The 1,153,433-nt window shown below is 39.8% G+C and overlaps 3 protein-coding genes and 3 long non-coding RNA genes across 22 annotated transcripts; 2 read left to right on the top strand and 4 right to left on the bottom strand.

Moving 5' to 3' along the window:
• Positions 1–78,486: 78,486 nt before the first annotated feature.
• On the top strand, positions 78,487–148,403 carry GADL1 (glutamate decarboxylase like 1). The gene is made up of 15 exons (XM_035549660.1): positions 78,487–78,496; positions 79,163–79,335; positions 80,252–80,378; positions 82,104–82,194; positions 82,898–83,004; positions 84,410–84,525; positions 90,251–90,330; positions 90,444–90,498; positions 93,875–93,991; positions 99,732–99,796; positions 100,044–100,125; positions 106,701–106,900; positions 111,157–111,208; positions 114,192–114,281; positions 148,230–148,403. Exons 1-15 carry the CDS (start codon positions 78,487–78,489, stop codon positions 148,401–148,403), a joined length of 1,539 nt encoding a protein of 512 aa, XP_035405553.1.
• Positions 148,404–163,404: 15,001 nt separating this feature from the next.
• Positions 163,405–222,376, bottom strand: TGFBR2 (transforming growth factor beta receptor 2). Its single transcript, XM_035549722.2, has 7 exons — positions 222,049–222,376; positions 195,175–195,346; positions 193,325–193,515; positions 181,655–182,454; positions 177,241–177,382; positions 169,013–169,140; positions 163,405–165,656 (listed from the first exon to the last, which is right to left on the bottom strand). The coding sequence occupies exons 1-7, from the start codon at positions 222,128–222,130 to the stop codon at positions 165,477–165,479; spliced, it is 1,695 nt and encodes a 564-aa protein (XP_035405615.1). The 5' UTR covers positions 222,131–222,376; the 3' UTR covers positions 163,405–165,476.
• A 4,012-nt stretch (positions 222,377–226,388) lies between these two features.
• Positions 226,389–233,953, bottom strand: LOC118249616 (uncharacterized). The gene is made up of 3 exons (XR_004779146.2): positions 233,819–233,953; positions 230,713–230,831; positions 226,389–226,808 (listed from the first exon to the last, which is right to left on the bottom strand). It is a non-coding gene; the product is annotated as an uncharacterized LOC118249616 (long non-coding RNA).
• Positions 233,954–422,494: 188,541 nt separating this feature from the next.
• Positions 422,495–1,123,273, bottom strand: RBMS3 (RNA binding motif single stranded interacting protein 3). Of its 17 annotated transcripts, none has more exons than XM_035549747.2 (18): positions 1,123,131–1,123,273; positions 1,122,277–1,122,470; positions 1,018,573–1,018,641; positions 912,415–912,588; positions 768,895–769,064; positions 743,175–743,233; positions 684,045–684,136; positions 575,599–575,756; positions 565,876–565,955; positions 517,589–517,696; positions 515,427–515,533; positions 505,314–505,360; positions 497,689–497,785; positions 494,968–495,018; positions 462,016–462,126; positions 435,096–435,176; positions 432,459–432,586; positions 422,495–428,597 (listed from the first exon to the last, which is right to left on the bottom strand). In XM_035549747.2, the coding sequence occupies exons 2-18, from the start codon at positions 1,122,457–1,122,459 to the stop codon at positions 428,591–428,593; spliced, it is 1,722 nt and encodes a 573-aa protein (XP_035405640.1). In that variant the 5' UTR covers positions 1,122,460–1,122,470; positions 1,123,131–1,123,273; the 3' UTR covers positions 422,495–428,590. The 17 variants fall into 17 exon arrangements, with proteins under 17 accessions (XP_035405640.1, XP_035405643.1, XP_035405642.1 ...); XM_035549750.2 differs by lacking the exon at positions 1,123,131–1,123,273 and adding an exon at positions 1,122,636–1,122,869; XM_035549749.2 differs by lacking the exon at positions 1,123,131–1,123,273 and adding an exon at positions 1,122,650–1,122,869.
• LOC118249635 (uncharacterized) lies at positions 865,149–880,762 on the top strand. Its single transcript, XR_004779167.2, has 3 exons — positions 865,149–865,247; positions 870,002–870,149; positions 878,557–880,762. It is a non-coding gene; the product is annotated as an uncharacterized LOC118249635 (long non-coding RNA).
• LOC118249634 (uncharacterized) lies at positions 1,079,029–1,091,787 on the bottom strand. Its single transcript, XR_004779166.2, has 3 exons — positions 1,091,676–1,091,787; positions 1,082,452–1,082,489; positions 1,079,029–1,080,212 (listed from the first exon to the last, which is right to left on the bottom strand). It is a non-coding gene; the product is annotated as an uncharacterized LOC118249634 (long non-coding RNA).
• Positions 1,123,274–1,153,433: the final 30,160 nt, after the last annotated feature.

Raw genomic sequence — 1,153,433 nt, 5'->3', positions numbered from 1 at the left:
TCCCTTCTGCTCAAATGTGTTTCATTCTTACCTAGGAGACCATCATTCTGTTTTCTATGCATTATTTTATAGATCTGTCATATTCCCAAGGTTTTTTCTTTTCAAACAAGAATAATAATCTCTTTCTTTTTAATCTCTCCCAATATAGAAATATTTCTGTGCATCTAATAATTTTTATTGCCCTTCCCTGTCTCTTTCTATTTATGCTTTTTTGTGTGTTAAATTGGATGACCAGAATTGATATATGGCTGTACCATTTTTTTTAATATATAATGGCACTATATTTTTCCAGATTGCTTGTTATCTCTTCCTTTAATGAAGGCTAAAAAGATATTCAATGTTTTTATACTGCCAGTGGGCATTGTACTTCTCAGAACGATGTCTAATTCTTTTTCCAAATCGTTATGGGGTACAGACCATCAGAGTATGCAAGGCGTTCACCTTGTTCCTTCCATTACTCTGCATTTAAGATGCATTTGCTATTATGTTATTCAGCTCCCTAATTGCATCAGGTTCCTTAGTCACTGATAATTCTTTAAACCGTGTGAGCTGGCAAGAAAACAAACAGGTCCTCCTTCCCCTCAAAAGAGATTTGACGCAGTGAAAGCAAACAATTTGGATCACTTGCATTTTACCCTATCTCTCTTCAGTTTTAGTCACATGGGTAGATGCCTGCCTTTGGAGTGCCGTTTCTTTTCAAGGAATTTTGTCAGTTATAGGCTTCAGCACAAGGAATAAAGGGCACATTTGGAGCCCAAATTATTCTGGTCCTATCAATTATTCTTTGACTATATGCAGCTTCTTTCTTCCACCTGATTTTTCTATGGCAGTTTCAAACTGCATGTTGTTTCCTACACTTTCTTTTTAAGAGGAGATTTTTTTTTTTTCTGAAGATGTTGCCTTAGGGCTAAGTGGTACCTGGATTTTATCTAGTTTTCACCTCTGTCTATATTAATTGGGATATTGTTTAGTCCAGCAGCTGGCAGTCTTCTTGGACGGCTGCTGTATCACGCCTCGGTGCTGACCTGTCCCCACCAATACCTTGATGTTTCCCTTGATGTGTGGCTATATGAACCATCTGGCATCTGAATTAAATAATCCTAGCGTAAGAGAAAATCTTTCCATTCAGCAGAGGAAAACTTGGCCACTCGAATAAGAAAGCATGATCAGAGGACTACTGCATGCTTCTAGTACCTAATTTCCACAACAACCCAGTAGTTGTAGTGCAGCCCCAAGGCACAACAGCCCAAATATTAATCAACTAATAATGGTCCCTAAACTGAAGCAATGGGCTAGAGCTCCTAAGGAATTTCTTTTTTCACGTGGATACTTGCTTCCTCAGAGAGTATAGACTTAGTAAAGCTACGAATTTGGGAGCAGAGGAGCTTATATTTATAGAAAAGTCTGGAGCTCATTTCAGTGGTCTTGATCAGAAAAACATGGCTGCCTTTCAGCCAAGCACTTGTCTTTGTACAGCCAAGTACTTTGTCTCTCACTTACAACTATTTTTATTTTATACGTGGTCATGTAAAATTGACCTGTGTGCCTAGGTGCAATAGACCAGACAGACTAATATACAGGAATATTAATGAGAGTAACAGTACCGAAAAGCCTCTTATGCTGATATGTGTCCTCATTGTCAATGTTGCTTGGCATCATGACAATTCCATTTTTATCCATTCATTTCTTAAATTGCCTAATTGCTATATTTCAGCAGTATGTGGAAAGCTAATGTATCATTAAAAGATCACTTGAATATTTTTTCTTGAAGAGATTATTTCCCTCTTATTTTTCTAAGCCTTTCAGGATTTTAAACTTCTACCTGCGCCAGTTTCAACTGTTTTTTGGATGGTAACAGTAAAAAGCCACTAATTTTGCCTGTACTTTTAATAACAGGAAATATTTTGTACTATGTGTTTACACCTTGTCCAGTAGGCTGGAGTGCCTGATGATGGTTCTTGTTTTTTTTTTTTTTTTTTTTTTTGCTTTCATGACCTTGGTTCTTGATTAGTCTGAGCTTCCTCTTTTTTTTTCCCCCCCTTTTTTCTGTATACAATAGTTAATGCTATTCTCACTTACACATTCCTGATTTTGGCACTTCATTAAGTTTTTCCTTCTTTCCAGTCTTTACTTCCTCACTTTCCCTTCAATCAAATTAATTCAATGAAGTATACTTTGATCATCTATATCGCTGGTGAAAGAAATATTATCGATTTATGTGTGCAGTCACTTCAGTAGTTTCTTTATGAAGCGTTGCACTACCAGAAGTAATGCTTCATAAAGAAATCTGTGGTAAAAGGGTCCTTACAATGAGATAGTAAAATCTCAACAAGACTCAGCTTGCAACCCAATGTATTTTCCTCTTTAACAAGATGGAGGATGATCTTGACCTAGACCCAGAAATGTTATTTTTGATCCTCAATTCAAACAATGAGACTAAAAAAGCAAGTAACATTCTTCCCATATCAAAGCCAAAGGAAGACTTACTGGTGTTTTTTTGTCTCATTCCTTGAATCCATAGACTATTTTTTGATGTATGTATACGGGGTATTGACAAGTCCCTAACCTGCAATTTTTGAAAATTTTTGATCACCTTCTATCTAGAAATCTGCTGACAACCATTTAAATTAGTATAAGTAAATTAGGAGTTACACAGTATCTCTCTATTTTCGGTCTTGAAAGGAACAGGTCCATGATTTGTTGTCATGTTTTTTATCTTATTCCTAGTCCACACTTGATGTCTCTTAGACCTTCTCTACATGATACATTATTGTTTAGGTTATGACTATTAAATGCAATAGGTATGCTACACTGTCTCTGAGACACTTGCAGAATGCACTAACAGCACATCTGAGTGCACATGAGATGAAGTGTACCTCCTGACATGTGCAGAGTATCTGCAAAGAAAATTAAAATTGAATGGCTACAGTGCTGAGAGTTTGTACACCTTGCACTGCATGCACTCAGGAAAGCCTTGCTTTTACTGTCAAGCACTTTTTATTTGCTGTGATTTCAGTCAGAAACTGAGTCATTGCTGGCACCAGAGGAAGGCTAAACACCCAAGAAAATGGAGCTGAGGGTATATCTGTATTGCACGCCGTATTTGTGTGTAAAATTTGAATGGCTGGAGTGAAGGGTTACCATTGATTGATTTGGTACCCTAGCTACTTTTGTAGGATGCAGTGTTATACAGTGCACTTACAGGGCAGCACAGACACTTGCTGAACAGCAAAACAATTTGAGGAGAGCAGACAGCAGAATGGGTAATACTTGCCCAAATAGGAAACTGTATGGAAACCAGCTGTATGGTAGAAATAGCACAGATACCTCAAAGAAAGGCACAGACAGATAAATTTGAGTAATTTTGTGTACCTAATATTCTTATAGCACAAAAAAAGCAATGTAAAAATGGAATGGGATGATTGGTGAGTGACTTGCACATATTGCATATGCCTGAAAATTAATCAAGATTATTTCAGTATCTGGTTAACTGTATTTAAATGCATAATCCAGAACTTGCTGATTTCAAAAAGATGTGCCTAATGATTTGTCATACATTTGATAAAGCTCTTACAGTATTGACACTCAGCAGACTGATGTGTTGGGTTCTAATTAGCTGAGCTCATCTGCTCTAAATTTCCCTGTGTATACCAATAGACTGTGGTGCTGTTTCTGATGCCTTGCTAGTCTAGGTTTAAATCTGTCCCTAACATCTCCAAATGTGTGCCTTTGGCAGCATTTCTGAGAATATCAACCACATGTACACCTTGGTCTGCAGTTTAACTCTTCAGGGAACCTGAAGTGCTATGGATGCAGGCATATGCACGTGCCTTTCAGAAGTGCCAGTACTCAGCTGCATGGACAAAAAAGGGGGTGGCAAAACAACAAATCCAAAACAATAAATGCCTAAGTTTTATTACTACTCTTAACTACCCTTTGGGCTCTCAGGTCAGTCCCTGTGGGATGGTCTGGAATTGCTTTCTTGTAGCTCATGACTGGTCTCCAGGGCCACCGAATCTCTTCAGCTTAGCTAATCTTTAACCTCATTTGTTTCTGGAGCTAAACCAGCATTGTTGCTATAAAGAATGTTCCTTATCTCCTTCCTAAAGCTTCCTGTTCATCTCCCCAAGGCTTCCAATATTACAGACCTCCTTCATTTACCACTTGATTTCTTTGTTAACCTTCTACCACTCAGAATTCCCATCTTACGGACAGATAAGTATTGCATTAAGCATCCTCCATTAGCTTTCGCAGTAAAGAGACGCACAAAGACACAGAGGGCTTTCACAGAGCAGTGGTTGTTTTCCTATTCATTTTGAAACACTGCAAAAAGTTGATCATCTGAGGAATCCAAGAATAATTCTTTGGTGTGTAATCTTTCTTGGATGTTTCTGTACATTAGATTATTTTCAGTCTTGCGCAGTGCTTAAAACAGGGATTAATTATACTTTTATGGACACTTAAAGTTCCATCCTACCTCAGTTAGTGCTTGTAAACACACTCTTCATGGTGTAAGGTACCTGTGCCCACCTGCCAACTTTAACCACTCTATGCTGGTATGTGCATACAAGCCTAAAAAAGGGAGAGAGAGACCACATAGAACACAAGTCACTAAGAAGCCAAGTAACTTTAGTTTCTACAATTATTTTCTCAGGAAAGGTCTCTGGGGGGTCATGGAATGTATTTTATTATATTATTTTTACCCAAGACTGAAAATGTGATGTGTGATGTCAATGAAGTGTCTGCTTATCAGAGAATTCACATTCTTCTGTCTGAAAACACCATTATGTTCAACAGGCCATGAATTTAATAGTCGTGAGGTCCTGTCACATAGTTCATTTCACATGCCACTTTACAGGGATATTTTCATGGTTGACGCATCCAAAATAAAAGCAATCTTAAAACTTCATTGATACTTCTTTAAAGAACTTTTACCCCATTGCTCTTAAAGTGCCTGGTCTGTACACACAAATGGAACAAGGCTGTTACACAGGTAACAATTTAGCTTCTCAGACAACTCAACATCACCATCACGCCTGCACGAACACACCCTACTTCAGCGATATCACTTCAGTGATATTTTGCAGCATTTTTCCTTGTTTGGGGTGGGATCTGAGATCTGATACATATTTCCAAGTGAAAAAATAGACAAAGATCCTGCTCTCTGCTGCTCTTGTTTCTGAGCTGGCTCCTCTTCACCACCATAGGGCAGCATGAAGCAGAGGGACCCTGTGGTGTTCAGTCTTGCTTCTCCATATCCATATGCAGCTGGATGATCTAATTTTAGGCCTGTCAGCTTTTGCACTGATAAGTTAACAATATAGATCACGTATAAGCAGCATCACAGTGATTTTTAAATGAGATTTATTCATTTAAAGTGGATGATAAATGGTTCTCTTTTATCAGACTCTTGCAAATAAGATTAAAGCAAGATTATTCTCCTGGAATAAGAGAACAGCTGGCACAAATCTAATGTCTCTAGGTCATACTGTGTTTGCCTGACCTTGTAGAGATGTATAATGACAACATGGAACATCCAGGTAGTCTTTCTGCTTCCTAAATCCTGTTTGTATTACAACCAGATGCTACCTGGAGTACTGAAATGCTGTGAGTTATATGAGCACTAAGAGAGGATTTGACAGGAACAGGCAGTGGCCTGGAGAGCACAGTCTGCTCTGGCCTTTCAGGGTTTGATATGCATGTGCTGTGTCTCTTACAAAAAAACAAGTGGGGTGGTTTGACCTGTCCTCCTTTAGCATTTTAAGTGGACTACCCTATCATACAGAGTACCTTGAGTGTGCTTCCCTAAGGCTTAGTCCATCCTACTGGACGCTCAGCATTGGTGTCTGCTGGATTCCAGGTGTTGCCCTGATTTTGCCACCCCTCCCTTCAGTTTCCATGAAATAGGATAAGGGCTGTGTTACAGTTCTCAATTTATAATGTGGCCCAAAGAACATATGTTGCTTGTCCTCGGTACGTTATGCCACGGTGGAGGAGGCTAAATCCATGTCAGCATTACATACACAGAGTGGCTCCTGAAGTGACCTACTGTCAATTTGTTTCAGAGAGAGCCTTTTCTGAGGGACTGGGAGAGAACTAATTGCTCATATTGGTGGAATCAATAGATATTTTCCTGGATGAACTATCTTAAACTGTAAAATAAAACTTTTCCTGTTCTTCATGGCATTCAGGTAGAGGTCCTGGCTTTGTCACCAGAATGCTCCTGGTAGGAGATCAGCTGTTTTGATGAATGCAGCAGGACTGCAAATAGCTGCCCAAGTACGAGATGGGCCAGGGGAGAGCTAGCAATGATGCTAGGGTTTTTCTCTTTCACTGACTTTCACAACATCCCACCAGTCCTTGACTCCTGTGTTTTTAGAATGTGGAAAGGAAGTTTTACAGACTTGTACTGATTCCTCTCAATGTTTTATTTTGCTAATACATCTATGCTTCCCTCTACTGATTTTGATCAGAAGAGATATCCTGTAATATATACATTTGTAGCTTTCCATTTCTTATCAATATTACCTCCATATAAGAAAGTCCTATATTTGGCTTACTATGGCAGTGGTGAGTGAGCTTTGAATGGCACAGTTCTTTTAGGGAAAAAATAGGACTTTGTTATGCAAGATACAAGGTCTGTTATCTCCCTTTTTTCACCCCTTTGTGACACTTTTCTTCAGTGTCTCTCATGTGACAGGAATCCAGTCCCTGGTGCTTGATTTTCCTGCTGTTTCTCAGACCTCATTTTTCTATGAATTCCCAGCAATGAATCTGTCTACAGAGTCTATAGTTGATGGCATTTTGCCATCTGTCACAACCCTCCATGCTCTAATAAATTAACTGTATTCATCTGCAGATTTAAACTGGAAAACAGTGCAGAGCAGTAAACTATTTTACTGCTTTCTTCCTTCTGATCTCTGATTGCTAGTCTATAATCTACTTTGAACCTAGTGATCTGAGCATTCTTTGCTAAAAATAGTTATCTATCTTAAAGATTTGGGTCCAGTGTCAGGCTAAATAGTGAGCAGAAGATGAAAATAAATAAATAAATATCCTGCTTTAGTCTGAGGAGCTGCTCTGTAGATCTTCTCCAATGCAACAAGTGCACTCCTGTGCCCCCCTCGAGAGGAAGAATAGAAGCATATATGCATTACTAGATCCTCTAGATCCGGTGAGGGTTAATCAGTTGTCCCTTAACATCACTGTGTTGTTATGTGTATTGCACAAGACAGACAGAAAGCCTAAGGTATAAGAATGAAGATTCACTACAAATACATTTTCATGCAAGACCCTGTTGTCCTTTTGCAGCAAGTATTTAAATATACATAGCAGTATTATTTATTGGACTTTTCTTCTGGAGGGGAAAGGAAAAAGATAGTCCCCCCCTGAAATACATGGGGTTGGTAAAACACCTGAAAACATTAGCTATTTTGAAATATATGTATAGATGTATGCCTCTAAACAGGCTGTGAAAACTGAGAGCAAAATATCCTGCTGTGCTTCTGTAGGCACCAGGCACAGAAAAGATTCAATAGAAATAGGCTGTGTTAATCTTCTGTGCTTGGACTCTGAACTCTGACGTTCAGCTCCTCAAAACATTCATGAAACAAAGCATGTACACAGAGTGACTCTACTGAGCAGACAAAAATCAAAGCCTGAACTACAGAGGAAAAAACTTTCTCTTTTAAACCACTCTTCCACTTTTCTAGAGAACATCACTACAGGACTGGCCTAGAAAAGAAAAAAGCAATTGGGGATTTCAGGGTGTTCAATGTCCTTGCAGTGCATGTGAGCACTACCATTAAAGGGATGCTGAAAATAAACTCCTTTAGAAAACAAAACAAAAACAAAACCACAATACATTGTTAGCACTTAATAAGAATTTGTGGAGGCAGTATTTTATAGATTAGAAACTGAGATTAAAACAAGTTAAAGTTATAGATCTCATATGCTCAGCAGGCTCGGTAGAACTCAATTGACTTTCAGGTTGAATAAAGTTTATTTAATACTGCCTCATCTTAAAAGTTAAAAGACCTTGTGGGCTAGATTGAAGAAAAAATATGTTCCAAATTATTTTCAAAAATAATTCCTAAGAAGCTGGTTCAAACATGGAGGAACCTGATCCCACTCCGTGTGCGTGGTAAGAGCGTGCCAGCAGATATTGTAAGATGTCAAGCTTAAAAGTATAACTCAAATTTAGGAGACATTTAGTGCAGTAAATTTCTCTGTGCGCTGTGCTCTGTTTGCTCCTTCTTTGTATGTCTTTGCATGTTTTTATAATTATATTGACATCTATCAGGAAAGGGAAAAACATTCTCATGAAAAGAACATCTTCTCCAGATGTGCCACAGGCAGGTAGGCCATGGTGGGTTTGGCCAGTATGTGTGGCCATGGAAGAATCATCTCTGAGAGAAAACAGATGTTGAATGATTGTGGGACTAATAGGGACAAAAATGGTGTCAGTCACCTTCTTTCTTAACTTTGAAAGTTGTGTTACGCACCTTACTAGCACAAGTATGATCAGAAATCTTAGCTTTTTTCTCTCTAATGTGACAACGGAAGAAGAATATTAAGAAGACAAGAAGTTGGTAGAAACTTGTAGATGGTTTGAATGCAAGCTCATTTTTAATTTATTTCACATCATCTCATTGTTCATTAATGATGGAAGTAAACCAAACCTCCAACTCTGGTTTAAGTTCATGTATTTCTGTTGACTAGTGTTTCATCCAAACCAACCTTGGTTAATGTAATAGATTTGACCAACCTTGGGTAAGGTGTGGGAAATCTTGAATCTTTGGGTCACAAATGGATCGACAGTGCATGGTAGTTGTTTTACGTAAATCAAATTTTGCAGCTGTTATATGTTATAATGCTCATCCACTGTCTTACTGGGTGGATAAAGCCAATAAGCAAGCACCTTTGACTTCTTCAATTTCTTTTAAAAATGAGGGATTTCTTCCCCAACTCTTTAGGCCCCTGTCTCCTTTTAGGCATACTAGTCATTTGAAGACTTTTACAGGGTTCTAGATGAGGCCTACAGTGCATTAAAGGAACACTACTTTTAAAATGAGATGCCTACCCTTTCCTTTTGGTCTTTTAGTTTTAATATCTTTCCTCCCAACACTGATTTTAGACATTCTCTTTCTACTTTTGCATATAGACTAAACGAACAGGAAGACTGAGGGTTGGGTTGCGTTCTCTTTCACAGGTGAAAGAGAAGAGCTGCAGGATGTTACAGAGGGTAGAGAATCAGGGTGTGGGAGGGGAAGTGAGCCCAAGAGGCTTTAAAAAGACATTTTTAAAAAGAGCAGTCCTTGCTTCAATGAGTTTTAAGTCTAGCAATATGAATTAGTATGTTGAAAATGAGTTACCAGCAGTAGCAGAGAGGAATTCCGGCTGAGTAAATAAATCTTTGCATCTTTGTGTAACAGTACAGAAATAGATAATAAAAAACAGCTTTGGAGGGTGGGACTGAAGGGACATCAGAGTAAATGGTGCAGGTGAATGAACACATCGTTAATTTCCAGGTGGTATTTAGTTTTCTTGTCTTCATGTATGAGTGCTATTATAAGTAGTGAAGAGAGAGAAGGGCAGACTAAGTAGCCAGGTAATGGCAGGAGAATACATATTTGCAATGGGGTTGGGAAGAACGAAATAGGGCTGTTTGGTATGATGGTAGTGCTATAACATTCTAGGTATGGGAAGGAGTATGGAAAAAGCCCAGAGCTTGAGGGTTCATGGAGAACAACAAAAGTGGAAAAAAAAAAAAAGTCCTGAAGCTACATGTAAATGCATTAAATTGAAAGAAACTTGGAAAGGTGTTGTAGTGAGGAACATGGCACAGGCAGGCAAAGCAACCTGAAACAGGCTGGGAATGAAGTCATGGAATTTTAACCAGTTGTGGGATGGCACTGTGTTTGACGAGCTGGAGAGTTATGAGCACACCTATAGAGAAAAGCAGAGAACTTGCTTCAACAGCACTAGGAACAGAAAAAAAAAAACAAACACTTGGTATGTGGTTAAAGGAGAGGGTAGGAAATGTTATTATGTGGGAGATGTGATATAGCCTGTGGTTGTCATGATCACATGAACCTAATTTAGTTTCTCCTATTGAGCATGTAACAGTAAATCTTCTGTTTTAAACCCAGGTCTCTTTGTATATATCTATGACTCGTCTAGGAGAAAGTGTAAAAATTGGTATTTTCTAGGTTTAATAGTGTTACTCCTTTGGGGTCAGGCAATTCTTCTTTTCTGTTCAGCATCAGGTCTCCATTATGTAGTGCCACCTTGTTTACCCAGAAGATATCACACAACTTTGTCCAAAAATAAGTCTGTGATCAGCTGGATAAATTTTGAATGTGTATGTCAGCTATTTCCAGTGAGAGGGCCATTCAGATGAAGCAAACAGTGCTAGTTTACATAAAGGTACAGCTTTCCATAGCGGATGCTTTCATTGCTAGGCATACTTGGTGCATCACCTTCTAGTGAAGTAATTAATAAAGCATCTTGGCACTTTAATATCTCTCAAAGCTCATTTCATGGCACAACTAATTTGACAGCTGTCTGAATTGCAACAATGTATGCTAATACTATGTTTTCTTAATACTGGAATTAAAGTTTGTCTTCCAAACCAAAATTACTGTTTCAATCTGTACTTTACAACACTAACTTTGGCATCAGTAGTCTGATAAATTGCTCAAAACAATTTACAATGAGTCAGAGCAGATATGATTTTCTTCACTTTGGATGAATATCAAAAGTGTTTAGAACCAAATCCAACTGCTTCATCTTGCCAGATATTACTTGGTAACACAATGTCATTTTGTAGTGACAGACCACAATTCTGTTCATATTCCAAACGCTGCCCTTTATAGGATATAGAAATGGCGCTTGAACACTGAAGTTCACTTCACAACTTACAATCTAAAATAGTATCGTAAACTCACATCACATAGAAAATCCTAGTGAAGGGTTATTTAAGGAATAGTTTCAGAAAATATGGTGTGATCTTATGCTTTTTAGATCCAATTTGAAGCTTATATAAATTCTGATGAAAGAGTCAATCACAGAAGTTGCAAAGCAGCTGAAGTGATGGGACAAAACTCAGCTTCCAGATATTGGTATTAGGTAGTGATAATTCACATGGAAAAGATTTTCTCCAAGTACAGTATATACTAAGTTTCTGAAGTGAATTAGCAGAACTAAAGATCATTAAAAATATAAACATATAAGTCAGTTTTCAGTAATATATCTTATACTTCACAAACATGAATTCCCTGACATCTGATTTTGAGCATTTTTATTCCAGTCTTCTGCGTTGGCCAAAATACTGTGACTTTTCAAAGTGGAAATGCTCACGAAACTCTTGCAGCTCATTGATGTTATTACACCATGTAATATAGTAAACAGTTTTAAAATAATTTTTGTCTGTTACTTTTCTTCTTATCTTACCTCCCTGTTTTCTTTTAGTTTTGACTGATGTTTCAGATAAATTCAAGAGCCCTGCATGTTTGTGCTGATGACAAGAGAACGTCTATACAGGCAATTTTCTGAGTACTCTAAATATAGATGAATATAGATGACAGGATTTTATACTACTTTACCATCTCTCTTTTCAGAGATTTGAAAGAAATTTGCCTTCCATAGAGGAAATAAATGTAAAGGCAGCTGAGTCATACTTAGTCATATTAATATATTTTAAGAATCCAGTATTCCTTTTTTTTTTTTTTTTCCTCTCCTCCTTCAGTCTTATCTAAGGTACTTTATCTGATTTGTTTCATTCTCTACATACGGGCATATAGGAGACAGTGACAGTCTCTTGATTGCTGCTCACTGTTCTGTTGTGTTGGTTGGTAAGCGTTTATTTGGTAATAATTACCATTCAAAATATAATTTTGTTTATGTTCAAGAAGAGTACTGGCTGACTATACTTTAGAAAAGGGCAAATATGATAAGATGATAAGGCAAAGACTATACTTTAACCAGAGGACAAATCCTTAGGGGTTGATTTCCCTTTTTAACACATTGTAATGAGATATAGGATTCCTTTTTTTTTTTTTTAAATAACTGTGAAACCTTTGCATATTGTTTCTTTACACAATAAGACAGTCTTTCTCTGCTGTTGCTACATCTTGTCTTAGCTATAGCAGTTTTTATTACAGGTAATTTACAGGATAACTTAATTAAGCAGGTGGTATTTGTTAACACAAGTTGGCTGTTAATCAGAGCTAATTCTGTGCTTAAATGGACTGGAATGTCTTGCCAAGACTTGTTTCAGTCATATACAACATGAACATATAAATATCTTTTTACTGATACTACCTCAGGGCATCTTTTTTTGTACACAGTTTTACCCTGCCTCTAGTGGTGACAGCATAGCTGTCCTGCAGATCTGGGAGTTTACTCTCAAAGAAGAGGGGAGTAGCTACAGGAAATATGTACACTTACTCTTATCACAATAACACAAGATCAGGGTTCTTTTCCATGTGCTTTATATACGTGAGAGTAGAAAGATTCTGTGCCTTGAACAGCTTCCTGTCTAAATAAGCATAAGTGGGAAAAATTAACTGTTATTGTCCTCACTGACAAGAACTGAATAAAAGTAGATGACTGACTAGCTTTAGGTCATGTAGGAAGCTGGTGGCAGTGCTGCTGACTGAACATAAACATCCTCAGTTCCAGTGCAGTGCTTTGTCTATCAAAAAATAAGCTCTTATTTGTTAGACGTCTGAGTGAGAACATCCTGCAATATAGCTTGACATTCCTTACCCTAGAAGATATTCTCTTAGTGCTAATCTTCATCTTAACTTTTTTTTTTTCAAGATCCATAAAGATTTGAACTTATATTAAATTCTTGGAAGAAAGACCAAGAAGTACTTAAAGGTGGTATATACAATAACTAAAATACTCTTGGGAGTCAGTTCAGTTTTATTGCGTTTAGTCTGCTCAGCCAAGTAATATATATCCAGTTCCAGGTACTTGCTTCTTGTCTCAGTTTGTATAGTGTTGGGAGGAAATTGGCACCATAGATATTCTTTACAAGAAAGAATGATGTACGTTCCTACATAAAACAATTTTGAACAGCTCACAGAGGCTTAGAAAATGCTAGTTAATTTTCCCTTTGATTTTCTGCATTGTTGAGGAGTAGTTCCCAGGGTATTTGTTGGCTGACATTGCAACCTAGAACATCATGGTCTGGTGTTATTTCTTGCAGACCAGTTGACAGCCTAAGTTTGGATGTGTTGTAAATGTGTGAACACCTTCTGTATCTGTATATTAGTGCAACTCTCTTGTCTTTTCCCTCCAGCATAAAGCCTAAAGTCCCTTGATTATTTCTGCTGAGGTTTGCCAAGGGCTTGATAACTAAAGGAAGATGTTAAAGAAGAGGGAACAACTTTGTCTTGTTCCTGCTTCAGTGTGAAGAGACCTGTCAACACACAACTCAGCAGACACTTGGCTGTGAGGAAGGGATCCAGAAAGAGAAGCCACAGTCTGCCTCAGTGTATCACCTCACTTACACATCTTTTGCTTCTAAAATATCCCACTCAACCTGATAACACTTTCACAACATTCAAAGAGGATGATGTAGTTTTCTGCCACCAGACTTGGTAGAAGAGAAATAAGAACTTTCATTGGGTCGTCATGGGGAATTTCACAGCCAAACCGTCTAAGCATGGAGCATAACCCTCTCTGCTATTAGCCAGGAGTTGCTAGGAAGCAGGGGCTGTACCAGTTGTATAACATTTGTTTTTGTTATGCAAATATATGAAAGAACAAGTTTAACAACTTTACATGTGTTTTACCATGTGTGTAATGCTGGGCTTCAGTCCAAGAGAAATTTGTTGGTGGATCTTGTAAGCAGGATCAGCTTGAGCAACTCTTTTTTCTTTAAAAGGAGAAAAGCACTTGTACTTGCTAGTCCCATGCTTGGCCTCACCATGGGACAGGTAAAGGGTGAATGATTTTTTAAAGTTGTTACAGCCTTCTGCCTGATCTCATCTGTGTTCTTTTAATGTGCTGATCAGTGTTATCATGTCAATTAATTTATGACACAATTAGTAACAAGTGCCATACGCATGTTAGCTGAAGGACTGTGATTCTGCTTTATGAATAAAACTGGAAGTAACACAGGTCAATCTTTGTTAGGTATTGGGTTGTAGAGATTTACAAGACCTCTTGGATATATATATATGAAAATCAGATTGCCCTTAAGACAGCAAGAATATTTTAAAATATTATCTAAATCCACTTACAGATACTGAAATCCAAGTCCTGATGCATTATTTCCGTGTTTTTACATGGTGAAAGCAAGCTGTCCATGTAATTCTGAGGAAACATTGTTAGGCCACTGTATAAATCCACACTAGGTTTGATCTTGAATATTGTTTCTTGTTTCTTCTCAAATAAAATATAACTTAGAGATAAGTAACAAAGATAATCATGGGTATAATCAACTTCCATAATAAGAAGTTGTGTGCTACCACTGCTTAGCCTGGATAAAAGTTAATTAAGGGACAACATGCTGAAGTCCATAAGGCCTGACATGAGCAAGGTGGGTTGAGAAACTGTTTATTGTTCTTTCCAGTGTAAAACATAAGAAACCTCAAAGGAAACTAGGTGTTTCAAAGCAAAAATAGGCACTCCTGTGCATAATGTGTAGCTCAGTCAAGAAGCTTATCATCACAAGGTGCTGAATTTTTTTCTGGGTTCACAAAGCAGTTGACAGATTCATGGAAGAAAATCTCAGGGCTGCTCAACAGAAAGCTCTTACCTCTGCCTCAGTAAACTGCAGGAAGGTGAGGCAGTATTGTGGGTGAACATTTTATTGTTCTGCCACTCTGCTCTAGGCAGAGTGGTACTGGCTGGTGGTAGAGATGATGGTACAGCTGAGATCCAGCATGGCGTGGCTGTTTTTTCTGTTCTTGTGTTACAGAATCCATGTCACTGCTGCAGCTGAGAATTTTACCTTTTATTCATTTTTTTTTTCAGTTGAAAAGCCCTATTGTGATACAAATTTCACTTTCTAAAGAAAATACCCTTGTGAATATTGAGTCCTTTTTTTTTTTTTTAATAGCTTATTATAACTTAGATAGCTGTTTTATGATTTTAAAGGAGATAATGGCAAAACTTTGAAAGGCTAATGCTAATAACTGTACAGGTATCTTTTCAAACATGCCCTTTCAAATGGTTTATTGTCATATACAACTGAAATATCACCAGTCAGGGTTGTCTGTGTCCACAGGCCGGCTCTGACAAGGCACCTAGTTGAGTTAGGCATCCACTTCTTGATGAGATCCAGGAGAATTTGGCATCTTCTTTGTCTGACCTTCTGGAAATTCTCACCTGAATGCATGTGTATGGTGCTATTTCTACAAATTAGAATCGTATTATTTGGGACACCTGTAGGAAACCTTGGCCAGATATCTTAACAAGGCAAAGATTAACATTCACCTGGCACACACATCCTGAAATAATGAATATCTCTTCCTCACAGAGATAAAGATCTGAATAGCAAACACTTTCTCCTTTTGTTTGGATTAGCTATTCACCTTTGCTTTGATTTTATGTTCTGAAAAGATAGTCCAGAAACACTTTACTCTCAATTGACTAGCTAAATATAGAGGAAAGACTAATCTTAAATCACTTCTCCAAAAACTGAGCTCTCCCTCTGAATATGTTTCTGGATTAAATAGCCTTTTTTTCTACAAGTCCCACTAAGTCTCTTGTAGTAAATTCTTAGAGGTACAGCAGTCTGATATGACTAGCCATTGCTAGTTTTCTACATGGCCAAAAAATGTCAAGGATTTAATGTTGGCAATATCTTCAGAGACCAATTCAGATACAAAATAAAAAGAATCCTGTTCCACAATTGATTTTACTGAAGTAACCATTTCCTAGGCATCATTATTGTATACAGTGGAAAATAGGTAGAGCTATTTCCTTAGTATAAAACAATTTGTGAGACCTGTCATAAAAGGCTAAGAGAATACCTTCTTTGCTTCACATCCCTTTTAACTGCCTCCATAAAAGTTAAGAAATTGCAATAAAACTTGGGTAAGCACTTTCACTATGTGAGATCTATTTGACAGTAGTTAGGAGATTATCTTGTGCTTGGTAAGTATCAATTGGAGTGTTTACACATCAGAAATTCTTTAAAATTATATTCTTTTCTATTTTTTTTAGCTTAAAAGAACTCTCTCTCTCTCTCTCTCTCTCTCTCTCTCTCTCTCTTTCTCTTTCTCTTTCTCTTTCTCTTTCTCTCTTCCTCATCCTTATAACAGAAAGATCTTTAAACAGTTCGCTGCCTCCTTGGCATTTCTTCATTCCGCTTTTCATTTCATGTGAAGTCTCCTGGGCTCTGACCAGTTCAAAAAGCTACTTTGTAGTTTTCTGTGGTAGATGACTGACAGTTTTGGAAACTATGCTCTTTGTCTGACAGACAAGTGCATTCACACTGCTAAGCATTTGGACTGAATTTTTAATTTAACCCTCCTGACTTCTTTTTCTCCTTCTCTCAGCATTGGCTCTATTGTATTTCCTACCATGGCAATGTAGCTTCTGTTTCTGAAGTGACTGCATTTTGTCTGGGATCCTGCATGCAGCTTTGGTGCACAGCGTGGGATCTAATGAAGATGTGGTTTGTATACGCGCTATTGCATAAAATAACCTGAGACGTTCATATCAAAACCCAGTTAAAATGTGACCCATTCCTGCAGAAATGGAGCTCGTTACTCTGGTAGCTGATACGGTGACTGGTATGGTGTCAGTCTATTTACTAATGAAAAAAATTTGCTAGTAACACTGTCAGTGTTGGTGGACTCTTAAGCAAAACAGCCAAAGGATAACTACAGCTGGAGCTTGAATAGTTCTCTTAATGTTAGCCTGCATCAAAATTGTCAAGCAGATGAGTTACTTTGGGAAATTTTCAATATGCTCTAAATACCTTTGTAGTATCTCACATAGAGCACTGTAAATAGGTCTCATTAGTCCACATGCTTAAAATTGTACACATGCTCAGGTGCTGCCAGTCGAAAAGCAGCATAACTGTTTGGCTGGTGGATTTGTGGAGTAGATGGAAGCTGTGGGATGTTCCCATTAGGCTGTCCGTTTCCCCGACAAGTGGTGGGGAATAGATATTTGGGCACCCCATTTTGATCTGTTGGTCAGACATCTGTACCAGCCCAGGGCTGGAATCTGAACTGCTGCAGCTATCTCCATGGGAAAGAAAGGGGCAAAGTATGTATGTCCTCCCAGTATACTCACGCTGTGACTTAATGCCAGAAGGCACCCCAGGGACATGCTGGCTTGTGAAGAGGTTCCTTAACTCGGATCTAGCCCCAGTGATTGTAATTTTTGGGTCGCCCAAGTCCAAATAAAGAATGCTGATGCTTAATGAGGTAAAGAGGACTGTTCTTGGTCCAATGTAAGATATACTGGCAACCTGTAACCTTTTGTAAGTAATTAATTCACTTGAATAATTGGGAAATGTGAAAAGGCAGGGATCTTCTAAATTAATAGAAGTAATGCAATATTTGTGTATATAAAATAGTCTGAATTTAGTATCTTTCATAGACAGCATGCAATATTTTCATTCCAATATGAGAATTTATGGCATTTGAAAGAAATTCTCATCCATATGTCTCTCTTCTACAACACTCACTTTTGAGATATGTAGGCATTAGAATCTTTAAACACTATATTCTATCTGTGTAAGTTTTATCTGTGCATCTTGCAAGTGGGTGTATAAGTGTCTTCTGCAAGTCATCATTTACAGGTCATGTCTTGCTTTGAAACCAGAAGTACTCCAATACTGTATTAGATTTTTCAAGTTCAAATGTGTAATTCACAGAACAAGATTCCAGGATGCCACTAAACCATTCAAAACCTGTCTTTACTTTGCTTCTATACACACTTGCCTAGCACAACCAGTAGACTTCAAATTTCATGTATATTCATGTTGTATCAGATACAGTTCTAGTGTAGACTACAGAATGCCTTCTGAGTGCCTGCAGTACATGGACCTCCTGTACGTCAAAAGATTACATATTTTCTTTCTGCCCATCCAGTAATGAACTACAGACTTGATTATCCTCCATTGCACCACTCCTTTACAGTCAAAGCCACTATACTTGCACTTCCTTGTACTTGCATGGTATAGAAAATGATTCTGTACTACGCTGTAATTAGACAGAAAGCCCAGTTTATCCTAACAAGTCTTTTAAATACAAGTGATAAATCTTACCAGATTGTGAAATCCTGTGGTCTGTTTGAGATGCATGGGTTGGGGAAGGGAGTCAAGATATAAGACTTAAGAATTTGAGACTGTAATTTACAGCAGCCTAAGGAACTTTTATGTATCTATTTACTCAAGTCAGTGGAGAAAATGTAAAATTCCATATTCCTTTCTGTAATGGTTTCAAATTCACAGATCAGTGTTTCATTTTTTTCTTTCTGCACGTACAGTTTTTAGCTTCATCTGACCAAATATTAATGCAGAGAATGTCCCTGTTTACCCTGCCTTTCTGATCTCCCAAGTGACATGAAGTATTCATTTGTTTTCTAAGCAGTATACTACAAAGACTGCAGAAGCTACTGTGGATTTGAGAAGGTTCATAGGAGTGATAATGATAGCATTTTGTAGAGTGAGACTATAATTTATTGGATGGAAAGAGTAGACATTAGAGGCAGTGTGAATTGAAGAGGATGCTGGGAAGTGCATGTATTTTTAGGAGAAGGGTATGCTCACCCACTTTCCTAGTGCTACATGGCCGGCATGTTTTCCATTAGTTAAACCATTCTGTTTCTGGCTTCCCACTTATCGTTTGATCTGCAAAGTGCTTGTGTTTATTTTTTTTAGTTCAGGCTGGATTCTGTAGACTTCAAAAACAAACAAACAAACAAAAAAAATGGAGGGGATTGTTAGGAGAAGGAATGGTGAAGGAAAAAGGCTGGATGGAGAGAGTATCTCAAACAGGCAAAACTGAATGAAGTTTTATGCAGAAATTTTATGCCATTTCTTCACCTGCTGCCCATGCTCACACCTTATTATTATGAAATCTTGTCATTTCTCTCCGGTATAGTCTTCCTGAGATGGAATCTACCTCTTCTGTTCCTTTAGTCCTCTTCAATAGTCATTGATGCATTTATTTTTGCCCAATAATGGAAGACGTCTCTCCCAGTTCTCTCTGTTCAGCATGTGGCTACAATTAGGCTTCATATGTCTATGTACCTGTAGCTTGTCTGACTGTTATGATAACTGCACAGACCCCTTTCTTTGTCCTTCCTAATAAACTGGCTTATACAACCTCACTGTTTTCCCCAAATCCTATAGCTGCCTCAGGTTTCTAGGCATTACATTAGGTGGAGGTTGCAGCCTCCCTTTCTGCACAGAAAGCGGTAGGATGAAGCTTTTACTGTGTCTTGACAGGTGGGTACCTCCTTTTACAAATGGAATGATGCTTTCTGAGCCCCATTGAGCTTGCTCTTCACCATATTTGTGGGAGTATCTGTAAGCGGAAATAGAATCTAGAGCCACATTTGTTTCTCTCAATTGACTTCAACAAGTGTTCTTTGTGCAGCTATAGTGTTTTTTGTTTTTTTTTTTTTCTTTCTGGCAAAATAGTCAAGCTTTTGATCAATATTATTACACCAGGAAGACTTGAGTGATGTTTAACTATACTGCCAATATTCAGAACTAGAGAAAAAATGTAGAGCATTTTGGCTGTTTTTCATTATCTTCATATTCTTCTATTCTAGGAAAAAAATAAATAAACGAAAACCAATGAACTTCCAAAGGAAGCTGTAAGGTATTCATATTCTACAGTGATAAGGACTTAAAAATACCCAGATAACATAAAATTATATACCTACAAACACTTCAAGAATATTTTCTAAAGTAATATTAATGACACATTAGTTTGAATGCTAATGAACTGTTGAAGATAATTTTTTATGTCATATCAACTTATATATTGCTACCATTATGCTGATCCTAATTGATTCTCTTATAGGAGTTACAGTTGCTAATTCCGTATTCATAGTATGTGAACTTCTTCATTAGCAATTATTTTATGGCTCATTTTAACTGTGAAAGGACAGTTTCATTGCATTTCCTTCTCTCTCATTTTTTTTTTTTCCCTTGTCCTCAATAACAGCAATATGGAAATTTATCACATCAGACTTCTGGAGAGCTCTCATTCTTGTCTCCCTCTCAGACCTTGCTATGTTAGTCAGGTAAATGTGATTCAGGGGTCATATTGTTAATCCCCTGTTGCAAAGCTACTCTGCACGGTGCTGCTAAGCTACAGATGTCTAAGCAGGAAGGTCTGAAATGTACTGAAATGATGTTGCTCTCAGAATTATTAGTGCTAATTTCTACATTTTCTGTAGGAAAAGATAATGTCAGCAGGACAGAAGGACCAACTGACATGCAGCCCATGAAATCTCGTGTGTCTTATTATACCCGACTGTCTCTTTTTGGGCTCCTAAAGTTGAAATCAGGTTCATCTTCCATGTAGACTGGAAGATGCACAGCATCAGAAACATCTAAAAGTGAGCACACCAAAGTGCTCACCAAGAACTTTGTGCACCAGAAGATTTCTTCTCCTTGAGTCATGCAGAATTCTGTGGTCAAAGTAGAGCCATGGGCTGTAGCTTGGAAATGTCCATTGTAGGTTGTTTTTTTCACTGGTGGTGGTGAGGAAAACTGTCATTTTTTGCAGCTTATGTAAACAAGTTTGTTGTAAGAGAATTATATTTGCTAGACATAATCCAGAAAGTCAGCATTCTTCTTTTTTTCCAGGGTGGATGGAAGCACTTGTTCACAGCTTTCCCTTGCTTGGTCTGAGTGGACTCGTTGCGTTTGTCATGTGTGTAGTACTAGATAGAAAGAGAGTTTGCTGATGAATGATGATGCTCTGTGCTGTCAAATTTGACTTTTTTTTTTTCCTTCTGCCTACCTTTGTCTTTTCATCTATCTTCCCTTAAAGATAGAAAAATATCTGAAAGGCTTAGATGATTTTTTTTTTTTTGTAATGCTATTTAGAAACCAGGTTCACTAGCACATATGCGCTGAATATACCTCTGGCAAACACAAATGCATCATCCCTACTTCAGTTTATTTTCTCCAGCAAGGAGATTTTTGAAGACTTTGAGTTGAAAAGAGCAGAGCAGACAAAGCAAGGGATTGTTTTATCAATCCCTTTCATACTAGGCATGTGACATTTTTCTGAGCAGTAAGAGATTTGTTTTCAAAAGACACTGTCAAATTCACAGATTCATTGACTCTTGGTAGCAATGTAAGCTTGAGACAGTAGTGACAGGCTTTCTTCCAGGACACTGCATATCGTACAAAATAAGCTTCCTTCAGCCGGAATGATATTTGAGTTACGGTAGCACCATGAAGATCAACAGCAATTTAGATCAGCCGAGCAAGAAGTATGCAGGTTTTCTGATCAGTCACATACAGCTCCTTTCAGCTATGCTCACGATACTTTCTGTAGGCAGCATCTGTGTGGTGAATCCTGCAGCTGAGCATCCCTGGCTTCTTCTTAGACCTGTTCTTCCAAGAACTGCAGAGAGCAGAATGCTGCAGCAATACTCAAGTGCTGATTTTTTTATTTCAAATTTTATTTTTTTTCCAGAAGGGGCTTATTTGGCCTTTGATTTTTTGTATAAACAATTAATAGATGGGGCAGTTTCAGGACTGTGTGTGTTTTACAGCACTTGGCAAATGAGTGCCTGACTCACAGGTGCAGCTGACAATTGAAGTGGTATAAAATTCTGACTACTCTTTTTATTCAGGATATATATTCACTATATATATATATCTTTATATGTATATATTTATATATATCTTTAATACAGTGAGTGGTGTATTAGCATCAGTAAGGTGACCTTCACAGGAAGAAATAGGGCAAAGAAAAATAGAAGAAAGAGAGAAGAAATAGGGCAAATGTTATTATCCCAGTGTTACACAGAGTTTGCATTTGTCTGCACAAGAAGTACGTCTACACGGAGGAGCAGCCCGAGCCAGCACAGTACAGTCTGCAGAGGCTGAGAGCCTGTAGTAGGGACTGGTGCAGCTGGAGCATGTAGCACTCCATGGCTGTGTCTGTACTGCAGAACAGACCATGGTGAGGGAATGAAATCCTAAGGCTGCTGATTTTCCCTCATAGTAGATATTTGTTTTGCACCCTGGCACTGTTTTAGGTTGTGAGGACCAAGTTTGTTTTCCCCCCTCTCCAAAAATATCCTAGGATGCTTTGCACCTTTAAGGCTTCTGCTACACCACAGAGCATGCAACCTATAGACACAATTTCATGCTGATAAATGTTACTTTGAGTTGTGACATAGCCATCACATTATTCAAAATGCTCTGAACTGAGAAAAATGTGCAGAGAAATAATACATCATAATAATAATACTTATGCATTCAGGCTACAGAGCAAATACATTGAACTAAAGGGAAGCCCTGGGCCAAATGTTACGTAAAATGGCCAGGCAACACAAGTCAGAGCCTTTGAGCTTCGCTTAGCAACATAAATGCAGTCTGAATCCTCAACTTAGTATATCTGAGATGGTGTAAGACACTGCCTGGTACGGTGGAGTTTGTCATCTGTAGTCATTTTCTAGCAGTCAAACAAAGGTGGATAGGTCAAGAGGGGCATGCCATGCTCATGCTGCTTCTGAAATGAATCTTTAAGATTCAAGCTGAAATATCTGATGCGGGAGCAGGAACTGAAACTTCTGGACTCCAAGTCCTTGTGCTCCTCATCTTCAGAAAATGCTACACTGTAATACAGTAAAAGATAAAGAAAAAAAAAAAAAGTATCCAAAGAATAAAATTTGCGATTCGTGATGACATACTATTTCTGCCTTCTCATCAATTCAGTGGGTACCTGCAATAGAACAGGACTAGTTCCGCTGTCTGGGGCCCCTGGGAACTATGACTTTATTTGCAGTAGAAGTTGGATTGAATTCTAAAGTAATAAGAAATTTAAGTCAAATGCATTACTAAAATTATGTGTTATGAATGCATGAGGGATTAAAGAGTTCAGAAATAACAATTTACTCAAGTCAGCCTTGAGGATCAAAGCTTTGGCTTCACTGCTGTCTCAAGGTGGACTTAGTACCTCATGGGATAGTTTCATGGCTCAGTGCAATGTTGATAATCTGGCATTCAAAGCTGTCAACAGCATGGATTAATAAAGCATTTACAGTATCTTTAAAGCTGTTATTGGAAGCCAACTCTCATATCCTTCCAAGTGCTGCTGTAACTGTTTTGTTTCTGAATACAGAGTTTCTAACATTTTTTTATTAAGGAAAATATCCTTGAAAAGATGGGAATAGGCGATTAAGGCCAGCAGGAAATGTATAAGGGAATTGTTGGTGGTCTAATCAGGGATTTAGTCTCCAGCAGGGGAGAAGTATTTTATAAATTAAATACAAAAGTAAATAGCATTATCATCATTTTGCAAATCAGGAACTGATTCAAAATCATTATTCATAGCCCAGGAGTTCTTGTCTTTCTTTTCTTAGCTAACTGCGTCATGCCCCTGTCTCCAACAGAAGGGCAGGAAGATGTGTATAAACTGAACTTCTTAGCCGGGATTATCTCATAAGGCAACCTTAAAATTTGGCAGCAAGTCAAAGGTTTACAGCACATCACTAAATGAAGAATGAGGACGGTTCATGGTACTGCTATCAACTCTCTCTCCATCAACTTTAGAAAACCAGAGGTCAGGGTAATTATCTCCTTGTCACTTTAGGGGTCTTAGTTTGATCGCCTCATTTGCTACAACGTGCTATGGAAGCATATTACAATGCTTGGGTAGTTTCGGCACAGTGCAGTTCCCTTGCAAAGCTCCATGGGCCTTACACAGCAAGCTCTTGGCTTGCTCTCCATTTTGCAAAGAAAGGGTCTGATGCTCTGTGTGTCTGGTTCCTCTCACTAAGTCTTCTCCAAAGTGAGAGGGAAATATCATATGGGCTTCCCCACCACGGACTTGCTGGGACTGAGTTCCAATCATTTTGAAAGCATGCTTAAGGAAATTAATACACTGTGTATTGAATAGCTATACAGGTTTGGTGCCTTGAGCAGGAGATGTCCTAGACAGACCACTGGAGTAATTGAGAGATGTATGGATAAAATATAATTGCTAACTTCTAATGTACATATGAACACTTAGACAAATTGAGAGAAAAGACAACATGGCTACCTAACTATTATGAAAAATGGTATTCATGTTTTGTACAATTATGACTATATTAAGCCTATTTCAAGCAACCAATATGCAGATCTGAATCAGGAGAGATTAATTGGTGGTATGAACACTTAAGCTATATAATTTACTCTGATTGAAGAGGCAATACTAAAACGTGGAATTAGCAGATGCTGGATGTAGTTTTCCTCTGAATCCATTCTCTGAATGTGCTAGGTAAAACTCCCTTTATTCTAAACGCTTACATACTTTAATCCCTGGGATTTGATTTGCATCTGTGTTTTTTGTTTCTTTGAATTATTCTTTAAGTGCTGTTGCTGTAGCAATACCCAGTTCTGTGATGAAATGAAGCACATTCCAGATTCAGCTGTTAAAGTCTGTAAGGGGGCCCTTTGGCAAGATCAGACGGGGTCTTATTAAAAACATCTGATTCTTTCTGTTTAATGTTCAACACCACATTTTCTTTCTCCACAAACTCACTGGTCATAATGGGGCATGTCTCTGGGCACTCCACTAGGTGCTGTGAATTATTCACTGCCACTCTTCTCACCTCAGAACACAAAGTACGTGTTGTGTATCATGCTGGCCCTCGCACTTCCTTAAATCCACATTTTCTGAGCCATTTCCCTAATTCCATTGGCAATGAACTAGTTAAAGAAATAGTCATTCACTCAAGCTCGTATGTTCTGATCCAGAATTTGATTGCAGTATGGATGCCCCTGAAAATTGAAGCGTGAACTAAGGGAAGAGGTAGATGAATTATTAAACTGCAGTATCTCAAATATGCACAATAAAAACCGGCAGTGGTCAGAGTTCAATTGGGGGCCAACTTTTTCTGCACAGTATAGTTCTGTTTCATTTGCTACAAGCACAGAAATTAAGTCTGGTTGCCAGTATAGATGCTATGCAAAACTACCTTAATACTGTGAAGTCCAACAGAATTAGCAGAGAGGGATCCTATTAAAGCTCTATCCAAAATGCCTAAACATGTGTAGTTAACATATGTTAAACTGAACACTGCTCTTGCTATTATAAATGACTGCTTGCTGTCTTTGTCAGCAGAGTTGTGGCATTCATCCTGTCACAAAGAATAAGAATAAGATGACCATCTGCATTTCTGCAGAGTGATAGCTACCCAGAGTGGGTTCAATAAAAGAAAATTATGGCTTTGTGCATTGCTACAGCCAATAAATCATGAGCGGGTCTTGCATCAAGACAAAAAATGAAAAATAACGTTTTGTGGAAAGACTCTTTATAGGATACCAGCTGAGCAGGCCTTTGGATGATAATGCCCCTCCAAACAAAACAAATATCCAAAGCCAAAGATAGCAAATAGTGACATATTCACGAGGAATTGAGCATACCAGGTTGTTAGGGACACTGGTGGATATACATCAGGGGAAAACTAAAGGTTCACTGATGTTCTTTGTGTGAAGCAATGGTAAAGAATGGACACAAGCTATCAGGCCATTTTCTGATCGGTTTTCATTTTCTTCAAAATAAGGCTCTTTAATGCTGGTTCAGCATATCATTCCTGTCCCTTCTCTCTGACCTGGGGTATTCTGCAGCAGCATGTTCCTTTAGCCTGAAGGACTATTCTCTGTCTCTTGCGAATCAAAGGAGGGTGAAAGTTGGCCTCAGGGACCTCTTAGAGGTGATACAGGCCTTCCTTTCTGGGTTTGAATATGCTGTATTGGAGACCTGGGTTCACTGAGCAGCCCTACCAGACACATCACTGTAGGACCTCCAATTACCTTATCTGTCAAGTAATAAAAGTCTTTCTCAGAGGTGGAGAATCCAAAATCAAAGTAAATCTAAGCAGGAGACTAGAATTTTTGGTCTCCCTAATTACTTCTTCCTAAAAGCAGCTTTTTTTTTTTTTTTAATTATTATTATTATTTCTTTGTTCTGATGACTTTGAATTAGTGACTGAAGAAGATCTGGTACTTCCTTCCTGGTTATCCTGAGTAAGGGTGGATTGCATGCATGGCTTTGCAAAAGAACACAAATATGTGCCAAATGAAAATGGAGTAAATGCTGTGGAAACGGTTTCTGAGTAAAGTTTTGACTGTCATTTTATAAATATTAGATGGGGTTTAAAATGCAGCTAGATATCTTATATATCTGACTGTAATACTAAACTACATTAGTATAAATCAAAAAGAAAGATTTTTATAATTTAAAGGCTATTTGCTGCAGTTTTCTTACAGAAGTACATAAATGATGGTTTAAGGCCAAATTTTGATCTGAATTTAATAGGAATAGCTTTAGGGGTCTCTGATGAAATCAGGAGTAATATGGACCATACATACTGTGGCTTCATATATTCAGAACTCTACTCCTATCTATCTCTTTTTCAATTTTACAGTCTCTGCCTAAATACCATGGTAATTGTGAGTCAAGAAATGCCTTCAGGTGGATTTTCCCAAAGGACTCAGCATGATGTCAATGGGAACAGTGCTTTAGAAAACCTCAGCTTGAACAAATATAGAAAAGGACAGCAATCATTGGAATTCGGTTATCTAAAACCACTAGTAAATGCACTGTGGGGACGAAGGGGGAGAAGGAGGAAAAATACTTTTTTCGAATCTGAGTTTGTTTATCGCGAATTAATAAACGTTTGGACTGTATTTATTCTCTAACGGACCACTAGATGTCAGCACATATCCAGGCTAGTGCAATTGGACCAGCAATCATCTGGTAGTAAAAAACAACCTTCCACCCTGTAACGGTGTAGGTTGGATACCATACTATTGCTGGCTAAAAGTATTTTGTTTGACTTCTTAAGACTTTCCAGTACCCAAACTGTAGCTGTGACTATTGTAGCCATCAAAGTAGGAGGACTTCATGTACATTAATTCTTGCAATTGTTCTCGTCTTGCAAACTACATTCGCTGTCATCTGTGTTCTGTGCATTGCTCCTCAGGAAGCACTTCTCACATGGAAGTCTACCAGGTACAGCTTTAAAGGGGATGGCTAGTGTATTCGTATCCAGATTTCATGGCCAAATTCTTTTGGAAGTTGGGAAAAGAAACAGAAATCTCAGCAAAACTTCAAACGTAATCATAGCATAGTACAATGTGAAAATGATCTGTGAGATCAGGCAAAAAAACTAGTATATTCTGAATGTGCTCAACTCACCTGTGGTGCATATGAGAAATAATGAAAAAAAATTACATTATTATGCATTCAGCCTATTTAAAATGCATAGACACTGTTCACTGCTTGCATTATTTTTAAGTTAGATCAAAAGCCTTCTTGATCAATTTTGCCACACAGTAGTAACGATTAGAATTAGAATTTGGCCATATATGTTCATATGTTGTGTATTCATTACTTATATATATCTAGATCCAAATTCAAAGCAAAGAAGTGTTCTGGTAGTTTTGACAGGTAATCCATTTTTGCTAATCATCCATGGCTGCAGGACAATTGTACTTTGGAAAATCAGATGCATGAACTGAAAATTGTCACTTAAATTTATTTATTTATTTATTTATTTATTTATCCTAATACAATGGAATTCAGGGTCCTTAATTGTTCCAGCAATTCAAACAGACTTTAACAACTGCTGTGAACAGGAGTTAGAGGACATCATGTCACTGCTGAATCAGGCTGCAGGGAACTGTAGCGCAACCCCTGCAGTGTTGTCAGTCCATTAGTTATGAATAAAGGGCTCCACGCTTCCCTGCATTGGAGGCACTCAGTTGAAGCATGTGTGCTTGCGGCAGTACAGCTTACTTCCCTCCAGAGACTATCAGAAATGCCCGCCGAAGGGCATTAGATGCTTCAGCTGAGCACCTGAAGTTAGCTGGGGTGAAATCAAGTCCATAATATGAAGTTGCTATGAAATGATTTGTCCTTTGGCCCATGAGTGATTTACTAGCGGTAAATTTGTATTCGGCATATTTGGCCTTCTCTGTCCCAGTCTGCCAAAGGTTCGCAGTGTATGTTTTCAGTATGCTGATGGTGAGGGGCAGAACATTCAGCAGGTTGCCAGGCTGAAGTAATTCATGTGAAGCAATCCATAATGAATGCAGTAATCCAGCTCTCCCATGATGGCTGCACTGGTCAGAGCATCAGCCTATGTAAGGACATGCAGTATTTCAGGGCTGATAAAAACCCAAGCAAGCACGGAGAGGGAGATATGCAGAGTAAGAGGAAACTTGGAGTTGAGTGAGATCAAGTCTGTTACCCTATCTTGCTCACAGAAAATGTATCCTATTGAACTATAAACTTGATTAAGTCACCCTATTCATGCCGTGCTTAAGGCAGGTTGCCTAGCAGCAGAGATCTTAGCAGGATTGAGCCACAAACAATTTCTTGCTGTCCAGGTCTCATTTGTTATTAACATTGAGAATTCATAGGAATTTCCATGCAAAAGGTAGAAGAAAACAAGGTACAATCCCTCCGGACCTCATAAAAGCAATGAAAACCTAGGTAGATTGGCTTTATTGCTCCTGGTAAATGAAGACTGCTTGGATTGCACACACCACCTCATCTTTTCCTAAGGTGAAAGGAAGGAATTGATCTGTTTGTTTAAACAGATTGCTGTAAATTCTGCCTGTTTGAGCAGGGTAAATAATGGTGAAAGGTGGTAAGAAGTTGAGGGGGAGTAACTGTTTGGTTTAAAAGTAAATTTCACTGTGACTACTTGATGTCTTCATGCCATGTGAATACCTGAGAAATCTATGAGGAGACTGGCAGAATAAATATGAATGTTGGAGTCTGTTGGAAATAGTTTGCCTGCCTGAGATAAAATCAATGATTTTTATAACTAACCTGACTTGGCACGCTGATCTAAATTAGCACAACCGTGTACAGCTCCGTCCCCTGGCCCAAAGCTGAGGCTTATTGTCAGCAGTGCTAACGAAGTAATGACGGTATCCATTTAGGTGGTCACTGAGTAGAAAGAGGCTCAGCAAAGGGAAAGTTAGCCCTGCAGTTTTCCAGTCCATTCGCTGTTCCCTGTCACTTACAGAATTGCCCTAGAATGAACTGGCTAGATTTTGTCTCATCCTTGATTCTTCTTCTCAAAATTGGTCTTTCCCCATGGATGTGCTTCACTTCTAAGGAAAGTCTTTGGCTTTGCCAAGTTCACTTGCAGACAGACAGATAATGCTATAATGCTCACAAATTTTAAGGCTGGTAAAAGGTAGGATGATCACTTTTAGTGCTAATGTGGCACCTGGAAACATTTTCAATTCTGATTGGTTTTAGGAGATAAGCTATGGTATCTGCTGGTGGAACCTTGCATATCTTCATTGCAGTCTATGCTGTGAATTAAAATCAGCAGATAATTTGGCTGAATATTTCTGTAAGCTACTGTGATGTAATACAAAATATGTCATTTCTTAGTGTGTGTTTTAGCTCATAAAATGGCAACCACCTCAAAGTCCATTCAGATCTGCCCCTATGGCTGATTCAGACCTTTTACTTATTGAGGGTCTGTGACTTTTTACTTGGTAGCGCTGCCTGGTATTCACATGCTATGTTCAGCTTTGTCTCATTTTAGTGAACAATTGTTAGTTAAAAATAAAACCAAAAAAGCATCAAGCATCAGCCACTCTGCTTTGCTGCTTAGGGCAGAAAAATATCTTCCTTTCTTTCTGAGTGAAAAAGCTTGTAGCAACTGATTTCATATTCACATCTTTAATGAGATGGAAACCTCTAGTCTCCAATTTGTCCATTGGACATAAATAGAGGGTACAAGCTGCGACGGGATCTATTTTGTCCCCTTCCTGACATCAGTTTTCCTTTTATAGATCTCTGTTTACACACAGAAGGACTCAAAAAAAATTAAAAATTTTGTAGCGATTATCCATGCTGGTGGACACTGGGATTCAAAAATTAAGCTAAAATGTGCTAGAAATAAAGTACACATTTCTAACAAAGAAGATAATTCATCATTGGAAAACATTTACGTAGAATAGTGGTGGCTCCTTGACGATAGCTATTTTTTTTAATCATGATTTGATGTTTTCTTCTGAAAGATTTGTTCTGGTTCAGTTGCACAAAATTGTTGGACTTGAAGCAGGAATTAATAAGGGAAGTGTTATGGCTTGTAATATTTTGAAGTTCATTAACTATTAGTGTGAAATCAGTCCATTGTTAAGAGGAAATAGTCTAATAAGAGTGTCAATGCACAGTCCTCGCCTTTTCATGCCAAAACCTTACTAAGAAATATCAAGGGAATTATGGAATCAGAGCTATATTAATTAATTATATGCTATTTTTCTGAAGTGAGAATTTCTCCATGTAGATCACATTCTTTCTATGTATGGCTTTTTGTTGTTTTATGCATCTTGCAAAGTGTCCTATTTGCTCGAAACAGAACTAGTGTCATCAAATACCCCCCATCGCCACATCTTTTTGGACAAGCCTGTTTGGGGAAGCTGTGTGCTTGCTGCTTCGTGTATCCACAACCCCCAAATCTTTGTGTGTCAGGACAGCCATGGGCTGAGAGTGCTTTCATGTACTAAAGCAACATAGGAACTCTGCAAGTTGAACGATGGTGCTAGTGTATTCCTAGTTACTAATTCTGGAGTAGTACGTGTATCTTTAAATGATGAATCAGAATGAAGCTGGCTGTTAGAGTGCACTTGAAGTTAATTGAAGCCATGACTCATGCATTTGCATTTTTCTTTCCCACAAAGAATGTTTAAGACCCTTTGCTCCTTTTAAGATCTCGAAATCTGTGTCTAGCTACATATCATAGAAGCTGCTGATCACAAGGTGCTTTAATCTGGTAGTGTGCGTGTGTATTGTGATTTGAACTTCTTCAACTCAAAAACTAACCAGATTTTTGGACAGCCTGACTCTTTTGGTGTCATAGTTGGTAACCAGCCTATGGATTGTTTGTTTAAAAGACCTGTCATGGTCGGAAACAAACGTCTCAGAGATCTCAAGAGCAGACCGCTGAAGGTAGAGAACTGAACTGGTTGTTCAGTTGCTGCAAGTCCAGGTCACTGGGCTGTTCTCTGTTTGTCAAAGGGTTGGTTGCTCTTTGCTAGGAAAGGCCAAAGGTGAGATACTGGGATTGTTTAGGGTCACAGGTTATACTACATGTTGAAAAGGGTCTCCTTGCCTAAAGTCTAGTTCCTCATCATGCACACACATTGCTGAAGAAAAAGGCAACAAAAAACAATATCATTTCCTTTACTTCTCCTGTTTTATTTTTCTTGCTGAAAATCAAATAAGGATCAAGTCACAGTGAGCAAACTGGTAGACTAGTTAATGTAAATACACGCAGTAAGTGACAGTCCTGGGCTCAGGAAACTTTCAATTTAAATAGACCAGGCACTTGAAGAATAGGAAGAGAAACTATCACAGAAGAGTGACAGAATTGGTTGTATGTTACCTGGCAGTCAGGGACCAAACAGAGATCCTGTCTCCACCAGGCAGAAATGGACTGGCTTGAATTCCTGAAGTGTGAAAGCCTTGCAACAACAGATTACCTTTGTAAAATGTATCCTTCTTTATACCCTGGAAAAATAAAATCCTGTAGTATTCTGGAGTAAGGATATAATTTTCAACCAAGTTCTGCAGCTTGCTCAAATGGCCTTTTAAGTTGTCCCTCCCTGCCCTGTCCCTGTCCCCCATGCTTTTATTAGCTCCTAACAGGAGCTATATAAACTAGGAATTAATTTGGCCCATTAAACATTAAAAGATTAATACTTTTCTCATTTTTCTCACAATTTAGAAGTTCATTACATTGTTGCATTACAGTCATTCCACTTAATTTTACTTTTCATGTCAATTTTCTCCCAGCATTAATTTTGACCATGTTGCAGCCTTCAGCTCAGGGCATATCTCACTGCAGTCCATTATCTGACCAGCTGAGCCTGCAGCAACAGGGAATCTTACTTAATTGGAAAGGTGCACCGATGCAGAAAAAGTACATGTAACTTCTTGCACTAGCTATACCTTTTAAAAATGCATAATTACAAAGATGACAAACTGTCATGTATTCTTTGATCTGAAAGATCTCCAGAAGTTGCCAGAGTCAGGAAGGAGAAAGGTTGAAGCCTATAATTCCTTCCATGTTGTGTTATGGAAGAGACGTGTAAAGAATGACTGTAAGGGAAGCACCAGGTGAGAATTTTTAGAAGCTTTTCAAAGCAATCAGTGAAATCTGATTTAAGAGTACCACTTCATCCTGCACTTAACTGTGTTCTCCAGATAAACTGTATTCCAATATGTTTCACAAAGTTAAATAATACAGCTACTGAGATAAATAACAGCAGAAGTAGACAGTCACAGCAAGTTATAGGCTCGAGGAACAGCTGTTTTCAGCTGAGATTTAAAATGAAATGACAAAATCACAATGCATTATTCTATACTACAGTGACCAGAGTTTTTCAGCAGACTCCACCACACCTGAAAGCTGCCAAATAAGTAAAGCAAAGTTAATCAGACAAGAAGAGTGGTTGGTAGAGTTCAATGACCTGAACCCTACTGACACAACTTCATTTGAAACTGAAGCTGAATGACACTGTGAACTGGACTTAGCAGAAAAGACCAAGTGTAACATGACATGAATTTTCCTCTTTCTAACCTTGCTTGACTGAATGCTCTGGAGCACTTAATTCTTCACACTCCCATCTGAAGGATCTAAGGTGAGAGTCCAGCAGTGGCCTGTCCAGTAACACAGTATGAGCTCAGGCAGTTCATTCCTGGAGTATAGTCCAAAATTTGACTATCCTTGGCAATTGGCAATTGTGAGCTCTGCCTAGTTTTATTTTCCTTGATCCAACTACCAGAGCAACTTTCCAAGCCCTCACCTGCAAGAGCAACATCTTCTAGAGATAGAAAGCAAACAGCCTCCAAAATACAATAGAGTTGCAGTAGTTTACACCTATTAAGAAGCTGGCTAAAGCAGCTATGGCTGATCTGACTCTGTATTATTAGCTCAGATTCAAATCATAATCACATGGAGACAATTTTAAAATTTCGAATAGTATGGGGAGAGAAAGATGGAGATATTTTCCATAATATTTTATTTGAAAAGGTCTTATAGGTATAGTAGCCAGTTGTTTAAAGATTTCACCATTCATATATCTTTTTTAATGGTCAGTTTCTTTTAAAATGAAAAGACATGCCTATACATTTGTATTTGACACACTTCAGGAAGAGAGGTGATATCACTACAGTACCATTTCCCAAGCCTGAAGAAACACAAATAATGCTATAAAAGTGGCATACATTTTACCACAGTCTCTCTTTTTTATTTTTATTTTATTTTATTGCTGGAATGTTGATTTAGTTAGATGCTTAACTGTCTTTTCCCTGTAGTACCCTTGGCATCCCGATAACAAAGAGCCAGCTGCTTTTGCCAGTTTCAATTTAACACTTGAGCAGGAGTCATGTCGTGTCCAGCATTGTCAGGGTTCACAAGGAAGAAATGGGAGTCTGTTCAGCATACATTTTAGGGATTGCCTGGCAGCTTTGGAAATTATTGGCAAAATTCACTCTGATGCTAGGAGCTTGTACATACAGATGTTGCTCATCTAAAAGGAAATTGTTAAGGTGTTACCCATAGCTTTCTCCTTTAACCACAACAAAACCCACAAGATTCACTCCACAGAAATTTGTGGGAGAAGAGAGCACTCCAGTTATGATCAGAGCTCAGTTTAGAACCTGTAAGATGCCAAACAAGAAAGACAACCTAATCTATCATGGTTTTCTTGAGACTGTGATATTGAGTCAACATGAATGACCCTGAGGGGTGCAGAATATAACATTACATATGATAACATAACACTACATTTGATGAGGATCAGATAAGAATATCAGTTTTTGTTAAACTGTGTGAGCAGCTGCTGTTAATGTCAATCTAGAAATCGGAATTTGTAAAAAGGAAAATGGCTCTCTGTTGGTCTTTTGTAAATATTCCTTCCTAGACAACACATTTGGTATTTGAGATGCTCTGTTTTGTCATTCCTGCAGTACAGCCTTACTTATTTAGGCCTAATTTGTTATTGGATTAATCTCTCTGTGGTTGAAAAGATCCATGGACTGATCTTGGTTCATCATCCTTCTTGTGCCTCTTATGTCAGATTTGAACATGAAGAAGAAATCAGTGTTCTAAAGGGATAATGACAAAAAAAAGATAATGACAAAAATACTGTCTTGCAGAGGATTTGTTTTTTTCCTTTTTAATATTAGAGCTGAAATGATGACTGTTTTCCAGAAAGTTGTTTGAAAATGCTTATAAAACAAATGCTCTACTTGGCAAAATGATGGAATGCAATTGGAACTGAAAGGATACTTGCAAGGGAATAAAAATCACTGCAATGTTAAATGGAAATGTCTGGTGTATTTACAAGGAAAGGCATTAACACTATGCTTTCTAACACTGCTTCTCATCGCCCGGTATCTCAAAGTCTAACTTAGGAAAGATATGAAGAAATCAAAGAGATTAGTAACCCATAAATTTTGAGGATCTAGCGGGTTTACCAGAGGAGAGAGAAAAATCTGATGTATTGCAACTAAGTGCTCTACAGGACTGGTGTAGGTGAAAGTAAGCTTTTAATAAACATCTGCCAGCAAGCACAATGTTGGAATACATGTGGTGGTAAACATTTGGGAATCCATAAGTCTTTCTGGGCTGCATTCCTGTAAATTAATGGAAACAATTTTGATGTATCTGCCTGGTGAGCATTTGGCCACCCACGAAGTCATCTGCTTGAAAGCAGTGTCTTTGGTATTACTGAGTGCCTATATTTCTAAACAAGCTCTTATTAGAAGTCAGTCCAACATGGAAGTATTTAGGGGAAGAGAAGCAAAGATCTGGGGTGAAACTTGAACTACATTTTTAAGATGAACAAAAAGCACACAGATTGTTTGACACTGCTGAACTGGCAAATTGTGTGAGGTGACGAACGAAACGTAGGTGAGATCGGCTTTTACAAACCTGCAGGAGAGTGACTTTGAGGAGATACCTCCCCCCCCTTTTTATTTCATTTTTTGTATCTGCGGTGGTGACAACGGTGGGAGGATATATCTTCAGAGGGCTTTGACGTTGTGGGTAATGGAGCTGAACACAGTGCTCATTGAAGCCTAGCCAAAAACACGGTTTGTCAAAGACACCCTGTTTGCAAAACAATTAAATGGATATTGAAAGCACCGTCGTGAACAATCTGTATTTTTAGCAACAGGAAAGAAGGATGGAAAACTCTGTTGCCAAGACATAATATATGTAATATACATTTCTTCTGGTACTAATTATTATTTTCTGAAACTACTGCAGTTGTATGCTACTGTGACTGAAAAGAGTTTTGTGTAATGTTAACATCAGGAGATAAAGGTTCTGGTTTCAGCCTCTGCAAGAAATTAAAAACGAGTCTAATTCCAGTAGGGTTTAGCCTCACCATCAACACTGGATTGGCTTTTTGACTGCTTTGCCCTGTTTTAAAATTGCCAGCCTGAAAAGATCAAAGAGCTTTGCAGGACTTCAGGAAGTAGACACCTACATTTATTTTTGCTGCAGTGAAAGCTGAGGTAGAAGAGCATGGTAGTCTGATTTTTCTAAGGAGTCCACTGACTTTAATGTGTCTAGCAAGAGGGATGTCAGCATGTGAAAGAAACACTAGGTAAATGTCTTTTATGACACCAATAAGTTCATTTTCTGGATTCAGAGCAGAATATCAAAGCTTGCTTTCACAGCGTATTTTATTTTCCCCTGTATATTTTCCTCAGCAAGAAGATTGCAACCCTGTGGTACGTACATAAACAACTAAAACTAAGATCTACAATGGGTCTTTAAATGTGCCTAGATCTGATTTCACACTTACAAGGTATGGACAATTTCGTGGCCTTTTGAAGGCTGAGTGCAGAATGTGCAATCTGGAAAAATGGCTGCTGATGTGCCACAGACATTAATTGGTGAATGCGTCATCAGCGCGAGCTTGAGTTTTCATTATGTTGCTAAAAACCAGACTCTGTGAAGGGAAGCGCCCTGGAAATCAACTTGTCAGCGTGCGAGGTATCCTACATCATCAAGGAGAGTTGCTGGAGCAAAGAGAGCAGGCCAGTATGATCCCAGCTCCTGCTGCTGCTTGCTGGTGGCCGCTGACGCGTGCCAGGTGACCGAATATGAATGGGCTCCAGTGGGAGGGATGGCCTTTTACTTGCAAATATTTCTTCTGCTCTTATGTTGCCCCTCAGCAATAATGGTTGGCTTTTTATAGAACATTGTCTGATTTGTTGGCAACCTTTAGGTATTTTATCGATTTAACATTTCTTCAGAGACTTAATGAAATATATGACCCACGGACAATGTGATTTTTTGAAAGCTGATGCTGAAGTGAGGGGTATATTGCCTGGTTCAAGCTCTGCTGTCTCTTGAGTTCATTAGATGTCGTTTTAAATACAGTTTCTATTCTGTTTATGAACTACATTTCTTTTTCCACACTTGGTAATGGTGCTGTTTTACAGTGCATTTGGTGTGTATTTCAAGCCCACTTGCTGAATTGAGTCATTTCATGGTGAAGCAAGCTGAATCCAAGAGAAATATACCTTGGCTAGGACACCGAAGTTCAGTATATCAAAACAAAGTGAGGAACAGGTTGGAGAACTCTCAGAATCCATTGTATTTATTACTTAAAAGTAATGAAGCAAAATGTAGCTGTTTGTGCCCTCTGAATGTTAATCTACCCAGCTGTTGAAAACAGTGAAAGGTGAGAACTGGCTGTAAAAGTTTTGTGTGCCGTTCATCTGGACATACGGCTAGTTGGCTGGCTACTGAATCACAAACTAATGAGCAGGCAGGACTGGGATTTGGCACACGATGGAAGCGGGTTCACTACACAAGGGTTTCTGAAACAGAAGCGCAGACCTGAGCAGCCAAGTCTGTGCTGAGACACAGGTGGGCTACCTTTGAAAGCTTCTGAGCATGCAGCAGCCTTCACGAACCATTTTATACTAGTGTCTAAATGTAGCTCTAACTCTAGGCTTCTATTTCTGAAAACTCTGGCCCAAGTCGTCAGGGATTTTTAAATTGTGCTGCAAGGGACAAAATGTGTAGAAGAAAAGAGGTAATTGTATTCACTGTCCTTTGGCAGATGGCTTATAATACCAATGCGTCAGTCTGAGCATTCTTCGGCTCCTGTTCCTGTACATCTGTATCTATCAAAAGAAGACGTGATTGAAGGATCTCCTACTTTCTTCCTCCCCTTACACTTCCTTTCTCTCTCCAAGTATCCCCACAGGTATTAGCAATGCAGCTGCTGCTGTTTAGCCAGTATTGCTGCAGTCTCTGTTCCACACATTCTCCTTTCCCACTGTAGAGATGATGCAAGAAGATATTTGATAGGCTTAAGGTTTCTCCTAGTCCACTGAAAGCTTGGGCTAAGAAGCTAGCAGACAATGCAGCAAGGCAGCAACTTTCCATATCACATGGGGCATAGCTCAATGGTGGCACTGAATAAGCAGGTCAGAAAACTAGAGTCAGTGCTTGCTGGATTTGGTGGCGGAGGCAGTAACTGTTGTTGATGGAAATGAGCACTTGATTAGCAAGAGGTGGCAATAGCTCCATGTAGAAACAGAAGGATTTCCAAAACCAATGGGGCAGTTTCACGTTAGAGCCAGCACTAGTGCAACACAGACTGAAAGCAGCAGGCCAGCTGGCCCTTCCGAATCCTGGCACAAGCTGCAAATCACAAGGTCCCCCTCTTACATAAGCAGTCCTACTGTAACACACACGGCTCGTCTCTGGAGATCTCTAAATAGCCAGGACTGGATCAGCTCCCGTGTCACCCCAGGTTTCTGCTGACACATGATAAAGTTACACTGGGATAAAAATGCTGCGGTGAATCAGATTGGAGTGCAAACACTAATGCCTTATTGCATGTTTGCTTAAAACCATGTCGTAGCATGTTCCGCACAAAAGCAGAGTGTAATAAAGTCTTCGTCATCTTGCTCTGTGCAGTGGCCAACTTCTGCAGCCAGTGAGAACTGCATGCATTGAATAGCTCGCCAGGGGGGACAGAATGACCAGATTTCCCAAAAGAAAGTCTGATGAAAGTCATGCTGTGGTCTGTACCCAACCCTTCAGTGCCAGCAGCAGAACTAAGACCTGTGACAGGCAGCAACCTCAAAGACCCTTCAAAGTAGCTCTGAATATGTCTGAGGACTTCTCCTAGCACAGGCACTTTGTCCCCACTTTCTAACAAATGTAGTGTCTTAGAATCGATTCTGATGTTTTATTCTTTAAAGAAGGGAGCAGCGAGGACAATAAAGTTCAATCAAGAGCATTTGTTTTATCAAGTAAATGGATAATTGTGACATTTGATGTTCATAAGAGACTATTTCTTGAACATTTGCCTAATGATCTCTCTGCTTTACAAGTTCTGTTCAGTCTAGTTTAACAGTTCACCACATAATCATGTTCAGCTCTTTGGAAACATTTTATTATTATTGCTTTTATTAGATAGTGCATTCTCTTGGAAATGTCAAGTATGTTGTCAAATATTGTACTAATTTCAGCCTCCTTTGTAACAGCCCTGAACTTTATTAAGAAACTGCATACTGTAAGTAGGTTGTTCCAGCTACTAGCTCCATCCTAAAGGGCAATGGGATCACTTGGGTAAGAGGCTGGAGAATCTCTGTATAGTTAGAGACTCATCTTAAGGTCCCTTGTAGCCTTATTTTCTTGGATTCCTGGATCAGGCATTTATGCAATGGTATCTTTGCGTTCCAGAGGCATGTTTTTGCCAGTGAATCTGTGCCACCTAACTATAGCTGTCAGACACTTGGCATTCATCAGGCTCCCTCTGAAGTTAATGAAGGAAGAAACAAGCATCTCTTGGATGCACCCACACATCTATGATGCCTGATCTTAGGATGAGTGGAATTTCCCTTACTTCCAGCTAGTGAAGGAAACAGAGAAATTACTTAAAATAGACCTTTCAGATCTAGCCAGCAGAAGTTAGGCAAAATTAAACCTGCCAGAAGGAATTGTAGTTCTGTACCTGACAACTTTATCCAGGTTCCAAAAGTGATAGTACGAATTCATGGACTTGGAAGTAAAAGTACATTGTTAATGGTTCAAGAAGCTGCAAATTGCTGTTGGCAGTCATGGTACTTTGGGGCAGTCTCTACATGTTAATTTTGTTCTTGTTTTTTTCCCAAAGCTCCCAATCCTGGCCCTTGTCAGAGAGAAGATTCTGGCAGGAAGGACGTCTGGTTACACCTGCTGTGACTGCTATCCCGTTCCTGAATTCCACCTACGTTGATTCTTCCTTAGTGTTCACTCAGGTGCAGTCACAAGGAATAGATATTGTGTGTGTCTGGAGGATTAGTACAAGGACTGCATATCATCTGAGTTTCCTTTCTGCTTCAAGCAGTCCATAGACAGTGTGCCAGCCCTCTACATGAAGTTGGCATTGGGTCCACAGAGTGTGAGCTGGCTTCCTGAATGGATGAGAAGGCAGAAGGCAAGCCAAAAAAAAAAGCTAGTTTTCAAAGCCTCTGACTGGAAAATGAAAGACATAGATGTATAAAGAAAGAGCAGTATTATAGATCTAGACAGACATTAATGAGCATGTGCCTTAACTACCACATCAAGGTTATAAGCTACTGCTTATGCACAAGACAAATCTAGCTCATCTAGCTCAAACACTGGCTGTTCAAACTCTGTCCTAATTACAAGATTTATGCCTTTGCGTTTATCCAAAGGGCTGATCTGAAGGAATGAAAGAGCAGTTCAGGCTCTAAGTCCCCTTGCTTCTTGTTCTCATTACCATAAAGGTACAGGTTACTGTTAGATTTGGTCAGATATTTTTATAATTAAAGATTTAAATTTTAAAAGCAAGGGGAATCTCTTACACTTTGGAACATTTGGCTGCTCCATCAAATATTGTTTGTGATCTTCATAATGAAATGAATACAGTGGGGTGCTGGAATACTTCTAATAATTTGCCCTCAGGGTTTTCTGCACTTGATCTCCATTTTTGTTTTAAAAAATTTCTTTCCCATGGTGCAATGTTTTATGAAGTTCTGGCAGTGTTATCTGGTAGCTCAGATATTAGTCCTGAGTCACCTACAGGATGAGGAGTCTGAGTTGTACATTACATGTGGCTGGAACTCCTCTGAATCTGCCAGCACCTCTGCCACTTTTACCAGGGTCAATAAAGAGAAACGATGGCTAATTTTGTGTATTTATGGCAGGGCACACGGAGCTTTTCATTCATTCGGAAACTGATTTTCCTCCTTTTAGGGTTTTCTGGTCTATCAGAGTGTTGAGGGCTCAAGGTTTCTGATTTATACCAAAATATCTGTAAAATACCCTGGAAAAAAATTTGTCCCACTAAATTTGGTAGGAAAAATCTCAATTGTACCCCAAGTGGAGCTACAAACATCTCTCCTCTTGCACCCCTGATTGCATAGACGCTTTTATCCTTTCCCCTCTTCCTTCTCCTGCCTTGTTTTCAAATACACTCACATTTTCATGCGGATATTTCTTCCCCTCAGCAGTCCCACAAACACTTTACATGCTCTGCCCTCCCTCAACAGGCGGGACCACTTGGTGGTGTTTTATGCTGGGGCAGCTTGCTCGCTACCTGACCTGTCCTGGCAGGAGGGGTGTCCTTCAGAGAGAGGTGAAGAAGCACTGCTGGCCTTGCATGCAGAGATCAGTCATTTCCTTGCCAGTAGAGCAGTGGCTTTAGAGCTCATTCATTGCCTGCCTACTGAGACTGACAGTTCAGATTATTGTGTACGTTCAGAGAGAGCTAGGAAGCACATAACAGGTTCCCTGTGCCTTGGAAGTTACTCGTTTTATGACACTTTCTCTGCTAGATAGACATAGACTTTTTATATGAAGAAAATAAATCAGTATGTGTTTGTTTTGAGAATACAACATTGTGGAATAGATTTAATTTCATTGCAGCATTACCAACATTGATAGCAAATATCTTTAAGGCAGAACAGAAGGGAAATGCATTTCTTCTTTTTTTCTTATCTTCAGATTATTTTCTCTTCTATTTGATCCTGCTTCTATAGACGGAGAGCCTTTGTGCCAGGCACAGAGGCAACTTCAGCTCTCATCAGATTACTCAGCGCTTAGCAAGACTGGATTTTAATGGGTGCTATACAGAATGGAGGGTTAACATTACTTTGTGCTCCTCCATGACAGCATTATTTTCACATTCAAATCCTTGAAAAATGTGCTTGCATGCTGACTGGGCCAAAAACTGGATCACACTTTAAGAAGATCTGTGATTCTTTTAAAAATGCCCTACTGAATGCATTAATGACGGCCATACGTCCAGCAAGGTTAGCACACCTTTTCAAATTAATGCAAAGTATGAGTCTCACTTGAATTACAGGCATTTTATGGAGCACAGGTGCACTCCATGTTTTTTGGATACTATGTTTCTGCTCTGTTCCACCTAAGCAGTCAAACAGAATTGAAAACAAAATCCTCTGGAACACATAAAAAATATGCACATTGCTTTTATGGCTGTGGCTGTACCAAAGAGTGAAGAGGCACAGCATGAATACCCTTACCAGAAATAATCCTAAGAACGCTTGTGCAAATAGGCAGGTTTAAGAGGAATTCACAACACCCCTCTGTTTAAAAGTCTTTATTAAAACAAATATTATTCTGCTTAACCTGTGACATCTCTGCAGGTTTTCAGACGAGTATTCATATTTATCCTAACCGCTTGGGAGGAAATTCAGCTCCATCCAAGAGTCAAGAAAAGGTACAGACAGCCATTTATGTCTCACTTAGAGCCTTGTTTTGAAGGTTTAAGTGCAATTTTCTATACGGAGATGAATTTGATTCTCCAGTAGTTCTAAGAGTGCTGTTAAAATTGGCTATATGTCACACTGAAGGGACAGCTCATCTCATGGTCCCTGTTAAGTTCTTTTACCTGTTCTACATGTACAATACCTCTAAAACCTGGAACAAAATTGCATCTTTCTTCCTTCCCTCCTTTAATAATAAATAGACCATATTCGGTTGGTCAGAACAATTCTTAAATTTGAGAGGAATTCCACAATTATGTTGGCTAAGGCAAGAAAACAAATGAAAAAGATAGTGGAAATGACAAGAATGGTTCTGATATTGTCCAAACATGAGTACTTCAGCATTAGAAATTTGATTCAGAAAGGAAATTGGATACCACTTGCAATAACAAAAAAGAAGGGGGGGGGGGTGGAGGGAGGGAAGGTGTGTGCCTTTCTTTTCTCCATTAATATCCCATATTCCAGTGGTTCTTGCTTGGAGTTTAGATAAGGAGGTTTCAAATCCAAACCAAAGCTAAAACACAACAGTGGTTCTCATGTCTTGGAACAGCCTTTGTTGCTCATCTCTAGGACACTGTGTGCTGGCTGCCTCCTGTGGGATCATCTTTCTGTGCAGTAATACAGAAACACACATCACAGCAGCAAAGCGAGGCCAGATAGCATTCTTTACAAGAGGGCTGGGTCCATCCAGAGTGATTCTTACTGTTCTTCTCTTGTTAAACAATTATTTGAATATGCTCCATATTAAAATTAATTTTCAAATTGAAATAAAAATAGTTAAATGTTGAGTCAGTATTTTTATCCATTGTTTGGTTTGGTGGCTGAACCAGAAAAAAACTTGATTTTTTTTGAATTTTATTCATGACCCAAGACTGAGAAGAGCTTCAGAAGAATATGCTTTTAGCAATGTACATATTAACTATGATATGCACTAGTAAGTGCTAGAGCAGGAAGCTTTGAGCAGGTTATATAATAGTTTAAATAGAGTATATTATGCAGACATAGCTATTTCAGCAGCAAACTCCCACCAAAGGTAAAAACCAACGTACAACCATACAGACTTTCCATTAACAAGATATAGCTGAATCACCTTAATAGATTGTAGGGATAACAGAAATGTCCAGCAAAAAATACTTGGTAAATCATTTCCAGTTTTCCAGGAACCTGGGCACAATAAACTAACCAAGAACTGGGCATGTTAAAATAATTAAGATAAACCAAGCTCTGAGTAGCCCTCAGCTCTGGGTTCAGTGAAAATTCTAACATTAAAGCAACAGGCTGGAGGGAGAACTACGAATATCTAAATGGCTGGTTCTCCTCTGCTGCAGCTCTAGCCCCTTTTTTGACTAGGTAATAAGAAGAAAAAACTCAGTGCCTGCAAAATGGATCTGGTGAAGATAATTATTGAAATCCAGCTGTGCTATTTCCTTTGTTCAACTTCTATTACATAGTAACTTTCTGCAAATTCCCAAGAAGTATTCCTTTTCATACACACTTTTAACTTTGGTGTAGAACTAATACTTTTCATGTTGTGTCTCTGAAAATTTGCTGAAGTAGGAAAAATTGCACAGCTTTTGCATTTCTTTTGTTCTGGGAAGGTCTCCAAAAATCTGTTCCTTAATACAGGCTAATTTCCCCCTTGCCCAGCCTCTGCCCCCAGCATTTACAACTCTCCTCTGTCTGGCAAGTCTATTATGTTTAAAATTAAACTTCTGTTAGCATTTTGGGTAGCATTTCCCAGTTGTCTTGTAAGGCTCTCTCCCATACAAGGTATTCTCTTTTTAAAGGTTGTACCAGCTATCTTAGATGAAGGTTACTATATACCAGATACACCCTCCTGGCCTCTCACCCTCAAGAAACAACTTTAAGGCCTTCTACTTGAATTGTTACCACTGCCATTTGGTTGACTAACACATTTTAAACATAGCCTGTCATTTCTTTTTTTACTTCTTCCTCCCTTCTCTTTTCCTTCCCTCCCCCACCAAGTCCATTTGTGATATGTTTGTGGAGTTGTTCTTCTGCTTCATTAGAGCATTGGTTTTTTTTAGGTTAATTTATCTAATTCCCAGTCAAATGAGGACATGGTACTTGTAAATCATTTGGTTTCTCATTAATCTCTTCCAGTGTTGGCTCCAATTTTCAGCTGTCTCTCTGTTTACTATCTCTAGCGAAAAATATCCACCGTTCCCATCGCCTGTCACAAGTAATGTCACGGTTGCTGTGGATCCATTGACCTGCATAATCAACATTTTTTTTTATTAGAAATCAAAATATTTGCTGCTGCTGTAGAAAGCTGCATCTTAAAACCCATGCAAAGAAATTCAGTAAATGAAATGCAATAAACCAAAGATCTAAAGCTTATCCTGTTACTTCATGCCAAATCTTATTCATCAGGTTTTCTTTAACAATAGCTGTTGAATTTTAAGATGCTGTTTATAAGAGCAGAAATCCTGAGAGCTGCATCCTTATGCCTTGATACCTCTCTGGCAGAGATCCCACTGAGATGAGGGGAACAAGAACTCGGCATTCATTTGTGAGATGCAAGTATCCAGCTATAGTCAAGCACACAGATAAAGAATTCTCTGCTGCTGTCCTCTACTATAAAACAGTAGTATCACATCTGACTTACAAGCTATTTACACATAGATTGGCAGGCCAGGCAGGGTGCCTGCTCACATAGCAAACTAGCAAGAAAATTTTCTCCTGAAATGAAGAAAGGCTTTTCATGGCAATAGGTTGTGCTCCCCATTGCAGATCAGCACCAAACAAGGCCTAGAGAGTAGGAAAGAGAATTAGGCTAATTCCCTTCTAAAGGGAGTGGCTGTTACTGCCCATAGCCATTGCATGGTTTACGTTTATTAGTTTTATTGTTGAGGTAGAACAGGCCTCACCCTTCATGTCCCATGGCCAAATCTGTCCTTCAGATGGATGAGAAAAGTTGACTCCTTTGTCCCCTAACATTGCTCTGTGCCATATGACAGCTTTTCAACGTGGCTTTTGTTGCATTTCAGAATTGCTTGTGGATTATTTCAGTTTAAGTCTATATATACTTTGTGATCTTTAGATCATTAATCTCTTAATATTGATCTCATTGATATCTTACTTTCAAAAGAGACAGATTTTGCCAATAGATTCTTGTTTGGCGTCACTCATCCTGACTTTTCCCATAGGCTTTGTGCAATAGTCACCGAAAACAACTTCAGTGCCACTGTTCTTTTAGTTGGCACTCAGTGACTCATCTTCCTCTAACTGTAATGGGATTTAAGGAGCATTTAATGTTCTCTGCCATGTACGGGGCAGCCACTCAGCCAAGAGAATGATAAGCATCTTAGACCTACTATGGATAGAGGTGTTAGGCTGATGGGAAGGATTAAAATGTGTACGTGTTTTGTATTTGAGATAGCAAATAACAACTACTGCCACTTTAAGAACAGAAGTCCTGTGTGGCCTAGATCAGGCCACAGTGTTCTTCATGTAGCAGCAAAGGCAAAAAATTTCAGAGGAAATGGAAGGAAATTGATGAAGCTTTGTTTATAAAGTATGTACCGGTTAAATTGCTGCCCCTTGCTGATCAGTCTAATCCTTTTAATGAGGCTAGGTAAGCAAAAAGGAGGCGGTAATGATGTTGATGACTCAGAGATTTCTCTCTGTGAAAGAAAACAAGCAGAAGCTGGTTGTCTAAACAGTGCACTGCAGTGACTCTCCAGGTGTCCTTTTCACCTGTGAAATGGTTGCTGGATGGCAAGCTAACCGAATTCAGAGGCTCATGGTGTCCCTGGGTACAAGTGCTCGAATACAAATCTATATATTGTAAGAGTGTGAGGTTTGTTATCTATCGGTCACCCTTTAGCTTGCAGTATGCATTTTTCTTAAGCCTAAATTTATGTTGGTCCTTTTTTGTTTAAAGAATGATGCAGCAGAACAGCAGCTCAGGGGCTAGGACCAGCATGCAGACATACTGGGACACAGCGCTGTGCTCTGCCTGAAGTGATTTAACTCATCTTTCCTCATGAAACTGCCCTGATCTGAGGGTAAAGGACGGTACTTCTTTTGCACCTCCTCATTCTCATTCTGGTTTGCTTAAATAATTAAAGACCTGGGGGGAGGATATACCTTGTAAACAGTGATTCCCCTGTGGAAGGTCCTGGGACACCACCCCTTCTCCATCATTGCTTTCACTGTTTTTTGTAACATTTTATTGCAAAATGTGTAGTCACTTCTATAGACCTGGGAATGAGAACTCCCTGGGGAGAATCCTGACAACTAGGTGACAGAGTCAGGTTTCTTTCCTTCACCCAATGCACTCTAAATTTTTTATACAAAGTGAAGCAGGCTCAGCCAGAGAGATGGTGAAGACGTCTGCCTCATAAAATAGCCAGATCCTTATGATAAGAGCAGTTTTCTGGAGAGGCAAATTTGCATGCCACCAGGCAGAACATGGCTTTGAATGTGCGTTTTCTGTTGCCTCATTTGCTGAATTCACCACTAGATTGTTGTAGATAAGGGGGAGCAGTACTTCATCTGTTAGCTGTGCTTCAAAAGGCAGAAGTGACACTCTTCCTTTAGACATGCTGGTAGACCACCAGCTGGATCACCCACCAGCTGGAACACCAACTGGTGGGACCCAGCAGGGCTTGCCACTTGATTGCCAAGTCATGTTAGGATTTAAGTATCTGTGTCCATGGCCAGAAGTACTTTAGATACTTGGGAAACACTCATGTTTACACTTGAGTCCCTTGAGGGACTTGGGGATTTATGTGCCAGCTGAGGAAGGAAGCAGCCAGCAGAAATTTTATGTATCTGAGCTACAGGGTTGGGTGGTATATGCAGAGACAAGTGCAATGTAGATGCCCTATCCTTTTTGTGCATCTGGTACTTAGCAGCTTTATTACTTGAACAACATGGATTTGTGCCATAGCAACATCATGCCAAGAAAACCACAGCAATGCATGTTTGGTGCCAGCTGCAAAAGTTACACAAAGAAATCTAGATGGAGAAAAGTTTAGAAAATCTGAATGTTTCCTGCAGGGGATTCTTTTTTTTTTTTCACCTGCAAGGCTTAATTAGCAAGACTCCAGATTGTAACAGCGCGGTGCTTGAAAACGTGTTGGATTGACATGCATTTTATGGGATGCTTTCATATGCAAGTTTTAATGCTATAGTAAAGTTGTTGAAAAACCTAGCAGCACTTACTCAGACAGCTCCAGCTCATGCACACTGCTTTGGATATCAGAACACATTTTTTTTTTTTTTGTGGGCCACTTTGACTCCTTTTCCTTTGTATAGTCCTTGCAACAGTTTTATTTTCGGATTTGTCACTGTGGAAATCTACATGATCTTTACTATAATCTTAGGTAGTTGTAGCAGGCTCAGTACAATGTATGTTCAAATGTACAAGGCAGGTGAGAATGTCACATGAAGTGCAGAACATCTCTGTGCTTTGCCTGGGGAGCTGTTAGCGTACGATGCAAAAGAAAGCAGAACAGAGCCCAGTGCATTTCACACTGCATAGGACTAGCTGAGCACTTAGGTACTTTTTTCCCCCACTTTCTATCAACAAACTATGAAGCAAAAATGTTATTGTACCTATTTCTAGTCAACAACACATTTTCACACATTGGTAAATACCATAATTCTCTTCTGCTTGTCAAGATGTGCTACCCACGAGTGTGGGGCTTCAAAGGAGGCCATTTAAAATAATAATTTTCCAATCTGTATTGGCATGTACATGCCCCCTAAAAGCAAGTCATTGAGACAGCAATTTTGAAATCCTTCTCAAAAAACACGTCGCTCTCCTGATGTGTCTGTGCACTTACTGCTGGAAACCAGTTAAATCGAGGGAATATTTATAGCACCAGTGAGAGAATAAAGTTGGTCTTTTAACTGTGACAGAGCCCATTTCAGTCCTGTCAGCTGTCTTCCCATCTTAGCTGAACATCAGAAAGCAAGTGCTGTTCAATGGTGGCTTCATGCTGCTCTCTGCTGCTAGATGAATCTTCAGTCAATGTCAGTGTGAGTTGGTTATTAGACTCTTCTGTCTGTACTGGCTGCAGCTCCTGCTCTTGATCCCTGCTCTCCTGCATCTAACATCTGCTTGCCCTCGTGATTGTGTAATGTGCTCTTCCTCGTGGAAGTTTTCTAGTCCATCTCTGTGTAGGAGATTTTAAGTATATGCTAATTTTATTGTAAATTATTGACAGGATGAATACGGAAAGATCTGCTTGTTTAATCCTTTCGATACAGGAGAAATCTGATCAGATGTTTTCCATCCAGTAAGCTGCTTGTCCTGTTTTCCCCTCTTTGTTTGCTTCATTGTGAGTGTCTCCTGCTTGGCAAGTGGTCTAGGAAACTGAGAACGAGCTCCCTGAGTATTCATAGCTGCAAATACATGAAGGGTGCAATCAAGTTTAGGCAGCTCAGGCTGACTATTTATGTTGGTGTCTGCACTTTGGCACCATGGTGACTATCACTAATTCCCTCCCTGCAGGTTAGGATGAGGACGCCCCTTCCTCAGACATGCTCAAGAGGGCCCAAAGAACAGCCTTTAAGGTGGTTGGATATCATTAAAATCATAAATGAACTACCTTAGCTAAATTTAATAGCAATTCTTGTTTGACCTTTCAGTTATCATGGGTTGATATTAGAATTATTTTTAGGATGTTATTATGATGATTGTCATTAGGATTAAGGGGTCCAAGCTTTTTTAATCCAGAAAAGATAACATATTTCTTTTATTTTAGATTAAGGACATCACAGATCTGTCAAATCTCATGATTGCTCAAGAGGTTCCTGCCATGGAGTCCCATCCTGTTTCTTCACCTGCCATTCCTTTGTCTTAGCCATCCACTGTATAACACCCTTCCCTTTCTCCTGCTTTGTCGAGGAGGATGTATATGACTGATGTGATCTGCAGTCTGCCTGTTGTTGGACCTGGTGCATGGGCTGTGAAGGGTCAAGGCCACAGTGCTGCCATGAAGCACAGATACACCTTCTCATGAGATCCAGTATATGAAAGAGATTTCCTGAACTTCTTCAGCAGGAGCCAGATCCACTGCTCTAACACACACTGAAGGCTTTGGCACTTGAATATTGGGAAAGAAACAGCTTGCAAATACTGATATCAGGAAGAAAAAACAAAGCAAAACAAGCCAAAATGATCTCCTTCATGATTGCTACAAGCAAACAAAATGTTTGCTATTCTAAGGAATCTGAAAGACCAATATATAGAATACAGGCACTGCGTAAATCACAGAATTTGAGAATATTACTGACGTCCCCTCTGCAGATCCCTGTTAGTATCTGTGTTGTATAGAATATAGTTTTTATTTCCCACCTGCAAATTAATCTTGCATATACTTGTCTGACATACAAACTTAAAAAAAATAAAAAGGTTTTGATTTTTTTTTTCAGGTCCAGAGTCTGTAGCTCTACATTTGCTGGCACCCCAAGTTCCTCCAATTAGCTGCCAGAACTTAAATCCAGGCTCTTTGATTCATGACCAAGTTTCTTTTCCATTATGCCTGAGCACTGATATCCTAAATATTGATTTCTGGGAAATTGATTCTGAACTTAACAGTCTTGGCCTCTCCATCTGTGTGCACATACCCGATGGGTACCATGTCCTTATATGCTCTCAATTGCTATCTCTGTTTAGGGATTCTTGTCTGATATTTCTAGAAGTTGGAATTTGCTCTTTTGGATTCTCTTGGCAGAGAGACCTGAGCTTGGTCCTCTGCCTGCTTCCTTTGGCCTTTAGCCTTTGCAGTGGTATGTTCTTCTTTCCTGAGACCCGTCTTCATCTCAGTTGCTTGGGAGAACTCTGTGACTTTTCTCATCCTTTGCCCTCTGAGTCTGCAGAGAGTCTGATCTGATTGGGATCTGCACAGGTCACTGATATTGCGAGGAATGGGATTTCTGAGAAATCTTGCTCCTGATGTTCTTTTTTTCTGTTTCCTTTTCCAAGTACCTATCTTAACACTTTTGCTTTTCACTTGGTCTCTGTTCCATATTTCATGCACTTTGTCCACTTCATAGCAATTTATCTACCTGATGATGATGTTAAACTAATTAAAAATGTTTAGCAGATTGCTGATTCAGGTATAGTATTTTAAGAATATCATTATAGGGAACACTTCTCAAAGGAGATCAAAATAAAAAAAATTGCCCTATTATTGTCTTATTATTGTTTAAAAACCAACCAAACAAAGAAGTACACCTGTTGTACTTGGGTATAGACTGCTGGAGGTGAAAAGGTCCTTGTTAGATTAAAAATTGTGGAAAAATTTGGCCTGAGGTCATTAACGACTTCAAAATAGAACAGTTAATTTTCATTTCCCTTCCTCTTGAAAAAAAACACATACGTAATTTGGTGATCTAATCTGTGATGATGTGAACTCTCAGTAAAAGTTTTACAGATTTCCTGAGTGATAGACGATTTTCATTGTTGGAAAAAGTTGTCGTTCTGTCACACCTACGTACATATCTATTTTCTTTCAGAGAACCTTTTAAAAATAATTTCTCTTGACCAAGTTTTAATTCATAAAGTCATAGAATGACTTGGGTTGGAAGGGACCTTAAAGATTATCTAACTTCACCCCCCCTGCCATAGGGTGTCCCCTAGGGGACACCTCCCACTAGATCAGGTTGGCCAAGACCCCATCCAGCCTGGCCCTGAACACCTCCAGGGATGGGGCATCCACAGCTTCTCTGGGCAACCTGTTCCAGTGCCTCACCACCCTCTGAGTGAAGAATTTCCTCCTAATGTCTAACCTAAATCTATCCTCTTTTAGTTTAAGTCCATTCTCCCTTGTACTATCATTATCTACTTGAGTAAAGAAACCTTCTCCATCCTTTTTATAAGACCCCTTTAAGAATTGAAAGGTCACAATAAGCTCTTCCCAGAGCCTTCTCTTCTCCAGGCTGAACATTCCCAGCTCTCTCAGCCATTCTTCATAGGAGAGGTGCCCCAGCCCTCTGATCATCTTTGTAGCCCTCCTCTGGAGAGCTAATTATTAAAATTGCTTCAGTCTCGGTGAGGAGACTGACTGAATCAGAGTGAGTCTCACAGATTAAGATTGAACTTCTTGGTATTTTAAGTTCCCCTGCTGCACATTAGACGATGATTACTGTGATGGTAGGATCATAATGATAATGATTATCAACAACACTGACCAGCAAGGCAAAGAACATCTGCTATTAATAGCTAACAATTTCCATCAAAATTAAATAAACTTAGAAAAGATGTGATGATACTCCTTCTCTCCTTACTTCATTCACTTTGGATGGATTTCATATTCTGTGACTATGAATGTGTAAGTGGGGTAAGAAACCTTTGCTCCCTCAAGGAAAAAATAAAATTAAATTAAAAAAAAGACCAGATGGCACCTTTGACTTGGAAGTGTTGCCCCAGTTAGAATATTAAATAATTTCTTTTTGGACTGAAATAGTTTCTTCCTATGGAAAATGTGCACTTGCATGTTGCTACTCTGAGCCAAGTATTTTCAGGCTTTTGCCTTGAGGTACTCTGTCCTGTACAATTCCAATCATGTAGCCATAATCCTGTGCTTTGGTACAAGCCTTCTTTCTCATTCCTAAAAATGCGTGTTTTTCAGCTCAGTTATAAGATGACCTAACAAATGTATCTCCTATAACCTCATCTGTTGTTGGAATGGTCAATGCAACACAGCAACAAATGTCAGAAAATTTCACTCTTTCACTTTCTGTTGCAGTGAAAAGAAGCAGCAGTTCAACACGTGGTAGGTCAGAGGTGGACAGAGAAGCATAGCGCTAATTAGCATTCCCTAGGTGATTTTCATCCAGTTCATTTTTTATAGCTTGGCAGGACAGTACTGTTTTCATAGGTCTATGATCTGAAAGTCATAAGTGTCAAAATGGATCAGTGTTCTCTTCCCCTATGGCATGACTATTACCTTAATTTATTTTTTCTGCTTTTAGGAGAATAATGATAATCCAGTCACTTGGTTAAAATATAAAGGCCTCTGGGAATTCCAGGTCCCGTTTTTTTCCTAGAAAATTCCAGTTAGCATGTTTTCTGATAAGCTGATAAGTTGATAATGTCCTTGAATATTATTGTTATTATTATTTTTTGAAGTAGCATTTGATCATTTGGAGATAGATTTCATTTATCTAGGAAAAGGTTTGAGGAAAGAGCTTATTATGGTGCAGTTTTGCATATGACTGTCTTTGCCCCAGTCCTGCACCTTGATCTTTGCAGAGAGACTTCTCTGAATGCTCTACAGAGGCATTTGAGATCTTGGAGGATGTTTCTGCATTATGCAGTAAAACTCAACACTGGACCTCTGGGGTACCGTTGGCCTGCACTCACATGTGTAGATGGGGAGATGCTAGCCCCGTGCTCTGCAGAGTCCTCTGTCAAGCAATACTGCCTAAGAGCCACATGTTATTATCAACTGCAAGACAGTTACTAGGTCACTGAAGTGGGGTGTAGTCTGAAAAGTTTGGGAGTCAGTAGTCTACAGTGCACCACACTGAAGACTTTTAACACTTTTGATTTCTAGGCCAGTTGTTCACAGAAATGGCCATGGTGTTGTCAGAGGCAAGGGGAGAGTCCGTGCACAGAGCCTGTACAGTTTAGTAATTGGTATTAAGTATTATTAAGTAGTAAGCAATCAGTAATAATTCCATCTGACAAGGGGAAGTCTCCTGTCAGGCTTGTTCAGCGATGGAAACATCTATCTGTTCAGTCACCCCATGAAGGCAGATGAGGACAGGAAGGAGCTCCACTAGGAAACTGCAGAGCACAGCCCTGGTGGTGAACCTGGGCTGGATGCAGCGAGCAACATCACTGAAGGAGTAAGGAGGGGCAACCTTGCCTACAAGCCTTCTTCATCTCGAGCTAGGCTGCTAATTTACTTTCGTCACTGGTAGCTCTACTGAGACTGTGGCCAAGCAAAGGAATGTGGCAGGAGAAAACAACTTATCATGCATTTGGTGAAGCTGCTAGAACTCTGTGTTTGCTGTTCAAGCTAAGCATTTGCTAAGAAAACAGCTGCATTGTTTTAAAGTCTTACAGTCCCTTTGCTGTTTGCTACCCTTCCTCTGCCAGCAGTTACTATTCCTGTAGGAGACCTGGCAGAAAGAAATGAGTATTCATGCCTCACGCATTCCCATTCACAGTCTGGCATCTTCATGGAAACCCACCTTCTTTGGTGTTGCAAACTATCAGGCACATTGGGAGATAATGTGATTTTGTTTGAAACTTGGTAAGCAGGATTTAAACTAACACACTGTGTTTGAATTAATTTAAATTAACTTAAATTTTAAATGACTTTAAATGAGTTGAAAATCAGTTTTGGTTAAACTAACATTACTTCATCGTGAAGTTAAATCCTCTGATTCATATCTGACTACTCAGAAATGTGAGCTTTTGTGGAGATTTTTTTTTTTCTTAGCATGGAATTATGATTTTTGTTTCAGACAGGAATAACAGTTTTTGGTACTGCGCCATCATAAATGTATGTTACTTGAATCTTTATTGCACCAGATCAAATGCTTCAATGCAAACCACAAAAATGAAATCCAAGAAAATTGCCTTCATTAAGGTATAAATGAAACCATTTGCTGTACTTACAAAGACATTCCCAACCTGCTTTTGGCATAAAACGAGTCTTTTACAACCTATCTTGGCGCACGACTCTCCTGCCTCCCAATTATGAATGCCTTCGGGTGACCAAGTAAGCAATAATTCCAGCTGCTCCTGACAGAAGAAGACACTGCTGCACTGCATTATTTTTCTGATGAATGTATATTCTCGATAAGCTGAAATAGGTTTTGCATCAGCAACATCTGCAACAACGGGGATTTAGAAAGTGGGTCAGGTATATTGATGGATTGGAGAAAGTGAATGTGTAAAGAAGGGTGCGTGTGAGTATGTGTATAAATGTGGATCTACTTATGCCTTCATATTTTCCTCCAAATACCTCACTAATTGATTCAGGTCCTCTGATTGTGGTCATAGAGGGAGCTTTCAGCATAAAGTACTTTACTCAGAGCTTTAGTCACCACAGCAGGAAATCCGACTCTGTTGAAGTTAATAGTGATTTGTTTTCTTGAGTTGTATGGGACAGCATTTTTCCTTATAATTCCTAAACTAGTTCAGGGCAGGAGCTAGGTAGCACATTGATTATGCCGTTTATCCTCAATACCACTCTTTACTATTGTCTTTGGAATTGCACACGTGGCAATGACGGTAGGTTGTTTGAGGCTTAAAATGTCTGAAATGAGATGAAATTTCATGAGGGAAAGGACTAAAACCTGCAAACCAAGGACTACGATCAGCTAGAGGAAAGGGTAGATGGAAAAACCGTGTTGTTTTCAGTCTGGTGTTAATATATCAGGCAACTGGGCGGGGGGATGTTTTGTGAAAACATCTGCAGTGTGAAGTTTGATTCCCTGGGGTGAGAAAGGAGATGGTGGAAGCAGCAGCAGCTGCAGTCAGACTGAGAAATCTCTGCTTTTATTGTTTATTTTAACAGCAATATCGTGCTTATGCTGTGTTGATGGCTCTGGAGACGTTCTAGTTTTACTTTCAGTGGCTGGGCAGGACAGATTTGGAGCACATTTCCTGGGAGCTATCCTTGAAGTTGGCTAATGCATAAACTGGAAGGGCCAACTGGAGGGAGCAGGGATCTGGATGGAAGCACACGAGCCATCAAATTTAGTCCTTTGCAGTAGCAGGCAGCCCTGTGATAAATGTTTAGTACAGACAAACCGACAGAAATGCTACTCTGTGTATATCCCAGGAGCCACAGAACACTTCTGACAGATCTGTAGTAACATAAAAGTACATAATACAAAAGCCTGAAACAGAAAAGCACACCATGCCACAGGACGAGAGCAGAAGAGACTGGGGGCATTACAAGTGTGTTCAGACTCTAAAGTATCAGGGAATTTGTCTGCTAAAGAAATCTGGAAGGTCCTGCAGAGTAAGCAATCCCTCCTGCTTTTGATGCAGACCAAAACCTTCCAAGCCTTCTCTGCCAATCTCCCCTGAAAGAATTTTTGGGTTCCATACATGGAGACAAGCTTAACTTGACGCCTGAGCAAGATGCAACATGATTTGGATTTATCCTACATGCCTGTTCAGATTTCTCACTGGCCTCTGTCCTCTGAGACAGGTAATGAAGTTGTCTGGCAGTAGCAGCTATGGACACAGTGATATTGAGACATACCGTGACTGACTGAAAAAAAAAAAATCTGAAAATAAGCTAACTTTTTATGTTAGTGTGTTTTCCAGTTAGTCCTTGCTTTGAGAGGAAGGAGAAAGGGCTCATTAGAGATTAGCACAAGAGTCTGGTCTGTCGGCTTGCTTCTGTGCCACCATATGTGTCTACCTTCTTTTTCATGGTTGCTGTCTCTAGTAGCAAGGATCAGATAGAAAACCTGTCCTCTCCTGTGCATTTTTTATAAATTCAAATCCTCTAGGTGGGACTGCTGTCAAACTAGGCTAACTTTTAGACTCTGTATCATAGACAATGTCTCTTAAATTACCTCGTGGGGTTTCAAGGCCACTAAGGACCATATGCTTCTGGCCTTTCAGTAAAACAAAAGCATGCAGATGGGTAGATGTAAGAGAAATCAAGTGAAAGACAGTCCATTCTTTACACCAAGAAGTTATATATAGCATTCTGGAGTGGGACGCCGTGAAGAAGGGGTTGTGAAAGAGTCTATGGCATTTCAGCACACAAATCACCCATCAATCTGAACTCTGAGTTGCAACCCGTTTAAAATCTCACATATAAATGGATGACTTGTTCCTAATAGGTAGGAAATACTTGGTTTCTAATACTTTAATGTAAGAAGAGTTCCATATTCTTTTTGGTGCCAAGTAGATTCTGGAAACCCCCTGAATGCAGTTATGTTTTTACCATTTTGCTGTAACCTTTTTATTGAATTGAATTTTTGGACTGGTAAGGGAGAAAACACTAATTAGCTCTCTCCTTTTTTGATAGCCTGCCTTATTATAAAACTAATAAGTGCCTGACTTTTATTGTTGTGAGTATTAGAATACTGAAAAAAGCCTCAGAGTAACAAAATTAAAAATGTGATATTTTTCTAATGATTCTGTGCCTGGTCAGACACTTAATGTATTTCTTCCAATAAACTTTCATTTTCTTTGTGAAACAAAAAGAGTGTACACTTTGGGACACGTGAAGTTCCATTACTGCACCATTTCTTAACACTAGCCTCTGAAAAAATGGGAGCAGTAAAGTGTAGAAGATATCCAGAGCTAGACCTGTTAAGTAAACATTCCTGTTTGCTATCGATAGAGGTTTTTGCTTGAAAAATAATGGCACAATTAGTGCCATTCATTGTAGTACCGAGGATATTCAGGAATTTGTTAGACATCTGAAATGAAACTGAAGCACCCAGAAAGGATCAAAACCCCTTATTGCCACTCCATCACTGTGAATGAAGTGAGTAACAAGGGACCAGGACTGAAAAATATATTAATGGATTAACAGAGAAGGGTAAAAAATAATAATAATTGTGTCCATTGTCCAGATACTGTAAAAAAAAAAAAAAAAAAAAAAAGGCCCTAGCAGGTTATTTTGCATAATTGGAAGTAGTCTCAGACACCTATTTTTTCTGCAGTGAGTCAATTTATATTAGTGGACTAAAACTATTAATTGAAAAAATCTGAACTGCAGGGATTGACCTTTGAAGAGGAATCAAATAGCTACATGATTAAGAAGAATTACCTATATCAATATAAGTAGCCCTATCTTAAAAGGCAATTAAGCATGCTGATTTGAGCTACTGATTTAGCACTTCTAAATGTCAGTCGTAACAGAATCTGTTTCAGCGATTTTGTTAGTTTTTCTATGTCTCAACTGCTACACTGACACTAAAATTCAAGCCTTTAGAGATGGATTGCTTGTGTGAAGGATGCAACACAGATGATGCAAAATGGCATGTTTTGGTTTTATGTTGCTGTTGACATTAAATGTTTGAAGGCAGTTATGATTCAGGAGGGAATGTAACTGGTTTTAATGGAACACAGTTGGTTGAGGAGTATATAATTTAATGGCATCTTTATGCCTAAATGTGTTATATACCACTTTGTATTACTTTACATAAGTAGGAACTAAAAAAACGTGTTAAAATGATGCATTTGCTCTTTGTTTAATTTTTATCAGTATGTATGTTTATACATTTTAGAGTTATATACTTGTCAAATATTCCCTATAGTTCAGTTTATTTGTAAAACAGTACTGGCTTCCTTCCTAAAACAAAGGTGGAAGGTCATTTTGATTTCTTTCAGTTGCACTGCTTGTACTTTGTGACTCATTTGGCTCTGCTCTTTCTGATATGGCTGTAGAATAGATTTTTGTAGCTGTATCCTTCTGTGTTGTCAAGCACAGAAGACTACGCAGTGTTGTCATCTCTACTGTTTTGAGTACAACCGGTTGAGTGAGCGATCACAGTCTGCATTTCTTTACCTGTACAATCCAAAGAGAGCTCAAGAGAAATGATGCCTTAGCAAAGAATGCCTGAAAGGTTTGAATGGAGGATGTCTATGAAGAAAGTCAGTTCTGAATGATGAAATAATAAACAAAAATAATCTTGGAAATAATGAATCCTTCTTCCTGCTTGGGCTGTCTGAGACCAGCACACCCTATGAAAGAGGGTCCACATAACTGACAGATCCGGGACTCGGAACCATTTCTTCAAGCTGCAACTTCTGTTTTGCAGCTGACTGTAATTTTTTCTCTGATTTTCTTTCTAGAAAGAGGTCTTAAAAATATGGTGTGAATTGTTGTTTATGTTATATCAGCACCTTTCTCACGTAAGCCTGAACTAGCTTTGCTTCAGCCCTATCAGCAGAAACAGCAGGTGCTTTCAATGGGTGTCTTCTTTGGGGGAAGTGGTCTTTCTAGCCCTTAAGAAGCAGAAACAGGAGTTGCAGTCTTTCACTAAAAAAGAATTTGCTTTTCTCCTACTCAAGGCCTGGGATTTCCACTTTGTGTGTGTGTGTGTGTAACAATTTTATAACACTGGCTCTGTCTCAGAACAAAATGTACTCCAGATGCAGGGCACTACACAGGACACAGGAGATGAGAATACAGACCCAAGCTCTCTCAGTAGTGTACCAGCTAACTTACTTTCAGAAAGTCATTGGAAGTATCCTGACCTTTCTGTACACCATATTGTCCGGATGCAAGCTGTTGTCTTTAATCTAACAACAGGGACTTTTGAAAAGTTATTTAAAAGGGAAATATGCTAAGAGGAGTGAGCTGCTTAGCATAAAATTCTTGTTCTGAGAGGTACTTATATTTCTTGTTTATCCCCTTTGATCTTAGAAAAGGTACTTTGTCACAACCTAATTTTTTTTTTCCTCACTAGAAAATAGCTGTTCAGGGAAACAACTGAAAAAAAGAAGTTACAGACATTCCAGATACGCACCATATTGTGCCCAACTCCCAGTCATCTCTGTTTCTTGACGTTTAACTTGAATTTACAGGGTCAGCTTGTTGTATACGTTGCCTATTTGTAGATGGTAATGTAGTTCAGTGCTCTGAAAGCTACATGAAAACCTGATGGATCGTGACAGATTCTCATTGCAGTTGAATGTGTGTCCATTGAAAGTAACAGGTTACTTTATGTTCTACATGGAGCCCTAGATATTAAAACTCTTTACAATTACACAATAACAGTCTTTGGCATAGCTGTGGTTTTTAACCAACAGCATACAGGGAGCCAAAAGGGCCATTTAACTCCCTCAATCCTGACTATGCTATCATGAGAGAGATGACACAGGCCAGAAGGGCCTTCTCGTTTCATGTAGCAAACACTGTCCTGATGAAGTTAGTCCTCTCCTTATGGCTGCTTCTTTTCTGCTAAAAGACAGAGAAGTATTAAGCCACCTGACTGAAACTAGTTCTCTAATCTACATGTGATATTTGCATTATTTAAAACATGTTACCATTAAAAATATAATACTTTGTTCTTCGTGTGGGCTGGCGACATCTGTTTCCTTCTTGCCTTTGCCTAGTCTCTATATCCCAGCCACTATTACTGTGCCTACATACAGCAGATTTCCTTCCACCCTAGACTTTTGGCCATAACAAGTCTTAGTACAATTACAAGAAATTGTACCAGGTAACATCAGATCTTAGGATGGTTCAAAGAAGTGGTTTTTTTTTGTTTGTTTGTTTGTTTATTTGTTTTCTTTCCTAATGCAGTTTCATGATGCTCGGTGTTTGTACGTAGAATTCTACATTTGCTGTGTACAAGTGAATGTTGGAGTCATTTCATTTGCAGAACCCACAGGCTTCTTTTTTTTTTTCCCCCTCTAAATAACACTGCTCAGTATGGTTCAGAAATTGCCTGCTGCTTTGCATCTTTCTCAATCTTATGTGGTCCGTGACTCTTGTTTTGCAAACAAAAGTAATTTGTGTAAAATCTGTCTGGAATCAATATAAGCTTCATTCTTTTTCTGAAGTTTACAGAGACAGGAAACTCATGCATTAGCCCTCCTTACTAGATGTGGTTACATGCTCTGGAAGGCGTTGTAGACGTGTTCCACTTATACTTCAAGATATCTGTATATAATTCCAAGTGTTTCCACACAGTGCCCTGCACTGTATGGAGTGTTAGACATGATGGTGTGCATTTCTTCAGCTTATATTACTTTTTGGTGGCTGCAGGTTACAAAGGACATACATCCTGATTATAGAAACAATATTAATGCCTCTCAGTTTATGCGTTGCTAATGTGAAAATGGCAGCTTTTGCCACAGATGTATTTCAGGATGGCATATACTTAACCTAGCTCAAAATTTCCTAGTTGTTCTTTTAGAAAAATACAAGAGTTTTTGTTGTTGTTGAAGTAACAAACATGCAAGCTAATTTATGTGGAAAATCAAGTATATAGGATATTTTGAAGAAAAAAGTTTTCCGATACTTCAAAATGTAAGGGTGGAGAGTTTGTCCCTTCTCCACCTCATCTCCCCTACTGTTGTACTCTGCAGAGTTCATTCTCTCAGGAGTGTCTAGTGAATCAAGCTTGATTTAAACATATTTATAAAACATCTTGGAAAAGAGCCACCATGGAAGAGTCTAACTGATGCAGCTGACTCTCATGAGTCAAACCTTGTATTTTTCCTAATTGCACCTTCAACTTTTGTTATCTTCATACATGGATTTTATCTGCTAACTTCCAAGATAAACCAAGGATCTGTTCTGCCAGCACATATAATACCCCGTGACAGCCTTGTGTATGGTAGCACTCTGGCTACAGCACTGTGTAGCTCCACGTGGGCCGTGTGCAAAATACCCAGCCTTGAGGAAGAGTCTGCGGCTTGCATTGTGCTACTTTTGCTACTCCATTAGCAATATCCAGGATCGCTAGTTTAAAGATAGCTCATACGTGCCCACACTAGCTGCAGGGACTGCAGTAGAGCTGTATCTGGTGTTTCCCTAATTTTTCTCTGTCCCTCTTTTTTGATCCTGTTTCTCTTTTGATGCTTGAAGAAGCATGTTAACACACTTGCACGTCAAAAAAAAAAAAAAGGTAGCTATGTGTATTCTGGTACCTTTGTTTATTAAACACATCAAGTACAAATACATAAGGATGAAAACACCTTTCTTTTATTAGTCTTTTTTCCCTAGGCTTCTCTGCCTGGAACACAATGAAACAGGCAAATACAAATTATATGGCTATCAAAGATTTTGATAGTGCTATAAACAATAAGAATGAAGCTTGTAGGTTCTTTTTCTTTGTAATCAATGAGATCTTGAGATGAAATTAGAGCCTGAAATTTGAAATAACCTCATTTATTTGTTACAATACTTGAACGTGATTTCCTTATTGCTTCTGCTCACTCTTTTGTCTGCCTGATTCAAATAGCACACAGAAGCCCTGCTCTAATCGGTTGATCGTCCTATTTTTAATTTGCAGGAGTGATTTAATCCCTCTGAATTACAGAAGGGGCAAGTGACTTCATAAACCTGAGTAATGAGATTTGTTAAGCATTATTTTATCATGAGGATCTTTGCTAGAGAACATATCTACCCCAGGAAAATATCTAATTAAAACACAGTGGATGAAGCATTGTGTTGATTCCCAAGTCCTGCAAGGTTCCTCCTGCTATGAGGTGTTACATTCCTTTGTCTCCCACCAAAGTCAGCATTAGCAAAGGGATATGGGATGACCTGGTTTGCCATCACTGATTACAGGAGAATGTACAAGATGCACAAGTTCTTCAAAAATAGTATTACAATTTTAAGATCAAGCATCTTAGGTAGCCTACACTTTAATAATGTATGGTGCAAGGCTTCTTTTATTAAACATGGGAATAATAACAGTTAGATCTGTAATCGTTATTGTGTTGAATCAACAAAAGCCAGACCTGAAAGTTTGCATGTTCAAGGATTATAAATAGCCGCATTTAGATTTCACTACATTTTTTTTTCCAAGAAAATATAGACGTGATTTATTAAATTTAAATACACAACATGGGTATCTAAACTGGGTCTATGAAACCACAAAAGACTTCCACCAATTTGAGTGAGCTTCCAGCTGAGCAGCAAGTGAGGGTAAAGCTGGTGACATGGGGTTGCCATAGTCCAGCCCAGGCCTGCGATGGAATGATGGGCTGTCCTCTCAGTGCCTCCGATTCTTTTAGGCTGCTATTGTCTCTTACTCACCCTGCCCCTGGGACCAACTGCAGAGACACTCAGCTAGTTCTGCCATTTGATAGCTCCTTGCCCTGCCTCCTGAGAACGTAGAGGCTATTGCTGTTTAAGAAGTGTTCCCTGTGCTTTCCTCCACCTGGACTCTTCATAGTATGTGTGACCTTTGGATAGCTGAAGATGCATGCTACGTCTGAAAGACGATGTGGCCTATGTGTCTCAAGGGAATGACATTTGATCACCTCTGCTATGCCAAGTAAAATCTCCAGAAAGTGTCCTGTAGTGATATTTTGCTGCTTGAATTCACTATTCCTACTGCTGGCTCTGCTGTCTTTGCTGATGCCTTTAGGGTCCAAGCCTCACCTATTGATGTTTTGTTGTTTCAAGTCTTGCTGTTCTGAACAATGTGTTTTGCCAGCCAGCTAATGTAATAGTGCTCCTTTTAAGGCATCAGATGCTGCAACTTGAGAGTCTAACTACTTCTTCACTTTACTGCACAGAATGATCAGTCTTCACCTTCGGCTGGCCTCCAGTAGCACAGCAACATTATGCCTCTAGGCATCGAAAAGGTAATGAATGCCCTTCAACCTCTTAATCCTTTTTCTTTCCCGTCTCAGTTACCTGCACCGGACTACTAATGTTTGAGCTCCATAGGTGATGTGGATACCAATAGAAGTAGCCATGACACTTCAATTATTAATGCCCTAGGATCTGATTTTCGGAAGCTCAGTGATCCTGCAGCTTTTGTTTACTTCATTTAGAGTTGGGAATACTTTGTAATTCTAAAAATGGAGTCCACATTTTCTCCTGGTGAAAAGACAGAAAAAGAGGTAAGATGCTACTTTATGTAGCTTCCAGGCTAGACTTGCAAAAGCATCTGGTTATTTTGAAAGCTTCTATCTTTAACACTTTCTAAAGGGCCTGCATTTTTCTGAATAATATACAGAAATTGGAAATATCCATAGAGTGCTAAGGTTTGCATACCAAAATTAGGCATTTAAACATCTTTGAGACCTTTTTGAACAATATTGTTTTCTTGTTTGGAAAAACTGTGGTTTGGATTTTAGGGTAGCAGAACTGAAAAAAAATGTACATGGTAAGTCCAAAATGAATTATCTCTCTCCCACTTTATTCTTTCTTCCATCAGTGAGGAATGTATTGTTGTTCCACTGTTTTGTTTTAACTATCTGTTCAGGGCTTTCAGTTTTCTGTGTAGGTTAGAGGAGGTTCTGTACTTGATGAAAAGGTTGTGTCTCCATGTAACAAACTTCAGGGAGAGGGGAAGATGATGAGAACAGAAAGGGCATTGAGGTAAATGTTGCCATATCAACTTTGTGAACAGAAGAGAGAAGATGCAGGTTCACATCCTAGCAAATACAACAATTTAAGAAGAATGTTAGTTCATTAATGTTTAAGCATAGTTCTCAATAGTTTATGTGCAACACAATTCAGTTGTGTGGTCCTGGCTGCTTTCAGAGAGCTAGGTATTACTTGTCAGTGTCAAACCTTTTAGTCTTCATTGCATACCACAGCTCATTATGGCGGATCATAGCTTCAGGTGAAGTAACTCAAGTCATTTATGCACAAGCTGGGCAAGAAACATATAAATATTTAAAACTGATGTATATTTACTAGTGTAATATTGCATATAGAATTAGTTGTCTGGTTTGTCTGCCAGAGTTTCAAAGCTTGCAGTTTAATTGTCATGCTATCTTAATCTGACGGCCTGTTTTTAATGGATTCATTCTTCTGTCCCTTCAGCTTCTCCTTAAGCTCTTCTGAGCTCCTTTGTGACCCAGATGAATTGAAACCTTGTCAGCTTAGTGCACTGACAAATGAAAACAGGTGACTAACGTTGATTGTCTTTTGATATTTCATACTCTGCTTGCCAAGAATGCCTCAAGTCCTGTGATCATCTTAAATCCTACACACTGTTTTTCACACAGACTGATTGCAGTCAGTTGATAAAGAATATCATCTTGAGCAGACGCTCACCGGTAGCCACCTCTTCTTACATTTACTTAGTATAACAAGAAACAATGAAGACCACAAAGGACCACTTAGTTATATGGTCCAATCTCCTCTGTCTCCTATGTCATTAAATTTCATAAACATACAAGCACTGAGGGCAGTAACCTGCACTTGGCTAAAACCTGTCTTCCAGAAAGGCATCTTGTCCTGGTTGGAAGACATAAAAACATTAAAAAATTTTTGTTGCCCTCGTTAGCTTGTTCCAGTGACATACTGTCAATTTAAGAAGAAAAATAGAGTGCTTCATTTGAATTTATCTGACTTCAGCTTCTATCGCAGCTTCTTGTTATGCCATTCTCCACTAGATTAAAGAGCCCTTCAGACTCCTGTATTTTTTCTCCATAGAGGTACTTAAATGCTGTAATCAAGTCAATCTTTTTGATCTGATAAACAGATTGAGCTGTTTAAGTTTGACTTAACAGCATTTTTCTTCAATTCTCAGATCCCATTTTCAGCACTTAATCTGCCTCCTCTGTAATTTTTCAGTATTTTTTTTTTCCAAAACATGGACAGGAACACAGCATACAAGATTGGTCTCATCAGTGATATATCCAGAGATAAAACTATCTCCTTACTTCCTACTCCCCTGATGCAGATTAATCCTTCGTTACACTGTCAGAGTGAGGATTTATGATGAGTTGGTGACTACAAGCCCTAAATCATTTTCAGCAAGTGCAGTCTCCCTTCAACACACAGCACCTACAATCCTTCACGTTTATTATAGGGATTTACTAACTATAAGTGTACTTTATTGGATTAGGCCCAGTTTGCCATTTAATTCAGATTATTTCACCTGGCTACATAGTCCTTATTACCCTTACAATTTCTCTCATCTTTACGCCATTTTCTGATGTGACCACCTTTTCACAGAAACATTCCCATTTGATGAAGGTTCCTTACTGTCAGCTACTTTTTGTAATCAGTCATTTAGGCAAGTCTTAGTCAATTTAGCGTGTACTTTAATGATATCATGGGGTACTATATTTTCTTTCATACTGTCATAAAAGCCTAAAATCATCAATATGCACTCACCCAAATGAGCAATCTCATCAAAGAATAAATTTAGAAAAGTTTGATGAGACCTGGTCTTCATGAAAAAGACTGGATTTATTTCTGTTCCTTTCTTTGAGACCTTTTTAAATTAAATCTATTATTCATATTACTATTGAGGGTTCTGATGTTGGCCTGTATTTTCTTGTCACTTGTCCTTTTCTGACTACTGGTATAACATTAGCACCCCTTTGGAATTTCCCAAGTATTCCAAAGTCTATTAAAACACCAGCAGGGGAGTAAAAATTATCCAAGTTTGGTGGTAAGGGAGTGGTCATGGCTCCTATCTTTCTTAATTACTAGCAGGCTTGAGCAGTTCTTCATAGTCCCTCGGAGATCCATGTACTTGTTTCTGTTGTAGTACCAAAGTATTTTCTAAACATACATTTCCTGTATCAGCAAAACAAACAAACAAACAAACAAAACACTTAGGAACATTTACTGAAGGGCCAATATCACCATTTTTCTTATTTCTAATGCACTTAAAATGTTTCATTTGTCTTTAGCTCTTACAACCACATATTCTTTCTGACTATTAACTTCCCTTATCAATTTTTGATATTGTAACTTGTATTTTATATCAACTGTAATTTATATAATTTCTCTTTGTTTTTCATTTTATTTCTGACTGCCACGTTTGAACTTGTAAGGGAAAGTTACTGCCTTCTGTGATTGCAAAATCATAGTGTTTTGGACATTTAATAGAGACTTTAAGAGTCCCTCTCTTGGTGTTCTCACTAAATACTTTTTTTTGCCGTGTCAGTTCCCCTCACTGTTCTTCTCAGCTTGAGGAAATTAGCTCTTTTGAAGCAGCAGAAATACACAGTTTTGATTGGGGTTGTCCTTCACTTACCCACAGTGAATGTAATCAGGCCAAGATCACTTGCTCCCAGGCAACTACTAACTTTTAATTTAGTGATATCTACCATTTCTATCTATCACAATGAGATTCAAATACTTATCTCTTGCAGTGTAGGATATCCATAGGGCTACAAAATTACCTTCTACAACTTGTAGAAGTTATTAATGACTTGGTATGGGCTGCAGTTGAATCTAGACAAGGGGTACATTTGTTTTCTCACAGAGAAGGAAAACAAGGATACTACAAGTGAATAAATGTTTAATTCACGCCTGAATATTTCAGCAGCTTCCAAAAATCTTTGCCAAACTTGAATCAGGCCTGGATTTTAATGAAAAATGGGCTTTGGGGGGCTCTGGTAGTTAATTTTTTGACATTTTCAGACCTTCTTGTGACTACAGCGCTAACACCTTTTGTCAAAAACAAAGTTCTTTTTGCATATATTATATATAATGGTAGTAGTTATCAGGAACTAAAGGGATTAGAATTAGGAATGCATGTATAGCATTGAATAGGGTTCGTGCCCTGGAATAAACTGAAATAATGAGGTCAGCCACAATTCACACGGAGGCCTGAAAATAGCTTTTGATGGCTGTCGATGCCACGCCAGGGCTTTGATTAGCCACGGTGCGTAAGCACAATTGTGCAGGCTTGGCAGCAAAACCAGCTTCCCTGGGAGGGCCTGACTGTGCCAGCACCACCGCTCACCCACCCGGATGGTTCCTCCTCTGGGGGCCAGGCTCTCTGAAAGGAATTCAGTCACAAGCAGCAGCAATCTCCTTCCTTCAGGAAGAACAGCTCATAGACATTAAAAACTCCTCCATTCTACCTATTGCAGCTTCTCTAGTGCAAGCTGTCATAGAGGAGTCAACCAGGGCCTAAGACTGATATTAGTATGTTTTAATTGTATTATAACTCTTAAAATTTAATTCAAGCATTTCTCAGGTTGACTCAAGTAGAGGTAGGTGCGAGTGTTTCAGCAGAGCTTTTTTACCTCAGCCAGAAAGGTCAAACCAACCGAAACTAACTTTAATTCTCCTTCCTCGCCGCCACGCAGGGACTCAGCTCCCCACATTTCGGGTCGAGTCCCCTGACACCCCCAAAACACCCATTCTCATTTTACTAAAAAACAAAATAACACACGACAAAGCCCCGCTGGGCACCGGAGTGGGTTCAGGTGGAGGTGCAGGAGGCTCTGTGCCACCGCTCCCCTTCCAGGCACCAAACGGGAGCTCGGCACCGATCCCCTGAGGTCCGCAGCTGCCCCTGGGGGCCGTTACCCCGCCGCCATCTTCTGCCCCCCCCGGCGAAGGCGGCGGCTGGCGGCGGGCCAGCGGCGCTGCGGGTATTAATAGGCGGCCCGCAGGCAACCAGGCCGGCCGGGGCAGGGCTGGGCTGGGCGGTCAGAGTGAGTGCGGGGTGAAGCTCCGGTCCCGGCTGCAGCGAGGCGCAGGAGGGCTCGGCGCGGAGGAGGCTCCCAGCGAGATGGAGGGTAAACGCCGCGGGGCTGCCACCGCCCTGTCTTCCCCCTCCCCTCTCCTTTCGCTTCGGTGGGGCGGCGGGGGCGAGCCGGGCTCGCTGCGCCCTCCCGTCCTCGGCCAGGGGGCTGCAAGGTGCGAGGGGGTCGGGGCTTCGTGCACGGCTCCCGAGGGGCCAGGAGCTTCCCCGGGGTGCGTGGGGAAGAGCAGCCAGCTAGGCTGCCTGTTGCGTCTCTCCCTCTAACCTCCCCTTGTTGAGGTGCTGCAGAGATGCATCCAAATGCTTTAGGAAGGTATAATGCTTGCAACGATTGCTGTAAAAGCGTTGCATTACAGTATATTTGTTGAAATAAATTGTCTTTAAAGAGTTGTGCTTTTTTATGATTTTTTTTCTTTTTTTTTTAGGCACCAGAATAAAACAGGCATGGCAATACGGTGATTTGCTTTGGAGCAAATGGTCTCAGGAAGGGAGAAGTTAATCCCATTTTATAAACGTATTAGCAAGTTAAATTGCTTGCCTGTATTAGCAGGAAGATCTAACATTATTATGTAACGAAAAATAAAAGTTGGCCGTATGTTAATGGAAGTTGGGAATGACCTATGGCTACCACAATAATGAGATTTCTGAAAGAACTTGGAAAATAAGCGGCTAAACAGTGGTACACCCCAGCTGCAGATATGCCATTATTTGCAAGGTTAAAACACAAGGAATTCCTTGGTAGCATAGAAACTTGTTGCTAAGCCAGAAAACAGTACAAGTGTTTGTAGGTGGCTGTGTCCTCTCCTGCAAGATCAATGCTCTTAAGAGGTTGTCTATCGCAAATTGGGAATCTCCTATGAAAACAGTCAAGAAAGCTCGGGATCTACTATGTTTCTTTTAGTTTTATGCTAAGCATGGATGAGACTTTAAAAGAACAACAACAACAAAATTAACTCCCAAGTCGAAATAGTCTCCTAGTATAATTCCCAAAAGTTTAGTGTCTTGCATTTGTGGTCGATTTGAATCACCAGAACTCTATTGGTGGAAAATCTCCAAATAAAATATTTGAAAGAAAACTCCAAAAACTTAGTATTTAAGAGTGATAATTTCCTTTTGCTTAATTTGCTGTAAGTGAATGAGTTTTTTAACGTTGCATGACAATTTTCTTACGCACTAAGGTATATGCTAAAGTGCACAGTAATGTAAGCCTGTACTGTGCACGTAGCAGTGCTGTGTGAATGGCAGCAGCTCCAAAAGTGCCTTCCAGTACCATTCATATTAATATCCTCTGATGACACAACACCAAAGATAAGCTTCTGGTGGTCAGAGATCCCAGTATGCCTTTCAGTTCAGTAACAGTGCAAATATTGCCCAAAGTAAGCTACCAAAAATCTTAATTTCCTTCCAAAACAAACGGCTTATGTTGGTAAGAGTGTAGCGATAATCAAATTCCCACCCTTACTGCAGATTTTTCAGTCTTTTATTACCTTCCTTGTTAGTAGTACCCATAACTGCTGCATGCTCTCCCTCATCGGAAATGCTTTATTCTCCCCTTTGCCTTGGTGACTTGCTGTGTTTTGTGCCAGGCTCGGTCTGGTGAATAAAACCCATGTTGGTGGGGTGGTGAAGGAAGTTGGGCTGGTCTGTGGCCACTGCTGGGGATGTTTCCTGTACCCTTGTTCCTGAACTCAGGTGATTTGGGAAAAGGTTTTGTTCCTGTTATCCTGAGCTGTTGGAGAAGTGAGGATCTTTGGTTCTTGTGATGCTAAAGTCTGTTGCTTGCTTTTTTTCTAGCAAGCATGAACCTGCACTTAACTGCCCAGCAAGATCTGTGGTTTATGTGCAGTCGTTCTTCTTTTGGTACCAATTTATGTACTGTTAGCTGGATCTCACTAAATCTGCACGGAAAAACATCTGGGATAAAAAGACTGAAGGGCACATGCCTGTTGCAGCAGTAGCGCTGGGTTTGTTTTGTGCTACTAGAGCAGCTGGCGAAGGGACACAGTTGCAGTGGAGCCATGAGACATGGATGTGTTTTCCCCCTGCACAGAGTTATCCTTGCTCTGGTTGTGAATGTAGTGGGACTGCTCTTGGGGAGTGACATTGATTTTAACACCCTTAGTGTACCTGAAATTGCGTGCTTGTGAGGTTTGTCTTGGATGTTGCTGATTGAGCCTCATTTCTCTCTGACTTTATCAGCACTATCTGCAAGGGCAGCCTTACTGACTGCACAGGGATGAGTAAGAGGACTCTAGGCTATGCCTCCCCTAACACACAAAATGGCAAAGCCCCTTGTTTAAGCAGGGACCAAGCTGCAGATCCCCACTCCTAGCTAGCTGCAGATCCCCACTCCTAGCTAGCTGCAGAAGCAGATCCTGACTGCATGCATCCTGCAGTCATTTGGCATCAGTGTAGCTTTCTCCATGACAAAACAACCTTAGAAAGCCTGGAGCATCCTGTATTTGGGGAGGAGAAAAAAAAAATAATCACAAAACAACCATGAGATGTTCCCTTGTGGGGCATAAAGGCTGAGTCTATTAAACAGAGTCTCAAGCAAGTTGTTACTAGTTCATCAAGTACAGCAAATAGAGTCAGAGCTGGAAACCACAAGAGGAAGGGAGCAGACAGCATTTGTGTAATATGCTGCCTTTTAACTTCTGAATTGCTGGCTTCTCAGTGTGTGTATATGGTATGTTTGGGGTGTTACATGATTTGAGTCTGCCAGCAGAATGGGGAGATGCGTCAGCAAACATTTATTTCATGTAAGACATTGCCATCTCAAGCAGGTGTAATGTGAAGCATGGTAGAGTGCTAGGGTGACTTTAAGGCTCTGGTAATGTGACACTAGAGGTAGTATTTTAGTCAGAGCAGAGGGATAGGGTCTCTCCTGGCCCTGGAGATCTGCTCTGGTAAAAAAGATACTAGGATCTTTGTGAATGTCACTTTGTGAGATGAAGGGAAACATAAGTTTGCAAGAAATAAAGTTAGTATCAAGTAAAGCAATTCAGCATGAGTAAAATTAGTAAGAATGTTATTGGCAGTTAATGTTTAGCAAAGAAGCTTAAATTGATATTTGAGAAGTTCCAAAAATAGTTTTTCTTTCGTCATTAAGGCATCTTTTAAGTTGTTATTTATACAAACAAAAATAACCACTTTTTAATGCATTGGAGGAATCTTATTCATACTGATTTGGCTATTATTGCCTATTAGACAGTTTAGATTTCATGTGCCTTAATTTCCCTGGCCTTAATTGTTTCAAGTGGCCTGCTTCTATCAAGGCCATTTGTATTTCCATAAGCATTTACCACATGTGCAAATGTGAAAAATGGACATGTGGAAATACATCCCTTTGTATTTGTCTCTTTTCTCTCTCTTCCCCCCCCCATGTGGTCAGATTCAGGCTAGTCAGTCCTGATTTTCATCCCAAATGAGTACAGAAATCACCTCTTTAGGCTTAGCAAAACTCAAAAGCTAACTTTCTTCTAGCTCTTTGTCTTGTCACAAACTGTAGGGGTTATTGGAGGTAATTGTAAAGCATTGGTGACTCAAGGAGACCCACCAGGCCATGGATAAATTGAGGCCATTCCCCCTCTTTTTTTTCTCTTCCCTCTATGCACACAAGTCATCTTATTTTATGGGGTTTATACACGGGCAATGAGCGAATAATAAATTTAAAAGGCAAATGGTTGTTTTGTGACATGTCAGTGGAGGTTCCTTCTGTTGATGGTTATTGTTGAAAAGCATAGGATTAGTCAAAGGATGTTACGCAGTGATTTTCACCTGGTTCAAATGTATGTATGTCCATCTCTATTGCTATTTCTTTAGTATATATGGTCTTGATTTTTCCTGATGAAGAGCTTGCTGAGCATTGGCAAATAGAGTTGTCTTTAAAGAATAAGTCACTGGACCAGAGTTTTTTTTTTCAGTGCCACAAATATGATGAGGAAAGCAGTTCTTAGAGACCAAGTTCTTTTGTCAGGGAAATAGCAACAATTCTAGTTGGTTAAATCTAGATCGTTTGGAACAATTTTCAGCTCTAAGGCTTGGATTCCTTGGTCCTTTGTCACATCTCACCTTATGCAAGCTGAAAAGCCTCACAAATATGATTTTATCCATTGGCAAATGTCAGGGTCTCAACAAGAAAGGTTGTCTCTTAAGCTGCTTGGCATTGCTCCCCTAGTTACACTGCAAGACAGCTTGTGTCTATTGAGCTTCTTAAACTTATTTTTCTCAAGCTGACCTAAAGTGGAAGGACAAGACATCCTGTGACAGTAGAACTACCAGAGGTTTGACTTGGTAGTAACCTAGCCTATAGTCAACGCTGAGCCGGCCTTGCAACATGTGTGGTGAAAACTACTTCCGTTTTTGCACAAGATGCACTCAAATCAGTTTTAGAAAATCTAAAACTGCCACCAAACTGTTGTGAAGCACTTGACCACATATGATAACAGGCACAGCATATAACCAGGCTGGGGCGTCTGGCTTGCAGAGGTGGTGATCTCCCCTTCACTGGGGATGCCAACTAAGGAAACTTCCCTGGCACTGAGTGGCTCTCTGGAGTTTGGAAGGTAAGCCAAGGATAAAATTAGCATTAGCATGGAATAGTGATTAATCTTCGCAGATTAGTAACTACAGTGTAATGCTTGTTGCTAGACAATTGAATTGACGCCTTAATAGATTTCTCTAATAAAGTTGCTCTGCTGAACTGACCTGACTGGTGTATGTTGTTACCCAGAACAATCCCGGCATATGGTCACAACACGTACTGTACCGTTTGGGGACTATTGAGCCCGCTTTGATGCTGAGATATCATGTCAAAAAGCTGTGACACTTGTCTGAAAGTCAGAAATTGCTATCGTGCTGTTGCTGTATGCTTTTCTTCTGTACTGAATTTGCCTTTAGGGAATTGTCAGCATATACAATGGAAAGTTAAAGAGAAAGTAAATATTATCACCAACTAGCATATGCAGGACCAGTGGGTCTGTGACCTGGAGTACTTTGGGTTGGTCTGAACAGGGAAAGAGTAGCGAACTAAAATGTAAATTTATAGCACAGTAAGTACTCTGCCGAAAGAACAGGTCTACACGAGGCAGCTTGCTCTGTTTTGAAAGAGGCTTGGACTACTTTGCTATACATAAGATACTGAATATGAAGGTCTACATAGGAGATGGTTCAGAGGACCTGGTGGGCTGGAAAGTTACATCCTGATTCACAATGCATTAGCTTCCCCGTGTTAGTAAATAAGGGTGTATCTCAGAGCAATGTTGTAGACATAAATTAGTGATCAGTTATTGATATATTTTTTTTTTGGTAGGAAACAAAATGTGGAAGTGTTTATGATATTAAAAAGAAATGGGGGGGGGGGGGGGGAAGTTTTGACTGCAAATTGAATGTGGAGGTAAAACTTCCTAAAAATAAATTTACTCTTCATCAGTTTTTACATTTAACTTGCATTGAATCCCAGACAACTCAGTTTTTAGTAAATTACTGCTTTCTTAGTTGAATTTTCAAAGACTGGCATTAAAAATTGTTTATGTTATGACTAAAAATATAGTTCTTGCATGAAATTACAGGCTGTCATACGCTCTTTTAAATCAAGTTGCAGGACTTCCATTTGAGAAAAAATAAATAAATAACCCTTCTATTTTCACTTCAATCTTTTCCAGTGGGAAGCAAAGAAATCTCCTGGGTTCTTTACATTCAGTGTGGGTCGCACACACATTAGTCATTTGCATTCATACTCATCTAGCTGACATTGCTAACCCTGTATCCCATGCACGGTGCCCGGGTCTGAGTTGGATGTTGCAAAAATAGCCACTTCCCCACAGAAAAAGGAAAGGGCATGAAAAGTTCCGTATTAATAAACAACTTCTAATTAAAGTAAAGGCTGTTTAATGTATTGGATGCTCTCTACTCTGTTGACAGGTGTTAGAATTTTGAAAATGTGAGCTGAGAGAATTTTGTTGGGGTCAGGGAGTTAGGATTTCTATTTCATAGCTGGCATCTGCCATTCCCCAGCTTGGATCAAGGTGAATTCCAACTAGATGCTGCCTTTTTTTCTTAATTGGAAATAATACAGCATGAATCATTCCTTCAGTTACTTGGTTGAGGCATTGAGATGTCATTATTTAATATTAACATCTCTTCCTGAGGTTTGCCTGCATAAAGATTCCCAATTCTTGTTTCTTTTGTCTGCTTCTTTTAATTTTTGTTATAGTGTGTCCTTGCGGTACTGTTGTGTACAGCAAGCACTGGGCATGCAGCAGCTGGGTGCAATGTTATGAGCATTCACCTAATAGCAGTGCCCACACAGGGCCCTGGAAGCATCTCTGAAAGCAGGACCTGGCTCCTAGCTTGGACCTGTGTTCCTGGTGAGACGTCCATTGCTGGTGCTCCTCTCCAGGATTCCCTCTAATTTCACAGCCTTTCCTTTAGGAATGGGAAATTCAGGCATGGGGTGGAGAATAAGACTCGTTTGTTGTGGTGATGCCATTCAGTGCTAGCAGTGTGCTCAAAGAGTCTGCTGAGCGGCCTTTGAGTCCAGACACAGGTGCTTTTGTCTTCCTTGGGCCCTGCTCTATAAAGGTCATTTCTGCACATTCATGGTTAGAGGATTCCTGCGCAGGCAGCTGTTGCAGACCCTCAAGATGGAAACACCCAAATTGTTCCCTATCCACAGGCTGTGTCTGTAAACCTACCATACAGGAAGACGACATGCTGGGGCAATGAGCCCTGTCGTACCAGTGCATACATGCGTTTTCATGTGGGTCTTTCCCAGGGCACCAAGTCAACTTGTATACTGGATTCTAGAAAGCTACAACTCTCTTATGTGCCAGCAGACCCGAGAAATCAGTTTGCTAAGAAACAATGCATCTGCCTTAAAACTGGAATGACTTTATTTCAGTCCTAGAGATATCCATAGCAGTGATTAAAGAAGTATCTGTATAGATTACTTATGCCAAGGGATTCTAGTATTTGCGTAATGAGACAAATTTGCATTTTAATATTCTGATACATGATACAGCACCGTAATAATATATTAAATGTGGTGGTATGGAGTCCCAGTGGTGAAGTTCACTTGTTTTCTTTTGCTTGACACAGTGAAAGAAAAGACTGACATCTTTTGAGTGAAGAACCACGGCTAGATGATGCAGGATGAAAAATGTAAAATCTGTTTCTGATTGATGCTGGCAGTTGTTACTGCATTTATTACAAAGCAGAAGCTAGTCTTTGGTTAAAGTCAGCCTTTTTCATTCACTTGAACAGCCAGTGGTACCAGTAGTGTAAAATGAATAGGATTTGGCTCTTGCATTCAAGCACAAGCCAGTCGTTCACAACCACCCCCTTCTGTTGTGTCTCCTCCTTGTGAGCAGTAAAGCTTTCTGAGCATTTTGTATTACTCCCCCAAATGTTGTCAGAATGTGCCAACTGCAGGGCTACAATTCCTTTTTGCAGTGCAAGCATGTAGCAGAGAAAGTTCCTATGTGTTTACAGAAACACAGGCAGCTTTTTAAGTACTTGGTGGTTCTTACATATTGATAGGGCAACATCTGAAAAATATTTATTTTTCTGTGCATTATTTCAGCTCTAATTAATTTATTTTCTGCTGGGAAAATAATATTGATCATAAAAATGAAATGTTAGTGGGAAATCCTTAAGCTTCTGTAATAGAATATTTCATTCAGGATGAAAAATCAGAATTATGAGCTTGATTCTGCTTTTGGTGAAGCCAGTGGTTAAATCACCAATTACCATAAATTGGAACAGTATCAAGTCGTCTTTTGTGCAGGAGGATATCTCGAACAGTCAATAATCCTTAATTTCTGATTTAAGACACTTCCATTTGGTAAAGTTTTTGATCTCTTTCAAGCCTGGAGCTATTTGGCAGAAATTGCATTTGATACACTTCCTGGAAGTCTGTTTTCTGAGTCTGCTTAGGAGTCTGTTTCTGTAATCTTAAATGAAAAAGATATATTCGTTGCTGCCACAAGCAATATAGATTGTTTGCATACCATGTTGTTCATAAACAACAAAAAAGGTACATATGGGCTCCACATAGAACAGATGACTAGCTGCATTCCTTTAATGCAATAAGGTGTGTTTGAGACAAAGATATGCAAATGGACTAAAATATTTCGAAAATGTTTTTTGTTTTTTTTTTAAACATTTTCTTTTTATTTGAAAAAGAGACACCATAAATTATCAGCTCAGAAGGATAGTGTGAATGTTTCTTAGACTGGATGCTATACTTGGAGAAGGCATGTCATTTCACTTGAGTAATGTGACATGAAAAGTGAAACTTGAATGTTTCTTGGTAACCATAAATTGGTCATGGGATCCCTTTAAAATGCGGTTAAAAAGAAAAGCAATTTAAACATTAGGCTCTGTTCTGGAAATTTGGACTTGTATCATCCACTTGGTTTGCCTCTTCAAGGTCTTTGCTGCGACTAAGAGGAGACAAGTTCATTTTTGAGCAAAGAGGAGTTTAAGATTCTCATTAGAACTCTGGAAATCAGATGGTTATAAGTAGAGGATTAAGTATCATAGGATTTGCAGTAAAATCATGAGTATATATATCCAACAGTAGTTTGCAGAACCTGAATACCTTTAGCTCAGAAAATGTGTATGCTTGCACCCAATTTAGCTGCTGATTTGTGAAACAGTTGTTTCTATTACATTCCATTAGTAATCTTATACTATGTTGTAGGGCACAATTTAGCTCAGCAAATTCAGATTGAAATGGTGATTACCATTTTCTCACTATTTTTTGTTTAATAGCTGCAAGGTGTATTATTTCATGGACTATAATGTGGGCTAAGTCCCCAGCTCTTTACTAGAGCCTTACACAGGTAAATTGCTGTTGAAATCAAGGCTCTTTTCCCTCCCTTCTTTCTGACCCCTCTGCTTTGCCTTTCTCTTTCAAAGACTGTGCCTGAGGCCCAACACAGATGTGTTGGGTGTTAGGAGTGGGCTATCACCCACTTTCCAGAGGATGTCTTCCTCCTCAGGCTCCACAGAGTATCTTTTGGAGACTAAAACTGTGTGTAAAGGTTAATAGACTTGCTTAACATACAGAGCTGTTGTTAGACCCATCATCCTAAGGACCTGGCAGAAAAAAAGTAACCTAAAGTTCAGTGTTTCCTTTGCAATGATCTTTGAGGAATTCTATGAAAAGTCATGAAAGCACTGGTAATTGCTTGTCTGTGCAAACGTGTCAAAACTGGTGCTGATGGAGTTAGCAAAAAAAAAAAAAAGCGTTTACACAGCTCTGGTTTTAGCAGAGACTGGAGAGTGCAGCAGAGGAAAAAGAGGAGTTAGTGAGCTCTCTTGCTCCAACATCTTTGGGAGATTTCTGGAGAAAAAAAAAAAAGAGAAGTACTAGTGTCTGTGCTCTGCAAGAGATGATAATCTCCCATATAGTTTTTTTCAGATCTTATCCTCTTTTTCATAGAAACAAAACACCATTGACATACATGGAGATGGTAGCATCTGAACATGAGCCAGCAGTATGCCTGGGTGGCCAAAAAGACCAATGGCATCCTGGTCTGCATCAGAAATCGTGTAGTCAGCAGGACCAGGGAAGTGATCATCCCTTGGCACACAGCACTGGTGAGACTGCACCTCCAGTAATGTGTTCAGTTTTGGGCCCCTCACTAAGAAGGATATTGAGTTGCTTGAGTGTGTGCAGAGAAGAGCAATGAAGCTGGTGAAGGGACTAGAAACCAAGCGTTACGAGGAGTGACTGAGGGAACTGGGGTTGTTTAGTCTGGAGAAGAGGAGGCTGAGGGGAGATCTCATCGCTTTCTACAACTAGGCTGCAGTGAGGAGGGTGTCAAGCTCTTTTCTCAGGTGACCAGTGATAGAACATGAGGAAGCAGTCTCAAGTTGCACCAGGGAAGGTTTAGACTGGACATGGGGAATAATTTCTTCATGGAAAGGGTGGTCAGCCATTAGAATGGACTTCCCAGGGCAGTGATGGGGTCCTTGTCCCTGGAGATATTTAAGATACTTGTGGATGTGACACGAAGGGACATAGTTGGTATGTCCATGGTGGGAATTGGTAGGGCAGGTTGATGGTTGAACTTGATGATCTTGGAGTTTTTTTCCGACCTAAATACTTCTGTGATCTCCAGGAGATGGGGAGACTGAGTTTTTCTGTGTTTATATTAAGTTCTGGTTAGTACTGTGTGGAGCTGTTTGTACATAAAAGATTGGAATTTTAATCCAAAAATAGTCCCTGTTCTGTATGCCTGAAGACCTGGTCTCTTCCCATTCCTTAATACATGATGTTTTGGCTCTTGTAAATTTGGCCTACTAGCTTGTGTTTTCAGAGAGGGACCTCTAAGACTTTGAAGCTGCAATTTCTATACAACGCTCCTGCTGTGGTATGCTGGGAATCATGAGGTTCAGAACTGAGCTCTCTGATGTAGAGGATTTTCCCTCTTGGCTTGATGAAGATGGAATATTGTTTACCTGCTAGTTCTGTATCTTTCCCACAAGAACATATATGCCTCTTCTAGAACAATGTGCAAAAGTTCTATTCATCAAAATACTGCTCCTTTGGATTAAAAATAGAAGCAACTTTGGAAATAATTTGGTGTATCATTTATGTCATCAGTTATGGGAAGCCTGAGGTTCCATCTTATGCTAGAATTTGATTTCATTTGTAATTGTCCTGGTTTCAGTTAGGAAAACCACCGGGTTAAACCACAACAGTAATATCTGTCCTAACAAGTGAAAGTCAACTGAATAGCTACTCTGAGTTATCATGGGAGTGACAGGGTTTCTTTCAACCAATGGGCCCTGAAGATCTCCACCTTTCCAGGCAACATTGTTCTTCTATATCCTCCTGGAGATGAGACACTGTAATGATGATAAGCATGATGAGTGTCAGACTGTCCTGAAATCTTCTGGAAACTCGGTTGTTTGTTTAGACCTGTGAAAAAGCTCCCTTCCATCTGCGCTTTGCAACTGGAGGAAAAAGCAAAGCAGATGGTAAAGTTGTTTTGGGCATAAAATTTTCTCCTACATACATCCTTACCCATCCAACATCTTCACTGGAGCTTTGGCTCAAAAAGACCATCCAAGACAATGCTGTCTGGCTTCATAGATTGTAGCTATTCTATGGCAAGCTCATACAGATTCTGTCTGTAACCCAGGTAATTCAGATGTGGTAGTTACCGCTTCTCCTTTCAGTGCTATACTGTTTCAAATGTCTGTTCTCTTGGTATCTCCTACTGTCTCACTTTCGTCTTTATCCTCACGTTGATTAAAAGTGGAGTCCTGATCTCGGCGTATGAAATCAATACATGAAATAGATACACGGTTGCCTCTGTTGTCCAGTGTTGTATAAGCATCTTGGATGTGCTTTCAGAAGTAATGTAAAGGAGGGAGTAGTCATGTGTTTATGCAACACATCAGGAGAGTACGTCTAATGGATAAAGGTGAGGGAGGTGATCACCATTGGAGAAGTGAATACACAGGATAATACAGCAAGTTAACAGGTGGCTGAGGTCACTTAATAAGATAAGGACAGAAAAGAGAAGAGCAGATGTGTGATATTGATAGGAATCTCAAAAGGTTTTGTCTTTGTGGAGGTGGGGTCAGTGAAACTTTGCAAAAGACATGGAGAACTCTGCGGTAGAACTGGCTGGTGGGAAGGGTCAGCATAAAAATGTGGGAAATTACATCATGGAAAAAAGGGGGAGCTTGAGGGCTGATGTGCCGGGAGGTCTTTTCAGCTAAGAAAAGTGCTTATTATCTCACTTTATTTCTGTTTATCCAGCTGTATCATGTTCTAGGACAGAACTGTATTTTCCTCCCAGTTTGGAAAGTGCCTTGCATGCTTTTGTATGCTACAGAAAGCAGCAGATACACAGTAATAGCCAGCTGTATGGTATGTAGTACCAGTCTAGGTGTAAAGTAACACAAGCAATTTGCTTGTGATGTTTCCAAAGATGTTTCCACCAAAATCTAGGATTTTTGTACATGTGGAAAGGCCATGTGATTTTTTTCTTACATTCACTAAATAATCAGCAATGAACAAATATTTTGTAGTTTATGATTTAGTTGCCCAGGCCTTGTCTAATACAGAGCTTTTTGTCTTACAGTTGGTATTTGCAAACAGGATGTGCTCCAGAAGAAAAAGAATGCTGTCTTGGTGGATGGGGTCATCTTAAATGGTCCAATAATGGACTCAAAAGCAGGAGAGAAGTTTGTGGAAGAGGCCTGTAAGATTATAATGGAAGAAGTGATCCAGAAAGCTAATGACGTCACGGAAAAGGTAAAGCCTTTACTGGGTTGTTGAAAAGTTGTAGCAGTGGTAATGAATAATAAATCATTTTTTTCTAAGCTGCATTTTACTGCACTTTAAGGAGCCTCAAACTTGCTTCTATGTTATGCCTTTAAAGTCAGAAATAAAAAGATAGCCTTCCAAATTAAAAAAAAAAAAAAAGTCATAGTATAAAACCTTTCAATAACATAGCTAACATATGTATTTGCCAGAAAATGATATATATATATTTTTTTTTAATCTCAGAGTGCAATGGTCACTTTCTTTGACAGGACAAATGGGTGCGGTGTTTTCCCTGTTTGGGGTACAGGGAGTTATTTATTTGCACCTCGGGGGCGCTGGTGTTAGAGAAGAAGGAATAATGGATGCTGTATCACTGTGGAAGGGCAACATTATCAGGTTGCTCTGGGTTTCACAGGACCCATGCTTTAAGAGGGTGTATTGGAAGAGAAGCTGCAAATGAAGCATGCTTGCCTTTGGGCATGTGCTGACTGCTCTCACCCCTCAGCAGAACAGCATCTGAAAGAGCTATGATTGCAAATCCTTAGCTAAAGGCAGAATTTGACCTGTAGGCCTCTTGTTCCTAGTGAGGATACATGAGCCATGAACAAGAGAGGTGGGTTTTTAGACTAGTGGATGACTTTTCGCATCCCAGCGTTCCAAGAGGCACACCTTTTCCTCCTTCCAGCTTTCCCCACTCTAATTTTTATGGTCGAGGTATGTCTGAGACACAAAAAAACCTGAGATCCCATGAGATCAGCTTAGCAGACATACTATCTGGTGGTGTGCTGCACTCCAATGGGCAGTTCTGGAAAACAGTGCTGAACACAGTGCTTACCTGGTACCTTTATGAGTTCCTTTTAGCTAACCTGTTCACTGCTGTTGTCTCCCTCCTACCTATCATTAGGTTTGTGAATGGCGGTCCCCGGAAACACTGAAGAAGATTCTTGATCTGGAAATGAGAGACACTGGAGAATCTCATCAGAAACTCTTGCAACTCTGCCAGGATGTTATACAATACAGCGTCAAAACCAGTAGGAATGCAATTTCTAGTGTTGTCTAGTTTTGTTGTATGCTAACCTAGGAAGACAGGATAACGCTTATAAAGTTCTGTTATCTTCCAGAAAAATTAGGGATTTAAATATTTGCTTTCTACTTGCCTCTACAAGCATGCAAATATTTGGGTGGATTTCAGTCATTTGACTGAATGCTAGTCACCATAGGTGTCTATGATTTACTAAAAGGTATAATCAAAGGAAGCTAATCAAAAGCTAATTCCTGTAATGCTGTTGTTGTTCATGGTAGATTCTGTCCTTTTGAAGTCTTGTGAAAATTGCCTAGACAGGTATGATATAACAGTCTAACAAAGTAGATAGGAGAAAAACCTTCGTATGTAATTTCATGATGAGTGGAGTCACCCTTGCACAAATAAGGATGTGTTCTTAGTGATGATTATCCTGCATTTACTATTGCTTTCTATGGAGCAATAGTCTTATAGGATGTTAATTTGCTGATAGGCAGTAATTCCTGTTCCAGACGCTGTGAGAAGAAGAGCCTGCAGTGTTTTAGAGACAGTGCATGACATCTGTGCAAGATTAGTTCTCTACAGCTAACCTTTTGGCAGCATGTGAAGTACAATTCAATCTTAGCAAAAAAGGGATGAATAACATCTGTTCAGGAAATAGTGCGCTGTATCAGAAGCTCAGGATTTCAGATGTGGCACATCTTAGAATGTATATTGGAAAGTGAGAAGGATGTATGATATAATAGCTGTGCATTTCCAGGGCACGTTCCCTGCTACAGTCACTATTGCTACAGTAAGTAAAACCATAAAATAATTTTGAAGGTGAACCTATGCCTTTGAAAACCATAGAAAAATACTAGTGCTGATCTAAAGGGACAGTGCACTAATAATATGCAGATATCATTACTGAGTTAATGGAAGGCATTTTGTTTATCTCACTTTTGTAAATTGACTTCAAATTTTCATTTGTTGCACTGTCACTTTGGGAAGAATATTAAATATGAAAAAATTGCTGTGCAAATAGTTTTTAATCTAAGTATAAACATTTATTGAAGCCTCAGCTCTAATGTGGGTAGAGCCATACAGTTTACCTGATTTTGCATGTAGAAGTACTATGCAGTGGATTAAAATTTAGGTGGTGACTCCATTGCCAAAATGACTTGCTAATATATTCAGCAATAATGTAGTTTTTTTTTTTTCTCATAATTTAGTTATATCTCAGTGTTTTGAGGCAGGTAAACAATTCCTCTCAACTTCTCATTCTAAGTCTGCAGCAAGGTTTTCCAGACTGTTACACTGCCTCCCTATATCAACACTGAGTCTCTGGTGGGAGCACAGGTACAGCTGCCTGGGATCGGCAGGCTCCTGTATTCTACTGCTTAGCAAAACGTCTCTGAATGTCCATCGTAGCCTCTAGAGACCGCTGTTAAAGGCCACCATGCATACTCTGTTGTCAGTCACTTCTTTTTTGATTTATAAAACTTGTGAATAACCCACATTCATTCTGCGCACTATTTGCGTCTCTCAAACCTTGTTTTGGGACCTGAAAAGGCTTGTGAATTTTACTTTCAAAGGTTTGTCTAAACTGAAAAAAGGACAATATGTCCATAAAATACTGAGAGAATGATGGAAAGAACTGTGATTTGCAGTGATCAGCATTCAGTTGAGAGAGCTTGTGATATATTCTCTTTTCATGTACATTCTGTCACTGCTTGCTTTTCATCTATATTTTCAGGTCATCCAAGATTTTTCAATCAGCTGTATGCTGGAATAGATTATTACTCATTAGTGGCTCGTTTCATTACCGAAGCATTGAACCCAAGTGTGTAAGTGTAGCTTTTTGTACTCTTTATGATGAATCTAGCATGCTTCTTGAAGTAACAGCTTCCTCCCCCACCCCCGCGCGTCATTTTCTGTTTTCAGTGTTTTTCAGTGTTACAGAGGAGGAGGTAGGAATTGTGCAGGAATTTGGGAAAGAATACAGTCTGGATTGGCTGAATAGCTCACCAGAAAGTTGGCTGAGCTGATGATTTTCCTAGTTTGTGAATTGGGGCATAAGAAGAGAGATCTTTTTTCCAACACTTTTAAACCTAGACTTCTTTTTTCTTACTTAGTGCATAAAAATATAAAAATGAATTAATCAAATTTACTCAGTTGTTTGCTTCCTTTGAAGCACACTGCACAGAGCTGAATGCAAATGATTACCTGTCTACTATTTACTTGCAGATATAAAGCCTAAACAAAAATGTGATTGCTGCTTGCAATAGATCATTATAGCTGAAGTTTAAGCATTGTGACCTATGTTAAAATCAAACTCTGTTATATTACTTTGAGAGTGGAACTGTCAATGTGATGCTGTCAGGAACTAAACAATTGCTCTGCTGTGTCAGATCCATAGTGTTTTTAGTTTAGAATTTTACTGCTGATGGCGGTCAGCTTCTGATAAAAGAAACCTCTAATTTTAGCAAGATTCTGTAGCCTGAGTTGTGTAATCTTAATGTCAATCATTATGCTTTTATTTTTGTTCAGATACACATATGAAGTATCCCCTGTGTTTCTGTTAGTGGAAGAGACAGTCATCAAGAAAATGATTGAGTTCATAGGCTGGGAAGAAGGTGATGGCATATTTAATCCAGGTAAGAACAATTCAGATTTTCAGGATGAGCAATGATAAATCATCTAATACAGTAATTCAGTGGACATTTAATTTGTGTAGGATATTTGAAAAAGCGTGCAAAATCCAGTGGTATGCAGATGAAACGATTACGTCCAGGCTCATCTTAGGTGTTTCTAGTAATATGTGAATCTGATCAGCATCTGAATGAAAACTGTTCTAAATATAATTGTGTGGAAATGAATTGCTTGCAACTGAAGCCCTTCCTGAACTTCATAACAACAATACCAACAGCTTAACTGGACTGAGTCACTGGTTGACAGACAGAGCTGATGTAGTTGCTAGACACCAACCAGTGGTGCCTGGAGTCACTGAAGTGTGTATCCTGGGTATCACATGTGGGAGCCAGAGTTTGTTTTAGTGGGTTTGTCATGAGTTCAATTTCTTTTGAGTTTTGGTAGTTTTTTGAAATGTTACAAATAGGCCAATCAAACAAATATTTCTTAAGCTTCTTGATAGGCCACAGTTTTCAAATGTTCTGAAAAGCAGCATTCCAATCCCATATATGGAAATAATTAAGTGTAATGATATTATTCTACAGATCATTCAAATACTAGGTTATGTTGGATGTGAAGCTTTCACATCTAAGTTGGGGGTGGGAAAATAAATTAAATGAGGAAATGAATTTAGTGTCAACCCTTCAAAAACAAAACAACAAGGCCAGGAATTCTGTCCTACGTGCAAGTAGTAGAAAAATAAATAAAATCCCCTGGAACATCTGTGGAAAAAATGTATTAATATGGATTTTTTGTCAGATTTAATGTGTGCTTTCAGTAGAATCCTTGCTTTTAATGCAGAATTGCTTAATTCAAACTTACCAAGATACTACCAATAGCTAAACAAATCGTACTTTTTAACGCTAGTTTTATGTAAGGTTTTTCTTATTTTGTATTTGTTCTTTTAAGTAAATAAAACCTGTCCAAATCATACCTTGCAGATCTTTCAGATCCGACTCACTGTGGATTTTTTTATTTTTTCTCCTTTTTCTCCTCATAATACTCTGGCTGCCTGACAGATCTAGGCTCTGTTAGGTACAGCCACAGTTGAGCTCAGTATAGGCAGCTGAGTTGGTGCTGCTTTGGTGTATATCAGAAGGCCCTGTTGCAGGGTATTCTCTGCCAGGGAGGGCCGTTTAAGTACAGTTCTTACTTCTTTAGGAAATACCTCCAATGAGGCTTCAAACCAGCTGTTTCCATTCATGCTGAAGAGCCCACAGTTCTTATATCTGTAGGTTTTTGGGGAGGAATTAAGTTATTATGGGTGCATACTAACTCTGGTTTATTTTCTGCCTAATAGGTCAAGCACTCAGACACCGGAAATGTGCTAGAATTATGGTTAATATGATACTTGTATTTCTCTTTCGGCAGGTGGCTCTGTTTCTAATATGTATGCTATGAACTTAGCAAGATACAAATTTTGTCCTGAGATAAAAGAAAAAGGGCTTTCAGGTTTGCCAAGACTAGTCCTGTTCACTTCGGAAGAGGTAAAAACAAACAAAAAAGCTTTTGTATTCATTTTAGAGCTTCTAACAATGAACTTTATTTTTCAATGGCTGCAAAATTATATTTGCCTATCTGATGGAGCCCTGGTGCAATGAGTTTGTTATCAGCAAATGATATGAAATATTGAAGCTATATGGAGAAGTCGGATGATAAATTTCCCTGCAGAAGCTCTCTTGTCAGACCACAACAACAAATGCTTGTGTTCTTGGGAACAGCTGATAAAAGAAAAGGTTGTACCTGGGGCAAACCTGAAGATGAATGCATGTGGGATGTTATGGAAGTCTGCAGCTTTTGATTTCCCACAGCATAAAGTCTGGCAGGAACCATGTGTAGGTTTCAAATGTCAAAGCTTTTTCTTGCAAGAGTAATTTGTACTGAGCTGAGCACTCATGAACCTGTGAACTGGCTCTCTGCAGCTCCCACTATACCCTGTATCTGAACACAGATTCTCTGTGGTAGAAAACCAAACCTACCATAAAGTATTTTGGCAAACCCTGCTGGATCTTTAGACAGTTCTTTTTTTAAATAATGAAAAAATGTGGCAAGTCTAAAGGTTTTTGAGTAATATCTGCCCTTGGGAAATAGAGTTATGTTCATACATTTATTCTGAAGGTAAATTATTTTTTTTAAAGGCTCTTTTCTCTCACCTGTCCCTCCAATTTTAAGTTTATGATTGGATTAGTGCAGAAGTATTATTACAGACTCCACTGTATAAAATTCCCAGTGGTAATGAGGACCTTGTTGTATTAGGAAGTATATAGTTACTGACATAATTTTAGCTCTTAAGTTTTCTATGCCCCAAACAGTTTGCAGGGTAAGTAGGCAAGAGATGCTTATATTGAAGAGGCCTGAGGGACACAAGCATTGTGTAAGTTGCCCAAGACAACACATTTTGAAAATGAATCCAAATGTTCTAAATAAAAATGTCTTAAAGTTGTGTTTTTTGTCAATTTTTTTTCTGAAAAATGTGTATATGAAAATGACATGCCAGTTCCTGCTTAATTCATCACATTTCATCTTCAAAATAGCTCAAGAGGAAAAAATGAGGTTGAGGTTGAAACCCTTTATTTTAATGCTTCTGAAATGAAGCACGGAGAATTTTCATCATGAACTAACATTTGATTTAATTGCAAAATTTAAATAAAAGTACACTCTACAAACAAATTTAATTTACTTGGGTATTTTTGCTTTACCAGGAAGATGAAAACCATAAAACACAGAATTGACCAGAAAAAATAAATTGTTAAATTACTTGTGAGGCAATGGTCTTGATCTGTTATACTTTGCTTGATTCACAAAAGCATGTTGTCTTTAGTACTCAGTAATCGTTTGCTATAACACAGCCGTTTTAAGCAGCTAGATATTGTGACTGTTGTCTAAGATCTCTAGTATTTATTCTTCATTATGAGGGAGGAGATGTACATATTCCTGTATCCTTATTTTAGATTCATCTGTACTGAGTCCAAGTTATGTTACCTTTTGGAAGTTAGCTTAGTTCAGATACGTTGTATTATTGCAATTATATTTAATAAATGGCCAACACTGAAAAGTACGCAAGTGCTCATATCACACTCTTCAATTATTATTTGCTTTTATCATGAGGTTTCTTGTGTTTAGCATTTTACTGTTGTTCTTCAGAAGTACCTGGAGGGCATAGACCTGTTTTTCACTGTGCAAGCGATTAAAAAAAAGATTCTGGAAAAGTTACATCCGGTGTTTAGCTTTAAAAGTGGGTAAGGCAAATAGTGTTGACGTGGGGAAGCCATGAGGCTGTAATAAACTGAGAGTATTGATAAGGAGTTAAAACACAAACACTGTCAACTCAAGGCACTCATGTTGTTTCAGGGCTTGGCTTCAACATTGTGTTGAAATGAAATGATTTTTGCCTTGAGTTGCCAAGTCCCACAGTTCCAGTCTGGCACTTGGCAGACTGAAAGAGTTGCCTTGCTGTAGAGCAGGGGAATGCATGGACTTGTCACTTAGCCCCAGGTCACACAAAATTAACTATGTATTCTGTGTATGTTTGTGGATAATCTGAAGGTGTATGTTTAATGTGTGGCCCACTGAAGGTCCTCAAAAGCTCTGTTTGGCCTTCAACAACAATGTTGCTCATTCCTGCAAGTAAAATGCTAAGCTACTTAAAATTGTGGCCAAATAATGTGACCATGCTACTACTCCATAGTTCTTTTGCTGGACAATTACAGCGATTCCTCTTGAGATAGCATTAGCAGTAGAGAAATTAATTACCACTTTCTTGAGGCATGATTAGTGTTTCTGTAACACCTGAACACAGCTGTAGTTGTGGAACACAGCCCACATTTTGATTATTTTTCACTATTTGAATTCCATTTCAACTTTTTTTCTAACCCAAGCACTTTTTACATTGATCTGAAAGGTAGGAATTTGCAAACTTTGAGGCAATTGGGGGTACAAGTGTATGTGTAAACAGTTGAAACATACATGCTGATATGAGCAATTTTTTGGATGTAATGAAACCAAATTCCTCCCCAATGCAACTTGATCATGAAAGTAATAAAGTGGGAGAACACAACATTAACGCACCATGTTGTCCCCTGTTGAAATTACAACAGGCAAAAATGAGTAATAAAACAGTCTCATAAAAATGTAATTGCTTTATGCAATCATGTTTCTAGGAAACTCTTCAAAATCAAGAAAATCCACATCTATCTTCTGTTTTAATGAACACAGTGGCAAAGTACCTTATCTTCGCAAATGTTATTAGGAAAAGAAAACTGCCTAGCTGTAGTTAAAAGACTACAGGAGCACATCTTAAATGCACTGTTTTGGTTTGATTTTGTGCCTAAAGGCATTCACTTCTCACTCCTCGTGGCTACCGATTGAATATGTCCAAACAAAACCACAGAAGACACAGCAAGACAAATCTGAACTCATAGTATTAAAAATTATTACTTGATATTATGTATATAATCTAGGTACAAATAATATCTTTTATCTGGGTATTCCTTTCTCTTTGGAAAGGGCACTATGAACAAATGAACTAATTGATGCTGTGACTAGAGCTGCCAAATGTTCTCTGGTGTGTGTGTATATATATATATATATATATATATATTGACGTGGAGTAATTTAGTGTGGTAGTATCGGTTTTGATAGTGAAAAAAGGAAATTCTTGTATGTATTCAAACAATATAACTGAAAGATTATTCATCAAAGGAAGTATATTCCAAGTCTGCATTGTAATATGTCTTGTCCCTTTTCTGTCCTACTGTAGACCTACCAAATTTTTTCAGGTCTTCAGTAGGACAAAAGGAGGAACAGAAGCATTTGAGAAACAGTGTATCTTGCAACCTGTTTTGTTTTGGTATTCCCTTTATTCTGCTCCCTCCTTCTGCTCTTTGGTATAATCTCTGATGTGCTCAAGCCTCCTATCTTTCTCCCATACCATTTTTTATATTAAAATACTTGATTTAATGATTGCTTCTTTAGTAGTACGCTGATTTTGCAGACCTATAGCTTTCTGAATGTGAAGCAGTCTTATTATACCAAGTGGTTCATACCTTTCATTTGAACCAAATGGACAGAAATCAGTGATAGAGGCTTGTATTTTAAATTATTCACTAAGTCGTTGAAAGCATCTCCAAACTTCTACTGAGCAACACACAGCTACAATCATTATTGCCATTATCGATATAATTTAAGACTAATCATCTTCCTATGTATCTTGTTATTTTTGTAAAAGTTTAAATAAATGAGTCCTAAAGGCTGTGTGGATGTGTCATGTTACAAAACCAGGAGTTCTTAGAACTACCAGATAGTATCAGGTAGTATTTTTGTATGCCTGTATTTAAAAAGTGGGCGATGATGGGGGAAAACCTGTTTGTCAAAAAGAAAAAGAGGCCTTTGAGATCATCTGTCTCATCAAAATCAGCATGACAGGCTTTAATACCTCTAATATATTCATACCCACACATTAAAATATTGTACATTTTTCATAATTATGTTCTGCTGTAACTGCATTTATGTGAACTCTCTGGAAGAAAATGGAATTAATTATCCACCTGGCTTCACCTCCTGTATGAAAAGCAACAATTCTAGACATCTTCACAGTTGCTGGAATATGGGTTATTTAACTCTTCAGTAATAGTGTTAAAAAAAAAAACAAAACTTTTTTTTTTTTTTTTGAGAAATGATAATCCAAGGCTTGGGTGATTTTTATTCTGAGAAGAGAACTGTATAGTCCTATGAGATGCTGATGTTCTCAAAACTGACTCCACTGACATGAGTGGGTAGGCATTTGTCATGCTGCAGGTTGTTCAGAGTAGTTTTAATATTTAATAATGAGTTCAGATTAAGAAGGTTATTGCATTTTGAATTCCCAGGCAACTCTTGAAGATGGATTAAGCTGTGTGAGATCAGCATACTATTATTTTGGAATAAGACAAAATTCTCTTATGCTGGAACAACAGTATCCACAACAGAGCAGGTCTTAGCTTATAAGGGTGAATGTTGGAAAGATGGTAACATAAAACCTTGACAATTTGTTTAACAGAAAAAGAGTGTACAAAGTACACACAAAGGGTGGACAGTGAGCACAAGTATCCATTTCACATGAGTCATTTTACCTCTTTCTGATTGAATAAAAACCAATTTCTAACATCTTTTGGTCAGGTGAAGGGACATCTTTTACAGTCACATTACAGGCTTCATACACTAATGCCCTTTATTCAGTGCAAAGTGAGAAGTGCACCGTGTGTTTGTGTACTCATTTGCATTCATTTACAGACATTTCTGTGATGAGACCTAGCTAAAATTCTTTGCTGAAATAATAATTAGTGGAAACGTAGATAGGTCCAAACTGGAACTTCTTGCAAAATCCATGTTGATTTATGTGCTAAGTCCCATGTGGATTCTGCTTGCTTTCATAATGGCTTCCAAGATCCAAATTTACATGGACAACCTTGGTCTAAACACCAAGATTCTCAGTTCTTTTTCCAGAGATAGGAATTTGAAAGCTTTGGAAGTCCTGACTGTACCACCTCTAAAAAGTCGGTAGGTCCTGGGACTTGAACTCCTTGAGTCTATGAGAACAGAATTGCTGGATCAGACCAAAGGTCAGTTTAGCATAGCATCCTGTCTCTGGCAGTGGCCAACAGCTGATGCTGAGAAAATATGTTGAAAAATTGGAATTATGAAGTGGTATAGGCTTTAGGCATTGCTATATACATCCTAATTAAGAGTACAGTTTACAAGGAGTGGTGCTTTTGGACTTTCAGACCTATAGGTTGCCTCTAGGCTGTTGAGTTCAATAGCCTTTGGACCTTTCTTCTTGTGCATTTGCCTTTTATACCTATTGATACTCTTAATTCTGTTCAATTAAAACAATTAATTCTTTCCTGATGACATTACAACCTTTTTATTTTTCATTCTAATGGAGAATCGGCTTAAAAAAATGTGTATGTAATAGAGCTTTTTATTTTTAAGCTCGCATTTGAAACACAGATTATTTATTTTCCTGCTCTTTAGTGTGACATTAATTGTGAAGTATGATATGTCTTTTTGCTGCATAGCTTTGTCAATTTGCTTTTTATGTTAGATTATACTATTGTCATGACTGTTATATGCTGATATTAAATTAATTTCAGTGTCGCCAATTCCTATACTAAGGATTTTTTCATTCTTTTTACTTGTTTACTCACTCTCTTTTGCATGCTCTTTCTTGTACAGTGTCATTACTCCATGAAAAAGGCAGCCTCTTTTCTGGGTATTGGTACAGAGAATGTTTACTTCATCAAAACAGATGAAAGGTAAGCAAGCAAAAGCCATGGCTGTGATCTCTGAGTCTTTTAAAATGCAGTAGTGCTGTACTAACCAACCTATTTGAATGTAACTGAAAAAGTTTTAAATCTGTGTCCCTTAGAGGTAAGATGATACCTGAGGAACTGGAGAAACAAGTCCAGCGGGCCAGGAAAGAGGTGAGAGGGGGAGAGAAAGCATGAAGGAGAGAGGAGGAGTGCATGCAGACTGTGTGCTTGTGTCTGAGTGAAAGGAAGGAAAACTAAGAGTGAGTGAAATCCTAAAAATAGGACAGTTGATGTACCAGTGTTTTTCTTACAGGTGTAATCCAGCTGCCCCAAACTTGTGGAGCAAGCCAAGGCTCTTAGGTGTTACACTGTTCTGGGGAGTAAAATTCCACAGGGTGTTTACTATTAATGAAAACCCTAAGTACAATGCTGCTCTGAAGTATTTAGCACATTTCTTCTATACCTAGGATTTATTTTGCCCTTAATCCTTTTTCAGACGAAATGAATGCAGTATCTGCTTTCCTTAAAAGGCAAATGAAAACTGTAGGTTTTTCTGTTATTACAGCAGCTATTGCTTTAGTCTCTGCAGTAAGCAAGAGCTATAAGATAAGGCTTTTAGTCTCTGAAACTATCATACATGCTGAAAATGCTAAATTTTGTCCTTTCTAGTGCTGCAGGAAGAGTGTAGAGATTCCATTCTGCCTCTTTTCCCACAGGGACTTGGCCAAGCAGAAAGTGAAAGAGCACCATTTGGAAATGTACTGATGTGTGTATTTGGACAACATTAACATACATTCCCGTGTTCTGTAAGATAGCACTTACTATAGTCAATACAATTTATTTTAGAGAACTTGGAGGACTAAATGTGACTTAAAAGGCACATTGCATCTTCTTTTGACTTGATTAGGTCACCTCATTTCCAGTTTGTGCGTGACAACAGTAGGATTCAGAGCTCAGCCCTTAGTGCATGATCTGGGAATACTAATCAGCTAGTGCAACGTCCATAGTGTGGACATTGACTACCATGAGGTCCTACTTTGGGAACTATTGTGGCTGACAGAAAAGGCATGGCAGTGCTGTTGTGTTATGCACTGGTGTGGTCACAATAGCTTTCACTAAAACGTTCCTTAGATACATCTGCCAAACAACCATCTCCCCTTGGAGTTTCATGTTAGGTATAATAACTAATGATATATGGTGTCCCTAATTACTTAGGAAACTCTTGCTTACCTCTCTTTGTACTTTGCCTTATCCATGGAAGACAATCTGTACTTCACTCATTGGAGTGATCCACGGGAAAAAAAAGAACTGAAATATGAAGCAAGAGAAAGCAAGCAGGAGAATGAGATCTGTGCTCTGCAAAAACAGATTTTTTGTTTGTTGGTGTAATAAATTTGGTTGTTATTTAAAAAAGATTACCTGGCATTTATGTTAATAATAAAAAAGTCAGCCTCAGTACAGTACTCTGCAATTTAAAATCAATGTTCTGTATTAAAATGCTCCACTTACAGGAGTGTTACCTTTGAGAAACACTTACTATTTCACTTGCCTTTTAATGGAAGTTAAAGGCGTCCTGGAAGTTTTCCATCTCACCTGAGCTTCAGTAACTGTGTCCTTGATAAAGTGCAATTTTATAACTTTTTACAGAAGGACACTTCAGTGAATTACAGTGTTATTCTAATGACTCTTGAACAACAGAGGATGCATTCGTAGAATCACAGAACCATAGAATGATAGCATTCACTGGTGATAGGAGCACAAAATGTTCACTGACTGTGAACAGCAAGAGTCTTAGACTTGTTTTTTGAGGATCTAGTCAAGAAAATCTATTTAATTTTATTGGCAAAAAGAATAAAAACATGATTCTCTTCTTTGCAGAAATGTGTAATGGTAACAATAGTCTTTTGAATTTGTAGAGATCCTAGACTTGTCCCCCTATTCAGTCATGTTACCTTCTGGCAGCTGAGGAAGCTTTGTCATTGTGATGTAGCTGTGGGAGAAAAATGGTGAGAATACTAACAGAAACTGTTAAGTGTAGCAGATAAGTCTTTGCTTCACTCAAAAGTGTTTCGTACTTGAGCTTCAGGCTGGTTTGTAAGTTTGAATGACTTTTTTTTTTTGTAGTTTATAGTAAGAATGACCATGCAGTGAATTACAGGCTGGTAATTCTTTCTGAATATATGGTATGAATTTAAATTTATTCCAAGGCTACTTTTCACTGCTTTAGCAATTTGTAAGGAAATTTAAAAAAAAAATAAATCATAATTGTGCACCATCCTAACAGTCCTCTACACTGTTAAAGAAATATAAAACCATCAGAATGCAGAAGTGAATCAAGCCTGCCTGTCTCTGTAGTAGATTTTAAAAGTAGCAACACTTAAAAAAGAGGACAGCTAAGGAGATCAGATTTCAGCTGAACTGAAGCTATATAAAAGACTTGCACATAGAGTTTGATTTTTCAGCTGGTGTCTGATTTCAGTGAAGCTACAGTATGTTACATCAGCATAGAGACTTATATTGAGAGATTTAATTCACTGCAAATGAATCCAGGGATCCAAGATTATTCAATTTAGTAACAACTTTAGTGCCTCTCAGTAGCTGCATTGTCATGCTGCAGACTGAATGCTGAAACAAGCAGAACAGTAACTTCAGCATGTGTTTACCAGCACGTGAGATTGGTCAGTCATTGCTAGGGCTGACACTGTCAATGTCATAAAGTCACTCCAAACCCTACCAATTCTTTTCATTACTTTGGTTTCTGCTCCTGTGTACACTCAGGCATATACATTTGAAAGAGTAGGTGCAAGCTGGTATATTTGACCTGCTCTGCTGTTGTAATTGCACACCTGGTATTGGTTGAATGGGAAAGCAATGAGCAAAGCCATTAAAGCCATAATGGATGTCTTGTGATAATTGTCTGAGGCTGCAACCTGACAACACTCAGAATTGCACTTGGCTGTAGACCAGGCATTTGGGTCAGGTAGCGGTAACTGTCCCAGTTGTGGTGTATGCCAGTGCTACCCAAGGCAAATCATGTTCCCTAACTGAAGGTTCCTCTTCCCTCAGCAAAGAGCCATAGGCATTGTAGAGGGAATGCAGGTGGAGTCCCTAGAGGGGTGAGTCATGTCCCTGATGGGTAGCCTGCTGGCTGAACTAATAGCTTGATTTGTGTTTGGCAGAATGGCAGCAAATATAGTAGTAAAATGGGGGAGGCTGAGAAATGAAAATCAGTGTACAAAGAGATGTCAAATATCCAGAGTGCTTTCATCTTGACAAAACTAGCATCTGTCAAAACAGTCTGAAGCTGGTGAAGTCTGCCCTGTGATGGTGTTAGCTGGAAATGCCTTTTTTTTTTTTTTTTTTTTTTTTAAATAGCACTTTTAAATGCAGTAACTTCTACATAAGGCTCTCAGTGCTGGGAAACTAAAATGTAGACTGTCACATTTCTGTCCTACTTTCCAAGACCTTGTTATACTTCAACTCTCCAAATATACTGGAGGAAATGAGCAGTGTGAATGACAATTTTTTGTTTTGAATCCTATTGCAGGGGTCAGCACCATTTCTTGTCTGTGCTACTGCAGGCACAACAGTACTGGGAGCATTTGATCCTCTGGATGAAATTGCTGATATCTGTGAAAAGCATGGCCTCTGGCTTCATGTAGACGTGAGTTTGTATACTGTGTAGTTTTTGTTAGCATTGTTGTTTTTTTTTTAATAATTGATATTTTTCTTTGACTGTTAATGTTTCTGTGTGATAGTAAGTTGCGCTTTAATATATATATATACTTTTTGCATAGAGAGCAGAAATACTTCCTGATTTGTCTCTGTTCCATGGGCTGAAAAACAGCAAATAATTTGCTTGTGACAAGCAGTCAAAACTTTCTTGTCATTGTCAGGTTATATTTCAAAATGATTTTAAAATCAATTTCCTGTTCCTTCTTGCTACTGCAAAAGTGCTTCAAGGATGATTATATACAACTAGAATTTCAGATTATTTCCACAGTCTATTAGAGAATGGACATGTTAGAATTGTGGTGCATGGTTCATACGGGTTAAAATAAATGTATGCTTCTGGCTCAACCAACAATAAATTATTCCGTTTCATATTTACAGGTTAGTTTCCTGTAGGTCCCCTGAAGTTTTCCTAAATGGTTCAAAAATTTTACTTGACTTTTATTTTCTTTATAATTTTAGCTTTGGCTTTAAAAATCCATTCATGAGCCTTTTTGGAATAATCACTGAGTCCTTTTATTACCTGGACTAGTTAGCTGTAAATGTATTTTTCTAAAACTAGGTCTCTTCATATTTTCTAAAACTGTATTCTCTTTATAGTGATAATGCCACAAACCCAGAATGGCTGTGCAAAAATCCATGGAACAATGAGATAATCTGGAGCAACATTAATAGAGATTTTTAGATCTGCTTTAAATTTTTAAAGTGTTTGTTTAATGTTGAGTATTTAAAGAAAAATCACATAGACAAGGATGTGTGTTTCAAATAAAAATGGCTCAGACACTAATAAATAAAGTTTCTGCGTGTGTGATTCAAAATTTCATTTTCTTGGAGGCAAAAATGCAAAATTCAGCCCTAGTATTTAAAGTGCCTGCAGAACTTCCTCGTGGTTGTATGCTGGTGAGGATGACCCAGCAGATGTTCAGCAGGAGTGTAACATTCACATTAGGTGCTAGTGTCTTGTACATCCGTTTGCAGTGTATTTAAAGTCTGTGTTGGATCTGAGGTTTGCTGAATAGACACTGCTGGAGCCATCTCCAACAACTGTAGGAGGATGATGAATAGTCTCCTAACCCATTCCCTGCAGCTGAATAACTTTGGTTAGGTGGGATGAACCTGGGCAGTACTCTGAACTATATTTCATAAGCAGTTGCTAGTGTTTTGTAAATAATTACATTTCTTCTTCCAACTTTACCTCATGTTAAGCTAGGGTAAAAATGTCAGTGAATATCTTAAAGTTAATTTTCTGTTTTCACAGTGACTGTAGCTGTCAGATATTAATTGATTGCTGGTAGAATAACAAATGTACAATCATAAATTGGGTAGTTTTTGGTCTAGAAGACTAATCTTTCTATTAAGATGTGATTCATGTTATGAACCTCTCAATGAATTCTCAACCTTGATTGGTTCTTAGGAGTTCTATCAGTACATTTTCCATTTTTTTCTTTCACCCTCTGTTGAACTGTCAAAAGTTGAGTGCATGGATGTTTTATTTTCGTTTAAAGTTTCTGACTATTTATATGGGAGCAGGGTATGCGGAAGAGACTGGAACCTTTGCGTGTAAGTGATATCAGGCATATGTATATATAAAAATGTGATATGGTAAAATGAGCAGACTGTAATTCATAATGTGACCTTTTTATCTCACTGCACCATTAAAAATAGGTTTACTGGAATAATAATGGGAAAAGTACAGTGAGATCAGAAGTAGTGTATAAGAAACATAGCGAAGAGTTCGATTTTTTTTCTTTGCCTTAAAGCATGCCTACCTACTTCTAGCCTTATAGGCAATAACAGTGTTTGAAATCTTTGAGGATCTACATTCCTCTGAAAGGTCTGGTTTCCAGCTGAATGATTCTTACAGCAAGTGAGTACTACTTTTTGGGCCTGCTGTAGCTTAGGAGGAAAAAAAAATACAGTACTATTAAAACAATCATTTAAAAACATGGAAAGCTGTAATTTAGGGCTAACATTGGTGGGAATCAGTATTATTTACTGCAAATGATCTCAAGAACAGTTTATACCGTTATTACATGAAAGTCTGTGATGTTACTTCCAGTTTTACACTGATGTATCTCATTTCAGAATATTTTCTGATACCAAAAATTGATATGTTTGCCTTAGGGAGGCTTTTCATTAAGTGTGAAATGATAAAGCTCATGATTTGTAAGAAGGGTGAATGTGAGAACATCAACATAAAATTAGCAGGCTTCAGGAAGTTAAATTTCATTGGAGTCAGAAATTGCAGATAAGTTCTCACATGGAGACAAAGCTGTAGAGGAAAAGGGGCTTAAGGAAAAAGTTGCTTCAAGACAATACCAATAAGGTGAAACTATCTCAGCAGTCAAGCCACTCAACAGCCGGTGCAGTAACCATATTTTGTGCACATTACAGTATTGATACACTGGTTATGGCAATCAAACCTTCTTTCTCTAGTCTTGTGCAAGGAGGAGAAGCAGTTCACTTTACTGTGTCTTGCCAATAACTCTCAGGAAATTCTCATCGGAAAGCCTGCCAAGCTGCAACAGTGGCAGTGAGTGAAAACCTGGCTGGAAAATCATACTTGGAGAGCAGTTATCAGTGGTTCACTGCTGAAAGGGGAGAATATTTTGAGTAGAAATCAGGAGAGATCTATCCTAGGTTAGAAGTTACCCAGTAATTTCATTAATAACTTGGATGAAAAAAAATCCACTGACTAAATTTGAAGATGACATGAAGATGACACAAAACTGCAAGAATTAGTGGGAGAACGGGATTAGAAGATGGAGATCTTGACAGTTTAAAGAAAAAAGTGGAAAAACTAGGCTGTAGTTTAATAAAGATAGTGCTCTAGGTTTAAGCTCCAATAATCAGCTGCACAAACATCTGGGAAATGTTGGCTAGATAGCAGATCCCCAGAAAAAGATGCAGGGTTTGCAGTGCATCACAGATCATCAGTCTTAAGCCTTTGCAGTTGGGATAAACATCTTGACAGCTTCTTTGACTAAAGATACATAAAATAATTCTTTCAGCTTGGTGCTTCATCTGCCTTATCCAGACTGTATCCAAATAAAAAGCTGCATATCAAGGAAGTTAAGGACCTACAGGATAAAGATTAGAAAGGAGTAGAGCAGTGAAGATAAATGGAATCATATCTAGAAGTTATGACCAATGAAGAAAGATTAAAAGCAGTGATGTTACTTAAACTAGAAAAAAAAAAGAGACTATATGCAATGCTCTACAGATACTTTAAAAGCTGCTACAAGGAGAAAAGAAAGAATGTGTTTTCAATGGCCACTGCAGACACGACAAGGGGTAACACTGTCTAGGACTGACATTTCAATCTGTAGGGTTGCTATTGTTAAACACAAATTAGGTGGCTAAGTTTTGCAGCCTCCATCATTAGAGCTATTTAAAAACAAAGCCAGTGATTCTTGGTATCCTTAGGTGCCTTCTCATTCACATTTGGTTTTTGCCAGCCCTGGGTCTCTAAGCACTTCGTCTGTGAACTGAGTAAAGAAGCACGGAGCACAAATTCATCTTGTGGTACTGTGGCTCCAGGAGAGATTGGGAGGTGGTAGAGATGCCTGGACCTATTGTACCTCTCTTCAAGATACCTAGCAATAGTTGTTAAAATGAAGGTAGACAGAAGTACCAATAGTGCTGTGTAGGCAGCAATTGCACCTTATCTTTCACTTTGATATCAATCCCAAAATGCGTGTGTTCATTGGTTAATAATCTCTACAAATGTTTGACAAGAATGATATAGGTATGGCTGATCCTGCCTTTGGGGGTGGCACACAGGTGAGATGAACACTTGAGTGCCTTTCTAGTCCTATTTTTTCAGAATAGTGTGAAATGTCAATTATTCCAATACTGACAGCTTTGGATACAAATTTTTAAAAGATTTATTGTCTGCCAGTGCGTTGCTTATGAATTGTAAAAATTGGGGAATAATTTAATGACTACTTTGACTATATTATAGAATGAGAAGAGCAAAATCTGGCTATAAAGAGGAAGATCAAGTTGATTGTCCTTCAGTAACATGGCTAGTTTGAGCTAGCTGGGGAATCCAGTTTCAAGTCATGGTTCTGCCACGGGCTTACTGTGAAATTTGAGGCAAATAATTTCCTTTCTTAGGTTCCAGATGTAGATTGAGCAGCAGCCTTTTTCTCAGCACGAATGTTGTGAGCATGACAACATAAAATATGATGTGGTGTTTGTGTACTGCATTAGTGAGAATGATAAGTGTTAGGACAAGTTTTTAATGGTTCATTTCCATTGTGAGCTTTTACTATTCCTGTCTCCCAGAAATAGCAGATTTTTTTCCTAATATATGGCCTATGAAGCAAAAACTGGTGCTAAATTCATAGATCAGCTCTCACAGCTGTTTTGTTTGTTTTCAAGAAAAAAACATAAACAACTGCCCCCACCTTCCCCCTCCCCCCCCAAACCAAACCAAAACAACAACAACAAAAAAACCCACAACCAACAACCAGAACACCTAAACCCCAAAGGCAAGCAAGCATGATCTCACTGTCCTTAGATCAGGAATCTTCACAGCAGTGATTTCTTCCTCAGTAATCCAAAATATATGAACCTTTTCTATGATATCCTGAGTCCAGGTGTTTTTGGACTGATGCCTCTTCTGCGTCTCTGAGGAGCCTTGCTCATTTCACAGGGAACTTTCTTTTGTGGATTCTGTCTCTGTGAATGCTGAAAAACCTTTTTTCATATTTAATAATATTTTCTCAAATGCAATGTGTGACGTATTCTGTTTTTGTTGTGTGCTCTCGCCGCACCACCCTGACCCCATGGATAAACGTTGCTTGAGAAATGAAGATTTACTGCAGCTAGTGGGTGATGTCTGGTCCTTGCTGAATTCATAGACGAGTCACCTTCCCTAATTTAAGGCGACCAGAAGTCAAACTTGTGTAATTTATGCTTATTGTCTGCTCTCCTTTTGTAGTGCATGGAGAGAGACATCTGCAGGAGGTGTCACTCAGAGACAGGTATCTAAAATAGATAAGAGGATACTTGATAAAGAATGTCAGTGGAGAGCTGCTCACTACAGAGAATGCCTCACTGATGCTTCGACCACACAGCTAGGTCTTAGATGACCTGAGATGGATGTGGTGAATGCTACACCGTTTTAACATCAGTGAGATTGCTGGTCACAGAAATGCTGCTATTACCTACTCACTGACTTCACTTTTTGTCTCAAAACTCCACGGAGTATCTGAGCCTGGGCTTTGTAATTGGCAGAGATTATCATTCTCTTTCTTTGTGAGAATTTCTCACAAAGGAAACAGTTAGGAGGAGGAATGTGTACGAAGTGGATCTTTTGACTCTCATTGCTTAGATTTAGACTGGAGGAACGGAACCACCTTTTATGGCCTGGTTATGCAGAAGCCCTTCAATTCATGCCATTGCTTACACAGAAGTGAAAATGTAGCTTGTGGTTCACATAATGACACAAACTCTTGGCTCCTCTATTTTAAGCATGGTCTCAGGCAACCACCTTTGTTTTGGTAGATGATGCTAAAAGCAAAATTTAGTCCACTGACCATGTAGTAAACTAAATTTCTAATGAGATAAAAACAGTGTCAGTAATCATTGATCGAAGCATTATCAGAGAGCACCAAGAACTTTATACAAATAACATTGTCTTGGCTTTGTAATTTTTCCAATAGGCTTCTTGGGGTGGCTCGGCTTTGATATCAAGGAAGCATTGCAGACTTCTTCATGGCATCCACAGGTAAGTCAGTTTTAGTTTATGGGCACACTTACAGGGACTGAGATGGACAAGCCTCCATGAGAGCAGTATTTTTTAGAATGCGTATTGTCATTAATTGGAGAGATTGCTAAACTTATGAGTATGTGGAAAAATTGGAAGAACTGATTTATCTGCTTGGATTGCATTTGGGCATTTTCGCCTCTCGTACCAATGATTATAGGTGCAATTCCTATGCCCTCTCCCCTTTCTCCTTTTATGAATTTTGTAGGGCTGATTCTGTTGCTTGGAATCCCCATAAAATGCTGTTGGCTGGAATCCAGTGCTGTGCTCTTCTGGTGAAAGACAACTCTGTAAGTCCTTCTGTCTTTTTTTTTTCTTTCTCATTTTTTTAATGCGGTAGACTGTCGTTGCTGTAATGGGGAGGATAAGGGGAAGATGGGGGAGATAAGAAAACAGCTGAGTTAGTTTTACTACACTGTGGTGCAAAAGCTGTATGACACTGTTTTGAATTTCACCAAGAAATTAGTAAAGGGTGACTAAGAGTAGGGCCAAACTGATCCAAGTCACTATACACATCAGTGGTCAAAGTCTGCAGCTGGTACCCTTCCTAGTTTGCTTCTGTACATGATTTACATTCAGAATTGATTATTTTGTCACCTGGGTCTCTAGCAGTTTATACACGAAGATCATCCAAGTCCCCAGAATAGCTGCCATCCACTGGGACTGTAACAGCACTGCATCTCTGTTTAAAGAATGCCATGTAGGCAGAGCTACTCTTTACATCACCTTGCATGGGTGTACCAAGGTGAGAAAGGAGTTGAAGTGCATGCAGCCAAAGATGCTGAGCCTTCTTTCCTCACTGTACTCATTTTTTTCCTCATTACTGGGATGATTGGGACTTTCCAAAAAACATGGGTAGTGAAAAAATCTAGCAAGCAAACAACAAAGTTCTGATGTCAAGTGGCACAAAAGAGGCTTGAGTCTGCATTGTGATTGAAGTCCCTGTTTATATCTTTACGGAATTCTTCTATCTTAATAAAGAATCTAGTAAGAGGTTAATAATTAACCTCTAAATTTAAAGCACCATTGCAGACTCAGCCCTGCAAAAGCTTATGTCCATTATCTAGCGTCAGGGTGAGTTTTATCTTAGTTCATCAATGACTGAATATAGTGAGGATATGGAGTCCCTGAGGTTTGCATCACTGTTTTGTGGCCATGGCTTGTAAATCACTTTTATAAGTCTCTGTCAAAACAGCTGATGGATTCCATTCAGCTGTTAGTGGTTAGCTGTCTGTGTAGCTGTTTACTAACTCCTGGTAGTAAGAACTAATGAGGACTGAAGAGCATAGATGCTAATCAGTGCTCCCTTGGAGCAGATCACTCCAAATCGTGGGTGAGACGTGGCAGGGTAGCAAGGAGAAGTGTGCTTCCTCGTTTCCTTAGACTAGAGTCTGTGGGATTAAAGAGGATTACAGATTCCAGAACTACCTGTCCATCATTTTACCTTTATTCCAGGATGAAAAACAAGCAGAATGAATTTATTGACTAAGGTTAATGTAGTCTCTAAATTGCAGGCTTGGGAAGAATTCAGTGCTGTGTTTGTAACTAATTAGGCCCAGTATGTAGATGTAGCCTCAGGTAATGATTAGACTACTTTTGCTGCATACTGGAAACTTCTCTGGAAGAGAGAGGAAAGAAACAGAGAGGAATGAAATATTCTAGCTGCCTTGGCATTTAGAGTCACTTTACAAACACTGTTCCAGCTTCAGGGCTCTTGCTCCTTCCATGGAGAGTGATGGCTGGTAGAGCAATCCTATTCCACTTCCAGACCACAGCTATGCAATGTTGTGCCAGAAATACTTGTAGAGAACAATGCTAGGAAGTTGATCAGTAATGTTTTTGTGTTTTCACCTCTCATACAACCAGATCCAGTTGTACAGTGAGACATGTTCTAGAAAATAGAACACTTTTCTGCATGGGGAGGAGAGGGTGTTTTAGTCAGGGTTTAATTCCTAGAAAACTGGCACTTACGCATTTTATGTTTGTCAGTGCAGACCTTATGCAAACAGAAACATGTCCAAACTTGGGTACTTTCTTTAGCTTTTTGAAAAAGGTAGAATAGAAGTCTTTAAGGAAAAAAAATCAAATAAATATTTATGACACTTTACTGGAAGAGCCTTGCTTTACTTTAATCCCCAGATCCTTCTCCTCTGCACAGCTTTCCAGTCACTCTGCCCCAAACTTGTAGTACTGCATGGGGTTGCTGTGACCAAAGTGCAGGACTAGGCACTTAGCCATGTTGAACCTCATCCCATTGGCCTCTGCCCATTGATCCAACCTGTCCAGGTCCCTCTGCAGGGTGAAGCCGTTTGGTTTGGCATTGCCAATAGTCTTAAGACATTGCAGCTACATTTTTAGAATGAAACGCTGTATTTATCTATTATTTTTCAAATCTGTATAGGAAAATATTTAAACTGCAGAGAAGTGCTGATAAAAGGCAGTCTTCTCGCCTTGATGAAACTAAATCAGAATGGTTTCCGAAGAAGGTAGAGATAGAAGAGAGAAATATGTGTTTGTCTTGATTAGAAGGGAGAAATGTTTTCACCGAAGGGAAAGAGAGATTGGTTAATCCTCTGAAAAAGCTCAGATCAATTACAATAGCTTTTCAGTGCTTAAATCACTCAAGAAATGCACAGTTATCCCTTCCTCACTGCCATGCACTGAGTAACTTTCATCACTTTTGTGATGAGAGACTTACTCAGAACATACCTGTATTGCTCTGATGTGAATTGCAATGACAGTTTAAACACACAGCTAGAGGGACTGATACTCTCAAAACTTTAGTAAGTGAACTTTGTTCTTGAATGTTCTTAAAATGCTATGAATCAGTTTCAGGTCATACATTTTCTCTTAAAACCACAGACCTGTTCCAATTTGTCCCTTCTGTAATCCATGTAAACATGATTACTGTCACTGTATACATGGGGAACTAATATTTATCACAAATGCCAAAGTTCTATGATTCTTCAGATCTTTAAGTGCAGCGCTAGGTTAGGTAATTAGAAATCAGTTCTAGGAAACCAACAGAATTTTAACTAATAAAGTTTAAAATCTAAAAGAATGTAGCTAATGAAGTCCTCGTTTAGCACAGAGCATTATTGATTGATCACGGTAAACATACCTACAGTGTAATCTCTTCCTCATCATTAGCAGTGTCACAAAGATATCTACTTCACTAATTTCTTTCCAGAGCAGCTGCAGGAAACAAACTTGCTTTCTATTTGGGGTTAGTACTACTGAGAGCTCCTTCTCATCTCTTGAAATGAATTACAGGGATAGCCTTTTGTAATACACTGCTTTTGAGAATTTTCAAGTATGCCATTCAAAAGATCATCCTTTTTGCTTCAGATGAAGCAAATCAAGAAGATGTTTGTCTTGGGAGGAAAAAGCTGTTCATGTTTTGTTAACAAAATTCAAATTCATTTAGTAATGGAAATGGAAGGAGATCAGGAGACTTGCTGTAGATAAGTCTGTTCAATGAGAAAAAAGGTGTTTTGAATTATGTACTGCAAGAAACTGGAGCTTGTCTATATTTGTTTTAGTATCAATAATTATTCATTTATTTGCCATTAATTATTACACATAACAACTATCTGTAGACTTAATCAAAACCAAAAGTTGTTTGAAACTTCATAGTGGACCAGGGCCTTTATGAAAATAGTATTTCCATTTTCTGAAACTTTAACAGCCTCAATATAAGGCAGAGCATTACCGTTAGCTTCTGATCAAAGGACAGAAACAGATAAAAGATACTAAAGGAAGAATCACAAATTTGCAAATGAGACAGTTCTAATGAAATGTTTGCAATTTTTCTGAGATGCTGGAGCAGTTCAGTTACTATGTGGACAGTCATCAGGATCATCTTGGGACTGATAATATTGAGTTAGAAAGCATATTTTTCATTTTTTTTCTACTTCATTTCACTGGGAAAACTGAGATGACATCTTATGTTCTCAGCTTGTTTGAGTCTATTACTTTCAAGACACTAGAGATCAAGGAGTAATTGCTTTCTTGAGCAGAAAATTTATCTTGGATTTTTTCTTTTTGTTTTCCTCAGCCCCACAGCCTATCCTGCAACTTTTCCCTTTTCCTTCCTCCCTTTGTTCTCCACCTTGCTTTTTGCACTGGTCTGGAATATTCCCTTTCCCTTGCACAACACGTGATTTTCATTTCTTTTCCTGTCTGCTCTAGTGATGTGCTGGGGGACATTGCTGTACTTGCCTCTGGAGATTGACAGTAGGCAATATCTTCAATAGGATTTCTTGAGCGTGTTGCGTTATCAGTAAGATGAACAGATGGAAAAGGATCATCAAAGCAGCATATTTTGTCAGCTTTGGATGCACCAGGAGAGTAGGAGAGTACTTGTGTTTTTGTTTGTTTGTTTGTTTTTTAGATGAAAGATCTTCTCAGGAATTTGAATTCACTCAGATATTGAACTATTTGTTCTTGCTGGGTTTTCACTCTAGAACATTTGTCTGACTCTTTCTGTAATAATACTGAGTTAAGATTTCTTGTGACAAACAAAAGTTATTACTCAGATGACAGACATTAGAGGAGCTAATGCCCTGTGGCGTCCACTACCATGCAGCTGTATCACATTCTGATAATGCAGAAGATAATCCCACATTGACTGGCCCTGCTATACACTCACTGCAGAAACATGATGCAAAACTTTAACAGTGATAAACAAAGCAATTAACTTCAATTTGGGGGTGTTGCTTTCTTTTTTGTTTGCTTTCTTTTCTTTCTCTCTCTCTTTTTGTTTTTTAATTTTAAATTTTATTTTTTTATTTAAAGATTGAGGTACAGAGGTCTAAATAAGCATGGCACAATGTCTTGACAAATAGATTCCCTCTCCTGTTGGGTGACTGGTTAGCCAGAGAACACAAAGCTGTACAAAAGCAGTGAAGGATGGATGTGTCAGTGCTTGACTTTTCTTCAGTTTCCAGTGTCATCTTTTTACCTTTTTTTTTTTTTTTCTCTGAAAAAGCTAGAAAATGTTGTGAGAATCTGAGGTGCTGCAAAAATACTAGGCCCAGCCCTGTCTTTCCAGCTAATGCTACAGTGAGCTGCAGCAGCACATTATAATTCTGAGCAGCCACTGTCCCTTTTTTCCCAAGCTGTCACACAAACTGTCCTCTCACAAGGCTGAATGTGCTGGTCCTGGGGCTAGAGAGTTCATACTGAATTTGCTGTCCTTTTTGCAAACCAGGGGTATTACAATAGGATTGACAAATCCCTGCAGAAGTAGTGGAGAAGCTTTCTTCAAGGTTGTTTTTCTCCTTTTGTGCTTTACAAATAGGTATTCATGGTATCGTTTCTTTCCATTTTTTTTTTCATTTTCTTTTTTAAAATATTGACAGAGGGAATTGAAAAGGCTAGGAGAGAGGGAAACTTTATCCTGTGCATGCCAGTGGAGTATTTCTCATTTTCATGTGTTCTTTGGATTACTTGTCTTGAAGTCTTTTTCTCTCTTTTACTACCAGTTCTAAAGTTACCAGCAGTGTACTATAACATCGATTAAAAACAGTACCTCTGTTGCAGGAATATCATACTTTCACTAAGAGAGATGTCAGATCCTGTCTGCCATTTCAAAGTCAAAGTTGCAGCAGATGCAGAAAAATGGCTGACGTGAAAAACATGTTCAGTTGGATCTAAACTGAAGAAATAAATTGTTATTTGCTAGAGTAGTTTAGCATCTTCCACCATGTTGTGTGCTTCTGTTCCTTGGTCTTTGCTGTATGGAAGACTTCTGGTTCAACTGTCACTTAAATATATATTTGCAGATCTGAATCAGATGCTGTAGCCATGTTTTGAAACTCATCTGAATTTCTATTCTAGTATCACCTTACAGATTTTCTTTTCTCACCCTCTTTTAATATCCCTGACAAACCCACAACCTGTCCTGTCTCCTGGGCCCCTTGAAGGACCACCCTCATCTCTGCTCTTGTAACTTCCTTTCTGCTTGCCCTTGTCTCTACTTCTTATTCTTCAGCCAATGGCCAGTCCTGTGTCTCTTTTCCTCCACCGCACCTTTAAACCTTTAACAGCCTCTCTGCTTTCTATTTCCCAGCTTTGTTCTTTGCTGGAACATGCCACTGTACTCATTGATTTTCTTCTGTTTTCTGCCGGTCGTTTCTGCCCAGACAATCTCTTAGAAGTTGGAGGCTGGAGATTACTGAATAAAAATAATTTCATTACAAAATCATAGTTAGGGTGCACTAAAGTACTTTTCTGAGGTTTGTTTTCAAATGTTAAAATTGTCAGAACTGTGAATGGAGACAAAACATGGGGTTATGTCAACCTGTCGGTGGTGTTTCCACTAAAACAGTCGGATAACACATGCTAAATCTTCAGAAGCTCTCTACTGGTAAAAGCAAAACACTTGGGTTTGGGGCTGAAATATTCTTTACCCACAACTAACTGTGCTGTGTGTGAAGTCTTTTGTCGGAGGAAAGAAGAAATAGACTGAGCTGGTTTGTGAACTTCCTGGAAACTTCACAGTCTGTTCTTCCAACCTACAGACTGTAGCAGTGGACACAGGCTTCCTCTTCTCCTCCTTAGTAACCACTCACATGGTTTCTTGAGATTTGAGGCAGAATTGCTCTTCAACCTGCAGCTCTTCAGTGACACTATGAAGTAAATCATCAGAAAATAAAAAAAAAATTCTGTGTGGTCAGTGCTAACTTTACTGGGTTCTTCTAGGGTTCTTAAACAACACTGTAAGCTGTGAATGGTGTCCTGCACATCCAGTTCTCTTTTACTAAATGGTTGGTACAGACAGGAAAAAAGGCTTTGGCTTCTGAAGATAAAAAGGTTTAATAATGGCTATCAGCAATCTAAGCCTCTGTTGTGTTTCTGATAGGGCCTCCTGAAGAAGTGTTACTCTGCCAAGGCTGCGTACCTGTTCCAGCAGGACAAGTTCTACGATGTCAGCTATGACACTGGTGACAAGTCCATTCAGTGCAGCAGGCGTCCGGATGCATTCAAATTCTGGCTGATGTGGAAGGCACTGGGAACCACAGGCCTCGAGGAGAGAGTGAACAGGGCACTGGCTTTGGCTAGGTACCTCCTCACAATTTTGAAGATGTCTAGTCTGTGTCATTGACTGTTTGAAATGTTGACAGTGCTCACACTTTTATCTTCGAACAGACCAAACTGTTACTTTTTCCCCCTTTTCTTTCTGTATTATACAAGAAAAAAACTACTAGCAGTAGCAATAATAACTAGTGTTATTAAATTTGCTGCAATATTTAATAGTAATTGCTACTTGTAGCAATAAGCATAGATGTCAGTTAAAAAAAAATGTCTGAATTCGACTGTTGAAATAGTTTGTTTAACATTCATGTTATCTGAACCATATGTAGAACAGCATCTACCAGCATCCCCTCTCTCTTCTAACTCTTAAATGTATGTTCTGGTATTAATGTAAAACAGGCACCATGTGCCAGGTTCTGAGCTGTGTCTAGCAAGAAGTGATTTTTGCATTCTTGTGTCCACTTCATTCCTCATGACTGAGAAAACACAGAAAGGCATTGTTGTGGGGAAACTCATACAAGGACACTGTGTTAATGTTAGGGTGTAGTAGAGCTATACGAAGATAAAGGCAGGTTGCTCGGAGGTGATGTATGTTTATTTTTTCTTCACAGGTTTGCTGAAATTCTTAATGCTTATAGTATGTTCCGTTAGGGACTGAAGCATGTCTTTTTTCTGGTGTTTTTTCTCCTTTTTCAATTTTTACTGTCTTTTTGGTCTTGCAGCACATGGTTTCACAAGTGAATTCCACAAAATTCTTGCTAGAAGGTGTTTCTAAAGTGACAATGATGTCTCAGTTTCTGGAAATAAACTTCCATACACAAGTTTTGTTTTCTAATAGAAAAGATGATCTTGAAATAAGATAATGTCCCATTAGAAACAATTCAATTGAAGTATCACAATTGTTCAGAATTTATTCAAGATAAAACTGCATTGACATCTTCGCTCACTCCTGGGCTAGCTGCACACTACTATAATGCAAATCAATAATATTTAAAAACAGTCACCCGTATCGTATTGGCATTATATTTTTGATATGAACTACCAAGTTTAAAAGAACTGAATGTTTACTGAAAATTAAAGGAATGGTCTCACTTTAACAAAGTCACTTTAAAGAAAAAGTTGAAACATCTATGACATAAAACCAGAGTGGATTAGAAATGGAAAAAAAAAAAAGAAAAAGACAGAAGCAAACCCAGAAAATCCCAAATGAGCTCTGGCCTTATTCTCTATTTCTTCAAAGCCACTCATTATTCGACAGATTATGTGTTCTTAAAATCTTCTGGTTAGATTGCACCTTGTTTTTCCTCCTGAGCATTTTACTGGTCTGTGTCTGTACAGACTATGTAATTCATTCCACTATCAGTAGGAGAATTCAGCCTTATCAAGGTCACTGGCCAAGGTCATCTAACTGAACGTAGTGATTAATGACCTTTCTGGGATCGATATTTTCTTTGAATGTTAGGATTCAGCTTCTAAGCTGAATTTGTTTCTAAGGACTGACTTTTTTTTTTTCCTTGTTTGAAGAAGAAGATTAATTCTTTGTCATTATCTGATGAAGTGTATTCTTTACAGTAGCTGCATTGCTATCTTGAATTTGCGTGGACATGGGCACTTTGCAGCTTAGACATCAGGTTTACTGGGCACTATGACAGGTCTCTTAACTACTCAACAGCTGTGCAGCCTTTCCCCTCTTTTGTTACAGTAGGTTTTCCTTTGATGTTGCAAAGATAGTATTTCAATGTTCCTGAACACAGACCTGGGTTAATTCTGGAACTGGTGCATTGGCTATACAATTTGAGAGCAAGATTTTTTTCCATGGATAGGCAGAGCTGCAAAGGCTTTAGGGTAATTGCAGTCATGCATTTCTGTTGCATCAAACTTTGCTTATTGGCTATTCCATCAATTTCTTCTTGGTTTAGAGGTGAATCATGTTTCCAACATGGTAGATAGCCCTAATATATTAGATATAATTATCCACCTCTTCACTTTATGCTTCAGTATCTTTGCAGTTTTTATGCCTGATCACTCTGTTGACTACACCTACTTTTAACAGACATACATCCATGTTTGCTGCAGTTCCCCACCCCTCACTTTCTGCAAGACTTAATCGTAGCAAATAGCACTTCTCTGTGCACTCCAGTCCTCACTGAGACTCGAGCCCTTCTGACATTCTGCAAACGTGACATGATAATAAAACTCCTCTGTCAACTGTGGGAAGATGCACAGAGTAAATTACTCCACTGCCATCAAATGGTCCTGGCAAGATAAATCATGGGTGATGGATTTTTCTAATGGCTGCCTTCTTAGACCATTGGCAGTGTAGTTAGGAACATGATTAACGGTGTTGTGAGCTTGACCAGCATCAGATATCCTATGTCAGACAGTGGTATAAGAAAAAAGGTGCTTGTGGTAAGAGAGCAGGGTGTTATGAAATGAAAAGTAGCTCTAACACACTTTAAGACCTCAAAAAAAATAAGTGTTCATACTTAGATCCCTTCAAAGAGTTTTTTTTTCTTTTTTTCTTTTTTTTTTTTTTTCAGGATTTAATTAAAAAATGGTTTGAGGGCCACTGCTTTGTGAATGGCCTGCTGATTATGATAGATGTTAGTTTTATGACACACACAAGAGTCTCCTAATCAACAGAATGGAAGCACTGAACTTGTTTTTGCTTAAATTCACCTATGGAAACAGGTTCCCTCCCCAGTTATGTCTATCCTCCTGCATGCCTTTCAGTATGCCTTGCTTTCAACCTAAACAGTAGCCTGGGAATTAACAGCCAGGTAACAAACAACAACACACAGTAGGATTTAAATGGTCATGGCAGACAAGATCCAGATCCTTGATTTATTGCAGTGAAGAGCAGCACCTCAGCAGTGCGCAGTTTGGTGCAACTCATAGAGCTGTGCTGTTGGGAACTGGCACTTTATCACAGCAATCATTTTACGGGGACGTGTGCTAAGAGGTAATGAGTCACATGCACAATACTTGTTAATGATAAACAATGTGGCAACTCCCCATGCTCTGTTTTGAAAAAATTAGACCATCTAGGGTATTGTTTACTGCCTCCCTAGCCAACCAGTTTCTGCAGCATGTCTGCGGAATCTCAGGCTTTGTGGATACAGCTGTGCTAGTGATGTCCTTGTGAAGGCAGATTTCAGGCATGTGAATAGGACCAAGGGGGGTTATTCTAACAGTATTTTTCTTCCTCTAGGAGTGAATAAAAGAATTATTTGTGTGATGACCAATAAGGCAGCTGCAGGCAGGAAAGTGCTAAATTAATGAAACAAAAGAACATATTTATACAAAATCTGTAGTTTAACTGCCTCTGTTTTATTACTGTTAGACAGCAATACCTTTGTGTAGAAGACTAAAATTCTGTTGACATGGGAATCCTGTATGAGTGTGAGGTAATTTCTTTGGAGTTTTCATTGGGAAGGCTTTGAGAGGGCAAGTAATGAGAAGAGCCATAGCTATGACAAACTGTCCTCTTTGCTTCAAAATTCTGGAGTGACATCTGCTAGTGGCAAAGTTGAGGTCATGTTTTAAATAATTTATGTAAATTGGTGCTGTTTGGATCCAAAGTTTGGATTCAAATCCATCTTCCTATTGAAGGCTTTTTTTTTTTTTCTCCATACTGACAGGTGAACGATAAAAGAAATATTTATTTTAGTGCACTGTTAGCATAGGATGCCCAGGGATTATTGTGCATTGGCAGAGGCTCACTGAAGGGAAATGTGCACTGTTTTGTAAAATATGGAACAAGGACAGTAGCAGGAAAACTGATGGTCTTTTGAAGTACGTGGAAACTTAAGTTCTGGGCCAAATCGTAGGATCCTGGTGACGATGGTAATAATGTAAGAAACGTCAGGGTGACCATGAAATAAGATGGCAGCACAGCATCAGAACTTGAGCAAAAGAGATTGAGGAATTAATTTGTAGAGAACAACATCAATAGAAATTTGCATGAGGAAAGTTCACAGCCTGATGTAAGTAGCATCAATTTGTGCCATGTGGCTCCACAGAAAATCTGTGCCTGAGGACAGAATTTGGCCTCTTCTCAGTACTCCTTGGCTGGCTGTAGCCTTCATTTGTTTCCAGGAGCTGATAGCTACTGTATTTTCACAGCAGGTAGAAATGAGGTTTAACTCTGTGGTTTCTTCAAGTGGGGTGGGGAAATAAAATAATAATAAAAAAAAGATGTTTAAGTGTTCAAGGCCTATTTTGTTGTTGCTTCTAAGTATTGTATTGTTCAATGTTATAAAACCCTGTGTTTTTAATTACAGATATCTAGTGGAGGAAATTAAGAAAAGAGAGGGATTTCAGCTTCTTCTGGAGGTAAGTGAAAATGGAATTTAACATTTTTTTTTTCTTTCTGTTGTTTGGCTTTTTTCTTTTTAGCCAAATGCCATTTTGTATTTGAAGTGTATAACTTAATAAGTTGTGATGCACAGATGTGCTTGAACACATAGTATGTTCTATATTCCCTACCACCAGTCCACCCATTTTCATAGCTTCTGGGCCTGTATTGCCTTAGGGTGTATAAATGGAGCATTTTCTTGTGAAAGAGAAGAGTCTGATTGCAAAAAGGCAGTGCCTGCCAGACTTACAGATAAGACCGAATGCTGAAAGAAGAATCAGAATACCTTGATCCTAAAACGAACTTTTCATCATTCAAGTCCATGTTTTTTCCTTAATTCTATTTCTATATCCATCTTCCTAAAAACTACCAAAAAGTTGTGGTTTTCATCCATCTTTGCTAAACCTGTCAGCTTATTCTCTTATGATGGTCTTGCTTAGGAGAGTGTGAGCAGGGCTAAAGATCTCAATTTTTGCTCCTATCCCCAGCAATCTTTGGTAAGTGAGGTTAATATCTCGGGAGGCATTGAAAAGATCTGTCATTTTTAGAATGTGTAAGCGTGTGAAAGATAGCTGGGTGAGTACCACGGGGCGGGGGAGAGAGCACATGGAGAACAACAAATGTAATGATGCAGATTTGGTTTACATTTATTGATCCAATAAGCATACCAGGTTAGGCTGGAATTAATATGAAATTTAAAAACTCTTTTATACCACTTGTAAAACTTTTCTGTTTACCTTTTGAAACCTGCTAATTTGAAAGTGCATACTGGGAAACTTTACGTGAAGAGTGCTGGGTAGCAGCATATGATGGGCTTCCTAAAGTGGCAAGTTCATTAAAAAGATAACCCTTCTCTATCGTGTAGAGCTTAGCATAGAGGGTAGATCCACCTTAGGTGTGAAGGATGTTGGTGAGAGCAGAGACTGTTGTTTGGTTCCTGCAGGAAAAGGACACTTGGACTGAGAATAGGATTGGAAGGAGCGCTATAGTATGAGCTATGAGAAGGATGTTGAGGAAGGGTTAAAAAAAAAATTTCAGGAGCACAGGAGGACAAGCAGTGAGAATTTAAAGAAAGACTGCTGGTAGGCAGCTAGGCCCCGGTAAGTGAGTCCTTTATGAAAGGAAGTTGGACTTCGGACAAGAAGCTTGGAAGATGATCCTCAGATACATGCAGTGAAAGTCCTGTAATGAGAACTACTCTACAGCCTGGAAATGCCACTTGTGCATGTGTCATCTTGAACTCCTCTATGGTATAATTGCTTACCTGCTTGGATGAGAGCTGTGAGAAGATGACAAGTAATAGTGAAGCATGGCTGGGGGTAGTTATTTCTTTCTAGGATGAATGGTATTTTCAGAGGGGGATGAAGTTATCTGATGTGTGAAAGGAAACTGATACAATCAAGGAGGCAATATAGGCAGCGGCAATATGATAATATACGCCATCTGCTTAGTCCTGCTATCTGATTTTAAACAGCTTTAAAATAAACCCTCCAACAGTCAACTAGTGCTTGCATTCATGAGGAAATCGCTGCCTTTTCAGGGTCTGTGTTTGTGTGTACTCAATGCATGCTCTTTGGGGAAAGAAATGGGACTTAAGCACTGAGCTTTATTTGATTCAATGACAGCAGGTGGCAGGTTTGCAGTTCTGTTCCAGCTGACAACGATATTCTCCTTGATGATTAAATTGTATTTAATGCATTCTTTGAAGTGAGGCGGAAAATGGTATGAGCAGTTCTCAGTGCCTTTTCATGAAAGAACATGTCTCAGCTGGTGGGCTCTCCTCATTCAGGAACTACCTCAATTGTAAGAGCAGCCGCATTCACAGTGGGGCAAAGAGATGGTGTGACCCAGCTATCAAGCTGCCTTTTAACTTCTTTTTTTTTGTTCAGCCATACTAATGAGGATGGTGTGTGTGTTGGGGGGGTGGGGGCGTATTAGTTGATAATCTGTGTTGTAATTTAGAGCCCAGGTAAATATACTGCATTGAAAACAAGGTAGGTCAACATTAACTGAGTGTTGTTATGGGTAGTATTGGGTGGGACTGGAAAACAAATCTATTCATCATGCTATTGCTATCTGTACAGGTAAAAAATAAAATACAATTTATTCCAAATTAGCAGGAAATGTAGGCAGATCCAGGGTTGGTCTGCTGGAACATTTTCTCAATCATGTACAAAATAGAAACTTCATAAAACAAAATGCTTTATTTTATAATGCATGATGAACATCCATTCTTCTTGTCAGGAGGCTTGCAGCTAACTCTCCACTGAGTTTAAAGGCAAAATTGCTCAGGAGGGAAGCAGAGATGTGGAGTCTTTGCTCAAAAGGCCTGCTTAGATATTGGACAAGATATTTTCAGGCATGTATCATACAAAGCATCCTGAGATTCTTATAAAACGTGAGATCTGAGAAGGCCAGCACTAACTCCAGAACTACATAGTGGGCTATATGATATAAAAGGAGAGTAGTCATTCAGTAGAAAAAAATGACTAGGTGTGCAAATGTTAAATAGTACCAAAAATAATGAGGTTGTATGTTTTGTGTAAAATGCATCACAGGAAATTTCCATTTTGAAAAGAATATTAAAAAAAATGTATTTTTCTCTTTAAACTTCCTTCGGTTTTGAAATCTATGTTAGCTCTCTACGCCTCTCTTACACTTTTTTTTTTTTCCAAACCAAATTTTTTATTAACCAAGGCAAAAGAAGAAATAAAGAAGGAACCCCAGCAGGCTTCCTTTTTTTCTGGCAGGAGGTAGACAAGTGGACAATGTTAAAACTATTTCTTGTTTCAGAAAAGGGAAACAAAATGTGCGTTGGAGAAGGAAGTCTTGATTAAAAAGGTGTAAACTCCTTCTGCCCCCCCGATCCCCCAAATAAAGCACAACTTGTTGATGAGCTGCAATATATATCCTTCTTTCATTTGTTATATTTCATAAGCAATCACTTGTTCTCTTGTTTAGCCGGAGTATGCAAATATTTGCTTTTGGTACATTCCACCGAGTTTAAGAAAAATGGAGGACGGACCTGAATTTTGGCAGAAGCTACACGAGGTGAGTGTCACATGAACGGTGTCATCTGTAGCTTGCTGATGTATCTATATAAGCATGTGAAATAGCCCCTGGCTTTTCCAGACATTAACCCATCAGTGGAATGGTGATTTAATCCTCAAATAGATGTTACTAGGATTTTTAAATTTGTTCTCTATTTAGACAAAGCAATTTTTTTTTCTAAATGCAAAAAGATGCAGACATTTCCAAGTATTCAGCTTACTATCAAAGCTGTTACCAGATGGCAGAACTGAGAGAAGATGAACAGTCTTGTCTGCATCTCTTGTCTAGACAGAGTATTCATTACCTATTTCAGACACTTAACATTGTCCTTGGAACTTGTCTGGCATTACTGTAGAAAAGGCAGGTGAGGAAGTGCTTAAGAATACATTTCTGATGTTAAACAACCTATAAATGAAAACAGAAATACAATTGGAAAAACTTCAGTGATGAGGTTTTGGTAACTCTGCCATTCATAAACATCTTGAAAAAAGTAGCAGTGAAATTTTGAAGTAACTAACTGGGAATCGGTTGTTAAAAATTAATTAGGAAACAATAGACACTGGTATTAATAAAGCTAATTGCTCGCTCCTCCCTGTAGCAACTTCAATATTCTGCATTTATTTTTTTCCCTAGAATTTCTTACTAGAAATTTAAACTAGAAGATAGATGTGTATACCATAGACAGACAAACATGCATACTTCCTATAGAGGCTGCTTTTCTTCCAGCAGCTTTTCCTTCACAGGAATTGCTTTCAATTTATAGTGGATGCTGTTGTCTTTTTGGGGTAAGGTTTTCCTTAAACCTGTCTGTGTTGTTTTGGAAAGTATATTTAGCCCTTGCAGTACAACGTTATGCATAACCACAGTGTGAATTCACCATATTTTCACAAAACATGAATGGATTGTGATCCTTTTTCCTCTTGTTAAAGTGGAAGGCATACATATACATAGCTCCTGTACCCGTGGAGGCCTGAGGATTAGAAAAGGGTGAAGTGGGAAGGCATAGAAGAAATAATGCTGCACCTACCACCTTTGATTCATGTATGCAAGTGAGAGGACTGAGGAGGGAATGGGTGAGGCACAATGAATGTCTTTGAACACATGCACTGTGTGTGAGTGAGTGGATTTTTGGGTTCCTGGTTCCTTACTGGTGCTTCCAGTCAGAGGGTGGGGAATAGATGCCTAGCTTTATTGTATGTACTGATACTGACAGATTCCTAGCGGGAGTTTTGTGAAGGAGAGCTTGTGTGCAGATTCTCCCAAGAACTGAGCACCACTGCAGATCGCAAACATTCTTTTCATTGGCAGTGTGATATATTCTTGATTCTTAGTGCCTCTGATGAAGCACTAAGAAAACCAAAATCCTAAATTATAACCTATTTCTCTCTCCCTCCTCAAACTACCACACAAAAAACAAACAAAAATAAAACAAATGAACAAAACCCAACCAGCCAAAACAAAACAGACCAGAACTCCTTAGCAAAGCAAGACACTGAATGCCATAAATTTCTCTCCCAGGATAATGAGAGGGGAAGAGAGGAAATAAATGAAGAGTGCTAGTTGCATTGATTTAGGCACTGCTAGGAATTTGTTGGACATCACAGAACTGAGCTTGTTACAGAACTAGAGGATGTTATTTCACCTCCCTGATACTTGGCAGAGACAGGTCTGGGGTTGCTTTGCTTTTTGGATGCTAGGGTCCAGTTTGGGGCACAACATGCATCAGTGAGCAGAGAAGATGACAGCACTGGGTCACACAAAATAAAGCTGACTTGACTTTTCTAGCTAATGTCAATTTATTCTGTAAGATTGCTGTTGCAAACACCATAGTCATTATATTAATATTACATTAATCAGTACAGATACATAGGCATGAAGGAATGCACCCTTACTAGCAATGTGTAAGTGATTAGAAGATGCAGCCTGGAGATGTTTTCGCATTGTGCCATCAGCAGGCAGATGAGGATGTGTACACTTTCCTGACTGCAAGTGCTTCCTAAATCTTCCCACTTTCACAAAAAATAGCGTTAAAATGCTTTAGTTCGCAACCTGTCTTTCCACACAACATTTTAACATCACAATTTTTCTGTTATCCAGAAATCAATCTTCCTTTTTGTTGACCTGTATATCTGACAATAATTAAGGAAACGTATGTCTTAAAACTCCCTTGAGCAAGTGATTGATTTTATTAAACTGCTTGTTCAACAATATTTTTTAGAATAACATGCTGTCATCTAAGGTTAGTTATGTGAGCTTTAGTGCTGGTGAAAGTTGATAAGCCAATATCCCTGATCTTGAGTCCTCAGCTTTCTGAAGAATTTGCACAGTCCTATGCAAAGTAACCCCAAAGGTTTTCTGCTGTCCTGGCTCTTCTCCAGATTTCATGGCCCACTTTATGTGGAAATGTCAGGGCTGACTGGATGACTGGATCACAGTGTGATACCTGGTTCTAATGTCAAGTCTTCTAGCTGTCCTACATAGACTGTGTCTATCTGAAGGTGATTTTTTGTTTTTGGTAGGTTTTTTCTTTCTTTGTCTTAAATGAGGTGGCCTTGGACTTTAGGTCTGCCCTCTTCAGAGTCTCCATCATGTAAAATGGAAAGGTGATGGGCAAGAGTGGCATGGATGATTTGCAACAGCCACGAGCTGATCATGTCAGTCACCACCTAAACACTTGAGAGAACGAGAAACAATATGGTGTTAGGAAAGTAACAACCAGTACAAATGGTACATTATCCTGTTACCCAGTGAAATAGGGAATTCTGTGCACACCCGTGGTCTTACAGGATTTTCATCACTTGGAATTACAGCAGGAGTTAGCAGTACAGTGAAGCTGGTTCTTTTTTACAGTACAGCAAGGCACTGGATGCAGGTGGGTGGTCCAAGGTAGTTCATACCCAGAATATTTTGCAGTACTCAGTATGTAGCTCGATGTAACCCTTGCAATGCAAAGTGGCTTTCAATGTCATTGTTTAAGTGAAGAGGAATTTCTTCTTGTAGAAACCATATGAATGGCACTCTGTGGTAATTGGGGAGCTACTGTTCAATTCAACTAGACATTTGTAAGTGTGGTTGTTTTGTCGTTGCAAAATCGAGGCAGTTACTGCTGACCTGGAACGACGTAAGTTCATGGGATGAAGGAGCCAGACTTGGAATTGCTTTGTTAGTGCTCTATGTGCCCCCTAGTGGTGTTTTTTGCTCCTTTCCCCTTTATGAAACGCGGTAAGATTTACTTTGTTTACTGCTGAGGACAATGAACGTGTCACTTAGTCGCAGTGAGATAAGCATGACTGGAAATTATAAACCAGAAGTGGAAGTGAGAGAAATAAAAATTTTCAGCCCAGACAATTCCAATACTCATATTTTATCCATAATTGCAAATACCTTTGCATATTCCTACTTGTAACAATCTTTTCTTCAAAAATTCAAAGGTTCAGAAATTCATCTTGTGCTGGAATGTCTCCAGGTGATGCAGAACCAGCTGATTATTAGTAATACTGTCTCTGAAAGGCTTTCTGGAGGCATGGGGTGTGCTAGGGCACAAAGAAGAGTTTGGAGGGATAAGTCTGGAACTATTACCATCCTATTGCTAACCCAGCCAGCCAGCCATGTCTTATATGTTCTGGATCAACTTGTAGTCTGCTCAGACTCATTGTGGTCTAGAGGATTAAGAAGGAGATGCATAAATAGCTCTCTTTAACAGAGCCCTCTTCTACTGAGCCTACTGGAGCCTGGCCTTGCCAAAAAGGCTGGAGCATAAAAGTAGGTAGACTGCTGCATGTTGAATATTGCTCAGTAAAGAAAGCAAGCGGTACTTATTGCAAAGTATTGAAGTTCTCAAAATGGGGGGTTAAAAAACTTTCAGTAGGTTCCTGGTCCATCTTTTACACTTTACTAAACTTTACCTGCTCTGTAGTTCTAAACAACATATATTGGAATACTGGTTTTCCAATGGTTCAGGAAAGCTTTTGTACATTGTTGTTAATTTCAATTACTGAAAATTATAGCATCTCAGTCTTGTTTTATTTTTATTTTTATTTTTATTTTTTGCCCTTTTGTGGATTTTTGGCCAAAGAATGCAAAACTTATTGGTAATGTTAGAAGGCTCAGGATACAATTTCATAATAAAACCTCTATAGCCTGGAACGTCATTTTGGCCCCTCCCCTCTCCCACTTAGTAAAAGGTAACGTTATCCCTACCTTTCCCCCCACTTAAGAATATGATGTCTGCTAACTGAAGGTATATTTGTAAAATAGCCTGTCATGCTGACTGGTGTTTTGATACATTTATATAATGAGAGGTTTCATATCAAAGCAGTAATATAAGGAGGTTGAAGTGGTGTTGCCTTGGCAACCTCTGAATCTTGTGGTCTTTGTGGTATAAATCAAACGCTAATCAAGGACCCGATTCAATATTCTCTATATATTCAAAATATCTATTGACTATGGTAATAGGGTTGAATGGGAAGGGAAAACAACACCTTCAACAAATTGCATTAATAAAGTTTGCCCTCTATATATTGTAACATTATATATTGTAACAACTAGAGAAAAATGGCATAGATTATTACCATGGCATTAAATGCAGAGGGTCCAGTTTGATGCACAAGAAAGGTTCCTAAAATGTCACTGCAGCTATATTTCCACTTATGTTTTGTATGCAAGATGTTGTCAGTAAAATGCCTGGCATCCTTGCATACAATACTTTGAGTTATTCTTACATTTGAACAACAAGGTACTTGTTATTTTTTATAAATATAATTTTTATGTAATTTTTATGGTAACAAGTATACTTACTGACTGTAGCTTCTAGCTCTCTTTGACACAAGTTTCTTTGGAGAGCCACTTCAAATGACAGGGAAATCAATGGTAAAATTTACACAGAAGTATATGGGAGTTAAATTGGCTAAATCATTGTGACTGACAGCTCTGGAGATGTTCATCAATCATTTGTGAACACTGTATGCTGATCTAATTGTTTCTGATCCCTTGTATTTTCTTGTTGCATTGAACTAATGTAATCATATAGAAATGCGTTTGGACAAGAATAGAGAGAAAAAGAATGGGTTGCTTTTTTTTTTTTTTTTTTTTTTTCAAACGTATGTTAAGGGATGGTACCATGACTTTTTTGCCTTCTCTCAAAGCCACCCACAAATCTGTTGTGGACTTCAAGAAAAAAGACTCTACAAGTAGAAGAGATTGCTTTGGCAGGTTTAAAGGTCTAAAAAGAAATACCCTACAGAGGGGTAGATGATCATTTCAAAGAACCAGATGGGGATCTTCCAGAGAGGTTGTCTGAGGAATCTTGGTTTGTAAGGGAAATCCTCATAGTCAAAAATTCCAGCTTCATCCTCTATGACTTGAGGCATATACTCAACGAGGAGGTGGCACAGCTTCCCTCCAACTTCAACACAGAGAAGGGGAAGTCCCAGATCATGACTTAAGCAACCTAAAGTCAAATCCACCCTTTGGAAAGAGTTGTCTCTCTTCATTGTTCAAGAGAGGAAATTTGTTATTCGAGAGAGGAAATGCCGGGATCCCAGAATGGATGCCTTAGTTCATAGACACAAATAAGAAGAATGCAGTACTAAGTCGTGAGTATGTGGTATGCTGTTTTAGGCCTCCATTTCACCAGCTCTTGAAGAGATGAGCTGCAAAATTTCCTAATTCAATAGGCCCAGCTGAATTCTCTATTTTATGTTCAGGGGAGGCAGAACGGCAGCATTCTTGGAGAGGTGAGAGCAGGAGTCCCAACTGAGTCAGGGCTGCAGGCAAGGACCTCAGGGAGAGAGGCAGTAAGCCCTGAAACCACAAATTGAGTAATACAGTAATAAGCAGGACTTATGTTTTAGTATGACTATTTCTCAGGAGAGAATGATGCTCAGAAAATCAATAATAAAATGTCACTTGTTAAAGTAACAACATCTCTTACTTTGCATCTAATCATACATAATATACAGTAGTAGATGAATCAAATCTTTGTAGTTTAGCTGCATATAAATTATTGTTATTGTTAAGCAGAGAGATTTAGGCTCTGATAAATGAGAAGAAACAATACAATGGACTGAAATAGTACAGGCAAATTATAGCACTGTATTAGTACCTTGTTAATGAGGGATTTGCACACTTCCCTTTTCATATGTATTTTCTGCAGTTTTATATAACTCAGCAGTACAAAAGTATTTGCAGCTGTTAAAAAAGAGATTTAGCATGACTTTAAGTGTCTCATCTGTAGACACGAATTGCAAGAACATAAAATAAATATACCTTTAAAAAATAATTCAAAATATAATACTTTGTTTTCTGACTGGCAATCTGCACATACCTGGAGTTTGTGGCTTTGCTCTATGTTATATTTATTCATGCTTGAGTACTGAAGTAGTAGCACTAGACTAAGGGGCCAGATTCACTGCTAAAGTCTCTTATCAGTAGAATTAGAGATCAATGCTTTTAAAATTAACAGTGCCCATCTCATGTTAGACATGGATGCTTGCAGCACTCCAGTATGTACATTACTTTGGTGGAATTGTACACCTGCTTAACTTTCAGCCTGCATGCAATGGTTTGTGAGACTGTTGACCAGCTCTCAAACTTGCTCTTCGTGGTGTTGGCTGGCATATCAAATGTGTGTATAGGAAATAGAAAGAAGGAATATTTGTATGAATGCATTGTATCCTACAGTAGAGGTAATAAGACAAGGCAAAGATGTGAATTGCTTCCAGCCCGTGCTTTCTACAGTAGTCCTAAGTGGTATTTTAGTAATTCATGATATGGCATTTGTAGAGATTTCTGTTATAGCTTTCTGCATTGCCCCTCTTCCTGACTTTTTTTTCAGGAATGGGTAGTACCAGTTTGGGTCTAGTTAAAAGCAGTCTTGCTCCTGCAGAAATCTTTACTTTTTTTTTTTTTTTTTTAGGTCAGAGAAACTGTTTTCATTGAGATATATAGGCAAGAATCAATATCAGTAAAAGAGTTGATAATTACCTTCCAATTCATTTCAGCCATCCAATTTCTGTCCTTTGGATAGTTGGCTATTTCTTTTCTATCCCCTCAGTCCCTTCCTAGACTTGTAATATCAGGTTATAGCTGGAACTGATGATATTTACATTCTATCCAGCAACAATAACATATCTGGCAACAAAGCATTTCTACTGTAAGAAGACTGTTACACAGCTTCTAAAACTACCCCTCCATTCTCAGAACAAAGAAAAGAAACCCAAATGGCTTTGCTGCTGTACTGTTTACCAGATGAGAGTTCAGGGCAACTTTTGTCAGAGACTTAACGTTGAGCTGTGCATGTTCAAGGCCCACTGGGGACTGAAGTCTATTGATCCCTAGTGCTCAGCCTACGAAAACGATCGAAGCTGTGGGGAGCGAGTCTGCTGCAGCTCCATCTGTTGCATTCAGGCTGAACATGGATTTCGTCTTCCCCAAGCCACCTGCAGAGCAAGATTGCTCAGATCTCCAGAGGTGAAGTAGATTTCACACTAGTTGTTTTCTTGCTTGAAATTCTTTAAAGGATAATGGAGGGTCTGATCATTTCTCTGTGTGATAATATACATAATGACATGAAATGAAGCGGGGCCAGGGGGGATAGACAAAGTGGAGAAAAATATTGTGAGGAAATGAAATTGTGAGACTGACAGATTCAAAGCAAAGGACCAAATCTTTCAAGGAGATCAATGCAGGATGTATTTTCATCGCAGTATGTAAGGCTGTGTAGCTAACTCAGATGCCAGGAGCAGTATAGCCGTGTAAGTATGGTGCCTACTTCAGGTTAAAAACTGTCTCACTAGGAGTAGTTAGCTAACAGGACTGTTCTTTCAGGACCCAAGCAAATCACCCCACCTATAGCGGGGCATGTTTTGTGTAGATGTACTCCCTTCTTACAGAGGAACCACAAGTTCAATTTGCCCACTGTGCTAATTTTGCACACTGTCTTACTAAAACCTAGGGGTCTTCTAGCTTTCAGTTCAGATACAGAAAACAAACAAGTAGATTTAAAACACTTGCATTGTTAAAAGCTTTGCATACAATAAATCTTTCTGTTTACATATAGAAAACATCTAAAGAGTCCCATTTTCAAACTGAGATCACAGAAGCAAAGGGCAAGGGGATTCACTGGGACTGCATTCCCCACTTCAGTTGATTGCCAGATTCAATGGGTAGAATGGTGCTAAAGCACAGTGTACACTCTTCTTGCTATTTCTGTGTGAAACAGTAGTATTAAATACAGTAATATTTAATTTATATCACTTTCAAATAGGTACCACATGGAGTAGTGGAAATGTTGCAGCCTTTGTTAGAAGTCTCGCTGATTACAGAATGGACAGGATTGGAAAACTAAATTTCTTCCAAAAGTTTTTTTTTTCTTTTTTTTTTTTTTTTCTGGAGAATTAAATGAAAGTTGGCACATTTCAAACAAATTATGTAGGCAGGTGGTGAAATACCTCAGAAAGTTGCTCTTTCCACATTTGTGAAGAATTGAAAAAATATCTAAGATATCTAAGTGCTTCTAATTTGGAGATAATGGTCATCATGATTACACTAGGGTAAAATTGAAGCATTGGAATGGTGTATCTAATCATGAATGACCAAGGTAGAAAAGAAAAATAATGATCATTCCTGTGAACATAAGAACAAAGAATAATTTAATATTCTCTGTTAAAGCTAGCTGGTCCTTAAGCTAGTATGCAGAACAGCTAATCTGAAAACTAATTCAACCTTGTAATGTTTTTTAAAAGCAAACGTTAAACAATTTTAAGAGGATAGGAAGCCAAAGGGAATTTAGACTAAATCTCTCCCGCTAGTTGAGCCTTGTTACATATTTGAAAGGCAGGTAAATTAATGATGAATTATCAATATGGTACAGATAAATAAGGGGAAAAAAAGGTATGGATGTAAGAATTTCTAGCATCTGTGCATTTCTTTGCACTAAGAGCACTCCAACATGTCATCCTTATTTGTATCTCCTGTCATTTCAGAATAGCATAATAAAAATAAACACTTTTTATTTTGAGTCACGCTGCCACACAGAACAATATTGCATTTTTGTTCATTACTGCTATGGAAATGAAAAATTACATATTTCATGATGCAATACTATGAGACTTTTCAGAATCATTCACATGCACATTTTGAATATAAATGTGTGTGCACGCTCATGCATATATATGTTTATGATTGTGTATATATTTACATATTGGGATCATCTAAAAACTATTCTTGAAAAGGGGAAGGATAAAATAAGGCATAGTATTGAATTAAGTGTATTTTTAGAAAAACTTGTTAATGTAATCATACAGTCATAGAATAGTCGAAGTAGGAAGGGACTTTTAGAGGCCATTTGGTCCAGTCCCACTGCTCAAGTATGGACACCTAGAGCCAGTTGCCCAGAAGATTTTGGAGATCTCTAAGGAGGGAGACTCCACAACCTCTCTGGGCAACCTGTGCCAGTGCTATCGCCTTCACAGTAAATGAGATGAAGTGTTTCCTGATGTTCAGAATGAACCTCTTGTGTTGCAGTTTGTGCCTATTACCTCTTGTCCTGGCACTGGGCACCACTGAAAAGAGCCTGGTTCCATCCTCTCTGCACCCTTCCTTCAGGTATTTATATACCTCGTAAGGTCCCCCCCGAGCCTTCTCTTTTTTTGGCTAAACAGTCCCAGCTCTCCCTTCATGAGGCTCTTGTCAGCCAATTTCTCCAGCCTTTTGAGGTTAAATAAATCTGTTGTCTGCATGTTCCAATTTCTGTTAAACACGGTCAACATTTTTGGTATTTTAATAGTCTTTGTTGGCTACCTTTGTAAAAACAAACAACAACAACGAAAACCCAACACAAAAGCAAATACCTCCTCATCCCTTTCAAATATACACTTTCTGAGACATGGTAACCTTTAAATCTATGGTTTATTCTTTGAGAAAAATGCAGTAAGACGTTTTAGCCTATTTACAGTCAAATATTTTTCATTCTGAGATTTGCTTATAGCTGTGGCAAACTGCTCTACTCTTGATGTATTTTGTTGGCTTCCGCTAGTGCATCCACATTCCGGACTGTGCTACTTGTTTGCCCAAACAACACGTTTTTTTCTCTGCTTAATAAGACTAATTGCTCTTCCTTTCCTTTGCTTCCTTTTGGAATTAGAACATATTGACTAATATTTTAAATCGCCTTTTGCGCTTGCCTGTGAAGAGAACTGCTTTTAATAAGAAAGCTGAACCCGAAGACATTTAACACAGTTAATTTAGTTCTGGTTAACCCTATTGACTATGTTCTTATAAAGCAGCACTGTGTTCCTACATCTCTCTGCACCACTTCATTATGCTCTCTCGGTGTCATATGCATGTTAATAACCAATGATGGAAGAAAAAAAAGTTTGAGTTACAGGCTGAACTCCAAACTACAGCTTTTCTGAAAGTGTCATAGATCACGTTTAATAGCCTGTGGATCAAAATGAAACCCAATATACATCACAGGGGAGCTCAATAATTGAAGCATCCCAGGAATGTCTAAGTACTGGAGTCCTGAGGTCACTAGAAGCTTCATTCTGTGCTCAGTTTTTACCTGAATAAGGACTGTCCCCTCTCCCCATCATCTTTTCTTTCTATAACAAATGGTAATCATATTTTAATGCACTTAAATGATTTTACATGGCATTTTGGGAAACAATGAACTCCCTTGTCTTCCTCTTCCTTCTCCTTTTTTTCTGTGAAATGAGAAAAACAGTCATTCAGAGGTATTGGCATTTCTGAGTCTTCAGTACACGTGAATTGCAGCTATCTCCTTTCTGTGCTAGGTGTCTGCAGAATGGTCCCACAAGGGCACTGAACATGGGCTCTGGGTCTGTGAAGCCGATCTTCACACCAGTTCTGAATTTACTCCTTTCAGGGGGCTCTCCGAAGCATCCTGACTGGTCCCTTGGTGATGTGAACACAATAATTTGCAACCCTGGGGCTGCACAGGTGGTACTGTGGGTAGGGGGAGCACGCATAGGTTTGTCTCAGGAAAGCAGCAGTTACAGAAGGATTTTATAGACTCTGTGGTTTACATAGGGGATAAATTTCATTCCTATGTGAAAGGTGGAAGGAAGGTTGAATTTCACAGCATCCTACTGACATAAAAACTAGGAATGTAACTGTAAAAAGCCTGGCCAAACTGAGGCCCTTGGGCCTTTCTTGAGTTGCATTCGCAGGGCTCCAGTACCAGGACTGCGCCATAGGACTGTAGCAGATCTGGGCTGGTGCAGGGTGTGCTGGTTTGTCCTGAGCCCTAGGGCCCTTAGAGGTAGTGACACAGCCATGCAGCCCAGGCCAGTCCCATCCTGCTGTAGGCACCGGTGCTCCCCAAGGAGCTGTTGTTTCACCTTATGCCTTTTAGCTGCTCCTAGAGCTGCCCTTCCTGCAGCTGTCTGCTCTGTGGTCCCCCAGCCCTGTGAGGAATTTGGAGTGCTGCTCAGAGGACCCAAATGTTCTGTCTTTTCTGATATACGGTGGGACTTTGAACTCATAGGGTTTGATGACTGACGAATGCAAATAAGGGAGTAACAGATGATTTTTAGGTGAACACTTCCAGCGAACATTTCAGGGTACACAAGGGATTGATGAGATGATTGTCCAGCAGAGCCTCTGGTTTGATATATGATCATTATATATATTCCTTATTCTTGCTAATACTTGCTATTCCAGCACTGAAGGATTTATGTAGGATAAAAGTAATGCCTGGCCCTCTCACTGAGAATCTCACTGAGAGTGAAAGCAAAGAAGGCAGCTAAGCAAAAACTATTTTTGGCAATTGATTCAGTGCCAATGCATTTCTTGGTTTTGCACACAGCAAACTGCAGAGTGGAATGGAAGTCACCAGTTCCTGGTTTGCACCTTGTCAGTGCAGCCTCCCCCTCTGCAAGGGCGTGGTAACAGGAGATTCTCTGAATGCTTTCAATATTTTATGAAGGTCCTTGAATATCAGAAGTTGCAGGCGGGCTAATGACAATCTCATGAATGAATAATGACTGCCAGTGTGGTCTGTTGGTCACGGCTTTTTAGACAAACCCTTTCTACACTACACAATAAAGTTTCCTCTAGTTACAAATCTTTCTAGTGGCATTGCTGCCATTCTGCCCTGACAGCTGGTACCTGCTGTGGTATCTGAATGAACAAAGTGTTTTCTAGCATTCTGTTGTTTTTGGCATGTTTAATAAATAACAGCAATGAATTGGCTATAGTGCAATAATAGTGATCACAAGATTAATAGTACAGTGATTTTTCTGGTCACTTTATAGGGTATTGGACAGAAGGAAAATATAATCTGAATTCCATCCATAGTTAATGGACCCCTGCAGCATGACCTGATATGTTTTTGATGGAAAACTAGATAAGATACCTTTTTGCCTAGTCAGCCAGAAAACAGCAGCTGCTTAACAGTAAAAGCCTTTATTGTACTTCAGAATTAAAGGTAGACTTCTGCTGTAGTCTGAAGCCTGGGCAGCAATTTCAACACTGTCTTAACCTATTTGGAGAAGTATTTTATTTTATTGGTTATATCAGGTATAAGCGGGGAGCTCCTGTGCCCCGTGGAGCTGCAAAGGGTATGGGCACTATGGCATATGCAGCATTTTTGGAAAAGAATGACAGACATACCAGGGTTACAAATGTCTGATCAAAGGATTGTCTAGTGTTTGTTTTGGGGTACAGGAGAAACATTTATGGCTTTACACTTCTGTGCATGCTGGGCAGCTTATGTAGATTTTGTGGAAGAGCAGTAGTGCATGGAAATGTTCTTGCTTTGTCCCTCTTAGTCCAGACGATGCATTTTTGGAGGGGCACCAGAACAGGAGTACAGGTACTGCAGAGGAAAGCATGTCCTCTGCCAAGGAAGAGCAATGAAATTGTTGTGCTTTCCCTGCCATTCCCGTCTCTCTTCCCTTTCCTGCACCTTCTGCAGCATCAGTTCTTTACCACTACAGTGTTTGTGTTCTTGCTCTCTGAATAGACATCTCTTTCTATGCTGAGAGACACTCGTGTCTGGACAAGGGATGTCCAGAGATCTGTAGAGACATCAGCTGGCTTTACCTTTTCCCTTGAAAGTACACTTCAACTGAATTGCTTGTGCTGGACAGGAATGTATTAGCCCTTATTTAATGAGCTTTATATTGCAGCATGTGAATTATGAAACTAAATGAAAAGCTACAGGTGATTTGCACCTAGCCATGAAACTGAAGCCTACAGTCAAAAAGAATGGAAGGACAGAAGCAACTACTTGGCTTCCTGTGTTTTGGGGACTTCTCTCTGGGAAGCCCCTTGACTTTCTACAAGTACATCTTCCAGAAGGGCATCTATTCTTGACTAGAAAATATCAAGGAATGGCAAAACTGCCATTTTCCTTGGCATCTCCTTTCAATGGCCAATTAGCCTTTCTGTATGAAAGGAGATTGGGAAGGGATGAAAAAAATACCTTTACAAACTAAAATAGCCTTCCCTAATCTATTTTTCCATTCTCACATACTCACAAACTGTCATCAAGTCACCACTCTTTTATTTATAAGCTAAATAGATTCACATCTTTAAGCCTTCATTGGCCATTGAATCACTTCTGTGGATGTCATCAACATCCTTCCAGTTTTTCATTATCATAAAAAAAAAAAGTAAACATCTGAACTCTGTATTGTTGCCAGTACCTGAGTCTCTGATACAGCTTGTAGAGGAAAAACTGCCTCCTTAATACTTATGTACTTGTTCATAGCAATGATCATACTAACTTCTTTCTTCTGTTTTTCTTTGGGAGCTCAAGCTGATGAGGCTTTGTAAAATATATATATTGTAATGATGAATACTGAAATGAAACCTTTTTTGCATGTGTGTTTTTGTATACATGACTATTTCAGGAACAAAAGAATTTGTGTAGATGTTTTTTATTCTTTTTCCCCCCATTGGGTCAGGGAGAGTAATGAGTGGTTCTGGGATCTGGGGATCCATGTTTAAGATCAGCCCTAACCATTTTAAAGCGTCCAGATATATGACCTAATTACAAAACTTTATTGTGTGTCTTTTGGAACTTTTAAGAGCTGATTTGGGGTGTGACATAGAATGAAAATAATTGCTGAGAACTCAGTTCTCAGTTTCTTGCCAGGAAGGATTCTTGGTTTCTGATAGGTGACCTGGAAGTCCATATAAATTTTGATATTTTTTTTTGTTGACTACTACAGTTTTCATAGTCATTATCTTTAAGATAGTCATCTGTTCTTAGCTGAGTCTATTTTTTTTCCATAATGCATAGCTTACCTCTTGGCTATATTAAAAAGCCATTGTTAGAGTGGGTTTGAGCACACCAGGGCAGTGCAATTGCCTGTCTGCCTCTGTTTTCTTCATTTATGAGTCTCTCACTCACAAATGGTATCAGCTGTCATTTATTGACTTCCAGAAAATTAACAGTACGGATTAGCATCAAGACTAATCCTGATCTCTGCGGAGCCTCACTAGCAACTGCGTTTGATTAATGCTCTATTTGCTGCATGTGGAGATCCACTAGTTATTCAAATCTTGCTTAGTTTTACTTTATTACTGTTATGTAGTCCTTTTTTTTTTTTTTTTTTCCTGGGTGCTGTTGCTGTGTGAATTTTTCCTGCTATTTTTCATCTAAATGGCTTTTGTAAGGCTTTCTTATTAGTGCTTTGTGTGAGTAACTCATTGAGAAAACTTGTAATATCAGCAAAATAGTGAAGGCAGGCTGACCCAAAAAATGGTATTCAGCAAAGATATAAATGTAACTAAACACAAAAGACTGAGTTTAAAATTTGTTCATGTCAATTTTAAAATAACAATATATTCTTACCCTTTAGTTCATTATAAATTAAATCAGGGATGAGTGTTTTCCTTTGTTTTACTTTGTCCATCTCTTTGTCACTTCTAATCCTGGTGTTTGTATTCTGCAATTTCCTTAGTATCCCAAAATGTATGCAAAGATTCAGTCAATTTTTTTCAGTTCTTGGGTACAAGCCATCCAGGCCTGTGGATCTGAAAATTTGCCCTCATAGTTGTTTAACATCCCAGTAGCTGCTAATGGCTTGGAAAGTTCATCAGCTTTGTGGGAATCCTTCATCCTGCTCCCTCCCTGCAGAAATGAAAAGCTTATTGAACACTTCTGCCTTGTCTAGTTTTAACGATTAACCATAGCTTGGGCTTCACTCATCCCTAACATACATACTTACCTACTTAAAATGTTTCTTCTTTTCTTAATCCCGTCAATCAAAGATTCCTTTTTCTTCTGATAAATTTTCTCCATGTCACATTTGTATTGATTGCTATCTGATCCGTTTCCCCTTTTCAACTTGTTAAATATTGCTTTTCTGTCTTTGCTTTGCCAATGAACCAGGATGGACTTTTAGATAAAGCTGTCTTCTTTCTTGATTGAAAGATTGCAGCTTTTGGCCTTCTAATCTCTTTTAAAAGAGCTGTAAGCTTTCATCTATTTTCTACCTGAAATTCTCTGGAAATTAAGACTTTTGAAAGGCTCTTTTTGATTGGGAGCATCCTTTTCTTTTGCCTGCACTGCGTCAGGTTGTGATCAGTTCATAGAGGCTGATTTTTAGACCAGTGACAGAATCTCTGTGCCCCAGCATGGTTGAAAACGAAGATGTAACATACTGGGTGCACTCCACACTCTTGCTGGTGAGCTGGGACAGGATGCAATGCTGTGTAAAACTTGCTTGTGGACCTTGACTGGGGACAGTCTGGTTGTGCTGGGTCAGCGTGAGTGACAGTGGGATGTAGGGACTGGGGAACCGAGGGAAGGCACGGTCAGCGCTGGGTATTGTGTATCTTAGACACTTGAATGATGCCAGGGTTCATTTAATGACATGCAGTTTTCTACAGAGACTCAGTAAGTAGTGTCCATCTTCATGAATCGGGTTGATTTTCACAATCAATGGTAGCTACAAAGTAGTTGTGTTGACCTGGAGGGTTTGTTGCCCAAGCTACCACAGCACTCTGCAGGAATTGTTTTGGGATTGGTGGTTAGGACCTGGCTGTAGGACCTATACTGTGTACCCTGCTCTGGAACCCGTACACTGAAAAAATATAGTGCAGGTAGCTGTGCCTGGGCTCAGAGCTCAAGCTTTCTGACCCAGCTGAGTGGGGAACTACACATGCATTTGGGGATTGCATCTGGAACACATTTCCAAGAGCTAGTTTTAAGCCACAGCTAGCAGTAAGCCAAGGTGACCATCGGGGGGCACCAGAACAACAGTAATATGTTTGAACTGCTAATTAGTGTGCACACTGCTAATGTCTGTTTGGTGCGCTCAAGAAAGGAAAAAACAACAACTATGTTTGAGGAGAGGAGGAAATATCTTCCAGTTATTAAATCAACATAATTTCCATAGTGATACTGCCAGCTCTGCTTTGAAGGCACGGACTGTTAGAGTAAACTACAGCAAGCATGAATTATCTCCTGCTTTTCAGGCAGCACGAGCTTTTTCTTCTTTCTCTCCTTCTCTCATTCTCCCTCCCTCCCTTCTTTCCTGCCCTCTTTCTTTCTTTTTCTTTCTTTTAATCCTTTGTATAAAAATACATATTGCTTACAAGGTTTAGACTTAGAAAGTAGATATTTTGAATAATTATCTCTGAGAGGTCAGTGTCTAATAAAAACATGAAACTGTGTTTGTAAAGATTTTACAGTTCTCTGCTTCCCAGGCATTTGGATTGTGCTATGTGAGGTCTGAATCCCACAATGTATACAGCTTTAACAGCAGCTGAGTGCTGAGTGACAGTTCAGCTGATGCTCTGAACTTGAGACTCCATCTGTATGGATTTTAGCATGGACAGATATTGTGTAGCAGTGTCTGGAGGCTGCAGGGAAGTCACGGTGTCAAGGTATCTTTGCCTGCTCCTTAACCTGACTTCACAAGGACGATGAGGAGCATGCCTGCCTTTTAGTTTGGGGAAGAGCAGTACTTTTCCTTTGAAAAAAGAAGGCTGTTCTGTAGGCAAAGACTTCTTGCAAGTGTGTCTTCTGTAACATCCTGAGATTCCTCCTGCTAATCTTTGATGAAATTTTACATTGTTATTATTTAATTCTGAAGGTGTGACCCTGTTTCAATAAAGACCTTGCTTTTTTGTTTTGTTTTGATTTTAAAGTTCCTCTGTGAAGGTACCGAGTTCCTGTGTGTTGAGTCACAGCATGCTTTCTGAAAGCCAAGACTACTAGCCAAGATCTGACCTTGCTTGGCTGGTGCTATTGGAAAAATTGTCCAGGTTTTCCTCACTGTCCAGTTGCCCTACAGATTTACCAGTCTTGAGGTAGTGTCCCCTTTGCATGACTCAGTGTTTAGTCCACAATTACTCACAATGTGGGTTTTATCTATAACAACACACACAGTCTGTTTTTATAGGTGAAAAATTTTGCAAATAATATTTCTGACAGTCTTGACAAAAAAACAGACGACCATGACATGAATGTAACGTTTGGACACTGAGACTTGAAAGGGTTCCTGGCCTGAAACCATGACACTTTTTCTCACTAAGTAGTTTGGCTTGAAGAAAAATATTACTTCACTATGCAGATCTTGCTTTTATATCTCTTGACCATCACAGTCACAGCACTACTGTGTAGAAAACAGTGTCATTATGCAAAATCTGGCTTTCATCAGGCAGCTCGGGATGCCTAGAAATTCCTGCTTTCTCAAGCTCACTAAGCCTATCTGAGGTCTTCTAAAAATGATGAAAAGAACCGTTAATCCTGCTGCTGCTTACCTTGAAATCAGAAAGTCTCTCCCTAAACTTGTGCAGTTCCTTACTTTCTGCACTAGATGGTGATCAAAAGCAACCCATGCAGGATTCTGTCTTGGCCTCCTGTCAGTTGACAGTGGATAATGAAAGGACATGAGACTGACCATTTTTCCTGCCAGCTTTTAAAGTTTTTCTCTGTCCCCGAGTAATTAATCTTCTTGGCAGAATCCTCTTAAAGTAGAAGTGAAAGTCTTTAGTGGCATTGCTAAGTTCTAATGTCATATTGAACCTGTGATTTTTAAATTACTTATTTGATAAACACATAGGAAGCATTTTTTGCCATTGTCATCACCAAATATTCATAAAATATCCTGTAACTTCAAGCTAGGATTAGTGGTATTTACATAATGCAGAAAGTCAAATATGCCAGTTTTCAGAATAGTTGCTACAGACCAAAACCAGTTGCTGAATGTAAAAATTGAGTACTTGTGCTTAGTACAAGGTAGTAACAGGGAAGGGGGAGCACTGCTCTGAAAATATGCTTACAGATTTTTATAAGATTAAAAACAAACTAAGGAGAATCCATCTCTGTACTTCCCACTCCAAAATTATAAAAACTGCTCTAGCCCCGTACCTTGGGAATAGTGCTGGCTTCAAAGGGAAAAAATGCAAGATGTATTTTGCATTATGTAACTTGAAAAATGAAGTCCTCTGAAGAAAGTCGGTCAAAAAAAGCTCATTAAAAAAAAAGAAAAAAAAGTAGAAGAGTAATTTTCAGGTATTGGAGTCTGGTAGATGGATTTAGACAGATTAGAGACATGGGAAAGGCTAGTACAATAGTGCGTAGAGTGATGGTTGGTAGAAAATATCAAAGGTGTAGTGTTTAGATAGTAGGAGAATGTGCAATGCACTGGACTTCTGTGATCTGTACAATAGACAAATAAACAGTTGAAAGAAGGAGGGCATCAGATTAAAATAAGTCTTAATAGCTGGGAGGGTTTTTTAGTCCTGTGTTTACCTCTCTAAGTAAAGCAGCAAAAGCATGACTCAGGGTTAGTTACTCTCATGCATGCATCCTTCCTCTGGTGGGGTTAAAGCTGGTTGAACCAGCCCTCTTCTGCTCCAGCTGGGAGACGGTCCCATGGGGGGTGGCTATGGCAAAAGACACAGTGCTGTGGAAAGGTGGAGGAGATCTGTTGGGTGCACGGTGTATGGCTTAAATTAGGCATTGAGAATCCTCTGTTTCTCTTACTGAGCAGGACACACACACTCAATCCTGAGGTCTTGTCCCAGGAGCTGGATAAAGAGATCTCCCATGGTCAATAACCTCAAGTTAAACATTTGCAACTCTTTGTGACTGCTACAAGGCAGTGAGGACACAGGTGATCAGCCGATAGGAAGCTGGAGAGCAATAAATAAGTATCTACTCACAGGCGATTGTAGGGTTAAAAAAGAGCAAAAGGAAATTTGATGCAGCTACAACATGTTTTACACTGTTGAAGTGTGTAGCAATGAGGAAACGCATGGCAAAGCCAGATTCCAGACAACTGAGTTGATGATATGATTCATACACTTACTTTTTAACTCAGCACTCAGCCTGATTATAATGAGAATCATCTGAGGGAAGTAAAATAACAACAGTTTGAAGCTTGTAGGAGGGCAGTAGCCTGTAGCCATGCTAGATGCAGAGGACCATGTCAATTGCTCTGCAGCATGTTGGAGAAATGGAGGTTATGTTGTGAATTAGATGGAGTTTTGTCTTTGCCTTGTGTTTTTGTGTTTGTATTTTTTTTCGAGGAGTCCTCTGTAAGTCTGACTTTTGTTCTAAATTGGTCCTCCATGGCTGCATGGATGTACTTGCATGCATGTAATTTATGCAAGCAGATAGTCTGTGTATACATGAAAACTGGATCATTGCATGTACACACAGCCAGCTTGGCAGCTGTGCACCAAAGGGATTTGTATGCACTTAACTTATAAAAACTGGCTCTGAATGTACGAAGGGAAGTAACGTCAAGAGAGTCGAGGCACACCCTTAGTATGGTATTAGCACGTATTCTCACAACTATTCTTGGTTAAAGATTGTTCTCCCTCAAACAGAATCAGAACTGCAAATCTCATATTGTCTCATTCTGTATATTTTAAGTTTCTGAGCTCAGTGACCTTATCATACAATATGATAATGAGGTAAAAGCGTATGTGAATTTTATCCTAGTCTGAAGTTCTCCATTTTGTTTGTGGCAGATGAAAATCCCCACATACATTTAAAAGGCAGAGTTCTCTAATGATCAGTATGCATGTGTGGGACCAATGGGACACTTCTGGGATCAAATGCAAATGAGTTCTTTTTTATAGGAAATGATTCAAAGCACATGTCCCTGCAGTTTCAGTGAAAATTGTCAACCGTCAATTGCCAATGACAGAAAAGACTTCAGAGCAGTAGCAATGCACTACAGTGTCAGAAAATGGCTGAGTCCAGGCGCCCTGGGAACCCAGGGGGATTTCTCCTTTTCTAGCCTGATAGGTATGAGGCCACTGTGGTTCCCTGTCCCCAGGTCCTTAGAGTACACATACTCACATACTCGTTTCAGTATGAATACAGACTGTGAAAGCAGGACCTCACAATCCTTCTGACTTTCGGGTTGCACACACACAAAATACACAGCTGGCCACACAGATAAAGACAAAGAGCAGCGTCTTTACTGGCACCCAAACATTTATAACAATCATACAAACATGAACAGTATGAACCACCCAATTCTCTTTAGCTGATCAGGACTCAAATCTAGTGGGATAAATACATGTGTATTATGGTCTCTCTGGTCGCTGGTCTTAGGTCTTGAGTCTAACCAGTTGCTGGTACCTGGATCTGCAAACTCCGCAGGTTGCAGGTACTCAGACCTCTTATTTTGCTAGTTGACTTGTCCGTCTTGAAGTTCACTAGTGTTTACACATCCAACAGAAGATAGAAATAATATTTAATGGGAATATAGGATAGACTGTGGTGATCAAGAACAGGGTTCAGCCATGTGAGTGTACTGACCAACAGTTTTTGTATCTGATGGTACTGTCTATGTTTTTCTTCTGATTTCTCCTAGTTGTTTCTCCCCAATTCACCTTGACCCTTCCCTGTCCACACCTTTGGTCCTTTCACCTAAGCATCACAGAATACATTTTTTACAGTCCCAGACTTTTCTTCCCTCTGCATCCCGTAAGAAGTACTGTACCCCTCTCCTGGCATTCCTGTGAAAGTTTTTCATTCATTGCTCTTTGTGGGTTTCACACCAGGGGCAAGTGCTCTCCTTTGATAGTCGGAGGAGTAGTCAATGTGGTGTGCTCCATTTTCACTGATCAGGTTACTAGGGTTCCTCTGCCTGTCATTGTTTCTCTGATCCTTGCTGAGTCTTTGTGTTCTCTGTGGTTAGCCTTTAATCACATCACCTAACACATATCTACCGTGTCAGTAACTGGGGAGCACATGGCTCTGCATGATTCTTCTTGTGCTCTGGATATGCGACCTCTGCACTGTGACCAATGCAGATCTTAGGCCTATGCAGGAAGCTAGATTTTAGATATCTTTGATTATAGATAAACTGTCAAGATAAGTTTCATTTTACCATGCTTTAGTCACCTAAAAGCTGGGCAGAGGTGTTCCCTGAGGCCCATAGACAGGGAGAAAGGCTTTTCTAAATTGATCCCATGTATCTTAGATGCCTGCTCTAGGATGAGATAAATCACTCTCTAGAGGTGCATCTTTTCCGTCCTTAAAAGCAAAGCCTAAATGTTTAGGCTAGATGTCTAACTTTCAGACTGCCAAAATGATGGGAGTTGAATCCTACCTTCCACATTTTACCTTCAGTGCTGGAGGCCATTTCTCTGGGTAACACGTGATGGGTAACACAGGTTCAGTGAACCTGACACTTCTCAAGTTATTGCTCCCCCTATGTGTGAGGCTCTTACAGAGTTAAGCAACTGCCTTCTTTATACAATGCAGGTTCTGATGGAAAAATACCATCCAGGATCAATATTATATGGAGTTGAAATTAGGAACTAGGGGTCTGTATTACTCATGTGTGTAGTATAAGAATGGAACGACTAGGATTTAATTTTGTGTAGCCCATCATGTCCATACTAAATCTTCACAATCCATGAAGTTCACACCAGTTGCCAACCGTAGGTATGTGCTGTGCATACACGGAGTGTTGACCACTGGAGGAGTTGTCATCTGCGCTGCAAGTTTTCTGAAGAAAACCACTTTGAGCCAAATGGCAGCAAATTTGTTTGGATTTTGCAAGACTATTTACAAGGCAAATTTGCACTAAAAATATCCCATCCTGCTCACTAAATCACTAATGTACCTGAGTGGTGTCTAGCTTTGGCATAGACTTGTGGTTAAGACCTTGGTTATTATTTCCTTTTTGTGTGCCTCAGTTACTTCGATAGTGATGATAGTACTTCCTCTTGCACATTCAAAGGTAGGGATGGAAAGCACTGTAAAACTCCAAAATAAGAGTAATTTTTCACTTAGAATTACGACTTCTGTGGTTGGTTTTTTTTTTTTTTTTGATGGTGGTGTTTTTTCCCGCCTTTTTTTTTTTTTTTCCTGACAGCAGCTGCTTATTGATTTGTGTCCTTGCTCCTTACCTGCCTAATGGATGGATGTGACTTTAGAAGTACCAGGTTTTAAGACAAATGAGAAAGTTCAAAAAATGGTATAGCTCAAACAGAGTTTCTGAATTCTTAGCTATGCTGATCCTGGTAGAAGAATGGAATGAAGGTCTACAGCAGTGTGAAGGAAGAACCAATAAAATGTACAATAATGCAGTCATGGTAGAGAAAAAAATATTTCCATCCTCAGGTATTTAGTTTTATTGGAAATTATTTGATTCAATTATCAAAAGCACAGTAATTATGACCCATGCAGTACTAATGACTATTGGCAACAAGACTCACGAGGACACACAATCTAATTAGCTTTAATGAGATGGATTTAATAATACATTGGATTAACATCTGTTAGAACCAAGTATCAAGATTTATTGTTCTCTGAATAAATATTGACCTCGTGCTCTCAGGTCAATAAATCTTAAGCTTGCCTGCACTTAAATGAGTATCTACTTATTATGTTAGCACTCTTTTGTTTTCTATCACCAACTTCAGTATGAGGAGAGGAGAGCTGCACTTGCCTCCAGCTGTGTAAAACACTTCTTTAAGGAGTAGCAAGAAAGCACTGAATTTGCAAATTGAAGACAAAAAGGGTTGGAGCCTATACCCTTTGTCTTTTCTCCTTATAAAACTGCTCTTCCTTGTTGTTGCTTGCTAAGTAGAAATTTCAGAAATGTCCAGAAAATATCAATAGTAATGCCACAGAAAAACTGTGTAGCTCGTATCATCTGCTCAATTAAGCAGTCTTTGTATTTTGAGTAGCAGTGTGAGTGGTATTGGGAAGATCTTTGGGGATGAGTTGGAGGAATTCCTCCTCCTTAATGTGTACTGAGATACCAAGATACTTCAGATTTCATTTTGTGCTTCAGATATTTAAGCGCATATTCCTTTCTAGCTGTAGGCATCTCAAGAGGATTGAGATGGAACATGTTTCTTTTTCATGCCTACAGGGTAGGAACTTCTTGATAATCTCAAAAGGGATCACTGTGGTCAGAAATATCTTCAAGTCTTACAACATTTTTTATAACCAAGAAGAGTTCCTTTTAAAACAGTAGAAAATACTTGAGACTGATATTCTTTCAGCAGAATATTTAGACCTTCCTTTCAAATTTAATAGAGTTATAAGGGAACGTTTGTTAGTGTAACTCTACTCCAGGTGAAGTCAGCTATAAAACTGCTAGGATCTCTAACAGCAGAATTCTGTAGGTGAATGTTGATTAATGTAGAGGATCTTTTTAGCAGAGACACTGATGAATGGGAGACTTTATAAATTTTGTAGGAAGGTTATTTGTATTTATTGAATTCTGTGCAAACTTTTCAGTTAAGGAGGTGAAATCTGGCAGACTTTAATGGATGAGTTTTATACAGTACATCATAACTGCTTTCAAAGATCAAAAGGTTTTTCTTACGCATGCTCTGTCTCTCTTGTAAAAATATGTATGCTGTGCAGAAACCTAGCAAAAATGTTTCAGTTTTTCACCTTTTTTCACCCTTCTATTATTTTATTTCTAATTGTATGACTGACCTTTACCTTTTTGGTGTGATTTAGAGGTTGCTGTGGCACTAAGGGAAATAGTGGAATTTACCATGATCCATAATGAATACCGTAGGCCAGGCTGGAGAAAGAAAAAGGTTCTTGGATCAATTTGGTGTACAGGATTAGAGGATTTAATCTGTGCTTCTGAATGTTGAGCCATAGCTATAGGGATGTAGAGTAGGCCCAATGTTAGCGATTTTTTTTATTCCATATGTTCCTTTTGAGGTAAGTATATTGTTACAAGTCTCTGCAGGACAGATGCTAAATTTTGGGCCTTTCCCCCTCCAACTGCTTTCAAATTTTCTAAGGATCAACTGCAATCTAGCTCCTTTTAATCATAATCATATATAATTTAGTTCTTTAACTGCAAGCAATTGTGGGTGCAAACCATTATTTTCCCCTCACTTTGCACCCTTTCATACTGCAAGAAACTTTGCAAATTCTAAAACCCTAAGGATCCTACTTTGCTCTTTCAGTTCAGTGTCTGTACGCGGGTTTAAGGACAAAGATTTGTAACATATGTTGCTTTTCACTTGTGGAGAAAAAGGAAAAAAATATGCTTACTGGGGATGAGTTGATGAGGAAGGCTGAGCTGGAATGAGCATTGTCCTGGGACAAGATCTATATGGATGAAGTGTTGTTGATTTTGGTAGGACTCCATGTGGAAGGGTTTGATAGCTTTTATTTCATGTCCAGATTAGGCTTTAAGGAAATCAATCTTGGACAAGCAAAACAGTTATAATAAATGACAGTTATTGGTCCTATATTTCACTGGATGGAGGGGAGAAGGGGTCCTTTTCTTTGTTAAATTGGGTGATCCGATCAGACAGCAGCCCTGCTTCTGTGGTAGCAGCGTGGGTCATGGTAGAACAGCCCCACCTCTCCCAAACAGATTAGAAGCAGCCTCTGTGAAGGTCATTATGCTGGTTTTAAGGAGGGGAAAGTCTAGTTTTGTTGTAATACTCGTTTTTCTTTAGAATTGTATAAAGAATTTGAAAAAAGACTCCTTCCTGTTCTTTAATCCTTACTCTAATGCAAATACATAAGGTGCTACTTTATGCCAGCATCTGACTTGTGCAAGTAGAAAATAAGGTGTTACCAGTAGGGAATCATTCCAACTTTCTGAAGCAACGTTAGTTCTTCTACTCAAGAAGTGTATTGAGTTTTTGAACTTGTGTCATCAAATAATGTAATCTTCCTATTGTAAAGTGCTCCTCCCAGCCCCAGACATTCATGTTGCACTGTTATTTTTTTTCCCCAGTGGAGAAGGAGAACAGAAGCTCATCCCTATGCATACAAACTAAAAAGGTTATTTTTTCCTGTTAGTTACTCTTGCTTTCAAGATGACAAGCTGCCCTTTCATCCTGCATGGAGAAGAGAGAGCTAGTCTTTGGCAGCATTGAAAAGACTGGAAAACCTAGTCACTAAAATGGAAACTTAGCAAAGTGTTCTGCAGAAGAACCTTGTGTACACTATGAAAGCTTTTAAAACAATTGTTTTTATAAAAAACAGTAGCACTCAACTCTCTTGCTACTGTTTAAGCAGTTCTGAGTGCTCTTGCCTTTGGAGGTTTCTCAATGCCTAGACTTTGCACATAACTTGTTAATAAAACCTTGGTAAAGCAACACAGAAATGTGAGAAATAACAAGGAACATTATTCATAATAATAAGGAATCCATGTGAATTGTCTTGAAAAGATAAGTGTACTCAGACAGAAGACAGCATTGGACTGCGTACCTGGAGAACAGTGGTGTTCAACAGAAGTTTTATCTGTAAGTGAAAACATACCCAAACATCTTCAAATGCTGACTCGTGGCTGCTGTCTGTTCTGCCTCCTTCTCAGAGGCAAATACTGTTAATGTAAAAGCCTTGATCTGAACACTTTTTTGTTGCATAAATGACCGGCTAAAGAAGTCATTCAAGGCAATCAAAATCTGAAGCCAACCTGTCATCTCCTATTAGTCAGGTTGTTTGCAATGATTTGTGGGGTTCATTAGTGGGTCTTCTGGCAAAAAGTAACTGGTGAGAAGATGATGTGCAAAATATGATAGCGTAGACGTGCTGCACAGCCCTGCGTTGAAGGTGCATGAAGAATGTCTGTATCAAGACAAAAATACAGCTGCATCTGGTCTCCTTTGATATGCTAGTTGTTCCAAAGAATGTGGAAGTGGTTACTGCTATTTTGACAAATGCGTTTATTTCTCCTTTTGTTGCCTGGTGTGGCACAAGGGGAACACTGGCGCAATAGTGTACAGCAATAATTTATTAGTGGTTTAGGGATGTGGGCCCAGAACAAATTCTAGACAAAAGAAAAACATGTTTGGGTTTTACAGAGCGCCTTGGCTACAGGAACAAAGCCATGATTGGGTGTGCAAATATTTGGTATTTCGATTGTCCCAGTTGGGGTGACAGCTGACAAATGGTCTGAGTTTGTTTTTAATTATCACCAAAAGAAAAAAAAAAAAAAAACAACAAAAAAAAAACAGCCTGTTGTTTTAAAGCCAGCAACTGATTTTGCAGCACAAGGCAATAAAAGATATTTAACAGTGGAGGATATACTTTCTCAGTGTTACAATATGCTGAAAGCACTATTACTTCCAAATATTTGTAGTATTTAGCTAGTTTTGTGATTACAACCAACCAAGAAAATTGTTTTCTTCACTTGTATTGCATCCAATGATCAATACTAAAATGCCAGCTACCATTCTCACTTAATGCTAACTGGTATCATTGGTATCAATGTTATCTTCTGCACACACTGGAAAGGGCAGCAGATATGCAGTGACAGATGCTTGTGAGACCTATTTGGCACAAAAATTACTTAATATATATCATACTAGTGTACAGAGCACCCGTGAGGTATCAGGGTCAATTACAGTAGATATATGAACACACAGAGACTTCACTGCCCGGAAGGGTTATAGGCCCCCTGTGAAGGGAAGAAGAAGCATGTTACCCAAAAGAGATTGAGTCATTTATCCAAGACAACCCAAACAGTCTCTGGTAGGGGAAGGGACCAATCCTATTTGTTGAGTCTGTATCCATTATTTCAACCACTTCATTATCGTTTAAGTAAGATAAGAACAATGTTGAGAAGATTCACTGAAATTAGAAGGCCATATATAAAAGTTTAAAGTTGTGCCCAAATGCTTAATTGAATTGGGGTTTTGTTTACTTTTTGGTTACAATTACTGTACAACAGTTGTTCTCTTGTGAATATACATGAATCTGAATCATTTCTTGCAGGAAGTGTAACTTGCCAGAATTTGAATAGCCAATAATTCACCTTTTAAGTAAAAATCATGAACCTCCGAATGCAAATTTGCCCCTTCTAGGGAGGCCAAAATGGACTTTCGTTGTTGGATGAGAGAAACTGTTCTGCATAAACTTGTCTTCCATTGCAAGAAAGAATTGAAGCGAGAACACAAAATGTGTTTTCCATTTTTGTGAAATCATGAGAATGTGATCTTTCCATTTTGTCAAAAGGGTGACTTTTTTTGTCTTCTAGCTACGGCTCTCTGCCAATTTCTAGCACAGCATTCAGTACCTCGGAAAGTTTCATAAAGGCTGTGTTTGAGGAAGAAAAATAGTTTGATCTGCGAATATGCTGCTGTCCTTCCAACAGTGTCTAGCCTGCTTTTGTGGATCCCTAGAAAGGTTATTGATTTACTGCAAGTGTGGTTTTCTCTAGTAAAGGCCGAAGGCTCTTTGCAGACTGCCACCTGAAGCAGATGCATAAGGAGGAAATTTAGATAATTGCGTTCTGCTTCTATTGGAGTCTGCGGCAATTTTGAAATGATTTTCAGGAGGAGCAGAATGGGTCTGGTGACTGAGTCCCCGCTGCCAGGAGCTGGAAGAGCTCATCAGCTTTACTTTGCATAGGTGCTTGGGGAACTGGGAGCTGTCGGAAAAATGTTGCTGATAGAAGTCGCCAGTATTAACACTAGTTTTTATAGACACTTTCTGACTTTGTATTACTTGCTGGGTTGGAAGATTAGAACCAGCTATACTACTAAAAGCTGTTCACATGAGATTCCCAGACAATTTTTGCCGACAGAACAGGCAGTCCCACAGATTTTCTTATACTTTCTGTCTTTTCTGGGGGGCAGAAATTCTACAGACGTTTCAGTTAAGTGTTGTCAGCACTTTTGATCCCAAGTATTTATGACTGTACAAATAATGGATTTTATTTTTTATTTTTTTGGTTTGGCCACTGAATTAAGAAACTTAATAGAATTCTTGGTTTTAGTTGACCAGAAATAATTTTTGTTTTCAGATGAACTAAGATGAATCAGTTTGCTTGGTTTCAGTTTGCTTAGTCCTTTTCTACTCCCTGCAATAAAAAATGGGTCAATTTCCAATTGAATTTAAGTTTTAATTGAAAACATTGTTTTGAAACAACTATTCAAAATAATTTTGTTTTACTTTAGACTTTTCTGGTTTTGTATTCTTCTGACTAATGCTATTTTTTCATTTGTGCAAGTTGTCAAATTGACGATCTTTCTTCCTTCAAGCAATGTCTTTTTGCAAATTCATTGCTTAGTGGATTTGCTTTTAGCTAGCACTGTTATCAATTTGTAACTCATTCCTCTTGGCTTAGTATGTAAATCAGGAAAATACAAAATTTACAAAATGTTACCCACACTTTAGAAAGCTGTTGTGGTATGTTAAAATCTGATATGACTAGACTAATACAGCCAGAGTAGTTGAGAATTACAGCAGTACTGGTAGTGTTCAGGTAATGGAGGTACAGTTAGAGGCAAAGAAAATCATTTGTGGTGAGGCAGTTTGAAAATACTGGATTAGGTCTAAAAAGAGATTCACTGGAGATTAACACAAGGCTTTGAGAAAGAAATTCATACTCAAGGTAGGACAATCTTCCATTATCAGCAAGCTGTTCCGTAGAGGTCCAACCTGAGCTTCCTTGCCGTGTCAGGGTATCTGTTAATTGCAATTGTCAGAGACAACACTAGAGCAGAAGAATAAGAAGCCAATTAAAATCAGTATGTGCGTATTACTTTATTTAAGCAAGATGAATGAGCTAGCCTATCTGTTGGGAAATTCTTGTTCTCCTTAGGACATCTTATCTGGCTATCCACTCCCAGTAGCATTAGTGCAGGTGGGGTTGGGGGCCCAGTGGATTTAATTCGTGAACAAAAGAGCTACATTACTCTTTTCTGTCCCCAGAAACCATAAGCTGGTTTTGACTAAATATAGGAATTCAACCATACACTGGTAATCGTGGCTATGTATTTTAGAACTTAATGGGATCGTGTGATTTAAAAGTTTTTTTTTTTTTTTTTAAGTTAGAATAAACTTTTACAAATCAATTTTAAATACAAACGTTCACACGGAAGGCACCTTACAGTGGGTGAAATCAAAAGCATTATACTGTGACATGAGTAATGGGGCAGGAATATCACCTATACAACAGAGCTGCTCTGGAGATTTCACTTGATGCAATAAATCCGTGTGCTAGGAAATTATCATATCTTAAGAGCCATGTTTACATAGCATGGCCACTTTGAGAATGGTTTTGGAGGTCTTTCTATCTGGTAGAAGAATAAATGATCTCAAATAGGTGTTCCATCAAGTCCTCTAAAAGGATTTTAAGAATTCAGACTTGGGAGCTAGCTCTTGGAGACACTAGGCGTATGCTTTTCCTGCTGAGAAAGTGCTCGACTCTGTTGATGAATCAGTCCTTGATAGCTGCTGAAGCATGTTATGCGGTCATGGCCTGAGCTTGGTGGAAATTCCTCAAGTGTTAGAGAAACCTCCATTAATTACCACTGAGGAGTCAATTGTGGGAAACACAGTGGTTTTTAAGGTATTGGCCTGTAGCAGGATTGTGCAGAACCCCTCTTCTCAGGGATACTTGAGATATGGAGAGGGAAACGTGATACTTTCCTGGTCCTCCTGGTGCATGTCGATACTCCAGCTGCAGCGTCCATGTTGGCCCTTTCTACTCACCACATAGCTCCGTGTCTGTGTATGCGCTGGGAAGGAACATTGTCATCTTCCACATGAATGTATATAAGGGTCAGCTGCAGTTGGGGCTCTTGACAGAAACAGCTTAAATTTTAGGCTAAAATTTTCTGTTATTTATAGTGCGGCTGAGTGCTGGCAGGGAGTAGGAGAAGAGATTATCCCGTTGCCCAGGTAAATGGAGAAGGATCTAAACTGCTATGTTATTGCTGCTCTAATTTTAAAAACCTCTGCTATTGAAAGTAAGGGAAGAATCCAGGTGGCATGAGATGTTACAGCCCCTCTGTTACAGCATGGGGAGAATGTGATGTGCAGATCAATCCCCAGGCAAAGCCATTCCCTGGGCCTCTAGTTGTGTGCCATGTGTGCAGCTCTGCTGGAGGAGGGCCTTACACTCACTGCACTCCCTCCCTGCCTTCCTAGTGAGTCTGATACCTAATACACTGCTGAATTGAGCATTTTAAATAATAATCTCCAGGGTGGGCTGGCAGGGGAGGGCAATGGTGGAAAGGCAGTGGTGAGGAGAGGGAAGGAGAGAAGAGAACTTAAGTTTTAGGATACATTACACTTAAAATTCTGAGACTGTTCCACTGACGGGTAACATAAAGAATTAGGTTTACAATATGAAGTAAGTTCTATAGTAAAATAATTGGACTGTCGAAGCAATTTTGCTCTCACTAAATTGCTTTCCTATGAACTTATCCTGAATGGGGCTGTGCAGCTCTTTCTGATATTTGAACATCCTCAGTTCTCATTGACTTCATTGGGAATTGAACTCATTGAACTCCTCACTAGGTAATTAGTTCCTTATAGGGCTGATTTTTCTGCTGCCAATCGGCAGTTGCCTTAACTTTCAGTTAGCAGTCATACCCAGTGCTCCTCAAGTCCATGCCTTAGCATCCCATGCATCATTTAATGGCTTTTCTGTGAGACATGTACTCAAGCATTTGCGCAAATGTTCTGTTCCTTACTGTTTGCTGTGGATAGGATCCATAATAGTTTTGATACACTGACTGCATCACATTAGCAAATAGAACATGCAAAATACATGATGGAAAACCTTTCCAAAAATAATCTTGTCAAAAGCCTGCAAGACAGTTTTTAGTTTAGTTTAGGTTTGTTTTCTTTATAAGTAGGAAGTGTTTGTTTTGTCTTCAAAAAAGGAAGGATGCACTTCAAACATATTAAGAGCACAACTTCATTAGCATGGAGGATGAATGAGATAATGACTGAGATAATGAAAGAGAGATTTCCTACCTTTCCTTTCTGTGAGAAGAAGACCTACTGAAATGCAGTATATTTACAGACCTTCTATTGCTAAAGTTCTAAATGCATTTGCTTTCATGGTCCCCATTTCTGCTGCTGCACATTTTGGAATGATGGATTGTGGAGCACGGGGTGTTGAGATGAAGAGAATCAATAATATGATACAAAAAAAATGAAATAATTCTTGATAGAACATCAATAAAGGCTAAAAGTTGCCATAGGGATTTGAATCTTAAAGAAGAGCTTAAGAAAGTATATTAAAAAGCATTCACTTCTCCCCTTGCACTTGTACTGCTTTTGTTCCCTGAGTAGAGGTTGCATGGGGGTTCTTGTCAAGGACAGGGGTGGAGGTGTTTGTTTTTTTCTGTATCGGTAGGTGCTCAGTATGGTATCTGCTGGTGTGATGTCTTCTGAGTACTGTCACAACATCGTTGCATTCTCAGCCCACAGCTGGCATGAATAAAAATGGAAGAGTAGAGCTCTTAGTAGCCTTATACACTGTTAAAGGGTTTAACGCAGCAAACCACAGGAGAAGTAGGAGAATATGTATCATGCCAAACTTACTTGGTGTTTAAGAGAATGTGTGTTGCAGGTCCATACACTGGCGTGAATAACCAAGAGTGATCCCAACCAAGAGTCTTTCCATTTGACTCCACTGCTGGCAACTTGTGCAAGAACAATTGGAGTCCAGATTTTGCCCTCGTGCTAGCACTGTACTGTACGGCATTCAGTGATTTGTTGGGACACAGTTTGGAATATTTGGTCTGAAATAGAGAGGACTGTTTGCCAAGAAACATACTTTTCAGGACAAAGGAGGCTGTCTCATGCAAAATAGCTGCCATCTCCATCCAAGCAGAACTCCAGTGCATTTTTCTTTTTGCTTGAGTATGGACTAAATGAGGTTAGTCTGATGTGATTCTGAGCCATAGAACAACAAAACTGAGGAAGTCTTGAATCATTTGCCAAGCAGACAGAAACCCAGGTGGGAGATGTTTTTCTTTCCATGGTATAGGGATAGATTTGATGTATTCTATTTCTAAATGATGCACGTGTTGCACATATACAGTAGAATTGTGATTTTGTTGCTAGCTTTCATTAGGATCTTTTTGCAGGAGGCACACCCGGAGCTCTACATAAGATTTTATGGTAATAGGTGCTGTTGAACGTGAGTGAAGGTATCACAGTATGCCTCTAACATTTCTGCTGTAATTCTTAGTCTTCCTGTCCTCGTTATCTTCTTGTTTCTCAAATGTTTATCAGAGCTACTTTCATAACTTTTTGCTCAATTTTTACTTGCAGCATTATGCAAAAAACAAAGTTCTGTTTACAGATTGCATTCTGAAAGGATATTCATTGCTCTCAGGTGTATAATTCATACCGATGTCACACTCTGGACTTTAATTAGAATGCTTACTCCATCACTCTCATAGTTTAAAAAACAAACACTAAATAAAACACGTAGCTTTGTCACAAAGATAAACCAAATTCAGAGAGGCAAATTAAGTTAGAACCATACACATTCCTCCTCTGAATTCAATATACATTTTGAAACAATAGTAATTTCGACATCTACCACTGAGCAAATATGGAAAAGCTAGGCTGTTAGTGTTGAAAACTGTAGGTGTTTCTATCTAAGCAAACCGTATGGGAGTTGCCTACTAAAATGTGCCATGTGAAAATAAAGCTATTAAGGCAAGGCTGGCATCATCATTTTTCTTTTGCAGATCAGGTGGTAGTTTCCAGCACTAACTTTTAGAGCTGAAATAAATTAATTCAGAAACCAAGGTTAGGTCATACACGTATTTGCTTTGTTCCAAGTCAAACCATCACAAAAGGCTGCAAAGGAGTGCACTGTTCTGAAATACATTAGTGTTATTAGTAATATATTAAAATGCAACGTCTTTAAAATATTACTTCTGTCAAAATACTTATGTGTGTTGAATTCTGTCTTCCAAGGAACAGACTACTTAATCCAGCAGTGCATTTAAGCTTATGACTTATTTCAACCATGAGGACACAGAAGAACTGCTCGCATGCTTAAAGTTAAGCACGAGATTAACTGGACAAGGTTAATAGCCCTGCTGGGATGAGATCAAGTGTTCAGCTATAAGGACCTGACTCTGCCAATTTTACTTATGGTTTGTCCTGCACTAAGACACCTATGAGATTTCATCCCGTTCAATACAAGAGCGGAGTAGCCAAATGCTACTTGCATCATAAATCTAAGAGACGAAATCTTAACCTCCAGGATCAGGACTTCTCCCTTCATATTGCATCACTCTGACTTCTCTGGCAGCTCAAGGTTCACAGGGTTTTAATAGAAAGTGCCCTCTAGGGAGAGCTGCTTTGCAGATGTGGCGGGACAAGGGCCATGAAGTACAAGTAATCACGCTTAGCCTAGTTAGCACAAGGAGATAAACCGTACCCTTAACCAGCTGCAGCTGATGTTCTGCCTGAGTTCAAACCTTTCTAAATCTAGGGTTTAGGAACCTTAACCCAAGCTTTCCCATGTGGCAGATGAATGCTGCAAGCAGTAGGCTTTTGAGTGATTTAGATATTGCTCTGATTCCCTCGGGAGTCCCAGAACCTGAGGGTCTCAGTGCACGGTCTGCCTCAGGTTTGAGCCTTAATGTTTCTTGGGGCAGGCAACTGGAAGGCAGGCAAGGGGTGCAAAACTCAGACACTTCAAAAAAGCTTCATAAAGCACGAAACAGTTTCTGTCCAAATCTGTGTTTCTGAGGGTGACAATAAGCCTTTTCTGTCTCTGCTTTCAGGTTGCTCCTATAATTAAAGAAAGAATGATGAAGAAAGGCAGCATGATGCTTGGGTACCAGCCTCACCGGGGCAAAGTCAACTTCTTCCGCCAGGTGGTGATCAGCCCACAAGTGAGTCGAGAGGACATGGACTTCTTGCTGGATGAAATTGAACTGCTTGCTAAGGACTTGTAGCTGTAGCTCTTCAGCACCAGGCACTGCTCATGTGTGATATTTATGGACAGAGAATGGCAGCAGCATTCTGGTGCTATTTTGTGAAAGGTAGTAAAAAGCTTGACATATAGGTTGGAAACTGTAGTTTAACATAGTGATGTTCAGAGCTTTGCAGGTAGAACACCTCTTCACACAAAAGTATTTGCTGTTGGGGGCTGAGACAGGCCAGTGCTTGCAGCACCACCGCCATTCTGGGAAGTGTTTCCTTGAGGGGGAGCACTTCTGAAAATGGTGTCTGTGTCCCAAGGAGGGCAGCTGTTTATGGGGTGTCTGTGCACAGTGTAGCTCAAAGTGATCGCTGATATATACAGGCAATACTCCTCTCGAGTTACTGGTAGTAGTGAATTTAGCTCAGTGAGCTTTAAAATGCTAGTTAGTACTCTGTCTACACTGTCAATATTGTATTTTGGTATGTGTTTAGGGGTAGAGGTCTACTTGGTATTTACAGTAAGACTGAAAATCGTGAACTTAAGGAGTTCCTCAAGGCCCCTAATTAGGTGAGTTGCCCGGATTTTCCACTGTGAGCACCATCAGACAATAGAACAAGGGCCTAACAGGGTTGTGCAGTCAGCATCCTTGGAGGTTTGCAGGGCCTGGCTGGACAAAGCCCCAAGTAGTCAATATTGACCCTGCTTTTAGCAGGTAGAACTAGATGACCTTCTCAGGTCCCTTCCAACCTAAATGATTTTGTGATTCTGTGAAGTCAAATGATTAGGCCTGGTCAGTGTTTGCCAACATTGCCCACACAAGACATCAGTGCTACAGCAATGCTGAGAATATTGGAAAAGTGTCTTAGAAATACTTAACTCTTTGGTAACAGGAGTTACCTGCAATCTTGGAACTGTTGTTCATCTTCCTCTATTTTTAAAGCATAAATATTTATTTAACAGATTTAGATGCACTTTAAAATTATAGCAGAGGAAAAAAAAGCGTATTTACCTGAAAGATGTGTATTTTTAAGCATGGTGACTATATGTTAAGAATGTAGGAAAAATACATATTTGTCATTGTCTGTCTATATTTGCCTACAGATTTTAGAAGACTTGGTTTTATGTTATGAGTGTATAATTTATATTTTGGCACTGAAATTAAGGTGGCAGTGATCAGTGAAAGCCTGATTGTTTTTAGGATGGGAACTATCAAAGTATTTCTGGTCAACCTTAAGATGCAAAATGATGTTCTAAACTTTGTTTTCATGTTAAGAATTATAGTATACTTTTGATTTGTTTTCATTCTAGCTATAAAATGATGAATTTTGTGAAGACAGAAATTTATTTCTTGGGGTGAAGTTCTTGCAGCAGATTAATGGAAATAACACTGTCTTTCACACTGTAATCAACACCTACTTACCTTAGTGTTTTAATGTTTGTTCCCTATCCTGTATTCGAGGTAACACCGACCAATACGAACCTTTCTGCTATAACGTTTTCTGTATTGCTGAAAAGTGTCTTTAAACACAATGCTTTTATATTTTCAGTTCCTACGTTGTACTAGGATCCAAAATTGCGTGACATTCCTACTTCCAGTCTCCAGGATGATGGTATAGAAAGTTTAACAAGGTCATGATAACCAAGGAGGTCACACTATCAAAGCAGTAGATAGGAGGAAGAATCAAATCTGCAGAACTTGACAGATGTCTTTAACAGTGTCCTGGAAGTGAATTTTCTTGTGCTACTATAGGGAGTCATTGGATTTCAAGTCAAACCCTGTGTTGATATTAACATGAAAATAAATGGCAGAATGTGGCCCCTGGATTCTGCACTGTAATATGTGCAGAATGCTTTTATATTACCTTGTGCTTCTGGGTTTACCAGTTATCATGATTTCGGAAAGCGTTTAACTAAATTCAGGGCCCATAAAGCTTATTTAGCCTCCCAGCCAGTTGCAGAGTGTGGCAAGGGGTGCTGAATGGATGCAATGACTTGGCTTTTGCTTCTTGAGGTGGATAGGACTGCTAACCCTCCTCCTTTTCTTTTTCATCCTTGAAGTGAAAGACATGATAGTGTCAGGATTTTTTGATTATGATCCAAATTCTTGGTGAGTACTTAATTTTTGATTCGGGGGAAGCTGTCACCTTCCATCAGCTAAGAATTTGACCTGTGGTGTTTTTTTGATGGCACTACTGTCTAAAAAGTGTTGTTTCTCTTCATGTTGTTAGTGCATTTCTCTGTGCAGATACTGTAGTGGCTGTAGTTCTTTTTTTAAATGAGAGGAAAAGGACTTTTTCAATGTTTGCAGAAAGTGTGTCTCAGGCCAACATGTGGACTGATGTCTTCAAAGGTGTAGTTTAGCCTTCCAGTGTGATGTGAGTACCTTATCTGATCTCTATATATTTTCTATTGTTTCTGACCCTTCATCACATCCAACGTGCGTGATATGGTGGTCTCATTTCAGGACTACTGTAATTTTTTCATAGTTGCTTATTTAGAACTGGTATGTACAAAACGTGTATTTTGTAGCTAATGATTTTAATAAAAAGTGAAGTAAATGATACCCATATAAATAGAGGCTGTGTTTGTCATTTGTCGATTTAAAACTGCAGGGATATGTATAAAAAAGGTACCGATGAGCTCTCCAGATGGAGAAACAGCAAGCTGCATGCACAGCTTTAAAATGTGAAATCTAGTTTAACCCTGCTTCAGGATGTGGTTTATCTGTGTGTTGTGCCCATATCATCTTTAATAAACATCTTGGATGAAAATGTGTCACAATTTATCTTGCTCTTGCTTTCAAATGCAGAACTTAAATTATTTTTGCAGAAATAGCTGCCTTTTTTTTTTTTTCTATTTAACTATATGGGATTGGCTAATGAGTTCCCAGCTCTTAGTTACAAGAGGTGCCATTTCTCAGCATGCTAAGCCAAGTTCCGAAAGTAGTGAAGTGCAGCTATAAATCAGCGTAGAAACCGATCCACTGGCAGATTCACTGTTTGTAATTTCTTGCGTCTACTTTTAATAATCTTTTTTCAATATGGAGCTTTAGGAAGAGAGGAAATATTTAGACAGAAGGGATGCTGAGGTAGTTTTTGCTATCAGTTATGTGGATGCATCTTGTGAGAACTTTGGGCATTTTGTGCTGGATCCAGTGTGCAACATCACATACACAAATCATCATGCCTAAAGCAAGCTGTCCCGGTCTCAGGGCTTCTAATACGATTTTCTGTGATAGATTAATACTAATCAATAGAGTCTGGTTATGTATGATTTTAGTTCCTCTGTCTCTGACTGATTGAAAGGGAAACCATTGCTGGATTGGGCCCTGAGTTTTATCACTGGGATCTTTCATTTCAATACTAGCAGTTTGGCACTCAGAACATCTCAGTTTATCTACTCAAGGCTCATGCCTGAAGATTCAGATTTATCTTTATTTCTGTAAGACTGAATTGAGATGTATTTTCATTTGTATCATTCAATGATGCATTAACATGCTCTTCAAATATCATTTTACCCTTAAAGGACAAGAAATGTCTTTTCAGAAAATCTTGGTAGAACAGGAGAGTTGCATTCCTAGAATGCCAGGTAAGAGTGTGTAAAGACCTGTTCTGTGTCCAAGGCTTCCTCATACACACAGATCATAGCAATAAGTCATGCTCAAATAATTTTTATTTCTAAATCCTTTGGTAGCATGATCAGACTTAAGAAATTGATATGAAATGTTAACTGCAGAGGAGAACAACTCAGAAATATTAAAGGCTAAGTATGCTGTCTCTTTTTATATCACGTGAGCTCTATGAAAAGTCAATGGTACACTAAAAGTGTCATTTTAGTCCTCTGTTTTCAACAGCTCCAAATCTGCATGGCTTCTCTTCCCTGGTGGCTACTTCTGTGAGCCATCAACAGGAGAGTAAAGTGTGCTCATCCTGGAAATTGGTTGTACGTAAGGCCCACTCACGTGCCTGCCCTCCTTCTTACGGCATAATTGGTAAATGCTGATGAGTCATTTGAGCTTATAGGCACTATATCTCGTACAGTAACTGCTAAATATTGCTACTGTTACATACTGAAATAATGCAATTGCACACATTCATTATGTCTTAATTGCACATGCTAATTGCAGGTTAGATGCAATCAAAGCAACACTGCCTGGCAAATGCACACTGCAAACCATGAGAAACCCTGGTGAAGGGGTTTTCTTCCTTTAAATTGAATCTAGTTTCCCACAATTACATGCTTTTGCTTCAGATGTACAATTAGATGTTATTACTCTAATTCTGTAACTACACAATAATCAACTAAAAATTACTTTGAGAAGCAAAACAAAACAAGGAAATTTGCACAGCAAGAGGTACAATAAAGAGAACGTCAAAGGTTTAAAGGCAAACCCACAAAAGGAAACAATGGTTATGGGAACAATTAACCTTTGCTAAAATCTAATTTACATGAATGCATTGCAAAGCTGTGCTGCAGAAGCGGCATGGTGAAATAGCACCCATTACAGAATCACCAAAGAACTTGCATACACCCAAACATTGCAGCTGTCTGCCCCAAAATATCACAGTCCATCCACTAATCCTAGAGAAGCCCTTAAAGAAGGCAGCACACTTTATAGTATAATAATGACCTTGTGTATATCAGGGTTAAGTTTGTTTTAGAGCATTCTTAATACTAAAGGTGAAACTGAAAGGACAATCTTGAAGAAGTCCCACAGAGATGACCACTTTATGTCATAGTAGCTCATGTACATTTGAAAAACAATTGATCACATTTTTAGATTAATTAAAAAAAATACAATATGGTAAAATCTTTGTTTTATGAAAGATAAGGCAAATAATAGAAAGTGACGGACATGGGCCCTTAATATTCAGTCAAACACAGCTGTTCTGATGAAGTAATTTCTTTCTTGTGAGGAACTTGGAGAGCATTAATTTCTACAAAGCTATTTAAAAAATGGAAAGTATGAAGAAAACACTTGCCATCAAAGAGCAGAGGCCCATGGAAAATAACATCTGTCTTTGGGACTATGTGCTCTACATTGTCCTCTGCACAAAGCTGCTCTTCCAAGAAACTTTCACACAGCTTGTCATTCTGGGAAGTGAGTCCTTGAAGCTGGCAGGCACTGATACTGGAAACTACAGCTTTATCCATGCTGCTGCTTTTATTCTGTCTGATAGGGATTTTTTTTTTTTACCCTTGCTCTGTTTCTGTACCCTCTCTTGTACATTATTTTTAGAGGGATAAATATGGGATTTTTTCCCATATTTGGCACTATAGGAAAAATGTCAGAATAGCAGAAGGGAAAAGATTGAAAGCTGAATGAAAAGCAATGGTCAGGGTTGTATCTTGGAGTGGTGTTTTGCCTTCTCTGTCTCACACATGGCATTTTCTCACTGCTCGAGTGATTGTCAGCACGATCAGGGCTTTACTATGCATCGCACAATAGTGGAGGCCAATTTGGCCTTGGGAAACTAAGATAAAGAGTGGCAGAAAGAAATGTTAGTTGTTCTGTTTTATAGAAGAATGATGGACAAGCAAGTTAAAACTTCTATTTTTGCTAAAACTTGCACTGTAGCTTTGGATAAATTGTTGAAGGTGTCAGTAAAAGACATAGTGCCGAGTAAAAATTGGGATATAGTGCAATAGGAACAGAGAGCGACATGGTGCTAGGCTAACCAGATAGTTTCCTGGGGAAAAAAATCATTGGCTAGATTGGACGTTTGGGAGAACCTACATAAGATGGGAAGGAGGACAGAAAATGTGAGGTGGTTACAAATATCTAATGAGAACTGAAAATAGCTAATAAAGAGAGGAAGGCAACCACTCAGGTAATGGTATTGATTCAGGGCTAATCTAGTTTCATACAGTCATTGCTAACTCTTTCACAAAAAATAAATGTATGTCCATGAAGTTTGCTGATGAAGCTAAGTTAGAAGTTTTAGAGTTTGACATTCATAGAGAGCTAGGTGATTTTCAGAGCTGCTGGTGGTGGAACATGGTCAAACAGTGCAAACTCCTCAGGGACTTGCAAAAAGCTACAAAAACATTTTGCTAAGACGTAACGTATTAAACACTCGAGAAACAGAAAATTGTGGAGATAGATACAGTGATAGCAGAAATAGTGTATGAGCTAAGCCTAAAGTGCAATACTAATAAAGTCAGACAAGAAATGAGGTCGTAAATATCAAAGCAGAAATAACCCCTCATTTGGAGCATGGCAGCAAGAAACCTCCAGCTGGGGACAGAGCTGGTGGCCATTCCTGGCCTCCAGCCCCCAGCTCTGTTATCACAGGCTGTGTGCAGTGAAGGGTGATTATATTAATTGTTTTTACAGCGCCAAAGAGCAGCACTGTCTAGTCTTGTGCTCCATCTACTGGTGTTTCCTCTGGTAACAAACTTTTGACATACAAAGGCTCTCTCTTCCAAAGAACACTCTTGGACATGGCATATGTGGCAGATGTTGGAAAAATATTGCTTTACTCTAGTCAAAGTGTCCCGTGTAAACACTGGATTTCAATGGACGGCAAGGAATACATGCAGAGTGTCACTGCAAACCTGTGGTGATCCTTTCGTCAAGCCTACATAGCGGTGGGAATGTGTTTCCATGGTATGTAACCCATGATGACACTGGTGTGCTTGGGTATCCAGGGTTTTGGCTGAGCAACAGAGAGCTCAAATGCCCTGAGACCTTCAGCCCCTTAGCTGAGCAGCGAGTCCTGACACTTGCTCTATACCAAGACTGAAAATGGATTCAGGAGCCTGCAAGCCACATTTAAAATGCATGGCATTAGAATGATGAGTTTCCAGACTTGATTTCGTTCTGAAGCAAGCAAAATTTCTTTTTTTTTTTTCTTTTTTCTTTTTTTTTTTTTCTTGGCTTCTTGGCTGCCCTGAAGTAAGACCCTTGGAAACAGAGACCAAACACATGGCTGCAGCTGCTATGGCAGGGAAGGAACTCAGGATGTCATCAAGACGCTATGCCCTCCATCCTGAGATAAGATCAGTGATACCAGATAGGATCAGTGATACCAGAGAGCTAATGTTTAACCTTTGCATAGTCTGAAATTCATGGTCTCAAATTCTGGACACTCTGCAGCCTTCCTGTGAGGTTATCTTAATGGCTAATCCTAAATCTATATTTTCCCTGTCCACCATCATTAGAGACGACTCCTGAAACAAGACATATTTTTTCTTTTTGCAACTTCCGTGTGTTCAAAGTTTATTGTCTTACAGTTCCTTCATTATCATCTTTTCTAGCCCTGAATGACAGACATTCTTTCCATGTTTTCTCAGAGGCCACGTTTGAAAGTCTCCCGGTTACTCTGCTGCCCCAAAAGCCAGAGCAGTCCTCTGAAACCTTACCAGGGTTTCAAAGAGAGGCAAGATGGTTTTGTCTCTCTCTCAGCCACTAATGCTGTCTATACATCACAATATGATGTTTGCCTACCTCTGTTGACTCTTCCTAGGTTTGTGATTCACTCTGACCACTAGAGCGCCTTTGGCTAACTGCTCTACATGGCTTTTCCCCATTAGACAGCCGTACATTTAATTACTCCTGTTCAAGTGTCCCCACGAAAGAGGATCAGGATTTTTCAAAACATTTAGTCAATCTGTCAAGAACAATTTGACTTGTAATTCCATCCTGCAGCACACTTGCAGCCTCTCATAGCATGCTAAGGCTTGCAGAATTAATAGGCATATATTTAAGTCCATCACCTAGGCTACTAGTTAAAATACTGAGTAAGGCTAGACCCAGGTCGCAGTGGAACTACACTCAGAAGCTCCTAGGGATGTACATGGTAATTATTATGTCTTTAAATAAAGCTTTGTGCCCAGTCTTTACTTGAATGTAGACAACATTTTTCTTAGTTTGCTAACAAGAATGTCAGTTGAGGCAATGTCAAAAGCCTTCCTAAGCTCCAGATGCATGATGTTTATGGTATCTTCTCCACTTATAAGAGCTACTGCCATACAGAAAGACAAAAACAAAAAGCCATGACAAGGCCATGTTGACTCCTAGTCTGTTGAGTCAGACAAGTGCTCCCACTTCATACAGCAGCCTCTGAATAGTCACAGATAAGCATGAATGGAGCTGAGATTGCTTCTGCTAATCCCTTTGGAAACCAGAGGAATTTCAGCTAGACCAGCAGGTCTGAAACAATACAACATATCCAGAAGTTTTCTGCCCTACTCTTACCCTGTGCTAGATTGAAAATTCATCTTTTGACACTAGAGAGGACTGATATAACCACACAAGTGCCAAACATTTTGGCCTTTTCAGCCACCCTTCTTTTCAGTTATGTGGTTCTTCCTGAAGGGTTTTCTTTTCTGTATTCTTATGTTAGTCTTCATAAAAACATCCTCAGTGCTGGGTTTCTTTAGAATTGAAAGAGAAAGCCATTGCTCTGGTCCTGGAGTATTCAGCCTGGAAAGACAATCTTGTAGGAGGGGTATTTTTCTCAGATGCATGCATAAAGCATTAAAAAAAAAAAAAAAAAAAAAAAAGCTCCTTTCCCTCCCTGTTTAAGAGCCCTTACCCTCATAATTACTGTCTTAATGAAAGTGCTGCATGCAGCTTACAATGCCGATAATTTCATTTTAATTACTCCTAGAAGACAATTAACTCAGTTATTTAAAATGCAATTCATACCATAAAGTATAGCAAAATGGAGACAGGAGCAGACGCAAGTTATGCATCTGAGCATTTAACATCCTCAAGTTAGTGATTTTATCATTGCCAAGATATGTGGCTCAAGCAAGAAATGTGGTGTATGATTGTGAGAGAGTCACTTGCACTATGGCCTTCATATATTCCCATTGTTAATGCATTGGCAGCATGTATAGAAAGGGAGATGACCCTACATCCAGCCCTTATTTCATGCATTTGTCCATGAAATAAACTTCCATCTCTTCTAGAAGCTGGTAGGATTGATTTTGCACATCAGGGCAAACAGTGGTGAAAATACCAATCTGCAGACTTGCCAACCCACATGAAAATCAGGACCCAACAAGGATTGTCTACATTCTCATTGGAAAATTGAAAGGCAAAAATTTCTTTGTATAAATTCATTGTATTTCTCTCCAGGATTTTTGGGGAGAATACTGTATATCAGCAGCAACGTGAAGGTATTTAAAGAAAAATCACCTTTTAAGCTATCCTATGACCATTCTCCGTATGTTGGTGTGAAACCCACATTGTTCATACTGAAAATCTGCCTATAATCCATAGACATAATTTGTCAAAACATGACATCAAACTTACTGATTTCAGGATTGTTACACTGGAATGAAGAGATGTTTTTACTAAGTGACTTTTCCATGAAAGCACATGGAACAGGAGTCATCTCACCAAGCTTCAGCTGTCTGAGCACGTGTTGTCTTTGCTAAGGTTCCCTCATGGTTTCCTTTGCCGTCACGGAGAGAAAAGGCCAGGGAAGGGCCTGCCCCCTTTTAGGAGCTGATTTTGCACCAGTTTTCTGATCTGGTGAAGTCAGAAGGAATCTGCTGCCTCTCTCACAGGATAATTTTCTTGAGAATATTTTACATTCAAAAGTGGATCTTTTGCCAAAATGTTTTTTCTCTAGACCTAATAAAACCAAATTAGACTGGTCCCCAGATCAGGAATGAATTTTGTCTGGTTATGTGTCATGGATATAATAAACAGTTTATACATGAGCAAAGGCTGTGTTTAAGTATGGCTGAATCCTGTTTGGTTTACTGTGATTAACCTAAACTATTTATAAATAGATGAAGTAAGTGAATTTAAAGTCCTTCTTCCATTTCCTATGGCTTTGTTAAGCTTATTTCCTTAAAAGCAACCATTCCAGAAGTTATTTCAAGACAACCAAATTAATGAATGTTAACATTCGTACAGTAAAATGAAATTGCCATATTTTTTTCCCCTCATTTAATAAGGCTTATATGTCCTTTCCAGAAGGACTCAGGCTGAACAACCTGCTTCTTAGTGGGGGATGCTCTTAATGCCTTGAAACACGGGAACATTTCACTACGCTGTTCAAACACTGCAAGAAAAAATTCGGTCTAATCCCCTGCAAGCTGTTCTTGCAGGCTCCTCCTCACTGGTTCCTGAAGTGCGGCGACATTGTCGTGTTGCAGAAATACTACCTCTGCTTGACACATGGGGCTCAGATGAGCAAAAGGAGCCGCAGCCAAAGCACATGAGTACTCTGGAAGAAGTGTACAAGGCTTAACAACTGGAAAATTAAAAGTTCTGGGATGAGATTTATGTCCTATTCAAAATCTTTTAGCTAATTAAAGGTATGGCTGACTTTCTTCTGCCTCCAAAACAACATACGGATGATGGAAATTGAGCATCTTGGCTGAAGAGAATCGATACCCTGGCTTTAATTTCACCAAAGGAGGAAAGCTCACCTTTTCAGAAATGAGACTGGATTCAAGTATCAGCATTATCATCTTTCACTTGCTAAATACCTCTGTTATGGATAGGCTGCTCATGAAAGGACTGCCTGTTAACTCATGTGCTGCAAGACACATGGCACCTGCTCCTTGGTGGCAGCATTGCGCAGCTTTTCTTCCTGGTGCTGAGGGCAGAAGCTCTTTGTGTTTTCTTTCACAGGAGCCTTTCTCTGAGAGCCTTTAGTTCAGTTTTGTTAGATCAAAGATGCAATGCTGTTTTTGCTATTGCAGGCATTCATATACCCTGTATAAAAGGCTTTGTTCTTTCAAAAATTGTATTTTACTTTAAATGATTTTCAAATGATCGTTGCAATGATTCACTGAAACAGCCCCGAGTGGGCCTTGTATTTTCATCGCAATTGCTGAATCGACAAGTCCAGGGAGGCTTTTCTTATACATTGCCAGATGAGGTATTCTGACTTCATATTGACACATTTATCATTTTATTTTACTGAGTCATCATAGCATAAGCAACCTTGCTAGATCAGTGCAGAAATCCTCTAAGCAGTCACGTACATTTATGGGGAATTCAGTACATAAAGATTAGTCTTTTAGTCCTAAATATTTGCAGTCGCAGACAGACAGACAGACAGATGTTTATCTCAGAACAAGTTTATCCTGTGTTCTGTTTGAGAAATAGAAAGACAGTTTTCACCTTCAAGGAAAAGTGGGAATTAGATGTAATCAATATTTTCTGTAAAATGTTTTCTACCCTTAAATGGTCTCCTGCAAGGGGAAAGCACGAAGAACCTGGTACTTTTACAAGAGAAAGCACAGGGTTTGGGTTTTGTCAGGAGGGAGGGGATGAGGAGCTCAGCTCCTGTCCCTCCCCGTCCAGTGCTGATGATACCTCCTACACCCTTTACACCTCTTCAGATCACCTGAGCAAAGAAGTCCTGTAAACCCCACAAGCAACTTGCCTGTGGCTGAGGCATGGCACAAAAAAAAAAAAAAAAAAAAAAAAAAGGCATTTCAAATGTCCTTGTTAAGCTGCCCTGTGCAATACAGCAAATCCAGGCTGGTGGTGCATTTTCAGTCATAGCTCAGCAGGTAGTATTTGGAGGGGGTGGTGGTGGTGTTAACGCAGATGCTTCACCTCAGAGGATGCCAGGAAGAGATGGTGTGGTTGGTGTGGTCATCCTCTCATAGAGCAAGCACAATTTGTTACTTCCATCAATGCCCTGATCTCAAAATCGATGTGATACCTGATTTCTGTGCAGAATGGTGTGTGTGGCCCTAATTTAGGCACCTGGTGGGGCGATGCTCATGGTGGGCACAGGGCTGGGAGAGAGGGGGTGCTGGGAGGGGTCAGAAAAGGCTCGGGATTGTGTTTGTGGTCTGGGAGTATGTGGGGAGCAGGGGGCAGGGGTAGGCAGTGAGCAGGACTTCCTGGGTGGTGGAAAAGTGAGGAGAGAATTGGCTTTTGTTTCTTCTTCCACATAAAAGCTTTGCTGCAGTGCAGGAGGAAGAAGGGGAGTATTTTCAGCTGTGAGGGGGTCCTTCCTGAGAGACCCTGGCTAAACCTGGGAAGAAATATCAGAGATCTTGGCTCTACCTGATTTCATGTGGCAGGTTACCTGAGGAACAGACATCTAGCAGTGAGAGTTCAATCCTGTCTACTTGAACAGTTGACTGTTTTATTTTTTTAAGACTTTAGCTAGGTAAATGCAACAGTCCAAAGAGATTGGTTTGTCACCATTATAACCAAGCAGATGTTTCACAGCAGATAATTTATGAGCTGACTTTTGCGTTTGCCTCTTCATGAAGTGATTAGATGGTGCTCAAAGCATTCATTATTCAACAGATTTAAATCTATTTCCTGGGCTTGGTCCTCCCAGGAGCCTCTCAATTTGGTCGTATTTCAATAAACCACTGGCTTTGTCCTCAGCTTTCTGCCTACAAACAAGGCCTTTCAGCTGCCTGAGGTCAAAAACAGGTGAGAGCTGCCAGCAATCAAGGTGCTGTGAGCCAGCAGGCCCTGGACAGCCATCATGGGACACTGGTTTCAGGCCAGCTGTGTCTTGTGGGTCATGCTGCGAATCTCCCAGGAGGACACAGGTGCCTGAAGAGACACCAAAGTCCTGCAGTGAGGTGTGTGTCTTATACCTACTCTGTTTGAGACTGGCATTTTTGGCACCTACAAGCAAGAGCCTTCTGACCATGCACCCTCTTGCATGAATGTCAGCCAAGTAATAAGCAGCACGAATGCAGCCAAACTGTGTTTAGGAGCCACAGGCAGACTGTCTGAAGCAGACTTTGTTCCATCTTCTTTGTGGCTGGAGGGAAAAAATGCCATAGGCAGCTTTTTATTACACACATAATGCATTAAAAAAAATAAATAAAAAATAAAAGGCAGGAGAAGGAGCTAGGGAGCAGGAAATAAATGAGTGTTCCTATCAGTGTTCCTTTGGAAGCCCGTGGGTCCCAACCCAGCTGGCTTGACAAGAGGACAGTATTGCAGGTGCTGGACACATGGCACAGTTTGCTTCCAGGAGCATTCAGAACAACAATGCCTTAATGCTGCTCTTTTTCGCCCACCTCAGGATCTGGGTCATGATTTTTCTCTTCTGTTACTGTTTATGTCTTTTCCAGTAGCTGTTGGAAATCGCCTGGCGGGGTGACATCCCCATTGCACTGGGAATTGTGCAAACTGGTAACACAGAGGCAGTCTGTGCCAGGGAACTCTGCCATCCCACTTCAGACCATTGCATGGGTCACTAGCAAACCCAAGGATTGCTTTCTGCAGTGCACAGCTTCCTGCGTGTCTTGCTGCTAAAATGGTGATTGACGTGCTAACTAAGAGCTGCTCACAGAAGGCTGTTGAATAGCATGTTTAGGACAAGAAAGGTGGGCAAAGGCCTTAACTGAAGAAAAATATTAAAGGTATATAATGGACTTTATTTTAGGGATATTGTGTACTTCATTTCAAGACTGAAAGGGCTCTGTAGTTTGCCTGCTACATTTTATTAATATGGTTTTTATTTGTTTTTGCAACACTCTTTTGCCTTGTTATGCCAAAATGACTTTGACTTTACTCCAGCGTAAACAGGATGTCAGCGCTTGAAGCTCTTTGCACAACACATGGCCAGCGGTGGGGACCGATGAGGGGTGGCTCCTGCCATCAGCGCACCAGCGAACACCGGGGCCCACCACAGTGGCTCTGGTCATGCCTAGGGCTTGGCAGGGCGCTGCTGGAAACCGCAGCGGTGTGGGCAGTGAGGCTTTGCATGCCCATCGATGCTGCAAGCTGTTTTGTACCTGTGTTTGCTGAAGGATGGGACGGCTGCACCACTGGGGAGGGGCAGGCTGTAGGGCACCTCACCAGGCCTTTCTGTCAGAGCAGCCATAGCAGGCCTGGTGCTCGCAGTGCTGCCTCGCAGCTGGCAGGGACTCTTGTCCCAACTGATCCCTGCATGCCCCACCACACTGTCCCCGTCTGCAGAGTGTCCTTGCTGTGCAGCTTGATTTATGGTCTGGTGGTGTATGTGGGGCAGAGGGGAGGTGGCGTGAAGGGAGAGCTGGTGACTGCTGTCTGCTCGGGCACACACCTAGGCAGAGCTTTCTTCTGAAGGCCCTACTGTTGCCAATTTTAGGGTGGACTCAGCTGCTGTGCTCTGCACCATACCTTTCATCAGCTACATGTGTTGTTCTGAAGCACTGAGTGTCCGGGAAGGTAGTGAAATCATCAGTGTTGAAGAAGACACTCAAGGTTTGACAAGGTCTTGAGCAACCTACGTGGCCTGTTTCGGGCAGGAGCAGTGAGCGCGGCGCCTGGACCAGTGGCTGCTGCCAGCCTCAGCTGCTCTGCAATGCTGCCCACCTCACAAACGGCACTTGGGTGCCTGCTTGGGGAACCCCACGTGGCCGTTCAACAGGATATATTCAGCACAGCATGACTTGTAGTGGAAGTTCTGGCACCAAAACATACACCCTGAAAAAAAGGGTGATGCCTGTAAAGTCTCAGATGCCTTAGATCAAGCACTGGCAGGCTGCGCTGTGTGCACAGGCTTTGGTTCAACCTCAGGCACACCCGAGGCAGTTTTCTGGGGGGTGGTGAGGGATGTGTCTTGCTCTTTGTTCATGTGGAGCTTGTGCTCTGTGCATGTCCTCCGCGGGAGGGGTGTCCAGGTGAGGGCTCTGCATGGAGCACAGAAGCTGTGCAGCACAAGCACATTAATCATACACTTCTCCGTGACACAGATTTAGTGGGCTGTCTTCTGGCTCACTTTAATACCAGCACCAAAATGACCGAGGTTTAACGAAGGCCTTATCTGTACTCAGGAGTGAGCTAAAAGCAGGAGACCATCAGCTGCGAACCTGCTTCTCTCCCCTCCCCTGAGACCAGGGAAGGTTTTACACTGCAGGGGCGGCCACTCTGGATTTCTTCTCTGGCAGTACTCTGTGTAAGGCAAGGATCTGCTGGGGGATGGTGTCATCAGCAAAGTGAGAGACATTCAAGGGCCACTGGACATGCTGAGCATGACATTCAGGCCTCCGGTGAGAGGGGATGGGCTTGAGTTATTTTAGGATAGAGATCATTTTAGGAAGAGGCACCTCCTAATTCTGGATGCCCTAGAGATGAAAGACAAACCTGAGTTGGTGTTATTTTATTTGCTCCAATAAACATTTGATTTATACAAAACAAAACAAAAAATAATAAAAAACCACCACTGTTTACAAAGCAAGTTAAGTGCTTGAAACATTTGATAAACAAGAGTATATATTGTTCACATTCCTATTTCATACACGATGTACAGGTGAAGTATGCCTTAAAAGAATTAAAAAAAAAAATCTTTACATGTAGTAGTAAAAAAAAAAAAAGAAATAAATGTCAGTATTGATCCTCCTTTCGGGCCTGCACAGGCACTGGCAGCGCCTCGATAGGTGGCAGCGGCCCTGCAGCTCCCTCACTTCTTGCTTTTATTAAAAAAAAAACACGAATCACCTTTCCCCCCTAAAATTCGACATAGCATCTTCTGAATTCCACTGTAGTTGCTGAGATTTTGCCTAGCTCTGTTTAAGTATTTCTGAGTAGTTTAGTTTAAATGAAACAAAAGCTTACAAAACCATTTGAAATAAAATATTTTCTGTCGTAAGTTTGAACTCCCATTTAAATGAGCATGATTCCTGTTGACTTATTTGGCAATGTCTTCTAGAAAAATATCAATGTTTATCTTTCAAAGGTGTTTAATAAATTGCACTGGATGTAGTCCTGCACAGGACTGGTCTGTACTGGCTGAATTTCTAGTTTCCAAGGCCTGCTTACATGCCAAGGGCAAGAAAAAAAGTGAAAAATCACTGCAAAACTCCTGAAGATAAAATTGTTAGCATTTATTAAACACACTGCTGTCATTTATATAAGTCCAATGTAATGCCAACTGTCTTCCTAAACATCTTGGAGACCAGAAGCCCTGCTATCCTACATGCAAGCAGTGTGGAGGGCAGGATATGACATTAATCTGATGTTATGGATCTTTCCCTCAGCTCTGAGGTTCTTGTGCAAAAATACAGGCACTGGGTGTTGTCTCTTGCTTTTTTCTAGAAAGCATGGAACAGAGTCAAACCATGGTGTGTCAAGCAATTAGACATGCTGTACATGGAAAAAGTATTTGTTCTTACAACAACACAATCAAGGTAAAAGGAAAGGGGAGAAAAAAAAAAGAGTACTGCCTGCATTCAGAATGCAGAGCAAATATAAAACATCTGCTTGGATTATTGCTGGCCATGTCTTGCTTTGTATGCTTTGGGGGTGGGGAAGGGAGGAGGGGAAATCTCATCCTGCTGATATTTTGCAACCTGCTTGCAAGCAGCATGAATTCAAAGCAATAAACATGTAACGCTAATGACCTCTGTATGAAAACACACATACAGGAGGGGCCAAACATCCTCACACTCCCATTGTGGGATGCTGTGAGGACTTTGGGGTTAAGGCGAGAGGGCAAAGACATCCCTGAACCTCCTGAAATGTGCTGCAGACAGGACTGCATAGTTACAGCTGCAAAGCCAAATCCGCCTTTCTGCTGTGAGACTGCTCCTGCAACTGTGAACTCCCGGGCCACAGCTGGGTGCTTACAGCATCTACTTCGAAAGCCATCTTCTTATTGCTTATTATTCCTATCTTTTTGGCAGAGTGCTTAGTGCACAATTGCTAGTGTCCTGATATGCCAGTCTCCCCAGGCTCTTTCCCTAAATGGGGAGGGATCTCTAATGCACAGGTAATTTTCTGGAGGCATTTTTAAAACTCTTTCCTTCAGAGCATGGCTGTTTATAGATATATATATATATACATACATACACACACATTTTATATATATATATATATGTATATATATATATATAAAAATAGCAATTTCATAGTTATATACAGGCATTAATAAAGTGCATAATGTTATTGGCTATTCTCAAATCTCATTTCCTGAGGAAGTGCTACCATACATAGCTCCTCCTATGACATGGCATGATGCCGGCAGCCAATGCTAGGGTATGACACCTGCTCCCTGGCTTTTAACTCCCACAAACACATCTCCTTGTCCAGAGCCACAGCTTAAAGGGAGTAGTGACAGCCTCAGTCCTCCAGGAAGCAAGTCAAGGCACCGATCGAGACTTCTTCCTTCGCCAAGGTTTAGGAGCGACTTCCCTCCATTTCGGAGCTCTCGGGCGCACGCTACTTGGCAGTGGTCACGGAGCCATCTTCAGGGATCTTCTCCTCCGAACAGCTCCTTCCTGAGAGCTTGTCATGGTGCTTGAGCTCGCTGAAGCGCTCCGCGACGCACTGTGCCGTCAGCCGGGCCTCGGGGTCATGGTCCCAGCACTCGATCAGGGTTTCACACACCATCTGGATGCCCTACAGAGAGCACAGGGAGAGCAGCTGTGATGGGGACAGTTTGAGTCACCACCAAACCGCATCTCTGAGTTTGTTTTAAGGCCCTCCGAAGTGCAGGGGGTTATTTGTGCGTGCTGGAGGTGACAGAACCAGTCCCCGAGGTGCTTTTTGGGCTCTGCTGTCACTGTAATGGGGGCATGGGGGCAGTGGCATTTTTTTTTATTATATTTTTTAGAAAAAACACCCTACTACCGTACTTGCAGCAGCTTACATCACTGGTAATGTCATACCTGGATGTATATTCTGATACTTTATAATAAGAAAAATGATGGTTTGGAACAGCATTAGGGAATCAAACAGTTTTTGTTCCAATCGATATGATCAGACTGCCTGGATAATGACGTCCTGCTCAACCCATCCATCCCTTTGTGTGCCTGAATTCTGTACGGTTTTTTTGAACAGATTCTGATTGCCAGCAATATCAGGCCCTACATCAGCCTTTATGAATTCCCTGCAGACTAACTAAAACTATGTGCAAATACGGGCCGCAGGCCCACAAACACTTAAACACATGTCACTCACAGATGTAACTATTTAACCTTCATTTCAATGCTGATGCACATGTTTACAGGAACAAAAAACAGTTGCATCTTTGTAATGCATTTTGTAAACATGAGGTATTTGCCAGGAAATTGTGTGCTTTGCGTTATGACACTAAAAGCCCATTAAGTAGGATTTATCTTAAACTTCTTATTTAAAAAAATAACATTTCACAACAGTGCATTAATTGCGTAATTTACCTAATTGGTGATGTTGACTGATGTCAATGTTAATAGCAGAACATTATTGTCTGTATACAAATAGCATTAGTTTTCTGCTGGCATTGAAATTACAAGCAGTAAATTAAATTAAATATTAAACATTAACTTGAAATCAATAGTGCAACAAATCTCATTAAGGGGGAAAAAATGTAATATGTAAATCCATTCCAGAATTTTATCACGATGAATAATGAGTTCATTACAAAAACACGACTGCAGTGGAAGGAAATGAATATGGAAGAGCCATTACAGTAAGAGCAACTTCTGTGGAGTTCAAAGCAGATCCTCAGCTGCTGTAAACTGTCACAGCCCCGCTGAAGCCAATGCGTCACTGAATTTCAGACAGTGCAACGTGAAACTCTGAAGGGACTCAAGCGAAGGGAATTAAATCCACCTTCATTAAATGTCCTGTGCATGTGTTATCAGGCATCCATTTCCTGCCTCAGAGCCTCAAAAGAGCCCTGATGGAGCCAGCTGCGTGTGCTCCAGAAACGTGCAAGCGCAGCACAGGGCACCCCAGTTGGCAGGATGCTCTCTACCGGGGGGCGTGGGTGGCACGAACTTGCTCCCTGAGCACCCCAAGCCCCGGTGGTTCCCTGCCCAGGTGCCCTGGTCGTGCTGGCACACCGATGCTGGCCCTACAGCTGGCTGACTGCGCCTGGAAGTTGCTCCTGGAGCCTCCCTCCCCAGGGCACAGCCAGTTTGTGCTGCCATGTAACGTGCTGCCCACAGGAGTGGCTCTGCCCCAAATGCAGGCAAGGCCCCACGCCATCTAACCCTGCCCGAGGCCTGCTTTAAGTGCCAGTGACTTTTGCTTTATAGGGGCCTTCATTGACCTCGATGACATGTGCATCACTTGACTCTTCCCAAACACAGAACGGAAATATTTGCTGACAGCTTCTGCCTTTGCGTTAGCATAAGCCATATCTTTCTTTCATATGCAGTAATGGATTGGTACTAAGTTAGATTTCCTTTTGCTCTTGAGAAAACTTATTGTCCTCAATTTGCTGACCACAGACTTTCCTGTTGTTCTTCTCTTTCCCTAATCAGTTCTCTACACTGCTCTATTTTTTTCACACAGAAGACCGTGACTTTTGAGTATTCTCAGAAATGTTCTCACACTGTTCCTAATTTTAAGCATTTTCTTCTACTTTTTTTTTTTTTCTCCCAAATGATCTGGCTCAGGATCTTTTCTGCTTTGTTAATTGGGATCTTCTAAAGTACCACGTGTATATTACCAGTTTGGACTTCATTTTGCCTTTGCGGAAAACAAAACGACTGCAATTAACTCGTGATCACTTTTATTAGCTCATCCACAATTACAAGAAAAATAATTCTGCAATAACTTTTCTATTCTACGCAGGTGAGCACTAATACAACCTCTTCTTCCCAGCTCAGTATGTTAGAAGACGGTTGTAGCTCTAGCTCCTAGAAATTTCAAGGGCCTTTCAGTACTGCTAACATCAGATATCCAGGTGTCCCTCAAAACACAGCTCTCCTCCCCAGTTAAAGCACCCCTCCTCAATAATCCTGCTTGTTACTGCTGACTACATGAGGAATGACACCACGGGTCCAGGAAGGGGCTGCGCTCTGCCACAGTCATCAGGCAGCAGATGCGTTGCTCCTGGTTGGAAAAGTGATTGATTACAGCCACTCACATGGCCTTTCCTAAGTAAGTGTTAGACTATGATTTTAACATCCCAACTGGAATGAAAAAGGGAGTGTTATATTGCTCCTGATGGAAATGCTAGCTGGTCGTGGTTGCCTGGGCTTTTATAAATGTTCCCTGTGCTTTCCTTTTATCTGTAAAGACCACTCAACATACCGCATTTACAAACAGAATGACCAAGCCTCACTTCTCTGACATGAGTCTCATTTTATCTCTTCTGATAAAACTGCTTGGAGCAGAATTGAAGAAATGCATGCCTTTGGCTTGTTTCCATTCAGCTTCAGCTACTCAGAAATCGGGCCGTGACTATCACACCTAGGAAGTGCAGCCGTGGTGTCCGTGAACAGGGAAAGCTGACAGAGTGCCTCCCGACATGCAAGGGAAAAGGACTGCTACTACACAGAATAAAAACAAACTGGCTTGCTGACGACTCATTTCCTATTTTCTTAAACCTGTCAACAGCTGGGATTCCACTATGACCGTTCCCCATGATAAAGTACTGAAATGTGTTTTCTCTGCTGAAGGGATGCATGTGTGAAGTTGCTCTCCTTGACCTTTCAGAGCCTGCACACAGTGTGCTGTGAGGCCCTAATTATTCTGTGGCTGTCTAGATGGTTGTTGAGTCTCAGGTTTCCAATTTTTTTTTTGGTTTGGTCACTTTCTGATTACACTGGTGGGCAGTAGAAATTCCAGTGCTTTCGGGGCAGGCATGATGACACTGTGGTGTCTAAACCATGGGCAGCATCAGTGTCACCATGTGGCAGAGCTCTGATCTGTTCAAAAGAGAGATCCCTCCCATTGAGCAGGATGCTGAGCTAAGGCTCAGGCTTTGGGCAGCAGCTAAATGTGTGGCGTGGCTCCCAGCTGCTTCAATGTGGTGCTCTTACCTGATGGTTAAGCCAGGAGCTGGGGATCTCGGGTCGCCCTCTGTCTCTTAGGACATTGTCCTTCATGCTTTCCACGCAGGGGTGTTCTCGCACTTTAGAGCCGAATGGGGGCTCATACTCTTTCACTTCTGCCAAGAGAATAAGCAAACACAAGGGTATTCAGCTGGGCTGTGCTGGTGCCAAGTGTGAAGGGAGCTGGCTGTTCTCCGGAGGAGTAGGAGGCACTGATTAGCTGCTCAGTGCCACTGCTCTGCCTGACCAGCTCCAAACAAAGCAAAGCCAGTTGGCATGTTCAAAAATATTTCAAATGTGTTTCTCCCACGTGCCCCCGCCCTCCCTCCCTCCCTTTTTCTTTCCTAGCCAACTAGACAGTTCTCATTTAAACCCTTTAGTGCATAATCATATTAACAACAGTCAGAGCAGCAGAGTCACTTATAATGGTTTGGGAGCCTTGCAGTCTCTGCTGAGCCAAAACACACAGGGACTTCAAGGTGAGCTTTGCTTGAGCCAAGCTCGCAAGAAATGGTTACTTTGGTCCCCTGTAGGTCCCCTGGGGTCCCCACACACTTTCCAGGTGAAATATACACCGAAATCTAGGTCATAGATATTAATGTGCCAGATTGCTAGAGGAAAGAGTTGCTTGAAAAGGACAAAGTTACAGCACAGAACAGTGCTGGAAGCTTCCATGTTACCCTTGTTTATTACCAAGCCCGTAGTGGTCTGGTCTTATTTTAGGCCTCTTTCCCAAAATAGGTCGGTTTTGACCCATGATGCCGGGGGCACGGCTTCCTGAAGGGGCTGCTGCCATTCTAGTTTTTGTTTGCATGTTGCATATTTTCTTTGCTTTTCTTTGGAGAGAGAAAGGAAGAGGCAGACATATGGGACCTTTGGAGGAAACTCAAGAAATCTCTGAGAGCGGAAATATTATAGTAGATGCTGACACAGTGTAGAAAATGCTGTGGTTTCTTTGGGAACAGATGGAGAATTTACTCACAGGCCTAATGACTTGCTAGTATTAGATAAAGATTTATGAAGTTGGCCTGTTCTGCTGCCTCTTATTTCTTTCTAGGAATTAATTGAGGGCAAAAAAAACTGACGTGTAATCTACTAGGCAGGCTGAAGAATGCGAGTGTCTAGAAGATGTGTGAAGAGAGATGAACAAGATGGGAGACACAGTACTGCTGTATAATGTTGCAAACAAAGTTCAAATACAGTATCCAGCACTGCTCAGTCCTCTCCAGGGGCATTTTATAGTAAATAGAAACTCTGAGAAGGGTGATAACAATGATTAAGGGCCCGGAAAAAGTACCCAGCTTTGGACACCAAGCTTTGGCTTTGCTTACTTTGAAGAGAAAGGTAAGAGTATGGTAAAATATTGAAGTAATTAATCATCGAGGTAGCATAGGTCAGGTCATTCTGACTGACATATCTCATGATAAAAACAAGGTAGTATTGAACATAACTAAAAGGTGGACTTTTCTCCAAAACTTTAAGAGTCAGGCTGTAGATCTCATTGCTTGGTGATGGCCATGAGAAGAAGACTTGACATGGTACAGAAAAAGAGAGGGGATTTCTAAAGGAATAGCCCAAGTCATAATAACAAACATTTTGGAAGGGATATTAAACTTCGTTCTTTAAATGTTCAGCATTTATAGATCCAGCTGCAAAAAAACTGTGTGTTTAATCCAGCAGATTACCCTACAGATGCCTCCTACAGAGCTCTCCCTCCCTCTCCTGGATCATTTGCTGCTGGCCACTGCCCACACAACTCTCTGCTGCTTGTCTACAGTCCTGAAACACAAGCTCTATCTTCTCATAAGTAAATTACTTTCTTTTGGACTCAAGGGCCAATGTCTGCTTTGCTTTCTTCCCTCCACAAGAAGGCATACCAGTTTCATCCACATTAATCTGAGTTTGAGATTATTCAGCCAAAGTAAATTTACAAGACTTTAGCCCAAGAAGTTAACTGAGAAGTTCCCATCCTGCTGGTCACACCCGGACTTCCATGCAGTGCAAGCCCAATGATTACAAAGCAGATACATTTACTTACAAAGGTAATCAAAATAGTAAAGATTGCTGAGGAAACCTAAATAGCATGATCTATACACCATCTCCATCGGGTAGGGTTTGATTACAGAAGTGGTCCTGGACACTAGCCAAGGCTCAGAGATCTCCTTGCAATAGCAGAGAAGACGATTCCTGTTAGGGTCAATCGATTACGACACAGTGTGAGCGGCAGAACAGGCTGGAAAAGAGCACGGGGGGGAGACAAGCACCAAGGGAAAATGTTGAACAATGGCACCTGCGTGGTGTGGCACTGTCAGTTGTTTTGAAAGTTCCCAGCACCATATAGGTTACTTTTAATGTGAACAGGCTGTTTTGAGCACGTATACGTCTTTTTCGAGAAATCCCTGCAAGCTAGGCTCTGGTTTGCTCTTCTGTGTTTGCCTCAGAGGAGTCTGAGTGTGCAACAGAGGGAAGCTGGTGCCATGGTGCTGATCTTGCTGATCTGTTCCCTCTTGCTGAGCTTAATCTGAAGGCCACTGAGGTTTATGAGACGGTTCACGTGGGGGAAGGAAAAGCCTTCCCAGGGAATTGACAGGTTTGTAATACATTTTCCCTGTACAAGGAATTCCTTCTATGCTATAAGCATTCCTCTTCTAAATATAAAGACTGTGTTTTTTTTTTTTTTGGTTGTTACTGTTCGTTTGTAAAGAAAGAGAAATTGAGGCCAGATGCCAATTCTCTGTAACGACTTTATAGTAATATGGTCATGCCTTCCCTCGGTTTGAAAAGCATGCAGCATCTTCTTGCTATTTATTATCTCGCTTCTCTCTCCCTTAGAAAGAAAAGCCCACTGAATCCTCTTGCAGTAAATCATCCTTATGCTGGGGAATCTCAGGTGTCAGACACATTTTGCAGTAATAGCTAGGGTTATTCATGGATCATGTTGGCGTGCTACAGTGGATGTAACAGATGCCAGTTTGAGGTAGGTTAAGAAGTTCGTTCCTAGATGCTCATGAACAGCTATATACAGATGCTGAATCTATTTTTCATGACTTATATGTTTCTTTTGATTGTTTTTTGACCAGTCAGGCACTAAAAATGACAACTGGTTGAAGTACCATAAATACCTCAGGTATCCTGAACTACAGCACCTTTAGAAGTCAGTAATGGCAGGGCTCCTTCAACTTTAACCCCCAGCATTTAATCTTTATGGTTGTGGGCTACCTTGCACTAATAATCACTGCACCTCTGCTTCCCTTTAACACTGGCACGGCCATAACTCTCAGAAAGGCTGGGACTGGATTGTACCCTCAAACAGAGTTATTACTGAAAATCTCTATTTGTTGTGCCTGACGAATGCTTTGGAAAATTTGGCTGTGGGTTCCTCAGAGGAATAAGCCTCTCACATGTGATCTTCTGCTCTGAACTCATTGTAGTGACATTTTCTTCCTTCGGGCCAGAACTACACACCTGCAAATCCTGTCAATGCTCCCGCATGTGATCTGTCTTGCTGGGTTTTTTTTGTGGGATGGCTCCTTATGCCAGCAGATGAAGGCTTATTTGTAGAATTAAAGCAGGAGCGAGGTGAAACAAGACTAGCAAAAATCACAGAGCACAGTCCACAGCAGTGAGCTTGTTCTTGGGAGTTTCGTGTCCTTTTGAAACACCCCTCATTTTAGAGTTTACGAGAGGTGAGCCACAGAAGAGAGAAATCTATCGATGGTGGAGCTACTGAGAGCTTACATACACACACATGCATCTGCATGTGCATACAGTGTGGCTTTCTTCATGCTAGAGAAATTTAGGCGGTGGATCTATTTAGCTGTTGCACAAAGGGACTGTGCAAGGCTCAAAAGCCATTTCATGGCCAAGTTTAAGGAGTTGTCAAACGCTTACTTCACATTTTCCCTAGATTTCCCAGTTCCACTCCTTTCAAATATGAATGTCAGCTGGGAAGGGTGAGGATGCGTTGGGATGAGTGAACTCACTGTGCAGTTTCCCTTGCGCAGACACGTTTTAAGTGGCTTCACATCTGACGGTCAAAGACACAGCCACCCTTCCAAAGGGTTAGGGGCATGTGAGCTCTGCCATCAGCATATGATTACAGGCTGCTTAGTCACTGTGTGCTGGATCCTCAGGTGGGAAAGCAGCAGAACCCAGGAGGGAGATCTTATCTGCTGCTACCTGGGCTTGTGGAAGGACAGCACCAAATACCCCACATGTAGTACTGCGGTGACACACGGGGAATTTCTGGGAGATGAGCTGCTGTCATGGGGCGATGCTGCACTGTGTGGATGTACCAGCTCAGGGATACATGCCACCACACGCCATTGCAATGCAGGCATGCCCCACGTGGGCTCCTCTCTGCAGGAGAAGCTTAAATCTGGCCCCAGCTGCAGAGGCCTCAGGGCTTAATGTGCAGGCACAGCCCCACTGCACAGGCCATCAAGATGTTCCCTGCCACCAGACACTGTCACCTCTGCATGCTCAGCACGATGAATGCTGAGTATTTCACAGGGTACAGGATGCACAAATGTTTAGTTGCAACTCCTGGCTGACTCTTCCCAAGTAAGCATAAGATTAACTAAAGATTTTATTCGCATTAAACGCAGCTCTGGTAAAGCAAGGATGCCACTTCAAACAAAGCTATGCTGCTGCACCAAAGCCAGCCAACACTGCAGGCTGTAAAACACTGCACGAGAAACAGTGCCATTTTCTGAGGGGTCTCTCTTCTCCCTCTTCACCAGCCCTGTGCATCCAGAGGTTCCCTTTTCTCTCCTCCCTTGCCGCCCCCAGCAGTCCCCTGCCTGCTGCAGCTCCGATACAAAGCAGATGGTTTTCTTTTCTTTCTAGGAGGCTGTCGGAGAAATTACACTTGCCTCAGTCGCCAAAGCTGTGTCGCTCTGAAAGCAAGTGGTTTAGATGAAAATTATATTTCTTGCAACGTGCAGCATCTGGTGCACAGCTGTTACACTGAATGAAATACCAAGTTAACGGCAGTGTGGAGCAGTTGAAGTTCTCCCCAAAGCAGTATTGCTGAGTTTCTAAATATGCCTCTTAAATTATACTCCAGTGAAAAATCAGTCAAACTCGATCTTTGCCTCTGTCTCCCTTTCCCTTGTGCCCCATTTCTGCTTCTCCATATTTAGCACAACAAAGTAACAATGAACAGCACAGCCTTTCTCGAAAGCTGATCCCCACCTGCATATTTACTACAGCAGCTTCACAGTATGGATTATGCTGCTGGGTATTTTTGTTTAAACGTCTGCTAACTGCAAAGGCCTGGCATGCTGTAGAGACTGTGCTCGACAAAGCTGCTGCAGTGAAAGAACCTGCCTCCATCACCTCCCACACTCACCCAACACCTGCGCATTGACAAACGAATCCTGAGACCTCCCTTTGCAGAAGAAGTAAGTCACCCTACCTTTACGTGGCTGAGTGGCAATTAGCCCCCCACATGCTTCCTTCCCTAATTGTTGAAAGTTGTTAATGCCACCGCCTCTGCATTCAGCTGCTCTCTGAACTTCCACGGACCTGCTCTACCGAGAGGGAGCCCACACTGCAGTCAGGCCTGTGCTGGAACGACGGCGTCTACATCTTTTAGGCTCTTCTGGAAAGGCTGGCTGCAGTCAGGTCAGCCTACCCTGGCTTATACGTGAGGTCATTTCTCTCAGAGCCCATCAGTTCAGAAAGACAAGAGGGGTTTGCATGAGCAGAGGGAAGGGTGCAAGGAGAGGAGGGAGCCTCATGGGTGACAGATGGAAAGGGAAGCAGAGGGGGAGCTGCAGTCATGAAACACTGTAAGGCTATTTTACCAGCTGGTTGCAAAGAATCAGCCTGCACAAACCAAGGGAAAATCTAAGAAGGAAATGAGAGAAACCATGCGATGCTGCTGTAGCTCAGCACCAATGACAAGTTAAGGGAGGTACATCCTGGGAGTTATTTTTAGCTGCTGTGGTTGAAGACACTAAACCCAAGTTCCACCCCCTACAGAACTACCCAAATACTCCCGTGGTTTTGCTAAGGAGTTCAGCCACCTGGAAAGATGACTGGAATATGGAAACAAAATTCAAGAAGTGTGTTTCTGGAGATGAGGATAACTGAGGGATGAAATGAGTAAGGAAAATCAGGAGATGGGGGTTAAGCTCCGCCTTGAAAGCAAAGGGTATGCTGGGCCAGAGAGATCTCTCTTTTTCCTAAAATGACTTCAGCTTTTATTCTCAAGGTTATAATGGGTCAGTCTCTTCCAGCTAAACATGCTGGTGATTTTCCTTCCTTATGAAACTCCCTTTATATCCTCTTCTAGGCAGTTGCCTTTTGAGAACAGCAGCAATAAGGTTTGCTCTTGCTACAGCCTCCATTTCACTGTGCTCAGCAAATATGACCAGGACGGGACTCAGGCATCAGCAAAGATAAAAGAATCCACAGTGAGCAGCTCATATTTATATTAATAACGTGTGTTCCTAAATGCAAGAAACAGACAGCTCAAGAAACAGGGCAAAGATCCCTTTTCTCACGTTTTAAATCTCCTCAGCCACATTTACAAAGTGCTAATGAAAGGCTGAAGTTGTGCCAACGTATTTAGAAACATACATGACCACAACAGTTAAATGTGGATAGGTTTGCCTTGGAACATGCCAGACTGAGTTTCAGTTCTTGAGGCACCACATGTTTTTCCCCGAAAGATTTGACTAGAAAAGAATGTTTTTTCATGCATTTATGCTAGCGCTAGCTGTTTGCACACATACTCGCTTTGTAGCTTTCCTGGCAGGGTGCAAATAGGGGCAAATCTGTTGCCCACAGGGCGGCCCACCCACAAAGACCAAATGCTGGTCAGACAGAGCGGGAGGCTGAGATGGAGGCATTCCTCCCTCCTGCACACAGACACCGTGGTGCAGCCGCACAGCTGTTGTGCAGAGTGGCCTCAGAGACCTCGGTGGACGGTCTTGTGGTGTCCCATGGATGTGAGTAGAGAAACAAGGAGCGGCTATGTACATCTTCCAAAGGGACACTGGTTTCCCTCCTGTACACTATGTTCCCCATACTGTAGTGCTCTTCCCTGCCAGATTGTCCTGTCTCTGTGGCAGCCCTTTGAGATGCAACTGTGCCAAGTCCAAGGAAAAGGGAGCCTCTGTACTTTTGGAAGTAGGGTAACAAATCAAAACATAGTCACATGTCTACCGTAATATCCACATTAGTGTTATCTGCAACAACCTCACTTCTCAGACTGCCTGTGGGAGTCCTGGACTGTGCAGCAGGTTTTGTCAGAATGATTACTAGACAATACGAGCAGACAGAAGAATTTTATATTTAACTTAGTCTTATTTTAGTCCCTGAAGTAAGGTGAAAATCTTCAAACATGGCAATATGTAATGCAGATATCTCAACAGCAACTTTTGTGATTTCTAGCACATACCAGTGCTGCACACTGGGAATTCAGGGGCAGCTTTAGGCAAAACAGAAATGGAGATTTTGTTTCTGTGAACAAATTCTGAATATGAACAAGTAAAGCAGCTCTCTTTGGAGCTGTTCTGATATTCAATTCCACTCATTTTCATTTTGCTACTGCACTTAATACAACGCACATCCCTTGTTTCTCATGTGGATCATCTCTTGCAACATCACAAAAAATGATAAGTGGCAGCTGGGGATCTCAGGAAAGCAGGAAGGTTTTTGTATCCCTATGATGGCTCTTGCTGAAATGACCAGTTAGTTAATGTGACACTTAACTGGACCCTCATTAGGTTTCAGAGTGAACATTCCATGAGGGTAAATGGGGGACAGATACCACTTCTTGGTATTAATATTTCAAAGCTTCTTATATTTACAATCATTTTGGGGGAGGACAGACAGAGTCAATCCATGTCTACTCAAGATGCCGTAGTTTAAGGAAAAACAGACATTAATAATCTAATAATAATTATTATTAATTTATATATTTTATAATAATTATTAATAATTTAATAAAAGTGGTCTACTTAACAGCAGTTTTATCCTTACAGCAACTGGGGACTGATTTTCTCATGCTCCCAGGTGCTTGACCTTCTAGCCTGCTCATGCACATGTACGTCTTATACTACTGAAGGCCTGTTAGATTACAGTATCCAGACACACTAGAACAGTCAGTGAGACCTAAAAAGAACCACCCATACCCACAGACAACCACAAGAGCATGTCTGTCCAAGCACACTTTTGGAGAGAAGAAAACTGAGGGCACTAACCTCCAACACCGTTGCAGCGAGATGTCATTTCCCAGAGGACCAATGCCATGGAGTACACATCTGTTTGTTTGAAGGACTCCACGTTCTCTAGGTTCATCCTGGACTCCAGAACCTCGGGAGCCATGTACCTTGCTGTGCCAACCTGCAGGAGAGGAGATAGGGCAGAGCTCACAAGCTGAAACTGTAATTCATGTTTTGGATTCTGCTGTGATGCGACTTCAGCTTTCACAGAAGCTGTGCCATTTGACAAGTATCCAACAATTCAAGCCATACTTGGCACAGGTCATGTTTTCTGCTGCCATGGGAATCTGGCATTGTCTTGACTACCAACTTGCACCTCCCTTGGTAAAGAAAAACACTAAAACAAACAAACAAACAAACAAAACCAGCAGCCCTTTATAGTTCCTTAAGCCCATGACCTTGGCACTGACAAGTTTTCTCACTCTGGCTGTTTACTGAGATAAACTCTGCCCTCTGGGGCTGAAGAAAATGCCACTGACCAAGTGTCTTTCAGATGAGCAAGAAACACATTGTATTCTTTTACACTGCATATTGCATAGCAGGCAGTTTCTTTTAACAGTATTCTTAAAATGAAAGTGGTAAATGCAGGCCTGGCAGAAGAAAGCAGACACACAAATACTAAATGCAGAAGCACACATCTGAAGCAAAACCAAAAATCAGCTCTTTTTTGTTTCAAAAGCTGTTCCCATAAAGTTTATGCACATTGAGTAATTTTCAGCAATGATTTTAGCAGCTTTGCTGAGGTCTACATTATGACCTTGACTGCAGAAGGCAAAGTTTAAATGTCTGTTTTTATCAGAAGGAAGGATTTAAGGAATGATTATTGGATCATGCACCAGTTGCTCTCTAACAACAAATTCCTCACAGGATAGGCATCAAAAAATTACACGAACACAGACACACACATACACGTGTCTTGAAAACTCCTAAAATCGTAAGTCTTTGATCAGGCAAACACAGCTTTAAATGGGAGACTGTTTAATTACACAAATAATGAACAAGCAGAAGTGGATGATGCAGTAGGACCTGAGATTCAAATGGGCTGTTTGTAGACTGCACTACAGCCATCAGTCCAGAGCCCAGTGGTAAGCAGGACTGCAAAAGATCATTTCAGTTATTGGGTCTGCAGTTAATGAGAGACCCATTTGACATGCTTCTGGAAACAAGCCTTACCACCCCACCCTCAGGGCAAATGGGAAAAAGTGGTGCAAGAAGTGTAATGCACCATATCCAAATGTTTGTAGGGCTAAAGCCTTGATATAAACAGAGGACAGCAAAAAACAAAACAAAACAACAACCACTACAAAAACAAACAAACAAAACAAAAACAAAACAAAAAACTGAGCAATCAGTCCCAAAGTTAAATTCCCTAGCATGTGGACTCTGTGATTAAGGCCAAGCATGTGAGCAACACCGACACGCTGAACAGTTACTTGGGATAATCATGTCTCAACACCAATGAGTTCACCAATATCTCCCTGCCTTACAGAACATGAACATATGGAAACCCTACAAAAGAGGCAGTTCCAACCTCCGTCCCTTCCCCAATACACAACTTCTTCCCCAAGCAGATCCCATGCGAAGTGTTAGAAGGGATACCAGCACACTATGTCCCACAGTTCCCCAGCCCCAAGTCCTGCTGTTTTCAACATGAGTGAACGGTGCCTAAATACGATTCTTAACATTGTCCCAAGTGTTGTTCTAGTTTGGCAACATTTCACACTCTCTTTGCAGCAGTAAAAATGATTCCACAGCTTAGCTGCACAATGGAGGCTCAAGCCCTGTAACTAGAAAGTGCAATGGGAAATGCAGAGAAAATTTAAAATGACATGAAGAATGATATCAAGCTAATCCCATTTCCATCCTGCTTAGAATTTATCATCTGTTCCACTCTGCTCTGTCTTTTTATCTGCATTTAGATTATGAGGTCTTTGGGTCAATGATACTGTTCCTGCATCTTGGGAAACATGAGTCCTGGGCCTCAAAGACATTTTAGGTGCCTAAACTCCAGCAATTCAAAATTGATCATTTGTCTGGAATGCTTTCTCTCTGCAATGACTGGTCTGCTTTCTGTTCTTCTCTTCCAAAACTCCTAGTGAGGGATCATTTTTCTTCCTGTGGTATATTATAATTTGTGCGACTTTTGCAACTTTTATACTGCAGACCTTACATTTTTTTCAAGCTGTTGGGGATGCTTTGTGCCTTGAGGTATGTCAATCAGATGGGCAGTGGATATCCCTCTTTATCTGATTAGGAAGATCAGCTGTTACAAGGCTGCTGCTGATGCCGAGATGAGGAACGCCTGGCCTTCCTGGCACCTGCCAGTCCTTTGAACACAACAGACAAAGGTCCAGCTTTATGGACTCACATTAAGAATGTCTGCAAAAATTAATCATCATGGATGGCCAAACGGCTAGACTAAAAAGACCACACAAACTGAGAAAAAGATGGTTTACAGTTAGTCATTCAGGGCACTGGTATTGTATAGTCAATAATGACTAATGGCTTCATGTGGAAGGTAGTTGGGTAGATGGGAAAGAAGACGGCTTTGTAACCCCAACAACTTGCCTTGAATATCACAGTCTAAGTCTGACGAGAAAAATGGTAAAATGCTTAAACTCTTCTATTTCATAGGAAGCTAGAGGTTTCCTTGTATTAAAATTTGGGTCAGCTCCATTATATACCTTCAAAAACTGGACCTCCTGGTGGAAAAGGTTTAAGTCAACGGGTTAAGTTTAGAAATGACCCATCAGGCCAATTCTTGTGCAAGAGCCCTTTGACAAAGTTACAGCACTAAAATTGGCATATTGGGAAATTTGGGTGGGTGGTGCTTCTGTGCCCAGAAGAAACAAGGTGGAGGTTAACATGGAGCCACTTCATGCCACCTTACCCCTTGCTACAGAGAATAACACTAGCTCAGCCACTGATTCAGCGAAGCTAAACAAAGAAAAACACGGGGCCTCTACATGAGTGCCCAAGGGCCCCAATTTCAAAGCAGTAACTTGCTCTGGGCAGCACTGTGCTTTGTTGTCAGCATTAGCGTGGACTGTGGAAGTGACAGTACCAAAGCTATCCTCTTATTTCCAAGCGTCTGTGAGCAATGCCAGAGAAATCAGCTTGAAATATGGGCTGTCTTTAAGCAAAGTCTCTGTGGGGTGGGTGGGGTTAAGTTTCAGAGCCCCTGACATGCACTGCCAAACACTGTTTTCACTTTACTCCGAATGGAACCAGTCTTATCACTGTCAATATGGGATGACTTCACCAGACTCCAGAAAGCTCTGGCATGCTGGAGAAAAATGGTATGTGATCATGAGCTGTGTTTATATTATTTTAAATATGCCTTCCTTGGTTACCATTCACTCCTGACTGTGGTTAATAAACCCTTTCAAAATGAGATCAGGGCAGTTTCCTCATACTAACGAGAATTTCAAAGAGAAAGATCTTCATTTGATAAACAACAGCAAAGCTCCCATGAACTCAACAGAGCACTACTGCCTGAAGAACTGTCCCTGAAAACTCTCTAAACCAAAATATTAGTTCCATGCAAAGTAAAAGGCAGCGTAAATGGACAGGCTTTGAATCGGACCTATGTATAATTATAAATAGTACATAATTAGGAATTAATTCACTTAACAAATGGCCTGAATTTATACTACAGGATTTTTCATCAGAAGAGCCAATATTTAGAGATATACTTGAAAAAATTCATCTTCAAAGTATTCACAAACATCCTTGTGGCATGTCTGTGAAGTAGATGAGCCTTATCCACGCTACTTAGTTCAAAAAGCAACGACAGAGCAATTATTTTTATTTGACATTCTTACATTTTCTTGCATGTGGAGAAAGTCCCCTAATCTTAAATGGGTTTATTTTCGGCCTTTTAAAGTGATTATCTATCACTGCAGTTATCTGCCTATGCCTGTTGAGGACAGAGAGGACTGACTTCACATAAGTTGGGGTACATCAGCAGTGGGTCTGTTCACACAAAACCATAGTGCCGCAAGGCCTGAAAACTGTGGCTTAACCTCAGAATATGAAGCACATCCTTATCGTGTGTGTGCATTGCAGCAGCACCACAAACCGTAGCTAATAAGCTCATACTTGTTTCAATGTAAATGTATAGAGAGGATGGTGGCATCATATACATATGCAGCTCTCTGATCAGAACAAACCTTCATTGCACTTCTCTTACTGTTGCTTTAATGTTAAATTTAAAGCCTATTCGTTTATATATATATATACAAAACAAACACAAAAAAAAACAGTCACATTTATTTTTGGTGATTTTAAGTAAATATGGCAGCATATATCTTTTAATCCCCTCTTTTCACCCCAGGAATGGACACACCAGCTGTTACATCACATACCACACCTCTTCAAACTTTTAACTTACCTGCCCACTGTTGGCCAAGTCATCCACAGAGAGAGAAGGGTCCAGCCTCAGGGATAACCCAAAGTCACAGAGACAGCAGGTTAAATCATTTTTTACCAGGATGTTGGAACTCTTTAGGTCTCTGTGCACAATAGGGGTTTTGGGGCGACCACAGGGTGTGTGATCACTATGAAGGTGGGCAATCCCTCGGGCCAAGGATCCACCCAATTTCCAGAGGTCCTCCCAGCTGATAATGTGCCGTGTGAGGTATTCCTGCAAGTTTCCTCTAGCATGGAAGGCAGTGATCAACCAATACTGTTTACCAAGATCTGTCTTACGCTCCTCTGCTGTTAAGAACTGGAGGATGTTCTCATGCTTGAGGTTTACATCTGAAAAAATGTCTTTCTCAGTTTTCCAGGAGGCATACTCTTCATAGGGGAAGATCTTCACTGCCACAGTTTCATACTGCTCAGATGTGTTTTGCTTCAGTTTGGCTTTATACACTTCAGCAAACCTTCCTTTGCCAACGACAATGTCCAACTCAATGGGCAGCAATTCTGTGTTGTGGTTGATGTTGTTGGCACAGGTAGAGCTGATGTCTGAACGGTCATCATCTAACATAATAGCACAAACGTCACTGCAGTCCTTATGTTTCCTGGGCTTAACATTCTTCTCCCACGCCTTGTTAAGCTTCCTCTTCTTATGAGTGCGGTAGGCGTAAAAGATAACAATCACAGCAACAGAAATCACCAGTAAGGGGACAAGACTTATGATTGTGACTTTGGAAATTTCATCTTTCTCCTCTGGCTTATGGGGGTCATCTGTAAAGGAGAGCAGAAGGAAGGCATACATTAAACGACAACATAGATTTGTGTATACAGGAAGTTGTCAGTAACCTACAATTTTCATCCAGTGTGCAATACATGATTTCCTCCACTAACAGTAAATAATAAAAATTATCACTACCTTCCTGCCTCTAAATGTTCTTTTACATATAGGCTTCCAGGACTTCCCTGTCTGCTTATTTTATATGGAGCCAGACTTAAATGAACAAGAAACTAATGTAATTTAATAGCTTTGTTCTTCTCTAAAGCTTTTAATACATTATGGATGAAACCTTCACACTCCTGAAGACAATAGCCAAAGTCCCCTGCACTTACTCTGGTGATGTATTCTTCTGCCCCTTTAACCAGTAATTGTAAGAAAACATTAATTTTTCTCCAAAGAACTGGAGTGATAAGTAAATAGACAATGAAGCACACGAATACCCAACTGTCCAGTTACCATGCCAGATCCAGTATATTTCAGTAGGATCCGTATAAATTCATCTTCAGGAAGCCTATCCATGCACAAATAATGCCTGCTAATATTCAAGCACAAAATGTACGCTTGCACATGAATCTAAAAAACAAAACTCATTCTCTTTCTTTGATATATGTGAAAGTGTTACTACAACAGATTCAAACACCTGCATGTGCACAGGTGTTTGAACCCTTTAGGCACAATCAGGCACGTATGGCACATCTGAGAACTGTCATCCCCCATGCACTTTTTGCATGGATTTATGTAACTGAAAACTTCCTGTGCGTGTCACTTGCTGGCTCTACTCTGGCTGCCTTGTTAGAAAACTGTAGATAGCTCATTCCAAGCTCCTTAGTGGATGTAAACCCATTACCATATTGTTAGGTAAGGTACATAGGGATAGGGAATAAAAGGACAACGGAGACATATTATTGAATAGGGACACGCTCTAGGAACAGAGAGGAACATATTCCTCTCTGAGATGCCCTCACACCCTAGAAGTGACCCTACTAGTTCAATCTGGGGTATGTCTTAGGGAAAATAAATAGTATGAAAGAGAATGGTTTTATTCTTAAAACAGACTAAAGGGAATCAGAACTTAACTGAACCTGGTTTGATTGCATGATGAAAACATACTCTGTTAGCCTATTTCTTCCTCTGAGTCACAGTAAATGTACTGCATTACTTTTCCACAGTGGAGGTCACTAATTGGAAGAAGCCCTGAGGGTCTAACCTGAATGGACTAAAACTGACGCTGTAACAGAAGTTAGGCAAGTGGCTAGTGTTTGCGATACGACACTGGTGGATGCTTACAGCCATGTCACTGACTCAGGTCCTGTGCATTGAGCCAAATAAGTCAATATGAAAAAGTTTAATACGTTCTGAAGGGAAATTGTCACTAACTACAGTAACAGTAAGCCTCTGATTCCCCTAAGCGGTGCATGAGAAAAGTCTCTCAAAATTAAGGGAAAAGTGCTGAAAAGGGTGGGGGGAAAGAATTTGCTATTAGAATGAGCAGTGCCTCTGACCCTTCAGTTTCACTTATAATCACTTTTATGTTGAATGCACAGCTAGCTGGCAAGCAGCAGGAGCCACTGGCTATTCAAAGGCAGGTGACAGGACATCTGAAGAGTATGTTCTTTTTTTGGAAGAAGGCCCGAATCCTGAACCAGGATGTGCTTCCTCTGTTTGAAAGGTTCATCAGTCAGTGTAGAGCAAATAACTCAATCCTACCATCTCTCACAGGGTTTCAAGGAAGAGGAAGTGTCTTTCTAGAACTGACATTTCCAGCTAGCACAGGTTAGTGGCATTCATTAGCAGCACCTGTGCTACACCAACAAAGACATGAATTTATTTCATTCATGCAAATTAACCTTTTAAGCCTAACCCTTCTTTCACACCTATGCAAATCACAAATCCTTATTCTCAAGCAATTTTCCCTGGCAACAAAACATTAGTAACATACCTATACTTAAATGTACAATCACAGATTACAGGCAGCCCTTCTACTTCTCAACTTGTTGAAGAGGGTAAAAAAATACATTTTTTTATAGCCCTTACTGGAGGATTATATTTAGAATGGCCAATGTCACTGTCAGTAAACAGATTTGCATTGCTTATTCCCACATGAATACTTTGCTCTCAGAAAATCTACTTCATAAAGAACTAGGGAAACACCCTGGTGGAAGAGGACTGACTGTTGTAGGATGGCTCTGAGTTTGTGTTGCCACAATTTTATAAACGCAACTGTGATCTGTAACAACCAGATAAAATAGTTTTTATGAGCTAAATGCTCATATGAGTTCCGTTGTTGTTTTCCCTTGGTCACCAAAAAGAACGCTTGAAGTTTGGACTGTGCTCTTGCAACTGAGCAACATATCATCCTCTGCAATCTATATTATGTGGTGTACGTGCTTCCTCAGAACACTTTAAGCCCTTTTACTTTGCCACTTTGCAGTATGTAGCTCGGATATTTAAAATACAGATGTCTTTCTAAATGAGGGAAAAACAAAACAAAACACCCCGAGATGTATTAGGCTCCAAGCAGCTAGAGGTAGTTGGTGCATATGTAGATCTAATGGAGAAGAAACTCATCCAAAACCTTCATTTCTTCACCATTTTGGATACAGTGAGGGTCTCTGGTCATTCCCATATGTCTGAGTGCAGGCTGTATTACTTAGGCCTACAGCTGAGAAGTCTCCAGCAGGCTTCACAGATGCTTTATTTCTTCCTCTTTCTGCATAAGGGAAAGCTCTGCTTGTGGTACTGGGGATTTCTGGGTGGAAGACAGAAACTGTTGATGTTGCAAATGTCATTTGGAAAAGAATGAAAAAAATAAATTAATCAAAGCAGAAGCAGAAAAAACTGCTCTGAGGCTGAGCAGTTTTACCACTTCCCCTGAGCACTGTATTGTCCTGCATCCCTGCTGCAAAGTGACATATCCGCTTCGGCAGCATCCTGTGGAGGAAGTAGGGAGGCAGGGGGTAAAAAGCATGTGGCTGCACATCCTGCACCTAAAGCAGCAGGGAGGTAAGGTGTACTCATTTTCTGTTTTTAAGACACTAGACAAGTCTCACTCAAAGCTTGGAAAGAGCAAGAATGAGCACCAAACAGGGGGAACTGGGTGTCAGGATCCTGGCCTTAGAATGAGGGGACTGATCTGCATGCCAGCAAGATTAAAGGTGACAGCAACAGTAAAGAAGAGCTGGTGGCACCAAGGGTTGGTTAAAGCAAGGAAACCACTTCTGATTTTGACTGGTGATATGAGCGAAACAAAATCAGGCCCTCCAGCACAGGCTAAGTTTGGGGTACTTCTGAGTTGAATTTGCATTCCAACTCAGGGCAGGATCAAAATCAAGAGTGCATCTGTATGTTTGCATAGTGGCTAGCCAACATTTTCTGGCTTGATTGCAGGAATCTTAGAACAAATATATTCATTTGCTTATAATAAATACCTATGACTCAAGCACCATGATTTCAAAAATGGGAGTGCAGCTTCCTCTTTCTGAGCACTGTTATGAGCAAAGCCTGGCGGAACAGGCAAGCAAGGAAATGGTTAAATGGAACAGCCTTTCAGGTTTTGCCAACATGCTCCTAAATAACTTTCCCCACCCAGAACTATCATTCAGGCAGATCAGTCCTTTCTCAAGCTTCAAAAGAGCCTATTAATATAGCATAACAATAGAGAAGTCTAGCTAAAAGAAAGCTTCCTGTAAGTGGCTTAAACTAAGCACAAGCCATCTGCATGATCCTTAGTACTACCTAAGCCTTTAGGGAATTGGGCTCAGGTACCAGGGAACATGGAAACGCTGTTCAGGCAGGAGGCTTCAAGGCACAACATTGGTTTGCCCGCAAATTCTTTAGGTTGGACCTCTGATTGAACCTTGGTGTCACTGAACTTTAGAAACAAGAAATAAAACAATGCCTGTAAAATTAGGACCCACACTCTAATGCATAGGGCAGCATAAGCACACAGTTGGTACTGAACTACTCCAACGCTGTTTGCTGCTTGTGCTCTTTCTGAAGTTGCAGCTGATACATCTGCTAGTCGGAGCTACACAGCAGGGCAAGAATATATACCATACAAGCAGAACTCATGCTAAACTTATCAATACTGATGTCTTGAAAGCTTCTCTAGTGCCTTTAAGTCTCCAGAAACACACAGTCACAAACTCTGCGCCCAGAACCTGGCCTGCGGTCCGGTTATTTTGCAGGCTCCTGAGACACAAAGCAGCCCTTTGAGCTGACTGAAGGACAACTCCTCTTTGCAGCAACTCTGAGGTTTCAAAGTTTGGTTTCAGTTCCATGCTGGAAAGAAAACTAACACTTTTTGAATGCTTTTGCATAAACAGGATTCTGTTCAAATGTTGCAATTTGGCAAGAGATATGAGTGTCAAATCCCCACCAGTGAGGGGACTAGTCTGGGGTAGGGGAGCTCCAAGTTCAAGTTCTGCTCTGTTTGATTCCGGGAAGAGCTTTCCGTCTCTGACAACTCTGATTCAGGCAAAATGTGAGCTTGAACCTTACGTGCTTACTGATTTCTGGGCAAGAGACTAGGCAATTAAATAGACGAAGGCCTGCCCATCTCTTTAGTGCTACTTCCTGGATGAAAATTAATTCCATAAAATGTTTCATTTTCAGTGAGAAGTTTCACAGACTCTGAGCTGCTGTTTGGGTTAATTTATTTTCTAAAGGAATCCTCAAGTGATAATGAAATTCTGTAGTTTATTGTATCACGTTCCCTGCTGATTTGGGTCGTTTTAGAACTAAACTGGTTTGGGAATCTTCAGAAAAATATTTTTATTTGGGGAATGTTGATCATCAAAACAGAAACTCTATTAGACAAGACGTTCCTATACTTTTCTCTAAAACCCGTGTCTTGTGAACAAAAGTGGTCTGAAAGTTGGTCCAACTTTTGTGTTTAGAAACTTCTGCTAATTTTATAAGCATTGGTTTTTGGGCTTTGCACGTGGGAGATATTGTTTGTTTGTTTGTTTTAATCGGAAAGTGAGTGCTTTTTTCTCAGGAAAATGGTCAATGCTGACACAAAATATTTGGAAATAACCAAACTCAAACGCTGCACTTCAAACTAACCTGCATTTTTTTTTTTTATCTTGACAGTTTCCTGGAAACATTTTGATTTTCCATCCCGGCTGGAGTTGAAGAACTTTTAAAAAACTTACTAGTTTTGTGGGACAGGAAATCAGTTCCAACCTTCCCTCTCTATGCTGAACCATCTGATGGCAGAAGACATAGATTACTAGATTTTAAAACCAGAGCAGACTCTATGTTGCTATCCAGTGAAAAATAAACCCTGGCATTTCTTGCAGACTTTCCTGAAAGTTAAGTTCTTGCAGCCAGTTCCTGAATTTGTCAAGATTTTTCTTGGACCAGGTAAACCAAGACTGTCAAGGCCAGTAACTTGTGTTTGTGCTGTATGTCTTCATATTTAGTCTAAAGATGATGTTGTCAGGGCACGTAAAAGCCCAGTGACAGCATCTGCTGAAGCAGCCTTCTGGAGAGGCTAGCACTGGTAGTTGGCAGGTCTACCTGGCCTCCTATCAGAGGAGCACAGAGAGAGCAGAAGTGACAGGCAAAGCCATCTCTAGAAGCTGCCTCTCCAGCTGTGTTTCTAAAGCACTGCCATCCTCCTGGCTCAGAATCTGGGCCCCAAGGATGTTTGCCCAAAGGTGTGGGAACTTGTTTTCTTAGGATTTGGGTTATTCGCCAGCCTGAATGTTGCTCAGCAGTCAGTACGACTGGCAGACTGGACCCAGACCTCAGAGCACACTTTATGCAGGCCAGTGCCCAGTGCCACCAGTTATCTCTTTTCCTAAGAGGTTAGTAAGGCAACAGTACGAGCAATTTTGGAGAGCTGTGGCACACTCACTACTGCTTTCCCCTTTGCTCTCAGCACATGACTACCCATGATCAGGTGATCAGGACTCAGACATCTCTGTTGTGACCAAGGAGAACCTCCAGTTACACAACCCAGTTACATGTTGTAAGAGTCATGCATCTGCATCCGCTACCTGATGGGAACAGCTGCATCTCAGTCATGTCATAGATCACCTCTGGATGGCCCACTTCAGTGTAAAGGCCGGGCAGGAGTGATGTAATGGATATTTTATCTATTGTAAGCAGAGTTTCATTTTTCTGATTGCCAAATATGCTATTCAGCACTCGGGGCGGGGTGGGGGGGGGGCGGGCTAAGAAACTCTCAAGCTCTAAGACAGAACAAATAGTTTGTTGCTGTTTCATTCCCTCACTGCTGGCTGAAAAGTGTAATTCATTGGTTTGCTGACACAGCACCCACTTGTTTAAAATATCTCACCCCGGATGCATTCCCTTATCTGTACCCTTCTAACAGGTCACTCCACTGTGTGTACATGGCATCCGTTGTGCGTTTTGACTTTTGTAGCTGAGCTTTCCTACTCAGCAATATGAAAACTGACTTGTTCTAACTTTACACCATGTGACCGTGTTTCTGATACGTGCCTCAGTTACACAACTCAGTGTCTGCTGCTGTTTGCTGGTGGTTTTCTGGAACAAATCAATCTCTCCAGTTTCAATATGTTCCAACAGATGCCACACATTAACCACTATTTTTATTCTCAGCCTGAGTTTCACCCCTTCAACCTTTCCCAAAATATTATGTTGCCAGTGTTAGTTACAGTTTGTTTCTGTCTGTAATTATTAAAGTCTCTTCCATGACAACCTGATAAAAGGTTGGCCACATTCCCACACCTATTAAGCTCTCAAGTGATGCAAATTGTAACAAATATGCCAACCAGGCTCGAAGAGCGCTGCCTAGTTTGTTTTTACACAAATCTGTAACTGAGCTCTGCGTGGTTATTTTCCTAGGAAGCAAACAATATAAATAAACCAGAGCAAAACAAATTTTTGGCTTCTTTAGCTTCTTTCCGTTCTATTTCCTTTCTATCCCACTAAGTGAATCACACATTCAGTATTAGCAGCCTCTCCTTGGGTTACATACAGCTGCAAGCTTTGGGTGGGACTCTGTGGCTGCAAATATCTAAGAGGAAACATTGAGAACAATGCCAATATACAAGCGTTGAGAGGCTCTGTGCAACGTTATGTAATGCTACTGACCTCTTTTATGGGGCAGCTGGAAGACAGTTACCTTCTGAACATGTTAGTTGGATAACAGAAAAACAGATTAATGAAAGCCTTTGTTATAATCCACTTGGAAGCAGTCCAGCTGTAATCATGTCCCTTCTGCTGTTCCTTGAGCACTGCACAACTCATCACATGAGTATTTATGGCCTGGTTGCTGTTTGTGCACAGGTCTTAAGTCTGCTCTTAAGTCTGAGATCCTCCTATGTAGTCAAGTAAAATCACTAAAGCTTTGAGTCTAGTAGGAAAAGGAAGAGGAGAGAAAGAAAGGAAAAGACAGGGGCAACATGTTAGAGACAAGTGAGAGATACCAAATTAAGGAAATTCTAAAACATTAGCAATATCTCCTATCATCCAGGTGCAAGACGAGGCACTCTGCATGCTTGTAGTCATTCAGGCAGCAGCAACACCAGGTGTCCCAGGTAACAACCATATACAGCTAGCAATCACAGCACTTGACACACTACTCATCTATAGGCTGCAATTCATTCAGGCAAATGACTCAGCCACAACTGAATAATCAAATACTTACATCTCTTACACCCTCAATTAAGAAACTTACGAAAACTATTATCAATGTTAAGATTGTTATCAGCACACCTTCCTCTCCTCTGACACCCTTCCCCAGTTAGCTTCATTATTCTCATGAATTCTTGTTGACCCATCAGTCGTCTCTATCACTAAAGTTTTGCTATTTCTAAGCAACTGATTGGATAATTCAGATAGTGTTTAATACTTGCATAAAACATTGCTGCTAAAGTTTAACCCATATTATGGCATGGTGCAGTGAGAATGCCCAGTGTAAAGACCCCACCAGGCAGTACCTGAGGAATTAACAATCTACCCTGAACACTCCCACAGGTACCTTGTTTGCAAGGTGCATGAAGATCTGCACAGCATAGCAAAGCAGGTGAAGGTGAAAAATGATCACTGTGCAAATTTTCAAAAATAAATTACTTTAAACTGAACAGAGCTAGGCTACAGATCTGCTGTGCCTTTCCAAAACTCTGCATTTTTGGATGGATTTGAACTCAATGCCTGGGATAACAATAACATATGTAATGACAATAGTATACACGATCCTGTGATTTAAAGGATTTATATTTCTGTCTGCAGACTCTGGTTCTGGGGTCACCCTTTTGTATACAGATGGCTGAACAATAGGAAGAACTTGCACTGCAATATAGACAGGTCATATACTGCATAGCATGCAGGCATCCCACTTCCTTGGCTGCAGTGAGAGTGCCTGGTCCTCTCTGCCCATGGAGATCAGATCAGTCACAAGGCTGGAAAGAGCACAAGTCCCATTCCTCTGGGTAGCCTTGACTTCAGCCAAATTACTTAGGACTGTTAATAAAGAAAAACTTTGTTAAGGATTTGTCATGCTGACACTGGCTGATGCGTAGAGGCTGGGAGATGGTGTGGTGAAGGGAACGCTGAGGAACAAGGCTGGCCAAACACCAAGGGAGGCCTGGAACTGTGCAAACAGCTAGAGACAGACCAGCAAAAGATGCCAATGTAAAATTTTTGTGCAGAAGATCCACCACACACAACTAGACATCAGGGAGGAAAAAGCCGTTGTAGTCCAGTCCTGCACTCATCTTTTCCATGACAGCATGACAAGAGCCCTGTCTCCACCTAGCCAACTGCTCCATGGCCAGCCAGAGCCTTCCCCCCCCCCTTTTTGGCTAATCTTTTCCAGTGTTTTTGCTCCCTGGTTTTACCTTCCAGTAATACTGACATTAGACATTTGAATAAATAATAATTTAAACAGACTTGCATTGAGTTTTGCTGTGAGAAATGTTTTTCCACCACAGGGGTGTAAGTTGTTTGCTAGTCACCCACAATTTTATTTGGCAAAAAAGAAAAGGCTTGAAAAATAAACATGGGGTAGTCAGATTTGCAGTGGCTACCTGTCTCCTGGATATATTTCTCCAAGAACTACAAAATATTGTTTGGACTGATTCTGCGCATATTTTTCACCAACCGCTTGTGGCCTGAAATGCCAGGGCTCAGCATCAGGGCCAGAAGCCCCCTGACACAGCAGAACTACAGGCATGTTTGGGCACATGTCTGACTGTGCCTGGTTTATTTTGCAGATTGGCAATTTAAACAAAAAGTCCATACAAGAAAGAGGCATTTGATTTGGATCTAACCACTTCAAACATTTCCAAAGCCACACTTCTGTGAGTCACAATACCGCCCACTACCCCAAAGCTTTAGATGTTTGTGTCTAAAAACAGAGTCAGTAGGTTTACCCTTCACATTCAAGACTGATACAAGCCAACAGTGCCATAAGCCAGTTCTTCTATAAGCAATAACAGATCAGCTGTGAATCACTGGAATGTAGTGACTAACCTCTGGTGGAAATTAGAAATCTCTGCCTTACCCACAATTTTCTTCTTTACCTCAGAAACACTGAAAAAAACAACACTAAATCTGGTTTTTCTTAAGTGCACATTCAGAAGGAAGAAGAGCTAGAACACTGATCTTTTACAGCAATAGCTTGAAAGGAAAGGCTGTGATTATCAGGTGAAATACTACAATCTTTTTTTTACTGTCTCCATTTCTGTTGATAAACAAGCACAGTCACTCCTTGAACTGGCTTCCTTAGCATAGTTTTTGTCCACTCTCTAAAACTGTAAGATGTGCAAAAATACTGCAAAAATCCTTACTACTCTGATGTACAAGAAATATAGAGACAAAAAAAAGCAAGAACAATGTACAGAATAGACCTGGATGACAGTCATTCCAAAGGCAAAATTATTACAGGCTATTATCTAGTTGTCTGGAGGAGCCGTGGACCAGCTGGCTGTGATGTTCTGCTCAAAGTTAAACACAGACAGGAAACCGCATGTCTGATACTGTAAAAATCGTTTGTCTTCCTGCCATGGCTAACCAGGCAAGCAACCCAAAGGGGCTGTTTTCATTTAAAAGAAACACTAATCCACAACAATAAAAAAGGGAACGACAAAGCTTCAATTCTCCCCCCTCCCAACTGGAGTTAATGCTTGTGTTTGTGAATGAATTGGAAAAGTTACAAAATGAAGTTTTGTGTCACTGTATTTTTTATCTGTAATTATACACTTTCTACGTGTCAATGCAGGGCACAGCTTTCATGAGTCACCTAGAATGCTTACGGCACGTGACCTAGGAGGAAAAGCTCCACTCCAGAGAGTGAAAGGAGTTAGGCTAAAAAGGCCATGTTTTCATTTACACTACAGCTCCTTTTGGGCTGCTCTGGTAGTGTGAGGGGGTCCACAGTTGATGGGAATGAAGGAATTTGGTGTTGAATTTATGGAACAGTTCCCATAAACACACAAAGAAGACACACATTTGTCAAAGTGATTGTATTCAGCTTGTATAGCTCCAGGACAAGCAGCTATAGCATGACTAATTTTTAACAAATTAGCCAAAATCCACAAGGGTGTGGCTAGCTTTGTATAAAAACTCCAGACAGCTGACACACAGTCAGATCTTTTCACTGCAAATGCATTCTTTTTTATAAAATCAAGGCAATCTGATAGAATTAGGTCCTAGGTCTACCACCTACGATCAAACCAGTATCAGTATTTGCCCCAACTTCTTTAAAGCCCACAGCCAAGAAACCTTGGGCTCATCTTTTCAGAAGAGACCAAAAAGTCTCTAGCAACTGTAGGTTTTCCTCCACAAACTGCAAGTCCATTGGTATGACAGATTTAAAGTTATGTGTAAGGTATAGCCCAGGAATGCAGGGTAAATTATTAAACCTACCTGTAGAAAAAATAAGAACATCATTGCACTCTTCGTCTGTACAGGAACACATGAACATCAATCCCCCATTGTCCTTCTTTTCTTTCATCAAACACTGCTCTGAACTGGTGTCATCCAACATGTGACCATAGAGAGGTTTCTGGGGATCATGGCATATTGTTTCTAATGTCACATTTTCATCATTTCGTCTCCTAAGAATGAAAAAGAGAAAATTGAAATCAAAGCAAGAATATTTAAGAAAGGGAGCAGAAAGGCCTGTGCCTGTCCCAGATTTGTCTCTTTTGAGAAGTCAAAGGGGATTTAAAGAATATCCTATGTTTTTCTCTGTCTTTCCTGAATGGGATAAATTTGGCTGCGTCTGGGCTGCTCCACACTGGGGCATTTTTAGAATGGCACAGCTATTCCTGTATCGTATTACCACTAAACCCCAATGAGTGCCTTTGAAAATCTCACCCGAAATTATTCAAGTTAATGCTCAATGAACTGCTGTGAACTTCAGAACATACTTTTGGTTTTTGTGGTCACTGTGCAGGCAGTAAAAATCTGTGGGAAATTATGATAAAAATTGAATTATTTCCTCAAAATCTGAGGAATTTCTAGTGGGTCAGACTTTTTTGTTTTGTTCTTGAGGCCTGCAATCAGCACAATTTCTGCACCGAAGGAGTTACTCACAGAATGTTTTTTACAAAAACGAAACAAAACTGGTGCAAGCCAAAGTGACCTCACTGTCAGGGAAATATTTACAGCTGATAATCTGGCCCAGATTCCTGTGTTTTGTCTCGGTCCATAGATTTTATTTCATGGACAGAAGACTTAGAGGCAAATAGTACTTCAAATGTAATTCTCAACTCATTTGTCTTTTGGATAAATTGGCATGTAAAAGTCAAAGTGTATCTTCAGTGGCACTACAGTCACTTTGTATGGCAATAACAGACAATGAATACATACTCTAGGAGTACAGGACAAATATGGAATGGCATATTGGACTGATTCTGAATTTCCAGTGTCCACATCCAACTACGCTGAACATCTCTTCAAGTCAATGGACATAACTACTACCTCAATAAATTAATTAATCATGCCTTTCTGTAAGTGGTTCTAATCATGCTTCTAAATCAGCAGCAGTGTTGCAAGTACTCAGTCCTGTTTCATTTGTCCACTTACGAACTCATTAAGAGTGTTTCTGGTTTTCTTTCTTGCCATTTATGGAAGGGTAACCCCCCAGTTTTTAGAGAGTAATGCAAGTTTAGCCAACAAATTCTACAAAAAATATTACATTAAATATTTTCACATGCTCTAGATTTCTTTGAACTTAGACACTGTATAAAAAGTGAAACACTTACACCAGAGACAATGCATACACAGAAGAATATTTTTCAATTAAGAGAAAGCATTTCTACCTATAAGTTGTAAATAAAGCTGCTATGATACGTGTATATAGTCTAGTTCAGTACAAAATCTGAGAGAGCATTGTTTTTCTTCAGCTAATGCCACCGCAATCTTCTCTGTCTTAGACCTGTTTCTACTCTGAGTGCTGTGGATAGATGCAGCTCAATGGTTTGAGCAAAAACATGCCTCTTTTCCAATAACAGCACATGCTGGAACAGAATCGCTTCCAAATAAATAAATAAATAAATAAATAAATAAATCCCCAGAACATTTGATATCAGCATTGTTGTTAACCTCAAGCAACTCTCAGCATGCTGAGCACAGATACGAGTTGGAAGCGAGAGAGCCGAGCCTGGTGAAATAGCAGGGAGATTCTGAATATCAGAGCAATTGAGGAAAGTACTAAGTAATGATGAATGAGGCTGTGCTCCCTTCCCCACCTGTATGAAGAAATAACTTACCATACAGCGGCGCAGACTTCATTATTCCTCTCACAGATAGAAGTGATGTTGCAGTTGCTCTTGCACTGATATTGGTTTGAGCAGGTTGTTACTTTAATGTCACAAAATTTGCATAGTTTGGGCAATTGCAGTCCATTTTCCTTATTTCTGTCTATAGGTGACATAGTTTCAGCTTAAGGGAGAAAAAAAAAAAAAGAGAAGGACACTTAATAATGATAGATTATCAGATTGTGTTATTGCTCATTATGAAGATAAGGTTTTCATCAGCAGCAAACATTCCCTCATACCTTAAATTAGAAAAATCTCTCATCTTGTGCAACTACCAATTTTCTTTGCAACAGCACAAGTGCCATACTGTCAAGATCAGGTTAATCAAAGTGAATTTGAAATGTGAAGTCAAATTCTATTGATTTCAGAGGGTGCAAAAGTTTCTTTGTGATTTGCAGAGTCAAGCTTATTCTGAGCCCAGTTTGTCCTCAAAGAACTACTCTGCAGCCATCCATTTGCATTATTCACAGGCAGCATATCTGTCCCTTATGTGCGATATATTGTATCACAGTCTGTTTGCTAAAGTAACTGTGGGAACCATGGTGGGTGTGCACACTAGGTGGGTGACATCATTATGACATGGATCTTGATGGATTTTGCAAGTCTGTCTTCACTAACCTGAGACATCACCTGGCTGTCACCCCTAATCTGATTACTGTTCACAAAGAAGAAACACAGAACTGTAACTGACTGTCATCCTAAATTAGCTGGTCTGCCAGAGGTTATGGGTGAAACTCAAGCTGGAAATGCAACAGCGCATCTATGCAGCTCGTGTAATCTGCTGCTGGAGCCTTTCTGGGCTAACTCCAGGGGACTTAACTCAAGCTAACTTGCAATGACAGCCTCTGTCGTAGAATTGTACAGTGACCCAGCAGCTACATTTCTGTGCCCTAGCACTTAAGAGTTACTTGTTTACTGGTCGTGAAAGAGTCTTAGCACTGTCCATCTGCTTCAGTGTAGTAGCAGTAAAGGAAGAGATATTATTTATCCCAGTATTATGAATTTCAGGAAACCTATTTTTAGTTCAAAAGCTATTTTGAAAAGCCAGCGTGACTACAAGGAACAGAAAATGCCAACATAAACTTTTTTTCTGAAGCTAAATGAATATGCAACTTTATCTGAAGTGGAATAGACTATCTACAACAGCTTCAGTCTGACTCAGTTTGTAATATATTTGGAAAAATAGGTTGAACTGCTTCAAGGAGATCCTAGGCTTCATTTAGCACAGCCCTTCTCTTACAGCCACCTGTGTGCTAAAACCATGTTCGTATTTCTGTCTGTGGCCAAATGTTGCTAGTCAACCAACAATAGGCAACCAGGGATTTGTAATTTCTCCCTCTCCCCTTCATTAACTGAGAAATCATTTTTTTCCTTCTAGAACTTCACTATTTACTACCATTAGAATGTTTTATAACAGGAATTAAATACACATGCTTTTTCCAGAAGGAAATAAAAAGACCTCTTGCTAACATTTCCGACGGATTTCTGAGCCATTGTGAAGGACTGAGAGCAAAGTCTTCCCTCGTTACCCAAACCACACATCCTTCTTCTCATGACTAGCGTGCTCTTGTACTGACCTAAGGTCTCTCATCTTACTTGCCTTCATAATCAGTAGTAAAATGCCCAATGATTTTAATGGTATAGAAGAAGCTCCCACACAGAGATAAGGGTTATTACAAGCTCTCTGGGAGTACTTACTGGGATGGAGAATGTAGGCAGTATGTTACAGGCTGGCTGAATTTTAAGCCTGAGGTAAACATTTTTTGTCCTTCGTTATTTGTGTTGCAACAACTCCCCAAAGCTATGCAGAAGAACAAAGCCCCATTGAAGTAGGTGTGGTAGGGATTCTAAAGGTCTTGAATACAGTGCTCTATAAAATATGTATTAATGTAGTCATCATTTTGGTAAACTGTTCCTCTCTTTGGGGTGATACCTCTTATTTACCAAATGTTGAAGAGAAACTAATAGCTGTGTTAACTTTTCTAGGTTACAATAATGATCAAAGCACCCTGACAATGAGGGACTGTCCCTCTACCCAATAAAAAAAACAGTCTATGTTCCTAAAGCCTTGGGTGAGCAATACAGAGAAATATTAAGGAGGCACTACTGTTACAGATGAGCCACAGAGATTAAGTGACTCAGCCAAGTTCACACAGGAAACCTGTGGCAGGGTGCTGGGCCTGTGGCTCCTGTGTTGACACCACACAACTGAGCAACACAAGGAAAAGACATCTGCTCAAACTGCAAAGACTCAGCTGCATCTACACTGCTTTCAGCCCTGAGTTCACAAGGCTTTGTGTTTCATGGGGCAGCTGTACCATGAAGGATGCCTGGGCCAGACATGACCCAGTCATCTCAACGCTACAGCCAAAGGCCACATGACAGCAAGTCCTTAGGTAAACTGGTTCAAGCACACTGTATTTGATGAGGGATGGGGTCATTTCTGTGCTGTCCCCACCCGTGCCGGACTCTGCCAAGTCTCACCCACCGGAACAAACAGATGGAAATATGTTTGGACCTCTTCCAAGGAGAGGTCTCCAAACCAAGAAACTTGACTAAAAAAATAATAATAATAAAATAAAAGCGCTAGCTGGAAAGCTGTAATCACCTGCAAGGTCACGAACACAGAGTTTCTAAGTGAGAGCAGTAGGTTTTAATTCAATTACCAGCAAAAGGCTCAGTAGTTAGTGACAGTTAATTTCTGAACATGCTAAATTAATGGCAAAAGGTAATAGAGTTTTAGGACTTCCAGATCTGACTGGACTTGAATTTTCTCCCAGGAATACTTGCAATAGTGGCTGACAACGCAGTGCCTCTGTTTTCATTCCCCTGGCAGTTCAAGGAATTGGATAAGTTGTCCAGGTGCACAAACTTTCTTCCACACTTCAGCGTCTGATTTGAAGTGAGACTGCAATTTATGCTCCCTAATACTGTCACATTGCCATAGCAGGTGTTGGTGTGCTGTTCATTACTACGGCTCAACCTTGCTCACTCTGACAGCACATCTAGTTCCAAACTAAGTGGGTTAAAACCAAATTTGACTTTCCCCTATCAGACTGATGCTGAAATCAACCTCTACAAACATCCTGTGTTGATATCTGGAGCCAGATGTGAACCTCAGCATTAATCTCTTCTAATTACAGTCTGCAACCAGGCTTTGAGGACTTAGAAATCCAAGAAAGACTAGTCTGCTTCCAAGTCACATAAACTCAGACCTGTCTCCAATCAATGGTCTCTGGCATGGAGAATGACGGGTTGGTATGTCTCTTCCCCAGAAAAGTGTATTTGCTCATTCCCTGGTGGGCCCATGAGCAAAGAGTGTTCATGATCAGCAAGACTGCTCCCCTTCTGGTAGTTAATTGAATGTTAAATTGGAAGTTCATTTAAATTTCTAAAACTGCTTGACTACCCTGTTGCCCGCTTCATATCACACAAGCCAACTCCTCAAGGTTTTCTCCTGTTCAGACAACTAAAGTTATATGAACACTGTGGACAGAAACAACCTTTCATTTTCCTTTAAAAAACAAGCAAACCTCTGTGGATATAATGGGATAGTCAATAGACAAAACACACAGATTTGCACTTCTGAAGGACGACGTCCTAAAATGTGCGCTTGCTTCTTAAAACGTGAGTTTTGTCATCTACTCTCTAATGTTAGTTTTCTTATTTTGACTTCTGCAGGAAGACTAATTCTAGCTTTCCTTGCTTCTCTGACCATTAAGAGGTCTCAAAAAAGACAGGGTTTCTTGTCTATGAATCTTCCAGCTGACCAGTTGACCACAGATCAGTCATTGTTGTTAAAATGCACAGCACATGCAAGCCAACACCTGGGCTGGACATTATGGAAGAGACACTAGAGCAGCCACATAGGAAAGATCAACTCCATGGCTTCTGATGGAGCCAGAGCTTTTGTTTTACTCTGTGGTTCACCTCTTTTTTTTTATGACTTCTCAAGACCTTATAAACTCTATGACCACACTAAGTCTATTGACTGTCTTGAAGTTGTTTGCTTTGTATCTGTTTTTTGTAGATGTGTAACTTTCATTGAGACCTCCGTCTACAGTTTACATTCTTCTTATTTTTCTTTTAATATTGTTACAGGCCCCTCAAAAGCCAATAACATTAAAGTCCAAAATAACATGCTGTCTTTTGGGGAATATCTACACTGGAAAATTCTTAGGTTGCATTTCAGAAATATCAGACAATTTCTCTCATTTCTATCTTGTAAAATACAATTACCGCTTTTCTCTTCTCTCATCCAATGCCTTCAGCACATGTATACAAATAAGACAGCACTGCTGAGCAGATAGATCTCATTCCTTTCAAAAAATTGCTGAGGGAGATGTTGAGAGGAGAACTCAGCTGCTATGAAATAATTTCACCTGATGAGAGAGGTGTGAATTTAAGATTTTACTCCACTACATTAAGGAAATTTGCAAGGAGGAGGATGCCTTTATCAGGAAGACAAAAAAGAACAGGTCCTTGTTCCCCCAAAGAGCACAGCTCCATGGCCTCGTGTCTTGAGGGCTAAATAGCACAGTGGCAACTTTGAAGGAAATCCAAACTGTATTACCTTCTCATCTAACAGAGACACTACATTTTGCTAGAAACAGTACCACACACAGCATTTTGCCAACCCCCCTCCAACACGTGATCTATAACTTTAGCAGAACTTCAGTGCTGATGGAAACACCACCAGCATCATGAAAATGAAATGGTGCTAAAAAACATTCTTTGTCTTCCAAAAATGCCTTCTAAGTATTGATGATTCAGCTGCAGGAGAGAGGCGTAGGTCAAGGGAAAGGAGAGATCTGAGTTTTGCTTTTAAAACTTGGAAATATCCTGATATCTATTCTTAATTGTACTTGTTATATACAGTGCAGTAATACAAGGAAGGAAAGATGGCATCATAATCAACCCTAAAGATTCAAAAGCCACGAGTCACGAAATCACAAGATTAGCCAGAGAGATTATAGAAATAAAAAGTTAAAAGAAAAAAAAAAAGAAAAAAGAAAAAAGAAAAAGAACAACTGCTGGGTTCTCCTTTATTTACCATTGCTGTCTGGAATCTCAGAGTGCATTTGAGTAATGTTTTGAAACTCTGACCACAAGCAGAAGGATTGGAAACTTACCAACTTACAAAATCAAAAGTTAAGAAAATAAAAACACTGGAATCCAGGAGCTTGATATTCAAGAAAATTATCGGGTATCATACAACCCATGATAAAAATCACAGGACTTGGCAATGCTGCAGATCACCTAGGAACTCCCACAGCAACACCTTCAGGGGTAACATTGTGAAACATGTATTTTCAGATTTTCAACTACAGCTGACACTTCTGAACTCAACGTCATCATGAGTTGGACTGGAGTACCACTCTCTGACACATACTCCCACGCTCACTATGTGAGTATGAACGCACATTGTTCCTGGTGTCTCGGACCGCACTGTGGGCTGCAGTCCTTTATCTCAACTATGATTTAACCCAGTGGGACTGGCATGGGCACAGGACTTTTGTGACTGTTTCTATTAAGATTAATAGCAATGATGATAAGCATGCTAAGACAGCTTCCTTAAAGCCAAATATCAGCTTTTACATACAATTAAAATATGTCAGAGGAAAACAGGCTCCAGAAATGTTTAGCTCACCACATCTAACTCTCCCTGTTGCAAGGCTCCTGAAAACCATGTTCCTAGAGAGTTATTTGAAGATTCTTTTTGCCTTGACCAGCATCACGTATAGTCACAAATCACTGGTGGTCTGGCCCTAGCAACTCACTCCCTTCTTTCCTCCAGAATGTATTTCACCTCTTGGTTTTCCTTCTGATCTTCAGTTTTCTGGCCTAGCAAAGCAGCTGCCTTAGTTGATGTTTCTAAAGGCATGCCTTTGTGTAGTAAATGCACTTATGTTTGCAAAGTGGTTGGGACCATGGTTTTGCTTTCCTGTCTGATCAAACCTAACTGGGGCTCTGCAGAGAAAAAAAGACTAAAATAACTTCCTTTTTTGTAACATCCTTTTTTTGTGAAGTACTTGAAGGAGATGCATGCCATGGTTTTTCCCTATCATATAAAGGGTCTTACCTGTAATATGAAAAAAAAAAAAAAAGGCAAGTTAAGCCAATCAGATGGCAACAATGGAATTGTTAATGCAAAGAGATACACATTCATCCCACAGTCCCGTAGCCTATCCTATTACAAAGCAGCCACTATGAGATGGGGAAAGACTGGCCAGGTAGGGCCCACAGCCTTCCAACTGTTTATGTGGGCTACAGTCTGCTCTTCAACCATGCCTGAGAAGTCTGCTAGGAAAGACAACGTTGTGAACCGTTCTGATGAGCTAGACCTAGCCAGAAGTAGTGTCACCATTGAACCAGGCCACCCCTGGTTCAAGGAAGGAAGGCCAAAGCAGAACTGGTTCACTGTGAGAAGGCCACTGGGTGGACCGCACTGAAATGTGGAAACCACTATTTCTAACCCACAGGCAGGGAAGGCATCTGCAGAGGGAGGAGACAAAAGGAAAAGGAGCAGAAGTTAGAAAACTTCATTTAACTCACCTCTGCAGTGGCAGTACCTGGCTTTTAGCAGCATGTGCAACTGGCAAAACTTTGCTTTAGGGATTGCTGCAGGCACTGACACAGAAACATAATCAAATCTGGCAGGAGTGAGGGAGGAGGGGGGCACAACAGCAGAAAATAAGGGAGGGAGCAGAATATTAAGCTGGAGACCTTCAGGATAAAAATCATTCTTGTATTTAAAACATGAAAATAATTCTATTTTTATCCCCTACTTCCAAAATGAGCTAACACTGGCAGTTTTACTCATGGGCTTGGCTCTTCTCACTTGCACAGGGCATGGCAGTGAGCCGCCTGCCTCGAACATGCATGTCTAAGAACAGAGCTAGCTGTCTTCAGTGAAATTACTCCTGACTGACATTAGTGCAGGTGTGAGGAGACTCAAGCTCAGCACTTACAATGAAATGTGAACATATTCTGAAAACAGGCAATAAAAATAACATTGTTGTGATGCTTCAGATAATGAGTTTTCACCTGCAGATTTTTAACTTGCTGTTGTCTTCCACATTTGCTGGCCACTGTTTAGCACTCCATGGTAGCCCATGGAAGACGGAACAAATGAATACTGTCTCCAGGCAAAAAGGCTGAAAAAAGATCTAAATGATGGCTTCCCATAGGGCACTCAAAGGGATGTTTCATCTTCTCTTGACTTTAACCCGCAGCCTCCCTAACACAGCCAGTAAACAGCACACAGCATTGGAGAACCGTATGTGATATAACATGAAGATCAATTTATTCAGCTATGACTACAGGGTCTAGTTTTTTTTCTGCATAATGCATTACATTTGGAATTTACTGGAAGCTGTTGTTGGCGGTTAACTCCTTCTGTGACTTCAGATATACAGTGAGTATCTAGTACAGCAATGCTCATCTGAATCACGAGATTAGGAAAAACAGCCTTCCTGCTTTGTTGTAATAAGAATGATTCATGGTTCAGGACTGACATTAGCATAGCTAAATCTGACCTGTCCATTAAGAAGCGTATCTTGCAACTTCACCTCCTTTGCTGTTCTATTTGCACAGTAAGAACTGCCACTACTTTGAAACTACATTTGAAACAGGGTTGAAGGAGCATAAACACTTCAGATTCATACATATATTTTCCAACTTAGATGCTCTGAAAATAGACAGAAGTCATTCAGGTATTAAATAGTTCTTTCTGTGATATAGAAGGAAGAAAGATTTTTCATGATCGAAGAGCTTGTGGGTTAAATCCCAAAACATTTAAAACAATTTAGAACACTTCTGGCTCAGAAAAACACAAATGCACCTCTGCTCTCAACTACAGGTCCTCGCCAGAACAAAAGCATGCCACTGAATCTTCTAAGTAGGTTGAAAGCAGTTTCTGAACCCGTCCTACCTCTCTCTTCAGCTAAAGAAGCCTGTTTATAGAAACATGCTTCTCCCCACTCCTGCCCCCTCAACAGTCACACCACCACCAACAACCTACTTGAAAATATAATTGGGTTTTTCATTCTTCATAATGGCTTTGGGGAAGGTGAATCACTTGTCTTGAAAAAGGCATATATTCCCTCCAAAAGCTTAGTTCATATTTCTTCCCTTTCTCTCTTTTACTACAGGAGACACAAGAAATGGTCACTTTAAAGTCATTCAACTCTATTTTCAAGGGCCTATTTATTAAATTTCCAGTTTCCAACAGGGAAACTCAGAAGTCCACCCAGTACAGGCGTTTAGGATATTTTCCAGTGTTATTGCCGAGCTACCTCTACTAGCCATTAAATATTTTATAGAAACAGATCCTGGCCCTTCAGTTTATTTGTAAGCCTATTGAATGTGCTCAGTGCCATATACAAACCAAAAAATCCATGAGACCACAAAAAAAATGGATCATATTCTTAAGGTATCAACATTGTTTACCTAAAGTCATCACCTCATTACTAGCAGTAATGAGTGTTCAGCTTGTGACAGCTGCTTAGTGAAGAGACAAATCTTCACTGTCTTCTTTTTAGGAGCACCCTCACTGAGCAGGCTACAGGTGAGAGTAAGGTGGAGAAGTTTTGAAGGGTATGTCATGGGGGCACCTTCTGCTCAGCTTTTGGCCGGTAGAACATATTAGGATCTTTGGTTGGGGTGAAGAGGCTAACCTTATGAGTGTTGAGACTAAGAAGCTTCCTGACGTGCTGTATTGCCAAACCCTGTCTTCTTTCCCATGGCAAATTGAAGTTGTGGCACCTGTGATGACAGCACATGGTACAGTCCTTCTTCTCCCTCACACAGAGGACTGCTTTGTCTGCTCATCACTGCGGTACTAGAGCAGGCAGCCCTCAGCTCCCACAGAACAATGCAGAACCAAAGCTGCACAGACATCAAAAACAGTAACATTTGCTCAGTCAGACACTCACGACTGACGCTCCTACAGGGCTTTACTCATATTTAGCGTGTGGCTTTGTCACGCTTAACTTTCCAAATAGCTTCAAGTAACAAAGTGCAGCCTGGTATCCTCACATCACCACATCAGCTTAACTGATCAAATTGAAAGGGTGGAGGTTTTACAGCTTTCTCTGTGGACCTTCAAATCATTTTAAAGTACGGTTGATTTACCTCAGTTCAGGTTATATTAGAAACAAATATAGCCAGTAATAATTCTCAGAATTGAGAATTATCACACACAAAGTTGCTGTGGTTTATTTACTCAGTTACTTTTAAATCTACTATAAAATTCGAGAGGTATGAAATCTACACGTACAAAAATATTTCGTAGTGTTACCTGACTACCTGCAGCATTTTTGGCAGGAATGTGGAAGGTTAGACAGGTGGCAGAAAATCATCTCCTTCAAATGCAAAATGGTAATGGCCTAAAGATTGACCTCTACGCTGGCAGCATGCAGCAACTCAGACTGCAAAAAGCCAAATCTTTCCTAAAGGACCTCCTAAAACCACAGCTGACTCCTGCTGAAGTTAAACTCTTGCTAAATGTATGCCCGATGGATTCTAGTGTATTCAAAAGAGCAGGTTAAAGACAACTAAAATGCACAGGAAACTGTACAAAAATATTTTTACAGCAGCTGCTGTACCTTATGAAGGGTCAGCACAGACCAGCAGATGTTTATTAACACTGCTCATTTACTCAAGAGACTGGCAAGCTCTTGCAAACCCTCTCTGCTCTGAGAAAAGGCTGTCCAGGAAAGGTCATGACATATTTTAGTTTGGGGGGAGTTTTATTTTTATTTATTTTAAAGTAAAGAAAATTAAGCATAAACATTAAGAATGTGACGTATCACACAAAACAGGAAATTCAAAGTTATGTCTCACTCCCCCAGGCTTCCTTTGATACTACTAGGTTGCTTGGAATCAGAAGTATCACTCCTGTGCTTGCCATTTCATGCATTTATTTTTCATTTTGTAGTTAATAGTATCCCCTTAAAATTACTAACACACTTTCTGGACAGTTTTTGGAAGGCATTAGGCCATCCCCATCTTTCCTGCATATGCTGCATTTAACGATCAGAAGCACGGTCACTGCAATTTGAGCCACACACTCCACAGCAGTTTCTGAGGGTCAGGGCCCTTCTGAAAGGCTCCTGCCACATGCAGCTTTCCAGAGCCCTCGTGGATCACTCCTTTGGGAATCCCACTTCACACTCACACACCATTTCTGACATCTTATTTTTAGTGCCATTCCTTTTTTTATGCGAGGAAATGCATATTTTGAGAACAACAATTGCCTGCCTCTTGGAAAAGTCCTCAGACCATTTTAAGAAAAGTGACTAATTTGTTTCTTAAGCATTGTGAACACAAAAGATCTTCTCTTTTCCTTTTCTCTCTGGTGAACCCATACCGAAAATATCTGCACAAACACTCTCAGCTTGCAAAAAACAGTAGTCCTGTTCACCTCCTCTGGTGAGGTGAAGCAGATTTGCTCCCATCCCTCACTGAACGTTCTCCTTCCTCACAGAGGACCCAGGCTGGGGGGCTGATTTGCATTAATACTCACCTTACCAAGCCTCCCTCCCCCTCCAAAAGGCCAGTCCGAAACCAGAACAGTTCTTCAGTCTAGACAGCTATCTGATCTTGCAAACACAACAAAGAACACGGTGTGTCGAGTGGAAACCCACGGCTAGGGCAATGGGAAACTGTATATTTCAACAGGGGCACCCAGGCTGATCAGCCCTGATTGCACAGCCCCACGGGCAGGATTGCACCCGAGGACTCTGCATCCCAGGCTGGGGTCAGGCTGCCACATTGCCTGGACCAAGAAAGAAATCAGGTTGGCTCCAGTCCGAGTGCAGCCTGCTTTCAAATGCCACCCGCCCTGAGTTGGGATGTCACAGCCCTTCCAGGTGGGGAAGCTTTTCTCTTCTGCCAGGCACTGTCACTGCTAGGGCAGGTGAGACTTGCCTAGGACTCAACTGCATTGGCTATGGTGCTTGCTTCAGGGAGAACTCTAGAGATTGATGTTTATCCCCAGAAATATTTGCAGAGACACCTCAGGATAGGCCCCAACCACTATGGGGGTTCCATAGTTCACGTCCACTATGATCATAGTTCAAATCTACCATGAAAGTAGGCAGGAGGTTATTTTGACTTTGAAGGGGTCGGTATAGAAAAAGCACTTATGGTGTCTCAAGTCAGTTAACAAGACTTATGTGAGACATTTGAAAAGACAGGTGTTACTCTGCAGCTGGTTCATCAGCAGCATACAGACCTATCAAATGTCTCTTCCTCCCAGGACGCTGAAGGATTCAGAGCAGTCTTATTTTGAGGATACACTGTTTTTCAAGAGAAAGAGTTCTATAAATGGGAAGGGTAGCACTAATGAAGCACAGATATCCTCTATCTGAAGTGAAATGTCTGATCTTGCTGCAGATCTGTAATGTGAGCACAAAAACAAAATTCAGCCAAATCACCACAACTCTGGTTTGTTTCAGGGGAAAGTCTGATGAACATTTACCTGAAACTACCACTAGTCTGGGAGAACTGTCCGTAAACCCAGACAACAGTTTTGCCTGACTTTGAGCTTTTGCTCTGAAACTTTTGTTGAGCTTTAATTCCCATCTCATGATTTCAAAGAGCCTGATTCTGAGTGCACTTCCTTTTCTGTTAGCTGAAGATCCTGTGCACCAAGGAACAAGTAGCCTAGTCAAATGAAGCCAAACCTAAATAATGAATTTAGTATTTTCAAAAAGAAAAATCAAAAGCAGTCTCAAACTACAATGCTGTAATTGGAACAGGCTGCATCTGTTTAAATTTTGGTTAGAGAGTCACATTCACAAGTAGGAAATGCTTCGCAGTTATAAAGCACATGGGGCACAAGTGGCATAAGTAAGCCATTAAAAACAGTTTAGATACATTGGCATGGTTTGGAGTACGTAAATTACAGTCCTGCTGTCCAGTGTTGTATTTCCACCATGGCAGAGGAATTCAGACCAGAGCTCCTAATCTTTTCCCATACAGGGCTCCATATTGAGCCCTATAACAGGGTCTTCACAGCTGCACCTTTTGTGTCAACTGTTGGAGCACGTTGAAGTCATGGGTTAGGGGCTGCTTTGTACCTCTGACCAGGACCTGGATGTTCTTGAAGCATGATCTAAAGCAACCTAAACAGCTGGGAATGGAAGCCACCGAAAAAAAATGTCTTCAGCCACAGCACGGCCACAGGCCAACTTAAACAAGCATGTGCTCAGCATGGGGACAATCTCTATCTCATACTATAGAAAATGGTATGTGTGTACACCTACTGCTACTGAATCAGGCCAGAATTTCTATATTTTATAACACAACAATAAGTGTGGGGAGAAGCTGTGTACACACAAAGACTCACAGCTACCCATTCAAAATAAGCATTTAAATGGATTAACCAGACAACTGTGCTTTCAAACCCACAATCTTTACACAGTTACATGATTCAGAGGGATTTATAAATATTTGTTTTTCCAGATAACGGCAGAGTATTAGCAGTATTTTTATTTTTTTTTTTTAAAAAAGTGCTTTCACTGCCACTATCCCTCCTTCCCAGCCATAAACAAACAAACAAATAAAATAAAAACAATGAAACAAAACAAAACCAAGGCTTTGCTGAAGGTGCAAAATTTGTAGTCACAGTTTAAGACTTGTGCACTTTGGTTTAAACTTAATATAAAATTACAATTTACTAATGTAGAGTGCAGACCACCTCATTTTCTTTAGCTTTTTGAAGACCTCTATAATTCAGAAATATTTGGGAAAGATGGAATTCAAGTTAAGGCACATCTCCCAACCATAGGATGCTCCTGCAATGGTCCTAGTTTACAATATCATCCATGCATTCTGATAGAAATTGCACAGGATTCTGTTCTTTCTCTAGACCCGAGCATAACCCATCCTTCCTGGTCTATTTGAAAAACAGTTTCCAAATAAGAAGTCTCACTTAATAAATCCACATCCTTTGCACATACAGAGACTTCTCTGTCGGTCACTGATGGGCAAACAAGTTTATGCAGAAGCTCTGTTCAGAGCTCCTTTTTGCTGTAAGGAGCCATTTTCCTCCAGGAAAATGTTTATGAACCATTCTGCCCTCACACAGCAAGATTTGAATGACAGATTCGGGAAAACAGTATGAAAAAGAAATTACTCTCTTTCATAATCCATCAGCTCAGCTAAAATAGTAAATCAGAGGAAAGTTAGACTCAAATGTAATCCCTTGGGAGTAGAATCACTTTGAATGGATTTGGGAAAAAAACGCACACATCCTTCTCAAATTCAGTAGCTTGGATGGTTGTATTTGTCTCTGTCAAGTTACACGCAAAGAATCAGAATAACACGATTTAATACCCTGGGGATATGTTCTCTTGATAGATGCATCTAACTTTCACAACCATTAATGGGAATTATATACTGAGTATTGAGAAAAGAGCACATGCATAAAAATACGCACTTTTAATGACATCCAACCTTAGGAAAACTTTCTTTTGTTGACTGCTTTCCCAGAAATCCTACTGCTGTCACATGCTGTTACAGAGTTACCAGATTTCTTGGTAAAGAAGTATCTCTACCAGCAAAGCAGCATCTCCTTTATCTGCCGAGGGTAAATTTGCTAGCATATCCCTCAGGTATTAGCTGTTCCTTTTAATGCAGTTGCAAATGACTCCCTCCAGTTACCTTTGGGACTGTGACTCAGCGGCTGGCAATACCATCCTGCTGAAATAAGGGAAAGAGTAAGACAGCTCCTCCATTTCTGTTTGAGGCTGAAATTTTACTGCGTTTAAAGAAAAATAAAAACCATGGGTGAAGCCTACCCATTGTGAAATAGTAAGGTGTTTCACCCATAAATACATCCCTTGAAAGTTCACTGAGAGGTCCTTATCATTGCCATTATTTCTAAACCACAAGTGTGAGTAAATCATTATGCTTATTATAAAATTCAGTATTTTTACAACAATCTCTTCTGTATGTGTGCATGGTCCAGCCCCTAAGCCCTCACGCTTTAAAAAACAGCACTAGACACTCAAAAGTCTGCATGTAGGAATACAACAATTCCCACTACGTACAATAGAACATTACCCACTGTTTGCAGCAGCCAGGCCCCAGAACGGTTGGCATTGTGGTATATGGTAAGGACATTCCTCCCTTAGACACAGCTCAGTAGGAAGGAACTTGCCAGTCTAAAATGTTTAGTCTACCTGCCTGAAGATGTGTGAGGGACTCCAGACTCTTCTTTGTTTATGATGAGCCAGAATAAAATTGTAAATAAACTCAGAATGTGAAGTGTACACATGGAGTTGTATTTCTAGGGTTTTCCCCTCCCAGCTGCTATCGATAGGGCCATTGTTTCCAAAACCCCACTATGTCAGGTCCTCAAGCTACAGAGTATGTCATTCTCAAGAACACAATCTTTCAGCAGCACTCCAAGACAGCATACGTGCTTGCAAGTGGCCTTGTTTAGAAGAAACATTATAAAGAGGAAAGCAATTTAAATGTCTGCAAAACAACGACTTCTGTTGAAGGAATTGTTTCGGGGAGAAAGCTAGGAAGAGAGAAGACAAACACAAGACCAAGTGCATCAAGCAGCAGCTCAGAAGCAAATCTTCCATTGTCTCTTAATTTTCATCCAAGTATCTCACAATTTCATCCAATTACCTCAAATTTCTTCTAACAACTGACAACTACAAAAAGCAAAATGCAGTGGTACTTCATAAACTTTTAAATGGTGCAGTTCATTTCTGGCAACAGAAACAAACATTTCTCATTCTGCTACCACAAGACAGAAGATGTTTGCTGTCACATGTATGAGTTGAATTTAATAGGTCAGGATCTTCAGCAGATGCTAATCTATGACTTGAGCGCTGTTATGTCAAATTATACTAGCTGATTTTTAACAGTTCTGAGTCACTGAATGTTTCTGGATATTGGTCATAGCAGATAATCATCCTTTATCGGGAGGGAACTCACTCAACTACAGAAATCAGTAATAGTCTGCAGAATGTCTAAGGGTTCTTATGAAATGCCTTGATCATTTTAATCAAACGCCAAGTGGATTAATAATTTTGTCATGAAAATACTATTTCAACAACTGCCATTGAGAAAGCTGTGCATAACATAGCCATAGTAGCTGAACTGCTCAGCATCCCTTTAAACATCACAAGCAAGTTGTGGGCTTTGTTACGGTTCCTGGTGTAGCTGTTCAGTGACATGGGCATCTCATTCTCTAAAGCTGTTGCTTTGGCATTTTTCACAAATACTACACTCATGCAGAACAAAATACTTTTTCCAAAGTGTTCTCACAAAACAGAACAATTCCAAGCTTTCCAAACAAAATAATATCTTAATTTATACCAGAGGGAAGTGCCCTGTAGGAATGGAGACATTTTTTGAATTCCTTGGATGCAAAATTTTATAACTCATGCATATTTGAAATATCCCTCCATTGGGTTCATTAGCCGAGTGCCTTAACTGTTTGTTACTTCTGGAGATGCTAGTACTATTTCTGAAAAAGACATGAATGAAAACAGCCTGGTGGTTACCAGACGTATTACAGATTTTTAGGTTATAGGACCTTTATGTCAGAAAGTGATGGGATGATTTTCCCAGTCCAGCCTTCTGTAAGTGAAATCATTCCACTCAGCTACTTTTGCATAAAGTCCTAGCTTCTCTGGACATACCTGTAGAAAGCAAAACCCTGCCTCGACATAGTGATTCACATTGGGAAGTCCATTACATCCCTTGACAGGGCTCTATTAATGTAATTATCCTCTTTGTTAAAAATGCACACCCTGCTTCTGGAGTGATTTAGTTCACCTAGAGTTTCCATTTGTTGGAATGGGTGCTTGTTTACATCCATAATATCATCTCCCTGCAGAGTAAAAAAATACCAAGCTAGCCCTGCTTAACACTTCAGTTACATCAGTTACTGATGTAACTACTCACAGTTTACCATTCCGACAGAGCAAACTTAGCTAGGCTGCACCACCTTATATTTGCCTTGAGGCAAATGCTCCCAGTTCCTGGTGTTTATGGGTTTGTTATCTTACTAAGACACGGCAAACTGCCTGCATATCTGACCAAATCTGTATCCAACCATAGAATAATAGAACTATGTACTATTCCTAATTCTTTTGTTCTTCTTATGTCCAAAACCACAATTCTGTCATTTTCAAAAGCCAGGCAAGCATAACATTAAATTCACACCTAAAAATGTTAACAAGGCAGTACGGTTCCCTGATCAAACAATACCACCTCCTTTCTAAGCCACTGTGGGCCTAAAGACAATTGAGTAGAAATTACTGCTCTCTGCAGAGCTATCTACACCTGTGTTTCAAAAATACAAAATGGAAATTTAAAACAAAATCCACCTTTTAAAGGAAAGGGTGATGACTGTATCGGTAGCGTAACTACCCATGCTAAGCAACAGCTTGGAAAGGCAGGTGTCAGTGTTTTCTATTTCTAGGTGTGTGGTTATGATAGTGGTAAGCGTGCCTTGTCATTAACTTCCAAGGGTAAGCTACTTCAAATAATTAGCGGTTTGCTTCTAGCATTTGCTACCCACCTCCAACCATGAGAAGGCCAATATGTTTCTGACTTCAAACCATCAGTAGGTATGTGTTTGACAATCACACTACGTGTCACCAGAACACCAGCCAAGTCAGGGGAAGTGCAAGTTGGCTGAAGCGTGAATAATATATATGTAGACAACTGGGGGAAGAGTTAGGCCTTAAATAGTCAAACCAAACCTTGTGTCCTCACCATTCCCTGGCAGCTGCTAACACACAGTCTCCTAAGCAAAGAAAAATGGGGAGAGGGGGAAGAGCAAATTGAATCTTGTTGAAGTTGGCAGGGTAGTTGAGGCTGACAAGGATTCCTGGATGCTCTGAGAGTTATTGACCAGAATTTCTGTTGAGAAAAACAGTGGTTATGACTCTCTTTGAACTTCAATTTCCCAATCACAATAGACTAGTGTTGAAACTACCTCTGTTCATTTCCCACAACTTCTATAATTGTCTATAGAAACCATAATTGACACATCAATGCATTTATTTTTTCACAGATGTTAAGCAGAACTAATTCAAACTGTGGAAATTCTAATACAAATAACTGTACTGAAGTTTAACTGTTGCATAAGAAATACAATGGATGAAATCCTGGGTAGATGGAGATCTGGGTTTTGGGTCTCCAGAGACTGAGAGAGACTGAGCCCTGGTTTCTCACTTCCTAGCTCACTGCTTTAACCAAAGGTCAAGATGCAAAAACTGTGTTCAGTTACAAGTCACTGTCAAGTCTTGCATCCTCCTTCCATGTAAAAGAAGGAGCCTCTAAGTCACTCGAACACTGAATCACTTTTATATCTTCCCTTCTACACATTAAAGGCAGGGGACATGTATGTATGGGAAGCTCTACGCTGCTTCTTGTTGCACTAACATTCACAGTACCAGCGTGGCTTCAGGGAGGAGTGGGAACAGCAAAGCCCTCAACCAGGCAGAAATTTCAAACAGTGTAAGTGTAAAACATGAGAGGGAAGGAATGTGTGAGAAGGAGTTGAAGGAAAAAGAACAACGATAAGAAACCCTTTTTGTTTGTGCTCCCTTTTCCAGAAGAGTTCACCAATCTTTTCCTGCTGAATGTCTTCCTATTTTTATCATCCACAGGCAAACAGGGAGCAGGTATGGCTTTAGTTACCACCAGACAATGTGGTATTGCTGTTTACACGCAAACTTGGGCTACGCCAGCTTTGTAAGCCTGATGGCCTGGCACTGTACACACCAATGAGAATAGTACAAATGTAATAAAAGCATCAGATTCCCAGATTTTTGACTTAAGGCATTCCCTTGTGGTAAAGCTGGGCAAGGAAATGGAAGAACAGACTGAGGGAAAGGGGGTATTCAATAGCTGAGAAGCACGTATTTGCTGACCTAGTTATTTTGTGAAAGCTTCAATAAAGGGGCTTACGAAGTCATGACTATTACATGGTCCTCTCTGATCTTTTCATGGGGATGAGAAATGGTTGTTTCCAGTTTAGGAAAAAAAAAAGGTTCTGTATGTAAAGTCTCTCTTTGTTGTGCTATGAACTCCCTGGAGAGAATATCAGTCACCCTGCAGGGGCTGAAATAATGAATGAATCCATCAGGGAACAGGCTTTCTTCTCCTCTGACATGCTTCGGGGGACCACACGCACACACATCAACCCTTTCTCTGCAGAGTGCTGCCTCTACAGCCCCGACCAGTCTCAGCCAGCAAGGATCTTTCCTCTCAGAGCCCGTCACTGATGGAGTTTAGATACTCTCAAGCTGAGGAATGGCACAACCGTGTACCTCCTCTTTCTGGGCAAAGGCTCCAACCACTGTAGGAAAAGGAGGCAATGCAACCATGAAAATCAGTAATGGGAACTGTGGGGAGGTAAAAGGTACACAGCAGGGCAGCTGGCCAACTGCCACAGCACAGTCATTGCAGAACCATAGATCTCCCTGCATGCTGAAGACAAACGAGAAGGGTAATTGCTGCGTGCTTGCAGGCAGAACCAGCCAAGGGAAATAAAGGACCAACAACCACCTGCATACGACAGCTCTTCTCTTGAGATCCTCACAGGTTCCTGATCATAGATTGACAAATTTGTACTGTTCAAAACCTCATTAATTTCTTCCCATTAGTGAAGTACACAAAGATTTATTTCTTCATTCCTGTACTCCCGTGAGTTTGTCAAGGAGAAGGGGACACACTGGAGTTTCTACCCAGTCACGTTACAGGAAAGTTTAAGATAGCTGCAGAGCTAGAGGGGGCGGTGTCCTGAGAGCTGAAGGCGACCAACTACCACGTGAACTTCAGAAGCAACTCAGTGCTGGTTAGAAGTTTAACTTCCCAGTGTGATTTTATTATCATTCCATCTTATCGTTATTGCTAATATAATGAAAAAATACATTCTTAAAGGCGCATATTTTTATCCTAAAATAGGCTGCATTTTAAAGGTGAATAAAATGCAGCCTATGGAATCTCTTCCTCAGAATAACAGAGAAGTGCTGCTCTACATGATTTAGTAGCCTCACAGTGACTTGAAGAGGAATAAATGAACATGTAGCTACAGTCCTCCCTTTAGCAGTGGCCTGAAAATTGCATGGTGGATACTGACTATCTACTGAAAGAATATTTTAAGGGACTAGAGAGTTGAAGAAAAGAACCTTTGGAAAGGGAAAAAATGTAATTATATCTATCGTATTTCCCCGAGCATTCATTTTAATAACAGAAGTTATTCACAAATGCTACTCTCCTGGAGCACATAGTAAGTACAGAAGACATGTTAGGTCCTGATGCAACTGTGACTTCAGATTTGCTCCAGCTACAGTTCGCAAAAAGCATAGGGAAGTTGATCAGGGCAGCCAGATTACACTAAACACAGGGCAGCAGTCAAAGAAAATGGTAAAAAATTTTGGCTCCCTTTGAGCTCTAAGAGTTTTTTACTGCATAAGTACTGTGTAAGTACTCTGGCCCATTGCTGTTCTGCAGCTTTATGTAGTGAGCTGTCAGTAGTATCTGATCTGCTAATTAGACCTCGAGGATCAGAACAGATTGGCATCCCAAGACTTACAAGAATCCTGGATAGCTGCTTCTGCTTCCTTCCCTGAAAATAACCAGAAGTCATCCATTAGTAATCGCCTGTGGTCTGTTTCAAAGTTCACTCTCTTGTACAGCAACATCAAAAATGTACTTACATTAGTTAGTGAGATGAAATCTACAAAATTACCACATTATCTTCCAAAAGCCCCAGGCACAACCTAGCCATGCCAACAGGTGATGTATATGGTGCGCTTATTTCCATTCTGTGCTGCAGAATCCACAGCAGGATTGAAAACAGAGGGAGCTGGTTCACCTGCATCTTACATCTAAAACATCTAGACTCAGAAGAACTACAGACTAACTCCTGGAAAACCTAACTGAAGTTCCTTTTCTTTCTAAGTTAATAAAATGAGTACCAGCTCATTCATGAAGCTTTTGGATGAGACGTTAAAAAAAATTAAAACACGTCCACATTTTGAGGAGGAGTTTGCCCCTTGGTCCTTATTTTCTACTCTCCACTTTGCTTCCTTACTAATTACACCAGCATTAGCAGCTTATCAGTGATGAGAAGCTTTGATTTTCATACAGCTTGGGGAATGTACGTGACTGCTTTTGAATTAAAAGCCTGGTCTTGATGAAAAATCATCCTTCTTGTACATTTCTCTTTTTTGGGACCACCTATCCCCAATCAATTAATCTCCATCCTCACAAACTCTCCTCCCATCATTCTTACTGGGCAAAAATCCTTAATGATGTATTACAAGAAGTTTGGAAACACTTCCTTTCCCTTGACTGCCCAAAACCTCTCCTTCCTAAAGTTGCCTACAAAACGCTGCAGTCAAATGACTCTTTTGCTCCAAGAAAGAGAACCAGATCGCTCTGGCTCCTGTAAGATTGATATCACAAAAGCCCCCCCGAGGGAATTACAGCCTCATAACATACAGTTGCCTATTATTTATTCCGTGGCCAGATTCTCAGCTGGTATAAATCAGAGCAGGTTCCTTGCCTTCAACAGAGGAAAGCTGATTTATGCCAGCTGACAGTCTGGCCCTGCATGCGTTCCACTTGCACAATGCTAGGTTTTAAAAGAGGCCCATTAAAGTGCCCCAGGCATGTAAGAACCACACTTGGGTCTTTACTTGGAAAATGTTGCTCTGAGGAGTAACACTCTGAAGCCTTCCCACTGCTCTCTGAGTATGTACTGTTCAAATTCACTTGCTTTCCTAACAGAAGGAAGTCTCTGTGCCCTGACAGAACCACCACAACCTTGCGAACACAAGATGGATTTTATAATGTCTCAGCACAGACCGGGTTTTTAACTGAGTTTAAACGCTGAATTAAATGAAGCCCACAGGTACACCAATGTAATGTTTTGGAGGAACTGATAAAATGCACAGAGGGCAGAAGCTATCTTTCAAAAGTTGCGTTACTGGTGACTATAAAAAGACAGAAAGAATGCGGGGTGACTTTCAAATCACTGGCTGAGCTTCAAGCTTTAGCTGCTTCAGAAGTCTTTCTTTTTTTCCCCCTTAAAAACTCAGAAATCTACTTAAGAAGGGCAACTGAGCTCTTTTGCGGATTTGGGCCAAAGTCCCTGGGTACAAATAGAATGTATGTAGGAAATAGAAGATGGCTTTCTCATGCCTCTGGCTCCAAATTATCTTTTCACAAGCACAATGTTAACCCTAGCATGTCATGGCAGCGATGGATCTGCTGGGCTCTAAGGTGAAGGCTGCCTAGGCTGTGAGGAAGCAGAACTCCTCTATCCATTACTGAAATCTATTAATTTCAGGGAAATTTTTGCTAAAATACTATTCGAGTGAAGTGGGGAAGTGGAATCCTGGAATCAGACTATCAGGACTGTTAGTAATAAAAATTGTGGTTCCTCTGCAGGACACAAATTTCTGAATACAGCGTTAGTTATTATGATATAAAATAAAGAGTAGAAGACACCATTCATTCTGTGCAATGCCATTCCCACCAAACAAGGAGACAACAAAAATACAACCACAAATCCACCTAAATAATGCCGGCAGAAAATTATTTTTTCTGTCCCACGAAACCCCGTAACAATTCATACATTTTCATATTCACAACCAGAGTGAAACAAAAATAATTTGAAGTAGTGCAGGGATGTTTGCTCATGCATGCAAGATGAGGGGAACTGACAACCATCCAATATCCTGGAGACAGTGGACAGGGGGAGCTCCAGATTCAGATGTTGTCTGAGTCAGGGCAGGCACTTGATCCTGCTTTTCTTCCATCCTTGACCAGTGATTAGTCTAATTATTGATTAATGATTTCTCTTTCTGTCACTTCCGTATCAGAAATTCCACCCTGAACTAGGAAAAAAAAAAACTGTTTCCTGATGAAAGTTTAATACAAACTGGTACATTTCCACAAATTGTTTCAGTTTTGACAAATCAGCATTTTCCCATGAAAAACAGTGTCAAAAGCTCTCAACCAGCTCTAATTCTAACCAGATTAACTCAGGGATGAATGCCAGCAGGAAGTTCCTGCTAAATACCAGTTGTTTGAGCAAAGGAAAACTACTCCTTCCCCCAGACGATCTTCCCAGAGGTGAAAAGGCTTTAAAACCCATATGAAAAAAAAAAAAAAAAAAAAAAAAGGACTGGCAGTTCCATCTGTAACAACTACAATGGCATTCAGAGCAAGAGAAAAAAAAAAAGAAATGGCATAAATGGCATATTGAAAAAAATGAACGAACACTGACAAATCAGCATTTAGTATTTCTCCTACCACTATAATGTTATTGTTTCTTTAAATCTGAAACAGTTGCTGAACTTTGCAGCAAGGCAAATGAATGGACATCAGTCCCTGAATCCATATGGACTGCAGGGGCAAATCCCTTGACACATGTTCAAATGTAAATCCTGTTTAAATACCTAGAAGTTAATGGACGCAAGTGATGGCATGTTGTCACCAACAGAAATAGAATTCAGCGAGTCCTGGTGAGATGAGTTAGTTTTAATTACTAATATGGATAACTTTTCATGGCTTGATGGTGTTTGAAGTGGTTTGTTCTCTCAGTGTATCTTAACCTAAACATCTGTATATTAACTAAACCTGTGTGCTTTCAGGCAGCAGGATGTAACTGGTTGTATTCAACCAATGTCAGTCCTGCCAGTCTGTCTTTATGCCAGAATAAAGCTGTACTATGAAGAAATAACAACCGAAGGCTGAGAGCCCAATCTTGTAAATATATAGTACCAACTCACAGCTTAAAACAGCAATTGCTGTATATCCCTTCCTACTTAACATAGTAAGAAGCTTCTGCACTGTTTCTTAGTACGACTCCTATCACTTCCACCTGGCAGCAAAGTTAAACTTCCAAAGGGATCCTAACTGCTCTGCCAAAAACGAGGCGTATTTTTTTTCTGATTTATTTTGGTCTATTTTAATCTTCTAGTTCATAAAAAAGCACAAGTATTTTGCCCCCACTTTTTATTTTATTCTTGATTATAAGTGTTTAAAAACCTGTTCCCATTATTCTCTAAAAACAAACAGAACAAATACACAAACAAAAACAAAACAAAACAAGAAAACACCCACAAACAACTCCTCTAACCCCAACTAAATTTAAGGCTAAAGACCTACTAAGTAAAACAAAATCTCAGCTTTAAACCTCTTAGACTAGGACTTAACCAAATTTCTTTTTCATGACAGGACTGGTTCTCTACTCCTCTGTGCTGGAGATCTCTTGTGCTCTCCAACATCTGCACAGAACTAGTTTATATCTTAGTCCATTTTACTGAGTTCGCAATGCTCTGGTGGTACGAGCCAATTTATGTCCATAGGACGTGCCTACCTGGTAATCTCCCGAGTCAAAGAGCTCCTGGTGTGGCAAAGATGACATTGCACCACTGCTCCCACCTGCCTTGGAGCACCCCTTGGTTGCTCTGCTCACCAGACATCAGAGGAGATGTGGACACCTCCATCCTGCTGAGCTCAGGACCACGGAGCCACAAAGGTGGCTGGAAGCCCTGACTGTCACTGTGCCACCAACACTGACCTGCAGACATGCCAGCCAGTGTGGAGACTGCACGGATCACTCTCAGGTCAAAATCTGTCATTGTGCTAGCGATAATATTTCAATCTAGCTGACAGAAATGCATTTGGTTATGCAAAGTCCAAGACATTAATAAATTGACCCCAAACAGCTGGTTGTGCTCATTCTTGCTACCTTTAAGTAAGGCACATACCTTCTGAGGTCAGAGAAGTGATACAAAGTGAACATGGCACAGACAAAAAACTCCCTATGCCATGAATGCAAAAATATCATCTTAAAAATATCTCGCAGAGGAAATATGATCATGGGAAACCCCAACAACTGGTGCTACAGTGACAGCTTACTCTCCCCCCTGCCAAAGTGGAACTCTTTTCTAAAAGACTAGTTCTGAGAAGGGACAAGAAAAGAAAAAAAAAAAAAAGAAAAAAAATGTTTTTTTTTGCCTTAGTAAGTCTGACACCATCTTTGCTCCTGAGTTCAGGATAAGCTTTGTCACAATGACAACTTTTATCAGCCATCATTATAGCACACTGAACCTTTGAAACTATAATAACTCATCCCAGAAAGAAGTATTTGATTTTGAAGCGATGCTGTTTGGCTAAATGTAGGTCATATAATAGTTTTACAAAATATAAGCAAAAAATACGAATATGAAAAAGTGATATATTCCATTGCCCTTTTTTTTTGGAAATTGCTTTTGAAACAGTTTTAGGAAACTCATGTGCTATAGCTCTATGTAACTTCACTGACACTAATGGAACTACATTCATTTGCAGCAGCTTAAGATCTGGCTCATCATTTTCTGATAGAAACCATTCCTATACGGAATTCACCATCTGAATATTATATTAGTATGTTAATGCCAAAGAGCTCAGAACAGCAATTAAATAAAAGTGATTTTCAAAGTCTCAGGTATAAAGTTCTCAGAATTCAAGGATACCCCATAAATAGAAAAATCGCAATAATATCTCTGTTCTGTTCCAACGTCCCTCCTGAAATCACTGGAAATTTGCCAGAGCTTTAGTGGGGGACAGGAATGCATTTTAGATTTGATCGTGTTACAAACATGTTCCACCATGTTATGAATATGTTTGTTCTCATACTTCCCTCTTGCAACTATCTGAAGCTCTACGTTTGATTTTACTACTATTAAATCAACTATCACATGGCTTTTAAAAGATAAGGAGACAATAATGCAAGTGAGAGCTTGAATGAATGGAGAAATTAGGTTCCAGATATGCAGAAATAAGCAACTATTACACAGATCATTCCAAAGCACAAATTTCTGTTTTTAATACCCAAAATGCAAATTACAAATTTGTATTCACTTGGACACAGCAGCATCAATTTCTTGTGTAGCCAACTGCTGGTTTGCACTGCCATTTATTGGTTAAACACATAATGTAGCATTCACAACCACACACACAAAAAAAACCCACACATTGTCCCCTTACTTTATGGAAAAAACTTTAATTGCTTGTGTCTAGCACAGGAGATTAGGGCATCTGTTTCAAAGCAGATAGTGGCTATTGGACCTGTTTGTGAATTTGTAGTTTTCTCCAGATTCTTTATGGGAATGTGCTGTCCTTGTCTAATAATCTGCTGTGAACAGAGTTCAGAAAAAAATTTACCTAGGATTCTATCAACCTCCTCACCAACAAGCATCAGGTGGTTAGCAGGCACACCTGGGAAGTGACTGGTATCTCTCCTGCCTCATCCTCTCCAACCTGTTGAGCTATGGATTATTATAGCAGTCAGTCAGATTACTATAGTGAGTCAGTAGCTTTTTTTTCCCCCCCATTTTATTTTCCCCAAAATATTTGGCAGCTCTAGTTTTCATTTTGGTGCCAAATAACAACCAATATCCAAACCCCAAACTTTCTGCCCCCAACGGAACTGTTGTTTTCTGAGCAACTTTACCTGCTATGCACACAATAAAACACTACAGTAGTTATTAAAACATTTTTCAACAAGTTTTGAAGCTACAAATTACCTAACAACAGGTGAACACAGTTTTGGTTATTATAGACTGTAGATAAAGGTCTATACAGGCTGAGTGAAGAAAGCGTAATAGTAAATGACACGAGTAACAAAAGTGGAGCTTTTTCATTTAAAGATGTGTGTAATAGGAATAAAAAAACAAATCTGGGGCTGGGGTCAACATAAGAGCCCTCACTAGTTAAGTATGACTTATATCGATCAGCAGTATCAATACGTAGCAAAATCAGTAAGAAGCCGCACACCTCAAATTTAAACTAATAACATGATTGAGCTCTGGGACACCACCGCGCCTTATTCTTGAATTGTTTTTTTATTCATCTGACCTAAGCTCACATGAGTAACTTTGCAGGTATGCGAAACCTGTTGACTTTGACAGGATTATTAATAAAGCATGGAGTTACTCACGCTGTACAGAGTTATTGGCAGTGAGCATGCAGGAACTCTCTCCTTCACATTCTTATGTTTTAATAACAGTTCTGGGATTGTTATTGACCACGAGTGGACGACTGGGGACAATCGGAGGGCACAGAGCAAAGTTTGCAGGAGCTCAGGTGTGCCTGCATCTGACCTGAGGGCTAAAGCCAGGCACTGGCTATCATAGGACACCTCAGAAACACACTTAATACTTCAAAACTGCTGCAAAACCAACACCTGGAGCACTCCGAGGTTCTTTTTTTAGGTGCACCAGTCGTGCAGCACAGTGATTTAGGGCCTAGCCCTGCGGTTACCGATGCTACCTCGCACGGCACCGGCAGGACGGGGACCAAAAAGAAGCTCCTCGGGGCAGGGACCTTGCTCTCGCAGCAGCCACCGAGGCTCCAAACCTCCCCGCGAGCAATCCCGCAAGCCACAGCCTGCAGAGCCTCTCTCTGAGGATGTCTTCGCAGAAAAGTGCCCGGGGGGCCCCGGTGCGGCCCGGCCCCAGGTGCCGCCGCCGCAGGGCCAGCCGCCGGCTCCCCGGCTGCCCTCCCCGGGCTCCCCCGGCCGGCCACGACCGTGCCTCGTTCCCTGCCAAATTCTCCCTTTTCTCCCCATTTTTCCCCTCTGCGGGCGGACCCCGGGCTTTGCCGCGGATCCCCCGGTCCTTTCTCCCGGCGTTACTTTTTCCAGCAGGGCACCAAACAACCGCGCTGCCCCCTCCCGTGGCGTTTCCAGCTTCCAAACTTTCTTAGCAACCGAGCCCTCCTCCTCCTCCTCCTCTCCCTCCTCCTCCTCCTCCCGAGACACTGTCAAGCGGGACTTACCCCGAAGCGCGGCGGGGAGCGAGCTGCCCACGAGCACCCACAGGGCCAGCGCCCGCAGGCTGCTCGGCAGGCGCGGAGTCATCGCGGCACGGCTCGGCTCGGCTCGGCCCGGCCGGGAGGGACGGAGGCTGGGAGGGAGGCCGGGAGGGAAGGAGGGAGGGAGGGAGGCCGCGGCTGGCAGGGCGGTGGGGGAGCGGGCTGCGCGCTTCGCCGCTCGGGACTGCGGGTGACTCACTGCAAACTTCGGTGCTGCAGGGGAAACAGGAAATCTTAAACTTCGCAAACAGCTGGGCAGGACTTTCTTACTCTTACAGTAGTTCCTTCTCCCCCCCCCCCGCTTCGCATTCACTCCCCTCCCCTGCGCTCGCTCTTTTTCTTTTTTTTCTATTTTTTTTTTTAAACCTCACCCAGCTTGGTGTCAATCATCTGCCAGAGGCCAGCCCCCCGCAGGTCCGGCTCTCCCACCACCAGCCCCGACGTGCAGCCCGGCTACCCTCGTCCGCCTCCCTGCCGAGCGGGGACCGGGCAAAGCCCCCAGAGAGGGGCTCAAGGGCGAGCCTGACCCGTCCCTCCTCCTCCTCCTCTTCCTCCTCCCGGGGGCTGGCAGGGGCCCGGCACTCCTGCCGTCCGGGGCACTGGGCTCCCCGGAGCTGCTCCTTGCATCCCCATCCCTGTGCCCAGCGATGCTGCATCCCCTCTCCCCTCCGGGTGCAGAGATGGAAAAGCCCCGGCTGAATTAAAGCAGGGGGCAGGGGAGGCTGAAGTCGGGGTAATAACAGGAAATGTTCGCACAGACTTGCTAGGCACTCAGCTTGCAGATGTTGAAGAAGACTGTGACAACTTGTCACCTACCTCTTTTTTTTATTTTTATGTTTTCATTTTGCTCCCCAAAGGCCTGGACACACACCACTTGCTCCAAAAAGCTGCACGTGTGACACACATGAAGTTCATCACCATTCCTCACTCCAACGCCATTTAGTTTTGTCACAGATTTCTCCAGAAGGAGGAAATTGCATGAGGGATTCAGTGAGTGATAACATACCAGTGATGCCAGCTTTGCATGGCAAGGCAGAGACTGGGAGAACCATTAGACCCTTAGCAGGTTTAGGCTTAATTAAGCCTGAGCCTTCTGCCAATATAAATCCAGCCATTGCATAGGTCTTGAGACCCACTTTTGGTCCACAAAGTCATCTTCTCTGAATTAAATGGCTGGGCATTGAATAAAAGGTAAACTGATGCCCATGGAGACAAGTTGAGAGTGCCTGTTCAAATGTTGTTGATTCATTTCTGTCTCAATTACAGTGCTAGTTAGAGGTACAGTTTGGGGTATTTCAGAAAAAGGACTAAGCCCTCTGGGGAAATATACATAATCATGCTCTGAATGTCCCAGATTAACTCTGTATGAATTTGGAAATGTTTGCATAATGCATTTAATTGGCCTATAACAGACATAAAAAATCACATTGTGATTTTATGTAAATTTAGTTTTTAAAACTCCCTAAATGCATATTTTCACAGTGCAGACCAGTTTATGGTGCAAATTCTCATAAAGCAAGAGCATTTTCCTCTTCCTCAACCCCCTTTAAGTACAGTTAAGATTCACTCAAATACAGTCGCCACCTTCCAAAGGTCAGGAAAAAGTTGGATTCAGGCTGAGGACAGACCAGCATGTTATCAAGTCCTGTACATCAACCCTATGCTAGAAGATGGCTGTGTTTTCAGCAATCCACTTGAATGAAAACATTTCTGAATGCCCAGCAGTATATACTGTATAACTGTATACCTTTCCCTTTCCTTGTGGCTGTCAAGCTGCAGGCCTCAAAGCGTTGCTGTTTGCTTAGAAAGTTGGCTATGTATAATGACTGGGCTCTCCTGTTAGTTTTTGGTGACTAACTTCCAATATGGAAAGAAGCTAAAAAGCCATTAAATACAGATTTAGTGTTACTGTTCAAACCTGTCACAATCCAGGTGTGACCTGGTGAGCTGGCCTCTGCCTCACGTGCATCTCTCTCCTTCACAAAAGTGCCATGGCTCTTGTCCCACATCTTCTGACCAGTGTCTCTCGTCCGGGGTCTGGGAGCAGGAAAGGGGCTTGCAGGAGCTGGAGGCCTTGGGGAGGCCTATGGTCTCCAGTGGTCTCACATCCCTGACTGCAGCCTGGCAGCACGGCTCTCCTCTCTCTCACAGGAGGCAATGCAGCCCCTGTTCCTCAGTAAGGAAGAGGTCTGCTACAGGTGGACTTCAGAAGTCTGATTCTTCCACCTGAGCATTGCTTTTATTTCCAGACATGTCATGCAGAGATGAGGTGCTACAGTCTCTCTTTGGGTGTTCAGATAGCTCATGAGAGGGTAGGTGCTACAGGAAAGGTTTTGGGTGGAAGGAATATATCTTGCCTTGATATCCACAGTGGAAGAATAACTGTCACAGAAGTCCACACTCAAGTTGAAGTAAAACCCCATTTTGCTCAGAGATTTGTCCCAGGCTGGCCTATTAACAAAACCTTGTCCTGCCTTTATGAATAGTGTAAGCTTCCCTGTTAGGGCCCAAATGCAACCTAATCAGGATTTCCTGGACAACCAAAATATATAAAACAAGACTAAGCTGGTCATTTATTTCCATTTCCTTGTTCATAGTTCCCAGTTCCCTATTTGCAGAGTGCAGTTTATTACTTCTAGATTGGAACTGTGAATATTTAACTTCACCCTGACTGAAGTACGAAAGAACCAGCACTGGAGTGCCACAGATTGAAGCTGTAAATAATTAACTCCAGCCTGGCTGGATGAGGAAGGGTCAGCTAACTTCAGTTCACTACTCAGAAAGGCAAAATACTGAAATACTGAATGCTGTGTGTTTTCTTTCTGAGCCTTAAAAAGAGATGCCCAGAACACAGAGAAACTGGTACCTCCTGCACCTCAGGGGCCTTCTAGTGAAGACAACACAAAGTGCTTCATGCTGCAGTTTTGGGTACAACTTTTTACAGCAGTCCATAAAACCTACTGAATACAAATGATTTCTCTTTACTATTCCAAGCATTTCTCAGCTTGCAGTATCATATTTCTGTCAAAATTCCATGCAGACTGCAGCATTATTCTCATACGAAGAATACTTTCAAGCTTCCACAGAATTTGCATTGTTACTAAAAACTGTAGTTTCACTGTACATAGCATACACTTTAAACTTAAATCGCTCTGCCCAAAGCCAAGAACTGGTGATGTGCGCAGTAAAGCTGATATTTTGACTAGTTTATTAGGTCCAGTGTTGCTTTGCTTAAAAGCCCACAACATGCTACTTCCCAGATCTACTGACTCAGAATTAAATAAGGCTTATGCAGCTGCACTAACACAAGATAGTATGCATGCCTACAATAAGCAGACGTATGTGGCTTAGGGTGAGAAGATCTCACCTTACTTTTAGCTGTCTAGAAGTTAGCCTCAAAGTGAGGTTTGGTGGAGACAACTTAGAGGCTTTTGCACCATCTAAAGGAGCAGTCTCATTTATTTGACTGTAGTGAGTTAGGCCCAGATCAGGCTCAAGGACCAAAGGAGAGAAAACAAAGGCTGGATGAGCAGAATTGCCCTTATGGTAGCAGTAAGATGTTAGGCCACCTAAATCCCTTCTGTCATAAGAGAATTAAGAGGATTCTAGGTATTTTGAAAACCTCTAGACACGTGAGCTGATGACACCGAATGCTCTTAGCCCAGACACCTACTTCTTAGGCATCTGAGGTTAGACAATGTGAATCCTAAAGGAAATGGTCCTTGAATTGCATACATCATATATTATAAGCTACAGGATGCTTTACTGACTGGCAAACATTGGAATTACTGCCTGTGATGTCTGTTTGGAAAGAAACACGGCAATCAGGAACGCAGGATGATGATATTGCTTTAACAAAACTATTAATTACACCACTGGAATAAGTAGTGTGACCAAAATCAAAACATAGATGACTGAATACATTTTGTCATATTACTTTCAAAAGAAAAGAGGATTTTTGTTTTCAAATTTGACACATCCGATTTTGACATTTTTCATATGATATGGATCATTTTTTTTTGTTTTGAAGCAACCAATTAGTTCTGCATTTTTTGTTGTTCTCACCATTTTACATGTAAAAGCAAGACATGAGAGCAACATACAACACTTTGATTTCACTGCAGTGAAGGAAGAAGTTTATTTTCAGGGAAATTTTGACATTTCAGTTCAAATCAGAGTCAAACTTTGTAACCTTATATTGTCTGCAAACCAAAATTTATGTTCCCTGCAGTACTCTGTTCACAAAGCTGACATTTGCCTGCTAATTTTCAAATTCAGGGTTCTTGGCATGGCATATTGGCCTTTCAGCATTCTTGATAAAAGCTCTACCCATTTTGTGAATCCTTTGCTGAAGAACAACACACAGACCTCTACAGAGTAGCGTTACACAATTGTGCTTGTATCATTGCTTGCATCGTATTTCTCTCTTCATTTAGGTTATCAGAGAGCACAGAATTACAGCTACTATTAAATGCAGTTTTCTTCTTTTGCATAATCACTGGTTTGAACTTCTTGCTAATAATTTGCACTGCTACAGGAACACATGCGGCCTCGAGCAAGGACATTTACAAAAGGTTACATGCAATGCAAAATGTTTTGAAAGACTAATAAAAAGTGTTTGGACTTAACACAGCATTATGCTTATCTCACAGATATAATCAAATTAAAACATCTGTTGTGTGTAATCATCCATCAGAAGGAGGCAATCAGCTTGTTATCAACTCCTGCATACATCAGAGGAAATGAATAATGTTATCTTCAAGATTTATCTTAGTAATGCTTTCTGTACAAATCTCATGAATGACACTTAGCAAAATAAAGTTTTGAAATATTATTCAAATTAGCACTAGACTCTCAGGGCACTGCTGCTCACAGGATCTCTGACTTTTATCTACTTTTATCTATCTTTTAGGGTTCACTGAATTGGCTTGTTCTGTGTTTACTGTGTATGTATAAATATCTCTAATAGTGAAAGCTGAAGTACAAAAGTGTCAGAAAATATATTGTTCCTTCAGTGCTTCTGGCCCTGTCAGAAGCAGGAAGCACCATTAATCTCACCACACAACATTTTACATGAAGAACTCCATTCTAATTTTCTGTAAGCAAAGAATATTTCAAGAATTTTATACTGTTTTCTTCAGTTTCACATACTTCTCATGATTGGTATCTGAGCTGGGGAAAAACTTTGTACGTTTCCGTAAGCATGCTTTCTCATCTCAACACTTTTACATGTACAAAGAACTCATAAAATTAAATCTAGACGAAATAGCATTTTCAACATTCATGGAATCAAATTATTGCAGATATACAGTCACACTTATTTTTCTCAAAAATATTGTTACTCATGGAACTTGTCTCCATTTACACATAATTTGTACTATTTATCTTCATCAAAGCTTGTTATTTTAGGATCTTCCTTAGCGAGAATTTGGGCATTGGATGCCAAGCCTCAGAAAATATCTGAAACTGTCAAAGAACCTAAGTAACATAACGTAGAGGCCCTTCTGTTTCATTTTTCCCACTGGAACGAAAGGCAGTTGTGAATCTATGATAGAGTATATCCCTAAATCTAATCTGAAAGAATCCAAATACTTCAACCGCAAAGCCCCAGAAACAAGGAAAGTATCCTCCCACCCTACCGGGCAGAAGATCATGCCTGTGTTATTCAGGAATGCAGTACACTGATGATGTTAAACTGACTCATTTGACCAGGATCTTTAAATAAATCTATTTGCAATAGCACAGCTGTTCCTCTCAGGAAGGAAACTCATGGTTCCATAATTTTTATCTGCAAGGCAACTTTATGATCTGTGGTCGCAGGAGGTGGCTACTGTGCTTCAGAGGTCAGAAGCATGCAGTACATGAGGATTCAGAACGCCCTGGGAGTTGGATATTGTTGCAACAGAGCTGACCATGGAATGAATGGGCTGACTGTGGCTTGCAATTAACTCAGATGCTACCATTCACTTTTGCTGTTTTTCTTTTCTTGTGACTTGACACCATTATTAAACTAGCTTGTGAGCCCAGTTCTCAGACTGTGGACACAGTCTCTCCTACCTTCCAGATGGGTAGGACATCTCACAGTCCTACCAGCCCCGAATGGTGGGCAGACTTTTCTCTTAACAGCTCAGGCAAGACTGGCAAGGCTGCCTTCAATAGTTTCAGTTCTTAGCTAGAGCTGGTTAATGCTGGGCAGTCCACATTACACAGTGCTCACCTGAAATTCTTGATATGTGTGAAGGATAGCAACTCCATCTGGTGGATGGGGCCAAGCCCCAAGGGAATTAAGGACTTCTGCGAGATCCACAAGGGAGTGCTAATCCACAGCCTCAGTGATATTCAAGGCTCTCTACATCACTACGGCAACATAAGGGCCATTAGAAAAAGCTTTAGTGCAATTTACACCCATTTTATTACCATTTTACTATATTAAACTGTTATAAATTGTCCTTAACGGAACTGAGAATTAGATGCTTTGCAGTTAATAAAAGAGGCATGATTGTCTCCACTGTCTATGGAGAAATAACACTATGCATTTTCTGTCAGTTTGGCATTTCTGGAGTGTCAGATCCCCAGGGTCTATATCCAGATACTGACTGAGAGCAGGGAACAAATTAATGGCACTGGCTTAAATTCAGTCCTCCATACAGAGGCGTGTAACATTTCTTACTCAACTCTGCCCTGTCTATAAGAACATTTTCACGTCTCTGGTGACCTATGGCTGGAGAAAGTGATGTGGTAATTCTCCTGCCTAGTACAAACTGAGGTGCAATTGAGACTGATGAGGGATGAGAGCGCAACTGATACTTGTATCTTCAAATGCTTTGAAATACAGATAAGGACACATCTAGCCCAGGACTTCCACAGTTTGATCTATCCTGAGGGACTGCTGCCCATGTAATATGAAAACTGTTTAGAAATTGAGGAGTTGAGGCTTTACGGTGAGGTAAATAAGGCAGCCAGACAAGGGAATTGGATGTTGTCTGGGAAAGTGTAATGATGCTGATTAGGAAGTGAGGAGATCCTGTTGAAGTCAGGCTGAATTTTCTGAAGGGCTTTTACAGTATTTGCTATTTCATGCATGTTTTTGTCTGCCATAAATACTAGCCTGGTTTTCATCTCTAACTTTCTATGATGATTTTTTTTATTGTGATTCAAAAATAAGACAAGATTGAAAAATCAACTTCAGTAATCTCAATCACAAATGAAAAGTAATTTACTGCTGTCTGCATGACATTATTCTTGTATGATTTTAATGCCTTTCCTTTAATGGGCATGCTGTTCTGAACTGACATATCTTTCTTTTCTTCATCTTGTTGCCTTTTTTGCCTCCTTTCCTTGGGTCCTTTCCTTTATTTCTCTTATTCTCTAATAGCTCTTTCTTTCTTATGTTCTTTTCTTTATGTACTCTGTGTGTTTTATTCTATCCACACTGACTTTTCCACTAGGCATCAATTACAGACTGCCATTTTAAAAATAAATCCCTTTTTAACATCTTTGTAATTACCTCCACTTCAAACTGTGGCACTATTAGAAAGACTTAACAAGCTGCATCTTCAAAAGTGTCTCTCTGTTTCTGTGTGCACGTTAACATTGCATTCGGAAGAAGTTCCACACTGTTGGTTTCACAACCACCAACAACCACACTCGGTTAATTTATTGGTGGTAAAACTTTTGGATCTCATATAGTGTCTTTTAGTCAAAGCGCAGAGAATTATGAAATAGTAGAGACATAATATACTTTAGAACTCTCTTTGCCCTGTTAACTACAGTGAAGCGTAGCAGCTCAGGCTGTCTCCATGCCATTACTTCCCTCAACAATTCCTTCTAGCTATTCTCAGATGTGCTGAGAAGCTGTTATGTAAAGCCCTGCAAAGAGCTGTGACACAGATCCTCTTTTTCTACCAGTGCAGTCATATGCATGTGTGTGGTGCTTGCAGGGTGTAGCTGAACTGGGGTTTGTGTTGCAGAATGAGCTTGATCCCCTCTGCAGAACCTCTTTCCACTTCTCTCTGATCTGCACATGAAGACTGAGAGTAGTGGCATGTCTGTGAGGAGAGGCTAGATCCTATTTTCACTGCTTAATTTGCAGCAAGGACACAAATTGACTCATTTGAGTGCTGAAATTCTTCCAGTGCTGTCTCACAGTTCTCCATAGGTGGGAGTTCTTCCACCCTTCCCATGGAACAAATCATTAGCTCAGATGAATCCTATTCAGACATCCTCCCAGAGTTGCTTGATGCAATCTCCCTGGGATACCCAGAGGGGCAAAAGGATAGATTAGGCCAATTTACACCCTCAGATCTAGGTTACTGGAGCCTACGCTGACTTCAGTGAAGAATTATCTTCAATCTAACTAAACCAAAAGATAAAACACCAGCATAGTTCTGACATAACCCAGAGCTGCAGCATGATGTTTCAGTCTCTGAGCCCCTCCTTTCTGTCCTGCCTTCCCACCTGCTATCAGTGTGGTCTCTCACCTGCTCCCCGTGCCTGGGTCCTCTCCTCTCTCTCAGCCTCCCCACTGCTATTTCTAGCCTCTCTGATTTCCTGCCAGCTGCCACTGCCTGCTCAGCCCTCTGCCCGCCTTGCTGGGCAGCAGCCCCAGCTGGCAGGGTTCTGACATACTTGCTTTGGGCTGCCATGCCCCTTGAAGGAATGCTGGGGTACATGTCCCTGCTCATCCCATGTGGCTCATCCTCCAAGGCTCTTGCAGAAGCTTTTACATGGTATTTCTCTCGCAGTTTCTTAAAAACAAAACAAACAAACAAACAAAAACAGCAATAAAGATTAGAGAGAAAAAAGCAATCTAAAACACCTGTTAGGCTGTTGTTTAATTTCTTTTCTACTTAGCTGCAGTGGGCAAGAGAATTTAAAAAGTAAACATTATTTTTAATACTGAATTGCCTTTAATACTGTGATTAAAGCCTTCTGGTGCCAGTCCTATAATCACTGGCAGAAGGCTTTTCATCAGCGCCTTTCTTCACACAAAAACACAGAGTAAGTGCTGACTTGTACTCTTAAGTACTTGGATATCTAGCTGCTGCTTATTGATTAGTTTTGATGTTGTTCATACTCTTGGGTGGTGGAAAGAACAATAAGAATCTGACAAAGAACGAATTTACACAGCTCAAGTATTGTTCCTTCCCTTCTCCATACTAAGCCAGACATGGCTGTCAGCCCAATCACTTAGTACACAGGCTTCAGAAGCCTTCAGTCACACAAACCATTCCCTAGAAGTCACAAAATTCCCTCCACGTGCCTTGAGAAATGCTGCCAGCTTCAGTCATGTTGCATGACACAGCTGTAGAACAGAGATAAGATCTGTAGCCTTCTTGGTCTTTTTGCACGCTTGCCACCCAGCTCATGGCAAAAGATGCCATGCCTTTTTAGGGGCTTCATTGGCAACCAAAGGTGCTCATGGAGGTGATGAAGGAAGCCAGGTAATATTTGTCTATTCTACATAGACAAGCAGACCTTCACCTCACTGAATTATAGTCAAGTAGCAGTAAGTGTAACTCATAACTGGATACAATCATTGTATGTAACCACTAGAGGGATTAGACAAATTTTATTTTATTTTATTTTATTTAAATTTTATTTTTGCCTCAGAATAGGCCTCTCCAATCTAAAGTTATCACTGTTGCACCACGCATTCAGACAGACCACAGCTCTCCCCAGGGAGCCATACGAGCTTCCCAAGAATCAAAGGAAACTCAATGATTCTCATAGTCTAAGAGACACACCGATCCCAGGGAAGTGCTCAAATATCCCTAGCCAAAATGCACGGTGGTGAGAGAGCCATGGGAAGAACAAGTAAGTTTCTTTTCTCATGAGTGAATGGTGTGACTTAAGCATAGTCCCTTTGCTTGTAGCATTGAGCAGATTTTTAGACAAGGGTATATTTCTAGTCTTATTTCTGTGGTTGACTTTTGTATGTGGCAGATGAATGGACAAGACAGGGTATAGCACAACTCTGTGGACACGTTTTCTCATGTATAACAGAAGAATTACTACCTGAATGCACTGGATGTACTTCATAACTCTATTATCTTTTCTTCTACATGATCTTTCAGGAGGAAAGATTCTCTTTGCAGTATTCACGTTGATGACTCCCAAGAAAATATCTGCAGTATCAAATGGGATTCATCTGGGGCATGCTAACATCACCACCTGCTACTTGTAACTCTGTTGGTGCCAATCATAGACTGCAACGAGCTTCCAGGTGTGAAAGAAGTGGTGACAACTGAGAACTGGTAGGTGCTGATAGTGTGTGTAAGCCAATATGCAACAAGCAGGAATCGGTGTGAATTTTGCTTTCAAAGCTGTAATGCATATTTTGCAGAAGCTGCATTTGCAGCCCTAGACAGGAATTTGAGGTTGTTTTGCAGCAGCCACAGAACAACCTTGTGCTATTGTGCTACATAGGATGCACATCGCTTTCAGCTTTTGCAAGCCAGTTTACCACAGAGACTTCCTTGTGGGCTTACCCCTGCCGTGCTGACGCTATTGTACACAGACAGCAAGGCTGCTCAGAGTACGCAGCTGGTGGGGGGCTTTCTGTCTGCTTGTACAGCAGGCAGCCTTTCCTGGCCTTCATCTACACCATTTTAGGAGTTGGGCCCCAAGTTGTAAAGTCTGAATCTGGATCCAAACACAATTTTCTTCAGCATTCACAAGAGATCTCATCCTTGGTTTGGGTTTGCTCCATCCAGATCAAAGCCCAGCTGCAAAGCTTGTCTTCCAACCAAAACTTCCTCAAAGCTTTGGGGTCTGGGGCCATAGTTCTCTTTTAGCTCCATTTCTAGATATTTTTGAAAACTCTTACATGTACAAAATTTATGGCTAGATCTTTGTCGCATTGAAGTCAGTAGAGTCTTGCTTTCTTGACAGAGATTCAAGAGAGGCATTTAGGTAAAATATAGGTAAGATCAATGCCAACCAGAATTTTCAGGCATTTTTTATATGCCTAACTTTTAGTTGCCAATCTGACACCCTAAGCCTGTAGAAATTTTCATTTTCTGAACATATTTTATTTCATCAGATACACGGCCTTTTCTGCTTAGTATTAACTCAACAAATATATATATAAAAAAAAAAGTCAAAGTCCTCGTTTGTTTTGACCTCATGCATTCAAATAGTTGTTTCTGGGGTGGTGGGTTTCTTCCTCCAAAAGATTTAATACTGAGATAGGGTAACAAGATGAGACAAGTCTGCTGAGCCATTCCAAGGCAACAATTTTTATGTTTCTGTCATTTTGTAAAGCCAAGTTCCAAGCTGCTGTTGTGCGGAATGGCTCTGGACATCAGTGGTCTGAAGGAAGGGACAGTAATGTATATAGTACAGTACTCCCCAGGCTCTCACGGAAGTTTTAGAACAATTTTTTGCTCTTAGTTCTGTTTTGGAAAGGGTTTTGGAAAACATCTTGCTCTAGGAAAGAGAGTCTTTCTAAGCGTATGGTATTTGTTATCTTTTTTGCTTGTTTGTAACAACATTAAATTGAATGGGTTGTGCTCACTGAGCAGCACAGAAACAGTATTTGGCTTGAAATGAAATGAGCTCAACTTGAACATGCTCAGTTTCAGAAACATGTTAAGCCACTTCCTGGTAAAAGTGTGATAAAGATTATTTGTATAAACAGCTGTTTCTCCAGCCATGTAGAAAGAAACACTATCAGCAGCAGGAGGTGGCTGTGGTCACTGTTAAGCAGCCACAGTTACCTGTGATTACTAACCTAGCACTCCTCCACAGTGCTGTATGGTGCTCCCAGACTGCTGCCACCCTCTAAAACGCACCAGCGGTTTCTCTTCAGAGTCTGGGTGACATTTCATTGTGTTGGATGAAGTAAGTCTTCATATATCTGAATTTCATTTCAGAGACCTAATAAAGACAGTTGGTTTTATAAGTGCCTAGAAAAGCAAAAAGGCTCTACCAAACTTCTGAGATCAGAAAAGAGGCCTAGCAAGTACTTGCATTTGCAGCAGCACCTGTCACATCAAGCTACAACACATGTAGGCTAGTCTGTGTAAGGAAGGAAAGAGGAAGAAGTTCATGTGGTTATTTTCGGTCACTTCTCAGCTCTGCTACTGCTCTTATTATGTGAGTATAGGCAAGACATTTAAGATTTCATCACACACACACAAAATTTTTGCCAAGGAACAAGCTACCAAGTGGCTGTGTCTCTGGGAAATAAAACACTTTGTGTACTTCCACATTTATGAAGGGGGCAGCCTCACAATACATCAGCACTTTGGGGCTCATTACTTACATGGGATAATTTCCAGCAAATAGGAAGCAAGCAGAGATGTACCTGAATAAAGTGAAATCCTTTGTAATTAATATAATATTTTTAACTCTTTCCACATATCAGCTTTTCTATAACCAGAAATTCCCCAGCACTGTGCCATAGTGAAATGATACAGGCTTTTGTCCAGCAAACAGATTCATTACAGAACATGCACAAATGATGTAAATATTTATCACCGTACGAGGACTCTCTTTGTTGTTCAAAGGACTAGTGTATTCACTGTCTAGCAGAATTAATCCTAAATTAAGTGAAGAATTGAATTCTGTAAGGAAGCATGATGTTGAATTGCTCCCCTTAGAGAAACAGCAGCACACCCCTGTGCACCCCTTCCAGAGCCATCAGAACAGACCTGTGAGCAACCTCTGCAGAATAACCCCAGCCTCACAGGAGGCAGGGAGAGGTGAGCCCTGCCAGTCAGGGAAGTTTGTCCTTCAAACATTACCTTTTCTAGGAGAGTTAGTGTCTTTACTTCTTCCACTGCAAATAGATTGTTCAAGCTGATAGAAATACTTCAGTATAAGTACACATACTATTCATAGAAAGATCTTTCACTACCTTAAAAATAAAAGGAAAAAAAAAAAGACTTTAAAGTTCTTATTGCTGCTGGATATTTGGAAACAAACTGGTATTTAGCTCATTTTTCCTTTCACAAACCACACCTTGTCTTGCATTTTACTTCATATTTCTTTTCTTTCCTGTTCATTACATTCTGAATGTACTTTAAAACTTTTGGTATGTATCATTTCTCTCAGTCAAGTAAATTCAGGCAAAATAATCTGCACTGGGATTGCTTTAATTAGGGAGAGAATTGCTGGAGAAACCACCAAGGGAAATAAGAGTAAAAGTCCCACCCCTTTTTTAACTGGGTGGAAAGATGTTCTTGGAGAATTATGTGCTGAGAATTCACTTGTAGCATAATGTCTTGGCACTGTACAATATTTTGTTTGATTGCTGTGGCAGCAGACTTACCTACAATGGTTTCACAGAGAGATTAAAGCCAGGAAAGCAATTTTTACTGGTGAGAACTAGAAAGAAATGGCTCACCAGTGACAATAAGCAGTTCTGCAAGTACTACCAGTTTACACATGCAGCTGAGCAGAGTTAGCAACTTTTTGCAACAGTGCCAGCTGGTCTTCCTTTGGAGGACAAGGGTATCACATGCGCTGTATGCATATGACTTGTTCAGATGGAGCACTGCAAAAATGCATTGTTTAGAACTGACTGGTATTTGTAAGGAGGTTAGTGTTCAAGCTCAAGCCCTTTAGTAACTTGGTTAGCACAGTTAATTCCACCAGTGACTGGGTCTGAGCTGTTTGAAAGAATAATATATGGGCAAATTCAAAGGTGTTCAACCTCTTTGCTTGAAAAAAAAAACATGCCTTTCTTAGAGGTTTTGGAATTGTAAGCTTCAATCAGTGTTTTAAAAAAGAGATCTGCAAACTAATTTAACCTTGCTAATGTCAATTTACATTGATCAGTCAGGATTCAGTATGAATCTTTCTGGAAAGGGTGCAGGCGTTCCTTTGGCTCAACTAACAAGGCACTGCTCTTAATACCAAAGTAAATACTAAACCTTTTCCCAGAGACTATAATTATTTTACTGTTATTTCCTCTGGGTGATTTTATAATTTCTGATGTCAATGATCCTAAATTACTGGAAGTCTTACTGAACAGGAAGAATTCTCAAGCTGGGAGAGTAAACAATTCATATTGATCAGCTGATCGGGAGTGTTTTCCTTCAGTGTGAGCTGTGGCCATTGGACCCATGTATTCATTTGGTTGTGACCACCCTGAGAAATGACTCCTCTCTTTTGCTGTTCCGCAAAGAAAAGAAAACAAGGAAGCAGCAAATACAGTATGTTTCCCTGATCTGAGGAAGTTACAGAAGAAACATTTTTTGTGATTTCCCTAACAGGATCTACTGAAACAACCAGCTTATTCCCACTTTTCCTGGGGAAGGTCCCTCATCCATGAGATAAGAAAGGATTGAGATTTGGTGAAGACTTCTTTAGGAAATTTAAATAAATATATATTTTACATGCTTTAAAAGGTAACAATATTTAATTCCCTATGCATATTCCCTTGAAATCTTTAAAAGAAATTCTCAAGTTTTTTCTTTCTGTTTTTACTGCCATTCCTCTTCCCTCTGCACATTTTGCCCCTAAAATATGGAATTGATAAATAAACAGAAAAAAACCTAAAGCTTAATTTCAGAGTACTCTGAATAATCTTCTCCAGATTGGAAAGAAAAAAAAAATCAAAATATCTCAACTTTCTCATTAAAAAAAAATCTGCATTTTACTTCTTCATTAAGTTTTCAGGTTTTAGAAGTACTGGTAATAACTATAGTGACAGTTATTACTATCTTGCTATAAGAAACACAGCAGCTTTTGTGGCAGAGTTCAAAAGATTAATCAGTTAGAACAGCTGGAGATGGAAAGAATGACATAGGTACCTGTAAACAACTTGCCACATTAGTTTGTTTTCTTAATGTACTTTTCTTGTTGACGTTTTCCATATCCAATAAAAGTGATCATATGTAAATGAGAAAGTATGGCCGGTGGTTGGATTTGAAGAGTTTACAAAGCACTGGAACGGTCATATATTCCCACCAGCAGGGACTGAAGAAGAGTGATGTTTTCTTGTCATTAGGGCTTTCTTATCAATTATTAGTTTTCACTGTTGCAAAGACACACAAATGAGATCAGGACATTTGTGCTAGCTTCCATACATAAAAGAATGAAAGTATGATGAAAATACAAATCCTAAAGGGTGATACAAGGCCAGATGAATGGTGAGAGACAGACCAAAAAGTCCATGCTCATAGCAAAAGTCCAAGGTCTCTACAGAAGGATGGTGACTCTGTGTGTGTGTGTGTGTCTTCTACGCTAAGCAAAAGGCAAAATTTATATGAATTAATAGAATGAAACCAATGGCATGTCTCCATGGATACAATTAAATAGCTTAGTGGAACATCACCTTCACAAGTAGGAGAGAGCCACATAGAAGAATACTGAGAAGTCTCCATTAGTTTCAGAGAAAATACCACGTAAAATCACTCATAACCATTGACCAGAAGCTTAAACCAGGTGCCTCTGAAATTAGATACTTTCTTTTAAAAGTTGTGAGGCTGACAGACCATTGGACAGACTGTTGCAGTCAGTAGAGGATTGCACATTTCTTGACATCTTCAAATTGAGAAGATATGTTGCAACTAAATGCAAATTACTGGGGTCAGAATTAAAAGATAGAAACAAAAACAAAACAAAAACCATGGGACATACTAAATCATCTAATAGTCCTTTATGGCCATAATCTCCAGGAATCTCTGAAAGAGTATGTAAATTATAGCAACAGTGCAGACAACAGCTGTATCTGTCTGTCCATCTCTGGTGCTTCTGTCTGAGGGGTCATGGCAGAGCAGTTCTCTAACCCATGGCTTCTAAGAGGTTCTTAAGGTTCTTTAGCTTTCTTGATTTGATTTAGTCTTTCCTACCCTCTGAACTTCCCTACTCTGTTTTACCAGGCTCTTTTTACCTCTACAAATTTAGATTTCTTGTGCAAATTCCTCTACATATGGCATAAAGGAAGACACATGGCTTCAGCCTCATGGGGTCTGCCCTGAGACAAACAGCTTCAGTCTGGTAGGAATGTAGAAATTTAAGCCGAGGTATTTCTGTGAATCTTATTAGTTCAACTCACACCGAATGCCTTGTTGAAACTCTCTGGGCTGCCCATTCTCCCTAGCAATAATCCCTTTGAATGTGAAAACGGCTATCCCAAGTAATGTCCTGGATGTGCCTGACTACTTTGACAACTTATCTAGAACAATGGCAGTTTTGAACAATTATTTCTCTTTTCCTTGCAATTGTGACATACATTAAGTAGACCAAACCATACATTGAAATTGTTATGGTATCTACTCCAATAACATAGATATGCAGTTGGCAATGGTCATCTGATTGTATAAATCAGAAAATGCATAACACCAAAGACAGGCTCTACTTGAAAAATATGGGCAGTCATACATAAATACTCATATTTTCTGCAAGACTTTACTCAGTCTACTTTGTAAACTAATTACATGTGTCAGATGTTGAGTTTAGGCTGTGAAGTTGTCTCAAACCATGATAAGGCTTAATTTTGCTAATATACGTCCCTTAGCCAGAAGTGAATGCAGACAGAATGGTGGTGGAAGGGGAAAGTGGAGGAGAACTTTACAGATATATAACTGCTCTCCTGGTATATGAACAAACCCTGACTTGTGTGACAGAGCTTTTTATTCTCCTCTCCATGTAAGTCTGCTGGCCACTAATTTACAGCCGGCTTTCTGTCTTAGGAATTCCAGTCAGGTCAATTGCTCTGTTTGATTCAAAGCAGCTCCTGTTTACCAACTGGTGCTTCACAGCTTAGACTCAAGTACACCTCCAACATCTGACTCTGTTCCATACAGCCAGGTAAAACATCTGGCCACAGGTCTCATGGGTCTACAAGATATTCTACGATGAAAAAAGATGGAGGCAAGCCAGTTTACCCACGAATCTTGCTCGTGATGGGAATACTAACTCAAGGGTGATTTATTCTTTGAAGACCAAAGGCATTTTTGCTATGCAATGTAGATGTTCTTGCATGCATTTTGAAGTCTTGGTCTCAGTGCAGTAACACTGCGCTGTGTACCCTCATTTCCATCTAAGCCTTCTGTGTCAACCCTTACTGCCCTACTCTTTGAAAGAATAATGTACATTTTGATGGAGTATTCCTTTCAGTTTAACTTGCTTTTATTCACATTCTTTACTATCGTATTCTTTACTGTCGTATCGAAACCATCTTCTCTACAGTGGTTTGACCTGTACTCCCTTGGATTTAGTCACTTGTCAAAATAACCTTAAATATTAAACTATTTCACTCGTTTAGAAGCAAGTTGTAAATATTGCCTTCCACCTTCCTGTGTTTTAATTCTAAATGAAACAGTTGCCTTTCCTTGGCTATTTACAACATTTTTGTTATCACATCAGAAACAATATCTCTACAACCTCAAACACAGCTTGATGTGGCAGAGAATATCTCAGTATTTAAAACAAATTGTATACCACAGATAGCCAAGTGAATAAAACACTTGAATTAATTTTGTCCTCAGGAGTTCTCACTTATGGAACTTCAGAATTCAAATTGCTTCAAAACTCAGAGTACTTAAAAAACTGTATGACCTCACAGAGATAAAAGTAACAGAAGCCAGAAAGAGTCTGAAGGTGAAAAAATGAGCTACCAAGGCTTAAATCATAACCAGAACAAGGCACTATCTGAGCCCCTTTGACGGGACATCAAAAAAGAGTAGTAAAGTCTTTAGTTGCCTAAATGGGATCCTTTGCACATGCTCTGTGTAATAAACATTCATGAAATGTTTTTTGTTTTGGGGAAGGTGGAAGAAAGGAGGAAAGGATTCAGGAATAAAAACAGCTGTTGAATTGTGTCACATATGATAAAACAAACCCTCCTCCCAGACCAATCACACAGGGAAAACTGCAATATTTCAGGAAGATGATCAGGTTCCAGCAAAGCATTCCACAGCAGGATCACCTTGGCAAGAAGTGCAGACAGTGCAAAGCAAAATCAGATTCATATTGTGAGTAGTTCTCACACTTTTTTTTTTTTTAAACCTGTGATCTAAGGCACATCAGAGGTATGCTGCTATCTCTGAAATTTCTTCACTTGCTTTGAAAATGGTGTCTAGGGCTGTAAACAGGTACTGAGAGAAAGTAGAAGCTTTCTGAGGTACCTGAATTCAGACATACTGTGCTAACAGCACCTTACACCATGGAAAAAGTCAGCAGTCACCTTCTGGATCCATTCACAGGTTTCAGATTCCACTCCAGTTACAGGGGTTCATGCTGGAGGTGACAAATGCATGAATCACTGGGGCGAGATGCCCATCTAAAAGGAAAGGACAGAGTTTCCTAGTGAGCTGAAAGTAAGCAAAAGCATTTCTAGAAATTAATGCAATTTGATCATACAAGTCTAGTGAGGAGTCAGCCGCAACTTTGATGAATAAGGACTGTATATCTTTGAGTAAGGTGGCAAAAATATTTTGTCCAGCTCTTCAAAGTGTTTCCCATTTCAGCTAGACACGTTTTGGTCTTCAGCCTGACCTGACTGTTCTTCATTTAGGAAGTTACTAGGAGGTATTTTGACATGGTAGAGGTGATGGTGGTTGCATAGCTCGACAGTGGGCCTCCAGGAAGACAAGACAAGTTAAGTTTAGGTGGATACACTTTGCAGTAACAGTGTGGTAGTATTAAGGCAGAATTCCCTTCTCGGTATTTCACTAATGCCCTAGAAAAATCTATAGCCTTGCCGTGTACTCTGAGCACTTAGCAAAAGGAGCCAACTCCCTTCTCCTGCCTTGGAGCTCATCTGTAAGGCTGATCTGAACCAGAAAAGTTGGGCGAATGGAGACTGGCAGAGCCTCCTAGTGGAGACTTCCTGTATTACTCCTCATGACACAAAAAACATCAGCCAAGATGCCGCTTTCTTTGGCATATCTATGTCTAGCCTGTACCGTTGGTAGGTTTTTAACCGGCTGTGCTGGCTGAGAATTTTTTCCACACTTCTATTCTGTATAAATATGAATGCAAAGCACCAAAATACAAGCTTGCCTTTTAGAAGGGCTGAACATCTCAAATGAAAGACCAGATTTTCGAAAGCCTCAGCACCCATGCAAGATCCAAAAGGAATCTTTCAGAACTGAATAAAGCAAAATCCACTTCAGCATCCATGAAAGCAAAGGGAATCTTTGAAAGTCTGTAACTTGAGTGGCCCAAAGGAACCTTGAGTGCCTCCAAGCATCTGTCTCTGCACTGGGCTGCTAAGTCCTTCCAGAAATACATCCCGTCATTGCTGCAGCCTCACACTTAGGTATGACAAAATCACTTCTAGATGTGTTTAGATATTTGTATGATATTGACGAAACCGACGGATTTTCAAATTGTAAATCTGAAACTGCCATCTGCTCAGTGTTTGCCGTTGACTCTGCTTAGCACACATCTTTGCTGCCATGGAAGTCAAGAGGAGTTTGTTGTTACAGGTGGCCACAGACATTGTACCTGCAGGAAATGATAAGTTGAGCACCCATAGTGCAAAACTGAACAAAGAAGCAAAAGCTAGGCTTAAGAACAACAAGATACATGCTGGTCAGTCTTCCTCTGTATTATACTATTGCTGAGAAGATGTATGTGAAATGCATTTAATAACATTCAAGAGTGCTTAAATAAATCCTTTTTTTGCTTTAACTGAGGATCATCAAACTGAAAACAGAGTCCCTTTTGCGTGAGGAAAAATGCTGTAGACTGCAGATTTGCTTGAACCATTCTGTAACTCAAACTATTCTCAAAGATACAGAGCAAATCTCTGAAAAGAAAAAATGCCCCTGAAATTACTATGCTGATTGCCTACCTACTCCCTCATTTTCTCTTCCTGTAGTTCACCCATATTGTTCAAACTTGCAGTCACAGGACATTTTGTGTTTGCTGCTCAAGAAGCTGCTTGTTCCACAGTGTACTTAGGCAGTGCTCACTTTGTGTTTGGTGGGCTGAAAGCTAGACCATGGGAGCTGTGTGCTTCCAGTTTGGGAGGTTTCAGGACTGTCTTCATTTCATAACACATGCTAGAATTACTGGATTTAAATAGACACCCCACTTTATGGCTTCCAAAAGAAAAACTTAATATTTAAAGCTGAGACATCCAACTGCAGAAGACAAAGTGCTCTACTTTTATTTATGGTTAGATTTTTTTCCAAATGTCAGATAATTTAAGTTGGATACCAGAACCACACTCTATCAGTATTTTCTTAGTTTTCGAGACAATGTAGGCAAGAAAGAGAGAGAGATGGAGGAATTGGATAGATGATGAGGACTTAAAAATGTTTGTTACATTTCCAAAATTCCTTTTGTGGTAAGACTTTGAAATCTCACAGCTGCTGCCCTTTTGCTTGTACGATTATTTCTCCAGCTGTGTGGAAATGCTGCAAAACCATTTTTGTGACCTGTCATAGAAAATATTTTGACTCAGCCATCAATGACATAGAAGTTCCTGCTGAATGGTATTGCCAAACTCTAGTGTTAGAGTGGATAAAAGATTATTGTTGATTCTTAGTCACTGTATTATTTAGGATGCTTTTTCCTAGCAAATTTGCATGCTTCATCCTTCTGAGATTTGTTAAAGCTGGTTCCTTCTATCTCCTCTGTGCTTTTAAACCCCATTTAAGAAAATGGTTACAAGGGCATTGAGGGGAGAGTCTTTTACTTTCAGCGGAGACTGATTTCTGGCCCTGTGTTACGTGCAAGGATAAAAAACCTGTAAATTGGGGGAAAAAAAATATTGAACAACAGACTTCAGGGTAGCTACCCGAGTACCTGAGAAAATGGAAAAGGAGGAGAGGGAAAAGTAAGCTAGGCTTAGAGGTAAGAAACAGCCTGGAAAAGTACTACAGAGAGGTGATTCTGGCTGCTTTATAGAAGCTCCCCTTGGCAGTTCTGTGTTTTCGGCAAAGTGTCTGTTATCAACCACACCCCAAAATGTAGTTCAGTCATTTCTCAGGCAGGGTGGAGTGACTGTTGGCCGCTTGGAAAAGTGGGGAGATGCTCAGTGATGGTGAGTTACTGCTGAGCTGCCAAATAAGCCCAGTGGTCTTCAGTATGATGGGGAATAGAGGAAGGGTCATCTCAGCTCCCCATGCTGCTGTGGAAAGACACCAGAAGTCCTGCCAAATCTGAAAAAAAGAGAAAATAGAAACCTAGAAGGAAGCTTGAATACTGTCTCTACAGGCAAGTATTTGTTTTCTACTGTCTTGTGATAGTGCCCCACATGATCAGACTGTAACCTAAAAATGTTGCTTCTCTTCGTAGTCAGTCTGCAGGCCATAAGCTGATGGTTGAAGAGATCAAGAGAGAATCCTGTCTCATGTGCAAGTACAAGAACAACATTATATACCTGGCTAAGTGCACAGCAAGATTCACTGTCTGAACTTAAATCTCAAATTGTTGGCTGTGTCTCAAGGCAGGAAACTAGGCTGGATGGACTCTGACAGGAAATTAGGCAAAACTACTGCTGGTAACAACAGCCCACAGATTTTACAGCTTTCCTAAACAAGGATATTGAGGAAGAGATACAAAATTTGGCAAAAGAAATGATTTTCTGACAATTGCTTTCCCACCTCATATAAGCACTGTTCAACCCTTTTAGAAAAATTATGTTGCCTGATTTCATTTCCCATAAGAAAGGGCTCTCAAGGGTCACTTTTTTTTGACTTTTTCCAGTAATATTTGCACATACAAGAAAATCCCAGGATAACACAGTCCAGAGTGATAAGACACATCCTATGGTTACATTGGATTAATTTTCTTAGAAAAACATCACATTTTCTGTAATTTGTTTCATAATTTGGCATTTAAGTTCAGCGGGGAGGGGAGGGGAGGGGAGGGGAGGGGAGGGGAGGGGAGGGGAGGAGAGGAGAGGAGAGGAGAGGAGAGGAGAGGAGAGGAGAGGAGAGGAGAGGAGAGGAGAGGAGAGGAGAGGAGAGGAGAGGAGAGGAGAGGAGAGGAGAGGAGAGGAGAGGAGAGGAGAGGAGAAAGTTCTTGGATAAATTATACTGAATTCATAGGGGTTTCTCAATATATTAGTGTGTGTAGAATTAGGCTGTTGCCATGATTTTCAAAGCCCTATATGCCTGGAATAGTGCTATGCTTCGCAGTTACTCTATAGGCTCTGTGTAGACTTAGGATCTATAACGCCGAAAAAAAGGTACCACAATCTGAGCTGGTAGTGCTCGTGTTTAATCTTTCAGACTTGTACCCCAAACTCCTGACTGGGTTGCGTTTTCATTGGAACTACTGTCAACTTTCATGTGAGAAATATATATATATATATATATATATATATATATATATAAAACAAGAACAAACAAACAAACAAAAACACAAATGGGATTATCAGGGACTAGGAAGTGAAAATCGCACACTGGGAAATTAGGATTTGGTGTTAGAAGTGGGATAAGACCCTGAATGCATTTCATTCTGTCAAGCCTCCCATGAAAAAAGACTTAAGTATTTATGATATCTTGACTATTTTTTCAGTATCCTGGTGGTAAATGTGGTTTATCAAGGGACAAACACTGACGTGGCACAGTAACTTATCTTTCTGTAACTTAGTTATCAGAAGGTTATACTGTGCAAAAATTTGCAAGAGGAACAGTGACTGGAACTTCCTAGGAAGTCTATGTGCCAGAGAAGAGCCGTTTGACAGGCTGGCATGTACCTGCACACTGTGTATTTCTCACCGAGGGAGGTGTTTTTTTATTTTATTTTATTTTATTTTATTTGGGGGGGGGGCAGGGAGAGAAGGAAGGAAAGAGGAAGGGAGGGAAGGAGAGAGGAAGGTTTGTTCAGAATATCTAGAACAAACAGACAATCTAGAAGCGACAGGTAAAAACGGTCACTAGAGGAACATGTCCTGGAAGGGAGGTGTTATGAAGAGTGAACAACAAAGAGAGAGGGTAAATCTAATTTGGATGTACAAGTACAATCCACCAACTTCAAAACACATAAAAATTACACACTTCATTCTATATAACTAGTTTCAAGAATTTTCCAAACATGCTCCCTTAAAAATGACAAATCGCTAGTTTCTACAGTGATACAGAGCATGCTCTGTTAAAACTTTTCCTAATTCTTGCATGAGATTACAGAAACACCCCAGTTTCTTTTTGTCACTTCCACACCACAGCTAGCACGTTCCCAGACAATGGAATTAAAAGGACATGAGCCTGACAGCCTTTAGGATAAAGGAATAAACCACACAAGAAGGACATAGACAAAAAATGTGTTTTTCATTCCACTCCCCCAAACTAGTGGCTAAAATTCTCCCCGGAGTTCTCTCTCAGAAGTAAGGACAATTACAGTGTTGTTATTAGACAGAAAGATTGCCACTTGCCTCTAATTTAATTTTGAATTCTATTATTTTTTATGGTTCTTTTTTTTCTTTGAAAGCTGTTATTCACTGGAATGAGCCTGAACAGCTGAGGACCTTTCTTGGTGACGTGGGTTAGGATGTACTATCATTTAAACTGATTAAGTGTGCATATTCCCCTTGTCTTTATTTTATTAAAGTGTACCACAGAATACACTGCACACATTGGAAAACACACACATCACACGTGTAGTTGCAGGAGACTAGCACTTGAAAAGTAGAGATATCAGGATTGCCTGGCAGTCACCTGGGATTAATTCCCATATTGCACAGTGCACATTGGTTTCATAGACCTCGTAAAACTGGGGTTAATATTTCAATCCTTTATTAAGGTACATGACATACTTTCAGCTTGGAATTGTTTTAAAAATGAAAGAAAGAGAGCAGGGAAAACTTTTTAGGGGAAAAATGTGGGGCATAATTCCTATTACAAAATCTTCCTTATCCAGGCAGTATGGTATTTTGCTCAGTGCTCTTGTGTCAGGAAGCAGCAACCTATCTGAAAATGTTACACTGATATATTTTTATTTCCCTAAATAGAGGCTAATGTGTTCAGTAAAAATGCACCAGAATCCATGACATGTTGCTCTCCAAGAGAGTAAATGTTACTGACGGTGTCATCTAAATTCTTTATGAGACAGTGATTTCCAGCTCCATATAAACAGAAGCAAGGAGGTGTTGACTTTTCCAGGCACCTCTGCTCCAACACTGCTCCCAGCTCTAGGCCATGTAGCATAAAGAAATACCTACATACCATCTTTGGCTTTCCTGTCTTGCTTGTTGTGGACTACTGAAATTTATAGTTCTAATCTTGGTAAACATAATGACTCAGAATAAAGTTTTATTATGCACTGTATTTTTCCTATTTGAATAAAATAAAAGACAGACTTCTGATATACTCTGTATCCCTTATGCTATTCTTAAGCTTGATGTGATGAAGCAATAGGGACTAGTCAAATATTAACAATCTTGAGAGCCTTTTCAAATGCCAAGACTGCTTTTTGTCTGGCCAGAAATTATACAATAACATTTTCTTAATGAAAAAAATACTTAGCCTGATTGACTGCAACATATATGGAGGTCAGACTATTCTTCAGTGAACTGTGCTAAAAACGCTCAAAGTCTCATTTAGCAATGCCCAGCCTGTTTCTCTTAGCCAGGGTCAGTTGCCATGGCATCTGCACAGCTCTTTAAAGAGAACCAAAAGCCAATGTAAGCTACATCTGAGTCAGCTCCATGCCTGACCTAATAAAAATACCACCTCCTAAAGCTGGGTGCTCCTGGTTGCTTTTATATGCAACATACTAGTTTAAGCCAGATGATAACGCTACCAAGGCAAGATAGTGCATGCATCACTTACGAGCAATAAAATCATCAATTTAGCCACTGTTCTTGTCTCAGAATTACAAGGTGTCTGCGTGGTAACACCAGGTGTCAGAGAAGCTGCCAAGTAAAGACGAAACAATACAAGACAAAACAATACAAGACACTCAGATAAACACCTAGTGACCAGAGTAAATGCCCTCCACACCTTTTATGTAGTGGGCAAGTGTTAAAGCTTCAGTTTCATCTTTGCTCTGCTTTTTCCAAAAATACAGAGATGGGAAATACAGGTTTACTAGGAAGGAAGGAGAGACTGTGGTGACACCATTAGTGCTGATGTGGCGCATTTAACTGATCAAGCAGTGGAGTGATGCCTGTTCAGGAGAAGGCCATGTTCACCCCCAAGGGATGTCTGAGGTCTCTTTCATTAGCTATTCATTTCTCAGCATGTGGGAGATCTCATTCAGTGCCTAGGGTTATTACAGATTTTGTAAGGGCTGGAAAAACAGCATGACAGAGGCCAATACTTTTGTTTCTCAAGCCTCTGATCTTCCCCCTGTCAAACACATTTTCCTGCTAATAAGAGCAAAAGAGCGTAGTATTTGAGCACGTAATAGTGATAACCAGAATTCATAAGCACACAGAGAAATTCCTCCTAACTTTTAGGAGCTACTAAAGATTTTGAACTCCACCTTATACTTCCATGCAAAATACTGGGCATCTCCTATATTATTGTAACATACTCTCTTCCTAAAGCAATTACTGCTAAACCATATTTGCTGTAGATGAAAGAAAAGGGGAGATTTATCTTGTATATTGTCATTTTTTACAGTATTACAGGTGTTTTAAAAAATCTACCTGAATTAAAGCCTATTTCCTCAGTCATTCAAAACTACGATGAAAATAATAAAACATACATGGTTACAAAATGAAAGTCGTAGAGAATGTCCCCGGGGCATTTTCCTATGCTCCAAACTCCAGTTTTAAAAAAAGCAGGGACTGGCTTTTAATTCAGCTTCTGTTACTATTAGGGTGTAGAGAGCTAGATATGAGTGACTGCATCATACCAGGAACTTTATTTTGCCCCCCAAGCCCTCCAAACAACAGCAAATCTTCTTAGACTTACAGCCAGGGCTCAAGAGAGAAAATGTCTTGGATGCAATCTAACAGATTTGCAATCTGACTTGTTCATAATCTAGGATGAAGACACTCAACGTTATCCAAACCAAGCAGTGCCTATTTGGCCCTGAGATACCCAAGCCATCTGCACGCCTGTTAATGGAAAGAGCACACAGGCAGATGCACACAGGTTCCTTTGGAACGTTCTGCCCACTGTAAAAGAAGAAATCCGCCTTTCACATGAAGTCATTTTGCCAGTGTTTTGAATAGTATTTTCCGCGTGTTTTTTCTATGAGATCAGCAGTCATGCCCTACTGTTCCACATTATCAGCCTCTTTTTTTTTTTCCACCCTGTGTTTTACATTAGCAAATCAGCCAGCTCTGAGATCATATTACGTAAGTTTTTTTGTTTTCTTTTTTTTTTTTTTTTCCAGTTTCTGTGTTTTTCTAATTAATAGGAAGTGGCTCTCCATTATGGCCTAGAGATGATAAACAGCTTCCTTTCCTCACTTATGCATAGCTCAGCTACAAGCCCATTGTTCCTTGGGCTGCCCTTTCCCAGTGCTGCCAGCCTTAGGGCTGTTGTGCTTCACAGGGCAAGAACCTCTAGTGACAGGACAGCCATGTCATGGATTTGTTTGGCCCTCACGAGACAGGGGCCCATGCAACGAAGCACTGTTTGCATAATGCAACATTTACTGCACTTACAATGAACTTTGACCTGTAGTTTTGTCTCTGATGGGAAGCGAGGCCCTCCTGTAAGTAGGATTCATCTCACCTAAGATTAACCTGCTAAAAGATAGTTGTCTGAGGTATTGAACTGGTTGCTTCCTGTGTAATCAAAGCAGAGGATGACTCAACCCATCTAAAGCATATGACTCCTCTGGAGGTGCCTGCTTCCCACTGGCTATAGAGGGAACCTAGGCTGCTACTAAATTAAACGTCTAATTTCCAGATGGCTGAAGTGATATGCTATGAACCCCATCTTACCTGGTTTGTTGCACCAGCTGAAGCCTGAGCTGTGCACACAAATCTCTTCCTTACATCGTGGCCTAAAACATTCAGTGCTACTTCTGTGTTGTATGACTTTCCTTTTCTTCTCTCTCATTACTGGAAGTGATAAACACTTTGTAATGAATCACATTCTTCAGTGAAATAAACGTTTTGGAAAAAAATCTGTGAGCACCTTCTGATTTTCCTCAAATGCTTATGCTTTTCAAAGTTCAGTGGCTGCATCATTTGCAGGTAGTTGGGTAAGAATATTCAACATCTAAAATTCAAAGATTTTGGGTTAGTCTGGTTTGGATACATTAACCACAGAGTATTTTTCCTGCTCTGTGACAGAATAACTACTAGAGGCTATTTGCAGTAACTCATTTGATTCTGTGCAGCATTGGATTAAAAGCATAGCCATGGTAGGTTTATGTGACTCAGTTGCATGAGCTGAGATTATTTAAACTGCTGAAACACTATTGCTTGAAATTATTTGGTCTAAAAATTAGGTTTCATGAGTTGAAAATTTGTGTCTGTAGATGATTATTAATAGCACTTAAAATTCATAGTTTCTAAGAATGCTGTTAGTGAATTTATTCAGTAAAATATTCCTGAAAAAAATTGGAAAGGAAAAGGCTATATTGGAAAAACCTGTTCTACTTTTGTTCAGTTAGTTAGAAGCTGAGAATCAACACTGAACTAGTAACAGATTTTGCAAAACAATAGGAAATGTTATATCAGTGTAGACTTTAAAATCATGCCATTTGTTCTAAAAAAAAAAAAAAAAGTGGACAATCATTTGGCTGTATTTGGCATTTAAGATGTTGCGAGGGACTGATTATTTCAAGCCCAGTGATCCTTGTTTGCATGCAGAAGTCTGAAGCTAATTTCAGATTTTGGCTTGGGAAACAAATTCCTGGGTCGTGTACTTATTTTGAAAAACAAACAAACAAACAAAAAAGCTAGAATGGCAAAAACTAGGTGGTGTCACAGAACAAAACACAGTTATAAAAACTGTTAAAATGAGATGCCTTGTTAAAAAAGTTCAGGAGAAAATAGCCTGTAAGAAAACAGTCATCATCTTCATACATGATCTCTTAGTGTCTTCACTGACAGTCCTTTCCTGTGAGTCCTTCAGGCCACAGCACCCTACGAAAGAATTTGCAATTTCTTCTTCCTTCCTAGCACTATCTTCATAGGCATTGATTTGCCTTCAAATAGGGAGTTCTAATATAATGCTTCAATTTTCTTTTTTGGTCTTTCGTCTGCTTAAATTTTGCTGTTCTATATTTCTGTCCTGCATGCTCTGGGATTTCCAAGTCTCTGTCCCCTGCATTGGATCCAAGTACTCAGCCAGCTGCTATTCTCTATCCCCTTTGTTAACCGGTCGCAAAATCCAGAGCGTAGAGCTCTGGGCATATTTCACTTAGTGAGATGAGTAAAGGAAATGGGATGTGTCAGAACTGATACTTAGGTCTCTGCAAGCTGAGTGCTGTACAGTACATCCTGATGTGAGATGCCAGACAGAGGAGCTGTTCCATGGTGGTGCGCTGGTAAGCTGATTTAGAAGCCATGCCTAGACACAGCTCCAAACAAACAGGGATATGAAAGCTGGCTCCAGCTCAGCAGTCTGATGACCATTCAGCTAGGCTTAGAAAACACTTTGTTCTAAAGCTTTTAATGATTTCTATTTTCTACAGGAAAATGACCGTTGAATTGTTATCATGCATCTTGCACTCAGCAGAAGAAAAGATGTGGTGAATTCTTTGCAGTCTGAACAGTGGGCTTAGTGCTGAATCCTTGCTGGTAATTTGGTAGTGCTACTGATAAACACCCACAAATCTTAGAAGCGACTATTCAAAGAGGATGACAGACATTAGAGTTCTTGGAACAAAAAACCCCACACTGATTGCTCAGTTTTCCTTGTCAGGTTCTCTGGAGGAAGCGTGTTGTAACCACACTTACAGAAATTCCATGTCGGTTGCAATACCTTTGCCCACTCTAGAGAAAGCTATGCCAGCACTGGAGTAAAGTTACATCCATAACTGTAAGGGAATTAAACATTCAAGAACACTCCTCTTTCAAAAAATATCTGTAAGAATGTCAGTCAAAGGTTTGGAACACCAAATTCCAAAATTTCTATGGCAGTTTCCAAAGCTCCACTTCCAAGGCCTTTCTGAGATCTGTGAGATCACGTGTTTAAAGATTTTCCTTTAAAAACTATGCCAAAAATTCATCATCCCCAGTTTCATCAGCTTGATGACTGGTCAGACGCAGCAGGTCCAACCTCTGGTTGAGGAACTCAGAGATTTACAGGATTAATAAAGTAATTTTGAGGGGTCTAGGTCTCTAACCTTTATCTGGCCTACTTTGGTAATGACTAGAAAACTTTATCATCACTGAAAGTTATTGCATTCACACCATTCACACTGATGTCTGTGGTGGGTTTATGCAACATGAATGGAAGTAAATTTGTTTTATGGAAAATAGTGATGGCCTTACTCCATTATCTGGAGAATTCAGACTGTTCCAACACAAAGAAAACAAGTCAGATATGAAGTATGAACATAGATCAGAGCAGAAAACCCCAGGCATCAGGAGTATGCGTGATCTGTGGCAAGACAACATATATTCTCTAGGCTTGTCAGTCTACCATCCTTCATGAGTGTACGAAAAGTCAAAATAAAAAGGAAAAGGGGGCTAGGAAATTTTCCACCCTTACTATTGTAAACCATGCACAACACCTGGAAATGCTTAGGATTCCAATAATGACTCAACATATAACTTTTTTTTTTTTTTTTTTTTTTTTTTTACCAGCAGTACTACTACTACTATTCTTCACTCTATTGTTAAATTGAGTGATGTAGCCTGGCAAATACTATAAATATTTCTGGAGATATTCACTCAAATTTGATTTCATGCAGGCCGAAAGCATTTTTATTTACTTTTTTTGGGTGACTTTTGACCCTAGACACAGAGCCAGCATCAAAGGGAATGTCATATGAAATGACTGACACCTAAGTTATGTCTACAAAGCAAGAGAAAAGGAGCCTTGATTAATTTGGTTATAATGCCCTAGTAATTCTCAAGTATCTACGTATTACATAGAAAATTTGTTTTGTAGGTCAAACACTAAAACTGGGACTTAAATATCTTACTCCCCTGGATCTATTGCACATTTTCTTTGTTACTCTGGAAATATTCATTCTTCAAAATGGGTATTAAACACAGTAATAGAAAACAATTTATACTACTTGAAAAAATATATACTTAATTGAAAAAAAAAAAGTACTGTACAATTCCCCCACAAAATTTGTATTCAAGTATCTTATCTGGGCTGGACTCCCCTGAAGTGAAGACTCATGCTTGTTTTTGGACAGTTGGACTTTCTTCTAAAACCTGCTCAAACAGTATTTTGCTGCAATGCTCTTAATGGCAGTGTCTAACTAGAGCAGGGCTGCTCAGATCTATAATACCACCTTGTACTGTGTAGTTGTGTCCTCATGCTCTCCTGTTCTTCCACCCCTTACAGTGTGACAAGGAGACCTCTGATACTCGGGCTGCCCGTGCTTATGCAGTGCCTAGTTCCATAGTGTCCCCCTCCTTATGTGCATGCCTAGGCTTTCTGACTTACCTAACATATAATAATAAAAACAAATGCCTCCTTCTACTTCTGCATAAAAGGCAAAGAAAAGTCATAGAAATAGTCACCTATAAAATGATCTAGAGAGGAGAGCTTTAAAGTTAGTTTTGAAGATGGGCAGAGGACCAACTCCCTAGAGAAGTCTAGCTCCTAGAGAAGATCCTGCCTCTAGCTCAGGACAAGGTGAATTTTGGGTTGGAAACAAAAGAGGTTCAGTGAAATAGGAATGCTGGCAGTTACGAAGGACAAGGGATGTTCCTTTCTCTTCCACACATTTTGTAGCCAGGCCAGTTGGATTTGGTAGCAGCCTGGTCTGGCAACCAGAAAATTCTATGCCAGAAAATTTCAATAGTAACATGGAGATTTCTACAAAATGAAGAAGAAGAAAAAATCACCATTCACAGTTCTTGTCTTTCTGCTGTATTTACTCTACAATACTGTCATTTGCAACTTATGGAGTGTTGCAGCTTCCTGCACCTATGCCAACCTTCAGAAGTTATAAGTGGAAGAGCTTTAGGTATTGGTAGCTCACTACATAGCAGGTGGAATAAGGTGAGTAAGGAGGTGAGGAGGCAGTATGAAGTTGAGTCACATACACAGAAACAGCTCAAGTGACACGAAATGGCACTGTGGATGCTTACACAGCCACAAAAATTCTGAAATGACTGGAGTAGTTCACATATGAAACTTTTGTGTTAGCCTGTCTGTACACCCAGGAAAATGCAAGCACATTGGTTTGACCCAGGTCTTTTTCTTTATAACCAGCAGCTAGAATTGAATTTTAGATGAAAACCCTTATTTTGGTAACCAGTTTTGTGCCATAGAGCAATCTCCTAGACCTGTGCTAAGTCTGCATAAGCATAGGTCACCTGCAGCTCAGTACTCATTTAACAACCAAATATGCTGTGACCATGTCTTTGAGCAGGGCTTTATTTCAGCATAGCATTACAGTTTAAATTTTAAAACAGCATATCCCTCAGTCAGTGTTTCCCATAGCCTTTGATCTCTGTTTACTGTTCCACATACCTGCTTCTATTTTCAGTCAGAGAGTGTTTGTACGTGTCTAAGAGTACACAGATCTAAGACACTGTTTCTGCATGGATAATGCAAAGGGCAGTTTTAAGTCTAGAACGCATAGTGAGAAGTGGACAAGCTGCCAGAAGGATTATAAAACTAGTCATGTGTTCTGCAAATCTAAAGGACAGGTTTCAATTAAGCAAAGCCAGGTTCAGCTGTAAGAAAAATCAATGCCAGGTAGACGAGAATTCTCTGATCCCTCTCCTGCCTCACCCACCCTTCCCATGTTGTTCTTTTGGCCAGCTGTGAGATGAACATTTGTTCTGAACTTGCAGAAGCCCTTGCACCATGATGGTCTGTGGTAAGGACTACTAAGGTAAAGCGTTTTTATATAGCTGCAAGACTAGCTCAGTGCAAGAGACACGTCAGAGGCTGGCCCACCATCAAGAAGATAACCTACCAGTTGGTTTTCTGGAGCTCACTTGCATTAAACAGGCAGGAAGATGCTGTGTATTTTACTATTGTATAAGCCCTGACCCTGTGCCAAAATAAGCTCCTGAAATGGATGCACGGTGCAGCATCTAAAACACTGCACTGTCCCAACTGTGGTAAAAGCAAAACACTTTTTTTCCTGTTGCTATGTACTTTGGCAGATATCCCATCCAAAGAATTGTGCTCAAAGTACTCTGGAAACACCTGCCAGGAGACTACTTGGGAATGTTGTTTAAACAAGTGTACCTGCCAACTTTCCAACACTGTTGACTCTGCAGTACCAAAAACGCGTCCTATTTTGAAACAGACGATGGATAACAGGAATTGGGCTGTAAGGATGAAGCACAGAATGTGCTTAAAAATTTGCTTGTAATTTTTGAAGCTGCTCAGAGTAAGTATCTGTTTAATGCACAGACATTTCAAAATGTAGCAGAGCACGTGGCTGGACTCAAGACAGGAACACATACGTAATGGTATGTGTTGGTGTTGTGTGAGGAAAGGAAGGATATGTTTTTCCTATAGTAATTTACCCTAAAAGGGATTCCAAATTATTTCATGCTGATAAGATATTTTAAGTGTGCGTGCATGTGTGTACACACTCGTGTTTTTTATTATTATTATTATTTATTTATTTTTTAGCAAAGACATGAAAATTTGCAGGGGAAAGCTTCGGCATATGGTGTTTGTTTTCAGGAGAGATCATGCAGAAGCAGAAGTAAAGGCAGTAGTCATCTGCCAAATTTGTCCATTTAAGAAAAGAGATGGAGAAGAAAGATAGAGAAAATGTCCTTTTTACATACACAAACTTAACATGCACATATACACCAGCAGGGACAGAGTTACCAGGAAATGATGAAATTATAGTCTGCTTCATTAATATCACTCAACACATAGCATATACCAGACCTTCTGGTGGGAAAACTGAATTTCCTGCCATCCTCACCATGTGCATACTTATTCAATCCCCCTATTCACTGTGTTTATTTCCAGCCATGGGTAGCTCAGTATGCATTTACCTTATCTACCTTATCTAGTCCCTCTGAGTGCTTCTGAGCCCTGTTCATGCCTCTGTTCTTGGCCCACTCCTAACATGTCTCTGTGCTGGAGAACAAAGCGGTGAGGTTCTCCCCACCCCATCCACTAGTTCTAGAAATAGCCTCACTCCACATATTTAATCTCTCCAGGAAACTTGAGCAAACACAGAAAATGGCTCTCTAAAGGATCCTCTCAGGCACAGGAAGGAGGCTTAGCCTCTCTGAATCAATCACTCATGCTGTACAAGTCCAGTCATGCAGTTAACTTGAAGAAAGGCTGCATTAGACTTCTGCTGACCCATGGATGTGCCAAAATGCTCAGATCCAAAGTTGCAGTGAACTCCCATGCACATGCAGCCATTTAGTGAATATCCGTCAACACGGTAAGATCTCTTAACATGTTCTAGTTTCTTACTAAACATTTCACATTGACCCACAGTAGTGTGGAAAGCATGCACCACTTGTGATATGATATTTTGTTAATTTTAACTCTGCTCTAACCAGCAAAAATCTAGAAGTTGCCTGAAATGCTCTTCATGTCCAGATAAAAAGAAACTGTCTGCTGCATCAGCACAAATATATAACTCCATCCTGAAATATTTACAGCATTGTTGGACTGCTTTCTTTCCAGCTGAACCCAAAGGTGTTTTGCCCATAGACTACTGACTCTGTAGATCTATCTATATCCAGCTTCTCTGGAATGTCAATGGAAAGACTCTTGTTGACTTCAGGGGGAGCTGGATCAAACGCAAAGTCATAATTCATAAGACAAAAGGCATGCAAGATTTAGATGCAGCTATTCCTGCACTAATCAAATAATGTTTCGGGTAACCTTTATTGCTACTCTTTCCACAGTGCAGGCACGTGCCTCAGATCAAGGAGTCTCAACTGTTACTTCAAGATAATTTAGAAAACATTAACAAGTATTAGACATCTTTTCTTCATGTAAGGTACCATGGCCCTGCACCTTTATCCTTGTTGTTGCACATGCACAGATATTGCCAAAGACTAGAGCAGGCCAAGTAGTATATAACCAGCTCCATAAACAACAGTGAAATACAGAGCTCTAAGCTTGGCTTGAGGATGTTTGGCATTTCCTTTCACAAACATCCATCTTCCATGTGCAGCATAGTACCAAGGAGACGGTTTATATCCACAAGAAAGCAGCAGACCCATGAAAATGTAAAGAACTCACATATCCTTAATCAACCATTAAAATACATAGAAGTGTGGCAGGGACAAATAAAGCTACAATAGCCATATGCATGCAGTCTGTTACCTTTTTTATTCTCTGTAGTGGGATTGGCTTAGCTTTAAATCTGGTTTCCCTTTCCTAATGTGGCATATGTGATTCCCTTCAGTGCCATTATGATCTTGACCCGGTTAGCTCGCTAAATATCTCCCCATAGTGTTTTTTGTTTGTTTGTTTGCTTGCTTGTCTACTGAACATTACAGTCAATTGCTCTCTTTTCTGGCTTCTGCTTCAGCAGATTTTCTTTTCTTCTCTTGTACAACACAGAGACCAAAAACACAATTGTGTTTCCTACAAATATTTTTAGGAGGAATAGTGATCTAAGTAAGGTATTTATTTTTAAAAGCCTCTACGGTATTTTAAAATATTTAGTTTAGTGCACAGAAAATATACGCGTTACTTTGATATTCCTGCAAGGTTCAGATCTCTGACTTCATGGCAGGAAATTTTGGTTTAGTTATTATGAGCCCTTTTATCCATTGTCTAATTCGTGTTTCCTGTATTTTTAAGTACAGCAGATTGAAGAACTAAACCGATTAAAATCTGAAAAATGTTATTTTAAAAAGTTAAACACAATTTCTGAGGTGAACTGTCCTATACACAATGTTCATAAGCATGTGATTTTTGCAGCACTCCAACACCGAAATGCTTTCTATTATAAGGCATTGTGCTCAGAAACTCTGAAAGATGCTTGAGATGCTTGTCTTAGATTTGTCTTCTGTGTGTATGAAACCATTTAGGCAGCAGAACAGATACTAAATTACTTCAGCAAGTATGACTGAGAGGTCAAGGGTGTATTCAGGGCTGTTTGTGATGAAGATGAGAAACTCAGAATGCATACTGTGCCTATCAAGAACTCAAATAGCTATTGTGTTTCTCTTTTTGCATAGAAGGTCCTTTTATCTATGTCTGAACCTACAGTCATATGCAAAACCTTTCCCTTAAAAATGGAGCCTTTCCCTTTTTTCCCTGAAGAGGAACAATATTTTGCAAGCACTCATTGAAGGCATATGTAAATCTTTCTTGGTAATTTAGTAAAAAAGACTTTGATCTCTTGCATAACAAACAGCACACTGAATTTTCTGAATAGGGTCTTGAAGAAACAGCAGCTTGGGAACTGACCACAGGATCTGACCAAAACCCTCTCTAACCTTACCAGAGTTTTGGTGAAACCAGTGTAAGGATTATGAAAGGCTCCCTCACTTTATTTCTGGGGTGATGCTCCTGCTCCATCACAAATGCTTTTATTTCCTTACCCTCTTCTCTCTCACTACCTTTTGTAGTTGAGATTGAGCTACTGAAGATTTGGTCACTTAATTCAAGCAGCAACTGGACGTTACTATTCCTTTGAGAACTGAATATGTTTCATTTTAGCCATAAACCCTAAGCCTGAAACGCTCGCTGATCTTGGTAACTTAAAAGACCCTAATAATAGGAAAAATAGATTCAGCCAGGAATTACAGAGCAAGTTGCTGGAACTTCACCAAAAAATGTCAGACCCATCTGTGCTGGGCAACTGTCACAGGCAGAGACTGTCCTTTGGGGTAAATGGGTCAGGGCAGGGTGGCTGCCAGCCTAGTGAAAACTAGTTCTGTGACAATTAGCTCAGCATAGAGAGCAGGAAAGAATACAGAGCGGGGTGAGGAAGTGTGACATGTTACTGATGCACTGGCTTTTCTAATTCTAAAACAAAAACTTGTTGAGGTTCCTCTAATGTATGCTTCTGGTCTGTGTCTAATGTGTACCCTACATCATTTGAGAAATCTTTGAAGGACAGGAAAAATCTGTGCTGGACTTCAAATTCCTGCAGCAAGGAATTAAGATGAGTGAGTGTAAGAACCAGCTACTTTGGTCTTGTGCCTTCTGAGGACTTCTGCATATTAGACACAATTTTGGCTGGGCAGCTTGAGCCAATTCCAGCTTCTTCAGTAGTAAGAAAGAAAAAGAGGGGTGGGAAAGAACTTGTTAGTGTTTTTCACTAAATAATTAAAAATAATAGTAGTGAAAAAACGGGTTGTACTGGTCCATAGAAATGCAGTGATAAACAGTAGGGGACCATATGGGCACAGCAAAAGTAGCTGTCTCCTCCTACACTACTGCTGACCTTGTGTTGTTCTTCTAGGGTCAAAAAGCAAAGGAGCAAAGCATCAGGCCCCAAACTGAGCAGGCTTCTAAAGACCATTCTGGACCTAGAGCAATAACCTCAGCCAGCCAAATCAGGTGGTAAGAGCATGTAAGTGAAGCAACAGCCTCTCAGCCTCCACATAAACTATTACCCTTCCCATTGCCTGCCTCAGCTACTGGTTGCGCTCATGGCAGGGTGACTGTGGTATCTCTAAATGGCAGAAGGAGAGAGAAAAAGAGGGAGAGAAAGGAAGGCAGGTATTTCTATATGGAGTACCACCCACAGATGCCTTGTGGGTCCATGACTCCCCAGGTGGTATACAGATGGGGCACCTGTGCCTGATTGCAGCATGTAGACCAGCTGATATTTTGGCAACTCTTAATGTTTGGTGGTGTTGAGGAGCCTTCCTGAAGTTACCCATCCTGTTCTTCTATTTAAAAGCGGTAATCAGGTTCCTTTCCAGCAACTAACTCCAACAGCATCAGCAATCGCTTTTTCATTTATGGCCACTAACCCACTTTCTTAAAGTACGTTTCATTTAGCAACCTGCTGTTTTGTAATGGTTTCTGTTCTATTCCAATACAGGTACAGATGCAAAATTTAACAGTTTTATTTATTTACAGATTTTACATCTTTATTGCTTCCTGTACGTGCTGTACTCTGACAGACAACATTATCATGATTTGCTGGGTATAAAATACCAGTCTTAAACCAATTCTATTTTTTTTTTTTTAAATGAAGATACTAATGAATGTGGAAAATGTCTCAGGTTAATTGGTTCATCTCAGAGGGACTGGAATGGGAAAAGGAAATGACAAAGGAAATAGGTATAAAAATAAACCATTCTTGTGCTCTAAAAGTTCTGATCTCCTGGCTTTTTCAGAAGGTGAAGTAAAGGAAAAACCTCACAGCTGGTGTATGTGCATTTAAGCATTTTAGATGCATATGAACAGAAATATTTATGCTTTAAAATACCGACATCTTTTTTAAACAGCATTTTCTAATTGCAGCTGATATATGCTTCATGTGTTTCTTGGCGGCTTCATTTGGAAAAGACACAAGGACCTCAAAAAGTGTAGGATTTCATTAGGAGAAAAAAAAAAAGGCAGTGTAGACTGCTGTATATATTAAGGAGTCTGCCAAAGCTATGGGAAATCAGAGCAGCAGATAGGCTAGCCTCCCTCCCCCTAAGCTCCACCTCTATGAACTAAAACCAGGAACGTTTGCTGCCTGGGACAGGACTACTTTATTGAAGAAAGCCGTATGTGACTAGGTAAAAAAGAACAGTATGTGCTTGGGCTAAGCCAATAGCCCAAACTCGTTTTCCATAAACAAGGCTCTGCTACAGAGACATAACTCTGTTTAATCCTGTCTGGATGACTTCATTTGCTAAGCACTCCAGAGCTTGCCATAGCCCATGTGATTCACCCAGCTCCATTCACTCTGCAGAGTGGTTCTCCCTTAGACTCTGAAGCAGCAAAAAAAGGTCATTTATCAAAGCATTAGCAATACTTGTCCCACTGGATCACAAATACCCTAAAAGGTATATCTCTCTTCCAGGAAATGTCTTTCCAAACTATTATATTTCATTGATTTTTTTATTCTTTTCCCTTTGTTTTAAAATAACATCAAACACTTCCAACACGTATTTGCAGTTATTTAATGATTCTAGCTACTGGATGACTGCTGGTGGAGTTTCATTCTGAATATAAAATCTAAGTTTGGATTTCTTGCCAATATTATATTTTAGGTACCTATTATATAACTTCTTCATGCAAAATATATTTTTTAATACAATTTTATGCATTTTCTTTCTTCAGCCCTTTTCTGCACCCCCTTACAACATAAAATCTTTTTTCTCTCTGTAGAAGAAATATTTAAACACTTTTGGAATGAATGTAATGTTTGCAAATGGAGCTGGGTTGGCAGAACTACAGACCAAAAGCCTTTTTCTATACCAAATGCTGGGTTCTGGCAGCACTGCAGCAAGTTTTCCCAATACTATTCCTCAAGCTGTTTTGAAGGCATGGCAGCTGAGGGCTAGGGCACACTGGGAAGTTAAGTGCAGCATTTTGAGGATGCAGCCAGGAAGCAGTGGCTTCTCCATACTACCTCCCAAGGTAGCTCTTAGCTTATTTGCTACACATCAAGTAGCTTCAACAGCAAAGCAGAATAAGCTGTATTTTGAGTGCCTTATTGACTTACGTCCTAACTCTCTGTAAGCTAGCTCTAACATGAAGACTCAGCTGAAAGGGCAGAGCTGGCTCCAGGATAGCTCATATTTTGGCTTTGAAGGTGAGGCTTTCAAAGCTGCCACCAAATGGCAGCTTGGGGGTTTCTCAGGCTGAACTTCTTTCCACTGTGTCCTTGAGCTACAAAAGCAATCTAGGGACTAACAATCCTATGATTCTAGTTAAAGGATTCCAGCTTGCAGTGTGGGAAATGCCTCGGTTTTATTTCATCATTAAAGGCACTTCAATGCACTGAACAATTTGTTTTTAAAATACAAACTGGATGCACTGATTTGGAATTGTGGATTTGTTTTTGTATTATTCGTACTGAACTAAGGAGCTTGGAGCTATATGATTAACAATAGGAACTGGACAAATCACTAGAGGTATTCAAGAGTAGGCTCTAGCAGTAATCAGAGGGCAGTGACTATTAGTGTAAAAATCAATCTGAACTGGGATATCACTGACATGAAACTCTGCAAAATCATCAAAGCCTGAATTTGTCATCTCCCTGCTGTACAGCACAGTGCCATGCAGGGGCCCCAGAGATGGAACAGAATAAAATAATTCAGAAATATCCAACGTGGTCCTCCACCAAACACTGTTCTGGATGGCTTGGCTCTGCTTTACTAATGTGAATTCATTCACGTTCACAGTTTACACCAAGTTTTCTGTTAGTTTTAGTCTATTTTCAATTTCTTTTAGTAGATCAGGAAACCAACACAAATACCACAGCTTAAATCTGGATCAACCTGTGATCTCAATCAAACAGGAGATACTACAACCTAGACTGAAACTGCAATTTTTTACACTCAAGATTTGACCACAAATTTCTGGAACTGAAAAACATTTTCCAAATAAAATTTTGTCAGAAACAATGCATTATCCTTAACAGTTTAGGTTTGGACATTTTTTTGACCAAAATCCAAAGAAAAAAACAAAGGGTGGAAGATTCCAAACAACCTTCCCAGAGCTCACTGTGTGGATTTGGGGGCCAAGTTTCTTGGGAAGGTGTGAGGATGGAGAGCAAATACAGGCATTGACTAGTAGGAAAAGCAGAACAGAAACTAGGTTCAACCTCTAAGGTGTTTTGCAAAATACAAAGATACGATTGGCCTGTGCTAAGGAAGTCTTATAACATAATGTGCATTCATGTTAGGTATCTTGGGCAGGGGGGAGGAGGGCAGTTTTCTTACAAGGTACAAATATACTGCAGCTGACTCAAACTTTTGTTGTTTCTGCTGTTGGCTTTGTATTGAAATGGCTTTCAGAATGGTTTTAAGTTCTCTATGATCCCAACTATTGTAAGCTTTATGTTTTTGTTTGTTTGTTTATTGCTGCTCAGTTAAACTGATCCCAAATTCTGGGACAGTGTCTCTTGCAGAGAGATCAGTATCTCATTTCTGCATTGCCTCCATTTGTAGACTTGGCTTTTATTCCATTTGCAAATCTCACTGAGACTGACTGTAAATCTTTCCCATTGGGGCTGTTTTTCTCATTTTCTTCTTTTGTTTCTAGGGTATTTTACTGGCTGTCTTCCTCTAAGGAACAATTCCTGCAGCCAGGCCAAACAGCTTCTTCAAAAGTGACTTATTTAAATGCCTCTAAAAAATGAAAGGAAAATGACAAAATATTCAAACATGAAATTGTCTTATTCAACATAGAAAGAAGGAAAGGGAGTAAGAGCTGGAGATGCTTTAGGAACTAATGCAGCACCACCACAGGGTCCTGCTCAGTCTCACAGAATACAAACCCCGCTGCCCTTGTACAGACTGGCATGCAAGGAAGTACTTATACTCTGTTGCCAGGTCTCCCTTGGTGATACTATAGTTTCTTCTCATATTTTACAAAGCAGATATCCCTACCTTCAGATAGCATATATGGTCTAAGTAAGTCAATAAATCGCTGTGCCCTCTCACACACAAAAGTTACATGCATATGCTTATATGTATACGTCTGCATAGATGTGATGCATATTTCTTTTGATGACAAATATCTCAAGTGGCTTAAAAATGCTACAGCTTGAAAAGAACAATATGTTACACATTAAAATGTGAATTATATACTAAATCTATCTCCTGTTAGGTGAGGACTCAGAATAGTTCCCAACCCACAGTATCACAGGGTAGACATGCAGAAAGAAGGCTTTTAACCAGGTTCTGCAGGTAAAAGCAAACAAGCAAGCAAACAAAACAACAACAACAAGTTTGTCTTTTTCATGCCTCAAAAAATTAAATCTGTTAAAAAAGCAATAACAGATGGAAAAAATAAAGACGCATATTACTGAAGCTAATAAAAAAGTTACAATTCCTGGTTAATCCTGCATTTCAGTGGCAAGAGGTATCAGACTTGCCCAGGAATTTTGAAATCCCTATCTTAAAATGTTACCAAAAATACAATCAAACCAACATCACAAAATGGATATTAGAAAGAGAGGAAAGAGAAATTGTTGTTATTCAGATGAAATATTTAGATATAAAGTGCGTGAGTCAAGCCCATTCCTCACTAGCTACTGAGACAGTGACTCTCTAGCCATGACAAACTGCTCTTCAGAACAACTTAAATGAAGTTACTGGGCTGGACCTTGAATGATTCACAAGAAAAAAACTTGTGAACCTTCAACTTGTGGACCTTGAACGATTCACAAGAAAAAGCTTTAATAGTTTATTTCCCAATCAACATTGTCTCAAATATGTTGTCCAAAATCCAAATTGGAAAAGAACTTGGCCTATTTAACAGATTAGTTTGTTTCTCCCATCCAGCTTTTCTTGCTGCTCCAATACGAAAAAGAAAGCAAAAGTCACTTTTTGACCCGATGTTTTGTGTTTAGGACAAATAAGACCTGCATAAGAGATAAGTAAGAGAAAGACCTGCATCTTGGTTAAAATTTATTTGTCACTGGGGTTGTCTCTCTGGAACTCTTGTGAGTCTACCACAAATCAGCCTAGTTAAAAGATCACACTATTCATCTTGCTCCTGGCTGCTGCCATGACATTTTGATCTTAAGAAGAGCAATGTCAGCTCATCTCAGCTGGGTTTGCTTGGTAATTTCTTTTTTCCTTTTTGGTTTGTTTGTCTCTCACTTTCCCAGTGTCTTGCTGATGGAAACTCTTGTACTTTTCCCCCTAATATTTCTTGTAAATCTCTTTTATAATGACATTTGATGTTGCAAAATAAATGAGAAAAGGATATACTGTGAATACCACATTTTTGTTAAAATTACGTGCCTGGGAAGAATTAAGAGCATTTCATATGAAAAGTGAAACTGTCCCAGTCCCACAGCTGGAATGAACACTGATGAGAAACAGAGCTATTAGCAACTGCTGGGGTAGGACAAGGTACAGTCCCCCGATATTTTCCTAGATAACTAGGATGGACAGTGTTTTAAGTCAGAGAACCCCATCTTTCCATCTCCAGTTTGCTTCCTTCATCTAAATCTAATCTCTATTGCCCACAGCATAGGGCTTTTATCAAAAGGGTTGAGCAGAGACAGGGTGGGGATCCTGTTATGGCAGGGTGTGGTTTTTATGTAGTTGAAAAGACTCATCCCTCCATTGTATTTACAGGAAAAGAAAATCAATCTCTGGAGCATGTCCTCATCCTAACCCAGCTACTGCACACAAAGATAAGAATGAAATCCAAACTCCTCTCCTCCCCTAGGCTTCATCTAATTTACTGTAAACCTCTAGGTCTGCCATATATTGTAACACTGTGATATTGCATGTAGTTTGGGAAGAGAATCCTCAAGAAAGCAAAATCTTTGATCTAGATTTACACAGGATTTTATGAAGTATTACAACAGATTTTTAAACAGGCATCTTGAGATGGGAAATAATAGAGATCTATTTTGCTCCTAGGCACTACTGTAGGCCAATAAGTTTTCTAAAAAAGAAATCACAGTAAGTTTTATTCTAACAAAATTCAAAGCAATCCCTATTAGAAACATGGGAAGTGGTATTCTCTCCAGAGCTGCTCTTCTCTTTTAGCTCTGACACAGGGCTCATGCCCAGACCTTTCCTGTTGCTGACACTTGCCCAGCTTACTGCTATAGATTTAGAGGAAAGGCCTACAGAGCCTCACAGCAGAAGGGAGCGGGGAAAGAGGAAGAACCTACTGGCAAGGAGCACACACTGGGGCTCAGATGCATGGGGTATTCAAGCCAATATTCAGGTTCACCCTCTGGTGAAAGGAGATGCCTAGCGAATATAAATAGAGGTCTTTTTGTATGCCCCCACCCTTTTTCATGTTCAAAGTGAGTGATTTTGACCAAATTATGCTTTTCTGTGAAAAAAAAAAATAAATCATTTGGTCAAAAAGACAACAACAAAAAGTTGACGAAAAAATGTTTCACAACTACCTTCAGAATAGCTCTAGTCAAGAATTTGGTTTCACTCTCACAGTTACACTACCACATTTTTTCCCCTCACACATTGTAAGTACGACCTTTAAGAGCATGATTATCAGTACTGAAGATACAGTTTCACATGGTTTTACAGCAGCTTTCCTTACACCTGAACCTCACTACCCAAAATGTTCCAAACTGAGGCAAGATAAGGTAGAAAAGGCCAGGTACATCTCACAGAGCCAGGGAACAAAGCCAGGAAGACCCTTTTCCTGGGGCACTATGCAGGCAAGGAGAGGCTTGGCAGAAATGCAGTGGTCACGTTTTTTAAAGTGTTGGAGGAAGCTGAAGTGAAGGTACACAGCCAAAGGGGGTGAGAAGATGGAGGGAGTTGTCCCGGGGAACAAACATGACTAAAAGCTTTCAGTAGCACTGCCTGACTTGCAAACTCGGCAGCCCACTGTATAGCCTACCTATAGTGCATCTAACAGCACTGCTGTATAGATCAGTCACAGCCCCCAGAACACAGCCCTTTACTGTTAGGCCACCATGTTCAGCTACTGGATGGACACGTTTGTATAAAAACATTAAAATATAGCATTGAAAACACGCAGTATTTATCAGCAACTGTCAGCTCTGTATCTCCTACAGCCTTTTTGCTTCCTCACATATACATATATTTACATCATTTTCAAAATGTGCATTATTAAGCTGACTGTTATGGCTCCTCTGGAGTGGTTACCGTCTATTATGTAAACATATCAGCGCTACGATTTATAACACTCCCGTTATTTACCCAACAGAACGTGTAACTGTTCCAAGCAAGCCATTACCGTCTGCCACGTAAAGTAAATCTATCTTCAGCTGCTTTTGCAAGCATGAGTTATAACGACACTTAACGTTTCAATAGTGCCATACACATTGGAAGATCTCAGCGCGCCTTATAAACATTAATGAATGAATTTAGATTTAAAAACAGTCCCATGTGGCAAGAATTAGAGCTAAGCCAATATTTCACAACCAGATCCCGATTCAGGAAGAGGCTTAATATGGGCACCAACTTCAACATAGCTGCTTATGTGCTGGAAGCTTCCCATGTACCCAAATTCCCAGGTGACTACAAACCTATGGGGCCTACAACATTTATTTTTCATCTCTTTCTGTTTGCAGAACATGATCAGCTTACAATCTTAACACAGGAGGGCTCTTTGCAAACCAGTCTCTTAATTCTGTAAGACATTTGGTTTGAATTTCACGCACACACACACCCACATACCACATAGTGAGTTCATTCTTTCCTTGAATTCTGTGCAAACCCTCTGCAGAAGAACCTTTCATCCATTAGTAGCTGTGCTCTTTGAAGGTTTGGGGGAGGCAGACAGTAAACTCAACCAGAGTTTCCCCCAGCTGGGCAGCAAGGACAGAGCTCTGCAATTGGACATTTCTGTGTGCTGGAGGTTTGGAGTTTTGAAAGATATTAACAGAGAGAGGAGCTGCAGGTGTCCAGACTAGAAGGTTAAAACCCCGTAAGTATCAACTGCAGGACAGTGTGAGGACAGGGACATGGTAGCAAACAGTAAACAAAAAACATCACTGTTTCTGATTGTTTTCATTTGAAATCTAAGATTTTGGATTTCTCAGTTATGCCATGACCAAACATCATTGCCCTGAACTTAACTTCTAATGACACCTCAGCTGGGAATAAGGGAAATGAAAATTAAATTTTATATTGACTTCATTATGAACATAAATACAAAAAGCCAAATCATCCGCCAATTACAATGGCTGCTAGGACACTGAAAGCAATGGAGTAATAGTAGCACACAGGAGATAAAAATTGTATCTTTTAATCTGATTTAACTAAAAAGTCCCAAACCCTCAGATAAAACATCTTAGTAAATACTGTCCCTATAATAAATAGTAATTAACTCATTTAAAAGAGCTCGTAAGAGGCATCAATTTTTCAAGGAAACCATTGATGTATGTCTATGCATGTTCCTGCAGCTGTGAGCTGATGTAGGATGCCTATGCATGATAGCATTTCTCAAGAAGGCATAGTGAAGTGAGTCAAGAAGTTGCATTTTAAGAAAGGAATGAAGAATTAAAACTCTAAAAAATTAACCAGGTTGCTAGTGCTGAGTCATATTGGATTATATTTGGTTCTGACCATCTGTTTCTGAACAGCATCAAAAGCATGTAAATGCTCTTTAGAGTTTATACACCACACCACTACTCCAAGTAGCAGACATGGTTTCATAGTCTTCTTCTCAACACACAGATGTTAGATAGAACTGGAACTCTGGTACCAAAAGTGTTTTCAGGAGCCAGTTCCTACAAAATTCTGTGCACAGGTATCAGATGATTTCCTGTGTTTGCAAAGGTAGCAGCCCACTGAAGATTCATGCATATATATACATATATATATATATAGAATATATATATATATACACCTTTTTAGATGGTATGTGGAAGCCAGGCTGCACATATACAAGATGTGAAGTAAACACTGGTTGAAGAATGGACAGATGTACTAAAACAGTGCATCTTGAATTAGCTTGACATTTTGTGGGCTGTCAAACCAACTGCAGGGGAAAGCAATGCATAGCAGGAAAACAACTCACAGGAAGGTTACAGCTAGACTCCCCCCTAACTTTATCATATCCTCTTCTGTTATTTATTGCTGCTTATAGCTTTCCATTCACCCTGCGATGATACAGGAAAATGCAATGTCTGGAAAATTGGTGGAAGTCACTCCCTTAGCACTTAATGAACCTGGTTCTTATCTGGCAACTGATCAACCTTGCTGCACCTCCATTTAAATCCATGGAGTTTACTGTTGATTAACACTTGCATAGCTAAGGTGGGCATCATTTCCGTAGTCTCTCATATCTGATACTAAATTTTCTGCAGTGACTGAGCAGAGACTTCCACAGAAGTAGCACTCCTCACATTAAAAACTAATTTCTGGGCTCTGTGAAGCTGATGACAAAATACCCCTGATTCTGATTGTTTTCTGGCTTTTCAAGAATATCTAAGCAATTTAGAATGGACAGGACAAGTGCACGGTCTTACAGTACAGAGAGACACTGACAGGACAGATGAAGATGAATGATATAAAAATAGAGAACTTTGAATTTCCCTTCTATAGATTTAATTTAAGTCAGATCCTTCAATATTGTATGGATGTGGTTTATACTGAAGAGCTTGAGAACAATCCCTAAGCAGTGAATTGAACACTTTATCATTCAAAAATATAATACAAAAGTGAGTTAAAAATACAAGATATGAAAGACCTGAGGAAAAAATAATGGTCATACTGTCATAGTTCCTAATGATAAATGATGTCTCGCATGTAGATTGAAATTCACTTGCTTTTCTGCTTATGATGAGTTTTTCCATTTTATATTCCTGAGTAGAGGACTTGAAATATTTCTAATTACAGAGAAATTCTGAATTGGAAAATATATGTCATTTCTTTACAAACCTCTTATTGGTTTTCCAAGAGATACACAAAGTGCCAATTTGAAAACCAGCAGACGTGGATGGATTCCAGCTCTGCAGATAGCAGAGGTTAGTGTGCAGCTGGGCCCTGTGCATTAGCAAACATGGTTATTTGAAACCTCAATGTATGGGTCCTTTGTACTATTTCTTTTAGTACAATATAAGACAGAAGAAAGGTTTACATTTGATCTTTCAGCATGAAAGATACAGTGGGACCGGGCAAAGGAGCCTCCCCCATCAGCACAGGTTGTGGGAATGACCCTATTCCAGCTCCTCTCTCAGCTCCCACTGTAATGGCACTCCTCTATAATAGGAACAAAACACACAGGCAGAGTAGGGAATGCTAAAACTGTATTTTCTTTCTCATGGCCCATTAACAAAACATACTTTAGAGAGGTCTCAATTTACAGAGGGAGCCAGGCAGTCCTAAGAGCACAAAAGTACAGGAGAATCAAAGAGGTGTTTTAAACTCCCCCACCTCTCTCTTTCTTCCCCCAGTCCCTACGCTGGCCACAGTGACTGAAATCAAAGCACGTGGTTTATGCCACTGCCATCTAGGATTTTGAATTTAGAAATTCTGAACTTTTAAGCTCCTTTGAGCAGTAGTTTAACCAGACAACTTCCAAGGGATCCCTCTTTTTTTTTTCCTATGTTTCTATGAGGATTGCTTAAAAACAAATCTACCAGTAAAAATATTCAAGTGACATCAGCTTTTCCAAGCTTTTAATCCATCTTCTGTTTAGGAAACTAATGTCATACATTTCAGGAAGCAAAGGGGAAGTGAAGTTCAAATAAGAAGATACAAATCAGAATGACTTTTGAATGACCAGCATCCAGAAAACTGACCTCCTCTTACATGTGTTCCCATAATTATGGCGAGATTTAGAGTATTTTCCTTCCTCTTGCAATCATAAAACTTCAAAATTAACACTAAGGCATCCCTAAGTGGTGTCTTCCCTCTTATTTTTTTCTCAAATGACTTTCAGACTACACTGCAGTTTTGCACCTTGACTACAAGCAATTGGCTTTTGATATCCTCCTGAAAAGACTATGACTAGCATGATTTTTGTCTAAATCCAGGCCTTTAAGTGAAGGCCCTAAATGAGGAGCATAGTCACTGCCTCTGTTCAATGAATGGCCTTTTGGAAATCCTTAACCACCTTTGCCAATAGAGGCATGCAGGACCTTAATTAGGTATGGAGTGTCCGACAGTAGGAAACAACCATAAAGATGCTGCAAATTTAGATTAGATTATCCATTTGAAGAAAATGCAATGGAGTTAATAATTTCATGGGATTAATCAGATGTTTGCAACAACATTTATTTGCCCATATTTCATGAGATCAAAGAACTTGAAATTTAACAAGACTAATAGTGAGCTTGGTAGATTATAATATTTCTCTTCTCCTTCTGTTGCCCTGTAACTACTGGGTGTAACAAATATCAGGGCAAACAAATATTTTGTTTTCTTATTCCTACTAATCGTACTCTGCCAGTATAAGGCACATTTGTTTGTACTGAACCATGCATACCCTAACCTACTAATCTTGCTCTCATGAGCACACTACATTTTTTTCTGCCAAGACATTGACTTTATCAGTATACATTAAATCAACTTTACGTGCTTTGGATCTGCTGCCTTTAGTCTTGACTGAAAGCATGGGTTGGACGCTCCTGTAAGTTCCATCTCTTTTCACATCAAATCCATTAGTGTGAATAGACTGCCATGAGGTAATCACTGAAGATGACATTTGGCCCCAAACTGATAAGTGATCCAATCGTTCTACCCAGCTGCACGGTATTTTATATGACAGTTTTGTTTTTAGCTGGATGGAGATGGCTGTAAGGAGGAGTGACTTCCTGGTAAAATCTGAAGCAAAGGCCAAAGCCTAATATTTGTACTAGTGACTGCAGGTAAATTTATTCTTAAAAATATTAGTTTAATCATTGTATGTACAGCCTTTTCTAAGGAAAAGTGAAATATAACAGGTATAGGAGAATAACCAATGAGAAATAGTAGCTTTATATTTGGGGAAAACCATCTATTTCAAAATACCCAGGTTACAGTTTACCCAGAAATTACTTGTGTGGGTTTTGGGATTCCTAGAAAGTGGTTAGATGCCTGTGAGAGGCACAGTAGGCTCTACTATCAATACTGAAATGAGTCACTCTCCAGTTCCGACAAATGTTCAAGGACAAGATCTTTGCATGGCATATGCAAGACTCTATTTTTCACCAGTAAAGATTGTTGCTGTATATTGCCTAGCTACAATTTGGCAGAGACCCATGGCTGGGTAGTAATGCAATTGGCACTGGGGAGACCACTTACCAGTGCCTGTAGCCTGTACACACCTCCATGTGGTAGCTCTGTTTGGGGGAAGGGTCTCCATGCAGTCTGAAGAGCTACTGCTCCCCAGGTCACTTTAGAATCAGTCTGCACCACAGCAAATATCCCTGGGATCTTAAATACCCCTCAAAGTGGACTGTTCTGGTCATATTTTCCTTGCCTTAAAAGGGAAGTTTCTCTTCTATCATTTCGTTTATAAACCAGAACTGCAAATAAGGGCTGATTCTGCAAAATAAAAGCCTCCCTGCTGGTTCTGTCTGCATGGAGGAAGCTCAGTGCTTTCCAGGCTTTCAATCAAATATAGATCACTCCAGCAGTACTGCCTCTACCACTAGGATTCCCAGGATTAAACTACCCAATCCTCCTTGGGAAATGACGACTCCCACTTTCCCTTCTTTATAAGAGTTACCACAGAGATGGGGTTATATAGGCACAGAGTTTGGCCCTGCTTTACAGCATTTCTCCTAGAATGCTGCTCTGGCAATATAAAGTGTTGATTAGTGCAGCTCAGAGGCCCTTTGCAATATAGGAATAAATGCTTTGCATTTCTGCCAAATGTAGAGAACAATTTAATAGATTATATAATATCTCCACAGCTTTTCTTTCTTTAAAAAGTATATATATATATATATATGTATATGATAAAAAGAGAGGCATCATCCTGCAGGGATCCTGCCAACTGATTCTCTATCCACTGTAGGACTTTTATCCTTTAGTGCTTCTAAGAAAAACAGGTGAATTAATAGAAAGGGGGGACAGGGAGAATCCTAGGGTTTTCACTTCAGAAAATGGGGTTCATCTCACCTAACTTCAGCTATCTTGAAGAACTAAAATAATTCATGTAGATTAAGGGGCAAGCCGTAAAATGGCTGCAGTTAAGATGTGATTAATATGACCCATGTATCGAAGCCTACTTCTTACATAAGAGAAAATTTGTAAATTCCAGTGAGTAGATGACAGGCTCCATTTTCCTTTTAATGCAGGTTACAGTTTCAAGCAGCTTTTTATACCCACTGTTTCTAATCTGTGATTTAAATGATGAATTATTGCTTCTTTGCTCACCTAATGGCTTTTGCTCTTATTTACAAACTGAAAAGTGTCATGCTTGGTCCTAATATTTGGTAAACATAAAGGCATTATTATGGATATGAATAGACACCAGAGAACCAGCCTTCAGGCTGGAAGGAAAATGAAGCTTTGCAGGACTGAGGGAATACAGCCTGGAAACCGAAACAAGGAGAAAGAGAGGAAGGCAATTTTAAAGATGCCTGCTGATAAATGCTTTTGTGGCCCTGTTAAACAATCACATTCACTCTGGAGTCAGACTTGTGCAAGAACAAATCTAGGAAAAATGCCAAACAAAATTATTTCAGTTTGGGGAACTGTTTCTCATGCCGAATACTAAAAATTTAAAGTCCCCCTCCACAGCTTTCTCTTTTCTATTTCTCTGGCATTATTACAGAATACATTACAACACAATAGTAGTGGCATTTTGTAGCTGTGATGGCTGAGCAATATTAGCTAGTGTGAGCCTGTCTGCTGCTTCTCCTTCTGACCTGAAGAGAGGCTTGCATGCGTGAAGACTTGTCCGTGTTCTGCAAGTGCTTCAGCTGGTCTAATGCAAACATTGGCCTCTAGTTTCAAGCCAGTAGTTGCTTCAAAAAGAACATGCAGACACCTTTAGTGTCATAGGTGACTGAACAAGACGAGGATCAATGCTTCCCCTACAACAAAGACCGAGCAAGAATTGAATGAATGTTTCCGTCTAGCAAGCAAAGAGGCAGCAGCAGTGCTGGGGGAGCACAACAGCAAGCAAGGAATGTAAAAAAGGACTTTGGGAATAACATCTGACACCTGCAGCCTCACTAGCAGGCAGATATTCAGCTCTCTGCAAAAATGACTCATACTAATTTGAAAGTATAGGAAAAAAAAAAAAAAGGTTTGGCAGTACAGGAAAAGAGGCAGCTCTCATTCCACGGAACCAAAATGCTGTTCTTTAGAAAACAGCATATTCAATATCATTTTAATCTCACCAAGATCATTTCCCAAGATCAAAAAAGGAAATAAACGGTGGGTGATCAGCTAATCAACATCCTCCTGCTAACAAGCACTACTGAAGAGTTGTAGAGTCACTCACTGATAAACAGATAATTACAGATTTGTTTAAAAGTTGTAATAAGTCATTTATGTCTTTTATTGTGCAAGTCATCTAAGTCATTTATGGAAAGAAAAGGTGACACTGAGATGTTGGGGGGGGAGTGGAGGCAGAGAAAAGATTTCAAAAAAGTGTTCTGGTTTTTACCCCAAAATTCTTCTCCTTAATTCCTGAGAGCAACATTACTTAATAGAAATAACAGCTGAAAAAATCCCAATATGAGAACAGCACAACCTGTGGGCAATAGTTGGGAGCAGAGGTGACGGTGTCCAAAACTCACACCTCCTGTGATTTGCAGGCACATCCCCATTCCTACACTCATTACAGCTAGAGCTTATTGTGACTTTGGCTGTCAAGGCGTTAGCACTCTGCTGTTCCTGGATAAAAGTAAAATGACATCATAGAAAATGGACACTTCAAATTGCCTCCAGCTGTTCTACCCAGTTCCCACCATTCCTAAGGCTGCAGTGCTGTGGCCTCTAGCAAGGATATTTCTGAGAACACAATAAAGATGGCATTTCTCTTCTACAGAAAATATAGATTCTTTTTTCTTCACTTCTTTGGAATTAAAAATAAATAAAAATTTCAAGAATTTCTCATGAAAATGAAAAATATACAAATATTTTGTTTAAAAAAAAACAAACAAACAAAAAAACAACATAACAAAAACAACACACACACACAAAATCACCGCCCAACTTTTCTTTCTCCCAAATATGGAGGGAAGACTATTCTGGGTAATTTAGGTCAATTTAAGAAAGAAATATGTTGACCCTTTTTCACTCACAGTGTCTGTAAGTGACTTCTACAGATATAAATAGATATTTTTCAGAAAGAAAAAAAAAAAAGAAAAGAAAAACGCAACAGTTTGTATCTGGAAAACTTCAACATTGTCTACATGAAAGCCCTGAGAGAGGCCTCCAGCACGAGCTCTCAGCTGCACAACACTGGGCCAAACTCCATAAGGACCAAGGACTCCTTGGGCTTTTGGGTTCCAAATGGTTGTGAGAGCTCCTGGCAGCTATGAAAACCCCTAGCAGTCCCATGGTGCTGAAGAATTGACTGTTGCTGGGGTCTACAACCTCCTGCCAGGCAAAGAAGTGTGAAATGAAGAAAAACTCCTTACAGTTCGCTGTCAGTTTGCTAAAACTGACAGAGATCCACAAATCATTCCAGATGTGATGAGTCACCCTTTTCTGACCAAAAGAAAAAAAAAAAAAAAAAAAAAAAGGTTTAACTGGAGAACATCCAACACATTCTATTCTTGGGATGCTTAGAAATTCCCTCATACTAGACTTCCTCTTGTTCTTTGACCTACAACAAAACACAACCACAGCTAATGGAGCTCTAAGCAGCACACTTCAGTCTGCCGGGCCTCTGAGTGCATTTCCCACGAGTATCTCATTTCAAGGAGCACCACTACTTTCAAGCTAAAAGCACCTACAGCACTGCCTTACCAATGTGCTATCCTTTTCACTGCAATCGCTGAAAATCTTTGGCCTCAGAAACAGAGTTAAAGAGCAGACAAAACAGAAAGACCACTTAATTAAGAGAATTAAGCCAAATGAAAAGTTTACTTTTCAGAACAACTAATATCTTAAGCATCCCCAAATTTGCCTTACAACTGAATTTTGGCAGATGAAGAGGAAAGTATTCATCTTACAGTAAACTGGAAAAAAGTTAATGATTCCCCCAAAGTCAGGGAATAATTATGTCTTGAAATGTGAATTTTGACTAGCCTAGCCACAAGCAACACCGTTTTCAAACGCTTGTTAGCAAAGAACCGAGCCTGATGTGACTGTGTGCTTGTTAAGTTCTGCACTTATCTGTCTATCCAGTTCCCAATAACATGCTTAACCAAGCATGGCAGCGCAATGGTAGTCTCAGACACATTAAGTTTCTAGCAGCTCTGTGAAGCTAGACAGCTATGGAGACATAGGCTATTAGTGTCTCTTGTGAGGGAAAAAAGTGCAGTAATTAGTAGATATCAGAAAGCCTGCAATATCAAAGGCTCCATAAATGACCCCCTGTTAGAAAGGCTTGAGCAAGACCTTTCATCTTAGATTGTGAAGTCAGTCAGTCACCAAAGAAATTCATAGGAAAGTAAGTTTCCTTCACTTCAATAATTATGGAAAAACTGCATTTTTTTTAATGGAAGAAAACACAAGAATGTTATTAGGAAGTATAATTTCTTGATAATTTCTACCATGCTGGTCTTCATCATTTGCTACTTCTTCTCCGTACAAGGATTAATATAACTAGGAGTTCTTTATGCCAGTTTTGGATAGTCACAGACTTGGGAGTCAATCTGGCTGTGATAGTCTGTGTGAGATAAGGTGAAAACAGCTTGTGTGGGCAAAAAATTAGCTATCTTTTAATAACTCTATCAGTCAGTCTAACAAAATATTTAGCTTCTCCTTACAGAGAATGCTTCATCTGTCATTAGATAGGCATAGCTTGCAGAGATTTTCACTGCAGCTTTGTAAAAACAATAAATGACAGAAGAGCAGTAAGATGGCAGAAGAGCAGTAGGAACAGCAACATTGTCACCTGTGTTGACTCTGGTTTTAGCAAAACAACAAATTATATGAAAACTTAATATTTTGTCATTAAAAAATATACTGTTGGCCCACAGTCCCCTCCATATTTTAGACTAAATGACAGACATACTTTACATAAAGGAGAAACAGAGAAACCTGGGACCTCCTGCAGCAAGTGAGAAGAAAGCCAGTGAGGATATTAAAAAGACCCATTACAACTTAAATCATTTTATCAGTTTTGGAGAACAGAATGTTTAAATTGCTAAATGTTAAGAAAGAAAGCAAACTATTCCAAGATATTTAAGCAAATTATTGACACGTAGTTTAAAAGCTGCAAGGACTCAGCAGCAGTGTAAATTTGCATTTCCATAGTCATGCCTGCTGAGATGATCTCAGATGAAACAGTGGGATCCACATATGTAATTTAGTGCAGGAACTATTCAAGCCTGCTCTAGTGAAATGTATGGTATATCCAATTATTTTTATGCATCTTTATTTGCAAAATGCTAATGTTCCTCAAAAGAAAAATCTAACCAATTTAGCTTCATTCCTGTCTGGAAATTAGTACAAAATGACAACTGGCTTTTTTGAAAAGTGTTGTCTTGACTGTTCTGACATGCTTAGCAGGATGGTGCAGTGCACCGGATGTTGTTAGGGTCAAAACAAAGGGAAGCAAAGTGACAAAACGGGAACCCTGACCTTATGGTCTTGCTTAAATTCATTCTTATTTAGCAGAACATTTAAATACCTGCCTTGCTGATTCAAGGTCTAGCAGTTGTCCAGTGTGCATCTAGTACTTGTTTATTCAAATTTCTTTTATAATCTCCAAGTGCCTCTGAATTATTCACTTCACAACACACTGGTGATAGTGAAATATTGTTCTTTCTATCACTGTAGAAATGAAGCATAGTTTCCCCTTTTTGCGTTTGGGAAAGTTGCCTTGACCAAGGGGTCCAGAATAGCTCACGTTGTCACTGCTCTTGCTTAGCCACACCTAACACCAGCCAGTCAATTTCACATCCCACCTAATGCAAATCCTAGATCCACAGCTGTCCCACAGACCTACATTTTTCCTCATTCAAAGGCATTTCTAGCATACAGCTCATGCCATGCACAATACTTGTCTGCCTGGTGCTTGAAGTGGCAGTTTCCCTCCTTGGAACTTAGTACAGATCACATTTAATTTCAATGCTGTTTTTAAACTCCTCTGGATAAAGCCACCCCGCATCCCTGTAGGTGATCAACGTTCCTATTTCATGTACAATAGCTTAAGGAACACTAGCATAAAGGTCTCAGCTCTCCCCCAGGCCCTCATTTGTGCTGAGACATCTTGAAAACCTTTTAAAGGTTCTCTCATCAGTGGAACAACCTTTGTTCATGACCTCTGTAACTGTTAATTTTGTCCAGGAAGACATCTAGTTATTCCACTCCAGAAAAAATCTCATGACTGGTCTATCAGGCAGCATGCATAACCAAGGAAACAAGATGCTGAAAGACAGCCACACTAGTAAATGCAGTGGAACAAAAGCAGGTCCAAAAGTTCATACTGAGGATTCTGTACAAGTCATTTTGTGCTTTTCACCTCACACCTGAATTAGCCTGATTCCCTGGACTGAGTGTTCCCACATTTCAAAGTGGATCTCTCAGGTAAGGTGTTCCACAAGCTCAGCTAGGCCCTCTAAGTCTGCACAAGTCAGACACCACCACAAAAGATCTAAGTATTGCAGCTTTTACTCCCCTTTGTTTGCATATGGCAATAAAGGATTTGTGGCAGGTCACCAGATAGGTCCATGGAAGAGCTGCTCATCAAATTTAAATTTCAGTCCAACTACTGGATTATCCTTTCACCTGAAGACGGGGACTTAAAGCTTTATCAGTGTTCATGTGGCAAATGGAAGAAGGGGTTATCTAGACACACAGAGCAAAGGTAGAAAATAGGTTTAAAATGTCATTGCTAACCATTTCTGTGAAATGATCCATTACTAAACATACTTTTTCCTTTACATACCATATCTGAAAGGGGGATTATGATCCAAATGTCATTTTTAATTGTATTTTCTATTCTTGACTTTGCAACATTCAGAATGAACTCTCTTCCTCTGAAGGAGAGACTGTACTCTTCTCAGCCATATAATATAAAATGAATTATTTACAGCTCCAGAAGAGAGATTTCTTGTTAATTGTTAGCCACGTAAATCTGAACAAAAATTAGCTGTTTCACAAGACAGAGACAGAATGCAGAAGGAATGAGTATACAAACTTCATTTACGATTTGGTTCATGTGGTCCCACATGGAGTTTAGAACACAAATCAAAAGCTATTTAAGACACTTCCTTTACCAATGCACATGTGAACCAGAGAGAACATGAACAGGAAGAGAGGTATGTGCCACACAGCAGACAGTGTGAACAGAAGGTGAATTCCAAAAAAAACCTTTTAAAGGAAATGTGTCACTTTCTGTCATTCCAGTATGTTTATTTTGACACTAGGAAACATAACTGTTGTAATTTTATCAGATTTTTTTGACTAACCTGAAAACTAGAATCCCTAATTTGAGTACTAATTTTACTGTAACTGAACAGATTTAGAGACAGAAAGAGCAGAATATTTTTATCTTCTGACGTAAGGTCAAAGGTACTTTCACATCTCTAATCAAGGGCAATGGGGTATGAGATTAAGAACTCAAAAACAGAAACAACCATTAGATGCATTTGGACTGCTTATATTAAAAGGGCATTCTGCTGGTTTCATTTGCATTTTGGACTTCTTGATTAAGTTCAGGACCATCTGATTTTGGAGAACATTTTGAGGCAGGTTCCTGGCCCCCTTGAAGCCATGGCACAGCTGCATCTATACTGCTGGCACAGAACAGCCTGGTAGCACCATGTTATATATTGTGGCATAAAAGCAGGGAAGGGAACTGCTGGTGTTACTCGTGCTCCTAAATACATCAGAAATTAGGAAGTTTTGCAAATATTCCTTGCAATAATTTATAATGTGAAAAGCAATCAAATAATTTCCTTTAGCACTGAGACCGAATTGAAAGGGAATTGGCAATCTCATAAAACTCGTTATATTGATACTGATGTGACTTTGTTTGGATTTGCTGAAAAAGCCTGACTGAAAACCATCACCAAGATTACTGACACTGTCTTCCCTCCTTTGCCAGTGGCAGGAAATCTGGGGTAATGAAGCATTTTAAATTTCAAATCTTAACATTTTCATGAGCAGGGAATATGCCACAACATTAAGGAGAAAGCATTTCATAGAACAGCAAAAGCAGTGTATGTGGCAGAGGAGTGACTATTAGAAGCCTGAAGTTAACCATTTCAGGACATGCAACTATCTCCAACCAGAGTGTCTTTCTTAGCTTTATGCTGTCCTAAATATCAAATAAACAGGCACAGTAAAACATGCATGGCCTGCCACAAGGTACCAGAAGGAGAAAAGTTTTCAGGACAGAGAGAAAACAGCAAACATACAAGGGTCCAATCTTTGAGACTCCTAAGGGATGAGGATATAACTATTTTTTTCTAATCTATCAAAAACGGACAAATGTTTTAGACTGCCCTCCGAGTCAGCAGGAGATTTGGTGTTCGCTTCCAGAAGATAAGGAACTCAGAAACCCATCACATTAATTCTGATTCTTCAGATCCAAACTCCTGTTTTGATTTCTTTGCGTGGTATTTACAGGCAAATTCTGTTTCAAGTCCAGACAATACTGCTAAGGTAGCGCAAAAGCAATATTACACTAAGGTTATATATTTTTCAAATTTCCATATAGAGCTGACAGCCCATTCTACTGATCCCAAACATGAAAACACACAGAAAACTAGCTTTTATAATTGTGTTACTTACAATTTTATGTGATGTCAACTATTATTAAGGAAGTACTACTGCTTACTGCTTTGACCATAAATAGTCACATAAAGAATCGAGATCTAATTCACAAATTCCTTTGAGGTGGGTAAATATTTCTTTCCTTATACAGAAAAGGTAATGATTTGCATAAGCTGAGTGACCGTCCCTTAAAGGCACAACACTACAACTGAAGAATTCCTGTATTTAATTTCTGTTTATTGTTCTACTGTGTTGTATTTCAAACTGGAATTCTTTGACTCTGAGGATTTACATTAGGTCACATATGGACAATGACACTGTAAGGGTGAATTCTTCTGGATTTTCTTTCTCGCCCTTCCCCCCCCCCCAGTCTCAACTCATACACTGAGTGGCTTTCATAATTTTCTAACAAAAAATGCTAAGCTATTGTTTGATTGCTGTCCAAAATAAATAAATAAATAAATAAAATAATTCAAGATTTCAGCACCAACTGAAATTTAATTTTCTCAAGTTATCTTGCCTTTGGTACCCAATTTTCTTTAAGTAAATATGTACAGTTGCTTTTTTCCTTCCCCTCTTCATCTTAGACTCTTCTTGTCCTCTCAGATTTTTGGAATTTATGTGATAGGGAAAGAAAAGATTATACTGATGCTTAAGGTCATTTAAAAAATTTTATACTTTGACAACATCTTGATCTACTTTCTCCTTTACAGAACTGCCTGAGAACAATTCACCTGGTTAAGACCAAGCAAGAATATGCCATGTTCAGGATCACACCAGCTGTCTATGATGAAAGCTAGTTTTCATCCTTAGTACAACGCTTAATCCATTGCTACTGACTGCAGAGCTGAAGTAACTGCACAGTTTTTAGTAAATCAAAGTGATTAATCGGTTCCTCAAAACTAAATAGTTATTTTCTATTGAGGTATAGGATTGCTAAGCTCTTCCAGCTAACCTTACCTCAACAAAATCAGGTGTAACCTTCTGAATCCGGTCTATATTCATTTCAACATTCTCATGTATTTTACCCATCCCAGTAATAAAAGTATCTAAGAAAGTAATATAGGAAAAACTAGCCACTAATTGGAGACTGTCCTGTGTCCTGAGGCATCCTTGTATTCTTTCCTCCCCTTGGCCATATATACACAGCTCTAGGTGCCTGGCACCTCACTTCCATCTGAAGGAGAGAGAATAATAAATAAATAAATAAATAAATAAATAAATAAATAGAAGCTGTTCCAACATGCCTTTTAAGAGTTTTTTGCCCTTTGCTGGCCATTTTCTTCCATTTTGAAATGGAGGAATGTGGCAAATGACATTAACGTTGGTCAGTTGTGCTTTGGATACTCCTCAGCTGACTTAGAGTTTTATTTGCTTAATGCTTACAGTATTTTTAATCTCTGGAAGCTAGAGGCTATTTGAATATGTTAACCACTCGGTTATTTTCACTGCCATGACCATTTTGGTACCAAAATAGATACCGTCAAACCTTCTGTAGTTTGAATGAAATGAGTGTTAAAGAGACAGAATTTGTATTTGTTGAACTCAAACTACAAGAGTTTTCTAAACTTCAGTTAACATTTCTGAGCTCACTGTCTTACTCAGATTACCATCAAGCATTATGAGTCAGATTTTGAACTTGTTCAACAAGAAAAGAATCTCAGTAGAATTTTCCATAATGCAAAACTTGTGTGTGAAACTTCAAGCTGCTCCCTTCGAAGACTCTAGCATGGAAGAGAGGTCAAAGAAGCTGTAAAATTTCAACTTTTCAATTTCAGAGTTGTTTCTAAACACCAAGTGAAATAATTAGCATAAGTTACTGTCCCCAGTGGGCTGCTCTAACTTCCAGTGCTGGTAACATTATCAGTAGGCCAAGCAGGGAACTTGTGTTCCAAGTCAGAATATCAGAAAAAAAAGGAAAAACAAAGACAGAAAGTGAATAATTAATTAACAAAGAATGTATGTAAATAGAAAAGAAAAAAGTTAGATGCTTTTTGTGAAGCATGGCTTTTCTTTAAGATAAAGTTTTCTTAAATCTTTTCTCCTTTTAGGTTACATGATCTCCCATCCTTTGAGGATATTTTGGGACAATTAACCTCAGTATTTTTGTGCTCAAGTCAATATTTATAAATAAAAAGGAATTCTGATCAACTGTACATAAAGTATAACCCTGTTCCCAAGAGGTTAAGTGTGATAAGCATCTTATACTGATTTTTAGCCAATGGATATCCTGTATCTTTTAGCAGAATCAAGCAAGTACAATTCATGTTTTTTCTAATCAGCCTGATTTGGCTGACTATTTCTGTAGCAATGCTGTAAGAATGTGCCCACATCCTCAAGAGTCTTGGGTTTTAACATCATTCAATTTCTGAGGAGGTATAGCTGAGACAGATGTAAATTCCACTACTGAGGGATTTCCGCAAAATAGGTTTTCTCATGCCTTTTGACTTCAGCCTGGATTTTTCTTTAGGAATGGGTCTTGTTCAGAGGTACTGAGAATTCTCAGTTCTTCTGAAAGTTAGTGAGGTAACACTTTTTTATTTTATTATTATTATTTTTTATTTTAAAAGTCACTACAGGAGGCTAACATTTTGGATTCTGCTTCAAAGCATACCTATCTCAGCTGACCATGTTTTCTGCTCTGTTTTGGGCAGAGAGCAACATTCACACCAGTCCTATCTTGACATCAACAGTTACTTATGTTTCTCCATTTTTCCACTTTTACCAGCTGGCTCATTGCACTATAACATGTCACCAGAGACTGTATCAATTACATGAGGTTATGCTACATCTGTGAGCATAATGTAAAACTAAGGTTGAGAGAATGGGGTTTTCTCAAAACTGTGGGTAAGAAAAATGGAAGCCTTGCAAAAATGGGTACTAATCAGTAAATCAGAAACCTAGAGATCTCCTGATTTATGAATTACTGTTACTGAATGAGTTATGTTACCACAAACATATACCAAGCAAATATGCAGTTAAACTGCTTGAGCAAGTCAAGGGCTCTTTGCTTATGTATTCAGAGGCACTCTGGAAGCTTATACTTTATGTATGAAGTTAAAAAACATATTTAAAAGCACTTCAAATACTCTATTGTGTAAACTGCAGTGAAATGAAGTCTGCTTCTGAGTGAAAGCACCCAGATGGGGCATTTTTGCACTGACTTCATAACATGGAAGATGCTGTCGGATTCTCCAGGTAGTTGAACCCTGAGCCAGGAAAGAGTGAATGTGTCAAAACATTTCCCTTAAACCATATGGTGGCAAAAGAAAAATATGACAAACAAACAAACAGACCAACCAACCAAACAACAAAAACACCAAAAACAACAACAAAACACCCTTCAACAAACTTCAGTTAATGAAGTTAACTCCCAGCTGGGAGTTTGCTGCAAAATCACTATTTTCCTGCTATTTTACAAATCACAACTCTGTATTTGCGTTTTGTGAATGTGTACTTCATGCAGTAATAGTTTTATGCCCATTAATATTAAGAAATATTATAAACCTGGTGAGAGAAATCAACACCTGCATCTTCCATGTCCATGAGTGCCGAAAAAAATGGTACAACTCATGGCACTGTACAGTGGCATTTAGTCTACTACTATTCAACTACTGCTATGAAGAGAGCTTTTGAGAAACTAAAACAATTATGTTATTATTGTTGCCAAACAATACTGCTCAAAGAATCAGTGCTATATATAAACTCCTAAGAATGTTTTCATCAGGTTGGGAAGCCAAGTCTTTGTGAGGCTGAAAAGAAGTTTTAGTAACTGAACAAGTGTCCATTCTACACTGCATTCCCCAAGGGTTAGAAAAATGGCAGAAGGCTACATAGTTTACGGCATATCAGCATTTCTTTCACATGCAGAACTAGAAAAATGAAAATATATCTTTGTCTTATGTGGATTTTCTTTAGCCCTCAGACTACGGAGCTATTCTTCAAATGCATTTCACTAACAAAGACTTAAACATTTACCAGAGGATCAGGCAAATTCCTTAGGCATTAGAAGCATGGTTGATTAAAAAAGCCTGTATTTAGTAATTAAACAGTGCAACGAATCCACAACATGAAATATTTTGGAAGCATATCATAGACTGAATAATGCAGCTGTCAAGTAAAGAAGAGCTTTTCTCATAAAGGATCACTTCACAATATGAGCATCTCCAGATCCCCTTGAGCTATAGTGCACTTTTGCATAGTTGGAGAATTTTAATATTTCTTAATAGCCAATGTAAATCACAAAATTTCATAACAGTTCAAGATTTCTTAGGGTTGGTTTAACATTTAAAGGAAATCGCTTCTCTCTGTATTGTCTAGCTAATGTCTACATGTAAGAGCTTTTGGTTCAAGCAATGTAATTAAGATTGGTTTGTACTGTCTCTCTGTATTGTCTAACTAATGTCTATATGTAAGAGCATTTGGTTCGAGTAATGTAATTAAGATTGTTTTTTGTCTGTTTCTGGTCATCCTTTAGTAACTGATTTGCCATTCCCTATACTAAGTGGCTCACAACTTTCGACTATGCAGTTAGTCACATCAAACACATCAGGAAGACTGTGAAACCCCCAAATTTATGAGAAACAAGACTCAAGGAACCAAACACTGTGAACTTAACAGTGAGAAGATCCCCTTTCCTTTCCTGTTATGCTGCTGATGGACATGGCCTGCTTTCCTTCCATCTGCAGTGCTGGAGCATGCAAGTTTCACAGAACTTCTGTAGCAGCCTTAGTAAGGGCACCTGTTATTCTTCAAGCCTGAACAAAGTCAAGGCATTTTCTTATGTAGATTTATACCCTCAATTTCCAGTCAAGAAATTGATAAGGGAATGTTATTCACAACTTTCATTTTCCCCAAATTTTTTTTACTTCAGTCAACAAATAGGTTCCTCTATATCTGTTACATTCCTCTCAGTTACAGAGGAAAAATGATGTTGTTATAGGAAAATAACAAGGGTAAGTCTTCTGTCAGTTATTTCAGAAACCATGATTGGGGCCATAGGCACCAGAAAAGCCACTTTACTTGTGACTAGCATCGCCATAGCTGCCTCCCTTCATACTCATTGACACTCTTCACCACAGGAAACCAAACCTGACACGTTGGAGGCAGTAAAACCTGAGAAGCAGCCATTATTCCTAACTGCAAGGGCTTTAGGAACTCTCTCAGTAAAACAAAAAGGGATCACAGGAAGGGAGTTTCTGGGCATAGTACTCGATAGCCAGTTTACTCAGCAGCACCTTACCAAGCTACCAGGAGGTACTAGTTTGTCAGTTCTTCAAGTTGCATCCGTCTTTACAGCCCCTCAGTCACAGGAGGAAAAGTGAAAAAATGGCATTAAGGCTCATGTGGAATTCAGTCCAAGAGATAAATAAATAATGCTTAACTAGGGAGCTTGTCTAGGCCTGGCTGGGAGGAGAACAAAACGTTCAGTTGCGAAGAGGAAAAAATTATGTTGTATTTTGAGGGGATTTTACTTTTTCTTTATGCCTAAAGATATTACAATATGGGAGATTTCATTTCTCTTATCTTTGTACTACATATATATATGTAACACCTACATCTGACAGGTAGTATCTGATACCACCATCTTGTTTAAACACACAGAAATGGATCCGTTTAAATTACACAGCCCCTTACAAAGAGCTTCTTACTCTTACTTACTTACTTCTTACCTCCTACAAAAACATCCATGCAGACATTCTCAAATCACGCAGAATACAAATGCACATAATCAAATTAGATCCCACTAAGATCATTATTTCTGCATTGGTTGATTACATTAAAACTGGAGTTTTAAGAATAAGAAAAATGATATCTTCATCAATATTACTTCTGACCAATTCATAGGCTTCTCTGTTATAGTATCACAGGAGAAACATGAATTGTATTGCAATATAACATCAACAGAAAAGTCTACATGGCAGGTCCTAGCTAGCATCACACAGTCAAAATTCTTAATTGGTATGGATAACAGCATTAGAAGATAATTGTTGATTTTGGATATTACAGCGTACAAAATGAGTACTGCCTTCCTCTGCATATACTAAATAATGCATATGTATGTTTCTGTATATGTGGTTTTGATGACATTAAATAAGAAATCTTTATTTTTGAGAGAAAAAAAAAAAAGGATACATAGACACATCTGGGAGACACCCTCTAGAGCTTGGTAGTTGTAGGTCATCTTAGCTTGAATGCATTCTCTCACAGCCAAAAGAACCGCCTCATGATGTGCCTGCATTCACTTCACTGCGGAGGCTACACAGCTAAACATTGAGATCAGCCTTTCCTTTTCCTCAGAATGGGTGGCATGGGAGAAGGCTATGTTGGCTTTAATCCAGACAAGAACTGCTTACCTCCAGTTGGCTGGTTGGCCAGGGTCAGAAGTTGACTCTTTGTTCTTAATGACTTGAACCAGGATTTTGTTATTACACAAACCTTATGTTCTCTCCCTTGTCTTTTCGTGATATTTGTTTCTGAAGGCTGAGTCCTTCATGTACATGAAGTCACAGCAAGATTTGCTTTTGGCTTTGGTGGGAGAGGTATCCTGTGTGAGCACACGGTGAGCTCTATCTCTTTTTAAATTACAACATGTCAACACGTTTTTGCAGCTCTATAGAAAGCACTGTAATCTTAAAACAGATGCTTGTTGTAGATAAGCAGAGAATGGCATACTTTCTGCTGATTCTAAATCAAAACAGTGTGATCTCTGCAAGCGATTAAAAACACTCTGGTCTTCTTCACCAGACAACAGCAGTGTAAGGAATACTCTGCTGCCAGTTTGGAGAGCTGTCAGACATTTGTTTCCTAGAGCCAGTATTACCTGTAATTCTTGTAAAATAGTGTTTGCGATACACATGAATGGAGAACAGAAAATCTAGACTTCTCCAAATATTTCCACTCTTTGACTGCTCATTTTAATCCCTTTGAGAACCATCAAATAAAAAGAGAGGATTTTATTTTTTGCTGATTACCAACTTGCTGTTTTTAAAAAAAACAGTAACAGGCACCACCACCACCACAACAAAAACAAAGCAAGTCATTACCTCTTCACTCTATTCAAATCTAATGACAGCTTTCAGTGCATTAATTTAATTAAGCTTCCAAATTTGTTCATAAGCTGTCCAGGTCACAAGAAGAATTAAAAACAAACACTGGTAATGTATTTCTGCATTACTTCTACAGGCAGCTACATTTGTTTGCATGCAGAAGCAAAGCTATCAGGATCCACATGACTGGAAAGGGCATCAGTGAAGTTTGACATTGTTTAAGCTTCTGGAAGCTCTGGTCTGAACTCTGCAGTGCCTGTGTTACTTTGGGATTGGTATGAGAGACACAGGCTTAGTAACTCAAACAACACACAGGTATTAGACATGAAAAGCTCACCACTAAATTTCATCGATGATTTATGCAACGATAATAGTTATATTTTCAATACGCATAATAGATTCTTAATTTGTGTATATCCCTGGAGACCATAGATTAATAATATCTCATCCACAATTTTCTTATTTATCAATTATTTTGCCCTCATTCTAAAATTTGTCCCCCCACTTCCCAGCTCCAGTCAAGCAGCAAAACAAGGGCTAAAATTTAAAATCTCCCAAACCTATATTTACATAGAACAAACAATTTCTATTCATTCCAGAAATTCAAAGAAAGGCAGTTTTTCAGCATTTATAAGACAAAACGGAAAACCCACATTCTTTCCTCAGTTTTTGCCATCTCACAGCAAAAACATGACGAGACACATCATGATTCATTAAATATATCAGTCAGTGCCAAATGTACAGAAACACAGTTTATCAGCGATTAGTTCCCAACAACCCATCCCAACATTCTAATTTTAGCTCAGCAGAGGCTCAGAGACAGAGAAGAGCCAACCAGAAATATACACAAACATACATACACACTTTGTATCCCTTCCTGGATTTTCTGTGAAAGTACAAGTAAAGTGACATTTTTAAATGTGCTGACTTCTTAAAGTATTTTAAAAGTGCTTAATTAAAAATACCATTTACTACAACATAGATAAGTATGAATTCAAGGGGGCTGCTATCAACTATGGGAGAGAGACAAGTGAGTTTATAGACTTTGAGTTTCCAAACTTTCAGGTGTTTGATGAATTTTTAATTTAATCTTAACTCTGAATTCCCTGGGCCTTAAAAATCCATGTGTAAACACCTTTCTGCTAACTACAACATTCTTGCAGGAACCTTAATCTGAATTTTAGTACCGTTCATACCAAAATTAAATTGTTACCACTTAATAAGTAGGGCTGTTGAGGCATATGCTGTTTCTGGTACCTTTTCCTTTAGTACTTTTCTCTACTTCTATGCACAATGAAGATTTTTACACAAAGGTGACTATCAATACCTTTAATCCGAGCAGTGCTGCAGGCAGAGACACTAGATTATTCCTCCTGCTCCCCACAGGTAGCTCTGTAGGATTCAGGTGTGCAGAAACCTTACATCAGCTGTTACATGTTTTCTGTGAATCAATTAACAGAAGACTTCACTGCACAGAGCTGTCAATCTAGATATTTTCACAAGTGCTGCAATAAGCTTCTGACAATGAATATCCAAGCTAAGTCATTATAATGACAAATACTGCAAACAGTCCTGTAAATATTAGCAGAGTAACAGACTATGGATCAGGCATTGGACAGTAGTTCTCAAGTGAGCCTGAAGGGCAATTATTTGAACCAGCAAACAAGCTGTTCTATGTTTGTTACTCACCTTAAAAGTAACACTGCTATTCAAGTTGCCATAATATCCCTATATGTGAACAGGGAAAAATCTATTCCTTTATGAGATAAATAGTATTTTTTTCATGTTTTCAGGCCACCAAAATAAGGGTGGAATTCCTGCGTTTCCAAATTATATACAGATACATTCTGTACATACTGTAGTACTGACTGTGAAACAGTAACCACAAGACCCAATTTTAAAAACAGAAATATTTCAAAATGTATTCAGAGTCATCCTTCCACTAGTGAAGCATTCCTGCATTGACTTATCATTTCTCTGCATGATTTCTCATTTCCTACAGTGGTATTTCCTTTTGCAGTGAAATAATATTGCTATTATTTTCTCACCGTAACCTAGAAAACCATTTTACATATAACCCACTGAAACAGTTTGGATCTTTATATCCCCTTGTTAATGGACATCCAGTAGCACCAAGTTCACCAAAATCATTCTCTGCATTTCAGTAATATTATCTACAAAGTAGTCTTTGTGAAGAACTTGGGAAACTTTGTGTGTGTGTGTGTGTGTGTGTGTGTGATGAATTTCTCAGTGGAAAATAATGATGCAACTGAAAGTATTCTATTCATATAAAGTTTGGTAAATACTTTTGATTAAAAACTTGCACAACAGTCAAAATTCTTTAAAAAAGAATTTTTAAAGGTTTCATTTAAATCATTTTTTAAAAAATAAGAAAAAAGACCAAGTAAAAGGCTAAAAAGGGTCAAGAAACACTAAAAAGACTAGAAGACTTATATACCTACCCTATCAACATAGGAAATACTAATATAAGAATGTATATTATATAATAATAATAATAATTAATATAAGAAAAAGTCCATTAGTATACGAAAAAGTCCATAAAAGGAATTGACATAAGTAGTCCAAGATTGCTACTTAAATACAATTAAGTAGAAAATGAATACCATCATTAGATACCATAAACTGCTTAAATAAATCACTATCTTTTATATTGAACAACCCACAGCTGTTAAGAAAACTATAGTGCTATTTGTTTTGGACAATTACGAGAAGTTTTTAGTTTTTCATCTTCTAAAAATGGTTTTTATTTTTTATTATTTTAGTTTGAGACGACAGAAATGACTAAACACCACTAGCTGAAGGAGCTACAGGATTTTCATGTTTTATTAGATAAAGATTCAAAGGAAATAACATAGATTTGGAAATTCAGAGAAGGGAATTAGAAAGGTAAGGTCAATAATTTTTATCTTTAACACTATCAGGAAGAAATAAAAAATTAATTTTCATAAAACTGCATGCTGCCTTTCCATTTTGAGATCTTATTTGTCTTTTAATCTTCACCATCTTTGAAAAATTAGCATAATAGCTGGCATAGGAACAGAGCATGTTGAGCAGCAGGGGTTTTGACAGTCATACCTGTTCACTACATTCATTTGCAGAGTATGTTAAAAGATGATTAGGCCTTAGCAGCCAATACACCAGCTGTTCCTGGGATACTCAGAGCCTGATGGTGTTACTGTGTATTTAGATGTGTATTAACTTACAAGGCCCACTAAGAGTTTCACACTGCAATAACAAATGCCTTAAAAATTACTCTTGTTCTTTCTACTTCCATGTTAGATGTCATAATGATGAAAAGAGTGAAATGAAAAAGGTATCTTTTTACAGCAGAAATCTATTGGGAGATAGTTGCATATATTATCTCTCTCAGCAGGCGGCCAGGTCATTAAGTCTGCATAGAGCTCTTTTCTGTTGGAAAGAAATTGGTGCAAAGAAATCTATCCTGTTTGCATTTCGACTCAATTCTTCAGATAAGCAATGGCAGCCTGAAGATTTGCCTCTGCCAATGTTTCCCTCCAAGATAAGAAATCTTCTGTGATGGCACCTTTTTAGGTGACAGGGTGAAAGTGTTGTGGATCATTTCAGACAGGTGTTATCCTTCAGTCAAGGCAGGTTTCAGTGTTGCAACTGAACAGTGCAAGGCAGCCTAAAGAACCAGCAGACAGGGCTCAAACTTGCTCCTCTGTGATGCTGTATCACTGCAGACATGCTCAACAAAAGAAAGGAGAAAATGCTGTCTAGAAATATAGGGAGAAAGGCAGCCATATGTACAGAATCACCTCATCACCTGTAAACAGTCATTCGGGACCTGAAGACACTCACAGACATTGCACTTTCTTAACAGAAGCACTGTCATTCTGCCAACATACCAATCCAAGGGCTGCAGCTAGCTCCAGAAGATGCTGAGAAAAGTGAAATAGATCTTCAGCTTCTCTTTGCAAAGTTAGTATCAAGAGCTTCAATCAGCTTTCCTACAAGAGTCATTATCTGTGGACTGGATTGAAGGTGCAGTTTAATGGAAAAGATGGAGCGAGAACCTTGTACAAGAAACAACTATGGCTGCAGAGAAGCTAGATTCTAGCTTAGAGGTCTCCTACCCTTTTCCCCAAGCAGCAGCAGGCGCAATCAGGTCTAGGAAATCTGATTTATTTCACGTTCTTCAAGTTTCACTTCCTTGGGCTCAGTAGGTTTACAAACATCAACAGCAATATTTAAAATGAGAAGGCAGATACAGCAAGAGTGTCAGGTTACATAGAAGCAGTTAATGTCCAGTCCCAGAAAGTCTCCCTCCTTCACACCAAATTAAATCAATAAGATTGAATAGCAATGTCAAATCAGTCAAAAGTAAATTCAATTCACTTTCATTATTTCAAAGCAACAAATAAATCCATGTCAACCTGTAAAACACAAAATAGGGAAGAAAGAAGCAAAACTGTGGTTTAAACACTGGTATGCTATTACAAACGAATACCTGTCTTCCACAAATGACCATGAGAAACTGCTATCCTGACTTTGTAATGTGCTTAGCTACATGAACACTGACTTAGATGTTAGCAATCATTTTCTCACACTGCTAATTAGTTTCAGCTTGCTTTAAAGGAAAGCATTCAATGTTTGAACAGCTGACCTTAGAAACATTTTTCAGGAGAAAGGTATGACTATCTCTTATAGCGAGACTATACAGATAATATGTTTTCTGTAGGGGGTTCAAATAGGAATCAACAGGTGAACAAATGAAGATATTTAGCCAATACTAAGGCATATGAATTTGGGTCAAGAAGCAAGTTACATTTTTAAACTCTACCTGTAAAAGTCCTGAACTACAACTTTCTCATCTGCTAGAGTTGCTGGTGACTCAGAATAAACTTCTTCTGAATGACTAGCTCAGTGTCTTATCAAAGCAGAGGTTATAACAGTCTCAGGAATAAATTAAATAGCACTTTCACTTCTGTGAAAGTTTGAGTGCTTTGTGTTTGTTGCTAGATCTGCACACTGTATGGATAAGCTTGGTCGATATGTCACATAGGCAGGGTAGCATTATTTTCACAGAAAAAAAAAAAAGAATTGAAAAGAAAAAAAAAGAAAAAAAAAAAGAAAAAAAAAGAAAAGGTAAGTATTTTTTGACCTACTACTTTACTTTTGACAATTGTCATGGTTTCCCCTTATCAGAAGCTGGAATCTCTACAACAAGACATGAAAGTCCTAGTTTGAGAAATCCTGTTTCCTCTAACTTCTCTGACTCTCACAGGATGTGTACATCCTGCATAGTGACTTGAGGACACTTTCTGTATAAATACAGGAATGGTGACCTGGGTGAGGATTTTATACCCTTGTTTCAAGACAAAATTCTAACCCATCCCCCCTACAGCTAAGCAAACTAATTGAGGAAAAATGTATTGCAGACTTATAGGTTCTCCCAAGGCTGTAGAAAACCTCATATAGCTTTTCCAGCTGACTTTGCAGTTAATTTACATGCTCTTACTAAATCAGTGGTCAGAATCTGACACAAAATGTCTTCTGCAAGCTTTGATTCCTTATTCATAACGTTTTCTTCATTTAGATTCTGTAGAACCAAGCAACCCAGGATTTCCTCTCCTGCTTCCTGTTGTGCAGCTGCCTTCTGTAATGTCAAAACATATGAGTCAGGTGTTGCCCAAAGATTATGTTGCCCAAGTCCACCAAAATTAATCAGATTTGGGTGTTTAATACTTTTAGCATCTCTGAATACCTCAGCTTAAACATCAAAACCTTCTGTAATGAGCCAACTCTTCCTCTTCCCCGGACAACTTCTTGCCAAGTAAAGATTCACTATGACTTGCCTTGCATCTTACACACTGCAATATATTGAAAGATTTCTCTTATCTTTTCCCCTTCTGTGTAGCAGGAAAAGACTTTACTGCATCAAAGTCTTATACGAGCAGGTTTCACTCAATGTATAATTACATATCTTTCTTGCCTTCCCATCTGAGCTAAATCAATTCTTGTGATGGCAGAGTCTGTACTCTGACTCTGCATTTGAATAAAGCATCAGTTGTGTTGAATGTGCTGGAATTGGCAGATGGTTGGTCAGTCTTTCAGTTTGATATTAATTGCTTCATTGAGATCCCTTTCAGAGAACTGAGGACAAAATGCATAGTGTCTTATTACATTAAGAAAAAAATCACATCTGAAATTCTTTGATGGAAGACTCATCTGCTTGGCAGACAATGGACTTTCTCCCTAAGAGCTAAAAACTGACCAAAAAATTCCATGATTTAAAAACTACTTTGTTTCCTTCCAGTCAGTAACCAAAGTCACACATCATTTTGCCTGGAGGAAAAAGTAAAATAAAATTTTCTATTACGATTTGAACGATACTTGTAACTGATGAACAATTTTTTTTTCTTTTTTCTGGAAAATAGGTATACAGTTTTTTCATCATCATCATCATCATCATCATTATTATTGAAATACATCACTACTCATTTATGAACATGTTCAGCTGCGTTCATGTGTGCCTTGTAATGACTCCTGTTGAAGACCACTGCAGTTGACAGTAACAGGATTAGGTAAAATCAGGAATATTCTGCACTTGTCTTTAATGACTGGACATCTAGAAGATGAACTGGAATGAGGCTTATAGGTCTGCTCTGTATGTATTATGGTGGGTCTGCTGTTGGAGCTAAAGAGTTTTCAGGTATAAAAGGTATTCTCAGGAACTATCCAACATACTTGTAATTATATGCATGCTTCACATCAAAAGCAATTTTCCCCTCAGTATATTAAACATGTGTCTAGCACCTCAAAATCATTATGTATGATTTAATCTCAAATTCATTACTTCACAGATATGTAAAATGTATGTTGCATCATTTATTCATTGGTCATTAAAAATACATAAAATAGCTCTAAGCTTTTTTAAAGCGCGGCACCCTTTCTTCTGATAGTTATGTATTGCTATTTCCATCATAGCAATTACAGCAGGTGCCATATGGCACCTATTTCTTTTTGATATCTTATGCAGTATTTAAGTAAGTTGTGTGTCTGCTCACCCTAAATATTTTTTGAGAAGAGATAATCAGTTAAAACTGGAAGCTGTCTACTTCTGCCACTGTAGAAATGTACTGGATAACTGAGCTAAAGATCTTGTCACCAGAGTGAGCCTCTCTCACATCAAAGGACACAAATTCCTGTTCTGTTCCAATGTTCTCCCTTCTGCACTTCTCTCTGGGTCTTCTCCACAGTAATTTCCTTTCCATAAGCAGATAACAGTACAGTGGACACTCCAGTTTTCTCCTCCTCCTATCCCATTTCTGAAGATACAGTGCATAGTATCTGAACCTCACACTCGGCCTGTTCAAATCATGAATGTCTTAACTTCTGGAGCTTGGAGGTACATACCTCTCTGAAAAACTTGGAGATACAGGAATAACATACATGGTGTTTTTGAGTAAAATTCCTTGCTCAGTCTCAGGGCCAGATCCTGTGTTAGCAAGAAACACTTTAGCTCCATTAATTTTGAATGGACAATGTAAATTTATACCAGCCATATCTTTGGTTTCAGAAAGTCAAGAGGCTTCTTGGCACCTCACATGCTTCACGTGGAAAGATTGATACACTTGGGACCAACACTGAGAAAAAAAGATTTTTCCTCTAAACTGAGCTTTCTTAGGTAAACAATAAAAACAGCTTAGTCGTATGTTGCTGCATTTTGTTCTATAACTGAGAAGTAGACGTCAATGACAGATATTATTGACATTGGCTAAGGTTCTTCATTGCAGTAAAACACTAAGTCCACATGGAAGAACCACCAGAACAGCACTGACGGCCACTTGGATACTTTGGGCTCACACAGCTGCATGGGAGATGGGCCAGTCAGGTCCAGGGCTGCTTGGACCCCGTCTGGATGCTGTGACCTTGAGCTACCTCTGGACTGGTGGATACCACCACCAGTAACCCTTTTTCCTCTCATCTACTCACTCCCAAATTAATTCTGCCCACAGTTGTTTTATCAGATGAAACCAGCTGGTGCAAAACACAGCAACGACCATCTCCAAACCAGCAATATCAGCCATCCTTGCATCTGGCTTTTAAAAGGTAGCTGGGCTCAGTGATCATTATTATGCTTACAGACTGAATGTACAACCTGAAAACGTTGTGACGATATCACCTTCAATAAATCCTGTGTTGTTGTCGTGTGGTACTGAATCAAGACTCTCTGGGAAGGGTAGTTTTGCTACTCTCTGTGTAGTAGTGCTCTCTGTAAAAGGTCTTATACATTTTCCGTTCAGATCTACAGACAACAGAGACATTCTAGTTTTTGACAGTGGCTTCAGCGTGCCTCTCTCCTGCTACCTAATCTTGTACACTGACTGCAATTACAAGCCAAAAACAAAGTGCTTTTAAGAATGGACATTTTTCTTACAAATGTCAAGAAGGTGTTTGGGGGTTGGAGTTAGACGACCTTTAAGGTCCCTTCCAACCCAAGCCATTCTATGATTCTATGTAACTATCGATGGGGACATGGAGGAGGGATGGCAAGAATGTTGCTTGGACATCAAGCAGCCACAGCAAGTATTTCCAGAAAGAAAAACAAGGTGTGACCAAAGATGCTGAAAAGCTTTAGGTAATGCAGTTGGCTTCTCAGAGCAGCTAATTAGCCTGGGCTACTGCAGCTTTGCTGCCTCCATTTTTGAAGCTAGTTTTGGTGCAGTTTAGTTACGTATACAGACCAAATCATGCAGGGTACCTGGGTACACAGCACTTTATCCCATGGTATTCCAGCCCAGAGAGCTGCACTGAAGCTGACAGACACCCTAGTAAGATTAGTAGGACACAATCACAAAATTTTGCCTGGAGCTATTAAGAAAGGAGAAACAATCATATCAGCTAAACGTTCAATCATGCAGATAAGATGGCAAATAAAACTACAGAGGAGCTAAAAGGAAGGATTATTTTCTTACCGAGATTACCTGTCCCATCCTTACAGCAAAACCAAGCCAACAAATGAACAAAAGCTTATTGTCAGAAAGAAGTTCTGTAAGAAATATTCCTAAAACAGGAGAAGGCATGTTTAGCCACAGAAGCGAATGAGGAGGTTGACACACTCAGCAGAATTTCTAAGCTTATGAATAAAGATGACAACTGAGTGAGAAGAGAGCCAAAACTTGGAGTAAAAACTACATAGCAATATTCACACCTCTAATGAAGCCAGGGAATTTCTGGCTCCGCATCTTTTGTCTTTTAAATATGACACTTTTGGCATTTTGCCTTTTTGTGCATGTGTGTTTTGGTAGCGAAAAGAAATCCTATCTTTAAAGAATGTTTCAGTTTGCTATTTCCAATGAAACATCCTGCTACAAACTCTGAGGCCAGGGCAACCTGCACATCAAAGAGTTGGGCCCCAAACAAAGGGCAAAAAGCAAAACCAAAATTAGACCAGAGTGAATTGTATCTTCCTGAACACCATCCTGCCGTACACACAGGTTATTCTTTTCAATATATGGGTCTCCATTTCACTCTTGGGCATACTGATGCTCCTATATATTTCTTTCTTAATGTACTTGGGAATTAAGTTGAAACTGAAGTCTAAGTCATTTCTTGCCAGGCCCATAAATTCATTAGATAGGAAATGGTAAAGTATAACATGCAAACTTACTCTATTGATTCCTGTTTCCTTATAAAACACCTTGGCAACCCAAATCTATTTTCTTCAGACTATCATGCAACAAACGTGCTGGAGCCATCATGTTTGGTCAGATTTGCTCTTAGAAGTTTTTCTAATACAGCATTTGCAACAATTTTAGCATTTAATAAAGCAATAGAAAAAGCTTGTAACAAACAAATGTTTGTAAATGGTTACAGGTGGATTGCCTCAGGGGCCTTTCTTGGGTTTGGAGAAAGAGACAGATTTATGCTCATCAAGTCTGCAGATAACCTGAAATGGAGGGGAGGGGGTGAATCTGATATGCTCAAGAACAAGGCTACCATGCAGAGGGAGCTTGACAGGAGGAATGAGCTGACAAGAAACTCCTGAAATTCAGCTGGGACAGATGCCATGCCCTGTGTCTGGAGCAGTCTAAGACCCAGCAGGGGACAGACTGGGATTGCCTGGCTGGGGAGCAGCCCTGTGGAGAAGGACACAAGGGTCCTGGGGGACAGCTGGGGACAGTTAGAGATGAGGGCTAACAGCACCCTGGACTCTGCCAGCAGGCAAACAGCCAGAAAATCAAGGGAAGCAGTTATTTCTCTCTGGTCAGCAATTGCTTCACTGTATCTGGAACACAGGCTTCAGCTTTTGGCCCCCCAGTACAAGAAAGATGTCAATAACCTGCAGGCGAGTTCAGCAGAGCACTCCCAAGACAGGAAAGGCTGGAGCACTTGCCCTGTGAGGAGAGGCCGAGGGAACATGGCTTGTTCAGCCTGGAAAAGGGGTGGCTGGCTTCAGGGGACCTGCTGTCTCCATAACCCATGAGTAGTTATTGAGAGCACAGTGGTGAACAGTCGTTACTGAGGTCAACAGTGGTAGAATGGGAGACAGTGACTGTGAGTTGGAATTAGGAGATTTTGCCTGGATATAAATAAATAAATAAATAAAAATACTATATGGAAAATTAAGCACTAGATCATGGACCTAGAGGGATTTTACATTCTTGGAGGTTTTCAGACCCGGTAGGACAAAGCCCTGAGCAACGTGGTTCTGTCAATACAGGCCCCTTGTAGTTTGCAGTGTATTCTCTTCCTCTGGCACTATTGCTCATCCTACTACCCCAGCCTCTCTAGCTGCACATGAATTCCTTTTGAGGGGATCTAGCTGATGAAATATACTAGTTTAAAACAGAATTTGTTATTAGCAAGAACAAAAGAAGCAAGTTTGGGGAGGAGGTGTACTAACTATGCTGCAGTGCTGAGGCAGCAGAAAATAAACCACTGTATGCCCACACAGTTAACAACTGAAGTAATATGGATTCTGGGATTAGTCTCATAGACATCAACTTTGATGTATTTTGGGAATTTCATCTTATAAATTTTATTTTCATGACAGAATATGTTTGCCTACTCTATGTTCACCAGTGCTGACCGTTTTGTTCATTTCCTTCAAAAGCCCTTCCCCTTTACAGACAATCCTCCCACTGACAAGTGAGGAGAAAATTGACCCACAGCCTTCAGCTTGGTACTGATGTTAAAGCACTGTTGGGGAATAGTTTGTAATAAGTTCTGCTTTGCAAAGAGGCCATGAAGTTACAAATATACATGTCTCCCTATCAACGTACATTTCTAGCGACTATTTCCCAGATACCTTCTCGATCCTCTAAGGAGATTAGGTTTGACTATAAAGGAAAGGAGGCATGTAGAACATTTTTAATTTTGAGAATTTACACTCTGGTCATAATAAAAAGGTAGATATCTTGCTGTGGCAACAAATAAGCTTTCACATTATCAGTTTAAAATTCTATTTCTTCTGCAGTCCACATCTGGAAAATGCCAGTATACTTGCTTGATATTCTGAAAAACACTGGTGTGCCGTACTATCCTATGAGAGCCCATTTCATTCAGTGACTTTGCAGATGTTTTCCATATGGAACTTTAAGGCTGAGCTGCTGAACGTTCTCTGTCAGTTCATGAGGACCTTCTCTCTCTCCTTCAGTGGAGGACAGCTTTGGGATTTCCCCACCTTGTGGTACAGTGGGTGTAGGCTCCTTGGTTGCAAGTGGGATGTATGGTGTGTGTAGCGAATGTATTGGTGGCAGAGCTGTCCCTACAGCATACGCTGCTGAAGAGAGTTTCCTGTTTGAGTCAGCTAGAATTCTCCCCGGGGCTTTTCCTGTGGTACGGCTCCTCGGTAAGCACAGACCTCAGAGTTACAGCTGGGCCTTATTGGATGCTATTCTTATCTCTGCTGTAGGCTAGGAGATACAGCGGCAATATGCAAATGGAAAATCCTTGTGGTAGCTACCAATACTTTCCAGACTAAAACTTGAACCACTAACATTCAAACCATAAAGGACCCTATTTACGTCTGAGTATATCAGTTAACTTCTAGGGAATTATATTGCCCAGAAAGAATTTTTCCCCTAATCCTGAAAGCAGCTAACATAAACAACCACACAGAAGCTGTGTAAGGTCATCAATTTTTTAGCTTATTTTGCATCTAGACTAACTTCATCTACTGGATTTAATGAGTGTTGATTTAATTTCACGGACTGTTATTTCCTCAGTGACCCTGAACCACAGAAAAACCTCATAAGGAAAGAGTTCTCTGTTTCCACGTGGTAAAAATTAGGTGTACCGTCATTCTCCACCTGCCTTTCTTTTTGTTAGGGTCATGCACTTTGTTGTGGTTTCATAAAAAAAAAAAAAAAATACAATTTGATAGTTATGATTTAAGTAACAAAGAGTTTGTGGGTTTGGATGTAGTAACCAGGACTGTCTGTAAAAGTAGAGGTTTGTGGGAACTGCATCAGTATATGCAGTGTTGTTGAGCATTCCAGTTCTCAGAGTTATTTAGTCTAACTTGGAAAATCCAAGCCTAGTTTTTCTTATTGGGGCTTGCTTTTTACTAAAATGTCCATAATAAGTGGCATGGGCTGTTAGTGGCTGTTGGCTACCAGTCTCTGCAATCCTCAAACTCTCTGATAGCAAAACATATATTTTTTGATTGTGTTGGAATTAAATAACATTCTAAAATGCCACCAATTTTGCAAGTGTTGATTGTAAGACAGAAACAAGTAGAGCTGAGAAGAAAGATTTGGCTGTAGTTCCTCACAGAGCTCTGTAATGAATAACATAAAGTCTTTCTGTTTATTCTTCCCAGTGAAAAAGACCTCTAGAAGATATAGCATGGATGTTCAGTGATGAAGTTTGGAAGACTAAGTAAGAGACAGCAATATGGTGTGGAAGCTAGGCATTGAACAGCCTTATGGCACAGCATGCTTTAAACAAAACAAACAAAAAACACTGCGTGTGGTGTAAAATTCCCTTTGTAATGGGGCTGCTTATGCTAAATGTAAATCAATACAAGATGAACTCCAGCACAGAACCACTGAATGAGTGCTGTCCTACTTAGTAAAAGCCAATATGATATTTGAGAAACTGAAAACTCTTTCCTTCTCGGAGCATTTCCAAAGCTATACTGTTGGCTGCAATGCAGATAGAGCAATGCAGCTACATGGGATGCTGCTTGCAAACTGAAGAACCCACAAGTCTTTGTTCTTTTCCTTTTGTGCCTGAATGTACTCACAGAGATATAATACTGTTACAATCTACACTTGATCATGCCTCTGTGCTATGCCACTACACTACGCCCAGCTTTAGTGAGACCTACACTGCAAAAAAAAAAAAACAAAAAAAAAAACGGAGAAGATGAGTTTCATTTGTGGCCAAGTAATTAAGAAAAATATTTTTCTTTTGAATAGAAAACAAAATAAAACTGTGCATTCTTGAGGTTATGTTCTGTTAAGTTGTATTTAGTTCTTTCTGAACCCACCTGAGGTAGGGTGACAGAAGCTGTGTTTTTTGATTATTTTGGTACTGAAACCTCTGTGTTAGCCACTTTGCTGAACAGTGCAGGCAGACTTTCAGATACTTTGGTGGTAAGCATGATATACAGGACCGCCTTATCCACAACCATGCTCTCATAATGGTTATTCCCAGACACTGGTAGAAACCACAAAGCATTTTGTGCCAGCAACAGCAAGAAAGATCTGGTCCTTAAGTACCATTCAGAGTAAATCACAGAAAAAAGTCTGACACTTTAGAAAGAGAAATTGTTTTTAAAAACTGTTGCTTTTCTATTCCTTTTTGCTGGAGATACGTTGCATGGTCCTTGCCTTTGTTGGAGTCAAAGAAAAATAAATATATAGTATTCCCTCATTAGCTGTGAAGTATTTGCAATAAATGCCAGTTTTGCTAAAAGACAATAATACATTTAAGATTTCTCCAAATACAAAAAAAAAAAATCAGATTTTTTACTTCTTTTCCTGAAACACTCTGCAAACCCTCAATATAACACCTATCCTCCATGTTATTGCTGATGGGAATTATGTCCTCCTGCACTATGTGCCATCCATCCCCTTCTTCTTGGGGCTGGCACAGCTGGCTGAGTAGATGAATAGCTCTATCCTCAGGTAGGTCTACAGCTAGAATAAAAGTTGTTTATGAAGTTTATTTGCTTCCTTCCTAGGAACTTGTTACAGAACAAGGTATAAAAATAACAGAATAATGGATGAAGTAGGTTTGAGTTTCCCTTTGAATACAAATGAGAATTATTTGCACAGCATTGGTTCTTGAATTCGGTTAAAAAGTTGAGTCATCTGATTGAGGATAAAATTGTGGTGAGGCAGATTAATCATCTTTCAATGAATCCCCCTTTCTTTGGGGGAGCTGTCTTCATTACAGATGGGGTGCTTGATTGTAGAATCATTACCCAGGAAATGTCCTCCCACTGACACCCGTGAAACTAGTGAAAGATTCATAGACTGAAGACTGACTGAAGGATTGAACTGAAGTTTATCATCCTCTAGTAGGAGCTGATTCTGGTTTACAACAGCAGCAAGATTTTTCTGATTAACCTGAGGAGAAGCAGGATAGAACCCAAAATTGATGATGTGATTAATATTCATATCACAGTGATGCTCCAGTGAGTTTCATTAAAACGGATCCTGAAATTGTAGCTATAGAGCTGCTCTTCCTCGCTTCATCTATGTCCAAGTCCAGGTCTCCTGAAGATTCAGCACCTGAGAAGTAAGTAGAAGCTAAACACCACCAGGTCTCTTGCTGGTATACAGTCTCAGCTCCACTGCAGGGCAACAGAGCTCCAGCAATTTACACCAGCTGAAGCTCAGGACCTTCCAGATGAAATATTTTGGCAAGTTTAAAGACAAGGCAGTGCCCATACACCACAGAGCAGCCTCAGAATCTTCTATTTCTTTGTACTCAGGGGATGTGTAGGTACTAAGGGGAAAGGAGGAATGAAAAAAAAAAAAAAAAAAAAAACAACCAGGAACTAAATCATGATGATTGTGGTGAAGGAAGAAATAGCTGAGAAGAATTGAGTCATAAAGAAATATCACCTGGGGCAGCTGGGGTGGGGGTAATCCCATCATGTTAGGTGCCTCAGTAAGGTTAATGAACAGTGAAAAATGTGAAACAGGATGCAAAAAGCAATGCATGGCAAACACCAGTGACATAACTATGGCCGTTTTGTACATTTCCTATCAAAATTCAAACATGTGAAAATAGGACTGCAACAATCCATTTCAGAGCACACGTTTTTTTTTTTTATAGATCTTGTTTTATGCCTACTGGAAATTACCGAAGTGCTTTTTGCACAAAAGAAACTTTAAAGGTCAGCTTGAAAACACTCTGAAACCTGTTAGCTGAAGGGGAGGTGTAAGTTTCACATTGCTTCAGACCTCACTCACTGAGCTGTAGGACTGTGAGCTATTTTCTCACAGAGGTGAGCATCTCTTCTCTGGAGGAACCCAGAGAATTTCATTGCCATCCACTTTTTGTGTGGATCCTATAGTAACATCATCTGTTGGGGGTGCCCAGGGTTACTGTGGGCCCTGATTTCTTAGCTATCTTTCATATTTGCAAGCAGCTATGCTGCTTGGGAACTCACAGCAAATATATTTGTGTGTACTTGTGTGTGTTTGTGCATTTGCCAATACTCTTGGCACAGACAGAATGCATCTGGCTCAAAGAAACTACAGGATATGTACTCTGACAGCATTCCAGTATTAGTAATGACATTCAACTGAGGCAGACATATCTATGGAACAATCATGTATTTGTCTCGTCTTTTGAATCAGGGATGCTAACTTGAATTGGAAAGGGCAAGGCCCTTTCATAGCACCCATGAAGCAGTTGGGAGTAGGAGATCTAGAAGGCTAAGTTTTTTTCCATCTTGTTCTTTGGAGCCTAAATATGCAAGAAAGGAGTATAGCCTGAGGGAGGCTTTGCTCATTCCTAAGCCTCTAACCTCAAAATAGAGAGTTTGGAGTCAGCTAAGTCTCCCTGACAACAGACGTAAAAAAAAATTTAAAAAAATTAAAATGGAACTGGCATTCCAAATTATTTGTATTTTGGATTATAATTTTGCTCTCAAGTGGGGAATAAATTGAATCTACAATCAGTGATAAAGAAATGATCTCTTGTCCACTGCAAAAACGACATATATATAACCAAAGAACTTGTAGACAAAGCCTTCTGGCCCTGGGGGGCATGGCAGAAAGTGTTGGGTGTGCCAGGGCAGGAAACAGCACTTATCCTGTGGCATTCTGGGGTCCTCTCTGAGCCAGGAAATGCCATCATGACCTGCAGCAGATAAGATAAAGAGCTCTAAAGAGGGCTGCAGAATCTTTATGGGAAATCAGTTGTTCAAGTAACTGCTTATGTTCTGTGTATTTAGAGAAGCTAGTACCATTTTCCTCACTAAGTCCCTACATGCTAGCAACACTGCTACCATTTCCTCACACCTCTCCCAAGCCTCCACATCTTTGTGTTTTGAAGAAAAAAAAAAAAAAAAGGAAGTGAAGAATCCATCATCTAAACACAAGCTCTCTCCCCCCCTCTAGTGCAGTTTCACTACCTGATAAAAGGAAGAGTTAAAGTGAAAGGAAATGGAGTATGACATCAGAGCTGAGGCCAAGTCCTTAATTTGTTTTCTTGCTGAGGCTGAACTCAAGGAAGTCAACTGGATCCTTGCCTGAGTAAGTACTGAACAGAATTAAGGAAGGGTTTGAAGACTGGGTCTCTGATGATTAGGTCAATGCCTTCCACATAATCCCAAGTGCTTAAATGAGCACAGAGAAAAAAAAGGTAACTGAATCCCTTAATGCTTCCCATCACTGACTCAGGCAGGAGGACTTCAGTACTTCTGTGAGAAGCACTGTTGTTCTCATCAGAAGGATGCTACAAAGAGAGCTGATACAAGCTCACCAAAATGAGAACAAGACTGGGGGTTGGCAGCTGCAGCCAGGTGACTGAGAAACTTAAAATACAACCAATTGCAGTTTTGACTGACACCCCTCCCTTCAAAATCACTGTGAAGCATGAGGCTGTATGCATACATCTCCTCTACAACACTGAGAGCACTACAGGATTTCAGGTCTGCACAGTAAAGGCCCAAGGACAAAAGCTAAGTGCCTGTACCACCTATTGTGGTGAGTTCTTTGCCTGATTCAGTGAAGGCCAAGACTGGGTTTGCTAAGCCTTCACTGAAACTTGTGTACACCAAGTAAATTACACAGTTACAATAAAACAAGCGACTGCTTTTACCTACATATATAAAACCTGTACAAAGCAGACTGGCTCTGCTAACACAAAACCACACCAAAAGTTCCCCCAAAGAAGCCACCAAAAGTATTGGAAGAGAACAATTACAATAAGCAAAAGTAAGCAGTAAGTGACCCTGGTCAGTCTCCACAGAACTAAAGAGAGCATTTTTTCTTGTATTTAAATATTATAGCCAAATTTTGCATTGATTCATCACCCAGAGAGTCTTATTGACTCCAATACAATTGTACCAATCCCAAACAACCCGACTGTCCAACGTCCTTCCCCTGACTCCTTATTTCTTCCCTTCCAGTTGTTTTCTTCCCACCTCATCAAGCATGCCTTGAGCTAATTCAATGGCAGGAGTACAAATGCAACACTGCAGGACTGACCAGCTTTAAGTATTCATAGCCACAGAAGCCAGAGAGAGTCAGTAATCCTGGAATCAACTGATTAGACTGCACATAAAGCCAAACTTTATTCCATTGTTTTGCTGCCTGCAGCAGCGGTTGGGAAATGAAAGCTATTAGTAATCCCCTTCTGTGTTGCTATCACTGTAAATAAGTGTTTTCAGTGGATTACCCAAGGATGTAAATTTCATATTTTGAAACTTCCTTATTGCTGTATAAGCTATGAGTTTAAATTAAGCTGTAAGAGGTAACGGATATATAACCAAGACCACTCAGTGTGTAAGTTCTGCTTCAAAGGGCTTCATTAAAGACTCAGATTATAGCATCAGTGAGCAGATTTATATTTATACTGTCAGGTTGATCTGAAACAAACAAGATCTTTCTAAACAAGAAAGGAACTTAAATGGATTAAATCAGATATCCTTGCTTTGTACAAATATACTAACAGTTCTGCTTCACCCCGTTTACTCCCGTGCACATCACTTGTTAGCATGATTTATTTATTATATTAAGTTTAGGAAAAATATTCATTTGCTTAGGACTAAACTCATAGGAACAGAAGGTGCCGAGGTAGGCACTTGATGGTTTTGGCTGGCAGCTGGAGTGCATCTTCATTGCCGGCTGTCAGGAACTGGTGTGTGACTCCACTTAGTGTGACGGGGAACCTCACACCCACAGCTCCTGGTGCTGAGAGACTTTGCATGCTGAGCGTGTCTGCCACTGAGCTTTTCTCACCTTGAGGAAGATTGGAGCCAAGTGCTCTGGGATGCCTTTGTGTGCCATCGACTGATGCAGGTGAGCAAGTTGTCAGCCAAATGGTCCAGTCTGGGAACTCTGCCAGAAGGAGGAGGAGGCAAAGAGCCTCTTTCTGATAGCTGTAACTAAAGAAGCTGTTCCTACAGGGATCATAAAGGATTGTTGGCATTACCACAGGGAGCTGCTAACAGAAGGTGAGACTTTAGCTTTACCAGTTATTTTAAAAAAAATGCTATTTCACTATGCAACTGTTTATGTTTGAACAAGGCAGAGCCCTCTGCAGACGTTTCTGCTTTCCCACGCTCACCTCATGAACATTTAGCAACATCTTTCCTTTTGCTCACATAAAAATTTCCCACCAGTCCCTCCCTACTATGCTCTCAGGAGATGGCTTCATGAATCATTTTTTCCATAATAGTTGGTACATGCTAACACATGTAGCTTACCCTCAAGATGGAAAAGGACATGTGTCTAGAACATATGAACTCCCTTGGTGACTGGCTGATGATGCACAAGGTCTGTACCACATAAGACAGGCAGAAAGATTTTAGGAACAGCAAAACTTGCAGAGACAAAAAAGAATATGTATGCCCATTTGGCCTCTTACTGTTTATGGGTTTCCAGCAATGAGATGACAGTGTCCGTACCCTTATCCTTTATGCACCCCGTCATGTCAGCTGCTGCGATACGGTTATCCAGCTTTCAGATCTGTGGCATGGTGTAACTTGATGCAGAAATCAGTATTTCTTTACAGGAAAGCAACGTGTGTGCATGCGTGCAAGTTCGTGCAAGGACTCTGCACTACATGGCACACAGCTCATGATTCATTCGAGAACCACGTAAGCTGTAAACAGTGCATTTTGCCTTAGCACAAGTACATTCAGCTTTGGACACATTTCATGCTGGATTAGAATAAGAAAAAGCATCTGGTGCAAACACTTCAGGTTTAAAAGTTCAAAAGTCACTTTGAGACTACTCCCCCTTGCCTGTATGCAATTTGATGGCAGATATATTTGCTGTTTTCACTTACATATTCATTACCAAAGTGAAGAGAGCAGGCTGAAAGGCATACTAATACAGAAAGCACGAAGGTATTTCTTAAAAGAAATGTGGTCTTAGGTAAGGCGAAGAGAGATGTCTCTTTGGTTAAACCAAGAACACAGATACAGACCTCATTATAAATGTACATTCTGCTATCAGATTCACTACAAATTGGACATTTATTGTATACAAAGGAACATAATTCTAGGATTTTATCCCAGAGACACCTCTGTACCTCTGTAACATCCAAATGCCAATGGCAAATGGAAGAAAAAAAAAAGAGAGAGAGAGAGAAAGAAAGATTATTTTCCACATTCTGCCACATAACAAATTAGCTGTAGTTAATTACAGAATTTCTAGTGTTAAAATCAGCATGCATAGGCGGAGTCTGAAAGCCTCACGCAAGGAAAGCAAACGACAGTCAAGATGCAATAAAACAGTATGCTAAAAACCCTTTAAAACAGCCTGTTATTTTATCTCGATCTTTTCTGATGCTGCTGGACCAACTTCTGTAGTGCTTTGCAGTCTTCTATCACATTGTGGCGGCCTTTTTTGACCACAGAGCGTATCTACCAGGGCTCACAGCAAATCCAGCTGCAAAGCCCAGAGCAGGCTGAAGTAGAGCAGGCACAAGGGTCTGGCATAGCTTGTCTACTCCCACCTGACACCTCATAGATAAAAAGAGTGACCATCTGCAAATTTTGTAATCCCTGCATGATACTGGGGGCTCATAGAGAGGCAGGCAGAAATCAAAGTACTCAGTAAAATGGTGCACTAAGATCTTGAGAGTTTAACCAGGTAGTCAGAAGCTGTAGCTTTTATCCTGAGTTCATATGAAAATCTCACCCAAGAGCATAGCTCGGAGGGGGAGGGGGAGGGGGAGGGGGAGGGGGAGGGGGAGGGGGAGGGGGAGGGGGGAGGGGGAGGGGGAGGGGGAGGGGGAGGGGGAGGGGGGAGGGGGAGGGGGAGGGGAGGGGAGGGGAGGGGAGGGGAGGGGAGGGAAGGGAAGGGAAGGGAAGGGAAGGGAAGGGAAGGGAAGGGAAGGGAAGGGAAGGGAAGGGAAGGGAAGGGAAGGGAAGGGAAGGGAAGGGAAGGGAAGGGAAGGGAAGGGAAGGGAAGGGAAGGGAAGGGAAGGGAAGGGGGCAAAAGCAAATCCCAGTTTATGTTGAAGGAAGCAATTTTGTTTTAAAAAGACTCCCTCAGCTTTTTCACCCTTCCCTTTGGCTTCAAATATTATTTGCATCTAAAAAGCTCCACATCAGTCCCTTCATTTTGTTGAACCAAATTTCTGCTCTGCAGAGAAAATGGAAGGTAGATCCAATAAAAAGCAGAAACTTTGTGAACAGCAAAAATAGTTTATGTATTCCAAAAGGACATGGCCCTTTCAAAATAAATAAATAAAGGAATTCAATTGGAAGTGTGCAACTGATAAAAAAAAAAACTATAATATTTTGACTTGGAAGCATTCAAACTGTTGAGCAGTAACATTGTAGGGTTGATGAAAAATCGAAGTTCGTTGTCCAAATTCTGCTCTCAGAAACAAACAGCTGAGATCAGAATCTCCCCCAATTGCTATCTGGTCTACTTTTTTTATAATTAAATCTTGTGATCTTTCCTCAGACAAAATCATCCTCTGGGATTGCTGGCATTTTTGTATGACTTCAAAACTTGGCACTCAGCATTCTCAGGAGGAAAATCTTTAAGAGTTAAAAGAATACAGCTGAACTGCAAAGAGGGAACTGGCCAGAAGTGGCACGACCTCATCCCCTAGCAACAGAAATCAATAACAGCAAAGATAACATAATTACACCACAGAAAGGATCCAGAGGGCATATTATGTCAAGTATTATGTTGTTAAGAAAGAATGACATGTGAAAGAGACAGCGTGCTTTAAACATGGATGAAAACACGGAAAATGTGGAAGGTAGATAGGGGAAAGTGAAATACGAACACAGAATAAATTAGCCTGCAGAGTCTTAAAAGGGAAAGAAAATTATTCGTGTTCCTGCTTTCAATCTTTTATTTATTCAGTACACAGAATTAGATTCCCAAGGAAGCAGAGGAAGGCATTTTATTTCACAAGGAGCATCGTGGCACGGGGAAAATAGACTACCCTATGACGACAGCCTTGTGCTGGGGCTCTGGAGACCCAGCTCATTTCCTGCTTAGGTACAGATGGTCCATGCTGCTTAAGCAAACCATGGGCTTTCTTGTGCCTCAGTCTCCCATCTGGAAAATAATGCCAGCAGAAGAGTAAGGATTCAGAACTGAGATGGATCAGATACTGCTGTAGTATGGGAATTACACAGAGTTGTCTGCAACAGAGAGATCCCTGCACTGACAGGGTCTCATGTTTGCCTCAGACAACACTCTTCTTTTGCTGCTCATGTTGCTCCTATGCTTAGAAGAGGCTGGATGTTGTGATGGGGCACTTCTCTGCTTCTCTGCAATATTCCAAGTTCCAGCACCACACAGCTGCCAGCACAGAGATTATCTAGGAATGTGTTCACTGATACAACTCTCTGCTAATACTGTCATATAGCTTTGAAACGCTACCTACCCGGGGGGTAATTTTTCAAGGAAGCTCTCATTTTGAGCAAAGCAGACAAGTGCCAATAAAAGCTTGTATGCCTATTGCTTTACATCGTGCTGCCAGAACACCTGATCCCCTCCCACACTTTCACCAGTTTCTTCCCTGTAGTTGCTCAAATTTAATGTCACAACACTTTTTCTCCCTCTACTGCACAGAGCAGTAAAATGTAGACTCCATCACTCAATATTTGGCTGTGTATTACGTGATTGAAACAACCACCAATTCATCTAGTTATTTCATTAACTGTTTCAGCCAGTTTTATTTCTACATAGCCAAACCTACTGCATTTCTCCTGACACACAAATATACATATGCTCAAGAATTTTTAAGAGTTCAGCCAATAAAAATGGAAAAATACAAGTTAGAAAGACATATATATATAGTATTAAGATATACATGAAGTATGACTTACACTGTAGTGTTTGCCTCAAACACTCTTTATTCTACCCGCTTTCGTTATCCTTGTAGCACTGTGTGATCGATATATCTTCCTCTATGTCAAATTATATATTGATTGGGTTCAAATGTCGTGCATGGAGGACACACAAGCAGAGATGCACCTGGACACAGAGACTACACGTCTATCAGTAAATGAAGCAGTCTAGGGAAAGTTCTGGACTCTTTGTCTGTCTTTGACACTGTTAAATTGCTATAAAGTTTCCAGGCAGAGTTTTGGCCCAAGGCTGTCAGCCACTCTTGCAAACAACTCCTGGACCCAGGTCAGAAGCTGGCACTGGCCAGGGGTTGTTCCCAATGGGAATTTGAATTCCAGCACCCTGATCTGGAGGGTCAGAGAGTTTAATAGTATGGACAGGCTCTTCCATGACGTTTGGCCTCAAAGTCAGAGAACAATCCCAGACACAATTAATTTACTCATATGTACATAATCTGTGACTGCTTATGCCTTCTTACCATAGGAAACAAGCCCCAAATGCGTTGTTATTCTCCAAGTCTTCCTAATTCTTTTGATTCTGAGACAGTTCTTAGAGAGCATTGCCTCATGCCTCCAATCTGTGAAGAGTCCTACTGCATTTTTTTGGAAGCTTTGCAGCAGAGAGCCAGTGCAGACTGGGCACCCATCCAGACCTGCTTTGCGGTGGTACCCATCTTCACGGTCTCTTTTGAGTAGCAGAAACCGAAAACAGGCCAATTATGGTCATAAGACGTAAAGCTCAGCACAGATGGTATCTTATTTAACCTAAACGTGATGCAAACAAAAGACCTATTTTAACACACTGTACAACATCGGGGGACTTTCCACACTCTTTCCCAGGAGTGCCGATTTAGCTATCTTGGCACCTATCCTAGATCCACCAGCCAAACTAGTCTATTTTTCCTTCAGAACAATACATTTTGCAGATATTACTAAATCCTGTTTTTTTTTTTTTTTTTTTTTTTTCCCCAGCTTAATATGGAACTGTGTTAATCACAGCTCAGTGGATGGGAGAATCAGTGCAGTGGATCCAGTTTGATAAGCTCTTCTCAAAGCCTACAAAGTCAGTCTCCTTTAATACTGGCTGTTATAGTTCCCCCACTTGAGCTGCTGTATAACTTAACTGCATTCCCTTTCTGTCATCCTAGTTATCTGTTCTAAATCCTAAAAAGCTTTATGAAGGACTAATAAGTCACTGATGGTGTCTCCATATGGGGTCCGGTTAAAAAAAATCAGGCTGAAATTAGTTAACACATTTCTTTCTGTCTGGTAATCTTGCATCTGCAGGGACACTGAATTTACTCACCTTAGTTCAATTTACTGATGTGTATTCACATGAAGAAGATTTTCCACATGAAGTAAGAATACTTTGATTTCCTTGTGACAAGTACTGTGTTTTCAAAAGGATCAGATGACCATAAATGTTACTGCAAACTAACACAGAACAAAAAAGTAGTACATAGTAAACAGGTAGAAAATATAGGTTGTTTAAAGCATACATATAGATTTTTTTCCTGTTAAAAATGAACTTATATAGAAAATGTATCATCCTGTCAGCAGTGCCATTCATTATTTTCTCTTGTATGCAATATTGGCATTCCTTAAGAATAGTGCAGCTACTCCAGAGGTTAAGTGGTACGTGGTATCCAACTGGAGGAAAATTAAACTGCTATTGGTCTAGATGGAGCAGCGAGGAACAGAAAGTTTTCACTATTTTATAATTCATGCAATATATTTAGTTGTGTCAGAAATGACGACTCTGAGTTTGTGAATGTCAGTTGCTAAAAATTATTGTTTTTATAATTTTATTTAGAACTCATTGCAAACCACAAGTCTCACTAATTTTTGGTCCTTTCTTTTAGAAGGACTGCACACACCATATTCTACTGCTTCTAAAAAACTCCTGGTTCACCTTGGAAGCATTTAAAAATGGGCCACTGCAGTACTGTATATGTGTTTATGTAAATGAGCATATGATTAGCAATGATCCAATAAATCACTCATTTCAAGAGCTCTCATTTACCAAAGGTTGTGGGAGCCTGGGGAAGTCCCTGCTGCCTGGAAGCTAGCCGGTGCTATACCTGCCTACAAAAAGGGCATGAGAGAAGCCCTGTGGAACTACAGACCTGTTGGTCTAACCTCAGTCCCTGGAAAAGTTCTGGGGAAGACTACCCTGGAGGATGGTGAAAGGCATTTAGAAAACAAAGCTATTATCAGGCATAGTCAACATTGATGGGTTCATCAAGTCCTGCCTTAGTAATTTTTTCTCCTTCTAGGATAAGGTCACCCAGTTGGCTGATGAAGAGAAGGCAGCAGACATAACCTTTCCGTATTTTAGTAAGGCCTTTGATACTGTCCCTCATGTCCAGGAGGTCTGGAAAATTTGTCCAACTGTGAGATAAACAGGTTAATGCTGTGCTGGGTGATGAACTGGCTCAATTGTACTACTCATAGGGCTAAATGGGCTGTAATGTAAATGGGGCTACATCTGGCTGGTGTCCGGTCACTAATGGTGCTCCCCAGGGCTCAATTCTAGGGCCAGTTCTTTTCAATATTTTTATCAGTGACCTGGACGCACAACTGGAGCGCATCCTCAGCAAGTACAAAACTGGGAGGTGCTGTTGACTCCCTGAAGTGACAAGAGGCCTGGAGGGATCTCAATAGATCGAAGCACTGCGCGATTAGGAACAGCTTGAAATTCAACAAAGGAAATTGCCATGCTCTGCACATGGGACAGAGTAATACCTGACACAGGTACAGACTGGGAGACGAGTGGCTGGGAGCAGCTCAGGAGAAAGGGATCTGGGGGTGCTGGTCAACAGCAGGCTCAACGTGAACCCACAGGGTGCTCTGGCAGCCAGGAGGGCAAACTGCATTTTGGGGTGCATGAAACGCAGCACAACCAGCTGATCAGGAGAGGTGATTCTCCCACTGTATTTAGCATTGCTATGGCCTCACCTTGAATATCGTATGCAGTTCTGGGCTCCACAATATAAAAAGGATGTCAACATGCTTGAAATCATCCAGAGGAAGGCAACAAAGCTGGTAAATGGGCTGGCAGGCATGTTCTGTGAGGAGAGGCTGAGGGCACTTGGGCTGTCCAGTCTGGAGAAGAGGAGGCCAAGAGGCAACCTCATGGCTCTCTGCAGCTTCCTGAGGAGAGGAAGTGGAGGCAGGTGCCTCTGCTCCCTGGTCACTGAGGACAGGACGTGAAGGAATGGCTCAAAGCTGTGCCAGGGGAGGTTCAGACTGGACATGAGGAAAAATTAATTTACCATGAGGGTGGTCAAATGCTTGAACAGGCTGCCTAGCCAGGTGGTTGATGCCCTGTGCCTGCCAGTGTTCAAGAGGCATTTGGATAACACCCTTAATAACATGCTTTAACTTTTGGTTAGCCCTGAAGTTGTCATGCAGTTGGACTTGATGATCTTTGAAGGTCCCTTCCAAATGAACCATTCTATCCTATTTGAGAAGAATCACCAAGAGTTCAAAATGAAAACCACCTTTAGGTGTGGAAGATGAGAAGTGAAATGCTACTAAGAACTTCAAATTAATAAGCACGTGATCTTGGAAGAAAAAACATTGTGCTTTGAGGGCTATAGAAATAATATTATAATATTGGTAACTTTATTTCAAGTGAGATCTGGACTTGCTAAAACAGATAATGTCAATGGGTAATATAATGGTCTTCCTGAGTGTCTTTCCCAGATAGCCATCAAAGGATGCTGATGAGGAAAAACATCCTGGTGATGCCATTCACTTCTGCTGCACAAGGTCCTGCAGAAAGCAAGAAGAGTCATGAGGAACTGCACCTAAATTTGCCCTCAGCTTCTATTTCTCAGCAGACCATTCCTAAACCCAAAGTAATACGAGGGACTAAAGACATTAGTAATCAAAACATAGAGATGGCCCTTGACCCTGCTGACCCATCTCTGCTCCAAAATGAATATTTCTTTAATGAAAAATAGTGTATTTAGAATATAACTACACTTTGTTACATCTGTTTCTTCCTCACTGGGAAGCTGAACAGAAGAGGCTTGCACATATTCTACCCCCTGGTGGAATGGCCTGTTCTTCCTTGCCTCTTAAAAACACATGATGTGATTCTTCCATCTGCAAATGAATAGCAGAAACAACTGCTGAAGTTAGCAAAGCTAAACAGCAAGGAAAATGCGAACTACATCCTAAATGTCAGCACAGTCCCTCTAGATTTTCAGTACTGCTTGGCACTTCAACAGCACTTTTTATCTGAGGAACTCAAAAGGCCAGTTCTTAGTTCAATCTTACAATACCCTTCTGAGGTTGGGAAAATGCCCAGATAAGGGAACTCGAGTACAGAGATGTTAAGTAATTAACTAACAGTCACAAATGGTCAGTAGCAGAAACCAAAGGCCCAAATGCCCAGAACTGTGCTGTAAATGTAACAAGCAGTAAGCAAAATCTGGACATTGTTAGTAGATTTGTGTATTTATTCTTTAATGGAATGCATTGACTATGCATCCTTTGGGGCTTAAATGCTCAGTAAATCAAACTGAGCTGAGACTTGTTTTAAATAGATGTAGATTTTTAAAACAAATAATAGCATACACTAAGAAAAGTGGATCATAACTCATGGAAAGGCTGTTGGATTTGGAAAGAATAATCAGCACAATGCAAGAATTTTGACTGTGTTTTCTACTAACAGTTATCACTCCCATACCATAGTACATTTAATAGTAAAGACCCTGCTTAAACTACAACACCACAAATCCTTACAATGCTTCTTTGTGGAGGCTAGAAATTACTAAATTTATCTTCCATGTAGAGAAGCTGATGTCCATTTGGGAACTGGAAAATGTTCCCAATATGTTCCCAACTTTAATACAGAACAGTTTAAATTTTGAATGCCTCAAGTAATGACACCAGAAGGAAAATGGAACTAAAATGCTACCCCATTTGAGAATGTTGTCATACAGGACTTTCACAAAAAGTTGGTACAAAATCTGGACTTGCAGTTCTGAAGTTCTGGACTTCTAGAATGATTTACAACCCACATTAAATCCTGTTTAGTAGCATTCTCATAATTACTGAATCCTGAAAAGTTTGCTAATTTAAAAAAAAAGCAACATTCATATGAATATTTAAGTCAGCAATAATTTACAATTATGGAACATCTTCAGTGTTTTTTTTTTAATATATATATATAACTGATAAGTACTATAGGAATGTTCTTATTAAATTTGCAAGCATCACAGAGTTGGGAAGAATTGTGAATACCTTGGAGGACAGGATTAGAATTCAAAATGATCCTGTCAAATTGGAGAAATGACCTGAAAAAATAGGATGCAACTCTCTGAGAATAAATTTGAGGATCTGCAGTTAGGCAAGAATAATTAACTGCATACTTTTTCAATTGCAATATGAAGGGCAGCTCATTAGGTGGAGAAACTTTAGCAATGATTTTTTAGCAATAATTTGGGGTTTATAGTGGCTCAGAAACTATTGTGCTAATGATGTCATGTTGCTGGGAAGAAAAAGTCAAATATAATACTGAGATTACTGTGTAAATCAATTTTCAATATATAGAAAGCTATCCTTCAGTTTCATTCAGCTGATGCTATATGAATGCTGGGTTAAGTGAGCCCTGTGTCCAACCTGGTACTCTGTTCTTCAACAACCACGAACAATGACAGGGAGGAGAATGAATAGAAATTTTGGAAACAAAACCTTCAAGCAAAGATTAAATGACCTGTAGTGGGTTGGGGGCGTTAATAAGCTTTGAAACATACAGAAGGTGGCGGCTGAAAAAAAAAATAAATTGATTCTCTGTGACTAGTACAGCCTAAAGTGCCATAAGAAAGACTCAGGATGAGCATCGGGAGGAGCTTCAATAAAGTACATCACCAAAGGAAGGAGAGACATACATCTATCAGGAATTACACTGACAAAACGAGATGGCTATATGATTTCCAGAGGACACTCATTCCATTTTGCTAAATTAACAGGTTTTTAATAACATTAAAAATGCTAAAATAATATATATTTTTTAATATGTTACATAAAAATATGCAGGATTCATTTTTCCTGATGCAGGGTGAAACTGTGCATGGTCATATCACTTGATCCAACTTTTCAGTCAGGCAGAGGGGAAGGATTTACCTAGACCAAAATCCTCTGTCAGATGCACAACCTGCAAGACACTTAACTGCAAAAATAACATGCTATGGGGAATAACATGCTATGGGGAACCTGAAGCAGACATTACTGTCAGAAAAGCTGTAAATTACAGTTGTGGATGTTACAAGCAAAACCAGTGAGAACGAGATTAAACTTGATCAAGATGACACAGTCTTGCTTAAAGCTAACTAGGGTGACAGAGAGAAAATGATGACCTAGAGTCATCTCATATGTAAGTAGATCACACACAGTAAGTTGTGTAGACAGAAACACCAAAAAGAGTTTTAGATGCTTATTTGAATTTTCTCACATTAAAGCACTTGAAATAATTTTTTTTTGTTAGATTTGTGTAGCATTTGCCATCTTAAAGAGGAAAAGACCTCCCCCTGCATTTTTCTTAGAATTCCTGAGTTAATTGCTTGATAAAATCGTATTTATTGTAGCCTAAGGGCTTCTAGAATTAGGTGCTTAATAGTAAAACATGTAGATGCTTGGGTCTCATAGGTATGTTGAATGAATCAAGGCCAGAGTGTGTATGTCTTCCATTGTGCAAAACTGAATGTGTAGTTAAATTAAGAACAATAGGTATTCATAAATCAGCATGATTGCCCATGAGAAACAAGTCTTCTAATTAAATAAGAAGAGAATCAGTGTTCCTTGTTCCGGGAATTGTTTGGTATTGAGGCAGAATATATTGATAGTTAGTAGAGACACATTATTTGTTAGAAGAATTATTGGATTTATTTATCAAAAACAACCCCTTTCCTACACATTAGTACAGTTAATTTACAAAAATAACTGATTTGGACTGAAATCATTTGTGTGCTTTTTTAAAAGAAGCTTTTCGTGCTCCTACTGAAAAAGAAACCTTTGTAATCAGAACAGAACAAAATTAAATGCAGTATTTGCATGGAAACTGACATAGTACTTTACCTTATTACAATTTTAAGCTACAATAAATTAATAAATCAGTGTTCTTCCACTGAGAGGAAATTCTTAGAGAAAATTCTGCAACAATTTAAAAAAAAAAAGATTTAGATGATCTTTTGTCTTGATGATACTTCAGAATTTTGGTGGAAAACATTCGAAGTATTCTCCACTCAGTGACCAAATGTGGCTTTGGGATGACTTCACAATTTTTTGATCCTAAAGATTGATGCCTACAGCCTTACCAGTGCAGTGAGTTACAGCTTTTCCCATTTTCTCATCAGGAGGGGACAGAAAGCAGTGCATTAAAGTTTTCTAACTTGAGTCCTGCAAACCCTACTTTTTACCCACCCATTATGATGCTACACAGCTCTTCAAATACAAAGAAAAGCCTGAATAGGCTATACTTGGCATTAAAGTCAAGAACGTTTCAAATGATGGGGGCAGCAAACACTGCATTTGTCTTAACCCCTTCAAAAATAAAAATTCTAAAGAAACTCTCAGAAATGTGTCTACAAGTCTTACGTCAAAAAATGTTAGCAGTTACAGAAATAATTATAGCTGAGTATGCTATTGACAGATTGAACCACATTAATCACAGATTGAAAGAAGCAATTACTTGTTTCCTGTACAAATTGTGAGTGGTTAGGTCACCAGTCTAGGAATCGGTTTCTGTTCTCACATTTACTCTGAATTCCCTTTTAAGGAGCACTAATCTCTTGTGTAGACATACTTAAACAGAATTAAGTTGGCTTTAAAATTCTGTGTCTCTTCATTTTTTCTTGGAGTGTCTGCACAAAAGTTAGCTAATATGCTTAAACCCGAGTTAATTTTCCTGTATGTCCCCCGATATACAAGTTCAAAGCAGTGAAATTCCACAAAGGCCTCACATTAGATGAAGCTAAAACAGGGTTTTGAGATTGTCCCTTATAGTATTTCATGTTAATGACCATTAAGCTGCCAGGGCATTCTTGTCTAACCAAGAAAGCACACCACACAAATCTAAGTCTGTAATGTATCTACACAACACATTTGAATGTTTCTGTATTTTCTAAGAGGTTAATTGGAATGTCTTTTGTCATGAGTAACATTTTAGGGTATGAGGCACCTTTCTGCTGTACATGGTTTTTTATTTGTTTATTTAAAGACTGTATTTTGGGTTAGTATTTTTTTCTACTGAAAGCAAAAGAGCTTCTAGACATACATTGGATCCTGCAAATTATAGATCAAAATATGACAATTGGTTAGTACTTTAGAGTCCTCAATGGAAGAAAGTTAGTACTTGAATGGTGAGGATTAAAAGTCCCCAAAGAAATATGAAGTTTTTGAACGTCCCAGGTTCCAGCTGCTGTCTTCTAGTGAAGCTTTATATGCCCCCTTAGACACATTGCATCCCTGTTTTTTGTCCATTAATAGTATTCTTCAACTCTAGTTTCAGTAACTCGGAAATGAGGTCACTTGAACTTAACCAACTCTGTCATTTAACCAAAAATAATAGTGTCTGGAACATTTCCTTATTTTTTTTTTTATATATATTCCAGTTTTTATATGATTTTGGTGACCCACAAAGACGACAAAAACTCAGTTCTGCCTTCCTGAAGCCCAAGAAGATAAAAGCACAATATTATAAGGTCTGGTTCTGTAGTATTAATAAAAACTTTTGTGAAATCTGTTCATCCAGGTCATTTTGTTTCCCCTTGAGCTTCCAGTAGCCCAGGACATTAATAGACAACACAATAGTGACCACCGAGGGCATTCTTGCCCTTTGAAATATTTGATCATCAGCCCTATAAATGACATTATTTTCATGGCCATTGTAAGGTGGTGTTTTTTCTCTGTCTGAAGCATTTTATACAGAATAAACTCATAGTCCATGTGTGAGAATTTAGGGAACAATTCATATAGCATTTTAACATCATGTCACAGAGGACACACATTGTCACTGCCATTGTACCCAACTCCAAACACAGGATGTTGGTCCCCCTGAGTTTATAGAACTAATGAACAACGCTTTAGAAGACTTTGGAAAATAAAGCTTAAAGAAACTGAATTTAACGTGGAAAAAAAAAAGCCAACAATAAAAACCCACCCAAGCAAACACTGCTAAACTGAAAACCATTAAAAATAAAAGATTAGGATGACATGACTATTTTTTCCCCCAATTGTTAAATGTAAACTAAGCCAGTGGTCAAAAAGTCGTGGAGGACGAGGGAGGGAAGTTGTAGATGATTGCTGCATTCTTTATTACGTCCCCTCTCCATCCTGGAGAGCTGGAACATTGGTGCAGTTCTCATGCCAGCTTCCAAGTAAACAACACGCACTTCCCGGCTATCTCTAATCTGGGCAGCAATGTGTGTGAAGAGAGAGTGCTGAGTGATGTGTGGTTCTGACCAGGTATCCTGTTTTGACAAGGGTGTTTGTCCTTTACCCAACATACTGCAGAAGTAATTCTCGACATTTGTGTAATGTTTTCTTTTCTTTGGGGAGGGGGGGAAGGGAAAGGCCTAACTTGGTCTTTTGGGAAAGATTTAATTTGAATTACTGAGAAGGTTAGAAGGCCAGAGGTAACAATTAAAAAATAACCAAAAAAGTAGTGCTGATAAAAAAGTTTTTTTTTCCACTCAACATTTTAAACTACAGTTAATTAAAAGACACTGTTACCTCTAATTAATATTTACACTGTATATTACTTGACAGAGTGTGATTCAAAAGCAAGTTTAAATTTGCATCTAAAAGTTTTTGAGGAGCTAATGGAACTGTTTTAGTAGCTAGCTTACCATTTTAAATAATAAGATTTTGTTGGTTTTTTTGTGTGTGTTTTTTTTTTTCCCCTACAAAACCCTTTTACTTTGGAAAAAAGCCCATTAAGCAAGCCCTCCACCTCCCTTCCAATGGTAAGCAATGTTTCAAGTGAAGATTTTACTGGCAACAGCTTACAATTTCAGAGTAAAATTCTGAAACAAATTAAAAAAATGAATGATGCCCAGATTAATTTAATTAATTATCTGGTATTTGGATGAGATGTGGTTTGAAGACCATGTTTTAAAGAAGGACCTCCTGTCTCGCAAGATCTGTTCCTCTTCTGTGTACAGCAAAGACTTGAACATGCATTTTCCACATCCCACAGCCACCTGGATTTTGACTTTTTCCATAGGAAAAAAAAAATCCTATGGTCTTAGTGTGAAACGTTCATAAAATTGGATTTGTGTTTCCCAGGTGGCTTTAATGTTTTATAATATGGATGAGGAAAAGAAATCAATAAAGATTACATCACCTCTATTGTTTAAATGGTCTAGTCCTTGGCACACTAACAACTTGCTGTAGTCTAGCCTCCTCTCTGATCATTTCCAATTTTGGGGTAATCTAACAGGTGATTTATTTGGAACCCAGTTCACAGAAAAAGATTGATATAACCATCCCAGTTTTGGCCCCACTCCTAAACCAGTGAAAAGCAAAGGTCGGGTTGTCACTGACTTCTGTGGGAGAGGAACCAGGGCCTATATTCCCCCCCCAAAGCAAATCACTTGTCATTTATGAATCTCAATTTTCTGACTTAAATCCAACATAGATACAGATTTCACTCACAGTAAATAACACTGGTATCATGTCAGAGAAAGAGGACACCACAAGAAAGTACGTTACTTGTGTTAGAGACATTTGAAGGATTTAGACATGCTATGGGATGAAGGACATTTAGAAGCTAACAATTCTGACCAATCTACTGTGTCCAGCAGTCCTGGAATTTAATCTTTCTCCATCTAGCTATCTAGCTTTCTCCATTTACTACATCTGCTGACCAAAAAAAAATCATAATAATAACAATAAAAAAATAAAAATGTCAGGGCTTTCAGTCCATAGCTCGTTAAAATGCCCAACATTCAGAAAAAGTTAATTTCTTAAAACTGACCTGTCAAAAACAGCTAAAAATTGCTAAGAATCCCCATGATGCTGCTTTAAAGGAAACAGAAACATAAAACTTTTATTTCCTTTTTTTCTTTTGAAGGCAAACTGTACCTCTGAATGTTTTAGAATTATCAAACCTTTCTATTGCACTCAAGGGAAGGAAAACTGGAGCCGTACATTACTCTAAAATTCCATATGATTGCAGAGGGGTGACCCATAGATTACTTCGCCCAAATATTTGATCATTCCAGAGTTTTGACAGATAATTCTTCTTGCATTTAGAATCCCAGAAATCCAACAATCTGTGAAAATTATAGAAATGTTAGGAATTTGCTCTTAGGTCCTAATTTTTTTATTTTTTATTTTTATTTTTTTTAAATCAAATACCTGCATACCTGCTGTGCACCTATTTTCTATGAGTCCATTTCCTTATTTGAGTAAAAGTAATCCACAGGCACAAATTCTTACTACATGATAACAAACAGGATTTTTCATGGAGGAATATGCAGTAAATACAGGCACTATAGACAGTGATCTCACATATTGTTGTGAATTCAGCGAGTCCATGATCTTACAGCAGACATCCTTAAATATCATTAATTTTCTTTTTAAATCAAAATTTGGGTTCCCTGAGATGTTGTATGGGATGGTGATTCCAGGAGTGCTTCTTAGCACAATGCTGAAATAAGGACCACTGAGAAGAACTAGTTAAAAGGATTTACTTTGAAATTATCTGGTACGAACTGAATATATTAGAAATAATGAATCATTACAAGCTTATGCCTTAGAATGCTAAATCCTCATTTTAGTTAAATATACAGGAGCTGCACAGGAATGATCTTGGAGGGTAACGAAAAGCAAAATAATGACAGATTAGCCAGTTCACTAACTTCACTGATTAAAATCTTTCTCCATAATGAGCAAGCGAAATTAAATGGAGGCATGAGGTAAAAATATAAAACATGCTTTTCCGTTGAAATTTTAAGCACTTCAGTTAGTTTTGTGAACACATTTCAGATCCAAAGACCAGAAATGTAACCTGATGTCTCTGTCTACATTTTACTCGGGATATGATAACGTTCCAGATTTGTAAAACTTGTGAACCCAGTGCATTCTTCATTATTCTACTGCCTCAAACCAGCCGTATTTTAATTTCATTTACACTGCTGTCAGTCTGAATAAATTCATTGCATAGCATCCTGACATTTCTTAAGTCAAGGACAAATCTCCCATTTACTTCACAGAAATTAGGAGGTCTCTCTAAATTCAGTGGAGTTACTCCAACTTATCTCAATGCCATCAGCTCAGTGTCTAGTCTTTTATATCCTCGGGTTATAGCATAAATAAGGCAACAATTAGAGATGCAAAACAAGTTTCAGTATCAATCTTCGAAGCAGAATGTGTCACCCTAGGAAAACAGAAATGTGAATCCCAAATGACTTAAGCAGAGCTGCCAAAGGGAATATCTAACATTTCACTAATGGAAAAATTGAATGTTAGATGGTAGGCATAATTGGAAAAGTACAACAACACTTGAAGCCATATCACTGATTTATATACAGTACAACTTCAAATATATTCAACTGTGATTTCCCTTTTCAGATCTTTAGCAGGAAAGCATTGGTCATTTTTTTTTCCTAGTATCTCTCAGATAATAACAGATATATGGAGATGTTTCTCTAGGTACTGTTTTTGAAAATTGTTTTGCCACAATCTTTTCTTAAAAGCGAAAGTCTGAAAAAAAATGACACATTTTTATTTTCCCACACCTGTTTTAGCTGTAGTAATTATCTAGGGCTATTTTAGGACTCAGAGTCAACAATAGAGAACAAATTATTTTAAAAAGAGAAGTAAAGCAACCCAGTACATCTTTGTTAGCAAAACTGAGAAGTCTACCTATCTCTGTCAAGCCTAGCCTAAGAGAACACAAGAATGCTTGTTTGAAGAGCACCGGCTTTCCCTGAGTTGCAAAAGGGCAGTGACTCCAAAATTTTCATTATCTAGGAAAATTTCACTCCATGGGAAGATTGTTCTAGGTTATTATCTAAAGGGTCAATTTTTAAGCCTAGGACACCTATCAAGACTTTACTTTTTACTTTATTTATTTTAAACTTTTACTGTGGAATTTTAGATGATGAGTTGGGCTGCTTTCATGAACCATGGAGTAAGATTTCCCCCAGCCTTCAGCACTGTATAGACTTACTCTGCCCAGGCAGTGTGGTTGTATTTGTCTCCTATACCATGGAGTTTATGGGCAAGAAAGGCAAGGAACCTCACTAGCTTGCTGTCATATTTGAGCTGGGCTGGAGTCTTCATTGCAGTTAACTGCTATTACAGAACAACCCATTAAAACTGAGTCAAGAAACGTAATGAAGGTTGGTATTTCTGAGACATCGTGCCATTCCGAGACCCCTTTGCTCAGAACTGACCTTAAAGGCCACAATTTGATCCTTTTTTTCAACTTGTTAAGGAAATACTCTCATATATGTTACAAGGAAACACTATATTTTCTTCATTCTGCCAAACAAAAACAACAACAAAAAAAGAAACTAGAATCCTACTTCTAATAAAGAAATAAATTCTGGAGGTGAATCAACCATGATTTTGGCAAGGCCTGTTCACATAATCGTTTTCACTGAAATGCATTGTGAAAGAGAGTAATTAGAAGGAAAAAGAACTGTAAATGAAAGTTTACATCACCTTCAAGATCTTAATTACATTTCTCATTAGGAAGTAGCTCAAAAAGAATGAAACCTCAATCAACCTAAGACGACTTATTCCATGACACAGAGCCCAGCGGTTATAAATTACTAAAGGTAATTCAGAGAGCAAACAGTATGAGCTTTACAGTTAGACTGGTAAGGAACTAAAAATCCTTAAGTGTAGATAAAATAAAGAAGCTTCTCCACTGCTCTCTTTAAAAGAACAGATAAGTCTGTCTTATGGTTTTAAAACAAAAATATATTGAAATCTCTATCCTTCTTTTTTTTTTTTAAGCTAGGAAGTCAGTGCCTTCTTGTTTCTACTTTTTACTCGCTTCTATTATGCGCTGGAGCCTTCCTTTTCTCCTGTATATCTTCTTTTCATATACAGCCTGATGCATCAGAGGTTATACTTACATGCCCAGTCTGCACTCCCACAGAGTTTGGTATGTATTTTCACCTTCTACTGGATGGTACATGTGAAAACCGTTCAAGGGCCCTCTAGTGACTGAAAGTCGCAGTAAATTTTTCACCCTCTACAGCACCCTTTGAAAGACTCAGCAATAATATGGACGTGATGTGTTGAGGGCATCAAGCTTTTCCATTCTAACCTTTGATTTTCCTGTTACCATGACCAATATTGGAACATCTCACAAACAAACTGCCTGGAAACTACCATCAGCCTGATGTAGGGTAGAAGACAGATGCTAAGCTGACAGGAAGTTACATAAGTTTGTTAGTTAGTCCACTTCAGGACTACAAAAAAACTACAAGAAACAAAAAACAATGAACTATTTGTAGTTATCTGCATTCTTCATGAAATCATTTCAGCTACATTTATTACCCTGCTTAATCAAACAATGGTAGAAAAGTGATGTAGTGGTAGACAAAGTTTCCATTTGACAACCCAGTCTAGCAAATAAATGGATTGTAAAAATTACGCCCTTTGAGTTCAAATTTTGTACACTTGAATTATGTAACTGAGCCACAGGCTAACAACTTATTCACAGAAATGTACTATTTATTTATCAATTTACAGGCTCATTAACCTGGAATGTTAGCCACTGGAAACAGAGAAACATAGAACAATACATATCAGTTTTACAGTCAACAGAGCCTGATAAAATGAATACAAATTTTAAGTAGAAAAGAGGAATAAAAGTATACATCTAGTTTTAAAGTTCAACCATTTGCAAGAACAGCTACCACAATAACAGCAAAAAAACCCACAATGATACATGGAAATACATTTTCCACTTTAGGTCATAAGCAGCTCTTCTAATCTAATAACAACCAGGAAAATAGGGGCAACAAGCGATATCATGGACACTTTTTGGATCACTAGAAGATATCCCGGTACGTGGGTTAGTACTGTAAAAGCACACTGACCTAGGAGGAATAAAGAAGACCTACTCTATTTAATGTACAAATCTCAGAGAAATAGCAAAAGGAAAAAAAAAAAAAAAACAGCCCATTCGGGCATGAGAAAAACCTATTTTCTCTCTCCTGCCTTCTGGGTGTACACACTATCATTCAAAAACAAAAAGCCATATTACATTGCATTATCCAAGAAAAACACACTTATTTATGGCTGTCTGGCCATTGATTTATACCGGATTAAGTTTAATTAAGACTTGGTATTTAGAGATCAAAAACAACTCAAATTCTGTGTGGTTTTTGAGGAATTGAGAATATAATAAAAATTCAACAAAGAGGGCAATTCTGAGTTTTTCATATTGATATCCAGGTATTTCGCTTGATATGCTTGGAGGGCCCAGTAATGTCATGGGCTGAATGCTGCTAATAAAGGCATAGTGCTTTAATCAAGGCATCCCACTTTTAAAGCTCCTTCTGAAGGGGAGTAGTTCAGGAGTAATTTGTGAGGCAGAATAATCACTTTGACAACATATTTTGCAAAGCATCTGCCTTCTTTACATGCTTCAGTTTTCATGAGTTACAGCAATAAATATCTATCTTCATGTGGATGACCTTGAAATTTTCTTCAGTGTATGCTTCAGTAAACAAAGCAAACTCAGAAAAAAAAAGGCAAGCAGCCAGAGCTGTATGCTTAAAATTATACTGAACAAAAAGTTTTAATGTATGTTATGAGAAAAAGAATCTGTTCAAAGCCAAAACACAACATGCAAACACGTTCTCTACAGGTGTGACGGTTTTGTGGTTTACTGCTCTAAAGTGCTGTGACTTCTCTTTTTACCTCAAAATTTTTTACCCTGTAAACAACTCATCATATAACGTTTTAAGCCATATTCTCCTTTTTCAATCTCTCCCCCATTTTTCCATTTTCACTGTCCCTCTTCAAACATTACCTGCAATATCATTTTCTCATTTTTCTTTTCTTGCCCTTCCTTCTCACAGCATGTAAGACAAAATGGTATATTGCTCTCCTCTTACAGCCTGAACATTCCTCAAAACAAACTCAAATTTAAGGCTGCAGAATAACCCCTAAAACCACACAGAAATTCCACTGGTGTTCAAAGATCTCTCCATTTCAAAAAAAAAAAAAACACAAAAAAACACATGCAAGAGTCAGCTTTAATAGGAATGTTTTATTGTTGCTGCAACGGAGCAGGATTTTTTATTGTTGTTTTGTTTTTCAACTTTGCTTTAGAGAAACTCTGTCATTCTTGAAGGTGTCTCAAAAGCAATCTTTTAGCATTACCAATTTCCCTTTAGCAGCAGGACAAGTTTGCCTACCAGCAAGCCAGTTCTTTGTCAGAATGAAGAGCTTCTCATCAGTAAATGCAACATCTCCAACACTACATTTCAGTCTTTGCAGTAATAACATAGCCCTAACATTGACTTGAAAATAATTAGCCAGCACTGTCATTGGTATTTTCTTCATTGTCAGCACAGTTCTTCAAAGCAATAATTCATCTCTCTTTAGGAGCATCAAGCTCTACAATTGAATAATGATGGACAATTGAATAATGATGGACTTGAGCAAATACTGGTCTAGCTCTCAGCAGCAAGATTCCTAGTGCAGGAACCTGTAATCCAGTTTTCTTATGTAGTAATCTATCATTTTTAGAACTACAATCAAACCCTCCATAAATGTAACACAATTGTGTGCAATTAAAGCAAAGTACCCGGGATCTAAAGTTCTGAGACAGTTTTTTCCTTTCAATACAAGCTCTTCGAACCAGTCAGCAATTCCCAAACTTCCTTCATGTTACCACACTCTGAAGATGACAGTTTGCTCATTCCAAACAAACTCAGAAACTGTTTTGCTCTTTCAGCAGTGACAACATGCAACAGTCCCATCCAAATCAGCATGGCAATCCTCTGAGCACCTCTGACGCATATTTCAGTCTTCTGAACAACCCATCCAATCCCCTACCCACATGAAAGAATGGTGCTGAAACATGTTGTGTCCCCATTTCAACATTTTGTTTTATATTTCTTTCAAAACATAGGGTTCATACACACACACAAAAAGCCATTTCTAATGTGCACTCTGGAAATATTTAACCTTTATTCTCAGAAGTTATTTCTTTTTCTGTGCACCTACTATTTTTGCACACAGGCATAGGGCTGATATTGGTATTGGTACTTTAGCAGGAACAAACAAGGTGCTATTCAGCTTCCTCCAAAACTGCAGTAATAGTCTGATAATTTAGAAATGAGTGGTAAGAAATAAACTCCATTTATTTAAGCCAAACCAGATAGATCTGATAAAAAAAAGTGAAAAACAACACTTAGATGGTACTGGAACTTACTGGACTTGCTATTTCCATGCTCAGATTGCTCAGCTAGATGGATGTCTTAATCTAAGTAGCAGAAAAATCCCGACCTAGCAGAAGAAGTAGGTGAGGGTCATGGAGGCAATGTATAAAATAAGTATGAAAACAGTAACAGTTATTCAGTGAAAAGACAGTTTAAGTGAAGCATGAAAATTTAAGTTTTTTCTATATTTGTTGGTGCTATGACCAGGAATAACGTTGTTTGGTGAGTTAGCCCAAGTCTACTTTCAGTTTCCAGAGAGTAATTTTCATTCTGGAAGGTTAATCAAAAACTCCAGACAAAGTAGCTAGATATTTTCCTGACATCTTTTTCTAAAAATCAATCAAGGCTGTGTGTTTATGTATGCAAATGTATTTGGAATATTAACTGTGTAAATCAACAGTTGATTTCTCAATTAAGCTAACTGGTAGCAGCAATTAAGATAGCAATTGGAAGGCTGTAACAGTGTAGTGAAGAGGCTATCTCCATTTTCAAATTAAATAGACTTGTGTGTAACCTTCTTAGTAAGTAAGCAAATTGTGGTTTCTATTACTACAAGGTCTGTTTTGGCTTGATTTGAAAATAACCTTTTTTTCCTCTGTGCCGATAAGAATGTCCTTTAAAGCTAGAAGTGAAAACACCAGAAAACTTCTGCACCCTTTCTAATCATTAAAGAGCTCCTAAATAAGTACTGACATACTGAACGTATTCCTATAGGGCTATTTCCAGCTATGCCTTCATGAAGAATACCTAGGTAAGAAATCTACTCTTGCATGGAATGCAAATAACGTTGCCATGTTGCCAGCAAAAATGTTGAACAGCACCAGTCCCAAGAACAGCCCCTGAGGAACATAACTCATCACTGATCTCCACTTGGACATTAAGCTGTTTACCTCAGCACTTTGAGTGTTACCATCCAGCCAACTCTTTACCCACTGAGTGGTCCATCCATCAAATCCATGTCTCCACAACTGCTCTCATACTTTTGCATTTTACACTTAAGCTTTTGCTTAATCTAAAACAGTGAACAGAATTCTACATCTTAAAAAATGTTAACTGAAACCATAGAGCAGTCCTTTCCTCAAACTGTCCTTAATTTCTGTCAAAGCATACAACTCTTGAAACATAATTAAAACCTCATGAAAATGACTCTCAAACATACTTAAAATGGAAGAACTTTACAAACAAATTCACAAACAACTCAGAAGTTTAGGACTATGCACACTTGCTGCAAGCAAAACAAATAGACGAGAGTGTCATAACAATGGGAAAATATGATGAAAATGCCTTCAACCACCACAAGCTAAACATTTTGATACCAATCATTCCGCCCACAACTCAGTAAAACCAGTGTTGAATAAATACAGAAATGGCAGATTCACTTTAACTGAAGTCACTTGACGATTCTGAGTTGGGTGACAAAAAGTGTGTGGAACTCTAAATTCACAAAACACAAGTTGCCATTCATTTTCTCACAGTTGTGACTAATGAGGATGTAGGTGGTGGAGAGCATGGGAAATATTAACAGGGAAAAAAAAGGCAAGGGATTGCTAAAAATATCATAAGCTCCAATTCCAAGTTTATTATTTTATGGCAAATTGCAGTTGCACTAGATGATATTTGAAGGTCCCTTCCAAAGGAATTATACTATTTAACTTATTAAGATTCAGCATATGTTGGGAAAAAAAAAGCAAACTATAGGATAAGCCCAACTACATAGGACACACAACAAATCTTTCTCACTTGCTCTGTAACTCAAATATTACTTTCTACTAGATTAATCTGCTGTTCATTCCCTTACATGCTCTCCTTCTTCCATTAACATTTTATACTAACGGCTATTTAACTTGAAGTTTTCCTTTCAAGAAATCAGAACCAGAAACTAAGGTTTCTGAAATAAATTTCTATCAGCCTCTCTGCAAAACACTTCACACTTCAGTAGCAAGAACCATAAGCTCCCATTTTGTTTGCTTCTAAGACTAAAGGAGGATTATTTCCTATTCTAACTGAACCTTCTCTTTCTTAAATATTATCAGAATAATTTTGTTCATAACCAGTCCCTGTAATTGCTTTATACTTGCTTCAGAAAATATACACAAATGAGAACTAAATGTCTACTAACAGACACCCTTTGAAGAGCAAGCATTTATAGCCACAGCAATTCATGTAACTGGAACATGACTTTTGTGTCTTTGAATACCTGTCCAATTCACCTATCAATGGCCTAATACTCTCTCCCTCAGTTACTTTTGCTACTTTTTCAGCGTTTGCAATGCACTACGCTATTTAGTTTTTCTATGCAACTATTCAGTTTTGCCACAACTGACACTTAATTGTATTATTTATAAATGTGTTGTAAAACAATCAAGATTCTATCTAAACCTTACATGACAGCTGTAAGGATGGTTTACGTAACACTGGTTCAGATTAGGCTTCAGTTCAGATGTAGGGTTTTTATCTATCACTCCTTACCAAAACTAAAATATGGCTAACGGGAGAAGAAGCTTTCCCAGCAAGATTTACACTCCCATTTTGTTTCAGCTGTGTAGATTAAATTCTATTCAGACAAAATGATCTCTTCACAGCACAGACAGTAGAAATTACAGACAGAACTGAGAGAACAATGGAAAACAGATTCATTAGCCTGAAAAAATAGGGTTACTCTAGACAAAATTAGAGTATCTAGGGAACATGAAGAATTAATCCCCTTCTATTCCTACAGAGACATCCAGAACATAGTGGGAAAATTAAGAAAATCTGCAACAAGATGTTAAGTCTAAAAGACACTGGGGAATTGGAAAAACTAAATAGTTAATATCCTTACCATGCAGACAGCAGAGCAGAACGTTTAAAGTGTTTCATTTCAGATAGCTTATGATTTTTTTTTTCCAAAACAGGGTAGAACAAAGCAACCTGACTAGAAAGCAAGCTGTAAAAACTCAGTTTAACCACTGCACAAATTCCTAAGAGTGTGTTCTGCAGTTGCTTATTTTGCACAGACAAACCCAAACTAATTCCTTAGAGAAAGAATAAGATGATCATTTCTGAGGTGAGGTGACTGGGTGTCAGTTGTAGGGTGCGCTGTAGTCATATCTTTCTGACTCATGTTAAGGTGGATCCTAGAAGATCTTCTTAAGCAGTTGCACTAGTGAATGACTCACTTACTAATCACTGTAAACTTTGATGCTAATCAGGAAAGCAAATACAAAAATTCTGTAAAATACCCTGAGGTTGTAGTTAGTCAGAAGAAGGTGAAAACAAAATCTTGACAGCTTTTTCTTGGAACGGTGCTGAGGTTATCATTGGTGATGCATCAACAGCTCTTTAAAGCTATGACTACAGAGAAAGTGCAGCAGCCGGACCGACTTGCTACATAAAATGACAAGCAATCAAGGAGAGGCACCAGGACTGCAGTGTGCTGTGCTGCATTTGCATATATGAACCAGAACAGGGACAAAAGCCTTTGTAAAACTGTTGGCAACAAGAAATTCCAGCTATTTCTCAGCCAACATTTAATTTTTAAGACTGATTACTATCCTAGAAAAGGAATTAGTTCCTCTAGGAAGTAGAGCGCTTTCAGTCCCTATTAAACAGAATTTTAAAGGCAAATGACCTGAACCCCAGAACCTTTGTGGTTCTTTTGCCTTTTTTTTTTTTTCTTTCTGCTACTAGTTATAGATTGGAAGAGAGAACTTCACTGTGTAACAAGCATAAGGCAAACAGAAAAGATGGTCTCAGTCTAAAACAGCTTGCAATCCACACTGAAAAATTTAAGATGGGAGCCAAGTATGATAAACAGCAGGGTTTCCAAGCAAACAGATGATAGGCTGAGATACTGAAAGGATTTAAGTCACGTGTTCTGGAAGGCACACATGAAATCATTGGGCAAAAGTCCCATCTCCTACTTAAATCTCTAAACATATATTTCAAGCTACCTATGATAGATCAAATCAGGAACATAGGCGCATCTAAGGAAAATGCTGCAGCACTCCATGCTCAGATGTCTGTCAAACTCAACTCGTGCTTGAGTACAGAGACCCCTATAAAAGACCAGCAATCAGGATGATAACCTAGTGGTGCCGAGATGCAAGATGAGCTTTCTAGAGGTAGCCAGCAGGAAAAACTAAACACAGGGTCTACTTGAAAACTTAAATCTCTTTGAGACATAAAGAACTGAACCAGAGCTTGGGCGGATACCCACACTCCTTCAGGATTAAATCCTCCCCTGAGAGCTGATGCTTACACCAAGTATTTTTTCAAGTGAGTGAGCAGGACTTATTTTTGAGGATTCAGCTGCTTTTCAATGCAATTTCAATTAATGGCCTAATTTAGTAATTATGGCACTCAGACAAAACGTCTGGGCTCCTAGAAAAGCACCTAGCCATGCGAAGTGTGTGTGAGATAGATAGGGAAGCATACTTCACCATTTTAGTGGCTACCACATGTCTGCGCATAGAGGTTTATGACAATCCCAGGGCCAGGAGAAAAGCAGAGACAGGTTGTTGTCCTGCCTTCCAAGACTGTATGTATGTTTCAGCTGTGAAAAAATGTAGTCCTGGAGGCAGAGTCCAAGACTCCGGACTGCCCATGCCCAGATGAATGCCCTAGCCATGGATGCATAGCTTCAAACTCCTCCTAGTGCAGCTCAGTGCCTGCTTTGCAGTAGCGTTGCTTCCAAAGAAGTGGACAAGGGCTCTACGCGCGTGTTCCATGCACAAAGTAGAAGTCAAGGTATATTTAGAGAAATCAAGATCAAGCTCAATATCCTACTCATTCTTCAAGTCTCTCTCATGCCTGCATGTGTTGTGACCATCAAGAAAAAGCTGCCTTTTTCTCTGGCCCAAATGTTCTAATTAAAAATACTGAGTGAGACTAACAAGGGGGGACACTGCCAAGTCATATTGGAGCTCCAGATTTTAGTCTGTGCTCTAAAATCAGAATAGAGGGTTACATCCAAATTTCTTATGTTTCAGATTGATCTACAAGTACTATCATGTATTTTCCTTTGGGAATAGCCAGTAGTTTCCTTTCAAAAAAATAATATAAAATAACCAAAAAACAAACAAACAAAAAACCCACCACCACCACCAAATAACAAAAACAAACAAAAAAACAGGTACAACAGGTATAACAGGTATTTAAAAAAATTTTAAACAGAAAACTGGCTTTCTCTGTTGAACTGTTCCTTAACTGCTGTGTCTCCAGTGCTGATTAATGCTGATGGGATCTTCTGGGAAAGCACAAAGGGGACTCAAGGGCAATACTTCGTACTTGGAATTGTAGGATGTAGGATTCCTGTTTCCTGAGATTCTTTTCTGCTGCAGAAAACAGTGTGACTGTCTCAGTAGAAAGACGTGAGTCAGTACTGAGTAATTGCTGCACGTGATGCGAGGGGGCAGGAGAGCAGGTACAGTTTTTGGTTTGCCTTTTTTTTTTTTTTTTTTTTTAAATGATGGCATCTTTTGAAAATGGGAATTAAATTAAGACCACAATTATTTTAAAGATCAGACACTCCAAGGTGCTTTTCACACAATTACTCATGATGGCTGCATTTCTAAAGCCATTTCAAATGATACAATATTGTGCTTTCAATATATCACTGCCTTAACAGCTAAAAAGCTTGGTATCCCACTGGGGAGGTAACATATTTCAGCAGTGGATAGGAACAGCAGGAGAGGAAGAGTGACCTACTGCTTCAGTGACAGTCAGAGGCTTGAAAGATCTGGATCCAAGTTCTGAAGCAAGAAGATCAGACTTCTTTGGTGAAGTTGGATCAGTTGTGTAGATACACATTCAAAGTGGGTATTTCTTGAAACTAATCCTTAAAACCATGATCTCCATCAGGCCCATCTGCCAGGCTTCCTGGAAAAGCTAATTCTCAGAAGATGCAATTTTCATGTTGCCCGTGGAGGAAAAGCAGATAATTGTGTTTCTTTAGTTAATGGCTACAACAAATGCAAGAAAACCAAGTTATAAATTCCAGGTCTTGCTCCAAAGTCAGCATAGGTACTTCATCCAATTGCTGTTTTATGTAAATCACAAACCCTTTCCAAGGCAGTAACTTAAACCCAGTGCTCTTCTTTTTCCTGCTAAGTGTCCAAAAATATACACCAAGAATCATTCTCCCCTTCAGTTGGCCAGTGAATTTGCAACAAATTCCTGTTAAGTGGAGCAGCTTCAACAAAAAGGAGAATACAATCAATAGCCATAACAAGTGTTCACTTTTGGAAGATGTGGGTGTCTTCACTGATCACGTGAAGACAAGAACCAACTGCATCTCCTCCGTCTTAGATCAGTGTTCCCTCCACTAAGATTGCATTACTGAAAGATTTGCTTTCCTACACTGGAAATGATGACTCTCTCTTTTTTTGACAGATAGTTTGCAGGCAATCTAATTTAAGAAGAGGGTATTGGCTACAATTCCAAAGGAGGAAGTATTTTTTCTTTGTAGGTTTCTAAAGAAGGGCAAAGAAGGATTTAGGATTTAACAGGGCAATGTTTTGCATTGTGCTGTTAGACAGAAAGTGCAGATCCCTGTTGACCATTCTGGTTCCTAAATGTCTGTTGAGGCATCCATTACCCCCCCAGGCATTTTTTACTGGGTGCAAAAAGGAACCTAAATGCCAGCTCGTAACTTATCAGGCTGCCACGTGCTGGAAAAACAAACAACGAGCTGTGCTTTGCCCAAGGCCTGCAGCAAAACCTTGACAGAATTCACAGTTTGCAAAATGCTCAAAGGCTCTTTGAGGACAAAACGTTTTATAAAATGCAAGATACTGCTGGACTGATTTCCACACCAGAAAGGAATCAAACTGTCTCCTATCTATGCTGCTAGCAAATCCCTTCTTGTCAGTGAAAACAGGAGGAGGTTCTAGATTACTGGAAAGCCAATGCAATGAGACAGAGTAAGCAATATTACTCCAAGCATCTTTGTATCATGATTTCTTACATTATTTGTACTTCACGTTAAAGATTTTTCCTGTTTTATAGCCCATATCTAGAGAGTGAAGGGTGGGCAGAGCCCTGATCCAGGCATTATCTGTGTTTCTCAGGAACACTTTTTAACTGGCAGCACCACCCTGCTGAGTCCGCTGGCACAGGAAGACTGGGTGCAAAGAACATAAAATCTAGGAGTAGTAGGGAGAGAAAGAGAAGAGAGTTGCCTCAAGTTTTGCAGTGGTCAAATGACATTGCTTTTTAAATTGAAGATAACTCATTTGCCAGTTCCATGTCTTTCAGATATTTATGTTACATCCTTTTAAAAAAGGATGGAAATAGGCTGTCCAAACTATGAATGATTAGTAAGTGGGCCCTGGATACCAGTTTGCATGCCCAGAATACATATCATTATATCATTCTACATGAAATGCATCCAAAGTTTGTGGATATAAAGAATCTCTAATGCTGTAATTTGAACAGTGGTCTGTGTATTGAACTGAAAATGGCCTGGACAAGCTGGGCTACCATCAAAACAGATCATTCCTCCTCCCTCCTACCAGTGGGATATCAAAAATCAGAAACACTATTGCCAAGGCAAAAACTACTTTCTAAATCCCCTAAAAATTAATCATTAACAGTAATGTATTAGGAATACACTGGGTATTATTTAAAAGATGGAACATACACACTAAAATAGGAATTGAAAGAATGACAATGATGGTTTAAATCTGAATGTGTGAAATTCCTGAGAGATCCCTAAATGATATCCTCAAATCTTAATGACTTTATGCATTAGTGCAGATAATAAAAGCTACTGTAAACTATAAATATGCACATGCCTACGATAGATTATTGTTATGTTAGTGCTATTCTATGAAACAACTTTAATTGTTCAGGAAAGCAGAGAGATTTCAACACTTTAGAGAAACAAGAAAGCCCTAAGTAAAAAGATCCTAGAATGAAAATTCATGCAAATTTTCCAATTTCAAATGTCAGTGTATCTAGCAAGACAGTAAAGAAGATTATTAAAACAAACTTCTATTTTTGACAAAATTCATTTTTCTACCTAGCTTGAATGGAGGCTGTAAATCCTCAATGCCAACTGAACCTAAGAGGCTTTGCGAATAAATTATGAGATCAGCAGCAGGGCAGTGCAACAGCAAAGGCTTAGACCGATTGAGTCAAGCTTTGGACTGATGTGAGTCCTTACATGGATGTAAGCTCATTACTACAAAGCCTTGAAAACAGAATTTCTAAGGCCCATTTTGACAGGCTCATTACTACAAAGGAGGTGCTACTCTAAAAAAAAAATACTCTGGAAGAAAGAGAACCAAAACTGCTAAAGAAGACCTGAGTAAAGTCTTGCCCAACAATCAGAAAGTAAATGAAATATTTAGGGTTTTGAATAGGCTCTCTGTCTCAGAACAATTTCACCCTAATAGAATTTCACAAATAGCAGTATGTGTTTTGCCACAGAGTAGATTAAGCTGTGTTTTTAGAAAGGTTGGCATGTGTATTCTTCATTTGAAGCATACGTTGAGCTGAAGATGACAATAAAAAGCATATTAAAAGTTGGAGGGATATGTTCATCACCACTCTCCTTTCTAGTCCAGTGTTCTTCTGGGATTCTAACTAATCTTTTTTTTTTTCCTTAGTACTTTTAAATTAGGACATTTTATTCATGAATTCAGATATGCAGAACTGCAGAACAGAGGTCTGACACATGACTTGGACGTGTCACATAGGCAAAGTCTGACCCTTTTCATGGCATTTTATTTATTTCCTAATTTTGTTCTCTATCAGTTTGTTTTGCTTAAAGATAGGCAGAGAAATTATTTTCCACTTATTTTTCACTCTTGACTCTACTTTGCCTGTCCCTTTAATTAAGTTGCAGTTCTCTCTTTTAATAAGCATTGAAGTCACTTGCGAAAGCAGTTTTGCCCACTCTGCAAAATGAGAGTTGTCAATTTATCAATTCCACCTAATTCACAAAATGTTTTTGGCATTTTCAAGTGCTTACAGCTATAATTCACTATTTCTGTTACAACTGCATGACAAGGCTCTTACTTTATTAATCACAGGAAGGGTATACAGCACCATCTACATTTTCTGCATTGTCTGTTGCTTTGAAAGACACCACAATCAGATGCCGTGGCCCAGAAATGGGAGGGCCCTGGCTGGACAGACAGCATGATAAATGCACTAGGAAGCTCTAATGTTTCAGTGCATCTTTTCAGGACCATGGATCAACATCATCTACACTATTAAAAGCATCATGCCCAAGAGTTGCTTGAACTAGCCCTCCAAAATCTAACTACCCCAAGCCACATATATTGTGCAGTGTAGATAGGGTCCTTTGAGATCCTAGGTATAAATAAATAAGAACAATTTAAAATATATATATTAAAAAATGAAAATAAAAAGAAAAAAGGAGGAGGAGGAGGCTATCCTCCTCTTCATGCAAAAAGTTATTTCCCAGAAGAGAATCCTCAAATTTCCTCCCCCCCACCAATGAGCTACCACAGTGGACTTGGAATTGCATTAGCATGTGGCGTTATCTAAGATTGTTTCTGAGGGCTTAATTAAGGTGTTAAACAGAAGCCAACGATCACAAGAAGTGTGATGTGGGTGTACGCAATACAGCTTGCATCCTAGCCATTATAAAAGGTATAGTTTGCTTCTGGAAAGCATTTAGTTCCATGTGAGATATCAGAAACCTAACATTTATAGAGTGGAGAATTTCTTTCCTGAATCTGGTATTACAGTTCCAATTATCACAGATCACCATGCCATCTGTGAGCAATTACCTTTCACTTTCTGCTTTCAAATGCAGTCAACATGCTAAGCAAAGTCAGACCTCAGTTCTTTCCTGAGGTTTGGATGCATTAACAAAGACATTTAAAATAAGATGAAGTTCAGCCCAAGCCTTGTCCTTCACGTTGGTTATATCAAGAAATATTACTAAAAATTGCTCATTCTGCACTCTAAATTCTCCCTGCTTTTCTGTCGGTACTTCAGACACCTCTTAAATCTCCATAACAGCAATAGCAACTCTTGGATGGTACTTCTCTCTTTTTATGAGCCATATAAAAGGTTGTTCCTCTAGGGGAATGAATGCTGCAAAGCTAGAGTGATTTCTGCCTCCTTTTTCCAGGACAGACTATTAACTTCTCCATCTTTATACATTACCAAGTTCGTCCTTACACCATCACATTAGGGAGAATAGTAAACCTGGAGACATGACTGACATTGTAGATTGGAAGAGAAGAAAGTACTTTATTTTTTCTGTAGCAGTTGAACTGCATCTTAGAAAAGATTAAAAGTGGCTGTCAATACATGGTCAATGCTGTCCAGGTTCTGTTGTAAATAATGTAACAAAAAGCCACCACGTTACACTACACCATTGCATAAGAAAGGTTCTTTTGAAGTCTTTACCTGTTTCTTCAATCCAGCCAATCATTTTTCCATATTTTTAAGTGTTCAGAGGACTGTTTCTTTATCACTATCTATAGCAAGGATCAGCAGAGCTGCAAGCAATTATAACACATGCTAGCTACCTGTATTTGTATTGAACCTCCACTAAATACAGATCCTCAAAAAGATCACCAAACAAATCTAACACATCTGACTGTTCTGAACAGCTCAGAGAAGCTTTGAATCTTTATTGAAAGTTCACCCAAGTATACATTTTCTGAAATTTCTGACTCCCATAACCCCTGGGATTGATGTTAATACTCACTCACTTTTAATCATCAACAGTTAGCAGTATTGACACTATTAGCATCAGTAGGCACTGCTGCCGTGTGGAAATGTTCTCCATAGAGACATCCAAGCCCTGAATGGGATTACAAAAACTCTAAATGGAACTGATTTACATTGATGGAGCACTGAGATGTAACTATGTTCATCCCTCTTTTTGCTGCTCTGTGGAGAAATTTTAATTCTAATTGCTGTAGTCCTCAGTCCACTACACACCTCGTTTAAGGAAAACAAATACATAATATATAAAGCTAGATAATATTATTATGGCAGTGTTATGGTTGTCTTTGGAACAACCTGAACTGCCAATACTGTATTTCTGGAATGATCTCAAAAAAGCCTCTTGAAGATTTTCAAACAAAATATTAGAAACTTTTATCTCCATTACTCATCCAGCTAATATATTAACAGTATTTATTCTTCATTATTTTTCGAGATCCATGCCACATTTCTAGTACTAGTGCATACTAGAGTCTTAGGGCTAGGAAAATGACTGGGAGGCCTATATAATGCAAAGACAGACACTTTCCACAGTCAAGGGAAAAGCAGTTATGGTAAGTAAATTAAGCAGATAGCAGGTGGTCTGCTTATGGCCCCATGAGCCTTGTTTAATTCAAATATATATATATGATACCATTTCTGCTGTACACCGTAATTTTTAAAGAAATAATGCTATTCACCATTCTACTATAAAGGAAGACAAAATCTCTGCCTCAAGACACATAAAGGATAATTCTTATTGCTTCAATGGCACTCTAATTGACAGAGTACAAACTCCTTTAGAAAAAATATCATTATCTCAGCTGTGATGATAGAGTCTCCCATAGTGCCAATGTGAGAAATTTCAGTTTTGCAGCTCCTTTGGTGAGAAATTAGTGTGACTTGAACTGCAAAGTGATGGCTATAGGTGTCCTAGTGTAAATTCTTGTGCTTGTAGTACCAGCTTTCCTTTAATTCTCTGTGTTGCATCGCATCAATCTAATTTTACTCACAGGATTTGATGGTGGCAGTAGATAATTTTTGCCATTATGAAACATCAGAACGAAAAATAACCTTTAGATATGACATTCTTAATGGATAATGAAACTAAAACACAGTGAAAAGATGCAACTGGCCTAAAGACACACTGGAGAGTGATATAAAAAATGAAAACCAACCAACCAAAAAAAACCAGCAGTAAAGTCCAGTCATGGTGCTATGCATCCTTACAAATTCTACCATCCCCAACAACTCACAGAATCATTTCAGTTGGAAAAGACCCATAAGATCATCAAGTCCAAACATCACTTAACATTACCAAGTCCACTACTAAACCATGTCCTTAAGTGTCACATCCACACATCTCTTAAATACCTCCAGGTCTGGGGACTCCACCACTTCCCTGGAAAGCCTGCTCCAATACTAAAGGTGAAATAAAAAGTACAATATATTTCTTTCAAACTCTCACTCTCCTGTACACACACAAGCTGTCCGTTTCAGTCCTACATTAATTGTTCCAGTATCCTCTGCCTGTTTCTAAGACAAACATTCACACACCCATTTCTCAATTTTTACACAGACAAGTTTCTGATGCGTATGAAAGCTACCCTAAAATCTCACCGTACTTTGTCATTAGGTATTTCTTCTAGTTATCTCAAGAAACAGAGATCTCATTGAAGATTTGGAAATAGTGATGTAACAGTTTTGGAAACTGTTTAGATAAATACCTGAAAATGTAAAATAAGAAAACAGGTAACTGACTCATTTGCTATGTCAATTTTATCAAACAAGATTTATAAATTTAACACTGCTGAGTTTCTAACCTGAGTTTTTGATTGCAGAAGGTGAAGTGCTTTGTTATACTTCCTAAACATATTCTTCTGTTCTCCTCTGATACTTATAATTCCCATACAGCCTTATAATTTTTTCATCACCAGTATATTTTTTCAAGGATTTCATATTTAGCCTTAGGCAACCGTGACACCAGATTCCATAGTAATACTGTCTGTGGTTTCTTCTTTGCACCTCCCAGTGTAATTTTGCTTGTTGGTCTTTGTACGTGAGGTTGCAAAATTCCCTTTCAAACTGTGCATGACATTTTTCAGCATGTTTTTAGTGCGTGCTTGGAAAATGAGTTACCACATTTTTACTTAAGTTTCAGAGTTTAAAGTAACTCCTGACAAGAAACCATGATGCAGAGGCAGTTCTGCCAGTCAGCATCAGTACTCAATGGCTAGAAAGCTGTATTCATGGGTAAGGGTTTGAAGAAGCCTGAGGTCCTACTCTACAAAAACTAACATACTAGACATTAAAAAAAAATAAATAAAATCATAATAGAACACAAACAAAACCAGAGCAGCTCTGTGAAACGAGACTTCTCAGAAGTCAGAAGTGTGAAAATAAGTAGGCTCTATGAGTTCTTTCTTCTACATTCAAAGCGTACAGAGCTCACTGTAAGACAGGCACAGAAAGGCTCCATTTTGTACACTGAAGCGCAACGGTGTGTTGGAAGCAAGGTATATCTGTAAAAGGATTTTGCTCAGCACCAGTGTTTTTGATCATCATGGGAACGGCTCACCTGTGCTGCCATTACGGAGTAAAGCACCTTTGCAGCTGACAGGAACCCTGCCATCTCTCCAAGAGGACCAGCACAAGCCTTGTCCGAGCTTCACATGCCCATAGAGCCTCTTGTTGGCAGTCCGACCTATGAATGCCCATACATCCTACAAGTCCTTCCAGTAGACTATGTCTGGGCTCTTTGAGAGAGGCGTTTGGTCATACCGTCAGCCTGAGATTGCTTTTGAGGGGAAATTGAGGGCTAACCTTATCACAGTGCGTTAAACTATATGATATACAGGCTCAGGATGAAGATAACGGTGTCATAAGACAAAGTTTTCTTTGGAATTTCCTGATGCTGCCTCAGCTAGGACCTGAGCGAAAGCATAGTATGGACAAAGCTATTGCCCTTGAATGAAGCATTATCTTTCTGCATCCCTTTGAGGGCTGTGTAGAGCTGATGGCCTCTGATAGAGAATAGTGGCATCAATGTCAAAATGTACATTAAACTTGATCCTACTTCAGAGATCTCAGAACAGTTGAATGATTTAAGTATCTAATAGGAAAAAAAAAAAAAAAAAAAGCTTTGTTTGAACTAATCTTTCTGACGATGTTTTTTTTCTCATTATTTCACAATTTTTGTCCCAATAGTCACCAATGCTCTTACTCACTTACTCATTTCATCCACATAAAGCAATTTTTAAAAGTTTACAGGTTTGTTTGCCAACAACAGACACAAACACAAAATTTGTGTACTTCATTTTAAAAACCTGCACAATGAAAATAAAGCTTTCAAATAGGTTTATATGGATTATTACACTACTGGAAACATAATGTCAGAGAACCAATTTCCAATTTCACTCTTTCTGTGCTATGCAGCAATTTTCCACATTTAGCTTTAGCAGTCATGTCTTACCATATCGCCAATATGTGCATGTGTAAAATAATTCCCTTTACTTGCTTTTTTCTTTACTTTTTTTTTCATTAAAGAAAAAAAATGCAGAACATACAGAAAATGTGTTTCTTTGGAGTTCTATTTATTTAATTTTATCGATTCTTACCCAGTCAACCACTACATTTTGGATATGGATAAATAAAATTTCAAAAACTAGTGACGTGGACTGACAGTCTATTTTTACAGTGAAAGACATGGACCAAATACATCAGTAAAATCTCTTGTCAACTTCAGACAGTGTTACAGGGAGATTTTTGCTGCCTTTCTATTTTATGTATGAGTTTATAATGTTCGTTCTTCCAAGTGGGCCAAATCGTTTTGCTTATCTCTTAATACAAAAAGACAGACATATGAAGGTCTTCCCTTAAATGAATGATGGATGGGGTGTAGATTTTCTTGCTTATAACATTATGTATTTGCAATCCATGTCTCCTGATCTTCTGATTTTGGGAGAAGAGGGGATACATATAAATCACACAAAATGCTGTGGGACTAAATTACAGCTAAAGCTTTGTACATGTGGTTATATCCCACTAGTTCCACTTTATGCAAAGATATATTCTTTATAATGTTATCTGCTGCTGATTCTCAGGTTTCCATCATGAATAACGAGACAGCATTTTAGTTATTTTGCCCTGTAATCTATTCAGAGGTACTTCTGGTCTAGTTACATACCAGTAATCATTGCTTTGCAAGACAACAGCTTTGAAGAACTTCTAAGAAAATTTACAAAGAATTTACTTAAAACTATGATGTTTTGTTAGGCTTTCATAGTACAAATTTCCATATTTTTTAAATCAAATAACGATACCAAAAGAACCTAAGAAAACTATTACAAAATTTCTTGAAAAAGGTCATTAGGCACAAGTTAATTAGTCTTGCTTTGAAAAGGAGTAGTTGGCTAACAAGCAAAAGCAACAGTTCAAGAAGGGGAGGATTTTCTAAGTAGAGAGAAAATACACCAAAGAACAGCACCAATAAAAAAAAATAAAAGGGCTAATTATTATCAGGAGTAAACATTGATCAAGGAAATTTCTCAGATGGATAGAATTACAGTAGTGCAAGAGAATGAATAAAGAATTGAACTTTCACTATATAAACTGCAAACTCAGACACACAAGTTGACAAAGAGGACTTGGTAGTGGATCCACGTGACAAGTAATACTTAGAAGACTTTTATGAAACATTTTGAAAAAGCCAATAATCACACTTTCTTGTGCGATAGTCACAAAAGACTATCAAATGAGTGCTAAATTATCAAAAATATATTATCATCAGGGAAACAACCACATGCCTCTCCTGTTTATGCGCAGAAGCCTAAAAGTCTTCAAACTGTACACTGCAGATATTTTCAGGTTTAATGTTGTTGAATATTCCTACCCCTTTTACAGAGTTTTTGCTCAACTATTACTAAAATAGGAAAGGTTTCCTCAAACTATTCTAACAACTATTTTTATTGTAACTCTTGTAGAAGAGAAAGAGGATGATGACTGCATCAAAGCAAACAGTTTTCCTGAATATAGCATTTCTGGTATAAGAGCAAACGTTAAGTCCAAAAGAGGGGGTCCAGGAAGGAAGGCATCTCTTAGGAAGAAAAACATTTTTGCAGGTAAGATCTCATGGATCCTGAGATATGTGTCGACGTCTAAAAAAGAGAATTGATTTCTTCCCTCCCTGAGATACAGAAAAACTTCAACATCCGTGTGAAAACACCTACTAGCCAGAATGAAACATCAGAGCTAGTGTGCAGAATATACAATCATACTTTATGGCATCCCTTGAAAGTTAATTAGATTCAAATGATAATATTCAAACCCAATATTTGTTGGCTGGTTTCTTTCATTCCTTTCACCTATGTGCTTTTTGGAGCACTGGATTAGAAACAACTCTGACTTGCATGGAATTTTAATTGGAGAACTTTAAAATAAAGTGACATTGTGGGAATGGTAATGTTATGCTAATAGTTAATAATCTAACTGTGCCTCTTCCCAAGGCAATAAAATAAGAGGATTTAGCGTCCTCTTTGAATCACAAATCTCCAATCCATCTGGTAGGACTAAAACGTGAAGAACACAGAAACCCCAAATCCCTGTTTTATTTTAAAGGGGTCAAAATTGTCAGTATATACCTTACACTTACTGACTTTGACAACAAAAAAAGTATCAATACAAAGCGAGTTATATCATTCCATGAAATGGTATAAATGCAGATATAGTTACGTACTAAAAAAAAATAAAAAAATCACACAGCCATTTTACTTCCCTCCTTACCTTTCCATTCCAGTCCTACTATTTACTGTGATCTAGTAAGAAAGAACAGTTAATATTCTTGGCAATTAATAGGAGACACATCTGGATAGCAATGGATTCCCAGGGAGGACCACTTCCAAACCCTATCACAAAATCTGTGAGTAAGCCAGTGTGCTACAAACTAATGTAGTGTATTATCTTTCCTTGTGCTGGTTGTCTGAATGGGAAAGAAGAATATTTTCATTAATCCTAAAATGTTCTTAACTGGGAAAAACATACCACAAAAATCAGAAAACTATACAATTAATTACCAAACTTACTGTCTGGTATACTTCAGTGTGAGGTGTGACGTGCTAGCAGGAGCAGAGGAAGGAAAAGAGAGGGTAAAGTCTCAGTGGAGAGATGCCAGAAATAAGTTTGGTCAACTACATTCACAATTAAAGAGGAAATTAGTTTCTCCAACCACCTACACACTCTGATGCAAATCCTACACACACACACAGAGGAATATTTTGCAAGAGTTAATTAAAGTAGCTTTTTAAGTTTCTAGGAAAAATGACAGCACTATGCCTGAAAGAATACCCCGTAGTTTCTGCCAAATTGTAACCAATAAGGAAATCTCTATTGATATCAGAGGACAAATAGTTCTCAGAACAAAGCCACCATATCTCCAACTGTGCCAAATGCTAGCATAAGTTTATTTTCCAAGGGAGGACATCCAAGAAAAGACACTTTTCCTAGGAAAAATAACGTTCTATGAACTTACATCAAACAAAAAAGAAAAATAGCAAATGAGTGCCTGAACTTGAATACCAGGCCATAAAACACAAAGGAAGAGAACACTTTCCTTAAAACCAGAAGAAACTGTATCAGACTTTCTTTACTTTCTGCAGTGGGAGCCTGCATGTACAAAACATGCTTGTACAATATGGGTAAGAAGCAGGAATAAGAAAGGGGAAGCGTTGACTCAAGGGAAACCATTGTAGAAAATGTCTGCTTTCTTCACAGTTCGACAAGGGACCCAGTTCTTTAGGAGAGCTGTGACAAGGAGCTGCAGCAGCACTAGATCTTTTTTTTTTTTTTTTAAATACACACCTGAGCATTCAGAAGTGTACTCCGTGTGCTTCTCTGCATACTAATACATTTTAATTTACAGTCAAAACCAAAGAAACTTCAGTATCTCATCCCAGCACATTTCAGTGCAGTATGTAAACACAAGTGATGTGTTTTAATTGGCAGTCACCAGTGACCTGTGCTATGACAGTACAGGATGCAGGTGGACGTGTCATGAATACAGAGCAACAAATTCAACACACATGCCATTGTGCGGAGACCCCATGCACGCACACAGAAATTTAAAATACCCTTGGATGTTTTGAAACTGGGCAGAACAAAATCTGGTCTTTGCTTACAGAAGTGAACTTAGCCAGGAATGAATAGAGTATGCTTTTCCCCCTCTGCTCCCATCCCAGAAGCCATCGAAAAGGATTCCAGCTTGATATGCCCTGAGTGCCAGAAAGGGGTTCTGAGCTGGAAATGACTTTTGGAGGTCTGTCAGATTCCTAATTCTATCTTCAATGCCATGAATTATCACTAAGAAATACGTACTAGTCTACTGTTTGTTGTGGAAGAGGGAGAACCTTTTATTTTCCATGTTTCCTTCACCAAATATGCATTGCACCATTCCATCACTCCCACACCTTCAAGCAGCAAAGAACTCCAAGATTCTGAGAATATTTGTTTGTTTTCCTTTAACTATATCCACCCTCCTGTGATTAATAGCTATCTGCCATGACAATTTATCTGCAAGTACAGTACTTTCAAAACTAAAACAAAAATTATCACTTAACTCAATGAAGTGCAGACTGGCTTGCATAGATCTACTCAAAATCAGAATTGTGTGTCTGTTTTCAAAACATACTCCTGCTACTGAAATGTATTCATGCCTTCATTATATTTGTTTTACCATTCTTTACATATAAAAGCAAAGAAAATGTGTGAAAGAAGGAGCAGTTATAAGTTCTATCTATATGTTATATAAAGTACTGAGTCTACAGGTGGTTTTCTTGAAATGCAAGGGCTTTCTTCCATTTTTGGTAGTGGTTTTACTTCACAGTTCTCAAGACAGCAGGAACACTAACTGGGAAACAAGAAATCTGGTTATTTTTGGATTATGATGGTAAAAAAAAGTTTTTGTACAAATTTTTTTTAAACTTATTTTTTCACTTTTAAAATAAAAAAATGAAGAAAATCAACACAGTTATTTTCTTAATGAGCTAGTACTTGCAAATTTGTTATTTTATTATCAAAGAAACCAAATAACTTCAGAAGGAATAACAAATTTTATTGAAGGTGTTCTTTTTCCATTAAAATATATATTTTATCTTTCTGAACTAATGTAATGAAATTTTCAAACTCTTGCTGAACAAGGCCATAGGCAAACTGAAGTTAGCTCTGTTTTGAGCAAGACACCTAAACCTGATTTTCAGAGGACCCTTACAACCCAAATTTTACCATGATTCTAAGTAGCACAACAATTTCTGTTTGTTTCTCTATACAAATTAATTGGTTAAAAGTATCCAGTTGGGCCAGGTTCAGAGTAAGGCTGAAACAGCCACTTACTCCAGTATCAGTACAACTATAACAACCTTCACGTGATGCTATCCTGCATACTGAGGTCATATCCTTGTTTTCTTTCTTGCCTCACCTTTATGTTTTAAATTAACACCTATTTAATTCAAATTCCTGGCAAGTCCTGGTAGAAAAGGTTTCTTTGTGAAATATTCATTATTCATATCTTCTCAGCTAAGAACTGAAAAATGATCAGTGTAAGCTTTTTGGTTCTTTCAACAAATTACCATGACATTAACAACTGCAATGGTTAATATTGGTTACATTTATAAGATTAGTATTTGTTTCTACATTCTTTATTGATTTATTGGACTAAGAATTTTCTATCTGATTTTAAAGTATCTAAGCTGTAAGAAATACTAGCATCCTAAAAGTAGGAACACAGATTTAACACAAAGCTAATTAAAGCATTACATTTTAGACTTACAGATCTGACAACTAGAGTGTGCTTATGCTTTTACTGGTATACAATGGATATATGCCAGCATAGCTTTCTTTTTTTTTTTTTTCCATAAACACAGCTGTTTGCAATGAATCAGTTCTCATAATTTCCCAGTTGACCCATAATGAAAGAGAGCAGCCAACTTTAAAGCACCAGTTAATATCCTTTCTTAATCCAGGTTTGTGAGACTACCTTTGCAATAAGTGTATTTTGTGAAGGTGAAACTAGAAATGCATTTGTGTACCTGCACACCTGTATGCGCATTCTTTCTACAGAGAAAAAGGAAATGCATAATTACATTGGAAACATAAGGAAAATACATGAAATTTACCAGATGAACAGCCTTAGAGAGTGAGGTCCCACCTTGGTCACTGAATCACACCCATCCAGGCAATGGTATGATGAACATGTTATTATACTATGACATGTTCCGCTAATTATTCTGCAGGAAAAAAAAAAAGTAATAAAACCCTCACCTTATTTCTCATTCAGAATGATCAGGAAACTCCATATGCCATTGGCACGGATAGTAACAGGATTGTTTTGTTGTTGCTTGGAAACAAAAAAATTGCCTGGGTATTGCATACCTATTTGTGAGATCCTACGTGTAAGCATATCTGCATTCCCTAAGAACCCACTAACAATCATGGGAACTGAAAACCTGAATGCCAGGAAAGAGAATACCTAGTCTCAGTTTTACAACTTTCAGTTGTTTTAGTACAAACCACTGATATGTAGGCAATAGCATTCAGCTGCAGACCTCTGACAGGTTTTTCTGCTGTGAAAAGTGAAGGTACAGACACATCTGCCATATATAATAGATAAAGCCAAAGGTTAAGACTCCTGAGTAGATTAAGCAACAGTAACAATACAATGTTTGCTGAAGGCCAATATTTTTCCTGTGATTAAAGAAAGCTTTACTAAGGTCACATATAAATAGTGTCATATGCTACATGTTATAACAGCTTAAATAAATATATTTACAAAATAGATACTGATACCACATTCTCTCTGAAGTATTAAAAAGGGTACATCAGTCAAAAGATGTGTATGTAGTATGGTCGTCATAGTAAAGTAAGAACACAAAGGAGTTGTCCAGTCTTGGACTGATCTTTTTGCCTGGGGTTTTCTTTGGATGATTGGCAACTGATCTTATTTCTTAAAGATCTGCATAGCAGCTCATTTAAGAAACTCCATGAATCAGATGCAGCAAGTTGTAAATGTTGCTGCTTTGAAGCAGCCAGAATTCCTGAGATTCTCTCTTCTGACAAAGTTTGGATACCTGTCAATCAGTTGCTTTGGTGTGCAATGATACGAAGACCAGACAAGCAAAAAATAATCAGAAAAATATGAGCCATAAAGAGCTATCAGACTTAATCCACACTGCCAGTCCAGATCACAGCACATAATAAATCTGTTATAGGTAGTTAATAATGTTCTTTGTCCATTCTACTCAGGTAACTGTTGCGGAAGCAAGGATAACTAGCTTTGAACTGAACATCTTTTCAAAGTCTAGGTGAGAAAAGTTCATAATACCAAGAGTTAAGTGCACTACATTCCATAAGATCGTATTTTTAACTGCCCCAGAAATGGAAATTTATTGCTAGCATTAGAGGTGCTATAAAAAGGAGTGATACTGTGGAGATATGAATATATTTAGCTAATAACCATTTTTAATATATTAATGGTTTTTGTTTAGCTCTGTGAGAATCAGGTAATGTGTTTTCCAAGGAAGGCCGATATGTCTCAAGGGGTAAACAGGCCTCTATAAAGAAAAGGATTTACTGACACTAGTTGTGTTTTTATCTGCATGAACTGGGACATAATACTGAAACACAGCCATGTAAAGCAGACCTGTCAGTCAGGGCCCAGCATTCTTATGAAAAGACAAGTCTTGACAGTGGCAAAAATATCCCAGACACATTACATACACAAACAAAACTGTGATTGATTGTTCTAGTACCTTTATGGAAATAATATTTGTTCATGAGCTCTCAAGTAGGTGTAGATGGGGAATATGCTTTATTGGGTAACACTTTCTCAGATGAATTGGGACAGAAAGGGAGAGGTATGAGTCACAGGCAGGTCCCTTCTCTCAAGATAATTTTGACAAAACTAAGTGGTGAGAAATTACTTCATTAACTTCACATATTTTAGGTCGAAGGTAATTTAGGCAACAGCCCATTAACAGGTGACCTGAGCTGTAACTCAGCATAAATAAATGAATAAATAAAATAGAACTGATATAAAAGAAAGTACATTCCAGCATTTCCTTTTTGATGCTATAAAATAGCACACGAACTATAGAAAGTTCCCTTTACAACCTCAGCTATTTTCCAGGGGACCAAGAAGGTGAAAAGTAGCCTCGAGGTAAAAAGTGGTTTTTAACAGGCAATAATACCTCATTATCTCAATGTTATGATAATATACATTGTCACGGGAAATAACATATTTCTTCATGCAAAGGCATAACCATACACACATTCTAGGGAGAGGCAGGTGGCAGGGGTCACAGTCATAAAATAGTTGTACAAAACCATAGATGTCTCCATAGATGCTTGCTTATATTAGAATTGCTTTCTGATATTTTAACAGGGACTACCAGGAAGACTGCAGCTGGAAAGGGGATGGAAAGATAACGAGAAAATTAGTAGAACTTATCCTTTATCCTGAAGGGGAAATCTGTAAGAAAGGACGTATCATATAAAGAAAAGCCATTATTCCCAAATCAACAAGAACCAATTAGCTGTGAATTATTTAGTTGCTTTGGTCATCAGCTGTTGTATCTGAATTATACATGCTTTTTTACTTTATTTTATTTTTTAATTATTTTTTCTTGCACAGCAAGGCTTACTTTAGGGCAGAAAAAAAAGGAAGAGAAAAAAAGAGATGAGAAGGCAGTTCATATTTTAGGACTTTGGAAATACAAGGGTGAGACCTAAATTTCAGAAGAATCACCTTTCTATGAGATTGTGGGAGAACGAACTCAGAAAAGTGGCATCACCAAAAAGAGCATAAGCTATTCATTTCAGTCCTGCAGGATTTCATTTAACTTCCCTTTCTGAACATATATATGAGTGACTGACTGACTAAGAACTTAGTTCTGTTCTCAGCAGTCACACAGCGACAAAAACATAGAAATTGCACTTAGTAATATTTTATATAGGCAATATTGTGGACATTTAAAGGGAATTAGTGTTTCACAGTGATTTGATCTGCCTCACTCATATACTGCGCCCTGGGAAGCTGCAGGTTGCTTCTGTCAGCAGGTGGGTTTTTAAATCCTGCTTTCAAGAGCATTTCCATTGCTTGCACTTACAAACCTGCTGCAAGGGTTTTTGCAACTCTAGCTACATGACCACAACTATACTCTCAGATACTCCTACTGGACATAAGGCACTCGCTGACAAAGTTTTGTTGCCTACAATGCTATACCCCCTTGCATACCCCCTACAAACTACATCAAAAAAAAAACACAACTCTTCTGTAGCCACAGGTGCATCCATGATTTTTTTGGGCGATGCATGATTTTTCCTCACTCCTGGCTAAGGACACAATGCCAGAACAAATTTACTTTATGCCAGCCCTTTTCTATCACCTCCACAAGCTAGTGGAATTGGTGGAGGAGGACATAGAGAACAGAAACAACAGACTTCTATCTTCCCTTGACCCTTCAGAGGACTTCTGCCTTGCTGTGAGAGCATCCAATAGGCTTTAATATACTACCAGTGTTAACCAAGTTAATTCTTAAATTTCCAACAGAAAAGGATGTGTTCAAAGAGCAAGACTGAAAAATTAGATAAGCTTAATCAGATTAAAATGTTTATGAACCAGTTTCACACGAAGTATCCCGAACCACGTTATCCTATTATTAATGTGAAACCTTACTCTTCCTACTTAGTGGTGAGAAATTTTATCAGACTGGGTGCTATGTTAATGGGATATGGGATGTGGAGAGCACTAGGAAGCATTCTTTTTTGAGGTTTGTTATGACAGTGGAGATAAAGAATAACAATTTCAATAGGTCTGGCTTTAAAATGCTATATTTTGTGTCAATTACAGTGATTTGTGAGACAAACCTACAGCTCTACCAAACAAGTAGTTTTCTATGTCTAGCAATAATTCAAACCATATAACCAAATGTTCTAGTCCATTCTGATCTAGTTCTGTCAGACATTCCTAAGCCATACTGTGTAAAAAAAATAATAAAAAACACCATCAGAAAAAAAAAGAAACCTGAAGTTAATCATTTTGCAAGCCTTATTTATTCTGTTATAAAGTCAGGCTTTTGGAAAGTTTTCAAGATAATGCTTACTTCTGAATGAATGCCATTACAGACTTCACAAACATATAGGATAGGCAAATCAATTTCTGAAGACTGAATTGTAGCAAGCATCCAGCTGAACAAACCACAGTGCCCCACTCCCCCATTCGTATTCCTTGGTCCACACAAAAACGGAAAATAAATTTCTTCTAGATAAAGTGAATGCTGATTGATTACCCCCCCCTTTTTTTTTTTTTTTTTTTTGACTTTGCCACCTTGACAAAACCTGCCTGCTTGCTCTATTCTTACGTGAAACCAAGACTGTTTTTCTAAAACACTTTCAAATTGCACTTACTGCCAGGATAACTGAATGCTTTGTCTATTAGGCTTGAATCTCCCTAGCCATGAAATTATTCAAATACTGCTGATACAATGGTCTCACGTACAGCTGCTTCTGCTAACATGTACCAGGAAGAATTTTATTGTGACAACTTATGAAAAAATTTACATAATCAAAGGAAATGTGGTAACACTTTAGAGTGTCCAGTAACCAGTACTTCATCACAGCACAACACCTACAGGAAGTGCTTATGACATCCACATGACTACTAAATGAATCCATTAGGATTAGTGGTATTAAAATGAATACCAGATGCATTAACAAGGGACTGCGTAAAACAAAATGTTGCACAAATGTTTGCATCCCAATCCTGGCTTTCAAATAACATCAGCATATTACCCTAAAATCATTACTTTGCTATTCTAGTTCCTTTCCTAGGGAGCTCTAATGATAGTTCTTGCCCTACAGTGAATTCATATTGCATCTGGCACAGGAAATTTGGCATTTCAATTTACATAACTGTTTTCAATTGCACAGATTTTCTGTTCCCTAATTCTCAGCGTACTTTGGACAACAGTTTTCAATGCTTGACTGAGAAAGAGAAAAACTCTGAGCCAAACATTTCTTTCCCTCCCTCCTCTTCTGCTGGAGAGTTCTCATGCTTTTTTCAAACAGAGATAAAAGAAGGTTAAATGTCAGATTTCAAAGAACACAAGTTGTCCATCATTTTGCCTAGTTTAATTCAGATATCTGGGACTGATTGACAGAGAATGGATTGTATATTACAAGCAAGAACTGCAATCTGGGTGAAAATCCAGACACCAAGCACTATTGCTGTTTCCTGGGAAATAGCATTCTCGTTTATGTCAGATCAAAACAGACAAAGACAGAGGACAATAATTCTATGGGACCAAACAAAATCAGTACAGCTTTGTTATTAACTGTGCTTCAACTTCTCTAGAATATGTACAACTCCAGGCTGTACGTTGCTGGATGCTGAAGGAATGAACAAACAGTGATATATACTACATAATCTGCATGAAATATCAGAATGAAGACAAGGGACAAGAGGCGCAGATGGACTGAAGGGGAGGGAATGTGTCACAGAAACAAATCAAAACAAGTTCCAACAGGCTGTAGACCCTCCAGCTTAATCTACTGGTAAGGAAAGCCCCAGGAGTGTTTGTAAATCTAGGCAAACGCCATTATAGTCTGAAACAGGGTTTCAACTCACACACAGAGACTATTTACATTTCTTGAGAGAAACAAAAAGCTGATAGGGGAAATTATAGAGAACTACAGCTACAGGGCAGCTGTTGAGAAGGAGAGGCAGCCTGAGATTGGTGGATTTTGTTGATAGTCTCTGTGCCATCAGAAGCAGCAGTGATAAAATTATCTCTGTCCTTGACATTGACATCCCATGGCTTGCAGATATTTTGCTCATGTTTCTAGCATTAGCTGCTATGATATTTTCCATGCCTGCCATTACCTGCCTGTGGAAAGACACCTAGTTTGTCGCAATTGCCCATTCTCCATGACTAAGTTTGGGGTCTGAGATGTGAAAATTGACAACTTGAGCTTTCGAACAGGGCATGTGCAGCACTATCCTCATCCAGTACAAGAGAATCTACTAACCAGGAAGATAAAGCCACAGAGAGGGGTCTCAGTTAGCAGCTCTCAGTGAGATATGTGGTTCTCCTTGCTGAGGCAACAACATTGAATTGATAAGCTACAGAGCTCAAGGGAATAGTTTACCAGAAGTTCACAGTCTCAACGTGGAGCCATGTCTGGTGCCTCCTGTCCTTTTTGAAGATAGCAGTGGCAGCCACGGGATGGGCAGCAGACAGAGATAGCTGGATTTCCAAGTGGAGGAGAGAGGTGGAGCTGAGCTCAGTGAAGTGAAACATAATGCCAAATTTCTCAAGTACATCTCAGCAACAGAAAAGACAGGAACCACTGGTCTATGCAAATCCCTTCTGTCATGCTAAAACCTTCTTGGCAGCCTGGTCCCTCCTTTTTTATTTTTTATTTTTTTTTAAAAAAGGTTTCCATTAACCATTCCACCCACGGCAGCTGTTCAGCCATCTCCTGCTGCCCACTCCCACTAGTGTGTCCTAGTCCCTTCCTTCTTCTGGCCTTTTTAGCTAACTCCAGAAGGAAAATATGCCAATCTTGGGGTCAGCAGCTTAGGTAAGAGATTAAATAAGCAGATTTAACTTCTTGGCTATACAATTTCTGTGACAGAATTAGATAGAAAGCTAAAGAAACACAAACTGCAACTATATGTAGTACAATTATGGCTCTTCTGGATTTTCTTACTTGATTTTCCCTGTTTGTTCACAAATTCACTTTACAGAATAAATGACTGATAGCATTGCGAAGTTGAACCAAAGGAAACAGTTATAAGAGAACTCGAGGCGGTAATTCCAGAGAGAAAAATGTTGTTTTATTTAAGCACTCTCCAAAAGGGGAGGTGCAGTATAAACATGTACAGGATTCTCAAGTTCCTAATAACTTAAGGTAGAGAGTGTGCTCTGTAATACATATATAGATGTGCATACGTGTTTGTATGCATATACAGTGCTGTGGACTTACTGTACTCTCTTGAAATAAGTACAAGTTCCAGTTTACATCAGAGAAGTCTTTCACTTATGAGGCAAGAGCATAAAATTCCACCATTAAAGCTAAATACCACAGAAGGTGAAGGAATTGAAGCTATATTAGTTGCTTTATCCCTGTAGTTAAAAACAAGAAAAATATATGCAAACCCCAGAGTCTGTGTTGAGCCTATTATTGTCACTGCCAATGAGAGTTAAAATTTCAGTTCCTATGTTTGTCTTCTTTGGATACAGTTCAGACTACTTTTACAATATGTGCTCTGACAGGGAGGTCTAAAAGAGAGCTGCCAAACTCCTCTAAACTTCTCATCCCCCAGTACTCACAAAACTACGCACAATCAACTCTTCCTTAACTCTCCCACTTTTTTTTTTTTTTTTTTTTTTTTTACATTGTGGAAGAACAAAAGTTAACTCTTTTTTTTTTTTAGAAGAAATAATACAGAAAAACTGGAGCACTTTCCAAATGTTAGCGTTTTCAGAACTACTAACAAGATATTAAAACCAATGAATGCTTAAAATGGTTGCAACAGTTTAAGGTGTGGTTCTGTAACTGAAATTCAGTTCCAAAGGCTTTTGTTACTTCAGTGAAGTCAGTAAGAGTTGGATGAATGGGACAATAAATTTATAAAACATACGGGCAATCATACTACTATCTGCTTTTTATTTTATTTTAGCTTAAAAAAGCTTTGGGCTTTTACAACTGGAAAAATGTGATTTATACTATTTCATTACTTTATAGATGATTTAGATCATTGGGATTATGCAACTGCCAGTCACTTCATATGCAGTAAACAATTCTATACTGATTCAAATCCCAATTCAGAAATGGAATATGGAGAATCTGCTTTGAAATACCAAGAATCAAAAAAATAAATAAATTATCATTTCAATGAGAGCTTGATGAAGTAACCTATTGTTTAAACCGGTATTTCAGGGAAGAGATAAAATTAAAAAATTCATCATTTTGTATACTAAAAAGACTGTACATTTGGAGTACTTATATAACGTGGTCATAAAAGAACTACTTAAGTTCACATCATCTTCAATGTAAGCTGTGTGCAGGCACATACAGAATCGCAAAGGAAAACGGCCTGTTTTCTATGATTTCTGAAGAGCAGGTACAAATCACAAAGAAAAGAAAGCATTTGAGTCTTTACATGGGCCTCACTCTGAGATCTAAAAGCTGAATGTCAAGAAGAGTATAACACAAATCTCTACTGCAGTGCTTGTTGCTTTCTCTGTAGAAAATAGTTACTCTATTTTAGTAGCATTGTGCTGTCTTTTCTGCAACTGTCATAAGGGCAGCATTTTCAAGATGCTTAAATAAATTGTTGGATTTAGTAGCAAAAAAGGGGTATGGTTTGAAGGACACTGAACAAACACCGCAAGCCAGTGATATACCGCTTTCTAGTTCAGTCTAAAGCAGACACTATCAAACACTCATGGTTTCTGGTTTTGTAATACAGGATAATTATGGATTGAATTCTTCCAAATGGAAACAACATCAAACATTTAATCCTACCTTTAGAAGGTTTCTGTACTGCCTAGGAAAACCACTGCACAGTGTACACTTCAGTAGAGCCTCATAAAAGAAGTTAAAGAAACAGAAACAAAATCCATGTTTCTCTATAAAGGTATCAATTTTCCTTCTCATTTATTGGTCTATCATTCTAGTTATCAGTATTTTCCCATTTCTCATGTAATAATGATCTTCTGTACTTCCAGCCATACACAGGTTGTTGTAACAAAGTGTTGGCTGAGAGTTGGAGATTTCCAAAACTGACCCTAAACAGACATCAATACACGACTCTAGAAAAACCTTTTCAGCAGGCACCCTCAGATCATGGAGAAATCATAACAAAAGGGAATTTTGATCTCTTTTGGGTAGGTCAAAGTGCTTTAAGTGAAAGACAAAATATTATCATTTACTGGAGAATGGTGGAATCGTGAAGGTCTATGCAAGTAGAGAGCTCTAAGTCATAATCTTCATTAATTTCAAGCCAAGCATTTCATTAAAAGAATGCTTAAAGAGAAGGTGTCATTCAAACAGGAGCAAAATAACCAGCCAGCTGGGACTGCTCATTTTGGCTTCTGTTGGCCATATCAGTGCTGCCATTTTGGAAAGTATAAAGGATAAGAAGACTGAGGTCAACTGCAGAGCAGGTCACAGGGGAAAAAAAAGCGTCAAGTTGGACAGGCTTGTAAGACTAAACTGTGCAAATAAAGAAACAAATAAATTATGCAAAAGAAAGGACCTGGTCCAAGGGAGCCAATTAACATGTCTGAGGAATTTCCATTCTTGGATACATAACCAACAATCAAAACACTCAACCCAAGGAACATTCAAGACAACCCGAAGTTTGAGAGATCTACTTGTAGAGAAAAGAACTCTTCCAAGGAACATAGCGTAAGGGAAAGTTTCAGCCATGTTTCCTTAGAGCTCTGTGTAGGTTTTTTTTGCTTGATTTTTCGTCTACAGCTTCTCTTCCCCTAAGAGATCAATGACAACCTTCATCTGTGGTATCTGACATAGATCCAACCAGAGTCTACTATAGTAGCTGGCTCTCAGAGTCATGCCTGACTGGGAACATCATCCCCGTTAAGGATTCACACAACAGAAGCCGCTTCATTACCCACTTCCACATCACTCATCATCTATTAATTGCAGCTCATTGACTCCTACACATTTCTATTGACAGACCATCAAGAACAGGAAAGAGTGAACATGAACACAACCGAGGAATAATGATGGTGAACCTCAAGTTTTGACCTGGAACCAACTGCATCAGCAGATACAATGACTTCAGCATCAGTCTACAACATTCAATATATTTCTATTAGCACATTTCTCAAGTTTTTTTTTATATTAAGCAGGCTATATTGTTGCAATAGTTCCTCCTGATGTACTGTCAGTGGCTCAGCACAATGCTAGAACTTGAAGCAGTAAAAAGAACAGTGTAAAACTCAAGTTTCAGCAACTGTTTTGCAAAAGAAAGTTGGAAAATATTTAGAAAATTATATGTACCATAATCCCTCCAAGTCCTAATATTATATTTACACACCTAAATGATTCAAAACAAATCTTGTGACATTTCTTGAGGTATAAGAATGACATAGCAACTAATAGATATAGAAATCAAACATTGTTCGTTTTGCTTAGCATCACAAGGACATTCACATACTAACAGAACACAGCATCATGGTCAATAGAAATGAAGTTCTAGTGCTAAAACTGTCAGGACTATAGCAACGCATCTACCAGTAGTGAATTGTTATCTACGTAGCCATGTAAGCTCTCAGCATAACATCTCATGCTTTTCCAGTCTACACCATCTACAACTTCCACTTCCCAAGACATTTCAAGGGCATGGAAAAAAAGAGTAATAGCTCACATCAGGGCGTACAGTCATCAGATATTCAATCAGAAGTGATTCTGGCTCATTATCTTAGATATATTCGTGATTACAGAGAGGGCTTGACTTAACCTGTTCTGCTTACAACTGGTTCTAGAGGCTTTTACTGAGCAATAAACAAAAACAAAACCTGTGTAGCAGTATTAACCTTGTAACGACTTGCTGCTTGATTTTATCCTCAACAAGAAGAGCCAGTGATCCACTACAGAGAATACCCTTAAGATTTACCTGTGGTTCTTAGTAAACCGTGTTTTAAAGGATCGTCTATGTTTTTTCCAACAGTAAACCACAATTGCCTTATGACTTGCACCTTGGTATTTACATTAATCCTCGATACTCCAATTCACTAAGAACAGATAGGAATTCTTTCTGTTCTTCACATTTCCAAATCTTCTTTAAATGTTAAAATGCTTCTCTGCTATTTTCTAATGCCTTTTACCATAAGCAGTCATGTTCAAATATCCTTCTGAGATTTTTTTTGTCACTTGTGGTTTTCTACTCTGCCTTGTGAACAGTTTTGCAGATGGTTTTCATTTGGAAACTTATAAGAGATCACCTCACTTATTATTATTGTTCATACTTGTTCATGACTGGCTTTCTTTCAACAAAACACAGTATTTGTATGCTCTGTTCCACTAGTACATAATGTACAAGAATTTTTCTTCATAAGAGTCAGGAATCCAACTTCAATCTCTTTATATAAACATTTGTCTGCACTGCTCTGTTGTTTATTCCACTTAAAGAGAGATGAGGTGTAACTGAGTGGGGAGAATATAAAAGACTACTGCATATAAATTAATTAATCTAAACAGACGGGAGTGGGTCATAGGGAGGGTGATGGTCAAGTGAATACCTCTTCTCATAAAGACATTGAAAAAACCTACCTATTCAAAGCAGAGCACTTAGACTACCAAATTGCATAAGTGTTGGTATAAGTAAATCAATTGAAAATTCAGTGAATCTGGTCATATACGCAAAATCAGTACTAGATATCCAACTGTATCCCACTTTAGAACAACCTGAGATGAGAAGGGGGAAAAAAAACATCTCAACTACAGCTGTGGTCAAACTTAAACCACAGTGCTCTCTACCTTAGGCTCCCTAGCCTTGGGTTTTTTCCTTTACCAATATGAAATACACGTACTAGAAAATATAATGCTCCCCAAATTATTTGTCTTTTCTATAATATACTAAACCCTAGAGGTGCAGACTGTGAGAAAGATGGTTTTATATCACATCTGTAAGAAACCACGCTGCTATTTTTACCTTTTAAATACAGAATCTGAGAAGTGTGATAACTGGTTTCTGATTTAATGCTAAAGATATAAGATGTCATTTTAAGGACTGGAATAATGTTATACCAGGGTAACACTGTCTACAAACTAGTTGATCTTTCCACAGACTCACGGACCAAGCAGATAATTTCATGAGAGTCACAGTCAAGCTTTTCTGAATGAGTTTATAAAAGTTATCAGATAATTCTAAACATAGGACAATTCCAGGCAGAAGCTGCTCAAGCCCAATTCCCATGAGAGAATACCTCTAAAAAAAATTGAACTTCATATTGGAACAGATATACACACTTATGACAGACAAGGCAATTGACTGTGTAGAAAATATGGTGATTCCCTGTTAGAGACCTTGATGGACCAAAACCATCTGCTTCTCTTCAGTTATCCTATGCACCATCTTCAGCATCAGCTCTCGAGTCATGTGGGAAGATCAGCGTTCCAGCTCTTTCACGAAACAGTTAAACCTTGTAATGAGCCAGAAAACACAAGGCAGAAGCATCCATACATTGATATGCACCTGACTATAGAGGTGTCAGTAGACTCATCGGTCCCACTGCAAACCTTTGGATATGTTATACCTAGCATCAGAGTACAGTGACATATCTAGGCCTTTTAATTCTCATGGTCCCATCTGAGAAACACAATGACATAGCTTTGTAGTCACAGAATCGTCTAGGTTGGAAGAGATCTCCAAGATCACCGAGTCCAACCTCTGACCTAACACTAACAAGTCCTCCACTAAACCATATCACTAAGGGCTATATCTAAACTTCTCTTAAAGACCTCCAGGGATGGTGACTCAACCACTTTCCTGGGCAGCCCATTCCAATGTCTAACAACCCTTTCAGTGAAGAAGTTCTTCCTAATATCCAACCTAAACCTCCCCTGGTGCACCTTTAGCCCATTCCCCCTTGTCCTGTTACCAGGCATATGGGAGAACAGACCAACCCCTACCTCGCTACAGCCTCCTTCAAGGTACCTATAGAGAGCGATAAGGTCGCCCCTGAGCCTCCTCTTCTCCAGGCTGAACAACCCCAGCTCCCTCAGCCGCTCCTCATAAGACTTGTTCTCCAGACCCCTCACCAGTTTCACTGCCCTTCTCTGGACTCTCTCGAGCACCTCCATGTCCTTCTTGTAGCGAGGGGCCCAAAACTGACCACAGTACTCGAGGTGCGGCCTCACCAGAGCCGAGTACAGGGGCACAATCACTTCCCTAGACCTGCTGGCCACGCTGCTTCTTATACAAGCCAGGATGCTGTTGGCCTTCTTGGCCACCTGAGCACACTGCTGGCTTATATTCAGCTGACTATCAACCAATACTCCCAGGTCCTTCTCTGGCAGGCAGCTTTCCAGCCACTCATCTCCCAGCCTGTAGCTCTGCTTGGGGTTGTTGTGCCCCAGACGCAGGACCCGGCACTTGGCCTTGTTGAACTTCATACAGTTGGCCTCAGCCCATCGGTCCAGCCTATCCAGATCCTCCTGCAGAGCCTTCCTACCCTCGAGCAGATCGACACATGCACCTAACTTGGTGTCATCTGCAAACTTACTGAGGGTGCACTCGATCCCCTCGTCCAGGTCATTGATAAAGATATTAAAGTGGACTGGCCCCAGCACTGAGCCCTGGGGGACTTCACTAGTGACCGGCCTCCAACTGCATTTGACTCCATTCACCACAATTCTTTGAGCCCGGCTATCCAGCCAGTTTTTAACCCAACGAAGCGTACGCCAGTCCAAGTCACGAGCAGCCAGTTTCATAGCAAGAGATCATTTCCAGAACATGGCCATGTTTTGTCTATAAATGGAGGACTCTAGCCTTTGAACAACAGCTTTTTCAGCATTCGTTCATCAGGAAAATTGCTAAAGGTTAATTTGTCAGTCAAAATAAATCTGCAAATGAAGGTTTCTTTTTCATAGTTTGCTTCATGAATGCTTTAAAGATGGTATGGTATTTAATACTACCTCCCACCATGGGGCAATAACTGTGCTTCCTAGTCACACACCAGCAACTAAAAAAAATATTTTTTTTGTAAGACTGGTTTTTGGTAAGACATTGAAAGTCAGGTTTTCAGTGGAAACAAATCTAATTATCTTTAGTGGGCTTTGAGACACCTACTGTCACAATACATCACTGCTTGAAATGTATAACTCCTACCACATCATATTTCATGACATAACCGTACAAAAACAACAGTTCTTGGAACAGAAAATACATATCAGCAAGTGAACTTAGACAACTTAGACAAGGTTCATTTTCCTATGGAAATTTCTAAATCCCTAACATCTCAGTACAGTGGTGTAGCCACGATGACTTACAGGTTAGCATTTTGTAGTTCAAGTAATGCTAAACTGATGCAAATCCATGTCTAGCTTTTTGCTAGCTTTTTGTGTACTACTGTCACTACCTTATGGGGCACATCCAGTTGTTGAGTTGGAAATCTGTTTCTTTGTTTTGATTTTTGCTTGATATAATTGTCTGTCATATGGTTGGTCAAGCAGATTCTCAGAAAAGTCACTATCTTCTGCCTCACTCATTGCAGAGTGAAACTGTAAGCCTAGCAGCTAAAATGAGAAATGTCTGTGTTTTACCTCTATCCAAAGTAAGGCATGGTAGGGAACCAAGATAAAAGGCTCTAAAAATACCCGTTTAGATCTTCGGTGCAGTGCCTGATTTCTGAGGAGACATTGAGGAGACATGAATATAATCTGGAAATTCTTAGGAGTACAGAAACCACAAGATTGTGTTGCTGTGGTGGTCATTCAATGGTGTATGCCCCTCCTTTCCAAGAGTCATCCCCATAAATGTTGGGAAATGAATTGGTCACCGAGTGTTTAGGTGTTAGCTGGAGAGGGACACTAAATGCACAGAGATGCAATTAAACTATTTTAGGTTTATACTCTTTCTGGCTCCAACCTCAGAATATTAGTATAGCCAACACAAATAGTGACAATTATACAACACCAATCAATATTTTTGCTGTTGTTATTCAGGACCAGACTTCAATTATCAAGAATTATCAAGAAACACTGAGCATGTGGGAATGCTGTGACAAGTCTCTGAAGATTTGAGCACAGAGAATAGTTATCCTTCTATTTAACATTCCTTGTTTTTTTTTCCAGTTGGAGATGTTTTCATCTTCATGTTGCAAACCAACTGTTGTGCTCTACTTCAGAAGCAGAAAACATGCATATTTTGGTAGTTGTACCCAGGTGAAAGATGAGAATAAATTCCTCATAAGGTACTATTATTCAACAGGAATAACCAACATGCAAAGAAGAACAGCATACTGAATTCTTCTCTTAATGAGTTTCAGAAGCAACTGGAGAAGAGCCATCTCCTGGGGGAGAACATTCAATTAACCTCACACAGTGTGGCAAAAGCCATGTCAATTTTTAATCCCTAACACCCAAGAAGTAAAAGAAGTGGGGCTACATGAAAGCAGTAAATAGTTTTAGTTTTGGACACAACCAAAGAAATCTCAATGAAGTTCAAGACATTGCAATTTCTACTTTGTATTAGCCTGGTTGGCTGGTGAGGAGGATAGTCTGAAAAAATCACAAGCATGGTTGCTGTGGTTTAAGTGAACTTTTCCTATTATTATTTTCTGGGTTAGCAAACCAGCATGTCTATGGTTCCATGTTCTACTTGAAATAAAGAAGGATTTGTCCATCACTTTTGTCTTTTTGCATTTAATTTTGCCCAGAGTTTAAGTCATTCACGTCTGTTCACACTCCTGAATCGCTGTAGGTTTTTTTTTTGTTTGTTTTTATGTAGACCTGGTTACTTCACTGCCCTGTCACCAAAACAATTTACATATCATTTTCACCTTTTTTTTTTTTAAACTGAGATTGGGTTGGTGCACAAAAAGCATAAAAATATCAAAGAGAAAGATGCACTAAGAAAGCCTATTAGAAGAAAATTTCAAGATGTAAGTTCAAGCTCCCATTGCTTTGTTGGTAGGTTACACTACCATCTTAGACATCTTTGAAATAGGTGCTAATAGGTCCTAGAAAGCATGTTGAAGTACAACACTGTCATTTGTGCATCAGTTCATCATACTTGCAATGATGGAAGAAGGTGGAAGGGCATGCTTTGTTAATTTAAACATTAAAAAAATAAAAATACATAGGAGATTTCACTTTGAAATTTTAGATTTCAAGGTCACAATGCATTTCTTGTGTTATATTTGTTGTCTCTCCTTTCATCATCTTGATTGTGACTCTCCATAGCCAGCAGTCCCCCTCATCACAGAGTCATACTGTGAAGGGAACTGTCAAACCTTATTCCACCCAAGATATGGGATGCAATTCATGATATTATAGACATCATTGTTGGTGTCAACAGAGTCACTGGTAAGATAAAGCTGGCAGATGGAACCCAGACAAATCAAATTGGAAAATTGATTGGAAAATCAACTGGCAGTTGGCTGCCAGTGTGAATTACTTTCAGGTGGTAAGGTTCATCCCTAATTAAGATGGCACCCTCAGTACGCAATCCTAATGAGCCCTCAGTAAAGGCGTAATGAGTCCTAATTCTCAGCTTGTACAGTTGCATTTCTCAAAGTGGGTTGGTTACAATGCAGTAAGTGAAGCATATCAAGTAACTTGCATTTGCTAAGTGAAGTAGGAGTCAGGTGAGATTAAAAATCTGATTATTCTGTGTGTACATGCCTGTTTTTAAAAAAAAATATTGGAGAAAAGAGGTTTGAAGTTTACCCTACCAGTAACATAAGGGATTTTTTATTTTTGTGAGCAATCTGAAAGATGGAAGTTTACATTAATAGCATGTGAGTAGGTATACAGCACACATGATACACAAAACTTCAAGCCTTTAAACTATTCAAAAGCAGATCTCAAAGCCTAGAGTAAAAATGGACTTCCAGCATGGTTGTCTTGTGGTTAAGAGAACTTTGTAATGAAGCTTTGATACATAAAGTTGGAAAAGTAGTACAATGGTTAAGTGTTTTGTAAGGATGCATAGCCAAAAGGTTATATAACTAGTCAGCAGAAGACCTGTGCCTTATTCCTGGCTCAACTATAGAACTGTTCTATCACCTTTAGAAAAGTTGTTAATTCTCTTTGCAGTAGAGAAAACTCAGTAAAAATACATACAGTCTCAGTTGTTTTTTCCCCCCCATCTATAACACCAATACGCTATTCCTTCTCTCATGGGCATTTTATGACAGCTGTTGTTTACAATGTCCTGAACAAAGACTTCAAAGGTGTTAGTTAACATGATATGGTTAACCACAGACAATTCTGAGGCACAAGTGTTCATCCAAAACCTACTCAACCTATTGTCTTCAAAACAAAGAGCAATTCTAACTTTGAAATCTATTTGAGACAGGTAGATGCTACAGCACATGAATAAAAAAATATATTTTTTTTTTTAACTCCATGGGCAAGAAGAACAATAGAAAGCTTACCTTTTGTGACAGTAAGTCACATAATGGTGCATATATCTAGTTTATCACATAACAGAAGTGGTCATGTAACACTAAGCAGAATGTCTTTCAAATGAGGTGTTCTCTAAAGTTCATAAGGCAACAATAACTTTTAACAAGTAACCAGAGTATCTACACAAATCAATTTATTTGTGAGTACCTAGTTTACAGGTATAAGTAAAGATTAGCATGGTCTTCATGCTATATTATTAGTCAAACTTATTTCCATTGCATTTTGCTAAGAAGACTTGCCTGCTTCTGGTTATCACTTAATATTTTCTTACAGGTATTATTAATACTTTGAGCATGTGGGAAAAGATGTAGACTGGTGGAAAACATGAAGTGCCACACGTTCAGCTAATGTTAAACAATGTTGAAGAAAATTAGTCCAGCAAGGAAATTTTTGTTACTACATCCATGCTGGTGTGTGTAAAAGTACAGAACCCAGCATAATGGGACATCAAATTCCATGAAAAAAAGCATGGAAAATATACTCTTTGATTTACAAGACTTTTTTTTTTCCCTCCCCACCAATGCCTCAAGAAGCTCTCAGTACAAGATATCAATGCCCCAGAGTTTCTGGTATTCACACTATTTTGATCTAACACAGGTATGCTAAATACTGTTTTAAGAAACCCTTGTATCTTCTTGTGCAACTGACTTCTCCTGCCATAGACCAATCTGACAACTGTTTCCTCTTCATCTCTCGCTAGAGATGAGAATTTTTATCTTCCCTTACATTCCTTTTCTTTAATGTTAGGAATTGCTAGATATTAGCGCAGACACTAGGAATTTATATCACTGTTAGAGCTAGCTGGGAATATTCTGTGATTTTATTACTAGGAAATACTATCAACTATAAACAGATTGTGGGAAAGTCAGTTCTGTAATGGAAGATGAAGTTTAATGCGTGTTAGAGTTGCAGGAATCATCTTGTTTTTATATTTTCAAATTGAAATATTTCCGTGGTCAAAATTACTCCTGATTTTGAAATTAAATTGATGTATGCCTCAACTAAAGGCTTACTAAACACATTGACAACACCGCAAAAAATAAACTCCCAATTTGTTTTTGAAATGCCAAAATATAAGGTGCGGATTTCTTTTTCTTCTTGTCAGGAGGTTGGAGTAAGTGCTGCAACACTGAAGAACACCTTCATGTGTCAACCATGACACTGTTACAGTCTTCAATCATTTCACAAGGAAAACAAAAACAGACAGGAAAAACAAAGCCAAAATGATCAGAAAAATTTTGCATGGTCACTTAGCCAAGAACTCAGAATTTTGTGGGACTCCAGCTAGAGTTGAAAGGCTTCTCACAGGGATCTTATCATATTGTAAAGGCTAGATCAGGTGTGCTTAACTAGGTCTGAGAGATGTTTCCTACCTTGTTCCTAAGAGCTCTTAAGAGCTGTCAATGAATGGCAGTTCTCCAGTGATTCTCTTTCACTCTTCAAATGCCTCCAGCTCTACAGATGTGGCTACCAGCAGAACCATGTAGCTTTCCTAGGCCTTGAACTTAAAAAAATTAGCTTCAGAAACATAGAAAGCCTGTGAATTCATGTCAAATGTCTTCTGAATCTGCACTCAAATCTTGCAGCGTGTAAGGTCTTAGAGCCATGCAATAGCTGCCAGAACAGGTCATGCATTGTTTTAGCACTGTTGACAAAACCAGCTAGACCAAACAGGTTTTGTTGTTGCTAGTAACAGACATCCTTTAGCTGAATTACACTAAAGAAAAATATCCGTGGAATAAGATGGCACAAGACCATACTTCCCTGTTACAACTAACTTGTGATGGAGGGCTTACTGCCCTAATCAAATCATAAAGACTGCTCTTTAGGACTGCACTGTTTCCCTCTTTATTAAAACCCTATTCTGCCTGCACCTCTTAAGGATGGTTCCAGGCACATAAAACATAAATAACTATGTAAGCAACATATGAATGTGCCTTGCTACACAGTGAGGCTGGAGAAGGGTTGAAAAGATTAGGTTAGGATACAGAAGCAGCACAATGGAAAAAGCCTTGTCCTCTTCCTTGCCTGGATGGGATCACAAAAAGCAGTCTTCAGGCTGTTGCTTTTGCTGGGAGATTCTAGAATAAGTGAAGTAGCAGCTCTCGCATATGGATGATATCCCACTCTAACAGCAGCAACTGTCACTTGTGAGATTTCCTTAACAACAGCTGGAACAACAAACCTATTTTTTCCCAGAACTATCTGTATCTTGAGTTCATCTCATCCCCTGTCCCTGACTGGAAGGACTTTGCCCTTCGTCTTTAGAGCAACCAAGTTCAATTTTGCCTATACTGCTGAGATGCTCTGAGAAAGATCTGCTTTGGGAGTAAAGGAGAAATACAGTCAGTGTAAACAACATTAGAGAATCTAATTTTTCTGTTTCAAATACATTTAAAAGACAAGCTGTAACAGCTCTTCACAAGCTCTTCACAAGCAAATAAGTTACTGAGTCACACCTCAAAGTTAAGATTATGTAAATAATTATACAGGTTACTCAGATAAATACTTCCAGTTTTCAATGTTAGAAACATTGTTGAAAATAATTACATACGTTCCCAAGGTTAATGTGTTTCTGCATGGACAGGGTTCTAGACCAAGGTAAACCTGAATGTCACTGAATGACTAAGGATGATGCAGAAAAAGACTCCAGAATCCTTGGAATCTCAAAGTTTATAATAGAAAGAATTAGCATCCAAAAAATAGATTTTTTTTTTCCCCAGCTGCAGGTTATAAAACCATTTTGTGAGTCACATAATTGTAATCTCAGTTTTTCTCTGCAATTAACTGCTTGGTTAAAAGGTTATTTACTGTTGGAATGATAGGACTTATTATCAGCTGGTAATATACTTATTTACACAAAGGGAAAAAAGAAAAGCCATAGGGGATTTCAGTTCCAGAAACCACGCAGTTGTTCTTATCATGGTTTTTCCATCACAGATCCCAAGCTATTCATGAACAGATTAAAAAGGTTCTACTGGTTCCAGTTTTTGCTTATTGATCTGTAATTATTCTTTCCCTATTAAAATTGGTCTTTTTTTTTTTCTTCCTACTTTTAGGACTATACTTAGATCAAGAAGTAAAGTTCCAGCCCTTGTATTATAGTAAAGCAAGTTAGAGGATTCAGAAAGAAGTTGAGTATTGCAGAAATGTATATACAGAGAATGGAGCAGGTTTGAACAGTGCATATGGCAAGTGCTCTCATAAATATTCCATTAGTTCCAGACCAGGAGAAATCAAACGAGATAACTTGAATACACAACAGAAATATTAAATGCACACAGGATCCATTGTCCCACTGCAACTCCTCGGTTTCTATCAGAATAATTGGGCCAGTTACTCACCTCATAAGACTCAAGAGAGTTAAAACAGCTGTTAAACTTTCCTGCCAAGGATCATAAACATCCTTCTCATACTTCCATGGAAGTGGTTGTTTGAGAGAGAATAAATGCCTTCTCAGATGGCACACAAGCACTAACAGCCTTAACCAATTAGCATCATAAACATCACCAAACATCATCTAAGGCTGAATCAACACACCAATCACCAAGACACAGGGAGCAACAGCCCTCTGTGCCTCCGAATCTCATCCTCTGATAAGAACAGTTTAACTGATAGGAAAGGACAGAACAACTAATATAGGTGGACCTTTCCTAACCAACTGTGTCCTTAAAATAAAGCAAAGCAGACAGGATGTGTGGTACTGGCTAGGCTGGAAGAATGTGTAATGCCCAGAATAATGGCAACTACGTGTGCTCTGCATTTCACTGCAGGAAAACATCCAGGATATTTACTTCCACGTAACCTTAAACGGTTTGAAACTCAATTTATGCATCTATACTATATAAGCAAGTCACTGCATCACTCTGTTACATTCACCTTGCAGCAGCCCTGATAGCGGTGAAGTTTCAGCTGTAGCTTCTCAAGATGAGCAAACTTTCAAAGGTTCTAATGATACTGTCATAGCAGGAGAGATCAAAAGCTTTGTAGCAGGTGTTGCAGCAGCTGTTCCTGTTCAATTTCTGCCCAAACAGTTCAGAACTGGCTATGAAAGGATGCAGAGGTAGCTCTGAGAGGTACTCAGAGTTCTGGGAAGTCTTTTTTCTCTGACTCAGGCGCTTGGGTTTGTTACGGAGGAAGTAGATTATTATCACGACATTTTCAGTGTAACAGCAAGCAAAAGAATTCTGCTCAGCACGTGGTTAACTAAGGACTGACTTCGATTCAGCACAGGTGTTCAATCCTTCCGAAAAGCATTTTTCTGACTGGCCAAAACTCACAGGCAATGGAGGTAAGCAGGGAAGAAAGGGGCTAAATCCTTTACACAGTGCAGGGCATTACAGCTCAGTTCCAATCAAGAGGTCCATTGACTTCCTGATGCTATTGTGATGGGGTGCTACAGCAATAGGTAAACATACGCCGAGTACCAAATTTTGCCTCCTGCTTGCTAATGGCTGTTAGCAAATTGGAAACAGTCCAGAAAGCAGCCATACAGAATTGAAAAAGAACTGTACAATGAAAGAACAAAACTCAGCTTTTCAGAGTAAAGGGACTTATTTAAATATGGTTTATACTGCATGGGAAAAAAAAATATCTGATGAAGAGGCACAAAATCAGAAGTGTGATAACTGAAGCCAGACAGCTTGTGTTGGAAATATTAACGTCACTACAAAAACATGTTCAACTAATGGAAAGAAAACCAAAATCTCATTTAACAGTGAGGAGAATTTCCCATTGTCTGATATCCTGAGATAAATCTGAGAGGTGGTTTAAGTTGTGTTCCTACGCCAGTAGAACGTTTGGGATGGTGGAAAACATTATTGGGTTAAACCATATAATGTTGTATAAGAAAGTCTATAATATGGATACACTGCTCACTCCCATCTTTGAAAACTTTGTTGTCATAAAAACAACACATGACTGGAAGATGTGCACAGTGCACACCTGGAGTCACACCCATCCCTGACAGACTCAAAAGATTACCTCTACATCCTGTGGCTGTCATAACAGCATTGTGTTGAAGCAATTGTTACCCCAATGCACAATAGACTTGGTCAGTATACACCATTGTGATTAACAACCATTTTTCTGCTAGAGCTATAAATTTCTGTTATGGAAACTATCTTAGTAGATAAAATATTTGTTTATATTTCCAGATGAGAAAGCTTTTTTTCTAGCTTTTTTTTTTTTTTAAATAGGAAAGGAATATTCAGTCAGCACCCTATTTAAAAGTTCCCCTTTGGCATAAACTTACAGATACGTATATTAAAAACTGAAACATTTAAAATGAAATAATTTATTTCATTCCCAGTAATGTCAATGCCACTGAGAGTGTTACATAAAGATTCTCCAAAATGAAGTACCATTAAAAGCTTTGACAGAAGGTTCTGATTTGACAAAGTTGCTTTTTCCAACAGAAGACAAAAGTGTTAGTAAAATGATTAACACCCCTTTGTGACCTCTGGATTTAAGTGGTGTTGCATAGTCTTTGACTGCAAAAGAGGAAATTAAATGCAGTCTACACTCTTTAAAAAGCAGCATTCTAAAAAGTACATTTAGTGTTTCCCTTTCAACTTTTATTTAGGCAAGTTTAGTGCACCTGCAATGAGTCAAGAGGACCTAGAAGCTGACCTTCTTTCTCCAGAGAATAGTTTGAAAGCAAGGAAAAGAAGGGTTTGCTTCCTTTTCATTACCTTGCCAGAGCAAATAAGCCCTTACCCAAGTAGGCCATCCTTTTTAAAAAAAATTTAAAAGCCTATCCCCTTTCAACTTCTTGGTATACTTCCTGATACATAGTCAGTTTTCCACTTGCTTCAAATGCAGAAAATTAAGTGGGAACTAATTCAGGCAGTTCAAGGCAAACAAGTTTGAAAAAAACATTAACAGAACAGTAAAAAAAGAGGTTTGCTGACCTGAGCAAGCCTAAATTCAGGAACAACAGCAAGGGAGCCACCACAGTCCAGGAGATGGATGCTAGGTTCAGGGATATAGATTCTATCCAAAATACCACAATTTCCTAACTGCCTTACCATAGCATTCCACTTAACCTCTGTGACTGAAATAATTTAACCATTTTTATAATACTGAGACCTACAGATTAAAGTAGCTTTTCATGTTGTTTATTACTACTATATACTAGCCTGAGTCTTGCACGATATATTGGTAGTTTTACTCTTGGATTGTAAGGCACCTACTCTGCAAGTAACTAACCAAGTCCAGGCCAAAATAAATAAATAAATCAGGGAATTCACTCTACATTAAAGTGTTTAAAAAAGAAACAACACACACACCCACAACTATAGCACAAAAAAATAACTATGATACCTACTTCACACACTGTAGAAAAAATACCTTTGGATTTAAGCCATGAGTGCAAGGAATTTATATAAAGGTATATATAAATACATAAGTTCCTGGCAATTTTCTGTATTTGGAAGAGCTCACAGGGTTTTAGAGTTTTATACTTACACAGCAGAGTGTTTCAGGGTTTATTCTGTGCTCTGCAGACAAGACTAATTATTATCCTTGAATTGCTTCGTGAACCATAAACAAATATATAATTCAAATATTTCAAAACCTAAATTGTACTGCATTAACGAGGGCGTGGAACGCACTTTTATAGGTACATGCCAATTTTCCAGAAGAATAAATGGGACTGTAGTCTCTGCTCCTGCTTTTCTAGTTAGCATTTCTGAATGCAGTGTGTAGTACGTGACAATAGACAGTGTTAAAAAGAGTACAAGGCAATAACCTCTTCCTTCTCTACTTTTTAATTTTACTTTCACCATTATAACCAGCCCTCCTCAAAGTAGCACAGATTTCTTCATTTCTAGATAGAGAGAGAGGACTCAAACAGGTCCACACCTGTAACTGCACCCTCATATTGAAGGTAACAGAACCAGGCAGAGACAGAGTTTGTTGAATGACAAAGCTGTACTCTTTGTCTCCCTATCCCAGTGGCTGGTTAAAGTGAGTTTATCTGTTTTCTTCCAACTGTTTGGCCACCTCATACCTAGCAAGCTATTCATACCCAACAAGCTATTCAATGAATATTTCAAAAGCCTCTTCTCCACCCCCTCCCCTAAAGCCAATTCACTCTGTGCTTTAAATTATTTCTCCTACATTGGCTTCACAGTTAAAGAGTAATGTAAGGAGTAAACATGGCTAAATTATGAGCATATACATGAGGGTTGCAGCTGTAATTCAACCAGTGGCTCTTCTGATCTTGGCCAACAAGTCAATACATTAATTCATCACTTTCCGATTAGGGCAGAAAAAAGATACACATAGTTTTGTATCAGGTGCATTGGTGCATCAGCCCAAGAATCTTCAACATTCTAGATCTTATCTGGAAATGCATGGTTTCATAGTGTCAGGCAATTCATTACATTATAAAGCCCTTTGAGCTCCTTAAAGGAATGACCAAAAACTCTGACAGCATCATTATTGTTACAAATGTATTACAGTTTGGCAGTGTTGTGCCTAGGAGAAGTGAGGGAGAACAACAACTAGAGATCTACTAGGCAGCTATATTATGACCCAAGGGCATGGCATGAGTTGCCCAACTGTCAAATTTTAAGAACTGCTAGTTACCTGCACCTCATGCTGAAGTCAACTTTTGCAACTTGACTCCCTTTGTAAGGAGAATGGGACTTTCAGGGTTGAGCAACGGGAACAGGGTCAAATGAAACAGGCAGGAAATCAGAGCAGTGTACAGGGAAATACAGAGCACTGTGGATCTGTAGACATCTAACACAACCATTTTCTATAAACCCTGCTCAGGGCCTGCTTTGTTACAGCTCTCAGGGAGTACATATCTGCACAGCTACTGTAGCTGGCACTAGCCGCCATAAATGGAAAGAGTTATTTTTGTAATGAAGATGCCTTGTCTCAGCCTATACAAAAGAAATGTGATGATGCATAAAACAGACATTTGACATTAGCTACATCAAACCCAAAGACGAAATATTACCCGATTTAAACCTCAGTCTTGCAACTGGATCTACCCAGCCAGAAAGACCCCTTGCAGAATCCAGCCACAGGATCAGAGACTTCCTCTGCAACCAGCCCTCCTCCAACCAACCCCCAGGACATCTGCTGTCGATAGTAGAGAACAGCTTCGTACCAGTTAGTTAAACTCACTTGAATAAGACAATGTGAAAGCAGACAATCTGTAACCAGCCATTTAACTCTCAAGTTCAATCCCCCCGGAGTTTCATCCTAAGGGAACTGTTCCCAGGCTAATCCAGCTTTGCTTCCTACATCCCTCTCAGCAAGCTAATGGACTCCTAGCTGACTTGACTGCTCAAAGAGAAGAATTAGAGGGAGGGATGAAGGCAGGGCAGCAGCTTCAGCTTCTGTAAAGCTGCTGCCAGTGCTCTGTAAGCGATCTCGATGCCTCAAGACAAAATGATCAAGCAGGAGGCTGCTGGGTATGACAACTTTTGCAGTATCTTTGCAGCATCTTGGTACAACAGAAGATTTCACTGAACCCCTTGTCATCACCTATGCTGAAATAGGAGCACATGCTGGGTGCGATCTTATAGTCTGAGATTAACATTCATGACCATTCATGCTGTCATACTGAAACACATGTTCTTGATATCCTAGTTCTTTACATAACATAGGTTTTTTGAGTTTTCATTTCGTCCCACCCTTGCTTAGGAGATAAAATACAAAGTCCAGCTCCACATGTCAGAAACAAAGAATTTCTCCAAGATGACTATGATACTTTCTTTGTCCCAAAGTAATTATCACACTCCTGTGAACCTAGAAAACCTTGTCGTTTTACCAGATCTGTCAGTACCATTCTTGTTCTAAAGTGAGGCTTCACACCACTCCCTACAAGAAAATCTTCCCTAGACATTCATTTTTTGCCTCATACTCAATACTTTAAAGTCATCATCATCTGCTGCAGCAAGGATGGGGGCAGCATTATAAGACTCCACTTTATTGCATCTGGATTTTAAAATACCATGCACAATTATTAACTGCCTCCCCTGGCCATTTCCTTCATTTATTTCGCTCAGGCAAACAGGCCTTGCAAACCTGAGGTTGAGTAGCCTCAGCAGCACCAAATGGTCAATGATTTATTAAGTCAAGCTGTAGGTGCAGTAATACTCACCAGGTGGCTAATAAACAGGCTTCATGAAATAAAACTGGGGAAGAGAAAAAAAATAAGTCAGTGGTCTTTTCTTGGGATAGTTTTAAAAACTTTAAATATGCACCAGAGCAAACACACACTTTTTTTTTTTTAAACAGTGACATGTGCATTGAATGTTAAACAGACAAACTTGGCATTTTCTAAGTCAGTATAAATCCACAGCGAAGGAGAGGGAATATATTACTATAGAAATAGTCTCCCTTCTGTGTGGAGCATAGTTTAAGTCCATACTGGAACGGTCTTACATAATGATCTGCAAGCATAAACCAAAAGCCAAAGAGGGCTTCAGTCATGCTTCAGTGCGATTTCCAAACTGCAGTGACACGAGGTAGCTGTGAGGCTGAATAATGCTGCAGCCAATACACTGAAAGAAGTTATATTAAAGAGATGTCCTTTTTTCTGCACTAAACATGGCAGAAGCTGCCACAAAAATGCACACAACTGTGGATCAGAAGTAAAGGTAAGAAAGCATGCTCTGGAGCAAACAAATTATGTCTTATTTTAGCAGTAAGAAAATGGCCTCCACTGGTCAGCTATCTTGGGCATATAGAAAGCTTTGACAAGGTAGCCCTCATAGCTTGGCAAGACTATGGTAGATCCCAAACATTCAAGTTTGATGATTATATATATATATATATATATATATATATATATATAAATGACGATTAACTTTGATTTTATATAGATAGAATGGAACTTTTCCAGAGAGCAAAACAAAGTCTTGCATTAACCTCTTGCTTGTATTTCTCAGCATCTATAAATTTGAGGAAAAAGTCCTTTTTACGAAAGTCCATTGATTACAGGAATAGTTAAATGAATAGAAGGAAAAGCTATTAAAGAAAAAAGAACATATTGACAATGGAAAAAAATAGACATTGAAAACTGATACAAATCTTGATCCCAGAAATATATCTGATTGCATATACTCAATAAAGAAGCAAGAGAATTTGTTTTTAAAGACATGACTTTTTCCTTTCTTGTATGTCTCATTTTAGTGGTACCTGGCTTTGTCACTCATGTTAGCTGGTAGTCAGGTTGACATGGATCAGTTCACGATGGGTCATTTGAGAACAGACAGCACCCTCTTTAGATGGCATCTAGTTTTACAGCTGTCTTTGTCCACAGGCCAGGCTTCAGCATACTGTGAAGCTCAAGAAATCATTTGCATAAATAGCACTATTTCAGTGTATTCAATCACAGCACATTTCCATTATCAACTATCCAACTTCCCCTCTTTAAAAAAAATGTTGCTTGCTAATCAGTGCTGAGAGAAAACAAAGACTATCCTGTGATCATCTGTGTATTACACGATGTACAGTCTGCACAAGGCATTTCCCACAGATCAGGACCCAGCATTATTACAGCATTTCAGAGTAACATGTGCAGAAAGCATGTTTGATTACTATCAGAGAAGAGTCTTTTCCTACCAATAGGCCACTGGATTTGGTAGTCTATGACATAGGCAAGCTTTATATTAAAAATTTAAACATTTTGGATCCACCACAGTCTTGCTAGACCACACATATATTGTCACACACTGATACACTTTTATTACTTTTTTTTTTTTTTTTTTTAGCACAAAAGGTCCTGCTTTTGTCTGCATGCCACTGGGATTACATCAATGAATTTCCCACGTTTTAGTTTTTTTTTTTTTTTTTTTTTTTTTTTTTTTTTTTTTTTTTTTTAGCAAGGAGCAAAACCTGAGCTCAAAGATAAACAACATCTCTTGGCCTGAGAAGCCTACAGCCCAAGGCTCCAGTCCAGGAACATGTGGTTAGGACTACCCATGTTCAGGAAAGTACTTAAGCATGTGCTGAAGCCTGATTGATCTCAATTAGATTTAAATACATTTAAAATGCCCCCCTGAATAGAAACAAGAGGAACTCAAAATAAGCGTATCCCTCAACCTGCTGGGAGACCTACATACATCAGAGAGGACACACACATGTGCTAGGATCAACTCACTTGATGATCCTTCTGGGAAATATCTTAATGCAAGTATTGTCAAGAACTGTTTTCATTGGCAGCTTTCCCTTCTGTCTCAAGTAATAACAATGATACCATATTAGTCACTGTGAATATATTATGAAAGGTGACATACACACACACATTTGTAATAGTAGGAGTGGCTCTTCAGCAAGGATTTGCGAATCTGTGGGTACACCTACAGTAGAAACTCCAAAAAATGGTTTAATAGTGTGATATATATATATATATATATATATAAATACTGTCCACATCAGAATGAGTTACTTTCCTGTCCTCCACCATCAGCTGTCAGAGGAATGACATCTCACTGATGTACCAAGCAATGATCCCCTCCCCACTCCAATTTCAAATAAGAAATATTATCATGTAATTTGTTTACCTTTTCAAATTTATGATGCACAGTGAAACAGTGCTGCCTTCTGCCCCTACTAGTCAAATTTCACAGAAATGGGTTGTCACAGCTGACTAAATTTCTTTTGAGAAATGGCCTCTTTTCTACTGAAACACCCAAATTACCAGTCCCAGTGGAGACCAAAGCATCACCCCAGAGATGTGAGACCATCAGGATAAATAACCAGACAGAAGGACACTCATCTTAATTCTCAGGCAGTGCTCTGTCATCTTCTCAAGCTTCCTAGTCCTGGGAGATTTAAAGTACTAACTAGATAAACTATAAAAGATGGCAAGGAATGATCTACTGTGACTTGTGCATCTTTCTCTAACCATAAATAACTTTATATTTCATTTCTGGCAGCATGACAAAGCAAGGAGGTAATGAGCCATTATGGAAAACCCATCTGTTGCTCATAAGGGGAAAGGCTTTGTGCTGGTAGATTTATAGAGGAAAATTTCCAGTGCGAGTCCCGTTATCGTTAATGAGAATTGCACATCTAATTGCCCGTGCTGAAAGTGTACCCCATTATGTTCCTTCACTGTTGAGATAGCAATTGTGTTTCAGCAACAAGAAAAAAATATTACCAAAAGAAAACCCAGTGCTCAAGTAGCAGTGACATTCAGATGATAGGGAAGGGAATATGAAAGAGAAGAAAGGCTGGGAGAAGAGTGAGAATATACAAATCAAGATTTTTGAGAATGCAACAAAAGCAAAGTATTTTTGACATGCAAATAGATCAATTGCACTACGTTTCCCTGGTTTGTTTTGTATTTTAAATAGTTTCTCTACTCTAAAATCTGTGTGTTTTTTTTCTCTTGACAATTTTGCATATTAACTCTCATGCTGGAATTCCCTTTTCTGTACTGCTTTCCTGGATCACTCTTGAGAACTGCTCTAGAGAGGGTGCTGGTGCCCCAGGCTAAAATATCCTGCCTACATTTAATCAACAGGGTTTTCAGGCTTTTCTAGAATACTGGAGTCTATTTTTGAGACTTGAACACCCTGGCAATACATTTAGCTTTAATTTTGCCCACAATTTGGCCTATGCATACACTGAACCCCACCTACCAGTTCTGTATAGAACTATACAGAATTATTAGAATTCTATTATAGAATTATCTTTATTCCTTAGTTCCTTAAGCAAGAAGCTTGATGTGGGAGTTCACCAAAACCAAGAAACAGGTGAAAAGGGAATATTAATGAAGAACCAGTAACTAGTTCCTTCTTCGTTTTTTATTTGTGGAAATAACTGGTAAGCACCACGGGAAGAGGAAACCTTCTCCAAAAGACACCCATCCTCTAAAACTCTTTTCCATCTTTGCATCAAAACCCCCGAGCCTTAAACAAGGCTCACCTCCTACTTCACCTTTCCAAAAATACAAAGGATGATCCACCACTGCAACAGTTACCAAAGTTTTCTCCACTAATGCAGTAAAGCTTAGGACACCCCAGGCATGTTCTGAGTATGCTTCTCATGGCTTGATGACTGTCAGAAAATTTATTCTGTTGCAACTAAACAGTGCAGACAATTGAATTTATCACTGAACTTAGAAGGTGTCTGAGTAACAAAAACAACATGACAAATTATATGATGAACAATATTTCCTGAAAATATGTGCAACAGTCTTTCTTTGCTTCAAATAATGTATAAATGCGCCTTTTCTTTGCATCAGCTTAGTGAGGTAGAGATCACATTCCATATGCTATCCCTGAAACAGCCACATCTGGGATACACAAAATAGTCTGTGACTAAAGTTTCCTGAATCTAGGAAACTGCAGAAGAACTGTAAGTAATCAGAAAATAGTCAAAGTTTATGCAGATGACTGTATTTGACATGAAATACCCTGCAGGTCTGTAGATGCCATTTGTGGTAATACTATCTATATTAATTTCCTCACCAGGAACCGTTATAAAAATAGTGGGTTCTTTAAGAGAATTATTGATTTAGCACTAGCACGGGTGGATGATTGCAGCATCATCTTTAAAGGTCCTCTGTCCAAGTACTAATTCAGACTGCTCTTTTCAGAGCTGGCAGTAACAGTTCAGTGAGGTATGCTACCACCAGTGATTTTAGAAGGATTAGCAGCTCCTAACTAGATGAGGAACTAATAGAGTCACCAGAGAAGAGGGACTCTTCTTGATGTAAGGATTCTCCAGTTAAAGAAACTCTTTAACTCTTTAAATACTCTTTGCTAGCCTGTGAAAACCAACATGAAGTGTCAGAAGACTATCTGCAAGCTGCAGCCTTGTGACACAGTTTTGAAAGAAACGTCAAAGAATGAGGAGTTATTCTAGTTTAATGTCTCAACCTATATGTATGAATATATACAGGCAAGTATAAACAAACTCTGAATTTATAGAAGTTGGATTTCATCTCTGAGTCCTTTCACCAGGGTGTGGTTTAGAAGTAACAAAGAGGGGGTGAGGAAAGTTCAAAACAGCATAAAAAGAAACAAAGGAAAAGGAAGCCAGCTCACCGATACCAACACAATATTTAATAGAAAACACAATGCTAAAAACGGGAAAGAAGGAAGACATGTCTTAAAAGCATAGGCATAACAAAGAACAACAACAAAATAATCCTATGAGAGAAAGGCAGGGGAATAAAACAACTCACAGGTTGAGCTGTGATATGGTACATCTCCATGTCAGCAGATTTCAAACTGCACCAGTAGCAAATCTGGCACACGCTTTACGTAGCGCCTTGTAGAGCTCCCATGGATGGGGACAGAGCATGCCTTTTCCTAAAGCACAAAGTATGCATTTACTTTGCTGCTATAAAGGAAGGGATGGAGAAAATGTATGTTTAGGTAACTAACTAGCTGCAGGGTACTACCTCGACTGTAAAGTGCAATGCTTGTCCTTCATCTGACCAGGGTACAAAGCCGTGTGAAATTTTCCTTTTCCTCCTGAGTTTGCGTATCTATCCAATGTCTCCATGCTGGTTGGTCCTACAAAAGACAGTTGGAAGAAGCACTCTGCCTGGAAAATTCTGCATTTACAGATAGCACATTCATAGCACATCCATTTCCTTACCTGGGCTTACACCCCATCTAAATTTATGGACCAGAACACCTACCTGGCTCAGCAAATTCTTTTGAATACGGTTGTAGGAACATAAAAGGACAGATGACTCCATTTAAAAACTACTTTGAGAGTTCCTTCTAGTAGAAGCTATAACACCAGTAGCAGAATTTGCTGTTGCAGCTCTGCCCGTATAACCATACCAGCAAACCCCTTTAAATTAGACAAGACCTTACTGCATCAGTAGAAGGCCCAAAAGTGTTTTTCTCGGAAGACCTCCTCTCTTTCGTCGCACATTTCTGACTAGGTTCAATTGCTGCCTCCCTGGGGACTTGCCATGTGTGCAGAGGTTTTTTTTTGATCTCTACAGGCCTTGAAAGCAGTGTGATCAAATGGATGATTGAGGAGACTTGACAGGTATGCAGCTGTGCTGCAACTCCACTGCCCCCTGACTTCCGAGCTCATCTGTCTCTCGTCTCACAGTACACAGACAGGAGGGAACAGGAGATTAAAGCCACATTACATGTTACTGAATTACATAGGAAAGAAAGCAGATATCAGCAGAGGGTAGAGATAATGCTCCAAGTAATAAAGTAGACAACAAATTCTGTAAGTCCCTGTTCTCTGATTGAAAGGAAACTTCCTTTCATTACCCTCTGTTCAGGTATTCTTGTTTAGATTTTGGTAATTTTTTATTCTTTAGGGCCAAACAGATTAGTTAATTCCTTATTTAAGAAAAAAAAAATTTCCCCCCAAAGAGCTACTTAAGCTATATTTATGCTGAAGAACACAGTGCAAGCTAAAAAGATTTCTCCTGAATTTAAATTGGCTTACTCAATGCCAGATGCAGTCTAACCCTATCAACATAAAGCTCAGTACAGGCTAACTTGCCATATAGCAGATCATCTACAAAGGCCTATTTTAACTGTTAAGTGTTCAAAACCCGTTTGCTCTGAAAAATTTTGAGAAGACACTGCAGCTCTCCATCTGTGTGAAGAGAAGGCATAAATTGTACATACCTCTTCAGGAGATTCACATGAAGCTAATATTCTAGGCAGTCTAAAGCCTACATCTTCACCTCCAGGATTTTTGTGTATGTTCTATTTCAGCTTCTATTTCCGAATGCTCTCACTGCAGGGTTTAATGTTACCTTGGACTTAGGAGATCTAGCCTGAAATTTAACGTACAAAGGAGAAGACGAACATCTGTACTATGAGAGCGATTCTAAAAGATACAGATTTCCTGAGGAAACAGAGGAATTTGCAAGACTGGTTCTTTTATTTATATGGTTGAGCACAGCACACATAGTCTGGGTTGCATATCATGGTTGTGTCTCTACAGAGGCATGGAGGACTGTACACAGCATGGCCACGCACATGTATCTAGCTGTAATATTCATGGGCTCCCCAGAATGGATCTTGAATGAAACAGGTGCACATTCTTGCAATCACTTTGGAATAGGCAGGATTGCAGTTCCAAGTCTTCTGTTTCTTCTATCAAAAGCATACCCTTGATGCCTACTAGAAGCACATCTACATGTGGTGTGCCAGCTCATAAAAACCCTCATGTTTACAGCAACACCTTCAGCAGGTTTCACTTTAAGAGGAAAAAAACAAAAACAAAATAAAAACCAAACACCTGTATAGCTCCTTTTGAAAACGCATAGTAAAAGGGCCCCCAGTTTAATTTCATTTTGTGGATAGTGTGGCTATGGCCATAAACTGACAAAGTCTGAATACTGAAAGTGACAGTGGCACTTGCACACAGTGGCAAGAATGGCATGCTCTCATTCCTGGTGAAAGTCAAGAAAAAAAGAAGTTTTATTAAGTACTTCATCTTGCTTTACTCAGTGAAAATGAGGACAAAGGTTATCTTTACATAATCTGATTAATTTGGAGTATTCTTTTGGTTTAAAACCCATCTCTACCACAAAACATTAGAAAAAATCTCATAGCACAGTTGATGATCATTTGGTAGCATAAAGCTCAAATTCCTTAGGCAAGAAACAAATCCTTAGAGAAAGCTCAAAATAGTTTGGACTTGACTGCACAAGTCTGGTTATCGTACTGCACACTCCAGTAATCGAAGATACACCCCTTAGCACGCACTTGTCTTCTGTTCATTCATTTGCCTAAGCATTCTAAAGGCCAGAACTAGTCAGCATACATAACACTGGATTATGTGTCATGCAGTTGTATTTACTGGCTTGAGAGAAATTTCTTCATTAGACCTTCCTGCTTTTGATATCCAAAGATTTTAATTAAGCAGTGTCACAACAGGGTGTGCATTAACAGACTATTGGCACATGCCTTCAGTGCATTGTGAAGCACTGGACCAGAGACCAATTACCTTCTACCACCCAAGCAGCACAACAGCAGCCCATTAATGCACACCCTGGTGTGGCCTGTTTCAATTAAAGTATATTTGTAAAACTACAAAAGGGCGGGCAGTGTCGAACCACTGAGGAAATCAGATGTTTTTAGGCTGGGATCCTGCTGATTATTCAAACTTTTACAAACACACACTGAAATTCAGTAAACAAATTACCCAGCTTACTTCGTTACGCCGCATAGTAAGAAATTGGGCTATTAAGAGTACAGAATGTTATTTCTATCTGAACTTGGAGAAAGCAAGAAGTAACCTGTGGTGTCAGCAGTTCTGCTGTCTCCATTCCCCCAAAGGAGGTTCAGTTTCAAGAATTTGGCAGAGACAACATTGAGGAGAGATAGGCTCTGCTCACCAACCCTCTACAGGGTTTATGCATGAAAGCAACGGATTGAGTTCATCCAATTACGTAGCACAGTTAAATTCACTAGGAACTTAATATCTGCTTTTTTTTCGTTTGGGTTTTTGTTTGGTTGGGGGTCCTTCTTTTGCTTATACTACAAAACTAATTTTCTACTTCCATGAAATGTACACACATGACTAGAAAAGGACATACTTGCACTTCACAAAATATACTCACGCTTGGTAAAATACATTTTAAATATAACTACAAATCCCCAAATGCCCATCAAGAAAGTCTCATTTCCTCGATGGCTTTCATTTCCTATCTCTCTCCCCACATACCTGTCAGAAGCTGTTTAAGGGAAGCATGATCCCTTCTCAGACGTTCATACAGCCCCAAATAGAGTGCCTCCAACTTTTAGCAGGGGCACTTCCAGCTACTCTCATGCAAGTCAGAGGTAGATATGAAGCATAGATCTGTTGCCAATCACAGTATAACTGCATGTTACAGAAGAGCACAGAGCTATATTTTTTGATCAATTCCTTTCAGTCTAATTCAACTGAGCAACGTCAAAGTCCATAACAACCTGAGTTGCAGAAAGCACAAAAAAAGGTAGTAAAATTTCTTTTAGTATGAGTCATTTAATCTTAACAGGTTATAATGCCCATAGAAATCAATTAATCCTAACAGGTTAGGATCAAACACTTTCTAACTACAGTGAAAGCATTCCCAAAATACAGGGCTGAATGAAACCAGCAGAATTAAATGTGTGCTGAGATGCATCCTACCTTACTATCTACCTACAAGGGCAGGCTGAGAAATGATGGACTAGATAGTAGCTTGCAAATACTTGGCAAGTAGAAGCATCAGAAAAAGAACTAGTTAAGTTGCAAAAGAGCATTACAACTCATAAGCAAATACGAATGAAGCAAAGCAATGTTCTGGCTGAGTATGAAACAATGTTTTTAGAGAACAACTGTGGAGACACACCCTGTAGAAAATTACTACAGTTTTACCAGCCAGAGCACAGAAATGGGTCAAAACTCCAAGTTCTGTAGTGGAAAGCTGATGTTCATACAAGAATGGAATGGATAGCACAGAGCTGCTTTTCCTTCTCCATTTTCCAGTGTTTCTAAATGACTCATAGCCCAGACAAGTAATGAAGTCATATACATCAGCTACCTTCTTCTGAGTCTCAAAGGTATAGCTCGATAAATCTGCAGTACAGCTAGTTAGTTACACAGACAACACCATAGCCTCTAGAGATTTTAACTGCATTATTGCATGTAGCAATTGAATTTGCCTCCGCATTTCAGGATCTACCTGATCCAAGTTCAAAATGAAAAATGAGCAGTGTGATGAAGTCACATGGCAAAATGATGAGATACTGTCCCTCCTAGTTTGTTTTCTTTCCTCGGGGTATGGTCTAATAACTCTAAAAGCAGATGTCATCTCACGTCAAATACTCTTCTTTTTCTCCTGCTGTAACGATGCCTTTTTGCCAGTTAAAATGTCAAAGAAACTGCAACATCTTCTAGTCACAAATCAGTATTTAAGTACTGAGACAATGTAAATTTTCTTCTGCAGTTGGCTGTTGGGATGAGCACTGTACATTCTCAATTCTGTATTAACAAGCTCCCAACAGAGGCAACTCATGGCCAGAGTGATCAACACAACTGAAATATTGACAATTAGATATTTAGTTCTAATCAAAACTATGCACATCAAATGAACTTTAAACACATTTGAGCTGATGACACCATTTCTCCAGCTTTCAATTCTCCTATTCTCAGTTTTTGGGTTTGTCAATCCCAGAACAGATTTCCATAACGTACCTCCCATCTTTTTACTTGATTTCAAAGAAAAGGTCAGTCTTGCAGTTCCAATCAAACTAGCCAGAGGAAACTGCAAAGAAAGCATCTAAACCTTTCACCAGAAGTAGTAAGATAGATTTCTTTCATTGTTTCTCTATCACATTAAACAATACCTTGTAGGACTTTCAGGATCACTTGAGAATCAAGTTCTCCTTCCCAAATGAAATGATCCTAATCACCTGCATTTTCTCTCCTGATAAATATCCTATCAAATAAAGTGTGCAGCTATAAAAAAAAGTCTAAAGGCAATATATAAATACGCAAACTGTACTTATGTATATAATACTTACGTATATAGGTATAAAAGTCTATACCAACTATATGTGTGTATATATATATATTAAAGTGTACTGTAATTTCCTAACTCAATTTCTCTAAAAAGGTGAGGATTACTAAGACCATCATATTACAGATCTGGTAAAGAGAAATTGGTAGATAGTCTTGCCTCAGAATATAGACTTCAGATTTTACCATTGTACAAGTGTCTGCTGTTCTGGGGATGAAGAATAGAGAATGAGCACCAACAAAACTGCAAATATTTCAACCAGGTCCCAAACAGCATGAATGTGACTTTATTGAACCAATTCTGAAGAATCAAGTTATTCCAAACATCTGAACATTAACATCTACTGACAAAACATTACTGTGGGCTTGAAATTAGACTAATACCTAGATAAAACAAAGTGTAGAGCATTAAAAATAGAACTCAATAATATATATTGGAGTTTAATATATATCTGATCTTTTTCTGTTTTATTTATAATACATTTGTTATGGTTAAGATGCAAAGCTTTATAATTCTTTTTCAAGGTTAATAATATCATACTCCTTATCTACCTTCAAAGAACCTTTGAATAAATTTGTTTGCTTTCACAATAGGTTTCTATTCAAGATGAAGCAAGGTATTAGCATCAGGCTTGCAGCAAACATATCTGATTAAGCACTGCATGTACAACCTCCTATGAATATTCAATTGAACATTTGAGGATAACTGCTCCATTCATAATCGTCTATTTTCCTTCTGTAAAGTTTCCTACGATCGAGAGTCGTTACCACAGGGAAAGGAAGTAAAACATTCCCAAGAATAGAACTAAATGTGCTTTCCATAAGCATTTGTGTGAATAACATGAAGAAAGATACTAAAATTTGCATCAAGTCATACCATATTTAAAATACTGCAGTTATTTTACAGATGGAAAAACTGCTGGAGTGATTCCATTTGTAACATTTCTTAAAACTTTCAAAATTAGACCAGAATAATTAGACCAGAAATAAAGCATAAATTAATCTCCTAAACAATGTTTTTCAAGTTGACCTAGTTTAACCCCTCCAAATATCTCCTAACAAAAGTCAATTGTTGACAACCAAAATGATTAGGTGTTAATCTTTCTTGCTAGTAATCTTCTTTTCAAAACAATGCAAGATAAAAGTTAAATTTGTTCTTCATGGCTGAAAGAATATCCAGTAGTATTTAATATCATGAAGTGATATAGTGACCTTCCTGGCAACAGAGGGGCATTAGGGCCTCCTTGGTATAAGGATATTACTTTACCAGCCCAACATAAGAAAATTATTCTTCCATTAGGAATGTCTATTCTCAGCTGCTAATAACTGATCACTTGCTTCAAATCAACAGGTTGCTGCACCACAGCCAAACAATGTTGAAACTATTACGCCAACAAATACGGGAAGTTTTTTTAAGTTCAAGTATTACCTATTGTTAAAAGTTTATTTAAAGTATAAGGAAAAATAAAGAGTTCCTCTATTATTTTCCATGTATTGTGTTGACAGCACTGTTACAGCTCATGAAAGACTTGTAGGTTTCAACTACTAGTTCATGATTTTATTTTGTCCTGACGCATCACTAGTTTTTTGCACATCCTACTAAAAATGCAGGGAGCGCTAGCTTTCCATGTGTGTATTTAAACAGCAGCTCATGGGGCTGATCACTTGTTGGATTGATTTATGTTTTAATTTTATGGATGATATCACACAATTATCTCCAGATGGAATAATCGGGATGAAGCATTGCCAAAGAACATTAGACACTAAAAAAGTCAGCCAATGCAATCCATTCAGTCCTGTAATTATTTTTGTTTTGGCTTCAGACACTTGTACAGAGGCACAAACTCATTCTCGTCTGGCCTTGTTCAGTATCTATTTAAGACAATGGAAAGACTTTCATAGATTTCAGAAGACATGGACTCAATACCCCACAAACCTCTATTCCTTCCAGACTTTCACCTATGGAGTATCTTATACAGTGAAAGACCTCATCACTGTATTTTCTTTCTCTTCTCCTTCTCTTTCGATTTCAACCCCTGCTCCCTACCTCCTACCCTTCCCCCCACCCTTCATTTTTTCCCTCCCTTTGCAAGCACTTCACAGCTGCTGTTTGGACCCATCATTTGTGGCTTATTAAACACAGACAGATTAAAGTAAAGTTGTTAAGCCTAGGTAAAACAGAAAAAAATACTAATTCCTGTAACAATCTATATAGCTCTGATATTTATTAATTTAATGGATGAGTGAATGATAACAATACTGATCACTTCAGGCTACTCAGTGTTGAACCAAATATTTTTCTTAGGTTAAATCTGATCAGCCAAAGGGATAGACAAATTTCTCTTTTTCCTGGCAAAATAAACAGTGTCTTCCTGAACAGGTGCCCACTTTACTGAGCACCCAGCATTTCAAGGCATACAATTAGTTCTCCAGAAGTGAATTTTCAGAAGTAGTTGCCTCATTTAAGAGCACAGACCCCATTCCAAGCCCTCGAACTACATTTTGAGATTTAAATAAAAGCTAAGATTTGCTTTTGAAACACGTGTTCAGGTCGTCAGGTTGTGACTCTTGGCTGTAGCCCCTACTACATAACCCAAACAAGCACCATAGAGAAACACAGCAGATGGTCCTCTTAGGACACGTCTACATTGCTGAATGCACTGCCATCAAGCTAATCAGCTAACTCAAGAACTGGAAGCAGTGTCATGACACCAGTGCAGCTTGCTGAAAGATAGAGATAATTACTGTGGACTCAGAGCTGTAGCAGTGTATTTATCATGCTTTCAGGACACAAGTGTTTCATCACAGATCTGTAATTCTTCCTATAGACTCACCTGGAAGTCAAACATCATCTACAATAAATGTGACCTGCCCACTGGTGTAAATGAGTCACTTTCTCTTCATTATTTGTTTGTGTTATACTAAGTATATTTATTATTACATGTTTATATCAGGCTGAACAAGTCATGACAATCTATACAGTGCAATAACGTACAGGGTTCTATTTTCTTTTGCTCCAAGGGTAATGAATGAAACTTTTAGGCTTCAAGAGCATGAGCAAGAATTCCAGAGTTTCTCAGCATTCTACTGGCTTTTGGATCAACTGCATAGGTTGCAAATAACATCAGTTGTTAGTTGTATGTATTTGTAGGAAGAAAGAGAACATGCTAAACACAAAGGTTTTGCAGTAGGATAGCATGCCTGCTTATTTCAACTAACTCTTGAAAACACAAGTGGAATGCTACTTTGATGGTCTTGTGGCATGTCTGGGAGCCCGTTAATAACATTTCATTAGGCTCCATTAAGGCCCAATGAGTGATTTTCCCTTAACTTTTTCTGAGAAGATTCTTTGCAGAACATCATTAATCTAAATACAATTAGGAAGCATCTGGGGTGGGTGGAGGAGACAAGACAGCCAACACTTCTGAGAGGAGCTGTTATGTTCTTTCTCTTCTTACCAAGAGTTCAAGAATTCTGCAACCATCTGAACTGAATTCTGAAGATGTTCTGTCAACGATAGTCAAAAATGACAAAAACCATGTCATTTACCCCCCCCTTTCATAGAAAAGAAGTTTATATATATATACACACACACACACACACCATAACATTGGCCATAACATCAGAATCTAGAACATAAGTGTACAGCTTATGAGCTACTCCATGATAAGTGCACCTCTATGATCTACAGGCAGCAGGAGGCTTATCCTTTAACACAACAGCAATAAGCTAGCTCAGAGGGTATAACCTTCCTCTAAAGCAGTTTCTGCAGATTAACCAATGCTTTGTAAATCCCCTGAGCCTGCACCAAGCAAGCTGCCTCCACAGGTTATTCAGCCTCTTGGTAACTTGCTCTATTTCACCATACCACATGGCTAGATTCTCAACACCTACAAGTATCTTGGTAGGATAAATCTCATTTAAGAGCCTCCTGTGTCCAGTTGCAGAATACAGTGTAAAACATGAAAACAGGAAGCTGGGAACTGAAGCACAGAGATACCATAGACAAAGTTGGGATACCTTTTTCACCAGAAACCACATGCTGAGCTCAGAAAGCTCTTGCTAAATAAGGTACTTGCTCCAGCCACAATACAAGCAGGCATACAGACAAGACGACAAGTGAATGTATTAGACTGGCTTTGGACTTCAGCTAAAAATTTTTGGAATCTCCTGTGTGGCATAAAGATGTTCAGGTGGCACTTAATAAGCTTGGCTGGCTCTGTACCATCCCAGTCACCCAGTGAAACAGTAATGCAATACTGAAGCCTTCGTGGTGACTCCATAAAATAAACCTGGGTCTTTAGGGCTATTAGCTTGTGTTCTGCAGACAGTGTAGCTAAACTGCTCACAGACCCGAGCTGGCTGGCAAGCCAGTACAGCTGTCTCTTTCTGGCATTGGGCCTAAACTAATAGGCCTGGGCAGCCCAGTGCTGGCTTGGTAATGGGGAAAGCTCAAGTTGATTGCACTAAGTTCAAAACCATGCAGAAAATGTGAAGCAGAGCCAAGAGGTGTATCTAGGCCTTCGCATCTCAATCCTGTGCCTACAAGAAACAGTGTACGAGACTGTTACTCCTCACCAGAAAAAGGTAGGTTTTCAGTACTGTCAGGATACAAAAGATTCCCAACACAGATTTGTTAGTGGATAATAAAATCATAATTAACTGAGACATCTATGACTGTATCTAAGTCATTAAAGAAAAAAGCATACACAACTCAAAATTAAAATTAAAAATAGTTGAAATAAGAGGAGTCAGGGACCATTCCTTCCACCATAAAGGGAACACAGCCATCCTGCTTTATGATTAGTCCCTCTGTAGCCAACTGCTTGTGTGCGAACTATAACATTTATTTCCAAGTTCCCTCTAGTGCCTCCACGGCCCTTAGATATAGCTACCAGGTACTGGTTTTATATCAAACTCTTCACACTGACCAATGTGTTGTAAGCTGAGTTCATAGCATGAAGCTGAGGATGTGTTGTGCAAGTACATTATGAGGATTCTTGAAGACGTAAAGCCTAATGGCATCACTCTGACAGATTGTGTGGGGAAAAAGACAGCCAGACCTACAGCAGCCTTACTTATGGAGCTTTCTGGTGACAGTCCCTTAAGTGGGTTTTCACAGAGCTGTAACCTGTGCAATACAATAGAGCACCAAGTTTCACAACCCAGAGCAGAGCTGGGGTGGTGAGGGAGTGCAGAAAGGATGCTAATAATGATGAAATGCTATAGACAATCCAGGATCCTGTGCTTGACATCCTCTGTTTTCAGTATACAGAGCAGTATCCAAGCATCCTGATGTTCCCAAACTCAACTGGTTTCGAAACAGATACTCATATTTAGAAGGTATTTATATATTCTGTGAGCAATGATGAACAGAATTTGTATGTCTACTCACTACACTTTTTCTTCCCATGTAAATAAAACAGTCTTTCATTGAAAAGCTTGCTAAAGTTGATTTCCTTTCCTTTCCTAGGAGTGTTCTTGCTATTAAGAGCATACACTGTGCACTACCTATGCCAGGAAGAGATCACGAATATTTCTCTTCCCCTGCCCTCTCTCATTCAATTATTAAAACAAAATACAACATTTTATGGTGAAAAGAAAAAAATGAGGGGGGGAAAAAAAACCACCAGAACATGCTGCATATGAACTTTGTTAGAAAAAAAAAAGATATACCCAACATTGTGTTGTTACAACAGATCCCATTGTATTTGACAAAATGAGTTTCTACTATACAACAACTGATGATGAGAGAAGTCACCTTTGTTTCCTCTTAATATTTACCAAAGATTGTGCAATGAGTTTGAAAAATCCCATTACTGGCTTGTGACTTTCTTTGTATAAAAAAAACAAAGAGATAACAAAAGGTAAAGGAAATGCGAAAACATTCAGCATGCATGGATAACAGGGTTTGAAATCAAAATGCAGCACCAGGGGTAACAACAACTTCAAGTCCTGCCTGACCTCTCAGTGAAGGTCAGTAGCATTTTTCTCTGCTTTTACAGACTTTCATTTCAGAGGAACACAACTGTAGAAGGAGTACATGTAGTAGAAATAAATTCAGCTATCTGCTTTGATAGCCAAGTGAATGTAAAGTTTGCTACACTGATTCATTCTGAGAATTTTGAGCTCCACCTTGTGCCACAGTTGATGGAAGACCAGACATATTCTTAAGCACTAAAAAAAAAAAATGCTACAATTAGTAAATAGGAATAGCTGTGGCAAAAACATAGGGTTGACATGTCCAGTACTCAGGAGGAGAGGGGTACAGAAGATACTGGTAATGGCTGAAACTGTTTCATCACCAATATTTTGCTCCATTACCCAACGCAATGCTTCACTTTTTCCTCTATGAAGAGACACTATAAACAACAGCTTGTTGATAATGTTAGTTCATAAAAAACAAGAGGAATCTTTTGTATTTAACACCTCCTCTGGTGTTATTTCATTTTCTATCTTTCTGTTAAGGTCAATACCAATTGCTTAAGACAGCACAACTAAATATAGATTCAGTCTGGAAAAACACTTTGAAGTGTTCCTGGAACTCAAATCTGCAGCAGACCCAATGGTGCAGCCAAGTACTCACCATTAAAGGACTTACAGACTAATACTGTTGGTTTGATTATTGGCAGTCTGCACCTTTCTAACTTAACACTCTCAAGCCCTTAAAATAAGGTATGTGCGTCGTAGCAGTTTGCTATATATTGGTCACAGAAAACAAAAGTATCATAAAGTAAGACAGAAGCCTTGTAAATTATCTTAATCACTGGACATGAGCTCCTGAATTTCGAAGTCTATGGAAACATGTTTACAAAAGAAATGTAATTTAAAAAAAAAACTCGAAGAAAATCTTCTGCATCATGTTGTTTCCACTCTGTCGTGACCATTTGTCTTGTTCTTGAAATTGTAGAATTAGACGTATTACAGGGGGGGGAAAAAAGTTCTCTTAAATGACGTATAACTATTTGTAAGACCTAGACTTTTCCAGTCAAAAAATGTCCTATCACCCAAGTTTACTCCTCTGCTACAGTGACTGGCTTGGGGCTCAGGAGCATGTGAGGGTTAAAAGACAGCAGATGCAATATACCTTGATTTTGGCTTAGCATTCTCATAAGCAATCTAGAAAATAAAGTATAGACTAAATTATCATACAGTGGATGCGGAAGTGATTGATTTGGCTTCCAATTTAGTTAACAGAAGGATCTGTTCTAGGCCCGATTCCACTCAACACTTTCTTGATGACGTGGATGAGACATGAGAGAGCATGCTTATATACATATATACACACACACACACACACACATATATATATATATATATATATATATATATATATATATTCAGAGACAGCAATGACCATGAGGACTGCAAAGGATAAGATTCATCATGGTGTGAAAGCTGGGTATGGTTGAAATAACACAAGCAAATAAATGTAAAGTACCGTATGCTGGAAAGAGAGATCAAAAATAAGATGGTGAATAAAGTACACTGTTCTACAGCAAAAGGGAAGTTGGGGAATTATAGTAGGTAATAAATATATTTTGAAGCCAGAACACAGCATCGCTCTTCTGGTATGTACCAGCAGTGCTGTATTTGAAATGCTGTATGCAGTTCTGGTGATGTTTATCTGGTATGGTTCATTCAGTTTCAGGCATAGCAAATTGGAGAAAGGCAGGAAGTATTGACAAGAATAATATGAATTCTATAAAACTAACCCATGAGGTTAACAAATGACTGGTGAAGAAGTCTTCTCTGGAAAGAAGACAATAAGATGATGTATAGTTGAAAATAGACTTTACAACAGTCTTATGGTATATAAAGGGGAAAAAAATCAAATGCTACTGCTAGCAAAGAAAATATATGAGCTTCTGAGCATAATCAAGAACTACAACATTATTTAAGGAAAGGGGAGGATTAAGAAATCTGTTACAGGTTCTTTTTAAGATAGTTTCAAGAATGTCTGCTAGACGATAATCCTGCATCAGGTCACAGAATTGATCATATACTCCCTGAAGTTCCTCCAGGCCCTATGCTACTAAATTACTTCAAAAAACAGTTGCGCATTTACAAAGAAGGTTTTGGTACAGTGCTCTTACATAAATTTGCTCAAAGCTGAACAGCCCTACACTGACTCTTAAGAGATTTCTGGCTGTTTGCACCAGCACTCCACCTGAGTATAGGCACACAAATGTTTCTGCTTCAAATCAAAGTGGTTTGACACTCCAAAGCAAACACCAGCAAAGATCAAAACCTAGTTAAATAAATTACATTAATGAAGCAAAGCCTCTGTTTTGAATGACTTGTATTTATTTTTTATTATTATTATTTTTTTTTTTTATAAAGACAGGTTGTCCAATTCCTGTACATTAGAGTTGCTCCTTAACAAGTCTGCTACTGAGATATCCATATGTCATGGATAGGAACATCCATGGATATGCAGGAACATGCATAAACCATTGTGACACCACTTATGCATGACTAGTCAAATCATTACTTAGCCTAGTTCTAGAAAATCTCCCACTGAATAGCGAAACAAAGGTAGCCAAAGGTTGAAGTGAAAATGGCATTTGCCATGCACTTCTTCACCTTGACTTGAACTCCACATACACTGAAGAATGATTCATTGTCTAAGTATGAACTGTATACAACAAATAACTTCCTAGAAAGTAATCCCTAATATTTGCATCTTCTAAAGCTCAGTTCAAGATCCCTTTGTCACCCTAGGGCTACACTTGCTGCATGGTCTGCACTGACTTGACCATTGTCACCCAGTCAGATGAGCTGACAAGGTAAACTTATGAAACAAAAGCAAACAACATGCACGCTGCTGGTGATCCTGCAGGTTACCTGGATTGGATAGTATTCATCCAGAAAATAAGAGAATTCTCCAAGGCAGTAAAGGTCTGTGTCATTGGATGTTTTTGTACACATCACATTAGACCAAAGGCAATTGCAGGGCTAATTTTGCAGCTCCAGGAGAGAGAAAACAGCTGCACTCTGACTTGTCAGGAATTTCTACTTCTTGACTGGTGCTACTCCTATGATTAGGCTTATAGGATCTTATTCCTGCCACCATTAGAGCCCTTCTGAGAAATATTGCTGTTAAGCAGTACCTACAACAATCTCTGGATTTACCAAACTACTCTTAATTTTTCAGCTTTATTACTAACAGAGTTTCTCCTAAAAATCAAACCCTGCCCTGGAACTTTGCTGAATATAAAAATTTGCGTTTATAAAAGTTACCAGGACTTGATGAATGGCTAGAACGCAAATTCTGTCTGGAGTGGTATATTAGCAATAGGCATAAGAACTAAGTACCTCATTAAATATCCTCAAACCTAACTTTGGTGTTTGAGGGGCCTTGGTACTGAGTCTGTATAAAAGTATTGGTGACACATACAGAATTATTCAGCCATAATAGCAGAGAGAATTGGAGTGACTGACTTGAATTTTATACAGCTAGTGTTCTTTGAGTATTCTCACATGGAATGGCAAAGGACTTTCACTTGAAGGAATGAGAAACATCCTCTTCCCACAGACATCTTTAAGCTCAGCTAATTATTGAGGGGACACATACAAGAAGCAAAAGGTTGAACATAAAGTGTTCTGACATAGGGTTTTTAATTTATGTATACTTCCTTCTAAAATTAAACAATTCCATCACTAATGCCAACTTCAAAACTGCAGTAAAATACTTTACAGGGCCCAAAGCAGATAAGTACTTCAAAAAAAAAAAAAGCAACCCTCAGAAAGAAGGATCTTGTGAACAGAATAATGAACTGATGTTGGCTGCTCCAAGGCAAGCCTTGAGGCAGGTGCTTGTTGTGAGGAGAAATTTCATCTAAGGAATCAATCTCTCCTTAGAGTTAAACCTTATTCCAAGTGAAGATAGAGGCAAAATTTGAAACAAATTCACCACTGCTAGAATTTTACAGCCTTCTCTTGGGAATGAAGCCTGGCCTGCTCTGCAGTGCCATTGCCCCAGTAACTGCAGCAGTACAAAATATACAGCCCTCTACCCTAGTTCACCCTGATGATGCATGCAGAATAGGAAATACTTGCGAGGGTAATTTAATCTATCTGGCCTGTGTAAGGCTCTCTTGATAATCTTGGATGCCATGCCATGTTTCTGAATAAATGAGAAGTATGTGTCTGTGTTTTTTAATTGAAACAGAGTTTGGCGCACAGACTTCCATTACCAGGCCGTTCCCCTGAGATCCTGTTGAATCCAGGTGATGACAGCATTGCCACTGCTGAAGTTTATTTCTGTGCAATCTTGCATAACATTGTCCTGTTGGGAAAGAGCCCCCTGAAAGGGCTTGAAAAAGTAGCCCGTCTGGATAAAGACAGAAAGCAGGTTTTAAAATCTGAATTCTGACCGCCTGCTGCCAGCCAGTCTGAAACACTGCCCGATTGTCCAGGGAAGCCTGCAATCATGTGGGAGTACAAAGCTACACTTGTAAGCTGGACAAGTGAAATGGCTGCTATTTCCCACACAATGATACGGATTTAGCTGGAATGTTCTCCGCCACAAACACAACTGAGGTAGAAACCCTTAACACTATTAATCAATAGCCTGGATTTTGTTTTTCTTTTGTCCATTTAAATGGACAAGCATCAAAAGACTGAACTAAAAATGCAGACATTTCAAATTAGGCACGTGCTTATTAATATTCAAAGTACATCTGTTTGAAACTCATTTTGAAAAGGATGACCAATAATGAGTTTCTCTCTGCAGAATCTAAGATGTGGTAGTCCCTGTTCTGACCACCTACTTAAAATGCTAGCTAAGTTTCTTTTGCATCCCATCACGCTTTCTGCAACAAGTCTTCCTCCAAACACATTAAATACAATCTTGACCTCCTCTTATGAGTGCATTTTCTTAGTTCATCTTTTTGTTCATCTCATGTTCTGTATCTCCTTTAATCCCTTCCCTGATTTTCTTACTCCAGAGAAACAAATCCAAGCTATTTCTCTTCACTTTTTTTTTTTTAAAAAAAAGGCAAATCACAGCTTAACTTCAGCTTAGCTGTCACTCACAAGGAAATACTGATTTATACTTTATTGCCCATACTTGTCTTCCTTGTTTGCATTTGTATTTGCTATGTGTTATCTAAGATGCAACACTAAAATTGGTGCTTTTAACATTTGGAAGTATGCGATTTTATTCCATAACGACATCTCAGACACTACAGTGATATAAGTTATACGAGTTAGCATTAGTATGGCACACTAAAACAACTTCCAATAGTCTTCTACTGCTCACTGGGTTTAGTCTGTTAGTTAATAAATAGGAATGACCTTACAGAGGTCAGTAATATATTTAATATTTATTGTTTTCAGCCAGTTCTTCTCAGCTAACCTCACTGTTGGCATATGTATAGTCATTACCAATGTAGCACATAAGTCTGTCAAAAACATTTTCCGGGAAAAGTTTTTTTTTGTCTGTTTTGTTTCTAAACTAGGCGAGATCAAGAAGACAGCTCTGAAAGCAATATACATCACTTATTGGTTAAATTTAAAATTTATTCTTCATTTGCAATTTTAAGGCCTGCCATCATATTCTTTTTTCATTTATATTTATGGAGAATGAGATCTTTGAGATCTTGTAGATGCATTCTTGTCTCTGGGAGATATGGTAGTGTAACAGTGAAATGCTTGATTACTCTGTCTCTTTTTGGAAGAAGTACTCAGAATATTTGGGCTCTTGGGAATTCTACCCCTCTTCCTCTTGGGTACTCATGAGTAGCTTGTGCCTGAAACACAGGTTTGCAAAAGACTAAGTTACAAGAGTTAACATTACATTCATCTGATACATTCAGATCTGAGTACTCTTCTTCAGGTATTTCAGGTTTCTACAGCTGCAGAGACCAGTAAATAGACAGAATGTCTAATATTTAGATTAAGTCATTCCCACCAAATACCTCTTGAGACTGTAGTCAAAACCACATTTCCCCTAGCCAGTCCCAGTTCTCACCTACTCTTCAAGTCAGCATTCTGCCCTGTTGGAAAAGGACTCGCACAGAAATCTAAGCCCACTACTTCTCGTCTTGCCTGTCACTGAGATGGAAAACAAAGCAGACTTCTTCCTTTCTGCAGAGCTTCTTTATATAACTGAAATTACTTATTACAACTAATCTGTTGATAAGGCTTAAAATTTATCAGTACAGTATTTGCTATGGTAGAAAGAAATAATTTATAGTTTACAAAAAAAGTTAACAACTTGATTTAAAGAGTTTAAATTGAGATACCAGCATTTTGTCTTTTTTTTTTCCTGCTTTGTAAGAAAGTATGTGAAAGCCAAAAAGATCAAAAGAGCAGACATAGACAGGATAACTAAAGAAAAAAAGTGGAACTCAGTTTTAACCTTGACCACGTACATAGAAATCAAACTCATCCTTTTAACTGTATAGAGGCTAATTAAAAAAAATCCTCAAATAAATTTAATGAAAGTCATTTGAAAGTGACCATGAATGAAAACCTGAAGCCAAACAGTTTGCAGACATCATTTGATGAGCTACATGAATGAACGTCTTAGAATAAGATCCTTGTGGTTTTAAATGTTTTTATGCAACTCTGTAGTGGAAGGATTTAATTGGGATGGAAACCAGCAAATAACTGCAATGATCAATGAAACTGACATCTAAAGAGGTCCTTTTCTTAGCTTTAAAGCTGTTTATAAACATAGCACCAGTTAATTTATTTTACTCTCTATATAGATTTCATTACCTTAATGTTGTCTTTCACCTGCAGGAATATCATCCTACTAGATGATGTGAAATGAGTTACCCATGCTGCATCTTAGACAGGAAAATTCTCATTTCATCCAAAGTGCAAGATCAAAATAGATGGAAAGACTGTAAATGACTTGGAAAAAATAGTTCGGACTACCACTTCACTGGTCAAGATGCACCATTCCTGAATTCACTTTAGGACAATTTACATGAAGCATTTTACTACATGGGACAGGGCTAATCTTCAGAATTTGATTGTGGTTGTTGTTGAGCCTAGTCTAGGATTAAACACAGGTATATTTTCATGATTCAAGGCGCAAGGTGCTGTAGCCATGTCTACAGTTTAGGAAGCCAATTGGCTGCAGATATTACCTGCAGAAGCCAACACAAACCACAGTGCTATTTTATTATGAGAAAACAGGTATCAAAAGAATAGGTTGGAAGCAAAAAAGAAAAAAGCATCTGAAGTCCCTTCCTCTGAAAGAGATGATGCTATAAGACAGTCAACTCATTCCCCAAATCAGGCAGCATGACTGTGGCGTGATTAGGAAGGGGTAGGGGAAGCCAATGATTTGTCATGTTTTTCCAGTGGTTATGGTTGGAAAATAATTCTGTCAATCCTCCATCACAGCAAAAAAAAACGTGCTCCCCACAGGAGGATTTCAGGAAATTCAGTGGCAGAAATGCCTACTCCTCCTTTAATGGGAACACATGCTGAGGAAAAAGTTGTAGATGTTGACCCAGGAACACTCACATTCATAATTAGACCATGAAAAGTCTCTGTAATAAAGGCAAGCAAAAAGAGTTCTCATGTATTGGGGTGGCAGGGCACGTTGGAAGGATATTATCCGAATATGGATAAAATTCAGGACCACGCATACAAAGAAAAGAATGTTGCAGTGATTCCATTTGACAATTACACGCCAGCAATGTTCTAACTTCTTCAGACCTCATTTGCAATAGGTTTCAGCCCCATTATCCCTCTTAACATGCTTACATAGTCAAGAAAATGCACTGAAAGACAAGAGAATCAGAGTCGACTTTGACCCATGACAAATTGGAGCACAGAATCAGAAGCCTCTATTTACTGAGCCGTGCTGCGGTCAATCTCTTCCAAACCCCGCAGCTGAGACTGGTACACTCCATCCATGTGCTCAGGAGTGTTGAAATGACGACTCCTATCTCACCCCCAAACAAAAGTGCCATTGCCGGCTGTCTGTAGAGATTCATCCTTTTCCTTTCTATCCTGATGAAGATGCGAGATGTGACAAGCGATCACATCTCCAAGGGAACACGCCCTCTGCATGCAACCTTCTCACAGTGGCAGCCCAACTACTTACTCCTAGTAAGACAGGCATCAGAAGCAAATGAATTACATTTCAGATGACTCACTGACACTGGCTTTGGTACGCTTTTATATTTAAAGTTGATCTTGTATTGTATTTTCTTAAAATTCATTCCAGTGAGGTTTCAGCTAGTCACTCTCCACTGCTACTCTATCCTCTGAAGTACTGCAGAGAAGAAGGAACTTTTCTACTCCGAAATATCTTTGGAATTTAGGTCAGAATAGCATTCTCCTATTAATTCTATTAAATTACAGTAGAAGGCTTGCTTTCTCCACCTAGTGGCTAAAATGCAAAGCTAATAACCTCTGCTATGAGCACCCTGAACGGGGATAAAAAAAAAAAAAGAATTTCCCCCAACGAAAGATAAAGGACACCCCTGATTCCCTAATACTTTGTGGGGCTTCATTTTATTTGAAAAACTGACAGGCTTTTCCTACCTTCAATAAAAAGAATTCTGCCTTTTGAGGCAAATCAAGGGACATGGATTTTGCCCTCAATGAAAGCTGTTAGACCCCTGGAGATCCAAACCATTTGTTTGCTCATGGAAGAGGCACAGTACAAACAAATCATCCCGCTATTACAACACTGAGATCTGCCCAGATATATGCTGAGCAACACGAGAGGAGGAAATGCAAAGGTGCGTTTTGTTTTTTTTTTTTTTTTTACCATGTGTACTCTTAAGCTCACTGTAGGTAACTTTTGCTGACTGGCAGAAAGCAGAGAAGCCTAATGCCTGTGGTGTGGTTTGCTACAACTCCCATGTCCCAGACAGGAGGTTAGGGAGTCTTGGGAATGCCACAGCCACGTCTTCTCACTTTGTCCTTCAGGCTTAGAGCAATAGGAGCAAGTTCTACAGCTGCACTCAGTAAGTACTTCCAACAGGATTGCCCTTCATTCAGATGACCCTCCTGCTTAAATTGCCTTTATGGGAATATTATATGCTTGATCTGGTCTGCAGGATTCAAATGGGTTGTTTCATAATTGTAGCTAAAGTTTACTGTGCATGCAATTATTTTCCAAGGCCAAATCAAAATGTTACAAGGAAACAAGAACGCTGATGGATCCCTAACTAGAACCCAATCATGAAAGGTAACCAAGCTGCTGCCCTGCAAAGTTGTTCTCACTGGCCTGCCCCTTGTTCCCTTCTTCCCTCTTCCAAGTAACAACAAATACCACCTTCTGGAGGCAGTTTACAGGAGGAAAAAAAATGGAAGCTAAACACAGAGAATAGAAAACCATTTGTGGTTCCACAACCCGTTTCTTCTTCCAAGACACCAAAAGGAAACAGTCCTTTCTCTGATTACTTTAAGGTAGGATCTGAGCCAAATTTAGTTACCTCAACCCTGACTTCCAAATGCACAGTAGTTTCCCAAGGCTCTCTTTGTAATCAAAGGAGATAAACAGGTGCCTCTGCACCTGCCAGGTAAGACTAGCTCAGACCAACTCTGATTTGGGATGCTAAAGGAGAACGGATGACTTGTACCATAGCATACTAGGGCTGAAGTTTTTAAATGCTACGTAATTTAATTTTTAACCTAAAAAGCCAGTAATCTCTTAAAGTAAGCACAGCAGGTGTTTTATTTTCAAGATCAAAAGTCCTGTCAGAGTATTTTTACCATTTCAAAAGGGGAGGGAGGGGGACAAAGACAGAGGAAAATATTCTATTCATATCTGCCCCCCTCTATCAGCTAATCAGCTCTAAGTTTCACAAAAATGAGGCAGACAAGAGGCTGATGAAGTGCTCTGAGGTACATTTTTCCACTTTCTTATGGCCCAACCCACTGACTTCTAAGGTAACATAGAAGTAGCTTGGCTCAGCATCTACACCCTACTCAGAAGCAGATTTGGATGGAGATCCATGAGTGCCTTGCCTCCTGCGTCATAAGGGGTGTGCTGTGGAAGAAGCATCTCCATCATATCTTTGGCAATGAGCTATGACAGGAAAAGCTTTCTTGGCTCGTAACTCCTAATAAACCCAGTCCCATTCAAAGGTATCTGTTTGTGCTCATTCTTAAATCCCAGGGAATTCAATATGCTAATGTTTACAAGGAAGAGAACCAGAGGAATCCCAAATTCTCCAAGCAGAATGAACTTTGCAGAATAATTGCAATTATTAAAAGCATGCTTTCAGTCATGGAGAACGTGTAAGATTGGTTTAAGGTAAACGGAACTGATGTTTTCACTTGTAACTAAGCATATGTTTAAGTGCTTTCCTGAATCAAGATTGATTTTAAAATGTATTTAATATTTCACAGGTCTGGATCATTAGTACATCGATGACATTCACAAACAGGACCTAGGAAGTGTTCTTATTTCAGGATTTTCAACATTATAGGAGTTTCGAAATAAAATGAAAACAACCACCATACAAAAAAGAAACCACCACAGCATATGGGGAAAAACATGCATTAATTTTAATTTTTAAAAGTACTGGGAACATTGGAAAGAACAGGTTGTTTTTATAAAATTTATACTCAGAACATCTAGTCTATATACCACTATCTTAATAATAAGATCATCTGCATGTTAAAGCAAGAAAAGCTGAACTACATCGTAGTCAGGAAGATATTATAATTTATGTTATGTAAGGTATGTCTGAGATAGATTGCTTGTTAACTGGCAGTATGTCCTTCCAGAGCTACAATACTAAGTCTCTCAATGTCAGAAGAAGGTGCTTCCTTAACAGTATTTTTGAAGGAAGAAATATTACTGACCTACTTGCACTCTTCTCTTTAAGCAGTGGAAAATATCAAACAAATACTTGTACTGTTATTAAAAACAGCAGTTTAATGCAACTTAGTAAGCAGAATCACCTAATGCCTTTGAATTTAGCTTAGAAGTAACAGGCTCCTCTGTTTCTAATCAGTAATGTTAATTAGTAATGTATATTAATTACTATATGTGATAGCAGCATATATTACACATTAGTAGCACGTCCTCTGCATTTGGAGAAGACTGTGGCTTCAAATGTTTGGTGTGATTTGTGTTCATGCCAAATTGAAGTGAGAACAACACACCCTTCATGTTTCTATAAACCGGTACAGGGTCACAACATCCTCTTCAGCCCAAACAGGTCAAATTATTACTTCACATCGTTCCTGAGTTGTACCTGCTGGGCAGTGCAGTACCAAGCCATAGATCCCAGAACTGGAAAGAGACCCAGAGGACAACACACTACAGTGCAGATCCATCAGCTTGCTGATGTTTGATGCAGAGATAGCAGGAAGGATCTGGCTATGTCTGTGCAGTACTATACCTTTTCTTTTATCTAAGTAGATAAACTAGTACTGTTATAGCTTAACACGGTTTCCCAGGATAAACAATATAAACAGCCCTGCACATAAGTGACCACAGCACATTACCTCAGAATCTTGGCTATAAAAAAAAGTAAAAAGTCTCTGCTGACAGTGTATTCAGACTCAAAAGTTCAAGCATCACATTAATGACAATATTTTTCTACAGCATGTGTAAGAGTACTGTAGCTTGCTAAGCACAATAAACTTGCTAGTCACACTGCCTTTCCCTCTAAAATCTAGCTTAACATCTGCCTCCTCAGTGAAGGATAGCACCAACCCAATGATGTATAATAGCTGACATTGCTGGGTTAAATCTCCTTTTCTGTACTATCTAGACCCACAGTGGAAATCTTGAAGTAGCTCTTTTGTTAATTCCCTTACTAGCAATCTTCAGTTTAAGTTCCCTCTATCTGACCAAAGGGATAGAAACACAGATCAATAGAGAGATAGAGCAAGATGACTCTTTCAAGAAATTCATAGTGCTGCAGGAAGAATTTGCACTTCTTTTTTAAGCAGGGTCTAGAAATACCTGTGCGGTGACTCTGCTTTGTGAATTATCTTAACAGCATAATTTCAGCACAAAATGGATCCTTTTGCTTATCACTCTAAACAATTTTATTTTCAGCCAAGTCTATTAGATGCTGGGCCACTGCTGCCCCCACAGAAAAACATACCAAACAATATAAGCAAGGGTACTCACACTTCCATCTGAGAAATTACCCAAATATTTGGAATCTAATACAGGTTGACAGAAGTCTCACAGGCAGGCTGCAAGAACAGAGCTGTATGCATTTCCCACTCAGACACAGGCTATTTTTAGATGATATTGGCTCGCTAGCCAAGCAAGATTTACTGCTATCCTAAAGGTGAGATGGAAGGGCAATGCAACTCATCACTGATTCAGTAAAAATGAATGTTAGTGTTGCAAGCATCTGAGAAGTTTTTGCCTTTTTTTTTTTAAGAGGTTATTAATATTAGCCAAGTGCTTAAAGGAGAAGAAGGCTTTTGTTTCATTTGTTTTTTTTTTTTTTTTCCCCAGGATTGCTTAAAATCCTAATTAGATATGCAAGTTACACGTGTGTGCATGCTACACAGCCAGCAAAGGCAATCATGCATTCATCTCCCACATTTCCACCAGGAAAGACAATATGTTGGTGGTATAAATGACAGCTATTTGCACTGCTTAGTTTTCAGAACTAGCAAAGGTTATTAATAGTCCATATGCACTGCAGAACTTTTTTCCCCCCCTTGTGCTTTTCTGCAGCACTTAGGGGACTGAAATAATGAAGCTGTTGGCAACACCTTTTTAAAAGGTAACTGCAGGTAAAAATATACCCAGAAATAAGAAAAAAGCCCTGGCTATAATCAGTAAATTGCCTGGCAAGGGGGTGCTTACCACCACAGGCTCTGAACCTCACTGACTCTGCTCCCTCCCACACTGTCCCAGGTTATTTCATTCTGCTGAACCAATTTCATGTTGGAGTGATTGAGACTTTCAAATGCTGCTTCCCTATCACCACACACCTTGTATTTCTGCAGCAGTGCAATTTCATTGTACAATGTTTTACTTTAATTGTCTGCTCAAGCAGACAATTAAAAAAAATAGTACCACATTAAGCTTATATACTACAACCCACTAGAAGGAAATCCGGAAGAACAAAGATCCACTTCAAATCAGAGCTGCTGCTGCAAACAAAGAAGAGTTTGTGACAGCAGGACCTTGAGAGAGAAACAAGCAGCTTCTATAAACCAGTTTTCGTTTTCTATCCCCAAAACCACATATTTCAGCTTTCTGACCCTCCAAGATATTGGGAAGTCTGATTTAAATTGGTATAAGACTGAAGCCATACTTCAGTTTCAATATGGTCTTACAAGTCCATTTTAGATTGCCTTGCTACTCATATACTAAAAGCTAGACACACTTAGAGTGCATTACTAGACTGGGTTTTAATGCAGTCAAAAACATCTCCACCATCTCCTTTTTTGTCACAATTGTGGTAGTTTGAACTATTAATTTTTATCCATAGAAACTATTTGTACTTCAGCTCCTGCCTAGCCTGATGCCAGTTGTGATTTCCAGATAAATCTCAGGAGACAAACTGATAGCTGAAAGAGAAGGCTGTAGTTACACAGCCTGCAATACACACCTAGCTCTCATCTACAAACTGCTCCTAAGAGTGGCTTGGAGTCATAACACACACTGACCTGATGGAAGGACTTGCTTTTGTTTTGTTTTAAATCACACCCCCCAGAGTTCAGCTAGCTGTAGTTGAGTAGTGTTTTAAACAACACCATGGCATGCTTTTCTAATGAGTATCATTCCTCAGACTTCAATCTGACACGTGGGTGCTTTTTCAGCCTCTTTCAGGTATAGCACTGAAGCATCATTCAAGATCTGTTTTCATAGCCCAAACTCTCTTTAAGGTTACTTCAAATTCCATGAGTTCCTGTCTTATCTCCTTCCTCCCTTAATAACTGCCTAAAGTTCAAGTGTGCACAGCCCACACTTAAGTGGCAGTCAAAGCTTACTATAGATGCTCAATAGTCCTGGTCACCAGTGAATTGGTTCAGGGACCAAACAAGCATCTATTACCATCCTATTCAACCCATGTACCCAGGAATATCCAGGAGACACTCCTATGCGTTACACATCAAATGGTCTCAGTTGCCCCAAATTAAAAGGATGTGCCAGATTTATGTAAGGTATTCCTCATTATTTCTCTAATGAGAACTATGTTGCTGCAATAAGGCCAGGAGGTTTAAGTTATAATTTCAAAGGTGCAGAGACCTGCCTCCTCCCATTACCTGAGAACAGAGCTCCAGCAAGTTCCTGATGCCTCACATCTTTCTGCTCTTCTCCTTTCTTCTGGGTTTGTTTCTATGTGAAAGACTCCCATAAAAACAACAATAACACCAAAAAATATATATGTTTTTCAAAGTCACGTACAAGCCTAACATCACTTTTCCATCTTCTTCCATACAGTAACCAGAAATGTACACTATGACAAATGGATTGGCAGAGAGCTAATGCTTATTATTTCACATTGGTCTGTGAAAATGAGATATCTAGTCTGATGCCACACAGACTTGTATGGCTGCACCCATAAGGAAAAAAAAAAAAAAAAAAGATAGCTGAAAATTAATTTTAGTGGGGAAGTGTGCTAGGTACTGGTAAAGAGGATAAATCTTAATATGTTCCTCTTCCTTAATAGCTCTAAAATAGTCAGGCAAATGTGTGCTATTTGTTTTGTATAGAAATTGATTCTATATTAAAGTGACAGTCCTATTAAATACTGCAGGATCCTTGGGATTCAAAGACACTCATATATCATAATTTCATCTCAGAAGACATACCAACCATATTTTACCTTGTGTTTTATTTCTAGGAACCATATCTTATTGAATATGTTGACACTGTGAAGTAACATGTGTATATGAAGTAAACATGGAGGATTATTTATCTTCAGAGAGGTGGACATCTCCCTCTCACTTCACTGAGAAGGACAAGGACAGTCCTGAACCCTTATTTTCAATGAAGGTCCACTTGTAGCATTAAAAGCCTACAAGCAGGAAAGCAAATGAGAAAACACTACTGTCTGAAGAAAGAAAGAAATTAATGGTATATCCATATATACCATGCTACAACTATATATATATATATATATATATATACACACACACATACACACACACACACACAGTTGTCAGTTCATCCATTAAGAAATAGTAATGTATAATCATGCAAATACTAGTTCAGGTAACTATAAGCCATATTCTCAACTGATTATTTGGCTACTTCCATTATTGCTAATGAGATTGACATGACTTCTATGAGTTAGAGCTACAATTTCTGTTATTATGGAACAATCACCAGCCTTGCCCTACACAGTTATAGAATAATTCATGGAGACACACCAACTGTATTACGTTATCAGTTCTGAGAAAGTTAGTGTCTAAATTGTTTGTAAAAGTTAAGAAAAAATTCTAGATGATCAGTCACAATTCAGAAGTTTCCTTCATTTCATTTTAAGTTTTTGATGTAGAAGCAGGGCAGCCTTTTCTGCCAGACTTTTGTAATGCATCAGGGGTCATACTTGTGTTGAAATACACTGCTTTAGTAGGATTTCATTTCCAGATTGGAGAAAATAACGCGGGGGAAAAAATAACATGTTATTCTAGCCCCAGAAAGAGTTCCCTGAGGTACTGAAAAATATAAATACTAATACAGCAATACTACTTTTTACAGTTAACCTACTACATCCCTTTTGACTTTATCCAAAAATCAAATCACCTGCTGCATACTTATCTTTAACAAATTCCCCTGTCAAAGCAAGCTTTCTAGTCATTAAACCCTCCCCAAAAACTACAATAACAAACACACACAAAACAAATAAAACCTTGTAACATTGGCTGTCACTGTTGAATTACATATCAAGGAGAAGATTTTTATTTCCATATTTTGTTTGCTTTGGCAATTGATGTCTCTTCTTCTTGTGTTTTAAAAGCTGGCTTTAAAAAAATGACAACTTAAAAGCCCTCCTTATTCACAGCTTGATGTTGAAATGGAATCAAGCCAGAACTGGAATGGCTTTCCAAATTAGCAAGGGAACCTACTGTTGAAGTAGACTATTACCCTGCATGTGTTTGTGCATACAGGCTTATTTCCTCATGCCCACAACTGGGCTAGCTATCATTTACTCACCTCACAAAGCTACCTCCTTCACGTTTCTCTTCTCAAAGAATTTAGTTAAAACAAAAGAAAAATCAACATCATCTTTTGTGCTTGAAAGCACTTTGCCACTTCAAATAGCCAATCAGTGTCATATCATTTAGGAAACACCAACAAAAGAGTCTTGAAGCATTCAAGGAAAGCACAGTAGGATATGTTTTCAAAGGGGCTGTGCCCAAGCTCTGAATCTTGCACGTCTAGCAAGTGTTTATACGGTGTGAACAGTTGCATGCAAAAACCAGGGCTAGTCGCCCCAAGGAAACACACGGCACAAATTGCATAAATCTGCTGGCTTGGAGGACAGCTAAGGAAGCTCTTCATAAGAATGTAAATTCCAAGCTCCCTTTACTGAATGTACCTTATACCATACCTTCTGGGGAGACCAACAAATACAACCAGCTAATAAATTGGTACTGTAAGTCACAGAAAGGCATATAAACATAACAGGGAGTCCCACAAACAGTTAATGACAGAAACAGAACATGTCCTTTCTGTCCCAAGTTTCACGGCTTTGCACAGAGGAATCCTGAATTGTAACACAGATTAATAGAAATTACCTAGTTACTAGGCTGACTTGCTTACAGGTATTAGCATTCACAATGCAGCCCACTCACAAGGTGACAGTGATTTCCCAAATGTCTCTAGCTCATTTTGTCACCGATTTTAGCTCAAACTGAAATTCACACACCTCTTGGCTCCCTACAGAGAGGCTCCAGAGCTCAGGAGCAATGAGAAGAGACACAGAAGAACAGCAGAGCTACCCTACAGCTCTGGAGACACAAAGGGAAAGTGTCACACACTATCAACCGTGTATGTCTACAGGCTGCAGTTAGAGCAGGGGTCTGCCTTGCAACACAAGAGCTCAGCAATGACAAAATTTAAAATAAAAAGAGCAAAAAGAAGTTTTGTAACAAAGTAAAGGACACACATAGAGCCTGAAATCACCACTAAAGTTGCAGTAACAGCAACCATGAAACCACAAATCAAAGGTACTAAAGAAACTGCTGACTACAATAACAAACTACATTTGAAGAAATACAACCTAATTCCAGCCTGCCAAATGAACTGGCTCATATGTTAACCCCCCAAAACAGCAGCTGCTACTCACAGTTTCTTTTCCAAACCACCTTATTGCACTGCTTGGGCATGAACAACGACCCTGGGATGGAGCACCACACAACCTGGACCTCCTGCATAAAGGAAATCCTATATACCCTTGCATGCCTAGCAGCTCTCCTCATAAGCTGCATGCAGTTCTAATTAGACCTCTGGAAACAGCATTCAGCTGGAGCTGACTCACTTTTCTTTCTGTATGAACTAATCCCCCAAAACCTGTGTGAAATTCAGCCTGGCCCAGGTGATTACTTTCTTCTCCCAGTGAGGGGAAGAGGCCACCAGAGGCTGCCGTGGTGGCAGAAGATGGCCGCCCATTTCTCCACACGCCTGAGGAGGGTACAGTCAGCGTGCTGCTGGGCTTCCTGGCGTGTGGCTGTGCTTGTGGACAGCAGGGACTCAACATGACAGGCAGCACAGGGGGGCAGCTCGCCTGTCTGCCACCTAGTGTGTGGTGGGAAGCATACCTTGAAAGTGAGAAGTGGAGGCTGCGGCTGGGATCAGCTGGAAGCTTCTGGGAAGGGCAGGGTTGGCGCCATGCTAAGTGCGCATGGTGCTGCTCTGTCAAACAGTTTCCAAAGGCACATAGGGAAGAGGAAAACAGTGGACTATTCTCTTTCTCTTTTTTTCAGTCCTAAATGAAAAAAAAAGCCCTGCTCCAAAATCCAAAAACATGAAGGGTAACAAACTGCAGTCCAATGGATACAGACATTGAAGTCTCTTTGTCCCATTTTTCCTGGATAGCTGCTCAGTCTTGGGAGGTAATTCAGTGCTTGAAAATTTGACATACTACAAATCAAATTCATTTATAAAATCTCCCTTTTTAAAGCAGTGCTCTTCTTGAAGCTGATTCTCTTTCAGCAAAGCATCTCCATTTCCCTTGGAGGTCAGTGGGCCAAGACAGAGGAGCCCCCAAGCAGCAAGGACTGGAGCTGCTCCTGTCCGGTCAACCTCACCTCAGCAAGGGGAGAGGCTGATGGTGTTGGTGTTATGAAAGGCCAAGGATACTGAAACCAAGGTGAAAAAGAGTTATGATCCCCTCTGGCCAAAAAGGGCTGTGCAGTACATTGTGACAATCCTCATGCTAACTGGCTGTGTGCCAGCCAGTCCCTGGTGACACAGGGATTTCAGTGGAAACATTCTTCACGAAAAATAAGAGATATGCACCAGTGCAAAGTAGTAGTGCTTTCAGGGGCCTGTTATCACAAGAGAGTGCTGGCATGAGCAAGTCTGCTTGGCGTGTTTTATCTGTCTGAAAGGACCTGCTGTGTTTCAGGTGCTCTGTCACCATATGAAAAATGTTAATATTCATAGCTTGCTAGCCTTTATTCTCTAAACTAAGCCTCTCCCCTGTTTCCTCTGTTCCTCTCCTCAGTCTGCTTTCCAGCCTCTCTCGCTTGCACCTCCCTTCTTTTGTTCTTTTTATGCATATCACAGCCCTTGAATCACACCCCTGTTGCCAGACAGTTTGTCCTCTGCTGCGCTGAACGGGCACTTCAGAAGGCAGTGTGTCTCCTCTCAGGAAGCGACTGCTTATTTCACACGCGGAGAGGAGCATCAATTCAGCACAGCGGGAGAAATTACAGAGCACAGCCTGGAGGGGAGGTCGATGAGACACAGCACTGTTCTGGAGCATTCTGGCTTCATTTAACCTCTTAATAAAAGTAGGTTAGAGCATCCTGATATTAAAGAGCCATGTGAAAAGAGAAAAGGGAAAACATTGAGGGGGGAAGAAGGAGGAGTCAGGAGCCCTCATCTAGGAAACGTGCTTGCAGGTAATGCACAGAGAAATCCTTTCTGATATATAGTATATGGGATGGTATTGTCATGCTCTGCTCAGCATATTGCAGGTATGTATCTTTTTGTCAGTGGCAGATCTGGGCAGTTACACCTCTACACGTGCTTCTTCTGCATCTGGGGCGGAGAATGGGGAGAGAGGGTAGAAAAAGTATGGTCACTTACAGGTCATTCAGACAAATCTAGAAAATAATTTGTATTGTACCCTTAAAAAAATAATCAAAGGTAAAGGTGTTATTTTTTTTTCTTCCCTAAAAACAAGTTCCTGAAGGTCCGAAATATTTTGCGAACATCATCTGTTATTTTTTTAAGCAGATGTGAGAAAAGACTCTGATTTCCTTTTTTTTTGCAGATGGGGAAACTGATAATTCCTTCCCAAAAGTTAGTTCAAGACAGAAATCTGAACTGACCAGACACAGGAAAAGGGATGAGGAGGATCACTGCTAAGCTGAAATGTAAAATCGCATGTTGTTAGAAAATATCCAGAGAACTATGAGGATGCTACTGTTGTTAACTTCTTCAGCCTTGTTAATGTGGGGTAATAGAGAAGGAAAAAAATAGACCAGCAAGCCAAGACAGTTTTTAATTCTGAGTTGTGATGGATAGCCGTGATCCAATAAGGACATTTGAGTAGGATTTCATAATACGTTATTTCTGTTTTAATCAGGCACTATAAAGCTGAAACAGGACTTATATACTTCACAGCCACTTTGGATTATTGAATGCTCACAGTAGGCTAAAAGAGCATTTACAGCTCATCAAATTAAGTAAAAATGTACAAATTAAGTACCATCAAGCCTACAAGCCACTGCATTTACAGGGAGTGAAGAAGGGGAAACAGGAGAGAATTAAAGGATGAGATATTAAAATGTACTTTACAGTATGCTTTTAAGAAATGACATTAATGACTGAAGAAAATAATTAGCAAGCGTCTCAATCCATCCCTTGTACCAAGCTAAGATCTATTTGCACACACCTCCCTGGACAACTATCTATCATTCCTGGTCATTGATTATTGCAGTATTCCCAAACAGCATGATTTATTGTCTTCCACACATGCTACAACTTATACAGCATGCCCGTCATTTGAGGCAGGCTCAGCCTGGAGCTAACAACTGCTACGTTGAGCTCCAGGCTGAGCTCAGGGTCTAGCACCCAGAGCCCATCCTGCAGGATAGCATGATGAGCAGAGGTACTGCTTTGCTATGAGCCAAACATGCAGTCTTCTGTGTGCTTAGCCACTTTCCTACTATATAAAGACTTTTTCCAGGTTTAGTGATCCTAGGAATTATGCTTCTCTGTCTCACTCAATTACCATTGAGGGTACCCAAATGGAGTCACTTGGCTCGTTTTTTGGCATGATGAGTTTCACAGTAAGTCCATCACTATTCCTTGCTTTGCTGCAGGTTCCTGGAGTCCACAGCCATCGTAAAGCAGCAAGGCATTTTTATTCCTGGTGGGTCCTAATGCTTGTTTTTTGATACAATGAAGATTGCTTAGGTTTCAGGCTAAGACAGATAAGATGTCTTGAGCAGGAACTAGAGGGCAGCAGGTGTCTATCCATTTTGGAAAGGGTGGGAAATTAAAGCTTTAAAAGAGTAGGGTTAGGAGAGAGCAGTTTAACCATTGTGACACCTAATCGGGAGGGAGGGAAGGAACAGCTAGAAACTGAAAGATAACAACAACAACAACAAAAAAAGGCAACAAATACTATTTTTTCTTCTCATATACACTACCTAGCACTGTATCATTTGTGTTGCACCTCTTATTGTTGTGATAGCTTACAGGAATTCCCCAAAGGAGTGATCATAACACAAGCTAAAATATCTCTTGAAAGCATGGAGAGAATAACAATAGGAAATATGAAAACATCAGAAATTAAAATAACCTGGAGATGAATCACAAACAAAAATTTTATAGATCTGATAAACTGTTTGCAGTAGGATAGCCGTATGACTTCAGTCTATAGTGCAGCATGAGAGAGCACCTTTCCAGCAAGGATCTAACATTAACAATTAAATAGTGTTGTCCTTAAAAAATATTAATACGATTTTGCATGTCTACGCACACAAGACCTCAGACATTAAGCAGTCAGTTGAAAAATCCCACTAAAGACTTTTCAGATCAGTATTCAGATCAATACTTTATTTCTAAAGTATACAAATGAAACAATGAGAATGAAACTGAGAAGTAATTAAGGGGAAAAAAAAGTGATACCAAATAACATTCATATTTTTCAAGTGTTTTTGTTTTTGTTTTTTTAAATATATAGCCCACAATGTAATCAACATTTTATAAATGCTATTTTCCAGCTTCTTTTAAAATATTTTTCTGCATACATACATGCAGAATTCATTCATTCATTCAATGCATTCATTTCTACCTGTCTTTCAGATCTCTACACTGTTCTCCCAGTGAAGGCATTTGATCAAACTATCAAAGAGGCAAATTAAGACAAGGAAAGCAACTAATTAGGATAGAAAAGACATCCCTTTCCATTTCCTATTAAAGCATTAGGTAGGCAGCCCTTAATGTAATGTGGAATGGTTGGGTTGAAAAGATTTCAAAACTGAATTCCAAGGAATAATCTTTCAATGACAGAACTGTACTTAAGAAGAAACATGTAGCTGCTATTGAAGGTTATGAAAAAAAAAAAAAAAAAAGTGGTTACCATAAATTGTACTAGAAAGTAAGACTTCATAATATGCATTGTCTCTTTAATCATGTTTATTTTAAATAGTACTGACTGCTGGTACCATGAATGTGTCAAATGTGAAGGCACTGTTTCTGGTGTGGTCTCCATACAAGGTGTCATTGGATGGTTTTCCTTCTCCTACTGTGGTAAGATAAGAGACAAGTGACGTTGGTAAAGTTTGTAGCTGTCTAGCACTCATACGTTCAGACCAGTAAATACATACCTATTCCTATGTTCACATGCACATATATTTATACAAATAATATATATACACGTACACATATAGATAGTGGATATGGATTACAGTCTGTGGTGCCATCTGGTGGAAAGAAGTCAGCAGCAGCTTTACTGCTATATTAAAAACCACAAATGCAGGTACCTTAAAATAAGAAAGGAATAAATAAAATCCCCAAAGAAGAAGGCTCTAATCCATATGATTTATCGGGGCCACAGTGTGCATCAAAAATATCAGTTCCAGGCTGCAAAAAAATCAAAAACTAAAGCTATTTTCCCTGACTGTCCCAGACTGTCCAACTCATTGATGTTGATCAGTAGTCACTGAAGAGTCATTAAAATCACAAAAAAGCTTAAACAGATTACGGAAAAATGTAAAGGATCTGTACTATTTATAACTGTTCCCATCCCTGATTCTCTCGGAGATAGATGGGTTGAAGTCTTGCAGATTTAACAGAAGAGAAAACGTCTCCAACTGTACAATTGTAGTGCATCTTATAGTCAGCAAATACTCAAATACAAGCTTTTTTTTTTTTTTTTCTCCTTTCTGATGCCCTGTCAACTTCATCTGGCATGAATTGTCTCCATTTCTCTCTGTAGATGAGGTTCTTGAGATAGAAAAGTGTCTCCAGACAATAATAAAAAATCTATTTTAGAGAATACTTGGGAGTAACACTGGCCACATAGACAGAGAAAGGCAGTTGTCATATTTTATTTGGAGAATTTGGGTTAGCTTTCTCAAAATTCCCTTTATATTTTTAAGAAAAAAAAAAAAAAGAAGAAGTTCTAGTTTCTTCCTAAGAGAAAGCTATTGTCTTCAAGGACAGCACTCAAATCAGAACAGACCAAAGCCTGAGGGAGTCTGCCCAAGAAGAATAAGGACTAATTCTGCACCAGGTTATGTAAAACTGGGTCATTTGGGAAAATTTCTTCCCATTATATAATAGAAAATACAGAATTTACAAAATTATTATATGCTTATATTTGTGTATTTACAGTTATACTGAGGACTAAGAATCAGGGATAACATTGTTAAGGTTTCCATGGCAGAAGTAAAAGCAGCAAAAACAGAGAGTGCTGCAGAGAAACAAAGAAAAAGCTGAAATCTTCATCAGTGAGGGTGGTAACATTATGTATTGTTCATATTCCTTTAAAGGTAGCTCGACCTATTTCAGCTTTCTTATCTTCAGATGAAGGTCCTGAAATGAGTCAGGAATCTGACATCAATAAAATGATTATTTGGGATGCTTCAGAAAAGGCTGCAAAGTTTGTCAATGATTCTGTGTGTCACAAAGAAAATACTCTGGAAAGCAGAGAATGCAAGCATATAGATGAACAAGCACAAATATGTGCCCATGTACCAGCTCATAATTAGCTTCTGCAGCTGAGGCACATGTGCCACCTACACTTGCTTTTCCTTCCTTTTCTTTCCCCATTTCTCTACCCTTTGCCCATCGAGCAGCTGCCTCCCACTTCCCTCCTTTCTCACTCAGGCTCTCACAAGGCTCCATCCACCTTTCTGAGAGCCAGGAACCCCCCTCAGTAAAGCAGATGGAAAGGCAGCAGGGAAGAAAAGTGACGTGACTAAACAATAATCCCATCCTTGTTGAGATAACATCCTAATCCAATGGCAGTTCTTCTCGAGAAAGAGAGAGTAGTCTTGGATAAGATTTTAGAACTTAAGTTGTGGTTAAACCATCTTTACGGCTAGCAAATTAAATTTATTGCTTGCCCTCCAATAGTTAGCACTGTCAAAATGTATTCTCAAAATAATAATAATAATATGCTAAGATGTAAAATTTATTTCTACTATTGCCTTATTACTGCTAGTCTCGCTTCTTACTCATGTTCCTTTGCTTCTCATTGCCTATATTATGATGTCTGAATCATAGGCTTCTCCTTGTAGCCAATGAATTCAGCAGAAAAAAATCTTATTGACTTTACTGGGAATGGAATTGGATTTATTGTCCATTGCTCTAATCTGTTAGATTACTTTTCTCCCGCTATTTCTTTCCTTTATGTAAATAAACTGTGAATAGAAGGACATTGTGCTTATTGGCTAATGTAGTTGTTGGAAGAAATGAAGCTGGACAAAAACAATGATTACCTTTGAGAACAATCTTTGTACATTTTTAACAAAACAAACAAACAAAACACTTTGCCTATAGTTTTGACTGACAAGGAGTTGTTGAAAAAACAAATTTTCATTTTCTACAGAAATGAAACCATTTTCCAAAAACTGTATTTCCCCTTAATTGATCTCTTGTATCTGTGATTCTCCCTGCTCACCAGCACCACCATTAAAGTCCACTGGGAGCAAATTTTGTTTTTCCCCAGTTTTTCTAACCAAGCTCATTGTTTTCTGTCTCAGCCCAGAAATAATTACTGACAGTGGGGTGTTCATTTGTAGGACAGTTCAACAAGTTCAGTGGTGAATGCCTGGGAGACCCTGTGATGTGCATTGTTATTATGATTAATGACTCTTATTATTGATGCAGAACCATAAATTTATACAGAATCTGTCAAGAGTAAGTAAGAGAGCAGTGTCTTCTGATATGAAGAGTTACAGCAGGAAAATAGCAAACATTTATAAAATCAAATCTTACCAGATAAACAAGCACATTACAAAACTTTGAACACGCTTGTGTTCCCTTTGTAGTTCTTGGGAGCATTGTCTTTTTGCTATGATGGGAGGGGCACTGAGCTTGTAGTGGCTGTAAGAAACCAGAACATAGAACTGAAAAGTAACAAGGTAGCTGGTTCATCTCCTCATAAAACCTTGGAAAAGTCATTTGAGGACAGTTTGTTTATGAAAACCACCTGAAGTCTGGCTGAGGAAGCCAGCTGATAGTAAATGGGAAGGCACCACAATTTTGGAAGGAGGGAAAGGGGTTGCTTTTTAGCCTCAATGATTTCATTGCAGGTTAGCAAAGTAGTGTTATAGCATGCAGTTACAGTGTGATCTTTTTGCTGGGGTGTTGCTGCACATCCTCACTCAACGATAAACTCTCTGCTCAAAGATTGTGGCATAAACTTGGAGCATGGAAAGTAGAGGCAGGTGGTTTCTGTTAATCTGGAAAGTATTTAGGCAATAAACAGCAAAGCATGTACACCTGGGGTATGATAATATCTGCCTTGCTAGTTTAGATATCCAGCTCTGCCTGGCGGCTAGTAGAGGGGAACCACTCCTGTTTCACTTGGGTCCTGAAGGGCAGACAGGTGGTTTGGGCATTCCTTATTAAAAAATATACATCTCCTGTGGACCAAGCTGACTCCAACTTTCTGTGGCTTTCTGTTTCAAAAATGCAGGAATGTCATCTGATTTTGTGCATAGTGGATGGTATCTCTAATGTCCTTGTGAATTATAATTTGGAAAAAGGAAGATGCAAAAAAATCTCTAGAAAACCTCCAAATGCTGTAACTGGATGTAGAATTGAAATCTAATATCATGACAGAGTACAAAATTAGAAAAAAAAATAATCTTTGCATATGAATGCCATCTTAGCCGACAGGGGAGGAAGGGATGGGATCAGAAGTGTTTCAAGCTGAGGCAAGAGGAGGTATAGAGCAAAATTTCTTCCTCAGCACCTCAGAATCATAAGAATATCTTTTATATGCACTTCTACATGTAACAAACTTCTTCTGAAATTACAGTTGTATTTGCTGGGTCCTTGCACCATACTCAAAGGTGCAAATGAGGCTCCTCCATGCTTGATTCTCCTGGGCTGCTGTTTACTCGTTCCCTCTGCAGTTCCACAAGGTTTCCCATTACGTGTAGCAGCCAGTGTAGGGACTCTTTCAGCTGGCACCTCTCACATGTTGCTTCTGGCTTCATTCTTAACACACCTCGTAGGTATTTCCATTGCTTTTTCTGAGCCTTAATTACTGAAAATGTGCCTGTGCAGTATCAACTAACACTAAAATGATTTCCTCTTTAATGTCAATTGAAAAATGAGTTCCGTTTCTCAGGCCAAACATCACTTTCATGTCAGTTATTTCACGAGCCCCGGAGAGTTTTACTAGAGCAGCCAGCTGCCACGGGTGGAGCCGGGCCTCTTTCAGCCAGGCCCTCTGCGCACAGCTTCAGCTGTTACTGGAGATCTGCACTTGCCGGGACAGTGCCCAATACATACAGGCACACCCAGTATTTTACATAGATCTGCGTTTGGTGGGAAGTGGAGACATTGCTGCAGGGTGCCCCTGTGCAGACAAAAGGAATAATGAAGTCTGTGGTGACGAAAGGAAGTTCAGGGGCTTCTTAAGTAAAGCTAAGGGCGAGGGCAAAGGTGCTTTTTTGTTGCCCATTACAGTGAAATTCCCCTACTAGGGAAGAAGGTGGGACTAGAGTAATACTTCTGTCTTTCTCTTACCTCTGTACAGAGGTCATTTTTCATATGTAGCGACTTGAATTCAGTACATTTTATTCCCCACAGACCACATCTCTCTGCTGTGACTGTCTTGCCGTGTGGCACCTGCAGCCATTACAAACCAGGGCAGCAAAGCCCAAGTTCACATTGGCATGAACAGAGGTGGATCAAATATACAGGAAAGTGCTGTTCATGTGTCTCTCTACCATGCAGCTTTTATTGCTAAAAGTGTCATAGCAAGACAGAAGCAGGCTGTTCAGTTTGCCTTTTCGTTCAAGCTCTGAAGGAAGCGACCTTGCTGATTGTTAGGAGAGGCTGATGACATTTGTCGCAGCAATCCTGTTTTCCAGCACGATAGCTTACTAAAATTTGGGGTAGATGAGGCCCCAGATGGTTCCGTAGCTGAGACCAGTATTTCAGACTTGGCCAGGTCCCCAGTCACACCTTCCCTCTGACGTCCACAACTCACCACACAGCCGCACAGGCTGTGCCACTTCGCCAGGGCCCAGAGGAAAGATTTCTGAAGGTCTTTTATAATGCTACAATGAGAGTACACCTCTCGTGATGAAAATGGCCGAAGGTCTGGCATTTGATTTAGAGAAATTAAGGATGGGTGTGTTTATACAGATGTGTATGCACTGATATCCACAGCACAAGGAATTTTTTGACTGGACTTTTATAGATGAGCAAAATCAGGAAGACCTTTGTAGACTACCAAAAGCAGCAATCTTTCTTGCTCCTGGGCAGTACCCTAGTCTGCAAACAAGCATACCACACAAGTGAGGATCTCTTTAAGAGTGCATAATTCTTTTAATTATTTTATTTTAATTTAGGAAGTAAGCCATTTTAGGGTGTAGTTCTACCTTGCTCTCTTTAATAATTCAATTTATTTATTCTTTACATATATATGTATATATATATGGTTTTATTATCTTAAACAAGTTACCCCTACGTAGTCTTTCTTGGAAAAAGAAAACCAACAACCTAAAATATGAATGATACCAAGAAAGTCGAGAGAAAAAAGCCTGAAACACTTTTAGCCACAGTATTCTTTCTCACTGCATTGCAACTGATAACCACAGCCAGGTAAAACTGTGCTGATTAAATGTCTAGCTGCCTGTGCTTGGGGGAGGCAGGCAGAGCTGCTGAAGGAGGAAAGGGACTGGGGCTTTATTTTGTAAATAATTTATATTGGATCATTGTAGATATCACTACCAGGAAAAGTAATCCTGCTATAAAATTTATCATCCCATGTTTCTGAGCCTTCTTACTGATAAAGTGAATGCTTTTCTGTGCCACACTGGGAAGGAAACAATTTTCTGGGCTGGGTGTTGATGCCCTGCTATCTGACATTCAAGTTTCCTCGTTCCCTCACTGTCTGCTTCCACCTCAGCCATCTATCCTGCTTCAGTCCTTTCCCTTTTATCTGAGTGTAGAATTAATGAAAATTATTTGCTAATTCACTCACCTGGACAACTCACGCTCTGCCTATCTCAACCTTCCTAAACTGTAGCTGCCTCCAAGGTGAAGCAAAATGGGGCAAACCCTCACTAGCCTGGAAAGTCTCTCTTCTGAGTTAGGAAAGATCATTTACTGCCTCTTCTTTTTTAGGACGTTTGCCTATTTTACACTCCTTTTTGTCGAGTTAGCAACAGCCTTTAATATTCCTGCCCAGCCGACAAACAGCTTCTCTCAGGTAAACAGTCTCCACTACCACAGTGTGCTTTGATGCTGAAATCCCTATTTCTTTATGATAATTCTTTCCAAACCTAATAAAAAATAATGTGTTTGGGGAAGAAATAACCATCCCAGCAGAGAATCCAGTGTGGTTATAGCTTGGCATTCATGCCTTGGGTACTTTTGAAGGTGTCTCCTAGGTACTGTATAAGCAAATGATGGAAATCACCTCAAAAAGCTCACACTCTACATGCCAGACAGGATGCTACGTGCAGGTGGGACAGATAAATCAGCTGGAAGTGGACTGGGAGGAGGAGGAAGTTATAATAAAATGAACCAGAATTTAGCTGAAGAGCAGAGGTTTTTGCTTTGCAGTTCCATGATCCTGAGTCATCACAGCTGTAGGAAGTTTCTGACACCTTTTAGGTTTTTTTGGTAGAGAAGGTACGAGGAGGTCTTGTACCCTTCTCTTGTATTTTCTGTCAGGAGGGACTGGCTACAAGAGCTGCAACATATTGCAGTAATAAACATGTTTTATGCAGCCAGAAGTGGCAAATTTGAAGGATTAATGCTGCAACCCAGGGAAATCCTTGGTGTGGGCGGAATCCTTTCTTGTTCAGTGGCTTCTCATGGTTCTTGCAGTGGGTAGGTTCCTCATTAGGAGCGCAGACACTGTCACCAGTTTGCAGTGAGCACCAGAAGAGTCAGGTGCAAACGGAAAGCAAGGAGAAAATGTGACTTGCAGAAAACATCTCCAACCCCAAGATTGCACAAGTAAGACATAAGAAGGGACAGTTTTATGGCTATCTCACCAAACAAGTCCTTTAAGACTGCTGTTCAGGTTATGTTTAGGTAAGGGCCTCTTCTACAAAGGCAATTCAGTTGTCATATGTAGTAGAAACAACTCTGTCACGAGCAGCTAATCTCACTATAGATAACTTTCATCTATATTCAGAGAAAGCTCTGCGCTTTAGCGCTATTTAAAGGTCATCATGGCCTCCAACATAAGTTCTTTTATTTTGAAGAAATATCTCATCCAAGCTGTACCATTGTATGCAAGTCTGCATCATGTACCTCAAGATGATTTTGGTGGCAGCAATTCCATCAGCTGGAACTACTGGGTAACTCTTTCTCTGCAGCGGGATATGTTACCCACAAGTTCCTTCTGAACCCTTTTTTTTTTCCTTTTCTGGGAAGAAAAAGGAATTGGATATTCTCCAACAACTGTCATTTGCAAACAGCTGTTTACATCCCAAAGCCCTCGTAGTAGAATCAATATGTGAAAAGGGAAATGGATTTTGGAAAGCAGTCCATGAACTCTGTGCTACAGCCAACTATTGCTGTGAAAAGTAACCAGTAATGCTGAAGCCTGCTGTATTCAGCTGTGTCTGAGGGTCCAACAGAAATATAAATCACTTAATGGATTAAGAGGATCATTTTTCCTTCACCTCATAAGCTTTGCAGAGTGTGTCTTTCTTCTCTGTTAGCACAGTGCCCAGTGGGGACTGGGGCCTCTGTGTGTTACTCTAACAAATATTTATTTGCACATTTGGAGACATAGGGCATAATACCTAAGAGACACAGTTGAGAAACAGGGAAGAGACGCTACAAAAATGAAACTTTTTTTTTTTCTAAAAAGAACTGGTAACTTTCTTGGCCTTTTTGGAGAATCACCTCTACAGCAAGCAAGCCAGACTGCCAAGGTGCTTGTTAGTAAGGCAACTGTTCACGGCTGGACCTCACAGCACAAACTGAGAAAGGCAGTGTTGGACCAGACCCCCCCACTTCTCCCAATGGCTTATTCAGTTCTGTTCACTGCTAAGGCTCAGGTGAGTGAGGGGCTGTGAGCAGGACAACATGCACGTGTGTAGCTGTACCAATGGCCACATAGTGCACCTGAGAACAGATGTATACAATTTTAATCTTGTTGGGTGGATGTGTGTGTCTGCCAAGCAAGAGAAAGAGAGAGGGAAATTTAAAAGAAATCTGATTTCTTTATTGTTTTACATTCCTCAAATGAACAACTTCATTCTTGCTTTTCTCCAGCTAAAGAGTACTGTGCCTTGGTATTAAATGACGAGATCTGTCTGTTCTGCTTCTGCCTCCTCTTCTGTACTAAAAATGGAGTTAATGGTGGCCAAGCACCTCTTCCTCATGTCACCAAGATTAACTAGAAAATAATCAGATCATGGGTGGGAAGCTTAGGGGAGACTGGGTTACACTAAACATGTTTCATTTGAGAGTGGCACTGGATAGAAGCTGCTCTTCTTGAGGAAAAGAACACCCCAGTGGGCTTCTGGGTGGTGCAGCACAATTGTTAAAAAGGGAGAGATGATTCCTGAGTGAAAAATGTGGGATTAGATCCCACAGGAATGATGTTACAGAATCACAGAATTGAAGGGGTTGGAAGGGACCTCGAAAGATCATCGGGTCCAACCCCCCTGCCAAAGCAGGCTCCTTAGAGCAGGCTGCCCAGGTAGGCGTCCAGATGGGCCTTGAATATCTCCAGAGAAGGAGACTCCACAACCTCCCTGGGCAGCCTGTTCCAGTGCTCCATCACCCACACTGTGAAGAAGTTCTTTCGCATGTTGGTGCGGAACTTCCTGTGCTCTATCTTGTGGCCATTACCCCTTGTCCTATCCCCACAAACCACTGAAAAGAGGTTGGCCAACTCCCTCTGTCTCCCACACCTCAGGTATTTATACACATTGATGAAATCCCCTCTTAGTCTTCTCTTCTCCAGGCTGAACAGACCCAGGTCTCTCAGCCTTTCTCCATAGGGAAGATGCTCCAGGCCCCGTATCATCTTTGTGGCCCTCCGCTGGACTTTTTCCAGGAGTTCCCTGTCTTTTTTGTACCGGGGAGCCCAGAACTGGACACAGTACTCCAGGTGAGGCCTGCCAGGGCAGAGTAGAGGGGGAGGATCACCTCCCTTGACCTGCTGGCCACGCTCCTTTTAATGCACGCTAGGATCCCATTGGCCCTCTTGACCACAAGGGCACACTGCTGGCTCATGGTCAATCTGTCGTCCACCAAGACCCCCAGGTCCTTCTCCTCAGAGCTCCTCTCCAGCAGGTCGTCCCCCAGCCTGTACTGACACGTCTGGTTGTTCCTTCCCAGGTGCAGGACTCTACACTTGACACAGACACAGACACAGACACAGACACAGATTTCTAGGTTGGAAGAGACCTCAAGATCATCGAGTCCAACCTCTGACCTAACACTAAGTACTCCACTAAACTATATCGCTAAGCTCTACATCTAAACGTCTTTTAAAGACCTCCAGGGATGGTGACTCCACCACCTCCCTGGGCAGCCCGTTCCAATGCTTAATAACCCTTTCGGTAAAGAAGTACTTCCTAACATCCAACCTAAAACTCCCCTGTCGCAACTTTCGCCTATTCCCCCTCGTCCTGTCACCAGGCACGTGGGAGAACAGACCAACCCCCACCTCACTACAGCTTCCTTTAAGGTAACTGTAGAGAGCGATAAGGTCGCCCCTGAGCCTCCTCTTCTCCAGGCTGAACAATCCCAGCTCCCTCAGCCGCTCCTCATAAGACTTGTTCTCCAGACCCCTCACCAGCTTGGTCGCCCTTCTCTGGACTCGCTCGAGCACGTCCATGTCCTTCCTGTAGCGAGGGGCCCAAAACTGAACACAGTACTCGAGGTGCGGCCTCACCAGAGCCGAGTACAGGGGGACAATCACTTCCCTAGACCTGCTGGCCACACTGCTGCTTATACAAGCCAGGATGCTGTTGGCCTTCTTGGCCACCTGAGCACACTGCTGGCTCATATTCAGCCGACTATCAACCAATACTCCCAGGTCCTTCTCGGCCAGGCAGCTTTCCAGCCACTCATCTCCCAGCCTGTAGCTCTGCTTGGGGTTGTTGCGCCCCAGGTGCAGGACCCGGCACTTGGCCTTGTTGAACTTCATACAGTTGACCTCAGCCCATCGCTCCAGCCTATCCAGATCAGCCTATCCTTGCTCTTATTAAACCTCATTTGGTTTCTTCCTGCCCATCTCTCCAGCCCGTCCAGGTCTTGCTGAATGGCACCACAGCCTTCTGGCGTGTCAGCCACTCCTCCCAGCTTTGTGTCATCGGTGTACTTGCTGAGGGCAGACACTATTCCCTCATCAAGGTCGTCGATGAAGATGTTGAGCAAGACCGGACCCAGCACCGACCTCTGGGAAACGCCGCTAGTCACAGGTCTCCAGCCGGACAGGAGCTTTCACAGTTTTCAGTTGATGGTATATCAATGGCTGAATTCCATACAAGATAGATAGAGAATACATTATCTGGTAAAAAATGCTGGAATAAGTCAAATAATAGGTGTAAATCATGCTTTCTATCTTTTTCTTGGACATTTCATTTTTTTTTCAGCAGTATTTCAGTGCAGCAGAACTTAGGTCCTCAGCTAGCCACACTATAAGCACAAGCCTGATCAGCTTTAAAAAACAGCTGCATCATTTTAAATAGATCAACTGTCCATCCCTCCATTAAAGTGGTGCACATATCTAGTAGATTATTTACTTATCATTTATGTCCCTCCAAGTAAGTTCAGTGACGCCTCAGTGCAAAGCAAGCTGATAAAGGTGAGCATGCCTTTATCAGAGATATTTAACTGCATTTTTTATTTTTATTTTTTAAGGAAGGAATATCTTGTTATCAGCATCTTTCTCAGAACAGAAGTGGAATTTTTGCAGAAACATCAGTAAACAAGCCTTGCCGACCACATCTGTGTTTCTATGAACCAGCAGGCTCTGGAAGGGCTTAAGCAGAAAGCTGTGCACCTCCTGCCTGCTTCCCATCACCATGACTGCCCTCCATGCAGCAGAGGGCTGCTGCAGCCTGTCTGTCTGATGTGCTGGGCAGGCTTACTATTTGCCTGGAAAAATCATCCCGCACTGAGTGCAGCCTCAGGACCACTTCTGCCAGCCATTATTTATCACGGTGACTTGTGCTCTGCTAAATAAAATGGAGACTTTGGCATGGAATAGTCCTTCTGAAAACAAGACTGGCAACAATGGGACAAGGAACAGAGGCACAGAGACTGAAGGGAACGAGAAGCTCACCTGTGGATGCTTCATTGGGCAGAACAAATGAAGGGGAAGTGCGTAGACAATCCCACAAACCATGTGAAGTGCTGAAGGAGACAGCCACGCTCCTGCTAGGCTGGGAAAAGAGGAACACGCTGTGGTTCCCAACATGTGAATAAAGCTCCTCGGTGGGGAAGCGGAGTTACTGGAAACCTCCTGCCTGCCCTTGCCTTCAGCACAGAACGGCCCTTGTGGGAAGGTGCGTGCATGGCAACGCAAGAGCCGCTCACTCAAGTTCCCCGTGAGACGTGGCCAAGGAGGCGATTTATTTCCAGCTCCCTTTCAAGATGAAGTATGGCTTGCACTACCACTGCCTAGGCTGTAGTTATTCTGTAAATAAAGATTTTCTGTCTTCCACGTGGCAACTTTTGCCCTGAAGTCACTCTTTAAAGTAAGCCTCAGAAACAGGCAGGTGAGCGCAGCTGAGAGCCCGGAGAGCAGGTACCCATTAGTGCTAAACACTCGGTCTTGGTGTGAGAGAAACTTTCTTCCGTATTTCACCTTCTAACACGTAGGAGGTTGTGCTGGTGACAGGGCAGCAGAACTGTCCTGTATCTCCAATGCTTTACTTCTGCTCGGTGAAGGCGTGGAGGAGGCAGACTTTGCTGCAAAGCCTTTCTGCTCCCTCTGTGCTCAGCGCGCACGCTGCGGCCTCGGGAAGCCTCTGCACCACAGTTCCACAAGAACACAGAGTCACTCAGCTCTTTTCTTTCTTTATTTTTTTATTGAAAGCTTCATCAAAGAAAACAGAAGTTTAAACCTAACATCCACTGATCTACAGAAAGCCCCAGGAGTGGGAAAATGGCAGCTATTAGGATTGTGGTACAAATGGAAAACATCAAAAAAAAAAAATCATAGCAGTACAGATCTTTCAAAGACATTCTGAGACATCAGCACACAGATGCCCATATAAATAAGATTCATAATTTAATGTGTCACAGAGGTTCTGTATTCTACATTTTGGCTACAATGAGGTGTGTAAGGGCTTTAAAGAACCTCTGTCCCACTTTCGTGATGCACGTTTTCTTGATAGGAAGTTCATCTGCTATCAAAGCTGCTTTGATTTTTTTACAGACAGAATCTGTTCATTCTCCTTTAAAAAGGAAAACAAATAAGTGTTCCTATATGAATTCTGTATGCTTCCTGATTTTTACATAAAGTTGTTTTGCCTCCAAAAGATAGTAGAATTTTCCTCCACTCTGGAATACAGAATATTTAATAATACTTCAGTTACATAAACATCATGTTCTCTTCTCTAGGCTGTATTTTTGGGCTTTTAAAAATATAACTGTCTGTAAATTCCACCAAATTCATAAAATTTTTATCCAAGAGAAAGACACTTATAGGCAGAAATTAAAGTTGGGCAGATACTCTCTTAAGGACAGCAGATCCAGATCTTGGAAGGTGCTTAGACCTCGCAGGGTTTGGCCCTACAAGGAGACATGTATTTGTGAACCTGTCAAAGGCTGATATTTTTCTCTTCATTACACATTTTTACTGACTTGAAAGAATGCAACTGTCACTGTTGGGGAGTGAAATCCTGAACAACTGAAATAAAGACAAACATTTTTCTCATCATGAAAAGCTAAAGCAACACTTTGTCTTTTACTTTTTAACAACTTTTCTCTCTCAGTTTTCTGTTAATTTGAACAAAGAACATGTTAATAAAGGGGAGAAGAAAGGGTCTCTTCTGCCTGCTTTGAGGCACAAAGGTGAATAAATCTCTCGGGTACATACAGAGCTCTAGCCCATTTAGGTGACAGGAGCAATATAGAAAAAAACGGTGCTCTTTTTGAGGGCTAGCTTTCCTTACGCTGCATCTTTGCTGCTTGCTGAGATTCTAGAAATCTGCTCCAGTGAGGGACAGGAGTCTGCCGGTCACTCAGCCCTCCTCTGGGAAAATGTGCGGGCGTGACTGTGTGTACGCGTATTAGAAATGAAAGGAATCATCATTATTAGAGCCAATTGCCATTAAACTGAAAAGACTAATACACCAAATGTCAGTGTCTTTGTTGTTTTCTGTTTTGCATTTCCATCACACCGTGACTGTTTTCTCAGTTCACATGGGCTACCTAGAAAGACCTGTAAAATCCCTTACCCTAGGGCACTTCTTTTGTATAAGGACCAATTTCATGTTAAATAAAGTTTCGAAAGGAAATGTTGACCATGTGTGTATCAAACGTTACTATCTTCAACTACCACATTTGGTCTCACCACTAAAAATAGATCGCTTTATTACTTTAAGCACATTATCACTCTTAAGCATGACTCTTACTGTAGGTGGAGTTCAGCTAGTCTGCCTAAACCTGTTTTGCTCATGTCAACCTCAGCATTAAAATGAAGTGGCATGAGGAGCACCATCAAGCTTAAAATCATGAAGCATGGCAATTTCTTAAACACTTATTATCAGTCTCATCCTTCAGTACCATAAACAACATAATATAGATCCAAATACTATGACATATTAAAAATAAACTTTATTACAATGCAGGCTTCCTCAAATTTGCTGAGTTTTGGTACACATACATACATAAATAATACCCTTCATTCGATTTTTACTTGTGTAAAAATCCATTTGAATGCTTCAGCCCATTGCCCATTGAAAGTTTAAGCCCTCAACTTCCCTAATAACCAGCCTTTATCTTCTACAGTTGGGCATGCATCCATAGCAGAAGACAATACAATGTGATGCAATTGCTCTCAGATATGCCTCATTCTGCATTACAGTGGATTTCTTGACCAACACAACCAAGGCAGTCTCTTGGTAAACAGAACTATACAAGTAAGCACAAGCTAAGGACATTTCAAGAGTCTGTTTCACTGGAAGGCAATAGGAGGACATTCACAATTTGTGGCCTGACTGTCACAGGTGAAAAGTGCTTACAAAACCAGCAGTAGAGCCAGATAGGAAGAAGAGTCCCTCAACGATCTCACTGGAAAAAGTGAGACTTTTCAGTGCCCTGATCTACACTCTGGTCAGCACCTGCAAATATAACACTCTCTTCAGTTCCACTGTGTCATTTTTTTCTCAGTGTTAAGTGACGAGCCCAGGTATTCAGAATTTTCTAGCCATAATTCATATTTTTCTGACACCCATCCTGTATTTATCTTTTAAAGTAAAAACAAAAATACCAAACCTGAACATCCAGATTTGACTATTTACAAGAATTCAGGTGTGATGGAAAGTACATACGCAGTTCAGCTTATGGATTTGATGTTGCTTCTAGACCGCTGGGCCTTTGACTTCTAGAGTTGTTTCTGCAATCTTTCAGGAACCCTCGTGATATTTAAAGCTAATTGGCAAGACATAGATACTGACTTTATGAATTCTGATCTTCAAAAACAAGAAAAAAAAAGAAACTCAAAAAGACAATAATAAACCTTCCAATAAATCTTATTAGCCAGAACATAAAGAAAACCAGTTTTAGAGTTCAGAAGCCACCAAGTATTCCTGTGCTATGATGACAACCATGCAGCAAGTGTGTTGCTTTTCGTTATCTTTTATCTCACCTTAAAATTTTTTACAAATAAGTTACCACTTTCTGAGCATTTTGTATGTTCCATTTTTTTTTTCTTACCTTACGATCTATGTCTATTTATACTCAAAGCTCACATTACATATAAAACATAGACTTTCAAGTACCATTTCACTGATTTTTGGGAACAGTAAGATGATCAATTGCATTTAGGGGATCCATTTTCTTTCCTCTTCTTCTTCCTCTATTTCTTTGCTTTGTTTCTTTTGATTTCAAACACTATTAAACATTGCAGCATGGAAAAAAAGAAAAGGAACAATTCTAACACAGAATGCATTTGAAACACTTTAAAGTGACAGGCATCGTGATACCGTGCTGCCTGTCTGACTTAATAAAAAACACTGAGATTGCTTAAATTTGTTTGCTGAAAAAAATAACAAAAATGTTTCTGAATGTATAAATAAAGCAGCAGAGTTCTGAATAGAAACAAGAAGGTACCTCAGCATATTCATCAGCCACATGGTAGCTACCTTGTAGCCTCATTGTTGATAGTAAATGAGACTTTTTGTATGTCACATTAGAACTAACACAGAAACAAATATGTTTATTTCCTATTTAACTGAATTGTGCCCGGGATTATCACTATTTGTACAAAGAATTCAAAGAGAGACAGAAAGAGAGTATGTGTAGAAAGGAAGAAAATAAGGCTAGATTGATTTTTCCCCCATATGCCCTCCAAAGACAGAGGGAACCTTTATCCAAGGACAAAATTCAAGTGCCACTCTCAAAAAGCAACATGTAATGAGACAGTATGTGGAACAGCAAGAGATGTGATTTTTTTTTTCTGAATTAAAAACGTGAATATTGTTGTTCTTTTACTTTGGCATCATCTGGTTTTCAGAAGTGTCGAGTATCAACAACTACTCTGGAGAAAGCAGAAGTTTTATCACTTCTGAAAATCAGGCCCTCTTCCTATGGTGAAGAACCATGTGAACTCCCATTCCTCTCTTTTATATGTTGCATATCTAGCAGCCATTTACTTGGGAAACCCCCTCCCACCCCACACTACATTAAAATATATGATCTTGTTTTATCAATTTAAAAAAATAATTGTGTACTTTTCCCCCAAAAGACAGGTTAGGGAAACAGAGATCTCTTTTTAGATTTGGGTGGCTGAATCAGATTGATCCAATATAAATGTTTGAATTTAATTATTTTTAATGGATACCCTGTCTCTAATGCACCACAATAAATGTGATGAAGCTTCCCCTCTCTTCTGAATGGAGGAAAGTTTAAAAATGTTTGGTTTAAATTTACATATAGAAATATGTATATGTATGTATATATTTAAATGCTGCTTCTCTTCTGCCTCCTTAAGGAAAAAAAAAAATCATCTTTTGACTTGCTTTTCACCTTTTTTGGTTGCTTGGAAAAATCAAGGGCCATAATCAAGATTTCTCTGTGGAAAATAACTGTCATTCCTGAAACAGGTTTCAGTGGATTCAATTTAGTTAGTGTCTTTTCTGCCTAATCATACTAATTAGTGATTGTCAGCCAACATATTAAGACAACGGAAATCATAGCAGAGAAGAATAATTTTAAACTTCCTGCCTGCATGACAATACTAGCGTAAGTCATTTTCAACATTTCTGCTTGTATGGGAGAGCTAAAATGAGAACAAAGATCGAGTTTGCTTTCTGTCGCATCTAACTGGCAATTCGAACGCATCACCAAAAAACGCAGAATTAAGGTGGCTATGCATGCTGGACGATGACAAAGACTGAGGTGAAGAAATGAGTCTGTGGTGTGTTGGAATTCAGAAGGAAGACTGTTGTTTCAGAAGAAATACCAAGGATCAGGCAATTTAACAGAAAAACCCATCAAAATTAAGCCCACCTGGACAGATTAGTTGGTGACCCGCTCTCCTGCTTTGTGATGTTCTCCAAAGCACACCATCAATAAGCTTCTCATACCAACTATTCTGAAATTTCCACTATAAACATATGCAGTATGTAAAACACCAGTGGAAGATAGTTTAAACAAACAAGAAAGTAAGAACTGGTCCGGCCATGTAGGTCAAATAAAGATAAAAAAAGAAAAAAACCTCTATCTTCTGGACTGCGTTAGGGTGTCACTTCATCTTTGGTATAAAATAGGCCATCCATAGGCTGCATTTGTTCACAACTAGGAAAGACTACAGAAATTGTCAACAATTTCTTCTATCTATTGCTTTTTTTGCACTTTTTTGACCATAAGCTCCTATCTACTTAAGTTTTTTTAATGCTCTTAAGCTAGGTTTTTGCAATGTGACAAGCAAAGCAGACTAAAAACTTCTTAAAGCTCATAAAAAAGACTGCAGATAAAAAGCACTAATGCTTTTGCTAGCGATCACGCTTTGTAAATAAAAAAATCTGCATTCTGCAAGAAAAAAACCCTGCATTCTCTACAATGCAGCAAGTTTTTTTCTCAATTCAATAACTTTACTGTAAAATGCTTTAGCCTTCTAGAATTTTTTTCTGTCAACACTTAAGACAAAGTTCATAAAAGTCCCAGCATTTTTCCAATCCTTTCAGTTGCCACAGTTCCTTTATCATCAACTTTTCTTCAAAGAAGAAAATCATTTTCTTTTAAACTGTACAGTTTATTTTTGTTCACCCCAAAAACTCAGTCTATTAAACTTCTGCACCAGCACCGGTGTGAGCAGTTTCAATTCATTCTCGGGTTTTCTAACAAGACGTTGACAGCTTGCCTTGAGAGCCTTTGACGTCCTTAAAATTAAGGCAATTAAGATTCAAGATAAACCTTACCTAAACATTTCTTTAAAACAAACACTTGAACAACAACAAAAAAAGAAAACAACAAAAAAAGAACAACAAAAAAAACAACCAAAAACCACTCTAAATTTAAAACAAGAAGAAAAATAAAATGAGAGAAAAAGAGTAGCTTAATTTTTGAGGAAGACAATTGGTTTTCATCTCAGCTTGCTCCCTCTTGACATCATCAGTTTTTTTCTGTTAAAAAAGAAAATCTAGCTACACCTCCAGGTAAATTCTGAATTCAAATGTTCGTCCAGATGAAATGTCAACCCAGCATTTCTCCTCTGGGTTTTTTCTTTAGTTAAGAAAAAAAAAATAGCAAAAATAAAATTGTCAGACTACATGACGGAACCATTTGCACAGCACATAAAAACACTGTTTTGTTTTCGTTGGGAAAGGTAGAAAAAAAAAGCATTCATTTGACGCCTGTGCAAACTGGAAGCCAACTTCTTGTTCAGTGAAGTTTCTCCATTCAAGGCAAAGATTTCAGACCGACATTCTTCAGTCCTGTTTATTGTCTGTAAAAACAATTGAATTAAAGTGGTCATTAAGTCAAAACAACTTTGAAATAGGCTGCTCTCTTTTTTTTCCACCCAATTCCCTTTAAAAGTTATCCAAGCTAAACTAGCTTTGCAGCTGTTTAAATATGATACCACCACCAAGCTGAAAATAGTCAGGCAGAAATAGGGAACTCCTGCTTTGGGGACGTTAACACATCCTAAGCAAATGACTTTACTTTTGTTAATGCTATGCTTAATGGGCAGTCCAACTTCAATGAAATGAGATGAATACGTGGCTTAGCACTGTGTAAATATTTCAAGAGTAATACAATAAGAGAGTGAATATTTTCATAATATTAAGTGGCACTATTTATTTTGGATACTAATGATAAAACAAAGGATAAAATTACAATAAAAGGATACGTCCAATTTGTTAATAAGAACACATTTTCTGATGGCAAGAACAGTTAGACTGTGAAACAGTCTGCTTAATGAGCCAGTTATTTCTAACTTAGAAACTTTTGAGATAATATTAGAAAAATATTTTTTTTTGAACATATAGTTTCAAGTCTTGCTAAAATTAGCACAGAGAACAACCTAAACTACCATTTTTTTTCTTAAGATAACTCTCATTTTGTGTTTTTGAGGTTTCATGAAATTTAAAGATACGTCTAATAAAATTTATCTTGTTAAGATGATACGAGATCCTGGGGGAGATGTAGATCCTACTTACAAACACTAGTAAATCTATCAGTAAGCTACCAGTAAGAGATAGTTATTGCTTCTCCTACAATTCTCAAACCTTGCAAGGAAACAATGCTTTTACAACTCAAGTTCAACTCAAGAAAAGCTAGCACCTTTCCTTTCTGAGCATTAAAGCATTTGCCTTGCTTAGTTTTAAATTAATTTTATTATTATGAGTTAATATTTGCCACAGAACTATTTCTTCAGTATGGTAAACATAAAATGAACTTTGATTTTAAATATTAAACTTGCCAAAGAATTTTTTTCATTGCACGAAGCCTTGAAATTAATATTTTGAATGTAACAACAGATGTATGTGGAAAATAAGAATTAACTATTTACATAGGATTTCTAAAGCAGTTCTCTATGCATAACTTCCAGTAGCAGTACTCAAGTTGGACTTCTCAGTGCCTAAGATTTTACTGCCTCTCTGAGCAGAGTGGGCACCAAAGGGTCACAGCACACATTCTCTAACAACCTGGCACTGAGGTCGCCCAGAAAAGGCTTCAGAAAAAGTGAACTCTTCCTACATTTAAAATCAGAGTATTTTGTTCAACAGAGTTTTGTTTAGGGGTAAGAGAGTACAATTTCCAGGGGGAAGGATCACCATTTACAGCCACTTCATAGATTTCACACTCTTATGTGGAAAATTAAAGATTTATGAGGAGAAGAAAAGAGGCATTGCGGGTCTAAAACAATTAAGGTGATTTCCTCATAGAGTTGAGCTGTCTGCTCAGAAACAGAAGGCTGCTTCTCCTATATTGCTCCACTTCTAGAAGTCAGGTTTTTGATATGAAGTCATCATTTCTGAACATCCCTGTGTGGGATGCTCAAATAGAGCAGCCAGCATATTAAATGAAAGAATGTGTATGCTGATGAAAAAAAGGGGAACTTAATTTTTAAATCTTACGGTTTATTTTTGCGTACAGAGAGTACAAGATCCTTGTAACACCCTGAGTACCTTTCCCCTCCTTCATTGCCTGCAGTTTCATGATTGTTGTAAAGAAAATAAAAACAATGAAATACACTGTTAGAACTTTTCTCCTGACTGATCAGTTCCTATGAAACTGTTTTTTAGTGTCTGCCTTTTCCTTTGCCTATATTTGACAAAACCATTATGTGGTCATGTTAATTACTTCCTCTCTATTGCTTTGAAAACAGATGTATATTGGGCATGGTACTTGTTATTAATAAATGTGCCCTTCGAAGAGTGGATTAAAAACATTATATGTTAATTGCTAAATAACTTCATTTGATATTATGTTAAAGGTTACCGAAATATTCTGGTAGGAATTGTTGTAAGACAGAGATTGCATACATATTTGTTTCTTTCTACAACTTCCCACACTTTGCATTTCTGCCCACAACTGGCAGACACAAATAGAGGGCACTTTTCAGAAAAAAAAAAATCATAGTAAAAAATATGTAGTGGATCTCTCCATGTGATTTAAAAGGAAAGAATTTGCTCTGAATATAAATGCCAGTGCCATTAGAACTGTAGCCATCACCGCAACAAGGCAGTAGCTGGCAAGGAAAGATGAAGGATCTCATTCTCAGAGAAGGTGGGAATTCACCATGTGAGAAAGAACACAGCACTCATTTCAATAAAGAATCACAATGCAGTTTCCTCCTCTGTGGGAAAAATTCCAGAAGCAGCTGCTCACAGCTACCTTATGAACACATCTGAACTGAAGTTCTTTTGGTTGGAGACTTAACTGAAAGCGAACTGGATCATGGGAATGATCAAATCCAAGTACCTTCAGAACACAGTCATCAAAGCCAGTGAACAGGATGGCACTGTCACGTGTATTTTTCTCTTGGCCAACTGTATTCTGTAAGTACTTTGCCATCACAGGTACTAGAGAGGTTGATGGCTAGGAGGGGTACACATGCATAGACTGTGTCTCCAAAATAGAGTACTGGATGAATCAACAAAATGCTTGTGATCAACTGCTTTTGTATTTACATCTGAACAAATATGGGAGTGACATATGAAAAAGTGAGGTATTATAAACATAAATATGGCATTCAAAAAGGAACATTGTGTGATCTGACACCATTGTTTATTCATGCGTTAAACAAAGAAATGCATCTTCCACTTCCAGAGGTCACAAATGAAGTAAAGCAACTGACAGATTGGTATAATTCTTATCTTCTCTATACCAGCTCACATATTATGCCTCTTGCACCATAAGTACTATGTCACGATGCATTAACTGACATACCGAATGTTTTTCTTATCTGATGATTTGTCTACGTCCTTCCACAAGATAAAAATTGCATAATTATTTTTACAGTGATACTGATTTTCAATGTACATGTATTAATAAATGGCTGTGTTTGGAGTACGGCAAAATTCCTAGAATTGGTCCAAATTCCTAGAATCTGTCTGTGGATCAGTACCTGTGACTAAGTCCCTGACTTGTCTTCAAGAGGACTGATTCTGTTATCTCAAAGGGAAGGAGTGTAAGAGGATAATTCAGAAAATGATGGGGTTCTAGGTCCAGCTATCAGTGTATAGATCTTAAATTTTGCAAGGTATTCCATGCAAATAAAGGTATTCCATGCAAAATAAAAAAAATATTCCATGCAAAAAATATTCCATTGCAAATAAAGTGAGCAGAGATTGAGAGAAAGACAATGAAGTCTTTTCCTCATCACAGTCTTCCATTCTGTTTCTAGCTTCTGCCCACTTGGTGCCTGCATGGCACCAGTTTAGCATGCTCATAAATACTCATTTGGGGCAATTTGCACTGTTTAACTAGCAGGACTTTCGGAAATGAACCTTCATGTTTGTACCATGCTAATTTTCGCCACTGCAAAATTTAAGTCCTGTTTATAACCTCAGATGCTAGATGGTGGTTAAGCCCAGTATGGCAACTGCTAATGCAGTTGTTGAGATCCTTCTGAGTCCAGAATAAGCAGAAGCCTGTTAGAGAGCATGGAACTCAAGAACAATTTGCTTAGGTGAGGCCATCAGGCAAAACCCTCTACTAATTACACTACTATATATACAATACTCATCTGAACTTAATGAAGCTATGCTGAATTTATATTGCTGAAATGGGAAGCAGAATTTGGGCCACTATATGGAGGAGACAAAACCTTCAGTCTACGAAGTATATGCCTACTTACTTAGACTGTTGGTAAGAATATGCAGGTGCGTGTTCACTGGATGTTTCCACTGTCATCTGTTGCTGTTGACCACTGGCTTCCTGTGATGACGATGCTACTGTCTGTGGAGAAGTATCAGCAACAACACCCTAGGGAGTCAAATAAGAACATGAAAAACTTACTATTTTTAGTCACTTTAGTGAATTACATAAAGGAACTCAGCACCAGCTCACATTCCTGTATTTCTCTAGAAATACTGTATGGTTGAGAGAGTTTGAGATAGGAGAACCACATGCTAACCCAACAAACTACATTAGTTTACAGAGATAATCCAGCAATGAGAATCTTCCTTAGTGTACTAACATCTCCAGTACTTTGTTCTCACAAGCTGCAGTGGCAAATACCTCCACATTTGGGAATGGTTCTCTGTCCATTCAAAGCCAAAGGCAAAACTTCTGACTTCAGTGGAGTCTTGATTTTACCTCTTGTCTTTTCTTTAACAAATGTATGGCTCTTCTGACTTTCACTTACCTACCCCAACTTCACAGTGAGTTCACTTTTATTTTGCTCATTTTACAGTGAGATAGAAACAAAGATTAGGTCCACCACCCTCTGCTTTATTACATGTCCATCAGAATTCTAGCTACCTTAAGAAAACAATGCACTCCGGTCAGTGCACTTATGCATATTTTATTTCAACAATAATTTTAACTCGCACTAAATATTTTTACCTGTTAAGTCAAAGCTCCAATGAAGTTTTATTTACAAATTTGTAAACAAAACAAACAAACAAAAAAGGTAAGTAGATATACAAAAGTTGATATGCATGGATTTAACATTATATTCAATTTTTTAGCCTATTTGGACAGTCTGAATTCTAACTATTTTCGCATGCTTTCAAGGTGAACTACATTTTCTTTCCTTTACTCTCATATTTGGTGTCTTGGCCACACTAATAACACTAGCAGGTCTCTCCAGGGAACATGCATTATTACCATATTGAACACAACAGAGCCAGAAGAGGGAGCACAAAGCACTTGCTTTGTTTTCATTTGAGTCCTATGTAAACAAAAGGTAGTTTATTTTACATTATCTGTGGAAAAAAAGTGTTTAATTTCCCATAAATTTTACATATCTGTTGCTTAACAGACTATCAGTATTATCTTTTTCTGTCTATGTCTTTATGCTTCTACAATTATCCATCTCATCTTGAGAATGTAAGCTCTCTGGGGCAGAGACCATATTTTTTGGTCTCTGCTTGTGGGGAGCATCCAGCGTAGCAGGGTCCTGGTTCATGATGCTACATGAATACAGATAAACAATAACAATAATAGTATTCACTGGATCAGAGCAAGACAGGCTATATATTCAGATAATATTTAATTACTACATCATAGGACTTTATCAGGCATGAATATATCAGTGGATGATGGTGAGGAGGGCTCAGGAAGAATTAAATTAATTTCTCATTGGTACTGGCCAGTACTGATGCATGAGCCACTCTCATCTCCATCCCACGGTTTCCTTTTGATTCAGATTTGTATCTGTCCAGTTTATTACCTAAGAATGGCAATTAAAAGAGGTACTCGTAGCCCATTTGTAAGTAAACAAGGCCCAGGGCAGAATTATCCTCTAGCAAAAGAGACTAAAAATATGAGCAGCACAATATGACAAAACAGTAGCAGCCTTTTCTGTGGGACCTCATTTAGAAATTTCAGAGAACTGGGAGAAACCAGGATGAGTACTTGACTGCTGGTGGTGCCATACCAACAGTACCACTAACACAGCAGCCTCAAAGCACAAAGCAGCAATAGCAGCAACTCCAAAGTCCACACAGCTGAAGACAGAAGTATGGAGACCCTGGCACCCCTCACATTACCCCAGTGTAGGGGAGAAGTTATTAATAAAAGGGAATAGCACCAAAGAGAAGCACACACTGAAGAGGATGCCAAGGCTCCCTCCTCTCGCTGTGCTTGGTGGCCCTTACAACGCTGCACAGAAGTGGAGGCCGAGCTGATGCTCTCCCAGCAGCTTGTGGTCTACAGGGTTGAGTAAATACTTACTCATTAGACTGTCATCAGCATGACTCAGCCCCAAGGAGGGAGGGAGCGAATCCTTCCTCAAGGATGAAAAAGCACTCAGTCAGTGCAGCATCCTCCACGTCTGTATATACAAGAGGAAGGTTTCCATTGCTCAATCACTTTTTCTGGTGGCTAAATGTTTCAGCAATTATCTATACTTGCTAAGGACCGCATCAAACCCTCTTGCAATCTTCTCTTCATGGAATCTCTTTTGGGTTCGTGGTCTGCCTTGCTGGGTTTGTTTTCCTGTCTCTTCCCATCTCCCTCCCAAGTACATGGGGAAAAAAATAGTAATAATCACTGATACTTTATTCCATATCTTGCTGTAGAGCAAAAAAAATGCAAAACAAGAGCCCTTGCAAATAATCAATCGATAAATAAATAAATATAAAGGGAAGGAGAAAGAAAGAAAAGAAAAAGAGAAAGAATGTGCAGTCTTAATTTTAAAAGCTGGAAGATGTACTATTCCATAAAGTGATTTTTAGGCCCCTCTCAAAAAACAGGTGCAATGAGGCATAATAGATAGAAGACTTCTGTTACCCCTTTACTCTGCTTTCTTGGATGGAGATAAACTTACTTCAATAGGGACAGCTGTTGGAGGCACAGGAGTGTACTGGGGAATGTAGGTCCCTTGCATAGGTGCAGCAGCAGTCATGTACTAGAACAAATTGAAGGCAAATTAACATTAGAAAACTACAATCAAGCTGCAAAAAAAACCCAACATATTAGAAGCATGATGCTCTTTCAATTTTCTGTAAAGAGTTTGTTGGTTAATGTATAGTCTATTATTTCTTTTAATTAAGGATTTTAGTGAATGGTAGGAATTACCTTCTAGCTATTAAAAATCACAGTCTTGAACTTCAAAGTCAGGTCACATTTGAATAGAGGCGATAGTAAACATATTGCTGATAGATTCAGATTGTATTATTTTTTCACATGCTTTCTGAAACTGAGAGACTCCTATTTGTACTTATGAATAAAACAGTAAAGAGACATGATAACAGCCTATATATATATATAGTGTTTACAGACACAGAAACATTCTAAACAATATTTTGGAATCTTATTTATCTTATCTTAATGACACCTACAAAACATGAAGCACAAAATTTGACAGTTTTATTCCCGTCTATATTTAACCATATCATTAAGAGCAGTTCAGTTTACAGGGAGTGGAGGGGTGATCCAAGACAGGAAAAATAAACGAAGAGGAAAACATGTCTGGGAGCCTTTTGTACATAGAAGCCTTAACTAAATTCTTAAGGATCATTTTTAATATCCAGGGATCTTTTCTATGCATTTTGAAGCTTCTCCCAATTATTCTTACAGCAACACTTGGTATTAGCTTCTCCAAAATACTTTCTCAAGTACTACAAGATACTCTTTTTTTTTTTTTAAATTTATGAGTGCATGTGAATTTTGCCATCGGTATGGCACTAATCTCTTTATATACAGCAATTCTTAAAAAGCTCTTGAACTGAATGCAACAGATTGTTCAAGTCTTCAAATAAAGTATCAATATTAAGTTGTCAGATCCGGATGTACTTTTCTTTCTACAATCCAGTCCTAACTGCATGTCTTCACTGACAAGAATCTCAGAATGTGCCCAATCCCACAACTGACTGTATGACACTTCCACTACATATTATCTTCAAAGACACACTGAAGATCTGAATCAGCCCAGAATGTATTTGATGAATTTTAAAATGCGTTAAATATAGATTTGCTTCCTGGCAGAGCTAGAAGTGCTGGCAAGATTTTATTCTGCTGTTTATAGTAAAATTTACATTTAAAGCACTCTCTCACCTCAATTCTAAACTAACTGGATGGCTTGATATGCCTGTCACAAACATGCATTACGAAATTGCAGAGTTGGGTACAGACTGGCGAAAGGCCTGAGGGAATGAGAACGTCATATTTGAGAATCCAAGAGCTAAATTCTGAAGTAAGAATCATTTACTTTTCATTCAAGTAACAAAAAAGTAAAGTAAAAGGAAAAAAAAAGTTATTTCAGTGAAATTGTTTTCTATAGAACAAATAATCAATGAGAAACATAGGCGACATAGAATGTACACTTGTAATAGGAGCAGAATGTTGTGTTGAAAATCATTACAATATTTGTGAATACAGATTCACAGCATTTTCCTTTGAGACAGAGAGAGACAGGAGCGTCCCCCATGTATGTGTGCCTGTACCAGGCCATGATTTTCTGCATCTCCTTTCTCTTCTTCTTCAGAAATAGAACTGAATTCAATAGTTTTTTTATGAATGCTAACCCACCAAAGACATTAGGCCAACTGTCCCTATTGTACTCAGTACAGTTGGGCTATTCTCCTGCCTTAAGGATTAGGAACTAATGAGAATGCTACAGCGGGGTGTTCCCGAGTGGCTTCCGCTCCATTCATTCTGCTTTGTAGTGCTGCCGTCACATGTTGGGGTGACATCCGCTGTGTGGCATTGTTCTAAACATGTCAATATTTAACAGTAACCTGAAGCTCTCACTCTCACAGTTCTGCAATGACCTATAGGGGCTTTAAATACCTACCCAGGCTAGCTTCACTCAAATATATAAACATTTTAATTACCAGTGTTAATTTAAAGACTAAAGTGGCATTATTCAGCTTAGATTTCCTCAGACTTCTTCCCTGAACCCAGCAGATCACTGCTGAGACTCATAAGGCGCAGTTGTCTTCCATTCTCTTACCTTACACACAAACATATATGAGTTCTAATACAAAGACATCAAATTATTCAACTGCCTTTTAATTCAAACAGCTCCATTTTTTGCAAAACCCTTTGGCATTGAGTTCTGTAGCACAACGGAAACTGTCTGGGAATTACTTGGTGTTTTTGCTGGCAAGCACTGCTCTTGGTAGCGCAAGAGCACGGAGCATCCCAGTTGTGCCAGACTCCATGAAGGACTCCAAAAATGTGACTTCTTCCCTCTACATAACATATTCTGCTCATGTAAATGTCCACTGTAACGGTGGTTCAACCTTTTGGTTAAATCACTTGGAGCTCTAAAACAATGTCAAGAACAGTTAAAAAAAATTCTGTGAGCAAAATTAGTTGCAACAATGGCATAAATGAAATCATTTTACCCAGCTGGGCAGCTAAGCTCCACCACAACTGCTCTCTCACTCCCCCTTCTCACAGGGAAAGGGGGGAGAAAATACGATGAAAAGCGCTCAAGGGTTGAGATAAGCACAGGGAGATCACTCAACAATTATTGTCACAGGCAAAACTGACTCAGCATAGGGAGATTAATAAAATTTACTACCTATTAATAACAAGCTAGAGAAGTGAGAAACAAACAAACAAACAAACAACAAACTAAAGACACCTTCCCCCATCCACCCTCTTCCACCTCCTCCCCCTGAGCAGCACAGGGGAATGGGGGCTGCGGTCAGTCCCTGTCGCTTCATCTCCACCGCTCCTTGTCGGTCACTCTGTGCCCCTGCTCCACGTGGGGTCCCTCCCACAGGATGCCGTCCTTCCCGAACTGAGCCTGCGGGGGCTGCCCACAGGCAGCAGCTCTTCAACGAACTGCTCCCACATGGCTCCGTACCACGGGGTCCATCCCCCAGGAGCAAACTGCTCCAGCACGGGTCCCCCACGGGCGGCAGCTCCCTCCAGACCCCCTGCTCCTGCGTGGGCTCCTCTCCACGGGCTGCAGCTCCGGCCTGGGGCCTGCTCCTGCGGGGGCTCTCCATGGGCCGCAGCCTCCCCCAGGCCACATCCACCTGCTCAGGACCATGCAGGATGAAGATTCTCCTTTATGGGCATTCCTTAATTAAGGGTCTCTGTTGTGATGGGGCTCCATGGTGAGCACAGGTCCTGTACTCATGCATTTAATCTGCATATAGCTTATATCACCTATCTCAAGAAATTAATGTAACTTGTAAGCAGGCAAATGGAAAAAATAGACTTCTCTGTCATAACATCACTGAGATTTATCTTCTCCATAAACCATACACGAGTTCTTTGTCTGTATGTACGTTTGAAAGGGAGACAGCATATCTCACGATTGGCTAAGAGCACCCAGTTAATTCCACTAAATATTAGTATTGTAAACACTGAAATAAGAGAATCTGAAAAATCCAAGCCCACTCTTTCTCTGTCATACTCTTCCATCAGGATTAAAGATTCTTAAGCTAGAATGTGATTGGTCATTCAATAAAGTATTCACAAGGCAGAAGAAAACATTGTCCATTCTTCTTCACCTGTACAGGCTTGGTGGGTCTAAAAGTAGAAGGTGTTTATTTATGACAGCGAAATGAATAATGACTCTATGCACAGGTGACAGATCTGGAGGGTTTCAGGGAGCTTGTTTGGCACTCTGATACTTTAAAAGCTAATAATTTCTAAATCAGGAAAAAAAAAAAAGAGACACTGCTGATGGTACCCATTCTCTTAATTTGTTTGTACACTAGGATAAGGAATAAAAACTGTAAAAAGCTGTATAAAAACTGTTTAAAACTGTAAAAAGGTACATTTAGATTAATAATAGGAAGAAATAGGAAGAAATTCTTTACTATGAGAGCAGTGAGGCACAGGAACAGGCTGCCCAGAAAAGCTGTGAATGCCCCATCCCTGGAGGTGTTCAAGGCCAGGCTGGATGGGGCTTTGGGCAACCTGGTCTGGTGGGAGGTGTCCCTGCCCATGCCAGGGGGGGTGAAACTGGATGATCTTTAAGGTCCTTTTCAATCCAATCCATATCATTCTGTGATTCTATGATTCTATTAGTTTTTTCATGCAATACACAGAGTCCAGATTCTTATCACTGAAGATGCGCAATATTATAACATAATGCACACTTTACAATGCCTGTCTGCTTAATTCAGGCTGCACTCATCAGAGCAGCAGTTTATCCTATATGCTACATTAGCAATTCTGTTCACACCTTGTTCTAATGGGATTTTTGTCTTTAACTTTTTGAAACTGCTTAAGTATGTGAAAAAATATATAAGGTGGAAAATGAGGGAGTAGTGATACACACACATCTGCTCTCCTTTTAGAGTAACTTTTTAGAATAACTACAAAGAGTTAAACAAAAGGAGGTAGGTAACAAATAAGGAGCGGTGAGGGACAAAATGAAACTGTGGGAAGGATCATGATTAATTCAGAGGGCAACGTCAGTTCTTACAGATCTACAAACAGTGGGGTATCGCAGCCTGGCTCCAGCAAGACTCCTTGAGCCTGCAGTAAACACTAAGCCCATAAAGGCAGCAGCCACTGGGAAGAAAAAAACAGGAGGAAAGCAGCTGCCTGCCCAGCAAGGGAGCACATTGAGGGAGGACAATGTGTTTCTCCCATCACAGGTGGAGTTGAGTGACCTGGGAGTAAGGTGCAGACAATGTCCAGTTATTTATTTGCCCTAGTCAGCCTTTCTTGGGCACAAGTTAATGCAGAGTCAGGCAAGTGCCTAGCAGGTGAGATACATGGCAGACACCTCTTATTCCAGTCATTAGGTGCTGAGCTTCAGCTGAGACAGTACCTGAAAGAGCGAGTGCCTCTTGCAGGACTCCATTTATTCCACCAGCAGACTTTGACCACACACTATTTAAATTCTGAAGGTTATCATTAACAGAAACCATAAGAAACCACCCTCAAGTACAATTCTATTTTTAAGCCTAGTTGCCTGTGAAATAACACAGCTGTGATTACAAGAAGGCTACTGGTTGTATGTTAATTCTCAGAGCCACTATGAGCACTGGGAGATTTTACAGAGTGACAGCAGTTGATAACCTGATCAACAATGAATTTGTTTCCTAGTAGAGAGAAAATCAGTATTTACAAAATGAGATATTAGCATATAAGTTTGCAGTAGATTCAGAAACCCTGAACACTTAGGATTAGTAAGCTTATTAAGGACAAGGAAGAAGGAACTTTTATAAAATTAGTGTGAAAATGCTACTTTGTTTTGCTTTTATTTTTCTAGAAATGTCTATCTGATGCAAGAATCATCTTTCCCGATTTCATAGACCCACACGATCCCGAGAAGGTGCAGAGCCTTTTCAGCCAAGGATAGAGCCAAACTGCAGAATCCCCACACCAGCATAAGCTATTAAACATTGTACCACATCAGCCTGCTGAAGGAAGATTAAATGGGTCTTCTTATGTGAGTAAATGCTAACCCATGTATCTTAAATGAGCAGAGATTCCAGAGTCTGGTCTTCAGTGACTTTGTGTGGTTTCATATCGCTGCATGAGCCACAGTACAGTGACAATGACTTAGCTTTTTAGGATTCTCAGAATTAATGCCAGGGTTTATTTGTGTGTATGTGTTATTTTTTTTTAAACCATCTGAGAAGTCTAGACACTGCATCACTAACAGAATTATGTGAAAACATTTACATTGCTGGAAAACTGAAGGAAATGAGACTGTTGGCTGGATTTATTTTTATCACCTCTTTTATTTTCTTACGAAGGAAACCTGCCCTCCCACTTTCAAATCTCTTTCCCTGCAAAGAAAAACTGCATCTCTCATTGACCCTTGTGAAATGGTTGTAACTGTAATGAAACATACAATAAAACTGCACTTTTTTTTTTTGTCCTTGGTTCCACCTTCTCATTTGAAAATACCCTGTTCTCCACCAGAAAAGAACATTGTCTTGCTGTGTCCTCTTATCCCATAGTCCGGCATGGAGATGCAGAACTCAGGAAGAGAAAAGGACCATCTAGTTCATCAGCACCACTGGTGGTTCAATGAAATACAATATCCAGCAGTCATAGCTTTTACTTTAAACTTCAAATATCTTTCACTACCCAGAAGCATTCTCATCTTCCAGCTCAATCCTGTAATTATTGAATAGCTGTTATTAATCTTAGTTTTTCCCAATTAATGAACACGAGAATAAAACCTATGGAGTTTTTGCATATATTACAATATTTTTGCTAATAATTATCTGCCTGGCCTAAAATACAATGCTATTTTACCACACGATTACCACAGCCCTATCAAGTATAGCACTGTCATTCAGCAGAATCCCATCACTGGGCCACTGCACTCATTGTTCAGGCGGAGAATAGAAATCTTTACAAGATTTAACCTTCCTTCCCTGCTGCTCAGTAATACAAATGTATTTAGGAACACCGGCTATCACTTCCCTTTCAACCTTCCTAATGAGATGTTACCTAATTCTCCGAGCAAGTTAAATGAATGTAGAGAGAATAATAACTTCAAGAACTATATTTACTAACTAATCTCCTTTTCTCTTCAGGAGTTCTAAGTATCCTTCACAAATCCCTACCTTTGGAAATCAGAGTAATACAAAGGTATTGAAGAAACAGTGCAGAAGAACAAAACCCCCCACAGTTAACAGGTCTTTTCTTTATTTCTGAATTCAGGTCTGCTACTAAAATAGAGTGATCAGGACTAATCAGATAAAGACTATTTAGAGTAAACAAATGTGAGAAGAGTCAGATCACCGCATACAGCTGTGCACTAGCATACAGAAGCCTGTGTTGGTAAAATCTGTAGTTAATGTAAACAGCAATCCAGGAATGTCTACAGAAACAGATAAACCAAAAACTGGCACATTCATCTTAAGCAGGTTTTAGAGTCCGAAATCTGGTATTACAAAGGAACCTAGTGAAAATCTCAAATTGCTTTCAGATATCTCACCAGTGTATGAAAAGGCAGAAAATGGAAGAAAACCCATTAGGATGTGAAAATTAAATTCCCATTTTGATTGCATCCCTCACTAAAGGCAAGTGCAACTTCTTTCAGGAACACTTCTTTACAGCAAGTTGTTCATGTTACGTTTATCAGTCTGTACATGGCTATGGAACTCAACCTCAGATTGCCAATGATCCTGGTAGTCAATCTCAGTGCACCTAGCCCCATGATATTTTCACTCTTCCCTTCCTTGTGACAAAACCTCTGCTGTAGGCAGAGATCTAAGGAGGCTGTACAGAACTGTAGACTGACTCTCCATATGTGACAGCACGTATGAATAGCTTCAAGATGTGAAAACTACTTTTTTGCACAATTCTTAGTATCTCATGGGTCTGACGGATACATTTGCAAGAGAGCAAGAATACTCCTATGAATAAAAAAACAAAGACCAAGACTATGGTGTTCAGAGTTTCAGTTCTTGATTCTTCAATTCTTTCAGTTCTTATTCATTTCTCTGTAAAAGGGGCATTTTTTATCTTTTTCTAATGCACTCTATGAACTTGTTCTGTCAATATACATTATGAGATCTCTGGGGCAAGTTTTTGAGCATGGGTTAGTGCACAATTTATTAGACTGTCTTGCACCCTATACAAAAACAGGGTACAGTGACTATATCGTAACAAACAAGTATAATGTATCAGTCTTGGCCAGCCAGGGTCAGTAATCACAGAGATTCTGTCACAGTTATATTTTTTTCAGATTCTGTATACCGAGGAATAAAGGTTTGATGCAACAGAATTATATCAGTTTCTTCTGACATAAAAATTCCCCATGCACCCCTTTGGTTGGAAATTCTTATGAATTTCCATCTGAATACAATTTCTTCAATTAATCCTTGATGAATGGCTGCTAGTAAGAAGAAGGAAGCCTGATCTGTACATTATATTTTCAGAATAAGTAAATAAATAACTGTGTCAGTGGAACTCTCAACACATGAGCATGTTAAGCTATTATTAATAACAGGTCCATTTATATGAACAAATAATTGCTTTCTAGAGGTAAACGTGTCTTCCAGAGGCTATTACATCGTCATGAATTTGAAGAGTCTAAAAAGAAGCAGGCTAGTTGTCTGCAAACATTCATACAGTATGCATGAATCTTTTATTAAAACAACACGACAACCACTTAGGCTTGTTAAATAACAGTTGCTCATCAATCACATGCACCTTCCATTTGCTCTTTCAGAAGAGACTTAAGAGTGGACCAACTGTCCATCGGCCAACTGTCCAAAAATGAAACAGATGGAAGCAAGGACAATTACAAGCTTAAAAATCAAAACAAAAAAAAAAACAAAAAACACACACACACAAAAAAAAAACACACACACAAAAAAAAAAACAACACGCCACATAAACACACAAAAAGTCACCTGAATATTAGTAGTTCTAATTATCCTGGGACCAGGAGGAATTTCATCACCTCCTGCATGAAAAAGCAGTCACGCCTGACAGAAATATATTAGCAAAAATGTATTAGCAAAATATATTAGTTTGATAGCATTACACCATCAAACTACACCTTGGACATTCCTAAAAGCAGCTGAAACATGCTATTGCTTTGTCTCTAAAAGATCCCTAGAATCCAAAATATTAAAAAAAAAAAAAAGTAAAAGAAAAGAGAAACCATCTCAAAGCTTCATGTAAAACAGCTGTCCTCAAATACACTGTATCCAGAGATGGAGAAGACCTTAGCAATTCAGTGATCACAAAATACCTTCCAGATATAGCCTGTGTTTCTTTTTGGGGCTAACAGGGGCAGTAGGGATACCTTAAAAGTTGGCCTTCCTGTATTTATGATGGACATGCAAGGGTTAGGCAGGGGGCAATGTATTTCCTCTGGGAAATGCTGGGCCCTTATGCCTAAACATGCAAGCAAAATCATCCTGCTGCCAGGTGTGTGTAGCCGAATTACCCTGCAAAACATGCACCTGGGGCTTCCAGGCTGCTAAGCATGGGATTGGGATGGTTGAACGTGGAGTCTGCAAGCCCCCAGAGCCCAATTCTACCTGGTCTTGGGTGAGGCTCTGAAACATCTTTGTCTCCTCCTGCACACCTGGGAACTGGCAGTCCCTGTGCAGGCTTCGAGCTGCTTTTCTTCCAGGATAATCCCACAATGTCACCTGCCCAAAGCAATGTTTCTGGTGTTTTCCAACTTGTCAGTCGCATGGCTCCCAGGACTGATCTCTTCCTCAGTAAGCAAACCCGTAAGCCGACTCATTAGGAGATCTGGAAGCCCGCCCAAAGCATTGGACATGGTGGGGCTGCTCTGGAACGCAAAATCCTGGGAGCGCTTTGCAGCTGCTGCCTGAAAGCTGACATGGAGCAAGGCAGCAACCAAGAGGGATGTTTATACCAGTTGGCAGCTGTCAGGATCTTGCAGAGTATATTTTGTGTTGGAAACACCGTGAGCCATTGTTTCCAAAAATTAATTTTTGTTTGGAATTTCTGGTTCATGGGAGAATCTTTCTGTTTTGAGTTTTTAAAAGATGATTCAGAATGAAAGCAAATTTCGTAAGATGAATTTCCCACAAACTGGAAATCATGAATGTTGCTCAGCAAGCTCTTCCGTCTGTTACTCGTTCATATGTGGTCAGGGCAGGAAAAAGAGAGAATATTAACCTTTAATGGCTGATGGCAACTTCAATACACCTAAAGTACTATGTTTTAAAGTAATGCAGTACAAAACATTGTTTCTCATTAGCATATGAATTGGTCTGTTAAAATCTTTACATGTATTACGTGATCATTAGCTCTGCTTAGATAGCAGGGCTGTGGAAGGTGGCTACGGCATTTTTGTGAGGGCTTCTTTTTTCTTGCTCTCTGCAAAATCCTGAAATTATGTTGGGATAAAGGTCCCCTTAAAATTAATGTCAATGCCCTACAGATGGAGCGTGACTGAGTTAGAATATTGCAGAGCCTGTCCTTAAGCCGGTTAATCAGCTGTGGGAGGATCTCTGAAACATCAGACTGCATCAGCTCCAGGGCTGCATAACCAAAGCAGATACGTTGCCTTTTACCAGGGTGCTGGCTAAGGGGGCTGAACTATATGGCCATGTCATGAGCTTGTCTACAATTTAATGAGTTGCTTACAGTGTTGAACTCCTAAACTTATTTTGTGGTAGAAACACAGAAGCTCTCCCAGTTTGTCATTATTTCATCCAAGGGGAGGAGGGAGGAGAAAAATACTGAAAAGTAAAATAAAACAGAAAAAGAACAAAATGGAAAATGAAAAAGGGGAAAAAATGCCTGATACTTCAAACAGCAGTCATCCCTGCTTGCCTTAACCTTTCCTGTTTTGTTGTCCAAGCAATTTCCCCACTCAAATTCCCTAAAGATGTCCCTTTAGAATATCCCTTATTTTGAGTACTGCATGTCTTTCACACTATTTCCATGCACTATTTTCTTTACCTTGTACTGAGATACTTTATTTTGTTGGGAAAATGTGATCAGCACAGCTGATGAACCGTAAGTGAAGCAATCAAGAATACTAGCTGAATGCTTCAGCTCTGATTCCCACTTTGTACAGGGGAGCAACTTAAGACCTAGGAAACCTGAGTTGTTTTTGTTTTTTAAGAAAAAGCGAGCACCCATTCAACATAACACATTATCTAAAATATAGCTTTATGGGTGTTCTTAGTACCCTTTTTTTTTTTTCCCCTCGAATCACATTAGCAATGCTTGAAGGGGCCAGTAAAACAGATGTGTTTCAGTGCTGGTGAAATTGTAGCATTCCAAAGCTGTTCTTTGAATTTCTTCAGTTCTGGCTTTCCAAAGGAGACCGTGTCAGCTCACATGCATTCAAATTACATGCGATTATCAACCTGTACAGACCTGTGCTTAAACACCTCCTTAGAGTTCTGGATAACATAAGCGCAAATACTAGGGTATGAATTTACATATTTTTTTTTCTTTGGGCTAATAAAGTCCACGCCAAGTGAAAAGCAATCGATTTCAGTGGGAAAAAAACTCTCGTCCTCACTCTTGGCGTACTGATTGTAAACAGTTTTAGGCAGGGCTTAAAAAATAATAAAAAAAAAAAACATAACAGCACTCTCAGGTAAACAGCTGGTAGACAAGTAAGCCATTATGATTGTTCTTGTTCTTATTTCACAGAACGTGAAAAATTCAAAACAAAGCAAAACACAACAAAATCTCCCCAACTTCCTTCCTCCCCCTCAAATTCTGATAAGAGATGGAATATGAGAAAGATAATCCACGGAGGGAATCAACATTGGGGAAGACATACATACAAGTACAAACACCCATATTTCCTCTTTATGAATGCCCTTTATATGACAGAGCTGTCCAAACAGCACTTAAGGAGTAACAGCAAAATGCCTGACAGGCAGGTGTGATAAGTTATGGCTCAAAACGTTCGCTTGCCAGGCATAAAGGGTGACTTTTTTTTTTCCTTCTGAAAATCCTTTAAGGTAAACTCACTCCATGTCCGCTGGCATGCAGCCATTTTTCTATAAGCTCATATTACAATGCTGTATTTCTAATGGATTGGGTATGGTGCTTTTCCATTTTGCTAATGAGAAAAGCTAAAGGCCATTACTTGTTCTGATTAAGATCCCGAGGGAAGAAATGTGATGTGTATATTACCAGGCCGTACGTAAAGGAAGTATGTGGCATTTCTAATCAATCAGATGAACAGTAGACAGAAGAAGTCTTATCCTAGGACTGCAGAGGAAGAAGATATAGGGGGGAAAGGAACCATAGAAACTGTCTTTAAAAGGTGACTTACAGGAATCAGTTATAATGATATTAGTATGATCAATGACTCCAGCTATGATCTGGGAAGGATGTAATTACCAAAATGAAAACTTTCAAATGGAAAGCCTGATCAAGGGCAGAGGTACTGTCATATTTCTCAGAGTGCTGTCAGCTCCCATCCAGGCAATGCATTACTGTGTCCCTCAGGAGCGTGACAATGCTGCCTGGTTGAGCTGTGCTTCCATGGGGTGGCAGCAGACTGAGGGAGGGAGGGAGGGGTTCTCAGACCTTGCATTCAGCTCAAAACTGTGGTGAAGTCTTGGCCCAAGGGCAAATTCAAGATAACGAAAGGCAAGGCTGGGAAAAGGGAAAAGAGAAAAGTCTCAGTCACAACTGGCTTTACAGATTTTTTTTTTTTTTTAACCTAGGTGAAATACAAAGTTTAGAGACATTTTTCCATTCCTTTGTAAATGGCTGCATAGTTACAGCTAGAAAATGCTACAAGATACATACTCCAAATGGCAAATGAAATGAATAGATGGGTGTTCTAAGAGAAGACAAGATCCTTCAAATGTGTCATAACACACAGTTAGAGCCGCAGACATTATTTATAATAAATTAATTTCATTGAATATCATAAATCATTGCTCAATATTAAAACTGACAAAAATTTTAACATACTACATCCTCCCAAGTGGAATGTGATGTGACAGATGAATGAAGTATTACTGTCAATGATGGCAAAACTATAACAAGTGATAAGGACAACAGAGAGACGGTCTCTTGTACTCTCCCGAATTGCTATTAGGACACCTGGCTTTCCTCTATGCTTCTTCGCAGACACTTGGGAATGCTTCAAATAGATCCACCTGGCAACAGAAGAAAAGGTAGTAACACTACTTTAACAGAATAGTCACAAGCAACACTGGGACTGAGAATCTGAAAAACATCTCTCACCCTTCCTTGCATCAGGAGGCAATGCTGAGAGATTCCCTTAAATGTCATCAGTGACGAGGCATGGATGCTACACACAGTCATGGAAAAAAATAAGCATCACAGGTGAGAAAGCCCATCTACAGCTATCAAACCGAAATCCAACAACCTCTAGCATTTGTTAAAGGCATATATTTAAAACATTTGATGTGGGTCCTAACAGGAGTTATCAGTGAACTTTTTTGATCTCTCTGCTCCATCCATGTGGAAAGGAACAAGTGCTGCACAACTGCACCTTGGCCTGTACAGGCAAATAAGCAGGATGGGTGAAAACAGCCTGCCTTCCCTCTTCTAAAAGCTGCAGAGCATTTAGAGAATTGTTCTCCCCAAGAGGCCCCGGTAGTATCTATTTCTAGACTAGGATTTGCTTTCTGTTTCTTTGATACCGTTGGGAACATGGCCTGACAGAAAGCCTGGACATCTTCATTTTGCATTGCCTCTCATGGATCTGCAAAAACCTTCCCTTTCTGTTTTCCTTCTACGCAAATTAAAAAAAAAAAAAAAAGAGATATGAAGTGATGAAGTGCTGTGCAAATATTTGCAATGGAGAAAGTCCTAACTGCATGGCAGATTTTCTGTTCCAATAATATGACAAAGATGACGAAGTGGCCATTTTTCTATCAAATAAATTTATACCAGCACCTTTAAAACCACAGGACTTTGCATGATTTACTTTACATAGAAGGATCACTGCTGACATGTAAGTGTTACACTGAGCTCCCAAGCCTCACTTTAAAATATATATTAGCATTGTTAACATTTAGAAAGTGCAAAATTGGCTATTCATGAAGCTGTAGAAGGGCACTTGCAGATTCCTCTCACTTAGTGGCTGATTTCAGGGGCAATGAATTTAATCTCAGGATGGGGGTGGGTGGGTAGAGGGGATTTGGCCAGCCTGCCCAGTGGTAATACCCCCCAATGGCCTTGAAGGAATTGTCACTGTGAACTGAAACAGCATCTGCTTAACTGTTATCCTAGCCTCAGGACTGGAACTTTTTGCTTGTTGTGACGGATCACGAGAAAGACTACACAGAGCGTGAAGATGAAAACAGAGCAAGATTAAAGCCATAAAACACAACCACCAAGACACAGCTGTCCATACTGTGACTGAACTCAAGGAAATAAAAATGACAAAATATATTTGACATTCATGATGCATTTTGGCACGGGAATTTAGAACATTCGGATGACAGCAAATTTTTAGTTTATGATCTTTTCCATTATTATTACAGAGGATTTGCTGATACTATCAGTTAATGAGTCAAATCTCAAATGAGATTACTTGGTAAGAATCAAATGAATTCCCATGCTAGGCACACTGAAGAGGTAGGAAGTAAAACCAAAGCTAACCAAAATTGGTAGAATGTATACTTTTCTAACGAGAAAAAGGTGCCAGTTAGTTCAGCTGCCATAGCCAGAACAGCTTACAGCAGTCCATCGCGATGAGAGTCTGGGCTTTGCCTTGAATGTCCTGTCTGCATTAGCAGTGCCACTGAGCTATCCAACAGACGTTTGGCTGAAATCTGTACACTACGTGCAGATGGGGTTAAAGCGATTCCACAGGAACTCCACAGCTACACAAGCTGAACTGGTTACAAAAGAAGTCCTTCAAACTAACAGCCAGTGTTGCAATTTCTTAGTTTGCAATGGGCCTAACTGTCTGCAAAAATCTCTGTGGAATAATTACAGGCCAGAGACACTAACCCTTCACACTTCTGTGCCAGACTTGTAACTGCAATCATATATTACCACTCCTTGGAACACATATCCAAGAATGTATGCAAGAACATAAAAATCCTAATATTAAAAATAAACTCAGGACAACGTCGTGATGCCTTCTGCTCTCTGTAGTTCAGGTACAAGCTATACAAATAAAAGAAGGAAACCTTTTTCAACCAATATCCATACAGGGAGTAGAATTTTTTTCCATTATTTCCCTGTGCCCCGTAACACATCAAGGAAATTTGAAGTTGTTTTCAATTACATTATTTTCTAGTTATTAATAAACTCTGTGACTGTGCAATATGACTAATCTTCTAGAAAGCATAAATGAAAACAGATATTCTTTTTCTTATATCAAAGTAGAATACCTCCATTAAAATAAAATAAATCAAATCATGGCCAACTTGGCAAAGCAGCCATTTATTAGCAAAAAAATTTTTTTTTTTTTTGAAAAGTCTGTTATCTGTACAGGAAATCAGCCCAACTAATAGCTAGCCAGGAACAACTGCACATTACAAGAAAGGCAGTAGAATAGTTTTTACTATAAAATTGGGCTACTAAATTTTTGAGCACCAATTTGGACTCCATGGCTAGACCAGGCAATAACATCTGTGGGAGTGGCATCACAGCCAAATACTCAATTTACCTCATTATTACATTTTTGTCACTCTAATTAGCACTGTCAAAAATGGTCATTGAAGTAAGACCAAATACATTCATTTTTGAGCCCAGTGCAGGTGTTTTAGGTGGGAAGGGTTGGTAGCAGAGCAGAATCATGGTAAACAATGTGAGAGCAGAGGAGTAGTTAAGTGCTTTAGTGGCTGAGACAAAAAAGTGGTTGTAAAATCAGTTGGGGAATCATAACATATCTGGCCTATTCTGCAAACCCTGTGTACAGTATTGGTTGGCAGGCAAGAAAACACAGGATGAAATTTTTGCATCAGTGAAATCAATTTACATCGTAGAAATATTATACTTGTTTGAGGGAAATCCTCAAGAGAAACATGTTCAGCATAGGAAAACGGGGAATTGAGACAGGCCAACGCGCAATAAGTTGGACATTTACAAACTAGGCTTTTAGGAAACTGGCTGTTGCAATATAAAACCTGCGAAAATTAAAAAGGCAAAACTGGGTGCACACAGGTGTGCCTATCACATTCAAAAGGCTTAATGAACCCCAAAGGATAGAGCAGTCTTCCAGGGGACTGGAAAAGGATTGTGCCTCTTTGAGATACGACTGCTCCCCTGGACCCATCCCAACATGGTGCAGCTCTCATCTGCCACACAGTAGAAATCTGCCGTGTTCAACAGTTCATTTACCTTCCTAGAAAAACAACTCAATTCAGCAAACTCCCAAATTCACTCAATGCAGCTGCTCTCAAACCCCTTGTTACAGTTTAATGAAATGTGCTGACTGAGCTGTTTCATAGTAAATATTAGTTATAGCAGAGCTCGCCTCCCAAATTGAGTCTTTTAGGAGCAAGAGGATTCTGCAGTGCCGTAGCACTGACACAGAATCGCCCATAACTCACAAATAATAAAATACCATCTGAGGGCATAGAGGTTATTGCCATCAGCAGCTCCCTATGGAATTGTAAATCATTTGAACAAAGCTTACCCTTTTTAGAGAACTTCAGGCTATACATACAGGACACCAGCGTCTTACACAGTGTATGAAGACTATACCTTTAGCTCCTTCATTTAACCTTGCTTCACAAATGAATGAACCCTGTACGGGCTGCTCTTTCCGGATGAAAATAAGAAAGATACCTCGAAACACTGGCAATTTGTCTTAGAGGAAGTTTAAACCTTTGGGCTATCAGCTTGCCAACCACGTGATAAGTCATGCGGATTAACTGTAAAATGCACTGTGCACTGAAGTTCAATGGGATACACTGCAGGAAAAGCCAGTGAAATTCAATGGGATGTTATTTTTGTGAGCATCAGCAGATCAAGGCCTTTGCCCAACAGATAGGTTATGTTATTTATGCCACTGTCCTTAAAATATAAAAAGCACTGAAAATCATTCAAATTAAACCCACTTTCAACTCCACTGTATGGAATGGCATTGTGTCACCTTCAGAAACACCGCAGCACTCCTAATCTAGTGTTTCCATGAAGTCTTAGTGCTCCTGGAAGTGAAGCTTTCCTTATGAAAAAAAAAAAACCAACAACAACAAGAAAAAAAGTGGAAATGTAATACAAAGGTTGCTGCTCAAAACAATTTTTTTTTTTTTTTTATTAAGTGAATAGTGTGAATGGTCACTTGCAGCACTCCCCTACTGTGTAAACTTCAGACATTGAAAATAAAATGTTATTTTGATGCACAGCTCTTGTCTGAGTCTTTGTATGTATATCATACTCAATAAATATTTTCTGAAGTTTTCAAAATCTCCTGAATTCTTCACACTTAAATGAATAGAAAATAAGAATTATGTTATTCTTATTACTTTGAGCTGAAATGACAATGTTTCATTGCAAAGAAAAACAGAGGTTAGATATAAAAAAGTCGGTTGGGCCACCGCTTTGTTTTTGTATCAACACCTGAAAGTCCCACCAGTACGTTTTAAGGTGTTTGTCACAGATGAATTCTAGATGTCCCAAACGATGACCTTTGCCAAATACATTTCAAAGGCTAGCCTAGCCCTTGATATATCACAAATTTCTTCAAGATATTGAAGTTACATTTTCTCAATTTTACTCTCAGCTCCTTATTTATATTGTTAGTGTCATTCAAACCATCTCCTTCCCATATATGCCCTTCACATACCTACTTACACTGTGTTGTATGCTACTGTTGCCTATCACCTTCATGCCCTTTTTTTCTTTCTAGAGTTTACAACGTCTGTGATTGATGTTGCTATAATTCAAGTACCTCATCTCAGACAGAACTGGTATTATATGAAGGACTGCAACAGTGCTAAGCAAACGGTAGTCACTCTTCCATGTAATTTGTCATGTTGCTCTTTCTAGTTGAGGATGTAACCCCTTCAAGGATTCAGGACTTATAGTTGTGCTTACAGCTCAGTTGTCATGTACCTGTACTTTGCAGAGACATGACCACAGGAGTGTTTCCCAGCTCTTGGCAGAGGAGAACTCTGGAAGCACCTCTGGGAGACACTTCTTGCCTTTCACATTATCACACTTTAGCAGAACAAACCTCACCTCTCTAAGATCTTCAAACTTTTCTTGGACTACAGAGGCCCCATAGGATTTTCTTGCACCACTGCTAATTTGAATTTATCACTTCTCTGGAAAGTCATATTCATCGTTTCTGCCAGACTCACCTGAGTCTACTTTAAACACAGACAAGGAAACAAAAAGAACTTTCATCCTAATAAGGCAAAGGGTTATGTCCTTGATTACAAAACTGAAAACACATTTACAAAAGAGAAACACATCAAGAAAATACAGATGACAGACCTGACATTTAGAGTACTTTTGTTTTCCACCTTTTGTTGCGTTTATCAGTTGCAGGTGTGGCAGGATGTTACAAACCTAGAATTATTGTCATTTTTTTTAACCTGTTATTTGTTGTTCTTTTCTACTTTCCTTTCTGTTAATAAAGAGCCTCCTTCAGCTAAATATTATCCAAATCACTAAAACCAAATCAAATTTAACTAAACAAACCTTCTCTCCCCCAGACCTCCCATATTATTTGTGGTATCAATGCAATTTCACAGGAACATACATAGTTTATACACTTTTGTTTTCTTTTTAACATTCAAAGCTTTTAGAAAATGACCTACTAGGAGCTAGCAAAATGAGTTCACATTCTTGATTCATCCTGAGAAAACATATGAACAAGTTTTGGGAGTATGACTAAAGGTGAGTCTTCTGGTGACGTGCTGCATACCATTCCCTGTAATGCCAGATACCATAGGTTTTATGCCTTTCAGTTTCTATTTACTATTGCAGAATAAAAAAGTTCACTTTATATCACTCAGTAACAAACTGCTTTGGAAGAGGCAGCTTTAAGCTACCTAATCATTGCCCTCTCAAAGTATCACCAGGTGGCACTTCTGGAAATCACAGAAGAGAATGCAATTGCCATATGTAAGAAACACTGGTGAAACCAGCCTCTAAATATTCTAGTTCAGAGACATGAAGTCAGCTGCAAATTAATTCTATGAATTGCATGTCTGATGATGAAAATGAAGTAATATTAGTTATGGCCCTTTTGGCTGATACTTTTTGCTTTGCTGTTTCATCACTGCTCCTTTGTTTTTAACTTTTTATCACCCCAGTCAGGGAGCTGGAATCCTTCTCTGAAAGTGAATCTGGGCCAACGTTGCTTTGAGTCAGCAGCTGACACCTCACGGAGAGGTGAGGAGTCCTCAGCAAAAGCACTCGTTCATTTGTGGAAATTTTATTTGGAGGTAAAATTTAACAAAACACAACCTACTAGCCCACTAGGCTCATAGGAAGGGCTGCTTGAACAGAAAATGGAATTCCCTGCATCTGTGTTTACTCCACTTCTCCATTTCCCTTCTCTGCCTGTGGCATCACAGGTAGGCACACTTGCACATAACAGCAAACACTAAGCCACTACTGACAAATGGTGGGAAAATAAAGCTGTGCTCAGAAGAGAAGTGGGAACACTACAGAAAAAGCATTTAATAAATTCTACTTATTGAAAAATACCATCTAAGCACAACTATGGTCAAATGCTGACTGTGGAATCCATGCTGAGACAGCTGCTTAGGAAGACGTGAGGTCTGATCGGCTCAGTTCTCAAAGGGGCCTGGACAAGCTTCAGAAGTCATCTCACATGAACCTAAATGAGGTTCAACAAGTCCAAGTGCAAGGTGCTGCACCTGGGCCGGGGCAATCCCAGACATGAGGACAGAGTGGAAGAACAACTCATTGAGAGCAGCCCTGTGATGAAGGACTTGGGGATTCTGCTGGACGAAAAGCTCGACACGAGCCAGCAGTGTGTGCTTGGAGCCCCAAAGGCCAACTGCATCCTGGGCTGCATCAACAGAGAAGTGGCCAGCAGGGCGAGGGAGGGGATTGTGCCCCTCTGCTCTGCCCTCGTGAAGCTCCATCTGGAGTGCTGCATCCAGGTCTGGAGCCCCCAGCACAAGAAAGATGTGGACCTGATAGACTGAGTGCAGAGGAGGGCCATGAAGATGATCAGAGGGCTGGAGCACCTCTCCTATGAAAACAGGCTGAGGGACCTGGGGATGTTCAGCCTGGAGAAGGGAAGGCTCCAGGGAGACCTCACTGCGGCCTTCCAGTACTTAAAGGGGAATTATTGAAAAGATAGAGAGCAACTTTCTGTACAGGCAGATAGTGATAGGACATGGGGTAATGGTTTTAAACTAACAGAGGTGAGATTTAGATCAGATGTTAGGAGGAAATTCTTCACTCAGAGGGCGGTGAGGTTGCCCAGAGAAGCTGTGGATGCCCCATCTCTGGAGGTGTTCAAGGCCAGGCTGGATGGGGCCCTGAGTAACCTAATGTAGTGGGAGGTGTCCCTTCCCATGGCAGGGGGTTTGGAACTGGATGATCTTTAAGGTCCCTTCCAACCCAAGCTATTCTACAATTCTATGTATCAGGCAAATGGAGACTGTCTTTAAAGATGGGGGGGGGGGGGGGGCGGGGCAGGAGGTATTGTTATTTATAAACCTCAACAATGCTTTTGCTGTTCTCTCATTCCCAATAATTCCCAGAATAATTCCTCCTTAAATGAATCTCCTGCCACAGATTGCTCAATTGTGTTAATCACTTGCACTTGACCTGGACCTTGGTTGAGTAAATGGTCAGGGATTCAGTTCAAGCAGTTTGAACTATGCTAACTGCATTTGCAATGGGTTCAGTCCAATATTTTCCACACAAACAGTCAATAAGTAAAATAAAAGAGCTTCAAGATTAACACCTAACAATGTGAAAGGCACAAGACTGCAAAGAAACTTCCCCCCTGTAACTCTCTGGGGGCCCTGCGACAGACAGTTAGAATAACAGACAGTGCTTTTTGTAACAAGGCTCTGAACATCAAGGGAATGCGATGGTGTTTCAGCTCCATGTAGCTGCAGTACATGCAAATAGAATTGCAGATTAAAACCAAACCAAAACAAAAAACCCACACAACCCTATCTAACAAAGCAGTTATTCTGCTGAGGCCTTTAGGTGACATTTTAAACCACTGGTGACCATGGAGTATCCAAAGGAAATAGAAGATAAAAAACTTACAACAAGCTTGTTGTTCCATTGAAGGGTTCTGGAGATATCATCAAGCTCCACTGGCAACAAAAAGAACTAACAAAGTGAAAGATAAGACTGATGTACTAGCATAACAAGCCTGTTATTCCATTGAGAGATTTCTGTTGATACTATAGACCAGGAAAGCTGAGTTACCCTGGTTTGCAGTTTCAGCAGAATCCCACATTGCATCACTGCAGTTCTTCTACCTGAACTACATTTTTAATACAGAGGTATCCAGAAAAATTAAACATTGTTTTGTTGTTGATATTTAAAAAGTGCAATGAAGAGCCTATTTTGTAAGTTGCCTATTATGTTTCCAAATTAGAATCTGAAAACTGAGTGAACTGTCTGCAAGTGTAAAGAACAATTAAGCAGCACAGTTGAGCTAGCAGTTTTACTAAAAGAAACTGGCTTCAACCCATTTTTGCACTGGTGTGGGCCTCAAAGGTTTAAGATGAAACATGACTACACTGAGGCAGTTCTGAAAGCGAGAGTTAAAAAGCTAGAATTACACCTCTGCCAAGGAGGACTAACAAAGGCTGCCTCAATCTGTTGGAGGAAACTGGAACCGAAGAGGTATCTGAAATGGATGCTAACAGCAGGGATGGGAGAGAAACCTATAACAGGCAAGTGCAGAACAGAAAACTTCCTTCAGGAATGCACAGTGGAGGAGAAAGAATACAGCAAATCTTCTTTCCATTGAAGAGGTGGATTATTGCTGCTGATGGCCAAATGTGTATGTGCTGCCGTAAAAAGGAGCTGAGCAACAGGGACTGAAAGCAGTGATCAGATGGCTCGGTTTTTATATTTCTAAAGGTTTTTGTATTATATCCACTCAAGCCATCAATCACAACTTTATTAAACCACGAAACAGATGTCAGATCAATGGCTGTATTGGAAACATTTTGAATGACAAGCTGATGATGGAACAATTCCAGCCTCCATACATTATTAAACACATACTAATACTGCTCTTTCAAAGCTACCCATACTGGCTCGCTCAGCCTATCCTCCCTGTATGGTACCTTTTTTTAATAGTTGAACTAATTGTAGATGAATATTACATAGGAAAAGCAAGACTTACAGTAATACATAATAATAAACTAGTAAACAAAAGAAAAATTTCAAGGTTAAAACTGGTTATCTGTCTTTGCATTATGCCCCTGGGCATTAAAATTTCATTTTAGTACAATTGTAGGAGCTGAGGCTGGATTGTCAGACATAATCAGAATATTCAGAGTTATTGCCTTTTTGATGCAATCTTGACATAATATAAGTTTAGCTTTTCTTTACTTATTTGCCCACAGCCAGCCCACCAGTGTAAATGCTTTCTGCTCTTCTTGAGTGAAGAGGTATGTATGGAAAATACATATAAATAAGGCAGAAATTGCCCCTCTGGCAGATTTCCTGCTTAACTCCAGATTTCAGGCAGATTCGGGGAGGTGATCAGAGCGGCATGCTTGCCTCCCAATTCATCAGTAATGCAAACTGTATTTTCACTGGCAGAAATCAATTTGATTTTCATATAGGCAGAAAGGAATTATGTTCTTGGTGAATGAAGCACAAAGCACAGTAACTGGGAGACGCAATAGGAATAGGGGGTGGAGTTGCCACAAACTGCAGCCCATTACCTCCTCCCTTACCCCTGTACCGTACACCATCCTAGCATCCTTTGGGCTGGAATATCTACCACGGATGTGCATTTTTGTGAGGTGGATGGTGAGATCAAGTAAAGATGGATTTGCAATTTTTCTCTTGGTCTGACATCTTGATAGCTTAGTGCATCCTCCTGATTCGGAGTGCTCAGTGTAGCAGCAATGCCTGATTTTACACAGGCAATTCAATAACAGATAATTAGATGGGGTAAAAATGTTCAAATAGATAATAAAATAAAATAAATATGCATTCTTTGGAGTTTTAGAGAGGAAGAAAACTTTTTATTCCTGCTCATGGCAAATGGTTTCCTAAACAAAATTCTTTGTGCTTTTTGGGGCCAGTGACTGAAGGCTTCCCATAGCGGAAGGCTGTGAGAGTGGGGCTGCAGGAAAACTATTCCATTTTGGCTGCTGAAATGGATGTTCCCTGATGTAAGTTAGCAGCCTTGCCAGCATTTAGCCAGAAATGCCACCTGTGGCCCACTATTTAAATAATCAAGTGCATGAGAGATGAAAGGGACTGCCCCCTGAATTCCCGTGGAGTTTTAGCATGTGATTCAGGGCTGAGAGATCAAGACTTAAATCCAGTTTTTGGTGTCAAGTCTGAAATTGGCAGAGCCTGCTCTTACTCAGGTAACTCTCCTCACCAAAGGCCTAAAGAATGCTTCACTGTGAAGGGTCTCCCCCTCTGGAATGGCTCCAACCTGGACTTGAATCTTTCAGAGAGCATCAAAGGCCAGAGTAATTCCCACAAGATATGAGGCATGCAAAGGCCTTTATGCTGTTTCTCTAGCTTACTCACTAGAGAATGGATTTTCTGTTGAAGCAATATTTTAGAAACCCAGCACTCATCCTGAAATGGGTTTGAAGTCAATTCTCACTTAAGTGACCACAGAGGTCTGTTTTGGCTGAAAAATATGATATGTTAATTAGCAGAATGTCTTTTCTAAGGAAGTAAATGTGTTAAAGCTTTTTAATAAAAACCACTTTGCATACTGCAAAGCTTTTAAATTAAATTGGGACAGAGTTACAGCTGACACTGGGCAAAATTGTTTGTGACTGTTTGGCTTGTCTGTTGAAAAAAATCTGGCTGGCTTCTTGAAAGATAGCTGGTGGCTCTTTATGGTGCCCCGTTGCACAGTTTTAAAGAATAAAATTAAAAATATGCTCATAACAGAAATGTATAGTTTATGTCTTATATCTCCCATAAAACTTAGTCCTGCTGAGGTACTCGCAGTAGCATTTTTTGGACTTGGCTCAATTTGTCATGGTGTTATGCTCTCATTGCTCCTCTCCCTGGATCGAAATTCAGGCTTCAGAATAAATGAAGTAAAAATATCTCTAAATCAATCATATCTCTAAATAGGTTGTCCATTTGTTCCACACATTTTTTATTTTATTATTTTTTTTTTCTGGAACAGGCCATGCTAGTAAGATTCAATTTCAAGTCAGGATAAATATATTCAGCAAAATTGCTATTGGCAGCCAAAATCCTGAAGTTCTCCCTTAAATTCCTGACAGGAGGAATTCCTGAGGAGCTCCACAATTATATTGCTTGCATGAGGACTTTAACTGAATATGGTGCTGTTGGCAGTTATACCAAAGAGAAATCCTGTATGCAACAAAACAGGGTATCAATTGAGATTTATGAAAAGCCTGTGGATATTGTAACACCCATCAATCATCTACTCTTGAAGTTTTCCATAAAAGAGTTAAGATTTTTAAAGATAACAAACATAGGCTTATATGGTACACCTCTGTATGTATTTCAAGAAGTTGTCAGGGAATGCTGTGACCTTGAAAGATAGGACAGTGTAAAGAGCTAGGAAAATAAAGGATTTTCTTTACTTTCAGTTACAGTAAAATAAATCCTGGACTTTCTTATCACTCACTAGATCAGTCATGCCTTTGAGAGTCCTTCTTGTGCCTCCTCAAATAAGAAACATCTACATTTACAATGGCTTTGTTATGAGTATAGTAATATTGGTTTCAAGTCTGAAGAGAACGTTAGCTAGGAATTTCCTAGCTCACACTAAGATTGTGAGAAAACAAGACCAGGAGACTTAATGTCTGCAAGAGTCATGGAAATGAAAATGACAAACAGAAGGAAAAATTCATAGGAACTGCCCAGCAGCACCACCAGAATTCATTTTCCATTTCCTTGTCTAAATTTTTAAACATACATTTGAATGACGGTAATTACGCAGAAATTCTCAGTAGTCATAGTATTTCCTACAATTTAATCTGTTCAGAGGGGAAAAATGCTGATATTAACTTTTAGATGTAATTCCAACTTCTTTTGATTACTGAATGAAACATTTTAAATAACAGGAATAAACAACGAACCACCATATTAAAGATTTCTCAGAAATAAATACGGAAGTCTCAGATCTCAACAGCTGCTTTTTTTTTCTTTTTTTTAAGGGGGAAGAAGACATTAAAGTTAGAATTAAATTCAACGGATAAGAAAGAGGGAAAGGAGAGGGAGAAGGAGAACATAGGAACAGGAAGAGAAGACTTAACAGAGTGGATTATGTATCTTTGTTAAGATGTAGCTTTATAAAGTACCTTATTCAGCAACAAAAATACTTGGAAAACTGTTCCTATAGATGAGCATCAAGTAGAACAGAAAAAAGGGGAATGCCTGAACACTTCAGGGCTAACCAATAATAAGCATGTTATTAAGGGCATTATACAAATCCCTCTTGAACACTGACAGGCATGAGGCATCAACCACCTGGCTAGGCAGCCTGTTTCCATGCTTGACCACCCTCGTGGTAAAGAAATTTTTCCTCATGACCAGTCTGAACCTCTCCTGACGCAGCTTTGAGACGTTCTCTCATGGCCTGTTCTCGGGGACCAGGGAGCAGAGACCGGCACTTCCTCAGAAAGCTGCAGAGAGCCATGAGGTCGCCTCTTGGCCTCCTCTTCTCCAGACTGACAACTCAGATGTCCACAGGACATGCCTTCCAGCCCTTTTACCAGCTTTGTTGCTCTCCTCTGGATGCATTCAAGCACCTTGACGTCCTTTTTATATTGTGGAGCCCAGAACTGTGTACAATATTAAAGATGAGGCCACAACACTAAATATAGCAGGAAAATCACCTCTCCTGACCAGCTGGCTGTGCTGCGTTTCACGCACCCCAAAACGCAGTTTGCCTCTTGGCTGCCAGGGCACCTTGCAGGCTCACGTTGAGCCTGCTGTCGACCTGCACCCCCAGATCCCTTTCTGTTGAGCTGCTCTCCAGCCACTCATCGCCCAGTCTGTGCCTACATCAGGCATTACACTCTCCCAGGTGCAAAACCCGGCACTTTCCCTTCTTGAACTTCATGCCGTTGCTAATCACCCAGTGCTCCGATCTATCTAGATCCCCCTGCAAGGCCTCTTGTCCCTCCAGGGAGACAACAGCACCTCCCAGTTTCCCATCATTGGCAAACTTGCTGAGGATGCATTCCAGTCATGCATCCAGGTCACTGATAAAAATGTTGAACAGGACTGGCCCTAGACTTGAGCCCTGGGGAACACCTTAGTGACCATCCGCCAGCCAGATATAGCCGCATTTACTGCAACCCTTTGAGCAGCACAGTGGTGAAATAGAAGAAACAATTTTTAAGTACATAATAGACCTTTCACATAATTATTACACAGAATGTGCTTAAAGACGTATAATGTTTATGCCAGTGTTTTTCTAAAAATATATATGTACATGCAGTATGCACACATTCACATAGTAAATGACTGCATATTGTATATAGACTGCTGGTATTACTAAAATATTTTAGTAAAGTTTCAGAGAGTTTTAATACTTTTTATTAAGACTATTTTTTGCCTTTCTCTGACTCTGGAGTAGTTAATTGAGTCTGACTTACACAGCTTAAAGAGAAAATAACTGTTGAAATATGCATATAATTTACTGGAAACACAGCTGACCTTGACCCAAAATCACATTTTGGAGCCTCGAGCAAACTATGTATTGCTGTCTGCTATGGGTTAAAAGTGACTGCCAGATCCTATCACAAAGACAGAACTCCCATTTTCCAGCAGTATAAAACTTTCTTAATGCACAAGAAAGCAATTTTGCATTAAAAAAAAAAAATAGACGAGTACTTCCATATTCACATACGAATTAGCACAGACAATTCCTGCTAAGTACAGAGAAACTTCTGTTGACCTACTGTTTTACTACTTAATCAGTTCTGTTCCTTATAATACCTAATGGTGACTGTATGATGGTTGTAGAAATGTATCTATAGATACGTGTTTGCGTGAGGTAGCAATATGGGATATTGTTTGTGTAGGACATCGTGTTTGAGTCATGATAAAAGAAACTGATATGTTCACCTGAACAGGGCCAGACATCTTTGGACACAGAGAAAATAAATAAATAAATAAAAACACAGCAATATTAAACTACCAAGCATTGAGAGACTGAAATCTCAGGAATAAGAAAAGGCCTTGAGAAACTCAGTAGTCAATTAACGTTTTGCAAAATATAGAGTAAATAGTATAATCTATGATCTTACCGTTCCTGTTGTGCCCAAGGAAAGGTGGTTCATCTGTTGGGTCAGAGGGCCCATCATGCTTGCTGGCTGCATTGACATAGTGTGGTCCATTGTTGGTGTTATCACAGCACCCTACAAACACATATCATTTACACTTCAACATTTTGCCTTAAAAGAAAAAGCAGCATTCTCTTAGTGAGTGAACCTGGCTGAAAACTTGACATGAATCTTAAAAGAGACTAATATATCTGTCAGAGAAAATATGTTTTGTTCCTATTGACAACCAAGCTACACACATATTATTTGTACTACTAATGAGGCCATTTTATGTCAGTTCCAATTAAGTGTCATTTTTTACCTCATTACTTCTGACAAACAAATACATATGTTCTTTCTATGATGAATGCTACTGTACATTGCAAAATGCCCGTCGTTTATATTTTTCCATATCCTATATAGAACAATCTTACAGACAGAACACATATGTCCCCAATTTTCTCCGACTTCTAAAATGTTCAGTCTCTGAGATCCTCAACCTATTATGGTAATTGTCTTGGATTTTTCCAGTCTCAATTAAGAACTGTTACTCATAACATTTTATAGCTGATTGAGTAAGACTAGCTATTGACAGCGAGTGTGGTAGTGACACCCATTTAAAACACATACACAGCATTTAAAAGCATTTTTCTTCTCCTCATGAAAAACAAAGACATTAATAACAAACAGCATATGAACTAAAGCAAAAACAAGACTTAAAACAAAAATTAAACAAAAGGCATGCCAGAGCTTTGGACAAAGCTTCTTTGTCATTCATATTCCTCATCTTTTGCTCTCCCACTCCTCAGGGTCCTGGATCGGTAAACTCATGCCTTAGTGAAGAGCTGATTTTCCTCAGTTCTAAGGTGTAAAATGCTATTTCCTGTATCAGTTGGAAAAAGTCAGTCAGAAACAGGGTGGTCTGCTCCTTCTCTTGCAGATAGAGAAATAAGGAGGTAATTTCAGCTCTTTCATCATATAGAATAGCTCCACTTTGTGCGTACTTGTGTGAACACATTAGAAATTTGTACACAGAATCACCACATTAAAAAGCATGGGAAAAGGTGGATGAATCCATTTTTCACAACAAGGAAAGCTGACACTTTTTCTTTGAGATCGCTGATAAAATCCACTTGTAAACAGGAATCTAAAATAAACCAGTTCCAAAAAAACATAGCACACCTCTTAAGTATGTATCTCACATTTATGTAGACCTACGTGGCTGCCATGCCAAGCACCAGATGAACCCAAAGCTTTCAAATTTTCAGTTGCATATTAAAAATAAACAATTATAACGACAACCACCAATGCTGGGGGAAGTACCAATTGATTTTTTTTTCCTCACCTCCCAGTAATATTTTGTCTATGCACATCCTATCTGAGAAACTGAGATTTTGCAGTCTCCGTGAACTTGTTACTTGCATGCAAAGATGAAGAGGAGGTAGGTTCAGCCTGGTCAGTCCTCTTTGTAATGCCTCAGCATACAAAATACATACACATTTGTTTCATGTCACATACTGGATTACACTTCTTGCACTGACAACAGTCCCTAGAGAAATTTGGCAAATTACTAAGAATATCTTCAATGGAGGCTGTATCTGTCATGTTTCCAAATAAATACGTATAAAACAAGCCAATCAATGTGCAAGTATCAAACTTGCAACACTTGTGAATACTTTTGCATCTTTCTTTGCTATACTAATTTGTACTGGTTTGCAGCAATTACAATGAATAACCCACAGATTAACTCATTCTAATGAGCTACCACTGTGCTGACCTCCTTTGCTAGCAGGGGTCCTTGCAAACCAAGATGGTCACAAACTTTCACCCCCAAATTTCTTTCAGCATAGTGGGGTTAATATACTATTAAAAATGTTCTTTCCTCCTCACATGTCATTCTTTTCTTTCATGCTGCTCCTCTCTTTTTGCTGAAAAATCTGCCCTTTTCCTGGAAGTCTGATATCTGCTCTGCGGGACATACACTCACTCAGTCCATTCTGCATTCACCACGTTGTCAGTGCAAGTGTCTGAATTAGCACCATGCCCAAGGAAAGACATGTTCAAAATTCAGTGATCTGGGATACCAGGGCTGCACTTGCAGAGGAGCACACAGCCTGACAGGGCCCCAGGACTTGGACATCCACCTGAACTTTGGTTACGATAAGAAATCATGAGCATTATGCTTAGAACGACCCACACCACAAAACATTTTTACTGTACCAAACCATAAATGCTTAAACCAAGTTTGTCAACTGAAAAACAGTTTTCAGTTCCCTCTGCAAGCAGCTTTCTCCTTTGGCTTAGAGGCGGACAATTGCCTCAGAGGTTTCAGCACAGACAACACTGTGGTGTGTGATGGGATAAGCAGAAAGTCACAGCTACACCACAGCTTCACGTAGCCCTGCACTGCCGGCAGTAGTGGCTGCAATTAATTTAGGATCTCCCAAAGCCTTAAAATAGCTACTATTCTTTTTAAAGATGTTTATTGCACAGGTATGGTTGGAGAAACTTGATGTAATTACAAATGTGACAGACTGAAAGCTATTTCTGTGTATAAATTCAGGAATCTGAAAATGAAGGGAGAGCAGTTGTGAAGAAAGTCTTCTGATTTACTGTAGCAAACACAAGGATCAGACACACAGTGGAAGAATCTGATAGAAGATGTTTTTCAGTAACTAGTAAGCAAGAGAGTTTTGCAAATAAACTATTCACTAAAATAGGGACTGGAGAGAAAATACATCAAGGACAAAAAAATTACTCAGATATACTATATATACTACTTTTAAATAGAAAATGTATATATTCTGGTCTCTATATATACACTGTGTAAGATGTTAGGAAAAAGAGTTGGGAAAACAAATCAGGGATTTGCAGCTTTCATGAGACAGCTTAATGTGTTTGAAGCTGACAGTTACCTAGAGCAGAGAATTACATGCATTTGCCAGTCCATTAATTCAACAGAGTTTGCAGAATCCTCTTGTGATCACGTAGGGAAAAAATTATACTTAATTAAGGAAATATCGTCTGGTTGTTAGGGCAACACCCAGTCTCCAGACCATAATGTGTTTCATAATACATGCTGTCATGTCCGTCCATATTCAACTTATTCATCTGAAGAACACAATGATGTCTTGCATCAGATATTACCATCATATTAAAAGTAATTTGATTCTTTGCAGTTTATAATAGGTAGTTGCTGATAAAAGTCTGCTTGGTTACTGGCAAAGGCTGCAGAAAACATACTTCTCATCTTCATCTGCTTGGATGTCTGATTTTACTGAGTTTGTGAGCTTTATAAAGAGACATATGAGCATGGCATAATACTACTGAAGGCCAAGCTTAGTTGAAAAACCTGCAGGAAAAATTATGATGAAGTTTTTGCCACTCTCATTGCCAAAGCAAGTAGTTGGCCTGCCAGTTACTTAGGTCTGCCCTGTTGCCTCAGAATGATTAAATTTTTCACAATTCCTGCAAGAAACTGGTTACTATAATGCCTTTGAAATTTGGCAAGATATTCTTGGCATATGATTTGTCAAACAATTCTGTCAATGCCATGCTGGCTTAAAAAGAAATGAAGATTAATAGGTCAAATGGTAATGAACCAATGACACAGAAGAAAACATGATTTTTGCAACATTGCAATAAACCCAAGATAATTTCAGTGACGTATAGACTTAGATTCCCCTGCACTTCATTTGTGAGGACTTGCTGTAAGCTCTGTGGACATACCTTTCATTAAAAAAAAAAATATATATATATTTATTTATTTCTGTGTATTTCCTAGTTTATCACTTGCAAAGACAGATGCCTGCTTTTAAGTTTTAACAACTACAAGCAGTGTACTCTTCCTGTATGGTAACAAACTGAAACCACCGGAAGAAAACTAAATACAGCCTGTTTATTATATTAAGTGAACTATCCTGAAGTACTTGCCAATACCAAAAGACATCAGTAGAAATAAAGTTTATATTGATGCAGTGACACATGCCATCTTATGAGCCTTGAAGGCTGGGAAAGGGACATCAGATATAAAAAGTGTATTAGGGGTTTTAGGAAGAGAGAGTTCACTAGTTGAGTGATGCACTTGGGGGCCAGTGGGAGGAAGGATTAGTTAGTCCCAGCTTTCTAGAATAATGAACTGTATTAAAGGCTTCTGTTTCACTCCAGTGTTCTCATACTGATATTGGATTTAAGGCACAAATACCAGCTGAATAAATAGTTTTTTGAAGCTTACGGTAAGCATCTGCTTATTTTAAAATTTACTTTTTCTTTATTTAGGAAGTTCTAACAAGTTAAACATTCTCATAAATTCTACCTTGTAAATACTGGACAATGTGAAGCCAATAAACATTACAGCAGCAAACTTACTTTTCAAATTATTTCAGAGACACACTGTGCAGTCATATAACCACGAGGTCATTCCATTTGGAAAAGTTATTACCATACTACCAAGTGAATGTCTTTATGTTATCAAGAACATGTTGTTTCTTGGGGTTTTATTAAACTGACTGAAAGGATGACTTTCCTCATACTTATCAGATCAGACTTGTCTATCAAGAATTAATATGAAAAAACCCAACATGCATACATTTTTTTTGCAGATAGATGTACTCTCTCTGCATACAGAATAAACGACAGCCATATTTCTATGGGTTTACTGCTCGGTCTAGACTGGGCTGCTCTTACAGGCAGCAGAAAACATAGTCAGTCCCCTTGTCATTGCAGTGAGCCATGAAGTGCTCTGAACTGGCTGTTAAATGACCAGCCTTTCATTACTACAGCAGGGAGACCAAAGGTAGCTGTGAAATCCTCTCTGCCCTTTATCATCACCTTTGCTGTGGATACTTGTTGATATGCCATAAATACCTATTGTATTTAAAAATCAAAGAAAACTTATTTTTATACTTTTTCCTCTTTCTCAATGAAAAGTTACCAATTGCTTTGGCATTTCCTGGATGATCAGAGATAAAATTATTATCTGAGTATAACGAGGAAGATCGGCCAATAATCTATATTCTGCAAAGCTTAGGATTTGGTTTCATTGCACTGCATTGTTGAATTTAAAGGCTTGCTAAAAATGGGGTAAATGAACAAGGAAGCACAAGTACTGCATTGAATTCAAAGCAGCTTTAACTTTGGAATGGGCAAATGTTCCTATAGACCTTCACCAACTGAGTACTGTTTCTGTGACAAATACTAAACCACAACCTTGTATTGTAATATTTCTAATTTCAGGCTTAAATTCAAATTCTTATCCGACATCACCTTCTATTTTAGTCAAATTTCTTCGGAAAAATGGACATATTTGCTTCCAATGCTTATTTTTATTTTTATTTTTTCCTCTGTATGTTTGAGAACTTCTTTCTTCAGCTAGAATTGTGTCATAAGTAAAAGAGAATTATTTCCAAGAAGTAACTTGTCCTAAAGGATTAAGTATCGTAAGATCTGTAAATAAAGAACAATGATGACCCTTTCATATGCTTCATCTTTCCTACAATAGTCAATGTTCTCAAGCGTTTTTCCCCATTGTCTTTCTTGCTTGTAGCTATCTGTCCTGTCTCTTACTTTGAAACACAGATTTTGATAATATACAGATACTAGTCTGTATGTATAGATGCAGATTAAAAGAATATTAGAATGGGAGCACCCAGAAATGAAAGAAGTTGTTGATGTAATAGAAAATATTTTATATCAGCAACCGTGTGCAATAAAGCAATACCTACAACTGTATTGCTACCAGTTAACAAATGTACGGCACACCACTATGATACTGTCAGTAGTTGATGTTTCTACCAGAACAGAAAAAACAATAATTTTCATAGCATATAGCTGTCTGTCAATGCAAAAGAAGTTTTTTTTAAAAAAAAAAAAGTAGAGAGAACATTTCTGTTGCAAACAGTTGCCCACATCACTCAGTGTCTAAAGTGACTTTCACGTGGTGACTTAAATCTTTCTACCCAAAATAAGATCTCAAGAGAAAGTCCGTTGAAGAAAAGTACAGTATTTATGAAGGGAAAATATAATTGAATTACTACAGGGTCTCTGATGCACAATTTGATAGCCCTGTGCTATACCTTTGCTCTTATCATCTACACACACAGGCTGGACCACAAGCTCAAGTGTTCCCTTTATACCGTGAGGGAAACAGTAGTTTTAACACCCTTCTCCAATTTGCCACAGGAATAAAATAAAGTTACTGGTGCTACTTGCCTGAAAAAAATGGGGTCCGCTTAACATGAAGGGGCCTGTTGCAGGTAGGGCATGAGCTGCTGCAGTGGCCCTTTGCTCCAGCAAGAGCTGGAACATGCAGAAAGGCTATAGACAGCTCATGGACCCTCTTCTGATCCACTCTAAAGGGGAACACATTTATTTTGCTTTCTTCCTATCCTTCAGTTTATAAGTGCACTTAGCTCTATGCTGGTTTTGTATATCCATGCAATAGTGCTTTTGCTCTTTCAAGAACAGTTATCGTTAACAAAAATATCCTCACAATGCTCATATAAGGCTCAGCATTCCCTGCCGACAGAGGAAACACAGAGGCTGTGATTTACCCTAACCACTGGAGCGTGCAGTACAGATTTCAAAACCTCAATGCTATTAACAAAACCAGATCTTTATTTCCTGCACAGAACTCCTGATCTATACCTAATTAGTGTGTGACACATGCCAAAGTGTTGTGCTTGGCAATTCCATCCTGTTTATGCTTTTAAGCATATTTTCTGATGTGGACTAATTCCTTCAACCACTGTTTTCCAGTAGCTGACATGCCATCCTAAGAAATGGGAATCCGGAGTCACTTTGCTGTAGACTAGCTTTTCTCAGGATTAGAATGGAGTTTCATCTATTAAAGTGAAATCCGAATAAATTTCCTCTCTGAGCTGTTCTGCTGTGTTCTAACCCTTCATGCCTATAACCACGTGAGAAAACTGACTTGACGGCACATCTTTGTTCTAACAAGGTGCAAAATGTAAATTATTAAACAGCACAATTAAAACATAAGTCAGCATTGGTGTTTAGCCTAAATTTTCAATTTCTTGTCTTAATGGGTTAAAAAAAAATCTTTCAAAAAGAATGCTATATTGGCATTTTCAATAATCTAATATTTTATCTATATACATATCTGTGTATACATATACACCATATAATGGTATCACCATTTGTATTACACTCACTGAGGCTATTGGGTTAGTTATTTGACACTGGTTTTTGAATCACAGAATCATAGAATCACTTAGTTTGGAAAGACCTATAAGATCATCTAGTCCAACCTTTAACCTAGCACTGTAAAGCACCATTAAACCACGTCACTAAGCTCTGCATCTAGATGTTTTTTGAAGACCTCCAGGGATGGTGACTCAACCACTTCTCTAGGCAGCCTGTTCCAATACTTCACAACCCTTTCAGTGAAGAAATTTTTCCTAACATCCGACCTAAACTTCCCCGGTGCAACTTAAGGCCATTTCCTCTTGTCTTATCACTTGGTGCTTGGGAGAAGAGACTGATCCTCACCTCGCTATAGCCTCCTTTAAGGTAATTGTAGAGCATGATAAGGTCTCCCCTGAGCCTCCTTTTCTTCAGGCTACATCCACAGCCTTACCCTCATCCACTGAGCAGGTCACCTTGTCATAGGAGACCAGATGCATCAAGTAGGACCTGTCTTTCATAAACCCATGCTGACTAGGCCTGATCGCCTGATTGCCCTTCAGGTGCTCCATGTTGGCACTCAAGATAATCTGCTCCGTGAGTTACCCTGGCACTGAGGTCAGACTGACAGGCCTGTAGTTTCCCAGATTCTCCTTCCAGCCCTTCTTGTAGATGGGCATCACATTTGCTAGCTGCCACTTGACAGGGACCTCCCCTGCTAGCCAGGACTGCTGATAAATGATTGAAAGCAGCTTAGTGAGCACTTCCACCAGCTTCCTCAGTACCCTCAGGTGGATCCTGTCTGGCCCCTTAGACTTGCATATCTCTAAGTGGAGTAGCAGATTACTAACCATTTCCTTGTGGATTATGAGGGCTTCATTCTGCTCCCTGTCCCCATCCGCCAGCTCAGGGGGATGAGTACCTTGAGAACAACTGGTTTTGCTGCTAAAGACTGAGGCAAAGAAAGCATTAAGTACCTCAGCCTTTTCCTCATCTCTTATCACTATGTTTCCCCTCACATCCAACAAAGAATGGGGATTCTCCTTAGTCCTCCTTTTCTTGTTTATGTATTTATAAAAACATTTTTATTGTCTTTAACAGCAGTAGTTAGATGGAGCTCAATTTAGGCCTTGGCCCTTCTAATTTTGTTCCTGCACAGCCTCACAACATCTTCGCAGTCCTCCTGAGTTGCCTGCCCCTTCTTCCAAAGGTCACAAACCCTCTTTTTCTTCCTGAGCTACAGCCACAGCTCTCTGTTCAGCCAGACCAGTCTTCTTCTGCGCTGGCTTGTCTTTCAGCATGCAGGGATGGCCTGGTCCTGCACCTTTAGGACTTCCTTCCTGAAGAATACCCAGCCTTCCTGGACTCCTCTGCCCTTTAGGACTGCCTCCCATGGGACTCCACCAACCAGTCCCCTTAACAGGCCAAAGTCTTCCCTCTGGAATTTGTGGGTGGCAGTTCTGCTAACCACCCTCCTTACTTTTCCAAGAACTGAAAACTCTGTTAATTCATGATTGCTATGTCCAAGATGGCCTCCAACTTTCACCTCACCCACAAGTCCTCTGTTAACAAGTAAAAGATCCGTCAGGGCACCATCCCCAGTTGGCTCAGTCACCAGCTGTGTCACGAAGTTATCTTCCACACACTCTAGAAACCTCCTAGACTATTTCCTCTCTGCTGTGTTGAATTTCCTGCAGACATGAAACTCTCAGTCCAGGATTTATGATGACAATAGAAACTAAACCCAATAGTGACTGTTTAAACTTCCTATTTCTGAGCAACATTCAATAAATATTGAATAAGACCTTCTGCTACTGGCTAAGAATATTTACTTTATTTTACTCAAGGAAATATGCTTGAAATACAAGAAAAATGCCTAACAGAAAGACTTGCCTGTGGAGCTTGTGCTTGGATGCAGAGAGGCAGAGCTTGTTGGTGGCAAGAGAGCATATTTAATGTGGTAGGACCTTGGCCTTCCCTGGAACTCGAGCGTTCCAGGCAAGGTGAGGCAGCCCTGCCTGTCTGTGTGTCTCCGTGAAGTCATGACAACAGACATTTGATCAGACCAAATGTCTGAGGCACTGTGCTGTTGATCTCTGCTTTTTTGGCGAGATTTAGTACATAGGTCATTTGCCAGGCACCAAGAATGGCTAACTGGGTTTGGAGAGGAAATGTCTGTAACATTTCTTCTACGTGCACTTCTAGCCTCAATACTGCAGCGGCCAGTGACAGGAGAGCATCTGCGATATCTAGCAGATGAGCTGTGTTTCATTTCCTGCCTGAAACCAGGAGGGATTCGTTCTGTGTGAGCTGCAATCTAGGGGCTGTGCTGGAAGAAAAGATTCACTCTTTAGAAGGACAAACACTGACACTGGGAGACATCAGAAATGCTAAGGAACTGGCTAACAAGAGAAGGAAAAAAAAAAAAAAGGAAAGAAAAGAGAAGACTAGGCAGTTAATATAGCCCTATGTATCCACCAGAGGTAAAATGACAAAATGACATCCTACACAACTGGAGCCAGAGGAAAATGGTACAGCTGTGCAGGGTATTAACTCCATAGCACTAGAAGGACCTGATTAGAATCACAACCAGTCTCAGATGGAAATGTCTGAAATACAACCAGCTTTCAGAAGAGTGAGGCACTAGTACTTGATGAAGCCCCAAGGAGATGTGCCAACGTGGCAAACAGTAGAGTTCTCCTCTGTGAGACCCCTAATCCCTGAGAGGCCAACAGGAAGAATGGTCAAGGTGTAGGTGGATATCAGGGTGTTTCCCTGGAATTCCAAGAACAGACAGGCTCTTCACTATAGATGTTCAATGCAAATGACGAATGAGCTCATGGTTCTCACACAGTTGCTCACAGACCGCATCGTGACCCTTGTGATTTTGAGCCAAATGTAATTCTTAAGCAGTTGAGAGTTAAATCCCAGGCCAGGCTCAAATCTGAGTTGTACTCTCAGAGCCATGCCGATGCAGGTGCTGCCAGGTTATCCAGGTATCCAGCTACAGGAGAGGAGAGAGCCACCTGGATCTGCTGAGGCTGATACTGCTACATCACTCTGGAGTTCAGCTACAAATTCAACCTCCATCCTTCATGACAGCATGCTGTGGAGCACTGTCATCTCTTGCCTATAAATTATGTCTGAACTCCTTTTTATGCAGCTCCTACACAAAGGAAGAATAAAGGCATGGGGGGTGAGAAAATTATGTTCTTTCCCCCTCCATCCCAGTTTCCCAATTTTAACAATTTTTAGTTCTGGAAGGCTGATGAGGGGCAGAAATATCCACATCATCTTACCAGGAACCCCTCCCATCCTACCTATTAGGAAAGACAGGAAGTAGAGAATGCTGGAAATGAAACCATGAGTGAATGGTGTGTTTTTCTAAAGACTTGCTTCCAATCAATAATAGTTTTCAGACAGAAGTTGATAGCTGGAAATTCTGTACTAAGTCACAGCTCATGTTATATATCAATTCAGTTCCAGAACACTGTGGTTCATTCTGATCAGGAAATCCAGATAAGCCTCCTTATTAGAGAGGACAAATACAGAAATCAGTATCTCTGTCATGTTCTGTTAGATTCATAATCTGTTATGTTAGATTTACACAGAGCCCTCTCTGACACAATAACCAAAAGAAAACTATCCCAGCCCTGTCTCTACTCTCATTAAAAAGAACAAGTTTTCAGAGCTTAAACACCCTGCCCCAGGTCCCAAATTGAGTTTAATTTTCTGGACTCGTCACCACAAAAGTAACCCCTCAGGAAAGGGTATGGGTAAAATGCACTCCATTCAGTACTGGGATTTGCCCTGTGACTGATTAATCCTGGCTACCCAGCAGTGCCAGCTTGGTGACAGACCTCGAAAACAAGACTGAAGTACAAATCTTCAACAGTGAAGACAGTGAGTTCCTATGCCTCACTCGTGCCTTTACAAATTTTAACCATGGTTCACCTGCTGTTAGCACTCAACTGTACAAGCCAATTGCTACCAATACCAAGCTTTTGCTGCACCTGGACAACTCCACCATGTTCAGATGATGCCCTCAGTGATGTCTGTGCAGCTTCCCATCATTTTGAACAACCAATAATACAGGCACAATCTGGGCAAACTGGGGCTTCAAAAATGTCCTTACCTAAAAATTTTACAATAATCACAGAATGGCTGAGGTTGGAAGGGACCTCTGAAGATCATCTAAGTCCAACTCCCCTGCTGAGCAGGATCACCAAGAGCACATTGTGCAGGATGGCATCCAGACAGACTTTGAATATCTCCAGAGAAGGAGACTCCACAACTTCTCTGGGCAACCTGTGTCAGTGCTCTGTCACCCTCACAGTAAAGAAGTGCCATCTCATATCCAGCCAGAACTTCCTGTGCTCTTGTCTCTAATGCATGACAGCAAAAGAAACCAGTAGAGCTGGTGGCAGGCAGCACAGGGAGCAAGCAATGCAAAAGTAATCACATTTAAATCAGTGAGGTAAAACTGATGTAAATGGAATCAAACCCAAGCCCTCACTTTTGTATCAGCAGTCAAAAAATAGAGGTCTACAGAGGGTGAATACATTTTCTAAGTAAAAATGGGATATTTTAGTCCTCATTTGCTTTAAGGTACCTCCAGTGAAATCAGCTTGTGTATAAGCCTTCGTTCTACCAAGGACCTCTAAGTGCTTTACAAACAGGGCGATACACAGAGATCTCAGGAGCTGGCCTGTTATGGGATGGGTATGGATCAACATTTGAATTTTCCCAAGTCCATGAGTGTTCAGACTGGGGGTACAGCCTGGGTCATTGCAGTTTCTGGCCCTAAGGAAACAGGTGGTTTTGATCACATACTCCAGTTCAAATTAATTAATAAGAGGAATCATTTAATCTCTCAATTCATACTGCGAAGAGTTGAAATAATTAATAGAAATGGTTAGCCTAAGTCTACTTTGCTCCACACTTCATTTATTTTCTTTCCAAGGAGGATGATGAAAATATTGAGGAAACGCACTTAGAACTGACCCTTGTGAATAAAACTTCATTGTGAAAAGTGGTCCAGTCAAGTTAAAAAATAGACATGAAAAGTTCAAAAATGATAGATTTTGGCTATTACTAAGCTAAAATGAATAAAAAGTAAATAACTGATCCTACAAGGATTACTTATTTTCTTTTTAATACATCTGTACTGATTAAGAATGACTAAATTGAAATATTTCCCCTTTTTTTGTCCAGATAAAGTCACTCTTGGGCTGAGATCTTCCTTATAAAGTTTCAGCCCAGAGCACATTTTTACAGCTGAGTTATTATCCTTAAAATATGAGTTCATACTGGAAATGCTGGCAGCCTTCTTAACTATTGTATAGCAGCGAGCACAGCTGTAACATGTTAAATATGTTGAAAGTACATGGGGGGAACAGAGTGGCTCAGAGGGCTGGTAATAGAATAATGAGTCTCAATGCTGGGTCACTGGGTTCGGTTGTTGCTGAAGTTTGCTGGGACTGAAAGTCATTATCAAGCTACAGCTGTTCAGTTCTGTCCAGGCATCAGCTACCCACAGAGGGACACTCTCCATCACAAAAAGACAGCACTGCAACTGGTGGTGTCCAACAGCCTTCCCTACGGCGGAAGTTAGCTCCATGTAGGAGAGCATTGATGGTACGGAGGGGAGAGGCTTGCTTGGTCACTGTCGTGCATGCTGCCAGATCGATGGAGACTGCTTACCACCTTCCTGTCACTGCTGTGTCTTTTCAGGATGTTCTGCTTATCAAAAAGTTGTTAATTACAGATGACTGATCCCAAAACAGCCCGTTTTCTACATTACTGAATGGACCACATCCATCCCATCACACTACCAGTTTCAGAGGAATTCTGGTGATACTGGTTAAATGAAGACAGAAAGCGGATGACAAAGTACTTTGTCAGCTTCCCAGTTATTGGAATGCCTAGAATGACCAAATACTTTATTATTACCTCTCTCTACACTGACAGCTGGTAATCTCTTGCAATTTGCCTCACGTTACAATCCATTTCAACCTACCTCAAAACAGTCCCCAATTTTTGCATAAGCAGATAAATACAGAAAGATCTGCATATTTCAGATTCAGGCTACCTGCTCAAAAGCAGCCTTTTGTTCATCAATGAAAGAACCCACCAAAGCATTGTGGACAAATGAAGTCTGGGTTGGCTGCTTCAGTTTTCTAATGTGAATGGATTTATTGGAATAAATTAGGCAAGTCTCTTTGGCACCCGTTATTTATGTGTGCTGCAGTTATATCTTCAAAAAGTTTTCATTTGTTATAGCTTTTTGGAGCACCATTTCCTAAGAGCCATATGTCCGAGCCATGTGAACACACAGCAGCCCGACCCTGACATATGGTGATGTTCTCCACACACAGTCTGACTTGGAGAATTTTAGGTTGAAGTCAGAAATGCTTCTCTGGGATGCTTTTTTTTTTTTTTTTTTTTTTTTAAGCTATCTGAATATTACAGAGGTGCTCCGTTTTCTGTCAGAAAAACACCGAAGTGTCTGTTTTATTTTCTCTGGCATCTAGAAATCAAACTACCATTGTGGTCAAAAGGATGACACAATGACAAAAAGTTCATAGTTCCTAAGGACTATCAAAAAAGAGCAGTTCAAGAATTGTCAAGGTCTTTTTCTGAACTCTGCTCTTGCCCAACAGAAGTAAATTCTTCAGGCTAGCAGGCAGCTGACTAGAAACTGTCTGCTACAAAATACTGTTGTCAAAATGTCTCAGGCAATACAGGGAACCTTGCGCTGCTGCCAGAGAAAAATAAGCTGGTTGCCACTAGTGTGGTGAATGTACCAGAATGAGTCTTTGACCCAAACTGAATGATCAGCCTTTTGGGTGGCACAGATTGGGCAGCTGAGTCAGACGTGAGTTCAGGGAGAAGTTTTTTATACAAAGATAAAAGTGCTTTGGAGGAATAATCTATACTATAAATCTAGAGAAGAAAAAAAAAATAAAAGCCAGCTGGACAGTATATGAATATTGCTGAGATGAACTGTAAGTTATTTAGAAAAGACACTCTGAGGGAGAATAAAATATCCTGTGAATTCAGGTCACACTTGGCACATAATTGTGACCAAAAGAATGAAAAAAAAATATGGAGCTGTCAAAATGCAGTGTTTCTACCACATTTCAAATGACATGTCATTTCAGAATTTATCTAAATTTGAAGGGAAAAAAAAAGCCTAAAATTAGTTCAATAGCCCAGAAATGAAAATAAAGATTATAGCTATTTTGTCTTTGTTCTTCTTCTCACCATCTCCCCACTCTCTTAGTTTTCTCCTGGAGTTGAGTCAAAACAACATTTTCACAACTTTTTCCATGTCACTACCCTCTCCCTCTGCACATTTTCACTTCAGGACAAGTTTTAGCATTATTATTTGATTCTATCCACAAAGCCAAATTTTATTATTCACAGAGTACTATATATGTAATAGTCTTGTCAGTCCTAGCCAGAGGCAAAGGGTAGCCTCAGAGGAAAAGGAAACAAGAAACATCTAAAGGAAGATAAATAGGAGTGAGATGATAGGCAAATGGGTAATATTCCCATCTTTTCCTGAGAGTTGTGTGGATAGAAAAAAGAGGGCTCTAATTACTTCCAGAGTGATGGGGACTTGAGGGCTGGACTCTGTGAGCTGCATGGTTGTGAATCTTCATTCCATTTGAACCCCCTTCCTCCAAAAACCAAACAAACCCTTGTTCTGTCTTTGACATCAAAAGACACAACATAACTAACAGCAGATGTTCCGATAAACTCCAGTAGAGACCAACATCTTGGCAGCCATATTTCTGTTCTGTAGTGGCTTTTCCAGGCACACAGAAAATCCATTTGTGGGCCTAAAAAGTACATGAAATGGTTCTCTTGTAGTATTTATTGTGGTATTTTCTTGTTCTGTTTCTACTATCTAGGAACTGCAGTATCATGAAAGACCCTGTTCAGTGGTTTTTCAGCCCTGTGTCACTGTAAGGGATTATAAATCCAGAGTAGTGCATAAATATGAATGCTTGAAATTGGAGTTAGATGAAGACAAATTTTTAGCAGGAGCCATTTACAATTTCAATGGTTAAAACCTCCATAAACCAACAATCATAGCAACATACAGATTTTAGCTTAGCGAATTTGAAAAATTTGGCTTAAAATTCTGGGCCCATTGAAATCAATTAGAGTTTTGTCACTGACTTGAATGCTACCAGGATTCCCCACTCTTTTAATCCTCAAAGATGAAGCCAAACTGTACATTACTATGCAGATATCCAATAGATTTTTATACTACAGACACACTGTCATTAATTAATTACCCAGGCAGAGATGATTTTGCTCTCATTTTCAGGTTTAGACCTCAATTCAGTGATTTTTTTTCAACAACTCAATTTTAAATGTGGGGTTATTTTTATTTTCTGCAGTGCTTGCCATACGGGCAACCTATGGCTGCCTGCAGACTTATTTAACCAAGAAAGACAATCTTATTTTATGGCAAGATAGTCAACTTGTCTAGAAGCTGAAGTAATTAATAAAGATAAGGCCAACCAACCTGGGAACAGGAAGGCAGCAAGTCTAATAACTTCCAGTATGAAACCATCTAATAAATACTTGTTATGCAACTTGAGAACAATCCTTAGGCTGAAATGTTGCCATAAATTATTCATATGAAAGTTTTGGACAGTAAACAAATTTATGAAGATAATGAACTCTTTGCAATTCATGAACAAAAAAGGGGGGAGGGGTCAATCCCCAGCATAAATTGCAAAGTGTAAATCCGCCAGCTGTAGGCATAAAGTACTGATGCAGAGATTCACTGCAGAAATTGTAAAATAATCCCTGTGCATTTTCTCCTTCCAGAAAGCTTTGAAGAGCAACTGCAATCCAAATAATTTAGCATATAGCCATTTGCTGTTCTTGACCAGAGCACTAATCACAAATTGGGAATCAGAGCCTTTGGACTATAATGGTTGAATCAAATCATAACTGTGCACAGCATTAGCCCCGGTCTGCATAAAACTAACAGCAAGCAAGCGTGAAACCTTTGTCAATACAGACTGCAAGGGGGTTGTTGCAAGTTTGGGAAACACTGATGTACGTTTTTGATGTACTAAACTGCTTTTCCTCAACTGAGGATCCATACTGAGTGACTAGGTGGTTTAAAAAGCTGAATGAATTTCACAATGGCAAAGTTTACTTCCAGTACATTTATTTAATGGCTCAGGCAACTGATGAAAGGGAAATAAAAATCTGATGAGGAGAAAAAAAAATTAGACTAGAATCTAGACTCCCCCAGGACAATTTCTTGTGCTTTGTATCCTCTGTACTGACAGACAACATATTTGCTTTCTAGCTAATTACCAACAAGCCTAAAATTTTACATCTTTGATGTGTATGAGATCAAAGAATATTAGGAAATAAAAGTAAGATTAACATAATTGTCTTGTACAGCTATAATAAACTATGACAATGTATACAATCAGACACCCTGCTCATCAGGAAAGCATAAACTAGAATCAATTGAACTGAACAAAAATCTTAACTTTGCTTCCTCAGTGGCTTCCCACCTCTCCTGACACCCACCACTTGATCACAGATGTACAGTCAGCAAAAGATGCATTCTCCCAACAGGCTCATCTGACACCCCAAGACCCTCGGGAGCTCCTGTTTAATACGTTGAGCTTTACAAAAATGTGCTGCCTTGTGCAGACACAGCAGGCCAGCAGCTGGGAGAGAACTAAAGGACTTCCAGGTCCAAAACCATGTATCTCTACTACTTGATCTAAAGGACTAATTTCTATTTATTTATTTTACTACTATCGCCCACCTTATATGCATACAGACTGAGCACAAACACTTTGGGATCACACTCTGGTAGTGCAGGCTTTTCTTACTATGCATATAGGATATGGTCCCCATCCATCAAACCTGTGTCCTAGTTAGTATGTTTGCTTTAGAAAAGAAAAGGAGGAAGGGGTGTTTTGGTATATGCCTGCAACCAATTCATACTTACCATGGCTAAAATACCATGTTAGCACTACTATATTTTCTTTAAACCGTCCACAAGAACAACACTGACCTGTGAAAACCAATAAACAGCTGGTTTTGACTGATCTGTCTTCAGTGTTTATACTTACATTGTGCTCGTTTAGTCCAGAAATATCTAGTACTCCTACTTTCTTATCAGCTCAGATGTGAGAAAAAATAAAAGGCAGCCAAAACTAACTGCCTCTTAAGAGTAAAATGGGGTGGGAATGTTTGGACCACTTCTGCTCATTAAGGTGACATGGAAGGTCCACAGCTAGGAGCTGTGAGCTGCTCCTCAGAGCAAAAACATTTTGAAGGTTTTATTTGTCATCAGGTGGCAGTGACAATGAAAAACGTCTATTGCACTTCAAGACAGCTGGTAATAAAGCAGTGTGGGGAATGACTGACAGAATAACAGTTATTGTACCAATGTAGCTTCTACATTTTACAGCCACTCAGCTGGAATTATACCATTGTATTAAAAGCGGTTTAGGGTATAAAAAGCATTTGGTACAGAAGGACTCTCTCCCTCCCTATTGCTGTATCAGGAATCAGACTAAAAACATTTGGGAAAAGCAGGTCTTTTGCTTTTTTGAATGTAGGTATTTTTACTGTGCAGTTTTGCTTTAGTTCACGCAAGGGCAAGCCTGAAAATGTTTCCTTGCTGACAACTGCCTCATTCAGCACCCTTGCAAGCAGCTCCCAACAAATCGCAGTCTTCAAAGGCACATTGTTTTTGTTTGTTCTCATTGTAACAGATGTTTTGTATCATGTACTTCAACGAACTAATTCATCTGCAGAGGACCGCCTACTCTGGCTGGTGTGCATCCAGCTGTGGAAATAGCTCAAGTGTCATCTGTGGCCACTTTCATTCCATTCTTCTGATCTCACAGGATCTCAGTGACCGCATCCAAGCCCATAAAAAATAAACAGACCTGAGAACATCCTTTTAAAAAATTTCCAGCGGAGGAGTAATGCTACTCCAGGCAGGAAGCCTTTCTGGAAAGAATGTAACTGATGCTGAAGGAAGATTCACTCAGCTCTGGAAGCCTCCTCCACAGCATGCTGTTTTTATCATATGAACTACCCAGTCAATATTAAGAAGCACTGGAGCAATGTCATGTGTGATTTTGATGGTGCTGAGAGCTTCTGACTAACTCAGTGCCATATCAATTAGCCCGAGCACCAGGCAATCAATCACCACTTCCCTAAATGTACTGAGCTCCCATTAGAAGCTGCATATACTGTGAGGCCAGCTCATCTCAGCACACCGAACACTTTTATATACTGTGGGTCTACCATAATATATTTCTGAAGTAGAAACAAAATCAATCTGAATTGCTCTGGAGTGGAAGCATATCCCATTAATAGCTGTGCACCAAGATTAAAATGTATTAATGGATAAAAAATAGTCTGTGTCTGTAAGAAGTCAATTACTGCTTTCTTGAAAGTGACCAAATAAAATATCCAATACTAATAAAGAATAGACTTCCTGAAAATGCCTTTAAAATCAGCTGGGATCACTCCATCACAAATCAAAACATGTCTGGGATAGTGCAACCATTCTCTGATTAACTTCCTTAGAAGAAGGAACAACAAGTTGTGCTCTCAATTTATTGAGAAGTCGACCACAGCTTCCCACAGGAAATAAGTAGTTCCTGATAAGATGATGATCATACACTTCAATATCAGATCCACGGGGTTTGCTAATTACTTTCAAACCACTTAGTCAAGTCACCCATTAAGAGGAAATGATTCAATTGCAGACCCACTGAACTGAGAAACTAGGTGACCAAAACACCTTGTAGAGCTTGAATTATCCACCTGTGTAAGAGGGCTCACAATATGTCAAACCAAGGAGTTAATTTCGGTTCTGAGAAGAAACTATGGCTGCATTTAATTAGACAGCTTGGCAGGATTTTTAATACTGTACAACACCAATTATTGGAATATTTCAGAATCATTTCAAAAGACTTTGAAAACCTTCAGGAAAATTAGAGCTTTGTATCAATCATCAGAACCGATTCATCACTTTTAGGAAGTTGCATTCCAAGTCTCTTACCTCTGCAGATGAGATTTTAAAACCTGCCGGCAACCATCCTACATTTTAGAGATGATGATTCATCTTTTCACTTCTGATCAGATATACCTGCTTCAGACTCGCCTATGGGGCAGCTGCTTCAAGGTCTAACCAAATCACAGAAAAAGGCTCGAAAAGCTCACTGCAACTCCTGATATTTACTGTAGTTCCTAAGTCAGAGGTTGGCAAATGGACTCACTCACAGGAAAGCTAAACAATTTCACATTAATGTGCAATTAATCTAATTAATCATTGCACTAATTAACCAATGATACGTCGAGTTAAAATGGGTGCCTGTCAGAAGACTCTTTTGGGACTTCTAAGTCTTTGCCACACATTCTAACCTTCTGACTGTTCTGTTGTTGCCTGGCTTGGGCTCCCACTTTGGTACATGTCATGATAGATAGCATTTCAAAAACAGAGAAAATACTTCTCAGAGGGAAAGCACTATATTTGAGCAAAATTACTGTCCTTTAGAACATATAACATACAAAAGCAATGCCTGTGATATGCTTAGAACTTATACTAGATATTGGAATTATTAACTTCAAAGAGTTTCACCACTTCTATTTATCCACAAGAATTTTACCAGCACAAAAGAGTTAATATAGCCTTTTCTTCCATGAAAAGAATTAATGTGGCATAATACCAGGTTACATGTAGTCCCAGCTTGGCCGAGAAATTGAAAAGAAAGAGCAAGGCACAATCTTATACCACTTGACACAACAGCACTCACGGCATTCTCCCACTTCCTCCTTTACTTGTCTGTTGAACGAAATGATGAAAGGAGGCTCAAAGAGAATTCAAGTACATTGGCATACTGGGGAGACAAGCCCATATCATCATCACAGAGATAGCAGCTACAGAGACGCTTATTCCCTATTGCTTCTCTCAGCATGGTGCAAGGCTGGACGATGCTAACTACAGATCATGGCTAAGCACTGGAGCCCATACCCTCCAAAGCTATGACCTATGCAGGTATTTAACTAGAAGAGAGATATGAGTGGCATGTAAAACACCAGGAAGAATAATAAACAATGACCACTGCACATCTAGTCTCCATGATAGTAAGTTCTCTTAGTTTATGATACCTAAAACTCTCCAAGCTCCATTGCACAGTCTTTACGATAAGTTCATTTGGCTTATAGCAAAATCACCTCCAATATTTGGAATGAGTGTCATTTATATACATTATTTTCTTTATATTATCCTAGGGGAAACATCCGTGGTTACTATTCACTGAAGTACAAAGCCCAGAAGCTCATGATGTGCACACCATGTACAAAGTCCCTGCAAAAGGCCTCTTGGTTTAATATCCAAAACCGAGTTTTGTCACCAATGCAAAAATGGTCTGGATTTACTACCTTGGAAAGTGGAGGCAAAACAAAGAAAGGCATAAAGTAGTACACAGGGCCTGAGAGATATCCCTGGAAAGCTGCACTTGCTTGTACCACGAACACTGGTACAGATCAGAAGTAGGTTTGCTGTTGTGAGTCCAAATCTGGGCAGGAAGCCCTAACTCCCGCGTGGTAGCAGCAACAGCACTAAGGCTACCTTTACAGAACAATTTCTTTCCCCCTTATCACCCTGCCCTAAGCACTGACTAAAATTGGCCCCATAGTCACCTTCCATTTGAATCAATGTCACCAAGGTGTTGAGCACCTGTGAAGATTTAGGCTGAAATGTTATAAAATCGAATATCCAGTGAAGGTTGGGGCATGTGAACCGGGTGCTACTGTCTGCAGAAGGCAGCATGAAAGCAGGGGGGACTGCACAAGTCTTTCTCTTCAAATTCTTGTTATTCCTGTGCTCTTTCTGGGGGAAGATGTGGCCTGTCGCAGCTTTATCTATCATGCTGAGAGGTTTCGCGGGTTCAACTTGGAGTGGGAGTTAGCGAGGGAGCTAATACAGCTTTGCTACTTCCACAGACATGAATCAGGGAGAATTGGCACTGCATCTACCTGTCTATCAGAAACACTCAAACTCCTCCTGACAAATGTCCACCCCCTCCTCTCCCTGAAGTAAGACCTGTGACAAGCACCAGGAAACCCTCATTGCCTCCAACACTTGATCACCATTCAAAATGAGTACACCTTGAGCATTTCTCCCCTTTCCACAAGGAAAATTTCTACCAGCAGGAAGAAATGTCAGTGACGCAGTGCATATAATCATGCGCTTCCCAACACACTGTTGGCACTCCCCGGCCACTGGAACCAGGGCTAGCCAGGAGCAGTCCCAGCAGCATAGATGGACCAGCTTTACCACAGCAGGTTTCTCCCACTACCTGCCACTGGGAAATATGCCTCCATCCCCAACCCTGTCAGATGTGGGACATCTGCAAATGTGACGCCCACCCTCTTGGCTAGAGGCTGGCAATAGACTAGCAATTTCCAAAGCTGCAGGCAGGAGTCTTTTATTGATTGCACTAAAGAGGAAGGCTATCAAGCTGGGAGCTGACACAGACTCACATCCTGTGTGGATTGGGCAAAGAGGAGGTGCATAATGATTTACAGATTGTCGTACTGGAAAAGTACAAAGGCTGTTTGAAAGCAGGCTGTTTGCTGTGTGAATCATACGCAACTCTCTTGTCCCACCACTGAGATCAGTAGCAGGGTGTCAAACCTGTGACCCTCAGCTTTGAGCTGAAGAAATCATCCAAGTTATCCTGGACCAAGCCCTGGATGAGGACTCCACACGTGTTTTTTTCTGAGTGTTACACATTTCTAGGAGGCAGAAGTAGACATCTGATAACGAGGGACCCAATTTTCTTCATGATTTGAGATGTGTGTGTGGTGCATAGAAAAAAATACATCTTCCACACATTTGCCCACTCTGAAAAGCACAGTAGTGAAGGGCTACACCTGGGATATTGGAAGTTAGAGACAGGGTTTTCCTGGACAACAAAGTGATGTTACAAAAACTCTCCGGTAACTTATTTAAAAAGCAGGGAGTGAGAAAGCTGTCAGCAGACATCCTTTAACTAGGTACATTCAAGGCTGTAGTCAGTAATAAAGAATAACAAATTGCATTTAAACTACAGTTAGAAGAAGTGAAATTTCAACTGGTGGTTTCCACTTTTCTTTCAACAATGGGCCATTTGATAAGAAAACCTACCGTGCTGGAAGTGCATCTGTCCTTGGCAGCTAGTCCAAAAAATAATCATTCAGTGGTTTCACTAAATAACAACTCAGCACTTGTTCAAAATTCCTCTGACTCTGTTGATATATCACTGTGTTGCACAACTCATTTGCATCAACCTACTATGAAGCAGTCAAGGAATTTTCTGTGTTTATACTATTGTATTTCACTATTTGTTTTTTCAATCATGTAAGAAAAAGAGGTTGAAACCATACTCTCAACAATGTTGCAGACACCACTCATTCTTAACAAGAAACTTTTTGACACACACTGTTGAATGCATGGACTTGTAACAGTCTTATTCCTAATTTACACCAGTTTGAGAAGAAAACAAGGCCATGAGGTTACAACCTGAAAACTGTAATTAAATGATCAGTCTGCTTAACCTCTTTAGGAGCAAAATCAGTTTAGGAAAGATACACGATTGGATCTAGATTTGTCTCTGTACTGAAAAGCTTAGGTCAATATTACATTCTTTATAAAGACATTTGATCTGAAAAGAAAGCATTTCATCTAACAGAATAAAAAATGAATGGCAAATACTGTTAGACTGCATTCAATAATGAGCTACTACTTACGATAGCTTGGAAATTTCTAACTTCCAGGATGTCAAATCTCAGTGTACATTTATACATTGATATAAAAAAACTGTTTGAACTTTCTTTGCAAAAATAATTTTAAAATAATTATATTATTAAGATGCCTCATCAGTTACAGTCGAGGAGGTGTTAATTAGTCAACCACTTACTCAGACACCTCAGTAAGTATATCAGGAATGAACATGGGGAAAAAAAAAAAAGGACAAAAAAAGCTACATCTCACAGACCAGAAGTGAGAGTTGCTAAAAATCTCCTGAGAGCTGACAAATGATATTCAAACACCTAACAAAAGACTTCTCAAACAGATATATGAAACACAAGGACAGAACCCAGAGACGGGCTTCCTATTCAGTGAGGATGGGGTACAGATTAAAGGTAATTCAGAAGCAGCTCCAACAGGACAAGGACTTTGCCTCCATTTCCTGCATGAGTCATCAGACAGCAGTGGCAAAGGCAGCTTTCTGGGAATGAAAGTTTGGGCAGAGGGTTGCATACAGTCAAAGGAGATGAAAAACCCACAGAAGTCAATGAACTCATGGTGTGGGTGTGAGTGAAATAAGGAACCAGGACTGGATTTTCTCTACTGGAGAGTAATGGAAGAATGGCACATGTAATCACAGGTCCAGAGGCGAGGACTAAAGGATATTAATGAAGATGGAACATAGATAAACCAAAGATAGAACTAGCTAACCTCATTTTTAAAAATAAAATGACCTATTTTCTAGACAAAGGACATGTAGCAGATCTAAGCTCTCTGAAGGTCAATAAAGTATTTCTGTTAGTGCTACACCAGCAATTACTAAACTTTGGGGATGATAAAGAATTAAGGTAGGGTCACTAAAATCTCCATAATTTTTTTTTCTCATCCAATATATAATGCCCTTGAATAATAAAACTTGGGGAAATGATGAAGTTGCAAGGCACTGTCAGCAAAGTGGCAGATCGAACTACCATACAGGAAGAACTGGATTAAACAGAGCAAGGTGCAATTGCGTGAAGATAATTAGGATAATAAATGGTTTCCTTTATAACACAGGAGCATTTGCTGGAAAACTGCAAAAAGAAATCCTGGGTATAGCACTGAATTACAGGATGTCTGCATTACCAGAGTCATATGTACAAGGGAAAAAGATGTTATTTTACAATTTAGCAAAGTACTCCCAGCAAAGAGAAGAAAGTATGAGTTCTGTTGTACAAAGGGTTGGAATACTATGAGCATTGGCCCAGAAAAAATAATTCAAAGTGGAACAGATTCAAAGGAGGGTCAATGTGACAGCCGGAAGTACAAAATTGCTAAGTTACTGCAAATGCATACCGATGTTGGCATAATTAGCTCAGCAAATGAAGATGCAGGTAAGATTTTTGTCTATAAATTCACGTGGTGAACATCCAGAAGAGAGAAGATTTACTGAAGGTAAGGGAGAATGTTTGATCAAGAACAGATGGATGTAAAACGAACAAAAGTACCTTCAGGTTGGAAATTAAAAATGCAGTTCTAAGCCTCAGAGCAAAGGTGTTCTGAAACAAGCCTCCTGATAGGATTAGCAAGAGGCAAAAAATCAAACTAATTAATCAGGTTTTGGAAGGGATTATATAGCGTGCTTCCTGGGTAGAGCAGGAATCCTGACTCATAAACTGGTCACTAATTCCTTAAAGGACAATATTATAATTTCTTACACAACTCCTGTGCTAGAAAATCATGATGTAATCTTAAGTAATATATACATTAGCTAATTTCCCTTACTTATGTAAATTGGTCCTTGAATACTCTTGCATAACATAATGGTAATTTATGGTTGCACTTTGTTCTAAGAATTAGGAGCATGCCAGAGTCTCCCTCATACAACTTTTTGCTGCAGGCATGATTCTCTTCTCAGTCTCACTGTTTCACACCTATGTAACTCAATTTTCTTAAGTGAAGTTAACTCTTGATTTGTACCAGTAAAAATTAGACCCGACATTTCTTTTTTTAGCTAGGACAGCTTTATTTTACTATTTAACAAGACAACCCTAAATATTAATAATATTTATTGAGGCTGTGTTTAGATGCTCTTGTTCCATCGGGCATTTCAGAAGCATTCAGTAAAAACTATTTAGTGGTATGACAGTTTTATAATATAAACATATAATATAAACATATATTTAATATAAACATATATAAATATAAATAAATAAATATAAACATAATATAAACATATATAAAATATAAACATATAATATAAACATATAATATAAACAGATGGGATTTTTTTTTTTAACTCAAATGAGAAACTGAGGCTGAGAAAAAAGATGTTTTCTCCAAGGTCATGCACCAGATCAGTGGCAGAAGAAAAAGTATTTATTACTAAGTGCTCTAAGTCTATGTATATCCTCTGAAACCAGTGCAAAGAAAAGCAGGCTTAGGTCAATAAGGAGCTCTGGAAAGAATGATTATTGCTATATATTACACTTATAAATGAACAAATATTTGTGATTTCTGTTTGGATTTTGCTTCCAATGACAGTGGAATCCTCTGGGACAAAAACCTGTATGAATAGCATACTTAAAATAGTTACAATAATTTGCAGTTTACACCTTGATTCTTACATTACGCCTTCCTCTCCAGTTGTGTCTAAAAAGACATTTTGTTGAAAGCCTACAACTTACTTGATCCTTCACTAGCAGGAATTCACATATACAATAGTGAGAGATTGTGCCAGTCCTTACAGTTCTTTGGAGAAGGGATGCCCTCTTCTCCAAAGCCGCCCAGCGCCTCATCTGTAATGGCAATGCGGATTTTCTGCAGCGCAGGGATGGGATGTGGGAAGCTCAAAGGAGATCCAGGTCCCTTTCTGCTGGAGAACTGTTCTGCAGCAATATCCTCTATCCTGTACTATCTGTACTATGGAAACAAGAACCGTGTCTCCATCATGGGAAAGAGACCTACCACTGCGTGCAGCAGGCACCAACAGTAGATTATTCCCAGCCTTGTCACCAAGTAGTGTGAAACCTCCGCGCTGCCAGAGCACAGAGCTTTTTCAAAGCTTTTCGCTGCCTGTAGCAAATGAAAATTGCTGCCTTTCCTTTCTACCCTCACAGAACATGCATATTTGGCAACTGCAGTACACAACCATCTTTGTTGCAAGTGGGCTTGTGTCCTGCTTACTACTTGAATATCGGACAAACCCACATTTGCTTAAACAGGAGTAGCAAAGCTGTCACTGCAGAAGCTGAAATATTAGCATCAACTTCCAGACAATGGACATTACTGGAAAAAAATAAGAGATGGTCCATGATGGAGGATAAACTTGAGAGGACTGTAATATACATGTATCAAATGCCTCTCTAGTTCACAGCACACATGTATGAATAACCATAATGCAATACACATGGCAAAATATTTGATGGTGAGCTAAACTGAGGAATCATCTGAAAATTTTATATCACATGCTTACCTAATTCACCACTCTGCTGAGCCCATTACTTTCTGCACCCTCATTAATCTAACTCTTGGACTACAGTTAATACCACGTGCTTACGCAGTCAATCACTCTTTACTGATCCTATCAAATGCTGCCTACTTATTAATCTACTACCTGGACAATAACTAACATGGTGAGTGCTCACCAAATGAGGATTTTTTGCTCAAAATGGCAAACACGATATATGAACCCTTCGGTCTATGTTCAGGTTTTTGACTTAGTGTAAACTCAAAACCTTGTGTAAATGCAAATCTACATGCAACCAGAGACATACACAGTACATACATTATATGAAATAAACATATTATTAGTGATTTCCAGTCTTAGCAAATGCACATGAAGTTGGAAAAGTTGAAACAGACTGCAGGTTTTGTACAAAATTAGAAATTGATTTTTTAAAAAATGCACTACATTCTTCCATAGAAGGTACTCTAATGTCTATTGATTAATATCTATCTTTTAAAAAATAGCCCCCTTTGATAAACCTTACTGCTTTTAAACAGTTGTCATGTTGAGATTTTTCTTGACGATGTGGGCTGATAGTTAAGGTTGCATCTTTTCTGTTAAAAAGAAATCAATATTCCGTAACCACTATATATCTCAACCAGAAATTCCAAACTTCAAACTCTCTGGAGTACCTTTCAGATTTAGTGTCAGCCTTCTTTTCCAAATATCTTTTCCATTTACATTTATAGATTTGTATTAAATATACATATTTTTTTCCAGTAATGTCCTTTAAAATATTTTAGACTGATGGTTTATCCATTTAGTGTTCATATTATTCATAGAATACTTGAAGGAAGATAAAATTTTACTAGAACTCTTATGACTTTTTAAGGTAAAACAGCAATGCACGAGTTCCTAAAATGCAACGGCTTGTCTGCTGGAAACACTTGTGGTTCTCCTGTACATGTTTTCTAAGTGAATCCATATGTGGTGTGTTTTTCTACCATCATAAAACCACCCGATTTCACTAGGGGGCTCTAGCAGAGTGTCAAAAGGGGTTGGAAATCTAACTTGGATAAAGCTTTTTCTGCCATTCATATTAATTCATTTTAATTTCTACAACAGCAGAACAAATGACTGCAGCAATACTTCAATATGATTCCAGAAGAGCTGAATAACCAGACATACGAGCCTCTACACTTGACCACAGTGTGTGACTTGGGTGAATTGTTTACACTTAGTTCCTTTTACAGAGCTGTGAGCTTGGGTTACAGGCATTGCTTTTCTGTCCTCTGCAGGCAGATGCCTGAGTACCTACCTTCCTTAACACCACAGCACCTGGCACTGGAGAGAGTCGGTGAGTGAGTGCTCAGCTGAGTTTGAAATTACCATTTAGTAGCAGAGACAACTTCTATATAAGGCCGGTGCTGGGCAAGAGGCAGGCAGAAATGACCTCATGTGAGCCTGCCTGTCCCAAAGGAACATTGCCAATTACTGTCTTGATTATCAGAGTTATAGAATTGGCAGTCCTTGATTTTCTGCCTCGGGAAACACTGGAATTAAAATTGTTCAGCAGAACTTTGGCACTGGTATTTGATTAGTTATTTCAACCTCTAAACTCTTTAGCCTTAAAAGTTCAAGTAAGTTCATGTTCAAAGGATCTCTTAAAAATACACAGCTAAAAGTTAAAAGAATAGCTGGAGATTCCAATTTCCAAGGATTATTTCCTGTTTACTTTTCATGCCATCTAGCTGAACTCTCACATTTCATCTTGGATGCAGGACTCAGCTGTCTACAGAGGACATACTTTGTTCCCTTACACTTGTACACCAAAATGCAAGATGGACTCCTGGCTCGATTTGCTAAAAAGGTAGAGCAACAAGCGCGAGGTAAAGAAAGCAGCCTTGGGAGAGGGACACCAAAAGGAGCACAAGGAACTTCTTTGTTCAAGAGCATAGGAATCAAAACACTGAAACTGCTCTGGTATTTTGGGTACTATCCAAAACAACAGAGTCGCTAGTGAGAAAATGAAAACCGATATATTTCAGTTGGACAGTTTGTACTTTTTATGCTACATTCATGCACAACAATCAAAAGGCAAGATTCTGGAGTCGTTACTCAGCCTAGCTTCTCACTAAAGCAGGGGTTTTACGCTGCTTATGAAATAAGGAACGTTTTTGTTGGTGCTTTTAAAAACAGACAGACTACATTCAGCCATGGGCTAGAGGAAGGAAGACAGGAAAAAAAAAAAAAAAAGGACGTTTGTTAAGCCATTGACCTTTCTAAAAGGGCCGTAAGGCCTTGAGAAATGTCCAGAAGAGACGTTCTCCCAAATGCACTTTTATCAATAGTATGTTTTTCCATATGCTGCTCTGCTTGCACTTTTCATGATCCCACTGGCATATTCTTTCTCCAACTACTATGCAGAAACTGTTGAAGACTGACAAGAACATATGGGGGCATAGTTCTACTGGAAAATGAAAGAGGATAAGTGTAAAACCAGTACGCAGTATTAGGGAAGAGCATTTCTGTTGGTTCACAAAAAAAAAAAAAAAAACGCCTCTAGAGAGCAAGAGTACACATGATTTGAAATAAAGATTTGAATCAAAAAAGTTTTACACAAATGTCACTGTTAATAAAGATGAAGATTATCTATACATGAATTGAGTTTAAACAACATGTTTTTCAAAGTTTTCGCTGAACCATAAGATGGCCTTCGGGGACTGTAGGAAGAACACACTAATACGGCAAATACTATAAATCCCCAGAATAACTCTTATCCCATTTATGTTTTGATTCTGTCATCGCTATCCATCTACCCTTATCCTAAGGCAGTAATGAAATACAAGACTTCTTTCAAGTAGGGATGAGTTCACACTGTACTTTGAAAGCCATAGTTAACTAAACGGAGCCCAGACTGTTATCAGTGGATTAAATGTTATGCCATTATGAGTCCAACTCCACATAGCCATAACTCTTTTGCAGCTCGTCTTCTATTAAAGCTAGCAAGAGGGAGCATGGCACATGGAAAAGCAACAAAACTGGCAAAAGTGAGTCATTCTTATTTGGACACAGGGAAGTCAATATGGTTATAAAGTGGTTAAGGCTCCATTGACAAAGGATGTATTTTCAAAACTGAGTCACACATGAGCCTAAAGGTAAATTTTTCATTGTGTTCACGTGATTATGGAATTCTGATTTCTAAAACCCTGAAGGTTGTGCAAGCACAAAGATGTGGGAGGCGTGACCCTTCTGTTCCAGCATAATACTAGTTATTCTGAAACAGCAATGCTACTTCAATGTATTTGTTACTAATCTTACATGTCTCTTAGTAAAAAGCTAGCTAAATCATGGAAAACAAAAAACTCATCTTTTTAAATTGCAGCTGCTCTTTGGCATTAAGCTAGTATATCAAGGTTAAAAGTTACAGGGAAAATCATGAGTAAATTATCCTATATTTTCAGAGTCCTTGACTGCCACATCTGACCCGGGAAAATTTTTCCCAGTATTTCTGACCATTTTTTTTTCATAGAATGTCATTTTGGTTGTTGTCTGTTTTTAAGAAGATCACAAAAGTAAGACAAATGAGGCTGGAGAAGGGAAAGCAATATCTGCACATATTTTCCAGGTAATATATATGTTGTTGCTATCTATTAGGGCCAGAAGTTTATCAGGTCATAGCTGAAAAGCTACAGAAGAAATCAGAAATATAATCTTTTACCATAGTGTTGTTTTTTGAATTCACCAAGTAAATGAATACAGAATGCACACATCAGGAAGATGTGACTGAAACTGATATATGAAGGGAAATAAATGAGCAACATCTCTGGCAGGCCACCCAATTGTGGGGGGATATCCGTGAGGGAGGAGCAAGGTGTTTAAATGACAGTGGACACAGAGGTGACAAACGTGCAGAGACAGGCGGCCAGAGGAAAGGCAGGCAGAGGCAGGGTTGCGATGCTGTGCAGCACAGCTCTTTCCTCCTGTTGGCAAGCTTGCCAGCCCAGGAGCAAGCTGTCCTGTCTGTGCATGGCACTCTGAATGAAAAACCTTCTTTGTCTCCTCTGCAGCATGGGCCTGACTTTTTCTGTCACGAGGGACACTATGTGGTGTTAAATTATACATACGTATCAAGTAGGAGCTTCCTTCTGAAATGAAAAACTAATCATCCAGTAACATAATTTAGTGGATATTTATAATCAAAATGAAAAACTAACTGTCGGCATTTGTGCAATCCATACTGTGCTTTCTGTAAGAGTTCATCTTTATTCAGAAAGAATAACGCAGGCTTAACAACATGTTCTGGCTCCTGGGGCAAGGGGAATGTAATATTTATCTGCACTGGTTTCCAGTGGGACATCATGCACCGCAATCAATCATCACATAAAATACTGTGAAGTAAAGTGGTAGCAATTCAGATAATAATATGGCAAACTAAGTTATGAGAAGAAACAAAAAACTAACCAAATTAGAAATTTCCCAGTTTCATCAATTCATTGGGTCTTACATTCTGACAACTTTGTCATAATCTTTTCTTCATACTTTTTTAAGCTATGGAGCTGTCTAGAGTAGAGTCTATAGTTAGGCATGAAACTAAAGTAAACTTGGAATAGACACACTTTCTTCATTTCCTTTCAAAAGAAGATAGTCTGTTGTGTAGTAATTCTCTGACAATTTTTCAGACATTTCTAATAAAGAATTCAGATCTGAATGAAATCTCAGGAATAGTAGTTCTGCCTTTCTGCTTTTATACTTCTCCAGTACTTAAGCCCTCATGTCCATTTATTTAAGAACATAATCTTGGGAAACAGAATGGAAGAAAGTTTCCGTGAAAAGACTGGAATAGCTACAGCCAATACATGGAGGTAACCCATAATGTCAGTGACACCAAAACTGAAGAGTTAAACTTCTTATCCACTCTCCCTCTGCTTTTCCAAATAAAAGCACATATCCTTTCACTGATACAACTCTCTGACTGGCAATGAACACAAATTTAACTCGGCACGTTGAGGACGCCACTCAGTATAAAAACTGTTTTTCTCTTCACAGCCCTTTAGGAAGGGGCAAATACATCCAATTACCACACCAAAATACTCACTGCTTCTAGTACAGAACATAAATGCTTTGCTGAACATGGTCAAACAATATTCAAAGATATATTTAAACAAAAACTGGAATTGGTAAAGTGCTTAGGTTCTTCCTGTTAGAAAGGGAATATTTCTGCAAGGATCAGAGATCCTTTGGCTTCCACAGGTCTGATGACACATTATATCCACACTTCTAAGATTTCTTGTGGTTTGCAATTAAATCCAAATATTAGAATACAGAATTGATTGTTTGATACATCTTGGTCTCCCTACAAGGAGCACAGCAGTAGCTTTACTCCACTGAGATGGAAACTTCCACCAGGGTCTGCAGAGAGGTGCAGCACCACAGTGGTGGTTATTGGGCTTCCTGGAGACGGTCAGTCACACACTACAGTTATTGCCTGGTTAGAGAAAACTGAAAAACTTCAGATGGATGTGGAAGAGGAGTTCAAAGTGGGATGAGAATCCTGAGCTACTAAACAGATGTACGTAGTGTAATTATATCTATGCTTTTGTATAGCTAACTCCCACCAGAAAATAATAGATGTTAATCTATTATGAGGTCAAAATATTTGAACGCAAATGAACATAATGAACATCCTAACTAACACTTAATGAGCAATCCTAAACAATACACCTTCATTTTAGTTTTACCAACCTCATATAAATCAATGTATCAGTGCTTAGGTGGAATATACATTTGAATTTTGATTAATGGCACTGTTGAGTGGATCCATGCCTGAGAAACTAATCAAATGTAGGAAACAAAATGAAAACAATCTGTAGGCAGTGGGGTTCAGTATGTTCTTTCCTTCTAGTGTATCACTAATATTAGGGAAAGTTCATCAAAACTCTTCTCTGAGGTAAACAAAAAATCACCTACACTGGTTCTAACAAATGGTGCTAAGAGTTTAATGCTGCTTTAAGCAGTAGTTATAAATTGATGAAAGATGAAAATTTACTCAGAAATAAAGGAAAGAAAAAAGAGTTGACTGGTCAAATCATAAAGCAGATTCAGATTTGGCAGAGATTCTGTAAGACAGCTGTGCTTCACCCTTTTCCAGTACTTGAAATGCATTACTGAGGATCCTTTAAAGTATATACAACTACAAAGGACTTTTTTGATGGATAAGCATATAAGGGAGGGCTAACGTGTTGATCCTGACAATTCAAAGTATGCAGGAATGTAGCTGTCTTGCAGTCCTTGAAGCAAAACTTCAGAAACTATACTTTAGAGATAGTTATTTTCTTATAATCAATGCAATTAGATAATATATCACCCATTCCCCCCTTTTCACTAAATCAAATCATGTTCCTTAAAGAAGCAGAATCTTTACAGCAGAGGGCTCTTGTCAAAGGGAGCAGCTGGCTGCTCTTACATGACCTAGGACTTTAATGTGGCTGACAAGCAGAGCGAGGCTACAGTGTAAGTACTTTTATCTGGATATTAGCACATATCCACTTACAGTTGGTTGCATAACATATGGCGGATGAGGCATCCATGAAGTACTCTGGACCTGCATATCAAATACTTTCAATTAGCACAGAAAAGTTTAAAACAGAACTCCAATGATTTACATGAAAATATTATTTTTATTGCAACTACAGAGCTCATTTTGGTAAAAGACTTAAGGTATGTAACTCCATGCAAAAATCATTTATGCTTCATAAAGTTATTGACATTGGAAAAAGCTTTTAAATTTCATTTGATAATGTTCCACCAAAGTCAGAAGTCTGAGAGATTGCACCACCAATATGATGCACAGTTTTATCTCTTAAAGTAGTCTTCAATATTCCATGTTGTCCTACTTTTTCATTTGTATTGTTTGCTTTCATCCATCAATATAATCATGAATATGTCATCCAACTGACAGTGCAGCAGACATAAAATGTTCAAAGTTTATTTTTGAAGTACCCACATAAACTTTCAAAGGTATAACATTTTCAGAGATCCCAGAATGATTTATCAGTAAGTTTTCAGTAAGAATTGCAGATCTAATTCAGAGTTTTTGAAGCTTACTGTGATTGAAAGCTTCCATTGCAAAGCTGGCTTAAGATGTCCCTGTCCCCAGAAGCAGCTCTTACCTTTGGATCATGGGGTCCATGCTCACCTGAAATCTATGCCTCACTGAAGTCTTTCTTTATTGTTTTGCCTTACTACTGACATGTAACAGATTTCATGGATATATCAGTTCTACTGACAATTAAATGTTTACAAAGTTCTTGTGCATTTGTGGTGCCATCTCTGAGCTGTAACTGCCTCTTCTGCTAAGTGTGGACAGCCCACCTGCTAGCATTACTTGGAACTAACCCCAATAACCGTGTATCCTGGTTTTCTTTTGCATCAGTCTGGGCAACACAACAAACAGAAAGTACACAAAAATATACCTGTGCTACAGCCATCAGTGGGCATCTCACTGGCTATCCCCAAGCTCACAGAGATGGGTGTATGGCATCTCAGACTGAGCATGAACAAGGATGAGCAGGAGAAAGCCACAGGGTCCCCATTCTCCAGATACGAAAGTCAAAGAAAATGACAAGAATCCTTTATCTTTGAAGATCAAGTTTAAAACATATTAAGTGTACAGCATTACCTGTAGATAATAAAATACCACCTCAAAACAAAACAAAACAAAACAAAACAAACAATCTTAACATTAAGAACAGCCCACCACACAGCTTTGCAAATTTGGGTAGCTTTTCTCACATAGGACTCAGGACTGGAAGAGTACTGATGGACTGAAAAAAATGGGATATAAGTATAGACTGGGGGATGAGAGGCTGGAGAGCAGCCCCACAGAAAGTGATTTGGGCGTTCTGGTCAACAGCAAGTTGAATATGAGTCAACAGTGCGCCCTGTCAGCAAAAAAGGCCAACCATACCCTGGGGTGTGTCAGGCATGGAATTGATAGCTGGCCCACGGAAATGATTGTTCTGCTCTTACCTGTGCTGGTGCAGCCTCACCTTGAGTACTATGTGCCGTTTTGGGCACTACAATGTAAGAAGGACACAAAACTACTAGAGAGTGTCCAAAGGAGGGCAACAAAGGTGGTGAAAGGTCTGGAGGGCAAGACGTGTGAGGAATCGCCTTGGTTTGTTCAGCCCAGAGCAGAGCAGGCTGAGGGGAGGCCTCATGGTGGCCTGCAGCTCCCTCACGAGGGGAGCGGAGGGGCAGGCGCTGAGCTCTGCTCTCTGGGGACAGCGACAGGACACGAGGGGACGGCATGGAGCTGGGACAGGGGAGGGTCAGGCTGGGAGTTAGGAAAAGGTTCTGCACCCACAGGGTGGTCGGGCACTGGGACAGACCCCCCAGGGAAGTGGTCATGGCACAAAGCCTGCTGGAGTTTGAGAAGCATTTGGAGAATGCTCTCAGACACATGGTCTGATTTTTGGGTGGTCCTGTGTGGAGCCAGGAGTTGGACTCAATGATCCTTGTGGGTCCCTTCCAACTTGGGATATTCTGTGACTCTATGATTCTAACTGAAATGGGAAAATGTATGGCCAGTGATCAGCTTCATATATGTTCCCAGAGAATAGCTAATAATAAAACTATACAACCCGGTTTTGACTTCCATCTCAGAAAGCCAGAACATGGCAATAATTTCCCAGTACAGATCTGTGAGGGATATGTTGAAAAGAGAAATTCTGAAAGACAAAATGTGTGGGAGACTAAAGAAGGATATGAGGAGAGTTATCCTAAAATATCTTGCTTTGTCAGGGATTATTGGATAAAAATGAGTGCTGTTAAAGGATGCTGTTACTGGAACAAATACAGCTGAGGTCAGAAGGTCAAAATACGATGTAGTCAACATAAATTATAAAAAAAAAAAAAAAGCATTTGAAAAAATTTGGCTCATGAAGGGGAGCCAAAATGACAAAACATTTCAATAAGAATGACAAGCATCTGCTGTTGTCAACTGGAAATGAAGCAAAATGCTGTTTACTAGAGAAGCTGATGGAAATAAGAAAAAATTACAGTGGCTTTCATTGTTAGTTTTAAGAATGCAGGAAACACTCAAAACCCTAAACCAAATGATACCTGAATACTACTAAAAAGCCTTTTGTTTAAAGTGTGACTCAAGAGCACAAGCACTTACACAGTTTTCTGTGGTATCCACTCTGCCTTCATCCACATCCAAAACATAATTAACTGGGAAACATAGTAGACAAGCACAAATCTGACGTACCTGATATGTAGAGACAGGGGAAGCAGCAATGAATGGTGTGATTGATGTCTGTGGAATCATGCGGTTTGTTGGAATACTGTACGGTGAGGAATAAAATCTGCAAACAAAGAACAAAAGCGAGATTTTTGAACCTTTTGACTGCTAGGCTCTGACTGACTAATTCCCTGCCTCCCAGGCAAGGACAAAAAGAGTCTACACAGGTAATTATGTCCATCTATTTCCAAAACCACAATAAAGACAATGTGATGGCTCCACGGAGTAGATCTTGAAAATGGAAAGGAGGAGGAATATTTACACAAAGCATATTTTTTTCACTTCAACTAGCACAAATATAGAACTTCACAACACAAGAGGTAATTATCTGAAATGCAAAGACAGCTGATTTTCCAGAGTGCTATCTAGTGAAAGGAAATTTCTTACACGATATTGAAGACAATGATAACTGATTTCATTTTTACATGCAGTACTGTTTTCTTTTAATATCTTAATGCTTCAGTGCTGAGAATAACACATTCCATGTATATGCCTGATTTATTTTATTAAGGGATGGTTACAGAAACTCTGGCTGAAATTTTCATATTCATCTAGATAGAGAGCTAAAAACCTACCTTCTGGTGAAATTTATCAAAAATTATGAGTATAAATGCCCCAGGCAGCACTGAAAATCTCAGATTTAGTTGGTTTTATTTCCACTGTTGCATGCTATAAACAAAAGTTTCACTATCTCTTGCTTGATGATAATAAATGTTATATTCATTCTATTTCCCTGTGGGTAAATGATTATTGATAAAATTATCACTTGGAAAATATCATTTCTGGTGTATTGTGTAAGTACTTAATATCTGTGTGCTCATAAAGATTTTTGTATTTTCCCTTTTTTTTCAGTTTTAACTGTAAACCAAAAAAAAAAAGTGCTTTTTTGACTCCTCAAGAGGGAGAGAAACCATACTTCTGTGCAACATTCTCTGGTCTTATACAAATCCCATGCAGATACAGCACGCACCAACCTTACAAGTACCAGAAGATTTTGCACATATGCTCTCTGTAACAGTGAAGTGGATTACACTCCCTGCCTTTTTATGTTCTTTCTCCCCGCACCGAGGCAATCAACAGTAGCTTTCTATGAGAGCCATGCAACAACAAAAAAATCATTACTGGTGTTTAAACAAGTGCTCTATTTCCTGATCACCCTGGCATCCCAGATTTAGTACTAATCATTCTAGTTCAGACTGGATGCATTCATTCTGCATGCAGGCTCAAATAATCACCAAGTTCATCCAACCAATAGGCTTGGGAAAACAGGCTGCCATCTCTGAAGGTTTGGTGGAAACATTTGAAGTTAGAAGGGGAGAGGGAGACAGAGAAGCAATCATTTGTTCTCTCTATTCCAAGTAAGATTTTAAAATGCCAAAAGCAGCAGGTGGCGTCTGAGTGATTTTTTGTTTAATAGAAATATATTGCTATTTTAGGAACATTTATCTGCCCTTACAATGCTCGCACAGAGACTATTTTAAAACTGTGCCTTTGCCCAGTTTTGTGTATATTCTATTATGAGAACTTAGAAACATTTATATCCCTCTGCTTGTATCAAATACACCCTATTACGTTCAAACAAATTTGGTGGGGGAGGGATTTTTGCAGTGCTAGCCAAGTTCATCTATGGCATTAGGATGATGTGCATGTTTTCTAAGTCCTGTTACAGGGGTGTTCTTCCCAGATGAGGGTTAACCAAAAGTCACTTTGGCTATGATGTTGCTAAGCGGATGAACTAAGAAACACTCTGTGCCGCAAATGAAAATGTTCAGCAGAAGACTGACAGAATTTACTCTGTAGGTTAAATGTATAATAGAATACATATAAACCTCTTGAACCAGAGGACAGTGTAAAAGCAAAACTCTTTAGAGAAAACAACACATTTTTCTTCAGTCTTTTCTAATTCCATCCATCAGCCTGGCACTGATGCTCAGCTCACACCGTGCATGAACCACCAAAGACAAAGAGTGGGTGCAGGGGACAAAAACCTTTGCATTCAAAAGTAATACTGACTCTTTGGAATAAACTCTTCAATAAATCCAAGTAAATACTACCAAATTTACAGAAAATGTGTGCTAAGCCAAGAACTTGACAGACAGCTAACTATTTAATTTTCAGCTTAGAGATGCAGTTATCTGAATAGTACATAAGTTTGTAGAATATACACTCTGGTAATGTGAAAAATACAACCCTTCCAACACCCCTGCCAATACCATTTATCTGTCGCAGTTTGGAATGCTCTCAAATAGGCATCAAATAAAACATACTATCAGGACACTCAGCTTTATTGTGAAAACGTATTCACCACAGCATCAAAGAAGAGAAAGGAATAAAATTTGACACAGCAAATGACAATGTGAGAAAATCCGGTTCATATATTTTAATTTAAATAATAATAAATCAAGTTTAACATTTCAAGTCACTGTGACAGGCTATAGGTCAAACATTTTGCAATCATGAATCCTTTATATGTGGAGACAAAGGTTTTTCCTCCTGTCACAGTATCATTGATGCCGGAAGGGATGTAAGAAAAGGATTTGGATATTCCCTAAAGGAATTCAACAGAGCAAGAAATGAACAAGTATCTTCTGGAGCCCTCTCTGCCACACGTGAAGTACAGTGGTATGGTGTGGATAGGTTCAAGCAAGGTATCCCCCACCTACAGGATGCTCAACCTGCCACAGAGATGCAACCACACATGGCCCCAGCAAGGCTGGCTCACAAAGAGGGTTCAACATGGTCTCACCCCTGGGACACGGCGGCGTCTCCCTATATTTTCTTTACATACAAACAGGCTAATTGTCCTGCTATGCAATTGGCATGAGTGACATACTGGAGACCTCAAAAAAGACCAAAGGAGCAAAAATGCAAGAGTACCCTGCTCTGGTATAAACACTACAGCACCCCAACAAGATGTGCAGCTGCTGACCTTACTATATTTGATTTTATCCTTCCAGCACTTGGGATTGCATCAGCAATCCTTTAGGCTCAGGAAGAAGTGACATGAGGTGGCAGAGGGATGTTGTAAAAAGTCCAAGAGAATGTAAGTTTCTCAGTCATTGGAACATGCACATCAGAACGAGGAGTGGAAGGAGATACGGATTATACTAGCTGTGACTCATTTTAGATATGCCGTTCAATTATGGCCCAATGTTTTCTTGCACTGAAATGTATGGTATCTGGTACTGACTGTACTTTGAGAGCTGTAGGCCTTATGGTAGTTGACCTGTGAGCTCTAAGGAGAGTTCTCTAAAAGGCTCAGATGCATTTTCTGCAACTGTAGTTTGCATCCTTTTATTGGCCCATACAGCTTTTTTTGCAGGTGTAAGCCAGCGTCCCTGCTCCTCAACTGCAATTCTATTGCTAGAAGCAAAAGCCTAGAAAGGCAGGTGGGAGGGAAGAGGCAAAATGGACACTGCACTTGCATTTAAAATAGTCCTTTTCGGCACACCTGGATTCTATAAGCACAGGAAAAATTGATTACTAGGAGGCAAAAAGATGTTCCTGGACAGTCATGAGGAGGGGTTTACAAAGGGCTCAAAAGAAAATATTTTTATGAGATGTTAGAAGAACCACATTCCCAGTATATCATCAGGCACACATAGGCAATGCTTTAGGAACAGTCTGTTGCTTAACAGACAAAGCACACATTCCCCTCCTACATCAACCCTCCCTCTGCATTTGGGGACTGCATTATCTGGAGCGTCTGGTCGCTATTTCCCTGCCAAAAAATAGAAAAAAATAATCCATATGGTTCCCATCCTATGGGGGAATGTGCAAGCTTCCACACAGAATCTGTACAAGAGCAAGACCCTATTTGCACTGCAATAAACACCATTTGCTCATGCCTCGTGCCTGCAGGCAGTACTGAAAAAGTTAGATTCATAAATAGTATCCTGGGGCTCACATAATGTAAGAGTATTACTGAGCGTTATCAGAGCAGCAATTTTCTGTTGCAATAAGCCACAGAGTCAGATGTTTGAGATGAAAAAGACCTATCTGAATATTAAGCCCATTGGCCTGCAAATGCACAGCATAGTCCCCCAGATATCAGATATTAAACTGATACAGTACATCGCAATCTTAGTCAAATAGCCAGGAGGACTCAAGCCTCAGCAACATTTTAAATGAGCATCTTTACAGTGCAAGTACAAGAGTTCTATTTTGTTCTTTGTATGAGTGCATTAAACTACTAAAACAATATTAATACCACAAATTGAAAAATCAATAGCATATTACAACAGGCACACAGCTCCCCCAAATAAAACCTGAATACCTTTGTAAGTGCAATTCAGAAAAGGCTGATTATAAAAGAAAAAAAAGGCATGGAGCAATTGGCAGGGGAAAAGAGCTTATCTACTGAAGTGTGTGGTTACCATGTCTTCGGTAATGCATACTGCAATGCTATGGTACACTATGGGCCAGACTCTCCACTCCATTACACCAGTTTTATGCTGATGCAACTCCACTGGATCCTTAAACAGAGTTACATGGGCATAAAAACAATATAATGAAACGGAGAATCAAGCCTTACAACATAATAGACTCAGAAGAAAATTATCTATTCCTTTGTGGGGAAAAAGCCTTTGCTATTTTTAGTGAAAGCCTCAATCTCTCTCTTTTGTTTTATTTCTGCCATAGATTTTCGAGGCAAATATGCATTTATACTATAATAAAAGTGATAGTACTACACTGCGAGCAACGAGAACCCGCCTTTTCATCTGGAAAACATGTAAGAATCCAAATTCTTCCCTGAGGTTTGGGTATGCCCCTAACCAAAATCCAGTATAATCTGAACCTCTTAAGGAGCTGGAAATTTTAAATATCATCTTGTGACACCTGCAGAGATGCATCTCCCCAGTAGGCTTCCATTCTCTCTATACCCTGCAAGGACTTAGCAACTTTCATCAGAATGCAAAGACATCTATCAACCTTATACAGGATTCTAATAAATGCTAGCATGTGCAGTCATTCTTTTAACTTTTTAGTTTTATTGGTAACTCCTAACTCATCTCAATTTTTGCCTTACCTTAGGTATGTTTATGTTTCCCATCTACAGCCTTGGTCCACTAAACTCTTTGTTGGTGGGCACCTGAAGGACTGAGCAAGATGTGCTTATCACAGCCCATCAAGTCCTGAGCTGGGTGCAGGGACAACACCTGCATAACCAGACTGCACTGAATAGGCCTGTTACAGGGAGGTTGTCTCCATATTACAGATTGCTCTGTGCAAACCTTATTTACTTTGCGGGTTGGACCTGATGATTGGGGGTTGGACCCGATGATCTCTTGAGGTCCCTTCCAACCCCTATGATTCTGTGATACTTAGTCCACCTTACTGCTAAGTATTACGCAGCATTTTACCCACACATGAGTGGGTAAAAATGGGCACACCATCAAGACATGGGGGCTGAAAGCATCAGCTTTGTGTTCACTTCCAGATTGTCCTCGTTGTGAAGATCAATGTGTTTGCCTAACACGCCTTCACTGATGTTTAAATTGACTGGTTTCACTTCATAGCGTGTAAGAACCTTTAAATCTCTTTTACCATGGCCACACACCTGCTATGATCCCATCTGCTGTGTTGCATGCAACAACCCACATTTGCACATTTTACAAGCAATGCATCAAGTTGCTCCGAGACTTAGGCAAAATAAAACCCAAGAGCTAGATTTTTATTGTACTTGCAAGTAAAGCAGCTTATGAAAAGTAGTAAAAATTTATAACTACAGGATATGTAGTGACTGCTGAGTGAACGCCTGGGGAGCTAAAAAGAAACTGTAACCAAAAGGTCCTGGTGATCCTCAGGGGACAGCATTTTAAAGATGCAACCTGAGGATGGATCAACAGTTGTGTTACTTTTGGTGGACAAATCAACACATAATAAGAGCTTCTCCTCATGACACTGTGTGCAATCAAATCTCACCAGAAGAGCATTTTGAATTAGATGGTTTTGTCCTGCTGAAATTGAAAATATTTTGACACTCTAGAAAGAAGAGATATGTCAAAGCAGTAATTAATAGTCACTCTTACAGTGATATCCAATGATACAGTTTCTTTCATGCTTTACAAATAAAAGAATAAATAAAAAAAAACTATGAGCTGAAATTTCGACTGGGTACTATTTCTTTTTCCAATGATCAGTGATGGCATGTTCAAACAATTGAGTGACCAAAACACTGAGCATTTTGAGCACTTAAGCATATACAACTCTGAAATAACTTTCATAATTTTAGAAAAATATTCTTTAAGTAAAATGTTATTAATCTCAAAGGATCATTCAAATTACAGTTTCTGAAACATTCATGTAAACAACATACAGGAATTCCTTTGAAATAAAAGCTATTTATCTGGATGAAACACTAGTGGATTATGAACTACTGATGGTTTTATTTATAGCCTATAATGAGTTACCAGCTGAAAAGAATGATGATAGAGAAGAAAGATTTGTTTGGGGGGGTCAGAACAGAGAAGCAAAACCAGAGGATTCTGAAATCACAGCTCTGAAAAAAAAACACCAAAACAAACAAACAAAAAAACCCTCCTTTTTCTGAGTTGCTCCATCTTCGTTGTTTCATCCACAACATGAGAACATCATGTTCTCATTCTCATGAGAACATCCTACAGTGATACTGCTTTTAAAGGGCAATTATGCAAAATATGCAAACTATTAATATTGATTTTTTTAAAGCTACTGTGAATGTTAGTGTTGTTTTGTTTTTGTGGTTGTTGCTGTTGCTTTTTGATGCTTCACCTAGTAATGCCCTAACAAACATTGAAGAAATAAAACCATTCTCAATATCAATGCATTCTCCCCTTCAGCTGGAGAGTGTTGATGGGAGTATGCATGGAATTTGATAATCATATCAAACATCCCTCTGGTCAAGGAGTGGCTGTCAAAGAGTTCAGGGCTGAACTTCCTGCTTCTCTTCAAGTTATTGTTCATCTATCTGAAAGGATAGCTGATCTCAAGGATCTGTTTTTCTACTTCATGAAATAATTGAAAATGTAATCATGCAGATAGATAATATGATGATGTATCTTCTCTGCTAAATGTGAAAAAAGTTTCAATTCTTTGCATTGTCAGTTGAGAAATGAAGAGTGTTGTTCAACATTCTGCCCCTAAGTCTCATCTGCTTACACACTGATTTAAGGATTTCTCCCTGTTTGGCATTTCTAGTCAGACAATGCCATGGAAGCCATCCAGGCAGCAGAGAGGACCCAGATTAAGTAACAGCTCTATTATCCAAAATATGCTAGAATTTTCAATGATCATTTTAACAAAAGCCAGTAACTTTACTGGTTTCCATTTCATGACAGTGATAGATTAAAAAGACAACCGCTAGGATTTGCCAAATAGAGATGGAAACTATTAGGAAAAACAACTTCCTATTCAAATGGATATTACAAACAAGACGGTATAAAAACAAAAGGGAAACTAAAAGAAAAACTTGACAATATAGCATTATATGCTTCAGACAAAATATGACTGAGTAAATTTGCTTCTGAATAAGTTTCACCACAGAAAGAGAAAACAGAAGATGGCATTCCAAATAATTTTTAAAAAGGCATAAGAAAACATGCATTTCTTACCCATTCTGTATAGCAGCTGTTGGATCGTAAGTCAAAGCCATGCCAGCCTGCACATAGTTAGGGGAGAAAAACAGATTTTTACTATTACTGCAGAAAAAAAATAATGAAAAAAAAAGTCATTAAGCATAGTCTTAGACAGATATCAAAAACTCTCCAGGGAAGCTCAGATGGCCCAAAGCAGCACAGATACTTTGGCTCCCTCCCCTGCCTGCCAGACCCCTGAGAAAACAGATCCCCTCAATGTCACTTCCCCATAAAATTTAGGCCAAACGGTGTTTTTGTTGCCCCAGTATCAGTCAATGACTCCACCAAGCTCAATGGATTTACAGTACAACATGACAGGGCCAAATCCTGCTGTTCTAGGTCAGGCAGGTAGTTTGTAAATACCCTAAAGCCAACTTCGCAAGAACTTCTCAGGCAGGAGTCTCATCTTTCCTACAAAGGCCATCCCCTGGGTGACCCCAGGCCTCTGCCATTTCCCTGGGCTGTCACTCCTGCTTGCATTTAATTCATTACCACGAGGCGAGAAACAAAAAGTGGGCTGTGAAGCAGAAAAGACCAACCAAAACAAGGAGGTGCCTGAGCTTTTAAAATACTTGATGGGTCTGGACAGTCAAAGAATTTCTTAATGGCCTATACAGAGCCTTTTGATGGCTGTTCACCACTAGGCAGACGGTGACCTGTGCAAAAAGACTGAGTGATATCAAAACACCATTCAGTTAACAACTGCCACCACCATCACCATTAAGCAATATATCCACAGGTACAGCAGGAAAGGCAGGGACTGGGCAGGGCTGCAGTTTGAATTTCCTGCTCTAACTCAGGCTCAAACACAGCAGTCGGGGCCAGGTGGGAAGAAGAGAGAGGAGAGAGCAAATGCTCCTCAAGATGCTCCTCTCCCTTTGGGGGCAGCTGAGAATGGCTGTGGCACCCTCCTGCCCCAAGGCATGCCATAGCTCTCCGCTTGGCATGCTGACCATGTGCTGCCTTCGACGTGAGACAGAAGCGTTCACTTTGCACAGCAGGATCCGCGCTCCTGGTGGGAGCATTTAACACCCCTGGAGCCATCTACTTCTGAATAACGGCATCTGCCCTCTTCCAGATGGCTGCTCAGCCAGGTCAGGAGAGCGTCCGGGCTTGGCTGGCTCCCATGCAGGCAGGTGAGCTGCCAGGGCAAGGGCCCTGGTGAGGGGCCAACAGCAAGCCGGCCGTGCTCTTGGAGGAGCCAGGTTAGCCCGGCAGCCGCTCACCAGTCTACAAGGAGGTGGCCCCAGTTTTCAAAGGACAAAAATCATTTCTGATCTGAAAGCGTAGGCTTCGCCATACCTGACATAGCCAATAAATAAATAAATAAATGTTTGTGTCATTCAGAATTTATTTTTCTCGTTATTTTTAAGCAGATGCTAGGGCAAATGCTTCACTTACTGAAAATGCTGTTGGTTTAAGAAAGTATGCGCTAGCTCCCAAGCAAAAGATAATTCAGGAGACTAAGGCCAAAGACACACAACTAGGGTTTAAAAATGCATTTATTTCATAAAAAGAAAAAGAATAATTGCTATTTCTGCAAGCTTGAAATGCCAAAGAATCAAATTCAGGATGAGCACAACCATTGCTAATTTTGACCTAAAAATAAAATAGCTCTGAAAATCATCAGGTATGATCTACATATATTGTTTTTTTTTTTATGTTGTTGTTGTTGTTTTTTCTTATGTCTTAAATATTCTCAGCATATTACTTTTTTTTTTTAAATTGCTTTACTAATGGAACGGTATACAATTCATCCCAAAAAACAGCCAATAAAACATTAACATCATAATTTTTTTTTGATACATTTTCCAAAAAAAAAAATACTCTCTATTTTCCTTCCTGTTTTGAACATTTGTAAAATTTACTATTGCTCTCTTTTTCTATTCCCGTGTCAGTAAAGACAACTTATATAGTATGTACAAGCCCTACAGGGACAGAAAAATTAGTTCTAACAGCTTAAAAAAAATAAAAATAACTTAAGGGATTCTTTATAAATCAACGTGTTGGCATTTTAACATCTCATCTACTAAGAACTGAGAAAACACACATACACACACACACACAAAAAAAGAACAACAACAATTTGTAAGCCCCTATGAAAGGAGGATCTAAACTTTCTCAGTCAGGGAGTTTCCAGACTTAACGGTCCTCAGGGTAGCCTGGATCAGAACTCACTGCACCCATCCTACAGTTTTGATCAGTGTGACCTGAGAACAAAGCCTCAGCAAGGAAGAGAGGGCTGGGAGGAAAGGGGAACGTGAACAACTGCTTTTATTTTAATATCTTTGACATAAATAAATATAATGCTGCAGAAAGGATAAATTGAAGCATTTCTTTCACTGGAGCCATAACAACGCTCACTGCACACACGAGACCAGCAAACACATTTACACTACTTTCAGCTACATTTTTCATGAACACTTGAGCACATGTTCATGACAAAGACCCTCACATTGGCCTCCAACGCCATCATGCCCCAGATCTGGGTGTATGCAAACAAACTGCACATGCTCTGCTCTCTTGACATTAGCTTCACGTCTGTTACATACTATATGGGACATGGTGAATAAGGGGCATGGTGACCATTATGGGCTTGATGAGTCCAAATTATTAAAGGCTAGACTGTCGTCTCCTTACACATGCTCCACATCCATACTGCATAGTGACAGGTTACCAGAATCTGTCCAAATACTTTGCAGCGACTGCTATAAATATCACTATCATGTTTTCCAGTAAATGAGAGTTTTGCATTAGACAAATAGGGCACAGCATGTGGCAGTACGTGCATATGGTACACCACCTACAGTTTCCCCAGTAATATTGCTAATATCTGCCATTGCTGAATAGCTTTAAACAGCTGCTATTTCAAATAGCTGCTAAGAGAGGACTATTTACTTCTTTCTCATCAAGTTGTGTAATTCCTCCCTACGAAATTACGCTGGCTGGAAGCCCAGGAGAGGCAACAGTTAGCCTAGACCAGTGAAAGATTTATGGTCTGAAGCATCCTCATTCATGAGGAATAAAAACTGATGAGCAGTAAAAACTTACTGGAAAATTGTCTGCACTTTCCTCCATAACACACAAACAGGAATTCCAAAAATACCAAATACAGAATATTAGGGTTGGCCTCAGACTTCCATGCAACAGAGGTCCAGCTTTTTCTCTCCAAAACACAGCACTGAATGTTGCTGTCACTGGGCTTAATATGGTATTAACTATGTCAAGGCACTGGCCGATGCCTCTGTAGCAGTCCGCATTTGTGCTGAAGTGCATTTTCTTCCAGGTCTTTTCATCCACTGTTTTGCTTATGTTTCAGTGGAAGGACACGGTCTTATTCCTTCTTCTGATAGTGACACTTCCTGATGAAATGCCACCCAAGAGTGTGGCATTGATGATGAAATGCTGCTTCAGGAAAATATTTGTCAGAAAAATCTATTAAGGAATGACTGAACTACAGACTTTTTATGCCGCTCAGCCAGATAATGGACACATATCTCACCTACTGAATGAAAATTCTGCATCTCAGTATGCAATTCCTTGAAGCAATTAATTAAAAGGAATATCTGCTATCAGTTCTGCACATAATGATAAAGACCATTCTCAATGATTATTCATCTGCTATGTTTAGAATGTCACAATTGGCAGAAATAAAACCAACTTGCTTAAAATACTGATTTTTAAAAACACTATTTAAACCACGTGTATTTATTTATCACTTCTTTTTATTTATGTGTCTGAATCTAGGACAAAGGAATGAAAAAAAATGTTATTTTGTTACTGCGGTTTTGTAATATTGACACCATTGAACAAACAAGTTCAGATAAGTGAATACAAGGTATTGTTTCTGCTTTTTCCCCCCTCTTTGTTATGATTTGAACATAAATGAGCACATTTGCCTCATTAAAGAGACTCTCAGACCATCACATTTGCATTGCTTATGTAAATTGGATTTGTATATCTCTCAAATAAATGATTAAGTTGTGGAGTGATTATTAAAAAAACCAATCACATCTTCATGTGAAGATCATCTTGTGAAATAAGATCAGTTTGTTATTTCTCTTCCAAATCTCTCTGACCTCTTCACAAGAACAACCTTTATCAGCCTACTCTCCATCTTCCAACAAACACCAGTACCTATAAATGACCAAGCTTTGGGTTGCACGGTACCTTCTGTGTTGCTGGGAGGTAGCTTTCCCAAACAACTTTACCAACAGATCATCACATGTTTTCAGTATACAGGCCTTACTGTGTGTGAAAGCTCACCATAATATCTGCCTGCTGCAGAGATGTCCTATGTCTCTTCTTCGGAAGCCAATCTTCCACATATCTTCCTGACCCTGCTCTGGCTAGCCCATGGCCCACGCTGGAGCTCCAGGGCCTGCGGGGAGGGCTGGGGACTAGCTCTGAGGAGCCTTTGACAGGCAAAGCAAGGCTGCTGCCACTGTAGGACTGCTTACTGTGCAGGAGGCCACTCTCAGTGGAAACATTAGAGAGACCAACAAATTGAAAAGGGGTGAAAGCCACTGATGTGGTGGGCTTTCCAGTAGACTCCCTGGATTTTTCCTCTTTAGAGAGAGATTAGGAAAAATAATATTGTACTGTAGGACTCATGGGGTTTCTATGGCGAACTGAGGTGGGAGTCAGTCCAGAGGATAAGCTTCTCTGCTCCATCTCCTCTGACTCATCCCCTCATCCTATCATGCCAGAAGACTGCAAGCTGCCATCCCAAGGGGATGGGTGTGCTCTTGGATACTCCAGTGGAATCAGCTGAAATTTCAACACTGAAATTCTTGTACTTGTTTTGTTACTGCCACTAAGATCTACCAGGCATCAATAGCACAAGGATCTCTTGTGCCCTGACAGCAGATACTCCAACTAAAACACTTTGAAGAAGGAAGGGAGAGGAGGGGGAAGGAACCAACAAGCCAAATGAGATCTGTTTAAAATACTGATTAAATAAATAAACTCAGTCAGCAGCAAAGTTAACTTGGCACAGTTCCTTCCTTTTATTAAAAGGATTATTTAAAACAGGTCTGTCAGAAATACTCCACATTATTAGAAAGATTTTTGAATTTAATCCTGAATAAAAAACACCTTTCCCTTTCAGAGAAGGAGAATTCTCAGTAGTCACTGTGACACTTTAATATATAGTCACATATGAAAGAAATGGGGCATTTCCCAGTGATGTTCCCCAGAGGGAAACATTTGTTTTTACATGCATGGGCTCCTTAAGCAACTGCAACTTCTGAGAAGAAAGTAGTTGTGGAGAGCAAAATATATTATATTGAGGTCAAACTGGTCAAGTGATGCATGAACCTCGGTAGGTCGGAGGTTGAGCTGACAGACACAATCACAAGTTCAGAAACCCAAATGAATGACAAAAACAGTTTGTACTACAGAACTGGACTGGAAGTCTAACCTACACAGCTTCTGTTCCTGGTGCTGAGTTGCTTTGTTCTCACTTCAATTTATCTGATGAATTAAATGAGGAGTGCTGCAGGTTACGAATTCCTATGCAGACCTGCCAATTGTCTCCCCCCAGAAAGAGAAACTAATTTGTCCAGGTATAGAACAGATCAGCTCCAGACACTGAGGATTATCGAGAACAACTAAGTAGTACCTATCTCCTTGGAAGCATAAAAGAAATCTATGCCGGAGTTCTCTCTCAAATTACCTATTGTATGTTTTTTCTCTCTAAATTACTGTTTGCATTAGATAAAATTGTAACAAGCAGCAGACAAAAAGAGAAACTGTTAACAAAAGCAACTTTCCAAAACTAGTAGGTCTTCTTATTTTTAAGGAGCAATTAAAAACATGTTTAATTATTTAGAAATTTCACCAGGTGATCTTGAAAGAAAGCAAAAAAAAAAAAAAAAAAAAGAATGGGGAAAAAGAGGAAGAGAGGAAGGGGAGGAAATGGGAGGTTATTCTCTTGGATAGTGAGAAACAAAAATGCAACCCAGATCACAGAAGAAAGAAAACCGTCAATACGAGAATTATTTATGGCACTTATTAAATATTACAGACATCAAACTAAGTTCAATGAAGAGGAAGTCACATTCAATGGTGTATGTCACTATTGTGATATATACACTCATACTTTAAAGGTGATTGCAAGAAAGACAATGCAAATACATAAATATTCTGAATTTTATAAAAGATTACAAATGAAGTGTCAAAAGGTTTCAAAATATTGTGACTGTAAAAAAACTAAATCACTGTGGGCTGATACACAAAGCATTTCATTTATTTCCAAATTATGTGAGATTTCTCCCTTTCTACCAGATAAATTACAAACAAACTCTCACTTAAATGCACATATAAGAAGATTTTATTTCAGAATAATCAAAGTTTCAAAAAATCTGCAACAAAAGATTCAGCTGTAAAATTTAAGTTGCAGTTCTTAATTCAATCTGATCTCAATTTGCAACTACCCTCGATTCCCTGGATGCATTTTCAGCTAATGAACTTTTTTTTTGAGAAATGTCATCTACCTCTAGACATGTCAATTGCAATTCAGAGGTAAATTAAATCAAATCTTTTACAGACAGAATTTAAATATGATTACTCCCCATCACCATTTCTTCAACATGATCTTGTCAGGGAAAGTTTCAAAACAGAGACTAAACCAGTGCGACTGAATGAAAATAGTGCAACTCAGAAAAGTCTATCCTGAAATCAAAGAATTTAAACTTTGGGCAGAAATTGTGTCAGTTATTAGGTTAGAATTTCTCTGCAAATATTTCCAACATCTGTAGGCTTCACTGTACTTTTATTGCACCTGTACGTTAGACGCATTATTTAACACCCTTTCAAAAAGCCGTCAGTAATCTAAACTCTTGGATCCTTAGTCTGAAATTGGTCAGCATGCACAAATCCTCAGTCAAATGTCTCACTCAATCTGCTGGATGCTTCCTGAGACTTCAACCAAGAGTGGAAGGGTAAGGAAAAAATGTGCTGTTCAAGGTGACACATTCTTCACTGATTACAACTGGTTTCTGGATAAAAACCCCATGTAACAAAGAAACAACAGAAACAAATCTGAAAAGCCCTGGAGAAATTCAGTATATTCCTAAAGACTTGCCTTTATAAAGGTATAGATCCATTTGCAATTAAATTCTGAAGATTAGACAATTATGCACAGCAGCAGAGCTGTAGGTTTTGTGGGGTGATATGCTGCCTACAGTTACTCAGACCACACCATTGCCTTTCTAAGAGCTGCACAAAACATACATAGGATACAAAATTTGTCATCGTCCCCCCTCCAAGCAAAGGACTGTTTCAACAATGAAGTGAAAATTTCAAGCCAAATTATATTGCTGATGGGATTTGAGTGGCTGTGTTCTGCAAGAGGACAAGGTTGATAGAATTTAACAGCCAGCTAAAGTATTTCTATATGGTTATGAAGCAATCTACAAAAATGTATGGTAGGAATAAGATTTTCTATTGTATTCTGCAGTATGGCCTGAAAACTTTACCATAAAAGTAATCCTCTCTTACTAAGTTCCACAGAAGCTCTCCATAAAAGAGAGCAAAACCTCTGAGAACAGCACAGCCAGAGAGGTACCACTGCAGCAAATCTGTTCCTCCCCACTAAATCTCCTGCCATTTCCCCCCTACAACAGAGTATTCTGCACAGCTGTCTGTCTCTACTCTGCATACTAAAATTTGAGGTCAATGGTAAAACTGTTAGTGTCATTTGTCTGGAGTCTGCCCTTCTGAGCAATAATCCTCACGTGCATTCAGCGTTAATGCTGGTCAAACCTCTGAAGTTTTAGAAATGCCCTTCACGTGAGTATTTAAGAATGCAAATGCTTATCTGAACAATAGCCAAATACATCTTGGTGTAGATTTCATGGGATTTGGTCTGTGTGGAAATACTGAGGGAGTAACCTCTTGGATGCTATTTCATTTTTTTTTCCCTTTGGAGAAGAAACCAAGAAAGAGCAGAGGTGCAGGGAATATTTTCAGGTTCCAATTGTAATCAGAACTATGACACTTGTCATATATCAATTATTTATCACTACTCACTACCTGTTCTTTTTTAGAGGAATTAAAGTTGACAGGAATAATTGTAAGAAAGTTAACTGAGCACTGCTACACAGAGAACAACTGAATGGTACATATTGCTTAGAGTAAGATCATTAAAGGACAAAGAGCTGGAAAAAAAACTAATGCTTATAAAAGATTAATTCCATTGAAGTATTTCATATTGGGAATAAGAAAATCATATGACCACGTGGAGGAAATCCAACAGCTTGCATTATTGTCTTTGATGCTTTGAGTAGTAAAAGTTTAGAAAGGTGTTAATCAGAGGTCAGTAAATCTGAGAATGACCATTTCATTAACACATCAGCCACACCCTACCTCTATGTCCCAGGGATATTGCTGTCCTTAATATGAGCCACTCCATCAGCAAAAAATGAACTACGTATGATGTAAGAAGCTGATGCCTTGTGGCCATAGACATAATGGTGGCTTGTGGGTTTGACTTTAAATTCTTTTGTTTATGAATTTGAACTAAAGAAAATATAGAACAGTGGAAATAATAGCTGCAATGGCATTTGCTATTTAAACAGGGATTTAGAGTTCTTTAAAACACGGATTGTTGACCTTAATTGGGGGTTGTTATTCCCACCTATAGGCATACATATATATGCCTTTCTTTTTAGAGCCCTGCACACAATGGCCTGAGTCTACCACTTGAAGTAATTCATGAATTACTCAGTAGCTTCTTAACTTGACAAACCATAATGGCTTCTAAGAAGACATCTCCATTTTTTGGACCAACAACGTAAGAGACTTCAATGAACCTCTGGAGACTTCTGCAATCTCTTGTAGCAAATGTGGCTGCCATGTTGCCACTTTCAGCCCACAAAGCTAAAAATATTGTGGAGCATTTTTGTTGAAACAGTATACAACAACTACCTTGCTGGAGGGAGAAATTTCCATGCTTTAAAGAGGCCCTTCTGTTTCTTTTAAGAGCTCACCAATTGTGCTAGAATGTATATGTCATACACTAATGGTCTGAAAAGTACCACCTAGCAAAATCAAGTCGTTATCAAAAAGCAGAAACCCTCTTGAAACAACTAAATCAGAAATACCAAATAGATTTCTAGTTTATTTGCACTGTAAAATTGAAGTAAACATAGTAAATCTGGGGAGGGGAGGGGAGGGGAGGGAAATGGCTTTGATTCTAGTGGCTCACATTTGAGCAACATATTTTTTTCTTTGAATTCTCAATCATAAACCCAAACAAGAGGTGTTTAGGATGGAAATACTTGTAAGTCCTTCTGCCTTTGCAGCTATAATCATGCATAAGAAGGTACTATGACCAGATTCACCTCATTTATTCAAGTGTCTTTATCCTATAATAACATTCAAGGAGAGTAAACAAACTCTTCAAGAGTCAAATAAATTTCTTTCTTATTTAACCCACATTTGGAGTCACTTCATGTACAAGTACACGGAAAGGAAATTCCAGTAACAGACTATTTGCAGCAGAGCAGAAAGCAACCGGTATTTATTTAATTTGTATACGTGATGGAGCTGAGGCTACTGCAAACTGTTTTGTCTTGGACAGAATGAAGATCGCAGCTCAGACAAGCTTTTGGGAAACTTTTACATGCATATATCTGCATGTGCAAGTACATCTTTCCCTTTTGTAGAAGTCCATCTTGATAATAATTTATCACCAGGAACTACACAGAAAAAAAATACATTGTTGAGTTGCTTAGGTGTAAATAGATGCTAAGTTTACAAGAGGTACACTGCAGGTGCTGACAGCACACCAGTAAGAAAATACTGGGTTCAATTCCGGCTGCAGACAGAGGGCTCACAGTGGGACAAGGCTGTGCACAGTCCCACACCCAGCTCTGAAATTCTCTTTTCCTGTAACTTTACATTCCACAAACTATTATAAACCTCCCTCTTCCCCCCACGTATACACTACTGCTCATTTTTTCTGTGTGAAACTATTGCATTTTGTGCTCAACCTGATTTCTTCATAGCCCTGAAAGGCAGACTTCCAGCTCTGCAGCTGACTTCTCCCAACCCCCTGAAAAATAATTGCCGCGTGGCACTTACCTCTCCTTCTCTGGGCCACGGCCTTCCATTCTGTGTGTATTTGCTTTGATTCTGGCGCTTCTTTTGCCCTCCATCAGCAAATTTGCACAGCAAAGGCTCAGTGGGGGCTGTGAAGACAAGAAACCCAGTCTATATTAGCATCCCCCCCAAAGAACGTGATTATACCAGCAACAGTAGTGCTTTGTAATACTGATCTTTTGAAGTAAAATCTTGCCTTCTGCAGATATTTTTTGCCTCTTTTAGCCTTGACTCCACTGGCAGCTGTTCTTACTAACTAAGCTTCAAAAAATATATACTGGCAGCCCTTAAAAGAATTTAGCAAATATTGTTGAAAAAATAATCAGCCTACGCAGAATGTTAAGTTGCTGTAGTGGAATAGTAGAGTCAAGCATTAGTTCCAGCTAAGTTAGACACGTATTCATGACTAGCATTACTGTAAGGATAAACAGTGTTTTACTAAAGCAGCTTTCTGTTCTTATTGTAAAAACTTTGCAAGGATCTGTTTAAGGAGTAAGTGTTCTCGCTATTTTTGTGTTTCTCGGCACCCAATCCTTTAAAATCTGAATAAACAGAATAAAAAAAGAGACTTTTGCCAAGCACAGTCCAATTAGCTTCCTTTTGCTCTTAACTCCTCTTTTAAGCAAGTTGGCAGCTGAGAAAACGCCTTTCCTCTCCAACTGAACTCTGTGTGTAAGAATACAATAGTCAGGGAGACTGGAGCCACAGAAACGATGGATATTCCTGGAGCTGCATACCCAAAATCCTAGCTCACAATAGGGTCTGCTAGTGAAGAAATTATCACATATCAAATGGGTGCCACAGGAAGGGAACTTTGTGTCTTGGGATCTTCCCCCACCTACCCAGTATTTAAACATTGGTTTGGATGAAAGAAATATAAAAATGATGGTTTTGGAAAAAAGTTTTTGGGAACTTTTGGGTTCCCAGGCATGACAAGTAATCAATTAACCAGGGGTTTTGATGGGAAATGGCAAGAAACCTAGTTTTTCTCTTCTTTTCCTCTTTCTGGGAGGCTAGAAATGCTGAAAGAATAAAAAGACAGTGATAAGCAGGAAACTTTACAGTAGGGGGGGTAGATGTTGCTGACATTTATTTGTAATAAAAATAATTATTTGCTTACAGGATTAAATAAGCTCATATAACATTAAAATAAGCTCACCTCCCTCAACCTCTTAGTTACAGCCAGTTCAAAATGTGTCACGAAGTGTAGATCAAAACTGTGATCACTTGAAAACGGCAACCAACAAGCAAGGCACATAGAGAATCTCACATCAAAAACACAATTTCTCATTGGGACAGCATCACTTTGGCTACTTTGGAAGCTTTAACAGCTTTGTTTTTTCATTACCATTTTACCAGGCTGGTAATTTCCAAGGTCACTAGAAACTGAACTGCAGGGAACAATCCATTATTGGCAGAAAGCTAGACTGTGTGACCCCAGAGGTCTTTCCCCACCTCAGACTTCGATTATTGTATCAGATTTTGGTAGAAGCAATGTTCAGCCAACCATTTTAAATTTAAAATAATGAAGGTTTAAAAGCATCCAGGTGGCTGTGGAGATTCTTTCTGCAGATGGAGAGATTTTATGGGGCTGATTGCCCTGCACTTCTACCAGTTTTACTCCACAGTGCAATGCAGCATAATTTCAGAGCGGTTACTTACAATTCACTTTGATGTGATTGTGAGGGAGGAGCAGGTGCTAAGACAGCATTAGAGAAAGACCTATTAAATGTCACATCTGATGCTTCAAAAGCTTTTAGTTTTAAGCACTGAACAACTACCAATCAACATATGATATCATTAGGAGAAGCATGCAAAAGCAATCTGAATGCTGCGTATTTACACGTGCCATGATCATCTGCTAATGTACACATGTGGTATTAGCCTATATACTATGATGTGGTACAGCAAGCAAGGGAATCATATGGTTTACTACATATCCTTTCTATATATTAGCCAACCACAAATGGGAAGCTGTTGCCATTTCTGGACTTCCCAATATTCAGCATTACCATATGACAACCTTTTATTGCTAACTTGGGTCTTTCTAAAGTTGACTGAGATTGGCAGACATCACTGAACAGATGTTCCAAACAACTTTACCCCACATCTAGAAAAAATGTGGAAAAAGAAATTGTACTGACTTTTTTGGGTTAGGGAAGAGGATGGAAAAGGATGAAGGAACCATGCCCTGCACAGGCAGATTTCTGCAATAGGAGGCTTTATTCCTCTACAGCAAACCAAGAGGAATTCTGAGGAAAAGATCAACACATGCCAATCAACATCAACATATGCATAAAGACAGAAAAAAATGTTCTGGCAGGAAGACAGATTTTTTTTTATTCTTTTTTTTTTTTGAAAAAAAAAAACAAAACCACTGGCACATAGCACATTACATCCAGCAAGACAAAAAATGATCTTATTAACCCTAAAGTGATTTAAATCTTAAAGGTTTATACCTGGGAACAACTATGGCAACTAATCTCAAAATACAAAGAAATCAACATTTACTATTTCAGAAGATAAGGCTGAGTGTAAAAGAATCTCAAGAGGTTAAATATGTTGCTCCAAGCACACAAAAGAACTCAAATCTCTGGTTTACTTCAGTCCTCTTGAAATCCGTTGTAAGAAAGGCTCTCCTAACCTTTTCAAGATCAGATGCACATGAATATTTGACATTACTACAGTCATTTTAACTAAACAAATACATAACAATAGAGGAAACTGGAAAAAAAAACACATCATATTCTATATATCAGAAAAAATATTTCTAAGTAGAATTCTTTTTGAATGGTTTCATGAAATGTCAAAAGTGCTTTAAAATAGCAAATTTACTTCTGATAAGGAAGTAAAAAAATCACAATCAGTTAGTAATGTTGTCAATTCAAAAAGAAAATACTTCAAAAGTATAAAAACTATATCAACATTGTGTGACTAACATCAAAGGATTGCTGTAGATGTGGGATATTTTATTATATGCCCCCAAATACTTCAGACGGGAAGGAAGGAAAAAAGGGACATCTTTTAAACTGTTTCTGCTTTTGCTCTCTTTCATTCCAGACAGACACTCCTGAATTTATGTACTGAGTTTTTACCTTTCACTTTTTCCTTTGTATGAATACACTAACTGGAAATAAATGCCTCTTTCCTCACATTTTGCACTGCTGACATACTAGAAAACATAATTTGTGTATCTTTAAATGTTCATATTTTCAACTGATAAGCACATCTCTTTTTGTATGGTTCCTGACATCCTCAAAGTTTTGAGCATGTGTGATATTTTGAAGTATATCTGGAAAATCTGCCGTTGGTATTTTCTTGTCAGAAAAGTGAGAACTGATTCACTCAAGACAAATTTCAGGCTATCCAATTCTGATAAAATCTTCAAGATAGAAGGCACTGCTCTTTCTTTGACTTCTACCTGGCAATAACAAATACAAATATCAAGAATAAATAAGCTTAACCTGAACAAGGTTCATTAAGCCATAACTGATTTTTCAAGGAAAAGATTTAAATGCTTGCTGCAGTTCCCATCCACAGCCTTATGTTAATAAGACATAAATAGCCCTGAACTTGGCTTTCAGTCCTGAGAAGGAAGTGGGATCAAACTGATAGTGCTTCTAAACAGCATCTGCCAAGATATTCAGGGCTGCTTTAGGAGAGGGCAGCAGTTGCTAGTGTTCAAATTCTGTTCCCATGGAACTCAATGGCTAAAGTCCTATCTCTCTTCAATCAGGCCCTGAATTTACTCTGAGAGTTCAGTGAGGGTGAAAGAGAGAGACTGGTTTTATGTCAATCGAGGCCGTCAATACTGTTGGAGCTCCCTTAGGAGCTCAGCTTCTCAAGCTCTGCTACTTTAGATGGACAGGCTGTGCAGACAGACAGCACCAAACTGCCAAAAGGCTGTTATATCACCAAAGGCAATGCTGGTATTTTAAATAGGACAAAACCTTTATATGGAAAGAAATGGGGACAACAGTGCCCCCTTCTCAAATTTGGCAGCCTCTCAGGGAATCTTCCATGTCAGGAAAGCAACTTCAATTAAATTGGAGAATTCAACAAAAAAAAAAGCAAACTTCCAACTACTTCTGAATACATAATTTCCTTATTCTTTCATTCATTGGAAGGCTGATACACTCGAGCTTCTACATATGCAAAAATGTGTATATTCATGAACATGTGCTTCATAAAGGAATGGGGAAGATGAAAGCTGTCATTTGCATTCAGTGAATCCTTTTCATTATTTCAGGTGCTCGGTAACTTCTTCTATCATCAGAGTTACTTAGAAAAGATTGTCCGCCGCCACTTCCAATTCATAGTCATATGGCATCGTCTCTCCAGCAATGGCAAGAATTAGAATATATAGAGAAGTAATAACAAGAACATATTTATGTATTTTAACTTGTTTCACTATGAATATTTTTGAGGACAATATTTTTCAGAGTGTCAGGAAGCAGGTAACATTTCTAGTACAGAGGTTAGCGACAAGTGTGTTATGAGCATTCGCGTGGATCTTTAAACTCCTTCATTTTGCTAATGTGACGAAAAATGATGAGAAAGTCATTGCTATTATCAATGAATGGTCAGTGCACAGCCAATGATTTTTTTCAAAGTATGTTTTAGAGAGAAAATAGGATTAATTTATTTTTCAGCCTCGGCAAATCCTCCTCCACAATAAAAAATGAGCAGAGCAATAATTGAGTTCACAATTACACTAAGCATTCAAATTGATCCAGTTTTGATAACTGTTTTCCTTCATTCCCTTTCAAATTTTGAGTATTTTGATAACACTTTCATGTACAAATCACATTGAGTATCAGACTGAAACATCCATGTAAGAATCAAACCCTTTGTCTGCCACAGATCAAACATCTTTAGTCTTTAAGAAAAACTTCATCTTACAGTAACATCAAAGCCACTTTGTAAGTAGACCTGTTTACTTGTACAGTATGTGAGAGGGAGACGTGAGAGACATAAAACCTTTAGAAGGAAGGCTGGACAGAGCAAATTGAGGTGCTGACATGGACGTTCCCAGCAGGACTACAGTCTCTTCAAAGCCCACAAAGTTTATTTACAAAATGAATTCTGCAGTTTTAAGTTTTAAAATTGTGTTTCAGGACACAATCAATAGAGCAACTCTTTGCTCTAGTGAGTCTACTGGTTGCTATGAAAGTTCTGTCACACAGTACTTATTCATCCTAAAGTAATAAACAAACAAAACCCTAAATCCAAGGAAAATTGTAGAACACAACTATAGCTATCCTGCTCTTGGAAAATGAAGATGAAAAATTACCAAAGGTGGTACGCGACATGAAAGGACAAAAGGACATGTAAGGACAAATCATTGGCTGAGTAAGAAAACCTTTCAGTAGTGAAGCAAATAAATGTATCATCCTATCCCACACGGAGTGCTTGTTTTGTTCAAGAACAGAGTTGATCATTTTATGTAGTATCAGATTTTGTCCCCAGAAGTCCATAAAGTTGGATATGAGGTCACATGACAGATCCTAACATATATACATAAAAGTAAAATGAAAGTGCACTATTACATGTTCAAATCATTCCTTGCTACTCAGTGTTTTTGTATGAGCCAGTGCTTTTACATACACAAGCATCCATAAATAGTGCAGAATGGGAGCGGATGCCTTTTGATTTATAGAAATACACACAAGCAATATACAGCATATTTATCTCCTCTTCTAGTAGGCTTACAGTTAAATTTAACTAGATGATATTCATTGCACTTACACAGTTGATTATGAAAGCAAAACAAGGAGTTAACATTGTGTTGGGTTTCCACCACATACCACTTTCAAGATATAATCATGGAAATTGGGGAAACATCTTTACATAACAGAAAGGTACCCCAAAGCAACAATTAAAAAGCAAACATCTGCTTGGCTAGAAATAAAAATAATTTTTTTAAAAAAAAGGTGATTTACTTTTGATAAATTCTATTATAGCTGATGTAATTATCTCTAGTTCACCTCTTTGTCTTAAGAAATGGGAAGCAATCCTTTCATCTTTTTGTACAATAATTATTTCTAAAAAGCAAGAATATATTAGAAAAGGAAAATAAATCCCAGGGGAGAAGTAGCATGTCAAGCACAGAGTTAGCATTTCTACTCTGTGAAATTACATAGAACAGGTAGAACAGCTAACTGTTTGCATACGTTGGAGAAATAGCACGCTGACTGTGAAGCGTAGTCCAGGTCTTGTTGCAATCAATCGAAACACTCCATGTACCACATAGAAAAACTATACTTAATCATTAATTGCAGAAGTCCCCACAAAGACTTGTTAGAGCTGATCAAAAATGACAGTCTGCTCTCTATGAGAAATCGCACCATTTATTTTACAGTTTGTTTCTGTTTAAAAATCTATTTTCATTGTTAAATTTTCAACAGAACAGCAGATTGAGAGCATCTGGTTCAGGCCTATTAAAATGTTCCTTTCTAATGTTGCTGATAAGGGGAATCCGTTTTAACAGAGACCATTAACTAGATACATTATTTTATGGAGACAACATATAGAAACAGATGCTTCAGTATACTATTGAAACTTAAATAAAAATATAAAATCAATCCAAATAGCTAAGCTGAAATGAAATATTAAAGCAACAGTGAAATGTAGTGACCTAACAGCAGATTTTTATTTTAACAAACTCCATTTCTCAACCAACTGTAGTGCTGGCCTCTGTAGAAGGGCATGAACAGATGAGGAACAAATCCAGTATAGAATTAAGAAGCTCATTAATTAACTTTATTATCTAGTAACTATTTAATTAGTACAGTCTTCTTTAATGTTGCATTTTGCCTTTATTTTAAACAGAAGGCCTGAATCAGAGCTCAAAGTATTTAGGGAGAGCCTCCCAGCAACTTCAGTGGAATTTGGAGTGCAGATGCAATGAGCTGAATGTAAAAAAATCTTTACTGTTAAGTACTTGTATTGAAAGTACTTGTATAGATTTTGGCATCAGCCTAAGTACCATTTGACCGAAGAGATTTCTGAGTGTGGCAGCTCTTTTTTTAGTCACTTTGTTACTGTGTTTGATGTAATTCTCAAATTAACATTTATACCCATTGTCCTCACAGCCACAGGGTTAAGTTGCAATTTTTAGGGGCTAGAAGCTCAGCTCAGGCTAATGTGAGTATGAATCCAAAGCCACTCTACTGAAGCCAAAAGTAAATTTGAGGTAACTGTGACCAAGAGCAGATTCAGGACTATGATTTTTGCCAGAGAAAGCGTCTTCCTCAAACTTGATGCCACAGAAAACTTCTGCCCTATTGGGTGTCCCCTAGCATGAAGCTGAAAAATACCAGTTGTAGTTCATCCTTTGCCCAGTGCTATGACAGCTCTTTGCAACTTTGCACTACTAGATGAAAGGGAAGCAGGAACTTCGAGGAGTGATTTGTTTTGCAGTTTTAAAATTTCTCAAAGAGCCTTTACAACAAGAGAGGATGTCATTTTATCAAAGCAACCAAAACAAATAAGTATGTGCATCAGTTTGCAGAAAATATTTAATGCACCTGTGCTTAGACCTCTATTTTCCATGACTTTAGGACAGAACCCACAACCAACTGAAATTCTGGATGCTTTGTTTTAATGTGCCAATTCTTATTACAAACCCTAGAATATGGATTAATACCTCCTGCAAAAACACTATGATAGACTCCCTTGGATTCCTGTCTGACTGGAAGAACCATGCACCAAAAATTGAAACAGTATTGTAGTTTGGAAAGGAGTATTGGCTACAAGCTGTTCAAAGCACTTCATGCATTATCTTTCAAATAGATCATAAACAAATATTGAAACAATTAGGTATAAAATGGTTCTTGGTTAAATCAGAAAAGCCCCACTCTGTTCAATGGCATTGTTAAAAAGTGGATGCTTAAGAAACCAACTCACCTTCCCATGTTGGATGAATTTTTGTGTGGAAATTACATGCCACAGCTCCTCTGTATTTCTCTGATGCTAGGCTAACTAAGGAAGACGCTACAGAAAGACAATCCTACATAGTCCTTTTGTAAACTATGCAAGTGATTAGTAGAATAAGGATATGATTATGACTGAGTGCAACAGTCCCGCACCAGGTTTTTCTCCATTGACAATAGCTAGCAAGTGCGGCAGTTTTCAAAAAACAATACTTTTCAAAAATGTTTTTGTATATATTTTGCAAATGCTGATTACTATCTGACTTTTATGACATTTTTTCCCCAATTCTTTAGTCTGCTTTTACCACTTTCATGCCACTGCCTTCTTGCACCATTACTGCTGCAGAGGCTTATCAGACTACACACATTTGGGCAGGAGTTGATTCCTCCAAGTAAAATGAAAAAAATGCCACACTCAAAAAATATTATTGAAAGCTTTTCAAAACATTTTACTGTTTTTCATTGTGAATTCCTAAACCATGACTGGCTACACAGGCAGTTCTGCCATGTGTGATGAAGAACTAAGACAGATGAGGTGAACAATATCCAACTATCCCAAGACTCACTGAAGCTGATGTAAATGTACTTTCAATGCTTTCAATGGGCATTAAAGGTATTGGGCACACGTTCCTAGCCTATGACCTGAACTGGAAGTATATACTACAGCAGTTACGTTGGAGTTCCTCTTATTTGTTTTCTCTCCCCCTCTACCCTCCAGGGTTTTTCTTTCAATACCACCACTTGAAAATTAAGGTACTAGTGTTTTATTGTGTCTTTAAACTTAGAGCTGCTATCCCTTCACATTAGTAACAGGTAAAGAAAGTCAAGCCAACTGCTAGCCTGTCATCGGAAACCAGTTTCAGCAAAAAAAACAAAACTACGCAGAGAAGTTCTGCTGCCTTTCAGTGTTGACTCTTACCCCAAATAAACATTAAAGCTACAAGTTCATATACTGCAGTAGTGAATCACAGGAAAAGTTTGAGTTGGCTAATCTTTTTAAGTATGGAGCACCGTGACTTTAGCACACTGACTTCACACTGAGTATCACTTGAATGATCCTGTACCAGCACGCACCAGCTTTACCTGTGGTCCCAGAACCATAATGCAAAGGCAGAAGCTGACTGAAAAAACACCCTCTAAATGTGAACCCCAAATCTTCTTTAAATCCCATCTGAGATTGCCCTATGAGCTTTTAGGAAGATTATATTTCAAATACCTATTTGCCCTCTCCCATAATCTCAGAAGTTATTTTGCTTGGATGAAAATGGAGACCTTGTATTTCTTACTGTTCAATTATTAAGGAACAGCAACGAAGTCAGCTTCATTTGAAAGGCTCAGCAATTTTTAAATGATCTCATGTACCGTAATTTATAATGGAAAATCAGGTACAAATAGTGTGAGATGCTTTCTGGTTCCCCTCTAATGGAAATAAAATGAATCTCTGGTAATGGGTGACCCTACTTGCTTCTGTGGTCACCCATTTTACTTTTCAGTGTTCTCTTTAGTACTCTCAGGAGAAAAGAGCAAATGCAAAGCTTTTATCTGATGCTGCTTCTCAAAACAATAGCTCTGTGCTTCTGCTATAAAATCTATTTTTACTATTCTCATAAACTAACGTTATTGATCACAGAGACTTTGCTATTACCCCACTAAGAAAAACTTACTTGTGCTGACAGTCCAGAGACAAAATGGTTGGGATTTATGCAGTACAAAGAATTAATTCCGGCTCTGCTAATACAAGGTTACTTCATGTACCTGTTTAACTATCTATTATTTCTCATTGAATTTATTCATAATTTTAAGTTATTAAATTATGTATTACTTTTTATTTAGTATTTAGTTCTATAAACCAGAAAATTACCAGCACATTATCCCTTGTCTGTGTGACAATGCTGACTAACTCTAACTAACACCATGAAGAAAAGAAAATTCATTTAAAGCATATGTTTTCAATATAAATAAGGAAACCTGGCCAAATGTCTTATGTCAGTACAATGATTTCTTTCCACCAGCATAATGATAATTGCTGTACACAGACATTTATTTTTGACTAATTAAGGTTGAGTCTTGGCATTCTCTCCTCACACTCTAACATATGTATACCATTAATGTCCAGAACAGCATATGCAACCCAGTGTTAAATTGCACAAGGAAAAAATGTCTCAGTTATGACCATTAGCTTATTTAATTCAGACGTGCATGTTTTAATACTACATTTTGTCTACAAACTGTGGGGAAAGAAACATCTGCTGTGTCTTTGTGAATGGTCCTTGCAATAAAGAAGCAGACACATACATACCGTGAATGTTTTCATTATTTGCAGCTCTACTCATAGCCCACTAAAAAGTAGCAATAGAAAATTTTTATGATAGGAAAAAAGGCTTGGTTTGGGTAAACACGCCCTGTGCATGGTCGAAGTAGTAACACCTTGCCAGTATCAGAGCTGAAACAGCGTATTCTGAGAAGCTCTGATTAGTGTTGACGCATGATGTATTCCTATGTAAATGAAAGCTTAATCCCGATTTTTAATCTGTTCAACAGTTTAAAAATACTCGGAAATATTAAGATTTTTTTTTCAGACTGCCTAATGAAAATCTTTTTATTTAAATCAGTTCTAATTAACACAACACATTCCAACAATGACTACTGGGTGCAGAAGCAAAAACTCCAACCACTTCTAATCTAAAACACAGCCAAGCAATATAATTTTGCCACTACTGTGAGAAAGAAGGAAAAGCTGAAGGGAAAATTCATTTTATTGTTATTGCCCTTCCTCTATTTTATTCTTCTGCATTCACTGAAAAACATAATGTGTATGCCTTAAAATGAGCTACTTTGCTAGAAGTTAACACACAGCATTGCCAGCTTCCTCGCTTAAATGCAGGATCACCTTTAAAAAGTGGATTTGACCCTGACTGTGTCAGAAGCACAGCAAGGTATAGGCTGTACAGCCAAAAGCATTTATAAGATGGGTGACTGACTGATTCTTAGAGGCAGGAGTTCATTTTACTGTGGTGGAGAATACCCAAATCACACTAAGCACCTTGGACAGTATAATTACTGCATGCCACAAAGCCTCCCTGTGTGCTCTACCATCTTCTCCTGTAAATAGGCCCTGGGGAAGGGAAGGAATGCATTGGAAACAACATATAAGTAAGGACACCGATGCGCCTTCCATTTCTCCCAGGCAGAAGGGGCAAGCAGTCAGCAGAGCCGTGGGCCATGCTGCTCCTCAAGCCAGCTTGCAAGCCCCAAGCTCACGAGCCAGGCTTTTCTGCTGCTGACCTGAACCTTATCACTTGTCAGGTACCTGTGGGTGGGAAGCCAACACGGCGCTGTTCTGTATGTGCTGGGAGAAGAAGGAAGGGCCTTGGAAAAAATGGCTTGGCAACTCCATTTCCTCAAATGGCAAAGCAGCAACGTGAGGTTTTCCTGAGACATACCATCACCTGGAGCTCCTGCCAGGACACGGGGGCTCTGCCCAGCCTAAAGTAAGTGTCTGCCTTCAAGGCACAATTGTATCTCTGATTTTCAGGACAGAAAGCTGCACAGTGGTTTCACTGGGAATTTTCCAGTAAGTCACCTATTTATAAAGATACTTTATCCAAAAGGAAAGACAAAAAAGTGAAATTATATTATTTTCCCAAGGCAACAGAATATCTTACTCATACTTCTTAGCTCTTTTCAAAATGTGTTGATGATACCAACGCTAAATCTAATGTGCTACAGCATAAGGCAAATTCTAACCCTTACAGCTTAAAAAACCTTTATTGCCATCTGAGACAACATTCTAGAATATTAAATAGATAACTCTAAACCCTTCTGAAATTGTCAAGTGTAGAGCTCTCAGCTAAGGGCAGACAAGGAAGCAAGCTTACATATCAGAGGTTGAGTGATGGCCTAATCTCCTTTAACTCTGTGCAGTTCATGTCTCATGTGAAGGTCATGCTACGGCTTGCTGTGCCATGGGTCCAAAAATTTGAAAAAGAGTGTGAGTTCAATACTAAGATAGGAAAAATAAAAATCAATCCTCTACTCTTTCAGTTAAAAGTTTAGGAATAATAAGAACGGGACTGAACCGAGCACAACAATGAAGAATAGGTGGGGAAAAATAAAAAAAAAAGGTACAGAAATAGGCAAAGAAAAACACATTAAGGAAATGAAGGGAAAAACAGGTAAAGATGGGAAAGGAATACTTCAGAATCACCCTTGAAAATGTTCTAACTTCACACAAAAGTGAATGCAATTGATATAATTTCTGGATGACAACAGGGCTGTGATGACAATGTGGGCCTTCATAGGTATAAAGACTGCAGACAGAAAACATTAAAACTGAAGAAATAAATGGATAGGCTAAATGTTACTGCCTATAGCAAAGAGGAAAACAAAAGTCTATAAAAGCTGTTTGTTTTTGTCTGAAAACACAGACTGAAAACTTGTTCTGTTGCACTATGAAGAATTCACTAAGACTTTGGACAGTCTTGGAGTAACTGTACGGCATCAAAACATAAATGAAACTGAGGAAACAGTAGAATCTCCTTCACAAAAAAATACAAAGGCCTGTTATGAAAGGTGGTTTGAAAGTTTATCTCAAAACTCTGTAGATGATTCAAACAACACTTCTGTGCCATGAGAGAAAATTAGAGATTACTACATGACAGATGAAAAATCACAGTCTTTGCTTACCGAAAAATTTTGTTATGAGAAACAAAACCTCAGGAGCCTCTGCCACTAAAATCCAAACATTCTTTAAGGCTTTGGTCCCCATTTGGGTAGGACCCTTCCTTGGTTTACAGGCACATGGACACAGCCATGCTGGCACTATGTGAGCACTCTGTGCAACTCTGTTCAAAGCATGATTACAGCCAAACAGCAATATCAGAGCCTGGCCTGACAAAAGCCATCTCCAGCTGACGTGAAGCAGCAATTTTCTTCTGAGCAAATGATTTCATGAATCAGCCAGCAGGGAGTGACAACATTCTCCCGCCAGTGACTAAATGTATGACCTCTGGGTTGCAATTTCCATCAGTTTAATAAGAGCCCATTGCAAACGTGATCATATTTTTCACTCTGATGTTAATAGGAATGCTAATCTTTCCTTTCCTTTTCCTTTCCTTCCCTTTTTTGCCAGCTTTATTGCTTACAATGTATTTCCCTGGAGACAGAGAGCAAAGTTCTGCCCATGTTGCTAATAAAACTTGAAAACAACACAGAAGAGTAAGAATTAAAGAGCAACAACTTTTCTGTTCTGAAGAATGTGGCAGGCCTAGCAGAGACCTTGTGGCTTTGTTCTGCCATGAGAAGACCAGCTCGGTACAGTCCCTGCTGAACCTGGCAGCCTGGTGAGAGAGAAACAGACCCAAAGTGAGAGGGAGAGAAGCTTTCTTTCTAGAATGTTTTCTGGTACAGATCCAGAGCTGATAAAAAAATCCCACAGTCCTGAGGATGGTCAGAAAAGGAACAATGAAGTTTAAAACAGGGATAAGGTAAAGACTGAATAACAAAAGCATGAAGACTCCTAAAGTTTAAAATATTCTCCAAAAACTTCAGCTGGAGACTGTGCACAAAAAATATATGTGTATATATGGATAACAAACCACAGTGCATTGCTGTTAGTATTAATGCCACCATATTAAACACAACAGTAAAATACTGTACTGCCTTATGAGGTTTCATTACACTCTAAAACATGGTAGAAAGTCATTTATTTATAGCTTTAATAGCAGTGCTGAGGAGAGGAATAATGGAACCCTAGATTTTATTCAGCATCAGGATTCCAGCTGATTGTTGCTCCTAAAAGGAGCAGCAACAAATGTTAAAAATGCTGCTTTTGAGCCATGTTTGTTATTCCTGTGTTATTCCTAAATACCAGCACGTGACATCTGATGCAATCATACTGAGACAGGGCTCAGCACAGTCTGTTTGCACCAGACTGCATTTGCCCCTAGATTAGCAAAGATGAAAGTGCAGTTGGGCAAAAGTGCTTTCTTTTAGGGTGCTTTTGTGCCAAGCCAGAATAATAGAGCATGTTTGCTCCAAGAAGGCTTGCTTTACAGTATTAGAATAAAAAAAAATTTATTTGAAATGGTCAACTTGGACCAAACAAGCTTGCTTTTATTATCAGTTTTTACTGCATTTACACAACATAAAAAATGAACACAAGAGTTATTCCAGGTTTAATCCAACATCTCGTATTCCTTCTTTATAATTCCTTTGTAGGACTGCCTATCATACTAACTGAACTATTCGTATTTACACTATGCAACTATACTAGCTTTGCAGGATTAGTGTACAAGCATGTTTACGTAGTTCTCAAGCTGTGTCATGCCATGCTCCTTCAAGGTAACTTCAGCTGCCACTTGCTGTATACTTAATAATAATACATTTAATAATAATAATAAATTATAATATACTTTAATAATATACTTTTTTTTAATGGTGCTTATCACAGCCTTTGTTTGCAAACACCTCACAAGCACTAATTAATTCATTCTCCCAGTAGGCAGTGAAGTATTCTCTTTATTTCACAAAGAGATAAGCTGCAGCACAGGGATATTGCAAATTGTCCAGTGTCACATAGGCTCTGAGTACAGATCACCTGAGTTCTTTTGTAGTATTTATTCCCAAGACTAACCCTCCTGAAAGAGGTCTGTCTAGGTCCTTTATTTTCTCAGTCTCCTTTCCAGCCCCAATCTGAGGGAATATCTTTCACCAATCCACATGACATAACCAACTCACTAAAACGCTTCATTGGAAGACAGCCCCATCTACAGTGTCCATGAAAATCGAGCTTGTAACGATAATATGGATTGGATGTCACTACAGGTATACATACATATATTTCTCTGCGTTTTTGTCTGTGCACACAACACATACATATACATATCTATATAAGTTCACGGTACCAGGCATGTGTGGCAAGTTATCAAATACACACTATCAAACAATCAAAGTGAAGTAATCTAAACCTGCAAAAAGACCTGTGCTATTTACTGTAATACTTAGCTATTCCTAGCTGACACTGCTATATCCCTAAAGGGCAATGTCACTTCATAGGTTGTACTCACATCCCTATTGTCTTCATACAAAGCCAAAGATGATGCTATTGCAAAGACAGGTATAAGTACTTTATAAAATTTAATTTAGCTAAGTATAGATGTCCTTATTTACTTTCAATAAGTTTTACTGCCTGATTTCAAGAACAGCTAAGCACAGCTGATTATCCAAAATTTACCTACCTTTGCAAACCTCTGGGATTTTTCTACCACATCCCTACATTGAACAGTCTTAGGCACAGGTGAAGAGACGGTTCAAGACACCGAGGCCTTTAAGAATAGCATATACAAATCAGAATGCATGTGTAGGAGAAACTTGAAGGGAAAATATGACCATTTTCTTCCCTGCATTTATTGCCTCACTGCTTCTCAATCAATATCCTTTTTTTTTGTGAAGCCCTGTCTCCTGTTGGCAAGGCCCACTGCCAGCGCCAGAACTCCCTCCACATTTATTCTCAGCGTTGCTCAGCTTGCATGCTATGGCTCCAACAACTCTGCTGAGTGCTATTCCAGTGACCTTCTCTCCTCCACATGTGAAACGAAAACCCTCACTTCAACAGCAATGTGCTACCACTGGACAGAAAAAACAGTTTTGGGGGGTTAAGTTCTCCAGCAAAGCAACCACAGTGGAACCTGTGACCATTCAACATCTTTTTAAATGAGAATAATGCCATGTAGTTGCTGTACTGATGGATTTAGCAACCAGGATTTAGCTCCTGAAATATAAAAATGTATGCTTCTGTTGTTTGCTTCCTTTTTTGTTTTAAATGATTGATAATTATTTCACAAATGTCTTCCCCTGACATTTGATTTGCTAGATAATACATAAACATACAGTTTCTAATAGGTTTTCCGGCCTTTTAACCTAATTTATTTCCTCATTACTTTTCATTTCATTTCCAATTCTGATATAAAATCTATTTTCCAGATTTTTTTTTGCGTGATCTGAAGCTCCCTCACTTTTACAATGTAAGGAATATTTTAAAATAACAACAAATCAAGATCAATGGTAGCAGAGAAGCAAAATCAACGCACATTTTCAACTCTTTAATTTCATGTTGAACTAACACATTTTTTCCAAGATGCTTCCAAACTTATGCTTGAAACTAATAACTGTTTTGTGTATGTGAGTCTTTAAAATAGCTGCCTATCTGTCACATAAGAACAGTTGGGTGGGGACAAAAATGACAGTTCAGCATAAGAATACATCTATTTTTCTGTCAAATTCTGACTGACAAATGCTACTCTATTGCAAGGATTTATTAGCTAATTAACGATTAAGCTGATCATGGAGATAATCATCAAGAAATGCAAAGTACATCCTTCACATTTTTGTAACACAGTGAGAGGAAATAATGACTAGAACTTGGAGGACATATGAGTTTGCATAAAACAATGAAAAAAATCTGAATTTTAAGGGAAGAGAAATAGTAAGCATTCCAGCACACTCACTAATTTCAGAGGCAGTGACCAACAAAATTTATTACTTAATTTTTCATCTGAGCATTTGCACTTTTCAGAGCTGTAGTGTCAGTTGTTCTGAGTGTATCTTTGGGATTATATTAATTTACTCAAATTCCTTCTGAATGAAGAATTAAACTGCTTTTTTCTGTTTTTCTTAGCCAGCATAAATCCGTTGAAGTCAGTGAGATCACGTGATTATCTGTCTGATGGAGCTCAGTGTCCAGCTGCTATTCCATTCATAAATGCATAAAAATGCAGGTCAGCTTTCTAAAGCAAACTACTTAAAAGTTTAAAGGATCATTCACCACCCGCCCCACCTTTTCATTTCTTTGACAGAAGTCCACAAGACCAGGAGTAAGACATGTTTTTTTGTGAAGATACTAAATATGCCATCATCTTTACACAAAGGCCCACCAAGATTTTTTAGCACTACATTAAACAAATAATAAAATAATAATAAAGCAATGTTTTTATATCCCCATATTATTCAAAGCATTGGTTCCATGCTCTAAGACTCAGAACAGAGGAAGTCTTCTGAAAGAGAAGTCTGAAGAGAACGCTTCCAATCTGCTACTCAACCTATTTTTCTCTTCCTAAGTCCCTTCTCTTTTTTTGAAGGTGTGGTTGTGGGTAGAAAGGATAACGCAATAATGGTCTTCAAATAACAATACCTGTATTGTAAAATTGCAATTTATTCAGATGTCCTTTCCAGTGTAGCCTAAAGAAATAACCTGACATGCTAACAGGTTTCTATTTAAACAAAAAAGAAAAAAGAAAAGTCCTTCAGAAATAGCCTCTAAAAAACATGTTTTTGACTTTCCTCCTTGAATTCCCCTGACAAAAGTAATGAGTGAGGTGACAGGAAACCTGATATTAATTCTGCGAGTTCTAACTAGATGTGCAGGAGATCTAAGCCCAAGGAATAGAGCTGGAATGCAGAGCAAATAGGCAATTATTCTGAGCAGAAGAATTCTGTGCCTGATGATGACTTGCCTGTCTCCATTCTCTGGTGTCGGTTCTACAGAGACTGTAATCTTCTATGTTGATGCCTATATTCAATCTTAATGCCTGATATTGAGTGATGGGAAGCTGTAGGGATTCTTGCAAGATTCATCGTTAATGGGTTTAACTCAATTGGCATGTCTGCCTGGGATATTTCATAAATACATAACCTACACTACGTGATTGGAATAATTGCTTAGAACCATGCAGAGCACCCATCTCAACATGGTACTTTCCGTTCTACAGTTTTTGCCACCTTCGGCTTTACCTTTAACTACTAACTTATCTTCTAAAAATAATAAATGCTGGTAGGAGGATATGCAGTGATTTCCCCCTGCTTTGCACTCACTCATCCATGCTCATGCAGCTCCTGCCTTTGCAATGTGAGGTCTGAAGGAATAAGCTCTCAGAAAGCAATTTTTGCCACAAGCTGGGGATGGGGTTGGGGAGTAAGGAACAGTACAATAACTGCACACCAGTAGCAAACTGGCTGAAAATACAGTTCTCCTGTACTTTCAATGCAGACCTGTGGACCATTCTAGACTGATGTAAGATACACTCAGAAAAAGAAAACTGTTAGAAACAAAACACAAGATATTGTGTGAAAACAAATTCTTTGAGAAAGGAAAAAAAAAATCCTGCTGCAAATATGCTTTTCAAATTGTTTAGACATTTATCCAGCTATTTTATTATATTTTTCCAGTATTAATTTTCTGCCTTTTGGCCCTCTCTTTTACAAATCCAACATCTGCTACCTTTGTTAGCATAGGACGTGCAGGAGATTTATTTGTCCATAAGGCCTCTCTGCACGTAATGCAATTGGTATGGTTTCTGACCTATCTGAAGGCTGTCATTCGCAGCAGACTGTATTCATTTGTAAGAATGGACTCTCATGACAAGGATCTAAATGATCTACCAGCAGAAACTTTCTTGGTATTTGCCTTCTCTTACAAACAACAAGCTTGTGCAAACAAGAAGAGGAAAATGATGTAGGGTATACCCCAGGGGAGGGTGTTCTACCTCACTGTGCCAAGCCTCTGCCAGATGATTCAGGCATGGCGATACCATGCATGGCTCACTCTTCTTCTCCTGCCTTTTGTTTTCCTCTGGTCATCCCAGTCACTTCAAAATTAAGGAGGCATACTGAATAAACTACACATTCCGATCTACAGGACTACCACATGATGCAAAGTGTTTCTACTCAGTCAACACAAGGGAATCCCATGGCTTTATTCATTTTTTTTTAAGAGCAAGCATGCTGTAAAATCACTACAATGCAATCTTCATTTCAAATCCCATCCTAACACACAGACAAAATTATTTTCTGAATCTCATCAGATCTTCCTATTTTTGTGTGCCTTTTCTGAAGATCAATATGAACACGAAAACTTTGGCCCCAGGAATCAAATGAGGCAAGTCTGACAAGTGAGAAGCAAGCAAAGCCAAACAAGGAAAATCATATGATTTCAGTTTTAAGATCAGATTGACAATGGGTTGTGTTTGTTTTTAATAGTCATGCCTAGTTAATTCCCTTCAATTAGTAACTGTAGAAACTTTAGTTTGAATTAAAAAAAAAATCAAATTACAAAGTAATTTAACAATGGTTATTACCACTTATGTCTTTCAGACGTGCAATTATGCAAATCCACCAAGCTCAGTTCTGACTATATTTTCTTTACTTGGTTGAAATCACTGTTAGAAGAATGAATTTACATAATGGCATCTGCTATTCCTGTTACAAGTTGTATTTTAAAAATAAAGTGTGTGTAAGGTAACATGTACAACAGTTTCACTATTCCTGATGTTAAGTAGTTGCCATTTCAATTTCTTCCTCATTGTTTAGTAAGGATGTAAATGCAGGACTGAGAATGAGCAAGGAATCAAGAATACAGATTAGGATATTTGCCAGTACTGGTCTCATTTCCAAAGCATACAATCTCTGAAATGTGCATACTTCATTTTCATACAGCTGGAAAGTATGTGCAGAACTGGATATAATAAAAGTTCGCATTTTTGGAGCACCGTGAAAATATGTATGTTTTACAAAATTCAAAGCATAAAAAAAAAGATTAAAATATTCAGCTCGATACTCCCTGCAGGTTCACTCCTCCAGTTCTCCTGAGCAGGGTATTTGAAGATTCTGGGCCCGACAGTACTTTATCACATGACAAGTGAACAGAATGGTCCTTCATCTTTACATGCTAGCACATCTCACACCAGCTCTCCCTCTGTAATGTCCTTCTGATACAATTTCCTACCAATCCGGTTTTCCCTATTGCACTGAATGATTGCATATTTGGCGACATCTTGTTTTTCATTACACTTATTTCTTCACTTCTTAATTGGTTAACTTGAGTCTAACAGTGCTCAATAAATCAAAAGTGAAAATCTTGACTAAAAATAGCTTCAAGTTTCAATAACCTTATGATTTCACTTACAGAATAATGCAAAGCAAAACCAACCAACCAACCAAACAAAAATTAAAGGCATAAATGGATCATTTGATTCCTATAATACCATGACACTAAGGGACAAACATCCTATCATCACCCTCACCATTATTATGGCTTTGAGTTACTGGAACATGAGGGAGTCTATTGTGTTAGGTTCCCTACAACCAAAGAATAAAGCATTTACTACTGAAGTACAGAACAAGAGACAACAGAAACATTAGACAATATTTGGCACCATTCTTCACACACAAATAATGTCCTATGTTAATTTTCTGGTAGTGTCATTGCAGAGCTTCAAAGATGAACTAGGAGAACTGTGATCGTGACTTAGGGATAACTGTATACATTCCAGATATAAACAACACGGAAAAATAACAAGATTGTATATTTCACAGTAGAAATGGATCAAGAAAAAGGCGTTAAACCCCCCCCAAGTGAAAGTTAGATCAAACTCATGTTTAGGAACACTGAAATATCTGAGGTATTTGGTCATAATGCAGGAACTTTCTGTGACTTTCTATGAGGACAGAAATGCTATGAAAATCACATCACTTTGGACAGAAAAACTAAATACTTAGGAACAAAATAAAATACTGTGCTTTTGTTTTCTTCCAAGTTTTGTTTGTTTTAAAATTTTCTGTCCTTGTTCTCAGCTTATGTTATTTCAACTCAAGAGTTTTCTTCTCAATTTTAATAGGGAAAAAATCAGCACTTCTTTTACAGGTTGTCAACTTTTCCTGAGTTCTGGAGCATACGTTCTTGTCTGGAGATATATAACTGTCTCTAACTTCTGCTTTGAGTGACAAAATGAAAATTAGATCAAAGAAGTTGAATTTCAGCATTGCTGCTGTTGACACTTTCCTTGTGAGTCCTTTTTCTCACCATTTTCACTTAAAATATTTCTTCTAGTTATTCTTAATGTTCTCATTAAAAGATTTCATTGTTATGTATCTGACATATGTTGTGCTTTAGAGTTTCTTGGATATGAAAATACTGAAACTGCGTTTTAACCCACCTTTGAAATAAAAATCTTGAGTTATGAAACATTTCATAGAATGGTGTTCCCATTTTTTGGGGGGATTTTGGAACTTTAACATTAAACCCAAACAAAGAAATATCTGTCATTCCCTGTGTTTCTCTGGAAAACAACAACAGCAAAGTAACGCACACACATTCAAGGACTAATTAAATCCCATGTCCACCTAAACCCTAACACCACCATCGCTCAGAATGATTCAAAAGTCAACTGTTAATTGTGTCACATCTGTATGGTACAAATCGCAGAAATACCCAAAGACTCAGTAGGTGATTATTTAATTATTACCAGAAATTGAAGGGATAATAGCCATGCATGAATTCTGCCTTAGAAGGTAACTTCAAGATAATATCTATGCCACAAAGAGTATACGATCTGAATGGGGGAGATAATATAATGAGAAATACGTACAGCATATTAGTAAATAAATGAATTGAAAATTACACATATTCTATATCCACATTTCTTGCTCTTTTTTGTTGTTGTTGTTAAGTCTGCAGCAAGACTGCACATTGCAGCAAGATCGCTAAATTTGTGAAGATATTAACACCAAGAAATTCTACATAGGTGTTTATTTCTGCTCATAGCTTGCATTTGGGAACTGTGAGAGAACAATGAGGCTGGGCTAGATATAGATTTCTCTGAAGCCCATTTGTTTTATCTGTAAATAGTTCAAAAGCTAGGTTCTTTAAAAATGTGGCTGATAGCTACTAGCTCTCATCTTCTGCATTTTAAGCCACGCTGCTAAATTCATTTTTGGTTTTCTACTTAAGTAAAGAAACTTGCATTTGTAATAATAACCCTGGAAATTCCTTATCCTACTTTCTCTAAGTCTTCTGTCCTGGTATTTATTGATTTGATAATGGTAACAGGCACTACCTACAATATGACATCTGGTGAATCAATCACTATTACCATAGTGTTACATTATAACTCGGTCCAAGGTTTTTGTGTTCACTGCACAAAGTAAATAATGTTTATTGCTGAAAAACTACCAACCTCAAGCCAAGCATGCTGTGTTATCGCATATTTTATTATAACTTGTGATACCAGACTATGCTTAGCATGCTCATCTGCACACTGGCTTTCTGAGGGAGGACATGGGGGAGTCTCATCTCTCTGCCAAAATGAACTGTACAAGATAGTCATTACAGCTAAGTCCATAATAAAACACTGTGCTCTGCCACCTCCAGTTCAAGTAATTTCTTGTATCCCACTGTACTCAGTATTTAACTTCAATAGTGAACTAGTTACTTTTCTCTCTCAATGGCAGGTTTGCACCTTTCCAAACCATTTTTTAAGAGACTTGGCAAAAAATAATGCTGCTGTTCCCCTTGCTCTGTGCAGCCAGAACCATTTTGTGTTGAAGAGAAACATTCTTTGAACATCAGTCCAATATTTACTGTAGGTTAAATCAATGAGTTCCTTTCGTGTAGAGTGCCTAAGGGAGGCTTCACAGTCTGATTTCTCTAAGCAATGCCTAATGCTATGGAGATGATAGCTACCTGCCTCTGCGTGAATCTGCCTAAATAAAAGAGACTAAGCAGGTTTCATTATGGACAACTGCTGAAGTTAAATGGTAACTGAGCCTCCAATCTCTGAAAAGTCAGTATCTCGTTATATTTTGCACCTAGTAGTATCATGCTTCCTATGAAGTTTACAAACAAACTTGCTGGGTGAAAATCTTGCTTAAGGTGGGTGCTCTCTCTCTAGAGGCAGCAAGAAATAAAGCAGAAGGAACTAAACATACAAGGTTGAGTCACACCAAGAATGAAGATGCCCTTTAACGTGAACTCCATGTTTACAAAACAAGATCCCTTCATGTTACTTTTGTGTAGGATTTGTTTCACCTTAAGACAGATATGTGCAATATAAACCTCTACATGTGAGGTGGTCCTGCTGAGATTCCTCTTTTCTCAACTTAGAAATAAGAGCAGACTTATGACTTGAGACATACAACAATTTCTGATGTCTGTTCCAGGACAAGATGAAACACTACTTAGACAGGACGATTCCTTTCTGTTAACTGCATGAGGAGACCAAGTGATGTAGTGGGATGTAGGCTTCTACATTCAGCCTGGTGATTAAATTCATTCTCTTGAAGATCTGAATTGTTACTTATAGAGGCGCTCACCAAAATGGAGTGGGATTTGATCTCTTCTAATCTTTCTGGCTGTCAACAAAGATAAGTAAACAATATACTTAATATAATATAACGATCACGTTAAAAACAGGTAGAAAAGAAAATAAGACTATTAAATCATAGAATCAGTTATGAAAGTAGGAAATAGCACTTTACATATGGAGTTAGTGATTCTGATTATTAAAAACTGAGTGTGTTGGCTGCTTGCTGACGACATGGCAGGAGTTAATGTCATGGATGCTAAAGGCACATTATACTGCTAGTATCGTGTCAAGTGGCCTACTGTAAACAGAATTCATTTTCCAAAACTGAGTGGAAAACGAACCTTCATCTTACACATTAAACATATGCACATATTAAACATGTGTGTGTAAACATATGCATCTCGGTGTTGGTAAGAGTCTGTGTATGCACGAGTATCAACTCTCTGTAATATCTGAAGCTGCTTACACACAAGGACATTCTCTTCTTTGTTTGGGTTATGCTACTTTTAGATTAATTTATCCCTTAGCTTAATGGGTCTTATTTCCAACACAGTGATGAATGAATGTGAATGAGAGCTCTGGGTGAAGGATTCCTTTCAGCCTTTTTCCTGTGCAAAACATAGAAGGGAACATAATTAGGAGGAAAAAAAATAATGATTAAGACTCCAGTGTCTCTTTCTTTTTGACTAGTCTCTTTTGTACTGTGGAAACAATCTTCACCAGATGAGTAGGTGAAAAATAAAAACAATAATAGAAATCACCATTGTCTAGCTTTCTCAGGCTACAGAAGTGATTCATGTCATTCATATCTGATGCACGTCCCAGGCCCTGCCCCTATCTTCTTCAGAATAGTCAGGCCCTTACTTCTCTTGGCAATTCACTGATATTTTCACAACAGTCCAGCACAGCAGTTGCTTTTAGTGAAAATGCTGAGAAATAGAAACTGCTGGTCTGGCTTGGAATTTGGAAAGAATCTCAATATAAAATCAAAATTAATTTAAATGTCTCTGGATCTGGCACTGCTGCAGCTTCTGGAGCTTTCATTTTTTTCCACCACGAATTTTCAGAATAATATATATTTATGTACTTTTGGTATGTCTGCAATACAAATTTGATTTGTTTCTCCTAGAAGCAATTTATGTTTAAATTCCAAAGCTGTAGAGGTCTGAAGAATGCTTACGTTGACTTAATCATTGGCAAACTAACATACACAATGATTAAAAGCAGAAAGCAACAGCTTATACCTAGTCCATTTAGAGAAGTAGCCACTTGGCAATGTTAAGGTGGGATAAAAACAAACAAACAAAACAAGCTTTCAAAACTTCCAAACAGATTTTTAGACCCAGCAGGCTTGATCCTCGTGTCTAACCAGTGTAACCACTTACGTTCAGCACAAGAGCTGAGAGAGGTACAAAAGTGAAAAAGCTTGAAAGCCATTTTTACATGCTCCTGGATGCATTCATAAGCCTGCTCTGACCCTTCTTTGAATTGACGCTGGTGATGGAGAGGAAGTTGCAGCAAAGGTTTTAGGCCAACATCTCTCCCCCATGGAAGACTGCTGTTTTTTCCCCTATTTCCAAAAGTTGGAACTCGCAGAGACAGCAGTGCCCATTGGGATGCTGGCATCCAGCTAGCAGAATAGGAGAGAGGAAAGTGTAGCCATAGGAGAGAAAGGAGATGCTCAGCCATAAGAACCACTGATAACAAACACTCAACCAAGAAGTGCTCCTTGGGAAAAGCAGTAAGCGATATAAGGCTTTTTGGAGGTTTAATTTGTGACTCCTTTTTATAAGAAGATTAGTCCACCTCCCTTTGTCAACAAGGGAACCTTAACTCTACTTATTTTATGCTGGGTTTCCTCGTTTTCATGCAGTTATCTTTGACCATGGTGACCCTTGATCTCATGATAGTTTAGACATTTATGCACAACAGACAGCAAAGTGTTAATATGGAAAATTGGCAGGTTTCTAAGTGGTCTATTTTTATTTCTGCAATATTTTTTCCCCATCTGGAAAAGCTAAAAATCCTATTAAAATAATTTGGCTGGCTTTCACTCTCTTCACTAATCAGACTGGCTAGCAAGTGACTTCTTGGTACCTGAGAAATACCTGTCTTCCAAACTTTACTAGTAACACCAATTAACACAGCAGGAAATATTTATATTTCTACCATGCAAGCAATCATTGCAAGGCAATGACACTCTTCCTTGATCAGGGTGAATAATGACTCCCAGTACCTGTGCAAGTTTCTACTGGAAAAGAGAATAGGAGAAATGTATTTTTAACCTTTTTCAAGCGAGACCAGCTAAATTCTTACTAGAAAAAAAGAAATCCCAAAACTGTATTTGTCAGAACGTGAAAATGCATGTGAGATGTAATGTCTATTAGCTTCTATTTAGCGTCTTCCTCACACCAGGGAACTTTATAATAAGAAGCAGCTGTGGAGAAATCAATGTTGGCCTCCATGGATGTTCTGTATTCATAGGGATGGCTCCTCTGATTGATTTGTTGGCAACATGAGATAAAAACAATTTAAATTAAAAAAAGAGCCTAATGAGAGCTAAAGTCTGTATGAGAAAAGAGTGAGAGACTAACACCAAAACAAGGAAGAGATCTCTAACAGCTCCTCTGACCTTGCTTTATTAAAAGTTTTGTGTACATGGACAAGGACAAGGACAATGGAAAGAGAAAGCCTTCTCCCCTAAACTAGCCCCCCACTCCCCACCCCGAAGGTAAAATAATCAGATCAAAACACTTCACTCATTGCAGAATATGAGAGGGTCTATTTGGCTGCAATAATAGCAGAGAGCCATTTATTCTTCTCCCATTTACAGTCCAAACAGTCCTATTCTTATTTCTTTGTGCTTATAATAATGACTCCCTACTTGCACTGTGAAAAGCTAATCCTAAAAGCTCCCACATGGCAGTACTGGGACAATGCAAGAGTGTGCAGTAGCTGCGAGTCAATCCAGCACCCTGTACTACCTTCAGAATATAGTTCCCCCAGAAAAGAAATGCTTTCCATAAATATTCAAGCACATGCAGAATGCCCCTTTCCTCATCCGTTTCAATGCACCACACTATAGACACGTATGCTTCATAGCCACAGATACCTATCTCAGCAAATATTAAACAGAGAGCCTACACCTGAAGGAAGCAGAGGGAGACCTGGAGTATTCGCAGAGGTATAGATGAACAAAGCTTGAAAATGGCATGAAACATAAATTATCCTTTACATAAATTCAGCTCAGAGCCACTCTCCATGTAAAACGCTAACTACATGTTCTTGGTGGGCAATCTTCTGATACGTTTTCTCTCCAAAGGTGCTGCGCATCCCTTATCTGCACTACAGGTCTCTGCTGTATATACTGATGGTGCCTAGCACACAGAAATCCTGTTGAGATCAATGAAATTTCTATGCATAGAAGGGGCAGGGAATGAGCAACAAAGATCCCTGAGGTAGATAAGAGTCTTAAAAATCAAGTTCAAGGAAGGTGAGTTTGCCCTGTGTGACTGGTAGGAGATTTATTTTGGGCTTTATACCATTCACTGAAAGCCTGCAGTTTTACTTTTCTTGTTGCTTTTTAAAGTAACACTGAAATTAATTGCATTTAGAGCTGTATCATGCAGCTCTTATGCTGCCCAGCAAAGAGCAGCAGCTGTTGTCATCCAGCACAGATACACAGTCAGCATATAGATGTACTGAGGTGTAAAAAATAAATAAATAAAAAACACCAAAAAACAACAAATTGAGTAGGAATCTCAAGCCTAACGTATAGCTGTGCACTTAATCTGAAGTGCTCTTGGCAGAAAAGAATGAAGACATAACATTTAGGCTTAACACCAGAGTACTTGCTTTTGACTCCTGGTGGTGGTGAAGCAGCAGAACAGAGCTGGTCATAATGCAAACGCAATGTGCATAGTACAATGCTTTCATCTAGGCAGGATTACGTCCCTCTCTCTTCCACGTGAGTTTTCATTTGCATGCTCTCCAGGATCAAGAATATTTTCCCAATACATGACAGAATTATTGGGGAAATGAAGCACCTATAAGGGCTCATATTTTATTATCACTGAGCCCATCCTAGTATTTCATGAAGACTTCCCTGGATTGTAACTGCCACAAAACACAGCGAACTCTGAAGGACACCGGCCGAAACCAACACCAGAACACAGAGATTGCTTTAAAGAGTATCTCTTCAAGCAATTCACTTTGACTCAAAACTTAGTAGTTAGATAAATGTTTTTCTTCATCTAAGTGAGTATATTCCAGCACAGCATCAGTCTCTGCAGCTCATCCTCTGTAACTCACCACTGTAATCAAAATGTTAACATGAATGACCCAGAAAGCACGCAATCACTCAGCACTGACACAAAACTACCTCTGTCAGGCCACATGGGCTTACTAGGTACAAAAGAGCTTTTTGCTGTGAATGACAGGAACTGCAGCAAATACACTCTGCTAAATGTCCACGTATAAACAACAGAGCTCTTCATCACACAGCTCTGATCATGCAAGTATTCCAACACTGAAAAATAATATGTCCTTGTACTTCATGCTCTGGAGCATGCTTCCACATATTGTTAGTCAATTCCACTGGAATCCCACTCTATTTTTTTCTTAATTTTATTATTTAGCACATGCCTTACACTTTGAAGTTATTGTAAAAATGTTTTAAAATAATATTGTCCCTCCAGAATGAGGAACCACTGCCTGTTTCGTTCCTGATGAAGTATGCCAACTGCCATCCACTCCAGGGACTTCTCTGTTACTAGTGCAGTTTCAGCATAGGGCACCAACCGTTTCAGCAGGCCACTAAATCCTAAGAATAATCACGTTACTGGAAAACCGCTGAAACATAGAAAATGTATCAACAAAACAGTCCGAATAAGTACATTTATACACGTACTTTCAAAAACATGTTTAGTTCAACATAAGACTTGTGTTATAATTCTGTCCCATCCAGGTTACTAGTACAGCAAACAACATTTTGTCATTGAGCATATAATGCATGAAACATGGAAATCTGGAGCCCACAAAAGGGCATAGCAGAGGCCATTTCCTTGTGTTACAACCTGGAATATTAGGAAACATTTCAGGATTTTTTTCAAGTTCCAAATCCTTTGTCAATCATTTACATAGCAAAATGCATTACTACGTACAGAGGAGAGATGGCTTTTCTCACTCACTGATGACCACCTTGGCTGACTTATACCTAGGAATGTTTATGGAGGGTACAAAAGGTAGTTGTATCTTCCATAAGTGTGAACTTCCCACCCTGCATGGAGTGCGGAGTCATTAGTCTTAATGATTCAGGCAACCCACCTGAGGATACATCTGGTCATGACTGCTGGGCAAAGCTTGGGAGTTCACTTCCCATCTTTGGCAGTGCTATTCATTAACATACAGATGATGAAAAATCAGCTCAAAATATTAATACAAAACAATTAATCATATAAGCAGATATAGCTGTCTGCCACAAATAAAAATAACTCAATAAAAAACAGTGAAACACATTTTTAACAGAAATGCTCCAAAAAGCATAGGATCCAACCACTTCAACTGAAGTCAGTCCTCACTAGCATTGAGACATATACTCTGTTTTGGGAGACATAATCTCTATTTGTAGAGATTAGGAGCATTACGGATATATCTTCTGGTGTCAAACTTAAGGCCTAAAACTCCAGGTTTAGGAACCTGGGGGTCTGGGTTCTGTTTCTGTCTGGGCCTCAGGCAATCACACTGGGAAGTTTTCACTCTATTTGGAAACCATCTTTGCAATTCAGTCTGCAAAAATGTAGGGGCCTCAGGTCCCCATGCGTTTCACACAGAGAGCAGGAGCCTTTGGAAGGCCAAGTCAACTCATCTGAGCAGGATGCTCAGTGCAAAGGCACCAAGTGCCCCTACTCACCACCTCACTGTGTCTACGCCTCTATGCTTATTGAGGAAACAAAGTAATTTCCTCATATAAAAGAACTCAAGGAAGCTAAAATAATTGATATTTAGAAAACATTCCCCAATATACAGCTGATTAAAACCGGACATCTTATTCTTTGAGAAGGTCCGACAGAGAGAAGAGAGCATTCCTGTGCTTGTCCTACACATGAGCAACTTTGAATTGTCAGTCATGGGCAAGAAAGGGGCAAATGCAGTCACTGTTTACCACACCATGACACCATCAGCCACTGAACTCTCCCCCAAGCCCCACCCCAAGCAATGGCCATATTTTCATACAGCTTCCATCCCACACAATCATCTAGGAGATCAGGTTTTTAGAGCTTCTCTACCTCTTCTAACACCCTTGCTGATATTTAGGACTGTACATTTTAAGGATCTGAAATACTCTGTATTTATGTTTGTGCCCAGATGAAACCTGAACTCTGAAAAAAATGTTTTCAAATATTCACTGAGTAACAGCAGCAGTCCAATCCATTAAAAGTCCTCTGCCATTGATTACAAAGTACCTAAAGGAAGAGGAAATCATTCAAAGTCTTGTCAAATTTTCAACTTGAAGCACTGACTTCCTTTGCACCAGCTTTGTATATACCTAAAACGTAATTTCTTTACATAGTATGAACAAGATCTTCAGGGATTTAGTGAAAGAAGCACGTTTACATTTTTTACTCTCTTTGCCAAGCTTCCCCTTTAAACATATAACCAGGTCTAAAGGATGATTAAATAGGTAATGGAATGAGGCATAATATGACATCTTACTGAAAGATAGGAGGGCAAACACAAGTATTTAAACCTTTCTTCTAGCTCATGATAGATTAAGCAAGCAGCATTATGTAGAAAAGTCTTCATGTTACTTTAAATATCCTGTACATCTTCCATAAAGCTTTTGTGTAAAATCCTCCCCTGCATATATAGAAATGAATCATATCACATTATAGCTGGCTATGCATTCTTCCCTGAGCATGCTATGTTTTAAATTGCAAAATCCATTTTTATTTTCTTTTTCATTTGTCACCTCACCACTGGAAGGAAGGTTTCCTGGAGCGTATTCCATTGCATGTCTGACAATATCAAGCCTGCCTTCAATACATTAGTATAAAAAATTGAGGATAAATGATTACATTTACATGAGGTCAATGAACAAGCACAGGAGACAGAGAGCCTACAGGATTCATTGTATCTTCTGCTACAAACCTCTCAGGGGCTTCTTGATGTGAATACAGATGAACAAAATAAGCAGTTAAGGGGGAAATAAGTCATTTTTAGTGCTAATTTTCAGATAATTTCATGAATATTTGGGTAAATAAGCCTGATATGAATATGTCCTCTTTGTTATCTGCCTTCTCACAATACAGCAACGTGCTGCACAGTGTTAGCCTCTCTTTGTCCTCACTGTAAGCCAGCCACTTGTAGATGAGGCACTGATGGATTTTATCTCTGAGGCATTCTCCTGTTTAATTCAGAATTACTACTCATTCCAATCAATGTATACGTTCACAACATGCTAATGCAGTAAAACATTACAAGTGGTCAGTACAAGCACAGTATAATTCTTTATGTCACATATGTGCATGAAAAGAGATGAAAAAAGAATAAAATACTTGTAAAACGTGTATAAAGCAGAAAAGATCAGCATCCTCTGCAGGGCTAAAACACTCTTCAGGATACTAAGGGAGAATCTGTAAATATTTAACATTGCTACAAGCAAAGGGATTAACAGAGTAGAGTTCTTTGATCAATACTTGCAGCATCGTGTATTATTTCCAATGAGCATGAACAGCAAAATGTTATTTATTGACTAAAGTATGCTACACATCACTGAAGTTTAATATGAGGGGACATGAAATTCTCTCTTGATCAGGAGTAAGCCACTGACTTGACCTTAGCCTAATCAACCATTTCTTGCACTGCAGTAGCACTTGATGGTTCCCAGCCTCATTTTTCTGGGAGCTTTCCAAATCATTGACAAATCCAGTCTCCGACATCAAGAGATTAAAGTATTAGATAATCTAAGATGAAATTAAATAAAGGTGGTGCAACAGAACAAATGGAAGTATAAGCAGTGAGAAAGGAAAAACCATGAAAACACTCAGTTCATAGACTAACTAGGTGTTCAATTAGTACTACTGAATAAGAACCATTTTTGTTTTATTTTTCTAGCCTACAGAAATAGTTAAGAAAGAGCTTTGGTAGCTTTTGTCCCAGTTTCATTTTAGGCAGTGCCATGGAAGCCCATAAGGGACAGGAAGGGGGAGCACGGCAGGCAGATAGAAGTTGGTACTTATTGCATCAAACCAGGAACCAGCCCACCAGGCCAATGCCCAGTCTCCCCCAGGTGATGCTCTGTATCTGATACATAAAAAAAAAAGGTTCAAGAAAGCAAATTGTAGACATCTGTGAAATAAACAGGCTGTAAGGAAACATTATTTGCCTTGTCATTCTGAGTCTCCTAAGATACGTTGCAGGATTCTCACTCATTAATCTTATTGGAATACATATTAAATTACCTGGCATTGCTTGAGAAAAAATCAACCTATGAACCCAACTTTGCTCTTTTAAATTTCACATTCTTCTAGTAGCTGAAACAAGTGGTGTGGTTCCCACCTCTCATGCAAAACCCTGCTGCGTATGCAACTACAAAGGAACAGCACAAACGAGGAATTTCATATCAAAGGCATTCCTACTGCTAGTACCACTCAAAGACAAATCGTTGCAGTGAGCTTCCAATCTCTGTCCTTTCTGGTGTTGTGATATGTAGCATTTCTGATATTTATAAGAAAGCTTGGACTAAATATTACACCGCATAAAATACCCAGATAATACAAGTGCATTACTAAAAAGCCCAGCAACCTGTACCCGTAATAAGGATAACGCAGGCAACAGAATTAACATCCATGCAAACATTTTTTCTTTGAACTCTGAACATGGATAAATTAATTCCAGGACAGTCTGCACCTGAAAAGTGTGCTCACCCACTACAGAAGAGACCAACCTCTTGCCAAAGTGCAAGGAGAGGGACTTCCAGTGCAAGCAAACCCAGCTGCCTCCAGACTCACAACCTCCCATGGCTGAGCTCGTTTCCCACAGTTCATAACCTACATTTGATAGTGCAGCATAATGCTGAATTGAAGCCTACTTTGCCTATTTGGAAGTAGGTAATCTGAATAAAATGAAATAACTTTTGCTCAGGAGGGAACTCTCTCAATTTTCCCTTCACAGCTGCATTTTCTGTTACTCAATTTCAAGGAAGCCAAAGTGACTGAGAACATCTGACCTAATCATTTAAAGGGCTCATATATGGCCTTCAATCTCTTCCTTGGGGACTGACGTTGTATCATATCTAGGAAGCAAAGAGGAATTTCCCATGTAAATTCTGAATTAACTTTTCCAGAAAGTGTATTTCAACTGCCATTTCTACCAAGGAAAAGGGTTAGTCAAGAAGACAATCGCTGTGTATTTTGTGTTTTAACTTTGTATATAGTCTACCTCCCATGAAGTTGCTACGAGATACTTGTCAAAAACTGTATGTGAAACTCCAAGGAAACTAGGTAAACACAACCATATACCCCTGTATATAAAGTGTCATGCATTCCTCAAGAATAATCCTTGAAAATAATTCCTTAAATTGTTACATGCTACACTTTTCCTTTCAAATATTGACTTCCCTTTTCCTCCCAAAGCATTTTGAAGTTTCTTCTGTAGTTATAGTTTTTTTCTTACAATTCATCAAGAGTTATCATAACAGTATATGAGTGCTTTTAACAACGCTTTATCACTACTTTAACCAGAAATCACACGTAACCCTAAAGACCAATGATGGCCTTCAGAAAACAAATTTCAGCAGAGTCACTGAAATAAGTTGTCACCAACTTTCAAAGGCCACTACCTCAAGCTAGCCTGACTTGAACCCTTCCCAGCACTGTAGCCAACCTGTGACAAGTCCTTCACAGCATCTGAGCAAATGATAGATATTCTCTTGGCCAACTGAAGCACAGAATACATTGTGTGCATATAGTATGTTTAGTGAGTAAAAGAGGATGAAGAGAAGAAGACCACCTTTTCTCCTTTATAATGCAAACTTTACATGTAAATGTGTGTAAGGAATTTTAATGAGAGGAACACTTTAAACGTATTAAAATAAATTATGCAGGAAAGCAGCAGGAGAGCAACAGATGTACAGATTCAAGGGTGACATGCTTAGTTTCACTTGATGAATGTTTGTTTTGTTGTTTTGAAAAATTAATGTAATGAAATATTTAAAGTGAACAAGAAACTTTAAAATTGACTTGGGGGATGGATTGCTTCCTTACAAGGACAGGGTTTTATTACGGAAAATATGCTGCCAGCATTTGAATCAGGATTCTATGAACAACCATTATGTTACTCCTGAAAGTAATTTCATTTAGGGATGTCTTACAGACAGTGTGTTTCCAAACCATGGTATAACACCTCTTGTGGCCCATGAAGCCAAAGAGCAAAGTCTTCACAGCAAAATTATAGGACAGTGTTTCTAAGCAAAAAGGTGGTGATGTGATAATTTTCAAAAGCTTCTGAAGGCTGACCGTTGCCCTATGGTCCACAAAATTCAGGATCACGGCTTTTACCTAACAGTGACAGTAATAATTCTAGAAACAGCACTGACATTTAATTGTCTTTCTTTCAGGTACTTTACCAAAGAAAGGAGGTAGAAAATTATGAGAATCCCTTCAACTTTTACTTCTTGTCTCTAAAGCATCTATTTTCTTCTCTACACCCTGATCTTCTGTTTCTTTTTGATCAGTGAAACTTTGTCTTTGGAAACCTACCTTCCAGGTATTTAAAATTTGGGCATCCAAACCAAAAGGAGATCTGAAAACCAGGCAACAGGTTCTCTGCCTAGGCTCTGCAGCTTTCATCACCAAGAGCTGTGAGGGAGTCAAATGCTCGATTCCCCTCTGCAGCCTGTGCTGCATATAGAGAAAAAGTAAGTATTAATCCTCTGATTGCTCAGCCTGGGGTCAAATCTCAGAATTATAAGTAAGAGTGAGGTTGTAATGCCCAAAGGAAAGTGACTGTGAATGAAGCAACAAACAGGAATTATTAACCTTGCCCTCAGCACCTCAGGGAATCACAAAATTCTTATTATTTTCAAAGAGTAAGAATGTTCCTGAGAATATCCAGCCTCTCCTCCATGTGAAAATTGTTCATGAAGCAAGTAAAGAAGAACAGAGGAGGTTACAATGACATAACTTGCATGCCGAGCCTTTGAAATGATAGCCTCGTGAGAAAGAACATGAATCAGAAGGATGCTTTGATTTTTGCTTTTTTTTTTTCTTCGTATAACAAAACAAAACAAAAAAACCTTCCCATTGTCCAGTACTTTGCTCTTTACCATTTAGAATGGCTGGTAGCCAAGAAATGCAAACTAACCATGTATGAGTGATGCAGCTGCAAGGTTGTTTTGCAAAAACAAAAGAACTTTTTGTGGCCTAGAAATGTTCCCCAACTCTAATCCATCTAAGAACAGATCACTACCCAAAACAGCAACAGCAAAGAAAGCCCTTCCGGCTAAAAAAAAAAAAAAATCTAAATTGCATAATACGTGGAAGTTGCATTATTTTTATAACAATTTAACTTCAAGAATTATATGTATATCTGATAGACACCGCTCCCCTCCAGTATCTTGATTCCCTATACACAGGATCCACAAGCAGAACATATTTTCATGGTGGACTTTACCAAAGTATATTTTAGTTTCATGAAAATTCGATTAAACAACAGAGTGCAATTATCTGTTTACTGGCAAACAGGCAGTCCACATTAGTTCAGCTCTGCTTTGCTGAACTGTGTTCAACTGCTCAAAGCATTCAACTGTTTCATTATGAGATTTCATCAGACACCCCTGGCTCCAGCACCACGGCACAGAAAATGGGATGCACAATGCCCGCTGTTCTCCATAGTTTGGCTGCTGCTGCTTAAAAGCCGCCCCTGCTCTCCACGGAAATGGTTTACAAGTATTTCAAAGGTTAGCTTAGCATCATATATGTATGGTTTATATTAGCCGTGTCTTATCTAGGCTGCTCCCCATCTCACTTGAGTCATTATGCCTAAAAATCAACAGTGATGGTATTTTATACTATATTAACCACATGTAGCCTTACATCCTGGTGTAACTTCCCACCAGCACACACAAAGCCAGCCTGTCCCTGCATGGCCGAGCTGGCATCCACATGCTGACGGCACGCAGTACATCTGATTTAATTCCCATTTAAATGTGAAACTCCTGATGGAGCCAGAAAAAGCCTTGATCCTGGGAGATGTTTCAAGTGAGCTGACCCCCTTCTTGACGCAGGCTGATCTCAGATCTGAAATGTCATGCACAATTACCCTAAAGTCCTTGACTCTGAATCTCCAACTCCCAGCGTTATGCAGGCTCTCTTTTTCCCCCTGACAACTTTCAGGGCTTGATTTGAGGAAACTACAAGGTTTGTCTTTCAGAAGTACTCACTAAAATGAGAGCCATGACTTAACACAGAAAAAAAAAACCCACAACATTACTCTTTACAAATTAAGCAGCAGAATGAAGACTATTGGGAACAAAGAGTAATAATGCCTCGCAATGCAGGCAATCTAAAGATTTCCAGATCATTTTTTATTCAATCCATGGTGTGGGACCTCTCTAATTAGGACAAAAGCTCCATCTTAAGCATGCAGAGACCGATGTTATACTGGGTTTGTATATTGGTATCAGTGTGTATATATAGAAGGTTTCTATTGTGGTTCACTATTAAAATTGTCTATTAAAGTTGTTATAAATCGCTTGCGTTGGGATTTCAGGATATTGCTGTATCACTCTTTTAAAACACAATCCTATGCAATGTCAGATATCTTGAAATAAGTAAATCAGGTATTAAAAAATTGAACCTTTCTCATGTGGAATATCTGAAAGAGCCTGGTCAGGGAGCATTGGACTCTGACAACGTCTCAGAAGGAAGGAAAAACTGTTTTCTGTGGGCTGTTAAAACTGTAGCTCTTCTAGTCTAGAACACAGAAACTATAGACTTGCCCCTTTTATATTTTCATGCAATGACAAAACTAATAATCATAACAAAGACCACAGAACAGATCAGAACCTTCTCTCAACTGAGCAGCAATAGCCATGGGAAAGCAGCTACGATGCTGTACAATGTCTGCTCCCCAGCATCGTCTGTCTGTTAGCTCACCAGCCCAAAGATATTCTCAGCACACTGTCATCTCACTGCACATGGAAATGAGCAAACAATTTAAAGGCAAATAGGAAAAAAAAAAAAAGGCATTAGGAAAAAAAATAAAAGAGGGGAAGTCTTTAACCAGGAAATTAAAACCAGGATCTAACAAAAGCCTTAAGCATGTTTCTAATTTTGGCAAAGGAGGAGACTCAGCATCTTAAAGGCTGTCTTTTTGTCTGGAGTAGTGCTTTGAGATTTCCAAACAAGCAACAACCAGTAAAAAAATTTAAACACAGAAAAAAAAAATGCAATTGAAGAGAAAATAGCAAAAGAAAAACATATCAGGATGTCAAATGCGAAGGAATGTGCTGAGAATTGGCTGTTTTCAAGACTGATGCAACTTTTAAAAGCTAGCACGGAAGAGGAGGAACTGTTTTAAGTTGATAGATGCTTTGGAGTTCTGAACAAGAGAAAACAGGAAATACCTAAGGAATTGTTATTTTGGTTTTGGCAGATATTAGGGACAGACCTTTAAAGTGCCACAAGAGCAAAAGGATATCCTCTTTGAAGGGAACATGAGTACTTTTCTAAGAGCTAAGCTCAATTGCTGAAGCCCGTAAAAAAGGATTGATGTATGTGAATGTTAACATTCATGGCTCAATTCTCTATCCAGCTCAGCTGAGATCTAATTCCAAGAGACAGGTATTTCAGCACAAAAGCACATGCCAACAAATTAAAAGCAGTATCCAGATGGAAGATGCAGGCAGCAATTCTCTCAAAAATCAGCACACAATAGGAAAATATCAGGAAAGTTAATTCCTTAAAAATGATTACCTATAAAAACAGATTTATAATCTCTAAAAACAAAATAAAACCCACCAAAACAAACACAATCTGACTTCAGGAGTTAATGAGCTTGAACTAAGATATAGGATTAAAAATCAGATTTCTTTGAGATTTGCTAGTGTAAAAATATACAGAAGAGCTATGCACTAATTATTTTTATTATTCTTAGTACTCCAAACTTGCCATGTGATACCAAGCAAATCTTCCCATCTTTGGCCTCACCATCCCTATTGTAAAGAATGGCCAAAGACTACCTAATATATTACCTTGTGAGTTAATTCATTTGTGAGATGCTCAAGTACTAGGGACATTGAAGGAAATGGAAATAGATAAGAATATTGAACAAAACCACCACCGCTATCACCACCACCACCAACAAAAAGTCCAAAGTAATCAAAGTATAAAAAGAGCAGAACTGCTTTTAATGCAACTGGACATTGATATACCACTATAAATTTGGTGATTCAGAGGAGTTTTTAGCTTGTTCAGACAAGTGAGATAAATTGATTTTGATCTATCCAGAATGGTGAACTTTTATTTGTCTTTAAGACAAAGATTCAAAACCATCCTTTAAAGCCTCAGCAGATGTTTTAAAATGGACTTTGTTCTTTCGCCCAGCTGCTCTTTGAAAGTAAGGCTCACACTGCTGTCCAGGACAAAAATCAAGCATGTTCTTAAAAATTTAGGAAGGGGGATTTAAGAATGTGCTGGGAAACCTTTCTGAACCAAGGTTGTCAATGACATTTCAGGAGAAAAAGAATTATACATATATAAATACAATCCTATGAAAATCAGTGTTGATGAAAAATAGGCTTGTCAACAATCCTGGCATGACAGGTGGGATCACAACTTAAATCTTCCCAGGTAGCCTGTATCTTAATCTACAGAAATCAACAATGCAAGGCATATCAAGGAATATCCAGTCAACATCTTTCACATGTATCAGAGCTCAAAAAGCCCAAGCAAAACAGACAAAGCAAGATGAGTAGCTGTCATACAGATTTAGCTCCAATGATACAAACGTGTTATCAAAAGAGGTTATCAGACAACAGAAGGTTTCTCCTGTCTAATCTGTCACAGCATAAAACATTAAGCAATTCTGACTGCACTGGGAAAGAGACAGCAAAGGATCCTCTCTAGGTCCAAGCCACCAGCACCCAGTCGAGCCCAGTGTGGAGGAATCCATGCCATCAGCAGGCAAACCCTTCCTTCGGGAGTGGGTAAATGACAAGCTGCAGACGGTGTCTGATCTAGTGCTGCAGGCACAGGACATGCAGATGCAGGACTGCATTTACAAGACGTTCAGTGCAGCTGAGGCTGCTCAAAACCCGTGGAGGAAATTTTTGAAATGTTGGCATAAAAGAGATGGTGACAGCAAGGCAAGGCTAGCTGCGGGGAAGACACACTGCACCAAGCCTGCCGGGAGCTGGGAAGAGCGAGAAACAACCATTTTTGTAATCAAGATACTCTCTCTAAGATGCTCAGCAACAAGGAAAGCGAGATGCAGTCAGCTGTTCTTCCAGTAGCTGCTTCTGCGGGTTAAACTTGATGTTAGTCTTCCTCTGTCACATCTGCCTTAGATGGTGTACGTAAACCGTTGACGGACCCATAGCTGAAATCTGTCAGCAGTGTGGGATAACTGAGTTTTTCTGATTTCTTGATGGTGGTTTGTAAGTTCTTACAGCCACTTTTAATTTTATTAAATATGCTTGCGCTGGCTAAAGCCTTTCACAGTGCCTCCTCAGGGCTCCCTTACAGTCTTCAGATTGAGACTGGACTGCTGAGGATTCATCGTGTCCCTAGAAAAAGGGCTAGATTACAACAACATTTTGCACAGCAGTTACTGCTAGTCTCTACCTGTATTTCTCTTCTGCAGAATGTTAAAAACATGACAATAAAGATAATTAAGTTTGTGGGTTTTATTAGATGTGCAGCAACCAGGCAGAAAGGTTTTCATGTTCACTGCTAGGTACAGGACCCGATGCATGAGAAACGGTAATGAGACACCGAATTAGCCATTGATTCAGCTCTGCCAGTGGTGACTGAAAACCATTATGTGGTGACTGCTCTGTTTTGGGGGTCTGTTTGAAGTATGTTGGTGGTCCTCATGTACTTCCTAGGAGACAAACATCTGCTGAACAAAACCCACTATCAAAATCAATATATTTAGCATCTTTTTGAAATGCTCCATTTAAAGGAAGGGTGGATCTTTTTCCTCATCCTGAGAGTTGATCTTTCTTGTGTGACAAATAGAAGCTTTCAGCTTCCAAATTGTTTTTATGGGATAAAGAAAAAGTTTTATTTCCCAGGTCTGACAGTCTGGCTCAATGTATTCATTTTCATACAGTTGGTAACATTAACTTTAATAGTCGATAGTTTCAACTATGCCTAAAAAAATTCAAAACCTAAGTACCCATGAAGTTTAATGGGACTGAGGTACCTCTCACTCAAATAACTTTAAAAATGTCCATGGTATTAGATTAGGAACAGATACTGGAAGAGTAGCATGGAGCCCACTTACTAAACGTGCCTCCTGTCCATCACTGCTCGGACATTCAGAAAGACTTTCTGGAACTGAAGACCATGCAAAATGGTCAGGACAAGAGAATTCAGAGTCAGTCCTCCTGTTGCACTCATTTTTAAGGGTGCTGAACATTTTTTTGTTTTGTCAAAACCAGCAAGCAAATTGGTAAATGAGCAACATCTTGAGGAAAACAAAACAAAATAAACCTTTGAAATTAAACTTCAGACATGCTACAGCATCTTCAAAATTTTCCGTCTTGAACTGTTACTGTCCCATCTACATTTTCTATTTTTTTTAACACTGAAACTAAATCCCCGTTTGGGTGAAATTGCTGTTACACTATATTGAAACCAGTCACCTAGGTCATGAGATGCACAAAAGCTCAATATTTGGTTGAAATTATGCGCAGGCAAAACATGTCCGTATATAAATGAAAAACTGTCTACCAACATCTCACAAAAAATGCATTTAGGATACTTAATGACTATTCTTTATATTCATTATATGTGGTATGCTGAAACATAGATAGCATTTATATGGAAAAGAAAAAGCTGCCCAGCCTAAACCTGCATCCATCACACAACACCTGTTGGAACCTACGGCATTGGGAAGTTTCTTGGTGCTGCCTCTCACATGCAGGGGGAATACTCTCTGCTGTTACAGAATCCAACCCAATTTTCCCTGGTTTATATCAGAGCCACCAGCCCTCAGGGCTAGTCTGAAATAAGATAAATTGGAGGTGAGAATAACCAATGACATCAACTCCTGTATCAGTGAAAGACAGACTCTCACAATATATTTACTCCTATGCTAGCAGGGTTCTTTTGAAAATCCCAAATGCTGGGGCTTTCATTACACTGTAATGTAAAACTCAGTTGATGGAGAATTGCCTCAGGGAGAGCACACTGGAAAGCAGATACTCATGGTGCTTCCATACTGGGTGAGCTTGGAGGTGGTAATTCAGACAAGGACACAGTCAGCAGGCTGCTGGGTCACATTTTCTTAACTTGAATAGGTACAAAACATTCTTCAAAACTTTATGAATAACTGTTATGAACTATAAAACTTTATGTTCAATTACAAAGTTTAGATATTTACATAAAGAAAGAAAGAAAAAAAGCCAGAGAAAAATTAAGACTCAGATTCAGTCAATTCAGTGTAATCAGTAACCTAATTGCAGAAGAGGCTGATTGTATTCAGTAAGGTAATAGTGTAAGTGAAGAGCCACACACAAAAACTGCGATATTTTCTGTTAGTATTTGGGGTGGGGGGAATTCATGTTATTTTTAAGAGAAAAGTCTTACATGGAATAAGGCTGGCAAAACTTGGCTTGAAAAGTATTTTCTCATACCATATCAATGCAATAGTAAAATTAAATTACTCCTTTCCTCCCTCCTCTCTCATTTTTTGGTTTCTTTTTAATTTGCTGAATAGTAGCAATTCTGGAAATACTATATATAATCAAGGGATTATATACAGGGTGGTGGTGGAAATGCTACATACAAAATGCTGTTTTAATGAGCTTTAACAAAAAGAATAAATGTAGAATCAGTCAACCAGCACCTTTCCCCTCCCTCTTGATGTTTCCTACCTTGTAGAAGGTAAATTGCAGGCACATCATAGACACTAAAGCAGTCATAGTAAAATGAAGGCTCTTTTGCCCCTCTTTCAAGTTCCTCTGATTGAACCTGGGAAAGGCCTTTCTATGATGTTGTGATCAAACACTGCCATTCAAACAAGAAAGACTAACAGAGATGGCCAAGAAATGGGGCTTGTTCAGCTGCTAAGGACTGCTGACCATCATAATGACATTGTTGTCGGGACAAAAAAAAAATCCAATAAAATGTTAGACTCCTGCTTCCCCAGTGCTTTTAGGATGAATTGCTTTTCTCTGTTGTGCAGTACTATTTGAGGAGGGAAAGAGGGAGAGATGGTCTTCAACTATGCAAGAGGCTCCTGGTATTCAAAACGTATGGAAACTACCATTGTGATACTGCTCTTCTTATTCGTCTAAATGAGCCGAAAAGGGAAAGCTTTTCACACACTACTTCACAAACGTCATGCCCCTTCATGCTCTCAGGGTGGAAGCTAGTCATCAGTGCTCCTCTGGCAGCCAAGGAAAGGTTTATGTTTTGAAGGATGCAGGATGCAGAGTGTTTCTACTTGTATACTGCTGGGCTTCAATGAACCTTTTTTTTTTCAGGTTAGCTGGAATTTACAGGGCAAAGGCTCAGGCTGAAACCTTGACTGAAACTTCTCCATACTTCAAATTTCAAAACGTTTAATGTGAAGTGAAAGCTAGTGGAAAAGTGTGAGTGAAGGGAGAAGGAGGAGGAAAGAAAGAATTTTTCTATAAAGGGAAATCATTCCCCTTGGTAATAAATAAATAAATAAAAAGAACATTTAAACTGCTTGCTAGATATTATTGAGCATAACACACCATTAGCTCAAGAGGTTAGTCTGTGCTCAGCTAGACTGATGCCCTGCTCAAGTTAGCTTTTTAAACGAGTTTTAAACTAGTTGGCTCAGGTGTGACAACACTATACTGCAGCAGGAGGGCCTGCAAAGCAGATGTACTCCATCATTTAAAGTGTCCTGAAGGGACTAATAAAGTAACGCAGGAGGGGAAAAAGCAGGAGGAGTTATGCCAAGGGGAAGAAACAGGAGGAGTTGTGCCGCTGCTGGCCAGAGTTGATGCAAATGCAGAATTCCTCCCTGAAATCTGAATCATGTACAAACGACTTTACAATGTTCCACATTGTTTCATGCTCTGATTTGCATGTTTTTATTTGTTTGTTTTGCCTTGTTTTAAATTGCCAGCCCTTTAGACCTAAACAATCTGAAATTCAAGCTGTGAATCTTTCTGGCTCATAAATTTTGCCTGCTATAACACCTGCGCAACTCGTCTGTCTGGTCTTGGATTTCACAAGAGCGTCCAAGGAACAGCACTGTCTCTGGACCAGAAACTTGTCGGCATTTCTACTGCTGACGTATGAGCATGACAGAACTCAGTGCACCTGCTCTCAGCTGCGTTGGTTCCACAGCAGTAACATATAGAAGAGACTGCTTTGTTCATCAGCAAATACATCTGTCTTTGCATATAAATGGAACAGATTTGCTGAATTAGAAGATTTACATAGTCACTCTTCAAAGCAAAAATTCACTTTGAGGTAAAAAGAAAAATGTATATATTAAAGTGACTTTAGATAAACTGTGACACAGTTCATTACCACTAGATATTACAAACGACAAAAGAATGCAACTCTCCATTTATGTTGCAGACTTCTGGAAATATTAGGAAAGATATGACAAGTGATACTGTGACAGAAAAAAAATTTATATTTTCTCATTATTTATATGCCATATTGGTCTCTAACTGCAATCTTACAAACCAATCCAAAGATCTTAATCCAAACTGCAGTAACGCTGTTTTGTACATCACAACCTGAATTTCTGCAATACCACAAACTTATCTTATACATTTTTGTTACTTCCAGTTACAAAATGATAATAATTAAAAAGAAAAGAAAGGATTTCTCATTAATTATACAGCCAGATTACAAAAGTAAACATTTAATAATAAGGTTATTTAAAATACTAAACCATATGGTTATTTTCCTTAGAACTTACAGACAAGTACCAGCATAAAAAAAACACAGAAACAACAACAAAAATGTACTACATCAGATTTTCTGAGACCTTCCCCATCATCAACATCTTTATGTATTTCTGGAAAATCAAGCCCTAGACAAAGGTGGCACTAAGTCTTTTCTCACACAAATTCCCTGAAGAATACAAACTATGTGATTTAGCACTGATACACACCACCTAATGTCCAAAATACAAATTAACCCGACTCACGTTCATCCAAGAAATAAGTGCTTACCTGCTATTGTGGTTACTGGGTAGACATCTAATTCTGTATCATGCTAACCAAAGGGAGTGATGCTTGAGCTAAATTGAAATAAGATGTAGTACTGAGCAGATAGGTGATGTTTTTTCTTTTTTTTTTTTCCTAAACAGTATTCCTTTGTCTTTAAAGAATACAAAATCTTCAAATTATAAGAAATTTAAGAGATTTGAATGGATCTTTGCAGCAAGACATGGAAATATGTGATATTAAACCAGAACCATTTACCTGAATGTCAGCTCAGCAAGAATAACTGGTTACATAAACATAACTCTGGGAAAAAAAAGAAAGGAGCTAAAGATGGAGAAACCTCTGTTGTTCAGTGATCAGAAATGACATACTTCAAATTTTAAATTCTCAAGAATGGCATGAAGCAACATAACTATTTTCTGACTTTTAAAGTCTGTCTTTGAAAGGAAGGAGATAGTTCAAGAAAAAACTCGATTTCAGTTGAAGTCATAAAATATTGCACATCTATGGCTGAAGAGTCAATTCAAATGGGATTAAGGACAAGCCATACTTGGCTGAGCTCTACAAGGAGGGCAAGGCCAAGAGCCTCTGCTGGTGTTGCGTGACAGTCACAGCTCTAAATGGGAGAACAGAAGATGAAGCACTGATGAGGCTGGCCACACCACACGTATCTGCACAAGCCACAGGACAAAGCCACAGAGACCTAACTAGGGAAGTGCTGTCTAAACAGATGGTTTTAAATTTTCTACTAATTCTGCACCTATCCTATAGTTTCTTGGGAGAAAGTCTGCTTTTATTACCATCTCCTGCAAAGTCTATGTGATTTTAACTCTTATATGATATCTGAACAATCAAAAGGTATTTCCCCAGAAACACACTGTTCTCCATATGCCACCGAGGCACCTCCTAACATCCAACACAACCTAGGCAAGGGGTCCACAGAGCCCATTCTGCACCGAGCAGTTTTCCACAGAAACCTGAGCTGGGGACTGCTGCCTGCATACCGCTGAGGACATGGGGAGTACCTGAGTTGAAAAGCAGGATGAGTTACAGTGACCTCGTGGTCATCACCAGGACTTGGGGAGGACAGTAACAGAAGTTATTAAAGACCTACACAGTCAAAGACAAAGACTGTGAACTGACAGAAATCAAAAGGATGTTTACAGGGTTTGAGATGTAAAAGAGATTTCAGCTAACAATGAGCTGAGCACGTGCACTCACAGAGCAGAGAAAGTAAAAGGTAACAGTGATTCCATAAAAAATGACAGCCAGGAATTGTAGACAGGATAAAGAAACTGAAAATTTGTTTAACAGTTATTTTACAGAAGTCTTTACAAGGATCATATTTCTGATACAGTAGGGAAGGATTTATTTACTGAACTCAGCAGATAACAATGAAAATATTTACAAAACTGAATTCTTAGAAGGTAGATAATGTAAAGGATCCAGATAACATTAATATCATATATGTTAAAGGAAATGAAGATACAAATGAGGGAAATAAATTTTATTTTTCTGAACATAGATCTTTTCTGAGGATAGCAATGCAGATAATCCTCTTTTTAAACCAGCTCCACAGAGTATTACCAGTATGAAATTTGGCAGAATGCAGTTTATTCAAAGTTCTCTGTAGAGCGCAATTGTTTTAAGCTAACTATAAACCAGTATCTAGTTTCTACTTTTGCCTCTTGTTCTGTCATGTCTAAAATGCCAAATACATATCCATATATGTACAGAGAGAGAGATAGTAAGACATGGATATTTATGGTAATGCATTACTTACCTTGATAAAGTGACTTAAAGTCCCCAAGAAAACAGTTTTGGAATAGTTTTTCAGTGGTTATACATATAAATCAAGAGACATAACCAAAAAATTAAAGAAGCAAATTAAGACAAAGGGGCTAAGAAGTTATCAAATAATACATTTTAAGTTCATTCATTCAGAAAAAGAATTACAGCGTCACTAATGGCAAGATATCATTTGTTCACCCAATAAGAAAAGAAGATAAATAGCTTAAAATTTTGCTTTTATCCATTGCACAATTAACCCTCAACTGGATTATTTTTTAGTTCTTAGTTCTAGTTTTTACTCTTGGTCATGATCTCCTAGAAAACACATTGCTCTTAAATATGTAACTCCATGTTCTAAGTCTGCCTCTCTGAAACAAAGATTAAACATTTGAATTTACTCTTTGACTTTAGAGAATACAGGAGATGACCCTAGAGAAATACTGAAACTAACGAGAGAGGTAGAAAATACCTGTTCCTTCTGGTGAAATGAGTCCACAGAAATGTAGTGCTTTGGCCCTACTCAAGAGAAAAATGCATGACTGATAATGATCATTATTTAAATAAAGATCTTGCTGCCTGAGGTATTTGCAAATATATCAGTATTGTTGCAAATAATTTCTTTCTATTTAAGAGTTGCTGCTCTAGTAATAGTTCTGTAATGCCACAGTCACTTGTTACTAGTAGGGTTCTTAACCTACACAAAAATATATAATGCTTCCCACCTCTTTCTGTTTATCACGTATTTATAACCTAGCAGGAAAAGTAGTAGTAAAAGCCACACAGACCCACTCTGAAAGAGGAATATTCTTGAGCATGCACTGTATTCATGTGTCTCACTTCCTTGAAATTTTCGCTGAGATAGGTATTGGCCAAATGGCCTCTGACAATCAAAAGTATTTACAAAGCAAATGAAATTTAGGAAGTACTATAATTACTAGAAAATGCTGTGAGGGAGCATAATGGATGTATCAGCAGAGGATAATTACCACAACTGATGCATGTTCCTGTGAAATTCCAGAGAGGAAAGTAAAAACTTGTTAAGCCGTTGAATTTATTCAAAAAGAGATTTTTTATTTTTATTTTTTTAAGACATGCAGGTGTACTGGGAGCTGAACAGTTCAAAAACTCTATGAGAAATCTGTACTCAATGCTTGCCCATCTAAGGAGAAATTAGGTTGCTACTGATGGAAAAAACAGGCATTTTTACTTCAATTCAGTCACTGAAAAATATGATAGATTAGCAAGATTTCATATCAAAGTCCCCCTATTCACCAACAAAAAGAGATGTGGCATTGGAAGGCTAAGGGCAAGCTACCTTCATCATGAATAGTGCTCTTCGCATCTTGACTGAGATGTAGAGTGCTATAGTCTGATATATTCATTTGCTGACTTCTCTTTCAGAGGGGCAATAAAGGGCCTAAACAATTAGTTTCACGTGGGGCTGTACTCTCTAGTTAAAAAAAAAAAAAAAAAAAAAAAAAAAAAGACCTATTAGGCCCTGGTCAATTATTTACCTCAGAGAAGCTCTGCAGCTCTGCTAATAAAGAAAAAAAAGAAAAACTAACAGAAAAAAAAAATATATCAACCAAAGCTACTCAGACTATTTATGAATTTCACATGGAATCTGCTGAGTACTGATGTTTTGCAGATTTCTCAAGACAAATGTTCTTTCTCAGTCTGGAAGAAATGGAAAGATATTAACTAATTATTTATGGGAGAACCAATTATCTTGCACTGTATATCTAAGACTGAACATCATGAAATGCCTATTAGTTGAGCAAGCAGGACAGTGGAGCAATTCCCTTTGGAATGGAGTGAAGCCAAGCAGTTGGACAGAGGAGCCCCCTTAGTGAGAATAATTCACTAATACGGACGTAATACTGCTCAATTTACCTAGACATTACACATCTGACTAGCAAAACGTTTAGAGTGCCAGAAAATAACCCTTACACTGTCACTGTCTTGAAGTAGAGCAATATGGAGCTGCAAATGCTCAGCTCTACAGTTTTTTTGACAACAGACAGTAGCTGAAGTTAGAAAGTCCACAAGGAATGATACGGTTTTGTCTTGGGCAGGGACACAATACAGGGCCTTCGGAGTGCCCTGTGTGTCCTCCTTTCCTTGCAGAAGCAACACAGTTTTACTTCTTCCTGATGTATTGTTAGCCAAGGCCAGCACAGATGTGTGACTCCTGGCTGTGCTCAAATGCTCACGTACGTAAGTTACTCTCCTCTGGAGAGTGAAAAAGCAAGCAGACAAACAAACCAAACAATAAATTTACATTTAGTTGGAAGGAAACACTAGTTGGGAAAGAACTTGGTATTCAAAATGAATGTCTGAGATAGACCTTCAAGAGGATATAACACAGGCCTACAGGTTTTTCACTGTGAAAGGCAGAGCTGTGGTGCCCTGTCTTTCTGACAAGCTGCTCAGCATCAGCAGGGATGCCTAGCTGCCAAAATAGTTTGTCTGGTCCATAAACCCACTGCCTCAGGGAGCAGGGTAACACAAACGGCCTGCAGCCAGGTCGATTTATTTTCTTATGGGCCTCATCCAACCTGTTACTAGACGGCAAGCCTGAACCAGAATACGAGAGCTTAGATGAGGTATGTGGACAAAAAATATTAAGACCCTTGCATTTCACTGGTAGGCCTGAAAGAAATCCATCTGAATATCCACAATCAATTCAATTTAACCCTAAAAGGATTGATTAGTTTTCTCTCACAGTAAGATCATGTCTTGAGCAGTAGAGGTTAATAACAGATTGCATTGCATACTTCTACTAATGTTCTCTGGTTCCTCATTTTTTAACCAAAATCCATAAAGAGGTCACAGCAATAACTAGAGATGATTTTCTTTCTATGCCAATTATTGAGACGCTGGGAGGATAATTTTCGGACTCTGACTGTGATTTTCCAGGAGACTCGATTCTCTTTCCTCCTCCATGCCGGAAGATAAGCAACTGCCAGGAGGGGGATAAAGCAAGAGGCTTCTATACTTTGCTGAAATGTTTAAATACAGGTGCATAACCAAGAAGTAGAAACTGAGTAGAAGCTCTACAGGAAACTACATTAAGAAGAAGAAACTAGAACTGACTGCTTTTTGCAGTGGTCAAAGGTAAATAATATGAGTGGCCAGTATCACTTCAATCAACCCAACTACTCAAGTGATCATGTTTATTCTCTGGCTTCTAAATAAGAAGATAAATGAATATGAGAAAACTTTTAAATATAGATTTGAAGAGTGCCTTAATCTAATAATGAGGTGCAAATATTATCTTTTATGTGGATCAAATACACTATGATAATTTCTAATTATCTGTGTTCGGAGCTACAAACTCTGTCCTCCAAAAACTGAGGATAAAATGGGATAGATATCTAGTGCATAACTGAGTGAGTTCAGTTGCTGGTTTGCCCCGTGCTGCATTATACTTTACCAGCATCTGAATGGCATTCAGGTAAATGAAAACTCTTAAAATAGTCACTTCCCAGGTCATCCTTGCAACTAAATACCGTGTGAGCACAACAATCAAGAGAAAAACATATCAGAGAAACTTATAACCATTAAAATCAAATTGCACTGTATCTCTTGGAACATGAATAAGTACTCTATCTTATCAAGACTCCTATTTTGATGTCCCACATCACTTTTGTTGAACACCCAGCATATTCCTGACCAAAAGATCATTTAAAATAAAAATAAAATAAAATAATGACTTTCAACTTCTAGCTTTCACTCTTTATCATGTAGTTCTTTTTGTTTCTGGCACTGTAAAAATACTCTGCTTTATTTCTGGCTCACGTTATCTGTCCTCTCTAACACAACTGGGAATGTAACCACGGAGCTTGCAGGGTTCTAATGATGAAGCTGCTCTTCCCAAATCCTTGCTATTCACACTCTTTCCATTGGGTGTTGCTATGATATTAAACAGATTACTATTGTGACCTAATGTATGCACACAGAAAAGCATGCCAATGGTTTCAGGTCTCTTCCACCTGTGCTGCTTTACTCTTTGTTCTATGCAGCCTGAGTCCGTTGCACTTCACACAAATAACATACATTAGCTGGTTAGCTGGTATTAAGAAAATCTGTCAGTGACTACTTTTGAAAGAGAGGGCCATAAAATGGAGTCTTCCAGCTTGCACTAAAAGTTTTATACTCTTTCATGAAGGTGATTTGACTAAAATTTATACGTACATTGCAGCATACAATTACTGTACACCGTAGTTGTGCAGATGGCTCTCTTTTAATTAGAGAATTTAGTGCATCTTCTGCATAAAGAACCAGGAGAGGAATAAGAAGGAATTTAATGAAAGTAACCAAAAAAGGAAATAGTATAATGAAAAAAAAAAAAAAAGTAGAGAATTACTTAGGGGACAATTCTTGCAAGGATTTTATGCTCATTTAATACTAGGAACTCCAAGTAGCTCTTTAAACAATTTGAGGGAGAAGTCTTCACAGATCTGTGGCCTCAGGGAAGTCTTGTCATCCAGTAAGATTCAGGCACCTGATCACTAAACTTTGCACAGCTGATGACCATAAACATGACAGCTGAAGATTTCAAAAGCAAGATATGGACTGGGACTGTGTTTTTGACATGGCAGGGACACATCACTGAATGTATTTGATGGATGTCATCAGAAAATGGCGGGGTTTCATTAAGCCATTGCAAGTACAAATAGTATAAAATCACTTCATATTTGAAATATCCTCAGTTAGTATTAAAAGCTGCTGCTGTTGATACTAATACCTCGTAACTGTAAAGAACAGAAAGCTACTCTAACCTGAAATTCTGGCCGTTTTATAACCTATAATGCAGTTGCTGATCTAGTTATATTCCTAGGTTGTTAGAAAAGAACTGGCATTTACCTGTGTGGTCTTTGCTCAAATTGGAAAAAGTCACACACAATATACACGTTAAAAAAGAGAGAAACAGCAAGACAATATGATTTTTATGTGTACTTAAATTTACAACTGTCAGACATAAATGTTTGAATAATACAAACTTGGGCAGAGAAGAAACTGTTATGGGTCAAAAATGATTGGCTTCAACCAGGCAAGCTGTATGCCCTCTCAGCAGGACCAGCGATGTGAGTCCCTCTCAACACACACCCCAGCATTTCTGTACTCTAAACTCTTCAGTAAATTTTAAATTTCATAACGATGGCTACACTTACCTGGTAGACCAGGTGGGGTTTTCAGATATTTGCCATTAAAATGTTGAATTACTACTTCACATTTTTCTGTAGACTCCATTCTGGAAAAGAGAAGAGGGTGGGATGAGGGTAGAGGCAATATGTGTTACCAGACTGTTACGAAAGTGCTCAGTCAGCAAAAACAAAAAGGAATAGAGAAGAAAAAAAAAAAAAGACAAGCACAGATGCTGAGAGAAATCTTCAAAGCTGTTCCTGCTGACTTCTGCAGAGAAACTGGTTGAGCTCGTTACGGTACAGTGTGGCTTGCAAGGAGGACCTGCCACCCTCAAAGCCTGCAGCTGCGTTCCCGGCTGTGTGTGAGCTGCTGCAGTGTCAATGAGCAGCTCCCTCCTGGCTCCGGGCTTTCTCCCCGAACAAGGACGTTCTTTATGCTCGCGTGTGCTGTCTGGAATGGCGTAATAATCTAGAATTGTTTCTAGATCCCTCATGCACCCATAACAACTTCAAATGGTGTGAAAAAAAAAATAATTACAGGATTTGGAGAAGAACCCAGAAGATTAAGTAACATTAGTTATTATTATTTAATTATTAGAGATATCAATGTTGAAAAAAAAACTGCAAAGATGGACAGTAGGGCAAAACTTAACATAATCAGTATGTGTGCCTATTACATAAAGCCAAATTCTGTTTGAAGAGGGTAATTTGCATGTAATCTTGGCCGGTTCATCTTTTATGACCTCAAGATAACTTTCAGCATTGAGTCATTAAAGCACTAACAGTGAACTAGTATGTACATTATTGAGCAAACGGTCAAAGAGTACAAAGTTACTGGTCAAATCCTAAACCATGGCTATATCTCATCAGGGAATTCACCATTTGTTCAGGTCTTAAAAACTGACTGCATGCTAGTCCACAGCGTTTCATTGACTCTGCTACAGACTGGGTATAAAAAAGTCTGAAGAGAGGAAAGAGAGAAAAATAATACTATTAAGCTAAAAAAATACTCTTTTGTTTTTCTTAGTAAAATAGTGTTTAAAAGCTAGGTTCAATATCCCTTCAATGCATTACTTCTTACCTCCAGGTAAGTAAAAAGTAACTCCTCCTGCAAAGTAACACCACTGACAAATATTTCTTACTTCTCACTGACTTAGATCTTTTAAAAATGAATTTATCCACCACTCTTCCTATCACGTGGTTTTGGGAAAAAGTAACATGCCTCTTGCATAGCTCACAGGTTAGGGGCTCAACATAGAGTTTAGAGCAGCGGTTTGTCTCCCAGGGTAAGATGGACCAAAATGACCACTGCCCCCACACACACACCGAAAAACCCTGATCAACACTCCAAGCAAAGTCTTTTGTCAGTTTGTTTCAACTGAAATCATTAAAAATTGTCGCTTCTGGGATCTATCCCTGTTTTCACTGCATATCGTATGGGCTGGGCTGTTTCTACAGGCGCGCAGACAGCAACTTAGATTGTTCACTTTGGCTTCATTCAGATTTAACTAAGCGAATGTCTGCCTTTAGAGACTCTTGTCTCGGGAAGAATACATGCAATAAAAGTCTGTTTTCTGTAGCTGCAGGCGCTTAGTGTCAAACCATGTTACGTTGCACCACACAGCAGTGACAATTTCATTTTAATACATGGGGCACATTTTAACAAGCCAAAGCAGTCCCTGCAAAGAATGCAATATATAAGCTGCCAAGTGAAAGAGACTCAGTGCACTTCGTGCATTTTATGTGGGAAGAGAATAAAAGTGAAATCCACAGTGTTCTGGGATAAAAAGGCCATCACTCGAAAAGCAGCCTTAAAAGAGCACACATTTTCTTCTCAAGTTTCACAATTAACGGCTCTCAAATACCATTGCTAGCTATCTGTAATCTGGCACACGCTTCACTTGAAACCGACACTAGCATTACCGACTCAGTTTGAAAAGGCAGCACAGCACACAAAGCCACCGATATGTGCTCCCTCCAGATGCGTTGCTGAGTAACAATTGCATCCGTCCCCTGTCTCTGCCACCCGAGTTCCCGCATGCCTTTCTTCTGCAGTGGGTCCGCCGGTGGTAGACCTCCCCTCCGGCTGCACCCAGACAAAATACGTTTTCTCTCATGAGTTTATTCACGTTGTCTGAGACAGAAACGTTTTAAAATGTTGAATGGCTGAGCCCGCTATTTAAGAACGCTAACAGCAATACAACATGTTAAAAGCTAAGCTCCAGGGGACGGGTTTTCTAATGTCAGCAGAACATAGGTAAACTCGGGGGAAGAGCACTCTTCAATCTATTTGTCAGTGATTTTTTATTTTTTATTTCACAATTGATGAAACAAAAAGTGGCAAATTACATTCTGGAGGATAGGTAAAGATATTAGATGCTTCCAAAAATTTCTGTTGAAAGGTAAAACTATTCAGCTCCTGCTGGAAAGGTGAGGACATCAGCTTTACATGGTAACAAAAATCTGCTTCTGATCAGATCATTCGCAAAGCATTATTTTCAAACTCTTCAATGGTATGTTTTTGATGTTGATCCAAAGAGAATCTTAGATAATAATTCATGTTCAGATACACCTTGGAGATACCTACAATATATCTGAGTATTATTTTGAGCCTAGAAATGCATTGCAGAAAAAAAATATCAAAGCCATAGGCAAGATTTTTCTGATATTTTTAAATGTAATGATGACTACCAAACCCCAAAAAAACTAAGATAAATGTGAAAATTTATTTCCAGTTGTGTCTATGTATAAAACTAAAAATTTCTCAAGTACAATATAAGTAACTAGACTGACTATATTCCGTCCCACTGGAAATGGAGTTCATTTAAAAAATCTGAAGACTGTTATCATTTTTCAAGACATAATTTACAAATTTATGATGATTCAGTAAGACAACAACAACAAAATATGATTAAGATTAGGCAAATACAAACAAAAACACATCATCTAAGGTTCACCTCTTGCTGTTAAATACTTTTTTAAAGATAATTTTTAAAATGTATATTATTCTCTCTACAGACTGTAGTGGTTCCAAAGTAGTCATTATGTGTTATAAGTAATAGGTAACCTTCAACGTGGAAAAAAAAAAAAAAAAAAAGGAAAATATTTAAAAATTAAGCTCTTATACATGTTTATTACAAAGATTGAGGCAGTGTCAAGAAACAACTTAATAAAATTTATACACAAAGAATAACATGATGATTACATAATTATTACATGTGAAATATTCAGTACCATGTAATTACCAGTTAGTAGTAAAATGTGGGTTTGGTTTATGTATACCCTATAGTCTCTTTGCTTAATAATAATATTGTAAATGAGAATCAGGCCTGTATTTTTTATATTGCAAGTAAATATTTACAGATGAAATTATTACTACCACACTTAGGTTATGATCAACATACAAATATTATTGTTTTATTTTATTAATAAAATCAGGAATAATGCTTCTTTACTACTTAAGGCATTTTGCAAAGATGATAGTAGGAAAGTAGTTGCAGTATTTTGCAGTGGAGAAGTCTGAAGAACTGAGGCCACAGTCAGAATATACACTGGAGAATTCAATTTCTTTAGCCTATCAAAAAAATAATATAAAATGACTAGAGGGGCAGCCTGAGAGAGGTGCATAAGTATCTTTGTGGGGAGAATAAACTTGGTACTAAGTTAGGTTCTTTAATCTGGTTGAGAAAGTTGCGATAAGAATCATATAAATGTAGAAGAGAAATCAGGCAGAAATATTTAACTATAAGGAAGATGACCCACGGGCACACTGGCACACATACTTGAAAAGAAGTTTGGTGTTTTTTTTTTTTAATCTATATCTTCAAATCACTTCTGAAAGTTGTATTTTAGTAAAAGACAAGTATTATCTCAACATTAGGTAACTGGGAGTACATCAACTGTCTGTGATATAAAAGAACTCAGAGAAAATTATATGGTTTTAAACAGTCTAAAGCTACAAAATAGCTTTGATTAGTATGAGGCTTCTTAGTACCCAGTCCTCCTTATGTCCTACTCGTCATTCTTCTACAGTGCTATGTTCAATAACTTCTTTAATTTATTTTGCTGATTTAATTCCAGGCATCCTAGAAGTCTAACATGGCCACAACCTGTGATTTTCTTTTCCCCTATAACTGATTCAGGTATCTTATGTCCCCAGCTTATCGCTTACTGGTAAGCGATTGCTTCTAGATGCTTGCACTTTGGGGTTTAAAACTGTTTTGTGATGAAAAATAATCTTCCCCTTGTCAGTTACAGTGTAGGAAAATATAATCATTTTGACAAGATGTCCTCATTGCTCATAAATAATGTCTTTTCCAAGTGTGTCTTGCTTGTGTATTTTTCATGTTCATTCCTGTTTGCATGAACAACAGGAGGTTGTCTGCGATCACAGATGGATACATGAGATCTGCAGAAAGCACCCCAGCGAGGACAGGTTACAATCCTCCTCCGAGGGTTTGGGCCATCATGTAGCATAGCCTACTGTGCCCAGGGGACCTTTCTGAGCTGCCTGAATCAGTTTCCCCGCACAGAGCTACGGCACTTCCACTTCACAGAGAAACCTGCTTGTTTCAGAAGAAATCTGATGTAACTAAATGACACCTACTTTATCCTGAAAAACCCTGGAAGACGTGCAGCTTCCTTTGAGGAAAAGAATATACAAATTAAAAGCTTGGCTCTTTCGTTTTGTTTGAGTGGAAACTGGAACCAATCCATTTCTACTGAAATCCACGCGAAAATGCTATATATAGAATTAATGACCCCGTGAGGGCTCAAATCCTTGTTTCCCATTTTCTGTCACTCCCTTTCAGTTGCTGAGTCAAATGTTGTTTCCAAAGACTAAATTTAAGACATATAAAGTGCAGATAAGCAGGAGATAAGTTTAATAAAAAACATGTGCTGGCAGAGAAATGCATCCCACTGGAAGCTCCACCAAGAGCACAAGGTAGGGAAAAGACAAGGATAGAGCCTAAACTCCAAACACAACAAGATGGATAAATGCCCCATTATAGACCCCCCTGCTCTTTCTCAAAGGGACACAAGTATCTCCTCAACATTTCCTTCTGGTCTGAGATGATAGAGACAACTAATTGAGAAACTCTTGACTTGGGTCTTTCAGTGGGAATGGCATCGTAACAAGCTTTCATGACAGTTTATGTTGGACAAATTTTCTCACGTTACTGGAAGAAGAATAGTACGAACACACAGCCATTTCCACCTAGACCCTGGCTGATTTATGCTACTGTCTTTGCAGTCTCAGGTTAAGCATTATACTGGTACCCGCCAGCAGTGCAATACTTGACTGTCTGACTGTCAGCATTTCCATCATAAATTTCTGTTTTCAGAGGCTTATGACTTTGTTATAAAACGTCGCTTGGGGGGTGAATCTTGCAAGGTCGTTTTAAGTTACAAGACAGTAAACAAAATAAAAAAGTTAGTGGTTTCTAATTCTTTCTTTGCACTTTATTGTTTAAAAGGACCTATAAAATGCTTGCTCCACTGTTCAGTTGACTGTGGTACGTGTACGTATGGTATTATTAACATTGCTATCTCTGTAGGGAGGATACTTAAATAATACTTTGATGGCATTTTACTGGGGGGCTCTAAACCCCTAATTTTTATTTCATTGATTCAGTGGTATCAGTAAGTCCCTCCCCAAGGTATATCCCATTGTTTCCCTGTCCCCTTCTCTGTGTCCCAAAGAGTTCTCTTCACAGTACCTAGGGCTTGGGTAATGAAAATTGCTAAACCAAATTACCTGATGGCTCCTAACCTTCTTTGTTCCTCCTTCTTCACCTTTAAGGGCTTCATGCCTATTTTCATGTTATGGCTACCCACTGATATTTGTTCTGGGATCCTGCCTCACCTGTCCCACTCTGGAATTTGCATCTCCCTGGAAGTGCAGCCTCAAGCCTGGCAATATTCTCAGGGATGCACTAGGTTTACCAAAATTTGATCTGGGTTGCAATACCAGATGGAAATTTGAGGATTTTGGAGACACATTCTCATTCCACAGAAGTTTCCAGCACTCTGCAGTGCTGCTGTGAACCCCTTCCAGGGAGGCTTTTCAATGAAAATTTATCACTGAAGGCATTGGAATATTATACAGATATCACACATAGTCTTTGGGGCATGTTTGGGATTTCCAGTTTCATCTGAGATATCCAATTATAAAGCAATTTCCTGGGGAAGATGTAGGATTTGACAGATCATTCTTCTGACTGAAAGTAGGAATGATCCTCATCATATCTAAGCCTGCACTACTGTCCCAGATGATGGATTTGTTCAAGTTAAATTTATAGCACCTTTTATAACACCTTTTCAACCGCCTTCAATTAAACCCTTGAATAAGGAAGAACAAAGCATTTCCCTTCTTCACAAACGCATCCTTAAACTGCCTGGATGTTCCCTATCCCCTGGTGCTGCTGACACTTCTCTGCCTCCAAAGCAGCATCACCACTAATCCGCAGAAATCTCCCTTTAAATATTTCCCCTTTCATTTAGCAAAAAATCACCACTGCTTTGGCTCCACTTTGTGTTAGATTTTCTCCCACTCGAAACCTGGCAGTCGCCCTTTACAGGCCTTTGGAAAGTCAGGTCTTTTGGCACATAGAGTCACCTTTGTAGTGATAGCACATCTTCAGGATGAATTTAAGTATTTTTCTCCATGCTTTTGGTGCCTTCTCAAACCCAGTATCTCCAGCCTCCCTCCAAGACCTTCTCTCTTACTTACTCTCCTTTTTACTCTCACCAACAACTTTGTTAACGGTCAGTTTGCAAAACCGAAATCATAAAAGATGACAGAGCTGCTTTAAAATTGTATCTCAGAAAAAAATGTCTTCAAATCCAGTTGCTTTGGATTTTTTTTTCCTTTGCTTCTTTTGAGGATTAAGGACTATGCTTTCATTTTAAGCTCTGAGGAATCCACTTACACTTTCTAAATGAAAGATCAGATGCTGAAGTCATTGAATGACCCTCAGCAACAGGGATTTAAGAGAAACACCTATAGTTTTAAGTCTTGTGATGAAATCCCTGTGTGAGGGTAACACTGCATCATTCCCTCTTTCTACACGCAATCTTACGACAGACTGAACACAAAGCTTCTAATCTGCACCTCCTCCTTTTTCCATATTCCCTGCTTATTAGTATTTCTTGCCCCTCCTTCTCATTTGTCTTTCTACTGTGTGACCGGCTGTCAGTCCCACCTTCTGCTTGCCGGTGTTGGCAGAAACCCATGGTGCCAGCTACCAGCAGCAAGACAAACCCTGCTGAACACCAGCTCCCATGGGCAGTCTGGAGCCAGGTAGCACAGGATCTGAAGTACAAAGATGGGCGAGCTGTGAGGCAGAGGTTGGTGTCCAGAGGTTACAGCAATTCCCTTTCAACTGAATGGATTTCTGTGGAGCCACAGCTGGAGTCCAAAGTTACCCTTCTCTGGCCCCTTGCTCGTAACTCTCCTCCCCAAAATCTCCCCCAGGGTGTACCTAGGCAAAGTTGGGTTCAAGCCACAGTGAAACATTCTGGAAAGTTTCAGGAAAATCTGTTCAGCGGCTTTTGAGGGATGCAAGAGAGGAAATAATTTAACAGCTTAAAAAAGAGAGCTAGTTTTGTATGTGCGTACTTTTAAAGAGGATGAACTTTAATGTGACCAGACATTACTCGGATCCAAGATCTAAGAGTGTGATCTAAGAACATTTGAAGTTACCCAGGTTATAAATGATTAAGTAGCCACCTGCAGCATTATGAAACTCCTAATCATATTCATTCAGGAAAAAAATGTGACAATAGTTGTCTACAGTAAGCCTTTACTTCCGATTACTTTTTGAATATACTTGAGATTGACCATTCACATAATTAGACAGAATCAAAAAGTGATTTTTAATCTTCACAGTAGTTAGTTAATAATTGTGAAACATCAAATTCCAAAATTGCTGGGTTTTAGTGTCCGCAAAGTTAACTTCTTGTCCTGTGCTTCTGTGGCTCAGTTAAGAGCTGTGCTAAGTAAGCAGCATGGGGCATTTCCACAAGCAGGCACCTACACTGATAAAAGGGCCCCAGTCAGAAGATATAATAGGCAGGATCACCACATGGGTTGCTGATCCTGAAAATCTTAAAAAAAAGTCTTCTGAAATCTTAACTGGTCTGAAATGCAGCTGCCATCCCCTAGATGTACCCTGCTTATATCCAATCAGCGTGTGCTCACAATGTAGGTACACTAGAAAGAAACCCTCATGACTACAAGCAAAGCTAAACAAATTCATCTCCTTTGAGTGACATGCAGTAAAATGATACTGAATAGCACGCTATTACAAAAAGAAGATCAGGTGGTCATGTAATTACAGCTTGTACTGGTAATTCTGCAAAGACAAGAGTCAGTATTCAACTGTGGTTCTAAATTTCTGTATTAATTATGGCCTCTCTCAGGTCAACGCGAAGTAAGTGGTATAGTTCGATACAGCCAAGTTTTTACCCCTCTGTTGTTTGCATGGTGATTTACACAACCTTTACATTAGATCACAAAAGCTTTTTGGAATATGTGACATAATTCAATACATTTTCACAAACAAAGTCAATTTTTAAAATACAAGTTTACCCATGAGTTATACCAATCTATATTTAGTGAGCTAGAAAAATTCACGTTATTATCTGCAAGAATGCATAAAGAACAGCATGTCATCTTTCAGCATAAATGTTTTGCCTTTTTCTATTTGAATTCAGACAGCATTATCTTAACATTGTTTGTGCATGATGATCTTTCACATCAAGGACAAAGGTAACACTACAATGTCACTTATCTTGCAAGCTACCTTTTTATCATACAGTACCCTATTTCACTCAGTGGTGTTATGACACTAACATGAGTGCCATGATATGCCAAGATATGGTGTATTCCAAAGAAATTCAAAGGATGACTAAGTCATTTTGCCTCCACTACAAAGCACAATGTATGAATATTCTGTAGAAACAATTATTTGGGATTTTTTTTATCATTATTATTTTTGAGCTTTCTTTTGAAGCAGAACACTGATTTACAGCACAGTTACAGATTTCTCTTCTCCTTATTTGCTTTTTCAATACCTTTCTATATATAGCTCTCCATTCCTTGGCTTTTCAAAAGAAAACCATTTGATTTAAGAATGTTTCAAGCTGTGGTGAATCTATGTAAATATTCCCTGAGAGTAAACATGGAAACTTGTCTTTCCGTACTGACAACGAGCTACATGGTAATAATATGTTGCCCATTTTGTCTAAACTACTCTGACAGTGCCTGTTATATGCAAATATTTCTTCTTAACCTCTTCTCATAGGTTTGAGTTCCTTGCAGCTTTCAAAGAAGCTGTGTTTTTTCAGTTATAGTTCCTCCCCCTTGCTCTTCCAACTGCTAAATTTACTTTTCCTTATTGCAAAATATTTGCTAGACATTTAAACAGTTTCCTCACCAAGTGTGTTCTTTTTGCTGTAGGACATTTATTATTATCCAAGCTTGATACTGCATGGATAGCTCACTATTCCTAGCTATTTTTATTTCCATATACATACATTCAGTGAACTAATTTCTGGAGCAATGAAATGAACATCCTTCTGCACCGGTACTCCTCAGCTCAGTAGAAAGAACAGACGCACAATCTGATAAAGGTGCTGCTCTGCATTTTCGATAGCTATGAGTCTTCAGTGTTACACAGCAGACAGCATTTGCAAAGGACCAAAGTCAAAAAATATGCATAAATCAATTAAGAGTAAGGGTTTTACCTGGCAAAGCCAACTCCTCTGCTGACTCCGTTAGCATCTCTTAATATTCTGGTGGAAATGACATGTCCAAAAGGTTTCAGCATATTCTCCAGTTCCTGCTCATCCATGGAAACGGGTAAATTTGAGATGTATAGATTTGTGGGATCTTGCTCTTGTTGCTGTGACAAAATAAGAGAAATATCCTCAGTTAGGCTTAGCAAAATGGAATAGCTTATGGTTTATAAAATGAGGGCTACTCAAAAGGAGACCAAGCCAAAAAATTATAGCTGCATCATAAGCAAAGCTAGGAAATTTGTTCATGATGACAACATATTTGCAAAATTTCTACAATCTCTCATGCATGTGCTTAACTTTGTGCGTGACTGCTCTTACTGAACTCAGTGACACTACTCATTTATAGAAAATTACTCTCATGCACAAGTGTTCTTGGGTTTGTGTCCTAATTTAACAAACAGATTGTGAAGAAAACATGATTTCCACAAATGTGCTCACTGTTAACATAAATAAAGAAGTAAAACTCAACACATGTTTTCAGCAGATGTGCTTTCCAGTCTGCAGACTTCCCATTCAACCTGTTCATCATGAGTGAGGTTGGTTGAAAACACAGACGTTTTCCCCAATATCTTTTCCTTCTTTTTTCCCCCATCAAAAATGTCTTGGTAGGTAATATGCAAGAACACCCAACTGGGAGCAGGGAGTTCTGCAGTTCAAGCTAAAGGTACTGGTAACACAGGTCACATCTTTATTCTCAGATCAAATTTAAATTATTATGAAGTAAAGTTTTCAATATGACTAATTGAAAAAATAAATTTGAAGACAGTTTTTGCATTCTATTTTTGAATTTCAGGCTATGTTTTCAGGTTCAGTCTCAGAATATTCCAATTCTGTTCTTGCCTACTGAACAACTGAAAAGAAACAAGAGGCATAGGTGCAGTATGCAAAATAAGTGTATTAAAATGGTAAATGAAAACCTTGTCTACAAACAGGTCCTGATTACACTAAATCAATTTAGCTAAGACCTTGCAAATTTTCATGGCTCCAGTGCCATATTCACTGGTAGCAGCTTTACTTACTATCTGATCACCTGTCAGTACAAGCCTCATTTAGATCAGGCATGATGACTTAATTTTATCTAATGGTTAATAACCAAAAATGTAAGATGCAATTTCTATGCTATGCAGTAAGCCAGAGTCTTCTGAGACAGATTTTTGGATTTTGTTTCTTACACATTTTAATGGGCAAAATGAATTTGTACTAGTTCAACACTGAGATGCATATGACGATAGCATTATCTTTTTTTTTGCTAGGGGGTGTCCTAAAACCAGACAAACAACCTTGCAGCACCACAACCTTACGCTGAGGAAATCACACACAGTCCTGCAGCCATCTGCCCCAGTTTAACTAAACTGGTTTCAAATTACATCCCATTAAAATCAGCGCAGACGTGTCTTGTCAAACACAACGAATTGCAGGTCCCATTTTTGGAAGATGTATGAAGACAGCACAGAACCAAGATGTCTGCTCTATCTCTGCCTTACACATTCAAAGCTTTGAAAAGAAAAGCAGAAATCCGAGCTTCAAGCTGTGATTCACAAGCCCATCCTTTACAGGGACATGGATGACTAAACAAAGTCCAGCTTAGCAAAATACCAGAATCAGAAGCCAAATAAAGTTTTCAGCTTCACCTATGCCAGGCTCAAGGGATATTTTAGCCCTTTTGGATGAGAAGAAAAGCTCCAAAATCAGGAGGCATGTAATGCTTTTCTACTGCATAATTTGGATTCTGACCTAAGAGCTGTGACTACTTGCCTTTGGACATACTGCTTAATGCCCATTGCACTCTACCTTTGCATCTCCAGACCCATTACCCCTGGAAACTACCCATTACCATGCAGGTTGAATTCACTGCTATTTTACAAAACAGAAATAAATGTAGGCAATGTAGGCACATTTTCAAGCTGCTGTCCATAAAAATATACCTGATTATTACTATGCCTTATAGTTAGGTGCAGAGGACAGGAAAACCACACACAGGGACATCAAACTTACTGCTAATTGAGAAGTTACAACCCCAAAATCCCCAAAGAAAAACATTCTTTCCCTTTCCAATCCTCTCTCCCTGCAGTCATCCTCCTTTCTTTTTCACTTCAATTTACGTTCATGCAGATCAGAAAGCTAGTTCTGCTCCAAAAGATATTAGTAAGGGGTTGGAACAGGGACAGTATTGACAATGTAAGGGAAATCATGCAAACATTGCTGGGGTGGAAGGCAGGCAAGAAAAGAGAGGAATATGAGCTTCTGATTATATTTTTAGCTTTGGGAGGGGAAAAAAAAAGGAAGAAAGAAAGAAAAAGACTAAACATTTTCCTTTATTTTTTTCTTCATCTTTCCCCTTTTTTGTGTGCAAACTGTTTTAAGATTTATTGCCTGATACTTTTTTTTTTTTCCTGCACAGGCCACAAGAGGGAAACATGGAAAGATATAGGAGATCAGGAAATGTCTTCATTGTTCCTAAGTACTTTGAAAATCACAGAATCACAAAATCACTGAATGGTTGGAGTTGGAAGGATCCTCTGGAGGCCATCTGGTCCAAAACCCGCTCAAGCAGGGACCCCTAAAGCAGCTTGCCCAGGATCACGTCCAGGTAGCTTTTGAGGGAGTGCTCCCTCCTCTGTCCCAGATTTGGTCTCAGCTCATCCCTTCTTCCCCACTTGCTCCCAGAAATATGAACCTGAATTTCCTATACGCCTGGTAACTTGAAATCAACAGGCTGATGCAACTGGAGCAGGTCTGGGGGAAGAGGGCCCCAAAGTTGGCAACTCCAGCAATGTGTTGCACAGGAAGGAATTATGCTACGGCAGTTGAGCAACTCACTGATTAGTTACTGAGAAACAGGGGACTTTTGGTAAATAATGATCACTGTACATTTGATTTACATCAGTCTGCCTGCACCTTGAGCCGGAGGATGGCTGAGCATCAGAAACTCCCAAATGGGTTCCCTCACAGGAGCGCAGGGGATGCAGCACAAGCACGGGCTGGCTTTTATTTTTAATTTTTTTTCCACCGTGCCAGAGCCTACAAAGCATTAGCTGCAATTAACTCGAATTAAAACAAAGAGCAGCCCCAGCCCGTTGTCCCTCTGTCTCCCTTGCCTCCTGTAGGCTCGTATCAGCATGGCCTAGCGCACTCCCCACAGCCCTGGTGGGGTCCTGCCCGGCCTGCCCCGTCCTGGAGCCAGCAGGAGGGGCTCAGGCAATTTGAGCAATTGAGGCAATTAATATTATGCAAACCTCTACCCGTTGACTGGTTAAGGACTTTGATTAATCAACCAATTGGTGCTCAGGGACTGACATCCCTTGTCAATATTAAGGAAAAAAAAAAATTAGCAGTATTATGCAGATGAGATCCCCACAGCCAAAAGGACAGACTAAGATGGAAAGAGCCGCGTTATGCCTCAGTAACTGCACAACATCCTTTGCTTTCACTGAAGCAATTCATTCCAGCAGAATATTAAAATGAGAACTTTTTCTTTTGACTACTCAGTTTTCAAGCTGTGGCAAACAAATAAAATAAATAAGAGCTGCCGCCAATGTGTCTCACTTCTGGAGTAAGAACACATAAGCCTTTTAACTGTGTTAGAGATTAAATGCCGTTGTTTTAAATATCCATGGAAAGTTTAGCTACACTCTGAGGATGAATGAAAGACTAGCAGGCCACATCACTCTCTCACAAGGATTTACCAATCCTATCTTTTATCAATGTGATAAACAAGGGCTGCAAGCAGAGAGAGAGACAGATGAGGCCACTAACGCTCCCTCCACAATGCAGCAGCGTTTTCAAAGAAAGGGAAAAAAAATCCATGTTATTTTTCCTTACTATACAAATATAACATTTAGAGAAATACCCCTTTCCTTTAAAGAGAAATATAACCCCAAAGAAGCCATATCTCTCACCACAAACTAAAACAAGATAAAAAGCCTTCCCCAAGCGATGAAGCTTTGTGAAGCATGTTATGCTTGGAGGTGAGCACATATTACAGGAGCGGTATGGAGCGGTGTGTCCCTGCCACTATATGGCAAACCAGCCATGCCTCGCACAAGACCCCACGGCCATGTACCCTCCTCACAACGCACATTTCTTAGCCTTGGCCCCGCTCCCCACATGGGGCTGTGTTGTATCTGGCACCAGAGCTCTTCACCATCTTTTCCTCTGCAGCTCAGAGGTGCGCATTTCACCTGAACCTTTTCATCCCAGCTTCCCAAGCTCTGATGTGCCATACATACTTCCCATCCCCAGTGTGGCTGCGAAGCTTCTCACTTTAAAAGGCAAGTGTCCTACTGTTCAAAATGTGCCTGTTTGCAGACAAGATGAGCCTAACCAGAAAAAATAAATGTAAGCACCCCGCAAACTGCTCACCTTTCATCATCCAACCTAGTTTACAGTCAAGTTTCTGTCTTCAGGAAAGGTTCACATCCTAAGGCTGCAGGACTGGTGGTGACTGTGGTGCCTGGACCCATGCAGTGTGGCCCAAACTCTCCCTCTTTCATTTAATTCTTCCTGGGGCTTGTCACCAGACGTTAAAAAACACTGCTTTTCCACCTTGGGATGCTAAAATCCCATTTATTCTCGTGTCCAACCCCAAACTGACCAGCCATCAATACCAGCCCTACTTTCAAGAGAGAGAGCTGAAAGTCATTCATGTGAAGCTCACCATCCCTTCAGAACTACATTTTCCTCTTATGCCTCCAATATTTCGGATAGGAGTAGAAAGGGTCGAGCAGCAGAAAGCCACGCACCACCCACACACATGTCCAGCAGGTTTGGACACCCCACATTCAACGCAGCAAGGCAATCAGCAAAGTGCTGCAGAGCCCGCCGTGCCACATGGGCTTTATAGTCCCTGTCCTACCACAATGGGGACACCAGAGGGGAATGGCACACCAGTCAATCCCGTCACGTCCTGCCAAAGCACACAATAACCCCCAGGTGAAAAGGGGGCTTGGAGGAGGCAGCAGCACAGCTCCTCTCCTTTTCCCAGACCCCATGCACTAAACACCACTAATTAATGGGTACAAAGCCAAGCCAAGCTGCTGCTTTTTGAAGGGCGGGGGGGGGGGGGGGGGGGGGGGGGGGGGGAAGGGGGCTCTGGAGACTGCTGCATGTGCCAGCTACAAGAGCATCATTCTCAAGGCATGCAAACATGCAAGTGCAGTCTCAAGGTACAGTCAAAAGCCTGCTCCTGGCTGTCCTCACTGAGTTTCATTTTTCCCCAGATCTTCTGTTTGACAGCCCAGGGAGGGTGACACCTCCAAAGCACAGCTTGCACTTGCACTGCAGCCCCACAGAAATGGGGGTGAATTCATCCCAGCGGCCCCAACACTCTGAAATCCAGACTTAGACTCACACTGCAGACTGAGATCTTTCTGGGTCCTGGCATGTGCCAGTCTGCATGCGTACAGAGTGCCACAAAATGGGTTGCCAAGGAAGAAAAAAAGGAAATGAACCCAATTAAAGCTCCTCTCCAGACAGCCGCAGGGCTTTTTGCAGATCCCTTTGCTCCCACCCCAGCCTGTTTCCCCATCTTCATAGCCCAAATACTACAGCTGCTCTGTCACGTTAGCTTCAGGGACGCTAACTGCAAGCCCATGTCATTAAGCCATTCTGGCTGGGGGTGTGCATGACGGACACTCCAAAACTGGCCAAAAACACAGCTAGAAAGGTTTCAAAGTGTGAATACTGCAAACCAACAGAAGGTTAAAAACAAGGTTTTGACTCAGTCCCAGCATCAGAGCATTTCCAGCATTCAGCAGCAGGCGTCTTGCTGTAAGGCTCTGGAATTCAGCAGTCAGGAGCAGTTGTACTGGGGAAACAGCCAGAAACTTTGTCACTGACTTTTAGCAAGAACTGAGTCAGTCACTCAGCTCCCAAGGTCCGTGCCAAGGAAGCAGAAGAAGTTTATAATGCAGAGGCTTTGAAACACACTACACGAACATCATTTGAAATGTATAAAACCCAGTGGAGGGAGTGCTGCAACTCAAAGTTGCCGTTTGCTTTGCTGGACCCTCCTAGCCACTCCTGAAAGAAAGGACAATGCTCAGATGGGATTTTCTCTCCCATCTTGAGATAATCTTTGGAAGCACTGCATGAAAAGCTGAAAGAACAGTTTCTGCTGGTGCAAGAAGAGGCTGAGCCTTTTTTACCTAGGACATTTAGTAATGCATTCTTTAAAGACACATAGGGAGGGGCTGGCAGGTTTTGGCTATGTTATTTTTCCCCCAAAGGAACTGAAACCTTCTGTAATCTCAGTAGGACTGGAAACTAAGTCTGTTTGGGTTATTCAGGAATCCCATATACCAATTCTTTTTATTCAACCTGAGTTATTTCTCCTTGGAGCAGCTTGCTCTAGAAGTTAAGCACAGATTATTAGTTCAAACCGTTCCTTTCCTATCTTCCAAAATTATTCCGGGAACACATATGAATATAACTTTGTATGTGGATCTGTGAGAGATTCTGAAGGCCTCTTTTTAAAGAGGCACTCAATATTTATATTAACAGATCATATACTTTTTCTGGTCTTTAATAAATTGAGACTTCATCATATTAATATTGATGCAGATCAATATTACAGCTCATTTTAGAAGCATGGTCATGTCTTTCTGAACATTTTAGACACAGTTTCAAATCACACCCAATTAGTATTTCCCCCACGCTAGTTCATCTCTGCATAATGGCCAGTGCCCAGATCTTCAGGTGATATATGTCACTTTTCTCCTTTAAAGATCTGGGTTGAACTTGTCTCCCCTTAACATAAAAATAGTTACACTCTTTATGGAAAAAAGTCATTTATGTGGAATCATTTATATGAAACCAGATCATTTATATGGAAACATTTATATGCCATTCCAAAAATTTTCCAGTGTTTGCTCAGTACTTTGAAAACTAGTTGTATTGTAGCATCAGTCTCATCTTCAATTTATTACATTATTTCTAGACTGGATTCTGTGCAAGCCACTGGGCTTAAATGAAACATTCTCTCTCAATAGATTTAAATTCAATCTCTCTTCATATTGTTTTATTATTTAACATTTACTTTTTTTAGTACTACAGCTCATGAGAACTTTCCAGAAAGTCTGAAATAGACATTCTCTTGAAAGTTGATTTGATATGCATTCACCTGGATTTATACACCAAAAAAATGAATTTAAAGATAATATTTTTTCCAGTTTTTCATTTTCTCCCATTTATTCCTTAGAGTTTTTGTGGCATACTTTTGCATATATGTGAAAGATGCCTGGCTTTCAAACAGAGAATTTACTACTGAATTTATAATTCAAGCGTCTAACTACAGATCTAACACCTAAAATCTGCAAAAGCAACACTTGGAGAAGTTCTCTCTTCACTGACCTATCCAAGCATGACAGAAGGCTCCTAACTTAGTATCACAGTTAGATAGGATGAATATGGGCAAGTGGTGTGAGAGTTAAAAGAAAGTCACCCTAATTCCACCACCACCCAGCACCAGAAAGCAATGGCAGGAAGCCCAGCGGGCTTGGGAGGGAGGCATGGGGACTGGGATCCTTCCAGTGTACATCCATATAGTGCCTGTGAATCAATGAAGGTACGCTGATTTAAATTAAGTGATAGTAGCTCTGTTTTCAAGGATTGTCATATTATAATTTCTTTTATAAAAAGAAGAAGCAAACAAGCTAACAAACCCACAAGAAACACAAAAGAACATACAGCAATGGTCCAGACCATAGAGTCTTTCCAAACTGCTAACAATATCTTTTGAGCCATTATTGCAGTAACACGAGGTGAACAGAATGAATCAAGTGCAGCTGCCAGGGTTCCCTTTGACTTTTTACTGGCTTATTTACTTCCCTTTGTGTGGGCACATTTTTAACAGTACAGACAGCTAAATCAATGGCCAGTTAACTATTGATCTCTGGCTAGTTTCACTTTCTTGTCGAGCAGCACACCAAAAGGCTTACAAGACTGTTCAAAGAGCCTAAAATTTACATGGATTTTATTAGTGCCCTAAGTACTGATAATCCAATAGATACAGAGAAGGAAACTGGTAAAAGCGATGCAAGCCGTCTTGTCATGAGTCTTTCCAATGCTTTTTGCAGCAGGCCCTGCCTGAAGCACCAGCTTCAACCGAGACCATGTCTGAACACCAAGATTTCACAGGAAAAGTACTGCAGAGCAGAAGACACTGGGGTATTCAGAGGTTTCTTTTGTCTTCGGGACCTTCAAAAGAACACGGCTATTGTCTGATGGCCCTTCCAAGGCTTCAATATGTCAAGATTTAACATCCTGAGATATTAAATTTCTCTTCAACCCTGCTACATCTACTTCATGGTAGTCACTGTGCCTTTTTAGACAGAGTGCTGACTACATTTCATAAATTAGCTTTCTTCTGTACCCAACCCTAACCAACTCTTACACTACAACGGTTCAAAATTTATTAGTCACTTGGCTTTTCCACAGCACTGCAGGATATTAGGCCTTAGCATAATTATGCAACTATTGTACAGCAATAATTAAGCCCAATCCATGAAGCATTATAAGTATATCTAAAACTAAAACTGCAGCATGCATTTTCTGCATAAGCTTGATTGTCAACAGGTCAGGTCAACATCCTGTCGGCAATGACAAGGATGCTTTCTGAAAAGACACTGGTTGTGCACATGAAGCATTTCTAAGTGCCGTTCTGAAGAAAAGCAATTTCACAATGATTTTCAAAAGCATTTCGTTCTTATTTGCATAAGTAAATTTGAGCACATCTGAGCTTTACAATGACCCAAAGAAAAGAATTTCTTCCACAAGGCCCATTATATGGGATCATTTAATCAGAAAAGAGAGACGTGACTCAGGCACCCAGGCTTGCTGTACCATCACTGAAAAGCTTTGTGTAGTTACTTCTCGAACAAGGCACAGGTTAACATTTGTTCTACCAAATTTTGTCAAAAAATTACAAACAAGCAAATTTCTAAAAACCATGACCTATGAAGAGAAAAAGAACACAAGTATTGGAGGAAATTGTTTGTCACAAATACCCGTATGAGCTCCACAGCAAAGTATTACTTAGAAGTACAGTTTTAATTAAAAACATGAACTTTAAAAGAAGTTCACTGTTTATATATGCTCAGGATTTCTTCTCACTGTGCAAACTATCAAGAGTGCTGCACGGTGCTGTGTAAGCTGGCCTCAGCTTTCTCTTAATTAAGTTTGCTCATGGACAGCACAGCATTTGCTAAAGCTAAATATTGCTGGAACCGAATTGTTATTGGTTTGTCCACCATAGAGCTGCTGCAGAACTTTCCATCATGCATTTTATCTGCCAATGGTGATTTGATTTGCCCTTCATCTTGGGTCGCAAATACAGACTCTAGTCACTACGGTCTCTGCCTTCAGAGCATTGCATAAGATACATAGTACCTTCTTTTATTTGCACAAAATATGATCCTAACCAGAACTATCACAGACTGATAAAAAAAACCATTTCTCACACTTCTGCCATTATGAGGTGAGATTTTTATAGCTCCCTACCTTTTAGTTTTCCTAGAAACAAATTTCCGCACTTTCCAACTCACACAGTGCACTGCGGCCAAAAAGGCAGCTCAGCCTCTGCTAAAACCATTGTGTCACTCATGCTCTGAAGGTGTTCAGTTGCCTCCCCATTGTCTTTCATACCGTTTTAATGACGACTTTGCTATTTATATTGCTGTTAAGTAAGATTCAATTAATTATCTCATATTACCTGAAGCCTGTCTGTAACAAATTTGGAAAATGCTACATAATCTCGTAGCCATGAACACTAAAATTAGAAACTCACTGATGACCTCTGGCAGAAAAAGGCTGATTTGCCTGATGAGCTGCAATCTAAGTTTAACACCTTACCTATTTATTTTGATTTGTCACTGACTTGGTCCTAGTGAACTTAAGACATGGTGTCCTATTGCAAACTTTGACAATATCGTATTAAGTATGTTTATTTGCCTTATACTATGCTGGGTAAATGACACTCTGATTGATGTGTATTTTCCAGGATTCTCTTACCGATAGTTAGACAGGAGTCAAGTCCTTTGCCCCTGCACAGACGACGAATCTTACAATTTAACTCCTACTGTTCAGAATTGTATTTTACATAATACTATACAAGAGCAAGGGTGCATTTGTATGTGTGTGTGTATACTTACACAAACAGAGAAAGACGAGGTCACAAGAGAGATTATTTGGTTTTCAGAGGACATAGCACACAATCAGGCAACAGTATAAACCTTCCATTATCAACAAACAAGGAAGGAAATCTAATCTTAGCTAAAATGCCACATGCACTAAATCAGTAAAATTAAACTTGAGATTAACTTAAAGTTCTTTTAAAAAGATCTTAGATCTATGTACAAAACACATCCACTACCATGGATAATTGTAATGATTTGGTATTATGAATGATACTATCCACACAAATAGTAACTGCTTGATAGCTCTACTCACTTCTCTTCCTTAAGAAAGATCTGCAATGCCAGTGATGCTAATTAGTCGAAATGCATTTTTTATATAGAAATATTCAGTTCAAAAAAGTCCAATCATAGTTATATTTGAAAAGAAAAATCACAATGATTTTTGATCAACTTAAAATCATAACATTTCCGAACACTGAAATAAACACAGAAATCAGACAACATAAATCTCTTTCATGAACTCTACAGTCCTCCTTTGCATAAGCTGAAGTCTGTAAGATTATGATAGCAGATCCTGAAAAGCAGGATTTATATAAAAAGCAATGGGGATTCTTTAGCGAATAACTGAAATTATTACAGAATTTCTAGAAGACCTCACTCTTTCAGTATATATTTGTCACTGTGGCAACTCTCAAGCCATGGTCTGGTGACTTCTGGAGCTGGCGGGGCTGAGCTATTTTCTTAGCACAAAGTTTCAAGCAGAATGTCTTTGTTCTCATGACACTAACACTGGATCAAAAGGATTATAAATGGTAGTGGAAATAAATGTTTTTCTCCCTAGTCTCTCTCAAGACACAGTAGTACCGCTTCCTCAGTGCAGACATCTGACACTACAGAGGACAACTTTGGGCTCCTCAAACTGAAGATTTAAAGTAGTCAGATAAACCTATGGATAATTCCTGCCTGTGCAATTTGAGGAGATTGTGGTGTGTTGAAGCTGATGTTACCTACTGCTCATCAAGCTCAGAAAAGGGAGCAGAGAGACATTTTATATCACTGGAGTGTGAAGAAAGGCAGGGCTTTGCTGTCTGATCTTCCAGTGGCCATAGGATGTCATAATGAAGCAGCAGAGGCACAAATTACAGATGTTTTCATGCACGTGTAACTAGTACTTGGCCAGGGTGGCTTTAGAACTCTCTGTCCACAGTTTCTAGCAGCTGTTCTCCCTAAGGACAGAAGTATTTGTTCTGTCATGGTTTGATCCTTTCCTAATTGAAATTGAGTTGGACTCAGCTGAAATTGAGTTGGACTTGATGATCCTTATGGGTCCCTTCCAACTCGGGATATTCTATGATTCTATGAAATCTAAATTTACATTGATCTTATGTGGCAGTATCAGGATCTGTGCTTGAAAAATATTTCCAAAACTATATTCAGAAAGATTAATAAAGATTTTTAAAAAAAAAAAAAAAAAGCAGACGTCCCTCCTCTTCTTATGTTTTTCATGCCTGGTTGCAGTCCCACACAAGGTTAAATTATTGTTCGTATTGCATCTATTTGTAAATCAATGGGAATTTACGTGTTTCTCTTCAGAAGCTTCTCTAGGCTGGGACTAACTCAGGAAACTCAGATTTCTTCATGTAAAAATTCAAAGGCTTAGCATTTAACTGTCTACACTTGTACTAGAAAAAAGACTAGCTACTATTAATGGTAGTAAATTATCAGCACTGGGAAAGCATTAGAAGCTTTAAGAGGACTTTTTGGGACAGTATAATGCTTTTTAATATTTGACCTATTGACCCAAAGGCGAATTCAAGCAGCACACAGATCCCATGTGATTGCTTGTGAAGAAAACCGAACGCTTTCTTTTGTCATGTTTTACGTTACTTCCTATAAACCATAAATGAAGTCAGAATTTTCTTGTCTGGGAATTCCTGTTGGGATAAAGGTTGAGGTCTACTTAGCCTGAGTCCATACAGACTGCTACAGAACAGTTATTCATCTTGATGCACATGCCAGAAATGGAAACCTACTAGTCCTTAAGGATACATCAATTTTCAGGGAGTCTGGACTCTTTTAACTACTACAGGAACTAAGGAAAAGATCTACATAGACATTGCTTAAGAAAAACAAAATCCACCATAAAGCACAGCCTTGACAGTTTTATTTTGAGAAATCTGTATTTAACACAGACAAAAATACCGTTCCCTTTTAAGATCGGGCTCAACTCACAAAACACATACTGCAAAAATACTTACACTTTTCATAAGTGAATTGGATATAAAAGGCAAATCCATGTCATGCTTCAAATGTGACAAGGCTCAGAAGCACAACAGACACAGCAGTGTCGCATTTTCCCCGCGTGTGGAATTCCTGGCACTGAGTCAGCAAGTCCCAGAGGAAGGTGAGCAAAAAAAGGCCTCGAAAATTTCATTTTCCACCCTCACAACTGACAATGAGGAAATACTATTAGCGAGCAAAGAAAGTGAAACTTTGTTCTATTAAAAAATGAAGAAAATATTAAAATAGAACAGAAAGGCAGTGTTAAATTATCGCTGCTGAACCACCTTGCAGAGAAGCAGCTGAGATGTCTGTGCTCTCCTCAGCTCACATCAGAGCAATCCATGCTCCATGGGATCAGACTGCCCTGGTAAATGAGGTTGAGAGTAGGAACCAGCAGCAGAAAAGGAAGGAAAAGGGGTTAACAGTGGGGCTAAAGCCCTGCATTTTTGCCAAATCAAGCAGACAAGGTCCCACGCTCTCCAGGCCGTGGTCTCTCTAGTGGTGGGACAGTGCCAGCACCACCGACGTCCACTGCCCCCACGGTGTGGAAAAGCAGAACCTAGACAGCAGGTGGCCTGCAAGGAGGGCCAGGATGTGTGGGACCACCTCCTTCCCTGCTCAGGCCTCAGCTAGCCTGGGGCTGGGTCCAGCTCCCAGGGCGCAGCAGAGGCTGCAACTAATGAAGGAGAAAGGCACGGCACTGACATCAGGTGGGACGTCACACCGAGTGGCCACCAGATGAGCAGGAGAGTGGGAGACACTGCATCAGTCTCCAGATGGACAGCAAAATAGCCACCAGGCAGCTGTTGTTCCTCATCAACCTCTTGGGAGATGGAAATGACTAAAGCATCAAGGTTTCCCTTCCCTGACACACAAAACCCAGCACCACTGAGGAAGAAAGCATCGTTTAGGAATACCTTATGCTTTGTGTAGACAGAAAATTGGGATCTGAAAGAGACAATGCACCAGCTAGAGGTTTACAAGCTGCTAGGGGAGAGTAGCAGCGCTCCTACAACTCTACAGTATTGGGAGAAAGACAAGGATAGAGAGACCAGTAATAGAAATATGGTTCTTCTCTTGCCAGTTGATAAAAGAAGAGAGGAGAGGGAATATTACTGTGCCTTGTCATCTGCAAGGAATATAATCTGTGCACGAGGTGCAAGGCAGCTAACCTGTGTCTGTGAACTCACTCCCTTCCTGAAACCAGGGGAAGTGTGAGTTTTTCAAGTGAGTTTTCCTACAAACCTGTCATCAGTTCTTTCCAGCTCTCCTATCAGCCAGAAGAGTATGGTTTTCTGAGCACTGAATACTGACTTAAGTTTTCCAAGCCAAGGAATGTTTCCAGGTGCTCATCAACATACAAAAGACAAAGTCAACAATTTTCTGCAGAAGGAAGAAATTAGAAAAGGTATAGCAAGGTGGACAGCATGGCCAGTTCTATCTGACTAGTAAGGATCAAGACAGATATAAACAAAATTTTGTAGAGCCATGAGGAGCTGTAACATGGTCCCACCACAAAAAGAAAAAAATAATTCCCTTATGCTCAGAAAACTGATGTGAAAGGGCACTTATGTTCTTGTGGCAGAAATGAAGAACATCAGGAAAGCTGACAAGCAAAGATGTCTGGCATCTGAAATGAAGTAATGCAATTGCCTGCAGTCGGTGAAATGCAGCAAAACTGAGCTGCCTGGACAGGAGGCCTGCAAGACAGAGCAGTTCACCAGGCAGCAGGGACAAGCTCAGATGCATTGCTGCACAAAAGGTGCCTTCCTGCTAAAGCTCATGCACTTTAGTTCCTTTGTAACCAAAAGACTAGGAGACAAACCGTACGGGAATGATACAAGATGATATAAGAGACCAGTATAGTTGAGACTGAAAGATACTACGAGTTGAAATTCAAGACAGAGCACAATGCTTGACCTTGTACTTGTGACCGGTCCTTGTGGGAACGGGGAAAGGGAAAAGTAAATGTCCCAAGCCCTGCAACTCTATTTTTCCTTCTGTTTCAAGAAACCTGGACTTAGCCACCCTGCCTAGCACACAACTGGCTGTGCGTCATCAATTTGCTGTGTTGTGCAAAACCATCTATGAGAAAATGCCCTAGTGTTCCAATACTGAGCTCTTTGTGGCTTGTGCTTATCTGTTCTTCTTATGTCTATATGGTATATCAGCTGTGGCTAATACATATATGTGAATGTGCATGCCCGTGTGTGTATGTATACGGGAGCGATGTGTTTAAGTACATAAGTACAGCTCTGTATTACATATGCAACAACAAATTATATTACGCATGTAAAAGTGCATTCCAGTTTAAGCATGCTTTCAATTTTGAAAATCTGGGTAAACAGATGTCTATGTGTAAAGACATACAAGCCTACACCAGACTTCCAAAAAAGGAGGCACATTTTCAATTATGCGTACATATGTGTGAGTGACTGTGTATACAAAGGAGAAATCCCCATACATAGCCACTTAATGTGCTTTGCTGGTGGTATGTTTGTGTGGGATTAAATATATCTGTATGTAATCATATTTTATATATATTTGTGTATTTGTATAAACCATTCATATAAAAAATGATGGCTACATCAATCCAACAAATGAAGGTTGTTATTATTTTCTTTCTCACTTATAAATCATAAGCAGCTCTAACAAGTTATTGCAGTAATAAAACTGTGAGACAAGATACATAGGCATTTCTTGAGTCCCAGACCAGAAAGGAATTACAAAGAAGTCTACGAATCTTTCTGGGTATAGTGGATGGCTGGCAACTAAAGGCAAAGGGGAATCTGCTGCAGGGCAGAGAGGGAATGGTGCTGTTCTAGGGTCCACCTATTCCTAGGATGCTGAAAGCTGGACCTGGCTCTTGCACTGGTCCTTAAATGACATGAGTTGTTTTGCTCTGCCTTTAGAATATTTTCATAATAAAAGAGACAGAGTTAGAGAAAGGAACTTGAGCTTCTGTACACTTTATGGTTCTGGATTATCTTTCCCAGGTATTCACAACCTGTTTTCAAACCAATTTTAGTGAAAAGCAAAGCTGAAGGCTTACAGTTGAACATTTTAAACTACCATCTATTTAATACTGCACCTACATGGCAATGAACTAGAATGAGAGAGACCCTTTCTCGTGTAAATTAAGAGTGTTTTTTTTATCAGAGATAGATTTCTCCTTCCAATGCTTATCCTTGCTGATACTAATACCAGCACTTGATGACAAACAGAAATTCACTGAATACTCAGGAAACAACTTCAGCCATTTTTTGAAACTGTATTTTAAATACAGTTGTTTCTAAAGGGGGCAGGACCAAAAAGATCTGTTTACAACACCTTTAAATGGATGTCTATAACATTCCAGAGTTTGCTTGTCAAGTTCTCATCATGACTGTGGCAACTCCTGGTGGTAAAGCACACATATTTGTGGATGTGCGCACATTTTACACAAGCCATGTAAACACTTTAAACCTAGGTTGCTATCCTGAGAAATTTCTGTTCAGCTCGAGTTTGCTTGACAGACCAAGCTAATGTTACATGCCTTCTGCAGGTCACTTGCCAAAAAAAAAAAAAAAAAAAATCAAAACAAAACAAAACCTTTGTGTTCAAAGTATGCAAGTTGGTCATATCTCCACAAAATCCCTTGTGAACTCCTAGGCTTCCTGAAGAGAAAAATAAATATCCACTAGATCCCACTGAGTAACGTCTCGGTCTGATGTTGACTCAGTTGTGGATCTGCAGCTCGGTGACTGTCGCAGACAGATGCACATCCAGCAGCCCCAGAATCGCATCTGTCATTCAGGGGCTTCCCAGCCTTACCCCACCATGGAGGGAGGGGATGATGCTGGCTTGCTGAGAAAAGCATCAACAGCCCCTGTATATTGTTTGCTTTTAAGGAATAGTTTCAAGTTATGTGACCTTATTTTTATGGATCAATCAACCTGCTACACTGCCTTTAACAGTTGTTTTTTGTTTCTTTTTGCTGTATTGCACTGTTTCCAAAGATCAAGTAATTCCCAAAGAAAGAGAAAAGTTAAAGGGTAGAGAGCCATTTGCATTTACTCTGCTATTTATTTTAAGATCTAAAATAATAATATTAAAGAGTTCAAAACAGTAAAGTGTGGGGAAAATATTTTGAGTGATCCGACACAATCAGAAGGTCATGCAGTGAAAAAGGAAGAAAAAACAAAATCTACAACCAGCTTCTGTCACTTCAGATATATGTACAAAATCATTTTGCACTGTCCCAGCATTGTTGAGCTCCCTGTTAGTAACAATTTTCACTACTTTTCAGTTCTGCTAATCCTGCCACCCATTCTATAAGTTCTAAAATTACCATTAAGAAAAAAGAAATACTATTCAGAGATGAAGCACACTTGAAACTAAGGCCCTGACTACTTTGGGACAATTAAAGCGCAGCCTGGGTATATTAATCACAGTCTTCTGGCCCAATTCCAGGTTGGGCAATTACAATCTGCCTACCTAAAAATCTCCCTGGAGTTTCAAATGCAAGAGTTATTTGTGATTTCCTTCCTATAAAAAGTGTTGTTAGCACAGCCAGTAAAGACTAGTTTCATTCAAATGATGGGTGAATGACCCACATTGACTATAGAAAATGTGTAAAAGTACTTTGGGATCCTTCAGGAAGAAGGACACTTACTGCATGGTCATTTTACAGTGCTTTTACTATTATAAGAGGAAGTACTCCTATCTAGATGTTTCTTCACATGCATCTTAGAAACAAAGTAGCTCAGAGTTTGGACTTGTTTTTCTAAAAAGTATATGAAGTTAGGTTATTTTTTCTGTAAATTTAAGATGATAGATTTGAAATGCAAGCACTGTATCACTGAGACAGTTCAGGAAAACATAACACAACTTCTTCTACTTTGAAAACTATTCAGATCATTTTTGTGAGCCAAAAAAGATTAATGATTTATTATGGGGCTCATTAATCAAAAATTGTGTGCATATTTTTTTAAAGGACCAATTCCACTGTTCAAGTCAATTAGGTCCTCTAAAACTATTACATTGGGAAGGAGCTGCAATATTACCAAGACTTCCTGCAATATTGTTGAGACTTCCCCGAGTGTATTTAGTGTATAAAATAAATGCTATTATTCAGGAGATACTGAATTGCTAAGCTTCTTAAATTTGTACAATTGGGAACTTGAAGTACATTAAAATGCTGAAACTCATTAAGAGCCCTTTTCACAGCTGCAAAATCGTTGGCATTCACAGCACCGCTCAGAACAATAAAACACTCCCCACACCTTTGAACAGGGCAACTTCCATTCCTCCAGCTCCGCTTTAATGAATCACTGAGGCAGAACTGGTATCTAACCTCTCCGTCAACCTCCTCCATTGAAAGGGAGAAACAAAAAGCCACAACAATGCTAATATTCTGAGCAGAAAAGAAAAATGCACGAGTGTACTGTACAAACCCTCCCCCAACACAAAAACCTTAGCAATGGCTGATACTTTGGCAGAATATAATTTAATTTTCTCCATCAATAACAAACAAAATACCTTCAGAGGCAAAAAGAATAGCCACGCTTTCTTCCAGAACACCCACCAAATCATATCCAAGTAGCCTTTGCTTCCTTGGGTATCATTTTTCTGGGACCAAAGCACAGGACTCAGCAGTTTAGCAGATGCTAAGCTGAGATGATTCTGGCTGTATTTTGTCACTCTGTGTGCTGCAAACGTGCTCCTGCCCTGCTCAGTGAGGGGCTGGATTTTGCATCTGCAAAGCATCACCACGGCAAACAGCCTGAGGTCCCAGCAAAACTGTGGATGCCCCATAGATGCTTCCTACACATTCTCCGGCAGGTGTGGGAGCTGGTCCTGGCGGTCAGAAGACAGCAACTTTCCAATCTTCAGCAAAACTGCCTCTTTCTCCACCTGCATCAGGATTACCAGTCCCCAACCTTGCTCAGATAGGAGGCAGCCACTTTGCATACTCAGCAATTGCAAAGAGCACATAAAAAGAACCCTTCTCTTTGATCTGGCAGCAGCATGATCTGTCTCCTCCTGCCAGGAGGTTCACAACTGTGCCTGTGGTACCTACAGGTCTCACCAAGCCCAGGACAAAGAAGCCCAAGTTTTATCTGCAACTGAGTGTCTCAGTCTGGTTTCTCCATCTGAAGGATTTGTTTCAAAGAAAATTTCCACTGGGCCACCTACTATGCTTCCTTCGGTATTTGAAAAACAGAGGAAAAAAATCCAGTAACTGACCAAAAATTAAGTATGAGTAAGTACTATGGGAATACTGACTCCTCTAGAGGTTTCACAAGATTCATCGTAAGCTTGATGCTGGACAAACCTGAAAGAAACAGTCCTGGGACTATTATTTAGCTTGTGAAGTCTATGTGCCAACTGTATCTGTTTATTCCAAACTATTCCCCGAAGCAATGAGTGGATTGTCTCCCCAAGGGGGGGAAATTGTTCCTTTTTCCTGCTCTGAAAGTTTTTAGGAGGATTTCTAAAATGAATGTATGAGAGTGCAATGCCAAACTGGTGAAGATGATTATGGCTTTCAGAAACGAATTTGAAAGATTCAGTGGGAGATACTGACATTCAAGGTTACAGAATTAATTATGGAAAAAGGGGTGGGGTTCTGGGTGGGTGTTCCCATCTACATCAAATAAACTGCAAGAAAGCAACATTATGAGGGAAGTCTGGAGTATGACAAAAACAAGGCATGTGGTTAAAGCAAAAGATGCTTTAATAGTGCACAAACTGAGGCGGTTTTAACTGCAAACCAAAAGCATAGCTTTCAGTGATTCTGCTGAAGCCCTATGGATCTTGACAAAACAGAATGATTGCTCTTGAAACCCAAATCTTTTGACACATGACCCTGTTTCTGACTTCATATTTTCAGTTGATAATGCCCAACTCGTTCAAAGTGAGAAGATCAGGAAGAGCTGCTGGCTGACCAACATGGGCACACAAACCCCACTGTTCCTCAGCCACCTCCCAGCCAGACACAGGCCTGGGAGCATCTACCACTGGTGTATGGCCAACAGCAGCAAGGCAGAAGGAGGCGTCCACCTTCCTGTCAAGCACTGCAAGCAACATAGCAGCTGCAAATTCCAACTTTTTCCTAGATAAAATGGCCCAGTACGGAAAGGGCTGCACCAGTTTCAGCCGGCCAGTTGGCTGAGGTTTGGAAATCACCATCACTTGCATGGAGACAAGAAGAAGAAGAAGGGAGCCCTCCAAGTTTTTCAGCATGTAATGTTGTTAGAAGATTTTGTCATCTATTTAGAAAAAAAAGTCCCCAGAAAAAAAGAAACATTTTCAACAGCATTTCTTCCTTTAAGTGTTTTGGGTTTCCTTCTTGAAACCATCTTACTCCTTCTATCATATCATTTCAGGGCTTTCCTCCTCCTATAATTTAAAGTGCTTGAACTTTTGCTATCTTGTATTTTGTGAACACTTCAAAACAGGATGATAGTTTTCTAGTGCAATCTTAAAAACAGTCTGTATTTATTTAAGCCAGGCTTTTGTTCTCTTGGAAAATAACACAGCCAGGCTTATGTGTAAGCAGTACACCTAAGCAGCTCTCTTTCTGCTGTGTGATCATGTACATCTTCAAGTATGGTAATCGTATTCATTTTAGAGAATGGTTCAGTATTTTCACAGAAAAAAAAAAAAAAAGAAAAATGAAAGGACCCTTCTGGAGAAAAGATTTAGCTTGCAGAGATTTTCTTAGGATTCATTTAAAAATGCCAGTTATAATTCTCGGGTTTGCACCACAAATCATTACATTATAAATATCCTTGTATAACTGCAGTTGAATAATACAGGGCATTTGGAGCTGAAGGTACATGGCTGCACTTAAAGCTAATTGCTAATGGCTGACGGGCACACAAACACATAGGTATGTGCACAGACGTCTGCATGTGCATGTGATGGAGGTTCTGATGTGCAGTATGCACATGACTTTGTATAGCTTAGCCTGGCTCTTCAAGAAAATGGTAAGATGAGACTTCTTTGATTTTAAACACAGGGCCTTCAAGCATAAAATAGTTTCTATTTTTCAAACTGACTTTTAAGAACAGTTTGAATTATTCACTTTATTAATTAATTATGCTTTGGCCGTTAATGGGGACTGTGGCTTCCAAAAAGAAAAAAAGAAAATCTGAATATTTCCAGGCGTCCAGACAGCACACTGGAATGAAAAGTGTTTCCTAAAGTTTAAGGCTCACAACAGAGATATGCATAGTTCTTCATGGTATTTTAGGATATCTGGCTAAACTGAATACTGGTGTAGGAGGAGGGCAGGCACACCTGGCCACGCAGGAGATGACAGCCCATTCACCTCCTGTGCTTGCACTGGGACACAGCGGCAGAAAGAAAGGAGAACGAGGATTAGGCTCCTCATCACATACAGCTGTGGTCCAATATATGCAAGAGACATATAGGAGCCATTTTAACTTAAGCTATTGTCGTAACAGATCACAATTCTCTTAATCCAAACCTGCTTGGCTTTAGCACCTGCACCAGGTGCAAAAGTTCATGTGAACAGGCAAAGAGGACTGAGTGGACTGCGGAACCCTGCCTGAGGACTGTGCCTGATTTTGAAAGCTTTTTCTTTGCACTGACTATGAGTAAGCTTTTTGAGACAGAAATGGGTGAAAGAAGTCATTTTTAAGGGATGGCCTAAATTTAACTTTGCTATCTAAAGTGAGCTCAAGAATTTCTGGCTGAGAGTTTGGGTTATGTTTGCTTTCACTTAGTAAGTTCCAGGTTGATCCTAGAAGCCACTTGCAGCAGCTGAAAAGTGGTACCATCTCTTCAGGCCTCATCCTTGTGCAGGTTTCAGCAGTATTTCCTGCAATCCCATGTGGTTTTGTGCATCTGGCCTTTTCTTGCCAGATGATGTTAAAGAGACAGGTGCAAGGCCCGTAGTGGGGCAAAAAAAACCAGTTCATTTTCATGAGCAACCTGTGATGTGCAGACGTGAAAAGTACATGCAACACCAGAACCCATATTTCTAAAATTAGAACGGTTGAGTTGAAAGAGACCTACAAACATCATCAAGTCCAACTGCCTGACAACTTCAGGGCCAACCAGTAATAAATGTGTTATTAAGGGCATTATCCAGCCGCCTCTTGAACACTGACAGGCATGAGGCACCAACCACCTCACTAGGCAGCCTGTTCAAACGTTTGACCACCCTCATGGTAAAGTAATTTTTCCTCAAGTCCAGTCTGAACCTTCCCTGGTGCAGCTTTGAGATAGGCCTCATGGCCTATCCTTGGCGACCAGGGAGCAGAGACCAGCGTCTCACTCTCTGCTTCCTCTCCTCAGGAAGCTGGGGAGAGCCATGAGGTCGCCTCTTGGCCTCCTCTTCTCCAGACTGGACAACCCAAGTGCCCTCAGCCTCTCCTCACAGAACATGCCTGCCAGCCCATTTACCAGCTTTGTTGCCCTCCTCAGCATGTATTCAAGCACGTTGACATCCTTTTTACATTGTGGAGCCCAGAACCGCATACAATATTCAAGGTGAGGCCACAGCAATGCTAAATACAGTGGGAGAATCACCTCTCCTGATCAGCTGGTTGTGCTGCGTTTCATGCACCCCAAAATGCAGTTTGCCCTCCTGGCTGCCAGAGCACCCTGTGGGTTCACGTTGAGCCTGCTGTTGACCTGCACCCCCAGATCCCTTTCTGCTGAGCTGCTCTCCAGCCACTCGTCTCCCAGTCTGTGCCTGTGTCAGACATTACACTCTCCCAGCTGCATTCCCCCTTGCTGAAATTCCATGCCACTTGTAAATCAGACAGTGAGCAGAACCTTTAAATTTAAAGCAAAAGAACCAGCAGAGTTTGGAAAGAATTGAAAATGTGAATACCTACACGGATTTCAGTGCCAGTTGTTTCAAGTACAGAAATCACTTATGTCTTACTCCGCTGACCATGTTGCTGGGATAACTTACACGAGCTATTTGAAAACCTCTACCACCAAGATGACCAAAACTAAGCAGCAAAGAATACCTTTCATAATCTTTCTCTCTAAATACTGTATGCATAACTAAATCTGGAAATGAAAGACTTCTTACATTTTTGAAACAAAGCAGCTAAGCTTTGGTCCAACTTCACTGAAGCTGTTTGTCAATTACCCAAGGTTGAACTGACAATGAAAACCAAACACAGAGTAAATATTAACTGGGCTGAGCAGGTTTAACACCAAATTAGGCTGAATGGGACAAATTCTATACAAGCTAAAGCACAATATTTGTTTGTAAATCACAGGATAAAGGCTATAGAAACAATGAAACAGTGAACATCACTAATCTCATAAGCGCCTAAAGACTAACTGAAAGCAAGAAGCATTTTTAACCAACGTGAGGAAATCATGTACCAAATGTTCTTTTGAAATACTTTTGAAAACTTAGCCCTCTCCATTTTTTTTCCTGTCTTCTATGTTCCTGCCCACTCCATTAAAAAGAAACATTAATCTTTTCATTTTTTAACAGTGTCAGACTTCCAGCTATATTTGGGCTACTGGACTCCTGTTTTCACATGGTTTTAATCAAATTCTTTAGTTTGTCAACACAAAGAGGACCAAACTTAGCTGAAATCTGATCATGAAAACATGTTCAAAGCTAGGAAAAATTTCTGTTCCTAGGAAGCAGGACAGAATTCACAAGCTAGAATTTAAGTGTAGCTCAAACCTCATGAGAACAGCGCTACAAGACCCCTCACTTTCTGAAGATACATAAATAGTTAATAGGGGAGTTAACAGTAAATGACGCTTAAAAATGTGGATCTTAATTCATGAACTTTATGACAATAATAAAATATAGTGATGGGGCTTTCTAATGGCTTCCACCGTTCAGCCATCATTTCTTAATGGATAGGACCTCAGGCTTTATAGTCAAGCATAAAAAGGCAGCATTTGCCATCCTGGGTGAGGCTGCTGGTCCATCTAACCTGGAGACCACATCACTTTAGGATCAGTTCTGTCATTGCAGTGCAAGAGCAACAGCAGCTTTTACTAATATAACAGTGGAGTTTACTCATCTATAAAGCAAACTGAAAAGGGAGTCATCGCTGCTTCATGTAGTACCTACAAAACTAACTGAGCCCAAAATAAATCCTAAACTAATTTGTACTTCAAAATTTCTTTAGGACTGTTTGTTTGCTATTAAAATTGAAGGCTGGGTTAGGAATTTCCAAGGCCGTACGTGCATTGCGACACTGTGTCCCGGCAGCCCATCTCACCTGGCATGGCAGTGATTTTGGAAATCTACCACCCCCCTCTTTGGAGACCCCAAGACAAAGCCATGGCTTCTGCCACATGGAGGAATGGCTAAAAGCTTTCAGCAAAGTGCATCTTTTAAGTTGACATCATTCTTCCAGATCACATCAAATACAGCCACTAAAAGTGCAGCCTACATATGGTCTACATTAAAACTAACAAACAAACAAGCCAGCCCCTAAGTTATGAGGCCTTCCAGAAGCAAAGAGCCAAAAGCACAACAATCATCGTATACTGTACATTAGGGACTGACAGCAGAGCTGCCCACGGCCTCAGCCCTGCAGCATCTCTGGCACCATTCAGAAAAGAGATTGGTTCCAGTTTGCCCGTGGGCACCACGGCACAACACCCATTGCCAAGGCAAAAGGGCTCTCGGGCTGCTCACCTCGACGCCACGCCCCAGCCCACAGACGCCACCAAGAGCATCTGCACTGATGGAGAGGAGAAAAATGTCAAGTTCCTGCATCCACCAGCCCATGGGAAAACCCTCCATGCAACAGGCTGCAGACCTCGGCCCCTGGGAGCAAAGAGCATTGAGAATGGTTTGGGATTAAAGGCAAAAATGAAGAAATTAAATTTGCACTGCTTCCTACATTTAGTAAAGGAAATTATGCATTTCCCACAAAGCCTAATGCCAGCTCCACAGGGATTATATTACTATTTATTGTTTTGTTTGCTCAAATAAAACACCTGTCAAGGTCAGCTATTCGAGGAATTTTTAATATACCAGCCTTACACTACGGAGAGTAAGAAATGTTTATAGAGGCACTCCTGGTAAGATTGTTGGCGTTTTTTCCCCCCAGGTAGGTGCATAATGATTTAATAACAGAAACAGCATGCCCACAAACCTCTGAACCTCAGATTTAAATAAAAACTAATATATCTGAAATCTGGCTATCAGTCTCCACAGCTCCTTCGGCTTTCTGTGTTATGAAAGGAGGCGTAACCCTAGGATACAGCATCTTTCCTTTATAAAGTCCCATCTTAGAGTGTCAGAAGTCAAGGAATTAAAAACAAAAGCGGCATAAATCGCTGTCAATCATCAAAGTCTTTGATCTGCTCTTTCCTTCAGAAGGCATTATGCTCTCTAAATGGAGGGATCAATCTGCGCACGTCGCAGGGGCTGGCCGCCCCTCTCGCATGGCGACGCCAGCACAGAGGGCAGCTGATGGAGGCATGTTGCAGCCCGTGTTTTGGGCAAATCACGTGAAAATATGCAAGCCAGAACACAAAACAAACAAAACCCTTGGTGCAACTACACGACACAACTGCTTCCCCTTTTAGCATTTTTCAGGATTTTCTTTATAAAGACAGCTTGCTTTGGCCTGTCTTACCTGGTATGTCCTCACTGGGCATCCCACCAGTGCTTATTCCTCACCCATAAACCGGATTTTATTTTTCAGAAAAATTTAAAAAAATGCTTTTTTTTCACTCATCCATAACTATATTAAATATTACATTGGTCTGCCCTAACTTCTTTGCTGCCTTTTTTTTTTTTTTTTACAGTAGCTAAGCAGGTTGCTTAACTAAAGGGTCAGAAGTTTATTTACTTCTTCCTCAACTGCGAAGAAAAAAAGAAAGAGGAGAAAAGAAAGAGAGAAAAAAGAAGAAAGATAAAGAGAAAAGAAAAAAAAAAAGAAACAGGAAAAGGAAAAAGAGAATACAGCACACTTGTCCTGCCAAGAAGCTGCAAGGAAAAAAAAAAAAGACTCAAAAAAAGAGATGAACTTTCCCACAGAAGAGTGTAACAGTTATATGTGTGTGCTGACTTAGAAAGCCAAATTCCAGCCCAGCGAGGCCCTGCTGTCCTGCAGGGACAGATCCTGCGCGAAGGCTCCAGACAAAAGCCACTGTGATGCTCTGTAAATGCACAGGAGGAGATGGAGCTAATCTGGCAGGATTAGGCCCCTTGTTGCAGCGCTGCTGACTGATAGAGTTGCTCTGGAAGAAATGAACTGCAATGATAGCAAGTGGGAGCTGGCCACGAGACAGCGTGAACAGAAAACCTGTGAGTAGGGGTTTACTTGGCCTGTGGCAAGAGTTAATGAGTTTTTCATCCTAACTCAAACAGGTTTGTCACTTTAAGGCTGCTATTCTTCATGTGTCTTGCAGGGTTGAATTCTGTTGCCCTTCCTCAGTTTAAGGAGCACCCTTCTGCATAAACATTCCCTTTAATTTCAGATTATGGCAATCATTGGCACAATCTGGTCTTTATAAACTGGGAGTTGAAGAAAAAAAAACAAATGTCAAGCAGAGATAAAAGTAGCATTGTACTTTTAATTATCAAAGTATTTTATTTCATTTAAAGGAATGGATTCGCTGGTCTTCTCCAGCTGCCTTGCATCATCACAGCAGCGCAAAGCACTGTAAATCCAGTTCAGTCAAATGGTTAAAGTGGGTTAGCAGCTGCTTTACATCACTGGAGCAGCATAAAGCAGCAAGCATTTGAACCTAATCCATACTCTTTCAAGGCACTTTTCTTTACCAAAAAAGAAAAAGCTTTTCTTCTTCATCAGTGACTGCTGCTTACCCGAGAGAGCAGAGCCATCTAGTTAAGAGGAATAAAACATACCAGAAAAAAATCTCTGCAAACAGTTTGGAGGTAGAATTTGTGCCTTTTGCTCTTCTTTGGCTAGCAAGAACATTTCAATCTCATCAGGCTGTCAGTGATGGGAGAAAACTGTTTAAACTAATATGCCTCATTCTCAAGCCTGATTTTAGACAGCTCCTGATACAATGCTTCAGCACGAGTTAGAAGGGCAGATCCACTGTTACTTAGGGGCTTGGAGCACAGAGAAATCAATACACAGAGATAAAGACAGATAAACACTTTGGGCAGATATGAAATAGGAAGAAAAATACCGCTCTCAAAATGCTTCTGCTTAGCTAATGTAATGCAGTGGAAACATGGTATCTTCCCCAAGGTGACTGCGCCGCTTCTCTCCCTGGCTTTCAGTCTCACGGCCCTTCAAGGGCTCCCTCTGTTCATGCACTGCACTACATCGTGATTAGCTGAGCAATTAACCATGCCCTACGTTGTTCCTTTTTCACCTAATTATTGCTTCATTTCTCAACTGCATGGAGCAATTGCTCCTATTCGGCTAAGCGCTTAGGAACCGCAACTGCTAATTTCCCAGAAGTTTTGCTAGCAGAAGACAATCTTCAGCTCAGTGTGAGCATTTCCTTTTACTTGGAGTTGAGAGGAGGGGGGAACAGTGCTGTGGGGCTGGAGCTATTCCTCACTGAAATCAGCGTGTGCATGGGTGTGCGCACACGCGCTCACTCGCTCTCAGCCATCTTCTTGTCCCCTGCCATGGCTGGAAGATGACTAGAAAAACAAAAGTAGGCTTGATACCCATCTCCTATCAGTAAACAATGGCTGTTTCAGCCTGATCCTTAGGGAAAGGAGGCAAACATGCTGGCTGGCTGTATGCATCTGGTTTATAATTTCTGAAGATAATGGCGTCTTACTGCCAAACCTGACAGAAAGCTAAGGTTTTCAAAGATCAACAAAAGCTCTGCATGTCTTCTGCATAAAGAAAAGGGAGAAGAGAGACCAAACAAGTTCTCCCAGTTGTAAGAAAAAAATAAATAAATAAAAATAAAAAAGTAGTGTGTGTTTACACTTTGTTCCACAGCAGAGTTTCTATGTAGGAGAGGTAGCTTATAAATGCCTCCATCACAAAAAAGTTTCACTCATATCTTGTGAGCTCCTGAAACACCGCCATCAATCAACTCCCCAGCATAAATCTGCAGAAAACTGAGCTTTGTTAGTTCTGGTGCTCAGGGAATGATGTGCTAACAATGCCACTGCAGCTAACCGTGCATGCAGCATCCTTTCTTGGCTCTGCTCTCTTGTATGCCTGCCCCACGGGTGGCTGGGCTACAGCAATATTCAGGTTGCCAGAGTTACCCCCTGTATTTGCATCCCCACTGATCTGCATCAAGGCTGCAAAATGCTCAACTTTGTTTGCACGCAGGGCTCCCGCCCGTGAAATTGCTCATCCTTGCATCCCCCTCCCCACCGACTGTGGCACGTTAGGTGAGGCTGGGCTCGGCACTCCCAGACTGGCTCGTGTCTCGCTCCTGATGGATGTCGCAGAAGCGCTGGGCTGGCTTCCCCATCCAGAAAGCGAATATGGAAACTTGAACGCCGACAATACTTCCTCCAAATGACAATTACTTGAGCGCCTTCTTGCAAACCATTTCAACTCAATTACTCCAGTGAGCAGTAACATTTAATTTTACAGCCTGGGAGTACAGCAATTCTGTAATTTAAATGTTCCTGGCAACTTCAATCATACTACAGTTTTCGTGCAATTTTCTGTTCCTGACATCCCTTGCCAGAAGCTGCAGAATTGATGCCACTTGCCACGGTTGCGCACACTCATAATCTTGCTGTGACAACAACCTGGCAGCCTGGTGCCCATGCCACCATGTCCTGAGCACAGCTGCAGCTCAGTGCTACTGTCCAGCCACATGAACACTGGACTGGGTGAAGCAGAAGGCAGAGCCCTCACTAACACACTGGCTGCTACCTCAGGAAACCAGCAGCACTAACAGCAGCAATTCACCCTTCAAAAGGCCTGTAACATACGAAAAGAAACTTTTTGTGAGATTACAAAGGAAAGATAAGATGGGGAAGCTCACGAGTACATCATTTCTGTCAAAGTATGGCTGTTGCTCTACTCCTGAACACCAACGTAACGCATCCCAGAGATTTCAAGCCCATCCTGTCCCTCTGCCTGACTGCAAACCTCATTTCCTGCTGCGGGTGTTGCTCAGTCTGAATTTGCTGTAGGGACAAGTGCTCTTTTATGCCCTGCCTGCACCCCAAAGAAAGGCTCGGCGTGGCAGGGCCAGGTGAGAATTCACGAGGTGACCAAGCAGCTGTGCAGTCACATCTGCTCTCTATTCCAGAAGGACGGTTCTGATGCGTGGCTCAGAAATGCATACACTCAGAGTGAACATGCATACTTTATCACCAGGAAAAAGTAATAAAAAAGACATCCCCTTTCTAGGTTTGAGCCCAACGAAAAACATGGCTTTTAGACCTATCTTTTTTTTTTTTTTTTTTCCTTCCCCACAGTCAAAAAAATGAAAGGAAAAGTGAAGTTAGCTTTAAATTTCATCTTGAAGACTGGTCATATACATTCCTCATGACTTTGTGCTATCTGTTTTGCACTTTTTGGACTCCTGGTTTACCAGTACTGCCACCCTCACTTCCTATTTCCATGCCTGAGCAGGTAGGGATGAGAGATGGACACAGACAGGGTCCATGCAATGTCGAAGCCAGTCAAAAAATTGAAGAGTTTGTTTCCTTTCTTCCTCTACCACAGCAAGACTGAGGCTTTTGAACGCAATGCCAGCAGCACCGCTGCTATTCTGTGCTGGGACTCTCATTCCTGTAGCAGCAGCTCCCCTTGCTGCCTCACCAGCCCAGCAAGCTGCAAGAGAAGCAAAGGATGGCTGCCCAGCCCCAAGCATGGAAAGGGGCACAGATCGCAGAGCACCAGGTACAAAAAGAGCATTTATCATCATGAAGGTCATTTTAGAGATCCAGGGTTTGCCTCTGGCCATGAGTGTCCTAAGCTGGAGTTGGAGTTAGCAGATATAGACAGTGCTGGGTGTGAGCCTGAGCCCTGCAGACCAGCTTCCATCCAAACCCCCAGTGCTATAATTAGAGTAATTGCCATGTCCAATAAAATAGCTTTAATTTCACAGGAATTCAGAGAAGCTATAACACAGCTTTCCTTTGTGAAGGCTACATAACAAACTCTAATGGCAGGGGATTTTTCTTTTGTCATTTTTATTAGCTATTATTTTTGAGGAAAACACCTCAAATGTTTCCTCAAATATCATCAAATATGTTATGCTGTGGAAAATGTGCTATCTGCAACTGAAAACAATTAAAGATAATCTATAAAAATGTACCACAGCAAGTCACTTCTTTCACAGAAAAAAACAGTCTACCTCCAAATGTACATGCTCCCTGTGAAGCACTAGTCTTACTTAAAGAAAATATTTGGGACTGGAGCAAGTATTTATTCTTAAAAGAAAACTATCTTTCAAGTTGTTGATGCAAAAAAAAAAAATAGTAATACAAGTTAAACCTAAAGAAAATGAAAAGCAAAAAATCAGAGACCCAGTGTATGACACCAACACTACTTTTTCTACCCACACTTTATAAACTTATCCTCCTGTGTGGACTCCAGCAATTTTTTCCAGGATTTTTTCTGGAGAGAGATCTATGTCCATAACTATTGTATGTACTTGGTAAATTCAATTTAGGAACATCAGACCCTATATGTTCTTTAAAATAGTTGACATGTCCACATGTAAATCCCAGCACAATAAATGCCGGATTTATTGTTTTGCACAAATCATCTGGATGACACGTTCATGGCTCAATACTTTGGATTTACTGTGCATTGCGACACAGCATAGTATGCATGAGCAGCGACTCCAGCCACGCTGCACAACATCTGCACTCTGTGGACATGGCTCCAGAGCACGGAGTTGCCCCAGGGATCCCTAAGACAGTTGGCAGAGAAAGTGGAGTTGAGTTTAACAAAGGTCCCAAAGACTGCCCAAATCAAAAGCCTTGGAAATCTCCCTAGAAAATTCTGTTTGGGAAAGGCAGACGCACTAAGGAGAAGAGGTGGGCAATGCTCCTTTTACTAAATTCCCCGCCGTAACCCAGTTATCAAGGGCTGACCTTCAGACAAGGGCAGGACTGCCTGGGTGGTTACCTGTTTCCCAGGGAGGCACAGAAGCTGTTTGCAATGTGCCAATTCCAGAAAAGTAAATTCAAAACATCTGGAGCCTTTTTTCTTTCTTCCCAAAGAAAAAAAAAAAAAGAGTTAAATGCTTAAGAGCCCTGGGAGAGTTGCTGTTGATCCACACATAAAACATCCACTCCCTGCACTGTGCGAATCAGCTGCCTGATGGAGCTATGTGGAAATAGGGGACTGGGGGAGCTCTTGGGCAGAAAGGATGAAAGTACATTTTTCCCTGGGGCTGTAGTTTCAGTCCAGTTCCAGAGAGCCAGAGCTGTTGCTGCCAGACACCATTTCAGTTATTCCCATGAAATGATGGATGGCCTCAGCCCATTCCCTAATGAAGAGGTGACTTCATCAGGAAGGTCGCCATTACAGTCAGCTTCTTTTTAGGGCAGCTGTAAAAGGCTAAAGAAGGAAAAGGAAAGAAAAGAAAGAAAGAAAAAAAGATCAATCAAAAAAACACCTCCCCATGCACTGAAGTGGGGGTGATTTTGTGAGGCTGGGGTTTAAAACAATGGGTAGGACAGAGTCCTTGCTCCAGCATCACAAGTTGTACCTGTTCAGTGGGGAAAGCACAGCCGCTGCTGCTGAGCCCTGGCTCTGCCTCCTCCCATCTCCATCACATATTGAACAACTCCAGGCTCCCACCACCTCTGTTCACTTCTGAAAGCTGAGGTGCTACATGACAGCAAGGACGTCTTGGAGAGGTTCCTCTATTGTGTGTGCTAGTGAGGAATGGGAAAGGGGAAAGTGGAAAATGGAAAGGGAACCTCTCCTGCAGGCTAACAGACCTCAATACCCTCCCTGCAAGAAAGGCATTCTTAAAAATGCAGAACTCAACGAACACTAATAAAAGGCAGTGGGTGAGGAACCAAACTGTGCATGTGGAATGGTGGCACTTAAGCTTTCCCATTTAATGCTGAGCATTCAGGAGGCCAGCTAGTTATAACGACAAGGAATTTCTATTAAATTTCAGAGCAACATGGTGATCAGCAGGAACAATTTCATTGGATACCCCTGGACTGCTGAGTGCTCCAACAAAGCCTCTCTCAGGTCCCTCTTTTCTCTGACATGTTTAAAACTAACTTGGCCATACTTTGTGTTTTAATTGAGAGAAACGAGGTTAGGATCACAGGAAGGCTATGCTCATGCATACAAACATATTCTACAAACCTGTAAACTCATTACAAAACAGAAAAAAAAAGCCTTTTTTTTTTTTGATCACAACGGCTGCAATAATTGGAAGTGCAAAAAAAGATGGACTAGTAAAATTAGAATTGAGTGTTCATCTAAACACAAAAATATAAATGATTCATACATACTAGCCTGAACGATGCATTTAAGAAATAACATCACAGAGAACATCACCGTATTTGCTGCAGTGTGCAATGTTTTTGTTCTCTAAATTGACCTGGTGCTCCATTTTGACTTCAAAAAAAAAAAAAATCCATTGTGCTGGGTGCTTTAGGCCATAAAATACGCTGTACATGTAGAATACATAAAATGTTTACATAAACCTCCGAATATTTTAGAATAGATCTGTCTCATTTGATTCACAATCCTGTAGCTGTTGTTCACTAAACTTATACTCCCTTTTTTGACACAGTCAAATACTCCTGATTCTCAGATGGAGGATGACATTCAAGTAAATCAATTTCATTACAAGTTAAACTATTCTACTTGATTGCTTTCAAGAAACAAACAGAGTATGCGCTGTTTCCTCCTCTGTCTCCTACTGATCATTAAGGTCTACCACTTGCCTTAGACATCGTTTACTCTTATTCATGATCTTCCAATACAAGCACATACCACTCCACCTCCTCACGCCAATTCTGGTTACGGCACTTAGTGCTTGGAAAGTATGACAGGCACGCATCAGAAATAAGGTAATGAAGATATATGAGTTACATTTGTGTTGCCTATTAAACTAATATTTACCTAATTCCCTCCTCAAAAATATGGGCCACCACAGCTGAGGTCTGTCTGTGACAGTCCGACCCATCCCTCAGCTCTGATGTGTTTTGATCTAGTAGCTCCCTCTCTCCAAAAATCTTTTCAAGACAGATGACATTATTGACCACCATCACAACTGTGTTGCTGACTACATTGTGTTACTACTGGTGCTTACAGCTGCCTCTTCCAAATCCCTGATGGGAGAGCAGACAGAAAAAAAAGAAAAAAAAATTGCTCAGAAAAGGAAGTGAAGGCCCTGCTGTTGCCCAAGAAAATATACCAAAGTACAAAATTGGAGTTGTAATTTGAATGTTCACTAGCCAAATTTCTAGCATGTCTGTGGCTGGTTGGGTTCCAAAAGAATTGAGGGCTCAGAACATTTCTAATATTGTCTGGAACAGGCAATGCAGCCCTACTTCACATAAAAAGGATATAACATAATGAAGCAATATTATTTTAGCTGATGAAAACAAAAAAAAAGAGCAGTTCTTACTTTAAACAGTCTCTTGTTTTATCCAGTTATAACAAGAACAGACCAAAAAGTCAGAAAAATAAGAAATACAACCAGCCATATAAAATTAGTCTTTATTCTTTTGCCCATATTCCTTTTGTCACAAGTATTATGGTCATCTTTATCTATTTTGGGAGGAGAAATAGGTGACTAACCATTCACCAGTGTTGTATACTTTTTCAGTCCTTCACTACAGCATTAAGCAAGCCAGAGGTGCTATTTAGTCATCTCCCCTGTAATAATGTTTTATAGAATGATTTTCCTGTCCAAGATTAAAGACGGAATAATGCAAGTGCGTGTTTTTGTTTTTTACAGAAAAGAGCACCACTTCCTTACAGAAGAATAAATCCCTAAGCCTCTCACAAAACCAGCAGCTGAGTAAGAATGGCACCAGGTTGTCCCCAGCATCTTGAGAAGCCACATAGACTTCTTGCTTTCAGAGCTTAAGCAACATCGTTACTTTAATATACTTCCAAAAAATGCTCTCACCTTAAATTTGCCCATTTGTAAGTGGGCACAAACTGGTCATCCTACTAGAGACAGATTAACTGAGCAATTTATTTATAACAGTGCTCCAGATGCAAATACAAAGTTGAAAAATGAGTAACGTTATAGCTGAGGAAGGTATGATTTTAAGAGTGCTGAGACCCATAGAGCCCCATGTACTGTATTTACCCATCTTCTACTGTTGCTAGCAAGGGGAAAAACACTACAAAGAATATTGATAGTCACTGTTTCCATGGCTCAAAGCCTAATGAAACATTATCACTTCACTTAATTCCCACAGCTATTGGTTATGAAGAAGCACTGTTTCAAACAACAATATTGATAACGTTAGACTTCGTAACAGCATTGCATGCACAACGACTTCAGGGCACTGTATCTGAAAGTGCCTGATGCACTACCATTAATAATCATAATTTTGAGTTCAATATGAAAACTTTGAGAAAAACAAATGTGTCCTCAAGATAATTACACTCAAATTCAAAACAAATGTTTTTTTGAAAAAGAGTGCTGTGGCGTGGACTGTATTGTAGCAGCCCTTCTTTGCGTGCTAGTGATATATTCTCCCCTTACTCCATTCCTTGTCACATGTTAAGTTAAATTCCACGCTCAGGCAGATGTTTAGGAGTTGATGTAGATCAAATAGGTGAGATCCTAGGGCCTGTTTTATGCAAAAAATCCTTCTGCTGTACCAATGTCTAAGAATGCTTGGTATACCTTCTACTTTTAGGAAGACCCCATATGAAGAGAGGCTCACAAACAGACACATTTTTCCACATAGACTTTTTATTCATTAAGAGGCTCCTTCTTATTTACTGTTCCCCTCATATCCAGAACATATGTGAAGATACGGACTTCTGTGTCATAAATATGGTCTGGCTCTTTTAGGAATGTGTTAGTTTTTCCAACAATCATATTATTTGTTTTTTTTTATTACTCACTGGTTTCCTGTGTATAATCTTTCCATGTTAAAGTGTCCACCAAAAGGACAGCAGAAAATAAGCACCATTGAAGATGTTTTTAAATTTTTACTGAAAGCTGTTTTTTCCCTAGCAATAACACCAGGATTTTTAAATCTAAAGTCATTCAAGGATAAAAAGAGATCTTAGATTACTGAGGTGTTGGGTGTTTCTCTTCTAGTTTTATAGAAATAAAGTTCCCCTCCTAGCTACTCAAAGGTGTATTACTATACTTTATAGAGAAATATCATAGTTTACTTCCACAGTACTTCTCTTCCCTAAGCATCTAACAGGCACTCTTGATGAGCTACTGCATTTCACCAGGTTCAGTGCAGCTTTTCTTACCTTGTAGTGGACAACAGTCCAGACCTTGCTGCAAGACTCAAAATTGCAGTTTCCACCCTTTTTTAAGTGAAAATGAGATCACAACAGGGAATGCATCCTCTCCTTTTCAGGTCACCAAAGAGGTGTGTGCTTAACGCTATTCACAAGTTTCAAATACGAAAAACAAATCCCAGGAAGGATGAACTAAAGGGATATGCAGGTCTAACATTCAAAGCTGATCTGATACACATGCTGGTATCCTGATATTTTATTTTTGTACCTTTACTTTTCATTATATATAAATGCAATGTCAGAAGTACCTATCATATTTTGCAGTCAGACGTGTATACAGTGACAGGTATAGACACAATATTCTTTTGACTGGTAACTGGTAGTATACTCCAGAGTATACCCCTGTAAATTATACTTCTTTAAATGACTCTGGTTGCTGCTTTTTTTCCCTGTTTGTATTAACCCAAATTTTTTATCTAAATGCCACTTTATTCTTACTTAGCAAATCCCTTTATGAAATAAGAAACTGGAAATGTCTCTCCTTCCTAGTCCCATAATATTATAAATGCAATAAGACTAAACGCTAATAAAAGAAAAGGGACAAACTGTAAAAGACGACAAACTGGCTTGGCTTTGTAGCTCACTTGGGCGTTGTGAGGAGTAGAGCTAACCTCAGCAAGCAATGCTCCCTTTCAGCATATTGTAAAGCTTTCTCACATTGAGACTTAGGGAGAAATTGAAGCTTCCATTCAACTCAATAGGCCATGGTAGAAATTTATCCTGCCTGGTCTTCATTAAACTTGTAAAACATGACTGGTGGAGTGCAGTGCATAACCCACTCTAATAACACAGTTTAAACACCAGTCAACACAATAGAAGAGGTAGAGAAACGTGACAGAAGTATTAAAGCTAAGTCAGCCCTGAAATGTCTGGAGTTGTTTAAATGTCTATCCAAATCTCTTTGGACTTAGAAGCAAGAAGAGAAGTCTTGTGTGAACATAGTAATATTTTTCTTTAGTACCTGTTTGCAGTCAGGCTGCAAGTACCAAGAAAAAAATACCAAGACATCAAAAAAAAAAATAACGTTTGGATAAAAAGAACCATTCTTTTTCCCTTTTCACCTCTCACTGGTTGAAATCACTCTGTCACCCCACAGAATACTGAATTCTAATGAAATGTTTCACTTCAAAAAGTTCCTATACTATCTTAAGAAGGAAATATGACGCATCTATTCTCCAAGGAAGAGTAAACAGTAATCTAACGTTCTGCTGATTTGTAGGGTGTGCGCTGGGAGGGACAGCATTCAGTAAATGCCAAAACCAGTCCAAATCAAATGAAAACAAAATAAAAAGAAAGCATATATTACAAATTCAGTGATAAGGCAAATTGCTTTTGAAAGAAAAGACACTTTTCTGATTACTGTTTTCAGCAATTTTCTCTTAAAAACATCATATTGATTATTCATCTCTGAGCATTTTGAAAGTATATTTGTGGACACCCTTCACTAGCCCGATTAGTAGCTTACAGCATTATTGGCAGAAAGCTGGTATTAAGTGGGTTTAGTTTCAGAGAGGTGTGTCTAGTCAAACTTGCAAGTTTTGCAGCAAAGAGCACGCTTCCTTTGAGGTTTTTAATTTTGGGAGAATTTTCCCTTTTGAGGTAGAGATCCAGCAAAATTTCAGTGCTGTTGACTTCACAGAATTTATTTGATTTCAAACTTCAACATCAATAAAAATTCAGTGGAGATATCTGAGAACAGGCTTATTGACCTTATCTCAAGCTATACTGATGAATAGGAAAATAATGTCCAAAACATAAATAAATGTACAGAACATTTGTAAGGATCTGAAAGACTCTCATCCAAAAGAAGATTGTTTTGTTAAGTCTTTTTCTATCTTTCTTGCTTAAGTACTACAGGCAATAGAATTATTTCCACAATGTTTCTTCATAAAGTAAGTGTTCAAGTGAATCAGTACTTGTAAACAAGCTCTACTGAGGATTCATGCTGCCAATTTAAGATAAACTATTTTGTATATTCAACTCCATTTCTCTGGTAAAATTTCCCTAATGAAATGTAGTAAAACTCACAAACCATCAGATCAACACACACCAGCAAAATTAAACCCCTGAGAATATTCACTGCTTTATTTTTATTAGTACTGTTTTAAATATTCAAAATGTATGGGTCATAAAATTATGCTTAGGGCAACATTTTCTCATAAGTTCATTTGTGCATGTTTTAAAATAGATTTAAAAACTAAGTAACTTCAATCGCAACCTTAATGCAGAGACAAACAGCAGAAGTAGCGATGGAGGCAGATCTAAATACCCCCCTCCTCAAATTATTAATTTTAGGGTATTTTAGGACTAAAGAATGCCCCAGGCAGTAAAAGGAATGCATTTAAATGCCTGAAGCAGTTTATATAACGCTTCAAATTTCTAGAGCAGCCTCCACATTCCCTTCCTTACAAACACAAGATAAAATTACTTGGAATTTCCTTATATTATTACTTAATATAGGACAAACAATAACACCATCAAAAGTCAGACAAGGTGACCCGTGATTATTTTTCATGGAAAGATCACAAGACAATACAAAATCTGACCAGCTGGTTAGAAAAATGGGTTTGCACCTAGCTTGCACACATCCCCCTTGGCATACAATTTAACATGTCGTTACCCTGGTACAAAACCCATGAGGAAAAGTTCACATCTTTACTTTCTTGAAGCAGCTGTGGCATGACGCCATGCTCTGGCACGCCAGCCCGCTCTCAGCGCACCCAGGGCCAGCCAAGTGCTATGGGCAGCACCCAGACTCGGCCCCGCAGTCTTGTACTCCACGTACCTCACGGAGCTATCGATTAGCATCTCTGCAGCTGATCGCACAGAGTAAGCGAGGGAAAGCCACAATGTGATTTGAAGGGGAGAATTTATTTTTTTTCCTCAACCAAACCAAGACAGCCTGCAATACGACATGGATATCTTCAGGAGATAAGGGATGCATTATCTGCAGCCACTGGGAGAGGAGTGACCTCATGTTCACCTCAGGAATCAAAGAATGCCAAGTTGCAGAGGACAGCCTCGCCACTCTTTTTTTTTTTTTTTTCCTTTTTTTTTTTTCCTTCATCTGAATATAAAAGCAAGGATGAAGAAGCAGCAGAGGGTAGTGGCAGGTTGTGCGGCCTGCCAGACACTAGAGGAAGAGAAGCTGCTGTTAATGTGATCTGCAGTGGACAGGAGACCTCATATTTATCTGCAAGGGCTTGGAAGTACCAGGGGGATACTGAGTGTAAGCTACATGGCTCCACAACGCAGGCTTTGAACTGAGCTGCACTCTGCCCAGCTTTCAGGTTAGCATGAGCTAGAAGGAAGACAGGTAGGTACTTTAACCTGCTGGCATGGAAGAGACATCATAAGAAGGCAGCAATACATTGGCCTGTTTGTGCCATCAGGAGAGGACGGAGAAGCTGCAGGAGGGCCTCTCTGCACAGCCCGCTCAACCACACCACAGAGCTTTTTCCTCTTTCCCTGCTTCCTCCCCTCTTTCATTCTTCCTCTCTCCTCCTCTTTCATCACTGTCCCCTCTAGAAAAAGATATTAATTTCCACTTTCTTGAGCCCTTTGCTCACAGGCAGGAGCAGAAGATTCCACACACAGTGAGATCTGATGCCAGTGCCTCCTGGGTGCAGGCACTGCAACCGCCCAGTTCTGTGAGGGATTCCCTGCGTGACGAAGTTGTTTTTTAATACCCATCTCTTGGCTTCTTAAAAGATATTACCACAGTGCAAACTGGCTGGAGACCCCCTACAGCAGAAGAATGCCTGGCTGGAGTCCTTCTCAGTGTTAGGAAAGGCTCTTATTATCACCCATGGATAACGCCAGTCGACAGCCAGACTGGCAACACAGATGAGTAGGCCTGGGAAGGAGCAACAGGTTCTGGTCTTGGATCCAGCCTGTTATCATCAGGAGTCTGGAGCAAAACCCAGACCTCTCTTTTGATCTGGAGTCAGATCTAGGTACCAAGTTTTATCCTTTTGTGTTAAAAAGTTTTGCATCCAAGAAAAGCCTTGCCTCTCCTTCACAACAGGTCCTAAATGTAATTTCACAGAAAAGTGAAAAGTTGTTTTTGAGGAGAATCTTAAAGCATGCATCTGATTATCCCTACAGGCCTGAAGCAGAGAAGATAGTATTCCTAAACAAAAGGAGTGAAATGCAATGCGTTTCACACAGTACGCAGCCTTGAGACAGACAAATGGATGAGACACACATGGCTTATGAAACTTTGCTTTGGTTTCTTTTTTGGTTCAGGCTTCCCATGCCAGAAAATGATACTAAGATAAGAGTCCAAACTGACTGGCCACACAAAACCCACTTTATTTTACTATGCAGAGAGGTAAGGTGTATTTTTTTAGCTAAGAATCTATAAAAAAAAAAAAACACTTTTTAAGGAATCCAATTAAGTCACACAGCAGACAGGAAGAAGGAACAACGCTGGGGAAATGCAGAATAGGATAACCTTTCTCTAGAAAGTTGTCAATGTTTGAAAGTGACAGGACTCAAATCCACAAGCGACCATGTACAGAGAGTGCCTCAGAAACACTGTATAATGTTGTAGCTGGTTGAAAACCATTTTTATCAAAAAAAGCCTTTCAAATGCGAGGGTGAATATAACAGCCAACAAATCACCTAAATGCTTTTCATAACAGATTCTCAATAGAGTATTATTTAAAAATTAAGACTTATAATTGATGAAATTGCTATTATAAAATATTATGTTACCGATAATATTTCCTGAAACCTCCTCCTTGCATTATACTGTTCTTTATTCTAATTTCAGGCAGCCTTTCTAACATGAAATGCCAACATGGCACACATCAATGGCCTCGAGGGTATAATTAACACTTGTTATTTACATTTATTTTTTAAAATAATTAACTAGGAGCATGTCTAATGAATGCTAATGGGGCTTAAATTGAGACACAATATGTCAGCTACCTTGCCATTTAGACAAGAACTCTCATGCAGCACTGGGCTGATCAGACCGACTGGGCTGAAGCGAGAGCCCAGAGGATCGCGCTGTTTCACGCCTTCATCCTTCTCCGCCAGGGTGAAGTCAACGGCATGGCACGTACTGCCTGCATATTGGTAACTTGGAAAGTACTGATTTCAGCAGCTGATACAGCAAATATCAATGAGTTAAGGCACCGGCTTTTTTTGTAGACTTCCAAAATAAAAAATGAGTCTAACCCATACACTAAGCTAAACTCTCTACAGTCCTTTGTTACTACCCTCTCTTTGCTCTCCATCACTCATAGGGATGTCCTCAGTTGACACAGTTTATGACATGGCATAAGCATCTACGCAAGCCAGAATAAGCCTCTGACTCAGAAAGAAGCTATGCATAAAGAAAATCCACGCACAGTGATGTACTTTCAAAATGCATGACCTCATTCTTCCCCAGTAAGGCTCTGAAAGAGAAACAGACCCAAACAAAACATTTTGCAGAGTGAAACATGAAACCGGTGTCTGCTATTTCCCTTCCAAGAGTGAAAAGCAAATTGCAAATGTGTAATCGATGTAACAATGTTCCTGTCCACTTAGTAAAAGAATAAATCCATTTTCCCAGCATCCTGAAAGATTTTGCCATCACAGTACACTTGAAGTAAAAGCAAATAATTGACTTATAAACACATATTCATTCTAACTTGATCACTGGTTAGGGTTGCTGTTAGTAGTCATGTCCATGACTTAACAAATATGTGATTTGCAATGCTTAATTTCTCACACAGACTCATATAATCAGTTCAAATCTGTTATAGGTTTAGACAAACTCCCTCATTTTTCATGTATGGATTCAAGTGTATTTTCATAAACAATTAACAGTTCTTTATATGTAAAACATATCCCGTAGGATGCACAAAAAATCACAGTAGAAAGAAAAAGGCCCTTTTTTTTGAAGAACAAAACATCTACCACATATCAAATAATAAGATGAATGAAATTTCAGGTTGTAAATACAATAATGAAGGAAGTAGAAGAAACATGATATTGAAAAATATGTAGCACCCATAAGCAGAAGAGTACAGTTATGTTATGTAAATTACTTATTATCTTCCTCCCCGTCTTTAACTTCTTCCCCTAGGTCTGTCCATTTTCAGACAATTTTTGTCTTCCTTTTAAATTTGTCCTTGTCCTCCCTTCTTCCGGGTCATTTTTCTGGCCTACTGCCATGGGCTGTATTACTGATATTTGATGAAACCTACTCAATTTAGGCAATTATTGCACACACTACTACCTGTGAGTTGGTAGTAAAAGGCTGCAATACCTAACACACATCAGTTTACATCAGCACAACTATTCCATATAGTACTATGATGACAAATTAAAGAAATACCAAGATGAGGATTAAAGAAATACAGAGACTTAACTAGATCTATATACTACCTTGTACGCTATATACAGCATTCGAGTAAAAACTGCCCCAAATAATGGTGTAAAGTATGATTTAATTCCTTAATAGGGCTGAAGTAAAATTAGAACTCATACAATTATCACTGCAGAGTATAGCAAGTCTACTCTTTTGGCCTGAATTGTATACATGTTGCTTTTCTGCATATATACATGTGCATATATGTGCTTCAACTCAAAATAAAAATAGAAGAGGAATAATGCTCCCATTTTAATCCTACACATTTTAAGTTTCAAAACAGCCAAATATTTTTGAGTAACTGTATGAGCAAGGGCAGTTGCAGTAACTAAAGAAAGATTGTTTTGACTACAACATATGATGTACAAAAAAGAAAAAGTAGCACCAACACATATATACAACTGTGTGTATTTCTATTCTGAAAGTAGGAAAACAGCAAATATAATGCATATGCTAAGAGAAACTAGAAGGTGGTATTCTAGACAGAAAATGTACTGTACCTGTAATATCTGTCAGTGTGAATAATTTCTTGGCTGCTGGCTAGAATATATTCTGCAGTTCATTTTGTTTTATCACATTATTCACACTTTTTTCTGGAACAAGCAGTTCTCTTCTTATAAGACTACAGTCTAGTGGAACAAATGAGCTCAAGCCTATGATTGATTCTCTAACATAGTTGAGATGCTATAGCTTTATTCACTTTTTTAAAACGGCTTTATTCATTTACTACCTCCAGCATGACTCCAGAGTGTCAGTGCTGAGAAACAGCATTGTGAAACATTCACTCTGCACGCAAGAAGGTGGTGGATTCTTTTTCCTTTTTTTTTTTTTTAGAAGTAAATTCCATGATAAGGAGGAGGAGAAGTGGCCGATACAGACAGACCGTCTCTGCTCACAAGTTCACAAAGTGCACTCCCAGAAATATTTTCTAAAAGCTTATCAGTCTAAACATTCCTCTTCGGCTCTGTTTCCCTGACAAAATGCTGTGAGAGTCTATTTGGATCAAGGCAGCAACTCCCTGCTTTATTTCCTGCTGGAGAGCAAGCACGAATGGGAAATCAGCAGCATCCTCACCAGGGCCCCTTTATAAGCTAAAGCCATGCTATGGATGAGAAAGTTTTGCACAACACTGTTCTGCCCTAATGTAACCATTACTACTCAAAGTAACCCCTTTTTCCACTGCCTACATCTTTTTATTATACCTCTATAATAATAAAATAAAATAAAGGTATTTGGGGAAAACACTATTTACACAGAAGTCATTGCAATCTCCTCGTGCATGACTCTTGTGCTAATGACTAGGACTACCACGGGCTTCTGTTTCCCTGGACTTGCCCTTTTTCCTGGTGGACATTTTGTCTAGAAAGAAGGAGGGAAAAGCCATTAGCCCAAGATTTTCCTTGATGTCTCAAACCCATAATAAGCGGGCTGAATGGCTCATGCACAGATATCTCTGCTCAGAAAATCCCATGAAGTGGGGGACAAATTCATCCATTCTCATTTTCAAAACCAGGCTTTCAGAATAATCCTGGCTAACTAACTACATTCCCAAAACATCCTAGTAAAGCAGAGATTTCCAAAAGGCCACCAGGAATAAAAGAAATTGTCGTATCATCTGTTAGCTTTACAAATCAAAGAAGCAGTAAAAAGGTTAAAGGAAAACATGGCTGTTCTTCAGGTTTAGGTACGATCTAAAAGTGACCTAGCTGTCTTTCTTCAAGACCAATGAAAGCAGCAGCTCAACTCAGCTGGGCTCCATCACCTGGAAACAGTATCAGCTCAGAGTCAATTTTACAGTATAAACTTTAAGATGCATGCAGGTGAAATACAATGGCAATTAAAGCTGGTTTTAGAACGTAAGGTGAAAATAGCGTTGCACATGTGGAATAACAATATCCGCAAATATCTGATGTTATATATATATATATTTTTTTTGCCCTAAACCCAGTTTTAAAAACACTTTGCTACGTATTTATTCTTTTAAATGCAGGACTTTAGACTGGATAGTGAACACAGTTTATAATGCTGCTTAAGTCTCTAAAAGGGAGACAAGAAGTAAAAACATGTATGAAATTAACTCAAGTTACATGTCACAAAATGACCTTTATAAGTTCCCCTTAAAAGAAAAGAAAAGCAGCTGTATAATTTATACTGTTCACAATCTTTAAAAGGTTCAGAAGGTTGGATAAGAAACCTAATTCAAATATTTGGAACTCAACCACTGGATTTTGGACTCCTTCCTCTTCTAAAGTCTTAACTTTGTTTATCAGCAAGTCTTGTGTTGTGCAAATAAAATTATAACCATGTAACTGAGCAAGCAAGAGAGACCTTTATATCAAAAGTACTCTATGAAGAGAACAACTGTGTAAAAAGCACCATGCAAACCGATACAACTGGGAGCAGAAGCAAGCTACATTAGTTCACGAGCTCACGGATCTCAAGAAAAGGAAGTTTTCTTTCTCCAAAAGCTCTAACCCACCTCTTTGTGATGTAGAGGACATGAGAAATAAAGGGTACAGAACTTCCTAGGAACTTCAGGCACAGAGAGACAGACGAAGCCACAGATGGTTCTTACTTCTGCTCTCAGAAATGCTCCTTTCTTTTAGAAAATGTCTTATGGTGTTAGATACTAGCCCTGCTGTGGGAAGAGACTGTATCCACCCCTCTGCTTTAGAACTAATATTCCCTGGGTGCTACAAGAGGTTTTTAAAAAATATATAGCAAACAAAACCTTTGTCTTTCTGAAGGACATATGAGTATTACCCACTTCTCACAATCTCCTTTAAACTTGACTTGTGAATGGACTCTAAATCCTTTCCCCTGCAACAAAGGAATAGTCTTGCAGCACTGCACCCTGCCCATGGTGTTACACACTTATCTGCCATTGTGTGTTATTAAAGTTTGTATGATTCAGCTCAAGTTAGTCATAAACGTGAAGCTTTTCTCTTTCTTCCCATTTATTTAGATCACTAATGTCATTTTCAGCTTAAGGGAGAACCTGTAACTCCTCTGAACTAGTTAGAAGCCTTTCTCAATTTGGCAATTTGTGGTTCATATGCTTTCTTCATGCTGCCTCTTCTGATGTCCTGGCCAGCAGTTTCAGGCAAAAGGCCAGGAACCAGAAGTCACAGCTAGTGAAGGACCTGGTGCACCTCCACCTCTAGCTACGGGCATCCTGACTGCTGCCGCAGGCTCTGCAGAGCAGCTCACCACTATAGTGCCTCCTTCGCTTTGTGCCTGTAAACGAGGCTGAGGATTTGGCAGTCTTCTGAATGCTTAATTCAATTACAACTAACAGGGAAGAAACGTGTGCTAGTTCTCAGCCTCCTCCTCACAAGCAGGGACTTTTCATTTCTCCTCCTACCCCCTCGGCACGGCAATTTGGAGCACAATCCTGTGTCTGTTGTACGTGACTTGGATTGGGCTATCACTGCTCCAGCTATTGATGGCCCATAAACTATTGTTCTGTCAATTGCATTGTAAGGCTCTTTGTGTGGAAATGATGGATGTAATGGGATACGTATTACTTAATGATTAGACTTCTGCAAAACATGTTCAAACAGATATGCCAGGCTTGATGATACCTTATTATCATCAATGAAACAGAGACAGCATAATGGTGCCATGTATGTATTTCATGGCAGTAAATGCAAGCGAAATGTTTCTGTTTCAAACCCCGACAGCTCCTTAGTCTCAGTTATTTCAGTTCAGCTAAAGATGACATGCTAAAATGAGGGCATTTATTACTAAGTGGCATTAAGAAGGGGGATATTTAACCTACCATTGAAATGCTTACAGCAATGCGTGGAGAAATCATCTAATGTGTGCTGGCAGTAATTTATGACATCGGAAAAAATGCTATCATCTTTTTTTCCACTGTCTATGGTCTGGCTTTGCAAACTGCAAGCCCTGAGGAGCAAGTTTGATATAATATGGCTAATGAGAATAAGTGAGCGCACTGCAATATTCTTAAAGGGTTACACTGCTGAGTCTTTGACTCTTTATACTTTTTAATTTCCTTGTACAAACAGTGCAGTGAAAACGGCAAAATCCATTTGGCTGGTCTGTGCTACAAATTAAATCCTTGATTAAATTTTGGCAATTACTTCTCCGGGTCTTTTTCATTTAAACATTTTTAATTCATTTGAATAAGCTTCTTAATCATGATTCTGGCAATCCATTGTATAGCAAGACAAACTCTAATAAATGCTGTAATGCAGCAACAAACAGAAAGATAGATGGACGCTAAAAAGGAAGGGTTCTGTCTTTTTTTATTTCGATAAGTGTAGCTTATATCCACCTTTCATGAAAGTTGTATTCCAGGCTTCTCTGATGTTGCAATTTATCTCATTATGTGTTGACATTTTCCTTTGTGATGTCAAAAGCTAATAAAGATTCCAGGTACGGTTTCAAACCCTCTTAATAAGAGGGTGAAAGAAAGATTAAATCATCCTTAATGCACAAATCAATACTATAGTCAACCAAAGGGTACAAATTAAGAGGGAAATGTGAAGGGCTGTCACTCTTCTAACAGGAAAGATGCTAGATGGACATTTTCAGAAAAGGTGCTTGAATTTAGCTTCTCAGCCTTTACGGCACAGAATTATATTACCCGGTGAAAAATTACCCCACAGCTTGAGCTATTTGCCAGCCTTTCTTTTCTTTTCTTTTCATCTGTGAAGACAGACAGGAGATAGCAGGTGGTAAAGTACCTCCTCAGCTACAGAGGAAGGTCCAGAGCCCTCTGAGTGTGGAAAGTAGTGCTGCACCACTTTGTGCAAAAAAGATGTGGGGAAAAGGAAGGTCAACTGGATGAGGAAAAAGAGGCAGGAAAGAACAGAAATAAAAATAAACCTTTTAGTGCAAACAAAACCAAGTGGGACTAACTAAACGTTAACTATTTCTTTTTAATTATTGTGCTACCAGTCTACTGCTGGTATAATGTGAGGAAAATATTGACAGAGACTCAAAACTTCACACAGCCTCTAGAAAAGAAAGGGTTAAAGTCTAACTGCAAGGCCAGTTCTGTCAGACATGAAACATGCTAATATTTAACCTGCAGCATCCCTACTCCTGCAACCTCTGGAAAGGCTTAATGTGAACCAAAAGAGAAAAGACCACCTCTATTATCCTGAGAGGATAAACAAAGGGACTGCAGATGCCCTGTTCATTTCCCCTTCCCTTCAGCCGAAAGACACCTGTAGACTTTTTCCCACTGCATTCCAGAGACCTGGCTTAAGTAGCTGAGGAAGGAGAAGAGTTAAAAAGATATGCATTTGTTGATGTGCACTTAAGTGCAAGGTCCCTTACATCTGACATTGTGAGCTCAGTGTAAGGTGAAGGCACCAAGCAGCCAGACAAATAAAAGACCTAGGAAAGAATCCACAGATTATATTGAGAATTAGAAAAGGGGAGACGCTAACTCTTGGTAAGCTGTCATAACATTTGTATCTGCCTCACTTTCACAAAATTGAGACAACCGAGTCTTGGGGATGTAGGCTGAAAGGTGCTGGTTCTGAGTACTACTTAGTGAGCATTCAGGGGATATAAAGAGTGGGTAAGCTCACCTGCTTGGCATACAGCAGCAGCAGGTAGTGATATATTACCCAAATGAGAGGTCTGTCAATGCCATGTACCTGTGCTTGAGCTCCATTTCACCAATACATAGAGCCATTTTAAACTTCAAATGCTGAGCCATATAATTCAGCCTACAAGTTAATAAAATTGTGGTTTCCTTTTTAAAGCCTCTTCTCATGTCAGAATCTCATTCTCTGGAGTGTTCTTATCAAACCTGTGTTATGATCCTGAATGAAAAGCTACTGCCTGAGTAATACCACAATGAAGAGGGGAAAAAGTCTCAAACAAAGAACAACAGAGGAAAATCCTTACCAATGTAAAAACCTTCAGCACATCACAACAAATCATACACAGCACAGATGACAAACACTCCAGATCCATCACCAGTACAGAGAAATAAGCTACCATGATCTATTTTTATAAGCATGGTGACAGAAAAGGAATGAGGGAAGAATTCACAACGAAATGACAAGCTCTGTGCTTCTAATTTTCAGATTATTGACATTTTCTCTACACAGAGTGGCTTCAAAAGCCAACTGTAACTCTAAATTCTCTTCTTGCATAAGTGAGGGACAATGAGCCTCCCAATATTTGATTCAATATAATCTGAAGTTTGAGTTAAGCATAATTAAAAGCAAAATGTCATGTATAAATGCTGGTGTGCCGAATGTTGGGCCTCATATGTAAGTTTAGATGATGGAAAGGGGAAGACTTGAAGATAACACCTTCAGGATCAGCATTCTATTGCAAATAATGTCATTTCTGCAGAATCACTTTAATTTAATAAATCCAGGTAGAAGATGCAAAGACTTTCTTACCATGCTGAGAAACTACAGCCTGAATTACACTTCTTGATGCACAGAAATGTCTCTACATGAAACGTGGCAGTGCACGGGAGACATGCAGCTCAACATCTTCCATCACTAACCAAATGATGACAACAACAACAACAACTCCAACAACTCAAATTTTTCTCGCAGCTGGGCTCTTCACAGGTGCCTATCTTCTGCTTTGGTAAGATATTTCTATTTTCTACACAATCTGAACATTACCTCAGTTTGGATGTGAAGGAAAAGCTCCTCTGTTTCGAAAGCAATGAGAAACGTAACTACTGGCTGCTTAACTGGTGCATCAATAAATTTTTGACATGAATCAGTATGTATTACAGGCTTTGCTGCAGGAGAGATGTATGACTTCCATAACCGAAGGCTGGAGAAAGATGACACTGCATTCAGACAATTCCTCCTCTCAACTAGCCATCACCTGGCAAGCTTTTTTTTTCTTCCTTTTTTTTTTTTTTAAACAGCTCTATTATATTTTTTATTGTTATTTTTAAGTAAAATCTTCCTACAAGCTTCAATTCCAGCACATCACAGCCTGCCAAATTCATCTGCTTATAGCCTTAGGCTGGAACATCTTTTGAAACTCAGTTTCTATAGAGGACAGATCATACCCCTGTGTCGTACCCACTATCCTGCCCAGCTGGCACCTCCCGAGCGTCCAGAGGGGCACCTTCAGGATGCGGCGGCTGGCAGAGAGACACCCTCTGTTAATAAATGTCGGGGCAGGCTGCAGCCCGGCGCTCATCAGGACATTACCATGCAAGCCAGCATGTTACTCTTTTCTATTCAGTCCCTAAAGGAATCGTGTTTGACAGAACTGAACAGCTGCTGTGTATTTAGAGATGTGAATGTATTGCATTATTTAATGAATTGTGTCATTTTAATATAATTATTACTAAAAGTCTGAACGTAAGCCTATTTTTATTTATGCTTAGAATTTTTACCCACTAAGCATTTTCAACTCTGCTTGCAGCCAAAAGTGTTTTCTTTCCTTTCCAGAGAGTACCAGGACTGTAGCTGCACTGCTTGCACTTAAGCCAGCTCCCCTGCATGCCACTCATACCCCTATCTTGCATGCAGCATTTCTGGGCTTTTAACAAATTACATCCCCACAATGATTCCTGTTCCTCCCCGTTTTTGTAAAACTCTTTTTATTTTCCCAGTCCCTCCACCTACATATCCTCTCTTACTTAATACCATGACAGCTATATCTATGCCAAAAAAGTCTTGCGTATGAATTATTCCCTCATGTGCAAAGCCAGTTCCTCACATGCAGGAAAGGATGAATTTCAAGAAGCCACTTGCTGCTACCAATACCTCAAAATGTGCAGTCGGAGAGGCACCACCTCAGCTGGGCAGCTCTCACTGCCAAGCCCTCGGCAGAGCTCTGCTGCCATCCCGCACAAGGACACAACAATGCTGTTTGGATACCAGCGTTCACTTTTCCTTCACAATAGTAACACTAATGAACCCACGGGGTTATCAGAACTAGAAGGAATGAAAAGGGAATACAGGGCACGACACTTTTGTTCCTTGTGACTGGAATCCATGGTGTGACTCGACCCTGGGCCACTTAAAATTACAGCCAGGCTTTAGAGGCGGCGCTCTGCCTCGCCAGGGGACGGATACAGAACGACTGGTAGCACGGCTCTGGTGACCACATGCATTTGCAGGCTTCCACGTTTTCATTTTATGCACTTATGCAATAACCTCATTTCTGAAAGTCATCTGGAATCCTTCTCTAGGGCCTGGACCCTGGGCCTGACACATGTTCTTTTTGGAAGGTGTTTCTGGTTTCCCAACTGTTCTTCTGGATTGCTCTAGGGTTTACAGACACTCCAGCGCTGGACATAGCCTCACGCCTCGTTCACATACCTTTATATTGCTACATTACTGGGTGGATACTGAATTACTCATCACCACGGGTCACTGAAATATTCATCTATTACTTCATTTGCAGTAGATGTTCCTGTGGATGCCAGCCAAGATAATCTTGAATATATTTTTCACTTGCAGCATTAGACAAAAGATGCCGTTGTTTTTTTCTAAAATATCCGTTCCTATCAGAAGGAAAATGTATCTCAATGCATCTTTCTGTATAGGCTGCACACTGTTGACATTTTAAATCAATCAACTGAAAAAAGGGATGTTGCTAACTTGCCTCTTAAAATGTTTGAACATAGAATGTGTGTACATCAAACTGTTCCACACTGGTTTCTGTAAGATACCAAGTATTTCTTTAAAATAGCCAGATTGAATCGCTTAGGTTATAAAATCCCATTCAGTCTTTAACAGCATAGAGAAGGTGGCCACAGAGGGCAAGGCACTGTTCCTGTCTGCAGAAGGAGATAACATCACATGAAACCATCAGACAACAGGTTTAGAATAACTGCACAAAGAATAATTAAACTTGGTAACTCACTGCCATAGGATATTTCAGATGTGTGCTTTCACAAAGTGCTAAATACTGAAAAAAGACCAAATCTATGTGGAGCAATCCAACTCAAAGACCTCATTATATATAATGTCTATATTTTTATATTGTATCCTTACATGCCTCAGAAGAAAGACACAAGCACACCGAAAGACTCTTGCACCAGTGCACTCCGGCATGATGCTGCTTAACCTGTCCCTTATTACGAGTTGCCATTTGCAAATTGAAAGGGCGAGCTCTGGACAGGAGGGATTTAACTTGTTCCTCCTGAAGGGGTGCTTAAAATCCAGCCCCCTTCCCGAGCAGCCACAAGTGCAGAAGGCAGCAGAAAAATCCTGACAGGCACTCTAATGAAAACGTGGTCTGTTGTAGTCCCTGTCATAAAGCAAAATTCAAAGAAAAGCAGCAGCCAGTGGGGCTGCACAGGGGGCTACTCTGAGCGTTCGGGAAAAAGAAAAGAAAAAAAAAGGATATACTGGAACATCCACGTAAGACTGCAGGACTACAGAGAATAAGTTAAAACTTTCAGGGAAAGTAAGAGGAACAGAACAGCAAGTGGAGCTCGCGCTAGCCAAAGGGATTAAGGGGAGTAAGAAAGCCTTTTACAAATACTTAATGTCAGGCAGAAGGAAGATAGAAGAGGTTCACTAATAAATGAAAGCTGGGACAAAGAACAGACAGTGACTCTGAAATGAATAAATCGGCTTTTAACAAGGGACATAAATAAGAGGAGGCTGGATAATGAAACGCAAGGCTGGAGAAAAGGCAGGTGAAGGAAAGCCTGGCTGCAGCACGTAGGCAAGAAGGAGGAGGTGTGGGGCAGCAGAGGAGCCTCTCTTCAGCAGGGTTTCCCACCTGTGCCAGGCAGAGGAGATGCCACGACCCTCCAAAGGGGTCCCCGTTAGTAGTGCAAGGCTGTGTCAGCAACTTCTGCTGGTGCAGCAGCCTTTCTCCTCCTCCTCACCCACATCAGAGCCCAAGTGAAGGGCAAGGAGCTCCTCCCAGGATCTTGCAGAAATAACTGACTGCACGACGCTCCAGATGGGAGCATGTGAAGCCAAAAGTCTGTATATTTGGCCCCGAAGCATGGTGTGAGGCTGCTGGAGAGGATTAAGTGGGGATTCCCTGCCTATAATTTCACTGCACCATACGGGCACTTGCCATACGCTGTCTCCCTGTGAAGGAAGACACATTGGGCCCAACATCCTGGTTTACAGACCGGTCCTGCTGTGCTGTGTCTTGCAGCAATGCCCCTCTGGGAAGGATCAGGCTCACCCTGATCCCTTATTTTTGGACCCCACTTGCCAAGAAGAATGCTACAAATGCAATGGAAACATGTGGTCCATGTAGTGGCTCTCTAAAACTATGCCAAAATGGTAGCAGGGCAGTAAGACGTCAGTGCCTGAAGAATCACACAATTTCTGAGAAACTTCCATTCAGAAAAAAGATATTAAACAGTTTAATAAATTCATGCGAGTTTTCATGATGATCATCTGATCCAACAAACTAAACATTCATTACGTGGGAGCTCTCGGCACGGGGCTGCTGAGGCCCCATAGGAGGCATGGTTCACCCACTGCTCTCGCAGACACCTCTGCTGCAATGCCAAGCACACTGCCCCAACACTGCATCTACTGCAGGTTTTCTACTAACCATCTTCAACTCCACACTAGCAGACAGAACAGCACATTAAGCAGGTAAATGGAGGCTGCATATATCAAATGTACCAAGTGGTGAAGGTATCAGGCTCATTCTCAGCCCATTCTACTTCCAAATGCAACCACTGGCTTTAAATTGCTGATCACAAAGGATTAATTCTGATGACATCCTTTCAACGTGTCCAGCTTTCTCTTGGTTTTCCCTACTGCACCCCAAACACAGTGAATTTGTACAAGACTTTTACTTGGTTTAAATAAATTTAAAAAGAAGCAAGAATAGATGGAGTCTGAATACAATTTATACCAAATCAAAAGTGGTCAAAACTGATGTATCACATTGTTGGAAATAAGCAAAACAAGCCATTTACCCTCAATCTTATTCCATATGTCAGTCTCTCAGCACAAACATCTGAAACGGCTTCTCCTGTTTCAGATAAGACATAAATTAAATTCACTGAATATTTGAGCTTGGGATGGATTAAAACGTTGAAATCTGATTTCAAGTACAAATGAGATTGTTCTAAGTAATACCACGCTATACATTAAACAATGCATGTCAAAGACTCCAGAAATTTCCAGGCATTAAGACACAGGAAAAGCAAACTGCTGCTAGAGCAGTGACCCAGATTAATTATTCTGCTGGAAACCTAGAAGCAGCCAACATTACTCTAAGAACGGACACACTAAACTATGTCAGAGTAAAAGTTACCTCAAAGGCTACCCATTATTCTTTGTTAATACCTCGAACCTTCCCCTAGGTTTTTTTGATAAGCTAATGACACAGGCTGCGGGGAGGGAAAAAAAAAAAAAAAAAAAGCTCTGCTGTGAAGAGAGAATTGGGTAAAGTCAGAAATTACATCGCATTCAGATTTCAGAAAATCAACCCCCTTTCTAGATATTTAAACAGACTAATTTATGCACTAACTTTGCTTTTCAGAATAAATTTTCTGCTGAGGCCCTAAGGATGCCTCTCATAGAGCTAGGATATTATCAAACAGGAATGAGTGCTTTGCTTTCTCCAAATCCCAAACAACTCTAAGAAGAAAAGCTGAAGCCTATTTACAACCACCACTTGTGCACCCTCAGCCATGAGTAGCAGATTTCCATTAGCACTATGAAAAAGAGCATTTGATTTTTTCCAGGCGAGCTACAGGCTGTATTTAACTTTGAATGCAGTCAGTGACCAAGCTAGATGCTTCAGTGATTAATTTTTATGTGAACCACAATCATTATGAGAATGTCTGTGCTGTTTTCTTCATTTTCTGATTTTTCACTTTCATGTATTTATGTCAGAGACTTCAACAAAACAGATTTATAAACACGGACTTGCATTATTACCCTTGACTCTTTCATCTTCTGAAATAATCTAACATCTAGTGTAAACTTGGACAAAACCAATATGATCTACACAGTTTATCTGTTCATAATAAAATTACACAGAATAAAAATGACTTAAAGATTAGTTCATCTTTTCTTATCTTTCATGTAAATTGAATTTTGCTACTGTGAGCACTTTCTACCCACACAGGGGGGAAAACAACTGCTTCTTGTGGCCTAATGAACACTTAGATAGCTGCAGAGAGGCATTCAATTGCATTTACATTTGGCAATTATTTAATGTCACCTATTAATACCCAGCCACTGTCTCCGGCAGCTCTACCTTGCAAGATGGCTGAGCATACTAAATGTGCTAAAAGGAATTTCCTCCTCATTTTCATCTTCTTACACTTAACTACAGCTCCCACTGTACCTGTGCGCCTTCCCCACCAGGAACGCAACTCACATTTAACTGCTCCCCGAGTGCAGAAAGCTGCTGCCTGCACACCGCAGCAGATGCGCTGCTCAGCTCTCAATGCTGCTCCTCTTTTCTGTTCGCACATTATTGTGCCTTCCCCTCTTTTTTTTTATTTTTATTTTTTCCCTATAATCAATGCCCTATCGTTACCTGGGTGGTTGACTTCCTTGTTTGTCTTGACAATAAATAAATAAAAATCATAATTTGAACACCCCGGGTTGTGATCTTGTCAGAGCTTTCCATCTGAGCAGAACTGGAAGACACAAGCGCAACGTTGAGAGCCAAGTTCACATCGTGCCACTGATGCTCTAAATATAATTTTCTGAGAAGCAGGTATTTGTCTAAGCTAATCTCAAGGTCTAATTCCAGTTGTCACAGCTTGGATTCCTGCACACCTTACGTTTGAGAACTTTTTGCCACCTGCCTGAAGCGCCGGGTGGTACTGCTGTGCCTCGAGCACATTGTGGTGCACCTGTACAAAGAGATGAATGTCACCAACAAAGAGATTCATGTAAAGCTGTGTGTGGAGCATTCCAGGTGCTGCATGCATTACAATTCCAAGGCTTTACTGTGCTATTGATCCTTTTCCACACTGAATCAGCCTTTACCACTTCGGTTTCTTAACAAACTTTCCATCACCAAATCCACAAGCTGATCAGCATCTCCCTCGGGAGTCCTCAGCTCCCCTTAAAAAATTAACATGAAGCCAGGTCATGCTTGTCTGTCAGGTTCTACAGGGTCCAAATATTGGCAACGGTATAAAGGCACGAAGTACTTGAAATCAGTGGTTAAACTTGTGATTACCTCCCTCAGCAGGACTGTGATCTCACCAATACAAGACAGCTTCCAGAGAAAGCTTGCTACCTGGTGATCTGCCTGGCAGCCCAAGGGCGTTAGAGAGGATGGCGGATAGAGCAGTGGTAAAACACCTCTCAGCCAAACTTGCAGATGGACTTCTAGGTACGCTGCAATTAGGTTCCAAAAGCCAGAAAAACAATCAGCTTTCTTCCTAGCGTCATTTCATTGCTGATATCTGCCAGCATCTTTCAACTTTTCTCCTCCATTATTTACTCTGAGTCAGGTCATTTGTTGCACAAGGACTGTGCTAGCAGAACAGGTTCCAGTACCTGAGTCCCTGAGCACCACTGCCCTGAGGGCATCGTATTTTTAAATTCACACTCATGGATGAAAGATGCTATGCAAGTGCAAAGATGTTGGCATCACTGATGTGGGAAGAGCCCAGAGCAGGCTGGGGAGCGGCTCATCAAGCAGCACAGACAGCCCGCTCCTGTTAGGGCTGGCTCTTCATGTTATCTGGCTGGTCACCAGCTCTGCATTAAAAAGTTGGAAAAACCTTCTTTTGTATTTTGTCAGCTCAGTGCTCTTTCTTACGTTATGTTCAAATTTGTGTAATGATAGGACCCCCCCCTACACAAAGGTCCTTTGTTTCTTTGAAAAATTTTTTTTTTTAAAAAAATCCACCAAAATTGGTATCTCCAAATATGCTGCAGCCTTTCTTTACGTACAGTTTCTTGAGTCAAAAAAGAAGTAAATGAGTTAAAAAAAAAAAAAAAAGTTTATGTCTCTGTCTTGCCTGTGCATATTTCATATATAACAGGTGTTTCTTCCACAATACTCCTAAATATTTTTCTCTTCCCTGTAATCCTAAAAGGTTAGCAACATGCTTAAAAGGTCAGCAGATCTGTTTTAGATGAATGAGAAGCAGAGTGGGAGACAGGAGGAAGAAATCAATTCTTACAGAGAACACTTAATAGCAAGAGATTTCTTTTATACTCAGGCACCTTTGCATGCATCAGCAACAGCAATCTGGTGTCTTGCAGGGCAGAAAATCTGAAGCCACTTAGCTCCCTGATAGGAAATAAATTTGCCTATTTTGAAGTAAAGTCAAGCGCCTTTGAGGCCAGTGGCGAAATTTCCACTGGCTTCAGCGGAGGCAAAAATTCATCCTGTAGGTTTTGTTCAAAAAGCCACAGGCTTACCCATTGCTGTTCCTCTGAGAGCTCATAAACTGATTTGGGCCAAAACTGGCAGAATGCCTACAACTCTACTGTGCATCATGACCACCGCAGAAAATACATTGATTTTAACTTGGAATATGAAAACTGCAGAGAAAGGCCTGTTGCAAACCAATTGCTAATCTCTACAAATTATAAGAGAGACCAGAAAATGTTTATGCAGCATTAGGGGCATCTTCTTTTAGCTACAAATAACTGTTGCAATATTGTCCACTGCTGTCACACCTGGTTTAGTTAAATATTTTCAACACATTCTGCCTGGGTGGGAATTGATATAGTTACACAGATCTGGAAAGAGAATTTAAAGTCCACCACCAATTACACACTTATTTTCACATTCATGTTACATACCTCTTGGTAACTTCAGTGCTGTTCAGAAGAGCAGATGCTCCAACTCCTTGCCAGAGACCTGATTTTCTTCCTCTGCATTCTGACTATTCCCTTTGTCTGGACTCAAAGCAATCAGTATCAAGAAGCAGCCCACACCAAACAGCACTTTTCCAGGCTCCAGATCCCCCCACAACCTCCTCACCTGGTTGTTTTGAGTGTATCTGGTCCTCATTCATTTCCTTCTTTCTCTTTACTTTCTGTTCATGCTCTCCTTTCCATTTATTCTATGCACACCTCTACAGTACCCTTATCTTCACTAAGCACTATCATTCCCTCTGCCTTCCTGCATCAGACAACACAACAGGGACTGTATCTTACAGAGCAGAAAGTTTACAGCCACTTGGCTCCCTGATATAGAATACATCTACAGGTGTTTAACTTCAGAGTTAGTAAAGCACAGGTAGCAGAACTGATAATAAAAGGAGGTTTGTTGTTTAAAAGCCAGAATAACTATAGTGTCAAGTGGGTGCATGAGTCAACCTCGGGCAAAGTCAAGGTCTTGTAAGGGCTTCTGGGTGCTCTGTTGTATCAATACCCTTACTGCTGGTTATTGTAAAAGCAGAGCGTGAGGAAGGTAAACATTCAAAAACTTAACACTTTTCAGAATCTTTGTAAAACTTCTCCAGATCTCTTTGGAAGAGGGTTGAAGAAATAATGAGAAGAGACCACAAAAGATTTCTGATGCTCTAGTTTTAAGACAGCGGGTCAGCAGCCTGCCAAGAAGCAATTCTGAAACATTGCAGATATGAAGATCATAAACAGCACACAAAACAATCACATAGAAAAGTGAAAATGCTGAAAAACTCATTTGGATAGTGCAAAGGGCTCTGTAACATCAGCACAGTCCTTTCTTTCTGAACCATGTAATTCTCCGCAGCTGGAAGACACCAAAGTTTCCACAAACGCAAGGAAAATCTGAGATGCAGTTTGAAAGGAGAAGCTTTCGAGAGAGGTACAGTCAGCACTACAAAGCCTCTGTGATTGTTTCTCTGGGGGAATTTTGCTCCTTTTGTTTCCAGCCCCAGACAAAACAAGGAAGGAAGGAAAGTTCTCAAAAATTCAGATTTGTGGTTTAAATAAATGTCCCACTGTCTTGTGAGAACCAAGCTTTTGTAGGACCAGCATCTCTCCTTCATGCTGGCAGAAAAAAGGGGAGGTTTTAGATCTTTGCTAATAAAATGAATCTATGAAATACTGACCAGAGCTACTCCTCCTCACAAAACTGCTACACAAAGACATCATTTTATGTTGCTGATATCTGACCAAAAGAAAAGAGGCTGAGCAATGCGCCTTCATGTCAGGAAAAATAATGCAATGCTTAGATTTTGCCAAGAGTGTGGCAGCCCGTTGGGGCCGAAAGGGAGAAAAAGCAAACAATAAGCCTTTAGTTTCCCACTGCACAGCTCTACTCTGAGGCTGAATGCCCCAGACCCATTCCAATGGCTGCCTTCAGAGCCAAGCACTCTTCCTTCTGCAGGGCTAAAGTAGCTCTGCCTTCCATTGATGGGGGCTAAAGGAATAATAATAATAATAATAATAAATAACAGAAGGAAAGAACCACACCAGTAAATCACAGGTCGACTTTCTTCCTCTGAATCACTAGGTATCGCTACAAAATCAAACAGACAGGGTTTTGGCCCAAAGATCTTACAGCAGAAGGCTCATCTTTGCCAACGGTTACATTCTGGGATGCCCCCACAGATGTTCATACGGCTTTGCAAACTGTTAGTCTGAGATTCCTCTTCTAAAACACAGCTAGAGTACTACTGATGAAAACAACCCACTCCCAAAACACAAACAGAGTACGACTCAGAAACACAGCTCTGCCACCATGCTTCTGATAGCAACTTAAAAGCTCCAATGCAGCCTTTCCGCAGATTAAGCTTAAAAATAAAATTAACCTGCTCTTTTAAATTTTTTAATTAAAAACAAATTTAAATGAATTAAAACTGTTTTTGAAATCAACCCGTTTACCTCTTAACTAAACAACTATCTTGAGACAAAAATGTTAGAAACACAAGTAAAAATGAACGTTAAACTCTTAGCATAAGAATACCTCCTGTGGATTTCAATTTTGTCTTTAGACTCCTCTTGGGAAAATTGTTTTAAACACAGGTGCAGATAACAGTAGGCCTAGATATAAAACTGTTTTTCAATGATTCAGTGCTGGATTAAGGGCTAGTAATTCCTCTATAAAGCCACAATGGTAAGGACAGCCTGGATGGGCCCTGAAAGCATACATATGCACCTTATAAATCTTGCACAAGATAAGATATAGTTCTTTAGGGTGTAAGAACCCAACAAAACTCCCACAGTAGTGAACAGAGCCAAGAACGACAACTAAAGCTTGCAATTTTGGGCACCTTTTCTTCACACAACAGGCTGAAATATTTGCGAGACACATTCAGAATATACCATTAGCCCACTGACTTTCCAAAAAATGTATTCTGGGGTCAGGTTTTTATGCAATTTCCATGCCCAGGAATTAGGTACCTATCAGGATTTTAAAATCTCCCTGCAAGTCTATTTGCATCTTTAGATATCTAAGAAAGTTTTAAATTCTGGCCAATAGCGTCCCATTTTCTCCCATCTACCGTCCATAACTTAATCAGCCAACTCATCACTTTGAAAGCAAGAGCAATTAAATCCTTGTATTAGAACTGTGTCCCATTAGATCTCCTCCACCGGAATACCTTCTTAAATGAGATCTGCAGGAAAAAGGCATCTGCTGGAAGAACTGGGCTGTAAATTACTATTTGAATGCTGATGGCATTTGGAAGAAAAAAAAATACTAAAACCATTTAAATTTCTACACCTTGAGAGGTATGCTTTTTAATTAGATGGGAGAGCTGACAAAGCTTGGAAGAAAAATATTTGCATGTGCTGTGCCTGCAAATACAGCTCTCTCTCTCCTCAGCTTTAAGAAAACTATCATTTGGATGTGACTGAGTGCTAACTCTATTTGTGGTGCAGTTTAACACATTCCCCTAATGTGTTCCAAGAGAAAGCTCCCTCGGAAGATCCAGCATCCACGCGAGCAATGACAAAACTTGCCTGTGGAAAGCATGCCTCGCAGTGCCGCGGGAACAAAGTGTTTGCAAGTACTGCTCTACTGAGTCTGTTTTTGAATAGCACCCGGCCCTCTGAAGGCAGTTAAATATCTCCAAAAACGAGTTCCATGCTAGCACTCCCCATATTAAATCAATGTGTCCTGAAGGAGGCTGCGCTAATGACAGCAGTGAAAGAAAAGTCTTACTCTTCGCCTAGTCTGACTTTGGAAATAAATCTGTGGCAAAGAAAACATTTGTACTTGATCCAAGTGCATTGTTACTGAATGAGTTTGACAGATTGATAACACGTTCTTTGATGCAGTAATAAAAAATTTCAAACAGAAATCAAGATGCCTCCTTTCTGTTTTACACGAAGATCCTGGAAGATCCAGTATATTCAATTCAATATTCCAGACATATATTCAATTAAAAACATCTTGGTAATAACTATTTGTATTTTTCATCCAATACTATAAATTAAAGAATGCTGTGGAAGCACACCTTTTATCTACATACTCAGTAGCTAGCATACAGATGCACAATAAGCCTGCTTGTGAAAAAGGTGGCAGGAAGACTGGGGGAGATCCAGAGATGTCTTCAGGAGCTCTCCCACCTACCAAATGGCACAAAGCTGAAGCACAGTCACTGGTGGTCCTTTACAGGGCAGAAGGCAGATTTCAAGTGCTGGATAAGCAATGCAGATGTTAGAGGAGGAACCAAGGTTAAGGAGATGGTTTCAGTGACCATTATTATACAAACTGCCTGTCAAATGGGTTTGTCAAATCCAATCTGAAAAGAGGCAAGGGGAACCACTTGCTCCCATGAATCTATGGACACTTGCAGTGCACTAATGATCTTGTGATGAGCAGTAAAGGAGCAAAGCAAAGCTCTGTGGCCACCATATACAGGAGATCACATATGAACCGCCCCCCCCCCCCCCCCCCCTTTTTTTTCCCTGATGTTTTAGCAGCTTGCTGGGGACTGGCAGGTAAGTAAATGGCAGAAGAGCCACAGTAAAAGCTTATTTGGAGCTGGACTGTGATGCCAGGAGTTTCATATGCCCTGGGAGCTAAAAGAGTGGCACAGGTGACTGACTGTCTTGTGAAATAAGGATGATCGAGTCAGATCAGAGTCATTGTCTGCCTTTATGATCCACGTCTAATTTTCCATCACATTTACAACACTTAATTCTTAATAGGAAATGCTCCATTTATTTTGACCATCAAAGTATTCAGAATAGCCTCCAGGGTCAACATGGTTTCCATCCTTCTTTCTCCCAAGACACGTTATTATTCCTCTTCCATGGGAAAATCAAGCTTCAGCTCAGTACATCAGCTTCTTGCAGACCGATGAGGGAGTTCTCGGAGAGGAAGGCAAGCAGCAGGGGGAACTGGGGCACTCCCCAGCCTGAACTCTTCCCCATCTTAAGCATGTCTGCTCAAAGGGTATGGCATGAGCTTTGGGTGCCAGCTCGCAGGGAACTGACAGAAAGGCTTGGCTAATCTGAACAGCATTTTTTTCCAAAATACAGACAGAGATATTGTTACTCCACCTTGAATAGTATAAAACCCACTATTTACATATCGCCTGAGGTGATAATCATTGGTATTAATAATTCAGCTCTTATTATTTAAATGTTTAGCATATTTGAACAGTTCATATTAGGAGAATAAAGAATACATTGTATTTAAGGAAAAGAATATTTATTTCTCCCCTCCAAATCTGTTCACTTGTTATCATTCACCAAAAGACAAACAGATGTACATTTTTACTTCATTGCATTTTTACTGAGGCACGTTCATTTGTTATATTTTGAAGTCAACAGTTTCACATCTCAGAGAGATTCAGGTTCCTTAAACTGACTTCACAATTTCTTTTACAGAGTTTTTGACCAGGATAAGTTACTTCGCCTCACAAAGACAACATGACAGCTTTGCACTCCGCATATATTATGCATTTAAAATAATGCTATAGTAGATAACCAATGGAAAACTGACAGAATTAAATATATAGGTTTAGAAAAGAAAACTACATAGATGGGTACATTTAGTAGTCATTTTCTACCAGCCTACAAGTATTGAATATCTAAAGTCTTAGCTCTTCATCGTTCACCTTTGTAAAGTGTCAATTCATTTTCTCAACTTCTCAACTTCACAAATTTTCATTATTTACATTTTAATATAAGCCTGGCATTCATTCTTGATTCAGAATGGGTTAAGATACATCAGTAACAAAAGAAGCAAAGTATGCTTATATGTGGTAGAAGTAGAGTGAAGTGAATGGAAGGAAAAAAAAAGTTGATCATGGATGTGGAGGACTTAGAAACACCTGTGAGAAAACACTTTCTTAAAAACTGGTAAATAAGATCAGAGGAAAATCAAAAATATATGGAGTTAAGGTTAAAAAGGAAAGAAAGAAATTTAAGTCATTTTAGAAGAATGAAAAATATATAAATATCAGATATGTAAGGGACAGCCTCAAGAAGAAGCTGCAGATGTCAAAATGGAAAACATGGACAGCAGAGGAAGGGCACCCTTAAAAGGTCAACGTTTCTATCTATTGCATAAGTTTGACTTTGCCACATATTTCCCATACTCACAGCGTTTTCTGTGGTATGTGCTGACCTTTTATGTTTGTCTGCTGTTGTATTTTGTTTTACTTCAGTATTTTTCTTTAAACATTTTGAACTGATGATTTAATGTCTTGTTAGGTAGAGATCTAGTAAAAATAAACCCCCACACAGAATAAAAAGAAAAATCAAGAAAAATAACCTTTCTAAACATTTCCAACTTTCACTCTGGATATGGACAACAGACCTCCCCCTCAGAGCTAGCCTCCTAGGATTACTGGGATAACTTCTGTGTGGCTTTGAACAGTTGGTTAGAAAAAAACACCTTTATATGCGTAGCATCTCTTAGGACACTGAAAGCTTAAGGGTTGATGTAGTGAAGGTGTAAGCCTGTGACCAGCGTGGCACCTAAGTGTGGAAGCCAAAAGACTTTGGCTGTAATGCCAAATCCTAACATCATGGCCTCAACCAAATAATTTAAGCTCTTTGGGGCCCGTTTCTCCTCTTGTGGTCTTATAAAGACCATAAACTCTTTGGGGTAGAAGCTGTCTCTCAGCACTGCCTGACAACACTGCACCCATTTGGGGATGTGCAGACTCCCACAGGGTGTACATGGGACCAAACAGCAGCCCAGTGCTGATCTTTAAAAGGAAGAGGTGAACTTTTTCCCACAGAGCAATGCTATTTGTAGTGTTGGTATTTATGGTCTGGCAGTAGCATTTAGCAAGTCTGACAAAAACTAAATGAATGAACGAGGCTGGAGTTTGCTGTCTGGTTCAAGAGAAATGTTGTACTTCCAACCTGAAGTATTTCCACTTGATGGGGGAAAACAGATTGAAAGACTATAGCCAGTACATGGATTAAATCAGTCAGGAATGTGACCACAGATTATTAATATGAAAAAGCAAAGCAAATAAACAAGGTAAAAATTAGATAAAAATGGAAGGTCCTATATATTACATCAAGATTTGAAATGATAACCCCATAATCATTTTCCAGAGTTCAAAGTCCACAGTTATTTCCTTGTACAGAAAGGCAGACTGATAATTCACTTACGTCAGTTAAGGTCTTTTTTTCTCTTTACTCTTTCCACAAAGCCCTTCTTGTCACTGGGAAATTCCTTAGACAGCACCAGGCCCTCTTGTTAAGAATGAACAAGACACAAAGCTCAACTTCTGCAAAGCACTGCTCATTCAGCAGATATTAATTTGAACACTGAAATCAAAGTGCTGACAAACAGTTCAACATCACTGGAGAAATGTAAGACCCGAGGTATATAGCAGTGAAAGGACTTTCAGATTTGTACATACCTATGCATGGTTGCTGCATTGTGAAGCAGGAGTTTTAGAACCAATGGTCCGAGTCTCGTTTATCACAATTTAAATAACCTAATAAAAATGTACCTCCAAAAGACAAGGAAGCCTTTCACTTCTCTTATAACTCTAATTTGAAGATGCCTTTTTTCTACTTATCAAGGTTGGTTCTACAAGTTTCTATCTAAAGATTGAGGTAATTTTACTTATAAAAATGTTTTAAGAAAATTTTAAGAAAAAAAGCCAATCATTTGTACCTTATTTATCCATATAGGGAATATGCAAAACAAAGCAGTAATCTCTAAATGCTATAACAAGTCCTGCTTCTTTCAATAGAGTGGTTTTACACTCTTGAAAAGTCTATCACACAAGTAAATTGTACCTATAGGTAGCATATCAAAGAGTAAGAATTTAATTTATTTATACTTTTGTAAAGCATAACGATGAAAGAGAAGAACTTCAGAATAAGAATCTCCCTAATATTTCTGAATGGTTACAGATGAGTTTTGACCAGGAAAAATAAACTTGAAAAGAACTATCAAGCAGTCCTTGATATCCAAGTCCTGACTATGAAATAATGCTTACAAGACCGCATTTGCCATATTAAATACACCACTGGTCATTATAAAAATGTAAATACTTTGTGTGCATTAACAATTATTTCCCTGATACTATTAGATCCCAGTATATAATGTTAGCACCTTCAGTTCTTAGAGGTGCTGTGTAATTGTTGTTTCCACTAAGCTAAAACTGAAAAAAGATCAATGCCTTTGTGAAGCAGGCATTTACATACTTTGCTTTCAATCTTAGCAAATGCATTTTTGAAGATCCGTTCCGACTGGGTACTCATTTGCAAGGGAAATACCAAACTTGGCATGATTTTAGCTTGATTCATCTTGCTGGGTCATTTCTTCCTATTCTCCCTTTCAGCCTGTAATGCCTCCTTGTTGACTTCTATTCGGTCACTAGTGAATCAAAGGAGACTTCGGTATCTCTTTTTAAGGAATTATTGTGATTGTTAATTGGAGCCATTTGCCCTTCTGAAAAATTCACATCCCTGATGCTAGCTCCTCCGTTTCTGACCTCCACCACCTCCCTGTCAAAATGGAACGGAAAACAACTTGCTCCTCCATTTAAATCAGCTCCTGCTGTCAGTGATAACCCCCAGAGTTGCACAAGGAACAAGAAAGCTGAAAAAATGCAAGACCAATCTGCATGGACCACTGCTGCAGAAACAGTCTTCACTCAGTTCAGCCTCTCTAATCCGAACAAGGTGAGAAAGATGAAAGGCATTCAGACAAAGCAGAAATCAAACTGAACTGCAACATCTGGATCTAAAGTATTCTTTTTATGTCACTGTTGGAGGGAGATATGGGGAGCTTCAGGACTGAGCTGAGACTCAGTTTAAAGCCTGCTGAATGGAAAGACCACCAAACTGCAAATATTTTACTAATTGAGTCTTTTCTAGAGATAGGAGGAAGTCTTATTCCTGGCTTTCCAAGCAGAGTTGACATTCTGGCCTGCCTTGACAAGGAGCAGTCTTGCAGGCAAGTCAAATTTGCATCTTCCTTTTCTTTTTCTTCCTTTTTTTTTTTTTTAATTGAAATTTATGTCTGCTTTATGCTCAGGTATCTTATGCATGTACCATGACACTGTCTAGAGGCAAAGCATTGCAGTTCCTCAAGGACTTAACCAAGCCACAAGGTGCTCAGTGACATTTAAACTTTCAGGGAATTCAGACCCTCTCCTGTCACAGGGAAAGCTGAGAATCAATTACAGAAATGTCTGACAGTCCATAAGGATCCTCTTTCAAATACCAACTGAACAAAATGCATATACTTAGGTCTTTTTTCTTCCACAGAAGTATGAGTAAGATGTACCTTGCACACTTACGAGAACAGTGGGTTGGACTGCAGAAATAAATAAATATATGACAGCACAAGGTCTGCTGCCCTAGCAAAAAAAAAAAAAAAAAAAAAAAGATGAAACATTCAGGGATCAGCATTCCCCCCCCCAACTACTTACAATCCAAACTAGATATTTCAAGCTGGCAAGTTATACCTCTGAGGACAGAGTTATGAAATAATTTCTCCCCCGGCTTGACAATAAAGTGTGTGTGGGAGAAATGACAGGCAGGATAAATGTGCCTGTCACACAACTAGCAAATAGTAGAATCAAGCCTTAAGCACTGTTAAATAAAATAAATAAATAAATAAAAACAAAACCCCAAACCTCTGAACTTTTGTCACAGACTAAATGAATTTCTCTCTCTGAGTAATTCCCTCCAACCCGCCCTCTATCCAATAGGTATGTCACGTTGTTTGACATCTGGCCTAATGTTACCTTGACAATCTTTAGCTGAATATTAGGGTGTGGGTTTTTTTGTTTGTTTGTTTGGGGGGCAGGGGTGTTGTTTGTTTTAATTCCTTATGACAGTTAGTTTGTCATGTTGTGGGAGTTAGGGAGAAGAAATAAAGGATGGAGGAAAGGCAGTTTTTGACCATGTTATCAACAGCACAGGCAATACCCCTCTTCCTCCATCCTGGGACACCCAACATTTGAAAACATCTTTTGTAGTTAATGGTGAACTACAGATGGTGAACTGCGAAATTATCGACAGAGGGTTATCTCAAAGAGGGAGAACAAATCTGAACAGAAACTCTTCATCATAATTAAAAAAGAAAACAACACAATCCAACAACAAATGAAACCAATGACATGATGGTCCCCTTGTGTCTACCATGGGCTACATCGGGCTAAGAGCTCATCCCTAAGAGCTCTGCATGTGCAGTTGCTAATGCATGGGAAATGTGATTAACTGACTGAGAAAGGTCTAGAATTACTTTCATTCTGACTAGATTACTGGATAATTAGATTGGTGGCACTCTTCCCTTACTGGGCTGTCAGATTAAATCCTGCTGTTTTTCTTCAGATAACTGTCATGTTCCACAATAACAAACAGGGACTGACACCACGTGCTTTTCATGTTCAAAGGGTGTAAATGCCTCTTCTACCTCTGGTGGACTAAGAGAAAAAAATGCCCAGTGCACTTTCTATTTCATTGAAAATGTCATTAAATTTGATTAAAACATACCTACTTGATAAATCTGGTCAGAAACATTTAATTTCACTTGATAAATGGAAATCACAAGGCTTTGAATACTCATCTGGCCGATTACTTAATGGAAGGGCACAATTGAATTATACTTTAAAGGGGGAAAGAAGGAACATTTCAAAGTTCTGCCCACACAGAAACAAGTCTCTCTTTTGCACGCTCTTCTTTGGGTCTGCTCAGTTCAAGAAAGGACCTGGTAGGTGTGCTAGGATCTTCCACATTTGCTTGGTGTGGGAAGGGAAAACTTGCCATATTCCTGAATTCCCATGAGTGGTACTGCACCACATGTTGCTAAAACAATTAACAGGCAGATTTATGGTATTGGGTTCCTCTAGTCTCTCCTTTAAGAGACATTAACTCTGTTATCTGACCAGACAGGCAAGTTGAATTACCAGTTCCCAAAATGCACAAATAATGTTCCTAATGTCAGTTACTCTCATATTTGAATATCATGATTTTGGCTAAAAAACAAACAAAACCAGGAGAAGGGCTGAATCTTCTAGAGTTCAATCATTTGTCGGTCAGTATAAAACAAAACCTGGACTTCTCTGATACTGTGAGGCCTTAATGCTTTCAATTTTTGCTGCTCCTTTTTCTGCTCATGTAAAAGCTGAGATTTTCCCACTGAGGCTTTCCAACAGATATCTGTATATCACAAGATTTGTGCTAAAATTGCAAGGGCTGGCAGTAATTGGTTTATTAATTTTCTTTAGTGTAAATGAAAATCTAAATATATTGCAGCACTTCTAATTCTAACCAAAGAACACCAACTCAACCAAAGGTCAAAACCCCATCTTCATTTGGCAAATCCACTGACTTCAGCAACAGCTTTTCCTGAGTAAGTTCTTAAACCGAAGATAAAATGAGTAAAACACCAGTCATCTGCTTAAGAGGATCAATACATTTAGTTTTTCTTGCCACAGTGATCGCTGGATGGGAAAAGTCTTCTGAAAGACAGCAATGGACACATAAAACCCAAACCAAAATCTTGATTCAGCTGAAAATAGCAGTTAGTCTCTCACTGTCCTTATCAGCCCTCTCCCAACATCACCCCCACATTTGAGCCCCAATAGCTCAAAAGGATTCACGCTATCTCTGTTGACAAGGCTACTAAAATACTAAGCCTTAATGTAAAGGGTTTATTTCATGGTTTCCCAACGCAGGCCAGGCACCCATGCACGCGTGTACCGACCAGGTTCAGAGCAGTTCCTCACAGCAGAGAGGAATGTGCTAATGAGAAGACAGCAATGCTACTCTCCACCAAACAGTAACAGCTTACAATGAATATGAGAGATGGCAAAGCAGGGATTTCTGTAGTAGTTAGTATTTCCAAACCATAAATGCATAAACAACCCGCTCTTCCAAGAAGTTTTACTGCTGCAGTGCTTTTTCTTTCCTGTGGATTTCAAGGAAGCTGCTAGTTTGGAGTAAAGCACAAAAGATTAGTTTAGACAAACCAGTATTTTTTCTCCTTACAATACTGCCATGGTTGGATTCTTTCCACAGCTAGTTAATAAAGAGAAAGTTTTCTGTACATCTGCTCTCACTGGCAAACTTACGCAATGTGATGAAAAATGTGTCTTTTGAAGTTTGCACAAGAAAGAAGAGATCGAAGCCGAAGGAAAGGTGGAACATCTCTGATAACGCATGTCAGGATATCAAGAACATTTGAAGCTACAAAAATGTATGCGCATTTCTTTCCATTTCCTTTTTTTCTGCTTTCTTAATACTTTAGACTTCTTAAAATTTATTTTAAACTGGAAGAATAGTTTAAACTTTCATGAGTATTTCCTTATGAAATAGCGAAGGAATAGAGATACAAACAGCAATAGCAATGAAGTTGCGAGCATATAAGTAGCTAAAACTATAAATATGGGGAGCAAAAGCTAACATTAAGAAATAAAACTGTTATATAGCCTGTATTTACAACAGTAATGTGTAGTTTTCATATCTGATATGCATAATAGTTCCAAGGACTTGCAACAATAGTTTAAATAACAAGCTTAGATATCTCCACATCACTAACTTGATTATCTACAGATTTTTTTTTATTTTTATTTTTTTTTAAAACTAGAAACAAATCATTTGTCTTTTCACTTATGGCTGAAACAGAACCGCCTTTGAAATTGAACTGGCTGATTTACAGCACCCATCAACATCAACCAACAAGCTGGGATGTGGAGTTAGTGACATTACCTAAGGACAACAACACAGGGATTATAGCAGGTTGTTTGAATTAAAATTTAACCAAAATGCTCAAATTAGCTCTTTCCAATCTCAATGAATGTTGACGGGTGGCATTTTGAGAGCCTTTCTATAAGGTGCAATAAAAGGGAAAATGTTTGTGCATACATGCTAACTTATTATCTTTATGTTATGAGTCAATCTGAAGCCAGACTGGCAACAGAGCACACTGAGGAGACCTTGCCAGTCCCATGTGTCTTTTGGATGCTACAGAGAAGTCCCCAACAATTAGGGCCCACGTGCCCTTACCAGAGAGGTGTAAAACCTCAAAAAACTATTCAACTTCAACATAACCAGGCTGGTATATATTCATTGAAGCCATGATTTATCACATACCTTCACCCATTCTGATCCCAGAGCTATGATACTTCTTATGAAAATATGCACAAGAGAATTGCTGGTGGGCCAGAAACGTGGTTTGATAGTTCTGGGCTACTGATATAAATATGACCTGATCACTACTCGGTGGGGTGGGATTAAATCCAATACAGAAAGGAGCTCCAAGTCATCTTTTAAGAACTGATTGTTCATCTGGAGAGAGGAGGAAAAAATATTTTTGACTACTTGACAGAAACAAAATAGAATTTGTTTAAGGTCGCTCAGTGAATTGGAATGTCAGAAAATGACCCATGAGAGATGGATTAACAGGAAGTTAATGCAGACATAAGTATAAATACATTATTCACCTGCCTATGCCGTTTATCAAATGGATAGATATATGAGCACGCAATACAGTACTCCTAAAGCCCTGTCTAAAATTTGAAACACTCTGCTTTTCCTTAATTGCACTCTAACTCTTCCCCTTTTGAGGCTGCATGTGAAGGAAGGCTGTTGCAGCAGAGTCAGCGAGGGGACTCAATTTCCTGGCTTTCATCCTCGGGAGCGTTCAGGAGGCAGCACTCTGGTGCTCGCTGCGATGGAGGCTTTCTCTGATGAGGACACCTGTCCAACATGAGCTGAACAGAAACCACCAACACCTTTCACAGTGCCTAACAACTCTCAGATGTTAATATCGTTTGGCTAATATCGAGTGGGCTGCTGACTGAAGCCAGCATAGAAGGAGTAGGAGGATTTTAATCCCGTTTGTACGTGTGCTGGGGAGTGAGAGCTCTTCAAGCTGAAGGGCTATCATCCAGTCCCTTCACAAGAACTAAATGCACTAAAACAATAATGTGAATAGTATCCACCACTTCACGTACTTTGGGTGGCCTTATTTGAACAAAAGGTTATTCATGCTGTTATGTTACGAGGATCCCTAAAACCTCATTAGTGGCAATGAAGCAGATCCAGTAGCAGTAATAAACTCCGGTTTAAATTAGAAACAGCTACATTTTGCACGTTCACCTGCATACACATGATCTGTTTGCTGATAACCCAAAATGACCAATTTGTTAAAGTTTACATAACTTAAAGAGGAAAAAAAATAATAAACAACTTCTGTATCTAGAGCAATAAATCCTTTATTTGGCATGCAGCTGAGTCATTGCCCTGATCATTAAGGCAAAAGTAATTAAACCAGCGCTTCGTATACCTTTGGAGAAAATTGCATGTCAGGGTGAGACATGGGAGAGCCAAAGTAGGCTCACATTTATTTGCAGTGTGTGGTCACTGTTGTGAAAAAGCATACAGCTTATAAGAGTCACTCACTTCTTAAATATTTCCAGCTTGAACGCTGACTGCAAAACATCACTGCTAAGCTTGTACTCAAAAGGCATGGCATAGTAAACGTTCTCTTTAAACACAAAAGGAATGTTTTTTTGGTTTACAACACCCTTCTCCCTCTCTTTACTCTACTGAGAAAAACACTATGTACTGTAAAACCCAAATCAAGTCAAGTTTGCTTTCCTCTACGAAGATTCCTATTTCAACATCACAACTGCTATTAACTTCAAAGGAAGCTGACGGTTCTCCAGTTATTAAGTTAAAAGACGGCCAACTTTCAGCTGGAGTCATTGCAAATTAATTGTGCCTTTCAAGGCCACATTAGGTCATTTCCTGAGCTGATGGTAATAAATAGCCCTTTCCATAATGTAAGAACAAATGAGTATAGTGAGGCTGTCCTGATGTGAAAAAATGAGGACTGGGCTGGGCTCAGGGTAATGGCATACGGCAGCCTGCCCGAGCAGCCTTCACTGACACCCCACCTAAAACCTGGATCTGCATCTTGATGTACCATGAATTTTGACACATGTGCAAGTGAGGGTGCCACGGAAGGCATGATCTGACTGCACCTCTTCTACAGCCCTGTTTGCTTTTTCATTTTACGTTTTGTCACACGTATCGGAACAAGGCACCTGCCAGCTGTGGGACAGAGCTGGCAGATTGCAATCAAAGCAGCCCAAGGTCAGCAGGTTTGCTCTTACAAGCTCGCTCTCTACCATGTCCTCACCTCTGAGGGGCATTTCTTTATTAACAGAAATTCAGGAAGAAATAGAGCTGGCAGGAATACACCGTGCAAACATGCACTGAGCTGCTGACATTTTCATTTCTTTGCTGAGTAATTTGCCACAGTCATGTGAAAACATTAGTTAACAAAGAGCCTAAAAACCCAGGGTTTTCCTTTCTTACTACACTATTCTAGTGGCTTCGTTTCTTCGAATGCAGTGACTTAAATGCAAAGTATTTCCCCAAGTTGTGGGCAAAATCCTGCCCAAATCTGGCACTGCATAAAGCTTGTGCAACCCTCTTTCTCTGCATAGAGATGGCAGCGAGGACACCCCAACATCCATGTACAGGGCCAGCCTCTAATGCATGCCAGGTACCCCACGTCTGTCATCAACTGCCGTCTCCCACCTGGATCCCTTCATCTATCTGCAGCAAAGGTTGCTCTTTCCTCTTGACTTGTGCAGGACCTAGTAGAGTCATGGTCCCGATCCATTCCCACTCTAACACAAATATCACAGTCTCTGTGGTGTCCATGTTATGTTCAGAATCAGATGACACAAGATGGTGCAGAGCCAGTTTTTCTGGAAACAGAAGCAAAACGTCCGGGAATTTCACATTAACTTCAGCAAAGCCACTGTTTAACCCAGAAGGTCCACAGCTCATATTGCAAGCTTAATAGCAAGTCTGTGCTGGGTGTCTGACACCTGCCTCTCATTATGGGAACAAATATTTCCCCTCTTGCATTTCTGCTTTTATCTTCTGAATCCTCCATATCTGTGCTCTACACTGGTTAAGTGAATTTCAGTGAAGAAGGCACAAATTAATTTACATTAACAATTATTATTACTGACTTAGTATAGAAAAGAAAAAAAATAAAACAAACAAAAACCAACAAAGACCAGAATCCCTGACCAACAAATTAGCTCAGGATTAATTTAAAACAAAATGGGTTTGATGGTAGGTTTTTGCACAGTTCCAGAAAATCAAAGCTATTGATAAGCAACCATTTACAATAGGGATAAACCTTTTTTTTCTTTGTACAAAAGAAGGAAGCCTGAGAGAGAACAAGGTTCCTCCACAGATTAAAGATTAAACAGCATGCACTACAGCGCACAAGCTATTAGTAAGAAAACAAATACAGATACGGTCACGCAGCCCATTGCATTCTGAAGGAGTGATGAAAATGCAGGTCTGTAAGAATATCTTGTGGATTATCCTGCCTTCGCCCAAACCAGAAAAGGCCATTACAGCGTGGGGCACAAGGTCCCACAGGGACTCAGGGCTTCTCCAGCAGGACACAGGAGATCTGGGTTCACAGCCCTACATCTCCGATACCTAGCAGGCTAGAGCTTTAGTGTCTTGCAGTGCCCCAATGATTATTCAATTATTCATACAAGCTGGAAAGATCTGGGTGAGAGAGAATGCAAGAGACTTCTTTCAAGAGAGCCAACAATTTGAAGGGGGGGCAATCACCTGGCATGTAAGAGATCCTCCTTAAAGCCCTTGTTTCAAATTATAGACTGACACAGGACTGAACCCAAGTCACCAAATCCTAAATGAGTTCTTTGAGCTCTGAATTATTAACAGTTCTGAAGAAAAGGGATTCTTTCACTAATAAAATTCATTTTGGAAGCTTTTTTTTTTGTCTCAGCACATTTCAAAAAACTTTTTTTTTTTTAACAACAAGAACAACAACAAAAACAAAACAACACATTTTCACCACCATATTATCTATCATTATAAGTGTCAAAGCAAAGTGAGGTTAAGTGGTCTGTTGAGATCCATGATGAAGGGTCCTACACAGCCATAAGAGATGTAAAACAAGTTTTTGAAGTCCAGCAAGAAGAAGGTAGAAATACTGAAAACTGATAAACAGCCGACATAAATTCAAGTTTCATTGATTCAGCACTCAGAAAATTGCACTTGGAATGACTTCAGTGGAGAATTGAAGTATTAAAATGTTTCAGGTCTTGATAAATATAATTTCTTCATGAAAAATAAATTCAACTAACATACTTCAACAAAGAATATAACAACACTCAGGTGGTAGATTAATATACATGATCAGGATAAAGATAATTTGTTCACACAACACACTGCAAGATAAATCAAGCAGGCTGAGTATCCTCTGCCTCGCTGAAGTCAGAGATAACTGCTAATACATCAGCATGTTATTTATCATAAAACTCATATCTTTCATTTCTGAAAGTAGCCACTCATTGTCCTTTACAAGCATTTAGTCATTTCCATTGCTTTGGGATCTTAATATTCTGGTTATCATAGAAAATGCATTATGGCTACTACACAAATCCTTTGCAATCACAGTCAAATTTTTCTGAAAATGGAAAGAAAAGCAGTGATTTAACCAAGTGAACCTTGAGGAGCTCAAAGTCCCAAGAGAGGTGTACAGTGCAGACAATTAGTTTCTGCCTACCGATAATGTTTTGCAGGCAAACGCATGGGAATCAAACAAAAAAATCCCCTTATAAACAAGGAAAATGGATAAGAACTCTGAAATGGGCAAACCGCAAAGCACAGCAAGAAAATACAGAACAGAAGATGATTTTGAAATCATCAGATCTTGCCTGTGTTTCACCTCTGTAAGGTCTCTTCATTTACTTCTACCTATTGACACCTGTCCTGCACTGACATTTCAAAAACATCGCAAAACAAAGCAGGTTTGTTAGCAATAGGTATCTTTCATTATTAGCGTATAAACCACAAACTGCTATGTAATGCATTCACTACAATTGGAAAAAAAACACTTTTTATTGCAGTCTGAGTCATTTCCTATTTTCTTCCATTACCGAATAATAATTTAACACAGTAAACAAATATACACTCATTAAAGTTTCTCAGTAGACTAAAGCTTTGAGTCATTGTTCTGGCAGAATTTACCTCTCATAGCTCTTACAAGTGCTTTGTGAGCAATCTTACACAGGTAATGAACACTGCACATGAAGATAAAAATATATCTTTTGTGTTTCAGCACACTGAAAATCCTACCATGAGCTGCAGGAGAGCTTTAGACTCATCGCACTACATTCATTTTGCAGCTCTGGACACTGTCAGGCTGGAAACCACTAACACCATCACCGGCCGAGGCTGGACCTATGGGTGCTATGTGGATCCCATCTGGAAGACCTGCTAATTAGCACACAGTTCTGGGAGGCAGCCTTGGGCCCATGGTGGCCATGAAGATGTTGAAGAATAATGCAGTGAACAGCACGCAACAGCCCTAAAATCACAGTAAGTGGTTCAAATATACCTCATGCCTGCCTTAAAGCTGAACGCAAGCCAGGGTTCAAGGCAGCCATCTTGAGCTTCAACATGGAAAGCAACCAGCTTTGAGGGACATGGATCTCCTCTCAAGAGCAAGATTGCATGAGCAAGTGCTGAAAGTGTAGAGGTTGAGAGGGAGGATAAGAGATAATTTTTGTTAGGAAGGGGAGAGGAAGCAGGAAAAAGTTTTCAGGTGCTGTCCAAAATGGCACATGACAGACCACAGAAAACCTGAAGGAATCTGGCCTTCTCTGAAGGGTAAAGGAGAAGGCATATCCACACACCTTTCATTTGGATCTGTGTTTTCTTCAGAGTTACAGTACCCAGAGAATAGCACTTTGGTTTAAGCAAGCTTTTGGTCATTTATGATGGCCACCGTTCATGGCGCTCCCAGAGGGCAGAGAGCTGCAGGTGCTGAGTCCAAGCCAGACCTGCTAAGATAATCATCAGCACATGTCCTGCTCGGGGTATTAAAAACCAAATACAGAAACACTGCATAACCCTGTCCCAAGACAGACACTAACCACTAGTCTGAAGGATAAAAAGGACACCAGAAAATCGGGGAGCAACAGATGTCAGCCTGTGGCACAGACTATTAAAAATCCTGATTTTAAAATCAGAAGTTAGAGAACAAATCCTTTTGTCCTAAATACCTATCTAGCCCTTCAGATATAAGCATATATCGCTGCAGACTGGGTGAGAGGGACGAACGTGTCCCAGCCCGGGTTACTGAAGCTAGCCAGCATCCCTGGCTCAGGAGGCTGGGCTGCAGGATTATGCTGGCAGGGATAGAAGGAGTCACACCTAAAAAAACCCTCATGAGCAGAGCTAGGAATCCAGGCAGCCGCAGCCGCACAGCTCTACATGCCCTTCCCCTGTAGCATGCTTGTAGGAGAGCTGCCGAGGAGGAATCCTCCTCCAACTTGCAGCAAGAACACTGGGGGGGGGGGGGGGGGGGGGGGGAGGAAAAAAAAAAAAAGGAAAACAAACAGAATAGGCCAGACGGTCTGGCACAACTCTGTTTTTCCATATGGTTCCAGCAAAGGGTTTTGAATCCACGATGCACCCCGCGGGCAGCCCCAGCGGGAGCACGTCCCTCCAGTCCCTGCGGCCGTGGTGGGAAGGGAGGTGCTCTGCTGCCAGCTCCAGCGGGCAGGGCACCAGGGCAGAAACCACAGCCAGAAGTGCCTGCCACCAGCTCCATCAGTGCCATGGGTGGGGGCCAGCACCCAGCCTCCCCCCCGCCCCCCCCCCTGCAAATCCCTCTGTCCTTTGGCAGCCAACTTGTTTTGCACAGAGGAACAAGGAGCCTCCCTCTGAGCCACCTACTACAAGCGAATGCGGTATCGATGCTGCAGCAGATAGTGATCTTCTCTCAATTCTGATTTATTTTAGGTTTCTTGCTGCAGGGTTAACACGTCTAGCAGGCTGAAAATGCAGGCGTGCACAGACACCGTCATGTAGAGTGAGATCAGTGGTGCTGGGGAAGTTTGGGAGCTCTCAGGTTTTTTTCTATCAAGTGACTGGGAGCGGTTATGTCTCAAATCAGCCAGAAATGAAGCTGAGGCACCCCTTCTCCTCTCCCTCAACTCACAAAAAAACTTTACTTTTCCAAACCGTAATCAAAATTTGTTCAGCAGGTATTTTAGTGTCTGAACTATAAGAGACTGGGGAGGACGGAACAAGCCGAGAGAGATAAGGAGGGAAAGCAGAAACAACAGGATTTAAGAGGGAGGAGGAGGTTCGGGCTGGTTTTGCACATTTCAAAATATTTTACATTCTAAGATAGGGCTCCAAAGCTCCAGATGGCACAGAGGTCTACAGCGATACTCTCCACCAGGGTAATCTACAGCACTGATATAAAACACTGAGGGAAGAAGACATATAGCAGCCAACCATTATACAACAAGCAGATATCCGATTGTTTTTTGCTTTTCTTGCTCAATTAAAAAACAAAAATCCTGAGAACTCAGAAACTGCCAACCTTCTACTGTCACAAGTGGCTCCAGAGACTTCTGAGCTCAATTTTGAAGTTCTCCTTGTTACTTTATCATCTTTGCTACTTCCCCCTTCTTCAGCCTCCTGTCTCTCCATTTAATTATATAGGTGTCAATGAGGTTGATTAGAGCACAGTTTTTGGGAGCCAGGGGACTGTCATGATAGCACATCTAAGGAAAGTCAGTCCAGATGAGAATCTCTTATAAATAGCTACAGTTTGGGGAGAAAAAGAAAAAAATTTAGTCTAGTTGAGAAAGGAGGCCAGAAGAACGAGGCATCTTAACGCTGTTAACGCTATACCGTGCCATGGTTAACGTGTCCTCAGCCCAGACTCTATCCTAAGAGAGACAATGGCAGACACTAGAATGAGAAAAAAATATCTTGATAACATTAGTCATGCATAAATCATTGAAGTGATACTCTACAAAGAATCCAAAACATAGGCAACATTCTTCATTCTCCCTCTTTGTAGGTAACTGCTATTCTAGACAGTACATGCCAGGACATTTTAAGGATATATTGGGAAGGAGTTTCATGCCAAAGGGCCATCATGCATCCAGAGCTGATGTAACTACAAAACAGAGTCTGCACTCTAATCTACTGATACCAATAGAGGCAAAAGACAATCCAGTATTTCCGTTTAACCTTATAAAGTAATCTACTCGCTCTATTATCTCTTTTTTTTCCTACAACGGCTGCATTATTTACAACATAAATTAAAGCAACATATTGGGTCTCGATTCTCACTTACCCAGTGTACTATTATTCCTATAGTCTAATCTACTCTCTCTGGTCTCTTATACATTTTTCAAGATGTACAAAGTAGCTTGAGTATAAACACACACGAAGCTCACCGAAGTCGTGTCTACATTTGCATTTTAGTGTGAATCAGGAATGTGTCTTTGATGCAAGTGTCCTAATTGTTCCCATTTGCCACGTGCTCGTTCACATTACAGAGTAGTTGTGGAGCACATGAATTCAGCTCTTTTCAGATTAAGTTTACCCAGAAGATGAATCAAGGACTACACCTGATGTATTCCCACCACTAACAGGCATGCAGTCCACAGGACCAGACAAGAGCTAGCCTGAAATAAAACCCTGCTGAAATGCACATGATGGAAGTCAGTTCTGCAGCACTTTTTCCTCTCCACAGGTCTGCTCCCACTAATCCATACTGCTTCTTACCACAGACATAGCCCCAACACTGGACTTGGGCAAAGCTCTACAGTTCTCAGCCCAGTAAGCAATGCACAGATTAAAACAACACACCCATTTTTCGCTGTTAATCAATTTAACAGGATTATGCTGATCTAAAGATGAAACAAATGAATGAGGTCAGGTTAAGAAATCATTTTGGTCCCATTGCCTCACCTTGGCATCAGTCTTAGCAGCAATGTACATGAAGGTTAAACACAACATCGTTCAGTCCTCACCAGCTCTAGAAAGGTTGCTCACTACCGCTCAGACAGAAATGCTGAGTACTTCGGAGCATCAGTTTAAAAAAAAACAAAGAACTACATGGATCCTGTTGCTAAAAACTTCATGTTTTCTGTGGGAATCCTAGCAGCTATTTCCAGAAAGAAGACTCACTTATTAAGTATTTATACTCTTCTGGTAGTGTGAAACAGGATTGACTAATAATTTCATTTTATACAAAAAAAAAAAAAAAAAAGAAAAAACAAATGAATTTGGTTTTCATTAATGAGGACAAAATAGTTTTCACAATGAATATGGCCTGAAAAGTACCAAAAATATAGAATCATAGAATTGTTAAGGTTGGAAAAGACCTCCAAGATCATCTGGTCCAACCGTCCCCCTACCACCAATATCACCCACTAAACCATGTCCCTAAGCACCACATCCAATCTTTCTTTCCACTTAGAACCAGAGCTTATAGCATTGTCATCTTTGTGACCATTAACCAAGAGCTCCTTCCTTCATCGTCATGGGAAATGTGTGTGCTGCCCAGAATAATGAAAAACAGGCTCACTGGACACAAGTTGTAGGACATTTAGTTGCATTTCAATTATCAAAGTCAGCTTAAATTGGTTAGAAGCAGCACATCTGTACCTAATCCTTGAAAAAGATGGCAAGCAAACGTATTTGCCCACATACTTGCTGTCTACAAGTCAAAAAGCAGCATCTCACCACCTTTGGGAGAGGGAGGGAGCAGCAGCTGCTTTTGACAAGGCTTTTCCATGTCAAATACTGTACAAGGACAACATGAAACAAAGATCACAGGATATAATTAAATACTTGGGAGTAACCTCAAGAAACCTCAACCTATCAAGTCATCCTTCTTTCTATATAGGAAGTGGTTTTTTTTATGCTGTTAGGAGAATATCTTGCCTAATTAGCCAATTCCATGCCATAATTACGTTAACATTGTGTGTTTTCTGGCAGTTTTAATATAAAGGATTTGCAAATATTCAAGCATTCTTTTTGCCTTTGATCTATGTGGGTTCTCTCCCTCCAACTCCTCCACATCTCTATTTGCCTTCACAGAATGGAATGAAGGATTTTTGAAACTATATCCAAGAAAACATTTTCATTGTGGTAAATTATGGAAGAAAAAATATACTAGTAAAGCACTGTTCCAGAAAAAAAATCTTTTTTTTTTTTTTTTTTGGAAAGGCTGAGCAACAAAGCAGGTGCACTGGGGAAAAACATATCTGCTGGCTTTGCAGAATGGAACGGAAAGTCCACTTTGTTTTATTACCATTTCAAGCCATTTAAAAACTTCAGTATGAAAGGAAAAAAAAAATCCAGACTTTGCTTGCATATTCTTCAGGAAATTCCCTTGTTAAAGCAGACCAGCAGAGACTCTCTCTTGTTTCTCTTCCCCTCTCCTCCCTTTTGAAAGGACTGTTGTGATCTTGAAAACATAATCTGGGAAGAAACATCTGGCCTTCACTTTTTAATTACATTTCAATCATGTGAAAGGTTTTCCTCGAGGTAGACATACCTACAAGGGCTTACTGTCAAAAGTACAGGGCTGCTCTATAAATGGATCGACTGTAATGGTGAATTTGGGACCAATCTAAATAAATAACATCAAGCCATGTAAAACTTCCTCCTCAGAAGCACTGATTGCTCACAGGCAGATTGCTAGTTTTTGAGCCTGACATAAGCATGGCGAGGGGCAGGGCAGGGAAATCTTCCAGGGAAAGACAGAGCCAGGGAGAGAAGGAGCATCCAAACCTGGCAGTGGGGGCATCCTAGCCACTTGCCTCTGGCCACTACCCAAACCTTTGCAAACAGGGAGCAAGAGCAGTCCCTTTTAAATGGCAAAAGCAGCGCCCTCCCTGCCTTCATCTTTAGATGAAGACGGAGGGGGGAAGAGCGCAGCAGGGCCGGCAGCGGGGCCGGGAGCCAGGCAGTCACGCAGGTGGGCTGGAGCAGCTTGCCTTGCGGCTGGTACGTGCTTCCTGAGCCTCCCGCATCCCAGGTGCCGACACTCTGGAGACCACGCGGGGGGAGCAGGAGAGCTGCCAAGTACAAGGTGTTATCCCGGACACTAAAATGCCTTGCTACGGCTCTGAAGCATGCAGTAATGCAGATACGAGAGGATAAGGAATTCACAATTTGTTCGGGCTGTGATCCAGAAAAAAGCACTTAAGCAGGTGTATCACCAGCCCCACCACACGTGGGAAGCTAACGTCCAGCTTAACAACAGCAGGATCTACAACATGCTGTGGGAGCAGGATCACTTTGAGAAAAACCCTTTTCCTTTTTCCTTCTATCCATTTCCAAATTTCATGTCAACCTGGCCACGGTATCCCCTAGCGTGCAATGGAAAAGCACCGAGGAACAACTGGAGAGAAGTGCTGCTCTCTTTCTCTTCACTAATATTTACGCTGCAGTAACTGAAGCCAAGAACAGAGCTGCTCTGCACTATGTTCTGCACAGACAGAAAGCAAGGAAGTGCCCTAAAGAGAAAATTATCAGACACAATAAAAGCTAGAGGGAGGAACAGAAACATGGCAAGAAGAAGTGAGTTGGCTGGTGCCACACAGCAGACCAGCAGCAGAGCACAGAGCAGAATCCATATGATCCCAAATTTGAGCCCAGTAGGCTATATTGCCTCCTAACCAAGAGGGTAAGTGCTATCCAGTGCATCATCCACGCCCCAGCAGCGTGGAGAGAAGGACTGAGATCTGAACTATCAGGCTTAGATATTGCTCCTGTACTCAAATTTACATTATGTACTTGAGAGTATTTTTGATGCAACTTATCTTATGCCACAGCTCTGAATCCTGCAAAGTATTTTACCACCTAGTTAAAAAAAAATCCTCTTTCTAGACTTCTGTATATATATTTATCGGTATATGTACATATTTAGATACTAAATCTAAATAATGTATTGACTAGAGAAAGTAGTTTTCCCCTGTTCTTTCCTTTGTCATTATATGAATTTGCTGAGGTTATGTCTCAAAGGACAACTATCAGTAACAGAGTGGTAAATAAGTGTTTCATCAGCACCCCTTTTAAAGACCTTTGTTCACATTGTCTCTTGCTGGTAAGGTCGACCTGACATAAACCAGTTCTCAGCAGGCATCTCCCAGCTTTCAAAGATGAAACAGAACTTAAGCTCTGCAGTTGATAAAGCACCTTGTGTCAAAAACAGTGCTTTGTGACTTTGGCCTCACAGTGAAATCTCAAAGATCTATTCTGAAGTGATGTAATTCACAAATTATCTTTGTTCTTTACTGCTTTTAGACTTCACAATGGCAAATAAAGAATACCCTCTCAATTAACAGAAAATAACGACAAGTTAGAAAAATACATACGGGTAACAAAATGACACTGGGGATTACTTCGACATTTTCATTTGCCTTCCTTGCTACAGGTAATTAGCTACATGGAAATAGTTGATGCAGTTCTAAGTAGCCTAGGGCATGATAAACAAAAAAAATAGTAGTTATATCTCCCCCTTTGATTAGCAAAACAAAACAAAACCCAGTAATCTCAATTGTTTGTTGTTCCTAGGTGGCAAGAAACAGATTTGACTTTTCTTGTCCAAAATATAAGTTTGCCAACCCTGAACCTGTCCTCAGCCATGTTCAGGGGATGGAGTTTTCCCAGCTTTTACATCTTCTGTGGGCTGTCTTTAGTTTATACAGCCTTCAGTCAGATACACAAGAACTTTCAGTCCTGAGCTAACTCTACAGCCCACATTTTCAAAGCTATTTTCTAAGAAGGAGCAGCTCTCATCATGTAACACCCTTGAAATGTGACCCTGCCAATATTCATATTCAGTGGCTTGAACTGTGGTGGCAAAACACTCCATGAACCTACTGCTGCTCATCCAGTAGACTCGCACTTGGCAGTGATGGCCACTGCTGGCAGGCAGAGCTCTTGGCCCAGTCCAGCCATAAAAGAAGGCCAGTTGATGTGTGTGTGTGTGTGTGTGGTTTCTTCACTGCACTGATTAATTTCAGCAGCTTAGATATGTGATATTTATGGATTAGAGGCAAAGATGGGAAACATTTACTTACATTTTAAAACCACCAAACCTTAAATATGGGATGAGAAAACACAGAAGGAATCCTGGTTCAATGGGCAACTTGCTTTTGAAACTGCCGCAGCCAGGGAAAGGCGTGCCTTTGGGCAAGATTTATTCTTCTGTACTCGGGGACCACTCAAGAGTAGAACCCTGTCATACCCGTTCCAAAAGCTCACGAAGAAGCAGTCAAGAAGCCAAATTGCTTCATTCCCTCTTCTGCTCCTGCTTTGGAAAACCAGCTGCACACAGGTGATGCATTTCATGGCAGGGCATGAGGGAATCGTCGCACTGAAGAAAGAGGACCGAGCAGGAAATGGTGTCTGAGCCCGGCTTTGAATGACCCAGTTGCATAGTTGGGTCCCTCAGCTGAGGACAAAGGAGGTGGTTCTGATTGATATCAGACAGAGAAGCTCATTTGGCCCCAAAGGCAGACTCACACACATACTATCTATCTTACTAACCATCGGCTTCAAGAAAGAAGCCATGAACAAGGCCCAGGATTGAGGTCTCTGGAACATTTCTGGAAATAAACTCTCTAGGAATAGAGAGGGTCCTTTCCACTTCAGAGAGAACAAATGTTAAGAAAGATACGGAAAGCATCCCAGATATTTAAACTAACTTTGCTACTTCAGAAGCGTTGAAGATTTGAAGCAGGGTAACACTGTGGGAGGCTCGGTGCTTAAGTTCTGTAATGCCCGTTTGGATTTCCACAAAGGAAAATCCTGTCAACAGAAATTTAAACACACTCACACAAAACATACAAGATAGTGAGACACAAAGAAGCTCGCAATGCTGGAGTTATGCCAGCACCAGTGGCATCTGCCTTTTTGCTACCATAACAGGAAAACACACATGAAACACTTATCCTGGGCCAGAGAGCCTAAGCACTGCAAACTTCTCTGAGGGCGAGGAATCGGGTACAGTGTTGCTAATCTGAGCACACCTGGGCTGAGCAGTCATGAGGGCTAGCTAGCTGCTAGCTGTGTAGCATTTTGGAGGGGACATGAAGCCAGAGCCCAACCAGGGCAGAGGCCTAGAGCCACGCAGCCTCAGAGCGGTGACACGGCACAGACAGGGCGGCTGGCTTCCATGCTGCAGCCCCGGGCCTCACACTGCACTTCCAGCCATCAGCAGCACTCCAAATGGAAATGTAGTTATGGGAATTTGTTTCATTAGCCTTCTGCACAAACATTTACACGTTTCCTTCACACTCCTTGCATCTTAAAAAAGGAGCTACTGATTCTAAAGGTCACTGGCATCTCTCCCTTCTCCTGCACTGGCCAATCCAGTGTCAGACGAGCTACCAACACCTTTATTTTTCCTTCCAAATGAATCTCTGGTTTGTAAAAAGAAAGGAAAGTGACTGAGATGGGATTCTTCCCTAAAATCCCCGTGGATGTTTGTTTTCTCTGGATGACTGTTTGCCTACGCTTTAGCTGGCGGCCTGGCTGTGTGACCCTCCCCCTCGGCACCTGGGAAGCACATTGTCAACTCTGGAAGTGTTTATTCTCTGTAGATTAAACAGCATTTGCTGGATGGTGATCACACAAAGTTGTAAAAACAGATGGACAATGATCTGTCCAGACTTCCAGAGCTCACCATGAGAAGGCTACTTACATAAAAACATTTTGCTGAAGGATCAAAGGATTTTCTTTTCCCCTCCATGCTCAGTTGCATGAGGTCTGTTATATAAACATGGGGACACAAAACAACCATCTTAAATAATGCCAAAACTCTGACTTTTGAAACTAGTACTCAAAATTAGCCTATTAGAATTAGCAAATTGGCTGAGTAAATTAACAGTCCTATGCACAATCCTTTTCCCATGTCACGGGCATCTCAAAGGGGTTTTCTTTTTTCCAGATGTAACCTCACTCCTTGGTTTCAGCAGATACAGAAAACCTCTTTATTCTCACTAGTGCTCCAGATCAAACTGACTTAAAAGTTCACACCAGTGCGCTCTCTCATGCATCAATATAACCTAACAACATGTTATTTTAAAAGCATACAGTCTTTCATCTAGGAATAAAAAATAAAGAACATTTTTCTAGGTGGTGATCTCTACCCTGAGCAGCACCTCTGACAAAGTCTCAAGGTCAAGCTAAATAACAAAACGAATGTGAATTCCTAGCCCTATCTTCTAGGGAGATAGGGGATGGGTGAGTATAACACTGTCCCTGCCTTCGGGACAGTGCCTCTGGCGTTCACACTGCAGGAACTGTGGGGTCCCAGTTCTCGCTTCCACACTCGGAAGGTCTTTGAAAAACTGGAGCGCTTTCAGGGCAAAGCAAGAAGAATGATGAAAGGAGCAAAGCGTATGCTTCACAGTATGAGATGCAAGATGATCCATTTATTTAACTCATCAAAGAGATGTTTTAGAGGTGACTTGATCACAGCCTATGACTACCCATATGGGAAACAGAAATTTAATAGGGGGCTCTCCAATCTAGGAAAAAAATTACCGAGATCAAACAGCTAGAACCTGAAGTTTGTTCACGTTACAAAATCATTCACGTTATAAAATCATTCACTCGCTCTCTGCCACCAATCCTGATTCTATATCCATCTGGCCCCTCTTCACATACTTCATATGGAAAACTAACCAGCAAAACCAAGCAAAGAGCTAAGGAGAATAAAATAGGAAAGGCCATTCAAGAACATACAGGAACAGAAACCAGTGCTCTGCTGTATGCAAATAGCGTTTTCCAAGCTCCGATTCCCTTCCTTCCCATGTTCATGCATTTCTGTCTTCTACGTTTCTAACGCCATTAGATTATTAACTCCTCTGCCAACACTGTCTTTATACTTGTCTTCATGCAATTGTGTCGCTATACTAAATAGGAACTGAAGATGAAAAGTACCTTTATTTTGCATACCAGGAAGCTGGAGCTAATCCTTAGCCTTGAGAGTAGCAGTTTTCAAAGTGGGATTGTAGGATTGCCACTTCCATGGCCCCTGAAAGGGTTATGAAGGGGACAAGTAAACTAGCATTTCTGTTCTGAAATAAAAGATGGGCTCCCACGCTTTCAGAAATTTTGGGTACTGTTCTGCAGTACCCATGGTGCATGCATCTTTTCATAGGCATTCAACCAGAGAATAATTTGGGAAATTTTACTGGAGAGGAATGCAATCATGCTGCTGCCCAGAAGGCAGGTGGTATGAGAAAAACTTTTTGCTTTTATGCCAAAGAGGAATTTTACACAGGGTATTAAAAGGTCTGAGTAATGCAGGAAATCTGGACATGCACCTTTCTGTATGAAGCCTGTTAAATTTTTTTTAAGGTAATTACGACTATTTTTTATATTGTAGTAGCTAAATGTTTGACTTTAACGGACAGCTTAAAAATAAAACATAAGAAATCTCCCCTAACAGGTTTCAGTCTACACAACCCAGATGAAAGGATGGGAAAGGGAAAAACCTACTGTCAAGAACACCTTATTGCCTCACATGCAAAGTAAACAGTGTGATTGCTTGAAACAATACGCTTTCTTCAGGTCCTCAGTATCATTATAACCCTACCCAGAAACATATAAGGAAGTCCCTATGGCAGTCTTTATCACAGGAGCATGCTGAACATTTCAGTATTAAAAGCAATTAGCACAGTATAGCCTCATGCTCTACATATTTAATCAACAAGCACCAGCACTGTGCAAGCTCTTCTGGACAAGCATTTTGCTTCGTGTTTCTTACAACACATTTAAAGTACTTTGTAAGAGTAATAGTCCTCAGATACATACAAAGAAAAGTATTTGCTGTACCAGCAGGTGGATCCCAAAGCTGACAAGTTGGGTTATAAAGCAGAACAGAAGAACACCGCACACTTGACTTACCAAAGAGCTCTTCACAAATAGCAGAGCCAGACTCACGGCCTTTCTAAGAAAGCTAATGAACAGCTTTCTGCTATGAAAAGTTGGAAACAAATTCCAGAGGTACAAGGGGGTATGGAGGGACACGCCAGCCCAACCCTCCTCCTGCACAGCCCCTGCGAGGCACCAGGCTACGGGGAGCCTAGTGGTGGCTCTGTACCTGTGCTCCAAGCCCATCAGTGGTGGTCTCCTCCTTCCCTGTCTGTGCTGTCACACTGGGAAAGCTCAAACACCCTGTCTGAATGGATAAAATAACAGCTCTGCTCCCCAGACACAAAGAAAAAAGAAGAGTCCCCTCAGCTTCTACCCCATATCGTGAGCTGGCCCTCAGTGACATGAATGTGCCCCTGACAAAATCTAAATTAGATGAACTTCTTTAAGGAGAAGGAGAGGGATCAACCACCTTTTTGAAAGGTGACATTCATAGAAGATCCCATATAGATCAGGTCAGGGCCTCGGTCCTCTCTTGCCAGCCCCCAGTGGGAGCGTTCAGCCTGCGGCATCAGACCACAGCCATCCATTTTCTGACTGACACGGTGGAAGCTGCCAACACAGCTCACTCTGCCCTGGTGTGTGCATACAGAAACACAGCACAAGGGAAATATGACCATTCGTATCATTGCCGGCAAGATGTAAGGAAACCCAGCAGAATTAAACCATCCACCCTATGGAGGCTAGGGAGGAGTTCAACCTGCCTTCTTCCTTTCTAATGAAGTAAACACACTGAGTTAATTCTTCTTCTCATCCCCACCTGTGTCTGCCCTTCCTGTCTCCACTAAGTAATGCATAATGTATTATATCTTATACATTAATACAAGTATCACTTGGCATCCTTGCCCCTGACAATCAGCCCTCCTCTTGCACCCTGCTGCAAGAAACATGAGATGTTTGGGTAACTCTGCTCCTCTTGTAATTTATGGAAAAGAACTACAATGCTGACTAGTAATTATAAGCAAGATTAATGATTTGCCAAGGGACCCCTTTGTACTTTCAAATACTTATACAAAAGCTGCTCTTTGTTTACAGGAAACAGTGTTTTGAGAGAAAATATGACACAGTTACCAGCTTGGAAATTTTCCCCAGAAAACTACGGGCTGAATATTTTAAAACCACACAGGGTAAGCCCCACTTTGCACAGCGTCTGTATCAAGCATACCATACCAGGCACAAACTATTCTAGCTTACTCAAACGCTAATGCCACAATGTTTTAGAGGGGGAAACCTCCATCACCAAAAAGCAAGAGTGATGCAAATATACCATGCAGTCAGGTATAAGCAGCCTTAGTGGTCATGTGCATTTTGCTTGTTCCAGAAATGTATTGAGATATCGCTAAGGTATTGTATTGGATCAAATAATTGTACAATGAAGCTAAGCTTATCTTCTGTCATAGAAGATTTTTGGAAATATAGCCATTTTTGTAGGAAAAGGAAGAGAACAGAACAGCAGAACAGTGTCCCTGCTTAGTTCTGTAATAAGGAAAAATGTATTAATTTTCTCAAAGTTCCTCAAAAGAACTATTATGCTTTCTAGGTGTCAGTAGGTTCTGTTGAGGCTTTCTGAACGTTCTTTCTTTGTGTTGAATTTTTCATTTATGTATCTTAATATTAAAAAACAAACAAACAAGCAAAAAAAAAAAACCTTCACACACCACTGCTTGAAAATAAGCCAAACCACTACGAAAAAGCACGTAGGTACTGTGTTTGCTAAACACATCCTTCTTGCTGCTCAGGTTTTTACTTAATGTCAGGGGGAAAAAAAAAAAAAAAAGAAGGAAAAAACCCACAAACCAAAGAGTAATAATGAGAAAAAGAAAGAAGAGTTATTCAAAATAAGAAGTATGGTACAAAAAGCTAGATTTCTATTCAATAGAATTATATTGAATGTGCTTAATAATGTTTACTTCTACCAAATACCACTTTAGCCTCCCATACACGCATACATATGCGGAGGACAGATATTTTCAACTCTACATACTATCTTGCAAAGCTTTCAAATGCCACTAAAATCAGGCAGAATTACTGGCAATTAATCATATCCTGGAATTATTCTGTGACTTGAAAGAACCAGAGCAAGGACAAAAGAAATACACCCAGTCACTAATGTAAAAATATGAGTGATTTGTTAATAAAACCAAACAGCTTAACAGCAGATCATACTTCCTGCCCACATCTTTTTTGGTGAAGTCTATGAAGGGAAATCACGTCAGGGAGCCACTGTAGGCATTCTCCTTGTGACTACTTAGCATTTCCACAACAAATCTATGCGTATTTTCAGTTTGCTACTGATAGTTTCAGTTTACCAGCAAAAGGATCTATATAACAAACATCTGCAGTTGCCTTCTAATACACACAGTCATGCTGTCTCAAGGCAAAACCATCTAAGTCTTACGCCTTGGAATACCCCTACCGTTTACGTGGGAATATTTTTTCAAGAAACTGTGATTTGTTGCATTTTACTTTATGCTGGGTACTAGATGGCTTAGGTAAAAGTGATTTCCTCACCCTCTTTCTAAAATAAATCTTTTCCCGTTACTCCAGGTGGTTAAACCGAGCACAATCTAATACATTTTTTTCTCCCTCGGGTTTTGGAGGAGCAACAGTCAGTCTAAGCACTTAGTCAAGGCTGTGACCAGCTTTCAGTTACACCTAATGACTAAGCAGTTACCATCCAAAACTGCTGTTCAAGCTAACCCAATTTACTGGAAACCTCATATACCATGCATTGACTAATTTCATTGTATATGTCTCTGTGCTCCAACGGCAGGCTCAGTCCCTTTCATTAGGTAGGCGTCTGTGTTTATGGGGTAATTTTGTAGGAATTTCCCAAGGAACTCTCTCTGTCCATGCTCCAAGTAAGCTGCAACTCAGCTGCAGTTAGAAGACAGTTGAGCTAGAGACAGAGGAGCTTGCTGAGCAGCCCATACACTTCATTTTAAACATACAGTTAAGCTCAACTTTCTCCCGAACAAAAATATAATAAATTACAGCATTGTCACTATTTTCTCAGCGTCTGCAAAGTATAAACAAAAAGAAAGAGATTTAGTATTCAAACACAGTGCTACTTTGCCAAATTGCAATCTTTTCTTCTCCCCTCCCCCACCCCTTCTTCCCTTCAACATTTGATCTGCAATTCAAGTAGGAGAGCATGCAGAGAGGGAGTTACCCCTGAAATGAGCATTTACACAGCATTAACTGTTATTTTTAAAGATGAAATAACTAGACTTAAAATCTGACATTTCAGAAATGACAGGAAAAATATGTTTTAAAATATTTCACTAAGGTAAAGCAATTCACAATTATTTTTTATGAGTCCCAAAGTGGAGTTTGCAGAAACCAAATGCAGTTTTCAACCGATTCTAGAAAACTTTTGAAAAACTCTGCTTTATATGAAATAAACAACTCTAATAAATGAAGGCAAGCAGTCTCTTTAAATAAATGCTTTCTTTCATCATCCAATAAAATCCCTTGGCTGAACATCAATCTTTCTTATAGAAATGTAAACAATCAAAACTACTTCCTATCTCAGTAAGAGGTACAGCTTACCTGGCTATGAATACTAAAGAGACTGATACATTTAAAGTATCTTTCAAATGCTGGACCCAGGCACTAAAGAAAGGTAAGTAGGCAGCATTGTTCTAGCAGACAGCTTCCAAGTTGGTTAGTAGAACAGAACATCCTCCTAGCCACCCCCATTAATGTTTCTTTGCAAAAGAGAATATTTATGAAAGAAAATCATAACATACACCATGTATATCCGAAAATCAAAGGTTCATGTGGATTCCTTTTTCACAGGACAGTGGATCATTTACACACTAACAACTTCAAAAAGATTAATATTTCCTCTGTAGTTACTCTCTTTTCTATTCTAGAGTCCTAAGACACTGCCACACACTGCAAATGTGAATTTAAACAGGAAAGAGGAAATGCTACAGAAGGGCAGGAATAATGGAATAAATTTCACCTGTTGGAAAGCATGGAACATTTCTTCTCTGGATGTGAAAAGGCCAAATTTCAAAGAGGAGTCATCTTTGGATCTACATCTACGTTATTACCAGCTTCCACTTGATGTGAAACAATTTATACATAAAGATCTGTATTTCTCTGAGGAAAAAAAAACCTGCAGAGTTCAATTACCCATATGTATAACCATCTCCCACCATTTTTTAACGCTGGAATTTTTTTTTTTTTATTTTTTTTTGTAGATTACATACACAAGAAGGAATCTTCCTGGGAGTGCTGTGAATTTACATAACTTTTTATCTGTCGCCTAACGACTTGACTGCTCGCTCTGCATGAAGCTCTCAGTAATATTTGCACATTCAAAAGTTCCTCTACCTACAGTAAACCAAAAGGAATAAGTATTTATTTCTTTAGTTCTTTTTCGTAATTTCATTTTATTATGTTTCTATTCCTTAGTCTCAATCCTTTCTGAACATTCTTTTATTTTCACTTATGTCTTTTATCGACTTTCCAGTAAACATGCTTAGGAAACCTGTAGATAAGAGGGTGACAGATCCAGAGGAAATAAAAAACGCATAGCACCAAAGGCAAAAAAACACAAAACAAAACATGAAACAACATGAAAATTGCAGAGCAGGCAAATGCTCTCTCTCTCTCCAAAGTTTCCCACAATCAACTCTAACATACTTCCCATAAGTAATACCATCTCACAAACTGCATAGATAAGGCAAAAACCTTACTGTGTAATTAGACAAAATCTAGTCGTGCCACAACTTGCACTAATCGTCTGATCTGACACCCAATAAAATACGTGGGAGATTTCCATTTACTTCAAAGGTTACTGGACTAGACCCTGAGTGTTTGGGCTCACTAATGAGAAGTCGTCTTGTGTCCATGAGCCGGCCAGAGGACTGCTAACAGAAAATGCAATCTCTGCATATCATAGCTGTTTAGGTACTGGAGAATTGAAAACCACAGTAGAAATGAGCTGGTCAAGCCACAGTCCACAAGACACTTGCTTTTCATGTATGCCACTAATCAAAATTTGTTATTTGTGACTGGAAAAAGACTTAGAAGAAGAAAAAATGTGCTTACGTTTGTTATCTAGAGTGGACGGACAGCTCATTCACAAGTTTAACAGGAAAACACGGCCTCTCACACTAGTGTGAAGACGGTGCAGAGGGAGACACACTCTGGGGCACATTACACTGTAGTACAGGAGAAACCCCACCATGTCAGGGGAGAGCTCTTCACAAGATAATTTAACTTTCTAAGAAAATTAGATATGGACCTAACAGGAATCGTTTTCCAAAAAGCATCTTTAACCCTCACATATCTACTGTGTAGCATCAACCTAAAGCTTCTTAAAAGCATTAGGTCTTGAAAAGATTAAGTCAAATTACAAACGTGGGATGGGTACTTTGATTTACTTTGTGCTAAAATACAGCCAACACACAACATTGGCTTTTTACTGCTTTATGGAGTATACAATTACATAAAATACACATCAAATTCATCTAAATAGCTGGCTGTTTAACTGTCTGCTTGGAACAGCCGCATCGTCTGTCACACCACGCGATCTAAAGCACAGACTCAAGTCTGGCTGCTGTGTATAATTTAAGGTAGGTAGCTCTGAACAACAGGGCCTTTCCCCCTCCTCCCTCCCATGGAACAGAAAGCTCTTAAAAGGTCAGGCACCAATGCAGTTTACTGAATAAAGCTCACATTTGAAGAATGTGCCTTCTGAAGTGATTTTACTACCTGGGATGTAATGAGTTTTACAGGCTCTCTTTGTTAAATTGCCCTGACAATTTCCATTTCCACTTGCTTCAATCATATTAACAGAAGCTAAAGTTCACATGTAGTAAAATATTTCAGTGTACTGAGTTGGGTCTCTATAAAATAGATCACACACTTGACAAACATATAGGACATAATGCTTGACATTCCATTTCATGTTTGGCTTGGCATGTCTCGTTTAGGGCAGAACAAGATGCCCTACCACAGCATCTCATTACTCATGGAAATAAACCACAGCTACACCAAGGACTTGACAAATCCCATTAGGTGTGTCAGAAGGACAAGACTGTCCCGATGAATTGGCTGAGGGAAGGACGAGGGAAATATTGTAGATGCTCCACTTAAGGGAAATATGCTTAACCTCGTAAGACTTAAACATATGAAATGTAGGTCAATATGTAAGAACTGAAACAGGAAATCCCTCACTGAAGTGAGAAAAGTGAATGAACAAGACAGGGGAGATAATGCTGTTTCTCATTAAAAGAGCATGCACACACCTCTGCTAACATCTTAACGCATACTTGCCTTTGTCTTTTTAGATCATACAGTCCTTGGGGTATGGGATGGCCTTTCCTCTGTCTTTGAGAAGTGTCTAGGGCACCTTGGAAGGCACTACAGTCTAAATAGCAATGACCGACAAATGATGGCTTCCTCTTTTCTAATGCTGAAATAGTTCAGAAAGTTTTATGTAGTTTGCAGAATACTGGAAAGGGGATTTCCATGAATGATTATATGATGCAAAGGAGGATTTGAAAATGATCCTACATTAATTCAAAGCAAGGATTTCTAACATGTAGCACAATAGCATGTAGCACAATACACATTTGTATTATGATTTATAAATTTTGTTTCACAGATTTTTTTTCCCTACACTATGATTTTCCTAGACTGCCAGAGCACTTGTTACCCTGTAAGACATATCAGCATTATACTGAGATTTAAACTGATTTACCGTGACTTCAACTGGTACAACCCAGCGCTGGGCTGAGAAACGTTTTTGCTAAGATCAGCCACACTGAGCAACATAGGGAGCATCTTGACATATCCAACAGCAGTCTACAGACACAATGAGTGAGGGGGTCTGACACAGGTCTTTAAGAAGCTGGTTAATGGACTACTGAGGCTCTTTGGAGGCAAAAAGGTAAAAGGAAAATCAATGCTCTCAAAACAATTATTAAAAAAAACTATGCATTATCATCCAGCTGTACTCAAATAATGCTGAAGTACGTTTGGATACAGTCAATACTTAACATAAGGAAGACCTAGTACTCAAATAAATGCTGTACTCATCACTCATGGCTCCTCCTGAGGCCCAGAAGACAGTAACTGCTTTGACAGCACAGCAACCAGCTCTGATGTAGAAAATCTTTATTACAGACCCTTAGCTGCTGGCACTGGCTGACAGTGGCAGGCAGTATGTGAAGGGAAGATGAGGACCTAATGGAAATACAGTTCCCCAAATCCTAGGAGGAACAAAAACCTATAGCAATTGAGAGAAATCAAAGCTGTATGAAGAGGCACTCAGCTAATTTAGATGCAAATATCTCCAGACACTGCCATGCACCACCTCTAAATAGTGCTGCACACCCAGCTTCTACTGCACCAACAAATGCCCATCTTCTCTATAATAGCATAGTCTTTGATGTACATGCTGGGGAAGAGATAAGGCATATTTACGTTCAATCAAAAAAACCTTCATCAGCACAGTGAGATGAACAAAGATCATATCCATAACAGGTTTCTGACCTTTTCAGTTCTCCCCTTCCGAATGCCCTTATGTGAGGCAGGCAGGCACGCACATGCACACAAGCAGAAACAACACATAATGCCTGAAACCAACTTCTGGCCAAGTCATCCCGGTATTTTCTCCTACGGTACGTATTTTATTCACCTTAAGCACTGGATTTTAGTTTGTAGCATACACAGAGCTCCACAGTGTTGGTGCTCAAGTAACAAAGGAGAGCAGAAAATACACCTGTTAAATAAATGAAATATATTTTGATATAAATCACACTCCCTTTCAAAACGCACCTACTTCTTTACTAATTCACAGCATTTGGCCACCTGCAAATCACAGTGGCCTGCTCATCACAGAGCCCTGACATCAAACCTGGGCATACTGCAGGACTTTGACCCAGGTTATTTAATGTCAGCCACTTTTCAGAAACCATCTATTTTTCATGTTTTTCACTGACAATTTTTGCAGCAACCTGTGGTAGGTTAACCTTCAGTGAAGGAAGGCCAAATCACCAATTTATTACTTCGAAATAAATTATTCACGTGTCAAAACCTGTACACTTCTTCACAGTTGCTCCCTTATCTGATTTGTCATTCACCATCTAGGAATAAAACCTTTGCATTTAAACCGAGGGCTACAAGTTAACAGCACTCTCCGAAAGATGGTTTCAGCTTGAGCAAGGAAGGAGGCAGCAACCAGGAACGGGCTGACAAGGTGCTGCCTGGCCAGCTTCAGTTAACAAGGCTTGGGTTTTAAATTCTGCAGTCCATAGAAAGCTATCAACTTCTAATTTGCAGCAAACAGATTAATCAAGGTGGTTCTACTTCGTTAAGACAGTTTGAGGAGCTCCAGGCTGTCTTAAAACAGCTGAAATATTTGCTCTAATGTACATTGCTTATACAGATTGGATATGATCCTCTTTCAAAAGGGGTTCCTGAAGAAACTGCTGGAACCACACGCAGGAGTTCGGTGCCAACAGGCCTCAGTGGCACCTCCTTTCAAACTCTCCAGATTTCTGAAAGAGGGGACATTTCATGGAACCACACGTAGGATTTAGGTGTCAACAGGACTCGGTAGCACCTCCTTTCAAACTCTCCAAATTTTGATAGATGTGACATTTCACGGATTGAGTGGGCCAAAGCACACATCACTGACTGGAGCTGACAACCTTCCCTGGATGGTCAGGCTCTTCCATTTTGGTGAAGTTGCAGCCTGATGGGCTGGGTTGCTCTCCGGTCACAACTCCTATTTCATCGTTGCCTTCGGGTTTCGACCCGTCCACTGTGGGCATGCAGGAAAGTGACCATCAGAAACAAGAGTCTTGCAGAATGGCTGAAGAATATTTCCCTCTAGCTGGGACTTGAGTTTTAAAGGTGAACCTGACCTCTAACTTAAATCCTTCCAGAATAAAATCTTGCGCTGCTTGACTTCGTTTAAAATGTAGTCACTTTCTAAGGGTTAGAAGTAGAAAAGGTCTATACAAAATCTAAGTTTCTTGGTTTTGCATTGTTTTTAAATAAAAGTTTGTGATTGTTGTTTTTTGACCAATTTTTTAGGTGAAGGTGGTTACATTGCAGATGACCAAGAAGAGCGATATCAGAGATTCAAGGTATTTTGGCCAAATACATACTGCCTCCATTTTTAAAAAGTTAAGAACAAGTGCTAATGGAATTAAAGTGAAAACATCAATAAAGATCATTTTCTAATCAACAAACACCCGTATATTCTATTCCTGCTGCAAAAGAAGACAATAAGCTGAGATGATACAGCAATATATTTTACACAGGTAGCACATCATCTTGGAAAGCAGGATGCCAACATCTTGAGACAATCCAGCATATCTTCCTAAAAGAACTTTGTATTCCAGTGTTGCATGCTGAATGCATCTATTAATTTTGGGTCAAAAACATAGGTCTATATTCTAAAACTTCAGAACCACAAATCACGGCTATGCACCTCTGAGCAATAGTAGTAATAAACATGATTAGAAGTGGTTGTACAAACAAGGCTGAGGGTCATCTAAATCAAACTTCCAGATTTTAGCTTCTGCTCACAGAAATCAAGTTCTTGAAATAGTTCTGTCTTAAAACAACTGAAATTGATTCCCTGAAAAAATACTTCTACGTGCATCTGTCATCTGGATATTTATATTCGGACAGCAATCTTTCATAGCTGTCTTCAAGAAATATTAGACACAAATATATCTCAAGAGTGCATCTCTCAAGAGTGCCAATTTGAACAGGGTAGATAACTCTTAGTAAATATGTTTTGCACGTCTCAAGTTTTTTTTCCCACATATTTTTTACATGAACAGTAATTCTAAGAACAAAAAAAGTGAAAATAGAAATAATAAAATACCTATTCACTTCTTACGGAACATATCTGTAACTCAAGTCTATATTTTTCACTATTTTATCTTCACATTAAAAACTTTTTAGCAGTGAAATATCTGCATAGATAGTATAAAGTCTTGGTGTTGTTTGTTTTTGTTTTTTGTTTTTTATATACTCTTAAAGGTAATAAACTGAAACACGTCAATGCCATTGAACCCAACCCACATTTCTCAAAGTACATGAGATGTTATCGTGATTTAAATAAATGTTCTTTAGAACAAAAATATTAATAATTCACATGCCAGAGACGCATCTACCATCTGCTGGCATGTTCTCATTTCCACTTTTCTTAGTGAAATGCTCAATTATAGAAAGCATTTGAAGTTTAGAAACACAAACCTTTAACTGATGTTCTAAATCTACTGTTAAGCTTGCGATGTTTTTGGAATTATACACAGCTAGAAAATAAACTCTAGGACACTTGACTTTTCTGGCACAACTCAAGATACTGAGCCATCATATTTATGATGTTAAACAACAGCTACAAAATTGATATAATCACTAAAGGCAAGCTGAAGAACAGAATTTTAGCAATAACCATTTGCAAGCACTAGGAGGGTCACTTTAAAAACTTCCATTTATAAATTGTAACATCTACACCAGACTCAAAACCTGGTGAAGCATTCTGAGATTTAACTTTAAGAGAGCATGTAAAAAGTAACTATTCAACAAGCAAAACAATGTCATTTATCCACTTGCCAAAAGTAAGAGTTTGTGCTGTGGAAAGGGCACCTATCAGTTGACTAAAATGGGAGTAAAAACCACATTAGGAAAGGTAGGTACTTCCCAACTGAAAAATGGTAGCATAATACTGCAAAGACCTTCTCTGAAAAACAGTGTACAGCTCCACTCAACCACATTCAAGAAAGATAGACTGCAAGTGGAAAAAGGATAGAAAAGGGTTATTGATCAGTGGAATCTAAAAAGTGTGCAGGAGTGCTCTAAAAGGAATCTGGTGTATTTACAATAGCGAAAGGAAAGATGCAAATAGGATATGACTATGCTATACAGATGGATACAGGCTACAGGCTTCAGGTGGATAAACAGAGGTAGAAAAGTTAAAGGACTGCACTGGCATAGGAAAAAGGGGGGATATTACAAAAGGAAAGACATTTGAGAAGGCAAAGATCACTATGAAAAATTTCCAAACTATTAAGTGAAAGAAGACTAACATGTCAGGGTTATCAAAAATATCAGCAAATGGGCAATAAATAGCATGCATAGGTATCACTCAATGCCTGATCTGATCTATGGACCATTAATACCAGGTGATGTAAGATAGCTGTGTTTTGTGAGAGGCTGTCATCATAGTATAAAGTTTTTCACGTATCAGCTACTACAAATTAAAGAGCTCTCTTACTGAAGAAATGGTAATACCTTTAGTAAATGTTTTTTAATTTAATTTAGTAAATGGTAATACCTTTAGTAAAATCTACTATAAAGGATAAGATACTACATGATGCTCCTGGGAGGAAACTGCAGGAGATGGTACTTTGTCAGTGTCCTTGAGAGAAGCTTGCACCAGGCTTACCAGATGCCTTGCAATCAAAGAGAGACGGTATGATTGTCACTTCCATGAGCGCAGAGAGGTGCCCTGGTAATTGATGTAATCTCTGACCGACATAAAATGCCCAGCTGCTTCAATGTTCTCCCATAAGCCAATCCGTACATTACTTACGTGCTCAAGACAAGTGAATAGCATGCAATAGTGCAGTCATGCAAGATGAAACCATTTATTCCAACTTCAAGCAAAGCAAAGCAGAATCTGTATCCAACACACCTTTTTAACAGAGAAAGCCTAAGTTCAAGAAGACTTAGAGGACTGTTCACACAAAAGAGAGCCATTATGTATTTCAGCTAATGACTTTTTTATTCTGAAAAGGAAATATTTCAATTATTGTAAGCCGAGCAGCAACAGGAGAGAGGGCAAGGCAGTGAGACCCCCATTACCCCATCGTAGCCAGAACTCAACATGGTTTGGAGCTGTTCTAGCACCTTTACCAAAACCATGATTTAACCATGTGAAATATGCGCAGTACAGTAAGAGTCAGGTCTGACGTGAATAAGGTCATGGTACTATCAGAGGTGACTTTTCATCGGTGAACAGTTTTTAAGTACAGGAAAAGGTTTTTTTTTTTTTTTTTTTTTTTTTTTTTTTTTTTTTGCAAGTTAAGACACTGCAAAGACCCCTCCTTCCACATGCTTTAGGCTGGCTGCATTACTATAGTAAAGCAACACTGCTATATAAATGATAGTCCTTGTTTTCCATAACAGGTTATAATTGGAGTAGGTGACTAAGAAACTGTTTAGATAAATGGTGGGATCATAACCTTTTATGCAAAATGGACAAATAAGATATGGAACTATCTGGAAAACCCTGAGGCTGTATAGCTCTCCTTCAAGCCATGGGCACAGGCAAAGCAGACAATAAATCACTAAACCTCATCTCAGACTTTCCAATTTTGTTGTTGTTTTGGTTTTCACCAGTTTTTGCTGACAGATGGAAAAAATACTGCCTGAATGTGAATAAGATCTAATTTACCACCAATTTTCTTCCTATTTCTACAGCACATTCCTAAAAAACACACAGCATTTTATTCCCAGTGCTTAGAAGAATTACTATTAAATAGTCACACACCGCCAATACATACCATAAAAATACCAATGTAATACTTTTTGCCACTCAGGAGAATTGTATTACATTACAAAAATTTGTCTGGAATATTTTGAAATCATCATCTATAAATGTGTGTATATATTTATACAAATATGGTTTCTTTAATGCTTATCAACTGTGGATGCATATATAAAATATATAACATACAGAGAGACAAAATTGTGATATTGCACTGAAACAGCAACATGTATTAACTGAGCGGGACAGTAAGGTGGCAAAGATAGCTTTGAAGACTTTGAAGACGGGGAAGCCTTTCTTCAAGGCATCTTCTCTTTCTTTGCCTATCAGCAACAGTTGAAAACCAGGAATAATTTAAGTGCATCAGGATATGATGTCTCAGGCTCAGACTTCAATGACAATTCCCCAAAGATATGTCCACTTGTTAAGAGGAATTCAGACTTGAGTTTTCCATCCCCAAGCCTTAACTATCCCAACTCCCAAATTTTATGACTTTAGAAGTGAAACATCTCGTGCTCCATTTCTTCAGTATTTCTTTCTTTTTAAATATTGATATTTTTATCAGGATCCAAGGTAATTGAAAAGTGTTAATCATTGGACACACACACCCTGCTTACTGACACCCAGAAAAACACAGTTTTATCCATTTTAACATGGGAAAAATATACACCCTGTCAAATATCATATAAAAAAACATTCTAATGCTATGTTCACCTATGGGAGGTCCAAAATTTCCAACTAAAAATGCATTTACAGAAAAGCTACTATTATCAAAGTTGTCACTGTTCTTCACAGTTTTTGAGACTGCTAAATTTTTGGGCACAACACAAGAAATAACCATCGTACCTTTGTTACTGCAGTCTGAGGGGTGTCTTCGGTAGATGTAAATTGACCAGTGGTTCCCAGGACATACCCTTGTGTAGGCTACTTTTGGAATCAAACTAGGTCTCCTCCTGCCCACAAACCTAGAGAAACTGGCAATTTAGGGTACCTAGTATCTTCCATGTGTCTACCATTTTGGACCTTGTCTCTGCCTCTCAACGTAAAAAGGGTCATTTTCCTCCCTGAGCACTACAAAAAGCAGAGCAGCGTTAATATACATCTTATATAGGGATTCATCTACACAACATGAGATCCACCGCACTTCTTTCCTCCTTTTGGATATGAAGGCATCTGCTGCAACATTGCTGGTGACATCGTGCCCAAGCAGCACATGCTAGGTAAAAACACACAAGGTTACCTACAGCAGCTCCAGGCAAAGCTAATGCCCCCAAACCTGCTGCCAGAATTGGCCAGACGTTGACCTGCTGTTTCCATTAGTTTGACGTTGTTCAGCAGTATGACAGACACTAAGTTGATCTAAGATTGAAGGAAAGCTGAGATCAAACAATCCCAGAATTTAAGGCAGGCATTTATAATGACTCATTATACGCAGATATGGGATTGGGGGGGAGAGGGAGGAATGTGTATTTCCTTTTGACACAACATTGAAAATACATCCTCATACTTGGCGTTGCTCTTTCTTTACTTGCTGTTGTAAAAGAATAGTTATTTTTCAAACACTTCATTTATTTCTGTGGTGCATTTTTCTAAAGCTGGCAGTTCTTCTTTGAGAAAATGATCTTCTTAAGTTTAATCAGATATATATCAAAGCCACACGCACGTACCCGCCAAACATATCGAGTTCTGTGTGTCCATTTCCCAATTTCCCAGGCTGCAGCAATGTGCAGCATTAGCAATATGCCCAGCATATTGATATAAAATGACCCTCTAAGCTTCCTATCAACTGTGCTCTCATATTACAAAACACACTTTACTGTGCTTCATGTTCATTACTTAGCAACTGCTCTGCTGCTCTAAGAACTGCATCCTTATTTACGCATGCACACACTGGCGCATCTTTCATAAAAGCAGAAAAAGAAGAGGGAGTAAGGGAAGCTATGATAGCACGTTATAAAATCATAAGTGGCATGAAAAAGATCTACAGGGAACAAGAGCCTTCTGTCTCTTTCAATACTAGAAGTAGCAGGCAATCAATGAAAACAGCATTTAAGGCTTAAAGCAAGCAAAGGAGATGGTTCTTTGAAGAACATGGAGTTAAACTGAAGAATTTCTTACAGCTGTTGTGCTGCCAAAATTTTAAATGTAAAAAAAAAAAAAAAAAAAGCAGGAGAAAATCTTTATTTGGGGGTGGGAAGGCTATCAAATACAGGCTCAGGAAACCCCAAACCACAAATTGCTGGAGGCTCAGGAGAGCTCTGGGGAAGTATCCTCAAATGCTTGCCTGCTTCTTTTACTCTTCTGTTGGCAAGTGCAATAGTACACTATTAGAAAGCAAATCTGATGTTAGGTGGACCTTTGCTCTGACCCAGAATGGCCAGTTTTACATTCCTTATCACTCACATTTATGCTGATCACATCAAAGTCAGACGAATGCGACTGTAAATAGAATTTGGCCCTCCATTTCATTGTAACCTCCCTTTCTGAGCATAAATACATAAAGAGAAAGTCCAAGGATTGAAAAAAATAAAATGATCTGTCATCATGACTCAGTTTGTTGCATGTATCGTGAGGAGAGCCTAATTTGATAATTTTGTAGAATGGAAAAAGAGTTTTGTGTTGTTGTGGTTTTTTGTTTGTTTTTTTCCAGCAATAAAAATTATCATTCATTAGTAAATGAAATTGCATATAAACCTAAATTTATTTAGATTACAGCCAAACTACTCAGACATTTCAGTTGAGTAAGAAAATCATTTATAAGGAAAAAGCAAGCGGAGTATTCGTTAATACTGTAACATTTAGATATTCAGAGAGGGGTGCATATGTGCACTGGGAATATCTGTGCATATTAGTAGGAGATTTGTGTTTACTGGCAGAATACACACCTGTGCATTTCCAGGTTGATGAACTGTTACATAGGCACTCACATCAACTCTGAAGAAATGCTACTGAAGTTTGCACACCTGCTTTCCAAAGCAAAAAAATAAAAATTAAAAAAAAAAATATGAGTGGCCTAATTTTAGCACAAATTGTGGTGCTTTGTTGAATCTGTGTCTCAGAACAGACTAAGTGGTACCCCAAAATGCATGTGCTTATCCTTCCGCTTGTGGTCATGTGAATCATCTCCTCCTCCTGAGGAAGCATGCTAGATACAATGTTTTTTTGTTTCTCACCTTACAAAAGCATCGTCCTCACGCTGAGCTACAGAACAACATGATTAAATGATATGTCACTAAAAGAAAGGCTACGTAAATTTTCTACCACAGTAATATTTTCTAAAACCACAGTTTTTTGATCATTTCAGAATGCACTAGGTTTTTCCTGGTGAGTAAAGATGTGCTTACTGAATTTAGAACATAGTTTCTCTCAGTCTGAGCTGCAGATTCCCAGGCTGCATAGTTGTGGTCGGATAACTCCTCCACGGGGCGTTTGGAGTTTCCTGAGTATGGAGGGAAAAACGAATTAATCTGACTCCAGTGTTTAACTCATTTGCAGGACTCAGATTTCCTGTTCTGCAAACATAAAGGGTTTGCAAGGAGTGTGTAAGAGCCTCCAAGATGTATAGCTATATGAGTGCTAAAGATAGGGAGCCCCATTCTTCTCTCCAGCTTGAATTGCCAAAGCTCTGTGGATTTCAGCTGTATTATTACCAATTCAAATGTGTTCCAAGCCAGAGAAAAGTCAAGAACAATGTGTATTTATGAAAAAAGGCCAATTCTTGTTTGGCTGAAGTTCATAACCCTAAAAGAACCCAGTAATTCCACTATTCTTCAGCCTAAATGCTGGCTACATCTTCCACTTATCAGCATCTGTTCTGTGGTGCAGGGCATTAGTAGCATGGAGATGGATATATTTACCGATTATTTACATTGCAATTTTCAAAGGCAGAGGAATGTTTTAATCTTAGATGAAGTTACAGCAAGAAAAAGATCAAGTCAATCTAAAAACTAAAGCAGCAATTGAAAAGGGAAGGAAAATACCATGGGCAAGGTCTATTTGAGGTGATAGCTAGAGAATAAACATGATTGTATGTGCCGTAAGATTTTTCTAAGCTAACTTAGTGGTTAAGAAAGGTGCTGAGTTAAGATTTTGGGGAACAAAAGAACATAGCACTGACCTAATTCCTTTCCATTAATCAACAGCAAAGTCCCATTCACTTCCAGGAGAGTAGAATTATGCTAAGTTAAGCTCTTCTGAAAACCCCCAAAAAAATTTTTTGTGTATAAATTTGGCAGGTGCGATACAAGCATTGCTGATGCACGTCCTGCTTCACATTGACCTACATGATTCCAGGAGAAATACATGCAAGTGTGAAAGGACAGTAGGATTTTAATATCCTCAGGATTACTTGATGTTCAGCTTTCAAGAACTACTCCAATTAATGCATTCTATGTTGGCTTGTGAATGGGCGTCAAAAAGCAGGAACAGGATCATAAGCTCATTTCATACTGGCTACCGTGTAGTTCTCAGATAGGAGCACGACATTTTTTCCAGGCTAAACACAACTCTGAAGTTGTTGCAATAGGGTCATGTATCTTTGCTATCATCCCGGTCCATCACATTAGCTGTTGTTACAAAGGTGCTCACTGCTTTAGTCTTAGTTGTCTAGGAAGCTCAAGAGACAGGCACATTTTCTGCTTCACATTTTCTGAGACTTCAAGTTAGCACTTCGTCTGAATTCAGGAATCAAATCACAGATGTGCTATAGCAATGTTTCATCTCAAAAAAAAAAAGTTTTGAAAAGCACATCTTCCTAAAAATTGTTTTGATAAAATCTACCACAAACAAATAATTTAGCATCTCTTCAGTGTCTTTTTCTTCTTCAATCACCATTCTTTGATGAACAAAAAGTATTATTTAGAAAACCAGAATCTAAGAATTGGGAAACTATCAGTCCCCATTAGAAGACTGAAAGACAGTTCATGCAAAACAACAACAGATAAACAGGCAAAAGAGGATGAGGAGGACATGTCTTTGTAAATGTCACTATGAGAAACTCTTGGGCTTGTAGTTATTACTTCTAAAGGACTCTGCTGGCATGGTTGACTTGATAGAAAAAAGTAAAAAAAAAGACACTGGCATCTCTAATTTACAAATCTGAACTGAACCATCTTTCACTTGTTACCAGCTATAATTTTTCATTGTAATTTAACCCAGGATTGTTATTGATTCAGCTCAGTGTTGGACACACACTGTGCATAAGCACCGGGTGAGATAGTTAACATCTCAGCAAGATAACGAGGAGCACTCACGGCAAAGCACCCGTGCAGACACACTCAGTTGTGCCAAACTTTGACAAGCGACGAAGCCACAGCCCACGCATGGACATGGATTTCTTTCGGAAAAGCTGTGGAACGGTGCCAGCAGCAGCACGGCGCGGTTCTCAGCTGCTCCTACGTGTCCAAGCCCAATGGAGCCTCCAGAGAGACACCAGCTTAGGCTCCCACAGCAAAATGAAGAAAATCATTTGAAAGAGCCAATATAAATATTTGACTTCATAGAACAGTTTGGTTCAGCGAGGGGGAGGAAGGATCAGAAAATTAAAGAACGGGATTAAAACGAAGCCTGACAATTTCAATATTGAACTCTAAATCCTAGCAGCCAGCTTTGGTATCAGAAGGAAAGTTAACACAGTCAATAAGGCTGCTATCCACATTGTCCAAATATGCAAAACAGCCAATATCCTCAAGTTTAGTTTGCTCAAATTTTCAGACATTTCAATTGTGAATTGAATTAAGAAACTGTGGGATTCAATGTATCAGATGTTCCCTGTATAGGCCATATTTCATTTTTGTAAGGATTGCATTTTTATTAAATATTTTCAAGAACAGAAATTGTAATATAGAGAGAACTGAAATTTTCCATTAAAAATAAAGATTAAAAAAATATTAGGATGAGGAGCTTTTACTGGAATCTTCCCCTTTACTGCAGTTTCCATTGTAACAGCCATTCAGAGCACTGGTTTATGACAGAGAAAAAGGGGGAGTAAGTGAAAAAGATAAGAAAAAGCTGAAAAATTAAAAGGGAGAATGGACTTATTTGGTCAGCTGATTCATACAAGAGCAATTCCTGAAACCAATGCAAAAGCCTGGAAAACAAGAAAGATTCTTCTGTGGGATTTCCTTTTCCTTGGTCCTTGGAGACAAACTGTCTGTACAACTCTAGAGCAGCCAGCTCTCTGCTCCTCTTCACAAGTTCTTATACTTGGCTCTGTTCTGTGTAAATGTTTCCCTTTTATGTTTCACCTGGATGGTGAATGCTCCCTGTGTTTAAGCTTCCGAATGATGGAGAGATGAGAAAAATATCACACAAGAAGCAAAATCCTATTCTGTATTTCCTTCATTGAGCAAAACACAGAGCCTATTGACACAGCCCTTTGTCAGAACTAGATCGTTCAGCATACCCTCTGGATGGAAATTATTGTAGCAGAGAAGTAGAGAAACATTCCATGGATTTAGACAACTACCATTGGCAATTAAATATTTCTTTAGTGTCCACCTTTCTGACACCGGTGATGAGGACGTCTAAAGGCAGTATTACATACAAAAAGCAAAACCCAGACAAGATACGCGTCGTATATATTTTTTAATCCTTATACATGTACTTGGAATAACAACATAATTAAAAACACTTCCTTGATAAACGTGTTTCTTTCAGCTGCTAGGTACTACAGAAGCTACTATAAACTCTTTGCAAGGACCTATCATGGCCAGAAGTTCCACTTTGCATAATCATACAGTGAACTAGAACTGGAAATAAAATATGGTAGAGTTTCTGTGAAGATATAAAACAATCCTGCACAGTCCACCAGTTTCAGGATTGACTCAAGTTCACAATCTCACAATTTGGACAACTAACTTCTCTCAAGTTTTCAGCTGAATTCAGACTCCTCAGCGTCACCAAAAGCTTACCAACAAAGCAGACAAAGAAGTCTCACTATAAATATGTGTAATTCAGGGCAAATGAATATTGCAAATGCCAAAATAGACATGGCTACAGATTTTATTGGAGCACTTATGTTTTTCATGTGGTATACTAGCTTTCTTGCCTACTTATGTGGGCCAACTCATGTGCTACTAAAATTCTCCTTATTAAGATTCCACGTTCCGTCTGTAACATTTTTCAAGAAAATGCATGGAAGGAGAACATGGAAAAAACAAAAGTGATACAGAAATCGTGCATACAAACATCATCTTTCCTGGGTTGTGCTTGTGCAGTTCCTAGCATTAAAAAAAAAAAAAAAAAAGAATTAAATCAACTATTCCTGTGAGATTACCTGGTGGCATATCAGTTGAGCCATTTTTAGCAGGAAAACAAGAACACCACCACCACCAACAACAACAAACACACCTGGACTCTAGGAGACTGGACAATTACACACACATAAATGAATCTGCATGTCTGAATTGTTTCCAAAGGCAACCAGGAAGCGCATATGAGATAAGCCAGGCCAGATGAGAAACTATCAGTCAGCAGCTCCATAGCATTGATTTTTCTCAATAAATTGAACTGTTAATAAGCACTTTTGCTAATGATAGACAACTTAAATGAACATCACTACACGTGAGACAGTGGCAGCTGTCAAAACTTCGACTTTGAGTGTATATGAGAGGAAAATCCTGAAGAAGCAAGAAGAGAGCACAAATATGTAAGGAAGTCTGGATCTCATGTGGGCAGGAGGCTAGAACGTCCCCATCCCAGCAGGTGGGCAGCTGTCCACAGGCCCACAAGACCTCAGCACCCAGCCACCATCGTTACTTCCACACACATATCGTTGTTGTTCCTCTCCCTCTGCTGAATCCTCCCCTGACTGCTCTGCACCAGGCTGAACATTATCCAAGAGAACGAAATGAGAGATCTGAACACGTTTAATGATGTTTTTCCCTGCACAGGGTTACAGAGAGTATTAGCCTCGACAGAACAAGTTTTCTAACAGTGATGGGACTTGGAGCATTGATCCACCAAAGTTTAACCTTCTTCCAGAGGCAGCACTAAGAAACGGAATCAGCCAAAAGGGTGTCCAAATGCTATAAAAATGAGGGAGGTGACTGTATTTAAGCATCAATAAAATGAGTATAGTTTACTCAAGTATCCACAAGATACTTCAGCTAGCCAACATGGGTGGGGGTTCAGCTCTGCTTTGTTTTTTCAAAGAAGATTCCTGGATTTCTATGAGGAAAAATTATGTTGTGTTAAAACTGAGAAAGAGCTTCTCTTTCCGAGCAAGATCTCTCTCCAGGAAAACATCACAGAATACACCGCCATTTCAGCATACTTTCTCTCACTACTGGAGAAGGCCATCCCATGGCAAAAGCTGGCCAATACCTCTTTAACCTTCATTCGTGACTGGGCTGAGATTTTTGACATTCACTGAATGCAGTGAATGCCCCACACAGGGGCAGTTTCACTGTTTTGGAATGCAGAACAGAAAATACAGGACAGCGACTGTGTTTTGTGAAGGTATGGCACACGAAAGCTTTAGGTAATTTCTTCACACTTAAACTTTTTTCTTAGATTTCATGAGATTACTACCATTTACCACTAATTAAAACAGTTCTTGAAACAAAACTGCTCTGGATAATTTGCAAAATGGAGGCTAAACTCTTCTTCTGCCTCTTTCGTCAAAGCTCTTCTGAGCCCCCCACTGTTAGTTCAGACACTGGCAGGTAGCACTGTCTTTCAATCCTGTTATGCAACTTAGCTTCCAACATCTGCAAGAGCTAACTTGTTTCTCCAGATAGATTTGCTTTTCCAGGCTCCTGACTTCTCACCAATGTGAGGTACTTTGTGTGGAGTCGTCTCAACTTCCTTCGAATACAGGCTTTTCTAAATGCTTTTTGATTTTTTCAGAGATAGGAAAAGTCGGTTGTATATTTATCTTGAATTATCAAACACGCTAAAAAGGACCTATCTGGGATTCCAGGCACCACGGCTAAATATTAAAAATACAGTCATCCTTATGCAAACAAAAGTATGCACGCCAGCCTCCTCAAAAATCACAAATGGTTCCAGCCGCAGAGCTCCCAGAAAACAAACCTCAGTGGTTAGTACAGCCCTTCCCACTCTGAAAGCATCAGACATAGCAGCCCCAAAAGCACTGGGCATTCCAAAACACAGTATTTTAAGTCACCTTCTGGTTTTGATATTTCCACACATGCAAGCGCTGAAATTGTTCACTGTTCCAAATCACGATAGCTATGTCCTAAAAATACCAAATATAGATTTATCTTTAAATCTTAAACTTTAAATCTCTAATTTTAAATCCACAACTTTATAGATTTATGTAGTTAGAGGTTTAGTCCTCCCCAGAAACAGCGATTTGAGATCAACCAGTAGCACAAAACATATCTCCTGTCTTTGGTTTCCTTTTTGCAGCTTGACTAACACATCAAATTGCCTATATTTTAGCAAGGAGACACAGTATATATGAGGGAAAAAATAGCACAGTCCTTAGTAGGTGTTCACTTTCTTCAGCTTGCCATCTTTTATCCATTTGAAGCAAATACTTTTTATCGCTACATGTCAATAAAAACTAAGAGCCAATAAAACGGCATAGCTTGCATTGTGGGGCACTATTAAACAGAAATACATGGATCATATTGAGTTACTTTAAGGCACTGCGAGTGTAATTCAGTAGCAGGCAAGAGAACCTCCTTTAACACAAAGGGTTTTCTATTTATATGTTTTACTAAAATTTTTTTTTTAGGATATTGCTGAAAAATAAAGGTTTAGATCATCAGTATTCCTTTAGATGGAAATGTTCAAGTGTTGTGATAATTTCTTACTTGATTTGCCTCTGTTTTCATAATTACCTGTTTGTTTTTGCTGTCTGAGATTCTAGGCTGCCGTCATTTCCGTGGAGACAAACTCAGGCAATATTAAGGGCTTTTAGTGATTCTAAGGCAAGGCATTTTGAAAGTACAAAGCAACAGATATTTTTGCCAGCCGACACAGTCTAGAGCCCAAAGACACACAATTATGCCTTCACAAAGGCAACAGCTGGAGCACACGATAATCATTTACCATAACCCCCGCAGCCCCTTTACTTGGTGACAAAGGGTGTTCCCAGAAATGGGGTATTTCACCTCGCTGAACGCTTGCTACGAGATGCAAAGCCCAACTCCTGCAACCTCTCTGAGCAACACACTAGTGACCTTCAGACAATCTGCAGCAGATATTCTTTCAAGCAATTCCACTTATACCCTTAAAATAAAGGGACAGAAGAGGCCAAACTAAGGCAGATAAAACAAATTTTGCATATGCTTAATCAGCCTTCCAAGAGACCCATCAAAATCCTTTGAGAATGACTACGGCAAGGGAACGGAACCAAACGGAGACAACTCCAAGGCAAAGAAAGCACAAATCTTTCACAGTGCCGTCAGCACAAAGGCATTCCCAACCTCTCCGCCTTTCCAGCACTCTGGATCTTATAACCCTCTCCCAAGGGAGGGGGAGAGAGGGAATCAGAGCAGAACCCCTCGCATGAGAGACAGTTCTTGAGAGCACAGACACACCACAGGATGAATGAGGCACCGGACCCAAAGGAAAGAAAAATTGAAATAAGCAATCCAAAAACGTAAGAAAAACAGGAGCAAAATGAACTCTTGGAAATTCCACCACACAGCTCAGATAAACCTGTAATAACATGGGTGCTCTTACCTTTGCCATCTGTGCCTGCACGCCATTTGCTTTGAGAGATGCTACTGCTTTCTGTGCTGCTGCTGGACTGTCAAAATCTACAAAACCGTAACCTAAAAAAAAAAACACAAACAAATAGACATTTTCATTATTATCTGTGTCTGTACATAGATCAAGATTTCATTTCTTAAAGGAAGCCCTTTCCATTCTCTCACTGCCTCCTGGTAGCACTACAGCCACCAGCTGTCACACCTCTGTTTCTGTTTCCTTTCTTCCTGAACCTAATGGGGTCTAAAGAAATGCAAGCACCTGAGGCTTCAGCCTGCAGGAAGGTGTGCAGCAGAGGGGACAAATGGCAGCCTTTTGCCTGTCCCTGCAGACAAAAGGTCCCTCTCAGGCAGAGCCCTTGTGCTGTGAAGCCCTGCCCCATCTCTTCCACAGGAGGAGGCACAGACCATGCTGCCTGCCTAGGTGAGCAGCCGCTGTCCTCCCCACCTTGGGAGGCTGTCTCCACCTGTGATATTCTCAGTATCCATTCTGCAGCACGTGTCCACATAGAAGCAGTCTCTGCAGAAGACCTACCCTAACGGAAGGCTGACATACAAAGCTACAGCTCGTAATGGTTGGGATTATGAGAAAACAACTCCCTTTTCCTGTTCCTTGAACTCACGTGAGGATGAAGCTTCGTACAAGCTCACGGGTCATACACGGTTCATACAAGGTCGCGGGCCTCTGCCATAGGCTGGGGCCAGGAAGCCTGCAGCAGGCTTCCAGCACATGGGAGCAATTACGGGAGAAATCACAACCTGTGCTATACAAGCAACCACCAGGTAGCTCCAGAAGATGGTAGGATAACCAAGTCGCAGCCTGCTTAAACCCCATCCCTTTTGTCTTGCCACCCTGGCTGCTGGAACGAGGGCCAGGTCCCTACCAGGAGCTGCTGCAGGGCATCATCTGAACATCAGCTTAGTGGTGGTGCACCTTACAGATGGGCAAGGAGCAATCGTCTCCTTTTATAAATAAGTGGCTTTCCAAGTGCCAACACTTGCAATAGTTAATTAATCAGACAGTCCCTTCCCATCTTTTCTTCTTCCCTCACTGCATCCCTCTTCATTTTTTTTTCCCTTCAGCAAGCAAGACTTGATGCTCAAGCAGGACTAGTGCTGTTAAGCCCCTACTGGATATCAACAGCCCTGGAAGTATTTTTATTTATATAGAGGTACAAAGAAGGGCAAAGAGGACACAAAATGGACTTGACACAACTTCTGAGCAATTAGCTATCTCTGATCTTCAACAGCACTTAAGTCTTACTCATAAAGATTTCAACAGAGTTAGGAAGATTTAAAAATCTCACCAAGTAGCTATTGAGGCAGCTGCGTAGATTTCACAATCCACCCAGGGAATCCTTTGAAAACCCCAGCCTACATCTTACTAAGTGATTACAGCACAGGTAGGCACATGCTGCTCGGACAAGCCGTGGCCAGGGGCCACCTCTGGCGTCTCCCCTGGAAGCCATACGGATAGAGCTGAACTGCCTGAAAGCTTTAATAATATTAGCACAAGCACATTTATAACATTGCAGCTCCTTTGCAGACATCTCCATTTACTAGGTCAATACACATAATACAGGAGGCAACCACAGATATGCTTTCCTGCCATATCCACTTTTATTTCTCTTGCCAGCCTTTCTTCCTCCTCTTGTGAGGCCTTCTTGCTCTGTGAACCCCATCTATGTATAGGAATCTGTGCCTCTGATCACCTTGCCCCAAGATAAAAACAACTCTATTATTTCAGTATGTATACATTGCTTTATGCAGGGGTTAGCTCAATGCTGAAAGAATTTTCTGCACATGGATTTTTTTTCTTGGCTTAAAACTTATTTGTAAAGTTTTAAGAAAAAATATATATAAAAAACACCAAGATTGCTAAAGAAAATGCTGACTTAATAACTACAAAAAGCGCTATTTTGATAACAAAGTCAAGACCTGAACCTTTCTACTCTGTCCTCCGTTGTGTTGGTTTTTTTTTTGGAAGGGCATTACTACAAATTGAGGGAAAGCCTGAACAACCATATATTAGGACAGCATATCTAATAAACACTGCCATGAAAAAAGTGCACTGGAGTTTGGCCACTGAGGGGAAAGTTGTTTTACCTATTCAGTTTCTCCCATTTAATGCTCTTCTGCTGAGCATACCTTCTTGAAACTAGCTGGTTCTCCAAGGCAGGTTGCTTCACCCTGTTCTCCAGGCTGCAGAGCAGCAGCGAAGCTGATGCTGTTTTGAACCAAAAAACCTGCTACATGAGAACAAGAGCCCTGCCTGGATTCCTGCAGTGCCTTTGCCCTTTGGGAGAGCAGCAGATCAGATTCAACTTCAATCTTGCTAAAGGAGAAATCCTGACAAGAAGCCAGAGCTGCCAAATGGGAAACCTGAAATGCGTTGGGAAGTCATGGGGGGGCTTGGATCAAACACAGTGAAAATTATTTTTCAGGGCAGTGAAGTGCTCTTTTCAGGACATAAAATTCCTTTTTATTTCTTACCATGCTCATGCCAGAGAACTAGGAGGTGACAGCACAGAAATAAGTTTTAACATTGACCTTAAAAAACAGATAATAGAGTTGGAATTTGATATTTATCATCAGCGCACAGTGCAGTATTCATGTATGCAGTAATAGAAGGGAAGTGGTTTTTAATATAACTTCCTAGACAGCACAGTAAGTATTCCCACCTAAGTTAGCATTGCTTGTAAATATAAACTGGAATGTGCAGGAATATTCTGGTGTTGTACTGTAGGGATCAGGTATATCTAACATAGTAGATTATTGAAGATTAACATCGGTCCATAATATTTAAAGCTATGGATGTTTCTTAAACATGCATTCAGTGGGTACAAATGGCTATAAGCATATCATAGATCCAACGAGAGTCTCAAGACAAAAACAACAAAAAAATTGCATCTTCATCTGTCCATTATGCATTCTAGCATTAATACTACTCGCATCACTGCAAAGCTGCTCTTTTTCCTTCCCACAAGCTAATTCTCATTCCAAGTATCTTTCTGGCCCTCCCCACTCCCGACACATCTCTCCACCACACACATAACATCAGGACAAAATCACTCCATGGCTGCAAACCGGTCCAAAGCACATCAATCTGCTGCAAGGGAAGCCAAGTTCCCAGGCTGTTTGAGCGTTCAAGTATCCTTACAAGAACTCTGCAATGCTATAGACCAGAAAAACAGGCATGCTGGGCTTTTGGACAGTTTATGTTCTTCCCTGTAGATGTTTATAGCCTATGCTGATGACCTATGCTCACATATTTCATTTGTTTATAATCTCACTTTAAAAAAACATACAAAGAATTTTTTTTTTCTTCTCATGCACTAACAAAGTAGCACAGGATATTTATATATGTATTTAGATATACCTTTCAGTGTAGATCACTGCAGCACCTCAGGCTAGGTGCTGAGACACCCCCTCCAGCTTCCCCCATAGCACAAATGAGCTTCCCAAAGCTCCCGGTGCCGGGAGCCCTTCCCTCCTGGCCAGGCTGTGGCTGTGCTCCCCCTGGCCCCCACCACCAGAGCCAGACTGCTGCGGCTGCCCCTGGCAGGTGCAAGCCCTGGGTCTGGCTGCTCAGGCTCAGTTCCCTGGTCAAACAGCTATATCTCCGCTCTTCCAGGGAGAAGGCAGCAGGCTGGCTGGAAGCATCCTTCGGGACAGATTCAGACCAGGAGCTGCCAACTGGATGCTGCTGCTCTATGAAAATGTCTACATTTCTTCTTCCTCTATTGAAAACAAGTGCAAGCCCCACCAGCCCCACCCTTTCCTATCCTCAAATTCCAGAGCTTGTTTTTTTTCTTATTATTTTGATCACTGCCTCATAAACATTCTGGTCTATGGACTATTATTTTCTTTTTCAGATTTTGTGCAGAACATCGTGTAAAACCCATGCAGCTTCTAAACCGGGACCTCCAGACTGCTCACAAGAATCCATCCATCTCCACCACAGGAAACCAAAACCAAAACTATTTCCCCTCTTTTCATGAGGCATTCTGCCCTTTTCCTTTAAGAGCACAAAATGCAAATAGGGAGAGCTACATTATCCCCTGCTGCTGGGAGAGTCGGGAATTGAATTTTATCACCAACACGAGCCCCTCAGCTCAAGGGTACTTACAGCGAGGGTGACTTCAGCTACAGGGATCTGGGATCCTGAGGTTTTTTGTGGAATGACATGTGTCACTAGTTTGTAAATGTGAATACAAAAAAGAAAAAAATACCCACACCAGAAAACAAGACAGGACTATCTAGATCAATTGTTCAACCTTTCCTCCAAGAAATAAAATGCCTGTAATTTTGTTTTGGCCTGACGCCATTAGAGCTAAATAATTAAATTTCAGGGATAAAGGCAGTGATTTTGTACCTGTGGGGGAAAGAAAACAGCTAAGCATCAGCAAGCGCAAGTTTATAGCTTGCTGCACTAAGTGCTACCCAAATACACAGGCAGACACTAAACATCTCCGTCTCCTATAACCTAAGCGGCTGGGGGCCTCCTGGTCTCCGTTTCGCAGTTCCATAATTAAGCTTGGCAGCAGGTTCAAATGAATTAAAACTGAATGTCACTATTTCCTCAACAAATCCCTCATCCTTGTTTTTTCTTACTTGTCAGGAGAAGACCAGCAGAACAGCAATTAGTGGTAAGCAGTGCAGTGAAAAAGAACCAAGTATACACTAATTAGGTCACTCGCCAAACACATTCATTTCATTGGCAGATTTAATCAATGTTTTCCTGAAATGTCTTAAATCTCCTATGCTAATTTAAAGTTTTGTTATTGTTGTTACTTTAAACACAGATGGGATGCCTGGAGATTTTCAATTGCTTTCCACAAATCCATTTCAAAATAACAACCCCTCATATACTATATCATCAAAATTTAGGCACAGGTTTTAGGAAATGGCCTCTAATTTTATGCCAACATTTTTGTGCCTGCAAATACCTATGGGTGCAATTTTGTGGATTTAAGTAATTGCAGGTGTGTCTAGCTCTTAGACTTCAAATACTGAATTGCCCTGACTGATCGGGTACTTAAGGGTAATGCCGAATAATGTGAGGGACTTCCATCCACTCGTCGCTCCCACGATTATGGCAAAGAACTGAAGTGGTGGCACGGAGGGAAGGCACGCTCCTGCTGGGGCACATGCACTGCACAGCCTATCTCAGATTTTATGACTGACAGCTGTCCCCCACAGCCTTCCCATCAGCCAGTCCGACTTCTCAGCACCTCAGGTGGGAGGCTGAGGACAGCTACAAGAAAGGAAGGACTCCAAATGTGCCCCCCTGCCTTGGCCTCATCGACTTTGCCACACTGACTTTTTTTTTTTTTTTTGGCAACATGAGATCTGTTTAAATTTTGCATGAAAATTAAATGTCTTCTTAATTATGTAAAGATAAACCTAAACTTGCTTATGTGTAATTACAACCACTCCATTATACTTAAAATTGATTTTCTAGGTCTGATACACCAGGCCAGCTGCAACTCTGCTCCTCATTGGGAGGCAACATCTTTTTCTCATAGTGAAGTTCCTAGGTCTTGGTTTGGGCCATCTAGAATTCAATGTCAGATCTGAAATCTAGAACAGAAAAGACTGACAATATCATTTGTGCTGGGTCTTCGAGAAGTATAGACTGTTTCAACAAAACGGAGGACACAGTGATTTTAAGAAAATGCTTGCTTTTTTTCAATGTGTTTGTTAATGTTGCTTGGAGTTTGGAAACTGAAAACCGCTTCCAAAAGGGGCTATGACAAGGAGAGGTCTACCAGACTTGGGAAGAGGCAGTAAACACTACTTGTTTAACTGGGAAACCATGAAATAAAATACATTTATCATGAATATATATGTATATTTTAATCGTTCTGACATCACACATGCATACCTATATGTATATGTCCCGGTGTCTTCAAATAAATTAATGAAGTTTTTACACAAACACTAATATATATACACAACTATGCAAATATATAACAACCAGTCAGCTGTGTCTCCTTCATGCTTAGATGAAACCACTTGGATTTCAGGGAAACATAACTCAACTTCAGTTGTAAAGCACTTAGTTAAGAGTCTCTCTTAAAAAGGTAGTATTCATTTTGGCAGTCAGGTAGTCCACAAAAAAGCGATTATCCAGTAATTTACTATGCAATTTTCACTCTTTGTTTTATGCTCAGATAAAGAATCAAATTAAAGTCTTATAAGCCTCGGAAAATTAGAGTTAGCAAGCAAAGAGGTTGAATCGCCCTTGAACACAAAATTACTGAAAACAGATTTTTCGTTCACTTTTTGATTGCGCTGAAATATTCTTATAGCTTCAAATGCTCAGAGTAATGGTAAAATAGTCTAAATTATTACTGTTTTTAAAGCTTCACTTTATAAAAACGTTAAAAGTCATGAATGTAAAAATGTAGAAAGTGGTGAATCATCACTTTTTAATTAAAACAGCTAATACATAGTTAGAAAAATAATTGGAAATAGAGAGACTTAAATGCAAGAAGGAAAAGACAGTCCCTTCATTTCAGATCACTCCCTAGAGACACACCTACATCGTTAAGTATGCATATACAGCTGAATTTTTTGTTTGCTTTAGCTTGATATGGAAATACGGCACAAAACTGTCACTTTGATTATGTTTCTGCAGTGATTTCTTTTACCTCTTGCATTATTTGAATCCCCTTTATAACAACAGAACTGGAGAAAAACAGCCCTGTAGGTAACTAACAAACAATTTTTAGACATCTGTTTGCAAACACATTCTTAATTTGAACATTCAATTACTTTGATTTCAACTGAGTTTATATGAATGCAGGTTATTATTAATTGCACAACTAATTAATGATATTTACATGCAAAAACCTAAGCATGGAACTTGTGATGATCCTTTTTTATACTTTGAAATATTACTAAATAGCAACCTTTTGCAATCTCAAGTAAGTAAAGGTAACAGGACAAGGAATCCTCTAAAATTTCAGTGTGGGGGAAAGAAGTACTTATTAAATAGACAAATATATACACGTATAGGTATTAATAATCTCATGGAAAGTAATTCTTCATAAGCATTCTCTCAGGAAGGACAGAAGCAGACCTCAAAACTGAGGAAAATTCTTTGTGACACGTGGTTGCAATAAGAACAGAAAGCAGGAGATGTAGGAGTAGTACAAATTTCACAAATATGCCTATCAAGAAATTGACATTGCACTTGAAGACCCTCAACTCAACATTTATGCTGTATTAATTGCAATTCAGAACAATAAAGACTGGCAAGCTGGAGAAAACCCAGGAAAGAGCACAAATACAGCTAAAAGGAAAAAAAAAGCCCAGATTTTGCAAACAGTAGAACTCTATTGGAGTACCCCTAAAAATGCGTCAAGCATTTGATGCATTAGAAGCGACCCTGAACGTGAGTACCCAGAGGTAACCAAATTGCAGCACAAAACGAGCGTAAACAGTGAGATGTAAGACTTCATGAGGATCTGTCAAAGAACGAAAAATGAAGGTGAAAATAAACCAAGAGAAAAGTTAAGAAAAGTTTCCTAGTATTCTGCTAACAGTGCAAACTTTGATTAATTGTAGAAAGCAAATGAGGGAAATCTCATTGCTCAAGTTGCTAAATATGGACTGAATGAAGAAGAGAACATATTGTAAATCTTGCAGTAGCAGAAGGACAAGAGAGAAACACACTTTTCCATCTTTAGCTTCTGTAGTTATTCTCTCTGTAAGTCCCATTGATTCACTGTCAAAATCCACAACCAAGATTAACTCTAGTTTACATGGAAAATTTAGATGTGAGCTATTCCCATATTTAAAAATAGTGTGATTTCATATTACAGTTATTTAGCATTATAACATTGCTTATTAGTGTATTGGTTCTGTAATCATTAAGATTATTTTTACTACATTTGTTTAGCATAAGACATTCATTATAGCTCTACGGCTGAGCTAAGTTTCATATGTGAAGTAGTGATTGAAGAAAGGAGAATGTTGTCCCAAAAAACCAAATACTCCAAGAGCGGCGCTTAGTTACCTATTTACATGAAAAGGAGGGAAGGATAGAAGAGCAGTTTCCTCCCTTGACTGAAGAAATACTCAGTGACTCACAAGTGATAATATTTTGCAATAGCTACAAGGAAACAGCCAGAACTTGCAGCCTCAGATTAAGTCCTCCTACTCTCAGATCCAGAGATATGGTACCAATTAACAGCTTCACCCAAAAACTAGACGTGAGCCTCACACCCAAAAGTTAAAAAGGGTTGACTTTTTCAACAATTGCTTTTCATATTCACTTTCATCTCTTAATTTACAGCTACGTCCAGATGCTAAAGTTCCAAAATACCACAAGAAAGACTATTTTCTTGGTATTCCAGCCGGCAGGAAACACTGACACTCTCATGAGAAAGTCTGTTCTTACGAGGTTTCATGCTCAGTTATGCAGAATCCAGAGCTTTACTTAGCTTGGATAATGTTTGAGGAAGATATGAAACCAAATCTCTTGAGATTTGTCCATCACTTATTTTAGAGTTGAGCAACTTGAGTGAAAAAAATGGTATACAGAAGCAGTTTAGAAACAAACCATTCAGACCTTATCTCTGAAGGCTTCCAGCGCCTGTGTAGACAAGCAGTTTTCTCTTCTGACTGGACCTGGAGCTAAGCAAGTTATTCACCTGCTGGTCAGCAAAAGAGCATATAGCCTAAAAAGCTATGAGACTAACTATAGAGGACTAGTTAGAAACTGATGTTACTACTGTCACGCTAAGCGCCTTGCAGGCACAGCATCTGGCACGTCACTCCCATGACATTTATGGACAGAAATGGGAAAAACAGACTATCAATGGGAGTTCTGCTTTCAGTGTATATGGAAGAAAGCAACAAACTACTGCAGAAAAAAAAAAATGAAGTCCTTGAGCAGTCAACTCTTCCAACATTAGGTTTAAACAATGATAGTACTCTAGGAAGCAAAAGATGTTCTGTATCACCCAGTGCTCTCTGTCAGAAATGAAATATTCCATTCTCTTCCTCCCAATGCTAGATTGCTTGGTAATCATAACATTAAGTAACTGCAAATACTTGCGAGTGGGAAGAAACAATCTGACAAGAGAAGATGCACTTGGTGATCACAGTGTGATTACTGTACTTTATTAAAAATAATTTTCATTTCAGTATGTTTTGACAAGAAAATAGAAAGCATCTTGTGCAGGCTTCAGGAAATATTAAAATAACCCAAGGTGATGAACATGTTATTATCCAGCCTGTTCCAGAGGGATGATGCTCAAGTACTGAAATGGTTTTCATTTCAAATACACATTCATTTTCAAGACACCACACTTGAAAAATTGGATTGTATATTTGTCATACAGTAAGCAGTGATAAAGAGCACGGCAATTTATGTTCTTTATGCAAACCACTTGTAATTCAGAAAACAACTATAGTTTCTAAGAGGCAGCAAAGTGATAGCACTTTCCCAACAAGTGAAATGTTTCTTTCATGCCAGTTGGCCAATTCTGGCATGTCAACCTTTGCTATGATAAACATTTTGGATAACACGCAAAGAGCTCCTGTTCCATCTCATCAACACTCACAATGTCTTGGAGCTTTAGACAGAGATGAGCAATACATTGTCAATATTTCATGACACTGATACTAAGAAAAGAATTACTATACTGCCATAATGCTAAAACAGCAGTGACCTTTCGAGCAAGAGGACAGCGTGATCTCAAGGAATGGTTTGTGGGGACAGGGCTTCTTTCACTCTTCCTCTATTGCTTCCCAAGCAACCTGATTGCACTTTAGGGCAAGATCAGAGCTTGAAGGGATTGACATTTTAGGGAAATTAAATGGCAGTGCACTCAGGAGTGCCCAACCCGGATTGACTACTGTAGGGTAACCTTTATCTATTCCCTTCCCAAAGACCTATTGAGCTCGATGGCTCTCTACTGTTCTAGTATTTTCATAATGAGAAGGTGAAGACTGCCAAACAGACAGAAACAGAAGGTGACCCTTCCTCTAACCCTCACCTTTACCCCTGTGTGAGCAAGGACAGGGCTTGCTAAAGTCACACCTGCACTACAGAGGGGAAGCCCAGCAGGTACAGGCAGAGCAGGATAAGCCACAGCACACAGGTCAGTGCAAAACCCATGTTACAGATACTTCATAGGTTCAGTGCCCAGTGATTTTGCCCTTACACAGTATTTCAGACAATCAACATTTAAGTAGCCCTGCAGTATTACAGATATATTGCCCATCACTACTTGTAGGGTGTTCTTTTTCTTCTGCAATAGATCCTTTTGTGGTTAAATACCTGTTTCCCCTTCTGAGCCTCTCATCATATGTCTACCACATTTATCTGTAGCCTGAAGTTCAAAAATGCTATTATTATGGTACCCCAGAAATAGCTACTATTTTTCCAGTCTGAGGAAAAGGGAAAGGAGGGGAAAGGAGAGGAGGAGAAGGAGAAGAAATCACATCAGAAAATCTCTTTTCAAGATCTCCAATCCATTTTTCAGATTCAAGATAATTTTACACTCTACATAAGTGGAAGATGCAGATAGTCTTTGAAATGCTGGCTTTTAATCTAATCTGAATTTCTGAACCTGTAGCAGCTTTCCTATCATTACGAATCACATACCTCAACTATATGAAAAAGAATGAAGCGAATAATGCAATGTTTTAAGATTAAGTAAAAACATTTCTTTCATTCTGTGATTTAAGGTAGATCTTTGGTGTTATTTTGACTGTCAGCTTGCATTTAAAACCACCTTCTGGTACAGCACACAAGACTCACACACCGCAGAGGTGTGATGAAAGACACGATGTGGAGACCACACTGAAACCGCCTGAACGACAGCCATGAGCCACTGAGAGGTCAGACCAGCAGAAGGACAACCTCATCTGCCAAATGCCAACGTGTAGGAAGCTTTCTCACATGCTGAAGTTCACATCCACAACAAGCCTTGTCAAGAGAGGGAAGGCACAAATATGGGACTGGAAGAGGCATCCTGGGTCTTTCTGGCGGACGGATGACTTTAATCCTACGCTAGATGACCACATGGGGCCACACCAGTGACTCATAAAATTTCTCTAATATTACCCTTTATCTGCTGGAAAGATCTCACCTGATTCATCCTTATACCACATTTGCTGTCATAGCAGTTGTGCCCATTTTTTGGCCTTGGCACTTACAGAATCATCTAGTATGCCTGCTATCTTTCTTGGGCCCCTCGCTACAAGAAGGACATGGAGGTGCTCGAGAGAGTCCAGAGAAGGGCAACAAAGCTGGTGAGGGGTCTGGAGAACAAGTCTTACGAGGAGCAGCTGAGGGAGCTGGGGTTGTTCAGCCTGGAGAAGAGGAGGCTCAGGGGCGACCCTACCGCTTTCTATAGGTACCTTGAAGGAGGCTGTAGCGAGGTGGGGGTTGGTCTGTTCTCCCATGTGCCTGGTGACAGGATGAGGGGGAATGGGCTAAAGGTTCACCAGGGGAGGTTTAGGTTGGATATTAGGAAGAACTTCTTTACTGAAAGGGTTGTTAGGCATTGGAATGGGCTGCCCAGGAAAGTGGTTGAGTCGCCATCCCTGGAGGTCTTTAAAAGACGTTTAGATGTAGCCCTTAGTGATATGGTTTAGTGGAGGACTTGTTAGTGTTAGGTCAGAGGTTGGACTAGGTGATCTTGGAGATCTCTTCCAACCTAGATGATTCTGTGATTCTTTATCCCCTATAAAGTTCCAACTTCCAGAGCAGAGTTTTTCCTATTACTGCCTAAGTAGATGATTTTGCTATTAGATTTGTTCCCTGTTTCTCACACTCCAGTCTTCAGGATCATGTAATTACCTTTCTATATAATTGCCCAATGCTTCCCAACTCTGGGTAATGAGCAAGTATTGAGGGAGTTTGGGTAGCAATATCATTATAAATGAGATTGGAAAACTGTCATTTGCCTCAGGAAGACCCAGGTAGCCAGGTGTTGCCAACGATGCTGCCTGACATGCCCAAGTCTGCCTCTGATATACAGTGATACCTGCAAGAAACTATGTCAGTAGTGACTATGCTCAGCAGATCTTCCTAAATGTTCAGGCATCTTTTGAATGTAAAAGCATTTTGTTTATGGTCTCTGGAGAACCTTATGGGTTTAACTAAAGAGCAAACTCATTGACATATATTGCCAGCGGAAGACCAAACATACAACAGAGAACAACTTTCACCCTGTGAAGCCAGTTTAGAGATAGGTATACATCTCAGTATAACAATACTGAAACATAGAAGATAAATAAATGTGCAGGGGTTGTTTGCTAAAGTCTTTATCCTTTTTCAAAGTGAAAATGAGGATGATTCAGACATAATGATATTCTCTTACTTATGAGGTGTATTTTATTTTAAAAGATCCAAGATTTATAAGTTTTATAAATTTTTACAGCAAATTCTGTAGCAGGATCTAAGTTTGTTTGCTGAAAGTAGTTCAACTTCGTACATCAAATAAAAAAGAATGAAAAAGAAAGCAGGGAGGAGCTTTGCCAGGACACACAAACCAAGCAAACATGTTTTGTCTAAGAAGCCAAAACGCCTATAAAGAGAAAAAGACATTTTAAATCTTCATATACCACATCAAAGAAATAATAATAAAAAAAAAACCAGCAATTATTTTTAATCTTTCTAGAAACACAGGTGACTTTCACACCTCTCTGAGCCATCAGCGCAGTAGCTGACCAAGAGCCTATAGGCAGTTATGTTCATTGTAACAGCAAGACAGCTAATAGTCAAAGAGGCTGCAGTGCTTCTCTTACACAGACGCCAAATACATGTTGGTGTTGTCAATGCAGAGATGTATAAATGTTTTGAGACTAAATGTCTGATTCCTGTCAACAGGCAGAGTTAACCAGATGAATATCCGGTATGCATGGCTGTGCTTTCTTACTGTATAAATGTTGTATTACAGAGATTGCAGGCTGTTTGTTTTATCACTGGCCCATTGCTCTCAAAGCCATTTTAAGTGAACAAAGAAAAAGTAAAACAAGTAAAACAACTTCCCATGCCCCACCATGGTCTGGAAGCAGTGAGACGTGCGGGGAAGAAGGTGATGAGGCACCAGTTGGCTGAAGAATTTCAGTGGAAAAAACAGCATTACTCAGGGCCCTTGACCAAAGGGTCTTCACAAAAGGCAACTGATCTCATTTCTATTATGCATTACCTGCTCACTCCACCTAGCTGGGAAAGGAAAAAGCAGCCCTCATGTCTTACCCCGCAGGGCAGTAGGTGATTGCCTCTAAGGCAACCACTCCCCAGAGGTCCAGGTTCCCTCAGACTGGAGACCTTGAGGGGAATGGAGATTGCCACTCTAATAAGGGGCACAACAGCCTCGCTCTCCCCAGCTCTCTTCCCTCCAGCTGAAGGCAAAATGAGGTTCTAGCAACAGACATGGGAGACATTTGGAAAGAGGAAAGTCTCTAGCATCTGAAGTTTTTAGCATCACTCTCCACGTTAATAGGAACATTCATTGAAGAAACCTTCACCTTATCCTCAATTGTGAGATTTATTATTTTCTGATGAATTTACAGATACATGGCACAATGAAATCCCACCAACCTGTTCTCTTGTTTTACTGTTGTTTTTTTGTTTGTTTTTGTGTGTCTGTGGTTTTCTTTTCCAATTTTTTTTAACCTCTCTCAATGGCTGGGACAAACATTTCACACACACACAAAAAAAGCAGTAGTCCTTTTTTGCTTTTATCTAGAGACCAGCAGATGTAGCAGATGAAGGCCATCATGCAAAACGTGATGGCGTGACCCAATGGGAGCCAGGCTACAGCTCCAGGCAGCCTTTCTCCCCCTTAGTCTACACTGCAGCTTCATCTGACTTTGCCCACTTCACCTTCCTATGAGGCATTTTGTCACTGAGGAAATTTGCCTTTATTGCATCAAGGCATTTTTGTCCCAGATAATGAAATATGTTAAAAAAAATCCCCAGCAAATCACACACTTCCAACCCTAATGCATACATGCGACACAAGCGTATTGCACTTGCTTAATGGGCTAACAAACAGAATCAAGCCTCCCTCAGGAGAGACAACATTTCAGTGTACACTAGGAAAATTGAGAAAAAGTCAGCTTCCAACCAAAAAATAAATTCCAAATTTAATAGCGTAAAATGAAGCCACTGAAGACTAAACATCTGGGCTTTTTGGATATCATCCCAGATACTGCGTGTAGCACTGAAGCTCTTCATCACTGTATCCTCTTAAGAATTTGAATAAAAACCTTCCCCTGTATATGCTGTTTCTCTGCAGAACATCACACACACACACAAAAAAGCGCCTTTTGCAGTAAGATCTTGGGGCAAGGCCTGATTTTTACTACTCATGTGGAGAGCCTGCAGAACCATGGGGCTTTGGTTTTCTTCAGGATCTCCAGAACTTCCCTTAACACAAATCACAATTCTGCAGCAGTGGCAACAGCAACGACCCTTGTGGACCACAGAAGACACCAATTAGAGGGGGATTATTAGAAACACTTCAATAGATCTGTAGCATTGTAGAAGTGCCACTGCAAGTCAATGGGATTTTCTGCTCCTGAAGTGCAACAGGCATAACTACAGCACAATGCTCCAGCATCCATCAGAAATCTTCCACACTGAACAACACAGGATGCCTACAGGACACCGAGCAGGGCAGTAACAGCACAGACCATCCAGGATATTTAGGGCTGTCTCTCACCAAGACCTAGCAGAGCACAACAGCGTCACTGGCTTCAGGGCTAGGGTAGAGAGGTCTACTCAGTAGAGCACTGTGCTGTGTGGTACCAGCTGCTCGAGAGCTTTTGAGAACTTCAATTCCTGCACAACCTGCCTTGAGACCTCCTCTTCCCACAGCTGCCCTGCTTTGCAGTCAGTACCAGACATGGTTTGATGCAACCTGGATTTACTGGGATTGCTAAGGGATGACTGCACAAAATTCTGGAGGTGGCCACAGGCAGGAGGTCAGATTAGATAAGTGCATACGTTTAAACTCAGTGAACTGCTGAGAAAGAGCGTGGGGAACATGGCCACTGGAAAGCAACTGAACCAGCGCAAAATTTCATAAGCCAGAGGCACATGGATTATAACTAGAGCCAAACTACACAGTGCAAGAGAGCCACACAAAAGACAAAAAGCACTGGATAAGTCTGAAACAGAATTATCCTTAATAGACAGTGCCTCCCTAGAGCTTTTGTGCTCACGGCCAAGCAAAACGGTTCTGCGCATGAAGACAAGAACTGCAGACTTCTGGCATGGCTCTGGAGACACAAACAATACAAGAGACTTGTTCCCATAATGGAACAAAGAGGTGAAGCAGACCCCCTTGAAACAAACAATTCCTGGCCATCATACCATCAAAACAAGCACAAATAAAATAGAGCACTTCATCTAAGCTTGTATTTTCTATATGTAAAAATAAAGTGCAGTAAGAAAGAAGAAGGCCAGCAGCTTTTTTTTTTAAAAAAAAAAAAGAAAAGAGTCTTTCCTCGTTCCTCTAGCAAATCACACAAAACCATGCTCCCTACCTCAACGTTTTTCACCTTTCTTTTTTTAAATATATATATTTCTATTAGAAATCTCCACAGTAGGCTGTTCCTTTTGTTTCTTAATTTTTCCAGTCAACCTCATCCATTTTCTTTCCAACACTGAGATGATTACTTCTGTTCTTCCCCTTCTAGCTCCTCCTCCCTCTAAAGTGACTTAAAAAGAGAAAGACCCATGCATAGTCTAGGAGGACGGTTTAGGTAATGACATTTCCACTCTTATAAGTCTTTTCAAAGGAATCATTCTACCCAAGAATGACAGGAGGGAAGATATTTCCATAAAAACCTGTATACTTCCAGCAAATACATTATCATACCAACAGCAGCATGGAGAGATTGAAGACCTCATGCTCTGGAAATGCAACATTTCTCCTTGTTTTGTTTGCTTGCTTTCTCTCTCCACATTTTCTGTTTTTCCCATATTTGCTGCAATGTTTCAAACAGATCATTCCTTCACTCCATTTTATTTATTTCTTCCATCATCTTCTCTTCCCTGGCCTTTTATTTTCTAGCCTCCCCAGCCCCCAACTTCCCTCACTTGCTCATTTCAGCTATTAATATGGCAACAGTAGTTCACACAGAAAAAACTAGCTAGCTTCTAAAGTTGAAACGGGAAAACTACAGAGGCAACAGATGCCTTAGGAGTTTAATACAGAATACAGGGCCTTTGAAAAAAGGTGAAAAGCAACCACAAAGGTCTGTTTTCAAATGATAGTGCAACAAAGGAACCAATTAGGGAAGAAATAAAGAGAAAACTACCCCAAGTTTTTGCTTGGAATTAAAGCTTTTCCAGTTAAAAAAAAAAATCACCAACAACAAACGGTTAACATTACACCCATTATTTTTGTCATCCAATATGTTTCTGTACTTACGGATTTTATCCAAAACTGGGAGCACACTTGCCAAAATATCATGAGAACCTTCCTGCTAATGAGACTTTTAGACAGCAAAAATGCCAAAATTTCTAGGTAAATCGGAAACAGAAGGTACTAGATACTTAAATGGAAAGTTTCTCTCAGGAAAGCGTCCAAGCAAGACCAGGCTCATGGAGTGCTGTACTTGTTTTTTTGCAACACTCCAACATTTTAACCAACCTCCAAGGCCTTGGTCTCACTGCCTCAGGAGGGGTTTTGCTATCAACACCCCCAAAACTAAGGGTACCCTGGCTGCTTAGTAGTCCTAGTGGAAGGGCCGATAAAACAGAATAAAGAAACTGAGACTGTACCATAATGGATGCTGAGGGTCACAGCATGATGTAGCCAATGCTCTACCTGCACAGTGGCTTTAGGTCCCTGCTGCATTATACTTCACAGGCACTCACTTCTACCCCATGTGCCTGGCTACAAAAACACTGAATATGGAACTGGGGCCTTAGAAAGTTTTTAAACACACCTGAAATAACTAATTACCAGAATAACAGAAGATTACTATCCTGCTTCTTAAAGTGAGGTTGCTACAGGAGAAACACACTGTGCTCGTTCCTCACTGCACAGCTGAGGACAATTCAGCTTCCTCTACTTCAGTCCCATACAACGTTAGGTAATCTTGGCTGATTTAGGAGGGTGGTAACATTGGGCTCCCTGGGTGTCACTGAGGCTGGAGAGCTCATTTCAGAGGACCAAAACTGGATTTGTTTTCTGAACTACTGTCTGAAAGAGCTTCTCTCTGTCGATTATATGTAGAGTCTAGCTTTTAAACTTAGACTGTTGTTTTTATCCCTAAAACTGTGCAGGGTGAACGTTTCCCTCTGCAAATGTCACTCTTCAGCCTTGCTCAAGCCCATATCATGGGGCAAGAGCCAGCTAACGGCGGAAGAGAAGGGAAGGGAAGGGAAGGGAAGGGAAGGGAAGACTCACACTGGGCTCATACCCAGAGGGAAGGGTAGAGCAGTGAGGCACTCATGCAAGGCACAGCATAGGAGGATGAGGAGAGGAAAAAAAATCAGACATAGTTGCTCGATGGGTTTCAGTTCTAATAAATAAAAACTAGGGCAATGCACCCATTTTTATCACAAGGCTCCACTAATGAGAACACTGCTAATGAGAGCACAACATGGACAAAAGATTCTCTCAAAGCTCGTTCATTCAGCACCAAACACTTCCCAGTCAAAATCCAGAAAGACTTCCTAATGGGGATTAGTTCATTCTCATTGCGAACCAGGGCCCTTTGGAACAAAAATACCAAGTGTTTGGTCAGGAAAACTAATTTGGGCCAAATATTGTTCTCATTTACTCTCCGTTGTTTCCTTCCCTCCTCTTTCTGTTCTCTCCCAGTGATGATAAAGAGTACTGCTGTCACCACTACTTCTTCCCCTTAGCACATAGCACGAAAAGGGCTCTTGCTTGATTGCATTCATTGTAGCTGGGTCAAGCAGGCAACCATAGCAAGACATTACAATGAGAAGCGAGTATTCAGCTGGAAAGCATGAACTTTTTTGCCTCAAATTCCTCTGCTTCTTCACATCTTTTTAAAGCAATGTGCTACTAAGTATATTTTAAGAAGTTGAATGAATTAAAGCCAATTCATCCTTTTTTTTTTTCTTAGAAAGTAGGTGGAGTATACAAACACACAACTTGTTATACCTATGCACAACAACTTTTAACTATAAGCATAAACAAAAACAGGAGGTCAGGATTTCCTCCGGTGTAATTTACCATATTGACAGCTAGGGCCACAAATACAAGCACTGCCCAGAGTATTCAGCGCCCTGCTAAATCCTGAGGTGCCCACTTAAATTTGCATAATGCCTAAGCGTTATCACTCAAATCCAAATGTGCATTGATATAGACAAGCCAAGGAACAAACAAGTCACTGCATAGATGTAGATGTAATCATTCTCTGATTATGTCTGATGCCCAACAAATTAGCTAGTTAGCAGAAACAACTCTATACGTACCAAGCTGGCTCAATTTAATGAGCATTTCACTCATCCTCGACAGAGAGTCCTTTTGAAATAACAATGCAGAAACCAAGTGTTCTGGACTTTAGCCTTCTTTTATGTGACTGAGAGAAATGGAAGGACGAATTACAGACTTCGGGTACATCTGCTGACGTTCCTCATTGCCATGGGAGATCAAGGCATTTTTCTAAACCTCATTTAACCAAGACAATAAAGCCCATTTTCATTGTTACCTCCTCAAGCGTACCCTTTCAAGGACAGTTACACTGTTCTTAAGCTACGACACAAAAACCTGCTACATGCATGGTACATAGAAGTTCCAATATCTCTCCATGAGAGGCAAGGACAGTAAATTGAGAAAAAGACAATTATAATAACTGCACAATTACAGTAACTTGCAGTTTTGCTGCTGGAGGCCACCAGTGCCTTTGGTACAGGTGAGTCAGACAGGGTATCTACATGGCACAGGGTAGAAGCGTGCAGAGATACCTGCAATAGCTCTGAACAAGTCAGCCTGGGTGCTGGAATCAATACAGCTGCAGAGTTTGGGGAAACTGGTAGGTACAGACTAAGGTTAGCACAGCAAGTGCCTCACAAACATTTTCGCTCCTTGTAAAGCCAAATAGGACTTTTTTCCTCCTCTTTTGGCTCCCCTGACATCCTAACTTTACCAGCTGCATCCATCTTCCTAGCAAAAATAATGATAAAAAATCATTAAAGTATTTTATCTCAGCTTCCACATTAGTTCAGTTGTTTACCCCTCAGAAAAGAAGGTCTAGCTCATGGGGTTACAAACCTACAGGTGAAATGGAATATATAGTACTCAGTGATTGTCCCAGATCACCAAAGAGGGATTTTACCTTGTTTTATCTCCCTTTCTATTTGTCAGTTGAGTTTATCCTTTTTTTTTCTTTTCCCTTCAATACCATGATGCTAAACAATCTGCAGCCCTACCTATAACTTAACCTTTTGCTGCCTCAATTTCTTCTTCTGTAAAATGGCAATAATATGTATATATATTTACCTTTTGGCAATTAGACAAACTAATCCAATTAACCAGTTATTGTACATTTGTAAAGCACTACAAGCTCCTCAGATGTGAAGCATTACAGTAACACAAAGTTTTATAGTTATTGTTGTAAAAATAATCAAAATTCAGAGGGGAAGGGAAGATGCCAGCTGGCAGATTGAATATCCAGTCTCACTTATTGGCAGCAGTTTCATTGTAATAAAAGCAGGACCACTGCTGATTATGCAGCCTTTTGCTTCCAGTGTTCAACTGGTTAAGGAGCTGTTGTCAGCTTATTTCACAGAAAGCTACTTGTGGCACAAAATACTGTCTGATCAGCTTTTTTTCCATGGAGCCAGGATTCCCAAAAGCAGAAGTCCTTAAGCGCATGCTTAGAGTAAAACCAGTCTTTAGGTGCTCTGGTTAATCAGACTAGCAATAAAAAAGCTCCTCAATGTAATAAAATGAAGAGGTTTTTCCCAACAATATAGACGTGTTAGAGTATTCACTGCCTGAAATCCCCTTGATTTAACTCATCTTTAAAAACCACGCTTGCCCTGAGTTTGTTTCAGCTACATATATGTATACACACACCCACAAACATTCACTTTTTATTATTATTATTATTTAAATAAATCTCTCTCATGCTTTGATGTTGCAGAAAGATGGTAAGAATCTACTAGACTTTCATTCCTATTCGTGGCATCTAAATTGCACAGGGCTAAGGGGTAGTTTCCAATTAAAAAGGAGCTTTCTGGCTGGCTAAGCAAAGTTACTCTACCTAATGACGCAGGAAGACGGATGCGTGGCACGGAGTGTATGGAAGTAACAGACTCTGTGCTGGCAAGCATGGCATCTGTTTGAAAGCTTAAAAGTAACAAAACCTCTGAGGATGTAAAACGACTTCTGAAAGAGATTTTTGGAACATTTGGACACGACTGCATCAGCAAAAGCCAAAAAAAAAGTTATGAAAGGAGTCAATAAACAGAATCTCATACTGGAATAATTACTCTTCCTGGAGTAAGCAACAGTTAATAATGAGAAACAGACAGAAAGCCACTGAAAAATGAAAATAAAATCACAATTTACTCAAAAAAGACAAGATGGTTACTGCTTACAGGAAGCACCATTAATTATGACTTCTAAAAGAAGGTTTCTTATCTTGTTGGAGCTCACTAGCAACTGATTGCTCCAAGGTAGGTTTCAAAACACACAAAAATGGCCATTATATACTGTTACTAACTAAAAGGCAGCTATGATGGTGAGATCATATTTATTGGCAAATTCACAACAATCAGAATGGGAAACTTCAGTTTAGCATTTAGGGGATGTTAACAACCAAGTAGAGAAAACAACCGGCAAGTCAGACACTTGTCTACCCAGTGAAAAGCCCAGCTGACTGGTTTTCCACTGTTTTCCAACTTCTGTACCCACGACATGACTTGAAATGTATCTATGTATTAGAACAGCTTCCCAGGATATCAAAGCAACTCATGTCACAAGCAATCTAATTTCTGATTAGTATGACTATAAATCAAGCTTAGGAAAATGTGACAGTCTCACTGTGTTACAAAAAGTGACAGCAGAGGGCTGGAGGATCCAGGAGAAGATTTGGTACCGCTAGAGGAAACTAAACTGAACTGAAGAGATTTCAGGTGTTCTTAGGCTTAGTTCAGATCCCAGGAAGTCACTATTGACACATCACAATTTTGTCTGCATGACAAATCAAAGGCAATGCAGCAGCTACAGCTGCAAACAGTTCCTAGGGAGGCTCATGTGAAAGCACGGATAAGCGAGAATACCAGCACGAGAAAGAACAAGCCAAAGCAAATGTTAATTCCTCAAAAAATATGTCCTCAAGGAAAAAGAGAAAAAAAGCAGGAAAACAGCATGTAAAACAAAGGTGATCTAAATGACTCTGATTATCAGTGACAGGCAAAAACAGATGACATATATTAGCAAATCTAAGGGAAGAGCTGACTGGATTTCACAGCCCAGAAGATCATGTGCCTACCCGATTTTCACCTTCAGAACAGTTATTGAGAAGCACATCAAGTGGCAAAACAAGCTCATTAACTTAATCAGTTTTTGATAGCATCTGACAGCCTCCATCACTGCTCACTCAGACACTGAGAGAGGCATCTGAAGGTTGATCTGGAGCAAAACAGACCTTTGTTGTCGCAGACACGAGGGGCCATGGCTGGGTTGTTCCTGTCCCGGGAAGGGAACAGCACAAACTATTCCTTGTTTTTACTCTCTTGAAAGGCAGTTTTGGAAAAGGCCCTCTTGCCCTTCCTCTTGTCCCTGCAATAGCACTGTCTGACTCAACTCACCCAACTCCTCACTGGCCCCAGCACCAAAAAGATGTGGGCTCCCAGGGCTCTGCCATGGGAACAACTCAGCTGGGCCACTGACGGTTTGGTCTAGGCTGCTGTTTACTTTGCCTACTCATAGCAGCTCTGTGTCTTCATATGCCAGGGTTTCCTATTAAAAATAATGACAAGCCTTAGTATGTGCTATCAAAGAGAAGCATAAGCCAATGAAATAAAGGCACGGGAGCCAAATATGTTATTTGTCTCCTGCTGGACACCGCCACGGATTTCGTGATGAAGAAAGGATAAATGGATAGTATCTAAACATCAGCTTGGCCCTCTAGCAGGATACTAAGGCTTAGCATTCAATGCCAAAGGATAAAAGAGCAGTTTAACTATCGTGCATGCATGCCTCCCGTCATCACACACGGCAATAACATCACAAACAAGATGTTGTTAATGATAAAAAAAATCACAAATGACAAATGAATTGGAGAGTAAAGAAACAGAAAACATGGCAGAATTCACTTACGTTGGCACCAGCATGAAAGTTAGGAAAGAGATTCATAAACACCTATTGGCAAACTGCTAAGCATTTACTCATTCGAACAAAATCTGGCAATCAAAGGGAACACTTAACACCAAAATGTAAGCACTCTTCACCTTAGCAAACTGGAATAGGCAAATACCCCTTAAACATGTACGTCATATTTCCTCTCTGTAGTTTATCCTAAAGAGAGGGTGAAAATACCTAGCTCGTTTGCTAAAAACAAAGTTTGACCACGGCAGGAGAACCACCAGGCAGACAGGGAAGGGAAAAGAATATTGTCTGTTCTTCCAGGACAAATAATACATGGGACCTTATAGGAAGAATGTGCCAAGACCAGGCCAGGGTGTCAGCACTGGTGCAAGAGCAAGCTACTAGCTGAGACTGCAGGATGTATTCCAGTTATGGTACACCATTTATATACATTTATTGATTCCTACATTGTCTATATTTAATTTTTTATTGTCTACACTCTACAATGCAAACCACTGGACCTACAAATGGTTTTGTTTGGTTGGTTGTTTTTTTTTTTCATTGCTGTAAAATAAATAAATAGTGGGTTTGTACTCTTGGTAGCTCTTTCAGCTCAGATTTCTTGGTATTGGTGATTTATCTAAAAGTGAAACTCTTTTTTTTTTTTTTTTTTCCCCAATCATTTGTGATTTCCTTGTGTTTTGGGTGTTTTTTTATTTAATGTTTAGGTTTGGCCAAACATGAATCTTGAGGAATTGGAATAAACAACTTGACTAAGCACATAATGTTGCCTCAAGTGCTATTTTAAAAGATGATCCAAGAAGTAGGATGCTGCAATAATCATTGATTATCTACACTACAGCGTAGAAGAAAGGTGTACACTAAGCTTGGGCCCCGCATTGCAAACCTCATTGAAATCAAAAAGATAAAAGTATTTCACATCTCAAAGAACTATGGATAAAATATGCATGACAATTTCAGCTTGGGAGGCCCAGAAAGGTTATTTATTTTTCTTGTCTGGGAAAGAGTTATGTTTGTTTAATTGTACTGTGCCTTTTAATAAGGAATGTTAAGGAATCTTCTGTTGACAGGAAAAACAATACAGTCTAAACCATTTCAGCAAGCATGCCTATTATTCACTGGATAGTATTATTCATATGACACACATTGTATTTGCTGCAAACAGGAGAAACATTTGCTGTTTTGCTCAGATGAACAGAGAACAGTTTCTCAGCCATGCTTTATCTATTTTTTTTCAAATATTAAATATTACATCACTGTGAAATAAATTAATTGACCAGTGCTGCGAACAAATAAATTACAAAATTCAATATGCTGCTTTGAATTTGCAGCTCATTTCAGCAAGCCGGTTTTGCAGTAGCTCTAACATATGAGTTAAGTAAGCCTTTCTGACAGGTGTAAAAGCCTTTCATACCACTTGCAAGGTTATGCTAGTGAAATATGACAGAAAATGTGGACTAGTCACAATATCATATGTTCCATATCAGCAAGTATCATAACAGAAAGGCTTGCTACACCAAATAAAATGTACTATGTGGTAAAACAATGGGTGTGCAGAAATAATGACATAACAAATCAGGCAGTAGCTGGGGCTCTAATTTGGTGGGTTGCTTTTCCATAGGATTAACCCAAATGAGACCTCATTATCTGGGAGAAAGAAAATAATGACCTTATTCATCAGAGGCATTACACTATGTTTGGTTAAGGAGGGAGGAAGCAACATTTATGTATTCATTTGTTTGTTTAATGCTACGGCGCAAGAGTTGTATGGGATTTTGGCAGTTTTCACACGTGTTGCCTTCCTTTGCCATCCTGTTGTGTGCACATTCTCAAAGAGATTTTACCGACCTCTCTTCCCAGATGTTTTGTATTTGAGGAAATGCCGTAAATCAGTGCCAGAGCAGGAGACATTTCTGGCTTTGGCCCATACAATGTTCCAAATCCGAGCTTCACTTTGTTTTGCCTCATTAGTGGCTCACACTCACCCCTTGGCTCACGTGCCCGCACCCCAACTCATTCAGACGATGCGTTGCATACTTGCAAGGAACATTTTAATGGCCTTGGCCGGGGAACACTTTTGGTTGTTATCAAAGCTCACAGTAGGTGACTCTGCCGAGCACCTCCATTCAGAAGAAAGGCAAATCGCTCGTCTTGCTGGAAGGAAGCTATTGCACTGTCATAAGACTGAAAAGCTGATGAGCCAAACATCGTCTAACGGCTTGCCTGTGCTCTGTGCTCTTGGAAAGGGCTTTATCCTGGAAAAAATGAGTCTGCATGGAACTGCAAGCTGGACTTCAATCAGGGTCTCTGTGCTACGAGGCCAGCACTGCATTTGGTATGCGATCCAGAAACTTCTGCAGAAGGTTCATGTGAATTACACATTGCCTCATGTTGAGAGTCAGGCAGCCAAAACATATTGTTCTAAACATCCTTGTTCACATGAACTTCAGCCACTATTTACTAGCATTCAAGTAAAAAAAGAAAAAAAAAATGACATCAACACTGATCTAACGCTTTGGTTTTTTACTAGGGGGACAGCTGTTTATACCAGTCTGCCTCACGTCTGTGAAAAAGCACAGCTTACCCAGATGGTTTAGGGCTGGCAACAAGCAGCACTGAAAACCAGGTGTTTTAAGTTCCTCAGACCTGAATTCATGCAAACAAAACAGATTTTTTCCCCTTCCACCTAACAGGTCTTCAGAGAAAGAAACAAGAACAAGTGAGGAATCAACAAACACAAAAACAACCCGCCAGGATAAGTAAACTGGGGATTCATTGTTTTGCTCTATGACCATCAACAAAGTCTATCAGCTAGCATCTATTTCTAGAACTTTCAATTCAAATTACATCTAATGAGTTTACAGTACAATTTTTAAAGGGTCTCGCCTGAGTCGTAAAGACTGAAGCAACCATTAAGCCACATTTGTTAACAGCTATGATAACTACACTGTCATTATGCACACTGTAGGACACTGCGCTACACAAAGGACTAATGTTATTGCACCAGACTAGAAACACTTTAAAGTCATCTTGTGAAACCAGTAAGACAGGCAAAACACATTTTCTGATCATAAAAAAGCATTCTGTCGATTGCCAAAAACCATATATTAGCATCAACTGTACATTTAAAATATTACATTATGCTGCCATTTAAATAGACTGCGTTTACCTGCCAAATTTAGCGTTGCTGTTTCTGTTAAGCACAGTTATCAAAACACTCAATTCGTGTAGTTATTTTTGCTTGGGCCTAACAGTAGTTCCAGTCTTTTACATCCTTAAACTTATTTTCATTCGAGGCAGCAATTTGTCCCTTCTTTTTTTCCAACTGTATTAATTAATGTGTTATTCTTGTTATAACTGTTCACTGAGTCTAGACAATGACATGTGTCAGCAGCTATGTTTGCTAAAGTGATGAAAACTGGAGTTATACTTGAAGCTTCATGGGTAATCAGAGCTTATCTATTTGTAATTAATTTGTCACCACACTGAAGATTTGAATTGAAATCTACTGACCAGACTCTGATCTTAATGTATAGGTGGTGAACACTGAGGATATTAGAGGTTATTCTAATTTACAGCGGCACAACTACAGTTGCATTCTGAGGTTTTGTGTCTTCTGCCCCAGGAATCAGGGATTTCAATAAAGCACATACATCTGAAATACCATTAGATAAACTAGCTCCATCTCAGTCTTAAGGAGACCTTTATATTCCCACTTATTTAAAGAAAATGAAATGGAACAATGACATGTCACAGGACCGTGTAGCCATGATACATCAGGTGACAAGTCACGCAGGAGTCCATTGATAGCTCTTCTTATTGGAAAGGATGTCACTCCAACAGGCAGTGTTGGCATGCTATGTGGCTGTAGTACTGGATCAGTTTTGAGAGTACAGATGGAACGGACATGGAGTTGTAATGACTGCTACGCTACCACCTAGGTGTAAGCCCTGAGAAAATATGTTGCATTCATATACCCCTTGTGTGGCTGAGAAGGGCATGGTTTCCCTTCAAAATTTCACCCAAGGTATCCTCAGATAGCCTTATGTCCAAAGAAATCAGATGTACTATACAAATTGCATTAGCTTACAGAGGTCGATCAATCAAAGAACAGCATTCTACCTTGCACAGGAGAATGTGAAAGATAACTGAGAATAATAAATAACTAAAACCAAATCGCTGGAATCCCCAGTTAATGATCAGGGTATATACAGCTTTAACTATGAGATTGCCAGGATTTCTCCAGATAAAAGGGAAGAAAATAGCACACTTTTTATATAGGCCTAGCAAAAATATAGAGAAGCAAAAACCTGGTCAAATTTGTATGTTGCAGGTAGCCTTTGCATTCTAGAGGAGGAGCTATTTCATTGTTTGTTTAAATGCTTCAGAATAAACATGGCATCATCACAGGGAATGAGTCCTTGTCCTCTCTCCCTTAACAAGTCACTCTGTCATTATCATTTTCTGAAAGAATTATTTATAAGAGATTCTCTATGGATATTCATTTGGGGTCATACGCCTAAGGAGATAATCACTTAACATAACAAACATCTTAATTTAGAGTTAACATTTGACAGCATGTTCCTTTTCATGTTTAACCGGTAACTATCCAAATGCCTCAGCTTAACGAGGGACTTTCATCTGAAGGAAGAGGATGGGAGTTGCACAACGACTGATGACAGAGCAACATTATAATCCTCTTATCAGTCACAAACCCTCTGTCTTACAGTGTTTACTAGTTACGACAGCTATTTCGTGTCAAAACCAAAGGCTTTCCCACATCTGACTATGACCACTTGCTAGATGTTCCTGCTGCAAGGTTTTGACGTCTCCTGCCTCCCAGTGGAGCCAATAGCTCTCTTTTAATGCCCCACAATTTCATGTAATCAAGTTCACAACTTGCTATGTGCTGGTGATGAAGTCATGTCTAAAAGCTGACAGCTTCCTTATTACAGTAAACTTCAAGGCCAGAGTAGTGAATTTCTGACTGGTTTGCGCTAATACCTTTTAATCTCACACTCCTATTGCCAGTGCAGACTACACGGGCCTGATTCAGGCTTTTCTCAGAATGAGTGCAGTCTAAACAGCCCCAAACCCAGGCACTTTCTCTGTCCTAGGCTCAATAACCAAACGCTACGACTCTCCAAGGCATTCATCATTTTGCTGAGACTTGTTCCTAAGGCAAACACAAATATTGCAAGCTCAACAGTGGATGGACTGGGAAGTCGCCAGAGAAATAGTTTTCCTCTGAAAAATACCCCAATCTATTTAAATTAGCACAAAACAATGCAGCGGTTTCCACAGACCTTTCACCTCCACATTGTAATTTCTACTCAAAGTTGCAACGGCGCCAAGGGCGCAGAGCAGCCAGCCGGTCAGGACACCCTCCTCGGGGGCAGAGGAGGTCAGTCTGGACACTGGAGCAGACCCAGGGCATGAACCTGCATTTTCCACCTCTCAGCCAGCTGTCTGGATGCTGTGATTCTTTCTGGTAGTTCTGACATTGTAAGAGTGACAATCTAAGGACAGGAGACAGGCAGGTACAGAGAAAATACTTTTTATTACAGCAGCTGATGGTTAGAAAAGATGCTTTTATACATGCTAACTAAACAGAAACAGGGTTTTTTTCATTCTCTCTATTTCAAAAAATCTTGGATTCACCCTTACACAGAATAGGTGAAGAAATCATCAAAAAAGATTTAACAGATGGGAAACTTTTTTGTACTGCTTCATCCAGGAATATTAATTCACTGCTGACTCCAGCTGACAGAGAAAAGTACTCGGCAAAAGCTTATTTCTAATTTAAAATAATTCATGGAAGTGTTGTTGCATCTGACATTGCTTGCTTGTACACATCTTCCAGAAACAAAATAACTGGTGAAAAAGAGAAAAATTGGCCTAAAAATAAATTGTGCAGAGATTTTTGGGGTTTGAGTTTGAGGGTCTTCTGTTTAAGATGGGTATGTAAAACTACACCCACCTATAACAAATATTTACAGCCAAGAACACAATGTTGGGAATGGTCTGCATTCCTGGCTTTTGAATGACAGCCAAAAAACAGTCCTTCCTTCAGTTCAAACTCTGTATTGACACATCCACTTTGTTATCCAACACAACTGAGCTGCGCAGATGTTTTGAACTGGCCCAAAAGGCTAAGATATGTGATCAGCATCCTACCACCTTTGAGCCATTTCCCTGAGCATTCAAGTACACATCTGTACTGCATATTTCTTTCTTCACCAATGACATCCAAAAAAAAAAAAAAAGCAACTAATTTACAAGCTTGCCAGTAGATGCTTCGATATTTGACTTATGTCAAAAAGAAAACAGATTGTTTCTTTAAAAAACACAGCTATTTAATATATCATTGCTGCTTGGACCTGGAAACTAGGCATCAGACAAGCAGCTTAGAGAACTCACTGAAACCAGGGGATAAAAATATATTTGTAAAACAGCATATTGATTTTTTTTTTAAAGGCACGTAGAATTTTCCCCGAGTGTAATTCAGCATGTCTTGTCAAAGAAACATTTTACTTGTGTGTGCAAATCAAGTGTTTATCTTTTCAGCCATTTGGGAGCCAGTGGCTTTGTGCTTCTGGTCTCCCTTGTGCCATTTGCCTGTGTCTGCTTTTCTCATCCATTTCATATCAGCTTTTCAGTATTGTGACCGCTGAGGCTGGACTGAAGACCTCCTCTTAATTGCCTTTGCTTCTGGTATCATTGAATTTCCATTGTAGTCCTTAAAGACAGCAAACTTCAAAGCAGCCCTCGAATGATCCACCTTTGAAAGCATCCCCTGCGTTCAGCTGGCTGTCACTGCTGGTGTGCATCCTGCTCTAAGACTGAAAAAGCATTTCCAGGAGACATGCACGGTGCCTTTTCTTGCCTTCCATTTACATCTAGGTATTTCTAGAGCAATTTGGCCCTTTCCTTTTTTGCTATATTGTCATCTCTTAGCTGCATAAACTTTACAGGGCCAGGATTTAAGTTTCACAGTGATTCTCAGGCACCTAAAAGCTGAGGGAAAAAAATGGACTAAAGGGCTGGTAATTTGTCTGGCTGCCCATGCCAAAACCATGAAGATGACATGAAAATCAGAGAAATAACTGTGTGAATAGGTGGTCTGGCTCCAGAGAAGACGGTTCTTGAATCCTAACATCTGGGGGAGCAATCATTTTACATTTACAGTAAGCCCAGCTATTTATTAATATAAAGGTATTTTACAAAGGGAAAAATAGTGTGGAATAAATACTATCTAAAAAAAAAAAAAAAACAGATCCAACAAAATGGAAAAAAATCACAGACATTTTAATTTTCCATATTTAATAATGTTTGTTCCCATGAGCATAAAACATTAGTTCTCTCCCTTTATGATAATTTGATAGCCATGATATTAGAAATATAATGATACCAGAAAGGTATAGAGGGAAAAAATGCCAGCAATGAATTAAATTATACTGATAAATGGTAAGAACAATAAATGGCTTTCTCCAATTAGAAAAGTGAGCAGATTTTCTCATTTATATTTTTTTAATGGTTCATATTAAGAATTACTTAGGATTTCCTATACAGACTTCTTTAAAATATTTAATTAATCCTGTAATTTCCCCCTGTCCTCCAAGCACTAGAAGCAGATATCTTGACCATTGAAAATCATTTGTAAGTAGTACAGGGTTTAAGACTGAAAAACAGTGTGGAAGCTAGGTTAGTTGTGGGATACTGCCCCGGCCTTTCACCTCTGCTGAGCTGGAAAAAAAAAAAAATCTTTCCTAAGTCATAAGTCAAATGGGCTTCATGATATGAAGGAGTCCCTCAGGAGCACAGACAGAAATGAGAACTGAGAGGCAGGCCCACCAGGACTCCTAACCCACTTCTGCGTGCCTGCACGATGGCTGCTGAAAAAACCTCTCCCAAGCATGCTCCTTCCCAGTGAATTTCACCTGGATGCATCCTAGCAAATTCTTGAAAAACTGAAATCACACATGCATACACGAAGAGCCCTTCAACAACTTTCAGCCCAACATCCCCCTGCACCCAGTGGGCTGAGCTCTCTGTGTGGGAAGCGCTGCCAGTATAAACCAGCATTTGTGTCCCAAGACCCACCACATTTGGCGAGGTGGCCCAAGCACAGGGCTCCTGCCACCTCCTATGGGTGGCAGTGGCACACCTGCAGCTGTTACCGCTACTCTGATGAACACTAACATCAGTCTGCACAGTCATATGAGCACGTGTGTATGCATCCGTATATAAATACAGGCCTCACACGTGTGTAAGCAGACGGAAAGATCCAGGCGATGAGATTTTACAGATAACATGATGAACACACTGTGCTAGTAACTTGGTATGAAAGGACATGCCCAAATCCAGCGTTTCCTCCTGCTACTAAACACAGTGCTTACGCCGGACGTGTTGCAACAGAGCGGTAGCAAGTCTCTTGCAATTATATTCTGCCCAGTAATAGCACATTTCCACGAGGCTTTACGTGTGGTCGGGGACACAACCCTGCCATTACAGAGAACTGCCAGCCACCAACTGGCTTGTGCTGGCCTCCCCTCGCAGGACGTAAGCGCGGCCCGGCCCACCAAACCGCGCCATCTCGTCCCCGTGACCTCAGCGTACCCACATAGGGAAAAAAAAAAAAAAAAAAAAAAAAAAAAAAGAAAAAAACACGGCATTCCTGCTCCGAGAGCATCACACGCTGCTTTTGGTCGGCTTGAAGACTTCACCGCCCTTCGAAACACTGAACTCTATTCTGTGTGAACAACCTGACAAGAAGCCAGGCCGAGGGCCACTATCCGGTCAACAGGAAGTAAGCTGGGACAAAAGGTCCAAGTTGAGGAATGCTTTTCTGGGTCCCGGGCTGATGTACAGCCTCGGCAGCCTGCGCCTGGGGACGAGCCAGCAGAAAAATGTACTCCGGGTAACTGTGGGCTTTGATTAAAAAGCCACAGTGCTTAATAACAAAACCTGACTGGAGAGAAAATAGAACCAAAAAAAAAAAAAGAAAAAAAAAGATTGGAGCTTATGAAAAATAGCTCGTGCCTTCAGGCTCGTTTTAAAAATGTGTTTTATTGACTTTTTACTCGATTAAAGGATATTCTTATTCTCTCCTTAGATACTGTCCACCGCTTTGTGCTGCACATCAATACACGGTGAACCAATGCAAAAGGCTTAGGTAAAGCAATCCGGAGCCAATGTGTGAATGAGTTCATGTTTCTCTCAGCATCTCGGAAAAAATGAGCTCTTGAACTATTCAGAAATCCCATTAAACCCACACATGGGTAGAAGCTAATTGCATTTCCAGAACGTCTGTGTGTGCACTGACACCAAATACTAAGAACGTGTCGACCCAACCAGTTTCTAAGCTCTTCTGAGCTAAGTCTTGTGAGAAGCAGAAGCCTCTGGGCAGCTGAACCAAGCGGCATTGCCTGTGCCAAAACATTTTTGTTCACTGAACAAAAATAGTGGGACTTTGGGCAGACATTCAGGCTTTTTAGATACCAAAACAGGTGCTTTAAAATTAGCTGTTTAAACACAAATCACTTACTTCACTTGCAATAGTCCTTTATATGTACAGAGAACACGCAGACGTCTCTTGCGTGGAAGGTATGTCTGTCGCCATCCCTGCTACTCTACTGTATGCAGTTCTAGGGCATTCAGTCAGGTGTCTTTTTATTTTTATTTTTTTTTCTTGTGCTTTAAAAAAAAAACAAACTTCTGACTTTCTTTTGCACATAAGGAAAAAATATCCTTAATAGAGACTCAGAGCTCAAATATTACTTTCTAAAACGGGACTGTGGATTCCTTTCCAAGCAATTTTAACTGGATGACTAAAAATTTCAACTGAATTATTTAAAATAGAAAGATTCTTTTTCATCAGTGCCAGAAAATTTCCTAGTGCCCTGAAGTCAGTTGGCTCAGACAGCATCACAAATAAACAGAAAGAATAAAAATAATTTACGATTTTAAATTCCTCATTACAATTTTTAAATTTGATGGGAAACCTTTTCCACAACGCTACATCCTGTGCTTATAATGGCCTTTGTATTTAGAACATGGTTAACTAGTTTTTCCAGAGGTCAGGATGAAACTAAAGTATTGATACAGGAACAAATTGCCAACTATCTTGTTTGGCTGCCCCATGGCAAGTTCTCACTTCATGGAAAATGCAAAGCAGTTTGCTGTTCCCTTTCTGAAGGTCACCTCTCTCTTCAATAACTTGCATTTATACCCACCGTGCTGGGCGGTGTGCGGACCTGAACGGTTACTGAGGAGCATGCAAGAACTTGCTGCCTTACGGTAACTCACTCATATAAGCCTTTACTCATTCTCTCCTTGCTTTGTTGACTTTGTCATATAAATAGCAAGAATAAAAAGTGGTAGGAAGAGATTTTGCAATAAAGGTAATCTAATATGATGCTTAGGTCATACTGGGGACATACTTTTAACTAAGGGGAATGACTGCCCAGCAACAGCTTTGAAAAACAGTCTGGAGTTTATAGTCCTAGCAAAGTGAACAACACATCCCTAGCACCAAAAAGCACATCTTATTGCAATACATGAACGGGAAAGTGGTGTGTAAAGCAACTACAATAATCCTTCCACTATTCGATTTGGAGTTTTGTATCTATTTATGAAAACCACATTTCATGACCAACTGGTTAAGACTGGACTAGAGCAGAAAAAATAATTACAAGTCTAGATAGTATGAGCTAAGAGGAAACATTGAAATAATCGGGGTCAGATATTGGAGAAGGCAGAGGAGAGACAGGATAACAGTCTTCTGGCAAATTAACAGTTGCTGCAATGTGTAAAAGCAAAATTTTTTCCATGTTCATTGGGAGCAGTAGCTTAAAACGCAGCAAGGAAAATAGATTAGACATCAGAAAAAGCTTGGGGTAAGCAGAGCATACATTGCCTAGAAGTGTTAAGGAATCTCATTCATGGAACATTTTGGGAATAGGATGCAGAAATAAGTCTAGGAAATATATTATTAAAGCCTGCCTTAAGGTCAGGTGAATGGACTACATAAATTCTGGATGTCCCTAACCAGCCCAGTCTTCTAGAAGTAGTATTTTTTACATAGTCCCATTTTCATCTCACCTAAACTGCAGAATTTATGCTAATAATACACTGAATCTCTCTCACAACAACAGGTTTATACTACCTAGCTGTCATTGACAGCATGAAGCCTGTAATAAATATGTTTTGCAACTATGTTATACATATTAAGCTAACTACCAGCTGAAGAAAGACTGCATATTTCATCGCAGTATTTTTTCACTTTGGAGGACACCCACGTTTTTCTCACGTTAACCTCGGTAAATTAAAAGACAGATTAGTGCTCAAAAGCTTATGTATGGAGTGGACCTACAAATCTCAATTTCATCCAAAGAATTGCATAGCTATAAATTTCAGGCTACTCAGACAGTCAATCAGAACACAGCTGGAACTGCTGCTGCTTTGTCTGTTACAGTCTGTTTGAAATTATGTTCATCTCTCACTGTAAAAGCCTTCAGAGAACTTGAGAATGGTTTCTGATCCCTCTTATTTTCAATGTCCAGTAACAAGACCCACGGAGGCCACCTGCCTCTACATCCTGGACATACTTTCTGAAATTTTGACTTGACTGGCAGATAATAATAAACCTCAAAACTTCACGATATTGGTAGCCAATTCTGTCGTACTGGCTTTCTGTAGTCATCTCCTCTGGATGACAGACCTTCAGGTAAGTTTATTAAGAAAATCTGAAAGATAATCTGGAGTACAATGTCTGAAATGTCAGGAACACTAATTTTTTATTTCCTTCTTTTGTGCATTCTGTGTTGTTTTTCCTCGTTTGTTCGTGTGTTACACTATAAGGCACTGGAATTAACCAGAAGATATGACCCAGATGTCAGTGCATTTGTAGTGGAAAAAGGCAATTTCAGAGTCTAGTGCTTAATAAATTTTTTGCATGATTTCCTACAGCTGTTATCCATGTGTTATTTCAGGGTAGCTGAATCACTGCACTGTTAAAGAACTGAAACAAATACGCAAAACACGCTGAAAATGCAAATCCACAAGTTACTTTAATGTGGGATGTAAGTGTAACAGAACATTTGGGGCTAGCACTGATAGATAACCACTACATTATCCTTGCCACCATATTCTGCATTCTAAAACCAAAACCCTACTAAACACATGTATTTGCTATATGTAATCATAAGATCCTGATTTAGTCACTGGAGTCTCTTCTTCCCCTTAGGTTTAATCCTGTTTACTTGTGACATGATGTGGATACTCATTGCCCTCCAGAATCTAGAAACAAAATAAAAATCTGTGGTTTAAAACAAAGGCTAAATAAAAATCCTTGTTTCTGAACTCAGTGTTCTGTGCTCCTAAATGCCACAGCAATGTGAAAGTTTCAGATGACAGTACCAGAGCTTTCAACAAAGTTCTATTTCTCTTGAAATGTAAAAGAGAACAGGAATTGTTTCACCTGATGTTATGAACAGAGATCTGATCACTATTTATTGCCTACAAAGCCTTTGAAACAGCAGTATGAGTTCTACCAGTGTTAAGCTTACCCTAAAAAACAGATGAAAACAACCATCCAGTAGGAAGGGAAAAGTCATCCTCTACTATTATTTTCAGTGGTATCAAAACTAGGACACACTGTGTCCAGATAAATAGCTAAAGACAAAAAATAAATAAATTAATTAAATTAAAATAAATAGAGAGAGAGAGAGAGAGAGAAGAAACATACTATGCCTGGGAATACATTGCTACTGCACTTGGGTGGCCACTTCCAAGAAAAGAGATGCTGGGACCAAAGTCTCCTCTGGTAAAATGCCAATGACCTCAAAGTTATATCAAGATTGATTTGCCCATTGCACTTCTGATACACATCAGGATTTTAAAATAAAAACAGTATCTTGGGTGAGAGATTTCCAGAAGCAGATGCACAAAGCCTTAGAAGGGTTTTGTACGCAGCATGGTGCAACCGAGTGATCCTGTCCAGCAAAACACCGGAAAAGCTCATTAATCAAGAGCCAAAAGCCCACACTCTGGATTTTTTGTTTATCTTTGCATAATTTGTTTACATAAACTTTGCACAATATTTTTCAACCCACTGTTCCTCTGGTATTTACTTATCTTCCTAGAAAAAGCTTCCTGCCAAATAAATAATTAGAAAATAGATTTCCCCCTTCCTAATTATTAATTATTGCCACTAATAAGAGAGGATATTTAAAGAGATTTGATAATAAAGCATAGCCTACTCTGATATATTCTTCAGCAGTCCCACAATTTCAGCCTTTCACATTATTTCTGTTAAAAATATAACATTAAATCAATATACAAAGGCAGGTGGCTGAAAGGACCGTTCCAGGTATGAAATACTGGGCTGTGATTTAAGAAGGCCTTTCTGGAGAAAAGGAGACTTTGCAGAATTTCAGCTGGAGTGGGCTGCCTGCCCTGTAAAAGCAGGCATGGTTTCCGGGAGCTGAGAAGAAGGGACAATGAGGGTGAGAGCTGGTGAGACAGAAATCAGTTGCATACCCTTCACCCTAGCAGGGTATGCAATGCATTCACTTCTGCAGGGTGAGGAGAAGGATCCAGATCAACAGAGGATCCACACTGCATCTCAGAGTGATCCCTCCAAACCCAGAGCTCAGGTTCTAATCCTAGGTGAGCACTGACAGGGCTCCTCTCATGCTTCAGAACAGAGGGCAGGCTCCAGACTTCCAAATGCTCTACTACAGCCTAAAAAAAGTATTATAAAACTTGTTTGGGAAAAGACTTGGAAATGTCTGTCTCAAATCCCCTTGGTAGCACCCTCATTAGAAGTCATTACTGATGAAGACCTAAAGGTCATCAAATACATGGTGACCCATGGTCACTATAGGTGTTCATGACAGAACTTGTTTTTCTCTTTTAAAACTCCTTAAATCATCACTGAAAAGACACCTTTGAAACAGGTTTTGTTGTTAAAGAAATGGTGGCCTATCAATTACAAAACAGCACACCCCAAAAAGCAGCTGCTTCCCATTCCATTCATCAATCTTTCTGTTTCTTATGTCAAACATTGACAGGTTTAATGTATTGAGAGATAAGAGTTTGTCCTTGGCTCTAGCAGGAGGGAGGAAATGAAGGCTGAACACCAGCCCACAGCACACACACTGGCAAGTCCAAAAAGTAAATTGGGGCCTTGAAAACACTCATCCCTCTGTGCCCTGTGCTTCTCCCATGGAGACACACATGTGTGTGCGTGTCCCCTTAAGCAAGGTCAAAACCAGGGATCCCTGAACTAGAGTACCTTCTTTTGGGTGCACATGGGCAATGCAACAACAACAGACCTAAACCCCAGGGACAACTCCAAATTTGCTCCTAGGCTTTGAGAAAACCCTTCCTGTGCAAATGAATATACCAGAATGCTCTGCATTAACATGGAGCAAGTAGCCCCTGTAAATTCAAGCGGATACTGAGCAGCCAAATAGATTGCTCTAACTTTAATTTTGTGGACAAATCTGAACATTGCAAGAAAGAAAACACTGGGGACACTGAATTAGGATCTGTGCTTTCTAATGATAGTTTTGTACAGAGAGTTTAGGGAAACCTAAATGTAATACCACAACTCATACTGGGACTTTGTCCTGTCTTGCAGTGTCCCAGGACTGAAGGCCTTTACCCTAGCTATCCTCTGGTTAAAGAAAAAAGAGGGCTGCAAGGCTGAGCTCGAGCCTGGATCCTGTTTTCCCCCAGAACTGGGAGCATCTCAGTCCTCACTGTCCTTGGGGTTCCTCCCACCCAGTTCTGAGTATTAGGGCAAGCTCATTCCCTTGTACACTTCCCCCAAGACAATTCTCTCGGGAAAGAAAGGCAGCAATGCCAACCGCAAAGACAGCAATCTTTCCTGTGAGTTTGTAAGGACAACATAAGCCCCTCTGGTGCTGTAGAAGACATCAATGTTGCATGCCACATTAAAGACACTTATTTTATCCTACATCCTGTTCAGAACAGTAATTATTAAATTAATTTTAAACATGATTGACTATACTTTAAACATTACCATATCTGGTCATTTATGGAGTCACTTCCCATCCTTACACTGGCCACCATTCCCCAAATAAAAAGGACGGTTAGGTTCTTTCTGGTCTTAACCTCCTGTAATCCAGGAATCAAAATGGCTAGCTATTGTACAAACAGCACCTTTGGCCAACAGCTCCAAACAGGTGAGGAATATCTCCAGCTCACTGAGAAATGCCATTGGTGCGGGCAGTGCCATGGCCTATTTCCTGAAAAATAATCATGATTGCAATGTAAGCAGGGCCTACGTTAGCCAAGGTGGGCGATAGGTTTAGAGTTAACCAACGCAACCACACAATTGACACATTCACTCAGGATGACAAAAAAAAGAAAAAAAGAAAAGCACGTGCTACTTTGAAGTTCCTCCTCCTTTCCTGGGTATTATATATGGCCAATCAGAAGGAAAAATGTCTGATGGCAAACATTGGCCTGGAAAATCTGTTCTACTACACACAACAATCCTGTAAAATGGGATTAGTGGTACTTCCCCCACATCCTGGAGTGCTGGAAGACCAAATACATCCAAGACTGTTCTGGTACTTCAGCAATGCAAGCCATGGAGGAATCCAAGACAGATAGATAATTCTCATTTATACCAGATGGGGAAACACTGAGGCAGAGAGAAGTTAAGCAACGTGTCCTTCAAAAAAAAAAAAAAAAAAAAAAAAGTGTGGAGAGTGCTGCAAAGAGAATTTTCAACCCCGCTTCCCAGTACTTCAGGCATTTAGAACAAGCTTAATGTGAAGAATATTGCTCAAAATAACAGCACAGGAGACACATGACTAGCAGATTCCCAACTAAACAGCCCAATGAATATAAAACACCATCTCATCTATCCCATCACTGGTGTTAGCATACATTACCACGCAAAATGACTGAACGCAGCATGACTATACTCATTTTGATAGCGATTGTTTAAGTCAGTCAAGGGAAGAGCTGGCTGTCACTTTTAATCCTTTACTATGAAACATGGCAATGCCAGCTCTGCCTCCATCCTTCTGCAGGATCTTACACCTCCAAGCACCAAGGGACTATCTACTACCAAACAAGTTTCATGGCAATGTAGTAACTAATGACATTGGAAGAATGACTCTTGATTTCCACTGGCAATACCTCTGTCTGGGTGGTTTCAAAAAAGAAAAAAAAAAAAAAGAGTTATCAGTCAAGGAATAGCAATTTAGAAACTGTAAATGTGGGGACAGAGATGCCTGTGGGATTTGTGTGTGTTAGCTTTGCTTGCAACAATAGATTAGGAAATCGGATTGAGAGTTACAAAAAAGGGGGAGGAGGAAGGAGGGAGAAACTAGACTGATGGGAACTGCTGCAAACTCTGCACTTTTGAAAAGATAGGTCTGATAAGAAGATGCTCTCAGGTTAAGGGAGTTTATACCTCCCACATTCAATCACAACAGTTACACAGCTACAGTATTTCCCATGCGCAAAACAGCTGTGTGTGGTGATTTAAAACACCCAGGAAATCAAAACTTTAGAGAATGATTGTTTTTACTCCCAAACTCCCAATCTTGAAAACTCAAGATTTTCCAAAGTGTTTTCAAATAAGAAAAATGTATTGCCATAGCTGTAAATGAATATGCATTAGTATTTCACTAGAAGGCTTACGATGATCTCCTTCAAGCTCAGCCCTCCTGAAATGTCCAATTCAAAACAACGCATTTTTTTAAAAATGAGGGGAGCTGCAGAAATCACAGAATTTCTAATATTTATAAATAATGTATAGCAATTTGTTATGACAATACTATTTTCAGAACTCAATGATAAGATTAGACAAGAAAGCAGCCTACTTAATTAACAGCACTTTTACGTACATTCTGACATCACATATATATATACACATGTATTTTTAAGCTTTTCCAGGAACAACATAGGCATTCCAGTCAATGTTTTGGAAAGGAAATATAGTTGTCTGAATTGTTTTTTCTAACTATTAAAAAATGTCATTTTTTAACATTACATTCAGCAGTTCATCTGATTTTCTCTAGAAAAACAAAATGCTGAGCTGATCTAATTTAAATCTAAAACAGCCAAGTACCATGACCAGGCTTCTTCTTTCTGACGGCAAATGCTGGAATACTCCGCTCCCTCCAAAACTAACACGTCTCACACTAATCTAAATGGTACTTTCCACGAACAGTGACAGCCCTAAAACTCACTGAGGGTAAATATAAGCGGGAAATGACCACAAAGATGTATGACCACACTACATTATCAATTCAAAAGCATAAGCATGGCAACATATCTCTGAGGGTTTATCCGGCACTACAACTGCATTTTTATTCACCTGAGTCACTGTAGCTGTTATTTGCAAGAAGGCTACTGCTGCATATTTTTAGTAGATAAATTGGCAATTTTTATACTTAATTAAGTATTGAAAGATATCATTGTGCAATATGACAAAAATAAACCAACACAGAATTAAAGAGGCCACCTCCATTTTTAAAGGGTGTTTTACTGCATAGGTCTTTAAAATGCAAACTATACAGTTACCATTCAGTAATTATATTTCACTTGCAAGGACTCTGCAATTTAGTTTTCTTAATTACTCCAGTTAATGCAGTCTTTTCTGGTCTAAACGCTTGTTGCTTTTCATCCGTTTGTGAATTCTGCACCTCCTGGAGACATTCGCAAAGGGTTCAGTAAGATGCACTTGGGACAGCAGAGAAAACTCTGGAAGCTTAATCCTAGCTCTGACAATACTTCTCTCTTTGACTACAGATAAAAGACAAGCTTTTCCTCCCTCCGCCTGTAGTTTCAGTTTCCATGAAAGAATTTCAAAGTAGACTAACAGATTTCCTATGTGGAAATCTTAAATTCATTTAACTATGTTAAGAAATAAAAGTTCTGACTATTAACAATTTAGTATTACTACCAACCCATTAATACAGACACTGCAAAATTGTTTCACATGCCTATGAAGCACAACCTTGATGGCTAACAGTAGTTCATTACTGTGACAGTTCTCCAGTTGGGGCTTCCTATTGCTCCTGTTCCATGTATTAAGAGTCTTCCATCATCTCTAAGGTAAGGACTTAAAATGCATGACTTCAAAATATCCATGGGAACATGGTCCAGAGAGGAATTCCACTTTGTCAAGTGACAAAATGTCAAAAAATAAAATTAAAAAAATATGTATTTTTATAGTATGATCAATAAAAAATAAGCCTTGTGGAATTTTTAAATGATAATCTACAGGACTTTTTGTAAAAGGATTTGGTCACTGAGAGAAGGAATGAAGGTTTGGTCAAATTCAGATGACTTTAACAACAGACTAAATATTTGTTCCATTAGTGTCTCGCTTAGTTTACCTGCACCAGCATATTAAGTCTAGGACACTGAATATACTAAAAGGAAAAAAAAAATGAGGGAGGGCAGGTGTGATAGCTGTCTACAAATACAAGAGAGAATGTCATTAAATAACAGAGGCTGATTATTCATGTTAGCACTGAAGGACAGAGTAGGAAAGAATGGCCTTCACAATGTTTAGATGTCATTCCAGAAACAGTACTGATAGAAGAGGAGAGACATGTAAACTGAGCCTTTTGAAAGGTTCATGCCAGGTCACCACATATATAACATACTTTGAACACCATCAAATTATTAAAATCACCTATGCCCCAAATATTTATTGAATAGAACTTCCTAAGTACACTTAAGAAATGTCAGACTCTGGTTTGATTCCAAATCTGATCGTAAAAACTGTGATCAATCTCCCTCTCAAATAAAAAAAGAATGCCCAAAAGAAAAACAAAAATGGTCTAAGGGCACTGATATATAAAATCACCATTTATAATGTCACTCAAACACTTACCTGGGGTAATGCATCTTGTTCTGATCACTTTGATACCAGCAATTTCTGAACAAACCAGAGGGTTTGTTAACTGATGAACAATAACATTGAATAGAGGTCAGCAAGAACAGTTTTACAAGGGAAGATTGCTGGAGCTAAAATATATCTGTTGGGCTGAGTAAATACAAGGAAAGAGGAACACACTATAACATTGAACTATAATACTGAAGGGTAAAAAGCAAAAACCAAAGAGGGAGATGAATTAATTAGCGTGGTGCCAAGTTGTAGGGGAGGAGGGATAATGAAGAGTAGTGGGATTAAATTAGAAAAAGCAAAATTTAGGCTGAGTATAAAGAAAGGAAAAAAAAAAAGACTAATAATGAGATTTATTATTCCGGGAATTAGTCTCTCAGGTGAAATGATGGAAACACCTGCCTAAGATTTAGGACTTTTAAATTTAGGTTGCGCAAAGGCATTAATGCACTATATACAAAGTATGCACAAAGGCATGCACGCTTCAGGGAATAAAGCACTACTGGTGGGGGCAGAAAGAGCGGATGCAGCAACATCCTGTCACATCCCTATGACTGCATTACAATCACCAACATCCTCTTCGAGAACTGCCCAAAACAGCCTACACCCTCACCAAACCAGCTGTGCTTTGAAGCGTTGCCCTCTTGGAAAAGAGATGTGCATATGCGTGAGGGGGCAGAAAAGACTGGCCCAATGTAGTCCTGTGTGTGGCAGGGTGAGGACGCACCAGCACACCTGGACTTTGTTCCCAGTTGGAGCACAGACTCTCTCTGCCACCCTCCCAGGCTTCCTGAGCATGCCCATACCTATCACAGGCAAAACAGTTTGAAATCAATGCGGAAAGAACTCAGTAAACAAAAAAGCAGAATGTCATTATTCTAATTCAAGCGTTTTGTTGTTTTGGAAATCCTAAGCCAATGCCACAGCATTCAGAGGCCAGGCGTAGTGTTTTAGTTACAGCATGCTGGTTTTTAACGCTTCCTGGAGTAAATACAGCAATTTGGAGGCACAACTGTTATTGCTGCTGCTTCTTCATTTCAGTCCACCAAGGCCAAGCAAGCCAGCTAACCCCGCCACCAAACAAAACAACACATCTCTTCGAAAGGGCTGCGAGACAAAAATGCCACGGTGCAGTTGGCAATCAGACTTCTTGTTTACCGCAGTCTCACTGCTATTGTAAGTGGGAAACATCGCCTGAACCCGTTCCAACAATTTTTCTAGGTTTTGATCTGCCTGTCTCACATAAGAGTAAAACTTAGCAAATGCTTTGCAGGCAATTCTGAGAGCACTGCAGAGATCACAACTGGATGAACAGTGTGTGTCTAATAATGGGCAGGTCATCCACCCAAGTGAAAAAAAAAAAAAAAAAAGGAAGGGTTAAATGCTGTAGCTTTATCAGGAAATTTGAGTCTTTAAACTGGAAGCAATTTGTTCAATGGCTATTTTGACCATAGAACTTCCTAATCTGAGTTCCCATAAAGTTTGGCTCACGTCCAGCCAGAATGGTTAGTTTCAGCTGCACAGATATCTTCCACAGAGGAAATAAAAGGATTTCAAACCCTGGAGTCATTTCCTTTGGTTCTCAGCTCATTCAGAAAAAATGTCCTTTCGGTCAGTGATATCTCCAACTTAATTCCTGCAGCATGACTTTAAAAAAAAAAAGTCTTTGTGGGAAACTTTTTCTGAAGGTTTGGAACTGTTCCCTGTAAGCTCTTTGCCAGTTGGTGTAAAATACCTTCTTTCCTCTCAGAAGCTTGCAAAGCAAAAGGTCCTCTCCTCTTCTGCATTAACTGTGAACCTTCCAGAAGTGCTTGCTCATACGGTGATCCCATTTAATAATCATGGGAGGTGCTCACAATCATACCAATAGAAGTACGGGTTTGTAGAACTGTGCGTCAAAATAATCCATTAAGTGTACTCCAATCACAGGGTATCTGTGTGCAGCTTCAAGAGCAATAGTGCAAGAAGAACAAGTAAGCATCTATCAAAATGAGCAATGTATTGTTTTCCCCAAAATACCACAGTTTTTGAGGCATGTAATCATAATACATTGCATGCGTCTGTGTCTCACTTTCCAGAGCAGTTGACAAATAGTTGAAGATTTAGCCCCAAATCTAAAAAGCGATTCAAGGGATCCAAATAGGATATGTTTAAAGCGAGCACACAGGCCAGCCAACATAAATGCCAAGTCCCCTTCAAGTGAGTGCTACGCCTACTCCTTGAGGCTATCATCTTAAGCATGTAGTCAAGGGTTTTACTGAAGTAATGGAGATAACATTTTTGACACAGTCTGGCAGTAATGACCAAGTTCATTCCAAGTGCATCAGACCTGGGAACACTATCTTTACATCATTACAAAAGAGAGAGGAAGCTTTTCAGACATATCCTCAGGCCTGTGATATTTCTAACAGTACTACAAAAAATACTAAGGTGTAGGGCTCGTTATACATGGTAACATTTGGGGTGCTGTAATAGTGAGCTTATGCATCCTTTGTCCTAAAATGAACTGAGAAGCATTAGAGCTCTAGAGCTCATACATTTTATGGAGAAGATTGATTTTAGTGAAATTCAAGGCCTTCATAAGGAGCATGCTTCAGCACATATCTAATGCTAACTATACACATCCTAATGTGACCCTTTTTATACTCAGGAAATTGAGACAGCAGAGTAAAGGACACATGCGAAATGGAAACGTTAATGAGTTGAACCCTACTGTCAACTTCAAATGCCAACGTCGATCTTGTCATTTATAATTAAATTACTCTTTCTAGGAAAGTTTATCACTAGACCAAAGTTATATTTGCAGTTATTATTTATGAGTTATAACTTGTGTAACATACATCTAAATGCTCACAGTTATCTATTCCTACATTATAATGATGCAAGGTATTATATGAAATGGACTGAAACATCAACTTTTAATAAAGTAGTTCAACACACATGCAAAAATTACTTATATATATATATATATCTTTCACAAGCTCCTTTGCAACACTGCTCTGTACAGGGCAACTGATGTCCTTCTTCATCCTAACTCATAGATTTACAATCCCTTGAATAGCACAGACTAGATCTGCAGACTCCATGTGGACATGTACTTGAAAGGAGATAAGTTGTAGCATTATATCTTATTTCTGTTTTCTTTTAAGGAATTTTGGGTGCTATCTAATTCATAAAAATAAATAACAAAAATAAAGAAGCACAGTTTTCTATATGTCAATCCAAGTATTTTTGTATTGCAAAGTTTCCTCCCTTTAAATCCTTATTTACCAGGATAAAATAATGACGCAGACACACCGATGTAGCATATAAAATGAAAGGCGTATGTGAAGCTAGTGTTTCTGAGGTTAAAGTGGAACAACAGTGGAATTATAATGGTACTTTTTTCCTTTTTTTTTTTTTTCAGTAATATGTAAATTCAAACCAAATGTTGACTGGAAAGTTTCTCCCCTTTTACATTCCACTTCTCTTCTCCCTTCCAGGAATGCCAAACCCAGGAGCAGAGTGTCAGTAAAGACTGTCTAAACTGAAATGAAATTTCTGGTTTCACTTACTCCTGTGGGCAACATGTGCTTTCACTCTTCCCTAAAACACAGTGGGAACATGGGGCTTTAAAATCATAATCTGAAAATCCTATTTTCTTATGAGCCTTATTAATATGAGATGACTGAGTGATAGTCTGGACTTCCAGATAAAATAAGAGGAGAGCATTTCATATCCATTCCTCTGCCTTATCCTCACTCCCTGAACACAGCAATCTCACCTTGCTGGGCTTTCAAAGGTTAATTTGACAAAACCAATTTTGGAATTATTTTATTTTCTTTAATGTGCAAACCTACGGACATTTCCTAGGCCTCACACTGGCAAATATGCAAGTGAATTGCAAGCAAGCAACAGAACGCAGCAAGACCTCCCTCCTCCAGCTCCTGCTCCCTGGCATTTCAGCTGTCTCTGGAAACCGTTGCAGCTCTTGCTTTCTCCAAAAGCACCCCAAAGCAGCCAGGCAGCCTGGCTAACAGCAGGAGAGACGGCTGCCCCTGCTTCAGCCTGAGAGCTGGGCCCCACTCCCGAAGGAGCAACTTCTGTCATAAAAACCGAGCTTGCTCCACCTCCTGTACAAATACTCAGCTGCTTTGGTGGTCAGAAACACTCGCCCATATTTCACCTGTAATTTAATCATGGCCTGTATACCCTCGGTGACTCTTGCTGCCAGCATTTTGCACGCATATATACCAGGCATTGATTTACTCACAGGCAGTGCCTTTCCTATTTGTTTTGGGGTTTGTAAATGTTCTTTTAAGTGGTATGTCTTCTGTTCCCCACCAATCTTTCTTTATGCTCTTTTGAATAAGGAGAGTCCCGGTGTTTCCAAGAACTAAGCTGAGACCCTAAGAGCTTGAGTTGGACTTTGCATGGAAGGAGGAGAGCACTCAAGCCTTTGTCCTTATGGCAGCACCAGGAGGAGAGGTCAAACAGATGATGTGGATAGAGAGCAGCTGAAGGAACCACCCTATCACATGCTCAGAGAAAAATTAAGGAAGGTGGGAATTACCACATTTCCTATGCCAACTATCATTTCTGGGTCTTCCCCGTGGGAGAGCTACACATGTGGGCAAATTATGCAGACAATTTAGGGTCTTCAGAGGGAGATTCTGGCTCCTGAGAGCAGGGTGGCGAAGTGGGAGGGATGTCACTTCCAAGCGACCAAGCCCAACCCTGCTGAGGGAGAGGTTCACAGAAGAGATTTCCTAATTGTCATACAGCAGGCCTGAGTCCGTCAGTGCAGCCAGCAGCTCACGGCAGCATTCAGATAGTGAGGCAAGATGCAACCCTGCTCTGGATCTTGCCCCGCTGATACCTGCTGACTTTGCATCTTCTGGCATTGAAAGTGACCTTCTAGAAGTAGGAGCTAACCAGAAGGAAGCAGTGAGTTGTAGTGACAACCACCTCTCTCATCAGGCAAACAGATGAGGGAGTTTGTAACCTCAGAGGGGATCTGAGGGTGATCAGTACATCTATTCATCTCACAAGCCAAACAGGCCAGAAAATGGAAGTGGTCATACTGGGAAGGAAAGTAACCAGAGAGTCACTCAAACATGGTGCTGACAACACAACCAAAACACTAGGAGCTACCTAAATGTTTGAAGCCCTAGAAATGAGATAGGTGAGCTGGAATACATTCTACTGTAAGAAAACACTCAGGTACTAGGAAATCCAGTGAAAGTGAGGCAACGAGCAAACCGCTAAAATATAACATGCATGGCACAGAGTAGGCCATGCACGGGTGGTGGAGAAATAACCAGGTTAAGCAGGGCAGCAAGTAACACGGAACCTACATGGAGTGAAATGTGCAGCCTAAACACCAAGAATAGAATTATGCATTACTGGAGAGCTGAGGCTGTACTACTGGGTGCCCTGCCAGGATGACAACACCCACAGCAACACGTAGAGGAAGACAGAGAAAGGCAGTATGGGCAGAAAGTGGTGTGTTCACAAGGGACTTCAATAATTGAGCATATTGGTCAAAATGGACTATAATGCAAAGATCACATTTTTTGGTGCTATTTCACGGAGCAGCTGCTTAGGAAGCCCAGAAGACCACATGCAACTCCTAATTTGAAATGACCACAGAGGAGATTATGGGACCGACTGACAAAAGTGAGCAGTAACAAATTGCAACAACAGATGGTATTCACCCTGCCAGTTCTAAAAGAGCTCCAGGACTCAATAGTTGACTACACATACTAGTAAGAGGTGTGCAGCCTCTTTTATAAAATCAACTTCTTACCTGCGGAATGGGGAGGTGACATGTGGTGACACTATTCCAAAAAGATTCCAAGTGAGATCCAGGTACCCACAGGTCTGTAAGCCTGGTGTCAAATTATCAGAAATTGCAGAAAGAGAGTAAAATCACTGGAAATACAATTTGTAGAAAGAGTTAGCCTGGCTTTTGTAGGTTTGCCTCACAGACCTACTGGAATTCTTTGAAAAGGTCAACAAGCCTGTGGATAAGGGTGATCTGGCTAATATAGTCTGCTTGGATCTCTGAAAGGCATTTGACAAGGTCCCCAACAAAAGGCTTCTTACGAAACTAAGCAGCCATGGCATAAGAAGGAAAGTTCCTGGATAAGCAAATGGTTAGAAGAGAAAAACAGAGGGTCGAGGGCATGGTCTTTCTTACAACAGAGGAATGGCACCAATAGGACTTCCACGTGGAGCTCTGCCGGGACCCATACTGCATAACCTATTTCTAAAAGAAGATGAGACGAGGCTAAGCAGTGAGGTGACAAGATTACTTAGGAGAGAAAACTGGGGGAGGAGGGGGAAGCAACTGTGAATAACTGCAGAAGGACCTTATTAAAATATGTGGCGCTGGGTAATAAAACAGTAGAAGAAATTAAATGTAGATAAATGTAGAGTGATGCACGTGGAAGAAAATTCCAGTTTCACATTTTAAAATGATGCTCTTTGAACAGTCCATAGAAATCTCAGACTTATATTTGCTAAAAAAAAGCAAATTGAATTCCAGAAATCACTACAAAAGGAGAAAGAAGCAAGACAAAGAACATACTGCAGAAATATCTGCATATCATTCTCTGTCAGCCCTTCCTTGCTCACTACATTTGAACTGACTTACCCTATTCAAACAAATTTGACAGAGGTAGCAATCCGAAATATTTTAAGTTCCAAAACCTCAAACCCATTACTAGAGACTAGAGAAAACACAACAAAGAGTTGCAAGACAGAGACTTATTAATACCAGCAATCTCAGAATGACTCGTTGGAAGGAATACACCCTCCGCTTTAAGTGCAACTATTTTAACTCTTTTACAGTAACAGACCAAGAAACTAGAGCATGGCAAGCAGGAGCTATGCGATTCTTTCTGATGTAAGAACTTATATTCACCCAACCTGATAAATATGTATCTGTCTCCAAAACCCAAGGCATATTTAATGTTTGTTTCATGACTTTTTTTTTCCTGTAATAACTATCTATACTATCAATAAAATCTAGCCTTATTAAAAAGAAAAATAACTACTAGGATAATGCGCAACAAATATACAAAAACTAAATACTTGCATTTTGAACGCTGTTTTTTCTTCAGTTTGGTTTTTTTTCAAAGATACATTCCATCAATTATGTGGAATTTACCCTGCAATTTACTGTGAGCTGAAGTGACTGACAAGAGCAACCAAGATACCTCAGGCAAACCACGTCACTCAGGCATTTTCTTGCTGTTTCACAATTAAAGGTTGACCACAAAAACCTTTACTTTCTGCAGAATGACATGCTTGGTTGGCTAAATATGCAGGCAATTAACAAAGAGATAACATGCATTTAAATGGAGGTCCCATTGACCCCCATCTTCTGGCTGCAACCTTTGCTCTGAAAGCAGACAGCTTAGCAAAAGTATTCAATTAATAAAAAAACTGGAGGGCAACAAGTCTATTTTAAATCATTTAAACATATATGGTGTTTACTGCTCCATATTTAATAAGTTAATAAACAACAACAACACAACTAATACCACACACAACAAGGGCACGAGGCTGAAAGATCTTTACAGAGATCATATTAAGAAAAAAATAAATTATTTCTCCTTTATTCAAAATAAAAAAGAATATTCTTCAAGCAATTGAATCTTGCTTTCTTATATATTTGAGCCTTGCCTTTCCTGCCTCTTCCCATGTTCTACCCCAACTGTGACACTACAACTTGCTGCAGCAACTCAATTACCCAACCCCAAATACTTCCTTCCTGCTTCCACCCTTCCCTCCGACACCCATAGCTCCCTCCCAAATTCCCTGTTGGGCAAGAACAGCAAAAGCTCTGGCTCTATCATAGATGAGGAAGGAGCAATTTACTGTAGTTAAATTAAGTGGATAAAAACAAAACTCGCTCTGCAGTTCCATCCACCGGAGCACTGAATCTCCGCTCTATACAGCTGCCAATTTTTGGAAAACTTTTGTTAACTCTGTTGTATTTGAAATTCCCAGTCCTTCATGTTTGCTTGAAACTGGCCAATTATTTGTAAAAATTCTATGCAAATGAAAAATGCAACGCGTGTGTGCTTGGATATTTATAAACCAAATAAAGATACATTTTTTTTAAAAAAAACAAGAAGACAAAAATTGAACTCTGTAATTTTTTAATCAAACCTAAATTTGAGGGTCCAGGGAAACCATATATCACACCGCTGCCCTCTAATGGAAGAAAACATCAGCCTACCATTGGTCCTGAGGAAGATCCAGTGAGACAAAAACTATTTCATCAAGCAGGAGAGTTGTTTCTACCACCCCAAATGCGGCCTCCTCCTTTTCTCATATATAAATTTAGCTTTCCTGAGAACATTCTTGGCTGAAAAAAATCACTAAATGTTATCCAAATCCAAATGTATGAGAATTCTGAGGAGATCAGAGAGACCGGGTTTTGTTGGTGGTGCTGGTGGTGGTTGGTTGGTTGGTTGGTTGGCTGTTTTTTTGAGAATTCAGTATTTTTAAAAATGTTATTTAACTTGATCAAAGTCATAAGATTACTCACAGTACCTGAAATTAATTGTGGACACCAGTCTTTTTCAAAGCCCTGGGCTGCGAAGTCCATAGAACAAGGGTGTCTTTTAATTAATTTTTGTACAATACAATTGTTTTATGTGCTGTAGATTAGCACCTAGAGCTTTACTGCTGTATGTCTACCATAACCTAAATAGATGGAGTAATGTTAATAATGCCCACCAGTTCCTTCTCCAGAACTGGTGTGGGTCAGTTTTTTGTTCAGTGTTGAGGGGGCCACATCTTTATTGCCAGAGGTTATGATTTTTCTCCTGTGCTGCACATATATTTCTACTCTAGCTATCACATGCCATCTCTAGACGGGCAGCCCTTAAATGCCCAGAAAGACAGATTTAATAAAAATGATGGCATGGTCTATTAGTGTTTTATTTTCACAGTATATTATCTACCATTTACTTAATTCACTTGGGTAAAATAGTTCCACTGTTCTAAACAAAAGCCAGGGATGTGCACTAATAGGGGAAAATGCGAATGATGACTTTTCTGATTGCTGGCATAATGCAAAAGTGAAGTCACGCTATAATTAACAGATCTGATTCAGAATGGTTCCTGTTGAGTAACCGTGTTCAATAAGTGTCTGTCGATGGGATTTATTATCAAATTGTCACTACATCAACTAAGCATTTGTTTTGCATATGCATATGCTCTGAGAGCGTGTGATGGAATCGGCTCCAGCAGAGTTAAGGAGCAGGGCAATGTCTCCTCTGTGACTATCTGGAGGGGTTCCACCATTCAGCTCTGTTCTGCTGAAGGTCTTTAGACTTTTGAGCAACCAATTTCTCATCTGTTACTTCTGGGAGACATGACCTGCCTTCAAGCAACCAGTGGCCAAGCAGATCTACTGAGATGCAAGATGCTGCACCATGGCATCAGAAAAAATGAAGTTCAAGTTTAAGCAAAACGATTCTGCAAGACAGTTAAAAAAGCCAATGCATTACAAGTAAGGCTTCAACAAGCTTTACAAGCTGCTGTTCCAAGTCAACAAAATTTCTCTTCTGTTCAGTTCTGTGATATGAAATAGATATTTCCAAATCTGCTGAGATCATTAAGAGCCTACTAGCATTACCCAGTCCCAAAATGCACTTCAAACACATGCCAAGCTGTTGGCAAAGTTTTATACAGACCAATGACTCAAAACATTAATCACTGTGTATAAATGGAAATTTTACTTTTTTTATTTCTCTAGAAGGAAAAAAAAAAATTTAAACCAATTATTTACCAGTGATATGGGCCGACAAATTTTGGAAGCAGTAAATTAAGAATAATCACAGATTAGGTATGTCACAGAATACTTGAGCATCTTGGGTCTCCTTACAGAAAATATTTGCTGGGCCATGAGTTCATTTATGAAAAGATAATGACCCAGGAAATATTTTTCTTAATTGCAAAGAAGCCGTTTAAGAAAGTGTCTGGGGAACTAATTAGAAAGGAGTTTCCTCTGTAGAGGACCTGGCTTTAAACTCAATAAGCAATTTTAAAAGGACTTGCTTGAGACAGAACACTGCTCAGATGCAGTCAAGACTGTTTTCTGAGGTGCAGTAAGATTTTGCAGACATGGAGGTGGGTATGTCTCGGGTCCTCACCACGGCAGGGCATCGGCCAGTGCTGGCACACTCCGGTTACAGTGACTTGCTCGGCACGACTCATCAAACCCTGCTGTTTCACTACAGCAGACATGGAAGGCATTCAAAAACATGCAAATAGGAGAACAGTTTCCTCCAAGCTAAGTGAGATTTTGCAAAACACTCACACGTTTGCCAAGATGCATATAACACCCGCTGGCCAATGCAACAGGTGCCAGGAAAATACTTCACTTTATAGCATCACATGCTCCCACTGAGTGCCATTGCTTCTTTATGTTACCTAAACATCCACAAAACTTCACCTGTAAGTTAAAAGAGGCAGCTCCATATATATTTCTGAATATACACACACACTTTTATTTTAAAAAAAGGTTCATCTACAACCTCACAACATTTTTAATTGGTTATGTTTGTAGAGTAGCATTATAGCTCATGAGCCTGCAGATCAAACACCCTTCCATTTGACATGGTAAGGTGTGAACTTAGAACACTGAAGCGTTATCTGAACAACCTTACGGCTTCTTATTGCCAATTCTTTTCATTTTGTTTTGATCATCCCTGTTGGTGTTTTTCCTAAAGACTTGGCTCCTAGTTTCATGTGATTACATAATGATACCGATTTTTAACTTAAAAGGAAAAAAAAATCTCAAGCTCACAGTTTCACTCACAGGAGTGAAATAAAAGTTTTTTTTTAAAAAAAAAACCTCCAAACATTTACCGGTTGTAAGCAACCAGCTTCATTATGTTTAAACGTACCTTAAGACTTCCAAAAATATTTAGGATGGCAATTTTTTTCTTTAACTATTTTGAAATGTTTCAGAACAAACAAAAATCAATTAGATGTTTAAGGAAGAACATTTTTCAAGCCTTCATAGTAACAAACAAATGACTAATGGAGGGAGAGCTCTGCATTACTTCCATAGGGCACTGATGCTATACTACTATGTGCTACCTCAGCAGCAGGACTGATCTGGGGACTTGATACCACCAAAGGCTCTGTCCTTCTGACGCAGGAGATTTGGGTTTATCAGTTGGTTTGCTAATCAGAAGTGGCACTACTCAGTGTAGTTCATACTTGCTGTTCAAGAGACCTAGAACTGCTACAGCTCAGTAATGAGACGGAGCAGAGCCATACGTAAAACTTGCTGTGTGACAACCCATACTCAGCATCTACACTGGCTTCACAAATGCCTCAGTGTCAGAAAACCCACCAAATTAAGATATTGCATATTGCTACACTTTTAATAACTTCTGAACTCTTATTCCACTTATTATGTAAAACTTTGTAATGGATCAAAAAAAGAGAAAGAAAAAAATGCAAAAAAATGATATTGCACAAAAAATCACCACATCTGCTGTCTATCCTGGTATTGAAAATAGGATTGATTTATTTTTACACAAGTCTAGAGTTTCAAAATTAAATAAGTCTGTTTTACAAATTATTTACTTTCTACAAGATCCATTTCCCCTTGAAGCATGCTGTGCATGCCCTCCTAGTGTGAACAGTTTACAGTCTGTGATCAGGCACAGACCTACTTGGCTGGATTTTTTTCTCTCTCAAAATGGCAATTTTGAGAATCATAAATAACACAGCACAGTTATTGCAATTTTAGCTTATTCCCAATAAATAAAATTTATTAACTGAATAGCTTTCTGTGCAGCTTAGCTCTTTCTTCACTAGCTTATGATTTTACATTGACTTGCTTCATGTTCCTAGTCACAACCAAATTCTGCCATCTCAAGTACAAAAGGAATAACATAAATTAATAAATATGAAGTGAAAATGCATAAATTAATGTGATCACATTATAAGCTTTAATCTTCATAGGTTATGTGCAAAAAATTACCTCCCAAAATTTAAAGTTACAAAGGTATATTGCCTAACATACGCTTCAAGGTATCTCGTTATATGCTACACAGTTTTGTTTATCAGACCACCGGACCAGAAACCTCTTCCTCATTAAGCTCCAATTGATTAGGATACTTAGGGATGCAGGTAAACTTAAGAAGATGAATAGCTCCACTGACTTAAAATACAAGGCTGGACAAGGCTTTTTGGAAGTTACAAAGCAGCACTTTATGATGTCATTCCAATTATCTCCAATACTTACAGTAAGTTTGCAGTCATCCCGTTTTTGTTACACAAACCCACAATTTATAAAATAGGTCACAGTAGATTTTTAACTCGCGGTCTAAAAATAGCAGGGAAACTGGAGAAATAAAATTATGCAATATATGGTGGGTCAACACAGATGACCTCACGGCATGTTTTGACCATAAAATCACTTAATGAATGTGTATCTACTTCCTTAGTTTATGTATTTAAAATAATAATAATAAAAAAAAAGTGAATAGATCATTGCTAAAAATTCTTGATGAGAAAAAATGTCATAATGAAATATTAAAATTATAAGTAGAGTCTCTATAGTTCTCCTCATCATGTTAGGCACATTTCTCTCCTAAGACAAACACTTACTATTCAACAAATCAAGTCACGCTTGGTTTGAAAAAAATATACATAAAATGAAGAATATGCAGTTGAAGTGTTTGTCTCCTACACATTACTGTGATTCATAGTTTTTATTTATTAAAAAAAAAAATTCCCACAGGTGGGATTTCTGACTTTCAGTCATTCTTACAGGCTCATCTTCTAAGGTCCTAGCAAAATGCTCAAAATAATATGAGCTCCTGATTAAACCAGGAAGTAAATCTGTATGCATGCAATTAAAGTGTCTGCAAGGGCAGATGCAGATGACAGTAATTCATACTCTAAGAAATGGGCTTGTGTATTTGGCAGATTAACTGTTCTGTATTCCATTGCTATGAGGTATGGAAACTGTACTGTGAAACAACCATTACTCATTCCCTCTGCTCTGAGCACGTAGGTCTATCAAAGGCAAGCCAGTCTGGAGAGGGCGGGGGGTGAGCACTGGAAAGAGAAGAGTCTACGTGTTTAAGATTAACGCTTCCCTTGAATGGCTTCTTTTATTTAATTTCCCCTACTTTTTAAATTAGCAAATGCAGTAGACCCAGAAGGGAAACGTGCAAAGGAGAGAGGGAGAGGGGAAAAAGCAAAAGCAGCCAAAACTCTCCAACTCGTTCATTAGGGTTTTTGTGTTTGAACATCTGAATGAATCATGTGTCTGTTTTTCATTATTCTCCATATGTGATTGTTGCCTGCTTTGTTCAGTGATTTCTGTCCATTTTGTCATGACTGTGCTTATTTGGTTTTATATATTGTTCTATTACACAGAGATTGTTTTTTCTACTATGCCTCACTTAGCATTTATGCCACCAACAAAGAGTAATCTTAAAATGAGAGGTTACGTCAAAAGGTTTCCCTAGTGAACTCCCTTGAAGCATATATGATTTCTTTAGACCCGACTCCTTAATTCATACCATGCAAAAATCCTCAGATGACACTATTCACTATAGCACGCCAGGAATGTTGCAGGTATCATTTTAAAAATGTGAGGAATACTGGAGAATGACTTAAAGTCCAATTTTTCAGAGTGTGTTCTTCATTTGTTGAAGGGGAAGCCTAACGCTTTTTGCTAACCAGCAGCCTGTTTTAACAGATCTGCACATTGATACATGTGGTACTTGAAATCATTACATCATTATATTCACTAGTTTACATTTTCAGATCTACTCTATACCTTGGACAAAACACAAATGAGGTTGAAATAGATTTTGAAATCTCTAATCACATAATTTCTTCTATCTTCTACTTAAATGTAATCCACCCTACTGCACTGTGTAAACATCACAGAATGATGTGTTCATTTAACAGGATAGCTCATACTTTAAGAGAGATGAGTGATAGCCAAAAGACTGGAAAGGAGCCAACAAAATGCCTGTTGATTATTTGTTTGCTTTAAAGGTCTGGATGCAGGCACTAGTGAATTAGAGACACTCAATATAGTTTCAACTTCTGGAAAAATCCTAGAACAAATAGTACATAAATCTATTCACAGAGCCTCACAGGCATCAGGTGATGAGTACCCCATATCATGATAAGCAAGTTTAAATAATATCATATCGTACCTCCATCTAAACATAGGGAATTAGTCTCATGGATAGGGAAGTACCATATATTTTAATTAAACCTTGATTGTCTCTCATAACATGAACAGACGGGAGAAATACGACCTGTCTAGAAGTCCTGTGACACAGGTGCCAAACTGATTGGCACATCCAATTTTAAAAGTTTTCAACGGCTCACTGTTAAACTACCTGGTATACTGAGAAGGTTTCCTCAAAAGTCTCTCTCAGGTCTGTTATTACTCAGTCTTTTCCAAATTATCTTGTCCAGTGGATTAGAGAAATCATTTATTAACTGTGAAGAGGATACTAAAGAGGTAAGTGCTGCAAGCACTCTGGAGACTTAAGATTTGAGAATAATCTTAGCAAATTAAGGAGTAGCCAGGAAAAAAATACGATAAAATTCAATACAGACAAATGAAAAGTACTAGCCTTAGGAGGGAATAATCAACAGCACAAAGCAGAGCACACAATAAGGAATGCCTGGCTGGCAGCAGCACGGAAGAAAACAATAACGGAACCATGGGGCTTCTAAGAATCTCTTTGCATAAATCAACATTGTTGTTCTCACACAACACCCTCAAAAATCTATCTATACTTTAAATATAAGTAGCTATTTATATGTATAAATAAACAGGAGAGCCACGCAATCACAGAGAAGACAAATTAAAATAACTTCTCCACACTATTTAAAATGGTCGGATTCAGGCTGTCTGACATTCTGTGTCAGGCTCTAAGGACTTCAGATTAGAGTGAACTAATTAGAGAGACCGATGAAGTGCAATATAATCAGAAACTTGAAACAGATTGCCTCTAAGGAAGGAGAGAAAGGACCGGTGTTCAGCCTAAAGAAAAGCTGGGACAGATGCATAGCAGTCTTCAAATATATGTGTTTGCTGTAAAGAGGAAAGGATGAACCGCTCTGCATATTCACTGGGGATAAGAAAAGAAGCGATAGGCTTAAACTGCACAAAGGGAGATGTGGGTTAGACATTAGGAAACACTTTATTATAGCAAGGACAGTAAGCACTATTGCAGATTGCCTGAGGAGCTGGTGGAATCTCCACTGCTGGAAGCCTTTGAGCACAGGTGACACAAACATCCGTCAGCGGTGGCTTAGGTAGTGCTGATCCTGCCTGAGGCAGAGGAACAGACCAGATGACCTCTTCAGGGCCCTTCCAGTTCTGATGCCTGTCAGACTTTTTCTTTTTTCTTTTTTCTTTTTTCCCCAGCAATCTTGCTAGAGGAAGGAAATCATACCCAAGAAGCAAAACATCTATTCTTTTTATGCCACATAGCATACTGTTAATAAATCCAATTATGTTTATGATCTTATAATGGCACCACTTATGTCATAAAGATCCATCTTTGAAAATACAAATAAATATATCTCTCTGCCCTAGAGTGTAAAAACACAGCATGAAACCAAACTTTTACAAAATTCCAACTCACTGTTACATAGCCCCTACTACAATAATATCAAAACAGACTACAACATAAAGAATACCAAACCAAGATGTTTGTCTTTCTCAAATTTTTACCATTCATGCTCTTTACAATGTTTTCACTTCACATTTCTGTATTTTGCAAGTACATCCATGTCTTTTCTTATTTCCACTGGCAAAGGGAATAGAAAGAAGTCTATATCACACGACAACATGTTTGTGGGAGTGGTTACCAGTCTATGAGCCTGCTTCCACCAGATTCACTGATTCACTCCCCCAGCTTTTAGCCACCCAGCTGAAGCATCTATAGTGACAGCAGAGTGGTCTCAGACAACCAAGATCAGCAGAGACAAATACATTTCGCTTTTCTACAGACTTCATTTATTTATTCAACACATTTACAGCCCAATTCAAATTCAACTCCATACGCTTGGTTTGTGTTGCCATTTCAGATGGACAAATTTAAGATAAAAGCTGAAAAAATGGTGGAGTCGACCCATGAGAGAACACCTCAGTCTTGGTGTATGGTGGGAACGGGGAAATACAACATTTCTGTTGCCAAAGAAATGTCTTAGCTGGAGTGTGGGACAATGAAGAGTGACCCAGGCTTACTCCAACCTACCTGATCATGGACTACTTTTTTTTTTTTTAACCCCTGACATCAGCAAATCAAGCCCCTGCAGCTCCCTTAATCCTAAGCCCCAATTTCTTCCTACGCCAGGGTCTCAACCCAAACCACCGCTATCCCAAAGCCAATCCTATCTAACCATACTCCTGCTCATTGTAGCACTCTTCTTCCTTGTCAAACCAGCTCAGGGCCCTTTTGATCCACTCAGCCCTTTTGTAGCTCTGTCACTTTGCAAATCCTCCTCTCTCTACAGGTCCCCAGACAGCGCCCTGCCTCCAAAACTCAAGCCTCCCAGTGGCAGGTACATCCATCTCCTCCTAGCTATGAAACTGCCGCTCTCACCTCTGTGGGCCCCCACCCCAGGCCTTCTGCACTTGGCCAAACCCATCCTTCCACATGGGTATTCTTCTGTAAAACAAGCTAAACAAAAAAACAAAACAAAACAAAACAAAAAAATCTGGTTCCCAGTGTGATTTTCAAAGAAATACGGTCAGAGTGATGTTATCAAAAAAAAACAACAAAAAGCAAACAAACAAACAAAAAAAACAAGTCTAACCAAAGCGAATGCATGGTAGTGCCACTTCTGGTGATGGCTCGTGAACTATTAGGCTGATGGAGATTTCCAAGACTTGAACTGCAATCTTACAACCTACTTTTTTTTTGAGTAGCTAATGAATGCTGCTGCTGGCATGCAAGAGATAAAGGCACACACTTCTCCAAACATCAATAACATCTTTGGCACAGCTGACAGGATTTTGAACTTTCTCAAAATTTGCCCACATATCTTTCTCTCCTGTTTCTCTTCAAACCCTATCTTGCCACCAGTGAGATATTTCTGCATGCAGTGCTTTTAGTAACTCATACAGAAATGCTGTCCAGAATGCACTTCTTATGAGAAGAATCCACTTCAGTAGATCCTATTACTCCAAAAGGATTCTGAATATCACTAGTATAAAGTGACAGACATTTTAAAGCAGAGGTTCCCACTATACACTTGACTGCTCTTCAGACTGTTAAATGAATAACCTAATATAATTCTACACATTAGCCAACATTTATCTATGCAGATTTAGCCATACATAGACACACATAAAAATATGAAATGTGCAATATTTCACTAAAAAATGTATGAATGTAAAACTGGAAGAGGAATCACTTAACTATATCTCGTATCATACCTTGGTATTGCAACAACTGGATCTATTTGTGTCTTAAAGAATATTTTCTTCTTCTGACAGTGTAGGTCAAGACTTCACAGAACCAGAAAAAAAAAAAACAGGTTTTGCTTGGGAAAATTTTTGTTTTTATATAGGAAATCAATTTGCATCAATGATGATATCATTCAAATCAGACGGTACTATGTGGTTAGAAGGTAATTTACTTTTCTGCCGAAGCAATTTGATACTTGTTCTGATTTGTGATTTTCATTTTGTTTGTTAATGAAAAAAATTAATGAGCAATGTTACTGGAAACAAGACTCAAAGCTTTGGCATTATTAAATATGTTTGCAATATACCGTACATTATGTTGATTGCACAGTTGGAGCCAAGGCCTTGGCAGTCAAGCCACCAGTCAATCATTCAAACAGACAATGAACTCATAGGGCAGACTTTTACACATACCTTTGCACTGATTTGTGTTTTTGTCAAGAATTGCCTTTGTGGATACAATTTTCCCGTACCTAGAAAGAAAACAAAGAACAGAAATACATGTTATTGCATTTTAATAACATGCATAATTATTTTTGCACATATCCACGAAAGAGATCTAGTGCTCTTGAAGAATGTTTCCCTGATACTTCTGGAGAGGTTCCTTCTTCCACTGTAGTTCAACAAACACCTTTAGAGTTCATCTGAAAAGCACCGCTCCTTTGCCATACATAGCCTGTCTACTTCTGGTCGCTGCACTGTACTGCCAGTATAAATGCCAAATACAGGGGAAATTTTAGGTCATCAGCACTACTAAAGATGCTTCTTTGGTTAAGTTAATTAGGCTTGCTTAAAAATATATTTTCATTTTTAGCTGACAAACAAGATTAATTTTAATAGAGATGGACCAGATCCAGGATTAACAACGAGGAGGTATGGTCATTTATTTACATGCATGCACACACACACACAGACACAACTGTGCATTCATACATTCACACACACACCCTAAACAGATAGATTTAGATCTAGATTTAGATTTAGCTTCTGTTTTAGATAGACTGAAGCTTTTGAGGTTTATATGCATCTCCTAGCTCTTTTCCAAGATGAGTGCTAATTCTTATTTTAGTATGTGACACCTCTCATAAGACAGCACTGCACTGCACCTTGATAGACCTGGCATGATTAAGAGGGAACTTGGGCAGCTACAATTTGTTGCATTAAGCAATTAGACCATAAAACAGCTATTTGTCTTTACCTTGCAGAGGTTTAAACTACACATGCCAATTTAATGGTCAGTGTCACTAAGAGCTGGTGAAAGATCATAGAAGAGAGCCATTTACAGATGAATATAACACTTCAGGAGAATGAGAAAATTAATTTTATTCCTCAAGTCACTGGTATGTCTTGGTCTCTCTTGGGTGGGAGGAAGGGAAGAAAAGCCTTCTCCCCCTCACCTGCCTCACTGGCTCCCTAGACAGAGAGGATTTTGTGCTCTGCAAGCAGACCCAATGCAACACACCCCCCACCATGACGGGGACATGGGCAGGTAGCTGTGGGGTCTGTTTTGCCACAGCTGGCTCTACTCCAAGAGGAGTGGATACCTAAAGCAGGTTTAATGTTAACGATGAGATCACATGCTTTTCTAAGCTCAGGTGTTTTCAGAATTGGGGCCTTCATATTCACTTATGTTCCACTTAGTTTTATAATTCTTCACGGTAATACCTGGAGTTGACTTTGGCCTCAAAGATGTTAGAGCACATATCTCAAACAGGCACGGCCAAATTCTCTGCCAGTGTGATTTATGGTTGCTCAGTGGGCAGCTTACCCAGCAGGAAGTTTGGCCCGTGCAGTGCATCTTCGTTTATTTGATTTATTTAGATTTAAAATCAAATACATGAAAAGCATGCAAAAACATGCCTATCTCGTACGGCAAAGGGCCTCTGACAGATATATGGAGAAAGAATCCAACAAAAATCAGCAGCTAACCCACAACAACCTCAAATAAAACACAACCCCTACCTAAACTTCCGCCAACAAAAACTAACACCCAGCCTCCATTTCAGTTCAGCCACTCCTAATGAATTGGTATGTTGTTTCATCCAAGTCATGTGAGAGCTCAGAGTTAACATTTCTTGCCAGCAAAGACAGACATTTGTGGTTCCACTGCTTTTATTACAGATTTCCCAGAGTTATTTGCCGCGTACTGTGATCCTGCACACACTTCGTTACACTGGAGATTTCAGTCTGAGAAGCAATTCTGTTCGGTCCAGAAGCTTCCTCCGGCACATACAGCTAGATGCACACCGACGTGTTTGCAAAACCAGGCATCTGAGCAGCGAGAGGTGCCACAATAACAAACACCGTTATAGGCAATTAGCCATATGCAGCTGATTTCATCTGCCGCTATAAACCTCGAGCTGTGCCACAATAAAGTCATTGGAATTAATTTGGACACTGTTTTCCTAAATATTTCAAGTAAGTATTTTACAGTAATCAGAACATTAGTTCTGATGAAGAATGTTAGCTTGTATTTTGCATTAAGTCAGGAACGTATTTTGTTCCTACAAATGTAGTCGTGTTTCTTCCTTGCACACATGGAGAGTGGTATCAAGTTATGTTGTCCCTCCAAAGCTGATGTCTCTTCATTTGCGTGAGCCTTAAGTGTGCTTTCATTCACATGGAAGCAGCAAACAAGTATTCTTCCATGAGAATGCTCACAGAAATAACAATAAACCACACCACGAGCGACAGCTCCTTTTCTTATATTTAAATAGAAACTACTATAAAATCTAACAGCCTGCACAAACGATATCATTAATGTAAAAAATACTAGGTATGGTTTGCATGTCATGGGAGAATATGAGCACTATCTAATTTCCTCCTGAATTATGGTGCATGAAGGTATTCTTTCAAAGATCTTGAGTCAAAAAAAAAAAAAATCTGGTCAGTAAAAGATAATTGTGGAACTGAGTTCATCTCAATGCCTTATTATCAACCTTTAAACATAACGATTGTATCATTAAGGATAACCTACTGCATCACAGTATCCAAGGTAAGAGAAGTTATGAATCTGTGAGACTGCTACCTCAAAAATGTGTCTACTGCACATCTGAACCAAAATTTTTATTCAGAAGATTCCCAGACAGATGTGTTGTTTTTCATTACATTCTTCCCCATTATTTAAATGTGCAGTAACCTCAAATAAAATTATTTTCATCCTGTTTTTAAAAATCCTTTTAATTCCCTGTATTGAATGATGTTTTTAATGTTTTCTGCATGTAATAATTTTCATTTAAAACCATGTGGTCAGAGACTTGAAAGAGCTTCCATGTCAGAGGCAAACGCATACACTAGGACTTCAGCTCATTAAAGATGGACCCATGCAGTGAAACTATGACTAGGTATTTTCACTGTTCCTCATAATATATAAGGACTGACAAGACAATTACAAGATGGACAGTTTAAATTCTGGAGAAGAAGATACTCGTCCAGAAGAGGAAAAGTTACCTTTGGAACTCATGGCCACAGGAAGTGCTGGTGCCCCACAAACTGCATCTCTACAGAAAGCTATTAGACGACTTCTAGGCTGTTAGATCTGTCACCAAATTAAACACAAAGGCATATCTGTGGCCCTGGAAGCCACCTAACATTAAAAGCTGGGAGAGGGTGACAGGGAAGTATCATGACATCCAGTCCCCATTTTAACATCAGGCACCTCCCCTTACAACGGCTTAAATAAATTCCTGGTCTGACCCAGCCCAGCCACTCTTATATTCCACAAGAACTGTAACTTGGAGGGGAAAAATAGCTTCTCATGAACATAAAGATTTTTACCACTTCTTGTATATACCAGTTCAGGGCAAAACCATTCAAGTTTCTGATATCCACTGTTAAAATTACAAATGTCACTTAAAAACACTTCACCTACAAATGACAGTAACACCCTGGGTGGCGGCAATAAGGGGAAACCACACTGTGCTGTGGTCCACAGAGAGAAAAAACTCCCTGGGCAGCATCAAAACCCATCCCACTGCACCCCACATTTTCCAACTACTCAGCAGGCTCTAGGAAGATGCAAGCAATGCAGAATAAACCCTGAACATGCATCAGGGCTGCAGTACAAATAGATCGCTTCAAGAGCCTTGCAGGCAGGTGGTCAATCAGCACTTACACTGCAGACAAGGCTCAACCGTTCGTTCTTGGGAAGTTATTTGATAACTGCTGTTAAAATGGAGAGAGTTCCTAGAGGCAGCACTTGAGCTGTAAGCGATACCACTTGCAAGATGCGGGAACCTTTCCTATCGCCTGCACTGATTCCAAACTGATGGGAGAAGTATTTCTATGTTGTCCTTCAAGCCAGCTTTCAGGCTGGCCATGGCTGATCCTGTAACACGAAATAGCCGTTGGACCAGACAAGCCATGTCCATCACCCAACTCGGTACCACAGCTATGCCACCCTTCGTGTCCATCCAACCAGGGTGGCAGGCACACAGACACCTACCTATCACCACTTTTCCCCCATTCTGGTTATTACTCATGTGTTTTAAATAAACGTGAAACTTGTGATTTCAACCCAAGTAACCTCTTCACAGTTTTTCCTTGCTTGGTTAAGCCAAGGGAGATGCCATGCAATTTCCAAGTTGAGAGCTTACTAATTATATCCTTGACATTAGGGTTCACCCAAAGCCCCACGTGTTACTCAAAGCACAATTCACCCAGCTGAAAACAGCCGGAATTTCTATGCATTTAGGTAATATATGTTTTTATCTCAGGAACTTTTGTACTGGGATGAATTTGACCAGCAGTAATTGGATTTAGATAAGCAACTCTGAGACTCTTTCATTCTTGTGAATGAATATATAAATAGCGTAACTGGGTTTATTTTGTTTAAAAGCGGACTCTATTAGGAAAATCATGGATTTCTGTAAAAAAAAGAAAAAGCCCACATTATGAAAGCCTAAAATACAGCAGGAATTGCTACTATGTTTCTCAGAGAGATGTTATTCCTATAATGCACTCCCACATGCACCGAAGACATCCAAATCCATACAGAAGGGAAATTCACTCAGAAAAAGTTCTGATTTGCATGATCATTTTGGGGGCATTTTATCTACTGCATGACATTTTCAATACTTCTATTTTTTTTTCTCCTAAATACAACATGTAGAATTCTATCCATTAACAAAGACTTGGCCGGTTTGTTGTTTTTCTGTACATTACTTTTATATTTTTTTGTAAAGGAAAAGTTAAAACCAAACTCTCTTTTTATTCACAGAGATATGAAACAACTAAATTCATACCATTCAGAGCAGCTTCTATTTCACTGACCAGCACATGGCTTGGGGAATAAACAGGGGACAGTGGTTGCAGAGAACCTACAGTGTAGTGGATTAATAAAGACTGTACTTCTGTCCAAGAAAATACAAGTTTAACTCTCGTCTTCACTTATTTCAGTCTGGCTATCAAGTTTATAAAAATCATTCCTTTGCTGACTGTAATACAAGTCACTACAGCAATTTAGAATAACAACTTGTCTAAGAGTTTCAAAAAGACCAGAAAAAAAGGGGTGTCTCAAATTGTTTGGTTGTAGGTCTAAAATAGCAGCGAACTTTCAGAAGGGCTCCCAAGTCCTTTGTACCAAATTCTAGAAGGCTCAGAGTTGCTCAGCAATTTCTGAAACCTAGACCATGTATTTTTGTTCAGAGTAAGATGCCATCCAGTTTTAAGCAGAAAATAATGAATATTATAGCATCTATGAGGAGTGAATTTCCTGGAGAATGAAAGCTGATTAACCACTGAAAGAATGCATGTAAATTTGGGAATATTTTCTGGTACAGATATTTACTACTAAGAAAGAATATAGTGATTTGATTCATAAATAGATCTATAGTTCACCATCACACTATGCTGACCAAAAATGTATTTTTCAGAAGAAAAAAAAAAAAACAAAAAAACTATGTACACATGCCTATGAATGCTGTTATTACTTCAGACAAATAAAAGCCAAGACCATACCATTCTCTTGCATAACAGCTCTGTGTTAGGAGGAAAGAACCTAACAGGTTGTTTCAGAGTATGGATTGAGTCATTTACTCTACAATACATTTACAGATCATATTCAGAAATCCTGCTTTTAAGGAGAAGATTGAAGCACTATTTAGCTCCAGTCACAGGGCTCTTGTACCACTCTGGAGCAGCTATGATCCTTTGGTGCTAGAACACCGAAAACTTGGTTGTAACAGTGAAGGTTGCTTCTTGTACAATTTTGACAACTTAGAGTGTAAAATACTGCAAATAAACCTCTTTAAATGTGTGTGGAAATACCAAAACTAAAACTATCCTTCTGCTGTTAAAATGCTGGCTTTTCTTTCCAGTGTCTCTAGAACTAAAGCACAGGAAGACGTCTTGCCTTATCTTTACTAGATACAGATGTCTTACATTCAAGTTAGAAAAATATTTACAAGACAATACAGATATTTACTAAGAAGCAGAGAGTCGTATTTCCTAATCAAACTAATCTGCCTTCGTATTCTTAAGCATTATTAAGAATATTAAGCACATTCTTAAGCACATTCACCTCAAAAAATGTCTCATACAAAAGTGTACAGACTCTGGATACTTACTGTAATTGTTTTCAATACTTGAGAAATTAAGCTAGCTTAAACAGAAGCCAAAGTAAAGGGAATTTAAACATTTACAAAATTTCTGGAAATATAAAGAACTTGGACTCTCAGACCTGTAAGAAGTATATCACTTAGGTAATTCAAAGGTAATGTTTCCTGTAGCCTTGTTCCCTTCCTTGCCAAAGTATAAAAAGATTTTTGTCTGCATGTAAATGGAAATTAAGTGGCTTGATCCAACACTTGCAGAAATCAAAGGCAGTTTTTTCATTGCCTTCAGTAGGTACAAGCTCAAATCCTATTCACAGTGCTTATAATAAGGCTACAGATTTGTCACGCTCTTGATACCCAGTACAGAATAAAATGCCACTTACTGAAGTGGCACTCCCCATAAAAGCCTGACATTTTACAGCATTTTGTTGTGTTTCGTTTTTTTTTTTTTTTTTTTTTTTTCACAGTTTATTTCATGCAAGACACTTGGCTCTTACATGCAGTTTTAATTCTAAATACTGTTTATTTTGAATTAGGGCTATCTATTTTGTTCATATTACATCTGTATGTTTGAATATTGAAGCTACTTAAGACTATTTAAAAATGATTACATTATTGTATATTATATTTACATTAAAGTTCTGACATTTATATTTTTGCTTTGATAAAAAGCTATGTTTTTCCCTCACAGTTCTGCCATGACAAATAACCAGTGTTAATAATTAATTAGCAAAATATTTTACAGTTGCTAAATTAAGTATGGAAAACAAAATTCATGCACAAATTAATAACTGTGATTTCATGCAGAACACTTCAGCCCTTCTTCTGGGCCGTCATTAAATCTTCAACTACTAATTATTGCATATTTGCAAGAATTCAGATGTCTTAAAAAAAATAAAATGCAACTGTTGTTTGCAGACACTCAGCAGTGCTACTAATTTTTCTGTATAATGATAGGATGCATTATTTGGAAGACAGCTTAGGGATCTGAAACCCGTCACAGACAAGATAAACCTGTTGCCTGTCACAAATGATAATGCCAGGCAAACTAATTTTCAAAGAACTGCAGGGAAAAAAAAAAAAGAAAAAAAAAAGCTATCTTTTCTATTCTTAAGACATCCCACATTGGCATTTGAAGGAAAAAAAAAAAAAACAAACAAACCACAGATCTTCAAACTGGAAGATTCTCCTTTATCCAATGATTTAATTATGAATTATGTCAGATATTGTAAAAATACAACTCTCCAACATGTAATTCTTGTGTAGAATTTATTTACTTTGTATGTTCTTGCATGCTGGGATGTCTTGTATCCGATTTCTCATTCACAGTGTTGCTTACTTATGGAGGATTCATTGTGAAATTACAGTTGGTATGAACCAGCATGCCAGCATACCATGATATTAATCTCTAAAGTATTCAATCATTTAACAATAGCCCCATTATTCAAGGGAACTCTGAGCATTCAGTTTGTGCAGATTTTCTGACACTTCACTAAAACGATTTGCTCTTAAAAGAATTATATGACTGCAACGTATTGTAAATACATATATATATATATATATCAATCAGATGTTACCTCTCTAACAATAGCCAAGAAAAGAAAAGGAATTAAAAAGAAAAGCAAGAACTCCAGCTACCACCAGGGACTATGAACTCAAACTGATAATTTAAAGCTAAAGCATTTTGTAGAGTTCACACAAAGGCCATTTGAATCAAATGTGTGAGTGAGACTTTTTGAGTTCACAGAGCTCCCATTTCATTATTTACAAATTATAAAATATCAGGTACTTGAGATGTCTTTGGAAACAACTTTGTTCTGAAAAGCATCATTCCTTAGGATTTTTACATTGCAAAATATGTATTTTAGGAACTAATCATAAATTGCTTCTTTTTCTTAAATATTATTTATTTTAATCATTTTATTTTCAGAGCTGGAATGTCACAGTTATGTTTATTTTCCAGAGGCCGAACTTCGACACAAGTGATGCACAGGAACACATTTTTCTCTGCCTGAAATTTTCAGGGAGAAGCAATAGGAGCATGATTTTGGAATTTTAAAATCACAAGGACAGAAGCATACACTGTTCACCCAGGACTGGGACAGAATACCTCTGGTTTTGAATTTCTTTGAATTTTATTTAACTTCACCAAGTGTAAGGAGCCCAGATGAACTTAAAGAGGAAAATTTATCAAGGTTAAATCATGTTTGTAGGCTGAAATTAATTTTTTTCTGTGTTGTTGTTGCTGTTGTTTTGGAAGGGTGTTGGAAGTCCTCCCTACAGCCCTGATACAGAAAACAACCTGATACAGAAAACAACCTTACACATAACAGTAAGTGCACATTGCCAGTTAGTGCTTTGCTCTCCTCAGGGCAAGGCCTAAAACAGCTACGGTAATTAATTATAACAGCACAAATGTGTTCTTGCTGGTAACTCACCATAATGTCCAGGCCAGAGTCCCAAAGCAAGTATTCTCCGAAAACCTTCTCGAGTCATCGCTTTGTCAAAAATAAAATTTAAACTAGATGAAACTGCCCAGCATGGCATACAGATATATAATTTATGAATCATGTTATTTTTCATGTTTTCAAAATGCTTTAAAAAAAAAAGCCGCAAGTAAATGCAGAATCAAATGAAGTCACCTGTTACAAAAATGCATTTACAGGTTTAAAAATTTAATTTAGTTTAAATTAAAAATTTAATTTAAAAATTAAAAATTAAATTAAAAATTTAATCTAATTTAAGATTAGAGATCTTATCTATTATATAAATACTTCTTCATCCTTTATTGCCCAAAGAAAGATGAACATAATTCAATGTATTAGCCTCACTATACCAGCCTGGTAAATATCTTTGAAGGAAGGGCTTATTAAAAACTGCACTTTGGATATCTCTTGGTTTCTAGTCATGCGGTGCCATCTTCCAGTGGGCTACCCCAATTTGCACCAACAGAGCAGCTGCCTCATTATTTTCTGTCTTTGAATGTTGAAATTACACTTCAAGATAACATCAAGGGGCAGGGAATAGGGAATAATTAGCACATCTGTAGCTCTCTGCTCATCAGTCATTGGAGAACCAACGAGCCTAAGATGAACAAAATCTTACAGTCAACTCACTCACTCAGGCTTTGTGCCAAATTCTCTTATTGGACGCCTTTGCCACAAGTCTCCTACAGGAGAAAAGCCAATGGTGGCAATTGCTGTGCTCTGCCGTGGTTCAGTTCATAACCACAAACAGCCACTATGGCCCAGAAAGAGGTTAGATAAGCCATGGGATTCATTCAATAAAGATGCTCATTATATACCCAGTATCTTCAGTCTTCAAAAGGGCACTTGGTAGTTCCTGCCTGGATGGAGATCTATAAAAAAGATGTGCTCTGTAACCCATTTTTCTGAAATATACACGGGAAAATCTAGAGGAAGGAGCAAAAATTTAAATATTTTATGAATCTGAAAAATACAGTGAGTACATTCTGAAATTTTACCAGTAGCACTGGATTTGGAAGCAAATTAGCTTCAGTCAAGTTTGGGAGCCTTTAGATGCCTTCAGTTAAACTAATTAAAAAAGATATGATCCTCAATCCATATAAAGATGCACATGAAGAACCAAGGCCTCATCTGATTATTGAGCATACTTTGGGAGAACGAGAACTATGATTCACTGAGATAAACCCACAATTCCTGTAACTGGCTAAGGAGTACAGTGATGACAATTCCTGTTGCTCACTAACACACCAAGAAGTTAAGAAATTAACTTTTGGTATTAAAAAATAAAGAAGAAATAAATACATTTGAAATATTCTTCTATTTTGTTTATATATTGTGAGCCTTTGTGATAGACTCAGATGTATTTTCAAACTTCTCTTTACAGCCACAAAGGAAAGAAACCTATATTTTTTTAAAATAGAAAGCTGAGATTCCCATCTTATCACACGCCTCAGGATCTAAGGGTTTAAGAAACAAATATTGTGAACCTTGCAATAAACTTCTGAGGGTTGGCAACACCAAGGGCAACATCTTCATCAAATATTAGTGAACATCCTCAGCTAGGGAAAAAACACTACTTGGCAGTTGCATGTTTTGGATCCCAGAAAACAACCTTGCAAAAGAAAAAAAAATAAAATAAAATAAAATGATAACAATGAACAAATCCACCCTGCATTCTATTCCCAGCTTTATAAAAAGAGCTGCTGGATTTAAAGATTTATGAAAACCCCAATGCTGACACCACTCACTTTACTACTGCTATCACACAGATAAATGACAAGTATATCCCGTACGGATAAATAATATTTCAGCAGCCAAAATATAATCTGCCAAATGTGCTGGGTTTAAAAAAGAGTACCACAAAATTTACAATGATCAACTGTATTGGCAAGTAGATTGCTTTTAGTACAGGCCATGAGAAACAATGAAAACACAAAAACAATGGAAGAGGGACATCTAGTCTATCTCAAAGGATTATATTAAATGGGCTTACATAAGGCTGGTGGCCAGTCACTAGTGGGGTTCCCCAGGGCTCCATTTTAGGGCTAGCAGGTTGAGGGAAGGGATCGTCCTGCTCTGATTTGCACTGGTGCAGCTTCACCTCAACTGCCGTGTGCAGTTTTGGGCATCATAAAACTGTTAGAGAGTGTCCAAAGGAGGGCTACGAAGATGGTGAGGTGTCTAGAGGGGAAGGCGTGTGAGGAGTGGCTGAAGTCACTTGGTTTGTTCAGCCCAGAGAGGAGGAGACCGAGGGGAGGCCTCACTCCATGGGAGTTTTCCCACCCTTTCCCGTTCTGCTATTTGCGAAGAAAGTTCTAAAAAGACCAACATCTTGAACAAGAAGCTAAAGCAAAATAAAAGGTCTAGTACAGCTATTCATTTACCAGATGCCTCTGCCCTTCGCTTTCTTTGAGCTTGCTCCAGAGACCACTGAGATCAAGAGAAAGACCTATGGGTTTCCCCTCTTCTGCAATTTCTGAGAGCCATTAAGCATTACTCTACATGTAACATTCCATTTTTTCAGACAATTTCTGAAGTTCAGGCTTAGGTTTCTTTTTGACTCCCACATTCGCAGGACAACTGCTCCTTTGTTCAAGCTTCCATGTTTATGGGAATGTTATCTTATCTCTGGTTTAGCCTTTAATATTGAGCACAGTCTCAAAAGAATCACCGTCTTGTCTGAGATTTAAAGATTTATGTCTGCTTACATTTTTAAGATACATACACATAAACATACAAACAAGTCTAAGTAAATTTACTCTTACTAGAGCTGTTCTTCAAATGATGATATTTAACACCATTTACAGTTTAGTCCCCGTATCTCCCCTGTGATATATTTATCTTTTTTCCAAAATCTATTATAAGAGTAAAACAAGAACATCCATAGGAAAACAAGCTTTCGTGAGCTTGGTTTAAAGTAAGCAAGGTGTAAGTAGCAAAAAATCAACAGAAAAGAAGAGGGTAAAGCAAACCATTAGGGTATAGCAGAGGACTTCCAAAACCACTGGGCCACCCGAAATTGAGACACTCAGTACCACAGCCCGGATCTGTGATTTCGAGAACACAAACCTGAAAGAGTGGTGAAAATCAAAAGAAAATGACCCCAGTCTGAATTCCCAAGCACACATGGATGCGGTGAGTAATACAAGGACCTGTCCACACCACAGACACAGCAGTCCTGCAGGAGAGCATGGAGCAACCTCAGCGAGCTTTAACCTAGGCTCAGGTTTTGCTGCTCGACTCTAAAACCCACAAGCATCTGCAATATATATGCTCCTTCAGGAAGTGAAATGGACAATAGCATTCATATCTTCATAAATCCTGCATAATTGTGCTCCATTTAAAAGTAGAGTGCTTTAGAAACGAATCACTGTTTGTCTAAACCCCAGGCAGCGTTCTCCCCAACCTCTCCTATGTCTCCTATCCCAGAGCTTCTCCAGATGGCCATTCTCTTTCCCACTTTCAAGATCAGCCTGTTTCAGACCTGATCAACTTTGACAGTGGGAAAAAAAAATCCACCTTGTACAGAAAGTCTTTCGTCACTTTTGAAGCCTTTGTATGTGTTAATCCCTGCTCTGTCAGTTTTCTCTCCCTTTCCTGCCCTCCCCTTCAGTGGAAATTTTCTACTCTTTACAAGCCTGGCTCTCTGCAGAAAATTGATTTCCCCTAGGATACAGCCATCCTACTGTTCTGTGTACGGTCATTAATGACCATCCTGTTCTCCACAGAGACAGACACGGTGGCACTCCTCCCCAGCTCCTAGCACAGAAAGTGCACAGTGGGAAAATCTGAACATCCTCTGAGCTTAGCCATGTTAAGAGTACATCAGCTCCAGAAAATACCATGCATAACCTCCAAATGAGCTACTAGGAGAATAAAATAACTTGTCAGCTTCCGTTACTCTTTATTTTACTGCACTAGATTTTTTATTTTAATTTCCCACAAATAACAACCATCATGTAGTTTTCTCTCCCCCAGAACCACACGTCAATGAACTGCAAACCAAGTCAGTGTGACTGCAGCTCACATTGGTTTTACTTGGGTTTTCTTTACAAGGAAGGAAAGCATTTCAGCATAGTCTTCCAAACCTGTCTGAAAATGTGAGAAAAGATCTGGGTGCTGCACCTTTTGCTGGTTTAGCTGCTTTACAAGCAGTGAACGTGCTGGCTTTGCCATCTCTGGGAGATCTGCAGTCCCACCTTTGACTGCAGTGAAGTCCCATCTTTGGAGTGACAGACAATTCTCCCCTTGGCTCCTGACTGACTGTTATGCCAATGGGTGAAATGCAAAAGTTTACTCACAAGGCAGCTTATGCCTTCTCTATAAGCACCTTGTGGCTAAACTGCCAGTTGACTCCCATGGGGTCCCTGTAAGAACTTGCCCTTGTCCCTGCTGGTAGAGAAAGGAGGACCAGAAGCAGCGAGGAAGACAACAGGCACCTGATCCTCATCCATTTCCAACCAAGGATTTTTTAGGTGATTAAACTAATCTTTCTTATCGAGTTGTGTTTCGGCAGAACTAGAGAAGAGGAAAAAGATGAACAAGGCCCAAAGATGGTGATATGGTTTTTGTTTCTTTGTTGTTGAGAATTCAGCTTCATTCCAGTGACTTTACTTCAAACAAATATGAGCAGTGTCTTAAAATCAAAAGGTAAATTAAAAACCAACAACAAACTCTTTTCAGTGACTGAACAACCACCACCCTTGCGGAGGTGAAAACAACAGCTATGAGCAATTCCTAAGCATTAGTTCTGAAATCAGGAGGGGGTCTTAGCTACCAAACTTCAAATTGGTCTGAAAAAAGTTAACACAGCTAAAGCCTGATGCAGCACTTCAGCAATACTTGGGGGGTGGGGGTGGGGGGGGGAGGTGGGAGGGTGTTAAACTGCCCGAGTCAAGAAATTCACATTTGAAGCTCACATTGTCCAGCTATGCTTTCTAAATTGTTCCAGGATTTCTTTACATAATTCTCGCTTATGCTGGCTGGTGCTAGCCAAGGAAATCCTCTGCAGACAAGCAGGATGATCCCCTCCACTGCAGGCTCCACAAAATCATGTGCTCTATGGAAATTTCCAAACACCTCAGCCCAACACGGGTGAGTTCAGGATAAAGTTTCAAGCCTGAACTCTATAATTTCCTGTCTTTTGCTAGTCTACACAACTCTTTAATGTTGCTAATATCATTTTTGTGGGTGTGATTGAATTACCCACCACTCCTGATGCCAGCATTAGTGGATCTCCATGTAACAGGAGAGCCCGCCTTGCTGCACATGCTGTTACTAAACACCATTACACAGAGCAGCTGCAGACCTGATAGCAGGACAGGAGGGCCACCTCATTAGGAGGTGATGGGCACTTCACTGATGGCACAGGGCCTGACCCTGAGCTCGCCTCGACAGCCCCACGGGACGGCCTCCTGCAGCAGCAGCCTTGGCCAAAATACAAGTGCCCAGCCCCGGGAATCTGCTGACAGCACTGGGACCCCGCTCGCAGGCTCAGCATCCCGAGCCCTGTGCGCTGCTGCCGTGACTTGGCACGCCGATGCGATAGAGATGTATTTGCTTGGCGACATTTCGACTCCAGGTGCAATGGAGGGCTGCTAAATTCTCTGCTGAGAGCCTGCCTTCCGTGCTGGTGACAGCTACTAATGAGTGGCGAGATCCTTAAAATCCCGTTCAGAAGTCTTTGCAGAGAGATTAAAATGCCAGGGGTGCGTTAGCCGTAGCTATCCTAGGACAGGAGATTTAACAGGAGTGTTCTCCTCAGCACACTTGCCCTGCTAACCAGTGGTTAGTAAACAAATGATGAGCTTGACTGCCATGCAGAAATATCCCTCTTTAGAGGGGGGTCACACTGAGGAAAGAAAATGGGGTGCGGGGAAAGAGGTAAAGGAGGAAAAAAAAAAATAACACAGGATGAGGAGTTCAAGGCTGTTCCATGTTGTTGGCTCCATTCTGATAAAAATGTAGTGGCAAACCCTCACACCCATAGATTTGCAATGTACTTTAGTCCCCCATCTTGCCACTGTGACCTGCCTCGTCCTCATGCCTCGCGTGCCGGCTGGTTTGGCTGCAGCCACCCTGCTCCAGCACCAGCAGGGACTGTGCTGCTCCCAGTCGCCTGGCGGCAGCCCCAGGTCCCCAGCACACCATGGGAACTGCACATCAGGAACAAGCGATCTGCTCTTCCAGCTAAGAGAAATCCTTGATTCTTTATATCGAAGTGCGGTAAGAACAACCAAACAAATGCAGGAACCTAACAGGAGCTAACAGCAGCAAATCCATGTTTCCACAAAGCCAGCTTTTTCTTACCACCCACTGAAAATAGAGATGAAACAACTACAGACCCTAGAAGTGCTGACAGTATTTAACAGCTGCATCGTTACAGTCTGTCTCCCACATCTGTAAGACCTGCAGTCACGTTAGTCCTATTCTTACTGTAGATAATGAGCAAAATCATGCCAGGAGTATATTGCCCTTCTTTCATTGAAATCCCCCTAATGACTACTTGGTCATACTCCATTTTGTCCCATTGCAGCCACCAGTTTTCCTTCCCATTTAGAAGCAATTGCTATGAGTCCATTTTATTCAGGGAGTCAGAAGATTGCCCCATGAATCCTTCAAGCTCCTTGAACTGGCTGTATGATTATATATGTGATAGGAATTCATTTGTCATGCAGTTCATACAGCACTTAATAAACTGTATACTAAAATGTTTGTGCTAAGTTATCATGGGGTAATTAAAAACATCATGGTGTTGATTTAAGTAAAGGGGAGGGGACAAGAAACATTAAAGATTTGTAGAGAAATTAAGTTCTAAAAAAATTAAACTAGGTATGGCTTAGATCCAAATTTCTAGCTTTTCAAAATGAAACTCCAAGGGTGCTGCAGTTTTCTCATTGGATGGGGCTTTGTTACGCAAAGCTGACAGACATCTGATTTACAACCAAAGGTAATCAAAACTTCAGAGGTGGAGAGAAAAGCTTTTGGTTCTGACACAGTTTTGGTACCAGGGTACCATGATCTCCACAGAGCACATACTCCTCATTACAGTCCTGCTCCAACACTATGCCATCCTGTGAGTATCAGTTGTTCTGCTCAGGAACATAGATATTACAGTGTTGCATTTCCTCCACTTAAAGATATACAAACAGATACAACTACATAAATTACACATAATACTAATCTGTATAAACTTGGAAGTGATTTCTAACCTCAAATAATTATTTTTAAAAACATTTAAATGACCCCGATGTCATCAGTAGTTCTTGATGAAATTATCCAAAGGCTGGAGAAAACTATCTCGTAATCACAGACTTAAGCAGTTCCATCTATTTTGATTATTAAAGAAAGAAGTCTGAAAAGTGACTTGATTATAGTGCGTAAGTACATCTGGGAAGAAAACTGGAGGAGAGGGAGAGAATCTAAAAGGTCTTTGATCTGATTACAGCAGGAACCAACAGGTGAAAATCTACCCCAGAAAGTTGATTTTGAAATTGGTGAGAAATTCTGAACAGGGAGCATGGCTAGCCACAGCAACAAACTGTTAACCTTAGAGGTAGGTTTGGTATTGTTTTCGTATCTTCAAATCCAGAGGGGTGCTTTTCTGAAAGATATTCTTAACATAAATAAATTGCTATATTCAGTCTGAGAGCAAATGAGGGATATTTAAGGACCTGAATCGACCAGAAAATAATGCTAGATCATCCCTTGGTCTCTTTTGGATCCTAAATTGTATGAATCCATGAATTATTTTATCCCTTTTAATTACTAGGTGCCTACTACAAAGAAGCTAAAAAGTTAATGTTCATTTTGAATCACTGAATTACAGAAAATAATTGAAGTTTCATAATTGGATTATAATCCCAGGAGTACATGGAAATGCTGAACTGAAAAGCTGAAGTAAGGAAAGCATGTCTGTTCCCCCCCTCCCTTTTTTCTTTTTTTTTCTTTTTGTGATCACCAGGCAGTAATAGCCATAAATGCTGCACTTATTACCTGTATGACACTGAAACAATAACATGGCTCTGATCTTGCAATAACTGCTCTTTGAACAGACTGCTGTGCTTCCACAAAGCTCATGTGACACTGGGTATCCGTTGGCAGAAAGCTTTTTTCTGAATAGAACCTAAATTACCTAAATTGTCACATGGCTGTTACCTTCTTTATTTGAGGTTGCCACCAGACTAGATGTTTTTCAAATAATCCAGGAGAGCCAGAAGCAGAATCCAGAGGTCTCCACTTTCCCTACAGCTCGTGACGGGGACACAGAAAATACATTGCCAAAGAGAAAACCTTTTCAGTGAGATCAACATCTTTTAAAAATTAAGCTGAAAACATTCCATCTTTCCGGTCTCCGTTTTATAACGAGGCAGACAGAAAACCTCTGACGCAGTTGCAAAAATTCTAAGAAATTCCTTCTCTAGTGAACATCTTTTGAAAAAAATCAAAGACTTTTTAGCTTTTAATATAAATCTAGCTGCAGTGCTTGTCACACAAATAATTCTGGGAAGTTACCAAATACTTGGAATGAAGAACATTGCATGCTACATAGCACAGAGCTCTTGTCGATGCTTGTTTGGAATGGTATGGGAAAGTCTAGCAGCTGAACACAATGACATTTTTGTTTTAGTGCTGATAATATTCAATAGCTTTGCCATCAAAGCTGGCCTGCCACTTCCGCTTGTATAGAAATTACAGCCACGTCCTAAGATTCTTGCCATTAGCTGGAAGCAGCGCCCAGGTTATTCCTGTTTAGGGAGGGAACAGGGGGGTTATTAAGCATTGCTGGTATTGTTTCCTTACAGCAAAGTTTTAGGACAATATATTTCTCAAACAGACAGGAACATCATCTGCATCGTACCTTCTAGAGAAAGGTTACAGAAACATTTCTGCTACACATATGTCAGAACATGAACAGTGCCTCCATCGTCCTCTAAAAGTTGGTGTTTCCTAAGGAGAATAAACAACATCCCACTTGGAGAGCTTCCTACTTCCTTCTCCATACTCCGTGCATTTATACAGCCATCGTTTCTGCCCTCCCACTGCTGCTATCAATTCTCTAAAGACAACAGCTTGGAAAGACCCACTGAAGTAGACACTGAAGAATTTAGGACAACTAATACCAAAAATGCAAACGAATCTAAAAGAGGGCAGGGTGAGCTTCAAAATAGAAGAGCCAAATACAACCAAAACTTTCCTTGCCACAATTCCCATAAAAGTCAAAACCACACAAAGGACAGCAGTGTGGTAAATAAAAAATTAATAAACAAAATTAATAAACAATTGACTGCCATGCAGAAATATCACTCTTTAGAGGGGGATCACCCTGGAGAAAGAAAATGGGGCAAAGGGGAGAGGTAAAGGGAGTGGAAAAAAATAGGATGAGGAGTTCAAGGCTCTTCCACATAGTTGGCTCCATATGCACCGAACTGTCCCAGCAAACACCCACAACCTCTGCCAAATCATCAGTGCATCGAAGGAACCTCCTCACTGGAAAGCAGAAACTGAGCATCTAAGTTTTACAGAACGCCTTGGGAGGGACTGGAAAATTCAGACTCTGTGGAGTCTCACAATCATGATGGCTCTTCAAGAGAGCAACACCCACATTACAAAACCAGACATTTGTCTGACAGACATGCACTATGCAGAGCCTATCTGTCCTTTGGATATTTTTCAAGTTATGAGTGTTTCCAGGTTCTTAAACGCTTACATCAATGAGGGGAAGAACGCCTCACGGATGGACCCAGTGGTGATGCCATGGTTGACTGGCTGCGCACAAAATATGCTGGAGAAATGTTGAAAGGAGGAGGACAAGGAAAGACTGGGAACACACAACCTCAGAACAGGTCAGAAGCAGCTCATTAAGTGTGTTTGCCCTCTTTCTATCTCAACACCCCCCTGCACAGTAAGCAAAACAAGTGGCTGTTATAGCCATGCCCTTCACACAGCTACACAGAAGACTCAATATTCCTATTATGAACCCTCTGTTTTTGTGTGCGTGTGTTTTTTTCCCAAGGACTTTAATTAAAATTCATCAGAAGAAATGTTTTCAGCAGCAGTGTCTGAGAATGCTGCCTCCTCCCCTATCTTCCATTAAATCAGGTTCATCCAGCTTGAAAGGAGATGAGAAACTCTCACTGACACTCTGTCACACTCCAGTGAAAAGACGGGCACATTCAAAACAGGGAAGAGTGCAGGTGCTCATTTATTACTTTACGCAGATTATTCTTCTGCCTTTCTTCCTGACAATGAGAATGTTCACATCCCAGATGGAGCGCTCTGTACTGCTGTGGGCATTTGCTGACCTAGGGTTTTGTTTTCCCTGATGAAAAAGGATAGGTAAGAAAAGGATCGGCTCGCTGCTTACTGGGGCAACTTCAATGTTTGTTTTTAAACAATAGAAGACATTTGGAGATTATTGTAATGGGGAATGAATATACAAACAGTTTTTCAATAACAGGTGAAGTAGAAAAACACCTGTGCACATCCACGCCCATATTTACACCCTGCAAAGAGGTACTATCTGTAGAACTGAGTACAAAACTGCAAAACAACTCCGGTGTAATTCAAGTTCACTGAAGCATACCCTTTTGGAGACAGGGAGCAACCCCTAAGTGTTTCTAGCAGCAATAGCAAGGACCATTACTATGAAGACATTTTCAGTGCTACAAATAACAAATCATATCCACAGTGTCATGTTCCTTTTCTGCTTGTGTCTACTTTAGGTATCCTTAATGTTCACCATTAGGTTGCTGACCTAAAATTAACCCGAAATTCATTTTTTCTTCTCTTTCTTACCCATCTTAATCTTCTTTCAGGAAGTCCCTGATACAAAGTGAAAGTACTTGTGAATAATACAGATATCCCCAAGCAGACCCATCAGTGTGTTTCAGCCTGATCTGAACAGACACATTAAAGTGAGAGGAACAAACCCATGTAGTTCCCTCATTGCTCTGTGTCACTGTATTTAGTCCAACGGGGCACCTTCGCTCGATTTGGTCCACTGGTACACCTTTCCCAAGGCCTTCCTGTCCTGATTTCACTTGGAAAAACAAAGCAAATCTGTTTATGGCTTGTTATTGATTGCCTGTTTGTTTTTTCCTCCCCTTGAAGTATGGGCATTTCTTTGCTTCCCATGAACAGTGATCTCTTCAACAGAATTTCACAGCTCTCTCAGAGCCACTCACAGTTCTCGTACTACCAGGACATACTGACCCAAAACACCCACTAAGGTATAAGCAGGAACTAACCTATATGATGCCCCATGGCTCCTATACGAGCTAATCCCACTGAGTGAGCGCTCTTACCCTCATGCCCTTTCAGCCTCTGCAGGATTTCGGAGCAACAGTGTCGAGTGATGCTAATTACAGGAGAGATGTGGATTATGTGGTCCCACTTGAATTAGCACTGAAGTCACAGTACACCTTGCTTTAACATACACAATGCTATGGAAACAAGGAGACAGTCCTTTGGAGACCTCTCCAAAGACATTGGTTGTGTTTTTTTTTCTTTAAATCAAAAAAAATCTCTGTACTGCTACACTTCACAGATAGTTTGTGCTTTGTCTTCACCAGGACCAGCATAAGAGCACCAATTTACACTGGGTAAAAGTTCCTTGCCGAACATGAGGCTTACTTTAGGAATTCTTTTGATCTTTTTGGTTTTGAATTTGTTATGGAGATTTTATTTAGGTTAAAATTTATTTTAAGTGTAATTCACAGAAACAATTTCTAATTAACATAATAATGCAGAAAATAAGAAAGGAAGCAAGTTCTTTCCCTACACCTTCTTTTCATCAGTTCTCATATAAAACAAACTTACTATTATTTTCACAAAAGAAAAGGAAAATAAGAATAGCCAGGAGTTTCAAACTCTTCCTACCTTAACACACAGCAGAACTGGCCATCATGAGCTTGCCATGAGCTCACACTAACTGAAAACGCTGTACTTGTTGCAGCTATTAACAAGAGACCCTGTCCTGAAAGGCACCTTGAACCCCACTGGAATCTCAACACACTCAGCAGTTTTCTGTGGGGGCAAAAGGAATGCACAGAGTTCATTTCAAAAATAGTCCAGGATTTAAGTAATGTGTGTATTTTCAATTAATAACCACAGTTACATTATCCTTGGGGCTAGCCCTTTAGCAGAATCCAAACAGCAGCGGTCGGAATATTTATTCAGAGGTTCCACAGGGACAACAACAAGGACGTTCTGCATGGGATGAAAGGCTAAAGTCTCACACTCGATGACTTGCCAAGGAGACAAATCATGATACCTTCAGCCATAAATACATAGATAAATAAATAAATAAATACAACAACAAACTAAGAACAAAAACACATCTTGGGTAATCTACACAAGATATGGATCTAGAAACTATTCAGAGAAAGAAACACTCATGGCAGTCACAATTTGGTATAGATTTCCCATACCTAGAATACCATATATCTCTGAAATTCTGGTTCATCGTCCACAAAAGTCAGCTTGACCGGCACGCAGACTTGCTGCTCTTTAGGTATGGCTATTTTTACCATTGTTCATTTAATTAAGTCCTTTTATTTTACCCTCGATCACAAAGAAGTCCAGACTTGTTGAAGGATGATGAGATAGCTAACCCAACCAAGAAGAACAAAGCAGATGGAAATAGAAGATTCCTGAAGGTACGTTATTGGTGCAAGCAGGGAGGACTCAATCAGGACAAAAACATAAGTAAGCTGAAACTATCAGGCTTCAGAAGTTTTAAATAGCTTTCTTTAAGACTATAGACTGGGCATGAAAAATTCATGACTTACTCAATACTGACAGGGATTATTTTTTCAATACATTCCAATGTCTTAATAGTGCATTGCACAAGGCCGTGGATTTGTTGTTGTTGTTGCTTGTTTGTTATTGTTTTCTTTTAGTCAAATGTTATTTTACAGCCAACTTTTCAGAATTTTGTGTTAGTCAGGGGGGCGGGGGGGGGGAACGGGACACACGACACACAAAAAGGTACTTTTAATCTCTTTTCCCAAATTCCATTTCTGTTTTCCAAAAATTATATCTATTTAAAGAGTTTGGGGACTGTCTTCTTCAGTGCACACATGCGAGAAAAGACAGACAGAAAGACCAAAATCCTTAGAGGGAAACTGCAAGTTTTTGAAATGAAAAATGTTTCGAAGTAATAAAGCTCAAATGTTTAATTTGTGTGTGAGTTTTCTTTCAGTCTACCTCCACTGGGACATACTTAGTAAGAATGTGATGTGTCCAGTACACCAACGGGGGATTAAGCCATCTGTGTATGTTTTTAAGGGAATTTTGGAACTCTTCTGGACCAAATACAATACCATGCATGAAAATATGAGTGACAGATTATGAATATTTCAAAGAATTATTAATATTTTGCTTGTACATAGATATATTCCTTTCTATAATATAGAATTTTGTATGTTAAGGTTGGTTATCTTTCCTTATGATAATGAGCATATTTTGACCAGAATGGATCGTACTATTACAACAGCAGAAACAGCACCTCAGAGTAATAAATGCCAGTGATAAATCTAAAATTGTTTTCATGGAATATTTAAAATCAAATTTTTAGATTAACAAGTTCTGATGATCAGTATGCTCACAGATGGGTGTGAAGCCTTTTTAAAATTAAAAATTAAAATAAACGTCAAGAAAGGTTAAGAGAAGCCATGGTCCATTTTTGGAAGTCTCGTTACTCTCTTTTTATGAAAATCCAGGAAAAAGATACATACATAAAAGAGTAACATATTCTTGCTTGCTAAATAGTCCTATTCACTCTTTTTCAATGTAACCTTTGACAGCATCATTGCATAAAGTCCCAAAAGGTACAGTAAAACCTAGCAGCTGTCTACTGCAAAACAGAATTTGATGCAACTTTGCTGGACACATGTTAAACCCAATACTGAGGATCTCAACCACACACAGAAAATCTTCCAGTAGCAATTTTTTTTTTTATTTACTCAGTTACTGTACAGCCTATGATGACTTGTTTTCTTTTAGTTATGTGAACAGTTTGACAGATTACCGTGACAAGGTTACTCTTAAATTGATAAAAGGTTTGATAGTGTCGGAACATTTGTCAGAAATGTCTGACACCATGTGTAATGGACTCTGCACTTCAAGCATCAATGGTACTCCAGTCTGCTGTTTTCTGTTTAACGTGCTATATGTACCACCTAAAAACACACAGCAGAAATACAGAAAAGCAAGCAGGATTCACCAAGACAGCCCCTCAGTTTATCAAAAAAATTCTGATGAAAGTGTTTTTCTTCCATAACCACCTGGCAAAAAGCAATTAAATTGAAAAAAAAATGTTAGGCATCACATAGAGGGTGGCCTTCTTGCTGGAATAAACCTGGAAGTGGGATGTGCTGTGACAAATACACATAGCCACAAGCATTTCCAGCAAGCCCTGTACTTCTGAGAGAGAAATATTGTGTTTTTAGAACATCATTCCTCAGACCTGCCAAATGTCAGACACTGCAAGTGACAGTTGTACTGCTGGCAGCCTTGTCGCATGCTGGAGCAGAGGAAATGGGTTCAGAAGAGCTCACTTTAGGCACTGGCAGCTAGCCTAGGGGAACCAGTGTCCATAATCTAGCTTTGGTGAATACCTTCCTTCAAGGCAGCTCTCCAAAAATCCTGTACTGCAAATAATATGGTGGTTAACGGAATTCAAATTTTCACCTCATATCCTGTAACAAATTACACCATTACTTCTATGCAGGAAGCCTACAAGCTAGCACCTTCTGCTGTTTTGTGAATACTAAATACACTAAGTCTTCAGTATATGTATTATCTTTCATTTGCGTGATGAGACCCCGGTTTTATAAGCTAAGAGAAAATGTGTATAAAAGACAGCCGTTTCTGAAGACACAAATGTATGTCTTGCTCATATAGCAGCAGATTGCTGTTATACATACTGCATATTTTGAAAACAGTTAAGAAAGCTGGGATCTAGACCTCAATCCATCTCTACTATGTAACCATCTGCAAAGGTAAAGAAAATGTCTTGCAAACTATTAAGAATCTACATGCTGTCATGACAAATTCTTCTATTTTCATATATTTAAGTTTTCCTATGTCATCTTTCCCTTTTGCTTTGATAAATACTTTTAGTATTCTTTAAAAAAAAAAAAAAAAAAGGCAGAACAACTATCTGGTTTCTCCTCACTTCCACTCAGCCAAAGGATAGAAAATCAGCAAAATAAATGTCAGCATTTTTCTTAAAGAGCATCTGTTCACACAGGAACTCCATGATAGCAAGACAAAGCCCTCTAATCACAGACCAGATTAAGTTTAGTGGAGCACATTAAAAATTGCCAAAGGAATTTGCCAAAAGGAAACTCCCAGTTGATGTGCATTTCCCATATGAGGACAAAGGGGTAGGGACACGCACTCTGAGCTGGATTCAAGTAACCCACAGCCATCTTATGCCTCACACCATGACTGCAGCACTAAGCGCTGCTGCCATGAGGCTCCTATAGGAATAGTTAGTTCATTCCTGATCAGCTGCTCAGCTGAAAGCATTTGTCTGAACTTGGAAAGGGTCAGGCTGCAAGAAGATGTCTAGCAAAATAGCTTTCCAAATGTCAGCAGAGCTACAGTCAATTTATACCTGCTGAGGATCTGGCCCTTGAACTGGGATTATCTGTGACTGTCACAAGTGGGAAGTGTCAATGGATATGGTTCGTACAAATGTCAGGCAGGTATACTAACAATTCCACTTGCATCCAATATGAAAAATCACCAACATGCTATGCTGCTGTGAACAGTGAACCACTTCAAGCTGTACTGACTTCAGCAACAGAAAGTCACAGGGAAGAGTCCCAAGCTAACATCATTTTCTTAAAGTTCATATATCACTTCAACAAGACTTCTACTTCCACTCCCGCTCAGTCAGGTATGCATAAGGTATATTCTGGGAGGTCCTTCAGCACTTCTGGTGAAAACCAGGAAGTGCAGAATGACATATAAATGTAACATCCCATTACATATTTACTCCTAATCCAAACTTTAAAACAACAGCAATTTGGGTTCAGGTCAGTAGATCAGCCACAGACTGTTCCTTGCTTCACCGACATCCATTTTTGATCCCTGTTTGAAATGCTGATTTGCAATGAAAAAATATCAGAGATGTTGTTTTTAGGAAGAGACTATTGTATGACAAAAGCACTAGAGTTATGTATCACAGAGTGGGTGGATTTTTATTTTTTTTTTAATTTCTCAACATTCTTATTTTTAACACAAAGAAGATTACCTTAAATTCTACCCAGGTGATCTCTGCTTGGATTCTCAAACTGGACTATCTCCCTCCCACATTATCAACAATAATCAGGACATTGGAAGTCCAGTCAGGTTCTCCTATCTACCCTTATTGCCCACTAATTGGTCAAATGAGGAGGGTTAGCCAGCTGCAATGTTTTTGGAAACAGCTCTGTTGACAATGCATGAGGAGCAAAGAGCTCCTTCCTACTTCCTTTCCAGTTTTAACAGTGTTAAAACACAACAAAATTGATATTTATCAGTAGAATCTGCAAACATGACTCTAGAGATGAACAGGGAAGTAGAAGGTGCTACTTTCTACATCATCAGTTCTCAGTGGAACTGCAGTTAATGAGATGTTTGCTACAAGGACACCTTCCACAGTTTTCATACTTCTCAATCTCTGAGCCCAGCAATGTGTGACACAGCAACTGAAAGATGTGATAAATGACTGAGGTGGGAACACCCATGTTTTGTTGTGCACGAGGTTATGATTCACAGATTATTGTAACTATAAAATCTCTCATTAGGGAGGTTTTCTTGCCATGCAAATTTTTTTTTTTTTTTTGTTAACCGTAAGAAAGAAACCAGATAAATATAAGTTAATGTGAAGGTCCTCATCATCTCTCCGTCCCCAAAACTCATTACCAGAAGGTTTTCAACAGGCATTCATTATCTGTTCAAACTCAAGGAAAATAATGGTTAACTTTCAAGCGCATCAGGGTTCTGACACCTTTTTTGTGGATAAACACAAGTGTTAAGTGAAAGACCAGCTTTAACATTTTCTTGCCCAAAGACACCGAGTATTTTAACTGCACTTACGGCTGGCACAGCTTGATAAGGTCCTGGTCAGTGGTGCCGGGTGGAAGGCCTCGAATGTACAGGTTGGTTTTACTCAACTGCTCTCCGCTGCTGTTGTTGCTGCTGTTGTTGCTGCTGTTTGTGCTGGGGCTGGGAGGAGCCATGGGGTGGGGAGCTGGTGCATAGGACTGCTGGAAACAAAAAGAGAAAAGAGGCTGTTACTGTGCTTTGTCCGGGTAGCAATGAATGAAGGGCATTCCCCTCCCGTCCCCCTGCCCACCTCCAGCCACCCGCTCCCATAGTGCAGGCACCCACCCTGGGCCAGCAACACCCCTCAGAACTCAAAACAGGGCCGAGATTTGGGGTTCGGCCGATGCTATGAAGTGCCTTATTTCACTCTCCGTGCTATTGTTTAGAGTGGAATTAAAGTAGCTCGATTATGAGACTATTTTATCTAGATCCCAAAATTAGGCTCTGAAATGATGGATACTCAGAAGTAATTAGCATTACAGAAAGAAGTCAAACACAATCTTCTTTAAGAATATTCCAAGATAAAAATAAGAATATCTAGCCAAAGGTATGGGAGCTGATACCAGAAGCCTAAGCAATCTTTCCTAAATACAAGGAGCATCCAGTACACGCAGAGCCAGGTGGCAAGGAGCTAGGCAGCTTAAGAGAGGAAGAAACAAAGCAGCCTGGAAACACTCTGCCATTACGGATGACTTTCACAACAGAAAAGAGGGTTTGGAAAATAAGATCAGGATAGCACCTCCCACCCTTAGAAACTTACCCACTTCTGAACAACCGCAAACCACACACAACCACTGAGAAGCATCACTTCAGAAGGGAGGCATTCCCACGGGGAAACCAATATGCTCTCGTAATGCTCTGGAAAATACGTGCTCTGAAAGAAGATGCACCCTCAGGCTATAAAAATTACCTAAGCGCCTCTGATATGGGGCAAGAACAGTGAATTTAAGCTGCTTCAACCATCCCCAGCTCACTGACCATCAGTATGTTTGCTTGCAACAGAGTGCCTGCCAGGAGAGAGGGCTTGGCAGAGAGAGGATGGCTCCTGCCACCACTGTGACCTGCGTGGAAAAGCTGAGGCACAGGTGAGAGAGAAGTCTGGGGAACTGGGGGATGTGGCGGGGAAAAGCTGGTTTCTGCAAGAAGATCAGCATATTCTGGTAGCAGAATGCATGGATGCAGCTGCAGGTAAATGATGGGCCAATGCTAAGCTAACCACGGTGTGCTAATGGCCTAATAAAGGCAAAACATACGCAACTTTCATTATAGTAGCAGTGACACCTTAGTGACTTCTGATATATGGTAGTTCTGCACTTAGGCCCTGAATAGAGAAAATATTGTAAGTAATTCTGATCATGCTAATCAACTGTCCCTTTCATTTCGGTGGCCCTACTTTAGTGCTCATAATTATGTACATAAGAAATCAGAGCCTTGGTAGGAGGATATTTTTAAATGAGTAGCTTTAAACTCTTTCAAACAAGTCCCTTTTACCTAGATGAGTCAAAAAAAAAAAAAAGAGAGAACTTAAAGGGAGCATCACTGATTGGTGAAGCTCAGAGTCTTTGATGAAACACAAAGCACTACGCTTGCTGTGATGCCTTTCCTGCTGCCTTCTCCCTCCTCCTCCCCAGTTTCTCTCATGTAAACCAGGTCAGTGGGCACACACCATCGAGTGTTAGGACAACACAATTCCTCTACAATCCAGCCAGGTTGTAATGCGACTCAAGCAGGATCCACTAAAAGGAAAAAACAGCTTAATAGACAGTGGGATCACCACACTGGCAAGTAATGACATTCACTCTGATCTCCAGTAAAAGAGAAAGGGCAACGTGCTTCCTTCCCCCAGTATCTCTGCAGATACTTTTGCTGACAATCAAAAGCACTTAATGCATACAGATCGTATTTCCCTGCACACACAGTTTACCACTGGGTAATCCTCATCCAGCCGAGCTTCAATGTCATTCCCAGACACAAAGACTCGGAGCAGCAGCCCCGAGCTTCAACACAGGGAACCGCCTCAGCTGCGCCCCAGTGCCACGGGCACGGCCAGGAAATCAGCTCCACCATGTAGCTGTGATCAAGCTGCAGACAATGGTAACCTCCATCAAAGGCATAAGAGCATGCATCTTAAAACATCCTGGCTGAAAGCACATTTAAATCTCTGGACGCTCCGGGGCCATGGCAGAGGTACATGTGACTGCAGCATTCATTTAGCTTTAGCATAGCACCAGCACAGGAAACATCCCGTGGTAATTTTGCACATTTTCAGGACTGGTAATGTTAAAAAAAAAAAAATCAAGGTAACATTCTCACGCCTTTACCCTCCTACTCTCAAGTTTAACGTACACACTGCATGCATGTGAATGACATAAGGACACAAAGACAGAATTTTCTGCATGTCAGTAAGGTGCTATGTACTTTAATTATTAATTGTTATTATTATATATGTCTTAGCAGGGGATAATGAATAAATGGCCTATTCTCAAACCAGCCTAATAAGCAAGAAAAAAAAAAAGTGGAAATATACCTCTGAAATATAAAGGGCAATTTTCACTCTATTGTAAGATCTTTACCTTCACACAGAGGAAAGCACTAGGGGCCTAATTCTAATTTAAGCCTAAACCATTTTATCCCCCTCAGCAAGCTGAATGGGGACCTAGAAGTGAACCTGAATTGCATTTATACTGATTTTTAAGGCCACCGCTGATAATAATAATAATAATAATAATAATAATAATAAAGTCCTTGTTGCGCCTCGGGAATTAGGCCATGGGACAGCAGGTCTCTCAAGCTAGAGATGCTGCAGCCACAAGGCAGGCACAAATGTCCAGGCTCACCACAGCACCCAGCGAGATGCTTTACGGGTTGGCAGAGATGCGGCCGTACTACACTTTGGAGGCTGCTGACCTTCTCAGGCCAGCGAGCGCTGCTACGCTCCCAACCCTCTCTTCGCTAATAAATCTCAGGCACTGCAGCCCACAGTAATTTCCATGCACATCCAATACCCCAGAACACCGTCCGCAGAAAGATTACAAAATTGCCTGTACTAGGGCTGATGACATCTTCTGGCCAGTCGCCAGGCTAAAAGCTTCAGGTCAGAAGAAAGCTTTGAATTCTTGTTTCCTGAGCCGAGGAGCACACGACTGATGGCAGAAGTATGCATTTCGCCTCCAAATGAGCAGAGGGTCTGTTTGTTAATCTCCACCTAATAAGGGGAGTGAAAGAAATGAATGGCAACCTGCTGATGATCCAAGATACGGCCCGCTCGCTGCAGGATCCCAGACGGTGCTGAAGGGGGGCAGCTGCACACACCTGGTGGCTGGGGATTCGGGTCTGGTTCTGACATGGGCTCCCTCCGCGGCTGCGGGCAGTTAACGCAGTTAACTTCCATGCCACGAGAGCCACGAGGAACACAGCACTGGCTCAAAAAACCCTGCCACCAACTGCAGACATCTGGGAAAGAGGTTTTCCCAGCATGGCCAAGCACTGGACCTGCAGCACTAGGAAAAAAATATTTTATTATGCAAAATCTACATGGTTTACTTCAAAAGGCAGCTGGAATTCGGAGCTGACTTGGCTGTTAATTTTTCACATAACCAATGCAACCAACTCATTTTTCAATTCTCATGCTTCATTATTCAATGGGTAGTGTGGGGGGAAGGAACTGGTTTGTAGATCATTCCAAGCAGCTTGTTAATTTAGCATGGATGGCTAATAGGATTTGTTTTCATCTTTGAAAAATGAATGAAATTTCTTCTTTTTCATTATTTAAAAGTAAGAAATTAATGTGCTTAATTCTCATGCAGTCTCAGGAACACACCCTTGCTCTTACACCCTAGCAGTGAGCCCTCTGAAACAAAGTGCCCCATGCACACAGCTAAGTGTGAATAATAAGACACCTTGGTCTTTCTTACTCAATAACCCAGAAATGCTGAACCAGAAACCTCTTTGGTTACAAAACGAACAGCACTCCTCCTTCCAACATGCAACCTCCTTACTCAAGAATGGTATTTTTCTTCCCATGGCAACCACAGCACTCTTATGTAGTTTTTTGCTTGCTGCAAGTTTAGTCTAATGCTTTCTTCTTCTAAAGCAATACACTCTTTAAAAAGGCAAATTTTAAATATTTTTTCACATACAATTTCTTCTGGATGGGAATCACAGGCCCCAGATGCCAAGTTGTAGAGTCTGCTTTATTAGCAGCAGCTGGCTCCTTGGCAGGCTTCTGAAGCAGTCGGGCTTGTGGTTTTGGAGTGGCCTCAGAGCCTAGGATGCAGCTGGACAGCTATGCTAATGGAGTAGCCAATTTGTTTGTATTCACCTTTGGTTATCCCAGGTTTGTACTCTTCTATCCACTTGAAAGAAAAGTCTTGGAAAGATTCCCCAATAACACTGATATATTGACTTTTCCTATCAAAGTACATATTTTTTAATAAAAACATATATATTTGACTCCAACATGCAGTTCTCCATTAAAACATGTGTTATTTAACCAATTGTGAACACACACAATCCATTTCACTTTGAACGGAGTGTTTTCCAGCTGCTAGCTTCATCTCACTTAGAGTCCAATTGCAACACAATTCCCTTAGCTCCTGATTGAGAAGATAAAATACAGCAAAGTAAATACAAATAAATTGTGCAAATATCAGTTTACAGCTCACACTAGCAAAACGCTCTTCTGTTTACACCCTACTGTACTAAGAAGTAATTTTTGAGAGCTGGAGGGTTCTTGCTGGCCAATTATAGTAATGATGAGAGGATGCCACCAACTTACAGGCCTGTTTATGGGATTTTGTAGCTGATAGAATGACAAATCTCATATTAAGCCAAAGATGATCACAGTTGAAGAGAAATCAGAGAGGCAGGGTAAATAGAATAGAAAGAATGAGATGAAAAACACAGCAACTCTTCTGCCTTAGGCTGGCATCCTCAATGAGGAACAGCACCACAAAGTAAAACGTATTTCTTGTCCACAGCCAGGTAGAATAGAGAAGTGAATAAGAGATAAACAACGAAACTGGCAACACAGAAACCTTGTGCATTTTTAGAAAGGCTGCAGTCAGAGGAGCTCAAGTCATAATTTTCTTCCACTGTGCCACCCCAAACCAGTCATTTAGATTCCTTATGTCTCAGTTTAGCCACCTGTAATGATTCTTCCTTACCTTTACATGGCTTATATAATGCCCTGTGATTACTGGATGGAAGACTATTGAGGACTGCAATATTACTTAAAACTGGGGAAAATATAGAAATATAACTTAACAATGCAATTATTCCTGATTCTTTTGCAGACAAAAATGATTTCTGCATACCATAATTTTGCTTCCCTATACCTAAACTCAATGAAATCATTTCAAAGCTTAAGAAAATAAAATGTCAATTGAATTAGCTTTCTCATGGATTATTGTCCTGGTTTCAGGTAGGACAGAGTTAATTTTCCTCCTAGTAGCTGGCAGGGTCCTATGTTTTGGATTAGAATGAGAAGAGCGCTGATAACATGCTGATGTTTTAATTGTTGTAGAGCAGTGCTTACACCAAGCCAAGGACTTTTCAGCTTCTCGCTCTGTCCTGCTAGCGAGCAGGCTAGGGGTGCAGCAGGAGCTGGGAGGGGACAGACCCAGGACAGCTGACCCAAACTGGCCAAAGGGGTATTCCATACCATCTGACGTCATGCTGAACAATATATAGGGGTGCCTAGCCGGGGTGGAGGGGGGGGGGCCGGCTGCTTGGGGATAGGCTGGGCATCGGTCAACGGGTGGTGAGCAATTGCATTGTGCATCACTTATTTCGTACACATTATTACTATTAATACTATTATTATTATTATTATTATTGTTATTCTTTTCCCTGTCTTATTAAACTGTCTTTATCTCAACTCACAGACTTCACTTTCCCGTTTCTCTCCCCCATCCCGGAGAGGGAGGGGGGAGGGTGAGCGAACGGCTGTGTGGTGTTTGGCTGCCAGCCGGGCTAAACCACAACAATTATACATATATATTTTACAAAAAAAAATTAAACTTAGAATTATTGAATGACAAGTGCTCTCTTGCTTATACTTCTTGAATACACTGAACTTTTTTTTCTTCCATTCTGTTCCAAACAATATCTTTAGTCTATAGGAAAGAATTGTCATTATGTTTGGCTTACCTTTACTTTTCCCACAAAAACAAACAAAAAAAAATCACTTCTGAAAAATGATAATCATTTAAAAATAAAAGTCCTCTAATTGGCACAACAGTCATTCTACAGTCAGATTAAAACTGGAATTTGATGGGTCAGTAAGGTACTTCTTGAGATCTTTGTTTCACACACAAAGCTGTTGAAATTAGTAGGCTAAATATTCCTGAGGCTTGCAATTCCCTTGAAGCCAGCACGAAGCACTGAAGCTCCATAAAGCACAAACTGAGGAAGAATTTAGCTCAGTTTAAACTCAGTCGTCTCTGCCCTAAAATACTTCTCCTCAAATCATGACTGCCTACCTTGTAGCATTTAATAAACAGCTACAGGTAGACAATACATAGGAAGAATCCAAGGGAAGAGGAAGTCCTTTATTGGACTGTATCTGCAAAGTACGTCTCATTTTACACAATTCTACATCCATTTAATGCATGCAAATGTATTAAAAACAAGCTTCTTGGCTATCTTTAAGAGCACCGAAAGTTTACAATTGTTAACTAGGGTGACATAAACCAGAAGCTTGATTTTTTGTAGTTGTTGTTTCTCACTGATCGCAGTATCTTCTGTTTCCCCTAAGACTGACGTATTTCATTCGGCTGTGGAGTCAATCTGTACACCACCCAATTTCCCACCATTATCTAACAAGAAACTTCAAAAGCACATTGGTCAGGTGGAAAGCGGCTGATTTTGAAGTGTGATGAAGTTTAAAGAACAAAGTGGATTAGAGCACGTATTATTAGGATAGACTGACGGCCGTCTCTCCTGAGGATGAGCAGGACTCAGCAAAAAAACAGTGCAAGGCCCAGGAAGGACATGGAGATGGAGAGTCATTTGCAGACTGAGAAGGCCCTGACCAGCGCTGCTCCCTGGTTTTGGCCACTGCAAAAATGTAGCTGCAAAGGCACCAAAATCGGCCTTTCACCCTCCCCTCCCTACATTTTGCTATACCAGCAATAAAACTACTCATCTCTCACAAGTGATTTTCTGTTCCCCCTGCACTGCCTGAGGCTCCGAGCAAAACTACAGCAGCTTCCCTGAATTTAGGGTCTCTCACATCCAGGCAGGAGGGTACAATTTAGTCCATAGCACTAAAAAGCCAAAGGCTAGGAACAGAGCCGTGTCACCAAAAAATATTTTCCGCTCTGGAAAGTAACCTCCCCGGCCTTGTCCCCTCCCATGTACTTGGTGGCAGGAGTCCCAGCAGCAGACCTTTCCTGGGGCATTATTTATCTCCCAGCACGGGAGGAGAACTCTTCCGCTGGATAAAGTATTTTGGCAGGTTGGCAAACTCATAAACAATAAGCTATAGTCTTTGTCATAAATTAGTGTTATTGCTTCATTAGCTGATCCATTCATATTTTATTGATGTACTGAAACTAAATGTGAACAGAATCTAGATCTTAAAAGTACTAAATCCGGGCAATCTGGACTATAAAACATTGCAATTCCCCCAACAAGAATATTTGAGAGCACAGATCAAAATATGACAGCAATTACTGCCTGTGATACAACAACTTTGTGGTGAAAAAATGGAGATAAAAGTAACTTTAAGTAAGCAGAGATTATTATTTGTGTTTACATTTCCAAACACTTTTGGGCTATGGTGATGAGTTTTCAGTCCATCTGAAGTTTTAGAATAAAAACACAGACTGAAAATCTGATCATATAGCTCACCAAATGTTTGCAAAACCAAACAGGGCTTTGGTTCTGAGAAACTAAATTTACTCTCTGGGTATTTGTTTACATGTGGCAGACTAAAAGTGTCTTGGAAATGAGACGTAGGAGGCACGTGCTGTGTTGTACTGCTTCTCTGCACCCAGTCCACACATACCACAGTGTCAACACTGATGCAAGAACCTGAGCATAACAAAAGCCCATCACATAAAACTGAACTTAAAGCACAGAAGAGAAACAGAACATCTGATATAATCTTTCCTCTCCACACGAGAACTTGGTGAGCAGAGATCAGAAGCAGATGTTTTCGTGTTTTGTGAAACAAAAGACCAACTAAAAAGGTTTGCTTTCTTTTTTTTTTTTTCTTTTCTCCAAAATCTGAGAGATTTACTCAGTTTGTCTTTCCTATGCAAGAATTCAGTGGGAACTCTGCCACTTTACGTGCAAATTGTTGGGATGGAGGAACCAGAGGTGGCAAAGCTCCCCATGAACAGTCCCCATCACCTCCCCACCATGCCACAACACTCTTGTAGGTGTGTACAGGGCACCTCTGCCCCCTCCACCCAGCCTTACATAAAGATGAGCTGTGCCTCCCCTCCTGCGGCCAAACCAATCCACAGAACACAGAGTTTGGGAAGGGTTTGTCCCAAAGACAACAACGTGATGCCATCGGGGCAGAATCTGGGGCATTCCGCAATAGCTGGAGCTTGTGCTTCCTTCGGGGCCCTTTGGGCTACAGCAACACGCTACTCCCAGGCCAGGGGCCAGAGGATGCACGCAGAAAATATGAGCCATCACAAGTCTCACCATGTTTTTGCTTCCAGTGCAAACTCCTTTAACAAGTACTTGATAACACAAACAGCTTTTAGAAAAAGTGCCCGTACAAGTCATTACAGCTGATACCTAAGTCTTTGCATAGGGAGAGCAGGAGAGAGCCAACCTCATGAGACAGATGCCTGTAATGTCATTGAAAGGACAGCTAGAATGCCCTCTGACAGTAAGTTGATACTGCTGGGAGAAGACTGATAACAGCAGCTAGGATTAAGGCATCAGCCTACCGGGGTAGCTGGCCAAGACGGTGCTGAGCACCCTCATGCTTGGGACAGCCCCAAGTGTGGCAGTGCTGAAGGCAGCCAGGGCAGCTGCACGTGGGATCACCAAAAACAGTGCCACGGGAGGCAGCTGGGTCTGAAACCCCATGTTAGGAGCCCCTATGTCCCATTTTAGGTACTTCTCTGCATTCTTAAAGCAAGTTGTCTGTGAGACAGAGTCAGATTTGTAATGAAGTCACCATTAGATGAGCTACAAAACTGCCTGGGTCCATGTAAAAACTGAGGTGAAGGAATAGGTTTGCAAACCTTCAAGGAACTTGGTGATGAGATGAAAGTTGCAGATCTTCATCTGGAGAAAAGCAGATTTGAGCATCACGCTACCAGCATCCCAGGCACACACAGCTTGTTTAGTACCTAGGAGGGTCACCAAGATTTGCCATGACAAATTTTTGGATTTAAGCACTTGCTTTTTCGGCTAATTCACTGAGTGCTTAAACTCATATGCCAAGGGAGTTTCAGACAGATGAGTACTCTCCACTTTGTTACTGGAGAGTCTTTCTGGTGTCCTACAAAACCTCCAGATTTCATGCATCAGGTATGTGAGGTAGTGTGGGAAACTCTATTTAGTTTTCTTTGATTTAACAAGCATACTATAATTTACATTTTCACTTTTTTCCAGACATCAATCAAATCCACTTGAGGCAAAATTTACTAAATAAACTAAATAATGAATGCAAAAATAGAGAACCTCTTTATTCTACATTTGGAATTTTCAGAATTAGACTCTATTTATTTACAGCCATTTCTATCTTTTTCCTTATAATTCAACTTTCTATAGGGATGCCATTTTTGAGGATTAATTTGCTCAAGCATGCTGTGAATGGGGGCAAAGAAAAAGAAGAAAAGACATTCGTCTTTTAATCTATGAAAAAAATATTCCCATATTTTAGTTTCCATTCATATGCCTATTAGGAAATCAGACATACCTTAAACTGAGCGACAGTGTGAGCACTAAAGCCAATGGGCACTCAGGAGGTATCCTGTGTTCACACCAAATGCAAACTGAGCCAAAAGGTCCAAACTGATCAGACCACCTCAGGCTTACTTGCCCTCCTCTATAACTAGATTTCGCAGCAGCTATTGCCTGGCATGCACTTTGTTTTCATGACTGGAGGTCCTGATAATATCCACAGGACTACAGAACGATGAAAGTCTCCCAAATATTCTAATACTTAGGGTTACCAGAAGATTTCTTAGCAACTAGTGAGATTGGCATCTGTTTTTTTTGTTGTTGTTTGTTTTGTTTTTGTTTGTTTTTCTTCCTAGAATTTAAATAAAAATTAACTTCTTTTGAAAAGTAAAAATCATACCTGGATGTCCACATTGTTACAAAATCACTGAATCTGTGAATACATCTAACCCTGCTCTGCTGGTTAGATATATGAAAGACCCATCGTTTTTTACACTGTAATCCAGTATTATTTAAGTCCTTTCCCTTCTAATTCCTACTTCTGTCTTCAGTATCACAGTTTAGTATCATTTAGTCAAAGACATTCCTCCATCTTCTGTTTTCTAGGACTTGTCAGAGCAGGAAAAAAAAAAAAAGATCTAGATTTACTATAAAGTAAGTTCTCAAACTCTTCCCATTTCTTCAACAACAGACTGTGTTTCTGCACTTGTCCGAAGTTTCAAATGTCATTTGACTCATGCACTCAGAAACGTTGACTCAATTAAAATATCCATACAAAGCTAACTCGCACTGTGGTAAGAATAATCTACTCTTTTTCCTGATATCCTTTGAGTGGCTCATAACCAATGCAGAAACTTAATTTCATCGTGACAACTCTCTTTTCTCAGTTCCCTCAAATCATAATTATTTTCCAGTAAGTGTTGTGGGATGATGAGCCAAGTATCTGGCTAACATACACTGATTCATCTGAAGACATTTCACCCAAACCATTTTGGGCTTTGTGCCATGTACTTTTTCCACGCTGTGCATAACGTTACCAGGAACCTGAGCTCAGAGGTGAAGAGCTCTGCAATGAGGGGACTCAGTTTCTTTGTTATTCATCTGTGTAAAATCCGACACAATATATTAATTGCGATAATGAGGCACTTCTATTGCAAGTGAAATAAATCCAGAGTAACAAGATACATATGTTAAAATTCCTGACACAAGCAGAAAGGGAAAAAAATAAAATAAAAAGATTCTAACATATTCATCTGTATTTACTACATTTTTCATCCAAATTATGTATTTCTTGATAAACAAGAGCTTAAATTTCCTTCTACACTGCAACATTGGCTCCAATTGCTTCTGTTAGCTTTCTGGCTTTTTGACCTTTTAATATTCTGCATTCACACATGATTTATTTTTTAAGTCTGCATTTTTTCTCTGGAAAGAATATGCATTTGAAGTCATTTCAAATGTTAAATCAGGATAAGTAAAATTAGAAAGAAAATCTCCTTAATACATTCTGTAATAAATTTTGTACCAAGCTTCAGAACAGAAGCTTGAAGAACATTAGCATGTGACTAGAATGTTTATATTTCAAATCAGATACATACAAATAATCTAGAAGTCTTAGTACCAATTAATACCACTGTCTCAGACTCATATGCACAAAACTCAACAGAAGAGAAAAAGAAAATAAAAATCTAACATTCATATATATATATATATATATATATATATATATATATATTGCTTGCCTTCTGTTGGAGATGACCAGCTCTACCGATGGGAGGAAAGCAGTGGATGTTGTTTACCTTGACTTTAACAAGGCTTGCAACATGGTCCTCCCTTAGCATCCCTGTAGTCAGAGAAAGGCATGAGCTGGATAGCTGACAAGTCAGGCTCCCACGAGAGTTGTCAAAGGTTTGATGCCTAATTTCTCAAAGGCTGAAACTGTGGCCAGCCATTTGGTGCCATCACCAGCTACCTGGATGATGGGAAGGAATGCACCCTCACCATGTCTGCAGATAACACCAAGCTGGGGAGAGCGGCTCACTGACTGGAAAAAAGTGCTGTCTCAAAATATTAATATCAACACTTGCAGCGCTATCGGAAAGAGCTACTTAACACAAAACTCTTTCACCTCATGCATTATATATGCAGAAAACCCTCCAAGTTTACTTACGGAACAAATGTCTACTAAGTGATTTCTGCAGGTGCAGATACATCCTATAATCAAATTCAACTGCACACAAAGGATTTACTAAAACGGATATATCTCAACTTTATTCCTTTGCTATGCTTTGACCTCAAGTTTAGGTCATTTGCTTAAGTCAGTATTAAACAACAATGTTCCATACAGATTTCAGCAGCAGTAGCATTTATATTAATGCAATAACCTTTGGTTAAAAGAATTAGAAATGCTGAAAAACCCTATTCCTCGGCTTCTTTGGAGATCTACAGCATGGTCTAGGAAAACATTGTCTAAGAAAAAGCAGTACCATTTTAGGTGCAGCCTGTTTCTGAATCATTTGAAATGAAATAAACTGTCAGGTCTTTAAAGATCTCTGTGACTAGAAGTTACACAATTAATGCCACTGCCAGCCACCATCAGATAGTCAACGCTCAATTTTGGCAAGATTTTAAATTAAATTCAAATCTGCTTTTTTTTCTACTTCTTAAAATGGGGAAGACAATCTGACTCCCCCAAGAAAATCACGGCAAGGTTTTCAAGGGGCAGTGTGCTCAGACCAGGTACTCGGAGTGTCTAGTCACCATCTCAGATGTTAAATGCTGCACACAATAGGTAAGTGGTAAGTACAAGACTCCATTTTTGGAAATTTTTCCCAATAAAACTTGAAAAATAACTTCCTTCAGTGATCATAACAGCGCAGAAGTATACTGAAAAAAAAATCATCACGCACTGCAGGTCTCCAAGGTCTGTCTGAAGACAGCTGCAGGTCTGAGTCCAACTCACTGCGCAAGGAACTGAACTATCACTAAATACCTCTGCAAAGGCTGGGATCTTGTGGAAAGGGGAATATACTTAATGAAATATTTGAAAGACCACATGGTAATGGATACTCACACAGGATCCAAATTCAAACTGCACAGGCTCACAAAGCCCAGCATTTCTTAACTTCTGAATCTTTAACTGTATAACCTTAGCTTCCTTTAACATAATTAACAGTGTCTGATAATAGAAGCTGACAGTTACTTTACAGAAGAAACACCACGTTTGGGAAAACAAAAAGCTCACCTAGCAGAGAGCTCTACATCTGAGGATTGCTAATAACAGCTGTTTTGGGAAATGCCATGAAAACAGCAAGCACAGAGTAATTATTCCCAGTGCATCTTTCACTTTGGGACTTCTGAAGCAGAGGCCACACACAGACTATCAGTCTAACAGGTGATGAAGGCCCCACCTCTTCCCTAATATTTGGGAAGTCCTCAAATTATTTCAGTCCTCAAAACCCTGCTTGCGGGAATCAATTCTACAATTTAATTTGACATTAAAGCAAAATAAAATAAAATAAAATAAAAATCTGATTTTAAATCTGCCATAATAACAATAACAAAAAACAACAACAGTAATAGATGGTGCTTCCCTTCCCCAGTTCTTTAGTTATAAGGACAGAATTTCACAGTGGTTCTTTTCACACCTTCTTCCTACTATTCACAGCATTTCATGTGGAAGTCTACCGTACTGTATCCCATGTCTTTCATAGATAATCCTCAAAGAGCACGCAGTGGTAACAGACACCCAGTCAGGGGGATTTCTATCCCATCTATTTGCAAGTAAATAGCAACATTGTCAATATGGTGATGCATGTGCCAAAATACAGAGGCAGATAATTATAAGTGCGAGATGTTTTTAACACACTTTGAAAAATAAATGTCTTTCTATATTAGAAAACATTTATTCTTAGGCATTCTTCCAAGGAGGAAAGAAAAAAAGGAATCCTAGGCTAAAAATACATAGTCTTTTAACTGTACCAGTGTTAAATATCTGTGCCATCCTTGAAATGCCTAATATTTCGGTTTTGTTCCCATAGGAAACAATAGCTTACCACTTCATTTCCTATCTTGAATCCTAGGCTAATGCAGTTTTTACAGGGCAAAAAGTCCTTCCATGAAGGAAACATTCCTTTATCAAGCTGTTATTTATTTCACTTAGGTCCAGTTGACATCGCAAATCCCTTGTCCTATCACTCCCACCAGATGACAGTCTGCAGCAGAGGAGAAGATACATGCAGTGCCACGGCATCCCTGGGACAGACCCTGCCATAGCTGCCATATGGAACCGGGCTCATCCTGCCTCCTGCTCTGGATACCCATGCTCAAGACCTCATCCTGCTCCCAACACATTTGAAAGCTCTGTAACTACCAGACCTTTGACAGTCGCTGTTCTGGTGAGGATGACCACAACCTGAAAGTTCCTGTGTAGGCTGTACAGTAAGGGTTGCTGAGCCACAGGTGGCCTCCTGGCATTCCCCCAGGAACCTCCTCTCCCCTGCTGTTCCTCCCCACTCCTAAGCATTACAAGCTGCATATATAAAAGTGCCCCAGAGCATCTGGAAGGAATGTCATTTGGGGTCTGATGGTGAAATGGGCAAGCACAGGTGAGGGTCAATACACAGGGCAATTCATGCAATTAGTAACGTAGCTCTGAAAAATACAGCAATGGCTGTTAAGTTACACATACTCATTCATTGCATTTCTCTGCCTCCATATCATACATCTCTTCAGCAAAGAAACAGTTTTTCTTTTCTTATTAATGCTCTTTACGGTCTTTTGGTAATTCTTCTACAGGAAGCTAACTAGTACATTAACACAACACAGGAAAGCAAGACTTGAAATATTTCCCCCTCAATGCCATCAAGTACAACAACACGCAGCACAGCTTGGTTTCCTTAAAGCACTACTCTCCTGAAGTGCTAACTGCTAGATTTCTGCAGTAACAGTTTGCAAGGCTAAAATTAGCAAGCAACACCTTCCCTTGCACCAGATCACATGATAGGAAACAAACATAAATAGGGAAATACAATATGTTCCTAAAGGTGGAGTCTGAGTACTTTCATCACTGTGACAGTTCAGGATTAAAGGACACTTACACAAGCAGCCTCTCGTGATACAGTGTCTGTTACTAGCCTCATAATTTACTCTCTGCATGGTTAAAAAGACGACCACCTCTAAATATGCTCCTTAACAACCCAGTCTGGTCTGAATCAAATTACTTGTGTCTGGTACAGAGAAATGACTTTATTAGGTACCACTGTGTTGCCAGATGCCTACTTCTTCTAGCACACTTCTGCATAGACAACGAAGCCCTTGCAAGGGCTCCATCTCACTGACCCTGTTGTTTTACACTTCGTCCAAGAGCACCAACTCTTTGGCAGCCCACATCCCTCTCCCCTGCACTACTGAAGTGAAGCTGCCTGCAGGATGGATGGAGGGACTTGGAAAATAAAACACCCGGTCGTGTTTCTTTCCTTTTTTTCCTAAACACTGCCATGCAAAGCAGCCACAGTCCTTCTCTTTCTAAAGCCTTGTCTATAGGACATGTATAAAGTCAGGTGTGTTTCAGTCACTTTGCAAATTCAAACACGATAAAGGGGCACAGTAAAGGGTAGAATTAAACCTGCAGAAATTGCAACACAGTCTGCATGCAAAAAAAGAAATCGTAGCCAAATTATCAGCTGATTATGAGCCTTTGTTTCTCCAGCATGAGGGAAGCAGAAACAGTCTCGTGTGCGCACACACACACAAAAACCAGCCATGAGGATGTGTCACTGTGTTGCCTAACGCTACCTGCCAGAAAGCGGGAGCACGTGCAGCTAATATGACTCAACTTGCACCATGCTCTGACAACCTGCTTCCGAGCTTCCCACCTGCTAGGCCCCAGCTCAGCTCGACTGCCTCATGGCGGCTTCCTGCTGCAGCAGGTGCCCGTGCTGAGGAACAGGGAGAAATCTTCCCTGAAGCAAAGCCCTGGCTGGGCCGCGAATCCCCCAGGAGGTGCCTGGGGTGCGCTGAAGGCCCAGCGCTTCCAGCAGACCTGAGGGAGCGACGTGCAGAGACTCTCTGCAAATCCCCACGGATCAGACCGCTTCTATTTTAGTTTCCCTAATTACAAACACTGCTATTTTTGGTCCTGAAACGTTCCAAACTTTTTTTTTTTTTTTTTAAAGTTAGCCACAGAATTTTACTTGACGCCCGGGCAGCAGGCAAATCCACAGGCCAGCAGCATGCTTTCTAAACACAGCGCTGATCAGCTATTCACTCGATCGCAATAGCATTTCTGACAGCTTAAACTTGAGCCACAATTTAGTTCTAAAAATATTCCAGCAGGAAAAAAAAAGGCCTCTGCATTAGCAGTTTTCAACGGACATCCCAAGTCTGTGAACTGCCCTTGCCGTTGAATACAACCCATTTACGCCAACAAAAGGGAATTAAAAGCAAACAAACGAAGAACCCCTCCCCTGACACAGGGCTGAGGAGCAAACAAGGCCATCACATCGATCCCTTGCAAGCCATTCATCAAGCTGCTGGCAGCAAGAAGGAGGCCCGGCTTGATTACAGACGGAACAATGCAGAAGAAGGAAGTGGAGAATGAAGGAACAGATGCTCACAGACAACAGACAGTTTTAAGGGGTTTTTATTTTATTTATTTTTTTGTCAACAACCCAGGCACCGGGGTTTTCTTAGCTGCACTGAAAACTTACAAACAAAAGTACTAGAAAAATCATGTGTCTGTTTCTGATTAATTTCACGACTTAGGATCTCAAGTGTTTCTTGACATATTTCATTATTTCTCAGAGCTTTTTTCTTTAAATACATACTACATTCATTAATGAAATTAGGACAGGACAAACTATTTCATCTTCATAAGCAGGAGCTAATCTTGCTCATACACCCAAATTATCCAACGTTCACTCACTGGGATCCTTGCCTACTGCTCCTACTTACAGATCAGTAAAATGAGCTCAGCCCACTTGAAAAACACAAGCGGGGAAAAAAATACAAAACAAAAATCCACCACTAGTAAAAAACTCTCAACATTTTCACCAAACAAAGTGTGCAAGATATGCCTTCATCAGCCAAGGGCTTAGCTGCATTTGCTATCTAGAGGGTGGCATTGATTAGGAGATGCAGGCAAAATCACCTCCGTTCCCCTACAACCTATGGCTGGAAAGCAATTAATGAGATGCCTCATAAGACAATAGCAACTCTCTGCATTTTTTGAATATAAAACAATTAGGGCTGTGAAAGGAGAGCCTTTCTTCCTGCTCCAAAGAAGGTAAAGTTGCTAGGGTAAAAGGTCGCATGACATTCAGCAGTACCTATGTTAACACACATGAAGCAAGGCAGCAGGATGATTATCCTTTCTGAAGATCTGGTGGCATTGCTCATGCTACAAGTTTAATTTTCTAAGCTTCCTCGCAGTGATCCACTGATGGCTGGTCTCCCTCTTTAAACTGGCAGGTAATCCACCTAAGGGACACTATTGCTGTTATCATTAAAATAGCTTCCACTCAAGCTGCCATTGTTTAACAGCCATGGTCTGTGTATATAAAAAGAAAACCCTTTAAAACTCATTTCGAAGGTGTCTGTTAGCCCAGGAAATATTTAATAGCAGCAGTAGCTATGCAACGAGAAGGTTAAGCTAGTTAGTGTTTGTGACAATTGCTGTTAGCTATCCTATCCAATGGCAAGAGCATCCTTGCATTTATCAAGGGAACAGATTTAGTAAGAAACTGCATGCAGCAAGAAATAAATGAGAGATGCAGGGAAAACTCGTATTATTGTAGCATCTGCTAGAGCTATTTTAGAACGGTGTCCCCCTGTGCTGCTCTGATGGGCTTGTGAGCATTCACTAAAATTAAACTCCATTTCTCAGTCATTTGTAAATAGGACACACAAAGTATGCAAGACTTGGAGAGTTTTTCACGGTCCCAACAGCTTTGGACATCCAATTTCCCTAAATATGAATATACATATGAAAATCCCAATTCATTTTCTGCTTTGCCTATGCACAGGTACCCGTTGCACAGGTCACACCAAATACTTACGTCTTATTTTATTTTTAAAAGGTCTGATTCACTGTCCTATGAAGTAGAGTCTACCTCCTTTCAAAGCAATCTATTTGATTCACTAACATTTAGTTATGTTTTGTCTCCCATTAGGATATGGCAGTCAGATCAGACAGCCAGGAAAACATAAATGTTGAAATGTCTTTGAGCAAGAATGCAAGCCCTTCACTCCCCTTGGCAAACCTGAGTTACTCAACAAGCAGATCCACTGAAATAATGGGGATAGTATGAAAATATGCTCCACTATGAGAGTTGTGTAAGTCCAGCCACAATTAACTTCTAGAAAAATGTATACTCTCTCTTACCCTGGTCTTTAATTATTTATTTATTGCTGGAGTTGCATGCCACGGCATGGTCTGCCTTACCTCAAGAGACAAAAAGAGAAAAAAGAAGTATTAGGAGCAGAAGATAAGTAGAATGGTATGTCTGAAATTTAAACTAATATGGTGATCTAAATGCCTCTATGTGACTGGGTTTGGAACACAAAAAGCAGAACATATCATGATCTAAGTTGCACTTAGCAATATGAAGGATAACTGCATTGAATTACTGACCTCTGTTTCTGGAAATAAAAAGTTTATTCTCATCCTGCCTAAGACCAACCACATTAACTCCTAATGTTACCAGCCTCCACACAGTAGTATCAAAAAGACTTTTCTTCTTCCTCATCAGCATGATAATGGGAAATCCCACTCTTTCAGCTACATAAGCACTCCAGCAAAAATAAAATTGCTGACTTTTTGGTGAATAAATTTATGTCTGTATCATCAAAATGGCCATCAGCTTAGGTAGAGAAAATTATTTGCACACTGAACAAGGAAAGTGCCAAATTGGAATACAGAGCATCTGCTATGGAGGAGGCTATAATTATCTCATGCATCTGAACACCACTGGGCATTGAAGTTACACTAGCTATACACTGCCAGCTACGCTGCATTCAGGGCTCCTACATGACACTAGAAGGAAATAATCAAGAGTTTGTGAGGCCTGTCAGTACAGACCTCACACGTTTTGAAAGGCTCTACTTTTGAAGGCATGTGCCTAGTCTTCTTGCTCTAACACGATGAACATCTGAACTGTTTTGCTGTCACTGTCTCATATTACAAAACGCGGCAATGTTGTTAACTGTAGCACTCACAGGCTAGCAAGTACTGCAACACCATCCATCCTGGCATGTTCTGCCGGTTAGGTGTTTTAATGGGGGTCTCAGAGATTTCAGAAAGCGAGTAAAAACCAGCAGGATAACCACTCTGCAGCCTTACCTCCATCCAGCAGAAAAAGCAAGTAAGTGGTTTCCCATGCACTGCCTGTCACTCAGTGGAGGTAGAGCAAGTGCTGTTGCTATCGCAGGAACTTTTCCCTGGGGATGCTAAGCTGCAAAGAGACTCAAACATACACCCAAACCTATGAGAAGGAGCTGTGCTTCTGCTGGGGGAACTCAGTCACAGTTCCCACAAAAGCCTTGCACGGGTGCATTCTTTGATGTTTTGTTAGGTTATCATGCACTTCTGGTCCACTCACAGAGAACACATCAGCTACAGCTGATCCACATCAAGTCCTTTTTCAGTACCCACCTCATGCCTGTCATCAGCAGACCTCTCAGAAAAATATGGAAAAGGGCTACAAAACTATTCTCTTCTGTTAGGACAAATAACTGCTGTTCTTTTCTTCCACAATTAATACGCATAACTATTCATTTCTGGAAAAGCAACTAAAACAAAATTTAAACACATTTTTCACTGTTAATTGACAATCTATGCCTGTGGTTTTCTGAGAAGGGACTGGGGTCGAAAAGAAACGATAAACATACAAAATACTGCAAGAAGAGTGTACAACAATTTCCTTTGATTCTGGGAACACTAGAGGCTAGAAGAAACTCATCTGTCTGGGTATCTCAAGGACAGATTCCCACGTGAGAATCCAAGCTCGGCTGTGTCACAGACACTGACAGATGGGTTTCCCGAGCCTTGAACAACCTAATGGAGCTTTTAGCCAATTTGCATACTGGCTGTCGCTGGGTGAAATGGGGATGTGTCAAGGACATTAAGCAGGCCAAGACAAAAGTGTAATAGCCTTGTATACAATATCACTTCTTACTGCCTGCTATTTTTTATACCCAGGGAGTGGGAGGGGGAGAAGAGAGAAAAAGAAAAAGCAAAGGCAAGCCGCAGCTGAACCCGTTCGGAGGCAGCACGTTCCTCCTCTTGGGAAGGGGCTGAAGCAACCAGACAGTTTTCTTGCAAAATGGAAGAACGAAAACACTGCCCAGCTAATTACTATTCCATTCCTTTTCTTTTTTTGAAAGCAAAACGTCGCTGGAGCCTCCCAAAGCCTTTCTATATTAATGATCTATTTTGTCCCAACCCCACAAAGAGGAGCACGCGAGCCGGTTCCCGAGCCAGAAGAGCATCCAGCCCTGTGTTGGGAGAGCCCCACGCGGGTACTGGAGCCCTGCTGCTGCCGCTCCGGAGCCAAGCCTGAGGCTAAGCTTTCTCAGGCCCAATTCCAGAGAATCTTCCGTACCTCCCAGCACCTCACACTTAGCTGTGTTTTAACAAATTAACGAGAACAGCAACAACAACAAATTCAAATTGGACTTCCGGCAAAAATTTTACAGCCTGATTTGAGATATAGCGTCGAACCCGGAGGATGACTGAATTACCTGCTGACTCTAGGGAAAAGCACACACACTTGGTATTTGCCCAGCCCTCACCACAGCCTCCTGGCGAGATTCTGCTCCAGGTCACGTTAGAGTAATTCAGCTACTGGGAAATAAGGTGCAACTCAAATTGGGGCTGTACCCTGACTCATAAAAAAACAACCCCTTCAAATCACTTGCAATTTTGTTGTCATGCCCTCATCTACACACTTGTTCATTTTAGCTTGCCTGTAATGCTTGTTGGAGGGTCTGCTGTTGTTTAAACTCATTTTTTAACATTTACTAGAGATCAGATTAAAAATTAAGCATGCAAACAGAGGCCTCCCTGAGGAAAGCTTCAGCTCTGGCAATCCAACTCTGCACACAGTAGTAGAAAACGTACGCTGGATAGTGTCGAACAATATCTTTGACAACAACAAAAGCCATGCCAAAAAGCCTCAGAATTTAACCCAGTTGAGCTGTATGTATTATTTCAGCACTGTATTACTTCAGACGTGATGCTGTTAGCCAGCAGAGATGCATGTCCGTCATCTGTTTACGCCCCCATAGCTGATGTTGAGTAAGAATCCATCATGAAAACATACAGAGGACCAAGAAGGTAGACCCTGGTTTGAAGTGCAGCTTCCTAGGTGCTATTTATGGCTTTACCATTAATTTGCTGGGTGATTTTGACTAATCTATCACTAGGGACTTCAAGTTCTTCTGTGCAAAATGAGATCAGTAACTGATATCTAGGCACTTCTGAGATCTGAGATAGATACTGCTCTGCCATTTCCACAGTTATTCAAAATCAGATCCCAAAGTGGCACACAGAAGAGCTATCTAACAACTATCTGAAAATCTAGGCCAAAGACACAGGTCAGCATTTTAAGCGTTGACACGTTGCAGGATTTCCAGACAAACATCTTTAGCCATCACAAGATTTCAGGCCCAGTTCTGAAGGCTGTTTAATTAGAGGGGAAGGGAGGGATAAGGCCCAGAGGGTGTTTTTGCTTGGGTTATGTGTACACCTCTGTTTGTTTAGTATTACAAAAAATGTTACGAGATTAAGTGTAAATTATTTCAGCCTTTGGCACTGTTCAATTACATATGCTAATTTTAGCTGGAGTAGATTGTACTTGAAATAACTGGATTGCATGTGAGCAAAGCCTCCTGTGGCTAAATCCTGCTGATGCTCTGTCAAATCTTCTCTCTTGCCAAGAGCCACCTTTTCTCCTAGCTGATGGTATTATAAGGGACTTTTATCCTGAAAAGAGGATTCACACCCAGTGTGACGAATACGGAATTCAATTTGAAATTTCCCATTCAGTTCAATTACATCGAAGTATGCACAAATCTACTCAGTAGCTCATGACCACTTTTTTAAAGACTCCTTTACAAGGCTTCATTATAAGATTTTCAAGGATATCAGAAATATATAATCCACTCATTGTGTAAGTCACTAAATTTCTAAAAAATATAAGTGAAAATTTTGCAGACACGTTATAGTAAATAATTTGAACAACTGTTTTTTTAATATGATACAGCCCTTCAGCATCTACTCATTTCATCTTTTCTAGACAGACTGAACGACTAGCAGCAAAAAGGCCAGTACAGCTGAGCTGTTTGACCAGAAGTACTAAGGATAACGTTTCATCATAATAAGGCTAATGCTAACATTAAACTGCTTTTTGAGCCTGAGTTGGTTGCTCTGCAGTAGTGAGCACAGACCCAACAGCTCATTCAAAGTGAGTTGAAGTTGTTAAAATAAAGGTTGCATTGTACCACAGACAGACAATTTGGAGGAAAAAATAAATAAAATAAAATAAAATAAAGGTATTTCACTAATTCACATGTATCAAGAATATGCAGCCCAACAATATCACGTCTAAAATCTGAAGCCTGCATAGAAACCTGCCTTCCTAATGGAAACATCAGAATGACCCTTAACAGTATATTGTCTTACAAATGACATTTAAACAAGGGAGATTTTTTCTTTTTAATATATCTGTCCTGAAGCTAGAAGAAATCAGAGTCAAATCAAAATTAAATTACTCAATGCTTGATTGTTTTTTTTTGTTTTGTTTTGTTTTTTAATAAACTCAATTACATTTACTTTCTAATAATAATGCTAATTAGACTATTTTGGAATAGCAGAGGGAATTTAAAAGTGGGAAAAAAAAAAAAAAACTATTATTGCAACTCTTAAACCTTCCCTAGTGATGAAAGTACTGTTGCACACACAGCAGCATTCTAAGACCCCGACCTCAGGTTCACACCTCAACACAGCAAGGCAGGTTCAAGATTTACAGCTTAGTGACAAGTCTGCCAATTCATCACCACTAAACCACCTCGAATCCTCTTTGGAAGCAGCACAGGTCACCAGAGGAAACCACCAGCTGCTGCAGAGATCCCTTTCCAAAGAAATTCATTCCTCAAGCATCCAGACGGGCACTAGCACATGCACACACAAGCACCGGCCCCTCCGGTATATCCTGCTCCAACTTCTGCCCTGCAGTGGGGCTGTATGAATCTTCGCTTTTCCACCTACCTTCCAAAACTGTAATTTTTAAAAAGTCTTACCAAACTTTATGAGTTTATACAAAGAGTCAGAGGAGAATAAAGAAGTGCCACCATGCTCCAACCCTTCTGACAGTTCAGTTTTCTCTAACGCCAACGGTGATCATCCTACCCATACCTTACAGTACATCTAGTCCCAATGGCCGGACTCCTTAAGTAAAACAGTAAAGGAAAGAAAAAATATACTTCTATCAATCTTTAAAGGAATATACAAAAACAAACAATCATCATCATCAACAAAAAACAGCTTGTGGCAACACCCAAAGACAGGAACTAATTCTGTCCTGCAAAGAAAACACAATTTCAGGTGGTCTGACCAACAAATCCCAAACCACATCTATACACCGACAGTATGTCTACCTGCAATAAATGTTATTGAATATAACTGCATTTCAGTCTGAGTGACTTATTTTACCTTAGTTTAAACCTTTGTCCGAATTAGTTTAAACCAAACTGCTATAAGGCGAAGTGAATGTTGACTTAGGCTTACAGACACAGTCTTTTGCATCAGTTTAACTCCATCAGTCTGAAATCACGCCATTATCCAGACTAGTGTAACTCTGTGTAAGCTTAGCCCTTATGGCATCAGACACCCCAAACCCATTGAAATGCATTGTCAGTCCTGTGCTTCAGTCCCTTAAATTCCTTAGGAAATCCTAGCCTAAACTGTGAGCAGGAAGCAATCAAGCTAAAACCCTTCAAAAAGAACTGGGCAGCACTCACCTCTATCAGAGCTCATTTCTTACATTCCCCCCATATAACAGAATACTTTAACCACATGCTTACATATTTTTCAGAGGAGTGGCAGGATTACTCAGGTGTTTATGTTTAAGTCATGCTTAAATTCTTTGTTGGGATCTCAGAAATTACTGTTCTGTATAACTCTGCACCAGGTTAAATCCCTCTGCTCCTCAAAACCTGCCACCTAAAAGCACAGAGGCAGACTGAGGGCTGACAGGTCAGGGACGAGTCCACCAGTGCCCTCCAGCACCCCCTGGAAGTACGATGGGGAGGACTGGAGCTCTACTGGGCTCGCCTGCCCCAAGCAGACCCATGCCAGAAGATGCCAGGGTCAAGGCAGCAGCGAGCTGAGCAGGCTGACCAAGGATGGGGCAACCCCATTTTGCTTCTCCATTGCTGCAGATACTCTAAAGCCGCTGAAAGACAGACCCGATGGCTGTTCGCCTATAACTTTGCATACCTCACTGCCGCTATTTCAGGAACAGCTTTCCGATGAGTAATTTGGCGAGATTCCCTGTTTGCAAACTGCATACTTGGTCTAAAGAGCACTTACAACGATGCCTACAGCACCAGCGTCCAGCCCATGGGACTCTGTTTACCCTGCTTTCCAGACCACCCATCCTGCCAGCTTCCTCACCCCTATCGATTATTACTTGCTCTTAGGAACGTCCAGCTAATGCCTCTCCTGATACACGGACTATTTTTATTTATTTGTTTTCAGAAATAAAGGCAAGAAAAAAAAGTAACGTTTAAAAAAAGCCCAGCCTAAACTAAAAAAGTTCATGTCATGTCATCCTCCATCTAAAAGAGACGCTAGCAGTGGGATATAAAAAGAAGAGCTCTGTAACTGGCAGCTATCCACGAGCCTTTACAATTAACAAGCCAGCTCATTGTCTGGGTTGTTATCTAAATTACAGTCTAGGCATTTTCTGCTAACATATTTTCTGACTTTTTAAACACTATACTGTACAGTACCTAGTACAAAGACGTCTTTCTCTGATTCTATTTAATTCTCTATTTTCATGTTTTAAAAATTAACTACTGTAACCATAGCCTTAAGCAAAGAAAGGGAGAAGGGGAAAAAGGGAAAAGAGAACGTACTTGTAAGCAAGGAGGACAAAAGAGCTGAAGTTCAGGTGCTGAAGTTTTCTTTGAGGCAGAACCAATAAGCACTCTATACCTTTAAAGAGCCTTAAAATCAAGTTAAGTAGATCTGAATCCTAAAATTTCACTAAAAGTGACGATTCACGTTTCCATTTTTTGACACATCACTATTGGTTTATCAGCACTCATCAACAGCTGACAGTATGAGCAGGCCTTTCTAATGAAGTTTCTGAACCACAGACTTCACTTTTTCTTTTTTCTTCTTTTTAAATATAACCTTGTTAGAAAATGACATTCAAAAACTAAGAAGGATTATACACTAAGGGATCCAAAATAATAAATGCTAAGTGTCGTTACGTAAATATGTTCCACTATATCTATTGGGCAAAAATAGGAAAAATACACTAAATGTGCAAAAACGTATAACATGCATTGGACTAAAACACAGAAAGAGGCAGCTTTCTGTCAGCCCTGAGCACTTTTGCTGCTTTTATTTAACTAATTTTGGTTCTAGAGATTGCACACACAAAGGATGGTTTTGGAGGGGAATCTTGTATGTAGAGGCCCATATATTTTTCAGCAGTTATTTTCTGTATTTCAGATATTCAAACTGCTTATAAAACATTTTAACTACAATTATACAGATCCCATTAAACTCCTATTTTGGCCAAAAGAAGGAAATAGGTAACAATGGCACCTGTTTCATCAGTTGGCTTCATTTTGAGTTAGTGGAGTCATTAATGTTTCACCCCAAGTTAAAAAAACACAGTTTTCTTCCATTCATGAAAGCAGAAAAATGGCTAGCCTTTTTTCCCCCTGTATGTCAACAATAGAAATATCACTTATGTGACTGAAGGCAAGCTAGAAAAAAGTGTTTCCCTTAATTTTCTGTGGTGAATTTATAAGACAGCTCATCAATAAATCTGTTTAGGAATTCAGCAAAAATTAAAAGCCATTGAACAAATATTAACAAGATTCCCATGACATCTTTTGTGTTTGGCTTTCAGCATAGAGTTGTACCACTGCCACTTGTCAAATCTGGCTGTCACTCATTAAGCTGGAGAGAAACAAAAGCTTTCTGTGACCCAGAAAGAGTATAGATATGGGAAACTTCACAAAATTTACTTCATCCTTTTACCTAATGGTCGTCCTGACACACTAAATCATTACACTATGGGAAAACATGTTGACTTCAGAAAAGCTTCTTTTATAACATTGCTATCAGCAAGTCTGCTGAGGAACCTATTTTCCTTGAAGACATATACTTGTTTCAGTCCTACAGATTAATTTGGATGATTCTATTTACCAGAAAAGAATATGGATTTATTTTTGCTGAGTTCATTACATTTCACATGGGTTGTGGTGCTGTGATGATGGCCCTCCCTCTAAAGGGGCAGACATGCTTGATGTAATGTGATTTTGCTTTGGAACAGTTTTCTCATGCAGAAGCTGGGGTTGCAGACTACACCAAGACTTCAATAATTTAAGACGTAAAGTTAAGCCTCTCTCACTACTGTATCAATAAGGGTTATTTATATTACATTATATATTTTATATATACATAAGTACATAAATACATGTATTATTATTTCTACACCCTGACTTTTCCCAGGCAACATTTTTGCTGACAATTTATCATCCTCTTGGTTCTGATTTCCAGCACCCCGACAGCAGAGGTGCCTCATATCAAACCCTGAGCATCAGCAGCAGGATGACACCAGTGCAGTAGGAACTGAAGCAACTTTGAGTCTGCTCCTTCTGGCACCTGGAACCAAACCAGTCCTCTGATGGAAAGCTGTCATGATGTGAAGCTGATTCTGACCCATCCTTTCAGCTCAACACGAGATAGCATAGAGCTGCTTTGGGATTAATGACTTAAAAATCCTCTCACTCTGATTTGGAATCCAAACATGGAAGACAAGGAACTGGAGGACGGAGCCCAGACTCGTTTCTTCTGATTTTTTACTTTCACCAATTTGTTGTAGCAATGCATTTACCAATCAGTCTAAAATATACCCACGTTTTGAAGGTTAAACATATATAAATTGTAAATAGAGGACAGCATTTTGAACATGAGACATTAATATTTATTCAAAATGAAAGGCTTTTATGTGAGAAAATAATATCTTTTCTTCGCTGAAACATTTTAAAGGTTCATCTTCTCCGAGGAAAGCAGTAAAATACAGTGTGACAGATACAAATCTGGCACATACCATGTCCACATTCACATATAAAAAGATGTTTTCAACATTTCAATTCAAAGACCAGCAATAATAAAAAAAAAAAAAAAAACCTCTCATATCCTTAGGATGCCAAATAATCATTTCATCCATGTCTCAGTATTGACTTACAAAGACAGGACTTGTCTTTGCTCTGTAGTTTTCATATACAAACGAACTGAGGATAACTCATTGTTACCGAAGTCAGTGGGATTGTCAGCTCCTTTACAGAAAAAGCCAGCTAGATGCAGCTGGCTCACAACTCTGGAAAAAATATTAAAGACGACAGAAAGAGCACGATGTTTTGGCTCTTCTGCAGCCATTATGATATTGAGCAATATGCTGCAAAGAGCAATTGCAGTAAAGTGCTGCAAGACCACCTCCTTGCTGAATGAAGGTCATGCAAGGACTCTTTTGAATACTCAGAGCTGAATGGCTAATTCTGCATCTTCTCAGATCGTTTTTTACACATCTTTCCAACATGAGCTCTGGGTTTGTCACATACTGACAGAAATGCCATGGTGGTGAATAAGCTCTTCCAAACATCACCAAGAATCTCAAGGATTTGTTTGTTTGATCTTTTCCATCTAAACCATATTAACCACTCTGCCCAAAATAGACAGAAGAGTCCCTCCACGTTCCTCTCCACAGAGGGCAGAGGCAGACAGGTTCTTGCCTTGGCAAGAGACGAGAGGATGCTGCTGAGAGCTCTTCCTGAGGACCACGGTGGCCACCAGAGGTGTCCCCACTGCAGTCAGTGGCAATGGCCAGCCCGACAGAAAGCAGCACACCGTGCCACCTCCAGGACATCCACACAGCCCCAGGACTAAGCGCCCCTCAGTAGTCGTGGACCCAAAGAAGGAGGACTTGGCCTCAACAGGCTCCTCGGTTTCCCCTTCCGCTGTCTTACAGCACATTATACAAGAATATAATGTACACATTAAGCAGATACATACATGCATATCTTTGCCTACATCATATAGACAGCATACATAGACCCGACAGAGAACTCACGCATCAGCAAAAGGCCAAGTCTATATTACCAACGGGGATTGCATCAGGCACATTAATAGCTGACATGGTAAAACAATTTTGCAGTTTGTACTGCCTTCCACATTTTCTATTTTCAAAAGGGGAAAAGCAAAGAAGAGACTGGAATTTCTGCCTCTAGTTACTCAGACCATAGAGCCAATGTAATTCTGCTGTCTTCATTACATTATTTTTCCCCAGAAACAGTAATACTCCAAAAAGATTAAATTAAATAATACTTTAAAAAAATCAAGCAGTTCTTTAATTTCATTTCAATACCATCTTGCTCTTCCAACAGCCTCTCAGATGTGCAGGAAATGGCTTAATGATGTGCCTTTATTAAAGGGAAGTGCTGAGGTATCTCTGTGTGTTGCTCCCATCCCCCTAAAGTTTCCGCAGCCACCACTCAGAGAAAATTTATCTGCGAGCAAAAATGTCTTCACCAGAGCTTCTTTTTATCACAGAAGCTGCAACAAAAACAGCACTTAAAGGACATAATCATCTCTACTCACAGTACCTCCTGAACTGTAAACACAGTTTAAAAACTGCACGCCACGGAGCTCAGGCACGTTATCTAATCCTTCAGAAACTCTACCCTGCTACAAGTGAGGGGAGGACAGCGCCAGCCAGCACCATGTGCTTCCATTTCCCAACCCGCCACCTTCCCGCGAGGGTGCAGCATCCCTCGGCCATCGCCTCTGCCCAGGGAAACGTCAACGCTCAGCTCCAGCAGCTGGAAGGGCCGGGGCCTCGTTGGCAAAGGTTGGCAAAGCCCTCACTGCTCTGCCTCTGGCCCTCCGAGTGCCCCCAGGGTTAAGAGCAGTTACCACTATGCATTACATAGGAATATAGGCTGCTGCCTACAGCCCAAGGAGGTGTATCGCCTTCCCCTTGCCTGCACTACTACAGCGGGAAAATACAAACAAGAGAGTAAGTGGTATGTAATGAAGCAGTTGGGGCTGCCGCCCTTGCTCTCCCTGGTGGGCTGCTTGAAAAAATTGCTCATGTGAGCCATTTTTTGTTAGTGAAGCAGCCGAACAGCTCTGATGGCTTTGCACCTGCCCTATGGGGCAGCACTGCTACTGAATGGGCTTTGGCAGCCAGATCTATCAGAACAAGAAGGGCACAAGCTTTTTATTTCTTTTTAAATCTTCATTTATTCAGGACAAGGTGATTTGAGCTAACTAGAAAGCCATTCTTTCCTCTCCTCCATAACCCAAAAAGTCTATCCTCAGTGGTGCTACCATACCTTGCACTGCCATGTGGCTGCTCCATAATGAACAGTGGCACTGGCTGCAAGGTGAACAATGCCGCGCAAGCCAAGGGTACAACCGAAGGGTATTTTATTCTGCCAGATCTCATTGTGTCTGAACAAATCTCTTTTTGGTAAATCCTACCAAAAAAGCTGTTACTTACTTTACAAAGATCCAGCAGAGCTGCATTTTGCTCCCTCCAGTGCATTCCACCCAACTCAGCAGTACGTTCGTTGAAGATTGTATCACATTTTCCAAAAACTGTTACCTGTCCCTGTCTCTGTTAGTCTCCATCCCCACATTCTACATCTCATTTGAAGTGCTGAACCACAGAGCCTTCAAGTCATAACCTGCATTGATTTTTAAAATCAGCTTGTAGAGAAAGAGGAATCCTCCCCTACAGATCAATTTACACGGCTGTCATGGCAGTAAGGTCATGCAGACGGGAACAACCTGCTGCAGCGCTGTTAGCTTCTAGGACCCGATCCATCTCTCCCACTGAAATCAGCTTTGTCACTGGGAGCAAATGGTCAGGGTTAGCCGAAACTCAAATTGAGATTTCAAAATCTACATTTCAAATCTACATTTCAAAATCATACACAGATGAGGAGCATGCTCAGAAGTTCCTCATTTACAATTTCTATTTTTCACACAACACCAGTATAAAAAAAAGGATCCTTTTTTAAGTGACAGACATGCTGTAGATGATCATTTTTACCCATGACAAACTCAGCACTGATCAGCTTCATTCAACTGCTCTCATACATCACAAATCACACACTCAGCATGACTTCACCACCAAATCGCTTCTCTCTCAAATATTTCAGTGTTCTCTGCAAACTTTACAGGGTCTTTAAGACCCAAGTAAACATCTGTAGAGGTATGGGAACTAGAAGATATTGTACTCCTTTGCCCCAAATCATTAGAGGTCAGAGAATTCTTATATTGTTCCCAGATGCATTATTTGCTCCAATACTGGGTGTTTTTTGTTTGTTTGTTTGTTTTTTGTTTTTTACAGGATTAGCATACATTGGTCTAGCAAAGGGTTATGAAGTTTTTGCTTGCTTCAGGCCTTCCAAACGCTACTGGAAGCCACACACTATGCTACACCTTAGCATTACTCACGTGGAGATAAAAGTCATGTCGCATTAAGCCATACGAAATGAAATCACAGGCCACATCCAATGTGCAGATTGTGTCCTAGCAGGCCAGATGTTGTGTGCATGATTAACTACCAGCCTTTCAGGGGAAGGTGAGGAGCATACTTAGATATGCCCTCTACTGAGATTGCCCCAGAAAAGCTTTTTTTTTTTTTTTTTCCTTTAACCGTATGAAACAGAATTATGCTGCATTTCAAATGGATTACAGACAAGGTCTGACTCCCATTGTCATGACTTATGGACAGACTGAACAACAGCCAGGAAAAGCAGTGCTGGCTCCCAGGGGGTAGGAATCACTTTGCCAGTCCCCAGTCTGGAGCATCGCTGGGAGCTACATATGGATGTGCACACAACATACACTCATATCATTAGTCAAACCACAGCGTGACCTCCAACTTCACAAAGATTAATCTTAACAAGGAGAATGAAGACAACAGCCCAAAGGTACTGTTGTGTTACGTCTCTAGAGAGAGAGACAGCCCCACTGGTTCTCATGGGAGAGATGGGGACCCAAAAATGAAACTGGGAGTCAAAGGAAAACAAAGGGAAAGAGTTGCCCCAGCAAAAAATCATGTCTGAGAGGGATCTGGAGTATGAACCATGCTGGTCAAGGGAAAATGGATAAAGATGTACTGGCTTTTGCACAACTAAAGCACTTGAGGCATTCAGAAATTGAAGAATGCAGAAGGGCTAATCTTACAAGCAAGTTTTTAGAAATGCCTTTCAATTTTCTTCTTTTTGTAGAGGAAAAAGAAATTTAGCACAATGTTTAGCACTGAGACAGACTTCTATAAGAGGTATCTATGACATAAAGTGTGAGCAAAGGCCTTACAAATCACGTTTGTCCATGAACTAACGAAGACCTCCGAGAAAGCTAATTCATATTTTGCAAGAGTGTCTGAAGACATCGGCATCCATGTTTGTCTTATTAGCATCAAGCAGCTGACACTGCCGTAAATGCTGCAGTGCAAAAGTATCGCATAATCCATACCATTCAGAAACGTTTCTACTGTACAGCTGAGGACTTCATAGACAGCATCACTGCAAGGAGGACATTTTTGTGCTTCCTAATTAGCTGCCAAGTGATGCAGTGTTCCTTATTGTCTGCAATGGCACTTTGGGAAATAACCCCTCGCCATGGTAGGTCAGATAACCCATGAAAGCCCAAATCTACAGCAAACTCCACTAGATAAAGCTGTTTTGGTTCTCACCAGAAATACTCACTCAGTTCCTGTTTCTCCAACTACCTCAATTTCCTCTACATGTCCCTGTCATTTTTTTCCTTCCATAAATGCACATAACATTGATTTTTAAGCATTGTGCAATTTGTCCAACAGTTCTCCATCTTTACTTTGCAGTCACTTGATGTTCCACTGAATTCCCTACAGTTTTAAAGTTCTTAAAGCAAACTTTTAGCAAAGCTTTTTATCAGCACATACTTGAAATGTTAGGCAGATCGTTTAAGAAACTACCTGGTGCGTCAGACATTCAATTTTACATTCTTGGGGGGAAAAAAAGGAAGGAAAAAGAAAGTACTTTCAATTGTGTTGCAATATTCCTCCCATCCCTGATATTTTACCCTGCAGGTGAACACCTGCAGCTTTTGGTTGCTTTATTAATTTCTGAATTATTGTTTGAGACCAATGTTTCAATTTCCTTAAAAAGTGCTAAGCCAGTTCCACTTGCATTTGTGCTAAGTTCTCAGACTGAACCTATCAAACCAGTGAAGTGCACCAATGGGTTGCTGAAAAATAAGCCTCCACCTTGATGTTTTCTGCATTACACGGTAAAGGAGCATCTCAAACTGGTTACTCACACAGAGCTCACCAGACTGCAACTCAGAAGCTCACCACTAGTTGAGCTGAATCGCAAACCCTTTTGGCTCATCAGCCCCTTCCATCTTGTGATCACTTACACTTCTGGAAGAGTTTTGATTATAGCTCAGCAAATGTTAGACAAAAAATAATTAACCATAAGTGCATTCATTACAGGCAAACACCCATAAACTGCAATATGAACATCAACTATACTTCCCTAAGTGACAAGGAGTCCCTCAAGGCTCAATTACTTGCCACTTTTTGCTCCATTTCAGATGTTAGCAGCCCTACTCTTTCTAAATGGGTAATAACTACCGATAACCATTTACAAGCAGCAATTAAGAGTTTTAAACTGATACCAATGACTTCTCTCAAAACTGGGACCAAGCTGGAGCATTACTTATTTTTCCCAACTTCATAGATAATTATCTCAGCGTGTTCCATTTCCCACATAATTTACTTTGGTAAATCACTATTATTCACTACATACCCACAGCTAGAAGTTTACAGAAACTGCCTAGCCTGTAACACAGATCCCATCTGAAGCTGAGAAAGGAATACAGATATACGTATGTACATCCTTTTGGATAAATTTCTCTCCACTGTTTAGATCCAGGAGCAGTGGTTAATGATGGATGAGACCAGAATATCTGTTTACGCATAAGTGCAGCACACAAAACATGGTGAATGAGCACTCAGAGACCCATCCTTTCTAAAAGCAACTCCTACTCCTTTCCAATATATATTGAAAATACTTTTTTTTTTCAGATATATATATCAAAATATATTTTTTCAATATATGTAATCAAAAGACTATGCTGAGTCTACCAAGTATACTTTCAGCAGATACCAGAAATAATCACTATCATATAATGATTTATTGAATATTATTTGTCTATTGCACATCCACCTGTGTCTTCACTGCTCCTCCACTCACCTGTTAACTGCACAAACCCAAAACCAAAAATGACTTGTCCCAGCACACTCAGAAAATGATTGCCCAAACTAGAGCCTGACAACAGTCTGAACATCCACAAAACATCCAGATATCTGACAACCTGCAAAAGAACAAACTTTCAAAAAACTTCCAGCAGAGGCATCTTAGTTGATCACAGCAGTGAAACTGTCATTTCACACTGCAATGGGAGCAGAACCAACTAAGCTCTGAGCACTAGAGGCCATTAAAATTACCCTGGATGGTAAACACAAAGTCAAGTGTTTCAAAGTGGTCATCAATGCCCATTCAAAGTATTTCCTTCTTTATCTGGAAACCTTTTTTTTTTTTTTTTTTAATTTCTTCCCCCACCCTCCTTTTTTTTTATGTTTGCTTTGTTTTTACCCTCAACAGAATGACATTTTGCATTCCATTTTATTCATTTATTAATGATTGTTTGAGTCTCATCATTTCCATTAACCAGTATCATCTATATACCAAAAGGTCAATTCTAAGAATTAATGAAGAAGACTGCAGGTAAGCACTGCAGACAGTATTTTGAAGGTTTTGCCTGTGTTAATATTGAAGGATTTACCATGCTTACACTCTTCTTAAGATTCATTCTGGAAGTGGAAGCTTACTCTTCAAACTTTTTCAAATGATTTAAATCTTTTTCTACCACCTGTATCTCTCTTCCCCAAGGTTAGACAGCTTGTGGCAAAACATACAGATAGAAACTGAGTAAGAAGAGTCTTTTTTTCAGTTGTTACCCTGAAATAGAGTTAAAGGACAGGAACAAAAAAAATAAAATGAAATAATCTACTGCAAATGGTATGTTCAACACAGATTTTCAGTTTTAAAAAATCAAGTTATCCATTTGAAAAAAGCAATACAAAACAATAGGAAAGTGGGGGACAGTGCTTGACCATTTTTTGTTTGTTGCTGTTGTTTCATTTGTTTGTTTGTTTGTTTTTGCTATGATACTTCATGTACTCTAGTCAGAGAGGGAGAAAGGGGAGTGTGAGAGAGAATACTTTCATCTTTCTTCAGAGATGCATGGAAATGTGCTTGAATGGGGCTAAGGGAGAAGAGGAACAAGTGATGTCTTTTACAGAACGTTCAAATGCATCCTACTTTAAAATGAAGTATCTAAATGTAGCATCCGTAGCTGTCGACAAAAAACATGGATCCAGCCAACAAAGTTTATGTTACTGCCATGATCTCTGCCTTTCAGCTCATGCAGACGCCGACTTGCAAACAATGAAAATTAAAACTTGTAAGCAGCAGCAAACTGCTCAAGAATATTGATACCTCTCTTGCGGAGTGCCATCGGCTCCTGACAGCCAGATGCAGACGTGCAAGGTAAAGCGTTTCAATCTGTGCATCCCTCTGGTCTGTCTGCAGCGCAACATACGACTTCAAACAGCCCTCAGTAAACAGTCTTCTCATCACTCCAGCCTGGGCTGAATTTTAATCAAGGTCCTTTAAATGCCATTGAACAAATCCATATACTATGGATTGCTTCTTGTATGCCTCTGGCCAACCGCTGTTTGGAGGGTCATTTATTATTTTTAGAAAACCAAAACAATTCAAAGTAATAGTACAAATTCCAGTACATCTTGAAGCAGGGCAGTCATTCCTGGTGATTTTGTATTGCATGGGAACGAAGCTTTTAATTATTCCTTTAAAATGACATAGTGTATGCATCCATCTGTTAGTCACGAGAGGAGGAGCTAGATCTATCTCATGATAAAGAAGCAGTTTTCAGGCCACACACGCATCAGACTGGGATTCTACAATTCATGTACTATACACTAAAGAAAACCAAAGAACAGGAATATGAGAAAGAGCTCTCAACTGTAATATTAGCAATAAAGAGCCCACAATTCAAAAGGGATCATACACACGATGAAAACACTAAACCTGCTTGAAAACTATTTTTTTAGCAAATCCATGCCAGGCAAGGTTAGAGTCTGTGCATGAGTTATCAGACAAGGAGCACGCTCCCAGCAGAGCCACAAGCTCAGCAAAAACTCATTAGAAAGCAATGGTGGGGAGGGGAAATGTGGTCATCATTTGCCTGCTCTGTTCTGCAAAGAACTATATTAGGGAGGTATAAGCCAGCAGACTGCTGACTGCTACAGTTCTTTCCATCTCACATAGATAAGTCAATTAATCAAAGTTTGCCTACTACCTGTCACAAGCCTGTCTCTGTCCTCTTGTTGAAATACAGAAAGAATGCAGGGGGTTCTTCCTCCACCTGCAGGTTGTCTCCTAGTTAGGGAGCACTTCCAGTCATTGCAGGAAAACATTATTCCATGCTGGTAAACTGCTTTACAAAACTCTCCTCTTCTCTGTCTTTCTCTCTGTGCCCATCAGCTGCTCTGTTCAAAGATTTGCACCTGGAGAGATGTGGGGCTTTGCCCAAGGTTTGAGCATAGCCCCCAGAGCCATAGAAGTGACTCTGACCACTGACACCTTCTTCCTACAAACTGCTGCCCACATGTTTGGAGCGAGCATCAATGGGGGCCACCATGGAGCTTTGCCAATTAATTGAGGAACAGGCAGAGATTCATTTTATGCCTTTTGTATTCAAACCATTGGGTTCTGAATTCCTCAGAGACAGAGGTCAAGGTCAAGTCTTCAGTGCTCTTCCCCTGACTTCCAGCCCTGACTCCAACACGGCAGCCAAAGCTACGAGCTCCAGGAGGCATGGCAAAGGAGCATGAATCAGAGAGCCTGTCCCCTAGTCCCCAAGTTCCCTTTGGCACAGAGGGTATAAAAGAGAATGAATTTGACCCAGATTTTCCATTTCCCTTTCTGTAAAATAGATAATGCCAATAGAACATTGTACTCTGGCATCTAAAAAAGAAAAGAAGTACCTGCACACAAGGCACAAATTCTATGAAAATAAGCAACTCAAGCAATATGCAGTATTCATTCCTGCTGCAACTTAGCCTAAATTGATGGAGCTCAAAAGCACAGGCATCATCCCGGGACCTGGTGATTTTCCTTTTGTAGTTCTGCAGGCTCAAACAAGGATAACCAAAGCGGATCTTTCAAGAAATGCATCTCTGGAAAAAACGTTCTCCCTGTCTCTTCATGCCAGAAGAACATGATACAACTCAAAAGAGGAACTTGAAATAGGATGTTGTTTTTCCTCTGCCGTTACAATTATACACATCCACATCCATTATGGGAAGTGCTTGTGTATATTTTTATCTGGAGACTAAAGAAGTATTCTTTGAGGAATATGTCAAGTCCTCTTTCCAGCAGAAAATAAAGCAAGAAAGAAGCAGATGAATTTTCCCTCACAGCTTGAAAAGCTGGAGAAACTGGATTTGTACACAACTGGATCTCAGAAGTCTGCTGAAAGCAGGGTATTATGCCTTTTTGTGCAATTGCTGACGGTGTGATTAGTCAACGTGCAAGAGGGATGTTTCATAAACATTTCAGGGAAGAAGAGTGGAGTTCCACTGAGGCTGGTGGAAGGTGTGAAAAGGGCTACATGTAGAAATTCTAGAAGATTTATGTCAGGGAAAACAAATACAGGTTAGGACCACGATTGCTATTGCTCACCAAGGCCAAAAGGAGATCGGGGCAAATAGTTACCAGACGATGAGTTCAGAGTTCACTCAAATCAATGGAAACAACCACTTACTACCATCTGTTCCATCCACCTCTGAATCTTGCTCTGTGATTGACTAGGTTCTTCAGTACTTTTACAGCCATTGTTTATTTCATATTATAGGCTGATGAAATGCTAAAAATGACCAGTTGTTGAATACAACCAATTCCCAGAATACTCGTTTGGGATTAGTTTCTGAGTTAGGTTCAGACTAAGCATTTTTAGGTCTATTTTTATTTGTGTTGAAATAGATGCTTCAGTGTTTTTAGCTGTATGAGCAGCAGCTGTTGCCATAGACTCCTTTGCTGCAGTATGAGCAGGAGTTGGATTCAATGCTATTATCTGGAAAGCTTTTTTTTTTTTTCCCACAGCTCTCCTGCATATAGATTATTTTTTCCTAACAGCTCCCAAAGTTTTTTATGAGAGAGAATCAAACTGTTCTTGATTAAGTTCCTCAGCCCAAGCACAGTGAAGTGAAGATATCTTCGCACATTGTGAAGATAGCATTCTGGCTGTGGTTGAAGCCAGTAAGTCACATTTGATTTCAGTTAAAATTGTATCCCATCCTAATTTTGATTTACCAAACTACTTCTGACTAAAGCAATTTTCTTTGGCAATTATAGCCTACGGTATCAACTAAGAAAGAAATTTCTAATCAGAAGATCCAGTATCCTCCATCATCATAACCTCTGGACATTTGAAGAGCACACAGGCAAGCAAGACGTTCTAATTATTCGAGTCCCTAGCTTTTCGGCAGTATCCTTCAACTCACAGCAATGAATTTTGTGAAAATCTCTCATTTGAACAAACTCAAAATTTTGGAAATGTAAGAAACTGCCATTTTCATTTGTCTAAACATAAATATCATTTTTCTTTAGGGAAGTCAATGTAACTTTAATGGAATTTATAAGGGAGGATGCCACATGAATTAGTCAAGGTATATGCTAAATTCTTAACTGAAAGATAAAGATCATAGCCTCCTTGCAAGCCTGTCTTCAGCTCTTCTACTTTCCTCATGTGTTTGTCTTCTTCCCTCATGCATACTGCACTCCCCTCCCTCCTCACGTGCATGGCATTGGTGAGTACACTGAAATGTGTTAAATAATTCAGAATGGCTAAAGGTAAAATTGTTCAGGTCAAGTAGCTAATATTAGTGGTACTCAAAACATCAATTTTTGACAGAAAAGGAGTATATTCTGTGGTTCTTCCCACTTCATAAACTGCCTGATAAGTACCTTGAAACATCTAAGCAAATACATTCATCAAATAAGGCAATTTAACACGAACAAGATGTTTTTGGAAAAAATCAATACTAAAAGGAAAAGTTAGCCTTTCCTCCCAAATCAACTGCAGATTCATGCAGGCACTACTCGCAGAGATTTTCTGAGAAAGAATTATTTCCATTTGCTCTTTGACTCTTGGTTTCTTGGAGTCGTTCTTCTGAATGATGTTTCTCCAGTTGCAAAACCGGATGATTTCCATTTGTCATTCTGATTACACAATGTATGCAAGGATTTCATTTTACAATATAATATTGACTAAAATATTAATAGAAAGCGATGACAGGAACCAATCCAAAATAGCACCATGCACTTTTTTTCTTTTTATTAGCTGTGTTGTTTCCACCATTAAATAGTCTATTCCCCTTAATTAGATTCTAGCTGTTGCAGAGCTGGGAGTCAAGAAAGGGAAAGAACCTTTCAAAGAGTTAACATCTCAAACTCTGCAACACGTTTTAGGAGCCAGCGCGGCACAGTAACTCATTATGCATATGTAAAACTTTGCAGAAGATCACCGATCAGTTCCAAAGTCTCGTTTCTTTAGCCCCTGAGTTGAAAATTAGAACGTGGCATATAAGAATTTTCACCTGAAGTTTAAAATGCCTGTATACATAGAAGTTTAATTTATTATTCTAATGACTTTCACAGCTTGAGATTCTCACTGGGAGACATGCCTGTATGCATTTAATAAGGCTGCAGAGATTGGGACTATTCCTGAAGGACTTTCTGAATCATTTCCAAAGCATCTTTTTATAGCTAGCAAAGTATAAATTATGTAAAAAGGCATTTAGATAGATACCATCAAATGTATTTGACTGTTAACCCCTCTTTGTTAGATTAATCTATAAACCTGAAAAGAATCCACTTCTAGCATTCCAAGACCATGCTCACTTATTTAGATGTGAAGATGTAATCATTCAAATAGCTGGGGTGGGGGGAGGCAGAGGGGCAGGGGGAAGTCTTCATGCTGTTCTCTTTTACACCCCAGAGACCTGAATAGCACGTTCATGAAAAATCCTCTGTCCTATTACTGCAATGTTTGTAACGCACAAACATAATTAATGATCCTCAGCCTTAGATTTCTGGAAATCTAGTAAAGAGATCTAATGCACTCTCCCAGTATATGGACATTTATATCTTCTTCTTACTGACAAAATCCTAGTTCTTTGGGGATGCAGGAATGGAAAAGAAATGTTCCCATATGTATAAATCATCCAGTAGCAGAGAATAAAGAGAGCTAATGGCAGAAAACAGAGTTCCAATTAAGCCATGGATTTTATTTTTTTCCCCCTATAGATAACAAAAGAGCAGTGTTGGTGCAACAACTCTGTTCCTTTTCATAAAGGGCATTTCATCGCCTCATTGGAGTTCGCGTATGATAGCAATGAATATTAAATAATGACCAGACAGAGGACAGGAGTATGAAATTCTCTAGACTGGCTACCAAAGGCTAACCCTGAGTTTAAAATTTTTCTTCTCCTCACAAGGTAGTTATAAACAACACACCGCACGTTTCTGCCATTTGAGGCCAAAATACTCACGAGAATTGCACATCTCCAGTTTCAGTGCCCTTGAAGCTAGATAAGATCATTCAGGCTAAAACATGAGCTGCAGCTTGACTGTAATCCAGATTCAGATCTGTGCACCCTCTTCCTTGGCCATCTCTAATTATGAGTAACCTTGATTTGCTTTTTTAGCTCGGTAAACAGACAAGCTGGGTACAAGTGTTTCTCACACCACGGCAGAAAACTGGATAATACATACATCAGAAGAGCTCCCTTCCCCTTCACTGCATGACTTCTGTTTTGTAAGGCATGCCCAAAAGTAAAGAGATGATGTTAAAACATTTGACAAGAATATTCCCTGTTTTTTCCTCATTGAAAATGACTGCAGGATTCTAGTTACAACGACATTTTGTCAGTTCACTTCTATAAGTGGCCACTTTTCATACACGCCAGCTAAGCAGAAACAACCTGAGCCTTATGAATACTTATCAGATTGTGTGAAAGTCACAGGCATCACACTGCTGTCTGACTCTCAATAGCAGGGGACTTCTGGGTGTCATTTGGGAATGAAAGGATGCTGTCATTACTCCAAGAGGAGAAAGAGCCAAACAAGGCTCCTTGTGAAAGCAGTCCAATGATACAACATTTTGATTAGAATACATGACACCAAGAAATTGTCTGCTGGCAACCATACATTTTCCCATTACAACAGGAAGACACAATAAAAGGGAATTTCTTTTCCAACTCTGAGACTACTAAGAGGTTTCTGAAACCTCAGGTTTCACGAGACCACAGCCTCTAGAATTGAAAAAACAGGGAAGAGAAAGTATTTGCAGCAAAAAAAAAAAAAAATCAAGAAAAAAAAATAAATGTTTCCTCGCTGGTATATACTGGTATACTTCCCTCCATACAACTCATTACACACAGTGCCATGTCTAGCACAAGTCACTCCATCACCGAGCAGTGGCTATGAGGTGCCTGCATTCAGCTGCCTGGCTCTGCCTTCATCTCTCTCACATTTTATAGAGATCTTTTGTACTCACATAAAAAAAGAAAAAAAAAAGGCAGTACTAAACAGCACCTGACTCAGCACTGTGATCATCTTTCCGCAGGTAACCATCCCAAAAAAACACGTTAGCGACTGTGCTGAGGACAGTCTCGTCTCTCTCAACTGAAAAGTCACTCTGCACCTTAGAAATGTCTACATAAAGTTTTGTTGAACTTGGTACATACCTGAGTGGGAAAAGCTCGAGTGTGTAGTAAGAGGTATTCTGTGACAAAATGTTCTGCAACTTCCTGACCAGCTTTGCCTGTGACTCTCCCCAAGCGGTCAGTCACAGTGAAAATTGGTTTCAAGGCCTGCTGAGAGCCCCAGCAAGTCTGGAAAACGAACTGACCTTGGATTAAGTTGAGTCACGGTTTGTAGAAAGCTAATCATGTACCTGCAAGTCCAAATAAAAATAAGCACATAACACTTTCAGCTAGATCGGGAAAGGGGGAGGAAATCAATAGTAAATACACTGGAAAATGTATTTTGAATTTTGAAATACAAACAGAAACTATCCATGGTTCAAACTCAGGTAATAGCTTCAGTGAAGGACAGACTTCAGCTGTTGCATTAGCAGAAATATTTAACTTATAAAATGTTAAGCTTTTCTCCACATTTCTCACTGAACTTTTCAACAGTTCACTTGAAAGTGACAATGTTCAAGCATTAAGAAAGCTAACATCCAGAAGCGAGCAATGCACAGGATGCTGGAAGCAGGAACATGTTTTGTTTTAGACAAACACCTTTACATTAAGGGAAAAGAATCACTAACTAAAATGGAGCTTTAGATTTATTTGGCTCAGTGCAAATCAATTTTTCTGCCAATTTTTGAATTTGTATGCAGATTTGAAAGCCTTGTATACCAGCTCCACAGGTAACACACCTTCAGCTCTCCACTGACTCTCTTGCTACGTGGCTCTAGGTGGACTTCTGTGTAAGTGGCACTTGGGTACACATAGTGGGTAATTTTGGCGATTCTACATCACTGTGGTTTCCTGGACTTCGACTGCCCAAATTTCTGACTGGTAACTTGTAATGGGTGAGTGCCCAGGAGGAAGCAGGCCCAGAGCGCCTCAAGCAGGAGGCACCTGACCCAAGGACCTCATATAAAAAGAAAAGCACTGCGTAATTTTCCTGAGAGCCAAGCTCAAACAGACTCAAACCCAGGTCTTGTAGGAGAGTTGATGCAGTAGTTTTCCACATTTTAGACCAAGAACTCAGTCTCCACTCCAGCTCCTTCCTGCCACATGCCAGAGGTGCAGCAGCACAAAAACCTCGCAGCTGATCTGTGGAAGACTCCCCAGAGTTGCACAAACTGATAACAGCTACTTCAAGAACCACGTCTGTTTAGACATTGACCCCAGGGAAAGCTGTGACACCCTCAAAACACTGCTCGTGCAACCCACTTATCCCAGCCTCCAACACGGTCAATGCTGAAAGCATTTACTGGAGCTCTTCATGAAGGGAAGCCTGACAGCAAAGGTGCGACAGCTTTACATGAACACAGCCACGGTATGTTCTGAGCTACATGGACTCCATTTGGTGTTTTATGAAGCATCACATACATCTTAGATACCAAGGAATACATACTTTGGTATCTAAAAAAAATTTGAAAAAGATTTGAAATTGAGAAATGGTATTGATCCTACACTTGTCTTTGATCATGGCCAGGCACTCTCTTAGGCACAAAGGCCTCTCCAAACAGAGTTCACCTCTAGCAAGCACAGACACATTTGTAAACTAATGCTATTACTAAAAAAATACCCATTCATGTCTCTGCAGACACACGCACACAAAATAAAGAAAGAAATTCTGTGACCAAATCAGACTTCACAAAGATTTTCATCTAAAAAATTAACTGCTTGTAATTGAATTTGGGATTATTGTTTTTTATGAACTCCCCCAAAGGTGTGTTAAATTCCGGCAGGATACATTAGTTTTAGTACCCTTCTCTCACCCTCCTTCCAACACACTTTATTACCATACGCCACAAATAAACTCCATTGCTAAGCAAATGCTGAATGAAAACCTTTAGTGGCACAATGCTGATATCAGACATTCAAGCATTCAAGTCAAATAATGGCCCCAGACCTCCCGATGTAAAATGTACAAAGAGCAAACCAAAAAAAAAAAAAAGGAAAGGAAATAGAAAGGAAATTCATCCTTTTACATTAAGAAGTTACTTTTGTTATGAATAAGACTAAATCAAATAGAAAAAAAATCCTGGGACTGAAACTATACTATATTAATGTGGCTCCACAACAAAGCATGTTGCTGTGCTGTATAAATTAACTTTCCTTTTCTGGAGACAGTAAGTGCCGAGTGTTTTGTCTGGCTATATGGACCATGAACAATGTACCAATTTCATAGCATTCCGTTCACGCATAAGAAAACTGCACAGTATTAATATATCCTGACTAGATTAAAAGTCTTGCAAATGATTTTGCCTGAAATGCCCTAGTATGAGATCTCCTTTAGGGAAATATCTTCAGGACCAATTAGTTTAATTGACAAGGAAGCCAAGAGAATAGAAGCGAAGAGACAGAGACAAAGTAGACCAGGAAATGCTCTGTTTCCACGTTTGCTGTCACATCCTGCAGTCTATTTTCTAGTAGTATTTGCAGCACTCCCCACCCTAACTATTTTTATTACTATCAGCTTCATGGATATGTTGAAACTAAATCATGGGAGACCAGCGGAGTGAAGCTTCCTAGGGCTCCAGCACCGCAGTCATGCCTGGCACTCTTTCTGCCTTTAAGAGACCCACTTTCATCGCTTTCTGTCCCCCAAATAGCTGATACACTTTTCAACAATTTTACCACGCCATGGTTGTTCCTCAGCACCCTCCAGAGAGGATACAGAGAGCGAATCTAACCTACACAGTGCCATAAAAGCTATGAAATCCTCTGTTTTCCCTCCCCCATTGCCCCACTGTGCCCTGCAGAAGAAAACTGAGCCTACAACCCGATCGGATCTGTGACACTTTAGGGCCCCTGTGCAAGGGGGAAAGAAAAAAAAAGTTGTTTCAACCTTGGGAATCATGTGGAATCCACATAATTTACTATTTCCTGTGATTCATCAAACTTCCTTCTTCCCAAGAGTAATTGGTCACCACTTATTTATACACCACAGAGAGGCTTAACTCCGAAGGTCAGGCAAAGATTAAAAAAGGCAGATCATTTGTTTTAAGAAAACTGGTGGTACTTTTGTTTGTTGTGTTTTTTTTAAAAAATATGGAAAGAAAAACTATCATGTTCTAAGCATGCATTTGGTCCAGAAACCACACGGGTTACCCTAGCTAGGGTGGTATCACGCAGTACCTCTAGGGTGGAGAGCGTTCAGCACAGAAAACCCTCTTGCATGCCCAGCGTGCTGGGCTTCAGTTTCAGGCAGAAGGACTAGGAAAACTGGGAGCATGCAATACAGCACCTCGCACTAGCTTTGGCAACTTATTTGCACATTTTAAAAGAAAAGATTGTTACACATATGGACCCATGGTGTCTTGACACCCATGCAGATGGGACAAGCTTCAGTGTTAAGAATACTTCTGCAGGAAGAGCGTGTGAGCATTTTTGTGTTTACAAAGCAAAACATTTGGTTCCCTACAATAAAAACCTGTTTTCTTTACCATAATAAGAGATAAGGAAAAGCAGTTACGAAGCTAAAAGCCCAGAGGAGAGAAATAAAAACTAAATGCTAGTCCTCCAACTCCAAGTTTCAAATCAAATTGTGATTGTAACATTTACTCTTAATATATATCTACTTTTAATATACTAATACTAAGAGACTCTAGAATTTAATGCTTTCTCTAGCTAAACTTCTGCAGAGTTTTAATTTTCTCTCCACACCTTACAGCCCCATAAAACCCTGCCTACACAAAGGTGTGAAGCAATATAAAAATAAATGCTTGACTATGTTAATACCACAAACTGCAAAACCCAGTTTGTGTCAACAATTAATATTACTTGTGTTAAAGTTTTCAGCAATTAAATGCTGAGATATAAAAAACTCCAATCAAAAGGAAAGCTTAGGTATCTAAGTTTATATACACACCTATGGCAACATACATGAGAATACAGCATGCGCCACAGCATGCATTAACAGGGGGACAGAAATTCAGCTTGTGTAAGAACTAGAAAATGTAGTATAGCCCTTGGATTTAAAGATATAATTAAAATACATCAAACATATTTTATTATTATAACAGGAAAATAAATTAATAGAAGCTAAGCCAATTGTTATAGAACAACCATGTATTTTCTAACCCTCTTTCAGATTCCAAAGATCTCCTTTATGGGAAGCAAAGGAATTCCAAACATCCTTGCAGGGCACTTTGCCTCAGGCATTAACTGAAATTCCCACCATAATCTAGGGAAGGAGGAAAAGAAAAAGGAACAGAAGTAAAAATTACGTATACATGCTCACATAAAAATACATATATATGCATGTATGTGTGTGTGTGTGTATATATATATATATTCTCATCAAACAAGATGTAGGTCAACTGTATTTCAGCTGAGGAAAATAGACAGAATTAAATGCAAAGACCATTTAGTACCTTAATTTATGATTTGATTCTTTGCAACAAAATTGCAAATGCAGAAATCCCTAAAGGTTTAGGGAAAGAAATCATACATAATTGGTTTTGTTCATATGTTTATGTCGGGTTTCATTTTGTTTTTTTACCTTCCTCATTTTGTGTTAGGAAATATTTGAGGTCTGAAAAAAAAAAAAAAAGGAATCTGAGACAAAGCCTTCCCTTCTCAGCTAAAACACTTCTTCGTGGTTTTTTTTTTTTTTTTTTTTTTTTCCCTTTTGGTATTGCTATGTACCTGCCTAACACTGGTCAGATGCATGGTCAAGATCATAGCTATTTTTTCAAATTAGTTCAAAGTACTCCTTCTACTCCAAATTAATCATTTTAATTATGCTGTCAACAGCTGCATCAGGGCTTCAAATCAAATCTGTTCCGTTAATGAGATCCTGTTGCCATACATTTTTTACCCAATACCCTTTTAAATATCTAAACTACATGTTAGGAGATTCCATTACAGGCTGGTCTTCATATGGACAGTCATTTTAAACAATTTAAAGTACATGCTCTGAATTTTTATATGTGGATGGAAAAAAAAAAAGAAAAAAAAAAACCTCCTGGAAGTTTTGTCTTGGAAAGACAGGAATTTTTATGTCTTTCATTGGAATTCTCATAAAAGTAACAGAGGGAAAAAACAGTTTAAATGGAAGTATAAGAGAGAAAGAAGACAACCATAGAAAATTCACTGTGATAATTTACTCCTTCCCTTTTTTGATCTTTGTGAGCAAGATGTGCTGCTTCCTTCCTGTTCTTGCCTTTGCTTCAGCAAAACTATTCTAAATTGGTAGAATTTTCATGCAACAAAAATATGTAACAGGAAGGTCACGATTTTGCTCAGCTTTCCCCCCCTCAACCCTGGTGTTCCTTTAAAACCTTACAAAAGAGCCTGTAGACAAGACTGTCAGGTAAAATTCACAGAACAAAAGAATGCAAATTGCCACCTATTACCTCCCAGGCACATTTCAAATAACCGAAAGGATTCTAGATAAATGATAAGATCCCAGTCAATAGCTCATTTCTGCTATAACTCACCACACAGTCCTGAAAGGAAATGCACTGCAGTTAAGCCAGTACTGATTACTGGACAAGAAAAATATAGTTACCTTTTAACCACGGCATAGTAACATTTACAGATCAAAACCATGTTATTAAACTCCTGGACTCGCTGCTCGCCATGTCTGCTCAGAAATAGTTCTCAAATATCTACCATTTCTACGTGTCTAACAATACAGCACCTCAGAGCAGCCATACTCCAATTTTCTTTCTCCCTTTGGCTTCCATAAATCCCGTTTGCCTCTCTGTGCAACCAAATACAAAAGCTAACACTTCTCTTAAAAGGATAGTTAAGGTTACACCCTTCAATCTGCCACTGCGGTGAGGTGCTTACAAACACTGTGCACTGCCCTAACCCATACACTTCTGAAAATACCACCCTCGGGCAACTAAAGCCTTGGCCTAATTTTCCAAATTGCTGAAGAGTCAGCAGTTTCTAATCACCGCAGAGGAACTACTGGGTCTGAGAAGCAGGCCGCTCATTTGAGTCCCTCAGGAGCAGAGTTTGGGATGCCTAATTTTGCACAGCCATTTTCAAACAATACAGCCTTAGTCAGGTTTTTTTGCCTAACGTTTGGCTGAGCAGCTTGCTCCTTATGATGAGAGGCTAAAAAGGCTGTGACACTTGAACCTGTTGAGGAGATGGCTGGCTGGTGGTGGGTGGTATTAAGGGAGAGGTTTGCAAAAATTATGCATGCAGTGGACAAGGGGAATGCACAACTGTTCCTCCCCAAGCCCCGTCATGCCACAAGCTAGCAGACTACAGTTGAAAATACCAAATGATCAGTTTGAAGTGTGTAAAGGATAGAACTTCACACTACAGGGACAAGCCCCTGGCATCTGCTGCCACCAAAGGCCGTGGAGGAAGGCAGCCTGAGCGGGCTGAGGAAAGGGTCAGAAACTCTCAGCCACCAGATCCCTAGGCACATACTGAAAGCAGTGAGCAGAGATATCCCCCATCTCATGCCAAACGTAACAGCCCTGGATGCTGGAGCAACACATGAGGAATATCCCACCATCAGAGGGGGCACGGCAAGATGTGCGGGGCCCTGGCCTAGCCCAGGAGGTCATTTCAGCTTCCTTACACAGAAGTGGCCAGGAGCAACGTAGGAAGCAGCTTGAAACATGTCAGACCTCTGGAGCTCTCCTTGCAACAAACATCTCCTACTAGAAGCTGGGAGGTGAACATACTTTGCACATTGCTGGTATGGGGCTGGCCTATCTGTCCTTCAGCGTCAGAAGGAAACAAGAGAGAGCAGAGACCTGAGAGGAGCAGGAGCACGTCTCCTCTGGGCCAAACCCTGTTTAGCATGAGCCAGCCACACATGCTATTCAATCCAGAGGAGAGAAGGCAAGAAGCACAAGCAAAAGAACTACAGCTGATGCCAAGAAAATAAAGCACAAAGATCAACCAATGGAGAGCAGAAGGAAAAGGCACAACACTCCCTCCTATATTTGATGCTGTCACTGTTACTGCCCCCATGCAATGCTGACATTACTCAAACGATTCACCAGTACCCAGTGAGATGTCCTGAGACACACCAAGAGTTACTGATGTGAGGGCAGGGGTACAGTACTAGATCTGACCAATACGCCAAGCTCCAGTATTTACACCAAAACCAGCATTTGTGACACTGAATATAAAACAATGATTGGCGGCTCATACAGGAAAGGCGATTATCTCAAGGTCAGCTCTTCTCATTGTATTTATTGAAACTCCCCCTCAGAAGCTTTTTTTATTTGGTGGGACAGGTGGTGAGAAGCAAGGAGGGGAAAGAAAGCAGGACAATCATGAATCTTCGTTCATTACTAGCTTTTGGAAATACAATGTATACAATCTATCCTAAAGGAAGACAAAACAGGGAGACAGCTTTATTGGTTAGACTCTATCCTGGATCATAAGAAAGCTGACTTATAAAAACGTTGCTTCCTAAACGCCTTAAAGTGTCCATATTAGTTAAGTATTCTCCTGGTCTCCATCTGCATTCCCGACAGAGCACTCCTCGAGGTAATTCCTGCTATGTGCAGGATTCCTGATGGATTCGCCCTGGCCTGCCTGGGCTGCCAGCAGGCAGGTGATGTTGGAAGCTCCCAGGGCAGTGGGAAAACCCTATGTACAGAGTATGGCACTTGCAGCCACACAAGCAGCTCCACTTCGTTTGAGCTTGAAACTAATTTCCAGCTGCTACTGCACTGTTTTGCTCCATGTTCCAGCTGCTTAAGAATTAAGTCTCTCTCACAGAAAGGACAACCAGTACAGAAAGCAGTTCTCTTGCTGAAACTACCAAGCATTTGGGGTATGTAAAGCAAGAGGTAGCTCATTTTTGTCACCAAATTTCTGATTTACTATAACAGTAATAATGCCTAATGCATGACAATGTTAGTATGTAAAATCAGCTAGCACCTGAATGGCACTGGGCAACTCGAAGGGAGAAAGCAATTATAGATGAGGTCAAACTCTAGGGATTTCCACAACTTTTATGCAAATTTTCAGCTTCTATTTTCATTCATAGACTAAGCAGTGAAAACAATAATCAAGGCTGGATTTAAGTCCTTTGAATATCCCACAGGAACATGTTTTGTAATGCATTGAATCTATTTAGCACTTTGAGAACATCAGTATCATCAGCCAGCTAATAATGAAGTCAAAGCATTACACATTCAAAGTAACACACAGATAAAGTCTGTCTGCTAGAGGTCTGGGCTCTTTTGGAACATACTTCCTACATTAATATTACTGCTAACAGTATCAAACAACATTATTTTATGAACGATGTTATGTTGTGCTTTATGGTAAGGTTCTAAAGAAAAAAATAATTTAAATGCATACAGTAAAATGGACTAAGCATTATTTTGGCAACTTCATCTGTAAGGAATTCATCCTTATTCCAACTTTATGATATCTTTTTATAAGTTCTTGTAGACTAAAATTGTGCCTAGCAATTATTTAAGAAACATGACTCAAGAATCTATATATGGTTTACAAACATTGCTAAAGTGTTTGCCAGCAAAATATTAAAAAGCCTTTTGACTTTCCCCACAAAATAGTTAGATTTCTGGTTTGTTTGGCTTTTTTTTTTTTTTTCCCAGTGATAGAAAATAATTTTCCTCCTTGAGATTAGAGAAGTAAATTCAAAGGAGAGGTCCAATCCTGGTTTAAATCAAGCAGTTCTGGTCACGTCTGTTTCACTCAGCTAATGATCCCAACTCACAGAACACAACTCTTGCTTTTTATGTCATGAAACCACTTTTCTCTCCATGACCTTCTATCACATCTTACTTTTGCAGAACAAACTCCAGCAGCAGCCTACATATTCCTTCCATTTCCATTTTGCCTTTCTTTTCTGCAAAGTTCCATTGGCCTTTATTCCCCTTTTCTTTTCCCCTGCAGTAATTTTCAGGACTAGTTTCTTCTTTGAAATGTCCTTCATATACAAATGCTGGACTTGGCCAGACTGGACAATGAAATAAAGAGGGGTATAATTCCCCCCTGCCCTCAACAGCAGGAGAAAAAAGCCACCTGATATGATGAATCAGGAGACTTTCATGCCATTTCTAATTTTAACATTCCATGTTCAAGTAATGCTGATCACAGCCTTTTCTTTCCTAATTACAGTTTTGGATGAACTGTATGATTTTTAGAGCTGGTGGAAGAACACCAGAAAAGCACAATGAGCAAGCAGCATTGCTGAGAGCATAACAGGCTAGCACAGCAAAACCAATAAGTACAAGATTGAAAAAGGGAATTAAATGTATGCATCATTAAACAGTTTATTCAGTGCAGGATAGTTTCAATAAATCAGGTTTTTAACCTCAAAAACTTTGTCGTTGATGACCATATAAGTCACATTCATCTAATTCCATGCCCCATACATACCTCTTCATGTATTTAGGAAGAACTAAATATTTATCTACTACAGGAAAATTAAAATAGTTGACTATTTTAAAAATATGTATGTTGCTAATTAAAATTTAGGACTCCATAAGGCAATGTAATACTGTAAGTATAACTATACACTTACAATGTAAGTTTATCTATACACTTACAAAAAGGTGCGCCCTTTCCCACTCTTTATGAGCAACAGAAACAGAGGACAAGTTGACAAATTGAAACATATTTCTAAACAAGGAAAAGAAAATAGAGCCAATTTCATTAGAAATTAGTTTCTACCTCAAAAATCTTTCTCCAAGTCTCTTTGCATGCCACAACATTTATGTAAATAAACAACAATAATAATAAACTCAAGTGGTCACGTGCTAGCACCTGGAAGTAGGTTTTAATAACAGGACCTGAGAAATCTGATTTAAAAAAAAAAAAAAAAAAAACAGATTTCTATAACTGGTTTCAGATGAACTGTGGTTGTCCTGTCCTAAATCTGCATACGTGCAGATTCACACTGTGAATTACTGCATTTTATGCTCCCACCATATCTCCACACATGCATATACAAGCATATACGTAAGAGCTTAATTGAATGAGTTACACTTACTAGCTTTTAACAAAGCAACTATCAATGTATTTACACACTGTAAAATTCTACTGAAATAGATGATTTTTCTATCATCATGCACACATCACTTGTTCCTAAGCTTTTTTTTTTTGGTCATTTGTCATTATCACTGGTTAATTTTTTTTTGTTTCGTTTTCCTATTATTTTCCTCCTCAGAGAATTTGACATTATGAAACGTAGACCAATGCCATACAAGTCATAAATTAAAAAAGAAAAAGCTCTCTGTGAAGTAGATATCCACGTTATTCGGAGTCTCACTTATTTATTTACGGTATACTCTAGAAGGACTAAGGCCACAGCACACTTGGAACCCAGGTTAGCCAACCCGAGCATCTTCTAGGTGCTCTTCTAATTAGAGGGAGCAATGGGAGTTCAGCACTGCTGGGAGGTGTCTCTTCCAGGAACTGGGGTGTAAGACTTGTTACCGCTATTAGATCAGTCAATTATGAATGGTGAGGACAAGCACAAATGCAGTCATCTTTATCATAATTTTTTAGCAATACCAAGCAAAACATTCATTATATATTTAATAGCAAAATTCATAGAATCATAAAAGTCAGAAAAGACCTCCAAGATCATCTGATCTGACCACCCCCTACCACCAACGTCACCCACTAACCATGTCCCTAAGCACCACGTCCAACCTTTCCTTGAACACCCCCAGGGACGGTGACTCCACCACCTCCCTGGGCAACCCGTCCCAGTGCCTGACTGCTCTTTCTGAGAAGAAATGTCTCCCCATTTCCAACCTGAACCTCCCCTGGTGCAACTTGAGGCCATTCTCTCTGGTCCTGTCACAAGTTATCTCCAAGAAGAGGCCAACCCCCAGCTTCCCACATCTTCCTTTCAGGTAGTTGTAGAGAGCAATAAGGTCTCCCCTGAGCCTCCTCTTCTCCAGACTAAACAACCCCAGTTCCCTCAGCCACTTCTCACAGGACTTGTGCTCCAGGCCCTTCACCAGCTTTGTAGCCCTTCTCTGGGCATGCTCCAGGGCCTCAACATCCTTCAGATGAAAATATACACATACCTCAAAGTATATCTCTGTTATTATGTAGAAAGTGTTTTGGTGTGCTTTAGTGTTGGTTGACAGACTGTGGTATAATGAAAACAAGTATTAGGTAGAGTACCTTTCTTAAAAAAATGATGAGCAGTAAACCATTTCTTGCAGTTCAGAAACTCTGATTAAAAGCATGCATACTGACTCCATTCCTCTTTACGGCCACGCACCAGGAACTGAATATTTTGTTGCCTTTAAGTTCTGCAAAATATATTATCCTGCTTATTCACGTGGCTCATTCTCTGATATTTTAGACAGGGCCAAACATAGGAATGCAAAGCCAGGCAACTGTAGGGCAGTCCTCAAAGTTCTAGTCTTTTTGCCCTACTTCAACCCAAATGTCAGGAGAGGAGAGGACTGACAAAGCTTTATTTTCTCCACGCTGCACTTGAGTTATTTCTAAGGAGCACTCAGTAATCATGAATCCATGTACTCTAGTCTTAGCCTTAAATCTTGACCCAAATGAATGCCCACTATCAGTGAAAAAGATTTGCAGGACACGCATCTCATCCCATCAGCCCCTCCTTGCAGAGCTGAGCTCTTTGCATCTCTGAGGCTGGAAGCAGCACGGAAAAAGATGCCGAGCAGCCTATGCAGAAGTCATACATCACTTAGAGAGACCAGATAAGGAGATAAGAAATCACATTCACAACAGTAACACTGCAGTTAAGATACAATATTGAGTCCAGTAGTGTTCCCTCTCAACTTTTTTCCTTCCAGTTGTCCCCACGCAACTGTTAAAAGATGCATGCTCCTGAAAGTGAAGTGTCTTCAAGGGTGAAATAATCCTTTCAAATCCTTGGATTGGTGCATAAATCAGTTTAAAAATGCAGATTTCCTTTTTGAGGTTTTCCTGATATTTTGGTATACCTCCCAGCGGAATTTTTTGTAGAGACCCTTTTCACATCGAGGCATATCAGATGGACAAATTACAAGGAAACAGCAAGCAATTGTTGAAGCAGCACACTCAGAGAACGGCAGATGAGGTTACCGTCAGAGAAGCCCACTTGAGTTCCAGCAACCGTTGAGCCTGAACAGCTCCCCAGTCCATCCTGCCAGGCTGGGACTGGAGATTGGAGTCAGGAGCAAAGCCCAGGTGAGCTATGCATAAAGAGATCTTTAAACTCCCCTGATGCCTGTATTGTAATAAGGTGAGAACTCAACACAGGTGTGTTTGTGAATGAACTGCATCTGCTGAAAGCATGTTTCTCAAAGCATATAATCCTGAATTATTTTTCAACACAGCCAAGGGCAAGATCTTGCACCTAGGTCAGGGCAATCCCAAGCACAAATACAGGCTAGGCAGAAAATGGACTAAGAGCAGCCATGAGGAGGACTTGGCATTGTGCACTTGCAGCCTCAGATCCTCCTGCACCAAAACAAGGGTGGCCAGCAGGGCAAGGGAAGTGATTTTCCCCCTCTGCTCTGTTCTCATGAGACTGCACCTGTTGCACTGTGGATGCCCCATCCCTGGAGGTGTTCAAAGGCCAAGCTGGGCTGGATGAGGCTTTGGGCAACCTGGTGAATGGTGAAGTGCCCCTGACCCCAGGAGGAGGGTTGGAATGAGGTCATCTTCAAAGCTCTTTCCAGCCCAAACCATTTAGTATTCTATGACTCTAGTTTCCTGTCTTTTCCATGTTACACAAGCCCTAACTGTTGGGTATCTCTGTTTTCACTCTTGGACACAGTGTAACTCCAAGACCTGGGGAGCGTTCAAGACTTATGCCATGATTACACATAAGGAATGGGTAGTTTCTGATAGCATCTGACTCATAGTTAGACCAAATGGTTTGAGATGTGCTGGAAAAGAGGTAGGTATTATTACTATCATTTGTTTCTTCTGTGCCAGACAAAACACAGTGAATTGCAGCTTGCCTTGTTTACATGAAAACAAGGAAATTAGCTTTCTATCAGTGCTATCTAGGGAATGCACAAAACTATGCCCTAAAAGACAGGCTTTCTGATTTTGCCACCATAAAGATACTTATGGGGCAGTAACCTATTCAAATGCCTTTGAAGTGGAAAGTGTTGCTCAAGGGCATCCTGAGCATGAAATATGTTATCATACCTATGCAATTATTATCCTAGGTAGTAAATTTTTTCTACATATTAGAACACAAGCACATGCATACTCACATATTTTACATATAGTTGTTATAGATACTGATTATATTACATTATACATTTATACACATACATATAACTATGTACACAAGATGTTTTGTTATTACATTGTATACAGCAACACACTTTCAGTTCAATACACAGATACACATAAGTGTGATGACAATTATTTCCTTAACAGTTCGAATACTGGCTTTCATGGTAACTCTCACATTTATATAGTTCTTCTCTGATTGCCCAACTTTCTTTTTAGAGGACTGTATGCTAGACACACTGTAGGAAAAAATAAAGACGACCTAGACTTTTTTTTTTTTTCCTTCTTTAAAGCATATAACAAGTAGATGATTAAGGAACAGGAAACATTGTGCTTTAATTGTGCTGGCCAACAGGAATACTTTGTAGGTAAATTGCACTTGCACTTTCTCTGGCAGCTCAAAGACTGCAAAGTCAGAAGCTTCACAAAGTGGGAAAACGTTATCTGTTCAAATGAGAAGTTTGAAGTAAAGATGAAGTGACTTCCTCAAGGCCACAGAGACAGGAGAACAGAAAGCAGGAAAGTCAGACTTTCAACCATTTGATCTATCCTCTCACTAGAGGCAGGCCTCCTTATCAGCTGAAACATCTATTCTGGGGACAGGTAAAAAAAAAAGCTTCAGTTAAATTTTTTTTATTTTATTTTTATTATTTGGTTTGCTGAGTTAGGTGGAACGGAGTAAGTAATGGAGAGACTCATTAACTCCTGTGCTTTTCACCACTGCTTTCAAAGCAATCATGGAATTAGCTGGAAATTGTTCTCTGGCCCATCCATGTTTTCTATTGAACGATTCTCATGATGGAAGAGCCAAGATCCGTGACCTTAACTTGGCTTCAATAATGCAGAGAGCAGCCTCTCCTCTGTGGTGAACTGAGCCTTGAACAATTTCATTAAAAGGAATCATTGTAACAGATGAAATCGATGCTCTCATAACACAATAGTCTAAACCGTTAATACGGTTCCTAATATCAAGCAGGCAAGAATGTAAATTTTTCCCATCTTCTCTCACAACGTGGAATGTTTTGGCTTTCATAGGAGGCATGAGCACACCTAGAGTACTGACAGGACAATTTCAACACCTATCCATTTCAACAATGCCAAAAACAACGGGGGTACCCAACTCCATCACGCACCATGCAGTTCCTCAGACCTACACCAGCAGCAGAAGTAGGTGGTCTACCTTTTAAATGAGAATTCTGGACATTAGGAAATCATCGTGTTTGTCACAAAGCAATAGCTCTACTGTGAAACTATTCCAGTCTACGCACAAAGATGCCAAGTGCCAGTTATGGTAAAGCATTCAATTTGATACCGAGAACCTTATCATACTATTTCACATGAAGAAGAATTATATAGGCAAGCAGTCAGACAGCTTCGCATATGAAGGATAATTTCTCCAAAACAAATGCCAGCAGCTTATTAAGTTACTTACACACTGCTAAGCTATAGTGACTTACTGCCACTAGACCAAAATATTTTCCAATGATTTTTTAAAGGGCAGCACTGGGAAGCTTGCAAATCACACATTCACATTTTAATGAAAGGTGCAATTACAAAGCATTTACCTTGTATTTAATTAGAATGAAACATCAATAAGGCTCATTTAGCATCCCTCTAGGATGTCAGCAACTTTTAAAAAGGTAGTAGTAGCAAATATTAGTTTTTGATTTATACAGTTCTGCTGCAGAACAGCACTGCACTTGCCTAGGTTGATACTAAATGACTGAATGACAAACAGTGTGGTTTTGTCAACTCTAAGGCAAAGAAAACTCGACAATGGTTCTTACACAGAAGACAAATCAAAGACTAATTTAAAAATCAGAATAATTCCCTTTAAAATAACAACAATGGAGAGGATTATCATGTACAATTACGATGGAGGAATGCATCTGTTTTTCTGACCTAGCTGTCACTATTTTGACTGCTTCCTAATGCATTCAAAATTACAAATAGCTGGTGTATGTCTTCCGAAATAAATTAGAAGATAACAGGAAGACAACATGAGAATTCCTTTGTGGAAGGCATCACATGTGACAATTAATTCTGCTTTTCCAGTCTAGTTTCAGCATAAGCCATTTCTTACGCTGCACACCTCAAACTCCCGTCCAGCTGGTGGCACAGTTACAAGCCAGACACAAGGTCTAATAATAAATTTCCTTCTGCCTTCAGTCTTTTGCTGTCCTGAGAACACTTGTAGTCACAAGACTCCAGATCTAAATTTCTACCAAGATCTGCTAATTAAGAAGCAATGTGATAACTCCATCTCTCCTGGACCAACTGCATCCTAGTTAAGAACTGCGGGAACCACCTGCAGTTTCTTCCCTAGAGACTAGAAAATGATGACAGGGCGATGTGTTTTCTGTCCATTTGTGTTACATATGGAGCATTACAAAATTTACCCAAGCAGAATTTACTCCCAGCCTGGAGCTGGACCCATCTTTTATCCAAGTACTCACTGTATAAGCTTGCCACATACCGTTGTGGCAGTTGGGAGGTACAGATACCTACAAGAAAGACCATAGCTATTTGGGCCTAAGAGATCACAGAGCACTCTCGATTTACAACCTGCTCCAAAAAAGTCATTGCATCAAATGCTCAATGTATGCAAGATATCCCATGAAAGCCAACAGAACAGTTTCTGTACCTTTATCCCATAGTACCCACTGCGGGTGCTGGTTGCCACTGACTGGACTCTTCAGGACCAGGCTGTTACAAGACACTTGTGAAACAAAAACCGTAATGCCTGGAGTTGCCACTTAACTGTGAAATTACAATGGCAAAATCTTACTTTCAATGAGTTCAATGCTTGTGCATTACAGGTTGACACCAATGCAAGAAAACAACCTAAGAAAAACTTGCCCTTCTAATTCAATATTGAGCAGCAGCCTACCAGATAGGAATATATATTTGTTACAGGAAAATTTAAATATTTAACATCCTGTGTGATAAATATCTAATATTTACCCAACCTCATAACGAACACTTGTCTAGAAGGATATGAAAATGCACTACAACTATGTCATTATTTAATTACATTTCCCTTTAAAAAAAAATTCTAATTTGCCAGCCAGCTTGCTAATGATTTCATGGCCATGCTACACAAATATTATTCCCTTGATTTGTTTTAGATGTGTTCAAGCAGATATTAAAAGGGCAAAAGATTTGCAAACCACCTCTCTGTTCTCACTTACAGAGCCTCATGACAAAAGATGGGCCATGCAAGGCTCAGAGGACAGAAGGTGGTCAGAGACATTTAGATGGCATCCTGCACAGGTCAGTGCTTTGAAATAAAGCATAACAGAACAGCTCCACATTTTCTGATTATTTCCTGCTCCTCGCAGGTCAGCTGTACACGGTCAAGGCACATTTAAACAGGAACATCTTTGAAAACAGAAGACCACAAGAGGCCAAAAGAGCAGTTCTTTGATGGAAGCTCTGGACTGAATCGCCTACATTTCGAGTTCAGATTCAACGATTCTGCCAGGCTGACTGCAGGGTTTGAGATGATATTCACCCCCCGTGCGTTACTTCAATGAGGATTAGTTATGCTCCCTGTGCTTTCATGAGGCACTCACCTACAACAGGAAAGGGGCTTAGGAGCCTTCACATCCGGGGGTATATTCACCAATTAAAAGCACAAATCAGTAAGCTTTGAACAGACTGCCAGGATCCTTGTGTTATGGGAGAGGAACAATCTGTGCGTATGTGTGTGGTAACACTGACCCCAGCTGCCCTCGGAGGCGGGTGCCAGGTCTCAGTGTACTTGCCCGGGAATCAAAAGCTCTTCTGTCGAGTCAGCTTCAGCCAAGTGCTAGACATCCTTCTGCCTAAGCATGCACCAGAACTACTTCTGACTCACACCAGCAGGTCAAATTTGTTACTTCCAACCAATGCTTTAAAAAAAAAAACAGCAGGAATCTCCGACAGAATTAGTACAACAGGACAAAAAGGGAACAAAGCCTCTGAAGAAGATTCTAGCAATGGCACAATTGCATGTAGTCTTAATTTGTAACAAAGCTAAAATCCAGGAGAATGATTAGCTTGGCTTCAGTATGTATAGACCCTTCTCCCCACAGCAATAGCTCAGTATTTCTTACCCTCAACAATTGGCAGGATCTCCTAGCCTCATGGCAGGTGAAGTTAATATGAGGACAGCAAGCACAGCTCTGCCCATCTTTCTGCAGGTAGCAATTTTGTTAGATCAACCTAATACGCACCTGTCTTTGAGACAACTGCTCTGTGTCACAGGCCATCTCATAACCATCAGATTACAACTTTTCAACACTGCTGATCTGAACTGCACTCAAGTAATGACAACATTGACAATTCCTCTGATTTTTTCTTATTTGATGTTTCATTTAAAACCCCAGCTCCTGAAAACAAATGATCACAAAGAATGACAGCCTTCACTTCCTGAAAGCATACTTCCAGTCCTCGCATGGTACATAAAATTCTGAGGACATGAAGCAAATATACCTTGATATCTCAAAAATTAAAAGCAAAAGTCAAAGAATCCAATGTGTACCTCACATATAATCATTTTAGGGGATCAGACTCCCTTCCATTCAGATTAGGATATTTTTCTAAAAGCAACACAACTTACTAGAAAATTTACCTTGAATTTAAATGAAAAAGTTGCTGATTATAAATTTTCAAAATATTAAGTGTATGAGGCAAGCTTTAAAAAGAAAGTAGCTTGGGCTTCTTTTCTTCACTACTTTTTCCTTGGAGTGCTCATTGATCCCAAGAGATAGAGGACTTCATATTGGCTCAGACTTAACATTTATGAGGTGCCTGCAAACTTCAACATAAAGTGGATCTATTAGGAGTTTGTGTTTGACACTGTGCAGGGACTTGTGGGTGGATGGATGGATAGGCTCAAAGGGGTGTCTCAAGGATTTTATTTTCTTGCTTTAAAAATTTTATTACTTAGTTACCACAGAAGGAAAGAGAGGCAGAAGGGCAACCCATGACTTTGTTGACTTGCTTGAAGAGGGACCACGAGGAGTTAACTTCCAAGAGACTTCCATGCTATCCCCACGTTTCACTTAAATGCTAAAGAATGAGTTTATAATGCCAAGTTCCAACTTTGCAAAACACCACTCTCCAAGCATTATGCTTTTTTTTTTTTAAATGGTTTAATAACATACATTCATGTACAAACCAGCGCTATAATTGTGGATTCCTAAGAACAATGAGAGACTAAACAAATCCTTATTTTATAAGGCTCACCAGTACTATTTAAGGATATCCCTGTATTACTGCAGAATTTCAAACCAAACACTCTCACGGGTGGTGAGGACCAAGCTGATCCTACCCAGCATGGCTTTTTAGTCATCCCTTTGCAATTAGTCCAAGGTGTGAGTCAGTCAGGATTAGGAAGCCCTCATCTCCCTGGTGGGGACACAAGGATGGCAAGAACTTCTGTCTCTGCATCCAGCCCAGACAAAGCCTGTTGGTGATTATTTGTGTGCACTGGCTAAACAGCATCATTATTTCCATGCATCAGCAAGGAACATGCAACCTGCACAAACACACGCTTTGCTGAAGTATTTGGTAACAATACAGCCAGGAAGGAAAACAGTCAAGGGAACTCAAGCTCCAGTTCAGCATCCAGTTCACCATCAAGGGATTTCAAGTCAAACCTAGCAGTCAGGGAGACTGAGTTTGGTTCTCCCTCTTTTACCACAGCGCCATTCCAGTAATGTACCTAAACTCACATGGACTTCACGGGAGAGGACACCACACAAATGAAAAGAAATCTGACAGGATGTATTTATTTGATATGCAAGAAGAGCAATTATAGGAAGGAAACAAGTATTGTGGCACTTCACATTCTTGATCAAAAAGGCATTTAAAAAGACTATGTCTCTCCAGCTTGTATATTACCCATAACTGCAAAAATTAAATTCACATTTGGAGCACAAAGGCTCCTACTCCTTCCAGTGAGTCACTGTACGTGCGTTTTCTATGTCTGTTCCACTACAAAACCCAACAACTTCAGAATTAGTTTAGCAATGCTGATTTTGTGCCGTCTGATATTACAGACCAACGCTTCAAGAGACACAAATGAAAAAGCAACACACCATACTGAATTCATTTCTCATTCAGCTTTTATAATCCTGTAAACAAATATGTGATTTGCACACTTATCACCCACACACTATCTTGAAACTTTTCCCCGAATTGAGTACATCAGAGAACATAATGTTCCTTTCCAATATAACTGCTTATACAATGAGGCTATACGAACAGTCCCCTGCACCCATGTCACTTCATGTTTTAAAAACCACAAAACAAATTAGCAAAAAAAATACCCTACCCAGTGGATATCCAAATTGTTAAATATTTGGAAGAAAAAAAAAAGTTTATTTTTATAAGGCCAGTAATCTTTCACTAAAGTGCACTGGTAGTCTCCATCAAGAGTAAGATGTTTGCAACACCGATTAGACAAATTCACAAATTACAAGAGACCACAGAAGTCTTCATTTATTTGTGGTTAAACCCCATTATAACTTCAGCTATGTGATATATAACCAAAACCATATGTGTTCACAACAGTTCTGCACAGCACCGACCGGTGTTTTAAGGCAGTTCTCACAAAATAACCTTGAACTGTACGACATCGCCACTGACCGTCAGAAATAAAAGCTCACAGGATGAAATATCAGTAGGAGTGAAGAGTTAGAGATTCCTATTTTAATGTAAGGAAAAATCCTTTCTCACTGCTGTACCCCTACAAAAGAGATAATTGAAGGTGATGAGAGGAAGTGTTACAGTAGGCAAAAAATATTCCCTCCAACCCCTTCCTCCCCCCAGTTCTTGTGGGGTAAATCCCATTTACTCCAAACTGAATCCTTCCTAATTATTGTTTGGTGGGGCTAGTGGGAAAGGCAGATGTACAGCGGTACGGTCATCTGAAATACCTTTAGTCATATTTCCCTTACATTCTATTAAAAACACATGGATATTTCTTCCACTCTGCAGCCAACCTAAAGTCAGCTTTTAATATGAACTCCATTCTCTCTTTAGTTCCCCTTTATGAGGATAGCAGAACAGTTCCTACAGAATTAAAGCCAGATGCTGACAACTGGGCCATGCACTAATGCATTTCTTAAATCCTAAACATATACATCTCCGCCCCCCGTGGTATCTCTGGGCAGCTGTATCTAATACACCTGCTGCACAAGGTATTAATTGTCATTAGGTATTGGCCGACATGAGGTATGCCGCAGTTGGGCACCTCCAATTTTGAAAATCTATCTCTTCGTACTTTGAAGCCCAGACGAGAGTCACAGTTAAAGACAGTCACAAAGGGCAAGTAATGTATTTTTAGAATCGAGGAGGAATTTTATTGAACCATTTTAAAACCATGCGCGCAATGGCAAAGTCATCTTTCTCTCTCACTTGCCGCGCGCGTTAGCAAAAGGAGAGAAAAAACAAGCCAGTATGAATAGGGTCAGATTCCTTTGCTCTCACACAACGACATCTCATTACTGAGGGAACACAGGGAGGAAGAGTGAGGCACAGATGAGGAAAGAACTCCCAAGAGATGGAAAATGGCCCTGGGTGCTGGGTCATCCTGTCCTTTGACCCGAGCGGCCTAGCCGTGCCTAATGCAATGCTGCTTGTCCTGGAGAGACCAGGCCACAGGGAAGAGGTGGTGATGGGGAGAAACATACCTCTAACAGGCACGGGGGCTCCTGGTTTGGGGCCAGGCCTGCCTTCCACAAACACAGAGAAGGTGTAAACAGCTTTTCTCTGGGTACCACGGCTGATGCTCACAACTCCTTCTCCCCTGCCCTCTCTGATAATGAGAGGCAGACAATGACCCCCTATTGAGCGATTTTGCCAGAAGCTATCGCTGAACATTTTCTTCAGTCAAATACCGTGAATCCTATGAATTGAATAGGAATGGAAGAAACCTGATTCTGCAGCAAGGCCTTTAAATAGCCTACAGAAACGAACAAAGATTTATGGGTCTGATCCAAATCCCTTTGAAGGCAGTGGAAAGACCACAACAGGGTACAGCAGGCGTTCTGTTCCTGCTGCGGAAACGCACAGAAAAGTTGTCATCCCCTCTTAACTACTTTTCTTCTACAAGGAAATCTCAGGAAAGGAAAATTTGGCCCTAAAAACACAGGAAACAATATAAATTACTAAACAGTTACTTTTATTTTCCCCAAGAATTGATAAAAAGATTCTTTAAAAGCTATTGATTGAAAATAACATCCAAGTTTACTTTATCGGATCAATAGGATATTCTTTATGTTTTTTTCAATAAAAAAGAAAAGTTCCCAGCCTAAATTCAAGTATTATGATATTGTATCACAACTTTAATTAAATCAAATGAGCACATACAGTGCAGAAAATTTTGACCTCTTGATCAAATTACACTGCTAGGTGGTTTTAAGATGGTAGTTTCATGGCTACACATAGTTACTGACTACTAATGGTTGTTTCATACCAGCTATTGAATAATCTCATTTATCTACTACTTACAAATATATCCTAAAATCATACTTTCTTACTTTACTATATCCAGTGTATTTATACTTTCACAATGTGCTTAGATAAAGTTCTTAAGATTTCTTCTCAGCTGTTTTTGACTACGGCTTCCACCTATCACTTGAGCTGGATGGACCCTAGTCCGAACTGAATTTGAGATGCGGTATGTTCAAGTTTCACTTCTAACTTGCATACCTATTGGTGATTTTTCCCCTCCTCTCAAAAACACCTTGATTTTTTCCTTGCAGCTCTGACAGTTGCAGACCTAAAATTTGCTTCCTTCATGAGCTCAGAATAAGATCATCTTCTCCAAAAAGTTTACGAAATAGAACAATAGGATTTCAGAGACAACGGATGGGAGAACATTCATATATTAAATCAACATTCAGTAACAGTGATTCTGGAATCCAATGATTTTCCCTGAACACATTTCCTATTGTAAAGCTGTACTATTCATATGCCCTGTGTTTCGTAAGCAGTAACTTAGCAATTCCCCAAGACCAAGAAGAACAAAGATGCAATAAATTATTTTTTTAATTAAGATTTTCCTCTAATACTGAAAGCTGTTTCCTTAATGAAGACTGGATTCTGCTGGCAGCTGTCTACATTACAATATTTAAGTTTTACAGGAACAATCACTTTATTCCTTTACTTTCATAAATGCAGAAAAGGTAACGCTGCATTAAGATTGATGCAACTAAACTCAGTTCTTCTAGTGAAATGTCATTCTTTATTATCTTCATTCTAATACTGCTTACAAATCATCCCTTGCCTGCACAACTATTTATTTCGGTCTTGCTTTCTGAAAGCTAAATAGGAAAACACTGTTTTACAATAAAACTGTTTTTGTTGTCTTTAAGCTTTGCTCTACTGTATGAAAAAACAGTTGTAAAAGCAGAGATTTCAAAGGAAGAAATAGAAATTTCCTTGGCTATATTTTTGTTTACTAACAGATGAATGTAGAAAATTAAAAATTTAGCATTTGGTCCTAGTTTCTTTCTTAGCAATGAAGGCCACATTTTGCATGGGCTACTTGTGTGGCATCTCACTCCATAGGCACTTCTATGGAAACCACTGGGTTTCTATGTTTGGCTCAAATGTGACTTACCACCCAAAATGAGCACAGAGGCCCTTAGTGGTTATGAATACCCAAGCTTCTGCTGCTTCTTTACTCAAAAAGGAATCAAGTTTTTCCAAACTGGTTCTACTGAAAGCTATGCAGCCGCTGCCAAAACATCTCCTCCTCTGCATGCCTGAAGGCTGCTGCTGGTGATGCTGGCACTGGCAGCAACATCAAGCAGGTGAACCCTTGCCCACACCTGTTTGCAATACCTGTGCTCTGAAACATCTCCTAAGGACGGAAGGTATTTTGTTTAGAGCTCTGCAAATGTTTAGAGCTCTGCCTGCTTTGCTTTTACAAGAGTTGTAGTACTTGCAGAAATGCATACACAGCTGCATATTTTAGCAGTTTTAATATTCATGATGTATTGTGTTGGAATGGAAATCAGACAGCCAATTTCCACTGAGGTTTGAACAGGAGTTGGATACCATACTCTTTCAAGAGCCCGTAGGGGGAGGGGGAAAAAAAAAATATATTCGCAACCTAGCCTTGTGTCTTTTCATGAGTATCACTGGCAATCAGTGAGGGGAGAAAACAGTCAGGAAATACTTAATGGGACAAGGCCTTCCTCTCCATCAGTTAAAAGAGAATCCTGTGTTAGCACTGGCTTTTTTTAAACCAGGCCTACAAAACTTATCACCTTTTGAACCTCAAACTCTTACTCTTGTGATGATTCAACCATCTTAGTGAAATTCCACCATGCTGAGGACAGTACTTATAACCTTCCCCACCCTGCTCTGTTGCACCTATTCATATAGTACCTTTGCACTGAAGTCAGGATAGAGATTTAAGACTGGTTAAAGCTAAGTTAAAAGTAGAAAGAATACTACCCTAGCATGGGAAAAGGCAATTGTGCTACTGTGCTACACCACTTACCCAAGAGTATCAAGCTCACAGAGGAAAACTATGGCTTACACCAGACAGAGCTACAGTACGCTGCAACACAGCCACTGTTCAAACTGCATCCCCTTCAAATCTAAAGGCAACATCAAACCTTTAAATACTGTGCTGAGCATACCTCTCTCATGCACAAATAGTTCATTTAGTACCTATCAAATTCTGAACAGCAAAAGCAGAGATTAAAAATAAGCACTCTCGTGTAACAGAAAACAATGTATTATTATATTATTAGAGCCCTGGAAAGAAAAATGATCTTGGGAAAAATTGCTTTTACAGATTAAAAAAAACTACAAATCTGAACTTATATATAGTCCTGTTCCCATATTTAGAAAATAAAATGGCAAACAGGAAGTTTGGTACCTTATTTATAACTAAATCTTGGTAATAAAGAAGTAAAAGGCACATCACAAATTCTAGACATAAAGACAGCTTTCATCTCTACTTGACAATCAACGCATGTGTGTGTGCAGGGATACAAGAGAAACATTCAGTGTCTTGCATGAAACCAGAATTAAATTATGTTAAATGGTTTATAACCAAATGATTAAACAGGGTTCTCTGCTTCTTGGTCATTACCTACACACAGCAACACACTGATTTCCAAGCACAAACTAGGGGAAAACTCATAAGAAACTTTTAAAATAACACATTGTCAATACAAGAAATGCAGAGGATGCATTCCCAGTAATAGAGACTGTGTAATTTTCTGACTCTCTGATCTGTTTCTCTCTAGCAAAGTAGTGCTTGTGGATCTCCTCAATCAAAGAAAGATTTTAAAGTAAATGCAGTTACATTTTTTCCTATTAATCATGATCCTAGGTAAAGATTCATTTTAAAAGCAAATTTCCACCTTGTCCTCTGAGATGCATTCCTGAGAATATAAATATACAAAATGAGACAAGTTGTATATCTTTTTCTCTCAATAAGCAGCAGTATAGAGAAGACTTTTATACACACAGCCACAGAACCGATAACAGATTAATGACAAAAAAGAGCAACGTGGGTGACTTTCTGTATTGATAACACTGAGGCCATTTGGCAAACATCACTCCAGGCAAAGTGATTGTTCTGATTTCAGAGCCTAGAAGTTCTGTGGGACTACATTTTAAAGTAGAGTAGGAGAAAGAAAATTCCCTAAATTTACTTTGGGGAAAAAAAAATCATGATTTAGTTGAGAGGACTACTACTCTGATTCCAGAGTATAATATTATTTAGAGCCTGTAAATATGTCTAACTTGATAGAAAGAGTATTATACTATTTATTTTTGCAGGTATTTGACCTGGGCAGTAACACATGAAGCAGGCTGAAGTTTCAGAATCATATTCAATTACCTTGTAGCACGAAGACAGAACAGATCCTTCTTCCTTGGACAGCACTCTCCATAAAAACACAAGCCCCCCTGGAGGAATTCATTTAACATGGTCTTTAAACAATGCATTTTGTCTAAGCCATTACTGTATGTCTACTTTTTCTGCATCTGTGAGAATAATAATGATTTCATTCAAGTATCCATTTCAACTCATCTGGTCCTGGATTTTTTTTGCAGCAGACCAGCTCTGCAAGCTCAACACATCATAACCAGGGATATGTCATCCAGACAGAAACTTCATCTCTAAACCAGAATCAACATCACAACGCAGTTCTTTACAAAGTCTGACAAAAGCAGATGAAGAGTTACAGCCCAGTATTGAAAAATGAATCTCAATCTGAGGAGAGGCCACAGGGTACGTTACTAGCCTCTCAAGGTGCAAAGTGGTCAGCTACAAAACTGTCTTAGAGTGAAAGAAGAGGAAAAAATAATAAAGAGGAGAAAGATTTAGGGGTTAATCCCCCACTGTGTTGAGTTCTCCTGCTATTAGGCAATGCTGAGAGATACAATAATCTATGTACCATCCTGTTTACCCAGGAAATCAGCATCACATTTGGTGCAAGTTGGGTACTCACAGAAAAATCATTGTTCTAAGATCTCAGTGAATCGCTAACTTCAAGTGGATGGGTGGTTTGCTTTTTGATTTTGAACATAAACAAGCACCTCTCCTCTCAGGATCAGAAACGAGGATCACACTGACCAAAGTTATGTTCTTTATTCAGTCCAGATAGCCGAGAAAGCATAAAGATTACCTTCATCACAGCCCAGGTATCTCCTCTAACATGAAATGGGGAAGAGATGTAGGAATTAACGGATATCTTTTTGCTTTGCTGAAAAAAAAATTGTGCAAGAAGGGCTTTCCCAAAGTCTTCAAAAGAGGGGCTTGTTTTGCTTTGTTTGATTTGTGTTTTTGTTTTTGATTGCGGCAACAGTTCTTTTTCTTTACGGTGATTTTCATCTTCAGTTAACATTCATCCGAGCTGAAACTTGCTCTTGACATCATTAATCCCCCTGTGCCCATGGTTATCACAAATCCAGTATAATCCAGGAACTACATTACCGCATATGTTTCCTTCAGCTCTGTCTCTGAAGAGAGCTCAAATCAGTGGGGTGGGGGGGTGGGGAAAAAGGCAAAAAAAAGAGTCCAGGAAGAAGTAAAAGTGAATATGTTTCTGTTTCCCAACTACATCAGCTTTACCTTGGAAAGCATTCAAATGGTATCACCCAAAGGCTGAAAACAAAGCTGCAATTCATACTCAAACTAAAAAGGAAATACGAAGATGCACCTGCTTTTGAGACTTACCTAGATGCATCCCAGACAAAGCTTTACTCTGCATGTTCCCCAGTTGTGTGGACTTGGAAGGTAGATGTTGAATGAGTTGTTTTTCTCCAACCTCAGGTAGCTGAAAAACAGCCTCATTCACGTCCATGCACGTCCACAGATAACAGCAAGGGAACAGATCTGCACTTCTGATTCTTGCTTATTTGCAAAGTATAGCTTTACTGGGCAAAAATTTCATTTTGATAAAAGTTACAGGCAGCCAGTGCTCCAGAAAATTTAGGAGATGGTTAGCAAAAATAGGGGGAAAAAAAAGCTCGATTTCAAAGAAGCAAGACTTCTCACACCACCTTTATTTCTTTCCATGGAAAACAGAATTTAAAGTGATTTTCTCCCTAAGAATAACTTAGTTTTCCCCCAAAGCTCTCAACTATATCACTTTACAGATCAGAAACCTCACACTACCCTACCAAGCTCCACAGGAAAGAGTAGAGTGAAGAGGAGGACAACAACACTTGCCTTCATCTTCAGCGCATCTCAACTCTCTTTCCTAGAAGTCATTAAGAGCAAGAGGTGCCACTAACCCCAAGAAGCATCAGAATTAAATAATGGTCTCCTTGGGATACAAATGCTGTCCCATGATACAACTAGGAATGAGACAAATACAGCACTGCTAGCCCAAAACCTACAGTTTTAAGTGTCTCTAATAATAAATTCAGAAGCACAAAGGCTGTTTTCAGCCACAGAGCATTCAGTTGCTGCTGTCTAAAGTTCCTTCTTTCGCTTTAACTGATCAGGTTAAAGCATCATTTTAGGCAGAGAACCTTGGTATGATGCAAAAGAGAAACACATGGCTCACAGGAGCACCAATTATTCAAGAAAAATGGGCTTATGAATGTGATGTTTGATAAGTAAGGTTTTCCCTCAATTAATAGTCTATTTCTTTCTCACCAAAAATGTAGTAGTACTATAGCATTAGCCATCTCAAGTCAAATGCACACTAACACTGCGTAGCAACAGCAGTACTAATAAAGAAGATATCGAGGAAAAAAAAAGTCACTGGTGGTAGGAAAGTTACTGAACATTAAAAGAATAGCCAATATAAAACTAAATTGGTTCTCTATCTTATTTCTGTTGGGGAAAAAAATAAAATCAAAAGCTGGATTCATTTTTCACTGGATCATTATTATGCTCCTCTGGAAATTGTCTGCAGTGACTTTCATTCCAAGAAATAATATAAATCTAGTATTAGAGCTGAACTTGGGAGTCACATGCACTTTAAAACCACAAATTTAATTGGGTCCTTGGATCAAAGAGTTATATCCAGGTTGCATTTGCCATTCTTTCAGCCTCCACTTGTCCTTTCCAAATCAGAATTGCTAATAGAAACTTTTACAAGTCTATAATAGTGAAAGCTCTCACGTATAGATAATGGGCTGGATTGTGTCTGGTTCTGTAAAGGTGTGCAAAGGGGAAAAGATCACACAGAGACCACAATACACAATTTTTTTTTTGCAGGGCCAGCCATGATTCACAGCCTTCCAATTTATAGAGTGTACGCCAGTGCTAGACTCTCAAAAGCACTTGAGGAGGGTTATGGCTTGTTACTCATGTAGCAATCAACTTGCCTTGCACAATGGGAAAGGGACAGGCAGGTTTCACCTTCTAAAGAGAGAGGCAATAATAGCCTGGGTTTTTTATGGCTCAAGCCATAATGGTCTCCAGATCTTCCAAATTGTAGTAATCTCACCCTTACTTTCAAGAACCCCGAAAATTCTCATCTTTGAGTTTTGACCAAGCCAAGGATGCTCATGTTGGTTTTGAAGAGAAGGCAGATTGAAACTCAGTACTTATTACATGCTGGTCTTGGAGAACGGTGCTCCTCAGCTCTGACTGCACCCTACAGAGCTCAAAACCACATCTCTTTCTGTGCCAAGAGGATGATAAGCTAAGCCCACCTATTCTCAGAGAGGATGCTAGAATGTGGAATTGGACTTGCAGTAGCTGCCTGACAGTAATAGTTTTAGAAAAAAACACGTTATAGTGACAGTAACATGCTTAAGCTCTGGGTCATATTAGTGACACTCTATAGTGCTGATAAAATCATAATGGCAAACTGTAGTTAGAAGACCAATACTTTATGTAGTAAATGTTCTTTCTCTGCTGTAGAATAGGCACTTAACTTTTATCACCTCAGGAAAAAATAAAAAATAAAATGAGAAAAATCTGGGTACCCTCCTCAGCAAAGTGGGGGTGGGGGGCAGAATATCAGCGCCTGTACTTTCAACATCCTTCACCAACAAAGAATGTTTTCCAATCCGCTCAGGAAGCGCACCCATTTATAAACATGAGTATCAAAGCCTTCTATTCTTTAACAAAAGATGTCTCAAATTAAAGCATTAAATCTTTCCTTAATCAAAGGAGCAAGAGAGGTTGAACATCTGAGCAGAATCATTTTGCTATTGAGATTTATCATCATTTTTACTAGAACAGTGAGTAGTGACACAAAATGGATGAGAGCTCCTTCGAGCAACGTGCTGCATGGAGGACACACACACAATGTGAAGCTTGACTTTGTACACCCTGGGACACCATCCCTTCTTACCTAGTACATGGGTACTCCTGACCTATTACAATTGCAAAGTTAGTATAAACCACTTTTGTGGCAATGCTTCAGGATAGTTCAATTTAACCTGCTTTAATTTACATCCACAATGAAATTAAAGCATTCACAGTCAGCTACCAAATTTCAGCTGAGAGACAGAACTTCCAGCAGTGCAGAGATAAGTCCTTGAAATGTGTTACCTTGCTTGCAACTGTGCAAACACGTCCTAAGAAAGTCCTCAACTGACAGAACTGACAACTGAAACAGCAATATGGATAAAGGGTGCATGCCAGGAAAATGGGAGAGTCGAACAGATGAAATAACCTGTCCCAGTTTGGACAGCACACTAACAGTAGAGCCCAGAATAATGGATTTCCTTCCACGCCAATGCTCTACCTTATGGACTCTGCTACTTCTAAAAATATTCTCCCTTGAAGTCACAACAATGGCTATGCCAGGTCACAACGTAAGTCCATCCAGACCCAAATTCTGTCTTTGACAACAACTGGAAGCAGACACCAAGAGAAGAGCATAAGAACAGAGGAAACAGAAATACTACCCTTGAGCACACTCTTAGCCTTCACTAATTCGAGGGTCTGGCACTTCATGGACAGTCATTTGGAGTCAATTTCTCCAAGTTCAGCATCCTTCGAGTAATTTCATTGCACACAAATCCCTTTCTCTTTTGAACCCAGGTGAACTTCTAGCACCCCTAATACCGTCGCAAAACCAGGCTTCCCCTCCACCCCCCAAACAGTGCTCAAACCCTCAACTGTTAAGAGTCGAATAATGGTGCTCAACCCACGAAGCTATCCAAGCAGACCCACCTTCAAGGCTCCAAGTAGTCTTAAGGCTTTACCTCCATTCACTTAGTCAAATGTTGTTCTTTTCAGTAATTACCACATTCTTCTGATTTTTCAACCATCCCCGCTTTCCCCTTCTGCCAAGTATTCACCCAACACAATTGAGAATGATGTTAACTAACATAAGCCACAAGTGCAAAACAAGTAGGGAAGAAAATTCTCTTTGCAAAAGGAATATTGCTTGGGGTAGGAAGCAAGCCATCCATCTCTGCACCTGTTGTCTCTCTGTGGCAGGACTCTAGGCATATGAGAGAACAGGCATCACATCCTTACAACACACAGAGATGAGTAACGGCATTGCATCTATTAAAGTCAGGTAGAGCCATGAATTCATTGGGCATTTGAAGGAAAACGTCATGTCATTTTTGGTAACCATGTGGTATTTCCATCACCAGAAATGAGAATAACATGCAATTACCATCCAGGCTACCACTTTGTCCCACAGTAACTTTGCAAACCACTCATCTGACCAATATGCATCAAATATTCCTATGAGGGCAGGATTCCCAGATCGGTTTATCAGAACAGCTGTCTACACTAAGCTTTCATGCCTATGGTTACAAGAATGTGCCATGGCTAATCTGAATCTGGGTGGGATTAACTCCCTACAGCTGCCGGTGCTGAGATTTCTGGCTCTGTTTAATTTGGCAAAGAGCTGCACAGGAAGCTGGAAGACTCAGTCGCTATAGTGAAGCTTCTGACATTTTTGTCCCCGCACCCTAGAGAACCCAAACAGAACTCCTGCCAGAAATCAGCAAACTACTCAATTTACCCAAACAGGCGTGTAAACTCAGGTTAACAACTTAAGCTGCCCACAGCACAAGCCATCCGACAGGGGAGTCCTGCCCTCGCCACCTCCCTTGGCTGGAGGTCCCCATTGCCTCTTGGGTGCCAGTGTCTGTTTGGCTTCGTGCTGAGCTGGCTCAGGGAGCCCAGCAACAAAGAGAAGGAAGGAAGGGGGAAAAAAAAAGTCAAACACACACATTAGCTTTCAGTCTGATCTGCTCCCTAGCCTGATCCACCTGGTAGCTACACAAAAGCAAGTGTCTGCACTGGGAAAGGAGCAGCTGCCAGCAAGGACAGAATCACCTCTAGCACTAGGGCTGAATTAAATAATCATGAAATGTTAGCGTGGTAGGACTGCATTGGCTTTCTACAGAGCTCGGAGGTGCTGCAGCGAAGGCAGAAAGTGGATCTGTTTGTCTGCAGTACTGCGTAGATCATGATCCCGCCATGACTCTGGACAGCCACTTCTTAAGATGATTTAAATATCTATAAACATTGCCCGTTCAAGATTAAACAAATTAGTTGGTCTTACAGGGCACATTTACTAATTACCTCACCAATCTTTGGATAGTTTATCTAAGCCATTAAGCCTGCCTCAGCTTTTTTTTTAACAGAGAACACACTTCAGGAGCGGCATGCTGTTTGGGTGCAGGCCTAACACCATGATAACAATGGCAAACTTCACAAGCTGCCATCCTCACCCCACCACCAGGAGAGAAGGTCCACCTGACACCCCTCGTGCTCAGCCTCTGGAGAAACGCAACGGTCTACGTGAAGCTGGGACAAAAAGGAACATTTTCTCCAGAAGGCCTACTTTTTCCAGATGAACATTAAATGAGATTATCAGGGAGGGATGGCAGGCTTGCACTGACCACATCTGATCTGCGTTTAGGAAGCTTAGGTTGCTGGGGATGCCTACCTGGTGCATAGCCACAGCCCATCAGAGCTATAAAGCACCTCCTGCAGGCCCATCGATGCCACCCCAGCCCAAAGAAGGCTGCTGAATGGAGATCTGAAGCTCTGTTTTCCTCCTAGATGGATGCACAGACTCCCTGCACTGCACAACCCAGTAGAAGATCAAATCCAGGAATCAAACTTGGATATCTCACTCACAGGATCACTACGGCTGGCAGAAATGTCGATTTTAATCAAAATCAAATAAAAAGTGAACTGGGGAACCTTCAGAGAGCTGCCAAGAGCGAAATACGTACAGCTTCGCTTTAAAAAACAACAACAACAAAATCTCACAGCCACATCTACACTAAAATCCATTTGTCATTGGTCACATTAGGCATCCCACTTGACTTACCCCACTGGCACGTGGCCGCAAATTTTACAAATACAGTACCACCTGAGAGGATTCACTTAAATTTGTGCATCTCTGTGCTATGAGAACCAACTACACCTGCTCAGCCCTGCAGAGAGAAGGAATCTTGTCCTTTTTTCTACTGATGGAGCCCTTCCTGTTACCAGGATCCTTGACCCAATGTCCTCACCAAATAATGGTCACACCTATAGACATACATTTTCGAGCATTTAGTGCCTCCAGCATGCCTCCATTTATGGCTTTGATTTCTTCAGGAACTTCCTCACCAGGAAGCTTGGTCTCAGGCACTCCTTTGCCAAGCATGGCCAAATTTTTTTCCCCCACACACCCCCTTCAAACTGTCTACAATGGGTCATATATGATGTCTACTAACTAAAGCCTTTTGAGAACCAAGGCAACCCATAAAATACTATGGACATTGCTGTAAGTAGACTTAGGAGTAAATAGAGGTTTAAGAGTGTTTAGATGACAGAGCCACAATGCCCACATTTAAATACTACAACATACTTTTTTAGGCCTGCCAAGAGCACATTTTTCTGTTACCCCTTCCTTTTCATCTAAAGCATCCTTCTGCACATAGAACAGTTTTCCAGCTCCTTTGTAGTTAATGGATTCCACTAAGCAAAAATAACTGAAAAAGTAGAAGAAAGTATGAAAAGAACCATAAGATGATGTAGTGGCAACCCAGACTCACCTTTAAAACTGGTCTTTTCATTTTAGGTAACGAGTTTCATCCTTGTTATAGAAACAGGGACAATTACGTTCGCCAATCTTTAAGGAGGGTGGCTGAAAATCATTAGCAACACCTGCATCTGCAAATCATTTTGTAATGCTCTGAATGAAAGATGATAATAAATTGCACTGACATTTATGGAACATTTGCAATTTCATCATTCAAGACAACACATGGATTCTGGAGGAGAAGCATGATAGAAAATCTTATATGATAGGAAATAATATGGGTAGTTTGCATTTATATAGCTCCCACCACCTGAGAATATTAAAAAAAGACATCAACTGCAAATCTGAACATTTTTCATGAGATTCTACTGGCTTCTTACTGATCTCAGATCAGAAAAGGAAAACACCAAATAGCGACTTTTGCTTCAGTTCATACAGCAGGGTAAGAGGCAGGAGAAATCATTCAGGAATTCCTCACTCTGCTGACCCCATGACTTCTTAAATGCTGAAGTGCCAACATCAGAAAAATTCTCCAAAAATAACGAAGTAGCACAGAAATATTTATCAACCTTGCAATCTGGGGTAGGCTTTAGCACTTTAGCAATATACTCTGAACACAGAGATAAAGTAAGTTACATAGCATGTACGTAATTTATTCCTAAAGCAAGTTCTACTGTAACTTAATTAACATACAAATACAATTTTTCTTCTATTCAATGCTAAAAGGAAAACTATTCTATTTCCTAATGAACTACAGTTAAAATTTCCTTTGTTTCAGCTCTCTAAGAATGGAACTGTTACCAGTTTATTTCTTAACTTTTTCTTTTAACCATACTTGTTGCAGGAATTTTGGGGAGTACAAACAAGCATAAATTGAAAAACTTCCTAAAACCATTTGGACTTAATTGTTTTCAACACAACAGTTTATATTTCAGCGTTACCACATTGTCTAGCCCCTGCCTAATTCTCCCCGAGACTCAGAACATTGTTAGCTGGGGAGAAAAGAAGAATCCAGGTGGCTTATGAATAATTACCGCTTTTTACAGTACTTCTCTATACACATTTCTACTAACACACTGTTCTAAATTTAATGAGATTCGAAATACTCTGAACATAAAGAGAAGTATTTACACCGAGCAGCATTTTCTGACTTGGCTGATTTACTGTTGGTAGAAAGAACTCATTAGCTGTCAGGCCAGTTGTTGAAAAGACCATAATGCCAATGCACGAAGTTGACATAATGAAAATAAAGGAAAGAATCTGGGCCAAATTCAGAAGCAATCTGTAAGGTAATGTAATTTATACCCACTTATGCTTGCTCAGATTCCCTTAGAACTTGTTCTACCCAATCTATTGATGTATGAGGGACTCTAAATTGATGCAATTTATATGCCAAAGAGTCAGAAAAGCTATAAGGCCCCAAAGTCGAGGGCACTTAAAGTCATGCTTCCCAACATATTGTTCTTAGTTAATCTGTCTTGAATCCTCCTTCCTTTTACCTGTTCAGCCTGTGATTAATGCCATTGGGAACCCTTGAGATGCAGTGGGCCAAGCAAGAAGCATGGTATAGGTAAAGTGAGCATGACTCTAAGGAAATGCTAGTGAGCATGACTCTAAGGAAATGCTCCTGCATCTGGGGCGCAACAACCCCAAGCAGAGCTACAGGCTGGGAGATGAGTGGCTGGAAAGCTGCCTGGCTGAGAAGGACCTGGGAATACTGGTTGATAGGCAGCTGAATGAGCCAGCAGTGTGCTCAGGTGGCCAAGAAGGCCAACAGCATCCTGGCTTGTATAAGCAGCAGTGTGGCCAGCAGGTCTAGGGAGGTGATTGTGCCCCTGTACTCGGCTCTGGTGAGGCCGCACCTCGAGTACTGTGGTCAGTTTTGGACCCCTCGCTACAAGAAGGACATGGAGGTGCTCGAGAGAGTCCAGAGAAGGGCAACAAAGCTGGTGAGGGGTCTGGAGAACAAGTCTTACGAGGAGCGGCTGAGGGAGCTGGGGTTGTTCAGCCTGGAGAAGAGGAAGCTCAGGGGAGACCTCATCGTTCTCTATAGGCACCTTAAAGGAGGCTGTAGAGAGGTGGGGGTTGCTCTATTCTCCCACATGCCTGGTGACAGGATGAGGGGGAATGGGCTAAAGGTTCACCAGGGGAGGTTTAGGTTGGATATTAGGAAGAACTTCGTTACTGAAAGGGTTGTTAGGCATTGGAATGGGCTGCCCAGGGAAGTGGTTGAGTCACCATCCCTGGAGGTCTTTAAAAAATGTTTAGATGTAGCCCTTAGTGATATGGTTTAGTGGAGGACTTGTTAGTGTTAGGTCAGAGGTTGGACTAGATGATCTTGGAGGTCTCTTCCAACCTAGACGATTCTGTGATTCTGTGAAATCAAAGGTAATGTAACACAGAAGCTAGGAGGCCAGGTGTCTGTCTCTCTCTCACACACACACACAAAATCTACTTTCCCCATCACTTAGATTCAATTTGGGATTTGGCTCTACATGTCCTCCATTACCACCAGCAAGTGAATTTGTTACTCAAACAACGCAAGCAGCCGCAGCTCACAGACCCTCATTTTAAGGCCAGGCGGAATATTATGACGATGCAGTTTGACCTTCTGTATAACAGAAGCCATTGAATATCACCCAGTAACTCCTAGATTGAATGCAGTAAGTTGGGGCTTAATGAGAAAGACACCCAATGTGTCTTTACACAATTTAAAAACTCCAAGTGATATGGGAGCCTACTGCATCCCTCAGCAATCTGTTCCAGCGGTAAATTACAATTACTTTCCAAAACATGCACCATGTTGCAACTTGAATATTACTGGCTTCAACTTTCAGCCACTGGCTATTTCGTTGTTCTACCAGGCAGGATAACTTACTTTCTGTATTTCTTATAGAGGGTATATTAGATTGCCTTTCAGCCTTTGGTTCAGTGTCTCACATTTTCTAGATACAAAATCACTGAGATGTCAAGAGAATACAAACATTGTAACCAACATAGTTTTAGAATGAGTTGAGCTTGCGCTGAAAAATATTTATATTCACTATCCCGATAAAAGCCTTTTCATTTGAGAGAGGAAACAGGACAGCTGGAATCTGGTGACCACAGCTTCCTCCTTCAGTTTCTGAACACTCCAGGATACTATCAGTTAAAGCGTTTACTTCAGTCTCTCCACTGGGCTATCTGAATGTACCAGGAGGAAGGGAAAGAAAGCCAGGGTTGTGAGCAGCTTTACTGTTAAGCCACTGCTCTTCAATCCCTTCCAAAGGTCTCTGAACAAGAGCTCTTCCACTCTGAGTACACACTCCATCATGGGGGAAAAATGTTAGGTGCATCCCAAGAATTCTGATTTTGTCGCTACCTGTTAATATACAGAGGTATGTGGTCAGCATTAGCACTGGTGGCAGTGATAGACAGTCATATTTTCTGGTTTCCTGTTGAACTACAAAATACTGTGTAATAAAAAATCCTCACACCTCAAGGGAAATCTCATTTCAAACTCCCTTACAACTTGAGGAGTTGCGGGAACACTTCAGAAACACACAAAGGGATGCTTCAGAGCAGTGCTCTGGTTTCTGCCAACCAGTAAGTGGGGTTATCCAGAACGGGATGTTTTTATGTGGTTTTTGTTCTTGTCTCTAAGCCCTACAAAAATATTCATCAGACAGTACAATATGCCACTGTTGTTTCCGATTTCGGAGGTTGGCATACTAATCCGTTTTGCACAGGAACCCTTGACACTTACTGCCTGTCCTCACCGGAGAGCTGTTCAAGGTTTACACCCTACCTGAACAAAAGGGCTAAAGCATAAGCTAGCCCAATTTCTCTTTTGGTCAGAAATCTAATGCCTGGATAGGAGGCTGGCTCCCAGCAAAGCCAACGTTCCTCTGTTCCCTGTCCATGGGTACGTAAGACAGAGCCGCAAGGAAGTTCACCGCAGTCAACCACAAAGAGCAGCCAGAGTCCAACGCCGGCCCAGTGCTTCCTATCAGTTAATGCCTTTCATCCCATGGCCTCCTTCACCTCTAGACTTGGCCTCTGTCTGTATTTACTCCTTCCCAGAATAAAGTCCTTGCTTCACCCACCCACTTGGTAACTGTCATTCAGCCAGTCGGACTGTGACTCATCCACTTCAAAACCGTGCTGACTCACAGTCCTCAAAAAAGAAACTCGCACAAGGAAGGTAACGAGACGCGGGCAGGCAATTCAAGCCAGGGAGGAATTCATCTAAGTTGACCCAGCATCTCTACTAGTGAGAGACGAGAAAGAGTCGTTTGCGAATCGTTATCATTTTAAAACCTAATTAGCTCACGGTTATTTATAACTGAGGTATACTTCAATGGCCTGATTTCCAAAAATATCATGTACCCAGTAGCACCCACCAATTGTAACGGGTACTAAACTGTAAAAAGTAAGATATGACTACACAGCTAGTTCTTGAAACAAGAACATATGACTTGATTTCTTGAACCTGCTGGTAGAAACTGACTTAAACATGTGATAATACATGTTTAACACCTTTGAAGATTATGTGAAGTTAAAACAGCAGCTGTAGGAGGGGAAAAAAAAGATATGGGAAAAAAGGATATTGTAAAAAAGAATAGGTAGACACATTTCAGATGGAGCTGTCACCACTAAGCTGACTGTGCTCCTTCGCATCCATATATTCTGTTCAGAACAAAGTGTCTTTACGGGGTAAGGACAACAGGTACTCCTTGAAATACAAAAAAAAGAACTAAACAAGAAAATATTCTCTCCTCTCTCCACACACACTGGATAAGATACCTGAGGAAGTAGCAGAACCTCTTTGAGTAGAGGGCGAAGGCTTCTGCAACTTCCTCAGCTACGCCTCTCCATGAGGTAGGAACTCCTCGTCTCTCATCACAACACACAAGCCACTGGCTGGGAAGCGTCCAGTGGCAATACTGTAAATACACTTGATTTCACCTCTGAGGAAAAAAGGATGGTCTGGATGACTTCTTGAGGTTTCTTCTTACACTGCATCCCTTCTAAAAATATATTGGCAGTCCATCAAGGAAATAAATTAATAAAAACCTCACTGCAAGATTATCTTCCCTACTCTCCCCTTTTCTACAGAAATCTAGAAAAATTCCTCCTTCTCCACAAATTGCCCACTAAATGCACAAACTACTAATGCACAAACTACTACAACTGCACAAATCCTTGCCTTTATTATTCAGTGGTTTACCTAGAATTCTCTCTGGCTATCACCAGCACTGGTCAAGTTCCCAACAAAACCTATATTCACTGGTACACTACTGGGATGCACTCTAAGCATCGGCAGCAGGAAATGCCTACGCCTGGAGCTCACAGCCATGTGAGATTGAAAAACAACAGTAAACAGAGGACTACAGGACTAGTTATCTTCTGAAATAACTCCAGGAGTCAATGCTACAACTTTAGTTTCTTCAAAAATTTCTTACTGTTCACATCCAAGAGAGACACCTACGCATATAAACTAAGTATAAACTAATCAAGGTATTTCTCTGACAGACTGGAAAGAAAGAAAACAATGATGTTATTTTTATTTCTCTTTGAAATTATTTAGGAAAAGCTAAGTACTTTATTTAAACAGACAGATTACATAGCTGGATAGATAGATTAGCCACACAAGATTAATACTGAAATAGTTCAGAATTGAATATCCAAGCCAGTTAGTAAATCTCCTCACTGTAATCTTGCTAGTTTTAAGAATTTATTCTTATCTATTAATTTAAACATTTACTTGAATCATTTTAAAAGATAAAATACTGCATCTAACAGTTCTCATGAGCTGATACAGAACTGGTATCCATCACCTGTAAAAATGTAAATACAATTTGAACGCTCTTCAAACAATCTAGATAACACTGAACAAAAAAGAAAACCTCTGTATCATCAGATATTTGATAGCTTGTCCCTTATCTGCTTGATGTGACATTTAGGAAAACACATTTTAAGAAGTCGATGATGTATTTGAACTGTAACAATGGTGTTTCTTGTACCCTGGAACCTCAGTAAAATCATGGAATGAAAGACTTTTAATAACGTCCCCCGAAACAATAATTTAAAAGACTATTTTACAAATATAATGCAAAATTAAATAAAACTAGCACCCAAAAAAATTTTTTTACTCCATAGAGAAAGATGTAGTACAGCCTGCAGAGTTCACAGGGGACTTCAAAATTGCTATCAATCTTTATACAGAAAGCATTCAGATACAGCAGTGATGGGCAGCAGTATAAAACCCTGAGAGAGAAAAATAGATAAAATGCCCGCAGGAACAAGTTTCTTTCCAGGAAAGCTTACTAAACCAAGGCTTAAATTGAAACAGTATTATTTTTCTATGTAGCGGCAGTTTTTCATCTCTTAACTCTCTATTGTTTGTAATACACTCACAAAATGAAAGTTCTTTCCTAAAGGCCAAATTCTGCCAGTCCTCTACCTGCTGAATAATTCCTCGTTGTGTATGCAGCGCTGCTGCGGCTACTCACAGGGTACCGTCCTGCCACAAGCACGCCAGGACAGGGCCCAAAGGGAGCAAGTACACCCTCCCAGTTATCAGTCTCCCAACACTGGCACCCTGTTTGGCCCAACAGTGAAAAGTAATAGTAATACACCTAAACAAATCAGGCACTGTTTTTTCCTCCCAAAAAGGAAAGACATCTGCTTTGGATATTCCCCATCATTAATGTTGTAAGCAAGCAAAAGATAGAGCAGCACTCAGCAGCAAAACAAAAACTCAAAATTTCAAAGCACATCTAATTAAAAATAGTGAAAGATCATCAGTTGAATGTAAACCACAAATACCTCAGCCTCTACCTCAAGAACTGAAGCCTACAGAATAAAGAAGCACTAGCACACGCACTCACTAGCTCTGTTCAAAAGAGCTGACTCCCTTTGCTTCCTCTCCAAAAGATGTTTACACTATTGAGATACAGCTAAAGGCTTAGAGGTAAAAAGGGAAAGCCTGATCCATCACATTAAGCAGGGGACAATTGGGTGGCTGGGTGAAGAGCTGCAAAAGATTAGAGTGATGCAAGGTGCGAGGGGACGCACCTCCAGGCTTCTGGAATGGGACACCCTCTTGCATTTCCAGGCTGCCCTCTCTGAGGCTTTCCAGCCAAGACAGGACACCTCCTGCCTTTCTGGCTCTGCAGACACTTCCTACCCCACCAATCACACTGCCACGACTAGAGGTCTGGAAATAACTCCAGAGAGGTAGAAATTGTACCTCCCGTGGCCATTAGAAATGGAGAAGAGCTGAAACAGTGCTCGCTGCTTTCCCTTCAACTTCCCAGCCCTATCTTAATGGCAGGGGAAGCAAAAGGATGCGTAGAAAAAATGAGTGGGCATCAGCTATTTGGCAACACCGTGCTCACTTCTTCCTGCATAGGCAAAATCAGCAGTCTAAGACATTGCATGCATTGGGAGCCCTGGTGAGGCTGGCTGATACATCACAAGCTTTTTAGAAGATACAGACAAATAAAAAAATGCAGAAGGCACTGACTTTTGAACCTTTTAGATATATCTGGGGTAGGTTTACAAATTTCTCCTTTTAATCTAGAATGACATCTCCAAAAAGACAAAAAAAAGGCCAGACATATGAACAAATATTGAAAATTTAGATCCTTTTAAACTAATACACCTCTAGAAATACTAAATTCCTGCCACTTAAACTGTGAGAATTGGTACCAGACCAAAGAAGTATTTTTAAAAATGCATGTTTCAGAAATAAATTCCACTTAACTACTAGAGAAGCTTCTGTCACATCTTCCCTCATCTAAGGAAATAATCATATATTTTCTGGCAGCCCTAGCATCCCAAATACTACAAGATTTTTAGAAGTGAAAAAGCTGTATGGGAAGAAATGATGTCCATCCCTGTTATTTTATCTAAGTTGCCAAAGACAAACAATAAAGATAATTAAATCACTAACATTATCCTGGTAACAGTATGAAGTGTTACCTGTAAGAGACAGAGGTATTTGCTTTTGGAAATACATTATCTCAGTGCTATTTCCCCTAAGAAAAATACAGTAAAAGTGAGAGAAGATTTCCCTGTCAGCTTGTAACTGCTATTTTAAAAAATAAAAAAGTAACATTTAAGCCCTAAGGAACTCCTGGTCTTTAAAACTGCAAAGTACATACAGTTCTAGCTGAAGCTAATAGGAGCTGCAGGTGACCAGCACTTCTGACTCAGAGGCCCCAAGCCACTGTACGGAGCACTGTCCCTTTGAAATTTCAGGCTAACATTTATCAGCAGCCAATTTGCCGAAGCGCAAGACACATGCATCCCTTTCCCCCACAGCATTTACTTTTTAAAAGCACCAAAGAGTGGTGGGAGACACAGCTCCCCTGCAACATCACAGCTCCAGCGAAACGAGAGGTGAGCATGAGAAGACAGCTGCTGTGAGCCTGACCGAACGCAAGCCCCCAGCCATCGTACATCACAATATTTCCAGAGCTCTCGGCCGCTGGGAACAGGCTTGCTGTCTCACTGACCTCAGCTGCTTTGCTCTTTTGTCCAGCTCCATTTTGTCCCCTGTGAAACCAGCCAGCAAGAGAGGCAGAGGCTGTATTTTTGAAATGCTAGCATACCGACACCAGGACCTCCAGAGAACCGCACTGCTGCTTCCCTCACCGTGCTGCCAACACCTGAAATCTGCCAGACAGCAAAGCATGGCAGGCCGGCCACCGAACAGCAGTAATGGAGGGATCAAAGCCCCGAGGAAGCCTGGGGAAGAAGCATAAAGGTAGTTTTGCACTAAAGGTGTGTGATCGCAACCCTAAGCATTAGGAAAGAAAATGAAAGAAGTAGCAGAGCATGACCTGGGAAGGCAGAGTGACTCATTCCCAAGGTAGCATACAGCAGGCAGGTAAACCCTAGGCACTGGTGACCATCTAACACTTCGTCCTGGCACTGCTCCGCACCACAGCCTCCTACCAGGCACTTTACTTCCCTCTGCTTCTGCTGCTACCTGCCTTTGCAAGCCTGGCTTATTTACATTGCTCATAAACTCCTGCAGGCAAAGACTAGCTCTTACCCTGGTTTTGTATGCAGCTCAGCACGGTACAACTGCACAGTCAGAGGTAGCCTGCAAACAATAAAACACCATCAAAAAATAAAGAGGGGAAGAGCACGACTGGCTTAGGAAACACCACCGAAATATCTTTTCTATAAAAAACATGTGATGGTCAAACGGCAGGACAAGCACCATGACATACACATAAGCACTAGCTGAAGGGCAAAAGGAAAACCAGAAGAGACCTCAAAAGGATGAGAAAACAAAACGGGGAAAAAACATCCATAAAAACGGAAATAGTGAAGAGGCAAATTTGCTAACAAAAAAAAAAGGAATAAATCACAGAAGAAAAGCACGACTACTGCTGGCTTTCCTTTCATTCACTTCACACTAACTATACTCACACCTCATACCTCAGCCTCTTCAAGGTCTGTCCTTGTCACCTAAGCATCAGATTGCCTCTTTACCACTGAGACTGGTTAAAAAGTAGGCACGAACTTACCTGACAATCTCTTCTGAGAGCAAATGACAACAGGAAGGAGGAGGAAGGAAATAAAATTCACATCTCTCTACCCCAGAATAGCTGACTGGCACAGAAAGGAAGTCACCCACCAAAGATTAAGAAGTAACAAACAACTAATAATTTATTCCCTTGCTAAAGAACAGGAGAGATGAAGCGTAAATACAGTCTACTTCACAGGCTGTTGTTGGAGCATGGCAGTCATACTTCATCCCTCAACACAGATTGTAAAATCACAATCTACATCTTTGTGGCCATTGGCACAGCTCCTTGTTCTGCTTTAAAAACACCAATAATCCACCCTTGTTTATAGTGTTTTCACATAATTATTTAAAAACAAAGCCCTTGGGACACAAGAAGTTACCAGCACCAAGAATATCATCCATTTCTCTCCCATCCACAACATACCTTTAAGTCAAACATGCCATATATTTATTTTTTTTTTTATTTTTTAAACACAACTACTTCCAACACACCAGTGAGGGAAGCACATATGATAGCGTTACAAGCCAAAATAGGGAGGGGGGAGGGAGAGTAATGACAACAAAAAATCTAAAATAAGTCCTGGCAAGCCCCACAAGGCTGTGCACAAGGAAACCAAAGCCAGTTGGCTCTGATGACTCTGCATCCATCAACTACTCTTTAGCTAACACCTATCAGTAAATAATTTCTTTGCCATTCCCTTGCTGATTAACAGGGTGCCACAGATTGCAGTAGCTATCCTGAAGGACTGGAACCCAGACCAGTCCTTACAAGTTGTGACAACCGTTTCCAACATCCTGCCCATCGGCGTCTGCCAGGAGGCTCTGCAACACTGAGTCTTGGGGCTGTGCGTGGGCACCGTTTGAACGTTTTCCTCCGCTATGCAGCAGGATGAAGCAGTCCTTGGCATCCTTGTCCAGCTGTCTGCTACATTTTTAATGTCTTCTGGAAGAATCTGGGCCAAGCACGGCTTGAATCTCTGCAACGGTGCAGGCTGGGCCCTGATCTGCCCCTCATACAGTAGCCACACACCACTAATGTCCTCTTCACCCGGGCACCTTAGCAGGACGCCAGACAACCTTCCCCAGACTGAAACAGCAGGGAGCTCCTCTCCTCTTCCCCAGGAAGCAAGTCCTTTGGCACTGCCCCAATTTTCCTCCCACCTAGCAGGAGGGCACAGGTGTGCTGGAGATCCAGCCCGCCTGTCGCGGCCACTCACTTCAGGTAAAGTGGTTTTGAAAAAGTGCTCTGTAATGCTCGATGCCCCATCTGGGAGTCGTATTGGGTCTGATTTCAAGTGTTTTGAGCACTCCATCTGTCGGAGCTGTGGGCACTCAGCACTTCTGGATAACCAGAGATTAACATGTCACTTCTGCAAATGTTTTTCCTCTGTTTTCCCAGCTTTGCCTCCACTATTACACCGCTCATGCACAGTATTTGCTCATAACACAGCAACAACATTCATCTCCTCTGGATTCTGCCTGAAAAGAGGGGATGATGGATACTAAACAAGTCTACCTTAAAACTCTTGGTAATCTGGTATAGGCTCCTCGAAGTTGAGGCCATTATTTGCATGCAGCCATTACGTGAGCAAATAAGGTGTTTAAGGCACCTCTCAGAACGGGCTGTGAAGATTAGTTAATGTTTATACAACTCCCTGAAAATTGAAATGACTGCTACACACTGAGTATTACCACCACCAGGGATCCATTTAAGTAAAAGCAGCACAGAGAGCAAAGGAAACAAAACTTATTTCTTCTGTCCAGCACAATTATTGCCAGACTTATGCATGCTAAAAACACCCAATAACCCATCTAACGCACTAAATTAATGTTTATGCTATTAAGTTTAGACAATCTTATGCTGAAAGCTTTTCAAACTACAGGAAATTACACGTTGCGCAGGGACAACTGTATACAATTACAGTGATTTTGTAAAATGGCAGAGATATAAAGCAGAAGCGGACTGGCCAGCGAAGCTGCTAAATCACACAGATAACAAGTGCATCCTGGCAGGGCAGCAGCCTGGAGCTTTCTCCCAGATGTTTGAGGAGCCAGGAGCTATAGCAGCAATCCCAAAACTCAGGAAGACACCACACACCCCTACTCACGAGGCAGCAGCACACAGGTAGGATCAGCAGATACCAGTCCTGCTGCCACCCTGGAGCCACCATGCATTGCCCAGACCCGTTATTAGCCCACCCTGAACCAGCAGCTGGCAAAAGCACCACTGGAAAGAGCACTTTTACTGGGGTTATTTGGATCAACCCCCGTGTATCTTCAGGAGGCAAAAGCCTCAAAGGGATACTAAGCGCACCAACACAAAATGCTGCAAGGAGAATGCTCTCCCAGACAGAAAGCTCTCAGCTGCTTTGCTAAAGGCCACGGCAATATGTCTGCTTTATGCTCGTTTTCACAAAGGATTGTTTAACAGTACTTAGTGCAGCTCTACCTCGACACAGCAAACGCCGTCTTAAAACGGCCTAGGTGAAGCTTTCAGCTTACCAAGTCAGCCTGAATGCTTTGTCAAACATCTGAAGGACTGCAGCGCTTCTGACTTTTCTCTGATGTCTTTCAGGTACAGACTGGTATTAAAGCTAGTTTTCACGAATGCAAAACCAGGCAGAGACTCCTAAGTGCTACTGGTCCTATTCTTTACCTTACTCATTGTCTTGTTCACAGCTCAGCTCATCACCAGTCTCCCTCTCACTGAACAATTTCAGAAGTGTCATTTGCACACGAAACAAGTATATATTATACAGCTCAATTACACGTGGGAGATTATTGGTTTGTGTGTATCAGCTAAGCAGAACGTCAACAGCTGTGTAGACACATCTCAGCCGATACTAAAAGTAGTCTTGTCGGCAGTTTTGATCTTAAAGTAAACACACTGAAAAACTTAGCTCTAATTAGACTTAAAGGCAGATATGATTTTCTGGAACGAACACGAAACGAATGTTGCCGATAACACTGTCTTTGCAGAATATCTTGTTTGCTGTTTTTTAACTAGACAGGGTTTTTGAGATAAAATATTCTGACTCACAAGTGATGCGTCCCTGCTGTTTGTGTTGACAAAAACCTGAGCTTTGTATTTTAAGCAGCGTGTTATGCTTCATTAATATGAAATTATTGTCCTGAATCACAGACATATTAGCTGAGCTCCAAGTGACCTAATTCATTTTTAATATTTCATAGTTGGTTAAAAGCTGAAACAAGAGATCGCTAACACAGCTCTGACACCCTCACCATGAATCAGAAGATGTAGGGAAAAGGTCATGTGCTTACCAATTGGCACCCAACCAAATTCATCACTATAAAATGAGAGAACAGAAATGAAGACTGCATTTCCCATTATGCTTCTCCCTTCGTAAGAGCATCCATCAACTTGCACGTTACCAACGAGCAGAATTTATTTATATGCGTGTCCCCAAATAAAAGGTCAGAGGTGCGAGAGAGATGAAATAAGGACCGCAGCCTTTGTCTAACCAAGAAGTAGTTCCTTCCCTTTAAAGCAAACTCGGCAGCAACAGCCTTTGAAGACCAAAAGGAGAAACAATTCCCAACCACATAAAGAAACTAACAAGTCCCTTATATGGCTAAGAATTGCAATGCCATTTTTTTTTCCACAGCCGGAAAAATTAGAACAAGAGGGAAAAATAGAGCAAACTTTAAAAAGGCAGTTCTCCGAGCACCAGGGAATTCACACAGGCACATCGTTCCAGCCTTAAGAACTGCCAGATACTTTCTTCTTGAAAGAGAAGGAGGACATTACACCAGGTGAGTCCCTGAAATCCAGATTTTAACTCTCCTGCTGTAACTATGGATACCCAGCTTTCAAACCCTTTTGTGATGTGGCAGAACACCAGGCTCCCTTGTCTGCTCCTCTTGTGAAACACCTCCACCTGAAGTCCCCTAATCTCCCTCTACCTGGCAGGTCACTGATGCACCACCTCAAGGTTTTTCCAGCTCCCTGCATCCAAAGCAGCCGCCCACCCTCTCCGCTCTTGCTCCCCTATCTTCGATCCACCTCTCCCCCTCCAGAAACCCTGAGTGAGAGGTTCCCAGCTTCTCACCCAGGAAGGCAACTCGATCGCATTGCGTTTTGTTTCAGATAACCAGAGCATTTCTTGCGAGCGAGGTCAGCGGGACGTGACGGCCTAGCCGGCCCCGCCGCCACTGTGGAAAGGTCGGGCTCCCGCGCAGCATCGGCATCAGCATCGAGACTGAACTTGGAACGGCCCGGCCCGGCCGGCCTCTAAATATAGCGAGGGGAGGAAGGGCTGTGAAAGGGCGTGGGGAAGGGAGCGGGCCCGAAGCCAGGCAAGCAGCCGGTGAAATACGGCAGCACCACGTTGGCCTGTCCCGCGCTTCACCACAGGGTGCGGGAGGGAAGAGGAGCGTTTAAGCACGGCTCGAGGATTTAGCCTGTTGATGCGAACTCACAAAATAGGAACAAACTACTACTTGATTTATACGCTCTGTGTGTGTGTACAAATCTGTTCGACAACTTGTCTTCTTGGATAACTTCGAATCGCATAGGAGTGACATCACTTCCACTACATGACAGCCTATAAATCACCATCAACCACATGGCACCATCCATAAAAACGTGTCAGGGAGACACCAACAAGGAACAAAATATCAGAGAGCTTTACGTCGTCAACATGCAGTCGTATGCGTCTTCTGGCTTCTACTATGATCTATATAGATCAGGTGGTTTATTTCATTCATTTGCATCTGAATGAAGTCAATACAATTAGCAGAGGAACCCCTATAGAAAATCTGTCCAAACAATTTAATCTGCATAAATTTACCAGAAATTAAACCTTTTTTTTAAAAAAAAAAAAAAAAAAAAAAGATAAATTGCTATGTTTAATACTGAAATTGACTTGACAGAGAATACATTGGGAGGGACTTTATTCCCATCACTGTTACAAGAAAATGAGAGATACAAACAAGCAAGACAAGAAAAAAATGGAAAAAGAGGTCCTTCCATCCAAAATCATGAAAAAAATCTCTCTTTCTCGACAGTGTCAGGCCTAAAAAAAAAAAAAATCTCTCAGGTAATAAAAACTTGTAGGAGAAGAGATTAGCATTTGCTGTAAACCAACATAATCAAAAAGACAGTGTGGCTAAGGAATCCAACAGGAGCCTTCAATTTAGGACTACAGATACGGCAAGTAACCTTTGCTTCACTTCTCTATTTAGAAACTCTGTGTTGTCAGGAAAGACCTACAGAGAAAACTGTTTCAAGGAAGCTACACAGTATTTTTTTATCTTAATAGCTACACAAATAAAAGCAAAATCCCTGCTCTGTCCTTTACTTCTTGAGGATTAACCATGCTTACTCTCTCACAGAAATTGAGAATCTTCATTACAGGCACCAGGCTCTATGCGAGACATCTCATATGACTCAATTAGACTTCCACTACATATAAATCATATCTCAACTGTGGCAGAGAGAGACACAGACAGAAAGACAGAGAATAAGCAGGATACACACACACACACACAAAAAGGATGCTGTAAAAGTATAAATCAGAATAAAAGGCATTAAATAAGAGATATAGCCTCAGAAAGCCCAAAATGCTGTTAAAACATCAGATGAGGTATGTCCTCACCCATTTGTATAATTTAGAATGTTTTTGACAGTTCTCATTTATTTTAAAAAAAATAATAACATACGTTGTTCATCTGTCCTGGTTTTGCCCTAGAGAACAGTATGTGCTTTGTGGGCCTGATTCTGCGTTACTGAAGACAACTGAAGCTCTTTCATTGATTTTTCAAGGGAAGCAGAACAGATCCCCGTTGCTATTATTTCTATTCAATAATATTATTGTTAATCAGCTACATAAAATATTGGTATGTCATTCCGCATGAGTACACGCAATTCTCAGGCTGAACTCTCAGCACAGTGAGAGTAGCTCTCCATGTAAAAATGTTTACTTCTAAACTTCCTTCCAACACTCAGCGTTGCCCATATGAGTGGGAAAGAAATTGCGAAACACCACTATGCAAACACTCACAACATACAATGTGACAATATTTGAGTAAATCACTGTTCTCGATCTCCCTTCTCTGCCCATCTGCAGTTTTTGGTATGGAACAACTATATCATAAAAGCTCTTATTCACACATGCTTTTGATATTACACTATTTAATCACATACAGCTGTAGCTGATGAGACTGTTACAAAACACAATTTTAATGCAGCACTGGAAGCAAGTTCTGGAGACACATCAACCATTTTTCTCTACATAAAATTCTAACATTAAAAGACTTCTCTTCAAGAAAAAAAAAAGAAACAAAATAATAAAAACAGCCCACTTTTTTTTTTTTTTTTTTTTTTTTTTTAAATCTGCTTCTCTTCCTGGACACTCCGGAATGGGCTTGTTTGCAAGTGAACTCAAAGTCCCTGCCCAGAGTATAGATAGTGACAAACCTACTTCCCCCACACCAGAAAAAATAATAATTAAAAAACCCTGCTTGAGATTATACGCAGAGAGAATGCTATCCAGGCTACTTACAGCAGGACCTGAAATGAACTCAGGCATCCTGCTTGGAACAAGTCTTTTCTTATCTATTTTTTAATTCATTGAAATTTAAGAACTAACGCTCCAATCATTTTTACAAAGATACTTGCATTAAAGTACAAATATACCATCGTGATAACTTTGAAAGCCCACAATACGTTGAATTACTGATTTGGTTTTCAAAAGGTTGCCTTGTATCAGCGATTACAATTTATAACTATTAACACACAGCGTTTGCCACAGTAACACCTCGGTAGCCTAATCTGCCAAATGCTTGCAACTTCCATCTTTCCTGAAGGAATTAATATATATGCTTGCAAAATAAGTCCCCATGGCATACAGTAAAATATGAATGTTCAAAAGACTAAAAATTTGTTCTTTTCTTTCCTGCCTTTTTTTTTTTTTTCTTTTTTTGAATTTCAGCAAACTTACATTGAGACAACACATGAAAGGGAGATCAACTAAGCAATTCAATGTTATTTCAATATATATCATGGTGTCCCCTTACAGCAACAAGCGTGTATTTATTCAGGCACATCAGGATAGATGGCAAACAGTAATGGAAAATGAACAAGTTTATATATTTCTGCGTTTTTCAGAGGACTATCACTTTTACCTTCCTTACTGTTTAAAACAACCGGCAAAAATACTATAGGTAGATATTAATGTTACTGCCAAAATTACCACCAGACTCACATGTTTTTAAATGGCATTTAAACAAATTCGTGCAACTTTAAGGCAGCTCTCTGAGGCATTTAAAACACGCCGCCATGTACTGAATCAAACGAGGGCTCAGTGCGAACAAACTTCATTCCTAGAAATGCACTTCTCTATTTGCAAGTGTTTGCCGTCACTTTGGCACTATCACATGGGCTCCAGCTAGACTTTTGAGCTCTGGCGGCAGTCCAAGCTGCAGATGGTTGGAAATGCAGCCTGAAATCAGTGTGTGGTTGATGAATTACTCCTTACACCTGACCCCGGCTTCACACCAGGCACCAGGCACAGTCTGAGCACCACCAGCCAGAGAAGCCCTGTCAGGCATCTCCGTAGCTGGAACGCTTTCTTCGAGGCCTTCTGCAGGGCCAGATGGCCAAAAGCAGGGAATGCAGTAAACTCGCTAAACAGAAACGTGAGTGACAAAAGAGCGTGGGGTGGGTAGGTACAAGGTGAAGAGAGGCGAGAGCTCCACGCCGATTCCAAAAATACGCTTTCTAAAAGCGGCTGGTGGCACGAGAAGGGAGGCGTGCAGCTGAAAGAGGTCCCTGATTCCTTCCTGCCAGAGAATGCCCTAAAAAAGGAAAAGAGGAAGCGAAACAAAACAAAGGGCTTCATCCAAACGCACACACCCAATCACGCACCCATAGAGAGACTTTTTGCAGTTTAAACACTTCTGGGTACACCTGTTTGAGTTTCCCAGTTGTTGTCTCCTCAGGTGGGGCAAGTATCTGTCTCCTCACAGCCACACTCATTAAGCTCCTCTTGCCTGGGGGCTGGTCCACATGCTTCTCACATCCGCAGAGACAGGATTTTACTCACGTAGGCATTGGGAAATCACACTTCTGGCTTTTGCATGTATTCACATGTGCATCGGGCACAGAGGGATTAAGGCGCATTGCTGGTACAGTCAGTGCTGCCTCCCTGCTTGGGGTATTTCGGCCTCCTCACTGGGGAGCAAGGTCAGCACCCCGAGAGTCAAACCACGACTAACAGATAGGAAACATCCAGAGAATGCATGAAAGCAAACCGCAGGGAAATAGCTGCTAAACTGCCTTATTTTTACCCCAAATGCAGGTACAGAGATCACAAAACAAAATTCCTGTCTGCAGGTCACTGTGACACCTTCTCCTTCCCACCGAAACGATTCAGGTTTTTTCTGCATACTGCTACTGAGCAAACTTACCCCATCTCTAGGTCTAATCATAAGCTGCAGGGAACAGAGATAAAGCAGAGCGTCTACTAAATTAAAGAGACTCTCAAATACATTCAGATAGTTTAGGTTAAATCTTTTTTCTTTTCAAATCATTAAATGGAATTTAATGGTGCTCAGTTTTGTTTTTCCATTGTGCAAAAGGGGAAACAGAAAAGAATTTGCTTTGGCAAGCAAGAAACCGAAGAAATAAATGCAGACCTCAATGTGAAATTCGGTCTCATTATCATTTTATACATGACAATACACTGCTGTAAACCAGTTGCTTGAGTAGTTACGCCATCAGCAAGGAGAAAAGGAAATTTATTTAACAGCTCAAAACAAAAAACTGCTGTAGCTTCTCATCAGATAGATCTGAACCTATCTCCTCACAATATTCTTCGTGGCAAGAGCATAAGACTACCCTTGATTCACAAGAGTAACAAAAAATGTTTGTTTTGAAGTAAACTCCTAGCACTCTGAGACTCTGCTCCCAGGATCTGCCTAGAGAAGTTCAAACACTTCACTTCCAAATTGCAGTTGTCAGCGTCATGCCAAAACAAGAAAAATAAGGTTGTGTCTTTCCTCAAGCTCAATGCTTGTCCTTAAGAGACATATTGAATTCCTTGCAATTGTCTCTTAAAAACTGACTGACCTTCCCCCCCGATTATTCTCAGTTTTGGATGACATTGGGTTTATCTAAACCTGCAATTAAAGTTTTAGCTTCAGTGGTGGCATCTGATAATTAAGGAGCACAAGTAAATTGAATAATAAGAGTGCGTGCTTCATATTGCACAAAAGGCCACAAAACACTTTAAAAACTTAAATCAATCAGCCAAACATATGGAATCCATTTTTTCCTATTTATAATCCTATTACCCATATAGCTATTCATTTACACCATTTCTGCGTAACTACGTGCTAGCTATGTTAGAAGATCCAAACTCAGATTGGAGACTTAGCTCTTACGCAGTTTCGTGCTCCCCCAGAGAAGGACGTGATGAACAGTGAGGCAGTGCTTCTCTGAGAACAACCGAGACAACTTTGTGAGACAAGCAAAGCAAAAAGCAGCACTTCACCCAGACGCGGTGGGGTACACACATTTCAAAACTTTGTCCATTTAACATGCTGCCACTCGGCGTTTCACAAGCTGTGGACAAATGCCATAAGAAAGCCTAGAATTTCTTTCTTAATTACAAATGAATGCAACCCCCCCACCACCACCCTCAGCGTGCATGTCTATGAACATAAGAACACATTCTTTCCTAAGAGCTGAATCCTACAGCATTCTGTACAAAGGACAGTTTTGAGAAATTAGAAAAAAAAAAAGATGAAGTTCACAGTACAGTTGGAGTCATGCAGGGGTTTATTAACATGAGTTGCTCCAACAGGCATGATAAAAGATACAGCTCTCCACCACAATGTTATTTGATTACCCAAATATTAGCTTTAGACATACAATGGATCTAACTGCTTTAAAATGTCCCAGAAGCTGATGGCTAGCTTTAAGGTAACAAAATCCAGATGCTGCCTGTCTGCACTACTCTAAACTCTTAAAGTCTATAGAAGTGAAAAAACTCATATGCATGTCTCTCTATAAGTATGAGTGTATGTGTTTATTATTTAGGTTTTATCAATGCACTTAACTGTGGACCGAGGGAGAAAAGAAAAATTAACATCATATAAACTGTAGCACCAATTTGCAATGTTACCTGTCCTTGCAGCAATAGCGCATGTGTGCGCAGAAAGGCGCACATGACTTTTCACCGGCTTGGTAATTTTATATACCAGCTATAAAAGCGCGTTTGATTTAGCTTTTCCGTACCATAGCTTTTTTTTAACCTAATGCTTTAAAAAATATCGTTACTATTTTAAGCTCAAATGCAAGGTTAATTTCCTTAAAAAGCTTATTTATGAAGTTTAAAAAAAAAAAGAAAGGAAAAAGTAGAAAAAAGATAGGCAGAACGTAAGCTACGTGAGTAAAAGGCATGGAATGTCCAATATTTCTCCTCCAATACTCGAGGCTATTGTTCTTTCAAAAAACACCATCAATTGTTTCATGTCCTTGGCTTGCCAGGTTTTGAGGAATAGCATCAGTCTGCGTCCCCCAATCCCCCAAACAGTTAAAGCTATAGGCAATATTGCAGTCAGGGCTAGTGACGGGCTGCTGCTGCAACAGCAACAATACACACTAAATGGTCACAAAGGTAAAACGCAATTTGGATCGACCTTGAAAGGAAGAAAAAAAAAAAAAGCAATAAAAATCCCTACAAAAATATAAAATTAAAAAACTCTTAAATTTTATACAAAAAGCCTGAACAATAGACTGAAAGAAAGAGCACAGCGAACAAATGAGAGGTAACCCTGTTAGGAATTACAAGGCTATAATCACATTGAGTGGTTCTGGTGTCGTCGCAACTCACCCCAGCCTGATTCTCAGTTTTGACAATTAGTTAATTTATATCATGCAGCAGTCTGGCTATAAACGTTAACAGGAAAGTAATTTTATTAACGGGGAAATATAACTTAGCCTTTCAGAGCTGCGACCAGACCAACGTGTTTCAAACCAAAAGTCTGCACGAGCCAGCCTCCCCAGGGCACCCCACACGCGCAGACACACACGTCAAACGTCCCATGTGTTAAATTCACCACAGAAGCACAACGTGTGTCCGCGTACACTGGAGTACATGCATGCGTGTGCACCCCAGCTATATTTTTTTTCCCACAAAAGGATGCTACTTTGTTGACAAACTGTTAATCTGTGGCTGTGAGGTTACACTCCAGAGCAGGATTTTTTATTTTTTTCTATACAGTGTCCTAACAGGGTTTGCAAACTTTCATTTTAGGGTTTTCTTTTGTTACTGTCCCTTAGTTGCAGAGGAAATCTTTTCAGAGAGCAGACTATTATACAATGGCACTAGAAAAATAAAGCTTTAATTAACCAACTCGTGGCCAGGTAGCATCGACTTCGCTCAGCCCCTGAGGAAGAAGATACAGGCCTGCTTTCCAGTCTCCCAACATTTTAAAAATTACAGAGAAAAGAAAGAAGGAAAAGAAAGAGCCCGTGCTTGGATACACTCTCCAAAAGTAGCTACCCTCTATTTCTAGACCTTTTAAATGCAACAGAGTAGAGCCATATCATCCTCAATGTGTAATGAAACATTAAAAGCAGTGCAATCCACTGACACAAACTCCACCAGATTTACAGCCGGTTCGCTCCTCATCCTCCCCAGCCCTTCGCAGCATCTCCTGCTCAGCTGATTAAAAGTTTGAGTTTCCACAGACGTCTTTTCTAAGGGCAAAACGCTTTTAAGCCCCCGAGTGAACAGGAGGGATCGCTGCAAGAGCCATCGAGCCAGCGTTTCGTGCCTGATGCTGTCCAGAGCAACCCTCACCCTGTGCCATAATAAACACGCTACCTGCCCGGCGTTACGATAGCGCTCACCAGAGCGGTCTCCCAGAACAATAAAAGGAATTGGCCGACACCAGCAGCCCTCGAAACAAATCCAGTCGAATAAATAAAATTAAAGCACGGACAGTAACCTTCCTGCCTCTCTCCTGCCTGCTTGGCTCTGCGTGACACCCAAGCCCAGGAAGCGAGGGAAAGCCAGCAAAACCAGCCAGCAGCCCCTGCCATTTGCACCGCTCGCTCCCCATCGCCCGCCGAGTGCCCGGCGGGACCCGCGCCCTACCTTGGTTTGGAGATAGTGGGGGTAGTAGTAGGTGTACTGGGGGTACATTGGCTGCTGGTCCAGGCGTTTGCCCATGTAGCTGGAGTCCTTCTGGCTGGTGCAGGGAACTCGTTGGCAGGGTGTAGTGCCCCAGGGCCTTTTCTTCCCTCTCACGCCGCTATTCCTGACAGCGCGGGCGACGGAGGAGGAGGCTGCCGAGACTTCCTCGCCGTCTACCGCGCGCTACTTCCAGCGCAGCCAAAAACGCACAGGCGCGCACATCGAGGGCTGGGTGGCTGGCTGCGAGGGTGGGAGGAGGTGGGTGGCAGCCCCCTGCCCGGCTGCCCCCCCGCTGGCAGCGGCAGCAGCGTGCCTCCGGCGGTGCCCGCTGCCCGGCCGGGGAGCGTCCTGCGAGCGGAGCCGGGGAGGCAGCGCAACTCCAGCCCGCTGCTTGCTTGCTTGCTTGCTTGCTTCCTTGCTTGCTCTTCTTCTCCTCCTCCTCTTCGCTCGCTCTCCTCGTCCTCTCCCCGGCTCGCCCCGCTCGCGAGCCCTCCCCTCTCGCTCCCCACCCACCCCCCTTCAAAAAAAAAAAAAAAAAAAAAAAAAGGAAAAAAAAATAAAGGGGAAAAAAATTAAAAAAAATAAAAAGAAAAAAGAAAAAAAAAAGGGGGGGGGAAGGGAGGGAGGGAAGAGCCTTCCCCAGCCTAGTTGCCGCTGCCTCCCTCACGGAGTGACATGGTGCTCGGGGCTCGTCCTGTCTTTCATTCAAACCCCCTCCGCGCCGCGCCGCCGGTGGGAGGGACCTCGGCGCGCCGCTCCCCCGGGAGGCCGGCGCAGGCCTCGCGGCCGCCCCCGCGCCCCCGCCCGCCGCCGCCGCCGCCGCCCCCGGTCCGGCCCGGCCCGGCTCGGCTCGGCCCCGCCGCCCCCTTTCTTACCCCTCACAGCCCGCGGCCCGCCGGGGCTGAGAGCGCCGAGAGGCAGCGCTGGGACTGGAGGAGCCCGAGCGGTGTGTGTGTGTGGGGGGGGGGGGGGTCGGAAAATGCCCGGCACGCGATTTTTGTATGTATTGATCGGGGGGAGAACAGGCGGGGGGGGGGGGGAGGTCGCGGGGATGTGAGGCTGAGCGGGGTGCCACCCCCCCACCCCCGGCCCGTCCCCTCCTCTCCTCAACTCCTCCGTACAGCACTTCCCCGAGCGGCTGGGGGACGACCCGGGGCCAGACATATTAAATACATACTTTGTTAGACCGCTTATATAAGGCTGGGTTTATTTAAAGTTGGAACAAAATGGAGGAAGAGGGTAAAGAGGAAGCTCGCCCGGCGTGACTTAGGGTGCCTACGGCCGGACACGACAACACTGGAGTGCCACAAAAGTTACACACCGGTCCCATCGCCCCCCAAAACCAAGCGAGCGGGGCTCAGCTTCCAGGCCATAGCAGCAAATCCCACTCCAACCCACCCCACCTCAGCCAGGTGAGGGGCCAAGCGTCAAACCCGCACCTACACCCACCTGTAGGACCTCACACCTGCACACATCCCCATGGCATGGATCGGTGTCGGCACAGGGCCTCCAAACATCTACCCCCTGCAGGACTCGGAGGAAGAACATGTCATGCAACACAACTAAATCACCAGTAACAAAGTGCATGAATAACAAAATGTTTCCTCTTGTACACAAGTCCTAGCATTTCTCTTTTTTTTTGAAAAAAAAAATCCTTTAACACGTCATCAGATTCCTGGGCCTTTCTACAGTGGCTTTGCCTATTTCTAAATTCACGGGGGAAAATATGGGGTGGCAGCTTCTTTTTGTTTTTATTTAAATCATTGATAGTATTGCAGTAGGATTGTCAGCTGCTGTATTATCAACCAAATTACTTAAAAAAAAAAAAAGAATTATAAAAAGAATTTCTTTAAAGGGACACTTCTCAAGGCTGGTAGAGCTAAAATTAAACTTGCCAGCTGTGTTTTGGTTTGTGGGCACGTGCTTGCACATGACAGGAACATGGGAATATCACGCTTTATGCTGGCAGTTTGCTGTTCGTGTAAGCAGGGGTATTTGTTCTGGATTCCTCTAACTGCCCCATCACCAGCTAGCTGGCGAGCAGAGGAAAGCAGCTGAAGGAAACGGGCAGCGCAGGAAGCAATACACCCATACAAAATACTGCCTGCACGCAGGAAGCAATACACCCATACAAAATACTGCCTGCAGGCATTCTGGGGTTTCACGACCAGGCAGCATTAATTATTGACACTTGGGTACCTGCCCACATGGTAGGAACAACAAGGTGCCACATGTACACAAGTGTGTGGCATCTGTTTCAGGAGAAAAACTTTTGGGGAACCCATTCTCTGTTCCCAAGCCACAGCATTAATGGTTGACCTTGCCCAACTTGAGGAGCACCCTGAAATACAACCATTGCCCCAGCTCCCAAGCTCGCAGATAGAGATTCAGCAGAAAGGCCCAACTGGGCAAAACACTGAGTGCTTTCTATCTGTCCTACAGCCTGGGCTGCTCAGGAGTGCTGGGCGCTGTGTAAGCTTGGAGTAGAGGTGAAGAAAGACAGAAACAGGAGGAGCAGCCTGCCGTTCCCCATTCCCATCCCTGTGCTCAGTTTCTATTGCTGCTCAGTTTTAAATACACCGCCTCGCCTGGCAGTACGCGATACTCAAGTGATGCTCTTGCTTATGCCCTTTTTTCTTCCCACACCTCTCCGAAGGTGAAATAGGCTGTCAGAGGGTTTCTGTCTGCAGGAGCAAATAGCGACTGCTTGGCTGTGTGCTGTGCTTTCAGCCTGACAACGTTCAGGTTGTTCTTCCAGCTGCCAGAATTAAGTTGCTGTGTTTCTCCCCCCAGCTTCGCACTTCTCCCTCAGGATATTAGCGTGGTTTTTCTTCCTAAGCGATTTGTTTGTAGAAGGAGATGTAACCAGATTTGGGGGAAGAAAGAACCTATGTGTACAGAGAGAAATAAAAAAGGAATACCAAGGAAGTAGAAAAACTTTCACTCTGACCAAGAACTCTCCTTGAACATGCACAGTTTGCTGTTGCCAGTGTTTTGCAACCAGGAAGAACCATTCTGTCTGTTTCATGTGACTACTCTGAGTATTTCACCTCATGACATAAAATTTAAACACGAGATTTCCACACACGCCCCATCGTGTGCACTGACCAGTGCCTCCAACAGCTTTCCCAACCGGGAAAATGTCGGGAGGCGCGGGAGAAGACGTGCTGTTCCCTGGCCAGGTAGGGCTGGCTTCAGATCCGCCATTCACCAGCTCTCACCCAGCTTGATGATGGTTTGAGTTTCCCTTTTCACCTGTAATCCTGCCAAGGTGCTGAGCAAGAGCAGAGACTGCTCAGCATCTGGCATGACTGAGCCTTCAGAGATGCAAGATAGAGTGGAGGCAGCAAAAATAGGAATCCAATATAAAAGAGTGGGGGGCCAAGGGGAGAAGGCGGGAGGCAATATAGCAGAGCAGAAATGCAAACGAACAGCCACAGAAGCAGATTTAGATAGCACACAGCCTCTGAACAAATGCTAGCGCTGGAAAATGGAAAATTTCCATTTGCAAAATACAGACATCAAAAAGATCATCTGTGACTTGGGAGCACACTGTTTAAATAGAATCCCCTTCATTTTCTGGCCTGTGCATTTGAATAACCGAATCCACTTGCAAACTGAAATACCAGTTTGCCTACTGAGTGTTAAGTATAAATGTTCCTCAAAAGAAAAGACAAGCTGTTCAGTCCCAGCGAGCACCAGCGAGCAAACTTCACAACTTTCCTTCCTGCTATTGGATGCTCGTTGTCAACCCCAACCCTGGAGCACTCGTGGGAATCCAGCGAGCAAGCCAGGACCCAGCGCACCTGAAAAGGAGTTGCTGTGCTGGTGTCACCCGACATGCGGGGAGTTTCGCAAGACAGGCGAGCAACAGGAATCTCTTGGACAGGAAATTTAGAAATCAAATGAAATAAATGGGAACAAATCAGCTGGAAACCAGACAGCCAAATTTATTCAAAGGCAGATGCCAAAGGATATTAACTCAGAAACAACCAGCACTGTGGATAAGCAACGTGGAGTTAACTGACAGGAAAAAAAAAAAAAAAGAGAGAGAATGCTTCTCCTGACAAACTGAGGTAAAGAAATTATGTATGTTTGGATGTATTTTTACATTTCATAAAATACAGATTTCTTCATTCACAAAAAGAGATTCAAAATAAAATCACGGGCACCTAGTAGAAGAATGTAATTCAGGGGCTCTTATTTGCTAAATACAGCTCTACATATGCTCTTTTTCCCTTTTTTAATAATTTTTTTTAGCTTTCTATGAAAACCGTCTCAATTCACATTGAGCTGAATCATGGAGCAATTCAAGCATTTTCTAGCTCCTTGCTCTTGAAAAGCAGCAATGTGTACTCTAGAAGAATTACCTTTTGACAAAATTAAGGCAAAATCGTCTAAATCAGGACTAGGGAAAAGTCTCTCATTCAGCAGCAGAAATACAGCAGCCATCATCTAAAGCAATATAATAGGTTAAGGAAAAATACCAACAATGATTATCTTGGGCTTACATTTTTGACACTGTCTCTCAGCTTTTATTCTCTCTATTTACTCATTAAAGCTAGTTTCAAAGGAGACCATAGTGATGCCTGACAGCTTGTTTACAATGGGTTACAAGAAGAATACTGATTTTATTTCTAGAGCTGTCAGCTCCTTCAGTCCAGATACTTTAAAACTACATTGATGAACACAGGATCTTGCTATTTATTAGTTAGTTTATTGGGCTGATTTGCCTAAGGATAGCTAAGTGAATTTCTATCAAGCGATATATTCCGGTGCAACCAGGATCAGTAAAGCATGCAATAGAAAAAAGGCAGAAAAAAAGACACCGAGAAACAGAAGACTTAGCATCGCAACAAGACAATTAGGGAATTAGGCATCTGGGATTGACAAATGCTCTCTGAGGTGGGGGATGCCACTGTTTTCTGACATGCCATGCCTCAGCCCTACCTGTGGCTCCAGAAAGCGGGACCCCGAGATTAACGTAGTGGAAGCGATTCTCTGTCCCGGTCTCATCCTGCCTCAATGTGGCGTTTGGCTGCAGATGGAGGACCCCCTGTTCAAATCTCCTCCCTCCCTCAGCAACCCAGGCCTTCTGTCAGTAGTATAGCACGAATGTTACATGCCATTTTTTTCAGTAAGGGGGAGGAAAGGAAGGGAAGACTCACAGGAGACCAACAACACCAAGGGTGGCTTTCCCCACACATGCATATCTCCCACCTCCGTGAAGTCAGCCAGGTTTGTCCTCCAGTCTTTGGCACAAACCATGGCGGCACCATGAGGTCTAGGATGAGGCAGAGCTGCAGACAGGTAAGATACTGGACAACAGCAAGGGCTTGCCATCTAACATTAGATTTCATTATTTTTCACCATATCATCTTCTACTTAATACTATACTTCAGTATTTCCACTGATCGACTTCTAAAGGCCCAATCCTAAAGAACATCTTCAGACAGCGGCAGAGTGGAAAATTTCAAGAAAAAAGGTGAACAACAGTGAACATTCACTGATAGCAAATTGTATTTTCCATCTGATACAATCTCTTGCCTGCACAAGCAAATGAAACAAGCAGCCAGTTGTACAGACAACCCAAATTTATGTGCTAAAGTCCTCTTTCTGCAGATGTTAATGGACACAACCACAGTAAATAATGTTGCCTTTATTTTTTATCTATGGTCTACTTCTTATGCACCTGAGAAGCTTTGCAAGCGTTGATTCATTCTGTGATGTGAAAGAGAAAGAAGTGACACAACCGACCAGTGGCGAAGCCTGAGTCATCGCAATGAATGGTGCCCATCCTCATCACCCATCACCACACCGTGACGGCCGCAGCAAACACAACCAGCAGGTAAGGAACGGTGCTTTCTTCAGTCCTGGAGGGGATTCATGAGGGCAGAAGGCGGCCCAATGGCAGGGAAATGCAATGTGGAGACATGGGAGAGCAATATGGGATGCAAGGACTCGCTGCTGCACCCTCGAACAGGATCCACATCAATAATTCAAGGCTTTCAGAAAACACAGGGCTTTTGCACAGGTTAGGCCTTTCAAAGGTTGCATTTTCTATAGCAACTCTACATCACGAGGTAGTAAATATTGCGCCTGTTCTTGAGTCTATAGTTAGGATAAAAAGGGCAAGCGTTTTGTGCCCCCAGACAGCAGCAGGACTAACCGAGGTCATTTTGCTAGTGCAGCGCATTAACTTAATGCTACCAGCATTACAAGTGGCACAATATCAGCGAGAGAAATTCTCCACTTCCCACCTTCCTCCCTCCAAAGTCCTGCTTACTAGTCACCTTCCCCACCCCTCTGTTTACTTATAATCAGACTGTAATCAGGAAACGTGAGCTTTTTTTCTTGAGGAAGTTTATTTCTGAAGGTAATGGGGAGACGTAAATATGCCGCCTGTTTACTGAGGCTCATAAACACATAAGAACATAGGCAATTAATTGTCACTGAGAGAGTTCCAGTGAACATGGAAAATCCTAGCTTTTTAGGGCACGTTTAAGTAAATGTTCACCCATCATGTACTGAATTACTTAGTGAGATATTAATTTTGTGCTCCAACTGAGGGTAATCATAGAACAAACCAGCATTATTCAAGTTGTTCTCTGAAATTACAGCGACGGTAAGCTGAAGAACAAAGGCCAGCAGGAGTCGAGCCTCTCAACTTGAAAGGAATTATCTTTTCCTCTAATTGAAGCGAGGGCTGTTTTGTTTTGGTTTTTCTTTCCTTCCTCTCGCTAAACTTCCAGCAGCACTCCTTGGGAGAATGTCTCCTTGCAGTGGGCTGGTGCTGTTGGAGCCCAGGAGCAGCGCCTCATCTGCATGGGAAAATTTACTGAGATGACTGTACCAGCATCCTTGGCAGACGTAGTTATACCAGCAGGGCTCTTCATGCGGGCTTACGCCAGTAAGTGGCCCTATTTACGTAAGGCCAGAAAGCTGAGAGGTCTGGGTCCTGTTTGCTGGTGCTGCCCCCGCCCTAGGCTGTGACCCTGGACAAACAAACCACTTCTCCATCTCCCTCCTGCCTTGCTCAGTCTCGTGAGCGTCAACTGGAAGCTCTCTGCAGCAAGAGCAATCTCCTGGATTTCACAGCAGCACAGGGGAACCTCGATTTTGGTAGGGCACCACACCAGCACATCATCAGAAATCTGTAATAATGTATGTAAACAGCTTGTTCTTACACCAGCCAGCCAGCTGGTGCTAGATGACTCTCACGGGCTGGGGCATTTTTTTTGCATGGGAAAAAGTTAACAATAGGCAAGAACAGAGGGTCATCTCAGGCGAAATTCCTTTGCTATCAAATATAATACTTTCGGCTTTCTCTATACTTATCCTCCCTAGCATGCCAAGACACATTTCTTCTTGTCTCTTTCATATCTGGCAGGCTTTTTTATCCACTAAATAACTCTTCATCTAATGCTGGCTGTAAATAAGGCCTGAAGGAGCCTTGGCTAATAATTTCCATTTCATTTGGTAATAGACCCCTTTCTAAAATGCAGTACAATTACAGCAATACACTTGCAATTTAGCCCAAAACTTCATTCAAGAGTGTTTGTAAAAATATTGTTTTTCAATTACCACTATTGCTAATTTTATGGTTGTGATGAAATCTCAAAATATGACCTTTTTAGTTCAAATTTTGATTTATTTTTTTTTTTCACACAAGTCCTGCTTTGACCCATCTGCAATCGAAGTTTCTCCATTTGGTCACACTAAAAAAAGAAAAAAAAAAAAGAAGTCTTAAAAAAAAGTCTGTAGCATTTTTTAAAAATATCTTATATAAAAATTCTTTTTTTTTTTTTTCCTATACATGTAGGAACGCATTGTTTCGGAATTATGCAGACAAAATACCAGTATTTAAATTGGTCTCTAGTGAAATGTGTTCCTTGGTTGTTTGTTTTTAATTGAAGTTCACAACTGGGAAAAGCAATTTGCACTTAGATTGTCCCAGTAAGCTGCTCTGTAATTCAGAGTCTGTTCAGTCCAAAGTATTTCATAAATAAAGAAAAAACGCAGGTTATGAGAAACCATAACCTTTGGACACAACAAAATGCTATTCTTTTCCTCCTCACCTAAACACAATTGGGTAGTGCAAGCACATGAAAACACTTACTAGAACCTCTAGTGCCTTCTTATCAACGTGTAAAGCTTCCTGGTGACACTACATGAAAAATTATAAGTGTCCACTAAATATGGAATCAAAAGATTGCGTGTGACAATTCCCAACAGAGGGGGAATTTCCGGCTCTCAAATTATCCCCTACCCAGATACAGAGAAAATGCACAGCAAATGGAGAAGTACAGTGCTGTGGGCTGGGTAAAAAGTTCTACGTGCAGATAAGCTGGAGACTTGAAGCAATTCTCTGTTTTTCAAATCAGTTCACTCTTCTGTAGGAATAATGGCATTTTTTGTAATAGACAGCTTCCATTTACCACAGAACCAATGCAACCTGCCGTGCAAAATCAAACTTTATGTCACGCCAGATTACTGTCCATCATAACCAAAGAAAATGTATTAAATGGAATATATTTGGTTTAGGAAATCTGTATTTTGTCAGCTGCAGTATAACTCATTGTCCATTAAACAGCACCAAGCCCGTTCTAAACAGAGCACACTCTATAAATGTTTAACCTCCCAATCCTATACTTGTCAACTTTCCAGAACAAAAGTGAGGGTGATACCTGACATCTAACAAAAACAGAGTTAGGGCTGCCACTTTCCTGTACCAGAAAAATTCTTTGGGTAAGAGATCATATATTTCCTGCAGACAGACAAATGCTAATTATAGCTCAAATCTTCCCTCTTTCTTTCCTCCACCATTTCTTTCTTTGCCTTCCTCCTCTTCCCAGTGCATCTTTTCTTCAGTCTTGTTCATCAAATATCTTTTGCCTTCAAAAAAATCTCATCAAATCTCTACATTCTCCTACAGTTTTCTGTTTTGAGAATAATTTGCCTGCCCTCTTTTATATATTCCAGCTGGAGTTTTTAATAAAGCACAGGGACTCAAGGCTACTGTATTTTTATTAGGAGATGGTGGAAACTTTATAATGATTTCTATTCACATTCAGCAAACGCTCTTCCCTATTGTTCTACCCTATTCACCTCTGCCAGCATCCTATTCCCAAATCGCTTTTACTCTGTAATCCTTCATCTGTTTTGTCTCCTCTTCATTTCTGTCCCCACCTAACCCCTATCTTGCCAGCACAAGTACTTTCCTTTTCTTAACCTTTTCTCCTTTTCTTTTTTGTTGCCCTGATTCCTCAGTCACAGATGTTTTAGGTTCCACTGATATTTTCCTACTTATGTACCAGTTCTTTGAATATAGATGCAAGATGTTCTTGTGGGGGGAGAAATCACTGAGCTATTCTTTTTAACTTGGAAATCCATCCTGCCAGGTTGGAGGAGAAAGCACTGTATGCCACAAACATTTAAATTCATGTCAGCCAAGGTGCCCCAGCAGGGCTGGGGACAGAGTTAGGGAGTTTAAAACATAGGAGATAACATGTGAGGATATTAAGTTCATTAAGAGGGGAAGAATTGGGTCTGATAAACTGAAGATCCAATCAATCCCACCTCTTACTGACTTACTTTCAACAAAGGGATTAACAGAAATTTCTGCTGGGTATAAATATACACATCTTCCCTTATCCGAACAAGTACAAGTTGCCCACCCCTGACAACAACACTCTTGTCTCTTCAGGATCCCATGGCAGCAAAATATATCAGCTTAAAAACATAAAACCAGTCATTGCCAAAGATTTCTCACCTCACATACAGCGGGGTAAGAATGACGAGGGGAAAACACTATGAGCATGTGGGAGTGAAATATTAATCTTCTGGTATAGTTTTCCAGCTGAAATACTGACACGAATTCTGCTTGCAGGTAATTTGTGGTTGGGCCATTTGGTACATTCCCGCAAAGCAAAGGTAGACATTTTTGTACTGTGAAGATGTTGTAGGCCAAAAAAAAAAAAAAACATATAATTTTGGAGTTTTAGCAATAGATATATCTTTGTGCTAGTCGTCTTACTTGAATGTTTTACCAGAAGGGCCGGTAGCATTCTGTCACTATGGTTATTTGACATTTCCCATTTGAGTTAACTACTGGTTTGTCAGATATCTACCATTTCTGTTGAGTATTTCCATCTTGTAGATCACTTTCTCACTTCGAATTCATATTGAGAAATTTCAGTCAAACCATTTGTCTTTTTCTTGTTTCTCATGAAAGATACCTGCTGAGGTGCCAGGGGGTTACCCATCGCTCACTGAGATTAGATGTGAAGGAGGGAGCCCAAAAGGAGACTGAAGAGTAGAAGTAAAGAGGAGAGTGAAAAGGGGGACATGTCTAGGTTATAGGGGAGGACTAGGACAATAAATCAAGGCACTGATGTTGTAAAAGGAGCCCAGGGTGGGTGCATGTCAGTCTAGAGCAGAGAAGGGTCAAACGGGGAGGTGGAAATAGCTGTGCAAAATGGGAGGTGAGGTTAAAAATGGAGTAAATCTAAGAATGAGAAAGCAGCAGTGATGGCCACCAGGTAGCTGAGAAGAGCCAAATGGATTTGGGGAGCAAGACAGGACAAGAGAGAAGCCAAAATGGGTGAGAATGGAAGCGGCAGAGAGATGTACAAGGAAAGGAAAAGACAGCCCTTCCCATCCACGTCCTGGCCCCAATGACATTGACCACTCCTCTGTTGTCAGCAACAATCACCTACGTCCAGCTGCCAAGCATCCCAGCCCTTTCTAGCAGTGCTTCCCAGAGACAATTAAAACCTACTGCTGCTAGGCTCTCCATGTCTGTGTGATAAATAGAAAGATTTCAACCTTGCTGACAATCCATTTGTCAATGTGCCATGGGATGGCATTTGCAGGTTCCTTTTTAAAAAGCTAAACCTTTTTCCACACAGAAATTAAATTAAAAGAACATGGGGGAAAATTCCATGTGATCCCGTATTTAAGGTTAATGAGTAATGGGATAATTATAATGAATAATAAAAAGATAATGAGTGTTCATAGAGAAGCCCATTACAACTGTGTAGACAACCATTACTCTGTAATTTTATACCTTTTGAACACTTGACTTTGCAACCTTAATGCTTTTTTAACATTGTTTTTGCCTGTGTAATGATATATAACAATCTCCAGACACCATCTGCAGTCTTCATATTTCCTTGATCTCTTTCAAACAACTTTTAGTACTGTGTACGAGACGAGGCAAGTGATTACTTCACTGAGTAACATCCAAGAGATAGAGAGGAATACATTTGGTTGTTTTCCCTCTTTACATTCATAGCTCCTGTCTCAACAGCTAGGACCATGCCACAAGCTCTTGGGCTTTGTCTGCTTTAAAGCCTCTGCATTCATGACAATTTTGTCAAAATTTCTTGATTCTGCAGTTTGCTTCTCCCATTGGTCTAACAGCCAAACCCAAGATAATAAGGCTTCAAGACACAATTAAATATTTAATGTTTCAGTTAGGGTTGTGGCCGAGAGCATGGCATCAACCATTTTCTTGATACCTTTTCATCTGACACTGTGCCGATTGTTTTAGCTGTACGTGCTCTCCTTCACTGCTGGACCCGTGCTTAGACATGGTACCAGGCACATTTTTTTAATTGGAAAGAGGCATTGTGCACTTACAGGCTATCATCACAGGTCAAGTTTACTGCTAGGAAAAGCCAATATTAATAAGGGTTGCTTTTGCATTTCTTCAGGTATTACAGATTTTAGCTGCAAATGTCAGCTCTTAGCAAGTTCTTAGATGCTCTTCCCGAAGTATTGTAGTATCACTAAATGCCCTGTAAGACTGTCCCAATTCCTTGTCACTCTAACAACTCTGGGTCACCTTAAAGCCACTCCAAGTCCCTCAACATCTGCATCATTCACACTGGAATCCTAATGTGTACTGTGCAGCAACCGTCAGTACGCTACGTGCATGCTTATATGCAGGTGGCTCTCTTGGCAGCTCAGATTTCTATTTGCAATAAAAGAAAAAACTGTTTGCAATAAAGAGCAAACACTTTGGGGGACCAGCTCAGTGACTCGACTACCTGTGTGACACGTTCTCATTTCCACCCGCATGACCCTGAAGCAGTCATTGCAGTCTGAGTGGAAAAGGGGAGTTAACACTAAATAATATTAGATAAGAGCCAATCTCTACTCAGCACTCTTCAAACAGCGAGAGAAACATGCCTTACGTGTAAAGTGAGAGATCAAGTAGGAGGAAACAGTAGTGAAGAACGACAGGGCAAATGAAAGACCCTCTCTGCATGCCTCTCTGAATTGGTCTTTTCTATTATTAAGTTCCTGGCTGTAAAAGAAAGGTGACAGAGATCCCATGCTCTCACTGGCACAGCAAGTCGTTCACTTGCTCTTCAGCGTTACAAATAAAGAGCAGTATATGAACCTGCAGTATTTACACCTGCAATTTTATGCAGTAATTTGGTTGCCTCCCTGCACGAAATAAACACAGCAGCACCAAATTTGGGGGCTAGCCTTGTAACAGCACTAAACAGCAAGGGGAAAAAATCAGGCTGCACATGGATACTTAGTCGTATAGCTCCTGTAAAGGTGAATGGAAACAAGGAGTCTAAATCCCAATATGTTCTTTGAAAAGGACTATTTCAGAGCTGAAATGATGGACAGCTTTATGCGTATGAAGACTGGTGCGCACATAACCCGGGATCCACGTAGGACAGTAGATGACAGCATGCCACTGTGCACTTGGGTCCCACAGGATTGTCTGGAAGCAGTTTGACCCGGTTCAGCAGAACTGTCTCTTAAACATCGCAGCCATTTCCTGAACCAGCTATTAAAAACCGCTTCCAGCAGTGGACTTTGCAAGCTGCAGGCCCTGCCACTCGCTCACACTCCCCCGGGAGCCCAGCGCCTGTGGCTCCTCCGCTCCGTGCATGGCTCCAGCATGCCTTCAGCGCAGCTCAGTCCCCAGCCCTGGCCTCCTCCCTGGAGCTGGCGGTTGTTGCATGTCTGCCAGCGTGAATACCAGTGCCTTTTGGCCGGGGAAGAGGTGGCATACCAAGCCCGGGATTTCTGGAATATGATACTAGGGTTTCTCTTCATTAGCCTGGTGGAGCTTCTAAATTTCCAACTTAGTTGCTTTACGTAACACAACCAAGTAGACATTAAAAGAAGAGTTGCAAAGTAAACAGCTAAAATTTCTGGAGTACCAGAATTGAGGCTGCTTTTTCCATCTTAGCTACCCCCTCGAGCCTATTCATTAGGGTAAAATCTGCAGAATTACACGTAATGCCAATGTCAGGGCCCCTCGCCTTTGTCTCAGTGTTGGATGGGCATCTCTAACTGAATGACTAAATATTTCATATTTTATTTTCTCTTCTTTAATACCTTACTGTATTTACTGTATGGTGTTCAAACTCTGCTCTGAAGACAGAATTATTAATGTTTTCACAGACTTTCAAGCAGGTGTTTTTCACTACAGTGACAGCGTGCTTTATAACACATGTAAATTTATCCTCCTAACACCCAGCACGATACAGAACTATGTTCATTTCTAGGTAACAGGTAGGCAACCGAGGCACATAGAAAATTAACTTAAAAAGCAGCACAAGTATTTAGTACACATTTTGAGACAGGGCCTCAATTTTCAGAACACTGTGCATCCCGTAGCACAGCCCTCTCAAAGCCCAGAAGCCATACCGTACACTCACTGTTCCCAACTCAAATGTAAACTAGGGGCTTCAAGCAAACCATCTCCGCCGTGGCTCCTCCACAGCATTAAAACCTGCATCTCCTTCTCATAAAGGTCTCAGTCATGGAGCCTACAGGACGTTCCTGACCCCACTTGGGGTCAGCTCCCTGCGGAGCCGTGGCCACTGGGTGCTGCTCCGAGCCTCCAACCCGCACGTTCATCTCAATCTTCTCGCTCAGTAAACTTAATCCTACTGTTACAGCAACTGAAAAGAAGGATTTACAGTGGAAAAGGATGGAAAACCTTAACAATAAGCAGTTCAATCAATCCCTTTCTATATATAAAATTAATGATAGAGAATTGTAAAATTATCAGAGAATGAAGCAATAATTTTATGAAATAGAGAGCTAAAATACACTCCAAAGGATTAACATCCACAGTAGATTATCCCCTCCATACGAAATTTGTAATGGATTTCTCTGAATGGGATATTTCTTTATAGCAAAAGCATAAGATGCTCTTTTTAAGATCTCTACTATCTGACTTTAGAAATGCCTTTTGTTTTCTTTGCTCTTTGTTACAGCCATGTAGAAGTAGTGATTTTGACTGATGACACATGCATGATCTCTCGATGAGAGGTTTTAATGTGATGGGCGAGGAGCACACAGGCCACACGTGATCTTGTTTGGAAAAAGCAGAGTTCTCCGCTTGAAGATTTCTGGTCACTAATGGAGTACAGTGGGACTCGAGTAAGCAAAAATAGCATTGTGGTTAAGATATTGGCCTAAACTTGGAAGATATCTTCTGGTTCCTGGCTCTGCTGCAGACATCCTGTGTGTCCTTGGATAAACGCCTCTTGTGAGGCTAATTTCATTTATGTGCTCACATACGTAGTAATGAGCCTCATAAACAGCCTATAAATATAATCACTTGAAATTATTTTTAAGGTACAATCTCTTGTATTCTGCGAGGGATTTCATGTTCTCTTGGGAGATGGAAGAGTGTATGCCAGGCTAAAGGCATGAGATGGATTTGGATCTATCTCAATTTCAGTGGCATGTGTGCACATTTAAATTTGGCATGTGCAGACCATTATGATAAAAAAAGAGCCTGCATTATTTGCACTATTTCTTATTTTCTTTCTCAGTCTGGGATTCTTCAGACTGTAGGAAGCAAGGAGAAACACATATAGATGATGATATCTTTGAAATATGCACTGGCTCTGTGTCTTTTTTGTTCAAAATTCAGGCTTGGGAACACTCTATAAAAATCTGTGTGCATGCACAACAGTTGCAATTATTCATACAGACCCTACTGTAAACCAGAGGCTCATATGTACACCTGGACGTTACACATCTCGACACACAAAATGTATGCAGCTATGCAGTTCACAAGTCAACTTCTACAGGAAGGGTGGTCCTAGAGCAAATGCAGGTCTGCCAAGTTTGCTAATTAGGGTTGTGCCTCACCACTTGTGGTGCAAGCGAGTGCTGTGCTGCTTTGCTGGTGCTCTGGCAGCCTCTGCTACAGACATCCAGCAATCCCGGGTAAACAACCACTGCTCGCAGCAGGTCTGCATCATGCAGCCAGCAAGTGCAACATGCCATGGACCCTGGGTCCAGCTAGCAAACACAAACTGTGGCACAGTTAGACCACCGTAATACTCCCAGTTTTGTTTCTCAATCCCTCTTCAGCCTCTTCCTTTTCAAAAAGAATGATCTCCTCCAACATATATCTTCAGACAATTGTTGACCTTCCATTGCTTAGACAAAGCAAAAACATTTTGTAAGTCTATACGTATTGTCTGCATCTACCACCTATGTCTAACACAGATTTTGTAAAAACACATCTATCAGTTTTCCAAGGTAGACATGCCTTATTTCATTACAGAAAGATCTTGTGTGTGTGTGTGTATTTTAACTTAATACACCCAGTTAAAAAGCCATGCACATGTAGCCATTTCTGTATGGATTGTTTACAAGCAAAACAGTGTCTGTGTTTGAAAACCCACCCATCAAGAATATGTTTACCATAAAGCAAAGAGTTCCATAGTATGAAAGTGCAGCTGAAGGTACTCTTGATGATTAGTGAGAAACCAGCATTCATTATTCATTTGTAAAGTAATGATTGTTTCCCTTAAATCTCCATAGCATTCCCTGCATCACGTTACTGCTTTCAAATAACTAGAAATGCCAATACCTTAATGAATCAGAGTACTACTACATCGTCAAAGGTTGTTAGAAGACACAAAAATTATCAATTTCTAACATAAAAGGCAGCAGGCAAGAAGACAAAATTAAGCACATAAGCAAAAAGTACCTGCTATCTCCAAATTAAAAGCATCTGTTTAGATGCTAGAAAACCTGTGACTGCAGTTTCTACAAGAACCAATATTTCAAATGTGATCACTTACACTACTAGTTTTTTCCTGGATGGCAGCCCTAGTAGTTACTCAAGTGTATTCCAGTTCACGTAAGGGCAAAGGTATGCTTCTGGAATTACCCCTGCTGTCCAGTCTCTCAGAGAATTAAAGACCTTGGCAATTAGGAACAGAGCCTTACCAAGCAGCACCCTTGTGTAAGGGAAGGGAGAGAAGACATGAAATGAAGAGGCAGTGCCCTCTTCCCTTGCCTCTCAGGAACGGTCTGAGCTATTAGGTTAATGCCTCGGCACTGGGATGCGTCAGTAACAATAAGGCTTGTAGCAAAGCAAGAATCTTGACACTCCCAAAAACTTGTTAATTTTGGCAAGCAAGTTATGTCTGGGGAGCTGAAGTGAAGAAAATAAGGATGTAATAATGTTGCAATGCAATATTATAACATTATGAATAACATTCATAATGCCATCGGATACATTCCAAAAGAAGACTTCTGATATAGAAAAAAAAAAAAAAAAAAAGGCTCATATTTTATTAAAGCTGAGGATACAGTGACAGCTCAACAGTAAACTATATGTAACAATTACTCAATAACAGGTTTTACAGCAAGCTTGGGTAGTTTCTTGCTTGTATCCTTTTGGCATTCACTTTTTTTTTCTTTCTTTTTTTTTTTTTTTTTAAGTGTAATGACAAGGGCATTGCTCATGTTCACTGAAATACCTCCAACTACATTCAAGCTGTGATCAGTATTTACCACATTTACCACTGTCTCACAGTGCCCCTATATTAGTATTTTCTATTTCTTAGGGAAATATATTTCACATACACACACAGAGTAAATCCAAAACGAGCCTTAAATAATCTTGTTCAGGGCAACAGAGAATAATGACTGTGTCTTCAATGAGGGGCATAATTACAACAAGCTGTCAAAGGAAACTTTAAGAAGGTTTGGGGGCAGGGGGAATTAAAAGCTATTTACCTCTATCAAAGCAGAGTGAATAAGGGTAATGAGTAATAACCCTGAGAAAATGACAACAAAGGGGAACATTCTCAGCACCATGAGTGGGAAATTAATCAAGTCCCTCTTTTGTTAACAGGTGTTGCACAATAAATTCCCTCTGTTCCGCCCTGAAAAAGCATCCTTAATATTAGAAAGGAAAAGTTCAGAGAAGTAAACAAGAAAAATGCTACCTTGTACTTACAACGCATCATTTGCAAATGTCTCAAAGCACCTTTCAGTTCAGCACAGTAAAATAAATACTGAAGTTCAGTATCTTACAGAATTTTAATTTAAAATAATGGAGGGAACACGGTGCCCTAAATTAACAAGTAGGCAATGGATCCATACCTACAAGATCAATTTGGACAATACCAAATGATTTTCAGGAAGCCTCCTGTTACAGCTAACAAAGTACTGGTGTGCCTTCTGGAGATGCAGAAACTTGTACATCTTGATTACATCTGCACCACCTCAGTCCTCTAAGTCAGGGAATGCTTAGTTCAAGTCAGAGGAGCACAATGCAGTTGTGTAAACAGAAGATTGAAAATCAGGAAATCCTTAGTTCTAAAATGGGATCCAACTGTGCCCTTTTTCCTGTCCACAAAAAAGTTAATGAAGCAACCTAAGCCGCCCGCCCTCTCCTCCCTCTCAAAAAGACGTGGTAGTACAAAACTACCAATCTCGGTGACCTGCTGGATGGTTTAAATAAACTAACGTGGATAGATTAAATAAGTTCACATCTTTAAAATATTTTGAGGAAAAAAATGTTCTATAAGCATTAAATATTACTGAAACAGAGAGCAGAAGATCTTTTCAAGGGGGAATTACTACATTTCCTTTCTTTACTTATCAATTACTCATTAATGCAGCAAAACAAAGAAAGATATGATTTGACAGTTCTCGAAGAATGGTTTTCACTGTTGCATATGCTCTTGATTTGACACTACAAATAAAAATGTTATTCTGTGTATCCCTGATCATGCTCCCAAACCATTACTGAGGCCTAGAATATTAAGATTTTCTGTGCAAGCTATCTTCTCTAATATCCAGTCCAGCTTAGTCATATATTTAATGGGCATGCACAAAGCATGTTACTGTTACTCCTTGTAAAATTAAGAAAAAGAGGGGGAAGGAAGGAAGGAAGGGAGGAAGGGAGGGAGGGAAAGAAAGAAAGAAAGAAAGAAAGAAAAAAGAAAAGAAAAAAGAAAAGAAAAGAAAAAGAAAAAGAAAAAGAAAAAGAAAAAGAAAAGAAAAGAAAAGAAAAGAAAAGAAAAGAAAAGAAAAGAAAAGAAGAAAGAAAGAAAGAAAGAAAGAAAGAAAAAAAGAAAAGAGACAACAATGAAAAAAAACTTTTCCTTCAATCGCTTTTTCTATTTAGGCAACTGCTGTAGTTGCAGCAAGGGACGTAGGTAGCTGTGAATGACAGTTGCTAGTATAAATGAGACTGGATAGGAAGTGGTGTTCAGAAAAGACCCTCTAGGAAGAAATGAGCCATGTAGAGAAAACATGAGAACCCTTTTGCAGAATACAAGGCACAAAATTGCTTTTGAATTTTGTTCTTCTTTTAGAAGCTATTTGAAAATAAATGATGTTTTTCTAGTAACCATAAATAATTTTTAAAAGCAGAATATTCCCATATAAGCAATCTCAGTATCTGAGTCCGGAGTGAAAAAGCGGGTCCCAAAAAGTGCAAAGTCCAAGGCTGGCACCTTCCTCCCCCTTCTGCTCTAAAAAGTCTACCCCAAGAAGCTTTCAGATTTTTTTTTTTTTTAATTTTATGCACTTTTCCTTCATGCTGAAGAAATATAATTAAAATAACAGTACATAAATGTTGGAGTCATGGGCCTCAAATAAGTCAGCGAATCTATGCCAAGTTATTCTTGCTGCATATTTAGCCCTCAAATGAGATTTCACATGAACACATACAAGTCTTATATTGCTTGTTAACTTGCTCTGTAGAATAAGACAGTAAAATTGATCCAGCCTCGCTAAATTCTGAAGAACAAATGCATGTCTTGAAACACATAAGAAGAAACCTTCTTTACTCAAACTCCACTCTTAGAATGCGCACAAACTTTTGGACTGTCGTTGGCCATGCTGAGCAGGCAGGCCTGTGATTTCTAATCACATCGACCTCAGAGTGATTGTGAAACCAACAGCTGTGTCTGAGCAATTGGAAAAATAGATACAGAACAAAGGGAAGACCCATCTCAACAGGGCTTCTCCCTCAAGTGCATAAACTCAGCTTCAGTGGAAAGCATAAATATTTCATTCACTATTTTGTACTGTATTTCTCCTGTGATTTATGCTCCAACCATTTTCTTTTAAAGGTGCATTAATGTCTTCTTCTAACAGCATCCCTTCTAAACTTTTCCCCTTGCTTAATGGGCCTGAAGGGATTAAACTCTTAACAGAAAAATGCATCTGTTGTACATAAGATCTCAGTATTAGACTATCATAATACCAACTCATTTATTTTCATTTTGTGGAAGTATACCTTCCCTTGAGAATGATGCTACAGGGTATATTTCCTTCCTGATGCTTCCTTTCATGTATTATATGAAATTAAGGAGAAACACTTGTATTCAGACATCAGAAGCCCAAGGCCCACTTTTCGCCTTGCATTTTGAGGCCACGCTATACCAGAAAGACAGCTAGGCTGACTAGCAAAGAGCTGCAGAAATCCTGCCTGTCTCGAAGAAGAAGCGATGCACATTCCCCATGCTCGTCACGGTTCTGGACACCGACCAGGCAGAGCTGACTTCAATTTGCTTTGGGTTTAGGTGACTTCCTTGCACATAAGTCAGAGAAAGCAGAGCCTAACATTTCAGCGAGGTCAGCTGTGATCTCACTGCTGGAACACATACCACAACAGTCAACATCAGCACAAACAATAGCACCATTCATCTTGCATTGTTGGGCAAGTCTTCATCTACATGCAGTTACAGCTGCGCTATTCCTTTGGTCTTGGAATAAATAGGATTCCCTACAAGGAGTGCTCTTAGTCTTCATCATTAACAAATTCAAGACGAGGTAATCAAAACAGCCTTTAAATCTAGAAATATGAGGATATATAGTTATCAAATCTGGTAACTGGGTTGCTTTGGTAACTTACCAGCATTTTGACAGTTCACCTGGATGGAAAGGTGCCGCCTCATCTGTAAAGTAACTTCACTTTAAGCCTGCTAAGAGGAGCTGTGTACATTTGGTACTAGAATCATAAGTGTCTTCCATTTCTCAAACAGATACATGACGGTTCAGTTAGATTTTCCAAAAGCATTTGGACGCCCACTCCAGGGTGCACCTCTCTAGATTTTGAGCAACTACATGTCTTCAGTCACTGGTGTCTAATTTGGCTGGCTTAACCCCCTTTAACACACTCACATGCAAAAGCCTACCTGACCTTGCAACACATTCCTAACAAATATAGTAACAGGAAAAAAATATTGCACAATCATTTGGAGACCAATGAAAAAAGTTCTCACAATGTTTTCTTTGAAAGAGCACAGGCACAGCACAAAGCACTTCCTAGAAACCCACAGAGGTAAACTCTGATGGAGCAACAGCTGCTGCGGGCAAGAGGAGTAGAGTAGCAACCTTAAAGTTGGGTGTCTTCCTGGAGAGAAGTTAAAACAGCCAGACTTTCTCTCATTGCTGCAATAAGCAGGAAAGAAAATAGTATGTCAGAGAGAATTACAGGAAGGCAATCACTTTTATTCATTATATAGCACCTCTACATATCACCAGGTAACATTATACACAGGGGTTGGCAGCCTTCAGGACAGAAACGTGTGAACTTCAAAACAACGTGGTACCTTGCTGCTTTTAGCATGAAAATTACCATACTGGGATGGTGATGACAACCACCTCAAACATTTAGGTGAATTTGAAATGCATCCATTCTCTACCTAACAGCAACATCAAGTAGCTACTGCACTACACGCTTCCTTCTAGGTCTTGTTGGGGAAGGAAAAACAAAAAAGAAAGAAAGAAAGATAACTGCTCTATAATAGCTCGGGGAAAGAAAAAAGAAAAGAAAAAAAAAGATCCAAACATGCCAGATTTTCATACTTTATCTTGTTTTTATTAGTATATTGTGAAAAACATATTCTCTGATATAGTTCCACAAACAAACTACAGAAAAGCATTCTAGCTTTGTAGAAAAATTGCAGAGGTTACATGTTGAAGGGTAAAAACATAAGGCAGCCGCTTTCCTATTAAGGCAAGAGAGGAAGGATAGCATTAGGCAAAATTTTCCAGGGGCAGTTTTGAAGAAGCAGTTTGTCAAATGCAGTGGAGCAGGGTGTTTAATTCTTCTAGCTAACATGATAGTGATCAGGAGGAAATACAGAGCCAGCGCTTAATGGTTCAAATGGAGATGTTGGCAAGGAGCTGTTTTGGAAAGAGGCAGATCTGCAGTGTTTTTGACTCAATTTTAGTATATGTTGAACTGAAAACCCAAAGTGCTGGAGAATGAAAATGTACCAAATTTTCCTGACTGTTTCTTCATGCTAGCCTTTTTGCAGGATGCTGCAGTCTTCCAGGTCTAAGGGCAGTCATCAGTCTTACCGTAAGAGAAATTTAAGATGTCTGGCAAATAACACGGGCAGAGGATGGAGGGGTGGGGGAGAAAATCATTACTTATCTCACTTCAGGCAGAAGGGAGATTGTACAGCCTGCAGTACATTTGCAATACGACAGACATCTTCGAGTACACGGGTGTGTTAATCAGTGGCTAGGATGTGTCTAAATGCATAACAAGCTTCACCTTTCAAGAACTCATATTATCCAAGAGGGGGGTTAATGAACATTAGCACAAAACAGAACCATGGTTGCAAAATCCTAAAATGACAGGGAAAGGAAAATAACACTGACTTGGAATCGCTACAAGCTTAGCCACTGAATGATGCTGAGAAGAGCACAGTCCCTGTTGACTGAAACTAGAGATGAATTCAAGCCACACAAATTCCAGCTCAGTTTTAGACGTGCCATTATTTTTGCAACCCTGCACAAATCAGCAGTCTTCTCTGACTGTACTGCCGCTGCTGTCCCCTCTTTTTCCCAGTGCAAGCAGCAGAATAATCTGCTCTACCTAATGCACAGAATTACTGGGGAAGAAACCTGTGCTTCTTACCCATTTCTGTGCCTTCCCTGTTTGCTCTAAAGCCTTTTCTATTAGGAGGGGAAGCAAATGCATTTGCCTTCCATCCTTCAGCAATGTATGGTTGCATAATCTTTCAGTCCGGTCAGCTTTCCCAGTTGTCGTTCATCTTCTCTGCATAACATCTGTTTTTCAAAGGCAACAGATTCTCTGCTGCTGTCTTGGGACAATGCGGGGACATTGTCCCTGAGGAGGGCATCTTCTCACTGCCTTGCCTTCTGTAAATTAGCAGCAACATCTTCTGAGATTCTTGCTAAACCTTCAGGGACGGTTTTCCTTTGTGAGGTGTCTGACTAAGGTGTCAACAGTGTTTTTGCACTGGACAGCCAACACATACCGCTTTGCTGGTGTTGTCACTGTGCTGAACTATATGAAAACCAAGGGACAGCCTGAAAGGCAGAGCATAACAGTACTGTATTATTAACATCAGCACCCGAAACATTTTTGTGATTATTTATCTCAGGAAATGGATAGAATTCTTGACTCAGGGTGGCTACTGTTATTATTAGATGACTGTTTTCCATGTCCTGCAAAAACACACAGCCCTATTGTCCAATTTTGTGGTCTGTTTTCCTTTACCCTCACCTGATATTTCTCATCTATTTCTTCACAGCATAGTGTATATTACACAGAAGCTCCTGAGACCAAAAACTTTAAGGAAATAAAAATTGACTTGTTGTTTTGGTTCTTCCTCCATTATGGAAAAATGTTCAATTAGAGAGCCCAAAAAGAGACCTAATCTTTAATATTTGGTATTTTTGCAATTCTGGAAAATCAACCCATTGTGAGTTGCTTCTTGTTAAATATTGAGGATTAAATTTGCTTATCGGTTTTGAAAATACACATACACCTATATACCTATAAAATTCCTTATACATCCCTAGTGCTATCCACACATCTAATTAATTTGAGATGGGTCCAAGACTATATTGATCTTCAGAAGTTGGCTGTGTATACTCCTCTCCACTTCTTTTTTGCAGAGGGTATTTCACTCATTGACAAGGTAATTGGACCACTGGGTTAGGTATAATGCTACAACCACTACTGCATCCACAGGAAGTCTCTTTCTGATTGCATTTTAAGTTACTTTTCCCCAAGCCTCCTTTGTCAATAAGCGTTGACATCTGCACAGCAATGGAAGATTACCTGAATGATGTCGAAGAGGAATATATGAAATTCCCAGGCACTTTTGAAGGCTGGTCAGAAAGGCTTTATAAGCAATAAGCACCTGAGTCAAGTACAGTTTGAATTAAAAAAAAAAAAAAAAAAAGGTGGAGGGGGGCTCCATCAGGCAATATAGTTAGTTCATCTTTCAAATGAGGAAATGATTGCAAGCAAGCCTTTCTGCAGGACAATGACTGAAGATTTGTCAAATACAGGCAAAGAAAGATAAGACCAGGGAGGTTAGATTTGTTTTCTTATCCCATATGTTGGCACCTAACAACAGCGATCCTAAGGATTGTGAATAGGAAACAAAGCCTGGAAATTCTGCAAAGATTTTGAGGTACCATTGAAGACAAAGTGAGTCAGAATTAAGTCAGTCAGAGCAGCATCCCTCTCACTGAAGACAAAGTGTTAGCCCAATTTACTTTTCACAGAAAGCCAGGCATCTCCAGGCAGTGATGCTTCAAAAGCAAGATCATTTCATTATACAGTTAGGGTCAAATTCTAATCTCAGCTATATTAATATAGAGCTACTCCATCAAAAGCAGAAGAACTACTTCAAATTATTATATAAAAGTGAAATTACTATTTTTAAATTAATACAAGGAGACTATGATTTTTATTTATTTGCATGACTTTTTAAAGAGTGCGAGTATGACCTTGAATTCAAGGAGACCCCATCATGCTCATACCCTAAAGAGAAACTCGTCCCTCCTACATCCTCCTCCAGCCTCCCGTCAGATACCTGCCTGGCTTCCCAACTCACGATCATTGCTTTCCAAACCCTCTCCCACTGAGCCCACTTCTAAGTGCTGAGTGAGACAGGCAAGAGCTGGAACCTGCACTGAAATCCTGCCTCATGCAAGGGCAAGTTGGATGCTGAGCAGCCAGGTCTTGCTGAATTCCTGCTGGCTGCCTTGCACAGCAGAGAGAAGTTGAACATCCATCCCTGGCGGTGCACAAGACCAGGTTAGATGAAGCCCTGAGCAACCTGATCTAATGGGTGGCATCCCTGCCTATGGCAGGGGTTTGGAACTAGATGATTTTTGAGGTCCCTTCCAACCCAAGCCATTCTATGTTTCTATGATTATGTTGCAAACCAGCTGATTGACAATAACTGTCTCCTGCGTCTTGCTTAAATAAGACGTTGATCAAATATGAGGCCAGATATATTGTAGGCAAATTTCCTTAAAAAAAAAAAAAAAAGAATTTCTAAACACTCAGATTAATTTGACAGAATTGAGAACTCTGGGGTCTTTTTGATTTGTATAAAAATATTTACTTTGGCATCTCTACGATTCCAGGGAAGCTCAGTGAGGTAAATCTCCATCTCCCCATTCCACAGTCTAAACTTAGACATTCACAGAAACTCAGTCAACTTCAGAAGTTATTTAGAAATTGTACTGAGCTAAATGAATATGCAGTACCATCTTCCCTCTTAGCTAGTTAAGCAACCAGTTTATCTTACAGGGACTTATTTTGCATTCTTCAACTACTCCTGTTGCTCTTGTCCCTAAGAAATTTAATAAAGAGTAGTTTCCTTAGAAATGGTTATTTAAATTGACCACCAAGAGTAATGAAGTTTTCATCTTTCCTCAAGAGGAAGAGGGTAATCAATTTTACTTTAGCATGAATTTCACAAGAGCTATATTTCCTTCAACTCAACATTCTCAGTACTCTCCAAACAACTTCTTTTTAAAATGTATTTGCCATACCTAAGGATCATACCAAAGCTTTGAAGTGATTTAATAGCAGATGGCCACTGGTCACAAAAAACAAACAACCACCACCAACAAAAATATTTGCAAACTTCAAAAGCTATAGAAATTCATTGCTTCTTTTAGCTGATTATATAGCTAAGCTTATAAAAACAAATTTTAATTATTGCTAAAAAGCAATAAAAGTGTAAATTCAGGCTTGGGCTCACTAGAAAAAAATTAAATAGATTATAAATAGCATCTCAAAATAAAATGCACTAGCTACATTCTGTGCTAAAAATAAATGATCCTGCTATTATTGTAGTGAAATCATTTTTAAAATCTTCTAAAGCTTGATCCAAGGCCCAGTAAAGCTAGTTAGAAGGAGAATACTGCTCTGCTATTCAGTTACAACAAGAAAACCTAAGTTTTGCTTGTGAAAAAGGACAAAATTGTTTCCACTGCTGTGTGATAACATACTCCCTTCCCTTTTTAACACTAGTCAGACCACTGCAAGAAATGAAAAATAGGTAATTTCCAGTTCAGGCAACAGGTATAAACTCACCACCATTAAAATGTTTCTTCACAGCAAGTATAAACAAACCACAGAACTCATTGCTAGAAGACAGCATGAAGACCAAAAGCACAAAAATGTTGGAAAAGCTTAGGTCTGTGAGGTGTTACCAAACACCATGATTTATATGTAACCAGGATGACGAAGTCATTCACTGCCAAGGGCTGAAAACTGTATTAGTGGGAAGATCACTATATAGGTCCTTTTTATAATCTGTTCTTAACCTCCAGGCTGACTGAAGCTTGCCTGGGTGCTCCTGCATATCCAGAGACATGGCCAAGAAGCTCTCCCCACCTCTCCAAGGCACCTGGATCAGGACATTATGGTTGAATTGAAACTGCAATGATAATTATATATTTGTATAGGACTAAAAGGGAAAAACACTGAAACCTTAACTCCAGTAGGGATTCTCCTTTAACCTGAATCTCTGCAAAAGTCCCAGGTTGTCCAGGTATATGCATCAGAAACTGAGAAGAGAGCAAATCGATAGGGCAGTACACATTTTGGAATTGACAGTAACGTGGAATTTGCCAGGGATTGGCTATTAAGGAAAGATTACTAGCAAAACTCAGACCAAAATTCATATCAAAATTTAGAGCCTGTTTTGCAAAGTGAAGTTGCCAAAATTTAGCCCATACTGAGTAACACTGTAATTAATATACAATTTGTGTATTATGTTATATATACTTTTAGGCTTGCATTTTATTTAATTATTTTCCTTCTAATTTTAATGCTTTCACATTTAATAAAAAAGTATTATCTTTCTTTACATACCTGCCAGCATGGACAGTTATCTACCTGACTGGATATTGTATTACACCAAAAAGAAAGAGGAGGAAGATAACAGATGTACTGGGAAATTTTTACTTAATGAGACAATGCTCCATGCATATTGATAGTCCTCACAGTTTGACCAGACAGTGCAGGGGTTCAGATGACATAATTAAAATCGAACTTAACTTTTTGTCCTAAAAGCAATGACTTTGCTATATTTTAATTTTATACAGGAAAATATCATGGTAATAAGCAAATGAAATTATGTATAGAGGTCATTTCCATTTTAAAAATTATTTAAAAAAATTAATCATTAGATTCTACAACTTTTTAAAATTTATTTCTCATCAAGTTTCAAGTTATTTCAGAATATACTTGTTCATATGTATACCCAAGAGTTATTGATAACTAATGAAATGCATCAATGGGAAAAGAAACAGAAACATCTTCATTTCAGGTGTTTGGATTAAAGACATGAAGTCAGTTGGCAGCAGCTTGACTATAACCACAGAAGTCACTTGAGCTCCTCGACCATCTGAGCTTTGCAGTTCCTCACCATTCAGCCCATGAACAGCTTGGCTTCAGTTTCTGTACAACTAATGGGATATTACTGCCATTAATGCTTGGGGCAGTGTCTGGTTTCCCCCAGGCCATCCCTCACAGAAACTGCCTAGGGGAGGGCTTCTCCATAAAAATTTGTGAGAATTGTTCTTCCTATCTTTCCTTGGATTTTCTGCATTGCATCCAAAAATGCGGGTAGTTAAAGAAGACTGCCACTTCTGGCTCAGAAACCGCCTCAGCCACAAACTTTCAGGGGCCAGGAGAGCAGCAGGGTCCGTTCTTAGTTATCTGTGCTGTTGCTGGTGAGAAGCAGGGCTGGGTTAGACAGGCCCCTCTTTTGCTCGTCTTACATTCCCACGTCACCAGTTGCCTTTAACCTCGACCAACCCCATCTTGTTGCTTCTTTGCACGGCTCCGTCTTCTACAGCCTGTCTCTCATGCCAGCCTGTAACTTGTTCATGGCAAGGATGGCCTTGTTTGATCTTTTCTAGTTCAGAGCCAGCCTGGCAGGGGCTTGTGGTATGGACTGGGACCCCAGCCTCTGAATTTATGAAAACAAAACACCACAGCAGCCACATGGTAATTTCTCATTAGATAAACGAGATAGCTTAGAGGTGATCTTTGACATACAGCCACAACCTTCTTTGCAACCCTCAAACACTTCAAGAGAAGAGGCACGGGGAATGACAAGTGAAGCCACCTTGTACGCAAGCCAGCGGCTCCTGCTGCTTCCCTGATGGAAACATCCAGTCCCGTCCTGGTCACTGGAGTCCAGCCCCAACGCCCTTAGCTCTGCCCTTTGCAGAACAACATGGCAAAGTGCCTCAAAACAAACAGAAGCCATCTGAAACATCACCTGGCAGAGCCGTATTGCCTGTGTGAAAATGAAGGCTAGAAAAATTGATGTACGTGCTCTGGGAATCAAACTGAAGAACAACGTTTAACAACCTGGTTAAAATTGTTACTGTGCCATGTCATTACTAGTAAACTGCAGGCAAAACTAAGGTTGCTTGGCTGAACTCCCCTTCACCAAATAAATATGTATAGGTGTGGTTTTTTTCAAAGTGCCCTGTGCATAATGGATTTTCAGGCAGATGGCTTGCCTTTATAGAATGCCCAACTATTATCAGACTCATTTCCAAATACCCTAAACTTCCTGCAGCATCAAATCAGGAACCATCATCAAATTCTCAGGGCTGTTCTCTTTATACATTTCTTTAGACTTGAAACTACAGTTGTGTTGGTGGCTGGTTTATGTAGCTCTCACAGCTTGTGACTTATTTACCGCAAATAGAGATCTAATGGAAAGCGCTTCTCCTTCCGTACCCTAAAATTAATCCTAATATATGACTACAGCTTATTATAAGTAGTTAAAAAATAACAACAAAAAAACCTACACAAAATCCCCACAACCCTCCCAAGTATAAACACCTCCTGCATATATGACTGATGGCAGGATGTCCACAGATGAGGGAAAGGTGGCTCTTGAGCTGGAATGAATTGTCATATTAACGGAGAGCAGAAATTTGCCATTTAAATCTGTAGCTGATTTCTACATCATCTGAAACATTACAAATTACATTTTTCATTATCAAGAAAAACAAAATCACTTGGGAAATTAGTTTTACTTCTCACCTTCTCCATGTTAAAAGCAGAATGTAAAAATCTGAAATGAAAAACAGGAATAATTGACAGTCTATTTCCCCAGTGAAGGGTTATTATGGGAACATATAAAACTGGACAAGTATTTTTAATTCATCCTATAAAAAGAAAGCCAAAAACTTTTTTCTTGTTTTTATGCAGGTATCAAATAAAAATCTTTCTGTCCTAGAGACTACAGACTTGAAAAGCCACTGTAAAATATTCTGTTAAGATCTCACTTACCATCAGTGTTGAATTCAAATGAGATTTAAGTGTATTGAACTATCACTTTGCAACATATTACTTACCCAGGATTATTTTAATTTTCAGCCGGTGCTACTAAAAATTCAGATCTCCTCCTTTGCCACATCTTTGTGTACATAATGAACTTTATGATTTCTTACAGGCACAATCTATTGCTTTTGGTTTGACTTTCAGGTAGTTTTTCCCAAGTCATTTTTCAGTAAATGAAGTAAGCCCAAATACAACAACTTGCCTTATGAGATTTGTCATTTTATTACAAGACAGAATACTTGGGTTTTTTTCTTCTTCTTTTTTTTTTCTTTTGTTTTAAGATTAAGGTATTGGGTAGGTCTTTACAGAGCACATGCTTCAGAAATGTTCACCCTCTTGTCAACGCTAATATGTCCAACAGCACACTCTTCGGGAATTATAAAAACAACAGCAGCAACAGAAAAATCAACCCCGAGTCTGTATAACTTCTCTAAAACACAGATCCAGTTTGTGGGGGCTTCTACAAGTCTTTTGCAAAAATACTTCATTTGACCAGGTCAGATTTCATTTGACTTTGTACTTTGACTTTCAAAGCAAGAGATCAAACATGTCTGGGGGAAAACAATCCGAAATGCTGGAGGGAGATCCATGTGGGGAGCCCACCGTCATTCCTACCACAGGCAATCTGTACCTATGCACACAGGTTTAATAGTGTCTTAGGACTGATATTAGTTTCAAAACATTGGGATGGATAATGACAAGTATTGCTGCATCACTATGCTATGGGGGAAAATGTAACAGAGAAAATGGGTGAGTACCTTCTGGTACATTTAGCGAGGTGGTAGGTAATAAGAAACATGAGTTCCAATCTCAGTAATGCTCCACATCTAATTTCACTGTACATCAGTTCACCTAAGCTATAAAGGAAATGTTCTCCCACTGAAATACTGAGGATAACTGCTGCTGCTTGTGGAATGCTATAGCATCCTTTTATTAATTAATCTGAAAATTGTCATCAGCTGGAGTGCAAGGGAACCTCACAACTCCTGGACCTGGAGCCTGGGCCATTTTCAACAGCCTTCATTGCCTCAAAGGAGGTAAAAGCAATTTGCAAATAAAAAACAATGGTGAAAAAGTATATTCTGCAACTACCAAAATAATTTCTAAAAAAAAAAAAATAAAATCACAAAAATACATTTTGAAAAGTATTAAAGTAAGCAAAAGTAAACAGCAAAGATATTTGTATGAGACAGAGATGGATGCTAAGAGAAGAAGAGTTGAGGGATGAATTCCAGCTTTGTAAAGCTCTGCAAGTGGGTGGCTGTGTTAAATATACTTTATTCCAGCATTTTTAAGCATTCTGAACACTTCTAACAAAATAGTTAGAAATCAGAACTATCCACAATTGACAGAACAAATGTAAGCAACAGCAACCATACAAGCAATTATGTAAAATGTGTCTAGGGAATTTCCCTCCATCAACTGAGAAAACAACACTGAAGAAAACCATATGGGGATGGAACATAACATGAAAATATTTTAACTGTTGCATCAATAGGAAGAACACCAGGATTTTCCGTGGGAGCATTCTTTTAGACGCCGTTCCCTAGCGAGTATGCATTTGCTTTCTTTACCAATTGCAGGAATAGCGTTATTGTTATATTCCTATTATTTAAGAGCAGATATAGAAATGAAAGGTGAATTTCCTAATCGCATTCAGAAATATTCCAAACATCACTACTTATGCATTCTGGAAGTGATACACTGGTGAATTATCAAGGCAGCTTGTTAAAATGAATAGTGCTACTACCTCTCTTCCCACCCATCCTAGAAAGTAACTTTATTACCATGCTGCAATCTAGGAAAATTATTCTTACTTTACAATTATATTTAGGAAAACACTACCAAGATAAAGACTTTTTCTTCAATTTTGTAGGTTTAAATTGAACCATAATGAAAGCAAATCCTTTGTAGGATTTCATTTTATGAGGTTTGGAGTCTTTTAAGGATTCATCAAAATATTCAATGGTGTTAATGTCTATACTAATTAATCTTGGGAAGGCTCATTATTTTTTCTCCTTGGGTTCATTTGCTTTATTACTGCATAGCAGTCTCCCCTCTGATGCACAAAATCCAATGGAAGCAAAGTGACTAGCCAAAAGTAAGTTCATTTTAGGGTGTACGTGCCCATTTACAGGTGCTGGTCTTTGAATTTTTCACGGCTTGCTGAACACTTCATTTGGGTTGGCAGAGCTGGTGGGTCATATGGCAACAATTCTCATTTTCTGCAGCATCTGAAATGTCCACTCATGGTATCATTGACAGCTAAAATTAGATATTTGGCAAAGCAGTCCTAGGAACTAAGGGCTTGATTGAGTTGCCTAATTATAGCTGCCTCATGCCATTTGAGATGCCCTAGGGTAGCCCCAGCAACTGCAGAGGCCCGGCACATATCACACAAAACCTATGGGACATCTTTGGCCCTCCAGAGCAGGAGCTGTAGAGGCAAAGAAGGATAACCCCCATGACATTTCAAATGGCACAAGGCACTTACGTTCAGGCTCATTTAGGAACTGAACACTCTGTGGTTGCCACCAGGATATTGAAGAGATCAATTCTCCTGTCTTAGCTCGCTCTTGCTTGGTATTTCCTCTAGTTGCAGGCAGGCCAGTGGACTCTCAGTGCTGCTCTTTACCCATGCACATGGCAGGAAACATGAAATATGAAAACAGGTCAGAGCAAGGTTCAATGTTGAGGGGGCGAGGGGCTGGAGGACTTCTTCCAGGAAACTGAATGTAGGGCCTAAGCATTTTCTCCATATTCATCTCATCCCTGTTCACTCAGGGGAAAAAGACAGCTCCTAAGAAAGTGTACATGTGAGCTTCTACTATATCATGGGTTTTCCTTGGAGGTATCCAAACGAGAATCCAGACTTGCTTAATTTGTGAAATTTGACATGATTACAGGCTGGGGTTGATAAGGTTTGTGTTTAGGGAGTCTTGATGGCATCTCTCAAGATTGTAATTCCTCATCCACCTCTCTTTCTTGACAAGATTGTATATAAGTGGAATAAAAAATTGCTTTATTCTCCTTTTCCACATTAAGCAGAAAATGGCTTTCTTGAGAGTATGCATTTGCACTGGACTCAAGAAAACAGACCCCTGTGGAGCATGAAATGACACTGGGGAATATATTTTCCTTGACATAGTAGGTATTTTTTATCTGTCTGAGGCAGCTCTCCACCATCTACCCCCTCCTTTTTTTTTTTTTTAAATGAAGTTATGGAGTATCTTATATCAGCACTCGTCCTTATGTTCTCTTTAACAAAGAAAATGAGCACTGACAGCACAGAGGGACAAATAATGCTTATCGTAATAAAAACAATATGGTCTCAAAGAACCAAGCACTACTTGAAAAAGGATATTAAAAAAATACAATGCTCATACAGTTTCCCGATGCCCAAAACTTCACATTTACTCATGAAGGTGTAAAATATTTCCTATAAGCTTGCTGAAATTACATGAAATCTAATAGTTTGATGCCCAAGGCAGGACTAATAAACTTTTCCTGATTCAGCCCAGCAATTCTCCTGCCTGAATAAGCAATGCCCAACTACTACCACAGCTAAAAAGTCTGAATATCAAATCCGCTTCTCCCACAAAATAACTCTCATTGAGGCCAATATTTATTCTGACTGGCATACATTTTGATTCAGATCAGCAATTTGCTTTTTTCAAATATGAATCAATGTACAAGTGAATGGTCTTATATTTTTACAATAGGAAAACTCTTTCCAAAACCCTCCGTTTTCTGCATTAACCTGATCTGTTCAGCTGCACAATAGATTGGTTAAGATGTTTATTGGTGATATGACTGAAGTTATTCTGCCCACTGTCATTATTAAATAGTGCACTCAGAGAAAGAGCTAGGAATAGGTTGCTTAAAGTGTGGCTAAAATGGAACAAATGTTTAAAACTAGTATGTAGTTGAAGAACAAGGATATTCACTGAAGTATTTATCAGTCAGAAACTGAGATTAAAAGCTTCTTGTTGAGCAAACATGATTTCAGATATTTCTGGGCCAATGTGGACTGGGGATGGCACAACAGCTGTGACAAGAGTCCCTGGCACTTGGTGGCTTCCATGGGGTGAATGTTACCAGACTGCACAATCCCATGGACCTAAATCCAACCTAGGTGCATGTACCCTGAAATCAGAAGGAACAAACTCCTGGGAAGCACAGTGACTAAAGCACAGACTGCATGAATACTGCCAGAAGTAAACACTTCTGTTAGAGTTGGTCCCATTTTAGTACCTAAACATACACATCCTGGTTTGAACCATTTTATTTTCTTCATAACTGTTAGTCATGCTGTTATAAAAACACCATCCAAGAAAATGTCTTCAGCTTGACTGAAAAGCACATCAATGTTTTTGCTCTCTTAATACTAAACTTAAAGGAAACTTTGTATTTGGTTAAATATTAGTAAATTAAAATGTAAAAAAATATAAATATATCAGTACTCTAATAAGTGTCCAAAATTTAGCAGTCCCAAATGGTTTAAAGCAATTCCAGATATAAGGGATAAGATTTGAAGAATTTTAAAATATAGGTTAGCCTATTAGACAAGATTTTGAACAGATTTTAACGAATTACATTTGGATTAAAAAGATCATGTATTCATTTATTTATGCCTTATGTTTCAGCTTTGGTCTTAAATCTGTCATAATGCTGTAGAGAAGAAAAATATTTTAAGATGGATAGAGACGGGAGAGTAGGAGATGAAATGGAAAAGTTTATGAACTGCTATCCTTTGCCTACACTGTAAACAAAATGCACACTCTTCCTATTAAAACCCTGTGGCACCCTGATGTGACAGTCACTTCTGTAGCATCTGGCAATGTCAGGTAGAGTTTCTTGAAGGCTCAGATCTTTTGGTTTCTAAAATAGCAACAACAACAAAATAAATAAATAAACCAAACCAACACTTTTCTGAATCACTGTAGTGAGCTGAAACAATCCGCACAGGGAGGCAGATTTTTTGAGGGACTTCATACATATGACGCTAAAGAAATGGTCTGGCCTCTGAATTGCTAAGATACAGATGGTGAAAAGGTTCCTTAATTTGCCATGTGTGTTGTTTAAACGTGAACACAACGAATCTGACAATTCTAATCTTCTGTTTATCTGAGAAACTGGACACCTATTCCTTATACTTCGAAAGAGATTTCCTGTCAGCATTCATGAGTTTCTCTCTCTGACCCTGAGCAGCAAGAGAAACAAGTCTGAGATATATTGCAAAGCCAAATGTTTAAAGTTTATATCAATATACACGTGGGACAAAGGTAATTTACTCAGTGAAGGAAGAACCCCCTGCTACATTTAATCATGCTCAAGTACATGGAAAAGTGCCCTTATGGCTGTTGTTTTGTCCTGCCTTTTTAACCGAAGTGTTGAGAAGCACTTTTCTTCTCATGAAACACCTTAAACCCAACGCCTAATTAAACTACTAAAATGCCATTAAAGCCATTGAGCAGACTTATCTCCAGCCACTACAGTTTGCAATTAGATTTTGGGTGAGGGTAGAGGAAATCAATGTTGTGTTCACCCTTTAATGAGAACATAAACACTTCACATTAAAAGATTATTTTCTTAAAATCCCCACAGGTAAGTGGGTGTTTCACTTCGCTTGTAAAAGAACAAAACATAGGAAAGAAAACAGTTGAAAATCAACAAAAAAAAATCTTTGCTTCATGTGAAGAAGTGTTTTCCCTTCTCCCATGATCTCAAGAAAAGCCAGAAGGGGACAGAACAGAACAGCACATAAGTGTAATTGAAACATGGTCAGGTTAAAAGAGGGCAAATTTGTCTCTTTTAAGAACTACAGGAACCAGGCTCATTGCAGTGTACCAATGCAAAAGATAATACAGACAAATATATGACAAAGAAGTCCACATCTGAGTCAAACATGCCCTTTGGCTAACCAGACCATCAAACATACCCTTCTGCTAACCAGACCATCAATAGGAACGTCTTGGTTGAGACCAGTGGGACTTCATCACTTGTGATCATCAAGGAGCTCAGCCAATGCCATTTCCTACACATTAAGAGCAAGGGAATACTTTTGGTGTTAACTTGCTGGTTTTGAGTTGTGTTTTTGCTTGTTTGTTTCTTTGAGGGAAAAACAAAAGTGAAATATCACTGGGAGACATCCTGCACAACGGTACACACCATGCACTCTTCATACTGAAAGCTGCAACATGAATGATTTACCTGCAAAGAATCTCATTTGCAGCTGCAGATCTGCTGGTACCACAAGCGTTGTTGGACAACACTGTAATGAGCACTTTGTTGAAGAAACGTTCCCTTCCTCACAAAACTCAAGAATTGTCTTCTCCTTCTAGCTATGTCATTTGCACAGGATGACTCTTAAATCTCTCCTCGAGTTCCCCTTTGGACCAGCAACTCATCTCTTTGCGATCACTAGCATTATTTACATCCACTTTTGAATTACATTTAATTCACTTTAGTTCAAATCAGAATGAAGTATTTTCAGTTTGAGTGTAGGAAATAAGATATTTTTATTGCTCCGGATTTCTGACTTTTATAAATTTTTATAAATTTAAAAAGCTTTGCTTGAGCTGGAATGACATCTGTGCTGGGTTTGGTCTTTCACTTTTTTTAAGGACTATTTTAAACAGGGTGAAAACAAAATTCCTTAATGTTACAGGTAGCAATCCAAGTTCACTTTCATTAAAACATATTACAATTACTGTATTTTTTTTCTCATTCTTTATATTTGACACATTGTTTATAGATAATTAAAATTTTACCCCAAAACTTAACTTAATTGGCACTTTTCCTTCTGTGTCCACTTATCTTCCTCACAACAGTGAGGAAAAAAAATTTCCTCTCTCCTGCTTTTTTTTTTTTTTTTAAAGTAACAAATATTTTTAATAACTCAAGCTACTCCACCCAGGAGGACGACCACCAACACAAATCCCCCTAATTATGTTAACAAGACTAAAAAAGGGTTTGTTCACATGGAACTTCTTATAGTAAAATACCAAAATATGGCATTGTCCTTCAAATCTATTCATTTCTTTTCAGCCAGTTAAAAAGATTTCAATGCTGGTTGCCCTTTAAAAAGCAGTTACTCATGAAACCATGCAAGTTCGCCTTCACAAAAGCTCTAACATGCTTGACTTTCTTTTATTAATGTTATGTGATTTTTTTTTCTACTTCAGTAACATTTCAAGAGAAACAAAGTGATTGTCATATGGTACACTCAGTTCTGGAACAGAAGCACAGCTGTTTATTCCCAGACTCTGAGCATTTTTTAGATCTGCACAGCAGTCTGTATTCTCTCTGAAGGGAATTATATATCTTACCATAAGCAGATATACTTTCCATATTCAGTTTGCCTATTGTACCATACTTGGCTGCAAGGACAACAAAATGGATGCTTTGTCATCTTTCTATTGGCCTTTTTACCTCAAATTAACTCTTCTGGTGCAAGGAAAGAGGACAGAAAAGATAATCACAAAATTACTCCATTTTGCATTTCAGAAAAATCAAAATGACCAAACATCTGCTTTGGACACCCTCTACTGGAAAGCATCAAGTTCATCTCTCTGTTCCTGAATTAGCTGATCGTTGGGGGGGGGGGGGGGGGGGGGGCGGGGTGAAGAAAACAAACGAAAACCACAGCATGAATGTTTAACTGCCTTAAAAGCATGGTATCTCTTCTATATCTCTTGTATTTAAGGCAAGGAAAGGATTTGATGATGAAATTGTTTTCTCAATAAAGGAGGAAAATGTGCATCTGACTTCTTTGATTGTGAAGCAGCAAAAAATAGGGACTGCAATGAAAAGACTTAGCCACAATACACACAAACTGTAACCTGACTTATTTTTTCCATAGGTGGGAAAAAAGATCTTGAGACTTGAAGTAAATGCCTTTAAATTAAATCTGCTTATTTTGGGTAATTCTCCAGCAACAAGAATGTTGAGGTACTGCTGCTCTTCAGTTGTAAGTTACCACAGGTAGAAATGCTGTTACTTTAACCAGGGCAGAAGTTTGTTCTGTAAACAGATCTCTTCCATCATTAATCTATTAAATCTATTCACTCTGGGCTGAAACCTTCTATGTAGTCAGAGTAACTTAACTCAGTAGTGGGCAGGGGAGTTCTTCAAATAAAGACTGAGACTTCCTCTCTTCAAAACCAAATTCTGTGCTACATTCTTGAAGTCTTGACCCCCATTTTCAACAGGGATTTTTTTTTGTTTTTAAGGGGGATGGGGGAGTGTCTAAATACTGATGGATTTACTAGCACTGCTCTGAAATCTACATCCCAATGAACTAGACAGAGAACTTTCACAAATTCTTTTCCTCATGTAGCAGTGGCAAGAGATTTTGTCTTAAGAGGATGAAAAGACAATTCTATCAAGCTTCAATCTATAATTAATTCTTTTACTTTTCTACTCCCAAATAAAGCATTAAGATAAACAGTCTGATTTGGTATCAAGCGTTGTTCATCAGAGGCTCTGCTTGATGATGCTAAAGCTTTCACGATTCTGTTTGACCTGCATAATGTACTGTATGTGGGGCAGTGAATTACATTCCTTTCTCAGAGACCATGCTGAATTACAATTTCTTTCCCACTTCTTTCAGAGGTGAATAATTGCACCTGTCCTCCTTAAGCAGACAAAAGACATTAAGTAGTGGCCAAATGGAAAGAAAGGTTTTAAAAGAAAATCACTTTATAGTTTGGTAGGAAAACAACTCAATCCAACCTTTCATCCAGCTGTATACAATATGAGGATTTCTACTTGTGCAGCTTCTGAAGAAAAGGAAGCTTTCAATCAAAGAAAGACTACCCTGATAACAAAGCAAAAATTGAGGTGCTGGCTAGAAGTTTAAAAAAGCCTACTTTTAAAATCAATTCTTGGCAATATAAAAAAAGGCAGCCGCACATCTAAGTGTTTGTGGGCAAACTGTCTCATTTACATGATACAAATGAGCAAATAAAATAAAAATTAAGATGTGGAAACAATAAAGCTGTAAGGCTTTTCCAAGACCATACAGAAATGCAATAGCAGAATGTAGAATGGAGCAGAAGTGAGCATGTGGGGACAGACCACAACCTAGATCTCCTGACAGCCTTCACACTGTTTTTGACCATGCTGCACAGAAAGGTTGGGTTTTTCTCTTACAGACTTCAAGTGCCTGGCAGGGAGATCAGCAGCGGCTCTGGTTTCATCAGAGCCATGCTGGCAGATATCCAAGGAAAGGTCACCAGGACAGAAGGACAGAGCTTCAACAGGGCATTTGCCTCCGGTGCCAGGAGATTTCTAGCACCTGATCATGCCGAAGGACCAGTGCTCAAACAGATGAGGAAAGAAGTGTGAATGGTGACAATACTACAGAGAATCTCCACAGATGTCTTTGCAATATTTCCAGGCTCTTTCTTTTTATTCTTGCATGGAAGCTGCCTGTACATCTAAGTTAGCTAGGCATTTGACAGAATGGAAGGACAAAATGTAAAATATTCTGCTGCTTGTGGAAGCTAAAGGTAGTCTATTTGTCAAAATGCAAAGAGTCCATCTTGAAACTATAGAGAGGAACACCGCTGAGAACTACTAAAATATTGAGACAGAACAGAATAAAACCAAAGAAACAAAGGGGTAATGCCTTGTGGGAGTGCCCTGCGGGGAACAAGCCTCTTTTCCCCAAAAGCACAAATATCAGTATTGAACATCCTCGATGAGAACTTGACATAGCACAAAAGAGAGACACTGATTAAAAGGTAACTAATCATACATTACTTTCAGCTGGAAGTCCTCATCTTCAGGAAACACCTCCAGTCATCTTATAGTTATGGGTCTTAGAACAAAATTAAATACTGTCTAGATATATACTTGGAAACATACAGAAAAGTAGCCTGGTTTGACAGATAAGGTGCCCATTTGGGCTTCAAGAAAACCAAAGCCTATTGCCATTCTTTCTTCCAGTGCCCCTGTTTTCCTTGCTACCTTTTATCCCACCTTGTTACGTGCTTTGGGACAGGGACAGTCTTTCACAGTATGTGTGTACATCTCTGAGGTTAACAGAGTCCTTATCGAGGAAAAAGTCAACGTAGCACCATGACAAGTTGTTCCACAAGCAGCACAAAAAATAAACCCCCATTTCCTGTGGATTCCTGTTCTTCCCCTTCTCAAAAACTCTAGCTCCTTCCTTCATGTCTCCTGTGGGAACAGCTTCCACACAATGCTTCCAGTCTCCCCATCATATTACAAGTCCTCTCACAGTAACCTGCGTCTTCAAACTGGTCAAAAGTATGCAGATGACTGGAAATCAGGATGAAGACATACATGCAGATCACCTCATCTCCCAAGATTATTTCTTTCTTTCTTTTAAATGAAACCCAGCTAACAAAAGCAACTGCAAAGATTTCATTTTCATATATGACAAAGATCAAAATTTGGATTGCTTAGCAGATTAATCATGGCTGGGAGATGAACTCTAGGATTTTGATATCATGTACTCTCAACAAAGTGTCTAAATTGCTGGTGGAACATATGTCAACAAACAGCCAGGGACAAAGAATCTTTGGTTACCATTTACATTTCCAGCAAATTAACAATATTTTAAGTTGGTTCAAGGTTAAAAAATAAAATAAAATAAAATCATCAAAACAACATTTCAGTTTTGACAAATCAGTATTTCTCACAGACACTTATTTTTTTCCAACTCCCTTTGTAAACAGAAGTTGCCATTGACAGTGTTATTGAATATCATTCCATTTACAGGACTGGTGTAAACAAAACCTCTTGTATGCCAAATGAAGCAGTTCTACATACAGAAGGTAAATTTCTATGCCTTCACTAAACAGGGTGGTTTTCTATTAAATCAATACCCCCAAATAAAATTAAGAAAGAAGAGAAAGACTCCATCAGCAAAATTATTTGAAGCGGTATCTGTTCAGGCTAGTCCAAAAATCTTCACCCTTGGGGGATGGAATACAACAAGGAAGTCTCCTGAGCATGTTAATTATTTAAAATGAAAGCAACACAGTTGCTGGCCTTTTGAAATAATCAATCTTTCCAAAAGTGTCAGGTGTCTCCAAAACATGTGACAGGTTGGCAGTTTGTAGCATCTATTCTTGAGCCCTAATACCACACTTTTCTCTGGAGCCTGGAGGAACTCATCACCTTTACTAACAAATCCTAAAGACAACCTGTCTGGCTCACTGAAAACGTAATGGAGAAGCTACAGTTAGAACCACGGACCTCCTGTTTGCTCAATTAAACCAGAAAACCAAAACAAACATTTGAAGCACATGTACACATATATAGAGACAAACACATATAGATGAATGCAGACACAAATACATGTAGAGATATGTATAGTTATATGTATATACATGTAGCTGTAAATTATAGACATTTACCGAGATCTGTATTTACTGTCTCCTACAAGTCTATCTTATGATCTAAATTTAGGGAGTTTTCTTCCCTTCTTTCAAAAGAAAGAAAAAGGCAGCATCTGGTTTGTATTTTTCAAGTCTGTTAAAAAATACCTTCTTTCTGTATGTATCTGCTTCTTCAGAACATGAGAACAAAAAGCTGCAACCAGCAAGAAAATTCCTACAGAGTCTGTTTGTAAACAGAAAATTCCCATCTTCAGAGCAGCTGACCTTATTAGCACCAAGAGGCAGTGAGAAACTTTTCAGTAGTACGTACTTTGCTAATACTGTGGATATATATCTCTATATATTTTTGGTCATACCAAAGATTTCAATCAGATTTTCCATAAACAAATCGTTCTTATTGAAAATAAGTACACAAGTGTTACATAGGATTTTTTGATTTTTCAATATTGTTAGTTTGGATAAAAAAAATTGTATCCTACAAGTTTGTAGAAAATTTGATTTCTCTCTCCTGAAACACAGGTTACAGACATATCTATGAAATAGTGAACATGATTAATCCAAAATGTTCTTTAATTAATCTGTTGAGAAAGAATAACAAGGCATGTAATGACAATAAGCAATGTGTAAATAAGTAGTGGATACAGAAAAAAAAACACGTTACACTAACATTCATACACAAAAAGTCATAATATTGAAACCAAACAGCTCCAAACTCAAATTTAGTGTGGGCTTGTCCATTTCCCCACCCTTTTTGAAAAACACTTCTTGCAGATCCTTTGAAACACTTTACATTTTCAGTGCTCCCTGTCCTGAGAGGCCCTGACATTTCTAACTAGAGCAATCAGCTTAAAACTGAAATTGCCATTCCCCAGAAGTCCTCCAGGATGGAGAACCTCACTTGGTCAACCTGAACCATCCACGAGCAGTGGCCTTCCTATCCCCATGTTTGCCCTCCCAGGCCTGGCAGGCTGTATCCATGGCATTGTACCTTTGCAAGAGCCAAACAGACCATAAACAGCATTTAACAAAATTGTCACAGCATTATATGTATTTTTTAAATGAAACTACTCTTTGAGATAAAATACAGTAAACTACTTTGGCTAAAGTTCTATGTACCAGCGACTTTTCTCTACAATCCTTCAGAGAAGTACAATTTAAAAGGTTAATACACAAAACAAATATTCTGTATACCTCAAAGGCTGAATGTAAAACATATTCATGGATTTTGTGATTTTTTTAAGGGCCTGGCCAAGTTTTAATGGGCTGTCACACACGAATGATTATGAAAGCACTACAATGAACTGAGCTGATAAGCTGATCTGATCGGAATTAACTGCATGTGATTGCTGCTTTGAAAAGCTGGCCTAAAGAAGCAGCATTGAAAGCAATCTCACAAGTCACTGGTACCACTTGCCACAGCTATAAGTAAGCACAGATGGTGAGAAAAGTTAATTAAGAGGCATATTTGTTTGGGGGTTTGAAATTTCCACCCCCTTCTTCCCCAAAGAAGCCAAGCCACAGTGAAAATGTGTTTTACGTTTGTGGCCTAATAGGTTCATGTTTGTGAGGCTCTGTTCCTGTAGATGGAGGTAACAGATAAACAGAATAAATACTTTATGTCAGCAGTTAGCATATGGATTTGCACTTGATCACTGAGCTACTCATTGCACCTGATAGCTAGAACATCTTGTCAATTAAAAATATTTTTCATTTGCTTTCCTCCTACCAGCACAGTTTTGCTCTCGTACCACAATTGACACCCTACAAGAGAGACGTTACCCTTCTCATTCTCACTTAAATGACTGCCTCTTTCATTTTCTCCCTTACTTCTTCTTGCACTATTTCGTAAGTAACATATTATAATACATAAGCCATTACAAAAAATTGCTTCTGGTGATAAATCTTTCTTTTCACCTGGTTGGGAACTCTCATTCCCTCTTTCTCCAGCCCACACTCCATCTTTTCTCAGATTAATTGGCATCCTTTTGGAGATACGGTGTGGCAGTTCTCTGCAAGGTGATCACCATCATTAGAGGATCAAAATACATCCCTTATGCTTCATATACTGTAATAGTGTAACCAAAGTGTCATGTAGCGCACATTTTGTTCAATAGTTCTTCAACTGTGTATGTTCCTTTGGACCAGTTTCCATTATAATTATTATTTTTAACCTGTGGCTATTATAATGGCAATAGCTGGTTGCATCAAAGAAATACTGGTTTAAAAATGGTAGGGATCAATCTCTCATGAAAGACCCTGGAAGGTAAGAAAGAGTTAAGTCGAAGGACGGAGAAAACCAAGATTTCAGAACTTAAAGTGAAATTGCGAGGTTCTTAGAGAGACATTTCCAATTTATGCCTACTGCACTATTTATTTCCGTTCCCATCGTTGCTGATTATAAGGATGTGCATTTGTAGAAGTTTCTTCATCTCTAATCAGAGGTGCTCTATTCCATGAATCCACAATTCACTGTTCGTGACATTACAAAATGAATCAGGTAGAAGGATCAAGCCAGATCAGAAAATGACAGCTTCTGCTTAAACAGATATCTTGGAAATTAGTGATGGTGGAGGACAGTATTATACTGATAAGCATTTAACTCCTAGCACCATCTCATTCTCTAACAAGAGGTATAACAAAGTTATTTGGTGGAAAGATCTTGGTGCAAAAAAAAATGAAACGGAGTGCTGATCAGTTCAAGCTTATATTTCTAGAGCAATAAAGGCCTGTTTTGGATAGGACACCCATGCTGTAGGTGTTGAACACTCCCTGAATTCAAGGAAATTTTATTCTTTAAACATTATCTTTGTGCTACAGAGTACAGTCTCATCATTTATGGGCTATCATAAGAATTTGGTATGAATCAGTTTATTACTTCTGTCAGTCTTATATCTGTGCTTTAGAACTGATTTTGACTAGGATATAACATTTCTGAACTAGAATATGATCCCTAACTAGGTTTACGTTTCAGATGACAGGATCACATCGGAAGGCTGGAGATCAACAACCACCACCAGTCCTACATTTAGAACCTTCCTATGTCCTTCTACAGTGATTTTAGCCAAGAAGGATGTCTGTGTCCATAAACATATACATGCAAATAATTTAGCCAGTGCACGTATCTATGTATACACAAAGAAATTAATAATCGCATCTCACATTCTTAGATAGTCCCTAAACATTGTATTATCTAATCAGATAAATATGGCAGGTTTTCTAATGTAATAAATGTATACAAAATAAATTGTTAAAAAAGTCAATCACTGAGAGCTCAGTACAGACGTTAATCCAATTTGTGTGGTAATGATCAAAACAGTCAATTTACATAAAACATTACAGCTGTGCAATATTACAGTCCTGCAGTTCTGTCATCAGCAGGAAGGGTTAGCTACCTGCCATGGAAATGTCTGCGATGCACTCTGCACAGTCATGCTGACAGTGAGTGGGACCTTCCATTAGTGTTGCCCATAGTGACAGCCTTGCTCCCTTCTTGCTCCTTCTGTCCAAGAAGCGTGAGTGTGAACACGTAAAGGGAGCTACAGCTCCTTCTACTGGGTCTTCAGATTCATAAGATTAAGAATCTGAGATCCTAACAGGGCTCAGAGAAGTGAGTAAAAGGCCAGTAGCATGTCATAGAGTTCTGTGCCACCTTTTTTTTTTTTTTTTTTGAATTCTGCTTTGCACATTCCCACTAACAGTATAATTTCAGAAGCAATCATGCATTTAAAGAAGTTAGCAGAAAGATGTCTGGGGACAGAGTGTTGGAATGGGGACAGCAGTACTGCTAAGCAAACTGATTGTCTGATCCACATATGACATCTCAGATGTAACAGCTTGTAAACATTATCTGTAGAGCTCCAAATAATAACTTTACAGATTTGACCAATCATGCTTTGAAGGCTGTCACTGATCTAGTGAAGCGTGACCAAATCCCGTTAGAGTGCAGAATAGATTCTTGTGGAAAGTCTTTCATATGCTGAGTTGCATATCTAGATAAGGAATGCAAAGACACCACATGCACTAGAGAGATGTATGCACATGAAGAAATTAATACCTGCAACTGAATTCATTGCCTCATGGGCCTACAACAAAGGTTTCAGACCCTGCAGGGTACCTCAGTTTGCAGTGGTACTAGGTGCTTCATCAAAGAATATCACACTGACAAATTCCTTCATAAGTAAAGACTGACTTCTCCATTAGCGAGTGTGGCAGATAGCTGTCACTGCTACATGAATATTCAGGAAAGACATAAAAGCCTTAAAGCCATAAGACATAAAGCCTTAGAGTTTCAGCTGAAATAGTCTAAAGCAGACCAGATCTTGCTGACATACCTGTGTTTTGCTTGCCCACTTCACGCCGTGCATTTCTTTAAAATTACAGCACAATGTAAGTAGTCATTTGTTAGAGTTAATTCACTGAACAGGATTTCTGAAGATCTGCTGAAATTCCTCTGGTAAATTAAGCGAGTCTTTTAGACACTGCAAAAAGCACGGATAGAAAACCTGCACAGATGTGAAAGTGGTCAAAGGACTGGTACCATCCTGCCCAGTGGGGATAACAAGAATTACTTGGACTCTTTTTTTGGAATCTTGGAATCTTCTTTTTATCTTCCTTATGTGAAGAAAGTTCAAGAGTGTTAGATACCTAGGTGTTTCCTCCTATTCTGAGCACTACACGCTGTATTGTTCTGGCTGCAAGCCTGTGCATGTGAATGCCAGATGAATTTCTAGCCCCTAATATAAAAAACAAGTAGTCATGTAATTTGTAAGGGCCATCGACCACATTATTACTGATATTAGCATACACAGATCCTACAGGATATCCTGCCTCCCAGGATAGCTAGGAGAACTTAGCATCTTCTTGTTTCTTCAAAAACTGCATTACACTGTTGACTGTGATGATTTGCAGTCTTTTTTTTTTCTTTTTTTTTTTTTTCCTCAGATAATTCCAAGAGCTGAAAACATACTCTGTTTAAATGAACTTCCTGTTCTTGTCTTTCCTATGGTGCAAAGATTGCTTTTAATCAAGGATTGCTGCAGTATGGAAGAGAGATGCAGACTGTGTTCTCAGATCAGAAAAAAAAAAAAAACAACTGCCTTTGGCTCAGACATATTTCTTAGAACCAGCCAGAGTCATAAGGGTGTCTTAACACTGCACTTTGTATGATATTTTTTCTTTCATTTTGGAGGAAATAAAATGAATTACAGGATTATTTTTTTTTGAGTTACATTTGGGCCAATTATCATGAATCTTTTTTTGTCTCCTACAGCTTTTTTTCAAACAGTAGAGAAATCCAAAGCGTTTCTCTTGGCTCTCTCTCCAGGGACTAATATCTTTAAGTACTTCAAGGCCAGATCCAACTCCCTGACATTTGTCTGCCTTGAACTTGCAAAGCGCTCGTAAGTTTGTTAGCCTCCAAAGCATCAAGAAACTACAATGATCTTTAGACATATTCCATGTGGGAGGTTTTGCAGAAACAGCTTCATACAGCAATAAAATCTACAGCTTGTTCTGGTGAACCTGTGTCAGATGAGGGCAAATAAAATCCTCAGAAGTATAGTAGATATCCAGTTGAGCATGTTACACTGTGAAGATTCATGAATAAAGGAGCTCCTCCATATCCAGCTTTTATTGTTGTCATTTGCCATAGAAGTGTTGGTTTGAACCCAGATTAAACAAATCTAAGTTGGAAACAGGAACCAGACTAATTCTAACTTTATCATATACACTGCTACAGGTATTGAAGCAAGTATTATGGCAGCACTTTCTTTTGAAAACTTGACCCCCACCCAATGCTGCAGGAGGGAAGAATTAAGTTTGCTAGAGTGCCTTGCTCTGGCCCCATTTATGGCCTCAAATCTGTGAGCCTGCAGAAGTAAGGTATGTATGGAAAAAGTATGTGAGTACAGTGGTAGGCACTGCAATGGCAGTTAACCTGGTACAGCATCTAACCACCAGTGAGGTCACCTGCTGAGTAGCACCTTCTCTGATGAGCAGGAGCCAAGAAATGTGCTAAGTTTTCTAGCCTGTCATACCCAGGGACACTGAGGGCAGGATTAATTAAACACTTCAGTTATTTAACTTGTACTTCTTTACTTGGTTTTGGCTTTTCTCATCTGCACACAGATTTATGCAACTCTGGCTATTCTGAAACCTCTATTTAACAGTTACCATGTAAATTAACCTCCAGATTGAGGTAATATTTCCCGTGACTACATATTAAAGAGCTCGATAAAAACAAATATTGTACAGGTAAAGTGATCCCAGTTAAGTTACCACCAACTTTAGTCTAAACAAAGGAAAGAGGAACTGTGGAATTATCCTAAAAAAAGACTCCAGCATCTTGACTGACATTTTAATTTTTAAGGATATAAAGATGTCTCCATTTCTAAAACATCTTACAGGAAATATAGCATCCTTCTTGTATGCCCTCTTGTTTAGTAGAGTCAAAGCTTGACTCACGGAGCGGGTAGTGTTTATTTTAAATGATCAAAGTTAAGGAGCAGTTAATGACTTGAATACCCACAGTTTATTAAGTTAAATTAAGCTGTACAGGGACTCTTTCTGAGCCATCATTATAAACCAGGAAAATATCTGTGCCCTTCTGATGCCAAATACCTTTTTTCCCTTCACAACAGTTTTTATCATTTTCAATGACACCATAACAGAATTGAGCAAACAGCAGAGTCCATAGAGATGTTCAATTCACTCTGAGATCTCACCATCTCAGAAAAGAGATAAGACTTTACAAATTTATTCCCCTCCTTTATTTCAATTACCAAGTTAATGCTTCAGACAATTCCTAACCCAAACTTCTGGCCAAAAGTCTGTTGGCAGGTAAGATAGCAGACCTAAATCAAATCACACAGATCTTGCAATAAGATTGCATAGCACAATTTCCCCTCTGTAGTAAAAACTGCACTTTCACCTATTTTCTTACTAGAATTCACTGTAGGATGATGAAACTTCATTATATACACATGACAGGATGTTAAGATAGCATGTCCTTTAAGAAACTCTAACAATATCCAAAGCAAAGTTCAAATCCAAACATTAAAACAACAAAAAGCATAGAGTGGGAAAAAGGGAAGATTGCTTACACTAATGAGGTCTTCCCCAGATAACTCTCTCCAAGTCTTTCAAAAATAGAAGCTAAAAGAACCAAAGGGCTCTACTATAAACAGTCTGCTACACAAATACGACAAAAACCACCACGAGCCTTCAGCTGTGGCCCTTTCATGGTTGTCAAAATAAAACACACACCAACAGTGAGACCCCCTCCTCCTTCGTTTTGGCCACCGGTTCATGCAAATGACAGAGGACCAATAGTTTTTGCCTAGCAACAAGACTGCATGTTCACTACTGATCATGTTCATGATAAGGTAGTGAATACTAACAAAGCTAATGATGAGAAGAGATGCCCTCCTTCGCTGACTCATCCGTACAATTTAAAATCTTCAAAACAAAGAATAATTCATTCATCTAGCAAACAGACTAGAAAGAGAAAAGAAGCCATCAATAATAGTTTTTTCGAGCCCGCATCCCTGATATTGAAATCAAGGCATACCAAGGTACTTTCATACAAGGAGAAGGCTTGCTAAATGTACAAAAATATAGGTATTTCTACTAAGCCATTAAATTTTCACATCTTTTTATGTCTTAGACTCATTCTAATATTTTCCAGGGTTGCAGTTAGTACATGGGAGCCATTCTGACTGCCATGGGACAGAAGGAGCACTGGCCGAGCATGCCCCTGAGTACCATCACCTCCCAGGGAGTCATACAGCTCATTCAGGTAACTGCAAAAAAGGTTAATTACTTACAGCAGGATGTCCAGCACAGTAGGTGTAGCTAGCATGGGACTGGTAGTGCAAGCTTGCTCTTGGGAAGGTGTATGTATTCCAAGCAGGTTGGCTGCTATTCCACTGGGAGCTAAAGCCAGGGCTCATGGTCACTCTCGATTTACTGTTTTGGTACGTTCTCACTGTGGAGCTGGACTATCAAAAAAGAAAGAAATGCAAAGTAAAAATAGCTTTTAGGGTAGAATATGAACAATGCAGCTACACAACTTCATTGCGCATATACATACTGCCACACAGTCTAGACCAATTTTGAATTATTCCTGTAACGAACTGGGAAAAGCAAAAATTTGGTTCCTTCAAATACACCAGTGAAACAGCTATGTTTCTCTAATGTCCAAAAGCAAGACTGAATGACTGTTAGACTTCAGGCTAGGATGTAAATCAAATAGACAATGCATAGGTAACAGCTATAAGGAGGTGTTCTGAAAATGCGTAGAAGGTGCCACCTTACAAGTTTCATAGTTGAAACTTCCATATTTATTAATTATAATGAGCTGAATATTGTCATTAATTGCACTGCTGATCTGGTGACTAGGATAGGCCAAACCTTTACAAAGCTACTTCTACATTGCAAATACATAACCATCTAAAAAGTCTTTTAAATGTCACAATGTTTTTTTAATTTCTTAAATTGCAAAACAACAACAAAACACAAAATCTTATTTTATTTATTTTAAGTTAATTCAGTAACTTTAGTTGAAAGTGCCCACAGACTATGTGTGTCATCACTTGCGTTCTTTATGGCTTTCTCTATTGTTGCTTTAACTGAATTTTTCAGTTTCTAGCCCTCTTTTGTCAAAAAAAAAAAAAAAAAAGTTCCAAAAGTTCCAATAGATACTTGTACTGATGGGGTGATTTATTAGTGCAGGAAAACAATCAATTATCAAAAAAGAAGCAGAAGATACATTCAAAGTGAATGCTTTTTAGAAGGTATTTAGGTTGGCCTTCAACAACAGGTAAATATGCTTTTTTCTCCATATTCCATTCTACATGTAGGTTTTGCTTCTTTGTTTTTTGCCTTGGTAAAAGTGTTCTCAATATCCCAAACAAATTTACACCAATTAATTGTAATTATTATAACCCCCAAACTGTTCTTTTTAAAGCATTAAATTCATCAAGGCCTTGGTAATATTACAGTGAAAGCTTTAGAAATACAAACACAAATAATATTTCTTAGAAATGCTTATAAATGTCCCTATTAGTAAACTGATGCAATCGATTTCAAAAGCTATATTCAAGAATAACGCTTCGTTTATTTTTATCTTCCTTTCAAAGACAACTTCTATATGCAATATACGTAGCGTTAACCACATGTTAATACGGGCCACCATCAAACAAGGTGTGTTATGCAGCCCAAGACTATCCTTAGTCCAAAGTGCTTACAAGATAAATGAGGACTGGGAGAGGAGGAAAGAAGAGAATCTGATGCAGAAGCAGAGAAAACAGCTTTACAAACACGACTTTCAGTTTCATTTCAGTGCTTCAGCTCAGTTTCTCTGGGTGAGGATTAGTGAAATGGAAGGAAAAGGAATGGAGGAAAGACATTCAAAAAGGGTTTAAGGACGCATGTGAGCTATAAAAATATATATCTTGTATAATCTTTCCTATTTTGATAACGTGTTTAGATGAGCTGGTTTTAGAAATTACTACAGTAGATGCCACATTGGCATCTGCTGAACATGCCACATTTATTTTGTTTAATTTTCAAAAGCTTAAGTACACAAAGTTTGCCTCAGTTATCAGCTGCTGTATAAACTTGAAGTTCAAGAAAAGGCCAAATGACTTCCTGCATGTGTTTATTTCCTGTACTGCCGATTAGGAAGCCTGAAAAGAGCAGTTTCCGCTCAACAGTTCTTAATATCTCGACAGATTCGCCTCCCGCCCCCACCCCTAAGCGAAGGATTCCTGCGGTGTGATTTCTAAAGATTTAACTTACGACTAGCTGAACACAAAGCATATGAATGAACACTAAAACCCACACTAAACTCTCATTAGTCACTGTGTGTGACAAGTGGTTACTTTGTTCTTACAAAAGGCTTTAGGAAAAAAAATCTGCCCCTACAGTTAAAGGGGCTTATTTGAAATAAATCTTTTTGTATGAATTTAAATCATGACATATCAAAGGAAAGAGGCTATGGCTGCAGCTAGAGAAAAACTGAAGGGTTTTAATTTTTTTTTCTTTCTTTTTTTTTCTTTTTTCTTTTATTTCTTCCCCTTTTACCCTCTTTCCCCAAGGAGCAGAAACAGTATTTTCTTTCCTTTGACGTATTACTTATCTTTCAGATCACTCCTCAAAGACAAATCTCTCTTTCTAGGTCCTGGTAGACTTGCTTCTACATCAGAGATGAGGGCTAGGTTTTGTTTTGGACAGATCAAGCAGAGTTTTAGCCATAATGTACTTCTTCACGTACATTTCTCCCTTTTATAAACATCAGGTATTTGAGTGTTGCTGCTTATTAACTCCTCTTGAGCAGTTCATCCCTTGACGAATATTGTGTGCATATTGAGCTGCCGTACCCAGACAATAGCTCTGCTCCCTCCTATTATTTCTGATATGTCTGCATTGTATGAACCAGTGGAATTACCTCTCTGGATGATGGGATGTGAAGATGCATTGTCAGCTGTGGTGATTGTTAACTGGTTATTTTCCCCTTGCATGTGTGCTACACAAAACCCATTCCTGTACCTAACCCCTGGGGCTGGAGCCATGGCTCAGCCCCTGGGGCGACATTCGGGGACAGAAAGGAACTCCACTGCTCCCTTTCTCCTCTCCCACCCCTCTCGCATCATACGGTGAACATATGAGGAGTCATACCATGCCATGAAGCTTTGGGGACTGAAAGCACAGGGCCCTGCAGCCAGTGGAGGACCCCGTGCTGGAGGAGGTTTCCCGAAGGAACTGAGGCCCACAGGGAGGGCCTGAACAGTGCGAGAAGGAAGGAGGGCCAGGGAGGAGCTGCTGTTCCCTTGAGGAGCCCCTCAAGGAGCTACGAGCGAAGGAGTGAAGTTGAGCCTGGGGAACAGGGGTGGGGAGGAAGCATTGTTTGAATTTGTCTTTGCTTCTCACTAATTGGCAACGGATTAAGTTAATTTTCCTCAAGTCGAGTCTGTTTTGTGTGACGGTAATTGGTGAGTGATCTTCCTGCCTTTATCTCGACCCAGGAGCTTTTCCTTCTTATTTTCTCCCTGGCTTGTTGAGAAGGAGTGAAAGAGGGGGTGGGTGGGCATTTGGCAGCCAGCAAAGGTCAACCTGCCACAAATTGGCAAGTTTTGAGGCGCACAAGCTTTTATTCAGCATGTAAAAGTTCACCTATTACCCCCCAACTCTACTGGTTACTCCAACGAAAGATATCACCTCCCTGCATAACGCTACCTTATTTTTATCTCTTAGGTCATCAGTGTTACAGCACCTGGGACCACCTGCTCAACTTTTCTCAGAAAATTTCTGCAGAAAATTATCAGATTACAACAAAATGGAACTGTTGCCCTTCTTGTTACAACTTGCCAGAAACAACATATATTACAAAGCTGGGGAATAATTTTTTTTCCTCGAATAAGTCACTTGAATAAGTCCTTTCCTTGAATAAGTCACAAGTACTTTTATACTCTAAAAGTCTGATGCAACCTAACATTGACATTGCTAAAATTGATATCTAAGTGTGTTTTAAAATATGACCCTGTTTCTTCTGTGCCTTAGTTTCTCAGGCTTATAAATATAGATAATCTTATTAAAATTTTAGGCTTTCTTTTCCCCATGTTTGAATAAGTTTTGAACTTTTTTGGACATAAGCATGAATGAAGTGCAAGGTATTATTAGTATTATTTCTATTTCTTCAGCTTAACTGCTTTCAGGTCTTAGTTCTTTTAATAGCTGATATGTGAAGTCTAACAGTGGAAAAAATAGAACATAGTATTTATTCGTGGAGCATTTTTATCTTTAAAGCACTGTGCAGATGTTAAACGGTGGCAAAATTTCTGACTGGTGTGATGTTTCCTACTTTTTAAGAAGTTTATAGTAGATGTAAGAACTAGCTGCCACTCCTTCCTATCTGCACGTGAATAAAGCACACCTTTCGATTAGGATGTTAAATAACATAAACAGTTCTGATGTAGACTTAGAAGTCTTTGGGTCTTCGCTCAAGATCTCTACTCTTTAGCAATACAGCAGCATCCTGCAGAAAACTAACAAGAAAAATACGTGCTAATTCTGAAATTCTACATCACTTCAAATGCAAGACTGACTGCACCTATAAAATATCCTTCTGCCAACTGTTCCAAAATGCCGTGATTATTAATGGCTTTGGCACTCCAAAAGACGTGAGAGGCTCAATTATTCACCTCTACATTATCTCTCTACTTGTACTACCTTAAAAAAAAAAAAAAAGAAAAAAAAAAACAAGTGGGAATAAAGAGGTGTAAATAACATCTGAATTCAGCCTCCCACTACCTCATCTTTAAAAAGCAACTTACCAGAGCTATGATGTCATTTTCTTAGCCCACACAATTTGAGCTGTCTCCAGTCCCTTGGATTTTGATTACAGAATAGTTCTGTCTGTAACTGTACCTTTTTTTTTTTTCTTTCTTTTTTTGGTTTGGTTTTTGTGTGTTTGTTTTTTGGATTTATGTAAAATGATTACATGAGCTGGGCAAGGCCAAGTAAATAATCATCCTGGAGATGCTGCTTGCTTGGTCTCCTCATGCCTGTATTTGAATGAGACCATGATGCAAAGCGCAGTCCTGCACTGTTAAAAGTTTGGATGCTTTACAAAACACTACTGTTCCCATAGAAATCAAAGTTTTCCTATAACCTGGAAGAGTCAGGAATGAAAAGAGCTGCCCTGGAACGTTATTGCATGCGCTAAAATGATGCATTTGTTTTCTTGCTCAGAGAAAATATGAAACTGGCAAACCAAATCTGAAGGTAGTTCATCACAAAACCCACCTGAGAGACCTTGAAGACTGTGGTAATTGCGAAACTGAAGACAATGAGTGTTTTTTTGCCTTTTTTGTTTTTTTTTAGTTTTCATAACAATTCAAAATGAAAGAAGGAAAAAAAAACAGTGAAGATATTTCAGAAAAATGTATTTTTTTTTTACATTTTTTTTTTCAATAGCAGGAATGAATAGTTTTGTGCTGCTACTTTTCCAAACATAATCCTTCACTATTTCTTGCTAATCTTTAGCAGTCTAGAACCAGATTCCATCTGTTTCAGTAAGAACTAAGCTGTTAATACTTGGCCACTACAAATTTTGAGTTTATCAAGTTTGTCTCATAACCTTTATGAAAAAGTTTCAGAGGCATGACCAAACTTTAAGAGAAACATTGTTTTTCCAGACGTGGTATTGAAACTCAATACACTGTACCTGGAAAAACAGGATAAACTGAGAGAAATGGCATTCCACTGAAACCACAGAGAAATGATGAGGTTATATTTCATATCTCGGCATACATGCGTGGCTATTGCTCATCCATTGGATCCAAGAGCACCAAGCACTAGCCCACATCAGGCCAAAATGCAGGGGGCCCAGCCCAGCCGCCCCAGCTCACTTCTTGCCCCCCAGGGGCTTTCACTCAGCAGACTCCCCACAGACAGGACCAAGGGGACTGAGGTCGGCTGGACACAACAGAGCAGCTGAATTCCTTTGAGATGGGGCCCAACAAAAACACTGAGTTTTAGGGATAGATCTCAAATTATCTAAATAACTCTCAAGGAATATATTCTAGAAAAATAAAAATAAAAAATCAGGCAGTCATTGTTATGTTTCCCCAGAGTTCTGTCTTGAAAACAAAATATATATGGTTTTCACACTTTCCTGGTTAGAGTTGCTGTCACTTGCAGTGACTCAACACTGTAATTCATGTTTTTCTTTTAACTGTTACTTGAATCCTAAGAGTATTTTTTCCAGTGCAAAGTATGAAACATTGCCCTTGAAGTTACAGAGATTGAGCAGGGGAGCTGAAAAAATATGAAGGCATCATGGTTCCACGAAGTGACCATGAAGAGCCTGGTTTTTGGCCACCATACCATGCAGGTCACTGACAACAGGCAAAGAACTAGTGACAAGAGGCAGGCTACCAACAATTCAGATTAAAGAGTCTGGGTGCAACCAAAAGTTATTCAATGGTTCTCTAGGCTGGGCTATAGTCAACTTCTGCGCATGTGCACCTCCCGAAAAGCATTGCCACCACTTGCATCTCCACAGGCAAGCTCAGTGCAAAGACAGAGTAAAAGGCACAAGAAATGCTGCTGTGCTTAAAACTGGCTTCTCCAGAATAGGAAAAGGATTTTCACATGCAGAAGAGAAACTTGTACTGGTTTTGTTATGCATTTTGTACACAGACGTGGAGAATGGGGACACTTACGCTCATGGGCTGCTCACTTGTAAGTCTTCCACAGAAGGAAATGTGAAGAGAAGCTCTCCAAAGGACATATTTTATTTTATTTTTGTCAGATTACTTGTAAAAGGTAAACTGGGAGTAAAAGGTACGTTGTTAGACAGAATTCATATTGAGTATCTTGACTCCAAGTTCCCACCTCATCCACTTTGAAAAGAATAAGGACATGGAAAATGTCAGTTTTCTCTGCTCAGATTATTATTTAATCAATCTACTGTGAGAAATTTAAGTCATAACAGCCTCAGAAGGACATCAAATGTGACCCTTTAATGGTTGGTCTTTAAGTAATTATTTTCTGAAAATAAAACACACTAGCATCTTTTTTTTTTTTTTTTTAACAACTCCAAGGTTACAATTTAAAGTAGAGAAGCATTATGTTAACCCAAGAAGAGCATGATCTGAGTGTTCGCAGTAAATTCCATCAAGAGCAAGTACTTTTTAAGATGCAGTCACAGATGACCTGAACACACTGCACAGATCTGATTTCTAAAGAAGTCACACAGATGAACCAGTCACCCAATACAATATACTCCTATGAAAGCACACAGCTATATGGAGTGCCTGGAGAAGATGATGTTTTTCCACCAGGAGATGGAGAACACACAAGTCACAGAGGCACATGGCTTGAAGGAGAGGATTTGTGCCAGACAAAATCTGATGATGAGTATTAATCTTCAGGTAAGTCTTTATTGCATACAAAACACACCATCTTAAGTCTCTTTGCAGATCTCTGGAGTAGTGTTTTTACAAGGTCTGAGAACTTTTTTGTCATGTATGACAACTGCCACTCTCAAAGTCATTTCTGCAAACTACTCAGCAATACTTGGGACTTGCACAATTCCCTAGGTAAAAGACAGGACACAAAAAGATGCTGCAAAAATTTAAGTACCATCTAGAAATATTGTAACGTGTGATGACTACATTTCCTAGGATCGCATTCCCAGACACAGAGGGCTCTCATACCCATTTTTACCTACATTTTTCCTTTTTTTGTGGACCTATGCTCTGCTGACTGAAACACTAGTTCAGGAGCTTTACTGATTGATGACTGATTTTAGCACTTGCCTGTCTGCTAGATTGGGACTTTTTACAGACAGCTAACATCTTTTGTTAAACTCATTAGGTTTTGATAGCTCAGAGGGAAAAATAATTATTTCATTAACACTTGAATTCCTTCCCCTTTTATCGTACCCAAAGGTGTGTTTCACTATGTGCTGCAGTATCTTAACGTTTTTTTCTGATATATCTGTTTACTATATGTATATTGAATTATTCCCTGAACAATAAATCAACCCCTGTCTTGGATACAAAATGATTTTCCTCACACTAAGTCTGCAATGTACAAGTTTTTTTAGACAATCCCAAGAGCAACACCTGGCTGACAATTTAAGCAAGTCTGCAATATTAACCAATGAAAGCAATCCAGACACACATACCAGGGAAGAAGGATGCTTATGAACAACCAAAAAATGTCCGTGGCACAACATCGTTTCTATAATCCTACCAAATGAGAAAAAGTCAGATTTCTTTCCTCAGCTACAATAGACAAGGCATTGATTCCAAATAGACATGCACATTACAGCTCTCTTAATCCACAAATGCTTACTTTACTGAATACACTGTGATTATGAAATGCATTTGGCCACTGGGAAGAATTCTATAAATCCAACAAAGCTACCCAATGTGCCACTCTGCCACTAACTCATGTGGATGGACCTGCATGCTTTTGCAAACCTCACTGCAGGATTAGGACATTTATCAAAGCTATGATTTCTTTCCTGCAATGTTGTATCTATTGTATACCAGGAGTTCTGCAGGTGCATGATTTATCCATCCTGTCATTAGCTACAAAACCCTGCAAACAGTTTTTATTTTGTGCTGGGGAAACAAACACTCCTCTCATAAATTGTTTTACTGCTGAATGGGGAACAGGCTCCTTCTCTCTTGACAATAAAACAGCTTGCTTTCTCTGACCAAGGAGTTATAATTTCCAGCATAACAATCTGAAGCTCAACAACATTTCTTATGGAATTAAGTAATATAGGAAAAAAATATTGCTTATGTTTTTTTCTATATCACATCTAAACTTTCATCGTGAGTTAAGCACCGACATATTTGATTGCTTGAGGGACATTACAGACAACACAGCCCCTGAAGATTCAGCTGAGGGAACACAGGAGGAGGAAGCAAATGTCAAATAAATTGAATGAACAGAATTTTCTCTTAAAATGAAAACAAAAACTCGATATGAATTTTGTTACTGGGATCAACACTGGCCAAAGGTTTTGGTTTGGCAGAAAATGTTCAATGAATGCTTTAAAAAGCAAGGAAGCAAACTGGATATCCAGGAAATCCAGAAATGAAAAGCGATTTCTTACTCGGTGAAATCACAGTCAGATAAAAGACTACAGGCCTTTCACTCAAATTAAATATTCATAGAACCACATATATTGTATATGACATATTTGAATGTGAAAAAGCTAATATCCTCTGGCTTTTCCCGTACTCATCTAATCCATTAGAAAAGTAATAGACAGTCTAACCATTCCATGTCTTCAGTAGGAGATATGAAAAATAAAAGAGAAAGCAGAATGAACTACAAAGTGAAGAAGAAATAAGAAAAGATGTACCCAAGACCAGCTCTCAGGATACTCAAAATCAATTTCAACTGCCCCAGATATCTGTCGAGTATCAAATACAGAACAGAGGAACATGCACAAAGGGCTACAGATTTACCTAGAAAAGCCACTTCCTCTTCCCTTAAGCTTTGGGCACTCATGGGAGAAGGAGAGAGAGAGGTCATTAATTTATGAAAAGGGATGAGCCAATTTTAACTGCGAAGTTGACTATAACTGATCTGAATTCAGCGTAGCAAAGACTTGTTTTCCAGGATACGTGAAATTAAGTTTCATGAATTTTACCCTGCTGAGAAAAAATACCCCCAGCAGGTTACACATTGAGGGGCTTGAGGTGGAAGGCAGAGATCTTTTGAATCCTGTTGGATCAAATAAGAGAAGTCATGGAACTGCAAGAGAGGAAATCTAGCTGAGCTCCTTGAAGCCTGGCACGCAGAGCTGCACTTCTAGGGAAAACTGACAGCTAGGGGAATAACTCAGCACAGCTCAGCCTATGGGATTTTTCTGCCCCAGAGCCCAATGGTACGAAGAAGATTCAGATCCTTCCTGTTGAAGTTCAACATCATAAACCTGACAGGCAAAAGAAGGAGGGGGAGGGAGGCGGGGAAGGAAGCTCTGTTTTTGTGTTTCTTCCTGCTGTAACCACAGCATCCCTTCCTATCCCCAAAAGTTTGTTTGGGCTCTTAGGAGTTTGTCATCTCGATTTTAAAATGTAAGTACAGCAGTTATGCCCAGGCTGCAAGAACCAGACAAGAGACAAGGAGCAGAGACCGAGGACAAGAGAGGAGATGACCAGAAATCACAGCATGATGCTCTAAGGATAAACAGATGCTACCCTGTCTCATCTGTGTTTTCTGTTTAGTGTCTGAGCCTACTTCTCACAAGACAAGACATGGAATGAATGCAGATGGAGATTTCTGTCACATTATTCCCAATTGGTTTAAAACCTCCACTTATCAAGTAAAATCCCTTGTAGATGCCTGCATTTATAAAACCTAAGGATGGATAGAATTTCCTACCACTCTATAAGGACACTGGTCTAAGAATGCTAGAGGTTTAACAGCATATTAAACTATTACAGTTACCACAGAAATTCCTTGAAAAAGTTATATTTTATATTTCATATTTTTTTGTGTCAGTAGACAGAACTCCGCAGCCCAGTGCTCAGAATACAGATTTCAGGAAAATTTGCCATATAGCATATTCAGTTGTATGTTGTATTTCCTGACACATATGGGTGTCACAACCTTATGATAGAAACAGGAAAAAACAGTAATATTAACAAGACTTGTACAGAGGCTTACCACAGTAGTTGCACTATTATCTACCAACACAGTCCTGAGTCACTCGTGGGAATACCTTTGAAGGCTGGTGAAAAATATTTTTATGGATACATTATTTGTTCAGTTTAAAACATATTTTTAAAGCTCCAAGAATCACATATATGTGGCTTCATTATTACTCAAGAGCAACTCTTAGTATGTAGTAAACTGTTACATAGACACTAAGACAGAAAATTCATGAGTATAGATCTAAAAGAAAGTAACCTTGCATATTATATTGGGGAAGAAAAAAAAAAAGGATGGCTTTACAACTATAGAGGAAAACAATGATTTGGAAAATAAAAAATCACCATTAGCTCTGAAAGAGACATCTTGAGTGATCCAAATTTTCCAAGCTCTTTCCCAGTCTCTGTAATGGGTATATTAATGCTTCCTCTTTCCTCTTTTGTACCCTTTGGGAGATGGAATGACATCTACTGTCCATTTAAACAGAAAGTCCTAAATCATCATCATTCCACCAGAACACAAATGGGCCACTACCCACCTACTGTTATCAAAGATGGTGTCTTGCACAGTTCAGCTTCCAAACAGTGAAAGCAGATCCATAACTTGTTGTATCAGGCTTTAGTTCCACTGCATACATCTGAGTGTCTGAGAATCAGTGAATCTGCGGAAACTCCAGCAGGAAGAAAAACAGGGCAATAATAAAGGTGATACCCAATTAGGCTTCCCAAGCAAAACCACAACCATCTCCAGAGGGATTCTGAGGGATTCTGTCATTTTGCCACTCCACAGAAAGGAGGGGGGAAAAAAGAGAAAAAGTTTCATCCTTCTCTGATTGTCTTAAGGTTCTGCACATCCAGAAATCACTAAGAAGCAAAAAAAAACAGTGGCAGAAAAATTGACAGTGCCTAAAAATTGAAAGCTAATGCCAAATGTAATAGTAAATCTGGAAACAGAAGAAATGAAACCCTCCAGCTAATTCAGTTTCAAGGTGCTAAAAGAAATTTGGGTGGCAGAAAAAAATTAACCCCCAAATTGCAAATACCCGCAGTAACTTCCTAATGAGTTTTTCAACATTTTCCATTTACATAGGAAGTACGAAGGCTACTAAAATTGGGAATAAACACAGCAAAAGATAGCAAGGGTCTTACAGTAATTCACATACATACACCTAAGCATAATTAAGTGAAATAAAGAAAACAGGCAGAAAACAGAGGATATTTCCAATGACAGTTAAATCTGTTGGTAGCGTAAATTCTTAAGGAAGCTAATAGCAGAACCATGAATTAAGTGGATTTAGGAAAACTAAAGCACATACGAAAACAAAGATAAAGTAGATTTGGGGGGGACAAACAGCCGAGTAATAAAAAGAACTTTGCTCCACTTCATTTATCTATGTGTATTTACCTGGAAGGGGAGGGGACAAACGTGAATCTATTCTTTAATTCATAAAGACAAAAACTGGAAGTTGTTACAACTTTCTAATTGTTTTTGAAACTTTACATTTAAAAATAAATACCTAGAAACATTGACTTAAGGAGAAAAGTTAATTTGTATATATATTAAACTGCTTTTTTGATTTTTGCTTTATGTAACATGGATGAAGGACACAGAAAAAAAGATGGTATTCTATAGCTTAAGTACGGAAGAAAACTTTATCAGATATTCCAAAAGCTAAGTACATGTTCCCACCCCTCTAATTTTAGAAATGTTTTGTAGACTCTCATTATACCCCAATTGTTTGCAGATGTTGTTGTACAAGTGGAGAGTCAGAGATGAAGTGTTCAAATATTTGATGGCATTGTCAACCTGTTAACAAAATTAAATTTATTAAAAAAAAAAAAAGACACTGAATAGATGCTAACACCACCAATTGGTTACCGTTTTTTTTAGAGCTCTCTTTCATTCTGGCCATGATACAGACAAATACATATTTCCTAAGTATACCTACTACCTAACAGGAATCACTAAATTAGATCAAAATAATAGAAGATGCATAGATATTTATTTTTTTTTTTTTTTTTACCATTGCCTAAATACCTGATTTGAGCCAGAAGCATTAATTCATAACAAACTCTCAAGAGAAATTATTAGTTAATGCAAAAAAAAATTTTATTTAAAAAAAAGATAAGAAACTGAACCTTTTACTGTAAAAAATAAAGTTTTTTATTTAAAAAAAAAGTAAAATAAAGTTTTTATTTTATCCCCAAATTTAAGAAGAAATACACAGAAGAAATAGTTGTTATAAATATTGACTTAAGGTAAATTCTATGTAATTGTGAGCTCATGGATCAAATTAGCTGATCAAAGGACAGCAAACTTGTTAGATGAAGTAGCAGATATGCTGTTTATTTGTTTCTTTAACATCAGAATCATACAGTTTGACAAGACTGATAAAAATTCATCTGTGAAAACTGGAAAACTGTAGGAAGTACCATTCAAGAGCTACATTTCAATTTTGTTCTAGATGCTAAGGTCCCTTTGCATCGAGCTCCTTATGCATATGTGTAACTGTAAGCACACAAGGAATTCTACTGAAGCCCAGAAGATTCTTTATATTACTAGAATTATACACAGACCTTCATTTATAAGGCTTAAATGTCTAACAGAAATTATCCTGTGCTGAAGAAAAAAAAAAAGTATTTCTTTGCAAGAACAAAAAGATGGAGACTTAGATAGGAAAGGGGGGGGGATTTTGTTGTTTGTTTTAAAAGGATATAAATCTTCATGATGCAGGCTATAAAAGAAGGCTAGGAAGATTAATACTCTCTGGGCAGCATATTCCACTCTTATTATCTACAGGATACCTTGCACCTTGTTCTGAAGCATTTAGCAATGGCTCATGGAACAAGGGATGTTTAATGGTCTGATATGGCCTTGCTGCATCGATCACTGTGATACAGCAATCAAAACCAGAGGATGCATATGGCCCTGTTTGATCTTTACAAGAGAATTCCACTATGCTAATCTCTAAAACACAGTCAGATTATTCATTTCTCTCCCTTGTGTATTTTCTTACTTAAAAATAAATAAATCAATCAATACAGTCATCATGCAAATTTTCTGATTTTCAGGGAAGTTGATAAATAGTGCTTGTATGCACATACCTCTGTGGGTATCAGGGTTGCAAATTGTCAGGAGCCCTGTTGACCTCTTTCTTTTAATAAACTCATTTAAAAGAAATAAAAAAAAAAAAAAAAAGCACATACACATTCATTATGTCCCCTACTTCCTGGAGAAAATATTGGTGCAGCTGAGGTCTAGAGACAGAATATTCTTCTACACAAGCATTCTTCTAATTTTACTCACTTTCTATTAGGGCTAAAATGTTCAAAAGATGATCCACTGTATCTTTTTTTTTTTTTTTAAATCCACATTTTTGCATGAAAAGGGATGACAATGCATAAGAAATAGTTGTGTAATTTGAACTGGAACGCTTATTTTTGCCTCTGAAAATTCAATAATTTGCAGGCAAAGTAAATTTAAGTAGGCAAACTGCATCTAGATGTAAAATTATGACCGAATTCAGGTCATTCCTTAAAATCTTGGATATTTCAGTGAACCTGCGTCTCCCTCCATTCCTCTTTTCACTCATTTGCACACACTTTTGTGAAGCCTTTTTCACTTCTCTTTATTCAGATGTTGTTAACAATTTGAAGTTAGGTCAATTCATGAAGAATTCCCACCTAAAAATTTATATCCTTATAATTTGGCTTTCAGGAAACAAATAACAGTTTAAAGTACAGGATTAAACTGGTTGTAAAACAGTTTGAGGTTTATAACAGCCAACAAAGCTTCAGTACCCAAATGTCCAACATTAATGAATCTACTTTTATTAATTGTCTCCAGCAAGGAGCACAGACATCCCAACTGATTTTAAGAGCTGCTATAAACCTTTTTTTTTTGATGTTCAGGATTGACAAAGTGAGTTATGCTGAGACAGTGAGATAGCCATAGATTTATAATATTCTTGAGAAGAAAGATTGTGGACCTTTTTTTTTTTTTTTTTTCCCTACTAAAACTTGAATATATGGATTATAGGGTAGTTTCCCTACGGCTCATTTAGCATTTGTGTGCTTATTATTAAAAAAATAAAGCAAAACAGTCACAAGATTCGCCAGGTTGGAAGGGTGAGGAAAGTTAACAAAGGAACGTGAATTCATGCTAAAGTCACAAATTGAGCAGCATCACTGTGAAAAGTTTCAAAGCGAAAGCCATGTACAATGCCCAGTTACATGCTTTATTGTCACTACAAAATCCATACATGCTGCTGTTTACTCTGAAAGATGTTCTTCTGAGCACAGACTATTAGCATCTTACCTTAATCTTGTGCTCCCTTAGAAAAAGACCTCTTACCGTAATTTTGCAAACAGAAACACCGAGGGGTAGCCCTCCTTCCACTTAAATAATTGACAACTTTACCAATGAGTGCACAATCAAGTGTTTTCCTTCTTCCGATTACAATTTGGAGCCTAAAAAGAACGTTTGTCAGCATTTTTTTTTCAAATATCAATGAAGAAACAGGTGATGATGTGAAAAAAATACATTAAAAATAATAATAAAACAAACAAACAAAAAAAACCACTAGACTAAACCTACGTGAAATTTCAAAAATTACAGAAAAAGAGTTGGGAACACTTCTGCTGGAATATTGTTATATACAGATTTAAAGAGTGAAACATCGTTCGTGCTAAATAATATCAACAAATAACCTTAAGCAATACTCAAGAGCTATAAAATCATGGGACTCTCCACGTAATGTCAACTATTCAATAGATAAAATAGATAAAATACTTTATAGGCCAAAATGAAAACCAGTAAGTTTCTTCTATTGAATATTCCCTAAAGGTTATAAAATGACCAAGTTGGTCTGGGTGTCCATTCTCAATAATACACAAGTTTATTTATTATATCATAGAAATGAATCATACAATATCCCAAGTTAGAAGGCACCCCCAAGGATCATCAAGTCCAACTCCTGGGTCCCCAAAGGAACACCCAAAAATCAGACCATGTGTCTGAGAGCACTGTCCAAACACTTCTTGAACTCCGGCAGGCTCAGTGTTGTGACCCCTTCCCTGGGCAGCCTGTCCCAGTGCCTGACCACCCTCTCAATGAAGAAGCTTTTCTTGATACCCACCCTGAACTGCCCGTCACAGCTTTAAGCTGTTTCCTCGGGTCCTAGTACCCCCAAATGGTACCCCAAACAAAGGAGAAACAGAGGGGAGCTCAGTAGATCTACTTTTTCTCCTGAGGGTGTGCAATGAAGCATCAGTCCGACACAAGCAGATGTGAAATCAATTCTTTTTGCCCGTTATATCTGTGCAGGAAAGTTGTAGCTGGAGAACACAGTTCAATTGCTAAATTAATATTCACACTGTAGTTCCACATTTCTCCCCCAGAAGGAAAAAGGTCAGACCATGTGGAGACAGATTTGGGGTAGCAGGGGGAAGCCAATAATGGAAAGGAAAGCTAGGAGAGCTGTAGCCATGTTATGTAGTGCAGAGAGTGGAAAGATCACACAATGAAGCATTTTGACTTCTTGCCAGGTATACCCTGTGAAATGAATTTGAAAATAAAGTTTTAAGTTACAAACGGCTTTTCCAAGCCTTTGCTGGCATGAGCACTATTGCAGAAAAGCTGTGACACCAGCAATCAGGGATAGAAGAAGCTGAGCTATTAAGGGAAATTTGTAGAGCAGAACTTAAAATATCTAAATATTTCTCATAAATATTCCCTGAATGAAGAAATTGATATTGCTTTGGCTCTGTTTGCCTTCTGGATATTAGGGGGGAAAATATTCATAGACATTAGTTCATAACTTCTATAAACATAATACTAATTCATGTCTAAAGGCAGGACAAACACAGAGGCTAAGGATGGAATTTTTAAGAAAATATATAGCTTGTGGTATGCCAGCAACACAGTCCTGTGAATTTTGTTTGTCCTGTCTGTCCAAGCAAAACACATTGTGAGCATCTAACCAAAGCTCCTTGAATCCCTAGCTTAATGTTTGCAAACAAGGCAGATCAAGAAGTATATGCTGAAAGAATTAACTTGATGAAGAGAAAGCATAAACATTTAATGAGTCGCAAATATAGCAAATTACTTCAGTCCAGTCTTAAATGATTCTTATCCCATATTAGTACTTATCATTCACAGAAAAAAATTCCAAGCTAATCATTAACATTTCAAAAACAACATGTCACATCTGCACTGCCGACACCACCAGAAGCCACTACTGCAGTGAAAAGCGTCAAGGATTTTTTTCCAGAAAACCTTGAAAACTGTTAAAGAAAAGATGTATCGAATAAATTAATTCCTGGTACTTAATAGAAAATGATGTTTGTCCTAAATACATATCAGTCACCAACTAATGAACCTATTTTAAAGTAGGGCAGAAAAAGTTCTCCAGTTGCAAACACCAGACTCCAGTGTCAAAAAAGATTTGGTATCCTTTAACTACCAACAGAGCATGCAGAAGATACTAAACATGAATGCAAATAACTGGGGTGGCTCCTGGTTCCATGGGGCCAAGGAAAAATTTCCATTGGTAAAGTTTCAGGAAGGATTTATGAAAAAGAAAAAAAAAAATACCTCCCTGACGTTCAGTACCCATGTAATGGCTCTACCAAGCTGCTTGTCGCTGTCCTCACCTCCTCAGTCAGGTCTTCTAGGATAAAGAAGGAGAAAAGATGTCCACGCTGTGCTCTGGCCATTGCCAGCCACAAGAACAAGTCAGATGTTCTCTGTTAACACGAGGTTAAACCCACATAGCTCCTGCTTGCTGCAGGAACTATATCAGCTTTTAGTAAATCTCACAGAACACAGACTTTGCCTTTTCCTTCTCCTGCTGGGTCGAGCTAAGGATTGAGCCCCATAACTGAATTTTGAGTATCCTTAAAGTTTGTGGATCACAAATTGTAACAGATGTCCCTGCTGTGCAGGGAGTTTTGCTTAAAGGTCCATCTGCCTGCAGACTGAAATCTGGGATTCTTTGTTCACATCCTGCAGAACTACATCTTTCAGACCAGTCACTGTAAAAATACGGGAATTTTTCTGATGTTTAAAGAAGATCAATATGTTGCATATGTTCCTCCCTCTAAAAAGAGAGGTATCTGAGACCATCTCAAGGTTTGGCAGGACACAACCTTATTTGCGTTCCAGAGTCAGCTACTTACTGCAGGAAGGGATTTGTTATATGCACCTATGGCTTTTTTCTTTAAAGCCTATATATCAGACTGCAGTGCTCCCCACTTCTGGGAGCATGGGAGGGATGAAACTACCCCTGCACCGGTAGATGTGGCACAGGGCACAGGTGGCAGAACAGGCTCCAGACTACGGTCATTTAGAAGAGAAAGCACAGAGACTGGAGCACTGCTGTATTTAGTAAAATGATTTAGGTACATTTCCGAAATCGGAGCAGAAGACAGGACAATGAAATGACAGATGAAATCAGAATGGAAGAGAAGGGAGAGACTATGAAGGAATGAAAAGTGGGAGATAGGACAGGAAAATAACAGAAAGGGGACAAATGAAAAGAGAGAGAAAAATATTTACTATGCAATTAGATTTCATGCGGGGAAGCACTCAATTCCTTCCTCTCTGCAGCTTACAATACCACTTTTCAGAAGAAATTCTCCACACTCCCCTCAGCATATGAAGGGGAGGGTGGATGGGGGGAAGGGCTTCTTCAGCCCTGCTCAGACTTCATTGCTCTTTCCCAGGTTCTTCTGCTAGATCACTACATTTTGGGTTTGGGATGAGAAACTTGCAGGATTGAATGGGATACTTGTACTTGAACATAGATGACCCCAACCCTAGGGGCCTTCTGAGCAGACATTCATGATACTCTGCGGAGAAGATTCTCCAGTTTCCTTCCTTAGCTCATTTTCAGCACAGCAGCTCAATGTTTCTTTACAGAAGTAGCACCTTGCTGTCCGTGTTCTCCCATCATCACCACCTTCCAGTGGATCAACTTTCCCTCTGCTCATCTTGTAATACCATTACGATGTCTTCTCATGAAAGAATTAGTTATCATTTTTGCTGTATATCTCCTAGCAACAAGCAGGCAGGCCCACAAGCTTGAGATAGGAGTCTAGGGCCAGCCTAGAATTTGTTTTAGTTTTCTAAACAGTCTCAAGTGTTGTCTACACTTAGGTCAGAGCTTTCTAAAAAAAGACCTTATTGCCCTTCCTTTGACTTCTCTACTAAATCATGCATAACCTCTGCTTTGTAGCCAGCTTCCTTCCTCCTGGATCGGGTCCTGCATATGCAATCAAGTCCAACACAAGCATGCCTCTCCATTTCTCTCCTGTGTCCAAGCTGAGTGAAGAATGACACGAATCTAGATACGTAGCAGTGAATAATACTCCAATTTCATAAAATTAACTGGAATTCAAAGGTTATGACAATGTCCCTTTACATAAGCCTTTACTTGAAGCTGCTTGCAAACGTTCTTGTTTCTTCAATTCTTTACTGCTTTACAATGGTGCATTTTAACTCCACTTAGCAGCCAAAGGAAGTCAAAGAGTGTATCTTCCAGCTATTTCAAAAAACATTAAGAAACAGGAAATATATTTTTTCAGATGCTTATGGTAAATGCTAGCCATTGTTTTATAATCTGGAATCCTGTTCATCAGCTTAGAGGTAATATTTTAGAAAACTTCAAAAAGGATTGGTAAGACACACACTTTGAAATTTGGGCAATGTTATTCAGCAGTAGAGGGTTCTTTTTCAGATACATTTACATGTAGAAATAAGAATGAGTTATCTGTACATTTAAATCTTTGTAGAGGCAAAAGGTCATGGTCATAACAACCCCAATGTGGCCACCACAGCTTGTTTTCTCCTGTACAAGTATCACAGGTTGACTGTATGTTTGCATAAAATATTACTTTATTTTTATGGAACACCTTTACATTCTATTGAAAATCAGATGTCCACGTTCTTTTATTACTGGCGGAATTAGAAAGAGAAACGAGTCAAGTCTTCAACGTGACATTCATAGTTTTTCATATATCGGTGAAATGTTCTGTACCTCATTCCAGGTTTATTCTGTCATTTTGTCAGTCATCTACGCTGTCCTTTTCTTGTTCACATTTGAAAGGGCTGGAAATTCTCTAAATTCTTCAGTCTTTCTCCTTTTTTTCATATTAGAGAATTCAGTGGTGACTCTTCACATCAGATTCATATGTATAGTGATCAAAAGTTGTTACACCACCTTTTACAAGGACCCATCAGTGGCAGATTTATTCTCTATTCTTCTACTTCAAGCATGTGGCTAATCTATTTGCTTTTAACTGCTGCTGTTTGCCCAGCAATATCTTTTACTGCCTATCCGTGACTTCACCTCCTAAACTGACAGTCAGATTGGGCTTGGAGAATTTTTAATGGGCATTCAAGTCCTACTGATGGTTAGACAGCAGTTCAGTCCTCTTTCCAAAGGAAAGACTCCTCAGGCAGAGTGCAATCTTTAATTGTTTCCATAGTCATTCAATGAGTCCAAGATCCAGAAGCTGCCATACAGCTCCATTTCCCATTTATACTAGTGGGTGACAGGCGTGTTGAAAAAGGGTTAGACTTTAAAATAAGGAAATGATGTCTTTTTTTCCAAAAATAGAACGTGCACAAAAGCAGATGAAGAAAATGCATGCCGAAAACAAAAATGAATTAGCTCCACTCCGATAAAAGAAACCAACAGATGCTTTTACGACAACAGTGAAAAGCTGACTAGGGCCTGAACTTGCTTTCACTAATGTCAGTAACAGTTTGACTCAATGGGAGCAAAGTAAATCCCCTTAGAGCCTTTCATAGAAAAATCCTAATAAAAGCAGACATTACAAAGTAAAGATCCCGTTCAGCCCTCACATACTCTACAGCCATTGTAAAGCCACACCACTGTAGCTGGGGGTCTGCAATCAGATCTGGAGTATTTCAGCTCTACGCTCACCACATCGCAGAAAGCCGAAAGGAGATGCTGTGCTGAAACAAGAACTGCAAGTCTCTCCTGACCATGGATTTAATACATTACTGTTAGGTTTACATAAGATCTGGCTGGGTCCCAAACATGCATTCCCCGACACTCATACTGCCTGATTTATGCTGTCTGATTTGGCTGGTAAAAGAATCAAACTGGTGACTGGTTTTGAATGAAGGCAATTAGGGTGGTTGATTGGTTTTGTAATTTGGAGAACACCACTCTAGAGTATAAGTCAATTGTGTAGAACTATCCAGGTCTTTAATCACTGGTTTCGCTGTGTAAAGAGCCGATGCTTTACATCATCTGAAATTTATACCAGTTATAATCAATTCCATTCTCCCCATTTCTCAGCCCCCACCCTTATGGCATCCTCCGCTGCCCCACACCTGGCACAAACATGACATTTTACCAGAGAAAAAGTTAACTATTAGTGTGGCCAATTATATTTCCAAGGTGTATCCAGATTTAATTTACAGGGTCAAGTGAGTATGTGGGGGTAATTATCTTTACAGAGCATCTGACAGCTGTTGTGATATAGTGGTCCAACAGTTCCTGCTAGAAATCTGTCGGGAAGCACTTGTTTAAGTTTGAGTAAGGTTAAACAACAGACTTCTGTCTGCAAGTCCTGGAAAACAATGTCAACAACAAAGACACGAATTTTACATAAGTCTCTTGGGTCCCCCCTGAAAGACTGGAAATTCTCATTTCAAAGAGAGCTTTTTTTTCCTCCCCCCCCGCCGAATGGATCCCAAAATAGGAAGATATACAGGTATAAAACACAAAAATTAAGCCTAGCACAGGACAGGAAATCATACGTAATTTGCCTACGAATAGTAACCACATACCTTTATGAAATATAATTTCTTATTTAAACATACACTCTCCAGAAATTCCAAAGCTGAGAAAAACACTTCATTGTAGAGTTGCTTCAAGCAATTTTTATTCTAAAGAGTGGACTGGAAATAAAGTGTACCTTTATGAGATAAAAGTGAAACAAAAAAAAACAACCATAATTCTGAAGAGTTACATACTTAATTGGCTTCTCTGGCAATATCTTGTGCTCCCTCACTGCAATACACAATTTTGACATTCATTCAGAACAAAGCTATGTTTTGCACAGTTGTTTTCAGATAGATAAGATGTAACTTTTGGGTGAATGGTCTGCTGATATTCTTCAGCATTGATCAGTGACTACCATGACATTATACCAAATATTTAACTGAAATATCAGTACATCTATACAATGCTATGAGCAGATACGACACCCTGAACTCCTCCTCTCAGCAAGGGCATACAATAATCTGTGCTTCACTGAAGGCTGCCATGAAGCCTCTGTTCAGTGCGAAAGAGGTGAGGCAACCTCATAGCCTTCCACATCCTCACATTCCTCATTGCAAGTCCTCTCTAGCTAAACCTTGGAGCCCTGTGCAAACTGATCACAACTGACAAATGACAGTTTGGAGACCCAGAAATTATATCAGTAGTTAATTGAGTAACTAAGTTATATTAGTAGTTAGTAACATGTAGGATTATACATCTTTGCACAAATTGCCTGTATACACCCTTAATTTATTATGGTGCTGATAGTCCTGAGATTTTAATAAAGTTTGTCAAATAGAGGAAGACTCTGGTTTCCACACTCCAGTAAGTATTGAATCTTACTGATTATTAGGCAGTAAAAAAAAGTATGTCAAAAAGTTTGCAAAGCATAAAATAGATTATGTAATTGTTAACAGGATTCAATATTACTTAAAATAAGCAAATTAAGTGATCCTATAGGAAGGAAGAACAGTGTTGGATTTCTGTTTTGTTTCACCACTTTTAAGCAACAAAGAATAAATGGAAATTCATTTTCACACTTGGAATATTGATTCTCTACTATTGTAAACAACTGTGACATTGCAGTGCAATTTAAATACCCAATTTTCTCATCTCACCTTCTCAGAACACTGCACATAGTACATTCAGGATGACTGCTAAACTTGATTTGGACTTACTTTAAAGTAGCTTACCTGATCATGTTCACATGCTTACTGGGACTTGGGACAAATTTTTTTTCTTTCACTGCAGCCATACTGATATTGCCCTTTGTACAATTTTTTAAACAAACCATGGGTGCATTCCAGATAAAAATCACAGACTGGCCAGATGCTTTGATGAAGTTTCTCCTCCTAGATGCTCTGGCCCAGTGGAGAAAGGGTGAGGAGTCACAGATTCACCAGCTGCCCAGGCCACTTTTTGTGCCTGCATGAGGTTACAAGGCAATATGTAGAGCCAGCAGAGCAGCGTTTCAAGCACATAACAGACTAATTCAGATGTGAAAAAAACAGCGCAAAGCTGACTTGAGCACTTAGTTGTGCTCATCACCAGGAAAGTCTAACTTAAAGAAAAATGGTTGGAATCCCACACTAGGCTTCCTGGGACAAACCGAGGAGCATCGAGAAAACAGACAGCAAAAAACAGAAAGTCTCCCTCAGGAGTCGTGGCACTTTCATTTCAGCAGCATATCTGAAAGGGATGGTGGCAGAAAAGCTAATGAGTGAGGAGATTAGGAGATCCCATTCTTTGGAGGGGACAAATGAGGAGAAACTGCCAGAGGCCTCTTGGGCTCAAACTGTTTCTCTACAAGCTTTGGGGCATCAACAATTAGAAAAATGATTGAGAGTACAAAAGGATGTTGGAAAGGACAGTGTGGGGGGTAAGAGAAGGTGCAAGTTCTACTCCTAAGGGCACCTGCCTCCCCTAAGACCACAGGCTGAACACCAAGCTAAAGGGTTTTAATAAAATGTGGACACAGGTAATAATTACAGGAATTGTTCTTTTACAGGCACAACACTGTGAATCACAAAACGGTAACAGACAGTTATTTCATCCTCGCATTGTCCACTTCACGTTGAAAAATCAGACCCCTGAGAGTCTGTGAGATTTAGAGAAGAGCAATCCAGCACACTTAAACCTGATGTTCGAACTCCCCTCTGGGCCTCCTGAACAAGGTGCAGGAGAGAAGAGGTTAGCTTTTCAGCCTGCGGTTACGCTCACAAACGCTCTCCATGCCCCCTGCTGCTCAAATTTAGTTTTACCTTCAGGCAAAATAAGCCATCATCCCGTTTCTTAATATTATGAAGAATTTTCTTGACTGCTCTGTTAACTGCTCCCTGCAATCCCTAGGAGCCACACGTTTCTTGACAGAGCAGTGGGAAGCAGGGGGAGGATGAGAAAAATTGCTGCTGACTGGTTCTAAAAAGAGAACTGCTGATTAAAGAAAAAAAAAGAAAGAATGAAAGAAAGAAAAGAATTAGAAAAGTAGCAATTAGAAGTGCTATAGCTGGGCACCAGAGTTTTCAGATTTTTTCCCCCAAACCCAGCTCCCCAGCACAAGGATTCTGCCTGTGCATCCAACAGCACGGGCAGGTTCCTGCTGACAATTCTGAGGCCCTTGTCAGTGATATTTCCCACTCCAGTCCTAACAAGTGAGCTTCATGCCTCACTGCAAGGTACCAGAACCACATGGTGACTTCACAGGAGATGGCTAAACAGTTGCTCTTGAAATAGGAACATGAGGACTCCCCTAAGAGACATAGGAGAAAGCTGACTTGCAGATGTTTAGGAAACTTGTCAATGCACATCTGAATGACCCTGATTGATTTAATGAATGTGGTCTGTACTGCTGAGGGGGGATTTATAAAAGTAGAGTTTAATCTAGTGAGACCATGTTCCCACCAGAGCCAATGAATAGATATAGGCTTGCCCTGGGCAATTTAGAGAATAAAGTCATACTGAAGACTGCCTTTGTGAAATGGTGCACTGTTTCCCACCATGCACTGAACAACCATTTGCTGACATGGACCATTTCATGTATTGTGCACCCTTTTTGAAAGCACTTATAAGACAATCTCAAGTACAATTAACATAGAAGTGATTCCAACTAATTAGAATAATGAATAAACTGAAGAGGTCAACTGTAAAAATTCTTATTTCTCCACCAGTTAATTTTCAGGGAACAAACAAGGAGGAAGTACTAGAAAACAATGCTAAACGTGTGTTTTCTGAGCACAAAAAACCTGTAAGCCTCCCAACCCAAATGCATTAATGGAAGGTATTGGAGGTAGAAAGGAAAAAAAAATGTAGGAATCTGAAGACTGAGCAGAAGGAAAGTAAGCTTTGGGGACCCTGGAAAAAAAAAATAATTGAGACTATCTTCAAGAAGTAAGGCAGGAGGATTTGTTTTGGATGCATCTCCCTCACATCATGTAAGATTGCTGACTGCACTCATAAGCACATAAGTATTAAACTCCTGTAAAGAAATATTCATCTTAGTGGCTCCTAATACAGTATAAACTCATAACTTTTAGACATTCTAAATATTCTACAGATTATTGAAAAAGTGACAATTCAAAATGAAAGCATGAAGTTGCTGTTAGTAACAACCAAATTGCCCAAGCCCTGTATGGGACAGTTTTAGTACAAGATTGTATTCTGAAGGCTGCCAGTGTCTTGAACAATCCATACACTCCACTAGCTCTCAAAATAGAGAAAATTGCCTAAGTCCTTTTGGAAAACAATACATTTCTGAGAAAGTAAAAAATTCAAGTCTGTCAATCATACAGACTAATATTATTCTAGATAATCAAATATTGGCAGAAGTCTTGGCAAACTGACTGTACTCTTGCCACTACTACCAGTTCACTTGGCCAACCTGGCTTCATTCCACAGGCAGACGCAATTCCAAACATTTGGTGAGCACTACACATTATTCTTCACTTAAAATTAATATATTTATCTGATATTTGATGTAGAGAAAATAGCTCACAAGTATTCCTCTAGATTTTTTTTTATTTTTTTTTTCCAACCTCAGGAGAAACTCAATTTCAGTTAGTCTTACAATCTCTATCAAGGAAGTCTACAGTTTTCAATACGTCTTACTCAATTGAAACAGCTCTTGATTAGAGAGCCTACCTTTAAAATGCAGTATAAAACAAGCGTATCTTTGGTCACTTCATCGGTTCATTCTACACATTCAGCTCCCTTCAGTAAGTACTTTCGAGTCTCATGGGTTTCACAGCTTCACTATCCATGCTCACACAAAGAAAAGAAAAATCTTTTCATATTAACCTCTTTCTTTATTATAATAAAGTGCAAATCTCTATTCAGTACCTCAGAAAACCCAGAGTCTGTTGTACCTGGTTTTCATGTAAATGTGGGCAGTTTATGTTCACAAGCAGGCAGGTTTGGCAATTTTCTGCGCTGCATTTCCCATCCACGAACCTAGACAACATAAATAGCCTATCCCTAGTTCTTACTCTCCTATATTAAGACTAGCTGCACTGGTTTGAATTGAAACTAAAACGACCTTTTCTATATGACTCCTCTCCAACATATGACCACAGGTCTTCTCACCTGCTTGATCCACAGCAGAATTTCTGCACAGCTGTAACAGGAAAAGATCTTGTATTCTTCCTCAAGCTCCAACACAGAAAACTAATCCTAGTGAGGAACTCAGCCTCCTCCAGTAGCCAGCCAAGACAGCAAATGCAAAACATGTACTTACACCTTGATTACTCCTGATCACAGCCTGATATCCAAGCTAAAACTGCTGATGTGGGGTTCCTCTGTACCAGAGCTTACTGGAGCGGATTTACTTTTCTCAGTCCCTTTCTGATGACTTTCCTGTGTCAAATCTTAGCATTGCATGGTTGGACGTTTCTTCTTCTAGTCCTCAACTGCTGCCACAGGGTCTATCAGAGTTCCTTGGCCAGATTTCCCATGGCTACTGAGCAAGAAGTTCCATTATGCGCAAAGAAAGAGGTAGTGGAAATATTACATGGAGCCAAACAAATAAGCTCATATCTCTGTAGCCATCTCTTTCATCTAAGGATGCTTGAGAGTAAATTACTACAAATTTTACATACCCTGAAATTCAAACCTTAAAATTCCTCTGAAGGAAATTAATGGGAGCAAAGCAGGTGCATCTTTCAAGCCATTTTTTTCAAAATCTGACAGCAAACATTTCAGAGAGCTTACCCATTTCATTCAATTCACCACAACAGTAGAGACATTGAAAAAGTGCTAGTTAATCAGCTCATTAGAGTATGCTTGAATCACAGAGTCAGCATCATATAGATCAATTCCAGCTATGAGATGTACATTGCATTAGCTTCCAAGCAGACTGTCATTGAAGAGAAATACACTCGAGAGAAGTTACTTGCAAGAGCAACTCTGTGATGTGGGGTCATGTCAGGGTGCATAAGGTATCCTCCGTGTGCAGAGAGCTTACCTCAAACCTAGAGACACCATAAGAGTAAAACCAGAGAAACTACACTGAAAAAAAAAAAAAAAACCTACTGTAGAAAACTACACTGCCAGTGAAACACCTGAAATACAGCCCGAGTTATTGTAACCAAAATAACACCTGCATGAACTAAGGGACTCATATATAATTTACATATATCATGATAAATAAAAGCTAGCAGGTAACTTTTGATTTCTAAAGGTACCAGATCAACACTGATAATAACCATCGGGCCAAAATACTGTTTGGAGTGACAGGGACAATAAGGAAGAGAGCATTATTTTAATAAATATTATCAATACGCAACAAGATAAACAAAACTAAGCACTCATTAATAGCAAGCAATGCCTAAAAATACACTCTTTTTCCTTGGTGACAAAATGCATAACTGTCGAGTGCCCCATTTTCTCTATCCTGAATGCAATTCAAATAAAAGTGAGTAATTATTAGTAAAGTTGTTTGAATGCTTTTCCTCCTTCAGCCTTCTTACACACACTTCTTTTTTTATTCCTCATCCAACTCATCTCACCTCCATTTTAAGCAATCAATTATCAAAGAAGGAAAACATAATGAGTATAAGGAAAGGAAAGAATTAAAATAATAAGTAGTAAAAGAGGAAGAAGTTTAACTGGAAGAACCAGTAAGATGAAAAGAATGAAAAGAAGCTTGGACTGCAGGAATAGTAAACAGGACAAAATGTTTCCACATTTGAATTAGACAGTTCCTCCCCTTTCTTGCTATTTCCTCCAGTCAAGCATTTTCACTTAATAACCTACTTCACCTTGAGGTGTTTTTCAAGTCAGACCTCAGTCTTTTTTTTTTTTTTTTACGACAGAAAACTGAGCTAAAATGGACTTGCATTACTAGCATTGTTAGTCCAGTTTTATTTATTTACACTCAGAAAAAAAAAATGAGGTCTTATTTGAGAAATCACTAGGTAGGAGTAGACAGAAGAACAAGACCCAATGACTTTTCCTGATGCTTGCACTGACTCATCTTGTGATTTCTACACAGCCAGCAACTGGGGTGCAATGTGGTATTATTATGTAAGGACCTCGTTGGGCAGCAAGAAAAGTTGTTTTTAAAGCACATTGATATAATTAAGGATTACTAAAGCAGGGATTATGTTACTGTACCAAAAATTGCTCAATTGTTCTGTCTTCCCCATCTTTATCAGTTTCCCTGTCCTATGAACTCTAGCTGTGAAAAAAGCATCTGTAATCCTGAAGGGAAGGAATAAACAGAGGCTGCACTGGCTCTGATACTTCCCCAGTCCAGATTTAGTGACCTTACTAATCTTCCTAGGTTAGTCCTTCTTCCTTCAATGCCTAACAGACAAGAAAAGGAGAGAAAAGAAAGGCTTGTTTCAGGCAAAGTGCAATATGACTTTGAAAAAGCTTAACGTTTTAACTGAGAGCTGGGATAAAAATCATATACCACTAACTAGATCACTATTAGCTCTAGGTGACAAATTTTCATGAAAAATAATTTACAAACCAGACTTCTTTCAAAAGTGAATCTTGCAGAAATTGCTGATACTTTTTAATAAAAAATTATAAACTAAGTGTTTATAAAACTATTTATATTTTCTGTATTTTTAATAAAAAAACATCAATGTTATCATGATAGCCCTCGGAGTAAGAAATATGAAAAATCCTGTAAAACTGAAATTAAAAAAAAAAAATGGTGCAAGCTACTGAACAGAAATAATTGTAAAGTTCAGAAATAAGGTAATTTAACTTGAATCAAATAATATGAACTGAGATGTGGATGTGATATGAACTTATAATTTCTGTTCTACTAACTGTAGAGTAACCAGTAGCCTTGGCAAAAACTCTGGGTCACAGATCCTGAACTCATGTGGCTGCTCCTCAACACCTCACCCTGCCAGCTGCAGCAGCCGTCACTTAAGAGTAGAGAAATTCCTTGTTCACAGAGCACTTTGTACCATGAACAAAATGATGTGGCTAACATATACCAATACCTAACGATGTGATCTATATCACCCTACATTTAAAAAAAATAATAATAAATATATTGCCTATCAAAGGACTGTGTAACTCATTAGTGCAATATATTCTTATGGGTTTGACTTACAAAGCCTTAAAAGACTCATGAAGAGCACTTGTGCTCTTCCTCTGCTGGAAACGGACCCATTCAGTGTTGGAGGGTTTGGGTTTATTTTAACCAGTTACTGGAGCTAAGTGATGAGACCTTGTTATCACTATTTCATTTATCTGCACAACATACAACGTCCTTTCAGGGAATGTAATGAACCATGCAGAAGGGAGAAAAGAAAATATCAAAGGAGTTACTGACCCCTTCTCCAAAAGCAAATTGTAAAGCCTTTCTCATATTTTTGTTGATGCATCTTTCTACGTGTTGCACCCTATCTATGCTGGAAGTTATGTCAAAAAGAATTGATGTACAAGTTGGTGAAAGCTGACTAAGGCGTCAAATGTCTATGGGTTCAGAAAACAATGTAATCAATACAGGTGGTATAGGGCATGCAGTTTGTATTGGCACAGCTTGAGTCCTTTGATGCTTTGTTGTTTATTTACAGCACGTTGGAAAGCTCCTCTTGACTTGAAATGACCCACTGAAGCTCAGAAGGTGAGGTCAGACACCACTTTCACAAGAACTTCAGAGGACTCCATCATACTTCTCCTTTTGCAGGAAACACTTTGGCATAGAAAACAGCTTTTCAATAGAAAGAAAACTACTCATCATTCCTGCCCAGAGCTCTGGAGCCAAAACACCGGAATTTAAGAGAAGCCTGGAGTAAAATTTTGCAAATTCTCCTCTGATTTGTCATTCTTCACTGCAAGCAGGAATAAATTGGGCCATTATAACTTCAATTATTTTCCTAATTTGAGTTTCAAGTATTTAAGCACACTGTTGAATCAAAAAGGTAACTATTTTCCTAGGACAATCACCGTAATACCCTGGTAGCCAGCCTGCACAAATAACATATTTCCATTGATTGAGATAGAATAGTTTTAAGTGAAAATAGATCATATCACCTCAGCACAGCAGTTTTGATTTACTCAAGCTGAGAATTTGAATTTAAACAGTACTTTAGAGGTTAGTTTTCTTCATTTTTGTTACTTCTACTTATTTCCCTGCCATTATTTGTGGTACAACCTACTGATATTAAAAAGGTTCTATTTTCAAATTAATTTCTGGGGTTTCCTTCAAGAAAATTGCCTCTAGTTAATGCTAATTTTGGAGGAAAAGAAATGTGTCACATTCAGTAATCATTTTATAAAATGAAAGAATTTCTTCTTCAGCATCTTACTTTGTCAAGAGACAAAATACAACAATAGAACTGGATTGGTGGAAAAACTTTCATTACAAACAGAAAAATAGTCTTAAATGATAATTAGTCCAATTTAAACCTCACAGAAACATGAGAGGACTCTTTGGATAATAAAAACATTGCCTTAATTTCTGTTAGTGTGCTATAAAATGCAGAGACACGCTTAAGAACATACATATATATGTTTGACTTGTTTTCACTGTGACTGATAAGATACAATGATTTGGATAAGCAGAGCTGTTATCTCCCCACAGAAAAATCAGACACTTTGTCAGTACTAGGAAGAGGAGACAGGACATTCTCCTCATCATCATCAGCAGTCAGCATGGATTCACCACGGGGAAGTCATGCCTGACTGACCTGATAAGCTTGTAGAATGAAATCACCAGCCTGGTGGATGAGGGGGGAGCAGTGGATGTTGTCTTCCTGGACTTCAGTAAGCCCTTTGATACTGTCCGCCGTAAGATCCTCACAGAGAAGCTGTTGAAGTATGGGCTATATGAGCAGATGGTAGGGTGGATCAAAAACTGGCTGAACACCTGGGGCCAGAGGGCAGTGGTCAGCGGTGCAAAGTCTAGTTGGAGGCCAGTAACGAGCAGAGTACCCCAGGGGTCAATAGCGGGTCCACTCCTGTTTAATATCTTCATTAATGATCTGGATGATGGGGCAGAGCGCACCCTCAGAAAATTTGTGGATGACATAAAACTTGGGGCAGTGGCTGGCTCACCAGAGGCCATGATCTACAAAAGCGGCCTGGCCAACTGGTCTTAGGTGTCCCTGTTTGAGTGGGGGGATTGGACCAGATGGCCTCCAGAGGCTCCTTCCTACCTCAACCATTCTGTGATCCATTGGTAGTCAGAATCATCAATGTTTAAACAAAATAAAGAAGAAAAACAGAACCTATTTTTCTATTCAAAAGCTGACATTTTTATGTGGCATTAAATGGGAATTGTTTCCCTTCTTATATGCCAGCAAAAGTCAGGTGCTGTTGAGAATTGTCTGATTTCGGGACAGAAATAAAGAAAGAAAAATCAGTATCATCAACACTGTGCTCTTTAGAAAGGATCAGATTACCGTCAGGGTTATTAGAGTAAGGGACGCATAGAAAAGAGGAATGAGAAATTGCAAACCTACTGTTTTTAATGAGTTCCACTGCTGGAAAGTGGGTGGCTATTTCCTGCAAAATCTGAATTCTGTCACTGACAAATAGCAGCACTTCGTGATCATCCTTTCTGAGCTCAGTGGCATAGGGGTCCCCGGGACGGGGGGACTAAGCCCTGGGCTAGGAAAAGAGATAGCCTCTACAGTGACAAAATATTATGAATTATTTAAGGCTTATTAAACAAGAACAAAGGACCCTTATGGGCTATGCTGCAACCACATCTGAAATAGTGGTTGGCTATCTGGGCACTTCATCTCATGATAACCATAAGCAAACTAGAGAAGTTACAGAGGAGGCAATGCAAGTGATCAGAGATGTGAAACAGTTTCCATGTTGAGGAAAAGACAACACCTGGAGAAGAGGGTGCTAAAGGTCTATAAAAGAAAACATGAGTGATGCGGAGAGACAACAAGGAATGCAAGGATAAGAGACTGTCCACAGAAGTTAGTCAGCAGACTTAAATCCAGCAGAAGAAACACCTTTTTCAGGAAGCGCACAGTTTAAGTGTACAGTTCACAGCCACTAATTGTTTTGGTAGCCAGGAGTACAAACATTTTCAAAATGGATCTTGGGGAACAGGTCCAGTGGTCACCATGAAGGCTAACAGCCTGGATGCAACCTCTGTCTCAGAGCCATGAAGTCATTTTATGGACAGGAACTGGGAAAGTAAGCAGCATAAGAGGATGGCTCACAACTAGTGCCTTTCATGTTCAAGACATATTCAAGTTTATACACGCACTAGCACTGTATTTTGATGAGAAATTCTACCTGGCTCTTTCCCAACAAAATTCCATCAAAAAAGGTATGTTTCCATAAACACTTTGATTTTGACAACACTGCCTCTTTCCATGTAAAGAAAATAAATAAATAAAATCCAACCAGTTCTTACGCTCCATGTAACTGAAAACCCAGCAGCAATTTCCTTTGCAACTGCTTCGGACCTGGAAACTTTCCAGTCCAGCCAACGAACATACGGCAGGGTTCAGAAGACAAGCCGCCCACTGAGGCTTGGTGTGCATGGGAGATGCCAGTTGTGGCTGCTGCTTACCAACATGGGAGAACCTGCACTGCACTTCAGTTGGTGAGTTTAAACAATAAGGAATTTACAGCCTTCCAGCACTTTTTCCCAAAAGAGCTTGAGTTCAATTTTTACAAAAATGGCAGTCAGCCTCTTTACTTTTCCCCTCCAACACAACGGCAAAACAAAGACACACCAAAAAAAAAAAAAGCAAACAAAAAAACCCATACCATATATGGATTATATTTAATCATTTTACATAAAGTTGTTTAAGTTCTGTTTCCAGTGTTGTTGTTGGCCACAATGGGGATGAGCAGTTTTCACTGGGAACTCAGACAGCTTGCCAACTGAAGACAAAGAGTTCAAGAAATACTACCTATATTTACAAAATATGGTCCTTACACCACTGGTGCTTACAGATGGTGATATTTGAGCAAACAGTTCTATGTATGTTTAAGTCACTCTGTATAAACTTAAGTATGTGCTTGCTTGGTTCATGAGGGAATAATCAAAATAGTAGTAGCAGTAACAGTAAAAGAAGGTAAACAAAATAATAAAAGTAATAAAAAGTAAAGTTTTGTTGTATAAAGTTTTTTACAAAGGAAAGAGCAAGAAATCTTTAAAATTACAGGTACTGTAGGAAGAAAAAAAGCACTCCTCTCTCCACTCAAAACAATTCTAAAATCAGAAGTGATGGAGAGAAGGATGTAAAACAAGAAAAGTAATCAAGCAATCACTTCTCTGTAGCACAGTTATTTTTTGAAGTTACTGTGTATATTTTTGTTAATGTCAGAGGATTCTTAATATCAAAATCTAAGATTTTAAAAGCACTTAAATTTTATTTTTATAAAAGCTTATTTTCAAAAGTGATTCATCACCTCACTGAACTGAAATACAGAACCATGTTAAAAATCAAAGACAACACGTCACAACCCAAATATAATTTAAACTTGCAATCTGTCAGGTACTACCTTACAAATATCAGCATTTTTTTCCAAAAAAAATATTAGCCATTTCTCCCCCAGTGTACACCATGGTAGAATGTGTCAATGTTAGAGAATATGCTCAACTCTGTACTAAGTCCACTTTTTTTTTTCTTTGCACACAAGACCGTGCCTATAATTCTCCTGTTTTTGGGAGATTCAAAAACAAGACTAGAAAGTAATATTGAAGGCAAAGTACCTTGCCTTCCTCTCGAAAATATCCCTGCTGTTATATAAGAAAAAAATGCAACAAAAATTAGGGAGACTGTAGGAAAAAATATCCCATATTTTTTCTGAGAAAAATGCTAATTTCCATTCCCAGTTGTGTTGAGGCAGTGCCAATGATTGGCTCCATATGTTTCAGCAATTGGAGCCATATTAACATTCTTACAGTTCTTTTTCTTCCACATGCTTTGTCTTGGTTACATTATGCAAACCTGGGAAATCTAACATTTTTTAACACACCCCCACATAAAGACTAGGTTTCCTGGCTACAGTGTTTTCCCTTTCCTACTTGCAACAACTGCCATGTCTTCAGACAATGCAAGGAGTAAGAAGGAAACCATATTTGGCTTCCATAGCATGTTGATTTTTGAGGAAATTATGGTTGACTTCATAGCAATATGCAGAGATCACATTTAAAGGAAGAGCATCCTTGCTTCTTGTTACAGCAAAATGTTAATCGATTCTACTTGCATTCTTCCTTGGAAAAAGGCAAGTAGAAATATTCTGATCTAGTGACAAACTAGCAGTAAAATGCTAGTTGAGCTGAGACAAAACAGACAAACTTAATGGCTGTAATTTTCATCAGCACGAGAATATGAGTGGTAGGATGGAAAAAATCACTTTCCAATGCATAACACTGGCAAACGTGTTTTTCCAAGACAACCTGTTTTTCTAATACTGTTGACCACAAAACAATTCAAAGGCATGGTTTTCCTCAGAGAAAGGTAGATCTGCTTAAGATGAGTAAAACTACTACAACATGATTTTTACACAGATAGTTTAAAAACAAAAAAGTTTATTTATCATCATAAAAAAGCATAGGACTATCCCAGCTGTGGGAGAATTCAACACTTCTCATTCAAGCAGTATTACTAAAAGTCAATGAGTCAAATCATGAAACTTTTACCTCATTAAAACTCCCACTGACATTAGTGTTGGGAACAGGGCTCTAAGCAATAGCAGATCGTTGAGGAGAGCAAATACTGGTTCCTGGGATTTTACCACGTAGCTGTGTAGAGGGTGGCAGACCATATCCCCAATCCTAACTAGAAGATGAAACAACATCATAAAACATGCTGGTATGAAACAGCAGTTATGGTCTATGTTTTTGTTGTTGGTTTGGTTTTAATTTTTAGAATACGACAAAACCTAAATCTGATTCTGACTCCCATTAAAACATAGAACAAAAATTCTCGTGTGACTTCCAGCCAACAGTTTCACAAGCTAGAGCTTTGAAGCACCACCTAACCTGCAATAAAGTGGGTATCTATGCGATGGAAACACAGGGGAATTCAGAACATTCCTTTCAAGGACAGTGGAATTTTTAGAACTCTGCTCCATTTATAAATATCAAGCATTTTCAAAGCAGTAAAGAGGAGAAAAGAAAAAAAAAATCCCCTCAAAATGAAAGCTAAAACCTTCTCTTAGCCAAACCACAGATTAAGGATAGGCTTTCTGACACGCATTTTATGGTATTTAAAGAACTTAACTAATGAATCTCTCAGGCCACTGGTGACTGAGATCTTGCTTCAGCAAAGCCTTTAAAGCATCTACTTACACTTAAGTCAACTGAAGTGAATGAGTTTTGAGCATGCATCAAAGATTACTCAGGTTATAAAGTCACAAGGGTACGCCAAAGGAACAAAGTAAAGCAAATGACAATTAATCAGATGACAGTTATGAAACACATACTTTCAAGTCTAAAGTCATTTCTTTATTAAAAAAATGCAGAGAATAGTTAGAACAGGGAAAAACACATCCTAAAATTATGAAGGAAAATAACTCAACTTCCAGGCAGCTGAATCATTTAGGAACAAATCATAACAATCACTGTTACATTCGACAGATCTTCTTCCCCCCACCTCCAAAATGTGATGACGGGAACTCGGCAGACATAACAGATTTGAATTTTAGTGCCACATTTGTCAAATGCCATTGTGAAATCTTACGAAAGTATTCAAGTTCTGCTGGATGTAAATACTGCCATGCAGCCTGATCTCAACAAAAGGTACCTGGGTTAAAATGAGTGTCCAGGTTGTACAGATGCATTAAATAGTGCTGGAAAACCAAATGACCACAGTCTAGGCAAAAAACCATCATCCCTTACAAACCTGTTTTACAGATGACTATTCCTTACTGTCAGGGTACTGTATTGAATCAGGTACAAAATCTCCGCTACCTCTAATTTCTAAAACCCCATACTCTATCATTTGCAATAGAAATTTCATTTGAGAGTTGTGTGCAAATCCTTTTTCATGTAGTGCTCCTATCTATTTGAAATAAATTTCAAAAGATTAGGTACTGAATATGCATTAAGGAAATCCATAATGTGAATACAAAAGGAAATATTTACCTTTAACACAGACACTTCGTAGTTCTAGCAGATTTGATGGACGTGAGCTATTTTTGCCCACCCATCTTCATTTTACAGAGGTGGAACAGGGACAGAACAAGTTTGAGCAACCCATTATGCTGTTGTATGACTTTGAGGGAGATCAGGACCTAACCCTCAACTCCCAAAGCCCTAAATCTAAGCTCAGACAGCAATGTTTCCCTTGTGCATTACTCTTCAGGATATGTAGTTGGTATGAAGACAAACACATGAAGCAGGCAACTTTTGGCTACTAACTCCAGGGGGTTGGAGTTAGATTAGCTTTAAGGTCCCAAGGCACCCTATGATTCTATACATAGGGTACAGTGGTGTTACTATTTCTCTTTGGTCTTTGGAGATCTTTGTTGAATCTCCTCATCTCTCACTTACAGTACCCAAACAAGTTATTGGAGGTCCTGCTCTACATCAATATCTTTTCAGCAGATCCCTCAATCACTCTGGGGATGTTGGAGGAGAATGGTGTCACGTGCTGCTATTTTAACCAGACAGTTCTATGTCGCAGAGGAAGGGAATCAATTTTCTTCCTCCTATTTATTTATTTGCCTGCATGGGGGCTGCTGAGTGTCCTTGAATGGTCCCAAGACATTAAGACAAGCCCTGAAGTAGAGATGCAGAAAGTAGCAACAACTCCTGTAGTAGCAGAAGCAACAGCAGCAGGAGAGCAGAAATGGAAGTTGGATTAGCAGTGTTCAGCAGAAAGATTCAGAAGCAGTCACCAACTGGCTTTTCTCTTAGGGATGACATGCTGGCGGGGTGTACCCATTTTTTCTCCTGTGCCTAGTAGCACATTTATAGGCTACAGAACAAGGATAAGTGGCCATTATGCACAGGGATTTGTGCACCAACCTTAAAGAGGTGACAAGTAGGTTTTTCCACATGATCACACCCACAGACATTACTTGGCAAAACAGATAATGAAGTAAAGTAACTGAGGTGACAGTAAATAACTGCTAAGGTGAACTCAGAGTCCTTTAATTTTGCAAACAGTACTGCGTGCCATTAATTATGGGCAAGACAAAACAAGAACATACCTCAGAGCAGGATACTTTGAGAAGCAGAACATGATAGCATGAGAACAATTCTCTCCAGCAAAAGAAGAATGCACTGGAGACAAGTACAAAATGCTCAGACAGGCACCCTAGTATTACCTGAAACACTCCACTCATCAGTAAATGTATCTGTCTAACATGTACACTTGATCAGAAGCAAACATCCCAGGAAGGAGGAATTTACCATTTTCAGCACAGATGTAAAAAAATAAATTGTTTACTGTTGTATGAAACAAATGAACAATAAAACACTTCATTTGGTTCTTGTGCTCTGTTTGCAAGATGGCAACTGTCTTTAATATTAAGGACATTAAGCCTTTTTATTTACTTTTTCAGGGTTTTTTATTTATTTTCTTATCACCATTGTTAATCAGAGTATCAGTTTTGTTTATATCTTTAAATTAGCAAATAATCACCCTTTCCCAACAATCTGTAAGAAAGGGACTCCTTCCCAGAACGTAGCAAGATGTAGCAAGACAGCTGTGTTTACAGCAATGTCATCAGGACTTTTCTGGCAGTAACTAATAGATCTGTTCAAGACTCAGCAGTCTGGTGGTCTGGATGCTCTGCAGTGTGAACTATGCCATGAATAGCCAAGCCTAGAGATGTTATTTGTCTGCCTTAGCTCTGTAGAGACCTGCCAGAAAAGAGCCATGCTGCATTTCCAGGGCACAGCTCACTGGGAAGAGTGTTCTCAGAAGAAAAATTAAGCTATCACAGGAGGGGACCAGTCACTGCAGGGAGACAGCCCTTCTGCAGGAGAAGCAGGTTTGGGACAGGATCCAGCCTTTTCCTATCAAAGAAACCTGTCTTCTCTAATAGGCAACAAGGAGAGTGAAGAGATTCCCCCTGCCACAACTCCCTTCTGCACGGTTCATCCTGAGTGGAGACAGTCGGACCAGTTACCATAAAGAAGCCAATCCAAAAAGTAAATGCTATATTTCCGTCTGTTTGCATGAATATTTATGATCTCTGACCAATGATTGCCTTTTGACACCAATGTAAGAGGAGTATGCAATGTTGTTGTCAGGCTGACACAACACAGCAATTTCCAAATTGGGGATGCTGAGCAAATGATCAATTTCATACACTCCCACAGGAAGCTAAATTATTCATTCAGAACACCTTATTTTTATACGTATTTGCATTCAAAATCTCTTTTCACCTGTTTCCATGAATGCCAAAATAAAGGCTTCCACTCACTCTGTTTTCTATTTATACATTAAATTTTTCCACACAGCACAACGTATCTCTCTGCTGCTTCCACAAAAATCTTGTCAACAACCCACAATTAATGATACCACGTCTCATTTCACCGAGGTGAAATAATAGCATGTCTCACCAACATTTTAAATAAATGCCCACTACTCAGCACAAGGGTGAAGGATGCACAAGGGTAGCACCTGCTAAAACACTAGATTTATTATACTGGCCCTATTGAAATATTTTCCAGTTTTGACAAGATTCAGCAGAAGGCATCCCAAGAAAAAGAGAGGAGAGTGGCTGTGAGGAAGGCTCCTTAAGTTCCCTGCAGGAGTTTGTGCATGCTCCCATTTGTCAGGGTCACTTCAAAGTCTTTGCTTCCTACCTTGTAGGAAAGAATGCAGGCAAGAGAGAAGGTGAAGGACCACTTCATTACCTCTTCTCCTTATTTCGTTAGTAGCTGCTATGAAGGGCACTCAGGACGAGAAGGGGAACTATGATAACCCGTTACACGCCCTTTTGTCCCATGCCAGACTCAGGGGCTGCCAAGGCTGCACGCCCTGGCTGTGCAAGGGTTACAACACATAGGCAAGGACGTGCAAACTTCAAGGGCTACATTGTTTTACATATGACATGTCAAGAAAGTGAGACAAAAGTGAGATCTAGATACCTCCTCTTGTCAACTGTTTCAATATACCACAACAAAAGGCTCTCGAGACAATAACATTTTCAAAATAGCTACCTAAATCATTGACTTTGCTGAAGGAACTGTGAGACTTCTGCTCATGCTGGGGGAGGAGGTAGAGGTAGCTGAGAAGAATTTGAGCCCTAAATGCAAAGAGGAGAACAAGCATTTTAAAACTTGTTTCAGAATGAGATCTCTTGACCCCAGCAGCCCTCCAACTCCCAATAACCCCAAAGGAGAGGGTTATTTTTCAGTTAAGGACTCTCAGCACCATAACCCTCACCTTCCAGGTCTATCACATTTCACGTGTGACATGCAGACAGTTCCACAATGGGATAATAACATTTCTTAACAAGGTTTTGTCTCATCTAATTAGACTGAGTGGTTCATGGAATTCTTTTTGAAGTTCAGGTAGGGAGCTTGGAACAAGAGAGTTGTGATTTCTACTGATGTTTCTTGTGAAGAAAGGGTAATGCCAGCAATACACTTACAAGAAATCTACTTTTTTTTTTTTTTTGGAGAAAAAAAGTGCATTTTAAACATCTATAGCTCCTAGTTCTACTGCTTACTGCTATGCTCAGTATGTTGGGTGGGATTCAAGGACAGGTCATTTCCTGAAGTAGTACCACAAAAATGAAAAACAGTTTTTAAGGACCCCAAAAGGTGCCAACATGGCCCCACTTTGCAGCTCACCTGTCATCTTCAGAATAATTTAAGAAAGTGGATAAGAGAAGCTGTGGATGCCACCTTCCTGGAAGTGTTCAAGGCCAGGCTGGATGGGGCTTTGGGCAACCTGGTCTGGTGGGAGGTGTCCCTGCCCGTGGCAGGGGGTTGGAAAGAGGTGTTCTTTAAGGTCCCTTCCAACCCTAACCATTCTGTGATTCTACAAGCAATTGTTTTTTTCACATGTAGGGAAACAGACACAGAACCATACAATGACTTTGCCCAAGGTCATGCAACAGCTCCAGCAGCCAAGTAAAGGACAGGACTCAGGTGCTTTATTCCTAATAAACAGCCTTGTCCTCTTAATCATTTTTTATACTGCCATTTCCTATGTACACTGCAGCATAGCAAACTTGTTAATTTACTAGCAACTGTTGGTAAACATTCTCCTGTAACATTTCCCCAGTTACCAGCTAATGTTTCATTTGAAAACTGAAGCTTTTATTGACAAAGCCATTTAAAATGTAAAATTAATCACGCAAACCTGCAAACAGGAGGGGAAGAGCAATCCATGGAAGAATTACCCAGGGGTGTTTCCAAGCGTGAGAGAGAACAGCTAAGGAGACATTCTCCAGCCAGGCTAGTGGGGAAGGAGAGATTTCACCTTTAACTGGAAGCAGCTGTAGAAACCTGCCCAGCCCGGCTGGAATGCGCGTGCCGGGGCCGCGTCTCACCGGGGCTCTGGCACCGGGACTGTGGCAGCTTTCCTGTGGGCAGGCGGCTAACTCACGTTTCTGTTATTTTATCCTTAAAGAAGTTACCATGGAGACTGGCATGAAGATGGCAATAGGCCAGCCAGATAGAGACAGAAAGCACGAGAGGCCGATAGACCGGCGCTCCTAATAATCCGGCCGAGCCCTCTAACTTCTCAGGACGCGCTCCCTGCTTTCTGCCTCGGTGAAGTTAAGCTCCATCTTTCACGTAGCCACAGCCTATCAAAGAGCATTTGATGGAGTAGGTAAATACCAGCCATTAAAAGTAATCTATCACAGCTCATGAACACCTAGTTAACAGGCATCGTATTGCTTAATACGTATTTGCGCGCGCAGAAGTGGTTAAAAGCAGCGTTAAAACGGCACAGTAAAGGTAGGTGATTATTTCCTAGGACAAAGAGTAGAGTGCAAAAACCCTGTTGAGCCTTGTTTTTTTCTTGAAACAAAATAACGTTGATCAAATACCATTCTCCAACTTGCTACGTGCAAGAGTGATAGAACTTTTTAAGAGAATTAGGAAAAATCTCTGATGCATTACGGAAGGAAGTCTCACGTTTCTGATTATTACCATGCTCTTTGGAAGCTCTGGCGAGAGCGGCAAGTCCCCACAAAAGCTGTGTTTTCTGAGGGAAGGACCTGAAGAAAGCCTCCTCCGAGGGCTGAGGAGTAGTTTAAGCACACCACAACCCACACAGCGGGAGAGGAGGAGGAAGGGAGGAGATGCCATTCCCACCCAGAGGTGCTGGGGGCATCTGGAACACATTGAACCTGAGAGCTGGGCTGCCCGCCCTGTCCCCTCCTATCTGGGCACCGCTCTTCAGTAAACATTTCTGTACAATTCAAAGCTTAAGACTCTGCCCAGGACAACAATAAAGCCTGTGAGAAAACAGAAGAAAAAAGGGCACAGGATGAGAGGAACTTCCCCCATGTTTTTTTTTTTTTTTTTTCCCCAGTGCTTTTCTTCCCCCCCCCCCCCCACTTTTTTTTTTTTAAAGGAAGGCAGAGCTGATGAACCACAGACTCCCTGCTGCTGAGTTTCGCCAAAAAACGCAATAGGATTCCAATGCACATTTCTGCTTTTCAAGACCCATTGTGAACTTTATGGACCATGTTCTTCCTCCATCCACGGGGCAAATGTTCCAGGAGTGATTCACAAGCCTTGCCACTCAGTACCAAAATGTGCTCCCCTGAGCTGATTAATTTAAGGCTAGAATTAGTCTCTTTGTGCTGACAACCTTTTTATGAAGACAGCATAACCCCACAGAACACTTACTGCAAGCATTTCAATTCCTGATGTTTTATAGCGTTACTTTTTACAACATATGTGTATATTTGAGAGGTTTCTTTAATACATTCCTTTGCCACAGCACAAAGCATAAAACACAACCCACAGAGCTTCCAACTTATTGACATTGCTCCTTGCATTTGCGTACATAATGGCAATGCTATTTAAGTTGTTTTGAAGTACAATTTACAGCATTAAATAAAACACTGATTTTTAATACATTTTTTACAGTTACTTTTGGGCCACAGTGCAACTGCTGGAGTCTGTCTAGACAAAAAGGTAGTTTAAACCAGTAATCTTTCTATAAACCACTGTAATAATGCCATCTATTTCTGCATATGTGTCTCTGGAAAAACTAATAGAGTTTCTGACATTTCTGGAGATACTAAAAAAGCCATAAGTGACATGCAAGCATTCTCCATCGAGAGTTCTGAGGTCAGATGAGGAAACCAAAGTATTTTAACAGACTGAATAGCTTAAGCTTGCATTTTATGACACTGAGTAACCATACATACCCTACAGTTTTACATCCCTACCTTCATTTCTCCTAAATCTCTCCTTAGAAACACAATAAATGCTATGTGTCTGCAGTGGCAGAGCTGCTTCTGGGAGCCCCAGCCGAAAAGCCATCAGTCGTGGTCCCCAGGGCTGGGGCCCTTCCCTTCCTTCCTACTGGACAGCTTCACAGATGGCTGCACCCACAGAGCAGTCCTGGGGTGGGGGCTGCTGGATGGAGCACACAGGAGCTACTCCTACTCGTGTCCCAGAATAAAATATGCTCAGACTACACCATAAGTTAAAAGAAAGGCCTCTTTCCTGCTCTCTTCCAGTGCTTAAAACCTGTATAGAAGTGTGCGCAGCCATGCAGTTCGTTCATTATGTCATCCTTTAACGCCTATACAGCAGCGTTGTCCCCATTAAAGCTATACTTACTTGCAATGCCCTGCTGTAAAAATGTCAAAGCTGACTCCTTCCTGCTTTTCCAGTAGACTTTCTGACAAACAACTTCTTGTCAAAAAGAAAAAAAAAAAGGGGAGAAAAGGGAGAGGGGATTCCTGAAACCACGGGTCCTGGAGATCTCAGAATTACTAGCAAGCACGATAATTGATCACAAACGACACAGCAACAACTGTCCACAGCCATGGGCTGGGGTCTCCCCTACCATGACTCACCTTAGGGTCCTATAACCCATTTAAGCACCTGCCAAGCAAGGCCTTAGTTTGCTACTTTCAGTGTTACAAATTCTGAAAGCTAAGGCTTTTAATACTTGCTTTTATTTGTGTACACAGGTGCATCTTTTAACGCCCCCCTATCTTACTCTCCAGCAGATCTTACTTGTTATCAGTTAGGATCTCTCTAGTACACCTTGCACTTTAAGTCTCTGATTGCTAAGAAGACATTTGGATGAGGAGGAAGTTGGTATCAAAACAGAGGGAGAATTATTACTTCCAAAAATTCCTTATACCTTTTTTATTTCTCTCCCCAACATACTTCAGGAACTGTTCCTACCCTCTGACATTCAGGCATCAATGCATGTACCACTGTAGACAGAATACAATGGCAATCAAAAAAAGTGTCACCACAGAAGAAATGCCTCTCCATGAAAAAACAGACAGATATGGTTTTGTTCACAACACAAATTTACATATTAAAGGCTGTATGTATCAATATTTGATTTAAACGTCTGTGCCTGCACATTTATTGAATAAAGCCAGATGGGTGCAGGCAGTTGCACATGTGTATTCATTAATAGAAAGGAAGAGAGACATTCACAGACAGCCACAGCAACAAATAGAGGAATGAAAAGTATTTGGTTGGACTGTAAGTATTTTACCTACTTTCATCAACAACAACAACAAAAATGCATCTTTCCTCAGGCCCATTGTTCATCCTTACCTTTCAGGGCTGAAGCACTTAAGTTAGGAGAGCAGCTGATGCAATCAGCAGAGAGAGAGACACTTGCAGAGGTGATACAGCCCACTTGAGACATGATTAGGGAAACCTCTCCTCCTTGGCCACACAGGGAAGCTACTATTCCTCAACTAGCTGGGATAAATTTCAGTCTCAATATTTAACTGCCAAGAACAAATTTGTGTTTATAGGGAACTAAAGTGATAAAATGCTTTCTATGGAGCGGGCTTACGCTGTCACTGATGCAATTAAGTTTTCAATGATGTTCTTAGCATTAAGGACTGAAGCAAAAAGTTTCTACCTGTGCTTTAAGTTAAAAACTTAAGTGCACTTTCTGACTGAAGATGTACTACTTATATGAGCATCACATGCAATGGAAAAAGATGTACAACCCAGATCCTCCTACGTGTTATCTCTACTGACAGAATAAAGGTAAAATGAATTCTATATAGGATGAATTCTATATAGCTTATAGGATGAGGCCAGCTATTTGGGACAACCTACCTTTAGATACCAGAAAAATTACTTTCAGGCATACAAAACACCCATCAGTCTCACAGCTATCATCAACAACGCAGGCAACTGCCCACATCCAGATTTTCAGTAGCACCCACAGACATATCAGCAAGTTCAGAATCTTCAGGAAACTCACTTTGCTATCAGGCAACAAAATTATCCATGAAGCTCCTTTAGATTGCAGAGCGTTGCATTTACCAGACTTTTCAAAAATGTTTTCTTGCTTAAACAGGAGCTCAGTGTTCTAGGAAAATTAATGGTTTCATAGGTGCTGATCATCTGTAAAGCTTACAGTGCTCTCTTAAGACTGTGGGCTGACATAGCCAACTGGAGATCAAGCTGCATTAAATGCAAAACTGAATAAAGAAATTATTAGGAGAGAGGACTGACATGCACAGTGCACATTAGCTCTAATAGACCTTTCTCAAGGGGAGGACAAGGCAAATGAGGGGAAGTGGCTACTCGTTTCTGCCAGCAGAATGCAAATCAAAAACTAGTCTGGCTTAAAACTGAAGGCATCATGATGAAAGGTCCTTACACGCTTGCAAATTTAATAGGATCTCAGTGCAAGAGTTACAGGTAATGCTAGCAGTGAGAGAGATGCCACCTGCCATTGCACTGAAGAACAAGTCTTTTGGATAAATGATTGAGATCATGGAGGCCAAACCATGCACAGTTCACTCCAAGTGGGAAAAAAAGAAAACAAAAACCACTGTGTATTTCAGCCTAGGTCACTAACATCAATAGCTCTCCTTTCTAGAAAAGGAATCATACACAAATAATGTAACTGGATATATTGCTGTGTGCAAGAACTTAAAATTAAAACACTGACATAATCAGGAGTTTGGATGATAACAGCCTCCTGCCAGTTTACAATATTATGCTTAAATCTGCCAGAAGAACGTGGAACAACATAAATATTGCATCAGTGCTTTGGAGCTTACAGCATGTTACAAGTTTGCTTCACAAGGAATATACTTCATGTACTCTCCAGTGGGAGCTAATAGTAATTCAGCAGCCCACTGAAGTGCTTTATGCTGAATAAAGGCAAATACCTTAATGCCAGAAGGAAGAAGTTACTTGTTACATACAGGTTACCGAATAAAAACATCCAGCTCCCTATTTCTGATTTGCTAGGAAGGATGCGATGAAAATGGAGTCTCAGCTCCAGCGCTGGGCAGCAGGGACCAAGCAGACAGTGCTGCCATGGGAATGGCTTGCCTTGCATCCAAGAACACCATCTCCGCAGAAAAGCCTCAGCTACTTATCTTGGTTGCTAATCACCACTTCTGGGAACACAACAATGCGGCAGGAAAGACTTGGGTTTTGCTCCAAAATCCTCACTACAAATTGACTGGAAAAAAAATAAAAAAAGCCTTTTAAGATTTTAAAACTCCCTCTAATTAATCTTTTTTGTGTGTCTCGGAAAGAGAAGACAGAAACCCTGCCGCTGCCACAGCACAGCCTGAGAACGCATGTCTGATTTTGAAGGGAGGGCTGTTTCCCTCTGCAGTGCCAGCCGTGCGCTACCTGCATGAGCTTCCCAGGATCAGCCAGCCATCACAGGGCACTGCCATGGGCTGGGAATGCCCCTCGTGCCTCCAGAAACGCTGCTGGTACCCCACTGCTCGGAGCTTGCTCCGCTCACCGAGGGTGCAAGCACCGAGGGTGCTTCTCACTCCTTCCCCGCGGGCACACGGCGAGAAGCTGCTGAAAGCCTCACGCAGCTTGTGATTGCACTGAAGTTTGAAACAGCCCGGCCTGACACCTCCTCTCACACACACCTTGTCTCCCAAGGAGGAAATTAAGAGCCAGACAAGAGGTGCCTGGCGCAGGACTTCTCAAACAAGCTCGCAGGAGCTGCATGCAGGGGTCTCCAGTAAGTTGTCAAAGCTCCAGCTACAGTGCAAGCATTATGCTAGCGGTTGCTTGAAGTGATAGGTTTTCACACGGTGACCACACATGAAGTCTCTCACCATCATACACGGCCACCAATGCAGTGCTTGAGGATGACTTGTTTACCAGCACAATTTTATTAGTCTTTTACTGCCAGGAAACTGAGGTAAGGAGTATGGTGGGGGGAGCAAAATGTTTGTATAAGGGAAAAACATCTCTGAGCCTGCCAGGAGCACAAGCACTTCATGCCAGTGGTCTTGGCCCTCCTCTAGTTTTTGTTCATTTCTTCATGACTCTATTGGAATTCAACAAGAGAACACTTGCTTAGTAGGGGAAACCTGATGGGAACTCCAGGAAATACAGCTTCACTGTGACCAGCTCCTACAAGTCTTTTCCTAAGGGATGAGACATGGTGTTGACTTAGCTTGACACAACCTCGATTTTGCACAACGTTAAATACTGAAGAGCTCCAAACAGGTACCTTCTACGATGCCATAGGAGTCATGGCAGCTTCACTGGTGATTTTCTGCCATATTTGCACTTCACTAGTAACCAGTACAACCTGAGAAAGAGCAGTTTCAGTCTGTTTTCCCATGCCTACGAGCTGCTTTGAAAACTGCCAGATCTCACTTTCCAACCAGTTTTGCAGCTGGAGCAGTCTGTGGGCACCAGCCCTGCTGAGCCCTGGGGACGTGTCTCAGGCTGCAGCACTTAGAGGCTGTCCCAGCGAGGAGGCACCTGGCAAGCCTGCAAATCAGAAAACCACAGGAAAGCAGGTAGGGTACCATATTTTTTCTCACTGTCACAAAAATCTCACCTACTGCCAAACCTGAGATCAGAGAAGAGTTGTGGCTCCCGATTTGGCCCAGAAGAGGAACTCTCATGCATTTTAATAACTCAACTCTCTACAGTGTGTCATGGTGGATGAAATCATATATATTTCCTTTCCAGAGTGCTTTCAGCTGCTTATAAATTGGTTAGACCAAAGTCAAGGCCTGGGTTCCCACACAGAAGAGGAAGATCGGAACCGGACTGCAGCATAAGGGCGTCTTTGTCCCTCCACCTTCCCTCCTGCATAGTCCTGTTGAGGCAAGAAGGGCCTGGAGGCTGCAAATGAGCATTGCTCAGGCAAGGCAGGGCCTCTCTCGTGAAGACCTGGGAGGAAACCACTTGTCTCCCAATGCTTTCTGAGAAGATGGGGTTCCCCTGAACATACTCCAGCAGTTCTTTATAGATCTGACACCTGCAGACTGGCTGCTGTGACTGAAGGATCATGACAAACAGTTGGCTTGGCCAATTTTTACTTTCCTCAGCAAAGCTTCTCCAGCTTTTCCTGGTGTAAGTACAGAGAATTCTGTCTCTGCTCCTTCAGTGGTTTGTAGCCTTGTGCTACATGGTCTATAAGTAAATAGCTAATTAAATAGTTAAAGTCCAAACTTAAAATAGGAAATTCCAGAGGAGTCGTTATTACCTTTGATAGTCTAAAAACTCGTCAGGCTTTCCTGTTAAAAGTAAATCACTCCAGAGCGATCAAAGTGATTTGGTTTTAAGCCAAGCACACAGATAAGCATGGTGCAATATCCTGCGAACACCTGAGATCTCACCTGTGAACACACTGATTTCAGCTCTTTTCCCCCCCATTGCCTACATTAGACATGGTCAAATATCTCTTGCTTGAGGACCATGTTGTGCACACAGAAGTGGTCCTGCAAATAATTTTGCATCTAAAGAGCACAGAACCAACCCTCCCACAAAACGCTTATTCCCCCCAAATATCTGCATGTTTAAGTAGGACAACAAACCAGCCACCCTCAAATTAAGAGAAAAGTCACTTAAGGTAATGCCAATTGAGGGAACTGCCCAGATGAAATACCTTGGTGGTTTTCTGCAGGCCAGCAAACTGCATACACGTTTTGTGCTTCACCGTGCTATGGTACTGCCAAGCTACTGTGGGCTTCTGCTCCAGGTTTTTAAAAGCTCACAAAACCCAAACTGATCATATCCCCTTAAAAAAAAAAATATATATATATATATATATATAAATCTTTGGCTAAAATTCTCCCCCCCCTTGGCAGGAGGGAGAAGGGCATGAAAGACAGACTCTGGCAAAGCCCCTCATATTAAAGGATTGATCCCACCGCTCTCTTGCAAGCAAAACTCCCACACTGAGATCAGCAGGTGCAGAGTCCAGGGTCAAGTTTTGTTCCATTTTTTGTTATAGAAATTGCTTGGAGCAAGGCTCCCTTATCTGTGCTTTTGACAAATGTGATTTGCCATTAAACTATATCAAGGCCTGTGTGCTGCTCTCTGCTTCAACAACTTTTTAAGTCATCATCCCCTGGAAATAAGAAATGTGCACAGTGTGTGTTGTAATCAACATCACAGGAGAATTCTGCTCCGTTTTACACAGAACTTAGCCAATATAGTTTTAAAAAGAGACGTTTGGTGTAGACAGGTAGATGGATAGATAGCTCTAGATAGATTTATAACCTCTGCTTATTGACACAGGGAACCTTAGATCCAGCTCCCTCCTTCAGCTCAGGAAGAATCAGCTGGGCAAATGGCTGGCAGAAGGGCATTTTATAGTTTAAACAATAGATACAATCCTCAGATATAATCCCTACCTGAAAAAATCCTATACTGTGCGCTGACTGACATGGCTCCTGAGGTCATTTTAAAAGCTACTTGTGTCCTATGGGTTTATTTTGCTGTAGGGTTGTTCTTTAATCTCTCAGTACCTATACATCAGGACCGTGTACCATCTGTCAGCTGATGGGCTGAGGCAGGGTGATGGAGAGCAGAAAGCAGTGAGAATTCACTGCCTCTCGTCAGTCACTGGGAGGGGACGTGTGATTTTTCCCTGGTGGAGCATATAATGAAAGGTTGCCCACTGCCACATAGTCAGGGCAGACAGCACAGTGATGAGCTTCTCTGAATTTCAAACAATTTCAGCACACATTCAGGACTGTGGACCTCAATGCAAGTGCATATCTGGACTGCTAGAAATGTTGTAGTCATCAATGATGATCCTCCCCCTCTACTCTGCCCTGGTCAGGCCTCACCTGGAGTACTGTGTCCAGTTCTGGGTTCCCTGGTACAAAAAAGACAGTGAACTCCTGGAAAGAGTCCAGCAGAGGGCCACAAAGATGGTACAGGGACTGGAGCATCTTCTCTATGAAGAAAGGCTGAGAGACCTGGGTCTGTTCAGCCTGGAGAAGAGATGACTGAGAGGGGATTTCATCAATGTGTATAAATACTTGAGGTGTGGGAGACAGAGGGATTTGGCCAACCTCTTTTCAATGGTTTGTGGGGATAGGACAAGGGTTAATGGCCACAAGATAGAGCACAGGAAGTTCCGCACCAACATGCGAAAGAACTTCTTCACGGTGAGGGTGACGGAGCACTGGAACAGGCTGCCCAGGGAGGTTGTGGAGTCTCCTTCTCTGGAGATATTCAAGGCCCATCTGGACGCCTACCTGGGCAGCCTGCTCTAAGGAACCTGCTTTGGCAGGGGGGTTGGACCCGATGATCTTTCAAGGTCCCTTCCAACCCCTTCAGTTCTGTGATTCTGTGATGATACCGACTCAGAGATGAGGGAAGAAGCTGTAACTTAAGTAAAAGAGTTTTGGAGAAACGGCCTACTCTTGTGAAACTACATGATATCATGTTTTCCTTTTTACTGCCATTATTCAGTGTTAACAAATAAGAGAGACATTTAAAAATAGTTCATTGCCAGTTCAACACACAGAAGAGTCTTCCGTTCCAAACCCCCGAGGTTTCAGACCGCAGATGTTCTCCCCTGGTACAATGAATTCTAAAGAGCCTGATGGTGCCAGGACCCTTAGAGCTTGCTTGGCTTATCATTACTTCTATAGATTACATTTATGAAAACAAAGCAGGGCAGTCTAAATGAACAGCTTTTCTAGGAGCAAAGACAAGTAGTGATACTGCTAGCCAAGAAGTGAAGCATTTTCAGCATTTTTTTTCCCCACATAATATGGCTTCACCTCTCATACCTAAGCAACCTGAAGTTTCCTATGCAGGGGCAGGCTGCATTCCCAGAGTCTTCCAGCCAACATGTAGGATTTTGTGGTTATAAAGAAAGCTTGCATAAAGCATACTTGGAAATGCAGTACCCTAGCAAGAGCTCTGGGAAACATTTGAGCCCAATGCCTCAGAGCAACAGGGACAGAAAGAAGGGAACAGATGTAGAATTAAGTTGAACGCAGAGTTCTCAGTTCCGCAGTTACCAAAGTGAATGGGAAGAATGTAAAAAGGTAAGGGATTTATTTCAACCACGATCTCATTCCCTCTATGTTCCTGCTAATGCGCACAAGAATCTGGCGGGTTTGCTTTTCAGTGGCTGCTGTTTCCATGGGCACAGAGGTAGTTCTGGTCTGCACAAAGGCAACTCCTCTGGCTGTCCACAAAAGGCAATGGGTATTTCTATCAATCAGTATTATTATACTAATACAGTAGTATTCACTGCCGTCTCCATATATAGCAACAGACCTCCCCCCCAAAATGGTTTGAAAAGGCAGTATGCTAGTTCTGTCAGTAGTAGTAAACTCATCTGTACTCCTACTCAAAAAAAAAAAAATCTGCTTTATTTTTGCTTGGTTGTAAGCGCCTGCTTTCTAAATGCACCCACATAAACCACAAGATGTGCCACAGAGCTTTTGTAAATGTCACGTTGCAGGGCAAGGAGAGTGGACTGGCGATGGGGCTGTTGTACCATCTCCAGAAATCAAGATCCATGCCTTTGCGTTTCTTCTCACTATTTACAATGCTACAAGGATATCTAGTGCTTTTGTACAAGAAACATCTGTATCCCTTTTGTCTGCGAAGAGCATACAAGCAGCTTCATGTCGTCATATGGGTGCACAAGCAATTAATGCTGCAATTTCCATTAGCTCCTGCAACACAAGCAAGATCGTGCTATTTCTTCACTAACGCTTACAGGTTGAACCAGACTTAACCTATCAGATCTTAGATATATTTGTAGTTTGTTTTGACTCATGCATTACCACGGATGAAAACATCCCAGTTTCCCAGCTAATTCAATTTACAGTTTCCTGCCATTCACAAAATGGAGACTAAGTCACTTCAATATCCATACTCTGGCAGGACTCCTTTCATAACTAAAGATCTCCAAACATTTAAATGTCCATGAGAAGAAACACCTTCTTTCAGATGATAACTTCTACCTACATTTACCATTTGATCTCTCTTCTTAAAAAAAAAAAAAAATCTCAAACACCATTTTTTTGTTTTTAAGTAAAAGCTGTGATTTAAGCCATAATGGGTAGAACACCAAATGACTCAAAGTCACAAATGAATATAATATATGTATCTTAAAATTGAACAGGTTTGTGTGATTTTAGGGGGAAGGGGAGATTTCCGACCGCTGTGACTGGCTTTCCTTGGATAGGCAGCCTGTGTTTTTGCTCCCTGTGCCGAGCTACACGTGGCTGCAGCTTTGCTGCTAACAGTACCTGAGCTAACAAGGCAAAGGAAACGGGAACTCCTGCTGTCACTGCAGGGCAGGCATGTGCAAGACTTCTAGAAAACAATCCCAGAGCACTGAAAACCTGTTAGAGTTTTCTGTCAACATCAGCTGTAAGGGAGTTGATCATTGAACGGCTTGGATTGGAAGGGACCTTAAAGATCATCTACCAATCCCCCTGCCATGGGGCCATGATGCCATGGCCTGCAATGTACATAAAGACAGCAAACTCCTGTTTGGTATCCTGTACTCTCTCGAGTGCTCAAATTAACCTTTAACTACACGAGCAACAATTACTCTAAAACAGGCTTATTTTCAGAGACATTCTTCAAATTTCTCATTTACTTCATTGATAAGCAATGGGGAATTCAGGCTCTAAGGAGGGAAAACAACATTCCCAGTACCCTTTCTAAATGCATGTGAACAGCACACTTGCATATTTACTCTAGTGGCTGTACAATAGATGGTGGGACCTACCTTTGATGCCACCTTAATGAAGCCAGCATAACTAACAGCCTTTGTGTAGCAATGGCGAAGAGCACAACAGTGTTTAAATACTTCAGCAAGGGCTGCTTCAGCAGCGTGCCAGCATCCACCCTCCAAGTCCTTTGTAACACTCTTTCCCTCTTTTCAAAATACTCGTTTTCTCTCCAAAATACAAGGCTCATAGCTGATGTAAAATGATATAGTCACGTGTAATATTTACTAAATCATCTGTCTGGGAAAGAAGAGACATAAGCATATCTCATCCTTCTCCATACTCCAAGGAAAATCGAGCAACTCCCTCTGATGCCCACCAGCCCCACATTCCACATAGTGAGGTTTTTGGGTTTGGTACCAGTCTGCTGGGATTGGAAATTCTGCAGCTCTCAACGGCAACTTTCCAAAGCAAAACACTTGCTCTAATTAAATATGAAAAATTGATTAGCACAGCACTTGATTAATCTCTGTATGTTTGATTCTGCAGTTCATGCTTTCAGTATGTTGCAGCACTGTGGGTTACTAACACACAGTTATACTGCACAGACTAAAGAACAGAGTACAAGCAATATTTTGGGATAACCACAAACTTGTGAATGCTTGGAGACTACTATCTGACAAAGTGAATATGACAGGAAAGTTACAAAGAAATCATGCCCTTGTTGAAAGCTAAATTCATATCCAAAAACATCTCTCTGAAACTATGCACAGTGGGGTATACCTGTCATCCCTAATTTGGCAGTCATGGGCTTTGCTGATTGTGGTTAGAATTCAAATGTCCACTTTGTTAAGGGAAAAAAGAAGGCCAACTTTTTTCAACTTGGCAACTTAAGGTACGTGCATAAATCTGGTACTTATCACAATAAAGGCACCCTGAAATATGCTGCTCCTTTCGTCTTGAATGGATTTCAAAGTGATTTCAATAGACCTCCTTACTGTGATGGCAACACCCAACAGGTCACATATATGACACCCAGTGAAACCCGTGACAGTTTTTGTGCAGTTCCAGTGAGTACTCAAGAGCAGGGCTAGGAACTGTAGGTATCCTCACACCAAGTCTTTTAATCCAGCTCTGACACTGCTTGCACCAACTATGATGAAGTTGAGATGATCTGAGATACGCTATTACATGATCAGAATGACTGTTTGTCTCTAAATCACCTACAACCTTTCAAATGCCATATAAATAAATTACAACTAGTATTTTAGCTTCTTTTAGAAGTGGCCATTATAAGAATGTCACTGACATTTTAGTCAGGATATTCTATTTAGTATGAAATATGATGGAAGTCTAACGAGGCTTTAACCAAAGAAAGGCAAACACTAAAAACCCTGAATCCAAATATATCCAGAATAATTAAAGGAAAACACCTATGAAAACTATACAGACAGCAAGCTGATGGTACCTAATGTTGAGCACACTCTCCTTATCTGGAGCTGTAACAGCAAAGCCATAAGGAGGACTGTAGCATTAGAGGTTATGCTCTGGCTGCAATACAGTTACAGCATGACCAAGTACCACTGCAGCAAGGGCACGCTGACCGCAACCGCCAAGTCCTCGGCTGCAGGAGCAGGATTATAAGTGGCAGGGTAAGATCATGCACCCTGTGGTACATTTGCCCTCGGGCACCAGGCAATTCGAACCAGGGGAATAATGAGCAGGACGTCCTGAACTCTGCCCCAGTGTGGCAGAGCTCCTTATGGAAGAAAATGCTCTCCTGTCTTCTTCCTTACATTTGCCCAACACAAGACAAGCTGCAGCAACCTCCATATCTTTATATTGTTGTACTCCTTCATTTTTTATAGCTCACTAGAGGAAGAATTGCATAGTTTACCTACAACGAGCCACTTCTTTTGTTTCTGCTTGTGAAAGATGAATAGAAAGCTCCTTCATATCGTTACATATCCATCAGAAAAATAACAGTGTAGTTAGTGAAGGATTAACACGTCCAAAATATCTATATGTTCTAAAGTTAATTAATTTCTAAGTACTAGTCACTCATAAGACCATTGGTTAGAACAACTTAAGGGCCATGCTCGAGCAATATAAATTCAATTAAAAACCTCTTCTGCTGTATTTTTAAGTGGTGCCCTCATAAACCTGTACCAAATTATAAAAACTAGGAATTAGGAACAAAACTCTGACTCAACATTCTTTCTCTTAATTTGAATTTAACTGGATTACACATGAATTACTAATTGCTATTTCTAGTGACCCATAGTGATAATATGAGCTCTGTATTACAACGACCTGACATTTAATTAGTTTGTATGAGTAGATTATGCAAAGTTTTATCATAAAGTGATTTAAACACATATTGCCCTTGGTAATGCAACACAGCAATAGTGAAGTCTATGTATTGGTACCAACATAACATTTCAAAGAGAAACCATTACAGAAAAATCAATTGATTACACGTAAAATAAAAACAAGCTCTGCAGAGTATTAGGTACTAAATTCTATTCATCCAAGCTTCAAACTTTGTAATCATCAACTCGAACTATGCAAAACAAGCATTAGTCACACTTCAACTACCAAATATCTCAGTTTGTATATTACTTGCAACTCAAAAATTTCCAGAGAGTAGCACTAGCATTTACACACAAGTTTACAAAACCAACCAGTCTAGAAATGGTTTTGTGTGGAAAGCATTTGCCTGACTGGTCATATTATGGAGTACCAGTAGCAATTTTGTCCACCTTCAAAACCCCAAAATGGGTAAGGGAACAAACTGGCATCGACATTGCACTGCAGGAGGAAAAAACGGAATAACACTATGATAAACTATCTTCCCAATAAATTGAGAGAGTCTCTGAAGAGACAAATCAAACTCAAACAACACAAAGCAACTAGAAAGAGGCACAGATGCCACTGAAGACCATACACCACTTAATTCACTGCTATCCATCACTGTAGGATCTCATACAAATCAATAACAAAAATTATAGCCCTTTCTGACCTCATTTACCCTTCCAGGGTAGCTTTTGACGGGAGCTGAAATTTGGCTTTGAGATTTTTAAGTTCTTACAGATTTATTAGGAAAGATGGCAATATCAGCTTGGGAATATCAGCTTGGAGACATCCCACTCTTATGTTGAAAGAATTCTCCTCCTACTGAAGAGACATCTATGTAGACTTCCTACAGAGTTCCTATGGATTTTGTCTTTACCTAATAACCTCTAAAAACTTGTTTTCTTGCTCAACCATTTGGTCAAAACCGTATAGGGCTGCTTGCTGAAATTTTGGGCATCCCTACAGAGAAATGAGTCCAGGCTCCAGAGGAAATGCTTGCTTGTCTAGAACAGTATGGAGTAAGAAAGGGAGGCCAACTGTCAGTTTTGCAGCCAAGTCTTAGGGACACAGTATGATGTTGCCAAACAACCGAGACAGCTGTTGAGTAATAACCCAAGGCCTGCCGATGAAAAACAGACTCTGATCTTTGATACAGAAAAGTGAGAAATCAGATGGTGAGGCCATGCTGAGGATCAGTATCTTCAATCTTATTGTTTCTGTGCCAGGAAGGATCATTTGATCTGCAGGACCTATCTAAGCACATCCAGTAACCCTCTCACAGAGGCCAATCTGGTATAGCCCTTTTTGAAACGTTTGCCTCACCACATCTCTGAGGGAATACCTCCACTTCTGAGGAAATACCTCCACTTTCTATTTCTTTTTTCCAGGTGTTTGTGTGTGTACATATATATATATAATCTTCTTAGCCTTGCATTTCTACCAGTATTTGTAAGTGAAATATGCTTTCAGAAATCATAATTCCCAATCATCTTATTGACCTTAGATCTGTCAGGATCCACCAAGATGCTTAGAAGGCACTCACACCCGCTTGGATTTGAAAATGATCTGAATACAGACTGACAGTGGCTACTAACTGTTCCAAACCCCAGAAACCTGGAGTATTGCCTCCTACAGCTAGGAAGGTTTTTTGTTTGTTCGTTTGTTTGTTTTCTCCAGAACAGAGCGTCCCATCCCCTGCACTTGTCACCTCTATGTTTCATGCTGTTGGCTCCCAGCTCCCCATGCCACAGGCAGCTGTTGCCACCTGGGCTGCCTCGGTGTGGAGCAGCCTGGTCCTTTTGTCACTTGTCACTACTTCCTACAGCCTGGGCTGCAGACAACAGAGCTGCAGCACACTGCAGCAGTGCCCCAGAGGCCACCAGACCTCCAGATGGGCTTGTTAGGTCTGCCTTGGCAGCATCCACACCAGGCTTGAGTCACCATCTTTAAATATTTCCTCATTATTCACTACTGCAGTGCCCTAGTCCTTCAATGCCTCCGGTAAAGGAGAGCTGGCCTTACAGGAATAAATCTTATGGAGAAGAGGATGCAAGTAACCAGAAATGCTGTGTGTTACAGATGTCTGTGGCCATACGGTTTGCCATGCCCATCCACCCAGTGTCAGAGGATTTTAACTTTTACCAGGGAAAACACAAAACAAAGAAGCCTACAAGAACTCACTCACTCGCTTGCCATTAATCTTACTAAAGTTGTACTTCATTTGCTTGCCCTTGCGCTTACAAAGAGCTCTGTACTTCATTGAACTAAGGCTGATAATTTTCAAAATCATTTAATGGCCACACCATATACAAGTCATCCATTTCTCATTAGCTATTAAGTCTTTAAAACATATCAGTGGCTTAAAAAACTCCACGCAAAGCATATATCTGTAAATTGTTTGTAATATTTGAAATCTACCCTACAGCCTGGACTTGAAAATTGCAGACAGATGAAGTCTACCTCTATTACTCATTGTCTTCAATGAGACTATTCATGCAAAGGATCCAAGGCAGTTTTAGGGCTTTCAGTAATGTGTGTACATATATCTTTTTACTTTTAAAAATGAAAAGGGAAATCAGAACAAGTGTGAAGATCATAAAACGGGTAAAGATTTTTTTAAACCACCACCAAAGTGCAATCATGCTGGAAGAAGCTGACAAATTTCACCAGCTCTTTTTCATTAAAGTACATTACTTTAAACAAAACCCCCCAAGGCAAGCTCTGTGAGAAGTTCGCCATGATGGGAATATACTCATGTGAAAGAAATATAGCACAATCTAGCACATTCATAGAAATGTCACTTTTAAATATAAAGCCCATTATTCATTATTAAAAGAAATGGATACATATGTGAGAAAAACACCCATCTCGTGGCTACATGCCTGGCAGCAGCTTATATTCTTTACAGAGTATTTTACATCCACAATAAATGTAAAATAGACACATATATATCTAGCTTTTAGGATGTTTCTTCAGGTTTATGGTCATTGGGAAATAGCTGTGTCTGATTCAAGAAGAAAAGAAAGCCACATTTATCGTGTACGTAAAAGTGCCAGGAAATTCAAAGAAATGGGAACACCGGACAAGCTGAGACAAAAATGTCAACAGCTGCATTAGGCTGCACACCGCTCATTGCCCACGATAACAGAGGGGCATTGTCAAGAGCTTGACAAAACCGGAGGCCGACGGATTTTGGAAAATAAAGTGGTGTAAGTCTGATTTCATTAATCAAACAACTGAGTGTAAAGTTACAGCAGTTCACGACACGAGGTATTGCCTCAGCATTGCGAGGGGAATTACTTTGGTCTCCTGCTCAAAACCAGCCAGTTTTCAGAGTGCACCTATGTTAATTGCTGTTGTATTCCTTAACCTTTACCAGGGTAACATGAACAACAAAGAACAGTATCTTGCACCAGAGAATCCATATTTAACCAATGGATCAGGTTAAGACTTGGATTTTTTCTTCTTCAGCTGGATAATCCCACTGTTAAAATTTCCAAATGACCGATGCTTTGAAGTTTTCCATAGTAAAGACATTTTAAAGACATTTAAAAGAATGTCATTATCATTTTTATTTTTTCCTGATTTTCTCCAAGTTGATCTTGAGACATCTCTTAGTTCTGCAAAGAATAATTCATCGGTGTTGTCGTCCTGGCCAGGTGGTCTGTAATAGACTCCCACAACAACATCCCCTTTATTTGTTCGTCCCTTAATCCTTACCCAGAGGCTCTCAACCTTGCCATTGCCAACTTGAAGTTCCACACAGTCCAGCCCATGCTTCACATACATTGCCACCCCACCACCTCGCCTACCCTGCCTGTCCCTCTTGAAGAGCCTGTAACCATCTATTGCAACACACCAGCCACAGGACTCATCCCACCAGGTTTCGCTTATGCCGATGATGTCGTAGCTGTGGGACTGGGCCAAGACTTCTAGCTCATCCATTTTATTCCTCATACTGCGTGTGTTTGTGTAGAAGCACTTCAAATGTGCCTCCCTACACGCAGCACCTCGTGTAGCCGACCGAAGGGCCTCACTAGCACACAGTCCCTCTGATTCCAGCACACCATCCCTTAGCTCATCACTGGCGTGTCTGGTTTTATCCCCTTCCCCTTCGACTCCAGTTTAAAGCCCTATCTATCAGCCCTGCCAACTCCTGAGCAAAAATCCTCACCCCTCTCTGAGAGGCGCATCACATCTGGTGCCAGCAGGCCCGGTGTCACGTAGACCTTCCCGTGATCGAAAAACCCGAAATTCTGCCGGTTGCACCAGTCCCGAAGCCACGTGTTAATGTGATGAGTCTGCTTGTCAGCATCGATCCCCCCTATCAGAAGGACAGAAGCAAACACAACCTGTGCCCCTGATTCTTTAAGTAGTCGCCCCAACACCCTAAAGTCCCTTTTGATCGCTCTCAGACTTCTCGTTGCTACCTCGTCATTACCAGCCTGAAAGATCAGTAGCGGGTAGTAGTCGGTGGGCCATACCAGGCGCTTGACTTTCTTAGCGAAGTCTCTCACCCGAGCCCCACGGAGGCAACAGACTTCCCTGTGGGTTGGGTCCGGTCGGCATATTGGGCCCTCTGTCCCTTTCAAAAGGGAGTCCCCTATGACAATAACCCTTCTTTCTTTTTTGACAGTTGATGTAGCAATGCGGGGGTAGGTTGCCTTGCCTTAGGCATCCTCTCCAACTGGGACAGGCTTTTGTCTACTTCGTTGTTCTGACTGTCGTGTTCTAGACCCTCATACCTGTTATATAAGGGTAGATGGGAAGGTGAGGTGGGCAGGGACAGGGCTCGCCTACCACCCCGAACAGGAACCTGTCTCCATTCCCCCCCCTTGGCCTAGGTCTCCTCCTACTGCCTGGCGGGATGAGGGAACTTTTGTCTTCTGCATAGCAGGAGACATTTGTGCTATGGCAGGCTCGTGACTCTGTCTCAGAGAGGGTAGAGTACACCTCCACCAGTTAATTTCCCTCTCTGACTCCCTGATGCTCCTGAGCCTGCTCACCTCCTCCCAAAGCTCTGCTACCTGGCTGAGCAGCTCTTCAATCTGGGCACACCTGCCACAGGCATACCCCTCGCAGCTGCTGTTGGATACCGACAGAAGACTCGGGCACACCCTGCAGCCCAAGACCTGGATGGCTGCATGTTTCCCTGAGCCCTCTGTCTGAGTAGCCACATCGGTGACTGCGGCTGGAGAGGCCGCAAGAGATGCGGAGGCCATGGTTTTCTGCCTGGTTGATACCATGACCAGGTTCCTCGCAGGCAGGTTACAAGTACCGAAGTGAAAGACCGCTGCAAAAGAGCGGCGAGGGGCCCTCCCTGCTTGCCCTGCCCGCGTGCCCTGCCGCACAAACTGTCGCGCCCTGCTCTTCTGACGTGCCACGCCCTGTTTGCCCACCCTGGTCCCTGCGCTCCTGGTCACTCGCCCTCCCTAGGGGCTGCTTTTGAACGGTTGGGGAAGGGACGCTGCTGACTCCGCCTACACCTCGTCAGCCTCCCTCGCGTAGGCTGCCGGGTCCTGGCGGCTCCCTCGGCTGCTTTGAGTGGCCTCGATGCTGAAAAAAAAAAGCCCTGCCTGTCTCGATCCCCCGCTCCGCTGCAGAACGTGTCTGCCCCAGAGCCGATCGCCTCAGCAAGTTTTTGCTTCAATATTTTGCTTTCAATATTATTTTCAATAATTTGCTTCAATAATTTGGATCAGGCTCAAAATATCCAACCACCCAGCCACCTGGTGCATTCAGGAAGGTGTTACTCGGCCTGCAGAGGTGGCCTGCCCATCACCTCCAGTGCTTGGCTTTCCAATGGCCCCATGCAGCTTGCATTCAGCCACCTCTGTGACAACACAGACCATCACCTACTTCATCACAGGACTTTCTCTTTTGGAGTGTTTTTGGAGTCTTTTCCCCATTTGAAGAATGGTTGGAGGAGCCAGGTCCTCTCAACAGCATCTCAATAAACTCTAGCCCTCAACTGGTACATTAAAAGGAAGATGAGCAACAGGCTGCTGGAAACCTCTTCTGGGAACAGCAGTATCTTACTAGTCATTGAAAAACAAGATGTTATTTTTTCTTTGTGTTCTTCCTACAACCAATACACTGCCCTTCTGGAACTTATAGTCCTTCCTCCATCTTTGCATTCTTGGCACATGTGAGAGAGCCTGGCTTTAAACTGCATCACAAATTCGGTGGGTCACCAGCACGTTTTCTGGAGAATGCAGAGCAACAAGTCAGGTGGCAATTTTTAATATTTGATTCTTCTTGCAGAATTTGTCATTCTATGGAATGAAGAAAATACAACAATAAAAAGGGGCATTTCTCTAGCCAAAGGGTATCCTTCATGCTGCATATCAATAACCTGCTACAAACAAGAGAAGGGTAGAAACTTCTTGAAGGAAAGGCTGCAAGAATCCTTTATAATGGAAAGCTTTAAAGAGTTTAAAAGTAGGTATTGCTACCACCTCCCACTATAAAACATGAAAGATTAATCAGTTAATCTGGGGAAAAAGAAAATCCAAAAGGAAGAAAAAGCTTCTGAGTAAATCTGTCAAAACTAGGAGCCACTGATCTCACACAGGCTTTGCTCCTGATTAGAACTGGAAATGTGAGTTTTCTACCACACTAGTGGTTTGCTCTTGTGATTTTGAAGCAGTGTGTAGGGTGGTGAGACGCAGGCTGAGTTTTAATAGGAGTTGGATCTAGACTCAACTCATCACCAAAGGTGGACTGTAATCGTTTAGTACAACTAATGACACCGGAGGAAGACAGTGAAAAAATTCTGGCAAGTCAAAGCATTGTGGAAGTGACAGCTATATTGCCAGCAAAATAAATCTGCAGGAGCAAGTCTCTACCATAGCTAGATCCTGACACATTAAGGACCTTGAAAAACAAGAGGTAGATTTAAAAGCTTGAGTTGCTCAGTCACTACCACACATTTATAAACTGCAAAACCAAGGCAGAATATGTATCATAGATTCACAAGCCTAAGCATAAACCTGCTTGCAGTAACTACGTATCTTTTCTCATCCCAGTAATGCTGAACAGAATTTCTTTTGCCTGAGGAGAAAGAGCATATTATCTCTAAGCACTGAAAAACTAAATAATTTCCTGAAGCCTAAAAGAAGCAGGTTCAACAGCAGGCCAGAGATGGAGGACAACCAGCTAGTCCAAATGTCACAGCTAGCTCACAGGCCCATTGAAATTTGGGACTGGAAACTGAGAACAGGTTAAGCACAGATCCTGTTGTCACCAAACATTTCCACAGCAAGAAGATGCACGCAGATGTGTAGACAAATGCATATAAATATATACCTCCAGACAAACATATGAAGGAAGCCTTGATAACATTTGTTTCATTTTTTTCAAATACCTTGAGCAGCATTACAGGTTAAACAATGTAACTTCAAATCCCAGAAAGATATTGCAAGAAATGAAAATATTGGCAAGCAGCAATTAAGCAGACAGAAGAAGTGATAAACAAACAAATGACTCACATAACATATTCAACAAACCAATTCCATTCCATTATTAGTCTTATAGAGAACACAAAAATGGTGGCTGTACTAGTCCATGACTTTATTAAGGATTTTCATACTGCTTCACAACATTCTTATAAATACAGCAATCAACTAAAGTTAGGTGAAACTGTTCAGTTTAGTGCCTAACTGTCTGATAAATTACACAAACAGCAGTTCACTGCCAAACAGAAAATCTGGATTAAGTGCAGGAATCTGTTTTCATTCTGGGACTCTTCAATATTATCATTAATAAATTGGTATGGTAAAGGATAAAACAGTAAGTCCGAGGAGAGTATTGAGCTGGGAAAGTACAACAGATCATTCAGAGGAGCTATTTAGATCTCAAAACAATCTTGAGAGAGAGGGAAAACTGTCTGAGAAAATGAGGATGCACTTCAACAAGTGTGAAGTGGCACACTATGAAATATATCAACAGCACGTACATATATACATCTGTGCAACTGACAAAAGACATAAGACAGGAAGAAACTGGAGAGGCAGTGGGTCTTGAGAGAAGGATTTGGGAATCATAACGGATCACAAACTGAACACAAGTCAAGAATATTTTGCTTTGGAGAGAAAGCAAGTATCAAAGCGGGATATATAAACAGGAGTGATATTCGTAAAACAGTCGAAGTAAACGTGCTTTGCTAAGCAGTAAGGCTCTGGCAGCTGGAGACCTGCAGCCAAGTTTGGGCACAGCATCCAACGCAAGAACAATGCAGGCCACCTTGACAGAGATAGGATGAAAAGAATTATCACCAGAGGTCTCAAAACCTCTCTTCAGATGAAAGATGGGCAGAGGCAGCAGTGTTTAGTATAAAAATAAAGGAGTCTGAAGGGAGATGTTATAAAAATTTTCAAATATAGATAAAGGCTTCTAGAAAAAGAAAGGAAATAAGCCCTTTTCCGTGTTTGTTAATGTTAGAACATGTAGAAATAGGCTGAAAAGGCAACAAGAGAGATTGAGGTTAGACTTCAGGAAGCGCTTTCTAGCAGTAAGGATAGTTAAGCCCTGGAATAGTCAGTCTGCAGAGATCTCCATTATTTAAGCCTTTTAAGAGGAGCTATATAGATGTTTGCCTGGAATCTATCAGTAGTTTCTATATTGTCTTGGGGCAGGTGGAATGACCTCACCTTTATGGCCTTCTCTTTGATCTTTCATTGTAACTACAAAAAACAAGTATGATTGGAATATTAACATCTTTTGAGTTTCTGGCACACCAGCTCTGCCTTTGAAAACATTTGAGTTCTCAGTAGACCAGCATTTGGTGTCTTCACAGTGTCACCTCTGAGCTCTGGTACTTGGACCAATGCAGCAGAGGAGAATGCAGCAGAACTCACAGTCAGATCTGAGTATGGTTTGCAACAATAACTAGCTTCTGTTCTGGTGAGAAATAAAGAGGAGACAACATGACAAGCTCCGTCGCTTTTTGTCCCCATGGAGTAGGTATGCAGTGTTTGCCCTGCTCACAACCTGGTGGGAGGAAGGTCACCTTGGGCAGGAGATGGTCTCTGACACACTGCCCAAGAAACAATTTTATCCTTCAGGTTAGCACAGTAGCTTTGAAAACAAGGCTTTTTGCTATCAGTAAGTGTGCAAGAAGCAATATTGTCCATTTTCTACTAGGTATTTACCCCGAAGACTATAAAACCTTTATATACATTTTGGACCGGTATTTTATTCTCTTGTGAGAGTGCAGTAAACCACTGGCTGCTGCTAATGTACCTTGGTGAATAATCACACTCAGCTAATTTTCAGCCATGAATGATTAAGCACTTCATACAGTATCTGAGCATAAAGAGCCATTTACTCACACTTAAAATATATTTGATTTGAGAACGCAGTGGAGCAAACCCACCCCATGCCAGTATAAGGACAAGTTGCAGAATTAGGCAATTACTCTTTGGCATCCATGATCTAGTGTGACATACAAATTCTGCATGAAAGCTGTGACACTCCTGCACAAAGCAATATTCCTGCAACGTTATTCAAAAGCAGATTGCAGGCACTGCATGCTTTCACCTTTGAGATGCCATTCATTTATTTATTTTTTTAAACAATTTCCGGAAACACCTCTAGAAAATTTGAGTGCTGTTTACATAAAAACTGTCTGAGTTTATCAGGTGACTTAAGATCCAATTTTGTAAGCCCTACTCATTACAACCAGCAGTTACTCATGCCAACTGCCCTCTGGAAGTTTGTTTGACCAAAAAAAATAAGCATTCAGTGATCTGACAGAAATTGCCAACTCATACTGTTAGTCTACATGAAGACAATTACTGTTGCTTTATCACAGAGCTGGTTTGAGGTTTTCATCCTTGAGTTAACCGAAATCATGCACTTATGAAGCTTTTTTGTGTTTTGTTTTTAATGAAAAAAAGGCATTTAATGGTCTCCTGAAGCTAGGAAAGTCAAATGCTGAGTTGTATAGAGAGAGCTCTGGTCTTTACTCTTTCACTTGCTCATGCTTCATATATGAATAAAAATCACTAAACAAGAGTGAGGGTTCTGAGCCTGGCCCTGCAGTTACTAAAAGCATACTTCCTACATGCAGTTCCCTGTGTTGGACTTGATGATCCTTGTGTGTCTCTTCCAACTCAGGATATTCTGTGATTGTCATCTACTACTCTCAACTGCACAGAAACAAGGAAGATACCGTATTGTTTGACAACTGATAGGAATTTTGGATGTCACACACACTGCGAGAGCCCTTGTAGTTATGCAACGTATGTAGTCATCCTTTCATGAGCATCTTTAGTATCCTGAAGAAACTTCCTTGCATGACACACACACAGCACAGCTACAACAATCGCACGCGGTCAGGAAATAGCAATTCTGATTCTGCACCACCAAACTGAGGTCTATACATATGGTAATAACAATTTACTTTAAATAGAATAATAATAGGCTTGGGTAATTCCTGTGCCAACAGATCAGTGGCTACTGTTTCCACTCGGAGGTTATGAAAGATTCTGCCCTCACTCCTTCCCAACAGCCTGTTGTTCCAGAACAGCTGAGCGCTATTTTTAAGCCCTAAAATTGTAGGAGAGTGGACGGGCAGCTATTATTAACAATCATAGAGAATTCTGCATAATGTGCGTCTCAGGCCATTTTATATTCTACCACTTAGGCAGTGGAGAAAGTGCAGACAAATGATTTACAGTCAAGTGACATTTTGCATATATAAAAGATACATGTATTTGAACAAGATGGGTTCAAACCTCCGGTCTCTGTTCAAGGAAAACAGAAATATAAGTCAATGAGAACAAGATCTGTGAAGATAGGCCTTGCCTGGCTGTCCTTGGAGTCTAAGATCAATTTTGTTCTTTCTAAAAAAATTCCTCAGAGCACAGTTCAGCACCAGCTCTTTTGTCTTCTGGTTCTCAATTCCCCTGATGGTCCAGATCCAGATTCTACGCTGGCTATCCTCTTACATATATAATGAGTTTTTCAGCCTTCTTCTAGGTGATTCTCATCTTTGCCCCATTCATTTCCAACCTCTTTCCTGAGGACAGCATCCTCCTCCCCTTGTTCATCTCCCTTATGGCACAGAACTTGACAATAAGAAGGTGAGGAAGTTATATGAATTTTGGTCCTAACGAGAGAAGCAACAGTCAAAGCTATTTAGTTTTTCTTAAAGGGATTTTTTTCCTTGTTTTAGATTTGAGAGAAGCAAAACAAAATTAAATCTTTTGTCCAAACTTAGAAGTCCACCTGGAAATTAGCCAAACAGCTAACTGCCCACCCCTCCACCCTCCCCCAGCATGCCTTACAAACATCTCAGATTGCTACAGTTTGTTAATTGACACACAGAAGTTATCACATTAATGCAACTGGGATGCCAAGAACAGTTTAAACGAAGTTAAATGAGTAAAGCACGCCTAGTAGTTCCCATTGTTCAGCCTCATAGACACTCAGTGAGTTGTATAATTGGGCACTCTGACACTTCCAACTCATTTGTTTCATTACGCAGTGTTGCTTGCACTCAAACATCTGCAGAAATTGTGAAGGAGCAGATCTAGGAATTTTTCTTTGGAAAAAAAGCTACTTTTTATTTGGACTCTGATCATGCACAAGGAAGTTGAAGGATTAGAGCTATTGTTCTGGGCTTTGTTCCTCCCTCCCAAATGAAGGGCGTTACACAAGAGCAACGCAGGCCACTGAAGTCAAAAATGCTAAGCTCTGCATGTCATGCGATGGATGTCATATTACAATCACACCCCAATAAGATCCTAAATTTCCCCTAACATTACAACCCATGACCAGTGGATAGGTGCCCTTCACCCTACAAGGACAGCTGGTGCCTTGCAGGGTCAGATGCCCACAGGTACATTATCACAGCGCCTGGGCTTCCACTGCTCCCGTGGGCACAGGGAGGTGTTCTGCACTCAGAGGTAAGCATTCTCCTGCTGGCAAATAAAACGCTCTTCAATGGATATAATTCACCAATGGCTTTTTCTAGCATTTTACTGATATAGCTCCCTTGACTTCCACAAATTTTCCCAGCACAGAACTGCTCTAACAGCAACAGTTGCAGAATTGTCGAATTAGGCACCACTTATTGCTGTGACCTAATGTGACGCTGGAACCCTATGATGACCTTCTCAGTATCTTCATTTTGGCATTATAGGATGTGCCAAAACAGATCAAGTCCACTTGTACATCTAGTTCAGTACTCTGCCTCCAGCAGTACCTTTATGCTTCAGGGGGAGACAAGCCTTTTGTACTGTGTATAATGAGAAGAGAATTTCCTCTCCCTAGCAAGCCATACAGTAATTTCTGTATACCCTGATGTATGAGACTTGATTAGCAGGACTTAAAAGGTCAGAGGTATGCACGAACCCCATATGCAATATAAAGGAGAGTTTATCCTCTATCACAGAAAGCACACTGAAATTTTCATTGTTGCTGACATAGTTTGTAACATACTGCAACACCAGGTTGCATTTTTAACACATCCTTTATCATTAAAAAAAATCCCATCGGTGCTATGTTATTCTTTCAAGCAGACATTTTCAGCCTCTACTGGCTAGACAGTTGGTTTTTGTCAGGCTAGCAAAATTCCTTTTTGTTTGCTTAAGATTCACAAATCTTCACCTTCTTGAGAGGTGTCAACCAACTTGATGACCAAACCCTCTCAAAATCCTAGCACTAGAGATGATTAATTTTATTTCTACATAATCTTCCTGACCTTTTCTCCTCTTGAGAGATGTTATTTTCCAGAAATAAAGAGATCAAGATTTTCTGCAGAAGCAGTCTCATTTTCCAAAATTTCATTAAGAAAGAGATCAAGCAGACGCTGCATTAAATACTGAAACAAAACTACAATGCAGCAGTTGACAACCCCAAACCCCTAGATGTTCTCAGGCTGGGATGAAACAGTTCAGATACTAACTCTTCTACAGAAAGGGCATCCTGTGTTTGAAGTGGTTCTTTTCTAATATTGTAAATTTATGACTCTATGGGGCATTTTTCTTATTTTAATTAAAAAAAAATACTCCATCAGGTTTCATAGTATTTGACATAAACACTGTGGGAACGGCTTTAGTGTTTTTAGTTCTCAAGGTTGCAAAGAACCATCTAAAAATCCTGAAACTAAAGGTTTGAAATCCATATGGTAAGAAAGAACAGAAAAGTTGGTGCTTTACAGTTTCTAGGTCTCATGCAGTCTCAGCTCTTAGGGTTAGAGCTGTTTTCTTGAATGTGAACATGAGCAAAAGATTAAATAAGGACATTAGAAAGCAAGCAGATAGTGGGCCACTTAGTGTTTGCATATAGAAATATTTTTATGCAACTTTAGATGTACAGCAAAAGATTTTCATGCGATTTTCATGATGAATGCAAAGAGCATTGGTGGTAGCTAACAGCAAATACCAAATGCTTGCTTGCCTGGAGTTTACAATAGCTCTATTCCTCTTTTCATGTACACACACAAACACACACAGGCACATTAACACCTTCCAAATAGTACTTATAATCATTTTAACATTTCAGAATTAAGGCATTAAGCACCATGTCTTGGAAAGACTGGAAAGAAAAGCTTAGTGCCAGTGCAGTCAGTGGGATTATAACAGAAAAATAACACTCAGAGAATCAGGCTCTAAAGTTATAGCTGTTATTCTCAAGCAATAGCAAGCAATTCAAGCAGAATCCCTAGCAATAGTATAAGAGCAGCAGATCATCATATATATTTACAGAATTATTTTGTTGTTTCATTCTTGCACCCTTCCTCCCATGTCAACCCTGCTACAAATATTCCACTAATATACTTAACTTTACTTCATTTTTCAACTTGCAGCCCCTACATGAATCATCATTTCTACAAGAAAAGAGGCAACAGCTACACTAACCCAGGGCAGTGCAGAACTCTTAGAGAACTCCATACATAATTCACACATGTTCCCATCATTATTTCCTATAGCTAAATCCTTTTTATTTCACCCCCCCCGGCCAGGAAAAGTCAATAACTGTGGCACAATGAAACTTCACAGCCTGGCAACCAGACCCATTATTTATTTACATGTAGAAAGAGGATGCACATCATATGATGTTTTACTGCTTTATTCTAGTTTCTATTTAAGAATATTCCGGTATCTCCCAACTTTTTTTTTTTTCTTTTATTATGTACACTGAATGCCACAGTGTCTCACCTGGACAGCTGAAGTAGAAAAGGGAGTTTCATTTGGATCCTGCCTCATAAAAATAGAAACAACCTTTAATTTAAGGAGAAACTTGTGGCTGCTAATACAACCTTGAAGAAATCAAGAACAAAACACAATTATTACGATTTGACCCGGGGACAAGAAATAAGAACTGCTATGCTCTAATCATTGTTTCAACTTGAGACTGATTTTCTGGATTTTGAAAAGCTGCTACTCAAAGAGTGAAGATGGATTTAAGTTTGTATGCGCACATGACACAGACCTCGGCAAAAAAAAAGTGATAGCATCACTTAATAGCACTTCAGAAATAAAGGTTGGGAGTAAATTCAGTGAACTAAAAACTAACGTGATGAAAAAAAGCAATGTATAATTATATCCAATTATATTTTTTTCCCTATTCAGTTTGAACTTAAGATTACTTTTTTTTTAACACTTCTGATCCTCACATAGTAGTTGTAAATATAGGAAATAAAATCAAGTTCTTCAATATTTTGTACTTAACATCGGTAAAAATCACTTGAACTGATTTTTGTCATTGTATCTTAAGGTACTGAATTCAAAACTGTCTAAATTGAAAAAGTAGTGATAAAGCGACTAGAAATTCATGGTATCATGTTTACAATGTCTTAACAGAGCTCCTTTCCAAAGACTAAGATGTCTTCCATAAAACTGAAGCTTTTTAACGTATCTTGCACTTTGCCCTCATTAAGGCCCCCTCAGTTAAGTTTGTATATGTCTAAAAGAGCCAAAGCAGCGTGTAAAGCATGCTGTAAAGAAAAACTGGAGAAAAGGAAGACCTGAGGAGAACAAGCATAGGTGAGAAGGGTACAAGAGGGAAGGGAAGAAGTAGGTGGGGTGGGAATAACGGAAAACAAACCACAGCCTTGCTCAACCAGCAAACACCAGCATATTTTAGCTGAAGAAAAAGTGAGGCTAAAAGCTGCATATGATTAAACTGAAAAAAGTTCAGCAGAAAGTTTAATAAAATTACAGAACTATGCCAAAATTGGATTTTTTTTTTTTAATTTTGAATTTTTTTAAGACACACGATGCACTTTTCAAAGACAACAAGAGTCTTGCCATTAAAAAGATGTGAGGACCCAGGTGTTGCATTCACTGCCTCTATGTGCCTAGTCCAGGGACATGAAGCACCTGCAGTGAGCAAGCCTTGAGCCTTGTACAGCCACATGGAGAGGTGTCTGGGCTCCACGCTGCATTTCAACCTGAAAACATGGGTTGGGAGCTAAAAAAGAGACATTGACACCAGGCAAATTATACTCCAATATGAATGTTATAACATGCACTTATGTATGTACATAATGTTATAGACATGCACAAACATATACGTTATTCACCTCAAAGCAGGCTAGAATAAGCTAGAAACAGATTTCAAAAAAACCCTCACAAGGTACAAAGTGCTTGCCTGCCTGTGGCATCAGTTTTAAGACTAAGCATGATAATAAAAATCATCATGAAATGGCATATGGTACATTTTTGTACACATATTATTCACTCATTTTTTATTGTATTTGACTTGACACTGACAATACATCTTACTCATTAGGGGAGCTTATATTTCAGTCTCAGCTGTATGTTAAAAATCTCCCACTGTTATGTGGCAAGAACACATAAAAAACAAATAGGCAAAAGCACGCTTGCCTGGAAAGACTTAATATTTCTCAAAATGTTCAGAAATGATTCTTCCCATTAAAAATCCAAAGTCAAAAGGGGAAAATACAATTGTTACCCTTGATTTTTCCCTGGTGTTTCATTTATTACATCAAGAGTTTCTTGATTGGATTCAAATGCAAAGTTACTCCCATGGCTTCAAAGTCAGACTAAATTGAAAAATGCGCTTCAACAACATTGATACTGAAATAATATCCCAGAATGCTGTCTCAATGGCTTTACTATTATTAAACAAAGACATAACAAAACTTTGGGGGTCCTTTTAAATGAAATAACACGATTAAAGAAAGGCAACAAAGGGACCATGTACTAAAGAGAACCTTTTCCCCTTTTGAGAACCCCTTTGGAAATACTCCAGCATTTCTGCTTTCCTGTGACTCCGAAGAAGTCCACATGGACTTCCAAAGAGGTGCACATGGTCCGATACACAGGCATCCAAACATCACATCCAAACTGGCACACTGGAACTAAAGGGATAGCTGTCACTGTAGGCAGCTCTTTGGGGAAACAGTTAAGTGGAAAAAACAGACTGGACCCAGGGAATTGCTGCGTCTCAGATGAAGCATTGAGACACTGTTCTCCGCAAGCTTTTCTCCAGGTATACCTGTCCATCTGCAGAACAGCAGGCTGGGAAGGAGGTGTATGAGTTGCTGCTGAACAAAGCCTCCAAGTTCTCAAAAATCACTTAAATAATCTACATATACAGTTAGCCTAAGGTACCTATTCCTCCATAATTTCTATTTTAAGTTACACTCCAGAATTTTAGGCAGCTGCCATTTCATTTTGGAAAACAGTAATGATGGAATATTTTGGGGGAGTAGAGGAAGTGGCCAGAGAGCTACTGCTGTCTGTAAATAATACCAGCTGATGCCACCACTTCAATTCTAGTCTTTTGGGATTGCTGAGACCACATGAATTCCAGCCCTTCCTTCCTCTTGGCAAGGAAACCCAGGAGCACAGACACCTCTGATGCCAGCAGAGCACATTTCGCCTTCCCACCAGGTTCCCCCTTACTCCTTTCTCAGGTAAGCTTCTCTCTGTCACAGCTTTCTTCATGGCCAAATCAAGATTTGGCACACTTTGACCAGCACAACTCAGGCAGAAGCACTGTTTGTGAAACGCAAGTGAGAGGAAAATGCCGGATGGACACCTGTTTTCCTCGACCACGTTGCATCTCCAGGAGAGCAACCTGAGAGCACAGGAGATTCAGCTGGAGCTGCAGTGAGCATGCCAGCCGCAGAATGAAAGGGGATAAGGATGACAAGTCCTCACAAATATGCCAGACCGGGATTGTGCGGCTAAAGAGAACCAGCTGGACAAAACCCTTGAAGCCAGATGAACACCCTGGGACAATGAAAAGGCAACGCCGCATCCGTACCGTCAACTCACATACTGTCAGGGTGTCAGAGGCACTGTGCAGCATGGCACAAACACACAGGATGGCAAATGTGTCCTGAACCACAGCAGCAACCCAGACAAATGGGGATTTTCTGCCAAAGTCCTGTATGGCTCAGAAGAGGAGCGGGCAGAATAGCCTATTTTACTACTACTGCTTGCTCAACAGTAAAGAAATGAATATTCTGACTCCGTACCTTCGTTATAAAAAAAAATTTTTAGGAGTTTCCCAACAGTAAGGATATGAAGTAAAATTAAGCTAAGTTTAAGCTCTAAACTTAAACTCTGATACTCTTACCTCGTATAACCCTTGGCACGATGGCATTTTACACAAAGTATATCCAAGTCTCACCTAAATCACACAGTATGATTAAGTAGGTTTTTCAATTTTCATTTTTACTCCTCCAGGATACGAGGCCCAGATTTTATCTCAATTGAGATATTTCAGCTTTGAGCAATACTGTTATGCAGCGCTGGTGATTAGTTTCCAACCACAGAAATATTTTCCAAAAGTGATAGAGAATCTTCACCAGGAGGAGCATACGTGGCTTTATAGACACCAGGCTTAGGATTGTACCCATTGCCACGCAGGTGGCCCAGCATAAAAGGATGCTGCAAGCCCTGGCCACTCTGAGATGCATGCGAGGACTGCATCTCCAAGCCAGATATGACTTTCATTACATTTATGAATTATGCCTGACATTTAATATTTGAGTGTAATATTTTTTGTTTTAATAAAGAATCACTGGATCATCAGAGTAATGGATAGCACTGGTGCAAATATAATGAAAATGCCAAGCTTTAAATAGCTTGTTTAATTATTAAAAATGTTACAGGAAAAACTAACTTTGCATTGCTGTCAAGATCAAATGAACATGAATTTCAATCAAAAGAGAGGCTATTGTACAATATATTAAAACATGAGGTTCTGCCTACAGTAATTATTGTGCACAGTGCACAAAGGGAAAAAAAGCAACGCTATCAATCACAGTCTGTCCACATTCAGTCAATAAGAGCCGCTCCCCTGCTCTGTTGCACAGTTTTTCCTTTGTTAGCCATATTATACAATACATGGGGCTTTCAAGAGCTTGGCCTTGGTTGTGCATTAAGGAAGACTCTTGAGATCCATCTTGAAAGAAATTCAATATCTTTTCTTGTTTGAGAAAATTGCAATAAACTATACAGCATCTTCTTTTTATTTATTTATTGTTCTTCTTATAGCTAAATCAGTCATCCGCTACTTACCACATTATCCTTTCTATGTGATCAGAACAACATGCTACACAGAACACAACCTCCTCACGTGTCCATCCTCTGCACTGTGACAGTACAAGCACCTCTCATTCAGGCTGCTGAACGAATTATTTCTCTGTCCAGACAAGATAAAAGAATCAAAACTTCCATTTTGCACCACTGTGGCAAATGCACTAAATAGATGCTCTTAATCTCCATGCAAAGCAACTGCTGGAGATAATACAGACACGTTATCTTGTGAAAATCCAACCACTGAGTCTGTGGCTATTAAAACATTAAAACTGCATAAGCATATTAAGGCCAGTGGCTCCAGTATTCTTTTCCAGACAAGCAGGAAATAACATTGTACACATGCATGATCATTCAGTAGTATGCCCTTCCTGGCCATTTTTCTTTCTCTATCTCCCAAAACTTTTCTCGTAGGTAATTTCTACATCAACTAGGATGTGTACTGTATATCCTTAGCAGTATTCCACTCACACATCAAAATTACTTCCTCTGCCGCATTTCAGAGTTAAGTTCCTTCCCCCTCCCCATTTATTTTTAAAAACTGTGTTATTGCTTTCAAAATATCCTTTAACAAAATTGGCTAAGAGGTTGTGATCACTTTTCTTCTGTTTTTAGTAAAAGTTACGTTATGGCAAAGGCTCTTGTGCTGTATAGCTCACCTTGATATCAAAGTTAAGTTCTACTTTTTAAAGGGCAAGGTTCGACCTTAAAGAAGTTCTAGCTTTATGGTGACTTAAGTCTAAATTCTGAGCTATATGCAATGCAAAAGCTGAAAACATTAGAACACAGATTGATGTTTTCCTCTAATTGGCTACAACACATCCTGTCTCTATCTGTAGAACTACTAGTGAAGACCCACTCCAGGTGGGCTTCCTCTTAGAGGAAGGATCTATGGAACCAGTTATCTACCTTTATGCTGAGGCTGGTGCGAATTTTGTCCTCAGGCTTCCTACCAAAGTTAACTCAGTCACGAAAGCGAGTTAGGAGCAGGATTCGCTGCCCATTTTACTCAACAGCCCCATCATAGAGGTGTTTACTCGCCCATGTCTGTGAAAAGTGTTACATACTCTAAACTGAGGAATCATGGAGGTGCTTCATATTAAATGTCAGAAACAAAGTGCCCTCATGCAGATGCTTAAGGGAACAATCATAAAATCTGTAACCAGGATTTAGATAAAGTGCTATATAGCCATAATAAAAGCCATTTTATTGCTATACCATCCCATGATGGGACTGCTGTCCTGTCATGAATATTGGTGATCTCCTGTGCTTCACTGTAGATGACCCCAGCATTACAGACCATGAAGCATCCAAGTCATTCCAGCAAACTGCTTTAAACCCACACCACCTAAAGTATGCATTTGAGTCCTATGGAGACTACTTGCAAATTAATTTCTAAATCAACGCAGGAGAAAGCTGCACGGGTACACCCTACACCAACATTATACAGAAAGTGAACCGCAATGGGATAGGATGTTGTCTTTCTATCAGTCCATTGGAAAAAGCCCGTAAGCTGAAATTAAAACCTGCAGACTGGCTATATTTTTTCCCCTAGCTTATGGGACAGAATCCATCTCTTCTAATTTCTAATGATTTTCCTGGGAAAAGAATAATTATTCCTTTCTGCCAAAATATCAGTATGCCTCCTTATCAAAGCAGTCATGAAAGTTACAGTCAGAATACATGAGATGGTTAATGACTGCATAAAATGCATTTAATGAAAAGCTTGTGGTTGAAAGACTTGAATTGAAGCCCTAGTTTTCTAGATCTTCCTGCTCTCCATATCCCATGGCCACCACACAAAGCTAGAAAGAGCAGGATCACTCAGCAGAATCCCCACAGAAGCCAAAAGCAGATTTTATGGCACAGCACCCCTTTCATGCAGCTAAACTACTTCCAGCCCACAAATGGCTTATCTGTGGCTAGCGAGTGGTCTTGGAAGCTCAACCTTCTCTACTTACACCCACATGGACTGACGCTTTTTAAGCCCCACCATTGTCCCTGTACCAGCTCAGCTTCCAACAGGGGTTTCCATAGTGAACAGCATTCATGTTTGGAATAACCCAGGAAGTACAGAAAATAATTGCAGGGCTGCCTCAGCTCTGTACAAGTCAAGGGGAAGGAACGTGCTCAAAGCAAGTTGTTAGTGACAGATATTAATTTAAATAATCACATATCAATTGAATACTAATAAATCAATTACTGAAAAACTGCCCAACGACCATCAACTCCCCATCCCATAGCTTTTGGGGACAACTTCTAAAGATCAAACAAGCATAACTGAAGTACATGAGCTTGGCTGAGGCATCTCCTGCAGCATCAGGATCTCTCTCCACTTATGACCCCTAGTAAATGCTTGCTGGTTTCTGTGATTTTTTTTTTTAAAGATTTTTTCCAAGTTTCATGGATCTTAATGCAAACATTTTAGCTGATAATAGCAAGGAGAAATTGTTTGAGGAAAGTGTCATCTTGTAGCCACTTTAAAACTGTCTGTGATGTCCCAAGTGAATTGGTCTTGAGGACAGGGGCAGAACAATGAATTTATTAAACACATTGGGCTAAAAGCAGTAATTGGCTTCACCCAACATTCTGCAGACCCTGTTGCATTATGCTGCACTAACTTTTCATAGCTTCATGCAGTGTACATTTTTGACATTGCTTTCTTCTTGTCCCCATGAGAGCAGTCTGTCTATTCATTCATCTTTGTTTACATTCTTTCAATAAATTATATGGATAACTCTCTATTTTGCCAATTCTTCACTGCTGGCATTTTTAGTTCTGCATTTACATAACACATTCTAAGTTTATGAATTGAATTGGAGGCGATAAAGTTAAAACTAACAAGGCTATAAAAATGAATTTGCTTTAATACTGCAAACATGCTCATAGCAAAACATTAGTTGCAGCAAGCTTTTCTTCATTTTCTCCTGCTTTCCCTTCTCAGGCAGCATTTGCCTCAAGCCATGGAGTAGAAGGCACCTCACCCAAGCGCTTCATTAGCAGAATCTATCATAGCACATAGAGGAGCATCTCAGTATATAAATTAAATTCTGGTGCAAGCCAACAAACCCATCCGCAGCCAGAAGACTCCAGCCCAACAGCATTGCTGCTACTTCGTGTTGCACAGTTTGGGGGTAGAGGAACAAATAATCACTATGCAAAAATACAACTGGAAACACATTAAGCTGCTTGACCAGGAAGGTTCCCTGTAACAACCCTACAGCTGGTCAGGAGAAAGACTTATAAATGCAACTGAAATAATAATAATTGCAATTGGAGGTTAAAAATATATTTCCAGAAGAGCTGCTAATACCCATAGCAAAACAAAGGAAATGAGAAGTAGCTGGGGATGCCACTCTACCCAGTAATTCAATCTTAACAGCACTTCTGTAGGTGAACTTCTGTAGTGTCAGTCAGTGACTGTATTTTCCCATAAACAAGGCAGGCATTGGTTCAGTCTGATAAAGTCACTTAGAAAAAGTGACTTCTGCTCAAGGATGAGCCTTCTGCTCAGCCACCCCAAGGAGGAAGGTGAGGCATTGCTGAGCTCTGTTTAACTTGCACTACCTGCAGACACAGCTGCACCACAGCTGCGCTGCGTGGCCCCAGGGAGGAGCAGGTGACAAGGCAGAGAATTTGCTTGCTCTTAAACCAGAGAGCTGGCATGCGATGATGCAAGTCTAAATTAGCTGAGGAAGTTCAGACGTTTGCAAATTAAGGTGCTTCAAGATTCTGGGCCAGACGTATACTTGAAACTGCAATACATGCAGTTAGTGGCATACAATAGGATGTACTGTGAAATAATTAAAACAATAGAAACATTTTGGCTAGACTTTAAAGCCTTACTAATACTCAAGTGTAAATGAAAAAAATAAATTCAAGATGACAAGCAGTTTGGTAAGATTTAATCATGCATATAGGGAGAAATCTTGTGAAAATATTCTGACCAGAGGAATGAGAGCCTAATGGCAATTCTGATGATCTGATGCTCAGAAGGAATGCATAAAAACTTAATGTCATTGATATGAAACCATTTTCAACCAGTTTCCAGTAAAGTTATATATATCAAGGCTAATTTGAGAATTAAATGTACGGGTTATTAATTATAATTAGAAACACTTGTCACATTCCAGACAGAAGATGAAGATTATTTCCTTGACTTGCATGGTACATTATCCTGATATTGTCCAAAACTATAGCCTAAAACAAACAGCAAGAAGAGATCATTCCCAAGAGCACAACAGCAAAACCGGTTAGTTAAAAAAAATATTTCAGGCCATAAGAAAGATAATGGATTCTTTTTCTCCTGTGATTTGCATTTAATTTTTGGGTGGCAAAGCTTGCTAATGAGTAAAACTTCCACTTCTTCTGTAGCACAACTTGGTAAAAAGTCCACCTACTTCAGGCAGGGAGCAGCTATGTGTTGTTAGCTCCAGCATTTTCAAAAATAACATTTCCATGGGAAAGCACTTCTTTTAAAATGGCTCTTTTAAAAGCACAATTTCATTTAAGGAAAAAAAAAACATTCTTGTAAAGTTGAAAAACTTTGACCTTTTCAAAATGTGATTTGATTTGTAGCTTTTGTGTTATCTGTTTGGTTTTTTTCTTCATTTAAGACACGAAAATTTTTATGAAGAGGGGGGTGGGAGAAAAAAGTAGATCTTTATAAGAGATCTTGAAGTTTTGTTCTTAGTCTGTTTGGAAGAGATTTTTTTTTTTAATTGTCCCACAACTTGGTGTGAAAAGCCTGGCTCCCACTAGCTCTTATGTTTTCATAACCTCTCCTGGTGCTGGAAGGTATTGATGTACACATCCATGATCACAGAAGCGACAATCAAAAAACACAGCCTTGGCACCCACTGTTCATTTTTCAGTGGAAGCAGGAAAGATTATGGTAGGTTATGTGGTGATTTAAGTCTTGCACTGTTGTTGGAAAAGCTCACTAGGAGAGAAGATGAGGCTTAAAATGGATAAAGTCCTCCTCTCTGTTTCTGGGGCTTGGGGACCCTAACGTGAATGGGGAAGGCTGTACAGATAAATATTTTTCTCCCACACAGCTGCAGCATGGTCTGTCCTGGCCAGTGTGTGCAGAAAACCATGCTCATTTTCTTCCCTGTGTCCTGATAAATGCAAATCAGTTGCAGGTCCCACCTGGTCAGGAAAAACAGTGAGAACAGAAGACCAAAATCTCCAATGGAAGATCTCAGTCATGGAGAAATAAGGCTAAACCCAAAAATTTTAAGTGTGTTTTCATAATAAAAAAAACGGTTACTGTAAATATTGTAAACTGAAGTTGCTGCCCGAAGCCCTGTTGGGGCAGGGACTTTTAGTCACTCTGTGCTGTTTCTACCCACAGCTCATTGCACATCTCTGTGCAGGCCCTTCTGAGCCTCCCACAGTGGTCATATGATTCAGGGCTTTCCATCACTCTCTAGCACCCCTAAGGACTATTGCTACAGGACTGATTAATTGCAAAAATAATTTAAATACACAGATACTAAATAGGAAGCCAAACATTGTTATCCATGCATCTGTGCTACAACGAGCATTTTGCATATGTATTTTTTCTGCAACAACTACAACTTTCACAAGTGAAGAGCTTTAGAACTACAGTGATATGCTGTTTCCTGCCCAGAATAGGCAGTCTGCTGTTAAATTACCACCTCATTATTACCCCAGAGGGCAAACAGTAGGATGTTGACGTCGTGCTCTGTCCATGTTCTAGCATGGCAATATCAGCTTCACCACCTCATTTGCTTGACCTCCAGATCTGCTGTCAACCAGAGACAGGTGTAACAGGCTTCACTTACTTGTGAAACTTGGACTTCAAGCTGCATGCAGTAGCACTACCAGTTCAGCCATTTGATTCCCTAAATTTTTAATAAATGTGTTTAGATGCGTAAAGTGGATATACTACCTAATTTTGTTCTGAAAGGGATCTAATCCATGCACACCAAAACCACACTGCGAATCAAGCCAGTGCATCGTAAGCGGAGAGTTTTAGCAGACTCGCTCCAAAGTTGCACCACTGCTCAGAACAAAAACGCTAACACAGGGGCAACCTAGGACACACTCTGCATTTATCTGTGGTTGAAACAGCCCTTGCTTGTTCCAAGCAGCGTAGACCCAAGACTAATATTGGAAGGAAAGGTCTTTTTCTCCCCACCAGATATGGTGGTGGGTTATATATTCTAGACATAGTCTTATGACTTTCCACATTCACAAAGCAGAAGGTTAAAGTTATCCTTGAAACAGTTAACCTGTGTATTGAGTATCAAATTAGCGTGCACTTGGTGTCTGCTCAGCAGAGAAGAGTACTCTGGGCTGCAGGAGTGTGACTGAGTGGAGCCCTACCTGCTTTTTGCAGCATAACCTACCAAGGGGTGCCTGTATAGCAGGATCTCTGCTCCCTTCCTCCTGCTATCATAAGAGCAGTACCAGTTACTCATTTTCCATGTTCTTTTCTCTTTGGAGCACTTGAAGTTAGACTAGCCTAAAGAAATCATCAAAAAAATACTACCATTCACACAAATCAATGCCTACAATTAAACGACAACTCGGGTTTTGTTAATTCACTCTATGGTCCTTGACTAAATATTACAATAAACAAAGGATACATGTAGAAAGTCTCCAGGGCCTATTTTCACTGTTAAGAATTAAAAGAAAAAACATACATTTAATAGCAACTCCTTAAATAAAGAATTGGTTAGAAAAAAAAAGTAAAATAAACATTAAATATACATATTTTCCATACTCTGAACAATTTATATACTTTTCCTTTCTAAAAAAGTTTCAGTGTCCTAATAGCAAAACCTGAGCTTTTACCATGCTCTTCATTGAGCAATTCCTTTTTCTTGACTTTGGCTTTATCCTACTACAGAAAACTTAATGGAATGAAGACAGCATTGGTCGCATTTCTCCCAGAGACTGCCAAAGTAGACACATTGCATTGCAATGCACTAATACCCATACCATATATCCATACACAGCAGGATCTCTTGTTAACAGAGCAGCCTATATTCAACAGTGTTCACATTCTTTTACTAGAGGCTGTATATGAGGTGCAAGTGAGGTGAAACGGCGATGAAAATATTTTCTTTCATTCCCAACCATACGGAGAGCACGGATTTCATCAGCTGTCTGCTGACAGATGTATCACTGTTTACTCCATGTCCTTGCTTGTGGGTTACTCCTCTGATCTCTAACAGGATCCACCGGGGCTTGCCAAGATTCAGCTGCTCAAGTCTCATTCACAATCTCTTCTCACAGGAGCCTGTGATGCTCATCACGGGAAGCCCTGTAAAATTCAGCTACAACAGCATCACATAATTGCTAAAATCCAAGAGGAACAAAACTGGCCTGCAGATGATGGTGGGCAGATCACAGTTTCAAGAAAAACAGCAGCCACAGACTTACGAATGAAATATAACCTATGAATAAATCCCCAGTGCTGGGAATAACTGGGAAAAATTTCCAGAGCCAAATACCTGCTTTTATCATTTTGTATTTTCATAGGTTTCATATTGAGTTTCTCTCCTTTTATTCAGCAGCAGAAAATTTATAACAAATAATGGTGATGCCACCATTATACTTCCTTAAAGGCTCTGCTTGATTTATGCAGGGAGCAAACCAAAATATGAAAAAAGGCCCTACTGCTAAATTCATGAGTTAGTGCTACAGGCTGTCAATTTTTTTGTGAAGCGGCTAAGAGATAATCAACTGTCTTCCTACATTAAGACATTTCAATGCTATTTTTCCCAACAATTCAGCCTGATCCTGTAGTAACTTGTCATTGATAGACTGTACAGTACAGAGTACAAAGGCAACCAAAAAGGTTGACATTGTTTATAGGTAAGCAAGCAGGCAGTTCCCGTAGGAGATTTGGGATCGTCTTGGGACCAGTGCTGTTTAATATCTTTATCAGTGACATAGACAATGGGATTAAAAGCACGCTCAGCAAATCTGTAGATGACAACAAGCTGTCTGGTGCAGTTGATACAACAGAAGGAAAGGATGCCATCCAAAGGACAAGCTTGAGAAGTGGGCCCACGTGAACTTAATGAGGTTCAATAAGTCCAAGTGCAAGGTGCTGCACCTGCGTCGGGGCAATCCCAGACATGAGCACAGACTGGGAGAACAACCCATTGAGAGCAGCCCTGCAGAGAAGGACTTGCGGGTTCTGGTGGACAAAAAGCTTGACATGAGCCAGCAGTGTGCGCTTGCAGCCCAGAAGGCCAATTGTGTCCTGGGCTGCATCAACAGAGGAGTGGCCAGCAGGGTGAGGGAGGGGATTTTGCCCCTCTGCTCTGCCCCTGTGAGGCCCCACTCAGAGTGCTGCATCCAGGTCTGGGGCCCCCAGCACATGAAGGATGTGGGTCTGATAGAGTGGGTTCAGAGGAGGTCCATGAGGATGCACCTCTCCTATGAAAAATGTCTGAGGGAGCTGGGGCTGTTCAGCCTGGAGAAGAGAAGGCTCTGGGGAGACCTCATTGCAGCCTTTCAGTACTTAAAAAGGTCCTATGATAAAGCTGGGAAGGGACTTTTTACACAAGCAGATAGTCATAGGACAAGGGGGAATGGTTTTATACTTAAAAAGGGGAGATTTAGATTAGATGTTAGGAGGAAATACTTTAGAGAGTGGTAAGACACTGGCACAGGTTGCCCAGAGAAGCAGTGAGTGCCCCATCCTTGGAGGTGTTAAAGGCAAGGTTGACTGGGGCCATGGACAACCTGATCTAGTGGGTGGTATCCTTGCTTGCCTATAGCTGGGGGGGGGGGCGGGGTTGGAACTAGATGATCTTTAAGGTCCCTTCCAACCCAAGCCATTCCATTCTATGTAGAATTTCTTACCAAAATATGTAGAATTTCTTACCAAAAATAGATGGGCAGAGATGTCGAGGGAAGAAGCCCCTATGTGAATATATTCAGATCAGGATTAAAGCTTATGGGAAATCTTCTATATAAACCTACCACATAAATCTAGTATGATAACATATAGAGACTGAAAACAGCTATAAGTAACAGAACTACGCCCTTCCTCTAATTAATATAATTTTCAATGATGTCATACCCTCAAGACTCAGTTAGTTCACACTGGATAACAACCAATATCCTGGAAACACGTTCATTGTTGATAGTAATCACAGATTAAGCCAACAGGACCTTAGCTAGGTCAATAGTCCAGTCCACTGCAAGGCTGATATAATTAGCAGCAGGTTTACTGCTAAGATAGCAAGTGTTAACACTTCTGAGAGAAACTTTAAGAGGATACTGGGGTTAAAGGTTTTGTCACTGTACTGTCAGTGAACTTGCACTTCGAAAGGCAGGTCAGTAGATTTTCAAGAATGAAACTCCTACATTTCATCACCTAACATGGCATATTAGAAGCTTCCTACTAAAAAAAGTTTGATTTATTTTCCAAACTTATTGAGAATGTCTCTAATTTCCACTAGTTTAAGTGAAATGTGCCAGAGGATTGATCTAAAATGTGAAAGCATAAATCTATGAGAAGGGAATTGCATCAACCACGACAATGCACGGTCTTGGTTAATGGTTAAAGCAACTCATCAGCAACCTATCCCTAACAGCAGAGACCATTTTGTAAGATGTGTTAAATGGTAGACATAGTGGAAGCTGCTAATGCAGTCGTCAATCTCTAAGCTCATAGGAGAGTAGGTAACCTTGGATGCTTTTTCTGAGCTGGTATGTACTCTCTAAGCACAGTCTGCAGTGTCTGGTGACAAGTACCATAGAAGAATGTGCATGAATTATAACATAGCGCTTACTGTGTTTCTGGCCAGATTACTATCAGTTTATTAAATTCACTTTTCTGTTTATTGTACTCATCAATATACTAAACTTTAAGCTTACTGAATTTGAAATTTATATCCATAAGTACTTTGGAGAGATTAGATAACTATTCCTGAATCTTAAATCAAAATACAGCAGGCTCCTAAACAAACAAGAGCATTTTCAAAAATATTCTACAGAAAAGTAAATAATATTTCATGTGGACCTTGATTTTGTTATAAAAAGTCATAGGAATCATAGGAAAATTCAAGTCAGGCCACAGGAGGCTTTTAGTCCAACTCCTGCTCAAAACAGGGCCAGCTGTGAGCTCAGACCAGGTTCCACAGGGCTTTATCCAGCTGGGTCTTGAAAACCTCCAGGGATGCCTGACTGCACAACCTCTGTGGTCTCATGGGTGCTACATAGAGGTGGATAAGCACTTCCCTGGATCTACAGACTCCGCTCTTTCTCATACAGCCCAGGAGGCCACCACACTTTGCTGCTGACTTCTTTGCAGCTCACAGTCTGCCATGTCCCCCAGGGCCTTTTGCCCAGCCAGGCAGCCCCAGCCTGTCATTGCAAGGCTCATTCCTTCCCAGCTGAAGGACTCTGCATTTGCCCTCATTGACCTTCATAAGGTTCCTGCCAGCCTGCTTCTGCAGCCTTTCTAGTTCCCCTTTCCAGTCCAGCCCGTGAGTGTATTAATCTATTCTCTCCAATTTGGTGTCATCTGCAAACATGAAAGTGCCCTTCATCATGTTCTGCAAGTCACTAATAAAGAGGTCAAATGGGAAAAGTCCTGATACAAACCCATGTTACTTCCCTCAGTCTTCTTAGGCGGAGTACAACCTCACCTGGATCTAACTTCTAAATCTAATCATCCAACTAGATAATTTTTACCCATCTTCTCAACCACCCATCCCTAATTTGGATAAAGAACATTACAGGAGACCATGCCAGAAGTGTTGCTGAAGTCAAGGTAAATGATGCCCACTGTTCTGCCTTGTCCCCAGACAAAGCCATTTCACTATGACAGGTTGAACAGACATGCTTTACTCCTGGTAAATCCTTACTGCCTGTTTCCCCAATCACCTTTTCTTTCTCCTGATAGAAATATGTTACTCTACCATTACAAAAACTATCTAGAAATAAATAGCATTATTGTATCAATTCAGTATAATAGCAGTCCAATGGACCAGTCCAGCAGATGCTAAGAACAGAAGGCACCATTCAAGGTATTATCTCAAACTGTGGTTCTTCTGTTTGTTTTATGTAACAGTCCAAATTCAATACCCTTGTGCCATTTCACATCACCTTTTTTTTTTTTTAAAATGAAGACCAAAACCCAGTAAAGCATTGTAACTTTCTGATGCGTAAGCACAAAGTCTGAGTGGAAGTTTGCAACTAGTTTACACTCAAGGTCCCCAGAAGTACAGAGAAATTCTGCCTCCACCTGGACTATCAAAGGAAACATCAGTGAGAGCACATGCTGAAGAGTGCATGTTCCCATTTATTTCCAGTGATTTCAAGTATAAATCAAAGTCTTTCTGCTTGAAGTACTAAATATTCATAGCCTTTAAACCAATAATCTTTTTTCCTAATGCTCCTTGAAACCAATAATTCCCTAAAAGTAAATACTTAAGAGCAACTGAGAGGCTTGTGAATAAATACTAATTTGTAAGTATCAACATTTATGACTAATGCAGCATACTACCCTATCAAAAGAAAAGTGTAGAACACTGTGATTCTCTACTTCTTGTTGCTCAATTGTCAGTGTAACCCCACTAACTTCAAGGTTACTATATGAGAAATAGCAAGTTTCTGACAAATATCTTCCAAGTCAGCAAACTTTTAATTAAATCATACAGAAGAGCCATGGTTGTGGTCTTCAACTTAAATTGGTCTAGTCTAAAAAGCTATCCTTTTTAACTAGTAAATGATTTGTATCTATGCACGTATCTTAGGATACTTCCTTTGGAAGGACCACAAAAGCAAAGTGGCTAGCTTTTAACTGTGATATAGCAACCAAGTCAGTACAGAAAAAAATAGGTTGCATTCAGCATGAATATATGCAGGAAAGAGACCTGACTTCAGTGTTTGCCAATAACGTCAATCAAGCCTGTAAGCTTACTCAGGACCATAAGGTTAAGCATATATCTGAACACTTGCAAGATCAGACCTTCGTAGCTCAATCACAGACAGACCAATATTGCATATATTGCTAGGGTGCTACACTAAACATCTTACGTTAAAGCCAAAACAAATTATTGCATCAGAAGCAAGCCAGCAGCAGACACAACCACTCTTTTATGCATGCAGCCTGCTACCTGAATTAAAGAGGACCAGCCCCCCCCCAAAAAAAAAAGCAAAGAAAAAGAATAAAACCAAGACCAATATTTAGTCAGCAGAATCACATGAATGAAGATAAAACATTAATAGAGGAAACTGTAGTTTTCCAGGAACTGTACTTACAGAAGGTAGTTGAAAAAAGAGGACCACAAAACAAATACAGGAAGAAATAAATAACGTTTCTCTGTCTCGCCTCTAACACAGGTTAAACATGAAAAGGGACGGAAAGCCCGGGCAGCTCCTACAGGCATGCTAGAAGCAAGGAATTAAGAGTTCTGAAAAAGCTGCAAAATTGCAACAAAAGACAACAAATGATGTCAAACAAGATCCATCAGAATAGATTGATGTGTATGAAGATATGTTCATCACTAAAATAATCTTTCATTGGCAAAGGAAAGAGATCCCACAAACCTTTAAAATTATTAAAGGGATGGATGAAAGGGACAACAAGGGTAGCCCCATTTAGCCATAACAGGAGCTTTTCAAAACTATTGGTACATTTAAACAACAAAGAGGAATGCCAATAATTCTGAGAAACCTTACAAAATACTTCACTCACTGCCTTCTACCTTCTCAAGTATTCTGGAGAATCATGTCTCCAAAGTGCACCTGATTTCAGCCTCTGCTCATTATCATAAGCAGGACTTATTGGTAGCAGGCAAAGATGAAAGGAGACAAGAAGAGTTTTCAGGCCCTTCTGCGTGGTAAGCAGTAGCAGGTGTCTAACAGGTAACTGAGAAATGAGGAAGATACATGAGTTTGTGTGTGGTTTTTTGTTGTTGTTGTTGTTTGTTTTATATGCACAAAAAAAACTTGTGCATCCTGAGGCATTATCAACTGGTAAATTTGTAAATTTCCTGCTGAGGACATCAAGGCGAGCAGGAGCTTTCATGTCTACTACTAGTGGAGCAATGGAGAAAAAGAAGAAAAATCAGAGAAATTGTTTTTAAGATTCCAATCCATTCAAGTTTCCTCTTGTGAGACTTTGTTACCAGGAACCCTAGCTGTAATTTGTCACTGAGAAAGAGTTGGCAAATCTTTCCATAATTCCACCTGGATATTGCAAACCTGTCAAAAGGAGCCTCCAGAAATATAGGACTCCCTTTGTTTAGGAGGTTTTATCATATCCCGTCATTTACACTGAGAAAGTAAGCAAGCTGCTGAGTGTCAAAACTCGGGACTTCATTTCAACATCTCTAAAGCAAGAAAGGACTGGGAGAAGAACCAACACATGGTCTTGAGAAGACTTCTGATCTCCCGGCCTCCATTTTAAACTTAGTCTTGTCCTACTTGCCAAAAGGAACATGTCTGAGGAAAAAATAAATAAATAAACAAACAAACATTATCGAGTCCTCGTTAGAGATCCCACCTCCCTCTGTGGAAGATTCAAGAATTGGAAATTCCCACAAAGCTTTAGAGCACAGTTTCTCTTGCTCACTCTTCACCTTGATCAAGCAGCAGAGCTATCACTAGCACCAAAACTACCATCACACTGGTCTCCTACTTTATTTGAAGTCATGATGGGACAGATGACCTCCAAATGGTAAGTAGGAAGTAGAAGAGGAAAGTTTGCCCTTCTAAGGGTGCCCCTCAAGACCCTCAGAAGGGGCCTTAAAGGTTTTCCTGAAATACTCCTGGAGGCAGTGCAACCAACCTTATTTAGTGCAAGACTGAAATGCTCACCATAAATTGCACTCTGCTCCTAAGCAATAGAGGCAATGAAAGCATCCATGTGAATTTGAGAAACATACAACAAAATACCAGGTGAGAAATCTGCCAGAGCCACACAGTGATGGCCAAGTTAAAAGAAGAAAAAACATGACCACACACAACTACCTGTTTCCAGGAGCAGCAGGAGGGAACCCTGAAGAGGCAACCTCCCAGATATGCTAATATAGGACATTACTAGAAGACACAGCTTTACCCAGGGTCAAATAAAAGGAAGTATAGCTGAATGACTTACGCCAAAGGTTGAGAGAAAAGGAAGAGATAAGGACACTGTCTATAGTAAGTGTAGGGGGGAGGATTGTATGCATAGTAGCTGAGGAGACCATCTTCTGGCCTTCAGGGCTCCTGCATAGCTACAGCACAATCAAAACTTATCATAATGAACACCTCAGGAAAATAATTTCTGACCAACAATAAAGACAAGGGATATATAGTTGCAGAGACAGAACTTAGAGACTACATTAACTCTAAGAATTAGATAGATGAGAAATGTCACCAAACAAGTTCACAATGAAGCCCAGGAAGCTGTGGAAGCAAACATACAGATAATTCATTAAGTATAACAGGAAAAGCATGAAAAGAATGAAAAATACAGAGCTGGCACAAAATACAAGGTAAAAAAATTAAACAGAAATGTAACAAATAAGTACAATATAGAAAAGCCATGACAAAGTTCATAGGAAAGGCTTTGTGTATGGAATCAAATGTAATAACTCTGACAAGAAAATTATACCTTGCCTTGCAAACCAATGGGAAACACACAGCAGAAAGAAAGAAAGCAGTCCCAGAAGATGAAATATTTTATGCATATGACAAAACTAAAAAGAATGAGAGTGGTTTTAAATCACAGACTACTATCAACACCAAGGACATGTTTGTGTGTAGCAGGCACAAAATAGATAACACAAGTAAATGGCTCCAGAGGCAGCAAGGGAGATCAGAATTACATCTTCACCTTTTTGCTAGAAAGAGCCAGGGAAATAAAACACAACACAGAACAGTATAAATATCTGATTGAGAGCACAGCTACCACACCATGGGACCATATGCTTGCTATCCACACAAAAGTTACTGTTATCTGAAAAATATAAGCACTATAACACACGTCTTTCCCCAAAAACATTAAGTCAATTCAATGGTTATTTAACTTCATAAGCTGTAAAAGCATCCTCTGAAGTGTTCAACTTTGCAAATTGTGCTGCAGTCTTCTAGCAGTCAGAAACAGTCGTGTCTCATTAAGTCTCATTGACAGCTGTGATAAAAAGCTATCCCTGTCCTGAAATTCTTGGGAGTGAGGAAACAGAACCAGCCAGCATCCATAACTTCCATACCAGGGTCACTTCTTCCGAGGAAATTAAGAATCACCTAAATGGAAACAAGAGGCCTCACCAATAGCTGAACTCACATCATACTATTGTAATCTTAATCAAGAGTGGGAAGTTGTGCATAGTAAGTATAGCAAACAGACAGAGAGGACTTTAAGGCAAAGCCACCGCTAGCAGAATTACAAGGAAAAAAAAATAAAGGGATATACAGCTGACTTATATAAGACACTCTCGTAAGAGAAAAACAGCATCCAAACCAAAAGGAATTCTTAAACCAAACAAGCTTCAAAACACTTCAAGGTAACAGCTGAACAAAACCCACCCGATCCCACCCCCAAATATAAAGGCAAAAGTTATACCAATTCCACCTCAGTAATCACCAGACACCGCAGAAAAACTTCACACAAGAACATTTTAAGTCTCAAGGTGATTTGAAAAATACTTCAGCGTCGCACATTGACACAAAACACTTTGTCTGTGTCCTTAAAAAAAAAGAAAAAATACTTTCTCAAAAGAACGTAGGAGTTGCTCTGAAATAGAAACATTTCTCTGGAGGACCTAAAGATATAAGTGGGTTCCCCAGACATGGCCACGAGCATTGAGCCCTGCTGCAGAATCGTGGCATGTGCTGGGATATGCAAACTAAGCAATGGGCTCCAGCCATGCTGTGACATGCGGCAGAATTTCAGGCAAAGTAGGAATCACCCGTTTCACTACAAAAAGCACGCAATAACATCATTATCACAGGCTATTATCTAGACAACTGGGAACTAAAAAAAACATGTCAGACATTACCTCAGTGACCACTGTAATCAAGGCAATAGACCATTTGCTCAGCCATGATATCTGAAAGGATGAGGTATCATTAGAGTAAACTGGGCTCCCTTGTCTGTGTGTGATTTACCTGGAAATCGGAAGTCAGGCATATCACACATCATTTCCATAACACAGAAGTCAGTCAAATGACAAAACTGAATAGGCAGTTAAAGTTGTTATGGCTATTCAAGACAAGAAGGAAAACGGGTGGCAAGCCATTCTTAATGGAAGAAGCTTGATAGCACTCATTTCTTCTGGTGCTGCAGTGTTTTCGGCAGCTCCTGTGTGACAGCAACACATGTCCTCTGCCATCTGCCAAACATGCACAACAGTTTGTGCAGCTCTAAGATGTGCAAGAACAACCCTCCTAAATACAGCAGGAGAAAGGTGAATTGCCAAAAAGTTTAAGCGATTACAAAAAAAAAGGTAAATATCAAGTTTACATAAATAGAACAACATAGATCTTAGTTGTAACAGGACATTAAGCAGTTTGTGTATATAGAGGATTCATCCTACATTTTTTATATTGTTTTTGACAGATACATTAGAGGAGACAAGTTTACCAATATGCAAGGCCTGTGGCAGAACAACGCATAGCACTGAGATTATTTTTTCCTGGAAGCACTTGATAAAAGCATGAGGAAGCGTAAAGCAAAGGAGAGAGCCTGGATGTTAAACTGCTTTGGCTATCTCCCTTTTAGCATTTAACATTGAATAAAATAAACAAGAGCTGCATTTGATCTGATAAGGTGAAAAGAGGAAAATAATGTTAGGTCAGAAACTGGACTTTATTGTAGAAACATATGATTATTTTCAGTCCACAACTTCCCTAAAGCTCAAAAAAAAATTGATCTCTCCACTTAAGTGTGTAGAGCCACTCTTTGATGCATATACTACCTAACAACATGCAAACGCACTGATGCTTTATTTACCCAACTACCTTGCACACAGTCTCACTGGATATTAACACATGAAGACGGACAATTAATTAATTAATTACAGCAGGAGCTAGATGATGTGATCCCAAATTCAAGCCTTGGGCTGTGTGAAGATGTGCCCTCGATGTGCCACTTGTACAAATACAAAGGCAGTGCTGTTAGCACACGAAGGTTACCAGCCCCAGTCTTGCACACTGTAGCAGAACTGGGGCAAGCCAGCCTGCTCTCAGCAATATGCATTTGCGGTAGCATTCTGTATGACAGTGAAGCAATTCGCTGTGTTTTACCAAAATGCCAATCTGCTGTCTTTTTTTTTTCCTTCTCTTAGTTTTAAGACACTAAACCACAGAAACATTATGACTGCATGTCTGATTGTTGCTTGAGCATCAGCAAGCGTCTTTGAAGTGTCATAATCTGTAATTTTAACCTGTAATACATCTTCAAACAATAGACCACAACATCCCCTTATGGGCAGATGTTTTCCTTACACATTATTTCTAGTCAGGAAGACTTCTCCTCCAAGACAATTTCAACACGTGAACTAACTCACACTAACAGAGATCAGGGTTATAAAGCACATAGCAGAGGGTCTGTATTTACAGCCAGCTAGATACAGTCTGGCACAGATGGTAACAGCTAGGACACCTGACATTACAGATGATACCATGTCCTTAAACAAATTCCATTATGCCCAGGTATGTACTGAGCCACAGTTGTTTCGGACAACTAAGTGACTTTTCTGCCACATGTACTTTGATACTTAAGCAAAGCAGGCTGAATTACAGACAAAATGCCATTTTTCCCTTTCAATTTTGCCTCCCCTTCTCCATTTCTTTACACGCATTATGGAATATAAAAAGCATATACAATAAACCACCATCAAGCTTTCAATGCTCTGTTCACTGGGACGCAAGTGGGATTTCATTCACATTCAGTAGCACTATGTAGGGATCAGACTCAATTAAACTGCTCATGCTTTTTAGAATCCTCTATAGCTTTTCTCTGGGAGAATTATTACAATGCAATCAGACCACATCCTTACAAAGAAGGTAGTCCAGAAACAAGAATATGCCATGCTGCGTTTCTAAATTACCACAAGCAGCTGAGTAAGCAACATATTAGCTGAACAGGAAGCCAAGCATGTTTGAAAATACAATTACTGCAATGTTAATGTGTCACTGTCACAGGTCTGGACTTCAGAGTTCCCTTTACAACGGGAAATAAGCAAAACTGATAACTATAAAATGCAATGGGTGGGAAACGGTTAGATAACTGCTGGCAGGGGTGGTGGCAGAGAATTTTACTTGTCGCTAAGATGTTTTTATAACTTTTTTTTACAACCTGAGAAAACATCAAGTAAAACCCCACACACAAGAACTTGTTTGATGCTTTGGATTCTCCCCTGCAAATTTTTCCTATGCAATCATCTATATACGTTAGAAAGAAGCTATAGATCCTCCAAAGCGTGGTTTTAATAAGCTGAAATATGTACCAAAGAGCAGGTTTAGAAGTAGTTTATGATTTAGTGCTTCTGCCTCCTTGTGGCAGAGGCTGGGATGACCTCCCTCAGGAGCTAGCTGCAAATGCAGCTGTCGGCTCTGACAAACACAGGAGTGCTGGCTCTCCTATATCATATAATGTAGCTTACAGTTACCTTTTTATTTATTTATTTTTAATGAGTGATAAACCACAACAAGTTTCAGGACAGAGAAGCAAGGAAAAGCTCTCTGCAGAGTTTGTGGTGTTTCCTCCTCCTCTCAAGCCTGTTCAGCGCATCTCTGGAGGCACCAGATTGCAATGAAAGGGGAAAGAAGCTAAGCAGCATCCCACCTCTCAACCACGTCTTAGCAAGCCAACCCTAAACGTCTCCAGAACCTTCTGATTCCTGACTTTATCTCACTTGTCCTTCAAAAACATTGTGGGAATTAATGGCTTTGACGTAGAAAGCCTTAAGCTGCTTGTGACTTGCTTTGTGCAACACTTACTTCTCTTCTTGCTGTATTAACACAAGAACACTATACTGTGGTGATGGATTATTGTCACACTGCAGCAGGTGCTGGAAGAACTGGTCGGCCCTAAATGTGAAAGCTATTCTCTATGATTTAACATAACCTTCACTTTTGGGACACAACATGAATTTAAGTGACAAAAGAATGGCAACAATTCAGAGTTTAGGTCCAAGTGGGCCCTATCCTCCTCCCAAGAAGAAGAGTAGCTGCTGCTTCATGAAAAGGTACAAGGAAGAGCAGAAGCCTGGAGTGGTACTTCTCCAGAGCAGATAATCCTAAATTCTGACCTCTCTGAATGCTCAGATTTCAGAGCCAAGAGTTAGATACACATCATTGTGTTGAATATCAGTAGGTTTTTTTTTTTGTTAAAGCTTTAAGCATGTTGAACTTATCCACACTCTCTGCATCCACAATGCTGCGCAGCAGTAAGCCCCCTCCGCGTCCTTTACTCATTTCACCAGAACAATCTCTCTTTTGCTCACTACCTTCCAGGCTCCTAAGAAACAGTGGAGGAGATGGATTCTCTACTAGTTCCACCCCCCCCCCAACTTCCTGATTCTGTACACTCCTGCTAACCTTCTTTCATGTTACATTTTTCTCCAACTAAAGCAGCCTAATATACTTGATCTTTGCTGAGGTAGAAGTGTTCCCTACTCCTGATCAAATTTTATAGCTTCCTATAATTCCATTTTATCCTGTAGAGATGGAGTAAAGTAGTAAGAATAGAAAAAGATTGCAAGCAGTTTTCAAGAAGCCAGCAGACCCTGGTTTTATGCAATGACAGTGACATCAGCAGTTTTGTTCTCCAGTCCTTCCCCCTTAACCCTAATACACTGTTACTTTCTATTTTCAGAGGACTGCATGTCATAATTCCACTGACACTCTTGAGCAGGAAAAAGATTAGGACTTTTATGTACATAACCTGGCATATTTCCTCTTCATCTCACTCCCCCGTGCACTTCTCAATGTTTCTCCATAACTGAGACCCACTTCAACTTTTCTCAGTTCCATTGAGCCTACTATGCATTTTTGATTTGTTAGAACTACTGTGGAAAAACACAATATTTTTGTACATTTTCCAGCTTAATTTTAATCCATAAAAGGACCTTTCAGTTTGACTTATGAGGATTTAGTGAGTTTTCTGATTTATTTTAGGCACCTTCAGTGAAGGATTCCAGCCAGTTCTAATGTTGAAACCCAAGTACATTGCAGGACCCATACCACTTTTAGCTAGGAGTCTACCAATGCCTTGATGGAGCTCAGGTAGGTGCTCACTTTCCCTCAAGAGATGCCCTTATGTCAGTTCTAGACTACAAAAGATTTTTTTAAACATTTTTTCCTTGCTGATTGCAAGTGCTACTACATCTTTAGTAGAATGGCTTCGTATTCAACATCTCCAAGGTAAGCGACAAAGTATAAGCCCAAGTTGGAAGTTCGGTAGTTTTATGGCTGAGTTTATCTGTGGCTCTTAAGCCCCGCCGATACTGCTGGTATTCAGAAGCCAAACTGGAGTGGTTCTGAAGAAAGATCATATTAAGGACAATATGGGAAAAACAGCGAAAGAGTCCAAGTTAGTTCTGCAGATGCTTTACTCTATAGGCAAGTACTTAAAGGACTTGAAAAAGATAGCTTTTATTTAGACTTACTTCTTTCTCCCCGAAGATTGACCAAAAAACTGCAACCTTAAACATGAGGAACTGAAGCAGTTCTAGCACAGAAGTAACAACCTGGCTGTGGCATGAGAAGGCTCCAGTTCAAACTTCCCATACCAGTCAAAACACATGGCTTTTTATTTCTCATGCTTCTTAGTGCAGCTCTTTCAGATGCTTTGCACCATTACAGGCAGGATTTCTTATTCATGTTTGTGCAGCAAAAGCTGCCACTCTTGCTTAGTGACTATAGAACTTCTCAGATCCTACCTTCTGGGAAATAATATCACAGAAGAAACAAGATCAAGAAGTTAGGAGGAGACTCCAGACTTCAAAAAGAGTAAAACTTAAGATAAAATAAGTATGTACTTCAGAATGCAATTTAGTTATTTGAATAACTAAACAAAGGATGCCAGGCTATTGTACTGTGATAAAAGACTTGGGCCTGGGTACTAGAACTGAACGCAAGTAGCCAAAGGGCATGGAAAGCCTTTCGATCTGAGCTGGTTGTTTATGCTGGCCTAAATAGCAAACACTATTTTCACTTATGTTGGAAAATTAATTTTGGAAAATTAGGTGTTTTGGCACAACATTCCTAGATAAAAATCAACATGGAGAAAAACATACAAACAAACATGAGATGACAAGCCAGCTCAGATAATGCTTCACAATCCACACACTTTGTTGATATGCAGCAGCTAGATACCAGCATCGTCCTGTCACACAGGACAAGGAACACATGTGATTGCAGCTCAGAATTAATGTATTTGTTTTGCCAAATGGCGAACTAACCCTAGGATTTGCATTTCCCCAGTCCTAAAGAAGCACGAGATCTCATGAATAACTCCTGCGATTTCCTACTCTGGTCAATTCATACTTGTAATTTTCATTATCAAATACCCACAGTATGCTTCACTTGTTAGACAAACTCCTCCTTCAGAAGTTTGGGTAGCATGCAGAGGTGTACTATATCCTTTAAGGGAGATAATTTTGTTGTAGTTTTATTTTCCAAAGGAATCCAAACAAAGCTTGCCGGCCTATTGCATAGTGTCCTACTACAAGGACTAAGTATTCTTCAATTTTCTCCTTGTATGGTCTATTTTCAGTTCAATACAACTAGATTTCCACTGAGACCATAACATCATCTGTTTATGTATTCTGTCAAGTGTTCCCAAGACCTACTTCAATTGTTTTTCTAAGTGTAGGGCCTCTGCTGTAGGTCCTCAAATAAAGTGCGTGCAATATTGATCAAAGTCCTCTCTCGCTCCATGCAAGATTCAATATATTCCTATTAGATGGATACAAGCAGAGCCTGATCTCTAGCAGGATAAGCAAGCACTGTACTGCAGGAGACAGAGCTCAGTTGTTCAAAGTGGCTTAGAGTTTTGTCTAGTCTTTGGAGACCCATCTAAAAGTCACTGGAAGGATTAATGGCATTTTTTCCCGCACTCCTTACAGTCAGCCACAGCTATGGAGGCACACTGCATAATGCTGCTTACTATTTTTGCTGTTCACAAACAAAGAACAAAAACAAATTGTGTGCCTTAAATCAGAACAGACACATTACCATACTTTGCCAGATTATCATTTTTCTTCCACAAGCTTTGGATGGGTAGGTTAGCCACCTCCATGATATTATAGCTTTCCCTTCTTAATTTTGCAACTGTACAGTTAATATCTGCATTTAACCTGTGCATGCTAAAGAATTCAAATCAGTCTTAACCATTGAGACACTGTCATTGCAGTGACACATTCATTGCAGTTCAGGTGCTTTCCCATTTGAGTGCCTTTCACACTTACTAGCAAAGAAAACACCAAGACTGAATTTTGTTAGAGTGAAGTCTTTCTTACATTGTTGATCACAACACTGTTTCCATTGGAGCCTACAGGATTTCTAGATTCACTACTTCAGCCTTTTCAATAGCTTGTTTTGCATTTTTCCTTCATTTTTGAAGACTTAATTCAAATTTGTACTCCCATACAAATTTTTCCCTGCCACATTAATAATCATCCTTCACATCCCCTATAGCTGAAAAAAGAAACACAGTGGATTTACAACAAGTCTAAGCAAAGCTTATACAGAATTGCATTATCCAGTCCTTTGCCTACATTATCCCCATTTCATCTTCTTTCTTAGAAGAGCTGAATATTTCATTTAGAGCAGACTTAGGGTTCTGGCCCGGTATTACTACAAGTTATTTGCAGGCCCTTGGCTTTTTAAACAATCCTTTCTTCCCAAACGTACAAAGTATTGGTGCTTATTAAAATAATACCAGTCAAAACTGATAGCCCACTTCATAGTCAGTGTTTACAACATGCTCCCAGACAGCAGCAGAACTGTGGGGTACTAAAGGTGATCATCATGCTCTTAAGAACAATTCTTCAGTAGGATACAAGACTACTGATAGGATTAGTGTAATGCAAGCTTTAGTGATTTTGGGGAAACTGAACTAGCTTCTGCTAGGAACGTATCAAGATTCCTGAAAAAAATCTCTCTAGATCTAAAAAGCTGATCATCAGGATGGCATGAGGTCTCTAGATATGCTGGGAGAAGTATCACCTTGAACCTCATGCTAAATGCAATCGCCCACATCAAAGTCCCATTGTGTTTCCAACACCACATTCACTAACTCTTCCACTGTTAACAAAAAAAATGGAAAAAAGAGTAGACTCAAAGTTAGAAGTATATTTTGATTTCAAATATCAACATACCATAACTGAACAAAAGAGAAGAACTCGTATAATCAAGATCTTGCTCAGTAGGCAAATAATCTATAGGCTAAAACATCAGGACCTGCATCCTGATGCAACTGAATTTTACCACTGTTCAGTGGCTATTTGAGCACATGTAGAGCCATCCAGGGGACAGCAGAACTCACAAACTGCTGAGGTAAAACTGAAATACTGAGATCTCTAATACAGAAAGATTCTTAACCAAGATCAACTCCAAAAAACAAAGAGCCTGTAGAAAAAGTCCACATTCAGAAAACAACCCAGGTCAAACAGACCAATATTGAAGAGAGAATCTCTTTGTTGACAGAGTTAACCTGAATTGTATCTGTTGAGGAACTGGACCATATGCTCAAGAGGTATTTTCCATCGCCAGTTTTTATGATTCATACATAGACTGCAATTTCACTGCTACAGGGTAAATACATTTTAAATTAGACTATATAAAGAAGCTCTAAAGTTGCCATGACAGTTGCAGCAAAACGCCTTGCCGTTTCTCATTACAAAGCATAACCTATCTTTATAGCCAAATTAGATTTCCCCAAAATGTAGCCTGCAGATCTGTTTTTGTTGACCCACTAATTGTTTCTTTCAGATTTGCACGGTTAATTATCAAACAGAACGATCATCATTTAGGTCATTAAAACAATCCATCAGCCATCTTTGTTCTCCTTCATGTGAAAGATAGCAAAGGTGAAAGGTTTGAGAGAGCATTTTGTCAGGAGCTCATTTAGCAAATGCAGACAAACAGCTCTGTGCCACCAGCCCTGGTGTGCCACCAGATCTGACAGTCTTCCCTAACCATCCTTGCAAACTGAGACTAGACCTGCCCTTGGACACAGCTCAAGGACAGCTGTTTCTCCTCTGAAGGTTAAGCCATACTCCTCTGCTAGTGTTTGCTCTGGAAGGCGATCAACCCTTTTGTTAGAGCAGCTGATGGTAGATCCAGCGGTGGTCTCTTGGTTGCATTTCCTTTCCAGGTTTAAGGCTTCAGGAGCATGAAGGATGAGAGGCACAAAGAGCAGAGTCCATCTGTTACTTCTAAATAATAGGACAGACGGGCAAAAGTCACCTAAAAATAACTTAAACTCTTTTGCTCCCACCTATCTTCCAATCTTTAAAAACGTTGGAACACTGCAAGGGGGTGAACACATGTAGGCTGCAACTTGTCATGCTAATTATCATTTGCATCAAATTGATTGTATTAACCAGCAAGCAGCATTTAAAAAAAATCTTTATGAACTGCTCTCTCCAACAACTATTAAATTTCAAGTAGGAAAAATCACAATGAATTACTAACAATTGTTAAATCATCCACCGGCAGCTTCTTTTTCTTTTAAACTCTCATAGCAAAGTCAAAACCAAGAAGCCTACATTACAAGATATCAAACAAGACATTTAGTAGAACATGAGAAGAAGGGTTAGTCTGTAAAATTATTTGTCACTCTTTGCTATTAGTCAGCATGTACACACTGGGGATACCACAGACAGAGTAATAGAGAGATCCCACTGTGAGATTATGTGCCACTTCAACCAACATTGTTTGTAGTTTACCTGACCAAGTCTGAACTTAAAGAAAATTCAGGAATAATGTTGCAAGGTACAGCAAGGAAAGTTTCCTTAAAAAAAAAACACCTCAATTTTAGTTCTGAATTCAACCAGTCCAATAAAGAATTTTGTTCTAATTCACCAGTGTAGCCGTGTAAACAACAAAACTAATGAAGCCTGATGGTGAACGTACATGTCTCTTGCAGATGATTGACTTGAATTGAATTATTCCTTAAGCCCTGGTATGAGCTCATCCCTTAACCAGAAAATCTGCACAGGAAAAAAAAGCTTAGCCTCATTCTTGAAAGAACACAGACACCAGCCACCAAGACTTTTTGTCTCAATGTTAGGAAATCCGTAACATCATTGTCCCCCATGAATTGCCTGGTGTCTAGCATGGGGTGATCTCATGCCTTCCCTTGGAGCAGCATTACTAGCCTCTCTTCTACCAGGCTCTTCCAGAGTTGGATTTTCCGTGTGAACTGTAAGGTTCAAGAAACTTGCACTCTTTCCTCTCTACAAAAATTGGTCAAATAGGCCAAGCTATAGGGGAGCAGTAAATAGTAGTCAGAAAGAGAATATTGAGAAGCTTCGTTTGCTAAGAAACAAACTAAAAAGTTATAAGAAAGAATATTTCAGGGTGTTATCAAATACAATCTGCAGTTTTGAAGTGGGGTTCCCAAAAGAGGCAGGGCAGCTTTCAGGGACTATACAGAATGTGACACAAAAAGTGAAAAATTTTGACTTTATTAATTTTAAATGAGGTTTCTGCAGAACCCTTCTGTTTCAGTCTTTTTAAATCTTATAAAATTCTCCCAGTAAAGAAAATAGCTGAATTACAAAGTGTAGCTGACAGACACTTTTTGGAAACTTTTTGTGTATATAGAAGTCATCATAAATGCTGTTACTTTCCCTCACCCCTAGGACAAAGTTCTCTTTGCAAACTTGAACAAACTGAGCACACATTTTGCATAGCCCACTCACTTCGTGTTTGTCAAAAAATAAGTACATAAAAAATAAGTAGAAAAGGTTAGATGGTATAGAAATAAAAAACTATTATGACAGCTGTTTTAAAACATTAAAAAAACACTTTCCTTAAGATTAACCAAGTTAAATGGAATCTTCTGAACCTCAGCTTGAAAGTGCAATTATATACCAATGGTATCTCCAACACTGACTAACAATGAGAAGGAAACCAATATATTTTATTCTCACAATTGAAGAGGAGAAAAAAGTTACAATACTGCATCTTGGAGTCCTTATGTTTCCATAAGGATTAGACTTCAAATTTAAGGTTTAAACATTATAATTTGAAGAGATTTCTAAACTTTGAATCATTGCGTCATTGCTGATATAGCGCACATACAGGAAGTGGTTGAGGTGGATGAATTAAGTAAACAGACCAATTATACACAGAGGCATCTGGTTTTAAAAAAAGTAACAATACAAATGAAACATTAGATAAAAAGGTCTTGAAAATTTTAACAATTATTTTACCAAGATTTAGATCTCCATAACTTCTGCAAAACATGTACTTGCCAGACTAGGATTATAATACTAGATTCATGTAGGTGTTGTGTAACATGAATTAATGCCTAAATCTCATGTTTAATTAGGGTTTTATATTTATGTATATGTCCATATACATATTTATTAATTACAAAATATATATTTATATGCATACAAATTATACAAAACATTAATTACAGACAAAATACCACAAATTTGTAATGTACATAACATTGCATATACTAGGCATGTAACAACAAGAGTAAACTTGCAGTACTGACCACAGACATTTGATTTTTTTCAGTCCTCTGGTGAACTTAGAACAGTATTAATTCTTTTATATATCATGCCTTGCAACAAGGCTTTCACTAGCTAACCTTACTTCTGCAAGGCACTGCCTCCACTTCATACTTAGGTTTAATGAATCAAAGGTTAAGTCTAACTGAGGCTTGTTGACATTCAGCAGGTCTGTCTGACAGCAAGTTAAAAAAACCCTTAACAGGAATTCACTTTTTTCATTCCACTTGATTTTATTCCACATGCTTACCCAACTGTGATTAAAAAAAAAAAAACATAACTAGGAGTCAAAGTGCTGTAAGAACTGGCCTCAGTTGCTGTAAGACTATTATAAAGTGTGGCATTGAGGTATCTTTCGGTATGAAAAGATGTATTACAAAAAGGAGGGCTTTAGGGATTTTTATACTCACAATTTATAGCAAAACTGACAAATTTCCCTCATTAACTCTGATTAAGCCCACTGAATTTTGCTACGGTTTTTTGGTTACATGCCAAGTGCCAGGAGGCAGCAACATATTTCTGTGGCTTGGGTTGTCTGGTCTGTTTCTGGAAGTTTGCCAGATCTCATCTGACCTTTATAATAAGGTTTAACCCTAGTAGTTGGACCAAGTCATTCCTGTTAAGATGAACAGACCGGAGCAGCTCAAACCTAGGTCAGTAGTGAAGAAACATCATTGCTATTTGACAGCTGTTCAGTGGCTTCTGGGAAAAAGTGTTGGTGTTCTCAGTACGTTTTCTAGTGGACAAGCACTTAACCTAAAGTTTACTGACACAGTTTGCAATGCTCAGCAGAAAGGCAAACTGCTGAGTCAGCAGGGAGACAGTGACTTTCTCAATACGGACTTTTTTTCAAGTCAAACTTGAGGCACCACAGGAAAACAAGCAAACAGAAGGAGATCAGAACAGCTGAATACAAGAATATTTACAGTATTTGAAATCAGGCATCTTCCACTAGTTAAAAAAGAAAAGTCATTTCACAGGAATGGATCTTCTGAGCCACCTTTCGTGTTCAGGTAACATGCCAGATACCCTAAAGGAAACTCACCCATCTCCCTGCTCTAACAAATGATGAATTCCACCTGCAGGTCCCTTTTATTCTGCATACAAACAGGCTGCAACAGTCTCAGCTACTGCTGCTGCTTCTGCTTTAACCATTCCAATGGCTACCAGCAGCTTGGTATGGCTTCCCAAAACTAAATGAACACTACTCCTGTACTGAAAAACATTCATTTTGACGAATAACGTTCATTTTGGCTTCATGCACTGACAGAGAAACTACTGAACTAATGTCTATGTATAATTGTCTTCTTATCAGATTGGATTAGGAAAAGATTTTTTTTTTTTTTTTAACCAAGAGAGTGGCCAGGCACTGGAACAGGCTCCTCGGGGAAATGGCCGCAGCACTGGGCCTGCTGGAGCTCAAGCAGCACTTGGACAAGGCTGTCAGACATGATTCGATTGATGCTCCATACAGGTGGTCCTGTATGGAGCCAGGAGTTGGACTTCATGATCCTTGCAGGTCCCTTCCAACTCCAGATATTCTATGATTATCAAGATACTAGTGCTCCAATACATATGCAAGAAGAATACAAAGCCAAAAACAAGGCAAAGCGAAGGGAAAGAGAAGGGGGGGGGGGGGAGGGGGAAGTAATGAGGCAGTAAAAGGGGGGGGGCAGTAATGAGGAGTAAACAAGATGAAAGTTATATATGCACTGAAATTTCTGACCTGGAATTCAATGAAACAGTTACCACAATAAACTAGAATATCAATCCTCATATTCCTCCTTCTTGATTGGGATTTCTGTTATCTCAGTCATGAAGTTGTACAATAAACTACCAAATGCAGTGTTAAGAGTTAGCCTATTTAAAATTTAGATCATACATTGAATGGTTATCAACATCCCCTGTCTGTTCCAAGTCTTCCAAGAAAACTGCTAACCTCTGGGTACAAAAATATAGTACTTATCTCTATGTTTAAAGATCAGGATATTAAAGAAAAAACACATTCAGACCTTAATTAAGGTACTTATGCTGAATTCAGCAAGGGACAAGGCTTCAACTATCTGTAAGAAAGCAAGAGGCTTGTGTTGCCAACACCAGAAAGACTGTAATAATTCTGTAGCAAAGCAGCGGAGAAGCCAGACAGAAGAGCGAAGTGGAAGCTGAGAATCCTCCTGTCCCTTGGCCCATTGGACACCATTTCATTTTCTGTATTTTTGCTCCATTAGCTCAAACTAATGCCTTGCTAATAGGAATGGGGTGGGGGAAAGATGCTGAAGTGTTCTATATTATTTTTAATGGCATTTAAGACACACCAATTGTTCTGCAGGCTCATTTAGCACATAGCACTAAAAAAGTGTCCATATAATTTTATAAAGTAAGATAATCTAAGCATCTCCAAAACCTAGCAGCCCTTTTGCAAGAGAACTACAAGATTGTCCTGAAGGTGCCAGACAACAGCAGGGACCAAGTGAACGATCTGTCTTGACAAACTCCCTCCTATGCCTACAAGCAAGAAGAGACTAATTCAGAAGGAAGGTATTGCTGTCTTATGCTTGCATATTAAGTGGATTTGTGAAATCTAGGTAGGTACTATGCACTTTTTGCTGCTCATCGACATCAGGAACATAAGCATGTTATGGGGATTGTTGTGCCTTTCTTCTTTCTTTTAAGAAACTTTATCTATTTTTTCTTCAAATGCCTCAACCTTAAACTGCCATCTGAAATACTGCATTTCTTGTTTTCTAAGTTGTTTTTTTGTTGTTGTTGTTGCTTCATATTACCTACATTAGCTATACCACCCCAGCAGGTTCCAGCACTTGGCTCTCACGTCATTACCAGTAGAATACTTTGTTGATGTTAGAACTGCTTCTCGAGACAGAGCTGCAATAGTGAGTGCCTTGCATCCCACCCTACTTGTGCACCTACAACTCCTAGCAAGAGAGAGACCATCCCACACAGATGCATCATCACTATAAGGCACTCTGCCTTGGCTGCCATCCCACTCAGCAAAAGCAGCATCACATTAGAAATCAGCCATATCATCATGCCTGAAAAAGTGCTCTACTTTCTCCTTTATTTTCATCAGCAGTGAGCACATATAGTCTTCAGAGTACCACAGAAGGACTAAATTCACTTCAGAGTTTCTCACAAAATTGCTGCAGACTTCTTCACACATCAAGAGATGCCACTAGCCAGGAAAGGTAATTTTAGCTCATTAATATCCATTTGTATCTACTCCTTGATTCCATCCTTCAAGCAAGTTTAATGCATCTGGAGCCACTAAGGTCCAACATAGCTCCTTGGATGCCATTTCAGAAGCTGAGATCTGGTTTGACTTGATTGCCTACCCCCAATCCTCTAATTAAATAGATTAATTCCTTGGCTTCAAAAAAAAAAAAGAAAAAAATCAACCTTTTAGACTACTGGCTTCTTATTCTGACACTGAAAAAGTAGAGAGCTTGGAAAAAAAAAATGGCTTGAAGCAGGTAATGTGTCTTTCCCAGGGCAGTCAGAAGGAACCTCTTAATCAAGTTTTAAAGATACCTCCCCTGCAGCAAGACACTTTCCCAGGCTCAAGGGGCAGGGGAAAAAAATCTCTGAACAGCTTCACATCAAAAAACCTGAGCACACAAATTCCACATGCCCATGAGAGCGATGAGTTAATAGGAACTTATTAAAAACCTTCCCCAGATAGCGTATTTGAGGTAGATAAACATGCTTCAGCTTATCCAATACAAAATATAAGCATGTCTGGGTAGTACAAAGCAAAATAAGTCAGTGAAAAATGTGTTATTTTCAGTGACTCGTTGACCCCACCTGTAGAACCCCTTCAGATCTCTCACCCAATGGACCTTCAAACTTCACACAGGCAGAGGAAATGAAAGAAGAAAACTTGGGGGAGGGAAAAGAGGAAATCAGTTTAGCTTTTAACATTTTAGATGTATCAAAGGCCTCAGCCATGTAGCTCTATTAGGTTTCTGTGCAGATTCTTGTAAGATCTATGTGGAAAAGCCTTCACTGGGTTCACTGCATGAGGCTGAAGAAAATGCAGACAATATGAATTTGAACTTTGATCTTCTTCTTTCTTGGAAAGCCATCTTCAAAAAATGTTAAAATAAACTATATATAGATGCTGACAAGTTGCAAGGCTGAATACAAATCTCTGATCCAATACAAATATTTTGCCACTTTCAGCTCATGAGAGTGCACAGCAGTATTCAGGTCTCCCAAACTGAACCACTGCATGGCTACACATCCTCACAGTTGGTACTAGTATTTGTAATATCCGTGAGGCAAGTTTATAAGCTTATTAAACCCAAAACACAGAGGACAAAAGCTTACAATAAACAAGGATGAAAAAGAAAAGATTAGAGTGCAAATGACAAAGGAAGGCAAGATTAAAACATGTGGGGTACAACACAGGTGGAGGAAAATTACCACAGGCATGCTTTAATGCAGTACAACCATTTTTTTTTTTTCTGCAGATGCTGGATGGTCTAGACATACTTTCAAAGAACATTCCTGGTAGTTAATCCCTCAACTCTACTAGGGATTTGACAGGGTTGTAATGCTACAAGCAATCTTCATTATGTACTTATCTTTCCCCTCCCTCCTCAAAAAGGAAATCAAGTGTGTAGAGCATAAAGTGCATTTCTTATGATTTGTTAGGATGATCTCCTCCTGACTTAGGAATGTGTCTCCCATTAACCTTAACGAGCAACTGCAAACATGCAGAAAGAGGGGAACAGTCATTGCCATTTCTGTCTTGTGCATACTAGTGGAACTCCATGCATTTTTCCCTGCTCACTTTGTGATCCCCTAGTATGGAGTAGGGAACGAGCAGTAAAAGGAATTAACAACCTCCCCCAACCAAATGTAAAAATTCAATGCTTAAAAAGGGGAGAGAAATAAAGTACACAGAAGTCTCAGCAAGCAGATAGAACACGTATACAGAGCAGGATAAGACTCTTATAGAACCCAGAGAAAACAAATATTAAGAAAAGATTGTAAGGATGGTGAAATAGGTAACTCACTACATTAAGCATTTAGCTGCTTTCTTTCCCATCCCAGTTTGAACACAAATGAAATTCATTGTTTCTCTCACTTTAGTTTTCAAGACCAAGACTCAAATTATTGGAAGTTTTCCCTCTTAGTATATACATGTGCATAAGAACAGAAATCCAGTAGGCTGAATGTTTTAAAGCAGCAGCAGAAGTAGAAAGACATTGGGAAGGAGCAAACGTAAAGACTGGGGGGAAAGCAATGTTTATATGATCAGTACTGAACAAGCAAGTTTTGAAAGAGGGATTTGTTTTAGTTGAAATACACTGTCTTTCATTTAAAAGAAGTCATGTGCTTGTCTATAGTCAAAAAGGGTTGGTTTTGATAAAAGAGAAACATTGAATAACATTCAATTTTTTATGAGAAATAATTTACAATAATATTGCTTCCTGACCATTACTAAACAGTTTTTTTCCCCTCTTTGGTTTGAGTTTATAACAAGTCTCCCCAAATATTTTATCTATTGTAACTACTTTATAACTTAGTTGTTTTAAGTAGTGGAAAAATATTAGGGGGAGGGAGGGCACACTGAAAAACACAGTTTTGTGCACTGCCAAAGACTTTGTTAAACTCATTTCGAGCTTAAATGACAGTCAAAAGATTGGAGGATCCATCTATAATGGTTTCCATGGTACAGTGGCATCAGGGATGGTTACATCACTGACAATGCATTCAGAGGGTTGACGAACATTAGCTACAGCTGGGCCAGCCTCCCATCTCAGCAGCTAACCATTGTTACAGCCAATCTTCATTTTCAGACACATGCATGTTTCCTTTTGCTCTGGTGACCTACCATGTCTGCCTTCCAGCCTCCAACCTGGAACCCAACCATTATCAAACCTTAACTGAAGGAATTCCCTGGAGATGAGAGACAGGTCCTAATCTATTATCCGGTTTCCTTTTTTTTTTTTCTGGTTCCCTTTTTGTCAAAGTCTTCAGCCACTCAAATGCATTTAATATTACCAGGCAAGCCATACTTTTAACACACACAGAAGTCTTCCCATCCATATAACACGCTTCACAGAAACAGATTCCAAGAAAAAGACACACTTAAATTAGCCTCCTAATTGTCACTTCAGACTATCACATGTCCTTTTGCATTGTTGACATACCATAGCTGTTTCTTGGCCACTAACCATAACACAATGTTTTCTGGAGGAATTCCCTGGAGATATGAAGAAGCTCCTAGTACATCATCTGATTCCCAGGTCATTGTTCTGTTTCCCTTTTCATTTAGGTCTGGAGCCAGCCAAATGCATTAATATGAGCAGACAAGACAATTTCTTATTGCACACAAAATTCTTCCATGTTCCCCATCCAATTAGCATGCTTCACACAAACCATGTTCCACAAAAGACACTTCAAAAATTTGGTCATCTGATCTTCACATTCAGCCTCTTGTGCCAACCTCCCCTCTCAGACCAGCCTCCATTATCAAATCTTTTCTGGAGGAGATCCCTGGAGATATGAGACAGGTCCTAGTCCATAATTAGATTCCCAAGTCATTGTTCTTCATCCCTTTTCATCTAGGCATTGAGCCATGCAAATGTGTTTAATATTAGCAGGCTAGACATTCTTTCAAGACACACAAAATATTTCAGCCCTGTTATGTGTCTGTTTCACCCCTCCACCCCAGTCCAAGCATCATGATTCACACAAACCATTTTCCACACAACTGGATTAGAGGAGTCATAGCTGTACAACGCCTCTTCCATAAGCATGGACTGCATCTAACAGTCTGCCACAGGACTTCCTGCAACAATCTCAGAGATGAGCAGGACCTACATGGGTTAATGTAGGTAGATACCTCTCCCCAGTCCCCTCACAGATTCGTTTTAGAAGGAAGCTTGTGTCATCCTGAGCTTCATATCATTTTTGACAAGGGCAAATTACCTGATGGGGCTGTGAACTGGACCATCTGCTGTAGGAAGGAGCACCTGAAGTCTTGTTGGCTGTAGTTCTCTGCAAAATAGAAGATTGACATCTCAAATATTCACCATCTCCAACATGCATATAGTCACCTCCCATTTCAACCACATAAACTCGCATCGTAAAAACAAACAAAAAGTCTCAAGAACCCACAAATATAATATGGTAGCATTACAACCAGAGGTGAAAAAAGTCTGCTGAATCTGCTACTAATGAACTCTTTAGCCTTTGACCTTAGAACCTCAGCTTTCTCGTCAACTTCTGCATATTACCTACATTGCAAACTTAAATACTGAGCCCTAACGGAGGATGGGGCTGCAAAGCATTAGCTTTAGGACAGGTAATTTACTCAGCTTTAAGCAAATGTGCTCTAAATTTATGTCCATCTCAGAAACTCATCATTAAAGGAGTTTGTCTGCTTGTTCTACAAAGTTGTATTTTTATTTTTTTCCCCTAAATCAATAGTGGTTTAATTCCAGACTTCATGCTACTTTTACAGAAGCTCTTTTGAACCCACAGAAGATAAAGCAAGGTTTTTCTTTCAAGATCCCTCCACCCTCGCTCCAAAGTCAAATTTTAATATATAGCATTCAAATATATCAGTTATTTATCAGCCTTCTCCTGGAAGAGAAAAAGTCTGTCTTTATGATTAATCCCTGTACTTCTTTCCTCTGCCTCTCTGCATTTGTGTTTTTTTTTTTTTTTAAATCAAAAAGAGTCCATACCATGGCCTTTCATATCCATATTTTGTATGTCACTCACACACCTTATAATCAAACCGCTTTTTACAGTACAAAAGAATCAAAGCGATATGAGATCTATCAGAATACCAGCAAGAGAATGCTAAAAGGGGGGCCAGATTCATATTTGAACCATATGGATAAGCTATATTAAAAAAAGATAGTCCATGTAATATTTATAGTACAATGTAGTATACTCTTTGTAAGTATGAAAATAAATAGCTGACAGCTTTTTAACACCCAAGGATATAGTACAATTCTATGCCATTTATAACCACTAGGGCTTATAGATCATGACATATTCTAGAGCTGGCATGTCATTCCTACTAATGAGAAAGAGCCGCTGCTGTAATCATGCTTTTGTATTAGTCTATCAAAAAACAGTTATTTTACAAATTTAATTACTAGCATTACTGTATAACATATCTAACTTCTACTAGACACCCTTAGAAGGATAAGCATTTTTAATGAACAGTTATGCTGTACAACAGAATAACTCTTTTGATAAAAACTTCAGAAGAGACAAAATGCACACAACGTTGATTTCAGCTTTCATTAGCTTCCATAAAGCTATCTTCTTCTGCTACAGAAGAAAGCCTGGTGAACCTATGAATGACAAGTTGAGTAACAAGATAGCTGAAGTTTTTCAGTTTCAAGGGCATCCCCAAGAAAGATATCCCATAGAGAAACAGTATCACAATATTACTAGGAAACAGAAGAACACTTTCCAGACTAGGCAGCAGATGAATACCTTAAAGACATGGGTATAGGATCATTCTTCTGTCTACCTTGCAAACAAGAGAGAATAAGAGCCTCAGAAGTTCTTAGACATTAACCTCCATCTTCTGATTTGATTAAGAGACAGTCATTGAAGAATACTCATAAAAATACTAGTATAAGAAGTCTAATCTCAGCTTTTATTCCCCCTATCTGCCCAGGCTCCCCCTGCCCCCCGTTCACAGACCAATGCCCAGGACCACTTGCATGTTACTTGGCAATCGTAATACAAAGTCACAACGAAAAGGCTTACAGCATTCACACACAGGAGTTTCCACATCAGATTATTTGGAGTAGATTCTGAAAGATTTGGAAAATATTTCACTCTGAGAGCCTTGCCAAGCTTTATAGGGTTACAGGGAAAGCTTTAACACCAGACAACATCCCGTGGTTGCCTCAGGGGCTACAGCACTTGAAACAGGTGACTTGGAAAAATTAAAAATGCCTACACATGAACTAACCTCAAGCACACACACACACACTTGTATTTTCCTAGAATCAGTAGAAATTAGTCAGCCGCTTACCTGTAGGAATTTGGCCACTTATGCCCAGCAGCCACAATCAGCAGCTACAGCACAAGCTCTACTAGATGAGCAATTTCTGTATGCAGCTCACAACACAAAGGAGACCTCAAGGCACAGCTTTTCTGTGAGATATTTTACCAGGGAGAACCTGGGCTGCACTTAGCACCTTAAGGCTCTTCCCTTTCTTCAGAAGTCATGTCTCTTACCACTCTCCCTTTACAAGGAATAGGGAAGACATATGTAGAATATTTAAAGACCTTCTACTCATAAACCCGCACTCTAGTTTTGTACAGCTCCTTAACATCATTCAAAAGATCTAAACCAAGCAGCTCTCCACTTCCCCCAGACTTCCAGCAAGCCCCCATGCTTAGTAAACCTTCCACCCAGCCATTCTACCTTCTCAGCTCTCTCCTGCAAACCCCCAACCCCCAAGCATTCTCAACCATATGTAGGTACAAGCCCCCATCCCCTCTCGAACTATTAAAAACTAATTAGGACTGCTGGTTCTAATCACCTGCTTGTCCAAGCTGTTCCTAATGTCCTCACCTCCTCTCCTCCATCCCCCCACCTGTGAAGAGGGCATAAACTCACGGAGCTGCAGGTGACCACCAGTCTTTTTAAAAGACCAGTGAACATCCATTAAAAATTTCAAAGTATAAGCCAGTTTTTTTTCTGCAGACCATGCTTCTGAAAGCAATAAAACTGCTACTTGGACATATGGTCTTTGGTATCTGAGCTGGGAGTTACAGCAAAAGAGACAAGAAGAAAAAAAATGATGCTCAGTGTGCTGCATACTGCTGCCCAGGCAATAGTCTGCCTGAAAGGAAAAAATCTGACAGGGAAAATGCTTTCTTTCAGGTGCAACACATGCTCCAGGCACATAGATGGATCCGAGCCTGAACGTGAGGAATTCTGATGAAACACCAGGCTACCTCCAAATCCCAGAGAGCGCAAAACAAAGTGCTTTTCATAGCAATGAAGTGCTACAGATAAAAGACGAGCAAATGATGTAGTGTATGTGCAAAGCTGCTGTTTTTACACGCAATTCACAGGAAAACAGTTTTCTCTGAAGATTCATGCTACTGAACAGAGTATGCACTGTATTAAGGGGCTAGAAAAAAAACTTTGAGTAAAATACTGGCACATCTGAGTATAGTTCAATGGGAGTGCTCCTGAAATGATATGTTACTGTTCCTCTTTTGGATTGAGGCTATTAATGATGGTGTACAATACAAGCCAAGATTATACGCAGTCCATAAATACATTCTCATCTGTTCAAGGAGAGCTTCATGGCAAGGCTAGATTTCAAAACTAGGAAAGAAAAGCAGAGCACAAAGAACATGACGTGTAACTTTACTCCAACAATATTTCTAAAAGCAAAATAAAGTAAACACTCTGGTAGCAAAGTCAAAGCTTATTACCTGTTCTACAGCCAAATGAATTTGCAAAACCTTCTGATGGGTATGGCAATTCATCCCATTTATCTTGGAAGCGTATCTTAAGATGGAATGAATTACCATCTGGAAGTACCTGTCTCTTTCCATTCACTCACTGGAGAGAGAGGTTGAGCAGCTCGTTTAATTGAGACATCTAACTTTCGATGGGTAATGTTAAGTGAAATTAAATCTGCCCACACTCGTTGTTCTCCCTCCTACCAAGGGACCCAGGCAATTTGTCCTTTTCTAGGCTTTACAGGGTTATTATGGCAGCAAATTTGTTATGTAATCGGGGTACCTTTGAACTGTGTTGTGAACTCCTATGAACCTACGTTAATCTTTCAAACACAGCTCACTGCTAAAGCTGAGAAGCCTTGACTTCCAGGGCTTAGCCAGAATTTTTTGGCTGAGTAAAAAGGGAAGAAATGATTTTTATTTGTAAATGCAGGAAATATAAGATGCAAGCAAATGGAAGATAATACTAAACATTTAATCATCTCAAGAACATTTTTTCAAACTTATGCTTGTACTACTTTGAGAATAAAGTTACAGTTCAGTTCTAGTTATAGCTCCACAACATAGCAGCAGTTCCTGGGCTCTTCACATCCCTGGCCTAAAATCTTGCTGGCATTCAGCAGATATCTTGCTTATTGGTTTTATTGGAGATGTTCAGAGTTTGGGATGCAGCTATTTATGCAAAGGCTAACATCAAACTACAGGATATATCTTGCACCATGCAATACAGAATTTCCTTGATTTTTCCTAAAACTCAAAAATCCATTTGCTAAATGAAATAATAATGGTATCTGACAACTGTAACACATTAAGGCACTGAAGTTCTGTCTTTGAAGCTTTCTTTAGACTAGCTTTTCTTGTGGAGGTTTGTATAGCTGTGACTTTTGCAAAGCAGAACCAGTAAAACTACATTAAAAAGGATCAATATTCAATGGCTGCTTATTGACAGGTACAGCCTTTTGGGTTTGCTTGCTTATATCACAGAAGGAGTTTACGAAGGGAAACAGAAGTAAAATATAACATTTTATCCTCTCATACTATAAATGACGACATTGTCCCTTATTACTCTCCAGAAACAAATAACTAAGTGAAGTCCTTTTGCCATTAACCATAGCAGACCGGGAAGGAAGTGGCTGGTTTTGAAGTACTGATTTTTATTTATTTTTATTTATTGAGCTTTTCCCACAATAATGCAGTATAGAAAATGACAAGTTATTAATTGCTATTTCAAGTTAAATAGCAAAGATGACAACTCAACCGATTCTATCTAATCAAAAATAGTGCTTAGAGGAATTACAGTTTGAAATTGGAAACAGCTATATCTCTTGAAATAACATAGACTTCATGCCTAGATATCAATCTATCGCTGCCCCTGGCCTGGCTCCAGATGCTCCTAACCCTTGGTGATTCTCTGTGTGGGGTAGGACCACGCACACATAAGAGTACTAAATCCTTCATAGGCTTTTCCTAACAAATGCCATCTCAGCAGATCAGAGGAGTCAGCTCAGTTGAAAGCATCTCTCTGTGCTTCAAACGTGCTACCACACCTGGCTCCGTGGGGAGACAGACCCCACTGAAGCCAGTTCTTTACAAATGTACCACTCACCCATGAAGCTATTTTTACTCCTGTACCATAAATATACATGATCCCTTGCTCCCTTCAAAACCTCATCCTATTTTTCAACAATACCAATATTGTGTTGGAAATTCATTGCTAACACCACTGTGGACATAAGAGAAAACAAATTGCTAATACGTTAAAGATCCATGGTTTCTTCAATACCATAAAAGTAAAATTAATTTTCAAATTCTCTCTCCTCAAAATAAAAAACCCTCCAGAACACACTAAAAAAACACCTACTTTGGAGTGAGATGAGTGGTAAAAAATTCCAGAGACAAATGTATTTATTTATTATTTGTCAGAAACATGAAGACAGGAAAAGGTTGCTAATCAAATTAATAAAAGGAACATCACCTCATTTGCAGCAGTTTTTACTCTATGCAGAAGTTTTTCAACTCCCTGGCAAGCACTGCTGGTCAGTGGGTTGGGACACAGAATGAAACATAGTGTTGTTGACGGTGGTGGAATGACAGTACATGGCATGACAATATTGCCTTCTCTTCCATGCAAAGGGGCATAGTGCACTTGTCAGCTAGCTTGGCTGCAGAGTGAAGAGCATATGTCAAAGTGACATCATTGCTTTGCAGTGATGAGATGATGCAGGACAATCATCAAGTATGTTGTCCCATAAAAGTGTAAGAGCAAGAAAAGACATTAAAAATAGCAGTTTGTCTGGATATAGTGGTCAGGATGTAAAATGTAACAGACTTGGCAGACGTAAAGTTTGTAAATTGTAAATGAAATAGATTTGTAAGTTGTATACGAAAAAGAGGGCAGTGGAGGAAAAAAAAAAAGAAAAAAACTTTTCTTAAGTTTGTTGCACAATGTCATCAGAGATTACTTCCTCTAACTTACAGAAATCAATGTTATGACAGGAAGAGACAGAGCAGGAGAGATATTGACTGAGCTGTCAACCATAGGAGTACATCTCTGTGAACCTGTGGGTTTGGGCTTTGATGAAGCAAATGCATTCAGTGGATGTTTTTACAGGAACTGAAGTATTCACTCAAAGTACTCGCATTTTATATCCACTCCCTACTCTTGTTTATCAGCATAGTGACTCATAATTGCTGAGGTGCTATTGCCAAAACTAATACGATTTATCTATTGCTTACCCCAAAAGCTGAATCTTTATGGTTTAGCGATTTGACTTTCCTAGCCATGACGTACGGCTTTCATGGCATTGTGATTCCCACTCTTTTTTCTCTTTGTCACCACTTTAATATAGATATTTTTGCACCCTGGAAGGAAAATAATAATTCCAGACAAAGCCAGGGATGACAGTATTATGTCTATATAACCTCTCTTTAGACTTACCAACCAGGAGTTTTGCATTCAACAAAAAAAGCTTCACTTAATGACCTCCCATATCCTATATGATTGTTAAAACTAATCATGAATGTATTGGAAATTTCAAAATACATCTTTAAATGCGGATGATGTCCTCAAGCCTTTTAGGTATCACAAAGCGAATAAGGTATTAGAGACTGTGCTACCCATCTCATATCAGGCCTACCTTAGCAGAACTCTCTGGCCAAGCTCTAGCCAACAGTGCTGTAGCCATTAACTCCTTCTTCATTGTCATTTGTGTTGGCAAACTAAAGTGCCATTTAATCAAATCACAAACAAGCTGAACAACTGTTACAGTTGGTGACAAGCAACAACTTCTTTCTTAGGAATTTTAATATGGTGAAAGGACTTCGTGTCTCTCTGGGGATGCTACACGCACTGTGATTAGCTGTGCAGTCAGCACTTTCTCCCAAAGCCAGAGAGTTTAAAGATAAGCTGCAAAGAGTTCGAGGAACAACCTACAAGTCTTCCAGATGGAGTTGACATAAAGTTGGCATCCTTATCCCATAAAATGTAGAATTAAGAAATTGTAAGTCACAAGACTTGGAAACACACAGAAAGATAAGGAGGAGAAATCACCTCATCTGAGTGAAGAAAAAAAAATGAGAAAAACTAGAATATGGAAACATTTGATGCTTTGAGGTCAAGAATTATCCCAAGTACTGCAGAGAAGGTAGGGGAGCACATCACAGCCATATGAGAGAGAAGGTGGATTGGGGGATTTTTAAAAGCTAGTAGCTGTTTTTTTCAGAAAAAAAAAAGACTACAGGGTTTGAAGTAAGTGTCATATTATGTTGAATGACGTTACATTATCTACAGTCAGTAACTTCAATCAGTCAGGGAGCACAACAGTATTGATATTACCAGGATATTTACTCATATTGAAAGAATGCATAATGAAATATAAGATGCACTATCAGAGGAACTTGAAGGAACATATGACATATTTTATGTCCTTCAGTCTCTCTCCACTTTCCCTGAGTAAATGAAACACTAAGGCATGAGCAAGACGTAGGGAACCAACTATAAAAAAGTCTTGGTTATGGCAGGTAGTGGAATGGGATTAGTTTTGTGAGACTGACAGATGTGGCTTTCTTCAAAAGTTTGCATAGGTCTGCAAAAATGTTGTTAATTAGCTTAACAACTTTATGTTTATTTGAGACAAAGGAATATCAACAGGAACCTGAAAGAATTGTATTGTAGTGAGAGCTGTTCTTTTCTGACAGCAATTCTAAGAAAGATATTTGTTGCATTAAAAAAGCAGGCCAAAATATTAAAAGTGACTCAGAATCTTTGAGGGTTTCAGGTCTGAGGTGTTAAAAGATAAAAAAGTGACCATACAGAAGGCTGACATTGAGCAGGAGACCTTCAGTTACACTACAGAGAGTATTAAAGACATTAGAAGAATGTGAAATTTAGAACAGTGGATGCTTTCATAACGGTGTGTGTCTTTCCTTCCTTTATTAATGTCATGAAAGACTTCAGAATTAATCTTATGTTAAAGATTATAAGAAAGTCAAAAGAGACAAGAGCCTTGACAAGATGATACAAAAGACAATACTGCAGAAATTGAAGTAGAAGATGGCAGACAGAAGATGTACTAATAAGAATATTTTGCATGTATTACAGTACTGGGAGGCATGAACATGAATCATGAAGGTTCAGGAAAAGATAAAAATGAAAATCTTTATTTGCAAACAATGCAATCACAGAAAGGTGGAGGAGGTACTCTAATGATATCTTTAATGGTGAGAAAGATAAAAGTGAACAGCAAAGGCCATTTTCTAGATGAATGAGTCATTCTCAGAAGAATCAAATTTTTAAAGCATTCAAAAGGCAATTAGACATTCAGGAAAATGCTGGCAATTCCTGCTAAATTATTAAGACCAGGAAGCAATAAGCGTAGTCAAAAATTTTGCAAGCTAATTTTGAAAATATTCCAAAGGAATGGAAGGAGAGTCATATTTCCAATTCCAAAGTAGGGGTATATTGGAAATGTAAGAATTATTTGTACATTTCTTCTCATTACAACCTCAAAAAAACATCTTCCATATCTTTTACAGGCACATACTTATTAAGCAGAGGAAACAGAGAGAGACAGTGAGTATTGGTGTCTGGCAAAGACCATGACGTTCCTTCCCAAGATTACTCACAAAAAGAAAAAAAGAAAAACAAGCAATCAATTTCAGTTAGATGTGGTCTCAAGTGAAAACAGTGATATAAATACAATTAAGGTGCAATTTCTTAGAGGATTTAGGAAGAATATACTAGTGGTTCTTCAGGCTTTAGGACGAGAATCTGACATCTTTAACACCACATTAAAAGCATGCAACTGTCTGCGTGACTTGTAGAAAGTTGAGTACCTTTTAAGCAGGGAGACAATGAAATTTCTGCTGTGTTTCAAAGCAACAGAACACTAAGGCAGAATGAGGAACTAGCCCCATACTTTTCAGAGTGGCCCAGTTCCTGGGGAAGTCTCACACTGGAAGGAACTGAAGCAAACTGCCTTGACTTCGGAGAAGTCGCTGCTGTAGAAAAGATGAGGTAGGAAGAAAATGTTGTTTTCAGATCAGTAGGCATACCAAGATAAATTCAAGGAATATAAAAACAGGTAAATAGCTGTGCAATTATAAGATCTTGAGCAAGCTTTCTGTCAGTCAGTGACCTTGGGCTGCAAGGAGTTTGGTAGCTTAAACACTGGACAGCATTAAATGATAGTGCAAGTTTGTGGAAGGAGGAAATTCAACTGTTTGCTACTTTGGCCCTAGTGTCAGTGGGGAAATTTCTCTTTCCTAAAAAAAAAAAAAAAGACAGTAAAGTAAAAGAAGGATCATTTGAGTAGTTCAGTACAGTTACTGCATAATCAGTAGCTGACCTAAGAAGCTGAGAAACAAAAAGGGTGGCATAATACTGCAGTTTGACTGTAGTCAGGGCTAGCATAAAATAACTAGCAAGGGTGACAATCGCTATGACTGTGAAGTACATGGTTTATACCCATCAACCGCCATAGCTGTCCAGGCTCCTGGGTACAAAAAGCACTTTCATTTTGTTACAAACATTCCTACAGAGAATACGGTTAGTTGACTGTTTTTCCTGTGATCCACACCACCGCTGTTACTGCCCAAGCAATGTGTTGGAACATGATTTTTGTATAGAGATTTTAGTAAGCCAGGTAATACTCTTCTGCAAACAGCATTTATCTAAAGGCTGTGAGATCCTCCACCTCTTGTCTCCGCCACCCTACCCCTTCCATGAGTTTGAGCCTTTCAGTTCTCCTCCTTGTTGGAGCCCTTGTGCTTGCTCCCCGTGTTCAGTTTGTACTCGCTCCCCCATCACAGGATCTAAACCACAACAGGGAAGGTGAGACAGGCATTCAAATGTGCCTGTCACTGCAGGAGGAGAGATGCGACAGAGTGGCTAGAGCGGCAATAACCGAGGAAATATATCATCCCGGCTTCTTCAGATGCCCCTCCCCGCACCGCGACCGAGGCACACCATGGCAATAAATTCTTCTAAGAGCCCTTAAATCTATCACACTAATTGCGAAATGTGGAGTAGCCATTCATCTTTCCTGGTAATGTTGTAATGCATGAATTTGCTGTAAGAATTTTTTAAATATTTCCCCATGATTAAAGCATAAAATAAAAGAGAAAGTAACATCACTCTGCCTACTTTCAGGCTAATGCTTCTTTTTGAAGCCTGGAGAGCAGTTCAAGATTGAAAACATGAAAGATAAGGAGAACTGTCAGTAGAGAGGGAAGAACATTTCCCTGCTCTATTCACATACAGCCTTAGCATTTAAGACACTTTTTTCTAGGTTGCAGAATGAATAAATAGTACCCATATTTTTAGAAAACCTTCTCTTTAAATTTCCTTTTGGAAATCTTAAAGCAATTCTCTATTTATTTAGCATAAAGAAAAAGTGAAATTCGAATGTATTTTAGCAGATAGGTCAAATATTTAAGATAACAATATTCTTTTCAGTTGGTTGATAAATATAAGTGGAAATATAAATTGATAAATATAAGTGGAAAGACACTTCAAGGAAAACATAAGCAATAATGAGAGGCAAACTCAGGACTGTAAGCGTGCCCTTTGTCAATTTGTTCAGCACACAGTAACCTTGCCAAATTAAGGAATTTCCAAGTGCATTAGGAAAGGCTGCCCTCTTCAGACAAACTTAATAAAAGGTACCCAAAAGAAGTTCTAAGTGTCTTGAAGCTAAAATAAAGATGTGGTGAAATGAACTGGGCAGTGCCATACCAAGACAGTAGCAACTTTCTTCTGCTTAATAACAATTTGCTACTACATAAATAAAAGAGTGTCTTCTAGTCCCTAGCTGCATATTAATGCGAGTTTGCTCAGACTCACTACAGATCCATTTATACACTTTCAATAAGGATATTAAAACTTTCACCCCTATGCTGAAATACAGATACATTAATTAACAAAGCTACTGAGTCTGAGGTTCCCCTGTAAGGTCAAATGGAAAAATGACCTAGTTTGCAAGACTGAACTTTTATTGCACAGCAACTTTCATTAAACATGATAAAGTTGCTTCCTTTCTCAAGACAAAAACAAAAACAAAAAAACTTGCATTGTAGATATATTTTGAGCTCCCTAATGATGCAAAATAGTGAGTAGAAAAATGTTTTTGTCACCCTAACTCGTGTTTTATACTTCATGTCTATTTCCATTTTCCTTAAAGTTTTCCTGAACTAATAGTAAAATGCGCTCATTTAGCTAGAAAGACACTTTTCCTCACTGTTGGTCATCTGAGTGTCTTCACAGGTAATTTTATGGATTTTTATCTTCTATCACATCAGGTTGCAAAACACAATGCCACCAGTTGCTCTTCTGGAGAATATGGATGCTAAACATGAATTTTCGTAAGGAAATGATCTCTGTAGGGAAACTAACCACGTCTGGTTTTACTGGTGCAAAGAACAGCTTCTAATTACTGGGGAAGGTGATGTGGATATAAATGTTTTTAGCATTTTTTTCCTTTGAAAACTGTAAAGTGTAGCACGGAATATGCTGAGAAGTATTATGCTCCACATAATCAACCTCAGGGTGAGATATCAAAACTTTTCAAGTCCTTTAGCAGGACCTGGGACTGTACTAGATGAATTTTTAAAACAGATGTTAACTGTCAATATAGCACCCTAAAACTGCTTCGGAACAGGGAGCACAGATGATGTTACAATGAGGGGAAGTATCGCCAGTGACAGAAAGATAAAAAGGATTTAGCTGCCAGCTTGATGGAGTCTCTCCATTCATCCTTAGCCGAGGTTTTTTTTTTTCAGCTTTTCAGCAAAGCCTCCAATGTCACCATGTCTCAGGGGAACATGCCTGTCTGCCCAGTAAGTTTGTGATATGGCTCTTTTCCATCACAAAACTTTTTTTTTTTTTTTGTCTCAAAACACTTCCCCTAAGCATGATAAATTCAGTTCAGTCCATTATTTATTCTGCTCCAAACTTTGACTTGAGTTTCCTGCCTCCTTCAGCACATCCCGCAGCTCTGTACAACAAGTAATATCCTCCGCAACCATTCTTTTCATAGGATGTCTCTTGACTCTGGGATGCAGGTATCATTTCTAACTTCACTTTAACAAAAAAAGCCACACACTTTCAAATTTAACCATGTGGGCAAGTCCCTCTGAAGACTCCTCTTTTTTGCCTTTGTTAAATAGGATTCAGTTTAAGATGTACTTTAAGTTAAACATTACTTAAACGCTTTGCTGAACTGGGGCCTGAAATGGGACTTTAATTTCCTTAACAACTCTCAATATACCATTACAAGAACAAATGTAGAAAAATCAGACTTTCTGAAAAAAAAATGTGTCCCAAGGGCACCAGTACAAGCAAATTACAGAGAAGTTAAATAATGCCAAGCTATAAATCTCTTATCTACCAACACTTATCCATCTGTCTTACCAGCATGTTAAGGAGCAGGTCTCGTTTAAAAACTGAGATGTTAGAGCTGGAAATGAGTACTTGCCTTTTAGTTCCCTCCTATACTATGGTACTCGGTTTCATGTATAATTGATGGGCTGAAATTTTAAGATAGATAGTGTAAATAAATTATGAGTATTCAAAATATCGCCCTTTTGCCAGTAAAACCCTGTTATTCTTCACGCTGACTCGGCCACCTCTTGTGCTGCTATCTGTATTTATAGGAGCAGTATTTTCTGCAATTTTGTGGTACACTTACTAAAATTATTTTGATGGAAAACACAACCATGATTCTGTAATAATCAAAATACAGTACATTTTTTGTTTGGGTATTTTTCCTCAACTCAGTTGAGTCACAGTGTAAAAGAAAGGCATTATTAGTTGAATACAAGCATTTTATATGCCCTTGCTAGTTCTTGCACAATAGAATTCCTGAGATCTCTGCTGTAATTCTTTCCTGCAGTGAAACACAGGGGTGTCCACACTGGCATTCCTGAATTTTCTTATGCTGTTAAATTATAAGACTGCTTGTGCTATGAAGAGAGATTGGGTTATGAATTTTCTGACGTGACAGACTCCGTTCTATAAACCACTAGCGAGTCTGGGAATGCCATTCAACATTTTCAGCTTTGGAATTAATTTTATTCTCCTCTTTCCCATGAGGAAATTGCAAATGTTCGCAGTTTTACTGGTAGGGAGCACAGTTTCCATGACAAAGTCACATCCCTGGGAAAACCCCAAGTACTTCTTCTAGTCGTGGGAGGAGAGAGCCGTGGGTGTACAGAGGTACAATTCTGTCATGACAACTCTGCACCTGTTGTGATTCATTGAGAAAGTCAAGCAAGGATCCTAAAACTAAAAGGCTGCTCTGCAAGATCGCTGCAGGATACTTTCTGTAGAAAATGGGGCTAATGAACTTGGAAAAAATGATAGATGCAATAGTTTTTATGGAACACATTAGAAGTCTTTTTTTTTTTTTTTTTTTTGGGAAAAGTACTGGCCTTTTCTCCCAACACATGCAAGTCTTTCACTTATTTGAGGTGAATAAGAGAGCGGGTCAGAGGAGTAGTCAGATGAATCTGCTTCCTTCCAGCATTACGGACCTGGCATAAAAAGTGAACTGTGAAGTAACTGATACCACTTATAAAAGTTAATATAATATTCTTAAACAAATGACTTTGTTTAGTGACAGTTTATTCTCAGTCACAGCCTACGGAGTCCATTTCAGAGCTTCCTAGAGTAAATAATGTGAGCAGTGAGAACTCTGCTACAGACAGCATTTGGCAATAAAAAGAATTTGAACAGGTAAATGAACACATGGAAATGTATTAATAGAGAAGGAACACAAGAAAGGAAAGCTTGTAATTGGATAAAATACAAATTCATATTTAAACATCAGAGGAAGCCAGCAGAAATTCAGGGACTGTACGGAGATTACTGATTTTTCCTTAAATAAAACCGAGAAAGCAGCCTAGCTGTCTGTCTCCCAAGCACTGGCTGATAAATTCACTCCAGGAGATACAATTTACTTTTGTCTGTCTCCATTTTCTAGGCAAAAGCCATTAAGAAAGTAGCATCATTATTCCAAAATCTTCGAGCTTCACAGTCCTCTCAGATGCTCAGATGGGGAAATGGGGGGGGGGGGGGGAGGCGGGGAGGGGAACAAAGTTCCTCTCTAAATACCCAAACCTCTCAACGTTCTGACATAAACTCATTACATCCATTCAGAATTACTTCAAATTTTACCCCTAAAATAGACAAGCATAAAACTTGAGGCTTCAAAGTGTATCTCCAGGTCTCTTCAATTTGGGCAGAAAATCCCTTGGTGAATGCTAGGTGATTTCTAACACCTTCCCGTCATGCCAAAGACAAGTTGCCAACTCGAGCCGACCACCAGGCTCACACACATGCAAAACCAAGGTCAATTTTCTCATCACTTCACCCCTCTGCAAGCATTAGCATGGTCGTTCATGAAATGTCTGCAGCCTGCTTTCAACACCTGAACACTTTTGAAGGCGGAGTATGAAACTTTTCACAACCTTAAAAGTAACCTTCAGTTAGCAGATGCGACCCCTGAGTAAAATAAGTAGTTCTAAACACCTTCTCACTGGATTTGAGGAGGTCAGGTGGGTGGAAATGAAAAGCTCATACTCATAGATTCAAGTTCTACAAATTGTCCGGAACATTGCTCTAAGAGCTGAAATGCAGAGAAAAAACAGTTCTGACTGTATCACAAAAAATGCATGTTCATGGAAAAATACAGAAGAAAAAAAGGAGAGATCATATTCATTAAAAAAAAAAAAAGAGGAAGAAATTACTCAAGCCTATTTTACTGCACTTAAACACAGTAGAAATCCATTCAAGCACCTGAGTTGGGAGCAGGCAGAGGTTAGTTTAAATCTAATCTGGCTTTCCAGGTTGCAGGCAGAAAAGTCGTGATTCAACCTACACAACGTGCTTAAGTTTAAGCAAAAAAAACCAGCAAATGAGGGCAGAGATCCAGCGGAGTCCCAATGAGTCCTTCATCAGGTGTACAGAAGAGGTTCAGTTGTGTAATACCAGCAGTGTGTTAAGCCAAGTCCTGTGTCAGGGTATTTGGCTAGTAGAAACACAATCTCCAGTTGAAGCAGGCCAGCTTTCCTTCTAACATGAAAGTTGTGTCCAACATGCTGCATAGACACCGGCTGCATTAATAGGTTTAACAGCAGGAATTCCAAATTCCCATTCGAAGCAGCGGGTGTTTCAGCACACTGTGCTGATGAACGACTCTGTGCTTGGCCAGAACTGCTTATTCCAGCTCCCTCAGAGACACGGCCACTTCCCTTCCAGCTGGGTTATGTTGGTCAGATGTCAAGATTTCGTAACACCCCTTAGGTCCAGCTTAGGTACGCCAACACAAGTCTGTAGTGTAGGTTTGGATCGTGCATGCAGACACAAATACTGCACGATGCTTCAGCAAAACAGTGACTGAACATTTGGTCTGTGTCCTTGCACCTTTGAGACGGGACTTTCAAAGGAGTTTGAATTTTGCTGGTAGATGAACATGTAATAAATACCCCTTCATTCCTTTGAAGAGGTCAGTCTGAAGCTGTAATGAGCCTGCAAATAGTGATTAGCATCTGAAGTGGCGCCCTCAATAATAAAATCTCTGTGAGCCAGATTCTAGCTTCCTGGAAGTGAAAGACACTATTCACATTTACCTCTCAGGGTCTAATTTTGGTTTCTTACTGCTAAATGAGAGGTCACAAGGTATCAGCTCCAGCAAATTGCTCCTAGACTCTTCAGGTAAGATTCAATTCTCAGCATTTTAATTGCATGCCTTCTGGAGGCTGCAGTCTGCTTCCTCCTGCTCAGGTACCTGAAGAAAGGTACCTGCTGTCAGCTGGGCTGCAGGATGTGATACTTTCCTAGTCCAAAGGCTCTGCTTCCTCCAAAGCAGGCTTGAGGAATCATCTCAAGTCTGATTGTCCCATTACACTCAAAAATCCTGCTGCCCAACTCTGGAGCCAGATGGAGCTGTGGGGCCGTGGGGGTCCTTGTGGTACGCTCTGCACCTCCTCCTACCCACGGAGACCAAGCCCGCAGCAGCCGCTTGCCATCCAGCTCTCGTCTTCCGTGAAGCATTCAACTAATAAATGTTGTCGGAAAAAAAATGGGACTAGTTAAAAGCACACGGGAGAGATTTATCCTGCCATCAAGCTGAAGCTTAGTAAAACCAAAGTAACAAATGAACAAACCCACAGCCAGGTCAAAATATCTGAACCCACAAGCGGGGAAGCATTCAAGCAACAGCAAAGCTTTCATTCCTAACTGCTTCTGCAGTAGTAGGTGTTAAGCTAATCAGAAATGCCTCCTGGAAACAAACCTAACCCAGGCAGGCTGTTCCAGGAGAACAAATGGACAGAAGAGTCTCCAGATGCCCATGGAAACACCATTACCTCTCCTGCTACCTTCTGCTGCATCCCACACAAGGACGTTGGCCAAAGAGTTCAGAGAAAAGGCCGAGCACAGACTTGGGAGCTGTACATTCCCCAGAGAAGACTTCCTCTGCTGTCATTTTTAAAAATCCTAGTCTCTTACTTTTCTACATTAATCTTGAAATTGGCTCCATTTTCTACGCTTGACTATAGAAAGCCTCTCTGAATTCCCTGAAATAACAATATTAAGCAGAACACCAACGTGTTTTTAAAACACTGCAGCTCTCCAGTCTCTGCCTGCCACTCTGTGGCACACAGCAATTTAAAATTATTGAAGCTCTCAAATTAAGTGCTTAAATTTGAAGATGATCACCGCTCCGAACATGTGAATTGTACAGGTATCTGAACTATCAAAGTGCTTCAATTTACTCTAAGCAGGTCATTTTTGGAAGTGATAAGGGAACCTGTGATTGCCCATCCTGCACTGATTTAAAGCTAGTGAAGTTTTCAATTCATTTTTACAAGTGCTGGGGCTTGGGTGATTCTGGTACACATCTGAGCAAGTGGGGGGGGGGGGTTGGTTTTTTGTTTTGTTTTGTTATTAGTTAGTCATTTTGCTTCAGCATTTTCCTTCAGAAGTCCAGTCAAAGAATGTGTTTATCCCTAGTTCTTCCACTGTTGTGTGGATATAAAAATTGAGCACTCGTACCATTTTCAAAGTCTTCAATTCACTTAATATACAGCATACAATTTTCTGAATGTCCTGAAAATTTCATTGCTTTGTAGCTACAAATTGAAACCTATAATGCTCATCTCCAGGAAGCAATCATTAAAGCCTTTTTTTACAATAGAATATACTTAGTCTTGCAATTTTGGCACACAGTGCCTTTTGAAAGTATTTTCTTAAATGAACTAGTAATAGCCAGTTACTCCCTGTAATATATTACTCAGTGATGAAATAGTTATATTACATACACAAACCTTTCATAGCTGCAAGGACTATAAAAACATAAGAAATCCTTAAACTGTGGGATGATTCTTCCCTCTGCCATTCAAAGTAGCTTGGGGCCAGAATGAGGCCTTGCCAGGTTTTTTGGATTTGGACAGCTTTCCACATGTTCCCAGAATTGTTAAATATTGCACTATTTCCCACACTGCATAAAGTTCAATTAGAGAGACTCTTTTTGTCGGCCTTTCTCTTGTGCTCCTCCAACTGCCCCGTGGCACAGCTGTCATGGCTGATGCCTTGCCCTGATTTGCAACTCTCAGCAAACATTTCCCATTTGCTTTTCTGAATAGTTTCAATGATACAGCGTAATCATTTGAAAACTCAGATGACTTCTGGCATTTGTTATAAATTAATTCCAGTCAGTACCTAGTCTTTTAAAGGCACAATCTTTCTCTATCAGAAATAGCTTCTGAGATGAAAATTTGGAGGTTAGCCTTCCGGTTGTAGACACTTGAAAATCAAATCTCTTTTAAGTGGAACAACATTTGGGTTATTTGGCAGCACTTCTGTTTATACATCTGTACTGGCCCATGATCTACTGCACAGGATGGGCATTACCACTCATGTGCTTCACCTGCTAAACTAACGTCTGAGCTGAGAGGTGAGCGGTTCTTGTACAATATCCACCAGTAACTCATACCTGGTTGATAGGCACCTCGTGTTTATGACACTGAACAACCTTGAACAATGCGGAATTGTTTCCATTTGAAAGCTTTCTGTCATCAACAAAATTCTGTCATCAGCAAAATTTAACTAATTCCAGTGTACAGCTTTTGAGTCATACGGTGCCTGTGCTGTATCCATCTACACTTTTCAGCATAATGGCCAGTCAAATATCAGAGGTGAGATAATACAACTGTGCTTGACATTTATCTATTATCAAATCATTCACTCGAGTTTACATTGATTTAAGTGTGCACGCTGCACCTTGATAAAATTATTTTTATTGGCATACCATGACACATCAAGTTGTTTCAAAGTAATTCATAAAGGAGGCTGTCATGTGATTTCATAAAAAGTATGAAGGGGTTTTTTACATCATTTGATGTTCCCTCAAATGATTAACCCTTGTGTGAAAAATCAGTTTACAGGTAATTTTCCAGTTTGAAATCCAGGCTTCATCTCAACCATTTCTTTCATTTTGTTGCATACAGCAATGTTTAAGAGTTTGCCTGTCACTGGAAGAAGTATAACAGTTGCAGTTGTTTAGTTTGCTAACTGCTGTGATTGCTTACAACACTGTTCTTTGGCATTTTGACCATAATGCTGCATTCCCCATTATTCTGCAAGATTTTCTTGGTTCGTTGCTTTGATGAAGAGTTTAGTAATTTAACTGCTGTCTCATTCTCACAAGCATTTCCCTAGTGGTTTGAGCTTCACCTGAAGTTTCCTCAAGTTTATGATTATTTATCGTAATTTCCTACTTTACCTGTAACGCAGATGACGTAACAGCAGTTTCAGAGTGGTCAAAGTCTTAATCAAGTTCAGCAGTTTAGCTGGTGGAATGTTTTACTACAATCCCCTTTACCAACGGACTGAACTTCTTCATGATATTAGCCTTGTTCTCACTTCTACTCATACTGGCTCTTACTGCAATGTCCTTTGTTTTACAACTTTTTGCTGCATCTTTTTTTCAGAGGTATTTTTGAGGAGTTAATGCCTTTTTTGGCTTGTTTCTTTTCTGTCCTTCAGTTATGCAGACTTCAGACACACTTTTTTGAAAATCAATAACAGCTGTTGCAACATCTATGACACAATCATTCAAAAAAAGACAATGGCATGTCAGTGCTGACTAGTACAGGACACAAGCCTCAACACACGGGAACTCTTTTTGTCAGAAGTCTGTTTTCTTGTGTCTTGATTAGTCTTTTCTTTAAGCATTTTAAGGATTGTAAAAATGAAGATTTGGAAAAGAATTCCAAAGCTGTTTTGGCCATATTCTCTGCATTAAGTTGGGATCGAGCAGTTGTAGCCTCTTTCCTATCAGTTTTGTATGCTTTGGGACATTAAGTTTCCCCTCAGGCCTCTTTTTGCTAAATTAGACAAATCAGTTCCTTCACCTTGTTTCTCTAAGCGTGTTTTCTAATCCTCTTTTCCTGTTGCCCTCCTCTGGACTCTGTCTGGTCTGTTTACTCTTAAGCCCAGTTCCCAAAACCATTTTTCAGCTCCAGCCACACCAGTTCCATGAGAAGCACATCACTTTTCCTACCTCTAGAAAAAATTTAAAACATCCCTAAGCATCACTCCCATATTTTTGCAGCAGCATCACAAAAGGGAGTGGTTATTTTTAATGCATTTGTTCTTTAGTCTTATCAAAACAAAAACGCTGGTAACTTCTGATACCATTTCATCTACACCATCTAATGTCTTGAAGAGCTGACCTAAATTTCCTCTCAGTGCACAGTTGGTTTTAAACAAATCCCCAGTGACCCCATCCCATTTGGATGACTCCTATGACTTGTAGATAGCCACACTTGGCTATCTCAGATCAGTTCCCTCTCACTCTGATCTCTGGCACTAATTATCGTTTTTCACGCATGCTGATCTAAAATACAGGGATCATGCTTGGTTATTGCTTTCTCCAATATATATTAACTATCCCAACTTTTGTTATTGACGTTATTGCAAAGAGCTGGCCAAGAAGTGTTGTCAGTCGGAGCATGCTGATGAGTAACTCCATAGTCATAATTGGCTCTTAGCCTATGAGTGATGATTCCGTTTCTGAATTAAGGTTATGCTCACTGAATAGTAACTATCTTGTATCCTTGGATATATTACAAATTTTTTCGTTTTTAAATTGCTTTTTGTCAGCATTGATGATTGCACACTCCAAGGATTTAGGGCTTGCATTTGTCCATTTCTTTCATTACCTCTATCAACTTCCATTATTGTAGCTATTGTTCTAATGCTCTAGAAATTCACTTACCTTCTTAATATCAGAAAGGACTGTCATAGAGGCCTGGCTTTACCAATGGCTCACAACAAGACTCGCAAAACCGCCAAGTCCAGTACTTTGCTAGTGTGGCTACTTTAGTGTATTTTTGATTCTTGACTTTAATTTTTTTTAATGAATATAAGCTATAGAACTATCAATCAACTGATAGCCTGTCAAAACAATGAATTTCATTTCTTCTGGCCTCTTCAACCTGTTAGACTTAAGTGGCCCTACCAGGAGTTAAAACTCCAGCCATTATAGATGACAGAATCATCAAAACACAGTCCTCTTCATTACCTCAAGGGGTAGCCCTCAAAGACTGAAATCTCAGTAGTGATGCTCGTAATGATTAACATTCCTGCTGCAAAACACTGCCCAGCATTTCAAAACACTTCTACCTAAAGCTAACATGAATGCATATGTAGGCAATGAAACCAAAGCAGTCTGTTCTGGGAAGGTGCTGAATACTCACAGCTTTCAGTGAATTCTGGAATTAAATATGAACAGTAGGTGAAATAACAGACCTAAGAAAGACAAATACAGTGGCATATGGCTATCATCTTTTCAAGATTGAAATAAACCTTTTTATTAACTTAAATACAAAATTCTTAAATTGTAAAGTGACTAATTGCTTCTTTTTATATAGTTTAATTGATGGCCTAAAGCCAAGAAGAGCTTTAAAATTAATCAAAGTTTCATAAATAATTGTGACTTCACTGTGATACAACCCTGAATAATGGACTAAATAATAGGTTAATCAATCTACTGCTTCCTTACTGCACTGAATATCAAATGAAAACATTCACCTAGTATTCATTTATATTTAGATGTAAACACTTAGAAACCTGACTCCTTGGCATATTGAAATAGGATGGAGTATTACAGTGTGACATGTTCAGAGAGGACTTGCCATCCACCTGAAGCTACAGACCAGGGTGACAGTAACACGTGTGGTACAGCTTGCTTGATATGTCAAGGAAAAGGTACAAACACTTGTGTAGCCCATCCATAAGCATCACTTCTTTGGGAAAGTCCTCCCTGTTCTCTGCAAAAGCCTAAGGGCCATACAAGCAGCGCATGGAGCTGGACAATACAGTCCATCAACACAGGTCGCACACAACACGCTGTCTAACACCAGCTTGCAGATTTGAGGTGTATGTAGGACATTGGTTGTCCTACATGCTCTAAAGGACTTCCACCAAGCTGAGGAGTCTTTACTGCTATAAGACTGATACCACTCCCAAATAACTTCATATAATTAGGTTTTAAAGGTGCTTATTATGAAAGATTCAATCCAGCTAATAGTATGCAAGAGCACAGTTAGCACTTGCTGTGAAAAGGGACCTGAATGTGGAGGAAGACATGGAGATAATCATGAAATAAATATATCCATGAGTCTACACTGAAAAACAAATGTTTTGAGAGTAGGGCATTTTTAAGTCAGGTGCCAAGCTAACAAGTTGGCAGGACAGCATGTTTTCTTTAACTCCTTTCACTAGTTCTAGGTTATATTTTCAAATGTCAAGTCACATTTCAGATCAGCGCCACGTATTTTCTTACCAGCAAAGCAAAACAATGCTGATCTTCTGAAATAAAAGTGCCTTTTTATTTGAGAACACCCTGTAATATACCGGCAGCCAAATTAAACTGCATTTAACATTTCCTGTGCTGGTTTTGTATTATTTATTAAATGCTTCAATTTAGTAAAATGTATATATATATATAATATGAATATTTTTGAAACTACATTACCATTTCTAAAATCCCTCTGACAAAGGCTTTGTTGTTCAATGCTGCTGTAAAGAGAGCTGCGCTAAAGGGAGCTATTTGGACTGCACAACAATGAACTTTATTGATCCTGCAAAAGCCATAAACACTGTTACATATTTCTGAGTGCCACCCATGGGGACATTTGCCATCAGCTGATAACGTGAGTGTCTGTGTGCCTATGTATTGTTGTTAAAGACAATACCAGTATGCAGCAAACAATTCAGCTGACACGTGTTCCAGAATTTCAAATTCTGGAGTGCAGCCTTTCCAACCTTAATGTTCTGCTACTGTAATAATATAAGTTTAATTGGCATTGACCTTGTACCCACAGTGAAAGTGTGATGTTATCCAAAACTGCAAAGATTTTCTTTTTTTTCTACAATAGGTTAAGTTGTTCTATTTGTGGCCTTGACAACAACACATGTACGCCAGTCCGTTCACTTGAATGCATAAAAACAAAACAAAACAAACAAAATGGTAACTAATGGTAACTATGCACCTAAATAAATGTATTCACAAATACTGTGGCAGGGTATTCAGGAAGCACCATATTTGTATAAATTCTGTGTATAAAAAGTACTAAGACATATAGTAGTGTCTGTGCCAATGTCTGGATTTACCAGTGGGGTAACGTTAACTTGTATTCCTCCTTGCCTAGTCCAGCAGGACATCTGTCAGAGTATGTCTTTGCTCCTATCCAAGCACGTTTCCTTTCCTAAAACTCCTAAGTTTGGGAGAGCGGTGTGCTTGCATGGCCAAGTCTTATCCCATCTGGAAATTACGCATGGCTAATTTGTGTGCCCAGGCTGGGAAACATAGAAAAGAGAGCTCTTGGAGTCTGGTACCATAAATGTAGCCAATGTCAACAGGGTTTATTTCACAGTGAACATTAAAGAGGAGATTTTCAAAGTAACAGAAGAAAATCATGAGTAACCTGGGATCAAACACCTTTAGGCTCCTCTGAATAGTGCAAGCTAAAACAAAACAGCCAGTACACTGGCCCATACCAATTGCCACATTATAATACTCCCTGAGGCTTCAGTCCAGGAAATCAGGATCTTGTTTATGGAAACATAATTAAAGCACTTTCCTTGCTTTCCTGTAATAGACACTTTAGCACCTGGTAATCAAGGGGAAATAGCTGAAAAATCAGTCCTGGAGTTTCACTTGCAATAGAAGCCTATTTGCCTTCCCGGCCCCAAAATCACATGCCAGGGCTTCTTTGACTCATTGGCAACAAAAGAGACCACACAGCCCTAAATCCTCTGCTGCGTGGTGCACCTACCTGGAGAAGCTTTTTTTGCCTTCCCACTAACATAAATTCAACTATTTATCATGCGTTTTTAAGAGGCGCAAGCGGTTTACACTGTTTAAATGTTTGGATCCTTATACCTGCTGTGATGCTGAGAATATCAAATGGGAATCCTGCCCTTAACACCCACAAGTGATTCACATGCATGTTTCCCTTGGCTCAGACTGTGCTCAGGCCCATCTGTTTGAAAGCACCAATCCTGCCTGATGGTACAACGCTCACACAGAGATGCCAAAGGACGGGAACGCTAAGGAGGATAGCGCTAGCTCACATAAGGCTACAAGAGTCCCTTCCTTTGCTGCCACCCCTGCAGTCACACAACATCATTTCTGCTGCAGATCCTGCTGAAAAAAAAAAAGGGTTCACATCTGCTCACTCGAAGTATGCTGCCATGGAAGTGAGATATGCTCCAAGCGAGCTCCAGCTACACGTTGTGGCTGCTGCAGATGAAGCCTTTCTTCAGAGGCTTGCCCAGGAGCTCATGCCCATAGCAGAGATCTGTAGCTCAAGAAATGGCGATTCTATTGTGGGCAAACCTCCTTCTTATATGAAGGAATTAATCCAGTGGAGGTGCCACAGGGACCTTCACAGGGCTCCCCCTCCCCACGCTTGAGTCCTAAAATTCTAATGAAAGACACAACTCAGAAACAAAGGACTCTGAGTAATGAAATGATTAAAGAGAAAACACAGTTGAAAACTCCTGGAACACATTATAATTTAATATCTCATTATTTACTAGGCACATTGAACATAACATGAATTTCCCTCTGCTCCACCAAGCCCACTTCATATTCCACAGAGCCTACGCTTCTGTATCTCATCCAAGTTGAGATGAAATTGTCTTGTATATCAGACAAATGTACTAGAGAGTAGCCCACAGTTTGATAATGTACAATCTGAATGTTCCCAACAGTCCAACTTCCACATCATTTAGAGAATTTGCACTCACACATTTTCAATGCATAATGAGTGGCTTTAGCAGTTCATGATTATTAAGTAGTTATTTCACATGCCCTTGTGACTGGTAAATAATACCACAGAGAAAAAAGTAACCAAGTGTTTGAATAAATGATTCTACATAAACCTAGAGGTTCTTGTTTTAAATCTGCGTTATCGTGTTGGTTTAGATCGGTAGGCTTAGATCTGAACAAACATGAACTTCAGGGACATTTGAAATTCAGCTCTGAATCCTGACCTGGATTTTCTAAATGACCTTTGAAATTTGGAACTAAATCCAAATGTTGCTGAGTCTCTATCTGGAAGCCATTCGCTGATGGATTTTCATTCAGTCTAATGTAGGTGGCAAATTATGCCTGGAATAAGTCATTTTCAGGAGATCCAAGGTCTGGCATACAGACTACTGCATCCAGCAGGTTTAAATGGAAAACAAAGGTTCTTCATTTACTGCTGAAGCTTCTGTCTGATTTATTTTGCTTCTCTGGTTTGCATTTATTTGATTGTTTGTGCCAGCTATAATGGAGAAAATGCAGGCACTAGTGGGGAAAGCCGTTATCTGCAGTGCTCTGAGGCAGTTCCTGAACCACGATGACCTCTTCAAGATGCCTCTTCTGAATTGGAGCAGAAAGGCAAGATGGCATCTGTGGACTGGACAGACCCTTGTAGCTTGCCCAGATGTCAGCTAAATCTTTCTTACTGGCTACGACTGAGACAACCATAACTTTTTAAAAGGCAGCGAAGCACACACTTAACTCTACTTACATGTTTCAAGTTAAGAATGCACTTAGCTGTTAGCTGAACAGGGACAGGCACCGCACCGTGCCACGCTGCTTTGGGGAAGCAGGGTCAGCCATTCTCAGAGCACTGAAAGCTTCTCAAGAAGTCCTGAAAATGGGAAATACAAGAAATACTATTTATTGGGTGATGGTTCTCCAGTGTCAAGACAGCAATTAGGAAGGTCTCCCTTTTGCAGTCTCTGACGGCATCTGATACTACGCTGCAACAACCCAACAGTCCTCTACCCTTTCCCATGAAGGCAGACATCGAGCATATATTGGTAAGCTAGCAGACCTTTCTCTAATAGAAACAGAAGACAAACAGCATCACAGAAACAATCTTCTGAATTATACTATAACTAGAATGAATATAAAATCATAGAATCAGTCAGGTTGGAAAGACCTCTAAGATCATCCAGTCCTACCTGCAACCTAGCACCGCCAAGTCCACCATTAAACCACGTCCCTAAGCCCTACATCTACACGGTCTTTGAAGACATTCAGGGATGGTGACTCAACTGCTTCCCTGGGCAGTCTGTTCCAATACAGGCTATATACAAAAATAGCTTTCTGAAGAAGCTGACATTATTATTTGTCTTGATTACACAGGACTATACACAATTAAAAATAATAACGCAGAAATATATTTCACAAATGCACAAATATTCAGACTCAGAAGTCAGTCATGTTTTCAGACATCTATCATCTGCTTTGCTAATGTGTTGAAGAAAATAAATGAAGATTTTGAAAAATAAGACTACCTATTACCTATAGGAACTGATTGTCCTTGAAAATAACTTCAGTTTTATGAAAATGTACAAACCCCAAGTTTCAATACAGATTGTGACAAATATCTCCAGGGACTGGAACTAGGGCTAGAAAAACAACTATTTTTCTTGCCTTTTGACCACTTCTGCACACAGAACTCTCCACAGTGATGTCCCAATCTGTTCCCTGAGTGGTTATAGTTACATTGGAAAGAAGCAATATACTTTTGACCATGAATTAATCTGCATTTTTCAGGACAAAAATTTCTGGCTGTTGTGCTGATCACCCAACTGGAATTTTTAAGTACCTTCCGAAATTCTCCTATCTAAATAGCATTACGTCCTTTGCACATTGTGCTATCTCACTGTTCATTCTTTTTTCTTAATGAGAATCACTAATGCATTTTATTTCTGCTGTACTGCCATAAGATTTAGGTCTCTACAGATTCCTCAGCATGATTGTCTCTGCATTTTGTGTGAGCAGAGGTGTGATATTTTGGTTTTGTTTGCTTGTTTTTGTTTTGTTTTGTTTTAATTGCACTGCTTTAATTCATATTTTGAATAGCTATTGCACATAGATAAACAGAACCAAGTTCATACCGATTATCGCACTGTTTTTTGACCAGTATTTGGTGTGGTTCAAAGATGACCTGAACTTTCCTCCCTCATCTTAGAAAAAGAAACATGAATCAAAAGTCAGCCTCACATTTTAATCAAATTGCCCTGATTATCCAGCATGGATCTAAAGGAGGGAGGTTTAAATAGCTCCTACAATGGAAATATTTCAGAACTAATCTGACAGTACAAGCAAAAAGAAGTAATTAATAAAAGCAAATGAAATTACATAGTAGCAATCGGGGAATGGCTCAGGAAAGGACACAAAGATTACAAGAACCAGATGATTACTGTGGATTGTCTCTACACTAAAAAAAATAAAAAATAAGAAATAAAAAATAAAAAATAAAAAAATCATGCCCTTCAGGCTACAGAAAAGGAAGAAAGAAAAAGAAAAGCATAAATTTGTCTGTCTATACAAATGCATTACTAGATTGCAGCTTGCTGGACTTTCCAGAAAGAGAGCAGTTTCTTACTAATGAAAATACAGGTTTGATGATACACTTTGCTTTCTGGGGAATTAGGGGTAATTTTCTGCAATTGAATTTATGTGGGTGTTAACAAAACCGAGTGGCAAATCCTGAGCCAGACTTCTTGTTGAATGCTTAGGAAGGAAAATGAAAATCCTTCACTGAGGATAGAGTTCCCATTTCTTTCCTTTCCTATCACAACTCTTGGGAATGATAAAGTTTTATTTTGCCCAAGGAGCCCCTTACCTGCAGGTATTGCTGATAACTGTGTCATCTTCTCACTCGGGCATAAGAGAGGAATTATACTGGAGAAATGACACTGGGCTATATGGGCAAACCCTAACAGCTAAGGAACAGTTGAGGTTCACCTTACATCAAAATGGGGGTTTTCTATTGAGCACTGGCCAATGTGAAACTTGATGAACTGTAAAAAGAAGACCCTACAAGCACTCCCTGAGTCCTTCTTCAGTCAGTAAGTAATAAAAAATCACAGGTCTTCTGCCTCAATAATGTAAAGCGATCATGATCCTTACAACAAAGTGCCAAAAAAAAAAAATGTACCCAAAATTATAATTCATCAAAGGTCAGACAAAAATCTATCACATGCTAACAGATTAGCATCCTAAAATATTTTTCAACCTCAATTTGTAATGAGCAAATTAAACTGGCATTTGGGAGGATGTGTTACAAGGACATCATTGGATTACCTTTAACAAATGCTTTTCCCTGTAAGATTCATCCTTGCTTTTCCAAATTTTGTTTAAAGACAGAAGCTAAAGCAGATCTGTAACCTCCTGGAAAACCCTCTGCTGTAAGAGGATCAACTTAGGAGACGGCAAATTGAAAAGCTGTAATATGAAACTGAATGTATGAACATCAAGTGAGGTAACTGAGAAGCTGTAAAGCCTTGTCTTACATTTAATGCCTTAATCCCAATATATCATTCACACTATGAGAAATAATGTCAGAAACCAGAAGTCCATCAAAAAAAGTTAGGAAAAAAAAAGAACAAAATAAACATTGTGACTGACAACGTGCTAACACTGATTTGTTTTCATTCCTGCAACAGGTAACTTACTTTCTGGTTGGCCAAAATCTTACAGCATTCTTTATGTTAAAGTTATTCTGAGTCCTGGTAGATCATGCCTTTAACTAAATATTAATTGCCAATACTTATGTCAAAGATTGCCACTAAAAATATGGTGCTTATCCTGTCCAATGGCTGAGCTCAGAGTATTTACCTACCAAAGTTTCGGATTGCCAGAAAATAAAACTGCTAGCAACAGATGTGGTTAGCTGTTAAACAGTGGAGAAATTTCATTTTAAGGAAACACAAAGAGCAAAAGAGTTTCCTGATTATTAATGAAAAGCTAGTGCTTGGGGCCTAACTACATTGAAGCCAAGCATTCCAGCCACAGAGGCAACAAAAATGACGACTGAGTGCTAATTGTATGTCTTGATTACATGCATCCTACTGCTCTTCCTAGCACTTAGCCTGGGCCCTGCTCATCTGCTGTCACACAACCAACTACAGCAGCCCAAAAGCCACCAACTTTCATGCTTTTGCAGCTGAAGAAGTAAGGAGAAGGTAAGTAAATACAGCCTGAGGACCACTGTGTTGCAAGGGCTTGTATGTATCTGCCTCCCTGGAGCTACCAAAGCAGCAGACAGCTCCTAAAAGCTCAATCACACGTGTACCTCAATGGATCAGGAGTAGGTACCCTGTACCCTGAGTGACAGACCAGGACTCTCTGGCATGCCCCATGGGATCCTTTCGTCATTACCCAAAAGGATACAGAGGGATTTGTATGCCTTCCATCAGAAAGAGCCTTTAAGTGGAAAAGAGAAGAACAAAGGAAAAAACTCTTTTGTGGATTTCTTTTTTTTTATACATAGGTTTTGGAGGATTTTCTGGACTTTCCCCAAAGCACTGAATGGATAACAAATGGGGATAAGTGGAAAAGCGAGGTTGGTCCATCTTCCTAGGCACTGCAGCAAGACAGATTAGCTCCAGCTCCACTCATGGCTGTACCTGAAGTACTTGGTAATGCAGTAATGCAGCTCTCTTAGGAAAATGAGAGGATAAAGCTGGATAAAAGCCAATGCCAATAAGAAGACAGATGCATTGGGCATGGCTGTGAAGGCTTTGGCAAACTGCATGGGTGAGATCTAGGTTATCCAAATGTGTACACAGATTGGAGAACCACCATCTAGATCCAGTGAGGGAACACAATAAGGACCACTGCAATAGCCACGTTGGTCCTAAAGTTTTCTGTTTGGTCTGTCTTGAGATATACCAGATACAGGCCAAGATATTAGAGACGAGAAAGTTATTTGCTCTCAAGGACTCTATCTAGAAGTGGGACTATATAACAGGACCAGGTCACGGGCTCCAGCGTTTGCAGCCCATTGTCCATACTGTGTGTTATCAGAGTCCTTGGCCTTTTGTTCCCAATAGGCTTTTCTGTCCAGGTCACCAGGTTTTGAGGGGCAAGAGAGTTTATCAGTGTGCACACAGAGGGCCACAACCCTTGGCTTCAGAGCCAGCAAAGAGTCTTTGGCACACCTTATTTCTTAGTACAGACAGCTGGGTGCATAAAAGGTGTCCTAAAAAGCAAAGGGAGAGAGTGTCATAATGTTACCAGTGATGAAATACGGTCAAGAACCGTACACATCTTCAGTAAGAGCAGGAGCAGCAGCAAAGTTCTGCGGTGCCCCAGTTATTGCATCCTGGCACAAGTGGTTGTAACTCATGTGTTTCCCTACCATCAAAAACATGCCAGTACTGATGCCTGCACTATTTCAAAGTCATTAAGGAGTCAGGAACTGTTGCCGCTGCTGATGGTGGTGCCTGCTGCCACTGCTAATTGTGGTACCCTTCAGAACAACCCCTTCCCTAAGAGATAGTAGAAATGACAAATTGAAGTGTTAATTTGTTAAACTGCAATAGCACTGTCAAATTAGCCTGGCTTAATGCTAAAAATAATTCCATTCATTACTACAGAGCCAAAACAAGTATCATCCACAGAGCCAAAACAAGCATTATACCTTTTGATAATAAAATTGTGTGTGTGCACAGCAGTCTCGAGAGTTCAAGAGGAAAAAAAAAAAAGAAAAAGAAACAGAAACAGGTAGGAACAGGGAACAGGTTGGTGGCAAAGAGTGCTCAGCAAAACTGAAGCTCATACAAATGGAGCAAGGCTGACAATGATGTTCTCTCTGAAGCCGCTTCAGAGAGTGAGCATATGCATCTGCTGAATACCCCTGAGGTTCACCAGAGAATTGCCTTGAACCCTGGCTTTTCAGCCTGCTGCTCTGGTGGCATCAAAGACTGCTCACTCGTGACAGAACCAACAAGTACCAAGTAGTGAATCGCCTCCTAGCACAGAAGGAAGAAAATACCCTGTCACAAAATTTTTCGTGGATGGAGGCCAAGCTGAGTCCTTTCCAAGCATCAGGGCCAAAATATCATCAACAATTAGAGCATCGCTGACAATGTTGTTGAGGCTACATGAGACAGAGCAGATTACAGGTCACCCTGCAGCTTGGAGGTATATTGGCACCGTAATAGTAGCAGTAATAAAAATGTGTTTGTGTCAGTAAAGTAAGCAAATATGACTCAAAAGCACACAGGCACCAGACATGCTGAATAAGAATTCACTTTTCAAAATGTAATCACAATTTTAAGTGCCAAGGTATGGTGGCCTACAGAGCCTCCCCACTGGACAGCTGCTGTGGCAATCTAACAGAAGATAATTGAAATTAATGATAGGAGAAGCAACACTCGCAAGACTACCACAATCACTGCTTTGCAAAAGCACAAATTTCTTTTCTATCACTGACATATGCATGGAGATATTGGATAAAGTGAATTTATGCCATTCGATAAAATACCATTGTATAGGGCTAATTAACAAGAAGTTTAGATTAACCTAGGCACTGCAGAGGCCCCACCATACTCTCACAACATGAAATACTCAGTTGTGGAGAAAAAAACAAGACCAACTGGAACAGAAAGCATAGCCTTCACCATCTGGTAACTCACTCCCCTTGTCTGGGAATGATCTCTAAGCCCACGTTAGAAGATCAATGAACTGCAAGAGATGTCTCAGTCTGCTTGGGAATCTGAAGAATGAGTGGAATTTGGTTTTGCTTTGATTTCAATTTACCCTGGCCACATTACAATTTTGTAACATACTGTCAACCTAAAAATATTTGTTCTGTTGCCAGTGTCCTATCACTACAGAAAGGGAAACACTGATACTTCCATCGTGATGGGTAAATGGCAAAAACACATGAAATAAAGTGGGGGTGTGGTGGCAGTGGGAGGGGGGATAGCTGGGGGAAGAGTCATTCCCTAAATAACCCAGTAAGCCAATATTTTAATACTCATTGTAAAGCGTGATCACACTGCTAATGAAGCAATAAATCCTCCCTTGCATTGATGCTTGAGGGAGGGGGGTCAGGAGGTGGAAAAAAGCTCCCTTTCCTTTCTCATTATAAGCAGCGATGCAAAATGCTTTCATTGAGCTCTGTAATGTCCTAGAAAGGATAATCAGCTCGTGTTTCTCCTCACTACCCCACGTTGGGAAATGGCATGGCTCCTCCTGCTTGCCTCCCAGGGGCCGCATCCTGCAGAGGGCATAGGGCAGTGAGGGCCTGACCCTGCCCTCCTCGTCCCTCCTCGTCCCTCCTTCGTCCACTTTGGTGCTTGACTTCCAGACCTGCACCAGACAATCTGAGCAGGAGCATCACCGATTAACGCCTACAACCACGCACACTTGCATATTCCTAAAACGCCCTTATTTGAAACCGTAAAGGAGAGAACCATTTGCTTTCCCCAAATTGAAACTGGCAATGAAAAATGAGCAAAGCCTCTCTCTAATTAACGCTAATCTGTCTGCCTTGTGTATGTGCTAGTGAGGGAGCCACAGTACGCTGCAGATCAGAAGATAAAAGCACACTCAGGAGTTCAACTGCTTTAGAAGCACAACATCTGTTAGCCATGTTATTCTGCAGCTACCCAACAAGCAGAGCACTCTTCATAACGCTTAGCAGCTTATGCATTATGTATGCAGCCCTTAATACAGAGGCGCTTGGGTTCAGGGTTTCATTCTGCGCAAGTCTCAAATTATACCACTACCAGCGAATCTGGGCAGTGTCTCTCTCCCCTCTCCTTCCTCACATGGTGCTTGAGAGCTCAGGACCAAATCCTGCTCCCAATTACACCAACATGGCTCCGCTCAACAGCAGCTTGGCGCAGCACAGAACAGGGTCTGCCTCCATCCCTAATTCACTTGCTGTATGGAATTGGAATGAAATTGCAAGGAATCTAGTTAGAAGAGAACATTTTAAGTCACCTATTGTTGTAATATCCTGGATTGATTTACCCACTACATTATTATTACAAATTAAGAAAGGAAGGGCATGCATTGATGGAGTTTATAGGTTTTTCAATTACTGTTTTCATATTATTCTTTCTATTATTCAATTCACCAGCTTCTTCACATAATTTATCTATAACTCCAATACATTTTAGTGCTTCAGAATTTATGAAGTATATGCAAAGCATATAAATCCTATTAACTCATCCTATCATACTTATAATTGAGTCAATTAAAATGTTATGTGTGTCTACAGAATAAAAAGGGGAGGGAGGATAAAACTGAGACCAAGGGGTTAATAAATTCTCAATTATTTGTATTTTCCTAAACTTCTCTGCCACAATGGAGCCAAAACACGGCATGAATATGCTGCATTCCGCTCCTCAAACCCCATAGCCAAGGATCATTGAACTTAAGAGACTTGTGAGCAGCTTACAATGATTTTATATTCATTTTGAGGCCAACAGGACCATTTTGTTCTTCTAATATGACTACTTGCATGACACAAGCCTGTAGGATTTCACTCAAGGATTCCTTAACAAACATTTCCTGGAAGAGTATTTTTAAAAATATCTAACCTTCGTTTAGGGATTTCTAGCTATTTGTTCCAATTTTGTAACACAGCCTCACTGATAAAAATATACATCCAGGCAGGTTTCCACAATATATATGCATGCCAGTGTTAGGTATCCAGCTTAGGAATGATTCAACAGATCAAAGTGAAGGGCTTGGGTTCCCTGCCTAGTCGATGAAAAGAGGCAGTCAGCTCCAGCGCACTGAGTCTGAGTGGCTAAATGAGATGCCTGAAAAAGCTAAAAGCAGACCAGGGGAATAAATACCTTCCCTAACTTCTGTTCTGAACTGATAAAGATCCTCCTACTACTGATAGCTGTTCCTTCCAACTATTGTCTTTGTCAATATACTTCATTTGCTAGACTAAATAGGAATTTGCTTTCTCTGTAGCCATACATACATCACATCTCAGTAATAATTAAAACACATAATTGAATTTGCAAGGCAAAAACAAGACAGGTTTTCCAGAACTCAGATCATTCACAGGGGTCTTTTCTCATCTCTTCCCTATTTGCCGCTGTCTTTCTTTTAGTGCCAATGTACACTGTCACTCAGTGCAGGGCTTCACCAACAGAATCAGAAGCGCCACTGAACTGAATTTGTGCTACAAAGTCATTAAAGTGCTTTTGTAAATCACACCCTTGAACTCTTGATACGACTGCAGTGTTATCCTGGCCACAGAATCCCTGTGCAACATCAATGTATTAATTCCTATTTGTAAGGCACTTTGAAGATGCTCATGCTACTGCATTGCACCCTGCAGATTTCCACTGGTGCTAACGTGGCACAACTCTGTTTCTCCCTCCCCCCAGCATGAACCAGTCTATTGAGAGGAACAAGAAAGACCAGAAAATGTGTTTTTCCCATATATTTCAGAAGACAAATTTTGATGTCCCAGCATGAATTATTCCACACCACACAAAAATGCTAATTAAGCCTTTATTCTATAACCTGACAGATGTTTCTGATGCACTGTTCATTCATTTTATACTGTACAAAAGCTAAAGTTTTAAACTTTTTGTATTATGATGAAATTAGCATTATTCATGAAGACAGCCATCAAAAGTCTACTTGAAGGGCTGTCCCATTCCTCAGAGGGAAGAATATGGAAAGACGCAGCTGAAGATTGCCCTCCATCGTGCATTAGGTAGATACGCCGCATCCACACACGTGCACAAGAAGTCCACAGACGCCCGTTTTCCTTCTCCCCGCACACCTTCACTTGTCATTCCTGTTAGGAGCATCCTCCACTCCATGTAAATAACAATACTAGTGGCTTAAATTTATTTTACATGCCCAGCCTACACAACCTGATGTTATTCACATAGAGAAACAGTCCAAACCAAAGAAATGGCTGCTTTTGTGACCATAACACCACAGGGGAAAAGCTTAATCCAAAGATTTTGTGCCTATTCACCCTATTTCTCCATTGCAGGGAAGTTTGTCTCGGTGCCATTCTGTCCCAGCCCTCGCGGTGTCCTGATACTTCCCACAAGGAAGCTGCCATTGGCTCTCGTCTCCTGTTTCACTGCAGTGTCACTGCAATTTCATCTTTATTACTTTTCCTTTTGTCTTATCCTCCACACATTTACCCAATTTCCTTCATTATTTTTTGACTTACATACACCTATCACTAGTCCCCTTTCTCCCCTGTTTCCCTGAAAAAGTGCATTAATCCGCCAACCTACTCAGTCTCCTGACCTTGTCACCAAACCAACATCTGAGAAAACACTTGTCCTTTTCTCTTTGCTCTCTGGAGTAACTGTCAGGAAAAGAAAGATTTCTTTAAAAAATACAGATTCAGCAACTACACACTGCTGTTTGGAAGGAAGCTTGTCCCTGGGGTAGTGATTATACATATAAAGACAATAATAAGACTGAAGGCTGCAAAGCTGTGTAGCAAAGGTAAGAATCTTAAAGTCCATCTCTGCAATTCTCCAGAGGTTTAATATACAACATAAAAGAGGCTACTTTACACATCTGTAAGTGCTGTGGAAACAATTCATTTGCCTGTTCATCACAAACTGCTCTACAACACATCTCAAGAAACACATCAGTAAGAGGATAAACAGAAACAAATATGCATCAAGTAGATACACAGAAATGAACATCTGTAATAAAGGATCAACCTATTCTTTTCTAATCACAATTTTTTAAGTTGTATTCATTAACATATATCAGAGTTATTATCTGTTACTATAAAGCTGAAGGCATAAGGGATCTGGGCTACCAGTTATCAAAGGAAAGCAAAGTAGCCACCTGATCATTGCTTTATGTACTTACACAATACATCAGTAGATACTTACATGGGATGAAGAAGATTGCTAAAAGCAGGATTTAACTAAGCCAAAATGGTCTGTGCCAAATTCAGTGCTTACAATAAAGACATTTAGGTAAGTGAAACCTGGAAGGATGGCACAGATAGTTTAGCTACAAGTTTACCAGTAATCATAATGGAATATTAGACAAAAAATGGAATATGTGAGGACTTCCCTATTAGGATCTGTAAAACCTAAATTGGATGTTCCTTTCCTCTACCAAATATATATTCAAAAATCTGTACACTGAATGTATATCTAGTACAAGCAACTGGCAGGCCTAAGAAGGACTCAGTGTTGACACTGACCTTCCTGTGAACACGTGAGGACGGGGAAAGCCAGAGACAGGCTCCCTGCAAAACTGGATGGATCACAAGAAAAACAGAAAGGGCACATTTCCTCTCTCGTACAAACTCTACTGTGTGCTTCGGGATTCATAACAACAGAGAATGAGAAAAGCAGGGAGGGTTTTTCAAATATCTGTTGCACAGTGACATTTTACTATAGCCTGTGTTAGGGCAGTCCTCTCAGATGCAGGACAGTGCGGTATGAATGAACCCAGACTGTGACAGGAACTGACTTCGGATTTCCTACTGAAAAAAAATAAAAAGTTTGTGAAAAGTGTTCCTGATCAATGTGCACTTGTATGGAAACAGCTCCCTTTCTCTGGTGAGTAAAAAAGAAAACAGACCTATCTGTCTTCTAATGAAGGACCGAGTCCTACTGGCACACACTGAGGGGCTCAGTGTACCCACAAGGAGGTGGCTGACGAGAGGTTTGGGAGCCCTCTGATTAATCTCAGCATGGCTTAGGCAAAAACTCAGAGCTGAGGAGCTGTGTCCCAGGGAGTATGCATGCTTCACAGTGCTCCCTGTCATCCCAGTTCCTGATTACATACATGACTGCCCACACAGCATCCCTCCCGAGGGCCTGGGGAGGCCAGACCAGGCATCAGGCCTGCGTGCAGACAGCACCCACCTGGGCGCCTGTCCTCGCTGAACACTTCATGAGAGCTCACAGAGAGTTGCAGCACGGGGAAGTTTCAGGGACTTTCTAAGTTCAGACACCTTCAAGCTGAGGTAGTGGCTGTTGAAGGATTCATTACTTCTTTTTGTGGGATATATGAGACACTGGGGGATTCACCTAATCTATATTTCGACATCCACCATATTGACCTAGTCACCCCAGATGCCCTTTTTAGTCTATGCAGAAAATGAGACATCTGTAGGACATGGTTGATTTAAACTGTTTTAGATGTCTTACTTAAGAGGAGAGCCTTCCATCCTCTCTCCTGACAACAGGATGGGTCTAGATGAGCAGCAAGAAGTGGATATCTGCTGTATGCACGTTCACGTATCATCAGAGGCTGGGTCCCTTTTGTTTTATGTGACTACATCCTGTGGAGACAGCCCTAAAGATCATGATGACTCCTTCGTTCCTTAAAATCTATTAATCTTATAATTAGAGCTAATTAAAATGAAATGCATTTTTACTTTTTTTTTCTAGACAACTATCTCCTTCATCGTTAAAACATTGACATTTTTCAAACGAGCTCCACTAATAACAAGGGAACATTAATATACCTAATTAGTATTCTTTTCTAGTAGTAAGACAACAAGCTTGTCCAATTACACATTTTTATACCATTAGAAAACAAAGTGTGAAGCTTTCATATGAATAGGTTACATGTAATGGCACACTAGTTAGTGCAAAGAACCCAATGTAAACAGAAGCCAACAATTAAGTAATATTTCCAAATATTGGGGGACCAGGGGAAAGCATAGAGGGGAAATACTCTGCTGTTGTTCATGAAGTGTCTTTAAATGTACATGCAATAATTTTGTATTAAATATTTGGGATAAAGTTGAGTGATGTAGGAGCCAGAGAACAGCAGGAAGAAAGCAGGGGGCTGCGTAAGTAGGACATGTCTCCTCTCAAGCTCCAGCTCTCTCTTTGTAGCTCTTATGAAAAGCTTGTGGTGGCAGAAGACAACAGGAGATGTGCCATTTAAACACAGGTAGGCCATTAATATATTGTTTAGAGTAATTGAAATTCACTGCACAGGATTAGTTGCCTGCCAATCATCCCAATTAAGCAGGCGTGTCATTGATCAGGATAGCAATTAAGAGGATTCTAGGGTATCAGCAATTTATTCTTAACTGCCTCAAAACTAATTGCTTTCAAGCACAGAACCAGGTTCAACATTCTTTACAACAGAGAAAAGAGGGAGTTATTGGAAAATTTCTTGTCCTTTTCCCCATGAATTTCCCATTGGCTAAACTAGATTAGGAGAATTTAAAATACTCCGAAGCTCAAACGTGGTAATGAATTATTCCATCATTATCTGCAGTTAGCAACAGGAAATGACTAGATAAAATGGAGCTACACTTAGTTGTTGTTGTTTAAAATGAGGATTCACAATGTCAAAGAGCAATTTAAACCGCCAAGCCAGCCTTCGGTGAGGTGCAGGCTCTAGGGCAGCAGACCCTGTGCTGCCCTGCAAACCACGCAACTCTTGGCACCCACACCTCCAATTTGAAACTGGTGGGACTCTCTGCACAGCTCCGTGCTGCACTTGGTGTCCTTGGACTCTGCACCCACCAACAGCCAGGTCTAACCTCTCAGGAGCCTGATAAGTTTGGCTCTTGACTGCCTATGTTAAAAGCACGTTGGGATGCCTGGTGGAGGGCCGAGCAGCTCTCTGCTGCATTGATCTCCCCGTGCATGTGAGTGAGAGTGAAAAGGCATCACATGCTGGGTAGTTCAGGGGCTCTCAGGAGCTGAGTTCCCATAAGGACAGGTTGGATAGAAAAAAATGGATAATTAGATGGACAGGGTGAGCAGTGCTGGTCTACAGGATCACTGAAGAGTCAGGTTTAGTCATAACCTCAGCCTCGGCACAAATCAGAAACTTAACGAACCTGGTTAAAGCTACAATGAGAATTCTTGTCTATGCTGCAGCACGTCGCTCTATGTTTTTTTTTACCTTTTTTCCTCCTTCCTCTGTCACACTATTACCATCCACATACCTTTTATTCATGTAGATCAATAAGGAGACAAACAACAAATATCTTGATTTGACTATTTACACTTTTGTTCTTATTGCTTTTTTAACATCGAAAACAATGTAAATATATCAAAGAAATTATGTATATATAACACCTCTAAAAAGCACACTGATGATATTTTAATACTTACATCGAGCACCATGGAAGAGTATTGTTTTGAAGTAAGCTTCAAATCTTTGCTTAGGATTTTACCTTTCTGAAAAATCAAGTATTCAGCACTATAGGAATACTTTCCCTATTTTGAAGTATTTATTATGCAGAGAGCATAATGTTTGCTGTTAATTATAGGATACATTAATTACCTCTATATAAATATGCTATTTTGCAGGCTACTCCTTACATAAGGTGCATTTTACTTCAAGTGCATCATTTCCCTCTGCAGGATCTGAGGTTCCTAGAGGGGGGTGGCAGCAGTGATGCAGACCTTCACCACACTAGAGGCAGTACAAAGAGGAGGAAAACTTCTTCTCAGTCCTTGAAAAATGCCAGGTCCCCAGCCAGTTAGTCTAAAGCCTCCAAACCCTTACTCAGACTTTTCAGGTGCATGAATTCTGGATGAATTCTGGCTTCACCTCTTTAACAACACCTACGCATCTCCTTTCTCTTCCCTAACTGAATTTATCCTCCCCAGACCTCTAGACCATGGAATTGCTAATATCCCTGTATTACAGATGTGAAGCCCACAATGACTCACTCACATGAGATCACACAAGGAGCCTGGGCAGGTCCACAAATGGGATTTAGGAGTCCAGAGCCCCAAGTCTATTGCCCTAACAGCTGAACATATAAACCAGGAGTGTTTTTAAGGTGCATCTTTTCTTTTTTAATGAGCCTAAGACTTTCCCTCATGGTTCTGGCACAGGCATTATTCTGTAGCCTTGGACAAACTACATCTCTCCCCAAAAAATTATCCCTGTAAAATGAAAGTTGCCACGCTTTTAAAAGGCACTGCTATCCTGACCTGACAGATGCATTTCCATCCATCCATTAAATGCTACTGGCATAGTGGTACCTTGCACCCAGAGCAGAGAACGCCCTACTAACCTGGTCCTAGCCTAAACAGTAGTAGTTGCAGTGACATTTCAAATCATATAGCAGAGGTCAGTAACGCTGCTGTGGGTAACAGGGGACAGAAAGTGCAAAACTAGCAACAAGAATAGCCTCAGTCTATCCTAACGAAAGGTGCAAGAGAATACGGTGTATATATACATATTGATTTTCTAGCCAATGAAAATATGTTTTGTAAATGCATATCTGGCAACTCAGCAGGTAAACAAATGGGTCAGTGAGTTACGAAAAAAATGTTTCTTGCTCTATCACTTCAGGAGGATAATGCCTGCAACAGCCTACATTTTAAGGAAACTAGACTCTTTCTACTTGCAATAGTGGAACTGTTGATTACACTGCTTCCTCAGCTAAGCATTTGCTTAGAAAAAGAGAGCACAGCCCTAGTCCCCAAACCAGCTTTTTCCTATTAATTTAACTTTGCTTGCTCTATGTGTAATGCAGCCATTTGAAATCCTTCCATCTTGTTTGCAACTTGAATCATGTCTCTATTTTTAGAGGACTTGGAGCTATGCTATGACTTTACCAAATGGAAAATGTAATCATGTCTCTGTTATGTATAACAAAGTGTGTGTTTGCCCTGAGCCAGATGAACTGCATCATCAGGATTTTGGACAGAGTAAGATTTTTGGGACAGTAACACTCCTAGGAACTGGCCCTGCCAGCAACTTTTCTTTCCTAACTTGCATTAGCTTGCGGTTTGTGACAGCTCCCCAGAGAGCCGTACTGAGGCAGCACAACAAGAAGACACAGTGCCTTAAGAATGCATGAAACCAAATGACTCCATTTGTCCGTATAGCTGATCAGGATTTGATCTGTTCGACACAGCCAACTTGGGGAAAGGGGGGGAAAAAAAAAAGGAAGAAAGAAAAAAAAAACAAAACAAAAAAAACGTTTCTTTAGGAATAGCTTGTATATGACATCGCTGTAACTAAATCTCAGCTTAACCAGCATTCAGAGACTAGAGAGGGTGACACACTCCTCCCAAAGTCCACATGGGCAGATTTATGCGCCTGGACAGCATTTGATTTATATGTATTTGAACTTCACTCCTAGCTGGTCACATTGAGTGCTTCTGTCCTGCTGCAGAGGCACTTCCCACCCAACTTCCAGGCTCTGCATTTAACAGGAACAAGCACGGGAAAGCTGACAGAGAAGCTGAGGAAACATATGGCAGCTTTGTGCATACGGAAAGGCGAGGTGTGACTGGGAGCGCACTGCATGCTGCTGCCATCGGTGCCCCTCAAACGACCTACATAAATACAGCAGGGAACAGGGAAAATAAGCTGTTTGCTCACGTGTCGGTTTTCAAAGATTCTTAACCTAACAATAACTAGATGTATTATTCAAAGCATTCTAGATCAAAAAACAGACATTCCTTTTAAATACTTAAAATTTGGTATATAGTGTGCCTTTACTGATGGTAACAGAGGGGCATAAGGTAAAAATACCCACATGCATCTAATCTGGTTTTCCTCTTACAGCAGTTTTATACGGGTGTAATTTCATTGATCCCTGAGAAATGGTTACAGATTCAATGGAACAGAATCCTGAGAGAGAAGAATCAGCCAAAAAACGTCACTGCCTTAAGACTGGTACATGATATTTTAAAATGCCATAATAAATGCATACAGAAGCCACAAAATCCCTTGCAAAAGGAATTCTGAATCGTCCACATGTGGGACAATTGTTCCTCCGCAGAGTGGTCTTCCCTCAGTGGAGAAGCTGTCAGCATACAATTACAGATCTCTGAAAATCATTAAATCTCCATGTTTACTGGAAATGCATTAGTGAGAAAACACCACTCTACTTCTCCAAATGTCTTTTGAACATAATAGCTTTTTTTTTTTTTTTCTGAAAATGAAATTCCCAAATCCACTAAGAAATTACCACGAAATGTCACATTTCTGTAATTAATAATTCAAGTCTTTTCCCTACCCAAGCCCATAAAGAAATCAAAAGTACAATTGAAATGTTGTTTGCCTGGCAATATGTATTCTACTTCACAGCAGCAGTTGTCACAAAAATACTTTTGGTGTTAAGAAAGACACTCTGGGCTTGGTTTATAAACAAATTTTTGCTGGCTCAATTGACATAAATCAGGCTAACTACATGATTTACATCAATTGCATTAGATCAAATTAACTGCTATAATCGAGCAAAACCATTCAGTTCCCCTAAATATTGCTAAATGAAGAAAAGCAATTCACATCAGGCAATTTGTAAGCACTTCAGAGTTGTTTGAAAAGTTATGCTCCCACTTTTAGAAACACTGCAAAAATATTTGGCATAACATCACTCTACCATACGGTAACTTTGCTCTGTATCAATTATAATCTTTCCTTAGCACTTTGCTCTTCAACAATTATGATGCTCTGCAATTTAACTTTGCCTCTGCTCCCGCATGGGGAAATAAGGAACAGAAGGAGTGGGTTGGGCCACAGACCCAGCCATTTTCCCACTTTCTAAATAAAATCCAGTGCCAACCAGCACAGCTGTGACAGTGAAAAGATAAAACCAATCTGCACAGGTAGAGGACTCTAACAAATGCTGGGGACCAAGGATGCACCAAAAATGCCAGTGTCAGGACAACATTCTGCATAAAAGGCAGCCTATTTAGAAAGAAAGTTATTCACATCTTCCCGTGCTCTGAAGGTTTGGATGACTGTCTAATGGTGTGAAGTTGGCCTTCCAACTCCAAATGTTAGGCCGCTCACAGTAAGATGTTGTAAAAGGCTGCCTGCAAGTGAAAAACTCCTCTCTTTGGAGACCGTATTGATCCACTTCTAAAGTTCCTGGCATAATTTTGTTCAGTCTTAAAAAGCACCATCTCTAGGCAACCAGTCTTTGGTGGGCTCCCAGTTATTGCTTAAGACAAGTTTTTTCTGTGTTATATCCATCGTCTCCCATTCCTTCCCTCTGGGCGCTGAAATCTGTCAACACTTTTTAAGACAGAGGCAAATGGTTTTATTTCTACTTGACCCCATGGCAAAACTGTATTGCTTTCCTTCACTGCCTTCAAATTCCTTATCACTATCGATTCGCTTCGTATAGAAACCGTATCGGTAATTGCCAGGAGTCTTGTCCATCAAAATGGATTTGAATTCTAGCCTGTGATTGTACCAGATTTTCTTTCAAAGAGATTTAAATTGCATTGTAAAGGTGTCTACAGCCTCTGATACCTGTGCTAGATACCTAACCCACCACCACCACAAAGGTGTGATAAGAGACAGCGTCCTTTAGCAAGCTGTAAGTGCTCTGCTGAAGCGGGGAGCCCTCGGTACCCTCAGAGCGGGACCTGGGCCCGGGGCACCAGCCTGGTTTCCATGGGGAGGGACAGGGGCCCGAGGAGCTTGGATGCAACTCAGCCTCTTCGTTTGCACAAGCTGCAGTCAGTGGGTAAGGGTCAGCCACGTGGTTCATCTGCTTCACAGCCCAGACACAGCAAAGCAGATCAGGAAAAAGGATGCATGCATTACTATTCAAAGTGAAATGTGGGACATTTTGAAGAGGATCCCTCCTCAATCTCCTCCTTTCTTCCTCTCCTTAATGTTTCTTTTCACTATTTTACTCTGATCCCCCTCTCCCCACTTTCTGACACTCTTTCTGCAGCAGAAGAATATGTTTTAGAAATATATTTAATCTCTCCGGCCCTATTGTCAGACTTACTGGAACTGTTTTGACTTGTAAAGAGCACCATGTTCTGCCGATTCTCGTGAAGGCCATGCTTACATTTTATAGACGGAACAATACAATAGCAAACATTTTTATATCATTTATAATTAGCCTGTGGCAACTCATCTCCATGGATTAGGAAATTTCATAAAAGAACAACACACCTAGTTCATCCATTGCACCAAAAACAATGGTACTTTGCAGAAAAGCTTCTTATGAGGGGAAATTTTTCTGTACGGAGGAATTTTCTCTCTGTGGGGAAATTACACCATGTAACCTTGCCAAACCTACAACTTATACACATATATATTTAAGTGTAATTAATATATCTGTTTCAGGGCATATTTTGATTTCATGTTTGGACAGAGAAAAGGTTTCCATTTTTCAAAAAGGAGGGTTGTTTTGGGAAAGCCTTCCACTCCTGTTTGAGTGATACAGTATTAACCATCGTCAGTGAAGGCAGATAAGCAGCACTGTTTAAGAATAAACATCTCTCTCTCTTTCTTTCTGTATGCATGTATGTATGTAATCAAATTAATCCTTGAATGACTCCTTTGACGTCAACTTTGCTTGATTCATGGCAAGACAACAAAGGAAAAAGTAATTCTTTGTTTATAATTCAGAAACATGAGAAACCTGATTGTAATAAATGTATTGCCTTATGCTGAACACGCCTGTATTCCCATTTTGAAATGCATATGCTTTTGGAGCCTCAGCGTTTACCACAAGGAGGATATAAACCTCATAGAGGAAATCACTATGGCTGGAACACACCCAGCAAAACCAGAAATCCCATACCAGTTGGGTGGAAATCCCTTGCCAGTTGAGTGGAAAGTTCAAGTCCTGTTTGGTCAATGTTAAGATACTAATCTTGCAGATTTTTGAGTTGCCATCTCAAAAACATCTCACCCACAGCCTGTGCTAGGTATTTATTTTTTATATAGCAATATTATATAGAAGCTCCAATCAATGATCTGGACACCACTGTACCAGCTATTAGCAGGATCACAGAATCACAGAATGGTTTGGGTAGGAAGCGACCCTCAAAGAACATCTCGTTCCACCACCACCACCCCTGCCATGGTCCCACCAGACCAGGTTGCCCAAAGCCCCACCCAGCCAGGCCTTGAACACCTCAAGGGATGGGGCATCCACAGCTTCTCTGGGCAGCCTGTGCCAGTGCCTCAACACCCTCAAGTCAGTGAGGGTACAGTAAGATACAGTCTTTATTTGGATACAGATGAATGATTGTTTCTTTCCTACTGAACTTGATGAAGGCATCCAAAGCACAAGACTGACCTACGGGAGGAAGAGCTGTTTAAGAAAACTATCTAACCTGAAGCATGTATTCCACAAAATGTAAATTCTTATTCTCTCATTCATTTCAATGTGTTCTGAATGTTTAAGTTTCTGCAGTCTAAAATTAATATTTTTGTTTTACACAGTCCATGAGTTTGACAGGTATGTATGCCCTCCCTTTACAAATTTAGAGTGTAATTAGTTGAACTCTTCTTTTAGGCAAGTCTGAAAGTTATTCTGAACAGCACGACTTATAACGGGAGATACCCTGTAGGGAACAGAGGTCACATGGGCTGCAATAATTCTAAACAAGAACATTTTGCAACTCTATCAAAACATTATGAAGCCAGAAACCATATCAAATGAATCAGGCAAACTCATTGGTAGAAAGAATGAATAGAAAAAAAATAGTTGTGGTTGTAAAGCAATCATGGTATTATATTATTAGCACATGGGGTTAACAGTTATGGTTAACCATCACACCAGAGGAAATAGGTCCAATGCCAGAATACTTTTAATCATCATTCAAATGTGCTCCGGTCAAGATACAACTTATCAGTAAGACCCAAATGAACAGTATCACGTGAATTAGCCAAAACTAAGCTGCTGACACCTGACGTTTACAAAAGACTAATAAATATTAAATTAGCAAAACAGAGGTTAATTTTAGGGACATTTTCAAAAGGTTTGAGCTAGGAACAACATGATTTTCCCTTTTCTTTTGACTTCTTCTAACAGTAGCTCAATGGAGGCTCAATTTGTTCAAGAAAACAGCGTTAGGAAACATAGACCAGATTCAGGTTAAAAGTGGATTGAAAAAAATAGCAGAAACTCTAGTAGTTAGTGGGCAGGACTGACTGAAACAATGAAGTTATACACCCCTGACACCCCTTGTTGCTGTAGGTCAACACGGATGACCGTGTAACTAACTTGCCAGGTCTGCAAGTCTGGATTTGCTGGAGAAGTGAGCAACCTCTTATGCACAGTGTTAAAAGTCCGAATGTCCCTTCTCGCTTAAGGAAAGAGGCAGCCTGAGGCAAGGCAAGATTCTTGCAGTGAAAAATCCCATCATCCATCGGATTTCGTGGGGAAGACCTGAAGGTGCTGAGCAGGGTATAAGTACACGCAGGGGTGATCACTTCTGCCCCTGGAGGCTAAATGTGAAATGTATCGCCAGCTTTTGACTAGCAGCAATCAGAGCTGTTTTAATATTTTAGTCAGAAAAAGCTTGAAAAATCCTATCATGCTGTGTGTTTTATCTTCCATTGCAGAAAAATAAAACAGCAGCAGCAAATAAAGCTTGTACCAATTCAATTTGGAAATAACAAGTTCAGCAAAAATGAAGAGACACAACAAATTATTGAAGTTACCAGGTTTGAAAAGACCTTTATAGGGAGACAAGGTGAACTAGAGGTGTAAATAAGTTTTTAAAATTGAATGAGTTTTCTAAGAAAGCTTTAAAACAGACAAGGTGCAAGGTGAGCATAAAACAAAGATTTAGAATGTCATTTAACCACAGGAATTCAGAGCGTGGAACTAGGCTGTTCACCTCTTGGACAAATCCTCCTACTCCCCACTGAAAACGCTAGAGGGCAAGAAAATCAGAGCTGTTCTGGCAGCAAGTGGACTGTGAACACACAGAACCCCATCGTACACCCATGGCTATAAAACCCCAGAAGGAACTGAAAGCCTGCTCCCATAAATCAATGGGGAAGCAAAAACACATGAGGACCAGGACACACATATAAGCTTCCTTTGACATGCCAGTGCCCGTAGCAGGAAGGAGAAAAGAGTAAGAGGCTGCACATTATCTCCATGGCAAGAACACTGATCTGACAATGACAAAGGCCATGTCTATGTTCTCTCAATCCACAAACAGACCAGTGTAGGTAACACTGCAAAGCCACCAATTCTTTCTTCTCTCATCCATGAATTGTCCTGAAACATATGGTATTTTGGTGATATGAGTGAAGGTGATGGAGCTTACAAGCATCTGGCTTGACAGCAAGTTATTGAAAAATTTCTCAGACCTTTAGAGGTCCTTCCAAGACTGCCCTAATTACCTCTACTACAAACACTGAGTCACCAAAGGACTGCTTGAAGAATGCACTTTTTGCAGTTCAAGAACCTTCCTTTTTCTCCCCACTCATCTCTGCTGGCAGGTAGATTTTTTCCTCAATCTGGACTAAAAAAAAAAAAAAAAGACATCAATTTATTTTTTGAATATGAACAAAACCCAATGGGAGAATCAGGCAAGAAGAAAATTGCAGGCTTTTCAATCTCCTATTGTAGGGAAGTATGCTGGAAAGACATTCATAAAATGAAATGAATGTAAAGAGTACATCCAAGAGTGCAGATTAGTGAGGAATGCATGTGTTAGGATTTGCATAATTCCAGCTGGTTGGTGGAACATTTCATATTAACAATAATGCTAAAAATAACATATTTTGAATATACTTGAATAGACTACACTTAAGCACTGCTGTTTTCTTCACAGTTGATGGGTGCTCTAAGAGAATCAAAGGCAAATGCAGGGCAGGAAAATTCATCCTCGAGTGAGGTGGCTGCAGACAGCATTGCAAACAGGTACTGCTATTGCAGTGAAAAATGCCAACATATATAACCAAACAAGACAAAATTCCTCCACCTACTCATCAATAATACTTTAGTGCCTGTAAGAATCCAGACATTCAGTTCTTGTTCAAGAGAAGTTCAGATCTGTTTGATAGTGGGTCTAAATTAAGCACTGCAGGGTTGAGAGACTCCTGAAATTGCATTGTTTTAAAGACCCACACAGTTTCAAGGGTCTTTATTTCAGAGACTCTAAGCATTGAACTGCTAAAAAGTTATTCTTTTATGCTTTTAGTTTGCTCTCTGTCTAAGGCTCCTCTACCTCTATCTTGTATTTTTATTTTGTGTATTTTCACTTCGTATTTTTCTCAAAGTCCCGTTCCTTCAATCATAGGTATCTGTAAAGATTTCATTTTTTTCTTTAAAATAAAAACACAGATGCTCTTAGCCTTCATTATTGAAAAGGGGAGTTTTGGAAACATCACTAAGCTGAAGATAAAAGATCAAAAACCAGAAGGCAAATAAAAAGAATGCACATTTTGTTTTAGAGTCCCATTTTTTTTTCAGCCAACGTCATGATATTTTTGAAGTGTAACATGATTTATAAAGGTTGGAACTGGAGAAAAAAAAAATCAAAGAAAGTGCCTTTACCTGCAAACGAAGATACCCATTTAACTGTACATACCAGTATTTCCAACAAGTTAATGGAATGACTGATGTGCATAAGAGTGAACATGTATGAATAGTCACAAAATACGAAAAATATTAGTGGAAAAAACACTTTTTTACAGACTCAGGCTGAATATCAAGTTTTATTCTTTTTTTTTTCCTACATATTAAAAGTGAATGTCAGCCTAGAGAATGTAACAATGGCTTAGCCTACAGACCATCTGAAACCAAGATCAGAAGTGTTGCAAGTAAACATTCAGTATGAAGAAAGAAAATAGAACATCCACCAAGCTCTGGACCTACCAGATGACTAAGACAATAAATAAAATGAGAGTAATGACTGGTGAATGAAAATATTTATTAGGTAAGGCTGAATTTTGGGTGATAAGATGAGAAAAAGGAAGTTCTCAAATTGAAAAGTCTTCCTGAAAGACTATGTCAGTAATCTCCATTAAACTCAGAAAGATCCGGTTCGTAAGTCTGACTTACGAACGAACAGTAGATATGTGATTGACTCATATGTACCTCAGCTTTAATTTTTCAGTATGTCACTAACTTGATTTTCAGTCCCAGAGCACCTACAGCTCCACTGAAGTAGTAGCAGATGTAAGAATTCAGCCTCTTTGAAAATTCAGCTAAAGGCACTTGGAGTTAGGAACAAAACATAGGCTCAGTTGCATGCCTATTACTGTATGATCATTACGACTACTCACAAATTAGGCACACAGTCACACACATGGTCTTAGGCACATTGGGGAGAGTTTCAAAGACACATCATGGGATGATAGGATTCCAGCTCCCTCTAAAAGCACATGCCTTTGAAAAGTTCACCCTGGGCTTTGAACAGCTTTCCACAATGGATCTCTTCTAGGATTCAGTGGTAATAGAAATTGTTCCGTATATATCACCAGTTAATAACTCAAGATTAATGAAAATATGCTTAGTTTTTTGCAAGAGGAGGGAAACTTCAGGCATTGCTCCTAGGAAATGTGTGTTGCAACAAGAGCAACAATGTAGGGCAAAGATCATACAAGAGAGATACATACAAGGAACAGAAATGCTATGTGGCTTTGTGAGGGACATCTCATTTCAATCACCTATTTAATAGCTTGTTTGTTTACAATGAAATCATGACGAGGGCAAAAAATTAAGCTCATTCACAAAAATAACACATTTTTGAAAAATCCCTTATGTGCTTTTGTTCCGTTACAGTCTGGAATTAGCATTAGTAGTTTAGTGGGTTCTTTTCACTCTTCAACATTTGCCTTTTTATACTAGACCCAACACTTAACTATAGGGCATGTTTCAGTGGGGCGGGAGGAGGGTTAGGAAGAGAGGCAGGAAAGAGAGAAAAAAGGTAAGAACCTCGATTTATCTCAGTCAAGGGTGTTAAATTAAGATTCAGAATATAATCATATAGCTTTTAAAATCATCCAAATGTATTTAAAATGTTTGCTTATTTGAATCTGTTATGCTTTGATGGGGTATGGCAAGGAAAGAGAATGGCAAGGAAATATGTAATATGAATGACAGCATTAATAAATAATCATTATAAGCTACAACTACACCTTTACATGATCTTTTGATCTACCACGTAAAATTCACTTAAGCAACAGGTAACACAAAGTTCCTTGGAGTATAGCACCTTCTGAGGTGTTATGAAGGAACAGAAAACTAGTGATCCTTTGCGTAAAGCTGACCCAGAAATGTGCATACCAGCCCATACTTCCAGCTTCACAAGTCTCCTTTCAGTTCCTTGGCTAAGGACAACTTTGGCCTCTTACTAGGGGAATTATTGTTAAGGACAGATGGATTATTCAAAGCAGTTTCAGGATGATTTATGGCGAGCTTGCTCTCTAAAAGACAATTATGAAACTGCGAGCTGGACATCTGAATATTATGTTTCCATTTTCATTCCTCCCAGCGGATGAATGCTTGATGCTATTGTAGGTTATTATATAAAAAGAATGACAGTTTCTTCACCTAAGCCTTATAAAGCTTGATTAACAACCTAATCCCATTTTTTACAGAAAACAAAAGAGTGATCAAAGCATATTATTGATGGCCAACTTTTATGCAGAGAACTTAAACAAGTAGTTTGACATCCTAGAGACCAGATTTTCAATTCAGAACAGAACGCAACCTGAGCTGAAGACATGTCTGAACACTATCAAAATATTATATCTGTAGAAAATCTGCAAAGAGGAGGGAGGAAATATTTTTGGGAGTAATTGCTACTTGATTGTCCATGATCTAAGGAGGAGAAAAAAGGAAAAGGGGAAGGGGAAGGGGAAGGGGAAGAGGGATAACTATATTTTTCATGACATTAGCGATATTTGAAATAGTTTCATGGGCAACTGATGATGTTATGTATTGTCTAGTCTTGGAAATGTTAGCTTTTTCTCTCCATTTTTTTTTTTTATTTTGCCAGAGTCTGGTTTTAGCCTGATTTTCTTTTAGCTGAGTATTTTTTCAGCTTAGCCATGGGAATTGTCAGGAGTCCTGTATTTCCTTTGTTGGGTGCAAAGATGCCTATACATGCTATGGTACAGTTAGTTTCCCTCATAGTAGTTGTACCAAGGCAGGAGGGAGGATAGCATTTGTAGCTTTTTTTACAAAGAATACCAGGGGAAGAGTTGCAGCTATGCACTAAGGTTCAGTCACTGAAGCTGGATTGAATCCATATCATTTGCTTACATCTTTACAAGATCTTCAAGGCATATCAGCTGCAATGCGTTATTCACAATGTCAAATATTCTAGACAGGCCAGAAATAAATCTGTCTACGAGCTATGACTAAGAAATCATCCATTAGCAACACAAAAGTAATCTCTGCCTTATTCTAGTCTAGAGTCCAACTGAGAGGGTCTAACATAACATATTGGCCAAGATAGCTGCTTCTGAGGTTGGCTTTTTGCCATTTTCTCAGTCATCCCAGAAAGAAACAAGAAATTAGGCAGCGTGTTAGCTTGCCAAATAAATGACATAAAAAAACTTTTAGTGCTGATCACATTGTTGTGTTTTCAGAAAAGGTGATAAATGAAAAGAGAAAAATATGTATTATATATTATACATGTAACGGAAAAGCTTTTTATACAGTCTTCGTAATCTGTGGCACATCAGATATTTTGTTCTCCAGATTCTTTCTCTCTCATAAAACTTCTCCAAAGAGCTGATATGCATCAAATTCTGAAGACCATAAAGTCCTTGTGAATTTAGCATCTTATCTTCCTTTCAGGTTAAGGGATGGGTTTGGTGACAGACAAAGGAGAAAGCATGGTGCATGTAACAAACTTAAAATGGGGTATTATGAGATTTTTGATGATCTATCACATTTCTGGTGAGTTAAACATAACTGTTCCCTAGAGAAGTACTTTCCAGAAGTACAATACTTTTCAAGCAATTGTCCAGGAGGAAAACATCATCCATCAAGATTGCAGATAAGCATGCTATGCATACACTGCAGACCTTCATCTTAGTTGTAGAAATTAGATGACTTCTGCTATCAGTACCAGCCCATTTCAGAGCAGCCCCTTGTGCCTGAGCCGTGGCACATCCTGCAAGCAGGTGAACTCACTGCGTTTCCATGAAGATATCCCAGCACCTGCTAAACCGGAGGGAGGGAAAGCAACAAGGTTGCATTTCTTTTATCATGATATGATGTACCAGAACTCTAAGACAGGTCTAAGACATCAGAAAGAGGGGCTAAAAAAATAGCTTCATTTGTCATATTGGTTTTGTGCCTTTCTAGATGCAGTGTGGAACAACTGCTTCAATTAGAAACTTCTACTGCAAGCCTACTGCTAAGGGAGGGTTTGAAAACCTGCAAGTATTTATCCCACTATCTGTAGGACTCCTGCATGCAGCTTGCTGTTAGAAACAGCTAGTTTTAAAGGGAGGGAAAAATCAAGGCATTCTAAATATTGCTAATTTCTGTTTGTCTTGAAAACACACCACATCCAAACACAACATCTACTGCTGTTGTCTCAATTTCTGGTAACAGCAAGCTTCAATATAGGCCTAAATCATCTGCCACTGAAGTCGACGAGAGTGCTACTTTAATAGGAACAGCACTGGTCCCTGCTGTCAGTGCTGCCCTATAACAAGCATCAGCAGCCTTCCTTTGCACCCCTCACATGAAATCCCAGTCCCTCCAAGCCCTTGCCTTAGTGTCACTGGCTAAACAGAAAGCAAAGTGCAAACACTGGGTATTTCCTTCATCTTAGTTTTTTGTTGTTGTTGTTTTGTTTTTTTTTTCAACAGAGCAAAACAGACAGCCCATGAACTTCCATCCGGAATAGGGTGTGCTAAACTCATCTGCTCCAGCCTCTCCAGCAAGTAGCCTTGCTGCTAGGCTCAGTGCTGGCTTCCAGCTCCAACCCGACGGACTAGGCTTCCCGGTAGTTTTCAGATGCTGCAGCCCCTTGGCTCCCTGAAAAACAACGCCCAGAACCCATTCCCGGCCCTCTGTTTTAGACATCCCTCACCCTGAATGTTATTTCTGCGCTGCAGACAGCAGGTTCCATGCAATTTGCAGCAGCTGACAATTGTGGCTCGACACAAATAGTAGCTTATTTGACGACAGCTCCGCCTTGACCACCCCATTGCAGGGAAGTAATGTATTTGGGATGGGACTCACCTGGCTGACTTTATTTCCAGGTTAGGGCATGCTATCTAAACTAACCAGCTAACTCCTGTTTTAATCAGTGAGGAGACGGGCAGCTGAAGATTCATTTAATTCCTGCACAAACATCTAAATTAAGTGCAATGAATTTCCCTCCTTAACTCATTGACAGCAGAGGAAACCCAGAGAATTAGCTCAGGCTGCTCGCTTCCCTTTTTAGGTCTGGTTAAGCACTAGGTACATGATCTGAGCCCCACGCAATTGTGTCAGATCCCAGTGGGGATCTGATTGGCTTATATATTCCAAAAGATTTCAAATATCTTCTTAGTGGCTCTCTGTTTACCCAAATCACCATATGTTCTGTAACTTCCAGCCAACCTCTAAGAAGTCTAGCTGAGGTGTTCAAATGTCTTAATCTGCTCCTCTTAGAAAGAAGAAAAATATGTTTTACGAGATAATACAGAAGAGTCCATCTTTTCATATGACAAACACAGCAATACTTTGTTTTATGTTTGGTTTCATGCATAGGAAAAGAGGTGTCTGTATTTTTCAAAGCATTATATTTTCCAGCGTGACTTCTCATCAGGCCTTTAAATCTGGATGTAGCTTTTGCTTTGTCAGCCAACTGAACATCCAAGTAATTTTATAATTGGTGTCGGCATTCAACCGAAGGAATGGAGTCTCAGGTATTTTGGGGTAACACAACATTTTTGGTAACAATTTTTAAGCATACTAAAAATTACAATGCAGGAAACTGTAGTTGCATGCTACATCTTCCAAATGAGAACAAAGTAATGAATTAGTGGGTAAAACTCTGAAATGCTGACAACTGCAAGCTAGACTTCTGTAATGTACTGGCAACATGGTTAACAGCCTGCAACCAAAATGTCTTATAATCTTTATGTGAACCATCAATTTATGCCTTTAAACTTACACAGCTATTATACTGTCAGATTTTTTTTTCCTTGCCAAAGCTTACTTTATTTTCCTGGGCAAATTCTACACTAACAAAATGTTGGCCTGGGGCTGTTAGAAGAAACAGATATATAAAGAGAAGAAATGAACATCCAACTTAGTAGCCATTCACACCAGAGAATGTAGATCTACCTTGCATGTTGAGATGCTGGAAGGGCAAAGTACCAGCAAGAATAATTAAGAATAAAATGCAGTAAAAGCCATGCATCATGTTATCTTACACCCTCTTTAACCCCCTGATTTTCCTTTAGCATCTTCCCAGTCAGATTTTCTTGCATGTCACTTACGTACTAACTATTTACATGCTCCATGTGAAAATAGTGCCAGCTGAATTGTCTGCAGGTTGCACTAATTTCTAACAGTGTGACTGCTGAGACACAGGTTTTGTGAAAAACAGGATAAAGGAGGACTTTCTTCAGAGTCCTGTAATGGAGAAAGAAGTTAGGAGATGTTGCTTTTTCGTTATTTTTTTTTTCTACTGTTCTACTAGAGTACCCTCTGAAGTTCCTAGGTCTGGCAAAATGTAAGGACAAGATATGAACATAAGCTCACTGAGACATCTGCTGCTTTCTACTGCTGCAGACAGGGCATGGGCAACCTGGCCTTTCACTCACAGTGGCCAGTTTGTGGCCACTCTTATATCCACTAATTCCTACCTGATGAAAAAGACCCACTAGTCTACAATCCAAGGCAGCCCTAGGGCCATCCCTGGCATGCAACAAGCTCCAAACCAGCCCTAAGTCATGTTTTCTCCCTGCAGAAACCTATGCCAAGACCTTGTCTTTTTGAAATCTCCGCTATAACATTTCATGGCCATTCCAAAAGACACCACTGCTTACAGACTGTAGTTATAAAATACTATCCCATAAACTCTGAAAACTATTCAGGGACTATAAAATTGTTACAACAACTCCCTCTTGTATTATTCACCAAAAATAAAAGGGGGAGGGAAGAGGAATAGAAATTCAAACTCCATGCAGGAAAGATAGTGAGTACGTATTTACTTGATGCTAATTAACTCCACCTCTGTGTGACCCTCAGTTCTTTGAAGGTGTCAATCTAGGTGTTAATTACTGAAAAGTAAAATTTAGCTATTTTTAAAAGGCAGAAAAAAATAATTCCAAGTGAGAAAAGTAAACTGCAAATCTTAAAACAAGATATTCCAAAAAATCTTACAACAAGTATATTCTGACAGAAATAAGTGGCTTTAAGATCTAGAGTCCACTTTGTTTTTATGTTGATAGGGTGAGATCTTATTCCCCAAAAAAGCCAATGGAAATTTTGACATCAATTTCAACAGTGGCAGAATTTCATTCCCTGAGTTAAATAAAATTTATTTGATTTTCATGTTAAACGCAGAGAAAAATCCTGCTCAGGTTTCTTGCTAATCCAGACTTAGAGTTCCTGCATCGTTACAGCAAGAGAGTTGGTAACCTCAGATCTTTTCTCTACTGTACAAAAATGACCCAATTTCCCACATTCTTTTGAATACTAACTCTCTGAAGCCTGTGATGTAAAGAAGAACCGCTATGTTGCTCTTTGAGTTTCACTCAATATTCCGACTGCAGTCTTTGTAAGTCTGCAAGAATTTACATTCATTGTCTCTCCAGAGTCACTTGCAAAATGATTTCCAAAAAAATCTCTCTTTCAACTACTATCAGACACTGTAATACAGGAACAAGGAATTCCTGGACCAACGGCCAGATACAGTCTGCAACTTAATTTCAGGCAGACTACAGACAAATGATTTTGCTTGTGTGTCTATTTATTATTGGATAAAAAACAAAGGTGCTTATTAACACGCGACTTGACAAACGTCTCTGAAGACCTAGCTGGACCTTGTTAAGGAAAAGTCCTCTGCCCTAGGTCAAATAAGCTGTAATTCAGCATTACATCTACCAACCAAACAAGACAGAAACACAATATTGCAGAATATTACACAATAGACAAATGCTGTATTCCAATGTGATTGTCAAGTGGGCTTGCTGTGGTGGTGCAAAGGGCACCACCAGCAGACAAAGAGGTTACTCAACACTGGCAGCTTCACTTCAGTCAATGGCAAAGATGGGGAGAGAGGGGGAGAGAGGGGGAGAAATGACTCTGCCTAAATGTCATAGTCCAGGGGAGATTTGGGGACAAAAAAAAAGAAAGGAAAAAGGAAAAAAAAAAAGGAAAAAGGAAAAAAAGAAACAAAGACAACAACACAAAAACCAGTACCCTTTTGCTTTCAAACTGTGTGCATTTGATATAGAAAAAAGGGAGGAGACAAAATGAATCTAAGACCCCACAATGTCATTCCTACAAATGTCTTTTTTTAAGCAGCACTGTACTTTGATATCAAGCAACATCAAAAGTGATCGCAATAGATTAAGAAGAAAAAAAATGTTCAGAACTGTAGGAAGTTGCTTACACCCTAATGTTACTTGACCTGAACCATCTTATATTTATTTAGGTTGTTGCAGTTTCCTGCTATCAGTCACTGATACACGACTGTCATGATGTAAGAGCCAACTGCCATGTCATAGCTGTGGATGTTTTAAAGTTCCTTGGGTTGTGAGGTGGGGGGGAAAAAAATGGAAAGAAGGAAGGAAGGAAGGAAGGAAGGAAGGAAGGAAGGAAGGAAGGAAGGAAGGAAGGAAGTGAGCCAGGTGAAGAGAAGAGGTGGAGAGGCAAACAAAAAAGGGAAAGGAAAATGTAATGGATGTACATTGTCACCCTTCATAAATCTTGATCATGTCTTCAACAAGATCTAGAAAAATCACAGTTTCACTCCGGGACAGGGATGTTCATTACGCAAGTTCAAACTGTATGAAAAATTACTGTGGGAAAATCATTCACAATTGATTTATGGCTAAATTGAGAGAAGTGGAAGTGCCATGGCCAACTGGCCGCCTTCAAAATATCTTCCAATCTTGCACCCACACTAAAAGCTTAGCATAAAGCTGCTTCTATCATGCGAGTAACCAAACACTAGGTATTAACCCAGCACATCCCATTAATCATTGCAGCTACCTAGGAATGAGACCAGCAATAAAATGGAGAAAGGGGAGAAATGAATAATTTAGTAATTGATCTCTATCTGGAAAAAATACACCATTCTAAAATAAATACTTCTCTCTTCACAAGCCTGAGAAAGTCCTTAACAATATTTACATTTAAAAATCTAATTAATTTATTCATGTTTCTTTAAGAAAGAAAAAAAAATGAAAAATCTTTCTGTCAGAGGGAAGAATCAGGCTGCAGAATTTCTGTTCACCTTATTTAAAAATATATATCTAATTTCGTGAGGGCTGTTTAGAGCAAGCTGAGCAGAGAGAAGGCTTTGTGTGACAGATCTTTTCAGAGATCAGCTGTTCGATGTCTCCATATACTTCAAATCAATACAAAGGGCACATGGATGTTTAGATTAGTATCTGTGTTCCAAGAAGTGCCAAAATACCTAAGGCCTTGCATTAGCTTCTATGCTCTCCAGCAAGTTTCAGCAACAGCCACGTCACTTTAGAGCTGCATCATGCCTCTAGTAAGACTTAACTCATGCGCTGCCATGGCACAGGGAGCGTGTGGACCCAGAGCAGTGGCCGAATATTTGGGAAAGGAAGGGAAAAAGGATGAGGAACAGGTCTTAGATGAACAGTTTCTCAAAGCAGCAGTCATCCTTCTGACACTGTGATGGGAACTATGACCCACTGGGGAAAGAGCCATCTACGCAGGCCTCTGAAAGAAGGAGGTCATGAAAGCCACTGAAAAAAATGTGCCTTGTTCTTTTTGCATCCTACTGAACAACACCCTGTGATGTTTCTCTATAAATTCATACGAACACCTCCCCGCACAAACATTTGTTTCATATATACCTAAGCAAGTGGCTTTAGGCCAGCTAATTAAGCAATGAAATGCACAGCTTTTTTTCCAAAGCACATGAATTAGAATCATGAAATATTGCATATCAGAAAAGAGATTTTAAATGTGGAAGTTGCACAGTAGCTGAATGGCACTGTAATAGCACAAGCACTAGACATCTCTATCAAAGGCTTTTTTTTTTTTTTTTTGGATAAATGAGCACAGTACACTGAATTATTAACTTCTCTTATAGAATGTAAACAGGATTTCAGAAGGATGAATCAGGTAAAATTCAAGTAACAGTTTAAAAACTGGAGCATGAAGTAACTAAGCAACAGCCCCTCTGAAGCTGCACTTTTGTCAGGAGTTAGGCTTTTGTAAGGACTGCTGCTGTAGCCCATCCTCTCCCCCTCTTAAAACCTTATTAAAGTTGAATTTATGACATGAATTTTCAAATGTTAGTATCACCTCCCCGATTAGCCCCAGTTAGTATCTTTTTGAACAGCTGCTAAGTTTCATCCAGTGTCCCTGTGAGCCTGTGCCATGGTAAGAGAAACAGGGATGTTCCTGACTGCTCCTCTCTAACATATTTAGTATCCTTCACACTGTACCATTTCTACTCTTCTGTATCTTCCAAAGTAAAAGGTCTGGCCTCTATTCCATCGGGAGTTTTCCCAGGCTCTTGAGTATTCTTGTCACCCTTTTCCTAATGCCCTTCTTTCAGCCACGTCATTTTTGAGCTGGGGAGGCCACCATTGCACACTGTGCTCTAGCTGAGACCTCCAGCACTGGCTTTACACAAAAAGCTCTATGATACCCTCCCAGTTATTCAATATCTCAATATTCCTGAATGATAAGCAACCTAATATTGCAGCTGGGTTTTGATCATGGCTGTAATTTGAGCAAGTGTCCCCGCTGATCTCCTCTGGATCCTGCAGGACTGCTCCCGCTCTCCCTCCCAGCCAGTCTCATCTGCGTTGTTCACCTCTTCCATTCAATCTCTCTCCACCACTGTTCTGCCCATTTTCTGGACAACTTTACAGTTCTTTGAAAGCATTCATAGTCTGTACTGCTTCTGAACAGACCAAGTAATTGTTTCCACTACAGATTTTGCTATTTTACTGCTCCAGCCCTCCCTCAATACCAGCAACAAACAGGTTAACAACAGGAATCTCAGCCAATTTGCAGATGTCCAAATCCAAACTTCAGTCTCCTTCTACTTCAGCAGATTAGGCTAACCCTCTGCTTTTCCTCTGCTCCCCACCTTGCAGCCATAACAGCATTCTGCCTCTGACTCCACAGCATCGTAGTTGCTGAAATCCTTTGTCCAGAGCTTTGTCACAGACCGGCCGCTCACAGCATTTGGTTTGCAATTACTCACAGCTCCTCCAGCACAGTCTCCATTCTAGGAGATCACTGAGATGTCAGCTCACATTGTAAAATACATGCTGGTGGACTACATCATGCCATAATCTCTCTGGTACTTTACTATTGTTTCTAAATGAGGATTTCAAGTTGGTTGCCAGGTCCAGATGCAATGTGTTACTTAAATACATCACTGAATTAGCTAACTATGCCTGTAGCTGATTCACAGGCAAAGCTCTGTTTTCAGCAGAATTTATTGAAGAGACACAAACCTCAGATCACTGCTAAACCCAGCCACAAATCAAAGTCCTCTAGCATATGGGACCAATCAGTCTAGCAGAGGTTTGCTGCTGGAGCACTCGGCAGTGCGTGCTGGAGTCACAGCCATTCGCCAAAGCATTTCTTCTCCCAGGGCTCTGCTAGTGCCAGTAGTGCCCTGCTCTCCTTCCCAGACTTGACATGCACCCGTGCAGGGCCACTGCTGTTTCTGTATTACTTCTGGGATCCCAAATGTGCCCTGCTCTTCTAGAAGTCCTTCAAGGACTCCTCTTGCCTTACAGCCCTCCAGGTGTTGTATTGCCATCTTCAAGAAGAGTAATGGCCAGGCCCAGTAGCTAAGCAACAAATGGCTGCCATGCGGGAATTTGACGTTTTGGTAGAGGATGGGAATCAGGAGCGCATGAAGAACAGGAAAAATGAGCAGGACGTCATCTTCCACGATCTCTGCTGCACTGAGGAGGCAGCTATGTCAAGGAGTTGTATTTAACCCTACCCTGAGGAAAGGTAAAGCAGATGCTGCGTGCCTCTGAGGATGGACACAGGGAAAGAACAAGCCAGAAGAATACCACTGACACAACCACCGTTTGGGAAGAAGGAAGGAGAGGAGAAAAGAAGACTTAACATGTACGAAATGGTCCAACTTCACTTCCATCATCTTGGAGGGAGTCAGAAACTACTGAAGCCAGACTAGAGGCCAACATGACAGCAAGGTTATTGTAAATGATAGCCATAATAAAAAATGCCATAAAATTACAAGGATGCACTGGTGTTATTATACTTTCCCAATGAAATTTCAGCACTGAAAAAATCACGTGCATAGCCACACTCTGAAGTCTGTCGGACAGCCCTCACAACGAAAGCGCTGCTTCCTCAGGACTCAGTCCTTCCCTGACTTGCTCTGCTCTCCCTGCTCGCTTGCAACAGCAGGGCCGGGACCTAGGCGCCTTTGTCCCATGTGAGCACTCACACAGTCAGCAGGAGGAACGGCAATGCTCTCCCCAAGATCCCTGACCTGCACACCTCGTTTGTTGACAAGTTTGCAGTGTTGCTGAATGTCTCATTATTTAACCAAATACCACCACGCCGACTGAAATGTTGCTCAGATGTAAGCACTTTTTGTTTATTTACCCTGAAGTATACAGCACACAGAGCAAAAGGAGAAGAACAGCAAGCCTTATGTGTCTTCTTCCCCTTCTCCATCACAGCTGTATTTCATCTCACCCACCCTGGAGTCACCATCTCGCAGTCAGGAGAGTGGCTCTGCTCCCAGCATGCTCCCCATTTGCCTGTCAGTTCAGCATGATGGGTGCTGAGTAACCCTCCTTCTTCCTCACGCCAGCATCTTTAAGGCTTTAATATTCTGTTTGATCTGAGGTTGTGGGAGGAGTAAGCAATCTTCTGTCTGGGTTATTAACTAGGTAGGGAATACTCCCCATGAAATATATTCCCCAGCATTTCCTTTAGATCTCTTATCCATGCCATTGTGCTGCGGTTTTGTTTTGTGTGTGTGTGGTTGTTTTTCTTGTTTGTTTTTCTTTCTTTTCTTTTCTTAAATAAGACTTTCATTTATTTATTTATTTAATGTTACACATTGTGGCAAGTAGATATAATGCAAATAATCTGAGAGCCAATGTTATTTATAACATTACTGCACATAACACCCTCATTCTCCCCACCAGCCTTTTACTCTATAAAAATATACAAGAGTAAACAGGCACTCCATAAAAAGAAACCCAGGCACCCAGTGTTAAGACTGAACAGCTAAGAACTTAGCAGCAGCAAATATAACCTCACCTCCTTGTGAATAATGCCTTGTTATTTAGTCTGGTTACATGATGACGCACTGTACTGCAAATACTATGCTGAGGTTATCAGCTTTCTTCTACAATCTTCAATACAAATCAAGAAAATTATGTATACAGAGGCCAAACAACCCATTTGAAAGGCTAGGAAAAAAAAAAAAAAAGGAAATATACGGAAATATACTTGAAAATCAAGAGTGTTGTAGAAGAAAAAAATAATTATACAAATCAGAATGAAAATGCTGAAGCGTAGGTAATATAATGTAGAAAAAATGGCATGTACTTCAAAAGGCAAGATGTCATTGCATATGAAAGGAAAGGAAATAAAACAAGGAACTACTTTAACTAAACAGCTTTGTCCAACTCTTTGCCCTGGCCTTGTGAGCAGTGAAGGTTCGTATCAGTTGTCTTCGCAGCTTCTTCGGAAGTAACAATACAGGGATAAGAGTGTGACCTTAAATAGAAACATCTAATATCCAAGTTTCCTGCTCAACACAGATGAGGCATACCCTTCGTTAACAAGGTGGGCTTCATTTTTTATAGACTCAGAATATTTTCAGAGCACTTGGCCAAAAGTCCCAACAGTCCTGTCACCGGGCTGAGAAATGAAGAGGGGGTGCCCATCTGTTTGTTTTGTGTTGTCTCATGAAGAACATCCTTAGAAGAATTTTACAGGGAAGCTTTTAGAGAAAATAAAAATATTTATTTTTTCCTCTAGTGAGGATTTCTGGGTTCACACTGACATTTGACTTAGCAGTTATTTAGCATGCTGTACACCATATTTCACTTACAACAACAGTGGATACAATAATGTTCTCTTCCCCCAGAAGATGACAGTAGGGTACATGTTTCACAGGAAATTACATTTTCTCAAGGTCTGGGGGTGTGCTTTTTTTGTTTGTTTGTTTTGATTTGTTGTGGGTTTTTTGTTTAATTTTTAAGGCTCAAATGAAGGAAATACGTTGGGAAGAAAAGTTCTATGGTGATACTGACACTGAGTCTGGATGTAGAAAATGTATTTCTATAATACATTAAATATCCTACCATGTTCAAACAAACACACAATAACATTTATGTGCAAAGAAGCCATAGTCACAGCTCTGAAACCTCCTCTAGAATTTGCTTCAGCAGCAGATTTCAGTCATCACCAGACACCTGTAAGACAAAAGAATAAGGAGCAAATGTTAGCAGAGAGACTTCTCCCATTCAGTTTGCTGCCCAACAGGACTTGCAAGAGCCTTCAACATCTATCAGCACGGAAAACTACTTTGGCTCCCTGTCCTGCACAGCTCTGTGATAAGGAGGTGAATGAGATCTGTTTTATCCATCATCTAGGTGTACAGCAGGGCAGTGGGGCTATCCAGGAGGACGCCCACGAGTACTCCAAACTAGAAAAGACTGACATAGCATCATGTTTTGGGATTACGTTATTCACGTTGTTAAGGGCTTGCTGGGAAAACGTTAAGACAGCAAGCATGCATTTGTAATACACCACCTAGCTTACCAAAAGGAGCCGTAAAACCTTTTAAACAGACACAACAGCAAAAACAATTAAGGGAACTCCTTCAGTTCAGAGCTACCTGGGGTGAGTACATGAACTGGCATACAAGCTGCCCAGAGGCCCTGGAGAGCAGTTGCTGAATTAGCAGGGAACGGAGCGACTAATTGGTGATTGTTTATCAAATAATACAGCAGCTATCGCACTGTACTCTAAGGGGGAGGGAAGAATAAAGCTGTATTGGTTGCCACTACTGTGAACTTAGCATATTCCTGAGATACGTAAGACATATTCTTCAATGCTTTAAAGTGTCCATATGCAGATGAGACAGAGGCAGGCAGGAGGCACATTTAAAAGTGCATTTATTTCAAATGCCTCTGCTAGTTCAGAGGACTCAAACATAAACAGTTGTCTAAAAAAAATAGATGCATTTTGAAGAGGGAGAGGAGAATTTATCACTTTTGAGGTGGGAGGAAGGGATGGAAAATACAGTGCTAATTAATATAAAGCCTTCTCTGTCCCTGCTGCCCCTTCGTCCCCAAAAATGTGAAATCAAGAGCCTTCTCTGCCATGCTCTCTCAACACTCTTGGCACATACGTCTTTCTCTGTCTCTCTCGCACTTACACACTCTCTCTCTCCATAAAGGGGCATGAAATGAGAAATTTTAGCAAGGTTTCTTTACAGAAGAGAGGCTTGGCTTCAAGCCCAGTATACAGATGTGGGAGGCAGTCTTGAAAGAGAGACTCCCTCAGCACTGCCCAAGGAAGTGGTACTCCTCACGGGCCAGAAGCCAGGCTCGCTGGGACGCACTGTCTCAAGCCCCACCAGTATTACCTATTTCTCAGAGACAATAAAAGCCCAGGAAGGTAAAAACAACAGCATGATGCTGTCTTGAATTTTTCTCAGCTTGAACTTTAGGCAAAAATGAGCACATGTTGAGAGGAACGGTCAAAAAAAAAAAAAAAAAAAAAAGAACTTGTGGCATCCCTGGATTTGGTATTTACTTTTCACACACCATCTCCAGTTATAAGAATTAGCCAATTTAATACTGAGAATTGTTTGTTATCTTTAGCTTCAGATAGATTATTTCTTTTCAGCTAGTCCTTGTAAGACTCTTGTAATAGTTTATTGCCATAGTTATACAAGCATAGACAATTTACACTAGGAAAAAAAAAACTTTTGCAGGTACAGTTGTACATCATTTCCATGAGCAAATTAAGTTGTCTGAGAAAAAAATCCTTTTTTCCTCTAGTGTAACTTCATATATATTAGGGCTTTTGCTAGCATAGCAATGATGACAAAAATATAATAAATCCCTTCCTGACACAGCTATGCCAGCAAGACTAAAGCCTTAGTCTCAATGAGATTGAACTACTTCATATTTCAGCAACATTTAGATCTATTGATGCTTCAATTTCTAGAAATAATACAGGCTTTTTCCCTCACAGCACAGTGCATCTTCCCCAGCTGCCTGGCCTGTCCATGCTCTGGTAACCGTTGGTCTGCTGGGCTACCTTTACAATATCAAGTATTCAACTGTATGCTCACTAAAGCCATTGAAAAAAGTGACTATTATATATAGTTAAAGAAAAATACCACCAACAAAACCTTTATCTCCATCACACACACAGATGCTCCACAATTTCTGCTGGGCCCCCAGCCCTAGCTTATAGCCAACTCTAACCCACTTGTAGTATTGCAGTAGTAAACACTGTCCCACATGGTTGCAATGTATGTTTGCTTTAGTTACATCTTTCCCTTCTGTTTTAAAATGCACAATATAAACCAAATGCATCTAGTTTCCGAAGCTGTACTTCCACTTTGAACGTATCAGGAGGTAAAGAAAACAGCCAGCTCTTTTTCTTTTTTTCTGTAATTAAGAGGGAATTTCTTACCATGCCCAATGAAATCCAGAATGTTTCAGTGCAGATGCCTGAAAAAGAGAAAACAGTCTTTAAAAGACAGTCTTTTGCTCAACGAAAGTCTAACTCTGAAGAAACTATTGCCAGCATAATTCTATAGTTTGAGTTAAATAAATAAATACTTATCTGATGAATTGTTGCCTGGAATCCTTTTGTGCTTGTATCTCTTGAGTTAGAGGCCATATTAAAAAAAGCGCACAGGAGATTTGAAATCTGAGGACAACCTAAAGCTTGGTTCTAAGAAGTCTCAATGCACCAGTACTTTCCCGTGGCGTGGGTGAGACAGGTTTAGTCATCAGGTGTGACAGAGAGCAGTCTGTTGCAATCCAACATTACATGGAGAGCCAACTAGAAAGCAACGTATTTAGCACATACACTGCACACATCACAGTACCCTCAATAAAAAGAAAATCAGGTGTTTCAATGCACAGGTTTTATTCAGGTCAGCTGCATTCTGGTCCCTCTGAAAAGCTATAGCAAGTGCCTGGACACAAAGATGATCACCAGTCAGATTTTTGCCAGACATCAACATCACTGTTATGTACATGAAATACTACTGTCCTCTGTACAGGTATTAAGATAAAAAGACCCTCCAAAAGTATTAGAATATCTGCACAAATTAGGACTTCACCTAGTATGCATTTTCTTTCATCTCAGCTTTTAAAAAAAAAAAAATCTTCTGACTCTCTCTTCTGCAAGGACTCCCACTGAAATTTTTTCAAAAACTCAAACTGACTTTTCAGGGCAGCAGCTTCCTCTGTTACATGCTTAGACAATACCTGCCATAGGATGGGTGTAATTACACAGGAATAGCCAGACAGGATCAGTTCAGAGGCTGAGGAAGTCAACTGTTCTATCTAGGCTCATAATTTATCCTTTCTCCTCCTCTGGCAAGTGCCAACAGACTCCCAAGCTCTGGGCCTTCCCAGCTCCCCACAATCTCTGCATTTTTGTACACAAGAGTCACCAGGAGAGTTTTTTCAAGGGATATGTCCAAACACCATTGTCAGCACGTGAACTTTTGGCATCTACAATATCCCTGGGCAATTTCACAACTATAGGAAGTCCTTTTTGCTTGTTTTAAACTTGTCACCTAACCATCCGCCTGAGGCTGCCTGGCTCCCACGGTATGGGAAAGTGAACAGTCATTTTCCATTTGCTTTCTTCGTGCCACTTGAGAGTTTACAGCCCTTCATTTTCTTCCTGCTCAGACAGGAGGTTGAAAATCCCCAAGAGTTTAGCTGTTTTCCATACAGGAGTCACCCACATCTTTTATTGATGTTTTCTGTATTTTCTCTCCTTCTCCTGCATCTTTGTGAGATGAAGGAGTAAGGATGCAATGGTCAAGTGCACCACACACTTATATTGTAGCGTAAAGATCTTTCAGTTTTGTCCGTTATTCCTCTCCCAATAATTCTTAGCATTCGGTAGTCCTTTTTTCTTTTTTTTTTTTTTTTTTCCTTATTCCTCCTGCACATTCGGCAGGCTTTCTGTACAACTGTTATAACCCAAGGTTTCTTCCCCGGTGATAATTTAGATTCCATCACTGTGTATTTCAGTTTAGGATTTTCTCCTGCTCTGCACTGTTCTGCATTCATCAACACTGAATTTCATCTGCTGGGTCACCCTCCAGTCACTCTGCAATGTGAGGCCATTCTGCAGCACCCAGCATGTCCTCACCTCAGCTATCCTGCCTGATGGGGTATCGTCAGGACGCTTCTTTTTCTCATTCTCCATCTCTCTCAGAAACAGCACCAGTCTGGATGGAGATGTCCCAGGTCACCTCCACCGCTCTGTTAAAAGCTGGCTGCTAAACTGAAATGACTACTAATCCACGTAAGGACCTTACCCATTATCCCACGGCAGCTTGACTTCATAAAAAGTTTTTGAGGAAGTATACATGGGGAAAAAAAAAAAAAACTTAGAATTTTGTTTATTTGACTATTCCTATTTTCATCTTTCTTGTTTTAGAAAAGCTACAGTGCTCTTCTCCCAGTTTCATCCTTCTTGTACATGGCACGGCAGTGTGCTCACACACAGGTTGAACAATGCTACATGTTCTTTCACTGGCTGAGCTCTATTTTAAATGACATGTTTACACAAACCCTCTGGTTTTGAATGTCATTCAAACAACACAACGCCACATATGGTTTCCCAGTGTTCAAGAGCAGCTCAGAAGTCCCAATTTAGACTCTGAGGCCCACCAAATAAAAAGGAATGCAGTGCATATGTTCCCAGAGCTTGCTCAGCAAATGTAGGCTGCAGAAGTTCAGAGGAAGAGCAAAATCACCAACCCTGCTTACTAAATACGACAGTAGATGAATAAGTCTAATTTTCTAAATAAGAATAATTGGCTCAAATATAATGCCAATAACCCTTCGGGGGACGCAGAGATGGTGAGTGCCTTTGAGAGTAATAAAGGAGACAATTCTTATTGCATGCATGTACTTAAACTATAGAAACCCATTATGAGAATTGTAATTCCAATTATTTGGCTAAAGCTGGCTACCCTGAATCAGCAAACAAAACGCACAGGTAAGGCAAAGAAGAAAACAAAGGAGCTGCAGTGCGAGGCAGCAACCCGGCCTCAGCAAAGCACAGCTCCAGCGCCACCGGGCCAGCACGTGGGCAATGGCTGGGATGCAAGGCTTTAGGGCCAGGACCTCCATCATGCTAAGCACAGGCCCACGGCACGGAGATCCTCACACCAGACTGAGCTGGCTGGCTGCTCCTGGCGGGCTGGTGCTCAGGCCTCATTGCCATTACCCAGGTACTGCACCAGGAGCGGGGAAGAATTGCTCATAAGTAATCGAGGGTCAGAGGCGTCGAGAGAAAAAGGTAAAACCTGAACAAAATTTGTCTTTGTAAGATTCTGAGTGTGCCTTCTCCAGCAGTGCTCCACACACCACATCCTTCAGCAAAGAAGTAGCCGGTGCTTTCTCCTCCCAGGAGACTACGCCGGTGACTGGTCAACACCGGAGCTAAAGGATGCACTTACTCATTTCACACTCCCTCTAGATTTCCCCTGGGCACCCAGTGGAAACCCCAATCTTCCCTTTTTAAGGAAAGAAACCCTTTGGGAAAAGAGCAGTCAGCCCCTTGCCAGCCCGCCCAGGACTGCATCTCCTGCAGTACACATCCCCAGGACAGTGCAGCACGGAGCAGGGAGTGGATTTAGCCCAGCTCATTCACCATTTAAAAATTAATGGCAAATGCAGCCTCTCTAGCTATAGATAAGTCACTCCAGAGACCTCTGGAAACTAATGTCAGCCCTCCAACTCCTGTTCCTATTACAGCGTTAATCTTAGAGGCTGATCCGCACACCAGTAAATGCTTAAAGAGGCCTGGTAGCTCTACCAGAGGGCTGATTCTCACTCTGCTCACATACACAGAAAGGTAAATGCAACATAGCAATACACACATTCCACTATTAAAGACCGACTTAGAAGTGTCACATTTTTAATATCACATACTTATTTACCGACGCCTGCCTTAGTAGGCATATGTAACCTAATACTGTATTTTACTGATATTGCAGATGGTATAACCAATCTCCTAAACTCTCTACACTCTCAAAGGATTAGTATGATGTGTAGAGCAGTTTTAGCTTACAAAGCACTACTTTAGTGTGTAGGGTTATTGATTTAACTTAAAAATTCTGCTATATAGTGTAGTTTTACTGATTTACCTTTTACAGTAGTGTAAGAATATCTTTTCTCCCCTAAAAACTTTGACACACTTCATTATCCAGTACAAAATATTGCTCCAGGTAGGATTTCAGGGCAGGAATTCGGTAATCAAAATTATGGACTTTCTGAAGAATTATGTGTGGCAGGTCTCCTCCCTCCTTCCTCGTGTCATTTTCACTAAATAAACCTGGCACACTCCCTAAGCTTTTTGCTACAAATTTCTTAGAGAAGCACCCACAGTTATATGCCAGCACATCACCTCCCTTCTTCCAGCCTCAAGCCTTTAAGCCAGAAATCTGTTTTGTTATAGGGCAGATACTGACGGGGTAGTTTTTTGCCCCATCTGAAATACTTCCCAAATTTGCTGATACATTTTCCTTCTTCTCAGCCATAATAGTCGTTCAAATCTCTAGTCTCCTCTCCTCTTGATTGCTGCAGGGATCTCCTGTGCCATCCCCAGTCCCAGCTCACACAGTTCCAGCACATATGGGAAGCTGCAGCTGAATGGTGCATACACATGACAGCAAAAAGTTAATCCCATGACATTGCTGAAAGCTTATTTTGAAAGCATACTTTAAAAACAGGATCAAACCCCAGAATCACTGCTTATGGCATTTTTCTAACCTTTCTTTATGACCAACTGTATCTGCAGCCATGCAACTCGAACTCTGACCTTCTTCCCTGCACCACTTTCCATTTTTATCTGTCTTCAAGCAAGTATATTCTCTTATGTTAATTATTCTGTTTAAATCCTCCTTTATTCTGCTATATTAATCACTTCCCCCCAGTTGCCTCTATCTTTAATTTCTCTGCTACTAAATTCAATAAGGAAAGTGATTCAATTTTACCTTGTGATGACTTCATGTGGCACAAACCATTATCAAAAAGTAGCCTAGAGTCTAATGTCAATAGCTCTACTTTTCCCCCTTTTTCTTTACAGATGAAGAGTTACAGAGTTACTTAAATCTGTTAAAAATCTTTCCCAGTCTACATCCTTGAAGTATATCAATTCATTGTATTTTTGTACATTCGCTGGATTATAACCTTAAACTCTTTTAGTCCAAAAACTGGGTATTAGTATTGCCAGTAGTCAGTGATATGACAACATATCACTGCAGTAAAAGCTTAGGCATACAGATCAGTTGTCTGCACATCTGTTGATTCACATCAACTGGCCACACATATATACGTATATATGCACATTGCCAATGGCAAATACAGGATAATTCCTATCAGCTTAAAAAAACCTTGCCTCAATAAAGAATGCCATATGGTTATATCCCACTCCAACACCACAAGGAAGTAGTCGATGACAGGTAAGGATTACACAAAGGCATTACCTCAGTCTCAGATATTTTAGCTTGCTTTACAGTGTTTCCACACCTTCACGCTTCAAGATAATACTATAACAATATCTGGTCACTCCCAAACTCACAGTGTACTAAAAAAAATATTTAAGATTATATCTAAACCTCTACTCTGCTAAGGTAAATAAAGCAGTGTGATTTCAAAAGGTACATAGATCATAGATAAACTGGTCTAGCAACCAAAACCTTCTCTCTCATGAAATGATAAATGGTGCCATTCCGGCAGCTATTTAGACCTTGCTGCCTGAACTCAGGCTGACCCGAAACATAGCCATTCCTTCATTACCCCAAGCTTTGCACTGTGTGTTGCATCAAACACCTTATCTTTTCCCTTATTACAACACCTCCAGCAACAGTTTTCAAAGAAAAAATAAAAATAAAAAGGCAGACTATTTAAAAAGAGCTGATGCTTACAAAGTTAAACCTGAACAGCACACCCAAGAGCGCTCTGTATTTTTCAGCCGCACAACATCCTGCGGTGGCCTTGGCCAGCTGGGCTCTCTGGCCCTCTGAGTGATCCCTCGGGTGTGCTCCTATTTTATCGGGCAGTGAACTCGCCGGCCACAAAGCCAGCAAGAAGTTTGCTGGGAACGGGAACTGGCTCAATCATAAGCAACTTTGAGGTAAATAAAGCAGCGAGAAAAGGCGCAGGCAGGAGGCAGGGGGCCATCAGCTTGGAGAGTACCTTGGGGCACAGCTCTGCTTGTTACCAAGGTTACTCGGTACTTCCCCATGTAAAATTTCATTTCCAGTTGGCAATAACCCCACGAAACTTTGACCCTCTTGAGTGGAAATCTGGGCTGGCCGTATGTTGTATATGTGCTGCAGTTGGGGCTGGGCTGGAGATGGTTTCAAATATTCTGAAGGTTTCAGAGTATTGCGGGCAGTTTTGGGAGCGAGATTACAGGGAAAGGTGTGGGGGGGTTTCTTTTCCTAGAAAGGCTGGTTTGGATCTGACACTACGCATGACACATCACAAATCTGCCCTTTGTGTCAGGAAAGTGTCTAAACAAAAACCTGCCCAAATCTGGACAAGTTGTAAATCCTCAAATGAAATGGAAAAGTCCAGATCAAAAACTGTCAATAAAAATGTCTCTAATTTTAGCTGTCTCGGCCGAGAAGCTGTTGAGGCATTTTCCACCATTCCCTCAAAGCTCCTGCCCCAGCAGGTTTGCTCCAGCCTGAGGCTCAGAAGGACTTTCCTTGCAACTGCAACTTCAGCTTGCTGAATGTTGCCAGATCCAGACGTCTAAAACAAAAGCAAGGATATTCTTTTCCCCATCAGTGTTTTCCCAGCCAACATCCCCTGCTTGGTACAGGGAATGTGGAAGATTCAAATTAGCAGCACCAAACGCAGAGGGATAAGAGTGGGGCTTGCAAAATTCAGGAAGAAGTACAGGGAGACAAAGTACACAGGTGAGAAAATGTCTCCCTAAGGCCCTAGTGACTGGCCTAGACAATCTGGAATAGGAATGGGAGAGAAATGGGATCTGAGAGCTGGGGAGTCTGAGACCATTGGCAGGTTTGGCACCAAAATTTGGCAAAGAAAACCATGGCAAGGAGTCAAGATGGTGTGGAAAAGTGGGTGAGAGTCACAGCTCCAATAATCTTGGATGCAGAAGAAGCGCTGACACTATGCTGAATGGGTACCAGTTGGCTGAGCTATGTCTGGAAAGGAGCTCAGGGCTGAGGTTCAGTGGGAACACACCAACATGTCAGAAAATACCAAAGTCCAAGCAGACATAGATCAGACGAAAATCAGGATCAGGGGACTTCCTATAGCTGAGCCAAAACCTGAAATTTCTGTCCAGTATCTGTGAAGCGAATCACAAAGCAGATTGATGCTGCTTCTTGCTGGCCTGCAGGGGGATGCTTGGCGGCTGCCTGTTACTCCATTAGCTCAAGGGGCCGGTGGACAGGAAGAACTGCAGTCTGTGCAATGACTCAAATGTGTGATTCACTCCCTATCATTAATCTGTTTTTTCATAAAAAGTGAGTTGTCAGGGAGCAGCTTCTTCCCCTGAGCCTCTCACATCCCCTGCTCCATTCACACAGCATTATTTTGAAAGATCAGATTTGGTTATCTCTGTGGTGCCTCACCCTGGCCTCATATAGCTTCACTCAAAGTTCAAAGAAAGCAAGGAAATTCTGTTGCCTTTCATTTCCTGGGAAACGTGCACATTGTCCTTGCATAAAACCCTTTCACTGTGGAGGAGATGGGAAAAGGGATATTTTACATGCTTGAGGAAGAGTTATGGCTGTATTGAACAGTACACCCCCTTTCCCTCAAAGAGATTTTTAATCCTAATATCATACAAAATGATCACTTGCACACTATGCCAAAAGCTGATCTAAGCATCTTCACTGTCTTAGGACAGCATACCTCCTCAGGAATGAGCACAGACAGTATTGCTCTGCGATTTTCTTGTGACTTTATTTAAAACATAGTAATTTCAAGTTTAGCATGGCACTTTCCATCAGTTACTTAAAACAAACAAACAAATTGCTAAATAAAAGCTGCAAGCATCATTACAGATGAGAAAAGCAGAGAGAAGAGTATTGGCCACGGTCCATCTCCTGCAACCCAGGAGGTGAGCTCAAGAGAAGAGTAGTGCTACATAACCTCCTGCAGCGCAAGCCACCTGTGTGGGAACAGAAAGCCCAGACCCAGGATTATTTAGTGCATGGTGATACTTGCCCTTCAGTAAAAGAGCTGAAAAAGTCTCGATTGCTTTCACAGTTCATAGGCTTGCATAAAACTTTCCAGTCCAAAGCACAAAGTAAATCTGGCCTATCTGGAAACATGATGCTGCCTCACCTGCCGCTCTGATAACTCTACCAGGTCATTTGTTTCCTGGAGGGATTGCTTCGTTCAGACCCTGCCTCCACTTCCTTCCCAGTGCTGCACTGCTTGCATTGCTGACAAAGGGAATGGCAGTTCTTGCTAAACCTGCAGTACTGTGGAGTTTTGATCACCTCCAGAGAAACTTCTTGTGTTTCTGCTGCTCCTTCTCTCTTCAGATGATGCTTCGTAAAATTTGTGATTCAGGACAGACCTACCATTTGTTGCACAGGATCTGGGCCTGCAACAAGCCGTTTAGCCTGGCAGTTTGTAGGAAGATGGCAGAACGCCTTTTACAAAAGAACAAACATTGACTCATGTTAGGAAATGTCACTTGTGCGATGCACTATTTTGCAAGACCACCGTGGTTGCGCTGCCTCACTCTGATCAGCCACATTAATATTTGAATACTGGATGACAACAGTTGAAGATTAATTCCAGTAAGTTATTCACGCCTGGAGGTTCACATTTCCAAGCAAAAGCATGTGGGCTAGACTATGGCATTTCACCACAGCCCCAAGGAAAGTGCAGTGGGAAGTCACCCAGCCCCAAGAGGGCCAGAATAGGCTGTACCTTTGTAAAATAATCCCTCTTCCTGCTTCTCTGTATCCAGGGCACTTCACCGCAGGAGACAGTATGCCAGGGGCCTTTTTCTGCTGCCAGACAGCGCTGCGGGACAGTACGTTTATGAAAGGGCGTGTGGACATACCCAACCTTGTATCTATTCCCTTTGGAGAAAGATGCACCGTTTATTTAGCAAGGGAAACAAAAAAGGCTGTTCTCAGACAAGCCTTCCTTGCAAGACCAGGACATGTTTCTGTGACTGATCGAGATCAAGCCGAGAACAGTTTGGCCCATTGCATTTATTTCAGTTCCACACTCCTTACATAAGAGTCTTGAAGCCAAGAAGGACTTGAAAAGATGACAGTGTGAGAAGAGATACTGTCAAAACAAAAGTGTGAAGGCCTATGCAGTGAAGAGCCTCTCGAGAACGCTTTACTCCACAAGGACAAACTGCTTTCCATGGATTGCTGTTAACACACATGGAGCATGAAACCAATGCAGGGGAGCGTTACTGGAAAGCCAGCGCAGCAGCATGCGGCCAGTCAGCACCTGACCCTCTGCAGGAGAGCCAGGGAGCACCTGCCTGCCACTGGCAGGTCTCCGCTAGGGTTTGAGGAATATAAACAGCAGTGAAATTATCTGAAATTTACATACTTTTCCTGAAACCACAATTTTTTCTTCTGGCTTTTTAATTTATTTTACTTTATTTTAAATAGAGTGGGAGATGTAGCTTACTTTTCAGAAGTGCTCAGCAACCCCGGCTCAACCACAGCAACATCCACAGGCGCACCTTCAGCATGCAAAAGCCCGCTGAAGACAAGGACTAGGAGGTATTATTTGCTGATTCCCACCTTTGAAATGGAAGTTCAGAATTAACAAAAGGAAAAACCTCTCTATTGTTATATCCAAGACTACCGAATTGCGATGCAGAAACTGCTAAGACTTCAACCCCATCAGGTCTTAAACACGTGAATTTTGCTGTTATTGTTTGGCTGTATTGAAAGTCACTGCCTGGTATCTCCATAGAAAAAGTAACAGAATATGAAAATCTTGAGTGTGTTAATTATAAGATATGTGAAGAGCTAAAGACTGAATTATTTAATATACTGAACACTAGTTTAATGATCAAACTGGTGTTTATGCCAGCCACATGTTCATACAGAAATCATCTTGAAACACATAGCTCTCAGTTTCCCCACAGAAAAACTACAATAACGCAACTACTAGAAGTATCTGCAAGTTTTCAGCTGATTGGTAGACACTCAAAATCAGAAAGTACTCAAAATCAGAAAGTTTTTTAAAGTAACTAGTAAGATTGTGAGAATATTTCTAAGGCTAAATATAAACAGTACAAAACATCAATCTTTCAGGCTCTCGGGGCAAAAGAAAATCCAAATGTAAAAATCCCCTCCTTCTCCTCCGTTCTAGTTCCTGGGCAAAGACAGGAGACATTTACAATGATGTGTAGTAAAGTCAGTTTTTTGCATTGCTCTGCAGTCACGTATGCCTCTGTAAAATGGACAGAAAAATGCTGCAGTGGAAAGGCACGGAGAATTTGTGGTTGGTGCCTTTTATCCTGCGCTACTGTTTTATAGCAGCACCGGCACGGAGCTGGCTCACTCCACTCCCACAGATCATTACAAGAAGTCCAGGTCAACAAAGATCAAGTTCCTCCTGTAAACTCTCGGTCATTACCCTGATGCCAGGATTACTTCTTTGGGTTCCCAGGCCTCTGTGTGTCCTCTCCCCTCCTGCTAAGGCCGAGCAGCAGCAGCTGAGCTTCTGGCCCCCTCAGGGCTGGGGGCCGGGGGCCAGCTTGGGCCGTGCCAGGCCCCTCAGCAGTGCCCGGCGCCCTGAGGATTTTTGGGCTGCACACACCCCCACCTCCGAAACACGCAGCGCCTCACTGGCAGGGGACTGCTGGATGTGATTCAGTGCTGCTGTCTGCTGAGATTACAGGAATTTGTGTTTGGGTTGTGTCTGCTGGCTGCCCCGGCCAGCCCAACAATTTCCACTGGGTTTAAAAAGCACCCCTTTCGCAGCTATTAGCCAGCAGCTCGAGTTATTGCAGCAAATCACCCCTGTTGTAAAGGCAGCTCTACACAGCTACAACTTACGCAAGATCGCCAACACCTCAAGGAATTGAGCTAAACAAAATTAAATTAAATTTAAAAAAAAAAGGTAACCCCCCAAACCAGAAAACCATCTTCACCTTTATGATTTAGAAGCTCTATTTTAAACGCAGCAAGCTCAAGATTTCAGCCTGAGACACAGCCAGTGTTGAGACAACAGTTTGCTCCAAATTCAATATACCTAATATTTACCAGAGGAGGAAAAAGGTTCAGAATATAGAGCAGGTCAAATAAAAGGATTGTGCAAAATTGAAAACACCTGCGAGGTGGGGCATATATGAAAGGATGTGCTGACTATTAAGGGGTACTCAGAAAGAAAAAAAAAGAGCTTGGATAAGGGCTGAAGTGAAGAGCTGTCTACTTCCATGAGCCAACATTCAAAATGGTGAAACCCACTACAGCCACAACCCACAGCAAAGGGCATTGGACAGGGCTGGGTTTAGTCCTCACAGCTTCGCAAAGAAAGGCACAGGACCTGACTGGAGAGAGTCCAATGCTTCCCTATTTCATCTTGGTCATTGGCAGCTTTCGGCCTACACCTCCCAGCACAGAGCACGGTCAGGTGCGAGCGGGCATTTCGGCAAGTGGGGACAGTCGTCCTGTTCAGGCTTCTTGGAGCACAAATGAAAGAAGGGCAGAGACACGATTAGTCTGAGCAGATTGTGAATAAAACATTGAAAAAGGGGAGAAAAAAAATGTATCCAAATCGCAAGGGGGAAAGCAGCGAGATAACTTAATGAGGGCTTTTTTTTTCCTCCCTAAAATTTTGCCTAAGAATCAGTTACCGAAGCAGCTAATGAGATAAGAGAAAATTCTGGAAGAACACCTGAAAACACCAGGTCTTGCAGCCTCTCTCTATAATATTTTTATTTCTTTAAAATAAAGTTTTCTGTAATGAAATATTCAATATTAGACATATGCTATTTGGGGAAATAATAACAATGTTTTAAACATTTTCACAAAGTTCCCTAGTGGCACCTCTCCAGAGACAGGCACCAAACACCCGCCAGGAGGAGGCTGCGACAACTCTGACATTTGGCAGGGGAATTGAAAAGGGGAAAACAACAGCAACTAGCTAGGGGTGGCTTTCAATTTTTCTACATAATGATCTCAGGAAGAAAACTTAGCTCCCTTGCTCTTCTACTTCTCCACAGAGGGGTTTCTCCCCTGTACCCACAAATGCAGTCCCCAAGCACATTTAGGTCGTGATCCTAGCTGCCCATACATGCAAAGTCAATGAAGGCATGAATAAATGAACAGATAATTAGGCCTAAGTATTGTCATGTTCTACCTGGTCCTTGCTCCATTAATCCATGCACAAATGGCCTTAAAGCACGGGTGGTTAACACTGCCTGAAAACAGACGTACCACTTCTGTACTTCACAGCAGGCAAGCATCTGAAGACGCGGCGGCGTATCCTTTCACATGAACTAAGGCTCCTACTAATCAGAAGCCCAATGGAGCAGTACTATTGGAAACGCCACTTGATTAGTCTGTGACTCAAGGAGAAGAGCCTTATTTATTATTAAAGCTAAATTCTCATTAAACTGTATTTTTCAGTAAACCTGGGACAAGCTGATCTCCATGACTTTTTAGCTCGTTCTGTTACAGGTTTAAGCAGCACACCAAATCCCGTGTTTCCCAAAGCTGGTTGGAAAGAACATGCAGGGTCCTTTTTCCCCCTTCTCATTTTAGCTAGTATAATGAACACGGCAGACATACACAATTAGAGAAGAAGTGAACTAATACTTTCCCCCTTCCCCTAATTCTTACAAAGTTCACTTTGAAACAAATATTTAGGGAAGTTCAGTTTCCTTTCACAGCTGCTCTTAGAGACCTTCGTAGAACAGACACAAACATTCAAGATTTGGAAAATGAGAGGTAACATAATTCAATGGCTTGAGATAATCAGAGCTGCAGAGTTACTGAGACATCAGTATGTTTGTCACTGCTTCACAGAAACTTAAAGCACATAAACAAAATCAATTCCGAGTCCAGAAGCACAAATAAATAAATAGGTTACCTCCACAGATGAGAGAGGGGGGAGCAGAATGTTTTTTATCCCAAGCCACTCAAATTTACATCAGCAGAACACAGTAACCTACTGTTTCCCACTACTTTAGAATTGTTAAAGGCAAAAGATAAATCGACCGTGTTACACAGTAACATAGTCTTAATAAATAAAAGCAGCATTGATACACAGTTCTATCCTACCTACCACTGGTCCAACCTACCACTTTGAATTTATTATTGACCACAGAAACAAAATGTGAAGGTGTCTGTTTGTTTTTGAAGTTAACTGGGGAGTCAGTATTCACCAGCAGGTAAGTCGGTACAATCACACCCCTATGCATGGTCCTAGGCCGTGATGTACTAGCAAGCTCTCTGCAGAAATCAGTAAGAGTGGTGTATGTGTACGGGGTTCAGCCAGGCACTGGGAGAATTATGGAGTATGACACCTATTCTATTAGAAATAAATGAGCTCATTTACATTTTAATTCTGTGGAACAAGCCACTCTCCAAAGGGCAGTTTGCTGGAGTTACCACAGATGTACAGAAGTTATAATTTTCATCGTAAATGCACATTACTACAAAAATCTCATCAGAGAAACCAAAGAAGCAATAGGCACATTAGAGAAAATGCCTGTCCGGGAGGCCCCTCCAGATCTTGAATGCCGCCTCTTCCTATCTGGCAGTATGTTGTTGCATAGCTAAATACCACAAGAAGTCTCATTAGTCAGGATGGAAATAAGTACAGAAAATATTGTACTTTTCATTGACCCTTTGAAATTATTAACACCATACAGATGGAAATCATACCAAAATATTTGAAGTCATAAATAATTTAACTGAACAAGCTCAAATAAATACATTACACGAACTACAGAATGTACTGATTCTCCTTTCTTATTAAGGGTTTAATTTCTCTGAATCTTGTCATCCTCAAGTGAAAAACCTGCCATCACTGACTAGATCAGAGGACAGAGAGATAAACCTCACTGTGTAGGTGCTGCTGTGCACCAAAATACCATTTCAGTGTATTTTTTCCTCTCTTAGAAGAGACAGCAATTACGGTTGGGTAAAGTCTGCTTAGGGAATGAGGCTATCGGTTTTATTGCACACCTTCAGCGTGATCTGACTATTGCTCACGAGAAATTCAGGTAATATTTGGCAAGTAATAACAGCATCTCAATAAAACAATCCAAACCCCTCAAATATTGAAAGATCTTGGCATGTAGCTTTTACACGTGAAGCTCTCTACAGTGACAATCACTTGTTTGTGGAGTGCCAGTATTTATGACAAACAGGAAGGCAGACTACTCACTTTAAGCTGTTGCTTTTAGGTAGGGAAGGGACCTAGGGCTTTCATTTCTGAGGAGACAGACCTAATCATTAGATTGAAAATTATCCTCAGTTAGATTTTTAACTGAGCTTGTATCACTTTTAAGAACAATGGTGGAAGCCAAAATGAGAAAACTTCCAAGTCATTCTCTTTCTGGCCCTACAAATATTAACACTATTGCTTTTAAGATGGAAGAGCTTGAGGGTAATACACCATCCTGGAAGAACTTACAGCTCCATAGTAAGAGCATTCCCCAAACGGGGTGAGAGATGGTTTTGCACAAAGTGAAGATCCGGGCACAACCCAGAACAGGTCTCTGGGATGTGTGGCAATAGGATGCAATGAATGCCATTTCCTTCTTTCTTCTCTGCCCCCCTCAGTCACTTCTATGACTCCAGTTCTCTGGTTTAATTTAGAAAACCTCAAGATGAAGTCTGTTTCCTTAGGGCTGAGTCTATTTGTTAAAGACAAGTGATGTCTGCAGAATGTTTTAACCCAGAAAAAAAGAAAACAAACTTCTCACCCAAACCCCTCCTCCCTATCCTTCCAAAAGAAACGAGGAAGGCTAAAATGGCATTATCCATTGATTCAGTGTTCGCTATATGTTGAAAAAAATGTGAAGGCAGTCAGATCATTTTTAAGAAGCAATGAATGGTAAATAAAGGGGTGGCTTGATGAAATATTTTCCTAGATTTGAATTTTGTATGTAAATAGAGAGTATGGATTAGCAGTTCTACCCACATCGACCTTACGATTTATGCTACTGTCAAAGAAAATCATCACCTCAAGGAAATAATTTTTAAATGACTTTATGGACTCTGGCTTGGATCTGGGGCACCTCAGCAAGGTCTCCGTGCAACCGTACACGTATGTGGGAGCACCGCTGCTACATTCTCTAACCAGGCACGAAACATGCCCCGTAACAGAGTGGGTGAAGGAAGTCTGCAGCCTCCAGAGTAAGGAAAGAGTCAAGAGGGTTTTGCTCGTCACCCCTCCCGCTGCCCCCACTTATCTTCATGCAGGAGGAGGAGGGCGATCTATTGATAGCGGTGTAAAGGCAGACATTCTTCTGATCCACTATTGCTTTTGTCAACAGCAGCTGAGCTGGTGAAAGAGAACAAACAGCCTCCCCTACGTGCATTGTTAGGGTAGGAGACAAAAGAATACCTGTTTTGAATCACTGAGGACTATTACTCTAACAAAGTACAAGATAACATTTCGCCAGAGGATACAAGAGATCCTGAGAGGAGTGACAATGAAAGCAGACAACCTTTCAGTCATCTTATCAAACTGCTTGGGGTACTTTCTGAACAGTGGGGGGAAATAATAGCAAATTGAGAGCAAACCCGGTTAATCTTCATACAAAGGCTTTTTGATAAATAATAAAATAGAGTTAAGGCTGGTGCGCCGGCCTTTGCCAACGTGCATTGCTTAGAAGGCAGGATATGAGGCAGGCCCAAACAATTGGAAGATAAACAAATACATACGCAACAGGGAAATGGTGCATGAATGAATTTCGTCCTTCGCCTTTTTCAAGCTATTCAAGAAGCAATCAAAGCACTCGGAGGCTCGGCATGCTTTTACATACTTTTTTTTTTGACACGTTACTTTACAAAAGATTCATAACAGCCCACTATCAGTAGCTTTGGTGTCACTGGATGGTATGTAAATGGAAATAGGCAGATCTTTGACATAAAAATAATAATCTCTGGTAAAATTACAGTACTACAGTGTATCATGGCATCAGAACTGTGGAAATATTAATACATGGATCTTTGACAATACAATGTAAGATGTCACTTTGAGCAGTTATTATGCTAATGACGGATACTTATTATAAAACAACATGAAAGAGGTAAGCTATGTGGGTGTAGAAAGCGATATTTAGTATTCAGAAAATGTATTAAAAAAGAAGAAAAAGCTAGTGCTTCATACAGCATCTAATCCCACATTAGGCAGATGAGGAGTTCCCTGGCAGATGCGTGTCAGGGTACCCTGGGACTTGGATGAAGTGGCGTATTACCTCTCAAGGGAGCATGCATGCCAATACAACTTACAGCATCCTTCAAGCTGCTTTTTGTTACGCAGCGGGCCAAACAGGGACTGAAATCTTGAAGGAGGGGAAAAAGTGGCACTAGAGCTCTGAGGATTAAGTAGGAAAACTGCTCATCAAGTCTACCCCGGCTTCAAGAGAAGATATTCTGCACCGCCTGTGCTCACTGACTTTAAAAAAATAAAAAAAAAAAGGAAAACATCTGATATTAAGGAAAGAAAGAAAATTCACATGTCACAATGATGAAAAAGTCTCATACCAAATACCCTATACAAAACAAGCAAATGAGCCAACATCATGCTTGGTTCCATTTAAGCTACAAGGAAGTCTATTTAAATTATGGGATGGGGAGAAGATTCTACGAGTAAGAAACATTGCATTTTAAGCCAAAGGAAATATTTACAAAGGGTTTGCAATATAAGGAGGAATGCAAGGAAAGAGAGCCTCTGTTGGCCTGATGGCTAAAACGTAAATTTCCCTAGTGCTTGTCTCTTTGGGGAAAGAGCACGGTACAGCTACTCTGCAGTGACTCCCTCCGAACCCTAAAGCCATTCTTACCACCCCCCCCGGTACATCCTTCAGCCCTGAAACACGTGGACCACGGCTGTGAAGACAAGAGCATAAGACACAATGCTTCAGACAACGGCCATAAATAAAATCCTTACATGTACAAACTTAATCCAATGAGAGCAGGAATGCTGGTGCTCAGGCTGTAGCGGTTGGAAATACCTGTCTTTCAACATTAAGCCCCGCTAGAGTAATGCTTAGCTGCAATCTAAGCCTCAGCGATTGCAGCAGAACAACTAGAAGCAGCTGTGTGATTGCTTATCACAGCTCCCCATCCAGGAGAGTGAAACGTGCCACGTAGCTGGCATGCAAGCACAAGGAATGCTGCAGAGCCCTTACCTCTGACTTGCAATGAAATTTGAAGTTTGCTCACGGTTGCAAGGATTTCCTCATGCACACTTCCATGCACAGATGCATTTCTAGGGCAGCTGAACTGACCGTGGACTGTATCATAGATCCCTCTTTTAACTGCTTGGCAATTTTTTGGGTCACCTTTATTCAACCACTCCTCAGCGTTCTCCTCCCAGCCCTCTTCACATTCCTACAAGTTTTTCAGGGTAGATGGGGGCCCCCTTGTAACTTTGGAGCTGTTTACATGGTTTTTAGTTCCTTTCCTGATAGAGAGAAGGCAATGGTCATCTGCATAAGCTGTTAACAGAAACAGGCACTGGTGTGTTCAAATTCCCAGAGTGTCACAATCTGCAAGTCCTGGGACAAGTCCACTGCAGAAAGAAAACTTGTTTTTCCCCTGCTTTCAGTTCTGAATTTGATTAGTGCCCCAAATACTAAGAGCAAGATTTGGAGACGAGCAGTTTCTGGCAATAGAAAGCACGACTGCAGTTACCAGCATGCAGTAGAAGCACTACTGCACTTGGACATGGAGCAGGCAGGGAACACCATGAGAACAAAGAGTATGTATATATGGGAGAGGAGCAAGAATTTTCCACTACACACGCCCTTCAGAGACATGCAGACTTAAAAAAAAAAAAAAAAAAAAAGGCTTAGTCACATTCCTGCTTCCTGATCTCACGATCAACTTCCTACGTTTACAGTATTTATTTTTTTCCTTAACCTTCACTTCTAAGAGTCAAGGGACTCTGTTAGACTTGCAAATTTCTGTTAAAGAAAGGTGGTGGGCTGGGCATAAGAAAAAGCTTGAAAAAGCATTCCTCCACAAGCTAAAAAGCAGAAGTCATTCATAAATCATTTATCAGTCCTAAGCCATACTCATCACCGGGATCCTGATTCATGATTTGAACTGCTAAGTCTAGCAGAACTGCTGAATTTCCCTTCCCGACAGGTGAACATAACTCACTTTACTCTGCGTACTAGGGAGCCCTGTAAGTTTTCTTGGCATTTGAAGATAAACTATCCCTTCAGGCTCTAACAGTCTCCTCTTCCCTTCTAATACCAAAGCCTCAATTAGACCATGATTAAAGAGGCTGTACGTATAGCTACTAGCAGAAGGTCCAGGTTGTCAGTTTTATTACAGGTCAGGAATTTGTTTCTCTGTGCTTCTGAGTTTAATGTGTGAATAGAGTTTACTAACAGGCAAGTCAGATTTGCTAAACACCAGGATTCGGTCTTGATTATCAATTAAACAGGCATAAAAACATCTAAACAGATGGTTTCTGCCAGTCAACAGAAGTCTTCAGGGGAAGAGAACTCACATTCATTCACGGAAATATCTTAGCCAAAACTAAGACAAATCCAACAGAAGATGCACCTCACAAGATGCTTAAAAAGTGAAAGGAAACCGTGAATACAACAAAATATTGATTATACAATAAAATTCTACAGCCCCTTTTCCTTGGTGAATTTGTTTCTTACGATTCAGAGCACCTATAGGTTTCTAGAAAATCACGATGCAAAATTATTAACTGGTGCTGCTGCTGCTGCTTGGGAATGCCAGATAGGAGATCTCAATCTCACTGCATTAAGTATGTCTCCACACACACACAAGCAGTCTCAGCTGCAGGAGACAACTGAAACCAAAGGCACAGGAGCCAGCTGTTGGAGTCCTCTGCCCATTCTTCTTGAAGCTCAGCTCGGTTTTCTCCTCTACTTTTGACCAGTCTCACCCTGCATTTCTCACCCTTCAGCTCCAGCACAGGTTCGAACAGATGCCTGGTTTTTAATTGCCAAAGCAAACGTTGCTTTCTCCTGCACAGTTCACCACGTGGTTTCCTCACAAAGATGACACTGTCCCATAGTGTTTAGTCGGCAACACTCGGTTTTGGACCAGTAACAAGTTGGAAGTCTGGTCGAGCGCTCTCTCCTAATTTAGAAATGGAGCTTTATAACACAGAAATACTGCAAGAAGTGCCACTGCTTGCCCTTCCATTAATTTTGTTACTTACTGTGTTGGATTCTTATCAGCAATTCGTAATTGATGTACTGTGAGCCATGCCATCAAATATTCTCTATGGATCTAGCTGGCAACAACGGCTAGTTTCTAAATTTTGGTAGGCTACTGATTATGTAGATTGTGATTACTTCAGAGTAAAGATCTTCTTACATTTTGGAAAGCCCCAGTAAATAGTGGGCACTGCTACAGATAAATAATAGATTATAATAGGGATTCTTATGATGGTAATGTATGATGTACAGCCATTTTCCAGATGCTGCAGAACTAATTGTGCTGCCAACTGAAGAAGCCAAATCCAAAACAGATCCGTAAGAGGAATTACTGCTGAATCAATCTCATCAGTGAGAAATGCTTCAGTCCTACAAACCCTTGTTCACATTAGGATGGTCTTCACAAAGTTAATGAAACGCAGTCTGCCCCTTCCGCAGATGGAAAAGCAAAGTAACTCCCATGCAGGTGACCTGAAGTAATCTGAACTAGAACTGGCATAAAAAAAAGAGCCAGGACCAAGCACATTTTCTATCAGAACAAAAAGCAAACTCGTGTCATAGTTGTGTGACACCACTGCAAAGCAGCGTCTGCATGGAAGAAGAGCTCCATGATACCGAAAACAGTGCAGTGGCACAGCCACGTCACTGGAGCTACACCACCAGACTAACATCCTTTACACCAACAAGCATCAAAGCAGAACTGGCCCAGTTTGTCTGTAGGGTAAAATATTTCTCCTTGTAAATAACTGCACTGCTATCAACTTTTAAAGAATTAGATAGTTAAGGTATATGAGCTTCAAGACCAGAAAGGAGCAGTAAAATCACCTAATTTGACTTTCTTGTAACAAAACCAAAGAACTCCCCCCAGAATATTGTCTGTTCCCCCAGACAATACAAACAAAAATACCAAGAAGCAAACTTACATTGAACCCTTTTCTAAGTCATCACTTAGCCAATCTTTATATTTTTAGTCTTTTTAATTCTCCCTCATAAATCAATACCTCTTGCTCCCAATTATTTTAGTGGCAGGCTCTCCGAGCAGTATCCTGTAAAGAAAATTAATGACCTTTAAAATAGAAAGTTTACTTACACAGACATTAATTGCCATTGTAGCACAGCTGAACCGTTAAGCACGCCCATGAAGTGTTTTACTCAAGTGCCTCATTTCAGCGAAGGTAATACTTTACTCGAATCCTTGGATAACAAAAGGTCAGACCCGATGAAGTCCCCATCAGAGAAATAACCTACTCACATCTATTTGCCAAGTACTGCAAACAAGTTAACCATATACATCATTAGCTTCTGAATCCCATCTTGATTATACGGCATAAACCCGACTGCAATTACAGCGCCTTAGGTAGAAGATATCATTTTAAGTAGGGAGTCGCCACTCTGGACAAGTTTTATAAACGAGTCTCATTGATTATCATTTCCAATTACAAGAAATAAAAGCATTAAATGGCCACTTCGGTGCTGAAAGTGACCTTTGACCTGGGCTCTTTCCCTAACAGATGAGGGTTAAATTTCCTGTGACAGCCCCTAACCACATTTCATATGGGCTGTGATTTGATGGTACCGGTGTCACATCCACGGCGGGCTGAGATGGTAAAACCATTGCATGCAGGGCTTGTATCAGGAGTATGCTTATTAGCATCCTAGGGAGTTGGAAAACGCAGGCATTTTCCAATTACCTAGTTTACACTGCAGCAGCTAAAAAATGACACACTGCTATACTATTACCTACAAAGGGATTTTTCACAGGAACACACATTTTTCTCTTTTATATATTTTTTTTCTGTTTAATGGATCTCAACTTTATCAATTTTAGCTCCAAAACATTACTATTCCCAAAAACAACCAATAACCAGGAGTAAGCAAATCATAGGTAACATCCTCCTCTCGAAACAAAGGAAATATTGTATTTCTAACATAGCACTGCCTCATTCAGTTAGCACAGCAGTGTGAAATTAAATATAAAAGCTCTAGTGAGCAATTTTTTTACTAATCCTGTGTAACACATTTTGCAAAAGTGTCAGAAAGAAATATAGTTCAGTCGCTGGATACGGAATGGAAATGATTTACTTTACAATCCAAACTTCTCTATTTACATAAAAATAATCTTGCTGCAGCAGAAATTTTAGGCTAACATGCAAAATTAACGGAGTCCAATCGCATATTATTCCAAGTAGGTTATTTTATAACCATCATAACATTAAATCTAAATACAAGACATACACTCATAGTGTATTTTAGTGCACATACAATATTTCAAAAAGTGCAATAGGGAAGTATCCAAAAAGGGTTTATCTGTAACAAACATTCCCTTTAAAAACCATATTTCTAGAGGTGCACCAAAGTCTTATTTCAGTATTAACGTTGCTCATCTCAGAATTACAGTTGATATTCCTACAAGAAAAAATGACAAAAACTTCCTGGTAGCGGAATGAACCATGTATCACCTTTGTTTTATTTCTTCAGTAACATTTTTTTAGTGTTCATTTACTGGCACAGATTTGTTTTATATTGGTGTTACTAGCATCCTAGCACTACTTACTGTTACGCATGCCTCTCTATAGTCCGTCCACAAAGGAAATGAATCATTACAGCTTTTAGTTACAAAGCCTGACTTTTTAGTGCAAGCTGTAAGACTCGAGCTTCCATCCCCAGCATCAACCAGCACGGAAGCCCTTCCATTAGACGGTGCTATTAGGCAGGAATCCTCTAGAGAGCTTTGCTTCCACCAGGGAGAGCCATAAACATGAAGCTGCCGCAAATGCCAGCTGGGAAGAGAAATGCATTGCTCTATCTCTGTAACAGAAGAAGTTGCTCCCCGGTGCAGCTGGCAAGCTACTTGCAGGCTCCCCTTTGGAACCAGCCAGAAGACAGCAGCTCATGTTCACCAGGAATTCCTTTTGATTTGCTTGTCTTTTCCTTTGTATTGAAACAATATCTTGGCAAGCTGAATCACGTTTGAGAAGCCACACACCACCATATACCTGGGACAGTCTACAGACAGCTGCTTTGGGAGGAAAGTGGCTCCCCACTTCACTTCACATTCAAAAATGACGTTCTTGCTCGAAGTAGCCATGAAACTGCCAAGCACGTCGATATTTCCCGGCAGCCGCCAAGCATCGCAGAGCCAGGACTTCTGGAGGGCAGAGCACTCAGTCCTGCAGCCATGCTTTTGCACGCTGGGAAATGGGAGCTTCCAGACTTTTGGCCCAGCTGGTTCTTCAGAGCTCGCTGAGCTTTTGAAATATCTAGGCTCTTTGCTGAGGACCTAAGAGGTAAACACCAGTTACTGCTGGGACTTCCACAGTTTTCAATGTCTTGGTTCCACACCACCAAGTGTGGAAGCGCAAGGGTATCAGGTTTTTCTGCGAGGAGTATCTTCAAGTAACGTGTCCCCCTTCAGCCCGCTGCAAGTCCCAATGGGCCCGTGATCAGTCTTGGATTTACCGAAATCAGATCAAACCTGAAATGTTTCAAATGAAAGATTTTGGAAAAATCTTCTGACCGCCTCTCCTTCTCCCATCTACCCATCCTTCCACCACCAGTTTGCTGCCTGTGAAGAAGCTGTGTCCTCTGGGATCCACAAGGAGGGACAAGAAAATATGTGGGGGGTGAAGAAAGAAGTAGGTACTTGACTCGTTGTAGGCCTGATTCTCACTTACATTTGTGAAGAGCAATAGAAGAACAACAACAACTGAGAATAATACATCCTTTGTAGATACAGGGTAGTTCTCAGCCCCTAATCTGACTGTGTGATTGTCAGCAGACTGTAACCCTGTGGCACACGTAGTTCACAGCAGCCAGTCCGAAGGCTTGGCGTGCAAACCTTGCCACAGTAATGAGCAGTGGCAGATTTCATGGCATGTTTTCCACCACAGCGCAATTAGTCAGATGATCGCATAGGCACGACCAAGGCAGGTAGATGTGAGGGTAGATGATAGGGATGAAGTAAATGATTAAATGGCCTTCAACTAAACCTGTGACCTCATTCCATCATAAATAGCAAACAGTGAGTGACCTTGTGCATGAACCAAACAAGCTGGCAGGGCTAGCTGGGCACGTGAGACAAAAAAAGCACATTGCCTGCATTCTTGGGCTGCCACAACATGCAGTGTGCAGCAGCAGTGTGATGATCCAGGTTGCAGCTGAGTCCCAGAACAACCCAGTGGCCTCCCCGGGGAGATGATCAGGCTTCTTCCACCGATAACTCAGCAGCAGCTGCTGACTACGGAGAGCTAAGAGGCAGCACAGAGACCTTCATTGCTGCTGCAGAGCAGTAAGCATCAAAAAGGCAAGAAACCACATGAAAAAGAAGTCACTTTCCAGAAGTCAGTTTCCAGACTTCCAACTCAAAGTGATTTCAATGATGTTAAGGATCTTTTCCAACCTAAATAATTCTACCATTCTGTCATGTGATTCTACAGTTTAGTGGCTGATGGTTGGACTCGATGATCCTAAGGGTCTTTTCCAGCCTAAAGGATGCTGTGATCCAAGTGCTGGGTACAGCACTCCAACTTGGGAGCCCGATTCCAGGCTCCCCTGCCTTCATCAGTGAAATATCAATAAAACCCTTTAAGCTCTAGAAACTGTGTCCAAGAGGTGTCTTTGTATTTCCAAGTGACTAGAGTCACCAGGGAGAGGCAGCGGGATGAGAACAGGTCTTCCTTGTTCTCCTCCTCTCTCAGCATTGCTTCTCTATGGCTAATTACAATGGGACCCCAGTCCATTTTACTAGCAGCTGTGGACATGAACAAACCACACTGTCCTGTGACACTCTTCCTTTCCCAAGGACCAAGCAAGAAACACTGTTTTCCAAGCCTGTCCCATTTCATTCACTGGTAACCACACAAAGGTACTTTCCGTTACCCGACTGTGTGGGAGAGGCAGTCACCTTAGCAGAGAGATCTGTGGCATTTGCTCCTTAGGAACATTGAAATACAGCAATACAAACACCTAATGAAGACAGAGTTTGCTGTAGCTTTTAAGGCATAACCAGATATGATGAGCTTCTGGAAGGAAATGTGCACAACTGTGCTGTCTGTACAGGAACTAGAAACTGCTGCTACCAGAATCCTGTGACCAAAACATTGCACAAGAAGCTGCAAATAGGGAAGACATGAGGAAAAAAAAAGTCATTTTGACCTCACTAATAGCAGACCAGCTTGAACCAAACACACATTTATCTTTCCCACCATTCTTTTTGTGTTATAATCCCTACCATTGTAACTGGGCACTCCTGTTATCTACATAAACAGGTGACTGTCCATTAGTGCTGAGCTTTCTAAGCATCAGAAGAATTGCCAGTTCCTCCCCTCAAACCTCCCCCTTCGGTCAAGTCAAGGCTAAACCTACCCTGCTGATGACTCCATGCCTCTGGAGTCCTGTTAGACCCTTGGCCTCAGAGATACCTACTGACAAGGAGTTCCACAAGCAACCAGCTCACTGCATGGCAGAGCACTTCTTTGTACTTGCTTTAGAATTTGTCACTCTTAAGCTTCACTGAACGCTCCTTGTTCCTCCCTGACTGTTGAACAGAAGAATTTCTTGCTCGGCAGAGCCTCTGCCTTCGCTGTCTGTAACCTTTTATCATCTCACTTCTGATTCATCTGATTAATCTCCTCTCCAAGGTAAACAGTCCCAATCTTCTCAATCTTGCGCTATATGAAAGTTTTTCCATGTCTGTTTAAAAACTGATTTAGGTAAATAGTTAAAAACTTACTCTGTTAGCTTAGCTTATACCTATAAATTACCCGTGCATATTAAATTTGTATTAGCTAGGTTTAACTGAATTAGGTGTATCCACACAGGGTTTTTCATCAAATTCTTTAAGTCGTTTTAAAATTACACCTTTTGTTAAAACAGAGCAAACTAAGTGTAGTTAGGCCATGGACAGTTTCTGATCCCCAAGGACTTCCAGGAAGAATTCAGGCAGTGCTTTGGGAAAGGGTCTGCTTCAGCCGACCCCTCCGAGTTACTAACCTCCATTACCCCAAAATTCACGAAACCCCCATGCTCAGCAGAGAGTAATTCTTCAGGAATATTTTCCATCATCAGCACAGGGATTTGTTACAGAATTAACTTAGCAGGTTTTATCTTGATAGTACCACCGTTTATGAGAGAGAGTTTATTGCCTAGGCAAGTCAAACTGCTATTAAACCACAGATATTAATTTAGCTGCAAGTGAGCTGCCCTATTGTACCCAGAACACAACAGAGATATAATGAAATCCGCTATAAAATTAATTCTGAAAATATCAAATGCAAGCATTGTTAAGTTTAAACAAAGGATATTTGCTAGTTCATTCCAAGACTTAGCTGCATTCAGAAATCCAGTGAAAACTGGCTTTCACACACACACGAACACACATACACACTTCTGCTCATGGAATAAAACTTTTAAATTACGGCTATTAAATGCATGGTATTTCTTAATGATAGCATTCATTGTTAAACGCATAATAATACATTTGACGGAGAAAAAAAAGAGGAATTTATCAAAAAGCTGCCACTGGATTGAATAAAAAAGTGCTTTCCTATAGAAGGCAATGTCTTTATCTACCAGACTACAAAGTGCTCGAGTGTTTCACAAGGAATTCAGAGGTACTATTTTGCAACAGAAACTAACCAAGAATTACAAAGAAGCAGATAATTCTAAAAATCCCATGTACAGGTCACCGAGTTGAAAGAAAGTAATTTTCTGCTTTAACGTTAAGATCTACTATGTATGCATACACAATTTTCATGCAAATCAGACTTCATTTATTGTATAGTTTGTCTTATTTAATTAAAAGGGAAAAAGGAAAAAACAGAAGAACACCTACTCCCCTCCATGTTGCCTATTAAGTTGTTTTTGCCTATTAAGCTGTTTCTGCCAAGAGGACCCTCGCTACGGTGCTTCCATTGAGGCTAATCGCAGAGGAGAGGCGTGGGCACAGACACAAGCCTAGTGCTTAGGGTAGGGAGAGCAGCCACCCAGCCTGTCCATCAGGCTCACCTCTATTCACCCAGTAATTGCTGCGCTCTCTGGAAAGCTGACTAGACCCAGCATGATCTCAGAAGCCTAGTTATCCCCTACTGAATCATTTGGGAAATTGGTAAATAATATGGCTAATAGAAAAGCAGCGAATGTCAGACCGCTCAGCCCAGAGGCCCCACTTTCACCATGTGCCAAGACGTGCTGAAGCAGCTGGGATGCGCCCTTGTCCCCACTACAGCCGTGGTCCTGCAGGGATGCCCCTTGTTCACACTCCTCTGTGTCTGCCCCACGTGTCGTGCCCTCTTGACGTTCCTATAGCCCCCTCTTCTCCTTCCCCAGTGGGAAACGTGCCGGCAGCCTCCTGCCCTCAGCGGCCTGGGGGCTGCTGAGCCCAGCCTGCCTGCCAGCTCACCTCCCTGCCTACCCCAGCTCTCCAGGGCTTCCAACGCCTCCCCGTCCAAGTCACACCTCCTCCTCCTACTCTGAAGACTGTTTTGTGGGAACGCGGAACGCATTAGTTGGCTCACCGGTCCCTAGCACAGCGACTGCTCATTCAGTAATGCTCACACAAGACTGGAAAAGACTTGTCATCCTCTTACTGTCTGGCACTCCGTTACTAGCTTATTACTGTTTCCCTCTGCAGTACAGGTCCAAATTGGATGTCAGACACAGCAAAATGCCAGCAAAAGCTCCGGTTCACAGTCAGTAACCAGTCAGCGGACACGGTCCAAACCCAGCCACATGCTGGCACGTTCCCGTTAGCACAAGGTTTGCCCTGAACAAGCCCTTTGCCATTCATCCGCTTGTCTGCAAGGATGGGGGGATATGGGGGATTGCAATACTTCAAAATATTTGCAAGGTGCTAACAACCCATAGCGATGGCATCAGTTAAAAATTCGGGCAGGCATGAGGACAAGCAGACCCTCTTGGTTCAGCAGCCAGGTCTCTGCGGGACAAATTCCCACAGAGGTCACGCAACCTTCAGCATAATTGTTTCCTGGTCATCCAAATACTCAGGCAAGGAAGGAAGGGATTAGGTCTGTCGGCCTGCAGGCTCCCCAGCAGCTGGCCTGCCAAAAACATCCACCCCAGCCCTAGCCCTTCCTTGCCTGCCTGTGCGAGCCACGAACCCTCCCAGGCTCAGCAGAGCCCATCGGGTACAGCCGGGCATCCGTGCGAGTGGCCGGGCTGGCAGCTAAAATATCACCTGGCCGTCAGCACGAGCAGCACAGGTAGGGCAAAGGCCAACAACCCAAGATGCATGCCTTCGGTCGGTATGGTGAACAGCTGACATATGGTAATTTTAAAGGGGTTGCCACGCTGCGGCAATTATAAAAAGGCTGATGCTCAGCTGAAAGAGCTGACAGTTGGAAGTTATGCCCTAGCACAAAAGAGAAGAAATGAAAGCGAAATGTGACTGAGCTGTTGTCTTGCATACTCATATTTTGTTGACAAATATATTTCTCAGTAGGCGAATTCAGCCCCTTCTTAAGAGTGTCACCATCAGCTGCTCACAGCAACGCGACCTGCATCTCTTACAGACGTGGTACTCCTGAAACCGACACAAGAGTGCAAGGATGGAGCGTCCTGCTCTTAACACATCTGTTGCACAGGCTAACGCTGCGATATCAACAGCAACTTTGGACGTCATTATGCAACCCTTCTACAAGCCAAAAAAAAAAAAAAAAAGATTGCATTGTAATGAAATATTTCTTTAAATGCATCACCCTAAGAGACTGCAATTTGGCTGATGGTTACAACTTTAAAATACATTTTATTTTAAAAATGCTTCAAACCACTGTTCAGCTATTACACTAGCACTTTACATGAACTACCACCTACAGTAGATTCAGGTTAGATACAGTCTTTTAGGATATCACTTCCATGACACACTTTTTTTACTGAGCTCCAAGACTGTCCTAGATACAGTTGGAAATAGAATTTTACCCTGTTGAAATATTATACTTTGTACTATACATATACACATACACATAAGTATACAGGTTTCATTGTAGCAGCAATGTTTAAATACATAGAAAGAGTTGGTATTCACCTTCAACAGCTCCAAATTGCAAGGTCTGATCCTGCAAGTGTATAGATGACTGTGAGACTGCAGTGAGTAATTTTATTTACAGTCACATTCATTTTATACAATTGTCAGGTAATTCATAACATTTTTTTGGAATTTGAGAGCATCTGAAACTGCATAGATACAGTTTCATTAAAAAAAAAAATAATAATCATCAGATCACAGAACCACCAAAGACTGAACTGGAAGATCTATGGATCTCCTGCTCCAAGGAAAGATAATTCCTAATTCCAAACAAAATCTCATCAAGAGAGTTTCTGTCTTTTGTTTGGAACAGAGCAAGATTTGGACTATAAATGTTCTGTAATTGTGTTATTTTAGCAAACTTTAAACACCCAAATTTATTTTAAACAGTGATCTGTGTTCCTTCCTTCCTTCTTTTTCCTCCAGTTGTGAAAATTATTCCCAAAATTACACTGGGCAAAACAGTTCTCTTACAGCCTTGAAGAGCTAATATAGAGAAGTGAGTTTCAGTTTCCCATTCATGCTATGGCATGCCCTTCTGCTAGGTGTGTAAATACAAGAATCCTTTAAACTGCTACAGCTCCAGCAATGGACATGACTACCTCATCTGCTCCTACTAATCCATGGCCCTCTGGGTTGTTTTTAACAGTCTGTACCTCCCCTCTCCCTCCTGTGCAGCTTCTACTCCAAACAAGTTTTACTCGGTCATAAATCATTTCAAGAAGGTAAAACAGAACATGCTTTTGAGCCTGTGAAAAATGGGTGACAAGCTTGCTTTGCCAGAAGGATGCAAAATTTCTCCTTAGCCTACCGTTAAGTCAAAAATTAGATCTCGGTGTTTAAAATGTTGTTGGCATTTTAGAAGGACTTTTCCAAAATGTATGTATGTATTTTTTAAATTTAATAGCTCATTAGTCCTTTTGACCCTTGTACAGCGGAGTCAAAGGGCTGAAGTGCTAAAACTGCTTCCCAGAGAGATACAGCAATACCCACACCAAGGGTGCAGTCTGTGCCCCTGCTCCTGAGCCCACGGGAGCATTGCCAGCACACCCTGGCACTGGTTTGGAAGATTGGCAACCAGACCACAGGTCAGAGGTGACGCTTTGTCTCCCACTAAGGCCAGTACTTCCTTGGCATCCAGTACCACCTGGACAGAGGACAATACCCAAAGAGTATTTCACCAGTGGTGAAAGTGCCCCCAGATACTTCGGAGGAAGCAATGGCCTGCCGTACAAGCAGGTCCCGGTCCCTCACACCTGCTAACAACAGAGGAAGATGAATAAACTCTCTTGTTCTTCTTTTCCTTATCTTTGCACCTAAAATTCATCCGTAGATCCCATTGCTGCATTTATGCAATTTCTATTGTTTGGGCTTGTAAATGTTTTATTATTCTTGCCTAACTGTTGCACGCGTGCTTTTTCCTGTTACTTTTATGCACCGTTATAATGTAATAATAAATCTTACTTGGAAGCAGAACTTAGCATTTTTTACCTTTACTCTACACATTAGGTATGCTTCTGCTCAAGCACCCAGCACCTTGGCACACTGCACATTTCTGTGCTTATCGTTAAGTAACTCACCTTTTCAACTCCGCAGCGACCTCGGCTTTCAGAGATCCTGACTGCGACTGCTCAAGTCCTGTACTCCTCCTCACGTTTTGTTTTCTGGGTAGGTGTGACAGCCTCTGCCACGGCACTGCAAGGGAACCCGCCACGTACAACAAAGCGAGGAGCACAGGGCATGCCGAGACTGCCGATACCACAGAACTGTGTGTCAGCAGGTACTACTGTTCTGACCTGCATCTTCAAAATAGCAGAGCTCCTACCTGTGACAGATGTGGTATCCGTAAGACCCATCTAAAATTTTCCTTTGTGTAGGTGAGAAACAGATCATCAGCATCAGGAGATGAGAGAGCAAAGCTTTAGGCACCTGTTAACTGCTGTATCACTGTCTTCCTGCTCTTACTTCTTAGCAATAACATACAGTTGACAGTAAGTGCCTGCTATCTACAGTTTTCTACTTCTCATGGCCCTAGTCTCTTCCAGTTATTACCACCAGATGTGAATATATGAATAAGGAGGTGTCCTGACGTGATCGTAGGTGACGTGCACAGGCACTGGGGAAACGCAGACCGGCAGTGCAGAATGGCACCTCTTCTCTGACACTGACTGTACCTGCAGAGAACACGGGCACGCTGGATACTTCCAAGGTACCGAGAAGAAAGCCACAGTCTGTGGAACAGTGTGATCCAGCAGATAGCCTGTTGTGGGGTTGTAAGTATAACTCCAAAGCAATAGCAGTTATGGGTAATTGCAACTGCATTACTGGCTAAGAAAGACCTTAGTCCCTATTCTGCATGCAATAGCACGTGAAAGGAAGTGACTACGAAACACCACCTACAGAGAGAAAGGTGGTGGGTCTTACAAACAGGCAGCACGCACACAGAGCAGAGCAGAGCAGAGCAGACAGAGAAGCCAGAACCTTGTTCTTGCCCTGAGCAACATTTCCCAGCACCGGGTGAATCCAGCTCAGACGCAGATCTGGCTGATTGTCTCGTGACAGTCCTGTGGTACGACCCTTCTAGTAACGACTCCCTGAGCCACACTGACCTTGATTGGCTCTGACTTTCTAGCCTCCACATGGCTTCCCTTAGAATCGATTCATCATTTATTTATCTTCTGCAAGGAGTGTGTCCTCTTGACATGTTCGGGAAGTGGCACATTCAAGTCCCCAGTCTAAGGTCTCTGTATAAAACCACAATAGCAGGCGACAGGGAGCTTCCATCACATTGGCTGCCTCCCTGTTGTGGACGGCAGGTAAAGTCATGTTCGGGATGAATGTCAGAGTCTTTCTTACTGACTTGCTCCTCTTGAAAACTTATGGCTTTCCTTCCCATTAAGCTTGCTGGCTCCCTCCCTCCTCCCTCTGGAAACATATCCATGGCCCCCTCCAAACTTAAGAGTTCCCTGTTTAAATAAAAATTTCCCCAAGTGCACAACAGGCACTCTTTAACTGCGCACACTTAAGCAACTACAGAACATCTGTGAACGCCTGTCTTTGAGGCCATGCCAGCAAGCTCACCATTTATTTCCCTGCGTCCATCTTAACAGCCCTCTGATAACGGTGTGCCATTTCCTGTGTCACACGGCGCGCGCACGGATGTCGATGACGGTGTGCGCGGTGGCTGCTCTGCTTAAGGCACAAGTCAGTTTATCACCTGGAAATTTCAACAGGTCTCCCTGCCAGGGTAAAGCCGAAACATGCTTTCAGTTGTAAATCAGTTCAAACAGACGCATGCACACACTTCTCATTCCCTGGAACTGGACAGACCTTCCTGAAACCGCTTATTAGATCTGGGAAAATTAGTCCAAGAGCATATCACATGAGAGCCGTGGGAGAAGTAAGGCAGGATAAAAAATGGAGATGGCTTCACTTCTCAGATCTTTGGGGGTATCCTTTCTAGCTAGTCATATCTCAAACCCAACTAACCTAAATAGTTTTGTATCTGTTGGCTTTGGCAAAAACTCACTGTTGCCTTTTATTAGATATGAAGCAATAGGTGGGACGGAGGGAGCCAATTAATTATTAAAGTGACTTTCACATACTTTGAAAGTCTGCATGTCCTCGAAGCACACTCAATAAAGTTAACAAGGCTAACCAGGGCACTGTATAATGTCTGTGAAGCCTAGATATGCATTTTGTGAACTCCAGGAGATTCTGTTGTGTGCTTCCTTAACTCCACATGGACCCAATACACACTTCATAAAGCTCTTTCGTCTCAAAATACAAACCTTACAAGCTCCTTCCTTCCAGTCCTACTCTGAAGTTGCTGTTTTCAATTAGCTTTCCAGCCAGGTCTCCCTCTCTGCCCTCCACGCCACTCCCTTTCACTCCTAATTCAACTTAAGAGCAGAAGGTATTTACATCCTATCCCCAGGTAACATGTTCACCTGCCCATCCGTGAGGACCTGCAGCTATCCTTCCTGTGGTATGTCCGATACACACAGTAACCATCTCAAGGCTCTAACACACTCTTCAAATTCTCAGCAAAGCACAATGCATATCTATTATACCATGGCTAATATCTAATATCATACTACTACTAAATATAATAGCTACAACAACTATTTTTGCTATTATTACTCCTTTAACCCCCCTTCCACACTTTACTTGGGCATATCAGTTTGGATCCACGAGGTCTCCTCCAGCGGGCTCCTGGCAATGAGTATAGATTAGTAATAACCTCGGTGAGACAACAGTCAGCAGCCAGTAGTGAAGAAGAGGTGTCAGTGGCGCTCGAGGCACTCATTGAACCTAATTAACATAGGCCCTGTTAACAGAACAGGCATAGGTCCCACACCATTTTATTTTCACTCTCCTGTCAGCGATACCAATCCTTCGCAGGAGGTCTAGAACTAAGAGTGGAAATACATATACAATACCATAATCTTCCTGCAGCATTTCCAGTTGTTGATCGCACTGTCACTTTGACCAACTTGAGCAGAACATCTTTTCAGAAGGAATAAACTCTGAAACTATAGGCCAAGGTGTTCGAAAGAGTGAACTCTGACACCAAGGAACAGTAAGTGTATTAACCAAGCTTTGGGGCTCGAGTCTGTAATTTTTATTCACCCAACACTTGTTTTTCAATCAAGGAAACTATTTCCATTCTGCTTCTGTAACAAGATTGGTCTTCACGTAATAGAATGTATAATGAAAATAACAGCTGTATTTAAACACACAGCAGAAGCCATTAGGCATGGAAGAATTACTCTTTTTCTAGTAAATCATGGCTGTCTAACAAATTTTATACATGGCAGTCCTTGTCTATACTAGGAGCCAAATTGTGCTTTGTTTTATCCCAGTTAAGATGCACTGGTTACTATAGTTTCTGGAACAATTCTTATTCCCCTTATAGCTCAGAATGCAATTTGGGGAAATGAAACAGAACAGACAAAGGAGAATTCCAGAGCCATGGAGAAAGGATGAGGAGTGAGGAAGGAAAGAAACAACTGTAGAATACTTAATATTTGTAATACCTTTCAGGTCTGTCCTTTTTTCTTTATAATGTTTAAACATCCCATTAGCACTTGATCCAAGCACTACTTTCATGGAAATTATCATCAGTGCCCGTGTTGCCATTTTTTCTTATTTACAGCTGCAGTCCCATTTTCTTTAGTATTAGGGTATTTTCTGAGACCCAGGTTGTTAGAAACTAATAACTCTACTGAGACTGTGCAAATTTTATGCCCTTACTGCATAATTACTACTGGCAGCTAGTCACTACAGAAACCCACCTAGCACAAGCTGCTGGGAAATAATCCCAGCGATTATGTGAGCAGCACGGCTACAGCCAGGCAGAGAAGAACCAGATAGGGAACCAAACAAAACCTGAGCCAGTCCACACACCAGTCGCTATACTTCATCCTTAGCAGTTAAGTAAACCTTAACCTCAAAATGGTAAGGACTTCAGTGCCGCACGACACAGTGAGCTTTTACCACAGATAGAGGTGGTGTAAAAACACCGAGAGCACCTAGCAAAACACTGGGAATAGCATGCAACAACACGGGCATTGTTCTTTTCTAGCTTCATTGATTATCCATTGTTTGAAGCCTCGGATTTGTTACAAGCTGGCACTCAACCGTTGGCCAGGAGTTCCTGTGAATACTGGGCTTTTGAGAAGGGCATGCCATGCCCTGGCCAAGCTCTAGACTGTCATGTGCAGTCTTGAATAGGGCTGCTTTCCAGTCTGTGGACATAAGCACAGCTACATACCACTACATCTGAGTCGAGGCAGTGTCCCAGCAGCTCCAGAGCAGATAACAATGCCCTTTTCAATGCTGCATCTTCCCCTGAGCAGGAATCCTTGCAGCCCCTCTGCAGCCACGACAAATTTGCCGTTAGCCAGAGAGCCAGGCTTCTGCAAACAAAATTTGTGGTTCTGTTTCTGATGACTCAAGAGTGTTGTTTAGCTCCCACCCATGATGTTCATTGTTTATGTCCCTGGATTTGTTACACAATCAACTACATATGCACTTCATTTCGGTCTGTAATAACTGTAAGTAGTACTTACTTTTCATAAAATCTCTGCATTGCCATGTACATCTCTGTGTTTACCCCAGGAACCTTCCAGAGTACGATCGGCTTTTCAAGCTTCATCCACTTATTGATCAGCTGGTTGAAAAATTTAAAGCAGCTGTTCACTCTTTGCCAAAACATTTCTCATGCAATTTATTTAAGGGGAGAACTGTTTTAAATAGCAGACTCTTCTTTCAGATGTCTCAATACTGTGTAAGATTTTTAAGAACCTTTCATATATGCTGTCACATATGTTGTTTTAGTACAGACACTGGCAAAGTGCAGAAGTCAGCTCCTCCCTCTCCAACCTTATGCTTTAACTCTAACATAAACCAGTGCAGGACCTCATTCTCCATACCCTAGCCTTTCTATATGTCACTTTAGAATGAATATATTTTAAATGTGCATTTATTCTACTTAAGGTAACATTATTTCCCAGATCAGTAAAAGGAAAAATATCAGAATAGGAGATAGCAAGTAATTCTGGAGCTATGAAAATTAGGAGGCCTGATTCCCAAAATCTCTTCTCCTTACGGATTCTCTGATGTCTAATAAAATACGTTCATTAGTCTTGAATTCAGTGGAGATACTAACAGTTTAGGTTTTTTTTCTCTCTCTGTCTCTCTTTCTATTCTTCTCCTCTCTTCTCATCTGCTAAGTTTTGTAATAAGGCAAAATCCTTGGTTCATCTAAGGATTCTCCCTCTAGACAGCAAGAGGAGTGTGAGAGGCAGAGTACATGAAGCGCATGGAAATGCAGAGGTAGACCTGCCTGCAAAGCAAGGCTCTCGGTTCACAGTGAATTACCTCTCTTGACTTTTTTAATCCGAAATGTTTTGAATTCTCCTCAGAGCAGATGGCCCCTGGGCCCCTCTCCCCGAACCATGTCAGTGGCATGGTGAGGAGCTTTGCTGCCCGCAGCAGCGATGCAAAGGGCCAAGCCCCCTTCCAAAGGCACCCGCCTTGCACTGCAGCCACCCTCACCACACCGCCTCGAATTAGAGCCTGCCCCACAGCTGTGACCTGGCGGCCTGCAGGACAAGGACCCAAACACAAGGGGCTCAGCATGGCCTGGGTGCGTGGCTCTGGGACAGTCTCACCACCACCCAGTCAGCCACCAGGTGCTGGGAGCTCTGGAAGAACGGGGTGCGAGTGCTGCGCAAGCTTCTCTTGGACAATTTCATCAGGAAGACATGGAGCTATGCAGCTCAATACGAATGTCATGACGGCCCACAGCATGGCAAAGAGCAGCTTAGGAACGAAGAACAGGTGCTTAAAAGTGCATGTGGAAAAGGCAGAGTAGATGCTGCTGGGCTGAGGAATAATTTCTGGAACATTCTTAGCAACGAGTTAGAGAAAAAGCCATTGTTCTTCAGCTCTGTCCACACTGTAAAGACACTGGGATTTCTCTCTGACATCAAACTCTCAGGATAGCAACAGCCACAAGTAAAATTTTCTCCCATCTCTGGGTGGGAAGAATTTGTCTGTCCCCGGGCAGCCAACGACCTGACCTTGACTGTTCATGTCTGCATTACGTCTTGGCAGGACTGCAGCCCATGATACACCTGGCAACAGGCCTTCAGCACTTGGAAACTCCAGCTAGAACAAGATGTTGCATTTTATACAATTATATAAAGCTGCTAACATATAAAAGAAGCTGCTACAATCAGCAACTGGTCCTATTGTCTCCGCTTTCTTTGTCCCACCCGCCCCGGAATGGTCCCCTTATCCACTGCTGATTGCAGTTTCAGCCTTTGGTTCTTAACTTCAGGTTGTTCAGACGGCTGGGGCCGGGTTATCTGAAAGAACATCTACACCTCCAGGGAAAGACGGTGGCTGAAAAGTACTCTCCTGTGCACAGTGGTACTGCCTGCGGTAAGAGAAGCACGTCTGACCCGAGACTGGACTGGCCTCCCCGCAGAAAGAAACTTCCCACCGTCTGCTTCAGGCATCAACTGCATTTCTCAGGCTTTGTCTTCTCTGAAAGGTAAACACATAGGTACATGCAGCCTCTCAAACCAAACCAAACTACATGCATAAGAGAAGTTATTAGAAGAGAATTCCCCCTGAAGATCCGCTCACTCTTCCTGACCCACCGCTTGTGGAAGACAGGTGAGCAATCACCTTCATGTTGATGGCAGCAGTCCTGTAAACACACCAGCGGAAGGCTCTCGGATGCTGACCATTAGCTTTGTATTGGACCACGTGCTCAGCAGAACAGAAATCCCAAGCTAATACCGAGTGCTTTTCCCCAGAGCACTCAGCTTTCCCCTCCAGAAGCTCACACCTGGACACCACTCAAACAGCGACATCGCAGACGAGCATTCAGGGAAAAGGCATCCAAATAAGCCTGCCCACCACTTCTGAACCCTTATATCAAACGCTGGCAAATTGTTTTTGAACTGGAATACAATGTACCCAGCCCAGATAGGCTTGCTTCTGCTGTAACTTTGGCATGCTCATTTCCATGTAAATACACAGAAGGTTCTTCACCTTGGAGCTATTCCGCAGGGGTTTTCATAGCTGGGATGGAGGTATAAAGCGAAAGCTCTGGGTGTGCTTGTAAACCATCCGTGCTAAACGATTTCTGCAAACCTCAGACACACCGAGGAAAACCAAGAACAAAACAATATGATCTTATTGGGGTGTGCAAAGTTACTTCAGCAAATCCCTACGGAGGAACAACTTTTGGAGGGCCTGGCAGCTTCAGCACGTGGAAAGACTGCGTGTATGTAACTCACTGGCTGTGGCTGAGGGCTTCAAAGTCCTAGCTGGAGGCAGCACCCCTGGGAAAAATCTGGCCGTCGTGTCAGCTGTATCAGAGGTTACCTGTAGCCACCACGCAGTTATTCCTGAAGACAACTCTCAAAGTGCTCCCTACTCCGATCCTTTTGAAGATACTGAGTGCTGAGAAACACTTTCTGGCATGTTTTGGTTCAAGAGAAAAAATGGTATCCGTACAGTCAGTCGTCTTCTAAATCTTGCCTTCTAATACTTCCGCTTAATTTTTTCCCACCTGAATGGCAACTACTCTTGAAAGCACCACACATTGTACACTTGATAAATTATAAAAATGACCTTCACCATTTCTCTACTCATGCATTGGTCAGAGATAACTTCAAGGCAGAAGGATGCGGAGGAGGCAACCTAGGTCTTCCTCCAACAAAGCACTTAAGCGTACACATAAGGGTGTCAGCATCCCAGCTGAAGACAGTGGGACATATTTCAAGGTATGTACGTGTTCCAGAATTTTACTGAAGTTCAAACGCAAATAAAAAATTAATACACGTCAGGTAAAAAATATATATCTGTATAAATGGCACTATGGTCATACCTTGCACTGAAATTCTACAGAAATAAGAAAATACTTTGTTTAGTTAATTCAGCAATGTTCCTTTTGGACAGTGACAAAAAGCGTTTTTTTAGAGCATGTATGTGACCCACTTCTGTTTAGGTGGAAGCACTCTTTTTACCTCTGACGGAAATGGAGCTGAATGACAAAATGTAAGGCTCTTTGTAATTCAAGAACGATCCTAAAAAGCACACCCTGCCAGTGGAATCATGAGATTTTGTAAAATCTTAGTATTTAGATATTGATAGGCATTCACATGTCAGGAAATCAAGCTTGCACATTCTTTACAATTTCCACGTGGAGCACTTCCACTTCTAGCACGCCTCAGTGTGCCTAGGGCATTTGTTTAAGGGTCATCCAAACATCGGTACTGTTATTTCAACCCATTTAGAAAGTTCCTAGCAAATGATGGTTGCAGCAATTTGGGGGGGTTGTTTTATGGCTGTAAATATTTTTTTTCACGATACTGTTGGATTTCGGTATGGCTTTAATGCGTTTTCCTCTTCTCATCACATTTTTAGTGCCACTATTTTACCGGATACCTGAAATACTTTTGCACTAATAAGAAGTACTGGTTGCCCTGGGATGGCATCCAGAAAAGATACATGTACATTTAGGGAGGTTTGAAATATCAAAGCACTTCCCAAAAATACAAGCTAAAGTCATTGCAAGCACTTTGGCAATGGTAAGCCTGGCGAAGCTGATATTGAATTTAAAAAAAAAGGAGGGGGGGTGGAATTTATCACAGTACTTTTGCATGGCTATAGCTGTGGGGAAAAATGCAGCACTTTTCTTTCTATGTCCAAAAATTCAGGCAAATGCAAAATCAAACAGTGCAACACTGTTAATTATTGTTAATTGCAATACTGCAGTACATTAATTAGCCATACCATCGATAATCAGGCCTTCCCTAGTATTCATTCACCTTCAGTCACACATTGTTTGCCTTCCTCATGTCCGCGACTGGTAAAACATTAGACAGGCTGTGTGGCACATCCGAAAGTAGCATGGATTTCTGCTGATGGCAGGGTTTTTAAACGCTCAAGGCGCTGGCACAACCAACTCGCATGAACGGCAACCTTGGCTCTCCATTTTAATTACGGTGAAATAATGCATTTTCAATTCCATCAAGTAACGTGATGCAAGGGAAGGGATCCTAGAACCAATCGCAGACACACAGATCGTTCGGCTATGTACAGTAACATGCAGTGACGACAGAATGAAATATTCATAACCTCGAGGGAGACGAAATTCTGCGTGCATCTACCACGATACGAAAACCACCAGGTATCATTTTAAAAACAAAACCCCCCGTATCCACCTTACTGAGCTGTACAGGCCCTGCTCGAGCGATCAGTCTTGGATGCTCTCTTTGACTTAAAACAATAGGATGGATTTTACCGAACAGTGACAAACCTAAAAGTGGACGAGGTGAATGCCACGAACCTGGGGTCTCTGACTACAGACACCGTTTTTCCAAAATACCCAGCGTTTCGGATGATGATTGCAACTCCGGCCATGCAGACGCGTGGTGTGCCACCGCCGTTGCATTAATTTATTGCATCGCTGCTTTGCATTCCTTCATTGTGCCACCGCGCTCGCGCCCGTTCGCAACAGCACAAAACTCGAGTAAAACTAGTTGAAGAAACGCGGCTCTAACCCAGCAGGCTGCAACGTTTCTTTTCCATCGTTTCGACTGGGGTTGTGATCTATCTCACCGGGATTATAACCTATTTCGGGGCGCCCAGCCTCTCAGGGAGGACCGCTGGGCTTTCAGCACGCCCCAGTTTTTGTCACCCGGCGCACGCGGATCGCGCCTCGCCACCGCCCGACTATCGCGAAACGGCCACGACACGACGCCCCCCATGCCCTGGGGGGGCTTCCCCGGCTCCGGTCCCGGCCGAGCCCCCGCTGGGAAGCCTGAAGGGCAGCGCAGGGGGGTGCCCGCAGACAAAAGCGCCGAGCGCTGCCCGGTGGCAGCGCTCGGCGCTTTTGTCTGCGGGCACCCCCCTGCCCTCGGCGGCGACCCCTGCCCAACCCGGCCCCCCTCCGGGTCCGGAGGACACCCCCGCGGCGGGGGCAGCGCCCCCAGCCCCAATTCTCGCCCCCGTTCCCGCGGGCACGGCGGGGCGACGATGACACAGCAGGGCCGCCGGCGGCCCCTCAGAGCCGCGGGCGAGGGGGGCGAGGGGCACCGGGGAAGGGGGGCGGCCCCGGCCCCCCTCAGAGCGAGCCAAACTTCGTCGGCGGCCGCCCCCCGAAGCCCGGCGGCCCCGGCCCGGCGCCTCCCCGCCCCGCCGCCCCCGTGTCCTCAGCCAACCTCCGCCGCCTCGCTTCACAAAGGGCGGCCCCGGGAGCGGCCCCGGGAGCAGCGGCGGGGCGCCGGGGGTGTCGCGGAGCGGAGCGCACCTACCTTCTTGTCGTCCCTGTCGCCGCCGTGCCGCCGCTCCGGGGGGCCGCTGTCGGCGGCGGGGCCCGTGTCGGCGACGGGCTGCCCATCGCGGGGCGGCGGGCGCTGGTGCGGGCAGGCGGCTGAGCCCGCCGCCGGGGGGATGGGCTCCGGGCACGGAGAAACTCCCTTAACATCCATCTCCATCTTCCAGCTCACTGCGTGGCGAGACAAAAGCAGGCGAACACTTTCCACCACCCCGCGTCTCTCTTTGGCTTTTCTCCTTTCGCTCTTTTTTTTTTTTTTTTCTTTCCTTCTTTCTTCTTCGCCTCCCGCCTGCCTCTCCCCCCCCCCCCCCCCGACACACACACACACACACACACCCCACCACCGCCACCTCAGGAGGCCGTGACACGCATGGCTCCGGCCGCCTCCGCCGCACCGAGCCGGCGGCTGCAAGCCTCCCCTAGGTCCTCCACACTTTTGTGTGTGAGTGTGTGCGCGTGTGTGTGTGCCTGTGTGTGTGTGTGCCCTCGCTCCGACGGCCCCCAGCCGCCCCCCGGCACGGCCAGGCGCTCACTAAGCCGCTCTCTCGCCCCCCTGGCAGCCCCCGGCCGTGCCCGGCTCCCCGCTGCCCGTGCCCCCGGCCCGGCCGAGCCCCCGGGGCCGCGGCCCCGCGCACCAAGTTAGCGGCAGGCGGCGGGGGCCGGCCCGGGGGTGGGGGCGAGGGGCAGCCGCCGGGGCCGGGCGGGGAGCTCCTGACCAAAACCCGGTCATGTCAAGGAAAAAGTTAAACCCCCCCCTTCCCTTCCCTCCCCTCCCCCTGCCCACGGCCCAGGCAAGCGCAATACAGCAAAGCGAAACGAGCGATTTCCGACCTGTGCGAGGTGCCGGCGGCGAGAAGAGGCGAGCATTGACCCGGTTGTTGCCTTTATTTTATTTTATTTCCCCCTTTCTTTCCCCCCTACCCCCCCAACCCCCCCGGCACCAGCCGCTATGGCAAATGGGGGCTGCTCGGAGCGGTTGTGTGGGACTGGAGCTCCCTCTCGCTCAGGCTGCCGGCGCCACGCAGCACTGCACAGGGAGAGCCGGAGTGAGGAGGAAAACAAGAGCGGATTCAGGCAGGAAAGCTACATCAGGACCGGCCGCCGGCTCTCCCGTTTGCTCCCCAAAAATACGAGAAGAGAGAGACAAAAAAAAAATGCGTGTAAGCTGTTAAATCAGTCGTGACCGCAGCGTGCACGCGATTACTTCGTTCCTCGCATTAGCCTCCTTCTCAGACTGAAGTTGTACATGGTAGGGAAAAATGCAATCTCATTAGGAGTGTTTAACACCAAACCCAGAACCGCCTCAGTGGTGCCTGAGCCAAGGCACCGCTCCAGCTATCCCCCTCTTCATTTGGAGCAAGCGAATGCCGAGCCCAGAGCGGATCGCTCTTAAATCAGGGCACCACCAGGTGACCAGCCTGCTCTCCTAAATATATCGGCACATTGTCCTGGGAGCAGCTGCTCTGAAAGTTAACTGGGAACCTCCACAGACAGTCTGCAGCACGAGGATACATGTCTGCCCCGTACCTGCCCTGTCTGAGCAGGCACTGACCTCTGCAGCCACGACTCCTTGCTCTGCAGGCACTGGGCCACCTCCTCGGGAGCTGTGTTACACCAGGACAGAAGCTGTCCCTGGGTGTGGCAGTAAGTGGGCGACCTTCAGGTGTCGCAGGATGCCCGCGTGCTCTTCGCCTTGGGTTCCATTATTCTCCAACAGAATTGTTACTGGGGGAACCTGAACACGTCTCCTTGCAACAATATGCTTGGACAAAGGGCAAGAGCTAATCTCGCAATGGAGAAAAAAAGTCTTTGTCACAAATCTAAGCTGTGTATTAAAAATGCACATCTCTAAAGATCCTTTTCCTATTATTCTTAAAGTACGTCCAGTACTCATGGGCCCTACTGTCTTCCCAGATTGGTGCAAACACGGAGCATTTCTACTGAAACTGTCAGCATCAATGTTTAAAATTGAGGTAAATAATAAGACAATCGAGCCCTGAATATTGAAGTTTGTAGTCAAATACTACTTATAATCACTTATTTATAACCATTTAAATATAGCCTACATTTTGGGATGGGAGGATTTAAAGATCCTGGACACCCACAGAGCTTTAGCCTTGTTACCAAAAAGCAGTACTGACTGCAGGCATGCACTCTGGGGGGCCTGGCCACACGGCTGTACTGGCTGCAGAACACGTGCAAGGAAGGAATTTGCTGTAGAGTTGCCCAAAGTGAAGCGGCGAGCCCATGTGGGTGGCAAGTTACCCCAGTGCCGCTCAGCCTCTGCAGTTGCCACCTCCCTCCACGCACAATATGGCCAGCAACGCACACAGGCAACCAAGGTCTGGGCTCGAGAGCTCTTCCAGGTTGGGCCAAAGCACTTCCAGTAGCACAGGCTGGAAAATGGTGAGGTAGAAGTTAAAATATTCATTCAGGTGCTGCAGCATGTTCTTGCAAGATTACTAATAAGTGACATAGAAACCTTCCCGTGATGGGTGATACTAAATAATGCTGTTAGAAAACGACAATTCCCAATCTACCGTCTTCAGATCTCTAAAGTAAAATTCAAAGCAAACCCAAACCATCTAAAAATAGAGGGAAGCTAACCCAAATACAAACATTTCGCCATGTGCTCTGAAGCTTACTGGGGCTGGACATTGGCAGGGAATCAAGGAAAACTAATTCCAGAGGTGGGGGCCCTTGACTCAGAACACTCTGCTTCTAATCCTAGAAAGTTTAACCCCCAAAGCCAACAGAAGCTTCTCAGATGGTCTGAGTGAACATGTTCATGCATAAGAAGAGAAGGGCAGGTCCTAAGACTGTACGGAAGTCAGGACAAAGATCCGTACTTGGCTTTTGAATTCAAACATTTCCTTCCTCCCTTCTTTTTGTCCTTTTCTTTTCCCCATCTTTCCTTTTTGTACTGGAAAAGGTTTAGCATGCCACTGTGAAAATAAAATTATTACAAACAATTATTACAAATACCACAGTGTTCCCAGCTGTTCTCTGCACAACCCAGGTTTCTGTCCAGCTGCTATTATTTGGTGGATTTCAAGAGAATCCTAAGTAAAAACATATTTTCTCAGTCTAAGATAAGGGTCTGAAAAATCACCACAAACTTCCATAAGAGAAATGATGGTCTTCTGGCCAAACGTACTCTGGGATACAAACAGAAACTACAAATCTAGGAGCACTAACAGGTTAGACAGGAAAATGAAACCTGAACCAGCAGGCTGAGGAGATAGGAGAAATGACCTCCTTCCACACCACTAAGTGGTCCTTCTGACAAGTATCGGGTTCCTTGGGTTCAAGAAGAAGCAACTGAGCTTTCACCCTGATTTGTTTTTAGTAACCACTGAGAGAGGAGTGGTACCACAGACCCTAGTAATGCAACAAGCCACAGTGCTGAACAGTTAAGCAGTACTGCATAATGCAAAGTTCTCCGTACCTTCAGCTAACTTAGTACGTGTGTCAAGCTCAAGTCATACCTCTACAGAATAATATTGGCAGCTGAGGTGGACAAATGGCACCCCAGAGTCCTGCACCAGGTGTCAACAATCCTGGAAGCCAACACGGTGAAAAGCGGAACCCAGGGACTCACCGGAGGACAAGTCAACCCACCCCAGCAAGGCCGTCTGCGTAAGAGCAATATTGTGTTCAATGCTCTCCAGATGTGCTGACAGATCAAAAAAAAAAAAAAATTAGCATGGATACTTCATCTCATTCACTGTGGTAAAGCAGCACATATTTTCTATTCTATATAGAATAACAAAGTACGTTACTGAATATGGACTGTCTATAACCATACAAAACATGCATTAAGAGTTTCTGAGCCCAGGCCTATTGTTCATTTTTCAAGAGAAATGGCATTAAAATATTGCTGGTGAAATCAATACTACAATTCATTAGCACATGTTCCATGTTCCTGCATATTTTGCAGTTGTGGGTTGTGCTATAAAGCAGGTGTAGGTGACTAAATGGATTCCAGAGACACTGACATTTTAAAACACAAAAGCCAAACCAAGAACAATGATGTTCTTCTTGTCTCAAAAAATGAAAATCTGGGATTGATGAGACTATGAATTTAATTACAGGTCGAGAATCAGGATGACTCGATGGAAAGGGTCAAAGATTTCTTCTAGAACCCGGTGTCATTTTTCCATTCTTGTTTGTGGTTATGATCAGATGATAGTACAGTGTTCTGTGCAGGCCACCTGGCAGGGGAATCCTCTGTAGTGCTAATTAATAAGGCCAGAAATGGTGGGAAGACATACACAAATTCAATGATTTGTCTGAGATCACAGAGTAGTTAGATTAGGAAGTATCTATGCCCTTTCCATGGTCTCTTCTTTTGGTCATTTATCATTTGTTTCATTTAGCAATTTCTTTATCACTTTCTTATGAGCAGTTTTAAGATAACTGCTCAGAAATGAACTAAATTATTTATTGATGTTTATTTGCATAATGTTTCTTGTTCAAAGAGATTTTCAGGTCTTTTTCAAGCACATATTTATGTTAGTATGGATAAACTGTAAATATTGTATGTCAAATGTACAAAAATGGCTACTACAAGTTAGGAGGATATATGCAGTTTTCATAGAAATACAGCTATGATTGTATGAGATGCAGCATTTGGCTTTCTGCTGCTTCACCTATCTGTTGCTTCAGGATTCACCTACCCACTACATTCAGTATTTGAATAATTTTGACCTTTTACCACCCGTAGACAATTCAAATCAAAGGTTTCCTGTTGTCAACGCAAGCTCCTTGGGGCCTAACTCAACACCGTATCTGTCAACTTGCATTCCAAGCTATTTTGTTTCTTGCTTGAGAGTTGCAAACAGAGTTGCTTTCTCATGAAGACTCTGACCTTATCGATAATTCCCTCTGTACTATACATTTCAAAGTGGCTGACACAGATGTTCATTGAGTCATTTTCCCACCCATCGATCTCTGCTTCTGTTCTCTGAGGTGCTTTACTGCATGGATGCAAACCTGGGAGCTCCTGGAGCTTTTGAGATCTATCTGTGCAGGTATTTTGTGTCTCAGAGAGTCTATAATTGTATGTGCGTAGGAAATGCTACCCTGAAATAATTCTGTTGCATGGGGATGTAAAGACATGCTGTGGATATGCTTAGAGAGTAAAAGCTGAAAATACTATTTGAATTCCACTATTCTCAACACAGTCCGATAGGAAAATGGATACATTACAAGCTGCATTTTCAAAAGCATCTCGCCTTCTAGCTTTCCACCCCCAAATTTGATAATATCAATTCTCCCCTGCATTCTAACATTTTTACTCAAAAGTGCTGAAGCCACAAAGAACAGCTGCGCAACTCAAGCCTTGAGTGACATTTTCTGAGCCTTTTAAAGACTTATCTCCATTCCTTTTTTTTGGAACAAAAAATCCTGTAGCCCCTAGGAGGTCTCCTGAGCTCCTACAGCTCCTTTTCTAGAAAGCCAAAATAGAATTGATAAACTTCATGACTTTTAAACATGAACACAGCTCCTTGCAGTTTATATTCTATGTAACTGACAGACAAAACCATTCTGGCCATAGCCACAGTTTCATTCTTCCTGCATTCACTTTCCACAGGATTGTCACGATTTTAACACCTAAGTTAAAATCTAAGTTAAGAGCTAAGTTAAGCTCTGCAGGGTGTGCGTAAGGCATCATTCCACTCAAAATTGCTGTGTGAGGTGGAAGAAGCAGCAATTGTTTCTGCTGAGTTTTCCAAGAGTTGGCCTGGGCTCGCAGTCAGTCAGGACATGGCTGGGTGGGCCAGAGGGCCTACCCGAGCTGTCTCAAAGGAGGGAAATGCAGCTCTGAGGCAGACGGGAGAAATTTGTACACACATCTGTATTTTCACTGGGTGATGCCGCAGTCTTCTCAGTTCCTGTGGCATGCCTGGATCTGTGCCAATTTGAATAATTTCACCTAGTTTTCAGTCTTTTGAAAAGGAAAATATCCACTGAGTTCAATTCATTTAGGAAACAGGGGAAAAGGTACTTAATCACTATAATAAAATGTTAGAAACAAATAACCAAAAGGGAGATGCATTAAACCAAGGAAGAAATGAATGGGCTTGTATTATTTCTTGATGGAGGTCAAATCATCATTGACAGAGATTAAACCTTCAGGAACAAAGGCAGGAGAATGCTCTGCAAGGGATACAACATCCCCATGGGCAGGCTGGGCTTGGTGGGGATGGACTGGTCCACAGGAGCTCGGAGTGCTACTGACAGGGAGAGATAGAGGCTACAAGGACCAGGCTTGGGTTTGGCCCTTTGAATTGAAGCTTTTCTGCTTCACCAGCTGACCTGAAGTGAGCACACACAGCTCAGCTGTGTCAAGTGCAGAGAAGATTTGTGTACGAACTAGTACTGGTCCTAGCAGCACCAACTCCTGCCCAGTTTTCCATGCCATCAAGTGTTTCTACACTTTATTTCTGATACGCCCAGTGGGGTCCTAGTGAAACAGCCTCAGAGCTGGGACGTGCCATGGGCTAAGGAGAATGCCAGGTGTTCAGCTCCACTCATCCCTTTCTTTTTTTTTTTTTTTTTTTTTTTTTTGGCTTTCCCAGTCTCTTATTCTCACCACTTCTGCCTCTTGTAGGAGAGAGAAGCATAAGGGCTCAATGTGCTAATAGCATCTCTTTTTTTGTAGCATACATATGCAAATACAGTTTTGAGCTGGGGCGATGGGTTTTGTTTAAAACTGTCAAAACCGAAGTCTGGGGAATTTTCTTGATGATGAAAATACATGAGTAATCCGTTTGGTAATATCTGTGTAAACGATATGCACAGAAACGTTTTCTTAAAATTTCTGCTTTTAATTTTTAAATCAATGCATACTGATCTATTTGACTCCTTCTTCCAACTTCTGCTCATTCTCTGGCCCTGCTGACATTTGCCCCATTCTCTCCTTGTTCCTTCTTTAGACTGGAAATATATTTAAATTCACCAAATTTCTTAGATAAAAAAGTAAGTATGCTTAAGCATAAATTAAAGAAATAAGGTATGTTTAAGCATAAATAAGACCAAACATCATTCATTACACCTTGTTACGACTAAAAATTGATAACAAATATGTACATGATTAATTACTCTTCTATTTGACTGCTGGGACATGAATTTAGGGTCTTAAAGTTTTGTTGACTGTATTCAGGTCATCATCTGCAAGTGGCTGAATCCCGTGAGTTAACTATATATATTTAAACAGTATTGTTTTCGCCACTTTAATTAATCTTTAGGAAAGAGTCTGGCTTTGCTGTCTTTGCCTAGGTTAAACCTCGATGTGACGATTACAAGGTGGAATGAAGAACTGGGCTTTGAAAGAGAAAAAAATGTTTCTGAACTTTCCCTTTCCAAACTAATTTAAAATTCCATGAATAATTGCAATATATGCATATTTTTGAGCTATCAAAGTCTACTTAATTATAAAGGCCACATTTTCACTATTTCTGTTTTTGCAGAATTCTATAGAAAAAAATAGCAGAAATTTTAAAGAAACATTTGCTGAGTGGGATATCGTATATTTTCCAAAAGCAACATACGAAATATATTTTTGTTTTATTTTTCTACCCACAACTGTAGTTAAAAACAGACATTTGAATGACTGTATATGAAGCAAATTAATGAGGATACATGAGAAGACTGTAAGATGCAAAAACCCAGGAAACTGATGAAAGTGAAAACCCTGCAAATGGTTTTCTGACTTTGAATGGCAAACTCAAGATAGATGAAAGACCAATGCATCAAAAAGAACATTCTTTTGTTCCTTGAAAGAATAGGTTATTGTACTACTTGTATTTCTTGGACACCATCACTGAGTGCTGCACTTGCAGAATACAATGGAAGACACAGCCCTGCCCCAAGGAGTGTACAATCCAAAAGCCAATGGAAAGATGTCCAATAATTTCAAAACAAGGAGGATTAGACCCAAAATTAGACAAACATACTTGAATGGCAATGCCAGCCAGCATATTAGCAATAGTGCAGCAAAAGACAACAGTCAGCCTAACCATTCAAAGACCAGCTGTTTTGATGACAGATTAAAAATAAATAGACATGGTAATGAATATAAAGAAAATAAACTGAAGTTGCAAGGAAATGTTTTCATTAAGAAGCTGATGTTCCCAGGTCAACTATGCTGTCAACAGGGTATGACTCTTACGGTCTCAAAAAGCATTCAGGACTAAACTTTAGTTTTGTGCATGCAAATCGCTGGTGTGTGTGGTTGTTTATCACTGTCACTTGTACAAGCAAATGATAGAATTTACATCAGTAAAAGCCCATTTGTGCTTAGTTTATATTCAGTTAGCACATACAGCTGAGGTTTGTATGCATATCTGTATATTTTATCGTTTGCTTGCTGAAAAAGCAGTGCTCAAATTGTACCTGGAAAAATAGATGTCATATTTCAAAAATCTGGCTTTGAGTAGTACTCACCAAGAGCAAAAAAATTAAAAATAAATAAATAAAAAATGCTGCAGATAAAATCTAATCTATTTCCAACAATGACACCAAAATAAGATAACATGAGTTAAGATCAAACAAACAAGGTGTTGGGCATCATGTAGATCTTTGAAATGTGTTTGCTTCCTTTCTGATGCCCTTTAACTGACAGTGAAGCAGCTCATAATTTTGACAGTCAGTATGTGGTCAGTTAACTTCAGAGAAGTTACTGTTCCTTTGCCACAAGCAAACACAGTTCATAACTCTTAGTACTCTTGTTGGATCCTACCATGAAGACTCACGGCATGTCTGTTCTTTACAGTGGTGCCAGTTGCATAACCACAAGTAAAATTCCTGGATCGGGACAGGTGTGAGTCTGACTAAGTCAGATGAAGTCTCCCTATGCCTTCTTCAGCATCAAGTGAGGTCCTTCACTGAATTCTGCATCAGCACAGTCCCAGCTACCCCAGCTGGGTCTGGCACACGCACTAGGATCCATGGGGTTCTGCCTATTTGCCTTTAAAATAGATTACTTCATTACTTGTTACAGTTGTGTATGACAATATTTTAGCAAAAGCTAGAGGTTTTTTATTATTATTAATTTTTATTTATTTTTTCAATGAATGTTTAGCTTCTGAAACATGAGACTCAACTGCCAGGGTAAAGAACTAGACTGCCTAACTGTCATTGTCCGGCTGAACCCAGTTTAACTTTTGCACTCACCCCTAAGAAACAATGTTATCCCTCACAGTAAATCACATTCACTCATTGTCTGTGATCTTATCTGTTCAGCTATTCAGCTCATTTCGTATGAGCACCAGAACACTCAGCTGCAGAAAAGAGTTGAAATTGGAGTCCAACAGCAATCTGAGAGATTATATTTTCACTTCTTCATCAGCAGCTTGATCTATTCTCAACCTCCAAAAGATACTCTCTTTTGATCTACCTGTACCTAGCTCACTTGACATTCGGTTTCCCGAATTTAAACTCTGCTCCTCTGGGAACACTGAGCCAGCATGTGAAACCTGAGTCCTCAAACCATCCTGCGTACACGTAAAAGTAGTCAGAATTCAAGCTCTGAGCAGTAATATCTCTTAAATTACCTTGTGCTCTCGTGAAAGTCAGTTCACATCTCAGCATATGATAAACAGTACTCCACTGAAGCAGGATTTAGTATACTTAAAAACAGAATGCAAGTCTGAGAGCTAAATGGTATGTCCGAGAAGACACAGCTTATGTGCATTAGACCTAGTGAAAGTTTTCTGGTCTAAAGAAAGAGCTTTGTCTGGAAGGCAGTCAAAAAGCTGCTACCCAGCTTTTATTAGAGATAATCCAGCAGTACATTAACCTGAGCAGGGCTGGTACTGGGAAAACACCTATCTTCTTCAAACTAAGCAGCAGCAAGTTGCCTGCTGTTTCTGATGGTATTATCATACCGATGTCTCTCAATAACAAAACAATTTTGCAGGAAAAAAAAAGGAGTATTTTGTGTGCCTTCTGTGAAATCAATTTGCATTTCTATTGCTTTGTAATAAGAAACATAACAGTTTACGTACTTGGCTATATTTATACAGATTTTATAAGCATGTCAAGTTATCTGTTTTGCTAATCCTACAGTAAGTGCTCTGGAACAATCACTTGTGTGCTTACTTTATTATGCACTTCTCTTCTGCCTTTTCCAAAAGAAGTTAGAAGAAAATTAGGAACTGACATCCTAGATAAGAGCAACAGGCCTTCTGCTCCAACACCCTGACAGTGCCTGGTGCCAAATATTCTTCAAAAGAAAATAAGTAGGCAAAAGTATTGAATAAGTATGCAATAACTAGTCTGCACTACACATTTCCTCTTAATTCTCATCACACCATCATTAATTTATGCCAAAAATAACAAATTTTGTCTACAGAGTAAAAAAACATTTCTTACTTTTAGTGCCCTAACTGTTCTCTTCACCCATATGAGGGTGTAATACTCCAAGGATCTGTTAAGACTTCTCCAAAATCCAAAATCAGGTAGAGCAAAGCAAATGCCTATCAGTAGACATTACTTTTTCAAACAACACAGCTGATGACTTGGTGCTGTTTAGATATACATTTTGATTTTTACAGCTGCATCTTGCAGTGTTATCAGTTAGATTAATTTCTAAACAATCCAGTGATTTTACAGTCCTGTGACATCTAATAGCTGATTTCTATTTTTTTTTTACCTTTTTAACCTTTTTTAACATAACAAGCCATTTAAGGAGAACATTAAAGTTCTCACCTAAGAGTTGACTCCTATTAAAGACATGTGTATCCCGTGACATGGTTCAGAGGGATGGGAGGGCTAAATAGGCACAAGCAGATTGTAATGCCTTTCAGTCACTCTTTCTGAACAAACCAACTCCAAGAATGCCAAATGGAGAAGATTCTCAGGAAATTCTGAGTGTGTTTCAAGTACACCTGCAGCGCATACAAAAACTAAGAGGACAAGAAAATATTAAAGCTAATCTCTGTGTTTCTTTAAAAAATCCATTTGGATGACCCTGTGTAGGTGTTCATTTTGACATTCAGGTATATATAGGTTTATACAGTATGTGCATGTATAAAGCATATATTTCCATGTTATACAGACACACCTACACCCACATATATGAGAAGGCAGAGAGGTTCGATGGCAAACCAAAACATCCCTGGTTCTTAGCTTTGTCTGTGTTGATGTGTTTCAGGATGAAATGGAAAAACATTCACTAGCAAGATACTCTATGGCATTGGGAAAAAGTAATACCCGCCCCCTCTCTCTCTCAAAGAGTATTTGTCAATGTAAAACTCTCTTGAAAGACAAAGGAGAAAAAAAAACTGAAGGCAGTCTCAAGGGGGGAAAAAAGGAATAAAACCTTGATTGCTGTAACAATTCTTAGTGTTGGGGGACAAAAAATTAATCTGAGCAGAAATTCACTAATTGGTATAGCTGATTGTGGACAAGTATTAAAAGAATAGCAGCCTGATTCAGAGAGCCAATATTAAATTTAATTGAAATGGATAGGGCAGACTGGCTGAAGAGCAAGTTCATAATTCATGAGGAGCAGACATAGAAGATATAAATTTAAAGGTTCTCGGACCATCTTGGCTGTACGTGCCCTCAAGTCAAAATTCAGAAAAGCCAGGAAGTTAAAATCGCAAATACTGATTTCACTAAAAAGGTGAAAAGATATTGGAAGATCTCATTTGGATTGTTGTGCCAGTTCTGGGTAACAAGTTTAGTATGCATTACTTGCATAGCAGAAAGAATTCTTAATTTCTTGAGATGAAATTTCATGGCTCAGGTCTCCCAGTGAATGCATGAAAAGGTGCTGATTTAGTGCTATTGCATATTTTAAGAAGTTGTGGGGAAAACATTTCTATTGAGTAATTTCTTCTTCAAAAATGAAAACTTGAATTTTTGGCACAGCACCCAAGTCAGCTGTACTATTTAAAATACATACCCTTGTTATCTCACTAATACTCAAGCAGAGAGATTTTGTCTTCAGGAGGGAACTAAAAGAGATGGGATGTAAGGATAAAATAAAAAAGGACAGTATTTATAGCTGATGGTGGTCATTCAGTGAGTGAAATTCCAATTCTTCAGAAAGAAATTTATATCAATAAACATTTTAACTAACCTGAAAAATAGAGATCTCAAAACAAAATAGTTCAAAGAGGAGCAAAGTTTTAAAAACTCTTGAAATCCTTAACTTTTGTTTGGATAAACACCTTCCTCTTAATGTTGAGGTGCTCGTTGGCTCACTCAAATTTTGGGTTTACTTCTCATGGCTTATCATCTCTAATAATCAGGAAGCACTTGTCACTGTTTACTATCTTGAAAACTTGTCAGTTGTCTGATACCTCTAAGTTTTAGGAAAAATTATTCATCTTGTCTGCAAATGATAATGAACCTGTTCAGCTAAGTACAATTAATGGCTAAACGAAATTCAGGTAATTTACATTACTTAAAGCGGCTTACAATTAAACAACCTTAAAAATGCTCACAGTGATATTTCAAGGTTTTCAGCACACTCTGAGAGAAGTTGTACCTAACATGATATCCAAAGGGATATCATGTGGTGATTTGATTTTTTGAGGGTGGATTTGATTTTTAGAGACATCAGGTAGTCAAAGTGAAATCTTTTAGAGTTTTAATAGAAAGCTTCAGAAGGAGGTAAATATAATCCAGCTTTACACTTTCGACTACCAGAGGATGATATAGCCGATTTGTAAACAAATGGTTATTCATTAGCTATGATGTCTGAGATATGACGATTGCTTGGGATTTATGAGTGGAGTCATCTCATTTCTCTTAGTCATGGCAATGCCTAGTTTTCCCAGCCAGAGTGGAGTTTCTGTACGCTCCACAGGTCTTGATACAGAATTCATCACTTGGATGCTTGTTTTTTTTCTTTCTTTATTTTTTCTTAATTCTAAGAAACGGTGGTCATAAGACACGATACCAGCAGGGAACATTTACCAAGGCAAAGCATTATGTACCTAGTGGAAGCGTAGTCAAAATATTATTTTCTATTTCATTAAAAAATTCACTTGTAATTTTATTTGGAAGTAAATATCAGTGTTATTTAGAAAGACAGTAGGTGAGAAATGGGTAAGTCAATAGTAAAAAAGAGTATAATGCTTGCATAATAGCCCAGTTAGTGCTGCTGTACAAAAGCAAAGGAAACTCCTCAGCGCTCAGCTACACACCCAAAGTATGTAAATAAAGAGCATCCCGCAGTGCGTGAGCATGCCTTGATTCCTGTCTCCAGACCTCTAGCAAATGGGGCAATGTAGCCGAATGACCAGAGAGAAATTTGCTGAGTGTCTGTCCTCAGTCCTGGCAAATTTCTCATCACTGAACATTTTCCGGGCAGCTGTGTTTTGGGCTTACCCATACATTCCTGTCTTATAGGCTCTATGAGTTTGAATATGTTTCAAATACTCTCTTTCCTTGCATATTCTGATTTAGTTTCCCTCTTTAGAGAAGTGGGATGATAGAAACAGGACATACGTAGGCTCTAAGAATATTCTAAGACTGACCAACCCATAACCAGGTTTCAGTGAAAAATCTGGCATCCTGAACTGATGAAGTAAGTGTATGTTATGCATAAAAGCCTAAAGAAAAATAAGACTATGTTTGGAAAGTCGGCGCAACTGCCTAGCTTTTAAAAAGCAAAAATTGTAAACAGAAGTCACATCACACGGAAGTACTCTCAATTGGTTTGAGTTTCTAGGTGCATAGCACAGACCTCTGACACGCACTCTAGAGAAGTGCCCGAACAGTGCAAAGCTGTCTCAGATCCAGCTGCCCATTGCCTACTCAGGCAGTTTTCTTTGTATTGCTATGGCATCAGCAGGGTTTCTGTGACACTAAAAGAGAGAGAATCTCGTGCTGCAAGCTCTGTTCCCCAAACCACAACACTCGCCAAAGAGAGGAGGAATTGCACCGAGTCCCACTCGGCCCATTCAGGCCAGGCGAGGAGCAGCCCCAGTGCAGATGAAGGTCTTTGGAGAAGAGAGCTGCCAAACCCTGACGGCTGAAGTTTGCAGTTGGCTATAAAGGAAAGCCAAACATAGGCAGCTTTCCATAGGATAGCTCTTGCCAAATTCAGGCCGCTGCTCCAGAACATGGAGATAACCGAGTTTCCTAGGTAACTGTAAACATTTTTCATAGGGGCAAAAATATTTTCCTATAAACCTATTGGGAGGTGGAGATGAGCAGCTCGCTGCAGCCTTCCAAAACAAGTAAAGAACTGTATGCATTTCAGCCTGAGGCACACAGCTGCCGTGGAAAACTTCAGCCTGAGTACTTAAAATTCAGCAAAATTGTACATCTGAAGACACTTAATAATGGAAAAAGATAATGTCTTAACTATAAGGAGTTCTTATTCTACCACCTATTATATGTGTTTATTTTCAGTTTTGACTGTACCGCTATTTCCTCTGCGTTGTGGGGATCAAGTTATTTCCTCTCAAGGGGATGAGAGTCACTTTGCAGACAATCTTAAAAACAGAATTTAACTAGAGCTGGCTTCTTTATTCTTCAAGGGCATGGGAGATATTTCAAAAAGGCTAAACAGTGAACTGAACAAAGCTTGTTTTAATAATTTTTTGTGTATGCATTTGCAAGGCATCTGAAAAAATACCCCTGTGATTTCTCCGGTTGCAGCGATGCTGGATGTGTTTCCCAAGATGAGATTAGGCAGATTGCCTTGGGTTTGCTCCACGGGGGACAGGTCAACTACCTTTATTGCATGCCATCAGCAATGTGCCACTGAGGAATTTCCAAAAGATTAAATACTTCTCAGGATTAAGAGGCCTGGTTAAAATGGAAATTTCCTTTTTTGTTTTTGCTGCATATAATACCTATTAAGGGGCTATAAAGGGATTATAGAATCTTAAATCATCAACAGTATCGTTTGCTGAGGTCTGTTTGCTCTTTTTCCTTATATATATGAAAGCATGTGCATTTATGAATTGTATATGCATGCAATTTTCTCTTAAAATAAATGCAGAATAATATGCTGTTTAGCCTCTCTAGACGACTGCTGCATTTCTCCAGTCACCAGGCCAGTAAGCTTTGCTTTGTGGTTGGGGGTGATGGTTGATAAAACTGCTAAAGAAAAGAGATTTTCAAAGATTTACATTTTTTTTGGTAGAAACAGCTGTAACTTTCTGTCCCTGTTTTTTCTCATCGCAAAAAAATGAAGGCTGACACAAGGTATGTGATTTCCCAACGTGATAGGTTGGTCTCAGAGACTGCAGGACTGTGGATGGAGGATCTTATTTTTGGCAGGTCTCATGTAGTCCCTCCTTTATCTGTCCCACTATTTCACTGAATCTGACCCTGTCTTTAAAATAGGAATCATGCAGTGAAGCACAGAAGCTCAAATGGCATAGATCTATTTTAAAACTTTTACTCCCAATACATCTCCTACAGAACTTTTTAACTTAAGGAAATCAGACAGATCAGGCCCCATTGTGCTAGGAGCTGTACCAAAAAGGAAAGAACAAAGATGACTCCTCCAAAGAACAAATATATATAAAAAAGACTGGGTGGAATGTAATAATGCTAGCAGATTTTTATAGGCATTTAGGCATTAGTATAGGCATTAGTAGGCATTAACAATTTATAGAAAGACAAGTTTTGACATTAGAGACCATGCTGGATAAATTAAGGCTTTTAATCTAGGTAGGATGAAAACAAACATCCAAGGAAGTGCAGATGGAAAAAGCAGCACTGCGCTTTCTACTTCTGCCAGAATTAATCTCAGAGTAACTAACTTACTCTAAGGCTTGACTTTGTCTAGCTGGCGAAAGACTGACAAAGTACATCCACTTGCCACGTTTGTACTCATACAGCTTCAGATTAGAAGATAAAGAAGATTCATAAGATAAAATGGGGCTTTGCCCTGAGAGAGTATTCCACTGGCACTGATATCGTGTTCATGATCAGCTTCCCAGCTGCAGACGCATTAAGACCCTTGCTTCTTTGCAGCTTAGTGTTTAGAACTTGGATACAGCTTTTTCGCAAACAGCTGGACAACTGTTAACATCTCTCCATGCTTTTAGAACTTTTTTTTTTTTTTTTTTTTGTGATGGGGTTTCTGTCTGTCTGCCAACCTTATCAATACTGCATGGTATTTATATTTCTTTTACAAAATATTTATACTGCACTGGTTTTAAATTATTTACTCTATCTCATGTTTTTCATGTCATGAAAATTTTCAGATTTTTTTCAGACTCAGTCCTTTGAAATATTTGGTTTCTTTAGGGCAAGAACATTGAACTCTTCTTGGTTTCCAACTCAAGTGTGAAAATCAACATGACATATCATGCATAATCAAGCTTTGGATATCGAAATGTCAAGTGCAACTCTGAGAAAGGTATGAAGGACACAGAGTGCCCAGGGAGACAGGCTGAGCCATTGTTTCCTAAGATACCTGCAGTCAGAAAGGATGAATGGAGCCATGGCACAAACTGAAGCTGTTCAAACCTGGCAGCGCTCTTTCAAGACGATAGCTGTGCACAATTTCTGTGTTTGGGTGTACGTGCACAACAAAATGACATGCGGCTGTACAATGCTCTAGTGACAATAGCAGGGAGGTCTCCAGTACAGTCAGCATGCTTTGGCACACAGGGTACATATCCAAGGTCTCTTAAAAGTCCGAATTCCTATCATCAGCTTTTCCTTCACTATTACTCACATTAAATTGTGCAGGTACTCACAGGCCCACACTGTTTGGATATGAATGATAGGTTCACTCTGAACTTTAAGTGAGATAGATTTGCAGCAGACTGAAAATTTAGATGAAGCCCTAGCAAGTTTGAGGATGTTGCTGCCTGAGTTGTACTCTGGCCAAACATCAACTGCCTTACAGTGGCAAAATACAGCCAGTGACAAGCCAGCCATGGGACCTCCTAAGAAGATTCACAATGCTGCAAAATGCAAAAGCAGATGGATCTGCAGGTTGTCTGAGACCCAGAAGCCTTTCCAAGCCCGTAGGGTTTCTTATACCAAGCTACAGATGTCCCGTAGACCATGCAAAGCACTGACACACATCAAGGGGTCCAGTAGGTTTAGGGAGCTCTGTGGTCCAGTCCCTGAGGTCCAGTGTAGACATAATCATATTCATGAACATATGTTTAGTTTTTTCACTTTTCTACTAGCTAACCCTTCCAGAACCTCCAAGGTCTTCTTTTCAACTCTAACTTACAGAGAACAGAAAGCTTTGAGATGCTTAACTATAAGCATGGCACCAAACACTGACAGTCAGTACTATTATTAGTGTTCCGCTTCCTCTCTCATTGTCCACCAGCAACTTGCTCACTCAGTCTTGACTTGTGTGCAGAACTGCAGTTTCTTTCTAGCTCCTCCAGCGCTGGAGAGAAGCTGCAGTGCTGTGCAGCACCTGAAAATATGAGTGTGGAAAATATGCTTTGCAGCTCGAAGGTTGGCAGCATGCCCCACCGTGTGACCCTGTCTGCAGGGAATGACCTACAACCAACAAAAATGGGACCCAGCCTCCCCCTCTGCCACTAACAGCTGTCCTGCATCTACCTTGGCCACAAAATAAGGCGAGGGGTTATCATTTTGCTGCTTATAGCAATGTAGCTCACTTCATGCCTTAACTTTGTGCGCGACAAAAATGCTGCATTGTGGTGATGCATCCTCTTTTGCAACCAGCTCACAAAATTGGCAAGGTAAACTTCAGAGAACAAGATGCACTGTCCTGAAAGATGAGGCAGTTTATTTATGGGCTCTGCGGATCAGAGAGCTGGAGAAAAGAGTTTGCCTCCCAAATCAAATTGCTTGTTTTCTTCCATGTTCCAGTTCACATTATTATCCAATTTGCAGTTCAATTATTGTCCCTGTACCTTCCTTAATGGTACTACTTTCCATATTTCTAATATTGAACATTTTTCATATTATTTTTCTCTATATAATTAGCTTTGAATTTTCTAAGCAAAGCTTTCCTTGCTTTACTCATTTCTTTCCTGTATTTGTAACCTCTTAGCTCTTCTGAATTAGCTCTGTTTTCACTAATATTCAAAACACCTCCTAATTTAGTATCATCCATGAAACTCGATATCTTCTTTTTAACACTCCCTCTTTCAGATTATTAATGACTGCATTAAATAAGACATGTTTAAGAGGTTGCGCAGTGTCCTTCCTTGCATTCTCAGTGATGATTTGCAACATGCAGACTGAAGAAATCTGTCTGCCTAAAGAGCGATCTGCATAAACGGTGGCACTGATTGCCTGGGGAGGGCACTGTGTTTAGAGGAGCTGGCACCTCTCTGATCCTCCATCCCCAAGCCCAGACCCTCTGTATCACCAAAGAGTTCACAAGCTCAGGTTTTACTAATTTTACGCAGAAAATTCTCAGATTGTAAACGTAGATAGAGACACTTTTTACAAACTTAATGCTCTGGAGAAACTGTTCTTCCCAGCCACAACTGAACTAATAATTCTAAGCTAGACCAGGCATGCTAAAATACTACCATGCAGACTACTTTTCTCTAACACTGAAAGCCAGTTGCAAGAAGATGATGTGCTGCACATCTTCTTGCAAGGTGGCCAGACGGGGTACTACACCCATACCGTTCATACTGCTTTGGCTGTGACCCACCAGCTACGAGTCCCTGAATAGTGAAAAACTTGGAGAGGACTCCTCTGCAATACACAACATTCACCTTCTTTGGTCAAAATGTTCAGGTGTAATCAAGACACCAAAGAACTGGGTAAATTGCTGTTACATCTTTCTCACCTCTACATTCTTTTAGCAAAAATATATGGAAGTGATTTAAGCTATTTATTTACTTCTCTGAATGGTGAAAGATTTGCTGCCTCTGTGGAACAGATGACTCGCAGCCTAGCTTTTAACCTAACTAAGCAGCTGGTCTTGTCTCTGGTACTTCTAACCAACTGAAAAAAAAAAAAAAAAGAAAAAAACCTGAGGATTGATTTTATTTTTTTTTTACATGTGAAAAGTTATATTAACACATATGCTTAACAGAGCACACCGTGCATGCTTATATTTTGCTTTGTAACCTTTCAAACATTTTGGAGTTTGGTTACATTTTTCAGTATTTCTAATCATATTATGACCTATCCATAGTGCAGACAAAATTGTACTAGCTCAAATCATTTTATATACATATGTTTTATATATATATATATGTATATTAATGATCACCAATGTGACAGTTTGTTAAGCTTAGGTAAAGTAAAATGGATCCCAGTATAACTGCCTGAGCTCTACATTAATTTTCTCCAAATACATATCATACTTTATTAAGACACTTTTAGGATATCTCCCACCAATGCATTTATCGCAGATCTCTCACCATTTGCATTTACATCCGTGCTAGCAATTACCAGCATTTGAGTCTGCACTGGCTATAATTGACTTCACTACTTGTTCTAGTCAGAGTTAGCCACAGCTTCAAAAATAATGTGAAGCAAGCAGAAGCAGAAGCTGCCACCAAAGGAAGCAGTCCCCTGCAGACATTATTCCTGGTAGCTCCATCCCCTTTCTTGTGTCATCAGATGGATTTACATGGCTACATGTTGAACTGCATCAGCAAAGTAGCCTGGCAAAACTCTAACTGTTTACTGGAGGGGATGAGGGATTAATTTTGAGCCAGATTGGTTTTTTGATCTCATTTACTAAACATCCTCACAAACACTTGAGCTGTATCAAGTGGCACTGGCAAAAACAAAGCACCAAAGTCAAAAAGATGGGATCACAGCAATGTCAGTCTGATGCTTCAAAGCTACAATATAACCGTGTGCTTAAAATCAAAGAGTATCTAAAACACATCAGTCGTCCTACCACAGCTAATTCTGATGAAAAGGCAATCATGAGCGATTTCCTGGAAATCTCCTATCTAGGTAGCATCATTACCAGATCAGGGCAAAGTATTTTGGGTAAAAGCTTTTGGGTAAAACCACACCACGTTATTTTTTCGTTAAGCGTTCCATACTGCCATTTAATTCCTCCATAGTCTGTGAAGAGGCTGTCTACTAAAAGCTTGTTGATTTTGGCTTCCTCAGTTTCAGTTCTTTTCAGAATTTTGGCCTTACCGCATGGTTACTTGATTTTTCTTATTAGTTTCTTGTGAGAGATTTTATCAGAAATCCTCTGGAAAAAATCAAAGTAAATTATTTCCTCAAGATGCCCTTTATACACTGTATTGTTGACTCAAAGAATATAGCAAGTCAAGAACACATGATTTACCCTTGTTGCAACCAGGCTGGTTTGATATTACCAGCATATATTTATCCAAATGTTTCATAACTTTGTTTTTAATTACACTCAGTCAGTTTTTCTAATGCTGAACTGAAATCTGCCGGGCTGTGATATGTATAGTCATCCTTGAATCCTGGCAACAGTGCTAGATATTTTCCAAATGTGGAAATTTTTGACTTCAAAGAATGCATAGATTTGATACTTTCACTTTCACATTCTAGGTTGCCGTCCTACTCTTTGAATTCTTTTACCTTTTATTCACAAGTAAAATGCAGCAAGAAGGAACATTTTCAGAGACAACTTACATTTGCTTGAAGCTACAAAAACTATGACTGGCCTAAGTGAGATGATGAGTTACTGAAAATATTTCTTAACATTGATATGTAATTATCTGAAACTTTAAAAAATCAGTAACAAATCAACAATTGTAAGAAAAATGAAATGTTTCGAGAATAATTTCAGTGATACCTTTATTTTCAAAATCCTAAAAATAATTATTTTTAATTGTTGCAAGTATAGCATAAAATAATTTTTAAAAGTTTTCATTGAAAAAAATGGGGGGGGGGAGGTCAAGACCATTTATCTTGTAAAATAGTGAAGTGAATGCCTTCACGTTTAATATTAAAATTTCATCTGTCTCTACTTCTTTGTTAATTCAATTTTTATCCACTTTCTTCTGTTTCTCTTTTCCTTCCCTACTCTTGGGGATAGGAGGGAAGAGATGTGCTTTGATCTTTATTATATTTTGTAGTCTTTTTCTTTTTCAAGTATAATTTTAGTTGTAGGACAGGGAAATGGGTATTCTTTGGATGTACTCTAACATTTCTAAAAGCTGTGTAGCAGCTAATACTCCCCTGAACAAACATACTATTTCTTAAGTGAAAAAACTCTTAGGGACAACTTGGAGTCTGCAGAGTTGAATTTTCCAGTGCTGAATTTAAACCTAATGTAAACCAAAAGGGATTATACATGAGGATCAAAGGACAATGAAACCCCATTATTAGTATTGAAAAAAGGCATGTAGTCAATATTATACAGCTGAAATGTAGTTTCTAACTGGTGAAAGATTGGCGTAAATCATTTCCTTCCAAACATATAAGGATCCAGCATTTTGTGAGAAGGCATTGAGAACTGAAGTTGTGTTTACAAATAAAAAAGAAGCTTGTCTGCTCTTATTTTAACTCTAGTTTTCAGTTATCTAAAATTTTGTAAAATCCCAGTAAAAATATTCAATGTAGGAAAATATAATTTCAGTTTTCAGCCTTACCTTTAACTTTGACATATATCAAGCTTGTTAGCAATTGTATCATGTCATATGTAATGTAATAAAAATATAAATTTCTTACATTCTGTCATTGTTTTGGTACTCTTAGCATACAAAAAATTAAATGCAAAAACCAAAAAATATTTACCAGGAATCCCATGAAACATCTCATAAAAGCCTACACTGTTCTGCACTATGCAAAACAACGCTTTTCAAAACATTGCTAACTGTATCTCATGTGACTGTGTGGCTCTGCAGTACTTTTCCCATTACCAGGCTCCAGAGTCCTCTTCAAAGCTGAGGTACCATGGTTCTGAAGATGGTACTGACAAAGCAAAGTGAAAAAGGAGCTGCTTATATAACATACACTTCTGAAGAGAACTCTAATAGGAGATAGAGCTCAGGGCACCTCCATCTTCAAAATGTTCTTCCATTAGTGATAATGAGGCCACAACATGCCCTTGCTGCAGAGAAGGTTAATGGCACCCTGGCAGCATTAGGTGAAGTGTGGCCAGCAGGCCCAGGGAGGTGCTCCTTGCTCTCTGCTTAGCACTGGTGAGGCCACACCTGGAGTGCGGTGCCCAGCTCTGGGATCCCATCTACAAGGGAGACTTGGGCCTGCTGTGGGAACCAAAGGCCACAAGCATGACTAAGGGACTTGAGCACCTCTCCTATCAGGGAGCTGGGACTGTTTAGCCTGCAGGAGGCTCACGGGGGTGTGGGGATCTTAAACGTGTATAAATACTTGAAGGGTGCGTGCAAAGAGGAGTCACGCTCTTTTTAGTGGTGCCCAGTGTCAGGACAAAAGGCAATGGGCACAAACTGGAACCCGGCAAGTTCCATCTAAACACCAGGAAGCACTTCTGCACAGGCTGCCCTGAGAATTTGTGGAGTCTCCCCCGCTGGAGATCTTCAAAATCCACCTGGACCTGGTTCTGGGCAGCATAGCAAAATCACCCCAAAGACACAGATAACGATGAAAATTTTGTAATTGTTAGAAGGCCTTTCAGGAAACAGTGGAAGAAAACAGCTTTTTCACAGGAGATAACTGAAGTAGTTAATAACATAGTTAGTACTTTACCCCATTTTGCTTTTAACGTTTGGAGACAGTTTGTTTATACTGAGAAATAATGGAGGAACAATAAAATGTCTTCCTAGCACCATGTTAGTTTACTACAACTCAGTCACTGTTACAGTATTTCTCTGTCACAGTTTCAGAATCGTAACAACCTCTTCACCTAATGCCCAAATAGATATAGCACAAAAGACAATCGCTGCTGGACTTCCTTTTCTGAGTTCTGTCCCTGTGTGTTGGGCAATGCCTTCAGTCGAATGCCTTCAGCACAAAGGACTTCAACTGCGTGAAAGTATACTAAATTGTTTGCAGTTTAGTCAGAAATACATGCTATTTGATACCTCAAAAGACAACCTTTGTTTTTTATGTTTTTGTTGCTGTTATTCTGTTTTGTTGCATTGTGGAAGAGTTTTATAATAAATCTCAGTTGAATAAATGCCTTGGGCCAATATGATTGTCCTCAATGTGCACTACACTAATAGACAATGCACATGCCTGATTTTCCTATTAAAGCAAAGATTATGACTCATTGCCTTAAAAAATGTATTAATTTCAATCTGATCTTGCTCTGCACATAAATACAATACTACCCTGTCAACAGAATCAACAAAGCTCTCAGATCATGCAGAATACTTAAACACTACAGAGCCCTCCCCTGACACTTTTTGAGAAGATGTACATCTGTAGTAAAAAAAAAAAATCACACAAATTCTGACTTTTTCTGGACAGATTAAAAAAAACAAAAAAAAAGTTTATCTGAAGTCTTTCTCCTTCACACCATATTGTACTTTGATTTAAAAGCAGTCCCTATAACACAGGTAAAACAACTTTCAAATCATGCCCAGAATAAAGGGGTGAGGCTCTACAAGCAGTGTAAATGAGAATGCTTTTCAGTGCTAATACACATAGATAATACAAATACAGCCTTACTACATCTGACCTAAATAATCGTGATGAGAAAAAGACTAGAAACAGAAGAGGGCTGAGAGAGCTCAAGTATGTGAACAACATTTATCTTATAAGGCCTTCCTATAAGAAAAATTATAACAGAGAACCAAGCAGTCAAACATAAGGTAACAAACGCTGGACTTCCCTAGGATCCTACTTCCAAGAGGAATCAGTTAAAGAACCGTACTCTCATGTCCAAAGTCAGTAAAGATGACTAAGGTCTCAAGGGCTGTGAAAGGAACAGAGTACAACAGTCTAAAAAGTATCAGAAGTAACAAGCATCATCAGAGTTAGTTTGTCATTATCCAAACCTTTTCTTTTTCAATTAAAAGAGAGTACGTGGAACAACAAATAATAACAGATATTGAGTCTCAATGCTGTATTGTAAAATATGCTGCAATAGGCTGACATCTTCATGAGATACGAACATTTTATTCTCCAAAACCAACCAGAAATAAATTGTATACAAATGACCTCCAAATATACGTCCCTGCTCATTCCTAACGTCTAGTAGCAAATTTCCTTGAAAATCAAAGAGCACACACACACACAAAGCAGCAATCCATTCAGGCATTATCTTTTCAATTTCAAAAGTTATCCTTGTGTTTAAATTCCAAAGTGTGCTGCTCATTAAGTTTGTAACTACCATCGGAACATCAGATCTGTGTTATCAAAGAGTTTGCCATGAGATTGTCATTCTCATTTGACTCTTAAGAGTTCACACTTTCCACATGCCAACATATAGCAAGATTATATAAATTATCATTAATGTCTGCAGTTCCTAAATTTGTTTCCTATTCACAAGACAGAGCTTGTACACAATCCAGCTGTGACTTAGAAAGGCAGATCTCAGGCATAATATTTGGGCAATGAGGCAGAAGAGAATAGCTCTGACTCCTTTTCTGAAGGTCTGAGTTTAGAAGTGCACCCAAGACCTTCATTAAGAATATGATGGTCTACTTGAAGGCTTACAGAAAACAAACACGCACAGTGCACCCGGTCTTGTCAGAGAAGAGCTGCAGAAACATCAATACAACGTGAAAATGAGTTTCCACATCTGACTCTCCTTGATACACTGGATGCCAAAAAATACGTCTGTCTCAGAAAAGATCACAGACAGAATGCAACCTTTATGAATTGCAGCACTCCAGACTTGATCCATCTCTGGGTGATCAAAGCAATAAATCCTCACTGATCAAATGAGGTGCAATAAAACAAAACTACTTAACTAGACATGTGGACAGAGGACTAGTTCTGGCTGCAATAGTACATATAAAAGAACTAAACTTGGAATTGCCACTCTTTTTTTACAGGCAGGTCAAGTAAGTTACCTGACAATGAGCACTACTGCACCCCTTAGCAGATCTGGATTTTCTAAATCCCAGCAAGAAGAGATGCAAATTCTGGTCCTAAAAATACCTGGAGTTCCTCATGGGAGGAATTGTTTATCAAAAATGTAATGCTCAGGGTACTCAGCAACATTATTTGCTTTTAGGAATAGTTTTTATTAATTAAAAAGAAATTTTAAAAATGCATTTCTAAGTAAAATACCAAAAATGCCTCCAGTGGTTAGTCATCAGCAAAAAAATAGTTGTAATTTGTAACTTTTTTCCCGGTTCCTTTTCCTTCTCTCTCTGTATGACTCACAAGCTGTTTTAGGGCAGCTCTGCAACATGTGTCAGTATTAGTTCCAGCTCTTTTAATATAATTGCTGTCTCAGAGATAACTAAAATGCAAAATTTACCTAGCACATACATTATTATTTTTGCAATACTGTTTCTATTACTTGATCATTTAACAGTATGGTTCAGTGGTTCAGAAGGACTCCATTTGTAAGGAAAATAATGATTTTTACCATAAAAATGGATTTCACATTGTCAAGCATATGGAACTAAAAGCCCCGCTCTCGCTGATCCTGATGTGAGTACAGATTAGCTATATTTGCTTCAGGTTACCACCTAGCTTCTCTCAAAGTTTTCACTTAGTTGGAATAAATAATATTAACGGAATAATGGCAATAACTGTATTTGAATATGAAATTATTGAGTAAGCAGTATAGCTGACATTAGCAGAAACACCTCGAAAAGGAAAAATTTAGGACAAGCATTTTATTTATGCAAACAAATCAAAGCAGACACCTTCAGCTTTCTAGGCAGCACTCTCTGGAAGAATGATTACAAAATGCAACATGACAAACTAAACTTCCTGAGGCTGACCTGTCTGGAAAGGACTATGGAGTTTGTTTGGTTGTTTTTTTCCTCATCTTTCTTTTGGAAATCCTAGTATTAGGGTAGCTCCAGGACTTCTACCGGAGACAACAGGATTCTGGAGACAAAGGACCATATGTGGCCCTCTCCCATATTTCCATAGATAGGCGCAAGACAAGTATAAGCAGAAAATACATTATTTATAGATATATGTAGGAATTATTGTTTTTACTTCATGCTTACCACAAGTATTTTTCACTGCGTTCACTGAAAATAAGTTTAACCTGATCATAGTAAATATGGTTAATGTTTATTCACAACTGAAAATTACCTCTGTGGCTAAGGCTCAGCTCAGCGTACAGGAAACTATTAAAAGGTATTTTACTGTGGTCCAAGATGTTTACATGGGCTAATTTTATAACATACCTGCAGTGATGGAAGAAGCCAAAGAATTATCACTGTTAGCTATTTTTAATACAACGTAGTCAACAGATAATTGTGTTTGCCTTAATGTTGACTAATGCCCCTCCTACTGTGTTTTAAAAGGAAGTAGATCAGCAGGAAACATTTAATTTACAGCAGCTTCTTGCTGTTTATGTGAACATCAGCTATCAGAACACTAACCAGTTATTTTATGTATGATTTATTTTGTCTTCCTTATTGACAGAAGTTTCTCTTCAGAATAACACATCAAGAAACAGGGTGAAATATAAAAAATAAATATATGAAATGACAAACGTTCCCTATTTTGCATTTAATGCAGCCTACACTCAGGCTGTTTCAGAATATTAAGACTATTTGTGAAGCTGTATCCCTCAAAGTTGTAGCTAAGGAAACATAGCTGTATATAACAATTCAATCTCATAAATACTATTAATCGCTAATTAATACTATTAATCACTTTCAGTGTCATTAGTGAGAGTGCTTAATCTGTAAATCTGAAAAGCAAAAGGGCAAGGTTTTTTGGATTCTGCATTTGCTTCTTTTAGGATGTTTTGTCTTGGATTCTTTTGCAGGACCTGATTTCATTTGCTTTGATTTATTTTACTCCATGTATTTATAAGTACCACCTGAGGATGTGCTTACACAAAATTCTAGACAATATTTTCAAGGGCTTTTCAAACGGGACCACATCTAGCCAGTTTGGGATGCTAGACAAGAAAACAGATCAATAAAACAAATAGCTGCCATTTACCCTCTAGTATATCAGCAGTGCTACACTACAGGTTTATTTCACTTTCTGACATTTTCTTACACTTTTACATACTGTAATTCACAGACACTTCTCAGGCTTACCTAAAAAGGTTTTTGACCTCAAAAACACAAGCTGCAAAACTGGTTGTGAAGTCTAACAGTCTTAAGTGATTTCTAGTGTATTTGGGGATGGAGTTTGGAGCAGCTGCTTTAGTATCCTGTCTCTTGCCTACTTACCTGGAAAGCACAGGCAGATCTAGCAAAAGCAAAACTGGACAAAGAAAACGATACAAGAGATCAAAAGCAGCATGGCCATTTCAACCTCAATTTTTCAAAGGTTTTAGGGTAAAAATATGTAATTTGATAGCTCTTACCTAGTCGGGTCTTTTCACTCCATACAGTTTTTAAACAACTTATCTCAGATGCTGCACAAAGTCATATGTGGCATACGAACACCACAGAACCTAACCCTCTACTACGGAAATTTCAAATCACCAGATTTAGTTTTTCTGTATTAGAAATAAATTATGTCAAGTTGTTTCAACTGGTTTTAAACTGAAGCTATTTGTACGGAATTATTTCAACCAAGCGACCAAATAGAGACAAAATAAATGTAATCTTTCATTACACAATGCTTATTAAGGAGACAAGGTGGGTCAGCAGACTAGAAAGCCATCTTTGCTTTTGTAATTTATATTATCTTTAAATGATTAGAAGTAAAACGTGATATGGCAATAACAGATGTCTCGGATTTTTTTTTCTTACAATATTTATACACACTTGTTATAGTAACAGTAGTGCCATTACAGTTGATCATCTGAAGGTATTTTAAAAATCAATTTCAGTAAGAAGAAATTCTTTTCGTAGGCCAGATGATATGAGGTGTACATCAGACTTGTCTGCTAAAATATTTCTATATTAGAAAAACTTCTTTCTCCTTCTATGGAAATTATTAAATATTTTACACGTATTGTATGCTAGTTGTGTATCAGTACTTTCTGATAAGTAGACCCTCATAAATAAATAAAAAAGTATTTTATGTATCTTACGCACAACCATTTCAAGAGAGCATCTTGGCACACTTTTCCTTGAAAAAGATCGTTTCAGCTCGTGAAATGTCATTAAATACACATAAGACTCACAATTTCAGAAAGCTGAAATATGATCTCCAGCCATATCATTTCAGAAAAGAGTTAGTGTCTGGACATCAGCTGTGAAAAAGACAGTTTCTCTTTTCATCATTAGCAATAATCATAGCACCTCATTTATTCTGCTGCAATATATTAGCTGGGCAATGATTCCGGAGTTCTACATTCTGAAAAACAGCTTTTCGTTCTGTGAGCAATGAGGCAAAACTCTGTCGTTTAACTATCTCACAAACTAATTATATAGATCTTTATAGAACTAACTTATGTAGATCTTTAAATACTTAATTTCACTGATAAATGAGACATTTCAAGGTATAAATAGTGTATGTTACCCAAAAATAAGAATTTGGATGAAAAATGAAAGCCTGATAAAAATCACAATGAAAATCTAACTCATCAGAAAAGGCAGTAAGTTATTTAGCCAGGTGAGCAGATGTGAATCTGGGAAAAAGAATTCTTATTTAACAGTGTTTCTAACTTGTGAATAGCATAATTTTCTGTTTCTACTGTAGAGATCTTCAAAATTTTTACCTACTACCTTGCCCATGTCTTCTCCTCCAAAATTCCTTGTTTCAGGGATCTTGCAACCACAGAGAACTTCTTCCTTGCAGGTGTTCTGGATTGACTAATAAGAAATAGTGGTTATATCGCAGAACAGGGTTTCTAGTTGGTGCTCACTCCTCACTAAAATACACTAAAAACACACTTGTGCCCACATAAACCACAGATACAGATGACTGGCTATTCCCACATGATGTTATTCCTTCTGCAATCCTTAATGCTGAAGAATACAGAAATAGCTTAGTAAGTTATTCTCTGTTAGTCGCGGTGTTGGAGAATTAGCAATGGAAAATCATTAATTTACACAGTTTATTAGATTACATAAACAGATTTTTAAAAGCACACTGAAATTTTCTTTTTTGTCTAAGTCCACATCTATTTTTATGAGCTTGTTCTCCCTAAAACAGTAAAATTAAATTCTGGTATTTAAGTGACAATTAACTGTAATGCTTTATTTCTTTCCATTGTATGTTAACAAATTTGGCTGCAAAATGAACTTCAATACACATTTAAATTTATCATTATGTAAGTTTTCTGCAATTAAAAAGTAATGAGATGCTATATCAAGCATGTATGTGTAACAAGTCAAGATTTGAATATTTTACTAGTACAGTTAGTGCCTCAAAACATTGGCTGAGACATGGCGGGCTTTTTTTTTTTGTCTATAAATATAGAAAAAAGGGATAGTAGAGAAAAATCACATAAATTCATGTTTGACCAAATGATTAGACTATTATTGCCAAAGGAAACAAACCCTATTTAAGAAAATAAAATGCTCTTCATGCCTAGTTTTCCTTAAAAATTTTTGTTAAAGTCTAACGATAGTATAAGGAAAGTAAACCACAGTCATTTTCTTAGGACTGGTGATGTGGTCTCACCTCTGACACTACCACTGACCTGCTCTGAAATATTGTGCAAAATTTCACTTATCTGAGCCTCACTTGCCTTCTGATGATCTGTAGGCTCTATTGAAATATTTGTAAATTGCTACCTTTCCCATGTATAGCTTTTCAGTGTATTTCTACAGTGTTTCATGGAACAGGCTTTTTGATGCACTTAATACAATAATAATTTACTGTTATTTATCAAGGTTTTCTAAATTAGTACGCACTAAGGAAACAGGTAAATTTAATGTGATATTTCCAATAAATGGTAGATACGTTATCATTAAAAACTACTAATGGTTCACAATCAATTCAGGAGCACACAACAAAACAACAAAGAGCTTTCTTTTCGAGTGCTGCATGTGCTAACACTTAAAGTTTTAAGCTAATAAAGCAATTTGCCACGCTGTGCACTGAAGGCAGGTTAAGGAGTTCATGCCCACACCAAATCCTGACCCACTCTGCACAGCTAACATTTGTTTTTGTTTCTTGGGCCATAATGCAAGCCCTGTGAATACTTCTGTGTAAACAAACAGAAACCCATGTCTCTCACTTCTATCTGTATTTGCATAAATATCATATGTGGTTCTCAGAAAGTCTTTGTTTTAAGAAAAACTTGAATTGCCTCTCATTCCTGACTTTCTTATATGCAAGACACTGATGTTCATTTGCCTTCCACAAGCCTCTCTCTCATCCACCCCAATCTCATGAATTTCAGATCCTACCCACCTTGTCAAAAATGTCTTTGGGCACTTGTAGTCACTCACAAGAGAAAATGAGTGATCACCCATACCCGTTTTCCAAATGCCTAGAAGGAAAAGTCCTAAAGTTTCTACTTAGAATTGGGATCAAATAAAAATGCACTGCTGTTCTCTAGATCTGTTTATCACAAATCTTTAATCATATCAATATTACCAGTTATAATAATTATTATTACTGTCCCTTCTTATAATACTAACAATTATATAGTTAGGAAAATGTTGTTTATGCCTCATTGTGATTTATCTGATGCTCAGTACTCTCAGTCCTACAATATTTTTTCTATTAGGTTCTATTGTGAGTGCAACTTACCTGCAAACTTCTTACTGGTAATAGTTCAAACAACAGCCTCAATGTTTTTGTTCACTTACAGTTTGAAGAAATACCAATTGGAATGCTTTGAATGTGTAAATTTAACTTATTTTTAAGGTAATTCTAATTTTATGTAATTTTTATGCTCTTTTCACAGTACACTTGAGCAAACAAGGACCTGAACACTAGCAGGTGAAGTCCCATGCTTCTTTTTAATAACTCTTCACTCATCTCACATCTCTAAGTCCCTGAACCTCAAGGCAGAGTCTGGGGGAGCACAGTCCATCCCTCTGTAAGTAAAGGTTGGGTTCGAGACCACCTGAGGAACCTGAATGTACATAACTCTATGGGGCCCAATGCCATGCATCCCAGTGACCTGAGGGAACTAGCTGATGGAGTTGCCAAGCCTCTCTCCATCCTATCTGAAAAGGTCCCTTCCAACCCAAACCGTTCTGTGACTTATAAAACAATGCTGTAAGAAGAACATGTATTTTTAAGTAAGAGCAGCAGAAACTGCTACACTAAATTCCATTTTGGGTTGAGGGTTGCTCTAATATATATTTAACA

Source organism: Cygnus atratus, chromosome 2 (genome assembly GCF_013377495.2).
Source record: "Cygnus atratus isolate AKBS03 ecotype Queensland, Australia chromosome 2, CAtr_DNAZoo_HiC_assembly, whole genome shotgun sequence".
In the NCBI taxonomy this organism is placed as follows: Eukaryota; Metazoa; Chordata; class Aves; order Anseriformes; family Anatidae; genus Cygnus; species Cygnus atratus.
The sequence above is the reverse complement of the archived record's forward strand: the minus strand, read 5'-3'. Positions and strand labels throughout refer to the sequence as shown.

What these genes read in the sequence shown, in the direction of transcription:
- GADL1 (XM_035549660.1), top strand. An exon ending in CTAATGACGTCACGGAAAAG is followed by an intron (nt 79,336 to 80,251) that starts GTAAAGCCTTTA and finishes ACCTATCATTAG; the next exon opens with GTTTGTGAATGGCGGTCCCC. An exon ending in TTCTGGTGAAAGACAACTCT is followed by an intron (nt 100,126 to 106,700) that starts GTAAGTCCTTCT and finishes TGTTTCTGATAG; the next exon opens with GGCCTCCTGAAGAAGTGTTA.
- TGFBR2 (XM_035549722.2), bottom strand. Translation starts at nt 222,130, where the DNA reads ATGACTCCGCGCCTGCCGAGCAGCCTGCGGGCGCTGGCCCTGTGGGTG. An exon ending in ACTTGGCCAACAGTGGGCAG is followed by an intron (nt 177,383 to 181,654) that starts GTAAGTTAAAAG and finishes CCTCTCCTGCAG; the next exon opens with GTTGGCACAGCAAGGTACAT. An exon ending in TCGCTGCAACGGTGTTGGAG is followed by an intron (nt 169,141 to 177,240) that starts GTTAGTGCCCTC and finishes TTCTCTTGGCAG; the next exon opens with AAGTGAAAGAGTATGAGCCC.
- RBMS3 (XM_035549747.2), bottom strand. Translation starts at nt 1,122,459, where the DNA reads ATGGAGATGGATGTTAAGGGAGTTTCTCCGTGCCCGGAGCCCATCCCC. An exon ending in ACTGTGCTGGACATCCTGCT is followed by an intron (nt 769,065 to 912,414) that starts GTAAGTAATTAA and finishes TTTTGTTTCCAG; the next exon opens with CAGTCCTATGCACCAGCTCC. An exon ending in ACAGCTGCTATACAGAATGG is followed by an intron (nt 497,786 to 505,313) that starts GTAAGAAATGCA and finishes CTTTGTTTGCAG; the next exon opens with ATTTTATTCCTCACCGTACA.